The 1,153,433-nt window shown below is 38.3% G+C and overlaps 12 protein-coding genes, 1 long non-coding RNA gene and 1 pseudogene across 56 annotated transcripts in view; 4 read left to right on the top strand and 10 right to left on the bottom strand.

Annotated features, from left to right (window-relative positions):
- The first annotated feature begins 42,160 nt into the window (after positions 1–42,160).
- On the top strand, positions 42,161–43,662 carry LOC120542577 (small integral membrane protein 32-like). The gene has a single exon (XM_039775135.1). It carries the CDS (start codon positions 43,159–43,161, stop codon positions 43,480–43,482), a length of 324 nt encoding a protein of 107 aa, XP_039631069.1. The 5' UTR covers positions 42,161–43,158; the 3' UTR covers positions 43,483–43,662.
- An 80,028-nt stretch (positions 43,663–123,690) lies between these two features.
- LOC120543415 (protein diaphanous homolog 1-like) lies at positions 123,691–363,181 on the top strand. Its single transcript, XM_039776517.1, is given in 29 exon segments — positions 123,691–124,389; positions 192,120–192,146; positions 193,321–193,479; positions 194,052–194,153; positions 196,989–197,119; positions 198,331–198,417; positions 198,579–198,642; positions 198,962–199,101; positions 199,911–200,016; positions 200,684–200,794; positions 201,109–201,227; positions 205,753–205,869; positions 208,986–209,101; positions 215,631–215,695; positions 222,516–222,695; positions 227,584–227,794; positions 227,797–228,179; positions 230,500–230,614; positions 230,967–230,975; positions 316,140–316,238; positions 318,900–318,994; positions 320,511–320,612; positions 321,606–321,845; positions 323,471–323,600; positions 323,801–323,925; positions 334,392–334,556; positions 336,549–336,681; positions 346,947–347,036; positions 362,367–363,181. Coding segments are annotated over 29 exon segments (3,702 nt in total). The 5' UTR covers positions 123,691–124,278; the 3' UTR covers positions 362,537–363,181.
- A 152,452-nt stretch (positions 363,182–515,633) lies between these two features.
- LOC120542149 (protocadherin gamma-C5-like) lies at positions 515,634–1,013,417 on the bottom strand. Of its 7 annotated transcripts, none has more exons than XM_039774377.1 (5): positions 1,010,894–1,013,417; positions 627,865–627,927; positions 544,716–544,774; positions 524,436–524,521; positions 515,634–520,427 (listed from the first exon to the last, which is right to left on the bottom strand). In XM_039774377.1, exons 1-5 carry the CDS (start codon positions 1,013,321–1,013,323, stop codon positions 520,201–520,203), a joined length of 2,865 nt encoding a protein of 954 aa, XP_039630311.1. In that variant the 5' UTR covers positions 1,013,324–1,013,417; the 3' UTR covers positions 515,634–520,200. The 7 variants fall into 7 exon arrangements, with proteins under 7 accessions (XP_039630311.1, XP_039630310.1, XP_039630312.1 ...); XM_039774376.1 differs by lacking the exon at positions 1,010,894–1,013,417 and adding an exon at positions 932,935–936,851; XM_039774378.1 differs by lacking the exon at positions 1,010,894–1,013,417 and adding an exon at positions 758,998–761,568.
- On the top strand, positions 694,349–698,045 carry LOC120542160. Its single transcript, XM_039774396.1, has 5 exons — positions 694,349–694,418; positions 694,578–694,715; positions 694,920–695,060; positions 695,262–695,417; positions 696,273–698,045. The coding sequence occupies exons 2-5, from the start codon at positions 694,587–694,589 to the stop codon at positions 696,537–696,539; spliced, it is 693 nt and encodes a 230-aa protein (XP_039630330.1). The 5' UTR covers positions 694,349–694,418; positions 694,578–694,586; the 3' UTR covers positions 696,540–698,045.
- Positions 698,134–908,131, bottom strand: LOC120542151 (protocadherin gamma-A8-like). Of its 2 annotated transcripts, none has more exons than XM_039774385.1 (2): positions 905,765–908,131; positions 698,134–698,536 (listed from the first exon to the last, which is right to left on the bottom strand). In XM_039774385.1, the coding sequence occupies exons 1-2, from the start codon at positions 908,114–908,116 to the stop codon at positions 698,462–698,464; spliced, it is 2,427 nt and encodes an 808-aa protein (XP_039630319.1). In that variant the 5' UTR covers positions 908,117–908,131; the 3' UTR covers positions 698,134–698,461. The 2 variants fall into 2 exon arrangements, with proteins under 2 accessions (XP_039630319.1, XP_039630320.1); XM_039774386.1 differs by lacking the exon at positions 698,134–698,536 and adding an exon at positions 905,014–905,047.
- Positions 795,377–798,547, bottom strand: LOC120542150 (protocadherin gamma-A8-like). The gene has a single exon (XM_039774384.1). The coding sequence runs from the start codon at positions 798,545–798,547 to the stop codon at positions 796,088–796,090; it is 2,460 nt and encodes an 819-aa protein (XP_039630318.1). The 3' UTR covers positions 795,377–796,087.
- LOC120542157 lies at positions 879,235–888,498 on the bottom strand (annotated as a pseudogene).
- On the bottom strand, positions 893,268–895,882 carry LOC120542610 (protocadherin beta-15-like). Its single transcript, XM_039775184.1, has one exon. It carries the CDS (start codon positions 895,716–895,718, stop codon positions 893,268–893,270), a length of 2,451 nt encoding a protein of 816 aa, XP_039631118.1. The 5' UTR covers positions 895,719–895,882.
- Positions 997,871–1,005,027, bottom strand: LOC120542609 (protocadherin beta-3-like). Its single transcript, XM_039775183.1, has 2 exons — positions 1,002,625–1,005,027; positions 997,871–997,951 (listed from the first exon to the last, which is right to left on the bottom strand). Exons 1-2 carry the CDS (start codon positions 1,005,025–1,005,027, stop codon positions 997,871–997,873), a joined length of 2,484 nt encoding a protein of 827 aa, XP_039631117.1.
- An 8,691-nt stretch (positions 1,013,418–1,022,108) lies between the features above and the next one.
- LOC120543295 (protocadherin gamma-A11-like) lies at positions 1,022,109–1,024,490 on the bottom strand. Its single transcript, XM_039776330.1, has one exon. It carries the CDS (start codon positions 1,024,488–1,024,490, stop codon positions 1,022,109–1,022,111), a length of 2,382 nt encoding a protein of 793 aa, XP_039632264.1.
- A 6,078-nt stretch (positions 1,024,491–1,030,568) lies between these two features.
- LOC120543293 (protocadherin gamma-A11-like) lies at positions 1,030,569–1,032,688 on the bottom strand. The gene has a single exon (XM_039776329.1). The coding sequence runs from the start codon at positions 1,032,686–1,032,688 to the stop codon at positions 1,030,601–1,030,603; it is 2,088 nt and encodes a 695-aa protein (XP_039632263.1). The 3' UTR covers positions 1,030,569–1,030,600.
- A 7-nt stretch (positions 1,032,689–1,032,695) lies between these two features.
- LOC120543292 (protocadherin beta-5-like) lies at positions 1,032,696–1,038,108 on the bottom strand. Its single transcript, XM_039776328.1, has 3 exons — positions 1,035,742–1,038,108; positions 1,035,261–1,035,270; positions 1,032,696–1,032,931 (listed from the first exon to the last, which is right to left on the bottom strand). Exons 1-3 carry the CDS (start codon positions 1,038,073–1,038,075, stop codon positions 1,032,696–1,032,698), a joined length of 2,580 nt encoding a protein of 859 aa, XP_039632262.1. The 5' UTR covers positions 1,038,076–1,038,108.
- Positions 1,038,109–1,087,554: 49,446 nt separating this feature from the next.
- LOC120542161 overlaps positions 1,087,555–1,153,433 on the top strand; it is an 80,418-nt gene continuing 14,539 nt past the window's right edge. Inside the window, exons 1-2 of the long non-coding RNA XR_005636164.1 lie at positions 1,087,555–1,087,794; positions 1,117,946–1,118,126. This is a non-coding gene — a long non-coding RNA (uncharacterized LOC120542161). The remainder of the gene's footprint in view (positions 1,087,795–1,117,945; positions 1,118,127–1,153,433) is intronic.
- LOC120542147 (protocadherin alpha-C2-like) overlaps positions 1,108,743–1,153,433 on the bottom strand; it is a 503,189-nt gene continuing 458,498 nt past the window's right edge. For 36 of the 37 annotated variants that reach the window (XM_039774336.1, XM_039774351.1, XM_039774360.1 and 33 more), the window contains 3 exons: positions 1,134,894–1,134,952; positions 1,129,582–1,129,670; positions 1,108,743–1,111,739 (listed from right to left, as the gene is read on the bottom strand). In XM_039774336.1, the coding sequence (XP_039630270.1) occupies positions 1,111,438–1,111,739; positions 1,129,582–1,129,670; positions 1,134,894–1,134,952 (450 nt within the window). In that variant the 3' untranslated portion in view covers positions 1,108,743–1,111,437. Of the gene's footprint in view, positions 1,111,740–1,129,581; positions 1,129,671–1,134,893; positions 1,134,953–1,140,261; positions 1,143,599–1,153,433 lie in introns of those variants that run through there. The other variant, XM_039774352.1, reaches the window with a different exon arrangement.

Raw genomic sequence — 1,153,433 nt, 5'->3', positions numbered from 1 at the left:
TACTGGCGCCCTCAGCAGGATTGAGCTTCCAAGCTCCAAGCCTGTGGCCCTGATGCAATCCAGGGGAGGGTTGCCCTGCTGTGGACAAGTCCTCAGCCCTGGCCCTTCCATCAAAATGGCTAGGCCCCCAGCTGTCCGTCACAATGTCTTTGACCCAGAGATTATGTAGGCCACTGTAAATGGTTTTAGCAAAAGGCTGCAACATAACAAAATGTGAAGTAAGTGAAGGGGTCCGATGACTTTCTGAAGGCACTGTATATTGGGTAGAGCTGATAGACGTTTCATCGATCATTCAAGCCATTGACCGTAATTGACATTTGGGCCGAAGTCGTTTAATGGTCTTTCCACACCTGAAGGCTTCATAATTGCCTTTCAAAATGTAAACCTTGTTCACTCACCGACTCCTCCATATTTCACTACGAGATCCTAAACAGATCTGCCCCAATATATCATGAATAATGTGGACCTTAGTTCTAACAGCACTTTACATCTAGCCTGCTGTGTTCTGCCTGCCTTCTTCACTAAAGCCTGCTTCTGCATGGCCACCTTTTTTTCTAAGCTCTATTTCAGCTAATGATCATTTGTCCTGTGCTGTAAAAACGTTATGGATCTGGCTTGGTTCAATACCGTGGATAACACCCTTGAGTAATGTAAGTCCCTAAAAGCTTGCAGGGAGAATCGACTACAAGGAATGGCTCAGTAAAGCAGAAGACGAGGGCCATTAAACTGACACTTCAGTATCTTCTCATTCGGCAGCATCCCTAATTAAAAGAAATGGCTGGCCCCAGAAATTAACAAGCAAGCATGCAAAGCGAGCAGCTCTATTGCAAGTTACAAAAGGAAACAGAATAAATGCTAGCCTCAGAGATATAAATAAATAAATAAAATAAATGAAATAATCAGTGGTGGTATCAGAACAGCATTTAAGAAAAAAAAATGGGTGAAATATTTTTAACAACACGCACTGGCGCTGAACAGAAGGACAAGAGCACATCAGAATGCAAAGCGGGCGCCAGACTGTTACTGCGTGAGTTAGGGGGTCCGTATGCAAGGTTTGAAAAAAACAAAAAAAAGGAAGTGCCTGCTGCAAGCGACAACTGCATTTTATTTTATCTGATTGGATTTTTCCACCTCCAAGGCAAAACAAATTACTAATCACAAATATCCATTAAAGCAGACACAGCACAGGTACGTGCACCTCTAAATTAACAAGGACACAAAACACAGGAGTTATTCAATTGGTAAAATAACAGGGGATACCAAATACGGAAAAATGCAGCTAATCCGTCAGTCCTCAATGTGCATGTCAGCGAAGGAAAAAGCAGCAGAACGGGGTGAACGATCAGACCGACAAAAATAAAAAAATAATAAAAAGTGAGCGTGGTAATAGATCACTTTAAAATAGAATAAGAGAAATCACCCGTTGCCTAGGTAACAAGTTCATTTCATTCTTCCAATTATTTCTCCAAAGTCACTCATACAACACAACTTGCAAATACCTGTTAGAAAATGTGATGCCTGTTAGAGTCAGCCACAGTAAATCAAAAAGTCAGACCACGATTATTCCAAGTAGTTGTATGCAAATAAATCTTCACCAGTCAGCCACAATGTTAACAGCACTGACAGGTGAGGTGAATAACAAGGATTGTCTCGTGACATCGGCCCCTGTCAAAGGGTGGGATATGTTAGGCAGCAAATGAACAGTCAGTGTTTTAAGGTGGCGTGTTGGAAGCAGGAAGAGAAATAGTCAAGCGTGAAGATCTGAGCGACTTTGACAAGGGCCAGATTGTGACGGCCAAACATCTGGGTCAACATCTCTAAAATGGCAGCTCTTGTGGGGTCTTCCTGGTATGCAGCGGTTAGTACTCACCAAAGACGCTTTGAGGGGGGATAACCGGTGAACCGCCAACAGGGTTGGAGGGTCTTAGACGTATGGGGTACCCCAAGATGTAGTGCACACCTGCCAATCACCACCAGGAACTGCCCTCCACCCTATACATCTGGTGGAACTCCCACAGTTCCTGGTGGTTCATTTAAAATGTGCTAAGGAGTTGGCAAATTATTGTGTTTTTTTTGCTATCCTTATGTTTTTACTGAATTTTTTGAATTGTGTTTTGATTTTTGATGTCATTGTAATTTTTTTTTCTCTTGGATTGCCCTGCTGTCAACTCCTTCATACCTTTTGTGCTCTTCAGAGCTTCAAAGTGAGACAGAGCATTTTATGAAATTTTTAGATAGATAGATAGATAGATAGATAGATAGATAGATAGATAGATAGATAGATAGATAGATAGATAGATAGATAGATAGATAGATAGATACTTTATTAATCCCAAGGGGAAATTCACAAAATCCTGCAGCAGTATACTGATACAAAGAAACAATATTAAATTAAAGAGTGATAAAAATGCAGGTAAAAACAGACAATAACTTTGCATAATGTTCACGTTTACCCCCCTGGGTGGAACTGAAGAGTCGCATAGTGAGGGGGAGGAACGATCTCCTCAGTCTGTCAGTGGAGCAGGACGGTGACAGCAGTCTGTCACTGAAGCTGCTCCTCTGTCTGGAGATGATCTTGTTCAGTGGATGCAGTGGATTATTCCTGATTGACAGGAGTTTGCTTAATGCCCGTCGCTCTGCCACAGATGTTAAACTGTTCAACTTTACTCCTACAATAGAACCTGCCTTCTTAACAAGTTTGTCCAGACGTGAGGCGTCCGTCTTCTTTATGCTGCCTCCCCAGCACACCACCGCATAGAAGAGGGCACTCTCCACAACCGTCTGGTAGCACATCTGCAGCATCTTATTGCAGATGTTGAAGGATGCCTATCTTCTAAGGAAGTATAGGCGGCTCTGTCCTCTCTTACACAGAGCATCAGTATTGGCAGTCTAGTCCAATTTGTCATCCAGCTGCTCTCCCAGGTATTTACAGGTCTGCACCCTCTGCACACAGTCACCTCTGATGATCACGGTGTCCATGAGGGCCCTGGACCTCCTAAAATTCACCACCAGTTCCTTGGTCTTGCTGGTGTTAAGGTGTAAGTGGTTTGAGTCACACCATTTATCAAAGTCTATGATCAGCTTCCTATACTCCTCCTCCTGCCCACTCCTGATGCAGCCCATGATAGCAGTGTCGTCAGCAAACTATTGCACGTGGCAGGACTCCGAGTTGTATTGGAAGTCTTATGTATATCGGCTGAACAGGACCGGAGAAAGTACAGTCCCCTGCGGTGCTCCTGTGCTGCTGTCCACAATGTCCTTAAGGAGCAGAGGTTGGATGGTGTTGAAGGTGCTAGAGAAGTCCTGGTATGCGAACTGCAGAGGGTCAAGGGCGTTGTGGACCTGTGGCCTCAGGTTGTGAAGCAGCAGCCGCTCCATGGTCTTCTTTACATGTGACGTCAGAGCAACAGCGATTCAGTGTTACCCTTTTACCCAGCATTTGCGAACAGTGATACAAATTTCCATATTGGATCGGTCGAGACCCAGGTTAACAACAGCCACCACCAGTACTGTTAGGCAACAGGGTGCTGGAGGAAATTGGGCTACTGTTGGCCGAAGAAGGAGAAGAAGAGAGGGGAAATGTGTTCGGAGGCAGGAAGAGAGGAGGAAAGAAAAGAGAGTGTAACTGAGGGTAGGAACTTTGAATGTTGGCAGTATGACTGGTAAGGGGAGAGAGTTAGCAGATATGATGGAGAGAAGGAAGGTTGTTATATTGTGCATGCAAGAGACTAAATGGAAGGGGAGTAAGGCCAGTTGGATCAGAGGTGGATTCAAATTGTTCTATCATGTTGTGGATGGGAGGATAAATGGAGTAGTAGTTATTCTAAAGGAACAGTATGTCAAGAGTGCTTTGGAAGTGAAAAGAGTTTCAGACAGAGTAATGATTGTGAAATTGGAAATTGGAGATGTGATGATGAATGTTGTTAGTGCATATGGCCCTGCAAATTGGGTGTGCAGTGAATGAGACAGAAGATTTCTGGAGTGAGTTGGATGAAGTGATGAACAGTGTAACCAAGGGACAAACAGTGGTGATAGGAGTGGATTTAATTGGACATGTTGGTGAAGGAAACAGAGGAGACGAGGAGGTGATGGGTAGGTATGGTGTCAAAGAGAGGAATGAAGAAGGTCAGATGATAGTGGATTTTGCCAAAAGTATGGACATGAGACAAGAGTCAATCTGAAGGAGATTGAAGACTGCAAAGTGGTGGCAGGGGAAAGTGTAGTTAAGCAGCATAGTATGGTGGTCTGTAGGATGACGTTGGAGATCAAGAAGAGGAAGAGAGTAAGGGCAGAGCCAAGGATCAAATGGTGGAAGTTGAAAAAGGAAGACTGCAAGGTTGAGTTTAGGGAGAAGGTGAGACAGGAACTGGGTGGCAGTGAAGACTTACATGATAATTGAGAAACTACAGCAGATGTAGTAAGGGTGACAGCAAGAAGGGTGCTTGGCGTGACATTTGGACAGAGGAAGGAGGAAAAGGAAACCTGATGGTGGAATGAGGAAATACAGGAGTGTATACAGAGGAAGTGGATGGTAAAGAAGAAGTGGGATAGTCAGAGAGATGCAGAAAGTAGACAAGCGTACAAGGAGATAAGGCGCAAGGTGAAGAGAGAGGTGGAAAAGGTTAAAGAAAAGGCATATGATGAGTTGTATGAGAGGTTGGACACTAAGGAGAGAGAAAAGGACCTGTACTGACTGGCAAGACAGAGGAACGAGTGGGAAAAGATGTTCAGAAGGTTAGGGTGATAAAGGACAAAGATGGAAACATACTCACAAGCAAGGGGAGTGTGTTGAGCAGATGGAAACAGTACTTTGAGAGGCTGATAAATGAAGAGAATGAGAGAGAGAAGAGGTTGGATGATGTGGAGATATTGAATCAGGAAGTGCAACGGATTAGCAAGGAGGAAGTAAGGACAGCTATGAAAAGGATGAAGAATGGAAAAGCCGTTGGTCCAGATGACATACTTGTGGAAGCATGGAGTTGTTTAGGAGAGATGGCAGTGGAGTTTTTAAACCAGATTGTTTAATGGAATCTTGGAAAGTGAGAGGATGCCTGAGGAATGGAGAAGAAGTGTACTGGTGCTGATATTTAAGAATAAGGGGGATGTGTGGGACTGCAGTAACTACAGGGGGATAAAATTGATGAGCCACAGCATGAAGTTATGGGAAAGAGTAGTGGAAGCTAGGTTAAGAAGTGAGGTGATGATTAGTGAGCACTAGTATGGTTTCATGCCAGGAAAGAGCACCACAACTAACACCTTGTTTTCATTAGTAGCACCACTACCACTCACAACTGAGCACACATTTGTCCAATCAGTACACAGGATATATAGCAGGTCAAGCGCAAGTGGCACTACAACAGAGGAAGGGGAAGAGGAGTGTGTGCCAGAGCTGGTGAACAAGGAGGAAGACCAAGAAGAAGAGCTGTACAGTTTCTTCTGATTGCTTCCACACATTTTCTGAAACTATAGTGCATGTTTGCGAAACTCTACACTCACACCCTGAAAACACTAGCACAAAGGGAAGAAGACCACAAAACACTCGAGAAAGCACATACTTCCTTCAAAGCCATGTAAACCATTATAAAAAGGATGCTATTACATCAAAACTCTACGTACAAACTATCGAATGAGCACACCATCTTAATAATAAACTACACATTAATGGGATAAATGTGAAACACTGCACTCCTTGTTGCATTTTCAGTGTGAATGCATGGCAGTCTTCTCTAACTGGTTTGAAGAGTATTTATGTATTTCTTCAAAATATATGCTTGTAGTCAATAAAAAATCAAGTTTATTTTTCCAAAAAAAAACCACTTAACCCCTTGTTTAGGCAGGAGAATACTGTATTGTATGCTTCTAGGCAACAATAAAATACAGAAGGTGACAGAAAAAGAAAGGAAAGAACTACAAAGAGGATACAATTTGGTGGCATCCTGTCTCCTGTTTGGGTCTGGTCTCAACACGTCATCTACGTCACAACAAGTGTTCTCCCTGGCAAGACAGCGGGGAAAGCATCTTCTCGAGTGACATATCCACCACCAGCATGCCCCAGCATCCAGATCTCCACAGGCCTCCTCCATTGCCCCGAGAAATGGCACACGTCTATATATGACTGACAATCGTACACCCTCCACCTCCATGATGAGAAGAATCCTTCAATTGGGTTTAAAAATGGAGAGTATGGTGGAAAATACAGCACAGACATTTGTGGATGGTTGATAAACCAGTTTTGCACCATAGTAGACTGGTAGCAACTTACATGAATCCCAGAGGATGACAAACCTGGATTGCTGTGGTCCCTTCTGATGGTCATCAGGAATCAGGATGTTGTGCAGGGTGTCGAAATATGGTCAGTTTTGCATGGGCCAAGAATGGCATGGTCATGTAAGACCCCATTTTGTCCCATGGCAGCGCACATAGCAATGTTACCTGCTCGCTGTCCTGAAACATTGATAACAGCACATTGCCCTATGACATTTTCTCTGCTGTGCCTTTATCTGTTCAAGTTGAAGCCAGCCTCATCAACATAGATATATTTGTGATGTACTCTGGTAGCATCTAGCACCATGATTCTTTGAAACAGACAAGGCAAGAGCATTACAGGAACACTCTAAATAGAGGTGGAGCAGTCAATACTGTATGGTGTAACAATGCACTGGTGCCAAATGACACTGTGTAGAGCTGCTTCATTCTGATTTGAAGCCATTGACGGAGACAGGACAATGCTGAAATAACTGACCCATCTGATATTAATGAAGGTGGTGGTGTCTGAGAGAATATGATTTTGAAGTTCTCTCAGTCGGTTGCTGTTGTTTTCCAAGACCAAATTCACCCTAACCCTAACCCTAAGCAACCTAACCCTAAAAAAAACAAAATTTGATGTAGTGCCTTTCACTAGTATTATGGGATGGATGGTTGATGCTATATATCCCCATAAAGGGGGATGAATATAGCTTTTAATTAATTTATTTTGAAGGTTTATATAAATCTGAATTTTTTTTTTTAATCTATATTAGAAGAGATTTAAAATAAAAACTGAATTTTAGAATTATTAATGAGAGCATATTATTCTCCTGGTAAGGGATATTTTAGGGCATTAATTAATTAATTAATTAATTAATTTATTCTATATATTTTAATGTGAAAAAAGTATATTTATACAACAGTTTATACAACTGTATGGTCACTGCACTATAAAATATATTCTATAATGAAAACTAAGTGTGCCAGAACACAGCAATTTTGCCCATATTTCTTCATTCTCTCCTAACCCTTTTATATACCTATTTATAGTATTAACATAAGGATAATTTAGGGTGGAGTACTTATTTATAATGGGAGGTGGTCTTAACAGTCGTGACATGTTTCTAATTAAAATTCTTTTTTATGGGAGGAGTGTGCCAGCGCCTTTGTCCTGCGGGACAATCATCCTCCATTAATCCAAACCCAATATGCTCCTCCTGCTGTGGGGTAAAGAGCCATTTTCTTTCACCAATTTCAATTCTGCATAACCGTGATGTGAATGGTGAGGGTGTAAGATGTTTTGCAGCATGAAATGAAATGTACATTTACTGTAATTGTTATGTCTAGACAGTATACATTATAGATCTGCCATAGATGTGGTAGTATGTAGCGATGTAAAAAAAGAATCATAGCACCGTGAATTCAGTAGGTTACTTGCCTGTTTTCATTTCTGAATGTTCGGTTGACACCAGCTACCGTGAAGTGACTCTTTGCCCAGCCTCCCTCTTTCTCAAACCTTGACTGACCACATGATCAACCAGGGTGGCACATATTTCAAAAGTTATGGACCTTCTTAGTATTCTTCCTCGTTCCACTTCCTCCTTTAACCCTCACACCTCTTCCTCTCTGACCATTATTTGCCTCCATCGTTGTCCCAAGCAAGATAACGAAGCTGTTGCTCGTGCTCAGCTATCTAAGTGGGGAAATTAGCTGTGAGTGTCCTCACTCCTGAGAATTGGGTGTAGCCAGTTAAGCAATGAGTGCTGCATTTTGATTGCCTGTGTTTTTCAATGAACACACAACACAGTTCTGTTTTGTAATCTGTGCGTCATGTAGAGAACTGTGTGTAATGATTTGTGTTTGGAATTGCTAACCGAGTGCCAAGCAGAGGATAAGCATATTGTTTTGCAGTCTTGGTAAAGAGATTTGGTACTTGAGGTGATTGCTTCTGTGCTCATCACTTTTTGTGTGTAAGCAATCAGAAAAAAACTGTACATGACATGGCGGCAGCTGAGAAACAATGAAGTAGAGAATTCAGATTGTGCTACTGAATGTGTGAAAAGAATTATGGCGACAGGCCCAGGTTAAGAAGTCTTATAGCCTGTGGGTAGAAGCTCCTTCTATTCTGGTCATAATACTCCTAAACCGTTTGCCTGATTTCAGTAGATTGAGCAGATAGTTACTTGGGTGAGATGAGTCTCGGATGATCCTAGTTGCTCTGGTCCTGCATCTCCTAGTATAGATACACTGCAGAGAAGGTAGGGCAGATCAGGTGCATCGATTCCGCCTTCCCGGTCACTCTCTGTAGTTCCTTACTGTAATGTCCCGTACACATCTGTTCCCAAACCAGGAGATGATGTTCATTAACACACTACCACTCAGAACTGAGCACACATTTGTCCAATCTGTGATGGGTGGAACCCAATCAATACACAGGACATGGCAGAGCAAAAATTCAACAATGCAGCACTACAACAGAGGAAGAGGAAGTGTGTGTCAGAGGCGGTGGATGAGGAGGAAGACCAAGTAGAAAAGCTATAATTTCAAATGAAATGAGGGCAACTAGCATAGATCATGTTTTTGTGAGGGAACCACGGCAACGTGTGCAACCAAATTTAAGCAGGTTCTTTATGGCATCCATAGTCAGGACCTTCAGAGAAGAAAACCGGACAAATTTATTTTTGTCTCTGAAAGTTACAGCATGATTTCATTCTCAATAAGTCACTCCACCAAACTCTGAAAAGGAGAACGAGAAAAATAATTTCCTTATGGTACTATATCTATGTTGTGCAGTAGAGAAAATTTACAATACAGCATGTATACGTCTAACAAAATAATCTTTTTATAGAAGTGAAAGACGAACACATGAGGGCTGAAGAACACGTATGTTCTCACATCAACAGGACACACTTATTGTTGAGATGGTCCATCAAAATAATGCAATCCGACTGCGCGAGAGGATTATTGAAGACAACGTGCATTTCGAGGAAATAAACAGTTTGAGTCTGTCAACAACTGACCGTGTCCTGCAACACAAACAGATAAGGATGAAACAAGCCTACAAGGTACCATTTGAGCGAAACACTGAAGGAATGAAAGAACAATGATATCGATACATGCAAATAAGTAAAACTGTACATTAAACTCCTTGAGCAAGGCCTTATACTTGCAATTACTTCGTCCTGAGTATGACGTTAACCTGCATCCAGCCCTGAAAGGAGGTCCCCCATTTTACAGGGAAAACTTGAAGGTTGGTGGCAGGACTGGCACTCCAGCTACCCTAAAAAATCCTTACACTGTTCCAGTGTGGTCCTGAGGTGTCATCCACTTCACTCAGGTCCCAATCCAGGTGGATCATCGTGCGGTGGGTGTGGCAATGTGCTGTAATCATCACATGCTCCCAACCTCTTCCTCCACTTCTTCCTCTGCACTAAGGCCATAAATACTTCATACTGTGTCATTTACAGAACTAAGTGTACTCTTTTTTTTTCCCACTGTGTACTGTAATCCCTCCTCAATAGCGGGGGTAGCGTTCCAGAACCCCCCGCGATAGGTGAAAATCCGCGAAGTAGAAACCATATGTTTGTATGGTTATTTTTATATATTTTAAGCCCTTAGAAACTCCCCCACACTGTTTATAAATATTCTACGCACAGTTATACAGTAAACCCTCATTTATCCGCTCCAGACAGATAAATGAATTTCCATGAAGTAGGATTCTTTATTTATAAATCTAATATTTTCATAGAGCATAGAAAACCTGTTTACAACCTTCTAAATATGTTTTTTAACATTATTAGAGCCCTCTAGACATGAAATAACACCCTTTAGTCAAAAGTTTAAACTGTGCTCCATGACAAGACAGAGATGACAGTTCTTTTTCACAATTAAAAGGATGCAAACATACCTTCCTCTTCAAAGCGTCAGGAGCGGAGAATGTCAGAGAGAGAGAAAAGTAAACAATCACAAAACAATAGGGCTGTTGGGCTTTTAAGTATGGAAGCACCGCGATAAAGCGGCCGCAATGAAGGGATCAATGTGAAGGTAGTCTTTCAACATTTTTTAGAGGAGCGTCCGTATCTTCTGTGCAAACAGCCCCTCCATCAGGAGCAGAAAATGTCAGAGAGAGTGAGAGAGACAGAGAAAAGCAAACAATCACAAATCAATACGGGCTGTTAGAGCTTTGAAGTGTGCGAAGCACCGTGCGGGAAGCATATTGTATATCATTGAGGAGTTTTATTTAATATGTAATACGTGCTTTGATTGGGTAGCTTCTCAGCCATCAGCCAATAGCGTCCCTTGCATGAAATCAACTGGGCAAACAAACTGCGGAAGCATGTACCATAAATTAAAAGACCCATTGTCCGCTGATATCCACGAACCAGCGAAAAATCCGTGATATATATTTAGATATGCTAACATTTAAAATCCGCGATGGAGTGAAGCCGCGAAAGTCGAAGCGCTATATAGCAAGGGATCACTGTATAGAGAATTTTTGACGTTGACTTAATGGAGAGGCCTTCATGGATGAAGCTGGATTCAATTCGGCAAAAAGGAAAGGGACAGGTCGCAACATAATCGGTAAACTTGACATTAGAGAAGTGCCTGGTGGAAATGTGACCGTATGTGCTGCCATCAGCAGCTGTGGGATTGTCTACTGTCATGTTACTGTTGGGCCAAACAACACTGAACTGCTACTGACATTCCTGGGTTGTTTACGGGGAGCTTTGCATGGATATGAGCAGAGGGGTCACGAGCAGGCAGAGCATCCCATTTATGTTATCATTTGGGACACTGTGAGCTTTCACAGTAGTCCAAGAATACGTGATTGGTTTAACAATAGCCAGCATTTTATGAACATTTTATCTTTTACCATACTCTCCCTTTTTAAACCCTGCTGAGGAATTTTTCTCAGCATGGCATTGGAAGGCATATGCCTGAAACCCCCACACACAGGAAGGTCTAATTCAAGCAATGGATGCAGCATGTAATGATGTAGGAGCGGCTGGATTCGGCACACCAAAGGATTATTTCCACGTTGCCTTGCAAGAGGGAACATAGCATGTGATGTTCATGAAGTACTGTGGCCTGACCCGGCGCTGAGGCCTGAGGCTGAGGCAGAATGAATGATTAATTCTGCAGAAAAATATATAATCACATCGAGTAATTTTGATTTTGTTCCACTCTTTTTCTTTTTAATCTAAATAAGCTTTAAAAAGTACAGGAATGATCAAATATTTTAAATGAAGATTATTCTCTTATTATTCTAGAGTGTTTTACATTTATTTGGGTAGTGTGCAATAATTGCCTAGTTGTGTTTATACATTGGCTGATTCGGTGTGTTTTCAGACAATAGTGCTTGATTTTAAGTAAAGTTAGAATAGTTTTGGCTCAATTGCTTGATTTTGCAAGACCAGTCAAAAGGTTTTGTGAGTGACACCTGAATTTCGGAGCTTGTGCTTAGTGCTTTGAGAAATGAAGAGGAGATTTTAGGAAATGTGCTTTAGCAATTGAGAAAAACTGTAAAGCAAGGAACCTTCTCTTTAAATTCACATCACCGTTGTCCATTAGCATGATGTGTAGACTTTCCAATTATCAGAAATTTGTTTTTTCCCTGTTCAGGGTTATGACAGTTTTCTAAATGTAGAAAACAACCTCACTAGTCTGCCCCAGAATAGGTCTCACCTCAGGCAGCCAGACCCCAAACTCAAGAGGCTGGCTTTCAGGCCTGCATAGACCTAAAATGGGACATTAGCTATAAATATGTAAAAATGGATTTAAATGTCTACAAAAATGACTTTCTAGGAAGAGGAGATCATAAAATCTCTAACTTAAAGGACAAAGTTAAAATAGTAAAGTGCTTTGACTAGTGAGACAAGCACTATATAAATGTAAAGAATTATTATTTATATATTTATATATTATTATATATTAAACATAACATCTTTAAAAAATAAAGAATTAATTTTATGTCCTTTAAAAAGAGAATAAAGATAGAAACAAGTGAAATAAAGTGCAAAAATTAAAGCTAACCAGTCCGAATCTGAAAATCAAGAGCAAAATACAAAAAACAGTATCAAATATTCACACAACAAGAACATTCAATACAATCATCATAATAATCTTTATTCCACTCATCTCATCAACACTCTGCTAGGACCATCTCCTCCACTTCAATATAAAGGCTGAGGGTGGTCCCACAGTGTGACATCATGGTGGCCCTGCCTCTTAAGTTTCCACCCGCAAGAGGCGAGCGATGGATTCAAACAACATACACACACTATGAATTTATTCAAAACAATAAATAAACATGATAATATTAAGAAACGTCACATATGAACAAAAACACATAATAATTAACAATAAAATGGAAAATAAACATAAGCCAGGAGACAATCTCTACTCTGTAACATAACAGCAGCCACTAGAACAAATGGAGGGTAAAGGTGCTCTCAGGGTGGTATCTTCTGTGTGTCTCCATATTTACACCTTGGACCATTACTTTTTTGTAATTTCTTTGTGCTTCTTTTTTTGTGTATTTATTGTTGTTTTTGTCATTTCTGATTAATTATTTTTCATATTGTCATGAATGTTCTGTTAAGTTTGTAATTATGTCCTCCTATTTCAAACCTGCCTCTGTTCCTTGCACATTGTGGGAGGAGCCCCCAATAGGCGGGGCCAATGTGACATCACCACTCCTGAGCCCTCCCTCTGGCTATTTAAGCCCAGATCAGACGAGGAGATCATTGGGGTTGTTACTATTCTACTGTAATGACTTCTGACTACGACTTATGGTTCTGTCTTTAGTTTTGAAGATCGTGTTGCTGACTTGACTAGTCATGAATCTTGTCTGTTCCTCATTTTCTTTTCCTTTTGTAAAATAATTGCTGCCTTTCTGGTTCTGGCTTTATGCCTTCTGTGACACTGACCTGATGTTATTTTATTTGAGGCTACACCAAGGTGGTAATTACACTGAGACGCTTGATGTAAAGCGTTTCTGAAATTGTCTACTGTTGTGTGTATAGAAGCACAAATGTGTTTTATGTGATAAGGTGGAAGCAGTCAGAGAGCTGGTCCATTCATCAGATGGGTGATTTCAAGTGATCTCCCTTTCTCTTTTTGAGATGTTAGATAGATAGATACTTTATTAATCCCAAGAGGAAATTCACATACTCCAGCAGCAGCATACTGATAAAAAACAATATTAAATTACAGAGTGATAAAAAGTGTCCAGGGAACAAGTCCAAGTAAAGTGGAAGGAGAGATCAGTGAAATAGAGAAAAAGGTAGAAAGATAAAGTCATACACGGAGCTGCTGGAAAGGCTGCCACTCATATGAGATGTCTTCACTGTAAAGAGTGCAGTATATACAGTATAAGGGCAAAAATCAGGTGCTCATCCCAAAAATGGCCATTTCACAAAATGTCTAAAAGCCTGGATAGATGAGACGTGTAAAATGAAATACATCCGATGATGATGTGAAGGAAGACATCTACTGGTCAATATGCCTAACAAACCTGTCATGTTTATTAGCAGGCTTTCTTTCCCCATTATTCTCAGTAGTGCTGCGCTGGCCACGACCAATTTGGCACACTCAAACGCATCTGGTCACAAGCATAAAAACCTCTTTGGGGGCATTGGGGACAATAGACAGTGGCTTTGTACAACACATCCAAGGAGAGAGACAAAGAGGAAGTAAGTTAATGGAGAAAGTGCAGTCTTACATGGCAGACACCTCCTGAGCCAAGAGATGTGGATTTTAAGGTCAGGCAAACCACCAAGTGGCATGTCAGAATGAAATGGGTGACACAGAAGAATGGGCACTGCAGAGATCTGGGTTCTCAACATTCTGGTTTTTTCTTCAGGGCACTTCATGTAAAAGATGCTATAGCAAAGACGTAATACAGATGATTTAAAATGAACACCAAATTTATACAGAGAAATCCTGTCATCTATGACTATTCCAGAAAAGGAGTAGAAGATCTGACCCAGGACTAGGTTTATTTATGCACTTCTCTGCCGCCATTGATTTGCTTCCACATTGCATTGTTGAGATTCTGCTGTAAAAAATGGTGTGCATGGCTGGGCATCGAAGCCAGGGTGGGGCAAGATTTCTTACTTAGACGGGAGGCCAGCCTGTTGGAAGCACAAGAAAAAAGCCAGAACATTAGCAAAAGATGCCAGTTTTGGAACTGGGTACACTAGCGTCCCGGCAGGATTGGATTAAGGAACAATACCCAGCCAGGAGGCCAGCGTGACAGGAGGACTAGGGGAGACAACCGGTCTGGACTACGTGCTCCCCCAACACATTAAGTAGCAGCATCCCTGAACAGTGCTACCAGTATGAACACCCACAAGGCATGCTGGGAATTGTAGTCTCATAGGGCTGCCTTGTTGGGTATTGGGAGTGCTGTAGAGGGTTATTCATATCCATACTCTTGAGGATTTTCATGTGACCTAGAGGAGCTTACATCCGGCTATGCCCTAGCATTGGAAGTACTCCCAGATCTAGGATAAAGAGAAGCGCTCAACCTCATCCAGGAGAGGAGCTGCACATCACTCACCTGGGAGGAGTGGAGGAATAAAAGAGACAAAAAAGAGAACATCTGTGGTTACACAGCATGTCAGAAGCCTTTTGTAAGTTTTTTGTGAATATGCATCTTTTTTCATTGTACCGGGGCATGAGTTATTGTAGTTGTGTTTGGGGTATAAGGTGCTGAAACACCCTCCACTGATCACACAGAGTGGGTGATTATGTGTACCCTTATCAGGAAAAGATCACCATGTGTGTGTAGGAACACAATAACTTTTACCACAAAGCTCCGTCACGAGATCAAGACAAGGAAAAGTGAAGTTTCCTTCCACCAGGAGAAAATCTTCATCCATTTCTTAAAGCCAGTGTTCAACCCCCACAACTAACTACCCTAGAATGAGTATAAATGAAATATTTATATCCCAAATGAGTATAAATGAGAAGAGAAGGCGAATTCTTAGGATTAGGGAAAATCCCTCAAGCAAGATGGACTTTGCTCTGCAACACTACACTGCATGTAAAGCAAGCGGCGTGTAAGAGAATCCTTCACATTGGCCTCCTGCTTGTTGGGATGATCTGCCTGCTGGTCTAAAGGACGACCTGTCAGCCTCAGAATTTAAATCCAGCCTGATGACACGCATCCTCGGACAAGAGCCCCTCAAACGTCTAATGGCTGTCGGCCCAAAATAGCAATCATGATAAGCTGCAGCCATTTGTAGCAATCATGATAAGCTGCTGTTTGTAGAGCACCCATAAAAAGTATTCACCCCCTTTTCACATTTTATTCTTATACAATATTGAATCACAGTGAGTTTAATTTGGCTTTTTTTTTTTTTACACTGATCAAAAGAAAAGACTCAAAAGGTGAAAAAAGATCTCTGCAAAGTGGTCTAAATTAATAATAAATTACATTTATTTAGATGTAATCACAAATACAGAAACAAAATAATTGATCAGATAAGTTTTCACCCCCTTCAGGTTTTAGTAAATGGACCTCTGGCAGCCATGACAGCCTTGAGTTGGTGTACGCAGGTCATTATCCCGATCAGCTTTGCACATCCTCACACTGCTTCATTTTCTCCATTCTTCTTTGCTCGAGTTTTGTCAGGACACATGGAGATGACTTGACCACTCCTGGACATTCTCATTGTCATTCTGAAGCCATTCCTTGGGATGGTCCAGGTTAGCTCCACTCTCCCTAGTGTTTCCAGGAGTCTCTTCAACTGGTAACCATTGACAGACATAGATTGAGGTGAACTGGGCAAATGAGGACACATACTGTGACGTGTGAGTCTCTGTCTTGCACCCCAAAACACGAGGTTGAGTCTCAGTACTTTAGCAAAACCAACTTTATTCAGCTTGAAACAGGAACAGCACACGGTTATTTATTGAAGCGGGATCTACCACTCTCCTATACGCAGGCACATCAATCAGGCAGGGTCATGGCCAGGTTAGCGGCCAAGTAATCTTGCTCTCTGCATTTATAATGTTCCTTGCATCACCCATCGATGGCAGGTGCATATAGCAGACCGCGGTCGGCTTGGATTTGCTTGTGCTGGGAGCCTGCGGTTGCCTCAGCAATGGATAAGCTGTCTTCCGCAGACATGGTGATCACACTTCAGGATACTCTTTAGCGTGTTGTCCCGTTGGGGGAAGTCCCAAAAGAGTTTAGAAACCTCACGATACACTCAGCAAGGGGTTGCTGTAAAAGTGTTCAGTGCTTTTATTTAAACCAAACGAAAACAAAGTGTCCAATAGTGCAGTGCAAAAATGACTTATCATAAACATATAATAAATAATCCATAACGTCAGTAATGTCTGTGAGTTAAAATTCCATAAATAATCCATACAATAAAAACAGAATTAAACCATGCAGTCATCAGGTCCTCTCGCTTTTCCTTCCAGAGCCCAGCACATCTTCCTCTCTCCATCTCCCTAACTCACCCTACTCAGGTTTGGCAGCCGGTGGAGACAGCAGCAGCCGCGGTCACAACCTCTGGATCTCACTATGGCTGCCTCTGTCGGCATCTGCCATGAGACACCGAGCCGACTGTCCCTCCATCTTCTACATGACCTTCATGGCATCCAACGGAAGGCACCACCACCATCCTACCCACTTGGACAATAAATTCAGTTGGAATGATCACTCGCTCCTCCTTTCTGTGTCTTCTTCATCCTTCAGCCTCATGATAGTGCAGGCACCTGATACCTCACAGTTTCTCTTGTTTTTCTCTTCTTCTGATCCTTTGTTCACCCCCTCTCTGCCATGTAGGCTCCTTTTATACGGCCTAACTGGGTGCAGGTATGATACGCTTCCTCCTCCAAGCTATGAATAAAGCACCTGACTGATACGTTCACATTTACACGTGAATGCACGTCAATCAACCTCGGAGCAACCGGTGCTCACGCACATCCACACCTAATCGGAGCCTGTGTGCTCCAGGTCCCGATTATTTATTTTAAAACTGCACTTTCCACAGACTTCATGTCACATTCATGTGTAACTTTGGCTTCATTCTTGGGGTTGTTGTCTTGCTGGAAAACATCATTTATTATGAATTTTTTTTGCTAAGAAAAGCACTGAGCTTTGCTATAAATTCATTTTAACTCATCACTAGTTGATGGGTATTGTCACTCACGTGCGCTTAGGAGGCAGTCAACAAGCCCTGAGGTGAGTGAAACACCGCGAGATGAAGGATTGATTTAGGGTACTAACGCTTCTCTCTATTTTTCATCAGACCAAAAGAAGACAAATAATAATCCAGTGTACTGTCTACACCAACTTCCGGATTCCCAAGATGACCGCCCAATGTCACATCCACAGTCAATCCCTGATGAAAAAGTCACTTCTGGTTGCCCGTTGATGACGTCACTTCTATCACAGCAATAACAACATCACTTCCTGTCTCCAGATGATGATGTCACTTCTGTCTATCCGTTACGACGTCATCTCCTGCTACATCATTTCCTCCAGCCATATCTGTTCTGTATAAAAACGCCATTTTTCTGCTGCCATTGTATTTTGATCGTTTTTTGCATATATTTTCTTGCTTTGTCTATAAAAGTCTATTCATTTACGACACTGTCTACACCTGTTTTCTCATGTAGGGTCTAATGGTGACCCTATTTTCCCCTTTATTTTCTTTATGACATAGAAAATCCCACACACTCAGCTCCACTACTTCATTTTGGCAATTCCTCCCCATTTCCCTTCTTTACAGTGCCATTCTTCTTTGTTCAAGCTGTGTCAGGTTTATGCAGATGACTTGACCACTTCTGGACATTAACGTTGTTGTTTTGAAGCCTTTCCTGTGCAGCTTTGGCATTATGCTTGGAGTCGTCGTCTTGCCAGTAAACACAATTTATTAAATGATTTTTTGGTGAAGCAAAACACTGAGTTTCGCTCTAAATTCAGTTTCACTCACCGCTAGTTGATGGGTATGTTATTAAAATTGTGATATTACATAACTAGAACTTTGAAAGTCTTTAGTTTCTTTAAAGGTAAGAAAAAAAAAACATCTTCCTTAGAAATGGAGTCTTGCCTACTACACCTGTTTTGTCGTGTGGGGTCTTATGGTAGCCTTACTCTCCCTTTAATATTTTTTATTCTGTAACTTAACCAAAATGCCTCAAATCGCACACACTTACCATTCTGTGGTCAGATCTATCGCTTCATTTCAACACTCGTCATCTTCACTTCTTTATTTCTAACCTCAGGAGATTAGACGGAGTCAAAAAACAGGCAGGAGAAAGAGCAACACTTCTAACTCTGTAATATAGGTGAGACGTTTTATTATAACAAGTGCCAGACAAACAAATAGAATGTGGCTTTGTTAACAAGACCATACAACCTGATAATGCTAGATGTGTAATTTCAGGTGATACCATAACTTTATACTTGCATTGGATTCTTCCTGGTCAGCTCATCATCTCCACGGGTCCAGGCAGTCTGCTTTCTTCAGGTCATCATCTGGTCTGCTTTGACGGGATGCAACATGACAGGGAGAGACAGCAGGCCTTTGCAAGCCTCTCTCTTTATTGTCCCAGACAAACACACCTTCCTGGGCCACTCAGCAATGGCATCGCTCAGACACAGCCTCCCACCTCAAGTCATTTGGTTTCCTGTCAGCATCCATCAAAACAAACAACCAAGAAAGGAAATGCAAGCCAGTAAGCAAAGAAACAAGCCCTCTACATCTCAGGAGGCCAGCAATTCAGTCATAAATACCAGCATTCGGGAGGTGAAGAAGAAAAAACTGGGTTGCCCATTTTAATTGCTCTTTAAGTATTATAGCAAGTAAAATGCTACAAATTAAGACATACAAACTATTTATCAAGTTATATGCAACATATCACTCCACCTTAACACCATTTTTGGAAACTCTTAATTTGCAGTTGTTGAAGTCTTTGAGGGGCTGCTGATTTATTAATCAGTCCTTTATTACCACATCCCTCATCACCTGACAATGGTGTTCAGGTATATTTAGAACATTGTTTACATTAAATCAATTTTTTCTTTGCCCCACCATAACCTATCGTCTTGGGGGGGGAAGCAAAAAATTTAGATTTGTCAAAAATTTCAATCTCAGATTTTTGACGGATCTCAACATTTTAGGGTCCCCGATACCAAAAAAAATGGACATCCCGATGGTGGGGGTGAGTCTGTCTGTGTGCCACAGTTTCTTCAGGGTGGTCCAGAGCTAAAACAGCTGGGCGAAACTTAAATCTGCTGTGAGAAGAGGCACTCTAGAGTGGGGTCTCCAACATGTCTCTCGCGAGCTACCGGTAGCTCACAACCCCTTTCCAAGTAGCTCGCCAAAGGGTTGATGAATCTGAATTGCAATCTGTCTTTTCAATGTGGCATACACTTAAGAGAATATCTAGGCTCAAAGTCATTAAGACCTAAGTAACTTTATTTTAAATATCAAACAAAGTTGAATTCAATTATTCACTCGTTCGGTGGCTAAGTGGAGTTAAGGAACACACCTCGAAGCTGGCGAGTGAGTGAGGAAGTGCCCCTCCGCTTCACCCGCTGCATTTTTCTCAGATTTGCACAAATAAATCGTTAACACAAGTGAACTATGATACATAGCGAAATGAGAGAAGTCGCAAAATCAACCAGAATGTTCAAGCAAATTATAGAAAAAAAACCCGATCTAAATCCGTTCAGTAGTTCTCTCGTGAGAAGCGGACAGACAGACAGAGAGACATTGGATTTTATATATTATGCAGTATATTAGTAAACCTTCAAAATAATGTGAAGTTAAAGTCTCAACAGCATTCTCAGCATTTCTGGAGTTTAGTAGAGCGAGATAAGTATAAGAATCACCGCCAGGCAGCTCTGAAAATGTCTGCTTTGTTTGGGTCTCCATACCTCTGTGAGTCTGACGTGAATGGCATGAAACCAAAGATCAGAACAAGACTGACAGACGGACATTTAAATGACTCCTTAAGAGTGACCCTTAGTGGCTCCACTCCACCACACACCTCCGTGCCAGTCATCTGACTGACTAAAAAACACATCACACATGCAACTGGAGGTGCTGAGCAGCTTAGTTCATTTGATTTAATGAACACAAGTGTGAAACGCTTGGATTTGAAACGTTGTTGAGGACTGCAGCAATGGTGAATGGTGGTCTTGCTGGATTTGCTAGACAAAAGAAAAACAATAAAGGAAAGTTTGAATTTATTGCACACAAACAAAGATAAAAGCTTTGCCAGGGCTGCACTGTGAGGGTCCTGCGTAGTGCAGAGAATATCCGTGTGGAGTGCATTGAAAGTGCCAGGTGGACGCCATTAGTAAGCCTGCCCATTTACAGTATATACTGCCTATGAGCTCCAAAAAAGTGCAGCAATGATTTTTTTTTTAATTATTATTAATTTACATCCATTTACCCCTGTGAATATTGATTGAGATATAACTCTGGCTGAGTACTTGAACTGAGGTAAACTGTGAGGATATTTCCTAAATGCATGTTAAATAAATTATTTTTGTTTTGTTTTTTATCCTATTCATTATTGTATTGAGTATTAACAATCTGTGTGCATGGGGATAAATATATGGAAATAATTGTATAGGGGTGGTACGGTGGCGCAGTGGGTAGTGCTGCTGCCTCACAGTTAGGAGACCCAGGTCCGCTTCCCCAGTCCTCCCTGTGTGAAGTTTGCATGCTCTCCCCGTGTCTGTGTGGGTTTCCTCCCACAGTCCACAGACATGCAGGTTAGGTGCCTTGGCGATTCTACATTGTCCCTAGTGTGTGCTGTGGGTGTGTGTGTGTGCGCTGATGCTCTGCCTGGGGTTTGTTTCCTGCCTTGCGCTCTGTGTTGGCTGGGATTGGCTGCTGCAGACCCCCATGACCCTGTAGTTAGGATATAACAGATTGGATAATGGATGGATGGATGGATAATTGTATAGGTGTATGTTATATGTGCATAAAATAAAATGTGTATATTGTGTAGGTAACTCAATAGTGAGTGTTCACAAAACATTACTATTACAGAAGACATAAGTAAAAGTGATTTGTTGATCCCGTTGGTTGTATTTCATTTAATTTGAGTGTGTTAGATGTTCATCTCACTAGTAACATGACCCTATGTTCTAAATAACAAGCCAGTTTAGCAGTGGGGGGGCTGCATATACAAAAACAAAAAATACATGAAAAAAAATTTAAAACAACAAAAATAACAATACACTGGGAAACTAACATATGCCAGGAAAAGCCCTGTGTTGGTGTGGGGATGTGCCTGACTGGGCCCTGAGGTGCACTGGATCCCAGTCCAAAGCCAGTTCTCACCTCAAGCCCAACACCACACCGACAGACTTGAGCCTTAAATAAGATTAAGAGGGTTTAACCCTTTAAACTCCACCCCATTGTTTTGGACCAGCTGGTGGGACTGGACAATAAGGCAGAATTAAAAAAAAAAACTGCATAAAATCATTCATTTTCTCATTGCTGTAATTAAAGTACACTGTTTTACTGGTAAAATGCAATGTTCCACACCCCAATCCATGTTGCAATGTTTTTCTTTCTTCCCTCAAATATGCCCAAATGACTTTATCACAGCAACACCCGATGCCAACCAAATGGTTTTCCTGAACAAACTGATTCAGTTGTGCACAATTTGACAGACAGACTATTATCTACTGAATGAGAGGGTTAAGGTTTCAGCTTTCAAATGACAATGCATTCCACTTTCTATATTTAAGAATATATTTATTTATTTGTTTGTTTGTTTGTTTGTTTGTAAGGGCATTTTTGAATCTTTCAGCTATTTGTGTTGTAATTTGGATATTCAGTATAATTTCTTTGCCAACTCTATATGTTCTGACAGAGTAAGAGCTGCCTTTCAAAATGATACCTAGGCCAGGGGGGTCTTCAATAATGGAGATGTATGCTATAGATACTTATCTGAAAACAGTAAAAGAGGAGAAAAAGAGTCCTGCTTTTTGTATTGCTTCAAAACAATCAAACCAGTCATATCACTTGTACATATCTCAGATATCTCTCATTCTGGGTGTTCCTGACAAATTCATTGACACTTCTGAAGTGTTTGGAAGCTTAATAATAACATTCCAAGTGCATTTTTTGCCTCTTATTCTTACACAGAGATCCATAGACACTTGGAATAACCTAACAAGTATTGCGGTAGGTGTTTTGTCTTGGTAGAGTAATAGATTGCTCTGCTTTCCCCTTTTGTATTATTAACTATTTTAGGGCTGATGTCAACTTTTGTCAAAATTCAGGGGTAGAGGACGGGGTTCACCGGCAAACGGCAACAAAACTCACCCTTATGTTTTAGTTCAACTCTCGTTGCTAGAAGGAAAGTTACATAGCTTTGTTAATTTAACCTCGATTCCCTACGTGTGCATGAGTAGCGAAGAGCAAACAACCTCTAAAATGGCACCGACATCTGGCAAGAGACCAAAGCGAATGTGCAAAGCAAAATACTCCATGGACATTTTACGTAATTTCGTTGAATAGAACTCTTACTTGTCAGACTCAGTTTGATGCAAGTGATCTGGAGATGGATATCAAAAACGAAAATTAGGTAGCAGCATCATCTGATTGGCCCCCAGCTGATTGTGGGGCTGAACACTTTCATGTAGCTGATGCACTATCTATCTATCTATCTATCTATCTATCTATCTATCTATCTATCTATCTATCTATCTATCTATCTATCTATCTATCTATCTATCACCCACAGCAGCGTTCGCCACCACATATCGTGTTACACTGCAATGGCCACCACAACCCACCACCTGTACGAAGACAGCCAGGCAGCAGGCCCACTGTGCATTCCTGCTGTCCATCGAGGTGCCCCCACACAGCCACTGCCGCCAGAGATGCCAAGCATAAGCCAACAGCAGCCACGGCACGTAGCAACAGACATTTTATGTTGATTTATGTGTGAAATGCATTGCTTTGTGCGCTTTTCAGAAAACTGAGTTTTTTTGGAAAAAACATTCAGCCCTCAAAGAGTTAATGTGTAACCTTTGTCAGAATGCCTCAAATCTCACAGATTTAGCACTGTTCATAAGGTTTTGTACTTTATAACTTCTCCTCACCTTCCCTTCTAAATTTATAACCTCAGGCATTTAGGTGTAGTAAAAGACAAGCAGGAGTTAATTTAATCTTTAAATAATGTATTATTGATACTATTCATAAATCATAACAATATGCAAAATACATTTGAATATTGGCAACCATATGTGACAGGTGTCTGGTCACACTTACAGTTTATCTAATCTAGACACCATTAAAGTTTTCCGACTAAGCCACCCAGTTTTATTAAAAGACTGGGAACTCTTGAGATTTACAGAAACATAGCACTCAGGTTTCTTTAAATTGGGCGGCGAGTAAACACACAATAAAAGACACAACAGTAATTTCAGAAAAAGCAACAGTAACTTCTATTACCCAAGACAATATAAAGTACATTAAAAAGATAAGCAAACCCAAAAAAAACTAACAATATAGGATACAGGAACAAAATTCCTTTTTTTAAAAGGAAAATACAGAGTCCACAGTCTAAAAGTCCGTTAAAAACATGAAGTGGAAGATACAACCTTTAGTATGCGCACTGTGTTATCCCAGCAATTAATCGTCCAACTGTCCATGGATGCACTTTGTTCACCAGACGCTCATTTTTCAACAGACGTTTTGACAAATCGTTGAATCCCTTTCAGTGTTTCTTCATCATGCCTATTGCCTCTTCATCTACTGTGTTTTAAATGTAATATCAACATGTTCTTTTGTCTATGAGAGAAACAAAACCAACCAGTGTACAAAACATGTTCACCTCTGACACATACAACCTGATAAAAGCGGATGTGTAGTTTCTGGCGGCACACAGACTTGTTAGTTAGTTTAAATGTTTCTGGTTAAGGCATCATTTATGGTCAGCTTTCTTCAGAACAGGTCGCATGCCTGTCTCAATATGGCTGTCAAGCGCTGCTCTTCATTGTGTTGTCTTTTTCAGTTCATGGTGTGTGAGATGCTCCTTCATCAGATGTTTGTACGAGAGAGATAGGGAGGGGTAAAGAAAGCAAATTTATGGATTTTCTGTCCAACCCCTACAGCCAATAGGGCATCATGGTACTTAAAGGCTTCTGATACAAGACAATTCCAAACAGCCATACTTCAGACCAATGGGGCAGAGAATACCTTCACACCTGCCCCCCCCAAAACCATTTGTTAAGGTGTAGCTTGCCAGCTAGGCAGTCTGCTTTCCTATCAGGGTTGATTGAGTGAGTTCTGCAGAGAGTCACCCGACCCTGTCGTAAAATTCACTATCCTGACTTAGTCTTTGGAGGGTACACATGAATGCTTCTCACTAATGTAACACTAATATTACATTGCTTTGTCTAAGTTACAAATAAAGACATACAAAATATTTATCAACTTGTACGCAAAATGTCACACCACAGCAGTAGGCAAAAGGAATTTAGGGGCTTTGAAAATGCGACTTGATGTTTTTTTAGAAGAATTAAGTGGATAGGACTGGTGAGGTTTGCTGGGTTGAATGGCCTGCTTTCGTCAAGATTGCTCTAATGTGTATAAGTAATTCTCCAGTCAAAATTCTGAAAGGTAACTGTCTGACCTTTATTTGGAGGGGTGGAACATGAATATTGAAGGAAGCATAGTAAAGTTAAAGCCAGTTAAATCAAAGTAGCAGAAAATGGACAGAAATGAGGCTGCTAAGTAATAATAACTGATAATACTAAATAAGGGGTTAAGAATGGTCTGTTATTATATAGGGTGGTCCAGATCTAATTATGCAATTTTCAATACGCTATAACTTATTAAGTTTATTACATAGAAAATCACCCGACCATCGAGAAGTGTGTGAAGACGACATGAAGAATCGTCTTTGCGCCGAACTGGAATCATCCCCGCATAAATCAAAGTCATCCAGACGATCTGGATCTGCATAATTAGATCTGGACCACCCTGTACTTTTCTGCCTTGTGTGTATTTAATGGAAGCACAAGACCCTCCATCCATCCGCCTTTTGTCCCTGCTTACCCAGTTCAGTGGAGATTGCATGTTCTCCTAGCATCTACATGGCTTTTCTTCCTCTAATCGAAAGATGTGACAAATTCACGTGGGATGAGCCCACTCCAGGAAATACGCAGATGTAATGGGCTAGAAATCAGTGTTTTAAAGAAAATGACATTTCTGTGTGTTGCTTAGTGTAATGGGCTATAAACCAGTGTTTTAAAGGAAAGGCAAAATTTCTGGAAAATTGTTATTGTTGATGGCTACCTACAGGACCTAAATATTTACCTGTCTTACTAAAGAGTCACCTGCTTTGATTAGTATCTCATCTACACACAATGTGACGGTACAGAACTGCCTGCTTCCTTTGAAAATTAACGAGTTCTGGGGACATTGGTTTCTAATCAGGTACTTTTTGATAGCTGACCAGGACACTATTGTTGAACCAAAGTAAATGTGTTTACACTGTTGTCCTGCAGAGGAAATTAGCTTGCACCATTGTTTAACTGATCGTCATGTTGATCTATGCAGAGATTGAAGCATTTAATAAAATAAAAAAATAAAATCCATACTGACCCCTACTCTCTCTTCTGTTTCTTTTTCCGGTTTCTATGTGGTGGCGGCCTGCGCCACCACCACCTACTCAAAGCATCATGATGCACCAACATTGATGGACTGAAAGCCAGAAGTCTACGTGACCATCATCATCAGGTCCTTCCATGAAAACCCTAAATACAAAGAGGACTGTTTGATTTATGTTAGGTAGATTGCCCAGAGAGGACTGGGTGGTCTCATGGTCTGGAACCCCTACAGATTTTATTTTTTTTCTCCAGCTTTTGGAGTATTTTTTTGTTTTTTCTGTCCACCCTGGCCATCGGACCTTACTCTTATTCTATGTTAAATAATGTTGACTTATGTTTATTTTTTATTGTGTCTTCCATTTCTCTATTCATTTTGTAAAGCACTTTGAGCTACATTTTTTTGTATGAATATGTGCTATATAAATAAATGTTGATTGATTGATTGATTGATTGATTTAGATATTTCTGGGTAAATGAGAATAAAGAGAGCAGAGAAGTATGGTCTGGGACTTGTGACTGCTGCCTGCTTCTTTTTTTGCTTTTTCAGCATATCGCTGTGGCTACACCCTGAAGCAACAGTGGCTTGTACCTGGCCCAGGTTCCCCTAGGCTTTAGGCCGGTAACACAGACACAGATGTTTATTTTATTGTGTTCACAAAACTCCTGATATTTGATTTAATTTTAGCAGGAGCTAATGTTTCATGTGACCTTCCACCACATGTCCCTTAGTCAAAGTCATCTTCAAGCTTCCAGTTATTTCTGTAACCTTTAGGAGATGAAAAATGAGGTATCCTTGAAGACACGGTCTAATATTGAGCTTGTGGTTATTTAAATGTCACAGATCCATCGTGTCTCCATTAGACAGTCACCGCAGATACGTCCTAAGGTGCACAAGACACCTTTCTTCAGGGGAAATTTAAAAAAAGGGGTCTGTTAGCTGCTGTCACTTGCAGTGAATCTCTGATCCCTTGGGATTAAATTAGGCTTTTCTTATATGCTGTGTTCTGCCCCCGTTGGCCCACTTTGCTTCTTGCTTGATGTCGACTGGCAGACTCCTTGGATTCCAGCTGTAAAAATTTTAACAGAAGCTTTATTATAAGCAAGATCTTCCTTCGTAAGAAATTCACTTGCTCCGAGTGTAAAGATTGTTGATGCAGCCCCTTTGTGTTCCCAAAATTGGGAGGAGCAGCCAAGCCACTGATGAAACAAAACCGAATCTTCACCAACTGCTCCAGGTTTCTGTCTACTAAAGATGCATCAGATGAAGGTTATAATGGTAGAATACAAACCATTCATGGTAGTCACCCAGTCTTACAAGTCATCAAGAAAACAATTGGAGCAGCCATGTGCAGAGGTTTAGATAGCTGTGGGATAAGAAGTGTAGGCCACTGCCTTTATTGTGCTAGATAGCTACACAACATGAAACTTTTGATAATAGAAATCTTAATAAACCACAGGTCACATTCTGTTGCTTAGATTGTCCATGAGAACCATTGACATGTGCAGTAGGCAGATAATGACTATCCATCCATCCATCCATTTTCCAACCTGCTGAATCCAAACACAGGGTCACGGGGGTCTGCTGGAGCCAATCCCAGCCAACACAGGGCACAAGGCAGGAACCAATCCTGGGCAGGGTGCCAACCCACCGCAGGACACACACAAACACACTCACATACCAAGCACACACTAGGGCCAATTTAGAATCGCCAATCCACTTAACCTGCATGTCTTTGGACTGTGGGAGGAAACCCACGCAGACACGGGGAGAACATGCAAACTCCCAGATAATGACTATGTGTTGATATTCTGGTCATTTTGAAGAAACATCTTAGACGTATCCATCCATCCATCCATTATCCAACCCGCTATATCCTAACTACAGGGTCACGGGGGTCTGCTGGAGCCAATCCCAGCCAACACAGGGCGCAAGGCAGGAACAAACCCCGGGCAGGGCGCCAGCCCACCGTAGACATCTTAGACGTATCCCTCTAATATTCTCAACCATTCACTGCTTCTTTTACTCTTAGGCTTAGTTTACACTAACCCGAATAAATCTGTGAACGGCATTTTCATTTTAGTTCACACTAGAATTTTCCAGTCGTTTTCTAAAAGTTTGCCATCCACACTGAAACATGAAAACCATGTAAATCTTGCATTATTGGGCCTGCAGGGTTTGTCAATAAAAGCACACTGGCTGTTTATGGAGCAAATCTGAAATACATTGAAACATCACAAGAACAAGAGAAAAACAAAGCAGACACCTTTTGAGAGGACAGGTGAGTGTAAGGTGGCCTGGCGAAAATTTGGACTGGGTCCCCTTTAAAAATAAATGAGGGAAATATTCAAGTCGCAGGAAGTTAGAGAACACTGATAATGCTGTCCCCACAGTCAAGATGAGATTGCGAAGGGAATTATAACATTCCAACAACATTCCAACAAACACTCTAGACGAGAACAGGCCATTCAGCCCAACAAAGCTCGCCAGTCCTATCCACTTGTTTCCTCCAATAAAACATCAAGTCGAGTTTTGAAAGTCCGTCTTACTGTTTACCACACTACTTGGTCTCTTATTCCAAGTGTCTATCGTTTTTTGTGTAAAGAAAAACTTCCTAATGTTTGTGTGAAATTTACCCATAACAAGTTTCCAACTGTGTCCCCGTGTTCTTGATGAACTCATTTTAAAGTCACGTCTCGATCCACTGTACTGATTCCCTTCATAATTTTAAACACCTCAATCATGTCACCTCTTAATCTTCTTTTGTTTAAACTGTAAAGGCTCAGCTCTTTTAATCTTTCCTCATAACCCTGTAGCCCTGGAATCAGCCTAGTCGCTCTTCTCTGGACCTTTTCTAGAGAACAAACAGCAGTTAGTGCCAGATCACGTGACACTTATACTACGTCCATTAACTGTAACGTGAGAGCCATCATTTGCACATTTACACACTAGGGTGAGAATTTTCGAAACAATTCATTTTAAATGGTTGAAATTGCCATTTCAGTGTGAACAGGAGACCAAAATGAATTAAAATAAAAGGACAAGGTTAGAGTTTTGAGGTACGTTGCGGCCAACCCCGTATATTTCTCAGCAATGGATTGAAAGAAAAAATGTATTATATTATGACTCAAAAAGTGAGTTGTCACGGCTGACATTTTAGGTTGACTGACTATGACTAGGATGGTGGCTCCTCCAAAATGAGGTATTCTGGGAGGAAGAGGTGGGTCCAGGTAGACTAACCCAAGAGGTGATGCCAGATGGAGCAGTGTCAATCGTCTGTTCTGCAGAAGGGGAAGAAAAGAGGTCTTTACTGCAGAGTTTTCTTCCTAAATAATTTGGATAACAATTTCATTGTCTCCCTGGAGTACAGCTTTTGTCTAAGAGTACGTTCTTGTTTTTCTCAATGTGGGACTTGTTTAGCCATGTTCATTTTTCCAAAAGATAATTGTTCCTCGTTTATTTTACAAACAAGAATACAGGCTCACAGGACAGATAATGCAGCCGATCAATTAATCGATAAATAAGTAAAAAATAAACTTCACAAGTGCATCGGGTGGAAGCACTGAATTGCCTGTGTGGACTATGGCCGGCTGATTATCCCGGCCAATACCCCCAAGCCGCCAGGTGAAGCCCTCCCATCATGGACCTTGGAGTTTTCCTTCACAGCCCTGCTGGATACCATGGGGGCCACCAGAGGATGCTGCTGGGAGGCTCAAGGATTTGTATTCTCCGTATAGCCAGGAAGTACTTCCCTGTCACAAGGATGGAAGAAATAAAGTACTTACGGGCTGAAGAAAAAGAGGAGTTCTCACCTGACCCAGAAGTACTGGGTAATCACATGGACTGAGGGATCACAAGCACTTCCGGGTTAAGGACTATAAAGGACTGTGGGAAACCCCAGCATGTTGAGCTGAGTTGGGAGGAAGGGTGACAAAGCGTCTGGGAGAAGAGGATTGTATTGGATTATTGATTATTGTATTGTGGATTATCGCTTATGAGTATAGTGGAGTGGAGGGTGCTTTGTGCATTTTATTGTATGAATAAATCCATCATTTGGACTTTTATCTGGTGTCTGGCGTCTAGTCTGAGGGTTCAAGGAGACGACAGTGCCCCCTATCTGTCACACCTTATAGCAGTGGGTAGAAAAGACCCCCAAAGGCACTTCTCAGCTCACCATGGGGGAATGAGCCAGTTGTCTACACATGCTTCAAGAGAGCGCCTCCTGGAGGGGATAGGGAATATTTTTTCATGATTGTATCCAATTTTGTCACCATCCTCTCTGAGACAACAGCTTCACCCTGTGATGGCGCAGGTTTTCCTGGTAAGTTTATTCAGGCACAGTGTTTCTTTTTTTATGCTTAAAAATTAAAAGTGCCAGAGTGGTTCTTCAGAGCGATGCCATACGGGAACTATTTTTGGTTCCAGAAAGTCTCGTCCACATGAAGATTTCAGAAATGACGTGTATCTATTCCATACAGTAAGTAATCGTGAATAAATGATTTTAGAAGGACCCACTCAAGGAAGGTTTTCTTAATCTCTAAGTGTCCTGCAAGGTAGCATAGTCCATACATTAAAGATTTTTCTACATATTAGGAAGTTTTTCCAATGAGACTGGAGCTCGATTTCAACATTTGCAGGTTCAATCTTGCCCTGGAAACATTTTGGACAATTTTAAATGAAACAGATGCACTCGATAGATGATTTTAAGTTGAAAAATTGTATGCTTTGTGCCTGTTGAGGTAGAGTGAATTCTGTGCATGGCTGCCTTCCACTCCTTTTCTGAGATGTTGAGTGAGAGATCCTTTTCCCACTGAATTCTGGGATCTTTGAAAGGTACAGACTTTAAAATGTTTTTATACTATTTGTCCCCTGTGGCTCCGCCCATATAGTAGCGAAACAAGACAAACTTTAAAAGCCAATAAAAAAAGTAAAAAAAAACGTAATTCTAGCCAAGCAGAAGGTAGGTACGCCTGAACATCAAATGTTGGCACTGTATCTGATCGTGTCCAGCTATGATGGGTGAGCGTCCCCCGCATGAAGAGAAAAGCACGTGGCTGTGATATCTCTAAAACACACGTAGCTGTGATCGCTCTCTCAAAAACGTCAAACGTTACTCCTTAACAATCTGTAGATGATAATGTCTGTTGAACAAACAGGTATCACTAGCTAAGTGGAGGCAAGGTGCGCTTCAACATGTGGTGAGACGTAGACCAACTTGAATGGACGCTGGCGCGTGAGTGAGGAGAATCCTGACCCACTCCCTATGGCCTGCTGCGTCTCTCTCAGATTCGTACAAATAAATTGGTACCGCATGCTGTTTCCTTAGGCTCTCCGGAAATGTGTTCTTTTGACATTGTGGCATGTTAAGTAACCGAAAAATATAGAAATATGACAGAAAAGGCGATATCCCTCCCATCGTGATTACGGCGGTACAGACATCACATGAGAGACAAAGATATACTTGAGCTTATTTTACTGATGGTTTTTACTTGGTTACAGACGGGAAGCTTATGACAGACTTTATCAAGATGTGGGAGTCTTGATCTACGCAGTCTGCCATCTTTCGTCACCACGCTGAAAGGGTTTTCCAGACGAATGACCTAATCTTCCGCCTTCAGCTTCAAAGGGTTTGACTGCTTGTTCCATGTATCTATACTGTCTTCTCCACATGCAGGGCCCTCTCTGGTCTCCAAACAAGGACAGTAAACACAAACTCCACCTCCAACAAGAATAGCACAATGCTCACACTGCAGTTTGTGCCATTCTCCAAAATAGGAAAGAAGATTTTTGTGCTGACAGAGGACAGAAGTACACTATTCTGACTTTTAGGCTGACTGACTATACAATCCTCCAGTTGTCTTTGGCAATCCAGTCCTATGCTTGGCTGTCAATTCTAAATGCTGAGCCTCTGTGTATCTATCATACTTGGTCTGCCTGCATGAACGTATCATATAACACTGTGCATAGAGACAGTGACATTAAAACTTCATATTATAACAAACATATTATAACACAAGCAAACTATGAAAGAAAGTCACAAAATCAACTGAAAATGTTCAAGCAAAATACAGAAAAAAACCCGATCTAAATCTGTTAAGTTGTTCTTTCCTGATAAGCAGACAGAGAGACAGACATTGGCTTTTATATCTATTCTAGCTGTCCCCTGCGGCTCCCCCCAAATAGTAATGAAACAGGACAAACTTTAAAAATAAAAAAAGTAATAATTTGAATTGAGAAGAATTTAAATTGGTAGCTTTTGTATCCGAGAGCATCTTAATATACAATATTTTTGGTTTTGCTGTCAGGGGTGAGAATGTAGATGTGACCTCTTTGCCAAAAATGTAAAAAGTTGGCAAGGTCACTTTGGTTAAGCGAAAGGTAGTGTGGACGCTGGCCCGGACACAGACAGGCAGACATGTTGTTCATCACCAAACACACTGTTTATTTACAAATATTAACAAACTGTGCACTCACAACCCCAGTGCCTCTTGCACCGATTCCCCCAAGTCCAGGCCTCACAGTCTCTGTGCCTTGCTCTCCTGGCCGCCTCCAGTCCTCACTCCAGCTCCGTCCTCTTCCACCCGACTTCTGCCCCTGACTGGAGGGAGGCGGCCCCTTATATACAGCTCCCGGATGAGCACCAGGTGTTCCCGGCATTCCTCCCTTGGTCACGCCCCAGCGTGGCGGAAGTGCCGGCTGTCCTCCCGGCAGCTCTCCGGGTGTCTCCCAAAGTCTTCCCCCCCAGCATTTCCTGGTGTGGCGGAAGAGCTGGGGTCTCGGGATATTTAGGCACCTGGGCGCCACCTGGCGGTGGCCACGGGTCCCTACAGGGCTGGGCTTCCAAGCCCTGTACCCGAGGCCCCCAGCATAACCAGGACGGACACCCCCTCTCGGTCTGGAGGAGGCACAAGCCCTCCTCCGGTCCTCCTGGGCATCCCGGCCGGACCACAGTAGGTACACTCACTCCAACGTCAAATGTTGCCCATTGTATCTGATCGTGTTCAGATCTGACAGGAGAGCGTCCCCCTCATGGAGAGAAGAGCATGCGGCCGTGATATCTCTGGCATTGAGCAGCTACCATTTAAAACACGCGTAGCTGGGGTCTCTCTTTCAAAAACGTCAGACGTTACTCTTTAACAATCTCTAGATGGTAATGTCTGCTGAACAAACAGGTATCGCTAGCTAAGCAGAGGTACGCTCCAACACGTGGTGAGAAGTAGAGCGAGTCAAGCAGAGACTGGCACGTGAGTGAGGAGGGCCCTGCCCAGTTCCCTACTCCTGAGGTTCTACCTTCCTCTCCCTTCACCCCCCAGCCTCTCTCTTGGATTCGCTCAAATAAATTTGTACCGCAAGCAAACTATGATATTTATCACGGTGAGAGAAGTCACAAAATCAACCAGAATGTTCAAGCAAATTATAGAAAAAAACCCGATCTAAATCCGTTAAATAGTTCTCTCGTGAAAAGCAGACAGACAGACGTTGGATTTTATATACAGTATACAGATTTTTAGATATTACAGAAATGCTGTCTGAGTCCTCAAGACTAATCAGTATTTCTACTGGAATAGAAATAGGCGGGAGGTGAGGAATATTGGGCAGATTTTGTTTATCAAAGTTTCTAATTTAGAAATAGTTGAAAAATTGTGTTGATGGGAAGCCAAATTTGGAATGTAATTGTTCATAGGATGTAAAGACGTTATCTATGTACAGATCTCGAAGTGATTTAATCCCGCACATTTTACAAAGGATCAAAACATGGCCTCATTGGGCCACATGTCTTGGGCATGCACCAAATTATCATTATGGACCAAAATTTTGTTCCAGCCTTGGTGTCTCAATCCCTCCTAATCCACTAACAGCTGTGTTTGGTGGGCTCCCAGGTGGGCTTACAGTGGAGAAGGACAAGCAAACTGGAATTGCCTTTACTTCACTATTGGCAGTTCACTTCACTATTCGCTCAGCTGGAAGAATCCCAGCCCACCTCTTTTAAGTCAGTGGTTAAGTGACGTTATATGCTATTTAAAATTAGAAAAAATCAAATCCTCACTTACATAATTTGTACAAAAAGGTTTTAAAACCTGGCACGATCTAATCGATAACATTTTAAAATAAGCTTTTATATTGGGGTAAAGGATTTTCTTCCCTCTTTTCTCTTCTTAAAGTTTTTCTCAGGCTGTCGGCCTTCCTCTCATTCTCATAGGTGGGTGTTGAATTGAATTTAGTTTTGTTAAGTTGGACTTGTTGGTAGGGAATGTTACTTACTTTGAACAAATTTAAAAGAAGGCTGTTTTTCAAAGGTTAAAGAACCAGCATCATATTGTGAAAGAATGAATCTCAACACACTGGAAAGGTTTGGGGCAGCCACCCGTGTATTGTCCCTGGCTGCAAAAGGTTTAAAGAAAACAAGAGGATGCTCTTTGGTTGAGTTCCCAGATTGAACTGAACTGGTTTGGAAAGATGGAGGTTTTAGATGCTGTAAACCAGAAGTGATGTCATTTGACCGGAACAGGAAGGGACGCCAGAACAGGAAGTGACATTAAATCAGGCAGGTTTCTTCCGTGTTTGGTCTGCAGAGATAACAGAAATAGGTTCAGAGCACCCCGCCACCCCCTGGCCTGGCGGGTTATTACCCCCACTTGGTCCACTCCTAGTCACACGACATAATGACATAAAGCTTTGTCAAGCAGTGGTTCAGTGAAGAATCACAAAACCCATTAAAGGACCAGCATTTGAAGAATGTAGGAAGCAACATATAAACAGAAGATGTTTCATTTGTTGTAACGTTTTTATGAGCTATGCTATATCAATACCTGAAAATACTCAGAATAAGTTACACAGTTTCAGTATTCAATCTGAATCCATTAAGGCCTGTATATTCAGTTTTCAGTATCCTTTTCTTTAGAGTATTGTGCCCAACACTGACCATGCTGGATCCCTTCATCTCTTGTTCAGCACGACTGATCCAGTCGTTAAACAGCTCTGAAATCATCAGGTTTCCTTTAATAGAAGGTGAATTTCAAAGATGGATGGGCCATTCAAAGGTTACCTGACTGCTGAAGTTAACGGAGTGACGTTCGCCAGCCCCCCTGGCCCCCTTGGCTGAGCCGAGAGCTGACCTCCTTCCAGGTTTACCTTCTGCCAGAATTACATCTGGGATCAAAATTGAATTTCTCTATAGATCTTTTGACGGCAAAATATGCACTAAAGGCAGGTTTTGGAAGAAAAATTATTTTTTTTTTTCCCCCATCAAATGATCCGCATGCAACCTGAGTGAGGAATTACATTTTTATGCCTTCACAAACATCAAAATATGGAGCTTTGGCTGATGCTGTCTATACACATCCTTTCATTGATGTGCTTTTTAAAAACCTTGACAGGTTCCATTTGTCTTCAATACTCAGCTTGAATTATGTCTCCGGCTGTGTGTAGGAATATATCATGTGGGAATGAGGTCAGAGGCACTCACAAAGAAAAGTCAATCTGGCCGTTTACGCTATCTGGAATGTGCAGGAGTGGCTGGAAATTGGCACACGGGCACAAACATTTGGTTGGGATTCGCTTCAGCTACTAAGGCATTTCCTCCTTGCCTAATAGAACCTGTTAAATACGAGAACGTGCATTGTGATAATGGAAAAACGTTTCTAACGTTAAAATCAATACATTTTTCTCATTTTAATGTCATCTTGCCAAATGCTGCACCTGCCATGGCTCTAGCCTGTTATTGGATTACAGCATAAAGAATAAAGCGCATTACAAAAAGATGGCTGTCAGTGTCACACTGTGGCATCACTTTAAACAGAATGTCGTGTTATTTCATTAGATTGTACACTTAAGCAGAGAGGCACGGTAATCATTTGAGAAAGTGAACGCCTGGAAGCGGTGCCCACATTACCATATGCCAGCATAATATGAAATACAAGAGAACGTCTTATGGTTACATGGCAGCTTTTATATCTCTCTGTTTCACAGAGTCACTTTGACAGGTACTGTATCACTCTCACCATTTTATACTGATTGTTGTAACTCATAGGGGGCGCCACTGAGCCCCCAGACCCAATAACACAGTCATGGGCTCAAACAATGGATTTTAGTCCACCAAACACCAAACACCATAAAGTACAGTGAATAATCATACAAAACAATGAAACTCTTTTGTCTTCTTCCGCCTCCAGTTGAGTGTCGCCCGCTGCATACCAACTCAGAGGTAAGGTAGTGGGCTTCTTTTATGCTGGACCTGGAATGGCTTCTGGTGACATGGCATGACTTGTTCGGATTTACATCTGGGTTGTTAGAGAACTAGGGTAGTCCTGCCCTGATAATGCCCCCTTGTGGCACGCTCTGACCCCGACAGGTCTGCACCTCTATAGTCCAGTTTCCACAAACTTCTGCAGATGCCTCCAGTGGACCACTGCGACTTAGCATATGGGGGGATTGGAACTTCTCCTGGCCTCCAGCTTCTTTTTGTCCATCTGCTGGCACCTTCCATCTTGTCCAGAGGACATGCCCATCTGTCCTCTGTGGCACTCACAGTGTCTGAACAAGAAGTTTTTAAAGAAAACTGTATAGGACCCAATCGAAGTAGTAGTCTAGTAACCCACCTTTATGAGATCATACATCTGTTGTGCTGCAGTGCCACAAAAAGAGAAGAAGTCAAAATGGGTGCTCTTTCATAATAAGAGTCCAATGGTGCAATAATAATAAAAATAATTTTAAAAAAAGAAGCAAAAGATATTGTTTTGGGTGAAAACTATACCTAACAAAAAAAAAAAATAAACCAAAAGGGGGATTTGCACAAGCACTTTGAACAGGCAGTTGAGACTAATGAGGCCCACCTTACAGATGACCAGGTCAAGTCAGGAGAAGGCTAACATCGCAACTCCTAGCAGTAATGTGCAGTCCAATTCTGCAACATCACATGACCTGACATACACCTGAACAACAAGAATGGTGGAAAACGAGGACACTGCAGGAAATAAGACGCACAAAACAGCGGCAAACCCAAACAAGTGGTTGGTGCAGATTTGAGGACCCAGAACACTCAGGTTGATTTTATGGTTTTGCCCCAAAGTGACATAGTTCTTTTAGAAAAAAATTAATAGATGTTATTTCATTTCATTATCTGAAGAAAGATGACTTGCCACAAATGTGATGTTGCACTCATCAATTAGTTTGTTACGTTCATTCTTTCTTCTTCTGCTTTCGTCTGTTCCCGTTAGGGGTTGCCACAGTAGATCATCTTCTTCCATATCTTTCTGTCCTCGTCATCTTGCTCTGTGACACCCAACACCTGCATGTCCTCTCTCACCACATCCATAAACCTTCTCTTAGGTCTTCCTCTTTTCCTCTTGCCTGGCAGTTCTATCCTTAGCATTCTTCTCCCAGTATACCCAGCATCTCTCCTCTGCACATGTCCAAACCAACGCAATCTCGCCTCTCTGACTTTGTCTCCCAACCGTCCAACTTGAGCTGACCCTCTAATGTCCTCATTTCTAATTCTGTCCATCCTCGTCACACCCAATGTAAATCTTAGCATCTTCAACTCTGACACCTCCAGCTCTGTCTCCTGGTATCTTGTCAGTGCCACCGTCTCCAGCCCATATAACATAGTTGGTCTCACTACCATCCTGTAGAACTTCCCTTTCACTCTTGCTGATGCCCCGTTCATTGAGATGCAGAAATGAAAAAAAAAAGAAGGGAAGTTGACCAGATATAAAGTTTTAGATTTTGTTCCCCTACTTCAATGCATGCGCCTGATTTATTTTTGACATTCAGCATAAGATATTCATAATGTGTGAGTATGCCTAGTGGGATGTTGTGGCAGGAGGGGTCTTTTGAGCTTCAACACCCAGGGGTCCATGAGGATCTTAATCCAGCCCTGATTCTAGTAAGTTCATTAGCAATGCCTGGAGAGCTGGTTCCATTTGTGAAGATGATTTTTCAAGTATGCCACCACGTTTCGAGCTGGGCTCCTTCTCAAGGCTTCTGATGAAGCTTCTGTTCAGGATGAAAAGCCCTTGTAATGAAATAACCCTAAAATTAGAATATAAACATACATTTGGAAAATAAAAAGAAAATATTATACATTGTGAAAGAGCCAGGTTAGAACAAAATCCACTTGTGATAAATATCTACATCTCACCTTGGTTTCTGTTCAAGAAAGAACTGAAAAGAGTATTCAACAGTTCAATGAATTCCAGGGAACTGCAACTGTTATCGTCCCAAAGAAAAAGCAACTAGAAGTTACATATCTAACGTAAATCCATATTTCTTCTTATATGTATGTGTATAGGGTGGTCTAGATCTAATTACGCTATAACTTAAAAAGTTTATTACATAGAAAATCACCCGAAAAATCCCGGACCATAGAGAAGTGTGCGAACTGACGACATGAAGAATCGCCTTGTTGTTAATTCAGTCAGTCATTTCCCAACCCGCCATATCCTAACACAGAGTCACAGGGGTGTGCTGGAGCCAATCCATCACAGGGCGCAAGGCAGGAACAAACCCTGGCCAGGGTGCCAGCCCACCACAGGGCACACACACGCCCACACACCAGGGACAATTTAAGATCGCCAATGAACCTCACCTGCATGTCTTTGGACTGTGGGAGGAAACCCATGTAGACACGGGGAGAACATGCAAACTCCATGCAGGAAGGACCCGGGAAGCAAACCTGCGTCTCCTAACTGCAAGGCAGCAGCACTACCAATGCACCACCATGCCACCCTTGTTGTTAATTACACCCGTCATTTAATTCCATGGCTTTTTGCAGCTCTCATTCTGCCACAACTCACTTTTCCAAAACGGCTGATTTTCTTTCTTCTGAGAACAATGGCAAAACATCTTGTGGACCTGAGCAGATCAACATTACTGAGACCTTCACCTTTCTTTATTTCCCGATCACGTATGATGGACACAGGTTTGCTAGACACGTGTTGGCTCATTTTGTATCTCCTTACAGTTTGTCTGCTGAGTAACAAAAAGAGAAACAATTAAGGAGACTGAGTCTTAAGTAGAGCCAGACGAGAGGCGCACACATGTGCACGATGGTACTGGCAGCAGCAGGCAGTATCGTTGTGAAATGACAATACACATTTGTGAAAACATGCAATAATCATTGATAAAAATAATGCAAAACTCTAACGAAATAACACTTTTTTATTGAGTGTGGTCCCAGCTCTAGGATTAGCTTCTTGCACCTAACGCTGTCAGGATAGGCACTAAACTAAATAGGCAATTAGAAAATGGGGGAATGAACGAATATATACAGCAAGAATTAGATACAGTATGAAAAAAATAAGGGGGGTGATTGGCTCATCTGAAATGTGCCGCTAAACACAAGACATCCTCATGAGGAGACACGGTGTGCCACAGGGTCTCCGATTTACTGAAAACAGCCCACCATAAATCAGCTTCCACAACCACATAAAACCTGCAACACTACGGACACAACACATTCGCTTGTCATGATCTTTAACTTTATTTCCTTCGGCCCAAAGCTGTGCAAATCAGCAGAAACCATTCTCATTTTTGTCCCACTGGGGCTGTTTCCATATTCAAATCATTAATTTTTATGCAAATATAGAATTTGCCAAGAAAAATACACCAAGGAGTGCAGAAAAACTCCTGAAAGACTCCATATGGCAACCTATACACAAATGCATAGTCCTCAAAAAAAGGTAAAAAAAATTATTCATTATAAATTATATCAACTTAATACAATTGTGGTTTGGGTAAAGAGTCAAACCCGATTCAGTGGTTAAAAAATAAATAAAATAAGCCATATTGTCTGGGGGAGAAGGAAAGGTGAGCGACAAGAGTCCTCAAAAGAGTGCAAACGTATCTGTAAGTGCAGGATATCTCACACAATCCAAACGGCACATCACTGAATGAACTTACAGAATATCGAAGATGCCACCGACGGAATTCCACTCAATCAGGTCCTGTTCATTTAAAATACACTGACGGCTATATGGCAATAAAAAGTGCAATTGTTGATAACACTAAATTCAAACACAGCCACACAATGCTTTTGTCTTCTGCTGGTCAAAACTAACATATTTTGTTGGCCCAAGCAATGTAAGTGTATTTTAAGATAGATAGATAGATAGATAGATATGAAAGGCACTGTATAACTAATAGATAGATAGATAGATAGATATGAAAGGCACTGAATAACTAATAGATAGATAGATAGATAGATAGATAGATAGATAGATAGATAGATAGATAGATAGATAGATAGATAGATAATGTTAAAGGCACCATATAATAGATAGATAGACAAACAGGCAGTGTGGTGGTTAAGGCTTTGGGCCCTAAAGCCATAGGCTGTGGGTTCAGATCCTAATACTGACGCTGTGCTTTTAATTAATAGAATCAGTTTATTATAACATAATTATCTCTTGTTGCATTACTTTATACAGTAAATCATCAATATTATTCATTTGAATTACCTAGTTATCAATCCAGCTTACCTACAAACAACTTTATTTTTCCCACGTAATTTCAGTTCTTGTGTAACTTAAATATTATTGATTCTTATGTTTGGAAAGCAAAGATAAAGATGTTTTTCAGGTGTATGGTGCATCAAAAAAGTACCATAAACCAGCTTCAACAACCACGCAAAACCAATGGCAATCGAAAACAATCAATTTACTAAAAGTTTTTAACTTTGTTACCAGCTGTTCAAAGGTGTGCTGCTGCATTGGACCAGAATGCAACAAAAGGGGCGGGACTTTATGCAAATATTGGAGAGTCGCGTACACAACACGTGTTTATTTCAATATAAATCAATTTAATATGTTGTGAAAATGGACATACCATGTTTTGGCTATTATTTAATCTTATAATTTTAAATAAGGTTAACTTAAAATAGGTAAGTAAAGACAACAATCCTCGAGGCTGATTGTGCTTTTGTTAAAAAAAAGAATTTGTTTTGTGTCAACTTGATTGCGTTATGTTAATGTGACATCTAAGGGAATTATGTCAGCGTAACTAAAAAAGACTATAGCAAAATCAACAATCAAGATACTATCTTAAATTAGATAAATAAAATTAACAACTCTTTTGGTTTATTTTTTGGAAGCAAGAATGAATAGATAGATAGATAGATAGATAGATAGATAGATAGATAGATAGATAGATAGATAGATAGATAGATAGAATTTGATTTAACCCCAGAGGCAAATTTGTCTTTTTACAGAAGCTCTTTCAATAAATATACACAGAAACAGAATCCATTGCGTTTAACAGTATCTGTAAACTAATGAAACAGTACTTTTACAGTGAATGATTCTGGTAAAATTGATGCGGTTTTTTTTTCACAGTGTGTCCAATCATTTTAAATCAATGTAATCGAAGTCAGTCTCGTTAGATGTAAAGAAAATCTGAAGAAAATCCTCATACTGACACGGGAAGAACATGTAGACACTTTAAAGGTGCCACAACGATGCCATAGTGGAACCACTTTTGGTGCCCAACAGAACCATCGACATGAAGGCTCCACAAAGAACCTGATTTTTATTTTTTTTTTTTTGGTTTGCCATAAATAATCATAAATAATCGATCTGTGAAATACCAGTGAGTTCCTGATTTTACAGTGACACGGGCTAATTCTGTTTTTCTTGATCCGTTATATACTGCTGCAGCCTACTATACATTACAGATTTCTGATTTCTGAACATTCTCAAAACCCAAGGAACCAACGTTATATGCAGAGAACGCCTCCCAGAATAATATTGTTTTTTTTTTTGTTTGTTTTTCAAGCAATGGATCTCAAGAGAACCACATAACGTGCAGTAAAGCGCCATTAAAGAAGCGTTAGTTTTAAGAGCGCATGTGGTGCTCGGAGCAAAAGTAGCGCTAACCACTGCACCACCGAATCGCTTCTTGCCCTGTTCAGTATTTTTATAACATTCCGTTACATGATTTGTCAATATCTATATGGTTATCGCTTCGGTATAGTCTAATTATTACTGAGCGAGAGCTGCGTTATATTTGCTTTGTCTCCGGTCACAGCATTTTCGAGCTCTGCCGCACATGCACCGTGATTATGTAAATACGGATCGGTTTAGTTAAACTTGGGTTAAAATTATACCAGAGAACAACATGATGGAATCACCAGGTCCTTGCATTGCGCAATAAGAAAGTGGCGCCTCTCCTCGAAATCTTCAGCGACGCTTTTTATGTACCCGAGACATTCCGCACGTCCCCGAAACAGTGCGTGTCCCCGTGTATGTATGTATGTATGTATGTGTGTGTGTGTGTGTGTGCGTGTGTGTGTGAGGAGGGGGCTGCGGTGAGTCCGGAGTCACATGCTTTCACACATCTGAAGGCTCGGTGACAATTCATTTGTTCATGTTACATATCCTTGCCGTTTTAACATTTGCTGGTGGTCTGCTTCGTCTGATTTTTTTTTTCCTTAAAGCTTACGGCAGATGCGACAAAGGCTTTTTTAGTGGAATCACTATCGGTTTGCCTGTTTACTTGCTGACAAAGAAGATAAAAAACAGCAAATGCGAGACTTATAGAGAAAGGGAATAAATAGCAACGGATGCGGGAATCCTGGCGAGCGGCTCAGGTAGCCTATAATCGGGATTCGGGATTCGCCGCGCCTCCTCCAGTGCGCCGGAGAGCTGCCAGTTGGGGCTGGTGACAGAGAGGCGAATCATGGAGCGATTCTCCTGTGGATTAAGTTGTCAAGCAGTTCGTGGAACGGTTTTAGAAAAGATGTACACTTTGCTAAGCCCTAGTGCTGTTTAGCCACATTTCCGGCGAGGCGCTCGCTTTGAGGAGCGGATTCTTACTTCTTTACTCACACCGTCCAAAGCAGCAAGAGTGCGGGTCTGCACTGGCTCGGCCACATAACACGAGTGCTTCACAGAGTGGCAGGTTGGCATCGCGTTGTTTTGCTGCTCTGCTCTGCTCATTTGGTTGGGATGGAATGAATGCACCGTTACTCGGTGTTTCACGCTGCTGTGGTGCGGGTGTGAAAACTTCAGATCCAGGTGTTCAACAGAGGACCGGCATTATTGGGCAAATCGCACCTGAATAGAATCGGCTCTTCTAAAATCTTTTTATCTTTCTTCTTATTATTATTTTTATTTTTTATTTTTTGAGTTTTCACATGAGTCAGAAGAGTCTGGAAGTAACACTGCAATCTGCGGGCAAAGCATTTGCGATTCTAATGTACCTGCGGTGTGCCAGGTGCCACAGGTAACAGAACAAGTACGGGGCATTGTCGGTTTTATTTTTCCCTTCCTGTGCACTTTAGCAGCTGTTACAAACTGCAGGTAAGATGCTCAAAGGATTACTGATCAACTCCACTTCCTCTCCCAGTTTTGAAACGATGGCCCAAACCAGCACGCCCAGTTTAAACACGTCGCAAGCCGCAGTCAGCGTGGCGGCGCTGCTCAAGCCAACCGGCCGCGGGCTTCGCGAAGGAGACTTAAACAAACCCGACCTGCTCACCTATCTCGTTATGTTTCTCATTTTGTTTTTGCTGGTCGTGCTCATTGTGTTTTTTATCAATTGCCAGCTGAAGAATTCCTTCTTTATGTCTCTGCCCTACGACAGGTCGCTACGGGAAGCCCGCAATTCGTGGAGAACTGCCAGGGTGTGATGGAATCTGACGGCGCATCCCGTTACATCGTCCGGGGGGACCCGGTGGACAATTGTGTCTATGCATTCGTTTTATAATTCGATTCTGTTGTAATTTAGAACCAAAACCAAAAAAAGATGGAAATCTGTAAGGAGAGCAGCAGGCTCATTTATCACAATACACGACTCGTTTTGAACTTTTCCAGTGTTTGGTGTGCGCGTGTCATTTGGTTACATTAATTCATGGCTGAAACCATTTATTTTTATGAATTACATGTTGAAATATGACTTTTCTTTCTTGCTTATTTATTGCCCACAGGCTTTTCTTTATTGAATTTTCGCCTTTTCTTGGTGGGAAAAAAAAACAATATTTGACCTCAATTTCTGCATTAGTTTTCTGTAAAGCTTAACACATGGGGATATATATATATATTAAAACAATAGCATTATATTGCATGCGTGGGCGTTTATAGCCGTCTGCTTTCTGACCATGCTGAGGGAAATGTATGGAGGTGTGGGGTACTGCATGAGGGGGCGTCTCAAGAGTCGCTGTGTCAGAATGACCGCACCTTGAACCAGGGATGTCCAACTCAACATCTCACTGTTAAAAATAAAAATGCCAAAGTGGTTCTTCAGAGAGAAGCCATAGAGGAACCATTCTTGGTACCCAGAAGAACCATCCACATGAAGGATCAGGGAAGGACCCTTGTTTTTCTTTTAGATCCAAAATCAGGTTTTAATAAATAGCCATAAATAGATGATGACACTGCGGTGGGCTGGCGCCCTGCCTGGGGTTTGTTTCCTGCCTTGTGCCCTGTGTTGGCTGGGATTGGCTCCTGCAGACCCCCGTGACCCTGTAGTTAGGATATAGCAGGTTGGATAATGGAAGGATGGATAGATGATAACAGATTTGGGTTCATGATAGGACTTTTGCTGCTTAAAGGTCAGAGCTCGAAGTGGGCCATTACGCACCTTTTCCAGATTCTACTTAGAGAGCCACCAGCTTTTCTTAGCGTACCGTTGAGTACAAGTACCCTCCCTATACCTCCGGCACTTGAAATCCCATGCGTCTGTAGCTCTCCACACTTCAATCAGGTCTTATTGGTGTTTAAAAATTTCATGTGCGCCATCCCATTGCTCTTTAAAAATAAACGTAGTTGTATCACAATGCTGCCCACTACACTCTTCCATCAAGTGTTATTGTGTTATGGCGTTTAAAATTTCATGGCGACCCTCCTTCCACTCCTGTAACAAATGCAATCACATGGCTTGAAGTTTCACAGGGGGCCAACCTAGAGTGTGGACACCATTTCTTAGCATACCATTGAGTACCAGTACACTATACCCATGGCAGTTGAAGCTTCATGGGTCCCAACATCTCCCGCTTCGACATCTCTCGCTTCAATCATGTCATGTCATTTTCTAACTTGATTAATCCAGACCAGGGGTTCAAAAGCGGCTGGAGTCAATCTCAGCTAGCATAGGGTGTAAGGCAGGAGCAAATCCTGTTCATTGCAGATTGAACACACACACACACAAACCAAACACCCACATGGGCCAATTTAGTGTCACCAGTTCACCTAATCTGCATGTTCTTTGGGCACTGGGAAGAAACTGGGTCACCCAGACAAACATGTAAACGCCATTCAGGGAGGACCCAGAATATGAACCCTGGTTCCCTTACTGTGGGGCAGCACCACTGCGCCACCTTGCTACCCCTGTGCTTCAATCAAGTGTTACTGTATCATGGCGCTTGAAGGTCCGTGAGGGCCCTCCTACAACCCTTCTGTCGAATGTACAGTAGCTGTATCACAGCACTTGAAGGTTCACGGGGTACCTACCTAGAGTACTGACACCTTCTCTTAGCATATCATCACTGCGTACCAGCATGCTATACCCACGGCACTTGAAGCTTCATTGATCCCCACACTCCCACCCGGCACTTCATCAAGTTTTATTGTTTGATGGCACTTGAAGTTCCATGGGGGTCCTGCTCAAAACTTTTCTGTGCAATTGCAAAAACCTGCAGCCATTGTGGACCTCCAAGACCGACACTGCTCACCCCTGCTTATGATAATCACTCTGAAGAGTCACTTTGGCACCTTTATTTTCAAGAGTGCTGGAGGACCACAGTGGCTAACCATCCACTTTCTCCATTATTAACCAACAAGCTGCGTTATTCCCCTAAGAAGGGTTGAGATCTAAGTAATTAAATTAGACCTCACTGTTAACATTTGCAGTGCACGTGTCTCTATTACTGTATATGCCATCTGGCATAAAGCAGTGCTAATGTTTGTGGTACACCATCTGTTGGAATGACAAACGCAATGCATTTTATTACTACAGATATTTGTGCTGCCCCACCTGTTGGAATGACAGAGACATAGCAACCAGACAGACTCTTGTCCCTTCATTTTTATTTGCATGCCATTTAAAGAAAAAAAAGACACAATTCTGATGACTGAGTCTTTAAAACACGAGGCAATTAGAATAAAGGGAAACAAAGTCAACTAACAGAAGAAACTGGCCACTGATGAAGAAAAAGGCAGGAAGGGAAACCTGCAGACACTGTGGCCCTCCAGGATCAGAGATGGACATCCCTGCCTCCAGGGCCAGCTTAACAGCATTGTAGACCCCTGGGCAAAGCAGTGCACTGTGGACCCAACTTGCGCTACCACTCAACAAGTCACAACATACGTAGATTAGCATGGGGCCCCCGGGCAACTGCCCAGCGTGCCCATGCATGTAGACGGCCCTGCCCTGCACTATGGCATGGCTCTGACGACCCATTCTGGCACCTTTATATTTAAGAGTGTAAAGCTGGGGTATTAAACGCAGATCCTGGTGGGTTGCAGTGACTGCAGGTTTTCATTCCAGCCACTTACTTTATTATTAACAAATTACTAATGATAACTGATAGATAGATAGATAGATAGATAGATAGATAGATAGATACTTTATTAAGGGGAAATTCACAAAAAAATAATAGTAAAATAGTCAAAAGTGTCCAGGGAGCAATTCCACATAAAAGAAAGTGATAGAAGTGATCAGTGAAATAGAGAAAAATAGAGATAAAAAGGTAAAAAGATAAAGTCATATACGGAGCTGCTGGAAAGGCTGCCACTCGGATGCGGCGCCGGAAATATATAATACTATAATACGTATTATCTTACCTTGATTTGAACTGATTTCTATTGTAATTCTTTTTGTTCTTTTTTAATGAGCAGCCAAACAATAATGAGATGCAAAGTGAGCCCAAAGATGACTGGGCTAAATCAGATCTCATGTGTACCTGTGTCTTCCATAAAAAAATAAATAACATTAAAAATAAAATAAATACGCCCTGCCCGGGATTTGTTCCTGCCTTGCACTCTGTGCTGCCTGGCATTGGCGCCAGCAGACCCCCATGACCTGTGTTAGGATATAGTGGGTTGGATAATGGATGGATGGATAAAATAAATAAAATGCAATAAAATATCTGAAAAGAAAAAAAAAATGGAAGGTCTGAGACATACTGATCTGCAGTGGTCCACACTATATTTGGAAAATCAGTTTAGTTTTGTAATACAAATTGAATATTTATTCCTCACATATTGTTTATCGTTACTGTCAAGATGAATAAGGGCAGACGTCTGACTGCGCCCGTCTCATTTCCTTTCACTTTGGAAATCTTTTGTGTCAAATTCAAACTGGCTGCACAAGCCCCTCTTATGATCTAAGAATTTTCACAGACTGTAGTGGTGCGAGAGTTGTGCTCAGGGGGTTCATAAGCTTTTGTGCTTTGGAAGTGACTGGTGTGGCAGAATGAGAACACGAACAAATGGTAGAATGAAATAATGGGCTTCATTAACAGTCAAGTGGGACATTGGACAGATCTCTCAGTTAGCTGGTCTTCTATTGGCTTTCTTCGTGTCTCTTTATTTCCTGGGAAAAAAAAACCAACAATAATTGAGAAAGTCAATCATAATTAAGGTATATGCATTATTTTAATGTTGCTGCAGTAATGGGATGCTAACAACGAAATTGGGCAGAGTGAAAATTTGAAGCCACTGCGGCCCACCAAGATTGCAGTTTGACACCCCTAACTAAACTCTTAACTTTCCAAAATTTTCAAACTGATCTTCCTATTTCATAAAATGTGAATCTTTTATGCAATATAATAATAGTCAGTCAGTCATGGTCCAACCTGCTATATCCTAACACAGGGGCCTGCTGGAGCCAATCCCAGCCAGCACAGGGCGCAAGGCAGGAACAAACCCCGAGCAGGGCACACACACCAAGCACACACTAGGGCAGTGGTTCTCAAACTGTGGGGCGCAAAGTGACAAAAAGGGGGCACAAAGATGTGAACAAAAGAAAACAAGAATCAAAAATATGAAAAATACATCTATTGAAAGCAAAATAAATGAACTTAAACTACATTCTGATACTAGAAAAATAAATATAGAGTTAGATAAATGTCAATAAAAGTTAAGTAGGTATAATAAAATATGCATCTATGATATATCATTAATTAAAAAAGAACAAATTGGTATTAGTGGGCTCCTTTCAAAAAATGTTAGGGCGGCGTGATTAAAACTGTTATGAAAACTCGGGTCACAAATATTTAAAGGTTGAGAAACGCTGCACTAGGGACAATTTAGGATGGCCAATGCACCTAACCTGCATGTCTTTGGACTGTGGCAGCACCCGGAGGAAACATACAAACTCCACGCAGGGACGACCCGGGAAGCGAGTCCAGGTCTTCTTACTGTGAGGCAGCATCACTACCGCTGTGCCGCCGTGCCACCTAATAATAGTAATAATACCAATAATTCATTACATTTATATAGCACTTTTCTTAGTACTCAAAGCGCTGAGTGGAGAGCCACTTTAGCCATCACTAATGTGCCACATCCACTGGGGTGATGCAGTTGCCTCCATTTTTGTTCCACACTTGAGCTGTTACGTGGTGAAGTGGTGAGAGAGACAACCAATTATGAAACAGGATGATTAGGGGGCCAGAATGACTACCCCTTGGTGTGCAATGCAGCACAGACATCGAGACACACCCTACTCTTTTTACGAAGGATGCTCAGGGATCTTTAATGACCACAGAGAGTCAAGACCTCGGTTTTATGTTTTATCCAAAGGACGGCACAATTTTTACAGCACAGTGTCCCTGTCATTGCATTGGGGCATTCAGATCCACATTTAGACCACAGAGTAGGCGCCCCCTGGTGGCCTCACCTACACCTCTTCCAGCAGCAACCCAAGCTTTTCCTGAATGGTCTCCAATCCAAGTACTGGCCGAACCCGAACATGCTTAGCTTTAGGCAGATGACCTCTTCTGAAGTGTCGGTGGTATGGCTGTATTCTAATGTGTTTGAATGTCACTGCTGGGACAGTCAGCTTAACATCAAAAGGATCCAAATTATTGACTTTTTCCTTAAGGTGTAGGTTTGTAGTGTGGATCCTCAACATAGTAAGATGGATTTGTCTGATTTAGAATATAAGATGTGACCAGTAGGGCTTGCTGAAGCCTTCCATGCCTCAGATACAATAAAACACACTTTATGCTCAAAGAAAGTTTTTTTATTGAGCTTCAACACCTTCTTCTTCAAGAATAATGACAAGAAAAAGCACACACCAAGTTCTCCTTCCTCCTCCAAGAGGGCAGACCACTGCTTCCCGACTCTGACTCCTCAAACTGAGGCAGCAGGTTTTCTTTTAAGCTCAGCCTGGGAGTCACTTCTGGTCTCTTGTCCCAGTCATCCTCCTCTGGGCAGTGTCCTCTGGCAGTCCCCAAAGACCCTTGCAGGGTTGTGTTTCCAGACTCCATTTCTCGTGCAGTCCTGTAGGTGTTCTAATCTCCTGGTCCTTCCATTCCTTCCATTAAGGCCTCTTTGCTGAGTACGAAACCTTCTGTTATCCCGACTAGGATGCCTAGCCTTCCTTCTGGGCACCCATAAAGAACATAAAAAATTTGACTAACGAGAGGAGACCATTCCTTCCATCCAGCTTGTTTGTTTAGCTAATAGCTAACATGTCCCAATATCCCACCCAGACACTTATTAAAGGACTTCAAGGATTCTTCTGGATTTCCTAACCAGTTCTGTTTTTGCAGAGCTTATAACTGCAGTTGATTATAGAACAGTTCCATGTATTTATTTAGCTGATGTTTTTATCCAAGGTGACTTGCAAACCTTCAGTATTCACACCGCTGTGAGTTTTCATATTTAATTGTTAAACATCATTCAATCACCGGGGTTTTTAATTTGTCTTTTTTGACACTAATCAATAGAGAAAGGGCCCTTTAATGTCAAAGTGAAAACAAATCTCTATGAAATGGTCTAAATTTATTACATATATAAAACACAAGATAATTGATCACAAAAGTATTCACCACCTTCAAGTCAGAATTCAGTCAGCCATGATAGCCTTCATTCTGGGTGCACAGGCCCTTGGCGTCTCTCAGCTTTGCACATCTGCCATTTCCCTCCATTCTTCTTCTTTTCTGCATTGCTCAGGCTCTGTCAGGATGCATGGAGATCGCGAGTGAACAGCCTGTTTCAAGTTGTGTGAAAACCTCTCAAACGTATTGAGTTCTGTCACTGCAGGACATTGCCATGGTTGTTTTGAAGCCATTCCTGTGCAGCTTTGGCTTTCTCCTTCAGGTTGTTGTTGTTCTCCTCACAGGTTTCTTGCAAACTGCATCAGATTCCCCTCCAGGATTTCTCTGCTCTCATTTTACCCTCCCAAGTCTTTAAGGCCACTAAAGCCTGATGTCTGCCATCGCCATGCTTCACGGTGGGGATGATGTGTTTTTGTAAATGTGCAGTGCAAACATGGCCTTCAAACTGATGGCCGAAAAGCTCAACTTTGGTCTCATCAGACAACAGAACCTCATTTCATCTCAAGTCTCCCACGTGCCTTTTGGCCAAACAAAGATAAAATGGTGGCAAAATTAACTTTAAGCAAAATGAAAGTTAGCAATGTATGATAGAACCGTCCATCCATCCATTATCCAACCTGCTATATCCTAACTACAGGGTCACGGGGTTCTGCTGAAGCCAACACAGGGCGCAAGGCAGGATACAAACCCCGGGCAGGGTGCCAGCCCACCGCAGTATGATAGAACCTTTATATCAAAAATATATAAAATGAATAAAAAACACACATATAAAATGCATCCTTCATTACTCAACCACAATGAAGTCATGCTGGCTGCGGGCATTTTCTTGGTCTTTAAGATCTTTAAACTCCACTCAACGCCTGAACCTCAGCATTAAAAATGAATTCCAGTTCTGTGTATAAAACCACAACTTTAGCTACTTGGACTTTGGCTTTTGGCAAATCTTTAGAAACACAAGCACAACTCTGTTTTCTCTGACATCTTGTCATCTGATTTTTAGCCCAAAACCAATTCTAGGACAAAAAGCACAGCAGGACAGAGGATGACATGAAATTAAGTCCAAGAGGTGATCCCTGAGAGGAAAAAATGAATGTTACATTGCAATGGTAGCTCAAATATTAAAAAGGCTAACGCTCACAGACCAAATATATGCAGGTCAGGTGGATTGACAATGCTAAATTAATAATAATAATAATAATCTTTACATTTATATAGCGAGTGGGGAGCCACTTGAACCACCGCTAATATGTATCATCCTCCTGAATGATGCGACGACAACCATTTTTGCGACAGTGCGCTCACCGCACATGAGCTGTTAGATGGTGAAGTGGTGACAGAGATAGCCAAATAGAGATCAGGATCATAATGACTAGGCCATGGAGGGCAATTTAGCCTTAACATCAGGATACAACTTGTAATTTACAAAGGATCTTTAATGACCGTAGAGAGTCATTACCCTCGGTTTTACGTCTCAATTGAAGGACAGAACCATATTTACAGAAGAGGGTCCCAGTCACTGCACTGTGGTATTGAGATCCACAGAGTAAGCACCCCATGCTGGCCTCACCAACACCTCTTCCAGCAGCAACCCAAGCTTTTCCTGGCTGGTCTCCCATCCCAGTACTGGCGAGGCCAAAACAGGCTTAGCTTCAGATGGATGATCTGTCCTGAAGTGCATGTGGTATGGCTGATGGGATCCACATTCAGCACTGGAGGAATTAGTAGAACAGACGGTCACTCAGGAAGCTACTTACTATATGGATGTTGATTGTCCCCACTCTGTGACATTATGGCTAAACAAGGGAGCACTTTCTGTAGCCTACTGAGACAATTGTGTTGTCCAAGGAGCACCTTGTGAGGTTGTTTCTACCACCATCGGCCATCAGGCACTATAATTAACCACCCCTCCACTGGCCATAAATTGGCCCCTGATGTGTGTGCGGTGTGTTTGTTTGTGTTTGGGTGTCCACCCTGTGATGGACTTGTGTTTTCTCCAGGGATTGCTCCTGCATTGTGCCCTCTCCTTACTGGGACAGGCTCCAGCTCTCTTGCAACTATGCTCAGGGTTGTGTGGATTTAAAAACATGGTAGAGTATGGTATTAACTTAAAGCGGTGAAGCATTTCAAGATATCAAGAGGCATGACTTACTTGAAAGAACTTTTGGTTTAAATTCCAACAATGTTCAAATTTTAATTTACCATATATACTTACAGATAAGTCCTCGTGCGGAGAAGTTGGGACTTGATTTTACTGTATAATTTCTGGTATTTTATAATGTTGGTCATATAAGTCGAATGCTGAAAACTCACGCTATTGGTCCAAGAGATTATGATATGCTAACACCCACCTGAGAGAGTAACCTCGGAGCACACGGCCTTTCTTTCTATGTATTGTGCCTACGTGACCACACGGTAATACCCGAACTATTCCAAAGTGATGTTTGCACTGTTTTGTGTTTTTTGGTATCTCACACCCTCATACTCCATTATCATAAGAGCATCCCTTATCTACAATGGAGCATTCGATCAGAAGAAAATATAAAGCTGGCTTTAAATTAAACGTCATTGAAGTGGCGAAAGAAATTTGATGTGTCTGAGAAACTGGTGTGAGATTGGAGGAGGCAAGAAGATGTAAAAAAATTAAGTATCGCATTTTTGAACTGCCGTATAAGTCGGGGTCTGATTTTATGATCGATTTTTCGCGTTTCAAGACCCGACTTATAAGTGAGTGTATTTGTTAAATCATTCCTTTTCAGTTACCCACCTGACAAAGGCTGTACAGTGTAAAAATGATGTGTCTTTAACCTCCTGTTCTCTTCAGAGTGGAAATAACCTTTAGGTAGCAGCCATACCACATGTACTTCAGAAGAGGTCATCCACCTGAAGCTAAGCACATTAGGGCCCAGCCAGAACTTGAATGGGGGACCAACCAGGTCCTGGGTTTCTCTTGGAAGAGGTGTTGGCAAGGCTAGCAAGGGGGCACTTGCCCTTAGGCCTGAATGTAGATCCCAATGCCCCAGTGCAGTGATGGGGACACTGTGCTTTACAAATGGCCATTCAGCACACCTGAACAGGTGAGGAGTGACTCATTACAGTGTCTGATTGCTGATAGTAGAAACAACTCTCATGGTGCTCCTTGGAGCAATTCACTTGTCTCAGTTGGCTACTGAAGGTGCTCCCCTGTTTAGCAAAAGCCTCACCTGGGTTGGTGGTTGGGGTCAATCATTGTCCAGGAGAGTAAGCAGTTTCCTGAGTGACCATCTGTTCTATCACTTTATCCTGGGAGTCTAGCCTGACCCCCATGTCTGAGCCATCCTTTTAATGTAGTCTGTTAGTAACACCTGCATTAATGCCATTTCCCAAGCCCAGTTGTGGAAGAAATAAAGGAAAAGGAAAGGAGGAAACTTGTTCATTGCATCGCTTAGTTCTCTTCAGCAAATCCTGTTACAGCAATCTACTAAGGGAAAGTGCCCAAGGCAGAGGTTGTCGGCAAATGGTCACAGAACAAAGACGGAACCTCATAATTCTCAGTAACTGAATTTACATAACAGGTCAGGTCAGGTTGGGGAACAACACGTTCCCACACCCACCACATGACAAAACAGCATGGGATCCCAGTTGTTAACTCCTCCGGCAGACACGCAATCCAGTCCCACCATCTAGAAATGACCTTCCATCTGCTAGATAGCCAGGTATTACGTGAGCATTCTCTTGGCCTGGTCCAGCCACTCAGGTCCTCAGCGCTGAGGATCCTGCAAGTCAGATCACCCTCAGGGAATCGTACCACATGACCCTAGTACCATAACTGATGCTTCCTTACAATGCAGATAATGTGACTCAAATACCAAAACAGGAAGCACCAGAACTCTAAAGATTTGGACCTTTGCCCTCTTGTAGAGATATTGAGAGCACTACACATCCGTTCCAGTGACCTCATGACCCCCCCATGCTCTCCCAATCCGTCAACTGACTTCATTGGAAAAGTCACTAGAGACATGAATGTCACTACCAAGGTACAGTGCATCCAGAAAGTATTCACAGTGCATCACTTTTTCCACATTGTGTTATGTTACAGCCTTATTCCAAAACAGATTAAATTCATTTTTTTCCTCAGAATTCTACACACAACACCCCATAATGACAACATGAAAAAAGTTTACTTGAGGTTTTTGCAAGTTTATTAAAAATAAAAAAATTGAGAAAGCACATGTACATAAGTATTCACAGCCTTTGCCATGAAGCTCCAAATTGAGCTCAGGTGCATCCTGTTTCCTCTGATCATCCTTGAGATGTTTCTGCAGCTTAATTGGAGTCCACCTGTGGTAAATTCAGTTGCTGTGACCTGATTTGGAAAGGCACACACCTGTCTATAGAAGGTCCCACAGTTGGTAGTTCATGTCAGAGCACAAACCAAGCATGAAGTCAAAGGAATTGTCTGTAGACCTCTGAGACAGGATTGTCTCGAGGCACAAATCTGGGGAAGGTTACAGAAAAATTTTTGCTGCTTTGAAGGTCCCAGTGAGCACAGTGGCCTCCATCATCCGTAAATGGAGGAAGTTCGAAACCACCGGGACTCTTCCTAGAGCTGGCCGACTATCTAAACTGAACAGTCGAGGGAGAAAGGCCTTAGTCAGGGAGGTGACCAAGAACCCGATGGTCACTCTGTCAGAGCTCCAGAGGTCCTCTGTGGAGAGAGGAGAACCTTCCAGAAGGACAACCATCTCTGCAGCAATCCACCAATCAGGCCTGTATGGTAGAGTGGCCAGACAGAGGCCACTCCTTAGTAAAAGGCACATGGCAGCCCGCCTGGAGTTTGCCAAAAGGCACCTGAAGGAATCTCAGACCATGAGAAACAAAATTTTCTGGTCTGATGAGACAAAGATTGAACTCTTTGGTGTGAATGCCAGGCGTCACGTTTGGAGGAAACTAGGCACCGCTCATCACCAGGCCAATACCATCCCTACAGTGAAGCATGGTGGTGGCAGCATCATGCTGTGGGGATGGAACTGGGAGACCAGTCAGGATAAAGGGAAAGATGACTGCAGCAATGAGACAGAGATATCCTGGATGAAAACCTGCTCCAGAGCGCTCTTGACCTCAGACTGGGGCGATGGTTCATCTTTCAGCAGGACAACGACCCTAAGCACACAGCCAAGATATCAAAGGAGTGGCTTCAGGACAACTCTGTGAATGTCCTTGAGTGGCCCCGCCAGAGCCCAGACTTGAATCTGATTGAACATCTCTGGAGAGATCTTAAAATGGCTGTGCACGACGCTTCCCATCCAACCTGATGGAGCGTGAGAGGTGCTGCAAAGAGGAATGGGCAAAACTGGCCAAGGATAGGTGTGCCAAGCTTGTGGCATCATATTCAAAAAGACTTGAGGCTGGAATTGCTGCCAAAGGTGCATCGACAAAGTATTGAGCAAAGGCTGTGAATACTTATGTACATGGGATTTCTCAGTTTTTTTATTTTTAATAAATTTGCAAAAACCTCAAGTAAACTTTTATCATGTTGTCATTATGGGGTGTTGTGTGTAGAATTCTGAGGAAAAAAATGAATTTAATCCATTTTGGAATAAGGCTGTAACATAACAAAATGTGGAAAAAGTGATGCGCTGTGAATACTTTCCGGTTGCACTGTAAGTAAACCTCTCGATGAAGCTGTCATTCTCTCCACAGACAGACACACTTGCTGATGGCTGTGCCTAAGAGGTCACTAACTCTTTGAGGGCTGAATATTTTTCCAAAAAATAGTTTCTGAAAGCAATGGTTTCAAACAGAAAGCAACATAAAACATCTGTTGCTGCATGCTGCGGCTGCCAGTTTGCCAAGATAGTGCGGCAGGCTTGCTGCCAGGGTGTCTTTGCGTGACTGGGGCAGCAGCAGCAGGAGTCATGGTCGCAGTGCATTGCAATCTGGTTTCTACCTCTTATCATTGTTAAGTGTCAGTCCTCCTGGTGAACAGTGCCGTAGGCATGTCAGCTAGATGAACCTGTTCAGCACCACGAATAGCTGGGGACCAGTCAGCTGAAGCAGGAACCTCACATTCGTTTTCAATCACTTGTATCAAAATTGGAGTCCGGCAAGTCATAGTCCAGTTCAGAGATAATAGGCAAAACTTCGTCTACGGAGTATTTTGCTTTACGCATTCGCTTTGATCTCTCGCTAGATGTCAGTCCCATTTTTGCCGTTGTTTGCGCCGTGCTACTCACGCGAGCACAGGAAATCTCAGTCAAACCAATGAAGCTAACTTTCCTTTGTAAAAGGCGCTATATAGCGCCCGACCCGGCACAGACCACGCAGAGGCAACGTGTACAAAACACACAGGCTTTTTATTTTTCTTCAGCTGTGTGACACGTCTTCCCCATGCCACACAGCCCAAACACAGTCCAAAGCACCAAACAAAACACAAACCACAATTCTTCTTCACCTTCTCTTCCACCACTCCTCTGCAAGCTTAGTCCTCCTCCTCCCAACCCTGGCTCTCCGAGTGGTGGTGGCTGGGCCCTTTTATAGCCCACCCAGAAGCTTTCCAGGTGATTAACCACCTGGTCCTAATTGAACTTCCGGGCGGGGCTGAAAGCTCATCCAGCCGGGCTGTGGGAAGCAGGCAGCTCCCCCTAGCGGCCACGCCGGACCCCAACCAAGCTGTGGAGGACTCCATCTCCCATGGAGCCCTGCGGGCGGTTGGGGAGTCACCGTCGGCCAGGGAGGCTGCCACCAAGCGTCCCGGGGGAGGTATTGGACTGCCCATGGCGGCTCCCCCGGAACATAAGTAGCAGGGGCGTCCCTGCCGGGCATGGGACCCGGCTGTCCTTCACACCTTCTAGCAAAAAGAGAGCAACTTAAAGATAACGGTTGATTTTGTCACCATTTATAGTTCGTCAACTCCTCCTTTTGACGGAAGTCGACATCAGCCCTGAAAGAGTTAATGGCCTGGATCTTTACATAACAGTGCTGAATTAATGCTGACATATCGTACTCTGATTGGTTCATTGGCTTGCACCATCTGAATATTTACTCTGATTGGTTAAAAGCCAGACATTTTCAGAGATTAACCAGCTTATATACCCAAAATAAAAGTCTCATTTCACTCTATTCTTGGTGCTTGCAATACTTTCCAATCCCTCTTGACATCTGCATGTGTTACTGGGTACACGATAGTCAACCAACTTCTTGAACCATCACCCAGAATCTTTTTGTTCTTTGTTGTTCACTTGACCTTTATCTGATTTCCTGATATGCTTGAACACATTTCCAACATTTATTAATTCCTTTATACTACTTCTAAAATAGGTGCTATAATTTAATGTGGAAACCTTACCAAAACACTTTATTCACAATAATTTTTCTTGCACACAATGCAGCACAGAAAAATCCAACGACCACTACAGACTGGTTGGAAGCATATAAGTGTGACCTGCATACACCAAACAACCTCATCCTCCTTGAGAAACTGAGGAGAGACTCTAACACTTCTAGCATACGGATGACCTCTGTGCTGGTGTGCTGGTACTCCAGTCAAGCCTGTCATTCAGATGCATCCCGAGGTACTTTTATGTCCTCACCACCTCCACATATTCACCATCAATAAGAAAGTGGGGGCGGGGCCGGGGGGTGGGCAGAGTGGGCTTGACCCTCTTGACGTCTATGATTATTTCCTTTGAAATTTCCTGCTGAGCTGCAGGTGATTCCATTTGTACCATTCAGGAAGGCAAAAACAATACAGAACATAGAAATCTAAACAAGCAAGTTAATAAATGCCTGCGCTGTAAAGCAACGGCAACAATAAACAACTTTCTGAATCTCAAACACCAGTCTTAACTTCTGAGACTGCAGAAAGTGGACAATCTGACACCGTGAAGAAGTTCATCTTCCAGAGTCCGACATTATCTGGCACAAAAATGCAGCCTTTCAGGCCCCAGGCTGGACGCTCCTTTGCTAGCCTAATTAATTTTACTCAAAACAAACAATCATTAGGAGTTTTGAACGCTGACATTTAAATAACACAGTGCCAAAAATAAATTGTACATTGTAAACAAAAATAAATATGTACTCTTGCCTGTGAAAGCACAATGGCCTGTGAATATTACCGTAGGCGCGTGTGGGATCTAACAGATGGGAGAACTAAACCGAGTACATCAACAACACAAAGCAAGTACATGCCCGTCATGGGTGTTAGGTGTGTACAATTTGTCAAAGCCGCACGCTTTCTGCCTCCCTTTAGAAATCCAGGTGACCTTTTAGATTGATGTGCATCTGGACAAAAATGCTCAATATTCAGAAAGGCTAATGTAACTCGCTCAGTTGGTGTTGTCATGCATCTTACCCGTAACCTTTAGCCGGACAGTATTGTAACAAATTCCCTTAATGTGTCTGCTTTTCCCAGACATTTTCTAAGGCTAAGAACCACTGTGATATTTTAGGGAGAAAACCAACTTATATAAGAATAGAAAAGCCATTTATAGTTTGTGGCATTTCTGGCACATCTCTCAGCAAGTCTTTCATTAGCCCCTTTCCCATTGTTCTAAATGTAATAAGGTAAACAACAGGGAGGAAATTATCCGTTATTAAATTCACTATAATCCGCTTCTGGGGTGTTGGGGGCCATAGCCCAGCCTAACAGCAATGTATACAAGGTAGGAAACAATCCTGAAAAGTGGCACCCGTCCATTATAGTTCATACTCACAATTACTCACACAGAGACAATCGGTCAACGAACCCAACCTGCATGGATGGAGGATGTGGGAGGAAAACCTAAAGAAGCATCTGTGATGAATCCATCATTGTTAATGTTATAGAAACAGCCATCAGCTTTGTAACCCACTTATCCAGGGAGGTGAAGTATATCCTGAGAGCATCTGATCCAAAATGGGAACAATCCTTTCAGAGGAGTGCAGCTCTATAGCTCGACACACGCATACACTCACATTCTCTGTTATGAAGCATGACTCCAATTAACCTGACCTGCACATCTTCTGGGAGGTGGGAGTAAAACCTCAAAAAGAATACTCCTCACAAAAATGTAATACTTAGTGATGAAGAAGTTTAGTTGATTAAGAACAAATTTTAATCATGTGTTTGAATGCAGAACGGTGATAACAAAGTGTCATGATAGAAGAAGCAGCTATGGCGGCCAATACTGGACTACAGCGAGCAATATCAAAACACACTTGTGTTTTCTAATCCAAGCATCAAGACATCCAGTTGTGCGTTTACAAAGCCCTAAATTCTAAATACTAATACTAAAATATTGTCAAACTAACTGCTTTCAGAATGAAAATAGAATGCGCTTAAACAAGCATTTGAATTGTAGATCCACCTCTGATTTATTTTCATATTGATGACCCATAACTGGAGACTATCTGGATTATTTAGCATGGGTGAACTGACTTTCTGCTTGTTGAAGCATCTCAGAAATTCACAAATCCAAGGCAGATACACTTCTTGATAATATTTTCACTTGCTTTTCTTGAACTTTTAATCTTTATTTTTAGTGAACATTGCATTATCTATTGTGGCGGATGGTCGGGATCCATGCATGGCCGGGACACCCCTTCGCTATATGTTCAGGGGTAGCAGCCATGGACTGTGCAATACCTCACCCTGGACGCTAGATGGCAGCCCCCCCTAGGCTGGAGCGGTGCCTCGGTTTCCCGCAGGGCTCCATGAGAAGTTGGGTGGAGCCCCTATTGGGTCCCGCAGGCGCCACCAGGGGGTGCTGCAGCTGGCACTCCTGAGCCCGTATGGGCAGCGTATTCGCCACACCCGGAAGTGCAATAGCCGGAACTTGGCAGTCAACCACCTGGAGCACATCTGGGTGGACTATAAAAGTGGCCAGCAGTCACCACTCAAGGGCCAGAGTCGGGAGGAGGAGGACGAGGTTGTCTAGGAGGAGTGGTGGAGGAAGAAGAGTGTGGTGTGCTTTATTTGGTGTACTTGGGACTGTGTTGTGCCTGTGGGGGTCACGGGGAAGACATGCCCCACAGGTGAAGAAAAATAAAAAGTTTCTTTGTTTTTATACATGCCTCCGGCGTGAGTCTGTGTCCGGTCAGGCGCTTTTTTGTTACACTATCCGAAACATGAAAGGCAATGTCATCCAAAAGATAAACTGTGACTGGGATTGACTTCTGACCAATAAATGAGGTGTTGTAGTGGTTCTTCAATTCCATTCATCCATTATCCAACCCGCTATATCCTAACTACAGGGTCACGGGGGTCTGCTGGAGCCAATCTTAGCCAACACAGTGCGCAAGGCAGGAAACAAACCCCGGGTAGGGCACCATCCCACCGCAGGGTTCTTCAATTTAAATGCTTATTTGCATTCATGCACATTCCATTTTTGCTCATTGAATGTTTTCCAGATGAGGACTATTTAACAATATTTTAGTAAACAAGAGTGTGCTCAGCATGTTGTGAGCATACAGATGGATGACTTGACATGTGGATTATCCATCCATCCATTATCCAACCCGCTATATCCTAACACAGGGTCACGGGGGTCTGCTGGAGCCAATCCCGGGCAGGGTGCCAACCCACCGCAGAACACACACAAACACCAAGCACACACTAGGGCCAATTTAGATTCGCCAATCCACCTGACCTGCATGTCTTTGGACTGTGGGAGGAAACCGGAGCGCCCGGATTAAACCCACACAGACATGGGGAGAACATGCAAACTCCACACAGGGTGGACCTGGGAAGCGAACCCAGGTCTCCTAACTGCGAGGCAGCAGCACTACCACTGAGCCACCGTGCTGCCCACATATGGATCATGTGACATGAATTTTTAAACAGACATTTTGGATACCGTTTGGTGTTGTCCAGCGTTTGTCTGTCTCCATAGACGTCTATACTATTAGAAACTTTTGTCATCTGCATTATGCATGAAAACATGAAATTAGATTCTATCTCAGACATCACTGCAAACTACATAGGGTAAGTAACATATAAAAATTTGGGTGGAGTATTCCTTTAAGAAGTACCTGAGATAAATATATCATTGTCAGTGTTACAATAACATGAATTATCAAGTGCTGGTCTGTATATTCACTGTTTAGTCAGTCGTCCCATTTTTCCTTTTCTCAAGTGCCATTTTGATTCTGCCAAGACCTTTTAGTAAAATTGTTTTCCAAAATGAATTTGATAGATGCCAAAACCACTTTTGACCAGAATCAGGGAAGGGAATATTAAAGACTCTAATCCCAAGCCTTACATTGATTTCAGCAGGGTAGATAACACTAAGCTTGAATTTAGCATTCAGCAGTACCCCAGTAGCCTGTGTTCCCTAACAGGGCCATTTTAATGAAAACTTAATTGCATATTAGCTGTGCAGAGCTGCAGCCCTGCTGACACCTGAAAGTGATACAATTGCATCATTAATTTTAATGTGTATCCCTTGGCTGATCAGTCAGCCTTGACAGGCCGCATGAGCAGCAGAGCCATCTATTGCTGAAAAAATGTCCAAAAATAAATTGTCTGTGCATACTTCAGCCTCTCCTTATTAGCTTTATTTTCCAAAGGGGTTTCCGATGCAGACATATTTTCAAATTTATGGCATATAAAGTGGGGAAAAAACTCTTGTCTAGTGTACTGTAACAAATATACATATTTAAAGCACAATATATTAGAGCATTAAATTGCTAACATGATTCTTGATATGCATATGAAACTGAAATATGCTTTGATGCTTTTGCAGCCGTTAGTGCTAATGTGCACAGCTAACTGGGAGCCATAATTTCTTTTCTCTGTTAGGTGGTATGCTCGGTAATTATTAGGTAATAACTTCTCACCGTGCCTTATGATTAAATACTTAAGCAAACATTAAAGTTGCTTGAGAGACACATATAAATTCAATTCAATTCAATTAATTCAGTTTAGATAGATTGGAAAGGCACTATTTAATAGACAGGCAGACAGTGTAACCACCAGGAGGTGCCACTGAGCCCCAAACATCAGACAAAGTAATGCCCAACATGAATTTTGGTTTAAATAAAAGATATTTATTTATCCCAATGCACCTTTCTAACAATCACCTGTCAAACTATTTATCACCAATACAGTAATTTAATCAAATTCTTCCTCCTTCTTCCAAGAGTGTAGCCTGCTGCCTCCCAACTCTTAACTCCATCACTGCTGTTCCAGCCACTTAGTATCCAGGGTCAGTTGGTGGAGCAGGTTCAGACTTTTAAATACCTCGGGACAGAGATTGACACCTGTCTGTCTTTCATGAAGCATGCAGATGCTGTATATAAGAAGGCACAGCAGCGCCTCCATCTACTAAGGCAACTTAGAGCCTTTCATGTTAGCAAGGAGGTTTCAACGCTGGTTTATAGATCACTTATTGAATCTATTCTCACTTTTAATGACTTATCTTGGTACAACTTATTAACCGTTAAACATAGAACAAAACTGTGTCGTGTAGTTAACCAGGCTTCCAAAATAATTGGATTACCTCAAACTCCCCTTTCTGAACTGCACAACCGTGCACTGTTGAGGAAGACAACCATGATTGTGAAGGATGTCTCTCACCCTCTTTATGCGTTCTTTAGATTGCTGCCATTAGGTAGGAGGTATAAAACCCCATTGGCGTGGAAGAATGCATATAAGAAATCTTTTGTACCCTCAGCAGTATCTGTTCTTAATCAGATGAAGTAGGTTTTTTTTATGGTTTGCTTATATTTGTATTTTTTTGGTCTGTTTGTCTCATGAGCGTGTCAAAAGGGAAATTTCTGTGACCCCTTTGGGGCACAGACAATAAAGTCTTATCTATCTATCTATCTATCTATCTTCCTGATGTCAGGCAGGGAGCTTCTTTTCAGGCCAGATCCAGGACTACATCCAGTGTCACCGAACTGTTTGTCAGGAGTACCTCTGGGTTATGTGGAAACCAGTACTGTCCTTCTCTGAGAGGGCTGTACTTCAGCACTCCAGCCTCCAAGAAATAGGTGGGTGTCCAGATTTGGATCAGCTTTGAGGAACACTGCCACCTTTTGTATGGGGGAATGAGCTTTTCCCGGAATCCATGTTCACCCTGTCCATTTATTAATGACAGATCCCAGCCAGGATGAAGATTATAAGGCGTTCCAGCCGGGTTATGTCTCCAGTCAAGCGATCTTCTCATTAAGGCATCCAGTCTGGGCAAGACATTATCCTTGATCCTGTTTGGGATGCCTGTTCTTCTTCTCTGGCACTTACAATAGATAGATAGATAGATAGATAGATAGATAGATTGGATGCATTTTCTTTTTGGAACAGATTACCTTCATCAGTACAAAATGGCTCCTAATTTTCTTAGGCTCCTCACAGGTCATACACATATATATATATATATATATATATATATATACACTCATGACACTCCTAACTAGTCATACACCCTTTCCTCTGACTAAAACTGTATTTGTCTTAGGCTCTAGTCTACCAATTTAGTGCTTTCAGTGAGCTATTTGCAGGTTCTGCTGACTCATGTTGTATACAGAGTAGGCTCTCTTCCACCATTGTAGCACATTCTGCTTTGTATGCTTTAACTTCTGTCAAAATTGGAACAGAGCACCAGCTACAGTCACTGAAAGTCTTTATAGTCCCATTAAATGGTTCTCATATTGCCAGGAAATCACCAGACTTTATAGGGTATTGCAGAAATGTATGCATGTATGATGAACATAAGCATATTAAATGCAAATCACACTAATGCATTACATTATCACATAGTACTTTTCAATTCTAATTACAACTTGGGACTTGATCCCCAACTTACTTGTGAGTCAACAGCTAAACTATGCCACCTATATTATATTATATTATATTATATTATATTATATTTTTTATGTGCATTGGTAGTGCTGCTACCTCACAATAAGGTGACCAGGGATCATATCCCGGGTCCTCTCTGTGTGGAGTTTGCATGTTCTCCCCGTGTCTATGTGAATTTCTTCGCACAGGTTAGGTAATTTGGCAGTGCTAAATTAGGCCTAGCATGTTGTTGGGGTATGTGTGTGTGCGCTTTTTTGTTTGCCCTGCAACGGACTGGCACCCTGTCCAAGGTTTGTTCCTGCCTTGTGCCCTGTGCCAGCTGGGATAGGCTACAACACCCCAACAGCCCTGTTCAGGACTAAACTGGTTAGAAAACAATTATATTAAATTGTACTAGGGGGCTTTGCCCCCTGCTCGCTTCATTCGCCAACCCCCACGGCCTGCACTACCCATGAGCCACTTTGTATCTCTGCCAATCATGTGTGGATTTCACTTTCACCAAACAACAAATCTTTTAATTCTCACAATACGCCTCTTCATTGGGAAGAAACACTACTTTTCCCTGATGGCAACACAAATTAGACGATCTACAAGTCTCCCACTTAAAGTTTAAATCTGAACAATATATTCAATCTCTTTTCACTGTTCTGTTATTTCACTGAGTAATAATTTCTGTTTGTTTGCGCTAATGCGATATTTACTATCATTTTTTTGAGGCTTTCGAATTTTAGTACTTTCATTATCTCTAACCTGGTCTGCATGTGTATCGTGCCAACGTTTTTGAATTCTTTACGATGTTCTACTATGTCATCTAGTCTCTGTCTTTTATTTCCAGCCCCGGGAGTGGTTAAATCTCTTGGCACAAAGTCTCGTCTCGTGGGACGTGAAAGTGTCTCTCTAAGAAAGTCACATCTTGTCCCAGGATAAAAAGTCTCGTCTTGGATATTTTTATCATAATAGAGAGATTATATTATATTATATCTCGACAAGACGAGACCTGTTCAGAGAGACAAGACGTGACTTTCAAAGCAAGCAGGGGGCAAAGGGCCCTAGTTATATTATATTATATTATATTATATTATATTATGCATTCAATAATACTGCTCCACAGAGTGAGAAATTTCTGTGTCTTGAAAAAAAGTGGAGAAGGAATAATCTCAAGTATGGCAAATGCTATCTTGGGGAACTATATTGGTACATTCACTGTCCAAAATCAATGTCCATACTTGTATAACTGAATATTTGGGGTGGACATGTATTCTCTGTGTAGGTGGACCTGGATGGAAATGACATAAGTAAAACCATTTTGAAAGAATTATCTCCCAGCATGGTTGTAAAAAGTTAACTTTTATTTTATTTATTTATTTATTTATTTATTTATCAATTGATTGAGTGGCTGTATTATCTGTCCTGTGAGACAGCATTCTTGTTTTTTATGTTTCTGATGTTGTATTCCTTTGAATGTCCCTCTGGGATTAATAAACATTTATCTATTCCAATCTAACGTAATTTTTTTCTATAATATATTACTTCAGGCTATTGCCATAAACAACACAAGTAAAAGGTTGTTTTGCTGGAAGATGTTTACCCGGGTAGAATAAATGTTAGGGCAGGTAGGAAGCAGGAACTGGGCCCAGGGTCATTCACATTTAGAATCTACACTGGAGGACTCCTTAAAGATTTATTGTGGAAAAACTACCACTAGAGGGCATGATGTCTTTATTTATTTAATCCTGCGCCTACAACTGGCAACACATTGCAAGACTTCAAGTTGGGGAGCATCTCAAACTGAACATCTACAGTTGATGGATTTCATCATTTTAAGAATCTCAGATTGCAAGACTAGAAATTACAAGGGATGATGGATTACGTAACTCCATCGTGACCTCTCAGGACAGTATCAATTTTTCAAAGTATGGCAGCCAATGAACATATCACCTGACAGGGCTGGTGGATGTATAAATGTTTGCTTGGTATGGTGAGCTCAGCGGCAGTCCCAATCTTTCTTTTTCCTTTTCCATTCTGTTATGGAATGTCAAATTTGATGAGATTAGATAAAGTTTATGAATCCTAAAGAGAAGCTTAGATGCATGCAGCTGCAGAAACATAAGGAATCAGAGGCAGACTCATAGGTCAAATAATGCAATCAATAAATAGATGGAGAAATTAGTAAATGGAGAAATCATTATTATTATTATTATTATTAATAATAATAATAATAATAATAATAATCTGCAGAAATACCAAAATGAATCCAAGAAAACTTAAAGAGTTTAAGTACTTAGTCTGGGATGTCAGAAGGAAGCATTGAATTTCCTGATAGCAGCGAGTAGAAAAGATTCCCAGAAGTGCTTCTTAGCACACCATGGAGGATAGATCCTGTGGTTACAAGAGCTCCGAGACAGCACCCCCTGGAGGGGATGGGAAAGATTTTTCATGATGACATCAGCTTTGGCCACCATTCACTTTTCCACAACAGCTTCCAGTGTGCCCAGGGTCAGCAGGTTTTTCTGCTAAGTTTGCTCAGGTATGTTGCGCCTTTCAATCTCGACTTGCTTCCTCAGGAGCACACAGCCTAAAGCAGTACGCTGGCTGGTTGAACATTTCCAGCAGTTTGCTGCATACATCAGAAGACCTGAGTCTCCTCAGAAAGTCAACTCTGCTCTGGTCCTTCCTGTCCAGCATGACTGTGTTGTGAAACCAGCCCAGTTTGCTGTCTATGTGAACCCCCAGGTACTTGTAGATCTGCCCAACTTCCACGTACTCCTCCAGAATGGAGACTCGTTTCAGAAGCTCTTTGGCACCACCCATTCTTTTGTCTTGCTGGTGTTGAGCTGCAGGTGGTCTGTTTGTGTAGTAGTCCAAAGCAATGTTTGTCTTCTTTTTCTGCAGCTGCATTGTATGCATTGTACTTCTGGCTGAGTGCTCATTGGTTGTCAACTTTTTTGCACACACAAGCTGCCCCTCCAAGTCAAGTCAAGTCAAGTTGGGGAGCATGCACTGGTAAAGTGTGCTGCCGCACTCACTACATGACGAAACAACTCAGGATCCCGGTTGGTCCCACCCTCTGGAAATGACGCTCTATCTGCCACAGCCAGGTGTTGCATGGGTGCCACCTTGGCCTGGTCCAGCCACTTTGGTCCCCAACAATGAAGATCTTACGAGCTGGATCATCCTCGGGGAAACACGCCACATGGCCGTAGTGCTGTAACTTACACTCCATCACAATGCAGATAATGTGCCTCATTTGGGACTCCATGAGCAACCGCTCATTTGACACAAAGTCAAACCAATGGAAGTCCAGCCTTCATTTCAGGTCACTGGATAGCGTCCCTGTCTCACAACCATATAGTAAGACAGGAAGAACCTGGACTCTAAAGACTTGGACCTTTATCCTTTTGCATTGATGTCAGAAGCGCCACACACCCATTTCCAGCAACCTCATGACCCCCCATGCTCTCCCAATACGTCTACAGACTTCACAGGAAGGGTCACCAGAGACATGAATGTCACTGCCGAGGTAAGTAAACCTCTCAACAGGGTCAACACTCTCTCCGTAAACACACTGCTGATGGCCGTGCCCAAGAGGTCATTAAAGGCCTGGATCTTAGTTTTTATCAGGACACTCACAAACCCAGATACTCAGACTCCTCACTCAGTCTCTCAAGCATCCTGATCAGAGCATCGTCAGCAAAGTCAAGATCCATGAATCTTTCTTCACCAACAGATGCCCCACAGCCACTGGACCCCACGACCTTGCCCAACACTCAGTCCATACAAGCATTGAACAGAGTAGGAGCAAAAACACAACCCTGACGAACCCCAGAATCAACTGGGAAAAACACAGAGGTCCTGCCTCCACTCTGCACAGCACTCACAGTACCAGTGTAGCGGCCGGCCATGATATCCAGCAACCTCGAGAGGATCCTGCGAACCCTCAGGATGGCCCACAGGTCGTTCGATCAACTGAGTCGAACGCTTTGTGAAAATCGACAAAGGCTGCAAATAATGCCAATATTCCCGTTTGTGCTCCATGAAAACCCTCAGTGCCAGGATGCGGTCGATGGTAGACTTCTTAGGCATAAAACCATACTGTTCCAGTCACTGGTAGGTGAGCAAGTGATCACGGATCCTATTGAGAACGACCCTAGCAAGGACCTTACCCGGAACAGAGATTAGTGTTATCCCCCTGTAGTTGCCACAATCTGGGCGATCACCCTTCCGTTTCCAGATAGGGACGACAAGTCGCATTTTCCAGTCAGTTGGGATGGTGCTAGTCTCCCAAATGGAAGCAAAGATTGCTTGCAATGTCAGGAGGACAGCCTTACCACCAGCCTGGAGAAGTTCACCCCAGATACTACAGATCCCTGCAGCCTTTTCCCCGCTCAGCTGGTTCACCAACTGTGCAATTTCAGTGAGATTGGGTGGTTCACAGCTAATTGGAGGAGCAGCCTCAAGAACCGTGGACACAGAGATATCCAATGTCTTAGCCGGAGGATCAGTTTTAAACAACTGCTCAAAGTAGCCAGCCCAGCAGGTCACAACTGCAGTGTCATCCGTAAGGACCGTTCCATCCGCCACCCTGACTGCGACTCTCTGTGGAAAATATTAAAGCTTTTTGTTTTTGTGGTGGTGAGTCACTGACTGCTATGGCTGAGTCACTCGTCTACTCCTGGTCGTGCTTCACAACTCGCTATGGCTGTGTAAATTTATGTAAATGATGAGAACAATAACCGAATATCACTGTTGAAGTCATGTCGTGTTGAGCCAGAGACTCGTCTCGAGGCCACTCCAGCGCTGTCTTGGCTGCATGCTTTGTGTCATTGTCATGCTGAAAGGTGAACTGTCATGCCATTCTGAGGTCATGTGTATTGTGGAGCAGGTTTTAAGAAGTTCCTATGTAGGCACCAGAGTCTGAAAGTGAGAAGTCTTAGAGAAACAGTAGAAATCCAAGTGAACTCCCCTGAGCCAGTTCCCTCCTGAGACAGCTTAACAGTCTGCTCTATTTGATGGAGGGCAAAGCAGTGATGCCTAATCTTTTACTTTAAAATTAGGTTACTGGGATGGAAGAATACCTGCATCGTCTAGAGGAAATCTGGAAGAGAGGAAGAGCCATGTGCAAATGTTTCATCAAAGAGGAAGACATCTGCCTCAGGAGCTGCTCCAGGTATCCCCACCGGACGTTGTTCTGCCTGATAGGCAATTACTAAAGAAAAGAGCCTTGAATCTTTTAACATAAAAGAAAACCCAAATCTTTTAACTCGGGATGGACCATAATACACACAATATTACATATGTACACTCACTGGCCACTTTATTAGGTACACCTTGCTAGTACCAGGCTGGACCTCCTTTTTCCTTTGGTACTGCCATAATTCTTCTTGGTACACATTCAACAAGATGCTGGAAATATTCCTCAGGGCTTTTGATCCATACTGACATGATAGCATCACGCAATTGCTGCAGATTTGTCTGCCGCACATCAATTATGCAAAATCTCCTGTTCCACCACATCCCAAAGGTGCTCTACTGGATTGAGATCTGGTGACTGTGGACCCCAATCGAGTCCAGTAAACTCATTGTCATGTTCCAGAAACCAGTTTGAGATGATCTGAGCTTTGTGAAAAGGTGTGTTATCTTGCTAGAAAAAGTCATCAGAAGATGGGTACACTGCGAGATGGACATGGTCAGCAACAAAATTCAGGTAGGCTGTGGCATTTAAACAATGCTCAGTTGGTACGAAGGGGCCCAAAGTGTGCCAAGAAAATATTTTCCAGATCACTACACCACCAGAAGCCTGAACCATTGATACAAGGCAGGATGGATCCATGCTTTCATGTTGCTAATGATAATTCTGACCCCACCATTCCAAATGTGGCAGCAGAAATCGAGACTCATCACTCCAGGTAAAGTTTTTACAATCTATGATCATCCAATTGTGGTGAGCCATGCAAATAGTTGCCTGTTCTTAGCTGACAGTGGCACTTGGTGTGGTCTCCTGCTGCTGTAGCCCACCTGTTTCAGGGTCCGACATGTTTTCAGAGAGGATCTTCTGCATACCTTGGTTGTAACGAGTGCTTATTTGAGTTCCTGTTGCTTTTCTATCAGCTTGAACCAGTCTGACCATTCTCCTCTGACTTCTGGCATCAACAAGGCATTTAAGCTCAGAGGACTGACGCTAACTGGATATTCTCCCTTTTCCAGACCATTCTCAGTAAACCCTAGAGATGGTTGTGTGTGAAAATCCCAGTAGATCAGTAGTTTCTGAAATACTGTGACCAGCCCGTCTGGCACCAACAAACATGCCACGTTCAAGCTCACTTCAATCCCCTTTCTTCCCCATTCTGATGCTCGGTTTGAACTTGACAAGGTCTACAGGCCGAAATGCAATGAGTTGCTGCCATGTGACTGGATGATTAGATATTTGCTTTAACAAGCAGTTGAACAGGTGTACCTAATAAAGTGGCCAGTGAGTATATGTACACATCCAAAAACGTTATATACTGTGATGAAAATCAACCTCTTATCAGAAGTTATATACTGTTTGGGATGAAATCATGGTTGAATCTGCAGCTGCAATGACAGAGACGAGAAGACGAGAAGAGAAGAGAAGAGCCACAGTACAGATTCAAACCATTGCTAACAAAGTAGCTGGAGTTGAGAAGAAACTGCATGGAGAATGGCCATGTTAATCAGGAGTCAGACGCAGTTATCTCAGAAGGCATCGTATATGGGATGATTTTCTATTCCTGCCTTACATGAGCAGAGATTCTTGTGACAACTGGTTGAAGTTTTGCTTCTGAGGAAGGACAATACAAAGCATTAATTAAAGGCAATTGGGTGCAGCTTTTCTTCTCTAGTACCCGTGTCGGTGGGGTCATGGAAATAAAAGTGGCTTTAGTAAAAAGGTTACAAGCAAATTATCATTTTCTCAGGATGTGTGTACCGCTTGCACCATACAGGAACACCAAGCTCAAACATCTACCAGCATAAAGCATCACAAAATCTTTTTTTTTTTTTGATTCACTGTACTAAATATCTCACTAACCAGCAGCTGGGTCCAGGCAGCCTTGGCATGAAAGTCAGAGATAAATGCAGTACCCCCAACGAAACAGAACAGACAAAACAGTCATCACCACGTCTGTCCAAGCTGGTAGTTCCCTGAAACTGGCCAGATTGCGTGTATGAAGATGTCTACAACTTTGCTGACAAAACAATCCTTCGCTGCTATCAGTGCCTTGGGAAATATCTCACCAAAATAAGAATGAACTGCGTCTGCAAGACAGAGATACTGCTGCAGATGGCAACATTATTAGTGGGAGGTGCACAGGCTTTGAAGGATTTAAGCCCTACTGTGTTTCTGAAAATGCCTTGCTCCGTATCTAAGCTTGACAGAGAAATTTAAGACGATAATATTTAATCATGCTGAAAAAAAGCCCAGGAAATATAGGTCACCATATTTTTATAGAAAGTTAACAGAGTGTTACAAACACTAGCACCATGTACCACAAGAAACCAGTTCGGTTGCAGCCTAAGTCCATCTTCTTAAGGGAAGCATTTTTCCATAATTAACAAATGCAATCATGATGTAATAACAGTGAGGGTGGCACAGTGCCACTGCTGCCTCGCAGTAAGGACATCCAGGTTTTCATCCCTGGGTCGTCCCTGCGTGGAGTTTGCATGTTCTCCCTGTGTCTGCGTAGGTTTCCTCCTGGTGCTCCGGTTTCCACCCACAGGCCAAAGAAATGCAGGTTAGGTGGGTTGGTGACCCTAAATTGGCTGTGTGTGAGGTTGGGATATGTGTGTGTGTGTGTGTGTTCACCCTGCGATGGGTGCCTTGTGCCCTATGCTAGTTAGGTTAGGCTCCAGCACCCCCACAACAGTGTTCAGGACTAAGCAGGTTAGACCAGTGGTTCCCAAACTCAGTCTTGGGGACCCACCTGAAGCTGCAGGTTTTTTGTTCCAACCAACTTCTGTTTTTAATTGGACTCCTAGCCTAATTAAGTGAGTTGTTGTTTCCCAGTTTCTGTATGACGAAATTATAGAAGTAAGGCTGTTAATACACAGTGTGGAGGATGGCGGCTGTTTATCCCGGCCAATACCCCCAAGCCGCCAGGTGGAGCCCTCCTTGCAGCATGGAGGTCCCCAGAAGACCAGCAGGGCATCATGGACAATGGAGTTTTTATGCACCGCCCTGCTGGATGCCATGGGGGCCATGAGAGGGAGCTGCAGGGAGGACCGAAGAGTTCTTCGTGCCCTATGACCCGGAAGTTCGGCATAGGAAGAGCGACGGGCTTCCGGGGTGAGAAAAAGCATTGTTTACCCTGACCCGGAAGGAATAAGGACTTGTGGACTGTTGGATTGGGAACACTTCCGGGTCGGGGGATATAAAAGGACTGTGGGAGCTCACAGACGGTGAGCTGAGTTGGGAGGCAGGGTGGCTAAGCGTCTGGGAGTGGAGGATTGGTTTATTGTATTTTGTGATTTATTATTGGAGAATTGTGGAGAGGAGCGTGCTTTGTGCACATAATTATTATAATAAATAATTATTTGGACTTTTATCTGGTGTCTGACGTGTGGTCCGAGGGTACAAGGGTGCGAGAAAACCCCTAATCTACCACAACAGTGGTACAGTGGTAGCGCTGCTGCCTCGCAGTTAGGAGACCCGGGTTCGCTTCCTGGGTCCTCCCTGCGTGGAGTTTGCATGTTCTCCCCGTGTCTGCGTGGGTTTCCTCCCACAGTCCAAAGACATGCAGGTTAGGTGCAATGGCGATCCTAAATTGTCCTTGGTGTGTGGATGTGTGTCCTGCGGTGGGCTGGCGCCCTGCCCGGGATTTGTTCCTCTGTTGGCTGGGATTGGCTCCAGCAGACCCCTGTGACCCTATGTTAGGATATAGCAGGATGAATGGGTGTTAATACATTTTAATACAAATTATGCAGTTATATGTGGATTTTTTTTTTTACTTTTTATTTATGTTTATCCTGTTTTCAATTCAGCTTTTCCATTATTAACTAATTAGTGGGTTTGACGTTAAAGCAGTTGCAGCCTTTCATCATTTAGTGTTGTTCGCTGGGGTTTCTGCTTTGCTTGTTTTTAGTTGTCACTATTAGGATACAATGAAGAGAGGAGACAACACAGAGTAAGAGAAACATAATAGGTAAACAACAAAAAAAAGTGAAGTATTTAAAGGTATAGCCAGAAATAATTCTAAATGTCTTATAATTTAAATATCATACTGCCGTGCTTTTCTGAGTGCAAAATAAGAGAACAGAAAAGAAAGACCAGCCAATTAAATGAGATCAATTATTATCACTTATTGTGAATCTGGTTGGAACAAAAACTCTGCAGCCAGAGGGGGTCCACAGGACTGAGTTTGGGAACCACTGGGTTAGACAATGACTGTCTGACTTTAATGGCGGTGGTTCAGCTCCATCACTGTTCTTTTGGAGGTACTGAGCCTGGTCAAGATTTGAAATCCCCAGGCGAGTAAGGGAAAGCACTTAACAAGAGGTCAGGAGTAAGTGTAGCGATGCTCCAATCGATTGGCTGACAATCAAAATGTACACTCCAAATGATTTGATCAGAAGTCTCCAAATTGACTTTTTCAACTTCTGCTTTTCTGACCATTTACAGCAGGGGTGCCCAACTCCGGTCCTGGAGGGCCGCAGAGGCTGCAGGTTTTCATTCTAACCCTTTTCTTAATTAGTGATCTGTTTTGCTGCTAATTAACTTTTTTTAAACTCATTTTCATTAATTTGTTTTATAAGATTTGTTCCCCTGAATTTCTTCATCGTTCCTTTGATTTGCTTCATTTCTTTCCTTAAATGACACCCAAACAGAAGTGAAACGTGAAGTGAGTGAGCCAACAGAAGACCAACTAAGTGAGGGCCTCAAACTCCAACCAATTTCACTCGAACCAGTTGCTTAAGGAGGCACTGAGTCTCGTTGTTAATTAAACCCGTTCTTTAATTCCTCGGCTTGTTGCTGCTCTCATTGTGCAATAGCAGACATTTACGAAATTGTGGATTTTCTCTTTTCTAAGAGCAGATCAGCATTCGTGGGACCTTCACCTTTCTTTATTTTCAGATATTGTGTGAAGGTCACAGTTTGCTGGTCCTGTTTTGGCTCATTTTGTATCTCATTATTGTTTGGCTGCTAATTAACTCTTGATTTTTTCAAAAAAACTCAGTTTTCTGAAAAGCACACACAGCGATGGTTTTACACATAAGTCAACATAAAACATCTGTTGCCATGTGCTGTGACTGCTGTTGGCATATGTTCGACATCTCTGGCAGCAGTGGCTGTGTGGGGGCATGTCGATGGTTAGCAGGAATGCACGATGGGGCAGCTGCCTGGTTGTCTTCACTCAGCAGGTGGGTGGCAGTGGAGGTTGCAGTGTGACGCGATCTGGTTCATACCTCTTGACATCATAAGTGGTGATCCTACCAGGCAAACGATTCTGTAGGTGCATCAACTACACAAAAGTGTTCAGCATCACAATCAGCTGGGGACCATTCAGATGATGCTGGTACCTCACTTTAGTTTTTGATATCCATCTCCAGATCACTTGCATCATACTCGGAGTCTGACAAGTCGGAGTCCTATTCAACGAAATTACCTAAAACGTCCATGGAGTATTTTGCTTTGCACATTCGCTTTGGCGGCACGGTGGTAGCGCTGCTGCCTCGCAGTTAGGAGACCTGGGTTCGCTTCCCGCGTCCTCCCTGCGTGGAGTTTGCATGTTCTCCCCGTGTCTGCATGGGTTTCCTCCGGGCGCTCCGGTTTCCTCCCACAATCCAAAGACATGCAGGTTAGGTGGATTGGCGATTCTAAATTGGCCCTAGTGTGTGTTTGTGTGTGTCCTGTGGTGGGTTGGCGCCCTGCCCGGAATTGGTTCCTGCCTTGTTGGCTGGGATTGGCTCCAGCGGACCCCCGTGACCCTGTGTTCGGATTCAGCGGGTTAGAAAATGGATGGATGGACATTCGCTTTGGTCTCTCGCCAGATGTCAGTGCTATTTTAGAGGTTGTCTGCTCTTTGCTACTCATGCATGCGTAGGGAATCGAGGTTAAATCAACAAGCCTATTTAACTTTCCTTCTAGCAAAGAGAGTCAAACTCAAACGTAAGGGTGAGTTTTTTTGCAGTTTACAGTTGATTACCGTCCTTCTACTCTTGAATTTTGACAAACGTCGACATCAGCCCTCAACGTGTTAAGGAAAAAGAAACAATTGAGGGGTCTGAGTCTTTAAGAGCAAGTCAATTAAAATGAATTCAAAAGAAGTGAATTAGCAGCAAAAACAGGTCACTAATTAAGAAAAGGGTTACAATGAAAACCTGCAGCCACCGTGGCCCTCCAGGACTGGAGTTGGACACCCCTGATTTACAGAAATTACATTGTAGTCTTTCCCTAGGTAAATTATTACAGGACTCACAGGAGTGGTGTGGTAATAAGTCAGCCTGTAAAAAGACAGGTCAGGTCAGGCTGCGGAGCATGCACTGGTACAGGACGTTGCCGCATCCACCACATGATGAAACATTTTGGGATCCTGGCTGGCAACCCCTCAGGCAGGCACACAGTTCAGTCCCACCCTCCAGAAATGAGAACTCTGTACATGGAGAAGAAAGAGAGACACATAGGTTATGTGGCTGAACTTAGGGTGGAAGGAAAGACATCCAGATCTACAATGCAGATCTGAAGATCTTCCACTGTAGCTGAAGTAGAAGGGTCTTCCAGAAGATTAGACCTTTTTAATTTTCTCCATTGTCATACATGTGCATCAGAGAGTCACCCTCCAAGTTCCTCCCAGGTCTGTGCTACCACCCACAAGCCGATGCGGTTCTGCAGCTAACTTCCTTGTCTTCTTTTTTTCTTCATAGTGCAGAGAAACTGCCCAGTGAGAGCATCCGACTCCACCCCTTCTGGTCCCTGGGCCATAAAAACGGGACCGCCCAGAAGGAGGCGCCACTTCTCGTTCAAGTGACCTTTCTGAATGAAATAGCTCAAGTAGTACGGGGCAGCCATTTTGTTTGATTTTTTGAATGCCGTCACACATTGCTTTTGTTATCCTTTTCAAGTAAAAAGTGATATCTTGGTTGTCACACCAAAAATGTGTTACTGTATCAGCCTTTTATCACTTGGATGAGCAGAATCATTAGCAAAAAGGGATGCTCCTTCCATGTGTGTGGACAGCAAGCAAATGAGGTTCTGTTTAGTACAGCGGCTCACATTTTCAATTAGAAAAGTGTGGACCACTATAGGGGCGTCCAAACGAGAGAATTGGTATCGGTACCATCACACATCACCATGGGGGGGGGAGTGTGGGCAGTCGGTGTTTATAACAATCTTTAAAAAGTGTGAATAGCAGGGTAAGGGGTGTCAGAGAGATGAAAAACAAGTTAAAAATTAGGTGGAGTGAGGTTGGAAAAGGGTTTGATTTCAGTCTCATTAAACAAGAGTCCTTTAACTGCTGTTTGACGAACTCAAGATGAGCAGTCATATGCCTTTTACTTAAAAGTGGCTTCCGTCTAACCACACTACAATAAATGTCTTATTGACAGATTGCTGCTAAGGTGATCATCTTCCTGGCAGGCTCTCCCATTCAGCAGAGGATTTCTGAATCTCTGTCAGAGTGACCTCACTGAACAAGGCCCTTCTTAACAGATTACTCAATTTGGCCCGACAGCCAACTCTAGAAAGGCTTGGAGTTCCAAACTTCTTGCATTTTTAAATTATTGGGGCCAGATGTGCACATAAGAATACTCAAATATAGATAGATAGATAGATAGATAGATAGATAGATAGATAGATAGATAGATAGATAGATGTGAAAGGCACTATATGATAGATAGATAGATATTTTTTTATTTTTAAAACCAAACTTTATTGAATAAACACAGGAATAAATACACAAAAAAACACAGTAAACTCAAAAACTTAAGTCTTACAAAAAACCACGTACACACATTCCTAATGATGATTATTCACTTTTAAACCATTACATATTCATATTGTTCTTGGAATATATATTTATTTAATCCCTCCCATTGTTTCCACCCTCCAATCCCACTTATTCTTAATTTATCAACCCAATTTATAAAGGAGTAAAACACCAAACTCAGAGCACAAATTGCAAATTATCTTCATCACATACACAAAGCACATTATTCACACACCACATTTCCTTAAACTTTGCTAAATTATTTGTGGACTTATAAAAATTAAAATCCACTAATATCCTACTTTCACATACTTTTCTAAAAAAGACAACAACATTTTCATTTCCTCTCCCAGTAATCTTGTTTTTACGGTCTTCCATATTGACAGTTTTGCTTGCCCGATAATAAAATTAATTAAGTTCATATTTTCTCTGGTGTGTTTAGTAATTTTAACCCCAAACACAAACACCGTGCCATTATACGGGACCCCCAGCCCTTCTACTATTCTTTCAATTTTACTAAAAAAGGTCTGGAGCCTCTCACAATACATAAAAGCATGAAAGACACTTTCCCTCAGACCACAAAAAGGGCAGCAATCTGAGACCCCCGGACATATAATCGATAAGAAGGAGTTCACCGCTAGTATCCCATGTACCAACCTCCACTGCAGGTCTCCCACCCTACTGGCCAATGGCGGCTTGTACAACGACCTCCATGCAGGGGTCAGTCCTGAGGGGCTCCAAGCTTGTCTCTCCAAGGTGTGTCGTGTCTTGTGTCCTCAGCTGCTCCAGGTTGTTCACCTTCACACAAATCCTGTACAGCTGTTTCCCCGGCACTGTAGGTAGAGATAACGCCTCTAGAGAACTTAAGGCTAAAACATTAGTCTCACCATCCCTCAGTTCAACAGCCGGAGACACAGTAAGTGTTGGAAAAGGCGTTTCGTCAATTGGCTTCAATTGTGATGAGAAAATTCCGTGCAGGAGTGTCATGGATTCCCTGTCCATTGATGATTGTACCTGCCACAGAAACTTCTCCATTAGCGGACTGAGTGCACTCCTGTCTCCACTGCTACCACTTGTGCACTTTTCCAAGTGTAATTTTCCCAGTCAATTATGTCCTTTATTGTGGTTATTCCATGTATTATGAAATGATTAATAAAGTTTTCAGAAATTCCTGTAGCAGTGCCAACAGCAGGATTGTAGAACAGTGGTTCATGAAGGACCCAAAATGTGGAGAGGTCATCACAGTCCTTTTTATCCAGTAGTTGCCATGCTGCTAAAGGCTTTTATAAAACTCTGGCACCTGTAAAGTCTTGATCTTATCCAAGTGGCACAGCAGTAAACTTTTCCCAAGTCCCATATGCCTGGCCTGTTTAAAGAAGAGTACGGCTAAGTTCATCCACTGGCTCTGCTCAACAGGATACAACAGTTTTTGAATGGTCTGAAGGCGGAAAGCAGCAATCCTGCTGGTAATGTCAATAAGTCCTTGTCCGCCTTCATCCAATGGTAAAATAGAACGCCCTTCTGTATCCAATGGGTACCAGTCCAAAAAAATCTATGATCGCCTTCTGTATCTGCTGAACAAGCAAAGTGGAGGTTGCAACAAATACATTTGTGCCACAGGCTGGAGGTCACCAGGTTATTAATGACCAGCATCCGTCCTCTATAGGATAACTGAGGGAGTATCCACTTCCACTTGGCAAGCCGAGCTGTAACCTTGTCCAACAGACCCTCCCAGTTCTTTTGGATGTAGTGGTCATCTCCAAGATGGACTCCCAGGTACAGGAAGCCTCCAGTTGTCCACTGCAGACCTCCTTCCAGTCGAGGAGGACTACATCCTGTCCAGTTCCCCACCAGCACTGCACTACTTTTGTTCCAATTCACTTTAGCGAAGATGCTTTACTGTAATTCCTAGACCTTCTGTTAATTTGTCCAAATCCTTCTGGCTTGTGATGACTACAGCAAGATCATCTGCATAAGCAGTGACTTTCACAGGGTCCATGTTGCAGTTGGGGATGGAGAGACCAGTCAGCACCTTCCTCAGGTGCACCAGGAAAGGCTCCAGCGCCAGAGCATATAACATGCCGGACAAAGAGCAGCCCTGTCTGACTCCTCTTCTGACACTGAAAGGTGCACAAGCCACCATTGATCTTTATGATACCAGAAATGTCACTATAAAGTAAGCGAATATATTTAATAAAAGACCCCCAAACCCAAACGCCTTCATGGCATTCCATAAAATGAGTGACTGACCCTGTCAAAAGCTTTTTCCTGGTCAAGAAAAATAAGACCAGTCTGAAAACCAAACAGTTCTGCAGCAGCCAAAATGTCCCGAATTAAAAAAATGTTATTAAAGATGGACCTGCCAGCCACGCAGTAATTCTGATCAGGATGCACCACTCTCCCTAAAACTTGGACCATCCTGTTGGCTAAGGCTTTAGAGAGAACTTTATAATCAGCGCATAAGAGAGACACAGGCCGCCAGTTCTTAATGAGACACAAGTCTCCCTTCGCAGCAGCGTGATCACGGCTCTACGGCAGCTCTGTGGTAACAAGCCAGTCTTAAAACTCCACGGAACACCTCCAATAAGTCCAGGCCGATGACATCCCAGAACTCTTTATAAAACTCCACTGGTATTCCATCGATTCCAGGGACCTTCCCTGTTTTCAGCTGTCCCAGGGCTGTGGTGAGTTCTGCAAAGGTCACCTCTCTATTTAGCTCTGCCACATCTGCATTGGGCAGCTGCGTAAGTCCTGCAAAAGGCCTGTTGGTGTTCACTGCCACCATCACCATCTGCAGCAAACAGAAGTTCATAAAATTCGGACCACCTGCCTTATTTCACTGGGCTCTTGTGTCTCTGCCATCGGGTGTTCTTATGCAATGTAAGATTTTACTCTGCGAGTTTTTTCTCTAAACCAAAAAGTATTGAGTTGGTGCATCCATCTCAGTCAGTCGTTGAAAGCGGGCCCTCACTAAAGCCCCTGAGCTCTGGTCTCAAGCAGGTGGCCAACCCCACGTTTAGCAGAAGTCAGGCTCGCCTGAAGCTGCTCATTTGGACCCTTCTCTAGAAGCTGTTGAAATTCAGCTATTTTAATTTCTAAAGCTGCCATTTCTGACCGCAATACTCGGGTGACATTTCTGGTATACTCCTGACACAAGGCCCGGATGTGACTCTTCCCAACCTCCCACCACTGTTGTAAGCTGGTGAACTCCTTCTTCATAGCCTTCCAGCCTCCCCAGAAATGAACAAATAACTCTTTAAAGTTCTGATCTTTAAGGAGGAGTGTGTTAAAATGCCAGTATGGACTACGGGTCTGTAAGTGTTACAAATAAGTGTACAACACACCAAACTGTGATCAGAGAATCCAGTAGGCACAATAGAGCACACCTTAAATAAACCTAACAGGTGCTTAAAACTATAAAATGATCGAGTCTCGCCATTGAGATCGTATTTCCACTCGTCCGCCCCAGGTGTATTGCCGACAGGCCCCATTTTTTGCCCTCCACACATCTTCCAGCCCAAAGTCCTTAATTATTTTACCTAAAGCTCGTGCTGAGCAAGGGTGCGGTTCCAGTCCATTATTTCTGTCCATTCTGGTATCAAGTGTACAATTAAAATCCCCTCCTAACACCACCACTTCTTCAGGGTCACACTTAGATAAAAGATCTCCTAACTTATTAAAGAAGTGGAGCCTCTCCTCACCCTCATTCGGGCGTATACATTAATGAAAGTGACGACACTGCCATGAAATTTCACCGTACTTTTAGGAGTCTCCCTTTCACCAGCTCCTCAGTACTGCAGACTTCTACTTGAAGTCCCCAAGAAATAAAACAGCCACTCCAGCACTAACATTTGTCCCATTACTAAAAAAATGCCCCTTCCAATCCTGCTCCACTCCCACTGATTTGCTCATCAATGTGGGTTTCTTGTAGAAAGGTGACATTCAAGTCTTTTGTCTGATAAAATCAAACAATGCGACCCTCTTATCTGGACTTCTCCCACCGTTAATATTTAGGGTTCCTATGTGTACACTTGCCATGGTAACTGAATATATAGATAAACACACAATAAAACACAGGGACCACCACAAAGACTGTGGAGTGGATTTAACAGGGGCTTAGCCATTAGGTGGTGTTTAGATTGGACTGTTTTCTCAGTTTACTTGTTAAATTCTTTAGCCTCACTAGTTCTTTAACATCAAACATTGCGGAGGCTGCTTTGTCTCGTCGCAACCCGCGGACAGACGATAGAAAGAGGTCAATGTCAGGGAAAAATTCGGCCACATCCACCCCCTTTTTTCCGGCGGTATTCACCAAAAACTCTTTAACACTTTGAGCGCTGTAACCCCCCCTGGCTTTTAACTCTGGGGGCTCCGAGGCAGCAGACCCATCGGAGATATTACCGTCGTCATGCTCTTCCCCGACACTCCCGCATTTGAGACGTTATCGGCCGTCTCCGCGAAGACGGGAAAATCCTCCTGACAAGGACCATAGGCGGGATCCTCTCCAACGACCCCCGAGCCCTGACTTAAAACAATTTTCTTTCGTGCCCGATCTTCTCTTTCTCCTTGCCTTTTCTGAGCAGGACGTTTAAATTCACTTTTTTCCTCTGTCTCGTTGCTGCCTCCCTCGTCCATATCAATGTCTCCCCACACACTTTCTGCTGCAGTCGCTGTTTGATCTACCGTTTCACTACCGCCTTCATTCGGCTCATCTCTGGGAGGCACTTGATTCTCCTGCCCTTCAGCTCTAGTAGCATTTTTATTCTTATCACCTTGCGCCTCTGCGCCATCAGCCACAATTTCGTGATCTTCCACTTTCTGCCCCTCTATTTCTGTGTTTGTACGGCCAGTTTTCTTGCTCCCTTGCTGTCTCTCAGGACACTGTTTAATTAAATGAGCTTCACTCCCGCACCCAAAACATTTCATTTCGTTAGAAGTGACGAAAATCACATAATCGAAACCGTCCACTCTAAACTTCATTGCCACATTTAATTCGTCATCCATTCTATTTAAAACCATAAAACTTGTCGTCTAAATGACAAGACATGTTTTAAATCAGGCGATTTACACCCTAAAGGAATGTGCCGAATTTTCGATACCAGACGCCCATGCCGCTCCAACTCTTTCGCTATAGTTTCATTTTTGAGAAAGGCGGCGCATTTGAAATTGTTACTCTACGGGACGGACGGCTAAAGGGGAAACCTGTACAAAGGAGCCATTAATAACCACCCCTTCTCAACACTGTGGGACTAAATCCACAGAGCTCAAAAAACCCACGATATTCCCGCTCATTCGTGAAGCTGACTTAATATTGTCACATCCGACCACTTCGCCTACCGCCAAAACCCCCCCTCTAAAGGAACAAACTCCTGAAATAAGTTTAATCCCATGGCGGCGGCTCAAACGTTCAAGATTAGCAGCCATTGCGGCTGCCGTGGCCTAAGCCACTCAGTACAAAAACAAGTGTAGCTGTTTTCACCAAAGAAAAGATAGAAATAAGAAACTAGAAAATTAGAAGAAAAAGAATCACCACACTCACCTCAGCGTCCACCACCAGTTCCACTCGCTCACACTCGAGACAACCACCCAGCATGCACAGCGACAGCAAGAACAGGAAGGAGATAGATAGATAGATGAAAGGCACTATATGATAGATAGATAGATAGATAGATAGATAGATAGATAGATATGAAAGGTACTATATAATAGATAGATAGATAGATAGATAGATGAAAGGCACTATATGATAGATAGATAGATAGATAGATAGATAGATAGATAGATAGATAGATAGATAGTGAAGGCACTATATAATAGATAGATAGATAGATGAAAGGCACTATATAATAGATAGATAGATAGATAGATAGATAGATAGATAGATAGATAGATAGATAGATGAAAGGCACTATATAATAGATAGATAGATATATAGATAGATAGATAGATAGATAGATGTGAAAGGCACTATATAATAGATAGATAGATAGATAGATAGATAGATAGATAGATAGATAGATAGATAGATAGATAGATAGATAGCTCTATGTAAGAAAGGTCAGAGCAGACTATACTTTGTGACAAGGTTGGCATCCTTCAACATCTGCAGTAAGATGCTGCAGATGTTCTACCAGACGGTTGTGGCGAGTGCCCTCTTCTACGCGGTGGTGTGCTGGGGTGGCAGCATAAAGATGAAAGACGCCTCACGCCTGGACAAACTTGTTAAGAAGGCAGGCTCTATTGTAGGATTAAAGTTGGACAGTTTAACATCTGTGGCAGAGCGACGGGCATTAAGCAAACTCCTGTCAATCATGAATGATCCACTGCATCCACTGAACAGGATCATCTCCAGACAGAGGAGTAGCTTCAGTGACAGACTTTTGTCACCGTCCTGCTCCACAGACAGACTGAGGAGAACGTTCCTCCCCCACACTATGCGACTCTTCAATTCCACCCGGGGGAGTAAATGCTAACATTAATTTTATTTTTATTTTTATTTTTTTCATTTTTCCATTTTTATTACTATTTAATTTAATATTGTTTCTTTGTATCAGTATACTGCTGCTGGATTATGTGAATTTCCCTTGGGATTAATAAAGTATCTATCTATCTATCTATCTATCTATCTATCTATCTATCTATCTATCTATCTATCTAGATAGATAGATAGATAGATAGATAGATAGATAGATAGATAGATAGATAGATAGATAGATAGATAGATAGATAGATTATTTGTACAAAGGGGAAACTGAGTCCTTGCAGGCACTCAAGAAATACAGTAAAACCTTGATTATCCATCAGGGGTCAGGACCGAGGAGAACAGAACAGCTATTTTAAAAATGATATACAGTAGATTCGTTTAATGAATAGTCACATTTATTTACAAAACAAAACTATGTTAACAAAATATAATATAGTATTAACAAAATTAATTCATTTATATAATATTGCAGTGACCAGCATAATAATTAAACACATCTCAGAAGTACTGGAGTTTTCTATGTTTTACTTGGAGTTTGAATTCATTTCATGACAAACGGTGCCCTTTTTTTTTTTGTTGTTAATGGAGACAGATGATTAATCGAGTGACTGATAATTAAGATTTTACTGTATTATAACAAACAACATTACATTCACACAAGAGTTACAATAAAGAAGAACTCATCTCTGTGATGTAAGGCATATTGCTATGTACAGCAGGTATGAAGGAGTCCCAGTAGCAATCCTTCTACTGAACAATTAATTCACTGAAAGACCTCAATACTGTGTCCCTAAGAGAATGTGCAGCACTGTTCATAATGGCGCTCAGCTTTGTCTTCATCCTCATTCTCTGCTTTGTTGATTTGCTGAGCTCTCTTGAAGTGATATTACCAGTCTACAGAGAGATTAAAAAAGCACACTGGCTTATCAAACATTTGTAGAAGATGTAAATACCCTTATTAAAGGAGTGCAGTCTACTAAGTAAAAAGAGTCTGCTCTGCCCTTTCTTCTAAAGTCCCTCAGTGTTACTAGACCGCTCCAGCTTGTCACTGATGAGGAACTGTAAATACGTGTAGCTGAGCACCAGTTCCACATACACTCCCTGATTGCTGACCAGGCATAAAGCCTCTTTAGAGAGGCAAAAATCAATAAGCAGTTTTTTGCTGATTTGCTGTTGTCGAGCTGCAGAGAGTTCTCTAAGTTCTCTGTCCAGCTCCTCTTCTCTGTCTCCCCTACACTTATCAATACACCCCATCCATGCAGAATCATTGGAGCTGGTGTTATATTTATAGTCCATAGCATACAAGGTGAATAGGGTTGTTCCTTGTGGTGCTCCATTGTTGCTCACATCCACTTTAGAAACACAGTTCTTGCACCTCACAAACTGGGGTCTCCTGGACAGATAGTCACTTATCCAGGAGATGATAGGCTCATCCATCTGCTGAGTTTACCCCTTGAGAAGGATGGCTGGACGGTAGTGAAAACACTGGAGAAATCAAAAAACATAATCCTCAGAGTGCTTGAAACTTTGTCAACATATAAATAAAGCTTGTAGAGCAGATAGATAATTGTGTCTTCCACTCTGATAGACAGACTGCAGTGAGTCCAGTGAATGGTCTTTCATAACAGGAGGTATATAGTCCAGGACCAGCATCTCAAAAGTTGTTAATGATGTGGGACGTAAGGGTCGCGGGTCTATAGTCATTAGATAAATAGGAACCTGTCTTCTTTGGAACTGGAACAGTACAGAATGGTTTTCACAGCAGCAACACTTTCTGAGGTCTTAGTGACAGACTGGACAGGTGACAGAGGACATCACAAAGTTGGCAGGCACAAGCCATAAGAACTCAAGGACTAACTCCATCCAGTCGCACAGCTTTCCCTGTGTGTAGCCTCCTCGATTGTCACATCACTTGGCCATCAGTTATGCACAGCCTGTACTGAAGGTCAGAGGTGGAATCACCACTGGCCAAAGCAGTTCAAGTGGTAGGTGTTGCTGAGATGGTGTGGGGGGACTGGACACTGAAAGAAGGTGGCAACGGGAAGGAAAATCTATTTAAAAAAATGGTTCAGGCCCTTAGCTTTGCTCACATCTCCTTCTAGCACCTGAGCATTGGAAAACCTGAGTCCTATAATTATTATGGCCACTCCATTCAAACCATCCTTCAAGTTATTCTGGGTGTGTTTGTTTTCTGTTTTAGCTTTGTCAGCTACCTTCCCCTCCCTCAGCTTTTTCTTCGGCACTCTCTGTATGTCTCTTTGTTAACAGAATTGAAAAGTCTCTCCTTATCATTCAGGAGAATTTTTAGCATCTTAGTCATTCAGGACTTTTCCTTTGAAAAGCTACACACTTTCTTTTGGGGAAACAATAGTGTCAACACAGATGTTAATAATGTGACTGATGCAGTGACCGAGTTCATCGATGTTATTCCCATGTGACTCGCACATCCATTTAAACTTGCAGGTCCACTTCTTTATTATCCTGGTAGAAACAGGCTTCCGTAGAATAGCAGGTAGGCATTAGATGGGTTACACTGTGGTCAGATCTGCCCAGTGGTACCACAGGCTTACACGTAAATGCATCAACATTTGAATAATGCAGAACCAGCTTGCTGTGTCCATGACTGGAACATGACACATACTGATAGAAGTTGGTCATTTTTCCTTGAAAAGTCATGTGGTTGATGCTATTACATATTCAGAATGCTTCATCATTAGAGTGTTGCTAGTAAGGGTGAATAATTTCTGTTGTCAAGTCTATGAATATAATTATTAATCAGGATGATGTAACGTATCTCCTTAGACCAGTGTTTTTCAACTAATGTGCCAAGACAAAGTGGTACGTTATGAGAGCTACCCAGGTGTGCCATGGAAATAGTAGTGTAAAGCACCTTGGTCTGAACCTGAGAAGGACAACCTCTACTTGTTGTTGAGATCTGTATGAGGACGACAGGCCTACCTGGAGAAGCTGGCATAAAGTAGCTCCACGATCACTATATTGCCATAAAACATAGGATTTAGAGCACTTCAGACATATCTTCTGACTGCTAGAGTTCATCTGCCTGTGTGTGTGGTCACAAGCCAGTCTCACAGGGCTGGTGGATAGTGGGCATACAAGTTTTTCTGAGGCAGAGATGGGTGGGCAAAAGAATGAAACAGCTGAGAGATGCCACCAAAGTGCTCACTCAGTGCAGCATCTGTGTAGGCTGATTTCGGAGGTGCATTTTTACTGGCTTCTTTGGTAGTCCCGTCCCTTTCGACAGTTGAGCACCTGGATGAGATATAATGTGTTTGTGGTTAATAAAATAGTGATGTACCTTGAGATGTTTTTGGTTACAAAAAGTGTGTCACCTGTGATAAAATAAACCAGGCAATAATGCTCAAAAAGAGTTGAGGAGTGTCCCTGTAGAATGTCCAATAGACAAAATTGAAAAATAAGGCCAAAACAATCAAAAATTTGATCACAGTAGACAATAAACAGTGGATATCATGGCGTTTATATAGAGACATACAAAACATAGTGGAAGGAAATGACAATGTGGAAAAATGTTATCGGGAATAGCCAGAAGTCACATCATTGGAGATAGCCGGAAGTGACGTCATTGTTCTGGAACCAGAAGTGATGTTGTGTTGCTTTGAGATTATGGGATTGTGGTCATTTTGTGAGTCCAGAAATAAGGTAGGCAGATTATGGTTTTTACTTCTTTACTTCTGTAGATGAAGAGAGAGAGACATCAGTACATACCATCAATCCAAAATATCACTCACCTTAGGATGTGTTGGCTGCTTCCTAATCGCATGTGTGTGACACACCACAGAAAAAAGGCTAGGAGGCACTGCCTTAGATGGATAATGTGAACAAATCCCTACAGCCAATATTTCAAATTCTGGATTGCAAATTTTAATTTTAATCAAAATATGCCACTTTTTTATCCCATTCCTCATTTACTTGGAAAATGTTAGCATAAGAGCCGAATAGGGATGTTTAACTTGTAAATATTTTAAATCTTTTAGCTATGTATCTTTTTGGTAAACATCTTATGAATATTTCATTTTATAAGGAATATGGATTTTAATTGAGAGAAGCCTTTATTTTGTTTTAGCTTTTTTCTTAGTACCATATACAGTGGTGTGAAAAACTATTTGCCCCCTTCCTGATTTCTTATTCTTTTGCATGTTTGTCACACAAAATGTTTCTGATCATCAAACACATTTAACCATTAGTCAAATATAACACAAGTAAACACAAAATGCAGTTTTTAAATAATGGTTTTTATTATTTAGGGAGAAAAAAAAATCCAAACCTCCATGGCCCTGTGTGAAAACGTAATTGCCCCCTTGTTAAAAAATAACCTAACTGTGGTGTATCACACCTGAGTTCAATTTCCGTAGCCACCCCCAGGCCTGATTACTGCCACACCTGTTTCAATCAAGAAGTCACTTAAATAGCAGCTGCCTGACACAGAGAAGTAGACCAAACACACCTCAGAAGCTAGACATCATGCCAAGATCCAAAGAAATTCAGGAACAAATGAGAACAGAAGTAATTGAGATCTATCAGTCTGGTAAAGGTTATAAAGCTATTTCTAAAGCTTTGGGACTCCAGCGAACCACAGTGAGAGCCATTATCCACAAATGGCAAAAACATGGAACAGTGGTGAACCTTCCCAGGAGTGGCCGGCCGACCAAAATTACCCCAAGAGCGCAGAGACGACTCATCCGAGAGGTCACAAAAGACCCCAGGACAACATCTAAAGAACTGCAGGCCTCACTTGCCTCAGTTAAGGTCAGTATTCACGACTCCACCATAAGAAAGAGACTGGGCAAAAACGGCCTGCATGGCAGATTTCCAAGACGCAAACCACTGTTAAGCAAAAAGAACATTAGGGCTCGTCTCAATTTTGCTAAGAAACATCTCAATGATTGCCAAGACTTTTGGAAAAATACCTTGTGGACTGATGAGACAAAAGTTGAACTTTTTGGAAGGCAAATATCCCGTTACATCTGGCGTAAAAGGAACACAGCATTTCAGAAAAAGAACATCATACCAACAGTAAAATATGGTGGTGGTAGTGTGATGGTCTGGGGTTGTTTTGCTGCTTCAGAACCTGGAAGGCTTGATGTGATAGATGGAACCATGAATTCTACTGTCTACCAAAAAATCAAAAAGGAGAATGTCGGGCCATCTGTTCGTCAACTCAAGCTGAAGCGATCTTGGGTGCTGCAACAGGACACCCAAAACACACCAGCAAATCCACCTCTGAATGGCTGAAGAAAAACAAAATGAAGACTTTGGAGTGGCCTAGTCAAAGTCCTGACCTGAATCCAATTGAGATGCTATGGCATGGCCTTAAAAAGGCGGTTCATGCTAGAAAACCCTCAAATAAAGCTGAATTACAACAATTCTACAAAGATGAGTGGGCCAAAATTCCTCCAGAGCGCTGTAAAAGACTCATTGCAAGTTATCGCAAACACTTGATTGCAGTTATTGCTGCTAAAGGTGGCCCAACCAGTTATTAGGTTCAGGGGCAATTACTTTTTCACACAGGGCCATGTAGGTTTGGATTTTTTCTCCCTAAATAATAAAAACCATCATTTAAAAACTGCATTTTGTGTTTACTTGTGTTATATTTGACTAATGGTTAAATGTGTTTGATCATCAGAAACATTTTGTGTGACAAACATGCAAAAGAATAAGAAATCAGGAAGGGGGCAAATAGTTTTTCACACCACTGTATTTGTGAGGCTCCTGAACTCTTTTAGGAGAACAACAGGGCCTGCCACGTCTATGGAGGACTGCTTGTCTTTTGTTGAGGCAAACACAGGTTCACAGACAACTACAAGCCAATCGAGGGACATTATAAATGCAGGGAACAGTATAACTTGGCCACTGACCTGGCCCTGGCTATGCCCGTTTGCTGCATCCTTGGTATGGAAGAGTGGCAGCTTCCACTGCAATAAATAACCCTGCCATTTCTGTTTCAAGTTGAATAAAGCTGGTTTTGCTAAAGTACTGAGTCTCAGCCTCGTGTTTTGGGGTGCAAGACAGTGACCCACACTTCACAATATATATCGTGATAGACAGTTGGGACCCTTTCCCAGCCAGGAGACCGTTGTAAAGGAATGACTGGGGGAGCAGATGTGCACAGGGTACTGCCTCCCCCTGAGTGCTCAATGGTAGCCCATCAGGTTACAGTGGTGCCTCAATTTCCCACAGAGCTCCATGGGAGTTGGTGTTTGGCACAGCCCTGTTGGGTTTCATGCGGGCTGCCAGGGGGAGCTGCAGAGCCCTACTTTGGGCTTTCATCAACCCTAGGAATTCTTCCAGATAATGCTGATGGGCCACCTGAAGTGCTCCCAGGTCCAGCATAAAGGGACCACCTCAGTTCACTTGAGAAGCCAGAGTCAGGAGGAAGAGGGATGAAGCTTGCTGGAGGAGTGGATGACGTTAAGACAAAGACAGAGAAAGAAAGACAAGGAGAGAATAAATGTGCTTTATAATCTGTGGTAATTGGTGCTTTTGTACTGTGCATTGGTGGAAAACTGTTGGACAGCGTTTCCCCTAGCTAAATAAAAACATGTGTGTTGCAGAGACATGTGCCTGGTGTCTGTCTGTGATGGATTAAGGGACATGGTGCGCACCCTGGTGGCCACAATATGTATTACCCAAGATGAGTCAGGAGAGGTGATCCACAGACACACATGCATGACAGTCATCATTTGTAAAGATTTTGGATTAGATTTGTTCTCCAATCTAGGAGTTTTCGTGGTTCCTCTTCCTTTAAGGGCATTTATGTGTGATTTAATTATTTATTTATTTTTTTTGGCTTTTTTAAAAATAGTTTGGGACATTTAAAGATAAATCTTAAATATTTAAAACCAGATCCCCCCTTTTGGGATTGTGTAGGCTAAAACTTAAATGTGGAATTTTGGATCAGGCTAACTTGGGTGAGGCCTTTTCTGGTCAGGTTATGGAGGACCTTTTAGAGACCTCACACAAATTCACCATCTTGTGTGCTGCTCATCATAACACTCAGTGGTTCTCAAACTGTGGGGCGGACCCCGCTAGGGGGGTGCAAAGTAACAAAAAGAGGGGTGCGAAGATGTGAAAAAAAGAAAACAAGAATCGAAAATATGAAAAATATATCTATTGAAACCAAAACAAATGAACTTACACTACAGTCTGATACTAGAAAAATAAATATAGAGTTAGTTAAATGTCGATAAAAGTTAAGTAGGTATAATAAAATATGCATCTATGATATATCATTAATTAAAAAAGAACAAATTGGTATTAGTGGGCTCCTTTCAAAGAAACGTTGGGGGGCAATAAAACTGTTATGAAAATACTTAAAGGTTGAGAAACACTGATAACACTAATGACGAGAAATCAGTGATTGGTATTGGCCCTAAAAAGCCGGATTCAGGCATTCCTGCAAGCTCTATACTTATGCCTACCATCACACATGGAACTTAGCCCACTTTACCTAACCAGTGCAACTATGACTGGAAGTAACCACCTGCCAGTGCTAACTTTGTCCTGTTGAATGAAGGGGAAGTAACGACACCTCAAGTTTCTGCCAACAGAACTACAGTGTAACTGATGTGTCTTTCCATCAAAAGATTTCTGTCTAGGTAGAAAAAACTGTAACCTTCAGACAAGCAGGAATCAGTCAGTTAGTTGAACTTTTAGGAAAGGGCAGGTAGAATTGCTTAGTCAATACTTTGACACTGACAAAAAATGTCATTTTAAATTTTTTTTTTAGAGAGATGCTCTTATCTATATATATAATTCACTAAGGCAAGACACCCATGGAAAGCACGCCGGAAGGGGCGTGGATTCACTAAGCCGCCGACAAGTAAGACACCTATGGCGCACGCAGGGAGGAGCCACGCCCACCAACTCCAAGACCATTGGATACGGCAACAACTTGCAGAGCCACGCCCACCAACTCGGACGTGACGACACAGAAAGAGCGGCGTCATTTATATTCGTCTGTCGTAGAGGCCTCATGCACCTCCGAGCCACCTTGACTGTTCATAGAGGCATGTTTCTCACGGAGGTGAGTCGCCATATGCAGCGTGTAAAACGGTTTGCGAGGGGTATCTCATGGGATCCTGAAAGCAATCCTTTACAACTGAGGTTAAAACACAATGAAGTCAGCAGTCTTTAAAAACCGAGTTTTTGGTTATGACGCACGACCTCGTGCACCATAGCAAACTGTTTTACACGCTACATACAGCAATTCGCATCCGCGACAAACATGCGTCTTCTTCACTCACGGACGATTATATGTTGCTCTCTCCAGAGTTCCATCTTTTCATTCACTTTCTGTTGTATCCTCAAACCTCCCTTTTTAGACAACTGTGTCTTTCCAGAAGTGTTCAACCATCAATAAATAATTATGTGGCGTTTGTTATGCCGCGGGTTCACTATTGTGTTGTATTTTGCTCTCATCAGAGTTCCATCTTTTCATTCACTTACTGTTGTATTCTCACACCAACCCATTTTAGACAACCTTGTCTTTCCAGAAGTGTTTAGCATTCAATAAATAATTATGCATGAGATTGAGTGCGTGTCTACCCGGCGCAGAAAGGTGTGGGTAGGCCGTTGAACCCCATTCGGGCTGCAAACCGTGGAATTCCCACTAAGTGTGACTCATATACCCCCACTGGTTACGTCCCTACCCTTTGTACACACCCCCCTACCACCTCGCTACTACCGCGGTCGGGTGTCTTGGTGGATTATATATAGAAAAGCAGCCAAAACCACACAGAGCAATGAAACGTCTACGTGAGTCACAGGTGCATCTGGACTGTGTAAAGACGACAACGACTCGAGTGACGAGTTGGAGGTGGGCACATGAGCGGGCAGTGCATACTGAACGAGAAATCAGCAGACTAGCATGACGGAGGGAGCTGAATGGACGTCCTTCTCTCCTCCCGTTCCACACTCCGCGACTGAGTGCCGTGCATCCCCATCCCTCCGTCTGGCAGAAGAAAGCGTGATGGCGGTCCAAAAGTTTTCAGTCACGGACGATTGTGTGTTGGTTCGTTCTGTGCATTGTTACAATGTTGCTTTTCTTGCTGATTTATCACATTACCGATTTTTCAAATGTTAATTTTCTCCCTGTGCTTAAAAATCATTAAAAAACCGGCCTGATTATGCGGCGTACCCGCAGGTTGGCTAGTATTTTTTAAAGTACAGACAGTATTACTCTCATTCTGTGGTCTTAAAGACAGCAACTGACACCTCATTAACTGACACATGTGCAATGTCATGCTGTAAAAATGCAGTGTTCCCGGCCAACAAATACAACAGTAAACACAGAATTATGTCATCAGCAGATGTTTTACAAAGATTAAAAAAAAATAAAATCAATTTTCAAAGAAATAGAACGCGGAAGTGTTATCTAGCACATAAGGATTACATTACAAACTAGAGGCTTAAAGTAATTACAGTATGCTAACAAATGTGCTGTAAGGGCTTTCACATAATTTAACTGAGATAAAGTGTGCACATCTACATGTACGTGAAAAATGGTAGTTGTCTATTCTGATTATGTCTGAGTTTACTGTTGCCACAAGCTTTGAATGCGTGGTTTTCTGTTTATAGGTACAGTATGTGACATGTCTGTTGTTAACAGCTGTGAACTCTGCCCGGACACAGACAGGCGGACATGTTGTTTCAACCACCACACGTTTTATTTACAATATTTACAATAGCTGCAATGGTCACACAGACCCAAATAATGGTCACTCAGACCCAGTCAGTGCACACTTTCACCCCCATACACAGTCCTGGCCACAAATGCCTCTCTTCGGGCCGCCTCCACACCTCCTCTGTGCTCCGTCCTGCCTCCTCCTGCCTCCAGCCTCGAATGAATGGAGACGGCCCCTTTTATCCTGTCCCCGGATGAGCACCAGGTGTTCCCGACAGTCCTCCCTTGGCCACGCCCCAGTGTGGCGGAAGTGCCGGCTGTCCTGTCTTCCAAAGTCTTCCCCCCCGCACTTCCTGGTGTGGCGGAAGTGCTGGGGTAACAGGTCCGACCACGGGCCCCTACAGGGTGGGGCTTCTATGCCCTGTACCCGTGGCCCCCAAAGCAACCAGGAAGGCAGCCCCCACGTGATCCCAGATGGTCGTACGCCCACTTCCGGTCTTCCAAGGCATCCCGGCCGGGTCATCGCCCCTGGCATCCACGACACAGCATATGTGCAGTTGATGTGAACATCTCCCAGAAGTGCAAAAATCTGAAAGAGCACAAGAGCATAAGAACATAAGAAATCTGACAAACGGGAGAAGACCATTCAGTCCATCAAGTCTGTTTGTGTAGCTAATATCTAAGCTGTCCCAATATCTCATCAGATTTTTCTTAAAAGTCACAAAAGTTTCTGCTTCAACTCCATGTCTCAGTAGTTTGTTTCAGAGTCCCATAAGACTTTGTGTAAAGAAGGGCTTCCCGATTTCAGTTTTAAATGCACTTCCCTTTAATTTCCACGGTTGTCCTTGAGCAAATGATTCACCCTTAAGCTGAAAGATCGTTGCTGGATTCTGCTTTATCAATGCCTTTGAAGATTTTAAAGACCTGCATTAGGTCCCCACACAGGTTCTTCTGCTTGAGACTAAACTTTTAATTCTCTGAGTCTGTCACAGTAGGACATGCCCTTAAAGTCCTGGAATGCACTTGGTTTCTCTCTTCTGCACCGCCTCAAGTGCTGCTATGTCTTTCTTGTACTGTGGTAGCCAGAACTGCACACAATACCTCAGGTGTGGTCTTACAAGTGCATTATATAATATGAACATAACATTCCTTGACTTAAATTCAACAGTTTAAAAAAAAATCTACATTTTATTTCTCTTTTTAATTGCTTCTGTACTTTGGGTAGTTAATGAAAATGTTATGTCAACACAAACCCTTCTATCCTTTTATATCCAGGTTGCTTCCTGTATGACAGTGTCTCCCATCTTGTATTACAAGCTAGCTAATAAGAGACTAGCTGTCCCCCATGGCTCCGCCCACATCACAGTGAAACAGTCAGTCAGTCAGTCAGTCAGTCAGTCAGTCTCCAACCCGCTATATGCTATCACAGGGTCATGGGGTCTGCTGGAGCCAATCTCAGCCAACACAAGGCACAAGGCAGGAACAAACCCCGGGCAGGGTGCCAGCCCACCGCAGTAATGAAACAGGACAAACTTTATAAATTAATTAAAAAAAAAAAGTAACAATTTGAATTGAGAAGAATTTATATTGATAGCTTTTATATCCAAGGGCGTCTTGATATACAATATTTTTGGTTTTGCTATCAGGGGCGAGAATGCAGCTGTGATCTCTTTGACAAAAGTGTAAGATGTTGGCAAGGTATCTCTGGCCAAGTGGAAGGTAGGTACACTCACTCCAACGTCAAATGTTGGCTCTGTATCTGATCGTGTTTAGCTCTGATGGGAGAGTGTTCGTCATGTGGGGAATAGAGCACATGGCCATGATATCTCTGCCAATGAGCAGCCACCATCTAAAACACATGTAGCTGTGACCTCTTTCTCAAAAACGTCAAATGTTACTCTTTAACAATCTCTAGATGATGTCTCCTGAACAAACAGGCATCGCTAGCTAAGTGGAAACAAGGTACACTCCAACACATGGTAAGAGGTAGACTGACTTGAACGGAGGCTGGCGTGTGAGTGAGGAGGGCCCCGCTCAGCTCCCTACTCCTGAGGTCCTGCTTCTCCCTCTCCTTGGCCCGCAACCTCTCTTGGATTTGAGCAAATAAATTGCAGCTGCAAGCAAACTATGACACTTAGTATGAGAGAAGTTGCAAAATCAATCAGAATGTGTGGTATAGCAGGTCAGCGGCTTCCCATAAAAAGCCCAGGTTTTAAATCCATGGGCGCGATTGCTTGACCGCGGGGAGTTCATGAGGTAGCGAGAGCGAGTCGCACCGGCACTTGTGGGTGCAGTCGTTCTTGATTGCCTCGTTGGCTTTCTGCTGTGTGTGATTAAGGCGCTGCGCTCACAGAGGCGCGTGGAGATATGTGTATATATACGGGTCGACACCAGGAAAGGAGAGCAAAGAATGGAAGGATGTATAGATAGATCGAGGAAAAGTGAAAGGACGGGAAAGAGCAGGATGATCTGGCCATCTGAAAAGTGGAGACGCCACGAGCGGGGGCCCCGCAAAGGAGCGTTAGGCTGAGTTCGCCCCATTGAAAGTTCTGAATGACTGGGATGAGCAGAGCAGGTGTCCTCCCGAGGGATCCGAAGAGCAACTACGGGTATGCAAAGGATGAAGGGAGGAGAGCCGACCTCATAGGTCTGGCAGTGGCATCCGTAAGGGGGCCAAGATGGAGGTTGGCTTAAGGAACTCGTGGCTTTTGGGTCTTCGCCAGCTGTGAGAGCAATGGGTGAGCCGGGGAGGGAAAGAGTGACGGAGGTGGGCCGCAGAGTAATGAGAGAGACTGCACTAACTTCTGTATTTTATTTTAACCTCGAGTTTTAAAGGATTTATTTATTTGATAGTTTTTATGCCCACTGGACACCTGGTTTTATGGAATATTTATTGTAACTTTGGACACTGCACTTTTTGTTTTGATTATTGTTTAATAAAAGCACTTATGCACTTTTTGGAAAATTTCCCCTGGCTTCATTTGAGAATTGTCCTCACTTGTCAGATCATCTCTGTGACATTATCGACGGCGCCGGGTACAAGGGCTCCCATAAGGACATTGGGAGTGTGGAGCAAACCCGCATCACCACAGAATGTTCAAGCAACTTATAGAAAAAACCTGATCTAAATCCGTTAAGTAGTTCTCTCATGAAAAACGGACAGACATACAGAGACATTGGATTTCATATATATAAAGATGCTCCTTCTGCTCACATGTAGCACTTTGCACTTTTCTATGGTGAACAGCATTTGCCAGGTGTTTGCCCAGTTCTGAAGGTTGTTCGGGTCATTTTGATTTTGCTACCTCCTCAGTGTCTGCCTTCCCTCCAATGTTCATGTCATCTAGGAGTTTCACAAATTTGCTAACTATACCAGAATCAATGTCATTAATAGAAATCAGAAAACGTAACGAGGGTCCAAGGACAGACCCCTGACAGACTCCACTGATGACCTCACTCCATTCTCCGCTTGTCTGTACTCTTTGTCACCAGCCAGCTAGCCAACCAGGGATCCAGTTTTGTTGATTACCTCTGATGCCTACAGCTTCTAGTTTCAGAATTCATCTTTGATGTGGGATTGTATCAAATGCTTTTTAAAAGTGTAGCTAAATTAAGTTCCATGCTTTTTTTGTCAACTATTCTAGTTGCTTTGGCAGTATTGGTTTGGCAGGACCTTCCTTTCTTAACCTCATGTGGACTGTTATTTACTTTTCATGCACTTTTCAGTTTATTTCTTATTACATGTTTCATAATTTTACATGGCACAGAAGTAAGACTTTTGGTCTGTAAATACTAGGATCTATTTTGTCTCGCTTCTTGAGGACTGTAGTCACATTTGCAACTCAGGTACTTCTCCTTGCTGAAAGAGGTGATTGAGGTTGTCAAGACTGATGTCAAACTTCCATTATTTTGTCTGCACATACAAGTATGGATCCAATACAGATAAACTGGCCAAAGCGGAGTAGCAACGTAGTCTGCAGATTTAAAAGCATTGCCAGTTACCTTACGGGAAGTGGTCCTATATATTCAAACTGTTTTGACTGAAGCAGCACACAAATGACAAAGGTGTGAGACCACCAAAACTGAGCCAAAAGCAGGCCACTGTTCTCACCAACCTGCCCTGAAAGGGCAACACTCCAAAGCAGCCTGAGCTCCTTCTTTAAAGGCTGGCTTAATAGAAATCCAATAAAATATTTGTAATCAATATATGATCATTTTTATAATTTAATATAAGCATATACTTAAATGAAGTTGTAACAATGGATTATTAAAATCATACGGAAAAGGACCAAAGGGTTAACCAAATATGGCTTAATGCGTGGGCATGTGAGGCTTTTGTCTCATCTAGAGGATCCACCAAGATAGTTGCTAAGGCTGAAATAAAGTAGATGTGTAATCAATAGCTCCTTAAAAAGTGAGGACAAACTAGTGACAAAGTCCAAAACAAAAAATAAAAATTAATGTCAGAAATAACATCTTTGTATTTCAAAAATGCAAACCACATAGAAACAGACATGTAAAATGCCACATGGCAGGCTAGAGGTAAGAAAAAAGAAGAAACACAAAGGTCAAAACTAGTGAAGATCAAAAACCAAAAACACCCAAATTCCCAAAATGCTCACCGACAAAACATTGACTAAAAATCATAGACAAAAGTCAACCAAAGACTTAACTCCTTGCAAAGATTTCTGTTTGTTATCAAATCCAGAACCTTCGATGCTGAGGTGAATGCTGTGACCCAGGACACAACTTGCTGATGACATGTAGTAGCAACAGGACATAAGCTAAAATGGAGGCACAAAATAAAAATAAATAATGATAACATTTTGTTATAACTTGAAAAATGAAATAATATTACAAATTAAGTGCAAAAATGAAAAAAAAACATCAAGATAGCTAGCACCTGCAAAGCATGTGGAGATACGCAGAACAACAAGCAGTGAGCAAATCACTGTAACCCTACGGATTGAGGAAAAGCTGCAAGACTACAAAAAATGGCATGAATGTCAAAAAGAAAAAAGAATAAAAAAAGATGACAGCTGAATCTGACAAGCTCATACAGCAGATCTAAGTAGGTATTTCAGGCTGGCACTAGCCTGTCAATCATCGATATGTTACCTGCTACAAGTGTAGTACAAATGTAGTATTGATTCAATGGCAAATTACAAGAGGATGGCATGGAGGCACCATGATTAGCACTGCTCCCTCGAGACTCCAGGAGACTGCATTCAAATCCTAGGCCTGGTCACCTGTCTGTGTGGGTTTTCCACCCACATCCCAAAAGCTGTTTTATTTCAGAGGCTTGAAATTCATCAGTAGAGACAAAAACACCAGGAAGAGAGAGAGAGAGAGAGAAAGAGAGAGAGAGAGAGAGAGAGAACAAATCAATAAAAACAGAATCAATTTCTGTTCAGAGTCTGAGTTTGAAATCTGCACTGGGTTCAAGTTCAAGTTCATGTGTACATAGCACAATTAGATTTTTGTTTTGCAGTCTTCTCAGAACAATGGCAATAATACAATAGCAGCATAGACACATACCAAGTATACATAGCATATATACTATATTTTATATATATATATATATATATATATATATATTGTCATTGACCATGCACAAGTCCAAATGAAATGTTGGGGATGGAAAGAAGGTCACCTCATTTACTGAAAAATTAAATCAAAACAAAATCACAGGAGCACAATGGTGCAAAAGCCAACACAAATGTGGCCTCAGCCATTTTCTGCTGTAATAAGGATCTGAAGAGCGATCTGGCTTCAGGATGCCCTGCCCGGTGGGTTGCTAGTTCCCAAATGAGATGCCTCTTTCAAGATGCACCCTGCTCTTATAGTCCAGACCAGAAGGGGCACAGTCAGTTGCCTTAGTTGGGTTTCTTCTCAGAGATGTAGGTGGAAAAAGACAAAATATTTAGAGATTGTGGTCCCTCATGTGTCAGGGTGGTAGTGCTTACCTCTGACAAGCCCTGAAGATGACCCTGTGATGTGCATGCATGATATATATCAGTAGAGAGTGAGAGAGAGAATGATAGATGTAATCGGGATGGAAGGTGGTATCTTACCCAACTGGGAGTCCATGTTTGAAGAACGATGTGAATAGATCCACATTTTGGTTAGTATAGTTCCTCCTATTCCCATTCCCAATCAAGATGATAATATAAAAGATGGACTAAAGGAGATTACCTGTTCCCCCAATGTGCAAGGTGGCAGTGCTCCTTTGGCATGGCTCCAGCTTGGACAGCCACATAGCTGCATGGGAGTTGTACTTCTGAACTTAAGTCATGTTGTTTTCCAGGATGCCACTGCAGAGTTTGATTAGGAAAGGACTCATTTTTTTATGGAGGTTCTGTTTGAGCTGGAAGTGCTTCCTGGGTACATTGCTCTGGTGCCAGAAATACTGCTGAGTCCAGCATGTTAAGATCTACCTGACCTCACTCTGGGAATCAGAGTTGGGAAAGGAGGTGAGGAAAGCTTTAAATGGAAAGAGTGAAAAAGGAAAGAAAAAAGCCTTTGAAGATATTACTTTGACTAAAAGGTCTTTTGAATCAGAGACTGCTGTCTTTGCAGTTGTGTGTGGGGTTTGGCACACTGAGATGCCCCTATGGGACACTATATATATAGATAGATAGATAGATAGATAGATAGATAGATAGATAGATAGATAGATAGATAGATAGATATGAAAGGCTCTATATAATAGATAGATAGATAGATGTGAAAGGCACTATATAATAGATAGATAGATAGATAGATAGATAGATAGATAGATAGATAGATAGATAGATAGATAGATAGATAGATAGATAGATGTGAAAGGCACTATATAATAGATAGATAGATAGATAGATAGATAGATAGATAGATAGATAGATAGATAGATAGATACTTTATTAATCCCAAGGGGAAATTCACATAATCCAGCAGCAGTATACTGATACAAAGAAATAATATTAAATTAAATAGTAATAAAAATGAAAAGAATTAAAATAAAATTAATTAATATATATATATATACTAGCAAAATACCCACGCTTTTTAGCGGCAAAGTACTGCTTTTAAATTTTTATTAAGAAGAAAAGTAAACCTTTTAAAACTGAGGGAAAATATACCACTAATTATTTGTTAAGGATCTCTTTGTATACCATGTTGTCAGTTCAGCACTCCAGTTGTAATATGACCAAGCTGTGCGAGCTTACTGTTGAGCATGCAACGTGTAGTTGGCCATGCAATCTTGCGTCAAATCAATGACAACCTTTTGTAGGGTCCATCCCTAAGACTTATTAATTGTCATCCCGAAGCAGAGCCTTACTGGAAATTGGAGGCATTTGAATTGAAATGGGAGATCAGAGGGTATAACGGGGATGCGAGGAATAAAAACTCTCTCCCCTGAGCAACTGCCAGTAAAAATAGTTGCCTCAATTAGGTTCTTTTGCAGACACGTGACCTGAAGTCTCGTGCCGTTACAAAGTTTCGGTGGTTGTAAGTTTTTCAGTAACATTATTGGTATCCCAAACCTCAAAATTAGATAATGTTCAGGAGTGCCTGGAGGATTCAGAGTGTGGAGAAACTCTAGCAACAGCGTGTCTATTAACTTGTAGATTTTTCTGTGAGTATTTGGCGGCAGCATCACGAAGTTGTTTCCGCAAGTCCGTGTTAGCTGCGGAGCTCAGCTCGGAGTGAAATTAAGTGAATAAAATGAGGTGAATGGGAGGGGAGATGATGACGTGACTCCCCCACCCGCCTTAACTGTCAATCCCTCCACAAACACACAAACACAGTCTCTCTGATCTCAACTCTCCTTTATATAAATCAGTAAAGGAGAGAGGACTAAACACTAAGGAAAAAGAACGGCAGGACCGCGTCAGCTGTGGAGCTGAACTCGGAGCGAAATGAAGTGAATGAAATGAGATGACTGGAAGGGGAGACGATGATGTGACACCCCCAACCCTCCTTAACTGTCCATCCCTCCACAAACACAGTCTCTCGGCATGAGAAACGCCAGCGGCAGCGTGTCTATGAACTTAATTTTGAAGTTAAGCTTTACACCTTGCTTTCCTATTTGTTTGCATAAGCACAGTCCTTCACCAGCAATTTTAACTCCCTTAAAGCAAGTTTAACTCAGTTACAAAGTGATCAAAAGTCTCGTTTATACCCATGTTTCTCATTAAACTTGTATCTCGCGAATATCGTATTCGTCGTAGGCATGACAAACACCAGGGGCAGCCTCATTGTTTTCATAAGCACAGTCCTTCACCCGCGAATATTTAGCGACAGCGTGTCTCCCTGTCCATCTCATCTTCGTTTGCTTAAGCACAGTCCTTCACCCGCAAATATTTAGCGGCAGCGTATCTATTGGATTGCTGCTGATGGACGGCCTTATATGGGCAGGCACTCAATTACGTGGGAGGCGTGATGATGAGGGACGCAACTCCGCCTCACACAGCGACCGAGCTGCTGCCTATGGCCGTATATATGGACGTAAGTAGGTTCCAGTTATGACCGTTATGCGTAGAATTTCAAAATGAAACCTGCCTAACTTTTGTAAGTAAGCTGTAAGGAATGAGCCTGCCAAATTTCAGCCTTCCACCTACACGGGAAGTTGGAGAATTAGTGATGAGTCAGTCAGTGAGTCAGTCAGTGAGTCGGTTAGTGAGGGATTTGCCTTTTATTAGTATAGATATATATGATATATATATATATATATATATATATATATATATATATATATATATATATATATATATATATATATATATATATATATATATATATATATATATATTGTCACACAGGTGCGCATGGGAGGCAGCTAAAGGGCTTGAGTAAGGGCATTTCCGAAGAATGCCGGGATGTGGCAGAGTGCACTGACTCTTTTTCTCCCTTTCCTGTAGACCATTCACGGGAGATCCCACCTGGCTCTTTTGATGTCACTTCCGGGACAGAGCCTAAGAAAGACGACCTGGCCGGCCCCGGCACCTGTGATGTCACGTCCGGACTTGAACCAATGGCTGAAGAGCATGAGCCCGATCCATATGATCTCACTTCCTGTCTTCCCCTTAAAAACCTGCACCTTTTCCCTAGTCCCTCAGTTCTGTTTTGGACTCGGTTTTGTGCACATCAGTGCTGTATTTGCTAAAATATTACTTTTACAGCCAGGATACCAGATTATACGGGTGGCTGCCCCAAACCTTTATTTGACTCTGTCTCATATTTATGACAATATATATACATATACTATGGGGCTTTGTCCCGTGTTCACTTGCTCGCCAACCCCAGTGTGGAGACTGAGATGGACTTGGGCCCCTGTGATTCCAATAAGTGGAATGCAAAACTAATGAATAGAAAAGAAAAACAAGAAACCTGGACACTTGGTGCAGGGAAGCTGCACTGCATTGATTTGACTCACAAGACCTCTTCCAAGACTCACAAGATTACAACACATCATCCATTTAACAAAATCATGATATTGTGGAGCTGACCCGGACACAAACAGGTGGACATGCTCTTAATCGCCACCACACGTTTATTATATATACAATATTTACAATAATGGTCACTCAGACCCAGTCCAGTGCACACTTACAAACCCCAATATACAGTCCTGGCCACAAATGCCTTCTTCTTGGGCCGCCTCCACTCTCCTCTCTTGCCTCGTCCTCCTTCCACCCGACTCTAGCCTCGAATGAAGGGAGACGGCCCCTTTTATACATGACCCGGATGAGCTCCAGGTGCTTCCGACACTCCCCCGTTGGCCACGCCCAAGCGTGGCGGAAGTGCCGGCTGTTCTCCCGGCAGCTGTCCGGGTGTCGTCCAAAGTCTTCCCCCCAGCACTTCCTGGTGTGACGGAAGTGCTGGGGCAACAGGTCCCCAAGGCATTGGGGCGCCTCCTGGCGGTGACCACGGGCCCCTACAGGGCCTACGTGGCCGCCAGAGCAACCAGGAAGGCGGCCCCCACGTGATCCAGGGTGGGCTTTGACCCTCTTCCGGTCCTTCATGGTGTCCAGGTCGGGTCGTTGCCCCTGGCATCTCTGACAACATAATTACAGGGTCAAATATTAATTACATATGTTTGGAGAAAGAATGGGCATATAATATATAATTTGACCAATAAAAAATACTATTTGGAAAAAAAAAGTGTTTTGCTATAAATGTTTGGATACAACCTGCCTAACAGAGTCCTTTGTACAAGAGAGCTGATGAGTTACTGGGATGAATGGCTGCAGGGCACATTTGAAAGCTTCAGACTGAAGTGTTTAAAGAGAGCTGTCCTTTCACTGTATGCTTAGCATAGCAACAAAGGAAATAGAAAACAGTGAACTACTAAACATTCCTATTTATCTTTAGTAACTCTACAAAGCGAATCCTTTCAAAGTGTACTGCATATCACAGCACATGTGTTTAAAGCACGGGAATACTCCTCTTTTGCTTGTATGGGGGGATGCTAGCTTGTAAGAGGTTAGCAGGGCACCCCCAAGGTGGCAAAGAGTAAGCTAAATTCCAGACTATGACCTCCACTCGACAGAGAAAGCACACTTGCGTGGGGGAGATAAATTTGTGACCAGACCCTATTAGGAATGGTAAAGATACCAGAGTAGCAGCCTGGATTAAAAAAATGCAATGCTCACTAGGATGCTGCAGGAGAGATGCCAGGTACCTGACTCACTATTTAAATATACAGGTTATGCTCGTACGTTTATATGCCCCTGCCAGAATGTGTAAAATGTGCATCATTTTATATGAAAAGCATGAGTGATAGGGCCAAGTGCATTTCTTTTTTTTAATGAGATTCTAATTAAACTATTAGTCCTTATAATATCACAATCATTAAACATACCATAGCAATAAATGGATGGTCCAGTTCAAAAACTTGCATACCCTTAGTTCATAATATTGTGTATTGCCCCCTATAGCATCAAAGATGGCTTACAGTCTTTTGTGATAGGTGTGAATGAGGCCCCTTTATTTTCTCAGGTGGTAAACGCTGCCCATTCCTCCAGGTCTTGTAAACTCTTTGGTAGGTCTTGCATGAACTGCGTGCTTGAGACCTCCCCAAAGTGGCTCATTGAGGACAGGAGAATGTGAAGGCCATTCCAAAACCTTCACTTTATTTCTGCTGCAGCCACTGAAGGGTCGACTCTGCCTTATGTTTTGGATTATTGCCATGTCTGAAAAGTCCAAATGTACTCCATGTATAGTTTCCTGACTGATGAATACAAAATTTGACTCCAATATTTTCTATCAAATACTAAAAAATAACATGCTGCTTTTATTGTGCCCTCAGTTTTAAGTAAATCCCCTGTGCTGCTGTAGCTCGCACTTTCCCCGAAATGGCAGACATCCATGTCCATGCTTTAGAATATGGATGGTGTGCTCCTCTAGTGTTTATGGATTTGTCCTTGAAGTTAAGTTTTGATCTCATCACATGAAATGATTTTTTTTCAGTAGTTTTGAAGCTTCTCTAGGTGCTATTTGGCCTATAATAAGCAGACTGTTTTGTGGTGTTGATGCAGCAATGGCTTTTTTCTAGCAACTCTGCCATGCAACCCATTTTTGTTCAAGTATCTCCCCATTGTACATGATGAAACAGCAACATCTCTTTATTTCAGAGAAGTCTATAGTTCAGCTGAAGTTGTTGGTAGGGTTTTCATTATATTCTAAACAATCTTCCTGGCAGTTGTGTCTGAAATTGTCCTCTGCCTGCCTGGTCTACCTGGATTGGTATTAACAAAGTCCCTAATTTTCCCCTTCTTCTGGAAATATTTAGGTATCTTTTTATATCCTTTTTAGGATTTATAAAGGCAGCACGGTGGTGCAATGGTAGCTCTACTGCCTCGCAGTTAGGAGACCCGGGTTCGCTTGTTCGCTTGTTTACATGTTCTCCCCGTGTCTGCGTGGGTCTCCTCCAGGCGCTCCGGTTTCCTCCCACAGTCCAAAGACATGCAGGTTATGTGCATTGGCGATTCTGTGTGTGTGTGTGTGTGTGTGTGTGTGTGTGTGTGTGCCCTGCGGTGGGCTGTCGCCCTGCCTGGGGTTTGTTTCCTGCCTTGTGCCCTGTGTTGGCTGGGATTGGCTCCAGCAGACCCCTGTGACCCTGTCGTTAGGATATAGTGGGTTGGATAATGGATGGATGGCGGATTCATAAAGTTGAGATGCTTTTTCACATAGATCCTTTGACAGTTATTTTGCTTTCCCTATGCTTCAGTAACCAGCAAAGTCAGGACAGCCCTGGATAAAATACACAAGGGGTTCTCTACAGCTTCTAAAGTAATTGACTATTTATACTGGGGCACTAATTACAGTCAAACAAGGCATAGGAGTGAATGCTTACCCTTCATACCCACCTCAACTTGGGTGTCAACTTGAGTGTATGTTATCAGGCCAAACATTCGAGGGTGTGTAAACTTTTGATCAGGGCAATCTGTATGATTTCAGCTATCATTTTGTACAATTCTGTTATGATAAGTAGCTTCACTTGATCACTGTTCCTAAACAAAAGATGATGTTTTGTCTGATCACTCATGTTTTCCAAAAATGGCTAAAAATTTAGCAGTTCTGCCAGTGGTTTGTAAACGTGTTAGCACAACTGAGCAAAGAATCAGGGAAAGCTGCCAAGAGGTTGGAAAAGTCCTTCATCACCAGATGAAAGAAAGAAAGAAAGAAAGAAAGAAAGAAAGAAAGAAAGAAAGAAAGAAAGAAAGAAAGAAAGAAAGAAAGAAAGTTGCACCATAAAAACAAGATATGCCCCACAAGGTCTGGCAGGAGGTCTTAAGACATCTCACCGCTAAAGTTTGTATGACAAATCTGCCTCTTTAAGAGGTGCAGAAGACTAAGAGGTACAAACAAATCAGAAATTTGAATGGGGGCTTTAGACTGGTGTCCCTGGAGCAAAACAGCACTAACTTTGACCCTTACAACAGGCAGAGTGGTTAAAGTCACTTGTCAGAAAGCTCACTGAGCCTGGAGTCAGTAAAGGAGACGATCAAGTGAAGACTCATAGATGAAGAGGAAGAGGCCCAAGTTATGAAAGACAGCCAGAGGAGAATGATAAAGAAAGCGCGTTGTAGTTCTCTGCACGAGCAAATGAGCTAACTAATACAATTGGCAAACAAAAGGCACAGAGTTGCAATTAGGGTTTACCTGTTATTTGTGTAGTTTGACATGTTTTCTCTCTTGTGTATTTGATGTTTAACACGTACACCATTTCTGATACTTCAAGCCTCATTGACATCATTCAGGTTGTATTAAAGTGCAGCAATGGTGCCCTCTACTGTTAGTTTGGGCGATTTGGCAAAGAATACACATCAGGTTCTCCATAAAAGCAAACAATTCGGACGTGAGCGTTTGCGTCTTAAGAACGAAATTACGCAATCTATTCCATAACATTTCAGGAACTGCTCTGATGATGATCTTTCTGATCATAAAATAGGTTATTACAATAGCAATTGATGAGAAGAATTCATAATTTATATCAAAATTACGGTATTTGAGGGTTCCTCTAGAGTGCCTTTTTCTCTTGCACGGTTTGATTGAAAAACTAATTAGCACATCGTCATCTCATAGTGTTTCCCAACCTCGGTCCTGTGGCCCCACTGTGGCTGCAGGTTTTTGTTCCAACCAGGTTCCGTTGTTAATTGGACTCCTGGGCTAATTAAGTGATGTGTTATTTCTCAAGTTCTGTGTTTCGGGAACAATATAGAAATTAGAAAACTAAGTTTGATAGTTATATATATATATATATATATCCATCCATCCATCCATCCTCTTCCGCTTATCCAAGGTCGGGTCGCGGGGGTAGCAGCTAAAGTAGAGAAGCCCAGACTTCCCTTTCCCCGGCCACTTCTTCCAGCTCTTCCGGGAGAATCCCAGGGCTTCCCAGGCCAGCCGGAGACACAGTCCCTCCAGCGTGTCCTGGGTCTTCCCCGTGGCCTCCTCCCGGTTGGACGTGCCCGGAACACCTTACCAGGGAGGCGTCCAGGAGGCATCCTGATCAGATGCCCGAGCCACCTCATCTGACTCCTCTCGATGCGGAGGAGCAGCGGCTCTACTCTGAGCCCCTCCTGGATGACTGAGCTTCTCACCCTATCTTTAAGGGAAAGCCCGGACACCCTGCAGAGGAAACTCATTTCAGCCGCTTGTATTCGCGATCTCGTTCTTTCGGTCACTACCCATAGCTCATGACCATAGGTGAGGGTAGGAACGTATATATTATATTATATTGGTATATATATATACCAAGCAGTTTTATGTGAATAATGTTTTTTTTCTTTTTAACAATATGTTCATCTTCATTTTCATTCTACTTTTCCAGGCGTTCTAATTGTTTAATTAATCCATTATTTACTAATTGGTGGGTCTGAGGCCAAGGTACTTGCAGCCTCTGATTATTCAGTGTTGTCTGCCAGCGTGTCTGCTCTGCTCATTTTTAATTGTCATTAATAAGATAAAACGAAGGGGGAAAACTGCACAGAGAAAGGGCAAAATATAATGAAATCAACAAAAGAGAGTTAAGCATTTCAATCAATAGCAAAAGCAGAAATATTTCTAAATGTCTCATAAATCTAAAAATCATGCTGCTGTGCTTTTCTGAATGTAGAATAAAAGAAAAATACCAGCTAATTAAATGAGCTCAGTGCTATCAGGTGTTGTCACTGATTAGGAATCCGGTTGGAACAAAAACCTGCAGTCACAGGGGGGCCACAGGACCGAGGTTGGGAAACACTGGAATAGAACGTACTCAAGAAACTGTGACACACAAACACAAATACAGTACACCATCGAGATGTCAATGTTTTTGGTATCAGGGGACCTTAAAACGTCAAGATCCGGCGAAAGCCCATCGACTACAGATAATGGCGTGGGAGGGTACAAAAAGAAAAAAGCACAAATGTCTCCCTCGAAATAAAAATTAAAAAATGCTGCAGAGTTCATTTTAAATAACATTTCAGATGTTAAACCAAAAGTCATCCAAACAAGTTTTACGGACTGAATAGTCTCCACTGCTTTGTGAAACTTAAATTTGATCCAGTTATGGTTAAAACAGTGGAAGAATAATGCAGGAAATTAAATGAAGATAAAACATTACAAAAACAAAGACTTTGTACAACACAGCCTCTCGGTATGGTAGCAGACAGGGGTCTGGTGTTTCCTTTCACCACTGACCCGTTTTCACATAATAACAACATACACATTTTATTAACTGGTGACTTCAAATTAAGTGAGAGTAACTTGAAAAGAGCTGATGCCTCATCCTTAACTGGTTCCTGCTTTGCTCCCAACGTTGCCAGGATACGTAGGGGCTGTCACTGCATCATTACAATGGTTGCCTGTGTCCTTTAGAATTGATTTTAAAATTGCATGTAAGGCTCAAAATAATTTAACACCTTCTTATATTTTGGACTGTTTGTCCCTCAACATTCCCAATTGTAACCTTAGATACTTGAACACTGGTTTGCTCAAAATTCCAGGAGTGAAGTATAAAAAAAAAGCTGTTGAGGCAGATCTCTGTTTCTATGCAAAAAAAATCTGAAATAGTATACCATTAGAAATGCACAAGGCCAGTACAGTGGTACACTTCAAAAAACTGCTAAATGCACACCTCATTAATCTGGCTTTCGTGATCACACGTGACATTACTAGCATCACTAGCATTGCTTCATACTGAGGGGAGGAGGTCAACCTCATAGGATTTCATATTACAGTCCCGATATTCGGCACTTTCCTGATGTCTTGAATGAGAATGGAATAATCGCTTCATCAGTGTTTCAGTGATAGGCCACGACATCTCCACAGGCCTCAACAGCAAGATCTGGTATTCCAGGTGCGCTTCCCTCTGCTTTTAACCCTTACTTGTCATTTTGCAGCCCAACTGGGATACTTTCTCTTCAGCCCAATCCAATTGCTGCTTCTTTTAGCAGCTTCTGATAGCATCTAGATGGCTTGTTGGAAGGCCTGCCCTCATACTCCTATTCCCTTCAGAAGCCTGATTGTCAATGTGGCTACAAACCCTTAATACCATACTTCTACCAGGAACACCTGGATACGCCAGCCATTCTTTTCTGCCTCAGCTGCTGTGTCTGTACACCTAAGAGTTTTGTGTTCGTATGCTTCATCAGCAGCTGCCTCCCACAATGAACAAGGACTTCTGTGAGGATAACCACAAGATCAGGTCCGGCCAAAGACTGGATGTAGTAATTTCTTGCAGAAAAAATGAGCTCCTGATTTAGATCAACCTGCATCTTCCAGTACCGGACAGTCCACAGGAAGGTCAGTTATATTCTAGTAGACAGTTTCACTGGAGAATGTCCTGCTCTTATAATGGGGGTGGTGTTTATGAATCTGGTGTTTGGGAGAGGGAGGGCACTGATGGTAGATCTTCTTTCATCCAGGGTAATTGCCAGTTGTTGTAGAACCTGGTTGTTTCTCCAGGTATAGTGGCCTTGGGACAGACTGGTTTTAGAGCCAGTGAGGATGCGCTTTAATGTTGCTGGGATCTGGCAAAGTGAACATGATGATCTCCTCCAACCCACTGATGTAGGTTCATGGGTGTGGGAAGAACATCGTGTGTGGCTCTGATTGATTCCTTCCATCTCCTTCAGATCCTTCCAGGTTAGCTTCCATTACTCCAGATTTTCCCAGCCAGTACACTGGCCCTGTTTGGACTGTGAGACTGCTCTGGAACGTTACTCTGCATCCTCTTGGTGGCAGACCTCTGTAACCACCAGCTTTTTTCTTTGGAGAGATGATGCCTCATGCCAATTGGGTCGAGTTGTTTCTAACTCAAACCCACCTCTCCCACAATGTCTCTATGCCTGAGAGAACATATTGTTAACTGTTCAGCATCAGGCAGGGTCCACTTCCTCCCTGTTGCCTGTCTAGGAGCAGCTGCTCATATTATAGCATCTTGAGATTCTATCAGAGTTATGTCCAGTGTTACCTTGGTGCATTTATACTTGTCTGTGAGGCTTAACTCTTTGAGGGCTGACTATTTTTTTCCAAAAAACATAGTTTCTGAAAGCAATGGTTTCATACAGAAGTCAACGTAAAACGTCTGTTGCTACATGCTGCGGCTGCCAGTTTGCCAAGAATGTGCGGCAGGCTTGCTGCCAGGCTGTCTTCGCGTGGCGACAGCAGCGGCCACGGTCGCAGTGCATTGCAATCCGGTTTCTACCTCTGATCATTGTTAAGTGGCAGTCCACCTGGCGAACAAGTGCCATAGGTGTGTCAGCTACATGAACCTGTTCAGCACCACGATTAGCTGGGGACCAGTAAGCTGAAGCTGGAACCTCACATTTGTTTTCGATCACTCGTATCAAAATCGGAGTCTGACAAGTCATAGTCCAGTTCAGAGATAATAGACAAAACTTTGTCCACGGAGTATTTTGCTTTACCCATTCGCTTTGATCTCTCACCATTATGTCAGTGACATTTTTGCCATTGTTTGCACCTTGCTACTCACATGAGTGCCGGAAATCTCGGTCAAACCAATGAAGCTAATTTTCCTTCTAGCAATGAGAGTCCAACTAAAACATAACAGTTGGTTTTGTCACAGATTACAGTTGATTACCATTGTCAACTCCTCCTTTTGACAAAAGTTGACATCAGCCCTGAAAGAGTTAAGACAGGCAGCTCCAGTGTATAATGTCTATACAAGCTGATGCTGCTATTATTTTCATTAAGTGCAATTCTTTTTGCTGTTTCATAGGCTGGACACAAATCACTACTTTTGTGTATTTTCTTTTTTGTTCCTGGTGCTCAGCGGTGTTGATATGTGCCACTATCTCCTGGTCTAAGCATTCTGCAGCCACCTGAAATACTAGAAAGATTAAGAGAAATACCTTCACATGGGAATCCTGCTAATATGACACATTTATGAACTGAGGAATGCCCACTGGGATCTGGATGGTCTTTTGGCCTTTGAATTCCAAAGGTGTATTTTTGCCAACATCCCACCAACTAAAGTTTTTATTTTCCTGTCCTCCCTGGCCATGTTCCCATTATTTGTAATTAAAATGGAAATTAAGAGTCTCCACTGTTATAAATAACTTTCTTTTTGTAAGTAATTTTATCTATTAATATCATAAAGCACTTTGAGGTATTTTAATTTATGAAAATATCCTATATAAATGAATGTTTTTGTTGACTGCTCATGACTCAGTTATAGAAAACGTAGATAAAGAAAGTAAGAATGAATGTAACAAAACTAATAATCACAACAATGTGTATTACTCATAAACATCTTTCAAGTAGACAAGAGTAGGCACTGTAACATTAATAATAACAAAATACACAACGTATTCCACAAGAAAAAGTTTGAATTTCCACCACCATTGAGCCACAAACATGTTATGGGAAAAAAAACCTGAAAAAACTCTTAAAAAAAAATTAAGACTTTTTACTTTGTTCTGAAATTGGCTTCTTCTGATATTAAAAAAAGAAAAAAAAGAACTTTTGTAACCCTAGTTTTGAGGCTGTCATTTATTATGAAATTATCGACATTTATTATGATTGCCTTGGATTCTGCTCCATTAGTCCAAAGAGGTCTTTTAAAGAATAGTCAACGTGGCACTAGTATACAGACAGGTGGTAGACAAGGGTTCCAAAATGGTTACTGGCAATTTAATTATTAGCCAATACAATACACATGGGTTTTGGCAAGCCATTTGAGTTTGACTTACTTTTCTAGAAGATGCTACCCGTATTCAGAAGATTCTGAGGAAAGTGTTTCAAAGTTTATTGCTTGAGGATTTAGCTCCTTGGTAGTCAAATGACACACAAAAAAAGCTTGAGTAAAATCTTCATTCAAAGGTAAAGGCCTGCTTGATATTTTTGGATTAACATCAAGAAACCACTGATTGCTCTGTTCTCTGTATTGCAGACAGAGGTTTATACAATCAGAATCTAAAATTTCTAAAATTTATTCCATGGGCACTCTTGCTCCATAGTACATTTCTTCCTAAAATTTAGAGGTGGACTTCTATATGTGCGATATCCATGGCCGATACTATTGACCACTCCTGACATTAAATTCAATTTGTGTCTGAATTTCAAAGAAACTTTCACCTCACTCTAGAATATTAGCATGTCCCACTGATATCTCCAACTGAATGAAGAAACACCACGTCCAGTTCAACTTGGCAAAAATGTGATCCCAGCCAGCTGGTCTATTAAACTTCCCGTCTCTATGCAGATCGGGTCATTATTACAAACACCCACCAAATCTGTACACAATCATGTATTAATCTTCACCAGCTATCATTTACTGACCACAATGCAACTGTCTCTTTGTTCATGCAGACACACTCTGTATAACATCCATCCACAAGATCAGATGGTATCTGATGGAATATGAAGCACAAAGTGTAATTCAAGCATTGGTCTTGTCATGCCTGTATTGCTGCAACTCTCTACTGGCAGGAGTACCTATATGTGGTATGCAGCTATTGCAAATGATTCAAAATGCAGCAGCACATCTTGTGTTCAACCTACCAAGACGGTCACAAGCCACTTCTCTTTAAAGGTTGTTACACTAGCACTCTGTAGCAGCACACATTAAGTTCAGATTGTTGATGCTTGCCTACAGATTAGCCAATGTATATGGAGGCACTTGTGAGGCCTTATTCTCCTTTGTGACCGCTTGGGTCTGCCAGTAAACAGCACCTGCTGATACCAGCGCTTTTGGGCATCAAATCTCAATCCTGACTCTTTTCATGTATATTTCCTAGCTGGTATAGTGAGCTGTCCACCTCCATCCGAACTGCAGACTCCCACACTGTGTTTAAGAAGCATTTGAAAACTCTCTTGTTCTGTGAATGCTTGTAAAATTGATAATGGATTTGACAGGTTATTATAACTAAGTAAAGAATAACTAGGTACGTTTTTGTAACTAAGTGAATATTAACCAGTTTTGTGGTGTTCCATTTGGTTCTGTGCTTTACAATTATGGCCATCATTTTTTTTTACTGGGACACTCATTCCCAAAAAATCCTCTAGACTGGGATCCCCAACTCTGGTCCTGGAGGACCACCATGGCTGCAGGTTTTCATTCTAACCCTTTTTTTAATGAATGGCCTGTTTTTGCTAATTAACTTTTTTGAACCAATTTTAATTGACTTGTTCTTGAAGACTCAGACCTCTTAATTGTTTCTTTTTCCTTAATTAGCAGCCAAACAATGAGACACAAAATGAGCCAAAACAACTGGTGTCCATCATACAATATCTGAAAATAAAGAAAGATGAAGGTCTCAGGAATGTTGATCTGCTCAGGTCCCCAAATATTTTAATAGTGCTCTTAGAAAGAGAAAATCAACACTTTCAGAAATGTCTGCTAATGCACCATGAGGGCAGCAACAAGCCACGGAATTAAAGAACAGGTTTGGATAACAACAAGAATCGGCACATCATTATGCAGCTGGCTGGAGTGAAATTGGTTGGAGTTTGAGGCCCTCACTTAGTTGGTCTTCTGTTGGTTCACTCACTTCACGTTTCATTTCTGTTTGGGTGCCATTTAAGGAATGAAATGAAGTAATTCAGAGGAAGGATGAAGAAATTCATGGGAACAAATCTTAAACAGGCAATTCAATTAAAACGAATTAACAAGAAGTTAATTAGCAGCACATTAAAAAAAAAAAAGTTAGAATGAAAACCTGCAGCCACGGTGGTCCTCCAGGACCGGACTTGGCAAGCCCTGCTCTAGACTAATATTTACTTGATTATGTTGACCTCTTTCATAAGTTGCTTTTGATAAAAAGAAAAGTGGATGTAAAAGGGAAAAAATACCAGTTGGCTGATGATGTATAATTTGCACACATTTACAAAATTAGTAAATATTCAGCTTACCAAATCACTGTCACACAATATGAATATATTAGCTGAAGCGCTGCAGTATATAAAGCCAACAGTGAGAAAAGATGTGGTTTTGACCTTAATTAAAAATATTTCAGCATGCTAGTCATCTCTTTCCAAAGATACAATTTTAAGTTGCTATTAGTTCTGTATCCAGGATTGGTTCCTGGCCTTTGCCCAATTCTCCAGCGGTAGGCTCCAACCCTCCGCAACCCTGAATTGAATTAAGTGGATATGTTATGTAAGAATTGTTTAGGCAGACTTTTCATAAACCAGCAAATACTCATTTTTACCACATGGAGGCAACATTGGTATTAAAATACAGAAAACACAATGACAAGAATGCAAGCAAATGCTTTATTGCTTTTTCTTTGAAATCTTTACTTTCTGACAAAATATTTTGTGAACATACTTTTATCCACTACAGCGTCACTCAAAGCAGAAGGCTTTCCCTTGAACACTAGGATGCACATGCAGTAACCCAACCTGAATGAGATGCCAGTTCATCACAGGGCATACTCACTCCTCTTTTTTGTATTTTCTTGGGGATGTACGCTCCTTGAAATGTATGTTCTTGTCAGCACAAAAAACATACACCCCTAAAATGGAAGAACAAGAATACAAAAAATTAGATAAAACAGCACTTAGCTTGATTTTTAATGAATAAACTTCCTAACACAAACATTTGTTGAGGTACAGGAGTCTCAGCCTTCAGCTGTGACTAGGTGGCTCGGTTTAAGGAAAAGTCAAAAGGTTTAATGACCTGATTAATTCCAACAAAACAACAGCCAGCGATCAGCAGGTTGTGGTGGATGTTGTCTGTATCGTCTTATTCAAATATTATTGACAAGAATTACTAAACAATAGTTAGCCTAATTACATCATATACAATATGGTGACATCTATTAAGTATGAAACATGAAAAATAGTTTTCAAAACATTGCACAAAGTATTCTTAATCATAGTTTTTACTTCACACATAAGTTATGACCTTAGTTAACTGGAAGAAGCTATATCATGTATCAGACTGTAAAAGGGTTAGGGTTATAAGGCAGATGTAAAACACTAATGGACATTATATAGATTCACACATTGCCACTTTTTGCAGGATGTGATTGGTTGTGGTCAATTATTTGTCACAGACTTGGTGCACAATGTTTATACATTTTTACTGATGATTTCAGTCTGAACATTCTGCTTTTTCTGGCAATCAGGCAGACACACTAACTCGCTTGACTAAGTTATGTAGAGTCCAGGGCTCCAGATGGCGAATAAAATGATCGCCAATGCGACTTGATTTTCTATTTTGCGACTAGTTTTTTTCATTCTAGTCGCCAGTGACGGCTCTCTCTATCAATCTAAGAAAAGTTTTAAATTAAAAGCAGCAGAAATGGCTTTTAATTATCTGCGAACACTCTCACTCTGCGTCTGCCTTTCCTATTACACTATCACGTGATTAAACCCAAACCGAAGCGAGGCATCATCTGACACGCCCACTCTGCTTCAAACGTCATCTCGCTAACTGCTACGGATAGGAATCTGAAATAGAAGAGAATCGGGCCACGACTACTCCTCGAATTCCGTCCTAACTTTCCACGTAACACCCGAAATGTTCTAAGTTTCTATGTAACATGCAAAATGGCCAAACGAAAAATTTCCGAATGCCCACTCGTCCAAATCCTGCCTTGTCTACTTCTGAACAAACCGAAGATAATTCAGTCAGTGGGTTATCTGAGGTATAGCCACCGGCGTCCGGAAATGTACAGTTATTGAAGGATGACAACTCCGTCCCATTAGCAAAGTCTTTTGCGCCCGCGGCTCCAACGCCTGGAAGACAGTTTAAAGCGGCTTGGTTACAGGATTTCGTTTGGTTACGGTATGACAAGGGAAAGATGTATTGCAGCTTTTGTGCACAAGCCGGACATTTGCTGGTAAAACAGAATGCATTTGTGGTACGAGCCATTTTAAAAAGGAAACTTAAAAAGCATGGTGAGAGTAAGAAACACAAGAATGCCAGAGACTGTGTGATCGCTAGGTCTGCTCCTCGTGACACCCCCATAGCAAAGGCAGTGCAACGTGCTTGTGAGAAAGTAACAGAAAATGAGATGAAAGAATTAAAAATAAAATTCAATGCAGCATATACAGTGGTGTGAAAAACTATTTGCCCCCTTCCTGATTTCTTATTCTTTTGCATGTTTGTCACACAAAATGTTTCTGATCATCAAACACATTTAACCATTGGTCAAATATAACACAAGTAAACACAAAATGCAGTTTTTAAATGATGGTTTTTATTATTTAGGGAGAAAAAATCCAAACCTACATGGCCCTGTGTGAAAAAGTAATTGCCCCTTGTTAAAAATAACCTAACTGTGGTGTATCACACCTGAGTTCAATTTCCGTAGCCACCCCCAGGCCTGATTACTGCCACACCTGTTTCAATCAAGAAATCACTTAAATAGGAGCTGCTTGACACAGAGAAGTAGACCAAAAGCACCTCAAAAGCTAGACATCATGCCAAGATCCAAAGAAATTCAGGAACAAATGAGAACAGAAGTAATTGAGATCTATCAGTCTGGTAAAGGTTATAAAGCCATTTCTAAAGCTTTGGGACTCCAGCGAACCACAGTGAGAGCCATTATCCACAAATGGCAAAAACATGGAACAGTGGTGAACCTTCCCAGGAGTGGCCGGCCGACCAAAATTACCCCAAGAGCGCAGAGACGACTCATCCGAGAGGTCACAAAAGACCCCAGGACAACGTCTAAAGAACTGCAGGCCTCACTTGCCTCAAATAAGGTCAGTGTTCATGACTCCACCATAAGAAAGAGACTGGGCAAAAACGGCCTGCATGGCAGATTTCCAAGACGTAAACCACTGTTAAGCAAAAAGAACATTAGGGCTCGTCTCAATTTTGCTAAGAAACATCTCAATGATTGCCAAGACTTTTGGGAAAATACCTTGTGGACTGATGAGACAAAAGTTGAACTTTTGGAAGGCAAATGTCCGTTACATCTGGCGTAAAAGGAACACAGCATTTCAGAAAAAGAACATCATACCAACAGTAAAATATGATGGTGGTAGTGTGATGGTCTGGGGTTGTTTTGCTGCTTCAGGACCTGGAAGGCTTGATGTGATAGATGGAACCATGAATTCTACTGTCTACCAAAAATCCTGAAGGAGAATGTCCGGCCATCTGTTCGTCAACTCAAGCTGAAGCGATCTTGGGTGCTGCAACAGGACAATGACCCAAAACACACCAGCAAATCCACCTCTGAATGGCTGAAGAAAAACAAAATGAAGACTTTGGAGTGGCCTAGTCAAAGTCCTGACCTGAATCCAATTGAGATGCTATGGCATGACCTTAAAAAGGCGGTTCATGCTAGAAAACCCTCAAATAAAGCTGAATTACAACAATTCTGCAAAGATGAGTGGGCCAAAATTCCTCCAGAGCGCTGTAAAAGACTCATTGCAAGTTATCGCAAACGCTTGATTGCAGTTATTGCTGCTAAGGGTGGCCCAACCAGTTATTAGGTTCAGGGGGCAATTACTTTTTCACACAGGGCCATGTAGGTTTGGATTTTTTCTCCTAAATAATAAAAACCATCATTTAAAAACTGCATTTTGTGTTTACTTGTGTTATATTTGACTAATGGTTAAAAGTGTTTGATGATCAGAAACATTTTGTGTGACAAACATGCAAAAGAATAAGAAATCAGGAAGGGGGCAAATAGTTTTTCACACCACTGTATGATTGCACTGGAAGAAATACAGTTCACAAAGTTTAAATCTCAAATTCTGCTGATGAAGAATGGCATGGATGTGTCAAAAACATATAATGATACAGCATGTGCAGAGTTTGTAGATTGCATTGCAGATGAATTAAAAAATAATGTGCTGGAAGAAGCTTTAAAGGTAAACTACAGCTCTGTTATAACTGATTGTGGAACAGATGTCTCAGGGAAAGACAATGTCATCACATACTGTAGGTATGTATCTGATGGAACACCTAAGATTCATCTAGTAGGTTTGGCCGAGATCATCAAGTCCTTCCATGAGAATCCTAAATACAAAGAGGACTGTTTCATTTATGTTAGGTAGAGGGGACTGGGTGGACTCTTGGTCTGGAATCCCTGCAGATTTTATTTATTTTTCTCCAGCCGTCTGGAGTTTTTTTTTTTTTGTTTTTTCTGTCCACCCTGGCCATCAGACCTTGCTTATTCTATGTTAATTAATGTTGACTTATTTTTATTTTTTTATTGTGTCTTCTATTTTTCTATTCTTCATTTTGTAAAGCACTTTGGGCTACATTTTTTCTTGTATGAAAATGTGCTATATAAATAAATGTTGTTGTTGTTGTTGATTATGGTCATGCAGAAGGGATTCAAAACATCATTAAATCATTGCTTCAGAATGCTGATCCAACCAACCCAAATTGGTGGGTACATAAAATGAGTGCATTTGGAGCAGATGGTGCAAGTGTGAACATGGGTGCAACAGGGGGAATAGGGGCACTTCTCAGAAAAGAGATAGGTGAACATGCTCTGCCTTTCCACTGTCTACCCCATCGGCTGGAACTGGCAATGCTAAACACACAAAGGTCAGTGCCAATGATTGAAAAAGTTTATGACCTTCTACAACTAGAGTGGAAAACGTATCATTTCAGTCCCAAAAGCAAGTGGGAGCTGAAGTTTTTAGGAGCAGAGTTAGAATACACAGTATGAAACCCATCAGCAGTAAACACTCAGTGCTGGTTGCCACACATTTATCGTGCACACTCAATTTTTTCTCCATTCAACCTATGCAACAGGTCAGTGGCAGTACATTGCTGTGCATCATCATGTGGAGCACCTTGCAGTCATGTCCAAAAACATAGACATAAAGGGAAGAGCCAAACACGTTGTTCAGCAAAAGAAAAGCCTGTCTTTCATTGCCTTTTGTCACTTTTTACATGACCTTTTTTCAGAGGTCCCAAAGCTGAGCCTTACACTTCAAAAAAATTCTCATATACTTCCTCAGGCAGTTGCTGCAATTGTGGGCTGTGTGGTAACAATAAAAGGATTAAAGGAAAATGCTTTGAGAGAAGGGAAGCTGCATGAATTCTTACAGCACATAGGTTCTCAGCTTGAACGTTCAGTGCAACAGGAAGAGCCATCGACAAGCAGGAGTGAGAGGGCTGCAAGTAGCCACAGAGTCATAACCTTCCAAAATGTTAAATTGAAAGGCCCCCAAAAACAGGCCACATTCAGAAGTGATCTAAAGGCCGCAATTGAAAAAACAGTTGACATTACTGTTAAAGAATTGGAGATCAGGTTTGCAAACATGATGTCAAGTGTTACACAGCATGGACATTCAAAGGAATCAGAAATCATCAAGTTATTTTTAGTGTTTTGTCATGATGCATGGCCAGATGACATTGATAGCTATGGCAAGTATGAGATAGACACACTTGTTAAATGGTACAGGGAGCTCTTATCAAACAATGGCTGTGATGTCACAGCTGTGCAGAAGGAATGGCTAATGTTGAAAATATTAGTGAAGGGTCAGTTTATGGATTAGACTTCCAGTGACCTATGGACAGTGATGCTGAGCAAGGAGATGTTCTGTACAGATTTTAAAAATCTGCTTCACTTAGTCGAAATAATGCTGGTGCTTCCGATATCTGCAGCTCAGTGCGAGCGAGGATTTTCAGCACAGAACAGAATAAAATCAAAAGTGCACAACTCCCTAAGTGTAGAAACACTGGAAGACTTGGTAAGGCCTGCGGTGGGTTGGCACCCTGCCCAGGATTGGTTCCTGCCTTGTGCCCTGTGTTGGCTGGGATTGGCTCCGGCAGATCCCCGTGACCCTGTATTCGGATTCAGCGGGTTAGAAAATGGATGGATGGATGGACTTGGTAAGGATCAGTACAGAGGGCCCTACACTTGAATGTTTTGACCCAGAGCCCAGTGTAAAAAAAAGCGCAGACCAAAGTATACTGGCTGGCCTAATGATGCTGACATTGTAATGGTTAGTGACAGTGAACTTGAAGAGTAATTAATTTCTTTATATTTGTACACTCATTGCAAAATGATTATTTCAGAAATTATTGTTTATAATGTTTGTTATTGTGTTAATTCTTGTGTTATTATGTGTAAGACATTTTCAGTGTTGGTATTTGTAGTATTCCTTACACATGTTGTGTATAAGACTCTGGACTTGAAGTATTGCTTATTAGTAAACATTTGCACTGTTCACATTTATGTGTCATTTATTCTTCTGTTATTATTATCTATAAGACCTTGCAGAGGACACTAGTAGGCAGGTCAAACAGCTCAGATAGGAGAAAGGAAAGGCAGTGCGAGGTAGACCGAAGAAACAAGCAAACAATACAAGTAAATATTATTTGTTTATGTCACATTTGGCATGCGGTACAGATTATGGCTCCCAAAAAAAGCATTTGGCTCCTAAATATTTTGGGTTTAGGAGCCAATGGCTCCCAAATTTTTTTTTTTCTGTCTGGAGCCCTGCACACGTCTTGTTTCTTTTGCAGAGGCAATTTGCAAAAGCAAAGCATTTATTTTTACATGGATTATACATTTCAGTAGTCCCTAATAAAGAAAAGATTCCACCCACACAGCCAGTATGGCTGAAGACTGAGTAGTTCAACTGACTCCCCCCCATAACCCTCAAGCAAAAACATTTCACATTTATTTAATGCAAGCCAAATATTAATCTGTAAATACAGGAATAAAAAAAAATGTTATGCCAATGTTTGAGCATTAAAACAAATTACTTTCAAAACAAGTTCAAATATTTTAAACCAACGCTTTTATTATCAGCGCAGTGGGTAGTGCTGCTGTCTCGCAGTTAGGAGACCTGGGTTCGCTTCCCGGGAACTCCCTGCATGGAGTTTCCATGTTCTCCCTGTGTCTGCGTGGGTTTCCTCCCACAGTCCAAAGATATGCAGGTTAGGTGCATTAGTGATTCTAAATTGTCCCTAGGGTGTGCTTTGTGTGTGTGCGCGCCCTGCCTGGGGTCTGTTTCCTGCCTTGCGCCCTGTGTTGGCTGGGATTGGTTCTACCAGAACCCCATGACCCTGTAGTTGGATATAGCGGGTTGGATAATGGGTGGATGGCTTTTATTATCTATCTAGTTCATTTTGCTCATACATATTAGTTGCGACTTATATCACAAATGGACCATTCAAAACAAATGCCTGTGTATGGCAATGTCCTAAGTCCTGCTGTTGAGAGAACTTCTACAAGTAGTATTTTATATATTTATTTGAACTAGTTTCTTAATAAAAATGGTAAGGTGGTGTAGTTTAAGTATTATTGTCTCACGCTAAAGAGACCAGGGTTGTTGTTCTGGATCTTCCCTGTGTGGAGTTAGTATGATCTCCCTTTGTTTTTCTGGGTTTCCTCTGGGTGTTGCAGTTTTCTCCCACAGTGCAAAGACACAGACAGGTTAGGTAGTTTGGTGAGGGTAAACTGGCTCTAGTAAGTGCGTTCACTATGTGATGGACTAATCCTCTGTACAGGGACTGTTTATGCCTGGCACCCTCTGGTTGCTGAGATAGGCCCAAGATTCCCCATGACCTTGCTCAAGAAAAAGAGAGTTTAGAAGATGGACAGATAGTTTCCTTATACAGTATATAGGGTATATATTTTTCATGCTACTCATTTGTGAAGATAGGATGGACTATATAAAGACATTGAATTGACAAGCAGTAGTACACTCATAAAATCAAAAAAAATATTAAACCAAAGTTTACAGAAGCATAGTATCTAAGAAGTTAAAAATTGAAACAGAACTTACCCTTGAAATACTGTATTTAATAATAACTCCTTTATTTCTGTACTATTTGTTTACCAAATTCAAAATCATACTTGCATCTAATAAATGAAAGTTATCAAAAAAAATTCAGTTGCTTCTTCAGCGATTCTCTGACTCAACCAATAATTTTTCATTTACAGTACTTGATTAAAAACTGTGGAATGCCATTAGACTGAAACAGTTTATGCTCAAGTTTTCATAAAGTATAAAACACAATCTCTTTAATCTTACTTTAAGCCAAGAAATTCATCCAGTAACTCCTACAGTCATATTTTACATGTTTCAAGACTCTGTGATTCAGCAGTTGCTCTTCCACTCCCACATATCAGCAGTGTACATGTTTTGTTAATAAAGTTACAGAGGTTTCTGTAATAACCATTTCAAATGACCAAGGGTAAGTTAAGGGAGTTACAGTTAAGGCACTGAAGGAATGGCAGCTGTCAATGAGGCTTTGCAGTCATATTGTATGTGAATAATAAAATAAAAATCAGTTATTTCAAGCAGGAATATCCATTAGCCTTAATAATCATATCTTGGTTGTATTTTTAAATCAATTTAATGGTATCTTGGAAAAAAGCGATCAATTTCTGTCAGAAATATAAAAAGTTCTGGGGTATCTGTGGTGAACTTCTCCAGGCTGGTGGTAAGGCTGTCCTCTTGGCATTGCAAGCAATCTTTGCTTCCATTTGGGAGATGGGTATCATCCTAACTGACTGGAAAATGGGTCTTGTCGTCCCTACCTGGAAAGAAGAAGGTTGATCGTCTGGATTGTGGCAACTACAGGGAGATAACACTGCTCTTGGTGCCGCGTAAGGTCTTTACTAGAGTCATCCTTAATAGGATCCGTGATTACTTGCTGATCTACCAGCAACAAGAACAGTCTGGATTTACGCCTAAGAAATCTACCATCGACCACATTCTGGCACTGAGGGATCTAATGGAGTGCAAACACAAATATCAGCAAAGTTTCTTTGCAGCCTTTGTTGATTTGTGTAAAACGTTCGACTCAGTTGATCGAGCTGCCCTGTGGGACATCCCAAGACTTAGCGGGATCCCTTCAAGGTTGCTAGGTATCATGGCCAGCCTGTACACTGGTACTATGAGTGCTAGACACACCTACTTGTGTTACAATTGGAAAAACAAAATAAATGCAACCAACTGTATTTCAAATGTCTTCCTAAATAAAGGCAACTAATTAAACAGAATATTAGGTTATAAAGTTTGTACCTGCAAAAATGTTGAAAAGGTTTAATATATATGCATATCGTCAAAAATAAATGAAAAAAATAAAACAATATGTGGTTTACTTACTTTTTAAAAATGAGTGACATCTGTCAGTTTAACGAACCAGTGTTTTAACGCAAGCAATAGCATTAAACAGACCGCCACAGATCAGAGGGTTTAGAAAATGGATGGGTGAACCAAGTTTATGGTGTACTGCACCCTCGCACTTAATGGACCAGGTTGGATTTTAAAATTACCTTTTCATTCCTTCACGAAAGGAGTTTCCTACGTTGGCGCTACATATATAATTTTAAGAAAATATTAAAGTATCTTATTCATTATAACAAATACGGCATACGGACAACGTTGTTTCCTGTTGCAAACTCCAGGCTCGACATTCATCAACATTCTTAACGCTGAATGACGCTTTAAGACAGAAAGACACAAGTTCCTTTAGTAAAGTTACAAAACCATATATAAAAACATGACCTGTACAAATTTACTTGTTTACAGAGGCGATCGAAAGTTCATGCTCTACTAGCTAAATGCAAAAAAAATAGACAAATACTACTTCCATTAGATACGAAAAAACAACTTTTACATCACTCGAAAGCAGTCCGGACAACAAAACCGCCCTTTTATTTGGCATAAAACGTATTAAGAAAGTAAATCACCGATTGCTTATTTTTAAGTAGACGCATTTGAAGCCCTGGGATTGTGAGTTCGCGCATTTTGAGATTACCAACGCAGACGCGCGCACATACTCGTCTCGCCACTTCAAGGGTGGCGCGCATGTGTAAAGACGGAAGTACCTCCGGAAATAACCCTGATTGGTCAAGTCACCTCACAGAACTCATGACTGACAGCACAGGTAACGGCACACCAGTCAAATGTGAGTCTGTGCTTGTATCCTTTTGTGTGATTGCAAGGTACCTTTGCTCATAGTATCACAACAAACATTTTTCCCGAAGATCTATACATTAATAACTTGGTAACTGAAGCGGGATGTCGTCCACCGATCCCCCACGGAATGCCATGGGCGGTCGCCCTCCCCCGCGTGTTCAGGTGCCTCACGCCTTGGCCCCGCCCACTTGAAAAACCTGTCCCAGCAGGAAGCAGAGCGGCAGTGCGAGTGAGAGACGAGGGGATTATTAGAGCTTGCAAGATGTCTCAGAAATGGAAAAGGCGACAGGAGGGCTAGTAAAGTAAATTTGGAGGCGAAACGACAACTGTGTGGATGTACAATACGAATAACGCAGACTCTAACTTGTGGATTACAGATACACAAAGAGACAAAAAAGTGTCTCTCCGAATGCAGCAAAAGTTGAGAGACGCGAAAACTCGTCTGATCGAAAAACATCTGAGGAAAAAGTGACACTAAGAATAAAGTACCACTTAGTTTCGAAACCTGGATTTGCATTTTTGGCCTTCATTATTTTTAAATTTCCCTCCCTTTTCGGTGAAGGCGGAGGAGGAAGGGGCTCTGAGTTTTGTGTTGCCCCACAGCCTGATCTCAGGCCTCTTCGTTACGGCAGTGGAGTTTTTGTCGGAGAGGGAAAGCAGGTCAAGGGGGTGTATGTAAATGCCATACACCTGGATGGACTTTTAAAGGAGACGCGGCTCCGAACAAGTTCAGTTTATTAGTCGTTTTTTATATGTGCTGACCCAACCCAAAATAAAAGTGATCAAAATGGATTCGCAATACGGAACTTCAGCCTCAGCCGGAGTGCCAACGTCTAAAAGCACCAAGGACAAGAAGTCGAAGAAGGCTTTGGAGGACGGGGATGGAAAGAAGAAGTTTGTATGTATACAGATTGTTTGACATTTTAATTTATAGTTTTTTCGATGTGTGCGGAAACGGAGGCGGTGACAGCTACTCCCAAACTTCGCAGGTGTTCGAGCTAATTTTGTATTATTTACGTAGAAAGAAAAAATCAGAAGCATTCTAATGATTAATCCCAGTTTGACTTTATCATTTGGACCCTTGGTACCTGAATTAAGATAAGGAACAATAATTGTTGGTACTAATGGGATTTTAGATTAACATCAGCATTGTTCTGAACAGGTTGTAAAGAAGGCCAACTAAGTTCTGCTCGACTGTCGCCATCCTCTTGCTATGCTACAGATTTAGGTTCCCAAGGGTAAAGATCAACAGGTTTAAAAACTCTTATTCGTAGTGCTGTAAACGTTTTGAATTCAGTTTCATGTGGGGATGCTGCTGAATTTAAAGTTATTTTTCTGTGTGCCGTTTAAAGGTAGTTATTCTTCGTGCTGATCGTGAGTGTGTGTATAGTTATGATAACACTGGATGTTAGTTGTTGTGTCTTGGCTTACTTTTCTTGTATCTGTGTAACTGAGCCTGTACTTTCCTCATGCAAAAACATTTCCCTCGGGAACAATTAAAGTCAACCTAAAATAACTAGGTTTGAAACGCATAGTAAACTTACTGGGTGACAATAATTTCTGGAATGTAGTTCTTTGGTTATCATATTGTACTTTCATTGATTTTCACGCTGGCCCTCGTAAACCCACATTGAACCACCAGGTCCTCGCCCCTCCTGGCACTCCAGCTATTTGGCTAGTTCAGATAGTGGTGATCCAGTGCAGCATAGTATGCATATTTTCTGTTTAGTGCTAATCCACTTACCTGCCTACTTATTTTCACTATGTCATAGTACACATTTTTTAGTGATTTTCTTAGGAAGATTAAGCCTACATTCAAATCCATTCTAGTTGATTTTGCAGAAAAAACACTTATGTTTATTTTAAAATAGTGATATTATACATACCTGGCATTTTGAATATGAGGTTTTGTATTTTTCTTTTTTCCCTCCCTAACCTTTCAGTACTTTATATTCTATAATATTCTGTTTATTCATTTATTTGTTTGTTTTGCCTTTTAATGTGGACAGTGATAGTATGGGATTTACAAAACATAAAGCAAGATGACTAAACATGACCAAAAATGTGTTTTGTGTACATAATAGTGGATAATAAACCATGACAGACACAAGGCATCCAAAGGGGGAGAGTTAGAAGGTCAATATTAAATGTCAATTTTTAAGCGTTACAATATAATATAGGAAAGAAAAGCTGAAGATTCTTTCTCAGTATTGGGACCAAATAGCTTAATGAATCGATTTTGGTAAGCAGATTCTTGAAGATGCTGGGTATTTCCGAAAATGAATGTATCTATCACAGAGTTTTCAGGGTAGCATTTATAGGCTAGTGTTTATTAAAATTAAGTTAATAGTGGTCTTGGTTATTTCTGTCAGTTTACTTAATTGACTGCATTTTACATGGAAAGGTAGAATAATTGGGATCTGCTGACAATGGAGCATTTATTGGTTGTATGAGTTTGTAGAAGAGCACACAACCACTCCACTGTTTTTCTAAGTATTCATGTAAGTATCCATTTTCTAATCCACTTATGCTATGCAGGAGAGCAGAACCCTATACTGCAGTGGATACGGGAACCAACCTTGAGTGAGACCCATTTCATCACAGGGCACATACTGTATATGTATTTATGCTGTTTAAAATTACGCAAAAAATGTGTTACTGATAATTTTGACTATTATATGGTTGTACATGTTGTTAGTTAACTGTGACATACTTCAAATGCCAAAGTTGTAATCTCACTGTAAACCATCCATATGTCATCATTAAGTGCACTGGTTATGCAAATGGATGTTTCTTGCCACAGTTCAAATTTTAATATTTTTATAAACGGCTTTATAGAAAATGAGCATTACCCGAAAAGTTAATTTCATTCCAACTAATGGAACGTTTGTTAGCAAATATTTAATAATAATGTATTACATTTATGTAAGTGGTTTTCAAGAGTGCTTTACACAGTGAGTGGGGAGCCACTTCAGCCACCACTAATGTGCAGGATCCTCCTTGATGATGTGACCGCAGCCATTTTTTGCCAGTACGCTCATCACATATTAACTGTTTGGTGGTGAAGGGGTGAGAGAGTTAGCCAATCAGAGACAGTGGACGATTAGGGGGCCAGAATGACAAGGCCAATAGTGGACAATTTAACCAGGACATTGGGGTACACCCTACTCTTTACAAAGAATACCCAGGGATCTTTAATGACCACAGAGAGTTTTCTGATTCATCAGAAGGACAACGTCATTTTTACATCATAGTGACCCCATCACTGCACCGAAGCATTGGGATCCACAATCAGACCACAGTGCAGGCACCCCATGCCGGCCACACCAACACCTCTTCCAGCAGCAACCCAATCTTTATGACCTGTTCTGAAGTGCATGCGGTATTGCTTCTGGCTGCAAATATATTTGAATGTATGCCAGTACTGGTAGGGTAAACAATGTTAATTTTGTATTTAAAGGTCTTGAACTTTGGTCTTGGTACCACATGCTGCTGATTACCTGCACTAAGATTTTTATGTACTTTTCACAGTGAGAACCATCACAAGGCCATTTGAAAAGGAAACAACAATACAGTACAGCACACAAGGTGTATTACAAGATAATTCAAGACCAAGATAAATCACAGGGAACTCCTTACTGACTTCAATGTATTTGCCCATTTAAAAAGCTGAAGAATTTTTTTTTCCTTTTATCTTTGGGCATTGGTATTTTATGAAGAACGTGTTGTCTTAAGTCAACACAAGTTTATGGTATCTTCTTTGTTGGCCTATCTGTTGCAGTTGAGAAGAGGTAGTAATTGTGTTTTCTTAACACTTAATCATTATTTGAATCTTACTTGCAGACTGCAGCTCCTTTCCTCTCTGTTTGCAGTGATTGTTAGTTTTCATTCCTTCTATGCTCATAAGTTGACACTCCAGAATTACTGATGAACTTTGTGTTGTGCCTGTATTGATTTTTCTTGGTCTGTCTTCCAAATCTACTTTGCACATGTAGGCATATGTAAACAAATTCAGATGAAAATCGATGCTTTATGAGATGGGGTTGCTTCCTTCATTCCACATCAAAAAGAAAATTGTCAAGCCTAGTTATCATTATACACAAAAATGCACAGCATCTTTCACAAAGATGTTTGCAACAGATATTGAATCAGTGCCCCTAGTATTACAGCTCCTTAGTGTATTTTCTTTTTAAAAGGAAAAAAAATAATAAATTGTATTGTGGCACAATCTATCCGAGTTCTGAGGTGGTTAAAGGAATTCATACCAGGCCTTATCTTTGTTTTCAATCACACAACTATATTTTTAAAAATTTGCACAGTGAAAAGAAAAGCAGGAGAAAACATTAATTTCACACTGGCATGGCAAATGTAGATACTTTTCTCCAAAAGCTGCATTGTTAGTAACATACTGTATTTTCTAGCAGTAAGGGGCCATGTGTTGTGCTACATGCTCACTTTAGGCGAACTAGGCAAAGAGTTCACACTCATGGTCACACAAGATAGAAATCTAGTCCCCTTATTTTGGTGATGAATCTTTCATGTTTGAATACTGTCAACCCCGGAAGTGGCTAGGTTGCCATAGTTTGTGTAACACTGAATCCCAGTAAATGTATAGGGTGAATTCTGGGGTCACCTGTTTGAGTAATAGTTTATCACAGTAAAAATGACGTTTCAGGAGTTACTATGCCAAGAAAGATTGGTTTTTCTGTATACTATATGAACAGAATGTTTTAGTATGACAAACATATCCAAGTTCATTTTGTTAACTTACTGTATTTGTTTGTTTATACAATAAGGAAATTGCTTTCATATTAAAAAAGGAAGGGAGCTATTATAATGTAGTCAACACAAAAGGATCAGTAGATAAGAATGACAGATAAATTAATTCATAACTAGTAATTTGATGAAACAGAAATTGTTCCGTCTAAACAAGATACTGGCATATTGGTATATGTCTAAAAGTAAACAGTAAATAGACGCATCTCAAACATGCGTGCAAGTTTCTGTGCAGCATAAAATAGTTTGAAAATAATAAACCTTATTAAGGCTTATAAACAGAAATACTTAGGTAATTTTGCAGCCAGTTATGCACATGATTACTCAAATCTTTTAGTTCCATTAAAACAGAATCCACATGTTTGTTTAAATCCTAATTCAGTTAAGCAGAACACACTGAACAGTTTCAAACAGTTAAGACAACTTAAAAAGTAGGAAACATCATACTTTAAAGTTCATTTTTCTCCATAGAAAAAATTTTGGCCAGGTGTTAAATTCTTAAAGATGACAGTTGCAGCATGGAGCATGCAAATTTGATAGTACAGATAGTTAGTTAGTGTGGTATTTATAATGTGTGGTACCGGAGAGATATTGGTGATCATAACGCAATAAACAGCAGTCATACAGGTTTCTTTTATTTCACACAAATAACTAAACCCAAATTCCGTGCATTTGTCTTAAGTTAAAAATTAAGAATATTTGAACACTGGCCTGCATAATTGTTTTGCTGCACCTTATTAGTGGGTCATGTTTTTTTTTCTCTGCTTTTTAAGGAAGTATGTCTGGTGAGGCAGTTGTGCAGACTGAATAACTACTGAATAGATTATTAATGTATTTGTATTGATTTCGTTTCATGTAGCTGTCAAATGAATGAAAAAAGCCTCTAAAGCACAGATGTCTAGAGCCGCATATAAAGTACTTTACTCTGAATTTATCATAGATTCCTAATAAATGGGGAAGTTGTCAGTAAGTGCGAATTGTAGTTTTTTGACTAATTTCTGGCTCCTTGTGCATATTGCAGGGACTCAACAGCCTCTTAGCCAATCATAATAAAGTTTTTTGCCCATAAACCCTATTCTGTATTTTGCATTATTCAACCCCCAATGTTTAATAAACCATCTTCACTAGAATGGAAGGAAAGTGAAGACAAAGAGCAACAGTTCTTCAGAGAATACACATATCATGTAAGAGAATGCATTTCAGAGAAAGATACTGTATACAGAAAATCCCAATGGGTAGTGTAGCATAAAAAATGAATTCATAGATACTATGAGTAATGCCTCTGACACATTCCACAACTTTTCCAGTGATTTTCAGTAATATCTTTCATTTACGTAATCTTAACGAATCACAGACAGTTAGTTAGGTTCTGTGCCCATGACAATCAGTTTTAAAGTGTGACATGATGCCTGGATGTAGATCAGCCATTTGCTCTCAAATTACTTCCTTCTCCCTTTTTGGCAGTTTGATCTGTCATTGGTTCCTGACCAGCACAAGTTCCTCATGGATGTGTCAAAATTACACCCACAAAGAGTGATGCTGTCAGTCACCACCATACAGCTCACTGTCCTAAAATGGGAAAAACCCCTGAAACCTACCCACCATTTCAAACCCTGTCATTAAATACGTGGAAGCCAAGTCACTGACGAGCAGCACTGGCAAATGACTGGCAATGTACAATATGTAGCACATAGGTATAATGTGGTCCTATGAAATTTATGTGGCAGGTGTACAAACCATCTTAATCTAGTTCTTTCACCTCTAATTTTTAGTTTTCGATTAGGTTTTGATGTCTTTCCTAGGTATGGCCTTTGCCTGATTTCTCACTGCATCTCATCTTCTGGTCTCTACACTTCCCCAGTGCTAAGTTATTCTTCCTAGCACTACAGATTTCTTTCTTCTTTGATAACAAAATCACTTGGCAAAAAACTTTAAAATAATATAGTTGAAGAAAAAAAATCACTTTTTTAAATGGAAATTTGTATTCATGAAACTTATGTATTCATTTTTTAACAAAATGATTTGGATTTATAAAAATATTTAAATGTACTAGCCATAGGAGAGACATAAATATGTTCACTTACATAGCACACACTGTACATATTTGTTTAGTCAGTGAAAAGTATATAAGTGATGGATATTTGCATACTTCCTTAAAGAGGGAATATTGAAGAAATAATAATAATAATTCTTTACATCTATGCTGCCCTTTCCATAGTTGGTGGTGAGCCACATCAGCCACCACTAATGTGTAGCATCCACATGGATGATGTGACGACAGCCATTTTTGCACCATTATGTTCACCACACATGAGCTGTTAGATGGTGAAGTGATGAGAGAGAGAGCCAAATAGAAACAGGGATGATTCAGGAGCCAGATTGACTAGGGTCATGGAGGGCAATTTAGTCTGGACATTTTATGAAAGATGCCCAGGGATCTTTTATGACCACAGAGATTCATGACCTTGGTTTTTCCCAGTGATCCCATCCTTGCCTTAAATTGTGGGTATAGGTTTCCGCATGTGTGAGAGTTGACAACAAAAATCTGAAAGAACAGTGCATGCAAGAAAGTCACAGGAAAAGAAGGAAACGGGGTGTTTTGGACCCCAAAAATCAGAGCAGTTGTTTATCTGTCCGTATAGAGTGTCTCATTTGTTGTACCACAACAGGATGGAAAAAAGAAAAACACAGGACAAGACTGTGACTGATTTCCCCATGTGTATACCCATCAATGATGTCAGGCTGCACGTCAGTTGGTTGTCGAATTGTGGTAAAATTTTGAAACTTTAGAACTTTGAAATTGTGTTGAAAATTTGTTTGGCATTTACTGTATGTAATCCATCATTCCCTGCAATTCCTAGTTGTGTGGTTTGATATTCTCTAGCAACCAGCTGGGCGTATCTAACACAAAATCATATACTGTTCTATGACTCTGGTCTATCCAGGTAGTTGGATTTCACATGGCCATACCACTCAAGTACCACCAATCACTTTGTTTTCACCTGCAGTATCTGTCTGTCTCACTCTGTCTCAGTGGAGCGGAGTGACAGCTCTGAGGCTAGAGATCTGCACTGGCAATTCAAAGGTTGTTGGTTCAAATCCTGCAAATGAAAGAAGTGATTCCACTCCATTGGGCCCTTGAGCAAGGCCCCATAACCTGCAATTGCTCCAGGGAAAACTTGGGAGTTGGTGGCAGGGTTGGCACCCCAGCCATCATAAAAAATTCCTCGCACTGTTCCATTCCATCGGAACCAGTGTGGTGCTGAGGTGTCACCTGTTGTGTGGCTGAACTCGGATCCTAATCACTGATCTTGGGTTTGTCATGTGGTTGGTGTGGCAATGTGCTCTATCAGCCAGCGCATGCTACTAACCACTCTCTCTCACTCGCTCTCTCTCTGGATTCTCCTTAACATTAACAATGGGTGGCCTTTAAAGTTTTCTACTCATAGTTATCAAGCTCTTTTTTAATGTTTTTGAATTGTCTTCATCCTTTCTTGCACATAAGGGCTCTAATTATCCTCTACTGCTTGCATTGGCTATTTACCAGTCAGGGTGTTCGCTACTTATTGACACATTTACAAGGCAAAAGACGCTGACCGAGAGGTGCGAAGGGATTTAGGCTTTGGTAATTCTAGTGTTAAGCAACCCCAGGGGTTTCTCGTGGGCCTATCACTTCCTCTTCTAACAGCTGTTTCTACTGCTGACAGGTCAGGTAATACATATGACAGTCTGTGACGTAATATTAGCTGCATAAGACGCACAGACATTTCCACCCACTTTTGGGGGAAAAAATGCATCTTATGGAGCGAAAAATACTGTATATAAAAGAAAATTACATTTTGTGATGTTTTGTCATTTTTGTCAATAGAATTCCTGTCTTTATTATCTTTTTTTGTATTTTATGCAGTTCTGTGATGTAAATGCTGTATGGACGTATTGTTTAAATTGGCACTGAAATACTGTAAATTCCTTAAATCCTATGAATACATACACAATTTCAATTGACAAATCTGGTTAATATTTTTCATCACATTTGCCTACTATGTTTGCAGACGTCTTCTGATGCATTTTTGCCATTTGTCATTAATGGTGGGGGATTTTCCAAGTAACAATAGTAAAACAGTAACCTTCTTAGGCTATGATAGTGCCTCTGCACTAATTTCATTGAAATAAAAAAGGGGTACAGATCATCACAATACTCCCCTTCCAATTATTAATTAAATTCAGCTTATCAGTATCTGAGAAATGAATAATGCTTTTGACATGCTTTGCATGTGGATTTAAGTTTATTAATTTATTATGAAAATAGCATGTTCATGTCTGTCGACATGTATCTTTTGGCAATGAACATGTATTTTGTTCTGATAATTTTAAATTCATATTTGCAAATGTTCCATCTTACCTTTTAAAAATAAATTATTCTAGTCTCCGTTGTTGGTCTACTTCAAATATAAGGCTTATCTCACAAGAACTGACCCAGTTTTTAAAGTCATACTACCATATAATAATCCAGGTATCATCATAACATCATTCAGTACAGTTAGCCCCACATAAATACATACATAAATATATACAAAAACATTTGATGCAAACTTTGTGAACATTCTAGACTCCAGACATGATAGTCCATGATTCAATGATGTATTGTCTTTGTTGAACGGGGTGGATGTGGATAGATCAAAAGGCAAATATTGCAAATGGAGGAAGTTAAGAAGACATCACTATCCCAAAGGCAAAAAAGGTTTGACTTCACCCTCCTCTGATGATCAGCTAGCCAGGGCAAAAGGATAGTCTTAAAAAAAAATACGCTGGTGGCCCCCTCACAAATCTTGTCCATGACGGCAGGGAATAAGTCGCTTGTACCTTTTCAGATCGGCATCGATAGAACATGTCTCTTTAATTCTTCCTTTAACTGCAAATGATGCCTGGATGTAGATCAGCCATTTGCTCTCAAATTACTTCCTTCTCCCTTTTTGGCAGTTTGATCTGTCATTGGTTCCTGACCAGCACAAGTTCCTCATGGATGTTTCAAAATTCCACCCACAAAGAGTGATGCTGTCAGTCACCACCATGCAGCTCACCTTCCTGATCTGTCATTGGGTCCTGACCAGAACAGTTCCTCACGGATGTTTCAAAATTCCACCCACAAAGAGTGATGCTGTCCGTCACCACCATGCAGCTCACTGTCCTAAAATGGGAAAAACCCCTGAAACCCTTCCACCATTCCAAACCCTGTAATTAAACACGTGGAAGCCAAGTCACTGACGAGCAGCACTGGCAAATGACTGGCAATGTACAATATGTAGCACATAGGTAATAATGTGGTCCTATGAAATTTATGTGGCAGGTGTACAAACCATCTTAATCTAGTTCTTTCACCTCTAATTTTTAGTTTTCGATTAGGTTTTGATGTCTTTCCTAGGTATGGCCTTTGCCAGATTTCTCACTGCATCTCATCTTCTGGTCTCTACACTTCCCCAGTGCTAAGTTATTCTTCTTAGCACTACAGATTTCTTTCTTCTTTGATAACAAAATCACTTGGCAAAAAACTTTAAAATAATATAGTTGAAGAAAAAAAATCACTTTTTTAAATGGAAATTTGTATTTATGAAACTTATGTGTTAATTTTTTAACAAAATGATTTGGATTTATAAAAATATTTAAATGTACTAGCCATAGGAGAGACATAAATATGTTTTACATGTTCACTTAAATAGCACACACTGAACATATTTATTTAGTCAGTGAAAAGTATATAAGTGATGGATATTTGCATACTTCCTTAAAGAGGGAATATTGAAGAAATAATAATAATAATTCTTTACATCTATGCTGCCCTTTCCATAGTTGGTGGTGAGCCACATCAACCACCACTAATGTGTAGAATCCACATGGATGATGCGACGACAGCCATTTTTGCACCATTATGTTCACCACACATGAGCTGTTAGATGGTGAAGTGATGAGAGAGAGAGCCAAATAGAAACAGGGATGATTCAGGAGCCAGATTGACTAGGGTCATGGAGGGCAATTTAGTCTGGACATTTTATGAAAGATGCCCAGGGATCTTTTATGACCACAGAGATTCATGACCTTGGTTTTACGTCTCAATTGAAGGAAGACGCACTTTTTGCAGCACAGTGTCCCCATCAGTGCACTGGTATCCATATTCAGACCACAGAGTAAGTGCTGTCTGCTGGCCTCACTGACACCTCTTCCAGGAGAAAGCCAAGCATTTCCTAGATGGTCTTCCATCCAAATACTGGCCAAGCCAGAACATGTTTTATTTTTCAGTTAATAAACAGAAACAGTAAGTTAATTAATTTGAGTACATGCACAAGAATCCGATAAATCAAGCAGTCTTTGATGGTCATGTGATTCTTTATAAACCCTACACTGAAATCCCCCAAAAGGCAAAAAAAAAAATCCCCCATTTCATTGTTACCTTGAGGGAATCTCCCTGTCGTTCACATATGAATTTTACAGTCTGAGCTGCACATTTTTTGTAAATTAAAAGTAAAGGAATGTTTATTTTCTAGCTTTTTAACCCAGAGTAAAATACAATGTTGCTTATATATTAAAATATGTACAGTATATTAAAAAATAGAAGTCCATAAGAAAAATTTAAAAGGGATACTAATTGTTAAACCACCCAAAAGTGGATAAAGATGTGTCATCTGTACCTAATAAAAGTAGAATTTCACAGTTTAAGATTTGTAAAAACATTGATGGTACTATGAAACATTTCTTTCCTGATGGAGGTGACACACCAAAACTAAAAGGTTGTGAACCCATGATTTAGAGTATCATTATGGATCTAATCTTCTAAATTGTGTTGAACACTTAGTAAATGTGTGCATCTACTAATTTAATTGTTTTTCTTTTTTTTAATTTTGCCCCCAATGCAAGTACTGTGCAAAGAAAATCTAATCGAATGTTATTAGTGTTGAACAAGTGGTACATAGCAAATAAAATCTTCAAATACATGTTTGTAGTCTGTGTGATGAGTTAAGCTGCAATTAGTTAATGACTGAAACATCACTACAACCTTGTTAAAGTGTCACTAGACCACAAACCATTGCCAAAAAAATACAGTGGAAACAAATAATTAAACCAGATCAGTCTGATTTAGTTCATTTCTGTTTGGCTGGTAACTGATATTTCAGTAGCATTTTTAACATATTACATTTTAAACACAGTAAGATGCAATTAATATCTCTGAGCTATTATGGTTTAGGTTAATAATAAAAGAATATGCTCTTAATTTTGTTTTACACTTCAACCTTTGGATCTTTTTTAATAAGCATTGTCTCATAGGGTTTATGGAAACATGTACCAGAAGTTTTCCAAAATTTTGTCATCACTGTGAGCTAGTTTCAGTCATACTTATGAAGCATGAGAATATGACAAACAAAATTACGCTTTGTTACAGGAAGTGCTTATTGAACCACGCTGGTCCCATAGAGATATTTACAGTTACCCAAACTGCCTGTGTTTGGACTATAGGAGGAAATGATAACACAGCGGAAAACTTGTGTATTCACTAGAGAACATAATACTGCTGAAAGGCTCTTTAGGTTTGTTCTACTAATTAGACGCAAGCATTTTAAATGTTATTTTGGTTATTCTAATATGAAAATAGCATATGTTGGAGTACTTATAGAAAATCATAGCCTTGTGTCCTCTTGGATTTAAAAAAAATATACAGTATATTAATTTCGTTATTGGTATCTTGTCATTAAAATATAACATTTGCACAAAGGGAAACTGGCATACTTGTAGGGTGTAGGGGCAGCTGTTTGCATCTATATATAGAATTGCAAGTTAGTATAATGCAGCTGAACTTTGCTGCTTAATTGGAAAAGCAAGATGCAATAAAATTAATTAACAAAATAAAATGGAAATTAATATACCCCTTTTTTGTTTTAAAATTCACAATTATTGGCTTTTTTTCTTTAGCACCTCCCTGAATTTGGGATTTTTTTAAGTATTCTTTTGAAGTATTATTGTTTTGTATTTATTTTATTAAGCTGCGTTCATGTGCTATCAGACAGACAGGTTATATGAGTTTCTGAGTTTGGAATTTTGACATAAGTACTTTAGGAAGTTGGGGTTCGAGTAAGACATTTCAGATAAAACAACGATGCCCGTTTTCTGAGTTGTAACATATAGTAAGGTACCTTTCACCAGTCAGTTCTATAAAATAAAAAAAATAAAACCTGGTAACCCAGAAGTGACATTTTGATGCCTGAAGCACATTTGGAGCAATGAAGTTCAAATTAAATATGTTTTAGTTTTCTATTTTAAAGAAAAAATACATCAATCCATCCTTTCATTTTCTAGACCTGCTATATTCTAAGCAGAGTCATGGGGAAGATGGAGCCCATCCCAGCAGGCATAGGGTGCAAGCTAGGAATGATCTGTGGACAGGGGTGCCACATCATCTTATGGTGAGAACACACACGCATGGACCAGTTCAGTATTGCCAATCCAGCTAACCTACATGACTTTGGACGGTAGGAGTAAACCAACAGGTTAACATTAATTTCATTTTTAGCTGGCCAAGCAGCAATTCAGGAGACCTTGGGCCACATGTATTAACAGTGTTTACACAGGAAAATGTTGCATATGCCTGTTTCCATGGTTACTTTGAGATGTATAAAAACTAAACTCGGCTTAAAGCCACGCACATTTTCATGGCAGCCTCAGACATTTTTTGGTTGGTTTTGCAAACTGGTAGCACCCAGTGTCAAAGCAGTGCTACTGTTTCTATGTTGTTTCCGTGCTTTTTCATATTCGTATTCATGACACAGGCCTTATCAAATACACTGAAATTAATTGCATATCGTTTACAAATTAATTTCACTTAATTGTAATCATTCTATAACAATATAATGGTGTATGGAATGGACAATCTGTTTCAACTACCATGGCTGCTTTAGCGTTGTTAGAACACATCACAAATGGAAGAATTAAAAGAGAGTACATATTTATAAATGATGATGACTGACTTCTTCTAAGTTGATTTCGATTTTCAAGAGCTCTCCTCTTGGAGCTGTGTGCTGAACTGGTGTTAGATTTACAAAAGCAGGCTTTAAGTAATTCTGCTGTACCTGTTCCTTTGAAAATTCTGTCTACTCTCAATGTGATCTTGCTGACCGATCGGGTATTTCACAGTCATCACTGAGTTGCACTATGCCAGCTGTATAGGATTGAATTATCTGCTTGTCATCCAGGTATATACGATTTCCTTACACTGTGGCTAAACTGGGAAAATCAAAGCCCAATTTGCAGCAATGTCTGGTTTTCCAGATGTAATCGCAGCGGTCAACTGCACGCACATTGCTATTGCAAAGCCAGGGATGAATCACCAAAATAATGAGCTGGCATTACGTCAACTATAGCAGGAGAGCCTATTAAAACAGCAACTCTGCACAGTCTCGGGTGATTTTTCCACATAGTGTAGCAAAAGGCAAGCAGTCCTTTTAAAGACAGCGAGTCACCTCAAAGAACCATGTAAAGAGCAGAGAATCTATTCGTTGTGGTGTTCGGCACGGATACAACACTGTAAAGGTGCCTTCAGAGACTGAATTTGCTTATGTAAATAAAAAGAATTTCCACAATATTATTTTGCTGCTCTATAGTTCACTGAAAATGTGTTGCATTGTGCAAGCATGTAGAGTGCTGCATAATGTAGCACACATTTGTGGTTTACCAGTACCTGAAGAGATCCGGTATAATGAATCTGTCGCTGACCCACAAAATGATCAGCCATATCAGACAGCGTTACAACTATGTTTGAATGTAAGTAGCAGAATGTAAAAAAAGGTGCAGCATTGATTTTTTTTTTAACCAGTTCATTTAATTTGTGGTCAATATCACATAGTACAACCCTTATATTCCTTAATTCATTGGCCACATCTCTTACAGCATCCACTATTGCATTTTGTGACTCCAGAACAGCGTCCATCAGCACACAGCCACATAGTCGCCCAGTGGTTTCTGATGCAGAGGTGTGTGTACAGCCAGTGTCAGATGATGTGCTTGGCACAGCAGTACCATCACCACATGGATTTGTGTTCTTGGCACAGGGGGTCAGCTTATGTAATATTGTCTGAAACAGAATGAACAGACGGTGGGCCATGACTTGCTTTTCACATCAACTTTGATATGACGTTTTTTTTTTTTTTTTTTAATTCAGGCACTATGCGACTTTCTGAACTTGAACTTTTGAATGTCTCCATCACATTGTATCACTCGTCCAACTTCTTTTTGTTGCTTGTATCACTCCTTAAGCCAAAAAATAGTACGTTTTTCCTTGCCTCCACTTCACATTGTCTTTTAACAAAGCACTGAACAGAAGGGGCTATTTGTATTGATTTACATATTCAAATATGCAGAATTCTAGGAGGAGTCAGGGTGAAGCTATAGGTGTGTGCCTATGGATTAAATTTCACGTTCATTGGGATTTATAAAGTGGAAGCGTGTGGAAACTGGCATACGCAGTTTTATGTATCTGGATTTTTTTTGTATTTTTTTTTGTGCGTACGCATATTTCCAGTTTTGTCCGTATGCCATGTTTTAGTGTGAATTCTAAGCAACACATTATACATGAGGCCCATTGTGTTTCTCCCAAATATCCAACCATAAACTCACACAACAGCACTGTAGTGGGAAAATGAAATGTCACACGTTACTGCTCTGAAAACTCTGATAGCAGGTGAACATAGCATCACTCTTCACACCATTTTGTTTTCAAGAGTAGTGCCATTCTGCAATTTTGTGGCTTCGTCGGTGCCATATTGTTTATAGTTATGATGCTGTTTCCATGTGATATCACGTAGGCATGATCAATGATGTCTTAATGCAAATGCTATTTATGATGGTGGTGGAGAGCACATGACATCAAAGGTTTTGGATTGGCTTCTTTAAAAAACAAGTCAGTATACAAACTTCTAATTTTATTTTTTTGCTTTGAGTATCTGTATTTCATGACTTCTCCTGCCTTTCTGATTTTTTGCCTGCCCCGACTATGTTTCAGGCTTCTCCTTTAAAGTGCTAACCTTCCCTGATCTTGTTTTTCTTTACTCGCTCTGTCCTCACGTGTTGATGTGCTGTAGACAAATCATAACAACTTCATGACTACGGTACTTTCTGTATCTGCTTTACACTATGATTGAAATCTTGCAAAGTTATTGTTAAGAGCACACAACCAATGAAAAGTTACAGTTGACTTGGTGAACTTTAGGTGCTTCAAAAGAGTTGTGCTTTTAAAATATATTAAACATGCCTCATTAATGTAGTGCAGTTGTAGAAGAAAGATACAAGTTGCATATCTACCCAAGAGTATTATTGTATATTTTTATCGTCACAATTCTGACAGTTAGTTTAATGTGATTTCTTTTGAATACTATTAAGCAAATTATTGTAGTAAATTTCACTTTTTCTTATGGGTGTTTCTGTGTCAAATCTAGTTATTATGTTTCATCATGTCATTGCCACTAATTAGAGTGATTTAATACTAATTTTCCAATATGGTCTTACTAGAGGCATTTGGTATTAATTTTCCCATATGGCATTGCAGTGATTTCTGTGCTGATTAGATACAGTATTGTACAGTACTTACTCTCCATTCAGGCAATTGGGTGAAATACCCAAGTAAGAAGAGGTAGTTAATGTAAGGCTGCAGTCCACGGTTATATTTTGGAAGGCTTATAAATAAAGTTAGAATATTTAGATAGCATAAGTCCTTTTGCATTCCATGTGATGCTTAGTTCATATATTTACTTGCTGGGTCATCTTCCTTCTGAAGTTGAAATAGAAACAAAATACATTTAGTAGAATGCTGAAATGAATAAGTTTCTAAATCATCAGTGTAATGTACCATATTGTCACTTTTATTTTATCTCTTCGGGCTACTGTGCAATTTGTGGTTGTTTCTGAGTAACAAGCCTATAGTGTAATATTGTGGATTCCCAAACTTCCCTTTCTGTCTGCTGTTTATCTTTTAACCATGTGTCATATACAATGTTCTCCTTAATTAATACATTGAAAATCATACTGTTGCATTTTCTTGTTCCATTGGATAATCCAGTATAAATATCAGAGTTTCTATGTGATGCATCTTGATGGAAAAAAATATAAACCAACAGAGTCGTTTATCAATGATATGATGCTACTTAGCCTGAAAGAGCCTTGCTAATTTAAAGCTGTTTGACTTGAATGCACAAGACAACAATTCCCACCTTGTCCTTCACAGTTTGCAATGAGTAAAAATCTGAAAGGATATGTATAGTATAATTAATACAAATTAGAATACTGACAGTCATAAAAGTTGCTTTTAGTCTATTACATGTTTGATAAAAGTGTTGGTTCAACCGCTATATGGTTAGACTAAAGCTTTATCCAGTGGGATTAAGAGGTTTAAAATTATTACTAGAACCAAGTGCGTTACTGCTTTATTGCTATTTTGTCTCAGTTATTTTAAAAGGATCACCTGTGTTCAAACTGTAAGGCAAAATGACTAAATTATGTTATTATGATGTGCAAATATTGTCATAAAAACCTGCTTACCCAGTGCAGCATGAAGCACAGAGTGCTCTTATATTGAAACATCCACATTCATTAGTGTGCTGCATGTCGCGTAAAAACAGATAAAATGTGCACAATTCCCTCGGAAGACATCCCATCTGAAATTCAGACCATGTTCCAGGTGTTGGGAACCAGCTGTGCAGTAGAGACAACCTTACAGTGAATGACCTTTCTTTCCTTGTGTCTATTGAAATTGCTGCAAAGAAGTGTTTGAAACCTTTCATGTGTTATTGCAGGTTTTGACACTGAATGTTGTCTGGTGTTCTCTTGCCCTTGAAAACAAATACACATATTTGGTGCTTCCATAAAATTATTGTTGGGGCAATAATGGTATGTCATTAGTTCTTTAGAATTGTTCAAAAGTCATGCCACAAGTAGAAAACGGTCAACTTCAAACTATGCCTGATGACAATTTTAGTCAGTAATACAAAGAAACTCTTCAGTCACATAAAATAGTTAATACTTGAATGCATGTTTCTAAGTATGATAACGTACTCAGAATTCTGCAGCCTGGTTTCAAAAAGGGTCTAGTTTGGCCATGATACACTTCTGCATACTTGTTACCAAGGCTGGTTAACTTCTCAAAAGATGCACTGGTGGCAGGAATGCAGAGGTTCATTTACTTGTTTGGTTGATGACTTTATTCAACGTGACCTACAACATCTGAGATACATTTGGTGATATTTCTGTTTGTTTTGCCAGTTGGAGCATAGACAGGCAAAATAACTTACTCATAGTTGCATAGCATTAACTAAAGTCCAAAGCCTTAATCACTGCACCGCACTGCCAGTTATTTTTGTGTTTTTTGAACCAGAGATTGATAGGTCTGCCATTCTGGCACAGTTGGCTGACAAAGTGTAAATAAATATGCACATTAATGTCACGTCATATTGCTACAATTAGAGAAAATATAATAATGCTCACGAAGAAGCAAAAAAAGAAAAATAAGAAGAAAAAAACAAGTGGAATTCACAGGAATACTCCACCCAATTTTTTTTTTATGTTACTTAACCCATTTCTCTTTGTGAATAAATACAGTATATTAAATACCAAATGTCGTTAGTAGTGATGGCCAAAAAAATATAATCTTATGTTTTATGTAGAATGGAGGACTTTATTACATAAACATTTATTACATTTGCAATATTATATTTGTATTACTATTATATTATAAAGTTTAATAGGAATTGTACTTGAAGTATTACATATTGATTTAATTCTTATTCATAAGTTTATTATTGCTTCCATTCTGCAAAATTAAAATGTTCTTAAAAATGTTCAGTTGAACCTAATAGTTAGCCTCAAGCAAAAAAACATATATACTCTTTTGAAAAAAGTTTTATACTCTTTTTAAAGCTTGTTCTACTGAAATTATAAGAAGAAAGCCTATTTTGTGACATATATTATTACCTTCCAAAATTCAAATTGTACATTAATGTACATTTTATTGCATATTTCCCAGCCTCAGTTAGAGGTTACACTATTAACATGTTGACTGCCACAGGGACAATAGGCAATAGGTCATGACTCCGTTGTAAAATTACAGTGTTAGTTTAATATATTAATAAATGCATTTTGTTATTGAACAAATCTCACAATAAAAATGCATTTTTCCAAAAAAAAAATGTAGTTCGCTCATGGAACAGACAACTCTTGTATTTAGATGACTGTGTAAATAAATATGCACATTGTTGTCATGTCATATTGCTATAATTACAGAAAATATAATAATTGCTCATGGAGAAAGCAAAAAAAAAAAGAAAAAGGAAAAAAAAAGCAAAGCGAAATTCCCAAGTTCACTTTTATTTGTTGTTTAACTGAATTGTGGGAAAATGAGTAATTTTAAGTGCATAAATGAAATAATGAAAATAATCTGCCACAGTTAAATATGATCTCCATAATTTACACTCCACCATGGCTAAAATGTATACCACTGATTTTGAGAAATTGTTTTTTTTTCTCTAATATTCACTCTTGAAGCTTATCATTGAATTATTGTTTGATTTTGACTATATTCTTTCTTTTCCAGCATTCAAAACCTTAAAATGCAGGGTATTTGATCCTTGATCCAACTCCTTAATTCACTGTACAGATAAAAGTATTAGTCTGATCTACAATCTAAACTCATTAGTGGAATAAAAAATATATTTAGCAGCATGACTTTTATATAGATATGGTCTGGGCAAGTCTTGTGAAAGACATGCCAGACACTTTCAGTTTGTTTTTTTTTTTTATTAGCGATCAAGCGGCTGGTGCATGTGTAGACTTTACAAAATTACTGAAGGTTTTGCAGTTTTCTCTCATGTCTGAAACTAGGTCAGGTAGCAGGATTGTGAATCCTTTAAGCATAAGAACTTCTAATGCCATTGCATCTTATTTGTACCACCTTGATTATTGTTTTTTGTATTATTATCACACAGATTTTTTCCCAGCTGTTTGTAACTTAAGTATGCTGAAAATTCACTGAGTTGCTTTTGATCAATTTTATCCTCCACAGGAAGCTGCTTCTGAGTTAATTGAGTAACAGCAATGTGCTTAGAGGCCTCTGGTCTGCTAGTCACTGTAGTCTTACACAGGATATTACCCTGATCAGTGCAGGGCACTGTTTGTAGCATGTCATCTTTGATTTACTAGACTCCTTGTTTTTGATCTGGCAGCACAACATGTTAGGAGCCAGGCTATATTTATTTCAGGGACAACTGTGATAAGCCTATGGACTTAACATTCTCTACCTGTGTTAAAAGCTAGAATTAACCAGACAGGATGCTAAATATTGCACTCTTAAAGACAGATGAATGTCCCTAACTGCAAAACCTTAGTTATGTCTTTTAATAGCATCTTGACTTATTTTGTTAATTATTATGTGAAATGCTAAAGGCACCTGTAGAATAACTTAGCTATTAAATATTAAATTTAATTGTCATTTACAATGGGTTATACATCACCAAAACAAGCAAAAAAAAAAAGCTTTGGTATTTCAGAATGAAACTTGGCAAACATGGGAAAGGTTTGCATAAATATATCCTACAACTTGCTTAATCTACAGTATATCTGGGTCACTAGAGGCTGGAGTCTACCCTTGGAAGCACTGGATGCAAGAGAGGAAGCAACTCCAGTTTTCATTCATTTTTGATAGATAGGGCAGATTAACCAGTTTAGTCTGTGTTTATTGACTCAATGTTGCTGTTTTTAAAATGATTTTTAGAAATATGTGTTAGTTTTAGGTACTGATTCATTTTAATACCTAAAAATAACTTAGTGGGTGGGGGTGTGTGTGATTCAGATATTTTACTTGGTCATTGTCCGTGTGGAGTCTGTTTACTCTCCCTGTTTCTGCATGTTCTTTTTTTTTCCATATTCCCAGGTTAAGCAGATTAAGTTAATTGGCAATTCCAAATTTGCCATGTTCGAGTGAACCCTGTTGCCTTGTTCAGGATGGTTTTCTGTGTGGTGCCCAGTACTGCTAGTAAAGGCTACAGTCCCTTTTCACCCTGAATGGGATTGAAAGGGTTTGAATTTTTTTATTATAAATTTTAGGTATTAATGTTTTATCACCTTATTTAATGATGTCTGTAAAAATCTACTTTATCCATTTAGATGCTTCTTATACTAGTGGTCTGCTCAAAACACTTGTGATGCACACAATGAATGATTAAAACATTGCAGGGCATAATTGAGCAATGTAAAAAAACATAAAATGAGGGAAGTGTAGTTTGACCGGATATCTGTTTTTAATTAATTAGTAAGAATTTTGAGCATAATCATGTGAGCAATGGGAAGAACTCATAAAATCTTTCCAAAGTGGTTTAAATCTGGGTTAAACCATGACTCACACGATTTTGTAACAAAAACTTATGTGCAATCTTGGAAAAAGGTCAATATATGCTGCATGACCTAGTGACTTTTGTTTATTAAGTATAACCCCCAAACTTGCTTGGACAATCCACATTCTTGATAAAACGTCTTATCCTGCTCATTGTAGACAAGGTTTATTAACAGTTGTTATAGTTTGGGTAGCGGGTTATTTTGGATAAAAATATCAGAAAGAAAGAAAAAGCACATTAATACACTGTGTAATGGCACAGTGAGATGCAAACAGTTAAAAACGAAATAGATTTTGAGGTATGTGAAGACATTTTTTTCCTTTCTTTTCTTTGATAACCTAATTGGATCAGTTAATCTGTAGTCACATAGCTAATGTGTACAGAGATTTTTTAGGTAAAGTGGATGTACTCTTCTAGGTAAGGTAGTTATTTAAGGTAAAGAAGATATTAGTTTTGAGGTAGGGTAGTTATACTCACTTTTGCAGCGAGAGGTTACATTTTGAATAGCATGTGCAAGAAAGAATTTCCCTATACATAGTTCTATAAACTTACATAGTAGAGCAATGATTCTTGTCATTATAATCTATCCACTTTTTTTGTGCAGAAATGAATAATACAGTAACTTCATGTATACATCAATATAAAAAAATCAGTAACAACCGAAGAAGTTTATAGTTGATTTCTAATACAATAAAAATAAATAATTAACTAGTGCATGGTGTTTTTACATCTTGCAGTCTGTGGGAGTCATACATATTTAAAAATAAACGGGACATACCCTGTCCAAGGATGCATTTAATTATTATTCCTGTTGTAGGTTCTATTTATCTGTTATTATGCTGTATATGTGTAGGACAATGAAGAAAATACATGTAAATCTATTGTAGAATCTCCTTTTAAAACAAGGAGAAAGCAAAACATGACAATCAGAAATTACCAGTGATGCTTAAACTAGAAGTTATTCAAGTAAATACCATTGCATTTAGACAGCAAAAGGTAAAAAAGCAAGCTACATGTCTGTGTTATTGGATGTCAGTTGCATCCAGTAGTACAAAATAAAAACAAATGAATTACCTAGGCCCCAAAGGTTTTAAAAGAAATATGAAATTTCAGTCAAACCTTTTACCACACAATACAAGATTTCTCAATGACATACAGATTTCAACATCAACTTATTTCCAAATGAAGCAAGATAAAATGTCATGTGCAGCATATAATAGTGTTGTCAAATTTATCCAGAAATAGTGCCCCAATGCTTAATCAGTCAAGATGGGTTTCAATTAAAACATGTCCAACATCAGACATTTCAATAGAAACCACTTTACCACATGATCTACACAGGATTTTGTTGACTTCCTTTATCTTTTTAAAATACATCCAGCCAGAACACATTTACTCTTTAATTTACTTTCTCTTCTTAAACTCCGTTAGATGCAATTAAGCTTATAAAGGAATACATGGTTTTAGACAATTTTCCTCAGTTTTACTCTACCTGACTTTTTGATATTTTAAGCATTTAAGCAAAATAATGTACTGTACTGTAGCCCCTTCCATAAGTCTGAAGTGCATTAAGCAGGTTTGACTATGTTATGTAGTCCTCTATAAATCAGGTTGTTCTGTACCAGCTTTGCTGAAACATAACGCTGCTTTATTAATTAATTAACTAATGTAAGCATACTTTGATAATTATTGTTCAGATAGCAAGAAAAATTAAATGCAAAGCTTAAAAATGGCGAGCTCAACCTCGTATCTTAAAAGTAGAGGGAAAGTTCACTCACTGCTATGTAAATGAAACCACAGAAGCATTGCTGGCACTTAACCACATAAGAAAATTCAAATCATGCAATCAAAAATCTGAATTATTGCTTCTAGTTGCTATGCAAAACAGTAGCTGTTCTATTAGCATTTAAAGTAACATTGTCTTGTACTGTGTTTACCTGTGAAATAGACATGGAAACATTAAGGAGCTTATTTTATTGTTCATTTTATTATTTATAAAATTTTTCTGTATTTTAACAGCATTTTAAATTTTGCTATATGTATCTACGTTTTTCCTAACTTTATCATTTTTTCTCCACCACAGCAATCTGTTTTTCATTTTCCTAAGATTGCATCTGTCTTTTGGGACAGAAAAGGGGTTTTGTTGGTGGAATTCATGGCCAAAGGGACCACCATCAATGCTGAAACATATTGTGAGACCCTAAAAAAATTGAAAAAAAAGATTAAAGACAAAAGGAGGGGAATGCTGACTCGTGGTGTGTCCCTCCTTCATGACAACGCCAGACCCCATACCGCTCATGTGATTCAGGACCTGCTTGTGTCCTTTGAATGGGATATTGTTACCCACCCACCCCTCCTATTCCCCGGACCTTGCGCCCTTAGATTTTCACCTTTTCACCAAACTGAAAGAATTCTTGGGTGGGAAACGTTTTTCCAACGATGAGGAGGTGAAGGAGACAGTGGAGAAGTGGCTTTTGGAGGTGGAGCGGAGCGTATTCGAGGGTATAAAAAAGCTGGTGCCCAGGCTGAAGAAGTGCATCGAAGTTGACGGCGATTATGTTGAGAAATAAACACATATTTTGGAACATACCCTGTAAATTTGGTTGAAATATATTCATTTTTTGATTTTTAACAGCTATTGTAACCTTTTTTTCTGGATATCCCTCATACCTACACAATAAGTATAACAATGATAATAAATGAACAATAAAACAGCAGAGAACCCGTGGATTAAATAAAAAGGCTGCTTCATTGGCGAAGCAAGGAAAGGAATGAACACACTGTAGAAGAATGGCCTTATACGGGCAGGCAGTCAATTACATGGGAGGTGTGCTGAGTAGCGCAGCAGCCTTACTTATGAATATGCTAAGCACAGTCCTTCACCCACGAATATATTTTACACCTTTGGAGAACCGCCAATGCCTCTTAAACATCTTAGATTCACAGGTGACGATTTGAGTAGTGGACACTTTGATGTTTATGAATATTTAAACTCTCAAAAGCTGGAGGTGAAGCTATCGATGAAACCGGTTGTATGCTTACAACACTTGACAGATGCCCAATGTCACTTCAACACAAGTCCTGGAAATACTAACGTCATTGAAACAAACCATGAAACTCAAACCGATTATGACAGCAGCAATCCAAGCTGTGAGATTTGTGACAATATTGCTTTTCACATGGCCAACTGTACATTGCATGCTCAAGAGTAAGCTCAGTGCACAGCTTGGTCATATTACAACCAGAGGGCTGTCCTGACAATGTGGCATACAAAGAGATCCTTAACAAATAATTATTCGTATATTTTCCCTCAGTTTAAAAAGGTTTAATTTCGTTCTTAATAAAAATTTTAAGGCAGTACTTCGCCGCTGCGAAGTGTGGGTATTTTGCTATATATATATATATATATATATATATATATATATGACAGCAACACTCATAACAGTGACAAAACAATTACATTGACAATCATGTTACATTATTTTCAAAATGTTTCCCTTTCTTTTTCATTACTTCTTTAACACACTACTTCTCCGCTGTGAAGCGCGGGTATTTTGCTAGTCTATACTAATAAAAGGCAAAGCCCTCACTGACTCACTCACTGACTGACTCACTCATCACTAATTCTCCAACTTCCCGTGTAGGTAGAAGCAGGGCTGTGGAGTCGGAGTCGGAGACAATTTTGGGTACCTGGAGTCGGAGTCGGAAAAAAGTTAACTGACTCCGACTCCTACTAAATTTAAATGGGAATTAAAAAAGTAAGTTGAAATGTCCCAATTCACAAACAGTCATAATGAACTACTTCTCTGCTGTAAGAATAAAGCCCAATGCATGCAGTTCATAATGTTACCACAAAACGAACATGTCAAGTAACCATGAAGCATGCTTTTCATTGACTGTATGCGTCACTATATGGGATGTAATGCACAGGTAAGGTGTGGTACCGCTTTCCATTGTGTCATGTTCCACTGTTACAGGGAACTGAACCTAGCCTAAAGCCCACTGATTTTAGATTGCATTTAAAGGGAACCCGAGGTCAGAGGAATATGGAAGCTGCCATATTTATTTCCTTTCCTTTAACTATAACTGTATTCCAAGTTTAATATAGGTTTCCCAGATATTGTTTTTAGTTTATATAGTTAAGCTTATTTTTTTTGTTTTAAAAGTTAAAACTACCAAAGAATGTGGTTTGTATTTTTGAACCAATACATTTCCTGTTCCTGATTTTTATGCCTGCTATTACTATCCAGACACTTGTTTAAAAAAAATAAATAAACAAAACCTTATTTTCATTGTGTTTGTCTTTAATCTGGCATTATAGTAGAGTGTTGGCTTCCTAGCCAGTAGTTCTGTGGTGAAATGACATGTATGTTGCCTTCCTTTCCTTCAATGGATGTAGAAAATACATTAGCATAGTATATACATACAGAGGAGTCGGAGTCGGAAGATTTAGAAACTGAGGAGTCGGAGTCGGAGCATTTATCTACTGACTCCACAGCCCTGGGTAGAAGGCTGAAATTTCGCAGGCTTATTCCTTACAGCTTACTTACAAAAGTTAAGCAGGTTTCATTTCAAAATTCTACACGTAGCGGTCATAACGGTCGATAACAGTTGACAACATCCGCCATGTTGAACTTTCTTATTTATGGTCCCATCTTCACAAAATTTGGTAGGCGGCTTCCCTGCTCTAACCGAAACCGATGTACGTACTTATTTTGATGGTATGATGCCACTGTCGGCCGCCATATTGAACTTCCCATGCAGGTAGAAGGCTGACCACATCTTCACGAAATTTGGTAGGTGGCTTCCCTGCGCTAACCAAAACTGATGTACGTACTTATTTCGGTGGTATGACGCCACTGTCGGCCACCGTATTGAACTTTCCAACGTCACTAATTCTCCAACTTCCCGTGCATGTAGAAGGCTGACCCCATCTTCACGAAATTTTTATTAGGTGGCTTCCCTGCGCTAACCAAAACCGATGTACGTACTTATTTCGGTGGTATGACACCACTGTTGGCCGCCATATTGAACTTTCCAATGTCACTAATTCTCCAACTTCCTGTGTAGGTAGAAGGCTGAAATTTGGCAGGCTCATTCCTTTCAGGTTACTTACAAAAGTTAAGCAGTTTTCATTTCGAAATTCTATGCGTAACGGTCATAACGGTTGACAACATCTGCCATGTTTAACTTTCTTATTTATGGCCCCTTCTTCATGAAATTTGATAGGTGGCTTCCCTGCGCTAACAAAACCAATGTACGTACTTATTTCAGTGGTATGATGTCACTGTCGGCCGCCATATTGAAGTTTCCAATGTCACTAATTCTCCAACTTCCCGTATAGGTAGAAGGCTGAAATTTGGCAGGCTCATTCCTTACAGCTTACTTACAAAAGTTAAGCAGGTTTCATTTTGAAATTCTATGCGTAACGGTCATAACAGTCGACAATGTCCGCCATGTTGAACTTTCTTATTTGTGGCTCCATCTTCACAAAATTTGGTAGGCGGCTTCCCTGCGCTAACCGAAACCAATGTAATGATACTTATTTCGGTGGTGTGATGCCACTGTCGCCCGCCATATTGAACTTTTCAACGGTCTTTGTTACTTATGGGCCCATCTTCAAGAAATTTGGTACACAGGTTCCCAATGCTAACTGAATCCTACTTACGTACATATATATATATGTCCATAGCCTGCAGCTCGGTCACCGTGTGAGGCGACGTTGGGTCCCCCATCCCAATGCCTCCCACGTTGTTTGCTGCCTGCCTATATAAGGCCGTCCGTCGCTCCAGTCAATACATTCCCTTCCTTGCTTCGCCACGGAATTCACGTCTCCCTGCTGATAACTACAGCCTTTTTATTTAATCCACGGCTTCTCCGCTGTTTTATTGTTCATTTATTACGATTATAGTTATTGTGTAGGTATTTTAGAGTCAGATGAGGTGGCTTGGGCATCTGATCAGAATGCCTCCTGGACGCCACCCTGGTGAGGTGTTCCGGGCACGTCCAACTGAGAGGAGGCCCCGGGGAAGACCCAGGACACGTTGGAGGGACTATGTCTCCCAGCTGGCCTGGGAACGCCTTGGGATTCTCCCGGAAGAGCTGGAAGAAGTGGCCGGGGAGAGGGAAGTCTGGGCCTCTCTGCTTAAGCTGCTGCCCCCGCGACCCGACCCCGGATAAGCGGCAGAGGATGGATTTATGGATATTTTAGACTTAGTTTACATTGTTCAGGTACCCATTTCCTTTATCATTCCAACCATACCCCCATTAACATGTCTATCGAGGTGATCACCATCGATCAAAGAACTGTCATTTACCGAGTGGTTTCCATGCCCGGAGATGGCACCTACCTTTTCCATTCTCTTTATTACATATTGCATGGCCATATCAGGCTCATTCTTGATATGCGGAGAAATATTGTGTCTTATGTATTGAATGACTGGGACAGGTTCAAGGTGTGGACTGATGACGGTACAGGAGATAATTAAACTACGCAGGAGCACTATAAGAGTGAAATGCTTAAGCCCTTTACCTATGGATCTGCATGTGAGTTGATGGCTGCCGCTGAATTGTTCGGTTGTCGCTTTCAAGTGTACTGAAATGGCCAAATATTTTACATTTTTTGACAACCGCCTATGCCTCTTAAACATCTTAGATTCACAGGTGACGATTTCAGTAGTGGACACTTTGATGTTTATGAATGTTTAAACTCTGAAAAGCTAGATGTGAAGTTATCGCTGAAACCGGTTGTATACTTACAATGCTAAACAGATGCTGAATGTCTCTTCAACACAAGTCCTACAAATACTGTTGTAATTGAAACAAACCATGAAACTCAAACCGATTATGACAGCAGCAATCCAAGCTGTGAGATTTGAAACAAGATTACTGTTCACATAGCCAACTGTACGTTGCATGCTCAAGAGTAAGCTCAGCGCACAGCTTGGTCATATTACAACCAGAGGGCCGAAATGACAATGTGGTATACAAAGACATCCTTAACAAATAATTATTGGTATATTTTCCCTCAGTTTAAAAAGGTTTAATTTTCTTCTTAATAAAACTTTTAAGTCAGTACTTCGCCGCTGCGAATCGCAGGTGTTTTGCTATTCTATATATATATATATATATATATATATATATATATATATATATATAAAATTCACTAAGGGCACGCAAGACGGAGAGCCCCGCCCTCCAACTCTAACAGAGCCCTGCCCACCAACTGTAAGACCATGGGATACACACGACAGGGCCAGGCCCGCCAACTCACAGAGCCCCGCCCACCAACTCTAAAACCATGGGATACGCTCGACAGCGCCCCTCCCACCAACTCTAACCCACCTCCCGTGTCATGGGATATGCATGACAGAGCCCCACCCACCAACTGTAACCCTCCTCCGCGTCCACCTTCGCTCTCGAGGCATGTGCACTCCTTGCTCACGTGCCCGCACTCAACAACTCACCAAACACAGCCTCAGTCTCTTTCGTCTGTGCTACAGTCCAAATGAACCTCTGAGCCACGTTGACTTTTCATTGTTCTTTTCGGTTGCGGCTGCTTTTCTATATATATAATCGACCAAGTCGCCCGACCATGGGGTAGGCACGACAGAGCCCCGACCACCCACTCTAACCCTCCACCAGCGTCATGGGGATCGCACGACAGAGCCCCGCCCACCAACTCTCACCCTCCTCCCGCGTCCACCCTCGCTCTCGAGGCCTGCCCATTGCTTGCTCATGTGCCCGCCCCCAACACCTCACCAAACATGTTTACACGCTGCATACAGCGATTCCTATCTGTGACAAACATGCTTCTTCTTAGATGGTCCTGCAGGAACAGGGAAAACCTTTGTTTACAAAACCCTGATTCATACCAACAGAGCTAGGAAGCTAGGACCATCGTCCTGCTTCCACCACAAAATGGGTCCCGCCCACACGCAGCTGACACGGCATTTCTCGCCAAGCATCTACAGTACGCTTACAAAATAAAGCAAACTCTACATGCAGCGAAAATTTACTTCTCCAGCTAGATTCCATGCTCAGAACCATCAAACCCTTCGCAAAATCATACAAACACATGCATTAAATTGCTCAGTCCAATCCAACAGCATCTGTACAAATGCTTTTCGAGGAAAACCTTAGGCAGGATTTACGACGTTACAATGCCCCGACATGTCACACCAATGTTGCAGCGATTTTTGTCGGAGAAGATGGCGAACAGCCTACCGATAGGGATATTTGCATCTGTCCCATAGGCAACTCCTGTAAACAGATTTCCATGCTCAATATGAATTGTGATCCTATGGTTTACCCACTTTTATTCCTTTATGGAGACATTGGCTGGCACAAAAGATTTTCAACCTGTTCCCGATTAAAAAAAAAAACACCAAGCGAAGAAGGCTTACTCAATGCCAATTTTACGCATACAGATTAGCAATGAGAAATATATTTAATATTTTGCACTCCAGCTGCGAACTATTCCAACAGTGTGGCTTCACCTAAATTGGGTTAGGGAAAGAGGCCTTAATTTAGGAGTGTGCTAGACCGCCCAATACAGACAGTAACTTCTGATTTAATGACCTCTTGGACACAGCCATCAGCAGTGTGTCTGTCTCTGACTGTTCCTATGAAGTCAGCAAACAGATTGGGAGAACGTGGGTGGTCATGAGGTCGCTGGAAAGGGGAGTTTGGCGCTCCCTTTGTAATTATTTGTTTCTTATGTATTACTATTACAGTATTAATGTTCAATAACTTCTTAATTTCTTCTTAATAATTAACTTCTTTTGCCTTAATTTTAATTAACTTGGCTCAGATCCCTTAATTGTTTCTTTTTCCTTATTTAGCAACTCGGCAATAATGAGGCACAAAATGAGCTGCCACATGACCAGTTAACCACAGTATCTGAAAATAAAGAATGGTGAAAGTCTCAATAAGGTTGATCTGCTCAGGTCACAGTAACATCTTGATGGTGTTCTTAGAAAAAACAGAACATCAATATCTTTTGAAATGTCTACTGTGGCAGAACGAGGGCATGAACAACCCATGGAATTAACGTGTTTAATTATCAGCAATAATCGGCTTCTAAATAGGAAACTGGTTGGAGTGAAACTGGTTAAAGTTTGAAACACAAAGTCAGCTGCAAATCACTTCACATCTCATTTCTGTTTGGCTGTCATTTAATGAAGAGAAGAATCAATTTAGAGGACTGAATCCTAAAAACCAGGGCCAATAAAATGAATGGAATAAGAGTTAATTATCAGTGAAAACTGGTCACTGATTAGAAAAAGGGTTAGAACCTGCAGCCACTGTGGTCCTCAAGGATCAGAGTTGGACATGAGGAGTAGATCTTTCTTAGTATTTTTGTAGGGATAGCCTTTGGCAATATATAACATATTGAATTCAAGGAGACACAGATAAAAGGTATAATAAGCTTCATTAAATATGTAAATTATGCAGAAATACAGCTACCTTCTTTGTACTGGGCTACAGAGTAGGTAGCAGTGGTAGATACAAAAGCCTCTTTCAGATATGGAACCCTGCATTAACGTATCAGTAATTTACTAATATTTCCTTATTCCCCAATATTGTGTTGCCCAAGGTCAATATTCCTTGTGAAAGGGCGGGGTAGGGACAATCCAGGTTTAGAGCTATACATGGAGGAGCAAACAATAGGGATGCACAAACCCCTATGTTTCTTCATGCCGGTCCCAAGCCTGGATAAATGGTGGGGGTACGTCAGGAAGGGCATCCAAAGTAAAATTTTGCCAAATCAATATGCGGACAACAATACAAATTTCCATACCGGATCGGTTGAGCCCCAGGGTAACAATGACCGCCACCAGGGTGCTGGCGGAAATTGGGCTACTGTTGCCCGAAGAAGAAGCAGCAGAAGAGGGGGGAGACGTGTCTGGAGGCAGGAAGAGAGGAGAAAGGTAAAGAGAGTGGACCTGAGGGTAGGAACTTTGAATGTTGGCAGTATGACTGGTAAGGGGAGAGAGCAGATATGATGAAGAGAAGGAAGGGTAATATATTGTGTGTGCAAGAGACTAAATGGAAGGGGAGTAAGGCCAGGTGGATCGGAGGTGGATTCAAATTGTTCTATCATGGTGTGGTTAGGAGGAGAAATGGAGTAGGGGTTATTCTGAAGGAACAGTATGTCAAGAGTGTTTTGGAGTTGAAAAGATTGTCAGACAGAGTAATGATTATGAAGCTGGAAATTGGAGATGTGATGATGAATGTTGTTAGTGCATATGGCCCCGCAAGTTGGGTGTGCAGTGGATGAGAAAGACGATTTTTGGAGTGAGTTGGATGAAGTGATGGAACAGTGTAACCAAGGGACAGAAACTGGTGATTGAAGCAGATTTCAATGGACATGTTGGTGAAGGGAACAGAGGCGACGAAAAGGTGATGAGTAAGTCTGGTGTCAAGGAGAGGAATGAACAAGGTCAGAGGATAGTGGATTTTGCGAAAACGGTGGACATGGCTGTGGTAAATATGTATTTTAAGAAGAAGGAGAAACATAGGTTTAAGTACAGGAGTGGAGGAAGATGCACACAGGTAGATTACATCCTATGCAGAAGAGTCAATCTGAAGGAGATTGAAGACTGCAAAGTGGTGGCAGGGGAAAGTGTAGTTAAGCAGCATAGGATGGTGGTCTGTAGGATGATGTTGGAGATTAAGAAGAGGAAGAGAGTAAGGGCAGAGCCAAGGATCAAATGGTGGAAGTTGAAAAAGGAAGACTGCAAAGTTGAGTTTAGGGAGAAGGTGAGACAGGAACTGGGTGGCAGTGAAGAGTTACATGATAATTGAGAAACTACAGCAGATGTGGTAACGGTGACAGCAAGAAGGGTGCTTGGCGTGAGATTTGGACAGAGGAAGGAGGAAAAGGAAACCTGATGGTGTAATGGGGAAGTACTGGAGAGTATACAGAGGAAGAGGATGGCAAAGAAGAAGTGGGATAGTCAGAGAGATGCAGAAAATAGACAAGGGTACAAGGAGATAAGGCGCAAGGTGAAGAGAGAGGTGGCAAAGGCTAAAGAAAAGATGTATAATGAGTTGTACGAGAGGTTGGACACTAAGTAGGGGAGAAAAGGACCTGTAGCAGAGGGACTGAGCTGGAAATGATTAGGTCAATGATTAGGGCAATAAAGGATAAAGATGGAAATGTATTCACAAGCGAGGAGAGTGTGTTGAGCAGATGGAAAGAGTAATTTGAGGGACTGATGAACGAAGAGAACGAGAGAGAGAAGAGGTTGGATGATGTGGAGATATTGAATCAGGAAGTGCAACGGATTAGCAAGGAGGAAGTAAGGACAGCTATGAAGAGGATGAAGAATGGAAAAGCCGTTGGTCCAGATGGCATACCTGTGGAAACATGGAGGTGTTTAGGAGAGATGGCAGTGGAATTTTTAAGCAGATTGTTTAATGAAATCTTGGAAAGTGAGAGGATGCCTGAGTAGTGGAGAAGAAATGTACTGGTGCCGATATTTAAGAATAAGGGGTATGTGCAGAACTGTAGTAACTACAGAGGGATAAAATTGATAAGCCACAGCATGAAGTTATGGGAAAGAGTAGTGGAAGCTAGGTTAAGAAGTGAGGTGGTGATTAGTGTGCAGCAGTTTGGTTTCATGCCAAGAAAGAGCACCACAGATGCAATGTTTTTGTCTGAGGGTGTTAATGGAGAAGTATAGAGCCCAGAAGCAGTTGCATTGCATCTTTGTTGACCTGGAGAAAGCATATGATGGTGCCTCGAGAGGAGTTGTGGTATTGTATGAGGAAGTCAGTAGTGGTAGAGAAGTATGTAAGAGTTGTACAGGATATGTACGAGGGAAGTGTTACTGTGGTGAGGTCTGTGGTTGGAGTGACAGATGCATTCAAGGTGGAGGTTGGATTATATCAGGGATCAGCTCTGAGACCTTTCTTATTTCCAATGGTGATGGACAGGTTGATAGACGAGATTAGACAGGAGTCCCTGTGGACTATGATGTTTGATGATGACATAGTGATCTGTAGCAATAGTAGGGAGCAGGTTGAGGATACCCCAGAGAGGTGGAGAAATGCTTTAGAGAGGAGAGGAGTGAAGATGATCTGCTGTGGCAACCCCTAACGGGAGCAGCCGAAAGAAGAACAAACAATAATGGAAACCCGGCTAAATAACAAAGATGGGCATGAGTGTAACATGGAGGGATACACATTTTTTTAGGAAGGAAAGACAACAGAAAAGGATGTTGGGTTGTCAAACAGAATTTAAATGCAAGCCCTCTTCATTTGGATGATGCTCCATCTTAGTGGGGACATGTGGCTTCACCTAGATTGGGTTAGGGAAAGAGGCCTTATTTTAGGAGTGTGCTAGACCGCCCAATACAGACAGTAATTTCAACTCACCTTTTAGTAATATTTAAAAGGCAAGATTACAGGGGGACTTTAACTTTCTGAATTTTAACTGGGATAACCTTTCAAATGGTGGAGCACAAGAGCAGGAATTTTTTAGAATCAATTGACTGTTTTTAGCATAGCACCAATGTGGGGTGAAGCCTGTTTGGATTTAGTATTTTGTAATAATCAGGATAAAAGTGCTGATGTAGAGGTGATTGAACCACTAGGATCAAGTGACCATAATATAATACAATTCTCAGTAATTTGTAAGAGTATGAATGCAAAGACTAAAATTGTTAAGTTTAAAATATGGCAGATTTTGAGCAAATGAAGTAAAGTCTAAGGATGACAGACTGGGATAAGCTGTTAAGTGTGAAGTGTGGTTTAAAAATGTTTTACATGTAATGCAGGATAGGTACATACCTAAATTTGAAATTGATAGGAAATAAAAAAAAAAAAAACTCCACAGTGGGTTAATGAAGAATTAAAAAAGCAGCTGCAAAGGGAGAAAAAGCTGTATAAGGCGTTCAAGACTAATATCTCCAAAGTGAATCGTGGGGCATATGAGAACATGAAGGCAACCATTAAGAGGGGTATTAGGGAGGCTAAAAGACAATTGAAGAGGATTATAGCAGATAGGATGAAAGACAACCCTAAGAATTTAGTATTTTAGTAGCAAAAGAACAGTCAAGGAGGAGGTGAAGTGCATCAGAAAAGCGGAATTAAAGATGAAGACAGTGAAAAAATGGACGCTCTTACCTTGCATTTTTCTGAGGTCTTCACAAGTGAGGATGTGGATAACTGTTAAATGGGACTGCTAAGGAGGTTCGGAGTGATCAAATCACCAGGACCAAATAATATTTACATTAGAGTTCTTGAGGAGGCTAGCGAGTACATATATAAACCCTTGACCCACATTTTTTAGGAAGTCACTGTGCACTGGGGAGATTCCGAAGGACTGGAAAATGGCAAATATTATCTCATTATTTAAAAAGGGTGATTAGGCAGATCCAAGCAAGTATAGGCCAGGAAGCTAAATGTGCATCACAGCAAAATGAATAGAAGGAATTAAGGATAATATTGAGTAGCACATGTATTGTACATGAGTTTTTCTGAACAGTCAGCATGGGTTCAGAAGAGTGAGGTCTTGTTTTACTAACATGCTGGAATTTAATCAGGAAGCAATAAAATGATATGATCAAGGTGGAGAATATGATATTATTTATCTTGACATTTCCGAAAGCATTTGATAAGGTGCCACATGAGAGGTTGGGCATCCAACTAATAGAAGTGGGAGATCAGGGTGATGTTAGTAGATGGGTGCAGAATTGGCTCAGACTAAGGAAGCAGTGAGTGATGTTGTGAAGAAGCTTATCAGAATTGGCCGATGTCAAGAGTGGCATTCCACAGGGGTCAGGGCTAGGGCTACTGTTATTTTTACTATACTCGGCAAAAAAAGAAACGTTCCTTTTTCCAGGACTGTGTATTTCAACAATAATGTTTTAAAAATCCAAATAACTTTACAGATCTTCATTGTAAAGGGTTTAAACAATGTTTTCCATGCATGTTCAATTAACCATAATCAATTAATTAACATGCATCTGTGGAATGGTCGTTAAGACCTTAACAGCTTACAGAAAGTAGGCATTTAAGGTCACAGTTTTAAAAATGCAGGACACTAAAGAGACTTGTCTACCGACTGTGAAAAACACCCAAAGAAAGATGCCCAGGGTCCCTGCTCATCTGCGTGAACGTGCATTAGGCATGCTGCAGGGAGGCATGAGGACTGCTGATGTGGCTAGGGCAATAAATTGCCATGTCCGCACTGTGAGACGCCAGAGACAGGAAGGACAGCTGATCATCCTCGCAGTGGAAGAGCGCGGATCTCAATCCCATTGAGCACGTCTGGGACCTGTTGGATCGCAGGGTGAGGGCTAGGGCCATTCCCCCCAGAAATGTCCAGGAACTTGCAGCTGCCTTGGTGGAAGAGTGGGGTAGCATCTCACAGCAAGAACTGACCAATCTGGTCCAGTCCATGAGGAGGAGATGCACTGCAGTACTTCAAGCAGCTGGTGGCCACACCAGGTACTGACTTTTGATTTTGAGACTCCCTTCATTCAGGGACACATTGTGAAAGATTTTTAGTTTATGTCTTATGGTGTTGACTCTTTTAGTGTTCATACAAATATTTACACATTAAGTTTACTGAAAGTAAAAACAGTTGAAAGTCAGAGGACGTTTCTTTTTTTGTTGAGTATATATATATATATATATATATATATATATATATATATATACATGATTTGGATAGGAATAAAAGTAAGAAGCTGGTTAAGTTTACAAAGGATACCAAGATAGGTGGGTTGGCAGGTAATTTGGAATCTGTTAAATCATTACAGAAGGACTTGGACAGCATACAGGCCTGGGCAGATCTGCGACCTGGTTAGGTCTTATCTGGAGTACTATGGGCAGTTTTGGTCTCCAGGCTACAAAAAGGATATAGCAGTGCTAGAAAAGGTCCAGACAAGAACAACTAGGCTTATTTCAGGTCTGCAGTGGATTAATATGAGGAAAGATTTAAAGAGCAGAGCCTTTTAGTTTAAGCAAAAGAATATTAAGTTGTGACATTATTGAAGTGTTTAAAATTATGAAGGGGATTAGTACAGTGGATCGAGACTGTTATTTAAAAATAAATTTATCAAAAACATGGGGACACAGTTGGACTATCATTAAGGAAAAATTTTGCACAAACATCAGGAGGTGTTTCTTTACACAGAGAATCATAGACACTTGGAATAAGCTACAAAGTTGTGTGGTGGACTGTTAAGACTTTAGGAACTTTCAAAACTAGACTTGATATATTTTTAGAAGAATTAAGTGGATAGGACTGCTGAGCTTTTTTGGGCTGAATGACCTGTTCTCATCTACATTTTTCCAATGTTGTAATGTTCCTCACACCTTACAGTTCCAGAGGAGAAAATATAAATCCTTAAAGATGCACTTAAGGTCTTTCAACAAACAGGTTTTTTTTTTTTAATCAGTAAGTAACAATGGCCCAGTTCATTGTTTATTATTTAATTTTATATTGACGATGAAAGCCTCATTGTAGACAGAAACAATGCTCTGGTTAGGGAACAGATGAGTAACAGAGCTAAATAACAACCAGCAGGTTTTACTTTTATAGAAAGTAACAAATTATAGCACATGGCCTCTGTTTTAAAATGTTTGTTGCCACTTTACTACTCTTTTCCCTTTGTTAGTAGTAAACAGTGGTATTAAAGCAGATGGCACATCATGTAGTTTTCATCTGCAACAGTTTCCTTGTTGATTCTAATGGAAACTACCTTCATTATCTTAGAAAAAGAACAGTTTCAAGACACTTTTAAAAATATATAATCTTGCCATAAAAATAACACCTGAGAAATAAATCGGACTAGTCTTATAAGGTTTTCCAAGTCATTTGCTGGTTTCTTTGCTTGGTACATTGGCAGAACAACATACATTTGACTGTTATTGTATTTAGTCTCTTTTCCAAATGTCACGATTTTTGTTGTACCGGCTCCTCCTAGTTTTGCTCCCATGATCTAGTCCTTAGAGTCAGTTCTTATCATGTGTTCTAAATTCCTCTGACCCGTATTGTTGTAACATATAGTATCGTGGCTATATCATAAAGCCAATTAATATGCTACATTACAGTACCAGTGGCTGTACAAATGTTTTCAGACAGTGGTGAGTTCAGCTGCAATCATTCTGTGTCTTTATTTCCTTTTTCTATTCTTGCATTGGTTGACATCATGAAATATTGGACAGGTAAACTTCTTTTCTGTTTGTGTGGTCCAAAGAACCCACTTTCCTCTTTTCCTTGCAGATACATTTTTGCATTTTACTTCGGTCTGATCACTCAGTGATTGTTAACTAACGCACACACAAGAGCCCACCTCCAACAGCTTAAAAGAATCGAGGTTAATAGTGGACCACAATTAAAAATTTGCTGAGGATCACTCGTCTCCTTTTTCTGTTGCATTGTGGCAGTCCTGTGGTTAAAACAATGGGCCGCAAAGCACAAAGCTACAGATTTGTTTGTTTTCTTTTTTAATTTTTAACTCTGCCTGACGCTATGGAAACCACTTCATCTGCAAGTACACACATAATAGAGATACGATAACCAATATAGTGTACTCTAACAAAATGAAAATGTGAATCTCCTTATTTTGTTTTCAAGTTTGCAAAACATAAATCAAAGTCACAAAGTTCCCATGTTTTGACTTAGTCTTGTATTTTGTAGTCTGATTCTGATGTTTTTTTTTTATTTCTTTACTAGTAACATCCAGTTCTCGCAAGGAAATTGGGAAAGAAACTGAAGATATTGTTGCCAACTATGCTTTAGTGTTAACAAATAGGATTAAAATAAAGTACTATAAAGCTATTTTGCTTTATCTCTTTGTTATTTCTTAAATTACTCTTGAGACTTCATAACAGGTATACAAAGCATCATTTCAAGCATTCGAAATAAATAATTATTGCTCATTGTTTTACTTTCTTCTTTAAATAAATGATGCCAATATTTTTTAATTTTAATTTAGAATTGCCATGTAGGTGTAGGAAGGGTGGGGAATGTATTAGATTGTTCACCTTTTTAATACAAAAGGCACTTTTTTTGCATCAGTAAAGGTCTATAATCTGTGTTTTCTGTTTTAAAAGAGAATACTTACAAATATCTTGCAGTAAGGTGTCAAGTTGGGGAGCATGCACTGGTACAGTGTATTGCCGCACCCACTGCACAACGAAACAACTCGACATCCTGGTTGGCAACCCCCCAGGCAGACACGCGGTTCAGTCCCACCCTCTGGAAATGACCCTCTTTCTTCCGCAGCCAGGTGTTACGTGGGTCACCCCTTGGCCTGGTCCAGCCACTTGGGTCCCTAACAATGAGGATCTTATGAGCCGAATCACCCTCGGGGAAACGCGCCACATGGCCGTAATGCCATAACTGGCGCTCCCTCACAAAGCAGGTAAAGTGCCTCATTCGGGACTCCATAAGCAACCGCTCATTTGACACAAAGTCAAACCAATGGTACCCAAGGATTTTCCTGAGAGACACAGTACCAAAGGAGTCCAGTCTTCATCTCAGGTCACTGGATAGCGTCCATGTCTCGCAACCATATAGCAAGACAGGGAGCACCAGGACTCTAAAGACTTGGACCTTCGTCGTTTTGCATAGATATCGGGAGCGCCGTACATGCCTTTCCAGCGACCTCATGACCCCCCCCATACTCTGTCAATCCGTCTACTGACTTCATAGGAACAGTCACCAGAGACATGAATGTCACTGCCAAGGTAAGTAAATAAAATTTTCTTTTGCTTTTGCAACTGTAACACAGGCAGGTGAAGTGACTTTCTTTTGGCCAAATGGTGTCAGCAGTGGGATTTGAACTATAAACATTAATGTCACTGCTGAGATAAGTTAACCTCTTGATGAGGTTGACACTCTCTCCTCAGACAGACACACTGCTAATGGCTGTTCCCAAGAGGTCATTAAAGGCCTGGATCTTGGTTTTTATCCAGGACACTCGCAAGCCCAGGCACTTAGACTCCTTCAGTCTCTCAAACGCCCAGATCAGAGCCTCCATTAACTCCGCGAAGATCACATCATCGTCAGCAAAGTCAAGATCCATGAGCCTTTCTTCACCAACAGATGCCCCACAGCCGCTGGACCCCACGACCTTGCCCAACACCCAGTCCATGCAAGCATTGAACAGAGTAGGAGCAAAAACAAACCCCTGATGAACCCCAGAACCAACTGGGAAAAACACAGAGGTCCTGCCTCCACTCTGCACAGCACTTAGTGTACAGTGTACAGGCCGGCCATGATCTCCAGCAACCTCGAGGGGATTCTGCGAATCCTCAGGATGTCCCACAGGGCAGCTCGATCAACTGAGTCGAACGCTTTGCAAAAATCGACAAAGGCTGCAAAGAAACTCTGCCGATATTTGCATTTGCGCTTCATGAGAACCCTCAGTGTCAGGATGCAGTCGATGGTAGACTTCTTAGGTGTAAAACCAGACTTTTCTGGTTGCTGGTAGGCGAACAGGTGATCATGGATCCTATTGAGGACGACCCTAGCAAGGACCTTACCTGGCACCGAGAGCAGTGTTATCCCCCCTGTAGTTGCTGCAGTCCAGGCGATCACCCTTCCCTTTCCGGATTGGGATGACAAGTCCCATTTTCCAGTCAGTTGGGATGATGCCAGTCTCCCAAATGGAAGCAAAGATTGCTTGCAATGCCAGGAAGACAGCCTTACTACCAGCCTGGAGAAGTTCACCCTGAATACCGCAGATCCCTGCAGCCTCCCCCCCTTAACTAGTTCACCACCTGTGCAATCTCAATGAGATTGGGTGGTTCACAGCTAATTGGAGGATTAGCCTCAAGAGCCGTGGACCCAGAGATATCCAACATCCTAGCTGGAGGATCAGCTTTGATCTTTGACACTTTCAACTGCAGTGTCATCAGTAAGGACGGTTCCATTAGCTGCCCTGACTGCGACTCTCCAAGGAACAGATTCAGATGTGCGTAATGCTTTGATTCAATAAGGTGTACTGTAAAAAAAAAACAAAAAACATTTTGTACCTTCTTGTATGTATTCACTTGTTCCTTCAGTAAACTTTCACAATGTTTTCCTAAAGTTGTCCGTATCTTATGGTATTGCTAGATTCCCCTTAATAAGTACTCCTGAATGGCCAGTTTTTCAAGGTTTTACTTGAAGGTAGCTATAGATAACCACCAATATAAAACAGTCGCTTACTAGCTGTCGTTAAAAACCATTAGCTAAGGCATAAAGAAGTTTTGCAACCCTGAGGTTCTCCACTGCTGATTAGTGAGTCACAAATGCTAGCTCCTCAATTATTCATTTTTTATTTGTATATTTTGGTTTTGAAAAAAGGCTGTTTAGTCAAATTTTTGTTGCTGATTATAATTTTTGTAGTATTAGTGCACCTTGCTGTTGTATATCTTGCTTTCCAGTGGTATGTTGGAAAGGAGCGAGTTGCCGTCCTTAATGTGTTAATTTATTATTTAATAATTGTATATATTTGTATTGGTGTTTAAAGGTCTGTGAAAATGAAGAAATGTTTTATTTTTAAATGAACATTGTGGTGTTTTTGTGCATTTTCTTACCACTGGATTTAAGTTATTGATTGGCTGTTTAATGTTATCAGTCTTATACCAACACTGGCTTTTGTGTATCTGGTATGTAAATCTGTCAGTAATTGTGCATGCACATACCAGATCTCTGTCACCTGATTGTTCCTAAAAGGGCTCTTTGTTCCAGAATGCTGGGTATTAGTTTTAGTAATCAGCCTGTCTGCTTGGCTTCCATGTTTATATGCTGTCTGCTTTTATCATGCCTCAAAAGTTTCACTTGTTTGTAAAGAGCTGAATCTTGAAACTTCAGTTTTCTTTATACTAAACAACATGGAAAATTAGGGTAGATATAAACTTGAGTTAGTCATTATTTTATTGTTCTGTCTGTACAACCTGCATGGAAACATTCATTTTAATAGTGTAAAAGCATTTTGAAATCCATCATGTATTACATTAATTTGTTTACTTCGTTTGAGACTTCACTGGAAATAAACAGATTAGATGACTTTAAATACCTACTTTTTTATTGCAGTCTGTGACATTTTTATAATATATATTTATATAAAAAGATTATATAAAATGTGCAAGTTTTCATTTCTGTCAGAAAGCGAAGAATGCAAAAATGTAAAGAAATTGTATATAGTATAGTTTTGTATAATTTTATATAAATGTCTTACTCATTAAACAGAACAAAGCTGTTGTGTGATGCATTCTGTTAGTGTTGTAGTATTAAAAAAAACTGGTAGAAAACAAGAAGAAAATGAGTTTGGCATAGCCGTGTTTTTTCTTAGCACCAAATGTTAACTACAGTATGCCTATATAGTTAACAACTAAAGATTAAAGACTTTCGTTTTATTTATAATTATTTTCAGTGTAAAGTCAGTGTCTAATATTGAGGTGGTATCAATTATTGTAAAAACTGTTTACAAGTTTTATTTCGTAATGTAGATGCTGATTTTCTGGGCAGTTGTTCCAATTATAGTAGAAAACTGATGAACTTAAACCAGTTAAAATTTCATGCCAGATTCAGATTGTCAAGTCTTTGTGTCTTGGTCCAAAAGAGCTGATAAAAGTTTGTATTAGCATAATACATATACAGCTCTAGGTATATGCATACTTCACATATAGACAACAAAGTAAGATTATTATGAAGACATTTGACTCGTTTACACTTTGTGTGAAAAGGAGTGAGTATGTCACGTATACCAGAGAATTGAAAACTCAAGGCAAATGGCTAAAATGTTGCTAAATAATAGGTGGCACTATATTTTGTGGAGCTGATGAATTTCTAGATTGATAAACCCAAATCTGGTAATGTCTTTCTCATCTCTTTCATCAGAGGCAATTTATATCTTTCATCTTTATACTGAAAAGTAAAAGCTGTATGTATGCGCTTTTTTATTATTTTTTTTTTTTTACATTTTTCTGATATAAAGTTTATTGTCACTGTTACAGTGCAGTAAATATATCTTACATGTGTGTTTGTCCCACATGCAATTTGACATTCAAAATAAATACAGATTTCTCTTTTGTTGCTGTGTAAAGATCTGGGTTGGAACGATTGTATGTTTTCATTTTTTTCTTCTGGTGCATCTCATCTTAAATGTTTGCATTGGAGTGGTCATACAAACAGCTGTATACAGGGATAAAAACGGATATATGAAGCATGTGTATACCTTTAAAACTCATTAAAGGCTTTTTTCAATTTGTGTGAGAACTTGCAAATTGATTAAATAAATAAATACTTAAATACTTACATACATACATACATACATACATAATACATACACACACGCTATGGTCTGAACAAACACCAGAATGACTACAAAGAATTAAAATTATAAAAGGAAAAAGTATGACTTCCCAGTCCCAGTGAGACATTATGCCAGGGTATTGCGATTGGTATAAAGGAGTCCGCAGTCACATTTCGTGACACACTTCTGCTGAATAATTTGTTGGCTGAAAGTCTTCAGTGTTACTGCGTCATGGAGACGATATGAATCATTGTTCATAATGGCACTCTGTTTTACTTTAATTTTCTCTTTTGCTACTACCTCTAGGCATCTAGAGCGTGTCCCATAGTTGAGCCTGCCCTTTTAATTAGCTTGTTGATTTGGCAAGCACCTCTTGAATTGATGTTACCAGCCCAGCACACTACAGCATAGAAAATTACACTGGCTGTCACAGACTGGTCAGGTCAGTTTTGGGGAGCATGCACCGGTACAGCTTGTTGCCGCACCCACTACATGACAAAATAGCTCAGGATCCTGCTTGGCAACCCCCCAGGCAGACACACGGTCCAATCCCACCCTCCAGAAATGACCATATATCTCTGCCGCAGCCAGGTGTTACGTGTGTGTCCCCATGGCCTGGTCCAGCCACTCAGGTCCTCAACAATGGGGATCCTGTGAACCGGATCAACATGGTGACATAATTGACGCTCCCTCACAATGCAGGTAATGTGCTTTATTCAGGGCTCTGTGAGCAACCAGTCTATGTCTCAGGTCACTGGGTAACGTCCTTGTCTCTCAACCATATAGCAAGAGGAAGCACCAGGACTCACACTTGGACCTTCAATCTTTTGCATAGATATTGGGAGCGCCACACACCCCTTTCCAGAGACTGGTTTTTATCCAGGATACTTACAAGCCCAGACCCTCAGACTCCTCGCTTAGTCTCTCGTGATCCCCTATCAGAGCCTCCATTAACTCCACAAAGATCACAATGTTGTGGGCAAAGTCAAGATCAGTGAATCTTTCTTTATCAACAGAGGTTCCACAGCTGCTGGACCCCACGACCCTGCCCAATACCCAGTCTATGCTAGCATTGAATAGAGTAGGAGCAAGATCACACCCTGATGAACACCAGAATCAACTGGAAAAAACACAGAGGTTCTGCTTCCACTCTGCACAGCACTCACAGTACCAATGTAAAGGCCTGCCATAATATCCTGCAACCTTGAGGGGATCCCTCAAAGTCTTAGGATGTCCCACAGGGCAGTTCGATCAACTGAGTCAAATGCTTTATGAAAGTCGACAAAGGCTACAAAGAAACTATAACAATATTTGCGTTTGTGCTCCATGTGAACCCTCAGTGCCAGGATGCGGTCGATGGTAGACATCTTAGACGTAAATCCAGATTGCTCTGGTTGCTGGTAGGTGAGCAAGAGAAAACAAATCTTATTGAGGATGACTCTAGCATGGACCTTTCTTGGCAATGAGAGCAGTATTAACCCCCATTAGTTGCCTCAATCCAGGTGCTCATCCTTCCCCTGTTTTCCAGTCAGCGGGATGATGCCCTTCTCCCATATGGAAGTAAAGATTGCTTGCAACATCAGGAGGGACAGCCTTACCACCAGCCTGAAGAAGTTTATGCCGGATACCACAGATTCCTGCAGCTTTGTGGTAGAGGATGTAAATTATGTCACTACTGAAATTAAAGAAACACAATCTCATAAGAAAAATGGGCCTGTTCTGCATTTTTTTATGCAGCTTCTCTGTGTTATGAGACCAGTCTGACCTATCCTTGATATGTATTCTCAAGTACTTGTAGGAGGAGTACAACACCTTTACATCTTCTCCCAGAATAGTGACTGGACTGTTTGGTGCGGTGAAAGTCGATAACTAGTTCCTTGGTTTTGCTGCTCTTAAAATAAAGAAAATTCTTTTTGCACAAGAAGCCACCTGACTTCTATATTCTGTCTCATTCCCTTACCAATACACCTCATAAGTTTAGATTCTCCATTATCCAGGACACCATAGGCTCATCCACTTGCATGTCTCTGAGCTTACCCCTTAACTAGGTGGTAAGCAGATGGTTATAAAAGGTGCTGGAAAAATCAAAAATCATAATCCTCAGAGTGCTACCAGCTTTGTCCAGGTGTTTTGTTACGGGAAAATGGTTCAAGGGATTAGAACATAAGTAGGCAAAGAATCAGAGAGAAGAGGTCCAATACTTCTATTTTGTTTACTTAATCAATTATAACATTTAAATACATATGAATGGGTTATAGAAATAAAGAGACAAACTTATACTTACAATAACATACATACATACAGTAACATACATCAAAAGACCCAGAGCCATCATCCCAGACCAGTAGACTGAGGGGGCCCGCTTGTCAGTCTTGTCAAAGGATCAACCCTTTTAGCCTTTCATTTACCGGGCGGTGCGCTGTCCCCACGGTTGAGCCTCCAAAGAAACTGAGGGCGGAACCTTCCCTTATATACTAATTGAGCGTCCTTGCCCAAAGCGGCTTACGTGTAAGCAGTGTATACAGAAGTGATTAGTTTCAGCACACACACCTTTCCACGGGACGCGGTGTTGTTTTGCACTTGGTCCTGATGATGACGACACCTGGTACCAGGAGGCACACAAAAATAAGAATTGCGTAGTGAAGCCCCTTGAAGTGAAAAACAAGTCAGCATGACCCTCTGGCCATATTCCCAGTACTTTTCCTTCTTGAAGCTGGTTTTTGCGCTGAGCGACCAACGCCCATCTGCTCTCTTGATCCCCCCCTCTCTTTAGAAAAATCCTTCCATTACATTCGGCCCCTCGCTCAGCGCAAACCCAGTGCTCTTGCCCTTCTTGTTCTGATTGCAATTTTTCGTAAAGCACAAAATACATAACAGTTAAATATAGTCATTAAAGCAATAATAATAAAACAATTGTCCATAATAAATGCTTTTTCTTCGCTTTGAGAAATATTTTTCCAGTGAAATTACAATTTTTCTTCAACCCAGGTACTTTGCGCCGTAAGGGTCACCTCCTGGGGAGCGGTTACTAGCACTTCACCCAAGGAGTTTCTTCTGATTTGGTATTTCATCATCCACATTGTCATTAAGAAAAGAATAAGAATCTTTAACTGAAGGTGTCCATGGTTCAAGAAATTGGGTGCACACCTGTTTGACAGCAACTCTAGTAATAACTAATTAGGAAACTAGTAACAAGCAACAACGTACTATTAAGAGAGTAATTTCTGCTTCACTAACATGAACCCCCATGATACCCAGGTTCAAATAAAGTTAATACTAATTAATATTATTGGTGATGATACAGATGGCATAAATATTTATCTTAAATAACTCAAAAGTTCTCAGTTTTAGGTTGCCACCGCTGTGCACAATGATAATCGGAGATAAAGTCCTTACACACCTCACCATGCTCACATCTACACACACTCATTCATAAAATTGCCCAAATATACACCCAGCTGTGGTCTCAACCTTGAGCCACCTTTATCACATTAATGCAACCATCTTGTGGACAGTAGGTGTCAATCCTCCCTTCGGAAGATGTCAGCACTACTTCCAAAATGCAAATCACTGGGTCATTTTTGAGGTCACATTCATTTCAATTTCGATTTCAAGGGTTATACCCAAGCTTCTTATTAAGGATTCATATCTTCAGAGATCTTCCAACTTCATTTGGGCTTTTTAATTCACTGACCTCACACTCACCACTGTATGTATAAGACACTCCATCTCCTATGGGCCAAATTATTACTTCATTTCACTGATTTCCATAACATATACTCATCAAGCCATGATGTTAATCATTTGATCTGTATCACCATCAACATGCTAGCCTAAACTGTTTTATCCTCTTCTAAAAGCTATAGATGTCCTGATCTATAGTATGTGTCCCTTATCCCCAAAGTACTAGTCATGTGTGTCATCCCATATGCTTACTATTATTCTTTTCAATTAATTAAATGTACCTAAATGTAAAGTTCTACATTATTTGCTATAACACTACAATCAATAACCTAGAATATCTAAACTGGACTGACCCTGACTAGTAATAGTGCATTGTCCCTTCAATGACAATCACTTAACAATCTCTAATAGATCCCTTATGTTAGATTAAAATTCAATTCTGATTAGCTTTACAAATAACCAAATCATTGGTCCTTAAAGGTGACTTATTATCTCATAAAAATAACCACTATGAATTAATACAAACATTCATTAAATACATGTTATTTAGGAATCCCTATATTCTGCTTTGTTTACAAATAATTAGCTTTCCTTCTATATCTTTCACAGTTCAAATACTTTTAACCCAAAAGATGTTGCCATTTGTCAAACAAGTGGACAGTCAAAGCAGGCTCCAGCAAGAACATTGAGCCCTGCAGAGTAAAAGTGTGACAGATTTTCTTCTCTAATAAGGACCAAAGCAGGTGTTGGGGTCCAACATCCCAAGCAAAAAGGACCCAAGTAGGCAGATGTCATCTATGATTCGGAATCCACGATGATCTTTTGGGCTCAAACATCACCAGCATAGTTGAGCTCTTGGCAGCAGGTATCCATGATGTCTGGAACTGGAATCAAAGTGCGTTGTCCAGTAGTCAGCTGATCGATGGCCTGATTCATGACTTGATTCCCTCTTTGGTATGGCTGGGTTCTCCTTGGAGTCAGATAATTAGTTTATCTGCAGACCTTTATCACAGCCCAATCTCTGGTTCAACTTCAAATGCTGTCATCTACGATGCACTAGGAAAAAACAGCTTTCACCTGCAGATGTAAAGACTTAAAAACGCTCATTTAAATAGTCAGCATATTAATTCTTCATTGGTAGCTACTTATGGATCCAAAAAACAATATGTCATAAGATGTCAGATCTGTTTCGTTGGGGGTACCCCTATTAAAAATATTGCTAGCAGTGAAACAAACGGTCAGTTCAATCCAGTCTGTGCTTGTCTAAGTCAATTTGTCTTTAAACAGTCAGAGTAAAAATTTAGATTGATAAGCACAAAGTTCAAGTCCTCCTTTATAGCTGTTTCCAGTTTGGCTGCGGTTGCAATTTCCACTCAATTAAAAAAAAAACATGTCCCAAGTCATTATTAAAATAAAGTCAATCAATGTATTACAAAAGGAAAAGTACTCAATAATAAATCATTACAAAAATTGGTCCCAATAATATTGACATAATATTCAAATTATCTGCATTTGTTCCAAGATTTAAACTGGTTTCAAAATGTAAAATTTAAACAAAATTAAACATAACATATCAAGCAGAGTCAAGAAAGAAATCCACAATCTAGACGGGTAAATTCTCAATCTTTTCCTTGGTGACATTGAATAACAAAAAGGTTAGGCTCCACACTTCTTCCCCCATGTATCTAATCACAAACCATTGTTCAGTTATGCAAAGTCCTAAAAACATTTTTCTTTTTACACAAGGTGTTCATTTTTAAAGTTTCTATACATGTATAAAAGTGAGCCTTCCATTAGTTTTGCTGTGATCCCAGTATTCCACTGTATTTCACACAAACATGTCAATATTACACACAAAGGAAATGAGGAAAGAAATCAATATATCAAAATGCCCTATAATGCAAAATGTGTCTTTATTTACTATAAAGCCCTCTAAGAAATTTGCACATTTCTACCCATATTTAGAATGAAGAACCCACTTGTTTATCAGGTAAACTAAGAAAATACTTCAAATCTACTTCAATTATATACACTAATTTTCTTTTCCCCATAACCTTCTGTCAAAGACAGTTGATCTTGCACATTCTTTCATTGTTATCTTCCAGATGTTTTATTACACGTTTTCAGAATGTTGACTCCAAAGAGTACAGTCTGTTTTCCTCTTAGTTAACCCTCCTTATTCCCTTTCTTTCACTTACAGTTTGGCATTGGCTGTTTTATACTGCCACATGCCATTCTTCATACCATTGTCGATTTGACCATCACTAAACAAATGCACACCATATTGTCACTTACACTTACCTTCATTACCACATACAAGTAACCCTCACATTATAGCAGCTTTCCTTGTGCTCTGCCTCCAATATACAGTAAATTTTGTTTTCTAAGCAGCACTAATCAACATAGGCTTTGAAAGGAGTATTACCAATAACCTGCTTCATTTTGGTAAAAGAATGTCTCCTTCAATCGAAATTTACTCATTTTAATTAAAATCCTCCCTTTTATCAGAGTCTGGCCAGTACTCAAATAAAAGGGGTGCTCATATAATATGCTTAATCTGGAGACCTTTTACACCACCTGTTCAAATCTTTTTTAATTTAGAATTAAGAGCTCTTTTAATTTCAACATTTACATTCACAATAATACCAATTATTTAATTCTTTCAAACAACACATATTTTTACACATTCTTTTAAGCACACTGAAACCTATTTAACATACACACACATAGGGATCCCTCTAATACACTATATAACATACACAAAATCACCCAAAAAAATTGTTTTAACACATTCAACTTTACCTCAGTTTTGTTACTTATTATCACTTATTACTAAAAGTGATTGCATTCTTCATTTTATCAAATGTTACTCATACTCACATTTATTTTAACCCATATTTACTCAGAGCTCTGGACGTTTATATGCACACGACAGCTTCAGCAAATCATAGTTGAACTACATTACCCAGAAGTCTCCATGTTTTTGCTTTCTTACTCCCAAACACACGTACGCACCCACAGAACAAACAACAGGCACGCTCACACATTTTTAGCACAAACATATTTACACACACACAGAGAACAATTAATGCTCAGGCATACACATAGTATACAGGCACACACATTGAATAAGTTCAGCACAGACATATTCATATACACAAACATTAGCGAGCGCCAGGTACCTTTGATGTTAAATACAGTGCACTTTTTCTTTTTCGCGCATTATATTCTTCTCAACGCTTGTTATTCTTTTTGGTGCTATCCTCCTACATTTTTCTGAAGGCTGCTTTACATATCAGACTATAATATAAAACAGCCTCTCATGACGTTAACGGATGTTAACTCTAACACGATTCTACTCAGCTCGAAACGGCGCTGGTTTCTAGATCAAGGAGACTCCATTGGCGAAATGACTCGGTGACAACGAGGAATTGCTTCCGTGGCGATCCATTCCTGCGCCAATTAGGGCAAATCCAACTATCAAGAAATCACGCGGTTCGATACTACAGCAAGACGGCACTCTCGTCAAAAAGACTAAACTGTCATTGAGAATATTAACTCAAAACAAACAACATGTAAGCTTCAACATAAATCACAAATAAACTCGAATCATGGCATAAGTGCTAACTACTGCGCCACCACACACTATAACACTGAGCGATCGTTGCTTATTCTATATGGCATTCTCTTTATACATTGCTACGTGTACTGCTAGCTGCTCGCAAATTTTTCCATTTGCATTTTCTTAATCTCCCTTTTTCGTCTACCAAGCTGTCCAGACATCTAACTGCCGTTAGTAAAACCCACCCCCGCGTCTGCAAGCCCGTTATGGGTTCTTTTGCAGACACTTGACATTTCTTAAGCGCAGCTCGTACATTCACTGGTGTTGGGGGGCCTAAACTTTGCCAATATTGTGCTAATCCCCCCCCCACGTCTCAATTCTCTAGCGCAGTCTTCCCATACCGTTTCCTCCCAGCCGGGAAGAGGTAAAGGAGCCGTGCCAGGGTTTTTATACTTTTTCTTAGACATCTCTGATTTCTTTTTGCCTCACTCAATAGTTCAATATTTTACCAGATTCCCCAAAATTCTGCAAGTGACGCCAAAATGTTTTGTTACGGGGAAAATGGTTCAAGGGATTAGAACATAAGTAGGCAAAGAATCAGAGAGAAGAGGTCCAATACTTCTATTTTGTTTACTTAATCAATTATAACATTTAAATACATATGAATGGGTTATAGAAATAAAGAGACAAACTTATACTTACAATAACATACATACATACAGTAACATACATCAAAAGACCCAGAGCCATCACCCCAGACCAGTAGACTGAGGGGGCCCACTTGTCAGTCTTGTCAAAGGATCAACCCTTTTAGCCTTTCATTTACCGGGCGGTGCGCGCTGTCCCCACGGTTGAGCCTCCAAAGAAACTGAGGGCGGAACCTTCCCTTATATACTAATTGAGCGTCCTTGCCCAAAGCGGCTTACGTGTAAGCAGTGTATACAGAAGTGATTAGTTTCAGCACACACACCTTTCCACGGACGCGGTGTTGTTTTGCACTTGGTCCTGATGATGACGACACCTGGTACCAGGAGGCACACAAAAATAAGAATTGCGTAGTGAAGCCCCTTGAAGTGAAAAACAAGTCAGCATGACCCTCTGGCCATATTCCCAGTACTTTTCCTTCTTGAAGCTGGTTTTTGCGCTGAGCGACCAACGCCCATCTGCTCTCTTGATCCCCCCCTCTCTTTAGAAAAATCCTTCCATTACACCAGGTAAGAATAAGCCTTGTGGAGTAGATAGATAATTGCATCCTCTATGCTGCAGTATATTGGGTCCAGGTGGTCTACTACAAGATGACTCGTATAGTCCAGGATCAGCATTTCAAAGGTCTTCATAATGTGAGCCGCAAGTGCTAATGGTCTCTCTGTAGTCATCAGGTGAAGAGCCTTCATCTTCTTTGGAAAAGCAAGAATGCAGGATGTTTTTAACAGCAACGACACTTTCTGGAGCCTTAGGGTCAGATTGAACAGGTGACAGAGGATGCTACAAAATTGCTCAGCACAGGCCTTAAGAACTTGAGGACTGACTCCATCTGGTCCATTAACTACAGAAGCTACACACAGGAAAAGCTGACTCCTTACTTTGGTCTTCAGTTATGTGTAGCCCATACTGATGATCAGAGGTGGATTCATCACTGGCTATTAGTTGTTGATGTAGTAGAGATGGAATTGGGAGACTGGTCATTGGAAAAAGGTGGCAATGGGAGAAAAAAAAAAATTGGTTCAGGGCTTTAGCTTTGTCCAAGGCCCTTTTAGCACCTGAGCCCTGAATTACTTGAGTCCAGTGATTATGCCCATTACTTTCCTGATATATTTCATGTTATTCTGAGTAAGTTTGTTTTCTGCTTTAACTGTGTAAGCTTCATTTCCTTCACTCAGCTTTTTCTATATCATTTGCTGTGTGTCAATCAGGGCTTCTTTATAATGAGATTTGAATGGTCTCTTTTTCTCATTCAGCAGAATTTTAAGCTCATAAGTAATCCAGGGCTGCTTGTTCAGAAAGCAATGCTCCATTTTTGTGGGTGGCACAGTGTTAACACAAAAGTTAATGTAGTCTGTGATGCAGTCATAACGTCTCTCAATATCATCCCCATGCGACTCACACATTATTTTCCAGTGTGTAATTTGAAAGCAGTAATTCAGAGCCATTTCAGCTTCCAGGCTGCACTTCCTCACAGTCCTCGTGGTAACAGGTTGCCATTTTAAGAATAGGATTGTAGCTAGAAATGTGATAAATCGTGCTGTGGTCAGATTTGCTCAAAGGTGCCAGTAGTCTACACTTTGAAAAAATTGCTGAGGATCAATCATCTCCTTTTTCTGTTGCACTGTGGCAATCCTGTGGTCAAAGCAATGGACCACAAAGCACAAAGCTACAGATTTGTGTCATTGACACTACTTTATTGGCAAAGCTCCAGACCAGTCCAATCATAGACTGAAGCAGCCAACGATTTTACCTTGAGTCATAAACAGATTTTACCTCTTGTTATAGTATGGGTTTCAAAAATGTTATGTTTGAAGAAACTTCAACTATAGTTAGTCATGGACTGTCCATCACCAACAACTAAAAATAGACATCAATCAATACTATTTTAATATCACTTGCATTGGAATCTGCTCTCTGTGAAAGCTGTTGAGCCGTCTCGGTTCGGTTCAGGCTACATTTTTAACTATAATATTGTAATTACTGTTAAAGTATATTTTTAATGTGGTCTGCTAACACGTGTAGAAGCATTCTGTTATCACTGTTCTTTTTGATTCTGACGTACTGTTGAAAAATATGTAACTAAATTAAAATATGTAGAAACCTTCTACTTTCAGTTAACTTCCGTTAAGTCCCCAAGTGTACCAGCATGTTACATTATGTGTTCATTTTCTAACTTGTTTTGTTTCCTTTTTGTTGTCAGACAGAGGGAAAGACAAGGTTGACATAAACGTTATTTGGACTGGTGTGGCAGTCAGCTTGAATTATGGATACGTTTCTGAACAGAATGTTCTTGTGTTCATCAAAAGCACTATTCAGTTTGTCTGAGTTGGCAAATGAAGCACACTTATCCAAAGACATGTAACTTGGAAGACATTTATTCTCACATACACAGAAGGGACACACGTACCTTCTGTATATATATATATTTTTTTAAAGGCTTATCTTGTTTAGTCAAAGTCTAAATAAGAAGATTCAACACTTCAGGCCCTGGCCACTCAGAGCGCCATGCTATTGCACAGCTTCAATTAGAACATTATTTGAAACCCATCCTTCTGCTGTCATTCTGTTGTCTGGACATTAACAACAACACAAATAGCTGCTTTTTGTGATGTAGTGACCGTGCACTTTACTTCCTTGTGTTAAACAAGTGTATTAACATTTCTGATTATAAACTAATTGACTGATCTCACAAATTCAATCTTTTGAATTGATAGTTATAAACTGCAATATCAATCATCTGCAAAGAAACACACATTAGCCTAATTATGCCAATAATTTGATATTGTTTTTCCTTTTGAAATTTTTGGACTCTTGATAGATAAGAGTAAGTTATGCTTCATAGAAAATCCAATCATTTGCAAATTAAAGTGGACTGCCAAAAAGAGCAGTGTCTGCATTCGAACCCCAACAATGTTCTTATTATACTAAATTAATAAATACTCAAGGCAGCCTGACTTGTTTATATTTAAAAATCCTTTCCAGTTTAGTTTGCAAACAGTTGTTCTCTTTCAGTTTTTTTTTCTGTTCTAATAATGTCACCATCTTTCTCATTTTTTCAAGAATTAACTCTCCATTCCACCTCCTTGCATATACTTATAATGCATCTGGTTTGTTTTGCTTTAACATGGCAAGTATTTTTCCGTTCTGTGTAAAACTTTCTCAAAGTGTTTTTTCACCTGCATATTAAATTTGTGCTGTAGTCTTAATCCTAAATTGCTAAGGTGCTAGACCTTAAAGTACCATGTTGTTGGTTTAGTCACTACCATTAACTCTTTTAAATATGTACTTGTATTCAGTAATGTTTTGAAATGGTGTACATTATTGAGAATGCTTGATTAAATAAAGTGTGTGTTTGTCCTGTATACAGGCTCATTGCCATAACATTAAAACATCAAAGGTTTTATATCAAACCCGTGTGTTTAAAAGTGTGGTCCACTCTTTGCTGTACCCTGAATGCATCTACTGAGATTTTTTAACTTTATTACCTTAGATGTGTTAAATGTGATCTTATGCAATTAAGGTTTACCATCTGTTCATTTTCAATTAACTCGCTGTTTTGTCAAGCGCTTTTATGTTCAGTTTCTGTACTAAACTAGATAATTCAAATCCCTGTGAACAAGTAAATAAACTGGAAAATAATTTGGAAAGTGGGTAGCACTGTTGTGCTTTGGTTAGTGCTGCTTCCTTGCCATTCCATAGTTCTGATGTACGTTCTGCTTTAGTCACAATCAATGTGGAACTTGCAATTACTGGTTGTCCATTTTTCACAATGCTAATACAAACTTACGTCGGAAAAAGTAGGTTTGGAAAATTAGCAAATATCTAAATTGTGTCTTATTATGAATATGGTACTCATAGCTGCAAGATGACATATGATGTTAGAATAAAGTGCCATATTCATTACAAATGTCAGCAGTGAGAGTAAAGTGAATGCAAACTCTGAAAGAAATCCAGAACACATGGATGAAAAGAATCTACAACAAATTTCACCTAATTAAATTTTACTTAAGGCATGCTGTAAGAGAAAAAAAACTGTAGGGATTGATGCTATCATTTAAACTGAAGAACAGTATGTATTTGGAGGGGTAGGGGTGCCCAGTGTATTACACACAATAAATGCTTTTCACTAGTGCTTCCCAAACATGGTCCTGTTCATGGTCTGTGGACCCACTGTGTCTGCAAGTTTTTTGTTCCATCCAATTACTGTTTTTAATTAGACTCCTAGCAAAATTAACGTGAGCTGTTATGTGTAGAAATTACAAAACTTAATATATATATACTTGGTATATTTGTATTAGAATGAACTAAGCAGTTTTGTGCAGTTAATGTAGTTTAATTTTTAAACAGTATTTTAATCCATCCATCCATCCATTTTCTAACCCGCTGAAACTGAATACAGGGTCACGGGGGTCTGCTGGAGCCAATCCCAGCCAACACAGGGCACAAGGCAGGAACCAATCCTGGGCAGGGTGCCAACCCACCGCAGGACACACACAAACACACTCACACACCAAGCACACACTAGGGCCAATTTAGAATCGTCTAATCGCATGTCTTTGGATTGTGGGAGGAAACCGGAGCGCCGGAGGAAACCCACACAGACACAGGGAGAACATGCAAACTCCACGCAGGGAGGACCCGGGAAGTGAACCCGGGTCTCCTAACTGCGAGGCAGCAGCGCTACCACTGCGCCACCGTGCCGCCCTATTTTAATCATGATTTTTATTATAATTTTTGTTTTTTTTGGTGTTCTGGTTATTTTTAATCCGTTATTCACTAATTAGAGGGTCTGATGCTGAAGTAGCTGCAGCCTCTCATCATTAAGTGTTGTTTGCCTGCTTGTGTGCTCTATTTGTTTTTAATTGTCATTATTAGGATTCAATGAAAAGAATAAACTACATAGAAAAGGGTGAAAAATAGGGAAAAAAAAGAAAGGTTAAGTTTTTAAAGCGATAGCAAAAAGAAATATTTCAATATATCTTATAAATGTCAAAATAATACTCCTGTGCATTTCTAAATGTTAAGTAAGAGGATTAAAAAGACTGGGTAATTAAACAAGGTCAATTACCACTGATTGTGAATCTGGTTGGAGCAAAAACTTGCAGCTGTCGTGGGTCCCCAGGTCCAAGTTTGAGAATCACAGCTTTACAGAGTTAGAAAAATGGTTTAGTGGGTAGCCCTTCTGTCTCAGACTTTTAAACCTCCGTTCGCGTCTTGGTGTAGATAAGTTTGATGTGAAGTTTTTTAATGCTCTTTAATGTTCGATATAGCTGTTCTCAAAAGCTTATTTCACTTGAAATTTGTGGTCTTCTTTTTGTTTTACTCACCGAAAAGATGGTATATTAAGTCATAGAAATGACTGAACAGCCTTGATTTCAGATCTTAGCATGAACAGCAAAACTTTCAGTTTTATATGCTTCCTCTCTGCCATGCCACTTGTTTGTCTATTTTCTGTAGACTTTTAATTAATTTTACATTTAGCTTGCAGCTGAGAGAGGAAGCATTGTTTGGGCGTTTACTACAGAATGGTTTCAGCACTGCAGATATACATTTAATTTTGTTCATTACATTAATGTATTATTAGCTATTTTTCCATTTTGCTTTTGCAACTGATTAATTGCTAGGAGAGATGTATTTGTATTCTTCTTAATATTTCTTTTTATAGAGATCATAGTGGAGTACAGGTGCATCTCAATAAATTAACTTTTCAGTGATATTCTAATTTATTTCAGTAATTCAATTCAAAAAGTGAAACTCATATAGATTCATTACATACAGAGTGATATATTTCAAGTGTTTGTTTCTTTTAATTTTGCTGATTATGGCGTACGGGTAATGAAAACTCCAAATTCAATATTTCAGAAAATTAGAATCTTACATAAAACCAATAAAAAAAAAAAAAGATTTGTAATACAGAATTGCTGGCCTACAGAAAAGTATGTCCATGTACACACTCAATACTTGGTCGGGGCTCCTTTTGCATGAATTACTGCATCAGTATGACGTGGCATGGAGTCAATCAGACTGTGGCACTGCTGAGATGTTATGGAAGCCCAGGAAGCTTTGATAGGGACCTTCAAATCGTCTACATTGTTGGGTCTGGTGTCTCTCATGTTCCTCTTGACAGTACCCTATAGGTTCTATATGGGGTTTAGGTCAGGTGAGTTTGCTGGCCAATCAAGCACAGTGATACCATGGTCATTAAATCAGGTATGGGAAATTTTGGCAGTGTGGGTAGGTGCCAAGTCCTACTAGGAAATGAAATAAGCATCTCCATAAAGCTTGTTAACAGAGGGAAGCATGAAGTGCTCTAAAATTTCCTGGTAGACAGCTTTGCTGACTTGGGACTTGATAAAACACTGTGGACCAACACCAGCGGATGGCATGGCTCCCCAAATCATCACTGACTGTGAAAACTTAACACTGGACCTCAGGCAACTTTGATTCTGTGCCTCTCCACTCCACACTCTGGGACCTTGATTTCCAAATGAAATGCAAAATTTACTTTCATCTGAAAAGAGGACTTTGGACCACTGAGCAACAGTCCAGTCCGTTTTCTCCTTAGCCCAGGTTGGACGCTTCTGACGTTGTCTCTGGCTCAGGGATGGCTTGACACAGGGAATGCGACAGTTGTGGCTCATGTCCCAGATACATCTGTGTGTGGTGGCTGTTGAAGTACTGACTCTAGCCGCAGTCCACTTCTTGTGAATCTCCTCCAAATTCTTGAATGGGCTGTGCTTCACAATCCTCTCAAGGCTGCAGTTATCCCTGTTGCTTGTGCACCTTTTTCTGCCACATTTTTTCCTTCCACTCAACTTGTGGCTTACCCTGTGGAGGGTGTCAATGACTGTCTTCTGGAGAACTGTCAAGTCAGCAGTTTTCCCCATGATTGTGTGGCCTACTGAACCAGACTGAGAGACCATTTAAAGGCTCAGGACATTTTTGCAGGTGTTTTGGTTTAATTAGCTGAGTGGAGTGTGACACTATGAGTCTACAATATTGAACTTTTTTACAATATTCTAATTTTCTGAGATACTAAATTTTGTGTTTTCATCAACTTTAACCCATAGTCAGCAAAATGAAAAGAAAAACATTTGAAATATATCACTCTGTGTGTAATGAATCTATATAATATATATATTTTCACTTATTAAATTGAATTACTGAGATAAATGAACTTTTCAGTGATATTCTGGTTTATTGAGATGCACCTGTACTAACTAGCAGCTATGTATTTAAGCACATAACACTAGAATAAAGTATGAAAGAAGTTTCTTAAACTTTGATGATCATTTACAAACTGTCTTTTGCCCAGTTTTATGGATCTGTGTACTAAATAGAGGATTGCTTAAGTTTAGCCCCTGATACACTAGTTTCCTGTGCTTTGTTGCGACTGTGTGATGATTGGCTGAAGTCCCAACATATGTATTACATAGATCTACTGCTTCCTGCGTCAGACCACAACGAGAAGTGGAGATGGATTACCATACAGCTGTCATATCTGTGTGAACCATACTAAGAATGCCTTTGTGGGTTTCTTATTTTTAAATTTATTGTTGCTTGCTCATGGGTTATTTAGGATTAGAAGAGCAATCAACATCAAAACTTTTAACTTGGTTTACTTCTGGCATTAATTTTTTTATTAGTCATTAAATTGGTAGTACCTAAAGAAGGAACTCTAAAAATCTACTTCATAAGACTCATGGCAGCGGTGTAATGAATAGTTCACCTACTGAAGAAATCTCCGTTTAATCAGTCTTCAAGGGCATCATTGTTTTTACCCCATGTTACAACTGGGTGTATGTGTCACATGAATGATTTCCTTTCATTTTCTTCATCTTAGAAATCCCACCCGCCCAATTAAATTGTTTGGAAGCTCCCTAGAGTGAAGTAGACTAATGTGCCTGTTTGCTAATGTCAATGAGTTCTATATTCTTTTGTGTGCGTTTCTGTAAACTGTCAGGAAACCTTAAGGCAGGGATTGTTAGCTTGCCATAGTGAGGCCTCTAGAACTTAGCACTTCACAGTGCTGGAATTGCTTTGCCTTACAAAGCACGTATGAGTAATGTCTACTCCCACACATAGCTGTTATTTGGATGCTGTTTGCTATAGTGTGTCACCAGATAACCCTAACTTTTTGAGCTCAGTTTTGTCCTCAGTGTGCACTTTCTCGTGTTTATCATGGCATAGATTCAAATATCCTTAAGTATACAAAGTTACTTTTAAAATGCTATGCTATTGAAAAGTATTTATTAAAATATATGCTGTGTGTCATTTTCAAGCAAAACCTTTATTGATATAGTTTTATCTTTTATTCTAAATTCAGTTACAGGCAGCCTTCTGATATTAGCAACAGTTGCCTTGAGTACATGTTAATGATTTCCTGTCACACCCTCTGCAGGAAATACAGCCTGCACACAGGGTGGATGTGACTTGGCAGAAAATATTGTCATTCTGTTGCATTTATATTCACAGAAATAGGACTGTGTTAGTGAAAGCATATTAAGGTCATTTAGAGTGATGCTTGTATTATCCCTAGCATGTGAAAATGAAATACTCTGCTTTTGGAAGCTAGAACAATATAGAAAGCATGTTTTACTTGTTCAGAAAATTATTAACCATTTTTAATGTTTTAATCTATCTCTAAGATTCACTATTTTTGATCATGAGCGTGTCTTTTTTCCAGACTTCTTGCAAATTCATATCACTTATGAATAACAGGATACTGAAAAAAGTCCTAGATTTCGGTGCTTAATATAAACTGCATTTACAAGTACTATGCAAGTGTTTTAGATAATCTAAAAACTTTTTAAGGCAAAGATGCTTTCAAAAATAATAAAAAAAAGTGTCTAAAATATGTAAAGAATAATAAACAGTAAAATAGTTGAGTCAATATTTGATTGTGATCACCCTTTGCCAATGAAACTACATCAATTTCTGTTGTGCAGTTTTATAAGAAAATTGGCTGATATTTTATTCTAAGCATCTTTGAGAATTTGCCACAGTTCTTTGTCTGTCTTGCCAGGTAATTCCAGAAAGCATCAACAAAGTTGTGTTCAGGACTTTCTGGAGGCATTACCATCCATTGCAGAACTCTGTGGTATTGTTTTTGCTGAAACAGTTCTTTATGGTTATGGCTGTGTGTTTTGGGTCATTGTCCTGCTCTAAACTGAAGTTGGTACTGATCATACACCTCCCTCATTGTGTCTTGTGGTGGAAGAAAAATTACTTGTACTTAGTGTTGAGGATTACATTGATTCTTACTAGAACATCCACTTTATTTGTAGACATTTGCATACCTTAACCTAGAGGAAACCTCTGTCCTGTTTCACTGATGGTTACAGCCTTTTGTTTGAGCTTAAATTTTCTAAATTTGGTCTGTTAGTCTAAAGCACATGCTGCCTTTGTTTGGCACTGCACTGTTTATACGAGTAGATGAGTCTCTTGGCTTTATTTCCACTTTAAAGGAATGGCTTTTCCGAAATTTTGGCAGCTCTTCCATGTAAACCACTTCTGACAACACTTCTCTATAATGTACATGGGGATGCTTAAGTTTGAGTGGTTTCTGTGAGTTCAGAGCTGACAGTAGTGCTGAAATTTTTCCTGTTTAACAACACTGTCAATTTAGTTGCATCTCTCATTCACTGCATCCAGTTTCAGTGATGGATCAGTGTGTTTCTGTCCCTCAGCCTTTCCCATTTTTGTGTTCTCATAGAAACCTTGGGCAAACATCTTAAAACCCCTTTTACCACAGAGTCCTGCTTGGGAGAGACCTTGCAGATGCAGAATGACTAATTTATGTCTTGTTGCTATGCTCACTCTTGCCATGATGTAACCGCCGATGATTAGAAACTTTAACGGTCACATCTGGCACACCCTCACGTTTTAGTTTGCTTGTGCTGTGCCAAATTTGATTCCTTCCACACCCATTTCTATTTTTAGTTAATCAGTTTGGTGTAGTCAACTCATTATGTCATTGATCATTACTACCTGTCTGTTATCTTTATTTTATCATTCACTTGGCTATATATCTTAAAAAAAAATTTATCTGAAAAGTGATCTATTACTTAAAGGTTACTTTTTTAACAGACTACAAACATTTCTGTAACATTTTTTTTCTACTGACACATTAATGTAGAAGGCAAATAATATTCATGCAAGAAAAAATAATTTAGTGCGCCTACAATTTTATTATATTGGCATAAAGTAATCTTAAAATTGTCATGACAAGGTGCCACCGTGATTAACGATGCTGCCCGTCACTTACAGGAAAGTGAATTCTTTTTCATTCCAATAATTGTTCTATCTGTGTACAATGTCTTTGGATTCATTCTCCTTCCAAAGATATACAATTGACTACACTAGGGCTGGGCGATATGGCAAAAAAAAAAATCTAGGTTTTTTCATAAAGTTTGACCGATTCACGATTTCGATTTTTTTTATTGTGTAACTAGTCAACTTAAAAGATTACAACAACATGACTTAAGTAACATTCTCTTTATAAGTAACTTGAAAAACCATCTGGTTAAGGAACATTGTATTTTTAATGGCCATGCCATACATAAATTGGTCAACAAGGTGTAAATAAATGTAAAACAAATTCACGAGTTAAATATCTTTGCAGAAGATTTGAATGAAATATGAAAGTAAATATTGTGCAATTTGAATTAAACATTAAATACTTCTGAATATATAGTAAGAAAATAACCATTTTAACCAATGTAAACATTACATCAGTCAACTCAAAAAGTTATGCAAATTTTCAACAATAAACAAAAAAAAAAAAAAAAAGATTTGAAATAGCAGTTCATTGTACTTTGACAGAAATATTGTAGAGAGCTTTCTCCTTCATAACTGCAGAATATGAATCTATAACCAACAAACTCATGTTAAGTGATTGGCACTGTTATTACAAAAGCAAAACAATAATAATCATCATCATCATTTCAGCTATTAATGAAATAACATCTGAATAACTGCGATTTTAATGCTTGAATTATTAATCACACTTACCAATGGCATTGTGAAGACGATGTCCAAAGCACTGAAGATGGGTCCAGTCGTTCATCTTCATTGCTTTGATCATGTTCGTTCCACTGTCAGTGGTCACGCACACCTGTCGATCCTCCACAAGCTTCCAAGACGCCAGCGCATCTTTAAGCCCATGACCAATTATTTCCCCAGTATGTTCGTCAGGAAAATAACATGTCTGAAGGCAAAATCTTCGCAGTTTCCATTCTGCGTCAACATAATGGGCTGTAAGGCTCATGTAAGGCTGAAGAGTACGACTACTCCACAGGTCAGTCGTCGTAGAAAAAAAAGATGCCCTTTCAAGCTGATCCGCTACTTTTTCACGTGTTTCAGTGTACATTCGGGGAATAGCTACGTCTTTGAAATATTTGCGGCTCAGCAACTTGTATCTTGGATCAGCAGTGTGTAGCATTTTTATGAACCCTGGCTTTTCAATGGTGTATATTGGAACCATGTCCTTAGCGATATGAAACGCCACAGCATCTGTCATTTCTTTCCATCGGGGCGCCTTTTTGTCGTATGGAACGGAATTGGAAAATAATACCGCTAATGACATCTGGCGTTTTGCAATTTTAGGTGGACCTTTTGCACTTGGACTTGGCTTGTTTTCATCTCTTAACTTTGAGCATTCTTCCCATTCAGCTTGGTGCCTTTGTCGCAAATGTTGGAATAAATTAGTGGTGCTGCCTCTGCCGGTTGAAACTGACTTTCTGCATATTTTGCATTTGACAAAAGTTTGTTCGACGTCTGAACTCTCAAATCCGAACCATTTCCAAACCACAGAGGAAACGTTACTACCTTTCTTTGGCACAAGGTCATCCTGACGTGAAGAGCCGTCCATCTCTATGATATTATTTCTGTAGTCTATTACGTTCCTTCATAGAGCACTGTACTCACAGGTGAGAGGTTAATTAGGCGCGCCATCATGTGTTCGGAGTCGGACAAGCCTCTTAATTATTCTGCCATAGGTGCAATTACAATGTATCTAATTTTTTATTAAAAAATCGCGATACCTCAATTTAATAAAAAAATTAATCGTCTTAAAACGTAAATTCGAATTAATCGAAAAAATCGCCCAGCCCTAGACTACACCTTCACTGAGTCAATTTAGATATAGTAGTTACCTTTACTTTATAATGGAATAGATCTTACTATATGTATCTATACTAATAAAAGGCAAAGCCCTCACTCACTCACTCACTCACTGACTCACTCACTGACTCATCACTAATTCTCCAACTTCCCGTGGGTGGAAGGCTGAAATTTGGCAGGTTCATTCCTTACAGCTTCCTTACAAAAGTTGGGCAGGTTTTATATCGAAATTCTACGCGTAATGGTCATAACTGGAAGCAGTTTTCTCCATTTACTGTAATGGAGATGAGCTTCAACGCCGTGGGGGGAGTTTCGTGTGACATCATCACGCCTCCCACGTAATCACGCAGTACATAGAAAACCAGGAAGAGCTCAAAAAAGAGCTTAAGAAAACATGCATTATATAATTGAGAAGGCAGCTAAACAATAAGAAGCGAGCGAAAGTGACATATACAACCATATTCATGAGTTCTGCTACTGAAACAAAGCACATGTAAACCTACACTTTAAATTAAGTTCATAGACAGGCTACGCTGGCGCTTGTAATTTAGTGCCTGCCCATATAAGGCCGTCCGTCAGCGCAATCCAATAGCAAACTGCCACGGGTAAATATTCACGGGTGAAGGACTGTGCTTATGGAGAGGAAGATGAGATGGTCAGGGTGGTGTTTGACACAAACTCAGCTAAACTGCGAGAGAAAGTTTTAAGTGCCAGGACTAAGGTAACATTAAATACAGCCACGGACATAGCACGAGATGGCACCAGCACAGCTGGGAACCTTCGATGCATGTACACCGAGTGGCTCACGGAACTGACGAGTGCACAGATAAAAGGCAACAGTTCCAAAGAGCGCTGAACAAAACCGAATTACACAATTGAAAAGGCAGCAAAAATATGAAGCGCCTGATAAGCATATTCATAAATCCAGCTACTGCGGAAACAAAGCACACGGTGGAAAAAGTCAATGTCCCGCTAAAGGAAGACAGTGTAAAAACCCGTGCATGCAGTGTGTCAGGTCTCAGATAAAGAAGAAGACGAGCTGTTTATTGATGCAGTAAGAAACGAATCGATGAATGAAACCTGTCATCTTTACAACGATTGACAAACACGGAATGTAACTTGAACACAACACATCCTACAAATACGAACCTGATTGAAAGAAATAATGATAATCAAATCCTTGATGACAGCAACACTCAGTAACACTCACAAAACAAATACTGTATATTGACAGTCATGTTACGCTATTTTTAAAATGTTCCCTTTTCTTTTCTACCTTTTTAACACACTACTTCTCGCTATGATACGCTGGTATATATATATATATATGTATATATATATATCCCGCTCTACATACTAATAATGGATACTTTATTCGCCATCAATGATTGTTTTGGTAAAGCCATACTCAGTGTATTCATTAGATGAACGGTAAAAAGTAAGAGCGAGGGAGGATGACTCATTGAGGCATGCAGGCTGTAGTAGGCCAACTCTATCAGAATTGCGCGATCACATTTAAAAAACATATCTTTTCAAGTTCTATTTAGTCCATATGTGTCAAACTCAAGGGTCGCGGGCCACATCCGGCCCGGCGTAATTATATCCGCCCGCGAGATCATTTTATATACTGTATTATTGTTATTAAAGCCCGGTATATGAAGCGCTGGTAACACAATAAACTACAGATCCCATAATGCAGCGCTTCAGCTGCCTTGCATCAGGGTAACCTGAATGCAATTCAGAAGATACAGAAAACAGCATAATTAAATAAGAATCTGACACTTCAGCGGACGCTTTAACCCGTGCACAATCACAAAGTGATTTCAAGTGAAGCTGCTTTTATGGGAGACACAAATGCACCAGTTCACCTTGCCCCACTTTCCCTGTTGCCAAGTACTGTTAAACCAAGTCGCCACTACGGTGTTCCCAAATACGCACTTTGCTGATAAACTGAGCGCACTGCGCACTGAGTTTGCACGGCGCTTTGGTGACTTTGATGAACAAAAAGTCCGCCTACATGCGGCTCGAACCTTGTGCATGTTTGGTAGCACATATCTGTGTGAGAAGTTCTTCTCAGTGATAAAGACTAACAAAACAGCACACAGGAGTCGCCTCACTGATGAGCACCTGCAATCCATCCTGAGAATCTCCACAACACAGAACCTCACAGCAAACAGAAACGAACCTGTGGCCAAAAAGATGCCAGGCGCCCAGCTCTAAAATGACATATGAGCAAAGACAACTGAATGATTTGATTTGTTATTGCACGTAAGAGCGGAGTCAACTGTTTTAACAAACAGCGTATTGCACTGATAATGAAATAGCTGTGTGTGTATATATGTAGATATGTATGTATATGTATATATATGTTTATATATGTGTGTGTGTATATATATATATATATATATATATGTATTTGTGTGTATATATGTGTGTGTATGTATGTATATGTGTGTATATATGTGTGTGTATATATGTAGATATATATGTATGTATATATGTGTATATGTATAGATATGTATATATATATATATATATATATATATATATATATGTGTGTGTGTGTGTGTAAATATATATATATATGACAACAACACTCATCACTCACAACAGTGACAAAACAATTACATTGACAATCAGGTTACGTTATTTTCAAAATGTTTCCTTTTCTTTTCATTGCTTCTTTAACACACTACTTCTCCGCCAAGCTGGTATTTTGCTAGTTTTATGACGTGTGAGCTGAAATTATCGAGTATGTCAGTCACTTTGCAAAAAAAAAAAATCAAAAACATGCCTGTTTTTCTATGTTATTTTACATCATCAGTGTGAGCAGTGTAACTGTGAGAGGAGAAATTGTATCAGCAGAGTTTGAGTAATCAAATGTTTTTTGTTTAACATGTCAGCCTGTTAATAATAAACATTAACAGATAATGGATTTTAGTGTGTTTTCATTACCCCTTTATGACAGCTCACATGAAGCGTCACATCGTGACTCACAGTGCAGAAGCTTCGGAGGTTAACTGGATTCATAGCCAATGTGCAGCAGTAGAGCACGTGTGGTAAACACTGGTTACAGTGGGATAACTTAAAGTCGCATCCACTCGCATTTGATTTTTTTCCTCCCCCATACTGCTTGATAACTTTCATTTTTGTGTCAACATCAATTGCATTATTTCTGGTAATTGTAAGACAAATGTAACTGAATATAGTCGAAACCGCTGCAGGTAGTAAACTGAGATTGAGATAAGTCACAGCATGCGGAGCTGGCGTGGCAAAAATTGTCATTCCTCTATAAAATGCAGTTTAAGTGAAGTTGATCTAGTATGGATTCCTATAGGTGGGCAAAATAAAAAAAATAAAAAAAAATCAGTTTGGATGAATTATTTTTCCATTCGAACAAATCACGTAATTGGTTTGAACGGATTATTTTATTTTCCGTAAGAAGCATATGCCTATTGGACATGTTTTATGTCACAAGCCTTCTTGGTTGGGGGTCCTCGAATTTTAAAGCAGGTTTTTTTTCTTTCATTATTTAAAACACTTGCACAGAACCCTGCCTCCTTACCCCACTCCATCCCGCCCCTGTGGCTGCAGAAGTTGGAGCAAGTAATAACACAAGGGACAGAGCAAAAAAGAAACAAAAAGTATTTTAGCAGCTATTTCAAGAAAACACAGGAATTCAGAGAAGGCGAGTCTCTGCATGCTGCCATTGAAAAAGCGATGAAAAGCTACTTATTGATACCTGAGGTGGACAGCGATGTAAATCCACTTGAGTAGTGGAAAACACAAGAAGCACATTTCCTCAAATTGGGGAAACTTGCAAAAACTACCTGTACATCCCTTCCTCAAGCAGCCCTTGTGCTTTCAGTACTGGAGGAAATATTGTAACATGTAGTTGTGCTTCTCTGAAGACAGATGCTGTGGACAGACTAGTGTTTTCTGTCACAAAACCTTGCCTTACATTTCCTCAGTAGAATTTTACAATTGTTTTATTTTTTTCTGATATCTTTGTTCAACATTGGACAGAACTTGAAGTTAATAATATGTTTAAAAATGTTAAAGGTTTTTTTTGTATCTTTATGAAACATATGTCAGAATATGTTTACAAATGCTATAGTTTAAAATTTTTTTTTCCTGTGTCATATCTGACAGAATTTTGGACTTTTTCACTATAATGCAGTTAGATTTTTGTTCTTCTTGGTATGCTGCACAATTCACCTTACAGCAGTGCAGTTTATGTTTATTCAAACTGTAATGTTCACGCCCCGTAGTTCAGTTATGATTAGTATGTTATTCCCATGGGATTCATGACTTGTTTACATTAAGGGTATGTGTCTGTTTAAAATGCTGTCATTATAATAGTTTTGTTGGTCATATGTGTTAATCCTGCATGCCACTTTGACATAGTTTACTCATACTTGTACTGTATAATCTCGGTAATACTTTTACTGGTAATTTTAATGTTTTTGTGTTATTTTACTTCAGTTTTAAGTAAATAAATAAACTTGTTTTATTTAACTGTTGTTTCTATTAATCTTCTTAGTAAGCTACAAGTAATATCCTATTAACAAGATCAAGCTAATTCAGTAAGACTTTCACAAACATGTTTTTACAGGATGCAAAATATCATCTAATTATTTTTATTCTCAAAGTCCCAGAAAATATCAAGATATAATTTATTGCCAGTATTGCACACCCATTTTGTAAATCCATTCATCTTCTAATCCAGCTTCTTTGGAACCAGGGTTGCAGAGAAACTGGGGCCTACTGTAGCAAATAATGGGGACAAGGCAGCAGCAACTCCTTGGACAGCAGGGTAAACACACACACACACACACACTCTCGTGCCTATTTAGGATTGATAATCCACCTAATCCTTATGTCTTTAGACTGTGTAAGGAAATTGAAGTACCAGGGGGAAACCTAAGTAGACAACATGCAGACTATGTAAGGAGGACTTGGGACATATGGGAGGATAACAAATTTTAGTTATAATCTGAAAAATTGTAGAATTATTAAATCTCAAAACATTTTCGAATAGTTTTTTTCTGATATAAAGTTAGTCTGGCAGGGTTTTTTTGTTCTTTGTGTGTTCAGTTCTGAAATGAGAACTGTTACTGCAGTATTTTCCTCTTTTGTCACAAGCCTTCTTGACACTTTGTCTCAATAGCACTTTGGTTATTTTGAGTTTTCCTGCCAAACACAGATACTGATTGCATATAGAAGACACTATCACAAGGAGCCAGTATATTATTTTTTTTTTCAGTTTTGTAAAGTCATGTGTTTATTTTAACTTTTTACATGGAGACCCATGTTCCAGGCTGTTAGGCTGCTTACTCTGCCTTGTGACACAGCAGGAGAAGCTGAAATTAGTACATTTATTTTAAACATATATTTGCAAACCAAATCAAGTGCATCCATACTACTGTAGTTTTTGTAATCATTTTATCTGTATACTTTGTTTTATGTTTGCATTTTTAGACATAATGTCTCAATCTTCCCTTTGCCAAAAGTGTTTTCTAATGAAACAAACATATAATTTAATATTTCCATGTATTGTACAATATAAGTGATGCTGAAAAGGAGCTGATTTCCAAAAACTTTTGTTTTTGGCACTTTTTCACGGAAAGCATTTGATAGCCGTAGATGTTTTATTTTTAAGGAAAGGCTGCCACCTGTTGGATAATAAGCAACACAGAGTTTCTGAAATTCAAAACTGAGTATAAACACCTGCTTCCAATTCCATGTGTCATTTTACTTGCTGAAGTGATTTTCAAAATTCAGTACAGTTTTTGTGAAGCTCTTTGTAATTTGCAGTTGCAGGTTTATTCAAGCTATTAAAAATAGGGTTTACTTGCTGTGTCAAAACTAATGTGTGTATGTTATGTTTAAACTTAATGTGGGGTATTGCATTTAAATAGTGCATTTTAAAGCTTTTCTTCATTGCCTTGTTTTCTTGGTGAGTGTATTTCTTTTCATTCTATCTTTAATTTCTTGAATGCTGGGATGCCTATGTTAAAATTCTCCTGCTTGGTGTCATGGGGCTATTTTAGATTGACTCTTTCACTGTTTTTTTTCCCCTCTTTGCCAACAGACATTGAAGCGCCTTTTTCCAGATGAGGTAGGAGGGTTTTTCTGTTTGCAGGCTTTCCTACATTATTCTGGCTCCAGTGTTTTGATGAACTAACCCACTTTACACTGAGCTTTATCGGACTGCATTTGCATGACCTTTCCATCACAGCAGTAATATTGCTTGCCATAGCTGTTACCCTTGATCATGGTTGTACGTATACCCACAATTCCCCAGAAAACTATGCTCAGCTGTGCTTATTTTTTCTGTCTCCTTTATTTGACTAACTTGTAAACATTTCTTACAGGGATGCAATTTTAAAAACTCCTGGATATATGTCTTTATTCTCAAAAGTGGGCTTGCACATCTGGATGCTTTGATTAAAGAAGAGCCCACCTTTACTTTTATAATTCCCCCTCACTTGCATGTGATCTTTATTTTTTTTGCTTTGTATTATTTTTGACCTTTTCATTTATGAACCATTATGTCAAAAAAAGTTTTCTCGATTTCTGTTTTTGATTAAGGAAGGTGCTGTGCAATAAGCATCCATTCGATTATATTAATAGATGTACAGTTTCAGTGATGAATCATGCTAGTCCCTCTATTCATGTAGAAAATCAGTGTCCTTGTTTAGAAGTTACATCTCCAGGGTAAAATGTGTAGCTGGAGGTCATGTGTGGTGTTTCTGCTAAAATACTGTATGAAAGAAAATCTCATTATAAGGTACACTTTGCCCTCTTAATCGAATATGCAGTTCATAGGACATCTTGCTTGCTAAAAACACCTGATTCTAAATGTAAACTCTTCATTTTCCATTTGGAAAATTTTATTTATTTTTTGCTTATAATTTAGTTAATATAAGGAATAACCTTTTATTTGTTTTTATAATAAATACATTTGATTACATTTGATTAGTAATGCTTCCAGCGTGTTTAGCATAGCTACTATGTTAAAATTCCTGAAGTCAGGCATTGATGAATAGAGTGCTATAATTTGCTTGTGATGTACTACCAACTTAGTTTTAGGTACTGCACCAGTACTCGAATAAAACATTTCAGTTTATCATTTATGTAGACTTCAATATAAACATCAGGTTGAGTGCACCTTTTGTATGTTTTCTTTTGATGTTCAGAAGCAGGTGGAAAAGGTTGAGAAAAGCAAAGTAGCAGATTGGTTTCTTATTGTGAATCTATTTCTTGTTTTTGAATCATTTTTATCTTAACAGCTTGAACGATTTACAAGTATGAGGATGAAGAAGGAAAAGGAGAAGCCATATCCAACTCATCGTCATTCATCTGCTGCGCAGTACGAGATTGGTGGTCAGTCCAGCTCTCTTCATGACCTACCTGATGCCGCAGTACTTGAGCTTTTTGAACAGATGTTGGTGAGTGTATCTAAATTGGTTTAGGAGCAAATATTATTTAAAGCAGTAGCCTACATTTAACATTTATAATTTTGAAGGTTATAATGTCTGTTTTTTCCATGGAAATTTATAATTATGACATTCACAAACCCTGCTTAGCGCAGTTCAAGTTTGTGTGCTAAAACATATCCTATCAGCATCATACAAATGTAGGATCCAACTCTGAAAGAGAGCCGGTCTATCTCAAGACATAGTTCTGCACACCCATGAGTAGACCAGGCTGCCACAGAGTTACCATTTAACTTAACATTCTTTCTTTTAATCCAGCAACATGGGGAGAGGAAGCAAACTCAGGCCTGCCAGGCCTGAATTTGAGCTCATTTTCTAAGAGTTTGGGTTTTGTGGTAGGCTTGTAAATATAAGACATAATTGTTTATAGTGATAGTCTTTAACATTTAATTTTAACTTTTAACTGTAATAAAATGCAGCATAGTCAGCAGTAGTATTTCAGTATGTGCTCTTAGTTATTAAACTGCTTCTTCTTCTTTATTTTTTCTTTATTATTTATTTATTTATGCTTTATACCTGTCCAGGTTGATATGAATCTTAATCCAGAAAGGCAGCAGCCTTTGCGAGAAAAGGACATAGCTATTAAGAGAGAAATGGTTTCACAGTATTTGCATACTTCTAAAGCTGTAAGTATTTTCTTGAAAACATTAATTTATTGAATACCAATTGTGTTGGTAAACTAATAAAATTGCATACTGTATCACCTAATGTGATTATAATAGACCTCAAAAATTGCATGTTTTTATGAAATGGACAAAACGCAGAAAATAAAATCCTAAACATTCCATCCCTTTGCTAAATTACATTACCTAAACTCAGTGCGGAGCAGGATCTTAATGTTAAGCCAATTGTGAAGTTTTATTTTTAGTTAATAGATTACTTATTTTAAACAGACACTGCACAGGTTAAGGTGCTTTTTTACAGTGAAAGATATAAATAAAACAGGCATTTTATCAGCTCATTTGAAGTAAATTACTTCAAAAAATGAATGTTTAAAATGTGCTATTTGTAGAAAGTTAACACATTGGGAATATCTAAGTAAATATTTTTATTTTTATACCTAAGGAATTTAATTACTGATGTTCACAAACCTATGTTGAACTAGTCATATGTTATAGTCTTGGTAGTAAAAAGTGTTACTAATCAGAGTTAAATTTTTACTTCAAACTATCTATATGAAAAAGAATTTAAGTGTCAAAGTCACTCGAGGATAAGAATTTGTCCTACTTCAGAGAAGGACATAAGAAATATTTCAAAAGTGTCTTAGTCCCGGCTCCAGCTAAGAGTATGAATTCTGGTTTGCGAATGAATGACATTGAGATTTTATGGTACCACTTGCCACCTTATGGTGACGTTTCTGATAATAACTCAGAGACTTAACCACAAAGATAAGCATAATCAAAGAAGAAGAAGGATACTGTGCTAAGCTGCATGTAATTACTTTGCAACATCATGTATAATATTGTAATGAACTCAATGGGTTTCAAGTCTGGACTTTGACTAGTTCAATCCAAAACCTATTTTTTTTATTTTTTTATTAAATTTTAATTTTTTTCAACATTCAGAAGTGAACTTTGCTCTTTTTCTTTGAGCCATTGTCCTGCTGCATAACCTAATTGCACTTGAGCTTCAGGTTACAGTGTGATAACCAGTTATTCTCAGTACTTTCTGGTAGAGAGCTAAATTAATGCTTCCCTGAATTATGACAATTCACTCCGGCCATGAAGCAGCAAAGCATCCCCACATAATCACATTGCTAAATGGGCAATTACTTTTTAACATGGCTGATATGGGTGCTGGGGAATTTTTTTTCCTTAAGTTAGTCAAATGATTTAAAAACTGTGCATTGTGTTTGCGTGGGTTGTCTTTTTATATTATACTAAATTTGTTTGGAGATTATGAGTAAGCAAAAATAGAGGAAATCAGGAAGGGGGCAAATACTTTTCACAGAACTGTGCTTTTATGTTCTATTTCAGGCACTTCTTTGCACAAATAATTTAGTTTCTTTTAAAGAATTATGCCACTTTTTGTATTCTGTAACTTTATATCAGTTAAGAGTTTGCTGTTAGACGTTTGGTATAGCACTGACTGAGCACTTCCCAAAGAGTGTGGAATATGTATCTGTGGATTTTCTGTTTCACCTTACTGTTAGTTTTTGTATTTGAAAGCTCATAATCCAAAATGTAGATTAGAAAGTATTCATTAGAGAAAAAGCATTTAAATGCTGAATACAATGGAGAATTCAGTTAGAGTCATACCATTGAAATTGGACAAATAAACTCAAGAATTTTGAATAGTTTTAAAAATACTCCAGCACAGGTAAGCCACCTGGGTGTTGATCTTGTTCTGACAAAAACTACAAATGTTTTTTGTAATATATTGTTTTATTTCAGTTAGTCTTTTCAGCTGCTTTAATAGTCTTATATAGTTAATTTTGTTAATTGTTTTGTTTATTTAGTAGTTTTGATCATCATTTTATTTTTCATTTGCAAAAAAATGCTTGATATTCAGTCCAACGTAATACATTTTTGATTTGTTAATTGTTATATATTGAATTGTCAGATGAAGTGTTTCAATTCAAAAATGCAATATGCATTAAATAAGTATATGTAGATCTTTAACTTAAAAAATGTTATGTTTTATGACCTCTCACATGACCAGCAACCATAACAATTTATATGTACAATTCACATCCACAGATTAAAGATTTTCTTAAGGCCCTACAACCAGATATGAATATGCTTGTTTTAAATAAAAGTGAAAAGTGCTCTTGAATACCCACACCATGCCTTCAAATTGGCATGTATGGTAGATACTTGAGTAAACAGAGAACCTTTTGCAGGGCATTAGTAAACAATATTCACTTACTGTACTTCATAAAGCTGTCATAAATAGAAAAGTGATAAAAAAAAATTAAATGTTTTTAATTACTTTGCCGCAAAGTATTAAAGTGACTCTGTAGTCATGTATGATAATTACACCTATCTAGACTTAAGCTGAGCAGAAATACACACAGTTTCATCCTGCCCCAGTCAGCACTTTACATGCTGTTATTTAAGACATTGGCCGCGTTTTGAGGTTGCTACTCATCAGCCTTGTCAAGATTGTTGGCAAAATGGAGAGTGAATGGTACAAGGGAACGTTTCTTACCTTCTTTTGTTTTAAGTATCTAAACTTCAGCTAAAAAATATACATCTATCAATAATTCAGTGGGCTAAAACACAAGATGTGTGATAACATGAATACTATTTTCCAACAAACTTCGGTAAATCTTAGATAGACAGTAGGCTCAAAAGGTGTATGAGCTAGAGGACATTTCACTATCACCTAGACCCAATAGTTTCTGTCAAAGGACCTACTTTAACACATTAACCAATGCATTACTGGCAATGTTCAAGGTGTTTTTTTTTTAAAAACATTTTTCTGTACAGTTTGTGAATGTGAATATGTTGTCTATACAGGGCCAAAGCCAAAAAGAAAGTTCAAAATCAGCAATGATGTACATTCAGGATCTGAAAAGTGGTCTTAGAGACAGCCATCTTCTGAATGTCCTTGAAAGTCTCAGAGTTTCCCTCAGTAACAATCCTGTCAGGTAAGAGGTAATATGATGTGATATAAAGACACATGGGACGTATACAGAGGTATTTCTTTCCTTGTTCAAGTTTCTGTCATAATTTTAATGATCTTTTGTTAGAGTAATTAACTGCAAATCATAGACTATATTTTGTTCTGTCTGATACCTTGTTATAGTACACATGGTGCCAATAGTTTAAGTAAGCAAGTGGTTTTAAAAGTTAAATTGAGCACAGCTTCATCTTGTAAATATTATATATTGTGCCTTGGAAAAATGTTAATTTGCTTAACCAATTCTGTAATGTTTTCTGAATAACACATCCCAGGCAGGATTTTTTTTTTTTGGATATTTTTGCATCAAAGCTCTGAAACTCAAAAGTATTTAATTTTGACACTGTTTCACATTAGAAACAAACATCGTAAGGAAAAGGAAATATACTGTTTGCATAAGTATTAAATCCCTACACTTTTAATACTTTGAAAACCCATCATTTTGAGCAATAGCAACATTAAGTTTTTTGAGTTAAGTATGTACCAGTTTTGCACAACATTCTGTAGTTCTTTTAGCCTATTTTTATAGGATTTGTTTTTCTGAATTGGTCATGTGACAGAATGCTTTGTCAAGGCACTGTATATATTTATTTTTTTGCCAACATAATATATATATATATATATATATATATATATATATATATATATATATATATACTCTTCCGCCTGTTTGTTAAGATTGTCTAGGCCAATGGTTTCCAGGCTAGGGACCATGGTGCTGGAATTGTAAGGCTGTCATTCTTAAAAATTAATAAATAAATAATCCAGTTTTAAAGATTGTCTTTTCAATAACTTAAGTCGAAGTGTTCATCAGTTGTCATAAAAAGAGTAAATCTGGTCTTTATTAATGTGGTTATAGCCTAGAGGTATCATGAGTCATTTGATCACATATGTGTCAATAGTCTGGTATATCTGCTTTAATTAATAGGTCTGCTATTTTTCAAATCATGCTGTGTGGTTACTTTTGGCAGTAGTCTAGGTGCAAGATCACAATGAGTTTCAGAGCATTTGGTTCACAATAGTGGGGAGCCCTTACCAGGTGGTAAAACATTTGGTCCAGACTGACTGCTGTGTCTTTCTTCAGATATATGTAGTACGTCTGTTTTCTGCAAGTCCGTGCATATTTATTCCATCATGTATTTCATTTAATGTGTTCATGCTGTGATTTTTTTTTTTAAGCTGGGTGCAAAATTTTGGAGCAGAAGGCCTTGTACTGCTTCTGGACATTTTGAAGAAACTCCAAGATGAAAAGGATGAAATGTCTAGGTGAACCATTACCTAAAAGTTTTGCTGTTTCACAAGAGCTTAAAGCTTTGACCAGAAGCTAATACATAGAAACAAAACATTTTAATAGATTATTTAATATTGTATTTTAGATTTATTATACAAAAATAAAGATGTTAAAAGTGATGCTTTTACATTTACAGTGGGACTGATGTCAAGTGCCAGCATGAAATTATCAGGTGTCTAAAAGCCTTCATGAATAACAGGGTAGGTAAATAATGAAGAAAAAAAATTCTTACTTTATTATATTCTCAGTTAACTTTTATGTTCATATTTTCTAGTGATATTTTCTTATAACTGAACTTGAGGGGTTATTAATAGACTGTAAACATTAATCCTTTGTAAAATATGTAATAATATTTGGTATATACATTTGAAAACTTTGCATTGTTTTAAGCATCATCATCGTGATAATTTGCATAAGCAACAATAAAATATATAATGAAATAGGATCTTAAGCTAATGAAAATCACTGTGAAGTTCTCACTTTTTTGGTATATTTCACATTGTTCCTCTCCATTTTTAGTATGGTATTAAAGCCATGCTGGAATCAGAAGATGGAATTCAGCTTCTTGTACGTGCCATCAATCCTACAGTACCTCACATGATGGTGGATGCTGTAAAACTAGTATCTGCAATATGCATTTTGGATGATCCAGAAAATATGTAAGTGCTTAACTTTTAGTAACTGTTGAAGCTATGCTTGTAGACATTTAGGTATGAAATTAACCTAGTAAAATGAATTATTGTTAATATACATTTTCTATTCAAAGATGCTTTAAAGCCTCTTCTTTCTGTTTTCTGTGGTATTGAAATCAAGTTATATACTTGGCAAAAGTAATTTTAATGTTCTTCTAACCAGACAGGATCTTATTTTATTGGATTTTTTTCCTTGTTATACTTCATATACGTAAAGTTTAATGTAGAAATAAGCTGAATTTGTTGCGAGACCATTTCCTTTAGATTTGCAAACTAACTTGAAAGACATAGATAAACTTGTAAACTTAAAAAATAATAATATAAACATATATTGTCATGCCAAGAAAATGAAATTTTTATTTGATGGATTTGAAAATTTCTGATGTGCTATGTAGAAATAGTTTGAGAGTTTTTTATGTGAAGGAGTCATGCTTATTTTCTTTACTGATTTTCAGTGTGCTTCAGAATTTTTTTCGTCTTTTTCAATAAACACAATTTTCAAAATACAGGTCTGATATAGTTTATAGTTCAGGGGTTAAAACAGTAGAAAGCGCCTGTGTTTTGTTTTGCTGTTTTCAATAGTAGTGCAACTTTCAGATTACGATTAATGAAATTGGAACAATTTATCAGGTAAACAAATAAACCTGATAGATTACTGAATAGTCTCCAATTATATAAAATTTCATAGAGAAACTGTTCTGAAGTAGGCATTTTGTATTTGGACAAGAAGTTTCATCCACTGTCTAACCGAGTGTTTTTTTAATATACATATAAAGTCATGAACGTGTTTTGGAAGCAATAACAGAACAGGCTGACATTGAAGAAATTGAAAGGTTCCAACCATTGCTATCTGGAATGAAGCTGCCGTCTTTTTCACTAAAGGTGAGCTAATAAGCAAAATAGTTTTACTGATTGATAATTTATCCTATACTTTTATTTTGCCTTTTTTGTCATGGCCTTCTTTTATCTGCCAAAGTACTGAACAGGAATGTGTCTAGAAACACTACTGTGACTGCTTTCTTGTCATGAGCCAAGTTAGGAGATATAAGAATTAAAAAAAAAAAAAAAGAAAAAAATATGTGTTGGAGTGTGGGGGATATTGTTATGATTTGTTATAAATTTCATTGACTGCCGTGGTCTGGCGCCCTGCCCGGGGTTTGTTTCCTGCTTTGCACCGTGTGTTGGCTGGGATTGGCTCCAGCAGACCCCTGTGACCCTGTAAATGGATGGTTACGTTTCAGTGAGCTGTTGTAAAATGTGACATTTCCCCTTGGAACAAATAAAGATCTGTTTGTTTGTTTTTTTTTGCTTTAGTGATATATACGCTTTGTATGTATGTTTCTCAGGAGGGCTTAAATAGTGGTCATTGACCAGTGAGCAGTTTTACTTAAAACTTTCCATAAACTTTATTAAAATAAAATATTGTGACTTCACAAAGCTATTATCTAGATATAGTGTGTTGTTTAAAAAGACATAGTTAGATTGTTTATCCTATTTTGTTTTTAAGATTTTTTTATTTTAGATTTAATATAAAGAATGTTTTGTTTAGGCAAGCTGCATGCAACTGATAAATGCATTAATAAGTCGAGGTGAAGAACTGGACTTCAGGATTCATATCCGTAGTGAACTTATGCGTCTTGGACTTAAAGACATATTGAAGGTGAATAATTATTTTTCTCTTTTAAAGCTGTACTCTAAAGCTACTTTAAAGCTCCGGTGAATGTGAACTTGATATTCCTACTGAGGAAATTATAATTTCGCAATGTATAGCAATACATTCACATTCAAAATTCTTGTTTGATCTTTATTTGTTTTTCCTTTAACTCCTTTTTTACAAGAAATGATTTGTAGATATATTTACAGTAACTAATTTACTCTAAAGTTTATGGTACTTAAAACAGAAAGTTATTGGAAATGTAATGCAAGGTCTAATCAGTCAATTACACACAATTGATTTGTATTTGTTTGTTATAGGATGTTCGTGCTGTTGAGAATGATGAGCTAAGAGTTCAGTTAAATGTTTTTGATGAGCTTGCAGAAGATGATTCTGAAGAACTAAGGGGTCGGCTAGATGATGTCAAAACTGAAATGGAATATCCTTTTAAATTAATCTTTAAGCATTTGATGCAATATACTTTGTATATTCAGCTTAGTTATTTCTTTTTAATAGCAAACATTCAGTGAAAACCTGTATTATGACAGGACATATTCTTTAAGCAGTTTTGCATTTAGGTAAACATTTTAGTTGTCTATGATTTAAATATTAATACAATAATTTAGTTGTTTTGTAGTATATGGGTGATAACACTCAATAATCGTGAGACAAATGTGTCCTTCAAACTATTTTTTTTTGGTAGTTACGTAGGTATATGTTATTGCACCTTTGGTCTCTGTGGAGCAATTTGTGCTTAAATAGTAAAAGGTAGAAATTAATTTCATAAATAAGGTGCAGGGTGTTTTCCCTGTGCATGGACACCGTTTTGTTTCTTGCATTTAATAATCTTGTATCCATGCAATAGATAATTGTTTAGGATATGTTTGTTATTTTTTTTTAAGTCAAACTTATTCCTTCACAAATATGGTATACAGAATACTCCCAAAATTCAAGGGGGTTACGTTCCTATAGCCCCGCGAATTGTGAAAAAATGCGACTTTTGGATGTGGTTTAGAAATGCCTTTTAAATGCCTGTTTTTATAGTTTAAACCCTAAATACAGTATGCCCCCAAAACACTTCAATTTTGTTGCAAACTCGGCTTAATACATAACCTAAAAACAGAATGTAAATGCAAATCCGTATACTGTACAGTTCTGTACTGCTATGTCTCCCGCAGTGCTAGAATGTAAAATACCGATCTTACCGCTATACGTACTGTAATTCATGCAAGTGCGTTTTCTTTGCTATGAGCTTTCGTTTTCTTTGTTATAAGTAGAGTAAATACATAATAATTTCATTTAATTAAAATGCAGTAAAATGTAATGGTACTCACCAATGATGAATGATGTTGATGGTGATGAAGTAGCTGTGCAGTACGATGCAGAGGATTTAAAACTCTTCGGGTTGAGCCTCTTCTTCAGGTGTTTCAGGAGTCGTCGTATCTTTGGACGAGACTTCTTCTGGTGGGGTTTCATACTGGCTTTTCTTTATAGGCTTCAGGAAGATTGTGATGTAAAGTTGCTACACTGTCTCCTGTAGCAATTGCTGGTACAATTTCCGTGCTTTCTCACAGATGATGTTACCGTCCAAGGGGATGTTCTTCTTCCTGCAGTTGGTGATCCACAATGCCATTCTGACAATATTTGTATTCCTTACAGTCATTACCTTTTTGGCATTATCACAGAAACTTACAGATACGGTACTCCAGATGGATGGCTGCTTCATTCTTCTTTATGTAGCGTACGGTGTTTTCATTAATGCCATAGTGGCACGCTACTGCAGCATAACTTTTTAATTCCCGGAGCAAATCCAGTAGTTCAGCCTTCTCCTGGAGTGTTTTAAACGTCTTCTGGTGCTTAGGCTCAGTGCCAGAAGCCTTAGAAGGTGCAGGGCGTTTTGGCGACATCATGTGCATTTTAGAATAACAAGATTAATACAATAGCAAAATGGAAAACACGAGGACACTCTGCTGGGGCAGCAGTTTATCAGCAGCAAGGAGAAATGAATAACGCTCTCGGATTGGCTACTTTCACCATCCCAAACTGCGTTTCCCTCGGCAGTTGCTTCCTGTTCTGTTCTATATTGCCATAAAAAAAGCCATACAAAATTGCGGAGGATATTTGCGCTTTCTGCTAACAATTAATAATTAGGTTCTAAAGAAAAATCCTCAAACGCCTGAGTCCGCGAACCCTGAACTGCACTTCGCAGGGGTCTACTGTATAGGCATTTGCCACATGAAGTTGTATTCTAAAGTTAAGTGTTTTCTATTAATTAAAAAATATAAATATATTGCCAACTCTGGTGCTTTACAGTGGTTGATAATGGGGGGAAATCTTAAAAACTTGCCAAATACATTCATTTTTCAAGCCATGACTATTGTTTTGTGCCTTCCATGTTTCTCATGCATGTTTGTGACAACAAAAGAGATCTGAAAATACTCATTTCATCAAACAATACTGGTACTGTTTTTTTCATGATAAGGATAGTTTTTTTCTATTAATTTCTGCAAATTCAAATGTATATATGGAAGTTAATAAAAACAAAACCAAACACATTGCACAGACAGTTTACTGTGATTTGGACTGTCAGGAGGAACCCACATACCGGGGTGTGAAAGTCTTTTGCACAGGAAGACTAAGTGCTGAGTTGTTGCACGTGGCTGGTCTTCTTTTAAAATGGTTGAGTCTCATACTATTGATGTATTTTTGATCAAAATGACATGTATAAACTATTTTACAATGTGCGTCTAATTGCAAGACAAATCAATGCTCGACAACTGTCTTGGCTTGAAAAATGGATGTGTTTGGTAAGATTTTAAACTTCTCCTCCTTGCCCCACAAACTGCAATGTAATGTGCTAGTATGGTCAAGAGATATATAATTTTAACTCCTAGAAAGCGATTAGATAGATAGATAGATAGATAGATACTTTATTAATCCTAAGGGGAAATTCGATTAACACAGTTTAGCCCCACCGATGCATATATAGCATGTTTGTGGAAAAAAAAAACAAAAAAAACTTCAGCTTGAAAAATACTAAACATATTCTGTAATCTGGACTGTTGGTTGAATGAAAAGTGGTGGGCTGAGCTGTTTGTCATATGGATTTATTGTTACTGTAGTAAGTAAATATAAGAGGCTGAAGCGCTTATTCTTTTCTTACTAGGAAGTAAGCAAATCTGTTTCACCATTAGGCAGTACACCTTTTTTGTAGTTTTACATTTTTTAATATAATATTGGAAATATATTTAGTAATGTTGATCTCTTGCATATTTTTAAATGATTCTGCTCAGTTCAGCAGGTTACCATTTAAATAAAAGTTATTGTTTTCCTGGTGAAGAACATTATAAAAGTTTTCAAGTGTTCCAGGAATTTTTATAACTTTCACCACTTGGTGTCTCCAGAGTAAATGCCTTCTTTACCAAAATCACACTGAAGTATTAAATTAAAATGGCTATATTTAACACATTTTTAATGCTGTGCCTTTTATTTTTCCTTTTTCGATATTACCAGACCTTTTTATTTTGTTTGTTTATTTTTGGTAATTGTTTTTCTTCATTTTTAATAATATTACTGTGTTAGTACTTGATTTGCAGATACTTTGCTGTTGAACTTTGTTTACTTTTAAAAGTAGGGCATTAATTTAGAGTACACCACTAGTATGCTTTTTGGGAAAATAAAATCGTACAGCTGGAAAATTGTCCCTAATTAATATAGGTTTTCAATATCAATATTAAGTCAGAAGCAATGATTGCCTTTTCGTTTACCTCATTTTCTATTGAAGCTATAATTAATAACTGTTTTGTAATTTGAATTAAATAATAGGACAGCAGCTAGCTTCACAACTAGTTTGAATGAAAATAAAGATATTTTGTCTGAAATAATTCAGACAAAATAATAATGAGTCAATTCCATTTGTTTTTCTTACGTTTTTAAAAATATGAGATACTGTAATTAAAATAAACATTGAGGACAAAATCTGTCAGTTGTTTGGACTAAATGTCCGTAATTTTTACACGCCGAGACTCGCCTACTCAAAGTTATTGTCTGCTTTTATATGCACTTTTTATTACACTTTAATATTGTTTTTTTGTATCAGTACTGTATACTGCTACTGGATTATGTGAATTTCCCCTTAGGATTAATAAAGTATCTCTATCTGTCTGTCTGTCTAATTGACCTTATACAAAATATGATCTTTAGGCATCTCTTTGAAAAGCATATATAAATCCACAACTCAATATATGTAGATGAAAATACTTTTTCATTCCCACTGACAGATAAATTCTCTTGTTCTAAGGTTATTTGCTGCTCTACCTGGCAGAAACTGAATTTATTTTAGTTTTGATTCACAATTATAAATTAATAGCTGACTTCCATCTATTAGTCACTCTTTTTGCACCCTGCATTATATATGAAATTTGGAAAACTGAAATAATGGAATTAATGTGCATTTACTAAGGCCTTTTTCAATAAAGAACTCGGGAATTAGAGTCAAAAATCATAAATTTGAACATGAATATTTATTACAGCCTATACACATTTGTGTAAGATTTTCCTGTTGTAGAATAGTTAATGAGACTGAGATCTTTTCTACATTTGTCCTTATTCAGTTAAGAGGAGCTGGCAATGTATAAGTTTCAAGACATTCTGGAAATATATATGCTAAAATTGTAAAACGGTAATAGATACTAGTTTATATAATATTTCTGTACAGGATTATAAGTATCATTCACCGTGCATAATTTAATATTAGACATGCAGATGAATTGAGTATATACTGTATGTAAATTCACCTTATGGACAAATAAAGATCTGTCTGTCTGTATTTGTCTTATTGTTTATATTTGTATGCATGTATTTATTTTTACCGTGAATGTTTTATTCCTCTCTTTCAAATGCTTTGTACATTAAATTCACTTTTTTATTACTATTAATGTTTATTTTTCTTAATCACATTCTACTGATGCCACTGAGATTTTCCAGATTCTTCAAAATACAGTAAAGGATTCAAAAGCAGAAGGGCTTTTTCTGTCCATTTTACAACACCTTCTTCTCGTACGTAATGACTACTTTGCCAGGTGAGAAATGGGTTAAAGGGATGTGGGTTGTGAATGAGTGCCTGTTATCAAGATCCTGTGGAAAGTGTTTCTAGTAGTAATTACAGTACAACAATAATTGTCCACTGCATACTTGGAGAGATAGTTGGGGGTTGCATGTGATTTAAGGCAGCCAAGTGAAAATATAATCAGGTTTTTGTATTAGGTTACACTCAATGGCACAATGTAATTGTTTTATTAATTTCCCCCCTGCAAATCTGTAAGAATCTTTTCTAGTTCCTTCAGGAGAATATGTATAGAGAACACATGCACAGGTATTTACATTTCTATACATATACCTACACACATGTAAATAATTCTTGAGAATTTACATTAGTAAACAGTTTATTTGCATTAGTATATAACAGTGTCATCTACATAACATTCCTGATTTTTCAGAGCAACTTTCCTTGCCATATAAACAAAAAGCCTCTTAAGAAAAACATTTTTTTTAATGACAGATATTGATTGTGCATTGGCCTCATAAAATAATTGCTTCCATTGTTTTGTTATACAGTATATATAGGTGCAACTTATTTATTCTTGCTAAAAGTGCCTTCAGAGAGATACAGTATTGCATATCATAAAAAATACATTTGGGAAGAATGGAAATATACACAAAGAATTTATTAGTGATATTAAAATGTTACTTATCTATCAGAAGAACTATTGGATGCTCTGTGACACTGGTAAGATTAGACCTACTTTTAATTTAGTAGAAGAATGTTATCTACTGCACTGAGTGATTAATGGGTTAAATGTTAGAGCCATATTGTGCACTTTTTCATTTAAGGGCCTTATTGAAGCTTTCCAGAGAGCTACAGTGAATTGCAGGTCTGTTTAATGGGTTTGCAGTGAATGGAGATGGAGATGGAGAAAGAGTGAGTGAGTGAGTGATTTTGCTACAGCAATTCCATTACCCCCAAGGTAATACTCTATCACACAATAGGACTGACTCTAATAGAGTGCAGAGAAATGAGAAATCTGAGAAATTAGAGGGGAAAGTACAACAAGAAGACATCAGGGTGTTAACTGTTTGTTTCAAAGTCCAAGACTATATCAAGCAACATTATTGAAATATAAGGCATGTAGTACAACCAGCAATCACATCATTTAAAAATTAACAAAATGTTAGTGTGAAATGCAAGCTGTTATGGTTACTGTGTTATCTCCATTTTCTATTAAAAAAAAATAAAAGCTAAATATCTGTACTGGCAATCCCATTCAGCATTATATCATGCTTTGCTCCTGTTTCTGGTAAGCCTTCATCACCCTGAGCTGGGTGGATATTCTACAAAAGTTAATGATGACATGTATTTTTAAATAATAAAGTTAATTTGTAATGCTTTGATGGTGAATGTTCATCATGGTCCATCAAGAAGTAAAAGCAAAAGAACTTTCATTGAAAGTTGCTAAAAGAATTTTATATTCCAAAAATCCAGGGAAGCTGTGAAAGAAATTAAAGCACCTTTAATTGTTTATACTGTATTACTGCTAGAGACTGTGACAGTCTAGGGCAGCTGCATGCTCCCTGTTGCATCTGGAAGCCTCTTGAAACAATCACTTTCAGTACTCATACAGCAAGGGTTAGGTGCAAAAGTGATAAGTGCTTTTATTAAAATAAATAAAAAAAACAGTGTTCTAAAGTACAGTGCTCCATCCATAATAAAATAATCCAATAAAATCCGAAGAGATTGTGGAGGCTAAAAATCCAGTAAATAAATACATAATTAAAACGTTCACATCAGCATGACTCTCTCACTGCTGTCTCCCTTCTAGTTCCCTTCCCACTGTACAGGCTCCTCTGTATAGGATCTGATCAGGCGCTGGTGCAAACCTTCTTCCCCTCTTGAGGCGTGAATGTAGCACCTGACAGATCTGTTTGCTTTTGCACATGCATGCGTGCACGTGATCGGCCAAGCTACCACAATTAACCCCGGAGTTTTGTTGTCAGGTGCACACCTGCACCCATTTCCAAGCATGCCAATTCTTGGGCGCAATTATTTATTTAAAATCTGCACTTTGCCTTGTACCACTTATCACAGAGACACATTCTTTTGTCTCTTTAAGCTGTGTCTGTTCCCATTCCATTTTCTTGTGTAAATGTTTGAAAATGGTGAGGTCGGAATGGATTACCTTTAGAATCATAAATGTTTTGGTGTCCACTGGTAATGGTAGCAGAGGTGTTTGAGCAGATGTTTGTCTCTTGCCGAATTTCCATTAGTGCCAGAATGCAGGCTACTACTGGTTCCTCCTTTGTTTCCTTTAAATTATTAAGGTATCCAGAGCCAACCATGAAATTCTGCTTCTTGGCTGGCTTTATATATGGAGGATGTGCCTCAAGAAAGTAATAGTGTCATTGATTTAGCTGATCTTGATTAATGTCAACCGGTCATCAGGCAAACGAGAGAAGCCTATCCTAAATGTACTGTTGCTCAATATGCAGTTTTAAATACTAGTTTTTAAATGATGTGTTTTTTTGTGCTTTTTTAAGAAAGACAAAGTAATAAGTGTAGTAGGCAGAAGACTGCAAGTACTCCTTGATAAAACACAACATATTGATGAATAATGTAGAATTCAGGAGAAATGGACAATCTGTGTATTGCACAAAAGTTTGAAAACAGCCTTGAAAAAGTACTGCAGTTGTTTCCTTCATATATAAATAAAATGTATATTTAAAAGGTTTAAGCAAGTGCTCGAATATTTGCCTGTTATCTTTGATTTATTAAGGAAATACCTCCTATAGAGTTTAAGTGGCTTGTGTACACAATAATGTATAGCCTTTGTATAGGAATGTATAGGAGATTTGCTAGCATTTGTTGCATTCAACTTGGTGCTCTGACCAATTCAGTAATGTGCTATCATCCCCATTCATTGACTATATCAAGCACTTTAACACACAGACCTGGACATCGTTGCACACTCTATAGATTTTATTGCCTTGGTTCTCTTTAACCTTAATCAGATTAATGTGATCTAGAATATTCATGCAAAATCTGTAGTTACATTTATGGTTTCATTATGAAATATTCCATTTTCAGCATATTTTAACATTTAAACAGTTACATTACAATAAAAATGTTTTATCTGTTTTCTAGACCTCAGTACTACAGGCTTGTAGATGAATGTATTTCCCAGATTGTCCTCCATCGTAATGGCACAGATCCTGACTTCAAATGCAAAAGATTTTTACTAGATGTTGATGGATTAATAGGTAAGATTTATGTTTTTTACCTGATTAATAATTATAACACTGTTATATTTACTTGAGTAAACATATTGAGACAACAAAGGGATTTTTTCTTACATAATTGCAGTTTCCTGTTATGCAGAATATACTTGCTAACTTTTTACCTTAAATTTTTCTAAATTGAATTCGTTTTTCCTTACAAATTCAGTATTTTTGGTACTAAAGAAAAGTCCTCAAAGAAAGCTTTCCTATTCACAAGGGTGAATCAAAAATTAAACGCACTCTGGCTACAGAATTTATTTTCAGAAAAGACAAATACATAATTTTTGTCAACATAATTTCACTGCATTTCAATAAACTTTGTCCATCTGTCAACAAGCTTTCATATTCCTTCATTAAAAAATATTTAAGGCTGAGATGTGAGCCATGAATGCACTACTCTCTTCACCTTTTCATCAGACGTGAATCTTCATCCTTGTCGGGCTTTCTTTCGAAACCCAAGTCTGTTGTTTGATTATTGCATAGGCAGAGCTATGGATGATTTGCAAATGATTTGCCACATCATCTACTGTTACTTGTCTATTCAACAGAATCATTTCATGCGCACACTCAATGTCGTCATCAGTCGTGGATGTGGACGGGCGTCCAGCTCCTTCTTCATGGCTGACACTTGCGCAACCTTCCTTGAACTTCTTTTTCAATTCAGTCATACTTCTTTGCAACAAAACACTTTCTCCAATCTGTGCAAAAAAGTCTTCGATAAATATTGTCACCAGGCACACCCTCGGAGCACAAAAACAAATTACTGCACATTGCTCTTCTTTCATGCACATCACAAGTGGGGCAGCCATTGTTTCTCGCACCGCAGTTATAAATGATTTGATGTAACACGTTCACACCTGCACAGCAGCGACTGGAGACACAGGGACCTCATACGTTGCCAACAAAAGTTTTAATATAAGTGTAGTGTGGATAATTTTTGACTCATCCTCATATAACCATACCATAAGTTCACTTCAGAACATTCTTTTTAATATGCTCAAGAGCAGCTGTCTTAAACCTCTGTATACTTTTGCCAAACCCTGATTTCAGGTTTATATTGTAATACTAAGTACATTTCTCTGAGAAGTATACCATGTAGTGTTACTAAAGCAGGAGTAATATCGACTATGCTGGTGCAATGTACAGAAAAGGTGGAGTATACTTATTGATTTTGTGATATTTTAAAGCTTTTTCTTTATTTATTGAAGAGCACAAGATCAGCATTAACTAATAGTTAATATGCAACATACTTGCTCTAGTCTATGTTAAAAAAACTTTTTGCTTCCCAAAATCAATAAACCAGGAACAGAATACAAACAAGGAACCAAAGATGCATTTTTACATATGCATCTTTTTGTTTACTGGATATTACAAAATGTCACAAATATGCTTCACCTGATATTCTTTTCTGTGAATATACAACAAAATTCATTTTGATATCAGCTGTATAAAAGCAAAACTAAGGAGAAGACTGTAGTTATGCTTCCAGAGTTATGAACCATAAATTTGAATAGAAAAGAGGGGGTAAGTCAATACATAATTCACAATGCAAGTTTTACATTGCCTAAATTTAATGCAGAGAAGCTAGTTTCCACATGAAATCAATTAGCATAGAATTGGCTACATATGTAGCAGAATGTGCAACTGCTTGCATGTCACAAATTTTCAGTTACTATTTTGTTTTCATTTTCATTTACTTCTAGCAGTGTTCATCTTGAAGTGTGCAGTCTTTTTATGCTTAAGCAGTCCAATTAACTCCCGAGACTGTAATCAATACACATTTCCCTTTTCCCTAAAACCAGATAGTTTAATTGGTAAATTGAGATTGTTTTGAAAATCACTATGACACTGCTACTTTACTTTTTGCGTGTTTGTCACTAAAACACTTATTTATATGCCTTTGAGAATATCAGGCGTTCCTGTTGAAAATTGTGAGATAACAGGCATAAAGCTATGTAATATTTGAGGACGTGTAATATCATTACATTGCTTTGAAATGCCAATTTACTTTTTCTGATTGACTTTTTTTTCTTTTATTCTGCTACTAACTTGTTTAATATTTTAATGCTTCAGAATACCTGTCTACATTTCTTATGTCATAAGACTGAAGACTCATCTGTTCTCTCTGGCCCTTTAATTAATTGGTTTTTTTTTCAGTTTTCCTATTCGTTGACTGACTTTGCCACATTTTATGCTATACTGCCTTGATCCCCTGTATTTGAAAGCCGTTTTCACAATTTATTTTGTTTATAGTTTATAGGCCCATTCCTAGTAACACTGCAAACTGACAAACTGGCAGCTACAGTTGTGCTTGAAAGTTCAGATTTTCACTCAAGTCCTACAAGTAGATAAGAGAAACCAGTTAAACAAATGAGACAAAAATATAATACTTGGTCATTTCTCTCTATTATAAAAAAAAAAAAATCCTGGAAAGCAAAAGCAAGGCAACGATACGTGGTGATCTCGGATGTTCTCGGAAGAAATTTAAAAGACCTGCGGATCAAGATACTTGCCACAGAGCGTCTTGCACGGGCCGTAAACATGAGACTTGGTGCCAAGAGATTGTCCCAGGGTCGTCTCACGGGGACGTGGAACATGAGATTCTTGCAAGACACTCCCTACTTACAAAAGGTATCATATAAGCGCACACCCATCAAAAAACACTCAGTCGTGTAAAAGCACATAGCACACACACATTCTGTGCATTCAGCACATATAAAGCATATAGGGCCAATACGGAGAATAGAGACCCAAAGGCGTTTGAGAGAAAAAAAGGCAGATAAGAGATTATGAAAGCAGTGGAATTCAAAAGGCTCAAACAAACAATGACGCGATACGCATGCAGAGAAAGGTACAGAATATGAAAGCAGTAAAATTCGAAAGTATTGTAGCGTCCCAGCCAGGTTGAAGCCTCTTTTTTTTTTAAGTGAGTGTTAGGTCCGATTGAGGGAGGGCAGAGTACAGCACGGAAAACTGATAGCGAGGTATTGATTGATGCGGTAAGGGGGGGACGAGACCCAGGGGAGGAGGGGTTAGAGAGGGTGCTAGAAAGTTGTGTTTGGGGTTAGGAAGTCGGCGATTGTTCAAGTAAAACTTTTCTGACACTTTATCATGTCAGTCACTACAGTATCAAAGAAAAGATCGCATTACCGTAAAACAAAAAGTGATTAATCATCAGAACCAGGTGTAACTGAAAAAATACTAGGACAAATCGAGGTGAGAAATAAAAGGTAAAGAGTAGACAACAAAGTCTTTTCGATTCGCATCATTCAATGCACAAAACATGGATTTACACAGTAATGGACCATATGCTATGAGAAGCTGTGGTCCCGGAACAGTTAAAGCAACGACAAGTTGAATTTCGAAGAATACACAATTTGGTCAGGTATATATTGATGATCACGGAGAAGCGATGCAAATTTTAACAAGCAAAAAGTCAGGTAATGTATATATTCTGGGAATAACATTACACACCAAAGGAGATCGTGATATGCCATTTGTATTAAAATGTTTACAGTTTACCATGAGAATAGCTTTTTCTGTGACAATCAATAAATCACAGAGACAAGCATTAGAAAAAGTAAGATTATTTATTAGAGAAACAGAAACAATAGTCACTCTCGGGCAGTTATACGTTGCATTGTCACAATGTGTCTCCAAAAAAACATTATTTTTAATGAAGCTTTAAAGTAAAAATGCAAATAGTGAAATTGAAACAATTCCAAAGAAAAAAAAATAAAATTGTATATCCGATTAACCAAACACAGGTTGGCGAGCGAAGCCCCCTAGTATTTATTAAGGAAAATGATCGAATATTACATATTTGTGAGTGGCAAAAGTATGTGAACCTTTGCTTTCAGTATCTGGTGTGACCCCCCCTTTGCAGCAATAACTGCAACTAAATGTTTCTGGTAACTTTTGATCATTCCTGCAAACTGGCTTGGAAGAATTTTAGCCCATTCCTCCATACAGAACAGCTTCAACTCTGGTAAGTTGGTGGGTTTTCTCACATTAACTGCTCGTCTTCAGGTCCTTTCAGAACATTTCAATTGGATTAAGGTCATTCCAAAACATTAACTTTATTCTTCTTTAACCATTCTTTGGTAGAACGACTTGCGTGCTTAGGGTCGTTGTCTTACTGCATGACCCACCTTCTCTTGAGATTCAGTTCGTGGACAGATGTCCTGACATTTTCCTTTAGAATTCTCAGATATTTTTCAGAATTCATTGTTCAATCAATGAAGGCAAGCCATCCTGGCCCAGATGCAGCAAAACAGGCCCAAACCATGATACTACCACCACCATGTTTCACAGATGGGATGAGGTTCTTATGCTGGAATGCAGTGTTTTCCTTTCTCCAAACATAATGCTTTTCATTTAAACCAAAAGGTTCTATTTTGGTCTCATCAATCCACAAAACATTCTTCTAGTAGCCTTCTGGTTTGTCCATGTGATCTTTAGCAAACTGCAGATGAGCAGCAAAGTTTTTTTTGGACAGCAGTGGCTTTCTCCTTGCAAACCTTGCCATGCACACCATTGTTGTTTAGTGTTCTCCTAATGGTGGACTCATGAACATTAGCCAATGTGAGAGTGGCCTTTAGTTTCTTAGAAGTTACGCTGGGGTCCTTTGTGACCTCACCGATTATTACACGCCTTGCTCTTGGAGTGATCTTTGTTGGTTGACCACTCCTGGGGAGAGTAACAATGGTCTTGTATTTACTCCATTTGTACACAATCTGTCTTACTGTGGAGTGGTGGAGTCCAAACTCTTTAGAGATGGTTTTGTAACCTTTTCCAGCCTGATGAGCATCAACAATTCTTTTTGTGAGGTCCTCAGAAATCTCCTTTGTTCGTGCCATGATACACTTCCACAAACGTGTTGTGAAGAGCAGACTTTGATAGATCCCTGTTCTTTAAATAACACAGGGTGCCCACCCACCTGATTGTCATCCCATTGATTGAAAACACCTGACTCGAATTTCACCTTCAAACTAACTTCTAATCCTAGAGGTTCACTTACTTTTGCTACTCAGAAATTCGATCATTTTCCTCAATAAATAAATGACCAAGTATAATATTTTTGTCTCATTTGTTTAACTGGTTTCTCTTTAACTACTTTTAGGACTTGAGTGAAATCTGATGATGTTTTAGGTGATATTTATGCAGAAATATAGAAAATTCTAAAGGGTTCACAAACTTTCAAGCACAACTGTAGCTGCCAGTTTGTCAGTTTGCTGTTTTACTAGGAATGGGCCTTTTTGACTAACTGCATATGCATATCCGTCTTTCCAGTAGGAATGTACTAAAGCTCAGTTTCATTTTTAAATACTGCACAGAGCACATGGATATATTTGTTTTTTGAATTATTTGTCATTATATCTTCATTATCACAGTGTTAATCCATGAACAGGAGGAGTCGTTCAAGGTTGCTTGGTAGTTGGCATATTCGTAAGCCATTTTAAAGTCTATAGAAGGAGAGAAAAATGCTGAAGAATGAAGTGAATTATAAACTTTGGGTAGAATGAGTTTTTGATAACACCACAAAATCGGAATGAAAGTAAAGGTGTACAGATGAAGCCTTTCTATGCCTGAGTGATATAACCTGTTGAATTTTAAAGATTATACTTGGCAGGTTATTTATCTTGTGTTTATTATTTTGGTCAGGCCAAAAATATTTCTGCTATCAAATCTGTATGGTGATTCAGCAAACACTTATCAGACTATAAGTAAATATATTAAAAGGAAGCAGAGCTGCATTTGATGATTACTTTGATGGTAAATCTTGCTACCAGACCCAATAAGAAGACAAACTCTTGTTTTCATCGTCTACTAACCTGTTTCCACCACCAACCAGTCCTAGTTAATTTTACATAGCTTTGTTCATAGATTGCACCTTCATGAAGTGGTTTATTTTTACTTATAATTAAAAATACTTGCACATATTGTGCTGAACATACCATGTTTTTTACAGCTAAATAAAAAAATCCTCAACTTAATGTTATAAGATATGCCTTTTAGAAATCATATTAACCTAATTGGAGAGTCTTCAGAGCTACAAGTAAACAGTACTTATTTTACTGGATTGAAAAAGCAGGAGAAAATTAAGTTCTACATTTGTGTGTTTGTCTCCCTAATACAACATGCTCTGAAAGAAATGCTGCACTGGGAAGTCAAGTACTTTTTATTAGTGAGTATTGAACTGCTAAACCCATTCCTAATTATAACTCTGTGTTCTGTAAGGCTTCTTTTGATACTGACCGTTACAATTTAACAACTTAGTTTATATCAGTGTTTTTGGTTTCATTTGGTGAGTTAATTGTTAAGTACTAACTTTGTTAGTGTGTTTGAGTTTATCTTGCTATTTCAAAGCCCATTTGAGTACTGTACACTATTATTGTCACTGTACAAAATAAAAATAAAAAAAAAATTGTGTAACTTTATTTTTCAGTGAGTAATTCTTTGAACTTTTTTCCTTTTAAATAATATCTTTCTCTCTCTCTCTCTTTACAAGATAATATGATTGACAAAACCAAAGTACAGACAAGCGAAGCTAAAGCTATTGACCTGGAAAAAAAGGTGCAGTAAATATGTCCTTAAAATAACTTTTAATTCCAAAAGAAATAGTGATGTCTTGTTTTTAAGAACTTTTCTCATTTTGATGCTGTTGCTACTCATCCATTTTCAGTCATTTTCTCAATGATCCACAAAAACTGCATGTTGCATTTGTCTCAAATTCTGCCTGATAGTATTTTGCTTAACTATTAACTGTTTTATTTGTTGCTTCATGTGACCGAAGTTGTCAGTTGCAAATGTTAAAAGTGGGATTTAATCTAGCCAAAAAGTCTTTACTGTCCAGGGTAAATATTTTTTTTTCTTCCTTGATAGTTCATATACTCTCTCTGGATTATGGATTCATTAAACTCTGCTTTATTTTAACTGGAGGAAAAATGTTTTCAACTGCAGAGATACTTTAACAGCCTATTTTACATATTCAGTTTATTTGAATTCTTTATTCCTGTCTGCTTGACTGACAACAGACACCAACCAGCCAATTTATCAGTTTGGTGTCAGTAGCCCATGTGATTATTAAGGATGCTGTTACAGTGCTAATAATAAGATTTCACATTTTATTCTGAAAACTATCTTTTAATAGACCTCAAAAAAGCATGATTAAAGATTGAACTTTTTCAATAGTTTGCAGTACAAACTTTTTTCTGTTTTTTTTTCTTTTTCCTTTTTTAAAGTCATGTAAGTGGTCAACATTTACGTAGTCAGGCATGATTATAATACACATAGACAGACCACCAGAACTTTCATCACTGATTCCAAAAGTGCATTGTTCAACTGACTTTCACATATTCAACTTCAGAAGATAGTTTAGATTGCTATGAAAGTATATTATGGCTAATTATATATATATATATATATATATATATATATATATATATATATATATATATATATATATAAAATATTGTGGAACAGGCACTAGACACAGACAGACATGGTTGTTTCACCCAACACACGTTTATTCTGTACAATATTTACAGTAACAAAGTCAGTACACGTCCCAGTGCCTCCAGCACCAATCCCCCTCAGTTCAGGCCTTTGTGCCTTTCTTCTGGCCGCCTCCAGTTCTCTCTCCAGCTCCATCCTCTTCCACCCGACTTCCGCTCTCGAATGCAGGGAGGTGGCCCCTTTTATACCAACCCGGATGGGCTCCAGCTGCTTCCCGGCACTCCTTCATGGACACGCCCCGTGTGGCGGAAGTGCCGGCTGCGCACCTGGAAGCCCTCAGGGTGTCCCTATTCTATCCTATATATGTGTGTGTGTGTATATATATATATATATATATATATATATATATATATATATATATATATATATATATATATATATATATATATATTTATACACTGCTCACAAAAATTAAAGGAACACTTTAAAGAAACACATTAGTTGGATATCTATACAAATAACGACAGGGCAATGTCTTAGGAACAAAAGGATGGCAAGTCTTTTAATGGAAATAAAAGTTTTCTGCCTACAGAGGGCTCAATTGTGTAGACACCCTAAAATCAGAGTGAAATGAAGATGTGGCAGGCTAGTCCATTTTTCAAAAACTTAATTTCTGCTACTCAAAATGCTTTTCAGTATCTTGTGTGGCCCCACGAGCTTGTATGCATGCTTGACAACGTCGGGGCATGCTCCTAATGAGACGACGGATGGTGTCTTGTGGCATTTCCTCCCAGATCTGTATGAGAGCATCCCTGAGCTGTTGTACAGTCTGAGGAGCAACCTGGTGGTGCCTAATGGACCGAAACATAATGTCCCACAGATGTTCTATTGGGTTTAAGTCAGGGGATCGTGAAGGCCATTCAATTGTTTCAATTCCTTCATCCTCCAGGTACTGCCTGCATACTCTTGCCACATGAGGCCGGGCATTGTCGTGCATTAGGAGGAAACCAGGACCTACTGCACCAGTGTAGGGTCTGACAATGGGTCCAAGGATTTCATCCTGATACCTAATGGCAGTCAAGATGCCGTTGTCTATCCTGTAGAGGTCTGTGAGTCGCTCCATGGATATGCCTCCCAGACCATCACTGACCCACCACCAAACCAGTCATGCTAAACGATGTTACAGGCAGCATAATATTCTCCATGGCTTCTCCTGACCCTTTCACGTCTTTCACATATACTCAGGGTGAACCTGCTCTCATCTGTGAAAAGCACAGGACGCCAGTGGTGGACCTGCCAATTCTGGTATTCTATGGCAAATGCCAATTGAGCTCCCGGTGCTGTGCAGTGAGCACAGGGCAGTAGACATTTGGGCCCTCAGGCAACCCTCATGAAGTCTGTTTCTGATTGTTTGGTCAGAGACATTCACACCAGTGGCCTGCTGGAGGTCATTTTGTAGGGCTCTGGCAGTGCTCATCCTGTTCCTCCTTGCCCAAAGGAGCAGATACTGGTCCTGCTGATGGGTTATGGACCTTCTATGGCCCTCTCCAGCTCTCCTAGAGTAACTGCTTGTCTCCTAGAATCTTCTCCATGCCCTTGAGACTGTGCAGGGAGACACAGCAAACCTTCTGTCAATGACACGTATTGATGTGCCATCCTGGAGAAGTTGGACTACCTGTGCAACCTCTGTAGGGTCCAGGTATCGCCTCATGCTACCAGTAGTGACACTGACTGTAGCCAAATGCAAAACTAGTGAAGAAACAGTCAGAAAAGATGAGGAGGGAAAAATGTCAGTGGCCTCCACCTGTTAAACCATTCCTGTTTTGGGGGTCATCTCATTGTTGTCCCTCTAGTGCATCTGTTGTTAATTTCATTAACACCACAGCAGCTGAAACTGATTAACAACCCCCTCTGCTACTTAACTGACCAGATTAATATCCCATAAGTTTCATTGACTTTATGCTATACTCTGATTAAAAAGTGTTCCTTTAATTCTTTTGAGCAGTATATATATATATATAAACTGCTCCAAAAAATTAAAGGAACACTTTGAAAACACATCAGATCTCAATGGGAAAAAGAAATCCTCCTGGATATCTATACTGATATAGACTGGGTAATGTGTTAGGAACGAAAGGATGCCACATCGTTTGATGGAAATGAAAATGATCAACCTACAGAGCCCTGAATTCAAAGACGCCCCAAAAATCAGAGTGAAAAAATGATGTGGCAGGCTAGTCCATTTTGCCAAAATTTAATTGCAGCAACTCAAAATTGTATGCAGCACTTTGTATGGCCCCTGTGTTCTTGTATACATGCCTGACAACATCGGTGCATGCTTCTAATGAGATGACAGATGGTGTTGTGGGGGATCTCCTCCCAGATCTGGACCAGGGCATCACTGAGCTCCTGGACAGTCTGAGGTGCAACCTGGTGGCATTGGATGGACCAAAACATAATGTCCCAGAGGTGTTCTATTGGATTTAGGTCAGGAAAGTGTGGTGGCCAGTCAATGGTATCAATTCCTTCATCCTCCAGGAACTGCCTGCATACTCTCACCACATGAGGCCAGGAATTGTCGTGCACCAGGAGCCACTGTACCAGCATAGGGTCTGACAATGGGTCCAAGGATTTCATCCTGATACCTAATGGCAGCCAAGGTGCCTTTGTCAAGCCTATAGCGGTCTGTGTGACCCTCCATGGATATGCCTCCCCAGACAATCATTAACCCACCACCAAACTGCTCATGCTGAATGATGTTACAGGCAGCATAATGTTCTCCATGGCTTCTCCAGACCCTTTCACTTCTGCACGTGCTCAGGGTGAACCTGCTCTCATCTGTAAAAAGCACAGGGCACCAGTGGTGCATCTGCCAATTCTGGTATTCTATGGCGAATGCCAATCGAGCTGCATGCTGCTGGGCAGTGAGCTCAGGGCCCATTAGAGGACATGGGGCCCTTGGGTCACCCTCATGAAGTCTTTCTGGTTGTTTGGTCAGAGACATTCACACCAGTGGCCTGCTGGAGGTCATTTTGTAGGGCTCTGGCAGTGCTCATCCTGTTCCTCCTTGCCCAAAGGAGCAGATACTGGTCCTGCTGATGGGTTATGGACCTTCTATGGCCCTCTCCAGCTCTCCTAGAGTAACTGCTTGTCTCCTAGAATCTCCTCCATGCCCTTGAGACTGTGCAGGGAGACACAGCAAACCTTCTGGCAATGACACATATTGATGTGCCATCCTGGAGAAGTTGGACTACCTGTGCAACCTCTGTAGGGTCCAGGTATCGCCTCATGCTACCAGTAGTGACACTGACTGTAGCCAAATGCAAAACTAGTGAAGAAACAGTCAGAAAAGATGAGGAGGGAAAATGTCAGTGGCCTCCACCTGTTAAACCATTCCTGTTTTGGGGTCATCTCATTGTTGCCCCTCTAGTGCATCTGTTGTTAATTTCATTAACACCACAGCAGCTGAAACTGATTAACAACCCCTCTGCTACTTAACTGACCAGATTAATATCCCATAAGTTTCATTGACTTTATGCTATACTCTGATTAAAAAGTGTTCCTTTAATTCTTTTGAGCAGTATATATATATATATATATATATATATATATATATATATATATATATATATATATATATATATATATATATATATATATATATATATATATATATATTCTAATCTAAACTTTTCATGTAGGGAATGAGTTGGTGTGTATTAAAATCCATATTGCACTAATGTCTTATTTGCTGAAATTAGGCAAAAACATTAATTTATTAATAACAGGATATTCACATGGTTATATCTTTAAAAGCAATTGGCTTTTAATTGGCAGCATTAGCATTTCTTACGATAAAAGAAGTCAAATCATTTTTAATCTTCTATTATGATGTTTTATTGTGTTGTTTTTTCCTCACTCCTGTACAGATGCCATGCATTGACCAGTCTTTTCAATTTGCAAACTGTCTAGTCTATTCAGTGGCTTTAAAATATTCACTGTGTTTCACAGTTTATTGTGTTACACACTATTAAATTGTTTACTGATATTTTTTCCCCACTAATGGGAAATAAGTATAAAAAAACACTGCAATGTCAAAATGAAAATCAATATTTAATGTTTCTAAATACGTTTTAAACTGAAAGTCAGAAAAGTCTGATTATTCACTTCACTTGCTGTTAAAAGAATGTAACACACTCCAGAGAAACAAGTTGTCTTAGGAAGACTGATTGGATAAAGAAGCTACACATTGCTGCTATATCAAGAATATTGACAAACCCTTCCTAGTCTCACTTGCTATATTACATCTTTCACTTTTATCCAGATGTTTAGCATCACTGGAAAACTAGTCATTCTCAAACAGCAGATATACAGTATAAATCCTGTCTCTTTTCAACAGTAATTATTATAAGGATTGTAGAGACTGAGATAGATAGACAGATTGATTGATTGATTGATTGATTGATTGATTAGCACTTTATACACACAAACACACTTTGGTCTGAACATATACTGGAATGACTAAAAAGGAAAAAAAAAATAAAAAACAAAGAAAACGTCTGACTTGGCAGACTCAGTCACAATGAGGCATTGTACAGGCATGTTGCTGTTGGTATAAAGGAGCTCCAGGAGTGTTTCTTGAAGCACACTTTTGCTAAATAATTTGTTGGCTCAAAGTACATGGTGATAGTGTGTCAGTGAGAGGACGTAGAGCATTGTTCATAATGGCACTCATTTTTGTTTTAATTCTCGCCCTTGCTGTGACCTCCAGGGTGCATCACATAACTGGGCCTGCCCTTTTAATTAGCTTGTTAGTTTGGTGTGCCTCTCTTGAAGTGTTGTTACCAGCATATCACAGCACAGCGTAGAAGATTTCACTAGACTCAAAGAGTTGTAGAACATGTGAATGATGTCACTTCCATATTCAAGGAATGCTGTCTCTTAAGGAAGAAAAGCATGCTTTGCCCTTTCTTACATAGATCCTCTGAGTTCCGAGACCAGTCCAACCTGTCACTGATGTGGACTCTCAAGTACTTCTAGGAGTGCACCACCTCAGCATCCAACCCCCTGAATAATGACCGAACATTTACATCAGTGCTGTACTGCCGCACTTGTTTGACTGGAAGCATTATCATACAGTGAAGTTAGAGATGTACATTAATTATATTACTACAAACAACTATTCATTTCTTAGTAAAGAGATTTGGTAAAAAAAAAAAAAAAAGTGAATAATTTTCTTTAAAGACCTTATTAAACAGTTTAAAATAGTCAATATAGACGTAGGTCTGAATATTCAAAACAAAGTTAATTTGCTGATTAGTGTACTTCCAATGTACTTAAAATTATTACAGCATTTATGGCAAAACACCATGTGTTTATATAGCTCCTTCCAAAAAAAGTTTAATTCAAGGTGCTTTATAATGAGTAGTAATTGGAAATGAAGAAAATGGTGATCAAATAAACTAATTATCCTAAGGGTTATATGCTCTGTGGGGCAGAAGCCTCTGGGGTTCTGCAACCAAACGCCTGCCCAAGCCCCGCTGGACATTCTATTGTATGCCTAGCATACAAACAATAGTAAATGAGCGAGTCAGCATGTACAGAGGTTATCAAGGACAGGGCCTCAGTATTCTTCTTCCTTCAGTCTCAGGCAATTTTGTCTATTATGCTTTATGATTCTGTTCTTCTTTCTTCCAGTTCTACAGTGCACACACTGTTTTATACATTCTAAAAACTTTAAAGCTCAAGTCATAAATGTGCTAAGTTATGGATATCCTTGACAGCTACAGTATTCTTGATCTTGAAAAAAAAAAACAAAATGTTGTAGTATTTTATTTAACTTTGAAGCTAAAAATAAATAACTGCAAGTAAGGTTTAGAGGTGGAGGGCTATACTAGTAATAGTTTATTGATTGCCCTTTCTCTCACTCCTTTTTTAGCTTGATGCAGAGCTGACAGCACGACATGAGCTTCAGGTGGAGCTGAAGAAAAAGGAGAGTGATTTTGAGCATAAAGAGAAAGAACTGACTTCTTCAAATGAAAACTTTATTTCACAATTAAATACCACAGAAGCAGAACTCACAAAGCTGCAGGCTGAGAACAAGAAGCTTATAGAAGAGGTTTGTCCAGTTGTTATGCCTTTTTTACCTAAAGGGCCATGACTTAGAAGTCCTTTTTATGATGTTCTTAAAGGAGTAAGTGTCACTGATACTTGTTTCCAATGGCCATATTAATGGATCTTTACTATTACTATTTTCAAGTCCATCTGGCATGCATTTGTTATTTGTATTTTTTTCCATAATTTGAGTTTTTCCAAAAGAAATGAATCTACAAGCACAATAAAAAATGTAACCTTCAAAAGAGTGTTGAAGCAGGAATGTTTGTAACCCAGTAATAAAACTGTAAGTTAGGTAATACAATGCTACCCTCTTTTTTGGATTTGTTTAGGTCTGTTTTTTTAATGTGTGGCTGTTTTTGCATTCCAAGTAAACATTAAAATGGAATCCAACTTTTTAAAATGGATTCCTTCAAAAATATAGAAATGCTCTCTAGAGAATGTATATACATTTTTTATTCCCACACAATTTGTTGATAGCGACAAACTTGCTTTAAATAACCTAATCTGTATATCAATGGTTAATTTACCTACTGAAAAGTCAGCTGTCTAAGAAAGGCGGGTTGTCCTTATAACCTATTGTGTTTTACAAACCTCTAAGTTCTTTTTTAGTCTTCTTACTCATTCTCTGAATGTATATTACACAAAGAAATGTTAAATTAGGCTACTATTTTTGGAACTTTTTTGGTAACTTATTGTAATAACTTCTAATAATAACAAAGACGAATGTGAAAATAATATCTCTCAAATCCTGTTAACCAAGAGACAACCTAAAGGACTGAATAGCCACCAATCTTTTGTAAATATTATTATGTCCTTCTGCAATAAGCACTTTACTTGTGTGTTAATTAATAGCATTGACAGTTTAACAACTTATTTGAATTTATTAGTGTCTGCTAATAGTTGTAATGATTTAAAAAATATAATTTAACAAATGAAAGCTTTACAATTTAAAAAGGTTATAGCCTTATTAAAGTGTGCCTTTCTTGCATTCGCTTTCACTTTAATGTTGCTTTTTATAGTTTACATTAAAAAAAATCACATTTCAGTTGTGACAATTGGAAAGGTGGCTTCAACATCTAACACTAATGAACTCAGTTGTGTTGCCAACAGGCTATTAATATCAATGAGCTTAATGTTTTACTGTTTACCAATATAAAAATATTGTTTAAAAATATAAACAAAAACACTGTAAAGTCTGTAAAAATTTGTGCAGAAAGATGTTTTTTTTTTTGATTCCATTTTTTTTCAATCAGACTTTCCCCTTACCCAGGCTTCAGAGTGCTAATGTTGAATCCTATGATGAAGCACATTCTGGACACATCTTTCTTTGTCTAGTATTTATGAAGGCTGCAAGTCTTCACAAGGGTCTCTTGGGAAAAACAGATTTAGAACTTGCCACTGAAAATAAAACTTAGTCAGCCTGTCTGTCTTTAGCTCTACAATCCATTAAATTATATGCTTTTCAAAACAAGGAAAAGCCTCAGCTTTTCTTCCACAAAGTGATATATTGAAACAATGACCGTAACATCATTGTACTTGAAAAAAGTCCAATATTGAAATGAAACAATGTTTATGATAATGTCCAACTTCTTATTATGTTTACATTATTGAGATGATGAGAATAAATATAAATTAGACATCAATAAGATTTCAACAGCTTAGACACATTAACATTTTAATAAAATTGTTTGTATTGTTTCAACTCCTTGGGAGAGAAGCAAAATGCTTTTTTGGTGAATAGTTAATAAAGAGTAAGAAGTATATTAGGAAGTGGCAGTTTGGACTGACATTAAATATAAAAAACAGACATGTTTTTAGTAAAAAGTGTAAGTTTGTGTAATACTTACTTTACATCAGCACCAGTAACATTTAGAGTAAATTAAATTATTTTGTTATTCTTCTTCTTCTTCGGCTGGTCCCATTAGGGGTTGCCACAGAGGATCATCTTTTTCCATATCTTACTGACCTCTGCATCTTGCTCTGTTACACCCACCGCCTTCATGTCCATTCACCACATCCATAAACCTTCTCTTAGACCTTCCTCTTTTCCTCTTGCCTGACAGCTCTGTCCTTCGCATCCTTTTCCCAACATATTCAGCATCTCTCTTCTTCAAACCAAACCAACGCAATCTCACCTTTCTGCCTTTGTCTCCAAACCGTCTAACCTGAGCTGAACCTCTAATGTACGCATTTCTAATCCTTTCTATCCTTGTCACACCAAATGCAAATCTTAACATCTTTAACTTTGCCACCTCCAGCTCTGTCTCCTGTTTTTTGATCAGTGCCACTGTCTCCAACCCATATAATCTAGCTAATCTCATTACCATCCTCTAGACTTTCCCTTTCATTCTTGCTGATACCCGTCTGTCACAAATTACTCCTGACACTCTTCTCCACCCATTCCACCCTCACTGCACTCTCTTTATTTAGCTCTTTTCCACAATTTTCGTTACTCTGTACTGTTGATCCTAAGTATTTAAACTCTTCTCCCTTCATCTTCACTATTCCACTGACCTCCATCTCATTTACACACATATATCCTGTCTTGTTCCTACTGACCTTTATTCCACTCCTCTCTAGAGCATGCAATATCTCCCATGTCTCCTCAACCTTCTCCCTACTGTCGCTACAGATTACAATGTCATCAGCAAACAGCATGGACCACTGGGACTCCTGTCTAATCTCGGCTGTCAACCTGTCCATCACCACTGCAAATCAGAAAGGGCTCAGAGCCGATCCCTGATTTAATCCTACCTCCACGCTGAATGCATCTGTCACTTCTACCACAGACTTCACCACTGTCACAATACCTCATACATATCCTGTACAACTTTTTCATACTTCTCTGCGACTCCCGACTTCCTTATACAATACCACAGCTCCTCTCCTGGTACCCTGTCATATGCTTTCTCCAGGTCCACAAAGATGCAATTCAGCTCATTCTGGTCTTTTCTATACTTCTCCATCAATGCCCTCAAAGCAAACATGTCATCTGTGGTGCTCTTTCCTGGCATGAAACCATACTGCTGCTCACTAATCATCACCTCCCCTCTTAATCTAGCTTCAACTACTCTTTCCCATAATTTCATGCTGTGGTTTATCAATTTTATCCCCCTGTAGTTACTACAGCTCTGCACATCCCCCTTATTCTTAAAAATCGGTACCAGTACACTTCCTCTTCACTCCTCAGGCATCCTCTCACTTTCCAAGATTCCGTTAAAAAATCTGGTTAAAAACTCCACTGCCATCTCTCCTAAACATGCTTCCACAGATATGTTATCTGGACCAACTTCCTTTCTATTCTTCATCCTCTTCATAGCTGTCCTTACTTCCCCCTTGCTAATCCGTTGCACTTCCTAATTTACTATCGCCACATCATCCAACCTTCTCTCTCTCTCTCAGTCTCTTCATTCATCAGTCTCTAAAAGTACTATTTCCATCTGCTCAACACTCTCTCCTTGCTTGTGTGTACGTTTGCATCTTTATCCTTCCTCACCCTAACCTGCTGCACATCTTTCCCAGCTCAGTCCCTCTGTCTTGCCAATTGGTACAGGTGCTTTTCTCCCTCCTTATTGTCCAACCTCTCATACAACTCATCATACACCTTTTCTTTGGCCTTCACCACCTATCTCTTCACTTTACGCCTTATCTCCTTGTACTCTTGTTTATTTTCTGCATCCCTCTGACTACCCCACTTCTTCGCCAACCTCTTCCTCTGTATACTCTCCAGTACTTCCCCATTCCACCATCAGGTTTACTTTTCCTCCTTCCAAATGTCACGCCAAGCACCCTTCTTGCTGTCACCCTTACTACATCTGCTGTAGTTTCTCAACTGTCTGCTAACTCTTCCCTGCCACTCAGTGCCTGTCTTACCTCCTCCCTAAACTCAACCTTGCAGTCTTTCTTTTTCAACTTCCACCATTTGATCCTTGGCTCTGCCCTTACTCTCCTCCGCCTCTTGATCTCCAATGTTATCCTACAGCCCACCATCCTATGCTGCCTTACTACACTTTCCCCTGCCACCACTTTGCAGTCTTCAGTCTCCTTTAGATTCACCTTCCTGCATAGGATGTAATCTACCTGTGTGCATTTTTCTCCATTCTTGTACGTCACCCTATATATCTCCCTCTTCTTAAAATACATATTCACCACAGCCATGTCCATCATTTTCGCAAAATCCACTATCATCTGACCTTCTTCATGCCTCTCCTTGACTCTACACCTACCCATCACCTCCTCATCCCCTCTGTTCCCTTCACCAACATGTCCATTGAAATACGCTCCAATCGCCACTTTGTGTCCCCTTGGGTACACTGTCTATCACTTCATCCAACTCACCCCAGAAATCTGCTTTCTCATCCATCGGACACCCAACTTGCAGGGTATATGCATTAACAACATTCATCCTCACACCTTCAGTTTCTACTCATCACTCTGACACTCATTTCACCTCCAAAACACTTTTGACATGCTGTTCCTTTAGAATAACCTCTACCTCATTCTCCTCGAATCCACACCATGATAGAACAATTTGACTCCACCTCCGATCCACCTGACCTTACTCCCCTTCCATTTAGTCTATATCATCATTCCTTCTCTTCATCACATCAGCTAACTCTCTCCCCTTACCAGTCATACTGCCAACATTCAAAGTTCCTACCATCAGTTCCACTCTCTTTACCTTCCTCCTCTCCTCCTGTCTCTGGACACATCTACCCCTTCTTTTCTTTCTTTGGTCAACGGTAGCCCAATTTCCTCCAGCACCCTGTTGGCTAACAGTACTGGTGGTGGCCGTTATTAACCTGGGCTTCAACCAATCTAGTATGGAAATCTGTATTTTTGTCCACATATTTTGTTACTAATGTGAGATATTTATTTATTTGTTTTAGGTGGACGTACTTTCTAAACAACTGCAGGATGAGAAAAACAAGGTTGCCTCTCAACCTCATCAACCTAAGACCAGTCCTCCTCCTCCTCCTCCTCCTCCACCACCACCACTCCCTGGACAAGTTGGAATTCCAAGCTTCCCACCAATTGCAGTTCCTGCTAATGCCCCCCCTTCAACTCTGCCGTGCCCTCCACCACCACCACCCCCACCACCCCTCTTCCTGGTATGAGTGGCCATCCTCCGCCTCCACCACCACCACCACCACCCCTACCTGGAAGTGGTAGTGGATTTCCTCCACCACCCCCACCACCACCACCACCTCCTCTACCTGGCGGTCCTGGAATGCCACCCCCTCCACCACCTTTACCTGGTAATTTTGGAATACCACCCCCTCCACCTTTATTTGGTTTAGGTTTACCCCCACCTCCGCCACTTCCTGGAGGACCAGGAATTCCACCCCCCCCACCTGGTGTTCCTGGAATACCACCACCACCCCCTGGTGTATGGGGTTTCTCTGTTCCCACGCTTCCATTTGGACTTGTACCCAAAAAGAATTATAAACCTGAAATACAGCTGAAAAGGGCCAACTGGACAAAGGTATGAGTAATGAACAGTGGTGAATATGGTACTTCTAGTGTTGTTCCTTTACATTTGGTTACATTTGTGTTTTATACTTTTTAAATTATAGTCATACTTTGTTTCTGTAGTTTGTCCATTCAAAGCATTTTAAACTAAACATGTAAAACATATAAGATGTTAATCTTTTTTCAGTTTTTAAAAGATTATACGTACATCTATGTATGCCGTGATTACTATTTTTGCATTCTGCCATGTACGTGCATCAAGTAAGTGCCTACTTTATATCAGCTGTAGCAGCATAAACTAGAATTTATATGGAATACATGAACTGCTAATATACCCATTTCTTACTTTTTCTTTACTCATAATTTTGACTAAAATTAATTGTTTTCCATAGCATTGTTGTAATTCAAAGATCACGTTCACCTCTACCACCCTTGAATCACTATTTTCTGGTCAGAATGTATTTATTTAAAATTTTATCTTTCACAGAGAATGCCTTTGTATTGTGATGAAAAACATATCAAAATTGAAAACCTTAAGTAACCTTAACACACCTTAACCTTAGCACACTTGGTTATGAAATACTAATAGTTTACTCATCCCTTTTTTGGCAGCCAATAACATGCTGCCTGATAGAACTAGTGCTGTATAAAAGATTAATAGCTATGGCTATTAATAACTTTGGCAAGTTCATCTGAAATTGGGCCTCCTTTTTTTTTGCCTTCTATCATTTTTCCATTCTGTAGTGGTACATATAACATGAGATACTAGGCAAATTAACTTCACTTCTGTATGTGAAGTCCAAAACATGTGCATTCCTTATTCCTCGTCTCTGTATTGTATGCACTGTATTCCTGGCTGAGCATTCATTGTTTGTTAGCACTCATTCACACAGAGCCTAGCATATGACTAAAGATCAGACCTATTTGATTTTGTTGGAGCGATTATTTGGAGCCATTAATTTGACTGGACGTATGTCACATTATACATCTGATTTAACAGGAGCGTGCTTCTGACTACCCTCAGCTCTCAAAAATTATGTACATGAAAGCTAAGACCTGAAAATCACTAGATTAGTCGCATAATGTGACATGGTCTTAAGCAGCACAATGGAAAAACACTTTGTCAATGCAGTGTTCATGAGATTATGGGGGTTATAAAGAATTAACCATGCAATTCTGTGTAAAACTCTGTAAAATCTTATCCAAACAGTTACAAACATGCTTCAAAAAGTATTCAGAAATGAAAACATTTCACGTTAGTTTTTTTTTTTTTTCCGTTTATTGAATGTGAACTCTGAAGATACAGTATGCTGTTCATCGTCCAACTCAGCCATAACGTGCTTGCTTGCTAGGCTGCAATAGTTAAAACATCAAGACTGACTGTAGCCTTTTTGCCTAAAGCTACAGTTTAATAGCTTCTCTTGAGTTCATGAACATTATACGTTTCCTTTTTTCATTTAGCTCTTTCATTTTCTGAGTGGTGAAAGGCCTTTGACGAGAGTGTCACAGATCTGTTTTTTAATAATCCCATTTCTTTTAACTGTGCAAGTGAAAGATAATTAGATTGTAGCTAGAAAGGACGGCATTCTTTTGTAATTTAAATTAACATTTTTTTCCCTGCTGCACACTTTTTTTCTGTTCTCTGTACTGGGGCACAAATTAATGAAAGGTTGGTATCCATGGCAGTCTGTTCTGTGAAAAGGAAAAAAAAAGAAAGGAAAAATCCTTAATAGAGCCACTTTTTTAAATTAAAAGTATATCTAGGTGAAAATCATTAATCCAACCTATTTTTGTTCTGTTTCAATACATTTTTTTAATGAAAAAAAAAAAAACAGAAAACAGCATGACCCTTTATTGAAGCTCATATTGGTAAACCCTAGGTAGGTCCAAGAGTTCCATATGTATCTAAATAAAATATTAATGTAGCCTGGTAATATTTAGATAATAAATTCTTAATTTTTCAGCAGCAGATGGTACAGCTTGTAATCTTAACATATTCTTTTAGAATATAAAAGTATTTAATTTTTTAAATGCAGTTGCTATAGTACTACCTAGCAGTTACATTGAAACAAATGTGTTCAAGCATTAAAGAGATTAGCAGATCACATCAGTGATAGAAAATTGCTTTTCTTGCAACTGTGATATGAACATACAAATCTGAAAACTATAAAATGTAGTTACAGATATCTCAGGAAGACTACAAAGATACAAATACAAATCAAATATGTACTAATTCATTTAAAATAGCTTGATCGTATTTTGATTGGGTAATTGTGTTAGTCAACATAATTTGGATATTCCCTGGATGAACAATTTTCTTATCTTGATTTTAGTTTGGCCCTGAGGATCTGTCTGAGAAAAGTTTTTGGACAAATGTGAAGGAAGATAAATTCGAAAGCAATGAACTATTTGCTAAACTTACCCTGGCTTTCTCCTCTCAGATCAAGAGTAAGTGGACTTGCATTGTTTTGTTGGAAAATGGGAGGCCCTGAAAGCTTGCTAGGTTCTTCATAGGATTACAGTATGTTTTTCATTGTTTAATTGCCATAAACATTTTTTATGTTTAAGCATGATCTTCATGGTTATTTTATGTCATTATACTTTTTTTTTCTTTATCTTGATGTACATTATTTAATTCTTAAGGCTGTCTGTTACAATCAAATAATCCTCTACTATCCAAAAATAATTTACAATGGAAAAGGTTAGGCTTGAACTAGCTGTTTTCTAGTTTTATTGTTATTTTTTAACTCTTGAATTTTCTTTTCTTTTTTTTCCCTTGTTTTGTTTTAATTGTTTTTAGGTTCCAAAGGTAAGAATATTTGAATACTTACTTGATTGCAAGTTTATGAAGTACTATATTTGCAGTTATAGCCACATATTTATTACAGTGTTTTGACTTAAACCCCATTCTAACTAGTACACTAATACTGTAAAGCCCTCTGAAAATGTGAATGGGCTCTTCTAGGTAAAGAGTTTCAAATGATTTTGTGTTGCCTCGTTTTTGGGCACATAAACCATGCCATGTGCATTCTGTTACTCTTTCATATTCTTTCTTTTTTCAGTATCTGTCTATTGAAGTGTTTTAGTAGTGCCTTGAATGACAGGTTAAAGAGTGCATACTTGGCACATTCTACACTGAAATCAAGATGGTTAAAATCAGAATTTTATAATATATTCTAAAATATTTACCTACTGCCTACAATCTGTTTGGATTTCTAGCACAGCTGATAGAAGAAAGAAAATTACACTCTTCTATAACTTTTATTAGACAAAGGTCTTCTGTTTTTTTTTTTTTTTTGTAGTACCCTTTAATAATTAAAAGTTTAATTCTGAATCACCTAGACATTTCACAGCTGACTGAATGATAGAGTCTGAACACTTAAGATTTCAGGAAAAATAAGTTTTTAAGTGTCAAATATACCACTAAGAAAGGAGCATACACATAGATTTTACTGTATAGAAAACATAATATGCTTTGGTCAATTTGTGTTAGTATATGTTTTCAGAGAAAAGGCAAATGACACCTTGTATTGGCTAACTAAAAGGATTACAATATGCAAGCTTTCAAGGCAACTCGGGCCCCTTCTTCAGGCAAGATGTAATGTTTTCAGAAAGCAATACTCTTGTCTCCTTTCCATTCTGTTTTATACCTAACTTCATTGATTCTGTACTCTAGACAGTTGAATGGTCCTTAAATGAAGCTTCAAGAAATATCCAAGAATTACTTGTTATGTTCTGTCAGGCTATTAGTTCAGCTCGTAATTGCTTTGCACACTTGATGTAACCATTAGGTAAATGCTTTAACTGGAGAGAATATTATTAAACTAATGCCATAAAACATTCAGTTAGTAAATATGTTTACATTATGGGATGGTTTGTACTTGCATTTTTTGCAGCAAATGAGAATGACATCTCTAAAAAGTAGTGTGAATGTGCACTCACCTAAAGGATTATTAGGAACACCATACTAATACGGTGTTTGACCCCTTTCGCCTTCAGAACTGCCTTAATTCTATGTGGCATTGATTCAACAAGGTGCTGAAAGCATTCTTTAGAAATGTTGGCCCATGTTGATAGGATAGCATCTTGCAGTTGATGGAGATTTGTGGGATGCACATCCAGGGCACGAAGCTCCCGTTCCACCACATCCCAAAGATGCTCTATTGGGTTGAGATCTGGTGACTGTGGGGGCCATTTTAGTACAGTGAACTCATTGTCATGTTCAAGAAACCAATTTGAAATGATTCGAGCTTTGTGACATGGTGCATTATCCTGCTGGAAGTAGCCGTCAGAGGATGGGTACATGGTGGTCATGAAGGGATAGACATGGTCAGAAACAATGCTCAAGTAGCCCGTGGCATTTAAACGATGCCCAATTGGCACTAAAAGGCCTAAAGTGTGCCAAGAAAACATCCCCCACACCATTACACCTCCACCAGCAGCCTACACAGTGGTAACAAGGCATGATGGATCCATGTTCTCATTCTGTTTACTCCAAATTCTGACTACCATTTGAATGTCTCAACAGAAATCGAGACTCATCAGACCAGGCAACATTTTTCCAGTCTTCAACTGTCCAATTTTGGTGAGCTCGTGCAAATTGTAGACACTTTTTCCTATTTGTAGTGGAGATGAGTGGTACCCGGTGGGGTCTTCTGCTGTTGTAGCCCATCCGCCTCAAGGTTGTGCATGTTGTGGCTTCACAAATGCTTTGCTGCATACCTCGTTTGTAACGAGTGGTTATTTCAGTCAAAGGTGCTCTTCTATCAGCTTGAATTAGTCGGCCCATTCTCCTCTGACCTCTAGCATCAACAAGGCATTTTCGCCCACAGGACTGCCGCATACTGGATGTTTTTCCCTTTTCACACCATTCTTTGTAAACCCTAGAAATGGTTGTGCGTGAAAATCCCAGTAACTGAGCAGATTGTGAAATACTCAGACTGGCCTGTCTGGCACCAACAACCATGCCACGCTCAGAATTGCTTAAATCACCTTTCTTTGCCATTCTGACATTCAGTTTGGAGTTCAGGAGATTGTCTTGACCAGGACCACACCCCTAAATGCATTGAAGCAACTGCCATGTGATTGGTTGATTAGATAATTGCATTAATGAGAAATTGAACAGGTGTTCCTAATAATCCTTTAGGTGAGTGTATACATGTGTAACGGAAGGGGTATGTTTGTATATACATATTTATGGAGTAGCATAATTTGTCCTGGATTATTATTATTCTGTATCATGTAGTTATTCTGATTCTTTATTTATGTGCTTTAGGTTCTTTATTTACTGTTATTAACTTTGATATGTGTGCATGTAATTGTTTTAAGATTTTGTACTTCACTTTTATCTTCTTATAGTTGTGTTTAAGGACTGCGTTCATCCACTGTGAAGAGCAATGTGCAAGAATCAATATGTTTGTTTGTTTTTTTATTCCATAGTGGATTTAATAGCCATTAGACTTTTACAGATTGCTTCTATAAGTTGCTTAAGTGTAATTTTACTGATATATACTGGGTATTGTACTATAAATTATTCTTCTTTCTTAAGGAGTATGTCTGATAGTGCTTATGCCAAAAAGTAATTAAGATAAAGTTGTAAATCCATGATTTAATCAAAACTAGTTAGGCTTCCAAATATGGTTAAGTAACTAAAAATTAATGACAGACCCCAATATTTTGGGTTATACGTGTTAAATATTACTTCCCCTTTAAACTTCAAGCAGCAAACCTCGCAAATGATGAATAGTACCGTGCAGGTTATTGCCATTTGGGTGCTGTTCAGCTGATTCAGCTCATTTCTACACCCATCATACAATGAACCACCCTAATTAGGACCTGAGTGCAGCCATGCAACTGGTGACACCTCTGCATCACACTGGAACAGTGCAAGTTTTTTTTGTTGTTTTTAATACAGTGGCTGGAGTACCAATCCTGTCACCAACTTCCAAGTTTTCCCTGGTTGCAGATTAACAACATACCCAGTACGGAGCAATTACAGGTTAAGGACCTTGCTCAAGTGCCTAACGGAGTAGAGGGACTTCTGGCATTTACAGGAGTCAAACTGGCAAACTTCTGATTGCCGGTGCAGATCCCAGCCCTAGCCTTCAGTATATATGAAACATAAATAAATTACACTTGGGTCCCATCCACAAGATATCTGATTATGTACATACAGATATTACAAAATCCAAAAATATCCAAAAACCAAAATACTTCTGGTCCCAGGCATTTCATATTAGGGATACTAAACCTGTACTATCATTAATACTATGTGTATGCACATATTTATGACTAAAGTGAGGATTATTCCACTCTCAAATATTTAAATATTGATTATTGCCATGCAATGGCATACTGTTGTTGTTGCTGCAGTTTGTAAGAGGTAGATGTTAGTCATGTCACCATAATCCAATACAAAATAATGACATCAAAATGCTAATAAAGGGGCAAAGAAAAAAGTTTAACATGAACTTAATTCTTGTCTTGTTTTTAATTTAGTCATTGCAATTTGAGCTTTATCTTTAGTATGAATCCTTGTTATCAACAGAAAGCTGCTTGTTCGAGTACAGATATTGTTTGAGTGACAATAACAAATGTTGCACTGTATTCATAAGGCTGCTGAAAACCAAGATTTGTATAACTGGTAACAGTGAAGCTGCAGAATCAGCAGGATAACAGTCTGTCTTTCTGACTGCCTGTCTGCTTGTCCATCTGTCCTCAATACAACTCGGGTCACAGTGGTTCAATTTTATTAAAATTTAGCACGTTTATTCTTCAAGGAAATTAATCAGGAAGGTTCTATTTTCACTGAGATATTTCAAACACGTGCTGTGTAAAGTTTTGAAATTTCAAAATCTCCCTTTGGAAAACATTGGCAAATGTTCAGACTCCTCTGTTTTAACAGAAAAATATTCTGGGCCAATTCACTTACACATTGTAATACTGCTTCAAATTTACTTTGAGAGAGGTCAATTCAATGTTTGTATTTTGCATGTTTTCATCTTTTACTCGGTCAACATCTACACATGATGACCAAATGAGCCCACATACTGTATAACTTATGGATAGCACCTCTGGTTTACCAGCTCAGTTCTCCTGTCTCTTAATGTAAGTTAATAGTAAAAGTTTGGGAAAAAAAAGCTATATTCTGCATCTAAAGAAGATGTTTCCAGTCAAATACAGTACTATTCAGAAGCTTTAGGCACCTTCAATAGTTCATAAAAGTATATGACTTTGGTGGTTATTTTATGTCATCTGAATTAGTGCATCAAAAAATAAGAAAGCAATACAATGAATATTTAAATGTCCTTAAAGAAAGAAACTAATTTACTTATAGACCACTTTCCAGTTAAAAAAAGAGATATCTTTAGGCATGTAGCCCAATACTTGGTCAGTATGTTAGTGATCAATGACGTCATGTGTAGGCTGAACCAAACTGAGTAAACGAAACAGAACCTGTTCTGAAGAGGGAATTTAAAGTGGTCAGTGGAAAAATGTGGCACTTTAACCTGCAAATCTTACACCATGGCAAAGTGAGCATAGCGACAGAACACAAGGAGGTAGTCCTGCATCAAGGTCACTTCCAAACAGAAATTTTGCAATAGACAGGTATGTCCAGATGTGCTTTTGAAGATCTGCATTAGTAGAACAAACAGGCAAGGTTGAGGACCACGAACATCATGGTCAGCCATGGAAACTGACTTCAGCGAATAATAGAAACAGGAAACTTACCTCTTTTCACAAGTGAAGATTTGCAGCACCCCTATCGGCTCAGAACTGGTAGAAACCACTGGGGCCCTGGTACAACCTTCTGTCCTTCATGGAAGAGTTTTTACCGAAAAAAGGCATTCCTCTGTCGATTTAACACCAAACAACTCACCTGTGCATGATAATATAACTACCGGGGTGCCGAAAAATAGCAGTAGGTTATCTGTACTGATGAGTCAAAATGAAAAGCATTTTGTCTGGTGAAGGCTAGAGATCACTACATGGAAGAATGTCCACAAACAGAGAAGCATGGTGGAGGTTTTCTGCAGGTTTAATGCTGCATTTCTACAGTTGGAGTAGATGATTTGATTAAGACAGATACAGTCACTTTGCTATTTATCGTGCAGTACCATCAGGAAGTAGTCTAATATGCCCCAGTTTCATTGTAAAGCAAGACAAGAGCCCCAGACACATGACCAAAATCATAAAAAACTATTTGCAGAGAAAAGAGGAGCAGATAATCCTGCATCATATGGTATGGCACCAACAGGGCCTTGATCTCAGCATCATCGAGCAAGCCTGGAATTACCCAGAGAAATAGCCAAAATCTGCAATGCATGTGTGTCAAGTTTTCCAATAGGTTTGGAACAGCCAACCATGTGAGCACCTTCACAAACTTCATGCAAAAACTTAAGAGAGACAAGGTGGTTAAACCAAATAATGCTTTTTCTGTTTACTGCATTTTCTAGAAAGTACATTAATTAGTAAAAACTGTTCATGATATTATTTGTGAAAGAATTCCCACTTTATGGCATTTTTTCAGAAGTGCCTTACTCTTTTGCACATTGTTGTACATAATGAGTATTTACAGTATATTTGACTAGATGGAACTTCACTGCTTCATTATCTGTACATTGTAATGTATCAAAGTTTCTCTGAGGCAATAGTTTATTGGCAAAGCTGCAGTTTGGCATGGTGCAGAGAAACTAACAGATTTTAACATCTACATCTTTCAGAAATGTTATGTTTAAGAAATTTGAAATTCAGTTAGTCATAGGCCATCAAATCAATAACAAACACACATGACTTGAATTGGAGTCTGCTCTTTATGAAAGCCAATGAGTCACCACAAGCCTATTTGGGATTTATTTTTATTTACATGATATTGTAAAGTACTGTTGAAAATCAGGTTTTTAATGTAGTCCACTTAAACATGCAATTACTGTTTATATTAACGCTTATTTTTGAATATGACTCACTGTTACAAAATGTTGAATAAACAAAAATGCGATAAGTAACTAAAAAGGTAAAATTCTGCAACTGTCAAATCAGGTAATTATGTCTCCTAATGTTGGGGGTTTTAAACTATGCATACATTTTCAAACTTGTACTTGTCTGTTATTTAAATTACAAAACAGGAGATGCGGTCGGATCAGCTGCTGGCTTGATGCTGCTGCCAAGCTGCATATTCTGCTTGTCGCGCTGCGCGTCGTTCATTATTTAAAAACCTGTACAGCATCTGTCCTTTTGTCTCACTGCCTTGTTTCATGGGACGTTAAAGCGTCTCCTTCTAAGCCTTCCAAGATTTTTTTTTTTTTTTATATAACAGAGAGACATTTAAATGCTGGATGACCAGAAAAAAAAAAAAATCATGGGGCTGCTATACGCATTGTATACAGTACAACTGAGACTAGCAAGTGTGACATTTAAAAAAGTTTTTTTTTTCTCTTGTTGTAGGTACTGTTGATCTTCCAGTATTACAATACATGCTTAAAGCTTAGTCACTGAATTGCTTCTCATGTAAACCTTGCTTACTTACACTGGTAATGTCTATATAACTCCCGTTTTGACTTTTGCTTTACACCATTCCTCCAGCTACCTCAGAGTTGTGTTTCCTGTTAACTTGTAAATGTAGGTAAAAATATTGTAGTGTGTTAGTCTCGATGTGTATGGTTATCTATCTGTTTCATCTGAAGCTTACAATGGGTTTTGCTTTATACTTCATATCTATACAGTGTCTGTGCTTTTTGTTAGATTGTTGTAGTAGAAAACTGATGTAACATATGTAATAAATATCCTAAGCATTAAACTGTAAAAATGTTGCAAGCATTGAAGGAGTTTCTTTTGGCATTGTTATGTACACAGTATGTTCCTTGCCTAAAAGCCCGAATGCCTAACTGTGAGGGTTTGGGTCCACTTACCAGTTTTCGTTCTGTGTAAACAGTGGTATATTGCCCTTAAAGTGCCTGCTGGTTATGTTAACCATTCCATTGCACTGATAAAAAATTTTTTGGTTGTGTTCCTTTGTCGCTTTAAATATTTTTTATGAAAGTTAGTTAAGCATGGGAGTATCACACTTGAAAATAAAAAAAGGATCATGATCTAAATTATTTAACATTTTTGAAAGATTGGTAAGCTTGTAGACACGGCTGAAATAGTGTGTGAGTAAAAAAATATTGTATAAAGTCATCTGCCTTTACAGAGGAAGTAAATTTACTGAGATTTTATTTGCTGTGATGCAACATGTTAGTTTATTCCATATGACATAAAATGCCTTTTCATCAGCTTCGGTCTATTTGTATCTGTCTGTTTAAGTATCCTTCCATGCTTTAATTTAGTGAAGAGTGAAACAAGAAGTGAATTTCAGTAAAATGTTACAGAAATAGGTTATGAGAGTGGAATATGTATACATCATCTATTGGCCCCTGAAGTTCTTCATTCCTGCAGGGTGAAACTGACCTTTCTTCCCAGCAGCCTAACCTGCTGCAGCTGACAGCTCAGGGCTCTGGTTCTTACTTAAATGTTCACTGCTCCTTCTGGTTTAACCACAAAAAGTAAGGCAGCTGCTACTGTGTTGTTTTTTATTCCTCTCCAGTCAAGGCGTTTCACATGCTGTAGATTGTAAATAAAAATTACGTTGCAAGATAGTAATTCTAATATATGGTTGAGTGCCATTTTTCTGTTATAGCATCTAAGATATATAGATTTACATTTTAGTTCATTTGTGCTTTTCTTTTAGTAAGAGATGCTGTTCACTTTTCCTTTTTTTACTTTATGCTGGTAAATGCCATAGGGTAATTTTTTTAATTACATATTGAATGTAATAATTAATTGAAATAATGCATAAACTTACATTACTGTATATATCTTTGTTGTTTGTTACTTATTTGACTGATTCCTTTTCCCAAAGCAACATCAGGAAATGGGATATGTTTATATTTCCTTACACATATTTATTTATGTGTTTAGGCAAAGCCTTTATCGACATTTGTACCTATCATCAATCAAGTCTTCATTTCATATAGCATCATTTACATAAAGTATCATTATAGTACTTATCATAATTCTATCACAAATCACACAACAATACAATTCCAATGAACAATCTAATAACACTGCTGTTCAAAAAATAAAATTCTTGAGGATTTAAAGAAATAAGCACTAGAATAAGCCTACAAGTACTAAAGTGAAATGAATCTAGAGAAGAGTGAATTTGACAGCAGGAACTGATGACCTAAATAGTAATATTAGGACCAGGATGGTCTGTACAAAAGAGCTAGTTATACATGCATTTATTGCAGTTTGTAACCAATCTAAAAGAAAAGTTAGTGTACAGTATTTTAAATTTAATATCTTGGAAGTGGTTCAAAAAAGCGTCGTATAAATTGAAAAAGCGAGTGCTGCTTTGAATACTTAGTGCAATAACATTAAACATTGCAATGTTGTGTGTTCTAAAGAATAGAATACTATATATATATATATATATATATATATATATATATATATATATATATATATATATATATATATATATATAGTGCATCCGGAAAGTATTCACAGCGCATCACTTTTTCCACATTTTTTTATGTTACAGCCAAAAAATTCATTTTTTTCCTCAGAATTCTACACACAACACCCCATAATGACAACATGAAAAAAGTTTACTTGAGAGTTTTGCAAATTTATTAAAAATAAAAAATTGAGAAAGCACATATACATAAGTATTCACAGCCTTTGCCATGAAGCTCCAAATTGAGCTCAGGTGCATCCTGTTTCCCCTGATCATCCTTGAGATTATTTCTGCAGCTTAATTGGAGTCCACCTGTGGTAAATTCAGTTGATTGGACATGATTTGGAAAGGCACACGCCTGTCTATATAAGGTCCCACAGTTGACAGCTCATGTCAGAGCACAAACCAAGCATGAAGACAAAGGAATTGTCTGTAGACCTCAGAGACAGGATTATCTCGAGGCACAAATCTGGGGAAGGTTACAAGAAAATTTCTGCTGCTTTGAAGGTCCCAATGAGCACAGTGGCCTCCATCATCCGTAAGTGGAAGAAGTTGGAAACCACCAGGACTCTTCCTAGAGCTGGTCAGCCATCTAAACTGAGCGATCGGGAGGGAGAAGGGCCTTAGTCAGGGAGTTGACCAAGAACCCGATGGTCACTCTGTCAGAGCTCCATAGGTCCTCTGTGGAGAGAGGAGAACCTTCCAGAAGGACAACCATCTCTGCAGCAATCCACCAGTCAGGCGTGTATGGTAGAGTGGCCAGACGGAAGCCACTCCTTAGTAAAAGGCACATGGCAGCCCGCCTGGAGTTTGCCAAAAGGCACCTGAAGGACTCTCAGACCATGAGTAACAAAATTCTCTGGTCTGATGAGACAAAGATTGAACTTTTTGGTGTGAATGCCAGGCTTCACGTTTGGAGGGAAACAGGCACCGCTCATCACCAGGCCAATACCATCCCTACAGTGAAGCATGGTGGTGGCAGCATCATGTTGTGGGGATGTTTTTCAGCGGCAGGAACTGGGAGACTAGTCAGGATAAAGGGAAAGATGACTGCAGCAATGTACAGAGACATCCTGGATGAAAACCTGCTCCAGAGCGCTCTTGACCTCAGACTGGGGCCACAGTTCATCTTTCAGCAGGACAACGACCCTAAGCACACAGCCAAGATATCAAAGGAGTGGCTTCAGGACAACTCTGTGAATGTTCTTGAGTGGCCCAGCCAGAGCCCAGACTTGAATCCGATTGAACATCTCTGGAGAGATCTTAAAATGGCTGTGCACCGACACTTCCCATCCAACCTGATGAAGCTTGAAAGGTGCTGCAAAGAGGAATGGGCGAAACTGGCCAAGGATAGGTGTGCCAAGCTTGTGGCATCATATTCAAAAAGACTTGAGGCTGTAATTGCTGCCAAAGGTGCATCGACAAAGTATTGAGCAAAGGCTGTGAATACTTATGTACATGTGCTTTCTCGTTTTTTTGTTTTTTTTTTAATATATTTGCAAAAACCTCAAGTAAACTTTTTTCACGTTGTCATTATGGGGTGTTGTGTGTGGAATACTGAGAAAAAAAAATGAATTTAATCCATTTTGGAATAAGGCTGTAACATAACAAAATGTGGAAAAAGTGATGCGCTGTGAATACTTTCCAGATGCACTATATGTATATGTATGTATATATATATATATATGTGTATAAATACATATACATACAGTGTATAAGCATTCTCCACAAAAAAAAATCAATGTAAAAGCGATCAAATTATCAAAGTCATATAGATGCTCATGAATAGATGTCTCATCATTATTTCATTCACATAAATCAAGTTATGAAACCCAATCATTTATGGACAAATTTTGTATTAGAATGCTTGAGAGACATCTTTAAAATAACAGTATGTAATATTTCCATATAAGTGTATATCTATGCTTGTAATTAGTGACATGGAGTAGATTAAGTTTTGTTTTGAAGTTGGATTTTTGGCTACAGTCAGCAGTTCATTTTAGGTACATGTATTACATTTTTTTTATTAAAGTAAATGCATTTCTTGGGTATACTTATCCCACATAGTATGTAGAGGATAGCAGTTTGCCCCAATAGTCTGTAAAGTATTAAAATGCAGACTTTTAATTCTGCTTGCCACGCTCAGATCCCTTGTTGACTGTTAGTGAGAAACTCGACCTTACCTATGTTTTATAAATATCTTTGGTTGAAGTACAAGATGAATACATACATCTAAATTAATTTAATAATTTTGGAAAGTAAAATTCTTCCTTTCATTTTTGCACATTGCTTGCTCTACTGAAGTTATAAGCAATAGTCATATGATTTATTGCCATATTATTTTAATATCTTTTTTTATCAATGTGATCAAAACTAAAACGTAATTATAGCTGCAGTCTGTGAGTGAGTTCTTTAATTCCTTTCTACTGAAAAAGTAACATCATTTTTAATTGTTGTTTTCAGACACAAGTATCTTAGATTGACACTGTTGAAAAAGCCTTCATGCACAGTATTCATTATATTGAAACAGTTTCCTTATAGCTTCAGTGAAAAGCTATATATAAAACACAATGAATGTCATTGTGGCACATGAAAGGTTAAAATTGAGCTTGTCTTTTTGTGGTTTGAATCATTTTTGTGATCCATAGCATCAAAGAGCCAGATGACAAAATTGCAGCATTAGCACCATGTGCTTATCATTTAAATATTCAGGCCTTTCATGAAGATTGATGCACACACAATTAATTCTTGTGGAATAAAGTCATCATTAACATAAATGGGAACAAGATAATGTATAAGATGACTTCTTTCTGAAGTTGTTATTATGATGCCATGTATGAAATGAAAAATGCTACCCTGATAATGACTGCTTTTTTTGTAGTACAAAACCATTCCTGTCACCCCCCATTTGTAGTAAATAAGATTTCCTCGGCAAAATGTCACCCCCCCCCCTTTTCCATTATTCAGATATGCATGCACACACTTGCACCCTTTCTAATGCATATTTATAGCAGCTAAAATGATATGTCTTTAGCTGATTTGATAACCAGTGGGAAAGTATTTTGTATTAATTTCTATTAATTTCATAAATTGAAGGTGCTGCACTGAAAGGAAACAGTTAGAATTTCATTACTGCAATGAACAGTGTAAAGCTGTCATGCAGATTCTTGAAACCTTTTTTCATGTTTTCATGTCATCTGCTCACAACAAAATACTTTTCATTGTTTATGTGAATCATGATAGAATCCCGCTATAATTTATATCAGTATACTTGCTACTACTTTGTCTGCTTGTGTAATATTATTTTCCATATTTTAATTTCTTGGCAAAGCAAACATAACTTTGAGCATGCTTATTTGTGATATGACTGAGAAACCCCTTCCTATTATTTGTAATTGACAGATGTTTCAGATCACATTATAATGATAGTGTGCTGTCTGATTATTCTTGTGATTTAATGCTGTTAATAGCTGTGTGATAGCACTCACTGTGAAAGGCACTACACAAAATAGAAAGAGGCTGATTGAATTGTTTTTTCTGAGCCCCATGACATTTACACCATTTTTTTTTTAAATTGTTCTAATTCATTCAGTCAGTTATTTAGTTATATATTTTCAAAGAGCTTCCATGAATGTGACCTTTTTTTAAGCTAGAAGTTTAGCTATCAGAAAATACATTATAAGAACGAGCAAGAGTAGACCACTTTATCCGAAGACACGTGTACCCTTTGTTGCTGACATAAATATATAATATTCCTAATAAACATTGCTGTCTCTCAGAATCATTGTTAAATTGAAGCATTAGAAACCCCCCAAAGAGTTTTTTTTTGTCCATCTACAGGTACTTTCACTTTATATTCCCCAACTAGTACACTTTAATTTTTAATTTGTTTTAAATTAAAAATACACGTAAACCTCATCATACCAAATGTTCGGGAATGCTATGTACTAAATGCAATCTGAAAAGTGCTCTTACTACAATTTTGCCTGTGTTTCTAATATTTAATTCACACTTGCTTTAAATAATGGATCTCAGTTTTTGCATCACTTTGCCTTAAAATACATTTTAAATTGTACTATTTAAAAAAAGAAAAAAATGCCCAGTATTAAAACTTCTGATGGAAATCTCTTTTAGGAACTGTTTCAATAGAAACTGACTTGATATGAATAATTATTATAATGTAAACAAGGCTACTTTTCTGTTTAAAAAAAATGAAAAGCCGCAAATACTTAACTGTCCTAAGCCACTGCTCCACGAGAATATAAGTTGCTTCTGCTTTTTGTTGCAGCCAAGGTTTAATGTCTTGTTGCATTGAAAGAATCAATATGGTTACAGTTTATTCTTATTATGACAACTTTGACTTACTTGTTTTGTCATTCTCAGCAGACAATTTAGTCATTTTCAGATGTGATTTTCCTGTATAGGAAGCATTAAAATGTAGAAACTGTATCTTTATTTAAGCCATGACTGACTGATATATATTTAAGCATCCACTGTTTGCAACTTAACAGTGGTGCATGACCAGACTCTTTATTATTATAATCTTCAGCAGTGCTGTCATAATGACTTAAGAGTAATGAGTCCAAAGAACCTATGACCAAGATTTAGTTGGTTTAAGGTCAAAGGTTATGCATGTCTGTGCTCTCTGAATCAATAATTTATTCTGGCTATCTGAATTTTTGAAAGCATTTAGTAAATTAATCTATGAATTACTGATACCCATTTCCTTTTAACTCTGGATTAATTACATATCTTATTATCTTATTGGTAATTGTTTGCTTTTGTATTAGCTGCTGATATGATTTGAGTGAATGAGTTAGTTATGTATACTTGTGAGGAACAGTGGAGGACACAATCATGTTTCATATGTAAAGGAATGTTTTAGTGCTGCATTCCTAGTCACTAAATATTATTGTTTTTTTGTTACTCTAAGTATCTGTTGCAAACATGCATCATGCTACATATCTTTTGATTTCCAGAGACTTTTGGAGTCCCAAAACGGAGCGCATTTTAATGCTAATTAAGTGAGTTATGGCTGTTGGGCCTCTTGTATGAGATTGTAGTGTTCGACCCTGTAAATCAGGCAAACATTACTAACATGAATTCGTTAATTCCTAATTTCATTTAATTGAATGCTGCAAAGATAGGATTTATGACCCATTAACCTGAATTTAATTAAGTAGTTTTGAATGTCAGTGGGAAATGATCAAAAACACGGAAAAAAGACTTGAGCAATGTTAACAGCTTTTGCCCTTTAGTACTATTGTGCTCATACTTTTTCTAAATACCTTTCTGATATGTCTACAATGAAGGTAAATGCTCTGAGATATTTCTGACTCAGATCCCAGGATGTGAACCTTGATTTTTGTTGTAGTAGGATGTGAAAACCCTGAAATAGCAAGTGCATGTATAGTATATCTGTATACCTGTTTTCCAGACTACTCATTATGCTTAATAAATAAATGCCAAGTGTATGCTACCTTTATTTCCCCTGATCAGGCAGCTAAGCTCTCCATATTTGTCATAGCTACAGACAACATAAGGCTGCTTTTCCTTGCCAACCCTATGATCCTCAAACTGATATCACCCATCATTCAGCTTAAAAATTGGTATCTTGCTTGACACACCAGGAAGATTAAAATCGACAAACCAGTCTGACAGAAGCAAACTGGAATTCTGATTCAATGAATTAAAAATCTAAATTACAATTAAAATGGGCAGATACAGTGGATAATGAAAAAATTGAACGCGCATGCTAAAAAGTGGCAGTGATTTTACATTAGAAAGAAGCTCTAGTAGGAAAGGGAGCAGAAAAGTAGAAGACAGAGTTACAGTTGGGTGACCATACTCTTATATGCAACATTTATTTTCTTTACAGTGTTTAGCTTTTTTTAAGCATTTTAATAAATTTCTTTACCTCCAAATATATGTAATAATTTTTGATCTCTGACATCTCTGTATGTTAAATCTGAGGATTTTAGCAATCTATAAATTGATTATGTGAAAAAACGTCAACCTTCCAACATTGCATTGCACAAATTTATTTTCTGGTCATATAAGATTTGTTTATTTGCTATTAATTACTGATGACTTTCTTACTCTGAGCAAGTAAAAGAGGTTTTGAGCTGTTTAGCTCTTGACTACCTAAGTTACCATCAAATTATCTGCAGCCCTCTAGCTCCTCATTTTTAGTGATAATCTGCTGCTGTGTTAAAAGATTATGGAACTGCATCTGTGACATTGGCTTCATACTGGAAGAGCCAGTGACAGTCCATACAGGCAATAATATGATCTTAATCTTTATAAGCAGAGTTGTGTGTGCTGTTAAGTTTCTTTTTCACTGCATGTTTCTATTCAGTGCCAACATATTTTTTAACGCCATACTTTATTAATTTGTTATTTGTTACACTTTAAGGAACTCAAAGTTGAAAATTTATCCAACAGTTTATGTGTGTGAAGGTAGCAAAAATCAAATGGTTATTAGACTTGTACAATCGGTATCAAATGTATACACCTTTGTTACTTTTATTAGGATCTTGTAAACAACAATGTTTAAGTGAAAATCAAATACATCTCTTTTAGGATGAAATAATTTAAAGCTACTCTCTATTTAAATTAATTGCTACAATCTTTGGATTAAGCTGTTGTCTTACTGACATGTTAAACTGCATTTGTGTTGGTTGTAATGCCTGAGGCTTTTATGGAGGCTTCATTTTAGACTACTGTTTTGCCATTCCTTTCACTAATGTAGAAAGAGTTGTAAAAGCTATGTGGTGTTTACTCCACCGTAAGCATGAAGTGCAAGATTAAGCTGTAAATGATTGTGACGTTTTTATTTTGTCTTCAGCTAGAAGTACAGTAATAGCTTTTCATGTTGTTTTTATTTTTTATTAATTTTCAATTTCAGACAAAAACAAAAGCATGTCTTTCCTTGTTCTCTAATCATAGAGCATAGTCTTATACAAACCCATAAATGATACAGTACATTAGTTTTTACCTGACAGTAACTTAATCCACATGATTCTGGGTTTTGGAAGGGACCTAGAGAACACTAGGTTCCAGCATGTTAAAACCAGAACAACATGGCAGTTCCATGCACAAAATGAGCAGGCTGGAATTGAACTTGGATCCCTGGAACTATAAGTGATCAGTGCCAAATTTTTATCACCTAATTTAATATCTATAGGATAAATGTATATGTACATACACAAAATGCTATGCGGACAAAGGCAATTGGCAAATAATAAACATCTATGGTTGTATAGAAAACCTGAGTAAAATTCACCAAGTTGTTTGGGTAATGAGTCCCTGTCTGCAGGCAAATATTAGATTGTTTGCAGTGCACACAAGTAATTCTTTTCTACCTTTGTGTGTGAGCAGTGACTTCACTGTACTGGCATATTGTAATACTTTTATTAAAGATTCTGTATAATTCTTGTGCCCATGAAATATTTTAAATAAAATACTGTATATGTGTATATATACGGAAAAGTATGTCTTTTATTTGATATGCATATTATTAATATCGGTCATTAGATGTAACAGTTTCCTTATTGGTTTGAGTCTTAATTTATGTTCTTTGACATGAAGGATGATTATAAGATTATTGGCTTGGTGCATGGATAAAATATATGTACCAATCATGGGCTAATGTCCTATTATCTTTTTGTGTTTGATTAAAACTATTTTATTATAGAAACGGTCATGGCTGACTTTGCTTTTATAATAAAAAGATGTCTTTATTAATTAAATGGTTAAATTTAGGGATGAAAAGTTTTAAACATCTGTATTGTTTGGCTTGACTTATTTGTACTGCCATAATTGTTTAATGATTTTAATCAGGAGGTGGTAAGATTGATTTTTTTATTCAAATTTAGGAAGGTGAAGGAATGTGTGGGCAAGGCACCTTATTACTTGTCCTTTTTACTGAGTATACTGTATACAATTTCCTTCTTCAAGCTTTTGTTTTTGTACTAATCTAATGTATTCAACAGAGGAAAATATGTTATTCTTAAATCTTCTTTCCTCAGATTTAAGAAAGCCTATTTCTTGCATTTTTTTTATTTAAGTTCATTCCCTATAAGAATTAATTTCCACAATGCCTAATAGCACCAGGCATTATTTGAAATGTCAGACATCCTGCTGATAACGAATCACTGCGCCAGCACACTCATTTGTTTTGATGAAGGGATGTTTGCATCGCTTCCAGCTTTTTTTTTTTTATAATCCTTTTCCTTGACTGTTCTTCACAACCACTTTTTATAATTTTTGCAGTGAATGTCATTTCCTTCGTCTGAGTTATGCCTGGCATTGCCTTATTCTATTCTGTATTTACAATTTTATTTTTCTTTGCCACTTTTGGAGAAAAGATAGAGAGTTTTTAAAATTCCTTTGTGTCATTGCCAGTTCCACCAACTTAGTTTTATATGATTTTTGGGATGTTTGGGAGGTTGAGATTGGAGATGCCACTATATCATCCATGTATTCATCAATAGATCTATCTATCTGTCTTGTCTATGGGGAACACTGAACCAATTATACTAATACATTCTTCATTTGATAGAAGAAAGGATTTATTTTTACAGGCACCTTTTAATTTTTAAATAAGAGGGATTTGTTGGCCTTTTCATAAAATCGTCTTCTCATAGCTACTGTAGCATGTTCTGCTTTTTGTGAGCAGGCTTCATAGCATTCATTCCTCTACCTCTGCATGCATATAAGCTTACAATAAAACTGCTGACATAAAAATTGTTTTCATGTTCACCAAGTATTTGTAATTCGAGCTATTCAAAGTCATATATTAAAAATGTGTCCTTTCATCTGCCATGGGCAGTGATGCTCCAGCTTGTGTTTTTTTTTAAATGAAAGCAATTGTTTGGGTTTCCCATAGGCATCATTTTTTAAATATCAGCTGGCAGAATGATTTGGTTGAGTTTAATATGGTCCGACTATTTTCTCCAAGCATATTATACCTTCTGTCTTTGAAATAATTGAAAATACTATGCAACATTTTTGTTCATGTGATTTAAACTGGTAATGCTGAATTATAATTTGTACTGCTGCTGACTATTACTGATAAATTTGATATTCGTCTAGTTTAGTTCTTGCAGTGAATGTCTGCTGGACATGCAGAGGACAACATGCACCATCTCTTGTTAATGGAAGTGAATGATATTAAGTCACAAGTGACCACCTGATAGCCCTTTAATCACAGTGACTATGCCGAAAATTTGCGCTGTTAGTCGAATTTTCCTGTCTTGTAAGAGGCCTTGAGATTTGCACTTTACCAAACACTTGAGATTTTCAAAAAACTAATCGATTGGCTAATGCAGAAGGCCATCAGAAGACTTCAATGCTGTCTGATTGCCTTCATGTCAATGATGTGAAATTATTGCTAGTGAATATGTCTACTTTTAAATTGGACTTGTCACCTCGTACTAAATGATTATGCAAAACTTTTGGTATACTATAGCATATGTTTTAATATTTGTATTTATATATAAACATGCCAGTCAGGTTTTGTGCAGCAGCCATGATAAATGGATTAATTAACATTTTAATGTGTAATCTTCTCTATCATACTGATGTATTGATATTTATAAGTCAGCCAATCAGAAGACTGCCACATAAGAGAGGAGCAATTTAACACTGCACTGTCATTTCATGTCAAAAAAAAGAAAGAAATGACTACCCCAGAAATTGCTTAAAGATATTAACAAGCTGCCTAAAATTAAATGCTTTGAAATAAGAGATGAAAATTGTTGACACTAAAAATATTATTTAAATTAGCAAAATGTCAGCAAGTACATCTTGTAATAATTAATGACAGTACTCTGCTGGTTTCAGTGCTAGTACTGACTAGCTGTAGAATAGCATATGTGTCAGGAGATGGTAGGTTTGGTGCACTTTTGTACTTTTAACTTTGTTATGATTAATATTCTGTTCATTCCAGATTGCTGAGATGTTAAATGAGCAGTAGATTTATTAGAATCTGTGTGTGACAAAACTCTGAATTGGTTTATAAAGTAAATTTAATGAGGGTCATCCTTCCTGCATGCAAAGCTTTGCAGGTACAATAATAAGCTTGCAAATCTGACTTTAGCTGATTACATGCTCCAGTATTTTTGCATAAATTGATTTTCTTCTGTTTAAATATTCAGTTGCACTTTTAGAAAGAAAATGCCTGTTTTTAACAGGCAAAAAATATCTTTTTTTTTAATACAGATTAATATTTGTATAGAAAAGGCAAAGATCAATGAACTATACAATATTTTAATACCTGTATTACCTTTAGTCATTAAATTTAAATTATAGAATATTCATGACTAGTTTTTAAAGTTTACAAAATAATTCTATTCTGAAGAAACAATGCAAACATTCAGTCTTATTGTTTGTTACTGTTATATCAAGACAAATTTGCCATCAGTCTTCTTCCCAAAATGCACACTTTATGTTTACACATCACCTTTAAGCTGTTTTTAATAAAAATGACATAATTAGGGAAATATTGATTAAAGTAATTAATATTCAGAATTTTTAGTTTGCAATTTAATTTTCCTAGATTTTTTGAGTCCCATGATTACAAGTTTCTTGTTAATATCTTTGTTTTTACATTCTGCATCAGCACCTGTTATACTAAAGGCACTCAGTCCTTCTTTTCTCTCCCTTTGAGATACCTCCTGCACCACAATTTCCCGAAAATATATTTAGTGGCAAATTCTTTTCAACCCCTTCATTGTACATGTCTTTTTGATCATACCCCAGTATGCTCCACATCTCCTCCATCCTTTTATATAACTTTTTTGAAATGCTCAGTTCATCTGGAAGTCTTGATTTTTTTTAAGAAAGATAAGGCTTTCCTTCACATGTCTGAAATTCTCAGAATATGATCTCCAGGAGTTTTAGCATTAGTGTCAACACTGTGTCCTGGGTTCAAATGCTACACTGAAAGTGGAGTATGTCCATTTCTCTTGTGTCTGCATAAGTTTTATTTAATTTTTGTTCCCGGCACACCAGCACCACCAAACTGTGGGTTCTCCAGTGTTCTGCCCAAGTCTGATATTTGTGTGTTTTAAGTAAGATAGTGCCTCTGAAGTGTTTGTCCATATGTGCCCTGTGGTGAACTAGCACTCTTTTCAGGGTTGGTTATTATCTTGGGCTTGGTGATGCTTTCTGTGGTATCAAATTTTAATCTGTAATCTTGGGAAGTTTGTAATTCATTTTTTGTGGTTAGCTGAGAAGTAAAATATTTGAAACACTTTTTAAAAAGAAGTAAACATATTTTTATATTAAAGCACTGCACCTGGAGAAGAATATCTTCATTATAACTAGGGATAAACAGCCAAAAGTTAGGTGGTGTTAATATCAACCTTTTAGTGTATTTATAAGGAAGCACAATCATTTTTTAAGGATATAGACAGAGATATAGAGTGAACAAACAAATGAACTAGCTAGCTATTTTTGTAACCTGGCTTTTTACAGAAGCTCTTTAAATAGATATATAAACACATACGATGGTCTGACCACACACCAGAATGGCTAAAAATTAAAAAGAAAGAATACTTATGACTTGCCAGTCACAGTCACATATTGGTATTATGGAGACCCAGTAGCATTTCCTGGTACATTTCTGCTGAATGATTCATTGGTGAAACGTCCTTAGTGTAATGTTCAGAGAGGATGTGCAACATTTTTCGTAATGACACTCATTTTTGTTTTATTTCTCTCCTTTGCTACTACCTCCAGAGGGTTCAGAGTGTGTCCCATAACTGAGCCTACCATTTTAATTAGCTTATTGATTCAATGGGCCTCTCTTAAAGGGATGTTGCCAGTACAGTACATCACAGCTTAGAAAAGTGCACTGCCCCACATTATGTCACTACCCACATTAAAGGAACACAGAATCCTATGACAAAAGAACCTGTTTTGCCCTCTCTGTTATAGTTTGTTTGTGTTACGAGTCCTGTAAAACCCATCATTGATGCAAACCTCCAAGTACTTGTCGGAGTGCATCACCTTTGCATCCACTCCCTGAATATCGAATGGACATGGAGGCACTTTGGTACGTGAAAGTCGATAACCAGCTCCTAAGTTCTGCAGATGTTAAATTGGAGACAGTTCTTTCTGTACCATGAAACAAAGTTCTTCACCTGTCTCCTATACTGTCTCATCCCCATATTAGTATTTCTCATAAGTGCAGAATCATCTGAGAATTTCTGTAAGTGACATGCCCTGGTGTTATATTCGTTGTCATAATCCCTCTAAAGTATTTTCATAAGACACATTATTGTAGTTTTACCAGGTTTTCATACTTGGTGTACCTTCATTTGCAAAATACAGTAAACACATTTCTAGCACTCAACTGGGAATTTAACAGTAGCATTCAGGTTGTGTGGCTGAGTAAATAAAACAATAAACTCTTAAGCATGAGTCTGGAGACTTCATTTAGATTGCTGGTTGTGTCATTGGCCACTTTTACTGTAGAAATTTGAAAACCGTGCACTTCCGTGTTGTTTGAATAAATGTTTTAGTCACAGAAATAAATGTATGTACATAGAAAGCTGACAGAAGTTATATAACAAATGAATACATTTCAGCTAAATTTGTATTTGGTGATGAATTAAGGTAATATATTAAAATCCACATTTTTAAAACTAAACATGTTTTATATGGCACTTTTCTTAAAAAAGAAGTGTGAAAATTGAGGATAATGTAGCAGCAATCATTCTGCAGTTCATATAGTTTGCCTATGTAATATAATGTAGGGAGTTTGTCTCAAAGTGGCTGTGGTGTTTGAGTTGCTGCAAGTTTATTGTGTCCACTCCTAGATTATATACGTTGGCTGTATATGTGCTGCAAATGCAGTCAGTCAAACATGGACACTTTTTAGCAGTAGATATTCAAATTTTTGGTGCCTGTGTATTGATTTTGCACTTTGATTTTAGGTTCACCTTCGTAATTTACTGTCATTTTATTTAAATCTCTTAATCAGCTACACACAGGTGATGTCACTAGAGCCACAACAGATATTTCTAGCTTTTCCTCAATAAAGACAATGAGTAAACATAATATTCTCTAATCAATTTAATCCAAAATGTTAAGAAATTTGTATTACCATTTTGCTGTCACTTTAGTATTTTCATCTTTTGACAGTGGTAAACAATAGAGACTTAATATTAAAAGTGATGGCGTAATTAAAAATTGTGCCTTATTGTTATATTTATCCTAAATTGCACTCACACACAATATTGTGCTGCTGAGGAGAAGAATGTTGGAGGAGGAGGAGCAGGCCCCTAACTCTCCTTATCTCTTTGTCTCTCTGAGATGGTTGTAGACATGTTGCATTCCCTATGGAGCTCAGGAGAGAGTACTTCACTGAAGTTAGGCTTGTCACTTTGTTTTACTGGCCATTTAAGAACTCGGTAAAACAGCAACTGCCATAGATCATTTAAAGGTTAAAAAGACTTCATGCATTACAGTTATTGGAGTGTATTATGAAAAAAAAAAAAAAACACAAACCTAAATAAAAAAAAATCAAGAAGATACTTACAGGTTGCTACAACTGTCCACATGTCGCTTGCTCTTCAAGCTTTCTTTTTATAATATGTACTCAGTGCTGCTGTTCCTTCTCCCTTATTCACCCCATAATCTTTCACAGGGAGATTATGACTTTGTCTTTCTCATACAAACAGAAGTTTAAAACACATGAAGCAGAGCATGTCCACACACTGTCAGACATCACTGAAATTGCTTCCTGTCTTTAACCTCCATAAAAAATATATATATATATATATATATATATATATATATATATATATATATATATATTTTTTTATTTTTTTTCAATTGGAACTTATTTAATTTTGAAAATGTGGATAAGTGGCAGTGAACATGTAATATAAAGTCATAAACAATTCCATTGCAAATTGACATTTAAATTTCTGAGACATTCTGCCATGTAAGTCATAGGCACATTCTGATCAGATTATTCTTATAAAGTATATTTTCCAATTTTATGTCCAGCTCACAGTACTACTTTCCAAAACAATATAGTTAAGACATAACGCAGAACGACATACCTGAAACACAAAAAAAAATTTTCAAACATGAACAGAAAAAATGCATACATACATACATATATACACACATACATTTAATGTATATAAATATATGTATATTTTGATAATAATTTTTAGATTTGTACTCTTAACAGTTAATTTTAAAGCAGTTTTTTTTTCTCTTTGGATTTTTAAGAGGCCAGCATCTTGAGATTGTATTTTATATTCAGTGGCACTGGAATTAATAAAATCTGAGAAGGAAAAGGCTAAGTGGCTTTAAAGTACGTTACATTAATTCATCAAACAGCAGACGTCTTGGGTAGAGATTTAGCAAAGCACAATCCTTATTAAAACAAAATAGAAAAAGTGATGCTACAAAGTAGCTTAGCTATTAAAGAATGCTTCAATGTATTGCCCATGCTGTGTTTTTGCCATTGTTTGTGTTACTATGCAGTGCATTCAACAGATACAATACCTACTCAAAATCTGATTTCCACTACACAAATAGAGACAGTGATTAGGGGTCATTTCCACTGATCTTTTCACCCCATCGACAATCTTCTTTTTCACCAAAATCAGTGGGGAATTATTCAACAAAATGATAATACAGCACAGAAATGGGTTAACTTGATCATTGTAACACGCCAGCAGTTAACATGCGAGTTTAGGCCAGTAATACTGAAGTAATGGACAACTAATATTTTAGAGAACTTACTGTCTGTGAAAAGCACAAAGGTTTGTATATTGACACAGAATTTAAAATGTAGCAACGTAGTGAGGTGCTTCTTGTACTAGTAGTATGACTCAGGGTCTACAGATACATCAAATATTTACATTAAAATCATCCGAATGATTTTTTTTTTTCTTCAGAGTGTGTTTCATTAATCATTTTTTCATTTCATAACAAACATTTGTAGATCATATAATGAATTAGTAGTTTTACTGCATCATGACTGCACCCCTCTCACAGAGTCATATGTTTTTAGGCTTTTCAGTCTGGTTCCCTTTTAGTCATTGTTTCCTTTTATCAATTTACTTTCTGAACCTGCTTTAACTGCTATAAGGAACATGAAACCCAAATCAGTTTTTGTTTTGTAATAGATACTTGGTTGAAAACACAATTGTGCTATACCAATGGAAGTATACTTTTCTAAAATTGCTTTTTCTTTCTTTGATCAGGCAAATGACTATTTGCAGCTCCTTTATGCTTGTCTCAATTGTTATTACTTACAAATGTTAATCATCTTTGATTATGTGGCATGCAGTTTTTATAAAGGGAAACATTTTTGGCTGCTTATTTTTTATTCATCAGTTACACTCTTATTTTAGAGAGTACTGGTATGAATTTTTTAAATACTTGAAGATGTTAATTCTTTATTATTAATCTTTATTATATACTAGCTGTGTAAGCCCATGCTGTAAAAAGCCCGAGGTCTTAGAAACTATTGAAATTGTCAGGAAAAAAACAAACTGAAATGTAGAGATGTCAGGTAATTGAAAGGAACTACTCTGGGCATCTCTCTCCTAGGAGAATTCATTTTGCCAATGTGCTCGCCTTGCTTGTGTATTAGTGGTTGGAGGAAAAGTAAAAGGGATACTGTTTTGCCTGATGTTAGTGGCTAAGCGACTTTGTCTTTCTTCTGAGGTTTTGTTTTGCTGACATGCTGGCCTCGCTTGTGTTATTAGCTGCCAAGGGAGTTTTCTGTTTCCTAGGAGGTTGAGCCCTTACCCCGACTCCACCTCTCACTTCCGGGCCAGGCAGACATACACACTTCCACACGTAGATGTTTATATATAAGATGAAAATACAAAGAAATAGGTGAATTACCTTCTTTTCAGTATGCCTCTGATTTGGATCATTTTCAGATTAACAGTGTCATGCATTCTACCATGAAATCTGCTTACTCTTAAAATATCTGAACTACTAATTTGAGCTGATTGTTGCTCTGCATTCCAACATAAGCTTATGTTCCATGCTGAAAACAAACTGTGCTTCAGAACACCAAATAGGATGTGCAGGTTGTGAAATTGCCTGACAATGTTTAGTATGACTTAAGAAGAGTTCCTCCTGGGTGTTTAATTATTGTCAGTTTCCAGGGTTTGTTTTTCATTTTAATAATGACTGTTTTGCAGCTAAAGCTGTCACAGTCTGCTCCTGCTGTCTGTGACCCTGTTTAGGGTAAGGTGATTAAGAATATATACATTTTTTAAAGTCACTCCAAATATATGGTACTGTATATAGTACTTAGGATTTATTTTGTTTATGCAGGTGGTGATATGAATTAGTAAATATTTCTAGAAAGCAAAGATAGCAATGTGTCCCTTTATTGTTGTTTGGTTAGGTTCAGTGATAAGCTCCATAAACTTCATTCATTAGTGAATGTAGGTTTTTTCTGTGGTAGTTATAACCAAATGTAATCTTTAAATAAGTAAACTCATTTATGAGTATCTCCCGTAAATGAAAGTCTGCGTACATGTGCAGCTTGCCTTTCTGCCGTCTCCACATGCACTCTGTACTGTAATATGTCCACTACCATTATTCTGTAGAATGTGATACAAATATTAGAAATGATTGTCATTTGTACTGCACATTCTCATTTTTCTTAAACTTTTAAGTACTTTGAATGTCTTCTTTGAAACCACTTGCTGTCCATAGTCTGTTTATTTTAACTTTGGCACCACCCAGATAGACTGACTGTGCCTAAAAAGTTGCCAGACACCAGAGCAAAGTGTTATATATAAAATATAATAATAAAAATGGTGTTAAATTTTAAGATGATAATGCAACCCTCTTTGCTGCCACTTCCAGCCCTTTTACCAAAAGGGGTCCAATAATAGTCTCAATAGCCTTGAGAGGTGGATGAAGCTGTTTGGTATCTGAAAATGCTATTGGATTATTTTAGTTTATCTGGAAAATGTAATGCATACACCTTCCTGCAAAGCCAAATCCAGTTGTACATCCAAGATAAACCATTTACAAAGTGAGATATTAAACTCTGAGGAGCAAGCCTGATGCATCTGCTGTGCAGAGGTATTTGTGTTGCCTTTCTTAAATGAGAGGGCATCCTGAACTGCTGAAGGATATATCATGAAGTCATTTTTTAAATGGGAATTATTTTTACAACACTTTGAAGTAAAAAGTGATAAAATACCTTTGTTACCTTTTTATGTAAGTGGTCCATCTTCTAAATCATTTTAGAATTAGGTGTATCTATTTTAATTTCTGTATAGTTTAACTTTGTTTTCCTAAAATATTTAGTGATTGCACAAAAAAGGTGAATATACTTGTGTGAGTTTTTTTCTACGTAAAATATGCAATGTTAGTGAGATAAAGAGGGGTTAACAGTGAGAAGAAAGTGTGTCTACCTTTTTTCTTTTTTAATTGCATGCATGAAGTTTTTAACAAGGTAGTGTAAGAGCTTTGGCCCCAAATCATTAATATTTAATAATGCAGCACTCTTGTTGCACAGAGTAGAGCAAGCTACCAAGCATCATTAAAAACAACCCTCAAGCCTTTTCAAGGAGGAACAGAATAGAGAACATGCAACCTTCTACTATCAGGAATCCCCTTACTTTAAAAATGTATTTTATGGGGAGTTGGAGAGCACTGCATAATATTCAGGAATATAAAAACTGTTTAAGGTGAATAACAAAATAACTGAATTAAATGAAATTCAGTTTTAAAAAATTCAGTGATCTGCTTTTTATATGTATGCAATTTAAGTGCTTTCCACCTGTCTATGAAAATGGCTTTTAGACATGTTTACATGCATGATTTCCAAATATAGTTTGCATGCATTTTTACATTTTGTGTGTCATAAACATACTTTTCACATTTTGGTTTTCCTTTGAGTGAATGATATTTTGGAAATCATTATGTATGATACCTATATCCAGTAAAAATATTTTTATTTTGCCTTTTAGTCTGCTATGACCTCTGCTGTTCCTGATTCAGCAAGTTTAATTTCTATATCTTATTGCAGCTTTAGTTAACATTGACTTTGTTATTCTACATGAACATGCAATTAGCTGTGACCTAGGCCAGTCTGCTTATATGTGCCTAATTATTGACGTTACATGACTTTGTAGCAGTTCCACAAAGTCTGCCTCTTCCTGACCTCCACTGATGTTCTTGTTTTTTTTTTCCCTACTTAGTATTTGTCTCCATGAAGATGTGGACAAATTGACAAATTAACCCGTGATGCGCTTATAGTAGCATTTTAAGCAGGCTATAGTTTAGTTCCTTCGTTCCTCATTGTATTATTACAGCAAAAAATATGCATTGCTCTTGGAAAAGATTTGCCTTCTTTTTCCTTTACCATCTGAATTTATTTTATAGGTCTGTTCTTGCAGATGCATGGCAATGACCAAAATTAGGCTTGTCAGTCTGTCAGTTTCTTATAAGCTTCTTTCATGTTACTGCCAGAATAAGGTTCTGTTGCCAAGATTGACTGGCTTACTCAGTCCCCCATCACTTTTAAGCAGCAAGCTGAACAGACAAAGAAAAATGAAAAAGCTTGAACCCTTTGAGTTTTTTCAAAGATTTTTTTTCTAATTAATATTCAGGAAGAGTTGGACAGAAAACCCTGATATATATAATTTTAGACTTAAACTACTTTAGTCTTTTCGTTGTACTGGAAAATCGACTCTGCCTTTGTGTGACTGAATGCAGCCAGTCATTTGGTTTGCCTCTGCTCTCATTAAACCTTTACTAGTCATTGTTAGAATGTTTATGCAAATTTCCTTTTAGAAAAGACTGTGTGCAATGCTTTATTCATCCATGTAAGGTATTAATTAAAGTAAGAAAGAGAATCCTTCTTATTAATATTGCCGAGGCCATTAATTTTGGTTTCAATTGGAAATTAAACTAATTTAAAGCATTTTGCACAGAATGAAGTTTGATGTCAGATGATATCACAAACTGAAATTATTGGCAAAAAGGTTAGAAAAGGTAACCAAAAAAGGTATGCAAAAAGTTTGAAGAATATGCAGTAATTGCAGAAAAACTTTCTTGAAAATTGCAGTATATAGTTAAAGAGTTCTCAAAACTAATTTCAAATGAAAAGAGGACCTTTTCATATATGTAGAAATATATATGATTGTGTGACAGTGTGTGAGTGGCACTATGCTGTAGTGCTTAGCACTGTTGCCTTAAGGAACAGCATCCTGGTTTAATTCACGTCCATTTTCACTTTGATGTTTACACATTTTCCTTGTCAGCATGTGTTTTCCTCTCATGTCCAATAAGATTTGCATGCTAGTTCAGTAAAAAAAATACTAATTTGACAATGCGTGTAAGCATATGTGTGTACTAAGGGGGCTCTGCAGTGGACTGGCACCCTATCGGGGCTGGTTTCCTACCTGGTGCCCAGTTCTGTCAGGAATGGCTTTTGGTCAGTGTGACCCAGAGTTAAATTGTGGTTTTGAGGATGTTCTTCATAACTTCACAATGTGTATTTGTATAATCCTGTATAATGTATCTTGTGTTTAAATTTTCAGTTCGTGAAGTAAAATCCTTTTTCATTAGTTACCCAATTTGTATGCATTATTGTAACATTTTTGGTCTTGTTTTTAGCTGTGTTTGCGATACCTAGATTACATTCTGTTAATATGGTCAGTGGGGTTTTTTATTTTTCTAATTAACAAGCAGCCTCGGGGCTGGAGGACTGCAGTTGTTCTTTGAGTCTGTTATGAAAGCTTTTCTATGTGTTTTTTAGATTCTTTTAAAGCTTCAATATTAAGGATAAGTTCTAATTAATGCTTTATAATTCACTTTTGTGTCTGCTTCACATAAATGTACCGTTTCATAAAGATATTCTTCTAAAAGATTGCTGTAGCTCAAAATGAAGACTTAAAACAGTAGTGACCTTAACTGAGAGATAGAGACATCATAAAAAGGATTCAGTTTCAGTAAGGTGTTTATTTCCTGCAAAAATATATCTGTTCATCATTAAGAATGTCTGAAATGGAAAGATGTGACCAACCCCAGCTTACTAACAATAGATTATAATATATATTATTGCCAACAATCCTTAAAATTGAATACCTACCTGTAAATAATTTGTCAAAAATTCAAGCTGTTTTTTTTCAGTAACAACCAGAATGTGATCCTTACAGTCATAATTATTAGCATTGATTGTGATTCAAAAGCCCAGTCTGTGTGATATGCTTTTTCAGTATATTTCAAACATGTTGTCCAGTCTTACCTATATTTAAAATATATATTTCATGCTGAATATCAAAAATTACACATTTGTGTGAGCAGGAAGCCAATGTGACTTCATGCTTTAGTGCTCCATGTACGCAAATCAGGCTTGTCAGGTATTTGTTCAGAGTCTGGCTTTTCTGTAGATAGGAAGGATTGATGCTAATTGGATCTGAAGGACACAACGCAAGAAAAGAAGTTTTCCGGTGATGCTGATTTGTTCAATTACTTTTCATGGCATTCTGTCACTTTACTACAGCATAAGCTTTCAGTTGTGTCTTGTTTCAGTGGGGTGAAGTTTTTGAGTTTTGCAGTTTTGATGTAAAGCAATAAGTAACTGCAGTGGTGTGTCATTTCAGTGCACTCCAGCTAATGAAAACGCTACAGAACATTTGACTATTAAAATTCAATGTATTGTACTTATGTTTGCTTTATAAGTGATTTTTCTTAATTAACCGTGAAACGTGCAAAAGTTTTTTTTCCTGCATCCTTTGGCAGTGACTTATATGATGGAACAGTTTTCAGCAGTTAGTTGTTTTTTTTCTCACCTCTTGTAAGATATTTTTCTTACATTGAATTAAATAATTGCAAAGAATGAATGAATGTTTTTGGCTTAATAGGATTTTGCCCTTAACTGTTCTCATTAGGTAACCTGTGTCCTTTCTCGAGAGCTGATGGATGAACATGCAATTTGCTTTTTTTGTCTTTAGTATTGATTGATTTAATAAATAACAAGCAGGGTTTATACATTAGATACTGCCACAAATGTTTCCTCAAAGATGAAAAAATAATTTGTGTATTATTTATGTGAAAGAAGTTCTAACTTTAAAAGCATACATATGTTTTAGTTTTTTTTTTACTCTTTAGAAAACATAGCTATTAAACACACAGGTTACCAATAACCCATATATAGGATACAATTGCAACCAATATATCATGCATTGTTATTCACATTTACCATCTGTAAACACATTGTTAATCACATTTGCCATCAGGTAAGCAAAACAAGCATGTACAGTATTACACACACATATACAGTGGGATGCAGAAGTTTGGGCAACCTTGTTAATAGTCATTATTTTCCTGTATAAATTGTTGGTTGTTACGATAAAAAATGTCAGTTAAATATATCATATAGGAGACACACACAGTGATATTTGAGAAGTGAAATCAAATTTATTGGATTTACAGAAAGTGTGCGCTAATTGTTCAAACAAAATCAGGCAGGTGCATAAATTTGGGCACCACAAAAAAGAAATGAAATCAATATTTAGTAGATCCGCCTTTTGCAGAAATTACAGCCTCTAAACGCTTCCTGTAGGTTCCAATGAGAGTCTGGATTGTGGTTGAAGGTATTTTGGACCATTCCTCTTTACAAAACATCTCTAGTTCATTCAGGTTTGATGGCTTCCGAGCATGGACAGCTCTCTTTAACTCACACCACAGATTTTCAATTATATTCAGGTCTGGGGACTGAGATGGCCATTCCAGAACGTTGTACTTGTTCCTCTGCATGAATGCCTTAGTGGATTTTGAGCAGTGTTTCGGGTCGTTGTCTTGTTGAAAGATCCAGCCCCGGCGCAGCTTCAGCTTTGTCACTGATTCCTGGACATTGGTCTCCAGAATCTGCTGATACTGAGTGGAATCCATGCGTCCCTCAACTTTGACAAGATTCCCAGTCCCTGCACTGGCCACACAGCCCCACAGCATGATGGAACCACCACCATATTTTACTGTAGGTAGCAGGTGTTTTTCTTGGAATGCTGTGTTCTTTTTCCTCCATGCATAACCCCTTGTTATGCCCAAATAACTCAATTTTAGTTTCATCAGTCCACAGCACCTTATTCCAAAATGAAGCTGGCTTGTCCAAATGTGCTTGAGCATACCTCAAGTGGCTCTGTTTGTGCTGTGGGCAGAGAAAAGGCTTCCTCTGCATCACTCTCGCATACAGCATCTCCTTGTGTAAAGTGCGCCGAATGGTTGAACGATGCACAGTGACTCCATCTGCTGCAAGATGATGTTGTAGGTCTTTGGTGCTGGTCTGTGGGTTGACTCTGACTGTTCTCACCATTTCGCTTCTGTCTATCCGAAATCTTTCTTGGTCTGCCACTTGAGCCTTAACTTGAACTGAGCCTGTGGTCTTCCATTTCCTCAATATGTTCCTAACTGTGGAAACAGACAGCTTAAATCTCCTGGGACAGCTTTCTGTATCCTTCCCCTAAACCATGATGGTGAACAATCTTTGTCTTCATGTCATTTGAGAGTTGTTTTGTGACCCCATGTTGCTACTCTTCAGAGAAAATTAAAGGAGGAGGAAACTTACAATTGACCCCTTAAATACTCTTTCTCATTATAGGATTCACCTGTGTATGTAGGTCAGGGGTCACTGAGCTTACCAAGCCAATTTGAGTTCCAATAATTAGTTCTAAAAGTTTTGGAATCAATAAAATGACAACGGTGCCCAAATTTATGCACCTGCCTGATTTTGTTTGAACAATTATTGCACACTTTCTGTAAATCCAATAAACTTCATTTCACTTCTCAAATATCACTGTGTGTGTCTCCTATATGATATATTTAACTGACATTTTTTATCGTAACAACCAACAATTTATACAGGAAAATAATGACTATTAACAAGGTTGCATCCCACTGTGTGTATGTGTGTATATATATATATATATATATATATATATATATATATATATATATATATATATATATATATATATATATATCTCAGGAGTGCAGAATTATTAGGCAAGTTGTATTTTTGAGGATTAATTTTAATATGGAACAAACACAGTGCTATCAGTCAATCCAAAATGTTAATAAACCTGAAACCTGAATGTTTCACAACGGAAATGTGAGTGTGAACATCATCAGGGGAATACATATGTGCACAATTATTAGGCAACTATTAGTGTGCAGATTTATTATGCAACTAAAGGAAAAATGAAAATTTTCCCATCTCACTTGTTTATTTTCATCTGTTATAGTGAGAATAATAAACAAACACCTCAAAATTTACAAATAAACATCTCTGACATTTCAAAAAATAAATCAATCAATCAATGACCAATATAGCCACCCTTCTTTCCAATAACAGTCATAAGCCTTTCCATTCATGGAGTCTGTCAGTTTCTTGATCTGTTGACGATCAGCTTTTGTGGAGCAGTGACTACAGCCTCCCAGACACTCTTCAGAGAGGTGTATTGTTTTTCTTCCCCGTAAATCTAGCGTTTAAGAAGTGCCCACAAGTTCTCGATAGGGTTTAGGTCAGATGAGGAAGGGGGCCATGTCATTATTCCTTCATCTTTAAGGCCTTTACTGGCTGGCCACGCAGTGGAGAACTTCGATGCAAGTGATGGAGCATTGGCCTGCATAAAAATCATGGTCTTTTCCTGTATCACTGTTTGAAGAAAGTGTCTTGAAAAACTGGCAGTAGGTTTGGGAGTTGATTTTGAGTTCATCTTCAATGCAAAAGGTCCAACTAGCTCATCTTTAAAAATACCAGCTCATACCAGTACCCCACCTCCACATTGGAGTGGAGCTCTGTGCCCATTACTGATCCACAGGTCCATCCATCTGGTCCATCAAGAGTCACTCTCATCTCATCGGTCCATAAAACCTTTGAAAAAAATCTGTCTTCAGATATTTCTTGGCCCAGTTTTGATGTTTCAACTTATGTTTCTTGTTCAGTGGTGGTTGGGTTTCAGCCCTCCTTACCTTGGCCATGTCTTTGAGCACTGAACACCTTGTACTTCTGGGCACTCCAGGTAGGTTGCAGCTCTGGAATATGAAAGTACTGGAGGATAATGGGTTCCTGGTAGCTTCACGCTTGATTCTTCTCAAATCTTTGGCAGCTAATTTGCGTCTTTTGTTCTCAACACGTTTCTTGCGATCCTGTTGACTATTTGCAACAAAATGTTTGATGGTTCTGTGATCACACACCAATATCTTAGCAATTCCAAAAGTGCTGCATCCCTCTGAAAGACTTTTTACAATTTTTGACTTTTCAGAGTCAGTTAAATCTCTTTTTTGGCCCATTTTGCCCGAGGAAAACTAGCTGCCTAATAATTCTGCACACCTTGATATAGGGTGTTGATCTCCTTAGGCCACACCCTCCCTCATTACACAAATACACATCACCTGACGTGCTTAAATCCAATAAGCATTCAAGTTAATACAGCTTGGAGTTGGAATATACGCATTAAAAATGATGATATGGTCAAAATACTCACTTGCCTAATAATTGTTCACACAGTGTGTATATGTATATATATATAAAATATATATATATATATATATATATATATATATATATATATATATATATATATATATATATATATATATATATATATATTTTTTTTTAAATTGATTTTACATCATGCATCTCGCTACCAAAGTACACAATATAAGTAGCACTGTAAGAGTAATATATAACATTTGTTTTATTCAGCAGTTCTTCAGTATTGACAGTTGTGTTAATCTCAGGCAAAATCAATGAATGGAACACAGGCTCTCAACTGAGTGTCACATTTAGAGACCGAGTGCCTACCTTCTACTGCAGTCATTCTCACCCCTTTTTAAGACCGCCAATAATGTGCTGCCTGGCAAACCCCACAGTATATAAAGGGTTAACAAGACGTGCGAGTACAGCTGAAGTTTTATTCCTTTTCCCTCTTTTTTTTCCATTCTATTCTGGCTCAGACACACAATACAGCAGACAGATGAGCTTCAACTATGTTTGTGAGGTGCAAAACACCCTTCTTCCTTATTTCTCATTGCTGCACTATATGCATTGTACTTCCAAATGAGCATTCATTGAGTGTTTGCTGTCATGCATACATGCCCGTCCCTATGACTAAAGACAAAATCAAACTTGTTTGATTTTGTCAAAGTAAATCGCAGGCTAGTTGGACTATCCTGCCTACTGCCTCTGACTCACTAAGATTATCCAAATGAAGGCTACAACTAAAAATTACAAGAAAAGTTATCTAATTTGACATAGCCTTTAGACATTAGTACTGTAAACTGGCAAGCCTATATAGTTCAGAGTATCTGTTTAACCCTTTAGCTGCTCAAACATTTTAAACTGATTGAATAACCCCTAAGATATTAGACTGTAAAACAAAAGACTACAAGTTCACTCTGTCCATCAAACTCACACTATAACCCTAAGCAAATCAACAAGTCACAAGTTCAAACTAATCACTGAATTGTATGTTACAGTGATCAAATCATGCCATGTGCCCAGTGCTCATGCATTAAAAATATGAATGCATTTGGATTGTGCACCGTTTTAAACTTACTGTTACCTCCCAGATATATTCAGACTTGTTTAAGTGGATACTTAATGGGTTTTCTGATGCGAGTATACCATTCAGCAGAATGGTGCCTCGTTCAGGACTTGTTCCTGCCTTATGCTGTTAAAATATGTCCCAGCCCTCCATGAATATGTAGTGGAATAGCATGATTTGGAGGATGTGTGAAAAAAATTACATTATTTAAAAATGTTAAAACGTTGTATCGATATGAACGTTATCATGATGAAAACACAAGACTGCTTGTAACTCTTTATTTTTCCCTGAAATTTTCTAATTTTAAACATAGCCTTTTCCTTAATTTGAATGTCAGTTTTTTTTTTCTTTACTGCAGCCTTTCTCCGCTGACATTTTCTGGAAGGATTTCTCATTATTGTGTCCCCACAGATAGCTGATTAGAAGGTAGTCCTGTATGCTTTATGAGAAGGAGAAAAAGACAAGAGCTCAAAAGGTTACAAGGAGAAATCTCTTTTTTTTCTGTACATCCTGCCAGCTTCCCTTTCTCAAGGACTTTAAGATTTATTCTTAATTATACACTAAGGACCTTTTCCCTTTTTTCTGTTAACTCAGTGTCCTACATTTACATGCTGGGTGTGACATTTTTTTTTTCCTCTCTAAATTTTAAGATGTGCTGTTTAAGAGATTATCAGTGGATCCACAAAGTGAATTGTTTTGCTAAATGAGATTTCATGACTCTGCTGGAACAAGGACTGTAATTCACCCTATAAAAATGACATTAATTGTGCCAAATAGTGGTGGTGTTTACTGCTCCATGGCTTTATGAACGTTAGGAATTTCAGACTATAATCATATTACCTATTATATATTGTACATTATTTATTGATAATAATAATTCTAATCATATATTTTATTATATATGTATCTTTTTATAATTTGTATCCTATGTTTAATTTGATAGTCTTTACAGAGTACTGAACCAGAATGCAGATAATGAATACAATATAAAAATGAAAGTGGGCAACACTGGAGTTCTTTAGTAGAGACTGGTGTTAATTTTGAGAGGGCACATTAAATTCTGTCCTTTAACTTTGATTCAAAATGAGGACCTAAAAATAATACTGCAAAAGACTGAGTAAGAAGGTGTTTTGTTTTTCCTCCTTCCTCAGCATGTTCTTTGTAAAGCTTCTATTAGACATGACACATTAATTGTAAGACAGTTAGTCTCGGCTGAAATTGAGATCAAACTCCCTGCCAGGCAGTGACGATTATTAGGGTTAGACATGTTCTGTGATATAGTCTTCTCAAAACCGGAAATAAATAATAATCACTCTGCTCAGAATGAAGAATTTGTATAAAAACAAAACCAAAAAAAAAAAAAACAAGGTTGTTGATTCCTAACAGGTGAAAATTTTCCTTTCAGCTTTTTCAGTTTTGTAGTTAGAAATGCTCTGTTTTACTCCATGGTTTAGAATATGTTTCAGATGACAAATCGAGTTAAACTGTTACCTTTCTGTGCCTTCTGTCTTTAACATGCAGTACCTTTATAGTGCAATGGATCATTGATTGTGAAGGACAGCCAATGTGTCTACCTGATTATGTTTATGTGCTCATAAGCAGTAGCAAATGACCACTGATCTAATAACAACACAAATTTAACTGATCCTATTAATACTGTATGTAATACTAGAGAGTAAAGGCAAATCACAGTGTTTCAATATATGACAGTACAAAACAAAAAAATAAATATATGGTACAGTGGGCCAGAAGCACAGGAAATTAATCAAAATGAGGTTATTTGTCATAGGCTTTATGACAGATTTTAGTCATTTGCACAGATCATTACTGCGTTAAATAATCTGTGCATGATACTGAAAACAGCAGGGCAAAATTCAGCTGCATGCTTATTTTTCTTTTAGTGAAGACTTTAAGTCCTAAAGTTAATGATTAAAAAATAAAAAAACATTTGGAAGAATTTTATTCTGTCATGAGCACTGGGGTTAATTTCACTCTCTTGTCCAACAACACTGCCAGGCTAGACATAAGCAGACAGTGGCCCTGACTTGAAGCAGGGCTTCAAACATGTTGTAGGCTGAAATAAGAAACTGAACAAATATTGATGACAAGCATAAGCAAAGTAAAACATTATTGTAAAAGATTAAATAAATCATAAACTCTTAAAAGAGCTAATGTATACATTTCTTTTCACCACATCATTTCTGAGTATACATAACATTTTCAGACTTCTCTAACCCAATTCAAGATCATGCAAAGCTGAATCCCCATCTAGGCACCATCAATCACAAGGCAGCAATTAGCCCTGAAATGGTGCCAGACCATCACAGGGCTAGGCATAATAAACCCTACTTCTTTATTAGATTCCAGATGAGACTCCACTTGGCACTCCAAAATGGGAATAGTTAAAACAAGCACAAAAAAATATCAGTTATTAGACTGTGTGATATTAACTAGCATTAAAGTATTAATGATCTTTATTAAGCAAGCTACTAGTAAGTGCCACTAAGGACTAAAATCATTTATAATACAAACTACAAGTGCTTACCCATCTAAGATATGATGAAGTCTAAGTAATCATCCTCAGCATATTCAGAGTTGATGTTTGTAGTGTACCTTCTATTGGAATGTGTTTTTGTAATGCATGTCGTAATGAACAGTTCCAACACATGCCACATCACAAACATTAGCCCTGCTTTTGAATACCAAACCAAATGACGCATAACAGAGATATAGCAAGTAGATTAACACATAACTACACAGACTTTTGTTCCTTTTATTAACATGGATACTATACAGTACACCCCAAAATTCGCAGGGGTTACGTTCCTAGAGCCTGTGAATTTTGGATTTGGTTAAAAAAATATCTATTTTCATAGTTTAAACCCTAAATATGCTCCCAAAACACTTTAATTTAATTTCAGACTCAGCTTAATACATTACCTACAAATAAAGAATGTAAATGTAAACCTGTATACTGTACTGCTATGCCTCCCGCAGTGCTAGAATGTGAAATACCGATGTTACCACTATATGTACTGTAATTCTTGCAAGCTCGTTTTCATTGCCAGAAGCCTTAAGATGGCGCAGCTCGTTTTGCCGGCATCAACCTTTCAACTGCTACATACTTGGGGGTTAATGCATCCCTGGACGCCAAATACTTTTTTGTTGCACTTTAAGTAAATGTCACAATTAAAAAGTGAAATTTTAATGGAATTTTGCATGGAATTTTTTTCATGCAAAGAACATCACAATTACTGCAACACTGATTATTTTGCACACTGCTAATGAACTGTAAAAACTATTTAAAAAAACTACTGGAACATACAAAGTGCAACTGATGCCATGGACGAAGCTCAGTAACTCACTGAGCCAGCTGCGCTTGAACTGGCTGCACGCAAGCACACAGAGATAAGCGCTGATGCTTGCAGGTTAGTTTTAGTGCAGTGTCTCAATCCCAGGGTGAGGCTGCAATGCTGCAGGGTGTCACGCTTAGGTCACAGAATTGCACAGAAACACAGGAGATTGTAGAGACAGGAACTTTATTCAAACACTTCAAACAAACATGTCTCTTTCAGAAGGAAAAGGAGCTCAGTATGCAGGTAGTTATCAATTAAATAATAGGCAAACGTCACAGGGGAGCACAACCCCCAACAGGAGCAGAGAATGTCTTGGAGAGGAGAGAGAAAGAAAGCAATCAGCCAAAAAGGACAGGTACTGTTCAGTCTTTTAAGTAAGCATAGCGTGAGAAGACGGTGATTTATTTATTTTTATGGTGGAGATTCCAGGGCTGCACCCCAGCCTTGACCCGACCTGCGCACAGTCACAAACAGAAAACAAAGCAAACCGGTAATCAAACACCAAATAAAGAATGTAATGAAAACAACAATACCACCCCTGTTCCCCTTACGGCGATTACACATTAAATACAACAAAGTACAAATAAAACACACACAGTAAATCATGAAGAAGTTCATGGAAAAACGGCAACGGATGAAATGTAATGATCAAAATAGATAGTCCAGAGATCTGCATGTTGAATGGGAATGTAAAGATAGTCCGACCGGTAGTTCCTGAAATGGTGAAGACGGGTGGATGGGTTCAGGAGTGCTCCTTTCTTTGCAGGATGTCCACGAATCCACTTATAGTCCTCATGTACACAGACAGATGGCAGACAATTCAGATGCACAAAACGATCCAGGACAAAAAGAATAAGTACAGGTAACCCAACAGAAGGCAGACAGACAGGAACTTGAAACACAAATTACAAAAAAAAAATTTTTTTTTTTGCTTTTAGTTACCGGCCCCCTTTTTAAAAGCCACACTGACATCCTTTGACCTCAACAGCCCCAGCACCCTCAGCAGAAGACCAATTAGAGCCACTGCAGGGACTGCTGGGAGTTAGTTTCAAATTCTATTGGCTACTTTCACCATCCCAAGTCGCGGTTTTCTCTACAGCTACTTCCTGTTCTCTCTACAGTACAGCATTGCCACGAAAAAAGCCATAAAAATTGCTGAGGATATTTGTGGTTTCCACTAACAATTATTAGTTAGGTTCTAAGGAAAAATACACAAATGACTAAGGCCGTGAACTCTGAACTGCGACTTCGTGGGGGTCTTCTGTACCTAAATTTCATATTGCACAAGTTAATTTTAAGTGCACTGTTCTTATATCTCACTGAGATCTTGTTTGTTTTTCTTATTAATTCTCAGTTACCTCTTAATTATGTTTCTGTAATTTATTTTAGTAAGTCAATTTACTTTCCATATTTCCCTCAATAGTAGTTTGAGTCAGAGAACTGCACATACTGTCAATTCGAAGACAAACAGGTGAAAATGAAATAAGGAAACAAAAACTAATACAATATTTAATAGTAAATATCTCAAAAATATGTAATAGGTCAAGTTTCAGTTATTGTGTAGTACAGAACATCCAGGAGAGGCCACTCTGTGTTCATTTAAGTTATCATGACATCAGTTTACAGAAGTATTATGGGTGCTTTCACAAAGCACATTCATGCCATAAACTGAGTTCCTGAGATGGCAGTGCCTCATCTGTTTTTCAGCACTTTTCACTGTAAGTGTGCTGAACAAAGTGACAGTTCTCTTTAAATGAAAGCTCTAATTTTCAAAGTAATTTAAAGCTCAGATGGCCTTGAAGCAATGAGCCATATCCCTTCCAGAATTTCTTCTGCATTTTGACTTTTCCCTGTTTCTTTTTGTGTGTGTGTGTGTGTGTGTGTGTGTGTGTGTGTGTGTTTGGTTGCTTGTATCTATGTGTGTAACAAGCCAGTAAATCAAACTATGCCAGTTAACTGTCAGTTTTTTATATTCACTTTATGAAATGTGAAGGACAATTAAGACACATTTTTAGACCCTATGTGACAGATGGCAGATAGGTGGCTGGTATTTGCTTTTTTGTGTTCTTATTTGCTTTAAAGTGCCTTATGGTAGAGAACATAAAAGCAAAGGGCATTAAAAACAAGAAAAAAATGTAATTCATAATATTAACATGCAGCATTATTGGTGTTAGCAGTTTTTCCCCCCATATGCTTTATGTTTTAGTTGCTATGCCAGATAGAAGATATCTTACATGAAAGTAGCTAATTAATTTTTTAAAAATTGGAAGGTGTTGTGTACCCTATCCTAACTATCAAAGTGGTCTTTCATTTTTGTTTTTTGTTTTTTTATTAACTTCTCATCATAGACAAGGCCATTCCTTCTTGAAGTGCCAAGTCAAAGTGAAGGCGGACAATCTGCAGCCAATGCTCATTTTTAATCGTAAACTCGTAGTTCTCACAGTTTACAACTTGTATTTACAGTATGTAAAAATAAAAATTAAACTCCAATATTTCTGTATCTACCTTTTAAAGCTCCTGACTTGCAACCAGTGATCCGTAATATCCTCTTGGCCTTAAAGATGTTGTAAAACAAAGCAGTTTGACATCATTGGTGCAGCAAAAGAGGGTTTGTCGCCTTCTTTATTGAATTACAGGGCTGCCTTTTCCAGAGATGTCTTCTCCATACAGATGTTAAGATGGATTTAAAATAGTTTCCTTTGCAGTGATGGAGTTTGGTTGGATGTGGTAACACTGTGGGTGTAAGGAAGTGTTGGAAGAATTATAACATTTAGTTATGTAGGAAGGAGTGCAACTGTAATAAAAATATTATATGCAAGAAAGTTGGACTGAGCACAATGTTTGATGGATTTACAGCTGTTGACCATGGCCCTAACAACAAGAAATTTAATTTAGGAGTGTTAAGGTTAGGCAGCACCCTTCAATAATCCAATAAATAATGCCTAGGTGACAGAGTACTACACTGAAAGTTGTGTGGAACCTTACCATCACATTACAAATCTTCAAAGTTGTACAGCTTGCAGAATGATACTATTTAAAAAGGGATAAAACCGCATCTGTGCAAGAGCAGCGACCTTCTGTTATGGTCTTTACCAGAGACACTTTGCTAACCAGTTGGAATGATTTAAAAGGTGGTGCCTCAAATATGTGAAGGTTGGTGGTTGTTAGATTTGACCACGAAAATGCAAGTCTAATCATTGTCAGTAAGCAAGATGCTGAAGAGAGCTTTCATATTTGCTGTTTTGCTGGTGTTCTTTTTGCTATTACATTGAATAAGTTCAAATAAGAGTTTAATGGCTTACAGTGCCTTTGAAGGGATGACAAATAAATGCTCATGTTATGTCATAGGTTGGTAACCAAGAGTTTTATTTGAATGAAAAGTAGGATTGTTTAAAATATTCAAGTAATGTTAGTACATAATAGACTAATGATTGCAAATGACTTAAATGTCTCTTTGGGAACCACGTGACTCACAACTGGTGATGATGATGGTGGCAGGACGGTAGCATCCACAGCAAAGGCCATCTGTTTGCTTTGTGTCTTCTTAGTAAATGTGAGACTGTGTTTTCCCAGCAGAAACTGGCCCCACAGTGAGCTGCTACAGAACACCTTAGAAACATATTAACAGGTCAGAGGAATAAAACCCCATTTTCATGTTTACCATGCCTTTGACAGACAAGGTATTCTCCTCATCAACAAAGGCAGAATAACAGGAATAGTCTCAGTAACCGATAGGATTTACCTGGCAAACAAAGCATTTAAATCTAATGTTTGTATGGTAAATAATATAGTAAACTTCTGCGTGGACCAACTCTGAACAAAAGACAGTAAAGAATATCTCATCCACCCACACAAAAAGTAAAAATAAATAAAAAATAAAATCTGTTCACTCATATTGCATAATCCATAGGTCAGCTATTTAGTTGTATTTTCACAGTGTCCCAAACATTGTCAAAAACCCACTTTGGAAAATCCTCATATTAACAGCCAGGCAGTGCATTCAAACAGAATCAAACTTTTGAATTGAAAGCCCACCTCTCCCCTCATTTTTTGGTTTTTAAGCCATTACAGCATATTTGTTTTTTTCAACAGCAGGTTGTGAAACCTGCGTTATGTACTGTAATACTGATAAAACATGAATTGCAATGGTAGCTAATAAGTGAGTTGTTACTGTGCATTGGACTCCTGATTAATGAATGAGGAGGGGAGTCAGACTATTGAACATTAGTGTAGCCAAATGACATGCTTTTGGAACATTGTAAGCATATGACAGGATATCTGGCATGGATTATGATGTTGTTTGTTCAGCACCAGTCCCTATAGAAGCCTATTGTGTCAGAACTTTATCATCTAATCTCTATAAGAAAACATTTTCTTAGTAATTATTAGAAGTGACATGGGGTAAGACACACATTTTAAAAATTTCAGGTTTTGTGGGGAGTATTTATTTAACCTAGTAAATCTGGTCTCAGGATAATCTTCCTAAGAATATCTTTAATTTTAATTATACATGTAAACAATTTTGTTTAGGGCCACAAAGCTCTAATTACAAACTGGTATAGGATGACCTTTTCACACCAGTTTAAACATGTCAGATCAAATGTCAAATTAACAATAAAAATTATCACAGATATCAAAAAATACATTATCTTCAGCATACACCACTTGAAAAATGAAGGTAAAAAACTGCTATCAGAGACCATTGTTATTTGTTTGATCAGCACAACTGGAAGTCCTCCAAGTGGACAAATGCTCTGACTTTTAAAAAGTAAATATAACAAATGCCATACTAGTAGGCAACTGTATGTTTAGTGGAAGTAGGGAAGTTGAATGTTGAATTTGGCAATTGATTGATTTCCATTAAAATCATCATTTTAACCATTATTTTCCCAGATAGGTGGGCTGATTGTCATCATCAAAATCCCCATAAAAAAGTTCTTTGATACTCATTTCATCACATGCATATAAACACCAGGCACTCTACAGTATAACTGAGATGTCTACTTAAACCTGGACCAGAGTTTGTGAATATTATATTCTTCAACAACTTAATCAGCATCAACTTGGTAAGGGGACAGAGCCTGTCCCAGCAGCACTGGGCACAAGGGAGAAAACATCTGGAAATGGTGCCCTTCCATTACAGAGGCAACTAATGAACATAATCACACACACAAACACCCACCCCTAATTGTTAATGGAAAGTTTGTATCAGTTTGTGAAAATCTGGATAAGAATCTATGAATTATATAACTCAAAAATAATTTGCTTTAGCTGAATGAGAGCTGTTATAGTTATTAACATTGCAAACTGCTAAAAGTCTTAATTTTAAGCAAAGTTTCTTCATATTTTACTCAGCAGACATAAGTATATGTAAAATAAGCATATAGCAGCATACTTATAATTTTCTGATGAGGTCGTAACTTCAGCTTTGAATTATTAATAAACATGTATTTAGAACACATCACAACTCAATTGAACCACTTTCAGAGAGATATCTGCTTTCTGTGTCTTTCTGGAAGTGGGTTGATAGACACAAAAAAAAAAAAACCACACTCTGAGGTAACTATTTTGCATTGGTGCAGTGGTACCTCGGTATACGTCCTTAATCCGTTCCAGATCCTTGGACTTATACTAAACAGGGCGTATACCAAACAATTTTTTCCCCATAAGAAATAAAGGGAAAATGATTAATCTGTTCCCATGAAAAAAAAAATCCTATTGTTATTGGCATATTATACATTGATAGGGTTGTATAAAATAATTTAAACACTGCTTAATACTAAAATACATAAATACAAAAGCAATTAGATGAAATAAATGAAAATTTAACCTCACTTTACTTTTTAATAATGTCTTTGTTTTTTACAATCATAGATACTGTCGTTCTCAGCATACGGTATGCAGCAGCCAAGTCCCGTTATACTTTTCAACAATCAATTCAAATTTACGTGAAAAAACACAAAATCATGTGAAAATTCACAGAGTTATAGCGTGGGTTGTTCACTGAATGCTAGCAACTGGCATACTGATGCTCGTGGGCAGTCGTGACTTTGTCTCAAGACAGGTAAACAAGGGTAGTGTGTGGGTTGTTCACTGAATGCTAGCAACTGGCGTACTGACGCTTGTGGGCAGTCGTGGCTTTGTCTCGAGAGAGGTAAACATGGGTATCGTGTGGTGTTCTAGCACGCGAGTTGTGTTCTAAACAGAGGTTGTATACCAAGCAAAATTTTTCGCGTCCAAACGGGACGTATACCAAGTTGGACTTATTCCAAAGCAGACGTATACCAAGGTACCACTGTATTGGCCTGATGTAGGTTACTGGTAAAAAAACAGGGTCATATAGGAAGGCGAGGTGCTTTAGACATTAGATTTTTTTTTCTTTCTTTCTATATTGCTTGAGCACCTAATTATAGAAAAAGAAATATGACATGTTTAGTGCAGTAAAGGAAAGTTAAAATGTGCATAATATTGTTAAGGACACAGTCTTATCCCTCTTTTGTGCTTGGCCTTGACTCATTTTAATGTTACCACTGGGTTCAGAATTGCTTCCTAGACGAATGAAGCAACTTGTTTCCAAATTAGTTCTTGGAGATTACTGCAAAAAGGTGAACGCTAGTCTTTGTGACTTACATCTGTGTTTCTGCAGGGCAGAAGATAATGAATGGTGAAACTCAGCTCTGCCTGTGTCTGTTTGCCCACAGGGTAGAGATGATTAGGAGAAGTTGTATGTAAAATGCCTCTTCATTACTAGCAGCTCTAATTCAGTATTCAAGCAGCCAGGACACCAGAAGTAAGCCTTCTAGTGTGTGTTTGCTTCTCACTCCTTTTCCACAGTCACAAGTGGAATTTGAGCAAACTGGGACAATTTAGAATGGCAGTCCCTTTCAGGTCAAATATAGTGTCAAACTAGTGTGCCTGTACTAGATAAAGCAAAGTCAGGAGGTAGTTGGGTGGTGTTTTTATTATTAGTTTTGTGTTGATGTCTTTATGCAACCAGTCAATGGTAATAGCAGCCTAACTGGAGTTTTTGTTTATTCTGGCCATCCTACCTTACATTTGTCTTTGTTATATACTCTATAATATTATTGCCTAATCTTTTTTATGTTTTATATTAATTACATTTTTGTTGCATCTTGTAAAGCACATTGAGCTACAGTTTGTGTATGATAATGTACTATATAAATTAATGATGTTGTTATACTGATAGAATACTCTCTGTGTTTGAGCAGAAGAGAGAAAAGAGAACAAGCCCTTTGTGGGTATACTTTATCATTACTATGTATGCTTGTCATTGTTGTGCTGTGTTGCAGGAATAAGGAATACATAGTCATGTTTTTGCATCCTAGCTGAATTATAGTAAATAGAGGCAAACATATTTAACATTTACATACACAAAAGAAGCTGCAAAATACTACTGCATAATGTTATAGGTAATATAGGTTATTTCCATATAATTTTCCTTTGTAGTTATGTTTTAAAGATGTTTTAAAAATGTCTGACATTTGGTCAGCAGCACAGGAGCGCTGCAGGGGACTGTGCTTTCTCTTGTGCTGTTCAGCCTATATACATCGGACTTCCAATACAGCTCAGAGTCCTGCCGCATGCAAAAGTTTGCAGACGACACTGCTATCATGGGCTGCATCAGGAGTGGGCAGGAGGAGGAGTATAGGACCTCATCAAGGACTTTGTTAAATGGTGCGACTCAAACCACCTACAACTGAACACCAGCAAAACCAAAGAGCTGGTGGTGGATTTTAGGAAGCGCAGGCCCCTCATGTACCCCGTGATCATCAGAGGTGACTGTGTGCAGAGGGTACAGACCTATAAATACCAGGGAGTGAAGGTGGATGATAAATTTGACTGGAGTGCCATCACTGATGCTCTGTACAAGAGAGGACAGAGCCGACTATACTTCTTTAGAAGGCTGGTGTCCTTCAACATCTGCAATAAGATGCTGCAGATGTTTTTATCAGACGGTTGTGGCGAGCGCCCTCTTCTACGCGGTGGTGTGCTAGGGAGGCAGCATAAAGAAGAGGGACGCCTCACGCCTGGACAAACTGGTAAGGAAGGCAGGCTCTATTGTAGGCACGGAGCTGGACAGTTTGACATCTGTGGCAGAACGATGAGCGCTGAGCAGGCTCATTTCAGTCATGGAGAATCCACTGCATCCACTGAACAAGATCATCTCCAGACAAAGGAGCAGCTTCAGCGATAGACTGCTGTCACTGTCGTGCTCCACTGACAGACTGAGGAGATCATTCCACCCCCTCACTATGCGACTCTTCAATTCCACCCGGGTAAACGTTAACACTATACAAGATTATATTGTTTTTATCAGTATGCTGCTGCTGGAGTATGTGAATTTCCCTTTGGGGATTAATATAGATAAAGTATCTATCTGTCTGTCTATAGGTGTTAATTTTGACCTCTGTGATACTCTTATTAGTACCAAATTTCTGGTCATTTGTATTTTAAATTGCAGAATTAAAAGCATTTTGAAAGCATGCCGTGGCCTTTTGTTACAAGCTAAATTGACCAAATATATGCTTGTTTCTTATCCAGGTTTTTAGAGCTGCTCATATATTTATTTAATATTTTGGTAGTTCAGAGATTTCATGCATATGATGACATGTTTAGAAACACTGAATAACAGGCCTCCTGTACATTAAATTTTAGTGACATGCTCCATGATGAAATCAACAATTAGAACTATTGAATCAAATTAAATTTATATTTGATGAGGAGAACTAAAAGCAAATGCAGAACCACTTCACCCCAACCAGGGCTCATCACACACATACTGTACCTTGAAAAGTTATAAACTTACGTTTTGGTTGTATTGCTTTTGGCTTGTTTTGTCCCTAAAATAACTTTTATCTCAGTTTTCCTGCAACTTTTTAGGTATTGACTGATATTTACATTTTAAATACCAGAAAAAAAACATTGTTGTTGAAAATGTCCCTGTCTTGAACTTTTTGTATATGAAATGTAAACAAGGTGTTTCGATGGTGACTTAAACTGGAATGAAAATGTTAATCCTGTAGCCACTAAGGTTTGATTAAGAAACCTTTGATTATGAAAGAGTGGTGTGCACCACAGTGGCCTTGTGTGTTCATCACATTTTTTTTGTAAATTAGAGACAAACAACATTCTTTCCTGTGTATCAATCTGTGGGTTCCTTTCTATTATTGCCCCTCAATAGTCTGGCATCTTTCTTTGCTAAATTTGTTACAAACCTGGGGAAATGGTATCCAGAGGTTGAGTTATCTTACTCTGATGAGCTTAACTGACAGTATGAACTTCAATGTTCATTGTGTCTGCTGGAGTAGAGTCTGTCGGTTCCATAGGAATCTTATTAATGTGTTTGTGTCTCTTTGATATCATTTGGTCTCTGGTCTATTTTTAGTCCAATTTCTTGTTTATTAATGACCTTTGGATAACCCTTTCTAGTCACTATAATGCCTCACACAGAGGTCAGTGCTGTCTGTGATCAGTGTGCAGTCTGTTGCAGACTGGTTGCCACCTTTAAATTCACCCTAAAACTGTACTGCAGTTTTAAGCATTGCAGTTTGTAATCTTTCCCATAATTTAATTCACACAGTCACTCCACTCTACAACCACCTGTTGTATAAGAGATATGCCTTAGGAGGTTTTTACGGGATGAAAATGAGCTGTGTTTTTGCTCCGCCTTCTTGGAGTGGCAAGTCATCCAACAAAATAATTCTTTGTTCTTATCTTGCTTAAAAGAAGAGAAGTTTGGCAGCAAGACTTTGACAGAGAATTTATACATATAGTGGATAAAAAGTATTTTAACACCTCTGTTAATCCTGTTGTTCTCAGTTGCCTATTCTTTGGCGTGTTACATTTGGAGAAGTTTAATGTTCATGCTAATGGAAGGTTCTGAATAGAAGGAAATATTTACTGATTTATGTAGATGGCTTTGTTCTAAAGTTTTGTCTCATCTTAAGTACTGCATGTGAAAATCAATTCTTTCCCTAATGGCTTTTCACTGCTTTTGGAGAAAAAAAATACTCCGGGTCACAGCAACATTCAAAAGGATTGTCTTTAAATGTATACAAAGCTCTGGACTGTGAAATGTTATTGTCAGACAAAAAGCAGATGAGGACATTTTGATGCAGTTTTGGCCCCAGAGGAATTGTTTTCTTCTGCATAACAGTTTAATATTATGGATAACAGAGAAAGAACCATTTTCTGCACATCAGATTTATCATAAAACTAAGACGTGTTTGATGCATTACTATGCAGTATTAATTCAGTAGAGGTTTGATTATGCCATGTATTACAAAAATGTAGGTTAATTAGAATTGGAAAGGCCATATACTGTGTGTCATCAGGAAATGCACTGATGTTGAGCTCTGCATTTGATTTCTGATTTTCAAAGGTCAGTCTTTTGACTAAAGTGACACCATGCTCTCAGTACTGGCAAACTTGACAACAGTCAACAGCAAGCTAACAAATATGGTGGTATATTTATACATTAAAAATGTAAAAATTAATTAAGTGATTCTCAACAAATCAGATCACCTATATCTCTCTCTCTGTCCCCACTTCTCCAGACTTGCTGGTAGTTTTATTTAAACATTTCTCTTACCTATCTCTCTCTCTGTCTCTCTCCGATTCTTTATCAACATGTATATTATTTTCCTGTTTGAGTGTTATCTGTATCTGGCCCCATATTACAAGGAGAAATGGAGGGGTTCTCCTTTATTAGAAGTCAAGCGCTGTCAGAAGCAACTTCTGGCACAAAGGTTAGGCTATCATCACTGAGAGTGAATATCTCCATTTGAAATGTTATGATCTTAAGAAACAATCCTTTCTTTCCCCACTTTTGATTTTTTTGGGATTGGGCAACTCCATTATGCATCTGGAATCATTTCACAAACACATCTGACTTCCTGAAAAGACAGAAGAAAAGCCTCTAAAGTATCTAAAGCACCCAATCTTCAAAGTGTCATCCACTCTTCTACCACTTCAGTTTTCCGACAATAGTGGATCTTGCACAAATATACATGGTCTTAGTATTTGCGTGCATGCTGTGTCTGCAAGAATGTCTGCTTGTCTGACCTTGAGCTGGAACTGAAACAAAACTTGGTCATAAGACATTCAGAAATTATTAATGAATAAGAAAAATTTTGAATAGTCTAGTTAAAGCTGAGACCCAAATCTCATTGAGCAGTTATGAAAGAACTCCTAATGACCAATAAATGTTTGAAAACCCACAAATGTCACCAATCTGAAGTTCAACAAGAGTATGGTGTTTATCTTGACCGAGGCAAAAAAACATTTCACAACATAACACTGTATATCAGTAACACTGTGTTGACTGCTGCAACAAAACAAAAACATGAACATTTAATACATGCATTCAAATAAAGACTCATTTATTTAAGACAAAAGAACATTTTCAAATCATTTTTTTCTGAACCTTCCTTAAATTTCATACCTGTGTTTTTCAGGCTATTTTCTTTTCCGGAACAAGGTTAAATATTTATTAAGATTGTTGCTGAAGGTGGTGGGTTTTATTTTTGATGTATTCATTAGCCATGTGTGACATTGTAATATTTCCCTAAACCTGGATTCACCATTATTGTCCAAGATTATGGCACTTGTGTCAACAAATTTTATCTTAATTAACTTGAAACACTTGGTAGTTACGGTTTCTTGATTGACTCAAAACTCATCCTAAATTTTACATACTTGAAATTAAAGGTAGCATGGTGTCGAGGCGGTTAGTGCCGAGTGGTCACAATCATTGTTTTTGTGTAGTCTGAAAACTCTTCTTTTGTCAGTGTCAATTTTTCTGTCACAACTATGGTTTTCCATCATTTCAAAGAAAGTGCTATGTTGAGCAATTGCTCCTTCCTGGATTTTTTTCCTGCCTATTGCTTGTAGAGGCCAGGATAAGCTTCGTCCCCTGAGGCCTGCAAATTACATTAGGAAGGTTAGAAAATCAATTTTTTTGTTTTGTTTTGGAATGTGCTGTTTAAGTGCACAGCTAAGAGAGGCAGAGCCCGGTTAATGATATCTACAGTTTGTGTTAATGTCTCCACTACTGCACAGTTTTTGCTTCTGGGAAAATAATAAGTTATCAAATCCCGCAGAGAGAAGCAGCTGTGCACTTTTTGTCCCTTGTTTCACTTTCCTGTGGCCTGCAGCACTGAATACAGTAATGAGTTTAGACTCCCTACCTGCTAAGCAGCTGTCTCAGCCACTGGGAATCAGCATTCTGTGACAATAGATTGAAATTTGTCTTTTTGCTGTTACTTTTCTGGAAAACAATAAATTAATAAACTGAAACTTTCCAGACACACAATGAAAGTTTGATTTTACTATGCATATATTACAGTTACTTTTTTGTGGTGCTCTTTCTTCAGCCCTAATGCCTCTTTACAAAACTAGTGGAGTTTAATTAGAAAGCATTAAAGAAAGTGTTCTAAATGACTTGATAATAAAGTTGTCTTTTCTTGTTTTTGCCAGGAAGGTAATTTATTTTAGACTTGAAAGTGCACTAAGCTGTGAGGTGATAAGCGTTTAAAAAAGAAAAAGAAATGTGGTGAGGATAAAAGAGATAAAGAAGCAGCTGAAATGGTGACAGTGCTTGCTGATTAAATCATGCCTTCAGCACTTGAGGACTGGTTAAGTCTGAGAGAAACAAACTTAATCAGACCTGGCGGAGATTAGCACCACTTCTTGTCGCAATCAGATTTTTAATTAAGCAAGCAGTGTGATTTGCTGTAGGCCAAGGGCGCTGATCCAGTTTAAGCTTGGCAAGGAAAAGGCCTTTTCAGGTGGCTGCTTTACCCAACGGCCTCCAAGCTGCCAGATTTGCTTTTCGCTTTATTTTTCAACTTTTACTAGTGCCTGTGTGAATATTAGCACAGCAAAAAATTGCTTGACCTAGCATTTCTTACTGGAAATTTTCCTGATACCTTTGTTTTCTTTTTTGGGTTTTTCTGTGTATTCAGCCATCTGCGTAAGGTGCACTGCAAAGGCATATTTATAGTCACAGCCATGTACATCTAGGACTGTTGGTTTATTTTTGTAAAGAAATGCTGAAAAATTTTGTATTTGTTAGAACTGGATTTTCAGTCTTAGGAAACTTCCAGTGTTTTCACTATGACAGTCCCTAACTGTCATTAGAGAAATCCAGGTAGCTGATGGAAAGGGATCCTCATTACTAACTGGCTGCCAAACAGGTGGTACAGTCAATTTCTTTTGCCGAACTGCATCAGTCCACTTCGTTGTAACAAGTTTTCATGCAGTAGTCTTAACTACCTTTCAAAACCAGCAGTGCCTGTTTATGACATCAGTGAGTATAATAACCTGAACCTGAATAACAAGTAGAAGAGATGTGTATTTCACTAGGAATGTACACAAGTACTGTAACTGAGTAATCCCATCATAATTTTAAGCAGCACTAAAGATGTAGGAAGTAGGATTTCTGTTTTTATTACTTTATTAGAAAATAGGAAAAAGACAACTAAAGCTGCAAATGTTACAATTGGTATCTGGCTTGACCAACTCTGAGGTGACAGTAAAATGTTGAATGGGAGCAAATTCTGCTTTTCCATTATTGTAACAGTGTTAGTGACCAGTTACTTATATACAAGTCAGCATACAGTTTGGTATTGAAATAAAGCAAATCAGTCCTCAAATTCTGAATTGTTTAACAAACAAAAAAGTCTGCGAATGAATAGCCCAGAGCCTTTGTAATCATGCCTTGTTTATTCCTAACATTTAAAAGGGGATCACCATTCTCTTAATGAAAAAACATTGATTTTTATTAAGTATCACATAGATTCAAAATTGTTAACAATCAAATGTAATGAAAGCACACATCATACAAATGACACATTGGCTTAAATATTTTAAGCTTGATTTTGTTGCTGTACTATTTGGCTCTTTATTATATATGAATGGTCCTTTTGTTTTTTATCATTTATTCATTTATTAGCACTATATTTTTATAGCTTCATATACAAAACATGTCCTGATTTCGGTTTTTGCCTTTCTCTTCTATCCATCCATCAATTTTCTATACTAATTGTTCAATGCAGAATCACAGAGAAGTAACCAATCCTGGGTGGGGTGTCATTCCACTGTAGTGCAGACACATTCCATGTGACACCAGTTTAGAATTGACTCTTAAAATGCATATCTTTAGAGTATAGAGTGAAAACTGAGGTACCTGTGCAGATAAGGCAAGAACATGCAAAATTCATACAGGTAATACCCAAGCTGAGAATTTGAACAGCTAATTCTGGTCATTATTTAATAGTACACATACTGTAAATGTGACTCTACTACTACTGTTACTACTACTAATAATAATATATATAATAATAATAATGTATATAATGTGCTTCCATTTATAAGCACAGATTGTTGTGTTCAGTTACAAATGTAGTATAGTTTAATATAAAATAATATTCATTAAATATGCAAACATTATGCATGGCACAAGTACCATGTAATATATTAATATAAACATACACATAAATGTATATACTGTACATAACTTTAGTTTGCTAAAATTAATCAATTTCATAATATCTGTTTTTTCATAGTAGGCATAAATGGTAAAAACTGAAATTTGAATATATTAAGCCAAAGTCAGCTGGCAATGAAGGAGTCAGTCAAACAAAACGTCCGTGTACACAGAATCCACAGAAAGAAGTAGCTCTCTCATCATTTTGCTAACATACTCCTAGCACATTTGAAAATGTGTCCATTCATGTCAAAACATTTTCACAGAATGGGACAAGGGTCCAATGTTGTGTCTGTCATATGTGATGGCACATCCCTTCGATGTTCTCATCACCAGTTAAAGGGAAGATAACATTGCTGTGATTCCTATTGCCACTTAAGCATACCGAGAAGATGAAAGGATATGGAAAGTATTTGCAACAACCAGTTACAGTGATTGCTATAATTACAAATGTAAAATATGGACAAGCCTCATCAGCTGTTCTAGTAAGATCACTCTATACTAAAATAAAGAGCCTTGTGCCTTGATTTTAATTCTGAGATGTTGAGGCTTGTTGACTACCAGCAGGGAGATCATTCTAGAAGTTTAAGGTCTCATACTAAATGTCTATATCCCCTACAGTAATTTTATTTATTCTGAAATTATTCAGGAAATCTGTATCTTCTGATTGCAGCATATGTTCTAGGGTAAAAGTTTAAAAAATCATTTAGAAATAGAGGAGACTATTTTCTAAAACTTACTATGTCAAAAGATTTATGAAATATGCTTTAAACTTAAATGAATACCAAAGCATAAATGTTAGGACTGGGTTTGTTTGTTTAGCAATCATAGTTTTGGTCCTTGGTGAGATTTTGTACTTGTCTGTAAGCAGTTGCAATCTGTTCATTACTTTTATGTTGAAACCAGATGTAATTTGAACAAAAGATGGGAGACGGAGCTTGCAAAGTTTTTAATTTAGACCCAGTAGGCTGCTGCCTTGAGCTTCATTAATAAAATGTAAAGCATTTCCCTGTCTCTACTCACTGTGTTCTCCACCTCTCTCAAAGCCCTAGTGACTTGACTCTGGCCCTCCTCAGCATCATAGCATAACATCTGTCCAGACACTCTGTTTGATTTTAGTCAGAGAGACAGATGTTCAGGAGGGTCTGGAATTGCAACAAGGCCTTGTTTGCAAAAGATAAATCCAAAACTTCTTTGAGAAAGGCCTTTGGGAGAGCTGTATTAATACTAATGCACACTCTACTGCCTGTAATTAACAGAATACACAGCTCTGGGGCTTACGTTCAAAGACACTCTCTCCCAGCCTGCCCTCTTAAAATTAACCAAAAAAAAAAAAAAAAGGAAACAAAATAAGAAATTAAAGACACACTAGCTACCATAGATTGCAAGTGAGTAATGCAGAGGGAATTTCCTCATTGTGTCCATTAATTTAAAAAAAAAACAAAACATGGCAGTTCTTGCTTAGCTGTCCAGGATGCAAAGCCTGCCGGAATTTCACAAAGCTTTACATGGGGAAAAAAAAGCATGAAGTGATTTAAAATGATGAGTAAATGGTTCCAAAGAAAAGTATTTCATTTGAAGCGGCCAGAAATAATTTAATCTACATTGCGGTTAGTTGTTGCATTCCATTACTGGTCTTAAAATATGCAGTTAGGCTGAGTATTTATTTCTAAATTATACTTTCCTAAATGCTGTCTTCCATAGACCGTCATGAGATCTCATATTGTGCCTTCTCCTTACTATATAAACCAGAGTGTTCTTAAACAGCTTATAATTAGCATATTAAGCCTAGTGAAGCACAATAACTAGACAGTTAAAAGTTGTCATCCACTTTTGCTCCACATGAGGTCCAAAAATGCTATTGCTGCTCATTCATTGGTGCACGCTATGGCAAATTAATTAACATTTAGAGAAACAGTACCTTAAAATGCATTTCAGCTTTTCAGATTTCTGAAACTTACTTTAAAATATTATGACATAAGATCTTTACTTCAAGACACTTGAGGTACATTATGATGTAGCTCTATTGCATTTCAAAATATCTCAAGTATCTCAAGTGAGATTTTATCTTAGACGTCTGAATATGATTTTGAGATATCAGTGTAAAGATATGTAAAATGTGTTTTTACATTTTGAAATAACAATTGAACCATTCTGAGATATCTCAAATGCAATTTCCAGATATATTAAAATGACTCTTGATGCATTTTGAGATAGTTTAAAGTAGATTACTATGAAATTCAAGATGTGAATTTGATAACTTATTTCCATATTCTTTAGACTAGAGGTTTTTTTCACTGTAATGTTTTCTTAAATCCAAGACTTCTAAAGCCTACACCATTTTTAATGTATATTTGAAGCAGTTGTCTTGGAATTATATGTCTATATAATCAAAAGCATAATGAATGCACTGTGGAAATATGCAGTATGTATAAAAGGCTTATTGTGTGAATATATGCGATTATAACTAGAGTGTCCATGTTAGGAGGTAGGACACCATTGTTGTGTTTGATTTGTCTTGTCAGCAGGGAGCCAAGTAACAAACGTCTATAGATTTTTTTTTTTTTCTTTTTCTGAAATTGTACCATCTTCCATTGTACTTGAATATATATGAAATTGCTGTCAAATTCACATAATATGTCCTGATTTTTCTGACACCAGATACACATCCCCTGAGTAAATTAGTTTTCCACGAGCTAATGAAGTGTCTTTTATTTGAAAGCCTGCAAGCATCCCACTAATGAACGGCTGCGGTCAGAGCAGCACTGCACAAACGGAGAAATCAAGTAGAATGCAAGTCAGTATTTAAATGACATTAATAACTTGTTGGAATTTAACAGTGATCATCTGCCTTCAAGCATCATAATCACACTTTCCATTTAAAGCCAACTACTCTGTACTTCTGCAGAATTATTGATATGCTTTCTGTCTTGCAGCGTTTCCATTGTTATGTCAGAGGTTACTTACAGTTAGATGTTTGGAGAGCAAGCTTTTAAGAGAAAATATGCACAACTGGAGGTCCCTTGAAGATGTGTAAAATCAATTTCATGCCCATTATGGCTTAGGCAATAGACTCATTTGTAAGTAGAATAAATACGCAGAGTTGAGCTAATTTAGATAATAGAGCTTCTCATTGTTATAGATTGTACTTTAGTGCAAATGGCAGAGTAGCATTCTGGGCAGAAAGAACATTTGTTTTAAACAGTACCATTTGGCTTTGGCTCTATGATGTGAAGTTACCCAAATATAAATATGTTGAAACATCTGACTTCACACTGCTTAACTGTGTTGTGAGGAGCATGAACCTGGTGAAACTAACATGACATGAGTTTAATAATGGCTGTCCAGAGTCTGTTTCAGCAACAGTGGGTTTAAAGTGGGAAGAGCTTGGTTATTGCCCTTATATAATACAAACACGAGTCATTAAACATTATATATAGTTTCTTGCTGGTCAGCACGTTTCAAGGACTTTTGTCTACAGTAACAGGTCAATATTAGAAGCATGTGATTAGCAGTGCTGTCTGCGTTATCAGATTTAAATAAAGTGATTACTTTTTTGTAATGTTTTCCTGTGTTTTAAAGAATATTGTGTTTATATATAGTTTTCATTTTTGTAACCTGTATTTATTAGCATGGGAAAATACTCTGTAGAGAATGCAGGGACTAACCTTGCATTACTAACTTTTGTGCCATGTAGCAGAAACATGTATCTCAATGATTTTTTAAGAACTTTCTGAACCATATATTTGGACAAGTTAAACATTAGTTAATCAAGTGAAATATACACTCTTCATTTGTGAAATATGTCATTATTCCTATGTATACATTTCCCAGTTGACTTACTTGAGTATTTTGTACTCATTTAGTTGTATGTTTTGCAATGCTGGCTGACATTTTATTAACAACAATATTTAGAAACCGTTTCAGAGCATGCATTACAGTGTAACTTTCTCTGTACAATGAAAACAAAAACTTAGCAATTATAATTATTCTAGATGATGAGAGTGCTATCAGTTATGATAGTGTGTTGAAATGTTTGGGGTACTAGAGTGTATGCCACAAGGTTATCTGTTCAGTTGATTCCACTGGCTCACTGTGTGACCTTAAAAAGGTTTCTTATGCTGCTAGAGCTCTTACTTTAGAAATAAGGAGGCAACCGTTTTATGATGGTATCTTCTATGAAAAGCATTACCATAAATAGCAGAATCTTTTAATATTAGTGAACATGCATACATTGTCAAAGAGTTGAAAAAGTATGTTTACTACTAGCCACAGTGCTTAATAATAATAATACATTTTATTTATATAGCGCCTTTCCCATGCTCAAGGCACTTCACAGAGTCTTAGATAAAAACAGCAGAGTATGTGTAACATTGGATACTAATGTTTTTCTGAATAGAACAATGAAACCGATAACAAAGCATTAAATAGAATAAGAAAAAATAAACCAGAGTAAAATGCTAAATTAAATACTAAAAGAAAAACCTAACAAATAACCTAAATTGTGATATAACAGACACAAAAATTATCCTGAGCACCTGAACAGAGAGGTAAACTGAAAAAAAGGGCAGAATGTTAAGTTAAAAGCCTTCCTAAATAGATGAATTTTAAGTTATTTTTTAAAAGAATGAATGGAGTCAGCTGATTTAATTAATTTCGGGATGTCATTCCAAAGCCTGGGTGCTGTGGAGCTGAAGGCCCTGTCACCCATAGAGTGCAGGTTAGTGTGAGGCACAACAAGATTACCAGAATCAGAGGACCTTAGTAGGCGAACAGGAGCATAGTGATTTAGAAGGTCAGTGATGTAGTCCGGTGCAAGGCCATTTAAAGCTTTGTTGGTTATTAATAGAATTTTATATTCAGTCCCGTAAGACACAGGGAGCCAATGAAGACGAAGCAGGATGGGTGTGATGTGCTCACTGTTGCTGGTTCGAGTAAGGACTCTTGCAGCAGAGTTTTGAATCAACTGGAGCTGCGATCTAAGATTAGAAGGGGCACCCGCCTGCAGTAAGTTACAATAATCAATGCGGGATTTTATAAAAGTATGGACAAGTTTCTCAGCATTAGAAAAGGAGAGGAATGAGCGAACATGGGATATGTTACGGAGGTGAAAGTAAGAAAGTTTCTCAATGTGGTTTATGTGGGCATATTAAGAAAGGTGAGGAATCAAAAATGACACCAAGATTCCTTGCGTCAGATGAAGGTCTGATGAGATCATTGTCAAGAGTGATTTAGTGCTTAGTGTTATAAATGTTTTTGGAAATTACTTATTGTTTAAATTTTCCTTGTAATCTTCTGTAAGTTGCCTGCATTGGCTGTGACAAATGTTTGCACACTGCTGTGCAGAAAGCTGCTTCAAGTAAGTGATGATTGATAGCTTTCTTGTTTGTAATTGACCACTTCAGATGCTATTATTTTCAATAAGACTTTGATCTGGGCTTTGACATGACAATAACACAGCTTTTTCTTTAGCCATTATGTTATGGGTTTGGTTGTTTATTTGCAACATCCATTGTCAGTTAAGCTTCCACTTTTCTTTTAATATACTGTATGGCTTACATGTTGCTCAACCAGTCATTGTGGAATTCATGGTTAACTTGATGACACCTAGCTACCCCCAGGAATCCTTAAGCCATAATGCTTGCACTACTTTGCTTTATATTTTCTTATGATCTGTTCAAAGGCAGTTTTTAATTTGCACTAAGCAATACAGTGTGTCTATTATAAAATAATTCTCATCATGCATGTGTCTGCCTGCAACATATTGATCCAGAAATCTATGCCCAGATAATGTCTAACAAAACCTTAGTTATAAAATGATGTTCTCTACTAATAGCAAATACTTGTTCTTTTATGAGCCCCTGTTTTGTCTTGGTACAGTTCTATGTTACTCTACTTTCCCCTTCTGTATTATTAATGTGTAGCCTTTGTCAGAATGCCTCAAATCCCAATGGCTTAGCACTGTTTATGAGGTATTGTACTTTATAACTTCACTCCACCTTCCCTTCTACATGTATAACCTCAGGTAATTAGATAGCGTAAAAGACAAGCAGGAGTTAAGTTGCAACTTAAATAATGTATTCTTGATAATATTCATAAAATAATAACAATAAGCAAAGTACATTTGAATACTGGTAACCATACAACATGATGAATGCTGATATGTAGTTTCAGGCAGCACACAGACTTGCAGCTACTTTAAATGTCTCTAGTTAAGTCATCATTTTGTGGCTTTCTTCAGGAAGGAGCATGCCTGTCTCAATATGGCTGCTGAGTTGTGCTTCTCAGTGTGGTGGTCTTTTTAGTTCATGGTGTGTGAGGTGCTCATTCATCATGATGGTGAGAGAGAGGGAGGGGTAAAACAACTGCATTTATACGTTCTTTATCCAAATTCTTACACCAATAGGGCATTGTGCTACAGAATTACCTCTGATTCAAACCAATCCCAAACAGCCATACTACAGACCAGTGGGGCCACACAGTACCTCTCACACCTGCCCCAAAAACCATTTGTTGAATTGATACTTGCCAGCTAGGTAATTTGGCTTTCCTGAGGGGGTTGATTGAAAGAGTCCTGCAGAGAATAACTTGTCAAACTAGTTTTAGGCACTTACCCTGACCCTGTCCTAAAATTACAAAGACTCAGTCCTAAACCATTGTTCCTATCAATGATATAACACTAATATTGCATTGCTTTGTCTAAGTTTCAAATAAAGACATACAAACTATGTATCAACTTGTGTACTAAATTTCACACCACAACAGCCCCCATGTTGGTTAAGTGTATGCAGTCTCTTCTGAGTTCAGTTTTTTCATATACCTTGGCTCCTGTTTAGAAATGTGCTTGAACTTTGTTTGGTCAGCATTTGAGCTGAATTTGGTGGGATGACCTGCTTCTGTAAGCTTTCCATTTATTTAGGTACTTCATTTGTAAATAGTCTGTCATACTGTATTTTGTGTTTGTCATTTAAATTTACTGTGCAGCACTTTACACATATGCTCATCAATAGCCTTTCTTATGATTTCCATCGGCGGTTTGTATAATCTCAGGCAGATATGTTGTCACTTTCCTCCGTGGTTCTCCTCATTGTATAAAGCTGGGCTTTTAAAGCTGGTATCTAACCTTTTGCTCCATGATGGACACTCATCTGTGCAGTATATCAGTTTAGGGAGATGGTTTAGCTACAGTTATACTAACATTTCCTAAATTAGAAAATACATTATTTTCTTTTAACTATTTATTAATAATATGTAGTCCTTTGGTGTTATTTGGTAGAAACCATATGTTGGTATTGGTTTTGAAATTAATATCAGATCTCAATATGTTTACAGGTTTCAGTAACATTCAACAGTTCTTAGGAGTATACTTGCTCAAAATGATGGGAACCCTAAGTAAATAAATAATAAAGGAATTTGTGGTTATGTTATACAGGTGATATCATTTTATGCCGATATCTGTGTACTTCTCTCTGCCTTTTCCTCTACCTTTCCCATCGGCTTTTACTTAGCTTATGTATGTTCTGTTGCCTTTCCTTCTTTTGTACCAGTAGATGTTTTATGGTGTCACTGCTGATTGATCAAACGGCTTCCATCTTCTACACAGAGACTTTTTTGAGCTTCGAATTTCCTTGGTTATTTATTTTGCAGTCAGTCAGATGAAAGAAAATCTCAAATACTTTATCCATTGGCATGTTAAAATATATATAATCTCTGTGATGATGCAATTAAAAAACCCTTTAGTCATAGAATGCTTTTTTGTTCAGTTCTTTGTTATAGGACCAGACTGTATTGTGTTGGACCCAATTGGTGTCCATTATAATCAGTTATCTAACACACACCAACATTTGTAGAAGAGGAAGTTTTAAGTACTTTTTCACAGAAGGCCTAATTTGTGTCACATCAAGACCAGTATTTTGCAGGCTTCCTCAAGGCAAGTACTGTGCTGCAGAGTGCTCTCTGCTAGGCCTCATGTCGTTTGGGGCTTTTAATGTTACACATGATAAATCACAGATTGTAGATATAAATATTTAATTTTGCCATAAAAGTTTTATATTTTAAATAGTGCCATATACATTTTAGATGTTGAAATGAATAATGGCATGTTTCCCATGGGTTTATCATATTAGAATGTTGTTCAGCATGTAAACATGCTGAGAAGTCTTTAAAGAAGCACATTAGCAATGCTTCAGTGTGACGTTTGGTGTGAAGCAGGCCGGTGTTGATGTGCTTGAGCTAATAGCGCCTGCCAGCTTTTTGCAGCCCTCTTTAATTTTTTTCTTCTGGTAATAATGTTCAGTTACCATCTCTTTCATTTGCTTCCTTTTGGTGTGGATGGGAGGTGACGGGAAATTAGGACTTGTGCATTCTTGCTGTCATGCCCATTAGTACGTGTTTTTATCTAGACATGTTCAGGATCCAATGATTCAAGACAAGCAGAAAAAGAGCCTCAGGGGCGCAGTGGGTGCAAGCGTGGGTGAAGTTTACTTTCAAAATCTAAATTGTGACCTGGCAAATTTCATCCTCATCCTCCCGCTTACAGTAAGCATACAGAACTGCCTTCTGGTATTCCTCACCTACGTACTGTCAGTTCTTCGAAAGCTGCCCTGAAGCCCCTCACACTCACTAGTTGTGTCCTTGCAGCACCTGTCTGATGTGTTAAACCTCATGCCATGCACTGTTGCTTTGTCACTTATGAGAATTTATTGAAGCACAGATGGTTTTTGCTTCTAGCATTTTTCATAAAATGTTTTCTTTTTTTCTACTTCTGCATTTCAAGTTGATGGTGAGATTTTCTTTTGTTCTTTTAATAAATGATTCCCGAGATAGAAATAAAATTAGATTACATCTTTTTGTTCATTTATCAGTTCAGTCAACTCTTATTATATATACTGTAGTTCTTTAATAACAGGCACTGTTACCAATTAGTTTATAAAGCACACAAGTCAAACCAGCCACATAACAAAACAATTACATATTCTAGTGCATTTGCATGGTTTGTCTTGACATATATTTTCTCTTATCCCTTTCTCAGCCAGCTTTTTCCTTCATTGATTTTTTGTCTTTTCAGCCTCCTACCAATATATAGTTATAGTGGGTGATGTAATAAAATACAACATTTTTGATAATGCATAGAGTCCCTGTTCTATGGCTGTTCTGTCAATTACTGGGCCAACCCATTGACCCCCCTCATTCTGGAAGCGTAATGGAGAATATTTCTATGCCTTTTGATTGTCTGAAGGGTCACACCACTATTACCTGTTGCCATGGGATTGTGCAGATACCAGACCTACATTAGCTGGTGTTGTACTGTGCAAAGCATGGAGTTAGATGCTGAATCCTGAATAATCGATGTTTACTTTTTTAGTGAAGTCTTACATTTATTTATTTCCTTGTGATTCCTTTCTTTGTCCCCAGCATTCCTGACAGTGAAACCTGTTTCGAACAACTAAATTTTGAGCCAACAGAGTGAAATCAGAAGCTGTTTCAGCTTTCAGCCTATAAGCGTGAGCAGGCATCAAATGGCTGACCTGCAACAAGATCCTAAATTCCCATCTTTAATATAAGTAACATTTGGAGCAGATAGAACTTTTATTAGTTAGCGTTTTCAGTTGTAGGACTTTCTGTTTTGATTTTTTTGTGCTGAACAGTACTTGCCTATACAGAAGCAAGAACCACTACAAGTGGGTTCAAAGTTAGATAAGCAACTAAGTATTCCATCTTTGCATTGAAGAGGGCAACAAACATGAACCGATGCTGATTTAAACCATTTTATTTTTTAATTATTGTGTAACAGTTATGTTGTTTTCCCTTATTTCTGTTTTACACCTTCTAACATGCTCCATTTTCCCAAGGCCTTTTTAGTGGTTTCTAAGTGTTTCAGGATAATGGCATCACCTTTGTCTCACTTTTGTTATGTCTGAGTTGATTTATCCAATCCTTTATGCATTAATCTATCTGCATGAAACCCTCCCAGATTATGATAGGTTCAATTTGGTTATATTAAAGCTCTAACTTGGATGAAATTCAATGCTCACTTAACCCTTTGTCTGGCTTTTAATAAACTAGCTTTATGTCAAATATTGAATCTGCTACTTTATTATTTACTTCTTTGGCTTACATTTTTATTAAAGGCGACTTCAACATTTGAGATACAAGATGAAGTTGCCTGCTTATGGTTACACCGTGTCTACTTGATTTTGAACCCACAACCTCAGGGTTTTAAAATTCAAACCTTAACTACTATTCTATGCTGCTTATCTCTAATAAAGAAGTGCTAATCCCTTCCAAACCCATACAGTTTGTTATCATTATTTGTGTATATTTTGCTGATATTTTTCCCAAATAAACTTAAAATATTAGTGTATTTTAACACTATTTACAAATATTTTTACAGTTGGAGCACAGAGAGTTAATTGACTTTCTGTAGGTCACTCAGTGACACAGAGGCAAGAACTGAAGGTTGCCACAGCCAGTTATACCATACTACCATACCATCTCTCAAACTCATGTTTTTCATCCCTATACTTATTACTGACATGGTTTACCTTGTATAAGAAACCTGAGATCTGAGAGACTTGAGATTCTGTCTTGCTGTGCCAAAGCTGTTTACATGCTTAAGGGGTGATACTCATTCAACTCTGACCACTAAGCTGTGTGGCTACATTTCATGTCTTTGCTCCTTTTTTTCTAAAATGAAATAATTAGCATTACTTTCTCTCTCTCTCTGACCTTCCCCAACCCCATACTAATGTTGATTCTGTTGCTGTGTCTATCAAGCCTCAGTAACACTCGACAAACTTTCAGATCATTGTATTTCTTCCTAATATGTTGACAGGGGATTTGCATGCTTTATCTTATACCTGTGCCTTGTGTTTCTTAGTTTTTGACTGCTTTGTTCAGCTCCTTGTGATGGTGATTGTTATAAAATATATGGTGGCAAATGAAAGTACTAACTGCTTTTTCTAGTAGTGATTTTTGTGGAGGTTTAGGGAGTCATGTGCTGTGCTTTCTGAGTGAGTTGCATGTTTCCTCCTTTTAATGACTTGTACGTCTCTTATTCAAGGCCATTCTAATGAAGTTTCCTGCAAAGCAGCATTTACCATGGCACATGGGTTTGTTCTTTCCTCTGTTGATGGAAAAGGATAAAAGCAAAAAAAAAAGGCAAATAGTCTGAAAAAGTGAAACATCCGGTAAATATGCTGTGAAGCATTTGCCACAAAATTCTAATCAAGTGCCTTTGAACTGGTACACTGCATTATGTCCATAAAATCAATGCAGTCTAAAGTCTTTTACCTTGAAGCATTTTTTTATTTACTTATGTTTTTTGAAAATCATCATTTGCAAATGCTCTTAGAATAGAAAAGGCCATGAGCATTTCCTTTGATTATCATAGGTTATTTTTAGTGTACTTAAGGAGGCGGTGGTAGAGTCTTATGTAGAGAGGGTTATTGACCTGCATTGTTTTCGGTTTTCTGTAAGAGGACTCTGCTTGCTCTCCTGTACCACAGCAGGCCATTTTTAAATGATTCATTCGAGTAATTCAGTATTTTAGGAAATGTATATGCTCTTTATGGGTATGCTTGTTATTTTTGTAGGTGAAGTTAACCTTTTCACAATCATAGCATTCGTACATTCATTTTACCTGATCACTAGCATTATTAAATAAATCTGTATTTATAAATAAAAAAGAGCCTCAAAGCGACTTACAGTAATGAAATTATGGTCAATGGGACAGTAGAAGAAGTGTCAAACAAAAGTCTTGAAACTTGCTGAATATTTTCATTTTCAATCTGATATTTTTCCTAATAATTAATTCACATTGCATGTTCACAAAAACTCTTTTTTTTTTTTTTGGATACTGAATAATTTTTTAAAGTAGTCAGGTTTTTGTTTTTATGCAATTCCTTCTCTACTTATACAAAAATCTTACACCTATAGGGGTATGGTTGCTGGTAGGTAGCTGCATGAAGCTGCAGTTGAAACTGTACTTTGATAGCAATTCACAATCTCAGGCTATACATTTTTACAGATGACATTTTAATTTTTCTGTGCATTTGTACAAACAAGCTTTCATTCTGTAGGTTTATAGTATCATTATCGTGCATACAAACTACAGTGAAATTTTTATTTTGATGTGGTAATCAACATGTCAAAGCATTGCCCCTCTCAGCTACCATGTTGAGAGAGTATAACTAACTACCTTACCTCAAAATTGCTATCTTCTTTTCCTAAGAAATGTACCTTTTATATGTCTGTCCTTAAAAGTGATTGAGCTTTCAGCTTTATTGCTTAATCTTGCCTGTAAAAACCAGAACACATTGGTAAGAAGCTGCAACACAGTAAGAGTAAAAAGAAGGAAACATAATAGGCAAAATAGAGAAAGATACATTTACACCCTAGATCTATGGCATCGTTTAGATGATTTAGCATGTGGAAATTGGAAGATATTGCTTGTAGAGGATGAATACTTTTGATTAAGAGAATGAGATGGATACCACTATAAGAAAACTTAAGACATTTCTAGTGACAAGTCTGCTTTCTCAAGCAAGACCGTCTTTTGTTTAACTGGTGGGGAATTGTTTAGCCATCGTCAATCACAGAGATCTTGAGGCATTATTGCAAAATTGAGCTGGAAGAAACGATTGAAGCCTGCAGATTAATAAACAAACTTACTATAATAAAAAGTTTTGTTTTAGATCATATTAGCTACAGTAGCATGTTACTTAGTGCTGATATGTCATATTCTTCCAGTTTTTCTTCCAAACCCCAAAGACATGAGGAAGGAAATCTAATAAATTATGCATTTTCACTATACAAAGCTGTTACTGCTACTAATGGCAGCTATTGCATTTCTTACTGTTTCTTACTACAGCAGCTCCTACATATTTTGTATCTGTTCACTGTAGTCATACCAGCCACTCTCCCGTCTTTAGTTTTCTAGAAAATGACATGGACATTTAACAAACTGTACAGCTATATTTCTCATCCGGTTAGAAACTACACTTGAGTTCAGATAGGAGCAAAAAGAGCATTTTTTATTCTTATGCTGTAAGAATTCATCCTCATGAAAGTGGGCGGTGCAGACTTTCGAAAAAATGTCTGTTGAAGTTGAGGTAATTCCATGTACCCTACATTTTACAAACCACAACTTCAGAGCATCAGGATTACTGATTGAGGGCTGACTACACACAATGTATTTTACTTCCAGAGTATTTGTGACATTCGTACCCTATTATACTTCCAGTTGCTCAGTAGTATCTATTTATATGAAAACTCTATCCGTGTTGCTTAATGTGAGTAGAGAAGAGAAATATGTATTCTTCCCTCATGTAAAGAATCTGTGGTTAGTTATTTTGTTTTCATTTTCATAAACATAATTCAGAAACACAAAAAGCACATGTTATAAAATTAGATTGTTTGTGGCTTCAGCGTGGACATATTCAATAAGTTTTAAGAATTCTGTTTTACATTTCTTACTATGTTTCTTTGACCACAGTTGTATGACACTGGAAGAGATGTCTTTTTGAGTTTATAAACTCAGCTTGATTTAAAAGTGCATGTTTCTGTGGCAAGTACATATGTGTCAAAATTGTGACAAAAAATATGTTTGACTTCAAAAATAAAATGTACTCTTTCTGCACCCTTTACTGACTTCTCTTGAAGTTTTTAGAAATATATGAGCAGTTATTGTATTTATACTTCTAAAGTTTCTGGATTGGTGTTCATTGCGAAAAGACAGTATATAAAATTAAAATTGCTTTAAGCTAAACTGTACAATTATGCACAATAATTGAACCTTACTGTCTGTCAGTGTCCTTTATCTGTCACAATTGAATGAGATTGTCTGTCTGTGCCATTATAACTACTACAACCCATCCTAGTCATCGTCACACAGCAGATAAAATTATAATGTAGGGCAAACATTGTAATGCTGACAGAAGTCTAGGAAACTACGTATGGTTTTTACTAACCAGCCCATACAGATAGCAGAATAACCATATAGTACCTAGACTGTCAGGTTGGGATAATAGCAATAGCAGCATTTATTAGGATGAAGCAAGTCTAAGTAAAAATCCAGAACAGAAAGGTCTTCACCCTCACTATGTCATCTCTCCCCAGTGTGTTTTCCTAGATGAGGCCAGTCTTCCACACCTCAATAATCAAATCAGAAAAACAGCATGCAGGTCTCCCCATCAGCGGTTAATGAGGTATGAAGGTCAAGAAAGGTGCATTAGTCACCACTTAGTCCCTGGAGGGGAATAAAGGTTAAGTCAATTAAGCACCAGAGTATGCATCTTGTTAGGTGCATTACTTACAGTATAGCCTTGACTACTTCATTAATGTCTCCTTTATAGGTGCACTGCATTAGTGCCCCGCTGCTGATAATTAAACCTATGATCTCTGACTTTAAAACTAAGGTTTTGGGTAAAGTGTCTGTTATTCTTAAATAGGGTTCAGTATTAGGTCCCATCTTTAATTCTAAACCTGTTTCTCCAGTATGGGATTGTTGTAAGCTAGTGTTTATCCTGACAGCTCTGGGATCAAGGCAGGAACTAGCCCTGGATGAATTTGAAAACATTGCCACTGTCAACATAAAATATATATAGATATACTGACTAAAATACTACTACACTTTTAACATACAACCCCAATTCCAGAAAAGTTGGAACAGTATGAAAAAAATAGTATTAAATACAAAAATGAGTGATTTGTGAACTATACTTACCTTATACTATATTGAAAACACTAGAGCAACACATTATTTGATGTTTTACCTGGTGAATTTGTTTTTTAAAAATATACACTCAAGTCAAATTTGGTAACTACCAGAGGCTCCGAATGGGTTTGGTAAGTTAAGTGTTTGTTATTGTGTGACATCAGCATTTCTTTTAATTACGCATATTAAACATTTAGGCACCAGGGTCCTCATGCATAACGCCATGCGTAGAATTCACACTAAAACATGAAGTAAGGACAAAAGAGGACGTTTGCGTACGCACAAAAAAGTCCAGATGCATAAATCTTGTGTGTTCGCCAACTTCCACTTTATTACGCTCCATAAGAAAGTGTGAAAAGTAACGCACGTGCATGCACCATCTGCCACTCCCCAAACTCCTCCCAGAATTACGTCTCTTTGAATATGCTAATCAATATAAATAGCCCTTAAGCTCAACGTTCTGTGAAAAGGCAATGGCAAAAGCACAGGGGGAAATAGAAGAATTTCAGCGAATGCCAAATGGAGGCAAGGAAAAACATACTATTTGTTGGTTTAAACAGTGATATAAACAACAAAAGGAAATTGATTGAGTGACATAGAGTGTCGGAGAAACTCGAAAGCTCGTTCACAAAGTCGCACAGTGCCCGAAATAAAAAAGAAGTTGTCAGATATCAAAGTCGCTGTGAGAAGGCGAGTCGTAACCCACCGTCTGAGTGTCATATTACAGCTTATTAGGGTACAGAGAAAAAAATAGGCACACAGTGGGGAAAAAAGCACAAAATGTCAACTTTAATCTCTAAATTTCCACTTTAACCCCCAATTCTTGTCCTTACTTTTCTTTCTCCAAATACCCAGTCGCCACACAATCAGCTCTGTAATAGACGTTAAGCCATCTGTAAGTTTAGAATGCCAGTTCTTCAAAACTTTTAAGGAACATTGAAATATCTTCGTAGTACATGTTTAATTATTCTGTCCTTCCAGTGTCATGCCAGCCCCAGCAAGAATACAGCGTGAAACAGGAACAATCCATGAACGAAGCACCAGCTCCTCGCTAGTGCAGCGACACCGTGTTCTCACGTTTAATTATTAACAATATAGATTATTTAAATTAAGTTAAAGTTTTATCTATATAATATAATAAACATATTTCGATGCATTTCATTTTAAAAATGATATTGTCATCATGTAAATATGCGCTCTATAAAGTGGTTCAGGTTGTGCAATATTATAACTGTACTGCAAGTTTACAGTGAGGTGATTGTACTAATAAGTACAAATCGTTCTACAAGGAGCACTTGATGGACTGATTGATTGTGTTTATAGTTCTTGGGATGAAACTGTTTCTGAACCGCGTGGTCCGTATAGGAAACGCTGTGAAGCGTTTGCCGTGTGAGAGCAGTTCAAATAGGCAGCATGTGCTTGATGCTCTATACCGATAATTCTCTTTACGATCAGCTGCTGCAGAGCTGTGATTCCACACTCAGATACAGTGATATAAATACTCAGAGTGGTGCAGTGAGAGTAATACGGAAAAAGATGATCTGCTGTGGCAACCCCTAACGGGAGAAGCTGAAAGAAGAAGAAGAAGGTGCAGTGAGAGTAACAACGCTAAAGCTGCTATGGTATTTGGAATAGTTTGACCATTCTGTGGACCATTATATTGTTACAGTTTAATTACAATCAGATGCATTAAACTAATAAACAGTATGCAGTTAATTTCAGTGTATTTATAAAGCCGCGTCAGGGATGTGGATCTAAAAAAGAAAGGAAAACCTCACTGGAACAGTACCACTGCTTTGACGCTCGGTGCCGCCAGTTTGCAAAACTGAGCAGAGAATATGCATACGCCAGGGTTTTAGCTAGAGTGAAAATGTGCATTGCTTTGCACCAAGTTTAGATTTTATACATCGCGATTTGAGCGTGGAAACGGGCTTACGCAACATTTATGTGCGTATGCACCGTTTGTACATGAGGCCCCTGGTGATTATGTTTAGCAAGCAGAATTTTTCCCATTCAACCTTTATGCAGGTGTTCAGCTGCACAATTGTATAGGGCTGTGTATTGGCAAGAATTTTGTGATATGATACGTATCATAATACAGGGGTTACAATTCAATATATTGTGATTCTCTAAGCAAGGTGATATATTGCAATTTTTTTAAATCTCATTTTAGGAAAACTATCATAGCTTAAAGAACACACCGCTATGTGAATAAAATCTGAGTAACAAAAAAAGTTAACTTTTTTAAGCAATCAAAACAGTGGGATTTGCAACTGCATTTATCACAGTCTTTATAACTTCAGACATCATAGCAATACCTTTTGTGAAATCTGAGGAAAGGAATTAACATGTCATTATATCACTAAAAAAATCACTGTACATTTTGATCCTGCTTTAAAGATTCACTATATGCCACACTATGTTTCAAGTAGTTTATAAAAAAAATGCAGAACAGCATAACACTATAATCTGAACAAAGGAATTAACATTCATTTACAGTATATTGGTAAAGAATAAAAGTGCTTGCAGAACTCTTTAGGTAAATAAATTGAGAAAGTCAAAAAAAATCAGTGTTACCTAGAAATTCAGACAGTATATATTTTAAATTCTGCTTTAAAGGTTTACATTCTATTTTATGTAGGCCATTTTTTAATTTTTAAACTGAAGTGGTTAATAAAAGAAAATGCATTGTCCCTGTAACATCCAACATCATAACACTATATTTTCTGCAATCTGAAAAAAGGAACTACATCTGCCTATATCAATGAAAATTAAAAGTACTTACAGGATTCCTAAAGAAAATATTAAACAAATGTAAGAAAATACGTATATATTGATAATGAACATTTTCAGATCTTAAACTTGGATTGCAATTGTTATTACAGTTTGTGTGTATGTCGGAGTTTATTTTTTAATGTGAAGGTTTTTGTGGAGGAAGATGAGCTAGTCAACATGCCCAGCTTTCAGAACACTTCTCTGCGGCAACAGTGCCTCCTGTGGTGGAGCTGAGAGATTCCAGTACCTTCATTTTTACCTTCTCGTATAACTTAGGCACAGCGATGCCAGTGTTGTGTTGTCGTGGGGTATGGTGTAATGAGGCTCCATTGTATTCATCATATTTAGGAAGGCTTCATTCTCTGCAACACTCAGAGGGCACATATCTTTGCAAATAAACAGAGTATTGACCGAGTTATTTTGTTTGCACGAGTTGAGGTCTGTACTAACTTCAGTATGTGAACTTGTTCCATAGTGAGTTGAGAGGGGCCCACTTTTTTAATGCTTGCCATTTGCTGCTCCTTTATCTGTACATCAGAATGGTGTCTTGCTAAGTGTGCTCTCAGATTCGTTTTGTTCCCCGAATACTGTATTTGATTTTGACATGGAACAATTTGCAGACAGCATGGCTCTTGTCAATCTCCTTAGTGCCTTCTTCATTGTGAAAGCCAAAATGAGCCCACACTTCCTCTCTAAAAAACACCGCAGGAGCTGCTCTAACTCCTCTGGACTCGGCCATCGGTTGTCATGTTACTAGTCATCTCGATTTGTCACTGTACGATCCACGTTATCTGCCAGAACTGCACACCCGAGTATTGAAAGCCTACATACATCAACCCTTACACTATTTCATGTCTCAATTTATGTTGTTACTTTAGCTGCTATCTTGCGATTGGGGGTTTAACCACAATGCAAAATTAACTGTGTGCCTTGAATCTTTGAATGTAAACTAGTAATTAAAAATCATACTATGTTTTTTGAGACTCGATGCAGAAAACATATTGCAATACTCAAGTGTATCAATATTTTTTTACACCACTACTGAATTGTATAGAGCCTTTGTTTCTGTATTTTGGGCTTCATAATGCACCACATAGTTGAATACAGGTCAGGACTATAGTTAGGCCAATCCTACTGCCCACGCTCTCTGCTTATTCAGCCATACACTTGTAACTGTGCAGAATGTGCTTTGGCGTTATCCTGCTGGAAAATGCAGGGACATCCCTGGAAAAGATGGCATCTGAATGGCAGCATACTGTACTTTGCTGCAGAGTTTGTACATATTCTTCTGCATTAATGGTGCCCTCTCAAATATGCAAGTTACCAGTTCCATGGGCACTGATACACACCATATTATGGCAGGCCTTAGCTTTTGAACCTGATGTTGATAATAGCTTTAATTGTCCTTTTCTTTTGCAACCCAAAGACTACAATGGCTGTTACTTCCATAAACTGTTGAAATGTTGACTTGTCAAACCACAAAACACAATTTCCATCACAGATGAGACAGAGCCCAGAGAAGTCAGCAGGGTTCTCGACTGTGTTTGTGTATGGCTTCTGCTTTGCATAGCAAAGCCTCAGCTTGCATCTGTGGGTGCAGCAGTGAATATCATTGGTTGACAAAGGTTTGCCAAAGTATTCCTGAGCCCATATCATGATTTCCATTTTAAAAGCATGGTGGTTTTTAAGACAGTGTTTTCTGAGGGAACATAGATGGCACACATTTAGAAGTGGTTTTCAGCCTTGCCCTGTATGCACTAAGATTTTGCTGGATTCCTTCATTTTAGTTATATTGTGTACTGTAAATGGTGAAATGCCCAAAATCGTACTGATTTGACTTTGGGGAATGTTGGTTTACAAAGTGCTGTATTATTCTCTGATGCCTCTGTTGACCAATTGGCGGGCCCTTACCCATCCTACCTCTTGAAGGACTTGGCCTTTTTTCAAGGATCCTTTTATACTAGAACACAATTGCCTCACCTGTTCAGCTTCTCCCATCATTGATAGTCCTAAACTACACTATCTCAACTTTTATAGAGCTTGTTACAGGCATCAGTTTTAGAATAAATATAACATTATCAAAAAATAATGCAGATGATAAGGTAAAACATGAATTACCTTGTCTTTATACTGTTTTTATTTGAATACCACTCAACGTAAACTTATATATAACTCCTTTTTGGTTTTATTACCATTTTCCATGATGTCATACCTTTTTTGAAATTGGGGCTGTACTTGGAAAGTATATTATAAAGTATTTTTTGATATAGGCAGTGTTGGGGAAATTTATTCAAAAAAGTAAGTTACATACAAAAACAACTAAATATGTTATATACAGTGCCCCCCGTAGTGTTTGGGACAAAGACACATTTTTCCTTCCTGTGATGCAGTTGTCCCAAGCATTAATTATGCAAATAGTCCTAAATTAAAATCTGCAATGTGCAATTTAATCAAGTCTGGTTTGATTTTGTAATTTTAAACTGTGAAGCAGAGGAGTAGATCAAGGAAAAATTAATCTTTATTCCAAACATGATGAAGGGCACTGTAGTTACTAATTTTAAAATGTGTTACAGTATGCTAATTTTGTGCTTTTTCTTCTTTTGTATTAAAAACTAGACAATTTCCAGACCAACATTTATTATTAAATCCATTGTCCATATATGAACATTGATGAAAATGACCAGAATCCCAACAGAATTTGATAATTTTCTTGTGTTTCAAAAAGGTGTTCAGTCCCTGTGTGTTGTGAAGCAAATAACATCCATCCCCAGCCTGCGCCCCCAATGATTTGAAGCTGTACCACCAGATCACACTGTTTCAGTATATCTATAGTAAATAGCTGAATGGAAACTAACCTGACACTTTGTTACTGGACTGCATGCAGCACACTTTTTTCTGCTTCTGTGAGCCCATTCAAACAACCAGCATACCATCCACCATGTTTGCTTCTTGCCTTACACCCAATGCTGCTACCTGTGACCCTAAACTGAAAGGATTAGATTGACACCTTACAACATTTATGATACAATTGATTACATTTTTTTTTTTCTTTTTTTTTTCCAATTGGAGCACAGGCAGATGAAGTGACTTGCTTGTGATCACACAGTGCCAATAGTGGGATTTGAACCCACAACCTCAGGATTTGAAATCCAAAGCTTTAAACACTACACCACATTGCATACCTAAGTTTACCCCTCAGCACATGCAGAATTAATATACATACCTATAACTTTTGTTTAGTTCCTGTCACTAAATTGCATAATGTGCATGTGCTTAACCTCTTCTTCACTAGCTGCTACCAGACATCTTGGGAATGGACCCTAGTAGGCAACGTCTTTATGAAAAGAAAAAAAAAAAATGCTTCTGTGAAACAATGCGGTGGTCTGGAATAAGTTTCCATATTAAAGGAGTAGTAAGAACTTAAGCAAAATGACACCTTTTATTGACTAACTAGACAGATTACAATATGCAAGCTTTTGAGTCAACTCAGGCCCCTTCTTCAGGTAAAATGTAGGTCTGAGTTGCCTCAAAGGCTTACATATTGTGTAATAAAGTATCTATCTATCTATCTATCTATCTATCCATCTCCATCCATCCATCCATCCAATGAAAGGTCTCATTTTGTACAATGCCCTAGTACTATATATTAAAGGAGTTACACGTGTGTGTTTTTTTTTTTTCTTTTTTTCTTCAAGCAACACAAGTATTTTTGCTTCAATTAACTTAATATTGTGTTAGGTTACTCATTACTTTTGGAGTTTATCTAACTACATAGTGCACATTAATTACTTTTGACATGTTACCCCCAATACTGGATACGGGTTAATCTCCTTATCCTTCTCAAGCCCTTTGCCACCTGCAATATATCCAGGCATTCACAATAAAGAGTGAGAGAGCCTATTCTGGCAGAATCATGCACTACAGGGAAAAAATAAATCACTAATTAGCTTAACATATACATCATTGGAATGTGATAAAATCCGAACTTGGAGATAACTTGCAAACCACACATACAGTGACTGGGCCGAGATTTGAAATAGTCTTTGGCAATCATTACAGTACTGTCATAAAAAAAAATTCACATAAGTGGTGCCGTTGCCTTCTGGTAAAGATGTTGGACAGTAAACCACAATTTCACATGTTTCTGCATCCGTGAACTTTGTGATGTTTATCAAGTTATTTAATCAGCCCATGCTACATTTTAAAAACATGGAAATAGTTTTTTTTTTCCACACTTGTGAGTTACAAGTCACTTTGGAGATATGTTTCTCATGAATAAATATGTATAAATAATTTATCTTGGCTTTATACTTTTTGTTTGAATTTTTTGCAATGCAGTTTTCTACCAGTAGAGGAGTGCAGTTGAGCTGTGTTTTCAGGAGACACTGCCCTTAATTGTTAAGAAATACATGACTAAGGAATAAGAACACATTTGAGAACTTGTATCATATTTTATAATGTGTGTAGTAAATTAGCCTTTCAAAAGAAAGGTTTTCAAACTACACATTATTATACTCTTACATCATGTCAAGAAAATATTGTTATTAAAACCTAATAAAAAAAGGATTTTTTGTTATGTTCATTTTTTATTATTTAGTTTGATGTTTTTAAAATATTATTATATTGGGCTGCCTACTGTCATACTTAAAATATTTGCAATAGGAAAGCAGTAGCCAAATCAAAGGCATTGATTCACAGTGGTGTCCTTTAGTGACTTGAGTGTTTAATAGTAAGGGCCAAGATTCACTGGTACATAAACCTTATTTTACTATAAACTTATACATATTCTAACAGTTCAGTTGCTGTAAATATCCTTAAATAATTTTGCTTCCCATGTGTAGTACAAGGGCAAGGAACTTAAAACTTTACAATTGTTACCATTTTGACTTTCCACAGTATACAAAGCAGCATACAACCTGAAATGCTCATATAAGTCTAGTGATTGAATAGTTGCATTGTAATTTGAGGCAGGCATAGAATTTAATTTTGCTTAATTGCTTTACATTTCCATAGTAAAGGCTGCTGTTACAAGTGTTAAGCTAGACAGATCAGGCAAGTCCTGAGTAAATGTGCGCATCATTTACTGTGGAATTCAGAAATGCTTCCAGGCCAGACATAATCTTAAAGCATGGGATACGTTCAGACAAATACTATGGTCGAAACCACCTGCTACTATTCACATCACAGAGACGTGCTTTCTGAGTACATTTTTTAAATGTTGTACATGATATGTATGAGTATGCTCACTTGTGGACTGTCATCCAATGCAGGTTTCAGCCATGTCTTGTGAAATATGTGTTGTGACTCCCTGTCTTCTGTTGTTAGAAGATATTTTGAAATGTTACAAGTCATGAATTAAACCCCAGATGATCTCCCCACACCTATCACTCCCTCTGAAACCACCATTTCCTGTAGGCATATCCATAAAAAGTTGGTGTTTCTGACTCATTATCCAAGTCACATCTGAGTGCAGTTGGCCATTTTCACCATTGTTTAGGTGACGCTGAAATCAACCAGGTAGCGTAAAGTCCCTTTTTGTTTTGCCATGAAGGGCAAAATGATTTAACGCTATCCTTTTCGGCATCACAATTGCCCTGTCTTTTCCCTATAGACTCCCTACCTTTATACTTGCATTCCAATCAAATTCTTTCATGGGATCTGATATCTAAACCCCTCATTCCATAGTATCTGAACGTACAATCCAAGTTGGTCTTTCTAGTTATTTATAAGGTTAATTGTGCATCATTTAGGTAAGATTAATCTGTCCAGATCTTCAGTTGGTCTAGGTCATCCTCATGTTTTACCCTAGGAGTGCCAACCAAAGTGGGAATTAATAGAAGGTGTCTTGTCCCCAGCACTTTATTTTAAGTAGTGCTAAGTTAAATAATTTACAGTTTACCCATAAAGCAATAAAATCATGTATGAAGTAAGTTAATAACATAGGCACTGGGTGAAATATAACATTCTTAATAAAGTTTGGGTTTTCTGCTATCCTTGTACCTATAAAAAGTACATACACATATATAAAACAGCATATTAAAATGTGTAAACTTCCAAGCAAATGAATACTTTAAAATGTAAGTGTATCTGTGAAGGAAAAAAAATCATTTTCAGAGTATATTTCACTAGTAATTCTGTGTTTTGCTTCTCAAGCATATGTGGTTCAGGTCCAAAAAATGGCAGAAAAGAAGGGCCAATTCTGCTATGAATCAGTGATGTTATTAACTGCTTATTTTAACTTGCACAGTGCATCATTTTAATGTTGTTACCTTTTTTGATATAGTTTAAAGTACTATGTACTTTCTTAAGGAAAGGCTGGATGGTCTTACTCATAATGCCAGTCAGTCCAAATGTTCCGTTTTTGTGTCCACAGTTTCCACCACAAGTGTTGCCTCAAACTATTTGTAGATGACCTTAACCATTTTAAGGATGTAACTTTTATTATTTTATGTGAGTTTTGTTGCATTATACTCAGTTGCTGGTAATCTCTACTCTCCTGTGTGTTTAATGATCTGACTGTTCAGTCATGTCACTGTCTGAGGCCTGCTTCATAAATATGAATAGCATAAAATAAATACACAGTAGCGTACTTGCATTATTATTATTTTTTTTTTATTTATTCGGCCCCCGTATGCTTTTCTTCCGTATTTATTTGGTGTTTTTTTTTTGTTTTTTTTTTTTTGCCACAAGCGTTGTTGTTAATGTTTCTGTTAAGTTAGATTTAAAGCCTTCGAGTTATAGGCTTGGCTATTTGGCTGTTATACCAAAAGAGGGCGCCATTAGTCCATGTTTTGGTTTTATGAGGCTCACATTGCAATTCAATGTAGAGCTTTATTGGCACAAGAATGTTAGCAAAACACGCAAGGAGCCATTATCATTAGTTAACAAAAAAATTATAAAAATAAGAAGGCTGTTTACTCACAAAATCCTTTCTTTATGTGTAGGAGAATCATGGGATTCTTTTTTTTTTTTTCTTTCCTGACAGTTTTGTTTATTATTAATGTGCTGGCTTTAAATTTATTTGTGTATTTCAACTTCTTGCTTTCTTTTCTTTTTTTCTCACTTCATTTTTGTGTACACTTAATGCAGTTTTATTGAATATATTTTTTTAATAAAGAAAAGTTGATCTTTTGGAAAAAGCTGAAGTGTATTTACTTGCAAGCTTTAGATTTAATTGTATCTTTTTATGTCTGTGTTTTTTTGCTTTGTTTTTGTGTAAAGTTGTGTTAGTTTTGATTAATATACTGTATTTTGTTAATACAGAGTTTCAAGCTATATCTGAATTTGACATTGTATTTCTTTGTGTTTTGGGTGTTCAGTTTGCAAATAGATTATTTTAATACAGAAGACAGAATGTGCAGCTTTGGCAGAACCTGAACTCTGTTTCCTTTTTAGGTGAAAACATTTGGAAACATTTGCTTTCATTTGTTTTTCAAACGTTGACCTTTAAGTATTATGTTTCAGCAATCTGGATAATATCCCGGGAATTCCAGATGCTGAAATCTGAATGTTTAAAACAAATGGATCACATTTCTCGCTTCAAGTAATAAAAGCCATCTGTTGCTGTCTTCATTTTCAACCAGTTTTTTGGAGGCCAGTATGTTCTGAATTCCCAGATATACATTTACTTACAAGTCTTACCAGATTGGCATTATTTTTTAAATTTATGGCGAATGTACATTGGGGTTATTATTTCACATTTGCCATTACAGCTGACTGTTATCCAAAGTGATTTACAGATCACTTCTGCACAGTACAGCTTTCCTTTTATTTTTATTTTCTGTTTTCTATACTTTTATATACCAACAGTGTGCATGATGCTGTATGTCTTTAAGCAAATTAAATAAATTTAGGTAATTTTCATTTAGAAACACACAGGATTCTGAATGTGAAAATACTCAGAGGAGCATACTTACTAATAATGTACCAAATGAAAAGCAAGAAAGTAACATAAACTTCATAAGTCTATTTGCACAATGACATATATTCAAGAGTCTGACAATGTAATATACAGTATATACATGAGTAAAAGTGAAACATATTCCACTCCACACGTCCTGTAGGTCCATTACTCCTCATGAATATTTCAGGTTATTAAATTAGTTCAGTGTGATTTGTCAGAAACTCTGCAAATTTTATTTAGTGTTTTCATTGCGGTTTTTCTATTTTTTTGATTATTTTTTTATCCAAAAGCTTGCTTTTTAATGATTTATTTTATTTGAGTTGTAGTAACCACAAACAGACACCAGGTGAGCGCAGTTGAGCAGCTCGGAGGCCACTCCCCCGGCTCTGCCCACCTTTCCTGTTTTCTTTCCTAATCTTTTCTTTCCTGGCACTCCCCGATATGAAATCCCCCATTACCCCTCCCAATGCCGCCATCTGGCTCCGCCGCCGCACCGGACGGACATTTTCTGACTCACAGCTGCTTCTTTGGCTTCCATTTTCTCCGCACAATGGAGGAAAAACAAAGGCAGTGAATTCTGCGTCATGGAAGCTCTGCAGCTGCTTCCTTCGCATTTATCTCGCAGCTATAAACGTGTTTTACAAAAGATATGAGATAGAAACGAAAGTTACAGAAAGAAAAAAAAAACACATAGAATTAACCCAGTCTGTAAAAAAATAAATCTGTAAAGTTCCTGTAAAGCATAGGAAGTGTCTGCGCGGGACTGGATTTACATGAGAAAAATGAATACATGCTTTACTGATTTTTTATTAATCCGCAGTTGATAGCATGGATACATGTGATGTAAACACGGGAAAGGGCTTGCGTGTTTTTTTTTTGTTAAAGGCAATGTATAAAATAGCAATAACTGAAAATGTCGCTGCGCAGTTGTAGTGATTTTAAATAGCCACCAGGCCGCGCAGTTGAACCGGAAATGGACTTGCTGGAATTAGGCCATATGTACAGACAATGCGCCCAGTCATCCTTTTAGCCTATATTTTAAAAATAGCTGCCAGCGTAACCCCCTCCTCCCTCCCTGTGTGTGTGTGTGTGTGTGTGTGTGTGAGAGAGAGAAAAAAAACAGGACGTGTGTCAGCTCCTTGTGACATGAAGGATGGAGCCGCAGTGAAAGAGATGTGGGGGTCGGGGTTGCTAGCATTAGTCAGCACTGGAGAAACCCCCGGAGAGAATAAAAAATCCAGTCAGAAAACAACAGGCACAATATATTAACTGCTCCTTTTCACCCCCAACTTAATTGGCAGCATGTGTGAGCTGACGACCACGAACAGATGGGCTGCGTGTGGGGAATTAAAACACTCGCGAAGGTGGCAAGCGCATCCTCTTGTCTTTGTGCATATAAAGCGCCTTGGGAGGGTCGTGCTGGATAAACCTTGTTGTTCATTGCTCGAGTATAGCTCATGCATACTAATTAAATGGTCGGTTGTGTACGGGATTGTAAAAAGGCGCTAGACGAAGGCATGAGTATTTAACAGCCCATGGTCGGAATGTGCATCACGTTAGCGTGACCAGATGTCCCGATTTTACCTGGACAGTTCCAATTTCAGGTTTTGCGTTCCGATATATAACTAAAAAATGTCAATGCGCCGGGTTTAAACAAGCTGCCCATCTAGTAAAGTTTGTGACTCAAACATCCTTCAACACAGACTACGTTAAACTATATTTGTGTCGAGGCATAAAATTCATAAGGGTGGGGGCGAATGGCAAACGGTAAAACATTGTGTGTGTGTCACCGCCGTACACCCACATATTTACATTATACCCACGTAAATTTCATTCATTATATATTAAAACTTTAAAATTAGTATCGTTAACGGAACTTTTCATAATATGACCAAAAAAAATTCATTTGTTGTCATTTGTCGGCTTCTTATACTTCTGGTAAATATTTTCGTTTTTCATACACGTTAGAAAGACGTTGTATGATGTAATATTCAGGTTTTCTAGGATTTAATTAACGGTTTTGAATGACATGCATATTTGGGTAAACTGCTGATGCACAATTGGCACCGACTGTGTGTTTATTCACTCCACGATGTGCTGGCGTCCAGTCCGGGGATTGTTCTTGCCATACCCCTGATACATGATGAATGCTCCAGCATCTCCGCATTCCTGCCCTGGATAAGTGGGTTTAGAAAATGGATAACTCGATGGAAAGTTTTGAGTATTTATTTTATTTAATTCATTAAAGAGATTTTGTCAGTGAATACGTGTGACGATTGCTTGAGGTTTGCGCAGAACGCCACACAGTCGCGGGCACAGGGACACGCCCGCGCTTTGCGCTTATTTCAATAGCTGAGGATCTGTTTTGCCGAAAGGTGTGGCTATATGACAAGTAAAATAGGAAAATACTGAATACAAAACACATAACTAGACGTGACTTGCCGCAAGTTACATTTTACGCAGTAAACTAATCCGTAATGCCTGTTGTACATTATAGGGGGGTACATTAAATTATTGTGTGCGCTGATTATTAATATTTATACATTAGCTGTGGCCTTTAAAACTTTAGAGGGGTAAAAAAAAAAACATTTATTTTATTAGAGATGAGCTCCACCTATGGTGACCAGATGCCGATTTCAGGCTTTAGCACTGGAATACGAAAATAAACCTCGTATCATTATGGGGCAGAGATATTGGGGACGCATAACACAAGAAGAATAAAGCACCCTTGCATTGTAACATTTTCCGTGTTCCGTCGTCAGTGGAGTTTAAAAGTCGTCCATAAGTTCCGTCGGATATCAAACACTGGAGGAATGTTTCATGATTCATGACGGTGTTCCGGAGACGTCCCGGGGGATGGATACGCCCTTGAACCGTACACGCCGGCTCCGTTGTCTTGCCATTATGAACGGACCTGTCCTGTTTATGGCCCCTATTTTGACGTTCTTACAGAACAGATGTTTGCAAGGTTACGGCGGCCCTGAACACACGTATCGCCCATTCCGGTCGGGTTCTGTGCGTTGATTAATCGCAACCCTATCGCAGGGAAAATGCTGAAAGGAATAGCGCTCGTGCACGAGTCTGGAGCGCGCTCACGCTACAATACATAGGCGGGCGCGGTGCCAGCCTTGTACACGGGGCGGGTTAACCTCAAGCCCCAAAGTTCACATTAAACGTAGCCTTAACCACTGAGATGTAGCCTTTACTACTGAAGTAAAACATAATCAAGCGTGTAGCCGAATGTTTGTCTCCCGGACACGAGATTCATTGGGCTGGTGCGCACGAGGTGAAGCGGTCACGTGATCGCCATATGTCTGCAGTGCTCATTGTTGTTGCCACTTAAGTCATTAGAGCAAGCTGCACTTTTTATTTTTCACCCTTTTTTTTCCAGCAGACCTTCTCCTTTACTTTATGACACTGAAACAAACAGGCTTTGAATCCACCAGGGGCACGTGTTGCCCCTCACCAGCTGCTCATTTGACCCGGCTGACAGCCATCTGGAGCTCATGTTCACATTCAGTCACAGAACAAAAGACAGTGAACTGAACCCAAGCTCTGCATCTGTATGCTAAGCAGTACTGGCATGTGCTGCCAGCTTTGTGGGTTTACACCCCCAGCAACACAGCTGCCCAGGTGGCCATTTTTACCCCTTAGAAAGGCTCTTATTCCTCACTTACGCCCATGTCCTTTCATCCTGACTTTCACTAACATTAAACTATTACTCAGCTTTCTTATATTGATTTACAGTCAGAAGCTGCCGACTGATTAATGCACACACCCAATTGGTATTGTTTCTGAACTGCAATAGAAGCACAGCCAGTCATTAGTCTGTTTACTGGAAGTGGCTTTTTTGAAGGTTATATTTATTTTAAGAAAGGCTGTGTTGATATATTAATATATTTCCTATTTTCTTTTTTAAGTAAGTTTACCAAGAGTTGGAATTAGCATTTCACACCTTGTCTTACTGTGAAATATGCCTTCTCTTCCGGCAAGTTAATTTAGACAAATTTAACCCTGTTTTGTTACATATTATTTTATATTTGCCAGTTCACTGTCTACTGCACAGCTAATGCTATGGTTTTCTGCTGGAGTAACACCAAGTCAGGGGATTTTAGATACTTGAGTTATCTGATTAAGAAGGCCAACTTGTATTACAGAACTTACCCTGGGTTCACTAGAGACAGTGGCAGAAAATAAACTAATAGAAAAATAAATGTCCATCCTAACTGGTGCTGTTCATTATCTTCATGACTCTCTGTCCTCGAGCACCATTAGGAACAACAAGTTAAGTCCACCATTGTGTGCCAAAAGGCACTACTGGGTCTTCACTTTACCTTATGTAATGCCTTCTTCATCGTGCCTGTTTTCACTCTAGCAAGTTATCAGAGATACATTGACCTAAGGAAAATGTTTCTTTTTATAATAATTTTTATAGTACTGTATTGTGTGTGTATGTAGTTCTGGGTTTTGCACTTGTATTCATTTGCACTTTTACTCTTGTACATATGGTTGGACAGTGCAAATAGTTTAAATTGGAAATTTTAGGTTCAAAAAGACTCTGGTTTGTCAGAAGAGTTGACAAGAAGGACACTGATGTCTGTCTGTAGCCCTCAGTGAAGCATGGTGGCGGCTCTATCATGGTCTGTAGATTTCCTTTTATGTTTATGATGCTGAACCTTCAGCTCACTGAGAGATTACATCTTAGGAATTTTCTAAAACTAAGACATATTTATACTTTCTTTAATTATTACACTATAGCCACCGTGTTTAAGTTTTGGTGTAAAGTTCTTTCTTTTGAATGCCATGTTTTCTTCAAAGGTTGCATTGTTGTCTCCTCTGTCCATAGAACATTCTTCCAAAAGGCTTAAAGATCGTACACATGCTAAATAATAGGAGTTTGTGCATTTCTACTCTTCATAAAAGCAGTTTTGCCAATTGTCTTTCTGATTTTGAAGTTATTTTTTTTATGAACAGTGACATATACTGAGGCAAAAGAAGATCAAAGTTCTTTGGATTTTATTTATTTATTTAAATTTTTTTGGGGGAGGTGTGGGGTGACATTTCCCTGCACTCTTAAGTAAATTTAGTAGGTCAGAACTCCAGGGGATATTCACCACTGTTAAATCATTATTGCTGTCACTATGGCTCAATGGAGTTCCCAAAGCCTTACAAATGGTTTTGTAGCCCTTTATAGACTGATAGATATCAACAACCTTTCTTCTAATTTCTTCAGGGTTTTCCTTTGATTGTGACATTATATATTTACCAGCTCTTTATGATGGCAGTGTCAAAATAAGTGAAGATTATGTAGAGCAAGCCTGGCAGTAGTAAAATTTGGTTATGTTCAAATATCTGACTGTTAACCCTTATTTAGTTTGATTTAAGTAGGGAGCAGTTATTTTTTCACTAAGTGTTTGTTGACATCAGGTGACAAATTAACTATAACACATGTTATATGTTCACCCAGATACTTTTTATCTAGTATTAAAATTTGGCTGAATTCTTTAAAACATTCAATGTCAATGATAGAAACACAGGAAAACAGGAAGTTTTTGATAATTACTTATGGATTATTACTATACATATCTCCTCAGTCATAGCACACACAAACACCAGCTCTCTAATATGAGTTTTGCTCTATCGTGTATTGATTTCTTTATGGTAAAAATCTCTATATACACACTATTAGAACTTCTGTCTTTTGAAGTACGGTTTTAGCAATGAAGACACTAGTTATGTAAAACTGAAAACAGTGAGCCTTGTATCCAATTTTACAGCACTGTGTAAGGATAAAAATAACTGTCAAGACTATATATATGGTAAAATGGAAAAAACTGTCTATAAGGAAAAACTTAATATATAGCAATAGGCTGAAGATGGAACTGATATAATACTCATAGAGGCAATGAGGTACCCACCAATACCACACTCCTGGTTCAAATTCTGTGGGTCACGCCCAATTCAAATTGCCGTTAGCATGCTGAGGACATGTTGTGCAGTATTTATAACGTACTAAATTGTTCCACAAAGGGAACCTAGCTCTCATTGCCATTTGGCAGATGTGTGCTACTTTGTTGTGAGGTGTTTAGGCCTAAAGACACATTACCTTCCCTTTACAACAGGTGGGATGTGTATTTTGCTGAACTGCATTTGGAGAATAATAGCACTACAGCTTTAAGAATTTGGTGTTCTTTTATGTAAGGTCGGCCATCATTCCAAATACTTGTCTTTTATTCATCTAATGACTACTGCACAGATCACCTGATTTCCATGCCTATTTTATTGTTTAACTTGATTGTGTCATATAATTGCAGCAATGTTTGTGATTGTCTTTGCTGAAAACATGGAGGCAATTTTGAACACCCCAAATTATTTTCTAAAATTGTGACAGATGTCCTGCATTGGTGTTTTTCCCAGTGTACTCTTGAATAAGATCACTAAAACAATTACCAAAACAGCACATCCCTGTTGACTGTAGGGTGCACTTACATTAGTCCTGAATAGAAGTCATCATTGTAAGAATCACGTCAAGTGTGAGATAGCATTCCAGTCACATTCTTTATTTATTAGTTTAACTTTTGTATTTTTTCATTCCTGTAGTTTGATTTTATATCAGAGATTTTCTTCTTCTCTAGTCCCATTGCTTCCTTCTTTTGTTTCTCCTTTTTCCTTTGACTTTCTCTTTTCCACCATTTTATGTATACATATATTTAAACCTCAATTTTATTTTCTTAGAAAAATGTGCTCAGTGCCCTGTAGAAGATGGCCTCTGTGCCCTTGAGACGTGTTAGCCATGTTCTGAATTGCATGAAAATTTTAAGTCTTTTGACTTTTAACCAAAGATTTCTTTACAGCCAGGGAAAAAAAAACAGTCTGTGGATCTGAGTATTTTATTTGACATGCCGAATGTGTTTAAGACACCATATGCCCTACATTTATAACTTTTTTTTTTTCCCCATTTACAGACAATTTTTTATATGTAAACTTCCCTCATGATTTAAATTTTTAAAATGTATTTTATTAAACATCTTATAGTCATCAATGTTTATACTGTTGTTTCTTAAATATACACATTAATATACCCAGTTCTTTAGAATAATTTAAGTGGTGTTGTATTGGTCTGTTTCATTAGTTGTCTAATTTATTCTTTTCTTTGTTTAATTTATATACTCAATTAGCTTTTTATTTCTTACTATGTTTATTTCAAATCTCTTTTTTCAGCTGTTAATTTTTGTTATTCTTATGTCTGTTTATATATGTACATGTCTTATTCCTATTTTCTTGACATATTACTGTCTTGCTAATTTCACATACATGTATTTTTCTTTGAAATACTTTTATTTTGATAAACCTGTACTGTCTATTTTTTGCTTGTAATTTAACCCTTACTTGTAACTGTATTATTGTTTTTTTCTAAATATCTTGATAACAGTTTTAACTAACCAGAAGTTTATACTTTGTTCATTTCATATATAATTTGTAATTATCTGCCACTTATCTTAGTGACTTGTTTTATTAAAGTATAGACTGGATTACTTTATTCTTGAAATCAAGTTGTCTTACGGAGTAAAAATACATTTTCTGTTTCATTTCTTGATACCCAGAAATCATGCAAGTATTTATACTCATAAAAATACTTACATTTACAGCCAAGAAGGACCAGGATGTTCCCGATGACAAGAAAACAACTCAGAAGAAAAAAGTGAAAGAGCTGAAAGTGCTCGATTCAAAGAGTGCACAGAACCTCTGTAAGTCTGAGTCATTGTTTTGGTACTGTGCTTATATACTCGAGTGAGTGAGTGCCTGTACCTATGCATCAGTGTTAACTTTTTCTATATGACTTGGTGTCTGTTTTGTTTAAAAATAATTTGGAACAGAGTTTCTTGAAGTGTGTGTAAGTGAATGTGTACTGTACATGATAAGAGCATGTGATCGTGGACGCTAGGTGATACTATTGCTCACCTTTTCCCCAACAGACAAACACACTGGACACAGGTTAAAAGTAATAAGAATATTTTTTTACTTTCTTGTCAATAATGCCCCAAAGCACCTCCACCACAACACAGGCAATAACTATAATAATAATACAATAATTATGACAATTCTCTCATTCCAGCAGCTCCGTCACACTCCCACCCAACTCCGGCTCTCCTGCTGGGTTTCCACTAGTCCTCTATATAGTCCTTGACTTGGAAGTGCTTCTGTCCTTACATGAATGTGATTCACCAGCACTTCCCTTTCAAATGGAGATTTGTATTTTCCTCAGCCCAGAAGTACTTCTGTCCTTCTGTCCCCATGACTTGGGAGCACTTCCGAGCTATATGAGAAGCAGAAGTCCCCTTTTCTCCCTTTAGCATCCCCTGGCAGCACCCACAGTACCCTGCTTGGCTTTGAAGCCGAACTACATCTCCCATAGTGTCCTATGGGAATCTGGGGCACCGCTAAGCTGCAGGGAAGTCGCCATTTAGCGTCCTGGGGGTTTCGGCCGAGTTGAGCTGCCGGCCTTTCATCACAAGCAATTATAATCAGTGCTTCAGCATGAACTTTAGTTTGCCATGAAATGAGCAGCCAGCATTTATTTAACAATTATATAAATAAAAGACTGATCAGACTCCAAAGTCTGTTACTATCCAGAAGGATACCACAAGTCTAAAATGCACACCTATTTAAGTAAAACTTCTTCCCAGTTGGTCAGAATCATCTTTTTTTTTAATTCAGTAAGCTTGACAAGAATATGCATTTAGAGATTATATAGGTTTAAAGGGGATTATGATATTGTGAGTATGATTAATTTAGTGGGTAGTTGGTGGCACATTACTCTGTATTTTCAGACGCAGTTGGCGGCACACTGCCCTAAAGCTGATTGCCTAATGTGGCATACCCTGCAGCTCCATCTAGTCTGTGACTCGCTCTGATCTTTAGTCATAGGGATGGACTCTGTGTGCATGACACCAATAGATGCTCATCCAGAAATGCAATGAATTGAATATAATTATTATGATAAAGGAACAGATGTTTTGAACCTCACTAACAGAAGAATTGCTTGTCTTTTTGATGTCTCGTTTTTTTTTACATATTAAACAGAATGGAAAAAAAAAGTCAGCAGCTGAACTCACTGTACCTGTTAACCCTCTTTGTACAGGACTGGTTCCGTCAGGCAGCAAGTTTTTGGCTGTGACAGAAAGGGTCAAGCGCGTCTATGCTAGAATGTCAGCAAAGTAGACATGGACAGATATTTCAAGTCTTTTAAAATGACATGGTTCAGTGACAAGATCAACAACTGTGGTTGGCAAATTTGACATGCCCCACAACTAGAAATCATATAATGTGACATTGGTTTTTAGTTTCTCATTATTATTGCGTACAATATGACGGCGTCAAGCTCCATTTGTTAGGATTTCAGAGATAACAGCATTGGTTGCAAGGTGGGAATCAAGCCTCGCAGTCCATCACAGGGCCTTCTTGCATACCCACTTGCATATGGAGCTAATTTTGCAATGCTCACTTTATATACACATTTTTACATAGTATTTAATGACCCTTTTTACAAAGAAAAATTAATGATATACAAAAATACAGTGGAACCTCTCACCATGTACAAATCGGGTTACGATCAAAAAGTTCGCCAAACTTTTACATCTGTTCACGACCTCACACTCGGGTGGCAAACAAGCCAGTTTCTCTTCTGGTTCATAAGCGCTGATGATTTCCACACGTGTTCAGTCTCTTCCTGTACAGTACATTGTTCTCAGTCAAACGAGCATCGCGCAGAGGGACTTTACCTCAAAACTGTAATGTCTTCTCCACCCAGCTTCCTGCTCACATCACTGTTCCTTCCACTTTTTGGTGCAAAGCCTGCCTAGTCGCAACATAAATATCACCCATTATTCATTCACTGTATGTAATAATGTTGCCATTGTGTTACTTTTCCACTTGGAAAGCTGCATGCATATTATTATTCTTTAAATTAAAGTCTCATTTTGTTTGATCACAAAATCATTTTGATTCCATCAAAAATTTAGTAACTATCATTGTCATTTAATTATTTAGCCCTCCTGACTGTTTTAACAACAGTTATTTGTAAATAGACCTTGAATAAACCTCAGACAAGTAGTATTTTCTGTTGGTGAACCTAACTATAGTTACACTCATTTCAGCTTTTCAGAAAAAATTATATATATTCATCTCCTCTGTTCTTTTCTGTTTATGAAGTAGCATAGTACATCTCTAATATAAATATTAACTGGAACAATTTTTTTGATAGCAGGGTTTTGTGTGGGGTTTTATTGTCTTTTACTATGTACCCAAATTTTCATTTTGTAATTTTTATAACATTTTACATATATTGACAGAGCATAATAGAATGTAATCATTGCAAATTTGTACTTGTCTTTTTGCTTGTTATTTAGCTATTTTCCTGGGGTCTTTCCGATTACCTTACAAAGAAATAAAGAATGTTATCCTTGAAGTAAATGAAAGTGTTCTCACAGAGTCAATGCTACAGGTATTTTTTCTATTTATATTTTTAAATTAACTTCTGTAATGTCAGTCCTTATAGTATATAACATTACCTTTCTCAGGTTTTGGATAGATGGTAGTAAATCATTTAGAACTTTACTTTCTAGCTTATGTTATTTTTTTTTTTGGATTTACTTCAGATTTGTTATGGTATATTTTGGAATATTACATAATTATAATGAAAAGACTCTAAATGGCATAGTTTGGGATTTAATCTGAAATACAGGGTATGCATTTTTGGTGCCGCAGTGTTTTTTCTTTTCAGTTTTTTATTCTGCCATTTATCATTTGAACTAATGTTTAGGCTTTAGGGGTAGCTATTATAGCCTCATGTTAATTGTATGTCGTCACTGTGAGAAAATGTGATAGTTGATGCTGTTCTGTGCATTGGTTTGTCATCTGTCTATATATATTTTAAACAGTAGTATAATGTTATATTTGCACTTATGATAGCTATAATGACCAGATATACTCTGCATGGCCATAATATGTCAGTTTACTGAATGCATTCTTGTTTGTTAGGAGCTGGAGCCTGACCTTGCATTATTATGTACAAGGCTGGTGCCTGCCCTAATCATAGAGCCAGTCAATTAGGAATATTCATGCACCCAACAATGTGCCAGACCAATCTAGTCTATCCAGTTAGCCTAACATGTACATCTTTGATATGTGAATTTAAAAGTGGAGATCCTGCAGAAAAAAAAAAAAAAATCATGCAGATACAAGGAGAATGTGTAAACTGAACGTAGAAAGGTACCCAATCCATGATTTTGATAGTCAATGTGTGGTGCAGCAATGCTAACAACTGTACTATATTTCCACCCTGTACGTCATTACACTTGTCTTTAGTTTAATATGTGTTGTGGGTGCATCCTGTTTATAGAGGTAACATCTGGCTTGCTTGTGCCATTAGTTTACTTGAATTAAATTATTTAATTGAGAAATTTCTTTTGAACCTTAAAGTTCACCACATTCAAGTCTAGTAAATTCAAAAAGGTGCCCTCTTGATGGCAATGATCATCTGACTCTTTGACTAATTAGTGTCATTTTTTTTCTCTCATTTTTTCCCTCCCATATCCTTAAACATGGCTGTATAGCCAACTGCATTATTAAATTTGGTGATTACACCACCATTTTATTATGTGAAGTGTAAAGTAATAAACAGAAATGTAAAATTTTATATTTGTAAAGGGCAAAAGTCAGATGCTTAATATTATGATGGATTTTATATTGCTAAAAACACACTGCAAACAGTGCACCTCATTGTATGTATATTTATGGAGTCTTAATTCTGGAGTGGTGCTACTTTAAGTTATTTAATGCACTTATTAGTGCACATACGGAATATTGGTCTTTTGTGCAGATTAGAGTGCAAAGTAGACATTCATGAGTGAATTAATGTTCAAAAGAATTGTAGTTATTTGTGAGACCACTGCGACAAGGGGAGTTGCTTTCAATGCTAAAAGTTTTTTATTTTTATTTGTTTGTCTGTATGTATGTAGAATTTGGTAAAGCAGCTTCCCGAAGATTCTCAGTTGAGTGTTTTGGGTGAATTAAAAGATGAATATGATGACTTGGCTGAACCTGAGCAGTTTGGAGTTGTGGTAAGTTCAGCCTCTATTACAAGATACTGTAATTAGCCTAATGTAATATTAATTAAACTGATATTGTTATTCCCAGCATTCTGTCATTTATATTAAACACAATAGTTAATATATCATGCACAACATTTCAGTGATGAAGGTTATGAATTGTCCATATGATCTAAAGAATATAACCTCATTTGAAATATTAGGTGCTTATGTTAAGACTTAGTTTTTTCTTAAAGAAGCAGGGTTTTGCTTCCTTGTCAAGCTTCTTGTTCTGTGCAGACTGTCTCTAGGCTTCTTGTATGTCAGACATGACACTCACTAAAGCATTAATAAATACAAGGCATAGTTTCATTGGCTTTTTGACCTAGTTTAAATTGTAAATTGTTCATAAATGACAGAAGTCTTTTTTAATACCTTATCCAAAAATTTCTGCAACAAACACAAGATGGAAGACCTTTATAGAAAAGCTACACTGTTGCCATGGTTTGTGTTTTCCCCAGGCTATAATTAATTGTTTTTCTGTTTCTGAGGGTGTTATTTAGTTCTTTAAACTTACTGATTGAGTAAATACAACTATCCATCCATCCAGCTATGTCCTAACTACAGGGTCACGGGGGTCTGCTGGAGCCAATCCCAGCCAACACAGGGCGTAAGACAGGAACAAAAAACGGGCAGGGCACACGCACACACACACATGCACACACACACACACACACTAGGGACAATTTAGAATTGCCAATGCACCTAACCTGCATGGCTTTGGACTGTGGGAGGAAAGCAGAAGAAACTCACGCAGACACGGGGAGAACATGCAAACTCCACGCAGGGAGGACCCGGTAAGCGAACCTGGGTCTCCTAACTGCGAGGCAGCAGCACTACCCACTGCACCACCATGCCGCCCTAAATACAACTGTATAAACCTTTTTATTATAAGCAAATATAGGTTTCATTCTGCAGCTATTCATTCCCTTATTTTTGTATATTCTGTTTAATTCTTGTTTACAGATCAGCACTGTTTCTAAACTGCGTCCACGTCTGAACTCCATCCTCTTCAAGTTGCAGTTTGATGAGCAAGTGAATAACGTGAAGCCAGACATTGTTTCTGTGACAGCTGCATGTGAAGAACTCCGCAACAGCAACAACTTCTCCAAATTATTAGAACTAATCCTGCTGGTTGGAAACTACATGAACTCTGGATCGAGAAATGGTGCTGCCTTTGGCTTCAGTATCAGCTACCTCTGCAAAGTGAGCTATCTCTTCAGTGGGGGCATCCTTCTCATTACATTCATTAGTTCATATATACTGTTACTTTTATAGTAGTAGTTTTAGTAGTGTTGTGTGTACAAAGTAAAGTGAAACACTAGGTTGCCTATCCAACATGCATAAAACACATCGCCACTCTCCATCACCACAATAAACAAGAATTTAGTATACATAGCTTCATTTTAATTAGTAGAAAACACAAATTCACTTATTTACTGTACTCCTTACTCATGCTTCCGTGCTCCCATTACCTGAAACTCCAGTAACTTTTAATTGTTAAAAAGAGACATTTTCCTTAATACCACAGACACTAAATACATGAAGAGACACCAAAATGTGTTAGGTTTGCTGTTGCAGATAATTTTTGTTCTCATTTTGTCATTGTTTTACATTAATTACCTTAATTATGCTTATATAAAATGTCACGTTTATATTTCAATGAAGTATTCATGGCAAGGAAAAATAAACCTACATTAGTAGCATGTGTAAATTGTTTGTGGTTCCATTATGCGCATGGTACATTTGTGTGATTAAAGGCAATTTTTATTGTAATATGCTAGAAAATATAAATAATACTGTAGTTAGCTTCAAGCCATGATGATATCTAGAATTCTACAAAATAAAAATTGTTGTAGATTGGTTGTGTTATTAAAGTAGGAGACATCCAGGAGGAGAGCAGAATGACAGAAACTCTAAGCTGCACCCAGATTCTTTGAAAAGACAATGTGCTATGAATGTTAGCTTATTTTTTCTGAGCTTGATGATTTTTTTCTTTTGGACCTATTATTTCATTATTTGGGTTTTGAACAATGCGAAAATTATTTCAGTTATTATTTTTTTTTTTAATTTAATTTAGCTTTGAGACTTATTTTATCTTTTTTTTTTTTTAATTTGCTGGAACAGCATTTTGTTTTTTATTGAGCACTATCTGTCTATTGCCATGACGTGACATGTCTTGGGGGGGAAGCCCCAGAAGTGATGTAGTTGGTGCAAGACTTTTTAGCCAACATTCTAACATTACATTCGATTAATCAAAATGATCTGCTTTCAGTTTCTGTGCATGTGCAAAACTATTGCTAAATGCACAGTTAACACAATTTCATGGCATAAAACTTCATCTTGTCACAACAGAGTTACATCTTTCATTTTTTTTATCATTATCAAATCTGGAGTATTATCTAACATTTTCTTACAGTACAACAACATAATAAAGTAGGAGAAAATGTCAGAACACTGACATTAATAGAAAGCCTTTGTTCGACTTTATGGATAAATTTAACAAAGATGATTAGAAGCTGTGTCATCTGCTTACCAAGAAAAACACAATGAGCCATAAACAAACACCACAGGCAGTGAAGGCCTTTCTTAGCCAATGTGAAATGTTTTACTTATTTATCCTCATTGGTATCAAACAGAGGATGTTAAAGAACAATTAAGTATTTTGATTTTATATGTTCCAAAGTCCCAGAGAACATATGAATCAGAATAGCAGCAATGAAATAATCAGGGTCTTTTTATACTTAATGTGTAATTTGAATACCTTATATATTTATTATGAAATATTTTGATTGTATCAGAGTTAATATTGTATTCCCATCTTTTTCCAGCTAAGAGATACAAAGTCCTCTGACCAGAAGATGACTCTTCTGCACTTTTTGGCTGAGATTTGTATGGAGCAGTACCCGGAAGTGATGCACTTCATTGATGAAATGATCCATGTAGAAAAAGCCAGCCGAGGTATGATTAATATTTTAAATGCATTTCAAAGTGTCCCTGTGTTCTTTTTAATTTGTTTTTTGGTTGTACTAATATTAATGCGTAAAAGTAGCTTGGTGTTAGCATTTGTATGTACAGAAGAGCTAAAATATATGAAACTCAAATGTTTTCCTAAGCTGCTGTTAATTTTTTTTCCTTTTTTTTCTTTTGTCTTTTACAAGTTTCTGCTGAAACACTGCAGAAGAACCTTGAGCAGATGTCTAAACAAATTACAGGGCTAGAGAAGGAACTTGAAGCATTCCCCCCTCCATCTGACGACAAAGACAAATTTGTGGAGAAAATGACAATATCCTTTTAGTGTTTTTATATTCAGACTTAACTCCATGAATACAAACTAACTGGTCTGTTCTGGCTTTGAATTGGAAATGACAGGGAGAGGCAGTGTGCAGCTTGTGACTAAGATACTGGGCTTTAACTGAAAAGGTAACTACAGTTATGGCCGAAATTATCGCCACCCCTGGAATTTTCCCAGAAAATGCACCATTTCTCCCAGAAAATTGTTGCAATTACAAATGTTTTGGTATACACATGTTTATTTCCTTTATGTGCATTGGAACAACACAAAAAACAGAGGAAAAAAAGCCAAATCTGACATCATGTCACATAAAACTCTAAAAATGGGCCGGACAAAATTATTGGCACCGTTTCAAAATTGTGGGTAAATCATTTTATTTCAAGCATATGATGTTTGTTTGAACTCAACTGTGGCAAGAAACAGGTGCTGGCAATATAGCAATCACACCTGAAGCCAGTTAAAATGGAGAAAAGTTGACTCAACCTTTCTGCTGTGTGTCTGAGTGTGCCACACTAAGCATGGAGAACAGAAAGAAGAGCAGAGATTTGTCTGAGGACTTGAGAACAAAAATTGTGAAAAAATATCAACAATCTCAAGGCTACAAGTCCATCTCCAGAGATCTTCATGTTCCTCTGTCCACTGTACGCAACATAATCAAGAAGTTCACAACACACGGCACTGTAGCTAATCTCCCTAGACGTGGACGGAAGAGAAAAATTGATAAAAGACTGCAACGAAGGATGGTCCGAATGGTGGATAAACAGCCCCGATCAACTTCAAAACATATTCAAGCTGTTCCGCAGACTCACGGTGAAACAGTGTCGGCTCGAACTATCCGTCAACATCTGAACAAAATGAAACGCTATGACAGGAGAGCCAGGAGGACCCCACTGCTGACACAGAAACATAAAAAAGCCAGACTGGAGTGTGCCAAAATGTACTTGAGGAAGCCAAAATCCTTCTGGCCGAACATCTTGGTAAAGCTCATCATTCTACTGTTTACAGAAAATGGAATGAGACCTACGAAGAAAAGAACACAGTAATTATAGACAAACATGGTGGAGGTTCTAAGATATTTTGGGGATTTTTTGCTGCCTCTTGCTCTGGATGCCTTGACTGTGTGCAAGGCATCATGAAATCTGAAGACTACCAAAAGGTATTGGGGTGCAATGTAGGGCCCAGTGTCAGAAAGCTGGGTCTGCGTCAGAGGTCATGGGTGTTCCAGCAGAACAATGACCCCAAACATACCTCTAAAAGCACCCAGAAATGGTTGAAGACAAAGCACTGGAGAGATCTCAAAATTGTTGTTGGGAGAAGGCGCCCTTCAAATCTGAAAGACCTTGAGCAGTTTGCAAAAGAAGAGTGGTAGGAAATTCCAGTTGCGAGGTTTAACAAGCTTGTTGATGGTTGTAGGAAGCGCTTGATTTCAGTTATTTTTTCCAAAGGGCGTGCAACCAAATATTAAGTTGAGGGTGCCAATAATTTTGTCCAGCCTGGTTTTTGAGTTCTGTGTGACATGATGCCAAATTTGGCATTTTTTCTCTGTTTTTTTGTGTTGTTCCAATAGACATAAAGGAAATAAACGTGTATACCAAAACATTTGTAATTGCAACAATTTTCTGGGAGAAATGATGCATTTTCTGGGAAAATTCCAGGGGTGCCAATAATTTTGGCCATGACTGTAGTTCCATCACTACCTCTGATATAAAGTGTAACCCTTAGGAATGACCCTAAGCGATTCACTTAACTAGACTGTCCTTCAGTATAACAAACATGTAAACAACATATTCTTGTGTTATGTTGTTGCATTAACAGTCAGTGTAGCATAAAGTGTATTGTTAAATGTACTGTAGATGACAGCTGTTGGTCGAAAACTCAAGGATTACATTGTCATGTTATGCTTTGCTAGAGAAAGAAGAAATCAGTTGAAAATATTGGTTCAGAAAATAATCAGGTGAAAGAAGCAAAACTCTCTCTCTCTCTCTCTCTCTTTTTTAAATGACCTGTAGCTCCCAAACCGTTTGACGCATTGATCTGAAATCTAGTATACATATACTATATGACGTCTACTATCCACTTTCAGGGTGATGATTGACCTCCAAGGTTATTCCTCATTTTATTTTATTGTAGAATCAACTCTCGACACCGGCCAGCAGGGCGCATGCGTAACGGCGCCATTCTCATTCCCTACCTGTGGTGTTATGGGTCCACAGCTCACTGAGTAAAGGCCATTTTTAAATAATCACCGCACCCGAGGCGGCTTCGTGAGGAGGGGCGATGTTGTAGCGAAAAGCCGGGGCAGTCGTCGATGTGGGCGTTTCTCACCGTGTGCACAGGTGAAGAACTGCCCACATTCGTGATTGCTCCCGTGGCTAATGCTACAGCTGTGATGGCCCCTCACGTTATAAAAAAGAAGCGCAAGTGGTCAAAGGGAGTGTGGAGCCAGAACCCACATCGTCACACTACCACCTTCGCTGTCACTTTCCCTACCTCTTCATATCTCAAATCATTCTTGAGGCAGATTAAGTGAAAAATTAAACAAAAACGTACTAAGTAATTGCAACACAAAAACTGATTAAATCAGTTTTAACGTGAAAAGATGCTGACGGAAGAATAGAAGTAGCGGCTGCTAAGGTGGAGAGAAGAAGAGCTGCTCAGGAAGCAGCAAGCACATCAACCTCTGAGCAGATGAATGCTAAAGGTACAGAGAAAGAGAGTATGAAAACTAGAAGTCAAGTGTATTCACTGCATGTTATATATATATATATATATATATATATGTGTGTGTGTGTGTGTGTGTGTGTGTATATATATATATATATATATATATATATATATATATATATATATATATATATATATATATATATATATATATGTGTGTGTGTGTGTATATATATATGTGTATATATATTTATTTGTCAGCAAGCCACAGTTGGTAACATATGTAAATTTGAGTGGCCACCATTATAGTTTCAGCTACGTAATTTAAATTTGTTCACCCATTTGTATTAACAATAGTCTGAAGTCATTGGAACATGAACCCAGCAAGGTTTTAAAAGTTTGATACAGGGATTTTGATCCATTTTGACAGTAATGTGTTTCATGGTTGTTGCAAATTAGGATTTGGTTAATCTCTGCTCAAAATACCTAGTTTCATCTTTTTTCTTGGTGCCAGATTGATGTTTGATAAAAACTTTAATATTTCTAAAGACATTCCTAATATTGCACCTGCTGAAAAAGCCTGTTCGCAACTGGATACACTTATGCCCAGAAGGGATACACATAGTCATCAATAATATTACAGTATGTGTGAGCATTCAAATGTTCTTCTGCTCGTATTACCACATACCATTACAGTACCATCACCATTAGTCTGTATCCTTAACCCACAGAATAGTAGATTCATCTTCTAATGGGGTTTCTATTGTATCCTCCTCTCCTCAACAGCTTGAATAAGGCAGAACAAAAATTATCCAAGTCTTCACACTCCAGCATTTTAATAGTCCAAGAAAATAAGATCTTTCATTTTTGCTTAAAGGGTACACTTTGACAGTGTTGGCCGCCACTATGTATAACAAGTTCTCCCCTCTACTATACATCTTTCCACAGAGTTGTGTTTCTTTCTTTTATTTGGATAACCAATCAAAACCAATAGTCAGTTTTGACTGCTTTAATCATTAAACTGTCTTGTTACAGCCTCTGGAGAATCATGTGTGCATGCTCCATTTAGGTATACAGTCATCTCTGGTGCCCACTGCAATGCCATATTCAAAATTGCTCTTATCTTTTATCTTGCCCATTTTCTCCACAAATTGCGTACACATACAAAGATGTTAGTACCTGCCTTAAATAACACTGCTAACAAAAGTGTTGCTGCCACAAATTGAGTACTCCAGTGGATGAAGTAAAGCAGCCAAGCATCATGCACATTTTTAAGCTGGACACATACTTACTATATATACAAAAATTACATTTTTGTCCTTCATAATCTCTGTAAAAGCTCATACATAGACATATGTCTATGTCATGCATTAGTATAGATTCTGTGTTAAAATACCACAGCTTTTAGTGGCTTTAGCGGAGTTCATGTATTAGAACTTATTAAATTAAGGTAAGTCAGTGTAGCATTAAAAAAGTGTTTAGATGAAAATCATTTGCTCACTGCAGCCACATCACACTGGTGACCCATTAACATCAATCATCTTTGGGTTTGTTCTTTTGAACTATTCTGAAAAAAATGCTTAAATGCTACTTATTTTGGGGCATCTGACTTCAGTCCCCTTTTAATAAGTGAAATGTGAATGATGTTGAATTTAAATCATGACGGTAAGCTTTCTGTATATTTTACCTTAGTAAACTTGATCAAAACATTTTCGTTCTTGCTTAGGTTGAACTACCAGCAGTAGGTCTTAAGTTATTTTTGTGCTGTTGTTTCTGGCTCATTTTTTTTTTCTTTTCTTTCAAAATCCCAACCTCAAACATTCACAACTCTTTTATGTTTACATAAACAATGAATCAGGGAATGTCTTGCCGTTATGACACCCCATATTATTCAATCGTTTGTTTACTTTCTGAGTGTTAGAATACCAAAGTTGGGCTCTATTTTACCATGTACAAACCATGTATGCTTTGGAATATCTAAAAGTCCAAAATGTTGTCACTTTTGATTTTAATCTCAGATTTATTTTGCTTGTGTATACAACAAAAACAATCGTTTTTCATTTATGATCTCAGTACCATCAGTACCAGTATTTATACAGGTTTCTACACATGTATATTAGATAAGGTACTCCTTCTTTGTACAGCTTAATCATCCTTGTAAGTTCATCCATTTTTAAATCCCTTTAATCGAATGGTTGCTATCAAGTACCAGAGCCTACCATACCATGTTTCAAAACACTATTTAATAATTAAATTACAAATACCCTTTTTAAAGAAATATAATACCAGCCACTTGACATTTTAATATTGGACAATACAGTGAAGTAAATTAAATGTAGTTAAATATATGTAGTAAATCAGGTAATGATTATAATAATACATTTTCAGGTATCTTAAATCACAAATTAAATGACACTACTCACTTTCAATCAATGCCTTATAAAGCTAACTAAAGTTATTACTAGCTTTATTTTAAAGTGATACACACTATTCTCAGAACTTGGCACTACTTACTTGAACCAGACAATTATGAGAAACTGGTGACATTTGAAGAAGAAATAGGTAATCAGAGTCCATTCAGAGAATATGGGGTTTGAATGTGGATTCAGCTTTACCACATCTAATTTTTTTTCCTCCTAGCTCTTGGATATTCAGGAATTTACTTCTCCCATTAAGACAAACCAAATACCCTGATGCAGTGAATGTCAGAAAAAATTAAATTTATTTTGAGTTGCAGCCCCGTTTCCAAATCAGTATCAGCAAGATAAAATACTCAAAACACAACTGCATCATTTGTAAGATTTGGGTTCAGTCTCTTTACAACATAGATTAACTGAGGAATGGCTGACCTATGAATGAAAAAGGTGAGAGTGTGGCTCTCCATTCCACTACCTGCCCTGTCCACAACTCTGTTGTATTAATGCAACACTTCACTTTAAATCTCTTTATATTTTATACTAGCTTAACATATTCAGTATTAAATGGTGCAGTGGCCTTGTTTTCACAGTACGTATTTATTATGTAATCATGCTCTCTAATCCCATCTTTGATGCACAGAAACTCTCTCAGCTTTGTTGAGCACAAAAAAAGAATCATAGTTAAGATGGGTTGGTAAATTTGTCCAGCAGTTTTCTCTTTATAGTTACTCTGTATCCTCCACCAGCATAATTCAGTTTGGTGCAAATCCGTATGGGACACCATTCTATCAAAAGAAAACATTGTAACAACTTACAGTACATGCTTGCTGATCATTTCATCTTCAGTTAGAAGAGAATGTCTTATTTTACTTGAAGTTAGGAAAAAATCTATAAGAGGAACAGTCAAAAGCTTTTCAGAATACAGCAAAAATGTAATACAATTCTAAAATGAAGGTGTTGGCTTTTTGATTTATCAGTATCTATGAGTATTTACATATTAGCTTTGCTAATTAAATAGCTCTCCAAATTGGGTTAGAGAATGGGTTTTGAAATTAATATAAAATATAATTGTGCACCAAGTATTACTGATTGTACCATTACATGATTAGTGTCTTATTTACTGTTAGGTAATTTACAGAAATCTTTAAAATAATAAGATTGGTTTGTATAATATATTTAATATACAGGCAGTCCCCAGGTTACGTACGAGATAGGGACTGTAGGTTTGTACTTAAGTTGAATTTGTATGTAAGTCGGTACAGGTACATTATTTTAATAAATGCTATTATTGACCGACTGTAACCAAGTGCCGTGCCAATGAATGATGGAGTTTCACCTCTCTCCGACCTTTTTATTATTTCTACTTTATTTTCAATGGTGATGGTTTTACTGTTCTTTACTGTATTACCAGCACTTCCATCAGATTTGTGTTTCAGAGACATTCTTGAAGGGTGAAGACAAAAGATTAAGATGAGCTCTTCTGCACAGCACTGTACAGCTATCACAGCAGGAAGGCACCCGTCCTCAGCACGTCTGATGTATAGGGTGGGCCAGATATAATTATGAAATTTTCATTATGCTATAACTTATTCAGTTTATTACATAGAAAATCACCCAAAAAAATCTTGGACTATCGAGAAGTGTGCGAACTGACGACATGAAGAATCATCTTCACGCCAAACTGAAATCGTCCCGCATAAATCAGAGTCATCCAGATGATCTGGATCTGCATAATTAGATCTGGGCCACCCTGTACTGACAAGAGACAACTTCCTACTATGTGCATAACAGTACAAGCAGGCTTGCTATTGAGAATGAATGGGGGCAACGACGGGCGGTTCATCACCAGCCCACCTCAAAGTCACCTTTACTACAGCAAGCTGCCTGCAGCATCTGCAACACCACCACCCCCATTCAACACGCAGCCATCCGAGGCACACTACAATGCTACCCCCCTCCGCCCCGTTCACCCTCAATGGCCTCCTTTCAGCCACAACCGGGTCACCGCTTGCAGCATTACCAGCCGCCTGCCAAGAATGATTGGGGCAGCCGTGTGTGGTGGGCTGGCAGTGAAACTGCTTGCCGCCAGGAGCCGGCCGAGGGACACTACACTGCGCAAGCAGCGAAATCACCCCCCTCCAGCCACCGTTTGCAGCGTCCCCAGACCAAAGATGACGGAGCGGCACTTACTGAGACGCATGCGTCGCAGCTGCGGCCCCATTCGTATGTTGTATGTCAGGTGTCCGTAGCCTGAGGACTACCTGTAGTCTTAGAATCTGCTGAGCATTCTTCAGCTGTAGCCATTCAGAAACCAAGCAATCTGCCCAGTTTACAGGGTTGACTAGGATCAAGGAACTCTAAGGGTGAAATATCAACTTCCATCCATCTTCTAACCCGCTGAATCCGAACACAGGGTCACGGGGGTCTGCTGGAGCCAATCCCAGCCAACACAGGGCACAAGGCAGGAACCAATCCTGGGCAGGGTGCCAACCCACCGCAGGACACACACAAACACACACCAAGCACAGACTAGGGCCAATTTAGAATCGCCAATCCACCTAACCTGCATGTCTTTGGATTGTGGGAGGAAACCGGAGCGCCCGGAGGAAACCCACGCAGACACGGGAGAACATGCAAACTCCACGAGGGAGGACCCGGGAAGCGAACCCGGGTCTCCTAACTGCGAGGCAGCAGCGCTACCACTGCGCCACCGTGCCGCCCGAAATATCAACTTACTGAATGTAATAATTTTAAATACTGCAGTTTCTTATTTGAAATGCATTAAGTCTGTCTTTTACATACAGTGGGTACGGGAAGTATTCAGACCCCATTCAATTTTTCACTCTTTGTTATATTGCAGCTATTTGCTAAAATCATTTAAATTAATTGTTTTCCTCATTAATGTACACACAGCACCCCATATTGACAGACAAAAAAAATAATTTTTGAAATTGTTGCAGATTTATTAAAAAAGAAAAACTGAAATATCACATGGTCCTAAGTATTCAGACCCTTTGCTCAGTATTTAGTAGAGCTAATACAGCCATGAGTCTTCTTGGGAAAGATGCAACAAGTTTTTTCACCCCTGGATTTGGGGATCCTCTGCCATTCCTCCTTGCAGATCCTCTCCAGTTCTGTCAGGTTGGATGGTAAACGTTGGTGAACAGCCATTTTTAGGTCTCTCCAGAGATGCTCAATTGGGTTAAAGTCAGGGCTCTGGCTGGGTCATTCAAGAACAGTCACAGAGTTGTTGTGAAGCCACTCCTTCATTATTTTAGCTGTGTGCTTAAGGTCATTGTCTTGTTAGAAGGTAAACCTTTCGCCCAGTCTGAGGTCCTTAGCACTCTGGAGAAGGTTTTTGTCCAGGATATCCCTGTACTTGGCCACATTCATTTTTCCCTCGATTGCAACCAGTCGTCCTGTCCCTGCAGTTGAAAAACACCCCCACAGCATGATGCTGCCACCGCCATTTTTCACTGTGGGGACTGTATTGGACAAGTGATGAGCAGTGCCTCCACACATACCGCTCCACACATACCACTTAGAATCAAGGCCAAAAAGTTCTATCTTGGTCTCATCAGACCAGAGAATCTTATTTCTCACCATCTCAGAGTCCTTCAGGTGTCTTTTAGCAAACTGCATGTGGGCTGTCATGTGTCTTGCCTCTCCTCAGTGTGTGGAGACAACCAGGCACTGCTCATCACTTGTCCAATACAGTCCCCACAGTGAAGCATGGTGGTGGTAGCATCATGCTGTGGGGGTGTTTTTCAGCTGCAGGGACAGGACAACTGGTTGCAATCGAGGGAAAGATGAATGCGGCCAAGTACAGGGATATCCTGGACAAAAACCTTGTCCAGAGTGCTAAGGACCTCAGACTGGGCCGAAGGTTTACCTTCCAACAAGAAAATGACCTTAAGCACACAGCTAAAATAATGAAGGAGTGGCTTAACAACAACTCTGTGACTGTTCTTGAATGACCCAGCCAGAGCCCTGACTTAAACCTAATTGAGCATCTCTGGAGAGACCTAACAATGGCTGTCCACCAGCGTTTACCATCCAACCTGACAGAACTGGAGAGGATCTGCAAGGAGGAATGGCAGAGGATCCCCAAATCCAGGTGTGAAAAACTTGTTGCATCTTTCCCAAGAAGACTCATGGCTGTATTAGCTCAAAAGGGTGCTTCTACTAAATACTGAGCAAAGGGTCTGAATACTTAGGACCATGTGATATTTCATTTTTTCTTTTTTAATAAATCTGCAACAATTTCAAAAATTCTTTTTTTTGTCTGTCAAAATGGGGTGCTGTGTGTACATTAATGAGGAAAAAAAAATAATTTAAATGATTTTAGCAAATGGCTGCAATATAACAAAGAGTGAAAAATTGAAGGGGGTCTGAATACTTTCCGTACCCACTGTATTATCTATCATCAGAGGTAACCTTTTTTTTTTTTTTGTAGTTTGATAAATAGGTAATAACTGGCACCTCATTCAGGGTTAGTACCCAAAAGAAGCAACTAATGAATATGTTTTAAGAAGGACGTAATTCACACTGTCATCAGTTGATGTTGTGCTGTATGTCGTTTTTGTCAAAAATCTAGAAAATGTACAGTATATATCCATCCATCCTCTTCCGCTTATCCAAGGTCGGGTCGCGGGGGTAGCAGCTTAAGTAGAGAAGCCCAGACTTCCCTCTCCCCGGCCACTTCTTCCAGCTCTTCCAGGAGAATCCCAAGGCGTTCCCAGGCCAGCCGGGAGACATAGTACCTCCAGCGTGTCCTGGGTCTTCCCCGGGGCCTCCTCCCGGTTGGACGTGCCCGGAACACCTCACCAGGGAGGCGTCCAGGAGGCATCCTGATCAGATGCCCGAGCCACCTCATCTGACTCCTCTCGATGTACAGTATACTATATTAAAATGTTTCAAATATTATAAAAGTGAACTTTCTCTCAATATTCTTACTTTATTTCAACACCGTTTCTAAAAAAGAATCACTACTACTGCTTCCTGATCCTATTTTGTGTTATTGCCTTAATACCATGTGAAATAAATGCTTGGACACAGCGAATGTTTGGGGCAGCCACCCGTATAGTTTCTCTGGCTGCAAAAGGACTTAAATTTTAGTACGGTGTATACAGATTCGAGTCCAAAGTATAACTGCTCAGGTATGGAGGAGGAGGGGTTTTTATAGTCGGATCTGGGTGAACTCCCACTGCATCACTCTCCTTGCCTGCCAGCCTGGGGTACTTCCTCATTTATTAAGGGTCCTTCCGTTTGTGGGGACGTGTAGAGTGGTCTGGTCATGGTGATGCCATTCAGTGCTGGCACATGTGTTGCCTGTTATGGAAAACCCTGTTGGTTGCCTTGACGTTGCATTCTTACAGCTTTGCCAAGATTGCAAGAGAACAGTATGATAAGCTGGCTCTTATGCACACAAACATGGAGAAGCAGTATGAAGATTTGGGAACATACTTTGTCTTTGATCCTAAAAAGATATCTATAGAAGAATTTTTTGGTGACCTGAACAATTTCAGAAGCATGTTTCAGGTAAGTGAATACTATAGCACTAGACTAAGGGTAATGCAACTCACATGTAGCATCATCAGGCTGCACTAACCCTTAGCAGTAAATTGATATATGTATATGCTACTGTGCAAGTCTTTGGTTTATGTAAAAAAAGAAGAATCTGTTAAGCAAACATGCTTTCAAAACTAACTAAATATTTACAAAAACAGTAAGCAGTTTAAAAAATAAGTCAATATTGGTTATGACTATTCTTCTTTTAAAACTGCATCAGTTTTCTTAGCTACTCTGTCTTGTAGTTTTATAAGAAATCATCTGATAGTTTGTTCCAAGCATCTTGGAGAGCTTACCTTAGTGATATTGAGATCAGGGCTATTTAGAGGTTACATAATCTGCTGCACAACCCCTTGTTATTCTTTTTGTTGAATTCGATTCTTTATATCCTTGGCTATGTGTTTAAGGATATTGTCCTTATGCAAAATGCAGTTGGGAATGATCATATGTCTCCCTGATTGTAATGCATGATGATTGAGAATCTGCTTTCATTTTATATCATTGATGATTCCATTTATTCTGACCAGATCATTAATTTCATTTACAGAAATGCAGCCTCATGCTTCACTGTTGGCTGCAGACATTCATGCATGCAGTGCTCTTGAGCTCTTCTGTGGATGAAACTACTACTCTCTGAGACAGAAATTTCAATTTTTGACTTTTCAGTTCAAAACACTTGTTGCCATTGTTCAGCATCCAAATCTCTTCATTAAATGGATATATTTTAAATTTTAAGTATGACTCCCCTATTGTGAAATTCGATAGAATGAGTGGCGGTTTTAAACTTGAAAATACATGCATTAGAGCCTTCTGGTGCTTCCAGTTGAGCAAATGCTGGTGGGACTGGTTGCCACTGCTCACTGGAAATTTTTAAACTTTTTTTTATGATTAGTTTACAATCTAATAGACTGAACAACTGTTTTCACTTGGCAGACTTATTCTTCAAGTATTATCTTTCAGTTATTTATAGCTAGACTGATGATTTCTAGCTCGACTGGTGATTTTGTTGACACTTCAGTGTGGCTGTGTATGGACTAGTTTTAGCCTAACCCTGTTTTGAGACTTACCTGCTTCTGTTCTCCGGAGGTCTGAGTTGTCTGTGTTCTCGCCTACAATGTGGACTGGTAGGATATTTATTTGGTTCATGTTTGTTTGGTCCCTACATGACTGAGCTTCCACCTGTCTGAGCCCCTGGTAACTACATTGTATCTCTACCCAGACAGCTGATTTAGTTGCTCTGCTCCCCAGCTCTGGAACTCATTACCATCTGAGCTTAGAAATATTGATTCATTCCCACTTTTCAAATCTAAACCTAAAACTCATCTGTATAAGACTGCTTTTTCTCTTTGATTACAATTGCTCTGTCTAATTTTAATTTTTGTATTTTTAGTTTTGTTTATAATGTGTGTTTTATCTATTGTTCGGTGTCCTTGAGTGTTTAGAAAAGCACATACGAACAAATAAAATGTATTATTATTGTTATTATTAGATTAATCCTGTTCAAGACATGAATAGATTTGGGTAGGGTACAGTGCTTTGGCAATATAAAGCAGCTACATGCTAATTCTAGATGAATAAAGCCTTGCTAAGATAACTTTTCATTTTGTTGGCACATTCTTGTCTGCTTCAAGGGCTTATGAAATGTTTTGTTTTTCATTCACACCTCTCTTTGCCATGCAATATTTCACAATTGCCATGGTCATATTGATGAAAGTGTTTTTTGAAAAGGCTGAGAGGGATGTCTTAAGATGAAGGTACTCAAAGAAAGAGAGGCTTTCTGTTTGCTGCATGAAATGTGTTGCATTACTCTGAAATTCACTCTCCAAGACCGTAATGTTGAGCAGTTTGTGTGAAAATGAGAGTCATCTTTGAGTCACATGTGTACAATGTGATGAACTACATGTCATTTTACAGCTAAGTTATCTACACAATGAAGTAATAAGATGTTATATCATTATTTAGCAAGCAGTTAAAGAAAATCAGAAGAGGAAGGAGGCTGAAGAGAAGTTACGGCGGGCAAAACTGGCTAAGGAGAAAGCAGAGAAAGAGAAAGAAGAGAAAAAGAAGAACAGTCAGATGATTGGCATTGGTGCAGGTAAAGTTCTTTCCAGTTTATTACTTAGAGTGATATGGCACAGGTGCATAGTTGAAGCTGGTACACTAGATATATGGTTCATCTATGGTATGGTTGAAGATGTAACAATAGTGTAATGTTTTATTTTAAATGAGCTAAAAAAAACCAATGAACCTTAGCTTGTCCTGATTCTAAACTAGGAGTGCTTTCTTAAAACAGAAAAGAAATTAAACTGAGTAAGCAATTATATATTTAGCCTTGTGATCAGTATCCCATGGCACATTACAAGACAGATCAGTTACTCACAATGGTGACCACTGCCATATGAAATGACTAGTTCAAGGACAAACAGAGTTGGTAATGGACAATGAACTTGCACTTTTGTTGTCTAGACTATTATGAAGCAGCATTATCAAAATATCATGAGTACAATTTGTGATAGATGGGTATCAACAAGAGTGAAATGGAAGGTCTACAGAATGGTAGTGAGACCAGCTATGTTATATGGGTTGGAGACGGTGGCACTGACCAGAAAGCTGGAGACAGAGCTGGAGGTGGCAGAGTTAAAAATGCTGACATTTACATTGGGTGTAACAAGGATGGACAGGATTAGAAATGAGTAACTTAGAGGGTCAGCTCAGGTTGGACGGATTGGAGACAAAGTCAGAGAGGTCAGATTGCATTAGTTTGGAAATGTGCAGAGGAGAGATGCTGGCTATATTAGGAAAATGGTATTAAAGATAGAGCTGCCAGGCAAAAGGAGAAGAGGAAGGCCAAACAGAAGGTTTATAAATGTTGTGAGAGTGGACATACAGGTGATGCCAAGGCACTCTGCAGACAGGTATCATATTTTCTTATTTATTTCATAAGAACACTCTCAGTTGAGCAGTAAGGAAGTCATATAGGGGACTGAACCTCATTCCTTATATTTCTACTTCTTAGCCACTAGGAGGGGCACAGTGACTGCTAAATTTAACAATGAAATTAATAATATTCTCCTTTTTATTTTTAAAACCTACAACTGACAATGGAAAATGTCACACATAATTAACACAGCCCCAAAATATATGTCATCTTGTTAATGCTGTGCTGTGTTCAGCATGTGATGCTGAAAGGCGGCTCAAATTAGAATTGAGAGAAAAAAATGTTGCAGTATGACTCAGACTCCTCACTTATCCATCAGTCAGTTTTGTCTCTCTTTTAGTGAAAGACTCAAGCATGACACCTCACAGCAGTCTGGTCTTTTAAACTGTACATACTAATAGTGGTCTGTCAGTATAATGGGCACTTTTCTATCTTAAACAGCTACCACATCTATAAGCTGATATGCTGAACAGAGACACTTCCTTGGGATTTCAGTGTTGGCACATAATATCATTTTAATATTAATCATGTGTAAAAGACACAAGCATTTTAAATGGCATCCTTAATATGTGAATGTGCTACATACAACATTCAGATAAGTGCCTTAATATAATTTTATTTGGAGTTGATTTTTATTCATCATCCCTATGACCTTCTTAATTCTACTTTTCATTTTGAGTGTTGCGGTCGCAGCATGCTGAGCAGGATAACTAGGCCTCTCTCCATCCTGTCCCAAACAACTTTCTTCAGCTACTGTGAAATTTGTGAAGAATACAATTTTGTGAATGATCTTTGTCTTTGGAGGTTATTTAAGTGAACTAAAATATTTTTACATCTTTTTCAACACCATTCTGTTTATCTTGGTGCCGCCGTTTTGTGGAGCTGTTGCGCTAATTAGAAAACTACCCAGAAGTATGTGGTGTGTGATGTTGCCAAATCTCCAATATAAAGGTCACACCATGTACTGCCTAATTTTTCCAAGTGTACAGAAAAAATACAGATACTGTGATTTTTTTTTTGGGAGTTTGTGTTTTTGACAAAATTTTCTCTACTTTTGATGTTTTGAATACATTTTTGGTTTGATGGTTGAGTACTATTGAATTCCCAATTTTTAATTCTTGCTACCCGTTTTTTGTTTTACATTGTGACTTCTGGTCCTGCCTAAAAAAATCTCTTGTCTCTCCCTAAGTCTGAGAAAACATGAGACTGATGAAGTGATACAACTCCTCCAGCTTGTCCTTAGTGTGCCATTTGGTCAATTAGTGGGATGTGCCTGGTACATCTCTAATAAGAAAGGCTATTGGAGCATCCTAACTACGTGCTCATACAACCCAAACTGAGAGAGGATCCAGCTGCAGAACTTCACAGCTCCACAATTCAGTAACTCCTCTGGGCAAGCCATTTGGATTGCACATTTTTGGCACTTGGTTTAGTTTCCTTGAGTAAGATAACCCTCCCATAGCCCTAGTCTTAACCATAGTGTAACCAGGCATATCGTGTGACATCACTGTTGTATAATGCAAAGGGACAAACTTCTCAATGGAGCAGAGCTCTGGAAGTTTGCAGCTCAACTCTATTGGCCCAAATTTGCCCCTCTAATTTGCTTTGATGTTAAAAGACATTCACTTTGCTGTTTTAAATGAATTGGTGTGCGATGCAGTACTAATGTAGTGCCTGTAATTTTTCAAATTTTGAACAACATATATTTTTTATACTCAAACTTAGTACAAAGAAGAAAAGTATCAAAACCATATGTTGTGTTTTTCCTTGTAATTATTTTCTTTTAATTATCCACTACCTCTATTTTATACCTGTAAATCTGTCAGTTGTTTTCCTTTGTTTTTTCCTTTGGCAATCAAATTTATAGTGCTCAAAAAAGGAAAAACAAAGTACATTTTTTTAGTTGAAAATTAAAAAGCATATTTGTTTCAAGGTTTAGTTTTTGATGCCGTGGCAAATTTGATACATAGCAAAGATGTGCTGTGTTTAGATTGTTTTTATATTGTACAGAACATTTTACATAAAAATAATATTTGTTTTGTTCAGTATTTGTATTACTGAATTTTCTCCCAATGTTAAATATGGATTAGGAATAAAACTTTCTATTTTTATATATCTTTGCCTTCTGTTTCCCTTTGTTTTTAAGGTTGGACTCTGTTGCTGTTGGTCTTAAATTAAAGCTGAAATAATTACATTTAATTTGGATGTTCTGAGGTAGTGTTTTTATTTCTGGAGCAGTAGATTATAGTGAACTGTTTGATGGTTTTGGAAAACAGATAGAAAAGGGTTAATTGTGGTTCCACAGGGTCGTATTTTCTTAGTGTGATTATATGTCGACATGTAGTCATTGTTTATTTTAAGCAAAAATATTAGTCAGTGCCTGCTGTTCAAGTAAAATACGATAAACAGAAAAAAATGAGAGAGTTGAAACATTGTGACAATACTTATTTTGTTTTTTGAATCCTTATTTTGTTTATTAGTATCTGTTTTGAAAAGTTTTGTATCTTTTAGGATTATATGTCTGTCTTTGGAAGTTAGAATCATATACATTGAGCATAGCTAACAGGGTACCGGGTTTCACTTGTTTTGTATCACATATAGAGTAATTGGGAGGCTGAAATAAATTTCTTCTGATCCTATAACTTGCTTTGTAAATTTCCTCTGACCTTTCAGTAAGCTAATAGAAGCCACCTGAGTCTGAGCAAATTGACAGCCTACTTCCTGTCTCATCAACTGGGGCCACAATGCTTTGCAGAGATTTTCAAAGTGAACTGTGCAAGCTCATTTTGAAATGGGATTGATCAGTTTTTACTCTTTATTTGGTTTCTTTTGTTATTCTGTTTTTGAATGGTTTGTTAATTATAGTGTAATAAGTGTGCTTAGTCATCATGCTTAGTTCCACTGTTTAACATATAAACTTTGTATATTCAGAGGATTTTCAAACTGAACATCTGCAATGATCTTTCATTGATAGTAACAGGAACTGCATTAGGACTGTAGAGAAATGCTTTTGAAGGTACATAAACTGCAATATTTAATACATACTATAAATCCACAAATAAGTAGTTTATATAATAAAAGTGCTATAGCATGTTCTAAGGCTGGTAAGCACACTACACAACTTTGTTAGGATCTCATTGCCTTGAGTGTGTCAGATTACACTACTAGTACTCATGGAAAAGGCAGATTAAGCCATTGTCACACTACACAATTTTCACATTATTCTGTAGTATTTTGTGTTTTCCAGGTGTGATGAATTCAACCACAGTCTCATCCAGTCTTTTCCTGTTAGGTTGTCGTACAACAAACACTAGACATCAGACTGACTAAACTCTTCAGTCTGTGTTATCTAAAGTAGCTATTTTACATTTTTCTTTGTGGCCATATTACACACATTGTTCTTCTAGTTGAGTGCATATTGGATGTTAACTGTTGCACATGCAAGGACTCACCCTCATGACTTTAATCCATACTCAAGCCAGTTTGATTTTGTTGTGGTAAGTAAAGACAGGAACTTAAGTTAGTTCAGTTCTTCATCCATTAAATATCATAAAGTAAGCCAACAGGAGGCAAGGATACAATGTGTGTCTTATAAGAATACATTTTCCAGAATCACACAAGTTGTTCATTCAGTTAAAGGGTTGTGATGTCTACTCCATTTAACTCAAGAATTCATAACTAATTTGTCCAGTTTTCTTGGTTTAAAAGTAGTCATTCTAAACTATGATGCACCTGGCTTTATAGTTTTCCCTTTTACAATACCTCCTCTTCTAAAGTGCTCATAAATTCTTTTCTCCTGCTATGAATATGAATTCAAGTAACAATGACTTTCAACAACAAATTCTTTGGGTTTCTCACAGGCTTGTTGCATCATCATGTAAATGTCACATTTCATTAAAATCCATTATAAAATTGCAAACAAGATGATATTATCAATCCATCACTGCAGTTTAATTAGGTAAATGCTCAGTTGTTTTAATTTCTTATTCAGTCAGTTTTTAAAAGACACTAGATATACCACTTCAGTTGTGTCATTTTGTAACATGTTTCACATTTCCACAATACTTTCAGTAGAAAAAGTGCTTCCTTGTTCTACGTACAGAAACATTTCCTCTTGGTTAGTGTTCCTGAATTCATGAAGAATAATTCTGATGGATTAATTTTACCATTGACTGTAAAGGCCTTGATTAAGTTTATATTAAGCTGTGTTTTCAGAAGCTTGAAAAGATAGAGTTCCCTTAACCTATCAGAGTGGATCATGCCCTTTTGTGTAGTGATGCTGTTGGCTGACTTTCTATGTCCAAAGGCTCCTAGTGATGTTTTGTCTTTTTGGTTTTGGGACCAAAAATGCAAACTCTTCCAAATAGAGGCCTATCAGTGCATCATGATTTTAAACAGAACCCTTTCTTTAGTTTTCAAATTTTTCTCATATACTCCAATATGTTGTTCGGTGTTAATTACCTCTACATACTTCCAAGGAAATGCAAATGTTACATGACAATAAAGTACATCTCAAATCCTTATCAAAGTATTAGTCACACCAGTCTTATTTTGTTTTAGAGGTTCAAATGAAAGTCTCCTTCTGCACATCAGGAAGGCTACTTTTGTATAACTTGTTTTTATTAGCCTTTCTACCACATCTTTTCAGCATACTAGCTGATTTTCATTAAAATCTTTTTGGAAAATAAAGTTAAGTCAGACCAAGCAGAAGAACATATATTCTTTTGCACAGCCTTGTATCATCCGGTGTTCCTGATTGTTGGGTGTGGAGTTGTTTACAACTGCAGCACTTTTAACAAGTAATTCATGTTGTGCCTATTTTTTTGTAACTGCACTTGATTTAACTTAACGAACAGCAAGGCGAGGTGCAAAGCAATTGTCCTGGAGGCTGTTTTCCTGCAGAGCCTGAGCCTTTGTTGATACCTGTAGTGTTTGCCTCAGCAAGACAGTGTTATCTTTTTGTCACTTTCATTTTTCAAGCAGTTTGTCTTCTATTCTGTTTTGCAGTTCTGTTGTTACTACTCTTTAATGGAAGAGAATTATTATTAAGCTGTGACTTCGGTCATAACCAGTCACTCAGAAATTATCCTTGTCTGTCAATCAGCTGAATCCAGTATTGTTGTCTGTGTAAACACACATTGCTGTATAGTAGGCTGCGTTTGTCACATTAAGCTTGCTGTTTCTGTTGTTTAGTAATGTCCTTTACCTTGATTGAAAAAGGCTCAGTAAGTCCTAATGTTTCTTTATTCTCCCCTTGGACATACATTTCTCTAATGTATCTTGCTTTTTGACATGAGGACATTGATTCCAAGATATTTATACTATATATTCCCTTTGTACGCCTCATGCTGAAGTGTGGCACAAATGTATTTTCATGCAGACATCATCTGTCATATGCAATTTGGGTTTCAAAACACAAGCATCTTGTTTTTGGGCTTTGGTTTTCATTTGCTTTCAAAGTTTGAAATGAATGATATTAAGTTGAAGAGATAATTCATTTAAGGACTAAGTTGCCTAGTTGCAACTTCAATAAATAAATCTAGCTTTTTACAGTGTGAGAAGAAAAGAGTGAGACATTCCTGGACATAAAGCTCATATCTACTTGGTGTTCAGTTCCATTGTTCTTTACAAGCATACCAACTTTGCTGGCTGACTTTAGCACAAGTAAACCTGAAACTGAGTGTACTGTTTCATGTTTCATTTAGTGAGAAATGTTCTTTCAGGAAATGTTTGCTCTGAATATTTCAGTGAGCTTTAGGTATGCTGTTAAAATGACTGTAAAGGGGAAAAAGTAGGTTTACTTTTATCAATATTAAAAAATGAGATTTAAATGTGGGTCACATTTAATTTCACTTTGCAGCCAGAAGATGTCAGTGTTGTCATGAAATGACACAAAGCAAGCAACACCAGATGCTCTAATGTACTTAAATGGATTTTATGCACTCAGGCTTGTTGCTGTGGCATCAGGAATGTGAACAGCTTTGGTGGAAAATAAGGTTAACTCCTCCTGTGCTGGGGAGAATGATAATGCTCTTAGACTTCAGTAGAGTGTCAGTGTCTTTGTTCATCTGTTGCTAGGATAAATGAGTAGAAATAAATAAGCTGGGAAAAATACAGATTTTCTGATATTGTTGAACAAAAAAACTTGAAAACTAGTCTGTTTTTAATTTTACATATACTGTTGTAAAGGTAGTCAGCTTTTAAGAATCCAAACAAACAAAATTCTTTAACTGGAGCAGTGTGAGAAACATTTGTTCAGTTATAGTTCTCTTTGTTCTGTATTTTGTTTTATCTCAAGACCACCCTGATTATATTTTGATACTGCTTGATAGTGTATATTTAGTCATTTCTGTCACTTTTGTGTTTGTTTAAATATATATTTTAAGTAATATGTTTTTACACTCATTTTGATGTTGTACTTTTTTTTCCCCATTAGTAAAAATTTGATCACCAAAACAAATAACCAGAAAATATATACTGATTTTATAATATAGCAACATCAAGCCTTTTTGTTACATCAGCAGTGTATTAGTCTTTAGTGGAAAAATGTTGCTTGCTGTCTCCTTTTTTTGCCAAAGTGTGGCGCTTTTAAGCCATGTTATCATTTCACCAGCAGTTTTGTGTCTGTGTCTCAGCTGCTACATTGTGTCTTTATTTTAGGGGGATGGGGAGAATAACTGAGTGAGTGCCAGCTGATCTCTTTAAAAGGCTGGAAGATTTAAAAAAAAAAAAACAAAAGCTGTGACTTTATGAAAATTGCTTTATATTGTGCCCAAGTTGTTTGCATTGATGCCCAATTGTTCCTTTAAAAAGAGTCAGATAATGCTACATGGAGATATATATATATATTTTTAAGCAGGGATATGCTTTTTGAAATGTGATTGCAGTGAATCAATATTTGTCTAGTGTTACTGGACTTGGAAGATTGGGGGGAGCTTTTTTGATTATTTTGCCTTGTGCTTATTAGCAAAATGTCCATGTCTTTTGTTGCTAAGCAGATTACAGGAGCTTCCATTAGTAGCTTGCTACTCTCCTGGGCACTTATCTCCAGGGAGGGAGAGAGCTATTGGGGGGTGGGGGGTTGTTTTGCATTAGACAATCATTACATACTTTGATATTTTCCAAATGTATTCCAGTAGCTTTTAGCCTGTTACTGTATTGTTTGTCTTTATATTTTTTATACTTTCAAACCTTATTTTTATGCAAGTACTTGTAAACTTGGCTGCTACACGTGTAGTGTAAATTTTATGCAAGTCCTTATAAACTTGTCTCCTACACGTGTAGTGTAAAAAGGCACTCTCCATTGGATGTCTCATCGACTGTCTGCCTTCTACTTCACTTCCCTCCTGGGAGCCACTAACCATAAATCATTCTCCAGGGTGAGCCATGTTATTGTGGATCTAATCCTAAGCCGGTGCTATGAGTTTAATCGGGATTCTGAGTGTCTGTCTTCTTCATTTGCCTACAGCTGAGAGAGATGCTGATCCTACTTCAAACTAGGTCACCGCTCATCTAGGTTAATATGAGATGTCAAATGCTTCACAGCCCTGCACCATTTTCCTGTCAAGGCAAAAGTACCACTTACTGTGTAAACAGTCACATTTTTTTTTATTGCTGACTGTTTTAAATAATGTATACAATGCAGTCTTTTTATTAGCCTTATCTGAAATCCATATTAGTAATTGTTTGTCCCAAAACATTTAAAACACATAGCAGTTATCTAAATGCATTTCAGACCTTTTTTTTCCACTTAAAGCCATATGGAAATGGAAAATCTGTCAAACTGCATTACAATGACAGCCAGTACAGCTGATGTCCAGCACAGTGCAGCTAGCACTGAGGATGGCCCTCAAGATTAAAGCAAAGTGTTCAAGTACCAGTGATTGCATTAGTCTGTATGTCTATATTTAGGAGTTAGACTGTGCTTTAACTGTTGTGTGACATTTTTATGAATTATTAAGTGATTATTTGAAATGCAGTAATGGAAATGAGTTGAGCGTTGTTAGATCTGCAATCCCCTGGGCTGGTGATTTGGAATTATGATGTCAGATGATTAAAACTAAAAAAAAATATATATATAGTAATTTTATATCCATATTCCATTGAAATTTATTCAGGAAAAAAAATCTACTTTTCCATAGAAAAGTATGGTTTGATATTCCTAAATCATGTTTTACACATTTTTGGAAAGATGTGCACCGATGTGTTTGTATGTTGGTGGTAAAACTTTTCTGGGCATTGTAACTCGAGGACAAATAGAGAGATTCTTACAAAATTTTATAGACAACTTGTACTCCACTTTAATAGTTGATTAGGTTTTGGCTGAATTTCAAATATTCAGCTTTGAGCTTTTAAAGTAAAAAAAATAATAATGATAAACTTATGCCAACAACAGCCAAACCACTACTCAGAAGTTCACAAAATTTGGCACAAACACAAAAGTAAACAAAACAGTAAAAATTATGAATTATTAACTCATTCCAAAGCTTGATGTTTGAGCTTTTAAAGTTGAAATTTGCAAATGCAGTAGTCACAACAGCTAAACTGTGATTACCAAAGACATATTGCTTACATTTTATTTCTTTGTCAAACTACCTGGTGCCTCTTTTGCAGCAGATATTTCTTTTGGTTTAAAAAAAGTTTTACTGCTTTGAGTTTTAACTTGGCTAAGGATTCTAGCCCCAAGATCATCATAATGGTATAGTGAAAGGTTTCTACTTTTATCCCCCTGAAAATGTTCAATATGCTAAAAGGAAGCAAACTATAGGTTAAGGAATTAATGCAATCATAGAAAAAACTTTAATTTATGCCATAAAATGCAAGTCCAAATATTTCAAAACTGTAATTACATAAGAATATGAAATATTTTTAATGGTTATGCTTTTAAATAGAACATAATTGTGAAGAATAACCTTAAGTGGTATTTCGTCTTGCATGTATTTTGGTTGCTTCAAACCACGTATTGCACTCTTGTTGTAAATATGGAGAAAATCATATGCTAACTTCATTGTGGCTGCTCTTGAGTAAATATAAATGTACCAAAATGTAATAACATTTGTTAATGGCCAGAGTTGCCAAAATTCATTTTTCTTTCATAAGTTACTACAACATTGCATAAAATGCTCATCTTTTCTAAGTCTGAGAAACTGCTGTGGACACTAGGATGGTTTGTAATCACTTTCCCTAGATATCAGTACTTTCCAAAGAATCTCATATAATATAAAACTGTTTTCAGTCCTCCAGTCATTATATGTACCGTAGCAGTCCTTTAAGGAAATTGTCATACTTGTGTATTAAACATTAGTTCTGGCATGTTTACAACCTTCAAGTGTCTATTTCTAATCCACAAAATGCAGAGAACCACCTTTTTTGTTTTTTGATGAAAAGATATTTGACACAGTTGTTCTTTTTTGTCTCTACAGAAGGTGATGAAACCGGAATTATGGATGGTCTCATGGAAGCCTTGCAGTCAGGTGCTGCTTTTAGGAGAAAGAGGCCCCCAAGACAAATGGGTAAGCCATTATTTTATTGAATGAGTTGGCATTATTGTACAGAAGTAACAGTGAAAGTTGGATTGTTGTAAATTTCTGTAATCAATTATAGTTTTCAGCTTTTTCTAGAAATCTTCAGATATCTGCTAAAATGTTTACAAAGTGTCTAACCAAATGGTTTATGCATATTTAAACACCTTGAAGATTTCAAAGTAGACGTACAGGTCTATTACAGAGTAATCAGTGATGTTATTAAATAATTTGTGCAACCTTTTGGAGTATGGGGAGAGTTGGGGATGTTATCTGAGTTGCATGTATTTTTGTAGTTTTGCATATGTTGTAGCTTTTCACTTTTCCACCTGTTTCCTGCTGATGAAGCATGGTTTTATTTCTGTGTCTGATACAATGCTACCTCTAGGTGGCATCAGAAATGTGCACCTTTCTTTGTTACTTTCTGGGATGCTGGTTCAGGTAAGTAGTTGATTAATTCATGATGACACACTACAGAGACAAATGTGTAATCTTTGTGCAGCTGTATTAGAGGTGAGACTAACAGAAGATAAAGTGAAAGAGAAACCTAGTGTTTTAGCAGAATTGTTGACAGATGACACAAACAGATAACTAAAAAGCAAAGTGAGAACACTGTTTGACAGAATATCATATATATATGGACTAAATGGAATAATTATGTTTTTCATTAAAAATACATGTAGTGCTGTGTGGATTTTGTCAAAGAAATTATACAAACCTTATCTGCAATAACTTTGTATATACACCTGCATTGCTAGTTGACTTTGTTATCAGATGTGTAATAACTCTCCAAAGAAAAAAGTACATTTAATGCATCTATAAGTTTTGTTTTATTTTAGTGTAAGCTTTTTGTATATTAAAGTGGTATTTATTAAATGAGATTAAGCCATTCATTTCCATCCAACCTGTAAGCTAAAACCAAAATTATCCTAATATCTCATCCAGATACTTTTGAAAAAGTCAGTTTCAGTTTCAACTTATTTCAGTTTTTTCTACTTTCTGATGAGAATATGTGCACACAAGTTCAGTATGGCCTCTGCCCTTAATTTCCACCAAATGGATTAATATATTTTTGGAGAACACACGTATCTTTCTTAGAATATCAGTCATACTGACAAATTGTTGGTGTGGAATCTGCAGTGCTATGTTTACTTTTATTTTTCTTAATGAATTAATTTATCTTTCACACTATTCAAGCTTCAGAAACTAGTAACTTGTGCCTTTGAAAAATGAAAGGATTGAATAACTAAAACAATGCTGTTAACTGATACTCTACAACCAGAACATTATTCATAAAAATTATTTAAGAATGCTTCAGAATCATGGCAGTTTTTTTTTTTTGTCCAGTGCCTCCTGACTTGCCTGTATGAGAAAACTATCACTTATAATTTACCATTCAACTTATTTTGTTGTCTAGTTATGTAAGACATCAAGCCTTTTGGGGTCACCCCGTAAGTTTGATCCTGTTGTCCTGTTAAACCCTCATATGTAGGCCATTTTTGGACAATATTTTGTGCAGGACATTATACTCTCATGATAAAGAGTAAACACTATGTGTCTTCAGCAAAAATGATCAGAAGAACTTGAGGTTCTGCATACCACATCAACCAACCCTAGGGTTTCACTCACTAATGGGATACAAGGGATCAAAATTAAAAAAATAGTTGGGATCAATAATATAGGCATGTGGAGTGTCTTTTGTGGTATTTTGAGGTTGCTGCCTCAAATATGATAGTATGTTTGATAGCTGATTCTTTATCAGTTGTCTTATAACACCTAAGAACCACTTCCAGAAGTGTAAAAATGACAGATTCAAATATAAGCATAATAGATATCGTTTTAGACTTTTTCAGTTTCAGTGATTAAGAATATGTTGTTATTTTTGAGCATTTACTAGGGATGTGTCCCTCAATGGACCTCGACCAGAGGATGAAAAATGACAAATATTTAAAGTCAAATACTGTTGAATTTAATAAAAACATTTAACTTGGAAGTGCACATTTTAATATTTTAAATATCTGTTCCTGTTATTCTTGTTTATCACGTACTTCTATCTCATTAAGTAAATCATTACACTTCTTACAAACACCCCAAATTAGGGCGGCTTACGCTAATTCAGACTTTTTCCAATTTGATTCTAATAAGCCCAGCTTTTTAGCTGCATATTGAGTATTTATTTATTTTGAATGTAGCCCACCTTTCTCACTCTTTAAATCACTACCTACCTTTTAGCAGAAGATTTCAAAACAGTTTTTAGTTTTCATATTATTTTAAATGAAAAACGTTGTCAGGCTGAATTGGAGGGATCTGTATCATTCAGCAGTTTTGACTAATGCTGGCAGAAAAGGTAATATGGCAGTGTTTCATCTGTCCATTTTCTAAACCTGCTTTTTTCAGTACAGGCTTTCATGAAGTCAGTATATATCACAACTGCATCAGGTACAAAGCCAGAATCAACCCTGAACAGGGAGATGCTCCATTTCCGTGCACAATTATGCATGCACTGTTACTGAGTCAGTTTATAGTTTTAATAGGCCTTACATGCATATGTTTTGGATATGAGAGGAAATTGAACTTCTTAGAATATATCTTTGCAAAAAAATAAAGTACATTCAGACTTCATCGGGATGTTAACAGTACACTTTACCATTTTTGGCAGTATTAATGCGAGGCAGTCTTTTCGTGTTCAGATTTTTCACATGCATGTTCAAAAATGTATTGACTATAAAGGAAACACCTGGGTCATAGCAGGTATGTATTATTTTAGTGTACTCTGTGTGCAGATACTGAAGATCCTCAGATTTATTGTAGTTAACCTTACAAGTATGCAAAATAATTCCAGTATTATATCCATTCTTCCACTGTCTGAACCTGTTTAGTTCATTTTAGATTTATTGAGACCTGAGCCTCTCCCAGCAGTGCTTTTAAGACATGAACTACCTTTGATATAACTAGGCAAACTATTGCACACATTCACACTCACTGATTCTGTGCTAGTTTAGAGGTGTAGTTATTATTAATCCAATGCAAGTTCTGCATTTTGCAGCATACCATATCCTTCCTGAAGCAGACTTTACAAAGAATTGCACCCTGCTGCTGATCAAAATGAGTTTTTTGTTTTTTTTTTAAATAGGTATATCTTGGTAGGATAATTGCCAGTACATGTTTTAAAAACTGACAGTAGTGTAAAACTGTTTTCAAATGACCCTAGTTGCATTGTTTTAAGAGGAAATTAGATACATTCTCCCTTGACCTTGACACAGCCAGAAAACGTACAGGAAATTGATACACTCTTGTTGATGTTGAGCTATAGATAGATGACTGCATTGGTGTAACAAAGTTAGAGTGAGAGGTGAAGTGGCTAGCAACAAATAGTTGAACTTTGACAGATGTTGCACTGGTGTCCTAAAAAGTACCTCAAATAACTTAAACACATTTAGCTGTGGAACAGATTGAGGCACTCACTCATTTTTGTATTTGTACTGAACACTAAAACATGAAAGTATTTGACAATGCTGTACTGTGAAATGTTTTCTAATTCTTACAGCCATTAAGGAAATTCATGTCCAATCTGTATGTTTTTGGCAATTTTATATTTAGCATCATTATCATAGAAGAATACAGATAATCTTGTCTTAATCAGGTATAATTTGCTATCCTTATATCTGTCCTTTGATTTATATCCTGAATCTTCTGCCATAACTGGGCACAAATAGCAAGGTTTTCTCATTTTAATAGTCTCAAAGTATGTTATGTTTTTATTTATACCAAAGTGATTAATTTACATAATTTGTTTTATGAACAATTACAAATTTATTAACTTATTTGTGTTCTTTGAAGGTTCTTTCAAATCTAAAAAGATGAACAGGAAGAAAGGCAGGACAAGAAATGGGCATTGTTACATTTAGAGAGAGAGAGAGAGACACTGTATGGCCAAGAGTTTGTAACCATTCGACCGTCACACATTTATGAGCTTGACATTTCCATTCCAAAACCATTGGCATAAATATGGAGTCTTCACTCTTTTGTGGAAGTTTGTCCAGAAGATTTTGGGGTGTTTCTGTTGGAATTTGTGCCCATTCAGCTAAAAGAGCACGTGAGTGTCAGGCAGTAATGTATGACAAGAATACCTGGCTCACAATCCGCATTACGGTTCATTTTAAAGGTGCAGAGTATGGGTGCAGTCAAGGTTATGTGCAGGCCACTCATGTTTCTCCTCATGCTGGTAAAGAAAATTGCTTTCCCCAAAGTTAGAAGTACACAATTATCTAAAATGTGTTTGCCTGCTCGTCTGCATTAACAGTAGCCTTCACTGGAACCAAAGGACCTAGCCCAAAGCCTAAAAAGCAGCCCCAGATTATTATCCCTCACCCGCCCAACTTTACAGTCCGTAATATGCAGTCTGGAAGGAAATTAGACAGTGAAGTGTGTTTAGATTCAGAGCCTAATGGCAGCATGCTTTACACCACTCCTGACAGATGACAATACTCATAGTGATCTTAGACTTGTGTGCAGCTGCTTGGCCATGGAAGTCTATTTTATGAAGCACCTGACATATAATACTAGCTCTGATGTTGCTTCCAGGAGCAGTTTATTACTCTATTGTGAGTGATAATAGGCCATTTTTATGTGCTTCAGCATTCTTCAGCCCCAATCTGCGAGTTTGTATCATCTACCACTTCATAGCTGTCGTTGCTCCTTAATACTTCACAATAATAGCACTTACAGGTGACCGTGGTAGATCTAGCAAAACAGAAATTTCACATACTGACTTGTGTCAAAGGTAGCATCCTAGAACAGTGCCAAGTTTAAGTCACTGAGCTCTTTAGTATGACCCATGGTACTACCAAAGTTTGTTAATGGGGATTGCATGGCTATGTGTGTGATATAAGATTTTTTCTTTTTTTGTCATTTTTTCATTCTTTCCAACCATCACCTCACAAATCCAACACTTACATGCCATTTAAGATACATTGTTTGGTTTGTAGCTGATAGATATTGTTACCCCAAGCCTTTTGAAGCCTAGTTACACTTGCCGTAAAGGTATCCTTCATTGAAAATTGTTGTGATTTGCAATCACCATGGGCTTTTTTTTGATAATTATGAATTTTTATAGATGCGTTAACATGGAGTAACCACGGTACCTTCATCTGGACCAATCTATTAGCATGTCAGAAGGCATGAATGTAGAAAGTTCAGTGTTGGACTGATACTGGATGATCATGGTTATGCGCTTTGTGTATAACTGTTGACACATGTAGGTAACCTCTAGACAGTTGCCGAAAAACAATACAAAACAGCACATTAGCTGTTCTTTAAACTCTGAAGATTAATTATTTTTTGGAAATAAACCCCAATATTTGAGCTTTTAGTTATTTTTTTATGTACTGATCTTACCCCCTAATTCCTTGCACCATAAGATGCTCTGTGCTAAGTGTGCTATGTGAAAATTAACTTAGTTTAAATGCAGGATTTTCCTTTTTTGTTAACAGTTAACACTGAGAGCACTTAACTATTTTGCCTGCCTTCATCTGAATGTAGTTCAATATGCTGTAGTCCAAGTACTCTTAACTTCCTCTTTTTTAACCAGTGTAAACCCCAAGAGGGCTTTTGGAATTGGAGGCTGGTAGAAATGTTAGCAGATGTGAAGTGTGCTCCCACACAAATGGCTAAAGTTTCTTAACGCCAGCCAGTGACTGAGAAATTGTTTCCATCTGCTCTTGTGTGTCATTCCCATTGTACATCATGTCTGAGAGTCCTGTGTTCTCAAAGGACTAATTCAACTGCTAATAAATAACCACAAAATACACACCATACAATTATTGTATTGCTCTAGCAGGGGCACGGCCTGAGGTAGTTTAAAATCTCAGAACAGTAACTGTACATAGTGTACATTTTTTAGCCTAACTGGAGATTTAACAGTTGATGTATTTAGCCAAATTATAGGTGTTTAAGTAAGAAGTGGTCATCTGATTGTTAGCAATGAAATATGGGTCTTTAATTTTTATTTAGAGGCACATGATCTTCAGTAAAGAAATTCTCAAGGAATTTTTTGAAACAAAAAACACCCAGTGCTGCTTATTTTACATGCCGGTGTCATTCTACCTGACTTTTCTAACAATTTTCAGTTGTAGCCTTCATTTACATATATTACAGTGGGATGCAAAAGTTTGGGCGACCTTGTTAATAGTCATTATTTTCCTGTATAAATCGTTGGTTGTTACGATAAAAAATGTCAGTTAAATATATCATATAGGAGACACACACAGTGATATTTGAGAAGTGAAATGAAGTTTATTGGATTTACAGAAAGTGTGCAATAATTGTTCAAACAAAATCAGGCAGGTGCATAAATTTGGGCACCGTTGTCATTTTATTGATTCCAAAACTTTTAGAACTAATTATTGGAACTCAAATTGGCTTGGTAAGCTCAGTGACCCCTGACCTACATACACAGGTGAATCCTATAATGACAAAGAGTATTTAAGGGGGTCAATTGTAAGTTTCCCTCCTCCTTTAATTTTCTCTGAAGAGTAGCAACATGGGGGTCACAAAACAACTGTCAAATGACCTGAAGACAAAGATTGCTCACCATCATGGTTTAGGGGAAGGATACAGAAAGCTGTCCCAGAGATTTAAGCTGTCTGTTTCCACAGTTAGGAACATGTTGAGGAAATGGAAGACCACAGGCTCAGTTCAAGTTAAGGCTCGAAGTGGCAGACCAAGAAAGATTTCGGATAGACAGAAGCGACAAATGGTGAGAACAGTCAGAGTCAACCCACAGACCAGCACCAAAGACCTACAACATCATCTTGCAGCAGATGGAGTCACTGTGCATCGTTCAACCATTCGGCGCACTTTACACAAGGAGATGCTGTATGCGAGAGTGATGCAGAGGAAGCCTTTTCTCCGCCCACAGCACAAACAGAGCCGCTTGAGGTCTGCTCAAGCACATTTGGACAAGCCAGCTTCATTTTGGAATAAGGTGCTGTGGACTGATGAAACTAAAATTGAGTTATTTGGGCATAACAAGGGCGTTATGCATGGAGGAAAAAGAACACAGCATTCCAAGAAAAACACCTGCTACCTACAGTAAAATATGGTGGTGGTTCCATCATGCTGTGGGGCTGTGTGGCCAGTGCAGGGACTGGGAATCTTGTCAAAGTTGAGGGACGCATGGATTCCACTCAGTATCAGCAGATTCTGGAGACCAATGTCCAGGAATCAGTGACAAAGCCAACGACCCGAAACACTACTCAAAATCCACTAAGGCATTCATGCAGAGGAACAAGTACAATGTTCTGGAATGGCCATCTCAGTCCCCAGACCTGAATATAATTGAAAATCTGTGGTGTGAGTTAAAGAGAGCTGTCCATGCTCGGAAGCCATCAAACCTGAATGAACTAGAGATGTTTTGTAAAGAGGAATGGTCCAAAATACCTTCAACCACAATCCAGACTCTCATTGGAACCTACAGGAAGCGTTTAGAGGCTGTAATTTCTGCAAAAGGCGGATCTACTAAATATTGATTTCATTTCTTTTTTGTGGTGCCCAAATTTATGCACCTGCCTGATTTTGTTTGAACAATTATTGCACACTTTCTGTAAATCCAATAAACTTCATTTCACTTCTCAAATATCACTGTGTGTGTCTCCTATATGATATATTTAACTGACATTTTTTATCGTAACAACCAACGATTTATACAGGAAAATAATGACTATTAACAAGGTTGCCCAAACTTTTGCATCCCACTGTATTTTTTAAAATTACACTGAGTTGTAGACAGCTATAGCACATGCCCTGTATTATCAATTGTGTTGTTTGGCTCCCCAGTGTCTCAGTGATACTACTCTGTGACTCTCTAAACTAATTTAGTTTTATCATAGCAAGTACCAGTTCATAAGTATAGGTTCTCGTGTCTGTAAATGTTAACAGCCAATGTATGCTCTACCAAAAGTGCATCGCCTGCAGTGACTCCAAAAAACTGAAGAACATTTGTGGCTGTAAAGAAAGAATTTAAGCAAGTGTTTTTGACTGTAAAGACAGAGGAGCATTTTATCAACATTTTTGAAGCAGTGCCATCAAATAGCCTCTTTTAAATTTTATATCTCTCTTTTGTCATTTGGTTTGAAACTGAGCAATAGTGGATAAGTTATGTTTGGCTTCAAAATAATTTCCATCTTTAATGTTACTCCTTTTATTACTCTTGCCAGAGGTTACTAGCAGAGCAGCATCTTTTTACCAGAGCAGTTGTGCCAAAAATACTTTAACTTAGGGCGAAAGTTGGCCATTCATCACCTGAAGGAATGTTATCCAATGAAAATAATTTTCATAGATTTGTAAAGCTTCTGCAGCATGGACATAACTTTTGGTATCCTATTTAGTTAATCCAAGTAGTATTAGTGTTTAGTGTTGTAGTTCTTATGTATTATTTATATCCCTGCTTATTTTTAACTTAACATTTTGATCACTATTGCTTCATTTCATTCTACCAATTCGGGGAGCTCTGATTCATTATTCGTATTTGGCCTTTCAAAAAAAAATGCTAGTGTAAGATTTTACACAAATAAGGATTGTGTCACCACAGTTAACTATCTACCAGCACAAGCCTATTCTGGGTTATGGGTCTACTTTAAGATGCTGCTTTTTGGTACACAATATAACATTCTAGGAAAACAGACTACGGAGCCTATCGGTGAAATGAAAGGAATGTAGTCATCAGGGTTCAATGCAATAGACCAATAGATAGAGAAGTGTCGCAGTTACTTAATCTTTTAGCATCACTACTTTTTATACTCTAACCTCTTGTCACTTTGTGCTTTTTAAGTCAGCTCTAGAGCACATTTTCTTATCTTCCAGAATTATGTTTTTGTCTGTAACCCACTGAAACCATGCTGTTATTTGTGCTATTAATAAGTCTCATCTTCCACCTTGTTTAATTCATATACCTGAGCAAAACTGAATAATGCAAACCTTGCCACTTTATACATCTTGTTTTAAATGCAGAGAGGGGTGACAATGAAGCTTGCTCCAAGCTGAACTTTGACTTTGATTTGCATCCACGGCAGATGGCTTCATTCTGAAGCAAGTTGTGCTTTTCTTTATAGCTCTTTGGAGTGTAGGCATGACATCGTGCTCAGCCGCCTGCCTGTCTTTTGCAGGACGGCTGTCCCTTCAGACTCATTGTTTCATACTCAGATTAAGATGACATGCCTTTACGTCAGCTTTGTGTCTTATCACAATGGTTTGCTCTTTGGGTAAATAACTTTACAGCAGGCTTTTAGAGGCCCAGCATCCAACAGCATGTGTTCCAAAAAAGCTTTTATAAGTAAGTATATATTTAATGGTTTCATGGCAGATGTATGAAAGAGGCAGTGAATATTCTTGGATAGTTTATTTGACGTGAACAAAGATAAAGTTTCTAATGTTTACCTCCATTGAGCTCTTGAATACTGGTAAATCCTAAAAACGAATCAGGTTTTAATATACAGAGAGGGTATGAAGCATCCTGAAAACCTACATTGACTTTGATGGATTATCCTTAATCTGTAATGCTTAAAAGTGTAATGATGAATATTTTATTTTTCCAGTCCCTTCCCCACAATAAGCACATGCAGGAGAAATGTAGTTTTCAAATGCATTTCTCCTGTATGCATACAGGATTCCCTGTTTCTACTTGACCTTTCTTTTGCTGTACAATTTTCCCTACCCATAGATTCTTTAAGCACTGCGTGTTGTTGTTGTTGTTGTTATGTGCATTTCCTGTCACAGTAGTACAGTACATTAACCGACTTTAAGTAGATCCATATTTTTATGATAAATAAGGAAGGCATTCAATCCCCTAACTTTTGTCACTTGTTGCATAATGAAACTTGTTTTGCTTTTAACAGTTACAGTTATAAAGAGAAAAAAAGCATTGTACAGTCTCTGCTTTTAGTTTATCCAATTGTTAGCACAATTCTTGCAGATGTATAATGTGCATTTATGGAATTGTCAGGGATTAGACTCTGTTATGACTTGATCATGCTACCAAACTGTATTTCAGCCAATGTTGTCAATGCTGGCATCCAGTGTTCAGCATGGCATGCTGTACTGTACATTGTGAATCTTGGTAAAATTACCTGGTTACTGCATATTTATATGAAGATGATGAGGGAAAATCATTATATGTACCATCAAGCAAGTCAAAAGCAATCTTTCATTAGCAAGTCACATATGGGAGGTTTGAGTACATTTTGGGCAAACTGTATTTTGTCTGTGAGGCTCTCTATGTAGACTTTGCCTTGAGAAGCACGGAGACAGAAAAAACTGTCCGTGTCAAAAAGATGAAAGGCAAGAAGGTACATTGAGATATTTAATTTATTAACACTCCTAATTTCACTCTATGCGTAGCCACAATCTACAGTGTGAGTGAGTATAGAGTTGGTCCTTTAAAATCCTTTCCTTTTTCTATCTTTTAAAGTTCACAAAGAGATCCTTTTACATTTTATGCAAACTTGTTTTAAGCAACTTATTTAGCAGGTGCTTTTGCACATAGAAATATTTTCACCCCGTGTTTTAAACATTTTTTTACAAAAGAGGATAAAAAGTAATAATAGTGAATCTGTGAAAACAAGTTTGTAGTTTGTGTCATAAAAAAACTTCCATATAAAGCCAAATTAGTTATCAAGGCCAAATATTGAAGTGAAACTTAAATATGTCTGGCAGTGTAAAGGAATGGGGAACATAGTGAGACAGATGGTGTTGTTTTGCCATCTGACATTGCTTACACCCAGTTCTAAATTACAGCCTAGGTGTCGTATGTGTCTAGTAACCTTTCTTGATCCGCAGATATGCAACTAGTTTGATCAGCACAAGGGAACAGGCTAGGGTATGTGCATTAATGTATGCTGCTATTGAAGAGTTCCCTTTCAAAATGTAGTCCTTTGCACTCATTTCTGCCACAATGTGTTCTTGTCCACAAACCAGATGGATGGTCAATGGCACACTGTGACAGAGGGATTTACAGTATATGGTATTTATATTTATATGGAGAGGCGCAAGTGAAATAGCACTTCCCAGTTCCTTTGCCAAATTATTGATTTGTCTGTTTTAAACTGGATACACTCAGTGTTTACTTAATTTATCACCCAGGAAAAGATTTTGTAATTCATGAACTTTTATAGAGGAAGAAAATTAATTTTATTTATTGTGGTGCTGTTTACTGGGGATATCCTTAAACATATTGGAAATACTTTGTTAAAAGGTCTGTGATATTGCTTACAATGAATTGTGTTATAAAAATAATGATTTGTGCGTTCATAAAAGTGTGACTGTGCCAAAGGGAATAGGAGCAAAATGTTGCGTTGTCCTTGAATTAATGTGCACTGTGCCCTTGTATCCTTATGATACGTGAATATTTATTTCAAATCCTAAAAATGCAATGTTGCTCATTTCTTCCCCTCATAGACTCCATGCTGACCTTGTATGAAATCTCTGGTGCCATCAGCCTGGTAACTTTCTTGCTGCTGTGATGTCATGTCCTAGCATGTGTCTGTGTTCTGACACTGTGCATATGTGTTTCTGTTACACTTGGCTTACATGAAATTGAGTGCTGTGTTCATTTATCTAGATAAGGTCTGTTAATGCCACTCTATTTCAGTGTTATTACCTTGGTGTTCTGTTTTACTACTAAAGCCTTGTGCTCATTGTGACACAAGTGTCTCCTGCATGGGTTTGCTTTTCTGATGATGTATTTGTCGTGTCTCAGAATTTTACTCTTTGTTCAAGTGTTTCTTATTCCTCTGCAGCTGTGTGTATTGTTGTATTCACTGTGGTCATGCTGTATGAGTGAATGTGTGACATGTTTTTTAATGCTGCTTTACTGTAAAGTAAATCACTCTGCTAGTGCTTGGCTGTATCATAAGTAAGTAAATTCAAAATCTATTAAGTATACGTGAAAATGCATGCCATCCTTTGAAAAGACATAAGCTCACGTTTGTGAATGTGCCATCCTCCTCCATTTGCTAACCTTGATTCATATAAAGTTGTTTATTTTGAATTTGAAAACTTCAGTTTCTATGCTTTTCGGAAGTATGCAGTTTATGCACACTTATATAATAACCTATCCAACAGAGGCAAGAGCACACTTCACATGGGGACTTTGCTTTACATGGTTGCTTCTCTGTGTTGGGTAAATTTTAGACCACATGGCTCAGTAAGAATTGCAATCCTGACTGCAGCATAGCTGCCATGGAGGACCTCAATAATGGGAAAGACTGGGAATTGTCCTCTTTTCTCATCCTACATTAAGCAAAGCCTAAGGGTTCGTTTGTAGTTCACGCTCAGAACGCCTATACGCCCGCATCATGGCTGACACACATTCCCAGCATTCATTTGACGCATCCTCTGAGCAGGTCCTCAGAAATTAACATGACGCGTGTGCGAGTTGCAGTACCAGCAAAAAGTCGGGGGGTGCAGTGTACTAAAAGTTGGAATGTGACATCATAGTCTCTGGTTACTATCTTCATGTGACAGAAAGCCACTTTAAGGATCCTACAAGATTGATGTGTGTGCTTCGATGTTTGATGAATGATTCGATGTGGTGAAGCAAAATGTCGACATACAAATGCATTCGTGGGGCTTTTATATTCAAGCATCGCATATTCCCGATTGTAATGACACAATACATTTTAAAAGTCTCACATACCATCTTCTGTACCGTCTTTTTTTTCTAGGGCTTCCTCCTGACCTAACAGCAGCAGCAAACAGCAATAGATCACCACATAGAACACATTAAATGTATGATATATCAACTCTCTTCACATTTAGAATCCTAAGAATTATATTTGATATCACTTTCATGATGAAATGCATTAATGTATGTATGTATGTTACATTTTACAGATAAATCGTTAATTTCATTTAAATAATGAATACTGTTAATAATGGAGTTTGCATGTTCTCCCCGTGTCTGCGTGGGTTTCCTCCGGGCGCTCCGGTTTCCTCCCACAATCCAAAGACATGCAGGTTAGGTGGATTGGCGATTCTAAATTGGCCCTAGTGTGTGCTTGGTGTGTGGGTGTGTTTGTGTGTGTCCTGCAGTGGGTTGGCACCCTGCCCAGGATTGGTTCCTGCCTTGTGCCCTGTGTTGGCTGGGATTGGCTCCAGCAGACCCCCGTGACCCTGTATTCGGATTCAGCGGGTTAGAAAATGGATGGATGGATACTGTTAATAATTACACACATAGGGATTACATGGTGGCAGAGCGGTAGCACTTCTGTCTCGCAGGGAGTCACACCGCTGGTATTCTCTGCCTAGAGTTTGCATGTTTTCTGGGTTTCCACAGTGTGCTCTGGTTTCCTTCCAAAGATATGAAGGTTTGGTGACACTTAAATGACACTAGTGTATGTGAGTGCTCGTATTCACATTGAGATGAGCTGATGCCCTTCCAGGGATTGTTCCAGCCTCGTGCCCAATGCTTGCTGGAATGGACAAATCCCTGGATTGATGAAATTTATCATTAAACATCCTTTTCAAAGATATTGCTGTAAGGTGTCATCGGAATTTAATGGGTGTTCCAGGAAATTCACAACACAGCGAAGCCAAACCTGTTCTCACCTTGATATCTCGCACTGCCACTTGGTGGTTTCCTCCAGATTTCCGTAAAGTACGCGCGCAAGTATAAACAGTAAAATGCTTGCATAGCAGGAGCGTCCGCTGCAGCATGCGTCGCGTGAAGTATAAACCTGGCCCTAATCTGCCCGGTATGTGGTCATTGACACTGAGCAGTATTCTGTAAAAGCATGTTGAATATGGCTCTGTTTTTAAGTGCATCTTGTACAGCTTTAATATACAGTCCTTTATATATTTGTCTTTCTTTATGACCATGTCAGATTTTATCACTGTGCCCACCAAAGTTCAGATCTCTGTCCTATACGGTTTCACTAATCTGAGGTTTATTAATGATTCCTGTGTTCTAGCAAAGCCTGTAACACAGAATGTGTTGTTCCAACACATGTCACCATGGGGTCACTTTTTTTTTTTCTTTTTTTTTTAAGGAATGAATCCCACATATTCATCTGTAGAATTCCAGTTGAAAAACGCAATAACATATACTGAAGATTATTAAAGTAATAATAATAAATAATGCATTTCTAAAGAACATTGCATGCAGCTTAAAGTGCTTAATGAAAAAGTAAAATATCTATACAGTATATAATATAAAAAGAGATTCATTACTGAAATAAGAATAATAAAAAGGATGATGATAAAAAATAATAGGGTTAAAAGTAAAGCAAATAAACTAACAATGCACAGTATACTTTAAAAATGTGAAATTTCTTGTTCTAAAGCTAATTACAGAGTAATCATTAGTTACAGATTTTAAAATTGTTATACTCAGACGGCAGCAGAGGAAAGTAAAACAAAAACTCCATTAACACAAATGCTGAAGAAAATAAAATGTCTGGTGGACCTTAGTCCTTATTATTTCAAGAATACAAAGATTTCTTAACCCAGGCAAAATGACTGCCTAATTTTTCCTGACTCTTCACCATTTATTCTGAATTAGGAGATACTGTGCTATATTTATAAGAGCAGCAAACTACATTTCTGATACAAATCTCAGTTTTAGAAATCAAAAATTATAATGTGTACTGCCATCCTAAGAGCATGAAAGCTATTGACATACAGAAAAGTTTATGGTATGTGATTGTCAATGAAGCTTCAGCCACCACTTGTCTGTTAATTTTGTGTAAAACTGACTTGATGCTGATGGAGAAATTAATTACCTGAACTTGCAGTCAGGTCTGCAGATGTCCTTTATTTTGTATAGGCTGCTTGCCATTACCACAGAGATAAAACTGAGACTTAATATGTTGTGTATTTCTAAATTTTAATATCACATTAGTTTTCCTGGCTATGTGATTCTTAACAAGGAAATGTCATTGAGAAAAGAGGTGCATTGTCAAACTAATACCATGCTAGAAAATTCCCCAACAGTACAGCCCTATGGACATAGACAGAAAAATCACATTCAGAATAAAATGTGTGCTTCATAGCAAATCCTCACCTGTGTCAGCTAAGACAAGTGTGTAACAGCAGTGTTGCTTTGTTCAGTGTCTGCTCAGGGTTGTTTGCAAATTGTGCACAGACTTGTATGCTTCTTGACAACAATAATAGGTAGCAATCTTAACTGAAAGCTGTTAACTTAAGTGTATACTTTATTTCCAGGTTATTGTGTGTCATCTTCATTTCATAAATAAATTGTACTTTTTATATGTCACTTTTAAAAGGTACTTACTGCTAATTATACACTATTTATTTTTAACTTCATAGCTCGAAGAGCTGGCAATTCTGTGACTTCAGTGTTGGCCAAAGAGTTGTTGCAAGATGATGAGCCCAGTTTACCTGCGAAAAAAGAAAAGAAGGAAGAGAAGAAAAGAGTCGAGGTAGCACAAGAATCCCTGGACGATCTCCTGGAAGATATACCAGCTCGATCAAGCTAACGGTTAAATGTGCTGCCCTAATAGGTCATTTTGACATCTCTGCCATGAACACGCCAACACAAGGGACTTGGCTAGTGGAAAGCAGCAGACTTTTTCTTGATGGTTAATTGCTTCTTGGGAATCTGCTTTTACACATTTTGTTGTCACTGGAATAATCAATAATGAAGCTGCACTTAGGATGTCTGCCCCCTAGTGGCAGCATCCACAATGAATTAATGTCACGACTGTTCATTTACTTTACCATCTAAAGACAAAAACAGAGTTTAGTAAGAATGAGATTGGAATTTAATAGGTAATCCTCAGTGGACCTCAGCATATTCTTCATTTCTGGTAACATAGAAATACATTAGCACTGAGTCAAAGACAGACTTTTACTGAATTTTTCTGTCCGACTGCCTCTGCATTTTGTTTCAGAGTTTTTTGCATTTGGTTTGTCACAAGAAGTGCCAATGCATCCAAGCACATGCACACATTAAAACAAGGCTCCACAGGCAAAACTACCCATAGAAATGTGTTAAACTTTTGTGTTTTATTTAAAATAATTTAGAATATTTTTGCAAGAGACCTGTTGTCCATGATGTGTAATTTTGGGAAAATAGAGATTATTTTGTTTCCTTGTAATTCACTGTTGGCGCAAGGCTCAGTGCTCAGCTAAAATAGTCATGTCATATATATATATATATATATATATATATATATATATATATATATATATATATATATATATATATATATATATATATATATATATATATATATAATATATATGTGTGTGTGTGTGTATACATATATATGTGTTTTTTTTAAATGCATTTAATTCTTATCCCTGTCTACCATAAATATATAGAGATTTAGCAGTTACACTATATCCTGGCTCCCTGTTTTCCACAATTCTCTCCACAGCTTATATTTCTTTAAGCACCATATGTAAATCTGATAAACTACATCTCATTAAGCAAACTGCACATTTTGACTATTAAATCTGCAATAAATAAAATGTAAAAAGTCATTACAGCCATTTATACAATGTTGTTATAGAGAACTGTCATAAACAAGAAGCAGTTCTCTCTATGTATTTGCCAATAAGATATTTGATTTAAGTTTTAAACAAGTTTAAGTTGACTTGTTCTACACTTCATTTTGTAGCTCACAGATCCCTCAGTTCTACAGTTTTCCTGAAGGTGCATACATTGGGTTCTTATCATTTAAGGTTTCATCCGTTTGTGATGTCTTTTCATTTGAAGTCTGCTCTCTTGAAATGGGAAGGTAAGCCCTCATGTCACATGAATTTATTGACCTGTCTTCTTCAGGCAGAATTGTGCAAAGTTAAATGATACAGTTATCTTTGAAGTTTGTTTCTTTTTGTACTTTTTAATTTCGGTTGAACCTCTTGGCTGCCTGTTATAGAGTTTCTCACTTTGCAGGTATTCCCAGTGTTTTTTGTAGAGAGTTAACAGAATTTATAAGCCATACATTTAAGCCTAGTGTCAGCTTTCACCAGGCACCAAAACATGCGTAATTTTCCAAGATTTTCAGAGGCCACAGGTAGAGTTGTATGGTTTATAAGAGCTGGGGTACCTTTTGGGACTTTGGCACACTGGCAGGGTGGGCTTTTCTCCAAAACAGACTGCCTTACTTTCAGTAAACCTCACTGTCGATAGATTTATTTGGGAGCCGTCTGGGCACATAGCCCACAGCTGAAGCCAAGCTGACTTGAAGGTCTTTTTGAAATTATTTAATAAAAAGAGAAAAAAAAAATATTTCTGTTTGTTTTTCTTTAAGAATCAGGTGGCAGAGAGAGGCTTGGCAAGTACACTCATAGCATATATGGCTAGGGGGCGACATAAGACTATGAAATGATGAGCTGCCCAGGGGTGAGGTGGGGAGCTCATTTTTTTTTCTCGCTAGCTGAGAAATGTTTTGTTTTTAAACGTAGGAGGGATACGCATGATTTTGCTTACCCTTAAAGAGAGCAGACATGCAGTCTGTTCCAAGTGTGTGCATTCTATTGCCATTCAAAAATAAAGCACATCCCCCACTGTATAGTAAGGTTTTTCCTGTTTTGCAGGATTGTACTGTACAGCCCGTGCTTTTTAATTTAACAGAGTCTCATTTTTCTGATCATCACAAATATAAAAATATACAAATTTACATATGTGAGAAGCATAAATGCTTGGATAAATGTTTCTATTTATCTGTGCATACAGTATAAAGAGCTACCCAGGTTTATGTGTTTGTGGCTAATGTCCATTTTTTCATCTCTGTAAGGAACTTCAGAAAACATTGCCAGTTTTATTGCTGAAGGTTTATTTATTTCTCAGTCTGCTTTGTATTTTTCTGCTCTTTTTTCTTTAATCTTGACAACAGAAATTTCTCATTGATCTCAGCACTTTCAACCCAGGCAGACTAAAGCAATAGTGGATCTAAAGTCCATCCATCAGTTCTGTATCAGACTCGCATAATCCAATTTCATGGCTGCAGGGGAAAGGCAAAAACCAACCCTGGGCCATCGCAGCATCCATTAATAATGGGTTTGGTAAAGTCAAACATTTAGCTCAACACTTTTTGATATATAAGGAAAAACAGCATATTTTGTAAATCACTTGTAGATGGGAAGGACTGGCAAACTCCACTCACTCATGAGCAAAGCACAACAAAAATCTTGATATGCAGAATACCAAACAAGCTGTCTTCATAGGCTTTGTGCAACCATTTATTAATTAAAAAAAAAAAAAAGTTTTATAGCAGTTGGAGCGCTTGGTGGACTGTGTGTCTTTTTCTGCTTGTGCCTCTAGCATTTCTGCATTTTGTCATTAGACATTCTTGCTGTCAAACCTTGTATCTTCTACGTCAAGCAGATTGTTTTCCATTTCCTTTTAAATATTTCACACTCTACTCTTCACTGATTAACACAGACTGTATGGCGCTCATACTTGTGAACTTTGCTCTATGGTTTTTGTGGCATTGCACTCACTGGTAGCATGTGAGTTCCCTAAAGTCATACAGCAGCACTTAGATGTTATGTCTTCAAGTGTTTTAATGCTAGGGTTGAACTGTGCCTCTTCCAGTCCTGTCATTGAGTTGATGCTCAAAACCATCCTGTTCAGATGAGAGGCTGCTGAGATATGTAAGCTATACCACCATTCGCGACTGAAACATTTTGATGCACCCTACAAGTACAAAAATGCAGTGTAGCCTCTGACATAAGCTCCCAGCTACCTCAAACTTTAGCTGAGCCTCTCTGCTGACATGCAGTTCAGTGTTTCTTCTTTTTTCCCCCCTCCATTTTAGGTTGACATATCTATCTAGAGTACGGTGAAATTCCTTTTTGCATTTCAGCATACGCTGCCACCATGATCCTAATGTATTACTAGTGAAGTGTGGGACCATACTGTGAAACCTCTGGGTTTTATCATTCTCAAGGAACACACAGTGGAACTTGATCAAAATTTTCTGAGCCTGAAACACTGTAAGGGGCTAAACTAAAATATGAGAATGACCTAATATTTTTGCTTTATAGAATATTTGTTTCAGAACCAAGTCAAAATGAATGCCAGAATTTGCTAAATTTGACTCACATGCTATCATTGAAATTCAAATTGTAGAAAATAATACGCCTCCAGAGATTCATTTTTCCAGAGTCGATCTGAAACCATTCCCACTGAGCCAAACATAAACTATATACGTCTGGAGACAGCTATATGTGAATTGTGTTTAAAACTGGGTGGAAACCATTAGACAACTCACTCAGTGTCACATTTCTAAATCAATCCAACATTTCATGAAGGCAGCACTCAAAGAAGTGGTGGTGATTCTGAACTGCAAAGAGCAGTGGTGCTCTTGTTAACCTGATGCAATAGACAGTAGGCTTCTATACAGCCAAAAAGTCTCCTAAAATGACCCCTGAAACATATTTGTGTCGCGTGTGCAGAGAGTACTTTTGTATGTTAAACAAACTTGCACGGGAAAAACGTTTCTGTACACACCATTCAAAAAAATCAAATGTGTTATCACAGGTGTGCTGTGTGTACTCTCTTTTGTTCAGCATTGTGACCACAGTGTTGGAGTCAATGTGAGCTGTAAAGTACTGGCAGCTATTTTTGTGAAAATATCAATTGCAAAATATGCATTTGACGTAAACAGTGCGTCACACCCTGTCAAAAGGACTGTTGTTAAGAGAACTGATAATGGAGAGCCACAGGAGATGCAGATTTCAGCACCCAACAAACCCAAATCCACTAATCCGCCCAACGACAACAGCAGAACGATGTCAAGGCAGCACACCTTCTAACTACACATACAAGTGAATAGTTGAAGTGTATATTACTGTCTGATTGAAAATTCAAAAATGCCTAGCCAAAATAGCTGCAGCATTTTAGCATGTAGAGTATTTATAGACCAAAATTCTTAGCTGTTTGCTGTTAGAAAATATACAGTGATACAGTAATCAAAATGATCAAAAGTTATTATCGTAGACACAGGCACTTCTCAAACATGTGCAACATTCATTAAAATACACAAATTGATTACTAAATGTCAATTAGCTTGTGCTACTGAGCTCCTGAATTGATGACAGCAGCTTTAGCTTTTTATTTTCTCTCACCTTCAAGTCTTTTGTTCAGTATCTGTTGTTCTATCTGGTGGTGGTTTAAAATGTACAGACTGGAGAAATCGGGGGCAGTTGTTTCAGGAAGAAGCCCTGTGGGTGTAGCCTTGCAGTACAGCATTTTGCTGCAATTCACTACAAACTTGTTTAATGGGTTGTCCCCAGAATCAAGAATCACTTCTGGCACTGCAAGACTAATGTGAACCAGGACTGGTCCACTTCATATTCCGCAGCCATGAGATAGACTGCAGAATTCTGCCATGACAGGATGTCTCTTGAAGATGACACCATGGTTTAAAGGAGACGCTGTTGTCACTCTGAAGTGAAGTATAATGGCAAACTGAAGAGTAACAGACATTTTTGGTGTAAGTTGTGGTTCAGTTGAGGCCTTTTAAACATGAGCAGGATACATTGGGTACCCAAAATGTTGTCTCTTGAAATGAAGAATCTCCACATCAAATGTTCTGTAGAGAATCTTAGGCTAAAGGATTGTACTGGGAGAAATGAATGAATCATTTCATAACTTGGTATGAAACTCCGATGAATCGCCTGGACTCTTCAGTCATAGCAATTGGAGAAATGGAAAACTATTGCACACATGATTCAAGAAGCCCTCATAACAGGTTAGTATTACACCAATTTGCAACTGATCAGTGGAAAGCTGTTGACCACTTCCATTCTAATTCACAAAAATGTCCAATCGATTGCAAACGCTGCTGTGAGAAATTGTGGATTCAAAGAAATGGCACACCCATCGTCTAATCCAGACCTGGCCGCTGTTCCCCGATTCGAAGGTATCTTGTTGAACACACTATGCTAACAATAAAGATATTAACTAAATTACACAGGAAACAAAGGAAAGCTTTGTAAACATTATAAAAGGTTCATTATAATTCACAGGGATAATGATAAAAAATGAAACATGATTGGTTTTGCTGGTGTTTCTCCTAATAGCTCCAGCACAAAATTGATCTCACGTTATACTGTACATGATGCATTGACGATGCACTCTTTGGTCATTTGTTTCCCTTCCTAAAATCCAGGATGAAGGACTACTGAACATTTGATTCTAATGGATTCATTATCAGTAGTCTACTCTGTTAAGAAAAAGGAAATCTTTTAGGTTTGCTTGGATAAATATTTAAAAATATCTTACTGTCCTCACCATCTCCATCTATGTTACTTCTTGTAGCAACTTGAGTACCAGTTGAGCAAGTGTGTTGTAATTTGTTCCACTTTAAGTAAATTTGTCAGGAAAATTTCAGTCTTAGTTAAAATAAATCCAAGACATTGAAAATTCAAAAAGTGTCATCTTAAAAAGCTTTCTTTTCATCGGTCTTAAAGCAGAATGTCTGTCATTCAGTGTGACCTCAACATCTGATTCATTTAGTCTTTCAGAATTTCCAGATCAAGCTTATTTCAGTTTGTGTATTTTGTATGCTTTTCACTTTCTCATCCCATAGTTGCTTGTGATAGCAAAACAGGTCCTCGGTACAAGTTCCTAAATTGGCAACAGAGTCACGAGGTGAGAACTCGCTGTCACATCAGCAGCTCTTTTCTTCTTCTGCTTGAAGTTCAGTAAACTTTGTGACAGTAAAAGTTACAAAATGCAATTATGGTAAAGCCAAAAACTTACTTAATTAGAAAGGAATGAAGTGGAATGGCTGTGTGGCATGTTATGCAAACAGTGAATAAATATTACACCAAAAACAATCTCACAACTGCATTGTCCACAGATTGCTATTATTCTATGTTTCCCTGACACTCTGATTTATCAGCATCGAGGGCCAGTGCAGTTAATACTTTTAACTTTAGACTTCAACATAGATTTTAATTGTCCATAGGTTATTTATTGTATGTCAGAAAATTAGTGTTTTAAGATGTAGGACTAACTAACTAATGACGGCATACAATGGAAATTATACGTCAGTTGGCTGTTGTCTCTAAAACTTTTTTTTCAGCAGCTACAGGCCTATTTAGGCTCAGTTTTGCACGGCATGATATTGTAAAATGCTATTAAAAAACATGAATTATATGCACTGGGCAAATATGTGTAATTACATTCAATTTACACTCTCTAAACATGCCTGCGTGTATTTTTTAACAATATCACATATTATTTTTATTACTACTACTACTACTATGTCAATGAACACTAAATGTTTTTTTTTGCTTCCCCTTTGTAGGGTTAGTTGCCATACTGGCTCAGTTCAGACTTTCACCTCATGGGCGTGTGCCTCACCTAACAGATCCGCCTACACTGGGTTCAGTAAGTATTCAGACCCCTTCATTTTCCGCACTTTATTGGTGTTATAGACTTCATTTTAAATAGACAAATTTGCCATTTTTGCCCGTCAGTCTACACTCACGAACCCATAATGACGACACGAAGACATGTTTCGCCTGGTCATTGGCACAGGTGTAGCTCTGGTCTGAAGACAACTATTTGGACTGCTTGTGCCATGCTAGTAAGTCTCGTTGCTTGAGGCATCTGTCCATGTGCTTTAAGGCTCTACATGTGGGGCACTATAAAACCAACAGACGTAGTGAGAATGTGGATGATTTACAGAGATGCCCAGGAATTGAGTTTGAACCCGGGGTGCTGGGCAGGTGAGCCTGTGGTTCCATGTTTCCCTCAGACAGTTCTGCAGGTCTGATCTCGGTTTCATTTTGTTATTTCCAAAGGGCTTCAAGGGCTCAGTTTTTACAAACATTCCTCACCTTGAAGTGCGAGCTGGTATAATTTTGAGAACAGACATTGTATTCTGCTGGATTATTTATGTAATCAGATAAACGTTTACTTTAGGGAAGTGTGGGTGGGCTGGATTCCTAATTACAGACAGACTGTTTGCATTTATATGTTATGTTCTTATGCTGCATTGTTAACTATTAAACTTTAAACTCGGCCATCACTGTGTTCCTCACTTTACACAAGTCACCGTCCAAACATTCAGACTTTTATGTATCAAAAACAAACCTTCATGCTGTCTACATAACTACCTGGCACTGAGCCCTCACCCTTGGCAGTTTTAACTGTATGTGCCATTCCAGAAGCTGCTTTATTGCTAGAACATTCTGTAACCAGCCAGCCATCCATGGTGGTTTCCCCCTTCCCCTAGATCAGCGCTTCCCGATTGGGGGTGCAAGCAACTGTTGTTGGGGGTGCCAGAATCCATCGAGGAAGAAAAATGAAAAACATTATTTGTACAAAATCTTAATTTATTTATCCATTCCTACATAATTAAATGGGCAGGCTATTTCGTATCAGTGCAATACGCTGCTTGTTAAAACTGATGATTTCTGTTCTTATACGAACTTAGTGCTGCGTGGGTATTATGAACTATCATATGAACTCATATTTTTTTCATACTTCTTCTCAAACCAAGGAGGTGCGAAATCGGCCTCGTCTGTCGCAGGGGTGCAAGGGTAAAATGAATCGGGAAGCGCCGCCCTAGATACTATCAGGACAAGCACCAGTCTCCTGATATGCCAGCAGCCATACCACCTGGGCTTCAGGTCATCCATTTGAAGCTAAGCATGTTCAGGCCCGGCCAGAACTTCGATGGGAGACCATCTAGGAAAATTTGGGCTGCTGCAGCAAGAGGCCAGCAGGGGGCAGTTACCCTGTGGTCTGTGTGTGGATCTAAATGATCCAGTGCAGTGATGGAGGCAGTGTGCTATAAATGTGGCACCGTCCTTTGGATGAGATGTAAAATTGAGGTCCTGACATTCTGTGGTGATAAAAGATCCCTGGTCATCCTATGAAAACACTAGGGTGTTCACTGATGTTGTGACGTGACTAATTTGCCCACCACAAATCTTGTCCATTCTAGCCCCCTAATCATCCTCTGCCTCTAACTGGCTATCTGTCTCACCCAGTTCACCACCTAATAGCTGATGCGTGGTGAGCATACTGGCACACGAATGGCCATCGTCACATTCTTCACATGGACGGTGCATACTGAAGATGGTTGAAAGTGACTCCCCCTGTCTATGAAAACAGCTATGTAAAGGTAATGTTTTATTATTATTATTATTATTATTATTATTATTATTACCCCTGAACTGAACAAAAGAGTTAAAAAATGGATTTATGGATTTTAGGCAAAGAATAGCACTATAAAAAAATAAGGGTTGACTTTTGTATGAAAGTGCGCTCTGGTTGTTTCTAATTGATCCATTTTTTAAATTGTGGCAAAAGGCATTGTTAACTGAACTGCTCTGTCCCTGAGGGGTGGTCAACTGAAAGATAACACCAATAACAATCCCATAGCCACTTCTTAAACCTGCTTATCTACTTCAGGGTCCTGTCCGAACGCTGTGCTTTCTGTTTATTCCTAAATTCCTAAAAGTGAAACTCTCCACAATGGGAAACATTTTAATAAAAGTGTGAACATTGAAACAACCATTCTATGATACTGGTGGAGAAGATGATTTTTATGTTTGTAGTACTCTTTCCCTGTATTAGGGCAATCATTACCAGACGGCATGTTGGAGGCTGTATTTTCCATTTTGTAACATTTGCCTCTCAGAGTTTATACATGTGATAGTTGCCAGGAACACAATGAATGTCAATTTTTATTGAGTATGTTGAATGTTTCTCTTATGCCATTTGCGCCATACTGCAGCAGTGGCGTCTTGGAAGCAGCCTCCTCTTTTATAGATGCAGGCTCTTTTTAGCGTTGTGTAGGGACTACAGCACTGCACCTCATACTGTAAGGCTGGGGGTTCAATTCCTGATTCTGACTCAGTCGCTGAACCTGCCAGTGCTGCAGCTGTAAACGATGGTGCTGATCTGTCATCATACACACTGATTAATAAATGCAGTTTGACCGTTACCCTCAGGTGGGTGCTCCATTTATTTAAGAAACATTACTGAAGGCAAGAGTGGAGTGCTTGAGCTGACCCTAAAACCAAAATATGGTTGGATGGATGGTTAGATAGATAGATAGATAAATGTGAAAGACACTTTATGATAGATAGATAGATAGATAGATAGATAGATAGATAGATAGATAGATAGATAGATAGATACAGTAATATGAAAAATGTTTGTGAACCCCTCTGAGCCTGCATAATAATTTACTCTCCTTTCAACAAAAAAGATAACAGTGGTGTGTCTTTCATTTCCTAGGAACATCTGAGTACTGGGGTGTTTTCCAAACAAAGATTTTTAGTGAAGCAGTATTTAGTTGTATGAAATTAAATCAAATATGAAGAACTGGCTGTGCAAAAATGTGGGTCCCCTTGTAATTTTGCTGATTTGAATGCATGTCACTGCTCAGTCCTGATTACTGGCAACACCAAATTGGTTGGATGAGCTTGTTAAGCCTTGAACTTCATAGACAGGTGTGTCCAATCATGAGAAAAGGTATTTAAGGTGGTCAATTGCAAGTTGTGCTTCCTTTCCTTTGACTCTCCTCTGAAGAGTGACAGACAGCATGGTATCCTCAAAGCAACTTTCATAAGATCTGAAAACAAAGATTGTTCAGTCTCATGGTTTAGGGGAAGGCTACAAAAAGCCATCTCAGAGGTTTAAACTGTCAGTTTCAACTGTAAGGAATTAAATCAGAAAATGGAAGGCCACAGGCACAGATGCTGTTAAACCCATACAGGAGCGGCATATGCGCAGGATTGTGAGAATGGTTACAGACAACCCACAGATCACCTCCAAAGACCTGCAAGAACATCTTGCTTCAGATGGTGTATCTGTACATTGTTCTACAATTCAGCGCAATTTGCACAAAGAACATCTGTATGGTAGGGTGATAAGAAAGAAGCCCTTTCTGCACTCACGCCACAAACAGAGTCGCTTGTTGTATGCAAATGCTCATTTAGACAAACCAGATTCATTTTGGAACAAAAGTGCTTTGGACTGATAAGATGAAAATTGAGTTATTTGGTCATAACAAAAAGCACTTTGCATGGCGGAAGAAGAGCACCGCAATCCAAGATAAACACCTGCCACCTACTGTCAAATTTGGTGTTGGTTCCATCATGCTGTGAGACTGTGTGGCTAGTTCAGGGACTGGGGCCCTTGATGAATTCAACCCAATATCAACACATTCTTCAGGATAATGTGCAAGCATCAGTCACAAAGTTTAAGTTATGCAGGGGTTGGATATTCCAACGAGAATATAACCCAAAACACAGTTCAAAATCTATAAAGGCATTCATGCAAAGGGAGAAGTACAATGTTCTGGAATGGCCGTCACAGTCTCCTGATTTGAATATCATTGAAAATCTATGGGATGATTTGAAGCAGGCTGTCCATGCTCGGCAGCCATCAAATTTAACTGAACTGGAGAGATTTTGTATGAAGAATGGTCAAAAATACCTCCATCCAGAATCCAGACACTCATCAAATGCTATAGGAGGACAGCGTCTAGAGGCTTAAAGGAGCAAAAGGAGGCTCAACTAAGTATTGACGTAATTTCTCTGTTGGGGTGCCCAAATTTATGCAACTGTCTAATTTTGTTATTATGAATATTGCATATTTTATGTTAATCCAATAAACTTAATGTCACTGCTGAAATACTACTGTTTCCATAAGGCACGTAATATATTAAAAGGAAATTGCTACTTTGAAAGCTCAGCCAATGATAAACAAAAATCCAAAGAATTAAGAGGGGTTCCCTAACTTTTTCATATGACTGTAGATAGATAAACAGATTAGATAGATATATGTGAAAGGCACTATATGATAGACATTTAGAAATTTTGAAATATTCCCATTTTCCAAATACTTTTCCAAATGTTCTCTTATCTGTTGTCTTAATTGGATAATTAATAATTAGACAAGTGAACTTGGGTGCAAATTACACTAAATTTGATTGCAATGCAGCAAGCATTTAAGTGTGCTCCATTGAGGTAATTTACCATCATATTTATCTTTTATCTGTTTTTAAGATTTTCATTATCATCCTCATTATGATTTTCATTCCATAGTCTTTTTTTTAACCACTATGCATACCTAATAGTGTGACGCTCAACCGGCATTTGCCCTTATGTCTGCTCCACTTCTTATTATTAGTATGCAATTAAGAGAGCAAACTCACCAGGAATGGGTGAATTAAAAGAAAACTAACAAAAGAATCTATGGAAATGTATGAGTATTTTAAATTCCTTTTGAATGTTAATTCTCACGTTTCTGCACTTTTCTAAATGCAGAATAACAGAAGAAGAAAAAAAAGTCAATTTTATTAAACAATGAGATCATTTTAAGTTAAAATGACTCACTGTTTGTTTGGATCTGCCAAGAATAAAAATGTGCAGCCATTGGGGACCTACAGGACTGAACATGAGAACCCCTGCTCTGCACCATGGCTCTCAAAGTGTGGTCCATGAACATGTGCTAGGTGGTCCGTGGGCTGCCCATGTTTTCTTTCTTGCTAATAAGGCCACATGAACGGCTCTAAGTTACTGACCATATAGCTCCTTCTCTGACCATCTTGCAGATGACATCTTTTATTTCTGCACCAATCACATATGGTGGCAGTGATTGCTCCCTTTACTCTTTCAACATCTCTTCAACTTTGCAGTCTGTCTTTACCATCCAACCTAGGGTTACGTCCACACTACTACATTTTGGTTTAAAAAATGCAGACATGAGTCTCCTCTCAATAGTCGTTCACACACTCCTGGTATTTTAAATTTTCATTTTAGGGGATTTGCCTACATTTTAGTCACACGAAACTTTTTCTCCATGGCCCCCTCACTTCAGAGCACCATAGTGTTTGGACACAACAATCGCAGGTCTATTAAAGCAGTCATATTTAGGACTTTGTCGCATAACCCTTATATGCAATGACTGCTCATAGAAACCACCATAGCAGTGGGAGCCGTGCAGGACCTCGAATTAAGGAAGTGCCTTCCAATGGTCAGGCCTGGTAAAGCCTACTTATTCACAATCCGAGTCTTTGTGTCAGTTTTTCTTCTTTGCACCTTGAGGTCTTACAGTATTTTATTATGAGTATGGTAAGATCAGGTTGGGGAGCATGCAATGGTGCAGAACACAGCAACACCCACCACACAACGAAACAACTCAGGATCCTGATTGGCAATCCCCAGGCAGACATGCGGTCCAGTCCCACCCTCCAGAAATGACCCTCTATCTGCTGCAGCCAGGTGTTACGTGGGTGTCCCATTGGCCTGGTCCAGCCACTCAGGTCCTCAACAGTGAGGAACCTGTGGACAGGATCACCTTTGGGGAATCGCTCCACATGGCCGTAGTGCCATAACTGACACTTCCTTACAATGCAGGTAATGTGCCTCATTTGGGACTCCATGAGCAACCACTCATTCGACACAAAGTCAAACCAGCAGTACCCAAGGATTCTCCAAAAGAGACACAGTGCCGAAGGAGTCCAGTCTTCATCTCAGGTCACTGGATAGAGTCCATGTCTAGCAACCATATAGCAAGACAGAAAGCAGCAGGACTCTAGAGACTTTGACCTTTGTCCTTTTGCATAGATATTGGGAGCGCCACACACCCCCTCATGACCTCCCATGATCTCCCAATCCGTCTACTGACTTCATAGGAGGAGTCACCAGAGACATGAATGACATTGCCAAGGTAAGTAAACATCTCAATGCGGTCGACACTGTCCGCGGATAAACACACTGCTAATGGCCGTGGCCAAGATGTCATTAAAGGCCTGGATTTTAGTTTTTATCTGGACACTCACAAGCTCTGAAACTCAGACTCCTCACTCAGTCTCTCGAGAGCCCTGATCAGAGCCTCCATTGACTCCATGAAGATCACAGTATTGTCAGCAAAGTCAAGATCAGTGAATCTTTCTTCACCGACAGATACCTCGCAGCCGCTGGACCCATCGACCATGAGTACCTATAGAAAAAATTATGTGATAATTGGAATGCAGAATCTACTGTAATGAGTGGCTGTTGGCCATATATGATCCACCATTTCTTTAATTTAATTTATATAGCACTACTTAAACCGCATGCACAGATAGTGAGGAGATACTTCAACATCACCAAAGTGCAGCATCCAGCTGGATGATTCGAAAGCGGCCATTTTGTGCCAGTTCACTCACTACAGCAAATTAGAGACAGATTATAATTAAGGGGCCGGAATGGACGAGGCTTTGAGGGACAGTTTAGCTAGGACATTGGGAAACACCCTACTCTTCTCGTGCTCAGGGATCTTTTATGACCACAGAGAGCCAAGAGTTTGGATTTACATTTCATCTTAAGTTCAGCACAGTGTCCAGTTGCTAAAGTGATGCATTTTGCAACCTGCTGATGGTTCAATGAGCCCACTAGCATTCTAACTCTTATCAATTTACCGGGAGACTTGGTGCTTTGTTTTGCAAAATTGTGAAACAAGTGGCATTTTGCTCCCAGAGAAATGAATTTCATTAACAAAGCAAGAAAGGCATTTTGTTCCTGTCTAGCATGCCTCTACCAATTATTTAGTATTTATGGAAAAAGATCTCTAGTAGGAAAAAATAAAAATTACCGGACTCATTTTCTGTCCCGTGTAGACATTTTCTATTCTGATGATATGATACCCACTTTTCGAATTACAATGACAAACTTAGTGACTGCAATCCTAAAGATGCATCGGGGACAAAAATGAATGTCATAACTCCACAGCGGTAGACATCTGCAGATCCTCAGCCTCTACCTCAGATAGGGAAGGGCGGTTGCTAGGTAACAGTGTAGGGGTGGGGCTTGCCCTGTAGTGAGATTTTTCTATTGAAAATGCAATAATGTGCCCAATGGGGTGTTTTAAAGTGTCTTTGTGTGGATAATATGCAGCACATGACATTTTCAGAAAATGCCCCTTTACTAGAGTGCAACAGATTATCTGCGTTACAAAGCTGCAAAAAAGTGTAAATGAGGCTTTACTTAGCAGTATCCATTGTATTCCACCCTAAAAAAACCTTCAAATCTCCTAAAAGCTCTTTTTAGTGAGTTTCATAATCAACTGCGAAACAGATTTTAGTGTCTGTTTTGTGAAACTGCAAGTGAGTCGAAGTGAACCTGTTTCATTCACCCCCGCTCTTGTCTTGTATCGCATCATTTCAGCCCCTCTTCTACTGGGTTCTGTTCAAGTTAAGTCCAGCAATGGCACAACTGACATCTCTAATTTCAACGTGCCCATTTTCCCAGTTTAGTTTTAGTTTAGACCTGACAAGAAGGGCCCCCATGCCAGTATTCAGCCCCCAAGTAGACATTCATGAATATGGATGCCTGAAGTCTGTTTGGGCTTGACAAACAAAGAGGAAGGTGATAATAATGGAGGCCGTTTTCAAGGGAAATACAATGACGGTCATTCTCCTCCTCGGCAGACAATCACTGTCTATCAGAGTTTAACTTTATGATATGAGATAATTTGTCTCAGTTTTGTTAAAGTTGGAAGTATCCATTTACCATGTTGTGCACTTTTAATGTTCATTACAGAGTTCAAAGAAATAATTGAGTCTGATTTGGCTATGGCTTTATGACAAAAGTGCAATTCAGCTAGGTGTCTGGAATCCCTCATCCCGATGTGTCATTGTCATTTGATGGGCCACTAGGCATCATTCATCTGCTGTATTTCTTGGCTTTTTGAATGAAGCATTGTGCTGTTGGACTTGAAGGAAAATTCATCCATCCTTCCATCTTGTGTAACCACTTTGTCCAGTACAGGGCGTATTGGGCACTGGATTGAAACCAGCTTCAGTTCACAAGGCACACATGATTAAGCAGAAACAATTTAGAGTCAGGAATTAACCCGGCATGCACACGCGCACACACACATATGTGAGATGTGGGAGGAAATTCCATGAAAGTGAATCCTTACAACATCAGATCACACATCGTCTCATTTACACGCCAGCTTCACTCTCACTAAAACTGCACATGTGAGAACGAGAAGACTCTGCCATCTCATTACTGATGTGTATGTGTTGAATGAATTTGTGGAACATAGTGAATACATTAGAGTAGCACATGGTGGAGGCAAGAACAGTAGGGAAGCTCAGTGATTAGCACTGCTACCTCACAACTCCAGTCTTCAAGGGGCTGAACCCCCTCACCTGGTTGTGATTTCAACGTGCAGTTGGCATGTTCTCCCAGTGTCAGGTTGGGTTAACTTCCTATATTCCCAAAAACATGCAGTTAAATTAAAAGGCAAGTCTAAATTGACCATATATAATTAAAAGCATTCAAGTGTGCCCTGTAATTGACTGGCACCTCATCTAAGTTGGTTCCTAGCTTGCACCTAAAGCTGCCTGATGTGAACAATTGGCTTCATGGGAAACGCTTAAAGTGCATAAATAAGAGCTGATGCCCCAGCCTCTAGTTATGTTCGGTATTCCAGTGATTGAGGTGGAACAGTGGTAAGCACTGCCATCTCTCAGCTGGGTTCAAATGCCTGCCCATTCACACGTTTCCTCACACATTTCAAAGATATGCACTTTTGTCTCATTTTGATAAAGTGTGAGTTTGTCTTATTCATGGTCTGCCATCCCATACAGGGATTAATGAATGATAGTGTAATAGAAATTTTCAACATCAGTGATGTCTTGGCTGAATTTTTAAATGAATTTAATGGTACCTTGGTTTTAAAAGAGTGTCCATTTCTTTTAAAAACCGCTTGGTATGCACAATGCTCTTTTGTCACATTCTCTTCTTTACATTTGCCTCTGGCCATGGCACAGTGTAGTATGTCTCTGGTCTCGCCCCTTCTTTTAGTTTGCCACTAGCCACGTCCAGTTCTTTTAGTTTCCCAATGGTTATACCCTACTGTCATTCACCTTTGGCCATGCTCCTTCTTCCTGCCCATACCCTGTTGTTTCAGTTTGCCTATCACCATGCCCTGATGCAGATTTCTTCCAGCCGCAAATCGTTGATGCAAACTGCTTCTTCGTGTGGTTTGTCTCTGGTCAGACTCCATTCTGTCTGTTTGCCTATGGCCACACCCCAGTGTAATTGTTTCTTTCTTTGCAGTTTGTCACACCTCCTAATTCAGGATGTCTCTGGCCACACACCCCATTATTTCAGTTACAGCTACAACACATTCTTTCTCTTTGCTTATGGCTCTGCCCCATTGTCTCACTAAACAAAATCATTTTGCCTTTTCCATAACAATCACTTTGCTTGTGGCTCCGCCTTCTGGATTCAGTCTGTATTTTATTTGTCTAGTGCCATGCCCCACACCCTCACCACACAAAAGCATTTTGCCTTTTCCACACCTCCCCTGGGTGAAGTTTTCCTCTGGCTGTGCCTACTGGATGGATGCTGCCTCTACATGCAGTTTGTCTCTGGCCATTCCTCACAATACAGGTTGCCTTGGGCCACACCCCTTTTTTCATATTGTCTGTGGTCTAGAACAAAGATTTTTGCCTCTTGCTCCGCCTCCTGTTTATTCCCTTGTAATTTGTCCCTGGTCACATCTTTACAATTAAGGTTGTCTTTAGTTGTACTCCATTCCTTTAGTTTCCCTATGGCCACACTCCCAGTGTAATTTTTCTAGCCACACCCCTTGCTGATTGTTTCTTGCCACACAAAAGCATTTTGCCTGGTCCATGCACCTCCCATGAGAAGTATGATTCTGGCCCCGCCTCCTGGAAGTAGATTGATTTTTCATGTGGTTTGTCTCTGGCCACACCCCTCTTTTAGTTTGCCACTAGCCCCACCCTTTCTTTCATTTGGTCTATGGTCTTGCCCCACTGTAAGTTGGCATGTGTGTCTGTCTCTGTCCCCGCATTCAGACTGGTCACACCTAACAATTCAGGTTATCTCTGGCCACACCCCTACTTTCATGTTGCATATGGTCAAGTCCCAATGTAATTTGTGTTTAGCCCCCAGCTTTTTGCCTCTGGCCCCGCCTCCTGCTTCTTCTTTGTGATCTGTCTCTGAGCCCACGTCACAATTCAGGTTGTCCCTGTTTCTGTCCTCTTCCAGATTGCGGCTGACCACACCAATACACTTTTCCTTCTGTCATGTCCTCCACGATCACCTTGTTTTTATGCCACGTCTCCTACATAAAGCTGCATGTTAGTCACATGAAGGTCTTTTTCCGTTTCATTCATCCTTCTAAATCAGTCCTTTCATGAAGTTTTCACTGCCTCAAGTGTGGCTCTGCTCTCAGAGGCTGGCGTGATAAAAAGGAGCTTAAGGTCCCCACAAGATGGAGCCGATTACACGGCACCTGTCATGAACAGAATATCAATATGAGTCACACGCATGCCCACCATGCCCCCTCCTTTCATAAATCTAAAAATAGATTGCACAAAGGGCCATATGAAGCAGTGAGTCACAGCACCCATGTTGAGGTGGGTCTAAAATAAGCAGTGATGTGATTTGATCATCACATGGATTTGTGTCAGGGTGATTTCAAGGAGGAAGACTGTAAGGCACTATATGGGGCCTCTGTCCTTTGTGCTGTCATGCACAGTCTTCAGATTCAGACTCCCTTTGTGTATATACGATGGAGGAAAGAAAATGGCGATATAAGGGTTAATGGAGATGTGAAAGGGAGGGGAGATGAGCTTAGATCCTCTAAATCCTGCAAAATCAAAGCTGCTTAAAATGGAGGGAAAGCTACATTTGTGTTTTTTATTTTTTTATGCACTTCTAACCTCTTCCTCCCATTCAGCCACCACTGGGACACTTCAGTGAAATGGAATCCCCCCCTCACGCTGCCTCCTTTTTTTTTTTTGTCTAAATAAGCTCCCATGATGCTTTAGTTAGTTTGCTGCAGATGCAGGGTCTCTCCGCTCTGTTGCTATGGCGACCCTTCAGGTCTGATCTCCCATCAAGCCGAGCAGCCGCGGTGGAGTCCGCAGAGGCGCTACAAGCGAACAGGTATGGCCTGCTGCTCCACTAGCAATGCCGCAGAACAAAAGACGTGGCGGCCCCGGGATCGACTCTGTCAGTGGGTGATAGAAGGTTCCACAATGTCTCCTGGATGAGACACATTAGTGCAAATGTAGTTTTTATTCTGAGTTTGAATGTGCTCCTTGTTTGCTTCCCATTTTATTAATCTCATCCTGATGGTACTGCAGAACAGGGCAGGGACCAGACATGGATGAGATGATATTCCATCACAAGGTCTTTCTCCTCAGTCCAGCTGACATCTCTTTTTGTTTTTTTAATCAATGTCTTTTAACAGGAGGACACTGGAGAAACCGTGTAAGCTTCACGCAGGCAGTAACCAGATCAAGGGCTGAGCCCACTGGGCTGTGTGACAACATCAGTAACCGTTCACCGCTATGCTGCCCATATTCATTCATAAGATAGCAAGCATGATGGAGTTTCTCCAGAAACTAACACTCACACCATCCACTGGCGCATGTATGTAATTTATTTATTACTCTCTACCACTGAAATGTGTGCTGCACTAAGCAGTGTGAACGTGTGTAGGGCTGCAGGCCATCATGGTGTCCCTGTCCAAGTTCTTGTGGCTTGTGCAGAGCAGCTGGAAGGTGTCTGCACTGACATATTCAGCCTGTCCCTGGCCCAGGCTGTTGTTTCAGTTTGCCTAAAGATGACAACCGCTGCACCAGTGTGTATAAGCAATCCACTGGAGTGAACTTCAGTGACTTTTGCCCAATTGCACTTACCACCATCATTATGAAGTGCTTTGAGAAGTACATCCTCATTCATTTCAAACCATGCCTACGCCCCTTAACCTGGATCCCCAGCAGTTTGCATGTTGTCCAAACAGGTCAACTAAATATGCTATTTCTTTGACACTTCACACAGCCCTGAGCAACCTGGACAGCAGTGGTACCTATGTGAGGATGCTTTTCATTGACTTTAGTTCACCATACTATCATCCCTTCCGACACTGTTACAAACCTCAACGAGTTTGACTGTAGCACCTCACTCTGCAAGTGGATTCTGGATTTCCTGACTAACAGACCACACAGTTTCATTCATTCGTAGATTAGACAAACACACCTTCACCTCCCTAACCCTGAACTCTGGTGTCCCACAGGGCTGTGTGCTGAGGCAGTGTCCCCACAGATGGATCTACTTTTAAGTTCACTGGCGATACCACAACAGTAGGCCTCATCAGTAATATTGATGATTTAGCCTATTTCTTTGCTTTATTTGATACTAGCCATACCCCATGGCACTGTCCGCGTAGTAGTGAGACAGGACAAACTTTAAAAATCAATAAACAAAAAGGTATCGTTAGCTAAGTGAAGGCAAGGTACACTCCAAAACTCAGAGGTAGGCCGAATACCCACTCCTGACGTCACACTTCCCCCTCCCCTCGGCCCAAAGCCTCTATCTCGGATTAGCATGAATATATCGTTCTTGCAAGCGAACTATGATTCTTAACTCACTGAATCAACCAGAATATTCAAGTACATTCTAAAACAAAAAAAAAAAAAACCAGATTTAAATCCATTAAGTAGGTCTGTCGTTCACTAGCTAAGTAGATGTAAGGTACACGCCGAGGCTGGCACGTGAGTGAGGAGGGCCTCCCCCAACCCCACTGCATCTCTCTTGGATTCGCAGAAATAAATCAATACCGCAAGCGGACCATGATACTTAGCATGATGAGAGAAGTTGCAAAATCAACCAGAACGTTCAAGCAAATTCTAGAAAAACCCGATCGAAATCCGTTAAGTAGTTATCTCTTAAAAAGCAGACAGATAGACACTAAATTATATATATATATATATATATATATATATATATATATATATATATATATATATATATATATATATATATATATATAAAATAGAGAGAGAGAGTGCTTGTCTCACTACTCAAAATGTTTTACATAGTAAGTGGGGTCACCCTTTAACCTCCACTAATGAGCAGCATCCACCGGGATGATACAATGGCAGCCATTTTTGCACCAGTATGTTCATCATATATTAGCTGTTAGGTGGTGAAGGGTAGTTAGCAAAATTAGAGACGGGAAATGATTAGGGGGCCAGAATAACTTAGCTGAGGTGAGCAATTTAGCCTGGTCATCGAGAAACACCCTACTCTTTACAAAGGATACCCAGGGATTATTTATGACCACATAAAGTCAGGGTCTTGGTATTACGTCTCATCTGAAGGATGATGCCATTTTTACAGCACAGTGTATCCATCACTGCACTGGGGCATTGGAATCCACACACAGACCACAGAGTAAGCGCCCTTTGCTGGTCTCACCAACACTTCTTCCAGCAGCAATCCAAGCTTTTCCTAGATGGTCTTTCATCCCAGTACTGGCCGGGCCTGAACCTGCTTAGCTTCAGGTGGATGACCTCATCTGAAATGCAGGTGGTATGACTGTTGGCAAAGAGGACCAACATCTAACAATGTAGTGTTTAAACAATATCAAAAATGTATAACAATACCAAATAGAAGTAAATATAATTGAAAATAAAATAGTCAGCAAATTGTGTATATAAACCTTCTTAGAAAAGCTTACAGAAAATCAGAAATGTCAAGGGCTGGATGTCGTCCTGGGCCACATTTGATTTAGCAATTGTGTTATTTGTAGATTACGTACTCCAGATCTGTTGTCGCTCTTCTGACGTTGTCTTCTTCTTTAATCTCTTGAACGAGCTGTGTTTTCGTTAAAATGCACACGTGGGGTTTCAAGATGTGAGATACTCGGCACATTTGATTGGCTATCTTGTCCCAATGATGAATGACTCTGATCAAAGTGTTTGATCTTTTAAGTTCCTCCAGACTTCTTCCTTGCTCACTCTGTAAGTGAATTCTGTAATTCCTAATCCTACAGTATTCACCCATCCCCAGGTTATAAACTTAATTGAAACTGCTTCTGTGGAGTGTGCTTGCCTTCTTTTCTCTTCATCAATTAACAAAGCCAAGTACAACACAGGAAAAACATACAAGAAAGGACTCTTGCAATGCCTGTAACTAAAGTCCTGTGAATTCAGTTCATCCTGGTTCGTTTCAGCAAAATAATAATTTAGATAGAAACAGTTCAAAAATTGAAGATTTCCCACTCTAGGATAATATTGATATCTTATTTTTTCTAAAATACCTTGGTATAAGTTTCATTTATAGACAGGAGTGTGTCCGAATGAACAATGCTTTTAATTGTCACATCAACATGGTTTTCTGCGAGCAGAACACAATACAGATACAACACACCAAGGACTTACTAATTATATAGCACATAAATATTTGAGTATTTGTAAACATTGTTCTTTTCACCGTTTCTCTCTTGCACACAAACACAAAGAAGTCTCACATTTTAAAAGGTATTTTTTGGTATTGCATTACCTCTGTCAATTTACGGCCTCTCTGTCTCTCACACACATGCATTAAGTCAACCCTAATCAGTTAATGAAGTCTTAGACATTGTTACACATACTGTTGGGTACAATATTCAAAATGAAATAAAACTCAAAGTAAAAATGTAATCAAGTAAAACGCGACACACCCTGCTCACCAATGGCGAGGTGAAGCAGGTGTCCGACGTACTGCATTTTTTTCCGCTTATTCAAGCTCACTGTTTCGGTTACATTGCTGATGCACGCTCATCTGTTTTTTTTTAAATTTAAAGCCTTAAGTGTCTTTTGAAAGCATTGTGAAATAATCTCACCGGTGTGATCTTCTCAGAAAGTAGCTTCTTTCTAGACACACACGCAGATCCTATTCACTTAGCTATGTAGGAGTGATCCCTACACTGCCAGTCACTCTGCAGTATTCCACATAAGTACTCGCCATCTTAGGCATTAACGACATATGGGTCTCCCCGAGACACATGAAGGATCACACACAATTTGGTTATATTTCACTTACCGACCAAGAGACGTCTTACTTCTACCACACTGTTCTTTCTATTGGGGTGTCTCCCCTCAGCCTGATAACACTGTAAGTTAAGCAAATGACCATCTCTCCTACACCATCTTCAGTAAAGTTTACTTTATTACATCAATCACTCCAAATATAAAGACAAAGAACAGAAATTTAAAAGCAACACAGTATTTATTAAAGTATAATAATTCCAATAGAAGAAAGTATAGTAGAAAATAAACCTAGATATCAAAATCTGGATGCATAAAGTCTTAGAAAGCTTACTGAAAATCGGCAACATCAAGGGTAGATGTTGTCCTTGGTAAATGGCAGCTAATATCATTAAAAGGCCAGGACCTGTGGAGGATGTTCCAGGACTGTGGGGTATTGGGCCTGCTCTTATCGACTATCCAGTCCCTGTACGACCACTGCTACTGCTTGGTTCGCATTGCTAGCAGTAAGTCAGACTTGTCCCCTGTGGGTGTTCAACTCTTTGTCACTGATTCTCTTCATAATTTTTCTGGACAGAAAGAAAGAGTGGATGGGGGGTCCAGTTTGATGACCTTATGATCGCATGTCTGTTCTCTGCAGATGATGTGTCCTCTCGGCTTCTTCTAAGTGGTGATGTCAGGGGCAAACTGGGGTGGTTTTCAGCTGAGCGTGAAGTGGTTGTAATGTGGATCAGCAACCCCAAGTCTGTGATCATTGTTCTCTGCCAGAAAAGGATGGAGTGCTCTCTCCAGGTTGTGTTGAAGGTGGAGGTGAGGTGAGTCTTGTTCATGAGTGAGGGAAGTTGAGTCTGGGAGATTCACTGGTAGATTGCAGCATCAGCTGTGCAAGTATTGTACCAGTCAGTTGTGGTGAAGAGAGAGCTGAGCCGAAGAGCAAAGCTCTTGATTTACCTGTAGGTGTATGTTCCTGCCCTAATCTATGGTCGAGAGATGTGGGTAGTGACCAAAAGAACTAAATCATGGATAAAAATGGTGAAAATGACCTTCCTTTGCAGGGTGTCTGGGCTCAGCCTTAGTGATAGGGTGAAAAGTGTAGACATTTCATAGATGCTCAAAGTAGAGCAGCTGCTCCACTACATTGAAAGGAGCCAGTTGAGGTGGTTCAGACATCTGATTTGGATGCTTCTTGGACACCACACTGTGGAGGTGTTTCAGACATGTCCAACCGGTAGAAGTCCTCAGGGGAAGACCGAAGACACACTACAGAAAATTTATTTCCCAGCTGGGACTGGGAACTACTTGGCATCCCACCAGAGGAGTTGGAGGAGGTGGCTGGGAAAAAGGGATGTCTGGACATCATTGCTTAGACCATTGACCCCAAGACCCAGGCCTAGATAAGCAAAAGGAAATTGATGGATGGATGAGTTTTCACTTCGGACTTTTGTCTCAGTAGTGTGGTGGTTAACATCTCTGCCTCTCAGATCTTGCATTCTAGTTTCAGATCCCTCACCTGGACGTTGTCTGCATGGAGTTTGGAAGTTTCCTCCATTTGTAGTAGTGTTTTGTCTGTCATTCCAGTAAAGGATAAGTGGAATGACAGACAAAACACAGATAGACCTGGAGGACTATGGGTGAGGGGCCTTGCAATTTCAATGTTGAAATTAGACCCTGTCCCTGCCTTGCACCCTGTGACCCTTAGCTTTATGAAGCAGTCATGTCTTGCATTATATCTTTTGAGCCAAAAAATGTGTGCACATTGACAAGAAGCGCTGGCATCACAGTCTCAAAGCCTCCATCCACCATGATGCCCCCCCCAAGCTTCACTGACAGCTTCATCTTCCTCATTTAGTATTCTTAATTAAAATGAGAACAGCGATCTGAAACGCCTACACCAAATTTGTTACACAAGTATCGATTTGATCTGGATGGCGAATGCAGATTAAAATAAAAAGGACGCTGCTAATTGAAACATGAAAAAGCTGACATGTCTTCACACTCGCATTTCTTTTTGCGCTTTTTATTTACAGTTGTGCTTGAAAGTTTGTGAACCCTTTAGAATTTTCTATATTTCTGCATAAATATGACCTAAAACATCATCAGATTTTCACTCAAGTCCTAAAAGTAGATAAAGAGAAACCAGTTAAAAAAATGAGACAAAATATTATACTTGGTCATTTATTTATTAAGGAAAATGATTGAATATTACATATTTATGAGTGGCAAAAGTATGTGAACCTTTGCTTTCAGTATCTGTTGTGACCCCCTTTGCAGGAATAACTGCAACTAAACGTTTCCGTAACTTTGATCATTCCTGCATACCGGCTTGGAGGAATTTGAGCCCATTCCTCCATACAGAACAGCTTCAACTCTGGGATGTTGGTGGGTTTCCTCACATGAACTGCTCGCTTCAGGTCCTTCCACAACATTTCGATTGGATTAAGGTCAGGACTTTGACTTGGCCATTCCAAAACATTAACTTTATTCTTCTTTAACCATTCTTTGGTAGAACGACTTGTGTGCTTAGGGTCGTTGTCTTGCTGCATGACCCACCTTCTCTTGAGATTCAGTTCATGGACAGATGTCCTGACATTTTCCTTTAGAATTCTCTGATATAATTCAGAATTCATTGTTCCATCAATGAAGGTAAGCCGTCCTGGCCCAGATGCAGCAAAACAGGCCCAAACCATGATACTACCACCACCATGTTTCACAGATGGGATAAGGTTCTTATGCTGGAATGCAGTGTTTTCCTTTCTCCAAACATAACACTTTTCATTTAAACCAAAAAGTTCTATTTTGGTCTCATCCGTCCACAAAACATTCTTCCAATAGCCTTCTGGTTTGTCCACATGATCTTTAGCAAACTGCAGACGAGCAGCAATGTTTTTTGGAGAGCAGTGGCTTTCTCCTTGCAAACCTGCCATGCACACCATTGTTGTTCAGTGTTCTCCTGATGGTGGACTCGTGAACATGAACATTAGCCAATGTGAGAGAGGCCTTCACTTGCTTAGAAGTTACCCTGGGGTCCTTTGTGACGTTGCCGACTATTACACGCCTCGCTCTTGGAGTGATTTTTGTTGGTCGACCACTACTGGGGAGGGTAACAATGGTCTTGAATTTCCTCCATTTGTACACAATCTGTCTGACTGTAGATTGGTGGAGTCCAAACCCTTTAGAGATGGTTTTGTAACCTTTTCCAGCCTGATGAGCATCAACAACTCTTTTTGTGAGGTCCTCAGAAATCTCCTTTGTTCGTGCCATGATACACTCCCACAAACGTGTTGTGAAGAGCAGACTTTGATAGATCCCTGTTCTTTAAATAACACAGGGTGCCCACTCACACCTGATTGGCATCCCATTGATTGAAAACACCTGACTTGAATTTCACCTTCAAACTAACTGATCATCCTAGAGGTTCACATACTTTTGCCACTCACAAATATGTAATATTCAATCATTTTCCTCAATAAATAAATGACCAAGTATAATATTTTTGTGTCATTTGTTTAACTGGTTTCTCTTTATCTACTTTTAGGACTTGAGTGAAAATCTGATGATGTTTTCTGTCATATTTATGCAGAAATATAGAAAATTCTAAAGGGTGCATAAACTTTCAAGCACCACTGTATTTGTCTTGAGTTAATACTCAGTAAAGTGATCACAGGCCCACTGATTCTGAATTCTTATTTACATCCTGTGTTTATTTCTGATAAAATGCTTTTCCGTTCGAGTCACTTCTTCATGTTTCTGAATGGAGGATATCGTTGAGCCTTCAGAGCCTGTTAGGACAAATGGGCTCCTCATCACTTTGACTTTGTTAATGCAGTAAATGACAACTTGTAAATCAAGTCTATTGAGGAGGAAGGACTGAGATACAATCTCATCAGTTCCATTAGACTCAAGGCACCTGTGGACAGCTGAGTGGGGTGAGGACCTTGATCCATCCACATTTTGCACTCAATTTAGTAAATTTGGATTTTGGAGATGAACCCTGCAGCAAAGGTGGAAAACAACTTGGAATGGGAAGCCGCTCCATGCCAATATGACACCTAATTAGTAAAACATCTTGAATTCTTACATTGATGTCCATCTGGGCGCTTAGCTTCTCCTTTGTGAACAGCACTCGGTAGAGTGGTGACACATCCCCATTAGCTCATTAGTGGGTTCATTGCAAACATTTATTGACAATACTGATGGCTGATACAATATCTATACAAAGTATTCACCCCCCTGGAAGATTTCCCATTCAATGTTACACACCAGTAGGTTTAATATGGCCTTTTTGACACAGATAATGTCAAAATGGAAAGAGAACACTGCAAAGTGGACTAAATTAGGTACAAATATCAAACCCCTTTAATATGTCACCCCTAAATCACCACTGGAGCAGCTAACTGATTTTAGAAGCCACAGAATTAGTTCAATGGAGGTCACCTGTCTGGGATTTTAATTGATTGTCATATAAATGCACCTGCATATGGAAGGTCCAGCTTGCGGTGAGTCATTGTGGTGGCCTAATCTGCACGATAAAGACAAAAGAACACTCCAAACAACTCCATGAAAAGGTGATTGAAAAGTACAAGTCAGGGGGTAAAGACAAGAAAATATCCAAGTCGCTGAACTTCCAGGGGTGGCATGGTGGTGCAGTGGGTAGCGCTGCTGCCACACAGTTAGGAGACCCGAGTTAGCTTCCCGGGTCCTCCTTGCGTGGAGTTTGCATGTTCTCCCCGTGTCTGCGTGGGTTTCCTCCCACAGTCCAAAGACATACAGGTAGGTGCATTGGCGATTCTAAATTGTGCCTAGTGTGTGTGTGTGTGTGTGTGTTCTGCGGTGGGCTGGCACCCTGCCCAGGGTTTGCTCCTGCCTTGCGCCCTGTGCTGGATTGGCTCCAGCACACCCCCGTGACCCTGTGTTAGGATAGAGCGGGTTGGGAAATGACGGACTAACTGACTGAATTAACAACAAGAATCGGCGTCTAATGAGGAAACTGGTTGGAGTGAAACTGACTGTCTTAGCTGTTTACACGAGCATTTTACTTGTGCAAAAGAGGACAAGATAAAGATTTGGGGCAACACTGCAACCCCATATATTGTAAGGGCAAAATAATAATTGTAGCTTTTCAGCAAAAGATCATCCTTAAGGACGCAAGTCTCAGATTATCAGATTAGACTATCCAAGATGGTAACACTTGTAGTTAAATGCCATCCTCCAGGTGAACAGACATTAGAAGTGACATCAGAGGCTGGTGAGGTTATCAGTAATCTGGTCCTTGTATTATCAGGCAATAATTTGGTTTATTATCTTTATACCAGTCATTATTTCTGATTATAGTTTCCAAACTTGTTTAGAAGTTATGAGGAAGATATTGTACTAGGATTCAGTTCATCTTGTGAATTTCCCCTTGGGATTAATAAAGTATCTATCTATCTATCTATCTATCTATCTATCTATCTATCTATCTATCTATCTATCTATCTATCTCTCTTTGTAGAGTGGACTGATATGGGCAATGTTCCAGTCATTAGGCATGTTTCCCATAATAATACTAATAATATGTGTGCACCCTGTGGTGGGCTGGCACCCTGCCCGGGGTTTGTTTCCTGCCTTGCGCCATGTGTTGGCTGGGATTGGCTCCAGCAGACCCCTGTAACCCTGTGTTAGGGTATAGCAGGTTGAATAATGACTGATTGACTGAACGTCCTGTTAAATCAATCATAAAGAAATGGAAAGAGTGTGGCACAACTGTAAATCTGAGTGATCATATGAGGAGAAGATGATGAGGGAGGGAGGGAGGCCACCAAGAGACCTGTCGTGAAACCGAGGGAGTCCCAAAAAACACTTTGTAAAGTAGCCCACTAGTGTGGGAAAAGCACTACCAAAAACCCTGACTAGAAATCCAAAGGGCCGAGAACAAATCTTTAAAATACATTAAAAAGGTTTATTTCCACAAAAGGGTCTGCAAACACCAAGCTCCATAGAGCACGAGGAATTGCCTGAAAAGGCGAGACGATACACTGTGAGCAAAGTTTCAATACAGAATCCAAAATCATGGCTGAAAAAAAAAAAATCAATTAACACAGTCAATGCAATACAAAATCCTGAGTTGTGCTCAAAACTCCAGAAAATTATAAGGCAAAACAAGGCACAGATACTCACAATAAACTCTCCAATAATTAAATCATTGGAAATGAACCACCAAGAACTGTGGGAGGCCCTTCCTTAAATAGGATGGAAGGACATTCCTGATGGTGATTGGCAGGTGGGCCCGCCCCTTGGGGAGCCGCCCACAACACCCACCTAGGCCACATTTATTTAAAAATGAACTCCAAACAAAATGTACATAATAAACTTGTAGCGGGGCTACATAGGTAGTGTTGTCAAATGTCAGTACTGAGTGCGTCTCGTTTCATTGTCCTGTTTATGTGTGTGTATCAGTAAATGCCGTCCCTGTAAAGGGGGACAGATAATGGAAGAAGACCACAGCCTCAAACCTGGAAAACACCTGTTCACTATTAATCAGTTACAGCCGTCACAGGACTATTTAAGCCATTAGAGAAGAGAGAGAGAAGGGAGGAGAAGAGAAGGAGACTTTTTCATTTCACGACCACAAGCCATCTATACCTGCAGTATTCCACCTCGCGCATTTCATCCAGTTTGTTTTTCAGTTCGCCGGACTGACTTCAATATCCTCATCACGAGAGACCCCGGGGTCGGACTTCATCATCCTCCACGCACCGAGGATCCACAGTGAGGCTGTTCTATTTTGTTCCGGGAAAATCAAACGACTCATTTACCATTAGTTCAGTCAACCGTATTCAGGACAGTTCTTATAACCGGACTCAAGTTCATGATCATTTCCGTATCTCATTCATTTTTGTTATTTGTGTTGTTTGTTATATGTTACAGGGGCAAGGGAGGGATTTGTTGTATTTATATATGGTGGGGTCTCGTCGTTGATGTGGTGGAGGGATATTTATATTTAAGTTTCTTTCTATTTTTGCATTTGTCTTGTTTCATTTAATACATTTAATCAGTATAATTTTACATATCTGCTTCTGTGCGTTTATATTTACACCGTCAATTGTGAGGAAAAGTGTACTTTGTTAGAGGTACGCCTTGATAGTTAGATTCATCTCAGTAAATTATCCAGGCCACAGGTCTTGGAGGTGTAGCTGCCGGCTGGGTAAGGGGTCGGCCGTTGCAAACTGAAGAAACATAAATACAAATAAATGACATTAAATTGATTGAATTGTGACAGAGCTATGTGAACTCTAAAGGAGTGGCAAGCTACACAGTGGCAATAATGACAGACCTCAAATCAATGTTCTACCAAGTTAAAGTTCCAGTCAAAGACACTGACCATCTTCGATTTTTGTGGTGGCATGAAGGTAATCTAATGAAAGACTTGGAAGAATTTAAAATGACAGTACATCTACTTCTTCACCCCATTGTGCTTCATATGCTTTGTGTAGAAGAGCCGAAGATACAACAGTTCCTGTGCTTCCTAATTTCTGTCCAGATGACTTCCTAAAGTCAGCTGCAACAGAGGAACAAGCAATGAAACTGGTAAGAGATGTCCAAGCTGTATGCCTCAGAGGGGGGAATTCGACCTGACCAAGTGGGTGAGTAACAGCAGAACATTCTTATTGGCTATTCCTGAAGAAGACAGAGCTCTTGAACAAAAGGACTTTAGACTTGAGCCGTAGTTTGCTCCCAACAGAGGGTGCCCTGGGCGTCCAGTGATTCACTGAAACAGACAGTTTCAAATTTCAGATAAAGATACAAGATGAGCTCACTACAGAGCGTGGTATGCTGTCTGTTGTCAGTTCAATTTATGACCCCCTTGGATTCTTTGCACCAGATATGCTGCCTGCAGATCTTATCTTAAGAGACTTGTACAAAGGGAAATAAGGAGGGGACGACATATTGGAAGTCAAACACATTCAGAAATGGATAACAAATGAATGGAAAACTTACAGTTACTAGCAAACTACAATGTAAGCAGATGCATCAAGACAGCATGGCTTAGAACCGTAACGTTATAACACAAATGCACCATTTTGCAGATGCCAGTGAAGAAGGATATGGCGCCATCACATATCTTCTCTTGACTAATGAGGAAGGCAAACAACATTGTTCACTCCTAACCCATTCAGAAACTATTGAGAAGATACTTCAGCAGTCACAGCTTGGGAGATGAAAACAAAAGATGTAATATGTCATCCAGAGTTTGCCAGAAGATCCATGAGACACACCAAAGTCAGCTAGAAGGTTCAATGGTCTGAAGAAACCAAAACTGAGTTTTATGGCCATCAGACTGAATGCCAAGTTTGAACACTGCATGTAAACGCAAATTCAAGATCTCCACCGTGAAGTGTGGTGGTGGCATCATCAGGTGGTAGGGATGGACTCTGCCCCTTTGGGGACATCCCTTCTGATAGCGGCACCCTCGACGGCCACCTATGTCGTCTAATTGATTGTCCTCTAAAAGTCCAGGCCACCACTTCACTGAGTTAGCCACGTCATGTTCAGTGCAGATCCACACAAATAGCTGTGCCAATTGTGCTCTTGTGGTTAGTGATTTAAAGCACCACCTAAATAAAATATGTGACTTTGAAGATGGCGAATCCGAGCAGCAGACAGGCATGCAGCATCACTGGCAGAGCTGTAAAGAGTGTGTGCTCTATTTTAGGTATCTAGGCTTTTAAAAAAAAAAAAGAAGTCATAATTACAATTTAATTATAGCATCGTCTACAGTTGTGGAGTGGAGCGTCAGGGGAAAATCTGAATGAGTAGCTCTGAGAATTAAGGTATGGGAAACAGTAACCTATAAAAAATAAAAATGACAATTATCGGGTACACTCCGTGGTGCTGAAGCAGAGTGCGCCGACCCCCAGCCACAGACAGCTGGCTATTTTCATCACTGCATTAACACCATAAATCATATTTGTTCTCGTCTGTGTAAACAGCCATTTACTTGCAGACAATCATCAGAGTGTCAGTGAAGGCCGACTGATCTCCTCGCGCTGCAGCAATCTGAGGTAATTCAGGCAAAAAAGAAAGTAGGTTAGAGCCCACGTCTCTATGGCAACAGTGGCCTTGGAAACAGACATCTCCTGAGGGAGCGCACACACATACGCAGGTCAGACTTGAGAAGCCTTGTGCTAAATCTATTAGCAGGAGCTCTGAAAGTGTGAGGCTCAATGGAGGAACGATGTCACCAGACCCCCACAGTGGCCACCTCTGCGTTAGAGCGGGGGGGATCAGCTCATGCCCACTGCTTTTCTCTTGTTAGCATGTTACAGGTTACCAGGTTTAGGGACAGTTTCTACCCAACTACAATCAGTAACCTTGTGTCACCTCCACTGCTACCTGCACATATTCTTCTGCCACTGTCTCTATTTATTCCTAGGATTCTGGTTTTATTTATTTACTTATTTATATTCATTTATTTATTTATTTATTTTTGTTTATGTTCACTGTCTGCAGGGGCACATGCAAGCAAGCATCTCATTGTACGTGGTACTTTACTTGTACACATGACAATAAAGAATTGAAATTGAAACATTATAATGTAGAAGCCAATCGCAGACAGAGCTGTAGGAGGGGACTGGGTGGTCTCATGGTCTGGAATCCCTGCAGATTTTATTTTTTTCTCCAACCGTCTGGAGTTTTTTTTTTTGTTTTTTCTGTCCACCCTGGCCATTGGACCTTACTCTTATTATATGTTAATTAATGTTGACTTATTTTATTTTCTTATTGTGTCTTTTATTTTTCTATTCTTTATTATGTAAAGCACTTTGAGCTACTGTTTGTATGAGAATGTGCTATAGAAATAAATGTTCTTGTTGTTGTAGGAAATCAACGATGACCCAAAAATGGGTCACTGACCACAAGGTGGGAGGCGGAGGTCGACCTTCAGGCCGTGCCACCAGAGGTACACATGAGAGTGACCAGCCTGCTCCCTGTATGCCAAGACCCCACACCAGTCCATTCACTGAGCTTTAGAAGCACAGAATCGGGGGGCGAGTTTTAGAGACGAGGATGGTGGAATATGGTCTGAGTGACCTCGAACAGTCCTGTAGGGCCACTTTGGTGAAGCCAGAAGCCAGTGCCTGCTATTAATGGAATTCTCCACCCAAAAATGGTATGCCTTTCTATTGTAGTGACACTGGGACTAGACCTGAACCTGCAGACTATTAATGGAGTCAGAGATAACCTGGAGAAGATGGCTACATAAACGTCCTTATGAACCGTGCAAGTCAGGGAGGTGCAGACAGGGCACTTTATTCCACATCTTACTGGTGCCAAGGCCAATTAGCCAGTGTGCATGGTCTTTGAGTAAGCCTTGGGTGTGGATTCTGGGCATGGGTCAGTTTAACTCTTTGAGGGCTGAATATTTTTCCCAGTTTTCCGGAAAGCACACAAAGCAATGGTTCCACACATAAGTTAATATAAAACATATTTTGCTGCATGTCAAGGCTGCTATCAGCGCCCCTTCGGTGACTCTGGAAGCAGCGGCTGTACGGGGGCAGCTCAATGAGCGGCGGGAATACGCAATGGGCCGGCTGCCTGGCTGTCTTCACGTGGCAGTGGCAGTGTGACACAATCTGGTTTGTACCTCTTGTCATCGTAAGAGGCAGTCCTGCCAGGTGAGCGTTGGCGTAGGTGCATTAGCTGCATGGGCACGTTCAGCACCACGGTCAGCTGACGCTGGCCCCTCACTTTCGTCTTCGATCTCCAGATCACTTCCATCAAAATCCAACAACTCAGAGCCTGACTGATGATACACAAAGCCAGGGCCGGATTAAGGTGGGTGCTATTGATGCTGCAGCATTAGGCCCACTCCTGAAATAGGCCCAGATGAAAACAGACGAGAATTTTCCTGGAAGCTGAACAGTTTTCCTTTGCTATATTAACCTCAAAATAATTTTTAGAATGAAATTTGGAGTCCGACTTTCAGACGCCTAGACAGAGCGTTACTTATTATACAGTTACTATTGTTACTGACGGTACTGACCCCTACTCTCTCTTTTCTGTTTCTTTTTCCGGTTTCTTTGTGGTGGTGGCCTGCGCCACCTCCACCTACTCAAAGCTTCATGATGCTCCAACAATGATGGATGGATTAAAAGGCAGAAGTCTACGTGACCATCATCATCATCAAGCCCTTCCGTGAGAACCCTAAATACAGAGAGGACTGTTTCATTTATGTTAGGTAGAATGCCCAGAGGGGACTGGGTGGTCTCATGGTCTGGAATCCCTACAGATTTTATTTTTTCTCCAGCCGTCTGGAGTTTTTGTTTTTCTGTCCCCTGGCCATTGAACCTTACTCTTATTCGATGTTAATTAATGTTGATTTATTTTGTTTTATAATTGTGTCTTTCATTTTTCTATTCTTTAATATGTAAAGCACTTTGAGCTACTGTTTGTATGAAAATGTGCTATATAAATAAATGTTGTTGTTGTTGTTGTTCTTTGCACTGTGACGTAACTATAACATTGTTGTGTTTATTGTCAATTGAAGATTTCAAGTTAATGCTATCAGTTTTACGTTAAACAGTTTACTTAGTAATTTAGCTGCGTTTTTTGCCATATCTCGGGGATTCTTGCCGCTTTATTATTGTTCGGTAAATGCCACGTAATAATTGTTTGCATTTATATAGCGCTTTTCTCACTACTCAAAGCACTCAGCAATTGCAGGTTAAGGGCCTTCCTCAAGGGCCCAACAGAGCAGAGTCCCTTTTGGCATTTACGGGATTCGAACCGGCAACCTTCCAATTCCCAGAGCGGATCCCCAGCCTCAGAGCCACCACTCCACCTGGTAGTAAATTTTTCACCTTAAAGTTAGTTGTACAGTAAAAATCGATGGCTATTTAAAAGGTAAAACTAAAAGGCGGCCCGCGGGCCCGGCATGGATGTTCAGAATTTTTAAAATCCTCGACTGGATTCTGGTCTATTATGAAATTGAAATCGTGGGCAAATTTTTACCCTCAAGAGCCTGAACTGAGTCACTTTGACCCAATGTGTGGATAGCGCTTTGAGGGCTAAGAAAAGTGCTATATAAATGTAATGAATTATTATTATTAATGTCCCTACAAATTCATTTTTTCTTACTCTGTTTCGTAAGAGAATTGTGAAATTTTTTTTGTATTTCATTGTTAGGTTTTCTGCATTAACTTGTTGATGTTACATAGTTTGATGTTAATCTCAAGTTGTTACGATACTACGTTGTTATTATTATTCATGTTCAATAAAGCCTGGCTGGTTGCGTCGCAAGCATTTAAGGCTCCTTGGTCGGCCTGACAGCGCATGTATGGCGAGTGTCGAATGCACGCGCACCAATGGCGAGATAAAATCGACCTTTTTTGCGCTGCAGCATCAGGCCCAATTTCGTCTTAATCGGCCCTGCGCAAAACGCCATCCACAGAGTATTTTGCTTTGCGCGTTCGCTTTGGTCTTTTGCCAGATGTCGATGCCATTTGAGAGGTTGTTTGCTCCTTGCTACTTGATGCACGTGCATTAAATCTCGGTCAACTCAACGAAGAAAACTTTAAAGAGAGTCAAACTAAAACATAACAGCGAGTTTGGTCACAGTTTACAGCTGACTACCGTCCCCTACCACCGAATTTTGACAAAAGTCGACATCCACCCTGAGAGAGCTAAGGAACTAGTATGTAAATCACTTTGACCCAATGTCTCTGTAAATTCATTTTTTCTTACTGTGTTTCAAAGTAAATCCTACTAATATCCTACAAAGCCTTAAATAAACTCGCGCCAAACTACGTCAGTGACCTTCTCCATCACTTTGTGCCACTCTAAGGTCCTCTGATTGTGGCAATCTTGTTGTGCCCCACACTAATCTACACTCCATGGGTGACAGCAGGGCCTTCAGCTCTATAGCGAGTGCCCCGACTCTGGAATGACCTATCAAAATTAATCAGATCAGCTGACTCCATGAATTCTTTCAAAAAAACAACTCAAAACTCATCTGTTCACAAAGGCTTTTAGCTCTACTTGACTTTATTACCCCTCTCTCAGTTTACCTCCATGTCAAGATGCTCATGTAACCTGTGTGTGTGTGTGTTAGATCATCAATTGTGTTGTCTGTTAGGCTTTTTCTCTGAATTTACTGTCTTAATCTTCTTTATTTATTTATCTGGTTTAGTACAAGGCTATATACTGTATACCCTGCCGTTCTTTCTTAAACTCTGTGACGTGCCTTGAGCATGGGAAAGGCGCTATATAAATAAAATGTATTATTATTATTATTATGTAGTGTGGCAGTCGAGTTGCTTCTAAAACACAGGCCAGCATGGGTGTGTAGGCCGAGGGGACGATGGCAGCTTGGAGTGTGTAGCACCACAAAAGACCTGGGCAGTGTGATGGAGGCGTCACTGAAGATGCTGAAGGCTCTTTTTAGGGCCACACCAAGGTGACTGAATTCATACGTCTACCTCTCACAACACCCACATCATTACAGAGGCGTGAGAAGTGAGACAGAGCCGCATAATGACACAGAGATGGAGGATCAGGTACGCACTAACACTGGTGCAAGCTTATAATGGCTCACTTGCACTCCTTGAGTGTCTCAGTAAATGGAGATTCTGTTACCTCTGTGAGAACGGCAGCGTAGCAACCCTGGCTTCAGACCTGAGAGGGCCATGCTGTTTGGGATGCAGTGGCTACCATAGGGGAAGAGGAGAAGCTGGCAATATAAGCAGCTCTGTGAACAGCATGAGAGGGGGCGTGCAGACGTGGCACTGTGAGGAAGCACTTTACTGTTGAGGACTATTGGCCTGAGTGTGTGGCTTATGGTGAGCCCTGGACGTGGATCCTGGCCTTAGGTCAGCTCATGGAACAGGAGTGTGGCAGTCACCTGCCTCTGACCCTGAATGAGCAGAGTGAAGTGGAGCTGGCCAGTGTGGGTGGGTGGGTGTGTGGGCAGAGGTGACGAGGCAGCTGGGAGTGCATAGCGATCCAGAAGCCATGGCGGAGTGGTGTAGGTGTCACTAATACTGCCAAAGATCCATTTTAGGGCCACAGCAGTGTTCTGCCATGAGGTGGATGAATCCATTCCTCCATCTCTTGCACCCTTGGAGTTTTTACTATATGTTATAGTGTGATGGCTGAACAAAAATATTCATGTTTTTATGCAGAATGGAGGTAAAAAAAATGCTAATAACTCAGGAGTGAGCAAAGTCAGTCCTGGGGGGCCGCAGAGGCTGCAGGTTTTTGTTCCAACCCATTTGCTTAAATAGAAAACAATCCTTGTCAATAATAAGAATTACTTCATGGTCTGCTAGTGCTTTAAACTCTGCCATGTCCGGTCATTCTCATATCCAAGATTTTCTTCCTCTCTCTAAGGATATCATCCAAACGATTTGAAGTCTAAAACGGAGAAGTAATTCTCAGTCCTTCACTTTTTTCTCTTCACTTTCCTTGCAAGTATTTAATTAAACCAAATAGCGCACGATAAACGCACAGAGGTGTAAATGGAAACAAGCTAAATGGAGAAATGCCAGTTACTTTTGTCATTTGCAACTTATCTATACATATAAAGGAGAGTTGGGATCGGAGGGACTGTGTTTGTGGAGAGACTGAGAGTTAATGCGGGTGAGGGAGTCACGTCATCATCTCCCCTCCCATTCACGTCATTTCATTCACTTCATTTCGCTCCGAGCTGAGCTCTGCAGCTGACGCGGTCTCGCCGTTCTTTCTCCTTAGTGTTTAGTCTTCTCTCCTTTACTGATGTACTGTTTACTAGACGCAGTACTTACTGAATAGTACATTTTTTCCTTTAGTGTTTCTATTTAGTGTTTCTTTGTGTTTAGTATCTGTGTGCCGTGTTCCCGGTGTTGCGGTTTACTGTTACTTTCTACTTCGTTTTTGTACTTTAGTGTTAATAGACTTTTACTTTATCTCATTTACTGTTGTTTTTTACTGTTGTTCCCGGCGGTGTTGCCTTTTTTCCCGTTTCTATTTTTTATGTAGCATGTTCACGAATTAGTCACAGAGAAAATGTATATATTTTGGCTCCAGGAGGACAAACCAAAAATGTTGTATATAACGAAGCTCTATAAGTCGAATGTAGATATATAATTATTCCAAATACAGCGACTGCAGCGAATCGCACAAGGTCTGCTAGTTGCTAATAAGGGGCAATTAAAAACTGTTTAAGACTAAAATAAGCAACAAAGGGCTCAAAATCTTTACAAATGAGATTAATAAAATGAAGCAGAAGTTTTTCTTAAGCAATAATTGCTTCTTATGAAACAATTGGGTTGGAACAAAAACCTGCAGCTACTGTGACCCTCCAGGAACAACTGTATGGCCAGTGGTGACCAAAGCTGTACAGTGGCAAACGATGGGAAAAATATCGACTGAATGGAAAAAAGAAAAAACAAATCTCACGTCATTAGTTTCACATACTCCACATGTCGGTTATCCAATCGGATGCTCAGAACACATGCATTTTTTTCTAAAATATTTTTAAATAGATTCTTGCAGAAAAAGCAGCGTACATCATAAAGAGTGTCAAGTGTGCGCCAAGGGGACAGCTGAAAGGCTCTAGTAATGGTCATACCCTGCTGCTCCAGGAGTTGGCGCTGTCTACTAATGTCTTTTCTCCTCCTCCCTCAGACGGCTTTACCACCACTGACATCACTTCTGATGCCCATCCACCTGGAGACCCCCTCCTCCTGCACAGCTGGCAGATCTGCCCGCTTAGGGCAGTCACAACTGGACTTGCGTCTGCACAGATTAACCGCGTTTTCTTTGTTTCTGTTTTTCAAACACTTTTTTGGGGTTCACCATTTGGTGCCCCAAACCTTTATGCTGTTTCACCCATTTACTTTACATCAGGAAGTCTCCTTGGGGTTGCCTTTTTTTTTTTTTTTTACTAACCCCTACTTTCTCTGCTGTTCTTTTTCTGGTTTTCTGTGGTACTGATCTGCTCCACCACCTCCTGATCGAAGCACCGTGATGTCCTCACATTGAAGTCCTGAAGTCCACATGACCGTCATCATCAAGTTTGTCCATGTGAACCCAGAATACCATGAGGACTGATTGAATGTCATTTATGTTAGGGGGGCAGGGTGGTCTTGTGGCCTCGGAACCCCTGCAGATTTTATTTTTTTTTTCTTCAGCCATCTGGAGGTTTTTTCTTTCCCTGGCCATCGGACCTTACTTTTATTCTATCTTAAGTAGAATTGCCTAATTTTATTTCTAATATATTTTGTCTTTAGTCTCTTCCTTCATCCTGTAAAGCACTTTGAGTCTCATCATTTGTATGAAAATATCAAGTCAAGTCAAGTTGGGAAGCATGCACTGGTACCCACTACACGACGAAACAACTTGTGATTCCAGTTGGCAACCCCCATGCAGACACACGGTCCAGTCCCACCCTCCGGAAATGACCCCCTATCTGCAGCAGCCAATGTGTTACGTGGGCGACCCCTTGGCCTGGTCCAGCCACTCGGGTCCCCAACAATGAGGATCCTACGAGCCCAATCACCCTCTGGGAAAGTCACCACATGGCCGTAGTGCTGTAACTGACGCTCCCTCACAATGCAGATCATGTGCCTCATTCGGGACTCCATGAGCAACACAAAGTCATACCAACGGTACCCAAGGATTTTCTGGAGAGACGCAGTACTAAAGTAGTCCAGCCTTCGTCTCAGGTCACTGGATAGCGTCCATGTCTCGCAATCATATAGTACGACAGGAAGCACCAGGACTCTGTGGTGTATGGCCGGCCGTTCATCCCGGCCAGTACCCCCAAGCCGCCTGGTGGAGCCCTCCCTGCAGTGTGGAGGTCCCCCAAAGACCAGCAGGGCATCATGGACATTGGAGTTTTTATATACAGCCCTGCTGGATACCATGGTGGCCACTAAGAGAATCTGCAGGGAGGAACGAGGGCTATTTGCCTTACGCCCCGGAAGTACGTCCAAGTCACATGGACAAGGGGAATGACGTGCTTCTGGGGTGAAGAAAAGGACCCGGAAGTGATAAAGAATCACATGGACTGGGGATTGGGAACACTTCCGGGTCAAGGAATATAAAAGGACTGTGGGAGCTCCCAGACGGCGAGCTGAGCTGGGTGGTAGGAGAGCAACGCGTCTGGGAGTGGAGGATTGATTATTGTGATTGTTTTGAGTATATTAATGAGTATTGTGGAGGAGAGGGAGCTTTGTGCACTGTGCTGTGTTAATAAAGACAACATTTGGACTTTTATCTGGTGTCTGGCGTATTGGACAGGCCTGGAAATATGAACATATGCTACAGTGGTGTGAAAAACTATTTGCCCCCTTCCTGATTTCTTATTCTTTTGCATGTTTGTCACACAAAATGTTTCTGATCATCAAACACATTTAACCATTAGTCAAATATAACACAAGTAAACACAAAATGCAGTTTTTAAAAGATGGTTTTTATTATTTAGGAGAAAAAATCCAAACCTACATGGCCCTGTGTGAAAAAGTAATTGCCCCCTGAACCTAATAACTGGTTGGGCCACCCTTAGCAGCAATAACTGCAATCAAGCATTTGCGATAACTTGCAATGAGTCTTATACAGCGCTCTGGAGGAATTTTGGCCCACTCATCTTTGCAGAATTGTTGTAATTCAGCTTTATTTGAGGGTTTTCTAGCATGAACCGCCTTTTTAAGGTCATGCCATAGCATCTCAATTGGATTCAGGTCAGGACTTTGACTAGGCCACCCCAAAGTCTTCATTTTGTTTTCCTTCAGCCATTCAGAGGTGGATTTGCTGGTGTGTTTTGGGTCATTGTCCTGTTGCAGCACCCAAGATCGCTTCAGCTTGAGTTGACGAACAGATGGCCGGACATTCTCCTTCAGGATTTTTGGTAGACAGTAGAATTCATGGTTCCATCTATCACAGCAAGCCTTCCAGGTCCTGAAGCAGCAAAACAACCCCAGACCATCACACTACCACCACCATATTTTACTGTTGGTATGATGTTCTTTTTCTGAAATGCTGTGTTCCTTTTACGCCAGATGTAACGGGACATTTGCCTTCCAAAAGTTCAACTTTTGTCTCATCAGTCCACAAGATATTTTCCCAAAAGTCTTGGCAATCATTGAGATGTTTCTTAGCAAAATTGAGACGAGCCCTAATGTTCTTTTGCTTAACAGTGGTTTGTGTCTTGGAAATCTGCCATGCAGGCCGTTTTGCCCAGTCTCTTTCTTATGGTGGAGTCGTGAACACTGACCTTAATTGAGGCAAGTGAGGCCTGCAGTTCTTTAGACGCGTTGTCCCGGGGTCTTTGTGACCTCTCGGATGAGTCGTCTCTGCGCTCTTGGGGTAATTTTGGTCGGCCGGCCACTCCTGGGAAGGTTCACCACTGTTCCATGTTTTTGCCATTTGTGGATAATGGCTCTCACTGTGGTTCTCTGGAGTCCCAAAGCTTTAGAAATGGCTTTATAACCTTTACCAGACTGATAGATCTCAATTACTTCTGTTCTCATTTGTTCCTGAATTTCTTTGGATCTTGGCATGATGTCTAGCTTTTGAGGTGCTTTTGGTCTACTTCTCTGTGTCAGGCAGCTCCTATTTAAGTGACTTCTTGATTGAAACAGGTGTGGCAGTAATCAGGAAATTGAACTCAGGTGTGATACACCACAGTTAGGTTATTTTTTAACAAGGGGGCAATTACTTTTTCACACAGGGCCATGTAGGTTTGGATTTTTTTTTCTCCCTAAATAATAAAAACCATCATTTAAAAACTGCATTTTGTGTTTACTTGTGTTATATTTGACTAATGGTTAAATGTGTTTGATGATCAGAAACATTTTGTGTGACAAACATGCAAAAGAATAAGAAATCAGGAAGGGGGCAAATAGTTTTTCACACCACCGTATATAAATAAATGTCATTGTTGTTGTTTTTGAATTAAAGATAAGACTCTTGATCAAAGATTGAGGTGGAAACCTGTTGAAGATCAGGAGGCCCCGGGTGGTCATCGAGTCGGCTAAAGAGCGGGTCCTAAAACTACGATATGCTGATGACTTGCGCTTGTGGCTCACTCTTCTCAAGACCTTCAGGCCGTCCTCGCTGCTGCTGTTAAAGGTTACTGCAGGACAGCACCATCTGTCAATACCACCAACACAGAAGAAGGGGGTCATCCAGTGGGGCTCTAGAACACCATGAACACCACCAAGGTATGTCCACATTACTACTGTTTCATTTTTGAATACAATACAATACAATTTATTTTTGTTTAGCCCAAAATCACACAAGGAGTGCTGCAATGGGCTTTAACAGGCCCTGCCTCTTGACAGCCCTTCAGCCTTGACTCTCTAAGAAGATCTTCCCAAAAAAACCCATGTAGGGAAAAAATGGAAGAAACTTTGGGAATGGCAATTCAAAGAGAGACTCCTTTCCAGGTAGTCTGGCCATGCAGTGGGTGTCAAAAGGAAGGGGGGCAATACAACACAATACACAGAACAGAACACAAGTAATCCTCAATATAATATAATAGTGCAATAGAAATAATACAAGTACAGAGTAGAATTCAAGAGCAGATGATATTTTATAACACAATTTGAATTTGTTCAGAGTCCTGGAGACCTCAGCCTTCAAGCTGCGTCCCCTTTTGGCCATTCAGTGCTAGGCCAGCCAATTCAATGAAAGGACCCCTCTACCCAATGATTCCAGCGATCCTCCATCAGAGATGACTTTACCTTAGGCAGGCCAAACAACTTGGTAGGTGGGCCATGGCACCAAGTGCCACATTTGAGTACCGTGAAGAGAAACAGAATAGGTGAGGGTTAGTATCCAATTATAACTATCATGTTACTTATGTTTTAGTGCTAATGACCAACAACAGAGATACAGTCTGTACAGCTAATCAGCAGCTCTAGTCAGGGTGTGCTAAACTGAAGTAGTGAGTCTTCAGCTGGGATTTGAAAGCTGAGAGCGAAGGGGCATCTCTTATAGTAGCAGGCAGACCAGTCCACAGTTTAGGGGCCCTGTAACTAAAAGCTCGACCTCTCACTGTTATTTTATTAATCTTTGAAATCATAAGCAGACCGGCATCTTGAGATCTTAATGTAAGTTCAGACAAGTAAGTCAGACCTCGGCCATTTAATGCTTTATATGTTAAAAGGAGGATTTTGAAATCAGCCCTAAACTTAACCAGGAGCAAGTGTAAGGATTTAAGAACTGGAGTTATGTGTTCATACTTTCTTGTTCTTGTAATAATTCTTGCAGCAGAATTTTGGATTAACTGGAGGCCGTATAAAGAACAATTTGAAGCTCCAGTGAACACCGCATTGCAGTAGTCAACCCTACTAGAGATAAATACATGAATTAATTTCTCAGAAATCAAAATGATCTTTGTCCACCCTAGCCTTTTCATATCATTTTCCATCCACACTAACACGACCGTAAATACATATGATGTAGATGTTCACCTACACCAGGCATGCGTAGATCAGCAGAAACCTCCTTGAAGTGAGGATAGGACTTACTGTAGTGACTGGTATATTGTTTGCCTTTTGTGCACATTCACAACATTCAAAATGTGCAAAACGTAATACAGATAAGCATCATGAAAAGCAACTCCTCTGTGTCCACCATGTTGGAAAATGTTTTTTTTTTCTTTGAAGAGGGCTCAGTCTGCGAATGAGCCATTGTAAGGAGCAGGATTCAATCAGGGAATGGCTACATAATAACCATCGACGAATCAGAGCATGATAAGAGTCTGCGATTTCACATGTTTGCATTGTCAACCCGTCCGCATTACAATGCTTAGTCAACGTTTTCAGAAGTCTACGACTCTGGAGAGTATTTTCAAAAGTCTTCATTTTCCGGGGGTTACAAGCAGCAGGATATTGTGAAGGGAAGGTGAAAATGGAGATGAATGCCCATGTCTGTGTTTTTGCAGTAGCCTCAGTCTTTGCAATCAACCTTAAATCCAATTCCAATCATTTTGTCAGAGGACTGCAACACGGACATTGAAATGCAAAATCAGATGAAACGGTAGGCTGCCTTTGGGAGACTTTGGCGATGTGCCTTTCAAATAAGAACATCTACCTAGATGCCAAGGTTGCTGTACACCAAGCTGTCTACATTCCCACCATCCTGTGCAGCTGTAAAGCCATCTTTAACCAGCACATCAACTTACTTGAGCTTCCAAATAAGGTGCCCGCAGCACATTTTGAATCTCACTTGGCGTGATTGGGTGCTTTATACTGGCGTACCTGCAAAAGCCAACTTCACAAGTACTGTGGCCAAAATCATCCAACATCAGTTATGGTGGTTTGGCCATGTAATACGGATGTCCCACAACCAACAGCCCTGCTGAGTCGTGCACGATCAATCACATCTTGGTCAATGCTCAGCAGGTGGGCAGAAGAAATGGTTTAAAGACCAGGTACAGGTTTCCTGGAAAAATTATGGAATATGACCTGATGACCTGGAAGAGGCTGTGGCAGACTGTAGTACCTGATGGCAGCTCACTGTGGTTGGAACACTGGAAGAGAATAAGACAGCCAGGAGATGGAGAGATCCAGTAGGACCACACCAGTGGAGGCCACCATGAGCACTACAACCCGTAACTGGGCCATCTATAATAAAATATGTGATTCCATAACTGGACTGTTTAACCATCAGAAAAAAAAAAAAACACCTTTGAAGAAGAGACGTGGACGTCATCATCAGATACAATGGACACCCAGATTGGTCACCATAGACCCGTATTATATCATGGACTCTTTGTTTACCTCCATTGTACAGGAAAATATTAGATTAAATTGTTCTTCTTCTCCATCACTCCAACCTACATGGGGTAAGTAACATACCCCTAAAAATTATTTTGGGGTGGAATATTCCTTTAATGAAGCCAGCTTTTAATTCTACAGTGAGGCCGGACCCCCTCACTCTGTTGTAGATTTAATATTTATTCAATAAGATTGTCATTTTTGTCCATCACTCTACCCTCAGTAACCCATTATGACAAAGTGAAAACATGTCTTCAGAAAGATTTCCAAACTTCTAAACAAATCAGAAAGGGAACCCCCCCTTTATAGAGAAATTCAGACCCTTTGCTGTGGCACACCAAATTGTGCTTCCTGTTTGCTTTACTTTTCCTTGAGATGTTTCTAGAACTTGATTGGAGTTCACCTGTGACAACCTGGATTGACTGGACATCATTTAGAAAGACCCAGTCAACTGTGTATAGAAGGTCTAGCAATTCACACTACATGTCGGGACAAAAACAAAGCTGTGAACCTCCACAACCAAATAATGTTGAGATGTAGACCAGGGCAAAGGTACAGGGCTATGTCTTAACCTCTGAGTGTTTCCAGGATCACAGTGGCCTCCGTAATGGTGAAGCAGAAGAAATTTGGAACCACCACGGCTCTTCCTAAAGTTTGCTGTCCAGCCAAAACCAGACAAGAATGGCCAAGAACTAAATGGTCATCTTAACAGAGCTTCAGTAGTCTCCTGCTGAGGACCTGTTGGGAGAATGACCATCTCAGCAGCACTCCAACCATCGGGGGTTTACGGTAGAGAGGCTCGAGTGAAGACACTCTGGCGGCCCTCATGGGGTTGGCCAAATGGCATTTAAAGATCCTCTGGTCAGATGCAGCAGTGAATGCAGACATTACAAACAGGGATCTGGGTTGGGGTGTGGGGTGGGGGCTAAAAAACAACTCAACTGTGTAGGCAAGCCATCTGAGCCATTTTTATAATCAGAAACTTTACGTGGACCAGTGGCAAGTTCTGGAGGGGGTTGTGGTTCCTTGGTTATTTGGGCAGCTAGATTTATTAATAAAAGAATGTTGGCAGGTCATATGTCCCCATTGAAAATTAGAAGCTTAATTGAATGATGATTGTTCATAAATCTAGCACCGGGGGTCTGTCTTAGATTTCTATGGATCACATAAAGTAAAAGTGTTTGGGGGACTGTCTAGCTCTTGGATTCTAACCATAATCCCAGACCCCCCTATAGCTTCTCAGGTAGTCTGATGAGAAGATTATTGGACTCTTTGAATAGACCTTTAGATAAATAGATAGATATGAGAGGAACTATGGATAGATAGATAGATAGATAGATAGATAGATAGATAGATAGATAGATAGATAGATAGATAGATAGATATGAGAGGAACTATGGATAGATAGATAGATAGATAGATAGATAGATAGATAGATATGAGAGGAACTATGGATAGATAGATAGATATGAGAGGAACTATAGATAGATAGATAGATAGATAGATATGAGAGGAACTATAGATAGATAGATAGATAGATATGAGAGGAACTATAGATAGATAGATAGATATGAGAGGAACGATAGATAGATAGATAGATAGATAGATAGATAGATATGAGAGGAACTATGAGATAGATAGATAGATAGATATGAGAGGAACTATAGATAGATAGATAGATAGATAGATATGAGAGGAACTATGGATAGATTGATAGATAGATAGATATGAGAGGAACTATAGATAGATAGATAGATAGATATGAGAGGAACTATAGATAGATAGATAGATAGATAGATATGAGAGGAACTATAGATAGATAGATAGATATGAGAGGAACTATGGATAGATAGACAGATAGATAGATAGATAGATATGAGAGGAACTAGATAGAGACTTTATTAATCCCAAGGGGAAATTCACTAGTAGTAAAAAGTAGTCACCATGTCTGGTGAAGACCAGGCACTGCTTATCATCTGCCTAATGCCATCCAAATGGTGAAGTGAGGTGATGGCAGCATCATGATATGGGGGTTCTCCTCAGTGGCAGGGACAGATGGGGCTGGTTAGAATGGAGGGATAGGATGAATGAGGCCAAATACAGAGAGGTCCTTGAAGAAAACCTGCTCAGAGTGCACAGGACCTCAGACTGAGTAGATGGTTCACCTTTCATCATGACAATGACCTGAAACATGTAGCCAAGACAACACTGGAGGGGCTTCAGGACAAGTCTTTGAGAGTCCCTGGAGTGGTCCAGCGAAAGCCCAGACTTAAACCCCATAGAACATCTGTGGAAAGACCAGAGAAAATGGCAGTTTACAAACACCTCCCATCAGTCTCATGGAGCCTGAGATTATCTGCCTGAAAGAATGGGATAAAAATCCCCAAATCCAGGTGTGCAAAGCTTGAAGAGATTTATCAAAGAAGACTCAAAGCTGTAATTGCTGCCAAAGTGACTTCTACAAAGCACTGAATTAAGGATTTAAATATTTCTATGAGAGAGAGATTTCAGCTTTTGATTTTTTGCAAACCTTAACTTTATCATTATGGCTTATTGCACATAGATTGATGGGCAAAAATGACAAATTTCTCCATTTAAAACTAAACGTGCAGAAAGTAGAGCTCAGGGTACTTTCTGAATTCATTGTGTGCCCATTTAGTGCTCTCATCTTGTGTTATTTAGCTTTTCTCATTAGCAGTCTGTGGTTTTCTGAGGATGTCATTAAGGCCCTTCAGACTCGTTCCTGGCGGGCCAAAGCTCCCAATGCTTTCCATTTCATTCAGTTTGCTGATTAGAAGCCAATTACTGCTGCTAACACTATGTTGTTTTGGGCCTAATTTTCATTAGTTTATAAGCCTTTATTGCTTTTTTAACTCCTAAAACTGATGCATTCACAGTTTTTATTGCTTCCTATTTGCTTAATCTGCTGCCAAACTGCAAAGACCCCAACAGCGCACCAGCCGGGTTAGTTCCATCTGCACCTGCGTGTTTATCATGACACGACTCATTCATTGAAGTACTTGCACAAGAAGTGCTAGTTTAACGTCAGTCCACTGAACATCTTAATGACATCCTCAGAAGAACAGGAGCCTTAAGGAGGTGCAGAAATAAATGACATGTTTTACTAATAGCAGGAAATGACCTCCAATGTGAAGACTGGTTTGGAGAAAACACGTGCAACCACTGAGGCTGGAGACCCCTAACTTGTGTTACATGGCTGTCGTATTGTGTTTTAATTTCAAAGAATTGACCCATTTTGTGAACGAAATGGACCTTCAAAGCTCAGCACAAGACTGGAGACAACCCAAGCTGGGACACAACAAGTGAATCACCGGAGAAAGATGAGTGGTGGGTCTGCATTACTGTGTCTTGTGTTTTCAGTGCCTTCAGATTCACATTTTGTTATGTTGCAGCCTTGTGCTCAAAATGCTAAAATGATTTCTTCTCCTTCATCATAAAACATTCAATAGCCAAGAATGACAAAGTGAGAACAGGATTTTAGAAATGTTTGCAAATTTATATATATAAAAAAAAGAAATATCCCTTTGATGCAAATACTCAGGCTGTTTTTTACTCAGTACTTTGTTGAAGCCCCTTTGGCAGTGATTCCAGCTTCTAGGCTATGATAGATAGATAGATAGATAGATGTGAAAGGCACTATATGATAGATAGATAGATAGATAGATAGATGTGAAAGGCACTATATAATAGATAGATAGATAGATAGATAGATGTGAAAGGCACTATATATAGATAGATAGATAGATAGATAGATGTGAAAGGCACTATATAATAATAGATAGATAGATAGATAGATAGATGTGAAAGGCACTATATAATAGATAGATAGATAGATAGATAGATGTGAAAGGCACTATATAATAGATAGATAGATAGATAGATGTGAAAGGCACTATATAATAGATAGATAGATAGATAGATGTGAAAGGCATTATATAATAGATAGATAGATGAAAGGCACTATATGATAGATAGATAGATAGATAGATAGATACTTTATTAATCCCAAGGTGAAATTCACATACTCCAGCAGCAGTATACTGATACAAAAACAATATTAAATTAAAGAGTAATAACAATGAAGGTATAACAAACAGACAATAATTTTGTATAATATTAACGTTTACCCCCACGGGTGGAATTGAAGAGTCTCATAGTGTGGGGTTTCCTCAGTCTGTCCGTGGAGCAGGACGGTGTCGCTGAAGTTGCTCCTCTGTCTGGAGATGATCCTGTTCCGTGGATGCAGTGGATTCTCCATGATTGATAAGAGCCTGCTCAGCGCCCGTCGCTCTGCTACAGATGTCAAACTGTCCAGCTGCGTGCCTACAATAGAGCCTGCCTTCCTCACCAATTTGTCCAGGCGTGAGACGTCCCTCTTCTTTATGCTGCTAGGATTTGGAGATTTTCTGCTGTTCTTCTCTGCAGGTCCTCTCAAGCTCTGTCAGGTGGAGTGGAGACCATCAGTGGACAGATGTTTTCAGGTCTCTGCAGAGATGTTTATTTGGGTTCAAGTATGAGATCTGGCTGGGGCACTCAAGGACAATCCCATCCCAGAGATGTCCCTAAGCCCCTCCTCTGCTGTCTAAGCTTTGTGCTTCCTGTCATTGTCCTATTGGAAGGTGACCCTTCGGCCCAGTCTGAGGTCCAGAGCACTCTTGAGCAGGGGCTCCTTAAGGACATCTCTGTAATTTGCTCACTTTAGTTTTCCCTTAACTTTGCCTTGTCTCCCAGTCTCTAACCCAACACCATGCTTCACTGTTGGAGTGACATTGTGCAGGTGATGAGTGATGCCCTATTTCCACGAGATATGACGCTTAGAATTGAGGCCATAATCGTCATCGTGCTGTCAGCTTTGTCCAGGTGAGTATAAGCCTTGGGGAGCAGACAGATAATTGCGTCCTCCATTCCAATCTTTGTCCAGTACTCAAACTGCAGTGGGTCCAGGTGGTCTACCATGGAAGGACCAAACTCTCAAAGATGTTTATGATGTGAGAGGTAGGTGCCACTGGCCTATAGTCATTAAGTGAATAAGTGCCTGCTGCCTGATGGGAATTGTAGTCCCGTATCTGTGCTTTTCTGTTGGGATGACCCCTCCATTTTAGCCCCTCCCCCTGATACGCCATGTAGCCAGTATTTGAAGTTGGACCAACGACAATTCACATTCAAAATGTTGTGCAAATCATTTCAGCCATTTGTGTGTGACTGGCAAACAAACAAACAAGCAGATTACAGTTTTATTAATACAGATATCACATATATAATTTTTCAAATTAACCTTGGATTTGTCTCCCTTTTTCCCTTTTATGAAAAATTAAACACACACCATGAATATTTTTTCCTTTTTTAACATATGTGGACATTTGAGCGTCATTTAAACATTATCTTTAGATGGCAGTAATGCAACTGATGTCAAAAAAAAAAACAAAGAAAATTTGACTTTGCACTAATTTATTCAATGGGAAAATAAACAGAGACAGTATGGCATCTCAGTCTGTGAAAAAGTAAGTGCCCCCTTTGGTATAATTGCTGGCATTGGCCCGCTCAAGTAGGTGTTTCCCTAAACCTGTGTGATGTTTGTGGGGTATCTTGCATGCAAAGCTTGTTTCAAAATCCCCCCCACAGCATCTCGATGAGATTCAGGTCCGGGCTCTAACCTGACCATTCCAGAACCCTTCTTTTCTTTCGTTTCCACCATTCTTCGATAGATTTACTGGTACGTTCAAGCTCATTGATCAGATGAGGTCAGATGGGAGTCTCCGTGGACTGTGATGTTCGCGGATGACATTGTGATCTGGAGTGAGAGTGGACAGCAGGTTGTGATGAACCTGGAGAGGTGGAGGTACGCACTGGAGAGCAGGGGAATGAGAGTCAGTAGGAGTCACACAGAGTACAATGTGCGTGAATGAGAGGGGGTGGAAGGGTGCAACTCCAAGGAGCTGAGGTATGTGATGGTGCGGGTTAGCCCCACATTATTGGGTCCTTCCAGGTCTTGAACTGCCCATAATAAACTCGAGGGATGAGCCTAGCAAATGAGGACAAACATACATGGCAAAGGAGAAGCTGCATAGGTGACAGTGCTTTTATTAAAAGAATCCAAACAAAGTGTCCCAGAACGATGCAATGAGTCTTCCATAAATAAATAAATAATTCATAAAAACAGTGTCCAGTTCAGATTCAACATCCCAGTAAGTAATGCATTAAAATGAGGTTAATATCATTAAAAATCTCCAAACCCTGGTGCCAATCCTTTATCCTGGCATCTTAACCTGACTGGACCTTGCAGGAAGAGAAGATGCCAAACCAACAGCCACAGACAACCTTCTTAAACGGCCCGGGTGGGTCCCTGTTGTTCCTTGGCTCAGCAGCAGGACTCCCATCTGCACCCAGGCTCAGGTCCTTACTTTCCATGGCTCACGGTATCTGTGCCTTTCTGACTCCCGCTGTCTTCCTGGACTTCCGCGGAGAGTCGCTCGCTCCTCTGATCACTCCAGCTCCCTGAGACGCTCAGCCGGAGTGATCCACTTCAGCAGCCCTGAGTGTCTGCCACACACTCTCCTCAGGGGGCTCTCCTTCCTGGCTCTCTGCCTTCTCTCTCACCTGCTCCTGCGTAGAAAAGAATATTCTGCAACACATTTCTTTCACTACCTTCAAATTCGAAACTTTGTTACACAGAACCTGCCCGATTTTCCCTCACGTCCCACCTACCGCTATACAAGAAAAAATATTGCTCAGTCTTGAGGACTCAGAGAGCATTTCTGTAATGTTTAAAACCATTTTATAGTCCTTCCCTTTCAAATATCCCAGAGTACATTGGGAAAAGGATCTCTCACTCAACGTCTCAGAAAAGGAGTGGAAGGTGTAGCAATGCAGAGAATTCACTCGAGCTCCATATGCGCAAAGCATGCAATTATTCAACTTAAAAATGATATATCGAGCACATCTGTCTCGTTTAAAACGAACCAAAATGTTTCCAGGGCAGGATCAACCTGCGAACGCTGCAATCGAGCTCCAGCCTCACTGGGCCACATGTTCTGGGCATTGTGCGCCAAATTAACGTCATTCTGGACCAAAATCTTTAAGTGCCTTTCAGACAGCCTTGATGTCACAATCCCTCCTAGCCCACTAACAGCTGTGTTTGGTGGTCTCATAGAGGGGCTTAAAGTGGAGAAGGACAAACAAACTGTGATCGCCTTCACTACGCTATTGGCACGCAGACTCATCTCGCTCAACTGGAAGAATCCTAACTCATCTCCTCTAAGTCAGTCGGTAACTGATGTCATATACTATTTGAAACTGGAAAAAATCAAATTCTCACTTAGAGGATCTGTGCAGAACTTTTTCAAAACCTGGCAGGATCTGATCAGTAACATTTTAAATTGAGGAAGCAGGTTCTCTCCCCCCTTTTACTCCATTTATTGTTTTATCTATTCACTTATCTTTACTAGCTGTGGAAGATGACCCAGACAGGCAGACACGTTCAACTCACCCAACACACGTTTAATAACCATACTTTCTATTTACATCAGTGCCACACAACCCCAAAGTCCCCAAAAGTCCAGGCCACCAAGCAAATGCCTTCTTCCTTCAGGACGCCTCCTTGCCTCCTCCTAGACGTCGCTCTTCTTCCACCCGACTCAAGTCATCGTATGAAGGGAGGCGACCCCTTTTATATTCCCCCAGATGTGCTCCGGGTGCTTCCTGGCAATCTTCCATCGGCACTCTCCAGTGTGGCGGAAGTGCATCCCCAGAAGTACTCCAGGTGTCCCTGCTCCTCTTCCCCCCGGCACTTCCGGGTCTGACGAAAGTGCTGAGGTCCAGGGCTCCCAAAGCATTGGGGCGCCCCCTGGCAGTGACCACAGGCCCCTACAGGGTTGAGCTTCAAAGCTCTGTACCCGTGGTCCGCATAGGCACCAGGTCGGTCGCCCCCACATGGTCTGGGGGAAGCGTGAGCCCTCCTCTGGTCCTCCTGGGCGTCCTGGCTGGGTCATCCCCCCAGCCATCTGCGACATAGCATATAGTTTTACACTGCTGGCCTTGCTCTCTTTCTCAGGAATGGGGGTTGATTTGTTTCAAACCTTTTTCTTTTTGTAAAACTCGCATTATGTGTATGGAGTGTTATTTGATTTTAAAAAATTAAAATATACTAAAAAAAAGAATATTCTTAAAGTTGATGATTTGCATATATTCAAAGAGAATCATAAGCATACAAGGTGTGGCAGAAAAGTAATGAGACTGGCAACACTGCAAGCGATCTGGCAACGCTGTGCTGTTGTCCTTGATAGAGCACGTGTATCAGTACCCTCCCATAGCTCAGTGCGAGTTTCGACTCCTTCCGTTGACTACGTGATTTTTGTGACTGCTATTAGCGAAGTTGTGTTTTTGGTTGTGCGTCACGCAAAATGGAACAGCGGAATTTGGAGCAACGTTGTGCCATTAAACGGCAAGTGTGACGTTTGAAAAGTTAAAACAGGCCTATGGGGAACATGCTTTATCCCGAGCTCAAGTTTTTCGGTGGCACAAATCATTTTTGGAAGGCAGAAAACACGTTGAAGATGAACACAGTTCAGGGAGGACTTCAGCTTTGAAAACCAATGAAAACATCGAACGTGTGAACACTCTTGTGAGATCAGACCGTCGTTTAACATTAAGAATGTTGAGTGAACAATTAAATTTGAACAGATTTACCGTTCATCAAATTTTGACTGAACATTTGCACATGCGAAAGGTCTGTGCCAAAATGGTGCTGAAAAACTGCCCTCTCCATAACAGAATTTTTGACCTCAAAAGGCATTCCTGTGGTTCCCCAGCCCCCTTATTCACCGGACCTCAGTCCGTGTGACTTTCCTTTTCCTAAACTGAAAAATGTCCTCAAAGGACGTCATTTCGGGACTTTAGAAAACATCCAAAAGAGTGTAACGGACATGCTGAAGACCATACTGGTTGAAGACTTCCAGCGCTGCTACCAACAGTGGGAACAACGTCTCCATCGGTGTGTTGCTGCCCAAGGGAACTACTTTGAAGGGGATAACATTGATGTTTGAAAAAAATAAAAACTTTGGTAAATAAAAAATCAGTCTCATTACTTTTCTGCCACACCTCACTTATATGAAAATAAGTCTTTTATCCTAATGCTGGCGAGCTTTGTCGGGCTGCATGGCCTGTTCTCGTCTAGAGTGTTCTAACGTTCTAATTGCACGCTAGTATAACGACGGTTAAACCATAAAAAGCCCCTGCCTGCGTATTTTATTCATTTTCTCTTTTCTGCTGTAAACCACCAATATCTATATCTTGTTGCTAAGCTCAGAAACTTTAGTCACGGACACTGTGTACTTTGAGAGGGCCAAACAGGCCATTGTTTTAAGAAATGCAGTCATTCGGGCTTTGGCCATGAGAGAAGACCAGCTGGGCCTCTGCCTCCCTGTCTGTCTTGTCTGTCTGTCTGTCTGTCTGTCTGCCTGGACAGGTGATGACAAGTCAAGGAAAATGTAGTTTATAAGAAACAACGTTATTGTTTTACTGTTTTATGGGCGCAGCTGCCCCAACCTCTAGCCCAATATCTTACGTGTGGGCCTGCCTGATTCTGACTTACTGGTGGGAATCGATTGATAAATGCGTTTCTGACGCCTGCACAGGGTATAAAGTAATGATGGCAGCTTCGGTCAAGTGGTGGATATTAGGTAATGATGGGAAGAGCCTAAAGGAGGAGAGTTTTTTGCATACATATTAAGAATTGTAATAAACGTAAGCTCGCTGAATTTGCTAATTGCTCATTTCAATCGATTTGGGTCCATGTATGTATCACACAACAAAGCTTGGTTCTACTGCCTTCCTGAGACTCCAGGTATCTTCTCTGAGCAGCGTGTTTCTGACACAACACCTGCACCGGCGCTCCCTCCCGTCTTCCAGCCTGGTTTCTCTTCTGTCCTTTAACCTCTGCTTCCTTTCGTTCACTTTCTGTTCTCTTTCCACCCTTCTCTTCATGTCGGCTCCCCTTTAAATGCCTCCATGAGTGCAGCGCCTCAGTCGCAAACTGCAGAAAGGCAATTAAGACAGAACAGACCGTCGCAGGCAGGCGTGCTCCGTCTCAATCAGCACACCGACCTCCTGCAGTCCCATGGAGGTCAAGCTGGCTGTCCAATCAGTTATTTAAAAACGGATCAGCTCTGTCGCCACGGACCCACCATACCACACAGTGCTGAAGGGAGATGAATTGAAATCCTTGGGTTCGACAGTCCAAAGCAATGGAGAGAGTGTGGCAGAGAGGTGAAGAAGAGAGTGCAGGCAGGCTGGATTGTGTGCAGAAGAGTGTCAGGAGTGATTGTGATAAAAGAGCACCTGCGAGAGTGAAAGGGAAAGTCTACAAGACGGAAGTGAGACCAGCTATGATGTATGGCTTGGTGTTCCTGTAGGGGGCTTTTCAGGACGGACGACGATATCACCCATCGGTCCGCCGGCTCGTTTGGCTGCTGTCCAAGTCTTTTTATACTGTCTTCTCCACGTGCAGACCCTTACTTAGGTTCCAAACAAGGCCAGGAGAGGATTCGATTTCATCTCTAACATACAGAAATAGTACAATGCCCATTTTCGTAGTTGTTCTCTTCTCGCTTCAAATGCTTGCCTAGCAGTTCTAAATGCTGAGAGCCCCTGTGTGCTAACGTTGGCCCGGCCTGTACATGTGAGTGGATTTCTAAAATAATTTTTGTACAGAGCACAGTGACATTAAACTTACATTCTTATTACACTTGGTGACGGTGGCACTGATGAAAAGACAGAGCTGGAAGTGACAGAGTTGATCCTCCGATTTTCACTCAGAGTAACGAGGGCAGACAGGATTAGGAATGAGTATATTAGAGGGACAACACAGGTATGACCGGTTGGTGACAAAGTGAGATAGGAAAGATTGAGATGGTTTGGGCACATGCAGAGGAGAGATGAGGGGGACATCAGGGAGGAATGTTGAGGACAGAACCGCCAGGCAACAGGAGAAGAGGAAGGCCAAAGGGGAGGCAGAAAATGATGTAAAAGACAGGAATAGATGGAGACGGATGGTCTGCTGTGGTGAACCCTAATTGGGAGCAGCCAAAAGAAGAAGAAGAGGTTTAGACTCATATTGCAAGGTCCATTCTTGGCTGAACATCAATCTGCTGGTGGACGATCTCACATTTTGCTCACTCAATGTCTGCTTAATTGAAGGATTCATAGATAATTCTATGACGGAGGACTGTCCAAGGCCTGCCTCATGCAACACAGCAGCCCCAAACCATAATATTTCCATTGCCAAGCCTTCACACACTAATACGCTGACACAGAATCACATTTCCCATTCCTTTGGCATAGACATTTTGTATTTTATTTTTCTTTAAACGTGTTTGTAAGTTTTCGTTCATTTTGGATGTACTCTCTACCTATCACATCTCCACCAGTGCCATTGGGTCAACTGCAGGGTCATCAGCTAGGAGCCACCCTTGGCAGATGTTTCGTCTCTTTAAACCCAGAACATCTCCAGATGGAAGGGCAGCCATAGGGACGACTCCCTACCTCTTCTAGCAGCTGACCATAACATCCTTTTTATTCCACCATCGCATCTTTTCTTTTTAAACCACTGCTAGAAAGTCCCTTGCTCAACACGCTTCTTGAGTGTCTTCTTCTGTCTGGACCCAGTGATTCCAAATGCCTTTCAGGAATTTTTGGGTGGTTGGGTGCCAACCTCTGTACCCTGGTAGGCAGATGCCTTGCATCTTACTTCTGTGCATGCCACTGACACCTCATTATACTTTTCAGTCTTCCTCTCAAAGGCTGCTCTCCATTATTTCGTTCTATGGGACAGAGAGCTCAAAGATGACCACTGCCCTGGTACATGAGGAACACCAGCAGGACAACATCTGTGGCAATCTCACGTGGGAATTTCATCTGTTGGTTCAGGTCCACTCTCATGGTCCACCTGCACCGTGGTGTCAGGACAAACCACTCCTTCTGGTTGATGTTTTGTGTGCTGGCTCCTTGGCCTGATGAAGTGTGGAAATGGACAAGCTGGTGTTATTCAGTTTGCGTCTTTCTTCTTTCCACAGGACCTGGCCACGATGCCATCAATACCGGCTCTGGGCCGAAGCCTCCTTGCCTCCTGAAGGAATGTGCCGCAAGCAGTGGCGTAGCTAGGAGGGGGCGGTCCGCTGCGGGCGGCACATTTTTGGGGGCGGCATTATTGGCCACAAGGCTTAGTACAATTTGTGGGTAAGCAGCAGGGTTCGGAAAAATATCACTCATGTATGAAAAAAGTCAAATTCTCTGATTTTTTAACCACAAATGCTAATAATGTTCAGACTGTCCTTCTGCATCAGACACAGCAGTTGAAATGTATGAGGCAATGACAAAAATAAACAGAAACGTTACACCGATAATAATTTCTAGGAAGATAAACAGCTAATTTACAATTTATAATTTCGTTATTAATCCAAATGCGTTCTTGCTCTGCGCCTAAAACATCCCCACCTATCACTTGTACCCTACTTTGGCTGTGGTTTTCGTAGCGTAATTATATTTATTAAATAATTAGAACACAGCTTATCAGTGCATCTATAATATATTCTTGTCTAGTTGATGCTTATAAATGTATATAAAAAAAAATGTGAATTTCCCCTTGGGATTAATAAAGTATCTATCTATCTATCTATCTATCTATCTATCTATCTATCTATCTATCTATCTATCTATCTATCTATCTATCTATCTATATAGTGCCTATATAGTGCCTTTCACATCTATCTATCTATCTATCTATCTATCTATCTATCTATTATATAGTGCCTTTCACATCTATCTATCTATCTATCTATCTATCTATCTATCTATCTATCTATCTATCTATCTATTATATAGTGCCTTTCATCTATCTATCTATCTATCTATCTATCTATCTATCTATCTATCTATCTATCTATCTATCTATCCATCTATCTATCTATCTATCTATCTATCTATTGCTGTTTCTTTATATATGAATAAATCTATGCAAAATGTATCTTTATTTTTCTCTATACGTTATTTTAATTTTCTATTTAAATAGTTTAACATATTCAGATATGTTGGAAGGCGGCAAATTGAAGCACCGCCCCGCCCCGAGTGGCACGAACCCGAGCTACGCCACTGGCCGCAAGCTGAGATTCTGGGCGACAGAGAGGTGGCAGCTCTCCTCTGAACCATACCAGAGATGTATGTTTCTGGGACTTGGGAGGGTGTCGTATGTCGTCTTAATGAGGAAGCTCAGTCTTGCCAGAGGAGTCATCCACATGTCGGCCCATGTTTTGTTGGTGATGGCTCCTCAAATGTCCACCTCTGTTGTTGCTATTGGCTTACAGCTTTGATCTCGTACCTCTCATCGTCCATTCTGGTCACTTCTTAAACAACATCAATTCCTTGTGGCTTTAGACCTCATTCTTGGAGCTTCTTGACACCTGAGCCCTGCCCTGCCCTGCCTGGTTCTGACCGCCCGACTTTCTCATGGTGCTTCAGCTGACTGACAGCCTGCTCGGCTGCTTGTTCTGTACTCCATCTGCACGCTGTACGAACTAAGGGCTTGGCTTTCTGTATGAAAGGGTCAGCTGAGTCCTTCAGCTCGATCAGAAGCCTCACCTTTCCCTGATTGTAGCCCAAGTTGAGCCATTTCAGTGTTAGCTGGATTGCATTTTTTTTCCCCAAACAGGGCTGCATTAGAGATGCACAGAGGAAGACCTGGCCATTATTAACGTGCTGTAGCTGTAAAACTATCTTCTCAAAATCCATACCAGAAGAATATCCCTGGGCATAGCGAATCACCTCACATATCGCACACTTTTACTAGACCCCTAAAGTCTCTACTAAATAAAATGTATGACTGTCCTGTTACTTTTAGGAGTTTTCAGCTTTTAAAATAGACGACGTTTGTGAGATATTGGGCCTTGCTGTATTGTGATCCCTTCCATGCCTGCTAGTGACTGCTTGTGTGACCCTGGCCTGCTCAGTAAGTGCATCTGTTGATTTGCTGGAAGCAGACTGCAGTTAGTCCATCCATCCATTATCCAACCCGCTATATCCTAACTACAGGGTCACGGGGGTCTGCTGCAGCCAATCCCAGCCAACACAGGGCGCAAGGCAGGAAACAAACCCCGGGCAGGGCGGACTGTAGTTAGTGAAGATGTTTAAAGCTAACCATTTTGGGCACAGTTGTCCTGTTCTCTTTAAGTTTTTCCGTCACAAATGCTCATTCTGTGTTTCCATAATAAGTGCCAAGTAATGATACACCCCACCGATTATGTGCTCTAATGATAGTTTGACAATGGGTGAATCATTTTCTTGGTCTCAGAATTACGGTTTGCTCACCAGGCTGTTACCCAGGCCCACCCAGCTTTGCAGTTTCTGGCCTCGCCTCGGAGCCAAACTTCAAGTAACACTTCCTTGCAAGTCATTACTTTGTACTGTAATGAAGAAATACTGTATCTGGACGTGGTAGCCCACCGGGTTTGGTTCCTGGTGTTCTCAGTACAGAAGCATTTCTCACCCTGACCACGTGCTTGGTTAAAGGGGCCTGAGATCACTGAGGTCACAGAAGTTTTATTTCAACCTGAAAAGGCAGAATTCTGAACACGGAAGTTATTTCCCGTGTTGCACCCACTGCTTCCCGTATGGGTTAGCAAATCTGAATCCATACAATTGATATGGAAAGTATTCAGACCGCTTTACCTCCTGCACAGTTCATTGTGTACATTTATTTAAATTAAAATGTATACATTTGTCTTTTTTACCTTATAGAAATGTGAGGTTTCAGTTTTTGATTTCTAATAAATCTGTAATCTTTTCTGAAACATATTTTCACTTTGTCATGATGGGTTATTGTGTGTAGATTGATGGGCAAAAATGGCAACTGTACCCATCCATCCATCCATCCATTATCCAACTCGCTATATCCTAACTACAGGATCACGGGGGTCTGCTGGAGCCAATCTCAGCCAACACAGGGCTGGGCGCCAGCCCACCACAGGCAACTGTACCCATTTAAAATTAAATTTACAATACAATGAAGTGTGCAACGTTGTCATCCGAGGTAATAACAGGTCAATAACTACAATAAATATTGGGATGCCAACCCGGCTGTCACCGTTGACTTCAACAACAAACCTGCGCTCAGTGGCACGATCACAAACAGAAATGTCGCCCTCTGGTGCTGTAACAGAAAACTGCTGCCTGTCAAGGCTTCTTATTGCAGCTCAATGGAACTCCAGCTCTCTGGCCAATGAGCCGTCCGCAGGCTAGAAGGGGCGGAGTTAGTCACTGGGTGGTTCTCAGTACTGCGGAGGCAAAGGAAGATGACAGAGTTAGTGGCAACGCCCCCTCTTGGCCTGCAGTGGTACCTGGGAGGAACCCGGATGAGGACCCTCTAACATGCATTTGTGATAGTAGAAAATGAAGGGGTCTGAATACTTCCTCAATTCAATTTATGTTTGTAGTGCTTGGAAACTATTGCTCTTCTGAATTATGAGCCCATTGTGCTGATTTGATGCTTTATTTGTCTCTGACGTACACTTACGCGGTCATTAGTGATGTTATACAACTCAAGGATTTTCTAGTGCTCACAAGGCCTGTTGAGATAGTTAGTGGATGTTTAAGTGTTGGTGCGGTGGATAATGTGGTTGTTGTGATGGAAGATTTTGCATATAACTTGATAAATGTTTTGTATGTGTTTATTTGTAATTTAGTGTTACTTTGGTGAGAGGCATTTGTGTTTGCCACCCCATGTTTACGACTTTTCTTTGTAATTTTACGACAGGATTTGGGGGGGATGTGTCTTAAACCAGTTTGGCGAGTGTTTCTTTGCTAAAGTCTTTCTCTCATCTCCCAAATAAAGCCAGGTTAGCTTATTGGCTGTAGGGCTTGGACAGAAAACCTATGAATTTGCTTGCTCAACCACATTCTCACTCTTACCAACATATGATGAAAAAAGCATCTCTCTTGCTAACCTGTGATGATGTAGAAGTACATTTCCCTTGTTAACAACTGATGAAGACCATCACACCATGAACTGAAGACAACGCAATGAAGAGCACAGCTCAGCAGCCATTTTGAACAGACATATGGCTGAAAGCTGAGCACCAATGATGCCTTAACTAGAGACATTAAGTAACTACAAGTCTGTGTGCCGTCTGAGCTACACATCACCATTTTATCAGGTTGTATGGCTGCCAATATTCAAATGTACTTTGCATTTTGTTATTATTTATGAATATTATCAGTAATACATTATTTTATGTGTAACTTAACTCCTGCTTGTCTTTTTACTACATCTAATTGCCTGAGGTTACAGATATAGAGGGGAAGGTGGGGTTAAGTTATATACAATAATACCTTATAAACAGTGGTAAGTCTGTGAGATTAGGTATTCATAAAGTATCTATCTATCTATCTATCTATCTATCTATCTATCTATCTATCTATCTATCTATCTATCTATCTATCTATCTATCTATCTATCTATTCTAAGGCTACATATTAATAATACAATAGTGGAAAGTACAGCAATATATATATTACTCTACCAAGATAAAACAGTGGTGACCTCAGAAGTCCAGAGTCCTGGCACAGATTGGTGCAGGTTGTCATTTGGGGGGATTTTACACCTGCTCTCGATGGCTGTGTATCCTTGTTTTTTGCCATATGCTCTGATTTTCTTCCTGCATCCCAAAGACAATGTAGATTAGGTCAACTGACAACTCAAAAGTGGTCTGCTGCCAGTGGCCTTTTGGCCTGATACCCTATACCAGTGTTGCCAGGTCCCTAAAAAATGTATAGCCTAAAAAAAATAGATTTGCCCAATGCCCGAGGCAAAAAACATGACACATCGGAAAGCAGGGGGCAGTTTCAGAACCGAGGGAGTAGTTACGTACCATCAAAGCCCGAGTTTCCTTAGAGATATTTCAGACTGGGTATAGACCAGCGTTTCTCAACCTTTAAGTATTTGCGACCCAATGACAGTTTTAATCGCGTCCTCCTAACATTTTTTTGAAATGTAGATGCATATTTTATTATACCTACTGTGCCAGCCCCGGCCGGGACACCCAGGAGGACCGGAGGAGGGCTTGTGCCTCCTCCAGACCGCGAGGGGTCATCCACCCTGGTTATGTTGGGGGCCTCAGGTAAAGGGCTTAGAAGCCCAGCCCTGTAGGGACCCATGGCCACCGCCAGGTTGCGCCCCGGTGCCTGAATATCCTTGGAGCCCAGCACTTCCGCCACACCAGGAAGTGCTGGGGGGAAGACGACAGGGGACACCTGGATGGCTTCTGGGTGCGCAGCTGGCACTTCCGCCACACTGGGGCGTGGCTACAGAGGAGTGCCGGGAAGCAGGTGGAGCCCATCCGGGTTCCTATTTAAGGGGCCGCCTCCCTTCAGTCGATGGTGGAAGTCGGGTGGAAGAGGACGGAGCTGAGAGAGGACGGGAGGAGGTTAAGAGAGAGGCACAAAGACTGTGAGGCCTGGACATTTGGGGGAACGGTGCAAGAGGCACTGGGACGTGCACGGACGTAATTATTGTAAATTTAACTGTAAATAAACGTGTGTTGGGTGAACTTAAGATGTCCGTCTGTCTGTGTCCGGGTTCAAGTCCACACTACTTAACTTTTATCGATATTTATCTAACTCTATATTTATTGTTCTAGTATCAGAATGTAATTTAAGTTAATTTGTTTTGGTTTCAACAGATGTATTTTTTCATATTTTTGATTCTTGTTTTCTTTTTCCGTTACTTCGCGCCCCCCTAGGGGGGCCCGCCCCACAGGTTGAGAACCACTGGTATAGACCATCACACAATGGGAGGTTCGGGGTCCCCCTCGGAGATTTTACAACATATACAAGTGGGAATAGCAGAGAAAGGGGTACCTGATGGATGAAAAGCAAGTTAGAAAATGGTGGGTGAAAATAGCTACAAAAACCAAAACCAGAGAAAGCCCATTTTTTCCCAGCAGACGATGATCAGAAGTAGCCCAACTGGGCGAGAGATCTGCTGACCTGGCAGCACTGCCCTATGCAGTCCAGAGCTTCATCACTGACTTGTATTTACTGACATGTAACCTCCCAGAACTTTGAAGAGAGTTAAAAGGGACAGCAGCTTCTCATGTAGTGTGAGTTTCCTATGGAGAAAACCAAATAACACGAGATGATGGGACAATTTGGTGTGTCCCTCATTGGGAAAATATGGAGCATGTCACTTTAAAAAAAAAAATACGCCACACGCTTCCATAGTGATGTGACAGAGAGGCCTAAAGAGAATTGATTTTACTGTTGGCTGACAAGCAACACGCATTATGCAGATAAACACATCAGGGAGAAAAGGGGCTTTATGGAGCAGAATGGTTTGGTTTTCCACCCCAGAGAACCTTTATAACCGCAGACAAACTCACTTGAGTGACTTTCATGTGTTGCAATTGTGACATCAGTAGAAAAATGAATTTTTGGGTCAGTTTCACGAAAACGTGTCCATTTCGCTCATCACTGTTTGCACGTGAGGAAACACCTTGAGGATCCATCCGGTCCCAGCCACAGGAATGAGCGGCCCAAACGTAACGCGGCAAAGTCCAACTGTCTGATGGGACACCGATGTGCCGGGGGCTTCTTCTCTCCTCCAATTCCCTGCTTCTCATTTCTGTATCACAACTGTATGTCATCTCCAGTTTAGTTTTCATGTGATGCTCCGCTCTTTGTCACATTTGGCATGAAAACAATTAAACGTACAAAGCCTATAAGGCGTATTCATCCCCCTCGGAAGATTTCTCATTTTATTGTTATACAACATTGAATCACAGTGGGATTAAATTGGCTCTTTTGATCAACTGAAAAAGACCCTTTAATGTCAAACTGAAAAGAAATCTCTGCAAAGTGGTCTAAACTAATTACATTTATATATACAGTGAACCCTCGTTTATCACGGTTAATCCGTTCCAGACTCTACCGTGATAAATGAATTTTCGCGAAGTAGGATTGTTTATTTATAAATCGAATATTTTCGCAGTTAGAGTATAGAAAACCTGTTTACGACCTTCTAAATACGTTTTTTAACATTATTAGAGCCCTCTAGACATGAAACAACACCCTTTAGTCACCATTACACTCGTATTACCCAATATATTCGACAAAATAAGAGAAAATAAGACATATTAGACGTTACAAATATCATATTACTAGACTCACTCGCCTTTAAAGGCGACTGACTTTTATCTTTAATTTTTGTGCGCTCCACGTGTACATCAGGCATGTACGTGTAGGGAATGAGAACATGAAAGTGCCCATTTATAACATCTCCCGAAAACCTACGTTTTTTATCCCCTCAAGTGCCTGTCCAAAGTCGTACAATGTCAGCCCGAATCTGTACCGCTAAAGACGGAGTTTCAGGATATAGATGAGAATAAGCAAGCACCATCTCCCTGATATTTACTACGCGGTGAGGCATTTCTACTCCATCAACATTAATTATTTCCAGAGACATAATTTTGTCTATTTTTCCAGCGCATCGTGCACAAAAGCAAGGGAACGATGACAGCACCAGAACTCTGCTCACATCGCGCCGCTTCGCACCTCAAGCTGCAAGTAGTAAGTCTGTGATAAGCGGAATACCGCTACGCTTTGCACTCACGGGACAGAAGGACAATCCCGACCGCTCTTCTATAGTAGATTATTGTACTGTACATTTAATTACACACAAACACACACAGTTCTTACACACAACCAATAACTTATGAAGGCACGACCTCAGTAGGAGAGTCTTCAGAGGTGGTGCAGTATCTTCAGCAGGTGCGTCGTTGTCTTCTTCCACTGAAGGAGTACTAGGAGTAGGCAGTGGGTGTCTGGGTCGCGGCTGAAGAACATCTTGATAGGCAGTTGCTGGCGCTGTCTTTTCATATGCGTGAGGAGGCTTTTGTAGGGTATTGCCATCTTTAATCATATCCAAGAGTTTCACCTTCTCCTGGATAGTAAGCATCTTCCTCCGGCGCTTAGTTTTATTGTCAGAAGGCTTAGAAAAGCAGCATGTTTAGGAGCCATCGTAGGGCTTAGATAAAAGTTCTCAGAAAGCGCATGCGTAGTGACGTAAGCGTGTATGAGAAAAAAATCGTGAAAGTTGAAGCGTGATATAGCGAGGGATCACTGTACATATACTAGGGGGCTTCGCCCCCTGCTCGCTTCGCTCCCCAACCCCCGTGTTTGGTTTTCCGGATACACACTTGTAAGATGTTTTTTTCTTTGAATTGTTGCTATTTCATTAGTTTCACTTTTATTTCAGAACTTTTGTAAAAACAATATTTGGAATCGTTCGTGTCCCAGTATGCTGAATCTTTTAAATGAGGTCTGTGAGACTTGTGTTTAATGACTTTGTACCATAATTTAAGATAGGTGTCTCTGTTTGGAATTTCAGCACAGACAAAACGATCGACATCATCAGCAGTTAATCATTGTTTTTGCAAAGTAATCAATAAATGCATGTGAGTTAAACCCCGTTTTTGAAATCCTCTGACTTAAACTAATTTCCTTTTGTTTGCATCAATGCGATCTTTTTTTTTGATACTGTAGCGAATGACGTAATAAAGTGTCACAAAAGTTCTAGTTTAACAATCGCCGACTTTGTAACCCCAAACACAACTTTCTAGCACCTTCTCCAACCCCTCCTTCCCACGGGTCTCGCCTCCCCCTTACTGCATCAATCAGCACCCAGCTATCAGTCCTCCGTTCTGCACTCTGCCCTCCCTCAATCGGACCTAACAGTCACTTAAAACAAAAAAAGGCTTCAGCTTGGCTGGGACGCTGCAATACTTTCGACTGTCACTGCTTTCATATTCTGTACCTTTCTCTGCATGTGTGTCGCGCCCTGGGTCTCTTTTCTCCGCGCTGCTCTTTCTTCTTAGCTGAGAGCACAGGATCTGTGTGTGCCACGTGACTTTACATGACTGAATGCTTTGCTGGCTGTCCGTGGTCCTATCTGATAAGAAGGATGTGTCTTGCAAGAATCTCATGTTCCACGTCCCCGCGAGACTGCCCTGGGACAATCTCTTGGCACCAAGTCTCATGTTTATGGTCCCTGCGAGACGGTCTGTGGCCAGTATTTTTTGTCAGGCGGGTCTTTAAAATGTCTTTCGAGAACTTCCGAGAAGATCACGTATTGTCGCCTTGCTTTTACATTCCAGGATTTTTTTTTATATATATAGAGCGATACACTAGAGGGCTTTGCTCCCTGCCAGCGGCCGTTTCTCCGAAACCCCTCTTAAACGGTGATGCAATGGGAAACCAATAGATTTTTTTCTAACCCCTCTTTGCTTGAGCATCTGCTGGTGTGCTGCTTCTGCCCTCACGCATGGTCTGCAATTCACTCGCCTACCTCCCCTGCCAGCGGTAGGCACCGTTGTGAAGACGGGGGCTGAGCGGACCCCAAGGAGACGGGGTCGCTCCTCCGAAACCCCTCTTAAACGACGAAACATTGGGAAACAAGTAACAGTTGTTTTTTTTCACCTCCTCTTTGCTCGAGAAGCTGGTGGCTTGCTGCTGCTGCTGCCGCCATTTGCAGCGTGATCTGCATTTGGTGCGGAGCTTTGAACGTTTAAAAGCCTGTACAGCACCTGAATTTTCAACCTCTTTTCGCGGTTCCTTTATTTCCCAGAGTAATATTTTCAGATTGTTTGCGCTAATGTGATGTTTGCACTCATTTTTGGAGACGCACACAACCGTCTCTACAGCCTACTCAGAATGTCAGTCCTCCAGACCAAAATGACTTGTTGATGACAGAGGTCCGACGAGAGTGACCAGACTGGTTTGAACTGACAGAAAGGCTGTGGTATCTCAGACAGATGACCACTCTGTACAGCTGGGGTGAGTAGAAAAGCAGCTCAGAATGCACAACATCTTGAGATGAATGGGCTACAACAACAGGAGACCATGCTGGGGTCCACTACTGGGGCTCACTAAAGCTGGGCAGTTGAAGACTAGAAAAATGTAGTCTGGTCTGAGGATTCTTTACACAAAGAACAATAGACACTTGGAATAAGCTACCAAGTAGTGTGGTAGACAGTAAGACTTTAGGACTTTCAAAACTCGACTTGATGTATTTTGGAAGAAATAAGTGGACAGGACTGGCAAGCTTTGTTGGGCTGAATGGCCTGTTCTCATCTAGATTGTTCTAATGTTCTAATCTCAATTTCTAGGTAGTGCACCATCAACAAGAATCCATTTGCCCAACCTGTCCAAGCTGATGGTGGTGGTGGTGTGATGGTGTGGAGAAGGTTTTCTTGGCACACCTTTTAATATCAAGCAGTCGCCACATGAATACAACAACCTATTTGAGTATTGTTGCTGACTATGGCTACAATGCACCCATCTTCTGCAGCAAGACAATGCACCATATTACAAAGCAAACTGGTTCCAAGAACATGACAATGACCGCAGTGTTCTTCAGTAGCCTTCCCAGTAGGATGTGGCAGAACACAGCATGAATGTGCAGCTGACAAATCTGCATAAGTGGCGAGATGCAATCCTGTCAACATGGACCAGAACATGTCCAACACCTTGAGGAATCCATGCCATGAAGAACTGAGGCTGGTCCGACAATGGTGAGTGAATGTCACTATACCAGTGACATTCACACTGCACTTCTGCAGCCATTTTATGCACATGGGATGATGCATGCTGTCCGGAAACGGAGCCGCATGAAATCAACTTATTTTATTTATTTAGATTTGCAAGTGTTGCCTTGTGATGCCTCAAGAAGTCACGACACTCTAGGACCCTTTACCAAAGAATGAATAAATGAATGATGGGGTCTGTAGAGGGGCCGAAGCCCAGATGTCTGTGACCTTCCAAACCCGCGTCCTTTGATTTAAAGTCACTGCAGCCTCAGTTCATGGACGTGATGCCGCACAGGCAACGGCTGCCTGTGGCAGAAACTGATTTTATTTGTGTTTTCTGCAAAAAGGACAAGATTGTTAAATGAAATGAAGCGAAAAAAAAAAAAAGATACCGGGTGATAATTACGAAGAGAGCGCGTTTTTCATTAAAATTCAATGACACATGGCATCTTTTAATTCCGCTCGCCATTCTCGGGCAGGATGACGAGCACAGAGCGTGCTGGCGAATTGGCAGGCCGACAGGATTTTATAGGAGACCGCCAGCGAGACCTCTGTTTCCATGGTGACTGAGCTGCGCGATAATGCAGGCTGCAGTGTTTATGGGGAGAACCGAGCGAGCCAGCCAGCCAGCGAGCAAGTGAGCGAATTTGTCCTTTGGTGCAGAGCAAATAAAAAAAAAAAAAAAAAAAAAAGGCAGGCTTGTTCTTCCACAAGAATTATAACTGAGGACTCTCAGCTGAAATTGAATGGGGGGTGGTGGGCTTCATCAGCTGACTTCACATCATTAATGAAACTGGAGACACTCGCAGCATTTCAATCACAGGAGCCAAGCCTGGAAAAGATTGTTGAGAATCGCGCTGGCCGTGCAAACCACTTCTAGCTATATATGTGTGTGTGTGTGTGTAATGGTGGGCAGAGGGTTGGATCTCCAGTGATCACTAAGGACCCAGGCGAGCCCCTCATCTCGACTGCACTGTTCTCTGTATGTGTACCTTGGCAGGCAGGGAGGGTGGTGGTGGTGGTGGTGGAAGGGGGGTCCTGCAGTCATAGAGATAGGAAGCCCCAAAATGAGCCCCTCATCTCAGCCGCTGTGTGTGTGTGGGGAGGCAGGGGGGTCGGATACCATGTAGTCAACTCCTCTGAACTGTGCTTGACTCAGTGTTGTGGGGGCTGCGTTCTGCAGACGCCTCATCTATTCCTGTGTCCCTTTAAGCACAGTAAGTATGGAGTGCAGGTTCTTAATGAAGTGGCCGGTCTTGTCCACACCTTCACTACATTTACATTTTTTTAACTACTGCATTTGTCCAACTTGACTTGCAAATCACAAGGGCGTAATTGTTTTGACAATAAAAAAAAAAGTCCAAGGAACTGGTGGTGGATTTTAGGAGGTACAGGCCCCTCATGGACCCTGTGATCATCAGAGGTGACTGTGCAGAGGGTGCAGACCTTTAAATACCTGGGAGTGCAGCTGGATGACAAATTGGACTGGACTGCCAATACTGATGCTCTGTGTAAGAAAGGTCAGAGCCGACTATACTTCATTAGAAGGGTGGCGTCCTTCAACATCTGCAATAAGATGCTGCAGATGTTCTACCAGACGGTTGTGGCGAGCGCCCTCTTCTACACGGTGGTGTGCTGGGGAGACAACATAAAGAGGGACGCCTCACGCCTGGACAAACTGGTGAGAAAGGCAGGCTCTATTGTAGGCATGGAGCTGGACAGATTGACCTCCTTGGCAGAGTGACGGACGCTGAGCAGGCTCCTGTCAATCATGGAGAATCCAGTGCATCCACTGAACAGGATCTTCTCCAGACAGAGGAGCAGCTTCAGTGACAGACTGCTGTCACCATCCTGCTTCACTGACAGACTGAGGAGATCGTTCAGACCCCACACTATGCGACTCTTCAATTTCACCCGGGGGGTAAACGTTAACATTATTCAAAGTTATTGTCTGTGTTTACCTGCATTTTTATTACTCTTTAATTTAATATTGTTTATGTGAATATCCCCTTGGGATAAATCTATCTATCTATCTATCTATCTATCTATCTATCTATCTATCTATCTATCTATCTATCTATCTATCTATCTATCTATCTATCTATCTATCTATCTATCTATCTATCTATCTATCAAAAACACAGAGCGATGATGTGACTGACTCGGTCTGACATTGAACCTGCAACCTTGCTCCTTGTAGCCCCTTAGCCATTAGGACTCTCTTTATAGCACCTTTCTTAACACAATGTCCAGGTGCTTTCATCATCTCGTCCATGCCTGTGGTCCCATCTAAGTTACTGGCCACTATTCAGTTCCCTCCAGCTCCCTTTTCTGCCCTCTGCCAGTTTTTTCCAGCTGTCCCCATGTGTGGCCAATCCTCCTCATGTCTGCCTCCACCTCACGGCACCAGGGGATTTTTGGCCAATCCCTCTTCCATCTTCCCTTGTGGGTTCCAGGTGAGGGTTTGTCTTGTGATGCTGGTTGCAGATCCAATCCACCTCCAGCATCTTTGATGGATGTCGTCTCCAACGGGCTGCTGTTTAGTTCGTTGCTGATCTTATGTGGCCAGTGAATCCTGAGAATCCTTCTGAGGTAGGTGTTGATGAAAACCTGGACTCTCTTCATGGTGGTGACAAGTTTCGTCTCCATAAAGTAAGACAGGCTTCACAATGGTGTTGGAAACTCTGACCTTGATTTTTGTGTTGATTTCAGAGGATCTCCAGATGTTCTTCAGCTGAAGGAAAGCTGCTCTTGCTTTGATGATTCAGGTCCTAATATCTACATCTGTCCCACCCTGTCTGTCGATGATGCTGCCAAGGTAGGCAAAGTTCTCCACCTCTTCTAGTGCCTTTCCTTCCAACATGATGGACACTGCACAGGCTGTGTTGACCTTTAGAGCCTTACTCTTACTTCTCTTTATGTTGAGCCACAGATTTGCTGAGGTGTCTGCTACAATGCTGGTCTTTTCCTGCATCCGTTGTTGGGAATCTGAAAGAATGACCAGGTCATCCAGCTGTGTCCAGAGTGTCCACTGGATGCTGTGTTGCTTCTGGGCTGTGGATGTCTTCATGTCCTAATCTATTGCCAACAGGAACCAAAAGGGCATAGCAGACAACTTTGCCTCACTTCCTTTTGTACTTGAAAGGCATCTGTGAGTTGCCCACCATGCACTATCCTTCAGGTCAACCCTTTGTTGCTGTTCCTGATGATATTTGTCAGGGCTGTCTTAACAGCCCCTACCTACACAACCACTCAGCAAGTCACAACATACATAGATTAGCTTTGTGCCCCTATGCTTGTGTGGCCCCTGGGCAACTGCCCAGTGTGCCCATGCGTTAAGATGGCCCTGATATCTGTGATCTTCTCTGGCACCCCATTGTGTCTCAGTAGCTTCCAGAGGGTCTGTGTACCCACACTGTCAAACGCCTTCTCGTAGTCAATGAAGTTAACGTAGAGAGGTGAGTTCCAATTCAGCGATTCCTCTCAAAATGATGTGCAGTGTTGCAATCTGGTCATCGCACGACCTCTCCTTGCAAAAACCAGCTTATTGATTTCGGAGTTGCGAGTCTACTGCGTCTTTCATCCTGTTCAGCAGGACACGATTGTACACTTTTCCTGGGATGGACATTAGTGTTATCCCTCTTTTGCCTGAGCAAGAACTGAAATGGCCCTTCTTCAGAAGCTCGATGAGGTGACCTTCTTTCCATTCTGTCTGCACTCTCTTTACATTTACCATATCTTGCTGAAGAGGGGATGCAGCAGCTCCACGCTGGTTTCCATGTTAGCCTTCAGGGCTTCTGCTGGGATGCTGTCGGGTCCTGTAGCCTTGTCGTTTCTTAGCTGTTTGATGGCACTGAAGATCTCCTCCTTCGTGGGTACACAGCGGTCTTCTACCGGCAGATCATCAGCTGATGGCAGATTGACCAGTGGGTGTCTGGGGGGCCGGTCTGTTTAGCAGTTCCTCAAAGTGTTCCACCCACTTGTTCTTCTGCCACTTCTCATCTGGTATTGCTCTACCATCTCTGTCTTTCACTGGCATCTCTGGCTTGGTGTATTTTCCTGAGAGCTTCTTGATAGTGGCGTACAAGTCCCGTTGTATTGCCATGGTAAGCTGATTCTTCAGGTGCTTTACACATTCGCTACCATTTTAGTTTTATAATGTGAACACTAAAGGCCATGTTACATTGCATGAATTTTGTGGGGATCTTCAGTCGCAGACTTCATTTACATAATCTTAGAAGTTGGGGGGAAGTCATGGGGTGTTCATATTATCACCCATCCATCCATCCATTGCAGATAAACTCACCATACCTGTAAACCCTTTGCATAGGCACCAGCTCCACACAGTTTAATGAGTAGCGTCTTTATAGACATTAGGCTGATGAAAGATGGCAGTGAGACAGAAAGGTGGGTTTAGGAGCCCTGGGACCAGAAGTGACATCATACTCCCTCAGTTTGTTGGTTCCCAGACGTCTGAAGGAAGGATAGGAGATGCATTATAAGTTAGTGCCACCCCAAGGCTCGGGGTGGAATTACAGGTTGACAAGCCCTGAAATTGTCTGTGTGTGTGATACATGCAATATTTTGGAAATGTGTAAAAATGAGCTGGAAAGTCATCACCTGGTTGTATAATCTGACATTCCCAGTGATTTCCACATGATAGTTTGATTTACTCAAACAACGCAATTAGCAAAATGCAGCTTTACATCCCCTCCAACTACAAAGTAGATGTGGTGACAAAGAGGGATGTGCTGGGCACTGCAGAGTCATTTGATTTGGTGCTTTTCTACCACCCAGAGCAGGACTGCTTACATGTTTCTGTAACATTAGCTGTTGCCGGTAAGTCGCTCAGGACCACTCAGTGACACAGTGGCATGGATGTCTGCTTTAAAGAGAGCCTTTTCACCGAGTTTGCCGTCCATTGCTCTGTACAGGTAGATTACAGTTGTTTCCATACTTCCACAACACATAGGCTGGCAGATGTGGTAGAAATCAACATTATTAATAAAAAAAAGAAACCTATCCTCTACCAGGACAAGTTTGATAAATCAGGCAGGAGAAAGCTTGTCCACTGCGTCATTTATAGGGAGCATCCTTCACAGCAGTCTGTTACAGAATGATCACAGAATAAAGGCAGAAGCTCATACTTATTGATAACTGAATGTACGTCAGTGCCCAATTAATGCGTACACACCTCCTGACATTTACTCTGATTGGTTCGTTGACTTACACCGAAATGACTTATTGAAATAAAACATACAGTAATCCCTCATCAACTTTCGCAGCTTCACTCTATCGTGGATTTTAAATGTAAGCACATCTAAATATATACCACAGATTTTTCGCTGGTTCGCGGATTTCTGTGGACACTGTGTCTTTTAATTTAGGTTACATGCTTCCTCAGTTTGTTTGCCCAGTTGATTTCATACAAGGGATGCTATTGGCGGATGGCTTAGAAGCTACCCAATCAGAGCATGTATTACATATTAACTAAATTTCCTCAATGATATACGATATTCCCTTCCGCGTGGTGCTTGATTGTTTGCTTTTCTCTGTTTCTCTCACTCTCTCTGACATTCTCTGTGCCTGACGCAGGGGGTGTGAGCAGAGGGGCTGTTTGCTTAGAAGATACGGACGCTCCTCTGCAAAATGCCGCTTTATCGCGGTGCTTCGGCATACTTAAAAGCACGTATTGATTTTTTGATTGTTTGCTTTTCTCTCTCTCTCTCTCTCTGACATTCTCTGCTCCTGACGGCGCTCCTTTGAAGAGAAGATATACTGTATTTGCATTCTTTTAATTGTGAAAAAGAACTGTCATCTCTGTCTTGTCATGGAGCACAGTTTAAACTTTTGACTAAAGGGTGTTATTTCATGTCTAGAGGGCTCTAATAATGTTAACAGTGTGGGAGAGTTTATGAGGGCTTAAAATATATAAAAATAACCATACAAACATATGGTTTCTACTTCGCGGATTTTCATCTATCGAGGAGGGATTACTGTACATTTATTACATTCTTGTTCTTTTCATACCTCTTAGGTTTAGTCATCACCCTTGATATCCACTGTGTAGGTGACAACTGCCCGGTCTTGTTCTTTACAGGACATCTGCTGATCTCTTTAGTCATCTTCTGTTCTTTACCTTCTTCTGGTAAATCCTTACCTTTTGTTGTTCAGTTGGCCTTTCTTGGTTTCCTGATACCGTATATGCTCCAATAAACGCCGAGTCTCTTATTGTCGCCAGTCTCTAATAAGCGCCAGGCTCCAGAGGGGACGTGGCCAAATAGTAGCCGGTCTCTAACAGTAGCCGGGTCTTTGATATTTGCCTACTAGCGCACATTGTAAGCGTCTGTATCTTTGCGTGTGTAATACATGTGCATGTCAGCACGTTGCATATATAAGAAATACGGATATACCAGTATCTAAAACTGCTTAATTTTCGAGCCAGTTTGGCCAAAATATGGACAAACCTGGAAGAAGAGGAAGATGATAGTGAACTGGACAACAACGAAGCTGTCATTGCGGATTCGTACGCCGAATAGCAGCGAAAGGTACAGAAAGATATTACCATTTATCTTTAACAGTCTTATGCAGCATGTGAAATTCAAATAAAGTAGCTGTTTGTAATATTAGCCAATATTTTTGTGTACCTACATGTACCGACACACGCGAAAAAAATATTGCGTTCTGAACGTTTTTTTAATAATGGCCGGTCTCTATTAACCGCCGGGAGCCAAGGCTAGTTTTGCAAATAAACGCTGGGGCCACTATTGGAGCATATACGGTATGCTTAAACAGATTTCTGACGCTTATTAACTCTTCATGTTAGTTAAGGTGAATGCTATGCTACACTAAAGTTAGTTACCCTAACATTATTCTCTCACACAGATTACGTCACACCAGCTGGTATTGAACTACACATCCACATTGATGACTGATGTGTATAGTCCATGTGATATCCAAGTTGGCTGCATCACTCCCTTGGACCCGGGACATTTATAGTCATAGACTGAAGATGGGCTGGTAGAGGTAACACAAATGTGCACTGTGTTTTAATTCACAAAGTGTTCATCAATGAAATAAGGTGCCGTGCGGTCTCCCCATTTAAATAAATAATGATCCGCAGTGATGCGGGCTCTGCATCGGTCTGTCGTGGTGAAAAAGGAGCTGAGCCGTAAGGCAAAGTTCTCAATTTACCAGTCGATCTACGCTCCTACCCTCACCTATGGTCATGAGCTATGGGTAGTGACCGAAAGAACGAGATCGCGAATACAAGCGGCTGAAATGAGTTTCCTCCGCAGGGTGTCTGGGCTTTCCCTTAAAGATAAGGTGAGAAGCTCAGTCATCCGGGAGGGGCTCAGAGTAGAGCCGCTGCTCCTCCGCATCGAGAGGAGTCAGATGAGGTGGCTCGGGCATCTGATCAGGATGCCTCCTGGACGCCTCCCTGGTGAGGTGTTCCGGGCACGTCCAACCGGGAGGAGGCCCCGGGGAAGACCCAGGACACGCTGGAGGGACTATGTCTCCCGGCTGGCCTGGGAATGCCTTGGGATTCTCCGGAAGAGCTGGAAGAAGTGGCCGGGAGAGGGAAGTCTGGGCCTCTCTGCTTAAGCTGCTGCCCCCGCGACCCGACCTCGGATAAGCGGAAGAGGATGGATGGATGGATGGATGATCCATAATCAAAACAGTGGGAGTGTGTGGAGGTGACTTGGATCACAGCAGAGCCAGTGTTACAGAGAGGAGGCCCCCCATGCTGAGCAGTGACACCCCAAGGTGGTGGGGTTGCTCCCTTTTGAGTATTGAAGGGGAGCGGAGATGACCAGGAGCTCTGAGAGTTCACCAAAGGAAAGCAGAACTTGAGAGCTGCCCACAGATGCTAAAGGAGCAGCAGTTCCATAAATAAATAAAAAATCCAAATGGGTTAAAATCCTCGTGTCAAAGCACAGTCAGGATGTGTCATTGCTAATAATCTGTGCTCCAGTGCATCTTTCTTATTTTACGGCTCTGTAGCTCATCTTATGAGGTCTGCTCAGCAGCAGAGAATGTCTTCCTTCTTGCGTCGTCGTCTCTTTAACTGGTTTGTACCCCACCACCATCTCTCGAAGACTGGGGGCTGCTCGCAAGCCCTGCTGTCTTCTCCCACTGCTGTCCAATGAACTCTCAGAGCTCCTGGTCACCTCCGCTCCTCTTCAGTGCTCAACATGGAGCCAATCTACCCCTAAAATCAGCACTGCTCCTAACTGGTGTCTCTTCTTGCCTGTCATGCCTCCTTTCCACAACCCTGGCTCTGCTGTGATGTTAACCTTTCACCCATCATCATCATGTGGATCTTCCTCCTTTCCTGTCTTGCTCAGACTCTTTTTATGCTTGAATGAACGCCGGTGCCTAATTATGCACCCCAGAGCGAGAATGAGGACATTGGCTGAACTGCGCATGTCAGCATGTGAATGTGGACTCGTCAATTCTCCCATCAACACACTGGGGCTGCTCCGCCATGCAACTGTCTGAACCTCTGTCCCTCCGAGCTGAGACACTGTTTAACTAAAGCAGCATACTGCCATGGACCACAAAATGCGCTTTACCACAGTGCACTGTACAGGTAACGGTATAGTTATTTCCCTATCTGTTTAATGTCTGACCCGTGTAGTCGCTCACGCATTGTCACACTCCGAGTCAGTTCAGTTTTCACTTTTATTTAAGTTCCTACAAAAAGTTTTCACCTCCCTGGAAGTTTGCACACTTCAACTGGTAGTTCTGGTGTGTCAGCTGGAAAGTGAAACAGACCTCCGCAGGGCGCCAAGTCCACTCACGCAGTAACTGGTGAAATGCTTTCTTTATTCTTTTGCCATCGAGTAGCGCCCTAAGTTCATAAACTCGATTCCCTGAGTTGATTTATGAACACCCCTTTAATTTCAAATACAGTGGTGCCTCGGTAATTTGTTCCAGAAACATGCTTGTAATTCAAAGCACTTGTATATCAAAGAAATAATGGAAAATTAGATGATTCGTTCTACAACCCAAAAATATTCATATAAAAATGATTACTACAAAATCCATCCATCCATCCATCCATCCATTATCCAACCCACTATATCCTGACTACAGGGTCACGGGGGTCTGTTGGTGCCAATCCCAGCCAACACAGGGCACAAGGCAGGAAACAAACACCGGGCAGGGTGCCAGCCCACCGCAGGACACACACACACACCAAGCACACATTAGGGACAATTTAGGATCACCAATGCACCTAACCTGCATGTCTTTGGACTGTTGGAGGAAACAGGAATACCCGGAGGAAACCCACACAGACACGGGGAGAACATGCAAACTCCACGCAGGGAGGACCCGGGAAATTACTCCAGATCTCCTTACTGTGAGGCAGCAGCGCTACCCACTGTGCCATCGTGCCACCCTTAATACAAAATATAAAGTAATAATATGTAAAACAACTTAACATGCACTTTACCTTTGAAAAGAATCATGGCTGATGTGAGGGAGACGAGAGAGGGGAGGGTTATTGTGTAGGACGACTTTCACTTGACTAACGGAGTCCCTGCTGTCTGTTGGCTCACTGGAATCTTCTTCTTTTTTTTGTGACTTTAACAAGGAAAGCTCTCCGATGACAGTTGCTTTTGCCTGAAGAGTCACCACACTTGGACACAAAATAAAAAAAAATGCTTTACGCACTGTAAGGATTCTAAACATTTTTGGGATCCCCCCCAATGGGATGACACAAGGAAGAGCGTCCTGAAACAACCGCAGGCTCCCAGTGCTGTAGCAGTTTGCCGTAAAAGCAAATCCAAAAAGATTGCGGTCGATGGGTGATGCAAGAAACATTGTAAAAGCAGGGCACAGTATTACTTGGCCACTAACCTGGCACCGACCCTGCCTGACTGCTGTGTCTGTGTTTAGTAGAGTGGCAGGTCACGCTACAATAAATAACCGTGTGCTGTTCCTGTTTCAAGCTGGTGTTGCTAAAGTACTGAGGCTCAGCTTCGTGTTTTGGGGTTCAAAAAAGGGACTCACACGTTACAACACACACACAGTCACAATGCTATAGTAAACAGTATACGCTTTATCGAGCACATCTGTCTCGACTAAAACTCTCCAAAATGTTTCCAGGGTGAGATCCAACCTGCGAACGTTGCAATCAAGTCCCAGCCTCACTAGGTCACATGTTCTGGGCCTGCACCAAATTAACATTATTCTGGACAAACATTTTGAACTACCTTTCAGACGGTCTTGGACTCACAATCCCTCCTAAACATTAACAGCCGTGTTTGGTGTTCGTCCAGAGAGGTTTAAAGTGGAGAAAGACAAACAAATTGTGATTGTATTTACTACACTCTTGGCACGCAGACTCATTCTGATAAACTGGAAGAACACAAACTCTCCTCTTTTAAGTCAGTGGGAAACCATCCATCCATCCATCCATTTTCTAACCCATTGAATCCGAACACAGGGTCACGGGGGTCTGCTGGAGCCAATCCCAGCCAACACAGGGCACAAGGCAGGACCAATCCTGGGCAGGGTGCCAACCCACCGCAGTCAGTGGGAAACCGATGTGTTATATTATTTGAAATTGGAAAAAATCAAATACTCAGTTAAGGGATCTGTACAGACTTTTTTCAAAACATGGCAGGATCTAATCAGTAATATTTTAAAATTAAAGCACAGAGGAAGCAATTATTTCTGTATTTCTTTGTCTTCTGCATTCATCTCTATTGGCTTATCAAATGTATTAATTTAGGTATGTTTACAAGCCTTAAATTTTACACCGCTTGCCTTGCTCTCTCCCTCAGGGGTGGGGGTCGACTTGTTCTTAACTCAATTTTACTTTTTGTAAAAATTGATTGATTTGTATTAAATGATTGCAATAAAATTAATAAAACTTCAAAAAAAAAAAAAAACAGTACAGTAATCCCTCCTCGATCGCGGGGGTTGCGTTCCAGAACCCCCCGCGATAGACAAAAATCCGTGAAGTAGAAACCATATGTTTGTGTAGTTATTTTTATATATTTTAAGCCCTTATAAACTCTCCCATACTGTTAACATTATTAGAGCCCTCTAGACATGACATAACACCCTTTAGTCAAAAGTTTAAACTGTCCTCCATGACAAGACAGAGATGACAGTTCTTTCTCACAATTAAAAGAATGCAAATAGATCTTCTTCTCTTCAGGAGCAGAGAATTTCAGAGGGAGAGAGAGAGAGACAGCTCGCAAAGAAAAGCAAACAATCAAAAAATCAATACTTGTGCTTTTAAGTTTGCCGCGGCATTTTTTAGAGGAGCGTTAGTATCTTCTAAGCAAACAGCCCCTCTGCTCACATCTCCTCCGTCAGGCGCAGAGAAACAGAGAGAGAGAGCGAGATTAAAGCAACAATCAAAAAATCAATACGTGTGCTTTTGTGCTTTTAAATATGCCGAGCACAACAATAAAGCAGCATTTTTTTAGAGGAGCGTCAGTATCTTTTAAGCAAACAGCACCTGTGCTCAAACCCCCTCCGTCAGGCGCAGAGAATGTCAGAGAGGGTGAGAGAGAGGCAGAGACAAGCAAACAATCAAGCTCCGCGCGGGACGCATATCTTATAGCATTGAGGAGTTTTAGTTAATATGTAATACATGCTCTGATTGGGTAGCTTCTAAGCTATCCGCCAATAGCGTCCCTTGTATGAAATCAACAGGGCAAACAAACTGAGGAAGCGTGTAGCATAAATTAAAAGACCCATTGTCCGCAGAAATCTGCGAACCAGCGAAAAATCTGTGATATATATTTAGTTATGCTTACATTTAAAATCCCCGATAGAGTGAAGCCGCGAAAGTCAAAGCACGATATAGCGAGGGATTACTGTATACGCTCATACGAATGTTGACTATATGAGTGAGGCACGCCGACTGAGACCAAGCATGGGAGACGGTCAAAGAAAGAGAGAGAGAGAGAAGAACCATTGGCTCAGTTGTGATCATGTGACACTCTATGCGTAGACAGACTACTTGTATCGCAAGACCAATTTATTAAAAAAAATTTAGCTCATTTTGCAAAACACTCGCAATCCAAGGTTTTACTGTATGTGATTTTAGAGGATAAATTAGAATCCCTTAACTAATACCTACTTCCCCAGCTGCCAGCTGTTTCACAATTAGTAACTTGTAACACAAATCACAATACAAATATGTCGCCAAAAATGAACTACATTTGATAAATAACTAAAATAAATAAATAAAACTATTTGTCGTTTGGTCCAATCAAAAGTCCCACTAATTTTAGATTACAGAAATTAGGAAAATTTTCTTAACCTCCTCCAAGCACCACCCGTCCTCTCTCCATAGTCAATCACAATACAGAAAGGCTGACATGACACTTCAACTCCCAATAACTTATAACAAGTTGGTTGTCTTTAACACAAGCACATGGTTCACAGTACAGAATGTCTCTAACCTTGGTGTGAATCATCCTTATTAACCAAACACCATAACTGAGTTGAACACGTCTTCAGCTCTTAACAAACTAAATAAAAAACCAGTAAACACTGTTTAGGGGAATATTATATGAGCCTAGGGGCTACACCGGGCATGACAACTGAACCCAGAATGGTGGATCCATGAGGCAACACTGCTAACCACTGTGGCTCCACGTGTATAAGACTATTAATATTTGTGAGTTTTTCAGCTTTAGAGGTCCATCGACTGTCCACTGTGTGTATATCTGCATACGACACTGAAGGCCAGAATTATCACATACAGATGGCTCAGTCTCAGAAATTCAATTTTCAGGAAGGGCGAGTGACGAATAAAGACTAAAGTAACGTCAGACTTCAAGTTTGGGTCCAAAACAAGGTCCCTACATTGATGGACACCATTGCGACTTGCAATGAAGAAATTCCGTGTTCACTTCACAATGCAAAAACAAAAAAAGACGACATGTGTTTTGTGAATATTGGAAATGGTTTTGTTTGAATAGCGCTCATTTAAACACATGGCAGGCTCAGATTCCAAGATGTTTAGCAGGATTTAAATCAGACACGGATGGACCCGCTTTGCGAACTTCACATGGAGACTGCTGATTTCTTGGCGCTTTTCAACTCATTATTGACTTTCTTCTCTTTCCAGCACTTAGAGCTGCGACTTTCTGCGGAGATGGAGTCCCGGGCCAGATGGAGCTAAGGGTTTCAGTGGACAGTTTTGGCATGGGGTAGGCAAGCACACAGAAAATGACTGGATGATTTAAAAGGGGGTTGAATGGCATGGGACAGTGCCAGCTGGCCTGCATTCTCAAGCGTCCCATTCACAACCTCTTAAGTAACCATTATCATATTTATTATCCTGAACCTGCCTTCACATAATTCAGGAGCTCATATACTCTACTGCCCTTTAGTGAGTGGCCCTTTATCTTCTTGGCTCTGTGTTACCTGTGACGCCAGTCCTCACCTGGCACCTCTTCACAGAGGAGAACCTGCAATGACAACACCAAGAATGATTAGACTTGGCTTTGAACTCAAGGGCCAACAGTATAAAGGTGGCATGACATAAGAAATCTGACAAACGAGAGGAGACCATTCTGCCCATCAAGCTCATTGGTTTAACGTCTAGCTAAGCTGTCCAAATATCACATCCAGATCCTTCTTAAAAGTTGTCAAGGTGTCTGCTTCTAGTCCAAAGACTTGGTAGTTTGTTTCAGATTCTCTCCAGTTTTTGAGTAAAGACGTATTTCCTGGCTTCAGTCATGAACACAGTTCTCCTTAATTTACATTTACCTATTTGTCTGACGCTTTTATTCGAGGCGTCTTATACACGTATGATATAATTAGTTACATTTCTTTTGGTTTTCCACAGGTAAGTCAAGTGGTTTGCTTGTGGTCACACTGTGTCAGTTGCAGGATTTGAACCCACAACCTCAGGGTCTGAAGTCAAAATCTTTAACTGCTACACCACACTGCCTGCTTGTTTCTACTGGTGGAATTGATCATGTGATTCACCCTGAGGTTAAACAATTCTACTGGATCTACTTTACTTTCTAGAGAACTGCGTTTTTTGAAAAAATATTCAGCCCCAGAAGAAAAGGATAAAAAACATTTAGCCCTAAAAGACTTAATTTATCATGGAGGTGTTTGGTTTATGGAAGGAAAACCGGAAAACATGGAGATTAAACCATACAAACATTACAGGCCACATCCTTGAACTTAATGAAATGACATGAGTGGTGGACTGACAAAGTTGAAGGTGGTGTGCACCTTCCTAATTCTCTTCTTCCACATTGGTTCTACTTCAAACCCTGAGTTGGGTTCAATAATGGATGTGCGGATGGAAGTTTCCTCATTATGTTCCCAAAGATGTATAGTTATCTAAACCTGCGTCCCCGACTGGCTGCTCATTTGACGTGTCTTTACCCGGTCTGATCTGACAGGACCACACTTTGTTTTTGGGTTGTGGTCCGATTTATCTAACAGACTTGAGAAGATTCAAGGATTTTTTTAAAGAAGTAAGTATTCATTAGTCTGTTCCAGGAATTAATTACATATCTTTAAAATATTAGAAAAAAAAAAATGATGAGAACAGGCCATTCAGCTCAACAAAACTTGGCAATCCCATCAACTTAATAACCCCAAAATAACAACACGTCAAGGTTTGAAGGTACCTACTTTGTACCACCTGTGACAGGGGGCGCTGTCGTCCCCTTGAACCCTCGGACCAGACGCCGGACACCAGATAAAAGTCCAAATGTTGACTTTATTATAATAATAATGTGCACAAAGCACCCTCCACTCCACAATACTCATAACAATACAATAATCAATAATCCAATCCTCCACTCCCAGACGCGTTGTCACCCTTCCTCCCAACTCAGCTCAACGCTCTGGGGTTTCCCACAATCCTTTATAGTCCTCGACCCGGAAGTGCTTCTGATCCTCCCAGTCCATGTGATTCTTAGCACTTTAAGGTCAGATCAAAACTCCTCTTCTCCTCAGCCTGGAAGTATATCATCTCTTCTGTTTCCGTTATTGTCAATTGCTTCCGGGCTATATGGATAGTACAAGTCCCTGGGCTTCCCTGCAGCGTCCACTGGCGGCGCCCATGGTATCCAGCAGGGCTGTAAAGAAAGACTCCAAGGTCCATAATGCCCTGCTGGAATTTGGGGCACCTTCATGGTGCCGGGAGGGCTCCATCTATCGGCGTGGGGGTATTGGCCGGGATGAACGGCTGACCATATACCACACACCACACTCGGTAATTTATTCAACATGTGGTTTTCTGTGGTAAGAAAAAACATCTAATGTGTGTATGAAATTCACCCTTAACAAATTTCCAACCATGTTTCCATGTTCTTGTTGAACTCATGTCAAAGCAACAGTCTGAATGCACCGAACTAACTCCAATTTTGAAAGCTTTCAATCATGTCACCTTTAAATCTCTGTTTGCTCAAAAGGTAAAGTTTGGACTCCTGAAATCTCTCCTCGTAACTCACTCCCTGTAGCTCTGGAATCAGCCTAGTTGCTCTTCTCTGGACCCTCTCCAGTGCTGCTGTGTCCTTTTTTGTAGCCTGGACAACAAAACTGCACGCAGGACTCCAGATGAAGCCTCACCAGTGTGTTATAAAGCTTAAACATAACCACCCCTGACTTGTACTCCACACCTTGTGACCTCCTATTAGCCTTCTCATTGGCTTCTGAACACCACCTGGATGTAGGCAGTGACCAGTCCACTATGACTCCTAAGTCCTTCTCATAAGGGGTGCTTTCAAGTTTCAGACCTGCCATTGTCCTCCTTTTTGTCTGAAGCAGAGTCGGTTGTGTGTCCTGCCGTGCAGGCAAAGGCTTTTAGTGTGCCTGTGTGATCTGTGAGGGTTATTCACACACACATCATTTTATTTACAATATGAATCTAAATAACAAGGTGAGCCTGACAAGTAGATGAGATGAGTCAAGTGTGAAAGAATGCTGATATGCCGTATTTGACCAGGGTCGACGGCTATTTCAAAGCTTCCCAGGCAGCAAATCAATTGTACTTATGTTTGGAGGTTGCGTGTTTAAAGAGAAGGTGCAGAAATCAAAAAACTATATGGAACTCTAGAGCTCACCTACGATTGGATGGAAGACATCGCTCCAGCCCGTGCATCGGACAATGCTTCCCCACTCTCTGTCAAAGACTGTACAAGAGCTGATTGCAGGAACAACAACAACAACAACATTTATTTATATAGCACATTTTCATACAAACAGTAGCTCAAAGTGCTTTACATATTAAAGAATAGAAAAATGAAAGACATAATTATAAAACAAAATAAATCAACATTAACATCGAATAAGAGTAAGGTTCAATGGCCAGGGGGGACAGAAAAACAAAAAAACTCCAGACGGCTGGAGAAAAAATAAAATCTGTAGGGATTCCAGACCATGAGACCGCCCAGTCCCCTCTGGGCATTCTACCTAACATAAATGAAACAGTCCTCTTTGGCTTTAGGATTCTCACGGAAGGGCTTGATGATGATGATGGTCACGTAGACTTCTTCCTTTTAATCCGTCCATCATTGTTGGAGCATCATGAAGCTTTGAGTAGGTGGAGGTGGCGCAGGCCACCACCACAAAGAAACCGGAAACCCCAACTACATCACACTTTGGTCAAGTATAGGTCTCATTTGACTATTATATTATCGTATGTGTTAAACCAACATTAAATAGACGCTAGTATAATGTTCCATTAGTGCTACTGATTCTTTTGACCACCGCCATACCACTCGGGAGTGATACTGTATGTGTATATACAGTATATGGGTTTAGTACAAGCTGTAATCTCTAATGAACCTCTTCCCAGGGAGCATGCACCTTTAGCTGAATACATGCTAATCCAAATCTTCAAAATCTTTAAAGGCATTCCTCCAGAGGAATTAGATTATGAATCACATACTCAAGATCACCAAATGGATGCTAAGAAGAAGAGAAGATGTTCTGTGGTCTGGAACCATGCACTCATGCAGCTGAAGCAGAAAAATTCATCCATCCATCTTAACACAGGGTCACAGGGGTCTGCTGGAGCCAATCCCAGCCAGCACAGGGCGCAGGGCAGGAAAAAAACCCTGGACAGGGTGCCAGCCCACCACAGTCCATCCATTATCCAACCTGCTATATCCTAACACAGGGTCATGGTGGGTCTGCTGGAGCCAATCCCATGAAGCACAGGGCGCAAGGCAGGAAAAAATTCCGGGCATGGTGCCAGCCTACCACAGGGCACACATTCCCACACACCAAGCACACACTAGGGACAATTTAGGATCGCCAATGCACCTAACCTGCATGTTTCTGGACTGTGGGAGGAAACCCACGTAGACACGGGGAGAACATGCAAACTCCACACAGGCAGGACACGGGAAGCGAACCCGGGTCTCCTAACTCCTAACCGTGCCACCCCAGCAGAAAAATTGCCACTGGAAATTTAACTTGTGAACGTATCTACCTGTGGCTGCTGTGCAAAACTAATATACGAGGGGGTCCCCAAAAATAACTGGAATTGAAAAAAAAAAATTGTTTTATTAATTTTTACTTACTTACAAAGTACTCTCCATGTGAATGAATGCACTTATCCCAGCGGTTTTCTCCCCACTGGTGGAAACATTTTTGGAATTGCTGAAGAGGAAAGTTGTCCAAAGCCTGCAGTGAGTTTTCTTTGACTTCCTCCTTTGAGAAAATGTGGCATGGAGCAAAGATCAAGTGACATTTCCCCTCATTTGAAACGCGAAAACCACTCGTAGACCTGTGTTTTACTTCAAGCTTCTTCTTTAAGAGCAGTTTCAAACATCACTTCAGCTTCAGATGCTATTTCCTATAAGAGAAAACAAAATTTATCACCGACTCCCTGTTTTTTCTGATCACCCATCACAAAAATCGCAAAACACGTTTAATAAGCACCAAGAAAAAACGAAACGGAACGGCGTTTGAACAACACAGAGTTGAATACTTTAAGTGTGCTACACTAAGCGGAGAAATTCACAACTAAGTCGAGATACCACACCAGGTACAGATTCGGGTTATTTTTGGGTACCCACTCGTATGTTCAGGCTGACAGAGTGCAACTCAGAGTGCAATCCTTAACTGTAACCCGGTTAAGGGTTTACATGGCTACGTAATTAGGTTACTCACAGAGAGGTCTACCTCTGCTAGCCAGGTTTCTTTCTCAGAAGCCAATAACCAGACTTCACCAGCCAGAATAAGAGTTCACATGGCATTTTACAAACCGGGCTTGTGTTAATGACTGAGTTATTGAAGCGCATGTAAGCTCACTGAATGTTTAACCAGTGACCACAGTCTCACAGGACACGTCTCATGCTTTTCACCCTTGAACCCCCCCCTCCATTGACCCCTAAACCCCCTCTTCTCCCATTCTAGGTGGTCATGTGGCAAGTCAAGCAGCTCAGCAGATCTTATAAAGGAGACAAAGTGCAATTAACTCATTAAAGGCAGGCCTTAATCACTATTTCGTTATGCGTCTAAGCAATGCATGCATAGGATATTGTGATGTGGGGGCCACAGACTTGCACAAGAGAGAAGGAGGGGAGTCCAGGTTTCCGAGAAAATCAGCTTGATTGTTGTGAAGGCAGCTTCATTTTCAATGCATTTAGTCAAACGGGGGCAGTCGCTGAAGCACACACAGCACACAAACAGTGACGATGACGTTGTCCTGCATTCACTCCCTTCTCAAATGAAAGAACAGAGAGCTTCCCTGCACAAGACAGTAGACAGAAAGTGAGCACTCCGCCAGGTCAGCGGCCAGTTTGAAGTATTCCCCGCATCAGCCAATGGGCGACAGACACATTACACGGCGAGCCAGAGAACTTGGAGTTGAAGTGGCAGCGGACAACCAGTTCCTGCCTGTTTGAGCGCACAGCACAGTTAGGGTTAGGGTTAGGGCACTGCCAGGATCTTAAAAATCTCACCACATCATAAACATGCAGCACATAATTATTCATAGTCCATCCCATTATTGACTATATAAATGGATATTAAAGACACAATATAAAACAATAGATTGATAGGTACAATCTATAAAATGCATAGGTTAGGGGTAACATAAGCACTTTATTTCACACAAACCCCCCCTTTCAGAAAACCTCGTGTCATGAGATTCATTAGGCAAACACATGACCCGCAGAAAAGCACTAATAAAAACTGTGACCTTGGGGAATGACTTTCAGGAAATCAAAAAAAAAAAAATGTGAAATTGGAGAATTTTGCGCATTAGCAGACAAAGGCCAGCTGTTGGCCCTGGCACAAGGACGAGAACAATAATTACATATTATGATCTCACAGACTCCTGATCTGAGCAGTCTGCCTTGGTCAGTGTCCCTGGTGGGGCTGCCTGTCTACAGCGAGACTTTTCTACCGGCACCGCAGATACCAGAGAAGATTACAGTGTTATGACTGGCGTATTTTATTCATGCTTTTTTTAGAGTGTTTCTTTTGGACTGATCTTGTATTTTTGACTTCAGTGAATTTGATTTTGGCATTCATGCCTCTCTCTCTCTCTCTCTCTCTCTCTCTCTCTCTTTTTTTTATTCCTGAAAGACATGAAATTCATTTATTGTCTTCCTGTGACACCATTTTGGATTCCTGCATCATCTCTTATCTGAAAGTTTTGTATTGGCTGTTGTTCCAGGTAAATTTCCCAGGATTCCACTCTGACGCTCAATGCGTGATGTCATCAGTGTGACCAGATGAAAGGTCATCACAGGTGTTTCTTCACTATCCAAGTTTGAATAGTGAATAGGCGGAGTGGTGGCTCTGAGGCTAGGGATCTGCACTGGCAATCGGAAGGTTGCTGCTTCGAATCCCGTAAAATGCCAAAAGGGTCTCTGCTCTGTTGAACCCTTGAGCAAGACCCTTAACCTGCAATTGCGCCATCCTGGGTATGACATTAATTTGCATCCAATCCTGCATCTCCATCTGAACTAGTGTGGTGCTGAGGTGTCACCCGCTGCATGGCTGCACTTGGGTCCTAATCTGGATCCTGAGTTGGTTTGTCGTGTGGTGGGTGCGGCAACGCGCTGTGCTCCTAACCTCAAGTTTGAATCAAATTAATGTTTGGTGTGTGATTTTCTACATTTTTCTCTTATTGCTTTCTTGACTCTTTTTCTAGCTACGATATTTGATTTTTAGGCTGGGTGGCGCAGTGGGTAGCGCTGCTGCCTTGCAGTTGGGAGATCCAACTTCGCTTCCCCGGTCCTGCCTGCGTGGAGTTTGCATGTTCTCCCCGTGTCTTTGTGGGTTTCCTCCCACAATCCAAAGACATGCAGGTTAGGTGCATTGGTGATCCTAAATTGTCCCTAGTGTGTGTGCCCTGCAGTGGGCTGGCACCCTGCCCGCGATTTGTTCCTGCCTTGTGCCCTGTGCTGGCTGGGATTGGCTCCAGCAGACCCCCGTGACCCTGTGTTAGGATATAGCGGGTTGGAGAATGACTGACTGACTGACTGACTGATTTCCTGGCTTATTTAAAGATTAGTTATGATTCTCTAGTAATGAACCCCCCCATGTATATTTGATCTCAGTGCATCTCCTGACCCTTTAATTAAAATCTTGCACTGACTGTTGTTTAGTCAGAACATGCAGATTTTATACTTTACCCATAAAACAATAGCAGTGGTCTGGATCACCTTGTTGAGTCCATCTGATTTGTTGATTTGTTTCCTGTACCCTCCATTTGTACTAACCAGTGTGCTTCAAGTAATGTGCCATGGGGAGATGCCAACAGAGCCAGATGTTTTCTTAACAAAACTGGTTGATTTACAGTCACTCAAGTGACCTTCTGTCTGAAGTCTGCAGGTTCTTCAGGTTTCTGTGATTTCTTTCCGGAAATCCTGTTTGCTCCTACATTTCTAAGGCCCATTGTCCTGGTAGTAGTAAACATCTCCTATGATGGAGCCCCTTCAAGATGTACCTCCATGATTTATACAACTTGAACCAACAGTTCTGATAATCTGTTATGTGAAATGATGTTCTAGACCTCACTGTTTATTTCAGACACAAAAGCCCATCCACTAGATCATTTTATCTGACATCATCAGCAACACAGGAGCACCGCAGGGTGACTGGACTTTCTCCGGTCCTGTTCAATCTATATACATCAGACTTCCAATACAACTCGGAGTCCTGCCGCGTGCAAAGGTTCACTGACAACACTACTATTGTGGGCTGCATCAGGAGTGGGCAGGAGGAGGAGTACAGGAACCTAATCAAAGACTTTGTTAAATGGTGCGACTCAAACCACTTACACCTGAACACCAGAAAGACTAAGGAACTGGTGGTGGATTTTAGGAGGACCAGGCCCCTCATGGACCCCGTGATCATCAGAGGTGACTGTGCAGAGGGTACAGACCTGTAAATACCTCGGAGTGCAGCTGGATGATAAATTGGACTGGACTGCCAACACTGATGCTCTGTGTAAGAAAGGACGGAGCCGACTATACTTTCTTAGAAGGCTGGCATCCTTCAACATCTGCAATAAGATGCTGCAGATGTTTTATCAGACAGTTGTGGCGCCCTCTTCTATGCGGTGGTGTGCTGGGGAGGCAGCATAAAGAAGAGGGACGCCTCATGCCTGGACAAACTTGTAAGGAAGGCAGGCTCTATTGTAGGCACTGAGCTGGACAGTTTGACATCCGTGGCAGAGCGACGGGCGCTGAGCAGGCTCCTATCAATCATGGAGAATCCACTGAACAGGATCATCTCCAGACTGAGGAGCAGCTTCAGTGACAGACGGAGGAGATCGTTCCTCCGCCACACTATGAGACTCTTCAATTCCACACGAGGGGGAAATATTATACAAAATTATTGTCTGTTTTACCTGCATTGTTATCAGTCTTTAATTTAATATTGTTTTTTATCAGTATGCTGCTGCTGGAGTATGTGAGTTTCCCTTTGGGATTAATAAAGTATCTATCTATCTATCTATCTATCTATCTATCTATCTATCTATCTATCTATCTATCTATCTATTATATAGTGCCTTTCATATCTATCTATCTATCTATCTATCTATCTATCTATCTATCTATCTATCTATTATATAGTGCCTTTCATATCTATCTATCTATCTATCTATCTATCTATCTATCTATCTATCTATCTATCTATTATATAGTGCCTTTCATATCTATCTATCTATCTATCTATCTATCTATCTATCTATCTATCTATCTATCCAAACAGTTGTCGCCATTGTGTTGCATTTTGGGTCCAAGAGTATTCTAGTACATCTTTATTTAAAACATTATATAAATTCAACCTCATATACTGTATTTCCAGCTTTGAAATTTAAAAATGACACCTGTTGATTTTGAAAACACACCATGTTGCTACACGACTATTTCCCCAAATGCTGTCCTCCTAGAAAATGAGTTAGCACACGTCAGGGGCCTTGTAGCACAAAACAGCTACAAAGAACTCCCTTAACTCCAACTTGGATTCAACTTACACACTGATTTGTGACAAGCCAACCAACAATGGCATCTGATGAAAGCCGCAATGACAAAGTGCACAACGAAGAACAAAATGATGAGACGGAGAGCGATGAAGATGAAGGAAGTGACTCAGAGAACATTGCGACGGTTGTAGAGGAAAGCTATAATAACAAATAAGAGATGAACACACAACAAGCGATGAAAATGACCGGCTCACTGGTTGTTATACTGGTCTTTCATATTTAATTTATTATGATCTTTCTGTGCAGCTTTTTCTGGAATGTTCTCCCCCATTTAGGTTTTTGAAAATAAGGATTCTATACATTATGCTGTTTATCGGTTTTGACAGTTCTGTACGTTTTTCTTGTATTTTTATTGTTTCATAACTGTTTTATTTATCAGTGCTTGCTGCCATTTTTTATGAGTTTCATTTAATACAAGCCAGATACAGTATGTGTGGCCCGTTTCATCATTAAATTGAAACATTAAAGGTTGTTATTAAGGTCAGGTCTCTTTCAGAGACTACAGATAACAATTTAGGATTCTTGCAGCTTATGTTGATAAGCTTTCTCTGTACATTGGTAACAAATTTCCACATGCCATTTTAAATTTGTTTTTTGATACTCGTCTAATTCTTTTGGTGCTTCCCAACCAGACCTCTTCTTCTGATCCTTTTTCTTATTTTGTGCTCGGTTTTTCATGTTAGCACAACAGTGGCCCATCACAATTTACCAGTGCTGCCATACATGCTGACGTAGCCCCCTTATTTACGCTTAAAGCTCAATAAAGTTGTTTGAGGGGAGTCCATTGATGAGTTTGTCCTCCCAGGTTCAAAAGCTTTTGTTACACCACTGGTGCTGCCTCAACCACATCAACAACAACAACAACCAATCATAATCCATCCATCCATTTTCTAACCCGCTGAATCCGAACAGGGTCACGGGGGTCTGCTGGAGCCAATCCCAGCCAACACAGGGCACAAGGCAGGAACCAATCCCGGGCAGGGTGCCAACCCACCGCAGTCCAATCATAATACAAATAATAATTTAATAATGTCACACATGTGCACATGGGAGGCAACTAAAGGGCTCAATTGAAGGCAATTCCATGCCAGACCAGGGGATGGCAGGGTGCACTAACCCCTTTCTCTTTTCATCCACAGACCGACCACGTGAAATTTCGCCTGGATTCGGTGATGTCACTTCTGGTTCCGGCCCCCGAGGATTTCACTTCTGGTCCTGATGATATCACTACCCAACCTGACTATAAAGCTGCCATGTTTCCCTGTCTGTTTGTTCAATTTGTGGACCGAGATCTGCTAAGATCAGTTAATATGAACCAAACCTTCATCTTTGGCAGCCATACTTCAAGTATACAGGTGGCTGCCCCCAAACCTTCCCCTGTGTTGTCTGAATCTTTTCGCAGTAGCGTAGTCCACATGATGATTGACTCCAGGAAGAATCTGGAGCAGGACCTAACTACTGAACTCCAGCCCTCCAGGGTACTGGCCAAGTCTGAGCCTGTTTAGCTTCCAAGATCAGAGGAGACTGGACATGTTCACACTGGTGTGGCCGTAAGCCTGAGCCCCATCATCACCAGCTGAAGCCAACGTCGGGTTCACAGAATGTGCGGCCGCATCTTTTACTCAGTGACAAAGGGGTCCATGCCGGCTGAGAGAGAGAGGGGAGGTGTGCTCTGGCTAATCCCTTATCAACCCCTTACAAGGGAGCGGTAATAATAAATGGACTCCGGGAGTAACAATTGTGGACACGGCCCGGGCACAGACAGGCAGACATGTTGTTAAATCACCACCACACGTTTATTTACACTATTATGTCCAATATTTACAAGTGTTCACACAAACCCCACACAGTCCTGGCCACTCAACGCCTTCTTCTTCGGGCCGCCTCCACTCTCTCTTCTGCTTTGTCCTGCTTCCACCCGACTCCAGCCTCGAATGAAGGGAGACGGCCCCTTTTATTCCTCCCCGGATGGGCTCCAGGTGTTTCCCGACACTCCTCCCTGGACACGCCCCAGTATGGCGGAAGTGCTGGCTGTCCTCCCGGAAGCTCTCCGGGTGTCCCTGCTCCTCTTCCCCCCAGCACTTCCTGGTGTGGCAGAAGTGCTGAGGTCCAGGGTTCCCAAGGCATTGGGGCCCCCCTGGCGGTGAACACGGGTCCCTACAGGTTTGGGCTTCCAAGCCCTCTACCCGTGGCCCCCAAAGCAACCAGGGTGGTGGCCCCCACGTGATTCACGGCGGGCGTAGACCCTCTTCCAGTCCTTCAAGGCGTCCCGGCTGGGTCGTTGCCCCTGGCATCCCTGACGCAATATATTTACATTGGATTAAAGAAGCATTTATCATACAATCTACTGTATATCAAGCGCTGCCTGGAAAAGCCCGTTGGAATTCAACAAAGATAAAAGTAGTCTTGTTCTCATGCACCAGCTGTTGTCTTATCTAGGTGCTGTCAGAGAGGGCCGTGGCGGTAGTATTAGACTCATTTGGGATTCACACTGCAACTAATCTAATTCAGGGTGGCGTGGTGAGAATTTGTCCCACCAGTACTGGGCACATGGCGAGAACCAGGCCTGGACATATCTCCAGTCTATTGTATAACCCACTCATGAACACACCTACACACTCAGGGACAATTTAAAGTCACTGATTAATCCAACTTGCACATGTTCGAGGATGTGGGATAAAAACTGGAATAATCTAATGAGATATTCCCAAATAATTGCTGGGGAATTTCCAGTAAGTAAGAACTGAGATCACCCTGTAATGGTTCCAATGGTCACCCTTTATTCAACAGATTTGAGGGAGCTCTGCTATATGATCAGCCTGAATTCACTATGACAAATGCTGACAATTGGATTGGGCTCCAATTAATTAAGGGTATAGCATAATCGCATAACCATTTTATAATTTAGAAGTTAGTAGCTATCTATCTATCTATCTATCTATCTATCTATCTATCTATCTATCTATCTATCTATCTATCTATTATACAGAGCCTTTCACATCTATCTATCTATCTATCTATCTATCTATCTATCTATCTATCTATCTATCTATCTATCTATCTATCTATCTATCTATCTATCTATCTATCTATCTATCTATCTATCTATTATACAGAGCCTTTCACATCTATCTATCTATCTATCTATCTATCTATCTATCTATCTATCTATCTATCTATCTATCTATTAAATCCAAATACTGTACTGACCATAAATGTAATGAAGTGTTTTCTATGCCATAAAGGTTATTCAGTTATGCAAGGTACGACAACATATATTTTATGTATAAAGTATACTCAGTACATATACTGTATATATATATATATATATATATATATATATATATATATATATATATATATATATATATATATATATATATATATATATAGTCACAATAACGAGACATGAACAGATGAAGGTTTGGGGCGTGTAATATTGTATCCTGGCTACAAAAGTCGTTTTTATCACAATAATTAGCACTGAAGTGCATACAACGGAGTCCAAAACAAGACTGAGGGAAAAGGGGCATGTTTTTAAAGGGGAAGACAGGAAGTGAGGTCATAAGGATCGGGCACGTGTTCATCACTCATTGGATCACAGCCGGACGTGACATCAGAGGGGCCGGAGCTGGTGAGGTCGACTTCCATTGACTCGGTCCTGGAAGTGATGGCAATAGAGCCAGGTGGACTCCCCCGGGAATGCTCTACAGGGAAGGGAGAAAAAGAGTCAGTGTACTCTGCCACATCTCAGCATGCCTCCGAACTGCCTTCACTCAAGCCCTTTAGCTGCCTCCCATGCGCATGTGTGTGACAATATATATATATATATATATATATACTAGCAGAATACCAGCGCTTCGCAGAGGAGAAGTAGTGTGTTAAAGAAGTTACGAAAAAGAAAAGGAAAAATTTGAAAAACAACGTAACTTGATTGTTAATGTAATTGTTTTGTCATTGATATGAGTGTTGTTCACATATCTATCTATCTATCTATATATATATATATATATATATATATATGTTGTTTTCATATCTATCTATATATATACAGTATATCTCTATCTATCTATCTATCTATATATATATATATATATATATATATATATATATATACCCGCTTGGCAGCGAGAAGTAGTGTGTTAAAGAAAGAAAGAGAAAGAAAAGGAAACATTTTGAAAATAACGTAACATGATTGTCAATGTAATTGTTTTGTCACTGTTATGAGTGTCGCTGTGATATATATATATATATAGCAAAATACCCAGCTTAGCGATGTCATGTGTTAAAGAAGTTATGAAAAGAAAAGGAAACATTTTAAAAATAATGTAACATGATTGTCAAAGTAATTGTTTTGTGTATTTGGCGGCAGCGTCACAAAGTTGTTTTCGGCAGCTGCATCAGAAAATGTACCACAACGTCTGACATGCCTCCTTTTTAGTGTTTTCTCACAGCTTGGATTGCTGCTGTCATATATATATACACACACACACACATACATACATATATATACACATACATATCTTCATATCTACATATATATATATCTACATATATATATATATATATACACATATATATATACATACCTATCTAGGTGTATAGCTTTGGTCACTGAGTGCAAGGGAAAAATAATAAAATATAGTCTATAAGTTATTAAACAGTAAAACATTAACGTTTTAAGAAGTACAGGTACATTGAGCACTACTGGAGTGGTTTCAGGTAAACTACATTTTAAAGACTGTGTAACACAACAGGTAAGTAACTAACAGCAGCTAAAATGTATATGGATCATCTCTCGGTAGTTGATCCCTTTTGAAAGGCGCTACACGACGGCTGTGGTATAGAAATTACATTTTCTATGTGAGCGTTCAAATTTGTGCCTCTGGTAATGTGCCTTACCGGCATTTAAAGAAAATTAGTTTTGTGTCCTCTGCAGTGTTAAGAGAAAGGCTTTGGTTTGGGATAAAAGGAAAAAGGTGTAAAGAAAGGAAAGTTGCCTTTTCTTTTATATAGTATAGAGATGTGTTCGCTGACGTTATGATCGCTTGTGTAGACTGGTGAGGCGTCCCGCCATTAATCGGCTGTGATGGCACTGTCAGTCCTCCACTCGTGTGCGTGTTTTCATAATCCGAGGTGAGGACCTCATAATCGATACGTGCAAAAGAAAGTGTGAATCGCCTTAATATTATTTTGCCGTGGTGTAGAAAAGGGGTCCCGTGTTTGCACTTGTCTGGGCTATAGCGCAGGGGAGGATGAAAAAATTAAAAGTGCTCACTTTGACTTAAAGCAGAAGCGCAGTCAGCGTCTCAAAGGCGGCACAGCTATGCTGCGCTGGCTGCTCGACTTTGCTGGGCAGGAGACCCTTTTGCAGACACGTTCATGATATCAAAAGTCTCAGCTCTTTGGAGGTCATTCATATATTATATATATAGCAAAATCCCGCCTCGCAGCGAGAAGTAGTGTGTTAAAGAAGTAATGAAAAGAAAAGGAAACATTTTAATAATAACGTAACATGATTGACATTGTCATGAGTGTTGCTGTCATATATATGCCTGCCTAAATAAGTCACCCTCGCTTTGCTCTTACTTTATTTACCGTTCATTTAATCATGGCTATTGGCGGAAAAATTATAAAATGGAAGGAGGATGGCTTTACCAAAACAATTATTGATGGCGAATCGATTATTCATAAAGCTTGAATTGGTGATCTGTTTTTCTGTGTTAACCTCATATTTTTCAGACTTCTTCTCAAACTAAGGTGGTGCGAGGGTAAAATGAATCGGGATGCGCTGATCAATGTAATCGTGTACAGTACCAGGAAATCATGCATTGACAAAAGCTCCCTTTGCTTGTAATGCAAAGTGTGATTAAATGCATTATTTTTAACGCGTTATGGAGCACATGCATCGAAGCTTCTCAGCTGTGCTTGTGCTAAGAAAAGGAAAGATTTTAAAAATAACGTAACACGATTGTCAATGTGACCTTTTGTAAGTAGTGCCTGGAGGATTCAGTGTGGAGAAACTCTAGAGACAGCGTGTGTATTAACTTGTGGATTTTTCTGTGAGTATTTGGTGGCAGTCTGACAAGTTGCTTCGAAGACGGCATTAGCTGAGCTCAGCTCAGACCGAAATTAGATGAATGGGAGGGGAGATGATGACGTGACTCCCCACCCGCCTTAACTGTCAATCCCCCACAAACACAGTCTCGAATTTGCATAAGCACACCCCTTCACCTACAATTTTAACTTAGTTATAAAGTGATCAAAACTCTCGCTTATATCCTCGTCCTCTCATTAAACTTGTATCCCGCATTACCTGTGGGCATGTGAAACGCCAGCGTTAGCCTGTCTATGAACTTAATTTAAAGTTTAGGTTTACACCTTGCTTTCTTTCGAGGTAGCAGCACTCATGAATATGGTAGTATATGTCACTCGCCGCTTCTTATTGTTTAGCTGCCTTCTCAATTATATAATGCATGTTTTCTTAAGCGCTTTTGCAGGTCTTCCTGGTTTTCTACGCACTGCGTTGACAATCAGTTCACGTGATTACGGGAGGCGTGATGATGTCACACGAAACTCCGCCCTTCCAGCTCAACTCCATTACAGTTAATGGAGAAAAATACCTTCCAGTTATGACCATTAGGCGTAGAATTTCGAAATGAAACCTGCCCAACTTTTGTAAGTAAGCTGTAAGGAATGAGCCTGCCAAATTTCAGCCTTCTACCTACACGGGAAGTTGGAGAATTAGTGATGAGTGAGTGAGTGAGTGAGTGAGTGAGTGAGGGCTTTGCCTTTTATTAGTATATATATATATATATATATATATATATATATATATATATATATATATATATAATTTTTAATGTAGGTAGATGATTTCAACCTGGTCATTTTAAAAGTAGCTCGCAAGCCGAAAAAGTGTGGGCACCCCTGCTCAAGGGTCTCACCATGTTAAAAATAACTGACCGCAATGTAAGGGCAGGAAAGGTAGCAAGGGGAAGGTGCTATATAAATAAGATGTATTATTGTCATTATTAGTATTAGTAATTTTGACACATATACCACTTGTTGACCCAACAAAGATATTTCTGTCTCCTCTTACTGCAGAACTTGGAAAGATGAAAAATTTTGTGAAAGCTACGAGCAAAGGAAGGTAAAGGACTTCAATATGTGAGACAGATGTTTTCACAAATAAGCAATGTTAAGGTTAAAGATGGCATTTTTGTTGATCCCCAAATCAGACACATCATCGATGACAAGCGGTTTAAGGATCTGCTAGTGAGTCCAGAGGAAATCACTTGGAAGGCATTTGAGATGGCTGTTGAGAATTTTCTTGGCAACTAAAGAGTGTTAAATTATGTCCAGCTGTTTGACAGCATTCTTCAAAAGTGCAAAATCATGAAATGCGTGGTTTCTTTTCTGGATTCACATTAGGACTTCTTCCCTGCTAATCTTGGTGCATCATCAGAGATAAATGTGGGGAAAGGCTTGACCAGGACAGGGAGGAGTGGTGGCTCTGAGGCTGGGGATCTGCACTGGCAATCGGAAGGTTGCCGTTTCGAATCCCATAAATGCCAAAAGGGACTCTGCTCTGTTGGGCCCTTAACCTACAATCGCTGAGTGCTTTGAGTAGTGAGAAAAGCACTATATAAATGCAAAGAATTATTATTATTAAAAGTGAAATAAGGACCAGTGGAATCCATCAATGGTGGTTGACTATTGTTGGACACTGAAATAGAAACATCAGATGCTGAGTACAAACGAAAGTCAGCAGCAAAACCGTTTAGGTCAATTAAAGCAATGCAATGCATCAGAATCAATGCACACTAAATTCAATACAAGTTAATTTCATGTTTCTACGAGATACAGTCAATGTGAATTTATATTTGTGCTGAGTTTAAACCTGGCTGTGATAATCTGCAAAGATTATTCCAGAAGCAAAAAATGAAACAAATGTGTTGTCCAGTGTTAAATAGATGCCAGAGTTGATGAAAGAGTTAAATATTGTATTATCTGAGCATCTCCATTTTGGATATGGTGGGCAAGAAATTCTTAGTTAAAGATAATGCACAGAAAATTCGACTTACTCCCGCTTGGCGCCTGTCCTGAAAGCGCGAAGAAAGGGGCTAAGCTCGGGCTAACATCTTTTATTTAGTTATTTTTAAAGAATTCTGCCATTGATCTCGGCAAGCAGCACGACTGCTAAAAAAAAAAAAATCACAGCTGACCTGATAAATATTTGTCTACTTTATGGGTTTACTCATAAACAGGATAACAAGGAGAAAATCATAGTGATGACCCCATCATGTGTGATGTGACGAATCCCGGATATTCCCGACTTTTGTTTTATGTGGTAAATATTGAGATGTGAAAGAGAAGAAGTGGCTCAATTCTTCCTCGCTGACAGGATATATTTATTGTTATTGGCCACATTTTGTTCCTGGGGAAGGGGAAGTCCAGTCTTCCCTGCTCAGCTGACCCCCACCGGGAAATCCTGAATCAAAAATGGATGGATGTATGGATCTCCTCAGCAGATGTGCATGACAGTATATTTTCTGGTTTCGGAGGAACTGAATACATAAATTAAAAGCAGGGCTGAAAGCCAGACAGCCTTCTTCGGGGATTTGCAAAAACTAGGCAAGGAGATTAAATCAGGCTCTTCACATTCTTTCAATGATGAAAAAATAATTCCAAGATGCAGTTGTCCGTGTTCATCTTCTCTCTGTGATCTGATTGAGTGAGTGCTTTACTGGACTTCTTATGAATTTGCTTCATTTTACAACAAGCACAAAGGCAGACCAGATAAATGACAGCAGTGAGAGAGCAGCACACTGTCCAGAAGTTGGTCCTACCTCCAGAAAAGGCTCCGACCTCCAGAAGAGGGTCTGACCTTTCACCCATTTTTGTCAGGACCGGATCTGCTTCCCCATGACCCAAAAGTTGGGTTAAGAAAGTTCAGCAAATGGACATTCGGATAGATGGGTAATTGGCAGGGAAATAGTGGGAAAATGTGAAAAGCCTGCAGACATCCGGCATGAAGTCAGACTGTGAAAAACAATGAGCTGATTGTCAGCGAGAACTGACAGCCGGCACAGTAGAGTGAGCCCGGACATAACAGGGGCTGTAGTGGCACAGAAGCAACACATCGAAAAACCAAAAAACAAATGGAATGGGCTTTCATCCTGATTTTCGTTTTATAGTTGATGATGTAGAGGGGGAGCTACACGGTGGGATGAGTTTGTGCAACTGTGCGGGACATGAAGCATTAAGAAGGAACGCACCAAATGATCAGAGATGTGTTAAAGGCTTTTATATGAGCGCAGTGATGACAGGCGTTCTGGGGGCGGTGCTGGGGTCTGTCGTGTTGCAAACAGGTTTGGGGTCATTCAGGAATTGAACTGGGAATGTGTGGTCAAGGGTGGCATGGTGGCGCAGTGGTGGTGCTGCTGCCTCGCAGTTACCAGACCCAGGTTCTCTTCCCAGGTCCTCCCTGTGTGGAGTTTGCATGTTCTCCCCGTGTCTGCGTGGGATTCCTCCGGGCACTCCGGTTTCCTCCCACATTCCAAAGACATGTAGGTTAGGTGCATTGGCGATTCTAAATTTTGCTGGGTGTGTGTGCCCTATGGTGGGCTGGCGCCCTGCCCAGGGTTTGTTTCCTGCCTTGCGCCCTGATTATGGATGGGTGGATGGCTGTGTGGTCAATTCCAATTTATGTCCTGGAATGTGAATTCAAAACTGGAATTGCACCAGGTGCAAGAGCTGGCATTGAATTGGAATGAAAGGAAGCAGAATTTAATTTCAATCAATTCCACAAAATTCCACTTCTGAGATAATTTGTCTTAATTCGTTACATTTTATACACCAGATATTATGAATCCTATAAAATACAGAAACTTTAATGCATACTGTATGTATTACATTTTATGCAAGATAATTGTGATGGCAAAAGTAAAGCAGCTTACATCATTTTGCCACACATCAACAAGAGCAGTGGAAATCCTTGAGGGACACTTAAAGCTTCCAGCTGCAAATGCAACCAGATGGAGCAGCCAGATGAAAATGATAAGGTCACTTCTACTGACACCTTCACACATACATTGTCGGAACTGCAAGCCCGTATTCAGTTCACAGTCAAAGAGGTCAAGCTAATCAAAGACCTCTTGAAAGACTAGAGCCTTTTGAGGACAACAGACTGATGCCAGTTCTAATTACAAGTTATTATATTCCACGTGGCAAAAGTCTTTGTCATGGTGTGCCAAACCTGAGACCAAGCAATAATGAAATCTACAATCTTCATCTTGGCTTAATTTGAAGATACGGAGTGGTTTCGATTGGCTGCCAGTCTGAACCCAACATTAAGACTTGTCTGGTAAATGGGTGGAGAAAGACACAGCATCATGGAGATACTAACAATCCAGGTAATCTCTCGCTTGTTTGCTCTCTCCACCAGAATGAACAACTATGAAGGATTATTCTGCACCACCAAAAAAGAGAACACAGCTTTTTTCTATTTATGGTTTCCCAAGTCCACAACCACATCAGAGGATGTACTAAGTCACCTAAGACCACCAAGCCATACTGAGGAGTCTGATCCTCTTCTGTATTGGAAAGATGACCAGAATCAGATCTCTCAGTTGGCACAACCTGCATGCCAACGCCTAACTAATGCTGCCTCATCTGCACCTACGGTATGTAATGCACTTTTCTGTGTCTCTGGCAAGATATTTAGGGCTGAGAGATACCATCTTAGTGATTGAAATTTGAGAATGTGATATGATTTTCTGCAATAGAAAGTTAACATATTTGAATGAAAGAACATTAATGTATCTATGAAAAAGACTCAACATTGCATTTTTATGGTTTGAGGCCTTGTTTATTAGAAGCAAGCAAGGCAGATGCAATTTAAACCACCTTATTCCATAGCTTACATCCAAGAAAAAAGTACTGGAGAAAGCAGTTTATCGTATATTCGAATAATAAGTCATTAATGTTATTTAATTTACCTTACTGTTCTTCACACATTTTAACACAAGAATCATACATTGAATCTTTTATTTTATTTTATATATTCTAACCCCTCCACTCCAGGGGTTTGTGCAGTGCCCTAATGTCTGCAGACCAGAAGATTAATGGCTCTGCCACCTTTGACCTCACTTCCACCTGGACCCACCTCTTCCTGCCTGAAGATCGACCATCTTGAGTCAGTTCTGTTATGAACTCCTGTCTGTGAGGAGATCCCCGCTATCGTTGAAGGTTTTTCGTTTGTTTGCAAACATTCAGATATATGTAGTGTCGAGGATGCCAGGGGCCACGACCCGGCCGGGACGCCTTGGAGGACCAGAAGTGGCCGTGTGCCCATCTGGGATCATGTGGGGGACGTCTTCCTGGTTGCTTTGGAGGCCACGAGTTCAGGGCATAGAAGCCCCACCCTGTAGGGGCCTGTGGTCACCGCCAGGAGGTGCCCCAATGCCTTGGGGATCCTGGGCCTCAGCACTTCCGCCACACCAGGAAGTGTTGGAGGGAAGAGAAGCAGGGACACCCGGAGAGCTGCTGGGAGAACAGCCGGCACTTCCGCCACACTGGGGCGTATCAGCGGGAGATTGCCGGGGAGCACCTGGAGCTCAGCCGGGTGCGGATAAAAGGGGCCGCCTCCCTTCATTCAGGGCGAGAGTCGGGAGCGGAGAGGACTGAGCTGGAGAAGACAAGGAGGCGGCCTGAAGAAAGGAAGGCATTGTGTGGCCAGGACTTTGGGGACTTTGGGGGTTTGTGGTGCACTTATTAGTGTAAATATTGTAAATAAACGTGTTTGTGGGTGACATGAACGTGTCTGCCTGTCTGTGTCCGGTCAACTTCCACAGTGGTTAGCAGGGTGGTACCCCAACTATTTATTGTGGTCTTGGCTTTCTCTTACTATAGACAGTCAGAGTGTTGGGGCGCCCCTATAATTGAAATTGATTTTAAATCAAAATAAAGCAAATGAAAATGCAAAATCGAGTCTTCCTACACCAGAGTCCTGTTCAGACTGCATAAGATGGTGGGTCTTCCATTCATATGGCAGCCAAGCAATGAGGATGGACACCAGAGGTGACATTGTTGGAGGAGACCTGTCAGTCTTACAGTCTGCAGAGGTTGGAAAAGAGAGAACTGTATCACACAGCGCCACCTGCTGAGTTGATGGAGAATTACCCTCCCATTCACACATGCATCACAATATACAGTATAACTAGTTTTTAAATATAACTATAGTTTTATGATGTTATAAATACAGTGGTGTGTGAAAGTTTGTGAACCTTTTAGAATTTTCAATATTTCTGCATAAATATGACCTAAAACATCATCAGATTTTCACTCAAGTCCTAAAAGTAGTTAAAGAGAAACCAGTTAAACAAATGAGAGAAAAATATTATACTTGGTCATTTATTTATTAAGGAAAATGATTGGATATTACATATTTGTGAGTGGCAAAAGTATGTGAACCTCTAGGATGATCAGTTAGTTTGAAGGTGAAATTCGAGTCCGGTGTTTTCAATCAATGGGACGCCAATCAGGTGTGAGTGGGCACCCTGTGTTATTTAAAGAACAGGATCTATCAAAGTCTGCTCTTCACAACACGTTTGTGGAAGTGTATCATGGCACGAACAAAGGAGATTTCTGAGGACCTCACAAAAAGAATTGTTGATGCTCATCAGGCTGGAAAAGGTTACAAAACCATCTGTAAAGAGTTTGGACTCCACCAATCCACAGTCAGACAGATTGTGTACAAATGGAGGAAATTCAAGACCATTGTTACCCTCCCCAGGAGTGGTTGACCAACAAAAATCACTCCAAGAGCAAGGCGTGTAATAGTCGGCGAGGTCACAAAGGACCCCAGGGTAACTTCTAAGCAGCTGAAGGCCTCTCTCACATTGGCTAATGTTCATGTTCATGAGTCCACCATCAGGAGAACACTGAACAACAATGGTGTGCGTGGCAGGGTTGCAAGGAGAAAGCCACTGCTCTCCAAAAAAAAAAACATTGCTGCTCGTCTGCAGTTTGCTAAAGATCATGTGGACAAACCAGGCGGCTATTGGACGTATGTTTTGTGGATGGATGAGACCAAAATAGAGCTTTTTGGTTTAAATGAAAAGTGTTATGTTTGGAGAAAAGAAAACACTGCATTCCAGCATAAGAACCTCATCCCATCTGTGAAACATGGTGGTGGTAGTATCATGGTTTGGGCCTGTTTTGCTGCATATGAGCCAGGACGGCTTACCTTCATTGATGGAACAATGAATTCTGAATTATATCAAAGAATTCTAAAGGAAAATGTCAGGACATCTGTCCATGAACTGAATCTCAAGAGAAGGTGGGTCATGCAGCAAGACAACGACCCTAAGCACACAAGTCGTTCTACCAAAGAATGGTTAAAGAAGAATAAAGTTAATGTTTTGGAATGGCCAAGTCAAAGTCCTGACCTTAATCCAATCGAAATGTTGTGGAAGGACCTGAAGCGAGCAGTTCATGTGAGGAAACCTACCAACATCCCAGAGTTGAAGCTGTTCTGTACGGAGGAATGGGCTAAAATTTCTCCAAGCCAGTGTGCAGGACTGATCAGAAGTTACCGGAAACGTTTAGTTGCAGTTATTGCTGCAAAGGGGGTCACAACAGATACTGAAAGCAAAGGTTCACATACTTTTGCTACTCATAAATATGTAATATTCAATCATTTTCCTCAATAAATAAATGACCAAGTATAATATTTTTGTCTCATTTGTTTAACTGGTTTCTCTTTATCTACTTTTAAGACTCGAGTGAAAGTCTGATGATGTTTTAGGTCATATTTATGCAGAAATATAGAAAATTCTAAAAGGTTCACAAACTTTCAAGCACCACTGTATAACTAATCTCATGTACGAGGGGGGACCCAAAAATAACCGGAATTTTGTTGTTGGTAGGTTGGTACTTGTAGTACGTGGTTGGGCCGCTAGGGCGATCTAGTTACACTCCTCACAAGTCAGTCTGCCAAGTGCCATCAGTCTGGAAGGTTGTGCTTGTGTTCAGTGAATTTTGTAAAAGTAGTTTTGTGCAAGCGTCGTTTTTTTACGATGGCCGATTATCGCGAGCAACGCGCGGCAGTGAAATTTTATTTTTTTTTTTTAAAAAAGTGTTGCAGAAACTATTGTTATTGAAACGGTATGACAACCCTGAACCACCCACCCTACTCACCGGATTTAGCTCCATGTGATTTCTTTTTGTTCCCTCGGATGAAAAAAGACTTGAAAGGAAGGCGTTTTGCTGACGTCGAAGAGGTAAAACAATGAATTTACCAGAGTATTAATGGGCATTACTTCACACGAATTTAAAAAATGTTTCGAACAATGGAACAAACGGTTAGATAAGTGTATTTCCGCCAATGGAGAATACTTTGAAGGAGACTAATTGTAGTTTGTACAGAAAATTAAATTAAACATGTTTTAAAAATATTTCCGGTGTTTTTTGGGTCCCCCCTCGTATGCTGTGAAAAATCACACAAGGTATTGCCTAGAATTTCTTTGAATTGATTTCAACTTCCAGAAATTCCAATTCAGTTTTTGCTTCCTGTAGCTTTTATTAATAACTAGCTATCCCCGCGGCTTCTCCCGCATAGTAGTGAAACAATGAATAAACAAAGAGGTATAGCTAGCTACGCGGAGGCAAGGAACTTGAATGGAGGCTGAGTGAGGAGGTCCCTGCCCAGCTCCCCACTCCTGATGTCACGCTTCCCTCTTCCCTCGGCCCGCAGTCTCTGTCTCGTATTAGCGCAAATATATCGCTTCTGCAAGCGAATTATGATACTTAGCGCAATGAGAGAAGTCGCAAAATCAAACATAATGTTCAAGCAATTTCTAGACAAACCTAAATCTTTTAAGCAGTTCTCTCGTTCACTAGCTAAGCAGAGTTAAGCTACGCCTGAAGGCTGGCGTGTGAGTGAGGAGGACATCTCTACTACATCTTTCTCGAATTCCCTCAAATAAATCGGTACTGCAAGCAAACTATGATACTTTGCATGATGGGAGAAAAAAAATCAAACAGAATGTTGAAGCAAATTATCGAAAAAAAACGATCTAAATCCGTTAAGTAGTTCTCTCGTTCACTAACTAAGCAGAGTTAAGGTTACGCCACGAGGCTGGCATGTGAGTGAGGAGGACGTCTCTTTTGTATTCGTGCAAATAAATCAGTGCCGCAAGCAAACTAAGATACTTAGTGCAGTGAGAGAAGTTGCAAAATCAATAGGAATGTTCAAGAAAATTATAGAAAAAAAACAGATCTAAATCCGTTAAGTAGTTCTCTCGTGAAAAGCGGAGATTATTTCTTTTTTAAGTTTCTATTCCATTGCATTTCCTTGATTGAATTGGAATTGCTGAGTTCGTTCATGAACCGACCCAAGCTCTGGGTGAAACTGAGGAGCACTTTGTGTTTTGTGTGCTGTGATGGCATAAAAAAAAGCAGAAATCTGGGATCTCAGATTAAAAAGTGACTTTCAGGGTGCTGGAGAATCCAATAATGGAGCAATGAGAGAAAAAAATCTGTCCCCAAATGCATTGTAACCAGCCGTGTTTAAAAAGGAGGAAGCTCGTCATTTCACTAATGACGATATAAGCTGACTATTCAAAAATCCAATTAGGCTGACCCTGCAAGTGATGTGATGGGCTTGTCTGGAGTCATGCGGTGACAACACTAGAGCAGGACAAAGCCAGCTTAGTTTACATTAGCATGTCCTGTTTGTTACACGCATTCAACAGCAGCATTTGACTAGTCATGGTGCCTGTCCATTTCAGAACCTTAACTAATGATGAACAAAGCTCAGTCTATTTGTGTAAGATGACTTCTGTATTTACACAGAAACTTGTCCTCCTTGCAGGCATCTTGGCAATTTAAGTTCGAGCTTCAGTGTTCCAGCTTTTTAATGTAGTCACGCTTACAAGAAATCACGAAATGTGTCCATTCAGTTGCATTCAATAACAGGCAGAAATAAAACAACAAAAAAAAGTCAAATTAAAAATTACACGGAAACTCGAAACATCATTTCTGCTACTCACTTCTAGCAGTGTGACAGTACATTTTTAGCTAAAATGGTTGCACAATACATTTGAAAAAGTTGTCACGCACGAGGGCAGGTTCAGCCAAGCCCAATGACTGCCTCCCATGCGCTCGTGTGTGACAAAGTCTACACTTCTAGAAATGGATTATTATGTCTGATGTTCCTTATTAAAAAAAAATTATGGTGCTGGGAAGAAAGAAATTTCATTTCTAGTGTGGCTTGTCAGGCCTTTAAAGCAACTATCCCTCCCAATTTACTGAAATTAAGCTCTGTGTGCAATGGGGGGGCCTGTCATCAATTGAGACGATTTCTACTTTTTCCGAAATGGCGCTCTAACACACACATACCATATCATCTACGTCAGCAATGTTTGAAGCTTTTCAAATTTTGGTTCGTCCCACCATTAAACCAACGAAGCTGAAAGCGATGACTGGCTGGTTCGCACTGCCATAAAGGGACAGCATGAGGTCATGGCTCACTTTAAATAGTCGGAGTTTATGGAGAAGAATTAAGTGCTGATTAAATTTAGAGTACCGTACATGATATTTTCATATTAATATTCCAATTAAGATTAATATCTGCGATAGTGTTTAAATTCAGTCACCATTTCTACCTCCTCCTCCAGAACAATGATGGGTGAACATGAAGATTCTGCATCTTACAGTCAGATATTTCTTTCTTCTTTCATCTTTTTAACACCAAGAGCAAGATACGTTCTTATTGCACAAATTTACAGAACAGCCCACTTGGTTGAAATAATGGCTTTCATCCTTCCCAGATAGGTGTCCTATCAAGATGGTGTCATCAGCATACTTGATAATGGAACAGTGGTCAGTGTCCTGTTGGCCAAGCCCAAGGTACTTAGTAAATATGGAGGGCATGATGGCTTGACCCTTACATTTTCCTGAAAGTATATTTTGTTTGGGCGGCACGGTGGCGCAGTGGGTCGCGATGCTGCCTCGCAGTTAGGAGACCCGGGTTCGCTTCCTGGGTCCTCCCTGCATGGAGTTTGCATGTTGTCAACGTGGGTTTCCTCCCACAGTCCAAAGACATGCAGGTTAGGTACATTGGCAATCCTAAATTGTCCCTAGTGCGTAATTGGTGTGTGTGGGCTGGCGCCCTGCCTGGGGTTTGTTTCCTGCCTTGTGCCCTGTGTTGGCTGAGATTAGCTCCAGAGGACCCCCATGACCCTGTAGTTGAGATATAGCGAGTTGGATAATGGATGGATGTATTTTGTTCATCACACTTCGGTAAGGAAATAACATAATTACAAAGTATGTGATGCACTTGACCGTAGACATGTTTTAAAATCCTGGTAGTGAACTCATTGCTAAAAATTTGAAGCAGTGAAGCATGAAGATAGCAGAGGCTGGTCCATATTCAAAATGAGCACAAAGGCACCTTCTTAATAAAAAGCTGAATGCCGGTTTGAGCAGTGTACCATTTCATCTAAAGCTGCGTGTATTTTATATCCAGAAAAATGAAGAGACTGCGGGATAAAGTAGCAATTCTACTGGGCAAAGCATTCTCCACACATCTGGAACTAAAGTTACGCCAATGCAGCTGACGCTTCACTATGCGATGCAAGGTGACTCACGGGGCCTCCAAATGATTTCAAGCATTCTCGTTGAAGCCTCATGTCATGTAACTTTGTTTTTTACGTGTTTAATTCTACTCAAGTTTTGTTCATCAAGTTAAAATTGACATGGTATTCACACAGGGCAGGATGGTGGTACTTACACAGTAAGGAGCTTGGACAAGCTTGGGTGGTGCACCCCAATGCAAGGTAATCTCTGAGAACATCTGGCAGGGAGACCCCCATGACACTGTTTCTACAATGCACTCCCAAGTCCTATAAACTTTCATATCTGGGGGAAGAGCAGCACAACCTCATGTCCTTATTGCATTGGAACTTGGAGAAAGTTGTTACCATGGGCGTCATGACCAAGTGCTGAAGACAGTTGCCAATGGTGTTACCACTGCAAGCCACACCAGCAGGCACCATTGCCAAACAAACAATAATCTCCTTTATCAAGGCAGGAAGGAGAGAAATCTCACACTTAGCCAAAATCCAGGACTGGTTTCCTCACTATGGCACCTGAGTAGCACAGCAGAGTAGATCTGGGCAAGCACTATACATTTCTGAACCACATCACACAAGCAACACTCCAGCCAGACATGACCATCTTTATAGAGGGCTGTTCATATTCAAGTTCGTTGTTCACTGATAAGAACGTATGGAAGAGGCACATGAGAAAATAAAGCAAATACCAGGAGTACCAAATTAGTGGATGGTGAACTTTCTATCAATGGAGGTGGGCTGCTATGGCTTTACAAGGTGGTTGCTCTGCTGGGCATTATATCAACTTGGGATAAGGGGAGCGGCAGATAGGAGGACAATAAGAGATGTGACAGAAAATGCAAAGAAAGCCACTAGGTGTGTATGCATCAAGAGAGCTGATTTGTGTGAGGGTGCTGCTGGGATGTGATCAGCCTCGGCTGGGCCATCTAGGGTGTACGATGTTGAAAGACCCGAAATACCCTAGGACCCCCAGGAACATCACTGGTAAGGCATCCCAAAACATATAGAAGTTATATCTTGGAAGTTATCAGATTTTGAAGGGTTGATGGCATAGCCCTGATATTTCCCTTAAAGTGTATTTTGTCCACCATGCAATTTACAGAACAGTCCACTCTGTTGAAACAAAGGCTTTCATCCTTCCCAGATATGTGTCCTATCAGGATGGTGTCATCAGCATACTTGATAATGGAACAAGTGGTCAGTGTCCTGTTGACCAAGCACAACATATTTAGTAAATATGGAGGGCATGATGGCTTGACCCTTCTTACATTTTCCAGAAAGTGTATTTTGTTCACCACACTTCTGTAAGAAAATGATATAATTACAAAGTATGTGATGAATTTAACCATGGATGTGATTTGAAATCCTGTCTGTGCTCATTTTTGAAAATCTAAAGGAGCAAAGCGTGAAGACAGAAGAGGTTGTTCCATCTTCACAATGAGCACAAAGGCACCTCCACCTTCGTGATAAAAGGCTGAAGGCCTGTTTGAGCAGTTCGGGCCTAAGACTGCAGTGATGCTGCATGCATTTGATATCCAGAAAAACGAGGAGATGCAGGACAGCAGGAGCAAGTGGGGTCTTTAGCGCAGTCTTTTCCACACATCTGGAATTAAAGTTACACATCGATGCAGCTGACACTTCACTATGCGATGCAAGATGACTCACGGGGCCTCCAAATTATTTCAAATATTCTCATTCTAACCTCACGTCATGTAACTTTATCTTGGCCTGTCTAATTCTGCTTGAGTTTTATTCATCAAGTGAAAATGCAGATGGTATTTACACAAAATGTGAGTCATATGGTTGCTAAGAATACAGGGCATGGGCTTTTTTATTCTGAAAGTTAATATAAACAATGTAAAGACAGTAATATTTCATATATGACAGATTCTGGGAACTGCACCATCTCTCCACTACCTCAGTGGACCGTGTGCTTGTAAAATCTCACACTGAATTACATGCCAGCCTGCCACATACCTCACTCCCGTCCACAGAATGTAGTTTTCTTCCACTCAGTACAGAAAGTTGTTGTAGGCAACCAAGATAAAGGTGAAAGTGTGTGTGTGTGTGTTTAATGAACGTGTTACTATGTGATAGTCTTCTTCTTCTGGTTTTGTTATTTTGTTTCCTTTCCTGATGTCAGCGAAGTCATTATAAATGAATTAAAGATGAAACTAAAACAGAGGAGTTTGTGCAGATGTCTGCTTTACTTCATTCTCGTAGACTTTCTAGTACATCCCCGCAGTTTCCAAGCTAATCCTGACTGAAGGGGGAGCTGGAGTGCCTTGGCTCATTATGCCTCAAGTTCAGTTATAGGCTGAGATGCTGGGCGGGGTTTGCTTGCTCATCACATATTCATGAGGGCTTTCCCCCTCCCATTTTCTGAAGATGTGCATTTTTTGGTGGGTTGCCTGTAGTGTGATCAGCTGATTGTGAGTAGCCTATGATGGCCTAGCCAAGCAATGGGGAGGGGCTATATTATGTTTGTTGCTGCTAGGATTAAGTAGGAAATAGTGGGTGTGATATTTGTATACATTAACAATGTTTAAATGAGATGTTTAAATGAAATGCTTTGAGGTTGTTTGGCTTGCTTGTTAAGGAGTTGCAATAAATCCCACTTTTGCTTGCCTGTGATATCATGAATAAAACACAAGCTGGATTGGAATAAAATGTGTGAAGGAAGAACTTTAAGATAAAGTTCAAGGAATGCCCCAAAAAAGGGTATTTTTCTTACATGTGTGAAGAAACCACAATTACCACAAAGAAGGTTTGGGGTAGCCACCCCGTATACTTGAAAATTCTCAAAAGATAAGGAGTCAATAAAATCTTTTCAGAAAGAGCTCTACACACAACTGAAGTGTTGTTAACAAAATGGCATTTATATATGATCTTGGGAGGAAACAAGGTCAGGTGTGCCGAGACCGGAAGTGAGGTCAGGACCGTCAGGCAGGACTTCCTTCTGATGTTCTGCAGAGGACGAATAGGAGAAAGTGTCATCTGACAGCGTCGACCCCTGGTCTGGTGAATAAAGACACTTCATCGGACCCATAAACCGTCTCCTAATCACACGTGTGTGACACATGCTACTTACCCCATGTGGTTTGTAGTAATGGCCAAAAACACTTTTTAATCTTATGTTTTCATGGAAACCGGAGATAGTAAACCTTCAGATAGAACAATGCTAGACCACAGCAAACAAGATCAAAAATGTTCATGGAAATATCTCCACATGGCAAGTCACGTGTCAAGTCATCTGGTCATCCATGTGTCAAGTCGTCCAGTTGTATGCCCACAACAGGCAAAGCACATGCAATTTTCTTAAAACTTTGTTCAATACAAACTTCAGGAAAATCAGATTAGTGCATTGGCTCTCACACTGTGGGGCGGGCCCCCCTATGGGGGGTGCGAAGTAATAAAAAGGGGGCCGCGAAGATGTGAAAAAAAGGAAACAAGAATCGAAAATATGAAAAATACATCTATTGAAACCAAAACAAATTAACTTAAACTACATTCTGATACTAGAACAATAAATATACTGTAGAGTTAGATAAATGTCAATAAAAGTTAAGTAGGTTTAATAAAATATGCATCTATGAAATATTAATTAAAAAGGAACAAATTGGTATTAGTGGGGTGCTTTCAAAAAAACGTTAAGGGGCGCGATGAAAACTGTTATGAAAACTCGAGTCACAAATACGTAAAGGTTGAGAAGTGCTGGATTAGTGCATGCAGAGGAAGACATTTATGCAGGATCAAGCTTTTCAACTGAAGACCTTTCTCTCCTTCTCATTCATTGGTCAAGAGTCCTGTCTTTAATTTGGAAGCTCTTTTCCATTTGAATGTCTAACATTTTGTTATATTGGCTTTTAAACACTATCAGACTCTGTCGTTTATTAAAGTATCTCCAGCCATTAGTACTAGGGTGTTGTACCGTGTTAGCCATTATGAATGTAGAGAAAAGCCAAGCAAAATGACACCTTTTATTGGCTAACTAAAAAGATTACAGTATGAGAGCTTTCAAGGCAACTCAGGCCCCTTCTTGAGGCAAGTTGCTGAGTTGTCTCGAAAGCTTGCATATTGTAATCTTTTTAGTTAGCCAATAAAAGGTGTCATTTTGCTTGGCTTTTCTCTCCAGCCATTACTAATATAACCGGAAGTGCTTATGGTGAAGATGTTTGCTTACTTTGGGGAGACACACAATCGCAGAAAGTAGAGGAGAATATGTCCTCCACATTCAATTGCAGCTGCTTTTATGTGCAGAGAACAGCAATGGCAAATACAAAAAAAATAAATAAAAAGATGGTTTTGTTTGAACTTGCAATAACGTGGAGTTGTTATTGACAGTGACGTGCAAGTGTAAGATGCGCAAAGCGGTTGAGAAAATGTAATAAGCAGAATCCAGGAAAGGACCGTGTAATAAGCACAAAATACTCAGAGCACGATTAGAGTCTGTGTTTTCAAAATTTGTTTTGATCCATCCACACTGCAACGCTGCACTGGCATTTCCAGTAATATATTGTTCTGTAGTGTGTTTTCAAAAGTGTGCTTTCTGAGAGTTGAAAACATTTGGTCAGTGTAAATGAAAGGTGAAAATGGAGATTAATGTTTGCGTTTTTTAACAAAAACTTAGCAGTGCTGATGTAGCCCCAGTCATTCTCAGAGCTGGTGTTGAGCTCAGACGCCGTCCTCATTCTGATACAAGGCAGTCTGCGGAATGGGGCGGGGCTACATGTTCAGGGCGGAGCTGAACGTTGGAGTCACACAATCCCAGCCTCAGTTATTCTCAGAGTTGATGCTGCTAGTTTCAGACACTGCCCTGTCCTCACTACCGCCTGCCAAACCAGGTGAGGCTGATCTTCATCCTGCAGCGAGGTGTACCTGCGTGTCCATGTGCTGTGCTTCATTCACTTGGTCACGTGTGCTGCTCATGTATTTTATCACATTAATTACCCTGGGCTTCCAGACAGACTGTGAAATAGTTGGAGAAGCAACTCCTTTGAATGTAACACTTAAAGTGATAAAATCCAAGTAAAGGGCTTTGTCTAGCATTAATAGGGTTTGTTTTGATGACTAACGTTGTTATTAAATTATTTATGATCTCTCAATTAATATATCAGAAGAGGAGTGGAAAGTAGCAATGCAGAGAATTCACTCGAGCTCCATATGCGCAAAGCATACAATTATACAACTTAAAATTATTTATCGAGCACATCTGTCTTGACTAAAACTCTCGAAAATGTATCCAGGGCATGATCCAACCTGTGAACGCTGCAAATTAGCTCCAGCCTCACTAGGTCACATGTTCTGGGCCTGCACCAAATTAACATTATTCTGGACAAAAATTTTTAATTACCTTTCAGATAGCCTTGGACTCAGAATTCCTCCTAACCCATTAACAGCTGTGTTTGGTGGTCTTCCAGAGGGGCTTAAAGTGGAGAAAGACAAACTAATTGTGATTGCATTCACTACACTTTTGGCACGCAGACTTATTCTGATAAACTGGAAGAATCCAAACTCTCCTCTTTTAAGTCAGTAAGAAACTGATGTGTTATATAATTTGAAATTGGAAAATCAAATACTCAGTTAGAGGATCCGTACAGAAGTTTTTCAAAACATGGCCGGATCTAATCAGTAATATTTTAAAATAAGTTCATGAAGCACAGAGAATTTATTAATTTAGGTATGTTTACAAGCCTTAAATTTCACGCCGTTTGGCTTGCTCTCTCTCTCAGGGGTGGGGATCGATCTGTTCTTAACTCTATTTTTCTTTTTGTAAAAACTTGATTGCTTTGTATGAAGTGTAATAAAATTAATAAAAAAAAAAATTATTTATGTCAATTTTCATGTAGTTTGGTGCTATCTGAGTGAAACTGGGAGTTATTTTAGGTCCAGGGAGTGCTTAAAATATTTTCCATTGTCACGCACTCGCGCATGAGGAGCCGCGGAAAGACCCGACGAGCCGCGTATCACATCGGGCCAGAGGATCGAGGTCGAGGCACTAACCTTTCTTTCTTTTGTTCCCATAGAAAGACAGAGTCAACGCCGCCATAAAATCCTGGACGCCTGGAAAGCAACGCTAGCCACTTCCGCATTCCATCCCTTCCTGGTTCCGTCATGATGACGTCATTCCTCCCACACACCACCGCGGTTCCCTTCCAGCATGTCATTCAATTTCCAGAACCCTCCTTATTTAAGTTCCCCCCTGCAACTGTGACTGTGTAATGTGATAACCACCTGTCAGGGCATAACGATTGTGTACAAGCTCAATATTTCTTTGCTTATTTCCTTACAGTATACGGGGCCAGAAACCCCAAACCTTTATCTGTCTTTGTTTCTTTATTACACCATTTAAAATAATTAATTTATTTGTTAATGAGTTTTCAGAATGGATTAGCCCCTTCTGAACGTCTGTCATTTTAGTGCCTACCCCACTGAATTAAGATACAGTCATTAAGATGGCTGCTCATAATGAATGTCACAGCTTTAAGTTGGAGTTACTTGACTCATACCTTCGTGATTTTAGCACAAATCATAAGAAAGATAGCCTGACGTCCAAAGGTTCATCTAAAATGTGCTTTCATGTCACTGGCAGGGCTGGCACCACCATTAAGGTGAATTAGGCTTTTGCCAAGTGCGCAGATCACAAGGGAGGAAGAAACCCAGCTGTACTGGTCAGCTATCGAATAGTTGGTTGGCGCACTAATAAGCCTGGCCTGGGGCCCAAATTAACTTAGCAGCGGCACTGATCACTAGATAGTGTTTTTTTTTTGTTCATGGCATATACTTCAGTGTTTTAACAAGCAGTTCAAAGCATTTCATCCCCAGAGAAAATTATGGAGAAGAAAAAATCAGCATGTGAGTGGTGGTGATCCACAATCGGAAGTGGAGTTTTCTAATAAGCATCAATTTGTCATTATAGTCTTGTGATGGGGCAGGTTGGCTCCATGCTTCCACTCCTGTTTGGGAGCCTCTTAAACCGCCATCACTGATACCATAACCAAGGTGAGCCAGGCAAATGAGGACACAAACATAGCAAGGGGTAGGTGAGAAAGTGTACAAGTGCTTTTATTAAAACAATCCAAATCAAAGTGTCCAAAGTGCAGTGCAAAATCTCCAATAAATAAATAAATAATCCATTCAAACAATTGAACTTAAAATCATGACTTAAAATGAGAGTAAAAGCCAATTTACTCAGTCATTGGTGTCAATGTTCCATCTGAAGACCCCAAGCAGAACTCCCACTTGGTTTCCCCAGCTCACCCATTGCTCACTCAGCCAGCAGGGGCACCAGCAGCCACGGTCCTCACCAACCTGACCCCCATCTTAGTAAATGTAAAATGACCTCAGTTATGATGGACCATTCACTACAGCATCAAAAAGTGGTTCACTCAATTCCAGCCGGACATTTCTGTCTCCAGTGAACTGAGGGAAGGACTTCATAGATCTTCTACAAATATAGATTGGATCACAAACGTGAAAGCTGCTTTGGACTTTGGACTGTGCAAAAGCTTGGTCAAATGTTCAGCATTCCAAGAAGAAGCAAATTTTGGATTCTCTGGGATGATCTTGGCTACATGAGGAAATAGAAACCAGTCTGTTTGGAGTTTGCAGAACGATTTCTCAAGGATTTCAAGGGCATGGTCAAATTTGACTTTTACTTGAGTAACTGTTTATAAACGTACAGTATGTCTGCTTTAACTCAAGTATGAGTACTTTATACAACACTCTTAATAATAACACTTTTCGACTCATCCACATTCACTTAAGTAAGTCTTGAAATGTAGCAGAAGATAAGTTCAGTATGGCCATTTCTTATGATCGTAGAGTAAGAGTCACTTTATGTGTCTGCAATATGGTATTTGTCCTGGGTATGACGTTAAACTGCTTCTGGGCCTGCAAATGGTCCTCCAACTTGTAGGGAAATCTTGGGAGTTAGTGGCAGGATTGGCACTCTAGCCACTGTAAAAATTTTCACACAGTTCTGAGAACTCCTTTCTGTTCACCGTGAGAGTAGCTTTGCTGCAGTTGCCAATTGGAAGTATCCTCGAAGAGGATTGGGTAAAGCCCTCAGGAGCCTCATCCCCAGAACAGTCAAAACCATTAGAGAGCCAAAGGTATCAAATCTGTTGGGGATTGGAACTGGTGTGATGCTGAGGCATCATCCGCTGCATGGCAGCACGCTGGTCCCATTTTGATGCCCACCATCTGGATAGGCACATGGGAGGACTTGTCTCTCTGACGTGATGATCATCTTCCTTTGCTGCTGGAGGATCTTTGTAAACTCCTCATTTCAGTGGCCCCACTTTCTGAGCTGTGCAGACCTGGAACTAGCCAGATCTCTGTAGGTGGGTACACCTTTTATTGGTCTGGTCAGTCTGATGGCTGTCATACTCAGAGAGTAGCTCTTGCTGTGGAGGATTGGCTCCTTCTGATGGTGTTTGATTTTACTCCTTTCAATGAGTGTATTAAGGGACACAGATTAAGGCACTCTATGGGTGCCTTGTCTGTTGTCTCAGTGAGTGCTCTGACTGCAGTGAGTGATATCTCGGTGAGGGAGACATTTTATTCACAACTTCTCTCTGTGGTTGAAGGGTGCCTGCAAGGTGACACTCCTCTGGTCATGGGTGTTTTCAATGCGACCACTGGCACTAACAGGGCTGGCTATGAGGATTGTGTCAGTCCCCATGGGTCTGGCAACCGTAGTGAAAGTTGGCTCCATGTTCCTTGACTTTGCAGATGGTCAGGGGCTGAGGATTGCTAATTCCTGGTTCGTGGTTCCAGAGGCCTGAGCCGCATCATTCGACTTGGTACTCCAATACTGGGGATGCTGTGAAGGACATTGGTCAGATCCTCATGGGTAGATGATGGAGGCTACTACAGAACTGCAGGGTCTATAGAAGTGCCCAGTTTGTGATTTCTGACCACAGACTTTGCTATGCTGAAGATCCAGCTTAGGTCCCACCAACTGGAAAAATGAGGCAGGACTTGGCCAGACTCCAAAATCAGACTGTTTCTAATGAGCTTGCTTCCAGTTTGTGTGAAGAACTTGCAGATTTGGGTGCAACTGCTGATACTATTGTGGTGTGAAAGACCTTCCATAACAAGACCCTGAAGGTTGTGTTGGTGTTACTGGTGTTCCCATAAGGAGGTGTTTCATCTCGCAAGGCATCCTGGATATCATGTACCAGGAACAGAGAAGGATGGCTGCAAGGGTTCTGAGGGCAGATAAGGAGGCATTTGCTAGAGGAATCTGTGAGCAAGTAACACACCATCTATGGTCTAGTTACCCACATCCTGCTTATAGGGGAATCAAAGTATTACGTACATCCAAATCTAATCCTCTGACAGTCACAGTCAGAGTGGCTGATGGAACGGTCCTTATAAATGACACTGCAATTATGACCCACTGGGCTGGTTACTTTGAGCAGTTATTTAAAGCTGATCCTCTGGCTAGGACGTTGGATATCTCTGGGTTCACAGTTCTTGAGGCTAATCCTCCAATTAGCTGTGAACAACCTAATCTCACTGAGATTACACAAGTGGTGAACCAGCTGGTGGTATTGAAGGCGTCAGGGATCTGTGGTTTCCAAGGTGAACTTCCCCAGGGTGGTGGTAAGGCTGTCCTCCTGACATTGCAAGCAATCTTTGCTTCATTTTGGGAGAGGGGCATCATCCCAACTGACTGGAAAATGGGACTTGTTGCCCCTATCTGGAAAGAGAAGGGTAATCGCCTGGATTACAGCAGCTACAGGAGGATAACACTGCTCTCGGTGCCGGGTAAGGGTCTTGCTAGGGTCATCCTCAATAGGATCTGTGATCACTTGCTCACCTACCAGCGACTGGAACAGTCTGGTTTTACGCCTAAGAAGTCTACCATCAACCGCATCCTGGTACTGAGGGTTCTCATGGAGCGCAAATGCGAATATCGGCAGAAATACCTGTTGATTTGTCGATTTTCATAATGTGTTTGACTCAGTTGATCGAGCTGCCCTCTGGGGCAGCCTGAGACTTTGTGAGATCCCTCCAAAAGTGCTGGATGTCATGCCAGGTCTGTACACTGGTGCTGTGAGGGCTGTGCAGAATGGAGGCAGGACCTCTGCGTTTTTCCCAGTTGATTTGTCAGGGGTTCGTCAGGGGTGTGTTCTTGCTCCTACTCTGTTCAATGCTTGTATGGACTGGGTGTTGGGCGAGGTCGTGGGGTCCAGGGGCTGTGGGGCATCTGTTGGTGAAGAAAGATTCACTGATCTTGACTTTGCTGATGATGCTGTGATCTTTACGGGATCTCTGACTGGGGCTCTCAAGAGACTTAGCATGGAGTCTGAATGTCTGGGCTAGCAAGTGTCCTGGATAAAAACCACAATCTAAGCATTTAATGACCCCTTGAGCCCAGCCATCAGTAGTGTGTCAATCTGCGGAGAGAATGTTGACCTTGTTGAGAGGTTTACTTACTCCGGCAGCAACATTCACGTCTCTGGTGACTGTTTCTATAAAGTCAGTAGATGGATTAGGAGAGCATGGAGGGTCATAAGGTCATGGGAAAGGGGTGTGTGTCACTTGTGATATCTTTGCAAAAGGATGAAGGTCCAAGTCTTTAGAGTCCTGGTGCTTCCTGTTTTACTATATGGTTGCAAGACATGGACACTATCTAGTGACCTGGGATGAAATTTAGACTCCTTCTGTATTGTGTCTCTTCTGAGAATACTTGGGTGCTGCTGGTTTGAGGTTGTGTTGAATAATAAGGCACATTACTTGCATTGTGAAGGACTGTCAGTTATAGCACTATGGCCATGTGGAGCGATTCCCTGAGGTTGATCCAGCTTACAGGATCCTCATTGTTGAGGACCTGAGTGGTTAGATAGATAGATAGATAGATAGATAGATAGATAGATAGATAGATAGATAGATAGATAGATAGATAGATAGATATGAAAGGCACTATAAGATAGATAGATAGATAGATAGATAGATAGATAGATAGATAGATAGATAGATAGATAGATAGATAGATAGATAGATAAATACTTTATTAATCCCAAGGGGAAATTCACATAATCCAGCAGTAGTATACTAAAAAAATTAAATTAAAGAGTAATAAAAATGCATATAAAAGCAGACAATAACTTTGTATGATGTTAACGTTTACCCCCCGGGTGGAATTGAAGAGTCGCATAGCGTGGCAGAGGAGTGATCTCAGCAGTCTGTCACTGAAGCTGCTCCTCTGTCTGGAGATGATCCTGTTCAGTGGATGCAGTGGATTCTCCATGATTGACAGGAGTTTGCTCAGTGCCCGTCACTCTGCCACGGATGTCAAACTGTCCAGCTCCATGCCTGCAATAGAGCCTGCCTTCCTCACCAGTTTGTCCAGGTGTGAGACGTCTCTCTTCTTTATGTTGCCTCCCCATCACAACACCGCGTAGAAGAGGGCGCTCACCACAACCGTGTGATAGAACATCTGCAGCATCTTATTGCAGATGTTGAAGGACGCCAGTCTTCTAAGGAAGTATAGTTGGCTCTGTCCTTTCTTACACAGAGCATCAGTATTGGCAGTCCAGTCCAATTTATCATCCAACTGCACTCACAGGTATTTATAGGTCTGCACCCTCTGCACAGTCACCTCTGATGATCACGGGGTCCATGAGGGGCCTGGTCCTCCAAAAATCCACTACCAGTTCCTTGGTCTTGTTGGTGTTCAGGTGTAAGTGGTTTGAGTTGCACCATTTAACAAAGTCTTTGATTAGCTTCCTATACTCCTCCTCCTGCCCACTCCTGATGCAGCCCACAATAGCAGTGTTGTCAGTGAACTTTTGCACGTGGCAGGACTCCGAGTTGTATTGGAAGTCTGATGTATATCGGCTGAACAGGACCGGAGAAAGTACAGTCCCCTGCGGCGCTCCTGTGCTGCTGACCACAATGTCAGACCTGCAGTTCCCGAGACGCACATACTGAGGTCTGTCTGTAAGATAGTCCACGATCCATGCCACCAGGTGTGAGTCTACTCCCATCTTAGTCAGCTTGTCTCTAAGGAGCAGAGGTTGGATGGTGTTGAAGGCGCTAGAGAAGTCCAGAAACATAATTCTTACAGCACCACTGCCTCTGTCCAGGTGGGAGAGGGATCAGTGTAGCATATAGATGATGGCATCCTCCGCTCCCACCTTCTCCTGGTATGCAAACTGCAGAGGGTCGAGGGCGTTACGGACCTGTGGCCTCAGGTGGTGAAGCAGCAGCCGCTCCATGTACTTGATTACATGTGACGTCAGAGCAACAGGCCGGAAGTCATTCAGCTCTCTAGGACGTAGGTTGGACCAGGCCAAGGGGATGCCCACGTAACACCTGGCTGTGGCAGATAGATGGTCATTTCTGGGGGTTGAGACTGGATGACGTATTTGCCTGGAGTGTATAAAACCAGTTTCCTGAGCTATTTCACCATGTGGTGGGTGCGACAACACACTATACCAGTGCATGCTCCCCATCCTGACCTGACCTGACGTGAGAGTGGTATTTTAAAGCAGATATACTGAGTAATATACAGTATACCTATATGGATGTAGGAATTAAATGATACAAAGGCACGATGCACGTTGCTCTTTCTACCAGTGTACCCAGTGAAAAACCTCTAATACAAGCACAAGTCCACCTAGTTGAGGTTTACAACACATGATATGTGGTGACACTAACTGAGTGCTCTATTAAATATTAAACAGTAAAAAGCGCAGCAGCACTAAATGTGTCAAAATACATCACGAGCATGCAGACTGAAGGCAGAGTGCCCTTTAATTGCCCTTCTCTAATTATAGGGGGTTAAGTTTGGTGGTCTTGGCTTTGCTATGGTAATATTATGTGTAGATAGCTATACACATAATAAATTGTGGACATTTTAAAGCTGAGCACACCAATCATACATATCAATGTTTTTGTTTGTTGAGCTCCATCTATATTAGCATTGAGCCCTGATGCCGCATCACTACAGGTCTTTTTAGGGTGGGCAGTTGGTGTTTCTTCTTGATGGTTTGTGTCTTAGTTATATTTATTATTCCACTTGATTTGAGTTATCCATGCTTTGGTTTGAGCTTTAAGTTCATTTACAGAAGTGTCTGAATCTACAAGAGCATGGACATCCTTAAGCTCATTGTTTTCTCGTGGTTGGGACCCAGGATGACCCTAATAATAATAATAATGAATAATGAATAATTGATGACATTTATATAACTCTTTTCTCACTACTCAAAGCACTTAGATAGAGGGCAACCGCTTCAACCACCACCAGTGTGTAGCACCCACCTGGATGATGTGATGGCAGCCATTACAGTGCCAGTATGCTCACCACGCATTAGCTAATAGGGTGAGAGAGATATCCAATTAGAGACAGGGAATGATTTGGGGGAAAGAATGGATGGGGCCGTGATGGGCAATTTAGCCAGGACATCGGGATAAACTCTACCCTTTATGAACGATGCCCAGGGATCTTTAATGACGACGGAGATTCAGGACCTTAGTTTTACATCTCATCTGAAGGGCAGCATCATTCTTTTCAGCACAGTGTCCCCATCACTGCACTGGGGTGTTTGCATCCACACATAGACCATAGGGTAAGCAATCCCTACCGGTCTTCCCACAGCAACCCCAGCTTTGCCTAGATGATGTCCCATCCAAGTATCTGGCCGGACCCAAACATGCTTAGTTCAGTTGGATAACTTTTCTGAAGTTTTATTTTTTTTTTCTCCAGCCTTCTGGAGTTTTTTTTTTTCTGTTTTTTCTGTCCACCCTGGCCATCGGACCTTACTCCTTTTCTATGTTAACTAATGTTGTCTTATTTTAATTTCTTCTTTTGTCTTTTATTTTTCTTTTCTTCATTATGTAAAGCACTTTGAGCTACTTTGTGTATGAAAATGTGCTATATAAATAAATGTTATTGTTGTTGTTGTTGTTGAAGTGCATTTTTCCTTTCAGACTCTTTACTACGTTGGCCAGAACAGAATGCCCCAAATCCATACTATAGCCCATGTCAGGGCCTTGCGGTGTAGTGGTTAAGGATTTGAACTTCAAACCCTGAGGGTATGTGTTCTGGTCCTGCTAGTGACACGATGTGACCATGAGCAAGTCACTTGACTTGCCGGTGCCCCAAAGAAAGAAATGTAACCAATTGTATCTCTTAAATGTTGTAAGTTGCCTTGGATAAAGGCTTCTGCCAATAAAGTAAATGCTTGTTTGCACTAACTAACATGGTCACTGTCAGAATTGACTGCTACTGTAATTCAGCACTTACCAGTTTCCTGTACATCTTTGACCCCAGATGATTAGGCAGAGTACCAAAGCAGAGAGGAGAGAAAGTTACACATTTTGCTCATACATAGATCAACTTAAAATTTATAATTGTGCCCCGAATATAAGCAGAGTGGGGCGGCACGGTGGCGCAGTGGTAGCGCTGCTGCCTCACAGTTAGGAGACCCGGGTTCACTTCCCGGGTCCTCCCTGCGTGGAGTTTGCATGTTCTCCCGTGTCTGCGTGGGTTTCCTCCGGGCGCTCCGGTTTCCTCCCACAATCCAAAGACATGCAGGTTAGGTGGATTGGCGATTCTAAATTGGCCCTAGTGTTTGCTTGGTGTGTGGGTGTTTGTGTGTGTCCTGCGGTGGGTTGGCACCCTGCCCAGGATTGGTTCCTGCCTTGTGCCCTGTGTTGGCTGGGATTGGCTCCAGCAGACCCCCGTGACCCTGTATTCGGATTCAGCGGGTTAGAAAATGGATGGATGGATATAAGCGGAGTAAAAAAGGGTTGGCAAAATAATACACCATAATTAATAATCCGTTCACCCTGTGGTTCTCCATCTTACTAAGTTGATTGATCTCTGGTCCAATGTGGTCTAGCATGGCCCTTGAATGAAATGGTGGAGACACAACATGGCCCCTCTGTGGATGTGATGGCAGAGACAACAGCATGATTGTCTTAAAGAATGGAGTAGCGGAGAGGTTGTGTCTCTCACTTAGCCCTCAATTAAAGTCCAGTCCTGCCGTCCTTGTTGTGCCTCTTTGGGCCAGTTGGTGTTATAATATTAGGCAGACTCAGCCACCATGCCATTCATGAGCTTTCATCTCAGCCACCTGTATTCCCCCAGGCTGTCTTCCTGGAAGGGGCTTCTAAAAATCTGTCTTCCTTCCATCGGCTCAGTACTTTTGATGTCACAGATGGAGTATCAAAACAGCAGCTTCGCACTCAGCAGGGGTGCAGTTTATAGCAAAGCACTCCCAGAAGTTTATAGCAGAGCCTTCAACGTTTCATTCACAAACTGCACAACCCAGAGCAGCACTTACTAAAAAGGCTTATCTGATCTAGTAGGGCCATAAATGTGCTTGAGCAATACATGCCTTATGCAGCTTCCTCTTCAACAATTAGTTTTCAAATAAAAGTATGTCTCAAACAATTCTATAATTTTACAAAAAAAAAAAACTTTTTCAACCTATATGTTAGGTATTACTCCGCATTAACACTTATTAATAGTTATTATTAATTCATCCACTGATTGCTTTTCTACAACAATCATGTAGTGTGGTGGCATTGTTCAGGATGGAAGAGTACAGAGAGGCGCTTGCTTACAAAATGAACCGTCAATCTGGTGTGGAATATGGCCGGCCAGTCATCCCGGCCAATACCCCCAGGCCGCCGGGTGGAGCCCTCCCTGCTGCATAGAGGTGCCCCGAATGCCAGCAGGGAATTATGGACAAATGAGTTTTTATCCACAGCCCTGCTGGATAACACGGGGACCGTTAGAAGGCGCTGCAGGGAGGAGCAGCGAGTATTTTTCCTACAACCCGGAAGTGCGTCCTTGTCACATGGACAAAGGGAATGACGTGCTTCCGGGTTGAAGAAGAGGAGTTTTTATCTGACCCGGAAGTGCTAGGAAGTCACATGGACAGTTGTTCAGAAGCACTTCTGGGTCACAGACTATAAATAGGAAATCCCAGACATTGAGCTGAGGTGGGTGGAAGGGTGGCAACGCGTCTGGAGGATTGTTTATTGATTATTGGTATTGTGATTAATGAGTAATGTGGAGTGGAGGGTGCTTTGTGCACATTATTTTGTTAATAAAACAAATAATTGGACTTTCATCTTGTGTCTGGCAACTGATCTGAGGGTTCAAGGGGACGACAGCGCCCCCTATCAGTCACACTGGAAATTCAAACAATTGGTCATACTGGCACCCTCACACTGCTCTGTCTGTCTGTTTTCCTGCTTTGTGCCCAGGATAAGGTGGCCTCAGAATGGTATGCTCTAGTCAGATTTGATGCCCAACAGCTTTAGTGCCACATAAAAATCTCATAAGGTCTATCTGCTTGAGCTCTTTACAGAGTTTGTACCACGCCAGGGTGCTATGTAAGTCACATCGAAATGTGTGTGTGTGTATTTATGTATTTCTTGTTTCTGAGACAGTTCTGCTGTTTCTGCTAGGCTGACTGACCATGGCTGTATGTCCACGGCCGCATACACAGAAGACAAATTCCAGTAAGATGTGGCTTCTGCTTTTCTTTGTCATTCAGCAGGATTCAGCAGGATCCGTTGGGAAAGCATCCCGAAATAGCATCGTCCCCGCATAAACAGAATAATTGATAAAGGCTGCTAAAGTTTCCCTAATGGCACAGGAATGACCACAAAGCCACAAGAAAGAGCAGTGAGTCATCGCGAGGCAGGCCGACCACACTGAAGGGAAATAAAGCAACACAAAGGCGTCTTTGTTTTGGAGAGGCAGACTTCATGGACGCACACAATACCAAGTCATGTTAACCTCTTCAAAGACGCCGCCCGGTATCACAAGCCAGCTTTAGAGGCCCCCGAGTGCATCTCTTCTGCTTTTTCTGCAGTTGTACAAAAGCTTTTCTCTTTCTACTGCTCAGCTAATACTCTTTGTGTGTACAGTAGGCAGCTCCCATCATTCATGCCAGGCTTTTGTTTAGCCTTAAAAACATTTTATGACCAAAATATTATTATACTAGACTAAGTGTTTTTTGAGAAGCACGGGGGTGCTGTGGATGGCGCTGCTGCTTCATGGATCCAGCATTATGGGGCCGAATCTCACAGATTTTCATTGTCTGTGTGGGTCTTCACGTTCTCTCTATATCACTATGGGTTTTTCTCTGGGTGCTTCAGCTTTCCTTGCCAAAGATGTGTTATGTTTGCCATATTGGTGGTTCCAAATTGGCCCCATGTGACAGTGGGTAAGTGTAAGTAGGCTGTACTGTGAATGGTACCATGTTTAGCATTGTTTCCTGCTTTGCCTATGGTGCCATCACTAACACTCTTGTCCTCAACAGTGTTTTTTATCTTTACTTTCCAGCAATTTCACAAACCTTGATGCCCTCCACAGCTTCCTAAATGGTGGACTACACTGAACATCAGATCTCAATTTGTGTGGCTAAAGAGCCGTGCATCCGAGATGGTGATATGTAAGACTGGGTTACCTCACACAACTGTCTTCTCTCCCTTCTTGTTTACAATCTACAGCAGCGGCTCCTAAACTGTGCTATGCGGAGCCTTTTCAGGTGGTACGCATCGCGGTCCCTGAAATGTAATTTATCTGTGCAAAACCCTTTATGACAAGCCTGTTGTGAGCAAAAACCAATGAAACTGTTAAAATACAATAATATGTGGTTTCCCAAATTTAGTGTGGTGTGAAATTTCGTCATCTGAATAAATAAAACCTATTATTCGAATCAGCATTTAGTTCATTTAACGCTACCATAATTTCGTTTCGCGGAAGTCAACTTCTACTTCTTCACTGTTTGACCTTTTGGTCACTAGATGAAAGCACAACGCCGACACTATTTAGTCTTCGGTAACTCTGCCTCACAGAAACCGCTCGCGTTTGTTGTTATACGTGCACTGCCGCTGTATCGCATCGTAGTCACTAGATGTAAGCACAAAGCCGATACCATTTCGTCTTTGGTAACTGCGTCACATACAGGCCGAAGGCGGGATTTAGTTTCGGGGCGAAATTTATCAATTTATGTACATGCACAAATTTTTTCATTAATTTTATGCATAATTTCTTCCAATTCTTTAACTTTTATTCAGATTTTGGGGGCGGTTTAGACCTGAACTCCCACCCCTTACAGCTCTCCCTCCCTTTCAACAAGGTGCAGGTGGTACGCAACGCAACTCACTTAACCTCAGGTGGTACTTGACATCCAAAAGTTTGGGAGCCCCTGCTCTACAGAACAGACTTCCAGTATAATGCCAGGTCTTGCCATCTACGGAAGTTCTCAAGTGACTTATCTGTCATAAGGTTGGATTGATAATGGAGATGAGTCGGAGTACAGGAGGCAGCTTGAAGGATTTTGTCTTGTGGTGCAGGGAAAACCACCTGCAGATCAAAATCAATGAGGCAAAAGAAGTAGAGGTGGTCTTCTGACATGTTCAAGAAGCCCCTGAGACCAATCACAAACCAGGTGGGGGAAGAGGAAGTGGTACAGAGCTACAAGTACCTGGGGGTCCATATGAACAGCAAATTGGACTGGTCTGGCCACACAATGGCACTGTATAAGAAGGACCAGAGCAGACTGTACTTCCTGAGGAGACTCAGATCTTTTGATGTGTGCAGAAAGCTGCAGAACAATATTTTACCAGTCAGTTGTAGCCAGTGTGTTGTTCTATGTGGTGGTCACCTGGGGAATTAACTTGAATTCAGGTGATTCAAAACGTCTGAACAAACTTATCAGCAAAGCAAGATCCATCACAGGACTGACTCCTGACACTCTGGTGGCAAAATTGGAGGCCATGATGAACAATTCTTCCCAAAGCCTCCAGAGGACAGTTTCTTGGAGTATTTTAAACCACAGACTCCAAGGTAAAATACAAAGTGCCTCTCGGGATCTTTTATCTATTGGCTGCCATTAGGCACTTCAGTGCTTCCTCCTGAATTTCCCTCCACTGACTGCAGTCAGAAGCCATAGAAAAAGTACAAACTTCAGTCTACTACAATTATCTTTAGCATTACATTTATTGCACTATATGGTTTTGTTCTGCTGTTTTATCTCGTACTTTGAGTTGACATCTCTGTATTTTACGTTTTTGTGTTTTTTTGTTTTACTGCAGTATGCATTTGAATGCTCATTTGGAATTAATAACATCTATTTTATTTAATCTAATTTTTTGTCAGTTCTAGTAGCGGGCAGCAAAAACCAAATCTTAAAGAGGACATAACAGTAATGAGTGATTTTGGAATGTAAGAAAACACAAGCAGATGGATAGACAAAGTACTGACAAATCACTTTGAGCTACTTTTTGTATGAAAATGTGCTATACAGTATAAATAAATGTTGTTGTTGTTGATTTAAGAAATATGGAAACCCCTGTACCGTACCAGTAAAGAACCTTGGAATGATGTTCATTTGAATGGACCCATAAACGATCACATTAACAGTGGGAAGTATACTAGTTGATCAGGTATACCAAGCGAAATTCATCTTCTGGTATGGATTCTGAGAAAACTGCTTTGCCTGTATTCTAAAAATGAGTGAAAAACTTACAGACATGCTTAAATATAAAACACAAAACATCAAAAAGACACTGTGAAGCCCGGGCAATGTACAGCCACCCCAACCTGACACCAACAGACGCAGGAGGCACAAGTGCAAGCACACGTTTTTAATTTACAATTCAGGACACAGTTCAGCACCAAGCACAGATCCATCTTGCCGCCAGTCCTTCCACCATCATTCCTCCCCAGGCTTTGTCCTCTTCCTCCTGACTCTGACTATCAAATGCTGGGGACTGGTCCCTTTTTATAGGGCACCTGAAAGAACCCCAGGTGCCCAACGAGCTTCTTCCGGCAGCACTTCCGGGTGTGGTGTACGTGCTGCCAAATAAGGTCCTGAAAATGTCTATGTGCCCCCTGGTGGTGGCCACGGGCCCCAGCAGGGTTGAGTGCCCATGCTCATGACCCCGAGGCCCCACAGGAAGCCAAGGGGACGGCCCTCTGTTGGTCTGGGGGAGAAACAGTTCTCTCCCCTGGTCCTTCTCTACTCAGGACGTCCCGGCCGGGTGAGGGTTCAGCCATCCACCACAACACCACAACACCAAAGGATGTAGAAAATGCTGCCGGTACTCATGTGTTTTAGTGCATTATAGGTAATGTCTTTGTGTATGGCCTTGTTTATTTGAACTGTATGTGTAATAAGTTAGCCTAGCCCTTTAAGAAAATGACCCAGAATGCTGTGGGTCTCAGCCTTATTGGGTCAACAATGCAAACAGGAAGAGAAAAAAAGAAGAAGCCGTGTCTTGTGCTCAGCTTGCTTGGCAGCAGTGGCATCAGCAAGTCAGTTGGTGAGTACTTTTACCAAATGCAGTCAAATACAGTGGATTTGGAAAGTATTCAGATCTTTTCAGTTTTTACACATTTTCTTACTTTGCAGCCTTACCCTAAAATCATTTAAATTAAAAATTTCCCTTGTCAAACTACACTTAGCACCTCAGAATGACAAAGCAACAACAGGGTTTTAGAATTTTTTACAAGTTTATTAAAAATAAAAAACTGAACTATTGCTTTGACGCAAGTATTAAGACCAATCGCCCAGTACTTTAGTTGACGCCCCTTTGACAATGATTCCTGTCTCGAGTCTTCTTGGGTTTGAAGCAATAAGCTTCACACATCTAGATTTGGGGATGTTCTGCCATTCTTCTCTGCAGATTCCCTCAAGCTTCATCAGACTGCATGGACAATTATTTTCAGGTCACTCCAGAGATGATCCTCAGGGTTCAAGTCTTGGCTCTGGTTAGGCCACTCAAGGACATTCCCAGAGTTACTCCAAAGTCACTCCTGTTTTGTCTTTGCTTTGTGTGTAGTTTATTGTCCTGTTGGAAGGTGAACCATCAGTCAAGCCCAGAGCACTGCAGAGCAGGTTTTTATTACGGATTTAATTCTCTGCTTTGCTCCGCTCAGCTTTCTCTCAACCCTGACTTGTCTGCCAGTCCCTGCCAATGAAAAACAACCTCACACAACCTCATGGCGCCATGACCATGCTTCACCATTATAATAGCGCTGCATAGCTGATGTCTGGTGCGTAGTTTCCTCCAGACACGACATTAAACTTGGTTTCATCAGACCAGAGATTCTTGTTTCTCATCTTCTACAGGTGCCTTTTTTCAAACTTCAATTGGGCCTCCATCTGAGATTTACTGAGGAAAGGCTTCTGCCTGGTCACTCTATAATAAAGCTCAGATCACTGGAGTGTTGCAGTACAGGTTGTCCTTCTGGAAGTTTCTCCCATCTCCATACACATTCTCTCCATACAAGAGCTCTGCCAGAGAGATCATTAGTTTCTTAGTCACATCTCTGGCCAAGGACCAGCACTCGAAAGAGTTGTGGCTGGTTCATACTTCTTCAGAGGAAACTGTGCTCTTGGGAACTTTCAGTGTTGCAGAGATTTGTGTAGCCATCTGCAGACCTGGGCCTCAACACAATCCTGCCTTTACGCTCTGCAGGTAATTCTATTGACCTCTTGGCTTGATATTTGTCAGCTGTGGGGTCTTCTACAGACAAGTGTAGGCCTTTCCTAATCATTTTCAATCAACTGAATTGAGCACAGGGTGGACTCTACACAAGGTGTAGAAACATCTTAATAATGATTGATTAAGTTTGCAGATGATACCGAGATAGGTGGATTAGCAGATAATTTGGAATCCATTATATCATCACAGAAAGACTTGGATAGCATACATGCTTGGGCAGATTTGTGGCAGATGAAATTTAATGTCAGTAAATGTAAAGTATTACACATAGGAAATAAAAATGTTAGGTTTGAATACACAATGGGCGGTCGGAAAATCGAGAGTACACCTTATGAGAAGGATTTAAGAGTCATAGTGGACTCAAAGCTATCACCTTCACGACAGTGTTCAGAAGCCATTAAGATGGCTAACAGAATGTCAGGTTATATAACGCCCTGATGTGTGGAGTACAAGTCCCAGGAGGGTCTGCTCAACCTTTATAACACACTGGCGAGGCCTCGTCTTGAGTACTGGGTGCAGTTTTGGTCTCGAGACTACAAAAAAAACATAACAGCGCTAGAAAAGGTCCAGAGAAGAGCGACTACACTGATTCCAGGGCTACAGGGGATGAATTTTGAGGAAAGATTAAAAGAGCTGAGCCTTTACAGTTTAAGGAAAAGAAGATTAAGAGGTGACATGACTGAAATGTTTAAAATTATGAAGAGAATTAGTCCAGTGGATCAAGACTGTTATTTTAAAATGAGTTCATCAAGAACACGGGGACACAGTTGGAAACTTGTTAAGAGTAAATTTCGCACAAACATTAGGAGGTTTTTCTTTACACAAAGAACGATAGACACTTGGAACAAGCGACCAAGTAGTGTGGTAGACAGTAGGACGTTGGGGACTTTCAAAACTCGACTTGATGTTTTCTTGGAGGAAGCAAGTGGATAGGACTGGCGAGCTTTGTTGGGCTGAATGGCCTGTTCTCATCTAGAGTGTTCTAATGATCAGTAGATTGGGATGAACCTGAGCCAAGGTTCAACTGTCATAGCATAGGGGGGTCTTTATACTTGTGTTAATATGATATGTCAGTTTTTTATTGTTTGTGCTTTGCCATTCTGGGATATTGAGTGTTGTTTGATGATTTTAGCACAAGGCTCCAACACAGCAAAATGAGGAAGAAGTGAAGGCGTCTGAATATTTTCTGAAGGCACTGTATGCTCTTGCACTGCACATTGCTCACTGTGCTGCATATTGTACTGCGTTGAATGTTGAATGATGCTGCCTTTGTCTCTGCCAAAATACATTTTTCGTTATTTGCACATCAAGAGGGATGCACACTCCATGAGAATTCCAAAATTGCCTGACTTAGAATAAAGCAGCTTTCTGAAATCCAGTGACGGACAACATAGCAAACTGACCAGACACACAAGTGGTCCCATTTATGGCAAGGATTGGCATTTAAAGATGGCTTGATATGAAAATTGGTGGTCACACTGATCCATTGTGTCTGGGGTTAGGAGCTGATGCTCCGTAACATAAATGGCAGCCCTGATTAATTGACTGGAGCATTTAGGAGACGACAAAGCTGCCATTCAGCATTCAGTGGACCTTTAGTTCTTGTTTCTTCTCACACCTTCTCTTGAACCTTATGTTATTTTTAAAGGATTGAGGAGCACAATATACAGTGCTCAAGTTAACGCAGCCTCCTTCAGTTCAACAACTTTTCCTTTTCTTCTCAACCTTTCTTGACAATACTTTACAAGCTCTTAAATGTCTTCATTTAGAAAATGCCCAGAATTGCAGTTTACTGTTTCTACTGTGTTCATTTGGCAGTAGAAAAAAAAACAAAAAAACCTCAACGTAGGTAGCAATACAACAGCTCATGTACTTCTAAAGAAACTGCGGTGATGTGTGAGGAAGTAATTAGGCCGGACCTCCCAGACAAGTCATGGAAAAAGAAGAAGACTCTGTCCTGGAAGCAGAGCGGTGGTTCATGTGCGTTCTTACCATCTGCTCTCTGTTACATTGTTATTTTTTTTTTGCAATGCACTGCCTGGCCTTATTTGTGGACACCATGGCTTGTTCTGAGAACCAAACACTGATGAAGATTCAATTATATACCCCAGTCTTGGGATTTTAGGGTTAAAGCTGAGGTGCCATGACACCATAGATGAACAGATCATTCCATCCACAGTCCTAGTAGCCCATTTCCAGTTCAGAGGTGTTAGACAAAACAAGATCAAGAAATGAGAATTATCAAAGGCACATAATGTACTAATATCTAAACCAAAAATCTGAAATGAATTACCAAACTCTAATATCCAAATTAAAAAACTTATAAAGTTCAGACTTCCTACTAAGTATTTTGAATGGATAACTTCACAAAAGGATCTCCTAGAATTGAACCCAGTGTGCGTCGACACAGAGCAGAGACCTTGATATTCTTTGGAAAGTTGGTACACAGTCATATAAACCGCTGCTGTTGAACTCCGGTCCTGGAGGGCCGCAGTGGCTGCGGGGTTTCATTCTAACCATTTTCTTAATTAATGAAGGAAAACTCAGGCCCCTTAGTTGTTTCCTTTTCCTTAATTAGCAGCCAAACAATAATGACACACAAAACGAGCCGCCACGTTGACCAGCTCACCTGTGTCCATCACACAATATTTGGAAATAAAGAAGGGTAAGGTTGCAAAGGACGGCAAATCAGTAAGGCTGATCTCCGAGGTCACCAAAGCATTTCGATGGTGTTCTTCAAAAAAACAGAAAATCAACCGTTTTTGGAAATGTCTGTTGTAGCAGAATGAGAGCGGCAACAAGCTGTGGAATTGTATAATGGGTTTAATTAACAGCAAGAATCGGCTTCTCATTAAGAACCTGGTTGGAGTGAAACTGGTTGGAGTTCCATCCATCCATTATCCAACCCGTTATATCCTAACTACAGGGTCACGGGGATCTGCTGGAGCCAATTCCTGCCAACACAGGGCGCAAGGCAGGAAACAAACCCCGGGCAGGGTGCCAGCCCATGGTTAGAGTTTGAAGCCCCAATTTACCTGGACATCTGTCAGCTCATTTCTGTTTGATTACTATTTAATGATGAAAAGAATCAATTCAGAGGACTGAATTCTTAAAAACAGGGCTATTAAACTGACAGGAAAAGAAGTTAATTAGCAGTGAAAACTGGTCACTGATTAGGAAAAGGGTTAGAATGAAAACCTGCAGCCACTGCGGCCCACCAGGCCTGGAGTTTGACATCTGTGATCTAAACCGTTACATGACTTCTAGTCAGAGGAGATGTCAAACCTGACGACTATAGTTACTGTTCTCGTCAGCTGAACGTGTCGTATTACACAACTAGCAGTTACAGTTTACGTAAAATGAGTTGACTGCGTAATTACTTTCCAGCACAGTTTCATATTTCCAAAGTACTGTGAGCTCCTCCATTTTTCTGAGAGTCTGTTATTCTGACTGTTGGTTAAGAGAGCTCACAATGACTGCCAAGAGCGCTTTACAATTATGTAAATTAAGTCTGCAAATTGGCAAGTTAGTGCAATGTGACATGGCCTTCATTTGTTAATCCCGGCGATTCCTAGTCATATAAACTGACTACTCACAGGCAAAGAGATCAGCAACTGCCATTGTCAAGTTTGACATCCCCTTCAACTATTAGATGAAATACCATTGTAAGCTGCTAATCTAAGAAATATTTTACTTGTCAGCACAAACTTCTAATACAAACAAATACACTCACCTAAAGGATTATTAGGAACACCTGTTCAATTTCTCATTAATGCAATTATCTAATCAACCAATCACATGGCAGTTGCTTCAATGCATTTAGGGGTGTGGTCCTGGTCAAGACAATCTCCTCAACTCCAAACTGAATGTCAGAATGGGAAAGAAAGGTGATTTAAGCAATTTTGAGCGTGGCATGGTTGTTGGTGCCAGACAGGCCAGTCTGAGTATTTCACAATCTGCTCAGTTACTGGGATTGTCACGCACAACCATTTCTAGGGTTTACAAAGAATGGTGTGAAAAGGGAAAAACACCCAGTATGTGGCAGTCCTGTGGGCGAAAACGCCTTGTTGATGCTAGAGGTCAGAGGAGAATGGGCCGACTGATTCAAGCAGATAGAAGAGCAACTTTGACTGAAATAACCACTCGTTACAACCGAGGTATGCAGCAAAGCGTTTGTGACGCCACAACACGCACAACCTTGAGGCGGGTGGGCTACAACAGCAGAAGACCCTACCGGGTACCACTCATCTCCACTACAAATAGGAAAAAGAGGCTATCAATGAAAATCAATGAAAAAAAATGTAATAATTTATATTGAGAAGAATTTAAATCGCTAGCTTGTAAAATGTAAAAGGTTGGCAAAGTATCTCTGGCCAAGGGAAGGTGGGTACGCTCCAACATCAAATGTTGCCACTGTATCTGATCGTGTTCAGCTCTGAAGGGAGAGCGTCCCCTGACCACAGTAACGTTCACCTGGGAGGACTGCCACTTGACACAATGTACAAACCAGATTGCACTGCACTGAAACCATGACCTCCGTTGCCACCCCTGCCTTGTGAAGACAGCCTGGCAGCCAACCTTCCACGCATTCCTGCCAACCGTCATGCCACCCGTGAGCGGCTCAAGCCACAAGAGACAGCAAACTGGCAGCCACAGCTCACAGCGCCAGATGTTTTATGTTGATTTTTGTGTGAAAATACTGTATTGTATGCTTTTATGAAAACTGAGTGTTTTGGAAAAAATATTCAGCCCTCAAAGAGGGATACGCTAAAATATAGAGGATGTATGAGAAAATGTATGAGAAAGCCATGTTAAAATAATGGGTTCTTAGCAGTTTTTTGAAATGCTCCACCGTATTAGCCTGGCGAATTTCTATTGTTAAGCTATTCCAGATTTTAGCTGCATAACAGCAGAAGGCCGCCTCACCATTTCTTTTAAGTTTAGCTCATGGAATTAAAAGCAGACCCTCATTAGAAGATCTAAGGTTATGACTTGGAGTGTAAGCTGACAGGCATTCCAAAATGTAGGACAGAGTGAGATTATTAAAGGCTTTGTAAACCATTAGCAGTATTTTAAAGTCAATTCTGAATGGCACAGGTAACCAATATAATGACATCAAAACTGGAGAGATGTACTGGGATTTTCTTTTCCCAGTTAAGATTCTGGAAGCTGCATTCTGCACTCGTTGCAACTGATTGATGACTTTCTTGGGTAGTCGTGAATGGAGTGCATTACAGTAATCTAATCAACCAAAAACAAAAGCGTGAACTAACTTTTCAGCATAAGGGATCTAACTGTTGCTATATTTCTTAAGTGAAAAAATGCTGTCCTGGTAATCTGCTTAATATAGAATTTAAAAGTTAGGTCAGAGTCCATAATTACCCCTAAATTCTTTAAGCCTAATGAATCACGTTTATTTCTAATACCCTCATTATATCCATTTTTTACCTGTAACTAAGATTCTGTTTTCTCCTTATTTAGTTTGAGAAAATTACTCCTCCTCCATTCAGAAACACAAGAAAGACATTGGGGTCAGTGAACCAAGTGAGTCGGAGTCATCAGGCGCTATTGATAAATACAGTTGTGTGTCATATATAGTACATAAATACTTTGTATGCACCACTCTCATTGACTGTGGGTGGAGTGGTGGATCTGCATGGGCAGAGTGGTGGCCCTGATGCTTTAAGGATCTGTGCTGAAACCTGGAAGGTTGGTGGTTCAAATCCCATTACTGCCAGAAGGGATTTTACTCCACTGGGTCCTTGAGCAAGGCCTTTAACCTGCAAGTGCTCCAGGGGTGCTGTACAATAGCTGACCCTCTAATCCAGTGTTTCTCAAACTGTGGGGTGGGCCCCCCTAGGGGGACGTGAAGTAACAAAAAGGGGGGCGCGAAGATGTGAAAAAATAAAACAAGAATCAAAAATATGAAAAAAACATCTGTTGAAACCAAAAACAAATTAACTTAAACTACATTCTGATATTAGAAAAATAAATACAGAGTTAGATAAATGTCGATAAAAGTTAAGTAGGTATAATAAAATATGCATCTACATTTCAAAAAAATGTTAGGGGGGGCACGATTAAAACTGTTATGAAAACTCGGGTCGCAAATACAGTGATCCCTGGCTATATTGCGCTTCGACTTTCGCGGCTTCACTCTATCGCGGATTTTAAATGTAAGCATATCTAAATATATATCACAGATTTTTTGCTGGTTCGCGGATTTCTGCGGACAATGGGTCTTTTAATTTATGGTACACGCTTCCTCAGTTGCTTTGCCCAGTTGATTTCATACAAGGGACGCTATTGGCAGATGGCTGAGAAGCTACCCAATCAGAGCCCATATTACATATTAAATAAAACTCCTCAATGATATATGATATGCTTCCCGTGCGGTGCTTCGCATACTTGAAAGCCCAAACAGCACGTATTGATTTTTGATTCTTTGCTTGTCTCTGTCTCTCTCACTCTCTCTGACATTCTCTGCTCCTGACGGAGGGGCTGTGAGCAGAGGGGCTGTTCGCACACTAGCCTAGAAGATACGGACGCTCCTCTAAAAAATGCTGAAAGACTACCTTCACATTGCTGCCTTCCTTGTAGCTGCTTTGTCCGGTGGTGCCTTGCATACTTAAAAGCCCAAACAGCCTATTGATTTTTCATTGTTTGCTTTTCTCGCTTGCTCTCTCTCTCTCTCTCTGACATTCTCTGCTTCTGACGCGCACTCCTTTGAAGAGGAAGATATGTTTGCATTCTTTTAATTGTGAGATGGAACTGTCATCTCTGTCTTGTCACGGAGCACAGTTTAAACTTTTGACTAAAGGGTGTTATTTCATGTCTAGAAGGCTCTAATAATGTTAGAAAATGTATTTAGAAGGTCGTAAACAGGTTTTCTATGCTCTAACTGCGAAGATATTCGATTTATAAATAAAGAATCCTACTTCGCGGAAATTCATTTATTGCGGCAGAGTATGGAACAGATTAACCGTGATAAACAAGGGTTGACTGTACTTAAAGGTTGAGAAACGCTGCTCTAATCTGTTGGATCTGTACAATGACAATAAAGATGAATCATTATTATCATTGTCCTTTAGTTGCCTCCTCACAAAATTCGACCTCCTTTGTCTGAACCCATGCTGACTGCTCAGTAACACTCTAGTTCTTGCATTATGTTGCTCAATTTCTTCCTTAATGGATCCTTTTACATGTATTGTACCTGTGATACATGTTAAGTTCACTTTGCTATAGTTCCTTGGATCTGCCCGATCACCCTTTTATACAATGGGATCGTAATTTGCTAATTTCCATTCCTTATGAATTGTCCCTAGTAGGCATTGAATTTTGAAAGAATATGCGCCAACTGTTCACATCTACATTCACTAAACTCTTCAAGCACTTGATGCTAAATGTTATCTGATCCTGATGATTTGTTAGATAAATTTCACTTTAGCAAATGTGTTGTGTGCTGGTTAGTCAGTTTCCTTATTTATTGTTTCAATGACTAAATGCCTCCCCTTTACTAACAAAGAAACTTTCCCTTTCTGGTTTTACCCACAACTTTTGCAACCCGAAGAGACGAGTTCTACCAGACTGCTAGCCTGATGGAGGGGCTGAGCAGGCGTCATGTATGTCTCCGTGTGGGCGTTGCGTTAAAATCTTTCTGTTGGCACATACTGGAGGATAATAAACTTACCCCAGCCGCTCAGTTTCTGCACTTTGGCAAGCAGGCAGCTGACATGTTTCAGCGTTTTAATTGGAACCACTCCATCGCGTAAAGACGCCTTTCAGTTGCACCATTTCTGCTGTTTTTATTTTCCTGCCACAAACCTGTTTTTCATTCTTTGTAGGCTTCCTGCCAAAAAAACAATAAAACCAGGCAAACAAAAGCCCAAAACTCCTTCACCCCCACTTGCTCCCAGGGGATGGTCACCTAAACAGGAACTGAGATTTATTCCATGGCTGCTAAAATGGAACAGGAGGAGACAGAATGCAGGAAATGAGGCTCAGTAAGTTATTCAGAAAATGACTGAGTATGCCAGGTGGTCTGCACAGCACCAACTCAGCATGAAAGTAAAGCGCGGGCTTTACACTGGGAAACGTCTCTGGGTCTGGCTGCCATCTTATCGATTACTTTAGTGGTGAAGTGCTTACTGCTCCATTCTAATAGCTCGCAAAACCTGTGTTCGAATCTATGTGGGTTAATTGGAGTCCTCAAGCAGGTTTAGCCAACTGTCAGCTGGCCCATCGTGAAGGAACATGGGAGTTTATGATGGACAGCTGGCCTATCCAGAGATGGTTACCCATGGCTAGTGTCCTACCTGATTCCCTAAGGTTCTGGAACAGATCCTAACTCACCTTAACCTGGTGATGGTCAAGTGATTGGACTGATGGATTAATAATAAAAAGCCCAAGAAGCAACATGACCACACAACAAATAGTTACTACAAGAAAATGAACTGCCGGAGTCTAGGAAAGCTGGAACCTGAACTCTCTGGAGGGATTCATTCCATGATGTAAGGGAGGGGCTCACTTCCAAAATCTGCTAACTCCATCATTTTAATTTGGACAGGACCTGGCAGCAGCGGGTAGGGGGATCATTCCTGTTCATGCTGTATTGCTTTACTTTGTGTCCCACATCCAGACTCCACATTGAGAGTTCTGCACATAATTAATCAAACAAACACTGAAATTCTTTCCTCCAAATCCTGTATTCCAATGGAGTCAGCAGCTTTTGGAATGGAGCCCCTTGGTCTTCTGCTACACTTGAAGTCACCCTGTCAGGCTGCATTGGGCAATCCTCTGCACATCCTGCTGCGGAAATGAATGATAACAATGCTTTTCCCTCTCATCCTGTAACCAGATTCCTGTTTTATTCTTGTAATCATTTGTCAGCTCCCTGTGCGTTCACCAGAATGTTCAAAGTTCAAGATCATAATGGGGGATGAGCCAAACATGCCCTTGTGCTGCACCTGTGCCTTGAGTTAAGTGACCAGTAATTACCGAACATTTAGCCAACTTGTTTTATTCAAGGCACTTTATAAGATAACCTGTTACAACTATTCATAAACAGCAGAGAGAGAGACTGATTGATCACACTGTTTACATTACATTTCATTTCCTTGTTTGGCTGACGCCTTTATCCAAGGAGACATACAACATTTAAGAGATAAAATTGGTTACCTTTCTTTTGTGTTTCCAATTGGACAAGAGGCAGGTGAAGTGACTTGCTCATCGTCACACAGTAGGATTTGAACCCACAACCCCAGGTTCTGAAGTCCAAAGCTTTTTCCTCTATGCCACACTGCTGTTTAGATGAAGTTTAGGGGCAATTATGTGATCTCTACCACCTACCAGCTGAACGATTCCCAGACTCTCCTTCCAAATTTGTACTCCATACACCTTCTGATTGCTCCACTTACACCAGATGTTGTGCTATAAGGTCAGGGGTACAGATAATATTTATCCTGAAGTGCTTACGGGGGAGTTCATATAAGAACCCTTGTAGCATATGTTAGGAAGTCACTGTGCGCTGGGATAATTGCGAAGGATTGGAAAATGGCAAATATTATCTGATTATATAAAAAGAGTGATCAGGCCGATCCAAACAACTGTTGGCCAGTAAGCTTAACATGCATCATATGTAAATCTTTGGAAGGAATTATTAAGAAGCGGCTTGAGCAACAAATGGCAAGAACAGGAGTTTTACTGAACAATCAGCATGGGTTCAGACAAGGGAAGTTGTGTTTTACTTACATACTGGAATTCTATGAGGAAGTAACAAAAGAATACGATCAAAGTGCAGCGCATGAAATTATTTATCATAAAGCATTTGATGAGGTGCCACATGAGAGGAAACTAAAAGGAATGGGAGTTCAGGATGTAGTGTGTAGATGGATGCAGAATTGACTGAGACCCAGGAAGTAGCAGGTGATGGCATTAGGAACCATAGCAGAATTGACCAATGTTAAGAGTGGTGTACAGCAGGGGTCAGTGCTAGGGCTGCTGCTATTTTCAATATGTATAAATGATTCAGATAGGAATATTAAAACAATCTGGTTAAGTTTACAGATGACACCAAGCTAGGTGGATTGGTAGATAACCTTGAAATCATTCAATCATTACAGAGGGAGAGTATGCAGGCTTGAGCAGATTTGTGGCAGATGAAATTTAGTGTAAGTAAATTAAAAATATTACATGTAGGAAATAAATAATGTTAGGTTTAAATACACAATGGGAGGTGTGAAAATTGACAGTATATCTTATGAGAAGGATTTAGGAGTCGTAGTGGACTCGACACTATCAACTGCCAGACAGTGTTCAGAAGCCCTTAAGAAGGCTAACAGAACGTCAGGTTATATAGCGCCCTGCTGTGTGGAGTCAAAAGATGTTCTGCTCAAGCTTTATAACGCTCTGGTGAGGCCACATCTGGAGTACTGTGTGCAGGTTTCGTGTTCAGGTTGCAAAAAGGACATAGCAGCAGTGGAAAAAGATCCAGAGAAGAGCAACTAGACTGATTCCAGGACAATGGGAGATGAGGTATGAGGAAAGATAGCCAGCATAAAGATGAAGGACGCCTCACACCTGGACAAACTGGTGAAGAAGGCAGGCTGTATTGTAGGCACGGAGCTGGACAGTTTGACATCCATGACAGAGCGACGGGCGCTGAGCAGGCTCCTGTCAATCATGGAGAATCCACTGCATCCACTGAACAGGATCATCTCCAGTCAGAGGAGCAGCTTCACGACAGACTTTTGTCACCGTCCTGCTCCACTGACAGACTGAGCAGATCGTTACTCCCCAACACTATGCGACTCTTCAATTCCACCCGGCGGGGTAAACGCTAACATTATTCAAAGTTATTGTCTGCTTTTACATGCATTTTCATTACTTTTTAATTTAATATTGTTTTTTATCAGTATGCTGCTGCTGGATTATGTGAATTTCCCTTTGGGATTAATAAAGTATCTATCTATCTATCTATCTATCTATCTATCTATCTATCTATCTATCTATCTATCTATCTATCTATCTATCTATCTATCTATCTATCTATCTATCTTTTTGTTTGATTGTAAGTATTGCTTATTTTATCGGGTTGTTTTTATTAATATTGCTCTGTCCATTTATTACTTAGTAGATATATTTAATGTAGTACCATTTTTGTTTTTTGTAAATTATTTCTTATTTTTTATTTTGTTTTTATGTGTTTGTTTGTGTTCTGCTATGTTGCTTGTGTTCTATGGGTAAATCCCCAAGAGGCACAAACACAATTACCTAATTGCTTATCGACTATCCTCAATCTTTAAAAAAGAAAGGTTGGGAAAATTAGTTTCTTGTGGTTCATTGAATGCGCTTTGGAGAAAGATTATGTGAGTATTGATATTTCTTTTTTTTTTTTTTTTGCTGGGTTTCTGATCTTTTGTTTCTGTTGGTTGGATTATTCTTCTGGATTTCATTTTGGAATTTGTTTGGTCCTTTCTTGTTCCTTTTACTGTTTCTTTTTGTTGTCAATAAAAATTTTCATTTACAAAGATTCCTAGTGTGTCTTGCCTCTCCATGTCGGTTCTCCCTCTTGTGAAGCATATTTATTGGTTTTATTGATACATTTTGGGACATTACTAACTTTTTTCTGCCAGCTCTCCTTGCTTGGGGCCTTGTATGCCAAAGCCTCCCAGTTTCCTAGAATCTGACTCTCTTGGGGTGTTAACTATTTTTGTCAGGCCAGTTGTAATTATGGTGTGTTTTTTATGTACATAAACTTGATTGGCCTCACCAGTTTTGCAGTCTTGTAGTACTAGAATTGCAGCAACTCCAGGTTACAGCTTGATTTAATAAATCCTAATATCTCTCTACCACTGAGCCTTTATTTGTTCTTAATGGGTCAAGTCTCCAAAACAGCTATGCAGCTGCCCATTCCATCACAGGAACAGCTCATACCCCTAAAATGCCCTCTTTAAATCGTGAGCCCTCCAGTGGCCTGAAGACATTACCACCTCTGGCATTTCCTTCTTGGCTTTATTCATTTTCCAAGGAAAGGTTCAGCTGCCCATGGAATATGTTGGGATATTTACATCCCGGCAGTCTTGGGGAGAATTTAATGTATCTCTCCAGACTTCAACTTTCTCTTACTGGTATCCATGTCTGTTGCTCTTCCTGGACAAGAGTTACTACCAACTAGATGTCCCTAAATTATCAAATAGGTATAAGCTTCATTTTTCAGGAAGTTATCTTGAAAGGTTTCTTCCACTTTGTGACATCCTGGTGATGCTCTCACTCCTGACAGGCCTCTTGCCAAGTATGCATACCTTCCCAATGATTACAAATTTAATGTGCTGCTGTGTTGTTAGCTGGTATTCAGTTGCCAAACTATACATCAACTGATGTTGAACTGAACAAAATGTGGACCATCATGTATTTAATATTTTGATTCATCTTGTAAGTTCATCACATTAGACTTTGGCATAACCTCTACTGTCCACATCTCACTCTTCTTCTGTATTAGTTAGTCTCCATGTCCTCTTAAAGCTGTCACTCCATGTGCTGCCCTTGAAGCTTGTCTGCTGGGTGGTAATTAGCAGCATTTACATCTTATCATGGGATGGCCTTTTTGCACATTTTGACCCACCAACCTGCAAATCCTGATTTCGGGCATACTGCCCAGGCAGCTTGTCTGATTAGCTGGTAATGAAGATCTGAATGGCTAGTTGATAATAATATGGAGTGACAGCTTGTGTGTATGCTTTAACCCACAACAAAGTGTCACCTAAAATCAACTTCACCAGCAGGTGTGTGGCTCCCAATGGTGAAAAAAAAACCAAACAGACTAACTGAGCGGCACTTTGATTAAATCTTTCGATTTGTTCAGGCTTACAGTATTAGGAATGGTGACATCTGTATGAAGGCGCCTATCACTGTCTGCAGTCTATCTTGATTTTTAAGTTCTACCCATTCATTTATTGTTTGAATTTTATTTGTCTGTTGCACCTTTGTAGTACTCCACACAGCTGCTTCACCCACAAGGCAGAAGTCAACCATTCACTTCACGCACACAAAGTGTACAGCCACCTTTTTTACACAGCATGGTAAGAAGAAGGAAATCAGACTTGGATATCTGGAAATGTGTAAGCTTTACACAGACAGAGACAGGGCCGGGAGCCAAGCTCAGATCTCTTCTGCTCCAACACCGTTTAAATGTAGTAGTAGAAGTAGTACACAACCTCTGTCCTAATGGATCATGCATATGTGCCCTAGTGGACTGGTTTTAGCAGTGTCTGTTGTGACTGTGGAGTCCAATACAAGAGTAGCTGTCCTTGTTGTACCGTGTGTAGAAGAAGGCTGAAGGAACTCTGACATCTTGGGTAGTAAACTTCTTATGGACTCTCTTATCTTCAGCTCTTAGTATTGCTTTGGTCTCATATCTCCAGAGACCTTTAATCACCTCCTACTTCCAAGCACTCTTTGGTGAGATGACTGACTGCCAAGTGGTAGTGTCTTGAAGTCATGCTTGTAGAAATTCTTGTAGCTCATCTAGGATCTTCCTGATGACCTCTTGTCAGATACCAGTTCTTCAAATTGGAGATCAACCATACATGAAACATAATCCAGCCAAGTACACAAGTCTGTGGTTGAGTAAGGTGAAGATGGAGGTGATGCCAACGGAGGTAGTGCTATCCAGGTGTTGCCAAGTATACACCTAAGGCAGATTACTTTAAAGTAATTGCATTCCTATTCTTATTTTATGCTCACTGTCTAAGTCTTCTTGGTATAGAGCAATGTGCTCAGCATGCCAGTGAAATATACTTGGACTTTAATGTCCTCCGTGAGCTTGCTGGTGATCCATATATGCTTTATCTGTCATGAAAAGGCTGTAGCTGCCTTTCTGAAGCTCTTGTTGACCTTTGCACGCTAGTGACAAGTTGTCTGAGATCGTTGAGCCTAGGTATGTGATTTCATGCACAACCTCCAGCAGGTAGTCAACGATACTGATGGAATGGTCACATTGGCCCATCAATTGCATCTTCTTCAGGATGATGGTGAGGCCAAGCTCCTTGTGGGATTCTGCAAAGTGGGTCATGAGTGCTTGTAGCTCTGAGTGTGAGTGGTGATTATGTAGTCAGCAAATATTACATTTCTGACATGTTGCATCAACGCATTGGTATTTGCTCAAAGCCTTGTCAGTGTGTAGAGGTTCCCGTCTGTTTTTATACAGAGATGTCCCCCTTGATCTCTCCATAGGAGTACTTGGCGATACGGAAAATAAGGCTCCAAACAGTGCCAGAGTGAAAACACATCTCTGCTTCACGCCACTGAGTATGTCAAAGGTCTCTGATGTTGAGCCATCAAAGGTTTAAAGGTACAATTTAGAACAATACAACCTAAACGATGGTGCGGTAGATAGGATTGTTTGCTCTATCACAAGAACCAGCTCGTGCCTTATGTGTTATTTGAGTCTTTGTGGCTGTGGTGGTGGTGGTGGACACACCTGTCTTCTCCTGGTCATGCACTGGGATTTGCCTCACTGTTTTAACAATGCTGTGAACTGCATGTGAGGATGCTATCTAAAGGGTTAATGTTCTTGTCTGAAACCCCCATAAGCGCCCTGGCAGCTTCTGCTATTTGAAGCTGTTCCCATCCCTTTGATGATATTATTGAGCCTGCTTGGGATTAATGCTTCAGAAATAGGTCATCTCCAATTTAGTGTGGAATGAAATGAAAATGAGATTGGGAGGAGAGAGGATATTTATATTCACATGATCTGATTTCACTTTTCAGCATCGGGCTCTGCCAATACATGTCTACTTTGGGAAAAGGAAGTGGCTGGTAATTTGATATTTTGCAAATATTCAAAGAGGCACTTGGTTTGAAAAGCCACATTTTGCTTGCATGTGTCTACAAGGCAAAATATGAGATATAAGGACAGAGAATGTACTGGACCACACAAGTGCTGTTACAGCTCTTATGAATGACACTTCATCTTCACCTTTCACTTTTTCCCCTTACATTGTGACACTGGTTTTAAGTTCAGAGCTTGACATCCATCCGTCCATCCGTTATCCAACCCGCTATATCCCAACTACAGGGTCATGGGGGTCTGCTGGAGCCAATCACAGCCAACAAAGGGCGCAAGGCAGGAAACAAACCCCGGGCAGGGCGCCAGCCCACCGCAAGAGCTTGACATACGGATGTAAATTTTGGAGCGGATAAAATCTGGAACTAAATTATATTACATTTCTTATTTGCCATTCTGTGATGGAGATGCACCCATAGGAGGTGTTGAATAGACTGAAATGCTGAACTGACATTACTGGAATTGCTTAACTTTGTTAACTTACTAGATTTGTTTATCTCTATTTAATGCAAAATAATGGAATCCATAATAAGAAATAAACTAGAAAATGTACTTGTATGGAAACAGCATTTGTCTACACTACTATATAATAAACCAAACTAAGGTCTGTGTGTCCAGTCCCTCAGAGCAATCTGATTGCTCAATTTGGCTTCGATATGATTGAGCAATTTTTCACTTTATGGAAGCTTATTTTGTTATTTTGCAAAGAGAGTGACTTACAACATTTGAGAGATGATTTGGTTTCATTTCTTTTGATTTTCCTGTTGGAGCACAGACAGGTGAAAGGGCTTGCTCATTGTCACATGGTGTCAGTAGTGGGATATGAACCGACAACCTCAGGGTTTGAAGTCTAAATCCTTAACCGCTACAGCACACTGCATGCCTACTTGTTTATTAATGATTTGCTGAGTGTTTTCAAAGTTTTATTTAAGAATAAGGAGAAGAAGGATACTTGCTCAGCACTCACAGGATTGGGCATGGTTAATAGACGGGAGATATAAACCAGACAATAACATAGAAAGGGGAGTCTTCTTTTCCATCTGAGTATGACAAAGCTGCTGTGACTCTTTCTCTGGAGAGGCTTTGTAACTAAGAAATGTGCTGCCTGGACAGTGAATGAAGACCCTCTTAAAACCACTGCAGGCACATGAGACCAGGTTGTATATTTTATTTCTGCTTTTGCGTGTGGTGTTATACTGTTATGATTTTGAACAGATGAACAGTTAGCCTTCATTAATATTTTGCCTATGGTTTCATGCTTGGAAATTAAGAAGATGTCATTAATTCCAGGCCCATAGAGGTGAGAAGAGATGTCCTCAGTAGGGTCTGTGCATAGTGTAGTTGGGTGGGGAGGACTATATATATACTGTATATTTATATCTCTGCCTTGTGGACATGTTATGGTTGACAGTTCTTGAGTCTGGTAAGCAGAAATGTAAGCACACAGGTTTAATAGACGGTCTGTACACATTTAACACAAATCCGGCATTTAATATAATAAATGCTCATGCCTTTATAGATTCATACAAATATTTTTTTTTTACAAACAACAGATATACAGATACAATATGACTTGTCAAGGCTTTTGTTAAAATTTGAATACAAATAAACTATGCAATGTGCAATAAAAACCCACAAACATCCCAAGAACTAATGAAAAAATAATAAAATAAGAAAAAACTAAATCCATAAACAAATCGTACAATAATAACACAAGGCAAATCAATGTAGCAATATCGTGAAAAGAGTCAAGAAAAACAAAACTTACAATTAGTTAAAATACCGTGATCATTAAACATGCATACATATGATAGATAGATAGATAGATAGATAGATAGATAGATAGATAGATAGATAGATAGATAGATAGATAGATAGATAGATACTTCATTAATTAATTATTAAGGGGAAATTCACATACTCCAGCAGCAGCATACTGATAAAGAACAATATTAAATTAAAGAGTAATAACATTATGGTGTAACAGACAGACAATAACTTTGTATAATGTTAACGTTTACCCCCCCAGGTGGAATTGAAAAGTTAGGCCCCCTACAGGTATTCTCACGTGACAAGCATCTCCAGGCTCGGGTAAAGATGTGTTAGCCCCCCTAAAAAGCTGCTGACATTTTCAAAAGATCTCACCTACAAATGATCAGAAGGGACCGTCTTATTAAAAACTAAAGACCAGCGCGTCAAAAGCCGATGCCAATGTTTTCATAAGTAGAGATTGCCACAGTAACCCAACCAGTTTAAATTACAAAGACACACCAGCACATCACCACTGAAATGTCTGCTGCTACAGACCTGTATTCAGGCACGAGGCCTGCTAGCATTCATTATCTCAAGAACACGGCTGGCTGTCTATTGAGCTAAGTAGTCTGTTCTCCCAGAATTCCCCTTGATCAGTCTGGCAACCATTCATTTTTTCTGACTTGTGAACTTGTGATAACGCAAGTCTGTCTCATTCAGATGTGTAATCGCATGTCCTCTAAAGTGCTGGTTCTGGTTAGGCTGCCGTAGTACAGCAGAACTGAAGAAGAAATGGAGCAGCGTGCCACAGGAAAGTGAGAGGCTAAGTGACAGTGCCAGTTACAGCCAAATTCACATTTTTATTACATTTATAAAGTGTATATATTGTATGTTTATTTTGGGGAAATTATTGGTATAGCTGCATTCAATTGACCTAAAATGCAATTTACTTATCATCCATATTCTCTTAATAGATACAATCTGTTTAGATAATACATTAAAATGGCATTTTCATTCCTTCATTCGCTACATCCCATCTAATAATCAATTTTTTTGTTGGAAATCATATGTGAGCTGCCTGACAATCTGTTTGTTAAATATTTTAAATGAGTAAGACATCCCCAATCAAAAAGATGATAAACAGGAACAAGCCCAAGGGCCTGTCGCTACAAAACAAAAAACACAGGCTTCCTTCCAGATATGCTTTCTGCTTTCCGCTACCCAAAGAAACGTGTTTGTAGTATGGAGGAATGTGTGTATTTTTGTGCATATACTGTACAGTATATGGTTTATACATAAAGCACCTATAAAAAGTATTTTCATTTGGCTGAACTCTGTGCTGCTCTCCGAGTAGTTAATTCATGCACACTTACACTTGTTACTACTGTTGTTGTTATCCATCCATCCATTATCCAACCCGCTATATCCTAACTACAGGGTCATGGGGTTCTGCTGGAGCCAATCCCTGCCAACACAGGGCGCAAGGCAGGAACCAATCCATGGCAGGGCGCCAACCTACCGCAGGACACACACACACTCACTCAAACTCCAAGCACCCACAAGGGACAATTTAGGACTGCCAATGCACCTAACCTGCAAGTTTTTGGACTGTGGGAGGAAACCGGAGCACCCGAAGGAAACCCACGTGGACACGGGGAGAACATGCAAACTCCACGCAGGGAGGACCGGGGAAGCAAACCCAGGTCTCCTAACTGAGAGGCAGCAGTGCTACCCAATGCGCCACCATGCCACCTGTTGTTGTTATTATTTATTTATTACTGTCTATATAAAATGATTACTATCTATTCATCCACCCATCCTGATATATCCTAACTACAGGGTCTACTGGAGCCAATCCCAGCCAACACAGGGCGGAAGGCAAGAAACAAACCCCGGGCACGGCGCCAGCCCACACACACACGCACACACACCAAGCACAATTTAGGATTGCCAATGCACCTAACCTGCATGTCTTTGGACTGCGGGAGGAAACCCACGCAGACACGGGGAGAACTCCACGCAGGGAGGACCCAGGAAGCGAACCCAGGCCTCCTTACTGCGAGGCAGCAGTGCTACCCACTGCACCACCATGCCACACCACCATGCTCTTATTTTGCACCTCTGTATGCTGCAATACGGTGTATGGATGATATACAGTAATAATAATACCACTTGACATGACTTGACTTTTTGGCAGTGATAAATAGAAAAAGACTCTGTAATGTTAAAGTGAGTGTAAATCTTTGTAGTGCGGTCTAATGTGAAATATAAAACAAAAAATAATTGATTGCATAAGTATTGCCCCCCCCCCATCAATTCAGTATTTAATAGATGCACCTTTGGTGGCCATGACATCCTGGAGTCTGTGTGTTCAGGTCTCTCCCTTTCTTCTGTACTGTGCCATTTTTCTAATTTTTCTTTGCAGAATTGTTCCAGCTCACTCAGGGTGCATGTTGATCAGCCTTTGTCAAGTCCAGCCACAAATTCTCAATTGGACTGAGATGTGCAGTTTGACTTGGCCACTCCAGAACATTCATGCTGTTGTTTTAACCTATTATTAACTGTGTAGTTTTTGCTTTATGCTTGGGGTCTTTGTCTTGCTGGACAACAAATCTTCCCTGGAGGCGTAGGTTTCTTGCAGGTTGCATTAGGTTTTCCTCCAGGATACTCTTGCATTTTGCTGCATCCCCAGTGCCTGATCGTGCCACCACCTTGCTTCATAGTGAAGATGGAATGATTCTGATACTGTGCGGTGCAACACTGTGTCTCGTCTGGTAGCCACAATGGTCAAGTTTGGTCTCATAAGACCATGGGACATTCTTCCAGCTGACGTCAGGGTCTCTTATGTGTATTCTGCCAGACTCTAGCTGAGCTGTAACCTTTTTTTTTTTTTAACAGTGGCTGTTTCGTTGCCACTCTTCTATAAAGTTAATACTGGTGAAGCACCTCCGCAGATGTTGTCTGCCCATTGTCTCCAGTCAGAGTAAGTGTAGCTTGTAATTCTTTCAGAGTTGTCATAGGTCTCTTGGTGGCCTCTCACACTCGTCTTCTTGTACAATCGCTCGGTTTTTGTGGATGGCTGCTCCAGGCAGATTTGCAGTTGCGCCAAACTCTTTCATTCAGATCACAGTCAGAGATGGTCAGAAAGAGACAACAGTCACATTTAAGTCAAGTGCAAATACAAATGGATATGCTATTCACATACAACAACTACTGCATGTAATTGGTAGCTGATTTGAAGTGTGCACAAGGAGGGTGAAATCAGATCTCTATCTGGACACAACGCTGAGACTGGAGATGCATTGTAATGCCAGTTTGTAAATGGGTCCCATGATTATCATTTATATAATATACAGGTGCTGGCCATAAAATTAGAATATCATGACAAAGTTGATTTATTTCAGTAATTCCATTCAAAAAGTGAAACTTGTATATTAGATTGATTCATTACACACAGAATGATGTATTTCAAATGTTTATTTCTTTTAATTTTGATGATTATAACTGATAACTACTGAAAGTCCCAAATTCAGTATCTCGAAAAATTAGAATATTGTGAAAAGGTTCAATATTGAAGACACCTGGTGCCGCACTCTAATCAACCTGCTAAAGCCTTTAAATGGTCTCTCAGTCTAGTTCTGTAGGCTACACAATCATGGAGAAGACTGCTGACTTGACAGTTGTCCAAAAGATGACCAGTGACACCTTGCACAAGGAGGGCAAGACACAAAAGGTCACTGCTAAAGAGGCTGGCTGTTCACAGAGCTCTGTGTCCAAGCACATTAATAGAGAGGCGAAGGGAAGGACAAGATGTGGTAGAAAAAAGTGTACAAGCAATAGGGATAACTGCACCCTGGAGTGGATTGTGAAACAAAACCCACTGAAAACTGTGGGGGAGATTCACAAAGAGCGGACTGCAGCTGGAGTCAGTGCTTCAAGAAAAACCACGCACAGACGTATGCAAGACATGGGTTTCAGCTGTCGCATTCCTTGTGTCAAGCCACTCTTGAACAAGAGACAGCGTCAGAAGCGTCTCGCCTGGGCTAAAGGCAAAAAAGGACTGGACTGCTGCTGAGTGGTCCAAAGTTATGTTCTCTGATGAAAGTAAATTTTGCATTTCCTTTGGAAATCAAGGTCCCAGAGTCTGGAGGAAGAGAGGAGAGGCACAGAATCCACGTTGCTTGAGGTCCAGTGTAAAGTTTCCACAGTCAGTGATGGTTTGGGGTGCCATGTCATCTGCTGGTGTTGGTCCATTGTGTTTTCTGAGGTCCAAGGTCAACGCAGCCGTCTACCAGGAAGTTTTAGAGCACTTCATGCTTCCTGCTGCTGACGAACTTTATGGAGATGCAGATTTCATTTTCCAACAGGACCTGGCACCTGCACACAGTGCCAAAGCTACCAGTACCTCGTTTAAGGTCCATGGTATCCCTGTTCTTGATTGGCCGGCAAACTCACCTGACCCTAACCCCATAGAAAATCTGTGGGGTATTGTGAAGAGGAAGATGCAATATGCCAGACCCAACAATTCAGAAGAGCTGAAGGCCACTATCAGAGCAACATGGGCTCTCATAACACCTGAGCAGTGCCACAGACCGATCGACTCCATGCCACACCGCATTGCTGCAGTAATCCAGGCCAAAGGAGCCCCAACTAAATATTGAGTGCTGTACATGCTCATACTTTCATGTTCATACCTTTCAGTTGGCCAACATTTCTAAAAATCCTTTTTTTTGCATTGGTCTTAATTGATATTCTAATTTTCCGAGATACTGAATATGGGACTTTCATTAGTTGTCAGTTATAATCATCCATCCATCCATTTTCTAACCCGCTGAATCCGAATACAGGGTCACGGGGGTCTGCTGGAGCCAATCCCAGCCAACAGAGGGCACAAGGCAGGAACCAATCCTGGGCAGGGTGCCAACCCACCGCAGGACACACACCAAGCACACCAAGCACACACTAGGGCCAATTTAGAATCGCCAATCCACCTAACCTGCATGTCTTTGGTTTGTGGGAGGAAACCGGAGCGCCCGGAGGAAACCCACGCAGACACGGGGAGAACATGCAAACTCCACGCAGCGAACCTGGGTCTCCTAACTGCGAGGCAGCAGCGCTACCACTGCGCCACCGTGCCGCCTATAATCATTAAAATTAAATGAAATAAACATTTGAAATACATCAGTCTGTGTATAATGAATCAATCTAATATACAAGTTTCACTTTTTGAATGGAATTACTGAAATAAATCAACTTTGTCATGATATTCTAATTTTATGACCAGCACCTGTATTCATCCTTTCATTCACTTGACCCTTCCATCTACTTCATTCTTGAAGGGTGTGGAGCAATAAGCTGGTAAGGAGCCACCAATCCTCATAAAAGCAGATTAGTATACATTTAACCACATGGTGCCAATTTAGAGTTGTCATTTAGCCCGTTCACAAAATTCAGACGTGGCACTTCAATGGGTGAATCTACAGTACTTCCCATTAGTTAGCCAGCCATGAATCGCTTTTATTTCACTTTCTTATCTTCACTTCCAACAACTGATTTTTGAAATGAATGAAGTGTTGTTCAAAAGTATTGTATAATAAAGCATAAATATTGCACAGACACCTTACAATTTTTCTGGAGGAATTTCCTTTAAACTTTCTTATGCCAGTATGTTAATAGTTTCTGCCCCACTGTTTTGTTAATTTTTTAATATATCTAATGCTAGCATGCTCCAGTTTGACAGACGTCAATATATTGTAAAGTAGAATAAATAAAGTAAATTAGCATCTTGTAAAATAACCATATTTGATCTACGTTTACCTACGACCATTTTTTTTATGTTTGTGGGAGGTGAGTTTTTAATTTTCCTGGCATCAAACATGCAAATGTAGAGCATTTAAACTTATGATATTTTATTGTTAGTCACAAAACAAATTGATTTAATCCCATTGCAGTTATGCTAACTTGTATATAATGACCAGTAGCAGGTGCCCTCACATAGCCATGTTCCATTAAGATGGCACCCGTTGTACTGCTTTCCATCATCACAGATTGTCACACATTTACTCCGAGAAAAGAATTTGTCCTTTAAAAAGGTGATTTCCACATATCAGCGCTGCATCAAAGTTGTTCCACCTAAAAAAGTTTCATAACAGCATTAATCTTAAGGCAACAAGCAAACTTTATGTATTCATCAGATTTAAAGTGATGGCTAGAAACACGAGGGCTGCCGTGGTGTATTTAAATAGTTGGTCCTTTATCTCTTTTGCTTGCTTGGATCCATTTGTTTTCATTGGTGATGTTGAGACTCAGGCAAAGAGCTTTTGTTTAGAATTTGAACAGTGAGGGACACTAGAGGAGCTCTTTGTTTGCGATTCTGCCATGATTTAGGAAAACCAGAAGTAAGTTTACCCATCAATGATGCCTCCTGGAAGAAAAAATACGGAAGTGCAAAGGGCTAATTAACCTCAACTTCCTATCTTTGGGATTTGATAGGAAAACCAGAGTAATCAGAGGACATCCTATGTGGTGACGATGAGAATATTCAAACTTCTCACACACATTGACCAAGCTAAGATCAGAGCCCGGAACTCAGAAATTGTTAAGCAGCAGGGCTCACTGTCACGCTATGCCATCCAACCTCGCAGTTATACACTCGCTGAGCAAATTATTAGGAACACCTGCAAATCTGCTAATCTGTGCAATTGTCTAATCAGTCAATCATGTAGCAGCAGCACAATGAATAAAATCCTGCAGATATGGGTCAGGAGCTTCAGTTAATACTCACATCAAACACCAGAATTGAGAAAAAGTGTGATTTCAGTCATTTCAACCATGGCATGATTGTTGGTGCCAGAGAGGCTGGTTTGAGTATTTCCGTAACTGCTGATCTCCTGAGATTTTTACATACACCAGTCTATGGGGCAAAGAACCAGAAGCATCCATGGAGTGTCTGTTCTGCAGACAAAAATATCTTGTTGATGAGAGGTCAGAGGAGAATAGCCAGAATACATCAAACCTTGAGGTGAAAGGGATTCAACAGAAAAAGACCACATCAGATTCCCCTCCTGACAGCCAAGAAGTGAAAGCTGAGGCTGCATTGGGTATTGGCTCACCACAACTGGACAATTCAACACTGGAAAAATGTTGCTTGGTCAAAGAATCTCAATTTTTGCTGACGCACACAGATAGCAGAGTCAGAATTTGGTGCCAACAGCGTCAATCCATACACCTTGTGTCGACAGTGTAGGCAGGTGGTGGTGGTGGTGGTGTAATGTTGTGAGAAATGTTTTCTAGGCACACTTTGGGCCCATTATTACCAATCAATGCCATGACCTGTCTGAGTTTTGTTGCTGACCAGGTGCATGGCCACAAATGGCCCATCTTCTAATGGTTACTTTCAGCGTGATAATTCACCATTGTCATAAAGCAAATTGGATTCATGAACATAACAATGAGGTCAATGTTCTTCAGTTGGCCTTCCAGGACGCCAGATCTGAACCCAAAAGAACACCTCTGGAATGTGGTAGGACCAGGACAGGGTTAACCAATAAGAAAAATAAGCATTTGGTTAGGGCATCAAGATAAGGGGAGCACCACAGAAAGTTTCCATTGCTGGATTTACCATGGACCACATGAGGCAAAACTGCAAATAGTGCAGCTCAACATGGTTCAACAAAAAGGGCCTTCCATATTAAATGAAAAAATGACATACATATATATACAATAATAAAATTAACAACAAAACAATAATAATAGAGGTTAATGATATATATTAATCTATGGAATACAACAAAATTAGAATCTGGTAAGTGCCGCACAGTCCACTGAGGCTCAAGTGATCGTTCTTGTCTTGGTCACGCCAGCTGTCCTGTTCAGTCGTCCACAGAGAGTTAGTGTAGCTCATATATATGTGGGGGCACCAAAATCTTTTAAGTGCTTAGGACCTCTAAAGGTCTTAATCCAGCCCTGGGTAGGACGGGATATTCGCAGAATGAATGTGCAGCTGGCAAATCTGCCGAGATCATGTCAACACAGGCCAGAGCCTCAAAGGAATGTTTCCAACATTGTGTGGAATCCATGCCACAAATAACTGAGGGCAAAAGGAGGCACTGCCCAGTTTGGGTATGGTGGTCCTAAGAATGTGCTCAGAAATACTGGTAGTGCAGTGTGCTGTTAAAGGCAAGCAGAATGATTCAAAATATAATGCAACTAGAACACAATTTCAGAAGAAACTTTTATTTGAAATGTCTGTGTTCAAAGAGAAAATAAAACAGCAATATAAATATTAGCATATAAAATATGGATGTGACACAAAGAAGCACTGACCTATGCATTTTTAAGAAATATTTAGCCAAATACAGAATTCATCAGCAAACGCGTATATATATATTGTATTTATAGGAGAGCATTCCAGCAGCACAAAGAAGTATAAACCCCACAAACACATAAAAAGGTACAGACAGAAAAACACAAAAAAGCTGCTCTTTTTTTTGTTTTTGCTTGTTTTTCTTTTTTTTTTCCTTATTTTTTATTGTTTTTTTTGAAGCACTGGCGGATTAAATTAGAAAAATAAACAAAAAAACGCTACTCTTTGCACGTCACTTTTCACAAATTAATTCCTAGTCTATGGAAAGGAGTGGTGATTTGTAAAAAATAGTTTTGATTAGTACTTTTAAATGCTACATGACTTACATTGGTTAGGATGAGATTTACATATAAAAAGAAACAAAAAAATTATATATTTATATATATATATATATTTATATGCAAAACATTCCAGTAGTAGCAGTAGCCGCGTTAGGGGGGCTTTTTTTTTCTAGAGGTCTCTACAGACAGCTGGTCCTTGAACAGGTTTGGTCTTACATAAATAGTAAGGGACACAAATTGGGAATGTTTGTCAGGAGCAGCAATCAGAATTGAAAATATAAATTACCACAGGCTAAAAAAAGAAACAAAAGAGATTAAAAAAGAACTTGTGAAGGTATTTTCCCTTAAAAACTTTAAACACAGGCTGGCTTTTTTTTTTTTCCATAAGTCTGTGCATTCAGATTGAAAGAATTTGTGAATCAAAATGATGGAGTATTTGAAGAGCTCACTTTCAAGACTCACTCTGGGCTCATTTTGCGGAACCATTGCTAGTAATGGTCGTCGTCACTACAGTGATAATATACAAATTGACTTTGAGACCTTTAGTCCTGTTAATAGAATTGAAATCTACAGTAGATTTGTCCTTCATTGTTCTCCAACCACCCTCTCACTTGCAGCCCACTGTTGACCAGACACGTAGAGGCCTTAGCAGCCAAACAATGAGCATCTGTGGTGTGGGAGGTGAGCATTACTGCTAGGTGTGTGGGTGTTGTTATCATTACACAAAAACATGGCCTCAATTTGTACACATTAATATTGTTCTTTGTGTAAATCTCCTGTCCTCAGTGAAGGGCGTTTAAGCTGTGGCACCATTAAAATTCAGAGTTTTGCATTAACATTAAGGACTCCTTCACCCAGGAGGAACCCTGTGAGAGGAGCTAAGCAAGGCATTTTGTAGCCTCAGTGATAATTTCAGGCATTGTTTTCTTCCTGCAATTTTATAAACAATGTATGTATAGTATTGTCACCTAAATAACTCCATTATAGCAGTGAGTCTTGTAAATCTGCACTTCATTGATCTCATGAGACATATACTATCCACCAGTTGCTTGTGACTTCAGAGGTTTTGGAAACATGTGGTAAATCAGTGTGCTGTGTACTTCAACAGCATAGAAAATACAAAAAATAAATAAAATAATAACCCCCAAAAAACATACACACATCCTCCCCACAATATTTAAGCGAGCATCTGGGCTCTGAAACCTGCACACATTTAGACATCATTTCATTATGCATATATGGCTTGGCTGGCCCTGAGTCTGAGTGAATACAAAAATTCAGAGAGACCTGTAGCTAACGTGAGATTTGGAAGTCAGGAACTGCCTCCACTGTAAGTGTGCGGGTTTCAATTTAAGAGACATCATCATTACCAATACCCTCAAGCATTGCTGCAATCGAACGTCCCAAAATCCTGCTGTTACATCAGCCTCCAAGCGGACAATCACAGCACAATTGCCAATATTAAATTCACACTTAGGGTGTATGTATAGAAACACTCTTTCCATATGTATATATATATATATATATATATATATATATATATATATATATATATATATATATATATATATATATATATATACACACACACAATACACATTTCTGTTTTTCGTTAACAATGGAAAAGTGTATTTAACACTTGCAATTTTGCTGTAATGGTTTTAGGAATCATTGTCTACATGTTATTAACTAGAAGAAGAAAATTATACCACTTAGGACTTGTTCACGAGTGAAAGAAGAAGGGAGTTACACAGACGTTCTACTGGTCAGTTGTCGTGAAGAAGAGCGGAGTTGAAAGGCAAAGCTCTCATTTAAGTGCTTGGTCTACATCCCAATCTTCACCTATGTCTTCAAGCTTTGGGTAGTGACTGAAAGAACTAACGGTGGAAATGAGCTTCCTTTCACAATGTGTCCTGGCTCAGCCTTAAACACAGTGTGAGGAGTGCAGACATTCGAGAGGAGCTCAACGTGCAGAGGTGGTTCGGTCCTCTGATTAAGATGCACTTCCCTGTGGAGGTGTTTTGGGCCAACCAGGAGGAAACCTCAGGGCACACCCAGGTCATGTTGAAGAGATTATATCACCCAGCTTGCTGGAAGGAGAAAGGGGCTACTTAGACTGCACCCCCCACGACCTGGACCCAGGATAGATGGATAGATAGATGGATGGAAACCACCTTGCTATACATTCATTTTCAAATCTGCTTAGTCCAGTCCGATTCTGGCAGCATCTCAAAAACCACATCATCACGGGGACACACTAACACTTACTTGCATGGGGCCATTTTAGAGTTACTAATTAACCTAACATGCATGTCTTCAAGATGTTAGAAGAAACCCTTGTACCTGATAAAAACCCACCTGTTTCTATGTTTTACAGATATCAAACATAATACGCAGCTTTGAGTTTACCCCAAACAGGCTGCCATTGGTTGTGGTTAGGTCCGGGTGAGGGTTAGCCAGTCATATTATGTAACCCTTCATTTTGTAATACAGAAGCATAGTCTCATCACCCTTCACTAGTATACTGTATATTCTGTGAATGCAATCAAGGCACTGATTCCTAAAACAAACACCACACAGTTAAAGACTGCAAAATGATTGTATGAAATGCCACAGACACGTGTGAGATAAAAAAAAACAAAACAAAAAAAAACAACAACAAAGCTTGTCTGCCTTGTAAACTTGGCCTCACGCACCAAGGTTACCGTCCATCTGTGGCCTCTCCATTAAAGACAGACAGCACTTCCAAACACCCTCATCATCCTTCACATAATCTATCGGTAGTTCCAATTTCACATTTCAAACCTTCAATAAAAAGAACCGTTCAGTTTTTTAAAAATCTCAACGATGTCTACTTTCTCGATGCTACCAGGGCACAGGTTTTACAGTAATTTTTTTTTTGTTTGTTTTTGGGTGTGCCATTCCTACACTAAGAAGGTTTTGGTTTGAAATGTCAAGTAACTGATGTGTAATGACCAAAAAAAAAAAAAAATTGCCTGCCTCAATGGATTCGTCTGCTTTAAAAACCCTCCTGTCACCGAACACCACCTACCGAAAAACCAGCCTAAGGCTTTCAGTATAAATATGTAAGTTTCCGCCTCATGCTAGATAGCGCTAACATGCATCGTGTACCTAAGTGAAGCGAAACAGTTTAACAGCGCATCTGAACAATATGTGCGAGACATGCATATGACGGAGGAATGGGGGAATGCAGCACTCTTCATTCCTTGATGACACTTTCTCTGCACCAAGTGAACGGGTCTTGGACTGCAATGGCAGACGTATGCATGGTGTAGCAGTGGTGTGTAACACAATCAGGTATGAGAGCACCAAGGAATGCAAAAGCCTGGTTAGATGGCACACAGACGTTAAAATCAAAACAGAAGTGAACTCCGCTTTCCATTCTAGTCTGTTCCTATTTCTGAAATTAGATTTGGTTTGATTATATTTACTTTTGCTTAATACATTTTTTTTTCCCTATCAGTATCATTGTCCTTTACTTATCCATTTTAACACTGTACAGTTTCATTAATGCATAGTTTATTCATTAAGCATTTTTTTTTCTTTTTTTGCAAGGTAACAAAATTTCATGCAAATATAATTTTAAATATAACTAAGCTGGGAGCAAGATATCCCTATCCAAATATCTCCCTAGAAAGCATGTTAGAATTACAAAGTTTTCTTTCGTGGGAAAGAGAAGAAAAAGCGGCCACGTTAAAAAGCTAACTTATGATCCAGTAACCCCGCAAAAAAAAAAAAAAAAATATCCACATATTGTGTTAATAAATGATTAATATTTAGGCTAATGCTATATATCAGGGCAAAGCCCTTAAATTCTCATTTGTATTTTACAATTAACCTTCAAAACCCAGTAGGATTTATCAAATGAAAGAATCATAAAAAAAGACGTTCTTAACTTGTTAATTCATGTTAAGGAATAATACCTCTACTAAGAACTTCATGTTATATTTCAATAACAATTTACTTACACGATGGAAAGTCCGACAAATAAAAACAGGGATGAACACATCTACAGTTTACTCAAAGTCACTATAAGTCATTACAATCAGGTTAAAAAAACAAACAAAAAAAAGGAATAAATGCTGAACTGGAAGAGATTTTCTCTAACTGAGGGATCCATTACTTCTTCTCTTTCTTCCCTGGTTTCTTCTTGCTGGCGGTGGGTGCCGCCGCGGCCATGATCTTGGCATCCGGCTGAGCGTTGTTGCCCGCCAGTGTGGTGGTGCTTCCGGGGATGTAGACGTTCTGCCGGTAATCCGGAACGTGCTGCAAGGTGAACTGCGGGCTGTATCTGGTGCTCAGACCCATAGTGCCAGCTCCAAGAGTTCCAGTCGCTTCACTCACCTCTGTGGGAAGAACAAAGAGGAAGATGATAGATAGATAGATAGATAGATAGATAGATAGATAGATAGATAGATAGATAGATAGATAGATAGATAGATAGATAGAAAAGGCACTATATACAATAGATAGATAGATAGATAGATAGATAGATAGATAGATAGATAGATAGATAGATAAAGGCATATATACAATAGATAGATAGATAGATAGATAGATAGATAGATAGATAGATAGATAGATAGATAGATAGATAGATAATAAAGGCACTATATAGATAGATAGACAGATAGATAGATAGATAGATAGATAATAAAGGCACTATATAGATAGATAGATAGATAGATAGATAGATAGATAGATAGATAGATAGATAGATAGATAGATAGATAGATGCAGTCATAAAATGAGTGGACATGTGTGTATTCAGGAGGATCTAAACTCTTTGAAACTGATACAAGGGCATCCTCTTCTCCATTAAAATCTATAAAACACGTCCCAACAGCTGGGTTCTGAAATAGGACATGTCCGATAACAGCCAGTGCTCAATAATTAAATTTCACTGTGGCTTGAGCTGCTCATGTTATGATTCAAGTGGAGCAGAGTTCTGCCGTTCGTTTTGGAAACAGAAGGAAAACTGTGGTGATATAATTATAGTGCCTTGGTTTACCAGTGGTAGAAAGTTGGCATGACAAGTGCAATGCTGCCACAGGAAGACCTGGGAGCATGCGTGCTGTCATTTTCATTGAGCTGTACAAAACATGACATTTAAAATTCAATGAAGATCATCAAAGTAAATAAAGAGCAATCAAGCCAAACATATAGTGAATTGAACCTTTTTTTAGTATGTAAGGACATGGCAACTGAAATGGGATGACAGTAAAACCCTTGAAAACAGTCCAGACATCCATCCATATTGGAACCAGCTCAGTCAATTCAGGCCTGTTTAGGCCTCCCCTGGTTACATGGGGCACAGGGATAGAACCAGTGATGGAGCTACCCTTAAAATAAAGGTACCAAAGAAGGTATTCAGAGTGACGCCATGGGGGAACCCTTTTTGGTTCCCAAAACAGACATCCACATGAACATTTCAGAAAAAAACCATTTTAGTTAGATCCATAACTGGTTCCATAACAAGCCAAATATCGAAATATCAATGGGTTCCTAATTCTAAAAGGACTCTTCCTGCATACCAGGACACCTGACCTGTTAACTTCCTGCTAGGAAGCCTTCTATGCATTAAGGATTTCTGTTATGTCTATATATTAAGAACCTTTTCAAATGTGAAATAATCAATCTCATATTGAAAGAAGCCTTCCCGTTATAAAATGGTTCTTTATGAAGTAATGGATCAACAAGGAACCACAGGAACCAATAAAGTGACATTAAGGAACCAGTATTTTAAAGGCTATGGGGCTAGCATTTGCGACAAAAATGGTAAAACACAGCAGGAGCGAGTGGGTATGAAAATCCCCCTTCAGCACTTCTTGTCTAAAAAATGTATATAAATATTGCTGATATAGGATGAAAATTTGAAAGACTGATGGTAAGAAAAATTTCCCTGACCATTCCTGGCCTCCTGACATACCTATGTGTGGTCGCCATCTTTTTTCAGCGTTTTCTTTCCCTCTGTGTGGTGTGCTGTGGGGTCTCCCACTAACTATAGGGATCAAAAGTAACGTAATACCAGGAAAAGGCCCATGTCATCCCTTTAACTTTTTCATTTTGAAAACAGACAAATCACTGAGCGTGGTCATATTAGTGTTACAGCACACTAATCAGATTTTGTACAAATTAATGCATATGTCGGAAAGCCTGGCATTTTTATTTGCTTTAAGCATATTATTAATGAACATGTTATTCACCTTGCTAAGATTGTGTAAATGACATCCTGAACTCAAAATCACAGGAAAAGTGTAATGTGTCATGGTCTCCAAGAATTTTACAGCTGATAAACCACCAGCACTAAGAACGGACTACTTGATCCCAACCTGTCTGGCTTTAAGAGGATTCACTTTACTGAGACAGCCTTACTGACTGTGGTCAACCAGATACATTTGGCTAGAGCCACCAATATGTCATTAGTCCTGATCTTTCTAGATCTCTTCTCTGCCTTTGACACAGTCAACCATGAGATCCTTCTTGCCACCCTCTCTGACCTTGACATCACCAGGACTGACCTCAGGGGGTCTAAGTCCTATATCTTGGGCAGATCCTGGTGAGTAGAGATGTCAAGTGTGCATCAGGATCAAGGCTGTGCTCCATACTCTTCTCTCTCTAAACCTTACTAGGCACCATCATCTAATCCCTTGGTTTCTCATATAAGTGCTAAGCTGATGATACACAACTGTACCTGCTGTCCCTCACTGTGGACAACACAGTATCAGATAGATTCTATGCACGTCTTATTGATATTTCAATCTGGATGAAGGACCACCATCTAAAACTCAACCTGGCAAAGACAGAGCTTCTTGTTATCCTGGCCAACCAGTCTGCTCATATCCCCATCTCTGTACAGCTTGGCTGCCAAGTCAGCAGGTAACCTTGGGGTGGAGATTGATGAGCACCTATTTTTCTTTGACCACATTTCAATTTTCTTTCGTTCATGTTGATTCTCTCTATATAACATCTGGAATATATTGGGACGGCACTGGGCACTTGGTAAGAACCATAACACTTAAACACACTCGCTTTGGGCCGGTTTGGTGCCACCAATCAGCCTCACACTAGGAATACAAAGAGGACATGAAAACTAAATAGAGACCAGCCAAGAAATGCATCCCATGTTCCTGAGGCTGTGAGGCAGATGTGGGAAATACTGTGTGCCACTGTGCTTTCTTTATGTATCCAACTCTTTTACTTTGTTCCAGTTAAACTTTTTCTTTGGATGTCCTGGAGCTTCTTGGAAATTTTATTCTGGCCTTGGTTAACCTTTGACAAAATTTAAAGCAGTTGAGGTTGGACATTGAACAACATGGGCATCTCTCCATCTATCCATTCATCTGTTTTCTGATTTTGCTTTTACTGGTTCAGGGCTGTGAGGAGACAGAAGCTATCCATGCTGCCATGGGCACACTCTGCCAGATTATTGTTGCCAGGCATCCTGGCGACACATTTATGGGCTGTATGGGACATTGGAGCCCCTGGAGGAGCTGCAAATAGGCACAGGAAGGAAACTTCAAACTGGCAATCGAAATGGAGTCCAAGCACTGTGAGACAGCAGTGCTAAATGTTATGCCAGCATGCCACCTTTACACAGCAATTTAAATGAACTTGTAAATGGAACTTTTAACTGTTGGGCAGATATAACATTTTTTTTTTCTGTGGTATGTAACATTTCGTGTGCTGTCTTCCATTATGTTTCACTGTAAAGTACCTTTTGATAGAGGATGCTGCTAATTTGTTTTCCAGAAGCACTGTGGTGTCTCACGTGTCCAAGGTCTTGTGTTGGAGTGCCAGCCCTGTCATCATCTCTGTGGAGCTCACACAATCTGCTGATGCCTGTGGTGTTCACCTCACACCTTCAGGAGAAGCTCCTTTTAATTTATTGGTACATAATAAATTGGCCAAATAGGAGTGAGTGTGTGACAGAGCCTTGCAATGAACTCTAATTTCCTGCTGAAATCGGATCAGGCTCTTTGCAGTCCCCCAATTGAATAAGCAAGTTCAGAAAATGGATGAGCGAAGGGTTTTATTTCCCTTTCTTCAGCACTGAGGAGCAGGAAAAAAATGTGAAAATGAATTGCGCTGCCTCTGTGGCTCCCACAAGATAAATTAGCTTCAGGCAGGAGAAGCAGCAGTGGGAAATAAATGAAGCTGAGATGCTGACTAAACACTGAAGCCAACGGTGAACAGAAGAACTTCACCAAAGGCTGCATGGAATCAATGCACTGCAGCAGAGCTCCCTGTGTTAAACTAATGTAGTCTCACAGACACGGCTCTCATTTCGTTCATTTCACACTGTGAAAAGCCGAGGGCTGTCATGTCGGAGAGGTGTGATGTCTCTGGCTTACCATTAGCGGCGGCCATCAGGGCTTGGAGCTGCTCCGCTTCAGTGGGAGGGTTGGGCCATGGACCGGCTTCTTCAGGGCGCTGAGTGCTACAAAAGAAGAAGGAAGGTTTTACACGAAGCACGTAGTCAAACCACACTGCCATTATAGTCCATTATACAACAAAGAGTACCAAATGACTGTTACCCCTCTCCAAAAGATAAATGGCCAGTGACAGTCCATCAAGCGCGTCTGTTTAGCTAATCGCTAAGCTGTCCAAATATCTCATCCAGATACTTCTAAAAGTGTGTCAAGGTTTCTGCTTCAACAACATGTCTCAGTAGTTTGTTTCAGATTCCCACAACTCTGAGTATAGAAGGAGATCCTGGCTTCGGTCTTAAATCCATTTTCTCTTAAATTCCATTGGTTACCTTGTGTATGTGATTTGCCATTTAGTCAAAAGAATTATTCAGGATCTACTTTATCAATGCCTTTGAGAATTTATAAAGACCTGGATTAGGTCCCCATGCAGCCTCCTCTGCTTGAGACTAAACAGAGTCTGTCACATTATGACTTGTCCAGAAATCCTGGGATGCTTTTGGTTGTTCTCCTCTGAACAGCTTCAAGTGCTGTTATGTCTTTATTGTAGTGTGATGACCAGAACTGCACACCATACCCCAGGTGCAGTCTCACTGGTACATTATATAGTCTAAGCATAATGATACTTGGTTTAAATGTAATAGTGGGCTGTAGCCTGTCCTGGCAACATTGTTTGCAAGGCAGGAACCAACGTTGGACAGGGCACTAGCCCATTGCAGAGCATTCATGCAGACACTAAAACAGGACAAATTTGGAATTGCCAATTAATCTACTCTATACTCTGTTAGGATATCCTGCAGGGGTCACATAGTGAGAACATTGAGGAGGTTGCTCACTTCACTACTGACTACATCAACTTCTGTATGGACATTGTAGTTCCAGTAAGAACAGTATGCTGCTATGCTAACAACAACCCATGGATTACAAATGACATCAAGGGCCTTTTGAACCAGAAGAAAAGTGCTTTTAAAGGTGGTGATCAGCATGAGCTCAAGCGCGTGCAGAAGGAACTCCGAGTCCAGCTCAGGGCGGTAAAGGAGCAGTACAGGAGAAAGCTGGAGCAGAAGTTGCAGGATAACAGCATGAAGGAAGTGTGGGATGGGATGAAGATCATCACTGGCTGCAGCTCGAAGCGGGTTGCCACCATCGAGAGAGACGTGGAGAGAGCAAACCAAATGAACAACTTCTTCAACAGGTTTGACCATCCTAACCCACTCTCACCTCAGACTACTGCACCCTCCACCCATCCTTCTGCTGATGCCAGCATAGGAGAGAGTTTCCCCCAACCCACAATTACAGCAGCCCAGGTAAGCAGAGAACTGAGGAGACTTTGTGCCAGCAAAGCAGTGGGTCCAGATGGAGTATCACCACAACTGCTGAATGCCTGTGCGTTGGAACTGGGGAGTCCTCTACAGCGCATCTTCAACCTGAGCCTGTTGTTTTTTTATCATTATGCTGCAGGAGTATGTGAATTTCCCCTTGGGATTAATAAAGTATCTATCTATCTATCTATCTATCTATCTATCTATCTATCTATCTATCTATCTATCTATCTATCTATCTATCTATCTATCTATCTATCTATCTATCTATCTATCTATCTATCTATCTATCTATCTATCTATCTATCAATAACCACTGTGCTAACATGCCATTCTATATTATTTATATTATGTTATATTAACTGTTCATTTATTCTTTTTCTCATCACGCCAATTCAGGGCAGGGATGTGGGTCAACTGAAGCCTATGCCAGCAATCGTCAGGCACAAGGCAGGATTAAGACATGGGCAGGACACCGCACCAAAGAGTAAACATACAAACATATACGCACACACACTGATCAATTTACCATTGCCAATCCAACTAACAGCCATGTCCTTCAACTGTAGGAAAAAAATTGCACAGCCAGAGGAAACTGATGCAGACAAAGGGAGAACATATAAAACTTTGTAGCACTCACCGCCCATTACTTCAGACACTACTGATACCTGACCATAGGTGTTTGCTGCTGCAATGGTGCCAAGAACACTGCCAATGACAGAATGACTGGCATTGCATTGTGTGTTTAGTTCAATTTACTGCCCAGTAGTGGATGGATTTGAGGCACCAGTAACGAGAAGCATTTTGTAACACCATAGGGGCCCATCACCAGATGTAATGGAGTTGGGTGCCATTGGGTACCATGCCCGTGTCCATCCAATATGCATTTCTGGTATCTTGACCAGTCAGCAATACAACACAGATACTCCAAGGCACAACATGTCCTACAGTTCCTGTATGACTACCTGAATTCAGAATATCTGAGACATCATGAGATGATTACTGGCATGCCAGAGACCATCAGTGACACAAATAACATCCCTTACTGTTTAAGTCAGACCACGTACAACTGGTTATTTTCACCCGTAATGGATACACCAAATACAGAATATTGTGCATTCTGTGTGAGTGACCCAGCTGCACTTTCAAAGTAGTTCTGCCATGAAGATATTACTTTGATATGTCCTGACTTTCTAGGTGTTACAATTGCCAGCTATACAGGGATTGGCACTGCCTCACTGACCCAGCTACCAGGATCTCAAGTCCTATTTCTGGTTGTAATGTGTTTGACATCTGCATGTTCTCACTGGGCCTCTTTGGGTTTTCCTCCACATACTCTGGTTTCCCATCCTTTGTATTGTAGGTTAACTGTCATTTGTAAATTGTTCCAGGGTGTGTTCTCGCCTAATGCTGCCAAGCTAGGTTAAGGCTCTTATAACCCTAAAGTGAAATTTAGAAGTTTTGAAAACAGTATGCTATATTAGAGCATAACATTCTCAAACCAGTTTAATCCAATATTAAGCACAATAACTACTAAACCTGGCTAAGACACCGCATTGGAGGAAACACTTAAACAATTGACTTGAGGAAAACTACAAATAAACAAGCAAACATGCACTCTAGTAAAAACTGAAATACTCCAGTGACCTTTCTGCTTAAGTAAACCATAAATATGGACTTGCTTGTAAACATATTTAAAGACTTAATGTACTCGTTGAATGTATTTCCTAATGCAACAGTATAATATGGTGTTCAATATGCCTACTGAATGTAATTTGTGTTAAACACAAAAATAGTAGAGTTAAGAATGATGCAGGTTTTGCTATCCATCCATCCATTATCCAACCCGCTATATCCTAACTACAGAGTCACGGGGGTCTGCTGGAGCCAATCCCAGCCAACACAGGGCGCAAGGCAGGAAACAAACCCCGGGCAAGGCGCCATCCCATCGCAGGGCACACACAGACACCAAGCACAATTTAGAATCGCCAATACACCTAACCTGCACGTCTTTGGACTGTGGGAGGAAACCCACGCAGACACAAGGAGAACATGGAAACTCCATGCAGGGAAGACCCAGGAAGCGAACCCAGGTCTCTTAACTGTGAGGCAGCAGCGCTACTCACTGCGCCACCATGCCGTCCAGTTTTGTTAATGTATTAGTTTAATATTATGTTTTTATATTGTTCAAAACAATTCCGATAATGAATTATACAAAACAAACAATGAATACATTCCAATATAAACGCATTGTTACCGAATTGTATTTATATGATAAATGAGAGAACGATCAATGACGGCATTCTCATTCAACGATGAAGACTGTTCTTGAACTAAAGAGAATCATAAATCAGACTGTGGTACTTACACATGAACTTTAAAGATGTAAATGAAAGAGGAGCGTCACATACGCTTTAGCACTCCTACTGAGCTCTACTGAATTGACCTGCTCATGTTCGTGAAATAATTCCCATGATTCACTGAAAACAGTCACTCGACAGGAATTGCCCATCACTATCTATGCCATCATCTGATTTAAAAAAAAAAGCAATGTGAGTGTAAAATGTAACACAATGCCATGTTGAAATGAAGTGAAGCTGAAAGTCGAGAAACTTGCTCTAAGATGCACTACGGTAAAAGTCAAAAGTACCCACAGCTAAATCTACTTAATTAAAGTGCTGAAACGTGAACATTTTTCTTAAGTCCAGTAATTGTAATTGTATTTTGTTACTTCCACTACTGATAAGACATCAGCCAATCACACGACATACTCCAATATTTAACGATCAGGGTTCAATTTTGAGATCTTTTAGCTTTTTCTTATAATGGAAGCCATTTTGCGTACTGTTGCCAGGGTCGTGACTTGTGTTTCTCGAGGTATGGTCTCCAGGGTCATGACCTCGAATTAATCAGCAGACGGGATAAATAGGTAAGCGCTTGCACTGAGCTTTATCTGATCTGCGGATAAATCCTTCTAAAGCTTTTTTGAATTCCCTTTGTAATTATTTTGATATCTTGCCAGGTTTTTCGACTTCTTGCTTGAATATTGCCTGTGAATTTTGCCTCTCATCTGGGTTTCGATTGGTTTGTTTCATTTTGATTTGTTTTGCCATTTACATGCATCTGCTGATTTAACTATAGAAATCACCTACTTGTTTTCCTGCTGAGTCAGGACACACTACACACAAACACACTCACATTGCAAGGGTGTCTTAAGGCCATATTAAATCTGATCACTTTTGCAGTGCTTTTCAGTTGTAGCTTTCGTTTGTATGTTGTTAGCGAGTTGGAGGAGGCATTTGGTGGCACCCTCCTGTGACATGCCTAGTGACTCACTCCAACTAGTCCACGACTCGTCTTGACCAAAATCGAACAGGTTTGATTTTGTCTTTAGTCAAAGGGGTTGGCTCTGCGTGCACAAGTGATGATAACTAATGAATGCTCATCCTGAAGTACAATGCATATAATTCAGTGACAAGGAATAAGAAATTTGGGTGTACTGGACCTCACAAACAGAGTAGAGGCTTGTCTGTCTGATGTCTTACGTTTTGAATGCCACAACAGAATAAAAAAAAGAAAGGGCTGTGACTGCGACTAAATTCATCAGATGTGTACTGGTACAGCATTGGCTGTGTCAAACACCATGCTATTGGCAGCGTCACAGGTGGCTGGGGGGGGCAACCCGGCCGGGACGTCCCGGAGGATCGGACCACGTGGGGGGCGACCGCCCTGGTGGCTATGGGGACCAGGGCTTTGAAGCTCAATCCTGTAGGGGCTCGTGGTCACCGCCAGGGGGCGCCCCAATGCTTATGGAGCCCTGGACCTCAGCACTTCCAGGTGTGAAGAGGATCGGGGACACTCAGAGTGTTTCCGGGTGCGCAGCCGGTACTTCCGCCACACTGGGGAGTGCCGGCGGAAGCTAATCGGGAAGTACCTGGAGCACATCCGGGTGGTCATAAAAGGGGCCGCCTCCCTCCGTTCGTTGGCTTGAGTCGGAGGTGGAGAAGAACAGAGCTCGGGAGGAGAGGCAAGGAGGCGGCCTGAAGAGAAAGAGGCATTGTATTGTTGGCCAGGACTTTTGGGGGATTTTGGGGTTGTGTGTAATGTGTAAATGTGGACACTGTAAATAAACATGTGTTGTGTGGTTTAAACGTGTCCGCCTGTCTGTGTCCGGGCCGAGCTCCACAGCTGTCACAAACACGGATGAGCATGACGCTACTGGAAAGTTGTCACTCGGTCACTAAATTTGACATGCCCAGTCATTTTCCATTGTTTCAACAGGTATGATCCAACGACGAGATCACCTACTGTAGTCGGCAGGTCCGACATACTCGAGGACTTGCAGTTGTGTAACGTAATATGTGATGATGACAAGGTTTCTAAAGAAAAGCAAAAGAAAGCAGAATTCCACACAGGCAGTGCCTGGCCTGAAATATGATCTCTGGACTCTCAAGCTGTGAGGATGTAATGCTAACCACTGCAACACTGCGCCCCCTCGCCACGTTTAGGCAAAAAGCTGCTCTTTTATGTATTATTTGTCTAAAATGAACCGTCTTTATACCAAATTACTGTCGCTATGGATTTCGAAAAGACCTTAAGCAGTTGTGGTGCTTCAGAAACTTAGCCAAAAAAAGTAAAGAGGTCTTCTGTGTGTTTTTGTCAAGAGAGGCTCCCTGGGGTGTTACGTGATGCCTGCAACACATTTCTTTCCTTGCAGAAACAGCAGCTATTGCAGGCTTAACCATGTCCTGCCCAAATCACGGTCGCCTCTGCTAAAGAGACAAGAAACCAAGTCAGGGACCTAAATGTAAGCAGCCTGGTGCAAATTCGGGCCTCTCAGGTCTGCTTCCTTCCTTCCTCACATGAAGTGCTATAAACCTGCTTCCTTTAGATCTGCAGCTCATTAATGAGGACTTCAAACGCTAGTCGAAATTACAAGGGGCGCTTTAATGGGAAAAGAGTGAGCCTATTAAATACACCAACCCTGTCTGTCTGTTCACATGTTGGCAGCCTGGCTTAGCTGTGATTAACTGAATTGGGGTGGCAGAGCTTCTCAATCCATTTCCCGCACAGACTCTGACCTCTGGTTCAACGTTATGGTGCACACCAACATTTGGAGTTAGTTTACAGGCTTGAGATCATTTTGAGAGCTGACTCTAAATTACCTTGTGGGTGTGTGGGGGGGTGTGTGGGTTTTGTAATGCAGTGGTGCCCCCTACTGGATGATTCCTTGTCAGGTTAGGGTGTGGTTCACCCAAAACCTGAACTGAGATAAAAGGTTTCAGGAAATATGAGGGCTGAAAATACATCAAGTCAGACTAAATACTGCAGAGCATGAACCAGCAATCTAGGACTGTGAAGACTTCAGTAATCATCCACAGTTGTAGCTTCTTACAATAGGAATGTTTTAATGCATTCATTAAAAATCTGCCAGTTACTGTACCACAGCAGCTGGAGTCCAAACCCTATGGCTATTTCTCATGGCTCAAAAGAAGAAAGAAAAGCACAATTATTGTTATACGTTCGCTCATTGAACATTCTGGAAAATGAAGGCTTTTAGTGTGTAGCCCATGGAGTCTTTTGAGGGAACATGTAGTATCACTTCAGCTCACTCCTTTTTTGATTTTGTAATGTATGTTCTGATCGTGCTTTCAGTGGAAGGCAATACAGAGAATAAAGATGAACTGAGTCAATCCACTTCTCCGATACCGGGCCCATGCAAGAGCGGCACACCTAGTGCTCGATGAAAGCAGACAGTAAAGATTTCATTGTTTGCCTGGTTTACTCCTTGTTTTGTGCCTGGAGGATCAACATATGCACTAAGAGTCACCTTTCAATTTAATTTGGAGAAACACCGCCCTAAAATCGCTCTGTGGGAAAATGTGCAGATTATGATGGATGCCAAGGCTAAGGCAGGATAAGATCACAAGCACTTCATCTCCACCTAAGAGGCTGCCTCTCCTCGTTTGAAGCTACAAACACAAATGCAATTTAACTGATGGTAGTGGAATCCAGACAATGATAATCATCTGAATTAAAAACAATTCCAAAATTCATCACATATAAAAACCAAATGTCTGGTATAGGCAGCGTAACATAACATTCTAAAACATAGCATTCTTAATTAAACTCAGGACCTAATATGGCAGAACTGGGTGCAAGGCAGGAATATGACTTCAAATACACCCCGCAAATAGTCTCTGGTTAACCTAACATGAAGGTATTTGGGAATTTAAGAGGGAAAACTGCAATATGAAAATGGAATCCCACAAAGACAAAGACTATGTCCAACCTACACTGCTACCATTTTAATTTAAAAACACAAATATTAGTCTCTATTTTAACCTTGTATCCACACTGCCGCATTATGTTTAACCCCTGAACATGGAGGCATTTGAAAGTGCTCTCCTTAGCTTTACAGTAATCCCTCGCTATATCGCGCTTCGACTTTCGCGGCTTCACTCTATCGCGGATTTTAAATATAAGCACATCTAAATATATATCACAGATTTTTCACTGGTTCGATGCTTTCTGCGGACAATGGGTCTTTTAATTTAGGTTACATGCTTCCTCAGTTTGATTGCCCAGTTGATTTCATACAAGGGATGCTATTGGCGGTTGGCTTAGAAGCTACCCAATCAGAGCATGTATTACATATTAACTAAAACTCCTCAATGCTATAAGGTATGCTTCCCGCGTGGTGCTTGTTTGCTTCTCTCTATCTTTCTCACTCTCTCTGCCTGACGGAGGGGATGTGAGCAGAGGGGCTGTTTGCACAGAGGACACGGACGCTCCTCTACAAAATGCTGCTTTATCACTGGTGCTTCTGTATACTTAAAAGCACGTATTGATTTTTTGATTGTTTGCTTTTTCTTAGCGAGCTCTCTGACATTCTCTGCTCCTGACGGCGCTCCTTTGAAGATAAGATATGTTTGCTTTCTTTTAATTGTGAGAAAGAACTGTCATCTCTGTCTTGTAATGGAGCACAGTTTAAACGTTTGACTAAAGGGTGTTATTTCATGTCTAGAGGGCTCTAATAATGTTAACAGGGTGGGAGAGTTTATAAGGGCTTAAAATATATAAAAATAACCATACAAACATATGGTTTCTACTTCGCGGATTTTCACCGATCGCGGGGGGGTCTTGAATGCAACCCCCGCGATCGAGGAGGGATTACTGTATATTTCTAAAAACACCGGCTCAGCACAGCAGTGCGGATTGAGTGAAAATGGAGAGCTTTGCAAACACCCCGTCTCTCCTGCTCTGATTGGCTCATACTTATTACGTGGCTCTTTTCTTATTGGATCCTGCTCATTACCTTCTCTCCACCCCTTTGCTTGCCTTATACTCACATCATCGTCATTTATCTTTGGTTTGTTTTGTTTGCCATTGCTGTCCTCTTTGTCTAAACGCAAGATGCAAATGAACATCTATTGTGAAGGACATTTCCTCTTCCATCTTTTTCCACCAATGTGAGTACGTACAGTGTAGGGAAAAAGCTACGTCATATGAGCTTTCGGTCGGAAATGGTTTTGTGAACAGTTTAAAAATGCCAGTGTGGACAGAGATAGTTTTCAGCCAAAAATGCCAATATTTAAATGAAAATATACAGCAATTTGGTTGTAGCCATAGGGAGAAGATACCGTCTCAATAAAAGTTCTGTCTGGCCACAAGGTTGTAATTCAGAATGCTGGATCTGTAAGTCGGTAGAGTTAAACACTATACCACCATGCACTCAACTATTTACAGTACAAATAAACACATGTGTAAAGTTACAACTGGATTATACAGTGGCTCATAAGTTAGGCTTAGGGTTAGTGCAGTGGTTAACACTGCTGTCTCATAGCTCAGAGGATCAAAATTCAAACCATGTCCCAGTCAACGTTTATCTGCCTGTGGAGTTTTTCTATGGGAACTTCTGTTTTCACTCCCATTTGTGACAGATAGGGGGTGCTGTCGTCCCCTTGAACCCTCAGACCATACGGCAGACACTAGATAAAAGTCCAATTATTGACTTAATTAAAGCAATACAGTGCACAAAGCACCCTCTACTCCACTATGTTCATAAACACTAATAAATGACAATAATACACAATAAACAATCCTCCACTCTCCCAGACGCGTTGTCCCCTGCCACCCGACTCAGCTCGCCCGTCTGGGATCTCCCACAGTCTTTTATAGTCCTTGACCCGGAAGTGTTTCTGATCCCTCAGTCCATGTGATTCTTAACACTTCCGGGTCAGGTGAAAACTCCTTTTCTTCATCCCGGAAGTACGTCATTTCCTATGTCGCTGTGACTAAGACGTACTTCCGGGTTATAGGGCAAATAGCAGTCCCTGGGCCTCCCTGCAGCGACCCCTGGTGGCCCCCATTGGTATCCAGCATGGCTTTGCATTAAAACTCCAATGTTCATGAGGCCCTGCTGGAATTTGGGGTATCTCCATGTTGCAGGGAGGGCTCCATTTGGTGGCCTGGGGGTATTGGCCGGGATGAATGGCGGGCCATATCCCACACATTACAAAAACCAAACAAGTTTTGCATTTGGTGATTCTAAAATGTGCCTGGCATGAGTAACAGTGAATGTTAGTGACTTTTCATCTAATATTAGTTCTCTCTTTGTTTCGGTAACTGTTGTAATGGTGGTCACTATTTAACCCATGTCACACCTTTCTGGGAAAAAGGAGGAGGAAAGGAGAGTCCTTGGAAAAAAGTGACACAGGGCCTGAGTTGGCGTGACAGCCCATCCAGTAACCATTTATTTATAGCAGTCGATTATGATATTGGAATAGGGTCAATAATTAAATATTTATGCAAATTTTTTGAAAAGAAGGGGGGTAAACAGAATCCTTAGAGAAAATGAAGGGACTTGATATCAGTGAGTCTGGGAGTATTAGGCTGGTATCCCATCTAATGGTAATTCATTCCTTTTTCCTGATTATGATGCTTCAAGACTAAAGTCACCATTTCACATAACACAAGGGGAGTCAAACTCAGTTTTACCGATGGCCAAAAACAACACTACGTAAACCCAACACGGGTTGGAATATATCAACAAACAAATAACGTCACATCACCTTTCCAAACAAGACTCCCACCTATACGTCTCAGATCATCAGAATTGTCTGTCTTGAAACCGTTTTCCCTTTCTATGAGCTTTTATTTTCATTAACATGATAAGCAGGTTAGGAAAAGTATCCGCGGCATTGGGACCAAAATCAGCGTTGAGTGAAAAAGTGACGTTGGTGTATAAAGTGAAGTGACAGGCATGAGCTGGACATGTGCAAGAACATAACATCTCCGTAACATATCCCGTGTTTGCTCCTTTCTATCCTTTTCTAATGCTGAGAAACTTGTCCCTGCTTTTATCACATCCCGTATCGATTATTGTAACTTGCCGCTGGCAGGTGCCCCTTCTAATCTTATATCACAGCTCCTGCTTATTCAAAACTCAGCTGCAAGAGTCCTTACATGAACCAGCAGCAGCGAGCACATCACACCCATCCTGCTCCGTCTTCACTGGCTCCCTGTGTCTTACAGAATCAAATATAAAATCCTACTAATAACCTACAAAGCCTTAAATAATCTCGCGCCAAACTACATCAGTGACCTTCTCCATCACTATGTGCCCACTAAGGTCCTTCTTGTGCCCCACACTAATCTACACTCCATGGGTGACAGCAGGGCCTTCAGCTGTATTGCGCCCAGACTCTGGAATGACCTACTGAAATTAATCAGATCAGCCAACTCCATGAATTCTTTCAAAAAACAACTCAAAACTCATCTGTTCAGGAAGGCTTTTAGCTCTACTTGACTTTATTACCCTTCTCTCAGTGTACCTCCATGTGAAGATGCCCATGTAACCTGTGTGTGATAGACCATCTGAATTTCTCTGAATTTACTGTCTTAATCCATCCATCCATCCATTTCCCAACCCGCTGAATCCGAACACAGGGTTACAGGGGTCTGCTGGAGCCAATCTCAGCCAACACAGGGCACAAGGCAGGAACCAATCCACGGTGCCAACCCACCACAGGACACACACAAACACACCCACACACCAGGGTCAGTTTAGAATCACCAATCCACCTAACCTGCATGTTTTCGGACTGTCGGAGGAAACCCACGCAGACACGGGGAGAACATGCAAACTCCACGCAGGGAGGACCCCCGGGTCTCCTAACTGCAAGGCAGCAGCATTACCACTGCGCCACCGTGCTGCCCTACTGTCTTAATCTTCTTAATTTATTTATTTGGTTTGTACAATGCTATATACTGTATACCCTGCCGTTTTGTTTTCTTTCTTATATTCGTAAGTGCCTTGAGCATGGGAAATGCGCTATATAAATAAAATGTATTATTATTTATTATTAACATTCAGCTAAAGCAAAGTATATCTGGTAATGCCAGCACCATCCAATAGCTATCACTGGACCACACTGAAGATCAGGTGTAAACACACTGGTAATTGATCACACACACCACCATATACCTGTACAACAATCAAGTCAGTGGAAAAGAGATGAGAACTGTGTACAGTAATGGCAGGAGACAGAAATAGTTCCAAGGACAGTTCACCTTCTATGTTACAGCGTGCTACAGTGGACGGCAAAAAAGGCTCCTCAACAGAAAACCAAATGAGCACAAGCTTGTGTTTAACATATTCAGAATGTCTCTCTTTAAGAAAGGTTTGAGGACCACTGCTTCATTTAGACTGCCATGTATACCATCAGTCATGGATTAAGGATTGGTAGAGTTCAGCTAGCTGTCTCTATATGCACAATGTTGGTCTCGGAGGCCAGCTCCTCATAAGGCCTTCTGGCCTTTTCATGCTAACCTCTGACTTTAGTGGTGACCCCCTGGAAGGGATATAAGTAATCGTCTCCAGATGGTGATCATGGAGCTTGATGAGGGAGAACAATGACATAATGATGTGGTGGAATGGTGACAAATTGTGTAGGGGGATTACAGGCTATCAGTCTGAGTGCCAGGAATTGAAACCCATGCTGAATGACCATCTCAGTCTTATTGGAAGTTTACTGAGCTAAATGTGAACAGCTTTATGTTCACCACAGTGAAACCCTCATGACATCTGGTCCCTCTACTCCATTACACACAAGATAGAGTATGTTGTTTGATCTATCTGGAATCCAATATCGCTACTTGATTGTCAAACTTTCCAAAGGTCTTCAGTATGAAAGATGCTATATAATATAAAAAAAGGATGAAGGACGGAAGATGGTACTGCAGTGCAGAAGTTAGCACAGCTGCTTTAGCGATCCAGAGTTCTGGTTTTAAAATTCTGCGCCCCTTGCTTTTGGTGTAGAGTGTGACTGATGCCAAGAAGCACTTCTTCATGTAAAGAGTTGTGGGAGTCTGGAGTGAAGTGTCGTGATATGAGGTTGAAACAGAAACCTTGACAACCTTTAAAAAGTATCTGGAAGAGATATTGGCTCAGCTTAGCTATTAGTTAAACAAATGACCAAGATATACTGTATGGTCTCCTTTTGTTTGTCACATTTCTTATGTACTAACTAGGCTGACCCGCCTATTAAGGCGACTGACTTTTAAGCTGACCACTTCTTAATGCAATTCAATATGTAGATCAATTTGATATTTTATACAAACTCATTCATTTGGTTATATTGCATTTGAGTGGTATTACTTTAATACTCGTAGTTTCTGTTATTTTTGTGATGAAATTTAAACTTTTTTTCTGTATTGAGGTCGCCCTTTTGAACCCCCCCTGATATTTACTACGCGGTGAGGCGTTTGTACTCCATCAACATTAATTATTTCCAGAGACATAATTTTGTCTAATTTTCCAGCGCATCGCGCACAAAAGCAAGAGAACGATGGGAGCACCAGAACTCTGCTCACATCGTGTCACTTCGTACCGCAAGCTGCAAGTAGTAAGTCTGTGATAAGCGGAATACCGATACGTGTTCCACTCATGGGATGGAAGGACAACCCCGACCGCTTTTATATAGTAAGAAAGAAGAAGAAGATATCGCACAGTCTGGAGTAGAAAATCATCTTTTACCTGGGAAAACGAAACTACAAATCCCATCGTGCATTGCAACATGGACGGGGCGTGTGTGAAACTCTGTGCCTGCGGAGACGGGACGGAAGGACAATCCCGACCGCTTTTATATAGAAGGATGTTCTTCTCTTGTCTCTGTCTTGAACATGGGGTTCCTCAGCACAGTAAGTCCCACAAATGACTCAAAATGCCAACTAGAGGGAGAATGGTCAAACACTGGCAATAACAGCAGCAAACCAAAGATCTTTATAAATAAAATATTCATTTCCCACAAAAATGCTATGTAATAACCAAAGTTCCAAATGCATACAGTAAGGGCCAGATAGTTCTATTTTCTAATAGAAAGTAAGTTCCAAAAAAAACCACAAACTGAAAGAGAGGTCAAAATCCAGTAAACCCACAATAAGTCATCAATAATCCAAATCTCACAAATTCACCAATACCACGAGCACATTCAATGAACCATAAAGGTCTGCTTTTTTCCTCAAACTATTAGGGTCCAGGGCAGTCCCTTGACACAGATGGACAGGCGGCCCTGCCCCTGGAGTAACCATCCACAAAAAACAAGAAATATAAGAGAATAAGCATAAACACATGGACATTAAATAATACACAAAACTAGCAAGAAACACAGAATAATGCAAATGATTAGCACAAGTCACACGATTAACATACACATACGAATCAAAAATGGATTAAGGAACATGAAAAATGAATTTAGATACCAGCCAGAGGACAAACCCTGGCTAATATACAGTATAAGAGTTTCTTTATGTTTTCCTCTTACATTCCCAAAGATATCAACTTAAGTTCATTGGTGGTTTCAAACTGACCTGTGGGTGAGTGTGTAAGTGAGCCCTGTGATGGACTGCTGTCAGTTCAGGGGCAGGTCCCTGCCTAGTGGCTTGTGATGTTGGGATGGACTTCAGCCACTTCAACCCTGAACTGGATTAATTAAGCTTGAAAAAGTCAGCAATTAGCGTAAAGTAAAAATCAGTACAAAGGGAAGGACGACAAGAATCAATTTAGTGGATATGCCACCTTCTACCTATTGCTGTTAGGTTGGATCAGGTAGATCTCAGCTCTTGGGCTGGCATGTATGACTTTTTCTAAGTCATATGGCTGTAATCTTAAAATATGTAATCATGAAGAAGGATGCAATTCAAAAATTAAATTTCATCTCATAATCCCACTTCCTCCACAAACCAATGAGCAGTAGAGTTTCCAAGTAGCTGCAGTCATTTGCTAAGAAACATGCCATGCGAGTATCTAACTGTGAAGAGGATGTAAGGAGGAGGAGGAGGAATGGGAAGAGGAGATGTGACGGCGGGTGTTCCGTGTCCCTCCTTGACCTGGAAGGTCACACTTCCTGTGCACATGCCTGACACTGCCTTTGTAATCCCGCAGGGCCTATCATGCAGTAAAGCTTTGTGATATGCGTCTGGCACATAAAAGAAACTTTTTGTGAGCGGCGCTAGACGAACTTGAAAATGTAGCGTGAGCCATAATTCATCATGTCTCCTAAAGGCGTCACATCGCTTCACTGACTCACTATCTCGTGCTGCTTTGTGTCGAGTGAAAGAATCTTTATTTATAGAGCAATTCCAAAGTTTGGCCAATGATAAGGCATTTTAAAGAACAAAGTAAAAAGAAATGCATATATTTAAACAGTAGCAACAAACCATCTGAAGATTCATCCATTTTCCAAACTCACTTATCCCCCCCTTTTAAACACAACTCAGTTGTTGATCTTTCTGTTTATAACAAATACAAATTCAGATTCTTTTGAGGATTGTAAAGGCATCATTTGGTAGTGTTTATTGTTGAAAAGTGTGACATATAACAAAGAAAAATAAATTAAGTTGGGTTAGTCAGAGTTATCTCTTACTCTAATCCATTGTAAATGTCACCATGATGGCTCTTTCTGTAGGTGATGAAACCTAACATGACATTCCCCTAATAACTATCTATCTATTATATAATGCCTTTCACTTCTGTCTATCTATCTATCTATTATATAGTGCCTTTTATATCTATCTATCTATCTATCTATTATATAGTGCCTTTCACTTCTGTCTACCTATCTATCCATTATATAGTGCCTTTCATATCTATCTATCTATCTATTATATAGTGCCTTTCACTTCTATCTATCTATCTATCTATCTATCTATTATATAGTGTCTTTCACTTCTATCTATCTATCTATCTATCTATCATATAGTGCCTTTCATATCTATCTATCTATCTATCTAGCTATCCATCTATCTATCTGTCTGTCTGTCTGTCTGTCTGTCTGTCATGCAAGAGTTTGTGAACAACTGAGGCTTGAACCTTGATTTTGGTCTCAATCAAGAGCTTATGGCATGATAAACATAACACAACTCATCAGTTGGCCATGCAGGCTACCTTGGCCATAAAATCGGGCATTGGGCTCTTCTCATACCATTGCGCAATGTTGTTGCATGACATGGCTGACAAGAAAATATCAGGGAAAGCACCAGAGCAACATCTGCTGACAGGGTAGCACATTGTACATGCTGACTGACTGTTTTCACAGTTGAACACTCCGATCCCAATAGAAAATCAAACACCGCCGAATAACTTGGGGTTTGGGCTTCCTCTGCTGTGTTACTGGGCTTCGGGTCTTTCACATGGCATGCCGGGGTGTTAGCACCTAACACGTTTAGCCAGAAAAGCGCGGCCATACATGTATGCGTCATCTGTCATATAAAAGTTCATGAACCACTGGGCCTTGAACCTCGATTTTGGTCTCATAAAGCATAACGCAAACCATCAGTTAGTTGTGTAGACTACCTTGGCATGTTTGTCAGGAGAAGAGCTATGGCAATACTGGATGGCAGTGAAGGACATCGCAGCAATCTCACTGGAGTGACCTGGGGTGCTGTATTTCATGAAAGGTTCATAAACTTCCTTTCCTTGAGGACCAGAGGTCCAAATGCTACTAACATTAAATAAAGACTGATTAGTTTAATCTGGAGCTGCCCGAGTCTGCATTAACATTTTTTTTTTTCTTGTAATGGTGCTAACTATAAAAGGCACAGTATTAAGTAAAAATGATTGAGTGAATTCACCCGAGCTACTGTTTATCATCTCCTACTGTAACAGCAGCTTTGTGAAATGATTTGACTTTTGTGGCACTAAAGAGCCTGTACGCTCGGTCCTCCTGATTTGGAGGTGGTGCATTGCCACAAGTACTTGGGGGGTCCCTATATCAATGACAAGCTGGACTGGCCTCATAACTCATAAAGAAAATGCAGAATAGAATCTTTTTTCTTAGTAGACTGCTATCCATTAATGTGGGTAGCAACATGCTTCACATCTTCTACAATGCCCAGTGTGAATTTTCTATACTGTGGTGTGCTGGGCTGGCAATATCACTTTAAGAGAGGCCCACCAAATCATCAAGCTAATTAAAAGGACAAGCTATGTTATGGGATGCACTTTGGACCCCCTGAAAGTCATAGTAAAGGAGAAAATTAAAACAAAACTGAGTGCCATTATGAACAGGGCTGCACATCCTCTCTCTGACACATCAACACTGAGGTCAGCTAATGAATCAATCATTCAGCAGAAGTGTGTCCAGAAACACTTAGGGGGCTCCTTTACACCAACAGCTATATGCGTCTATCGTGCCTCACTGTGGCTGTGACTGCTCTTTTGATCTCTAGCCGGGGCAGAGGGTCATTGTGGTGTTTACTTGCTGTGTGTCATAATAAAATATTATTCATTGATTTATTTTTTGAGCTTCTTTAAAAAGCCAAATTTCCCCCATTGACAAATAAAGTGCTGTCCATTGAGCTATCTATGAGAGGTCCGAGGCACCCCACGCAGACACGGGGAGAACATGCAAACTCCACATAGGGAGGACCTGGGAAGCGAACCCGGGTCTCCTAACTGTGAGGCAGCAGCGCTACCCACTGCGCCACCGTGCCACCCTATCTATAAAAGGTGATTATCTGATTCCCACAATCCTGTATGGAGTAAGCAGGCTTGGAAAATGAATGAATTATTGACTGACTCATTAATGACATCCACCACTGCGATAATAATTGCTTCTTACAGATCATTGTGATAAGGCTGGCTCTGAATGATGCCATATGAATTAAAGATCAAGCGACTACATCACCTTAGCCGAGGTGGCACAGTAGTTAGTTTCTCACAACCTGGGCTCAAATCTCAGCTCTGTGTGAAGTGTGCACATTCACTCCTTTGTCTGATTTGGCTTTTTTCAGGTACTCTGCTTTCCTCCCGCATAACTAAAAATTCATGTTAAGTTGATTGGTCACCGTGTAAGCTGGCCAGATATGAATTTTTGTGCATTTTTGTGCAAATATGCCCTGCAATGAAATGGCACCCTTTATCCCTGTCTTCTGCTCAGAGCTGCCAAGCAGGCACCAGCTCGGACATAGCAGCTCTGGAAAAATGAAAGACTCTTACCCAATTTTAGTCATCACTTACTGTAATGTTAAAATAAATACTTTATTGTCATAACAACAACAGCTGCATGGAAATTTGATGTGGTGACGCACATGGAAATGAAGCATCAATACAATCCTACTGCATTGGCAGAGCACTAACTCTAACTCCTCGAAAAACACAACTAGACGTGGTCATGAAATTCATCAAATCAAATGAATTATTAATTCAATCAACTGATGATTGATTAATTGATGAATGCTGATTGATTGGTCATTTGCTGTGTGACTTGCCTTGTGTTTTTTCAGTAGATGCTGATTAGCACACATTAGAATTCATTCAGAGTTTTTTTTCAGATTAAATTAAGTAACTAATACTCATTCAGAAATAAAAACATTTGTAATCATTCTCATGCATTATAACTCATTTTATCCATCCATTATCCAACCCGCTATATCCTAACTACAGGGTCACGGATGTCTGCTGGAGCCAATCCCAGCCAACACAGGGAGCAAGGCAGGAAACAAACCCCGGCCAGGACGCCAGCCCACCGCAGGTATAACTCATTTTAAAGCCTGCAAAATTCGGTTTTACACGAGGAAGCACAATTTAGAAGAGAAAAATGAAGAAGCAGAATAGCAAGACAATCGAAACCATGTTTGCCGTTGGAAGTATTGATGTCACAGTCAAGGTGAGCGTGCTGTGAGCTGGTGGCCAAATGACAAATGTGTGACAAAAGGTTGCATTCTCCAACCCTCTTGATTCAATATTGGTGCACTAAAGACATCAGGCTATCTCAGTAGCGCTGGGCACGAGGGAAGGACAGGCCATGGACAGGGAACCAGCTCATTGCAGGGCACATTCATGGAGGGCCGGTTTGGAATCACACAGTTTACCCGACAAGAAAGCTTTTAAGATTTGAGGAAGGAAAATCCACCATATACACATGAAGACCAACACAGATAACGGCCAGATGATGCATTAAGTGCCGAGGCAAGAGATCTGTGAGGTAGCAATCCTAACTACTGTGCCTGCTGAATGAAAAAGGTGCCATACTGGTACTGTAATGTTTAAAAGTTTGGAATCACTAAGACATTTTAAAGCTTTGGTAAGAAATTGACACTTTGTTTTATCAAGGTACCATGACATTAATTTAAAAATCAAAAATTAAAAATCAATACTGGCTACTACTGCTTCAAATAGCTGGTTTGTAATCTATCATTCACATATGACTGCAAAGCCCCATTTTCAGCAGCCATTATTACAGTAACCTAGTAAATAGATAGATAGATAGATAGATAGATAGATAGATAGATAGATAGATAGATAGATAGATAGATAGATAGAAAATGCACTATATAATAGATAGATAGATAGATAGATAGATAGATAGATAGATAGATAGATAGATAGATAGATAGATAGATAGATAGATATGAAAGGTACTATATAATAGATAGATAGATAGATAGATAGATAGATAGATAGATAGATAGATAGATAGATAGATAGATATGAAAGGCACTATATAATAGATAGATAGATAGATAGATAGATAGATAGATAGATAGATAGATAGACGTGAAAGGCACTATATAATAGATAGATAGATAGATAGATAGATAGATAGATAGATAGATAGATAGATAGATAGATAGATAGATAGATACTTTATTAATCCCAAGGGGAAATTCAGATACTCCAGCAGCAGCATACTGATAAAAAACAATATTAAAAGAGTGATAAAAATGCAGGTATAACAGACAATAACTTTGTATAATGTTAACGTTTACCCCCGAGGGTGGAACTGAAGAGTCGCATAGTGTGAGTCAGAGTAGTCATAGACATAGCAGTCCACTCCATTAGCCCATCCTTAATCAATCATGTTTAAATACTGATTGGTTATTAGAGAAACCTTTGTAACCGCGTTAGCAAAGCTGATACCTGTTACTCTGTTCAAAAAGGCAAGTAAATCGCAAGGTGCTGGCATTCCTAAAATTCAATTCTGGGTTCCAAACTGGCCAAAACACGACAGCTTTCTCAAGAAACACGTCGGTCTGTTGATTTTAACATGAAGGTTATTCCATCTGACAGACTGGCAACTAAAGATTTCATTCAGAGGTTTCCATTATTGTCTTGAGAGAAGGGGGCAAACTGGATCTGACAGAATAGAAAAAGAAGGGGGAAGGCCCCACTGCACAGATGGCTATAATTTTAAATCAATTTAATGGAATCTTGATAAAAAAAATGTCAATTTCTATCTAAAACATGAAAATTTCTAGGTAATTCCAAACTTTTCAACAGCAGTGTAAAAGTGCTGGATTTGATTTTGAGGTTTTCCACTGTGATTTCTCATGATCAGACATTTTTTATTATATACAGAAAGGGTACAATCGTGCTCACCCGCTCGTTCCTGGTCTCTGTCCCTGTGTAAAACGCCATTCAGCATTTGCAGGTTTTTGCTAAAAAGGAAACAAAAACAAAAAGAACACACATTTTGAAGTTTACAGAAGAAGACCAGGCAGTAATAAAATTTCACAATAAATAAACTTTGAGGTCATTTTTACACTCTTCTGTGACTTGGCCTTGGCTGACAGCTCTTCACTTACCAAAATACAGGGAACTGAAAGCCAGGAGGGAGTTGAAGAATTCAGAGAACTTGGAGAATCTTCTGAAACATTTGTTACAGGATATTGTTTGGAAAATACAATTATTAAATTATTACTTATATAATTCAGGAAGAAAAATGGATGTTAGTAGTGGAGCTGCAAAAAAATAACTAAAATTAGAAGAGTCCCGGAGCTTTGCTTGCCAACACAGACACACGTTGTGTGGAGCGACACTGCAGAGCTGAATATGGCATTGCGTCTTCATATTTTTGTAAAAACAGAGAATTTATTATCCACTGATAAGCACCCTGTAATGATGCAGCAGCTAAAACCTCACATTCTCAGTCTTTATGTGCATATGCTGCTTACATTTTTATTTTTTTTATTGTTATATCTAGATTTTTGTGTTCACCTCAATGTTTAGATTGGGTTATCTCAAGAACACTCCAGGGTACATAAGGGTTGCTGACAATCTCAAATATGTCCTATCTGCCTAAACTCAGACCCTGGTCGAAAACAATCGTGGAGGTCACTGTGAAGCAAATCTCTAAAGGTCCTTCTGAAGGTCCAACTACTCCCAGACTCCTGAGATGAAAATGGCCAGCAGTGCGTGTGGGTCTGAATTGGGAGAGTGTAAGTGTGGTTGTGTATGTGTTTGGGTCTGGGATGGACTGGCATCCTGTCCAGAGCTGGTGGTGTATTGTGTGTGCCCAGTGCTGCCACAGAAGACTGCAGCCTTCTCTCATCTGAAATGGATTAAATGTTCTTGAGAATGTCAGAAGAGATCATGTGCTTGCTGAAGCTTTGCAGTTTTTAAACATGAGTGGCAGAAGTGTAGAAATAAGAGCATACATAACATAACATGACATGATATTATCGAATCCACTTAATCCAAATCAGAGTTATTGCAAGAAACAGCCCTGGATTTGGTGCCAGTTTGTTACTGAATGCACTTTAATACATGCAATTAACCAAATAATTCGGGATTAATAAAGTATCTATCTATCTATCTATCTATCTATCTATCTATCTATCTATCTATCTATCTATCTATCTAATTCTGAGACTAGAATGCTGGTGACTTCAATCAGGGGAACTTTGGAAGAAACAGACTTCTAACAAGAAGTTCTATTTGTGGACAAAACAAGCTGTGTCTGCTCTCTCCAAATGTTAATGCTTTGAAAAGTAAACCTGTGGGCAAATCTGACAACATCTTACTCACACATACAACCCTGTTATCAGACGACAGAAACTCTCACATCATTCAAGCCAGAAGATCTTGAGTGTGTTTTTGGGGATGGAGGGGGTATGGAGGGGTTGCGGCTTGTTACATATTTTTCTTTTTTTTTTGTGATATTTTTCTTCAGCTTCTGTAAAGTTTTAATTTACCCTTGGGAACAATCAAAGAAGTATGTATGTATGTATCTATTGTGGTCTATGGCCGGCTTGTCATCATGGCTAATACCCCCAGGCCGCCACATGGAGCTCTCCCTGCAGCATGGAGGTGCCCTAGATGCCAGCAGGGAATCATGGATTATGGAGTTTTCCTTTACAAACCTGCTGGATACCCCGGGGCCAAAAAAAAACGCTGCAGGGAGGCCTAGAGAGTCGCATGTGCCCTATAACCCGGAAGTGCGTCATAGGCAAAGTGACTGCGGAAGTGACGTGCTTCCGGGGTGAAGAAAAGGACTTTGTATCTGTCCCGGAAGTGATAAAGAATCACGTGGACTGGGGATTGGGAACACTTCCGGGTCAGGGAATATAAAAGGACTGTGGCAGCTCCCAGACGGCGCGCTGAGCTGGGTGGTAGGAGGGCAACGTGTCTGGGAGTGGAGGATTGATTATTGTAGTTATTGTGGTTTATTTAATGAGTATAGTGGTGGAGAGGGTGCTTTGCGCACTGTCGATAATAAATAAAGTCAACTTTTGGACTTTTACCTGGTGTCTGGCGTCTTGGACAAGGGTTCAAGGGAGCAATAGCGCCCCCTATCTGTCACACTATGTATCCATCTATCTATCTAACTGGGATGTGAGAAGAAAAATACATCATGTTGATGGATCTTTTGGGCCCTAACCCTAACTGCATCGCTCTACAGAACTGCTCTGGCAAGACTATACGTTAATGACAGACCAAGAAAACCTGAACTTAGCCTGTTATCTTCAGCAAACAATGTCCTTTTAAAATCAGGAACCCAGTTTTATTTCACAGATCGAGATCTATCAATCTATCTATCTATCTATCATGGGAAACCCTGTTTTAAATTTGACCCAGAAATTACTTCCAGCATCATGCCCAGGTCGTCCAGAGTATTTCTCCCCTGGCAGCACCCTCTGGCAGTGTCCAAACACCCCTACAGGGGTGCGTTTCCAGACTCCAATTCCCATGCAACCCTGTGGGAGTCTTTAATTGGGTTCAGCCCCGAGGAGCACTGCCCTATGTTGCTAGGGAGAATGGACTGCTCCTGGTATGCCCGTTTACCCAGTTTGTCTATCATGTCCTCCTGGCCAGGCAAGAATACTTGCTTGCTTCCTTCATGGCACCTAAACCAGGTAGCATTAGACACAAGGCAGGAGCTAACCCTAGATGGGATGGCACTTTATCACAGTTCACAGACTCACTCTTACTAGGCTAATTTAAGGTCACCAGTATGGTCATATTCAACAAATCGAAGTGCATTCTGTATTAGACATCATCCTAAATTACAAAACAAAATATTCCAAAAATGATTTTCTTTATTCTACAATTGTAGTAGGTGATGTGACATGCGGAGGTCAAACAGGCAATCGGGTGGCGAAGAATGAGCAAGCAACTCTGCAACGTAACCACTAGGCTACAAATGCCCCAAAGGACACATTCCAAAAAGAAACCCACCACCCAGATTTGACATTACTACTGAGAGGCGCAGGGATCATTTTGCACATTTGTTCCATCTGTTACAACATTCGGACTTCCAGGGTGATTTAGGGCCAAATAAAATTGGAGCGATGAAAATAGACCCCTGTTTTATAATACCAAAAGAGAGCTAATCAATCGTAAATGCTAAAAGCCAGCACCACACATCTGCTTTGCATTTTAAACATATGTGAGTGACTATTTTAAAAACTGCTTTTCATCTTTTCCCTCAGTTAACCCACTGGGTTCTGCCTTTAAACGATGAGCAGAAGTGATTATGTTGTGCTCAGCCTTCTAAGCCTGATGGTAAGCAGCTCAGCGTTCCAGAGCTTCCCTCAAGGCTCTGTTGGGGGCTTAGTGAAAATCATTAATCTGCTTCCAAAGGAACAATCTGATAGGAGGCAGTTGCACATTTTATACTTGCGCTCCAGATTTTCAGCACAAAGGACGAGATACAGATATGCAAAGGATCCAAACGTCAGCCACGGAGAAGACAAGGTATGACACTCGTTGTGGTCTGTAGGAGAATGATTCACCAAACAAGCTGAGATGTTAAAACAGGATTTGCTATGTGACGTTAACAGATCTGTACATTCTTATCAAGAAGGCCATCGATTTCCTATGTTTGCCTGCTTCATTATGGGGTCATGAAAAGCAAAGCACTACAAAGGGAGGCAAGCTTAGTTCAGGATGTTACTGGCATGCAGCTCCCTTCTGCTCCGACCATATTGAACTAAGAGAGCCTTAGAAAAGCAAACAGTTTTAACTAAAGATCTCAGCTATCCTACACACTTACTCTTCCTCCCTTTTCCATTCAGGACTATCGGCGTTCATACCATTGGATTCCGAGTTTGTTTTTATCTACATGTCATCAGGTTACTGAGTGCTAATATATTATATATATATATATAATGTTCCATTAAACATCCATCCATCCAGTATCCAACCCGCCATATCCTAACTACAGGGTCACATGGGTCTGCTGGAGCCAATGCCAGCCAACACAGTGTGCAACGCAGGAAACAAACCCCGGGCAGGGCGCCATCCCACCGCAGGGCACACACACATACACCCAAACACCAGGGACAATTTAGAGTCGCCAATGCACCTAACCTGCATGTGTTTGGACTGTGGGAGGAAACCCACGCAGACACGGGAAGAACATGCAAACTCCACGCAGGGAGGACCCGGGAAGTGAGTCCAGGTCCTCATAGGTGGCGCAGTGGTAGTGCTGCTGTGGAAGATTGTGGGTTTGCTTCCTGGTTCCTCCCTGTGTGGACAGTGTTTTGAGTACTGAGAAAAGCGCTATATAAATGTAATGAATTATTATTATTTTATTGTTAGGTCTCCTAACTGCGAGGCAGCAGCGCTACCACTGCGCCACCGTGCCGCCTCCATTAAACATTTGAAATTCTATTTATTTTAGCAGAATTAAGCAAGCACTCTTAAAAATAAAGTTCAAAATGGCTGGCTGGCAGTCAAACACACTTCCCCAAAGCTGTGAGGGCATGACTCTAAACAATGTCCCACAGAGGAGCTCTTGTTGGAGATAACATCATGTTCTGTACTTGGTTTATAAGAAACCATTTATCATTCTGTATTCTCCTCCAGGTTTTGTATCTTAATGATCGTTCAAAGAAGTCACTATGATGGATTTGCCTTGTGAAACTCCTTTCTTTATATGGGCATACCAAGCAATTACTTCTAAAATTACAACATTAATAAATCCTAAAAAAAAATCAAACTAAAAGCTGGAACAGGACAGCAGAGTAGTGCTATGGTGAGTGCCGCTGCTTCAATGATTCGGTGATCTGCCTTCAAATCCCATTTTTGGAAAATATTATTGTAGCGTTTATATGTTCTCCCTGTGTCTTTGTGAGTTTCTCTCCCAAATACACAAATTCTACAACAGCAACACACTTTTTAGTGATGTCAACTTTGCCTTTTGTGTGTGTTTGGACCCTTTAAAAGACCAGCACCCTACTCGAGGCTCTTTAGTGCCTTCGACTGCCAGGATAGGCTCCAACCCCTGGAATCGTGAATTGGTGTCAGATATCAGGACCGTTCTTAGGCACAGCCAAACTAGGTGACTGCCTAGGGCCTGCGCTGCCAAGGGGGCCCCACCGGGCGCTTTTGTTTTTAAGCAAATAGCCTACAACTTACAGGTCCATATATTTCAGGAGTACAAATTTTCTCTGGTGGCGGAATTATCAATATGGTTACGCACGAGCAAAGAGGAAGCAGTGACGACAGGCAGAATCGAAGTGACGGAGTGGTGGGGCACTGATCATCCACCTCGCCTGCCTCCAAGCGTCTGCGCAACAAATCGATCACACTGTAAATAGCGGAAGCTGGGAAGATAAAAACCATTCCACAAAGTGACTCGACAGTTGGTGGTTTACTCCGTTCCTCCGTCTGTCTGCTCTACCGTAATTATACGTGTAGGCTATCTTTTCTGTCAAAAAAGGAAAAGAGGTAGTGGGACATAAATCTCTCGTCTGAGGTCCATTTTGCAACTTCACAATTCAGGTTTATCCTCAGCTCTGGTTGGACCCCCCCTACCTACACTCCATGGCTAAGGCCCTCAAAAACCTAAGAACGGCCCTGCAGATATGTGGGCATAGGGAATATCTTATGGGGTTGTGCAGGACAAATACTAGGAAGGAATTGCATGTGACACCAACCCTCATTTCGCTGTGTTTACTATAATTCATGGTGGTTTACACCACAAAATATCCATACATCTAATATCTAACCAACTTAATATGGCCAGCTGCTGAAAATATGCACTTTTTCAGAGTGGGTTGGTTAATCCATTCCGTCCATCCATCCATCCATCCATCCATCCATCCATTTTATAACCTGCTTATTCAGGTGGCTCTTCACAGCAATGCCACAGGGGGCACCACTTTTGGTTTCAAAAAGCACCATTCATGTAAAAGTCCCAGAACGATCCGTTATTGACTTAAAATCTTTGACAGGTTCCATAAATAGTTAGGAATAGATGATCAGAGATGTGTGAAATACCAGGGGCTTCCTGACTTATAAAGGACTCTCCGTGCAAACAATAACAGGCGAATTTCAAACAAGGCCAGATTAAGCCCCCCCCCCTCCACAGGCCCCTGGGTGACCCAATAAAATGAGCACCACCTTTTAACCTGTTCATTTCATTGAATGGGGGGAGTGAGGAGGGCAAATTCCCCGTGGAGTTTTGAGCATGCAGTCACTCACAAAAAAAGGACATGCTTGCCAAGAAATTTGAAAACACGCTCAAACCTTAAGATATAAAGTATGGTATGAAAAAATCCCAGGCTAACCAGGAACCCCTGATGGTAGAGTTTTCTTCATCTGTCAGAGTCCTGCTCCTCAGCCTTCTATACTTTAAAGATTTATGCTTTGTCCTCAAATTCAGCCCATGTCACATTAGAAGACTTTTCCAGTGGTTTTCACTCATAGCGTTCATTTACAAAATCTTTGCATGTCAAAGGCAGTTGCCGGCGCTCCACCATGAAGCCAACCACCTAACGTGACTTACCTACTGACTGAGGCCACTAATTTACGGCTGGCAACAATAAGCTCAAATGGGGTTTCATGTTTTTCTTTACTTATAGAGGCGGGCAGTGTGTGCATGAGAGTTGACAATTGAATACTCGTCCAGAAATAAAATACACAGAATGCAATAATGAAGAATTAGGAATATGTGTGTTTTGAACCTTGTAAACAGAAGAGCCGCTCGTCTTTCTGAAGTCTCATGTTTAATGTTTTAAAACAGAAAACAGGAAAAAAGGGCAGCTCAACTAGCTGAGAACCCTTCACAAAATGCTGGTACAGTGCCAGCTCTACCAGGCAGTAAGCTACTGACTATCACAAAAAAGGGGCAAGCACAGCCTCTGCTGGACCTACAATTTTGGGGCCCTGAAAGTTGAACTGTTATGAGGGACCCTTCACAACCAGCAACAAGGTCTGGGTAACCACTTTCATCTTCTTCATTGGGGTTGTTCCATGACAGATCACCACCAATTTTTAATTTTATCACTGTATCGTTCCATTTTCCAACCCGCTGAATCTGAACACAGGGTCATGGGGGTCTGCTGGAGCCAATCCCAGCCAACACAGGGTACAAGGCAGGAACCAATCCCGGGCAGGGTGCCAACCCACCGCAGGACACACACAAACACCAAGGACAATTTAGAATCGCCAATCCACCTAACCTGCAAGTCTTTGGACGGAAACCCACGCAGACACGGGGAGAACGTACAAACTCCACACAGGGAGGACCCGGGAAGCGAACTCGAGTCTCCTAACTGCAAGGCAGCGGCGCTACCACTGCGCCACCGTGCTGCCCCTACCACTGTATCTCAGATCTTAAATCAAATTATTGTACTGAATTACAATATATTAAATTATTATAAACAGTACAGTAGATTGACAAAATTTTAAAGCACTGTGGACAATGGTGGCTTCTGTGGCCCTGCGGTTTAAACTTCATTAATTTCATAGTGGATCCACCCCAGAGCGCAGCTGTGCACCCACATGGTAGACATGCCTAGCAATTTTCAGTCGTGTAATTTCACACGGGGCAGTGATTGCAGCCAACATGTCTGATATGTCCCATGAAAAAAAGGAACCATTATTTTTAAGAGTGCAGGGTCGCAGGGGCAGCTGGAACCCGTCCCAGCGATTATCATGCACAAAGCAGGAACAATACCTGGACGGGACGCCAACACATCACAGTGGTTGCTTAATAGTTATTTATGAGTGGGCTTTACCTTTATTTCTGATAACATTCAAACACACGGTCTAGGCCTGAACCTCATACCCAGTGCTTCAAGGATGTGCTACAGTCTTAAAAATATTGTTTCTATAGAGGCATTTTATTGGGTTGTTTTTTTCCTTACAGATCCATTGCTTCCCAAAGAATCATTTCATTATCGGAAAGGTTCTTTGCACACAACATCAGTTCTTTGGGCTTTGAAAAGGTTACTAATATGTGGATAAAACAGAAGCCTTTATACTATGGCGGACTACCTAGCTGAATCCTAGCAGATTAAGAAAACGTAAACTTAGGCCTTTGTGATTGTACGCAGCAATAAGCAGTCTGTGTAAAATCATGAAGCCATTGGTATTTCACAAATCTGTTACCATCTGTCCTCTTGTTTTGGAACCTGATACTAATCGAAACATATAAAGGCTCGTTCTGGAACCTTCAGATGGATGATCCTTTTTGGGGACCAAAAATAGTTCCTCTACAGAATCGCTCTGAAGAACCCCCTTTATTTTTAAGAGCACATGGTGCCACACGGCTCCGAACTGAACAGGCAAGACTGGCTAAATAAACATAACGGCTTAATGACACAATTCTTAACAAAGTCAAGAGCCATGAAGAAAGAAAACAAAATCAAAAGCAACACCTTTAAAAGTCCCTAAATGCCAAACCTACGCAATTCTAACAACGCAGGCACCGAATATTTCGACATCCCAAGTGATGAAAAGTTCAAAGCCCGGCTGTCAGCCTGTGACTCCTCCCCCTGGAGGCTCCCCTCCCCCGAGCACATTTCATGGAGGATGCGGTTACAGACACACAAACACATCAGCATGCGAGCTCACACACATCCAGACATGTTTCTCACCTCGTTGGCAGTGTTAATTAAATTATTGCTAGACACGGATATGTCAATGGGGTTCGTATTGCCCATGGGTGTAGAAGGGCTACAAGTCTGAAAGAACATAAAGTCACTCCTGTCTGATACGGGTGAAAAGCAGGGCCTGTAACACTGGGAGTCCATTGTACCGGACACTACTTCCACGTATTTGATGGGTCCATCTGGATTGAGCTGCAGATGCAGGTTTTTCTGAGATCTCTGAAAAGCCTCCCTTGATCGCAGTGTTTTCCTGCTGCTGCAACATGAGTCAAAGCAGGATCCGTGTGATCCACTGTGCCTGAGGCATTTCACCAGCAGAATCACAAATGTCAAAAAGGAAACAAGTGAAACAGAAGCTAAAGCGATAATCAAGTAAAGAGTAAGGTTAGAGATGTTCTTTTGCTTTGCAGTGCTATCCTTAAATTCATAGGACCTTTCTGGGCCGTTCTCCTCCACAGTTATACGAACTGTCACTGAAGTAGAAAGTGAAGGTTGACCATTGTCCCGAATGACAATCACAACATTGTGAACATTTGTATCCACCTCTTGTAGAGGGCGACTCGTCCTGATTTCCCCAGTGTAGGCCGCCACCTGAAACGGGCCACCATCTTTGCCCTTGGGGATGCTATAAGAGAGCCACGCATTATGGCCGCTGTCTGCATCCACTGCCACAATTTTTGTGACGAGGTATCCGGCATCAGCAGAGCGGGGTACGGTCTGCTGCAGGGGTGTCTCGTCGGAGTGATGGGGATACACCACCTCTGGGGCATTATCATTCTGGTCCAAAATGAAAACATTGACAGTGGCATTGGAGCTCAGTGCTGGGCTGCCAGCATCCTTGACCTGTACATGAATCTGAAAAAGATTAATCTGTTCATAGTCAAAAGAGCGCATCGCATAAATGTTTCCATTTTCTGAGTTTATGTACACAAAAGAGGAAACAGATGTTTCATGAGTGGTGCTGTCCAAGATTGAGAAAGAAAGCTGTGCGTTTTTGTCCAAATCAGCGTCACTGGCTGAAACTGTGCAAATCAGAGATCCTGGTAAATTATTCTCTTTTAAATGGATGGTATAGGCAGGCTGAGAAAACACTGGGGCATTGTCGTTAACATCTGAGAGGTTGACAGGAAGTATAATTTTTGTGGAGAGAGGAGGGGACCCAGAGTCAGTTGCTGTCACAGTGATGTTATATTCATTTTGCTCTTCACGATCCAGAGGCCCGTCTGTCACTAAGGAATAGTGGTTTTCAAAGGATGACCTTAATTTAAATGGCACGCCTGGTGGTATCCTCAGATGCACTTCCCCGTTTGGGCCTGAATCCGGGTCTCTGACACTGATAAGAGCTATTACAGTGCCGGGCACCGCGTTTTCTGACACTGGGCTGGACAGAGACGTTAAGATGACCTCTGGTTCGTTATCATTCACGTCTATAATTTCCACTTTGACGTTACAATGTCCCTCCAATGCTGGAGTGCCTTTGTCTCTAGCTTGAACGTTAATGTCATAGGCTACCCCGGCCTCAAAATCAATCACATCTTTCACTCTTATCTCCCCAGTCTTCGGGTCAACCTCAAAAAGCTGTCGCACTGATTCTGTAGTGTGCTTACTTAAGGCATAAGACACTTGACCGTTGTCGCCGGCGTCCATATCTGACGCATTGAGCCTCAGTACCAGGGTGCCAGCGGGCGAGTTCTCGGCCAGCCGTACTCTTTTCAGCTTCTGCTCACACACGGGGGTATTGTCATTGACATCGAGAATACTGATGCTCACCGTGGCCGTGCCCGACTTCTCTGGTTTCCCCCCGTCCAGAGCGGTCAGTAGAAGGCTGAAAGCAGCGTGCTTCTCTCTGTCCAGCGCCTTCTGAATCACCAGTTCGGGAATTTTGCTCCCATCGTCACCGATTTCAACATTCAAAGCAAAGTGCTCATTAGCACTCAGGCTGTAGCTTCGCAGACCATTCGAGCCCACGTCCAGATCCTGCGCGATTTCAAGTCGAAACTTGGATCCCATCGGGGCAGCTTCCGAAATCTCCAAAGGGAGACTTTTAGAGAGGAACTGAGGCGCATTGTCGTTCACGTCCGTAATTTCCACCACCACGCGAAATAACTCTAAGGGGTTTTGGAGGAGCAGCTGGAGATGCAGGGAACATGTTAAGCTGAAACCACAGATGAGCTCTCTGTCTATTCGATCTTTGACGAGCAGAGCACCGTTCGTTGAGTCAACCTGGAAATACTGCTTACCCGAATCAGTCACCACGCGTAGTTGGCGATCCGAAATCTTCACCGCACCCAGTCCCAAATCCTTAACGATATTTCCAACAAAGGCGCCAGGGCTCAGCTCTTCGGGAATGGAATATTTCAGCTGCCCGTTAACAAAAATCCAAAGGTAAGAAAAGCAGCAGCACAATAGCTGCCACTGCAGCGAACACGTCCTCCTCTTGCAGTCCATTGTGAGAGGAGCTTCCCGTTATTTAATCCACGGGGCTTTGTGTCGGTCGAGTATCGGTACATTACACAGTGGACAATGGATGTAAAACAAAGCGAAACAAAAATCCCCGAATAAAATAAAAAAGGAAAAAATCCATTTCGCCTCACATGCGAAGAGCTGAAGGGTTACGCTGATTTTAGAGAGGGGCGGGGGAACTGATCGCCGCGCGCAATCCAGCACCTCATTGGTGGACAGCGCCGCACGCTCTGCTCCAATGGCAGCTGCAGTGGAAATCTTAAAGGCACAAAGTGCTTTAAGGAAAGTGGCATTTGAGACGCTGCTTCCCAAGCTTTTGAAAGCCACGGTGAGTGCTGAGTGGGTTTATTACATTATTTTAGGAAGTCGTGGCACAATGGACTTGGGGCACTTCTTACTAAATCACACAGAAAAAAAAATCTGCTTAAGATAAATTCCCTCGCAGCATCAATGCGACAACAGCACAGCTTAGATTAAAACTCGGTCACTAAATGTGTATATCCCTTTAAGACTGTGATGGAATTTCCAGAGCATTTAAGAAGATAATACCTTCTATGTCTTAGAATCAAAACGTATTGTACTATTGAAAGCGTTTCGTATTCGTTTTAACATATTACACGCAAACAAATACGGGGCAGCAGATCTCACACTTAAAGCAATAGGATGACAGTCTGCTAAAGTCATCAATGAAGCTATTGTTGCTACTGCACATTTTTCTAGCCGTTCTCCGGCTTGTACGTGGTCAGTTTCTGCTTAGTTTGAAAGAAAAAGAAAAAGAAAAAGAAAGAAAGAAAGAAAGAAAGAAAGAAAGACGCAGTGTAATGTGATTAAGACAAATGTTTAAAAAATGTTTATCATAAAGTCAAGTCACATTTATTTATTGTTTTTTTTTAATTGAGATCAGACTTTACAGCTCACAAAAGTAGCAGAAGTATTTAATTATACAAAATTCCTGATCGTAATCTGATTTCAAATTTCAATAAACAGACTTTCATTGCTTTACCTTTATTAATCTAATGCAAAAATTCTTAGTAAGTCTTTTTTCCACTTTAAATGCATTTAACAAGATTTACTGAATTTCCGTGTTTAAAAATTCTATTTTATTTTCTGACAAATCTTTATCATTTTAGCCGTTACTTTGTAATGACCAATTAAATGGAATGACACCAAAGTTTCCGCTATTGTTCGCTCCTGTGTTTGCTGTTACGCAATTGTCAATATTTTAAGCCATACTTCAAAATTGTGGTACTTTTATGATACAGTGTGGTTTCTGTAGAATCATTGTTTGACAAAGAACCATTTCATTCTGAGAAAGGTGTGATCAAACTGTACAGTGGGAAGCAACTGCAATATTAATTGAAATAGAAGCCAAAATAAAAGCAGGAACAAATGAAATCAAAATCTGAAACCACGGTGGCCGTCAAGATCAAGGATAGCCATTTTAGAGTGTTAACCTGTTATGCTAGGCTTTAAATACCCACCCAAAGCCCCCCAAACACCTGTCTGTGTGAGTGTGTGTACCACTCACACACGGAGAAAATATGCAAACCAGCTGCAGATAGTGAACAGGTTGGAATTAAAACACAGCCCGTTAGAACATCATTAATAAACAGGCACGTGGACTGCCTCACTTTCTAATTCATTTTGAGTATTTCTTCTTTTAAATAATATCCCTTGAAATGAATGAGCAACAGCTGGTGGAGCAAATTATAAACTAGGTAAAATGGACCATTTTTACTTGTATATACAGTAAATTTCCACAATCAAAAACTTATTATATATTTTTAAAAATATTATAATCTGTAAAATCAATGAAACTGCTCACAACTTGCTAGCACCACAGGGATTTCAGGAGTGTTCTGTCCAGTTTTAATCATAATTTGCTCCTAATGTGAAATATGCTAATCATCTCACTATATATCATGTATCATATATTTTATATATATATATATATATATATATTTTTTCAAAAATAAATGGAGTTTTGAAAAATGAGTAACTGTACTGTATCAACACATTCACACTTATTTTTTAAATTGCTTCATATTAATTTATCATACACGTTGGGCATAAAGTTCTAAATTAATTCAAGAAGTAAACTAAATGAATTATTTAAAAACTTTAACAAATATCAGATAGTAGAGACTTTCTTTAATAAAGAAACGGGACATCAGCAGCCTTGTTGAGACTTTGGGATAAACCGGGTCTGGGATAAAAGCAGCTTTATCAGGTGTGCAACAAATTGTACCACCAGGGGTCGCAGTAATAACTGTCTTAATTAGGCAGAGTAAATATATTTTTAAATAATCTATCAGAATTATGAGATTTTCTTGATTATTAACTACTAATCAAAAACATAAAATAATCAAAGTTTGTGTATTAGACAATATCTATGTTATGGAATTATGTCAATATTTTAATTAATTTGTGCTCACATAACTTTTTTCAGTCTCAAATAAATTATTCCAATTACTTTTTATATGTTTGGGATAAATCAATGTTTAATAACCTGAGGATATTTTAATTGCAGGATGAGAGAACCTAGAAACAAGAACTCTTTATTTCTTGCCCTTTAAATTCAATTAAAGTTAATGAACAAAAATCTGTATTAGCCACATTTTGCTTGAGTTCTAATTATACCACTTGTGAAAAATGTAGGCGTTTTATGAATGAAGGATCTTTCTATATATTAATTTTCTAAACCTGGTTACTTGATTCCCGGGGTTGCGGGGATAAATGAATGAATCAATTTCCATGCTATCTCTTACATGTCCTAGTATAGAAAGACTTTTAATATGCAGTTGAGATTAATAAATAAGCACAGTAGCATAGATAAAGCAGACAATATAAGCAACTGTCAGACATGTAAAAGAGGAAATACAGCATAGCACAATAAATTAAGATATCTATCTCTCTATCTATCTCTCTATCTATCTATCTATCTATCTAGTTTTCATACAGTTTGTTATAGTCTTATTTCATACATTTAGTCAGCATTTAGCATTGTCTCCTGGTTTCACTTCTGGTCCAGTGTCTGTTTTTGTGGATTTGTTTTAAGTCCCCCCCCCATGTCCATGTGTGTTTTTCTCCCAAATACCAGAAACAGACATTTTACGGAAGCTACCAAATATTACATTGGACCAGAGTGAGGGAATTTGAAGGTGCCTGTGAGAATTGCCTTTAATGGATTGTTTCACTACGCAGGGTTGGCTCGTGTCTTACACTTGACACTATCTATCGCTGTGGTTCAGATTCTGCAATAAGGTTTAATGGGTTCAGATAATAGAAAATAAATGTGAAAAAAAGAAAACATTTTTAAAATGGTGGATAAGGAAACAGGCAAATAAATGTCTAATGTGTCGCTGAAACTGAAACTATGTGAAGTGTGAAGATGTCAATTTTATCAGTTTCCCACTGCACTCTCATTATCCCTGATTAGCTTGGATGAATATTTTCAGTTTGGTGACACTTCCAGCAATACATTTTCTGTAGTGTTTTTTTAAACACTTTAGGCTATATTTAATAAACTGTGTTTATATATGACAAAAATTATGAAAACGATAACTACACTTGTGAAAAAAATCACTGTGAAGATGTTAAGGGACAAATCATTAATTCTAGGCAATATTTTAAAGAAACTGTGTCAACAGTATTTTTTATATAGTTTAATTTCCTAATGTATGCATATTACTACTATACATAATGATAGCTGTATAATACTGTGTAATGCTGAACAATGCCAAATTTGTATATTGGTGTAATGCCTCAGAAATCAGTACTATGTAAATTATAATACTTAAGAAATATTCTGCTTTGATATATATATATATATATATATATATATATATATATATATATATATATATATATATATATATATATATATATATATATATATACACTCACCTAAAGGATTATTAGGAACACCATACTAATACGGTGTTTGACGCCCTTTCGCCTTCAGAACTGCCTTAATTCTACGTGGCATTGATTCAACAAGGTGCTGAAAGCATTCTTTAGAAATGTTGGCTCATATTGATAGGATAGCATCTTGCAGTTGATGGAGATTTGTGGGATGCACATCCAGGGCACAAAGCTTCCGTTCCACCACATCCCAAAGATGCTCTATTGGGTTGAGATCTGGTGACTGTGGGGGCCATTTTAGTACAGTGAACTCATTGTCATGTTCAAGAAACCAATTTGAAATGATTCGAGCTTTGTGACATGGTGCATTATCCTGCTGGAAGTAGCCATCAGAGGATGGGTACATGGTGGTCATGAAGGGATGGACATGGTCAGAAACAATGCTCAGGTAGCCGTGGCATTTAAACGATGCCCAATTGGCACTAAGGGGCCTAAAGTGTGCCAAGAAAACATCCCCCACACCATTACACCACCAGCCTGCACAGTGGTAACAAGGCATGATGGATCCATGTTCTCATTCTGTTTACACCAAATTCTGACTCTACCATTTGAATGTCTCAACAGAAATCGAGACTCATCAGACCAGGCAACAGTCTTCAACTGTCCAATTTTGGTGAGCTCGTGCAAATTGTAGCCTCTTTTTCCTATTTGTAGTGGAGATGAGTGGGGTCTTCTGCTGTTTTAGCCCATCCGCTTCAAGGTTGAGCGTGTTGTGGCTTCACAAATGCTTTGCTGCGTACCTCGGTTGTAACGAGTGGTTATTTCAGTCAAAGTTGCTCTTCTATCAGCTTGAATCAGTCGGCCCATTCTCCTCTGACCTCTAGCATCAACAAGGCATTTTAGCCCACAGGACTGCCGCATACTGGATGTTTTCCCTTTTCACACCATTCTTTGTAAACCCTAGAAATGGTTGTGCGTGAAAATCCCAGTAACTGAGCAGATTGTGAAATACTCAGACCGGCCCGTGTGGCACCAACAACCATGCCACGCTCAGAATTTCTTAAATCACCTTTCTTTCCCATTCTGACATTCAGTTTGGAGTTCAGGAGATTGTCTTGACCAGGACCACACCCCTAAATGCATTGAAGCAACTGCCATGTGATTGGTTGATTAGATAATTGCATTAATGAGAAATTGAACAGTTGTTCCTAATAATCCTTTAGGTGAGTGTGTATATATATATATATATATATATATATATATATATACAGTATATGGTTAGTTCTACTGCCACACAACTCCAGAGACCAGGGTTCAGTAAGCTAGTGGGAATTTGCAAGTTGCATCCCAAAGAATGCCTTTTGCATTACTGGCCACACTGGATTGATGTGGTTTGAGTGAATGTGCCCTGCAAAGGACTGGCATTCTAACCAAAGTGCCAGATAGGACCATGATGGGCTCCAGCTTCCTGCATCTATGAAATAGTAAAAAGGAGGTTCATAAAATGGATGGGTAATCATTTCTAAGAATTAAATCAGTTTTTATATCATGCTTTCTCCCAAACTAAATTACTAAAGAAATAAACAGAATCACACAAAATTGTCAGGAATTTTTCTCATAAGGTTCATAGTTCCCAATGGGTTGTTTAACATTCAGCTGTGAAGCATTGCAGTGCTCTCCAAAGACCACAGCGTGAGGAGGCCAAGAACGACAACATTCTCTGCAAATGGAAGAGATGACATAATCTTCTTTAAGTCCCATTCCCAGTTGAAATGTAGACAACATAATTCCAAATATGTGAGCAGAATCAGTTGCATACTAAAGGCAGGAAGTGAATAACATACATTAGCAGATATGGCACCTCCCATAACATGCTGTGGAGTACCTATGTGAGGTTTAGAAACCTTTGTATGTCCACCTGGAAAAACTCACATGACCCCTGTAATTATCAGTGCACAGACATAAACTACAGTCCAGAATATACTTCAAATGTGTCTATAGAGGTTGAATTATGGACCAGAGTGTAGGTTGTGACAAAACAGAGTGGAATTGCTTTCGGAGTCTGAGCTATGTGATCACTTCACAACTTGAAAAAGGATGCTGTTCTCCCTTTTGAACATAAAGACTACCATCAAAGTCTACCAAATGACTCCTTCAGCCAAATTTACAACATTGAAGAGGCACGTTAAATTTTATGGGGCTTTTAAACAGATCTACTGTAATTATACTAAGAGGTCATACACATTGGCTTCAGAAGTTCCTAAAATTGTTTTTCTTGTCATTTAATAATGTCCTCAGTTAAGGTCAATTTTTAATTTCCCTTGTTGAGAACCTGTTGTGATGTCCTAACTCTTTCTTATAATTTATCAAGCTATCCAGAAATTACTCTCTTCAGCCTTACTAAACTCTTCACTTAGACTAACATCATATTTTCTCCCTTTTATGGCCTGTTAGAATGATAATTTGGGGATTTAAGTGAAACATACCTCACTTTAAAGTCTGGAGGCCTTTACATTAATTGGTAGACTTTCCATACCACAGGGGTCAACCAAGAGCTTGGTGTAGCCTTATGAAATACACCTCATAGCAATTGTTTGTTACTGTTGAGAGTCCATGCAGACTCCATGTTCCATCAAATGGTAGATACTCTTCCATAGATTTGTGTTTTGTGAAAAGAGACACATCAATTATGTTTACCCTGTATTCTGACAATGCTCTTTTGTGTGGGCCATTAAAGATCCACGTGGCACTCAATAAACATCTCAAAACCTCTTTTTCTGGAAGTGTAAAGAACACTTGACATCCATCCATCCATTATCCTAACTACAGGGTCACGGGGGTCTGGTGGATCCAATCCCAGCAAACACAGGGCGCAAGGCAGGAAACAAATCCCTGGCAGGGCACCAGCCCACCGCAGGAACATTAGACATTCAAAACAAATATCATGACTATACAGAATGTCATCTCAGAAAAAGAAACACAATTCATCATTCTGGTCATGCCATTGTCTCTAATAGTTCTCTCAAGGTGCCTCTGTCATTTACCATTTAAGTATTAGATTCTGACTGCTTAGTCAATAAGTGGCAAACTCCTTTTAAAGTCATACCACCTCTGCTTGTAAAAGGCTGAGTACTCTGGATAAGCGTTCGGTACATCCACACAAGTAACTGTCACCATTTTTCTGTTGAAAACATATGGTGACTTTGAGGTGATATTATCAGCCAATGACCTAAAGTAGCAGAGTGAATTCTTCCCATAGAATCATCTGATTAGGGAATGAAAGCTGTGTGTAGATGTGAACCTTTCAATATTTCATTAAAACTTTTCATTACCCAATTAAGCTCAGTCAGTGAAGTGCTGTCAGGCATTGTGAAATCCAATTCTGCTGCCCGTGTCTAGTCCTTCTGGATTACCTGTATGTTACTGCACCTTCAGCACTTACCATCTTTAAGCCTAGACTGAGGAGTGGCATCTAATAATAATATAATGTAAAGTATCTTGAGCTATTTGGAATTGCTGCCTATAACATCCTTATTCTTAAGCTAATGTGCCATGGGCAGTTTTAGAAGGAGCAGGAACATCCTGGCGATGTTACTTTCGGATTTCTACAGCACATGAACCTCAGGCATTTCACAGACCATCAGGAGGAGAACCTTCTTAATCCAGGCAGTCATGATGAGAGTTTGAATCCACAGAATAAAAAACAAATGGTTGTTGTGATTCACAAACACATGCTGGTCTGTGAAATACAAATCTATTCTTGTCACATCTTGACAGCTGTAACTCCTTACTGGTAGGAGTACCTGCATGTGCTACCAGGCTGCTGTAGATCAGTGGTTCCCAAACTCGATCCTGGGGATCCCCTGTGGCTGCAGGTTTTTGTTCCAACCAGATTCACAATCGGTGATAATAATCAATAACAACTGATCTTATTTAATTAGCTGGACTTTTTCTTACTGTTCTCTCATTCTACATTCAGAAAAACACAATAGTGTGTTTTTTACATTTATAAGGCATTTAGAAATATTTCTAAAGGTATAAATGCTTAACTCATTTTTCTTGTTTTCCTATTATTTTCTCCTTTTCCTTTGTAGTTTGTTCCCTTCATTTAACCCTAATAGTGACAATTAACAACCACAGGATGATGAAAGCTGCAACGACTTCAATATCAGACCTGCTAATTAGTAAATCATCCATTAAATAACCAGATCACCTTGATAAGCAGAATAAAAATTAGGTTGAAAATACTGCTCTGCAATTAACAACTTTTAAAAACTACCTATTCCCCATATAACTGCTTATTACATTTCAATAAAAATCTACCAAACTCAGTTTGTAATATCTACATTGACTCCAAAACACAGAAACTGGGAAATAATGACTCACTTAATTAGGCTACTGTGGTGGGATGGCACCCTGCCCGGGATTTGTTCCTTGCCTTGTGCCCTGTATTGGCTGGGATTGGCTCCAGCAGACCCCCGTGACCCTATAGTTAGGATATAGCGGGTTGGAAAATAGATGGATGGATTAATTAGGCTGAGTCCAATGAAAAATGGAGGCTGGTTGGAACAAAAACCTGCAGCCACAGTGGGTCCCCAGGACCGAGTTTTGGACCCCCTGCTGTAGATGATTCTACAGCGGTGGTACGTCTTTTGTGTGACCAGCCAAGGTGTGTACGCGTCACACCGCTTTTCAGGTCATTCCACTAGCTTCCTGTTGCTGCATGCATTAAATTAAAATCCTGTTGGTCAATGGGTCAGCACAAATGTGTATGAAGACACTGCTGAGGTGCTGTGCTCCATCTCACCCACTCATGTCTGCTAGTGAACAGGGAGGCATCAAATCTCAGTCCAGACTCTTCTAATGTGGAGCTCTTATAGAAATAAGCTGCTCACCTCCAACCAAGCCGCTGACCCCCTCACTCTGTTTAAGAAGCATTTGAAGGTTCTCTCATTTGGTGAGTATCTGATGCCAGCTTTGATATGTGCTTGTAGCTGAAGAAAGATGAGCTCGTCTTGTGTTGTTCTGTTTGGTGTCAAGCTCTCCACTTGAGATGATCAATATTGTAACCTTGTTCTGTAACACTTGTCCCTTCACAGTTCCCAAGATGATTACGTCTGACCTCTTTTGTAAGTTTTAGATTAAAGCATCCACTGACTGAATATGTTTAAATATAAATGCAGTCAAAAGGGTGGCCATAAACAGTTTAATTTTGTGAACATCAATTTATTTTTATGCTATGAAGCAGACACATCATCAATAAAGCCACCACACACAAGATAATTAGATTTCTACATTTCCATTTACAGTTTCACCCACAAACAGAACTGAAGAGCACCTGAGTGTGGCTTGGCTATTCTGTTAAACATCTCACTGGGTAAGTCTGGACTGTGTCACAGAAAGACAGTTTCCTTATTACAATATTTAACAACCTCACTGTGGCTGGTTTTCATGGAGGTTCTTCTTGACTGCACATTGTAACTAACACACATTAAATTAAGTAATTTCCTGAATCGAGGTATAGGGCCTTTAAATTTCTAATTCAGTCATGATTTTATAACCCTGGAAAAATGTTCTACATTCAAAGGTTTTATATACCATCATATCAAATGATATCTGTTTCTTTTGATGATACTTTTTTGACTTCTTCTTTACATCTGGTTTTCTTTAATTCTCTACCATTCATTTCTTGATTCTTCCTGCACTGCTACCTTGCATCATTCTTTGTAGACACATACTGTATAAGTACCTGATTTATTAGGTTCCTTTTAATAGCTCTCTTTCTTTTCCCTCACACTTTTGTAAACTACACCCTGTTGTATAGCTTTATACTGTAATGGTGATTGATTTATATATATCCTTACGATAAATGGTGCCTTTGATGAAATTGGTCAGATTTACTGTAAAGCGTTTCTGTTATCTGGCTGTGTTGGTTTCTTGAAACATTTGCTTGGATTTATTCCCCCACATAAATTATACATGTGATAAAGACTTTTGTACCATCTTTTTATGGGGTATGCACATAATAGTGCAATATTAAGTGGATGGATTTTAAAACATTTCTAGTAAGGCATGACATAGATTATATATTTACTTCTCAAAAAGTGTTGACTGCTATTGTCAAGTTTCTAGAACAAGAACTGAATAAGGGAGAAGGTCCGACTGTGCATCTTTCATTCTCTGCCACATTGGAAAACTGAAGCATTAAAAATAATGTTGGGCCTTTAATAGCACTTTATTGGGTTGTGTGGTTCCTTGTAAAACCATTGCTTGACAAATGGTTGGTTCTTTGTGCTTTGAAAAACTTCCAAATATATAGGAAAAAAGAAAGAAACTGTTTATGTATAGAAGGTTACGTAGAAAGAGACTCAGATTAAGAAAACTTGGGCTTAGCTTGTGGTTTTGTATTCAGTAAGAGTCCTTTTGAAATCAGGGTCCATTAGCACTTCGCAAATCTGTTACCTTCTAATCATGGTTATTTACAGTATGGAGTCTGCTATGGATCTAAATGAATAAAGGTTCTTTCTGGAACCTTCATGTGGATGGGTCTTTTGGGCCCTAACCCTAACTGCATCACTCTGAATAACTGCTCTGGCACCTTTCATTGTAAGACTCTAAGTTAATGACAGACCAAGAAAGCCTGAACTTAGCCTGTTATCTTAAGCAAACAATGTCCTTTTAAAATCAGGTACCCAGTTTTATTTCACAGATCTATCTATCTATCTATCTATCATCCAACCCGCTATATCCAAACACAGGGTCATGGGGGTCTGCTGGAGCCAATCCCAGCCAACACAGGGCACAAGGCAGGAAACAAACCAGCCTACCGCAGTCTATCTATCTATCTATCTATCTATCTATCTATCTATCTATCTATCTATCTATCTATCTATCTATCTATCTATCTATCTATCTATCTATTAATTATATGGTGACTTTCATCCCTATCTATTTTCTAAAACAAAGAACCTTCTGAAATGTTAATGTAGATGGCTTTCTTGATAACCAAAAACGTTTTGCTCTGTGGCTTTACTCTGAAAAACCACTGGCACCTTTATTTTTAAGAGTGTTCATGGCCGATTCAGACCGACTGCACAAACACACCTTATGGTCATAGACTGTACGGGTAGCAGAGTTTCTAAGCTTAATAGATACAAACGTGAAAATGAATTGACAATTTTAACACCCTTGGGACAAGGAAGGAGAGCCTCACTGACAAAGAAGAAAAAAAGAAAAGCGCTCTTCTTACTTGTAAAAAATGGTGAACGTTACACGCGTCGGATGTTTTCCCTGCTAGTTTAAAAACATCACTGTTATTGAACACATGCAAAATCAGCCTTTAAATACTATAATCAGACTTCTGGACGCCTAATGCTTCCAGTCAAAAAGTAGGAAATTCCATGGTGCACTTTGTTTGCAGGTAGACCATTAGGGGGCGCATCTCAGCGGCAAGGAGTTCATGCCTTTTAAGAACCTATCAGGTCTTGATTAAGTTACATTGCAATATAAGAAATAAGGCAAAAGAAAGGGTGACAATACAGTCCATCAGGCTCTTTTGATTAGCTAATAGCTAAGATACCCCATAATTTCATTCAAATGCTTCTTAGGCGTTGTCAAGGTTTCGGTTTGAGGTTGTATTTTCTTCCTGATTTAATCTCTCCCAAAAATGCTTTATGTCTGCATGCTGAGTAATAAAATTAGTAAAACTACAGATTTCTAAAGTGTATATAAATACGATTATTAATATACAACAATATATTAAGAATGGAAATGCACTAATTACCAACTTAATAATCAGCCTGTCGTTTCAGTGCTCACCTGGTACTCTCCGTTCACAAAGTCCTGTCCTGGTGTAGATGTGTTAACGGGACTCGCAATCTCCATAAAATCTGAAGCAGTCATAGACTTTGAGATGGTGAAATTGCTGGCATCTGTCATTTGCGAAAAGCAGGACCTGTAAGACTGGCTCTGTGACAACATGTCACCCCCCACCACTTCCACGTACTTTATCGGTCCGTCAGAATTCAGCTGAATATGAAGGTTTCTCTGTGAGTTTTTCTCCCAGTCTGATCTGCTCCTTCCGTTGGAAAATACATTTTCTCTGCTATTTCTGGCGCACTTCACTAATAGAAATATAAATGTCAGGAAAGAAAGGACAGAGACTGCGGCGAGTGATATAATCAAGTAAAGAGTGATGTCCTTATTGGCGTAACCTGCTTTGTGTGCCTTGTCTCGGACGTCTAGCATGGGTTCAATTGAGCCGTCTTCAAGCACGATCTCCACTGACACCGTGCTTGAGAGCGCAGGCTCTCCGTTGTCCTTAATCTCTATAGTCAGCCCCTGGACTGCCCCGTCCTGGTCAAGCACACCACGTCTCGTTCGAATCTCCCCCGTGTATTGTGATATGGTGTATAAAGGGTTATCTGGCATTTGGATTAAGCGATAAGAAATCCAAGCGTTGTGCCCAGCATCAGCATCCACCGCGGTCACCTTAGTGACGAGATGTCCTGGTTTTACAGAGCGTGGGATTCTTTGAAGTGGAGGAGTCCCCATCTCTGTCAGAGGATAAAGAACAGCTGGCGCATTGTCATTTTCGTCTAAAATAAAAACATGAACAGTGGTATTGCTGCGAAGTGGAGGAGAGCCATTGTCCGTCACCTGCACTTGGATCTGAACATTTTTCACTTGCTCATAGTCGAACGAATTCAAAGTATAAAGAGTGCCGTTTTCTGAATTGATATACACGAATGACGAGAGAGAAGTGCCCTGAGCTGTGGTGTCCACAATGGAGTAGGACAGCTGGGAGTTGGTCCCCAAATCGGGATCAGATGCGGTGACGGCACACAATACGCTGCCCGGTGCGTTGTTTTCTTTTGTGTAGACAGAATAGGATGGCTGTGAGAAACTGGGGGGATTATCATTGACATCTAACACGGTGACTGTCAAAGTCTTCTTGGTGCTGAGTACTGGACTACCTGAATCCTTTGCTATGATGTCCACCTTATACTCGGGGTAAGCTTCTCGGTCCAGCGAGCCGTCGGTTACTAATGCGTAATGATTTGCAAATGAAGGCTGCAGCTTAAAGGGCCGATCGGGGCGCAGCTCTAAAATGACTTTACCGTTGTTCCCAGAGTCTAGATCTCTGGCTCGTATTAACGCAATTACTGTTCCAGTTGGGGCATTTTCTAAAAGCGGAGACGGTTCTGAAGTTAAAATAATTTCTGGAGCATTATCGTTGACGTCAACTATTTCTATCTGAATGCTGCAGAATCCTTCCATTTCGGGGTTTCCTTTATCTCTAGCCCGTATTTCAAATTTGTAAGAACTGGCCTCTTCGTAATCCAGCTTCTCTTGCGTTATGATTTCTCCTTTCATTTCAGTTACATTGAACAATTTGCGGACTGCTTCAGGTGTGTGGACACCAAACGAGTATACCACCTCTCCGTTAAGACCTTCATCTAAATCAGTAGCGTTCACCTTCCCAGCTACAGTCCCTTTTGGTGAATTTTCTTTTAGAAATATTTTATAAAGAGACTTTTCAAACTGTGGAGGGTTGTCATTGTTATCTACTACCACAACGGTTATTTTTATAGTGCCTGATTTGGGTGGTGTCCCCCCGTCCACCGCCGTGAGTACGAGTGTATGAACTGGCACAGTCTCTCTGTCAAGCGCCTTTTCCAGAATTAATTCCGGGACTTTGATACCATCGTCACGAGTCTTAGTGTTTAAAACAAAAAAATCATTAGGATTAATAGAATAAGACTGCAGTGTGTTAGAGCCAACATCAGGATCACGAGCACTATCCAGGGGAAATCGTGCACCCTGCGCAATGGACTCTGAGATTTTCAGAATACGTTCAGCAGAAAGAAAATTCGGAGAATTATCATTAACATCTTGTATTTCCACATCAACTCGGTAGAGCCGTAAAGGATTTTCAATAATGATTTCCAACGGAATTACACAATTTGAGCTCTGTGCGCATGCAGTTTCTCGGTCAATTTTTTCACCGATTACCAAATTGCCTTTCTTCATATCAACACTAAAATGCTGCTTACCAAGTTCAGATGCAATCCGTAAATTACGACGAGAAATGTCTCCTAATTGCAGTCCCAGGTCCTTCGCTATATCCCCAACAAAAGAGCCTTTGCTTTGCTCTTCGGGAATTGTGTAGCGAATTTGCCCATATATGACATTCCACGAAAGAACAATATGTATCCACAGCGTCTGCCATTGTTGTCGGCCACCACTTTTCATTTCACAACGCAATTAAAATTCATTTAACGGATTTATATTAGATAAATCATTCCAGGGTAGGATATCTGCAGGTTAAAGTTGTAAAATCCCGCCAGATCATAGCCGAATGAATGAGGAGATGACTCCTAGGTGTCGGTAATTTCGCAAACCGTTGTCCTTTCCATGGGTGTGCAAGAAGCGTTCTGTCTGCTGCCTTCTATGATGTGGAGCAGAGGCAGGGGGAGGGAGTCGATCTCACAGAGCAGCTCGGCTTCTTATTGGCGGAGAGCGCAGCAGAGGGTTAGCCAATGCCGCTCGAAATCTACTCTTAAGATTGCGCCTGCACAGCGCCCGATGGAGTGACAAACGTTTAAATACACCACAGAAACACAGCAAGGCTCTATTGATGATTTATTACTTGTCTTTTGAAAAATAAGGGATTTAAATTTGGCTCCCTATGTAAAGTAATTTTTGAAAGGGTTTTATCCTAATAATAAAGTGTGTGAATGGTACTATTACGTGTAAGCTTTACAATGCTTGTTTTAACCTAACCTATCTCTCTCTCCAATTTACAGTGACAGTACTTCATTTTATGCCATTAATATTGTATAGGAGTAAGGCATTATTAAGGTATTCTGAAAGTATTATTTTCTGGTTTAATCAAATAACCCTTCTTTGCCATCATGTTGCTTGAAAAACGTGTTAGAATGTAAATTACAGAATATTAACAACACCCAGATCTGGGAAACTGCTGGCTTGAGCTTGAGTTTGCAGTTTTAAGCATAAGGTGTTACTTGTGGGCAAAAGGGACATCAACTATAAATACAAAATGGGAGACACTGCAGGAAGCAGTATCTGAAAAGAATTTAGAGTTTTATGTTGGCACAACATTTTCATCATCTAAGCAGTTATTAAGAAGTTATTAAAAAGGCAAATAAAATCTTAGGTTATATAGTAAAGACTGCTGAATATTAGAATATAACAACATAAGAAATCTGACAAACAAGAGGAAGCCATTCAGTCCATCAAGCTTGTTTGTTTAGCTAATAGCTGAGCTGTCCAAATATCTTATCCAGAGCCTTCTCAAAGTTTTCTGCTTCAACTCTATGTGTTAGTAGTTTGTTTCAGATTCCCACAATTCTTTGCTTAAAGAAGTGCTTCCTGGCTTAGGTCCTAAATGTATTATATTATGTCATCAAATATGTGATTTACCCATAAGCTGATATAATTCTGTTTTATCAATGCCTTTCAAAATCGACAAACGTTAGCTCTTCCTATTTAGCCCCATATAGATGTCTGTGAATGAATGGCCACTGCTAGGTACTCTAGGTTGTTCTCTGCCTTGAGCCTAACACTGAAGAAACAGATACTAGCCTCCTGTGACCCAGAATTGGACTAAGTGGGTTTGTGAATGTTATGTTATTGTATGGGTGGCACGGTGGCACAGTGGTATCACTGCTGCCTCACAGTTAGGAGACCCGGGTTCGCTTCCTGGGTCCTCCCTGTGTGGAGATTGCATGTTCTCCCTGTGTCTGCGTGGGTTTCCTCCCAGTCCAAAGACATGCAGGATAGGTGCATTGGCGATCCTAAATTGTCCCTGGTGTGTGTGCCTGCAGTGGGCTGGCACCCTGCCCAGGGTTTGTGCCCTATGTTGGCTGGGATTGACTCCAGCAGACCCCCATGACCCTGTAGTTGGGATACAGCACGTTGGATAATGGATAGATAGATACTTTATTAATCCCAAGGTTAAATTCACATACTCCAGCAGCAGCATACTGATAAAGAACAATATTAAATTAAAGAGTGATAACAATGCAGGTAAAACAGACAATAACTTTGTATAATGTTAATGTTTACCGCCCCCCTCCCCGGGTGGAATTGAAGAGTCACATAATGTGGGGGAGGAACAATCTCCTCAGTCTGTCGGTGGAGCAGGACGGTGACAGCAGTCTGTCCCTGAAGCTGCTCCTCTGTCTGGAGATGATCCTGTTCAGTGGATGCAGTGGATTCTCCATGATTGACAGGAGCCTGCTCAGCGCCCGTCGCTCTGCCACAGATGTCAGACTGTTCAGCTCCATGCCTACAATAGAGCCTGCCTTCCTCACCAGTTTGTCCAGGCGTGAGGCATCCCTCTTCTTTATGCTGCCTTCCCAGCACACCACCGCGTAGAAGAGGGCGCTCGCCACTACCGTCTGGTAGAACTTCTGCAGCATCTTATTGTGATGTTGATATTGATGTTATAGCACTTAGTTTTTAACCTTGGCATTCACAGAAGAGTACAGTTGAAAATTACAGAATCAGAGTCTTATTAAAGACACATATGTGGCGTGAGAAGACAGTAATACGTTAAACATGCTGGTTGCATGGTGGTGCAGTAGGGAGCACAGGTGCCTCACTTTTAATCACCATCTAGGTGGAGATTTCATGCTCTCCACATGCGGAGTTTCCTGTAGGTATGCACATGCGTGTGCCCTGTGGCATGGTCTCTCTTCCCCTCCAGGGCTGGTTTCTACACTGTTCTCAATACTGATGAGACAGGCCTTAAACACCAGTGACTCATAACTGATGTACACTCTTAAATTAAAAATAAATGCTCCTTTAATGGCACTTTATGGTCCGTTACTTGGTTCTATGGTTTCTCTTTCAAACTTTGCTTGAGAAGGCACCATTTCATTTTGGGAAGAGTTCTTTGCATATGAAGTTGGTTCTTTGTACTTTGAAAAATATATGTGTTAAAAAAACACAATTTTTACTGTATGGCTACCTAGCAGGACACTAACATGCAGATTAAGAAAACCTGAACTCAGCATGTGCTGCTGTCTATAGTGAGTGTCCTTTTAAAATCCTGATCCACTGGCACTAAACAAATCTATTGCCATTTAATCATACGTATTGACTGTCTGTTATGGATCTAAATAAATAATTTTTTAAAACATATTTATATTGATTTAATTAAAACCAGATAGCATCCCATAAAGTCAAGTCAGATTTAACAAATCAAAGCAAAATTTCAGCCCTACCCAAGAGAGGGAGGAGCCAGCAGCTGAATCTACTCTATAAAAAGAGCAAGAAAAGAAGGGTATCCTTTCCGTGAAATGGAAGCTTATTCTGAAATGTTACAGATTAGATCCTGTCAAATTTGAAAAAGAAAAAAAAAAAGTTTTGAACAGATTGTCTAAGTGGGAATTTGATTTTTTTCAATGTCAAGTAGTACACAACATCGGTTACCCACTGACTTAAGAGTGGTGGGTGGGATTGTTCCAGTTTAGCAAGCTAAGTCTACGTGCTAGTAGTGTCATTTTCCAACCCACTATATCCTAACACAGTGTTTATATACTCAGCAAAAAAAGAAACGTCCTCTGACTTTCAACTGTTTTTACTTTCAGTAAACTTAATGTGTAAATATTTGTATGAACACTAAAAGAGTCAACACCATAAGACATAAACTAAAAATGTTTCACAATTTGTCCCTGAATGAAGGGAGGCTCAAAATTAAAAGTACCAGTCAGTATCTGGTGTGGCCACCAGCTGCTTGAAGTACTGCAGTGCATCTCCTCCTCATGGACTGGACCAGATTTGTCAGTTCTTGCTGTGAGATGTTACCCCACTCTTCCACCAAGGCACCTGCAAGTTCCTGGACATTTCTGGGGGGAATGGCCCTAGCCCTCACCCTGCGATCCAACAGGTCCCAGACGTGCTCAATTCCTTCGACGATAAACACGAATCCGTCCATCACCCCTGCTGAGACAAAACCGTGACTCATCAGTGAAAAGCACTTTTTGCCACTCCTGTCTGGTCCAGCGAAGGTGGGTTTGTGCCCATAGGCGGCGTTGTTGCTGGTGATGTCTGGTAAGGACCTGCCTTACAACAGGCCTACAAGCCCTCAGTCCAGCCTCTCTCAGCCTATTGCGGACAGTCTGAGCACTGATGGAGGGATTGTGTGTTCCTGGTGTGACTCGGGCAGTTGTTGTGGCCATCCTGTACCTGTCACGCAGGTTTGATATTCGGATGTACCGATCCTGTGCAGGTGTTGTTACACGTGGTCTTCCACTGCGAGGATGATCAGCTGTCCTTCCTGTCTCCCTGTAGCTGTCTTAGGCGTCTCACAGTGTGGACATGGCAATTTATTGCCCTAGCCACATCAGCAGGCCTCATGCCTCCCTGCAGCATGCCTAATGCACGTTCACTCAGATGAGCAGGGACCCTGGACATCTTTCTTTGGGTGTTTTTCACAGTCGGTAGACAAGTCTCTTTAGTGTCCTGCGTTTTTAGAACTGTAACCTTAAATGCCTACTTTCTGTAAGCTGTTAAGGTCTTAACGACCATTCCACAGGTGCATGTTAATTAATTGATTAGGGTTAATTGAACATGCATGGAAAACATTGTTTAAACCGTTTACAATGAAGATCTGTAAAGTTATTTGGATTTTTAAAACATCATTGTTGAAATACACAGTCCTGGAAAAGGGACGTTTCTATTTTTGCTTTTTTTTTTTGTTTTTATGACAAAATTCTGAAAACGAAAACTAAACTTTTGAAAAAAATCACTGTGAAGATGTTAAGGGACAAATCATTAATTCTAGGCAATATTTCAAAGAAGCTGTGTCAACAGTATATTTTATATACGTTTAATTTCCTAATTTATGCATATCATAATGATGTTTGTATTATACTATGTAATGTTGAACAATGTCAAATTTGTACATTGGTGTAATGCCTCAGAAATCAGTACTATGTAAATTATAATCCACCCATCCATCCATTATCCAACCCGCTATATCCTAATGACAGGGTCACGGGGGTCTGCTGGAGCCAATCCCAGGGCACAAGGCAGGAACAAATCCCGGGCAGGGTGCCAGCCCACCGTAGCACTGCAATTCATTTATAGATACCTGCCAACAAGGTTTCCATTGGAATGAAAGATGTGAGGACATCTTTAAGAACAAGTTTTTGAAGTCTGCTGTAGCAAATTAGAAATGACAGGTAAGCAGGTAGCAATGCAACAGAAATGCACGCTTTAAAATAATGGTCCTTTAATGCACTTTACTGGGTTGTGTGGTTCCTCATAAAGCTGTTTCTTGACAAAGAACTATTTTCATTCTCTGCATTTGGTATTTGTGCTTTGAAAAAGCTCTTAATATGTGAAGACAACAGAAAATTTTAATGTACAGTTGACTACCTAGCAGGATAGTAACAGACCAGGAAAACATAAACTTTGGCCTGCCTGTGTTATTATATTAAATTTTTAAAATCAATAATCCATTGGTACAGTATTTCACCAATCTGTTATCCTCTATTTATTTATAGAAACTTTTACTGATCTAAATAATTTATAGACCAAAAATAGTTCTCACTCAGAAGAATCATTTTCAGTCAGTCAGTCATTTTCCAACCTGCCATATCCTAAAACAGGGTAAAGGGAATCTGCTGGAGCCAATCCCAGGGCACAAGGCAGGAACAAACCCCGGGCAGGGTGCCAGCCCACCACAGGGTACACACACTAGGGACAATTTAGGATCGCCAATGTACCTAACCTGCATGTGATTGGACTGTGGGAGGAAACTCATGCAGACACGGGGAGAACATGCAAACTCCATGCAGGGAGGACCCGGGAAGCGAACCCAGGTCTCCTTACTGCGAGGCAGCCGTGCTACCCACTGCGCCACCCTAAGAATCATTTTGCTACCCTTTATTTTAAGAGTGTGAAGCTACTTTTAAAAAATGAATTCAAAATATATAATATTTATTTGATATCCTGTTTTATCTACAATGCCAATGACCCAAAAGCATATGCACATTGAAAGGTTGGAATAAACAGGTCTGTATAATCAAACCTCATACAGCAAATTATAAAACTCTTTAGTAATAAAATGTGAGATAATTATACATCTTAAGGTTTTTGACAAATAACACCATTCCTACCACTACTGCCTGATAAAACTAATGAACAACTTTAATCTTTAGAGTGCATAGTACAGTGCCTTGCGATTCATCAGAAAGATCATAAAAAGAAACAACTAAGTAACAATGACATGTAAAGAAAATGAGTGCCTATACTTTTTGAAAGAGTATGTTTCTTCCCTAAAACTTACATAATGAAATTAACAACTTCAAAACAAGAAATGTACCCTTTGAAGGACACACGAGGCCTAAAATTTACTGTTTTGTTTTTAATAGTAATTTTAATATTTATAAATAGAATTCATGAACTTTTGAATGTAATTCAACAAAAATAGTAAATTAGAAAGTGTACTGAATTGTCCAATTATTTATATAAATGTTACTGAACATTCACATTTTAGATAAACATTAAGCATGGACATGGCAGAAAGCTACAGTCCTTATAAATTTATTGTAAATCCATAATCACTTTAAGTGGTCCAGTGTCTAGAACCCACTCATCCAGCTTGTAGACAGATAGACATTAGACATTTCTTTGCCTGTTTCCTTATCCTCCATTTTTAAAATGGTGTTTCTTTGTTTCACATTCATTTTCTATTATCTGAACCCATGTAACCTTATTGCAGAATCTGAACCCCAGCGATAGATGGTGTCAGGTGTAAGACACGAGCCAACCCTCAGTAGAGAAACAGTCCATTAAAGGCAATTCTCACAGGCACCTTCAAACTCCCTCACTCTGGGCCAGTGCAATATTGGTACCTTCCCTAAAATGTCTGTTTCTGGTATTTGGGAGAAAAACACACATGGACACGGGAGGCTGGGACTTAAAACAAATCCACAAAAACAGACACTGGACCAGAAGTGAAACCAGGAGATAATGCTAACTAAATTTATTGAATAAGACTATAACAAACTGTCTCATATCAAAACTATATTGGCAGATAGATAGATAGATAGATAGATAGATAGATAGATAGATAGATAGATAGATAGATAGATAGATAGATAGATAGATAGATAGATAGATAGATAGATAGATAGATAGATAGATAGATCTGTGAAATAAAACTGGGTTCCTGATTTTAAAAGGACATTGTTTGCTTAAGATAACAGGCTAAGTTCAGGCTTTCTTGGTCTGTCATTAACTTAGAGTCTTACAATGAAAGGTGCCAGAGCAGTTATTCAGAGTGATGCAGTTAGGGTTAGGGCCCAAAAGACCCATCCACATGAAGGTTCCAGAAATAATCTTTATTCATGTAGATCCATAGCAGGCTCCATACTGTAAATAACCACGATTAGAAGGTAACAGATTTGTGAAGTGCTAATGGATTCTGATTTCAATTTAGCAAAGTAAATTTGAAACTTAGTTCTTCATATTTTTTGTACATTATGTTTATGACATCAGTCTGAAAGCTATGATGCATATTGTGGGCATTTTCTGGGATGGTACATAATTTTTCAAGTTTTATGAGCCAGAGATTAGTTCCATTATGGTCACATTATTATAGTAATAAATAAGCTTGGTCATGTCATACATAATATCTTAGACTTGTGATGCACAAAGCTGTCAGGGCATATAATTTATTTAAAACTATTTTTCATAGCATTTTCCAAGAATCAAAGACCAAAGGGTTTATGATTATAAACTCAGTGGCCTGGAAAAGATAAGCATTCACTATAGGTGTCATATCAATTGTGTGCCAGATGGCACATTGTAGGCATAAATGAAAGATGTTTATGTGGAAAAAGAAAACTGGAAAGCATGAATAGCATTGTTTAATAGGTCTGGAAGTTATTAGGCAAATTAGAAGTAGTCCTAGCACTAATACTAATACTAATAGTAATACTAATATACTTCTTAACCATCTTAAGTAGTTCAGCATTGCAGTGAGCCAGTGTCTGTTCCAAACAGGATCATGTGCAAGGTAAGAACTAATAATAATAATAATAATAATAATAATACCCCTCCCAAACTCACTTTATCCTGAGTTGGGTCACTGGGATGCGAGAAGCTATCCTAGAAAGGGCAGGGTTAAAGAAAGAACAATCCCTAGACAGGGCATCAGTCCATCACAAGTTAACACACAAACACACACACTAGGACAAATTTAGCTTTGTCAGTACACCTGTCCTGCATGTCTTTGGGCTGTAGGAGAAAACCAGAGCACCTACTGGAAACCCAAATGAACACAAAAAGTACCTGCAAACTCCACACAGGGTGAGACTGAATCCTATCAGCAGCTAGACATTAGTTATGAAGCCATTTTAGGCACAAATGCAATAGTTAAATCATGTTACATTATATGAAATACTGAGGACCGGATACAATATTGGAGTATGGGAGGAAACCAGAGGACCCAAATGGAATCCCATATAGACATGGGGAGCACATGCAAAGTACATGCAGGGAGCACCAGGAAAATGAACCCTGGCATCCTAGTTGCAAAGCAGCAGCACTGCCACAGCATTACCATGACACCATTTTATATATATATATATATATATATATATATATATATATATATATATATATATATATATATATATATATATATATATATATATATATATATATTATTATATACAGTATATATAATTCAGCACTAACAAAACTTCCCATGACTTGTAATGTATGGTCCCCTAAATAATTTTAAACTGTAATGCTGTTCTTTATGATACTGTAGTAGTCTCAAAAAGCTGCTTATCAAAGTGCAACCATCACAAAGCTTCAGATGCTACAAAGCAGCCAACACTAAACAAGACATGTTTGGATCCTATCCACTTAGAAAATTGACCCAACAAGCTTGTGTGAGGTATTTGTCCTATCTTAGAAGAAAATGAGATTTGAACAACCTGGCAAAGGTCAAAACAAGGGACTGATTGCCATATACATAAATATATACTGCATTATATATAAAACATACCGTACATATGTGTGTATATAAAGAGAGAGAAAGAGAATTAGTTCCCCTCAGAATCTATCTATCTATCTATCTATCTATCTATCTATCTATCTATCTATCTATCTATCTATCTATCTATCTATCTATCTATCTATCTATCTATCTATCTATCTATCTATCATACAGTCTCTTATCCTCATTTGATACAACACATTTCTCTCAGTAATGCATAGACTCTCCTCTTTTTGTTTGTGTACTGGCCATATATTTAGGTTTACACAAACAAACTGACAAATTACTACTTTAAATTGTTACCATCCCATTTGTTAAAGCTTAATATCCTTATTTAAGTTCGCCTTTCTTGGCTTGGAAGAAAATTACAGGTTTCCTGTAAAACTAAAAACCTGGTCTCTGTAACATCTGCAGCATGAAAGTCAGACGTTGGTTAATCACAGCACAATGTGTTCTTGCAGAATATCGCCACCTAACCTTAACCAGGAGCAAAGGCAATTTAATTATTTTTACCAGAGTCATACTGAAATATTTAAACATGTTCTTGACAGTGGTTTCAAATAATAATATGACAGAACTTATAAATGTAATGTAACCACTGTGAAAACACCAAAGCAGTAAAAACAACATATAAAATACACAATGTAATATCAAAAACATATATTGTTGAGTATTGTACAATCAAAAACAGCTTATTCCCAAGCTTGTAAAAAACAACCATCGTTTTCTCATTTCTTTATGTGTCATATGTCACTCACAAATGGATTGTCTAGTGGGAATTACCAGTTCATATGCATTTAGAAAAAACTTTTAAAAGGTGTTTGTTATGTTAAAAGGTATGGTATTCAAGGTACAGTTACACGGAGAGGACACTATTATTGTATAATAATATAAATCACATGCATATCATTATCCTAGTATATTTATTTCTTTCAGAACCAAAGCTTTAAAACTATATTTTTACGTCCAAGTATTTTATGTACTTTTATCAAATCGGTGAAACCTTTAATGTCAGTGCTCACCTGGTACTCTCCTTTCTCAAAGTGCTGCCCTGGTGTAGACGTGTTAACAGGACTCGCAATCTCCATAAAATCCGAAGCGGTCATAGACTTGGAGATGGTGAAATTGCTCGCGTCTGTCATCTGCGAGAAGCAGGACCTGTAAGACTGGCTCTGCGACAGCATGTCACCCCCCACCACTTCCACGTACTTAATCGGTCCATCAGAATTCAGCTGAATATGAAGGTTTCTCTGTGAGTTTTTCTCCCAGTCTGATCTGCTCCTTCCGTTGCAGAAGAAATTATCTCTGCTATTTCGAGCGCACTTCACTACCAGAATAATAAAAGTCAGAAATGAAATGGCAGAAACTGCAGCAAGTGATATGATCAGGTAAAGAGTGACGTCCTTCTTGCCATAACCCACCTTATGAGATTTATCTCGGACATCTAACATGGGTTCAAGCGACCCTTCTTCCAGGGCAATTTCAACTGATACCGTGGTGGTGAGTGGTGGCTGGCCATTGTCCTTAATTTCTACTGTCAACCCCTGGATGCCCCCATCTTGCTCACTCACTTCACGCCTCGTTCGGATTTCCCCCGTGTATTGTGATATGGTGTATAAAGGGTTATCCGGCATTTTGAGCAACCTATAAGAAATCCAGGCGTTGTGACCAGCATCTGCATCCACAGCTGTCAGCTTAGTAACGAGGTGCCCTGCTTTTACAGATCGCGACATTTTTTGAAGTGGAAGAGATCCTGATTCTGCCGGAGGATAAAGAACAGATGGTGCATTGTCGTTTTCATCCAAAATAAAAACATGCACAGTGGCGTTGCTCCGAAGTTGAGGGGAGCCATTGTCCGTCACCTGCACTTGGATCTGAACATTTTTCACTTGCTCATAGTCGAACGAATTCAAGGTGTAAAGAGTGCCATTTTCCGAATTGATGTACACAAATGACGACAGAGACATGCCCTGAGCTGTGGTGTCCACGATCGAGTAGGACAGCTGGGAGTTGGTCCCCAAATCGGGATCAGATGCGGTGACGGCACACAGCACGCTGCCCGGCGCGTTGTTTTCTTTTGTGTAGACAGAATAGGACGGCTGTGAGAAACTGGGGGGATTATCATTGACATCTAACACAGTGACTGTCAAAGTCTTCTTGGTGCTAAGCGGAGAAGAGCCCGAGTCCTTAGCTATGATGTCCACCTTATACTCTGGGTAGACTTCGCGGTCTAAGGAGTCCTTCGTGACTAATGCGTAGTTATTTGCAAATGAAGGCTGCAACTTGAAAGGGCGATCAGGATTCAGCTGCAAAATCACTTTGCCGTTGTCCCCTGAGTCTAAATCTTTCGCTCGTATTAGCGCGATCACCGTACCTGTAGGGGCGTTTTCTAAAAGCGGGGAAGGCAGAGAAGTGAAAATGATCTCTGGGGCATTGTCGTTAATATCAACTATTTCAACGTGTACGCTACAGAATCCTTCCATTTCAGGATTCCCCTTGTCTCTGGCACGGATATCAAATTTGTAAAAATTGGCTTCTTCGTAATCCATTTGCCCCTGCGTTAGGATTTCACCCTGTAGTTCACCTATGCTGAACAATCTGCGGATTGCTTCAGGGGTGCGGACACCAAGAGAATATTCTATTTCTCCATTGAGCCCTTCGTCTAAGTCGGTAGCAAACACGTTCCCAACTAATGTCCCTTCTGGCGAATTTTCTTTTAGAAAAAATTTGTAAACAGGTTTATCAAATTGAGGCACATTGTCATTAATGTCAAGAACGATGACATTTATTTTTATAGTGCCTGATTTAGGTGGTGTTCCTCCGTCCACTGCAGTAAGAACAAGACTGTGAACTGACACAGTCTCCCTATCAAGAGGCTTCTCCAGAATTAATTCGGGGACTTTTGAGCCATCCTCATGAGTTTTAGTACTTAAAACGAAATATTCATTGGAATTAATAAAATAAGAACTTAAAGCGTTAGAGCCAACATCGGGATCACTTGCACTATCCAAGAGAAATCTCGCACCACGCGTTATGGACTCTGCAATTTTCAATGTATGTTCAGTGGAAAGAAAATGTGGAGAATTATCATTAATATCTTGAATTTGTACATCTACACGGTAGAGCTGTAAAGGGTTTTCAATGATAATTTCTAGAGGTATTATACAATTTGAGCTTTGTGCGCATAAAATCTCTCTGTCGATTTTCTCGTCAATTACTAAACTCCCTTTCCTCTTATCTATAGTAAAATGCTGCTTACCAAATTCTGAAGCAATCCGCAGATTTCGATGGGCAATTTCTGCAAGATGCAGTCCTAAGTCTTTCGCTATATCCCCAACAAAAGAGCCTTTGCTTTGCTCTTCGGGAATTGTGTAATGAATTTGTCCGTTTATGACATTCCACGAAAGCACAATGTACATCCACAGCGTCTGCCATTGTTGTCGGCCACCACTTTTCATTTCCCAATGCGATTAAAATTCATTTACAGAGTCAATATATTAAAAAGCATTCCACGATAAAAGATACGTAAATTAAGATTGTAAAATTCCGCCAGGTCATAGCTGAATAAATAAGGAAATGACTCCTAGGTGTCGGCAATTTCGCAAACCGTTGTCCTTTCCATGGGTGTGCAAGAAGCGTTCTGTCTGCTGCCTCCTATGATGTGGAGCAGAGGCAGGGGGAGGGAGTCGATCTCACAGAGCAGCTCGGCGTCTTATTGGCGGAGAGCGCAACAGAGGGCTAGCCAATGAAGCTTCAAATCTACTGCAGGATTGCGCTGCATATAAAGTCCAGCTTTTGCAAGCTGAATGTCTCCGCGTTTAAAAGACAAAGAACAGGTCTGTGTCGGGAATCAATCAGTTGCAATAATTGCATGATTCTATGAACAATTAATTAAGCTACATTAACATGGCATTGCTTCTATAAAGAGAAAAACATTTTTTTTTATTTATGTTTCAGAGTGGAAAAGGCTCGAGTGAAGGCAATTAAAACGTTTACTCAAGATCTCAAGCTTTATAAATGTAATATTTTTTCATAGTGTAATGGAAAATAATCATATAGGTTTTTTTGTTGGACTTTATTGATATACAATTTTATTTAAATGAAGCATCGCAGGAAATTACAATATTTGGCACAAACCAGTAACCAGTCCTGAATGGATTGCCAAGTAGTTAGACTTAATTAAGGATAAGAAATGACATTGTCGTTACCACTTGCTAATTCCTTTATTTTATTTTTTTTTAAAATAGAGAGTACTGAATTGAATAAACGGTGGCGCAGTGGTAGCGCTGCTGCCTCGCAGTTAGGAGACCCGGGTTTGCTTCCCGGGTCCTCCCTGCGTGGAGTTTGCATGTTCTCCCCGTGTCTGCGTGGGTTTCCTCCCACAATCCAAAGACATGCAGGTTAGGTGGATTGGTGATTCTAAATTGGCCCTAGTGTGTGCTTGGTGTGTGGGTGTGTTTGTGTGTGTCCTGCGGTGGGTTGGCACCCTGCCCAGGATTGGTTCCTGCCTTGTGCCCTGTGTTGGCTGGGATTGGCTCCAGCAGACCCCCGTGACCCTATTCGGATTCAGCGGGTTAGACAATGGATGGATGGATGAATTGAATAATTCAATGCTGACTTCAATACTGAATTATAGTTTTCAGCATTGTGTAACTGCCAGTGTTTCTGTTTGTGTCAAGTATAGTAAACTGCAAAAAGTGAGTCATTACTGTACAGATCACAAAATACGGCTAAATAAATTGGATTAAACAAATTTACTATTATTAGAGAATAAATTATGAAATAAATTATTTAAAATAATGGTTCTTTAAAGGCATTATATAAGTTATTTAGTGGGTTGTGCAGTTCCTGTGTTGAACTATAACTTAACAAAGCACCATTTCATTCTAAGAAGGGTTCTTTACATATGAAGTTTTTTTTTTTTGGCTCTGAAAAACTTTCTAATATGAAGGATAAACAATCTTTAAAGTATAATAGAGCACCTGGTAGGACACCAACAGATTAGATAATCTGTGATTGTGTTATTGTATGCAGCAAGAGTCCTTTTAAAATCATGCCCTATGGTATTTAATGTTATCATCTATTCATGGTTATTTACTGTATGGAGCCTGTTTCTGATCTAGATAAATAAAACGTTCTTCATGGAACCTTCATGTGGATGGGCCTTTTAGGGATCTTAAATGGTTCCCCTATGGCATCGGCCTGAAGATCTACTCTAGAAGCTTTACTTTGATGTAGATGCAATTCTCTGGTTTTAGTCTAGATACTTGTAAGTCTTACTTTGGTCAGATTGACTTTTTTTGATGGCTGACCAAATACACCTTAAACACACAAAACTGCTGCACAGAATTATTCACTTTTTGACATATAGTTTTAAGAATAAAAAAAAGGTACATTGGGACACTTGGTAACCAGACAAAGTCCTGTCTATTACCCTAAACCTTCGCTTAAGATGCAGAACCTTCCTTTCAAACAATGAACAGGTTGAAGTGAGAGATCAAATATCCTGTCTTTGGCAGCAATGGGCCATGGGCAAGATGTCAAGAAGTAGGTTGTGAAGTGTACAAGTACTTTGTAGGATTATTAAAAGGTTCACAATTGATCTCCGAGTATAAAAATAGCAGAACAGCATTAGCAGGAGGAGCTGACACAGGACACTCTGTCTGACTGCCATGTCCTTTATGCTGACCACACACTGACTATTCACTACTCCATCAAAAACTCTGCAAGAAACTCACTCAGACAGATTGGCCCACTTTATGGTGTAACATATACATGGATGTCCTGAATGGGCCCTTGTAAAATATTTACCACGAGTCTCGGAAAGTGAACCAAGGTCCAGCTGGAAGAATTGCATATCCCTGAAGTTTCAGGTTTTAGATAAGACACAACCAAGACAGAAGCCTTATATGAATGGAAAACTGTTTTTTTGAATTTTTTTGCTCTATATCTTTTAGTTGTGTTATAGTTTATTTAGAATTGGTGACAGGTCTTGGCCTACATTAGTTTGTTGAGTTATTTGGTTAAAAATGTCACATACATAAAGTCCACTGAAATTCTCCCTTGCTGCTTACTTGCAGGGTTTATATATATATATATATATATATATATATATATATATATATATATATATATATATATATATAGTGTTTTTTTTCTAGTTGGTCACTCTTCATGTAAAGCAGGTTAAATGCTACTTCAAATTATTGCTGTCTAAATGTTTTAATTTGTACTATTTGACTATTTGCACAGCAAGTATAATGAAGTTTAGATTGTGTTTGTTAATAACCAAATGCCAATGTCTGAATAATTCATTCAATGTGTCCACTGGTTGGTTGTGGCAAGACAGCAGGGTCTGGGGGCCCAAAGTCTTTTCAGGCCCAAAGGCTCATGGACTTTTGATCCATCCCTGTGTACGATGTACATGGACTTGATCTAAATGTAGACTATTTAAACTAAAAGTTTAGAAAACACATTTTCACTTAACCCTAGGGACATACTTCTAATTGTATCCCTCCTTATTGCTTTTGAAGCCCTTTCATTTTATGGAAAGTAGCCATTTATTAATTACGGCAGCACAACTGAGCAGAGCTTCCCAGGTCATCCCTGACCTGCCGGCCACATTATAGTGTACCAAAAAATACAATTTAATAATTGCAAGTACCTTCTCAATTTAACAAGTTTGTCTGTCACCAAATTTCACATTTCAGCAATGCCTAAGATTTTTCTGTTCTGCCATATAAAGTCATTTTACTTGGAAAAATCTACAATAGCACCAGGCTCGTCACTTTTGGTTATAGTTTTTAAGCTAAAGTGTATTCCCACCTGCTCTTAGAAATAAATAAAAGGCAATTTAAAGAATAAATGAGCTATTGAAATATGGACCACAGTGTTGTTCTTCTTAGGAAACCTGGTTAAGCATCAGCTATTCATAAAAGGGAATTTCTTGGCAAATAATAACATTTAAGAGTGAGGCTCCACCCAGCATGGCAATAATTTCTATAGCAGATGCTCCCTTGAGCACAATGGTACAGACTGAGATCAGCAGTGCTTAATGCACTTTAAATGCAAAATAGACTAAGTGGCTTTCTTGTTTTAATTTTACATTTCAGAAGTTATATATACTTGGACACAACAATAGAAAGAAGTGCATAAAAGCCAAAGTCATAAACGACACGTTTAACAAGGAATGGACAAAAAAAAAAAACTCTCTAAAAATATTTTCTTATAACAATACACTCATTTTTTGTTTAAAAGAATGTCCTTCATTATGAATGCTAAATCAAAAACATACAATGCAAATTACAAACCAACATCCTATGATCAGAATACAGAGGAGTGCAGACAGGCAGCAAAACTTCAGATAAGCATCCACCCAAACATTTTCCAAAGCTGCTATGACCTGAGCAGAGTTGCACGGAAGCTGGAGGCCATCATAGCAAGAATAGGACACAAGGCAGGAACAATCCCAGGAGAGGGCACTAATACATTGCAAGGTAAACACACACACAAACACACACACACACACACACACGTACCAAGAGATACTTAAGCATTGCCAATTCACCTAACTGTAAGATTTTAGACTGTGGGAGGAAACCCAGGTGGAAAATGGGGAGAACATGCAAACTCCAGACCCCAGGGCAAACCCAGACTCATATGTTACAAAGCAAGAGCACAACAACTGCTCCATCATACCACATATGACAAACATTTAGTAAATAATTATAAGGCAGAATAAATACAGTACACACATATTGCAACAATTTCAGGACCTTGGCAGCATCTACTGTAGAAATCAGAAATAAACAGACTTCCATCACAATGTCTATGAGTGTATGCTACTGGAGTACTCAAGTTTATTATATATACACATAAAGTTTCATAACATGTTATTGCCATTGTGGTAAGGGAAAATATTGCTTCCTAAGACACCTGAGAAAAATTCTAATGGCAATTCCATAAATAAAAAGAACCTAAAATCACAAATGACCTGCCCAGTTTGGTGCTTTTCTTTGTAATGGGTCTGTTATAATAGGCCAGTAAAGCTCCAATGAACACCGATCCCTTAGAACACAAGGATATGGCTGGAAATGTGTTAAGAGCGTATTTTGATCAAATGTTACATAGTTTTTCATCATGCAAAGAACCATAGACACATGTAATAATTGAACAAATAGTGTGGGAGAGAGTAGAACTTTAGGAAATTCTTAATTTGGTGTTATTTTGGACAATCTAGGTGAACAGAATGGATGAGCTTGTGGAGATGAATGGTTTGTTCTCATCACAATTGTTCTAATGTTCATATGTAAGTCCTAAAGTGCCTTACATACTGTAGATTGATAGACAGATAGATGTGAAAGGCACTATATGATAGATAGATAGATATGAAAGGCACTATATGATAGATAGATAGATAGATAGATAGATAGATAGATAGATAGATAGATAGATAGATAGATATTTCAATCTGTAATAAGTACAGATGGGTGAACAACATTCTAGCAAAGTGAATGCTGCCAAGAGTAAAACTGAACAGGAGATTAGTGGCAGTGTATTACTATATATTTTAGTTGATGCAATCACCATTTCTAGAAATAAAAAAGGCCTTAGTAGTCCCAGGAGAACAATGTGTGGTTAGTTTTGTTGTTCAGTGCTTTGATGTTTATAACCCTGTATGTTTTTTTTGTTATAAAGTCTTACTTCAGGACGCACAGCATGAGGCACTTTCACTCTATTTATCAAATGTATAAAAAGATAAACCTAATAGGCACAGTGTGACATAAATATATGAAGGCTCATTATTTCATGTGTCTGTTTATGCTGTACCCATTAACAATTCATTAAAAGTAACTCCAATCTTAAAAGATGTGAAGTTTTGGCATTTATAATATTGTGAATTTTAGTGAACCTTCCTGTATATCTTTTAAAATAAACCATTCTGTAAAATCAAGCCCATCTGGAGGCCCAAAGCCACAGCAGTGCTGCCACATCCTCCCTCACACTTAACTACAGTCCTGGCAGACCACTGTGTGTATAGAGTTTTGCACTTTTCCAGTTTCCTAGCCCATCCTGAAGACATGGGTGCTATGTTAACAGAAGGGTCTTAATTAGCTCACTATGCCTGATTGTGGCCAGTAATACATTGATGACTTGCCCACATTAATTTTTTTGCCTTGCTCAGAATTAGTCCTGAAAGTATTTCAACCTCCTTAGTCCTAAACTTATAATAAGTGGATAAGTGGATTAAAAAATAGATGGATAGCATTAATAAACATATATTTTAACAAATAGTTTTCATATATGATGAATTAAAACATGACTACCCTTAGCATAAAAGCTATTTCTGTACTCACTAAAATATTTTGCTTGAATTGAAAATCTACTAATTTAACTAGCATGACCTTTAATTATCGAGATTTCAGGCTGCGTTACTGATCAAACAAAGCTTTCCCATCAGTGCTCACCTGGTACTCTCCATTCTCAAAGTCCTTTCCTGGAATAGATGTGTTAACAGGACTCACAATCTCTGTAAAATCCGAAGCTGTCATAGACTTGGAGATGGTGAAATTGCTCGCGTCAGTCATCTGCGAGAAGCAGGACCTGTAAGACTGGCTCTGTGACAACATGTCACCCCCCACCACTTCCACGTACTTAATCGGTCCATCTGAATTCAGCTGGATATGAAGGTTTCTCTGTGAGTTTTTCTCCCATTCAGATCTGGTTCTTCCATTTGAAAATAAATTGGCTCTGCCATTTCTTGCGCATTTTACTAACAGAATAATAAAAGTCAGAAATGAAATTGCAGAAACAGCGGCGAGTGATATAATCAAGTAAAGGGTAACGTCCTTAGTGGCATACCTCGCACTGTGTGATTTATCCCTAACATCTAACATGGGTTCAAGCGATCCATCTTCCAGGGTAATCTCCACGGATACGGTGGCTGAGAGTGCTGGCTGTCCATTGTCTTTAATCTCCACGGTCAGCCCCTGGATTGCTCCATCTTGCTCAGTCACTTCACGTCTCGTTCGAATTTCCCCTGTGTATTGTGATATGGTGTATAAAGGGTTATCCGGCATATCCAATAATTGATAAGAAATCCAAGCGTTGTGACCAGCATCAGCATCCACGGCGGTCACTTTAGTGACGAGGTGACCTGCTTTTACAGATCGTGAAATTTTCTGAAGTGGAAGAGAACCCATGTCTGGTGGAGGATAAAGAACAACTGGTGCATTGTCGTTTTCGTCCAGTATAAAAAGATGCACAGTGGCATTGCTGTGGAGAGGAGGAGAGCCATTGTCCGTCACCTGCACTTGGATCTCAACATTTTTCACTTGTTCATAGTCGAACGAATTCAGAGTGTGAATATTACCGTTTTCCGAATTGATGTACACGAATGACGAGAGCGATGTGCCCTGAGCTGTGGTGTCCACAATGGAGTAGGACAGCTGGGAGTTGGTCCCCAAATCGGGATCAGTTGCGCTCACGGCACACAGCACGCTCCCAGGCGTGTTGTTTTCTTTTGTGTAAACGGAATAAGACGGATGCGCAAAGGTGGGGGGATTATCATTGACATCTAACACAGTGACGGTCAAGGTCTTCTTGGTGCTAAGTACTGGAGTACCTGAGTCTTTTGCAATGATGTCCACTTTGTACTCTGGGAAGGCTTCCCTATCCAAAGAGGTACTGGTAACTAACGCGTAATTATTAGCAAACGAGGGCTGCAACTTAAAAGGCTTATCAGGATGCAGCTGTAAAATCACCCTGCCGTTGTCCCCCGAGTCTAAGTCCCTGGTGCGTATTAAAGCAATCACTGTCCCGACAGGGGCGCTTTCTTGAATCGGAGAAGGTAGCGACGTGAAAATGATTTCGGGAGCATTATCATTGACATCAACAATTTCAATATGCATGCTACAAAATCCCTCCATTTCTGGATTCCCTTTGTCTCTAGCACGGATGTCAAATTTAAATGAATTGACCTCTTCGAAATCAAGCTCCTCCTGCACAACTACTTCGCCCCCGAGTTCGGTTATATTGAACAATCTACGGACAGCTTCGGGGGTGTTGACATCAAGAGAATATACAACCTCTCCATTGAGCCCTTCATCCAAGTCAGTAGCCGACACCTTTCCTGCGACTGTGCCTTTTGGGGAATTTTCTTTCAAAAATAATTTATATTCCGGTTTGTCAAACTCGGGCATATTATCATTATTGTCAAGAACGACGACGTTTATTTTTATAGTACCTGATTTGGGTGGTGATCCCCCGTCTACTGCTGTGAGGTCAAATGTATGAATTGGCACAGTTTCTCTGTCAAGAGCCTTTTCTAAAATCAACTCGGGGACTTTCGAGCCATCCGCTCGAGTCTTAGTATTTAATACAAAATATTCATTAGGATTAATAAAATAAGACTTCAGTGCGTTAGAGCCAACATCGGGATCACTTGCGCTATCCAAAGGAAACCGCGCACCACGCGTTGTGGATTCTGCAATTTTCAGTGTACGTTCTGAAGAAAGAAAACTCGGAGAATTATCATTGATGTCTTGTATTTCTACCTCTACTCGGTAGAGCTGTAACGGGTTTTCAATGATAATTTCCAAAGGCATTACACAATTTGAGCTTTGCGCGCAAAGGATTTCCCGGTCGATTTTTTCCCCAATTACCAAATTGCCTTTCCTCGTATCTAGACTAAAATGCTTCTTACCAAATTCTGAAGCAATCTGCAGGTTACGACGGGAAATGTCTGCAATTTGTAGTCCCAGGTCCTTCGCTATGTCCCCAACAAAAGAGCCTTTGCTTTGCTCCTCGGGAATTGTGTATCGAATTTGTCCGTATATTAAATTCCAACAAAGAACAATGTATACCCACAGCATCTGCCATTGTTTCCTGCCACCTCTTTTCATTTCCCAGTGCGATTAAAATTCCTTTACCGCATTGACAGTGTGTTGATCATTCCGCGATCAAAATGATGATAGTTAATTTTGTTAAAATCCCTCCGAACCATAGTAGAGTAAAAGAAAGATGAAGACCTTTAGATGTCGATCATTTCGCAAACCGTTGTCCTATCCATGGGTGTGCAAGAAGCGTTCTGTCTGCGGCTCCTATAATGTGGAGCAGAGGCAGGGGGAGGGAGTCGATCTCACAGAGCAGCGCGGCTTCTTATTGGCGGAGAGCATAGCAGAGAGTTAGCCAATGGAGACCGGAATGTGCTATAAGACTGCGTCTGCACAATGCCAGTCTTTTAGAGACAAGCAGCTGGATTTGTCCGTCGGAGTTTGTTCATAGTTAATGTGTATATTTTAGATGATATTAAATAAGAGAAAAAAAACAAACAAACAATGCTTTATTACTTGTGTTCTTAGTGAAAACATGTCTCGAGTATAAGGAATTGAAAGCTTCAGGTTAACTACTCAAGTATGCCAATTAGTATTATTCTTATTATTCTTTGCCTAATTTTATTTTATTTTCTCAATAAAATATGTAAATTTATTCAAAAAGATAATTTGAACAGTTATTGTTGTATTAGGTTTACTCAGATTAAAGCAAGATATAGGGTGGTCCAGATCTTATTATGCAATTTTCATTATGCTATAACTTATTAAGTTTATTACATAGAAAATCACCCGAAAAATCCCAGACTATTGAGAAATGTGCGAACTGACAACATGAAGAATCGTCTTTGCGCCGAACTGGAATCGTCCCCGCATAAATCAAAGTCATACAGACGATCTGGATCAGCATAATTAGATCCGGACTACCCTGTACTGTCTTTGTATGTTCTCAGGTCCTCTTTGAAGTGATTTTTTACAGTTATACAGCACCTTTTCCACAAAATGTTTCAATGGAGTTTAACAAAACTCAAAATTGTGAAATATGTGCTGCTAAAATAGCACTTTAATTTGTAAATACTGAAATACTGCCAAACACTCTTAGCTCCTAATTAGTTCTTCAGAATGATAGCACAGAGGAACCATGTTTAGTTTCTAAAAACATGCACAAGAAGGTTCAAGAAATGTAACAGCTTCCATAAGTAATGAAGAGCAGATGATAACAAATTTGTGAAATACCAGTGGGTTTATGATTTTAGAGGAACTATTACTGTACATGATAACACAGTTTTAAGTTCAGGTTTTCTTGATCTTTTGTATCCTACTGAAGCATATATATATATATATATAAATGTTTCCTGCTTTGCCACATTTTAGGAATCTTTCCAGACCTCAAAGAACAAATGTCTCATGCAAAGAACTTTACCTAGTTTGAATAGGTTCTTTGCAAAGCAATTGTCCCCAGGAACCACACAACCCAGTAAAGTGCAATTAAAGAACCATTATTTTTAAGAGTCTACATGAAAAAGGAAAATGTAACCACCAAATTGTAAATCTACACGAGAAGCCAACAATTCATACACCAAAATGAGCAAGTGGATCAATAAAGTTGATTCAGCTCTGCACTTGGTGCTTGTAATGAGCTGTGGCTAAGATAATAAGAGTAAACACTTTCAACTAAAATAAAATAAAATATACACCTCCATACCTGTGCAAACAGGGCCAGTTTAGTATATTTAATCAACAACCGTGCATGATGTTAAACAAGTTTCTGCCTAACAGCACAGACATACCTTTGATGTTTTTGTACTCTCCCAAAAAAGCACTTTAAACAACATGCTCAGTCTGATTCAGCCATATTACAGTGATGGGGCACATCACAGACTCAAATTCACTATATAGGATTTCACAAAAAACACATAAGTAAAAACAACACAGTGATGGATAAGTGCAGTCAGAAAGCTGCCACTTTTTAGATTCAAAGTTATTACACACATACCATGATCACCAGCTCTTCCCAGATTGTCTCCATTACTGTCTAAGAAACTCTCAATCTGTAGAGTGACACAGCTTTCACTTTATTAATCGTAAGTACCTGCCCAATTCCCCAAGCTCCTCAATCAGTTAACATCAAAAGTTGGCAATATTAAGGTTGTTTATATCCTGTTTAGTAAATCCACCATATTTTTAAGTTGCCTACGGCATTTGAAGTCAGTTGTATTTTATAAGAGCATCCAAGGGAAAGCTGATTGACTAACATTCTACCTGCTGTTAGTTACACATAAGGAAGACATAAAAAACATATCAGCTATTTCAATCAGATGAAGCTTACTGCAACACAGAAGAAAAACATTGCAGGGTTTGGAAAACCTTATTAAGACGTGTGTTAATTATGTTAAAGGCATAGCTTTTGTATGTCATAAGGCTGTCAAATGTGCATAACAGTTAGAGACTATCTTAGCAGCATCAGATTTAAGCCAAAATATAACCATGGATAGGGCATCAGTCACCCCCATTCTTGTGCAGAGAAGGCCAGTTTAGGATATTAAATTAACTGACATGCAGGATATTACAGAAAAAAAAACAAAAAAAAAAACACAAGATATAGGGGAAGAAATGTATAAATAAGGAAACTGTACAAAATTCAAGTACAGAATTTGAACCAGGGACTGTAGATCAATTAGAAATCAGAGTTAAACATTGTGTCACCACCTTGGCTTTATGATCATACAATTAAAGAGCTGCAATGCCTAATACAATATGAAGGTGGGTTATACCGTTTTCACTTTCCATTTCATCATACTGAAACATTGCATATGGTTGTAGCTAAAAATACAAGGGGGCAGGATGGTGGTGCAGTGGGTGGCGCTGCTGCCTCGCAGTTAGGAGACCCAGGTTCGCTTCCCGGGTCCTCCCTGCGTGGAGTTTGCATGTTCTCCCCATGTCTGCGTGGGTTTTCTCCTGGCACTCCAGTTTCCTCCCACAGTCCAAAGACATGCAGGTCAGGTACATTGGAGATTCTAAATTGTCCTTGGTGTGTGTTTGTGTGTGTGCCCTGCGGTGGGCTGGCAGCCTGCCCAGGGTTAGTTTTCTGCCTTGCACCCTGTTTTGGCTGGGATTGGCTCCAGCAGACCCCCGTGACGCTGTAGTTAGGTAATAGCGGGTTAGATGATGGATGGATGAAAATACGAGGGCAACTAAAAGTCAGTATTATGAATTACAAACTTTAAGCAGAAGTTCATGAAAAACTTTAATGCTGAAAGGTAGAAATATGTGATCTAATCAGGAAAACACAGTCAAACAATGAGAAAGTCAATTACGCTACATACAATGCTATCTTATAATCTAAAAACAGAGGACTGGGGAGAAACAGCACACAATACGCTAATCATCTTGAAAATAATTTAAAGACATAATGTAGACATTATATAACAGTTCCTGACCTTGGCAATGTATAGAGGTCATGTTACTTTAAATGTGTAAAATTGTATTAATCTATTAATTCAAGCAATTATGTATTTTCATTAACTGACAACTCCATCCACATAGATACTGTAAATAATAGAAATGTAACGCACCACTCAGGGAGAGAGACATGAAAGGTGCTATAAAATATAAACTAAAAGTACTGAAGAATTATAAAGTGACAATATTACTAGATACTAACTACTTAGTAAGTCTAACTTGTAAGTCTGGTTGAATTTTTGACAATAGTTTTTACTTTGTCTGCTGTCACCAGCTGTTTATTAAGGAGTAGGTTCAATACAACCACTTTAGTACTTTGAAGCTTTAAATATAAAACATTTAACTAACAGAGTTGAATAATAATAATTAGTGTTGCCTTACAATTTTATGAAAATGGGTCAGGCACGTAGAGTTTGAATGTCTTCCCTGTCCCTTTCTCCCCCTTATGACATTTATTTGATCAATTGCTGAATCTAAACAAGCCAACTACTCAAAGGTGTCCAGCCAGGATGGACTTTGGTGTTCCACAATTCTAAATGAAGCGTACTAGAAAATGGATGGACAGAAGAAAATATCTTTAATACAAAAGCTAATGTATTTAAAATATGACATGCATCACAAGTTAAACATTAAAGCCGGATAGTATTGCTATTTAACAGCTAGAATTCATTACCCTATGACACCAGTATGTATAGAATTCATACGTCCAAACATTTTGTTTTTGTAATAAGCATACAGTAGTGATCAAAACAAATCATTTCAGTGCTCACCTGGTACTCTCCTTTCTCAAAGTCCGGCCCTGGTGTAGACGTGTTAACGGGACTCGCAATCTCCATAAAATCCGAAGCGGTCATAGACTTGGAGATGGTGAAATTGCTCGCGTCAGTCATCTGCGAGAAGCAGGACCTGTAAGACTGGCTCTGCGACAGCATGTCACCCCCCACCACTTCCACGTATTTAATCGGCCCGTCAGAGTTCAACTGGATGTGTAGGTTTCTCTGTGCGTTTTTCTCCCAGTCGGATCTGGTCCTTCCGTTAGAAAAGAAATTGGCTTTGTTCCGCGCGCACTTTAGAACAAGAATGAAAAAAGTCAGAAATGAAATGGCAGAAACTGCAGCGAGTGATATAATCAGGTAAAGAGTGATGTCCTTTTTGCCAAAGCTCGCGCTGTGTGACTTATCCCGAACATCTAACATTGGTTCAAGAGATCCTTCTTCCAAGGCGATTTCCAGTGACACCGTGGAAGACAGTGGTGGTTGTCCATTGTCCTTAATCTCTATCGTCAGCCCCTGGATTGCCCCATCTTGCTCAGTGACCTCACGCCTCGTTCGGATCTCCCCCGTGTATTGTGAAATGGTGTATAAAGGGTTTGCTGGCATTTCCAATAACCGATAAGAAACCCAAGCGTTGTGACCAGCATCAGCATCCACAGCTGTCACCTTAGTAACAAGGTGCCCCGCTTTTACAGATCGCTGGATTTTCTGAAGTGGAAGAGATCCCATATCTACCGGGGGATAAAGGACAACTGGCGCATTGTCGTTTTCATCCAAAACAAAAATCTGCACTGTGACGTTGCTGCGGAGTGAAGGAGAGCCACTGTCCATTGCCTGCACTTGAATTTGAACATTTTTAACTTGTTCATAATCAAATGCGTTAAGGGTGTAAATAGTGCCATTTTCTGAGTTGATGTACATGTAAGACGAAAGTGATATCCCCTGTGCACTGGTGTCCACAATCGAGTAGGATAGCTGGGCGTTGGAACCGACATCTGGATCGGAGGCGCTAACAGCACACAGCACACTCCCCGGCGCGTTGTTTTCTTTTGTGTAGACTGCATATGAAGGCTGTGAGAAACTGGGGGGATTATCGTTGACATCCAAGACAGTGATGGTTAATGTCTTCTTGGTGCTGAGTACTGGTTTACCCGAATCCTTTGCTATGATGTCTACTTTATATTCTGGGAAGGTCTCCCGATCCACTGCTCCGTCTGTCACTAATGCGTAATGATTCGCAAATGAAGGCTGCAGTTTAAAGGGGCGATCGGGATGCAACTGTAAAGTTACTTTACCGTTGTCCCCCGAATCTAAATCTCTGGTTCGTATTAAAGCAACCATTGTTCCCACAGGGGCATTTTCTTCAAGAGGAGAGGGTAACGAGGTGAAAATAATTTCAGGAGCATTATCATTGATGTCTACAATCTCAATATGGACTGTACAGTATCCTTCCATTTCGGGATTTCCCTTATCCCTTGCACGGATGTCAAATTTATAGGAACTGGCTTTTTCGTAATCCAGTTGCTCCTGAATTATTATTTCGCCACCAGCTTCACTTATATTGAACAATCTGCGGATAGGTTCAGGTGTGTGGGCATCAAGAGAATACACAATTTCTCCATTGAGTCCTTCGTCTAGGTCAGTAGCCATCACCTTTCCCGCGACTGTTTGCTTTGGCGAGTTCTCTTTCAGAAAAAAATTATAATCTGATTTGTCGAATTGGGGAATATTGTCATTAATGTCCAAAACGACGACCTGTATTTTCATAGTGCTTGATTTTGGCGGTGTTCCCCCGTCCACCGCTGTGATCTCCAGTGTATGAATTGGCAGGGTCTCTCTGTCAAGCGGCTTCTCCAGAATTAATTCGGGGACTCTGGAGCCATCGGTATTCGTTTTAGTGTTCAAAACAAAATATTCATTAGGACTGATAGAATAAGACCGTAGTGCGTTAGAGCCAACATCGGGATCGCTTGCACTCTCCAAGGGGAATCGCGCACCCGGCGTTATATGCTCTGCTAATTTCAGAGTACGCTCGGCAAAAAGAAAATATGGCGAATTATCATTTATATCTTGAATTTCTACATCAACTCGGTACAACTGTAATGGGTTTTCAATGATAATTTCCAGGGGCACTAGACAATTTGGTGTTTGCTCGCACATCACCTCTCGGTCAATCCTTTCCCCGATCACTAAACTGCCTTTCTTCACATCTATAGAGAAATGCTGCTTACCAAATTCAGAAGCAATCCGCAGGTTACGATGGGAAATTTGCGCAAGATGTAGTCCAAGGTCCTTCGCGATATCCCCAACAAAAGAGCCTTTGGTTAGCTCTTCGGGAACGGAGTAACGAATTTGTCCAGTTATAAAATTCCAAGTAAGAACAATGTGCATCCACAGCGTCTGCCATTGTTGTCGGCTACCACTTTTCATTTCCCAGTGATTAAAATTTATTTGCCGAATCAATATTGCGGCAACCTTTCCACGATTAAATAAATAAAAATTCCTGCTGTACAATACCGCCAAACCATAGTTAAATTAGTAAGCAGAGAGAAGGGCAGTTGGTACAATTAATGTTGCAATCCGCTGTTCTTTCCTTGGGTGTTCAAGAAGCGTTCTGTCTGCTGGCTTCTATAATGTGGAGCAGAGACAGAGGGAGGGAGTCGATCTCACAGAGCAGCTCGGCTTCTTATTGGCGGAGGGCACAGCAGAGTATTAGCCAATGGAGACCGAAATCTACTACACAGGACTGCGTCAGCATAAAGCCCCGAGTTTATGGCACACATTTCAGCAGAACGCTCAGCTGCTTATGTCGTTTCTCTTACTCTTTAGTTTCTTGGAACCGAAATTTCAATTAACACTTTGCTTGAAATTAAGAAATATTATTGGGATATAAAATAAGACCTGTTTCTTCTTCATAAGAAATTATCATTTAGCCCATGTTATAGAATAGCTGTTTAATAACACTCTTAAAAGTTATATTAAATCTTTTAACTATATTTTAAAGAAACTCGATTCCCCTCTTTCATGCCCTTCAGGCTGTTGGTGGTATTTGCAAAGGATGGATTTCAGGTCTAAAAGTGGCATTCTACATCTGAAAAATTAAATTAAACGTTTATAATATATCGAGTCACCGAAACATAGCCTTGACAATAATCACTTTGTTCAGCTATAAATCGTTCACATAAAAATATCTTTTATTATGCAAACAGTGTAACCTGTTTTCTTTCTTAAACAAACATACTCTTAAAGGGCAGTCAGAGAACAAACAGACTGTCACTCTACATTATGATCTGCAGAATTAATACAATTTTTTTCTCTATTAATGGAAAGTACATAAGGTTTCATATGCTGTAAAACTACGGTAACATGCGTAGGAGCCAAAGTAGACCCTGGACCACCAGTGGCTGCAGGTTTTAATTCCGGTCACTTTCTTAAATAAAAACTCGTTTCTGCTGCTAATTTAACATTACGTATATTCCTTAATCATGATTTATTTATTTATTTTGAACACTGGCCAGGCAATAAGGATCTTAAGCAGTCTCTGGGGGCTACCATTTTCACTCCAACCAATTTCCCATTTAACTGTTAACGAAGCACATCACTTCATTCTACATCTTGTTTGTGTTCTCATTGTGCAATATCAGTCATTTTCAAAACTTTTTTTCTTTTTTCTGAGATCAACATACAATTTTTTTTGGAGGGGGGGGGGATAAAACAGATTAGTATCTCAGACTTTCATTTCATTTCATTTCATTTCAGATATTTTATTAAGAGAGACTTTGTATGCAAGACACAGGTACAAATGAAATGTAAGGGGGCCCGGTTATGAATTGGTTCACTGTGCATCTTAGTATTGTTTTTGCTGGGTATTGCAGAAGAAATTAAACAATTAAAATGAAAGTCAACCACAAGACAACATACTGTATTACACAGTAATTGGTGAAATAATGGAGAAAGTGGCTGAAAGGAAAACCTGCTGCTGCACCCCCCAGAAAAATGCCCCACCACCACCCAAGCCCAGGAACTGCGTTTGATATCATGTCAATGGGGAACCAAATTCTGATTCCCAAAAGAACCATCCACATCAGGAAACCAGAAAAAATATTTATTTATTTAGATCCGAGGTTACTTAAATAGACAAAAGATTTGTGAAACACCAAAGTGTTCCTGACTGTCAAAAGGCTCCTGCAGCACACAATAACAAAGACTATGTTCTGTTTATTCCTGATATGTCCGTTTATATGCATTAAACATTTCTGTTTTGTTCACACATTAGGAACTTATTCGAAGCGGAAAGAACAAACTTCATATGCAGAGAACCTCTCCCAAAATGAAATGGTTCTTTGTTAAGCAATGGGTCAACAGCTAGGGATCCACACAACCCTGTAAAGTGCCACTGAGGTATTTTTTAATATTTTAAGTCTGTAGGTATTAATTTCTGCACACGTAAAGAAGTGACTATTTATGTCATCTCGATGACTTCATTGTTTACTATAAGTAAAGCTAAGGCAGTTTTTTTTAAGGTGTTAAAATTACATTTGGAAAATCAAGAGTTTTGATTTAACATCCCAGTTGACAAAAGAACTACGTTTGAAAAAAAATGTTCGACGGAAATTAAAAGACGGCGCTGAAGCAGCTGTGTGAAATTAAAAGACGATAACATCTCCTATTACTTCTGGGATGTCATTCAATTTTTATTTTAAAAGAACCTTAGAACATGGGGGATGCTTGCTTGTATATTGTATTATCAAGACATGCAAGCGCAACGCGTATCTAGCGCATCTGTCATCCTGTCAGCCAACATTTAGATTAAAATGCCTTTTTTCGTTTTAATATTGAGAACATATTTTATAGTGTGATAAATATTAGATAATATCACCCAGACTCCCCTCGAACACAGCTGAAAAAAGAGAAAGAAAAAAAAAATATATATAATTATTTCCTTTAAAAGCCGTATTGCATGCAGCAAAGTTTCTGTGTGGTTGCGTGTATCGATCTGGTGGGATAAAAGGACCCTTTACTGGAGGACAGCGCCACGTAGTGATATCCAATAAAAAGAAAAGAAAACACTTTTATTTCTCCACCTTAAACGATGCTGTGTACTAATATTGAATTTTTATTAAAAAAAAAATTAGCACTGGAGCTAAAAATAAAGCACCGCATATACCTGTGATTTTGTATCTTTAAACAAATCATTTTTACGTTAACTTTTCTTCAGATTTTACAGAGCATTACTCATGGAATCATTGCAAAGTTAATGTATAGTAATGGAAGTAACCGGGAAGACCTGGCTGGACACGAGCAGAACGTGTAAACACCACCACCTGTTGATTAGCAGGTCTTCTGCTTTACATTTCTTGCAGTGACTGCGGCCACTTATAACCTGACGTGAGCAGAACACATCTCGACTAGCATCAGAAAAGCTTATTAACGGCTTTACTTCCTCAGGTAATGCGAGAAAAGCCAGGGGGTCTCTTTCTACACTCGGCAGCTTCTATAGGTGTAAAGTGGAATCCATCCTCACTGTCAGGATTACATCCCGTTATGTTGCCTGTTTAGCCCAGAACTCCAAAGAACTACAGGAGGTGGTTCAGAATATGACGAGTACACAATTCTTTTCTGTTCCACACACACAGTATATAACACACACAACTTAGAAGGGAATTATTAATTACTTCCAAGCAAACATTCATATAGTGTCCCCATGTTGATAAACTTTAGGTTGTGTGGGCTTGGAAAAACAAATTTAATACTATACTGCCCCATGGGGGCTGCTACTGGAAGCCCCTTAGCAAAGTCCACTCTTAAAAATAAAGCTGCCAGAGCAATTCTTCAGAGCGATGCCAGGGGAGCCATTTTTGGTTCCCAAAAGACCCATGCACAAGGAGATTCAAGAAAGAACTTTTTACTTAGATCCATAACAGGCTAGATACAGTAAATAAACATGAATAGATGGTTACAAATTTGTGAAATACCAGTTGTTCCTGATTTGAAAAGGATTCTTGTTGCCTACAATCACACGGTTTCCTGCACTCATACCGGCTAAGTGCAAGTTTTGTTAATCTGTTAGTGTCATGCTGGGTTGTCTACTGTAAATAAAAGATTTCAGGCTTTTTTGTACATATTAGGAACATTCTCAAAGCACAAAGAACCAACTTCATATGAAAAGAACGCTTCCCAGAATAAAATGGTGCTTGGTTAAGCAATGGAGCTACGAGGAACCATCACAACCCAGTCAAGAACCATAAAGTACCATTAAAGAACCTGCATTTTAATGAATGAGATGGCCAAGATCGATTAAATGCTGGCAGCACAAGTTCTGTAAATGTCTCATTGGGACTGTGATGGTTTGGTAATGCTGGATCAATAAAATCACTACCCCATATGAGCTTCCATTTTTTATTATTTTTGCACAGCAAATTAGTATTGTTAGTGGGTTTTAGATTTTAATTGTGAAAGTTTAAATAACAAGTTAATCCTCCTGAAAAATAATCATTTTTAAAATTGGCTAAAATTGACACACTTTCTTTATATGTTATTGGTTATGGAGTGGTAATTTGGAATTGTAATTCATATTGTAATTGTAATTGTAAAAAAAAACCCAACAACCTGCCCTAGTATCTGTAAATGTAAAGGCATTTTGTGTTTTATAAGAATAAAGAATTAGATTATAGTCACTTTAGCATTGTGCTTCTCATTCCTTTTGTAATTAATTAATAAATCATCCATCCATCCAACCCACTATATCCTAATTACAGGGTCACGGGGGTCTGCTGGAGCCAAGCCCAGCCAACACAGGGCACAAGGCAGGAAACAAACCCCTGGCAGGGCGCCTGCTCTCTGCAGTTAATAAATCATAAATCTTCATAATTACACAGACATTAACAATAACAATAATTAAAAATACAACTAAACACTAAAACAAAACTTTCAAGGAAAGGACCAGAAATTTGGAGTAGCTGAGGTGGCATTGGAGACTGGGGTTCATGTCCTGGCTGCTCCCCGTATTGAACTTGTATTTCCACCCAATGCTCTGGTTTTCTCCCACAGACAAATGACAAGCGCTTTAAATTGTTCTTGTCTCTCTCTCTCTCTCTCTCTCTCTCTGTGTGTGTGTTTGTGTTCACTCTATGATTATCTAACATCTTGTCCAGAAGTGGTTCCTGCCTGTGCTCATTACTTTGCTAGGATTGGTTCCAGCTGCCCCACAGTACTAACCCTAGGAAACTGAGCATACACATTGAATGGACGCACCAGTAAGGCATGGACATTTTTTTTAGGTTCATGACCAAAATTTGTGCTCCGTCTGTCTGCCCACACTGGGCCAGCATTTTGGAGCCAACGTTACCATGATGTGCAAATCCCAATTTTGCTATTGTTGACTGCTCAGGTAGAGCTGATATATTTTCCCACACTGGGCCTACAATGGCCCAAGGACAGTTTGTTTGCTGGGTCAGTCATCTTGCGTTTTCACCATTCTCTCTCCTTCCTTCAAAACCATTAGAAACTGCATAACAATTTAATGTCAGTTTTATCCAGAGGTAAGAAGTCTATAGAACACCCAGTAGTTTCTTTGATTTTCATGCTGTATGGCTCTGTAGTCTTTGTCTGTTGTATTTTACGATGTTACTAATGTCAAGTGACCTGCAAGTAAGAACCTCATTGTGTGGTGTACAAAGATGAAAACAAGTTTGGAACTTGAGACTATTCACACCTATTTTCCTACTAAACCTCATGAAGGGCCCCAGCACTCCTCTACCTGTGAACATCATCACAACAACATGAACACCACTGTTTACATGTAAAATAACATTTCTCTTAGCCATGTACATTCTTTATTTGCTCTGGTTGAAAGGCACACTGGTGGCAAATGTGTTTGAATCCGTACTGACCCCTACTCTCTCTCTTCTGTTTCTTTTTCCGGTTTCTTTGTGGTGGTGGCGGCCTGCGCCACGTCCACCTATTCAAAGCTTCATGATGCTCCAACAATGATGGATGGATTAAAAGGCAGAAGTCTACGTGATCATCATCATCAAGTCCTTCTGTGAAAACCCTAAATCCAAAGAGGACTGTTTCATTTATGTTAGGTAGAATGCCCAGAGGGGACTGGGTGGTCTCATGGTCCTACAGATTTTATTATTTTTTTTTTGTTTTTTCTGTCCCCCCTGGCCATTGAACCTTACTCTTATTCTATGTTAATTAATGTTGACTTATTTTGTTTTCTTATTGTGTATTTTATTTTTCTATTCTTCATTATGTAAAGCACTTTGAGCTACTGTTTGTATGAAAATGTGCAATATAAATAAATGTTGTTGTTATTGTTGTTGAATGGCTAATATTTTCAGTCTCAACAGGTGACTGCTTATAGGGGGCTGTGTGTCCCAACAGAGAGATTTGACCTCAGAAGATTTACTTTTAAACTCTCATTACAAAACATAATAGTAAGTGACAGCACAGAAATCCAACACATCATTTGTACATCCCTGCTCCTTCTCTCTCTAGGTAGGTGACCTGCAGTAATATTATCCATTCATCCATCCATTATCCAACCCGCTATATCCTAACTACACGGTCACGGGGGTCTGCTGGAGCCAATCCCAGCCAACACAGGGCGCAAGGCAGGAAACAAACCTCAGGCAGGGCGCCAGACCACCGCATGCAGTAGTATTATCACATTAAATAAAAGGTGGGGTTTAGGAGTGAAGGAATAGCTAAGTACACTAGAGGAAGGTGCCAGAAGGAAGATATTAGTATCATTTATAACTTCATAAGTGTTTTCTCAAAAACTTTGCATTAAGTTTTTTTTTTCTTTTCTCTTGGGGTTATAGCCCCTACTGGTCAATAAGACATAAATACTTGGAGCCAGGAGGGTTAAGGTTGATAAGAGTACAAATGACAGGAAGAAGAGAGGCAACAGAGCCAAGAAGAAGGGCAAAAGGAGTGAGCAGGAAGAGATATACAATGAGGTGCAACCTTGTGCCTACGTGCCATGCCTCCTAGTAAAGAGATCATGGGTTCATGTCCCGGGTCCTCCCTGGGTGGAATTTGCAAAGCTCATCGAGCAATGAGAAAAGTTCTACATAAATGTTAAAATTTATATTATATCCACTCCAAATGTAAGAAAAAGTGAAATCTTGTCTAGTTAGGCCCTGAGAGGCTAGAGGTGTGTTCATTTCAATTTTAATTATTGTACTGAGGATGCTTTGTGTAATTTTGCACTAATAATCCATGTCTTTTTTTATTCTTTGACCTCCTTTGTTCATTTGTAGAATTGGGTCAGCTCAAGACCGCCCTCTAAAGGCCTCAAGTAAAATCAAACTAGGTCAGAGATTTAAGGTTGTGACTTGCAAAGCAGAAAGCATCGGTGAATGTGTCAAATGGGTATTGCAAGCAGTTTTCAAAGAAGAATAAACAGAAATACAGTCAAGCTATGAGAAAAGAAAAGTATACAAATAATGTACAGGAGACAAGAGAAGAAGATTTAATAACTAAATACAGGGTGGTCCAGATCTAATTATGCAACTCCTAATGCAATGCAGGAAAACAATAACATTTCGGGTGACTGGCGCTACCAGTCCGGTCCAACATTTCATTGATTTGGGAAATGGTGTTCCAATGCACTGCAGGCGGTCCAAATTCCACTAACATCCTGCGTTGCACGTTGTTATAGCGTAATGAAAATTGCATAATTAGATTTGGACCACCCTATAGATGTGGATGTACCAGTCCCTTCACTTACTGACATCAGATTGGTTTCAAAAGTGATGTGAAGCTCATCTTTGGAAACAGGAGTAAAATAGTCAAAAAGATGGAAATGACCCCACAGTTGTGTCTGTATGAATGGCTTATTTTTCCCTTGAATAGCTGAAGCCACCCTATTTACACAGCAATTTAACACTTTATACAAAACATTTATTCTCTTTTCAGAGTTGTCATCTTGTCTGTTGGTGTGTCGGTACAAGGTTCTTTAAATTGTGAGATGAGTGCATTTTTGACTATGACACTGCTAAACAAAAAGACTAATTACAGGTAGTTTAGTGAGCTGGGAAGAAAGAGACATGCAGCACCCGTGTGAGCCTTCACTTTAATCCACGCTGCAGTGCGGGTTTGAGCTGGGACGCAGGTGACATTGCCACCTTCCATTCTGCCCTTCCAGACTGACATATGGCATTTTAGCACAGAGGGTTGTTCATTGTGTTTGCGACAGAAGCGTATAGCCATCGGTTCTGCTTTACTTTGGGTTTACACAGTGCTAAAATCTTCATGATCTTGACTTTCATTCAGAGTGGCACTAGGGCAGCAGTGGACTGCTAACGCTGTAGCTGTCCATGTCAAGCAATCAGGAACAAAATGGAAATGTAGGTAGTGGATGAATCCATCCATTTCAATAAGGGTCCCAGATTCATCTAATGTGTAATGCTGACTTGGAGAAGACAAAAGCTGTGAGGGTGACCAAAGTTCAAGACTAAGGTGCCATGGTTCAACGTGACCCTGTTAAAAGTTGCATAAATGGAATTTTGCTTTCCTTGATCATGGACTTTCTGTACCGGCTTATGTTTGAATGTACAAAATGAATGTAAAAATTAATTTAATTGGTGATGAATTTCTGAATAAATGAAATACAGATTAGGCAGTGAGTGTAATCTGTCTTGTTAAAATGCACTGCGGTTTTGTTTTCTTTTTCTTATTTTCTTCTTTATCTTAATCAGTTTAAAGATTTTAAGAAACAGAAGGTGAAGTTCAAAAAGTCCATTTTCATCCAGTTGATCACAGAACTAGGAAATCCAATGAATGAGGGTCTCTGAGTACTCGCAGTATTGCAGTACTTTTAGCTACTGGACTGCATTCTTTCTGTCGTTACTCACAAGCACAAAGTGATGATAAGAGCCCCCTTGTGGCCATATGTGTGAACATGCCTGTAGTCTCTTCACACTCTGATAGCTGATGTCTAAATAAAGGTCTGCATTCATGAGCTCGATCTCTTAAATTCTTTCAAACCCTCTCATTATTGTGCGCATCATAATCAAATGATGTCTCCTGAACTAAAGTACTGTACATAAATAATGTCGCGCCTCATTTTATAAAACAGACCTGACTTTAATTATTTCCTTGTTGCTAAAGAGCTCAGTGCAACTCTCTAAACCAAACAACTGTGAAATGTATAATTCAAAATGCATCGAACTGAATTCTAACCTTTTTAAATAGAAAAGAAAATGTACAGTATATTTACGTAATGTTTGAAAAACACAATATTACATTTTTTTCAAATGTTTACCGTATGTAAATCATTTTATACAAAGATGTTTATTAATAAAACGTGATATGCATATTAGGATATGTTTCTTAATTAATTTCATGTTGATTACAACTTTTCAATTTAAAATGCGTGAACTATTGAAATAAGTACTCAACCCAGTGAGATATTAAATCTATTTTTATTTTTCTTACCATATTAGTGTTACCTTATGAGCTGGCCTTAAATTAAAAGCATAAAAATGTGTCCATTAATGCCTATCATTAGTATTAACTCTATAATAATTGTATAAATATTGCAATCTAAATTATAGGGTGGATCAATATATGGATATTATAATAAGAAGGACATCAAGCTTTATATTCTGTTAAGAATCATTTTAATGTGTTTGACTTGAAAAAACAATTCCTTCATCTATTAAATGAAGCTACTTAACCTCATTTCAGAGTTATGGAAAACCAGAGACTATCATGGCAGTGTAAGCACAAAGGTAGAAACCAACCTTAGAACTGGTACCAGTGCATAACAGGACAGAATGACGCACACACCTGAACCAGCTCATACTGGGACATATGTAATGGAAACCAAAATATCAAGGAAAACTAAAAGGAAAAAAAAATGCATATTCCACATAAGAAGTGACCTTGAGATTCAAACCCAGTTTTTGGCGCTGTTAGATAGCATCACAGACCTTACACCAACTAATTTATAAACACTGACTTTAATGTTTGTGACATGGTGGTAGCACTGTTGCCTCACAAAAAAAGGAGGCATGGTTTGTGTCCTGGGTTTTCTCATGTGGTCTCCCCACATGCATGTGAAATATCTCTGGGTGTTCTCGTTTCTTCTACACTCCAAAGATATGCAGGTTAGCTGACCTGGCATTGCAAAATTGTCCCTGTATATGTGTGAGTTAACCTTGCAATAGTGCCCAGTCTAGGTGTCATTCCTGCCATGTGTCCGATGATTGCTGGGATGGGCCCCAGCTACCCCATGGCACTGCCCTTGATACGTGGGTTAAGAAGATGGATGATTGTAACATGCAAAATTAAATGAATAGACATGCACTACAGTATGATCATGTTTAGAAGATGATTTCTAATAAGTGATAAATTATCTTTCCTACATTTCTTTTATTTAAAACAGCTTCATAAACTGTAGGACAAGTTTGTTCTAAAATGAAGATTTATACATTTTTCAAGCCAGATATTCTCCACTTTTTTCAATCCATAATTAAAAAAAAAAAAAACTGAGTACCTACATTATTATAATTATCATTTTCTCTGGAGTTTTATGATGAGAAGATTATTTCTTTTGGCCTATTCCTGTCAGTTAAAATCTCCCTGGACTGGAAAATGAGATTAAGGTACAGGAAGAATTATTATTATTATTATTATTATTATTATTATTATTATTATTATTATTATTATTATTATTATTATTATTATTACTATTATTATTATTTTTATTTTCTGGAATTGCCCTGTCACCACTGCTTATACATTGGGCATGGGCATGGCAGTTATATGTTGTGTGTGTATGCTTATCGGGATTGTGTTTGAATTTCCTCACTATGTGATATGTATTCAAAATGGCTGCTTTCTGTAGTTTTGTGTATCTGTATCTTATATGTAATGTCTGTACTTTGTGTAGTCTATGTGGGGTGACATCAGTGGTGGATACAGCACTGGGCACAAAGATCACCTTGTCCTTTCTCCACAAGCGGGGTATTTCCTCTGTCATTTCTAAGCACTACTGCATTTTGTTTGTGTGGATGTATTTGGTACAACAGTGTCAACAATATCTGTACTTTTATTGTGTTTCTCTAACAGTGTCATGTCTGATTTTCCAAGTGTAGTGTTCTGTTTTGACAGTCAGTATAGTTCTGTCCTAGTATACTGTATGAGTGTCATTTTCTAGTTCTGTGCTGGGCCTGTTTGTACTTCTAATGTTGTTTGTATGTGTCAGTTAGTTTGTGTGGCAGTTGCAGTTCTTGATGTCTAATATTTGCTCTCTGATTGTTTCTGTGCGTGTCGTCCGTCTGTGTCAGTATTTTACAGCCTGATGTGATGCGTTGGATTGTTTCATGCTCCTTGTTTCAATATCTGACTGCATGTACTGTCTGTAATGTTAGTGTTCTTAGGAATATATTTTTCATAGCTTCTTGTGTTTTATTATTATTATAATGATTATTATTTATTATTATTACTATATTAGTAGTAGTAGCATTGGAAATAGCAAAAGTAGTATTACCATTAATGTTTTTCAGTTAGTCACATTAATGTTTGCTTCCATAATATAAAGACAGTTTTTAGCTGTAATTATTTTCAATAATTAACTAACAGGATATTTGCAGAAAGTAAAACTGTATCCCTATAGGGAACATCTGCTTTTTGGAAACATGTATGCACAACCACAAGCCCACATCCTGCAGTTCAGATTGATCAAATGCATATGACAAAGGAATTAACTAAGCAACAGTCGGCATACCCCTTTAAATTGAATCAATGTGTGAATCACTCATAAATGCCCACCCTTTCTCTTCCCCCTCCCCTTCCTTTTCTGTGCCTTTTTTTCAGTCATACATTTCTCTCTTTCTCTCTGTATCTCACTCTCTCACTCACGCTCTCTTTCTCCCACTCATCCTCCCTCTGTCCCTCCATCTTTAGCTCTCTTTCTCTGTGTTTCCTTCCAATTCCCTCCCTGCCCTCCCTTCTTTGTGTTCTCTTTACTCTCAGATCTGATTGGTTTAAGTTGCTGTTGGGGGAAGGGAACTCACACTGTTTTGGCAGAAGTAATTCAGCAGCAACTGCTGGACAGCGCCAGCCAAACCCACTCAGTTTCAGACTGTTTATGGTTAACCGATAAAAAAAGCTTGCATCCTTTACCTTAGATTTAAAAAACACTTAACTGTCATTAAAGGTGATGTTTATCTCAGATCATTTGATGAATGCAAAATATTTAGTATTTTTAAACTGTTAAATTAAAAATGCTCACCAAGTGCTACTTAACTGATTTGCAAGCCTCTGCTGAGGGAGCAGATTTATAAAAAGTAAAAAAGGACAGTTTTATCCTGAATTTGTTTAAAAGAAATGAAAGAATATCAATATTAGCATCATAAAATTTTATTCTGAAGTATTGTCAATTGAAGCACAAATGCATTCAATCTATCTATCTATCTATCTATCTATCTATCTATCTATCTATCTATCTATCTATCTATCTATCTATCTATCTATCTATCTATCTATCTATCTATCTATCTATCTATCTATCTATCTATCTATCATAGAAATAAAGAGACTGCATGATAAAGTTAAGAGAAGCTGTGATGACTTTAAAGTTTTTTACCAATATTTTACAATTTCTGATTTCTCCGTGTAATGTTTAGTTACAAATTTGTTAACAAGTGGGATGTACTGTAAGAACTGTGGCAGAGCACCTCCTGGAGGACATTCTCAACAAGTGCAATGAGTGAAAGTTCCTCATACTGTGCATACAGCAGTAAGAGTTTATTACTGAGGGATATACACATACAGTAATCACCAGAACACTCAAAGCACTGAACAACTAAATTAATCAGACAATGTTCCTTTGGGCTGCGGTGTAAGCATTTGTAAATGTTATATTTGCCCCTGCGGTGGGCTGGCGCCCTGCCCGGGGTTTGTTTCCTGCCTTGCCCTGTGTTGGCTGGGATTGGCTCCAGCAGACCCCTGTGACCCTGTAGTTAGGATATAGCGGGTTGGGTAATGGATGGATGGATGCTCTTTTGGGCCCACTAAGATCATATTTATGTCTACAAATGGTGATTCTAGCAAATAAAATATATTGTAAATGACCTCCACTAACCTCCTGTTCAATCTTTTCAAACTCTTTGTAGCATTTACTATCTAGCTATCTCAAAAATGAATGCATTTCAGAATAGATTGAAGGAAGGTTTTAATGATTTTATATGTTATTATAACAATATTTTACAAGTTCCTATTTCTAAGTGTTTAGTAATGAATTAGCAAACAACTGCAATGCACTGCAAGAATTATGGTACAGTGCCTCCTGGATGACCATCTCACCAAGTATTGAAACTGACTCATGCTCTATGAACAGAAGTAAAGGTTTATTAGAGAAAAAAAGTCATGGAGTGATATACACATGGAATAATTACAAAATCAATCAAAAAGTGAAACAACACAATTAACCACTAATTTCTCATCTGGGCCTAGTAATGGTAGTATGTCTACCAGCTGTCATTAAATAAACTAAAATATATTGTAAAGCTCACATTAATCCCCTGTTCAAACTTTACAAACACTTGGCAGCATTCACTTTGCTAAAAGTGTTTAGCCCAGTTCTACTGCCAACAAAACAATCTATCTATCTATCTATCTATCTATCTATCTATCTATCTATCTATCTATCTATCTATCTATCTATCTATCTATCTATCTATCTATCTATCTATCTATCTATCTATCTATCTATCTATCTATCTATCTATCTATCTATCTATCTACATGCAATTTTATTTCTAATTAATTTAATATTGTTTCTTTGTATCAGTATACTGCTGCTGGATTATGTGAATTTCCCCTTGGGATTAATAAAGTATCTATCAGCATTAGCATTAAAAATAATGTTGGGCCTTTAATAGCACTTTATTGGGTTGTGTGGTTCCTTGTAAAACCATTGCTTGACAAATGGTTGGTTGTTTGTGCTTTGAAAAACTTCCAAATATATAGGAAAAAAGAAAGAAACTGTTTATGTATAGAAGGTTACCTAGAAGGAGACTCAGATTAAGAAAACCTGGACTTAGCTTGTGGTTTTGTATTCAGTAAGAGTCCTTTTGAAATCAGGGTCCATTAGCACTTCGCAAATCTGTTACCTTCTAATCATGGTTATTTACAGTATGGAGTCTGCTATGGATCTAAATGAATAAAGGTTCTTTCTGGAACCTTCATGTGGAGGGGTCTCTTGGGCCCTAACCCTAACTGCATCACTCTGAATAACTGCTCTGGCACCTTTCATTGTAAGACTCTAAGTTAATGACAGACCAAGAAAGCCTGAACTTAGCCTGTTATCTTAAGCAAACAATGTCCTTTTAAAATCAGGAACCCAGTTTTATTTCACAGATCGATCTATCTATCTATCTATCTATCTATCTATCTATCTATCTATCTATCTATCTATCTATCTATCTATCTATCTATCTATCTATCTATCTATCTATCTATCTATCTATCTATCTATCTATCTATCTATCTAGCTGTAAGTCTGTCTGTCTGTATATCACAAAACTGAACAGGTTGCACAATAAAGTCAAGGGGTGCTATAATAACTTTACAATTTATTTTTAAAATATTGTATAATTTCTGATTTCTCTGTTTTCTCTCAGTTCTGCTCAGGACATAACAGGTTGAGAAAATGGGTGGATGGATGGATTTCCTCATGTTTACTAAAGAATTAGTGAAGAAGCAGAATGTGCATGAAGAATTGTGTCAAATTAACTCCTAGAATGACATCATAACCAAATGGAATGATTAAAAATTGCTCACATACACATAATTAAGGGTGTATTAAAAAAATCATGGAGAGGTATACATATGGTGTAATTACAAGAACAATCAAAATACTACACTACAAAATTAAGCACAAATTGCTCTCCTGTGCCTCTTTAGGTCACGTTTATTACTAGTAATGGTCATTCTATCGATTAAAATATACTGCAAAGCACTCTCACTGACCTCCTGTTCAAACATTAAGAAGAGTTGGCAGCATTCACTTTGCTCGAAAGTCTTTTCTCCAGTTGTACTCCTGACAAAAGATTCACAGATAACTGACAGGGTTCAACCTCTGAAATGCTGGCAATGAACTATTCATATTTTGAAGCAATCTAGAATAAATTTTTAAGGGCTCAACAGGTGGGCATTACTGTCATTGAGCCCATTGGAAGCTTCAAGTTCCTGTGCAACATTTAAGAATTATAAACTGAAATGGGTAAGTAACATGTTATTGTCTATTGTAAAATATGTAAGTAACATATTTATGGACTGCCTCTCCGACATCACTTATTCAAAATTCCTGTAACTGTTAGAATCTGGGACAAATTTAGAGATGTAAGAGTTACTCTATATAACATTTTGTTTTGTCCCTAATATCTTACTAGAGACATCATAACTGTGTTATCCACGGGAGAGTTTATTTTATTTCTTTAGGGCTTTCAGGAGTTTTATCAGTCCATAACCTTGCAAGTTTTCCAGAAGGGTGTCTCATTACAATATACAGTATTATACATGAGCGTAAGCTGCAATATATTTTAGAGTCTGACTACACATAAATTCAACTGCTGCCAGTAAAATACACTAAAAATAAGATTAATATTTATTATCACCATCATCTATATTTGACTTGCCCGACTTTAAGAATGTCTTTAACTTTGTTCCTTAGATAGTGCATTAATGAATTCAAGCAGTAGATCATGCCTGATTGGCTGAGTGACTTTAAGACATTAGCCAGATGTTGCAGATTCTATAACTTCTGCCTGCTTTTCAAATTGCCAACCTGTGCTTCTTCAGCATCATATGTTAAAGGTATCATATTGTATTTCCTCTGCTATTTTTTAAATTTTCACTCTGAACCTACATTCAGTGTTCAGTGCTTCTAACCCAATAGTTACGCTCAGATTGTATTCCAAAGATAAGACTTATAGTTTGGCTTTTATTTTATTTAGTGTCATTGATCCATTTATATTTATTTTAAAACCCATGCAGTCAGTTCTTGGTCACAGAAAACATTCATTTTTTCATTTTCTTAGCATTTTTTTTCAAAGATCTCTACACAGTGGGGCAACTTCTGAAAACTGGATGCTAGCAAATGTTACCCTGTTGTAAATAAAGAGTGATCGGGATGATCCAAGTAAGTACAGGCAGTAACCTTAACATTCGTCACTGGTAAATTAATGGCAGCAATTATTAAGAAAAAGATTGAGTAGCACATGTCTTGAACAGGAATATTAAAAAAATAGCTGGTAAGGGATCAAATGGGGAAGATTGTGTTTCACTAATATGCTGGAATTTTATAAGGAAGCAGCAAAAAGCATACAATAAGAGATGTGAATATTTGATTATTTATGTTGACTATCAGGCAGATCAAAAAAGCTTCAGAAGACAATGGGAATTTAAGGTGTGGCATGTAGATGGGTAATATTTTAACTGTAATATATAAAGCAAAAGGTTATGGTGAGAAGAATTTTTTCCAGAATTGGGTGATGTTAGAAGTGTTGTCCCTTGGGTATCAGTGTTGGGGCCACCGCTGTGGTTTATATATTGTAATGGATGGCCGGTTTCATATTCCGGCCCTCACCCCCAGGCCGCCAGGAGGAGCTCTCCTGAGAGCATGTACGGGCCCCAAATTCCAGCAGGGCCTCATGGACTAAGTAGTTTTTATGCACAGCCCTGATGGATACCTTGGGGGTCACTGGAAGTCGCTGTCGGGAGGCCAGTGGACTCTTTTGCGCACTATGACACGGAAGTTCATCACAGGAAGAGCGACAGGCTTCCGGAGTGAGGAAAAGCATTGTTTACCCTGACCCAGAAGGAGTAAGGACTTGTGGACTGTTGGATTGGGAACACTTCTGGGTCAGGGAATATAAAAGGACTGAGGGAGCTCCCAGACGACGAGCTGAGCTGGGTGGTAGGAGAGCAACGCGTCTGGGAGTGGAGGATTGTGATTTATTGGATTGGTTATTGTTTATTGAGAATAGTGGAGTGCTGGTGCTTTGTGCACTTAATTATTATAATAAATAATAATTATTGGACTTTTACCTGGTGTTTGGAGTGGTACCTGAGGGTTCAAGGGAGCACTAGCACCTTACTTGACATATATATATATATATATATATATATATATATATATATATATATATTGTGGTCCCCGGCCGGGACGCCCAGGAGGACCAGAGGAGGGCTTGTGCCTCCATCAGACCGCGAGGGGACGTCCGTCCTGGTTATGTTGGGGGCCTCTGGTACAGGGCTTGGAAGCCCAGCCCTGTACGGACCCGTGGCCACCGCCAGGCGGCGCCCCGATGCCGGAATATCCCGTGTGGTCCCCGGCCTGGCTCCCAGGAGGATCAGAGGAGGGCTTGTGCCTCCTCCAGACCGCAAGGGGGCAATCGCCCTGGTTGTACTGGGGACCAGGCGGCGCCTAGGTACCTGAGGAACCCTGGAGCCCAGCACTTCCGCCACACCAGGAAGTGCTGGGGGGAAGACGACAGGGGACACCCGGACGGCTTCCGGTGTGCAGCCGGCACTTCCGCCACACTGGGGTGTGGCTAGGACTGATTGCCGGGAAGCAGCTGGAGCCCATCCGGGTTCCCATATAAGGGGCCGCCTCCCTTCAGTGGATAGTGGATGTCGGGTGGAAGAGGACAGAGCTGGAGAGAGGACGGGAGGCGGTCGAGAGAGAGGCATAGTGACTGAGAGTGTGGCCTGGACTTTGGGGAATCGGTGCAAGAGGCACTGGGGTTTGTGCACGTTCTAATTGTAAATATTGTAAATAAATAGTGTGTGGTGGAACTTACGATGTCTGTCTGCCTGTGTCCGGGTCCCAGTCCACAATATATATATATATATATATATATATATATATATATATATATATATAAAAACAGCGATGGCCCCAACATATATATATATATGGTGGCACGGTGGCGCAGTGGTAACGCTGCAGCCTCGCAGTTAGGAGACCTGGGTTCGCTGTGACATGGAGTTTGCATGTTCTCCCCGTGTCTGCATGGGTTTCCTCCCACAGTCCAAAGACATGCAGGATAGTTGCATTGGTGATCCTAAATTGTCCTTGGTGTGTGTGTGTGTGCCCTGTGGTGGCCCTGGAGCCCGGCCGGGACGCCCAGGAGGAGGAGAGGAGGGCTTGTGCCTCCTCCAGACCGCGAGGGGGCGTCCGCCCTGGTTATATTGGGGACCACGGGTGCAGGGCTTGGAAGCCCAGCCCTGTAGGGACCCGTGGTCACCGCCAGGCGGCGCCCGATGCCGGTTTACCCTGTGTGGTCTTTGGCCGGGGATGGAGCCCGGCTGGGACGCCTTGGAAGACCGGAGGAGGGCGTGTACCTCCTCCAGACTGAGTGGGGGCGTCCGTCCTGGTTAGGCAGGGGCCTCGGGTACAGGGCTTGGAAGCCCAGCCCTGTAGGGACCCGTGGCCACCGCCAGGCAGCGCCCCGGTGCCTAATTATCCCGGTGTGGCGGAAGTGCTGGGGGGAAGACTTTGTGTGGTTCCCAGAGACCCGCCAGGAAAGCAGCCGACACTTCCGCCACGCTGGGGCGTGGCTAAGGAGAAGAGGCCGGAAACACCTGGGGCTCATCCGGGGGCATTATTTAAGGGGCCGCCTCCCTTCAGTCATTGGTGGATGTCGGGAGGAAGCGGACAGAGCTGGAGAGAGAGGACGGGAGGTGGCCAGGAAGGCAAAGGACTGTGCGCCTGGACTTTGGGGAAATCGGTGCGAGAAGGCACTGGGGGTGCACGTGAGAGAACATTGTAAATAGTATTGTAAATAAATGGTGTGTGGTGACAAAATGATGTCCATCTGTCTGTGCCGGGGCCAGCGTTCACATATATATATATATATATATACTGTATATATATATATATATATATATATATATATATATATATATATATATATATATATATATATATATATATATATATAAAGAATCTGGTTAAAAATAAATAAATAATCTAGTGAAATTTGAAAATGATAAAAAAAAACTAGGTGGAAAGGCAGATAATGTGTAATTATCTAAATTGTTACAGAAGGATTTATACAGCATACAGGCTTGGGAAAATCTGAGGAAGATGAAACTGAATGTAACTAAATGTAAAGTATAATGTGTAGTAAGTAGAAATGTTACATTTGAATATTCAATGGAAGGTCTAAAACTTAAAGTACACCTTATGAGAAGGGCCCAGAAGTTTCAGTGGACCCATCAATGTCTACATCAAATCCATGTACATAAGCAATCAAAATGTCTATTAACATGTGAGTTTTGATAGCACAATGTGGGAAGTGCAGGTTATATGACACACTAGTGAGGGTTCACCTGGTGTACTGTGTGCAGTTTGGGTCTCCATAGTACAAAAAAGACACAGCAGAGCTTGAAAAAGTCCAGGAAAGAATGACTAGGCTGGTTTTCAACGGAGCTGAACTTTATCAGGTTAGCTAAATGAAGATTAAGCGATGACATGATCAATGTGGTGTTAAAGTTATGAAAACCGACAGAACACCTCTACTATTTTTTAATAATACATTTTTTAACAAGAACAAAGGGACATAGTGGGATCCTTGAAAGAGCAGACACATGAAGTAAATGATCAATTTGTGTGGTGGAAAATAGTAATTTAGAGACTTCTGGATCTCAACTTGATGTTGTTTTGGATGATCTAGGAGTAAAGGATCAAAAAGCTTGCAGGGCTGAATGGCGTGTTGTCATCAGACCTTCTCTTATATTTTATTCCAATATAGATTTTGCAAAAGAGACGGAGCCTATGCCAACACGGCCAGGTGCAGGACAGAAAACAACCTACTAAATGAGATACCAGTCTTTGACGGGGCACACTCCTCCATTCAGGGTCACAGGGCCAGAAGTACAGGATGTCAGAAGGCTTTGAGGTGCAGCAACCACCTCTAGTGGCAGTAAGAGTGGATCCAGGTTGTGTTCAGAAGTTAGCTTTCTGTTAAAATTTCAAAATCTGAACTCTCACGGAGTTTACAGTCAGGAGGTGAGTGGGAGGAAATGTGCACTGGGAAAAAGGGGATTCTGCCAAGTATTTCCAGAGTGAAATGTGAGGGGAAGTTCTTTGCAGTGTTATGATACACAGAGTAACCAGCCAGACTGCTAATTTACTAGAGTCAGAACCTATATTTTGGTAGGCCCTAAATGACAATACTTGATTTATTTACAGTAAGTGTAAAGTTTTAAATCTTGCTCTAATAAAACCTTACATTTGTAAATTTAGGATAATTTTAGCCTTTCCTCTTGATGAGAGTGTCCTCCAAGAAGGTGCCAATTTGGTACTTAAATACTCTGACTCACGCACTTATTCTCAGCAATTGAAACTATTTAACAACTGACCAGTTCATCTGTCCTGCACATGTTTTTTTTTGGAGGTGGGTAGACCATCACCAGAACTCAATAGTAAGAACGTTGAACCCAAACTAAGCACCATCTTACTGGGCACATTTTATCAAGTTTTCTTTAAAATAAATTGCACATGCCAGGTATCTTTGTGAATAACATTTTTCAACAGCTCTGTATGGGAAAATGTTTAGGTTCTGGGGTCTTGGCGCAAGGCAGCCAAAGTGGTGGCCAGAAATGTGGCAACCTTGTACTCTAAAGCTTAATAAGACCACAACTAGTACACAACATTATTTTCTAAATATGACTTAACCCAGGCACGGTGGCGCAGTGGGTAGCGCTGCCGCCTCGCAGTTAGGAAACCCGGGTTCGCTTCCCAGGTCCTCCCTCCGTGGAGTTTGCATGTTCTCCCCATGTCTGCGTGGTGATTCTAAATTGTCCCTGGTGTGTGCATTGTGGTGGGCTGGCACCCTGCCCAGGGTTTGTTTCCTGACTTGCACGCTGGGATTGGCTCCAGCAGACCCCCGTGACCCTGTAGTTGGGATATAGCGGGTTGGATAATGGATGGACTTAACCTAAGTTGGCTAATGCTACCAGACTTTAACAAAGTTATTCTTACATTGGATAAATAATGCAAAAGTAGAATCATTTAAAATAGACTGATTAAAAATGTAAGGGTTTATACTACTCCTTTTATTATTATTATTATTATTATTATTATTATTATTATTATTATACTATTATACTACTTTTACACCTTAAACTGTGCAAAGCAAAGAGGCAAATGATGACAATGACACTTGAATATTCTTACTTTAGAAATAATAGAATCTTCCTAATTTAACCAAACCACAAACAGAAGGACACCAAAACCTCATTTGCTATTGTGTGTACAGTTTGGTACCCACATATTTTAATGCACTGATTTAAACAACAGTGGCATGTTTACCAGAAGTGACACACAAATTACAAGTTCAAGTTCACAGTTGCTGACTCCTTATTAGATTAAGTGACTCACTCCGAGGCACCGCATGTGTCACAGACAGGGTTAGAATATGGACCATTCAGCTTTAAGCCACACTGCTTACTGTATATGCGTTCAGTTTTCATGCTGACATTTTCACTGAACTATAACCGGTTATCAAAGACTGCAGGTCTCATTCTGAATTCAATGCCACTCCGTCAGTGTATAAATATAAACACACCAACGATGTGTAAAACCTAACTCTCTGAAAAATCTAACCTTAGATTTTAGAAGGGCCAGAAGGGCTCATAAAAGAATTTCAGTCACATCTAACTAGAAAACTGTGAAGGGCTGGCGCCGTGCCCGGGGTTTGTTTCCTGCCTTGTGCCCTGTGTTGGCTGGGATTGGCTCCAGCAGACCCCCGTGACCGTGTAGTTAGGATATAGTGGGTTGGATAATGGATGGATATAACTAGAAAAGAGTAACTAGTCATGGAAGGCTTCCTCATCCATCTTCAAAATGTGGGGAATAAATACTATGAGGAAGAAATACCGTGCATCAGATGAAAATACAATAAGAAGAAAAAAATCGCACAACATCCACCTTAATAAAAGGACAAGAGTTTGTGGGTGTCTGTGACATTGCTAGATTTAGAAAGAAAATGTGCAAAAATAGGCACAACATGTAGAAGAAGGTAAAAGATGATAATAAAAATACCAAATAAAGGTTTAAAAATAAGAAAACGGGCCATATAGGCGTATTCTGTTGTCTAATATTATATGCCAGCAACAGCAGCGTGGTGGTGACTTTCTTGCACAAACCTGAGCAACTTCCAAATATATAGCATCTATAACATATATGTGGACACTGGATCTGTAATAGAGCAGTGCTAACCACCAAAATAAATTGAATGTAATGATAAGACTTTATTGTACAAACCCCCTGCATTACTCTGTTATATCTTTTATGTCTGTTTTTAAAATTAATTTCTGTCATTGGCAAGTTGCTATGCCCAGTGTGTTTTAAGAAGAGGGCTGTTTACAAAAACTTAATGTTTTAATGTACATTTAACAGGCTGTTTATGTCAGCGGACACAGTGGCGTAGCGTGGGTGTCAGCCGCCCGGGGTGGAGGAAAATTTTGCCGCCCCCTTATTTAGGTATTTCAATTTAAAAGACTAAAATATACAGTGATTCTTTGCTGGCCCCTAAAAGTGCCGCCCGGGAGAGGCCGCCCCTGCCGCCCCCACTACGCTACGCCACTGAGCGGACACTTTAACAAAATGCCACTACTGCTTGACTTGCTTCTAATTTTGTGACATCCTACCTTGTCCCTTACCCTGTGAGTTAAAAAGTGAAAGAATGATGGATTGACAAATGGATGGATTATTCACATAAACTACTGTGTAAATAAAGAGGTAGTGTGGCACAGTGGTTAAGGTATTGGACTTCAAACCAATGAGAATGTGAGTTCAAATTTCACTACCAACGCTGCGTGAAAAAGTCACTTCACCTGCTTATGCTCTAACTGGAAATCCAAAATAAATGTAGCCAACTGTAACTTCAATGTGGTAAGTCACCGTGGATGAAGATGTCAGCTGAATTAGAAATAATAATAAATAGACCAAGTAGTAAACAGGGCAGTGCAGAGGCACAGTGGTTTTCTTTGCAGCCTTATGTCTTCAGAAGCCCAGGTTCAAGTGCTGGCCCAGTCACGGCCTACATCACGGGTGTCGAACTCCGGCCCTGGAGGGCTGCAGTGGCTGTAGGTTTTCATTCTAACCATCGTCTTCATTAGTGACCAGTTTCAGCTGCTAGTTCACTTCTTTTGCCTTAGCTTTAATTAAAGTGACTCAGACCCCTTAGTTGTTATTCCTTAATTAGCAGCCAAACAATAATGAGACACAAAATGAGTCGCCACATGCCCAGCTCATCTGTGCCCAGCACACAATATCTGAAAATAAAGAAAAGTGATGGCCTCAGTAAGGCTGATCTGCTCAGGTCACCAAAACATCTTGATGGTGTTCTTAGAAAAACACAGAAAAATCAAAACAGTTTTGGAAATGTCTGCTATGGCAGAATGAGAGCAGCAACAAGACATGGAATTAAATAACGGGTTTAATTAACAGCAAGAATTGGCTTCTCATTAAGAGATCGGTTGGAGTGAAATTGGTTGGAGTTTGAAATCCCAGTTTAGCTGCTTATCTGTTAGCTTGGTTCACATTTCATTTCTGTTTGGCTGTCATTTAATGAAGAAAGGAATCAATTCAGAGGACTGAATCCTTAAAAACATCCATCCATCCATTATCCAACCCGCTTTATCCTAACTACAGGGTCACAGGGTCCTTACAAACAGGGCTAGTAAAATGAAGGGAAAAGTAGTTAATCAGCAGTGAAAACTGGTCACGGATTAGGAAAAGGGTTAGAATGAAAACCTGCAGCCACTGCAGTCCTCCCCTGGCCTATAAAGAGGTTCATATTCTAGTCAAGTGGATGTGGGCTTCTCAGTGTGCACTTTGGTTTTCCTCCCATTTCATGAAAACATGCATGTTAGGTTGATGAATGATTCAAATTGGCCAAATTAGAGAGTGAATAAGTCTACCTTACAATGAGCTGGTGACTCATCCAAGGCACTGGCATCCCACAGCCCTACAAATGAATTAAGATGTTTCTGAATATGTCTGAATGAATGCCTGAATGAATATCTTTGTTCAATAATAGAAGCATGTATGGCTTTACTTGAAAGTTAAGAATTTCACAGAACTCTAAAAATATGCTGATTTGATAACTACTACTCATATTGAGATGACTATAGTTACTTACTGTAAGTATACACCACCTAACCTACGTAAATTTCTTGTCCATAGCTCACTCCACAGAGGAGAGGCACATTCTCCACCAGGCACTTTGAGATGTAACAAGGGCTACAGTGTCACTTGCAAATATGTCACCAAAAATACAGTAATCTTGTATCTGGATCTTCTGGTAAATTCAATGTTAAAAAATTGACCTCTTTCCAGTTTAAAAGTTTTATTTACAGCATTTCTCGTAGGAAATGCCGAGCCAACTACACCAGTGAAACAGGGAGACAGGTAGCAGACCATTTCAGGGAGCACGTTTGAGCAGTTAAAAGCAAAGACCTCACAAAAGTCAACTGTAGAACGCTTCACATCCCTTCATCATAACCACACGGATCTCTCTCACTATCTGTTTTGTTTTTTTCCACAGGATATCAAAGACACTTTTCAGAAAAAAATAATCAGAAGAGCTTAAACTCATTCTCAGAGTGGGATCAAACATTTGTCCAGGCCTTAATGCCTGACTAACCTTTTCATGTCTCCCTTCATCTTCTCTAATGACAACATTTTCCTGCCTATCGTCACCTTCTCCTTTCATCTGCCCTGGCTTTGTCCTCTTTATATATATATATATATATATATATATATATATATATATATATATATATATATATATACACTCACCTAAAGGATTATTAGGAACACCTGTTCAATTTCTCATTAATGCAATTATCTAATCAACCAATCACATGACAGTTGCTTCAATGCATTTAGGGGTGTGGTCCTGGTCAAGACAATCTCCTGAACTCCAAACTGAATGTCAGAATGGGAAAGAAAGGTGATTTAAGCAATTCTGAGCGTGTGAGCGTGGCATGGTTGTTGGTGCCAGACGGGCCGGTCTGAGAATTTCACAATCTGCTCAGTTACTGGGATTTTCACGCACAACCATTTCTAGGGTTTACAAAGAATGGTGTGAAAAGGGAAAAACATCCAGTATGCGGCAGTCCTGTGGGCGAAAATGCCTTGTTGATGCTAGAGGTCAGAGGAGAATGGGCCGACTGATTCAAGCTGATAGAAGAGCAACTTTGACTGAAATAACCACTCGTTACAACCGAGGTATGCAGCAAAGCATTTGTGAAGCCACAACACGCACAACCTTGAGGCGGATGGGCTACAACAGCAGAAGACCCCACCGGGTACCACTCATCTCCACTACAAATAGGAAAAAGAGGCTACAATTTGCACGAGCTCACCAAAATCGGACAGTTGAAGACTGGATAAATGTTGCCTGGTCTGATGAGTCTCGATTTCTGTTGAGACATTCAAATGGTAGAGTCAAAATTTGGCGTAAACAGAATGAGAACATGGATCCATCATGCCTTGTTACCACTGTGCAGGCTGGTGGTGGTGATGTAATGGTGTGGGGGATGTTTTCTTGGCACACTTTAGGCCTCTTAGTGCCAATTGGGCATCGTTTATATGCCACGGGCTACTTGAGCATTGTTTCTGACCATGCCCATCCCTTCATGACCACCATGTACCCATCCTCTGATGGTTACTTCCAGCAGGATAATGCACCATGTCACAAAGCTTGAATCATTTCAAATTGGTTTCTTGAAAATGACAATGAGTTCACTGGACTAAAATGGCCCCCACAGTCACCAGATCTCAACCCAATAGAGCATCTTTGGGATGTGGTGGAACGGGAGCTTAGTGCCCTGGATGTGCATCCCACAAATCTCCATCAACTGCAAGATGCTATCCTATCAATATGAGCCAACATTTCTAAAGAATGCTTTCAGCACCTTGTTGAATCAATGCCACGTAGAATTAAGGCAGTTCTGAAGGCGAAAGGGCGTCAAACACCGTATTAGTATGGAGTTCCTGATAATCCTTTAGGTGAGTGTATATATATATATGTTGCATGCTCTTTCCTTTTCAGTTGCACACCTGATGAAACGTTGTGTCTTTAACCCTCTTTCCTTTACATCATGGAAGTAACCACTAACCTTAACCGTAATGTGTACTTTCTATTTACACAAATACAGATATTCTGAGTGAGCTGTTTGGTTTGTAGAATGTCAACATTATGTATTAATAAGACATCTTTAGTGTAGTAATGCTTCATTTGTAAAAACAGGTAAAAATGATATAATGTGTGGGATATTTAAAGTTACTTCGGATAAAAGTGGCAGAAGAGGAAAGCAAATATGTATGGGTGTATATTCTCAACAAGACTACCAGGCCAACTCCAGGGGGTCACCAAACATCCCCCCAAGAACATCATACTAAGCCCCACTGCTCATGTTGTCCAGTATATTGTTACTTATGAGTTTTCTGGGACTTTTTAACACCATAAAACATGACCCCCTGTCCTTATCATTTTGGACCAGAGCTGGTGCTGAACACTATGAAGAAGAAGCACAATACTTAAGCAACATAAGATCATGTAGTAATTTAAATTATACAAGAAAAACATCTTTACTTGATCTAGAACCTATTTTTGTTGTAAACTAGGTAATACTATAATTATATTAAGTTACACAGCACAGTCGATTGTAAGACATAAGGTTTTAGATTCCAGACCCATAGAAAGTTGAGCAAGTCACTTTATCATTCTTCGATGATATTATGAAAAAGAATTTAAGACTAACTTTATATTTGTACCCCACTTTCTAGAAAAGCAAGAAAGAGTTGGTAACCAAGACTTGTTGGCTGTTATTGTGATACGTCAAAATGCTTTCTCTGTTAGCTAAATAAAGCTAGTGTGTGGCACCCTGAGGTTGTGGGCTGACGTTGTGTGACCATGAACAAGTTACATCACCTGCCTGTACTCCAACTGGAAAAGCAAAAGAAAAGTAGTATCTCTCTGATGTTTTACGTCAGATCATATAAAGCCGTCATCCTAACGTGCGGGCATACTGGGCAGTTGCATAGTGGCCCCACAAGCATAGGGGCCCCATGATAATTAATGTATGTTGTGACTTTCTGAGTGTATTGTGTAGGTAGGGGCCGATTGCTCTGCTTTGCCCAGGGGCCTATAATGTTGTTAAGAAGTCAACCAAATAATAATATAGTAATTGAATAATGTGATTACAAACCATTCTCCTCCAAAGTTACATTCCTCAGCCACCTCCAGTAGAAACATTATGACTCACCTCACTGCTTGTGCCCATGCTTTCGTTCTGAAGGATTTCTTTCTCGCCGTGCCGTAATGTTTCTGTTGCAGCAGAGTGAAGACGTAAAGTGTTTTGACTGCAGGGTCGGACATATTTAAAGTCACTTGCTCTTGAATCCGTGGTTAGACACACCTCGTAGTTATAGACGTGCTGCAGAGTTCCAGTTGCCCCCACATCTGCATAACGCGGAGGATAGAAAGACCGGGGAGTGCGATGGACGTTTGGTTTCGATGATTCCAAAAAAGAAGGGAAATATCCATGTCTGCAAAATTTAAACGCTACGAATCCTATGATTGTAATTAGAAAAACACTGCAAACTGCGACCAGTGCTATTATGAGATAAAATGTAATGTTTTCGTTGTCCTTGTCCTGCAAAGTATCGCTAAAGGCAGAATTCAGTTCATTGAAACTGTCTGCAACTGCTACATTTATGTTAACGATGGCCGAGCGCGACGGCTCTCCATTGTCCTGCACTACAACTGAAAGTTTATGTTTCATGTGATCACTTTCCAATATTTGTCTCGCAGTTCTTATTTCACCATTATTCAAATCCACCGCAAAAATGGTTCTGTCTGTGGCTTTTAAAAGTTTATATGAGAGCCACGCATTTGGTCCAGAATCAGCATCGACAGCTACTATTTTAGTGACAAGACTGTCCACATCTGCCTGTCGTGAAATCATTTCAGCCATAGTACGTCCTTCGTTTTCTTTTGGATAAAGAATCTGGGGACTGTTGTCGTTTTCATCTTGCACAATAAGCTTTACCGTCACTTGGCTACTACGGGGTGACAAGCCGGCGTCTTGAGCTACCACACTGAACTCAAAGTCTTTCATCTGCTCATAGTCAAAGGACTGGACTGCATACACCACTCCTGTGTCAGAGTTAATGGAGACGTACGAGTTTGCTGAACCTTCGCCAAGTTTATAGGTAATGCGTGCGTTCCTCTCCCAGTCGGCGTCTTTGGCACGGATTGAGATGATGGACATTCCTGGGGTATTGTTTTCCATCAAGCTGGCGCTATAGGATTGTTTCTCGAAAATAGGCGAATTATCATTGACATCAGAAATCTCCAAAGTAATGGCTATGCTAGCTGACAGAGATGGTAAACCAGCATCCTTAGCTGTTACAGTTATGTTGTACTTTGAAACACTTTCTCTATCCAGATTGTCGCTGGTTAACAAGGTGAAATAATTTGTTAGCGAAGACTGTATTTTAAAAGGAAGCCCTGGATTGATGAAACAATGTACTTCACCGTTTTTCCCCGAATCAAAGTCTTTAACGTTAATAATACCAATGGAGGTGCCCGGTACAGCATCTTCCGAGACAGAGTTTGACAGCGACATTACCGTAATTACCGGCACATTGTCATTAACGTCGGTCACTTCCACGATAACTTTGCACGAGTCAGTTAGACCACCATAATCTTTAGCTTCTATATCTATCTCAAATAAGTGAGTGTTTTCATAATCTATCTCCCCCCAAACTATAATTTTTCCCGTTTGGGAATCTAGATGAAAGAGGTCGCCCGAAGCGCCTGTGACGTGCGTAATGGAGTAAGTAACCTCTCCATTCACACCCACGTCAGTATCTGACGCGTGTACAGTCGTGACTTGAGTACCTTTTACAGCATTTTCCTGCACCGAGGCTCGGTATACTCCTTCACTAAATACAGGGGGGTTGTCGTTAGCATCGAGAACACTGACAATAATTTTAACCGTGCCCGATTTTTGAGGTTTACCCCCATCAAATGCCGTCAATTCCAAATTAATCTCATCTTGCTTTTCTCGATCTACTGCTGTCTGTAACATCATCCCTATATATTTACTGCCGTCAGAGCGTGAGTGTTGCTTTAAAACAAAATTGTCATTAGGACTCAGTGTGTAGCTTTGTAGTGAATTAATACCGACATCGGGGTCCTCTGCACTTTCCAGAAGAAAACGTGCACCCGGTAAAGCCGATTCACTAACCTGTAAATTAATTTCTTTTTTTGGAAAAGATGGCGAGTTGTCGTTAATATCAACAATTTCAACATTTACACGATGCAGCTCCAAAGGATTCTCCAGAATAATCTCAAAACTAATGGTGCAGGGTGACGTTAACCTGCATAATCCTTCTCTATCAATCCTTTCGTTAACGACTAGGATTCCCTTTTCTGTATCCAGCTCTGTGTAATGAACGGGGTCTGTCGTCACAATACGAGCGTTTCCTGATTTCAGCCTTTTAACGTCTAACCCCAAATCTCGTGATAAATTCCCCACAAACGCACCTTTTCGCATTTCCTCTGGTATGGAATATCGAACAGTTCCACATATGAGCTCCACACAACATAAGTAACAAATGAATGCATGTACTTGCCATTTAGCATACCCTTGTACTGAAGCATGTCCAGTTTGAGTAAATCCGAAATGAAACATAATCCACAAAGAATAAGACCTTCGAAAGTAGTGATGAACGCCTACACTGGGGGAAAACGATGCCCGTTTACGTAGAATGCAAAAAGAAAGAAAACACCGATGTCCTTAGCGGCTGTTCAGTCCCCTCAGCAATAGCAGCTCACTCTCCGCTATGGGGAGGGCCCGAGAATTTACACGGTATCACCTCATTGTCCAACAGCGGCACTTACAGTTCAAAGAAAGGATTTTTTTTAATCAAAAATTTATTTAGCTAACATCGTATCACAGATACATCTGTTTATTTATCTGTGACATTGTCTAGTCTTTTTCATTGTTTGTGTGCAACGAGTCTTCCTGGCAGGACTAATTTTGTATAGTCAGTCATTAATAATTATCTCTAAAGGTATGACATTTTAAAAATCAGTTTGAAACAAATTATTTCTAAACAAATAACTACATAATTTTAATTATAATGCAATTATAAATTGAATTACTCCTAAATAAATTATAGTAAAATTATTGATAGATAGTTGGACGTGAAAGGCACAATATAATAGATAGATAGATAGATAGATAGATAGATAGATAGATACTTTATTAATCCCAAGGGGAAATTCACATACTCCAGCAGCAACATACTGATAAAAAACAATTTTAAATTAAAAAGTGATAAAAATGCAGACAAAAGATAAAACAGACAATATCTTTGTATAATGCTAATGTTTAACCCGGGTGGAATTGAAGAGTCACATAGTGTTGAGGTGAAAGGATCTCCTCAGTCTGTCAGTGGAGCAGGACATGGGACTGCACTCTGGAGATGATACTGTTCAGTGGATGCAGTATATGATATGAAAGGTACTATATAATAGATATGAAAGGCACTATATGATAGATAGATAGATAGATAGATAGATAGATGTGAAAGGCACTGTATAAGAGATATATAGAATTTCCCTGAGGGGATGAATAAAGTATCTGTCTATCTATTGATTGATAGATAGATTTGAAAGGTACTAGATAGATAGATAGATAGATAGATAGAAGACACTATACAGCAATAGATAGATTAGTTAAAGTTGTCATGAATTTAAGGTAATATCCAAATATGTTCAGTATGTCACATTTGTCTTGAATAATTTGTAGATATTCCTAGACTACAAACAACATTTAATAGCAGAGCCTTTGAGATGGACTTCACTTGGACATGCCTAATTTTGGTGAAATATAAAATGCACTTACACATAGATGGTTCAAAGTTGTGTTCTGGGATCCCTGTATCTTAGCTGGGTTCACTTCTTCGTTCTGCAAGCAATCACAGAATAACTATTTACAGTAAAATTTAGGATTAAGTTGCATTTTATATCTTTTGCTAGACATTTTAATCCAAAGTCAGCTTAATTGAGTAAACATTAGCTTATGAACTGTTTGGAGACAAGTGTTGCAGTAGAAGGGCACATAATTTATCATAACAAGTGAAGCAATCAGAACAAGATCCAAGCAAGATACAATTCTTAAATTATGAGAACCTAACAAAGCCTTTTTCAACTTAACAGAATTTCACCAAACTAAAGTTTCTTGTACATATTGAGGGTCTCAGGGTTTGAATGGAGGTGGGCTGCCTGTTCCACCAGGTAGGAGGTACACATCAAAAGAGTCTGGATTGAGATTTGAAGACACACAGAGTTGTTCATCGGTAGAATTCCCTTCACATCCCCCTAACTTTGAAAAGTAACAGCTGTACTTAAAATTATAGAGAACAAGGTGGCACAGTATGTAGCCTTGCTGCCACATATTTTTAGTGATGTGGCTCCTTTTGTGTGTGTTTGTACATTTTTGCTGGGTGTTCACAAAGGTGTCTTCCAGGAACTCCCAATTTTAGTTTCTGGGTCACCTTTTGACTCTGGTTGCCCAGACTCTGCGTTGTAAAAAGTAGCTTCACAATATGGATGGATTAATTTAAGTTTAAAATGAAGATATATGCTGTGGTGGGCTGGAGCCTTGCCCGGGGTTTGTTTCCTGCCTTGCACCCTGTGTTTGCTGGGATTTGCTCCGGCAGACCCCCGTCACCCTGTAGTTAGGATATAGCGGGTTGGATAATGGATGGATGGATGGATGAAGATACGTGTAATCAAGAAGTTTTTAGAAATGTCTTGTTTTACTTTCAATGTAACTGAAGTCTCCTCAGGAAGAAAATGCTTTGTTTAACAAAGATTAGATTGGGTCCATTATAGTTCAATTGTGTTACTAAATTGTCTTTTTAGAAATGGAGGATGGTTATTATTATTTTTTAACAACTAACTTGGCAAGATTTTCTAAAGTTTGAATTGGTCAAAGGAACTATTTTCAAATTAACAATTGAAGAGAGTCTGCTTATGATTATTCATTTGGGTGATGTCTTTAAGTGATGAACAACTTCTTTGGCTTTCATTATTTTACATGTAGAGGACAGAAAGATAGCGAAACTTACTTAGGATCACATGAAGAGTTAGATGTGGGAACTGAACCTTAAACCTTGTGCTTAAATATTCAATGCTTTAAGAACCAAATAACACGGTCTGCTTAGATGTGATTGTGCATATCAAAACATTTTAACTTACATAATTCCTTTCATTGTGTATACCATTAAAAAAGTACTTTCTAACATGATATATCAAAGAAAAACACATTTAGTGCTCACATATGTTGCAGCAGACTTTCTATTGTGAGACAGCAATAATGAACCTGCAATCCTGTAAATTTGTACTCACTCCTGCAGTTTGAACAATGAAAATTAATTTGATAAACATGTTTACAATTTGTTGTTCCTAATTTCATGTTTGAACATTTTTTTAAGTGTGGTTAAATACATGTAAAATTAAAAAATATAAATTAAATGACATACATTAAATTATGTGAATTTCCCCTTGGGATTAATAAAGTATCTATCTATTTATCTATCTACCTATCTGATCCTGTCAACTACACTATCTATCTATCTATCTATCTATCTATCTATCTATCTATCTATCTATCTATCTATCTATCTATCTATCAAAAACAAAAAACAGTAAAAAAACCAAACTTAAAATATATATTCATGTTTGCATTAACATATTTCATTATATTTTAAATCATGAAAACCAAAGGAGAAGACTATCATAATTAATTTAAAGTGTGTACTATATTCTAAATATCTCTCTTCCTATATGTATTCCTATTTAGCTGAATTCACTCATTCATTGTTCAGAAATTATGCAGGAAACTAAGAAAGTAAAGTAAATCACAAGCAGAAAGGCTAGAGTTTTAAAATTGAAATCTGGGAAATTGACAAATGAACACATGACAGAGATTACACTTGGAGTAAGGTGATCAAATCTGTTCATTGGGTTTCAGAAGAAGAACAGGAACAGATAAGGAAATAAATGGCATTATTTCACTTAAAATGACTGTGTATACTTGGACAGAAAAAAAAGCAAAAACAGTAAAAAAGTTGGGAAAATGTAAGAGTTTTGGATGCTTCACGTACATATACAAAATCTTTTGACGTGGTTCCATTTGTCATTCCATCCATCCATTTTCAAAACCCACTTAATCAGAGCAAAGTAAAGCATTTAGTAGCTTAATATCAAATAAAAAGGAAAACACTAATGACACAAATAACATTTAAAAGCAAAACATATTTAGTCTTTTAAAAGAACTTGTCTTAGACAGCCTGTTCAATCATGTTGTTCAAAGCAAAATTCTGCTTTCTTTTTAATGAAGTGGGAAAAGGTTATGCGATTACTTACATCAATTAATTAAGAACAATTTCATTTTTTTAATATGCAGTATTTTCATTACATACAATATTTACTGTACTCCAGTACTGTAAAACATCCATCTGTCCTTCTATCTGTCCATTTTCTGAATCTAATTAATTCAGTCCAGGGTCACAGTGAGGAGAAGCCAATCACATTTATGGCCTCTTTCTTGTAGACTTTTAAATTAAATGTAAGTTTATAGTAATCAATATAATTTCCTCCTCAGAGTCTGTTTACAATTCTGGGCTGTGATGCATTCTGCTTGGATTGGCATTTTTTCCTTCTGTCCTGTGGCAGTTTAATGACAAAGCTACAGGGTGATTGGTGACTCATGCATCTAACAAGTGAGAGATGGTTTGAAAGTCTACACAACTGCCCTGATAGTCAAAGCAAACTCCAGCCCCCTACAGTCAATCAATCAATCAATCAATCAATCAATCAATCAATCAATCAATCAATCAGACTGTGCTTTATAGAGCATCATTAATAAAGCATGCAAAATTCTTTACCAAACCTGCAGAAACACAGCTAAAAAATGTGTATTATAAAATATGTATCCATCCATGGAACTTCTTAAGGTCTCCAGTTAGGGGGCATAAGGTCTGGGGCCTCTACCAGAAACATCAGGCAGAAGGCAGATACCAGGTCTGGATAGAACATCAGTTAAACTCACCATTTACTTGAGCAGATAATAGTAATTTTTCACAATTTACTGACAGTCTTTAAACTAATTTACAGTACATATGTCAGGAATGTGAGAGAGAAAATAAAATTTTAAAACATAGAGTACTGAGGGAAAAAAAGAAAGAAAGTAGATATCGGAAGAATGTGAAAATTCCACATATACAATGCTTGGACATATTTTCAATCTGGAATTGTAGAACATTACATTAATTGTGAGAAGAAAGAGCCAGTCTACCCAGCAGGCTCACACATGCTGTTCAACTAGATTGTTGACAACATCAAATCAAGAGCTGTGAAGAATCAGCACTAACCATTGAACCATCATGCTATAATATAATATAATATAATATAATATAATATAATATAATATAATATAATATAATATAATATAACACAGACCATGTTCACATCAGTAAAGGTAATCCACTTGAAACTAAGGATGTTTGGCCAGTTCTTGGATGGTAGACCATCTAGGAAAAACTTCTTTTACTTTTGGAAAAGGTATTAGCAAGGCCAGCAGGGGGTGTTTCACCAGTGGTCTGTATATGGATCCCAATGCCCCAGTTCAGTGATGGGGACACTGAACTGTAAATATGGTACTATTCTTTGAATGAGACATAAAACTGACATCTTGACTCTCTGTGATGATAAAAGTTTCCTGGACATCCTTCAAAAAAAAGTACACTGCGATGTCCTGGCTAAACTGCCCTTCCTGGCCTGGTCATTCTGGCCCCCTAATCATTCCATGTCTTGAATTGGCTCTCTTCTCACCCCTTCACCACCTAACAGTTAATGTATAGTGAGCACACTAGTCCAAGAATGGCTGTTGTCGCATCACTAGGTGGATGGTGCACTTTGCTGGTGGTTGAAGTGATTCCCGACAGTCCATGTAAAATTCCAGAGGGTATACAGCCATGAACTATTGCTTAATCCATAGTTGGTCCACAACTTATGCCTAATGCTGCCCTAAACTGACTTTGCTTTTCTTTGACCCACAGCTGGGCCAGACGGTTTATGTTTTCAAACATGTACTACTGTTTGTGGAACTACATAAAATACTAATTAATTGATGGCCAACTGCACTATCTAACAAAACATTGATATGAATATTATGTTATAGTATAACATTCTTAAACCTCAATAATCCAATTCAGGATGACAGTCAACCAGACCCTAAATAATAACAGTCAGCATCGGTTAATGAGAGGAAGATCCTGTCAAACAAATCTTTTACATTTTTTTGAACAAGCAACAGGAGTAGTGGACAAAAACAAAGAATATGACAAGATTCACTTAGCCTTTCAAAACACCTTTGACTCTGTCCCACACTGCAGATTAATTTTGAAGCTAGAAGCTATAGGCATTAGAGGAAACCTTCAAAACTGGATCTCAAGATTGTTAACCGGCAGGACACAAGAAGTACAGACAAGGGGAGAATGTGGGGTGAGGTCACCAGTGGAACCCCTCAGGAGTCTAACCTTGGATTTCTAGTTTTTGATTTATATAAATGATATTGATTCCAGTGCAATAAGTGTATATATTTAATATGTCACTGTGCTCTGTACAAATATAATTTTATAAATCTACTTTTCTTTCTACTCACATGCACAGCAAACACAAAGCCAGATTTAGCACAGGGTGCTCATCATTTAGAACTGCTAGGCAAGCATTAGAAGACAAGACAGGGACAACTACGAAATAGGCATTGTATACTAGATAGATAGATAGATACTATTTCTGTGTGTCAAAATCAGAATGAAATTGTATCATCTTTGCCTTGTTTGGAATGGCATGATTCATGATTCAAGTGGGGGCCTGCAAATGAAGAAAGAGTATAAAGCTTTAGATCATTGCTGGGCACACCTTTGAAGCCAACGGACGAATGGGAGAGAACATCATTCGATCCTGAAAATCCTTCCAACGCAGCAAAGAAAATGGCAGACTCTACACATCAGGCCCTCACTCTTGAACAAGTTCTGGTCATGGCTTCCTTTGTCTATTATGCAGCGTAAACCGTCATTAAAGAAAGCTGTTATTTCGTCTATGTGATTTCTTACTGCCGTATTACTAAGGGAGGGGTATCACCTTTTTATATTATATCAATATAGTTTTGGGTTATGTAACACACCACGATTACAAAAGAACTCATTTCAACAAGGGAGCTAACACCCCCTACTGGATACATCCAGTATCATTAATACATTTTTTAAATTTGCAGATGACACTACAATTGGATGAATGGTAGACACTGAAAAGGAAAACAAAAATAGAAAAGAGCTTGACAAACTTCAGATGTTATCTAACACTTTTTCTTCTTTTGGTTGCTCCCATTAGAGGTTGCCACAGTGGATCATTTTTTTTCTATCTGTTCCTGTCCTCGTCATCTTGCTCTGTGACACCCACCACCTTCATGTCCTCACTCACCACATCCATAAACCCTCTCTTAAGCCTTCCTCTTTTTCTCTTGCCTGGCTGCTCTGTTCTTAGCATCCTTTTCCCAATTTACCCAGTTTCTCCCCTCTGCACATGTCCAAACCAACTCAATCTCGCCTCTCTAGCGTTGTCTCCAAATTGTTATAACTAACCTGACCCTCTAATGTCCTCATTTCTAATCCTGTCCATCCTCGTCACACCCAATGCAAATCCTAACATCTTTAACTCTGCCACCTCCAGCTCTGTCTCCTGCTTTCTGGTCAGTGCCACCATCTCCAACGCATATAACATAGCTGGTCTCACTACCATCCTGTAGACCTTCCCTTTCACTCTTGCTGATCCCCGTCTGTCACAAATTACTCCTGACCCTCTTCTCCACCCACTCCACCTTGCCTGCTCTCTCTTTTTCACTTCTCTTCCACAATCCCCATTACTCTGTACTGTTGATCCCAAGTATTTAAACTCATCCACCTTCACCAACTCTGCACCCTCACCATTCCACTAACCTCCCTCTCATTCACACACATGTATTCTGTCTTGTTCCTACTGGCCTTCATTCCTCTCCTCTCTAGAGCATATCTTAACCTCTCCTGGGTTTCCTGAACGTGTTCCTTACTCTCACTACAGATCACAATGTCATCAGCAAACATCATAGTCCACAAGGACTCCTATCTAATCTTGTCTGTGAATCTGTTCATCACCATTGCAAATGAGAAAGTGCTCAGAGCTGATCCCTGATGTCATCCCACCTCCACACTGAATGCATCTGTCACTCCTACTGCAGACCTCACCATGGTCACACTTCCTTCATACATATCCTGTGCAACTCTTACTACTTCTCTAGCACTCCAAACTTCCACATTCAATATCACAACTCCTCTCGAGGCACCCTGTCATATGCTTTCTCCAGGTCCACACTCTTTCTGTCCTTCTCTATACTTCTCCATTAACATCCTCAGAGCAGACATCACATCTGTGGTGTTCTTTCCTGGCATGAAATCATCCTGCTGCTTACTAATCACCCCCTCACTTCTTAACCTAGCTTTCACTACTCTTTCCCATAACCTCATGGTGTAGCTTATTCCCCTTCAGTTACTACAGCTCTGCACATCCCCCTTTTTCTTAAAAACTGATGCCAGTATACTTTACCACCTATCTAACACCTCAATGATACTTGTTAAAGTGCAAAGTCCTACATGTGGGTAAAAGAAATGTCATTTATATATACAAGATGGAAGACACTGTCCTACAAGAAGCAACTTCTGAAAAGGATTTAGGGGATTCTGGTGATACAACATTTTCTTCATTTAGGAAATAAGCAGAAACAATTTTAAAAGCAAATCAAATGTTATGTTATATTGTAAAAACTTTTGAATGTAAATCGAGGCATGTTTGCTCAGACTATATAATGTAGTAATGAGATCATGACTGGAGTATTTTGTGCAATTCTAGTAAACAAAGACATATCAGTACTTTAAAACCGTGTACAGGAGATCAACCAGGTACATCCCGGGACAAAAGGACATGTCCTACTGTGACAGAGAATTAAACTTCTAACAGCAGCATTGAGCACAAAAAAATGGAAAGCCTTGGACAGTACATATGTCATTTACAGAACCCACTCACACACATACTCATAAGCTCAGGGACCAGTTTAGAGGCATTATTTAACAATGCCAGCTTATCTTTGAGGATCTAGGGAGGAAAATTATGTAAGTTGGAGGAAAACCACTGCAGATGAAGAAAGAATGTGCATTCTGCACACAGATAAAATTCAGGTACAGGAATTGAACCCAGGACACTGAAAGACAGCAGTGCAATATACCACAACATCCTACATTATATTATATTATATTATATTATATTATATTATATTATATTATATTATCTGTGGTGGGTTGGCACCCTGCCCAGGATTGGTTCCTGCCTTGTGCCCTGTGTTGGCTGGGATTGGCTCCAGCAGACCCCCGTGACCCTGTGTTCGGATTCAGCGGGTTGGAAAATGGATGGATGGATGGAGGGATATTATATTATATTATATTATATTATATTATATTATATTATATTATATTATATTATATTATATTATATTATTTAATGCCATTGCCTCACAAGCTGAAGTGGCCTTGGTCTGATTTATAATTCCTCTTATTCGTCATGACTGCAATCTCTTTCAGTGTGCCAAAGATCAGCAGGTTAAGTTACTAGCTGGCTCTAAACTGACTATGTTTTAGTAAGTGTACAATTATAATTATGCCCTGTGATAAAGTGGCATTTCACTGATAACTGGCTCTTGACTTCCACTGATGCTGCAAAAATAAGTTATTCCTTTTTTTGATGAGGTGTGCTATTCTAAAGGTTGACACTGGAATTAATTGAAAAATATGTCATATCATTTCCTACCCCAGTTAATCCAGAACAGGGCCATTGAGGGAGCTGGAGCCTATCCCAGCTACCACAGGGCACAAGGCAGGAACAAACCCTGGACAGGGCACCAGTCCATCTCATAAAAAACACACACAACAACCCAAACAGACAACAGGGCCAATTAAGCATCACCAGTTCACCTAACTAGCATGTCGTTGGACAGCTGGAGGAAACGGGAACACCCAGAGGAGCCCCAAACAGGCAAGGGGAGAACATGCAAACTCCACAGGGAGGACCTGTTACATGAACCCTGGCAGTCTTACTGCAAGGCAGCAGCAGCACCACTGCACCACTATACCACTCAGATTATAAAAATTAGATTTAAAAATGTGACAAATTTTCGTGAAGTGCAGCACTAAGGTGATGAAAATACAACTGATGCTACAGAGACAAAAAAGTTCTTGGTAAATAAATTGGTTTTGCATGAGTCTAACAAAAGAATATGCATTAAAGGTTAGGTTTCATTTTAAAGGAAAGTAAGAGCAACTACACAAAACTAAATAAAATGAGACATAATAAATTTCATTACATTATTTATTAATTTAATTTTAGTCTGTAACTTTTCAATGCTAACATATGTCTCCATATTTTGTTCATGTTGTATTTAATCAAATTACTTTGTTTTTAAAATAGGACGTTTCAAAAGAAATTAATATAATATACCAGTTCCATTTATGAAGATTTATTATTTCATGAGCTTGTCCTGCCTAAATAATAACCAGAAAATACTTGTGTAACCAGACTGAAATTGTCACCGAGGACCTACCTGCTTAAAATCTTCCTCATCAATGGCATTCTTGCTCGTCGTGTGCGGTATTGTTTCTGTTCCACTTGGATCAACACGTACTAAAGTCCCATTTGTAGGTCTTATGAACTTGAATTCACTTTTCCCAGAATCAGTTGTCATGCAGACTTCGTAATTGTAGACGTGACGAAGCGTTCCTGTTCCGACAGCATCCGCATAGTGCGGCGGATAATACGGAATAACTGGGAGATTTCCACCGGCACATTTGTTATACAGTTTCGATCGTCTCCACGTGTATAGTTTAACTGATACTAGAATTATGATGAAGGTCATGAAAAGAAAAGAAACAATTACTAAGGCGAGTATTAAGTAAAACGTGATGTTGTCATCGGCTTCGGCGCCCTGTGACAGATCATTAAGTTCTAAAAGCGCCTGATGAAGGCCATCAGTAACCGCAACATTCACAAGTACTGTAGCAGAAAGCGAAGGTCGTCCGCTGTCTTCCACTGAAATGGTTAACCTTTGTTTCAAAGAATCCTTGTCTGTAACTTGACGAAGAGTCCTCACTTCTCCGTTTTGTAATCCGATTTCAAAAAGTGTCGGGTCCGTGGGTTTCATAATTTTATAGGAGAGCCACGCGTTCTTTCCCGAGTCCTGGTCAACTGCAATGACTTTAGTGACAAGATATCCAACATCTGCACTGCGGGGTACCATTTCAGCCACCAGAGAACCTTTACTTTGAACGGGGTACAAAATCCGAGGTGCGTTGTCATTCTGGTCCTGAACAAACACATCTATAACAGCAGTGGCACTAAGAGGTGGAGATCCACCATCTTTGGCTATCACTGATACCTGAAACTGAGTCGTTTGCTCATAATCGAATGAACGAACTGCATAGAGGACACCGTCATTAGAATTAACAGAAACATAAGAAGACGCTGATGAGTTCTGAACACGAGTTTCCTGAACATAGTAAGCAATTTTACTGTTCGCACCTAAATCCAGGTCTGTGGCTTTTAACGAAAAAAACGAAGACCCAGGAGTATTATTTTCCGCTACATATGCAGTGTAATGTTCCTTTTCGAACTTCGGTGGATTGTCATTCACGTCACTTATTTCCAGTGCTAAGGTATGGCTAGCGGAGAGCGAAGGTGTTCCTTTATCTTGTACATGAATAGTAATGTTATACTTGGGGATCATCTCTCTATCTAAAAAACCATCAGTTTCTAATTTATAAAAGTTATTTAAAGATTTTAATCTGAACGGAATGTCCTCATCAATGTAGCAATGTACTTCACTGTTTTTTCCAGAATCCTTATCCTGGATGTTAATCATGGCTATTACAGTTCCAGGTAGTGCGTCTTCAGGAATTTGATTCGAGGCTGACATTACATTTATGACAGGGGTGTTGTCATTTACATCAGTGACTTCTATTACCACTTTACTAGAATCTGCATTATTGCCGTGGTCTCTGGCTTCAACATTCATTTCATACATTTTGCTCTGTTCATAATCAATTAACCCAATCACTTTTATTTCGCCGGAAATTGGGTTTAATTCAAACAATTCTTTCGCGATGTCAGTCGCATGGGTAACAGAATAAGTTATTTGTCCATTCATATCTGTGTCTGCATCAGTAGCATTTACCCTTAATAAAACCGAACCTATCGGCGCGTTTTCAGCAACAGTAGCTTTGTAAATCTCCTGCGTGAAAACAGGAGTATTGTCGTTGGCATCCAGAACAATAATGTGAATTTCGGCCGTCCCGGACCGTGGAGGGTCTCCTCCGTCTACCGCAGTTAATATCAAAACATGCTCCTCTTGCTTTTCTCTATCTAGCGGAGTTTTCAGAATTAAATTTATGAAGCTACTTCGTTCATCTTGAGAGCGCGATTTTAAATAAAAATGATCAGTAGAAGACAGAGTGTACGTCTGAAGCGTGTTAACACCCACATCAGGGTCTACAGCACGCGGCAGTGAAAAACGAGCCCCTGAGATTGACGATTCACTTATTTCTAACTGAATTAAATTCCTTGGAAATATGGGATGGTTATCGTTAACATCAATAATTTCCACAGCAACACGGTGTAATTCCATTGGATTTTCAAGCAGAATCTGAAAATTCAGAATACACGGCATGATTCGCCCACAGAGCTGCTCCCTATCGATTCTTTCTTTAATTACTAGTGTACCTTTGTTTACATTTAGCTCAATGTAGTCCATGCCACCTTCAGAATAAATTCGAGCTTTACCGGTTTTCAGTCTTTTATCATCTAATCCGAGGTCTTTTGCTATATTTCCTATAAAGGACCCTGCAGCCATCTCCTCAGGAATAGAATAGCGAACTTCCCCATTAACTGCAAAGGCTAACAGCATAAAAATAATGAATAAATGTACCTCCGTTAAGAAAGTCCAGGCCACCATTTTAATCAGAAGCTGATCAAAACAATATCCCGTTTTTTTGAATCAATTTAAAATAATGATCAGTGCTCAACAATCCTCTTAAGATCCGTGTCGGTTTGGCAAGATAGCGGTTGATTGCATCTCTTGTTTTTTGGCACAATAACAGACAGTGCGTGGTCCGCAGATGAATACCGAAATCCAGCTTTCATATACAGTGAGCTGCGCTTTCTGTGTTGCACTCACAGATGCAGGGGAGGTGCTGCCGATCTCCGCTTGCAGAAAATCACCTCATTGATCAACAGCGGCACTTACAGTTCAAGTGTAAAAATGCAAAGGCTGAATATAGCTTGATGGGATATCATCATTTATAAATGTTTGTATAGAAGTGCGATGCTGAATTTTTATCATTATATGGTATACTCGTTAATAAATTGTAGCCTGTAGCTTATGAAAAGAAAATAATCGTAACAATATTCATATCATGTACACTGCTCTGATGTTTTAAGATGTATTGCTTTACATTATTCCAGTAAAATTTAGTTTGGAAAGATGGCAAGAAAAGGAAACTGTAATATTTAGATTGCAATACTTTTTCCTTTCTTTTTTTATAGAAAATGTGAAAGTTATTTAACTACACACCTGTATAAACTCAGTGCTGCTCCAAAGTGAACTATATAAATAACTGAAAAATACATTTTGAGGAAAGACACACAATTTTAAAATCTTGTATTATTTACTAACTGGAAAATGAAAGATTGATTCTTTAATAAGTTGAGGTGTGCATTAGGGTGTGAAAGAGAATGTTAATATAGCAAAACACAAATAAATTACAGAAGACAAGTGGTAGCCTGTATACAATACTATAGGTCATATGTTCAACCATTTTTAGTTCCCAACAGAAAGAACCCTCCACAGGAAGGTTCAGGAAAGTACTTTTATTAATTTAGACCTGTAATCAGGGTCCATCAAAATAATAATAATAATAATAATAATAATAATAATAATAATAAGCCTGTCAGTATTCTGCTATGGTCACCTACTATACATTTCAGATTTCTGTTTTGTTCAAATAATTAAACCATCTCCAAAGCCCAATACCATATACAACGTCCTAGAATAAGATAGCTGTTTGTCAAGCAAAACTTAACAACTAACCACACAACCCAGCAGTGTAGTGCCATTAAAGAAGCAGTATTTTTAGTGTAGAGTGGTCACAATACATGATAAACATTAAAATGACCTTATTATTTGGCATTTCCACTTAAAAAGATCATGAAGATAAAGGTCAGCTTTAATAATGTGATCAATCAGTTCACATCACAGAATAATAGAGCCTGCAGTATTTCTGCCATAATGACAGAAATATGAGAGCATGCATGAGTGTTTGGTAAGGAATCCAATCATCTCAAAATGACAACACAAGAGGTAAAGGGTTTCTAAAAGTGATTATTCCTGAACGGTGCTGAGAAAAGTAAATCTTATTCTTACAGATGTCTAAATAAAGAATAGAAAAAAAATCAATATTTTTAATACTGTACATTTATTGTTAAGTAGGATTCAGCTCTACAGTATCTCTACATTACATCGGTCAAGTAGACAATTATGAATTTGAGCAAATGCTGCACAACATGACATTTTGAACCTGAGCTTGAACATCCTAATTGAGGACATTTCAAAGTTATATCTGATATCCTCCTTCACTCTTCCTTACTAGATTACCATTATCTCTCTGAATCGCATCAACTGTGTTGTTCTGTATATAAGACACAATTTTGTTTTTTCTGTTCTTGATTTAAAGAATGCCTAAGCTTTGTTTAGTGCCTCAAAGCTTCTATTTGTGTTCTGTTTTCAGTTTATTGTCTTTGCAGTGTAAATCACTTTCTAATAATGCATGTTAGTAATGGTGCTACACAAAACAAGAACTAACAAATTTTGCTTTCCCTGATTCATCTTCCAAACCCACATGTCCTCGTTCATGACTGGATGATTCCAGAAGTCTACCTAGATAAAGGGGAGTTGAGAATCTAAGGGAGAATTCACACACACATCTGCACTTATTCACACTTTAACAATTTAAAAATGACTTTTATCTAATAATCACATCATTTTGACCTGTTTTAGGAAACCAGGATACTTTAGGAAACCTGCCAGGACAAAAGAGGACCTTGCAAATTCTATAGAACTGAACCTGGCTGGGATTTCAATTGTGGAGTCTGGGTCTTTACCACATTGTCACACTGACACCACATTATGTTTTCTGCACCTTTAAATAATTCAATCAGTTCTACCCTTCACCTTCATGGCATTCAATTTATCACTTACAGTATATAGAAATGAGGAAGTCTGCCATCCTCACCTTTTACTCCAGTTGTACTACAATGACATGACAGACATTTTGATGATTCCAGCTATAAATCAACATGTTGCATATGACATATCATTTATTTATATTATTCCAATATGCTGTTTAGCAATTTACTCCTTCTGAACAAGAAATGGGATCTTAAAATGACTGAAAGGTAATGGGGCAGAGTTCGTGAACATTTTGTCATATAACTAATCAAAATTACACACAAAGCATGGCACAGTAGTATAAAGCATATGTTTGCTTGCCAGTTGTTGAGTGTGAGATGAATTTTGACTTTGGTTTCCCAATGCCTGAATATTAAAGAGGTTTATTTGTGAGGTACATTTTTCTTACTATATTGCCAAATATTCTTGGGTTACCTCACTTTATGTAAAGGTTACTTATTTATGATTATGAATGTACTGACATGTAGGAACTATATGCACAGATATTTTGATTATTACTTACCAGCTATGCTACCCATCAAACAGGGGTTGGTATCTACGTAATCAATATAGACCTCTCCTGTTTTCAGTTCATGTTTTATTACTAAAGTATATTGAATTTGTCATTCTACTACAGCGTTTCTCAACCTTTAAGTATTTGCGACCCGCGTTTTCATAACAATTTTAATCGCGCCCCCCTAACTTTTTTTTTGAAAGGAGCCCACTAATACCAATTTGTTCTTTTTTAAATTAATGATATATCATAGATGCATATTTTATTATGCATACTTAACTTTTATTAACATTTATCTAACTCTATATTTACTTTTCTAGCATCAGAATGTATTTTAAGTTCATTTGTTTTGGTTTCAATAGATGTATTTTTCATATTTTTGATTCTTATTTTCTTTTTTTCCACATCTTTGTGCTCCCCTTTTTGTTACTTCGCTCCCCCCTATTGAGGCCGGAACCACAGTTTGAGAACCACTGTTCTACTAGATGGAGTATTACAAACATTTGTATTAACAAAATGCATGCTACAAATGTTGCCACGTACCATCTGCTGGAATGAAAAATGTAATGCATATGTCTCTGTTATACACCATTTGGCATGGGATTTATAAAGGCAGTGTTAATATTTGTAATGTGCCGTCTGTTGGAATGACACATTCAATGCATTATTTACCACAAATGTCTGTGATGCACCATAACCAAACCACAGGGGATTCAAAAACCAGTGTGTTTCTTAGTGCCGGTCCCAAGCCCTGATAAATGGAGAAGGTTACGTCAGGAAGGGCATCCAGTGTAAAATTTTGCAGACAACAAAACAAATTTCCAAACCAGATTGTTCGAGCCCCCATGTAACAGAACAAGATGCAGAGGATAACAAGATATGGAAGAAGATGATCCACTGTGGCAACTCCTAAGGGGAGCAGCCAAAAAAAGAAGAAGAAGAAGTCTGTGAAGCACCATCTGATAGAACGACATAAACATGTCAACTGGAAGGATAATAAGGATTAATAAGGTGGATTATTTGATTGGTACTACTTATCCAAGGCAAATTATAGCATTTGAGATACAACTGGTTTCATGGGTTTTATTTTTCCATTTAGAGCATAGGTAGGTGAAGTAATTTGCTCATGGTCACACAGTGTCAGAAAATGGATTGGAACCAACAATTTCAAGGTTTAAACTCTAAGGCCTTAACCACCATGCCACTGTACCTGGATACATCTATATTATCGACAGTATTCATCCATTTTCTGAACTTTAAGGTTGTAAGAAGTTCAAAACTCTAACCAACCCTAGATAAGACATTTATTCCTCCAAGGGAACAGTAGTACAGACACTTACACTCACTTATATCTGCTAATTTAGAATATTAAATTAACCATGCCAGCATTTTTCAGGGGAGTAAAAGGATAGAGTCATTGAGAAAAAACTATGCAGCGATATAGAGAAAGCACAAACACAATAAAGACAGCAGCTAAAGCAATATTTAAGCCTAGGATGCTTGAGGTATGAAGCAGCAACACTGCCATGCTGCTCATGTGCATATGTAAATATTACATAGTATTTTGTATTTTTGTATTTAAGTGCTGTTTCCAAGAAGACAGAATCTCCTAAAAGTTCTGAGGCTCTCCACTGATATGAACTCTTAATACAACATAAAATAACACTTTTAAATCTGTTTAATTAAATCTTGGGTTAGATAGATAGATAGATAGATAGATAGATAGATAGATAGATAGATAGATAGATAGATAGATAGATAGATAGATAGATAGATAGATAGATAGATAGATAGATAGATAGATAGATAGATAGATAGATAGATAGATAGATACTTTATTAATCCCAAAGGGAACTTGACATAATCCAGCAGCAGCATACTGATCCAAAAAACAATATTAAAGAGCGATAAAAATGCAGGTAAAAAAGAATGTATGCACAAAACCTAAACCTAACCCTGGCCAGAAGTGAGCTTTATCTTTTGCGATGGTGTCAATATACATCATGGAGTGATGTTACAAAGTTCCAAGACCAGGGACACTAAACTGAGTCAATAATTGACAGCACTGTCAACAGGGTGTCACTCTATGCCAGTGGTTCTCAATCTGTGGGGCGGGCCCACCTAGGGGGGGCACGAAGTAACAAAAAGGGTGGCATGAAGATGTATGAAAAATACATCTATTGAAACCAAAACAAACTAACTAAAACTACACTCTGATACTAGAAAAATAAATATAGAGTTAGGTAAATGTCGATAAAAGTTAACTAGGTATAATAAAATAAGCATCTATGATATATTATTAATTAATAAAGAACAAATTGGTATTAATGGGCTCCTTTCAAAGAAACGTGGGGGGCGCAATTAAAATTGTTATGAAAATTCGGGTCGCAAATACTTAAAGGTTAAGAAATGTGCTAAGCATTCGTTTAATGAGAGGCTGTTCTGGATCAAGAGCCAATATGCTGGTTTAACTTGACACTTTCTTTCTTCATTCATAATGACCATTAATATAATCTATGCTTTAATCTTCTGTAATATATAGTAAACCTGAGTATGTCCGCCTGTTTTATTTATTTATATGTTCTTTTTCATGGCAGTAAGTACTTATGGAGGCTACTTGCTATTTCTAATGTGTTATGACATTTCATGATACTCTGTGATTCTGCAGGACTCCATTTCTTACCTTTCTGATGGCTTCTTTTCATCAATACATGGAAAAGCATTCACCCTCATGTTCTCCGCCAGTTCACTATCAGCAGGTGTAAAAGTTATTAACCAGTTTTTGATGCTTCAGAAATTGTTTTGATACTTTTGACTTGGGTGAGTCAGTCATTTTCTAACCTGCTTCGACCTGAACAGGGTTGCAAGGGTCTGTTGGAACCTAACCCTGCTAGCATAAAGTGCAAGGCAGGAACAAACCCTGGTCAGGATGTCCATCCATTCCAGGGTGAACACACACACAGAGGCTGGCTAATTTAGGACTGCCAATTCACCTAACCAGAATGTCTTGGGAAAGTGGAAGGAAATCCACGGAGCCTTGCAGGTAGAACATGCAAACTCCAAGCAGAGAGGACCGAACATGGGAATCCTGATCTCCTCACTGCAAAGCCAGTAGCTTTACTACTGCGCCACCATGTTGCCTCTTTTGACTTATGTTTCCCTCTAAATATATTTATCCATGCTGTCATTTGAATAACCAAATTCTTAGTTTTGACCTATGCAGAATCTTTCAAGAACGTGACACTTTTTAAAAATCTTTTAAATGACAGACCTGTTTAATGTGTATGCTGGCTTTGCAAAGCATAAAAAAGGTGCATTCACGTCCAATTGTCAGATGTGAGTGCAAATTCTGACCGGTCTCCCTTTAGTTTTCATCATAACACACAAATTGTCAGCATTTCACCAACAGAATCAGACATAAAAATGAAAAAGCTTACTGGGGCTTTGTGAACCAGTGTGCATCTTCATTAATATATAACTTTAGTCATTTTCACACTTCATGTTAATTATGAATTACCAGACATTATGTGCAGAAAAACTAGACATCAACCTAATCAACGAAATCAACCAGCAAATGCTAATAAAGAGAAGTATTGCAGTGAAACCCTCCAGGCCATGCTGCCCGCAGTGAAGTGGGGTAAGCTGCTTCAACATGGCTGAGTGGCTTAATGGTGCTGAGATTCTTGATCCTGCCTCACAGACCTAGTGTTTAAAGTGTTTCTGTGTAGGGTATTCATATTGGGTCTGACAGGGTTTTGTAGGTTGTCTGAATGTCCCGGCACATCTCAAAATAGATTGTTGACTTTTAATTTGCCTTAGTGTGTGTGTGTATGTATGACTGTAACCAATTTGCACATAAAAATGGACAAAGCTAATCACAAGTTGGCATAGTCATTTCATATAAGTCTTTCATAAAATGTGGAAAAATAAAAAATAAGAAAGTTCTACAAATAGTATGTAACAACTACAAAAAACTTGCAAAATAAAACAGAAAATAGGAGAATAATTTCTTATTAAATAAAAACATATATTAAAAATGTAATTGACAATACCAATTTCTTCACAGAAAACATTTCCTCACTACACGTTTTCATGACTGTAAATTACTTGCCCAAATAAGTTTTTCATTCATTAAGTCAATAACATATTGAATAATTTCTTTTCATTTTAGCAAACTGCATGTCCAGTCAAAGATACTTATCTTGTCCATATCAGCTGAACTCTTTGCTCAAAGATACTTTTTTTGTTTTTTACACTCTGGCATGAATTCTGCTGCACTGTGTGTGCGTTAATGTGCATACAAACAAGATGTGTCCTCACTCCTTCTAGTCTTTAGACTGGAAATGTCCATTAGGTGGCTCACATAATAAAGATTATATAAAGTGTAAAGATCAAAGCTCTATAGATCACTAATAGTACCCTACTGAGGAACTTGCAAGGACCAGGGGTGAGTTTAGCAGCCCCTTTTCTAGTAAACACGCTTCACCTTTATGCTACATGTTATTTGGACTGTATGCGAGATGTTAATTTTTGGACCACAAAATAATATTTTCTCAAACTTAATTACACATCTTCAGCTTGGCACAGATAAAGTATATATTTTGTTTTTGAGTAAAATCACCTAATGAAAATCTGCCTCAGTAAATACAATTAAAATATAGTGTTGCTTTTGCCTAGTGTCTCATTTAAAAGTAGAATTAAATACTGCTATAAATATACATTTTACCCACGGCACACATAAAGAGAGTTTAAAGGAATCGCGTTTATAACCCAGCATTTAAACTAATATGTCAATGTAAAAAATAATAGGCGACTCTGTAAAAACTGATCAGTGCATTTGTATACTGAAGAAAATAACATAAATGCAAAAACTATATAAAGTATTTGTTTCAAAAATAAATTTAGAACACCAGAATATGAAATGTGCGTACAATACCTGCTTAAAATCTTCCTCATCGATGGCATTCTTGCTCGTCGTGTGCGGTATTGTTTCTGTTCCACTTGGATCAACACGTACTAAAGTCCCATTTGTAGGTCTTATGAACTTAAATTCACTTTTCCCAGAATCAGTTGTCATGCAGACTTCGTAATTGTAGACGTGACGAAGCGTTCCTGTTCCGACAGCATCCGCATAGTGCGGCGGATAATACGGAATAACTGGGAGGTTTCCACCAGCACATTTGTTATACAGTTTAGATCGTCTCCACGTGTATAGTTTAACTGATACTAGAATTATGATGAAAGTGATGAAAAGAAAAGAAATAATCACTAAGGCGAGTATTAAGTAAAACGTGATGTTGTCATCGGCTTCGGCGCCCTGTGACAGATCATTAAGTTCTAAAAGCGCCTGATGAAGGCCATCAGTAACCGCAACATTCACAAGTACTGTAGCAGAAAGCGAAGGTCGTCCGCTGTCTTCCACTGAAATGGTTAACCTTTGTTTCAAAGAATCCTTGTCTGTAACTTGACGAAGAGTCCTCACTTCTCCGTTTTGTAATCCGATCTCAAAAAGTGTCGGGTCCGTGGGTTTCATAAATTTATAGGAGAGCCACGCGTTCTGTCCCGAGTCCTGGTCAACTGCAATGACTTTAGTGACAAGATATCCAACATCTGCACTGCGGGGTACCATTTCAGCCACCAGAGAACCCTTACTTTGAACGGGGTACAAAATCCGAGGTGCGTTGTCATTCTGGTCCTGAACAAACACATCTATAACAGCAGTGGCACTAAGAGGTGGAGATCCACCATCTTTGGCTATCACTGAGACCTGAAACTGAGTCGTTTGCTCATAATCAAATGAACGAACTGCATAGAGGACACCGTCATCAGAATTTATAGAAACATAAGAAGACACTGATGAGTTCTGAACACGAGTTTCCTGAACATAGTAAGCAATTTTACCGTTTGAACCTAAATCCAGGTCTGTGGCTTGCAACACAAAAAATGAAGACCCAGGAGAATTATTTTCCATAATATATGCAGTGTAATGTTCCTTTTCGAACTTCGGTGGATTGTCATTCACGTCATTTATATCAAGTGTTAAAGTATGGCTAGCAGATAGTGGAGGGTACCCGCTGTCTTTCACGTTTATTGTAATATTATACTGAGGTGTCTTTTCTCTGTCTAGAAATCCATCCGTTTCTAATGTATAAAAATTATTTAAAGAAGATTTTAACCTGAATGGAATGCTTTCCTCGATGGAACAGTGCGCTTCACCGTTTTTTCCAGAATCTTTATCTTGCACTTTAAAAATAGCTATCACCGTACCAGGTGAGGAGTCTTCAGGTATTTGACTCGAGACTGACATTAGGATAATGGAAGGATTATTGTCGTTTACATCCGTGATTTCTATCACCACTTTACTAGAATTAACATGCCCACCGTGGTCTTTCGCCTGGACTGTTAATTCATACATTTTCTCATTTTCATAATCAATTTGCCCAATAACTTTAATTTCACCTGATTCCGGGTCTATTGCAAACAGATTTTTAGTCACATCTGTAACGTGATTAAAATGATAAGTAACTTTCCCATACAGGCCCTTATCTGCATCAGTTGCAGTGACTCGTATTAATGAAGCACCTATTGGTGAGTTTTCTCCCACAGTGGCTTTATAAAGCTCCTGTGTAAAAACCGGTGCGTTGTCATTCGCATCCAGAACAATAATATGAACCTCGACTGTGCCAGACCGCCGAGGGTCGCCCCCATCTAACGCAGTTAACAATAATACATGCTCCTCTTGTTTTTCTCTATCTAGTGAGGTTTTCAAAAGTAACTCCACGATTGTATTTCCATCTGCATTGGTGCGCATTTTTAAATTAAAATGATCGGTAGATGACAGAGAGTATGTCTGTATGCTATTAATACCTGAATCAGGGTCCACAGCACTTGGCAGTAAAAAACGGGCTCCTGCAACTGACGACTCCTGAATTTCTAGCTGAACATTATTACTTGGAAATCGAGGATCGTTATCGTTAACATCAGTAATTTCTACAATGACACGATGTAACTCCATCGGGTTTTCAAGGATTAACTGAAAATTCAGAATGCAAGGAGATATTTTTGCACAGAGCTGTTCCCTATCGATTATGTCTTTAACAGTCAAAACGCCTTTATGTACATTTAGCTCGATATAGTCCGCGTCACCTTCATTGTAAATACGAGCTTTACCAGTTTTCAGTCTTTTAATGTCCACTCCCAGGTCTGTTGCAATATTACCAATGAATGACCCGGCAGACATCTCTTCTGGAATAGAATAACGAATGTCTCCAAGTGCTGTAAACACGAAAAGCAAAAAAATAACGAATATTGGTACCTGCCTTTTGATAGTCCAGGCCAGCATTTTCCAGTCGAAATGATAGCCCATAACTGATGGAATCATTTATTCAGTTTCACCAACTAATATCGTGTTTCTTCAAGCATAAGGGATTTAAAGAAAAATTATACAGGTCTTTCTTGTATTTCAGAGATTTTCCAGAAATAATCGACCCACTTCACGCGTAGAGCTTTAGTATATTCCCGTGTGGAGAGACGCTGAAAGAGCTGCTCTTGTCTGCTTTATTCTTAAATGTGGCAGGGGAGGTGCTGCTGATCTCTGCGTGCAGAAAATCTCCGTATTGATCAACAGCGGCACTCGCAGTCCAAGTGCAAAAATGCAAACTCCAGTAACATAAAAATAAAAGTAACTTTCATTCAATTGCGAAAATATGATTTACGTTATATAATTAATTTTACTATTAATCTGATTAGAATTTATTTGTAAGTAATGCACATGATCTGCTGTAAAGTAGCAGTTAAATGTTGTTTCAGGATTGTTTTAAATTGAACTTAATTAAATTCTCTTAGTTTTGAAATATAAAATGAAAATAGGTTATAACAGATCACAGATACACTGCTCCGAAAGTGAAACTGAAGTTGCTCTCTTTATATATTTTTTAAGGTATATGTTCATCTGTAACAGTATTTTTATTTTAACATTACCAAGATATATTAAATAGGAGTAGATTTTAAACATTAAGAGTATACTCTTTACTGCTAGTCGATGTTATATTTATTTATGTTAAAATAATATACATTGTCAGTTAAAATGCTGTGCCAAATCTATTTAATTATCAGAAAAAATAGACTAAAATACAAATTTGCCTCTGCTTACTTGTGAATGAGCAAACATTAAATCCTAGAATCAGCATAAAAATATATGCATGATCAGAACATTAATGTTAAATTAAATTAACTCTCGGTTCTTATCTAGACAAAATATGCAGAATTACAGCAAACTGGATTTCTCCTGATGTTCTGTTTTAGATTGTAAAATGATGTTACAGGAATTCAAATAGTGCAGCATTTCTGAAAGTGGACATATAGCGACATTTTACTATCAAGTGCTTTGTGAAAGTTAAATCTAGTGTACTCTCTCTCTCTCTCTCTCTCTCTCTCTCTCTCTTTCTGCATCATGTGACCTAGTGGCTTTGGAAATTGAATTCTCTTCAGCTTTGCACAAACTTATATTTCTTTCCCTGTGAACCAATTTCTAAATACCTCAGTGATTCCATGGCAAATTCAGAAAAAAAAGTCTTAACAGCTATGACAAATAATTGCATTTTGTTTGAGCACCAAACCGTCTAACAGGAAGGAAAGTTTCAGGTGCATCATTCATTTACAGCCATTTTGTTCCTTTTGAAATGATTAACAATTTATGTTCACTAGCATAATGTCTATAGTAATTTAATTTGCTCTAATTATATTTAAAAACCCTGTAGAGTAACCCCACTCATAGTCAGTTGGTGTAATTTACTTGCCCTGTTAATCAATCCCTATAAAGTTCTCCTTGGCAATGCTGTATGTTAACATATAAATTATCAATCACCACATCACAGAAGTGTACTATTTGGTAAAACATTAACATGTTATTTTGTGGTTTTCATTCAATAAAATACAGTATATACACAAGACTCAGTAAGAGAAGGACAGCTACAGCAACTGCATTCTTTTGGTAAAGGATATTTCATAGCCATTCACCTTTGTAACTGAACCTTAAAATTAAAAATTCAATAGGCTTACTGAATTAAGTTACTTTTAAAATTATACTTTCTATTATGAAAAAGGAATAACTCCTTTTTTTAAAAAAAGGAATCCCTAATACTAACTCAAAAGCACGGTTCATATAAATATTCTAGTTTGTTCTTATATTTGAGATCGCTTAATAAAATGAGTGAATCAAAATAATTAGTACATGCTATGTTATCAAACAGGTGTAAGTACAGACCGCAGAACACACATCTTTACGGAGTAAATGTCAGCTTTCAGCACTGACACAGGCTCTTTACAGATGTATTATGGCATCCACGTGCTTGCAATTTAAGCTTGGTCACTCTAGGTTAGGTTCACAAAAAGTTTGGGCTTAGGATTCAATCACACCCTTGTGCGTTGTAGTTTAATATCAGCCACTAGGGGGCCTCACCATCTGCAGCATACCAAATCAAAAGCCAGCAGGTCTTCTTCACTGAGTGTGACTGCAGTCTACTATCTATAAAACTTCCTAACCCAGATCAGAGATTCTGCATTCCTACTAAATATACAATTTAATAATAATGTCAATAAGTATCTTACTTCAAAGTGTGTTGAAAAAAGGCAGAGAGAAAGGATTTAAAACTAGCAGCACTGAAAATTGTATTAAAATTAAAGATGCCATAGTAAACTATATGCTTTACATGGTGTAGAACATTTATAGATGGTGCATTACAGACATTTGTATTAACAAAATGCATACTTGTGGTGGGCTTGCACCCTGCCCAGGGTTTCATTCCTGCCTTGCGCCCTGTGTTGGCTGGGATTGGCTCCAGCAGACCCCCGTGACCCTGTAATTAGGATATAGCGGGTTGGATAGTGGATGGATGGATGGATGGAAAATGCATACTGCAAATGTTGTCACATGCCATCTGCAGGAATGAAAAATGCAATGCATATGTCTCTGTTATACAGTGTAAGGTTTGGGATTTGAAAAAGCAGTGCTAATGTTGGCAATGTGCCATCTTTATATATTTATTTTTTTTCTCCAGCCTCTGGAGTTTTTTTTTTTTTTTTTTTCTGTCCACCCTGGCCATCAGACCTTACTTATTCTATGTTAATTAATGTTGACTTATGTTTATTTTTTATTGTGTCTTCTATTTTTCTATTCTTCATTTTGTAAAGCACTTTGAGTTACATTTTTTTGTATGAAAATGTGCTATATAAATAAATGTTGTTGTTGTTGTTATCTGTTGGAATGAAAAATTCAAAACATATGTCTCTGTTATACACCATTTGGTATGGGATTTATAAAAGCAGTGTTAATATTTGTAATGTGCCATCTGTTAGAATGACACATCCAATGCATTATTTACTGCAAATATCTGTGATGCACCATAACCCAGCCACAGGGACTGCACATACCAGTGTGTTTCTTTGTGTCAGTCCCAAGTCCCAAATGGGGAGAGTTGCATCAGGATGGGCATCTGGAGTAAAACTTTGCCATATCAGTATGTGGATAACAATATGAATTTAATACCAGATCAGTCGAGCCTCCTGTGTAATAGAACAAGATGCAGAGGATAGCAAGATATGGAAGAAGATGATCCACTGTGGCAACTCCTAATGGGAGCAGCCAAAAGAAGAAGAAGAAGTCTGTGAAGCACCATCTGATAGAATGTCATAAACATGGCAACTGGAAGGATACATCAACACATACTTTTAATAAGGTGGATTATTTGACTGGTACTACTTATCCAAGGCAAATTATAGCATTTGAGATACAACTGGTTCCATTGGTTTTGTTTTTCCATTTAGAGCACAGGTAGGTGAAGTAATTTGCTCATGGTCAAACAGTGTCAGAAAAAGGATTGGAACCAACAATTTCAAGGTTTAAACTCTAAGGTCTTAACCACCATGCCACTATGCCTGGATACATCTATATTATCGACAGTATTCTTCCATTTTCTGAACTTTAAGGTTATAGGAAGTTCAAAACTCTAACCAACCCTAGATAAGGCATTACTCCTTCCAAGGTAACAGTAGTACAGAAACTTACACTCACTTATATCTTCTAATTTACAATATTAAATTAACCATGCCAGCATTTTTCAGGGGAGTGCAAGGATGGAGTGTTTGAGAAAAAAAAAAACTATGCAGAGATATAAAGAAAGCACAAACACAATAAAGACAGCAACTACAGCAATATTTAAGCCTAGGATGCTTGAGGTGTGAAGCAGCAACAATGCCGTGCTGCTCATGTGCATATGTAAATATTACATAGTATTTTGTATTTTTGTATTTAAGTACTGTTTCCAAGAAGACAAAATCTCCTAAAAGTTCTGAGGCTCTCCACTGATATGAACTCTTAATACAACATAAAATAACATTCTTAAGTTTACTTCATTAAATTCTGGGTCAGTGTAAGCCAAAACCTAGACTGACATTATGCCCAAAACCTGAAACTAACCCTGGACAGAAGTGAGCTTTATCTTTTGGGATGGTGTCAATATACATCATGGAGTGTCATACAAAGTTACAAGACCTTGCAGGGACACTAAACCGGGTCAATAATTGACAGCACTGGCAACAGGGTGTCTCTCTATGCCAGTGGTTCTCAATCTGTGGGGCAGGCCCACCTAAGGGGGCGTGAAGTAACACAAAGGGTGGCACGAAGATGTATGAAAAATACATCAATTGAAACCAAAACAAATGAACTAAAACTACATTCTGATACTAGAAAAATAAATATAGAGTTAGATAAATGTCAATAAAAGTTAATAGGTATAATAAAATATGCATCTATGATATATCATTAGTTAAAAAAGAACAAATTGGTATTAATGGGCTCTTTTCAAAAAAACCTTAGGGGGGCGCGATTAAAACTGCTATGAAAATTCGGGTCGCAAATACTTAAAGGTTGAGAAATGCTGTGCTAAGCATTCGTTTAATGAGAGGCTGTTCTGGATCAAGAGCCAATATGCTGGTTTAACTTGACACTTTCTTTCTTCATTCATAATGACCATCAATATAATCCATGCTTTAATCTTCTGTAATATATAGTAAACCTGAGTTTGTGCACCTGTTTTATTTATTTATATGTTCTTTTTCATGGCAGTAAGTACTTATGGAGGCTACTTGCTATTTCTAATGTGTTATGACATTTCATGATACCCTGTGATTCTGCAGGACTCCATTTCTTACATTTCTGACGGCTTCTTTTCATCAATACATGGAAAAGCATTCACCCTCATGTTCTCCGCCAGTTCAATATCAGCAGGTGTAAAAGTTATTAACCAGTTTTTGATGCTTCAGAAATTGTTTTGATACTTTTGACTTGGGTGAGTCAGTCATTTTCTAACCTGCTTCGACCTGAACAGGGTTGCAAGGGTCTGTTGGAACCTAACCCTGCTAGCATAAAGTGCAAGGTGGGGACAAACCCTGGTCAGGATGTCCATCCATTCCAGGGTGAACACACACACAGAGGCTGGCTAATTTAGGACTGCCAATTCACCTAACCAGAATGTCTTGTGAAAGTGGAAGGAAATCCACGCAGCCATGCAGGTAGAACATGCGAACTCCAAGAAGAGACGAGCAAGGATGGGAATCCTGATCTCCATACTGCAAAGGCAGTAGCTTTACTGCTGCGCCACCATGTTGCCCCTTTTGACTTATGTTCCCTCTAAATAAATTTATCCATGTTGTCATTTGAATAACCAAATTCTTAATTTTGACCTATGCAGAATCTTTCAAGAACATGACACTTTTTAAATATTTTTTTTAAATAACAGACCTGTTTAATGTGTATGCTGGCATTGCAAAGAGTTTTTCATAAAAAGGTGCATTTACTTCCAATGTGAGTGCAAATTCTGACCGGTCACTCTTTAGTTTTCATCCTCACACACAAATTGTCAGCATTTCACCAACAGAATCTTACATAAATATGAACAAGCTTACTGGGGCTTTGTGAACCAGTGTGCATCTTCATTAATATATAACTTTAGTCATTTTCACACTTCATGTTAATTATGAATTACCAGACATTATGTGCAGAAAAACAAGACATCACCCTAATTATAGATATCAACCAGCAAATGCTAATAAAGCAAAGTATTGCAGTGAACCCCTCCAGGCCATGCTGCCCGTAGTGAAGTGGGGTAAGCTGCCACAACATGGCTGAGTGGTTAGTTGTGCTGAGGTTCTTGATCCTGCCTCACAGACCTAGTGTTTAAAGTTCATGACCAGTTGTTATCTGTGTAGGGTTTTCCTTTTGGGTTTGTGTGGGTTTTGTAGGTTGCCTGGGTATCCTGGCACATCTCAAAGTAGATTGGTGACTTTTAATTTGCCTTAGTGTGTGTGTGTATGTATGACTGTAGCCTATTTACACTGCAAAAATGGACACAGCTAATCACAAGTTGGTATAGTCATTTCATACACGTCTGGCAAATAAAAAATAAGAAAGTTCTACAAATAATATATAACAACTACAAAAAACCCGAAAAATGAAAAATAAAATAGGAGAATAATTTCTTATTAAATAAAAACATATATTAAAAATGTAATTGGCAGTACCAGTTTCTTCACAGAAAACATTTCCTCACTACACGTTCTCATGACTGTAAATTACTTGCCCAAATAAGTTTTTCATTCATTAAGTCAATAACATATTGAATAATTTCATTTTATTTTAGCAAACTGCATGTCCAGTCAAAGATACTTATCTTGTCCATATCAGCTGAACTCTTTGCTCAAAGATACTTTTTTTGTTTTTTACACTCTGGCATGAATTCTGCTGCACTGTGTGTGCGTTAATGTGCATACAAACAAGATGTGTCCTCACTCCTTCTAGTCTTTAGACTGGAAATGTCCATTAGGTGGCTCACATAATAAAGATTATATAAAGTGTAAAGATCAAAGCTCTATAGATCACTAATAGTACCCTACTGAAGAACTTGCAAGGACCAGGGGTGAGTTTAGCAGCCCCTTTTCTAGTAAACACGCTTCACCTTTATGCTACATGTTATTTGGACTGTATGCGAGATGTTAATTTTTGGACCACAAAATAATATTTTCTCAAACTTAATTACACATCTTCAGCTTGGCACAGATAAAGTATATATTTTGTTTATGAGATTAAACACCTAATGATAATCTGCCTTAGTAAATACAATTAAAATATAGTGTTGCTTTGGCCTAGTGCCTCATTTAAAAGTAGAATTAAATACTACTATAAATATACATTTTACCCACGGCACACATAAAGAGAGTTTAAGAATCGCGTTTGTAATCCAGTATTTAGACTAATATGTTAATGTAAAAAATAATAGGCGACTCTGTGTAAAAACTGATCAGTGCATTTGTATACTGAAGAAAATAACATAAATGCAAAAACTATATAAAGTATTTGTTTCAAAAATAAATTTAAGAACACCAGAATATAAAATGTGCGTACAATACCTGCTTAAAATCTTCCTCATCGATGGCATTCTTGCTCGTCGTGTGCGGTATTGTTTCTGTTCCACTTGGATCAACACGTACTAAAGTCCCATTTGTAGGTCTTATGAACTTGAATTCACTTTTCCCAGAATCAGTTGTCATGCAGACTTCGTAATTGTAGACGTGACGAAGCGTTCCTGTTCCGACAGCATCCGCATAGTGCGGCGGATAATACGGAATAAATGGGAGGTTTCCACCGGCACATTTGTTATACAGTTTAGATCGTCTCCACGTGTATAGTTTAACTGATACTAGAATTATGATGAAAGTGATGAAAAGAAAAGAAATAATCACTAAGGCGAGTATTAAGTAAAACGTGATGTTGTCATCGGCTTCGGCGCCCTGTGACAGATCATTAAGTTCTAAAAGCGCCTGATGAAGGCCATCAGTAACCGCAACATTCACAAGTACTGTAGCAGAAAGCGAAGGTCGTCCGCTGTCTTCCACTGAAATGGTTAACCTTTGTTTCAAAGAATCCTTGTCTGTAACTTGACGAAGAGTCCTCACTTCTCCGTTTTGTAATCCGATTTCAAAAAGTGTCGGGTCCGTAGGTTTCATAATTTTATAGGAGAGCCACGCGTTCTGTCCCGAGTCCTGGTCAACTGCAATGACTTTAGTGACAAGATATCCAACATCTGCACTGCGGGGTACCATTTCAGCCACCAGAGAACCCTTACTTTGAACGGGGTACAAAATCCGAGGTGCGTTGTCATTCTGGTCCTGAACAAACACATCTATAACAGCAGTGGCACTAAGAGGTGGAGATCCACCATCTTTGGCTATCACTGAGACCTGAAACTGAGTCGTTTGCTCATAATCAAATGAACGAACTGCATAGAGGACACCGTCATCAGAATTTACAGAAACATAAGAAGACACTGATGAGTTCTGAACACGAGTTTCCTGAACATAGTAAGCAATTTTACCGTTTGAACCTAAATCCAGGTCTGTGGCTTGCAACACAAAAAAAGAAGACCCAGGAGAATTATTTTCCATAATATATGCAGTGTAATGTTCCTTTTCGAACTTCGGTGGATTGTCATTCACGTCATTTATGTCAAGTGTTAAAGTATGGCTAGCAGATAGTGGAGGGTACCCGCTGTCTTTCACGTTTATTGTAATATTATACTGAGGTGTCTTTTCTCTGTCTAGAAATCCATCCGTTTCTAATGTATAAAAATTATTTAAAGAAGATTTTAACCTGAATGGAATGCTTTCCTCGATGGAACAGTGCGCATCACCGTTTTTTCCAGAATCTTTATCTTGAACTTTAAAAATAGCTATCACCGTACCAGGTGAAGAGTCTTCAGGTATTTGACTCGAGACTGACATTAGTATAATGGAAGGATTATTGTCGTTTACATCCGTGATTTCTATCACCACTTTACTAGAATTAACATGCCCACCGTGGTCTTTCGCCTGGACTGTTAATTCATACATTTTCTTATTTTCATAATCAATTTGCCCAATGACTTTAATTTCACCTGATTCTGGGTCAATTTCAAACAGATTTTTCGTCACATCTGTAACGTGATTAAAAAAATAAGTAACTCGCCCAAACGGTCCTTTGTCTGCATCAGTGGCACTGACTCGTATTAACGAAGCACCTATTGGTGAGTTTTCTCCAACAGTGGCTTTATAAAGCTCCTGAGTAAACACCGGGACGTTGTCATTTGCATCCAGAACAATAATATGAACCTCGACTGTGCCAGAACGCCGAGGGTCGCCTCCATCTAACGCAGTTAACAATAATACATGCTCCTCTTGCTTTTCTCGGTCTATTGGGGTTTTTAAAAGTAACTCCACGATTGTATTTCCATCTGCATTGGTGCGCATTTTTAAATTAAAATGATCGGTAGATGACAGAGAGTATGTCTGTATGCTATTAATACCTGAATCAGGGTCCACAGCACTTGGCAGTAAAAACCGGGCTCCTGCAACCGACGACTCCTGAATTTCTAGCTTAACATTATTACTTGGAAATCGAGGATCGTTATCGTTAACATCAGTAATTTCTACAATGACACGATGTAACTCCATCGGGTTTTCAAGGATTAATTGAAAATTCAAAATGCACGGTGATATTTGTGCACAGAGCTGTTCCCTGTCGATTCTGTCTTTAACAGTCAAAACGCCTTTATGTACATTTAGCTCGATATAGTCCGCGTCACCTTCATTGTAAATACGAGCTTTACCAGTTTTCAGTCTTTTAATGTCCACTCCCAGGTCTGTTGCAATATTACCAATGAATGACCCGGCAGACATCTCTTCTGGAATAGAATAACGAATGTCTCCAAGTGCTGTAAACACGAAAAGCAAAAAAATAACGAATATTGGTACCTGCCTTTTGATAGTCCAGGCCAGCATTTTCCGGTCAAAATGATTATAATAGCCCATAACTGATGGAATCATTTATTCAGTCCCACCAATTAATATCGTGTTTCTTCAAGCATAAGGGATTTAAAGAAAAAATATACAGGTCCTTCTTGTATTTCAGAGATTTTCCAGAAATAATCGACCCACTTCACGCGTAGAGCTTTAGTATATTCCCGTGTGGAGAGACGCTGAAAGAGCTGCTCTTGTCTGCTTTATTCTTAAATGTGGCAGGGAGGTGCTGCTGATCTCTGCGTGCAGAAAATCTCCGTATTGATCAACAGCGGCACTCGCAGTCCAAGTGCAAAAATGCAAACTCCAGCAACATAAAAATAAAAGTAACTTTCATTCAATTGCGAAAATATGATTTACGTTATATAATTAATTTTACTATTAAGCTGATTATAATTTATTTTTAAGTAATGCACATGATCTGCTGTAAAGTAGCAGTTAAATGTTGTTTCAGGATTGTTTTAAATTGAACTTAATTAAATTCTCTTAGTTTTGAAATATAAAATGAAAATAGGTTATAACAGATCACAGATACACTGCTCCGAAAGTGAAACTGAAGTTGCTCTCTTTATATATTTTCTAAGGTATATGTTTATCAGTATTTTTATTTTAACATTAACAAGATATATTAAATAGGACTAGATTTTAAACATTAAGAGTATACTCTTTACTGCTAGTTGATGTTATATTTATTTATATTAAAATAATATACATTGTCAGTTAAAATGCTGTGCCAAATCTATTTAATTATCAGAAAAAATAGACAAAAATACAAATTTGCCTCTGTTTACTTGTGAATGAGCAAACATTAAATCCTCCATTAGGCATAAAAATATATGCATGATCAGAACATTAATGTTAAATTAAATTAACTCTGGGTCCTTATCTAGACAAAATATACAGAATTACAGCAAACTGAATTACTTCTGATGTTCTGTTTTAGATTGTAAAATGATGTTACAGGAATTCAAATAGTGCAGCATTTCTGAAAGTGGACATATAGCGACATTTTACTATCAAGTGCTTTGTGAAAGTTACATCTAGTGTTCTCTCTCTCTCTCTCTCTCTGCATCATGTGACCTAGTGGCTTTGGAAATTGAATTCTCTTCAGCTTTGCACAAACTTATATTTCTTTCCCTGTGAACAAATTTCTAAATACCTCAGTGATTCATGGCAAATTCAGAAAAAAAGTCTTAGCAGCTATGACAAATGATTGCATTTTGTTTGAGCACCAAACTGTCTAACAGAAAGGAAAGTTTCAGGTGCATCATTTATTTACAGCTAAACATACAGTCATTTTATTTCTTTTGAAATGATTAACAATTTATGTTCACTAGCATAATGCCTATAGTCAACTTAATTTGCTCTAATTATATTTAAAAACCCTTTAGAGTAACCCCACTCATAGTCATTTGGTGCAATTTACTTGCCCTGCTAATGTGTCCCTATAAAATTCTCCTTGGCTATGCAGTATGTTAACGTATAAATTATCAATCACCACATCACAGAGATGTATCATTTGGTAAAACATGAACATTTTATTTTGTGGTTTACATTCAATAAAATACAGGATATACACAAAACTCAGTAAGAGAAGGACAGCTACAGTAACTGCATTCTTTTGGTAAAGGATATTTCATAGGCATTCACCTTTGTAACTGAACCAAAAAAATAAAAGTTCAATTGGCTTACTGGGTTAAGTTACTTTTAAAATTATATTTTCTAATACGAAAAAGGAATAAGTCCTTCTGTGGTGGGCTGGTGCCCTGCCCAGGGTTTGTTTCCTGCCTTGCACCCTGTGTTGGCTGGGATTGGCTCCAGCAGACCCCTGTAACCTTGTTGTTAGGATATAGCAGGTTGGGTAATGGATGGATGAATAAGCTCTTTTTAAAAAAAGGAATCCCTAATACTAACTCAAAAGCACTGTACATATAAATATTCTAGTTCAGTTTATAAATCAATTGAGCTTTGACTTTGTTCTTATATTTGAGGTATTTTAATAAAATGAGTAAATCAAGATAATTAGTACATGCTATGTTATCAAACAAGTGTAAATTCAGACCCCAGAACACACATCTACAAGTGTATTATGTCTTCGATGTGCTTGCAACATAAGCTTGGTCACTCTAAGTTAGTTTCACAAAAAGTTAGGGCTTAGGATTCAATCACACCCTTGTGCGTTGTAGTTTAATATCAGCCACTAGGGGGCCTCACCATCTGCAGCATACCAAACAAAAAGCCAGCAGGTCTTCTTCACTGAGTGTGACTGCAGTCTACTATCTATAAAACTTCCTAACCCAGATCAGAGATTCTGCATTCCTACTAAATATACAATTTAATAATAATGTCAATAAGTATCTTATTTCATAGTGTGTTGAACAAAGGAAGAGAGTCAGGATTTAAAACTAGCAGCAATGAAAATTGTACTAAAATTAAAGACGCCATAATAAACTATTTGCTTTACATGGTGTAAAACATTTTAAAAAAAGTTGTTTATGCACAGGCTGCCAGTTTTAGAGTTTGAAAGACATTTCCGTCAAAATTTAAACCACAATACTAAAGTGAAAACAGTATCCGACATTAACATATTAGTAGCAGAAATCTAAAAGCTGATGGCATCACAAGTTGCTTATTTTGAACGTTTTGTTCAATTTAGTTTAAGCATGGAAAGAAACACCTTTCTTTTTTCTCCATACTGAATTGATACAACAATTCCACAATCTTTATAATTTGTTAATTTACAAGAGTCAGAAAGAGTGTAGTGTGACTGTTGCATCATTCAAGTTCAAATGTTTAGGAATCATTGGACCGTTTATTTCCCTAGGATATTGATTATTTATTTTAATGGAAACACTATTAGATCTGTCTGGGAATTAAGAGCAGTTTACAGTCAGCACACATTGCCTTTAACCGTCTCACTGTCCAGATGTTTCTAATCATGCTGTCTTTCATCTTAGAACTGTAAAACACCATGTGGGCCTTTGTGATTGCATGCTTGTTTGCACCACATAGCACGATATTTTTTTTATGGATTTACATTATAATTAAGTGGTATCAAAAGAGTGCTTTTGGCATGGCCATCTTCTGCAGATTACTGCCTAGAGATTTTCTTTGAAAAATGGAAGGGTGCTTGAAGACAGCAGACTCATTGCATTGACTTCAAGGAGTTTGCTCCTAAACATGACCCTCCTAAGAGTGGGCACACTGCCAGTTCAAGGTGGGCAGCTACTGAAAGAGTGCTGGTGCCACCTCCAAAGAGTCACCATCATCATTTTACACAGTCAGATTTGTATACACCTAGACATGTTTGCTTCTTTTTAAATGTTTTCCAGGTTAGTTCTCCAAATGTAGCAATTTTATACAGAAGGAAATTTATATCTTCATCTCTTTTAGTGGATGACAATAAATTCTTACCTATATTAAAATGGTGTCCTATATATGAAAACTGCTACATACATCACCAATATGTCAATTGTGATATGAGAATTGACTGTGTTGTAGAAAAATCTCTGCACATTTACGGGTCTTCTAGATAACTTACTCACACATGCACAAAAATGTACCCAGATCTAAAAGCATATTTCTTGGCTACTCTCAAAGATGATGCCACATATGATATTTAAAAAGAGTTTGTTAATTTTCTCCATAGCAGATATCAGAGAACGCTGATTTGGTACACAGACATGCTTTCAACTCACACAGTCCTGAAAGCAGCTGGTTTTGTTGGTGAGATATCTTTAAGAACTGTCTGCATATTTCAGTTTTATCAGAGGATAATAACTTGGAAAACTTAAAAACGTTAGCTTGAATCGGTTCAATCTGACTAATGCCCAGGTGAGTGGGCTGTAATTGAAAAGACTGTATGGCTATTAGTATTAACAATTGAAATCAGTGTTCAGTGTCATGAAAATCTTTCCTTCTAAGGTTTATCTAGCATTATTAATTATATTATTTGAATAATTGTATAAACCACTTAATAGTATAGTTGTACACTGGGTAATAAACAATGAATTTGCATAGGTGCTGATCCCAAAGACATGGAGTTTAATTGGGTAATCAATAATGGTCTTATATGAAGGAGGGTGATGTGTGCTGTTTTCTCATGTAATCAGAACACCTTTGACACGAACCTAACACATAAGGTACCATCTAACATCTAAGGTTCCGTCAAAGATGGCTGGGGTGGCGACCCGGCCGGGACGCCCAGGAGGACCAGAGGAGGGCTCACGCCTTCCCCAGGCCATGTGGGGGTGACCGCCCTGGTTCCTTTGGGGGCCACAGGTACAGAGCTTTGAAGCTCAACCTTCTAGGGGCCCGTGGTCACTGCCAGGGGGCGCCCCAATGCCTGGAGAGCCCTGGACCGCAGCACTTCCGCCACACCCGGAAGTGCTGGGGGGAAGAGGAGCAGGGACACCCGGAGTGCTTCCAGGGATGCAGCCGGCACTTCCGCCACACTGGGGCGTGTCAGTGGAAGATTGCCGGGACACACCTGGAGCACATCTGAGTGATTATAAAAGGGGCCGCCTCCCTTCACATATTGGCTGGAGTCGGGTGAAAGAGGACAGAGATTGGAGGAGAGGAGAGGAGTGGAGGTGGACCAGAAGAGGCATTGTGAGGCCAGGACTTAAGGGGTGATCTGTGCTGCGGCACTGGGTTTGTGCTCACTTTGTTTATTGTATATAGTGTAAAATAAACATGTGTGGTGAAAACATCATGTCTACCTGTCTGTGTCCAGGGTGTTCCCCACAGTTCTTATCTTGACTGACGAAACCAGCTACAGCTCCTATTTATAACCTCTTGACTTGTTACACTGTCCACATACTCAAACCCTGTAGACATGTAATGTCACTGGGCTTTATCTACTTCCAAACCAGTTTCAAAACCAATGCAGGGCTTCATGAGAGTGTCCTCTTGTACCCTAATTCAAGCTGGAAGGCTGTCTGAACAGCATCATAGACCCCCGGGCAAAGTAGTGCACTGGGACCCTTGTTTTGACAGCAAAACAGAAACATACACAGGTACCAGAAACATGGCGGGCCCCTGTGCTCCAGCCAGTGCCCATTGTGCCCATACTTTAAGAATGCCTGTCAAGAAATGGACAATCTAGTTTATCAGCTACACAAATGACAATTAATTTAAGCATTCACTTTAAGATGAATTTATTTGCATCAAAATCAATAGCAGCAAATATAAGCAATGCAAGGAATTGTACAACCTTGGTGGGATCATGCAGTCTTCACTCAATGCCAGTAGCAACAGTAAGACTGCTGATGTGCATTCCCAGATGGCTTCTATTATTTATTTGTAAATGGCATATCCTTAATTGAAAAATGGAAAGGTAAAGATTTCTTGCCAGAGAGAGAGAGAAAGAGAGATTGACCGCCATCTAAACATCTATAAAGAGCAGCAGATAGAAAGCTCCATGAAAGTCTTCATATTTTTCTTCAAACAGCACATGAGCAGAGCTCTTTCCATCAAATGTCAGAAAAACAACAGCTTATCCAAAAGTTCAGTTTCTACAACAAGCACTGACTGAGAGAAAACTCGGTTTGAAAAAGGTATAATAAAAAGGCCGCCACTCTCCCCTTCTTTCTCACTCCCATGAAACACCTGGCTTACTTGTTTTCATCTCCATTAGCAGCACATAGTGACACTTTTCAGTTTCTCAAAACACAGAATGTTACTGAATCATTCTTACAAGCTCAAGTTTTGTTTTCCCCCTCACGGGAATCTAAAGCCGTACTTTTTAAGCGAAATACTATGAATCTTGCTTTGAATTTCAGCTTTCCTAGAAAAACACTGTGATCCTGTTGAGCCTGACAAGAATTGTCACGTTAAAATATCTTTTTCATATGTGTACTTTGTGATGTCTCATCCAGATTTGTTTTTGGCCAAACTGCAGAAAACAACCACCGGCTGCAAATGACTTTATAATGGAAAAAGAAGATTCTGAAAAATAACAACTGGATACCATTTTATTATGTGCAATAAAATATTTGACGCTCATTTTTTTAAACAAGGATGGCATGGTGGTGAAAAGGTAAGATTGTTGCTTAGCAACAAGGGAATAATTGGGCGCTCCCTGCATTGAGTCTGTATGTTCTCCCTGTGTCTGCATGGGTCTCTTCCTCGTGCTATGGTTTGCTCCCAGTCTAAACCCATTAAGGATCTATGGATTGGTGACAATAAATTAGCCCCAGTGTGTGTGTGACTATGTTCATCCTGCAATGGACTGGCATCATATCCAGGTATTGTTCCTGAGTGGTGCCCAAAACTTGATAGGGTAGACTTTAGCTTCTCTGACACCCTGCCCAGGATAACTGGCTTTGAGAGATGGATAGATATTTCTTAAAATCTATGGTTGTTCATAGAATCAATCATATGACAAATTTGTTTAAATACCATCCATCCATCCATTTTCCAACCCGCTGAATCCGAACACAGGGTAACGGGGGTCTGCTGGAGCTAATCCCAGCCAACACAGGGCACAAGGCTGGAACCAATACTGGGCAGGGTGCCAACCCACCGCAGGACACACACAAACACACCCACACACCAAGCACACACTAGGGCCAATTTAGAATCGCCAATCCACCTAACCTGCATGTCTTTGGACTGTGGGAGGAAACCAGAGCACCCGGAGGAAACCCACCCACGGGGAGAACATACAAACTCCACGCAGGGAGGACCCGGGAAGCAAACCAGGGTCTCCTAACTGCGAGGCAGCAGCGCTACCACTGCGCCACCGTGCCGAATGTTTAAATACATTTTCTTATAATCAATCTTTACATTTTGAGATTCCACTTCTTCTGTTACAAGAAGGCAGAAGTCAGAAATCATTCCAACGGCATAATGTAAAGAGTAGAAACCTGGGATTATAGCAATCTCGACGAGAGGTTTAAGAAAAGCGCCTACACTTAATACATTTTAATACCTAAACCATTGTGTGTTCAATAATAGGTTTATCAAAGAGCATAGGCTGACAGGTTTAAGAGCTTTATTTAGGCAAGTTTAAATACCCTTTTACTGCGGTTGGCTGGCACCCTGCCCGGGGTTTGTTTTCTGCCTTGTGCCCTGTGCTGGCTGGGATTGGCTCCTGCAGACTCCCGTGACAATGTAGTTAGGATATAGCGGTTGTTGGATGATGGTTGGATGGATGGATAAATGCCATTGAACTAAATAGCTCAAAATGAAAAAATATTCAAAAATGTAACACTAAAACAATTTTCAGATGTCTAATTTAGAAATAAGAAACCTGAACTGCTATCATAGATTATTTTCAATATAAGCAGAAAAGAGTCTGTGAGTATTTTTGTAGTAAACCACACATCTTAAGATTACAGCTTCTCCAGAATTTGCTATTGCAACACTTAGAAATACATGGTAGTAACTTGGTAGTATCTTCTTATATAATACGCTACTGTCAATGTCTGTTTGTCTGTCCAGGACTTTAAATCACCTGTAACTCACAAACCGTTTGACGGATTGACCTGAAATTTAGTACACATATACTATGTGACATCTACTATCTGCTTTCAGGGTGATGATTGACCTCCAAGGCTATTCCTCTTTATATTTTATTTTATTTTATTGTATTGTAGAATCAACTCTCAGCACTGGCCAGCAGGGTGGCCATGCTGCACATGCATACGGGTGCCGTTCTAATCCCTACCACCTTCACCGCAACTTCCCCTTCTTCTTCATAGCTTAAGTCGTTTCTGAGAAAGATTGAAGACTTAAGTGCCAGCTTAAGTGAAAAATTAAGGAAAATGTACTAAGTAATTGCTACACAAACACTGATTTAATCAGTTGTAACACAAAAAGATGCCAACAAAAGATGATAAGAAGCGGGCCGCTAGGGTGGAGAAAAGAAGAGCTGCTCAGGAAAGAGCAAGCGCATCAACCTCTGAGCTAACGAATGATAAACGTACAGAGAAAGAGAATGAAAACTAGGAATGCTCAAGTCAAGTGTATTCACTGCACGTTATCGTGTCATGTGCCATTACTGGTTTTTAATTTAATTAGAATAGATAGATAGATAGATAGATAGATAGATAGATATCTATCTATCTATCTATCTATCTATCTATCTATCTATCTATCTATCTATCTATCTATCTATCTATCTATCTATCTATCTATCTATCTATCTATCTATCTATTCTAATTAAACTAAAAAACAGTAACAGCACATAACACGATAATGTGCAGTGAATAAAGAAACATTCTAAAACTAACATCTCAAGTAAAACCAATCACTGGCACCTTGGACTTGGTTCCAAAAAGTAGGAAAAAAAAAAGAAAAATGATTGTCATTACTTTACCACCGATTCTCTTTTTAATGGTAAAATATCCTTATTAAAAAGCAATCTTTCTAACTCCTTGAAAGAAGACATTGTCAGGTCTTTATTTAAGTAATTCAATGTATACCTTGGCATACTTGTTAAGTACAGACTGCCTTCAAGCACTTCTCTTTTTGAAGTCATTGATATTCTAGAAATCTCATTTTCACCCTCAGTTCATTTGAAAATTGTCAGTCCAGTTTTGCTTCTGTTAAAGTTAAGTGCTTAACTCATTAAACTTGTGTGTTCCAGGGTCCTAAAATTCAAAAATTACTATTCTTCTGGAGTTACGTGGCACTTTAGACTGTATTGACCACACACAAGTGTAACCGTGAGTTACAAAGAACCGTTCCTAATCTGTTCAATTTGCATTTATCAAAATAAACTCTCATCATATACACACTCCTGCTGAAATTTCTCTAGCATTACTTTGTGAAATACAAGTAACATCATCAGCTTTCAGTGCTGTAACAGTAAGTATGTCCCTCTATACTCTTCTTTTATAGATAAAGCTTAAAACTCCGTCAAATGCACCTAATCCAAATCAGGGTCATGGTGCCCATCACCACAACATTGAGAATAAGGCCTAAGCATCAATGTTCAGGGTGCCATTTTACTGCAGATACATTTTGCATATCCATCCACTCTCATATACTGAAAAAACACTTGAAATCACCTCCTTACTAAACATGCATTTACTAGTGGAAAACCCAAAAGTCACAAGTCCAGTGTCCAGTCCTTGATTTTTAACCAGGAATAAGCACAGGGCAGGAGCAAAAGCTGGACAGGGAGGAAGACCATTGATGGGTCCACTCATTCACACAACCACACTTACAAAGAGACAAATGTAGAATTAGCACTCAACTTAAGATGTTCACCTTTCAACATAAGGGAAGGAAATCAAGAGTATCAAACCGAAAAGATGAAACAGACTGAGACAAATGGTACCAACTTGAAATGAATAATGCTGTGAGACTCCAAATTAGGAAACTGAATCTACTATCTATCCTCTCATACCACCCTCATGACAAAAAACATAAAAATGTACAGTAATATTTATTTCTATCAATTAATTTTAATCTTGGTGCATCGGTTAACTTGGAATAAGAAATATTTTAGCACTTTTACTCCCAAATAAAACTCAATACGCTCAGATTAAATTGACTGCCTATATTGAGTTTAAATATTTGTTCTGTGTCTGCATGGGATTTGTAAGTGTTTTATATTAATTTAAAACATTAAATGGCCTGCTGTAAGTGTGTCTGTCTGCACGACTGTATTTTCCTAACTGTAACTCTGTCTAGTGCTGACAGAACAGACTCTGACTCCCTGTGGCCCTGAATTAAATAAAGGGGATATTAAATGTAAAGAAAATAAAAAAATATCGGTGAGGAGTGGTGAATGGATAGGAAATACTTCTGAATTTGATTAAACCTTTTAAAAATGAATTAGGCTATCCAAAGACTTGTTTTTCTGTATAGGGCATATTGTAAATTTCTAGGATAGAGGTGATGAAGGCATATTGTTTCATAAAGTGAAACATAAATTACAATTGTGGTAAATTCTGAAAACTGTGTGGACAACTATCAAGCTCAGAAACACATGAAGAAATAAATGAATGCATAATTAAACAGATATTTCCTTGTATTTTCCATGGTAAGTAAATTGTGTTAGAAATTATTACATTGAAGACGGCACGGTGGCACAGTGGGTAGCGCTGCTGCCTCTCAGCTAGGAGACCTGGGTTTGCTTCCCGAGTCCTCCCTGCATGGAGTTTGCATGTTCTCCCCGTGTCTGCATGGGTTTCCTTTGGGTGCTCCGGTTTTCTCCCACACTCCAAATACATGCAAGGTTAGGTGCATTGACGATCCTAAATTGTCTTGTGTATGTCTTGTGTGACATGAAAACTGAAGAGATGTGCTTCCATTTTCTTTTCTTAGTTAACACATTTTTTTAGGTAGGTATTTTTGTTTGACATATTTACACTTTGAAACATTTTGAGCCCAAGATATTACCATGTTAAAGTGACCGATTTATTAAATTTGTAAGAATAATTTAATAATTCAAGAGCCGCCTAAAAAGAAAAATGTCCCTCATCATTTTAAGATCATTGGTAAGGTTGGTGGGTGGCACGGTGGTGCAGTGGGTAGCGCTGCTGCCCCAAAGTTAGGAGACCCGGGTTCACTGGATTTCAAGCGTGGAGCTTGCATGTTCTGCCCATGTCTGTGACTCCCACAGTCCAAAGACATGCAGGTTAGGTGCATTGGTGGTCCTAATTTGTCCCTAGTGTGTGTGAGTTCCCTGCGGTGGGCTGGCACCCTGCCCGGGTTTGTTTCCTGCCTTTCACCCTGTGTTGGCTGGGATTGGCTCCTGCAGACCCCCATGACCCTGTAGTTAGGATATAGCTGGATGGATGGATTATTACACTGCATTCACATACACCTCAATTAATTACTTGTTCACACTTAAATCTTTCAAGTTTGTCATTAATTTTTAAACAGTAATTTTATACATTTACATAGCTGTAAGTAAACTAATAGTCCGGAAAGGAACTTAGATCTTAAACTCAAATATATATATATATATATATATATATATATATATATATATATATATATATATATATATATATATTCCTTTTGACAAAACATTTTGTGTTAAAACACAAGTATCATTTTATATAGAAGTTCATGATAGTGATGTGTCTACACTTACCTGAAGAGTTTCATTGTCAATCACGTTTGTTTTGTGATTGAGAGGCATTGTTTCCAGCCCACTGAGTTCACTTTGCACTTCACTGTGTAGGACAGGTTTAATGTACTTGAAGTCGCTTCTCCCTGAATCTGTTGTTAGGCAAACTTCATAATTATAAACGTGACGAAGTGTTCCTGTTCCACTGACATCTGCATAACGGGGTGGATAATAGGGAATAACTGGGAGATTTCCGTTTGAATATGATTTGAAGAGTCTGGACTGCCTCCAGGAGTAAATTTTGAAAGTTATTAAAAAAATGATGAATGTTAGAAAAAGAAACGACACAATTGCTAAAGCCAATACTAAATAAAATTTCAGATCACCATCAGCACTGCCTTCTTCAGAAAGTTCGTCGAATTCCGCTAATGCTTGAGGGAAGCTGTCAGTGACAGCCACGTTCAAAGTCACTGTAGTTGACTGGGCTGGCTGTCCATTGTCTTCTACTGAAATAACTAAGGTTTGCCTTGTGGAATCTTTCTCTGTAACTTCTCGAATTGTTCTTAATTCTCCATTATGTAAACCCAGTTTAAAAAGTGACAGGTCAGTGGATTTGATGAGTTTATAAGAAAGCCAAGCATTCTGTCCAGAGTCTTTGTCAACTGCCACAACCTTAGTTACCAGATAGCCAACATCTGCAGTGCGGGGTAGCATTTCTGGACCGGGTGACACTTTATTCTGGACCGGAAACAGAATCTGGGGAGCGTTGTCATTTTGGTCCTGCACAAAAATATCAATAATTGTGCTGGCGGTAAATGATGGGGATCCCCCATCTTTTGCTATGACAGACACTTGAAAACGCTTCACCTGTTCATAATCAAAAGACCGTACAGCGTAGAGAGTGCCTTCTTCAGAGTTAATGGAAATGTACGATGAAACAGAAATATTTTGAACAAGAGATTGATCAAAAAAGTAAGAAATTTTACTGTTGACACCAAAGTCATCATCTTTAGCTCTTAAGGAAAAAAACGAAGTTCCCGGTGAGTTATTTTCAGTAATGTATGCTGTGTAATGCAGTTTTTCAAATTGCGGTGGGTTATCATTGACGTCAGTTATTTCCAAAGTTATTGTAAGGCTAGATGAAAGGGAAGGCTCTCCACCATCTTGGGCAAAAATAGAAATATTATACTGTGAGATTATTTCTCTGTCGAGAAATGAATTTGTTTCCAAACTATATAAATTCTTTGCTGAATATATTAGCTTAAAGGGAACGTTTTCGGCAAGTAAACAAGTGACTTGTCCATTTTTCCCAGAATCCTTATCCTGTACAGTAACGACAGCTACCACTGTCCCAGGTCCTGAGCTTTCGGGTATTTCACGCGAGACCGACATGAGAGAAATAAGTGGAATGTTGTCATTGACATCAATAATGTCTACTACCACCTTGCATGAATCGGTGTAACCACCCGAATCTTTAGCCTGCACTGTTATTTCATATACTTTAACTGTTTCATAATCCAAGTGCCCACTGACTTTGATTTCACCAGAGCTCGGGTTAATTTTAAACAGATCTCTGCCGTTTCCAGTAACGTGGGTAACACTATATGTTATCCGACCATGCAACTCTTTGTCTGCATCGGTAGCGGTTACCGTAATAAGCTCAGAACCTATTAAGATATTTTCTTGCACGGCAGATTTATACACATCTTGAGTAAAGACAGGGGCATTGTCGTTGGCATCCAGAACAACAATCTGAATTTCAACAGAGCCCGACCTCGGTGGACTCCCACTGTCAACAGCAGTAAGCAGCAGGACGTGTTCCTCTTGTCTTTCTCGATCAAGCTGTTTTTCTAAAAGTAAATCTATAGAACTGCTGCCATCAGATTGCTTACGGATTTTTAAATTAAAATTGTCAGTTGGTGTAAGTGTATATGTCAGAAGTGCATTCAATCCCACGTCGTTGTCCGTGGCACTAAGCAGTGCCGACCGAGCTCCAGGCATTGATGCTTCGCTGATTTCTAATTCAATATTTTTATTTGGAAATATGGGGTCATTATCATTCACATCAACAATCTCAACAGTAACCAGATAAAATTGAATGGGGTTCTCAAGTACTATACGGAGATTGAGGGTGCACAGTATAATCTGAGGGCAAAGCTGCTCTCTGTCAATTCTCTCTTTAACCACTAAAGTGCCTTTATTTAAATTCAGTTCAAAGTATTCCGCACCCCCTTCGGTAAAAATACGAGCACTACCGGTTTTAAGTCTGTTAATGTCTAACCCCAAGTCTTTGGCCACGTTTCCTACAAGCGATCCCGTTTTCATTTCCTCCGGTATTGAGTAACGAACCTCTCCTTTAGCTAGTAATGCACAAAAGGTAAAAACAATGAACAGCAGTACCTGCCCTTTACGAGTCCACAATGTCTTATTCCACACGAAAGAACAGCAAAGATATTCCATGATGCGAGAAATTATTCCGCGATTTTCAGCATTGCACGTAATATGTTCCAAGTCAGGTTGTTCCTCAGTTATAAAGTAATTTTAAATCCTCCTTGGTTGTTGTCGCAATGAGCTGTAAAACTGTATCCACGTCCCCTCTGTCTGCGTACTGTAGTGAGCTGCGGCTCTGTGTGACACTCTGAGCTGATCGGGGGAGGGCCGCCTGCATCATCGCGCAGGAAAAATCTCCTCATTGATCAACAGCGGCGCTCACAGTTGAAAGAAATGAATGCAAGGCAAGACTTAAAAAAATATATCGCAAGTACTGTAATGCTGATTGCAAAAAGGAATGTAAATTAAAATATTTTTCTTTTTTTGTATTAAAGAAAGAGGAAATACTTTGGCTTGTGTTTAATCTCCTACAATCATTATCTACAAATATGTTAAATTGTTTCTGTTTTCAAAAATAACTTAATCCAAACCAACAAAACTGCAGAACTTTAAATGTCCACTTTTAAGGGTTACTTTGACATTACGAAAAGCACTGGAACACTGGCAATGTGGCTGTGAAAACGCACAAAAGCGTAAAGGGGTCTTGATTTCCTTATTTAAATTCAAAATACTTTTGTTGAACTGGTGATACTAGGTTATTTATCGTACAGTAAAAAAAAAAAAATCATTTTTGATATAATGAACAAAGAGGAAAGGAACAAAGGTCGCACTTTAAGAAAGTGAGTCTTTGAGTTACACAGCAGCCCTTCACTCTTTGTCAGTTTATGATAAGCCCACATACTGTGTGTATGGAGAAGTTCAGGATTTTGCTTTTACCTGTAAAATTGAATATTTAAGTTTACCTGTAAACTTAAATTGAATATTTCTTAACAATAATAAGTGATGAGGGACATTCATGTATCTATTATTTTTTTCATTCAATATTATGAACTAATTTTAAATGTAACTTGTTTTTTCATGCTCTTTAAAACATGTTATTGTATATAATATGTTTGTCCAATAGTCTCCATTTGCTCTCCTAAAAGCAGGAATCTGAATGGAAGTATTTTGTCTATTGTATACTAACAAATTTTTCACTTACATTTTATAAAGTGGGGAACTTTAAAAATAGTTTCTTTAAGGTATCTATTCTTTGAAACAATTTTTATTTATTATGTCATGTTTGAAAAATGGTGCAATACTTTCATTAGAGTTTGTAATGCTATATAATAAAAATTAAATTTTAGAAGTAGATATGCAAACTTTGTCATATGCAAGTGTTGTTAAATTTGCAATGCAAACTCTTCAGAAATTGTCTTAGGCTTTCATTCATGTTTTAGTTTTCACATACTATATTTTCCTTACCTGGCCTTGCATAGCCCAACAGCAGTGGGCACAACACAGCAAAATATAACTGATGAGAAGCCAGTCTATTGGTCACATTTGTGTAAAATATTATATTCATGCACAATATGCTAGAAGCTGTAAATCCACCTGACAGAATTTGTTTGAAATTTGGAATGCTACTCACAAAATTAAAAGATGAAAATGTCAAATAACACCAACTGGAAACTGAACCAGAGTTGATGTAGCAACACAATGTTCTCTGTTAGTGAAACACTCATCATATCACTCATTTTATCAATTTTTGTGGACCACCTAGTTCTACAAATAATTCCAATAAACATTAAAGTCTATCCTGGAAACATTAGGAGCACAAAAGTTCCACTTCTGAAATGAATAACAGTACATTACAGGGTGAACTCATGCACATCTTAGACATGTGTACACATTAATGTCTTGTATGTCTTTGGAATGGTGGAGACAATACATTGAGACACTCGAAGAAAGCACATATGAGCATTGGGAGAATCTGTAAAATGAACTCAGAAATTCACTCTGTGGGTGTCTGCACTCAAGCCACTAGAATTAGGAAGCAACTACAAAACAATAAATGGTGTACAATCCTTCTATATAAAAGTGGTCGGGATTGTCCTTCCGTCCCGTGAGTGCTACGCAGGCGCGGAGTTTCACACATGCCCCGTCCATTTTGCAATGCACGATGGGATTTGTAGTTTCGTTTTTCCAGGTAAAAGATGATTTTCTACTCCAGACTGTGCGATATCTTCTTCTTCTTTCTTACTATATAAAAGCGGTCGGGATTGTCCTTCCGTCCCGTGAGTGGAAAGCGAGCGTATTCCGCTCATCACAGACTTACTACTTGCAGCTTGCGGTATGAAGCGACATGATGTGAGCAGAGTTCTGGTGCTCCCATCGCTCCTTGCTTTTGTGCGCGATGCGCTGGAAAAATAGACAAAATTATGTCTCTGGAAATAATTAATGTTGATGGAGTAGAAATTCCTCAACGCGTATTAAATATCAGGGGTGTTCAGAAGGGCGAACTCAATATTGAAAAAAAGTTTAAATTTCATCACAAAAATAACAGAAACTACGAGTATTAAAGTAATACCGCTCAAATGCAATACAACCAAATTAATGAGTTTGTATAAAATATCAAATTGATCTACATATTGAATTGCCTTAAGAAGTGGTCAACTTAAAAGTCGGTCGCCTTAAAAGGCGGGTCAGCCTAGTAATTTATTAATTTCTGACATACTGTACCTCAGCAGCCATTTTGTGCAATGTAATTTGACAAGTTGAATATGAATATATATTATTTTCTAATTTCTGCAACTGTTGTAAGCATCACAGTCAGAAAACCAAATCAGTTTTAGAAACAGAATAATAAGTGGTCAATTTCACAGAACAGCAAGAGAAATTAAAAGTCTGAAAGAGCATCAATGACAAAATAAATTGAACCAAAATCTTTTCACAATTACAAAAGATTCTTAAAGTACTCTTAACACTTGGCTCACTCTTATATACGCTGACATCCTGAGAGAAAACCAACATGGAGAGTATGTGAACTGAAAGCATCCCTGGTGGTGTCTAATCCAAACCTAACAAATGTACTTACAGTATATAAAGAACAAGGAAAAGAAAGAATACAATAAATATCTTAATATGTTGTGTTCATAAATGTCACTTAGTCCAAACATATTTAACTTACAGTATGTGTAAAATATCCAATACAAACATTTTATGAAACTACCAAGTGGATTACAGAGTCATAAAAAACAAGACCTTCTCTTAGAGGTTTTGGTAAGAGCCTGGACTCATGAATGGACAGAATATCATTTCACTGCAAACAACGCACACATCTCGTCATAATGGAACAACTTGGATGTACCGCTCAGCTTAACATGAGACCATAAAGAAGAAGAAGAAGAAGAAGAAGAAGAAGAAGAAGAAGAAGAAAAGAGCAATTCTCAACAGAAGGACATTTATATCTTCATGCATTTTAATGATAACAGTAAACCCAACATTTTAAAGTTGTATAATACCTGAAATCCGCTGCATAAATCATCTATATGAACATCAGGATATTTGAATTGGCTGTTATTATTTTGAAGGACTGAGAGTGTATTGGTGTTCTAGATACTCCCTCACAAAAACATAGTACACATTTAGTATATTTGTCCAGCTTTAAATTTCAGTTTCCTGGCTAAACTAAAATATTGTACAACCTACGGCACTTTAAAAGAGTTAATCGTTTTTTTTTTTCTATATAGCATTTAAAAAAATGCTGACTTAGTACACAAAGATGCATTAAAGACATTATTCTTTAAGCTTTTGTTTTTGTTGTTAAGATATCAGTAAGTTTTATCAGTTTTATCGATGAGTAAAAACATTGGAAAACATGAAAACCGTATCATCAGATTGAACTGATAAAGCTGACTGTGACCCAAGCAAGTGGGCTGTATAATTGGAATGACTATATGTGTATTAGTGTTAAAAATTACATGAGTGTTTAATGCATGTGGACATTTATTCTTCTAAGCTTTATTATTTACACAAATTGTTATAATGATTTAATAAAATATTTAGGCAGCCTAATGGTGCTCTAGTTAAAACACAGTGAATTTGCATGTGTTTGGACCCCAGAGACCTGCAGGTTAATTGGGTACTCAACAAAGGCCTGATATGAAGAAGGGTGATGATGAAGTCTCTTATGACATATACCAAAGAAGTAAAGTACCACCTAACCCAGTGGTTCTCAAATTGTGGGGCGGGTCCTCCTAGGGAGGAGTGAAGTAACAAAAAGGGGGGCATGAAGATGTGAATAAAAGAAAACAAGAATCGAAAATATGAAAAACACGTCTATTGAAACCAGAACAAATTAACCTAAACTACATACTGATACTAGAAAAATAAATATAGAGTTAGATAAATGTCGATAAAAGTTAAGTAGGTATAATAAAATATGCATCTATGATATATCATTAATTAAAAAAGAACAGATTGGTATTAGTGGGCTCCTTTCAAAAAAAAGTTAGGGGGGCACAATTAAAACTGTTATGAAAACTCAGGTCGCAAATACGTAAAGGTTGGGAAATGCTGTGTCAAGGGTTTATATATGTACTCACCAGCCTCCTTACAAATATTATCTGTTCCTGGAGATTTGTTTGATTTCAGCTTATTTAATCTGAGCAGCACTTCTCCCTCTACCTTTTCTAAATCACTCAGAACCTCCTTAGTAATCCCTTTTACCGCTGGGAGGTTATCCACTTCCTTACGTGTGAAGACCTCAGCAAAATGCAAGTTTAGAGCATCCACTGTTTCACTGTCTGTATCTTTTAATTCCCCTTTTCTATTCTTGATGCACTTCACCTCCACCTTGACTCTTGTTTTACTGCTAAAATACTAAAACAACCTCTTAGGGTCAACTTTTGCCTTATGTGCTGTAGTCCTCTCCAACTGTTATGAAAACTCGGGTCACAAATACTTAAAGGCTGAGAAACGCTGACCTAACCTGTTTGGTTCTTTCATAATGGAGGATTGCAAGAAATGTCAAAACCAGGTGTATAACTGTCATCCATAGCCTCTTACCTGCCTCTCTGTCCATATTGTATTGAGCCCTGTGCCAATGGTCAACACTTTCTTTACTTCCAAACCTTTACTTTATTGGTTTTACTACAGACAAAACACTTCATAAGAAGTGCCCTAAAAAGACCACAGCTAGACAAAGAATGGACAATTTAGCCTCTCAGCCACTCTAGCAGCAGCTATCAGACAAAGACAGTGATATAAGATTTCACCTAAACATTAAAACCAATAGCAGCAAATATAAGTAATTTAAAAATATAGAATCAGAGAGAGATCACATAGTCTTCAGTCAGGTCTGTTAGCAACAGCCAGAATACTGAGGTGCATTCCCAGATGGCTTCTTTTCTTTATTTACAAATGATACATCCTTAATCAAAAAATGTAAAAGAAAATGATTTCTTGCCAGAGAGAGACCTTCATTAAAATATCTTTAATGAAAAAAGTTGCAGATAGAAAGCTCTATGAAAGGGTCTATATTTTTCCCCAAGCATCAATTGAGACAAGCTCTTTGCAAAAAGTATCAGAAAAAAAAAAATCATTTTAGGAAACACTTTAAGACAGAGAAGCTTTTATCTGTTGCACCTCTACATGACAACCAGATTCCTCCACCCTCTCAAACTAATAGACTATTGAATGTCTGGAAAATACCTGGGTATTAAAACACTTAAAGACCTGTACATAGATATTGTCATTTCATCCTACAGACAATAATGCTTCAAATACATCCTCTCATCAACACAATTCTTCCACTACTTTCAAGGTAGACACTTTACTAAACAGAAGCTGCCCAATTTTCCTTACCTCCCACCTTGCTCTATTCCAGAAGAAATATTGATCAGTCTTAAAGACTCTGATAACATCTCTACAGTTTATAAAAACATTTTAAGGTCCATTCCTTTCAAAGACCTCAGAGAACATTGGGGAAATGGACTGTCACTTAATATCTTAGAAAAGGAGTGGAAGGCAGCCATGCACAGAATACACTCTAGTTCCATATTATCAACGTATTAGATGTTTAAACCTAAACTATTTTATCGAGCACATTTATCTATTTTAAAATTGTCCAAAATGTTTCCAAGACGAGATTTATCCTGTAAACATTGCAATCTAGCTCCAGCCTCACTGGGCCATATGCTCTGGGTGTGTACCATATTAACATTTTGGACAAAAATCTTTGCATGCTTATCAGACAGCCTTGGTGCCACAATCACTCCTAACCCATTGCCAACTGTGTTTGGTGGACTGCCAGATGGGCTTAAAGTGGAGAAGGACAAACAAACTGTAATTGACTTTACTTCACTAGTAGCATGTAGACTTAGCTTGCTCAACTGGAAGAATCCCACCCCACCACTTTTAAGGCAGTCAGTAACTAACGTTCTATACTACGTGAAATTGGAAAAAATCTAATTCTCACTTTGAGGATCTGTTCAAAACTTTTTTAAAGCATGGCAGGATCTAATCAATAACATTTCAGAATAAGCTTCCATTTCAAGGACAAAAATCCTATTCCTATTTTGTTCCTTTCGTAGGGTAGCTCTGGATGCTGGCTCTCCTCTCTTTCTCTTAGGTCGGGGTTAAATCTTGATTTGTTAAGTTTGATTTAATTGTAGGGCGGCACGGTGGCGCAGTGGTAGCGCTGCTGCCTCACAGTTAGGAGACCCAGGTTCGCTTCCCAGGTTCTCCCTGCATGGAGTTTGCCTCTGGGCACTCTGGTCTACTCCCACAATCCAAAGACATGCAGGTTAGGTGGATTGGCGATTCTAAATTGGCCTTGGTTTGTGTGTGTCCTGCGGTGGGTTGGCACTCTGCCCAGGACTGGTTCCTGCCTTGTGCCCTGGGATTGGCTCCAGTGTGACCCTGTGTTCGGATTCAGTGGGTTGATGGATGGATGGACGTAATTGTATTTGAGCTAATTGTATTTGATTAAAATTAAAATCAATAAAAAATAAATCAACAGCAACTGAGAAAAAACTGTCTAATGAAAAGGCAGCCACTCTGTCATCCCTACAAAACACCATTAACAGTGCACTGTGACACTTTAGTTTCTAAAAACACAGAATGTTCATGAATTATTATCATAAGCTCAAGGTTATTTTACTATGAGAATCAAAAGATAAACTTCCTAACTGAATGTGTGCTCCTGTTTAGCATGGCAAGAATGTTGGGCTTAAGGCCACTTACCTGAGGTCTACAGTTACAAGTGTTAAGTATATCGCATATGTGTGTCATGTAAAGTCTCATCTAAATTTGTTTCATTCCATGTATCCCAAGCTGCAAATGACCTTGTAGTGGAAATAGAAGACTCTGAAAATTAATGGCTGGATATCTTTTTACTACATGAACCTACATATTTTCATGCTTATAGACCTAAGCAAGGTGGCATGATGGTGCAAAGGTGGTGCTGCTGCTGCTTAGCAACATGGAGGCCAGGTCAAACATCTTTGGTGCTCCCTACTTTAAGGTTGCATTATCTCCCCATACCCACGTGGAGAGAGATCAAGTCCAAAGACTTGCAGGTTTGGTCACTGGTGTTGCAAAATTGATCTCAGTGTTTGTGGTGTGTGTGTGTGTGTCAATATGTGTGTGTGTTCACTCTGCAATGGGCTGGTATTGCATCCATGGATTGTTGCTGCCCTTTACCTGCTGCTCGTTGGAATAAGCTTTCACTTCTCTGTCACCCTTCTCATGAAAATGAGTTTAAGAGATGGATAGATGGATGTTTCTAAACATCTGTCATTGGTCACAAATCAGTTATAAGAAACAAAATGTTGAAATACATTTTTTATTATCCATCTATACATTTTTAGATAATGCCTCTTCCATTACAAGAATACAGCAGTCGGAGGTCATCCCAGCAACATGAAATAGAGAGAAGAAACCAGAGATTATAGCAATCTTAATGGAAGATTAAAGAAAAGTGTCCACAATAATACATTACAATATCTAATCTATTGTGTTCTGAATAATAGGTTCATCAAAGAGCAAGGACTGAATGCTTTAAGAACTATAAGAAAGACCTTTATTGGTGCCATTCTAAATACTCTTTTAAATGAATTGAGCATCATTGCTTTATGAAGTTATAAATAGCATTCATCAGGGTTCAGTGTTATGATGGTAAGTGCTTTCCACTGGATAAAGTTTAAAAACATCACTTACTGATTCATTCTTCAACTCCATTGAAGGCAGCTATATTCCAATTCAGGGTTATGGTGCCTGTCACCACAGCATTGAGCATAAGGCCTAACCGTCACTGGTCAGGGCACCAGTAGTGACACAGCAGAGACACGGCACAATCATTCACTCTACTGAACAAACCTGAAGACACCGGTTTAACAAACATGCCTGTACTAATGGAAAATCCATGCGTTCACTGAGAAAACGTGCAAATTTCATAATTGCAGTACCCAGGAATTACTATTAGATAGACTAAATTCAACTCATTTAACACTCTTAACAATCAAACTTTATATTTTTCCAAATTGTGTCTATAATAAACTGTTTCACTAAGTTAAAACATTGCTCTCCTTAAACATTAATAGAATTCAAATTATTTTTCATCCATCATCAGTTGCCTAAATATTAAGTCATTGTAGGGCCACAGTTATACCTGTCAATGGAAGCTTTGTGTATAAAAAAAAACAATGGAAAAGGGATGCCAGCACTTTGGAGGGCACACTCATCCATATATGAACATTACCTTAGATCAAAGAAGACTTGACAATCTACCAAATACAAAGATTACTGAGATGAAATGAGTAAAACCCAAGTGAACCTAGAAGGAGCATGAAAACTCTGCAGAGGCAGCAACTGGGTGCAGATCTGAGCCCATGTCACCTGGAGCTCTAAGACAGCATCAATAAATACTGTGCCAATCAAAACTGAATTGCTGGAAATTGTACACTTTCAAAATATTCTCAGCTTTTATAACAAAATATATTACTATATACGAGAGACGTTCAAAACAATTACACACTTTTTTTTAACAGCACTTTTTTTTACTCTATTTATTAAGAATTTCAAAAACAAATGACATCACTTTTCTACATGGTCATCTTCCTTTGCGATGCAATTTTACCAGCTTACTAACTTTTTAATGCCCAATTATTACTCCTCCCTCCTTAAACCGTTTGCAACAAAAATACAAAAGTGTGGAAAGTTTTTGAATGTCGCTCATACATTCAAGAGCTTACATCAGTGGTTGCGAAGTAACAAAAAGGGGGGAGTGAAGATGTGAAAAAAGAAAACGAATCAAAATTATGAAAAAACATCAGTTGAAACCCAAACAAATTAACTTAAACTACATTCTGATACTAGAACAATAAATACAGAGTTAGATAAATGTCGATAAAAGTTAAGTAGGTATAATAAAATATGCATCTACATTTCAAAAAAATGTCAACGGGGGTGTGATTAAAACTGTTATGAAAACTCGGGTCGCAAATACTTAGAGGTTGAGAAACGCTGGCTTACATTATAATTGGTAGACTCAGGAAATAAAAATCTTCAACTAGAGAGCTGATGACTAGACTATCCTTTCTATATAATAATAATAATAATAATAATAATAATAATAATAATAATAATAATAATAATAATAATAATAATAATAATAACACACTATGCAACTCTTCAGTTCCACCCATGGGGGTAAATGTTAACATTATACAAAGTTATTGTCTGTTTTACCTTCATTTTATCACTCTTTAATTTAATATTGTTTTTCATCAGTATGCTTCTGCTGGAGTATGTGAATTTCCTCTTAGGATTAATAAAGTATCTATCTATCTATCTATCTAATAATAATAATAATAATAATAATAATAATAATAATAATAATATAAATGTGTTAACTTTCTGTTATTATTTATTTATTTATTTATTTATTTATTTATATGTTTTTTCATAAATATCCGTTAGTCTTTAGCATTGTTTTTTCTTCAGAGGCCATGACTGCCCCAGAAGTTTATTTTCTCACTGATCTCTAATAAATACACTTTTTGCCTTCCTGTATACTTTTGCTGACAGAGAGAAACAAGCTTTTCTATGCAGATGTTTTGTGAGCATAATTACCATATTATCATTTTTATATATTATTCAATCGTCTATGGTAAATATTTGAAAGTTCTTTTATCTTTCTGTAAGTGCGTAGTATTTTTATCTCGGTATAAGAATTTTAACACAGCCTTCAATGAAGGTGATTTTTGTAAGAATAAACTCAATTGCATTGAATAGTAGATAAAACATTAGTCAATTGTCGGATGCATTCACAACAGCCATGCATAATAAGAAAGGGGATATTTATCAAATCTTTGGACTGTTGACAACAAGACAGAAAACCCTAATAAATCCTGTGCAGGTGGATACAGGAGGAACACACTAAGCTTACACAGACAGTGATAATGAATTGATTCTGGGTCCGTGTATGTGTAAGACAATAGTGCTAACAACAATGAAATCATGCTACTTGTATTGCGGTGTATGGCATAGTGTAATATATATGTATAAACATATTTTCTAATCCAATTAACTAAATACTGTGTTACAGTAACTCTATTTGCTTTGGGGACAAAGCAATTACCAACAGCATTGCACTTACTTATGCATACAGCCATTCTCACTCATGCCAGCAGAATATGTGTATCCAAAACATTAAGCGCAGGATAAAAGACAAAAGCAGTCCCTGGACGAGGTGCAAGTCCGTCACCAGGTGAACACAACACACACACACACACACTAGGGGAAATTTAATGATGCCAATCTACCTAACCTGCACCAGTCAAGAGGGAAACATACAAAGAAACATACAAAACTCCACACAGGATGTGAACCCAGGTCTCCTTATTGCAAGGCTATATTATATTATATTATCCATCCATCCATTTTCTAACCTGCTGAAACCAAATACAGGGTCACGGGGGTCTGCTGGAGCCAATCCCAGCCAACACAGGGCACAAGGCAGGAACCAATCCTGGGCAGGGTGCCAACCCACCGGGCCAGGACACACACAAACACACCCACACACCAAGCACACACTAGGGCCAATTTAGTATCGCCAATCCACCTAACATGCATGTCTTTGGTTTGTGGGAGGAAACTGGAGTGCCGGAGGAAACCCACGAGACACGGGAGAACATGCAAACTCCACCCAGGGAGGACCCAGGTGCTAAAAATGACAAAGTTTAGATCCATGTATCCTACTCTACAAGTCATGCTACTTAAATGACTTATCAACTGTTTATCAGAATGCATCACTTAAAATAAATTACAGAACATATTCTGTACTCTATTTATAATATACCTTAAATTCTGAAAAAATAAAGCAATAATTCCTAAAATACGTGAATGCTCAAAGGCTACAGAAGGCACTTAACTGTTAAAACAGAATGTTCTTTTTGAAAGGAACCAAGTTTGCAATGATTACAAATATTTCTCTGGAGTATTCATTTAAACATTTATAAAAATCAGTTATTCATTTTTCAATCTCCTTTATCAAGTTCAGGGTCCTGCATGATCAGATGAATCCTATCTCGGTAATACTGAGCACAAAGAAGGAGACAGTGCTGCACTGGTTAGGAGATCATTGAAGGGTCAACTCAAGAACAGAGCCAAACCTACAAAGAGGTCAATTTAGAATTCTCAATTAACCTAAGATGCACATATTTCAAGACGAGGGGATATCTGCAATGTACTCAAAGGAAAACTGACACATAATTAGGAAAAAAATTGTACACTTAAGGGCCTCAAACCCACGAGGGCCTCAAACCCACGACTTTGATTTTACAAGGTTGCACTGTTTCCCTCTCGGCTGCCATGCCTGACTCATGGAAAAGAGGAAAAGAAAAGAAAGAAAATAAAAAAAGAAAGAAAAAAATGCAAAAATGTAAAAGAATGCTTCACATTGTCTTATTAATATGAATAATTAAAATTTTTGAGTGTCTGCTAACTGGAAATAAAATGTATCTTTGGCTCAGATACCATGAAGTTTTAGTTTGAGTGAAAGCCGATGATGAGGATGCACATTTCCCCTTTAGTCTCTGAAGGGTTTCAGGAGATTTTATTTCTACTTGGCAGCTGAAGTCATGGCTGTCTGTATGACTGTGTATGTTCTTAGACTGTAACTCTAGTGTCAGTTCCTGCTTTTGCACAATGCTGACAGAAGAGACATTGGCATCCTTTGATTGTGAATTAAATTAAGCAAATAAGAAATATGAAAAAAATGGCTTGGGATACTGGCAGATTGATGGAAAATACTTGTGAATTTGAAGACATTTTCTTAAAAGGAAGTAAGTTAACTAAGACATTTTTCAAAACTTTTCTCCCAAACCACTGCTCTCTGCCTAAATACAAATGTGGTTAAAGTTTCAAAACTATTTGGGTCAGTGTCCAGCTCATAAAAAAGCCTCTAAAATATGTAAGCAGTAAATAGCTGTTATTTAAACACTGGATACAAAAACACTTTGTGAGAAACATTCTGTTGATTTAAAAATAAAGATTTCTTAATAGTGATGTGTCTAAGCTTACCTGAAGAGATTCATTGTTAATCAAGTCTGTTTTTTGATTGAGAGGCATTGTTTCCAGTCCACTAAGTTCACTTTGCACTTCACTGTGTAGGACAGGTTTGATATATTTGAAGTCGCTTCTCCCTGAATCTGTTGTTAGGCAAACTTCATAATTATAAATGTGACGGAGTGTTCCTGTTCCATCGACATCAGCATATCGGGGTGGATAATATGGGATTACTGGGAGATTTCCATTTGAACAAGCTTTAAAGAGTCTGGACTGTTTCCAGGAGTAAATTTTGAAAGTTATCAAAATAACAATGCATACAAGAAAAAGAAACGACACAATTGCTAAAGCCAGTACTAAATAAAATTTGAGATCACCTTCAGTGCTGGCTTCCTGAGAAAGTTCATTGAATTCCGCTAATGCTTGAGGGAAGCTGTCAGTGACAGCCACGTTCACAGTCACTGTAGTAGATTGGACTGGCTGTCCGTTGTCTTCTACTGAAATAACTAAGGTTTGCCTTGTGGAATCTTTCTCTGTAACTTCTCGAATTGTTCTTAATTCTCCATTATGTGGACCCAGTTTGAAAAGTGACAGGTCAGTGGATTTGACGAGTTTATAAGAAAGCCAAGCATTCTGCCCAGAGTCTTTGTCAACTGCCACAACTTTAGTTACCAGATAGCCAACATCTGCAGTGCGGGGTAGCATTTCTGGACCGGGTGATGCTTTATTCTGGACAGGGAACAGAATCTGGGGAGCGTTGTCATTTTGGTCCTGCACAAAAACATCAATGATTGTACTGGCGGTGAATGGTGGGTATCCTCCATCTTTTGCTATGACAGACACTTGAAAACGCTTCACCTGCTCATAATCAAAAGACCGTACAGCGTAGAGGGTGCCTTCTTCAGAGTTAATGGAAATGTACGATGAAACAGAAATATTTTGAAGAGGAGATTGTTCAATAAAGTAAGAAATTCTACTGTTAATACCAGAATCACCATCATTAGCTTGTAAAGAAAAAAATGAAATTCCTGGCGAATTATTTTCTGTAATGTATGCTGTGTAATGCTGCTTTTCAAATTGTGGTGGGTTGTCATTGACATCAGTTATTTCCAAAGTTATTGTAAGGCTAGATGAAAGGGAAGGCTCACCACCATCTTGGGCAAAAATAGAAATATTATACTGTGAAGTTACCTCTCGGTCGAGAAATGAATCAGTTTCTAAACTGTACAAATTCTTTACAGAAGACTTTAGTTTAAATGGAATATTTTCGGCAATTAAACAAGTGACTTGACCGTTTTTCCCTGAGTCCTTATCCTGCACCGTAACGACAGCTACCACTGTCCCAGGTCCTGAGCTTTCGGGTACTTCACTTGAGACAGACATGACTGAGATGAACGGAATGTTATCATTAGCATCAGTAACGTCTACTATTACTTTACACGAATCTGAGTGGCCACCAGGGTCTTTAGCCTGTACTGTAATTTCATACATTTTGAATATTTCATAATCTAGTGGACCAGTGAGTTTGATTTCTCCTGAATTTGTATTAATTTCAAACAGGTCCCCGCCATTATTTGTAACGTGGGTGACACTGTATGTTATCCGGCCGTATATTTCTTTGTCTGCATCGCTTGCGGAAACTGCAACAAGTACAGAACCTTTTAAGGTATTTTCTACTATAGCCGTTTTGTAAACCTCTTGAGTAAAAACAGGGACATTGTCATTGGCATCCAGAACAACAATTTCAATTTCAGCAGTGGCAGACCGCGGAGGATTCCCACCGTCCAAGGCAGTAAGCAGCAGAATGTGTTCTTCTTGCTTTTCTCGATCTAAGTGCTTTACTAAAAGTAAATCTATTAAACTGCTGCCATCGGATTGCTTACGAATTTTTAAATTAAAATTTTCAGTTGCTGTAAGTGTATATGACAGAAGTGCATTCAAACCCGCATCGCTGTCGGTCGCACTAAGCAGTGAAAAACGGGCTCCGGGCATCGATAATTCACTGATTTCTAATTTAATATTCTTATTTGGAAATATGGGGTCATTATCGTTCACATCAACAATCTCAACAGTAACTTGATAAAATTCAATGGGGTTCTCAAGCACTATACGGAGATTTAGGGCACACAATGTAATCTGTGCGCAAAGCTGCTCCCTGTCAATTCTCTCTTTAACCACTAAAGTGCCTTTATTTATATTCAGTTCAAGGTATTCCGGACCCCCTTCGGTAAAAATACGAGCACTGCCGGTTTTAAGTCTTTTAATGTCTAACCCCAGGTCTTTGGCCACATTTCCTACAAGAGATCCCGTTATCATTTCCTCCGGTATTGAGTAACGAACCTCTCCTTCAACTCGAAGTGCACAAAATGTAAAAACAATGAACAGCAGTACCTGCCCTTTACGAGTCCGCAATGTCTTATTCCAAACCAAAGAAGAGCAAAGAAACTCCATGATCTGCGCAGTTATTCCTGGATTTTGAACATTGCAGGTAGTATTTTTCAAGTCAAGTGGCTGCTGAGTTATAATATAATTTTAAATTCTCCTTGATTGTTGTCGGAATGAGCTGTAAAACTGTATCCACGTCCCCTCTGTCTGTGTACTGTAGTGAGCTGCGGCTCTGTGTGACACTCTGAGCTGATCGGGGGAGGGCCGCCTGCATCATCGCGCAGGAAAAATCTCCTCATTGATCAACAGCGGCACTCACAGTCGAAAAGAAATAAATGCAAACTAAAATTGAAGAAAATACACCACAATTGCTGTCATTTTGATGACAAGAAACGTTAATCAAAATACTTTGGCAGTTATTTAGCAGCAGGTATGCCTATGCTTGTGTTTAATTTCTTATAATCATCACCTACAAATATTTTAAATTGTTGCTGTCTTTAAAAATAGCACTTGGCACTAAAAGAGACAAGTAACACTGGATATCTGGTAGTGAAAATGCAAAATAACCGAAAGGGAATTTAATTGTTTTTTTTTCGATCTCCTATACTTCCTCAAATTTAAGACGCCTTTATTGTACTGGTGCTACCAAAATTTTAAATGTACAGCAGTAAAAATTTTATTGAGAATATATTTAATAAACAAAGAGGACAGGAATTAAGGTCATACTTTTAGGATGTGAAGATATCCCTCTTTGAGCATAGAGCAGCTCCCGGCAGTCTGCCAGTTTATGGAAGCCCACATACGTTTTTGCATTTTGCTTTTACCTGTTTTTTTTTAACTGAATATTTGATAAAAAATAATGAGCTATAAGGGAAATTGTAGTGATTTATTTTTTCCTTCAATAATTTGCCAGGATAAGTGGGTTACGAATTTGGAAGTATGGATGTTTGTTCATTTCACATAAAAAAAAAAAAAAATCAACGTACATTTTACAAAGTGAAAAACTTTAAAAATATAACCTTTTGAAGCTGTAAGTTCATTGAATCAATAAGCAGGGACATTTGCATGTATTATGTACTTGTTTGAAAAACTGTGAAATATTTTCAGAAGAGTTTGTAATGCTGCTTAACACAAAATGATATTCTAGACCATACGCAATCATTGTTATATGTAGATGTTGTTAAATTTATAACGCATGCTCATCAGACATTCTCAAATCTTAGCATCAATGTTTTTTTTTTTTTTATTTTTCACTGCTGCTCTTTACTTTTCATGGCCATTTAAACTGCACCCCCAACAGCAGTGGGCATTAGACAGTAACGTAAAACTGAAGTGAAGCCACTCCACTGTCACTCTTAAAAATAAAGGTGCCAGAGTGATTCTTTGGTGTGATGTCTTAGGGGAACCATTTTCTGTTCCCGAAAGACCCATCCTCATGAATGTTACAGAAAGAACCTTAATTTATTTAGATCCATAACTGGCTCCATATAGTAAATGACCATGAAGAGATGGTAGAAGATTTGCGAAATACCAATGGCTCATGATTTTAAAATGACAGTTACTGCACACAATGACACAAACAAAGTCCAAGTTTTCTTAATGTGTTAGTGTCCTTACACCATACATTAAATATTTCATTTGTATCTCTCCATTTTCGAAAGATTTTCAAAGCATGAAGAACCAACATTATATATGAAGAATTCTTCCCAGAAAGACAAGGTACTTTACTATACAACCCAGTAAAGAACTGTACAATGCCATTAAAGAAGCAATGTTTTTAAGAGTGTAGGTCATAATTACATAAAATGTTATGTTCATCGCAGTATGGCAGAAGTAGCTAATCATTCTTACCACAGTTGTTTAAACAGTAGAAGGCTGTTCACACAAATACAGGCTGAAAATGTGAACTCAGACTGATGGTAGCCCCGGATGGAAGCTGAGCAAGAGTGAAGGCAGAAACACAATGTTCTCTGTCAGTGAACCATTCATCATATCATCTAATTCATTAGGTTTTGTGTGCCGCTTAAGGTGGAAAAAGTTGAAGTCGATCCTGTATGCATCAGGAACAAAGAAGAAACTAAGGAGATGTCAGTATGTTAGGAGGGACACTCATGCACACCCTGGCATGTACACATTTATGTGCCTTGAATGTCTCTGGGATGATGAAGAAAATCAAATCACATATGTACAGAATTCTACGGAGCCCCTGAGGGGACATTGTGCAATTTTTTTTCTGAGGATTTTTCTGGTGCGCACCAGATAGTTTCAAGTGAGCACCAGATAGTATCAAGTGCGCACCAGATAGTTTCACGTGAGCACCAGTTAGTTTCAAGTGCGCACCAGATACTTTAAAGTCCGCACCAGTTAGTTTCAGGTGAGCACCAGATAGTATCAAGTGAGCACCACATAGTATCAAGTGAGCACCAGATAGTTTCAAGTGAGCACCAGATAGTATCAAGTGCGCACCAGATAGTTTCACGTGAGCACCAGATAGTATCAAGTGAGCACCAGATAGTATCAAGTGAGCACCAGTTAGTTTCAAGTGCGCACCAGATACTTTAAAGTCCGCACCAGTTAGTTTCAAGTGCGCACCAGATAGTTTCATGTGAGCACCAGATAGTATCAAGTGAGCACCAGATAGTATCAAGTGCGCACCAGGTAGTTTCAAGTGAGCACCAGATAGTTTCAAGAGCGCGAATGATACTTGCGCGTGTGCACCAGAAACTATTCCATGCGCACCCCTTGATACTGTTACGGGCCTCACATATGGGCTTTGTATAGGGATTATAAGATATTAAAAAAATATCTGTCAGTGCACAGTTTCACGTATAAAGTTCATAATGGAGAAAGGCATTTTTGAATTTTTAGAGTCGAGAAACGTTGCAAAAGAAGACATACAGAGACTCAAAGACGACAAGGTAGGTCAATTTGCCTTGGCAACTACCGATACTTTTAAAATAATGGATTTTTAAGCAGAACTGTATACTTTTTAGTATTGACAGAAATGTAGACAACATCAGTGTTTCTCAACCACTATTGACTTGCTTGACACGATCTGCGATATTTTTCCTGTTCTTACTCGCGCTCGCTTCACTTAGAGGTACAAACTCCACGTGCTTTTTAGTTACATTTTATTTACCGGTTGAAATCACGCTCGTTTTTCCAAAGGGGTACTGAGACCATAAATGTACCGGGTTAAATTACACATAATAGCTAAAAGTTGTTAGTACAGTACCTTCAGAGAATTTTTGGTTTGATTAAAATACTGACAGTTTTTACGCTAACCCCTTGCTTTGCGCTTTTTTTCGCGACTCACTCAGCTAGGTTAGTTTATCGGGCTCTTGTTCAGAAAGCGGACGCCACTTGGTTGTTTCACAATAATTAAAATTAGGCATATAGGTAGGTTTCACATTCCTGTTATCATTTTAGCCCTATAATAGTGACTTAACATCAGGGACCTATTTTATTGACCTTAAGGTTAGTGTTTGGGCAAGGAGAAGGCCGTCTCAAGTGGCGCCCGCTTTATGAACATGGCCCACTTTATCGACACAGTCAGAGACCTACACTGAATAACACGGGTCAATTTTAAAGTTGTTAATTAACAGACATACTGGCCCGGACTTTTTCCATAATTCTCGCAAAGATGCTGGGATAAAAACTGAGTCCCCACAAGCCCGAACGTTAAAAAGCCTGAAAAAGGGATAGATGGAATTAGTTTTATCTGTTCATCATTATGTGGCAGCAAAAGCCAAAGTGCGACCTTGTCTCCAGCATTTGAAAGACAAAAATTTGTATACATTTACACCCTTTATTAGAATAATGGATCTATCAGATTTAAAACCAGCATTCTGAAACTGTGAAGGCAGCTCCAGTCACTGACCTACACATGTCACAATTGTTGATTGCTTAAAAGTCTTTTTATACTTGTTCCAATGTTTAAATAAATAGGACAACAGCTCAACTTGAACTCGATGGTAAAGTAAATGAGTAGTTAATGATTTTGCAACATATATAGTTGTATATAGCCCAGTTATTTGTTGATGGTGACAATGGTAATTTTATAAAATTTAGAGTTTTTTTTTCATCATAAAATTCTTCATTTTGTTATTTTTCTCATATACTGTTGAAGGCACTGCTTGAATTGCGATTAAATGCATATACTGTATTGTGCATTTTATTGGGCACATTTGTATCATATACAGTGCATCTTTGTTGTTATAGTAATATCTAACATTATTGTTTATGCATCTGTTCTCACATAGAACTGACATTTACTCATTTGCAGTGCTATTGCTTGATATGTCTGCAGCACAGTGCCTTGAACAGTAAACAGCCCCTGTATGTCACTGGGTAGGTTCACGCATTGCAAACACAGCCAGTGACAATGCCGGAATTAGGTTTAAGCTCCAGAAGATTCATCTTCTAAACATGCTTATCCAAAGCAAGAGTGTTGGAAAACTGGAGTCTATCCCAGAAATTATTGTGTAAGGCAGGAACAATCCCTGGATAAGGCGCCAGTCCATTGCAGGGTAAACACAAAAACACACACCAGGGCTAATTTAACATCAGCAATACACCTAACCTTCATGTCTCTGGACCATGTTAGGAAACTGGAGTATTCTGGGGACACTCAAATGGAAACAGGGAGATCATGAAAACTCCACACTGGGAGCACCCAGGACACAAACTCAGGTCTCCTTACTGTGAGGCAGAAGGACTACCTCTGCATCACTGATGTTTCTAAAAAGTGTCTGCTCCATGAGGTTGCCATATTTCTAAATGTTATTACTAATAAAGCATTAAAGATAAACTGATACTTTATTTATACTAATGGTAATGAGGGGAAATTATGTGTTTCTTCCTGGGGATTTTACTGGTATATGTAATAATAATAGTAATGGTTGTTACCCGCAACACCCCTGATGAATTTTCTGCTTGTGTGTGTATGATTGTACATTGCAATGGCGCGTCATCCATAGTTATTGCTTCCTACTGTATGTTGCTATTAATGCTGCTGAGATCATTACTGGCCCATTGTAACTTTATAGTTTTTGAATGTAGTAATAGGAAGGTAGGAATAACTATATTTTGGCAATTGAAATGTATAACATATTTTCAGTATTCAGAAAATATTCTATTCTTGTTTCTTTTTAATAAATACAGTATGTTATACAATACTATGTATAGCTGTGTAGTTCTATTCTTGTTAAAATGGCAAGAGTAGATACCCAAAATTATCTGTATGTTATAATTTAGACCCTTTTGTTCAGTGACAAAGGGAAATTTGGATCTGAGCACTGTGTTCTCTTTAGTGTCTTCTAATCTGGTTATTAGGATAAAGGGTTTTTGACAAACTTTTAATTTATTATTTTGTTAAACTCTCCTAATCCAATGAAATGGTGGTAGGACTTGTTGCAGCACTGGCTTAATGTAGGAACCAACTCTGAATGGGTTTCCAGTCCACTGCAAGGTACATCAATCCATTCAATCACATTTAATGAAATTTGAAGACTTAATGGAGCGAAATAAGCTTTGCTATGTTTGCGTTGTTATGTTCTGTATTAATCATATAAGGGATGTAATTTTTTCTGTATTTTTACATTTGGTTATTAAAAGCAACATTTATTATTCAGTTTTACACAGATACTTTAACTTTAAGACCTGCAAATTAGATTTGGAAAAATTTACAACACAGAAGTAAAGTATGCTTCACCTCTTCAGATTCTGTATAGTAAGTGGGTTAGTAGTTTGTGTGAGTAAACTTTTGCATTGCATTAGCTGTTTCTTCTAGCGGAGTACACCCCTAAAACATCCATCTGAATGAATGCAGATGTCATTTATTTGCTTTAACATTGCTAACTAACTACTTTTGAGAGGATGAAATTATTTATTTATTTTTTATTTTTTATTTTATTAATTTTATTACAATCCATAAAGCAATCAAGTTTTTACAAAAAGAAAAATTGAGTTAAGAACAGATCGATCCCCACTCCTGAGAGGATGAAATTAGAACAGCAGCACTCGCATAGCTTTATGGTGGTAGGTATGGTTTTAATGCAGTTGTATCAAGAACAACAGCATTGCTGTAACTGCTGTTTTGTCCTACCATCTAAAATACCCTTTCAACAGTAGTCCTGTGGTGAGATGCTAATTTTGATTGGGGCTTAAGAATGGCTACCACAAATTATGCATGGCAATAAGTCTGGTATGTTCTGATTTGAGTAGAGTAGATGTTTCTAAAAAGTGGCTGCTGAGAGTATGCTAAAGTAGAATAGGCCACAGCAAAATCCTACTGTGAATTGTTCATGGCATACACTATACATGTAAAATCAACTAGCTTTATTGTCATATCATCAATACACAAAAAATAAATACTAGGTAAGTGAATAGATAGTAATCATTTTCAACAAGTAATAAATGTATTGCATATAAATAAATATAAATACTAGACGCAGATTTGAGGGCAAGGGGCTAGCACAGAGTTCAGAGTCTGGCCCCCAAGGGTAGAATCTGATATAGTATCTAGCAGAACTGGTTTGGATGCTCATTACCTTCTGTCAGATGGGAATGGGACAAAGGGACCTTTAAAACAATTAGACTTTAAAACAGAATGACTTTTAAACACCAAATAATTGCAGCAAGATATGTGTTTTCATGATTTTTTTTCTCATTGCAGATTGACATGAGTGTCATAACTGTCATGAGTGATGAAGAACTCAGAGCATATATCCCCAAAATGGAGATTGTATTGCAGTGAGAGCTTTTTGTCATCAGAACACTGCTCTAGGTGCCAGTGGGGGAGAATCAACTGCAAAATCATTGATCCTGCAAAGATTAAAGGCAAACTTTAAAAAAGCAGCAGAAGAGGTTACTGATAACAAGTATATATCGAAAAGATCATTTGCCTTTGGAAATAAGTATGCATCAAAAGATAATCGCCGTCTGGAAATGGGGTGGTTGAATTTCCAGGATGGAGAGTATCACCAAATACGAACAAAAAACGGAGGAGGAACAAGACACCTGGCTGCCAAAAAAAATACAACAGTTGAAGAACTTCTTGGTGTTGGGAAGCAGCTGTTTTTCCCAAAAGGCATTTCTTCAAAAGGGTCTGCAGATGAATTTGTTTTTGAAATTCGTGACTTTGCTCAAAATATTGTGTTTCCAGAAGTCACACTGTGTCAGCTTTATGAACAGAGTAAACTACGAATGTTACGCCTATATCTTTGTTCAAAGAAAACAGATATTGATGAGCGCTAGCCCTTGTCATTTCTTCAGATACAGATTCTGACTTTGTGCCTGATGGGTCAACCCAGATCAATTTGAGAAAGGTATGCAGTACACCCTATATCCTAAATGTTTATCACAAGACCTGGGCTCAAATTATATTGGAAGTGTTTGTGAAAAATAATGGGATAATACTACAGTACATATTTTTAAAAGTGCTTTCACACTGCTGAATACTTAGCACTAATGTGTTTTCTTAAAAGGCCAGTGTAATGAAAAGAAAACCAAAACTAAGAAAGCAGAGCTATGTTCGAGTTGATGAAAAGATTGATGGTCATTCCCATGGAAACATATCTTCAGTTCTTGAGATGGATGAATCACAGCACAAAGAGCAGAGTGTGGTATGCATAGTAGGTTTTCATTGAACGTTCTTCAGATTTACATACAGTATCTCCAGTTCAGCCACTAAAATATATGATCTCTAAGCTTTATACTTTCTAAGATGTAAAGTCTGAATTTAAGCTGTTAATTTCTTTTTGTAGTTCTGTAGCTTTACATTGTGGAAGTACATTGTAATTGAGGGTTATTGGTATTCTTTTGAATAGGTCACTACAGTAAAAAGGAAATCAGTAAGAAAGATGAAGTGGACAGATAATAAAGTGCATGAAAATTATGATGGTAGTGGTCATGGAAGAATATCTTCAGATACTGACCATGATGAATGCCCACATGAGCAGCTGAGCAGGGTAAGGTATAGTCTGATTTCATTTTTGCTAATATATATATAGTATGATCAGAACAGGAACAACAAGCTCTTTGTTTGTGGGATTATGTACCTAGTGCTACCCAAGGTCATGCCTCTAATTGTTGTTACTACTGATGTGGAAACAGGATATTATTACTTTAAATAATAAGAGAGTAAAATGTGTTTATATCTGTCTGTGCAGTTTGTATCCAGCTCGCCTATTGATAATTCTGACAAACTTGAAATTGCACTTGCTATTGACACATCATTGGAAGATCCTGAGATTCAGTTTGGCAACATGTATGATAACAGTGAGAGTGCTCTTATGTCTACACTTTCATGGCATTTCCCAGATCAGGTATGTAGGTTACTTTCTTGAGTTTCAGAAAAACTTTGATAAGTCAACTCTTTAATATTGTTTATAATAGCATATGCTATGGTCAGTTCAACTTTTAGTATCTGTAATTGTCCTACATTCAGTGTAGGTTGCACAATGTTAAAATCAGTAATGTCAGTCATTGTCTAACCTGCTATATCCTAACACAGGGGTCTGCTGAAGCCAATCCCAGCAACAAACCCCAGGCAGGACACACACACAAGGGACAATTTAGGATCACCAATGCACCTAACTTGCATGTCTTTGGACTGTGAGAGAAAACCAAAGGAAACCCACACAGACACGGGGAGAACATGCAAACTCCACGCAGAGAGGACCCGGGAAGTGAACCCAGGTCTCCTAACTGCGAGGCAGCAGCGCTACCCACCGCACCACCGTGCTACCTATATTTTATTTGGAATGGAACATTTGTACCCCCCATCCCAAAAAAAATAAATTAAAAACCCACTTGTCTCTAATTTACAAGTGAATATTCTGATAAATCAAGCACACTGATAAACCTAGTTATACTACTAACTGCATTGTATTATTGTAGTTAATAATCAATGCCTTCTTTTACAAATTGCACTGCTTGATGTGATTTTAAATATGAATTATATTATTGACCTATTATGTTAAGTAGATTTATTTTTCTTTGCTTCCCGGTCCAGAGGTACAGCACATTGCATTTATGAATAAGTATAGAATAAGAAATGTCCCAGTACTAAACGGAGAACACCAAAATTTTGTTGCCATATTTGATATGTTGTACCATGTAGGCTTTGCTCTTATCCTGTTATATGTCATATCAAGTCTAATACAATATTTGTCTTGCAGGAGTTCATAATGAATGATCAACAATTACCTGTGGCTTCAACAGATGAACCAGCTAGGGATGAAAGTATAAAAGAGGTCCAGAAAATAAAAATAAGACGTGTAAATATAATTCAAGATATGAAGATAAGGAAGATAAGGAATGGCAGGCTGTTGGCAGAATATGGTGTAAAGGTTATGTGGACCATGGTATTATACCTGTCAGACTTTCACAAGCATTTGTCTTTGCCTGTATTCAGGGAATTGATGCAGTGGATGAAAGCCTATTGATGTCATCCTTTCTAAAATACTTGTCTTCAGCAGAGCAAGAATGCGTTGAGAAGGCATTACAGGGCAACATGGATGAAATTAATAAGGAAGACTTAATTGACCTCTTCACAAGAATGGGAGCTCACATCCTGCCTCCACAAGATAATATGCAGTCTGCCATTTTGACAATGGCTCACAAAGTTTTATTGCAAGAGCCAAAATTCATCATTGATTGCTTCATATCTGTTAGAGCAGTCATGCACTGTAATCTGATAAATAAAGAAAGCATACTGAAGCTGTATGAGTCAAAGAAGGCAACAAACAGGAAAGTAGCACAAATTTTAAAACCATCAAAAGAATTCTTGAGCCAGCATGAGCAAGTAGTCTTAAATCATTTACTGCGCTATGTGCGAAGTGTAGACCAGAGAAGACTTGAGACCTTCTTGAGGTTTTGCACAGGCTCAAATGTTATGTGCAAAGAGAAAATTGAAGTAGCATTCAATAATTTGTCCGGTCTTAGTCGAAGGCCTGTAGCTCATACTTGTGGAGCAGTTCTTGAGTTGCCATGCACCTATAATTCATATCCCGAGTTTCGTACAGAATTCGACAATATTCTGTCTGGCAATTGCTTTGCAATGGATATATTGTAGGCATACACACTGCATAAAATGTGTATTTTCAGGTGTTCTTTTTTTTCTCTTTTAGGTCACTATTCCAAGGTTTGGCAGTGCGGAGCCAAGTACTATGGAATATTATGTAATGTGGGACAGTATTTAGATTATGTAGCAGAGACCCTGAATGATAAAACACATTCATTAATTCAACAAATACATTTCTTACTTAGAGTGGCTTTGGTATTTTATTTTACTTCAACTAAAAGAAGTACACTAGTAAGAATCCGCTGAAAATACTGTAGAAAGGAAATTGTTACCTATCACGTAATGTCCCATTATTGCAGAATCCACCCTACCTCTGGAGATGTATAATAGCACCACACATGATCTTTAAATTCAGTTTTGGAATTATACCACACAAGCAAGTTGTCTGACTTATCTAAAATGTTTCAGAGTGAATTTGTATACTATACCACAAAAATATTTTGATAAAGGTCCACATACATTAATCAAGAATTGTTTTTTGAATCTTATAGAAGGATCTGCTGTTTGATACATTGACTGTTTTCTCTGTTTTTCTAAAGAGGTATTTAGGAAATTGCATAGGTTCTAGATAATGTAGAATACCTGGTTCCTGAGGTTTTGAGCTTTGAGTTTAGCAGTTTTGTATTTAATGGACAAGCCATTCATCCAAAAATTGAAAGTGAAGTTATTACATATTGTATAGTTGAAAATATATTTTCCTTGCAATAGTGCTGTTCATTGAAAATGTTTCAGTTTGCACTGCTGCTGTTTTACAATTTGGTGAGAAGTGCATAATTTTGTAGCTGATGTAGAGATTTATAAAGGCAAATGATTTATTGTGTGAATGTTATGTTTTATAGTACCTACTAATTAAACACTTTTGAACAACTGTTTGTGGTATGCTTCTTCTTCAGGGTCTTACAAATTTCATTACATGCAAAAAATGTTCTTATCCAAATTCAATTTATTTCTTAAAAATTGTATGCCAGTATGTTTACATGTGCATTTTGCATTAATGTGGATTGGAGATTAAAGATGATAGTTCAGAATTGCATTTCTGTTAAACCTGAATGCAATTTCAGAGTGATGCTCTTATAACATTTCTCAATTGTATGTATAAATCTAATGCTTCATAGGTGTCTTTTGGGAAAGCCAGTTGCATTTCCACCATGGTAATATTACAGAGCTCATAAACATCAGGGTCACATGGAACTGTTGATCGAAATATGCAAGCTCTTTTACACAGCTGAAGATCAGCTTTGTCTACAGGAGACAAAAAGTTTTCAGTCCCATATAACTCCGGCATCAAGTACATGATGTTTGGACGACCGCTGGGATAATATGTGAATTCCATACTTGCACAGTCTGATCAAGTTCATCCTATTAAAAGAATGTAAAAATAAACCAATTAGCTAAAAAGCATTACCACTTGTATATCTAAAAAAAAATAGAATTTATTCATTGGTACACAGGCCTTTTACCCTTTATAAAATTACATTTACTTATATTTTTCTTAAAAACATTTGGAAATGACAGGCAAGATAATGGAGTAGGATATACATTGATGATGAACATGTGGCTATAGCTGCAGAAATTGGGCAGTGGAAAATTGCTTTGTGAAGCCAAGTTAAATGGGTGGAATATTTACTCTGTAAACTGTAGTGTTTATAAATATCTATTATAAAAAAAAATCTTGGGTTGAGACATGATTTTCTCAGAGACGCTTTAACGTCCCACGAGACAAGGCAGTGAGGCGAAAGGACAGCTGCTGTACAGGCTTTTAAATTTTCGAAGCATGGTGCAACATGCAGATTACACAACACGGCACAAGCAGCAGCACAAAGCCAGCTGATCGAGCATAGAGGAAGTAAAAAAATGTATTTGTTTCCCATTGTATCACCATTTAAGAGGGGGTTTCTGAGGATCAACCACATCTCCTTAGCTTGCATTCAGCCCCCCTATTCACAACGTGAGAGGCAGAGACGCGAAGTGGTTGGCAGGGGTTTTTGGGGTGATGGCTTGAAAGGAAGTGGGAAAGCAAAGCAAGTTAAGCAATTGAATCCAAGTGCTATATCAAGATAGAATATGACAAAAAGCACTGGATAATGTTCTTGTACAGCAGTGTAATTGAATGTGGCTGTAGAGAAAAGCTATCAACTCTGTGTCTGAGTCTTGTTTTAATTATTTTAACTATTTAGAAACATCACAATGCCCATGGCCAGTCCAAGCCATTTTGGATATTAGACAAGGTTCTATTCTAGCCCCCAACTTGCCCTAAAATCCTAATACCACCCCTGATTTCATAGTTTACACTCTTAAAATCAATGGTTCCAATGTGACACTTTATTGTATTGTGTGCATGGTTCCTTGTAGAACCATTCTTGAAACAAAAGCTATTTTATTCTGTGAGTGTTTTTATATTAAATTTTTTTATGGAATTTGAAAATGGCTCCTAATATGCAGACAAAACTGAAATCTTTAATGTATAAGTTATTTGTCTAGCAGGATACAACAGATCAAGAAAACCTGAATTTAACCTCTGGTATTGCATGCAGCAAGAGTCCTTTTGAAACCATAAATCCTTTCAGATTTGAAAAATCTGTTATCATCTATTCATGGTTATTTATGAAACCTGTTACAGATCTAAATAAATAAAAGTTCTACCAACCAGAATAAACTGGATTTATTAAATGTGAAATGTGAAACAAAGTATCTTACATAAAAAGCAATAATAAAATACAATACATAAAATACAACCCTCAAATGCATATACCATACTCAAAGATTGTCAATAAAGGATAACTGATTATTGAATTCAATGAACAAAACGGTGGCGCAGTGGTAGCGCTGCTGCCTCGCAGTTAGGAGACCGGGTTCGCTTCCGGTCCTCCCTGCGTGGAGTTTGCATGTTCTCCCCGTGTCTGTGTGGGTTTGCTCCGGTTTCCTCCCACAATCCAAAGACATGCCGGTTAGGTGGATTGGCGATTCTAAATTGGCCCTAGTGTGTGCTTGGTGTGTGGGTGTGTTTGTGTGTGTCCTGCTGTGGGTTGGCACCCTGCCCGGGATTGGTTCCTGCCTTGTGCCCTGTGTTGGCTGGGATTGGCTCCAGCAGAACCCCGTGACCCTGTATTTGGATTCAGCGGGTTAGAAAATGGATGGATGAACAAAACTATTTACAGAAAGATGCTAAATTGGTGCTAATGTTTGTGTGTGTGTATGTGTGTGTTCACTCTGTGATGAACTATCACCCTATCCAGGAATTGTTTCCTGCCTTGCACCCTACACTTATTGGGATAGGCTCCAGCTTCTCCACGACCCTGGCCAGGATGAAGCAGGTTTGAAAATGGTTGGATGAATGGACAATACTTGAGGGTAAACAAAGCAGGTTTGATAAAAGGTTTTAAATGTTGTGAATAAAAAGATAAATGCAACAGTACCATCTACATATTTAATTAAATGAAGACAAAGCTATCTGAAACAAAGGAAGTAAAACAATAATAATAAAATAATCATATTTATATAGTTCAAATTATGCAAGCAATAAACCAGTACAGTAAATTACACAACATACGCTACCAATGAATGAGAGCAAAATCATATAGTATTTGCAGATTTTAAAAAAAAAACTGTCAGAGTTTAAACACTTACTGAGCTCCATTCTATAATTTAAGGATTTCTCGAAATGGATATAACCGCAAGATTGCCAAACGGTTACAAAAATTGGTTGCATATGATTTAGCATGTGAATGGTACAGCACTGGGTCAGCGTCTGGGAGTGCCTGGGATAGTGCTCACAAGTACCTGTTCCTTTTGATTCAAATGCTAGCTAATTTACTATTTATCATTTGAAACATTATACCCATCTGTCATTTATTAAACACAGCACTGTGTTTTGATAACTGTTTAACGTGGAGCATTTGTAACTCTTGAAGCCAACGGTACAGCCCAAATATCCAGTTATACTTGTTTTTTTCGAATACCGGTAACGTGTTACGACCGGTGCTTTAAACTAATCCAGGTGATTGTTCATTTTGCATGAGCCCGGTCCAGCGGATACATTCTTTTAAATGCCTTTGAATCATTTGTTTGGATATATTCAGCTAATAACTTTTTTTGGCATCATCTTAAATAATAGCTGTGCTGTTTCTAGCTGTTAGTTGGATACCATAGTTGCTGTCATCGCCCACTCTGTAAGACATAAACAATCTATAAGTTGTCTACAACACTCTGTAAATGCATTCAATTGTAAACAGCTTCTCTTTGTGAAAGCAACATTTCTTCCATGCATATTGGACTAAAAACTTAGAAGGGTTTCTTTTCTTCGCAGCTATCACATCTCATGTGACATCACTAAACTATCATATACATTCTTCAGGCACACACATTACACCCACTGTAATTATTGCGGCTTTCTGTCAAAAAAAGTAAAGTGTTCTAATTTAAAAATGCAAGTGATTAGTTCACTCATGTCACAGAAAATTGGTTGTGTACATTCTAAAGGACATATACAAGACAAAGTATTTCATGTTAATTATCTTACCTGGACAATTCCCATGAAACAAAACTGAAGAATATTTTTATCTAGAAAGCATCCATCAAACATGCCATTGTCCTTCAGATCAGTGAACAAAGAGATGAAGAATTCCATTGACTCCCTCCTTAGAAGTCCCCACCAACTTTCTATTCGTTGATTGGCAGTGCTGGCTCCGTCCAAGTAGCTGCCAATGGCACTCCGTACATTTGTATTACAGCGGAGAAACCTTTGAAAATCTCTGATGTAAACATTTTCAGTACCCAAATCTCCTCTGGCTATTTTAGGACAACCTCCGAGTCTTTCTACAGCTTCCACAAAGTAGCCTCCCACAATTTTTGGATTACTGCTTGTAGTAAATGCATTCAACCAAATAATGTTTCTGGAAAACCCATCAATGCAACCATTTATACAAATACCAAATGGCTTAAGTTTGTCATAAGAATCAAAATGCCATATATAGTTTGGTCCTCTTGCAAAATAGTTACGCCGATGGAGTCTTCTGGCTTTTCTAAGACAAACTCCTCTTGGATCTAGTGCCTTCAATATCAGACGAACATCTTCCTTCTTCACTTGTAAACCATTTCTTTGACATTTTGCATGCATCCATCGGTAGCCATGAAGCTGACCTGAACTTTGCAATTGTTGCTGTATAAATGTAATAATTTCCTCAATGTTGCTGTAGACCTTACGACGAAATAGACCTTTAGACTTCAATATACGTTTTAAATGCCTTTCAGTGATAATGTATGCATGACAAACTGCAAGAACAAACACTATCTCTTTGTGTTTAAGACCAAGCTGAAAGTATACTTCTATAAAGTCTCCAATTTCCATTTTTCCTAAGTGCAACTATAAAACACAACTAATATGCATCACAAATTATGCCCCTTTCAGTTACTGTGCGGTTAAAAGTATCTGGTGCTCACTTGAAACTATCTGGTGCTCTCCTGAAACTATCTGGTGCTCACTTGAAATTATCTGGTGCTCACTTGATACTATCTGGTGCTCACTTGAAACTATCTGGTGCTCACTTGAAACTATCTGGTGCGCACTTGAAACTATCTGGTGCGCACTTGAAACTATCTGGTGCGCACTTGAAACTATCTGGTGCTCACTTGAAACTATCTGGTGCTCACTTGATACTATCTGGTGCTCACTTGAAACTATCTGGTGCTCACTTGATACTATCTGGTGCTCACTTGAAACTATCTGGTGCGCACTTGATACTATCTGGTGCTCACTTGAAACTATCTGGTGCTCACTTGAAATTATCTGGTGCTCACTTGATACTATCTGGTGCGCACTTGAAACTATCTGGTGTGCACCAGAAAAATCCCCAGAAAAAAAATTACACCATGTCCCCTCAGGGGCTCCGTAGAATTCACATACCAGCACAGGGAAAATCTGTAAAATAAATGCTCAAACTGACTTTGTTGATTTTTTAAATGAAATCTCTGGAATTATAAATCAACTGCACTAACTATTGCACATCTCTGCTGTGGTACTCAGTTTCCAAATCTTTAATGGTGCACAATAATATACAATATACAATAATATACAATAATCCTTTCAGGACATCTGCAAGACTGTGCCTCAGTGGGTACTATATATGTACAATGAATACATTTTTTTGTCACAACATTTGCATATATGGTGAAAAACATACGTAAAATATGACATTAGATATGTGACAACAGAAAATTAAGTGTTGAATTTCACTTAAAAGCGAGAAAAACTGCATCTCCTCAACTTTTGAAAAATCACCAATGGTGAAAATTAAATGTTTTCACAATTACTACAGATTCTTAAAGCACTCTTAAACTAGTTTCATTCTTATACGCCCTAGAGAGAAGCCACTTGGAGAACATCTGGATTCCACACAAAAGACATTCCAACAGGTAACCAAACCCACTTTCAGGTGTCGTTCTATCCACTATGCCACTAATGTCACCCCTTGTTACAAACAGTAAGTTCTATTTGTTTTTCAAGACAAAAAATATATATAGTATGCATAGAAAAGAAGAAGACAGCAAATACTGTATCTTTATCTCTCTCACATTTATCTTTTTGAATAATGTTATTTAGACCAGTGGATTACAGTTAAAAGGCATTTCAACTGCATTTTTGATTGTGAGCTACAGTATGTAACTGACTGCACCGCCACAAAGTCGTGTTGCTATCATGAACAATTAAATGGACAACAACCATGCTGACAAGATCATTTAACCATGAGGTTACTTTACTGGCAATCCAATTATTAAATGTAGAAATTGAAAAAATAAAACTAGAAGACAGAACTTCTGAAAAATAGGTACCATACCTATATCAGGTCAGGTCATGCATATAAACATTTTCAAAGCGGTTTTGAATGCTAGTATGTTCATTTGTTTGCACAGTTGGATGAAAAAATGGACAGTATGCCAAATCAGAGTAAGTTATTTTTTAATACAAAAGTTAATGTAGCTAATACAACAAAATGTTTAAATGAAATTATTTTAAAATGCAGTATTTTAGGAATGTCTGATGATGACCGAAGAACACAGTGGCTGCAGTCTTTTCTCCTTGCCACTTCTTTAATCAGTGACTTGTTTTTGCTGTTTAGATTACTTCTTTTCACTTCGTTTAAAGCGTCTTGTGCATTAAGGCCCTATCCTCTGAATTGTATATATATTTTTTTTCTTAAAAGACATCCATCCATCCTTTATCCAACCCACTATATCCTAACTACAGGGTCACGGGGATCTGCTGGAGCCAATCCCAGCCAACACAGGGCGCAAGGCAGGAAACAAACCTCAGGCAGGGTGCCAGCCAATCACAGGGTGCACACACACCAAGCACACACTAGGGACAATTTAGGATTGCCAATGCACCTAACCTGCATGTGTTTGGACAGTGGGAGGAAAACCATACAGACACGGGGAGAACATGCAAACTCCACACAGGGTGGACCCAGGTCTTCTTACTGTGAGGCAGCAACGCTACCCACTACGCAACCTTGCCGCCCCCTTAAAAGAAAAAGCAAAGTCTGGGCCTCAAACTCCATCCACGTTCACTCCAGTCAGTTAGAAGCTGATTCTTGTCATTAATTACAGCCCATTGTTTAATTTCATAGCCAGTTGCTGCTCTCATTCGGCCACAGCAGACATTTTCAAAACAGCTGAAAGTGTTGATTTTCTTTTTTCTAAGATTACTATCACAAAGTTTTAAAGACCTGATGAGATCAGCATTACTGTGACATAAATCTTTTTTAGTTTTCAGAAATTATATGATGGACAAAGGGTAGCTGGTCAAGTTTTACGTCATTTTGTGTCTTATTCTTTTTTAGCTGCTAATTAAAAAAAAAAAAAAAAACACAAATAAGGGATCTGAGTCTATAAAAGCCAGTCGATATAAATTAAGGCAAAGGAAGCTAAATAGTAGGAAAACCTGCATGGTTACTAATTTAAAAAAAAATGATTAGCATGGAAATGTGCAGTCACTGGCCCTCCAGGATCAGAGCTGGACACACTTGCAGTATGCAATGTAAATAGACTTTGACTAACTAATTAAATTATTTGATGAATCACATTTTAAATATTCATAAATGTACCATATGTAGATAGCTGTTGACTTACATAAACAAATATTGCTTACCCCATTAAGATAAAAGTTATTATTGTGTAAATGCTTTTGTTATAAGTCCAGTCTTACCTGCATGACTTCTTTGGTCGCACTCAAGTCTGTCTTTTGGTTGAGAGGCATTGTTTCCAGTCCACTAAGTTCACTTTGCACTTCACTGTGTAGGACAGGTTTAATGTACTTGAAGTCGCTTCTCCCTGAATCCTTTGTTAGGCAAACTTCATAATTATAAACGTGACGAAGAGTTCCTGTTCCACTGACGTCTGAATATCGGGGTGGATAATATGGAATAACTGGGAGATTTCCATTTGAACGTGCTTTGAAGAGTCTGGACTGCCTCCATGAATAAATTTTAAAAGTTATCAAAATTACGATAAATGTGATAAAAAGAAACGACACAATTGTTAAAGCCAGTACTAAATAAAATTTGAGATCACCTTCTCCACTGGCTTCCTGAGAGAGATCATTGAATTCTGCTAATGCTTGAGGGAAGGTGTCAGTGACAGCCACGTTTATAGTCACTGTAGTTGACTGGGCTGGCTGTCCATTGTCTTGTACTAAAATAACTAAGGTTTGCCTTGTGGAATCCTTCTCTGTAACTTCTCGAATTGTTCTTAATTCTCCATTATGTGGACCAAGTTTAAAAAGTGCTTGGTCAGTGGATTTAAGGAGTTTATATGAAAGCCAAGCATTCTGTCCGGAGTCTTTGTCAACTGCCACAACTTTAGTTACCAGATAGCCAACATCTGCAGTGCGGGGTAGCATTTCAGGGCTGGGTGACGCTTTATTCTGAATTGGGTAAAGAATCTGGGGAGCATTGTCATTTTGGTCCTGCACAAAAATATCAATAACTGCGCTTGCACTGAAAGAAGGGGACCCTCCATCTTTTGCTACGACAGAAACTTGAAAACGTTTCAAAACCTCATAATCAAAGGCACGTACAGTGAAGAGGGAGCCTTCTTCAGAGTTAATGGAAACATATGATGAAACAGATATATTTTGAAGAAGAGGTTGTTCAATAAAATAAGTTAGTTTACCGTTGACACCAGAGTCATCATCTTTAGCTTGTAAAGAAAAAAATGAATATCCTGGTGAATTATTTTCTGAAATGAATGCTGTATAATGCTGCTTTTCAAATTTTGGTGGATTATCATTAACGTCGCTTATTACTAAAGTTAATATAAGGCTTGATGAAAGAGGAGTGTCACCACCATCTTTAGCAAATATTGAAATGTTATATTGAGAAGTTGATTCTCGATCCAGAAATGTATTCGTTTCCAGACTATATAAATCCTTTGCAGAAGACTTTAGTTTGAATGGAAGGTCATCGGCAACAACACAAGTCACATGGCCATTTTTTCCAGAGTCGTTATCCTGAATGTTAATTACAGCTACCACTGTCCCAGGTCCTGAATTTTCAGGTATTTCATTTGAGGCTGAAATGATGGAGATAACCGGAATGTTGTCATTAACATCAGTAATGTCTACTATCACTTTGCACGAATCTGTGTGACCACCAGGGTCTTTGGCTTGCACTGTAATTTCAAACATTTTAAACGTTTCATAATCCAACTGGCCAGTGAGTTTGATTTCACCAGAATTCGCGTTAATTTCAAAAAGATTCCCGCCATCGTCTGTAACGTGGGTGACACTGTATGTTATCCGGCCGTGTATTTCTTTGTCTGCATCAGTGGCTGTAACTGTAATAAGCACAAAACCTATTAAGGCATTTTCTTCTGTAGTAGTTTTGTAAACCTCTTGAGTAAAAACAGGGGCATTGTCATTGGCATCGAGAACAACAATTTCAATTTCGGCAGTAGCAGACCTCGGAGGGCTTCCTCCGTCAATAGCAGTAAGCAGCAAGACATGTTCTTCTTGCTTTTCTCGGTCTAAATGCTTCACCAAAAGCAAATCTATTAAACTGCTGCCATCGGATTGTTTACGAATTTTTAAATTAAAATTGTCCGTTGGTGTAAGTGTATATGTCAGAAGAGCATTCAAACCCGTATCGCTGTCGGTCGCACTAAGCAGAGAAAAACGAGCTCCGGCCATGGAAAACTCGTTGATTTCTAATTTAATATTCTTATTCGGAAATATGGGGTCATTATCATTTACATCAATAATTTCAACGATAACTATATAAAATTCTATAGGGTTTTCTAGAACTATTCGGAGATTTAGTGTGCAAGGGGTAATTCGTGCACATAGCTGCTCCCTGTCGGTTCTGTCTTTAACCAGTAAAGTGCCTTTATTCGTATTCAGCTCAAAATACTCCGCACCTCGATCGGTGAAAATGCGGGCGCTGCCAGTTTTAAGTCTTTTAATGTCTAAGCCCAGGTCTTTGGCCACATTTCCCACAAGTGATCCCGTTAGCATCTCTTCCGGAATAGAATAACGAACCTCTCCCTTAACTACAAATGTACAAAGGGATAAAATAATGAATATCAGTACCTGCCTTTGCAGAGTCCGTAGCCCTAATGTCGTTTTCGAAACGTGCTGAATATAATAAAAGAACGCCATGATCTGAGTAATCATTCCTGGATTTAGAGCATCGCTGGTGATATTTTCCAAGACAAGGTGTTGATGAGATGTGAAATAATTTTATGCGTTGTTTTCTTGGTTTAGCGATGAGCTGTAAAATTGTATCCACATCCCCTCTGTCTGTGTACTGTAGTGAGCTGCGGCTCTTTATGATATTCTGAGCTCAGTCGGGGGAGGGCCGCCTGCATCATCGCGCAAGAAAATCTCCTCATTGATCAACAGCGGCACTCACAGTTGAAATAAAATAACGCAACTCTTCTTCAGACAAAAAAATATTATTCAATTGAATTGCATTTTTTTTCAAGCAAATGTACAAATATATCGAAAATATATTTCAGATGTAATTTTGCATGAAAATGAAATGCAATTCAAATATTTTTTTAATTCTATCTGTAGAAAATTGCACGCAAACCTGTAATTGTTTTTCTCTTTTTCTGGTTTATATTCTGGTACCTATGAACGTATCTGTCTATAAACCATATACTTTCAAAATCGTTAACAATAAATGCGAATGTAATTTAATTCATTTAGGTTGATTACCTTATGACGTAATTCAAATAACTTTTGTTTTTTTTTTTGGCGCTGCTGCTATACTAAAATATCAATTGTAACTAACTAAAAATATTACTCATACAGAAAAAAATAAATACAGGAATTGGAGTCGCAATTTGAGTGCAAAGGGGTATCAATCTATAGTTTATGACAGACCCACATTTATACAGTATATATTTGTTTTAGCTTGTAAAGTTTTTGGTAATTTAAACTAAATAACGATTAGAAAGAATGAGTGGTGATCTACGTTTCATTCATTATTAATACTAATTTAAACTATGATCTTGCATATTTAAACGAATATTTAATTTGGATTTTATAATGTGAGGAATTTTGAAATATTACCATGTGAAGATGTGAAGACCAACAGATTAAGTAAACCTGAACTTATCCTGTGTTATTGTAGCCAGCAAGAGTTCTGTTAAAATCGTGACCCAGTGGTACTTCACAAATCTGTCATCATCTAATCATGGTTATTTACTGCATGGACCTGCTATAGATCTAAAGAAATAATAGTTATTTCTGGAACCTTCATGTGGATGGGTCTTTTGGAAACCAAAAATGGTCCCCCTACAATATTGCTTTGTAGAACCACTGTGGCACCTTTATTTTTAAGAGTGTGGATATTTTTTTATTCTTGAAAATGATGCAATATTTTCAGAACTATTTACTAAAAAGCAATATATGAATATCAACATATTTTGATTTCAAACTTTTGTGAGTTTCTTATGTACAGTACAATCAGTAGAAATTGATATCTGTATCCATCAATATTTTATTTTGTCTAAACTCGTCTTTCCACTGTAGCAATCAAAGGTTCTCTTAACGCCTGCCCAATATAGGCACACAACTTGTGTACAATTTTATTCTCATGTGCATTGTGTATAAAGCAGATAATTATCTACACAACATCTTTCTGGACTGAGCTCCGCTGCTCACACCAATGCAAGTTGAAGATGCCAATGTACATTAATGGTTCTGAAGCATGTTTTTGTAGTGTGGCAGGATGCCAACACAAATTCAGGTTGAAAATGTGAACCCATGAGCTGTTATTGAAGCTGGCAACTACACCCTGATCCTGACATTGTACACAACAAAGTAAAATTGTTGAACTATTCAACCATTCATTCCACTATTATGATTATTGTTATTATTATGATTATTATTATTATTATTATTATTATTATTATTATTATTATTATTATTATTATTATTATTGTTGTTGTTGTTGTTGTTTGTTTGTTTGTTTTTAATAAACCACTTATTTCAACATACTGTTAAATTGTCTGCCCTAAAATGAAAAACAGGACCTTGCAGGGTAAACTCTTACACAGACTTAGGTGAGAAAGAGAAATAGACATAGAAGGAGAGAAAGAGAAAGATAGAGAGACAGAGGCAGCAGCCTGAAAAGAGTACGTGTTAGCATGGTTTGATTGCAGATTGCTGCAATTGTGAATCATGCAGTATAATGGTAAATTAAATTCATCTCAGAAGCTCTGCAAGTGAGATGGATAACCAGTTACATACAAACAGAGTAATAACTAGTGAACATCACTGTACAATAAACTGTGATTTCACAATTACAGTAGATTTTGAATTTAGTCTTAAATTAGACTAGTACAGATAATACTGGTATACCCAGAATAAACTCTATGAAGGCTGTGTAAATTTCTATAGGAGACAACCGAGGTGCTATACAACACCAATTTATTTCCTGCATAGCCTCAAAGTCACACAAATTCCCCAGTCTGGACTTCCTAAGATGTCCAGAAAAAAAAAAAAAAACCTTTTACAGAAAAAAAAATGAAGAAATCTTGGGAAAGGCCATTCAGAATGAGATCTCCTTTCAGGTAGGTTGGTTATGCAATGGATTTCAAAAAATAGGATAAATACAATACACAAAACAGAAAACATGCTATCCTCTTCACAGATAGCTGATCTATAAAGGTCACCTCAGAAATACAGTAGAATAGTACAAACTACAAAGCATAATGCAATAGATTATACCACTCACTAAATACAGAATACATATAATAATGCAAACGTGTTCAAATACATCAGAAACAAACTAGAAACTAATTACCCTAAATAGAAAACAACAATATCTGTCCATCAGCTAATTGTAGAACCACACCAGATTTTAGAAAAGGAGTTGGACAAGCCAGACACAGTCAGAGTCCTGGTGACCTTGGCCAACTAAATAGTATGCCACTTAGTTAAACCCTTATCACCCTTATCACATACAGTAAATTGTATTTATTTTTCTAACCACAGTGAAATTTAATAAATATGTGTAATATGTGTAAATGAAAGAATGGAACACAACAAAAATGTCTTTGGTTATGATCTTAATTCTAAATTAGGATCTAAATTTTGTCTAAATTATGTTATGCCACCCACCCAATCACAGAGTGGCAGAACAGTCCTTTCAAGAGACAGCAGATCAACTACAAACATTCTTTTCATACATGTTTTAATGATTCCAAACAATCACTTGGCTGCACCAAATATTTCTCTTCTGAGAGATCAAACATAGTGTCCTGGACTGAGTAAAAGAAGACAGTGAAAGATATGAGCGCTGATAATCTTGTTTAAGCAAAGATTAAGTTTTTACTTTGGCCAGATTCTTAGTCAAGGTGATCAGGTCTCTTTTATAGAATTACTTAACCAGGTATTCAAAGAAAATGAAGAACCTAAAGTTTGGAATAATATTCAAGTCAATGAAAAAATAATCATTAAAATGAAATTACAGAAAATAAAATAATTCACATTGCCTGAACAATGTAAACAGTGATGATTTTAACAATTATTACCTAATATAGAAAACACTGGTAAGTAAGAAAATCTAGGCAAACCTCACCCATAATGTATATGTACTTCCATCTTCTCATCCATTTATTGTTCTTACAATCTATGAATTCTTGTCCGTAAGAATAGTTTTGGAGGTTTGGGGGGCAAGCTAGGATTTAGAAGAGGACAGAATATCACTATATTATGTGTCACCATCATGTGCGCACCTAGATGTACCAGTCAGCCTCAAATGCTGTTTTATAGAATGGGAAAGGAAAACCAATATACCAGAAAAAAGAAAAAAAAAAAACTTATTCCCACCATGGTAGAAGAACAAATCCTGCAGGGAGCTTTACCAGTTTCACAGTGAAATACATTCCCTGAATTTGAGTGTCAGCAGTAGTAACCATTAATGTTATATTACCCATTTGTTTTCTAAACCTGGTCTATGCTGAGCAGGGTCACAGGAGCCAATCCCAGAGCACAGGACCATTGCAGGATGAAGACACATACATGTACAGTACACCAGGGGCTGATTTAGCATCACACATCCACTTCACCTGAATATCTTTGGACACAAACATGGGTAGAAAATCAAAACTTCACACTGGGAGGATCTAGAACATGAACCCAGGCCTTATTATTCTGAGACAGCAGTGCTACCACAGAGCTACTGTGTTGCATGTCATATTATATTATATTATATTATATTATATTATATTATATTATATTATATTATATTATAATGCTGATTACTCTTGTTTAAGTCTAGGAATGACAACAGCACTGAGCAACAGAATTTGCTCCCATTCCATGTTCAAATGAAAACCTTCAGTGCCAGGTGAAGGAGATCCATTCAGTGTCCATTCTATTGTGGCTAAAGTGAGAGCCCCTTATAGCATAGTGAGTTACCTAATAGAGCAAAATAATGAAAAACGAAAACAGAAATCTGGCAAAGCATGTAAGCAGGACGAACAGCTACATATATTACATGGTAGAGGAATGCGTAACGTGGCTCCTTTAGAGATGAAGAAAATTGAATATATGACACGGTTTATGTTAGGAAAAGTAAAAAAAAAAAAGTCTATTTTGATTGGGAGCTGCACAGTGCATATATATATATATATATATATATATATATATATATATATATATATATATATATATATATATATATATATAGATAGATAGATAGATAGATAGATAGATAGATAGATAGATAGATACAGTACATGCACACATATGAGGTTTTACTGATTTATGTACTTCCCACAGTGTACAAGAATGACATCACAAATGTATAAATCTAAAGAAGATTCAAGAAGAAAAATAATTTTCAAAGGGAAAAGATATCTATCAAAATAGAGTGATGTTACAAGCGCTATAAGATATTATAAAATAACCTTTATAATTTTGAGGTATTCACATCAACCTGCATGGGTGTATCATTTGTACTTTGTATTTGAGAGGCATTGTTTCCAGTCATCAACATGCATTCTAAAAGCCCACAGTATGGTCTACTAACGATAATCTTAGTCATTGTACCAACCTTACCATCCATCCATTACCCAAACTGCTATATCCTAACTACAGGGTCACAGGGGTCTGCTAATTCCAGCCAACACAGGGCACAACACAGGAAACAAGCCCCGGGCAGGGTGCCAGCCCACCGCAGGGAACGCACACACACTAGGGACAAATTAGGACCACCAATGCACCTAACCTGCATGTCTTTGGACTGTGGAAGTCACAGACATGGGCAGAACATGCAAGCTCCACGCAGGGGGGACCCGGGAGGCGAACCCGGGTCTCCTAACTGTGGGGAAGCAGCGCTACCCACTGCACCACCGTGCCACCCACCAACCTTACCAATGATCTTAAAATGATGAGGGACATTTTTCTTTTTAGGCGGCTCTTGCATTATTAAGTTAGTCTTACAAATTTAATAAATCGGTCACTTTAACATGCTAATATCTTAGGCTCAAAATGTTTCAAAGTGTAAATATGTCAAACAAAAATACCTACCTAAAAAAAAGTGTTAACTAAGAAAAGAAAATGCAAGCACATCTCTTCAGTTTTGATGTCACTACATTGGTTACCTGTGTCATGTAGAATTGACTTTAAAATACTGCATATGGTTTACAAAGCCTTAAGTAATCTCACTCCATCTCTTATTTTTAAAATGTCTTTCACCATACACTGCAAATCATCACCTTAGATCTTCAAATGAGTGTCTGCTTAGAATTCCAAGAGCTAAACTTAAAAGAAGTGGTGAGGCAGCTTTCTGCTGTTATACACCTAAAATCTGGAATAGCTTACCGACAGAAACTCATCAGGCTAATACAGTGGAGCACTTTAAAAAACTGCTAAACACATTATTTTAACATGGCTTGCTCATAGTTTTATTCTAGTTTAATCTTGATACTCTGTATATGCATTTAATAATCATTATTATTTATGATGGCTCTGAAATCCTTACTAACCCCTACTTTTTCTGCTGTTCTTTCTTTGGTTTTCTGTGGTGGTGATCTGTGCCACCACCACCCGATCATTGATGGATTAAAGGCCAGAAGTCCACATAACCATCATCATCAAGTTCTTCCATGTGAAGCCTGAATACCATGAGGACTGATTGAGGTCAGTTATGTGAGGTAGAATGGCCAGAGGGGGCCAGTCAGTCTTGTGGCCTCAGAACCCCCTGCAGATTTTTTTTTTCTGTCCTCCCTGGCCATCAGACCTTACTTCATTCTATGTTAATTAGTATTGCCTAATTTTATTTCTTATATATTTTGTCTTTTTTCTCTTTCTTCATCCTGTAAAGCACTTTGAGCTACATCATTTGTATCAAAATGTGCACAACACAAGAAACCCCCAATATTAAGGTTTAACCTACTTTTTCACATAATCTGTTTGCATTTTTTTTCTCATGAGGTAAAATCACTACACGACCCTTATATCACATTCATCAATTACAACAGCATTTCTCAACCTGTATTTGCTACCCGAGTTTTCATAACAGTTTTAATCGCGCCCCCCTAACGGTTTTTGAAAGGAGCACACTAATACCAATTTGTTTGATGATATATCATAGATGCATATTTTATTGTACCTAATTAACTTTTATCAACATTTATCTAACACTGTATTTATTTTTCTGGTATCAGAATGTAGTTTAAGTTAATTTCTTTGGTTTCTATAGATGTATTGTTCATATTTTTGATTCTTGTTTTCTTTTTTTCACATCTTCACGCCCCCCTTTTTGTTACTTCGTCCCCCCCTAGCGTTGCCCGCCCCACCGTTTGAGAACCACTGAATTGCAATTCAATACGATGAGTTAAAACACATTTTACTTCAGTTCCTGATGTACACAGCCTACCGGCTAAAGCAGATACATTTTTGCAATATTAGAATTTGGTTACACAGCTTTAGGTTTATGTAGTAAAACTGAATACAAATATTACTTTGGATAAAATTATTTTAAATATGGCTTTATAAAAATGACTGAGTTTTGTATTGGGTGTCCACACTTACCCGTAGAAGGTCTTCATTGGCACTCAAGTCTGTCTTTTGGTTGAGTGGCATTGTTTCCAGTCCACTAAGCTCACAATTAACTTCGCTATGTAGGACAGGTTTAATGTACTTGAAATCGCTTCTTCCCGAATCCGTGGTTAGGCAAACTTCATAGTTATAAACGTGACGAAGAGTTCCTGTTCCACCGACGTCTGCATATCGGGGTGGATAATATGGAATAACTGGGAGATTTCCATTTGAACAAGCTTTGAAGAGTCTGGATCGTTTCCAGGAGTAAAGTTTGAAAGTAATTAAGGTAACGATGAATGTGATAAAAAGAAACGACACAATTATTAAAGCAATTACTAAATAAAATTTGAGATCACCTTCTGCACTGCCTTCCTGGGATAGATCGTTGAATTCTAGTAATGCTTGAGGGAAGCTGTCAGTGACAGCCACGTTTATAGTCACTGTAGTTGACTGGGCTGGCTGCCCGTTGTCTTCTACTGAGATAACCAAGGTTTGCCTTGTCGAATCTTTCTCTGTAACTTCTCGAATTGTTCTTAATTCTCCATTATGTGGACCCAATTTAAAAAGCGTTTGATCAGTGGATTTGATGAGTTTATAAGTAAGCCAAGCATTCTGTCCAGAGTCCTTATCAACTGCTACAACTTTAGTCACCAGATAGCCAACATCTGCAGAGCGGGGCAGCATTTCAGGAGTGGGTGCCGCTTTATTCTGGACAGGGAACAGAATCTGGGGGGCATTATCATTTTGGTCCTGTACAAAAATATCTATTATAGCGCTTGCACTAAAGGACGGAGATCCCCCATCTTTGGCTATGAGAGAAACTTGAAAACGCTTAATCTGCTCATAATCAAAAGAACGCACAGCGTAGAGAGTGCCCTCTTCGGAATTAATTGAAATATGTGATGAAACAGATATGTTCTGAACAAGAGATTGTTCAATAAAGTAAGAAATTTTACTGTTGACACCAGAGTCGTCATCTTCAGCCCGTATAGAAAAGAATGAATATCCAGGAGAGTTATTTTCCATTATATACGCTGTATAATGCTGCTTTTCAAATTTCGGTGGATTATCGTTCACATCGCTTACTTCTAAAGTTATCGTGAGACTAGATGACAGTGAAGGATCGCCTTCGTCTCTTGCAAAAACAGTAATGTTATACTGTGCCGTTATTTCTCTGTCTAGAAAAGCAGCAGTTTCTAAACTTTGTAAGTTTTTCATTGAGGACTTCAGTTTAAACGGAATGTTGTCATCAATTAAGCAAATGACTTTGCCGTTTTTTCCGGAGTCCTTGTCCTGCACTTTAATCACAGCTACCACTGTCCCAGGTCCTGAGTTTTCAGGAATTTCACTTGAGACTGACATGAGAGTTATTAAAGGAATGTTGTCATTGACATCAATAATGTCTACTATCACCTTACACGAACCTGTGCTACCACCTGCATCTTTAGCCTGCACTGTAATCTCATACATTTTACCTGTTTCATAATCCAGGTGCCCTATAACTTTGATTTCACCAGAGCTCGGATTGATTTCAAACAGATCACCACCATTGCCAGTAATGTGAGTAACACTGTATGTTATCTGAGCATGCATTTCTTTGTCTGCATCGGTAGCGGTAACTAAAATCAGCAGAGAACCTATGGAAGTATTTTCTTCAACAGCCGTTTTATAAATATCTTGAGTAAAAACAGGGGCATTGTCATTGACATCCAGAACAACAATCTGAATTTCAACAGTGCCCGACCTCGAAGGACTCCCGCTGTCAATAGCAGTAAGCAGCAGGACGTGTTCTCCTTGCTTTTCTCGATCCAGCTGCTTTATTAAGAGTAAATCTGTTGAACTGCTGCCATCAGACTGTTTACGGATTTTTAAATTAAAATTTTCATTTGGAGTAAGTGTGTATGTTTGAAGTGCATTCAAACCCACATCGTTATCTGTGGCACTAAGCAGTGCAAAACGGGATCCTGGCATCGATGCTTCGCTTATTTCTAATTTAATGTTTCTATTTGGAAATATGGGATCATTATCATTCACATCAACAATTTCTACAGTAACTTCGTAAACTTCAATGGGGTTTTTAAGCACCACCTGAAGATTTAAGGTACAAGGGAAAATTTGTGCGCATAGCTCCTCTCTATCAATTCTGTCTTTAACCTCCAAAGTGCCTTTATTCGTATTCAGTTCAAAGTATTCCGCACCTCCTTCAGTAAAAATACGGGCACTGCCGGTTTTAAGTCTTTTAATGTCCAACCCCAGGTCTTTGGCCACATTTCCCACAAGAGACCCTGTCAACATCTCCTCCGGAATCGAATAACGAACCTCACCCATAACTAGAAGCGTGTAAACGGTAAAAACAATGAAGTGCAGTACCTGACATTTAAAAGGCCGCAATCTCGTGCTCCAAACAAAAGCATAATTAAGAAATTCCATGATCTGAGAAATTATTTCTGGATTTTAAACATCCTATAGTATTTTCCAAGTGAGGCTGTTGTAGAAAATATTGTATTATCCTTTGTTGGTGTAGAAAAGAGCTGAAAATTGTATCCACGGCCAACCTTCTTCTGTACTGTTTGAGCTGCTGCTTCGTATGATATTCTGATCTGAGCTGGGGGAGGGCCTCCTGCATCTTAGCTCAGTAAAAATCTCCTCATTGATCAACAGCGGCACTCACAGTTGAAAAAACGAAAATGCAATCCGAGTTAAAAATACTATACTATTTTTGTTTTAAGAAAAAGTGTTATATTAAACCTTTTTAAATAAATATATATATATATATATATATATATATATATATATATATATATATATATATATATATATATATATATATATATATATATATATATATATAGTTACGGTATTTTTTTCATACTTCCATACATGTATTTAGTGGACTTTGTCTTTAAAAATATTTTCAAAATTACCACTGAAATCCCCTTAACAAAATTCAGTTCAATTAAAATAGTGAAGTTTCTCTATTATTTAATTTCAAACTTCATGTATTCTATTAGTGCTGCCAAAAAATTAGCTGTACAATAAATAAAACTGTTAATGATTAACAAGCTCGTTAAACTGGGGGAAGAGCCAAGATTGTGGTAAGAATTTGCATGTCATTGTAACTTGTAATTTCAACTGAAGAGGTATAAACAAAAGGCAACTTTGCTAGAATTTCCTTGATTAATGCTGTTCATTTTAATAATATACATTTTTCATTCTGGATATATATTTACATTATCTCACCAGATTTCAATTTTTCATTGTTAAACATAAGTACAATATAATAATGATTATTTTTTTTTTTCAAAGAAATAGAGTGCAATATAGTCAGAAGTATTTTTAGTAATATCCATTATAAGTCAATGTTTCAAAAAATATTATGTAAATATTGAGTTCTGCAAGTGATACCAATCTTGTACTTTTTTCTCAGTATGGACTATCATGCCCATCAATCTATCCATTTTTTTATTATATGGTAATTAATAAACACCGCTTTTTCCAACAGGAATATACAGAAGTCTGCTACCATGGAAGAGAAGCCATTCCATTACAGGATGCAGTATTAGAAAGTCTGCATTAGCACGAACAAGACCAAGAGTTATTAATGAACAAAAGAGTATATCTTAGAGTGTGGCAGGCTACTTAACCATATATTTGAAAAGCATGCCAGCTCACAGTGGTGGCACATCATCTAGAAAGTGCTGCAGAGCCATCACACAAAAAGTAGAAACGCTGCCTTTTTTGCATTTTTCGCTTTTGAACCCCCACTTATCCATTTCATCAATATTGTACATGTATGAGAGGAACTCAAGCACTGGAGAATATCCATGAGAACAAAAGGAGAACATGTCAAATCCACATGGAAATTGAATTAGTCTAGTTTTAGAATTTATGTAACTAGAGCTGCAAGATAACCACCTTGAAACTAAATTATAAACAGTGTAAAATATCACTGTACAAAACATTCTTAGAATGTGCACCAATCACCATCTTCTCCAGTGACATTTCAGAAGTTATGTAATGGATACAATTTGCATCATAAGAACTGTAAGATTAATGAACAACAAATAAAAGAACACAAAATCTGTAATTTAAGCAAAATGTCATAAATACCACAAAACAGCAAAATTAAACATGTCTCATAGGATTGGAAGAAACAAGTTCTGAAGTACACAAGATTCCCTTACACAAGCTGATACATACACAAGGAGAATGTATATATTTGTGTTTTTCTAATACAACACCAGTGCAGTATCTACAGTATTAAGACTAAGAAAGGAAAAGCAGACCAAAGGCTTAGTTTGAAGTATTTCATACATTAGAGTGTGAAAGAGGTGGTACGTGTACATTAACTAAATCAAACCTAAGAGATGGATTTTAGGCATGGAACATATCACTTTTGTTAACACACTTTAGTTTTTATTACTATTCTTGACATTGCTTATGCCTTGGACAATACTTATGTGTTCTGGGCTTTTTGATATTTCCATATAATATTTTTTGTTATGGATCAAAGTATCCAAGTTATGTTGAACACTGTAAAAAAATCAGAATTGCAAAAAGTGTTTCTTTTGTCCGTGGATACAGTGTCCCTATGGATTTGTTTGAACAGATATTTAAGAAGAGTACTATATAATGTTTTGATAACTGTTTGTCTACATGACTAAATGGGTTGAAACCAGTGATCAAGATGTCAACCACAGTCTGATTTAAAATGTTGATATTGACTGATCAAATTCACGAGGATGTCTGTCATGTAATGTTTTCTTGGTCCATGCTTGGTGTTTTTTAAAATTGTGTGATTGTTATGTCCTCTGTGTTATTGCCTGTGGTGCGTAGTTTGTGTCTGCATGAACAATTGCTTTGTGTATTGTTGATGTATGCTGTTTTGTTGGGAAAATTGTTCTAAGATTATTAATCTGTGTGTTGTGTTAATTAATCTGCCTAGTACTCCAGATTAGGTTTTATTAATGCATGTATTAGAAAGTTTAAGCATAACTTCTTTTGACTTTTAGTCTATACATATTGCTATATAAATTGTTTAAAAAAAATTAAAGGAACACTTTGAAAACACAATTAGATCTTAATGGGAAAAAAATCCTACTGGATACCTATACTGATATAGACTGGGTAGTGTGTCAGGAATGAATGGATGGCATATCGTTTGATGGAAATGAAAATTATCAACCTACAGAGGGCTGAATTCAAACACCCCAAAATGAAAGTGAGAAAATGATGTGTTAGGCTAGTCCTTTTTGCCAAAATGTCATTGCAGCATCGCTAAATTGTACTCAGTAATTTGTATAGCCCCCATGAGCTTGTATGCATGCCTGACAATGTTCTAATGAGACGACAGATGGTGTCCTGGGGATTTCCTCCCATATCTGGACCAGGGCATCACTGAGCTCCTGGACAGTCGGAGGTGAAACCTGGTGGCGTCAGATGGACCGAAACATAATGTCCAACAGGTGTTGTATTGGATTTAGATCAGGCAAGCGTGAGGGCCAGTCAATGGTATCAATTCCTTCATCTTCCAGAAATTACCTGCATACTCTCACCACATGAAGTTGGGAGGAACCCAAGAGCCCACTGCACAAGCATAGGGTCTGACGGTGGGTCCAAGGATTTCATCCCAATGCCTAATGGCAGTCAAGGTGTCATTCTCTAGCCTGTAGAGGTCTGTGCTTCCTGCCATGCATATGCCTCCCCAGACCATCCCTGACCCACCACCAAAACCGGTCATGCTGAATGATGTAACAGGCAGCATCACATTCTCCACAGCTTCTCCAGGCCCTTTCACGTCTGTCACATATGCTCAGGGTGAAGCTGCACTCATCTGTGAAAAGTACAGGGTGCCAGTGGTGGACGTGCCAATCGAGCTCCACGGTGCCAGGCAGTGAACACAGGGCCCACTTTCTGTTTGTTTGGCCAGAGACACTCACACCAGTGGCCTGCTGGAGATCATTTTGTAGACCTCTGGCAGTGCTCATCCTGTTCCTCCTTGCTCAAAGGAGCAGATACCAATCCTGCTGATGGGTTAAGGACCTTCTACGACCCTGTCCAGTTCTCCTAGAGTAATTGCCTGTCTCCTGGAATCTCCTCCATGCCCTTGAGACTGTGCTGGGAGACACAGCAAACCTTCTGGCAATGATGTGTATTGATGTGCCATCCTGGAGAAGATGCACTACCTGTGCCAGCTCTGTACGGTCCAGGTATCGCCTCATGCTACCAGGAGTGACACTAACTGTAGCCAAATGCAAAACTAGTGAAATAACAGATGAGGAGGGAAAATGTCAGTGGCTTCTACCTGTTAATCCATTCCTGTTTTGGGGGTTGTCTCATTGTTGCCCCTCTAGTGCACCAAAGCAGCTGAAACTGATTAACAAGCCCCTCTGCTACTTAACTGATCAGATTAATATTCCAGAAGTTTAATTGACTTGATGCAATACTCTAATTAAAAAGTGTTTGAGTAGTGTATATATTTATCGTCAGAAAAAAAAGTCAGGTAATTGAAATGAGCTACTCTGGGCATCTTTCTCCTACGAGGTTTCGTTTTGCCAATGTGCTTGCATCGTTTGTGCATTAGCAGTTAAGAGATTGTATTTCTTGAGATGTTTCATTTTGCTGACATGCGGGCCTCGCTTGCGTATCCTTGGATGTGGAATCCTTACCCCAAATCCACATCTCATTTTCAGACTGGACAGACACACACTTCCACGCATAGATGTTTATATGTAAGATATATAAATATATATATATATATATAGTAATAGTAGTGGCTGCAGCATGCAGCATTGACCGCAGAAGGACACCATGCTTAACAACACCCAGTTCTGATATGGTTCCTCACATCATGACCCTGTGCTGTCTGTGTTTTAGACAATTCTGCACCCATCTATGCACTATGTGAGACCTCATCAAATGCCTTCTGATAGTCAAGAGAAATAAAATTTACACCACTCTGATTTTATCCTTTTGCTACTCCTCACAGAATTACAGCATGTTAGTAAAACATGGCCTATCTTGTCTGAACCCAGGGTGATTGTCCTGTAAAACTCCTGTTCTTGCCATTTGTTGCTCAATTTTCTCCTTAATAATTAATTTACGATTAAATTAATACTAATAATTAATTTCCATTAATTTACTAGTGATGCATACTGATCTATTACTTGGATCTGCCCAAATGCCCTTTATATATAAAGGGATAATATTTGCTGTTTTCCAGTCTTTCAGAAGTTCCACAGTGCACAGTGACTTCCTAAAAATACGTGTCAAGTGTTTATTTTATTTACTTGCTAACCTCCCTATGAATTTAAGGCTAAATGTTATCTGGTTCTGATCATCTGTTTGATAATCATCCTAGTTAACCTGAGCAGCACATCTTCCTACACAATTTCCAAATCACTCAATACATTATTACTTCTAAACAGTTGATTTGTGTCAATGAAACGTAATAATTACATTAATACAAATAAACAAATAAATATTTTTAAAGAATTTGCCTAAGTATATCAGAATTAAATATCTGAACTATAAATTTTGATTATAACACAAGAAGGATACACTGTGTCTGCACTTGTGAATGTAACATTTTCATAATTGTCTCATTTTTTTTAAGAAACTGTTTAAATCACTATATATAATCTTCATTTGGATCTTGATCTTTGTTTGTCCGCGAATGAATTAGAAGAAGAAGCACTAGATGGCAGTAGAGAGACAGCTAAAACATAGGCATTGCAATAAGAATCTCCTCCAGGCTTATACTACTGAAGACTGTAGTATTCCAGTCACACCTCAAAACACAGACATTCAACTAAACAAATTGTTGTGCTTTAAATTAATTAATCTTTATATATAATCTTCATTTAGATCTTGATCTTTGTTTGTCTGTGAATTCCACGCATACGTAGACCACCTTCCAGTTTAGTACTTTGTTGTTACTCATGGATGTCAACAATGTGCCGGAATAATGAAAGCGGTGGTGGACAGTGTTACGCTGGTTAGCTCCTGAGGCCTGGTTAGAGAATGAGATTGCCGAAGATAAAAGGTACGTGCCTACGTAACATATGCATGAATGAAAGACAGTGGGTAAAATGAATGGCAATGTAAAAGCACGTTACGGAAATTATTATTGTTACATTGTAGCCGGCGAGTGCTGCGTGTCTCACAGTTGTACCGTGGCTTGCTCACATGTCAGTGAAGTGATCCCTATTTATGCTTTAAAAAGAGCCTGGATACCTATGTGTCCCTGTTTAATAACCTTTGCTCCGTGTATCTTGCCTTACTCTTTGGATTGCCACAAAGCAACCTTCGAGATTGGAGAAAGGTTGAGAAGACATGGTGAGAGGAAACGACAGCGTCGTGAAAACGAGACGGACTGTGAACGGACAGAAGCAGAAATGCTCCTACACCACCACATAATTATGATTTGGATAGTGATTCCGAGTAGGCCGTTCCTATCGAATCAATGTCCAAGAGTTTTCTTTTGTAATTTTGTTTCCCTTATTAAAAATCATAATGCTGTGCGATGAAGGGCCCAGTTCACGACTGGCAGCCTCGTTTAAACAGGGAGCCCTTCACAGACAACTTTAACACGCACAACGTAGTTGGGCGCACATGGCTAGTACTTATATATTATCTTTAAATTTGCTAACAAAGATAGATAAACAATTTGTGCCAAAACTTCTCAATATCAAATATTTCTGTTCATTTATTAAAATGAAAGTTCAGGTATGGGCGGCACGGTGGCGCACTGGTAGCACTGCTGCCTCACAGTTAGGAGACCCAGGTTCGCTTCCCGTGTCCTCCCTGCGTGGAGTTTGCATGTTCTCCCCGTGTCTGCGTGGATTTGCTCCGGTTTCCTCCCAAAGACATGCAGGTTAGGTGGATTGGCGATTCTAAATTGGCCCTAGTGTTTGTGTGTGTCCCCCGGTGGGTTGGCACCTTGCCTGGGATTGGTTCCTGCCTTGTGCCCTGTGTTGGCTGGGATTGGCTCCAGCAGACCCCTGTGTTCAGATTAAGCGGGTTGGAAAATGGATGGGTGGAAGTTCAGGTATCTCAACAAGTTTTACACTTTGACTACTTCGGTCTATCTGTGTGAAGAAACTGGAGTGTAGGATCCAAAGTGTAATTTAAGGTAACAGTAAAGCAACATGGCTTTAGGATTTTCCTAGCCTTTGTCTTGAAATGATAACACAGTTTAATAATGTATACTATGTTTAATGAAAACTTGATTGTGAAATAGTCCAATATATTACATTTGTATAAGTAATTATAAATGCACTTTATACAGAACATTTTTTATTAATAAACTGACAAGCAGGAGTTCTTTGTTTAAATATCAAACTATATTACGTGTTTTTTTTTTTTCTTTATTTACATATAAATGTTATATGTGGCAGAATATTAACAAACCAGCTCCATGAAACCTGCTGATATGTTGTCAGCATTCAAACTCATTTTAAGCAAACACCATTCATATGTTCATTCTAAAAGTCCTTACAGGGTGATCCAGATCTAATTATACAGATCCAGATTGTCTGGATGACTTTTGATTTATGCAAAGACGATTCCAGTTCGGTACAACACGATTCTTCATGTCATCAGTTTGCACATTTCTCGATGGTCCAGGATTTTTCGTGTGATTTTCTATGTAATAAACTTAATACGTTATAGCGTAATGAAAATTGCATAATGAGATCTGGACCACCCTATTGTATAGTCTACAAACTGTAATTTTAATCACTGTACCAGCCTTACCAATGAACTTAAACTGGTGAGAGAGTTTAACCCTTTCTTTCTCTTTCTTGGCGTCTCTCCCATTATTAAGTTACTCTAACAGATTTAATAAATTGGTCCCTTTAACATGCGTATTTCCTAGGCTCAAAATGCTTCAAAGTGCAAATATATCAAAAAAATGTACCTGCCTAAAATCGTGCTGTATTCCATTAAAACCTATACCTCCATATGATAAATGGTTAGGGTTTGCATTGCTCACCTGGAAGTCCAGTTTCACATTCCTAGCAATATTTGTTTCTTACAGCAAGTAATTATAAAAAATAACCGCCAAATATTAAAATTGAAAACCTGTTTTTTTAACATTATTTATGTTATTTTCTTCTCATGAGGTAAAATCAATATACAACATCCATAAATATCAATTCAGTGCAACGAGTTTTACTTCAGTTCCTGACATACACAGCCCACTGCCTAAATTAAACTCACATTAAATTATTACAACATTCGTATTTGGTTACAGGGCTCTACATTTATAGTAAAACTGAATACAAATGTTACTTTGGATACAATTATTTCAAATATAACATTACAAAAAACTTTAGTGCTAGGTGTCCACACTTACCTGTAGAAGTTCGTCATTGGTATTCAAGTCTGTCTTTTGATTGAGAGGCATTGTTTCCAGTCCACTAAGTTCACCATTAACACCACTGTGTAGGACAGGTTTAATATATTTGAATTTACTTCTTCCTGAATCCGATGTTAGGCAAACTTCATAATTGTAAACGTGACGAATTGTTCCTGTTCCACCGACTTCTGTATAACGGGGTGGATAATATGGAATAACTGGGAGATTTCCATTTGAACAGGCTTTGAAAAGTCTGGACTGCCTCCAGGAATATATTTTAAAAGTTATCAAGATAACGATAAATGTTAGAAAAAGATACGACACAATTGCTAAAGCCAATACTAAATAAAATGTTAAATCTGCTTCACCAGTGGCTTCCTGAGAGAGATCTTTGAATTCTAACAATGCTTGAGGGAAGCTGTCAGTGACAGCCACGTTTATAGTCACTGTAGTTGACTGGGCTTGCTGTCCATTGTCTTCTATTGAAATAAACTAAGGTTTGCCTTGTGGAGTCTTTCTCTGTAACTTCTCGAATTGTTCTTAATTCTCCATTATGCAACCCCAGTTTGAAAATTGCTTGGTCAGTGGATTTGATGAGTTTATAAGAAAGCCAAGCATTCTGTCCAGAGTCCTTGTCAACAGCCACAACTTTAGTTACCAGATAGCCAACATCTGCAGTGCGGGGTAACATTTCAGGACCGGCTGACTCTTTATTCTGGACAGGGAACAGAATCTGGGGAGCGTTGTCATTTTGGTCCTGCAGAAGAATATCTACAATCTCGCTTGCGCTAAATGACGGGGATCCCCCATCTTTGGCTATGACAGAAACTTGAAAATGGTTGAACTGCTCATAATCAAGAGCGTACAGAGAAGAGGGTACCCTCTTTGGAGTTAATGGAAATATATAATGAAACAGATATGTTCTGAATAAAATGATCTTGAATGAAGTAAAAAAGTTTAAAGTAAGTATAATTTAATAAAAACACTGTGTCATATATAAATTCCTAATGGAGACTCTTTAATTATTGTGGTATTGTCCAAACATTAACAATACAATGGTTGGTTGGGTGCATGTGCTAATAGCATGTTACAACACCCACCACACAACAAACCACCTGGACTGACACCCGAGTGTAGCGTGTGACACCTCAGCACCACACTGAACAATAAACTAAATTTTTATTGATAAAAAGAAATGAAACAAGTATGAAAAACATACGGACATTCACAAGCTGTGGTCATCTTTTCTCTTTTGGGTATTAAGTATGTCCCCATTATTCCTCACACAGATAGATTGCCTGTTCTCCTGGCTTTTTTCCCCCAATGCTATTATGAAAAAATTGTGTTTAATATTGCATGCAAATATGTTTTTTATACAACTGGTTATAAAAGTATTGGAGCATAAACTCAGTAAAATCACCCATTTTAAGTGAACTATTATAGTACTAAAGTAACCCTTAAAGATGGATACTGTATATGGACTGAGTATTTATATCTATATATACATCAAGTTCTTATTTTACACCAGCACGTATGTTGTAATTCAGTGGAGCTGTATGCATCCATTAATCTGTTTTCTTAATCCATATTTTCATAAAAAGTTTCACAGGATACTACTGATGATCCGAACACCAGTGTGCAAAGTATAGGCTCTATATTTCTGAAAGTGATGTTAATTTATTGCAGGTCCACTCATAAAGTTCATATGTCAAGCCACTCCATCACAAAGACCCGATTGATGGAGTGCTGCTGAGATGTTTGCCCTCCTGATAGATTCTCCCATCTCAGAAGAGCATTTCTGAAGCACTGTTAGAGTGACCAATTGGTTCTTGGTCAACTCTTTGAACAAGGCCCTTCTTACCTGGTTACTGATTTTGGCCAGACATTCAACTCTAAGAAAAGTCTGGTGGTTTCGGTCTATTGAAAGCTTTATGGTTTTAAATCATGCTCTGATCTATACCATAATGTTATCACAGAGGTCTATAGAAAGTCATTTGGACTTCTCGTCTTGGTTTTTGTCCTGACATGCAGTGTGAATTGCAGAACCTTATATGCACAGCTCTGTGCCCACCCAGTCAGTTAAGTTTGCCAGAGGTGGACACCAATAAATTTCTAAACACATCTAAAGAAAATTAAAGCAAGCACGAGTCACCTAACTACAATTTTCAGTGACACAGAAAAGTATCTGTATTCTTGCGTAAAGAATTTCAGTACTGTATTTACATTTTTAATACATTTGTTAAGCTTCCTGAACACATTTTGTCACTTTGTCATTATAGACTATTGAGAGCAGAGTGATGGGTAAAATGAATCTACTGACCTGCCTCAGTTCCTTTGTAACACCGTCTTCAGCTAATTTCTTTCCTCCCTTGCAAAAATTGAAGCCAATGTGAAGCCCACATCCTCCCCTCTTGATGTAATTCCAACTTGTTATAGACGCTACTAGCCATCTTTTTAGTAATTCTTGTTATGCCACTGGCACATCCTTTAAGCATTCAGTGTGGTCCATCTTGGGTCTAAAAAACAATATGGACTCTACCAATATTATTGTATTTAGTAATTTCCATCCTATTTCTAAACTGACATTCTTCTATAAAGTTATTGAAAGGATTGTTTTCTCTCAGTTACTCTCTTTCCTTTGTAATAATGGTCAAATCGGGGTTCAGAGCTTTTCTTAGTACTAAGTCTGCACTTTTGAAGGTTACAAATGACTTGATAGGCCTACTTGCTATTGATTCTGATGATTGTGTCATTTTAATTTTACTGGATTTTACTAATGCCTTTGATATAGTATACAGCATCTTAATATACTTCTTGGCTGCCTTAAAATGTGGATTGGTACCTGTAGTACAGCACTGGACTGGTTTGTCTCCTACCTTAATCACAGAGCCCCTTCTGTCAGTGTTGGAAATCAGTTCTCCACATCTGCTGTTGTTTTATGTTGCGTCCTACAGGGCTCTATTTTAGGGTCTGTTCTCTTTTCAATTTATGTGCTACCTGTAGAGCAGGTCATTAGGAAACACATTATTTCCTTTCATATCTATTCTGATGATGTTCAGCTTTACTTGTCGGTGAAACTTAACAAGGCCTGCTCTTTGAAGAATTTTTCTTGATTGCTTAGAGAAGATTAAATGCTACTGGGCAAATCATTTTCTTCAGCTGAATGAAAGCACATCTGAGACTCTCTGAAAGCCTAAAGCACTTGCCAATAGAATTGAAACGGCAAGTTACAGATTGGGGATGATTTTGATTTGGGTCTTATATTTGAGAAACGAGTAAACTTGGTCACTAAGGGTAGTTTTTTTTTTTTTTTTGTAGCTTAGAATGATCTCTAAGGAGAAGCCAATGTTACAATTTACTGATTTAACAGAAAGTGAACCATGCATGTATAAATTCTTGTTCATATTGTTTTAATTTTTTCTAAATATAGGTTTTTTCACTTGTGCTTGTTTATTAATGTGTCTGTGATAATGATCATACTTTAATCAATTATGAATTAATAATTAGGCACAATTAGCAAGGTGACAATATAGCAGGAAAGAAGGCACCATTCTCTGATGATTCTGCATTATAGGGGTATATTGACAAAGGATATGAGACACAGGAGGGGAGTCTGGTATGGAGCTTTTAGAAGCAACTTCATTACATCATTAAAACCAGGGAACTGCTTGTTGACTTTCACCACACCAAAGGGTCTCTGCACCCAATCTTAATTCAGAAAATGAATATGGAGGTGGTGTGCTGCTACAAGTACTTGGGGGTCCATATCAATGGCACAATGCAATGATCTAGTTATGTAGAGGAACATTTTAAGAAAGAGCAGAGAAGACTTGTGTGTTTCTTCAATGTGGGTGGTGACTCCATTACATATTCGATAACTTTGTGATAGTCATTGTGGCTTTCTGTGGTTTAGCTGTCCAGGTCAAGTAACATCACTTCAAGACAGGCCTACTCGATCAATAAGCTAGTTAAGAAGACACGCTCAGTTATGGGAGGCTCTCTCCAACCCTTTAGAAGGTAACAGTGAGGGAGAGGATGAAGATAAAACTGAGGACTACTGTGCTACACATCCTCTCTCTCTGACACACCTCCATTGTGGACTTTCTGCCACTTAATTATTCAGCAGAAGTGGGCCAAAAAATGCTACTGGGTTCCTTGATACAAATGACAATGCACCTTTATACTGCCTCACTATGATCGCTCTTGTATCACTAGTGAGGTCAAAAGTTTTTCTTTGTAATTCTTGTGAATGTTTCATTGGATTGTTTTTGTTGGTTGTTATATTATTTCTATATCATTGGAACTTACATTAAAACTATTTCCCTTGGAAAGCTTTCTATCCATCTATTTCGAATAACAAAAAAGAAAAAAATGTAACAAAGTGGTTTCAGACCAACTTAATCCATGTCAGAATCACAAAGGGTGAAATGCTATCCCAGCACCGTCAGGCCCCAACTAGCTCTGGACAGGGTGCCAGTGTATCAAAGAATCTCTTCACATTAGCTACTTTAAAGATGCCACTTAACGAAACACAGACGTTTTGGGGAAATTGGAAAAACAACCAGAGGACAATGCACAGAAACCCACACAAAGACATGAAGAGGATCAAAATTCTGCAAAGCAACAAACAGGTGCCAGACTAAACCCTGGGAACACGGAACTCAGAGGCAGCAGTGCTCAGTATTGTGACACCATAATGCCTATAGACATAAAGGTAAGCGATAAATAGAGAACTTGGAATCCTAAAGCGCAACACTTAACAATTTGTCAGTATGAAAAAAAAAACACAATAAGAGTGATAAAAACAGCTAATTACCACGTATAACACATTTACTTGACAATAAGAAATGAGTAGTTCCCCTCTGGATTTTCCGTAAGTCTAAATCTCTCTTATTTCTCAGTTACTTATCTATATGGTGGTCCAGATCTTTTAATGCAATGCAGGAAAACAATACAAGACAAAAGAATTGTTCAAAATATCTTGTAATAAACAAAAATGGAATTACATTGAATTAGTTCACTGCTTTTCCATGTAATGTCCCACTTGTCATCCATTCAGTTGGATACAGGCTTGGAGTAATAAACTTAATAAGTTATAGCATAATGAAAATTACATAATTATATCTGGACCACACTGACAATCCTTCTATATAAAAGCGGTCGGGATTGTCCTTCCGTCCTGTGAGTGCTACGCAGGCGCAGAGTTTCACACACACCCTGACCATTTTGCAATGCATGATGGGATTTGTAGTTTCGTTTTTCCAGGTAACAGATGATTTTCTACTCCAGACTGTGCGATATCTTCTTCTTCTTTCTTACTATATAAAAGCGGTCGGGATTGTCCTTCTGTCCCGTGAGTGGAACACGTAGCGGTATTCCGCTTATCACAGACTTACTACTTGCAGCTTGCGGCACGAAGCGACATGATGTGAGCAGAGTTCTGGTGCTCTCATCGTTTCCTTGCTTTTGTGCGCAATGTGCTGGAAAAATAGACAAAATTATGTCTCTGGAAATAATTAATGTTGATGGAGTACAAATGCCTCACCGCGTAGTAAATATCAGAGGGGTTCAAAAGGGCAACCTCAATATAGAAAAAAAGTTTACATTTCATCACAAAAATAACAGAAACTACGAGTATTAAAGTAATAGCGCTCAAATGCAATACAACCAAATTAATGAGTTTGTATAAAATATCAAATTGATCTACATATTGAATTGCCTTAAGAAGTGGTCAACTTAAAAGTCAGTCGCCTTAAAAGGCGGGTCAGCCTAGTATATATTTAACAACTGAAACACACACACTCAGTCCTTCTGATTCACACTAGCATTCACACTAATGGCAGAAGGCGTATAATCAATCTCACTGATCTTGTCATTGCTTATTTTAAGGGACAAGCTAAGTAAGCCAATCAATATAAAACATTGGTTTCCTAATTTCTTCATGACACATATCAAGATAATGCACAATTGTTTTATTTCTTTAATGTCAATGCCATCATCATCTTTATTGTGAGTGCTAAGCAAACTAAATCAATTTTACCCGTAACCTGCTTCATGTTATGTATCCATTACTTCCGTCTCTTAGTCTTAACTCATTATCTTCTTTTCAAAATGTCAACTTATACAACTCTTTATTTAACCAGCAGCTAATGTTTTGGCACAATTTATACACATACTAAAGTGGACTGGTGATGGCAGGGTTGTGCAGTGGTTAGTTCTGCTGCCCTATGGATTCAGGATGTCGGGTTCCAATCCCATGCCTGATCACCCTCCTTGTGGAATCTGCACATTTCATATGCCTTGGTCTTTCTCCAAGTTTTCTAGTTTTCCTCTCTCATCCCAAAAATGTGATTGTTTAAAAGGTAGTTCTAAACTGACCCCATGATAGCGGGTCATCTAATAGACTAACTCCCTGTCCAGGGTTGGTGCTTGCTTTGGACTCAGTGCTGTTGGAATTGGCTCTATCTGCCTCTCGGCCCTTAATTTAACTGGATTATGCAACTTTGAGAATGTTACTTTATTTTGTGAATTAGAATGAAATGACTGCGGTGGGCTGGCGCCCCTGCCCAGGGTTTGTTTCTTGCCTTGCGCCTTGTGGTGGCTGGGATTGGCTCCAGCAGACCCCCGTGACCCTATAATTAGGATATAGTGGGCTGGATAATGAATAGAGAATGAAATGACCACTAATTGAATGACAAGTGTCCAGATTACAGCTGCAATGTTAATAGACTTTATCTTGCCATGACTTGTTTATGTTAATATAATAAATTAGTCTCTTTCGGTGTGTGTTAAAATGTGTTCATTTTAAAAAAACATATTCCACATAGTCTCTTCTATTTTAATTTTTAAGGTGAAAACATAAACAATGCTTATTAATTATACCTGAATTTAGAATAAAAATTTTAAATTATTATTAAAGTGGCATGGAAGACCAGCTGACTCTATAGCGGTCTTGCAGGTTTAGATTATGGTTCCGTTCTTGGATATGTTGACATCTCGGGTGTTTTCTGAAGTTTCTGCAATGTTCAAATGTGACTGACTATCAGTTCAAGCACACATTGTTGGGATAAATGATAAATTTAAATTATCTGCAACTTGATTAAGTTTGGGTATCTTCTTCGGTGTACCCAGTGATCAATTTAGATCTCGTTCATGGGTGGATCCTTCTTTTCTACCCATTTATTGTCTGTAGATCCTCACTAAACTGTACTGATCAAAGTAGATTCATAAAATAAAAGGATGGAGGCATCAATCAGTTTCACATAATAATACAGTATTACCAAGTGTTCATTTGTTGCAGTGATTACTTTTGTCTGAGGGGTTTACTTTATTAAGCAAAAGTGGTGGTGTTGGTGACTATGCATTATTGTAGGGACTTGGGAAGGCTTATTCCAAAGTAACTGTGAAGCACAAAAGTTTTTAATAATGTTCTTTCAAAAAGTCATACATGTAAGATTATTAAATACTATGCTTTAAACTTGCACTTTGCCAATAACCATCCATACATAATACAATTGAGAAGAACTGGATCACATCAAGCCAGTATACTGCTGAAGTGTCTCCTTGTGAATTGTTACTGTGAAATATCTTGGTTCTTACCATAAAAATGCTAAACTAACATAATCATGATTAGCAGAGACGCATTACATAGTGACAAATCAGAACAGAAAGAAAGGTGGCAAATACTGCTGACACTTCAGTAACTTTCAGATATCATGAAGAGCTGGCTCTAGCATTATTATACAGCAGCCATACCACATGTACTTCAGAGCAGATAAGCCACCTGAGGTTAAGCATGTTTAGGCCCATTCAGAACTTGGAGGCAATACCATCTGGAAAACATTTAGGTTTCTGATGGAAGCAGTGTTAGTAAGGCCATCAGGGAGTGCTTACCCTTGTTTTCCTATGTTTGGACCCCAATGTCCCAGTGCAGTGACAGGGATACTGAGCTGTAAAAATTGGTGCAATCTTATGGAAAAGATATAAAACCAATGTCCTGGCTTTCTGTCATCATAAAAGATCGCTGGGCATCTCTCAAAAAGAGCATGGTGTTTCCAAATGTCCTGGCAAAACTGCCCACCACATCCTGCTCATTCTGCTACCCTAATAATCCTCTTTCCCAAATTGGCTAACTGTCTCTCTCTCATTCCGGCATCACTTAACAGTTAATTTCCCCTTGGGATTAATAAAGTATCTATCTATCTATCTATCTATCTATCTATCTATCTATCTATCTATCTATCTATCTATCTAATGAGGTCTGCATGTACTGGTGCTAGAATGACTACCATCACATCATCCAGGTGCACACTTTACATTGTTGGTGGTTGAGGTGGTTCTCTGTAAAGCACTTTGAGTAGGTTAACAATGTAAATGTAATTAATTAATTAGCCCCCCCCCAAAAAAAAAAAAAATGTATGACCCTTTCTATGACATATGTTTCATAAATGTAGGATTATCACTATTTTACTGTTTTTGTATTGTATTACCTTTATAGGATTATCTTTATGACCTGGCAGTTTCAAAGGATTATAAACTTATTTATATATTCACACACATGAATGCATTTTATATGAAAAACAAACATCATTAGCATCATAAATAATGTAAACAATATAATAAGATTAATGGGAGTTGGACAGTTGTTTTGAGTCCAAGTGTGTAAGGGGTCTGTACTGTTTAAAAAAGAAAAATGATCACCCTCAAATTTTGCAACACCTTGTTCACCTAATTATAGTGTCGTATGTGAATGGAATAACTGGGTTTAAGAAAATGAACGGATGGATGTATGGATGGGTGGCTGAAAAAAGATAGGCACAAAAACTGTTTCAAGGCATTTATGAAAATATAAAGTAAAATGTTACATTTGATGCTCACTATGATATATAACCATTGCTTGAATTGTGTCTGTAAAATTTTAATCAGTTAGTACTGACACATATTAATAGTGGTGGGGGATTAACAGCAGTTCTCGTTATCATCAAAAGAAATACTAAAATCAACAATAATGATTTTTATAAATAATATTATATTATATATTATTCTTGGCTATGTCTAATCCAGCTCTGGGTCACAAGAGGCTCAGGCCCAACCATGCAGCACTGGGCACAAAGCAAAATAGAACTGACAATGGCTTGTCAGTCAATAGCAGTGTCCCCAAAACTACAATGATACTCACCCAAGAGCATGTTAGAATTGACAATTAAATAAACATGTTTATTTTAGAGATATAAAGGGAAAACTAAAGTACACAGAGAATTAATCTTTTAAATGAAATGATCATTAAACTACACGCAGAACATGCTAATCATCATCATCAATATCAAAAAATATTGAAAACTGTTGCTTTCATTAGCAGTAGTAGTAATGGTTTTGTTGTTCCATATATATATATATATATATAATGTAATCTAGTTTTAAAAGTTAACCTAAAGGTAAATCTTGTCTTGCTGAAAAATTACAGATTTCAACTTAATACTTTTAAATCCTTAGTTTCACTTTAAGAAGACATGAAAATCAGCCCATGCAGGTACAGTACTTTTTTTGAAACTAAAGTAAAGCCTTTATCTTGGATGCTTACCTCAGTGAATTCTTCATCAATTATTAAATCCTTTTTCGTATTGTGGGGGATTGTCTCAGTTCCATTCGGATCAACGTCAACTTTCTGCATGAAAGGCTTTATATACTTAAATTCGCTATTCCCAGAATCCGTAGTTAGGCAAACCTCGTAATTGTAGACATGCTGAAGCGTCCCTGTTGCGCTCACGTCTGCATACCTAGGCGGGTAAAATGGAATAACTGGCAGAGTTCCATTTGTCATTTCATTTAAGAGTTTGGAGCGCTTCCATGCACTGAATTTGAAGGCCATTAGAATTACGATGAAGAGAATAAAAATAAGCGAGACGATTGCCAAAGCAAGTACAAGGTAAAAAGTAAGATTATCGTCGCTTTTACTGTCCTTAATTAAATCATTAAATTCCGAATACGCCTGGTTAATGCTCTCAGAAAGTCCAATGTTCATATGAATCGTGGCTGCATGAGAAGGCTGTCCACTGTCCTGTACTGAAATTGTTAATCGCTGCTTTGTATTATCTTTGTCGTTAATTTGACGAAGTGTTCTCAGTTCTCCGTTATGTAAACCAATTTCAAAAAGTGTCTGGTCTGCTGGTTTCACAATCCTATACAAAAGCCAAGCATTCTGCCCAGAATCCATGTCAACAGCAACAACCTTGGAAACGAGATAGCCAACATCTGCAGAGCGAGGTACGATTTCAGCTATCATGGAGCCTTTATTTTGTGTCGGGTACAAAATCTGAGGAGGATTATCATTCTGATCTTGAATAAACACGTCAATAATTGCGCTGGTGCTTAGAGATGGAGATCCACTGTCTTTAGCTGTAACTGAGACTTGGAAATGCTTCAGCTGTTCATAATCGAAAGAGCGGATAGCATAGATAACACCATCTTCAGCATTAACAGACAGATAAGAAGACATTGATGCGTTATGAACGCGGGTTTCTTGAATAAAGTATGAAATTTTACTGTTGATCCCAGCGTCATTGTCTCTTGCTTGTAAACTAAAAAATGAGACCCCAGGTGAGTTGTTTTCCATAATATAAACTGTATAAAATTGTTCTTCAAATCTCGGTGGATTGTCATTGACATCTTTTACTTCCAGTTTAATTGTATAATTAGATGACAGCGAAGGTTCACCTTCATCCTTTGCTACAATAGTAATGTTATAGTATGCTATGTTTTCACGATCCAGTAATCCGTCCGTTTCTAAACTGTACACATTACGTGTTGATGATTTCAATTTAAATGGAACTTTGTTGTCAATGAAACAGTTAACTTCAGCATTTTTTCCTGAATCTCTGTCGTGAACGTTGAAAACGGCTACTGCTGTTCCCGGCAATGCATCTTCAGATATCTGATTTGAAACTGACATCATATTCATAAATGGAACATTGTCATTCAGATCTTTGACTTCTATTATTACTTTACTGGAACCTACAAGACCACCATTGTCTTTGGCTTGCACTGTCATTTCATATAATTTATTTTCTTCGTAATCTATTTGCCCACCCACAATAATTTCACCTGAAAGTGAATTTAATTTAAATAATTCTTTGGCGACATCAGTGACGTGTGTATAGTACGTTATTTGTCCGTTCTTCTCTTTGTCTGCATCAGTAGCATTAACCCTGATAATTACAGAACCGATCAATGTGTTCTCCGATACAGCAGTTTTATAAACCTGCTGAGTAAAAAGAGGGGCATTGTCATTGGCATCGAGTACAGTAACGTGTATTTCGACAGTGCCAGATCGCTGTGGGTCCCCACCATCAACTGCACTTAAAAGCAAAACATGCTCTTCTTGCGTTTCTCGGTCTAAAGGCCTTTTCAAAATCAAATCAATCGAAGTGCCGCCATCAGACTGCGTGTGTAATTTTAAATTAAAATGATCCGTAGGCTTGAGAAAGTACGATTTTATTGTGTTAACACCCACATCGGGATCTACAGCACTAGGCAGTGAAAACCATGTATCTTGTAATGAAGACTCGCTGATTTCTAGATTCATTTTATTATTTAGAAATGTGGGGTCATTATCATTAACATCAGTAATTTCTATAATAACACGATGAAATTCCAATGGATTTTCTAAAACAACCTGAAAATTTAATAGGCAAGTTGTCATTTTCCCGCACAACACTTCTCTGTCCATCCTCTCTTTAACCAGTAAAATGCCTTTATTAACATTTAGCTCGATGTATTGCGAGCCTCCTTCGTGAAAAATGCGAGCACTACCCGTTTTAAGTCTTTTATTTTCTAATCCCAGATCTTTTGCAATATCACCTACGAAAGACCCCTTCACCATCTCTTCTGGAATTGAATATCGAATATCTCCAACAACTAGACGCCCGAAAAGTGTAAAAACAATAAAGATCTGTACCTGACTTATTGTCATTTTCCAAGCAAAATCCTAATGCATCAATAGGCCGTAATAATTTTGCGCATTGAATGTCTATATCCGTTCTTCATCGGTTATATTCCCAATAAAGCTGCTCACGCAGATGAAGATACAGGCTTAGTTATTCTCATCATATCTTTATAGAATTTTCACAATAATAGCATCCACTGTCGTACTCCGTGTCTTGATGCGCACTGTTGTGAGCGGAGCGGGTCTTTATGTTTGATAATGGAAGCTGTGCTGAGGAGGGAGGACTCACTAAAACTGTGCGTCTGAAAATCACCTTATTGATCAACAGCGGCACTTACAGTTCAAGAAGTTAAATGCAAGCACCAACATAATAGAAAAGTTAAGTAATAATAATAATAATAATAATAATAATAATAATAATAATAATTTTATTTATATAGTATCTTTCCCAAAATTTGTTTCAATATACATAAAGTCTGAACTGGCAAAAGCTACAAAACACAGTACATTTAGAAATGAGATCATAGACTGCATTTTTAAAATATTGAAACTTTTAGGAATGAAGAATGAATTTTAAAGTAAGAAACGAATTGTGGATAAATATAGTTTTCTTTGAAAAATAACAAATACATCCATCCATCCATTTTCTAACCCGCTGAATCCGAATACAGGGTCACGGGGGTCTGCTGGAGCCAATCCCAGCCAACACAGGGCACAAGGCAGGAACCAATACTGAGCAGGGTGCCAACCCACCGCAGGACACACACAAACACACCCACACACCAAGCACACACTAGGGCCAATTTAGAATCGCCAATCCGTGGATTGTGGAAGGAAACCGGTGCGCCCGGAGGAAACCAACGCAGACACGGAGAGAACATGCAAACTCCACGCAGGGAGGACCCGGGAAGCGAACCCGGGTCTCCTAACTGCCAGGCAGCAGCGCTACCACCGTGCCGCCCCATAACAAATACACATATACATATATGCAGAAATAAACATAAAGCAAACCCATGTCATTCTCCTGTACTAATTTTAAATATTAAATGTAAAATAAAGCAATATTTCCAATAGCACATATACAGTAGAAAAGCTTGCATTTTTTTTTTAAGTTTGCAATAAAAATAAGAGTATAAGTTTAAAGACAAAATATTGCAAAATTAAAGTGTCAAATTATGGCTCTTGAATATGAATAAGCACTAATTGTAGAGCATCATGTTAAATCACTCAAGTCCACTTTGTATTTTTTTTTCTCTCTTATCCAGTTCATGAATGCCAATCTAGTTTTGAATCATTTTGATTTGATTTTAATTTTAATTTGCTTTGATAATACTTAGGGGAAAATTAGCTTTTTACATGTTCTTTTTTGGGGTGTCAGCTATTGTACTGTACCTCTGAAGCAATATTCAGGTTAAGGGCTTTGCTCAAAGGTCCAACCCGTAAAATCTACAGTGTATGTAATATAACAACGCAGACAGTGGTTCAGTGTTTTGTGATTGAAAGTGGAGTTCACCTTCCAAGCTGTTTTGCATTTGCACATTCTCTGTACATTTATAATAGTTTCCCTATATTTCAATGAAGTTTTTTCCATGACACCGATAAGGGTTATGTAGAATTTTTCCCATTATTAACCCAATTCATTGACTTATTTTATTCTAGGTTTATTAAGAGCTAAGTTGCAGACATAAGACCAAAACCCTCCCTAAAAGATGACAGCCAAGATAATAATATAATGATCTATCAAATATATACTCAACCCATGTCACTACCATGTAAGCAGAGATGCAAGATTCACAAATCATTCAGAACAGAAAATTGGGATTGAAAGGTAAATTCACTTGTCTCCAACTTCAATCCTGGATCATTGATGTGATTACAAGTTTTCATTCTAACCCTGTTCTTAATAAGTGACGAGTTTTCACTGCTAGTAAACTTCTTCTGCATTCATTTTAATTTACTTGTTTTTTTAGAACTCAGACTATTTAATTGTTCTTTTTTATCCATAGTTAGCAGTCAAACAAAAATGGCATCTAAAATAAACCACCACATGACCAGTTAACCTTTATCCATCATACAATATATGCTGATATATGAATATCTGAAAATCAACCAAGGTGAAATTCTCTGAAATATTATTGTTCTCAGGTCACCAAAACATTTTCATGATGCTCTTACATAAAAAGAAAATCAACAGTTTTGGAAAAATCTGCTGTGGCAGAATGAAAAATTTAGCAGGCTATGGAATTGTGTAACATTAATTAACAACACACATTGACTTCTAATCAAGAAACTGGTTGTAGTGAAGTTGGCTGGGGTTTTAGGCTTGGACTTAAACAGTCCTTTGTTGGCTCACTTCACATCTCATTTTTCTGGATGCAGTTAAAGGAAAACAATATCTAATTGAAAGGACTGAGTCTTAAAGATCAAGGCAATTAAAATGAAGGGAAAAAAGACAAATAACAGCAGAAATTAGTCACTGATTAAGAAAAGGGTAGAAAGGAAAACACCCTTGGGTTAAATGGTGGGTTATCCATAATACACACATGTACGTGTGTCCTGTCAGGTATTGGCTTCCTTCCAGGGTTTGTTCTTGTCTTACACTTCATACTGTCAAAGCAAGTGTCAAAACCCATTGAAGAGAATAAATCAGATCCATACAACCCATAGATAAGCAAAAATAGTAATATTTATAAAAGTAAAAATTATGTAGATAAGAAATAATATGAGATATAATCACTAGGAAGAAGTTTTTAAAAGTATTAGTACCAGGGATTCACGCTCTTAATACTCTTACTACTCATATGTGTTTTGTTATATGCCTATACAGAATATTTAGCATTACAGGAAAACATATTATGGTGTAAAAATAACCTGTCTATGTAACATGATATTAGAAATAAAAAGAGATTTTAAACATTAAATATATATGACTATGTAAGGAATGCAAAATGACAAGATGAGGATGGCAATAAAACAATTTCTACTATAAAACACTTCAAGAAGAGTCCTGAATAGTGAAATGATTAAGTAACCAAAACATAATACTTTAATAAATTTTAAAACTTTTCTCTCTATTATGTAAAAAAAAAAAATCTTGCGATGAGACGAGACTTTTGACATGAGATTGTTTCAAGTCACACCCTCCACTCAACCATTTTCAAACACGCACACAGTCCCCTCACATCTCATTCATGTGAATGCTTTTGACAGACACATTTCCTGCTCTCTCGGCTCTTATACATTTTAACGTTTTCCTCACTTTAAGTTCCCAATTAAAGTAGACGTATTATGTCCAAATCTTATTGATGAAATTCATCCTGAAGGGATATCAACAGAAGAAATGAGTACACGGGAAATCCTAGCACCGAGAAACGTTGAAGACAAACGAATCGACGTTAAAATTGTTGATCGGTTACACGGCAAATTGGTTAAATGCATATTAATAGACTATGCTGAAACAGTTTGTGGTGATCGTGCAGAAGATGAAAACATTAACTTAAATATTCCAAAGAATAACTACAACCGTTAATACCGTCCGGTCTTCCATCACCCGAATTACTGCTGAATGAAGGATGTATCTAAGAAAGGTAAAGTAGTACATCTTCCCAGGATAACATTAGACACCAAAGGAGATTGTGATACTCACTGTAATGTAAAATAGCTAGTTCTATTATACATATTTAACAATTTCAATGAAAATAACAATATATTTGAATTGTACATCCGCATCCCCATACGCGAGTGGCAGAACCGCAAAGTGGCTTACGCATAGAGCCGGCCCGGGGCTTGGCAAGTGAAATAAGCAGAGGGCAAAGCCTAACCCTAACCCTAATTTTTTAATTAATAAATGTACATGTATGTTACTTCATGCTGCTTTACCTAAACGAAACACACACAAAAAAAATACAATAACATAAAGTAAATTTATTTGAGGAACACCCAATTAGAATTATTATTTGAAGACAGCAGACAGCTTTTAGCTCATACACTGAACTATAACCAACACGGCCACATGTTGGTTATAGCTACCACTTGTTCAGTGCATGACCCGAGAAATTCAACCATCCATCTTCCCAACCTGTTAATCCAGGACACGGTAGCAGGGAAGCTTAAGCCTACACTAACAACCATCAGCAATAAGGCAGGAATAATCTCTAGACTAACATTTTTACACCAGTTTAAATATGTTAATTCATCTAACCTGCATATCTTTGAATAATGTGAGGAAACTATAAACACCATTAAAAAAATGAACTATTTATATTGAATTGGCAGAACTTTGTAGGTTTGTATTTAGTAAGAGGTTTATTGACCTTAATCTGTGTATCAGCTGTGACACCACTGGCAGATCATGGAGGACAACCTGGTGTCTTGTACCAGAAAAATTAAACTTGGGAGGACGTTTGACTGTCAATGGGACAATATGCCACAGAAACAATGGAGTTGCTTCAAATTAAGAAAGTAGACACTTTTGAGTGGTCAGTCAGAGTAGTGACATTAACACAATCAATGGTGAAACTTTAAAATTGTTAGTCACTGATGCTACCCAACTAACCTGGCAAAGATTGAGACATATGGTGTAATGGACGGCCAGCAGTTCATCCCGGTCAACACATCCAGGATGCTAGATGGTGTTCTCCCTGCAGCCTAGAGGTGCCACGGCTTCCAGCAGAGCATCATGGAAAATGCAGTTTGGCTTCACAGCCCTGCTGGGTACCATGGGTGCCACCAGGGGACGCTGCAGGGAGACATGGAGATTTCTGTTTCTATTATAGCCTGGAAGTACTTCTAAGTCATGGGGACGGAAAAACTGAAGTACTTCTGGGCTGAAGAAAAAGAGTTTTTATTTAATCCAGAAGTGCTATGGAAGCACATGGACTGAAGGACAGAAGCACTTCCTGGTCAAAGAATATAAAAAGGACTGTGGGAAACCCAACAGACTGAGCCGGACTTGGGTGGTAGAGGAACAGAGCTGCTAGGAGTGGAGGATTGGTTATTGTTTAATTATTATTGTTTTATTGGAGAATTGTGGAGTGTGCAGTGCTTTATGCACATTATTGCAAGAGAATATTAAAGAAATTATTCTTGGTGTTTTAAACATGTGTCCTGGACTTCTGTCTGGTGGGTTCAACGGGGCAACAGCGAACCCTAGTGTCCACAATAATAATAAAAGAGGAGAAATCAGTAAATCTTAAATGAATGGAGACTCAACAAAATGATAACTTACTGTAATAGCTGAGCATTTAAAGTCTTTCAACTGCTCAAAAATATTTAAGGAACACTTTGAAAACACATCACATCTCATGGGAAAAATGAGAAAAATATGCTGCTGGATACCTATACTAATATGGACTGGGTAATGTGTTAGGAAGGAAAGGATGCCGCATCGTTTGATATAAATGAAAATTATCAACCTACAGAGGGCTGAATTCGAAGACACCCAAAAAATCAGAGTGAAAAAATGATGTGGCAGGCTAGTCAATTTGGCAGAAATTTCATTGCAGCAACTCCAAATCGTACTCAGTAGTTTGTATGGCCCCCACATAATGTTGCAGAGGTGTTCTATTGGATTTAGGTCAGGCGAGTGTGGGGGCCAGTCAGTGGTATCAAATCCTTAATCCTCTCGCCACAAGAGGCCGGGCATTGTTATGCACGAGGAGGAACCCAGGGCCCACTGCACTATCATAGGGTCTGACAATGGGGCCAATGATTGCATCCTGATACCCAATGGCAGACAAGCTGCCATTGTCTAGCCTGTAGAGGTCTGTGCCTCCCTCCATGGATATGCCTCCCCAGACCATCACTGACCCACCACTGAACTGGTCATACTGAACGATGTTACAGACAGCATAACATTCTCCACGGCTTCTCCAGACCCTTTCATGTCTGTCAAATGTGCTCAGGGTGAACCTGCTCTCATTTGTGAAAAGCACAGAACACTAGTGATGGACCTGCCAATTCTGGTAATCTATTGCAAACGTCAGTCAAGCTTCACAGTGCCGGGCAGTGAGCACAGGGCCCACTAAAGAACATCAGGCCCTCAGGCCACCCTCATGACGTCTGTTTCTGATTGTTTAGTTAGGGAAATTTACACCAGTGGCCTATTTGAGGTCATTTTTATGGCTATGGCAGTGCTCATCCTGTTCATCCTTGCCCAAAGGAGCAGTTTCCGGTCCTGTTAAGGACCTTCTAGGGCCCTGTCCAGCTCTCCTAGAGTAACTGCCTGTCTTGTAGAACCTCCTCCATACCCTTGAGACTGTGCTGGGAGACACAGCAAACCTTCTGGCAATGGCATGTGTTGATGTGTCATCCTGGAGAAGTTGGACTACCTGTGCAACCTCTGTAGGGTCCAGGTATCACCCCTTCCTATCAGTAGTGACACTGACTGTAGCCAAAGGCAAAACTAGTGAAAATACAGTCAGAAAAGATGAGGAGAAAAAAATATCAGGGACCTCCACCTGTTAAACCATTCATTTCTGCTTTGGGGGTCTCATTGTTGCCCCTCTAGTGCGCATGTTGTTAATTTCATTAACACCAAAGCAAATGAAACTGATTAAGAACCCCCTCTGCTACTTAACTGACCAGATCAATATTCTAGGAGTTTAATTGACTTAATGCTATACTCTGATTAACAAGTGTTCCTTTAATTTTATTGAACAGTATATATATATATATATATATATATATATATATATATATATATATATATATATATGAGTGATGGGGTGCTCTAGACCTGCCTGATTTAGTGCCACTTTTTGTTCCGTGCCCAGCCTGACATCACTTCCTGTTCTGCCACCAAGACTGATATCCCTTCCTGTTATGGTCAAATGACATCACTTCCGGTTCACAGCATATAAAACCTCCATCTTCCCAAACCAGTTGAGTTCAATCCCAGAACTCAACCAAACAACAACTCCTTGTTTTTTTTAAACCTTTTGCAGCCAAGGACAATATATGGGTGGCTGCCCAAACCCTTCCAGTGTGCTGAGACTCATTCTTTCACTATATATATATGTGTGTGTGTGTGTGTGTGTGTATAATGTGTAAGAAGCATGGTGGCACTGTGGCTGGCACTCATCTGTCAAGCGTTCAGAATTTGAATTCTTCTCTAAGTCAATGTGTGTATACATTTTGTATGTTCTCATTTAGTTTGCTTGGGTTTTTATCTTGGTGTTTGATTTTTCTAATATCATCCCAAAAAAGTAAAGTTCTCTAAGCTGATGACATGTGGGTATTTGTCTAAGTAATCCCTATAAATATATGGTACCCCTCCTGGTTTACAGGTTTGACTAACATTAAAAATAAATAACACGATACCAATTTACAAAACTTTTAGTTGCTAAAAGATCATGTAGTGATTGTGAGAGACAATTGAAGTGTCCTACATAAGTGTCCCTGTGTGCATCCTAATTTCTCATGCCATATCTACATATTCATTGGTCCACAATGTTTTTCATGATGATGGATCAAGAGCAATGAAACAAAATCTGCCTCAATATACCTCTCCACGTATCAGCTAAATTAAACAAGTTGATCTGTTTTTTAAGTAATAATTTTTACTCCTTATGTGAATCTGAACATTTTCTTCTCTTTTATATTCTGGGAATTTATGGGGATTGTGGCTTGTATTTACACCTTAATGTTTTGTTTTAAACACACATGCCTTTATACTGTTTTATTCTACAAATGAGTTGGTGATAGGGCAAATAATTAGATCCACTAAATGAAGCATAATGTTAAACTATCTTTTAAAATTTCTAGTTTTGCAAATATAATCCTAAAAACAAATGTTTCAGGTCAACAAAATAAATTAAATGCATCCATTTGCACCTGGCTTTTTGAGTTCTGTCAACTTTGTTAAAATTAAGAAAATCCAATACACTTCCAAGAGTAAGGTGAATTAGCTTTTCCTTTATGTTTAAATTACATATACGTAATAATTAGCAGTATAACCCAAGCCTTTAAGGTTAATATACAAAATGAAAATCTTAACCTAAAACAATCCATTGTTTCAAAGTTCTTTTCTCTCAGTATTTAATAGTATTTTAAGCATCGTCCATCGATCAATTACCAAAATCCACTAATCCATGGCAGGGTCATGGAGAAGGTGAAACCCACAGAAACATGGGTAGAATATGTAAAGTCAGCACAGAGAGCGATTGGGTCTCCTTATTTGGACGAATGAGTGTAACCATTGTGATACCATGCTTCACTTTCATATATCATAATACTTACTCTATTCAAGTGTTTCTGTATTTCAGACAGTGTTTCTCACTTGGACATCTCGCTTCAAATTACGTTGGAATAGCTCATGTCACCCAATCAACTTAATACCGGGTTCTAAAACCATGCATATATATTACCTTCAGCAATGTATTTAAGTATTGGCTAAAGATCACCAGAATGATTTTAGGAGTGCAGATATGTTATATTATAGCATATAATATATTATATATATATATATATATATATATATATATATATATATATATATATATATATATAATAAGTCTGAAATAAGACACAGTTTTCTATAACTCCAGTACAAAGCAGTAATGATTTAGTTACACCCATTTTTGAATGTTTAATTGAAAATTCAGAAATGGTTTTGCAGCAGAAAAACGTCACTCTAGAAGAAAAATTAACAAATATATAAACTGCTCGTGTTAACGAAATTTGAATATATTAAAAAGTGCAACTAAATAAGTTTACCTTCAAAAGATCTTCTTCAGCAATTACATCACTCGACATGGGACTCCTTGTTTCTGTTTCATGTGGATCCATCCCCACGGTGCTTTGTATAAGAGGTTTTATATACTTAAATTCGCTTTTTCCTGAATCTGTTGTGAGGCAGACTTCATAATTATAGACGTGACAAAGAGTCCCAGTGGCCCCAACTTCTGCATAACGGGGCGGGTAATAAGGAATAACGGGGAGAGTTCCATTAGGGCATTCATTGAAAAGTTTCGAGCGTCTCCATTTGTGAAATTTTAAAAATACCAGAACTATAACGAAAATAACAAAAAGTAAAGAGACGATCACTAAGGAGAGTACTAAATAAAACTTAATGTCTCCATTACTGTTTTTCTCTTGTGTAAAATCATTGAACTCCGAAATCGCCAATACAAAGTTATCAGTGACTGCGACATTGACATTGACTGTCGCTGAATGAGAAGGCTGTCCGCTGTCCTCTACTAAAACAGTTAGTCTTTGCTTTGTAGAATCCTTCTCCATAATTTGTCTAAGAGTTCTTATTTCTCCATTATGTAAACCCACGTCAAAAAGCGTCTGATCAGTAGCTTTGAGGATTTTATAAGAAAGCCAAGCATTCTGTCCAGAGTCTTTATCAACAGCCACAACTTTAGTAACCAGATAGCCAATATCAGCAGAACGAGGTATGAATTCAGCAACGGGAGATCCTTTATTGAGAAGTGGATATAAAATCTCTGGATGATTGTCATTTTGATCCTGAACATAAACATCTATTATTACATTGGAACTGAGGGGTGGAGACCCTCTGTCTTTAGCTGTCACAGAGACTTGAAAATGATTCAGCTCTTCATAATCGAATGAACGCACAGCATAGAGAACACCTTCGTCTGAATTAATAGACACAAATGATGAAACTGAGATGTTAGTAATTCCTGTCTCGGTAATGAAGTATGAAATTCTACTGTTGAGACCCGAGTCATCATCGCTTGCTCTAACCGAAAAAAACGAGGATCCTGGTGCATTATTTTCCGTGATATATGTTTTGTAATGTTCTTTTTCAAATTTTGGGGCATTATCATTGACATCACTAACCTGCAGTGTGATTGTCTGAGTGGCTGAAAGTGAAGGCTCTCCATCGTCTTTAGCTACAATAGTAATGTTGAACTGTGGCACTTTCTCACGATCTAAAAACCCATCGGTTTGTAAAGTATAAAAGTTATTTAAAGACGATGTCAATTTAAATGGGATATGATTATTATTTTTAACAAAACAACTGATTTTACTATTTTTCCCTGAATCTTTATCTTGCACGTTAAAAATTGCTATCACTGACCCAGGTAAAGAGTCTTCAGAGATTTGACTTGAGACTGACATGAGATTAATTAATGGCGCATTGTCATTTACGTCAATTACTTCAATTATAACTTTACTAGAACTTACAAAACCACTAATGTCTTTGGCATCTGCTGTCATTTCGTATATTTTAGTATTTTCAAAGTCAATTTCACCAATCATTTTGACCTCTCCTGAATCTGGATTTATTTCAAATAAATCTCGGGCATTATCTGGGACGTGGGCGAAAAAGTATTTTATTTGCCCATTTATATCTTTATCTGCGTCATTTGCCTGTACTTTTAACAGAATAGAACCTATCAACGAGTCCTCTCTGACAGAAGCTTTATACACCTCCTGAGTAAAAACGGGAGCATTGTCATTGATGTCGAGGACAATAATTTTTATTTCAACTGTTCCAGACCGCTGAGGTTCCCCTCCGTCGACCGCTTTTAAAAGCAGAACATGCTCTTCTTGTGTTTCTCTATCCAAGGGAGTCTCTAACAATAGATTAACAGTGCTGCTGCCATCAGATTGCGTCTGCACCTTTAATTTAAAATGATCATTTGGCGTGATTGTGTATGATTTCAAGCTGTTTACACCCACATCACTGTCTACAGCATTCGGCAGGGAAAAAATTGCTCCTGGAGGAGACAATTCATTAATTTCTAACTGAATGTTATTTTTTGAAAAAATTGGATTATTATCGTTTATATCAGTGACATCAATAGTTACTCTATGAAATTCTATAGGATTTTCAAGAATAATCTGAAAATTTAATAAACAGGGGGTTATTTTACCGCATATTTGTTCTCTGTCAATTCTGTCTTTAACAACTAAAATCCCTTTATTTACATTTAGCTCTACGTATTCGGTGCCCCCATCGGTATATATATGAGCTCTCCCTGTTTTCAGTCTCTGATGATCCAATCCCAAATCTTTAGCAATATTACCTATGAAAGCCCCTCTCGCCTGTTCCTCCGGAATAGAATAACGGACCTCTGCACTTACCAAAAATACGTGCTCTGTAAAAACAAATAGGATCGGTACCTGCGTAATGAATGTCCAGGGTAGCATTTTTTTCCAAATGATATGAGAACAACAAAGCGCTATCCTTTATTGAAGACAATCATTGATGTTTTGTTTCCTTGTAAATCTCCTACTTTGTAGAAATCGCATGGATATATCCAATCATCTGTGTAGATCGTGTCGAATCTTTATATCCAGTGTATGCTTTTTGTATTCCGTCTTTGTGTATGGCGAGGCCCTTCTGTCTGTGTGATACTGAAGCTGTGGCAGGGGAGGTGCTGCTGCATTTCTGCTTTAAGAAAATCACCTCGTTGATCAACAGCGGCACTCGCAGTCCAAGTACATAAATGCAGAATGTGGACACACTATAAATATTCTTCTCTTGGCAATAATATCCATTGTTTTTTTACTTAAAGCACAATTTAAAAAATACTCTTGTATTCATTAAAGAACGCAATATTAATTAATAATGACTATAACAATAAATCATTATTTCAGAAGGAATGTGTATAGAATTAGTTGTCAGATTTGTATCTTGCAGGGTTTTGACCAAAGAAAAATGTTCCAGTTAAATATATGCGTTCGAACTTTTAACAAAAAGACGGTTTCTTACTGAACACCAATTATTTACTTAATTAAATATTTATTTGTTTATTAAGAAAACATTGTCCAACCTACTCACTCGGAAAATATACATTAATTTCATTTCAGTTATTAGATTCCCTTTAATAGTCCTCTGAACTGGAAACCCACGGATTATTTGATACATGACCCTTAGGTATTGGTGTGGAGGATTCTTGAACATCACTGAAGATGGCTAAAAGTATTCTTCAGGTAAGTAAAGAAAATGATACATATAAATATTGCTCACATAAACTTGCCAAAATGTTTCACTAAGGATGAAGTATATGCTTAAATATAATACTAATGACAAATCTAAAAACACTGTGCAAGGGTTTAGGAATTACTTAACTGTAAACCATTCATTTTAAAAAGCCCTTTGCAGGTCTGTTTCACACAAACAACCCCAATCAATTGTCCTGTGTCAGTTGTCAATGGTGTAGAGGTCACATGAAGACACTGAGCACATGAAAAACACTAAATTCAAATATTTAATCTATTAAGCAGCAGAGCTAGCCACTGTACAACCTTGTTACAATAAAAAAAATTGTGTAACGGTTTTTTAAAGTTAATTTCACCAATCATTTTGACCTCTCCTGAATCTGGATTTATTTCAAATAAATCTCGGGCATTATCTGGGACGTGGGCGAAAAAGTACTTTATTATATTTAATTCATTAAGCAGCAGAGCTAGCCTCTGTACAACCTTGTTACAATAAAAAATTGTGTAACAGTTTTCATAGAATACACAATACACCAAACACCATAAACATGGCAGATGTTTAACTAAAATATTATTTTCTAAGTCATTATTCGTACGACAGTAATGCTGGGTGCAGAAACCTCTAATGGGGTAATTTGGCACAAGACAAAATATAACTCTGCATGGGAACTCATTGAAGGACACAAGAAATACGCATAAATCCACTGTCACTCATCCAAGGCCAATTCTATTTTGACAAATCTAAAACACTCAACATTTGTGATTCACATGAGAAACACTGTTAAGATGCAAGAAAAGGCACACTTCATAATATTGCCAGGGCAGAATTGAACTGGAGGTGTCAGCCAGCAGGACAAGTTTATTGCCAAGTATTTTTCTTTTTCAAAGTCAATAAAACTAAACCATGAATTAAAAATAAAATGATACTCAAATATTTGTTAATTTATAAAGTCTATAACATTTTGTACTATAAATTTCTTTACAAAGTAAAAACTTTTTCTTCAAAATACCTTTAACATAATATGCTTTTTTTGTTCTGTACAAAGATAAACACGGAAGTAGTATTATCTGACTCTATTTTATGAAGTACATATGTTTGATGCTGAATGACATGAAAACCTAGAGAGCAAAGTTTCAAGAATCACTGTCAAATGTTATTTTATTTAGTGCTTTTGAAAATGAACGTTAATACATTTCTTCAAACACGCAAAAGAGATATTTCAATTATTAACAATCATGTGCAACAAATGAAGAGAAAAATTATTGTTACTTCATTAAGTAATGTGTGAGTTCTATCACAGTTTCATTTTAATGGATTCTAAAAAAGTGTCTTTTAAAAATGCAGACACTGTTGTTCAACTGTTAAACATAGTAAAGAACATTATGTTTGAGAAGAAAAAGTCAATGTAAATGAGTGTGATGTGAGTGTCACGACCATTAATGACACATTCTTGTTCTTACAACTATACAGTATACGGTATAATAATATTGGTGACCATTGTGGAGGAATCAATTAGAAAGCAATGCCATAAAATTATATATATATATATATATATATATATATATATATATATATATATATATATATATATATATATATATATAGTGGCAGATGGCCGGTGTCATACCTGGTCGGGATGCCTAAAAGGACCGGAAGGTGGCAGGAATAGCTTCCGGGCCACGAGGGGGCAACCGCTGTGCAGCAGGAGAGGACCACGAAAGAAGAACAAAAAGCTTCTGGCCTGTTGGGACCCGCGGTTGACATCTCAAGCATTGTAGGACTCGAAAATAGTTACTTTCGCCACACTTGGCAAGATGGAGGAGGAACCTGCCAGAGACGCCTGGAGTGTTTCCGGTGCAAAGGGCAGCACTTCCGCCACACCAGGATGGATGTCATCAGCCACATGGAACACACACATAAAAGGGGCCGCCTCCTTACAGTCGGAGAGCCAAAGTCGAGAGTGGGAGCAGGACCAAGCTCCCAGGAGGAGAGATAAGGCGGCCAAGGACTGAGAAACAGATTTATTGGGGTGATTATTGCTGAGTGCATTGTGTGTAGTGATGGGACTGTGTTTATTAATGTTTAATAAACTTGTGCAATTTGTAAAGATGTGGTTACTGACTGGTGGTGTCCGGGCAAATATCACAATATATATATATATATATATATATATATATATATATATATATATATATATATATATATATATATATATATATATATATATATATATATATATATATATATATATATATATATGTATAGTGGCAGATGACTAGGGATCTTGTCCCACAACAAATGCTTGGAAGACGGACGGACCGGGAAAGGGGCACTATCCTTCCCTAGGTGCAAGAGAGCAGCCCCCTGGGCGTTATCGGGGCCTCAATCGTGAAACACCGGAGTTCATGCCTTTTGGGCTCTGTGGCCACCTTCTGGGGGTGTGGAATGACTTAACAAGCCTTTTTGGGATGTGATGGAGCCACACCCAGAAGCGCAGCCTAATTAGTGTAATTACCACCTGAAGCACTTCGGGGTGGGCTATAAGAGGAGCTTGCAGCCACCACTAAAGGAGCCAGTGTTGGGTGGAAGATGACGGAGCTTGCGAGACAGGAGTGGAGGAAGCCTGAAGGACCAAGGACTGAGTGCAATTGTGTAAACAGTTTTATAAATAGTGGAATAAACTTGTGTGTATTTGGACATTGCGGTGTCATGTCTGTCTGTGGCCAAGGTAGCTCTTACAGTATATATATCTATATATATAGATCTATATATATATAAATACTAATCTACTGGGATTTTCATGCACAACCATCTCTAGGGTTTACAGAGAATACTCCGAAATAAGGAAAACATGCCATGAGCGTCAGTTCTCTGGTCAAAAAAACTTTGTTGATGCCAGATGTCAAAGAAGAATGGTTGTTCGAGCTGAGATAAAGGCAACAGTAATTCAAATAACCCCTAGTTACACCTGAGGTATACAGAAGAACATCACTGAATACACGACACATCGAACCTTGAAGCAGATGGGCTACAGCAGCAGAAAACTTCAACTGGTGCCACTCCTGCCAGCTAAGACCTGGCAACTGAGGCTACAATTTGCACAGGCTTAACAAAACTGGACAATAAAAGATTGGAAAAATGTTGTCTGGTCTGATAAGTCTCAATTTCTGGGGCATTATTTGGGTGATAGGGTCAGAATTTGACATCATCAGCATAAAAACATGGATCCATTCCACTTTGTGTCAATGGCCCAGGCTGCTGGTGGTGGTGTAATGGAGTGTTGGATATTTTCTTGGCACACTTTGGGCCTCATAGTACCAACTGAGCATTGTTTCTATGATACAGCTTACATGAGTATTGTTGCTGACCATGTCTATCCCTTTAAGACCTCTGTGTACCCATTTTTCTTTTGCTACTTCCATGCAGGATAACATGCAATGTCACAAAGCTCAAATCATCTCAGCTTGGTTTCTTGAACATCACCTGATCTCAATCCAATAGAGCACCTTTGGGATGTGGTGGAATGGGAGATTCGTATCATGGATGTGTAGCCGACAAATTTACAGAAACTGTGTGATGCTCTCATGTCAATATGCGCCAAAATCCCTGAGGAATGTTTCCAGCATCTTGTTGCATCTATGGCATAAAGAATTATGGCAGTTCTGAAGGCAAAAGGGGTTCCAACCTGGTACTAGCAAGGCGTACCTAATAGTGGCCAGTGAGTTTATGGCTATATATGTGTGTGTGTCTGTGTCTGTGTGTGTATAGTGCCAGTCAAACTTTGGACACACTCCAAAATTGGCATATTTTTTATAGAAATTGATAGTTTTTTTTTTTCCAAGATACTTTTACATTTACTTAAAATCGACACAGGACATTACAAGTTCAGTGTTGGTAATGGTTATTAGTGCTTGAAATTACTGATTTTTAAATTATTATTTACATATGACTGCAAAACACATTTTATGTGAACATTCTGTGTGCTGTAATGGTAAACTCCCTTCGCTTATCTTTAATTAAATATTTTAAGCTAGCCAACCCGCGGCGTAGCATACGCCGCATAATCAGGCCGCTTTTTAAATGATTTTTAAGCACAGAGGAAAAAATAAACATTTGAAAAATCCGTAATTTAATAAACCACCAAGAAAAGTAACATTGCAACAATGCACGCTACGAACCAACATACAATTGTCCGTGACTAAAAACCGGAGGAGCGCCATCACGCCTTCTCCTTCCAAAGCGAAGGACGGGTTGAACAGCGCTCGTTCAGTACGCACTGCCCGCTTATGTGCCCGCACCCAATTCCCTACCTGAGTCGCTTTCGTCTGTGTACAGTCCACACGCACCTGTGAGTCACGTTGACTGTTAATTTTCCAAACACTACCTCAGTTGGTTTCCACGTTGAATTTTCATTGTTCTTTGCGGTTACGGCTGGCTTTTTTATATATAATCCACCAAGTCACATGAACGGGGTGGGTTTACAAAGGGTAGGGACGTAATCAGTGTCGTGGATGCGAATTGCTGTATGTAGCATGTAAAACAGTTTGCTATGGTCACGCGGTCGTGCGTCATAACCGAAAACTCGTTTTTTAAAGACTGCTTACTTCATTGTGTTCTAACCTCAGTTGTAAAGGAATGTTTTAAGGATCCCATGGGATACCCCTTGCAAACTGTTTTACACGCTGCATATGGCGATTCACCTCCACGAGAAATATGCCTCTATGAACAGTCAGCGTGGGTCAGAGCTGCATGTTGCCTCTACGACAGACGAATATAAATGACACAAATTTATTCTGTGTCGTCGCGTCTGAGTTGGTGGGCGTGGCTCTGCGAGTTGTCGTCGTATTCAATGATCTTGGAATTGGTGGGCGTGGCTCCTTCCTGCGTGCGCCATAGGTGTCTCACTTGTCGGCGGCTTAGTGAATCCACGCCTCTTCCGGCGTGCTTTCCATGGTCGTCTTGCCTTAGTGAATTATATATATATAGATGGTAATTGCTTATTAGAGAAACTTTTGCAATTTTGACATATTGCCTAGAAACTGTCAATTTCATACAAAGATGTCTATTACTAAATTGACAGAAGAGGGCAAACTGAATGTATCTGAATAGATAAAGAAGGCGACGGTCAAGATGCAGAACTGCATATTACATCAGAGTCTATTGCTGGGAAAGCAAATACACTACAGTCGGGTCCTACTTAAATGTAATGCCTAATACTACCATGATTTGCAGAAAAGATCAAACAAAGATACTGGCTTTAGAGGCAGAATTAAAAAGAAAAGGGCAGAAGAAAACAGACATTGGGTAGAGAACAACTGGAAAGTCATATTATAATTAGTATCCTGGAGTCATCTTTTCACTGTTGCAGAGGACTCTGGTATCTGGGGTGTATTTAGGATAAAGCAAACTTAGGAACTGTAAGGGGCTTCTTTCTTACAGTTTAGTTATGTGAGAAAATGTATGTGCCACTCAGTATGACCAATGATACATTTTTTTTAAAGATTAAATGATATAAATGAGACCTTTGACCACCCCATATTGAAACATGCTGTATAAATGGTTACACTGATGATAGGTTTAACAGGCTAATGTATTCAAATATAAGATCATAGCCGGCAGCTTAAAAACATTCAAAAGTTTAAAACGAGTTCCCATTTTAAACTAAAAATTGAACTGAAGATAAATATAGCTTTCATGGAACAATGCACACATATATTATAAAATAATGAAATTATCCTATATATATATATAGAAATATCCAGTTCATTATCAAGTACTAATCTTAAAAATGTCATGTAAGAGAGAGTAATGTTTTCTAATAGAACAGCTAGAATAGCTCTCATAAAATGTTATTAACAAATTATAAATCTTGCTAAAAGAAAGGGTGTAGGTTTAAAGAAAACACACTGTAAAACTAAAGTGTCAAAAATGATTCTTGGATATGAAGAAGGTCTAATTTTATAGCATTATATCACAGTACTTGATGAAAATCCATCTGGGTTGAAATCATTCACAATATACTGAGTGTAATGTAAGTATACAGATGGTGACACGGTGACTGGCACTTTGCTTTTCCAGAAAGTGGGGTTTAGTTTCCAGGTTATGGGAATATAGCACATTCTCTATATATTTACAATACTTTTCTCTATTTATTACAGTTTCTTTCAATGACGCCAAAAAGTATTATACTGAACAGCTTAATCCATTCATCCATTCAATCATCTGTCAATTGTTAAACTGCCTTTCTTTATTCTGGGTTTATTGGGCACAGGCGTCTATTCCAACTGTTACAAAGATGAGGTCAAAACCAACTCTCAAAAATGACCTGAGCACATCCAAATGGTCACTCAAATATATTCTCATACTGACTTATAGCATAAACCCAGTAAGCTAAAATTCACGATTTACTAATCAGAGAGTACTAGATTAAATATAGTAACAGGAGAATGAAAGGTAAATTCAAATGTGTGCAAATCAGATCATTGTCACACCTTTCTTAACAGTTGACTAGTTTTTGCGGATAATTGACTTCTTTGGCCTTCATTTCTAAAGACTTGCTTTTTAAGACGCAGACAACTTAATTGTTCCTTTTGCCCTTACTTATCAAAGAAACAATAATGAGATACTTGGTGAGCTAACATATGACCAGCTAACTTGGCATCCATCATCCAATATCTGAAAATAAAGAATGGTGAAGAGCTCAGTAATGTTGACCTGCTTTTAGGTTACTAAAACATTTGCCTGTGTTCTTAGAAAAGAGAAAATCAACACTTTTGGAAATGTCTGCTGTGGCAGAATGAGAGGAGCAGCACAGCATGGAATTAAATAGCAAGTTTATTTAACAACACGAATTGGCTTCTAATTAAGAAACTGCTTGGAGTAACATTGGTTGGGATTTGAGGCCTGACTTATTTGGTCATCTGTTCACTTAGTTCATATCTCAATTTTGTTTTGCTGCTATTAAAGCAAAAACTATACAATGGATAGGACTGAGTCTTAAAGCACGAGACAATTACAATGAAGGAAGAAGAAGTCAATTAACAGTAGAAATTGGTGACTGATTAAGAAAGTGGCATGACGTTAAACCTGCAGCCACACTGGCCCTTCTGGAGCAGAGATGAACACCCCTGGATTTGTCAGTAACTCTGTGTTTATCTATGATCCACACGCGTGGGTGTGCTCCATTATGAATTACTTATCTCAAGGGCTATTTTTTGTTTTATGCTTAATGCTGCCAAAACAGGAGCCATAACTCATACAAAGAGTTAAACGGATGCAGAATATGCATAGATAAGCATCAATAATAATAGCTTAATTTTAATAATGAAGTGCATAAGAAATAGTATAAGATTAATGATTATGAAAGAGTTTTTGTAAATATTGGTAACAGTGAAACATGTTCCTATATTTTACCACAAATACTTAACATTATGCTACATGCCTACACTGTATATTTACTTTGGAATAGCATTACAAGAAAACACAATATGGTATACTGATCATCTGTCTATGTAGCACAGTATTAGAAATAAAAGAAGATTATAAGCATTTAATGTATATGAATATACACAATGCAAATACAAGATTGGGATAATAGTAAATCCATGTGTTACAAAATAGTTCAGAAAGAGTCCTGAACGTTTCAATGATTTATAAATAAAAATGTAATGCCTTTGCAAATTTTAAAAACTTATTTAATTTAGAAACAATTTTTACACAAAGGTGATATCATGCATCTTTACCAAGTGAGAAACAGAAATATTGTAATTTACAATAATGTACATTTATTTAAGGCACTTCCTGCTGAAGTTATTATTTCATTTAAAGCAGAAACAGGCTTTTAGCATTTACAGTGGACTGTACACAACAAGACTGCTCGCTTAGGTGTCACCAGAGCTGTTCACTTAATGGGTAAGTGACATTTTTCCAGTCAAAGTTATTTCTTCACAACAATGGAATACATTGATTTAACACATACAATGGCTTCTAAAGTGAAGTGTTTTTATTTAATTTTAAAAAATCCCTTTTCTGTTCTTGCTGCTTACAATGGGACTGAAGGGTACCAGGGTTCATAGGTAAATGAAAAAGACTTCAAACTCACCAAATATACCACTTTTTTTTTTTAAATATGCCTTTTTTAATTTAATGAGGCATCCTTGATTTGAAATGGGAAATAATTATGTTATCAGGTATTCTTCAAGCTATTTCTCTTGAAGTAAGAATACATTTCCTGTTCATTTGTCTGTTCAGAGTCGCCGTTGTGGGAGAAGTTTTGAAAATCCCAACAAGCCCCCGGTGTCAAGCTGTTTTCTGCTGATCATCTTATTTTTGTTTCTGCTCTTCTATTTTTTTAACAGTTATGTTCTGCCATGGCTTGTAATAACAGATTGATACATACTCAAATCATACAATTAAAAAAAAAAACACTTTCTTTTCATCCATTACATTCTGTGCCGTTATTATGCACAGCCTACAGAGCAAAACTTACACTGACTGCCTGCCAGCCAGCTTAGAGAAAAAATCACATCAAATTTTCACTGTACTTTGTAAAATAACAAAAATCTAAAGTGATCAGATTACAATACGTCGCATTTTTAATTAAAGATTGAGATTTTTGTAAGAGGCAAGTTATCTGCATGCTGCAATTTCTGTCTGAAACATATGAAAAATGAAAAAGGCAGAGTGTGAGATAAAATATACTAAAGTGGCACAAACTAGATCTCAACATTTTTTTAATACGCCATGAGTCACTCTTGCTAAGAACACGAGAATACATAAGCAATTGTGTTTGAGTGAGTATACTCATTGACTTCTGTTCAAAGCAATCATACTGTAAATACAGGGAGGGAACACGTAAAACGCATGCAAATCCTGATGCTGTGAGGCAGAAATGACAGCTGTTTGTTACCTGGGGAAGCCGACGCAAAAGAAGTTCTGCTATTGGTGGTGTGAAAGGGGTTGGCACGGAGACAGCAAGCAGCACTTACTGTATAATGCATCTCCTGGCTGCTATAGTCCTTTAGGCCTGATGCACAGCTGCCAATACAGTAAGTCTCGGATGTGGACCTTGGCATTGATTATGTTTAGGTGTACTTATGTGTGTAAACAACTTTAGAAATTTGTAAGTAACATGTTAAAATGTATGTGGTGGAAGCATGGTGGTCATGTTTCACACATTCAGAGTTTGAATCTCTTTCTAAGTCATTGTGACTAAAGAATTATACCATGTTCTTCCTTTATGTGCTTGCGTTTTTGTCTCAGTATTTCATTTTTCCATAATCGTCCCGAAAATTTCAAGAATTCTAATTTGGCCCCATGAAACTGAGAGGTAGCCCTCCAGGGTTTAACATTTAGCTGGAAATATTTCTGCCATGTATCCAATGCTTACAGGAAAGGTTCCTGTTGTTTGTGCTGGTCTTGTGGTTATTTCAGTTGTTACCATCATTATGAAAAAGATTTAACAACACAAGGACATATAAGAAAATAAAAAATGCTTATTTGAAAAAAGGTAATTTTTGACAGAGAATGTTGAAATGTCCTGATTAAGTGTCTTTGCCTACATCCATATTACTAATGCAATATCTATAAACTATTTGCTCTACAATGCATTTAAAAACAATAGGAAAGTAGTGATAAAAATGTGATGAAAATCTACATATCTCAAGATATTATTGATTTATTTCTCACTTTAAAGTCCTTTTGAAAATCGAAACATTTTTTCTTACTCCAATTAATGGAAATTTTGTGCAGAGTAACTTGTGTATAGGTATTTTGTTGTAATCATACTTTGTTCATCTGTATTGATTCACAAATACACTGGTGATAGACAAATTATTACAATTCTTAAATAAAATATGTTAATTTACATTTTAAAATTGCAATCTTTTCCAGAATATATAATGAATATAAAACCATAACAACAGATTTGGGTTTTTTAAAACCCTTTTTAAAAAAAAAAAAAATGCAATAACATAACACTATCATAATCTATAAAATATAAAACAACTGCATTTCAATATATAACAAAGTGCAAGTATAAGTTTACCTGCATAAGATCTTCTTCAGCAATTAAATCACTCGACATGGGACTCCTTGTTTCGGTTTCATTTGGATCCATTCCCACTGTACTCTGTATCAGAGGTTTTATATACTTGAATTCACTTTTTCCTGAATCCGTTGTGAGGCAGACTTCATAATTATAAACGTGACAAAGAGTCCCAGTGGCCCCCACTTCTGCATAACGGGGCGGGTAATAAGGAATAACGGGGAGAGTTCCATTGGGGCAATCATTGAAAAGTTTCGAGCGTCTCCATTTGTGAAATTTTAAAAACATTAAAACTATAAGGAAAATAACAAAAAGTAAAGAGACGATCACTAAGGAGAGCACTAAATAAAACTTAATGTCTCCATTACTGGCTTTCTCTTGTGTGAAATCATTGAACTCCGAAATCGCCAATACAAAGTTATCAGTGACTGCGACATTGACATTGACTGTCGCTGAATGCGAAGGCTGTCCGCTGTCCTCTACTAAAACAGTTAGTCTTTGCTTTGTTGTATCCTTCTCCATAATTTGTCTGAGAGTTCTTAGTTCTCCATTATGTAAGCCTATTTCAAATAGCGTCTGATCAGTAACTTTGATTAATTTATAAGAAAGCCAAGCATTCTGTCCAGAGTCTTTATCAACAGCCACAACTTTAGTAACCAGATAGCCAACATCAGCAGAACGAGGTATGAATTCAGCAACTGGAGATCCTTTATTCAGAAATGGATATAAAATCTCTGGGTGATTGTCATTTTGGTCGTGAACATAAACATCTATTATTACACTGGAACTGAGAGGTGGAGACCCTCTGTCTTTAGCTATCACAGAGACTTGACAATGATTCAGCTCTTCATAATCGAACGAACGCACAGCATAGAGAACACCTTCGTCTGAATTAATAGACACAAATGATGAAACTGAGATGTTATTAACTCCTGTTTCTGCAATGAAATAAGAAATTCTACTGTTGAGGCCCGAGTCATCATCCTTTGCTCTAACCGAGAAAAATGAAGCCCCTGGTGCGTTATTTTCCATGATGTATGTTTTATAATGCTCCTTCTCGAATTTTGGAGCATTATCGTTGACATCACTAATCTGCAGTGTGATTGTCTGAGTGGCTGAAAGTGAAGGCTCTCCATCGTCTTTAGCTACAATAGTAATGTTGTACTGCGACACTTTCTCACGATCTAGAAACCCGTCTGTTTGCAAAGTATAAAAGTCGTTTAAGGACGATGACAATTTAAATGGGAAATTATTATTGTTCATAATAAAACAATTAACCTTTCCATTTTTTCCAGAATCTTTATCTTGTACGTTAAAAATTGCTATCACTGACCCAGGTAAAGAGTCTTCAGAGATTTGACTTGAGACTGTCATGAGATTAATTAATGGCGCATTGTCATTTACGTCAATTACTTCAATTATAACTTTGCTAGAACTTATAAGACTACCAACGTCTTTGGCGTCTACTGTCATCTCAAACACTTTAGTCCTCTCATAATCAATTTGACCAATGACAGTAATTTCCCCTGAGTCTGCATTTATTGCAAATAAATCTTTAGCATGATTTGGTACATGTCCAAAAAAATATTTAATTTGCCCATTCAAGTCTTTGTCTGCGTCATTTGCCTGTACCCTTATCAGATCAGAACCTATCGACGAGTCCTCTCTGACAGAAGCTTTATAAACCTCCTGTGTAAAAACGGGAGCATTGTCATTGACGTCGAGAACAATAATTTTTATTTCAGCTGTTCCAGACCGCTGAGGCTCCCCTCCATCTACCGCTTTTAAAAGCAGAACATGCTCTTCTTGTGTTTCTCTATCCAAAGGCGTTTCTAACAATAGATTAACAGAGCTGCTGCCATCGGATTGCGTCTGCAGCTTTAATTTAAAATTCTCATTTGGTGTGAGTGTGTATGATTTCAAGCTGTTTACACCCACATCGCTGTCTTCTGCATTCGGTAGAGTAAACATTGCTCCCGGAGGAGAAAATTCACTAATTTCTAACTGAATAAAATTTTTGGAAAAAAATGGATTATTATCGTTTATATCAGTGATATCAATCGTAACTCTGTGAAATTCAATAGGATTTTCAAGGATGATCTGAAAATGTAATAAACATGGACTTATTCTACCGCAAATCTGCTCCCTGTCGATTCTGTCTTTAACGACTAAAATCCCTTTATTTACATTTAGCTCTACGTATTCGGTGCCCCCATCGGTATATATATGAGCTTTCCCCGTTTTCAGTCTCTGATGATCCAATCCCAAATCTTTAGCAATATTACCTATGAAAGCTCCTCTTGCCTGTTCCTCTGGAATAGAATAACGGACCTCTGCACTAACTAGAAATACACACTCTGTAAAAACAAATAGGATCGGTACCTGCGTAATGAATGTCCAGGGTAGCATTTTTTCCTAATGATATGAGAACAACAAAGCGCTATCCTTTACTGATGAAAATTAATGGTTTCAAATTTCCTTTTAAGTCGCCTTTTGCACGATGAAGAATTTGCTTGCATATCCTCAATCATTGGTGTAAAAAGTGCCGAATATTTATATCCAGTGTATGTCTTTGTATTCCCGTCTTTGTGAATGTCGAGGCCCTTCTGTCTGTGTGATACTGAAGCTGTGGTAGGGGAGGTGCTGCTGCATTTCTGCTTCAAAAAAATCACCTCGTTGATCAACAGCGGCACTCGCAGTTCAAGTATATAAATGCAGAATATATAGACATGCTATTAAAGTTCTTGTCTTTGCAATAATGCCAGCTAATTTTGGTTAACATCTGTTTTTAAAAACTGTGTTTGTAAACATAAATGAATACACAGAAATTATTACTGATTATCTTTTTTTTAAATCAGTTATTAAAATGCTTTAGCTTGTTGAAGTATATGATCAGTTATCTCACAAGGAATATGTAGTTTGATCATAGAATGATTTGTGAGATTTGTATTTTCTAAAACATTAGCTGAAGAAGAAATCGTCTGAGAAATAAAGTCAATCAATAAATAAACAGTTTCTTACTAATCAATGTACCAATTTAAATCCTATAATAGTTTTATCTTTTAAGATAACATCGTATATATATTCACTGAAAAAAATATTTCAGGTGTAGATTCTCTTTAATATTCCACTGCACTGAAATCCTCAGATAATCTGACAAGTGATTCTTTTGTTTAAATGAATGCAAGACTTTAGGAGAAGTATACTTCAGGTGAATAGAGAATAATATGTATATAAAAAAATACAGATATAAGTTTGGTACAACATTTCTCTCATGGTCAAATATGTATTTAAATATAATGTGAATGACTAATATATATGAAAACACATACAGTGAATTCTAGGGCTTATAAGAACACAAGGGCGACCATTAACAAAGATATTAGGAAGGCTAAAAGTCAGTTGGAGAGAACTACAGCAGATAAGGTGAAAGTTGACCCTACGAGATTGTTTTAGTATTTTAGCAGTAAAACAAGAGTCAAGGAGGAAGTGAAGTGCATCAAGAATAGTAAAGTGGAATTAAAAGATACAGACACTGAAACAGTGGATGCTCTAAACTTGCATTTTGCTGAGGTCATCACACATAAGGAAGTGGATACCCTCCCAGCGGTAAAAGGGATTACTAAGGAGGTTCTGAGTGATTTAGAAAAGGTAGAGGGAGAAGTGCTGCTCAGATTAAATAAACTGAAATCAAACAAATCTCCAGGAACAGATAATATTTGTAAGGAGGCTGGTGAGTACATATATAAACCCTTGACACAGCATTTCCCAACCTTTACGTATTTGCGACCTGAGTTTTCTTAACAGTTTTAATCGCGCCCCCCTAACGTTTTTTTAAAAGGAGCCCACTAATACCAATTTGTTCTTTTTTAATTAATGAAATATCATAGATGCATATTTTATTATACCTATTTAACTTTTATCGACATTTATCTAGCTCTATATTTATTGTTCTAGTATCAGAATGTAGTTTAAGTTAATTTGTTTTGGTTTCAACAGATGTTGTTTTCATATTTTCGATTCTTGTTTTCTTTTTTTCACATCTTCGCGCCCCCCTTTTTGTTAATTCACGCCCTCCTAGGGGGGCCTCCCCACAGTTTGAGAACCACTGCCTTGACACATATTTTTAGGAAGTCACTGGGGAGATTCCAAAGGACTGGAAAATGACAAATATTAGCCCCTTTGGGTGACAGTGCAGATCCAAGCAACTCTAGGTCAGTAAGCTTAACATGCTTCACAGGAAAATTAATGGAAGGAATTATTATGGATAAGATTGAGCAGCACATGGCAAGTACAGGAGTTTTTCTGAACAGTCAGCTTGGGTTCAGAAGAGGTTTTACTAACATGCAGGAATTCTATCAGGAAGCAACAAAAGGATACAATCAAAGTGGAGCAGATGATATTATCTATCTGGACTTTCAGAAAACTTTTGATAAAGTGTCACATGAGAAGTTGGGCATCAACGTAAGAGAAGTGGGAGTTCAGGGTGATACTTTTAGATGGATGCAAAATTGTTTTAGATGAACAAAGTAGAAGGTGATGGTGCAAGGAACCTCATCAGAATTGGCTAAAGTTAAGAGTGGTGTTCTACAGGGGTCAGTGCTTGGGCTGCTGTTATTTTTAATATATAAATGATTTTAATAGGAATTTAAGTAACAAGCTGGTTAAGTTTGTGGATGATACAAAGATATGTGGATTGGCAGACAATTTGGAATCCATTAAATCATTTCAGAAGGACTTGAAAAGCATACAGGCTTGGGCAGATTTGTGGCAGGTGAAATTCAATGCCAGTACATGTAAAGCAATACAAACAGGAAGTAAAAATGTTATATTTGAAAAAAACAATGGGCAGTCTGAAAATCGAGAGTACACCTTCTATGAAGGATTTTGGAGTCGCAGTTGACTCAACGCTATCAACTTCCCATCAGTGTTCAGAAACCACTAAGAAGGCAAATAAAATGTTATTATGCTACCCACTGTGCCATTGTGCCGCCCACTGTGAATGATTATTTATAGTGTATTTACAGGTGAGCATTAATACATGTTTTAATATTACATTTCATTAAGTTATGTTTAGTTATTCTCAAGTTCTTTCATGGCTTTACTTTTAGGGAATCCAAACTCAAAATCCATTTTAAACATACAAACACTGTATCATCTAATAACCACAACAGAGTTCACTACGTTTGACAAGAAAAAATCAATGTAGGTTGTACTCATCATCCATTAATGTCACATTCATACAGATGTACAATATATGGTATAATAATAATAATAATAATAATAATAATAATAATAATAATAATAATAATCCTCAAAAGATGGCACAGATCAAGTGTGCAGGATATGTGGTCAATTCCAGGAAACCATTGACTATATTGTGGCCAGATACTCTGAATTAGCCAAAACTGAACACCTTAATAGACACAATAGGGTCACCACATACCTGCACTGGAATATTTCCAAAAAATTCAACATTAACACAAAAGAAAAATGATATGAGAATCTCCAAACAGTAACAGAAAAAAGATAACACCACAATCCTATCGGACATGCCAATACAGACAGATTGTGAGATGAAGGACAACAGACCAGACATTGTCATTAAGAATAAACAAGAATAAAAGCTTCCTACTCATTGATATGTCCATCCTGACTGAAAGAAAGACCTCAGGAAAGTAAATGAAAAAACATCAAAAAATAAAGACATTGAAATCAAAATTGAACAAATGTGTGGAATGGAAGCCACAACAATACCAATAGTGATAGGACCCCTGGGACTTATAAAGAAAGGAATGGAGAAGTATACCCAACAGATCTTGGGTAGCATCAAAATACAAGAATTACAAAATATCACACTATTTGGAACATGTCATATATTAAGAAAGGCACTATCCATTAAACAGACATCTACCTCATTCTAACCATAGGCTTAAGAAATGGAACCAGTAATTATGTTGTATTATGGCATGAACTCAAATAGACTAGTAATAATAATAATAATAATAATAATAATAATAATAATAATAATAATAATAATAATAATAATAATAATAATAATGGCCCTTGTGAAATATTCTACAGAAAAACACATGAATTTGAATATATTTATCAAAATACCATTATGTTAACTTAAAAATACACTTAAGACATTCATAGTGGTGCTAATGGTGATACTGCTTGAAATGGTTAATTGCACTGGACTGCAAAGCCCCATTTTCTGCAATTCTGCCTTCAGTGTCCTAATGGTAAACTCACTTATCTTGTCTTTAAGTCATCTTTTTAATCCTAATTGTTTATCAGAAAAAAACTTTGTAATTGCAACATGTTGCCTGGAAACTGAAAATTCCCTACAAAAGTATCCATTATTATAATGAGAGAAGAGAACAAACTGGATCTACCAGGATAGAAAAAGAAGGGGATGGTCCTGATGCACAACTGCATACTTCATCAGAGTCTGCTGTTTCAAAAAAAGCAAACACCTTACAGGTCCTCAGTTGGATTCTATATAAATACACAACACATATCAGTGTAATCTGTAATAAAGAAATGACAACTCTAGCATGCTGGCCTTACATATAGAGCAGCAAAGAAATAGTCATATCTGAAAATGGTAAGTAAAAGGAAAGGTTCAAATAGGCAGAAGAAAACAGACATTGGGAAGAAGACAACTGGAAAGGCATATTATGGTTAGAATCCTGGGGTCAAGTTTTCACTTTCACAAACAAATGTGGTATCTGGTGTTTATTTAAGTAAAAACCAACTGAGGACACATAAGGAGTTTGTTTAGATTAGATTAGACTACACAGAACTTTATTTGTCCCCATTCTCAAACTACTTACTCTCATGTTCTTATCATCCTCTGTTCTATTCTGTATCATTCAGTGAAGTCAGACACAGTCATTTATGTGAGAAAACTCATCTAACACTCAATACAACCAATGATTTTTTTTTCCCTAAATGCTGTAAAATGTGATTTTTGTCTGAGTCGTATAGAAACATATTGCATTACTTTTTACACTGAGAATACGTTTTAAGAGGTGTATGTATTAAAATTTAACAAAACACTGCATTTCAAAAATATTCAAAACTTAATAAATATGTTCAAGTTTTAAAGTAAAAACTAAAATGAAGATAAATATGGCTTTCATGGAAAAGTAATATACATGCATATATGCAGAATTAAAAATAAAAAGTACAGAGTTCCTTATAAAAAAAGACCTAAATATAAAATAAACCAATTTTTTTTAACACTAAAACTAGAAAAGCCTTCAGAATATGCTATTAACATATAAAAAATGTTACTCTAAAAGAAAGGGTGTAGGTTTAAAGAAAAATATCGCAAAACTAAATTGACAAATAATTATCCTTGGATATGAACCAACACTAATTTTAAAGCACTACAATAAATCACTTGAGACCACTTTGCATGTCTCCTCTTTCTCTCATCCAGTTTGTGAAAACCAATCTGGATTCAAATCATATAAACTCTACTGAGTGTAACATGTCAATGCAGATGGTGACACAGTGATTAGTACTTTACTCCCCCAAAAAGTGGGATTCAGGCTGTGTGAATATAACACATTCTATATCTCTCTATTATAAAAAAAAAATCTTGGAAGGCTTGGAAGGAGACGATACGTGATTTTCTCAAAGACACTTTAACGTCCCGCAAGACAAGGCTGTGAGACAAAAGGACAGCTGCTGTACAGGCTTTTAAATGATCAACGCACAGTGCGACAAGCAGAACATGCAGCTTGGCAGCAGCAAACCAGCAGCTGATCTGACTGCATCTCCTTTCACGACATGAGCGGCAGAGACGTGAAGTGGCTGGCACCTAGCACACCCTGGTAAAAGCCCCCTACTTTATAATAATTTTCTATCTGTATTACAATTTCTTGCCATGAAAGCAGTAAGTGTTAAATAGAATAGTTCTCTTCACTCATCCATTCAGTCTTCTGTCCATTTTAAAGTAACTCATAACCCACAAAACCCACCATGAAAGATGACCTTGCCATATACAAGAAGTCACACAAATATGTACTCATACTCATTTATATTATTTACCAAGTAAACTAAAATGCATGTTGTTAAATTGGTCAAGGAAAAAAAAAAAAAAAATATATATATATATATATATATATATATATATATATATATATATATATATATATATATACAAAAATGTGAGAAAGACAGGTTATTTCACATGTATCCAAATTTGATCCTGGAGGGCTACAGTAGCTGAATATTTCAGCTAATATTTAATTAGTGACCAATTTCTGCTGATAATTGACTTCATTTTCCTTCATTTTAATTGACTTGCTTTTTAAGATTCAGGCCTCTTGATTGGTTCGTTTTTCCTCAACTATAGCAGACAAATAAAAATGACCCAACACATGACCAGATAACTCATTTTCATCAAACCATATCAGAAAATAAAGAAAGGTGGAGATCTTGTTAATACTGATCTGCTTAGGTCACCAGATTGTTTAATGGTGGCCTTAGAAACGAGAAAATCAACACTTTTGTAAATGTCTGCTGTGGAAGAAAATGAGCAGCAATAGGGTATTGAATTGGGTTTTATTAACAACAAGAATTCGCTTCAGATGAAGAAACTGGTTGGAGTGATATTGTTCAGAATTTCAGGCCACAACTTAGCTGGTCACCTGTTGACTTGCTTCATATCTTACTTTTGTTTAATGCCATTAAAGTCAAAAAGAAACAATGGAAAGGACTGATTTTTAACATACAAAATATTTAACTTAATGGAAAATAAGTCAATTAATAGTAGAAATTGGTGACTGATTAAGAATGTGGCAGGAACTAAACCCTGCAGCCATTTTGAGAATTCAGGAATCAGAGTTGTTACCCTTGGATTTGTGAATGTCTCTAAGTTTATCCTTGATCCACACATGTGAGTGCGCTCCATCATGGCTTAGTTACCTTGTAGGTTTGAATCTTGCTTAATGCTGCAAAAACAGGCACAGTAACCCATAGAAAGAGTTAAACAGATTCAGAAACTACAAAGAGAAGCAACAATAATTATTAGTATTAATAAAGTGTGTAAGAAATAATATGAGATTTAATGAGTAGGAAAGGGTTTGTATAAATGTTGGCACCAGTGACACATATTCCTAATAATTGTACTATAAATACTTGTTTTGTGTTTACTGTATACTGTATGTATTTTTGAATTGCATTACAAAGAAAGCACAATTTGGAATATTAAGCACCTGTCTATATTGTATGATAAAAGAAATATACAGGGCTTCTAAAAATGTAATGTATTTGGATATTTAGAAAATGCAAATTACAAGATTTGAATAGCATTAAAACAATGTGCTATGAAATATTTTGAAAAGAGCCCTGATCGGTTTAATGGTTTAATATGTTTTGAAAATGTAAAACTTTTTTTTTTTCATTTAGGTAATGTTTGTACATGAAAGTGATTCCATAGAGCTTAACCTAAAGTAAAAGAGAAATATTGCTATTTACAATAAAGTATTTTTTTATTTTAGGAACCACCTGTTGGAATTACTTAATTTAAGGCAGCATAGGCGTTTACATTGGACTGCAACCAACAAAGCTGCAAGTTTCATGTTTACTGCTCACTTAGACCATCACCTGAATGATTCACTTAATGGATATGTATGGTATTTTTCAAGATTAAAGTTACAGTCCATCCAGCCATCCATCCATCCATTTTCTAACCCGCTGAATCCGAATACAGGGTCATGGGGGTCTGCTGGAGCCAATCCCAGCCAACACAGGGCACAAGGCAGGAACCAATCCTGGGCAGGGTGCCAAACCACCACAGGACACACACAAACACACCCACACACCAAGCACACACTAGGGCCAATTTAGAATCGCCAGTCCACCCAACCTGCATGTCTTTGGATTGTGGGAGGAAACCGGAGCGCCCGGAGGAAACCCACGCAGACATGGGGAGAACATGCAAACTCCACGCAGGGAGGACCCGGGTAAAGTTACAGTCATTTGCATTATTTTGGCATTTACATTTTTATTCTAAAATGAAGTGATTTTTTATACATTTTAAAAATACTGTTTCTGTTCTTGTAGCTTATAATTTGGCTGAAGAGTACCAGAGTTCATAGGTTAATACAAAAAGACTTGAACCCCACCAAATACATACACTTAAGAAGGCAGGCTCCATTGTAGGATTAAAGTTGGACAGTAGAGCGACGGGCACTAAGAAAACTCCTGTCAATCATAAATAATCTACTGCATCCACTGAACAGTGTCATCTCCAGACAGAGGAGCAGCTTCACTGACAGACTTTTGTCACTGTCCTGCTCCACTGACAGACTGAGGAGATCGTTCCTCCCACACACTATGCGACTCTTCAATTCCACCCGGGGGAGTAAATGCGAACATTAATTTTATTTTTTTTTTTTTTTCATTTTTATTACTATTTAATTTAATATTGTTTCTTTGTATCAGTATACTGCTGCTGGATTATGTGAATTTCCCCTTGGGATTAATAAAGTATCTATCTATCTATCTATCTATCTATCTATCTATCTATCTATCACTGTTTAGGACAATATGCCTGAATAATTTAATGAGGTATCCTTATGATAAAGGAGAGCAATGGGAAATAATTGTTTTATCCTGGATTCTTTAGTTTATTTTCCGTGAAATAAGAATTCATTTTCTGTTTATTTGTCTCTTCAGAGCCACCACTGTGGAAGGAGTTATGAGAATCCCAACAATAATATTCTGCTGATAATCCTACTTTTGTTTTTGCTAATTCTATTTTTTTCAACAGTTATGGCTTGTAATAACACATGCACACTCAGATCACATGATTATTTTCTCCTAAACATCCATTGAATTTATTTTGCATAACCTAGAGAGCGACCGCAAGTGTAGTGAAAACAGCACATGAGATTTTCACACAAAACCAAGTGATTAGATCACACTGCATTGTATTTTTTAATTAAAGCTGCAGGTATTTCAAAGAGGCGAGACGCCTGTATTGTCACAGTTGCTGTGTTTTGTTCAGCGGATGCATGATAAAAAGTATGTTAAAGGTAGAGTTTGAGAGAAATGACACAAACCAGTTGACATTTTTAATGCATCATGAGCCACTTGTGCTATGTCTGTGGTAATAAAAGGACGATATGTTTGAGTGAGTATACTCATTGATACTCTCAACAATCAAATTATAAATACAAAGGAAGAACATACAAAACTCAAGCAAATCCTGGTGCTGTGAGGCAGGAATGACAGTTCCTTAGTACCCAGACAAGCCGGCACAAAAGATGCAGCTATGAATGGTGTTGAGAAAGAGGTTGGCACAGATAAAACAAGACAGCACTTAAGACACATCTCCCACCTGCTAGAATCCATCAACCCTGATGTAGTTCTTGGATGTGGATCATGGCCTTGGTTAGGCTCATAGGGCTGGGGGGAAAGAGTGGCATATAGGTTGCTTCTGTCCCTGGGTGAGAGGAGTGATGCAGAGTTAGGCTGTGTGCGTTAGCGGGAAAAGGATGAAGCAGCTGGGAGCACATGCCACCTTGAATATCTAGAGGGCATTGTGGACGCAGCTGCTGATGACTGTAGAAAGAACTTTTTAGTTCCACGTCATCAGCAGTAGGCACAAAGTGGCTAATTTCATTCCTCCATCACTCACGCACCCCAGGTCAATACAATATTTTCTCTCATTGGAGCACACATATGCATTTTGAATCAGTTGGCAGCAGGGCATTTCTTTGCAAAATAATGAAGCAAGCTTCTGCATAACAAAAGATTATAAGCAATTTGTAAGGGTCATATTTCAGTTATTATTGTCTAGTCATTTACAGAACTGAGATAGCATATCACAAGTAGGCATTAACACTCAATGTTAAAAAAAGCACTTGATAATGGCTTGAAAAGCAAATCCATGCCCTGGGCCCTGAAAGATACCATGCAGGAAGATGGGCGGCAGAGTAAAGTGCGGAAGTTACACCCTAAGTGGCCAGGTACCGGACGGAACAATCATTTAAAAATCTTTTGCTATAACATATAGGTGAAGTATACAACACATCAACACAAACAATTCCTCGTTTGCAAGTGACGAGTGCCAACTTCACACTCCTAGTAATCAAATTGCTGCAATGTTTATGGTTGACTTTTAATCTGGCATGAAATCATATGTGTGGTGTTTCATAAATTATATAAAAATCATTGTAATTATTCTGTATAAGATATACCAAAGTGTTATACATCAATCAAAAAGTCCCGAGAAAAAGATTTCAACCAATTCTACGAACCCTCCCACTAACCTACAAACGCGAGCTATAGGCTGATAACCCCAAACAGCATTACACCACTCTTCTGATTTTGAGTGTGCTCTTGCATATTACGTCACAAAACAAGAGCAAACATCTGCAAGTAACACATCAGTACTTACAGTAGATTCTCCTGATCAAAACAAGTCCAAGCACATTATTGTACAATGCATCAATCATGAGATATGCTCCAAATAAGAGGAATCACACGGCCACCTTTAGTAAGTACCACCTCACATTTGCAGGTCATTAGCTCCGACTCAGTAGGCCACACTCTCACAAACCTCATAGCATCGGATGGCGGCGACTGTGACGTCTCCAACAATATGTCGATATCCATATATGGACATAATGAGACACAGTTGAGGCTGTGCGTGATGACAAAATGCAATATGTGAAGCAGGAACAAACAATGTAAATGTGTTGGTGGGGTAGGGAAGTACTTGGGCGTAAGATGGCATCAAGAGTTTTTATATGATTCACTGTTTTATGTGCAATAAAACTGTTCTGAACCTGGATCCCCATTTGGAGATGTTTTAGGTAGTGGAGGGGCACCCATGGTGCCAAATTTTGTAACGATTTCTTTCTTTGTGTTATCAACATGAAGGTTTGGAAAGGTACAGCTGACATGTCTAGGGACAACTCAGAAGTGAAAAACTGCCCTGGGATTACTTGTACATGAGATTTACTGTATTAAAAAGAAAACTTTGACAATATTACTGTGAGTGCCTGCTTTTTTTAGTAGTTTACCAGCAGTTTCTAAATAAAGGAATGTTTAAATTTAATACAAACTCAGATTCTATCACATTTAAGAAGTTATCTGTGAGGTTTAGCTGAAAGATTTGCTGGGCTGTCTTTATGTTTAAATAATAAGGTTTGGGCGGCACGGTGGCACAGTGGATAGCACTGCTGCCTCGCAGTTAGGGGACCCTGGTTCACTTCCTGGGCCCTACCTTTATGGAGTTTGCATTTTCTCCCTGTGTCTGCATGGGTTTCCTCCGACAGTCCAAAGACATGCCAGTTAGGTGGAGTGTGGGTGAGTCTGTGTGTGTGTGCATGCCCTGTGGTGGGCTGGCACCATGCTCGGGGTTTGTTTCCTGCCATGCGCCCTGTGTTGGCTGGGATTGGCTCTAGCAGAACCCCTGTGACCCTGTAGTTAGGACATAGCTGGATGGAAAGTAAGGTTTTGTTTGGGGGACCGGTGGAGATTTCTGAAAAAAGCCTCCAGGGTGTAAAAAGTTTATAAATGGCTGAATTTCACAACAACAGTTCTTTCTTTAAACAACATTGGGATGCTTTTTGGAAATATGTATGTAAATTCAAGACACAGATAAATAATCAATAACAATTCTAACTTGAAAAATTGAACTTTTAGAACTTTTCTTAATGATGACTGTTTGGTGCCATAAGTTCCTTTATTAAAGGCCACATTGGGCTAGTTATTTTGTATTTCTTATTAAATATGCTTCATTTTAGAATTCAATTTCATGTGGCAAATGAATATATATATATATATATATATATATATATATATATATATATATATATATATATATATATATATATATATATATATATACCATGATTGTGAAAAAATAACTTCAACTTTAAAAGTAACAAACTTACCCTTTAATCTCAAAAACGTCTTGTAAATTGTATAAACATACTGTACATGTAAAGCTAAAAATAAAATATATACGCACATAAGTGTATGCATGTGTGTGTAAAAAACTACATCGTGGATTTTTTTTTAATAATATTTCAAAATATGTTTGTAAGGGTAGCATGGCATTGCAGTTGGCACTGCAGTCTCATGTATCAAACATTCCGAGCTTGAATCCCTTTCTAAGTCAATGTGTATATAAAATTAGCATGTTCTTCCATTATGTGCTTGGGCGTGTGTCTGGGCATTTCATTTTTATAATCTCATCCTAAAGATTTAGAGAAATCAAATCTGGTCCCATGGATGTGTTTGAATGAGTGCTTCCTGAGTTTTAGATGTAACCCTACAGAATTTTAGATTTACCTTGTGGTTTTTTTCTGCAAAGTAACTAATGCTGGCTAATTTATCTATTTAGGTTTTGTGTTATTTCTGATTTTACCCTCATTATCAACAGGCTTAATATGTATAAGAACTTATAAGAAATTAAGAAACGTTTGAGAAACGTTCACAATGTGACTCTGACAGACAAAGTGTCCTATGTAAGAGTCTCTGTGTGCCTCCCAATTACTAATGCAATATTCAGACATTCATTTGTCCAGAATCACTTTCCACTTGGGATGGTAGCTATGATAACAGAATCTAAACATCGCCATATGCAACACTATCCACCTATCAGTCTATTCAAGTTATTACTGATTTATTTCTTTTTTTCAGTTCATAATTTGCAGTCCTTTTCAAAATCAAACATTTTTTTCCTCATTTGGGAATTTATGAGAAGAATAACTTTTGTATATGTGTAAGTACCTTATTCTGTTCACGTTTTTCATCTCAAATGACCTTGTGCAGGACAAATAATTCAAATCACTAAATAAAGTTCAATTGTTAACTACATTTTAAAACTGTTTTGCAAAGGTATATACAAGTAGAAGAATCAAACATGTATAAGAAATAGAATTAGTTAATCCATCACAAGAGATTTTGGTTAGATTTTGACCCTTTTGCAATCTTACTATAGAATTATTGCTTGTTCAGAAAATCATAAACGGGACTGGCACCCAAAATGGCAAAAGTATTGTAACTAACACATCACAACAGTACAACAATCTATAAAAAATACAACAATGGTTCATATTAACACATTTTCAATATATAACAAAGGGCAAATAAGTTTACCTGCAAAATACTTTCTTCAGCAATTACATCACTCGACATGGGACTCCTCGCTTCGGTTTCATTTGGATCCATTCCCACTGTACTCTGTATCAGAGGTTTTATATACTTAAATTCACTTTTTCCCGAATCTGTTGTGAGGCAGACTTCATAATTATAAACGTGACAAAGAGTCCCAGTGGCCCCCACTTCTGCATAACGGGGCGGGTAATAAGGAATAACGGGGAGAGTTCCATTTGGGCATTCATTGAAAAGTTTTGATTGTCTCCATTTGTGAAATTTTAAAAATATCAAAACTATAAGGAAAATAACAAAAAGTAAAGAGACGATCACTAAGGAGAGCACTAAATAAAACTTAATGTCTCCATTACTGTTTTTCTCTTGTGTAAAATCATTGAACTCCGAAATCGCCAATACAAAGTTATCAGTGACTGCGACATTGACATTGACTGTCGCTGAATGTGAAGGCTGTCCGCTGTCCTCTACTAAAACAGTTAGTCTTTGCTTTGTAGAATCCTTTTCCGTAATGTGTCTAAGAGTTCTTATTTCTCCATTATGTAAGCCCACGTCAAAAAGCGTCTGATCAGTAGCTTTGAGGATTTTATAAGAAAGCCAAGCATTCTGTCCAGAGTCTTTATCAACAGCCACAACTTTAGTAACCAGATAGCCAACATCTGCAGAACGAGGTATAAATTCAGCGACTGGTGACCCTTTGCTCAGAAGTGGATATAAAATCTCTGGGTGATTGTCATTTTGGTCGTGAACATAAACATCTATTATTACAGAAGAACTGAGAGGTGGAGACCCTCTGTCTTTAGCTGTCACAGAGACTTGAAAATGATTCAGCTCTTCATAATCGAATGAACGCACAGCATAGAGAACACCTTCGTCTGAATTAATAGACACAAATGACGAAACCGAGATGTTATTAACTCCTGTTTCTGCAATGAAATAAGAAATTCTACTGTTGAGGCCCGTGTCATCATCCTTTGCTCTAACCGAGAAAAATGAAGACCCTGGTGCGTTATTTTCCATGATGTATGTTTTATAATGCTCCTTTTCGAATTTTGGAGCATTATCGTTGACATCACTTATCTGCAGTGTGATTGTCTGAGTGGCTGAAAGTGAAGGCTCGCCTTCGTCTTTAACTACAATAGTAATGTTGTACTGCGGCACTTTCTCACGATCTAAAAAGCCATCTGTTTGTAATGTATAAAAGTCATTTAAAGACGAAGTCAGTTTAAATGGAATATTATTATTATTAATAACAAAACAATTAACTTTGCCATTTTTTCCTGAATCTTTATCTTGTACGTTAAAAATTGCTATCACTGACCCAGGTAAAGAGTCTTCAGAGATTTGACTTGAGACTGACATAAGATTTATTAAAGGCGCATTGTCATTTGCGTCAGTTATTTCAATTATAACCTTACTGGAACTTACAAGACCGCCAACGTCTTTGGCGTCTACTGTCATTTCATACACCTTGGTGTTTTCATAATCTATATGACCAATGACTGTAATCTCCCCTGAATCTGGATTGATTTCAAATAAACCTTGTGCATTATCTGGGACGTGGGCGAAAAAATACTTAAATTTCCCATTAGTGTCTTTGTCTGCGTCATTTGCGTTAACGCTTGTCAGAACAGAACCTATCGACGAGTCCTCTCTGACTGAAGCTTTATACACGCGCTGAGTGAAAACGGGAGCATTGTCATTGACGTCGAGAACCACAATTCTAATTTCAGTTGTTCCAGACCGCTGAGGCTCACCTCCATCAACCGCTTTTAAAACCAGAACATGCTCTTCTTGTGTTTCTCTATCCAGAGGCGTTTCTAACAGTAGATTCACGGAGGTGCTTTCATCAGATTGCGTCTCTATCTTTAATTTAAAGTGATCATTTGGTGTGAGTGTGTATGATTTCAAGCTGTTTACACCCACGTCACTGTCTACAGCATTCGGCAAAGAAAACATTGCTCCCGGAGGAGAGAATTCACTAATTTCTAACTGAATATTATTTTTTGAGAAAACCGGATTATTGTCGTTTATATCAATGATATCAATAGTAACTCTATGAAATTGTATGGGATTTTCCAGTATGATTTGAAAACGCAAAAAACAGGGGGCTATTTTACCGCAAATCTGCTCTCTGTCGATTCTGTCTTTAACAACTAAAATCCCTTTATTTACATTTAGCTCCACGTATTCGGTGCCCCCATCGGTATATATATGAGCTTTCCCTGTTTTCAGTCTCTGATGATCCAATCCCAAATCTTTAGCAATATTACCTATGAAAGCCCCTCTCGCCTGTTCCTCCGGAATAGAATAGCGGACCTCTGCACTAACTAGAAATAAGTACTCTGTAAAAACAAAAAGGATCGGTACCTGCGTAATGAATGTCCAGGGTAGCATTTTATTCCAAAGGATGTTAGAAAAACGAAGCCAGTTCTTTCATTAAAGGTGATCAGTGGCGTTAGGTGCTCTTGGAAATCGCTTATAGCATGTCGAAGAAAACACAAACATACCGTGTATCCAAATATCTATGCAAATTATTCCTAATATTTATATCCAGTGTATGTCTTTTGTATTCCGTCTTTGTGTGTGGCGAGGCCCTTCTGTCCGTGTGATACTGAAGCTGTGGTAGGGGAGGTGCTGCTGCATTTCTGCTTCGAGAAAATCACCTCGTTGATCAACAGCGGCACTCGCAGTCCAAGTACAAAAATGCAGAATATAGAGACATTATGAATAGTCTTCTAATTGATATTTGGTTAATATATAATTATTAAAATACACTTACATTCATAAATGAACACAACAATGAGGAGTGCTTATTGGTTCTTAAAAATCACCATTTGCAAATGTATTTACTTATTTTAGCTGAGTAAAATATTATTTCCAAACAGTATATGAAAGTTTGCGGTCTTAGAATGATTTAAGGTATTTTTATTTTTTTTAATATTAACTGCAGAACAATATATCACAAAGCTATGTATATGATCATTTAACACTTAGTTTCTTTTCATTTGCTTATCACTGTATCAGTTAAAAGTCTATAATAGTTTAATGTATTAAGAAAGCATTATACTCATTGATAAAATACACATTTATTTTATTTCAACTCCACAATTTTCTTTAACACCCCACTCCAGTGAAATCCTCATATAATTTGATACACGACATTTAAGCTTGTTTGAAAAATGCTAGGACATCAATAGAGGATGGCTAAAAGTGTGCTTCAGGTAAAGAAAGAATAATATTTAAAATGATTACAGGCATAACCTTGGCAGACCGTTTTCTTAGGGTAAAGTATGCATACTAAAATATTGACTAAACCCTAACATACTGTAGGGGGTTTAATAATTATATATCATTAAAACGTAACTTTAAAAATACATTTGTATGGCTTAATCACATACACAACCACATTTGTGAATTTCCCCTTGGGATTAATAAAGTATCTATCTATCTATCTATCTATCTATCTATCTATCTATCTATCTATCTATCTATCTATCTATCTATCTATCTATCTATCTATCTATCTATCTATCTATCTATCTATCTATCTATCTCTTTGTGGCAAATTTCATAATCACCTTTTAACTGACATGCAAATCTTTCAGGTGTGATGAAAACCTGTAACCCTTCACATCATAGAAAGAAAATTAATTGTCTGCCAACCCAAAGCAGATACCAACTACATGCAACACTAAGAATGCTCCATTCACTGGGCAGCAGAGTTAACCCCTCTGCCACCATGACACTGTGTCACCATTTTACAATCAAAATGTGTATAATGCTTATCGTGGAGTATACACTCTACTAAAAGAAGAATTCACTGTGTGAGATATTTAAATAAATCATCATTTTTAAACAATGAATGCTTATGTAAAATTGTATTATGTAAAGGAAGAACTTTTCACAAGGCATGAAACAACTCTACATGGGATGCTTCACTGCAGAACACAGCAGCCACACAAAAACCCACATCCCTCACACAAGGGCAATTCTGTTTTCTCAACTGTGCTAAATATGCTCATGTTATCAATACATGAGAGTAAACCTTTGAAGTGCAAGAATTGTCACACCACACCATGAAATGACCAGGCCAGAGTTTGAACACAGGTCATTCAACCAGCAGGACTAACTTTCTGCTATGCAGTACTTCTTCATAGAACTATACTTCTTTCAGTAGAACCATGAAAAAAAAAAAAACATCTGTAATATAATAGTTGGTTATTTTTTGTGTAGCAAAATCCATTATGTTTTGTTTTTATAAAAATCTGTACAAAGTCCTAAAAATACAGAAGTGAGATGAGGGGTACACAAATGTTTAGGGTTCACTCATTAGGCAAGAAGAAAAGAGGAAAGGCAAAGAGGAGGTTTATGAATGTGGTGAGGAAGGAGAGGAAGGCAGTCAGTGTGGCAAGAAATAAAGTAAAAGACAGGGGATAGATGGAGACAGATGATCCGCTGCGACAACCCCTAAATGGGAGCAGCCAAAAGAAGAAGAAGAAGACTGTGCAAAGCAAGTTTAATGCTGAATATTGTTAATAACCTCTGGACAAACTATCAAGAATATTGTTACACTCATTTATTTTGTATTTAGTGGCTTTGATAATGAGAATTAAGACATTTCCAGATATAAGAAGAGAAATATTTCACGCATTCTTCTTTTGTGTCATTGTTCCAGCAATCAAGAGAAACATTACTTCATTAAGTTAATGTTCATTCATACTTGAGTTCTACTGCTTTCACTTTTAGTGAGTCTGAATAACAAACATATCTTTAATTATAATACGCTACCATGGCTGTTTGTCTGTCTGTCCAGGATTTTAAATCACCTGTAGCTCATTTGACCTATTGACCTGAAATTTGGTACACATATACTACATGACGTGTACTATCCGCTTTTGATGTGATGATTGACCTTCCACGGTAATTCCTTTTTTTTTTTAATTTTATTTTATTGTAGAATCAACTCTCAGTAGTGGCCAGCAGGGCGGCCATGCGACACATGCATATGGCCGCCATTCTCAGCCCTACCACCTTCACCACCACTTCCCCTACATCCTCATATCTTAAATTATTCCTGAGGCAGATTGAAGACTGAAGTGCCAGCTTCAGTGATAAATTAAAGAAAACATACTAAGTAATTGCAACACAAACACTGATTTTATCAGATATAATGCGAAAAGATGGCGACGAAAGAAGAAAAGAAGCGAGCCACTAGGATGGAGAATAGAAGAGCTGCTCATGAAGCAACAAGCGCGTCAACCTCTGAGGAAACAAATGCTAAACGTACAGAGAAAGAGGATGAAAACTATAAGTGTATATATCACTTTTTCATGTATTAACCACAATAGAGTGCAACATGTGTTACAAGGAACAGTCAATTCAGTCTTACTAAACAGCCATTACTGAAAATTGCATGTTCCTACAGATTTTCAGCACACAGTTTAATAATACTTGTAGCCATTGTCTAGTAATTCATTGGAAAAGAAATGCTCTGGAGGATACAATATTTCCCATTCTGTGTGTACCTTTAATTTATTGTTTTGTAACTTTAAAGAAATGCTCCAACTGAAATTGATTTTTGTAATATACGTAAACTCCTTGCAGTCTGTAGTGATCATTAAGAAAAATGTGTAATCTCAACATTTGATACAGAATGTAGATAATAATGGTTCCTGATAAAATAGATATCTACTGTGGGTCCATGAAGACCAAAGCTGGTCAAGAGCAAACAATTTCAGAATCATCCATAAAAAAATCTTATTTTACTTGTGTCACATAGTTGACATTTTAAATCTTCTAGTCATATGATCACAATGTTCAAAACACATGTGTTTTTAAGAAAATATTGATAAATAAACTTCTTGCAGAAAAAAACTCTCGCGAGCAACACCAACCACTATATATACTGTTTTTAATTATGTAGTACTATATGTGACACACACACACGCACACACACACACACACACACATATATATATATATATATATATATATATATATATATATATATATATATATATATATATATATGTGTGTGTGTGTGTGTGCGTTAAAAATGTGTCAATGTTTTGGCAATGTAACTATTTAAAGTGAATTGTGCTAACTTCAGTATGAAGTAAAGTTAAAGACTGAACTGGTAACAGAACAGTCACACTGAAAAATACATACTACAACTGAGCAGAACTAATTTGTAATTTAATTTTTTTTTTCTGTGAGGAAAATAGTTTTTCTTCCCCAGAAATGTCCTGGAGTCAAATGGCAAATAGTAATAGGGGCATTTTAGTTTTGCAGTGCTGCCTCAAGTATTGACATTTGTGGTTAGGAAGCAATCAATTATGAAAGGTAGAACAAGTTAAAATTAAAATCCAGCATTTTTAAACTTCTCATATGATTTCCTATGAATTCTTTATTTAAAATTTTGTAATTTTTGAGAATTCACTCGAGCTCCATATGCGCAAAGCATACAATTATACAACTTAAAATTATATATTGAGCACATCTACCTCGACTAAAACTCTCCAAAATGTTTCCAGGGCATGATCCAACCTGCGAACGTTGCAATCAAGTCCCAGCCTCACTGGGTCACATGTTCTGGGCCTGCACCAAATTAACATTATTCTGGACAAAAAATTACCTTTCAGACAGCCTTGGACTCACAGTCCCTCCTAACCCATTAACAGCTGTGTTTGGGGTTCTTCCAGAGGGTCTTAAAGTGGAGAAAGACAAACAAACTGTGATTGCATTCACTACACTGTTGGCACGCAGACTTATTCTGATAAACTGGAAGAACCCAAACTCTCCTTTTTTAAGTCAGTGGGAAACCGATGTGTTATATTATTTGAAATTGGAAAATATCAAATACTCAGTTAGAGGATCCGTACAGACTTTTTTCAAAACATGGCAGGATCTAATTAGTAATATTTTAAAATAAGTTCATAAAGCACAGAGAATTTATTAATTTAGGTATGTTTACAAGCCTTAAATTTAACGCCGTTTGGCTTGCTTTCTCTTCTGGGGTGGGGATCGATCTGTTCTTAACTCAATTTATCTTCTTGTAAAAACTTGATTGCTTTGTATGAATTGTAATAAAATTAATAATAAAAAAAAATGTAACTTTTTTTATAACCAATACTTGGAGAAAGTTTCCTATTTACTAGTAATATGAGAAATATTCCTCTTATTACCTTGAATCAATATTAGAACTTCCTATTCTTATAATTGCCATGTGTACAATTCACATTTAAGCAAAGTTTGAAATTCTAAACTTCACAACATATTTCTGTTTTAAGTAACATTTCTAGTTAATTATGTTTTCAATCAAAGAAATTCTTTCAAACATATTTTTTCATTACAAGCATACAACATAAAATGTTCATTGTACACTCTCCAGAACAATAATACAAGCAAAATGATGGTATCATCCAAAACTCTTTAAGGCATTATTAGCAGCATGAAGTCACTAAGTTGGGATTTCAAACAAATCTACCGTAATAATATGCATACACAACTAACACGACTACACACAGTGTCACACTGATAATTGCTGTTATTTCATATTCTGGTGTCACTACCTTTGTACTTTTACAAATCAAACATGTAGAAAACAACTAATTTCCCTCAAGAGCTACAGACAGCCAAAATGTTTTCCAGTGGAATTTTTTGCAAAACAGAATCTAAACAAATCAACCTTTATTTATAGCCATATTTTCACTCACATACACCTAACAAATTTAGAGTGTTGACTTAAGGAAACTTTTGATGGTCATGGAAATCAAGCAGTTGCATAAGCATAGAAAAACAAGCAGATCCCAGAGGTATGTGACTGTAATTAATGAACCTAAGTTTACCTGTTGAAAATAAATTGGTTTGTAAATAATTACACCATTTTATTGTTTGTATCCCTCTTGGGGTTGGTTCTGACACCTGATTCAACACTTCAAGATGGATGGATGGATAATAACATATGATAGTGGGCTGCTATGGTGGCTGTGGTTAATGAGAATGAATACATCTACTGCTGAGTGGATCTGAATGCCTTTGTGGAGTCTGCAAGTTCTCTCCAGGTCTGTGTAGTCCAAAGCATTCATGTTTTCTGTTGAGATCCAAAATATGTGCATGCAATGTTAACTAGTCTAAATTAATTTTCATAATAGTGAATGTGCTTATGACTTGGTTGAATTACAAATACATCAAAAATGTAAGATTAAAAAACAAAAAGAAAAGTTGGGCCATTTAACTGCAGGGCCATCTTAACAGCATCAAGCGCTGGGCAAAGTGGTTTACTGGGGCCCATGTTTTGATAGCAAAACAGAAACATACATAGGCATCAGAAATATTGTGTGCCCCTAGGATCAAGGGGGCCCTGGCCAGTGCCCATTGTGTCAATACGTTAAGATGGCCCTGAGCTGTACCAGTGCTTTTCTTCTTGAGTTTCAGTTTTAAGAATATCAAAGGCATAAAGATCACAAGTTATGGTGTCTTTATTATTATTATTATTATTATTATTATTATTATTATTATTATTATTTTGGTCTTTTACCATTTCTTCTGTTATTTCTGCCATGTCCACCCTACACAAATTAAACTGTAAATGATCTAATGGAGTCACTGCTGTGTTTACATTTAGGCTTACAAAATAATCTAAAATAACAATCAGTTAATTTAAACTAAAAGTGGCAAAAGTCTACAAACCTATATTAGACTGTGCAAGAGCAATTCATTCTCAAAATTAGTAATGACCTAAGCAAGTTATTCAGCAGTATAGGAAGGAGTTGAAAAGCTTTATATATGTATATACATTTTAATTGCAACAAAATCTGTGTTAGCATACCCCTCACTTTGAGTAATGTTTGTGCCTGAAACTATATTGCATTTCGAATCTTATAGTTGGCTTCTTAAATGGATATTCATTCATCATCTAATTCAGGATATAATGGTTTTACATACTTAAAATAGTAATCTACTTTGTACAAAGCCAAAGCCAAACAATTCATGACAGGCTGGAATAAAGGAGACAGTTATTTTTTACTACTGTCACATTTTTCAATGTCTGTTTCCTTATTTAATCAGAAGTAAACAAGTTGTCATAAAATAAGATGTGAAAAAATCATACTGCTAAAATAATAATAATAATAATAATAATAATAATAATAATAACCCCGTGTTAGTCAGCAAATTGTACCGTAAAAAAGCTTACCTGCAAGAAATCTTCCTGTTCAATTAAATTATTCGAGATGCGACCTCTTGCTTCATTTTCACTAGGATCTTTTTCCATAACACTCTGTGCCATAGGTTTCACATACTTAAATTCACTTTTTCCAGAATCTGTCGTGAGGCAGACCTCATAGTTATAGACATGACAAAGAGTCCCGGTGGCTCCGACTTCTGCATAACGGGGCGGATAATAAGGAATAACGGGGAGAGTTCCATTTGAGCATTCATTGAAAAGTTTATTACTTCTCCACCTGTATAATTTTAATGATATTAGAACAATAATGAAAACAATAAAAATGAATGAGACTATTACTAAGGCGAGCACCAAATAAAACCTGATGTCACTGTCGCTTCTCTCTTGCGCAAAATCACTGAATTCTGTAAACGCCATTGCAAAGTTTTCAGTAATGGCAACGTTGATATTGGCTGTAGCAGAGTGAGAGGGCTGTCCGCTGTCTTCTACTAAAATAGCTAGTCTTTGCTTTGAAGAATCTTTCTCTATAATTTGACGAAGGGTTCTTACTTCTCCATTATGTAAGCCCACTTCGAAAAGCGTCTGGTCGGTGGGTTTGACAAGTTTATAGGAAAGCCAAGAATTCTGTCCAGAGTCCTTGTCCACAGCCACAACCTTAGTAACCAGATAGCCAACATCAGCAGAACGAGGTATGAATTCAGCGACCGGTGACCCTTTGTTGAGAACTGGATATAAAATCTCTGGATGATTGTCGTTTTGATCCTGAACATATACATCTATTATTACACTGGAACTCAGAGGCGGGGACCCTCTATCTTTTGCTGTAACGGAGACTTGGAAATGACTCAGCTGCTCAAAATCGAATGAACGCACAGCATAGAGGACACCTTCATCTGAATTAACAGACACGAATGATGAAACTGAGATGTTACTAACCCCTCTTTCTTCAATAAAGTAAGTTATTCTACTGTTGAGACCCGAGTCGTCATCTTTGGCTCTCACCGAAAAAAACGAAGACCCAGGCGTATTGTTTTCCATGATGTATGTTGTGTAATGTTGCTTTTCGAATTTTGGAACATTATCATTGACATCACTAATCTGCAGTGTGATTGAATGTGTGACTGAAAGTGGGGGCTGTCCTTCATCTTTAGCTACAATGGTAATATTATATTGCGACACTTTTTCGCGATCTAGAAATCCATCTGTTTCTAAAGTATAAAAATTATTTAAAGATGACTTTAATCTAAATGGAATATTATCACTAACCAGACAACTGACTTTACCATTTTTCCCGGAGTCTTTATCTTGCACGTTAATCATTGCTATCACTGTACCAGGTAAGGAGTCTTCGGAGATTTGATTTGATACTGATATGAGATTTATAAACGGCACGTTATCATTTACGTCAATTACTTCAATTATTACTTTACTAGAACTTACGAGACCACCAACGTCTTTGGCCTCCACCGTCATTTCATACATTTTCCTATTTTCAAAATCTACTTTCCCTATGAGTTTAATTTCTCCTGAATCCGGATTTATTTCAAATATACCTTCAGCATTATCTGCTACGTGAGAGAAGAAGTATTTAATGTATCCATTCGTATCTTTGTCTGCGTCAGTGGCGTTTACTCTTATGAGCACAGAGCCTATTGACGAATCTTCTAGGACAGCAGCTTTGTAAATATCTTCGGTAAAAACGGGAGCATTGTCATTGGCATCGAGAACAATAATGTTAATTTCGACCGTGCCAGACCGCTGAGGCTCCCCTCCATCAACCGCTGTTAAAAGAAGAAAATGCTCTTCTTGTTTTTCTCTGTCCAAAGGCGTTTCTAACAATAAATTCACCGAACTACTGCCGTCCGACTGAGCCTGCATCTTTAGTTTAAAATGATCGTTTGGTGTGAGTGTATATGATTTCAGTGTGTTAATACCTACATCGCTGTCTACTGCACTCGGTAGAGAAAACAATGCTCCTGGAACCGATGATTCACTAATTTCTAACCGAATATGTTTTTTGGTAAACGAAGGATTATTGTCATTTATATCCACAATGTCAATGGTCACTCTATGAAATTCAATAGGATTTTCAAGGACTATCTGAAAATGTAATAAGCAAGGAATTATTCTTTCGCAGATCTGTTCTCTGTCGATTCTGTCTTTAACAACTAAAATCCCCTTATTTACATTAAGCTCAATATATTCCGTGCCCCCTTCTGTATAAATATGAGCTCTTCCAGTTTTCAGTCTCTGATCATCTAATCCTAAATCCTTAGCAATATTACCTATGAAAGACCCCCTCGTTTTCTCCTCCGGAATAGAATAACGGACCTCTCCAGTAACTACAAACGTGTAAACAGTTAAAACAATTACGATCTGTACCTGCGTAATGGATGTCCAGAGTAGCATTTTCTCAGATTTTGTGAGACCAAAAGATCGCGTTTTCTTAGAAGCTGATCTACGATGTTTGGTTTTCTTATAACTCCTGTATAGGTGCTGAAAAAATGACGCACATATCTCCAATTATTTGTCTATATTTTCCTGAATATTTATATCCAGTAAATGCCTTCTGTATTCCCCTCTTTGTGTATGTCGAGGCCCGTCTGTCTGCATGATACTGAAGCTGTGGCAGGGGAGGTGCTGCTGCATTTCTGCTTCGAGAAAAATCACCTCGTTGATCAACAGCGGCGCTCGCAGTTCATGTTTAAAAATGCAGAGCTTTTACATGAGTCTAAAATTCAGTATTATACTATGCAGTAAGTAAAATAATTGTTAAGTGTTGCAATTTCTTTTTTCCTATGGAATTCTCACTTTCATGTGAAGAAACCTGCTACATGTCTCCCTAAACACTATCATTGATTAAACACAAGCTTTCAAAGGTTTGAAATACTGCTTATGTTTACCTGTTGTACAAACCCATTACTTTTAACCTGTTTAACCCACATTTCACACAGAGTCCACTTTAGGCTAAGGTTCATTCTAATATAAATCTTTTAAGCCCATCTTTGGTAGTACTGGTTTGTGCTGCCAATCAGGGTAGAACTGAATACCCCTGTTAATATATTTTAATGTATCATGTTTTTAATCAGGCTGGGATTGAACCCCCGTGACCCTTAGGATATAATGGGTTGGATAATGAATGGATGAATGTTTGTAATCAATAATTACTATTTAAGTATGTATTGTAATAATTCAAAGACTGCAATAAACATATAGGCCATCAAGTTTATGGATAGGATTATTGATATCAAATGTATATTAAATGTGGCATTATAATACATTATAGTTTAAGAGTCAATAGTCCAGCATCACACATGTTGCCTCACTCCAGCACCACATAGTGTCACCAGGAGGTGGAGAGCTAGAGTTAAGAAGAGTATAATAAGTAAGCAACATTACAAATAATGTTGGTACTCTCTTTATACATAAGCTCAGTTCAACTTAATGTTAATCTATACACAAAGGAAAAATAATTGAAGAGATATTAAAGTTTAAAAAAGTTTGAAATGTATGTTGTGAAAGGAAATCTACCAAGTTGTAAACCAGGCATGAAAGGAAACATCTTCAGCTGCAACACATAATTCACCAGTCATTGATATTTTCAATGGTTAGAGGAAAACTGCAAATTTAACCTTCAGTACCTATTTTCCCATTGGAAGATGGTATCAACAACCCATTATGAACAGTTTATATCTATATAGAATGTCACACACAGATGGAATTAAATGTTTAGACTTGCACAGAAGAAACTACATTTGGGACCTAATCCTGGCCTTCAAAATCCTCAAAGGTGTTAACAAAGTACATCCAGCAGAATTCTTCCAACTCATTAGTAAATCACATATCCAAGGACACCATTGGAAATTAAGGGGGAGTGCATTTAGGACTGAAGGCAGGAAGCACTTCTTTACCCAATAGGTTGTGGCAATCTGGAGAAAACAAAGATATGGATTTGAAGCAAAACCACTGACAGCTTTCCTGCATGAGATTTTAGGACCACTTGGCTATTACCAAAACAAATACACTTGATGGACTAAATAGTCTCCTCTTCCTTACAGTTTTATGTTCTTCCTTTCATTGTACATCAGGTCCTTTGACATGTTGAAAATTTAATGGGGGATAATGAATAGGATAGCAAGAAGTAGTTTTAAGTTAAATACTGCATCTGGTAATAGTTTCCAAAGGAGTGTTATTACTGGGAAGTTTGCAAAAACTTTGACTGCATGTCATATGCGCATTTAAATATATTTTATAATCAAGCAAATTTCACAACAGGTGTATCATTGTTACTTTTAATTGATCTCACTGATTATTTTTATGGCTTAAAATATCCCAATGAAATTCCTTTTAGCCATAGCTGTTTCTTTTGCAGCTTGTTTTTGTTTTTTTAATCGATTTTTTTCTGTAGTGTTTTCCCCTTTAATTGTATCCAAATGCTAAGCACTGAACAATGCATGCAAAATTTAAAGATAAACTGTGATCTACTTCACTGCCATCTCTATATGTCTGCTCATTAGGGTTTTTTTTTTAATATATTTTTAATTTTTTACAAATGAGCAGAAAAGTGAAAATGACACTGAAACAACTGCTTCACTTCAGTATTTACTGTTATCAATAGATGGATTTACTCAGGGGTCAAACATTCTTCAAACAGGTCATAGGAAAATCAACTATAGGAGTAAGAAGAAAAAAGTACAGCTTACTCAGCATAAAGATTAATTTAAACTAAGAATGAACACTGATTGGTTGGAATAAAAACCCAAAGCCACATGGAGCTCCTGGGTACTGAATTTGCAAACACTTGTAAAAAATTATTATAGTAGAGCAAGATTAGAAAGAGTTACACTCACACTGTAATACCAGAAATATATATATATATATATATATATATATATATATATATATATATATATATATATATATATATATATATATATATATATACATAATATATGGTGATGTATGGGTATTGTAGGGCCTGGGAAAAGGTATCAGATCATGTGTCTCTCGAAAGTTGTTTAAGTTGTTTAGAAGGAGGAAATCCCAGATCAGTGATAGCACATTGGCACTGTTTCTCATTAATTCTTATTGTTATTTGTTTCACCTTGTGACGATTAAAAGCATGGTTGGTGCCCCAACATTTATATATATATATATATATATATATATATATATATATATATATATATATACATACATACATACATACATACATACATACATACATACACACACACACACACACACACACACACACACATACAGTATATTGTAATCACATTTCGTAAAGGGCATTAGCAAAAAACACCTATATAGAACTGAGGTCAATACTTTCTTTAGTCTTATTTTCTAGGTCTTTTATTTCATAGCCATATATTTTTCACTCCATATTTAAAAACTTTATTTTCCACTACAGAGCTATCTGGTGCTTGAACATACAGTATATTGGTAACATTGGTCAAACTACAGGAACCAACTCTAGAGGGGTTAGCTAGTACACTGAACATGCACAACTACACTAACTCTTAAAAGGTTAATAATCTTTTGCCAAATTATCCAAATCTAAATGTCTTTTGTGATGTAGAAATCAAATGGTGTATCAAGTGAAAACTTGTGAAGAAAAGACAAGAAGTGAAACAGTAGTTAAACCATGGTCACTGGAATTCTGATGCACAACTACCATGACATACTTCTTCATGGTCAGCAGCCCCCCCAAAAGCTTTTCAAATAATCATTTATACACAAATAAATTAAATTATAAGTACAAAAAAAGTTTAAAAACCTCCAGGCAAAGTATCAAAAATAACTTCAGCATGTAATTATATTTTATGTGACCTTTCACAACAACTATAAAGTAAATTTTTCTTAGGCAATCAATAGCAAACCAACCAACTTTTGTATAGTGCCACTGATAGAATATACAATAAAAATACTTTGTACAAAACATCCATGGAAAGAATACTAATAAATCATTAACTTATTTTCCATTATTCCTGCTCAATTTCACAAAGACTTAAAAGATCAGCAGGAATTTCACTATTAGAAACTGTAAACAGAACAACATCAAAATGCTACTTATAGATATGTCACAGACAATATAATATGATAACATGAAAAATTCAGCCAATTGTTTTAAAATGTGATGCAGATTTATAATATTAAAATTTGATGGATTTAAATATAAACATATATTTTTAATATTACACAAAATTATATTGGTATTCCTGTCTCCTAATCACCAATAGTATTAGCAGAATGCCTAGGCTTGTAATTTGGTAAATGTGAAATCATACACTGTGTACAAATATTTATATTTAAGCAAGAAGCCATACCAATATCTATCCACCAAAGGATTCAGCACTTGTGCATGTACTAAGTGTGGTAGATGCCACCTTCCTGTTTATGTAAAGGACAGACTGGTTGAAAGCCAGTATTCTCATAATTGCTCCCCAAGATGCAACACAGATTTATCACGCAGGAATATCATGGACCCCAATAGACAGTTCTCTCTGGATATTTCTAAATCAAAAGTTGGGGCCCTCAAAAAACTTGACGAGAGTTCTGAGTATTTCTATCAAAAGCAGTGTAGCTTAATAACCAAAAAGTTAGCACTTTAAACATGAAATCAAGAGGATGACTCAACCAGCAGTAAAATGATGATGATCTCAACTGGTTGTAAAACAAGTCCAGAGTGAAGGAGAGGGAGATGGAAAGTCATGCCAGGTGGCCTTGTTATATTTTGTAATTAAACAGCACAAACACCAGCCATCCCATAAATCATATAGAAGTCAACATCTGTGGAAGCAGGCCTTAAAAAGGCAACTGCATTGTGGTTTACTGTTTGATTTGCATTGTAATTTTTATTCCTGTTGCATACCTTCATCTTTTGTAATTTAGTTTCAATAAAGACACCGCTTTGGTACTGTTTGTCTTCTTTGGTGCTATCCAAGGTGCTGAATTCTGCTGTGAGACTAACATAGCAAGTAAGCTGTAAGAAATACAGTGTCCTTTTGTCTGCTGGGCTGTAAAGAAACTACAGTATACCTGTTATAAGTAACAAATAAATATAATAAAGAATATGTATACACACTTTTCAGTGTAAAACAAAACATTTTCCCCAATACTTATAAGCCTATAAATCCAAGGTTTTAATCCTGAGCAACTTACTGAACCCACTAAAGCTTACAGATACAAAAATTGGCAAAAAATGGTATTATCAAACACTTTAGAATAACATTTATCTTCAAGTATTAACAGCATGTTCTTTCAGTGTAAAACAAAGTAAAATTTTAAGTCCTCAGTGTTATTCAGTCACTTAAATGGTTAGTATATAAAATTGATTTAATGCAGCTCTTACTCATGTTATGCAGACCACAGTGATGAATAAAGATGTGTGTTGAATAAAAAGGCCTACTGTCTCACAAATACACAATCTTAATTTTAAAATTGGAAACCAATCACATTACAGTTTACAAATTACCAGATGTATCTGTATTACTGATTCCAAGTAGTATTATTTATTTCCACATCCTAAAGAAGTACAAGTCATATTAATGAATGCCCATAAATTGCTTCATCGTGTGAGTGTGAGGTCACAGTAATTTTTCCTGCTGTTATATCCAGTTGTGGATCCTGTCTTGCACACACAACTAACTGGTCCCAATCTTTTCAACCCAAAACTGATTAATCAATCAATGGATAAATGGATGTCACATTTGTTCATTTGGTTATGAATTACCACTGTTCACCATAATAAAAGAATGTGTCTCTGTGACTGTCTGTGTGTCTTTCCAGTCGCTATGTCTCTGTCACACCAAGACATGGCACATCAGAAACATTTTAGTAATGAAATGCATTGCATTTGTCATTCCAATAGATGGGGCATAACAAACAGTTGTACTAATGTGTTTTATTAATACACACATTACAAAATGCTTTTCCATAGATAGTGCCCTACAAAGGTTAATGCTGAGGTCTACGTTGATTACTTAGGTTTTAACCCATCTTAGATGAGTAATACAGCTACTTGAATATAATTTTGCTTCTCTGAATGTCTACTTCATTTACTAACCTTAGCATAGACATTTTTTAATGATATAGATACACATAAAAAAGCAATATATTTAAATGTATTGTATAAACACACTAGCATGAGATTACATTCTGTCTCATCATGGAGCCTATTTGCTTTAAATGAACTTCTGATGGCCTTTAAAATGTAATACCTTTTACCACTTTAAATGGCAATGCTAAATAGTCTTTTTGATGTGCTTTAGTAATTACTAATAAATGGTGACATATCTAAATATACTTCATTCTGGAGCCACAAAGCACCTTAGTCCTGGGGTTGTGTTATGGTAACTGAAGGATTTATTTAAGGTAATCCAATTTTTCCTGCTACATCCAGAAATATTAATAAGCAACATAAATTGACCACATGAGAAGGTGTAGATGTCTGCATAAGAGTGCCCTGAAAAACTAACATCTCATTTGGGGTTGTTTTCTGCTATTTACACAATACATGCACAATTGGCTCCAGGCCTTACAATGCTGAAGTGAAACGAGTTGTATGATAATGGAAAGTTGAAAGGGTATTTAAGCATTTGCTGCTGCTAAAATGAGAAACAACATATTATGTATATGGAAGGAACAAAATAGGCCACAGAGAGCAGGGCAATGCCACATTACTCTTGACAGGCTATGCACACTAATGGTTTACAGACCTGGGTGAACCTGAGAAAACATTTCAGCCATTTGTATGTTTAAAGGAAACCAAAGAAAAAATATAAAAAGCAGTAGTCAGTTTTAGTTCAAAACGTAACACCAATATGTATATAGCACAGAAACATTTCAAAGCTGCTACTGCCATTAGTTGTTCTACTGTATATTGTTGCACTTATCATTCATACCTGTTGTACAAGAGTTAATCCCAATACATGAACCCAAGCAATGTAATTCACCAATGACCAATAAGAAATTTAAAAAATCAATTTACAGATTTTTTTGTATCAATATGTCTGTACAAGATAATAATTTTCTATTATAGTCTTATCTACCTTGAATACTGTTTTATCTATCTATCTATCTATCTATCTATCTATCTATCTATCTATCTATCTATCTATCTATCTATCTATCTATCTATCATCCTTAAGGGGCAAACGTAAACATATATCTTAATACTAAGCGCATTTATTAAAGTGTGCCAAGAAAAGTGTGCCAAATGAATTGTCACCAAGCTTACCTGCAAACTTTCTTCATCTGCAATTAAATCACTCGAGCTAGGACTTTTAGTTTTGGCTCCATTAGAATCATTATCCATAGGAGTCTGTAGCATAGGCTTTACATATTTAAATTCACTTTTTCCAGAATCCGTTGTGAGGCAGACTTCATAGTTGTATACGTGACAAAGATTCCCAGTGGCTCCGACTTTTGCATAACGTGGCGGGTAATAAGGAATAACGGGGAGAGTTCCATTGGAATTTTCACTGAAAAATTTCGAGCGCCTCCACTTGTGGAATTTTAAAGATATTAAAATTATGATGAACGTAATGAAAAGAAACGACACGATCACTAAAGAGATTACAAAATAAAATCTAATATCGCCATCGCTGCTTTTCTCGTATGCAAAATCATTGAATTCTGTAAACGCCATTGCAACATTATCAGTGATCGCAACGTTGACGTTCACATATTATGTATATGGAAGGAACAAAATAGGCCACAGAGAGCAGGGCAATGCCACATTACTCTTGACAGGCTATGCACACTAATGGTTTACAGACCTGGGTGAACCTGAGAAAACATTTCAGCCATTTGTATGTTTAAAGAAAACCAAAGAAAAATATAAAAAGCAACGAACGAACTGAAGACATCATATTAGGCAAATGCATATTACAATAATAACTACCTGCAGAATCCAAAAAGAAAGAAAAAAGTTCAGACTAGAAATAAATGGCTAAGTGTTTTCACAGAGACAAAAGACACAAAATCCTGGGTGAAGACATCTAGTCAGGATGATCTTTCATGTTTCTTTCCCTAGCCATCACCTGACTGCAGCTTAATTAATATTGCTCCTCCACAAATTGCAGTGGAACAAGGGGTTAACAAGTCAAAAAAAAAAAGGATGGCCGTAGAACAGGGCCAGTTGTCTTACATTGCAAGAGGAAGTCCACAAAATTCCTTAGGAGTGAGAAAGAGTGAGATTCTAAAGGGAAAGGTCTTGAACACATCAGTGGGGAAATGATGGGACCGTGGTGAAATACAATGAAAGAGACAGACAGGCAGGCAGGTTGACAGACAGACACAGAGAGAGAGCGAAGTCTATCGATCCATCAATTATCCAACCCATTATATCAGTGTTTCCCAAACTCGGTCCTGGGGACCCCTGTGGCTGCAGGTTTTTGATCCAACCAGCTTCTTTTTTTAATTGAACTCCTGGGCTAATTAAGTGAACTGATATTTCCCAAGTTCTATGTTTAGGGAACTAATATAGAAATTAGAAAACTAAGTTTGCGAAAAAAAAATATTAAAATGTACCAAGTAGTTATATAGGAATGTTTTTTGTTTTCTTTTTAACAGTATTTTCATCTTGATTTTCATTCTACTTTTCTAGGTGTTCTAATTGTTTAATTAATCCATTATTTACTAATTAGTGGGTCTGACTCTAAAGTAGTTGTAGCCTTTGATTATTCAGTGTTGTTTGCCTGGGTGTCTGATCTGCTTGTTTTAAATTGTCATTATTAAGATACAATGAATGGGGAAAAACTGCACAGAGAAAGGGCAAAGTATAATAAAATCAACAAAAGAGAGTTAAGCATTTAAATCTATAGCAAAAGCACAAATGTTTATAAATGTCTTATAAATGTAAAAATCATGCTGCTGTGCTTTTCTCAATGTCGAATAAAAGAAAAAAAAAATACCAGCTAATTAAATGAAATCAGTGTTATCAGGTGTTGTCACTGATTAAGAATCCGGTTGGAACAAAAACCTGCAGCCACAGGGGGTCCCCAGGACCGAGTTTGGGAAACACTGCATTATATCCTAACTACAGGGTCATGGGGGTCTGCTGGAGCCAATCCCAGGCAACACAGGGTGCAAGGCAAGAAACAAACTCCGGGCAGGGTGCCAGCCCACCGCAGTAGAATGAAATGACCTTGCAAAATGCTACATATACAGAGACAATGTGTTTGGGGTTAGAAGGACAAGTTGTAGCAAGAGCTTCAAGAGAAAGAGAGACTGAGGGTGAGAAGAAAAATTCCTTGTAGTGAGTTAGTGGGTAAGTCTGCATGCTGTTCCTACAGAACGAAACAAACACCTTTGCAGGTACCCTTAGAGAGCATTTTCCTGGTACCCATTCCTCTCTTGTCTTCTCTGCATTTGCTTTATAAATATTAGCATAATGAGTGTTTGGCACAAGGCCTGCTCTTACTATAATATAGTGTGAAATATAAATTGCCTTTTTGTGCCAAGATACAGTATGTGTATAGATATGTGTAGGTGTAGCTGAGACTAGGAAAGAAAACATTTCCTTCGGTAATGCTTAATTTTTAGTGCTTGGAAATTTAGTCTTTGTACACTAAAAAAACTCTAAAAAACCGAATACCATAATAGTACAAAATATTATTTCAAGTGTGCTTTACAGAGTTCATTGTAACATAAGGGGGTTTTATCCAACCCAAAGCTTGAATGTCATTTTAAGGTGCCATTTCTCCCTTAAATCTTGTAAAAGCTGGCCAACGAAAGTGTTTTGGTTAAGTGTGTATATATATACATTTATAACCGCCCTGCCCAGGGATTTGTTCCTGTCTTGTGCTCTGTGTTGGCTGGGATTGGATCTAGCAGACACCCTGTGCTAGGATATAGCGGGTTGGATGATGACTGATTGACTGACTTCAAAGGATTTTTTTAATGGAAATTTGTGAGGCAGTACACACACAAATACACACACACACACATTATATATATATATATATATATATATATATATATATATATATATATATATATATATATATATATATATATATATATATATTTTTTTTGTTCCAGTTATGCTGGACCAGGCTGCACTCACCAGATGAAGAAATTAGAAATTAAAGGTCATATTTTAAAAATGTTTAAATAACTTTTAGATCAAAAAAGGTAAATAAAATAAGGCCTAAACATTTTGAGCATGAAATTACTTAATCATAAAAGAAAAGTAAACAGCATTTTAGAAATTCATTTGGATCAGAAAGCAATGATTAATCTTCAACACATCCTGGATTGTTTGACAGTCCAATGGTACTTGCCCCCTGCCTATTACATCTCCAACACTAAGGTTACAACCAGTACTATATTTTTGTTTAATTGCAAGAGTAGATGTATTTGCATGCACAAATTGCATCACTAGAGGATGGCACTTGTTTTTCAGTAGTTTTAGTTCAAAACGTAACACCAATATGTATATAGCACAGAAACATTTCAAAGCCTGCTACTGCCATTAGCTGTTCTATATTGTTGCACTTATCATTCATACCTGTTGTATAAGAGTTAATCCCAACACATGAACCCAAGCAATGTAATTCACCAATGACCAATAAGAAATTAAAAAAAATCAATTTACAGAATTTTTTTTATCAATATGTCTGTACAAGATAATAATTTTCTATTATAGTCTTACCTACATTGAATACTGTTTTATCTATCTATCTATCTATCTATCTATCTATCTATCTATCTATCTATCTATCTATCTATCATCCTTTAGGGGCAAACGTAAACATATACCTTAATACTAAGCGCATTTATTAAAGTGTGCCAAGAAAAGTGTGCCAAATGAATTGTCACCAAGCTTACCTGCAAACTTTCTTCATCTGCAATTAAATCACTCGAGCTAGGACTTTTAGTTTTGGCTCCATTAGAATCATTATCCATAGGAGTCTGTAGCATAGGCTTTACATATTTAAATTCACTTTTTCCAGAATCCGTTGTGAGGCAGACTTCATAGTTGTATACGTGACAAAGAGTCCCAGTGGCTCCGACTTCTGCATAACGTGGCGGGTAATAAGGAATAACGGGGAGAGTTCCATTGGAATTTTCACTGAAAAATTTCGAGCGCCTCCACTTGTGGAATTTTAAAGATATTAAAATTATGATGAACGTAATGAAAAGAAACGACACGATCACTAAAGAGATTACCAAATAAAATCTTATATCGCCATCGCTGCTTTTCTCGTATGCAAAATCGTTGAATTCTGTAAACGCCATTGCAACATTATCAGTGATGGCAACGTTGACGTTCACAGTCGATGAGTGCGAAGGCTGTCCGCTGTCTTCAACTAAAATCGTCAGTCTTTGTTTTGCAGAATCCTTCTCCATTATTTGCCTAAGACTTCTTAATTCACCATTATGTAAGCCCATTTCAAAAAGCGTCTGATCGGTAGATTTGATGACTTTATAAGAAAGCCACGCATTTTGTCCAGAGTCTTTATCAACAGCAACAACTTTAGTAATCAAATATCCAACATCGGCAGAGCGGGGAATAAATTCAGCTATCGGAGATCCTTTATTCAAAACTGGGTACAGAATTTCTGGAGAATTGTCATTTTGATCCTGGACATATACGTCTATTGTTACACTAGAACTGAGAGGTGGAGAACCTCTGTCTTTAGCTGTCACCGAGATTTGAAAATGACTCAGCTGCTCATAATCGAATGAACGCACTGCATAGAGGACACCTTCATCTGAATTAACAGACACAAATGAAGAGACTGAGATATTATTAACACTGGATTCATCAATAAAGTAAGATATTTTACTATTGAGACCCGAGTCCTCATCGTACGCTCTCACTGAAAAAAACGAGGACCCCGGAGAGTTATTCTCCATGATGTATGTTGTATAACGTTGATTTGCGAATTTTGGAGCATTGTCGTTGACATCAATAATCTGCAGTGTGATAGAATGTGTAGTTGAGAGTGAAGGCTCTCCTTCGTCTTTTGCCAAAATTGTAATATTATACTGCGACACTTTTTCACGATCTAAATACCCTTCTGTTTGTAAAGTATAAAAATTATTCATAGATGATTTCAGTTTAAATGGAATGTTATTATTAATCCAACAAGTAACTTTACCATTTCTTCCAGAATCTTTATCTTGCACGTTAATCATTGCTATTACTGTCCCAGGTAATGAGTCTTCTCTGATCTGATTTGAAACCGACATCAGATTAATAAATGGCACGTTGTCATTTACGTCAGTAACTTCAATTGTTAATTTACTTGAGCCTACAAGATCCCCTATATCTTTAGCTTCTACTTTGAGCTCATATTTTCTATTACTTTCATAATCTAATTGGCCGATGAGTTTGATTTCTCCCGAATCAGGACTGATTTCAAATAAATCATTCGAACTATCTGTAACATGGGCGAAAAAATATGTAATGTGTCCATTCATGTCTTTGTCTGCGTCAGTGGCGTTAACTCTGATCAGCACGGTCCCAATCAAAGAGTCTTCCCTGACAGCAGCTTTATAAACCCTTTGACTAAAAACGGGAGCATTGTCATTGGCATCGACGACAATAATGTTTATCTCTGTTGTGCCGGAACGCTGAGGCTCTCCTCCATCAACCGCCGTTAAAAGCAAAACATGTTCTTCTTGCTTTTCTCTGTCCAAAGGAATATCTAGCAACAAATCCACGGAACTACTACCGTCCGATTGAGACTGTATTTTTAATTTAAAATGATCATTTGATGCGAGTATATATGATTTTACCGTGTTTTCTCCTATATCGCTGTCTACAGCATTCGGTAGGGAAAACAGTGCTCCTGGAAGGGATAACTCACTAATTTTTAACTGAATATTTTTCTTTGTGAAAGTGGGGTTATTATCGTTTATATCAATAACCTCAATAGTCACTCTGTGAAATTCCATAGGATTTTCCAGGACAATCTGAAAATATAATAAACAGGGTGCTATTTGACCGCAGATCTGCTCTCTGTCAATTCTATTTTTAACAATTAAAATCCCTTTATTTACATTCAGCTCTACGTATTCGGTGTCACCCTCAGTATAAATATGAGCTCTGCCAGATTTTAGTCTCTGATTATCTAATCCCAAATCTTTGGCAATATTACCAATGAAAGCACCCCTCATTTCTTCCTCTCGAACAGAATAACGGACCTCTCCATTAGTCACAGAGGCGTACATAGTAAATAAAATCATGATCGGTACCTGCTTGATATATATCCAGGGAAGCATTTTTCCAAATATCGTGAGCAAATAAATAGCTTTCGGTATCTGTTAACCCGCCTCTGAATGTAAGAAAAAAATATAAACATTCCTTCTCATCGGTAAAAATCGTGCTGAATATTTGTATAGAGTAGTATTCCTTTTGTATTCCGTCTTTGTGTATGGCGAGGCCCTTCTGTCTGTCTGATACTAAAGCTGTGGCAGGGGAGGTGCTGCTGCATTTCTGCTTCAAGAAAATCACCTCGTTGATCAACAGCGGCACTCGCAGTCCAACTACTAAAATGCACAAAGTTGACATCTAGTATTTCCTAATAATTATAAGTCACTGAAATAATAATGTAAAAATATTTTTAAAAAGAACTTTCACTCATCATATACATTTCAAGAAATACACTGAAATTGCATAAATGATAGCATGTGCCATCGCGATTACAATTAAGAATGATTTTGCATGTATTATCTAAACGAGTGCTTAAAATAAAAAAAGAAATGCTTTTGGTGAATGAAAAAATAAAATCTTGAAATTGCAATGTGTTTTTTAGAAGAATAAGTAATATGAAATGATTGCTTTTCCATAAGTAGTAATTAAACATTACTTCAACAGATGCTTTAAAAGAAAGGCTTTGAAAAAATACGTAAGAATATAGATAATCATTTTCACGTTTAATATTTTTACTCTTATTTAAAAAACACTTCAAACAACGAATGTGCTTCAAATATTACAGTTTTATAATTTCTAATTGAGAAAAATAATCTTATGAATACCATACACTGTACAATCTAGTTGTGATGTTTCCACCATCTGACACACAAGGGAGGTTTTGTGGGGATCATAGTTTGACTTTGTCATTATTATACTTTGTTCGGGCAGCATGTTATTGTTTTAAATTTACATTATATTCAGAATGGAATTGCATAGATCTCCTCAGATTATTTGTTTTATAGTTTTCATTACAGTCACCTTTAAACATGAATAATTGTGGTATTAACTCTGCCATCTATATTAATTGTAAAAGTATGTTATTCAATAGTTTGAATCTATACATGCTTCTGTAAACATTTTACTAACAGTGTGTTTATCTCTTAGTTAAGGCTCTGTCAACAGCATTTTGTGTCTTTTGTTCTAATGAAATAACAGTGAGAATTATACGTTTTGCTTATTGTTAAGTAAATTAAGTTCTTCGATTGACATATGAGATGCAATATTTTTTATTTTTTTATTTAGCAGAATAAACAGGTAGAACATAATTGTGTGTATATCTGTGTGATAGTGGCTACTGTCATCTTAGATGTAATATCTACGCATTTAGTTAGACAATGTTGGCATTTCTGGAAACATATGGTACTCTGCATTTGGAATACTCTTCAGTTCCATAGATCTATTAATTACATTAGCATCCTGGGCATGGGAAAGGCACATGGGAAATAAAAATGATGATGATGATGATGATTATTATTATTAAAGTATCTATCTATCTATCTATCTTCATCATCATTATTATTATTATTATTATTATTATTAACCATCCATTCATCCACTATCCAACCCGCTATATCCTAACTATAGGGTCACGGGGGTCTGCTGGAGCCAATCCCAGCCAACACAGGGTGCAAGGCAGGAAACAAACCCCAGGCAGGGCGCCAGCCCACCGCAGATTATAATTATTACTAATAATAAACAAGCTCCCTACTCTGATAATGGACTTCTGTTGGACCCAGAAGTACTTCCATCGGGCAGTCGCCCTGGCACTGGAAGTACTTCAGGGCCTGTAATAAAAGGGACTGCACTCCCTTATTCAGGTGAGTCGGAGCTGGGTGGTAGAGAGGCAACACTCGACTGGAGGAGTGAACAGAGAAAGGCCAGTGTTTTTGTGCTTTATGTAATACTGTTTGGAGATATCTCAAATAAAACCTTCATTTATTTGGATAAAGGACTTTGCTTTTATGATCATGTTGGGGTTTGAGCAGGTTGTCGCCCAGTTGTCCATCTTAATATATAGCTATAAAATGAAACAAATTAAATGAACGAAAGGGCAGCACAGTGGTGCAGTGGGCAACGCTGCTGTCTCACAGTTAAGAGACCTGAGTTCGCTTCCCAGGTCCTCCCTGCGTGGAGTTTGCATGTTCTCCCCGTGTCCGCGTGGGTTTCCTCAGGGTGCTCCGGTTTCCTCCCACAGTCCAAAGACATGCAGGTTAGGTGCATTGGCAATCCTAAACTGTCCCGTGTGTGTGCGTGCCGTGCGGCGGGCTTGTTTCCTGCCTTGGGATTGGCTCCAGTAGACCTCTGTGACCCTGTAATGATATAGCGGGTTGGATAATAGATGGATGGATAAATGAATGAATCTTGAACTTTCATCCAAACTAACACTAAACTGTCTACTAGGTTGTACCAATATACCTTAAAAACTTAAGGGGCGTAGCTTTATCTTCTTTCAATGTCACCATTTTCATGAATTTTGAAATTCTGTTTCTGTATCCTAATGAGGCTCTTTGAATTCTAATTTTTCCTACAACACAAAAATGACTTTGTTTTTCCAAACCTGTTTTTACACTTTCAGGGTTGAAGGCAGCAAAAGTCTATTCTGCTAACATCAAGTTAATGGCATCAAGTGTCATATAATAATAATAATAATAATAATAATAATAATAATCTATACATATAATTCACTGATTCACTGAGCCGACGACAAGTAAGACACCTATGCCGCACGCAGGATGGAGCCACGCCCACCAACTCCAAGACCATTGGATACGACGACAACTCGCAGAGCCACGCCCACCAACTCGGACGCGACGACACAGAAGAAACAGCGTCATTTATATTCGTCTGTCGTAGAGGCCACATGCACCTGCACGTTGACTGTTCATAGAGGCATGTTTCTCGCGGAGGTAAATCGCCATATGCAGCGTGTAAAACGGTTTGTGATGGGTATCCAAATGGATCTTTAAAACAATCCTTTACAACTGAGGTTAAAACACAATGAAGTAAGCAGTCTTTAAAAACCGAGTTTTCGGTTACGACACACAACCGTATGCACCATAGCAAACTGTTTTACACGCTACATACAGCAATTCGCATCCGCGACAAACATGCGTCTTCTTAGATGCTCCTGCAGAAATACGGAACACGTTTCCCTGCCCACCAGCACTCCTTTTTCACCGGTCTGCGACTACCATCGGTCTCTAGGCATTCACACTCCCTGCCCATGTGCCCGGACTCAAAAACTCACCGACCACCCAGTTAGCCCCTTTCATCTGTGCTAGGAGTCCACATGCACGTCTAAGCCACGTTGACTTTTCATTATTCTTTTCGGTTTCGACACCTGACCGCGTCCACCATGAAAAACCATGGAAAAGGAACAAAGAGGCCCCTCCCAGAAACTCTACCCCTCCTCCCATATGCTCAGGAACGCACCTCAGACCACTGCCCACCAAATCAAACAGCTAATCAAACACATACTCACTCCATTTGGTCTGTGCTGCGGTCCAAACCCAGCTGTGAGCCACGTTGACTATTCTTTTGCCCTCCATGGTTACCGCTTCAAATGTATTTCATGGAAACAACACTTCTTTCAATGTTATAGAAACTCCTGCTTCAGGTAACTGTTTGTTTCTGTCAATCGGGTTTTTTTGGAGAAATGTCATTGACGAAACTGTTGCTCTCAAACTTTGTAACATGGCTGTTAGCTTTGTTTGCCAACATTGGGATAACTTTGGTGACGTGGTGTTCATTGTTCTTAGTCACAGAGGCATTGTTATACAGTCTGCTCAACAATACGCTGATTACATGAATACGTCCGGAGTCTATGGTGGCGAGGCAGAAATTGTGGCAATGTCCCAAATCCTTCCAGCTACTATCAGTATTTACTTCCAAGAACGTCCTCATGCCTCTCCTCGAGTTTACAATCCAGCCCAGCGTCTCTTCATATCCCTGCTCTATAGCGGTCCTTTGGATCATGGGCATTATGAGGTTCTCTTGCCTCTCAAATATCCATGTGATTACCTTCTGGTGACATCTTTTGACTCTGTCGGTATGTGCACACAGCGTGCACACCCACTTGCTCGCCACACTAATGTGACATCACCTGCCCACTCTCCTCTTCCTGAAAATCATTTAAGGACACCCTCCCCTGAACACACGCATTCCACACGGGACTTTCAATGCACCTTTTGTTCCAAAAGCTTCAGAGTGCACAGATATCTGAACGCACATTTGAAAAAACACAACACTAACCGAATGATGCAATGTGAACATTGCCAACAATGCTTCGAGACAACTCGCGCTCTCAATAAACACTTACAAACTTATTCCACTCTAACCTTCAATTGCACATTTTGTACCGAGGACTTCACGGGTGAGATGGATCTCCACAACCATATGCAGATCCATTCAACACAAAGATTTGTATGCAAAATTTGCGACAAACACTTTCCCGCACGCAGATACCTTACTAACCATCTCAAAACACATTCCCTGATGAATTCTTTTCAGTGTCAACACTGCTCCAAAACCTTCACAGGCCAGAAATATCTCAAAGAACATTTAAACACCCACTCCACTGAGCAAACGCATTCCAAACAGATCTTTGAATGCATGATTTGTTCAAAAACGTTCTGAGTGCAGAGATTTCTCAACATGCATTTAAAATCACACTCCACTGAACGAATTATGCAATGTGAACATTGCCAGCAATGCTTCGACACAACTCATTCCAATTCCCTTCAGTGTCAACACAGCACTAAATCGTTCATGCACAAACATCACATTCACTTTTCTGCAGCTTTTCAAGAAGATACCGCCATTCACGTCCAAGAACATAACATTGGCCTTCCTACCGCACTATGTGCTTCCTGCAATGCTCTTCATTGGCCAGCAGAGGTCAACAAATCCGGACATTACACTAAGTGTTGTCATGCCGGCAAGGCGTCTTTGCCACCGCTATCCAAACCCACTCTTTTATCAGAAGACCTCTTAACTGGCAAGAACCCACTGTCCCGAAATTACTGTGATCATATCAGGGAATACAACTCTGCTTTAGCTTTCGCGTCAATTGGCGCACACATTGCTCAACCATCTGGACAAGGACCATATGCTTTCAGAATCCACGGTCAAATTTATCACCAGGTCTCTCCTTTATATAACAATCCTGACACGTCACCACAATACGGTCAGCTATATATCTTCGATTCTGCTGAGGCTACCACTCAACATTTGCAAAATCAATGTAATTGTGCTTGCATTGATATTTTGTTGCTTCAACTAGACAACATGATATGACAGTTTAATCCCTTCGCAAAGTCTTACATGCAAATGCATGACATTATCACTCACGGTTATTCTGTTACTACCTGTACAAATGGTGTTCATGGAAAATCCAAGTCTGGATATGAGAAGGTATAACGCCCCGTTCTGTCAAACTGATGTTGCAGCTATGTTTGTAGGTGAAGACGGGGAACCTCCTGCACAACGCGACATTTGCATATATCCAAGGGGAGATGCTTGCAAGCGTATCTCTGTTCTCAATATGAACTGTGACCCCATAGTTTATCCACTGCTATTCCCTTACGGAGATCCAGGCTGGCACATACAATTAACCCATGTTGAGGAAAAGCGAAGCGCGAAAAGAACGCGAGTCACACAGCTCCAATTTTATGCTTTCAGGCTTGCCATGAGATCTTCATTTAGTGTCTTGCATTCCAGTGGCAAACTGTTCCAGCAATACATCGTTGACGCATATGTCAGAACAGAAGGCGCGAGTCTACATTACCTTCGCTCACATCAACAAGATTTGCGTGTAGAGCAATACAGGGGACTTATGGATGCTGTCACTGCGAAAGCACATCACCATGACCTCCGCCCTGGACAATTGATCATTCTTCCAATTGCGGTCTGCCAGTTTTCAGTCACAGACAATTGTGTGTTGGTTTGTTCTGTGCATTGTTACAGTGTTGCTTTTCTTGCTGATTTATTACATTACCGATTTTTCAAATGTTAATTTTCTCCCAGTATTTAAAAATTATTAAAAAACCGGCCTGATTATGCGGCGTATCGTATGCCACGGGTTGGCTAGTAATAATAAATCAAGCAAGTACATCATGAAGAGAGACCATGAGATAAAACAATAGATTTGTCTCAGACCGCTGGCTCTAACAGCAGGAAAACCAAGCAGTTACTCAAGTCCAAGATCATGGAGGCAGGGATGCAGCACTACAAGGACAAGCCTCTGCACAGTCAGTTTTGCAAGAAGTTGGACAGATTGCATGTTAACAAGGACATGACAGATACGTGGTTTTCAAGTGCAGGTCTCATGGGTGAAACCAAGAGCCTAATCCCAGCTAATCAAGACAAGGCCTTGAACAATCAGCACATCCAGAAGTATGAAAATTGAAATACTATTCAATAGCAAATGTTGTTCATGTGGTAAAGCTGAGGAGATCATCAGCCACATAGTACCACGATGTCTTGTACTGGCCTGAAAGGAACTTCTTTAATGTCACACCAAGGGCACTGTGCCCGTGAACTGGACGCTGTGCCAACACCTAGATGCTCCAATGGCGAACAGACTTTATGAGCACATACCAAATGTGGTCATTAACATTGGAGACTTTGTCATCCTGTGGGACAAGACCATGCCCAAAGAATGTCCCTTCACCATCAACAGGCCAGATGTTGTTTCCCATGACAAGAAGAGCAAGTTGGGCTTCTACATCGATGTGATGACAACCCTGACCAAGGGGGCTGAGAAGATCATCAAGTATAAAGAACTTTATAAGTATAAAGGAAAACTGCAAGATTGGCTGCAGCAAGATAATGAAGAGGTTTAAATGTTAACAGTAGAAAATGTAAATGGTATCCCATGAGACAGAGGAAGCTAAAGAAGTTGAATTAAAAAAGACATAACCTGTTCAGTGAAGTTAGAACATGTAATACTCCATGATGCCGTGTTCTGATTAGAACAAACAAAAACAGGAGTGGGTAGCTGGCCAGTTGGCCGAGGTCTCCAGGACTGTGACTTTTTTTTTTATTTCTCTTGTGCGATTCTAATCTCCACCATTGTCAATTCATCATATTTTTAAATTAATTACATGATTATTGTTGGTTTCCATTTATTTTTAATTATTTCTACCTTGTTATTTGTGTGTTTTAACAAGTCTGAATTTATTTGTGTATCAGTTCTGTGTTTAATAATTAGTATAATCTGCAATAACATTTAAACTCAGATTTGTTCACAATGCTATACACCTTCACTCAGTGAGAAGTACTAAAAATAAAATAAGTTGTACTGTATTATATTCTAGCTGAGTTGAAGGCAATGAAAAAGTTTGTAAAGAATGCTAGCCATAATTGCATTTTAGTAGTGAATATGAGATATTGCCAAAGCTTTGACTGGAATGTCTGCATCATGCTGTGTTAAAGCAGGACAGGTTTTACAAACTGAAAAAAAGCAATTAAGCAAGCATTATTGTTTGAGCAGCAAAAGTAAGAGTGTTATTCAGAATAACATCAAAGCTTTTGGCTTATGTAAAAATGGGTGTAACAAACTAACTAGGCTTAGTAGATATGTAGAACTGTGTGTTATCAAAATAACAATGAAAATGAGTATTACAGCGATGAAAGCTATTACCAAGAAGAAGGAAATAAATCATAAAGAGTACAGGCCCAAAAATGGAACCCTGTGATACTCCATAGTAAACCACTGAGCTCTCTGATTGTTAGTTTTGTATTTGAACAAACTATGTCTAGTGAGAAAGGAAACAAACCACCAGTGCACAGCAACATGGACTCCAAAGCTACCCAAGTTCTCCACAATGAGCTCACTTGATCTAGTATCAAAGGGCACTCAGATCAAGAAGGGTGAAAATGGAGAGTAGGCCAGAGGCGCTGCATGGAGGAGGTCATTAATAATCTTAACGAAAACAGTTTAAATGCTACCAATAATAATAATAATAATAATAATAATAATAATAATAATAATAACTGTAAGTGTTCCCTGAAAGGAAACAATGTTTAGTATTTATTTATGCATTGATTTTGATATTTAAATGACAATCTGTGTTGCATTTGATTCCAGAGACACAGAATTATATTACAGACTGTGCACCGTCTCTCTGGAGTATTTATTTTCTTCCTTTATCTTTGATTTATTATTATTATTATTATTATTATTATTATTATTATTATTATTATTATTATTTTCTCTCCTGGGCATTAGTGTTTCCATGTAACAATTCTAGGATACATGTGTTAGGCTAACTTGCAACCCTTTTTTGCAAAGTAATTGGTTGTTAATACTGATAATGTATTTAAATATACTGTATAGATAGACAAAACAATTTAATATTTTGTCTGTTTCAAGTGTAATTTCACAGCGGAATTAAATGGTTTTAACCTAGATTGCTTGTTCCATGTCTATTTGCGCTGCTTTTGTGCACTCTCATTGTCCAAAAATGTAAAATTATGAGGACATAAGAAATGAAGGAACATTTAGATGAGTACAAGCCATGCCGTCAGTTTGACAGATCATGCTAAAGTATCTCATGTAAGTGTCTCTATGTGCTTATTAATCATTGATTTCAAATTTACACAACAATTTTGTAATCATGGAAATGCAAAAACAAGAACTGAAAATAAACATCTATCTATCTATCTATCTATCTATCTATCTATCTATCTATCTATCTATCTGTGATAATTATAATTATATTTTAAGTACTTTGGAAATCACAATATTTTTTCTCATTCACAATTTATGGGAAGGCTCAGTTGTGTTTGTTTACTGGTGTCATATTTTCCCTCTAAACACAGTTTTAATCCACACATTTATTGGCAATGGGATAAAGTATAAGAACACCTAAGAAAACATATTCTATATTTTTTTCGACTTGATAGTTAGGAGCACTGAAGGGTAGAAGCTGTATATAAAAATCAGAACTGAAAGTAATCATGCAATTAAGCAGTTACTCCGCTGCAAAAGCCTATATATTGGAGGATTTTTAGAAATGAAATTTGTTTGCTCAGAATAGATAGATAGATAGATAGATAGATAGATAGAGAGATAGATAGATAGATAGATACTTTATTAATCCTCAAGGGGAAATTCACATTTAGTACATTCTCCAACAGAAAGTGTAAAAGGTTTTTCTTTAAAATTGTAATTGTCTTTAAAATAATAAGATAATAACAAATGAAATGGATATTTTCATTGTAACCCTACATTGTAATTTAACTGCCATATTATTTAACAGGAACTGTAAAATACACAAGTACATTTTTCTGCAAGATCTTTAAAAACTCACATGAGTATTGTTACGGCATCGTTCTAGATAAAAATTTAAAATGTCACTCTTGAAGGGAAAATAAATAAATAAATAAATATCATAGAATTTGTGCTTTCAGAATATTAAAGCAGACTAAGCTGATGTATTAAAAAAGTTTACCTGCATTAGATCTTCCTCAGATGTTAAATCACTCTTAATGCGATTGCTTGCTTCCGAATCATCTGGATCCATACCGACGGTGCTCTGTATCAGAGGTTTTATATACTTAAACTCGCTGTTTCCTGAATCCGTTGTGAGGCAGACTTCATAATTATAGACGTGACAAAGAGTCCCAGTGGCCCCCACTTCTGCATAACGGGGCGGGTAATAAGGAATAACGGGGAGAGTTCCATTGGGGCATTCATTGAAAAGTCTGGATTGTCTCCATTTGTGAAATTTTAGAGATATTAGAATTATAATAAACATGACAAAAAGTAAAGATACTATCACTAATGAGAGCACTAAGTAAAATTTTATGTCGCCATTATTGTTTTTCTCTTGAGCAAAATCATTGAATTCAGAAAACGCCAATGCAAAGCTTTCAGTAATGGCAACGTTGACGTTCACAGTAGCAGAATGAGGAGTCTGTCCGCTGTCTTCTACCAGAACAGTTAACCGCTGTTTGGTTGAATCCTTCTCAATAACTTGTCGGAGAGTTCTTAGTTCTCCATTATGTAAACCTATTTCAAATAACGTCTGATCAGTAGCTTTGAATATTTTATAAGAAAGCCAAGAATTCTGTCCAGAGTCCTTGTCGACAGCCACAACTTTAGTAACCAGATAGCCAACATCTGCAGAACGAGGTATGAATTCAGCAACGGGAGACCCTTTATTCAGAACTGGGTATAAAACCTCTGGATGATTGTCATTTTGGTCCAGAACATACACATCTATTATTACAATGGAACTGAGAGGTGGAGACCCTCTGTCTTTAGCAATCACCTTTACTTGGAAATGACTCAGCTGCTCATAATCGAATGAACGCACAGCATAGAGGACACCTTCATCTGAATTAATAGACACAAATGACGAAACCGAGATGTTATTAATCCCTGTTTCTGCAATGAAGTAAGAGATTCTGCTGTTGAGTCCCGAGTCGATATCTTTGGCTCTCACTGAAAAGAAGGAAGACCCTGGAGTATTATTTTCCATGATTTGTGTTGCATAGCTCTCTTTTTCGAATTTTGGAGGATTGTCGTTGACATCACTAATCTGCAGTGTGATTGACTGAGTAGCTGAAAGCGGAGGATCTCCTTCATCTTTGGCTGTAATACTAATATTATACTGCGACACCTTCTCGCGATCTAAAAACCCATCTGTTTGTAATGTATAAAAATTATTTAAAGATGATATTAGTTTAAATGGGATATTATTATTAACAAAGCAACTGACTTTACCATTTTTTCCCGAGTCTTTATCTTGCACGTTAATCATTGCTACCACTGTGGCAGGTAAGGAATCTTCCGAAATTTGATTTGAGACTGACATGAGATTAATCAAAGGTACATTATCATTTACGTCAATTACTTCAACTATAACTTTACAAGAACCAACGAACCCACCAACGTCTTTAGCTTCTACAGTCATTTCATACATGTTACTATTTTCATAATCGATTTGACCAATGATTTTAATTTCTCCCAAATCCGAATTTATTGTAAATAAATCTTGCGCATTACCCGTCACGTGTGCGAAAAAATACTTTATTTGTCCATTCGTGTCTTTGTCTGCGTCATTTGCATGTACCCTTATCAGAACAGAGCCTATCGACGAATCTTCCCTGACAGAAACTTTATAAACCTCTTGAATAAAAACGGGAGCATTGTCATTGACATCGAGAACAATAATTTTAATTTCAGCTGTTCCAGACCGCTGAGGCTCACCTCCGTCAACAGCAGTTAGCAGCAGAACATGCTCTTCTTGTGTTTCTCTATCCAAAGGCGTCTCTAACAAAAGACTTACAGAGCTGCTGCTATCAGACTGCGTCTGCAGCTTTAATTTAAAATGATCATTTGGTGTGAGTGTGTATGATTTCAAACTGTTTGCACCAACGTCTCCGTCTACGGCATTTGGTAACGAAAACAATGCACCTGGAGGAGAATTTTCACCAATTTCTAACAGAATGCTATTTTTGGAAAAAAATGGATTATTGTCATTGATATCAATAATATCAATCGTAATTCTATGAAATTCCATCGGATTTTCAAGGATGATCTGAAAATGTAATAAACAAGGAGTTATTCTACCGCAGATCTGCTCTCTGTCGATTCTCTCTTTAACAACTAAAATCCCCTTATTTACATTTAGTTCAATGTATTCCGTGCCCCCTTCAGTGTAAATATGAGCCCTTCCCGTTTTCAGTCTCTGATCACTTAGCCCTAAATCCTTAGCAATATTTCCTATTAAAGCCCCTCTAGGTTTTTCTTCCGCAACAGAATAAAGGACCTCTCCATTAGCCAGTAATACGTGCTCTGTAAAAACAAAAAGGATCGGTACCTGCGTAATGAATGTCCAAGGCAGCATTTTTATTCAAATGAGAAAAACAAAGCGCTATCCTTTATTGAAGGTATTCAATGACGCACTGTTTCTTTGTACATCGCCTTTTACACGCTGTAGAAACTAAATGGATATATCCAATCATCTGTGTAAATCCTGACGAATATTTAAACCCAGTGTATGCCTTTGTATTCCGTCTTTGTGTATGGCGAGGCCCTTCTGTCTGTGTGATACTGAAGCTGTGGTAGGGGAGGTGCTGCTGCATTTCTACATCAAGAAAATCACCTCGTTGATCAACAGCGGCACTCGCAGTCCAAGTACTAAAATGCAGAAAGTTGACATATTTCCTAAATACTTTTAAATCACTTAAATAATAAATCATTACTTTTCTTAAAACAAGAATTAAACTCTCACTTATTTTATGCTTTTCAAGACATACCGTGAAAATGTATAAATGATAACATGTGACACTGTTATTTGTAAAAGAGTTTGCATGTATTATCAACACAAGTGCGTAAAACATTATAAACCATATTTTTAGTGAAGAAAAAAATAAAATAAAATCTTACAAGTGCATTGTGTTTTTTTAGAAAAAGAAGAAATAAAAAATAATTACTTTTCCATTCATTCCATCCATCCATCCATTATCCAACCCGCTATATCCTAACTACAGGGTCACAGGGTGATTACTTTTCCAAAGGTAGTAATTAAACACCACTTCAATATGCTATTAAAGAGATGTATTGAAAATGCATACATAAAAATATAGATTATCACTCTTACTTTCATTATTGATACTCTTAAAAACAATTGAAACAAGCATGTGCTTAAAATATTAAAGTCTTACAATTTCTTATTAAAAAATCATCAATACTATATACAAGCAATTTGTCACGTTTCCATTATTTGACACACAAGCAAAGTTTGTTCTGCTGAAAGTTTCACTTTGTCATTATCATACTTTGGACTAGCAGCATGCCCAACTTTTTATTATTTTAACTTTACCTTATCTTCAATATGGAATTATATAGATTTCCTCAGAACTTTTTTTTTTTTTTTGCGTATAGTTTTCATCACAGTCACCTTTAAATAAAAATAATTATAGGTGTTGTTTACTTTGCTCTCAGTATTAATTATAAAAGAATATTATTCAATAGTTTTAACTTACATGTTTTCTGAAGACATATTATTAACAGTGTGTTGATTTCTTTGGTAATGCTCTGTCAACTATATTTTGGGACTTTTTTCTAGTCAAATCACAGTTACTACCTTGCTTGTTGGTAAGTAAATAAAAACATTTCTATTGATATATGAGGTGTGATCATTAAAATTCTGAATTAAATCTGTAGAATAAATAGGTGTATATCTGTGAGCTACAGCAGCCACTGTCACCTTTGAAGTGATCTCCTTCCATATGCATTTAGTTAGGTAAAGTTCATAGTTCTGGAAAAATACTTGGAAATCAGTTTCTGGAATACACTTCAGTTCCCTTTCATCACTGATATTTTCACACCTCATATATTGTGTTTTGACTCTATTCTCTATTTGTGATGCTCTTTCCAGTTTTTTTATGTTTTGACGTAGGTCAATTTTTTTATTATTATTATTATTATTTATTTTTTTATTTTTTTTTGTATTTCTGTTTACTGATTCTAAATTGGTCATTTTTTAATGAGGGTAATTCTAAAAATCAGTCTGGCCTGTAACTGACTGATGTAGTAACCAGGTCTGCAGGCACCTCAATTTAAGTGTTCAAAACATAATAGTTCCACCTATAAAATTGTAACCATGCTCTGGATTTTATATATATATATATATATATATATATATATATATACATAGCTCAAAAGAATTAAATGAACACTTTTTAATCAGAGTATAGCATAAAGTCTATGAAACTTATGGGATATTAATCTGGTCAGTTAAGTAGCAGAGGGGTTGTTAATCAGTTTCAGCTGCTGTGGTGTTAATGAAATTAACAACAGATGCACTAGAGGGGCAACAATGAGATGACCCCCAAAACAGGAATGGTTTAACAGGTGGAGGCCACTGACATTTTTCCCTCCTCATCTTTTCTAACTGTTTCTTCACTAGTTTTGCATTTGGCTACAGTCAGTGTCACTACTGGTAGCATGAGGCGATACCTGGACCCTACAGAGGTTGCACAGGTAGCCCAACTTCTCCAGGATGGCACATCAATATGTGTCATTGCCAGTAGGTTTGCTGTGTCTCCCTGCACAGTCTCAAGGGCATGGAGGAGATTCTAGGAGACAAGCAGTTACTCTAGGAGAGCTGTAGAGGGCCATAGAAGGTCCATAACTCATCAGCAGGACCAGTATCTGCTCCTTTGGGCAAGGAGGAACAGGATGAGCACTGCCAGAGCCCTACAAAATGACCTCCAGCAGGCCACTGGTGTGAATGTCTCTGACCAAACAACCAGAAAGACTTCATGAGGGTGACCCAAGGGCCCCATGTCCTCTAATTGGCCCTGAGCTCACTGCCCAGCAGCATGCAGCTCGATTGGCATTCGCCATAAAATACCAGAATTGGCAGATGCACCACTGGTGCCCTGTGCTTTTTACAGATGAGAGCAGGTTCACCCTGAGCACGTGACAGAAGGAAAGGGGTCGGGAGAAGCCATGGAGAACATTATGCTGCCTGTAACATCATTCAGCATGAGCAGTTTGGTGGTGGGTTAATGATTGTCTGGGGAGGCATATCCATGGAGGGTCACACAGACCACTACAGGCTTGACAAAGGCACCTTGGCTGCCATTAGGTATCAGGATGAAATCCTTGGACCCATTGTCAGACCCTATGCTGGTACAGTGGCTCCTGATGTACGACAATTCTTGGCCTCATGTGGTGAGAGTATGCAGGCAGTTCCTGGAGGATGAAGGAATTGATACCATTGACTGGCCACCACACTTTCCTGACCTAAATCCAATAGAACACCTCTGGGACATTATGTTTTGGTCCATCCAATGCCACCAGGTTGCACCTCAGACTGTCCAGGAGCTCAGTGATGCCCTGGTCCAGATCTGGGAGGAGATCCCCCACAACACCATCTGTCATCTCATTAGAAGTATGCACAGATGTTGTCAGGCATGTATACAAGAACACAGGGGCCATACAAAGTGCTGCGTACAATTTTGAGTTGCTGCAATTAAATTTTGGCAAAATGGACTAGCCTGCCACATCATTTTTTCACTCTGATTTTTGGGGCGTCTTTGAATTCAGGGCTCTGTAGGTTGATCATTTTCATTTCCATCAAACGATGTGGCATCCTTTCGTTCCTAACTCATTACCCAGTCTATAAAAGTATAGATATCGAGGAGGATTTCTTTTTCCCATTGAGATATGATGTGTTTTCAAAGTGTTCCTTTAATTTTTTTGAGCAGTTTATATATATATATATATATATATATATATATATATATATATATATATATATATATATATATATATATATATATAAGAAATATGGCTTGAAATGAAAGAAACTTTCATTAATACTATCACTAAAGGTGTTACCAATGTGCCTGTATCCTAATGAGACTGCTTTGAATTTTATTCTTCCTACGACCTATTTTTACACATTCAGGTTTGAAGGCAGCAAAAACCTATTCTGTTAATATCAATTCCAAGGCAGAAACAAACATGGAATCAGAAACTGCAGTCCAAATCAGAATGCACTCGGGACAATACCACTCAATTATTTAGACAACACAATAATAATAATAATAATAATAATAATAATAATAATAATAATAATAATAATAATAATAATAATAATAATAATAATAATAATCCAGAAAGTCCATCATGAGATTAAATAAAAATTAGGACTTTCATGAGATCATTAGCCTTAACAGCATTCCAAGATCATGGAGGCAAAGATGAAGAGATACAAGGACAAGCCTCTTCAGAGCCAGTGCTTCAACAAACTGAACTGGTGGTACATTGACAAGGCCCTGACAGACGCATGGTTTCAAAGTGCATATCTCAAGGGTGAAACTAAGAGCCTCATCACAGACACTCAAAACAATACCTTGAACAACAAGCCCCACTAGAAGTACATCATGGACAAACTATTCGATAGCAAATGATGTTTGTGTGGTGAAGATGGGGAGACAATCAGCCATGCAGTGTCTAGATGTCATTTACTGGCCCCAGAGGAATATCTTAAATGTCACACTAAACTCAGTATGTACATTAACTGGGCGATGTTCCAACATCTTGGTGCGCCAATGGCAAACAAGTGGTACGTGCATATAACAGTTGTGCTCATTGATACTGGAGACTGTGTCATCAGTGGGACAACAGCATTCCCACAACATGTACCTTCACCATCAGCAGGTCAGATATCATTTCCCATGACAAAGAAAAAGTCAACCTTCTTCATTGATGTGGCAATCCCAGATGACAACACTGTGCTGCAGAAGGCCGAGAAGATCATCAAGTAAAGAGACCTTTTAAATTATAAAAAAATTCTGCAAGATAGGTTGCAGCAAGATAATGAAGAGCTTCAAATGTTATCAGTAAAAAATTTAATTGTAACCAATAAGATACAGGAAGCTGACTGAGTAGAGATATGACATGTTCAGTGAACTTAGAACATGTAATAATCCATACTGCAGTGTTCTGGCTAGAACTGTAAGCAGATGGCCAGTTGGTCGATTTCTCCAGGATTGTGACTTTATTTTTGATTTTAAATTGTAGGATATTAATCTCCACCATTATCAACTGGCTAAATTTTATTGATAAATGAAGTAATAATTTTTGATTTCCATTTCAGTTTAAACATTTCTACTTTTGTTCTTTGTATGTTTTTAACAAATCTGCATTTGTTTGTATATCTGTTCTGTATTTAGTAATTCAGATAATCTTTGATTGCATTAAAGTTGAGAATTGTTCACAATGCTCTGTGCCTGCACTCAGTAAAGAGTGCTATACAAAAATTATGTTGATTTAAAATGTATTCTGGCTGAGGAGTTGAAGTCAATGAGGAAGTTTATAGAGAATGCAGGGCATAATTGCATTGCAACGGTCAATGTCTGATATAGCCAAGGCTTTGACTAGAATGTCTGCATCGTGCTATGTTAAAGCAGGGCATGTTTAACAAATTAAAAAAAAAAAGATCAGAAGGCATTATTTATATTAGCAGTAAAAGTAAGAGTTATCCAGAATAATACCAAGGCCCTTTGGCTTGTGTAGAAATGATTATAAAGCAATTAGTTAGCTTAGTGGATATGTAGAACTTTGCAACATCAGCATTACAATGAAAATGAACATTACCGATTTAAAAGTTATTACCAAAGAGAAAGAAGGTACATGAAAAAGAGGCCTGGCCCCAATACTGAACCCTGTGATACTCCATTGTAAATTGCTCAGCTCTCTGACTGGTAGTTCTGTATTTGAACAAACTGTGTCCTATCAGTGAGACAGGAAACAAACTACAAATATACAGCACCAGGGACTCGAAAGCTAGCCAAGTGGAACTGGTGTTCCATAATGAGCCGACGGGACATACATAAAAGGGTATGCTAAGATCAAGGAGGCTGAAAATGGAGAGAAAGCCAGAGGCAGCTGCATGGAGGTCATTGGTGATCTTAACCAGAGCATTTTCAGAGCTGTGTTTGGGATGAAAAATAATAATAATAATTCTATGTGTTCCATGCAAGGAAACAATGTTTAGAAGTTATTTATGGAGAGTTTGGTATTTAAATGACATTCTGATTTATATCTGATACTTCCAGGAAAAATTTTGTCCTCCAGCAACAAAAAAATTGAATTTAGCGCTTTTTTTTGTTTTTTTTATTTTGGTCTGATATGTCTACAGTATGAGGCAAAGGATATGACATGATAGTACATTGGTTGGCACTGCTGCAGCAGAGTTCCAGAGAATATATCACAGTCTGGGCACTGTCTCTCTGGAGTATTTACATTCTTCCAGTATCAGTGAGTTTTGTTGTTGGTGTTATAATAATAATAATAATAATAATAATAATAATAATAATAATATTTCCACCCCTGGTCGTTCTGGTTTCTCTCTAACAATTCTAGGATGACTTTGTTAGGCTAATGTGCCACCCTCATTTTTCCAAGTGATGCACTGTTAGTATTGATTCAATTATATTTTAAAATACCATATAACTTGATAAAACCTTTCACTATACATATTTTTTCTGTTTCAGTTATAATTTCACAGTGGAATGAAATGGCTTTAACATGCATTATAGTTGTTCCAAGGTTATTTGAACTGGCTTTGTTCATTCCCATTTTACATAGACGTAACGTCATGAGGGCATAAGAAATGAAGAAAGGTTTAAATTATATGAAGCCATGCTGTCAGTCTGACAGATCATGCATAAAAGTCTGATGTGTATCTTTGTGCTTATTAAAAATTACTTTTAAATTTACATAGTTATTGGTCCACAATACATTTTACAATCACGGGAACACAGCTACAAGAACATGATACAAAAGTAAATCAATATATCTATCTATCTGTTATCTTTTGGAAATCTGAATATTTGTTTCTCAATAAATATTTATGGGAAGGTTCAGTTGTGTATGTTTACTGGTGCCATATTATTCTTCTAGACATTTTTAAATCACAAATGTATTGGTGATGGGACAAATTATAAGAACCCCTGAAAAACATATTCTATGTTCTGTTCAACTTTTCAATTCGAAACACAACAAAGATAGACGCTGTATATAAGAATCAGCATTGAAATTAATCATACACTTAACTAATTACTCTACTACAAGGGCCAAATTACACCTTGGAGGATTTTTAGAGTAAATGATTTTTGCTCAAAATATTAGGCACATTAAGGCAACAGAAAATGCATATAGGAATCGTCATTCAAAATCTTGAATCACTTTTAAAATAATACAAAATTAACAAATTAAATGGAATTGTTCGTTTTAACTAACTCGTATTTTTAATCCCGTATTATTTTGCAGTACCTTTCTTGCATTGTTCTAGGTATAACTTAAAGTGTCACTCTTGAAGGAAAAACTAATATAACAACAAATAAGTTAAGTTTCATAATATGAAAGTAGATTAAGCTGATTTATAAAAAAAAAAGGTTTACCTGCATTAGATCCGCCTCAGATATTAAATCACTCGAGATGTGATTTCTTGTTTCTGTTTCATTTGGATCCATTCCCACGGTGCTCTGTATCAGAGGTTTTATATACTTAAATTCACTTTTTCCTGAATCCGCTGTGAGGCAGACTTCATAATTATAAACGTGACAAAGAGTCCCAGTGGCCCCCACTTCTGCATAACGGGGCGGGTAATAAGGAATAACAGGGAGAGTTCCATTGGGGCATTCATTGAAAAGTTTCGATTGTCTCCATTTGTGAAATTTTAGAGATATTAGAATTATAATAAATATGACAAAAAGTAAAGAGACTATCACTAATGAGAGCACTAAGTAAAATTTTATGTCGCCATTATTGTTTTTCTCTTGTGCAAAATCGTTGAATTCAGAAAACGCCAATGCAAAGTTTTCAGTAATGGCAACGTTGACATTCACAGTAGCAGAATGGGAAGGCTGTCCGCTATCTTCTACCAGAACAGTTAATCTTTGCTTTGTAGAATCCTTATCCATAATTTGTCGGAGAGTTCTTAGTTCTCCATTATGTAAACCTATTTCAAATAACGTTTGATCAGTAGCTTTGAATATTTTATAAGAAAGCCAAGAATTCTGTCCAGAGTCCTTGTCGACAGCCACAACTTTAGTAACCAGATAGCCAACATCTGCAGAACGAGGTAAAAATTCAGCTACCGGAGAGCCTTTATTCATAAGTGGATATAAAACATCTGGATTATTGTCATTTATGTCCTGAACATACACATCTATTATCACGCTAGAACTAAGAGGCGGAGACCCTCTGTCTTTAGCAGTCACCGTGATTTGGAAATGACTCAGCTGCTCATAATCGAATGAACGTACAGCATAGAGGACACCTTCATCTGAATTAATAGACACGAATGATGAAACCGAGATGTTATTAATCCCTGTTTCTGCAATGAAGTAAGAAATTCTGCTGTTGAGTCCCGAGTCGATATCTTCGGCTCTCACGTTAAATAAGGAAGACCCTGGAGTATTATTTTCCATGATATGTGTTGCATAACTCTCCTTTTCGAATTTTGGAGGGTTGTCGTTGACATCACTAATCTGCAGTGTGATTGTCTGAGTAGCTGAAAGCGGAGGATCTCCTTCATCTTTGGCTGTAATACTAATATTATACTGAGACACCTTTTCCCGATCTAAAAACCCATCTGTTTGTAATGTATAAAAATTATTTAAAGATGATGTCAGTTTAAATGGAATATTATTATTAACAAAGCAAATGACTTTACCATTTTTTCCTGAGTCTTTGTCTTGCACATTAATCATTGCTACCACTGTGGCTGGTAAGGAATCTTCAGAAATTTGACTTGAGACTGACATGAGATTAATCAATGGTACATTATCATTTACGTCAATTACTTCAAGTATTACTTTACAAGAACCTACGAGCCCACCGACGTCTTTAGCTTCTACAGTCATTTCATACATGTTACTGTTTTCATAATCGATTTGACCAATAACTTTAATTTCTCCCGAATCTGAATTTATTGCAAATAAATCTTGGGCATTACTCGTGACGTACGCGAAAAAATACTTAATTTGTCCATTCGTGTCTTTGTCTGCGTCATTTGCATGTACCCTTATCAGAACAGAGCCTATCGACGAATCTTCCCTGACGGAAGCTTTATAAATCTTTTGAATAAAAATTGGAGCATTGTCATTGACATCGAGTACAATAATTTTAATTTCAGCTGTTCCAGACCGCTGAGGCTCACCTCCGTCAACAGCAGTTAACAGCAGAACATGCTCTTCTTGTGTTTCTCTATCCAAAGGCGTCTCTAACAAAAGACTTACAGAGCTGCTGCCATCAGACTGCGTCTGCATCTTTAATTTAAAATGATCATTGGGTGTGAGTGTGTATGATTTCAAGCTGTTTACACCCACATCGCTGTCTACGGCATTGGGTAAAGAAAACAAAGCTCCTGAGGGAGAGAATTCACCAATTTCTAACTGAATATTATTTTTGGAAAAAATTGGATTATTGTCGTTGATATCAGTAACATCAATAATAACTCTATGAAATTCCATCGGATTTTCGAGGATGATCTGAAAACGTAATAAACAAGGAGTTATTCTACCGCAGATTTGCTCTCTGTCGATTCTGTCTTTAACAACCAAAGTCCCCTTATTTACATTTAGCTCTATGTATTCCGTTCCCCCTTCAGTATAAATATGAGCCCTGCCAGTTTTCAGTCTCTGATCACTTAATCCTAAATCCTTAACAATGTTACCTATCAAAGCCCCTCTAGGTTTCTCTTCAGGAATAGAATAACGTACCTCTCCCTTAGCTTGTAGTACGTGCTCTATAAAAACAAAAAGGATCGGTACCTGCGTAATGAATGTCCAATGTAGCATTTTTTCCAAATTGTATAAGAAAAAGAAAGCGCTATTCTTTATTGAAGATAAGCAGTGGCGCTCGGTTTCCTTGTAAATCGCCTACTTTGTAGAAATTGTATGGATATGTCCAATCATCTGTGCAAATCCTGACGAATATATATTTCCAGTGTATGCTTTTTGTATTCCGTCTTTGTTCATGGCGAGGCCCTTCTGTCTGTGTGATACTGAAGCTGTGGCAGGGGAGGTGCTGCTGCATTTCTGCTTCATGAAAATCACCTCGTTGATCAACAGCGGCACTCGCAGTCCAACTGCTAAAATGCACAAAATTGACACATCTCCTAATAATTATAAATCACTGAAATATTATGAAATGATTACTTTTCCTAAAAGAACAATTGACCTTTCATTCACAATATGCTTTTAAAGAAATGCACGGAAAATGTGTAAATGATAACATGTTTCATCGCGATTACTATTATTATTTAAAACTGACTTTGCATTTCTTTTACCAAAACGTTCTTAAAATATTAAAACCATATTCTGGGTGAATGAAAAGAGAAAATAATATCTTGTAGTGTGTTTTGTTAGAAGAAAAAGTAATATGAAATAGCTACTATTACATACACAGTAATTAAACATTACTTCTACATATGTTTTTAAAGAAATGCTTTGAAAATGCCTACATAATATTATAGATTATTGTTATTATTATTAGTGTTTTATAAAACCACATGAAACAACGCATGTGCTTAAAATTTTAAAGTCTTATAATTTCTAATAAAAAAAAAATCTTATGAACTCAATATATAATCCGGTTATCATATTTCCACCATCTGACACAAGTGAGGTTAATGCAACTGTGGCTGAGTTAGTTTGTTTTATTTTCATGAACATTCTCAAACCTATGTTTTTTTTTTAATACTGAAATGTTTCTGTTTTATATACAGTATTGTGAATTTAGTTTAATGTGAATCTCATCAATGTATCTTTTGTATAATAGTTCCTGTTTGCCAGTTGTAGCAGGGTGGACTTTAATTAATGAAACACCCATAGGTCGCACATGTAGCAGACTCCTGGGAAAAGCTGGATGACACTTTTGCAGGTAAGGCGCTTCTCAATACTTTCCGTCTCTCGTTTAAGCTGACAATTTTTGAAATAGTGTATTCTGTCTGAAACTGCATAGAAACATCACGTCATGTAGTTATTAATGTGTCTTGAGGCTCTGTTGTGACTTTTGGTCGACAGAAATGGATTTTAAAAGTGTTTAATTTAACAGAGATCTAGCCTCAATGTAGCACAGGGGTCCTCAATCACGGTCCTGGAGGGCCACAGTGTCTGCAGGTTTTTGCTTCAACACACTTGCTTAATAAGAAGCCCTTATTTGTCAAGTGACACTTCTGGTTCACTTTAGTTGTCTCGCTCGTTAAGATTTTGAACCCTTATTGCTTATTTTAGTCTTAAACATCTATAGTGTTGGTTTTCAATTGCTTATAAATAGCAACAACATGCAAATGACAAAAGTGACCAGCATTTATTTCTCCATTTAGCTTGTTACCATTTACACTCGTGTGTATTTATCGTGCACTATTGGGTTTAATTAAATACTCGGAAGGAAAGTGAAGAGAAAAAAGTGAAGAACTGAGAATTGCTCATCCATTTTAGCCTTCAGATCATTTGGATGATATCTTCGAGAGGGGAAGAAAATCTAGGATACGAATGAGACTGACCTGAGATAGCAGAGTTAAAGCACTGACAAGCCATGAAATTAAATTATTGGCAATAATTGCTTTCTGATCAAGCAACCGGGTTAGAACAAAAACCTGCAGCCACTGCTGCCCTCCAGGACTGTGATTGAGGACCCCCGTTATAGCATATTGTTTGGCTTGCTACAGGAGACAGAGAGCGCCTGTGGCTGCGTGTGCTGACTGTGCCCCTTACTGCTTGTCTTTTATGTATGTTAAATGTGTTTTTTTTTTTTGGTGTTAATTTCATTATTTATTTCGTGTAATTTTGTATTTATTATATTTGTGTGTGTGTATATATATATATATATATATATATATATATATATATATATATATATATATATATATATATAAGCTGGATGACGCTTTTGCAGGAGACTGCGAGCGCGCCTGTCGCTGCGTGTGCTGACTGTGCCCCTTACTGCTTGTCTTTTAGTTGGATGATGTTGTTGCAGAATAAACGTCAGAATCCGGATATCGGTGTGTCTGTCTTCTTTCAAATCATCAGCTGCTACACAACATATAGTTTGACTTTGTCATTTTTGTACTTAGTTAAAATAATAAATGGTTGGGTGTGCTGCTTGACTAGTTATCATCAAAACACAATTGCATAGATCTTCTCAGATCATCTGTTTTGTTTTGTATAGTTTTCATCACAGTTACTTTAAACATAAATAATTGTAGTATTTAGTCTGCCCTCAAAATTAATTGTAAAAGTATGTTATTCAGTAGTTTATACCTGCATGTTTCTGAAGACAGCTTATTAACAGTGTTGATCTCAGATGACTGCATTTTGTGTCTGTTAGCTATAGTCAGATATGAGTAGCAATTATACCTTTTCCTTGTTGGTAAGTAAATAGCAGTTCTAGTGGCGCTTGAGGTGTGATCATTTATTTCTTGGAATAAACCTGTGAAACATAAATGTGTGTTTCTGTGTGCTATGATTAACTGTCACCTTTGAAGTAATCTCCTTCCACAGCTATGCATTTACTTAGACGACATTGCCATTTCTTTAAATATGCTTGTACTATGTTTCTGGAATACTCTTTAGCGCCATTCAGCCAATACTGGAACTGTCACACCTCATATACTGTGTTTTGACAATTTTCATTCAGTTTGGGGAGTTTGTATGATTGAGTTTATTTTGCGTGCTCATTACTTTTAAACTGAGCATTTCAGTATTTGTGTTGCTCTTTCCTGTGTGTTAATGTAGATTATTCAGATTGCTGGTTTGTTATTGTTTATTTCATTCCCAAAATTAGCTGGAGTATGATTTCTGTTAATTGTAAAATGGTCTTTTTTAAATGAATGTAACAATAAAAATCACTCTGCTCTGCTACTGACTGATGCAGTATCGAAGCCTGGCTTCCCAGTTAAATGATGATAATAAAAAATTACAAACTGTAGCTATAATAGTACAGCCATGTGTTGGATTAAACATAATCTCTTTTTTATAAAAGAAAATCTTGAGATGAGGCTATTGCCAGGAGATTTTTTCAACTCCCGCCCTCCTCTCAATCATTTTCAACCACACCCACGGTCCTCTCACCTCTCACTCATGTGAATGCTTTTGTCAGACACAGTTCCTGCACTTTCAGCTCTTATAAATTTTTACGTTTCCCTCACTTTAAGTTACCAATTAAAGAAGACTTATTATGTCCAAATCTTACTGAAGGATTTCATTCCGATTGGTAATCAACAGAAGAAATAAGTGCACAAGCAATCCTAGCACCGAGAAATGATAAAGTCAAATGAATTAACATGAAAATTGTTGATTGGTTACACGGCAAAATGCGTATCGATAGACTATGCTGTCAAACAATTCTGACATTTAAAATTTTAACAGGCAACAAGAAAGGTAATGTAGTACATCTTCAATAGATAACATTAAACAGCAAAGGAGATCTTGATATGCCATTCGTATTAAAATGTTTACAGTTTCCCGTTAGAATAGCTTTTGCTATGTCAATTAACAAATCACAGGGACAAACATTTGAGAAAGCTGGTTTATTTATTGGAGAGAAAAAAACAACATTCACTCCCGGGCAGTTATACGTTGCATTGTTACGATGTAAGTCCAAACACAGAATCAAAATTCAATGCGATTTTGATGAAACGTTATTTCAAAAAATTCTTTTTAATTTTGTTTTACAGTAAAAGTGTAAGTTTAAAAAGTATTTGTGTTTTAATTTCAAAGCCAAACAGAATGAAAATGAATAACCAACTGTAACGCAACATGAAACATAATTTTATTTCAATTTATTTCGTTTTTCTATTTTTAACTATGGTTAATTACTCGCTGTAATGTAAAATAGTTCTATTATGCATATGTAACAATTCCCATGAATATAACAATCTGTTTAAATTGTACATACGCTTCCCCTTGCAAGAGTGGCAGATCCGCGAAATGGCTAGCATGTAGCGCCCGCCCAGGGGTTGGTGAGCAAAAGCGAGCAGGGGGCAGAGCCCCCTACCATATATGAAACAAATTAAATGAATAAATCTTGAACTTTCATTCAACCAAACAGTAAAGTGCCTACTAGGATGTACCATTTTACCTTAAAAATTTAAGGGACATACCCCTTCTCTCAATGTCATCATTTTCATGAATTTTCATATTTATTTCTGTGTCCAAAGGTGGCTCCTTTGAATTCCAATTTTTCCTACAACCCAAAAATGGCAACATAGGAAAATTCCATTTACTGAACCTGTTTTAAAACTGTCAAGGTTGAAGGCAGCAAAAACCTATTCTGTTAGCATCAGGGCCAAGGTAGGAACAAACATGGAATTCAGAAATGCTAGTCCAAACCAGAATGCACTAAGGAAAATACACTCACTTATAGAGACAATAGACGGGTAATAATAAATAATAATCATAATAATAATAATAATAAATAGCAATTCCATTGTGAAGATAGACCAGGAAATCAAACAAAAGTTATGATTTGTCTGAGACCTCCAGAACTAACAGTGGGAAAACCAAGCAGTTACTCAAGTCCAAGATCATGGAGGCAGGGATGCAGCACTACAAGGACAAGCCTCTGCACAGTCAGTTTTACAAGAAGTTGGACAGATTGCATGTTAACAAGGACATGACAGATACATGGTTTTCAAGTGCAGGTCTCATGGGTGAAACTCAAGTCCAAGATCATGGAGGCAAGGATGCAGTTCTACAAGTTCAAGCCTCTGCACAGCCAGTTCTTCAACAAAATAGACAGGTTGTAAGTCCACAAGGACCTTACAGGTGTATGGTTTAAAAGTTCAGGTCTCAATGGTGAAACTGAGAGCCTTATCACAGCCAATCAAGATAAGACCTTGAACACCCAGCACCACTAGAAGTATATCATGGACATCATATTCAATAGCAAATGCTGTTTGTTTGGTGAAGCTGAGGAGACAATCAGCCATGCAGTGTCTGGATATTGTGTACTGGCCAGGAAGGAGTATCTTGGATGCCACACCTATGTCAGTGTGTATGTGAACTGGGTGTTCTGATAACAGGTGGGTGCTCAAGTGGTACAAGCATATACCAGATATGATCATTGATGATGGAGACTGTGTCATCATGTGTGACCACAGAATGTATCATCACCATATCATTTTCTCTGGCAAGATGAGCAAGGTGTGCATCTGGACAAACTTGTTAAGAAGGCAGGCTCTATTGTAGGAGTAAAGTTGGACAGTTTAACATCTGTGGCAGAGCGACGGGCATTAAGCAAACTCCTGTCAATCATGAAGAATCCACTGCATCCACCTAACAGTGTCATTTCCAGGCCGAGGAGTAGCTTCAGTGACAGACTTTTGTCACCGTCCTGCTCCACTGACAGACTGAGGAGATCGTTCCTCCCCCACACTATAATGACTCTTCAATTCCATCCGGGGGAGTAAATGCTAACATTACTCTAAGTTATTGTCTGCTTTTACATGCATTTTTATTACTATTTAATTTAAGATTGTTTTTTGAATCAGTATACTGCTGCTGGATTATGTGAATTTTCCCTTTGGATTTATAAAGTATCTATCTATCTATCTATCTATCTATCTATCTATCTTCATTTATAGGTAAAATGCACAAAGTAGGCTTAGTGGACATTTTGTTCGGTTGAACAAACTGTGTTTTGTTAATGGGATAGGAAGCAAACCACCAGTACAGAGTACTGCAAGCTCCAATGCTAGCCAAGTGTTCCATAATGAGCTGAATGGTTTAGTATCAAAGGATGCACTAAGATAAAGAAGGCTGAAAATGGAGAGTAAGGCAGAGGCAGCTCCATGGAGGAGGATATTGGTGATATAACTAGAGCAGTTTCAGTGCTATATTTGGGTTGAAAATAATAATAATAATAATAATAATAATAATACAATAACAACAACCACAACCTCCACCAATAGTACTACTACTAATAATAATAATAATAATAACTGTAAGAGTTCCCTGAAAAGAAACAATGTTTAGAAGTTATTTTTGCAGATATTTTTATATTTAAATGACCTTCAGTTTTGCATCTGATTCTTCCAGAAAATGTTTTCTCCTCCAGTAACCCGGAATTGACTTAAGTGTTTTTTTTCTGTTATGTTTGTGGGGCAATGACTATGGCATGATAGGGCAGAGGTTGGCCTTCCTGCAGCACAATTCCAGAGTCACAGAGTAATATCACAGTCTAGCCATTGTCTTTCTGGAGTATTTACATTTTTCCTTTATCTGTGCATGTATGTGTGTGTGTGTGTGAGTGAGTTGGGGGGAGGGGGTTATTATTATTACTTTTTCTGTATGGAAATTATGGTTTCCTGCTAATAATTCTAGGATACATGTGTTAGGTTAATTTTCAACCCCAATTTTGCCATGTGATGGATTGTTAATATTGATCCAATGATATGCTGTGTAGAAAACTGCTGTATATATATATTTTTCTGCCTCATTTGTAATTTAACAGTCACATGAAATGGTTTTTACTTGTTCACTGTTTATTTGTATGGGTTTTGTGCAGTCTCATTGTCTGTAGACTTAACATTATAAGGACATAAGACATGAAAAAAACATTTAGATGAGACCAAAGAATGCTGTCAATTTGATAAACTATGCCGAAGTATCTGATAAGTGTCTTTATGTGCTTATTAACCATACAATCTATCTATCTATATGTGATCCCTTTATTTATATATATATATATATATATATATATATATATATATATATATATATATATATATATATATATATATATATATATATATATATATATATATATAATATAAAATATAGAACATACACACACGTCTGATCATAAAGAGTGCACAACACGTATGTATTTCGCCCTTATTGGTGCTCGTCATGTGTACATATTTTTGCTTATCTTTTGCGGAGATCGAACCTCCGACATATTTATATACACATACATACATTTTTTACCAACACATTAATTGACAATATGACAAATTAAAAGAACTCCTAAAACAGCATATATTGTGTTCCACTTTTATAGGTCTGAACAACAGGGAGATAGACTCTGTATATACCGAAGAATCAACACTGAAATTAGTCATGCAATTAAGCAGTTAATCCATTAGAAGATTTTCAGAAAGAAAATGGAATTGTTCATCTTAACCCACTCGTCATTTTACTGACATGTAGTTTGCACCAACTTTAAAAATATTAAAGAGAACTTTTCCTGTTGGTAAATAAAGTGCAATTGTTAATGGAAAAAAAAAAAAATACAACACCGAATAAGTGACATTTCACAATATGAAAGTATATTAAGCTGATTAAAAAAAAGTTTACCTGTATAAGATCATCCCCAGAAATTAAATCACTCGAAAAGTGATTCCTTCTTTCTGTTTCACTTGGGAGCATATCCACAGTGTTCTGTATCAAAGGTTTGACATATTTAAACTCGCTGTTTCCTGAATCCGTTGTGAGGCAGACTTCATAATTATAAACGTGACAAAGAGTCCCAGTGGCCCCCGCTTCTGCATAACGGGGCGGGTAATAAGGAATAACGGGGAGAGTTCCATTGGGGCATTCATTGAAAAGTCTGGATTGTCTCCATTTGTGAAATTTTAGAGATATTAGAATTATAATAAACATGAAAAAAAGTAGAGAGACTATCACTAATGAGAGCACTAAGTAAAATTTTATGTCGCCATTATTGTTTTTCTCTTGTGCAAAATCATTGAATTCAGAAAACGCCAATGCAAAGTTTTCAGTAATGGCAACGTTGACATTCACAGTAGCAGAATGAGAAGGCTGTCCGCTGTCTTCTACCAGAACAGTTAATCTTTGCTTTGTAGAATCCTTATCCATAATTTGTCGGAGAGTTCTTAGTTCTCCATTATGCAAGCCTATTTCAAATAGAGTTTGATCAGTAGCTTTGAATATTTTATAAGAAAGCCAAGAATTCTGTCCAGAGTCCTTGTCGACAGCCACAACTTTAGTAACCAGATAGCCAACATCAGCAGAACGAGGTAAAAATTCAGCTACCGGAGAGCTTTTAACTGGGTATAAAATGTCTGGATGATTGTCATTTTGGTCCTGAATAAACACATCTATTATTACGCGAGAACTAAGAGGTGGAGACCCTCTGTCTTTAGCCGCCACCGCGACTTGGAAATGACTCAGCTGCTCATAATCGAATGAACGCACGGCATAGAGGACACCTTCATCTGAATTAATAGACACGAATGACGAAACCGAGATGTTATTAATCCCTGTTTCTGCAATAAAATATGAGATCCTACTATTTAGTCCTGAGTCTTCGTCTTTGGCTCTCACTGAAAAGAAGGAAGACCCTGGAGTATTATTTTCCATGATATGTGTTGCATAACTCTCCTTTTCGAATTGTGGAGGATTGTCGTTGACATCACTAATCTGCAGTGTGATTGTCTGAGTAGCTGAAAGCGGAGGATCTCCTTCATCTTTGACCGTAATACTAATGTTATACTGCGACACCTTTTCACGATCTAAAAATCCATCTGTTTGTAATGTATAAAAATTATTTAAAGATGATGTCAGTTTAAATGGAATATTATTATTAACAAAGCAACTGACTTTACCATTTTTTCCTGAGTCTTTATCTTGTACATTAATCATTGCTACCACTGTGGCTGGTAAGGAATCTTCCGAAATTTGACTTGAGACTGACATGAGATTAATCAAAGGTACATTATCATTTACGTCAATGACTTCAAGTATTACTTTACAAGAACCTACGAGACTTCCAATATCTTTTGCTTCTACCGTTATTTCATACATTTTACTGTTTTCGTAATCGATTTGACCAATGACTTTAATTTCCCCCGAATCTGAATTTATTGCAAACAAATCTTGCGCATTACCCGTCACGTGGGCGAAAAAATACTTTATTTGTCCATTCGTGTCTTTGTCTGCGTCATTTGCTTGTACCCTTATCAAAACATAGCCTATCGACGAGTCTTCTCTGACAGCAACCTTATAAACTTCCTGAGTAAAAACGGGAGCATTGTCATTCACGTCGACAACAATAATTTTAATTTCAGCTGTTCCAGACCGCTGAGGCTCACCTCCGTCAACAGCAGTTAGCAGCAGAACATGCTCTTCTTGTGTTTCTCTATCCAAAGGCGTCTCTAACAAAAGACTTACAGAGCTGCTGCCGTCAGACTGCATCTGCATCTTTAATTTAAAATGATCATTGGGTGTGAGTGTGTATGATTTCAAACTGTTTGCACCAACGTCTCCGTCTACGGCATTTGGTAACGAAAACAATGCACCTGGAGGAGAATTTTCACCAATTTCTAACAGAATGCTATTTTTGGAAAAAATTGGATTATTGTAATTTATATCAATAATATCAATCGTAATTCTATGAAATTCCATCGGATTTTCAAGGATGATCTGAAAATGTAATAAACAAGGAGTTATTCTACCGCAGATCTACTCTCTGTCGATTCTCTCTTTAACAACCAAAGTCCCCTTATTTACATTTAGTTCAATGTATTCCATGCCCCCTTCAGTATAAATATGAGCCCTTCCCGTTTTCAGTCTCTGATCACTTAGCCCTAAATCCTTAGCAATATTTCCTATTAAAGCCCCTCTAGGTTTTTCTTCCGCAACAGAATAAAGGACCTCTCCATTAGCCAGTAATACGTGCTCTGTAAAAACAAAAAGGATCGGTACCTGCGTAATGAATGTCCAAGGCAGCATTTTTATCCAAATGAGAAAAACAAAGCGCTATCCTTTATTGAAGGTATTCAATGACGCCCTGTTTCTTTGTACATCGGCTTTTACACGCTGTAGAAACTAAATGGATATATCCAATCATCTGTGTAAATCCTGATGAATATTTAAACCCAGTGTATGCCTTTGTATTCCGTCTTTGTGTATGGCGAGGCCCTTCTGTCTGTGTGATACTGAAGCTGTGGTAGGGGAGGTGCTGCTGCATTTCTACATCAAGAAAATCACCTCGTTGATCAACAGCGGCACTCGCAGTCCAACTACTAAAATGCAGAAAGTTGACATACAGTATTTCCTAAAAACTTTTAAATCACTTAAAAAATAAATCATTACTTTTCTTAAAAAAAGAAACTCTCACTTATTTTATGCTTTTCAAGACATCCATTAAAAATATATTAATGATAACATGTGCCATTGCTATTTACAAATGAGTTTGCATGAATTAGCAACACAAGTGCTTAAAACATAAACCATATTTTTAGTGAAGGAAAAAATAACATAAAATCTTACAAGTGCATTGTGTATTTTTTTAGAAAAAGAAGAAATATGAAATGATTACTTTTCCATCCATTATCCAACCCGCTATAACTACAGGGTCACAGGGTGATTACTTTTCCATAGGTAGTAATTAAACACCACTTCAATATGCTTTTAAAGAGATGTGTTGAAAATGCATACATAACAATATAGATTATCACTCTTACTTTCATTATTAATACTCTTAAAATCAACTGAAACAAGCATGTTCTTAAAATATTAAAGTCTTACAATTTTGTATTAAAAAATCATCAATACTACACAATCAAGTTGTCATTTTTCCACTATCTGACACACAAGCGAAGTTTGTTCTGCTGAAAGTTTCACTTTGTCATTATCATACTTTGGACTAGCAGCATGCCCAACTTTTTATTATTTTAACTTTACCTTATCTTCTATATGGAATTATATAGATTTCCTTAGAACTTTTTTTTTTTGCGTGTAGTTTTCATCACAGTCACCTTTAAATAAAAATAATTATAGGTGTTGTTTACTTTGCTCTCAGTATTAATTGTAAAAGAATATTATTCAATAGTTTTAACTTACATGTTTTCTGAAGACATATTATTAACAGTGTGTTGATTTCTTTGGTAATGCTCTGTCAACTATATTTTGGGACTTTTTTCTAGTCAAATCACAGTTACTACCTTGCTTGTTGGTAAGTAAATAAAAACATTTCTATTGATATATTAGGTGTGATCATTAAAATTCAGAATTAAATCTGTAGAATAAATATGTGTATATCTGTGAGCTACAGCAGCCACTGTCACCTTTGAAGTGATCTCCTTCCATATGCATTTAGTTAGGTAAAGTTCATAGTTCTGGAAAAATACTTGGAAATCAGTTTCTGGAATACACTACAGTTCCCTTTCATCACTGATATTTTCACACCTCATATATTGTGTTTTGACACTATTCTCTATTTGTGATGCTCTTTCCAGTATTTTATGTTTTGATAGGTCCATTTTAATTTTTTTTTACTTCTGTTTACTGATTGTAAATTGGTCATTTTTTAATGAGGGTAATTCTTAAAATCAGTCTGGCCTGAAACTGACTGATGCGGTAATCAGGTCTGCAGGCACCTCAATGCAAATGTTCAAAATATAAAATGAATATTTCCACCTATACAATTGCAGCCAAACTCTGGATTATATATATACAGTACAGGTCAAAACTTTGGACACACCTTATTATTCAATGTGTTTTCTTTATTTTAATGACCATTTTCATTGGTAGATTCTCACTGAAGACATCAAAACTATGAATGAACACATGTGGAGTTATGTACTTAACAAAAAAAGGTGAAATAACTGAAAACATGTTATATATTCTAGTTTCTTCAAAATAGCCACCCTTTGCTCTGATTACTGCTTTGCACACTCTTGGCATTCTCTCGATGAGCTTCAACAGGTAGTCACCTGAAATGGTTTTCCAACAGTCTTGAAGGAGTTCTCAGAGGTGTTTAGCACTTGTTGGCCCCCTTGCCTCCACTCTGCTATTTTGAAGAAACTAGAATATAAAACATGTTTTCAGTTATTTCGCCTTTTTTTGTTAAGTACATAACTCCACATGTGTTCATTCATAGTTTTGATGCCTTCAGTGTGAATCAACCAATGTAAATGGTCGTAAACATAAAGAAAACACATTGAATGAGGAGGTGTGTCCAAACTTTTGGCCTGTACTATATATATACTGTATATATATATATATATATATATATATATATATATATATATATATATATATATATATATATATATATATATATACTAGCAAAATACCAGCTTCATGGAGAAGTAGTGTGTTAAAGAAGTAATGAAAAGAAAAGGAAATATTTTAAAAATAATGTAACATGATTGTTAATGTAATTGTTTTGTCACTGTTGTGAGTGATGAGTGTTGCTGTCATATATATATATATATATATATATATATATATATATATATATATACACATACACACACACATATAAACATATATATACATATCCATACATATACACATATATACACATACATATACATACACATACATATACATACACACACATATATACACACAAATACATATATATATATATATATATATATATATATATATATATATATATATATATATATATATATATATATATATATACAAGTCAAAACTTGAATATATAAAGTAAGCTGGAATATATAAAGTGAAAACTTGAATATATAAAATCAGCATCAGAATATATAAAGCGCTGACTTTTTATATTCCGACGCTGACTTTATATATTTAACTTTTCACTTTATATATTCCAGCGCTTACTTTATATATTCAAAAATATTCCAACGCCGTCTTTATATACTCAGGTTTTGACTTTATATATTTGGGGATGACTTTATATATTCAAGTTCTGACTTTATATATTCCAGCGCTGACTTTATATATTCTGACACTGACTTTATATATTCAAGTTTTGACTTTATATATTCCAGCGATGACTTTCTGTATTCAAGTTTTGACTTTATATATACCGACACGGACTTTATATAATCAAGTTTTGACTTTATATATTCTGGAATGACTTTATATATAAAAGTTTTGACTTTATATAGTTAAATTTAGTCATCATTGCATAACTTTTTCTTTACCATAGAAATTTAAAGACTAAATTCAACTTCCATTCCTAACAAAGATATTTCTGGTGACTAAATAGAAGCTACTTATATCCAAATTCGAGCTATTGAGCTGTCGCCTGCCTGCCTGAATAAGTCACCCTCGCTTCGCTCTTACTTTTTTACCGTTTATTTAATCATGGCTAGTGGCGGAAAAATTATAAAATGGAAGGAGGATTACACTGAGTATGGCTTTACCAAAACAATTATTGATGGCGAATTGATTATTCATATACCAATTCAGATTGGTGATCTGTTTTTCGGTGTTAACCTCATATTTTTTCATACTTCTTCTCAAACCAAGGGTGTGCGAAGGTAAAATGAATCGGGAAGCGCTGATCAATGTAATCGGTGTACCAGGAAATCATGCATTGACAGAAGTTCACCTTTGCTTGTATTGCAAAGTGTGATTAAATGCGTGATTTTTTAACGCGTTATGGAGCACATGCATCGAAGCTTCTCAGCTGTGCTTGTGCTAAGAATAGGAAAGATTTTAAAAATAACGTAACATGATTGTCAATGTAACCTTTTGTAAGTAGTGCCTGCAGGATTCAGTGTGGAGAAACTCTAGAGACAGCGTGTGTATTAACTTGTGGATTTTTCTGTGAGTATTTGGTGGCAGCGTCACAAAGTCGCTTCTGTAACACTGCATGCGTTAGCTGCGGAGCTCAGCTCAGAGCGAAATAAGATGAATGGGAGGGGAGATGATGACGTGACTCCCCCACCAGCCTTAACTGTCAATCCCCCACAAACGCAGTCTCTCGGAATTTGCATAAGCACAGCCCTTCACGTGCAATTTTAACTTAGTTACAAAGTGATCAAAACTCGCTTATATCCTGCGTCCTCTCATTAAACTTGTATCCCGCATTACCCGTGGGCATGACAAACGCCAGCGGCAGCCTGTCTATGAACTTAATTTAAACTTTAGGTTTACACCTTGCTTTGTTTCCGAGGTAACAGCACTCATGAATATGGTAGTATATGTCACTCGCTCGCTTCTTATTGTTTCGCTGCCTTCTCAATTATATAATGCATGTTTTCTTCAGCGCTTTTTGGAGCTCTTCCTGGTTTTCAACGTACTGCGTTGACAGTCAGTTCACGTGATTATGTGGGAGGCGTGATGATGTCACACGAAACTCAGCCCCCCACGTCTTTCGAGCTCAACTCCATTACAATAAATGGAGAAAAATACCTTCCAGTTATGACCGTTACGCGTAGAATTTCGAAATGAAACCTGCCCAACTCTTGTAAGGAAGCTGTAAGGAATGAGTCTGCCAAATTTCAGCCTTCTACCTACACGGGAACTTGGAGAATTAGTGATGAGTCAGTGAGTAAGTCAGTCAGAAAGGGCTTTGCCTTTTATTAGTGTATATATATATATATATATATATATATATATATATATATATATATATATATATATATATATATATATGAAATATGGCTTGAAATTAATGAAACTTTCATTAATACTGCTTTGAATTTTATTCTTCCTATTACCTGAAAAAATGCCAAAAATAATAAAATTCAGATTTCCAATCCAATTTTTACACATTCAGGGTCAAAGGCAGCAAAAACCCATTCTGTTAATATCAATTCCAAGGCAGAAACAAACATGGAATCAGAAACTCAAGTCTAAATCAGAATGCACTCAGGACAACACCACTCAATTGTATAGACAACACAATAATAATAATAATAATAATAATCCAGAAAGTCCATCATGAAGAGAGAACATGACATTAAATAAAAATTAGGACTTTCATGAGATCATTAGCATTAACAGCAGTCCAAGATCATGAAGGCAAAGATGAAGAGATACAAGGACAAGCCTCTTCAGAGCCAGTGCTTCAACAAACTGAACTGGTGGTACATTGACAAGGCCCTGACAGACGCATGGTTTCAAAGTGCATATCTCAAGGGTGAAACTAAAAGCCTCATCACAGACACTCAAAACAATACCTTGAACAACAAGCCCCACTAGAAGTACATTATGGACAAACTATTCGATAGCAAATGGTGTTTGTGTGGTGAAGATGGGGAGACAATCAGCCATGCAGTGTCTAGATGTCATTTACTGGCCTCAGAGGAATATCTTAAATGTCACACTAAGCTCAGTTTGTACATTAACTGGGCGCTGTGCCAACATTTGGGTGCGCCAATGGCAAACAAGTGGTACGTGCATATAACAGTTGTGCTCATTTATACTGGAGACTGTGTCATCAGTGGGACAACAGCATTACCACAAAATGTACCTTCACCATCAGCAGGTCAGATATCATTTCCCATGACAAAGAAAAAGTCAACCTACTTCATTGATGTGGCAATCCCAGATGACAACACTGTGCTGCAGAAGGCCGAGAAGATCATCAAGTAAAGAGACCTTTTTAAATATAACAAAAAAATCTGCAAGATAGGTTGCAGCAAGATAATGAAGAGCTTCAAATGTTAACAGTAAAAAATTTAATTGTATCCAATAAGATACAGGAAGCTGACTGAGTAGAGATATGACATGTTCAGTGAACTTAGAACATGTAATAATCCATACTGCAGTGTTCTGGCTAGAACTGTAAGCAGATGGCCAGTTGGTCGATTTCTCCAGGATTGTGACTTTATTTTTGATTTTAAATTGTAGGATATTAATCTCCACCATTATCATCTGGCTATATTTTATTGTTAAATGAAGTAATAATTTTTGATTTCCATTTAAGTTTAAAAATTTCTACTTTTTTTCTTTGTATGATTTTAATAAATCTGCATTTGTTTGTATACCTGTTCTGTATTTAATAATTCAGATAATCTTTGATTGCATTTAAGTTGAGAATTGTTCACAACGCTCTGCGCCTGCACTCAGTAAAGAGTGCTATACAAAAATTATTTTGATTTAAAATGTATTCTGGAGGAGGAGTTGAAGTCAATGAGGAAGTTTATAGAGAATGCAGGGCATAATTGCATTGCAACGGTCAATGTCTGATATAGCCAAGGCTTTGACTAGAATGTCTGCATCGTGCTATGTTAAAGCAGGGCATGTTTAACAATTAAATAAAAAAAAAATTCAGAAGGCATTATTTATATTAGCAGTAAAAGTAAGAGAGTTATCCAGAATAACACCAAGGCCTTTGGCTTGTGTAGAAATGATTATAAAGCAATAAGTTAGAACATCAGAACACTCTAGACGAGAACAGGCCATGCAGCCCAACAAAGCTCGTCAGTCCTATCCACTTATTTCTTCCAAGAAAACATCAAGTCGAGTTTTGAAAGTCCCTAACGTCTTACTGTATACCACACTACTTGGTAGCTTATTCCAAGTGTCTATCGTTCTTTGTGTAAAGAAAAACTTCCTAATGTTTGTGCGAAATGTACTCTTAACAAGTTTCTAACTGTGTCCCCAAGTTCTTGATGAACTCATTTTAATATAACAGTCTCGATCCACTGCACTAATTCCCTTCATAATTTTAAACACTTCAATCACATCATCTTTTAATCTTCTTTTGCTTAAACTGTATAGGCTCAGCTATTTTAATTTTTCATCATAATTCATCCCCTGTAGCCCTGGAATCAGCCTAGTCGCTCTTCTCTGCACCTTTTTTAGCGCTGCTATGTCCTTTTTGTAGCCTCGAGACCAAAACTGCACACAGGACTCCAGATGAGGCCTCACCAGTGCATTATACAGCTTGAGCATAACCTCCTGTGATGTACTCTGCACATCAAGGCGCTATATAACCTGACATTCTGTTAGCCTTCTTAATGGCTTTTGAACACTGTCTGGAAGTCGATAGCTTAGAGTCCACTATGACTCCTAAATCCTTCTCATAAGGTGTACTCTTGATTTTCCCACTGCCCATTGTGTATTTAAACCTAACATTTTTACTTCCTATGTGTAATACTTTACATTTACTGACATTAAATTTCATCTGTCACAAATCTGCCCAATATGCTATCCAAGTCCTTCTGTGATGATATAATGGATTCCAAATTATCTGCTAATCCACCTATTTTGGTATCATCTGCAAATTTAACCAGCTTGTTACTTATATTCCTATCTAAATCATTTATATATATTAAAAAAGCAGCGGCCCTAGCACTGACCCCTTTGGAACACCACTCTTAACATCGGCCAGTTCTGATGATAAGAGTGGTGTTTCACAGGGGTCAGTGCTAGGGCCGCTGCTTAAGTTGGCTAAGTTGGCTTAGTGGATATGCAGAACTTTGAATCATCAGCATTACAATGAAAATGAGCATTACAGTTTTAAAAGCTATTACCAAAGAGAAAGAAGGTACATGAAAAAGAGGCCTGGCCCCAATACTGAACCCTATGATACTCCATTGTAAATTGCTCAGCTCTCTGACTGGTAGTTCTGTATTTGAACAAACTGTGTCCTATCAGTGAGACAGGAAACAAACTACAAATATACAGCACCAGGAACTCGAAAGCTAGCCAAGTGAAACTGGTGTTCCATAATGAGCCAATGGGACATACATAGAAGGGTATGCTAAGATCAAGGAGGCTGAAAATGGAGAGAAAGCCAGCGGCAGCTGCATGGAGGTCTTAATCAGAGCACTTTCAGAGCTGTGTTTGGGTTGAAAAATAATAATAATAATAATTCTATGTGTTCCCTTCAAGGAAACAATGTTCAGAAATTATTTATGGAGAGATTTTGATATTTAATTGACATTGTGATTTACACCTGATGCTTCCAGGAAATATTTTGTCCTCCAGCAACACCAAAATTGAATTTAGCATTTTTTTGTGTGTTTGATATGACAATGAGGCAAAGGATATGGCATGATAGTACATTAGTTGGCACTGCTGCAGCAGAGTTCTAGAGAATATATCACAATCTGGGCACTGTCTCTCTTGAGTATTTACATTCTTCCAGTATCAGTGAGTTTTGTTGTTCGTGTTATAATAATAATAATAATAATAATAATAATAATAATAATTATTATTATTATTATTATTATTATTATTATTATTATTATTTCACTCCCTGGGCATTCTGGTTTCTCTCTAACAATTCTAGGATGACTTTGTTAGGCTAATTTGCCACCCTAATTTTTCCAAGTGATGCACTGTTAGTATTGATTCAATTATATTTTAAAATAACATATAAATAGATAAAAATTTTCAATATACATATTTTTCCTGTTTCACTTATAATTTCACAGTGGAATGAAATGGCTTTAACATGCTTTATACTTGTTCCCAGGTTATTTGAACTGGCTTTGTTCATTCCCATTTTACATAGATGTAATGTCATGAGGGCATAAAAAATGAAGAAACTTTTAAATTCTATGAAGCCCAGCTATCAGTTTGACAGATCATGCTAAAAGTCTGATGTTTATCTTTGTGCTTATTTAAAAAATTACTTTTAAATTTTATAATCATGGGAACACAGCTACAAGAACAGAATACAAAAGTAAATCTATCTATCTATCTATCTATCTATCTATCTATCTATCTATCTATCGTCTTTTGGAAATCTGAAAATTTGCTTCTCATTCCGAGTTCCTGGGAATTTATGGGAAGGTTCAGTTGTGTATATTTACTGGTGCCATATTTTTCTTCTAGACAATTTTAAACCACAAATTTATTGGTGATGGGACAAATTATAAGAACCCCTGAAAAACATATTCAATGTTGTGTTCAACTTTTCAGTTCTAAACACAACAAAGATAGACGCTGTGTATAAGAATCAGCATTGAAATTAATCATGCACTCAACTAAATACTCAACTACAAGGACCAAATTAGACCTTGGTGGATTTTTAGAGTAAATGATTGTTTGCTCTAAATATTAGGCACATTAAGGCAACAGAAAATGCATATAGATGTCTTCATTCAAAATCTTGAATCACTTTTAAAATAATATAAAATTAACAAATAAAATGGAATTGTTCATTTTAACCCACTTGTAATTTTAATCCCGTATTATTTTGCAGTACCTTTCTTGCATTGTTTTAGGTATAATAGAAAAAGTCACTCTTGAAGGGAAACAAAAACAACTAATATAACAACGAATAAGTTAAGTTTCATATGAAAGTACATTAAACTGATTTATAAAAAAAAAGGTTTACCTGCATTAGATCCGCCTCAGATATTAAATCACTCGAGATGTGATTTCTTGTTTCTGTTTCATTTGGATCCATTCCCACGGTGCTCTGTATCAGAGGTTTTATATACTTAAACTCGCTGTTTCCTGAATCCGCTGTGAGGCAGACTTCATAATTATAGACGTGACAAAGAGTCCCAGTGGCCCCCACTTCTGCATAACGGGGCGGGTAATAAGGAATAACGGGGAGAGTTCCATTGGGGCATTCATTGAAAAGTCTGGATTGTCTCCATTTGTGAAATTTTAGAGATATTAGAATTATAATAAACATGACAAAAAGTAAAGAGACTATCACTAATGAGAGCACTAAGTAAAATTTTATGTCGCCATTATTGTTTTTCTCTTGTGCAAAATCGTTGAATTCAGAAAACGCCAATGCAAAGCTTTCAGTAATGGCAACGTTGACGTTCACAGTAGCAGAATGAGGAGGCTGTCCGCTGTCTTCTACCAGAACAGTTAACCGCTGTTTGTTGAATCCTTCTCAATAACTTGTCGGAGAGTTCTTAGTTCTCCATTATGTAAACCTATTTCAAATAACGTCTGATCAGTAGCTTTGAATATTTTATAAGAAAGCCAAGAATTCTGTCCAGAGTCCTTGTCGACAGCCACAACTTTAGTAACCAGATAGCCAACATCTGCAGAACGAGGTATAAATTCAGCAACGGGAGACCCTTTATTCAGAACTGGGTATAAAACCTCTGGATGATTGTCATTTTGGTCCTGAACATACACATCTATTATTACAATGGAACTGAGAGGTGGAGACCCTCTGTCTTTAGCAATCACCTTTACTTGGAAATGACTCAGCTGCTCATAATCGAATGAACGTACAGCATAGAGGACACCTTCATCTGAATTAATAGACACAAATGACGAAACCGAGATGTTATTAATCCCTGTTTCTGCAATGAAGTAAGAAATTCTGTTGTTGAGTCCAGAGTCGATATCTTTGGCTCTCACTGAAAAGAAGGAAGACCCTGGAGCATTATTTTCTATGATTTGTGTTGCATAGCTCTCTTTTTCGAATTTTGGAGGATTGTCGTTGACATCACTAATCTGCAGTGTGATTGACTGAGTAGCTGAAAGCGGAGGATCTCCTTCATCTTTGGCTGTAATACTAATATTATACTGCGACACCTTCTCGCGATCTAAAAGCCCATCTGTTTGTAACGTATAAAAATTATTCAAAGATGATTTCAGTTTAAATGGAATATTATTATTAACAAAGCAACTGACTTTACCATTTTTTCCCGAGTCTTTATCTTGCACATTAATCATTGCTACCACTGTGGCTGGTAAAGAATCTTCAGAAATTTGACTTGAGACTGACATGAGATTAATCAAAGGTACATTATCATTTACGTCAATTACTTCAAGTATTACTTTACAAGAACCTACGAGCCCACCAACGTCTTTAGCTTCTACAGTCATTTCATACATGTTACTATTTTCATAATCGATTTGACCAATGATTTTAATTACTCCCGAATCTGAATTTATTGCAAATAAATCTTGGGCATTACCCGTCACGTGTGCGAAAAAATACTTTATTTGTCCATTCGTGTCTTTGTCTGCGTCATTTGCCTGTACCCTTATCAGAACAGAGCCTATCGACGAATCTTCCCTGACAGAAACTTTATAAACCTCTTGAATAAAAACGGGAGCATTGTCATTGGCATCGAGAACAATAATTTTAATTTCAGCTGATCCAGACCGCTGTGGCTCACCACCGTCAACAGCAGTTAACAGCAGAACATGCTCTTCTTGTGTTTCTCTATCCAAAGGCGTCTCTAACAAAAGACTTACAGAGCTGCTGCCATCAGACTGCGTCTGCAGCTTTAATTTAAAATGATCATTGGGTGTGAGTGTGTATGATTTCAAACTGTTTGCACCAACGTCTCCGTCTACGGCATTTGGTAACGAAAACAATGCACCTGGAAGAGAATTTTCACCAATTTCTAACAGAATGCTGTTTCTGGAAAAAATTGGATTATTGTCATTGATATCAATAATATCAATCGTAATTCTATGAAATTCCATCGGATTTTCAAGGATGATCTGAAAATGTAATAAACAAGGAGTTATTCTACCGCAGATCTGCTCTCTGTCGATTCTGTCTTTAACAACTAAAATCCCCTTATTTACATTTAGTTCAATGTATTCCGTGCCCCCTTCAGTATAAATATGAGCCCTTCCCGTTTTCAGTCTCTGATCACTTAGCCCTAAATCCTTAGCAATATTTCCTATTAAAGCCCCTCTAGGTTTTTCTTCCGCAACAGAATAAAGGACCTCTCCATTAGCCAGTAATACGTGCTCTATAAAAACAAAAAGGATCGGTACCTGCGTAATGAATGTCCAAGGCAGCATTTTTATCCAAATGAGAAAAACAAAGCGCTATCCTTTATTGAAGATATTCAATGACGCACTGTTTCTTTGTACATCGCCTTTTACACGCTGTAGAAACTAAATGGATATATCCAATCATCTGTGTAAATCCTGACGAATATTTAAACCCAGTGTATGCCTTTGTATTCCGTCTTTGTGAATGTCGAGGCCCTTCTGTCCGTGTGATACTGAAGCTGTGGGAGGTGCTGCTGCATTTCTACATCAAGAAAATCACCTCGTTGATCAACAGCGGCACTCGCAGTCCAACTACTAAAATGCACAAAACTGATACATTTCGTAATAATTATAGATCACTGAAATAATAATTTGAAATCATTACTTTTACTAACAGAACAATTGAACTTTAATTTATCATATGCTTTAAAGAAATGCATAGAAAATACATACATGATAACGTGCCATAGCAAAACTGATTTCGAATATGTTTTTATGAAAACAGTGCTTAAAATAGTGAAACCAGATTTTTACTGAATAAAAAATTCAAATTAAATCTTGCAACTAGTGTGTTTTTTATGAAATGGTTACTCTTCCATACACAGTAAATAAACATTACTTCAACTTATGCATTTAGAGAAAATGCGTACATAGAAATCTGAATTTTTAGTATTATTATTACATTTTTTACACAAACACATGAAACAGTGCATGTGCTTAAGACTTACAATTTCTAATTTAAGAAAAAGTCTGATATCAAACAAATAATCTAGCTTCCACCATCAAGTGAGGTTTGTGCAGCTCATAGTTTGACTTTGCCAATTTTATGCTTTGTTCAAGCAGCCTGCCCGACTTTGTATTATATAACTTTTATCATCAGACTAGAATTGCATAGATCTGCTCAGATCATCTGTTTTGTTTTGTATAGTTTTCATCAGAGTTCCTTTAAACATAAATAAATGTACTCTTTAGTCTGCCCTTAATATTAATTGTAAATGTATGTTATTGAAAAGTTTTAACCTGCACGCTTCTGAAGACAGTTTGTTAACAGTGTGTTGATTTCAGATGACTGCAATTTGTGTCTGTTTGCTATAGTCGGATAAAAGTAAGAAAATGATCTTTTGCTTGTTGTTAACTAAACTGGAGTCCCTCTAGTGGCATTTGAGCTGTGGTAATTTATCTCAGAATAAACATGTAGAACATACAGTAAATTTGTGTATCTTTGTGCAATGATAACTGACGCTTTGAAGTAATCTCCTTCCTCAGCTATGCACTAAGTTAGACGACATTACCATTTATGAAAACATATTTGGGATGCTGTTTCTGGAATACTCTTCAGTTTCTTTAAGCCAATACTGAAACTGTCACATCTCATAACAGTGTTTTGACAATATTCATTCAATTTTGGGGAGATTGTGTGACTGAATGTATTTTGCTTGTCCATTACTTCCAAACTGAGCACTTCAGTATTTGTGTTGGTCTTTCCTGTATCCCATGTGTTGGCATAGATCAATCTTTTTTTTTTTTTTTTTAATATTTCCAAACATTAGCTGGAGTATGATTCCTGTTTATTATAAAATGTCTTTCATTGAGTGTAATATAAAAAATCAATCTATTCTGATATTTACAGATGCAGTATTCAGGCCAGGATTCCCAATTTAAATGCTGTTAAATGAAAATGACAAACTCCCAGCTACAGTACAGCCATGCGTTGGATTAAAAAAATACAAATGAAACAAATTAAATAAATGAATCTTGAACTTTCATTCAACCTAACACTAAATTGCCTACTAGGTTCTTACATTATACTTTAAAAATTCAAGGGACATAGATTTAGCTTTTCTCAATGTCATCATTTTCAGGAATTTTCACATTCTCATTCTGTGGCCTAATAAGACTACCTTGCGTTGTGATCCTCCCTACAATCCCAAAATACAGGAAAATAAAATTTTCTGAACCTGTTTTTACACTTTAAGGGTTGAAGGCAGCAAAAACCTATTCAGATAGCATCAAGTCCAAGGTAGAAACAAACATGGAATCATAAACTCTAGTCCAGAAGAGAAAGCACTGATAATAATAATAATAATAATAATAATAATAATAATAATAATAATATAGCAAATCCATTGTATAGAGAGACCAAGAGATAAAACAATTGTTTTACCCATAGCACTAACAGCAAGAAAACCAAACAGTTGCTCATGTCCAAGATCATGGAGGCAAGAATGAAGCACTACAAGGAGAAGTCTCTGCATACCCAATTCAACAAATTGGACAGGTCATAAGTCTACAAGGACCTGATAAATGCAGGATTTCGAAAGGTCTCAAGAGCAAAAACGAGAGCATCATCACAGCCACTGTAGACAAGGTCTTGAACACCCAGCAACACTGGAAGTATGGTAAGGATATACTATTCAACAGAAAATGCTGTTTGTGTGGTGAAGCTGAGGAAACTAGCATCCATGTAGTGTATGGATGTTGTGTACTGCCCCCAAAGGAATATCTTGAATGTCTCACCAAGATCAGTGTGTACGTGAATTGGATGTTCATCAAACAGCTGGGTGCACAAGTGGTGAACAAGTGGAAAAAGCATTTACCAGATGTGGTTATTGATACTGGAGACCGTGCTATCATGGGGAACCCACAGAATGTACCATCACCACGCCGGATATAATTTTCCCTGGGAAAAAGTGCAAGTTGTGCATCTTCATTGATGAGTATAAGTAGGTTTAATGGACATGTAGAACTGTGTGCCTTAGCATAACAATGAAAATCAACATTACAGTGATGAAAGCTATGACCAAGAGATAGAAGGCAAAAGATAAAGAGGAGTGACCCCAAAACCAAACCTTGTGATATTACATGGTTAACTAAAGAGCTCTCTGAGCAATAGTTTAGTTGAAAAAACTGTGTTCTGTCAATGGGATAGGAAACAAACCACCAGTACAGAGTACCGCAAACTCCAAAGCTAGTGAAGTATTCCAAAATAAGTAATAAGATATAGTATTAATGGATACTTCAAAATCAAAGAGGCTGAACATGGAGAGCAAGGCAGAGGAAGCTACATGGATGAGATTATTAGTGACATTGACTAGAAAAGCTTCAGTGCTATGTTTGGATAATATTATTATTATTATTATTATTATTATTATTATTATTATTATGACATGAAACATGTTCCCAGCAAAAAAAACAATGTTTATGCAAAGATTTTGATATTTAAATGACATTCTGTTTTCCATCAGCAACCAAAAATTAAATGAACTGTTTCTTTTTTCTGTGGAATGTCTGTGAGGCAATGGCTATGGCATGATAGTGCAGGGGTTGGTATTGCTGCAGCACAATTTATAAGACACACAGTTATATCACAGTCTAGACACTGACTTTCTGGAGTATTTACTTTTTTCCGTTATCTTTGTGTATTTTATTTATTATTATTATTATTATTATTATTATTATTATTATTATTATTATTATTATTATTGTTGTTGTTTTTTTCACCATGAGCATTATGGTTTCCTCTAACAACGAAGCCACCCAAAATTTTGACATGTTATATGCTGTTAATATTTATTCAATGATATAAATTGTATAGATAGACAAAACTGTTCTGTGTATATATATATATATATATATATATATATATATATAACTGCTCAAAAAAATTAAAGGAACACTTTGAAAACACATCAGATCTCAATGGGAAAAAGAAATCCTCCTGGATATCTATACTGATATAGACTGGGTAATGTGTTAGGAACGAAAGGATGCCACATCGTTTGATGGAAATGAAAATGATCAACCTACAGAGCCCTGAATTCAAAGACGCCCCAAAATCAGAGTGAAATAATTATGTGGCAGGCTAGTCCATTTTGCCAAAATTTAATTGCAGCAATTCAAATTATGCAGCACTTTGTATGGCCCCTGTGTTCTTGTATACATGCCTGACAACATCGGTGCATGCTTCTAATGAGATGACAGATGGTGTTGTGGGGGATCTCCTCCCGATCTGGACCAGGGCATCACTGAGCTCCTGGACAGTCTGAGGTGCAACCTGGTGGCATTGGATGGACCAAAACATAATGTCCCAGAGGTGTTCTACTGGATTTAGGTCAGGAAAGTGTGGTGGCCAGTCAATGGTATCAATTCCTTCATCCTCCAGGAACTGCCTGCATACTCTCACCACATGAGGCCAGGAATTGTCGTGCACCAGGAGCCACTGTACCAGCATAGGGTCTGACAATGGGTCAAAGGATTTCATCCTGATACCTAATGGCAGCCAAGGTGCCTTTGTCAAGCCTGTAGCGGTCTGTGTGACCCTCCATGGATATGCCTCCCTGGACAATCATTAACCCACCACCAAACTGCTCATGCTGAATGATGTTACAGGCAGCATAATGTTCTCCATGGCTTCTCCAGACCCTTTCACTTCTGTCACGTGCTCAGGGTGAACCTGCTCTCATCTGTAAAAAGCACAGGGCACCAGTGGTGCATTTTGCCAATTCTGGTATTCTATGGCGAATGCCAATCGAGCTGCATGCTGCTGGGCAGTGAGCTCAGGGCCCATTAGAGGACATGGGGCCCTTGTGTCACCCTCATGAAGTCTTTCTGGTTGTTTGGTCAGAGACATTCACACCAGTGGCCTGCTGGAGGTCATTTTGTAGGGCTCTGGCAGCGCCCATCCTGTTCCTCCTTGTCCAAAGGAGCAGATCCTGGTCCTGCTGATGGGTTATGGACCTTCTATGGCCCTCTCCAGCTCTCCTAGAGTAACTGCTTGTCTCCTAGAATCTCCTCCATGCCCTTGAGACTGTGCAGGGAGACACAGCAAACCTTCTGGCAATGACACGTATTGATGTGCCATCCTGGAGAAGTTGGACTACCTGTGCAACCTCTGTAGGGTCCAGGTATCACCTCATGCTACCAGTAGTGACACTGACTGTAGCCAAATGCAAAACTAGTGAAGAAACAGTCAGAAAAGATGAGGAGGGAAAAATGTCAGTGGCCTCCACCTGTTAAACCATTCCTGTTTTGGGGATCATCTCATTGTTGCCCTTCTAGTGCATTTGTTGTTAATTTCATTAACACCACAGCAGCTGAAACTGATTAACAACCCCTCTGCTACTTAACTGACCAGATTAATATCCCATAAGTTTCATTGACTTTATGCTATACTCTGATTTAAAAGTGTTCCTTTAATTCTTTTGAGCATATATATATATATATATATATATATATATATATATATATATATATATATATATATATATATATATATATACACATACAAAATGAAGAAACATTTAGATAAGAACATGGGGACAGTTTCACAAGCTATGTAAAAGCATCTAAGTGCCTTCATGTGCTTATCTATCTATCTATCTATCTATCTATCTATCCGTGATTTATATATATGGCGTATGTTTACTGTTGTCATGTTTTTCTTCTAGACTCATGACCATTTTTGGACACAGTCTTAATTCACACATTTATTGAAATCGGATATATTAAAAGAATCCCTAAAACAGCATGTGTTGTGTTTCACTTTCTAGTTCTAAACAATAGAGATGTAGACACTGTATATAAGAATCCATACTGAAATTAATCATGCAATTATAAAGTTATTCCATTTAAAGGGCCAATTTGAGCTTGGAGGATTTTCTGAATGGATATTTCTTTGCTCAAAATATTGGGCACATTCCTGCAACAGACAATGCAAAGGTTTTTCTTCTAATATGTAAATTACCATTAAAATAATGCAATAAAAAAAAAAAAAAAAATTGTTCATTGTCACCAACTCGTCATTTTTCTGCCACATTATTGTGCAGGAACTTTAATTATATTCATGACTACGTTTCCTGCATCGTTCTAGGTAAATACATCATCACTAACTAAAATAACAAACTAAATAACAAATATATCAACGAATAAGTGAAGTTTCAGAATATTAAAGTATTGTAAGCTAGTAACGAAAAATACATACCTGCATTAGATATTCGTCACTAATTAAATCAGTCGTGATGTCATTCCTTGTTTCCTCATCATTTGGATCCGTACCCACGGTGCTCTCCGGTTTTATATACTTAAATTCGTTTTTTCCAGAATTCGTTTTGAGGCAGACTTCATAATTATACACGTGACAGAGAGTCCCAGTGGCCCCCACTTCTGCATAACGGGGCGGGTAATAAGGAATAACGGGGAGAGTTCCATTAGGGTATTCACTGAAAAGTTTCGAACGTCTCCATTTGTGAAATTTTAAAAATATCAAAATTATAAGAAAAATAACAAAAAGTAAAGAGACGATTACTAAGGATATCACTAAATAAAACTTAATGTCCCCATCACTGCTTTTCTCCTGTGAGAAATCATTGAACTCCGAAATCGCTAATGCAAAGTTTTCAGTAACTGCAACATTGACATTGATTGTCGCAGAATGAGAAGGCTGTCCGCTGTCTTCTACCAGAATAGTTAATCTTTGCTTTGTAGAATCTTTCTCCGTTATTTTTCGGAGAGTTCTCAGTTCTCCATTATGCAAGCCTATTTCAAATAGTGTCTGATCAGTAGCTTTGAATATTTTATAAGAAAGCCAAGAATTCTGTCCAGAGTCCTTGTCGACAGCCACAACTTTAGTAACCAGAAAACCAACATCTGCAGAACGAGGTATAAATTCAGCTACGGGAGACTCTTTATGCAGAAGTGGATATAAAACCTCTGGATGATTGTCGTTTTGGTCCAAAACATACACATCTATTATTACACAAGAACTGAGAGGTGGAGACCCTCTGTCTTTAGCCGTCACCTTGACTTGGAAATGACTCAGCTGCTCATAATCGAATGAACGTAAAGCATAGAGGACACCATCTTCAATATTAATAGACACAAATGACGAAACCGAGATGTTATTAATCCCTGTTTCTGCAATGAAGTAAGAGATTCGACTATTGAGTCCTGAGTCAACATCTTTGGCTTTCACCGAAAAGAAGGAAGACCCTGGAGCGTTATTTTCTATGATTTGTGTTGCATAACTCTCCTTGTCGAATTTTGGGGGGTTGTCGTTGACATCACTAATCTGCAGTGTGATTGTCTGAGTAGCTGAAAGCGGAGGATCGCCTTCATCTTTAGCCGTAATACTAATATTATACTGCGACTTCTTTTCACGATCAAAAAACCCATCTGTTTGTAAAGTGTAAAAATTATTTAAAGATGATATCAGTTTAAATGGTATGTTATTATTAACAAAGCAACTGACTTTACCATTTTTTCCCGAGTCTTTATCTTGCACATTAATCATTGCTACCACTGTGGCAGGTACGGAATCTTCGGAAATTTGACTTGAGACTGACATGAGATTAATTAATGGCGCATTATCATTTACGTCAATTACTTCAATTACTACTTTGCAAGAACCTACGAGGCTTCCATCGTCTTTGGCTTCTACTGTTATTTCATACATATTTCTGTTTTCATAATCGATTTGACCAATTACGTTCATTTCACCCGAATCTGTATTAATTTGAAATAAATCTTTGCCATTACCTGTGACGTGGGCGATGAAATACTTTATTTGTCCATTTGTATCTTTATCTGCGTCATTTGCCTGTACCCTTATCAGAACATAGCCTATCGATGAGTTTTCAATGACAGCAACTTTATAAACCTCCTGAGTAAAAACGGGAGCATTGTCATTGACATCGAGAACAATAATTTTAATTTCAGCTGTTCCAGACCGCTGAGGCTCACCTCCGTCAACAGCAGTTAACAGCAGAACATGCTCTTCTTGTGTTTCTCTGTCCAAAGGCGTCTCTAACAAAAGACTTACAGAGCTGCTGCCATCAGACTGCGTCTGCATCTTTAATTTAAAATGATCATTTGGTGTGAGTGTGTATGATTTCAAGCTGTTTACACCCACATCGCTGTCTACGGCATTCGGTACAGTAAACATTGCTCCCGGAGGAGACAATTCACTAATTTCTAACTGAATGCTATTTTTAGAAAAAACAGGATTATTGTCGTTGATATCAATAATATCAATAATAACTCTATGAAATTCCATCGGATTTTCGAGAATGATCTGAAAATTTAATAAACAAGGTGTTAGGCTACTGCAGATCTGCTCTCTGTCGATTCTCTCTTTAACAACTAAAATCCCCTTATTTACATTTAGCTCTATGTATTCCGTGCCCCCTTCAGTATAAATATGAGCCCTGCCAGTTTTTAGTCTCTGATCACTTAGCCCTAAATCCTTAGCAATATTTCCTATCAAAGCCCCTCTAGGTTTTTCTTCTGGAATAGAATAACGGATCTCTCCCTTAGCCAGTAATACGTGCTCTGTAAGAATAAATAAGATCGGTACCTGCGTAATGAATGTCCAAGGTAGCATTATTTCCGAATGATATGAGAGAAACAAAGCGCTATCCTTTATTGAAGATAATCAATGACGTTAGGTTTCTTTATTAATCGTCTAATTTGTAGAAACTGCGTGGAAATATCCAATCATCTGTGCAAATCATGCTGAATATTTATATCCAGTGTATGCTTTTTGTATTCCGTCTTTGTGAATGGCGAGGCCCTTCTGTCTGTGTGATACTGAAGCTGTGGCAGGGGAGGTGCTGCTGCATTTCTGCTTCAAGAAAATCACCTCGTTGATCAACAGCGGCGCTCGCAGTTCAAATACATAAATGCAGAACGTGGATACACTATAAATAATCTTGTCTTGGCTGTTATATCCATAGATTTTTGGTTAATATGCAATGTAAAAATATGTACTTGTACTCATAAACAAACGCAATAATGATCAATAATAATCATAACGATAAAACATGCTATCAGAACGACGTGCTTATGATCTTACAGTATAATGATTTGTCTGGTTTATATTTTGCAAGGTATTAACTGAAGAAAAAAATGCGAAATAAGTGTATGTGGACAGACATTTAATAAAAATACAGCTTCTTATTATACACCGATGATTTTTTGCTAAACATTTATTAATCTATTAAGAACACATTGACTAACCTTCTCACATTCATTCCAGCTGATAGATTCCCTTTAATAGTCGTCTGCACTGAAAACCGTCGGCTTATTTGCTATACACGACCCTTAAGTAGGTATGGAAAATACCTCACTGAGGATGGCTAAAAATATTCTTCCGGTAAACAAAGAAAATTGTACAAAAATATTTCTCACATAAACTTGCCAAAATGTTTCACTAGGTATGAAGTATATTTTTGAATATAATACAAATGATAAATCTATACACACTGTGCAAGGGTGTTGGTATTACATATCTGTAAAAGATTAATTTTAATAAGTCCTTTGCAGGGCACAAACAGCCATATAACACCAATTTCAAGTCATCAATTGACCTTTCATATATCACACATCACACAAAGGGGTCAATGGTGTAGAGACCACATGCAAACACTGACTAATCCATTCGGGATCAGAGCTAGCCAATGTGCCACCTTGTTACAATAAAAATGTATATAATGCCTTTCATAGAATATGCATAATACATAGAATCTGCATACATATGCAGATATTTAAATAAAATATTATTTTTAAGTCATTTTCCATACAACAGTAATGCTGGGTACAGGAACCTCTAATGGGGGAAGTTGGCACAAGACAAAAAAAAAAAAAAGCTGCAAGGGATCTCATTGCAGGACACAGAAATACACAAACTCCTCTGTCACTCATACAAGGTTAGTTCTATTTTGGCAAATCTAAAAAAATCTTTAAAATAAATAAAAAATTGTTATGCACATGAAAAAAACTTAAGAAGCAGGAATAGGCACAATTCATATTATTGTCAAGGCAAAATTTGAACTGGATCTTCCAGCCAGCTGAACAAGTTTATTGCCAAGTATTTTTTTTTTCAATAGAACCAAACCACAAATTAAAAATGTAATTATAATAAACTATTTGTTATTTTATACTGTCTATAAAATTTTGTATTATAAATTTCTGTATAAAGTACAAACATATATGTGCTACTTTATATGCTTAAATACCTGTAACTGAAGATGCTTTGAAATTGTTCTGCACAAATCACAAAGTAGTACTATTATCTGACTCCTTTTACAAAGTTTGATGCAGAATATTATGAAAAACCAGAGATCCAAGTACCAAGAAGTATATTACTGTCAAATGTTATTTTATTTAGTGCTTTTGAAGATGAACATTAGTAAAGTTCTTCAAACAGGCAAAAGAGATATTTCAATCATTCATCCCTTCTAGGATTGTGGCATTGTGAAAAGATATAAGAAATAGATTATTGTTACTTCACTAGGTTATGTGTAGTCCACTGTGAGTTCTGTCACAGTTTCAATTTAAAGGAATCAATAAAAATGCATTTTAAAAATGTAGACACTGTTTTTCAACTGTTAACCACTATGGAGAACATTATGTTTGGAAAAAAACAAAATCATTGTAAATAAGTGTGATGTAAGTGTCACAACCATTAATGACACATTCATGTTTTTAAAGCAGTACAGTATACGGTACAATAATATTGGGGCCAATTGTGAAGAAATTATTTGGAAAAAAATGCCATGAAATTCAAATTATATATATATATATATATATATATATATATATATATATATATATATATATATATATATATATATATATATATATTATTATTAATTAACAAGTGCTTATGCACTAAGTTATTAATCTGTTTCAACAGAATTGTTCATTTAAATTTGAATATTACATCCTTTGAAAATATTCTTAAATACATGGATGAGAATAACGTCTATTGTTCTTCATTTTAGTAATTTTTATTTTATTTCTTATTCAATTTGTTAATCATTGTTGCACCAGGAATACATAAAGGTTAGTGAGTTATGTTGGTTATATATATATATAAAGAAAAGGTCACTTTTTTCCTGATTCAATTTGCAGTTACATTACAGAATTATAGTATGGCAATAAATTTGGCATGTCCATGATTTTTTCCAAAGATAATCAAGAATAAATTTGCAATTATTAATTGTACACCGAATTCAACATTTTATTTAAATACATTTATGGCATCCTGCAAAGGCAATGGGCAAGGAAATCAAAAGCAATACTAATTTCATTCTAGTAGCTTTGATGCTGAATGTTATGAAAAGTTCAGAGTAAAATATTAAGAACAAAATTGTAGTTAATTAGTATTATTTTTCAAACCTTTGATAGTGAACATTAAGATAATTTTAAAACAGGCAATCAAAAGAAAATAAATCTTAGTACAATAACTTTTCTATGGGCACAATATGAAAACACACTGAGTAATGAAAGATGAAGTCATCAACTTATATTCAATCATATTTTGCACCATCATACTTCAATCAAACAGAGATTTTCATATTAGTGAAAGTAAATATAAATGCATTTTTAAAAATACATTCTACCATGTGTACTATTGGTAGAGTAAGCAGGAGTATTCACATTATGTTCAAAGCGCAGGAAAAAAAAAATAATAATTTGGTTTTGCTTAGAAATACAGAACATGGGTACAAAGCTCAGAAAAAAGAAAAATCTGTTTAAGGTGTCAGTGCAACACAATAACAAATCACACACAAACACTGAGACAGGGGCTAAACAGCACATCTTGGGAATGTGGGAGGAAAATCAGTATACTCAGAAGAAAACCAGTTGGAGAAGAAAAAAATACACCAACTCTAAAATGAATAAAATCCTGGTACAGTGTTCTGACCCAGGATACTGGCACGATGTGATGGCAGTGCTACTGCTGTGCCATTGATCCACTCTAATAGACTGCATGAAAGAAAAAAAAAAAGACTGAAGCAAGGAGCCCATTCTGTCCATAAAAGCATGGACATCCTACACACCTAATTTCTCCAAAATAACATAAGGTTGAGTTTTGATCGTCCCTAAAGTCACATTTTGTACCACACTTCTTGGTGATTTATTCCATTTGGCCACTTTTCTCTGCATGAAGAAAAACTTTACAATGTTTGAACAAAATTTACCCTTAAGAAATATCCAAAAGTGTCTCCACATGTTGTTTTGATCCCAAACTACAACAACAGCCTGGATCCACTTCCTTTCATAATTTTCAAAACTTCAATGATGTCACCTCTTAATCTCCATTTAGTTCAACTGAACAAGGTTAAACTTGTCTTTCCTCATAACCCAAACCTCTCAGCCCTGGAATTCACCTAGTTGCTCTTCTCAGACCTTTTTCTTGTTCTGTTATGTCTTATTTGCAGCCCAGAGATCAAAACTGCACATAGTACTCCAGGTGAGGCCTCTATAATGCTTAGGAATTACCTCTTCTGATTTGTATTTTACATATCTTGCTTTTTAATCCAACATTCCTTTAGCCTTCTTAATGTTTTCTGTACAATTTCTGGATGTTGATTGTTTGATGAACCTTTTGTAAAATATTGTCTACATTAAGGGCTATATAATGGCTACTATGAACATAGAATCCTAATAAACTAATTAACAAGTATCTCAAAAATGCTGCCAAATACATTATTTAAAAACAATATTTCACACTTTTTTTTTTTATAATTTTGAGTTTCAGCCAGCCAGGAACATTTCTGTTGGCGCTGAATGCAAGACAGGATCAGACACGACTCAATACTAATTGTCAAGTTTACACTTTCTAAGAAAATACAAATTTAGAATCACCACTTAAGGCAATATATCTGCCATTCATAATTACAGTGAAAATTAAATGAGGTGGAAAACCAAGCATAGGCAGAAAGACTGATTAATAAAAGAATCAAAATTTGCCAACCGTGAGTGAATAGGTGTGTTAATGAGTGTGACCTTTAATGGATTGGTACTTTTTTCTAGTGGTGGTTCCAACACATAGCTCAAAACTATATTCTTAAAAATAATGATGCCAAGGCAGTTCTGTATATAGTGATGCCACACCAGAAAACGTGTTGGTTTTCAAAAGAACCTTCCAAATAAAGGCTTTGGAAAGAACCATTATTCATGTACACCTGTAACCAGGACCAGTGCAACCATTAAAGTGAATAAGGCATTCACCTAGGGCACAGATCATAAGAGGGGCGACCCAGCCGCATGAATCAGCTACTGAACAGTGAATTGTCGCACAAATAAGCTTGACCTAGGTAGAAAAATCACCTAGCACTGGCTCTGTCTGTAACACACTGAATAAATATCCATGAGTGGATGATAGCAGACTTGTGATATAGAAATGGGTTTGTGATTTTAAAAGGATTTGCTGTGTACAGTAACACAGGCTAAGTTCAGATTTTCTTGACTAGTTATTACTATTTTGTAGTCTTTTATACTTTAACGATTTCCCTTTTGTCCACATATTAGAAACTGAATTCCATACGTAAATAACCCCTCCCTAAGTACAAAGTTTTTTGTTTAGCAATGGTTCTACGAGGAACCACAATACCTAGCACAGCCATTTTGGGACCAGTATTTTTAAGAGTGTAGGGTGCTATGCCCCATTTATAGCATTAACACCTCTGGAAAAGATCAATAGATAATACTAAGTAATGGCAGGTTATATGGTGACAGTGGTTAATGAAGATACTGTACAATTCCAGGAGACTAGATCAGAATCCTGATATGCACATTGTAAATTCTTTCAATGACTATAAGGTAGAAGGGTTCACTACAGAAATGAGAAATGCATTCAAGTTTAATACAAATAATTGTCTCATGTCTGAGAATGTGTCTCTCAAAAAAAAAAGAAAACTTCAACCAACGTGGGTCCAGATAAACAGTACCAACAACTTCTTCATGTGCTTCATATTACACACTTCCTGATAATTTCTTAGTTGATGCAACTGATACAAGGCAGTAAATGATATCCTGTCTTTAATTTTCTTGTTCATTTTTCTTGCATTACCTTCTCTGTTCTACACAAACTAAACTCTGTAACTGAAAACTCAGAGTCACCACTCTATTTACCTGTAAGCTTACAAAATATTCAGAAATAAGAACAATTTCAAATAAGTGTTATTAAATTAGACACGTATACAAAGTAATTCGATTGAAAATATGAAAATCAGTAATCAGTTATTCAGCAACTTAGGTACCAGGGCCCTCTTTACCTCTCTCTCTCTCCCTCCCTCCCTCTCTCTCTCTCTCTATGCCCCTGCATGTATAAATATCTAGCTTAGAATTTAAAATATTCTTGACATTTTAAGGGTTTTTTTTTTGTCAGTTGCCATCCTCAGGAAAAAAAAAAGTTTAGATGACTCCTTAAATATGTGTGGTGTGTGGAAATATATTTCTTTTAAAAATCTGAATTATTATTTATTTTTTAATTTCTGTGATTGATATTCATTCATCATTTTACTTAGTATATGCTATAACATTACATATATAAAGAATGTGTCTACTATTTACATTTTCTGAAATAAACGATATATACCATGAAGGAGCAAATTACTGTATGTTTTATAATTATCTGTTTCATTGATTGTTTCTTCACATAATTCCAATAAGAATTGTTACTAGAAAGTACACTTATAAATAAGGGGGTGTTTAAAAATTCTGTCTCGTCATTTGTACGTTTTCTTTCACAAAACAAATGAAAGCTAAAAACTTGATACGTTATCATTAAGAAATGTTATGGCAATCTACAAATTTCTACCATAGAAAATACATCCATCCATCCATCCATTTTCTAACCCGCTGAATCCGAATACAGGGTCACGGGGCTGGAGCCAATCCCAGCCAACACAGGGCACAAGGCAGGAACCAATCCTGGGCAGGGTGCCAACCCACCGAAGGACACACACAAACACACCCACACACCAAGCACACACTAGGGCCAATTTAGAATCGCCAATCCACCTAACCTGCATGTTTTTGGATTGTGGGAGGAAACCCACGCAGACACGGGGAGAACATGCAAACTCCAGGGAGGACCCTAGAAAATACATTTAGGAACAAATCCTGTAGATGTCAAAAAAATGTATTTTAAATACAGATTAAATGCATAAGGTCTTGTTTTAAATTCTCATTCTTCCATTTCCTCTAGTCTCAGCAATCCGTGTCAAAGGCTTTTTATACTTACATTCTCTCTTTCCAAAATCTAAATATAGGTTCATAAAGAAGAAACGCAATAAAGTAATCCGTCTTACCTGCATAAGATCTTCCTCAGCCATTAAATCACCAGTGACGCGCTGTGTTGTTTTTATTTCATTAGAAGACACTTCCACAGGACTTTGTAGCACAGGTTTCACATACTTAAATTCACTTTTTCCAGAATCTGTCGTGAGGCAGACCTCATAGTTGTAGACGTGACAAAGAGTTCCCGTGGCTCCGACTTCTGCGTAACGGGGCGGGTAATAAGGAATAACAGGGAGAGTGGGGCACTCATTGAAAAGTTTAGAACGTCTCCATTTGTGGAACTTTAACGAAATTAGAACAATAATAAAAACAATAAAAATGAATGACACTATCACTAAGGCGAGCACTAAATAAAACCGGATATCGCCATCGCTACTTTTCCCTTGAGCCAAATCGCTGAATTCTGTGATCGCCATTGCAAAGTTATCAGTGATGGCAACGTTGACATTCGCTGTTGCAGAGCGAGAGGGCTGTCCGCTGTCCTCAACTAAAATAATTAGTCTTTGTTTTGTAGAATCTTTCTCCATAATTTGCCGAAGTGTTCTTACCTCTCCGTTATGTAGACCCACTTCAAAAAGTGTCTGATCGGTAGATTTTATCAGTTTATAGGAAAGCCAAGCATTCTGTCCAGAGTCCTTGTCAACGGCCACAACTTTAGTAACCAGATAGCCAACATCTGCAGAATGAGGTACGAATTCGGCTACAATAGACCCTTTATTTAGGACTGGGTATAAAACCTCTGGATGATTGTCGTTCTGATCCTGGATATACACATCTATTATTACACTTGAACTGAGAGGCGGAGATCCTCTATCTTTAGCTGTCACTGTGATTTGAAAATGACTCAGTTGCTCATAATCGAATGAACGCACTGCATAGAGAACACCTTCATCTGAATTAACAGACACGAATGATGAAACCGAGATGTTATTAATCCCTGTTTCTGAAAGCAAGTAAGAGATTCTGCTATTTAGGCCGGAATCGTCATCTTTGGCTCTCACTGAAAAAAATGAAGACCCTGGAGTGTTATTTTCCACTATGTATGTTTTGTAATGCTGCTTTTCGAAATTTGGGGCATTATCATTGACATCACTAATCTGCAATGTGATTGTCTGAGTGGTCGAAAGTGAAGGCTCTCCTTCGTCTTTGGCCACAATTGTAATGTTATACCGCGATACTTTCTCTCGATCTAGAAACCCATCTGTTTGCAAAGTATAAAAATTATTTAAAGACGATGTCAATTTAAATGGAATATTATTATTAACAGTACAACTGACTTTACCATTTCGTCCTGAGTCTTTGTCTTGCACATTAATCATTGCTATCACTGTGCCAGGTAACGAGTCTTCAGAGATTTGATTTGAAACTGACATGAGATCTATAAAAGGCACATTGTCATTTACGTCAATTACTTCAATAATTGCTTTAGTAGAAGTTACGAGACCACCAACGTCTTTGGCTTCCACTGTAATTTCATAGTTTTTGCAGTTTTCATAATCTATTTGGCCAGTAAGTCTGATTTCCCCGGAATCAGGATTTATTTCAAATATGTCTTGGGCATTATCAGTTAAGTGAGACAATAAATATTTAATTTGTCCATTCGTATCTTTGTCTGCGTCAGTGGCATTTACTCTGATTACCACAGACCCTATTAAAGAGTCCTCCGGAAGAGCAGCTTTGTACACTTTTTGAGTGAAAACGGGGGGATTGTCATTGGCATCGAGAACAATAATGTTAATTTCAATTGTGCCAGACCGCTGAGGCTCCCCTCCATCAAACGCTGTTAAAAGCAGTACAAGCTCTTCTTGTTTTTCTCTGTCCAAAGGCGTTTCTAATATTAAATTCACTGAGCTGCTGCCATCAGTTTGCGTCTCTATCTTTATATTAAAATGATCTTTTGGTGTGAGCGTGTATGATTTCAATGTATTTACACCAATATCGCTATCTACAGCACTAGGCAAAGAAAACAATGCTCCGGGAAGCGACAACTCACTAATTTCTAAAAGAATATTTTTTTTCAGGAAAGAAGGGCTGTTATCGTTTATGTCCACAACGTCAATAGTAACTCTGTGAAATTCCATTGGATTTTCAAGGACAATCTGAAAAAGTAACAAGCAAGGAATCTTTCTCCCGCAGATCTGCTCCCTGTCGATTCTGTCTTTAACAACTAAAATTCCTTTATTTACATTTAGCTCAACGTATTCCGTGCGCCCTTCAGTATAAATATGAGCTCTGCCAGACTTCAGTCTCTGATCACTTAATCCTAAATCCTTAGCAATATCACCTATGAAAGACCCTCTAGCTTTTTCCTCCGGAATAGAATAGCGGACATCTCCATTAACTACCAACGCGTACACTGCAAAAACAATTATGAAAGGTACCTGCGTAATTCGCGTCCATTGCAGCATTCTCCCAGATGATCTGAGAACAATAAAGTCCGTTTCTTTGAAGGCTGATTAACGGCGTTTGGCTTTCCTATAAACGACTCTTTGATTATGAAAAGGAATACGTAAATATCCACTCATCTGTGTATAATTTTCTTTTATATTTATATCCAATGTATGTCTCCTGTATTCCAGTCTTTGTGAATGTCGAGGCCCTTCTGTCTGTGTGATACTGAAGCTGTGGCAGGGGAGGTGCTGCTGCATTTCTGTTTCGAAAAAAAGCGTCACTTTGATCAACAGCGGCACTCGCAGTTCAAGCACAAAAATGCAGAACCTTAACACAAATGATAAATATCTTGTCCTAAGAACTACAAATAATGAAATCAGTTTTTCAAGTAAATATTAATTTAAATTTTAAAAACTACATGCTTTGAAAAATATACTTAAATAAAGACAAGGTCTACTTCTGTTTATGAACTTTAATTATTATTATTGTTATTGTTGTGGTTGTTATTGACAAATTTGCTAATGATAAGTCACTATTGCACCGGAAACGCATAAAGGTTAGTGAACTCTATTTGATTTATGAGATTATTCTAAAATTTAAGAGGGAAATATCTGTGTTAATTAAAACTAGGTAGAAATTTGCAGTGGAATTAATTTGTGGAGTTCATTTTTTAAAAATATCACACATGACAAACAGTTACATAGGGTTTAAGAATTACGCTTATCTAAATCAATATCTAATAACGTATGCACTCACTCACTCACGTGAAGCCAATTTCAAATCACCAATTAGCCTGTTGTGCACGTCTTTGGCATGCAAGAAAGCTGAAATACATGGAGGTAAACATACATCACGGGCAGGGCAGGGATTTCAAATCCAGTTAGAAAGTCTGTCAAGATTTGAATGCACAATGTTGGATTCATAAGTGCTATGTTACAGTAACACTGCCACTTTATCACGAATCACTGCAAGGTTCTTTGTTAAGTATATAAAGTTTGGTATGGCAATAAAGTTGACAAGGCAGTAAGGTGATTACCACTTAAATACCTTTTGCTTAGGGCACCCTGGAAAGACTAAGGGCAAAGCTAAACCATAGGCAATGCTATTAGCAGCCATTATTTTGCATAATAGTCCTAATACTGGAAGTTATCAAAACTTCAGGGCAAAGTATTCAGAATATAACAACAGTTATTTATTATTTTATTTTTTGCCTTTGACATAGCATAAGCACAATTTTAAAAAGCTAGTCAAGAAGAATATTTTAATCAATCTTTGGGCACTGTTAAAAGTAAAGGTGCCCAAATGGTTCTTCTGAGCAAAGCAGTACGGGATCCATTTTTGGTTCATGAAATACCCTTCAACATGAACATTCTAGAAAGACCCTTTATTTTTTAAATTCATAGCAGACTCCACCTAGTAAATAACCATGAAGAGATGGTAACAGATTTGTGAAATAGCAATAAGACAGGATTTTAACTCTTGCTGCATATAATATCACAGACTAACTTCAGTTTTTCTTAATCCAGCGTTTCTCAACCTTTAAGTATTTGCAACCTGAGTTTTCATAACAGTTTTAGTCGTGCACCCCTAACATTTTTTTGAAAGGAGCCCACTGATACCAATTTGTTTGATGATATATCATAGATGCATGTTTTATTATACCTACTTAACTTTTATCAACATTTATCTAACACTATATTTATTTTTCTAGTATCAGAATGTAGTTTAAGATTAATTTGTTTTGGGTTCAATAGATGTATTTTTCATATTTTTGATTCTTGTTTTCTTTTTTCTCATCTTTGCACCCCCCTTTTTGTTATTTCATGCCCCCCCTAGCGGGGCCCGCCCCACAGTTTGAGAACCACCGTCTTAATCCGTGAAAGTCCTGCTAGGTAGCCTACCATACATTAAAGATTTCAGTTTTTTACTACATTTTGGGATGTTTTTTCAATGCACAAAGAACCAACTTCATATGCAGAGAATCCTTCCTACAATAAAGTGGTGCATCATCAGACAATACTTCTATGAGGACCAGAAAAAGAACCATAAAATGCTGTGAATGAACCATCATTATTAAGAGTGTACAGAAACTTTTCTATGATAAAATATAAAAAAGCATTGTACAATGAATTAAGAGACAGATTACAGTGAAACCATCAAGTTACATTTAATAACTCCAGAGCACTGTCATTCTTTACTAACAAGCACAGATATTGCTATTAAAATATAGATCCAGTTGACTAACATTAAGTAAAAAAGAAATATATTGCTTTTAATACAGAATGAACTTTGATTCACTGTTATTTGCAGGTAACCTTAATACTTAATGTCATTATATTAGACCTTACCGTGAGGCCCATTTAGTAGCACTATACACATTTTCATTTATTTCTCCTTATTGCAAGGAACAAATGGAAACAAGTTCTCTCTACCACCTCTGCTATTGGTGTGGCAAGCATGAAGCTGTATGACATTCGGCTGCTTGGTATTCACTTTCTAAGGATGTTTAGGTTACATAGTGTCAGTGTCAGTGTCAAGCATGTAGAAAATGTCATGTAGTAATGCCTTAACGTGCAAATATCATATGTCTTGATTATCAAGGTCTTTAGGCGGACTCATTTCTCTAATCATTTCTTTAATACAAGAAGGCTTTGCCCACATGGGGTGCGCCTGTCTTTCATCCCATGTGTAAAGCAGCATCAATAACCCTCCACAGCAGGGCAGGTCTGAAGACGCCACCTTCAAATTTTATACAGATCTGGCTTGCAGTTAAACTTTTTTTTTTTTTTTCTAACATGCTTTAAACTCTGTTTAAAAGTCTTTAGTTATTACAGCTGGTTTGAAAAAAAAAAGTTGTCTATCACCCTTATTTGACCAATGCATAGCTCACACTACACATATGGACACACTCTTAAAAATAAAGATGCCAAATGGTTCTTCAGAGCAATGCCATAGAGGAACCAATTTTGGTTCCCAAAAGAACCATCCACATGAAAGTTCCATAAATAAACTTTTATTTCCAGTTTCCAAAAATAACCATAATGACAAAAGTTTTCTGAATTACCAATAGATTCATGGTTTTAAAATAATCTTTTCTGAGTAAAATAACACAGAATAAGTTCATGTTTTCTTGATGTGTTAGTATACTGTTGGGTTGTTAACAATACGGTAAAGACTTTTTCTCTTATCCTTATATTAGTAACCATTTCAAAGTCAAGAGAACTAATTCGATATCCAAAGCAATTCAGTAAAGTGTTTTAAAGAACCGTTTTTTTTATATATATATATTCATACATGTAAACACACACACACACACAAATGAATTATATGCAATGTAAACAAGGCTGCTAGTTTGTAAAGCATAATATACATATATGTTTAACATAACATTTCCCAACCTAATTAGTCCTGTTCAGGGTCAGTTGAGCAAAAGCCGATTTTAGCATTAAGTTGAGCAAAACTGGGAAGAGTCCTGAACAAGTTTACTGAGCAGTGCAAGACCCACTCACAGGGCCAATTTAAAATTATTCTTTGGGCATGTGGAATTCTCTTTCTTTCTTACTTTCTTTCTTTCTCATGCATACGTGTACTATACATATCATACATATTTACAAATATGTATATCCTAATGCATATTACACCTAATTCTAAGATGATGGCTGTTACAATTTTTCATCAAAAAGCAGTTTTTTTTTTTTTTATTTAATTGAGGAAAAAAAAATGTGTATGAAATAAAAATGTAAGTGTCCACTAACAGCACAATCCTTAACACCACCATGCCATCCTAAATCTTAGAGTAAACTGTAGGTAAGAAAGGATTTGAAAACATTCCACATTCTTTTCTTAGGGTATGGTGTTTTAAGTGATAAGTTCATATTTATCTTAATACTAGGCTGACCCGCCTTTTAAAGCGACCGACGTTTAAGTTGACCACTTCTTAAGGCAATTCAATATGTTGATCAATTTGATATTTTATACAAACTCATTAATTTGGTTATATTGCATTTGAGCGGTATTACTTTAATACTCATAGTTTCTGTTATTTTTGTAATGAATTTTAAACTTTTTATCAATATTGAGGTCGCCCTTTTGAACCCCCCTGATATTTACTACGCGGTGAGGCATTTGTATTCCATCAACATTAATTATTTCCAGAGACATAATTTTGTCTATTTTTCCAGCGCATCGCGCACAAAAGCAAGGGAACGATGGGAGCACCAGAACTCTGCTCACATCGTGTCACTTCGTACCGCAAGCTGCAAGTACTAAGTCTGTGATAAGTGAAATACCGCTACGTGTTCCACTCACGGGATGGAAGGACAATCTCGACCGCTTTTATATAGTAAGAAAGAAGAAGAAGATATCACACAGTCTGGAGTAGAAAATCATCTTTTACCTGGAAAAACGAAACTACAAATCCCATCGTGCATTGCAAAATGGACGGGGCATGTGTGAAACTCCGCGCCTGCATAGCACTCACAGGACGAAAGGGACAATCCCGACCGCTTTTATATAGAAGGATGTATTTAATCCACTATGACTCCAAGATGCTTTTTAGAAGATGTACTTTCAAGTTTCAAACCTCCCATTATTAATTCAAATGTAACATTTCTGCTTCCTATATGTAATATCTAATATTTATTTACATAAAATTTTACCAGCCACAAATCTGTTTAAGCTTTAACTGTGTCCAAATCCTTCTGTAATGATATGAAAGATTCTAGATGATCTGATATTACACCTACTTTGGTATCATCTGCAAACTTAACCACTTTGTCATTTATATTCCTATCCAGCTCATTTATATAAACTTAAATATATCAGTAACATCAACTTTGACCCCTGCTAAAGACAGACCTGATATGGTTCTTCTCCTCACATCATAATCCTTTGCTTCCAGCATGTGCATCCATCCACCCATTATACCCTAAACTCCAACATCTTTTAGTTTAATGCCCCAGTTTCATATGTAGAATGTTATGAAATGGTTTCTGAAAATCCATTTAAATAACATCAAACACACCTACCTCTTTGATTATATTCTTTTGTTGATTTCTTAGCATATCAGTAAACTACAGCCTCCCACATATGGACCAATGGTGATTTCACTGAAACTCCTGTCCTAATACAATTTGCTAACCATTTTAACAAGAACAAACATGGCAAGTCAAGTGTGAAAACTTAAGCAAGAAATATTGAAAGGTTGACAGATTTCCAGTATCAAAATGGTCACATTGTGAAATATAAATCAAAACTTCAAAAAAATGAGCCTATTACAACCTGCAATAATCTTTTTCAATGAACCAACGACAGTTGTATATGTTTCTTTATTTCTTAGAAACCACGGCAGCAGTCTAAACATAAGTTCTCATTTATATTTACATTTATTTGCTTAGTAGAACTGTGGTGGGCTGGCACCCTGCCCGGGGTTGTTTTCCTGCCTTGCACCTTGTGTCGGCTGGGATTGGCTCCAGCAGACCCCTGTGACCCGGTAGTTATGATATAGCGGGTTGGATTATGGATGGATGGATGCTTAGTAGAAGCTTTTATCCAAAGGAACTTACAAAAGAGGTCAACATAATTGAGTAAACACCAGACTCGGGGAATGTTGAGGCATAACTACTGCAGGACAAGGCTACAGAACTGATCATCACAAAGGAAGAGGTCAGAACAAAATACAAGCTTTACTTAGTAGTTTACAAAAACCTAACAAAATCATTATCCATTTGCCAAACATGAAACTCTTCAAAACACTTCCTGTACATATTGAGGGAGCCAGAATTTCAAATGGAGGTGGGCAGCTCATTTCACCAACTAGGAGTTATACATGAAAAGACCCTGGATTAAAATTTGATACTACACTGAGGTGGCATCACTAGACAATCCTCATGTTCATCACACCAGAGTGGTCAAGAAGGAGGAGGACCTCATAAAGTGTCTCTCTCTCTCTCTCTCTCTCTCTCTCTCTCTCTCTCTCTCTCTCTCTCTCTCTCTCTCTCTCTCTCTCTCTCTCTCTCTCTCTCTCTCTCTCTCTCTCTCTCTCTCTCTCTCTCTCTCTATATATATATATATATATATATATATATATATATATATATATATATATGTACAGTATATAGGTGTTGACCAATTGACTATTCTGTAAGCAAGTATCCAGGATATATTGTATATGATAAAATGAAATGTCTTTATGATACAGAGGGTTTATGTTTAAATTTATCATTTTTACCATTTAAGCAAAGTTTGAAGTTTATACTTAAAAAATGATTTCTGTTTAAAAGAACATTTCTAGTTAAGTGTGGCAGACTAGAGAAATGCATTTAAACTGCATGAATGACACAGGACAAGAAAAGGAAATAATTATACACTTTATAGAGTATTTGTTTAAAAAAAATACAAGAAAAATAATGTTTATATTAGAAGAATTAAGTGGACAGGACTGGCGAGCTTTGGGCTGAATGGCCTGTTCTAATCTGGATAATTCTAATGCTTTAATGCTTAGATCAGTGGTCTCAAACTCCAGTCCTGGAGGGCCACAGTGGCTGCAGGTTTTCATTGTAATCCTTTTCTTAATTGGCGACCAATTCTTGCAGCTAATTAACTCATTTTCCTTTCAATTTAATTGACTTGGTTTTTAAGATTTGTTCCTCTGAATTTCTTTATTTCTTTCCTTAAATGGCACCCAAACAGAAGTGAAATGTGAAGTGAGTGAGCCAACAGAAGACCAACTAAGTCAGGGCCTCAAACTCCAACCAAATTCACTCCAACCAGTTGCTTAATTAGGAGCCGATTCTTGTTGTTAATTAAACCCGTTCTTTAATTCTATGGCTTGTTACTGCTCTCATTGTACAATAGCAGACATTTTCTCTTTTCTAAGAGCACTGTTAAAATGTTTTGGGGATCTAAGATCTGCATGTCTGGGACCCAGAGGTGGTCTTATAGGGGTGTGCGGGGCCTAGGACTGACCAACCCCACGTGGGGCCAGTTACGTCAAATACAGTTACCGGTATGTGTGAAATGCAAAAACTTGTGTGTGAATTTAATAAAAATAACGTTAACAAACACCGGATTTTCCCATTAGATTATTAAGCTAAATTTTTGTAAGATAAAACGCTGACTTTATCAAAATATAGCTGGTGAATATAACTTGACAAATTTGCTCGAACAGGACACGCGGACCTCAAAAGAAGGGCCCCCTTAGGCTCCGGGCCTGGGGCGTTTGTCCCACTTGCCACCTCCAAACGTCACTCTTGCTGGGACCTTTAACTTTCTTTATTTTCAGATATTGTATGATGGACACAGTTTGCTAGTCATATTTTGGTTCATTTTATATCTCATTATTGTTTGGCTGCTAATTAAGGAAAAAGAAACAAGGGGTCTGAGTCTTCAAGAGCAAGTCAATTAAAATTAATTCAAAAGAAGTTAATTAGCAGCAAAAACCTGTCACTAATTAAGAAAAGAATGAAAATCTGCTGGCACCGCAGCCCTCCAGGACCAGAGTTTGAGACCACTGGTTTAGATGGTGGAAAGCTAATGTTTCTGATGTTCATTACGAACAACCCATAATTATGTTATTAAAAGCAACACATGCAATAACACAAGACTGAGCTATGAATAAATGCACTTGAATAAGACAAAGAATAAATTAATATATGTCAGGGTTTCAAACAAATTTTACATACACTAAAAATGCAATTAACATTTAACAGACAGCGACACAATGATTAAGGCTGATATCTCACAGCTCCATGGCATTGAGGTTCATTTTGACACGTCACTGGCAGGACAGGATCAATTATTTTCCCCAACATTTTTTGGTGTTTTTTTTCTCCTGTGTAGTTACTGGCATTCAAAGCCTTTCTGATGGCACTGATTGCAGTAAAGGATCTGATTTAACTCAGGATTTACTCTTGGCCAAGTTTACATTTGTTCAGAAGGATAAAATTTTGTGTCACCTTTAAAGCCAACATATTTGTCATTCATAATTATGGTGGAAATTAAGCAGATAAATTGGATTGGAAAACCAAGCTTAGTCAGAAAGTATGTCAGTTAAAGAAATTAATCTAAATTTGCCTACTGCAAGTAAAATGGGTGTGTAAATGAGCGTGACCTCTAATGGATTGGTTTTCCTCTCAGAGTTAGTTCATACACTCAGCTCAGTATTATCAGGTGCATACTCCATTTACAATATCAACTACTCTAGAAAGGATGGATACAAAATTATATATAATGGTGGGTTGTATGGTGACTGTGGTTAATGTGGTTAGTGAGCCAGAAGACTAGATCAAAATTCCCAAGCAGAGATTGCCTGTTTTCTCCATAGATAAGTGTGACAGCTGTAGTACTGTTATCTTCACAAATTCAAAAGGCATGCATGGTTAACTTTGTTTTATTATTATTATTATTATTTTATTTTGTCATATCAGGAAATGTACCCGCCACTTACCTGAATTACAAAAGAAAAGGTAAAACTTACAAAATACACAAGGTGAGCCAAGATAGATTGTACCAGCTTTTTGCTTTAGAAATTTCAGATTAAAGCATATTTGATAATTTCTTGGTTGGCATAATGGGTGGCATGGTGGTGCAGTGGGTAGCACTGCCACTTCGCAGTTAGAAGACCCAGGTTCTCTTCCCAGGTCCTCCCTGTGTGGAGTTTGTATGTTCTCCCCGTGTCTGCGCTGGTTTCCTCCTGGTGCTCTGGTTTCCTCCCACAGTCCAAAGACATGTAGGTTAGGTGGATTGGTGATTCTAAATTTTGCCTGATGTGTGCCTGGTGTATGTGTGCGCCCTGCCAGGGGTTTGTTTCCTGCCTTGCGCCCAGTGTTGGCTGGGATTGGCTCCAGCAGACCCCGTGACCCTGTAGTTAGGATACAGCGGGTTGGATAATGGATGGATGGATGGTTGGCATAGCTGATACCAAGAAATAAACCCCGACAGACTCTTTCTTTACAAAACCTCTGCTGTCTTTAACTTTTCTGTTGCTGTTTCCTGCATTTCCATGTCTGTCCTGAACAAACAACAATATGCATTTGAAATCACAGAGTCTCCACTCCATTTACATATAAGATTACAAAATAATAATACAAAAAACAGTCAGTTCAAACACACTTCAAGGTAATGAAACAATGCAAACTACTAAAGAGACCAATTAGAGTGTGCAAGAGAAATTAGAATGGCAAAACTTGAAAAGCAGTATTGGCCTTCAAAGCACTTTTGGTAATCAGTGCCTTTCTTTAACTCTCTGTATCTTTATGTGCACACCTGCGTGTAACTAATTCATAATCTGAAATCTTCTTGAAAATGTGAAAGGTTTCAGTTGTCACTATCCTTCCATGGAAGAGAATACCTGCTTTTAAATTCACCTAAAAGTCAGTGTTACGGCAGTGCTTCCTGGAATATGTGTTTGGAAATATATTTCTTTTAAAATCTGAAGTATTTTTGTTTAATCGTTTTCACTGGTCATCATGTGTTGTTATACTTCTAGTTTAGTCTTATTGTGGATACATAATAAGAGTGTGTCACGAGAAAAGTCAGAATCAAATGATGTTACACGCAACTGTCATGCAGCAAATAATGTTTTAATGCTTCCATCTTTTTCTTTGACTCTTTCCTTGTGTAATTAGAGTAAGACAAGTTAGTTGAATATAAATACACAAATGAGAATATGCATTTTCATTTGTAAAGGAACAGTTTCAAAAGATAGATTTTAACCTCGTTTATTGTTGTTAATTAATTTTCATGAAATAATATATGGTAAGTATGAACTTGGTAAGATATGTGTAATATGTTAGTTCAATCTACAAATGTGTACTGCCGAAACTAGATCTAATAATTAATCGTGTTTAAGTCCGTGATTTTCATTACCTGCATTATGCCTTTGTGTTCAATTTAATCGATCGAGATGCGACCCCTTGTTTCATTTCCACTATCCTCAGCTAGCCATATCAAGGGCTTTTCATGCTTATATTCCCATTTTCAAGAATCGGAATAGCTTCAAAGGAAAAGAACACAAAAAGGTAATCTGTCTTACCTGCATAAGATCTTCGTCAGTAATTAAATCACCAGTGACGCGCTGTCTTGTTTTTGTTCCATTGGAATCGACTTCCACAGGACTTTGTAGCACAGGTTTCACATACTTAAATTCGCCTTTTCCAGAATCTGTCGTGAGGCAGACCTCATAGTTGTAGACGTGACAAAGAGTTCCCGTGGCTCCGACTTCTGCGTAACGGGGCGGGTAATAAGGAATAACGGGGAGAGTTCCGTTTGAGTACTCATTGAAAAGTTTAGAACGTCTCCATTTGTGCAGCTTTAGTGATATTAGAACAATAATAAAAACAATAAAAATGAATGACACTATCACTAAGGCGAGCACTAAATAAAACCTGATGTCGCCATCGCCACTGTTCTCGTACGCCAAATCGCTGAATTCTGTAATCGCCATTGCAAAGTTATCAGTAATGGCAACGTTGACATTCGCTGTTGCAGAGTGAGAAGGTTGTCCGCTGTCCTCTATTATAACAGTTATTCTTTGTTTGGTAGAATCTTTCTCCATTATTTGACGAAGGGTTCTAACTTCTCCATTATGTATGCCCACTTCAAAAAGTGTATGATCTGAAGATTTTACCATTTTATAAGAAAGCCAAGCATTCTGTCCAGAGTCCTTGTCAACGGCGACAATTTTAGTAACCAGATAGCCAACATCTGCAGAACGAGGTACGAATTCAGCTACCAGAGATCCTTTATTTGGAACAGGGTATAAAACCTCTGGATGATTGTCATTCCGATCCTGAATGTATACATCTATTATTACATTGGAACTGAGAGGGGGAGACCCTCTATCTTTAGCTATCACCGAGACTTGAAAATGACTCAGCTGCTCATAATCGAACGAACGCACCGCATAGAGGACACCTTCATCTGAATTAACAGACACGAATGATGAAACCGAGATGTTATTAATTCCTGTTTCTGCAAGCAGGTAAGAGATTCTACTGTTGAGACCAAAGTCGTCATCTTTGGCCCTTACTAAAAAAAATGAAGACCCTGGAGTGTTATTTTCCATGATGTATGTTTTATAATGCTGCTTTTCGAATGTTGGGGCATTATCATTGACATCACTAATCTGCAATGTGATTGTTTGAGTGGTCGAAAGTGAAGGCTCTCCTTCGTCTCTGGCCACAATTGTAATATTATACTGCGACACTTTTTCACGATCTAGAAACCCATCTGTTTGTAAAGTATAAAAATTATTTAAAGACGATGTCAATTTAAATGGAATGTTATTATTAACAGCACAAGTAATTTTACCATTTTTTCCCGAGTCTTTGTCTTGCACGTTAATCATTGCTATCACTGTACCCGGTGAAGAGTCTTCGGAGATTTGATTTGAAACTGACATGAGATTTATAAAAGGCATATTATCATTTATGTCAATTATTTCAATAATTACTTTACTAGAACTTGCGAGACCTCCAACGTCTTTTGCTTCTACGGTGATTTCATATATTTTATTATTTTCATAATCTATTTGACCAATAAGTTTGATTTCCCCGGAGTCTGGATTTATTTCAAATATTTCTTGGGCATTATCTGTTAAGTGAGAGAATAAGTACTTAATTTGTCCATTGGTGTCTTTGTCTGCGTCAGTGGCATTTACTCGGATTACTGCAGCCCCTAATAAAGAATCTTCAGGAAGAGCAGCTTTATACACCTTTTGAGTGAAAACGGGGGGATTGTCATTGGCATCGATAACGAGAATGTTAATTTCGACTGTGCCAGACCGCTGAGGCTCCCCTCCATCAACCGCTGTTAAAAGGAGCACAAGCTCTTCTTGTTTTTCTCTGTCCAAAGGCGTTTCTAATATTAAATTCACTGAGCTGCTGCCATCCGACTGCGTCTCTACCTTTAAATTAAAATAATCTTTTGGTGTAAGCGTGTATAATTTTATTGTATTTACACCAATATCACTATCTATAGCACTAGGCAGCGGAAACAATGCTCCTGGAAGCGACGACTCACTAATTTCTAAACGAATATTTTTTTTCAGGAAAGAGGGGCTATTGTCGTTTATGTCAACAACGTCAATAGTAACTCTATGAAATTCCATCGGATTTTCAAGGACAATCTGAAAATGTAATAAACAAGGAATGATTCTCCCGCAGATATGCTCCCTGTCGATTCTATCTCTGACGACTAGAATTCCTTTATTTACATTTAACTCCATGTATTCCGTGCCCCCTTCAGTATAAATGTGAGCTTTGCCAGATTTCAGTCTCTGATCATTGAATCCTAAATCCTTAGCAATGTTACCTATGAAAGCCCCTTTCGTTTTTTCCTCCTGAACAGAATAACGAACATCTCCATTCACTAGAAATGAATATACGGTAAAAGCAATTATGATCTGTACCTGCGTAATTCGTGTCCATGGCAGCATTTTCACAGATGATCCGAGAACAATAAAATCCGTTCCTTTAAAGGCTGATCAGTGACGTTTGAAATTCCTATAAGAAACTTTTATGATTATTACAAAAGAATGCATATTTATCCATTCATCTGTGTGTATTTTCCTTATATTTGTATCCAGAGCTCGCATTCAGCATTCTAGTCTTTGTGTGTGTCGAGGCCCTTCTGTCTGTGTGATACTGAAGCTGTGGCAGGGGAGGTGCTGCTGCATTTCTGCTTCGAGAAAATCTCCTCGTTGATCAACAGCGGCACTCGCAGTCCAAGCACAAAAATGCAGAACAGCAACACGAGTTTAAAATATCATGGTATACAACATATTAGAAAAGGATTAAATAACCGCATTTACAAGGCACCAAGAAATTCATCAAATACTGTACGTTGCTTTAAAGATATACCCGGAAATATAAAAACGTAGGCAAGGATTTTTTTAACTACTTATTTAAGTTCATCATCGTTTGATTTAAATATTTGCAAATCTTTTCATAATTTGTATGCAAAGAAGATTATTAAACTTTGAAAACCTTAAACATAGGGGGAAAAATGAAAATAAAATGTCTATGATTGTTGTCATGTAATCAATTAGATGAATATGTCAACATGTCTATTAAAGGGATTCCTCTGATTTCAAATGTATATTATTTTAAAACCTCCTTTTCATTACCAAGTTAAAGTGCCAATTCTTATTGTCAAGTAAAAGTCATACCATCATGTGTCGTGGTGAAAAATTCATCATCAGAAGGCTTTTTACCTAAAAATAAAGGCTATTAGGACTTGAGATAGACAGACAGAGTTTTAAGGCTTTATTGCAATAAATCAACCACACACGGACTCAACCCAATTCGGCCGAATGAGAGTGAGCGCCGATCATTACAGCCATTGAAGTTTTTATAACAATTTCTTATCATTTTGGCTTATTCAACTAGCTCATTCTGCACCTGGTTTACTGTATAGTATTCCTCTTGGTGTCTGTTTGGCCTATTTTGATTTTTCCAAGACTGGGTGGATGGTTTCCTCCCAACCTCTTCTCTGACTCCCTTTTTTACTCCTGTCTGACCAGACCTTGAGTTTCCATGGGAACCCTTGTTATCTCCTTTCTTTCCTATTACTATCCCCCTTATGGAATTTGTAATCTTTCTATGCTGTTTCATTTTCTCTAACTGGCCAAGGCTCCAATTCCATATATGGGTTTTCCTCTCTTAAGCCTTCCAAACTTTTTACAATAGTGACCTGAAGCTTAAGCTTTAATTAAAAAGAAGTATAGTGTGTGCTTTCATTTGATCATTGCTTGGCATGCTTGATTTGGCTTCATTTCTACACTAAAGATAATTGCTAATATATTCTTATAATATTTTTGCTAATGCTTGCATTTACTAAGGTTTTCTCTTCATGCATTAGGTCAGCGTGACCCTGCTTATAGTAAAAGCCTTTCTGCTGATTCAGCAACCCAGCTGGTTTCAGAGGCCTTCTTCTCTATGTTATTGTTTCCTAGCCTTGAATCACAGGTGTTCTCAAACTCTTATCCTGTCCAAAACTGGTCTCGGTGTACCAATTAGCTGTTCTTTTCTTTACTGTGGAAATTTTAATGTAAGCCTATAAAATAATGCAATATAACTGATTTTTAGTTAAATATTTGTTAGACCTATCGTATTTGTTTCAATATTCTAATGTATGCTTAATCTAATGTTTTAGAAGCTTTTAATTACTTTTTATGGCTCTATGTGTTAATTTTGCTGTTCTCTTATGCTAATAAAAATTTTTCCTTCTACACATGCCAGTCCAGCAAGGCACATTTTGTCACACTCCACTGCCATGTCATTAATGGAGGAGACTGAGTGATAAGGAATAAAATGTCTACAGTCAACTATTAATATATGTGTGATTATTGTCATGTAATCAATTAGATATGTCTTTGTGTCTATTAAAGGGATGGATGAGAGTGATAAGGAATTTGGAAACAGCAGCAATGGGAAAAGAGAGTATATTCAATTTTTACGTTCTTTATAGAAAACACATTTTCAGTTTAACTTTAACCTTGTTCACAAAATAAATGTAATTTAAGAGAAATTGAAAATTTCTTAAAGGAAAAGTGTTCCATCTGACAGGAAATCTACATAGTCGAAAAACATACAAACCATAAGTCAGAAATTAAAAGTTTTCAGTTACAGAAGAGTTTGAGATACTCTTTAAATTTAGTGGAAAACTGCATGTAAAATGTTAACCATAAAACGCTATTCTTTCATGGAAAGCAGGCATTTACACCCCACCCTGAATAGTTACTGTTCACCATTTTACTGTACAAAGACATCAAATTTAGTGACTTAAGACATTATTTTTACATATACTGTTGAATTTTCATGTTGGAATATCATCCAAGGATCACTAAAAGCAATTTTAAGTCCAGTACTGTATCTGAAAACATTTTTCAATGAAGTGCTATATCTAGAAACTTTGCATAAAGATTGACTGATGGCCACGTGAGTATTGGAAATACAATCCTGGAGGAGCCCTATGGATGCCGTTTTTTTTTTTTTTTTACCAATCAGTTTAGGAATCAGTGTATCACTCTTACATTTAATTGGTCTCATTTTTAAGTTATTCGCTCAACAAATATTTCAAACAAATTAATGAATATTTACATATGTTTGCAATAGTTTTAAATGTGTATGCTTATATTGCTATGTATTCATTAAGTCATTCATCTTCCAAAATAGCTTTATGATGAGGATTGTTGTTGGGAAGCTGGAGTCTGTCCCACCCAGCACATGGTGCAAGACAGGAAAAATCCCTGGATAAGACACCAGTCCATTGCAGGGTGAACACACACACACACACACACACACACACACACACTCTTCTCAGAGTGACCCAAAGGCTAAATGTGGGAACCACTTCATTGATATACTACAGCAAGAGATCACCCATGCTGTTTGATAGCACAAATTGATTTATACAGCATTCATTTAAGGTTTTTATATAGTGCCTTTCAAAAATGGCACAATACCTAAAACCGAGGGAATACTATTATTATTCTTTCCTTTGTAAAGGATTTTCCATAGTCATGCATTTTTCAATCGATTAAAAAAATTGCTTTCCACTTCAGAGTTGAGTGAAGATGCACAGCACGAAAACCAGTTGTGGATGGGATGCTTCTATAGATGGTAGACAACAACACTTATTTCAAAAGGGCTAACCCTGTTTTTTGCCTAATTATCCAGCTCTGAATAGCTTTTAGAATGCAGAAATTCACTAATAGCAATTCCAAGCAGAAATAATTAAAACATACTGATCATTAATGATTCACAAGAAAATAGGAACTCCACAAGGGGGATGCTGCCACACATCCTATTAGGCAACACTTGTCCTTAAGAGATGTCCTCCCACTGTCTTTCTATTACATTGGTGCTCAGAACAAGAAAGGGAATATGAACCACCCTGGCCCTGCCTTAATACAAGATACATTTTATACTAGAAATGGAAATATTTTCTCCAGTCATGTTTCAGTTTGTAACCCTGAAAAAAAAAATTGAGCCAGACTAAGCTTAAAAATACATCTATATGAATACCAAAGAATTAAATAATTGGAAATGACAGTTGCTTTCAAATGAGCTTCATGGAATTCAAGGCAGCTTACATGGTTTCATTACAAACAATTCTGAGCAGAGAGGGCCAGTCCATTAGGCAACAGAGATGGCTGTTTAGGGCCTTTAATGAAAGGTAAGGGGTTTATGAAACTGTGATGTGCACTGCAGAATCCAACCCACCATGCCATGGACTCCGAGGGGTTATGTAACTCAAGTAATAAGTGCTCCAAACCGCAAAACTCCAAATAAAGCTAGCAGCACTTTAAGGATTATATGTTTTGATTATGTGTTCTCCAGTACCATCAATATTATCTATCTATCTATCTATCTATCTATCTATCTATCTATCTATCTATCTATCTATCTATCTATCTATCTATCTATCTATCTATCTATCTGCCTGCCTGCCTAAAAGAGAAGTTAAAAAAGTTTCCACACTTATTTTTCACTCTATTTATTAAGAATTTCAAGAACAAATTAGATAGATAGATAAAAGTTTGTTTCATACTGGATTCACAACAAAAAAATCTGAAAATTTTTTGACTTTTCTTGCACTTAAGTCACAAGTTCAAGTTGCTGAACAGAAGTAGAGTACTAAATTTGGTTGAAACACACCAAGCATATAATGACTCCAATAGAAACAACAATGTGAAAATATCAGGAGCTATTTTCTATTGCAAAGCCATGCGTAATTGTTCTTCAAATTTTATTTTAACATGCAGCAGTGGCAATATCAATTTATTTTATTTCAAGAGCAGAATACATTTACATGCGCAAAGGGTATCCCTATATGGCTTAAGTTTTTTATTGCTTTTAACATGTCTGAATTGCTGTTGCACAATTTCTAAGAGAATTTTAAATTGCCAATTCTATACTGCACATGATCATTTTTGTTATTTATGATGGCTGTTTTATCTATTTCACAACAAGAATAAAATGACTTGTCAAGAGCAAGCCTTAACTACTAGTATATATATACCACCTGTCAAAACTTAAGACACACTCAGAAATGTTCATGATTTTGATAATTAAATAGATACTTTTTTTAAATCAATATATCATTAGTTATTACTAATGAAACTATTGCCTATTACTTTTTTAAATGTCTTGTTTTAATTTATTACTCACATTGTACTACAAAGCCCATTTCCAGCAGTTATTCCCTCAGTGTCCTAACGGTCAATTCCCTTATCTTGTCCTTAACTGATCATTTTAAAAGCAAATTGGTTACAGAAACATTTGTAATTAATTAGCACCACTGAAACTCATTTTTCTGTTCATGTGGGATGTGTGGCACTGGTATTCCTAAAGTTTGATTTTTCCTTAAAGAATAGAAAAAATGAAAACACTTTCTAAAGAAACATGTTAGTCTTTTGTTTATATGCAGAGTGAAGGTTCTTCCATGACAGACTGACACAAAATTAACAATTTCAAACAGTTGTCTATGACTTTCTTGAGAGAAAAGGGCAAACTTTTCTTAAAAGTTTTTTTCGTAACCTTAGATCTTCAAATGAGTGTCTCCTTATAATTCCAAAAGCTAAACTTAAAAGAAGTGGTGAGGCGGCCTTCTGCTGTTATGCACCTAAAATCTGGAATAGCCTGCCAATAGGAATTCGCCAGGCTGATACAGTAGAGCACTTTAAAACACTGCTGAAAACACATTACTTTAACATGGCCTTTTTATAACTTCACTTTAACTTAATCCTGATACTCTGTATGTTCAATTCTTCATAATAATTATTCACAGTGGTTCCAGAATCCGTACTGACCCCTACTCTCTCTTCTGTTTCTTTTTCCGGTTTCTTTGTGGTGGCGGCCTGCGCCACCACCACCTACTCAAAGCATCATGATGCACCAACATTGATGGACTGAAAGCCAGAAGTCTACGTGACCATCATCATCAGGTCCTTCCATGAAAACCCTAAATACAAAGAGGACTGTTTGACTAATGTTAGGTAGATTGCCCAGAGGAGACTGGGTGGTCTCTTGGTCTGGAACCCCTACAGATTTTATTTTTTTCTCCAGCCTTTGGAGTTTTTTTTGTTTTTTCTGTCCACCCTGGCCATCGGACCTTACTCTTATTCTATGTTAATTAATGTTGACTTATGTTTATTTTTTATTGTGTCTTCTATTTTTCTATTCATTTTGTAAAGCACTTTGAGCTACATTTTTTTGTATGAATATGTGCTATATAAATAAATGTTGATTGATTGATTGATTGAAACTGGGTCTAACCAGGATAGAAAATAGAATAGGAAGGCCCAGATGCACAACTGCATACAAGGATAAGAATTTCGGAGTGTATAGTTTGGAAAGAAGTTGGCTTCTTTCTTAAATACATTCCAAATACCAGCATCATCTACAACAGAGAAAAGACAACTCTAGGATGCTGGCCTTGGAGACAGAGTTTCAACAAAAAATGTCACACTTGAAACTAGCAAATAAAATTAAAGTATTACATTTGGCAAAAGAACACAGTATTTTTAAACATTCTAAACATAAAAAAGTTAAAAGTAAAAGAAAATGTAGGTTAAAAGAGAAATATTTTTAAATAATGATTCTTGATTTTTTTTTTTTTTTCTCCTTGTGGTATGTCTGTGTCAAGTCTGTGGATGGTTATGTCATGACAGTGCAGAGGTTGGCACTGCTACAGCACATATAATATGGGCAGTTCTGAAGAAGTGTAGCATGACTAGTAACAAAATTGAAATCATTGTAAGTGCTATTTTTTCCCCTGGATACTCTGGTTTGTCCCTCAAGATTCTAGGATAAATTTCTTTATGTGATGGACTGCTACCCACATCCAGTTCTTATATTAAACAAAATGATTTTCTGTTACTCTTCTGTTCATACAAAGGCACCATTCTTGATAGTTATATTGTAATATTTCATTATGAACAATGCTGTACATCCTCTCTCTGACACACAAACACTAATGTCTTTCAGCCAACGAATTACTCAGCAGAATGTAACTGCAAAACAATGCTGCTATAATAATAATCATAACAAAAGTAAAAACAAGTTTCAAAAAATAAAACAGCTTTAAGCTGATTAAGCTTACCTGCATTCGATCTTCCTCAGATATTAAATCACTCGAAATGCGACTCCTTTTTTCTGTTTCATTTGGATCCATACCCACGGTGCTCTGTATCAATGGTTTGACGTATTTAAATTCGCTTTGTCCGGAATCCGTCGTAAGGCAGACTTCATAATTATAAACGTGACAAAGAGTCCCAGTGGCCCCCACTTCTGCATAACGGGGCGGGTAATATGGAATAACAGGGAGAGTACAATTACCATACCACACTGTGACTTCACAGTAAACTGGGCAAGAAAATTACTGTGATGTAGCAGTATGTTGCTGTTGAATTACAATAATTAACCATTTTCAATTTACATTAATCTACTGTATTTTTACATGCTAACTGTAAAAGTAATGCAACTCAGTAGCCAGTAATTTACTGTAAATTTACAGGTGCAATAACAACATTAAATACTGTAAAGGACATTAAAACAACCTTGATCACCCATCCTATTTACCAAATTTTCCCAAATTTACATCAAGTTAAGTTCTGAAGGTCTCTAAAGTCCCCTTGTCCATCTCACTACTTGTTCACTTGTTCCTTGCATTTGTGGTTTTCTGTATGATGTTTGTACAAAATGTTTCCATCAGTGTCCCTGTAGTCAGGATTAGACTTTTATCAGTCACTTTACAACACATATAATCTTTAAATTATTGAAAATTAATAAAGTTAAACAAAAATAAAAACAAAAACACATTACTGTATGTGTTTTGCATATTTATTCAGCAGTGTTTCTTCAAACGTTAAATGCACAGAATACCTCAAGTATACACTTTTAAATTCAATAAAAGTCTTAACAGGCAGTTCAACTTTTTTTTTTAAATTGCACAAACAAAATTATCTAAACCTCACATACAGTAAGTATATGTACAAGAAACAAAAACACATTTTTTACTGTACTGTATATCAAATATCCTCTGTAGTAAACAACTTGCACATACTGTACCTCAGTGCCCGCAGTTATTATTGGCTGTCTAGTAGTCAACAGTGTATTATTTGTAAATATGTGCTACTTTTTCCAGATATGCAGACATCTGAAAGGGTCAAGTGAAAAGCAATCAATAATTCTGAAAGCATTTCCCTTTTAAAAGGTATATTTTAAGAAATTAAATTAAAGATATAAACTCCAGTGTTTAACATTTAAACGATAATGTTAAAAACAAAATGTAATTATAAAGCAGTGTAACATTTTTAAAGACAGCAAGATAGAAATTAAACTGAGGCAAAACAGGGGATTAAAACACTTTAAATCAATTTGAATTATTAGGAGTCCTTTCTGAAAATGTCTACATTGACATCCATTCAAAATCAATTAGTTTCCTCAAAAGTGTGCAGACTTGTTGGTTGATGTGTCCGTGTTTCTTTTTTGATTTTGAGCCCGACTCTGGGTTAATACCCAAAAAAAACCTGTAAACAAAATATAGAAGCTATTAGTTTTATTTGAGCTATTTCACACTGTTTTTCAAAAGACATTAAGTGCTGTTCCTTTCTACAGAATACTGATGCCTAACACTCCTCCTAAGTAGGAAAGCCAAACACAATTTCTCTGCCATTTTAACAATGTTGTGGTGATTTACTAGTCTCACTATTACCCTTGCTAGTGTTATCTACAATGTCAGTGTGTTAGTTTACCTTTGGATAAACTCCAATGTGGATGAGGCATCTTCAGGATACTGCAAGTTAAAGTTGTAATAACTTGCAAAGATTGTAGCAATACCATTGACAAAATCATGATGTGGTCCCATGACCACTTGTCCTTCAATTGACAACATCCAGGCTTTAGGCTTCATCATGTCATCTGAAATAAAAAAGATATTCATCACGTACTTATGCAAAGAAGTGGAATTCTTAATGAACAACAGTGTGAAAGGAATGGGTCGCTAACACAGGGTCTTAGATTACAACTATTAAAGGTCTGCACGCTGTTCTTCTGGTCTTTGCAAAGTAAAGAGCAGCTGCACAGACCTTCAAAACATATATGAGAAGGTAATACAGGTTTACATACTACTAAAGTTGCTGACACTATAAGCTACATGTGTTGTTAACATTACCTTGTATAATCAAGCGGGGTGTGCTTGGTAGCATCATTGTCCTCTGAACATCAGCACCTGTGGCACATGTCTGTAAAATACAGTAATACATAACTTTAAAATATGCTGGATATATGTACAGTACAGTGTGTACTGTATATCCCTTACTGAAGAGTAAAATGATGGCAGAAGAAAATCCCTTGACCCCAGTGATTCACAATTCTACAGTAGATTTAGCAAGGTGTGTATTTTACTAAAATTCAGTAGTCAGAGAACTGTGTGTCTACATGGGAGATTAAGAGTGTATGAATACAAGTATGAAGGTTAATATACTGTATTGTCTACCCGAGTTCCAGCATTGGCACCTACCTTTTTTACTCTTAGTCAGGTTGAGTTGAGCCATCATATTCATCTTATTGTTTCTATCAAACTAGTTCTTCATATAGAATACTGAACATTTACTGCTATATAAAAAATCAAGCACATCCAGCACTCCTCAAGATACCATATTAATTTTCTAAAATTTCAAGGCATTAATTTTAGAAAAATATAAAAATAAATTCAACTCTAAAGCATTTTCAATGCCAGTTGGGTTCCTGGTCTATTGTAAGCAAAACTCAGTTTTCTATCTGTAAAACAATTACTTACATCTGCTTGAAGTAGGATTGCATCCTTGGGCTCCTTAAAGTATGCCATCAGGAGGAGAAGGACACATGCAGCCTTAACTGAAACCTCTGGTTCAAACTTAGACAGCACATCCTGAATTCCTGAATGATGGCTTAGTTCCTGGCAGAACTTTATAATTGTACTGCCTTTATTGTCCAGTGCCTCTTGCAGCTTGCTGAGGATAGATATGTCTGTTAGAAGCCTAAAGTGGGAGTAAAGACATCTTTGAGAGAAAAGGAAAGGCCATTCCTTCTGAACTTGTGCAATGTGTGGTGCAGGCACTCCATTAAGGTATCGGCTGGTGGATATAGGTCTTCTCCATAAGAGGTTCAGCTTTCTCTGCTCCACTCATCCCTAACTCGGAGAATATTTTAAGTAGCTGCATTTTCATGTCATCTAATGATGCCTCCGTTTCTCCAGCTGGCAGTTCTACAGGACACCACCTCACACATCCATACTGATCTACAGGGCCTCTTGCCTCCCCTGCTGCATTAGTGTGGGACCTTCTCTCTCTGCGTCGCCTTGCAAGAGTATTTGTTCTGTTTTTATATTCCACTCTTGTTTTAATTTGCTGAAGAAGAGAGTGGCAGCCCTCTCCAACCATGTCTCCTTTTTTCCAACATCCCAAAACTTTTGGGTGTTCCCTTACAATTCCTCGGACTACGCTGTGACACATTGCTCTAGTTGGGTTAAGATCATGTTCAAGCATCTGATCTACCACTGCTTTCACCATATCTTTTCTGTCTCCTGGTGATGGTCTTGTTTGATTTGCCACTGCTTTTTGAATTGCTGCTGGCATCCTATTCCAATTGACTTTGAACTCTGCATACCATGGCCTGCCAGGATGTGGGGACGAAGAAACAGAGGAGTTTGAACTGCTTGAGGAGTTAGAAGATAGGATGAGTGGAGTGCTCATGGGGCTTGATGAGAGGGATGAAGAGGCAGCAGCATCCAGTTCACTTTGAACTGTTACAAGTCCTAGAGATGATAGCAAAAAAGATCAATGGAAAAAAGACAAAAAAGCAGCACACTAAATTAATTTATGATAAATTACATTCTTCCTGTTCAATATATTATATTGGTAGCCACTGAAAAGAAACAGAATGAAGGACACTAGTAAGAGAAAGACATGATTTTTCAGGTCAATGAGTTCGCCCTTCAATAATCTTTGAACTTCAGTGTTAATTGTTCAGCTTACCAATGGCAGTTATCAAAATATATATTTACCTTCATTTTTAATGCTGTTTAACAGTTTGCGACACTGGATTGGCCTAATGTGTTTCTCCAGATCCTTCTCTTGTACAAAAGCAAGGTCTTCTCTGCTTTCCACACCAAGCTCTTCTAACCGTTCAAGAAGAGATGTTAAGGATTCATTTGAGAGGCTTGGCAAAATAGATAGCACCACTTCCCTTATGTCTTGACTCATTTTCTAAAAGAGAGTTGGGAGCAGACAGTCAAATATCAACCAATTAATTCATAAAACCCTTGATTATTTGTTTATTATCAGTAATGCGTTATTTGCTACAATTGTATCTCTGTATGATTTTATGTTTTATTCAGGCACTAGTGAGTACTCCAAGAAGTGAAAGCATTCACAAACTACAGACTATCCCTATCTCAGTTTGATTTCAATTGAATTAGAAAATTTAACTCTTCATTTATAGGTAAATGTGCTGGAATCTTCAAAGGCAATTTCTGAATCATATCCTTCTATAATACTTTCACCACAATACAAAGATGTTATTTAAAAGACATATATATACAAAGTCCTATATACATATATGTGTTCTTTAAAAGAACCTCACAGACTCTTCCTACTCCATTATTTATCTATCCTTTCTACTTACACAATTTCTAAAAAAGAATGATGAAGAACAATTAGCAGTAGGTCACACACATTATAAGCCGGAAGTGGGTAGTAGTCAAGCAAATCATCTTGCTTTATACAAACATAATCCTTTTGGACTACTCCTAATTTACAATAGACACCTATATCTCTCAACTTCACAAAGGTATGCTTCTCTGTAACAAAGTATGCAGAATCGTGGACAGTAAGGACCAGAATAATCTTCCCAACATAAAGTTCTTCATCTCTACTTCCAAGCAAAACAAACATTCCTTTCCTGTATGCTGTGCCTTTCACAGTCACTTCATTGCCTGCCACTGTAGACTGTGACTCAAAATTATAACTGGCAACAGATTCTCTGATTTTGTCATTATAATCATTCACAAAAAACTGTGTACCCCTGTGTACCTGTACAACTGGAGGGAACAGGCTGCCTGCACTCAAGTAAGCCTGAAGAAGCTGATGTCTTTCTGCCAGTGTTTTGCACAGATTTTTAAAGTTGTGTAGCTTTCTGGCACATGTTTTGAAAAATGAGTGCTTACTTTCAAACCTTAATGTCCAAAGGCGAATAAGTGGACCAAAGTGGAGTATAAGTTCAGGATAATGGCACATATAATGATGCTTAGGCCTTAAAGGGTGATTAGGGAAAAGCTTTTTCCTACTGTGTAGATATTCTTCAATTATGACTTTGAGATATGCTACTTGGCCTGCTGCAATAGCTGGTGCACAGACAAGCTCCACTACCTCTCTTAGTTGTAAAAGGAGTTGCCATACCTCGTTTTCACAGGGATCTTGAATTCTGTCACCTATCAAGAGAGGTAACAATCTAAGAAAACACCAATTTTGAACTGCATGTCCATTTAGTCGTTCACTACCAGGGGAAACATCTGCAGGTTTGTCATTGCCATCATTTCCCTGATATTTGAATTGGTTCTTACATCTGTTTAATTGCAAGTAAGTGAAGTGCTTCTCATGTATTAAATGACCAACAAACAAAGCGAGGTCATACGACACAATACCTTCAAACAAGTCATGGGCTAGACACGGTGGGAGCCCAGGCTGGCAAACATGGAAATAAGAAAGTTGGTTAAAAGGAGAGTCACACTTGATACCTGATACAGCAGGGTCTAAACCCTGAACATGACATTTATATGACTGTATTGTCCTCACAGCACCACACAAGTATGGTTCTTTAATAAATTTTGCTTTATCTATTTCACAGTAGCGGCAAAAACGATCAGCCCGACTGAAGTTTTCCAGAAAACCTCCAATACAATGGGATCCCAAGTTGTCTCCTGAAATGGCAATCAGAGTGCCTTTTACAAATCTGCCATCACTTATCAAAATCCCTCTCTCTTCTAGAAATTTGAGGTCCTTGATCAAAGATTCAAAAATTTTGGTCACTCCAAAGTATTTTAAGTTCTGCTCCCTACATAAGAGAACAAGTTGCATGTGAGCTGTAGTGGATCTATTATGTGGCAAAATTTCAGCCAGGGTTAAGTATACAGCTAAAACTTTATGTTTTTTTCTCCCTGAACCAAGTGGGTTTACAACCTCAAAGGCATCCTGATATAAAATCAAACCAATAGAAGAAGGTTCTATTTTCAATAGTGGATTACTTCGAACTCCCTCTCCATCTCCAACATCCTTATAGACATTTTCAGTGGATGCTTGAGAATGTGCTAAGGCATACTGTTCTCTTACAGACTCGCTTTTGAACAATGCAAGTAAAGTCTCTTGTATTGGTACATACTGGGCAAAGCATTCTTTGCCATTTTCATCAGTGCCGAGAAACAAGGGTACGGGCTCAACATAGTTAAAATTCTTTTTAAATACAGTCTTTCTCTTTTGTTCTGTACTTAGAAGTTCCTTGTTATACATCTTAAGGAGATCCCCTGTTCATTTCATCAATTATGTCACTTATAGTGGCCTCTGGAATTCAAGTGCCTTCAATTTCTCAATCAGAATCTTAAGTAAATGTGAAAGTCCAATGTCATGGGCATTTTGAAAGTCCTCAATGATTGTCTGTATGGTACTTGCTGGTAACAATACCTTAGCTTGTAATTTCAGATAAAGAAGTGTAATGTTTTGTAAAAACAAAGTTTCATCCACAGCCAGTGGCCTTTCTGGTTCACAATCATCCTCATCAAAAATATTTGAATCTGTCTGACTAGGAACACCAAAGGGATCCATGGGAACAGATGTATCTAGAATTGAATCATCTAGGTCCTCTGAGCCTCTATGTTTCCTTGAAATATGCGAGGCTAAACTTGACTTAACTGTAAAATGCTCTCACAACCTCTGAATGGGCATTTGATTTTCAGTCCTTGTTTTATGTGTGATTTTAAATGCTTTATGAAAGAGGTCAAAGCGTCACACTTAACTTCACATGACTGAACCACACAGTTTAGAGGTGTAATGAACTGCCTGTAGTGCCGCAGAGTAGGAACTGCTTCCTTATGGTCTCTATATATGTGTGTTTTCAGAACACTGGCTTTGCGGTACATCCGAGAACACGTAGGCACACCACACTGATAATGATAATTGGGAGTGTTACTGTGCAGCTTTGTGTGTTGAATAAACTGAGTAACATTACTACAGATATACTGGCACTTACTAAATTTACAATGGAACATTGTGAATTGATAGGCAATTTTATTTAATGGCTAATAGAGTCAAAAATACCTTGCTAAGACTGCCTTTTCTAACACAGACCAGCTAACAATAACTAAAAAATGTGGAAAATGCAATATGGTTTGGATCCCAAAGGGAAATGTTAACACACACACAAAAAAACTACACTATGTATCTACAAAAAAGTTAAACCAGTAAGAAGCCATTAAAATACCATTTGAAGTCAAATTTCTATCAACCGTGCTTAAATCAATACATTTGCTTCCATGTATTACTTTTGCCTGTGGAGTTTACCATAAATTAATTTATTTATATTTATATATATATATTTATGCTATTCCTGAGCTAACATCTTTAATCACAGTTGAAAACAAAAGCACATAAACTTAATCAAAATGCACAAATTAAAACTGTTTAAAAATACATGAACTAAAACTACATGAAAAAGCTGACATTGAAACAATATGAAAACGCTTTCCTGAAGCTATAAGATAAGACACGAGTTAAAAAAATGCACAAAATGAAACGGTTTGAAAATGCTAGAACTTAAATTTTATGAAAGAAATCACTAATTACAGCTGTAAACATTAATATATATTGAAAGGCATGATTTAAAGTAGATTGAGAAATGCACAAACTGAAATTAAACGAAACTGCACGTACTCAAACAATGTGAGAAAGTACAAACTGAAAGCGCGCAGTATGTAAGTTTTCTAATACACTCCGTGGTAAAGTCTTAAAATGACTGCATAACTTCCTCTCTAACAATACAAAACAGAAATTATTATAATGATAATGGAGAAAGGCAATGAATGTTAAGTTAATTACCGTTTGTATAAGTAACAAGCACACTACAACGCCATTTTATTACTTTCTTCCACTCTCTGAGCATGTAATATCCCACAGTGCAACGGGGTCTTCTCCAAATACAATTTTACAGTAATTTGCTGTCTTTTGACAGACGACAGCGTATCTTACTGTGATTACAACAAAAATTCTGAATACAGTATTTTATTGTGAAAACTTACAGTTAACACCTGTGAAATCCTGGCAATTTTTACAGGTACCATTGGGGCATTCATTGAAAAGTTTTGAGCGTCTCCATTTGTGAAATTTTAAAGAAATTAGAAGAATAATAAAAATTACAAAAAGTAAGGAGACTATCACTAATGAGAGCACTAAATAAAATTTAATGTTGCTATTTATGCTTTTTTCTTGTGCAAAATCGTTGAATTCGGAAAATGCCAATGCGAGGTTATCAGTTATGGCAACGTTGACATTTACAGTTGCTGAATGAGAAGGCTGTCCGCTGTCTTCTACCAGAACAGTTAATCTTTGCTTTGTAGAATCCTTCTCCATTATTTGCCGGATTGTTCTAACCTCTCCATTATGTAAACCCATTTCAAACAGCGTCTGATCAGTAGATTTGACGATTTTATAAGAAAGCCAAGAATTCTGTCCAGAATCTTTATCAACAGCTACAACTTTTGTAACCAGGTAGCCAACATCTGCAGAACGAGGTAAAAATTCAGCTACCGGAGATCCTTTATTCAGAATTGGGTATAAAACCTCTGGATGATTATCATTTTGGTCCAGAACATACACATCTATTATCACGCTAGAACTAAGAGGTGGAGACCCTCTGTCTTTAGCCGCCACCGCGACTTGGAAATGACTCAGCTGCTCATAATCGAATGAACGCACGGCATAGAGAACACCTTCATCTGAATTAATAGACACGAATGATGAAACCGAGATGTTATTAATCCCTGTTTCTGCAATAAAGTATGAGATTCTGCCATTGAGTCCTGAGTCGGCATCTTTGGCTCGCACGGAAAAGAAAGAGGATCCTGGAGCATTATTTTCTATGATGTATGTTGCATAACTGTCACTTTCGAATTCTGGAGGATTGTCGTTAACATCACTAATCTGCAGTGTGATTGTCTGAGTAGCTGAAAGCGGAGGATCTCCTTCATCTTTGGCCACAATGCTAATATTATATTGCGACACCTTTTCACGATCTAAAAATCCATCTGTTTGCAATGTATAAAAATTATTCAGAGACGATACTAATTTAAACGGAATGTTGTCATTAGCAAAACAACTGACTTTACCATTTTTTCCCGAGTCTTTATCTTGCACATTAATCATTGCCACAACTGTCGCAGGTAATGAATCCTCAGAAATTTGACTTGAGACTGACATGAGATTAATTAATGGCGCGTTATCATTTACGTCAATTACTTCAATAATTACTTTAGAAGAACCTACGAGACTTCCAACATCTTTGGCTTCTACTGTTATTTCATACATATTTCTGTTTTCATAATCGATTTGACCAATGACATTAATTTCACCCGAATCTGAATTTATTGCAAATAAATCTTGGGCATTACCCGTGACGTGGGTAAAAAAATATTTTATTTGTCCATTCGTGTCTTTGTCTGCGTCATTTGCCTTTACCTTTATCAGAACAGAGCCTATCGACGAGTCTTCTCTGACAGCAACTTTATAAATCTCCTGAGTAAAAACGGGAGCATTGTCATTCACGTCGACAACAATAATTTTAATTTCGGCTGTTCCCGACCGCTGAGGCTCACCTCCATCAACAGCAGTTAACAGCAGAACATGCTCTTCTTGTGTTTCTCTATCCAAAGGCGTTTCTAACAATAGGCTAACAGAGCTGCTGCCATCAGACTGCGTCTGCATCTTTAATTTAAAATGATTATTTGGTGTGAGTGTGTATGATTTCAAGCTGTTTACACCCACATCGCTATCTACGGCATTTGGTAAAGAAAACATTGCTCCTGGGGGAGAGAATTCACCAATTTCTAACTGAATATTATTTTTAGAAAAAAATGGATTATTGTCGTTGATATCAATAATTTCAATAATAACTCTATGAAATTCCATTGGATTTTCAAGGATTATCTGAAAACGTAATAAACAAGGTGTGATGCTACCGCAGATCTGCTCTCTGTCGATTCTCTCTTTAACAACTAAAATCCCCTTATTTACATTTAGCTCTATGTATTCCGTGCCCCCTTCAGTATAAATATGAGCCCTGCCAGTTTTTAGTCTCTGATCACTTAGTCCTAAATCCTTAGCAATATTTCCTATCAAAGCCCCTCTAGGTTTTTCTTCTGGAACAGAATAACGGGTCTCTCCCGTAGCCAGTAATACGTGCTCTGTAAGAACAAATAAGATCGGTACCTGCGTAATGAATGTCCAAGGCAGCATTCTCTCCAAATGACGCGAGAATAATAAAGCACTATCCTTTATTGAAGAGGATCAGTATTGTTTGGTTTCCTTGAATATTTCCTTTTCTACCTTGAAGAAATTTCATGCACATATCCAATCGCCTGTGGAAATCGTGACGAATATTTACATCCAGTTTATGCCTTTGTATTCCGTCTTTGTGTATGGCGAGGCCCTTCTGTTTGTGTGATACTGAAGCTGTGGCAGGGGAGGTGCTGCTGCATTTCTGCTTCAAGAAAATCACCTCGTTGATCAACAGCGGCACTCGCAGTTCAAATACTAAAATGCAGGATCTCAACCCATATTATTAATGTGATGCTCCAAGCAATACATACAAGTAAAATCAAATCTGTTTTGACATAAATATGAATTTATATTTGAATAACACATGCACTGAAAAATATACTAGAATGGCGGCAACGTCTGTTGCTGCATATACTGTATGGGTGAATCAAAATTATGTTAACACTAATAGTACTGCTTTGTATATACTTAAATTCAGATTTTTGTGGACAATGTATGTGCCACATATGGTACATGTGTTGAACATGATAATTGTGACATTCCTGTAAATCATCTTACATATATTATGTACTTTTTGTGAATAAATTGTTTCCACTATTCAAATGTTAACATAATTTTGACTTACATCTTTGAAAAATGAAATCTGAAATCGTTGTATCTCTTAATATATGTCAGTCTTAAGGTATCATAAAGAACTCAAGGACATCAATGAAAGATGGCCAATAGTGTGGCTGAAATAACTGAAATTAAATAAAAGTGGTATAAGTATAAACTGGGGGAAAATTTGACTTAAGGTCATTTGTGCATTTACAAACAACAAATGATTGAAAGGTATAGACAACAATTTGGAAGTGTTTAAAAACGACTTGTTTAAATCTTTTATGCAAAACCTCATAGACTTGATCACAGGGAGTTGCATTTAAAACACAGGCTAACCTTACACGCATAACTTTGGTATGTGAGAAAGCTGGAGTACCTGGAGATAAAAGTACAATTTGATTTAAGTGGGCATTCGAAAGCCGTGTTTTGAGGTGTGATTTGAATTCATTTCCACTATATTATTATGCTGTCCATGCCACAATAACACTATCATTTTCTTCATGATTTTCTGCATGGTTGTATTAAGAATGAAAAAAAGCATGGTATGGCAGTAAAATGATCATTTCTAGGGATAGTCATGAATGAAATGGCAGTCATTTTTTCTTTTTTTTGCATTGGATTCAGAAAGTTTTCAGACTGCTTCACTTTCTGATTAACTGAACTTGCTGATGATATGTTTAATTGCATTAATTGGATATTTCTGTAGTACTAGGGTGTTGTACTGTGTTAGCCATTATGAATATAGAGAAAAGCCAAGCAAAATGACACCTTTTATTGGCTTACTAAAAAGGCCCTTTCTTCAGTAATATTTTTGCTAATTTAAACTGAAATCTGTCATTAATATAAGTTTAGAAATCTTTGTTCTGGCACTATAGATTGTTCTCGGGTACACCCTGTTTGCTTTTAGCTCTGGTTGACATGTGTCCAGAACATGACTGAAGTCTTCCTATTGAAAAATGAATTTATTTTACATTGCTTAGAAAAGCACACAATATAATGTCTGACAGTTCACAATGCATGCCCAGAAATAAGCCATTAATTCAAAGGTCTAAGGAATTCTTTGTAGAACTTCCTGAATAAAACATATGTGAGGAATGAACGAGAGCAACAGTATAAACTGCTTTCTTAAGCTTTAAGTGTTCTGAGGTGCACAGTGGCTTCTGTAATTGTGAAATGAAAGTGGTTTGGAAGCACCAGGACTCTTCCAAGAGTTGGCCATATGGCCAACCTGAGTAACCAGGCAAGAAGAGTCTTGGTCAAGGTGGTGACCAAGAACCCAATAGTTACTCTAGCAAGCTTCAGATGTCCTCTACTGAAATGGGAAAACCTGTTGAAACTACCATCTCAGCAGCGCCCAATTTGTCATGCATTTATGAAAGAGTGGCTATAGACAGAAGCCAGCCTTGAGTTAAAGGGATATGATATCTTTAAAGGACCCTGAGAGCACAAAGAAACCTATTTTTCTACTCAGATGAGAGAAAATTATTTTTTTTTTATGTGAAACTCTGAAGAAAATGTCTGGTGAAGGCCAGGCACTGCTCATCTGTTTAATATCATCCCAGTACTGAAGCATAGTAGTGACACAATTCATATTAAGTAGGTGTTTTCGGCAGCAGGAAGAAAGAGAATGGTCAGAATTGATGGAAGAATGAATCCAGCCAGATACAGAGAGGTCATTGAAGAAAACCTGCTCTAGAATTGCAGCAACCTCAACCTGAGTTAATGGTTCACCTTTTAGCAATACAATGACTCAACGCATACAATGAAGACAATGATGGAATGACTTTGGAAGAAGTTTGTGACTTTCCCTCAGTGGCCAGCCAAAGCCATATTTAAACTACAGAAGTGGAGACATTTAACAGCACTTCCTATTAAATCTGAAGGAGCTTGAGATGATCTGCCAAGAAGAATGGATGAACTGCCCAAAACCAGGTGTACAAACTTTGCAGAAACTTACCCAAAAAGATCTGAAGCTGCAAATGCTTCCACAGATACTTCTACAAAGTATTGAATTAAAGGTCTGAAAATTTGTGTGAATGAGAGATTTCAGTTTTTGATTTTTAATAAATTGCAAACATTTCTGAAAACTTTTATATTGTTATTTTGGGTTGTTGAGTGTACACTGATGGAAGAAACGGCAAATCTATTCATTTAAAATTAAATATAAAACCCAATAATGTATATAGAAAGTGACGAGGTCCGTGTGAATCCACTTTATTTCAAATTACATATTACTCACTATTAAAAACTGCTGCACAAATAGTTATAAAAATATAGACTTTATTTATTAAAATGTGTTTCATTGAAGGCACTCTGAAAGGCTAAGACCATGGAAATTTAAAGCAAAGCTAATGTCAGTTTTACTTTGCAGCATCTTTGATGCTAAATGCTATTAATATTTCAGGGCAGACTATTAAGAATATAATTGCAGTGATTTATGTCTTTCTTTCTTTCTTTCTTTCGTTCTTTCTTTCTTTCTTTCTTTAACAGAGATATTAATTAAAATTAAAATTCTTTGTACATTAACTTTTTATGATAAAAAAATATTGTGCAATGCATCAAAAATTAAGATTACATTGAATTATATTGAATAATTTCACACTTAAAACAAGCAGAGATTTTCCTTTAGCAAATCTGATGCATTTTAAAAATAAAATTACTGCTTATTAGCATTAAGTAAAGAATAAATATATTACTTTTAAAATTGAACAACTCTGCATTAAACATTATTATCAACAATAATAATAACAATAATATGTGACATAAACCCTAGAAATATTAATAAACTAAATACAAATATAAAAAGAAAAACAGTACATGACAGAATCGATGCAATGCATAACATATTTAAAATGGGGGGACCAGAGCCCTATCCTGGCAGAATTGGGTACAAAAAAGGAAGAACAAAAAAAAAAAACAAAAAATAAAAAAAATACTGCTCAAGTTCCCAGTTTAACAGAATACCAACTCGCGCCCTCACATTCATCTGGAGTCTAACTAGAACGTCTCTGGGATGCAAGAGCAAAAACAGGATAACCAGTCAGACAAGAGGACAAAGCCCACAATATTGGGACACTAAGACTACAGTGCTATGACACCGCACTGATCCACTCTAATACTTTGAGTTTTGTGACAATGACAATCAAACAGAGGTTATCTCAGGAACACTTAGAACATTATAAAAATTTTGAGGAAAGCAGGCCATTCAGGCAGAAAAAACTCACCAATACCAACACTACCAACTAATTTCTCCAAAATAACAGGTGAATATCCCTAAAGTCCCATTCACCCCAAATCTACTTGGTAATTTGTTTAATATGTTTGTAAATCTATATGTGAAAAAAACGTTCCTGTTCCTTAACAACTGTGTCCCTGTTGTTGTTGAAATAATTTTAAAATAACAACCTGTAGAAGATGCAATAATTCCTTTCACCACAATAATAATAATAATAATAATAATAATACTAATAATAATAATAATAATAATAATAATAAAATCATGACACCTCTTAATCTTTGTTAAACTGTAAAGGTCCACCTCCTTAAATCTTTTCTCATAGCTCCTGCAGTACTGGATTCAGCCTGGTTGCTCTTGTCTAAACTTTTTCTAGCATTGCTTTGTCTTTTTCGTATCCCACAAAATTACACATAGTACTCCAGGTAGGGTCTGCTATAAAGCTTTACCATAATGTTTTAAGACCTGTACTCTACACATCAGGGCGATATATAACTTCACATTCTGTTAACCTTCCCAATTGTTTCTTCACATTATCCGAAAATCGATAGAGACAACTATAGCTCCCAGGTTCTTCTCATGAGGGGTATTTCAAGTCTCGGACGTCCCATTGTGTATTTAAATCTAACATATACGTTACACATGTAATATCTTAGTTTTATTTATATAAAATGTCATCATTTAATTTCAGGCAAATTAGACAGCGCATGAGCAATTAGTACTGGCTAGTTCTGAGTTAAATTTGTGAAAAGTCTAAATCAAATGACTTTACAAGTAGTGTCATGTATGAAAACATTGTGCGGTATTGTTTCTACCTTTTTCATTATTCGTTATTCGTTTTTCTTTGCACTAAATTCAGCAATCCGTGTCAAAGGCGTCTATTACGTATTATTCCCTCTTTACTGAATTAGAAAAGTTTAATAGGGAAGAAACGCAAAAAGGTAATCTGTCTTACCTGCATAAGATCTTCGTCAGCAATTAAGTCACCAGTGACGCGTTGTGTTGTTTTTGTTCCATTAGAATCCACTTCCACAGGACTTTGTAGCACAGGTTTCACATACTTAAATTCATTTTTTCCAGAATCTGTCGTGAGGCAGACCTCATAGTTGTAGACGTGACAAAGAGTTCCCGTGGCTCCGACTTCTGCGTAACGGGGTGGGTAATAAGGAATAACAGGGAGAGTCCCGTTGGAGCATTCATTGAAAAGTTTAGAACGTCTCCATTTGTGTAATTTAAGTGATATCAGAACAATAATAAAAACAATAAAAATGAACGAGACTATCACTAAGGCGAGCACTAAATAAAACCTGATGTCGCCATCGCCACTCTTCTCGCGCGCCAAGTCGCCAAATTCTGTAAAAGCCATTACCAAGTTATCAGTGATGGCAATGTTGAGATTCGCCGTCGCAGAATGAGAAGGTTGTCCGCTGTCCTCTACTAAAACAGTTATTCTCTGCTTTGTAGAATCTTTCTCCACAATTTGCCGCAGGGTTCTCACTTCTCCGTTATGTAGACCCACTTCAAAAAGTGTCTGGTCTGTATATTTTATAAGTTTAAAGGAAAGCCAAGCATTCTGTCCGGAGTCCTTGTCAACGGCCACAACTTTAGTAACCAGATAGCCGACATCTGCAGAACGAGGTACGAATTCAGCTACCAGAGATCCTTTATGCACAACAGGGTATAAAATTTCTGGATGATTGTCGTTCTGATCCTGGATATACACATCTATTATTACACTAGAACTGAGAGGTGGAGATCCTTTATCTTTAGCTGTCACTGTGATTTGAAAATGACTGAGCTGCTCGTAATCGAATGAACGCACTGCATAGAGGACACCTTCATCTGAATTAACAGACACGAATGATGAAACCGAGATATTATTAATTCCTGTTTCTGTAAGCAAGTAAGAGATTCTACTATTGAGGCCGAAGTCGTCATCTTTGGCACTCACCGAAAAAATCGAAGACCCTGGAGTGTTATTTTCCATGACGTATGTTTTATAATGCTGGTTTTTGAATTTTGGGGCATTATCGTTGACATCACTAATCTGCAGCGTGATTGTCTGAGTAGTCGAAAGTGAAGGTTCTCCATCGTCTTTGGCCATAATTGTAATGTTATACTGCGACACCTTTTCACGATCTAGAAACCCATCTGTTTGTAATGTATAAAAATTATTTAAAGACGATGATAATTTAAATGGAATATTATTATTAACAGAACAACTGACTTTACCATTCCTTCCAGAGTCTTTATCTTGCACTTTAATCATTGCTATAGTGGTACCGGGAATAGAATCCTCAGAAATTTGATTCGAAACTGACATGAGATTTATATAAGGCACGTTATCATTTACATCAATTATTTCAATGATTACTTTACTAGAACTTACGAGACCACCGATGTCTTTAGCTTCTACTGTGATTTCATACATTTTCTTATTTTCATAATCTATTTGTCCAATAAGTTTGATTTCCCCGGATTCAGGATTTATTTCAAATATATTCTGGGCATTATCCGTTAAGTGTGATAGTAAATATTTGATGTGTCCATTGGTATCTTTGTCTGCGTCAGTGGCATTTACTCTGATCACCACAGACCCTACTAAAGAATCCTCCGGAAGAGCAGCTTTATACACCCTTTGAGTGAAAACGGGGGGATTGTCATTGGCATCGAGGACAATAATGTTAATTTCAATTGTGCCAGACCGCTGAGGCTCCCCTCCATCAAATGCTGTTAAAAGGAGCAGAAGCTCTTCTTGTTTTTCTCTGTCCAAAGGCGTTTCTAATATTAAATTCACTGAACTGCTGCCATCATTTTGCATCTCAGTTTTTATATTAAAATGATCATTTTTTGTGAGCGTGTATGATTTTAATGTATTTACACCAATATCGCTATCTACAGCACTTGGCAGAGAAAACAATGCTCCGGGAAGCGACAACTCACTAATTTCTAGACGAATATTTTTTTTGACAAAAGTCGGGTTGTTATCGTTTATGTCAGCAACATCAATAGTAATTCTATGAAATTCCATCGGATTTTCGAGGACAATCTGAAATTGTAATAAACAAGGACTTATTCCACCACAGATCTGCTCTCTGTCGATTCTGTCTTTAACAACTAAAATCCCTTTCATTACATTTAGCTCTACGTATTCGGTGTCCCCATCAGTATAAATATGAGCCCTTCCAGTTTTCAGTCTCTGGTCATTTATTCCTAAATCTTTAGCAATGTCACCAATGAAAGCACCTCTCGTTTTTTCCTCCGGAATAGAATACCGGACCTCTGCATTAACTGGAAATGCGTACACGGCAAAAACAATTACTAGCGGTACCTGCGTAATTAGTGTCCATGGTAGCATTTTCCCAGATGATATGAGAACAATGAAATCCGTACCTTTAAAGGCTTCAGTAGCGTCTGGCTTTCCTCTAAACGGCTTTTCTGATGATCAAAACGATGTGTATATATCGCCTGATCCGTGTATATTTTCTGTTATATTTAAATCCAGTGAATGTTTTTGTATTCCCGGCTTTGTGAATGGCGAGGTCCTTCTGTTTGTGTGATACTGAAGCTGTGGCAGGGGAGGTGCGACTGCATTGCTGCTTCGAGAAAATCTCATTGATCAACAGCGGCACTTGCAGTTCAAATATAAAAATGCAGAACATTTACATGAATCTAAAATATTCTTGGTTTACAGTAAGTAAAATAATGTTTAATTAATACAATTTCAATTTTGCCATGAAATTCTGGGCATGATGCCATATATCAACATATGTTGCACTTTCAAATTAATGTAACATTCATCTAGCATGCTGTTTTAAGATATATCTTGAAATACAAAAATAAAGGGAATAGAATTTTTTAATGTCTTAATATGAATTATAATTGTCTTCACCAGAAAGAGTAATTTTATAGACCCATCATTATTATTTGATTTAAATGTTCACTTTCATAATCTTGAATAATATAGTAGACAAAATAGATTATTATACTTTTAAATTTTTAACTGACAAAAATTGTAATACAAAGTAAGATATCTGTAATCAAACTTTAAACCCTTTGTAATCATTTTCATAGTTTAATAGTTTGATTTATAAAACATGTTCCACTATTTCCATTAAAGAGACCCCTTATATGTACAGTACATTCTGTTAAGACTGGACTGCATTCTAATCAAGGTCAAGTGCCAGTTCCTATTCTCAAGTAAAATTCTTACCTTAATGCCTAATCAACCTACTGCATGTTAATAATAATAATAATAATAATAATAATAATAAAAAATAATAATAATAATAATAATACATTTTATTTATGTATTTGTAGGTGCCTTTCTAAACACTCAAGTACACAGAACAATAGACAAAACACAGATTATAAACAAAGGTAAAATACAAAAGTTAAAATGAGACAGAGCAATTGTAATCAAAGAGAAAAAGCAGTCTTAAACAAATGAGTTTAAAGTTTAAATTTGAAAAGTGAAAATGATTCAATATTTCTAAGCTCAGGTGGTAGTGAGTCCCAAAGCTGGGAAGCAGAACAACTGAATGCTCTGCTCCCCATAGTGGTAAGACGGATGAAGGGGACAGTCAAGTGCATGGAGGAAGAGGATCTAAGGGTATGGGAGGGAATGGAAACATGGAGGAGGTCAGACAGATACGGAGGGGCAAGGTTGTGGAGAGCCTTAAAAGTTAGTGGGAGAATTTTGAATTGAATTCGGAACTGAACTGGAGGCCAATGAAGCAGCTGCAAAATGGGAGTGATATGGTGAATAGAGGGGGTTCTAGTAATGATGCGTGCAGCTAAATTCTGGACCAGATGAAGCTTATAAACAGATTTGCAAGAAAGACCAAAGAAAAGGGAATTGCAATAATCCAGACGAGAAGTGACAAGGCTATGAACAAGGATAGCAGTGGTGTAGGGAATGAGGGAGGGACGAAACGATTAATGTTACACAAATGGAAATGTGCAGACCGAGAGTTGTTATTGATGTGTGACTGAAAGGATAAAGTACTGTCCAGGATGACACCCAGACTCTTAACCTGTGGGGAAGGGGAGACAGAGAAATTATCAATAACAAATGAAAAATGATCAGTTTTGGATAATGTTGATTTTGTGCCAACAAGGAGAACCTCAGTTTTGTCGCTATTTAATTTAAGAAAATTTGAAGAAAGCCAGGATTTGATTTTTGCTATGCAATCAGTAAGGGAGGAGGGTGGAGAGGAAGCTGTAGGTTTGCTAGTGAGATAGAGCTGGGTGTCATCAGCATAACAGTGGAAGCTAATGTTATATTTACGAAAGATATTGCCAAGAGGAAGGAGATAAATAATGAAAAGGAGGGGCCCCAGGACAGAGCCCTGGGGCACACCTGAAGTAACAGCGGTGGGTTGGAATGTGAAAGTTTTAAGCTGAACAAACTGATTGCGGCCTGAGAGGTAGGATCTGAACCAATCTAGTGGAGTGTGGGTAATGCCAATCGAAGTTAATCTATTGAGAAGAGTAGTGTGACAAATACTGTCAAAGGTTGCACTCAGATCAAGGACGATGAGAATAGTAATTAAACCAAAATCAGTACAGTTCATTTGACAATCAGTGTCTGGTGTAGATGGAGTGTTAGTGTTTATTGTGAACAGAGGAGCATTCTGCCTTAGACTATATAATGCACTACTTAGACTGCAGCTGGAGTATTGTGTGTAGTTGTGCATGGTTACCCTGTTAGAAGAAAGACATAGCAGCACTTGAAGCTGTGAAGAGGACAGCAACCAGATTCACACCAGGTCTTAATGACATATCCTTCTCTGACAGATTCTGAAAATGTAATCTTTACTCTTTAATTCAAACAGTAGAGACTATTTGGGGACATAATCCAGGTCTTCAAAATCCTGAAAGGTGTTGATGAAGTAATTCTGACTACATAGTGACTCACATATGCAAAGATACCACTGGAAATTAAAGGGATAGGACTGGAGTCGGGAAGTACCTCTTTACAGAAAGAGTTGTCAGAATCTGAAACAAACTGCTGAGAGACAGTTAATGTAGAAACCTTGACAACATTGGAGTATCTGGATGAGATATTGCGAATGTTTAGTTATTAGATAAATAAATGAGCTTGCTGGACTAGTTTACTTTAATTTGTTAAATTTCTTATGTTCTTATGGAGGGTATAGGAAATGAGCAAAGACTGCAAATCTAGTACGTACTTTCTTTATAAATGTAATAAATATTTTCAGGTTAAGTTTAACCAAGATCACAAAAAAAAAAAATCAAGAGATACTAAAATTTTCAAAAATTTTGAAATGTTTGACAGGAAATCTATAAAGTGGTAAATCATGCAAACAAAAATTTTAAAAGTAAAAGCCTTCAAGTATAAGAAAATATATTTAAATGTATAGTGGAACAATATACAATGTTAACCTTAAGAGGTTATTCTCTCATTGGATACAGGCACTGGCATCCCACACTTGATAGTTGATGTTCAGCACTTTACTCTCTAGGATTGTAAAGTATGGAGGTTTAAAACATTTATTTGAAAATATCATGCTGTTGCAATTTGGTGGGGACAAAAACACTTGAGGATAGCTACAAGCAAATCTAAGCCAAATGCAGTATCTGATAATATTTTTCAAAGAAGTGCTCTATTTTTGCAAGAAGTTTGACTAAATGACATGTGAGTATTTAGAGATACAGAATTGTGAAAACAACAGATTTCAGTCCTCGAGACCCCCATAGCTGCAGGTTTCTCTACCAATTGATTTCATAATTAGTGTGTAGCTCTTACATGTAATGGATATCATTATTAAGTAATCTGGGTTACAAATATTTGACTTCATTTGAATTCATTAATATTTATATTTCAAAGTATTAAAAGCTGATATTTCTTTTGCTGTTTATACATTCATTCACTTAATTTTCAAACTTGCTTTAAGCAGTGCTGCAGGGATGCTGGAGCCTATACCGACAATCATAGAGTGCAAGGCAGGAACAATCCCTGGACAGGGCACCAGTCCTTTGCAGGGTGAACACACACACACGCACACACACACACACCATTGTCAGAATATGTTGATTGCATCAAGGGTTCATTCATACTGTTCAAAATTACACATTGGTAGAAAAAAGATGTTAAGAAAATGTCAATCAAGCTTTTTATGGTGCCTTTCACAAAAACCACAAAACCTAAACCTGGGAGAATAATATCGTTAGTGTTTATTTTCTAAAGGATATTTCATCATCATGCATTCTTCAGTCTATTTTCAAAAACTTTGCTCTTCACTGCAGAGCTGAGTAAAGCTGGGACCTGTTCTGGCAGCATTGTTCAAAACACAAGAAGTAATTGTGCATGGGATGTTGGATGGTACCAATATCTTTCACTGTTGATTATGTTTTGCCAAATTATCAACATCTGAACAGCTATAATGATGAGGAAATTAGGTAGTATGCCAGAAGAAAACATGAAAAGACACAAGAAAAAGCGAAAAATAAATATAAAGTATTCATAACTATGTTAATGTAGCACTGAGGTACAATCATCACAACCAAGTGAGATACCACAAAACAGCTATAAATGCCATCATAAAGTTCAGGGTAACTAAAAAAAAATATTGCAGTGAAACCTGATTTTTATAATGTAATCAAAAGCAGCCATTTAGAAACTGGTGTATAGATAGTTATTAGCAATATGATGTTTCTGTACAGTACCTTTGGTAAGACACTATGAAAACCTCTTGTACAAAACATCAAGGAAAAGATTACAGTTAATTCATTTTCCTGTGTTCCATCATTCATGAAAACTATCACAGAAATTTAAGCAAAATGACATTTTTTTATTGGCTAACTACAAAGATTGCAATATGCAAGCTTTCGAGTCACCTCAGGCCCCTTCTTCAGGCAAGATGTAATGCAGAAACTGGAGTACCCTGTTTTATATAGACACAAGGACACGAAACAACATTGGTAAATCTTTACAGAGTTCAGGTGTTGATGTGGATGTGGTGCGCTACCACTTTTATGTGGTGGATCACATCAAAGAATCAAAGACATGCTGGACCAGTCTACTAAGACAGGGGACCTATTGAACAAAAGCAGATCAGACTCTTTTCTTTGGAGACTTTGTGATAGATAGATAGATAGATAGATAGATAGATAGATAGATAGATAGATAGATAGATAGATAGATAGATAGATAGATAGATAGATAGATAGATAGATAGATAGATAGATAGATAGATGTGAAAGGCACTATATACTAGATAGATAGATAGATAGATAGATAGATAGATAGATAGATAGATAGATAGTCTATGTTTTATCTATCTATCTATCTAACTATCTATCTATGCGGAAGACTGTACTGCTCTCATTAAATGTTCTTATATGTTTATTAATGATACCATGGTCCATATATTGCTGTAAAAAATAAGATTCCATATTATTGATTAAATAAATCTTTAGTAGTCATTTCAATGACAGCTAAATACAGTAAACAGAAAGAAGTAAATATGTTTTTGTTTCTTTGTGTAATTTAATTTACTGTATTTTCAAACATGAATCCCTCCATATAACTTTGGAACTCTGTGTAAAATATACATGGAAATATTTATTTTGTGATTAAGATTAACATGGAACAGAAACATTTAATTAAAAGTTACTACAAGATACTAGTGACTGTCTAAATTCTTTATCATTTTGGATTCACAAAAGCAGCAAATGTCTTTTAATATTAGTTTATTTTTTCACATGTTTAATAAGAAATGTATACTATATATTTAAGAAAAAAATATTTTACTCTAATATCTGTCTGTTTTTCACTATATACCTGCAAAATAAAACATAAATATTGCAGGAGATACAATATGAAATAACAGATGTGATTAAAAACAAATTAAAAATGGCTTTTAATAACTTTAAAGTATACATACATAACTTTCATAATCTCTCACAAATTATTGTAATCAATATATAATATAACATTCTTTAACCTTCTTAATTAAATTCATAGTCACAAGGGTCACTAGGGTCAAGGCAGAAATCAGGCCAGAACTTAGAAGTAGTTAATCACAATTTTCTCAATCCCATATTCAAAAGAATTTGAAATGAACAATATCTTTCAAATATCTCATTCAATATTATCAAATCATGCCTATGTCTTTATTCTAGTAAGAAATGCTGTACTTAGAGTAAAAAAAATCTTGATGACCAAATGTATTGTGAAATATTTCATTAACAACCTGAAATTATAAAGTAAGAGAAAGAACAGGTAAGAATCAACTACTATTAACATTTTGTAGCTCAGAAATACTTCATGAAAATTAAGTCTTTATCTTGGACAATAACTTTCATGTTGATTTGAATATGAGCATTTGATAGAAAACTGTGCAGCAGCAACCATTAAGTACACAAATATACCGTACCATCTTTTATGCCCACTTAATTCCAATTAGGACAGCAGGAGGTTATCCTAGCATGCATAGGGCCCAAGGCAGTAACAAATCCCTTGAACAAAGCACCAGTCCATTACCAGGTGAACACACACACACATACACAAGGTAGGGCTAATTTTAGCTTTACCAATCCACCTAACTTACAAGTCTTTGAATCATCAGAAAGAACCTAAACAGACTGGATTCACCACATAAGGTATTTGAAAGGTCATAACATTTACCACCTTTTGATTTACCTTTCAGGTTTGTGAACCAATCATTATTTTTCAAATAACATATTTCTCCACATCTCTTGCACCAAGACTATCCTAGCAAAACTACATGTGGCAATGTTTATTGAATTACAAGATCCAGTCATCCATCCATCCTCTTCTTCTTATCTGTGATCAGGTTGCAGGGGCAGCAGCTTGAGCAGAGATGCCCAGACTTCCCTCTCCCTGGCCACTTCTACTAGCTCTTCCTGGGGAATCCCAAGGCATTTCCAGGCCAGCCGAGAGACCTAGTTCCTCTGGCATGTCCTGGGTCTTCCCTGGGTTAGACATGCCCGTTTAAACGTGCCCAGAACACCTAACCAGGGAAGTGACCAGGAGGCATCCTGATCAGATGCCCGAGCCAACTCATCTGACTCCTCTCAATACGTAAGAGCAGTGGCTCTACTCTGAGCTCCTCCCGGATGACTGAGCTTCTCACCCTATAAGCCCAGACACCCTGAGGAGGAAACTCATTTCAACCGCTTGTATTCGCAATATTGTTCTTTCGGTCACTACCCACAGCTCATGACCATAGATGAGGGTAGAAACGTAGATCAACTGGTAAATTGAGAACTTTGCCTTTCGGCTCAACTCCTTTTTCACCACGACAGACCGATGCAGAGCCCGCATCACTGCAGATGCCGCACCGATCCGCCTGTTGATCTTCTGCTCCATTCTTCCCTCACTTGTGAACAAGACCCCAAGATACTTGAACTCCTCCACTTGGGGCAGGATCTTACTCCCAACCCTGAGACGGCAGTCCACCCTTTTCCGGCTGAGGACCATGCTCTCGGATTTGGAGGTGCCGATTCCCATCCCAGCCACTTCACACTCGGCTGCGAACCGATCCAGAGAGAGCTGAAGATCACGGCCTGATGAAGCATACAGGACAACATCATCTGCAAAAAGCAGTGACCCAATCCTTAGCCCACCAAACCAACCCCCGTCAACACCCTGGCTGCGCCTAGAAATTCTGTCCATAAAAGTTATAAACAAAATCAGTGACAGAGGGCAACCCTGGCGGAGTCCAACTCTCACCGGAAATGGGTTTGACTTACTGCTGGCAATGCAGACCAGATCTGACACCAGTTGTACAGGGACCGAACAGCCCTTATCAGGGGGTCCGGTACCCCATATTCCAAGAGTATCCCCCACAGGATTCCCTGAGGGACACGGCCGAACACCTTTTCCAAGTCCACAAAACACTGTTCCTCCTGAATCCGAGGTTCAACTGTCTGATGGACCCTCCTCTCCAAGACGCCAAAATAGACTTTTCCAAGGTGGCTGAGGAGTGTGATCCCTCTGTAGTTTGAACACACCCTCCAGTCCCCTTTCTTAAAGAGAGGAACCACCACCTTGGTTTGGCAATCCAGAGGCACTGTCCCTGATGTCCATACAATGTTGCAGAGGCGTGTCAACCAAGACAGCCCTACAACATCCAGAGCCTTGAGGAACTCAGGGGTTATCTCATCCACCCCCCGGGCCCTGACACCAAGGCGTTTTTTGACCACCTTGGTGACCTCAGTCCCAGAGATGGGAGAGCCCACTTCTGAGTCACCAGGCTCTGCTTCCTCATTGTACTCCACCCACCGACCCACAACATCCCAAGTCGAGGTCAGCAGTGCATCATTCCAACCATAAACAGTGATGACCCTGCAGCGCTTCCCTCTCCTGAGATGCTGGATGTTGGACTAGAATCTCTTTGAAGCTAATAGGTACCGGCAGGCCAAACGGAATGCAGCTTCGGTGGTTGCTGAGGCAAAAACCCAGGTGTTGGAGGAGTTTGGGGAAGCCATAGAGAATGACTTCCAGACGGCTTGGAGGAGAATTACAGGATCAGAATTCAATTATACATACAAGGTGCATAACCTAGAGGCTGGCCCAACATGTTTTTAGTACCTTTGCTTGCAACCTTGAAAAGAACGTTTTGTTCATCTAACACTAGACTTCAACATTATACTACATGCTGTAGATACTTCCCTTTGTATATCCTAACACAGGGTCGCAGGGGTCTGCTGGAGCCAATCCCAGCCAACACAGGGCGCAAGGCAGGAACAAACCACGGGCAGGGTAGTTGTACTATTCTTCTTAGTGTATTAATGCCTGTACTATAAAAGCTAAACCTGACACATTAACTCACTTACTATTATTCAGCCATCATCACTATGCCATTTATAAACATCAATGTGCAGAATAATCAAGAAGAACATTTTGTTTATTTAAAATGAAAGATTGTGAAGGTCTACAAACTAGACTACATTGAACGCAATCAAAGAATAAGAATATAAAGCAGAAGACTGCAGGTCAGCTTTATATTTAAGTGCTTGAACAAAGAATGTAATTATATTACTTCAACTTAAAATGCAACACGACCTAGTCAGAAGAAAGTGTTTTGATCATGTTGTAATAAGTGTTGAAATGAGATTAAACAACAATTGGAAGGTGACTGGACAAGGATGATGGAAAGTGACATGATCTCCAAATTTAATAATGAACTGATGAGTTGAATCAGGTGTATGTGGGTTGAAATAATTTAAGAAATTGCAGGTTAAGTGGATTCCATGAGGACAGGTTATTAAAACCGAGCACATGGATCTTCTTAAGCAGCAGCGTAAGTTTCACTTGTGGAATGAGCTGTTGAATCAAAGCGGTTTTTGGTTTCTAATGAAAACGTGTTTTCACTTACACAAACCATTTAAACAGAATAAAACAATAAAGCAAAATTACACCTCAAATGTATAATATTAATATAATCAAAAGACAGAGTTGAAAACAATATTATATAATATTAATACAACCACTCAGTGCTGAAGTAAATTTATCCAAAGGTGTATAATTAACAGGCAGGGGGACATAGTGGTTAAGGATTTTCACTTGAGAAGCTGAGGTTGTTGGTACAGATCCAGTACCACTGTGTGACCGTGAACAAGATATTTCATCTGCTGTTCTCCAAATGGGGGTGGGGGGTGTAACACATACTTTCTCTCAGTTGTTTAAGTTGACTTGAATAAAATTGTAAGACAAAATAATATATTAGTGATAGCTGAATGAATGATATTGAACTAAATTAATATTTATGTCTTTGAAATAATGCAGAATTATAGGGCACTGTAAATGCAAAGAATTCACGTGGAACCAATGTCCATGAAATTGATTTGTTTCATGCAAACAAATGTGACTGAACCAGAAATGAAAAATCAGTAAAATCATTTATAAAAGAAGTTCTATCAACCAAAGTGTATGTAGGTAGATCTTCCATATATATATATATATATATATATATATATATATATATATATATATATATATATATATATATATATATATATATATATATATATATATATATGGAAATCATTATGCATACAGTTTGAGTTTTTTTCCATTTAAGTAAAACAGGTTAAAGAGACTGACTGTAAATTCTGAAACAAACACATTGCAGGTATTCTTTAATAATTCTAATTAAGATATGATCATTATACATATTTCATACACATGAGACTAGTTTGCCTCGATTTCTTCAGCAAAGTGTTCTTATCTTACATCAATAAATTTTATTGAATAGGTACAGTATACATATGAGATTATGCCTGTTCCTAAAACGAACTATTAAAAAAAAAAAATAAACAGGTAGATATTTTTAGCACTATCTATCTATCTATCTATCTATCTATCTATCTATCTATCTATCGTGCTAAATTCATTGTAACCCAGCTTACCTGCGGAAGATCTTCATCTGCAATTAAATCACTCGAGCTAGGACTTTTAGTTTTGGCTCCATTAGAATCATTATCCGTAGGAGTCTGTAGCATAGGCTTTACATATTTAAATTCACTTTTTCCAGAATCCGTTGTGAGGCAAACTTCATAGTTGTACACGTGACAAAGAGTCCCAGTGGCTCCGACTTCTGCATAACGGGGCGGGTAATAAGGAATAACGGGGAGAGTTCCGTTGGAGTTTTCACTGAAATATTTCGAGCGCTTCCACTTGTGGAACTTTAAAGCTATTAAAATTATGATGAACGTGATAAAAATAAAAGAGACTATAACTAAGGAGAGTACCAGATAAAACCTTATATCGGCGTCGTTGCTTTTCTCTTGTGTAAAATCGTTAACTTCTGTTAAAGCCATTGCAAAATTATCAGTGATGGCAACGTAGATATTCACAGCCGCCGAGTGGGAAGGCTGTCCGCTATCCTCTACTGAAATAGTAAGTCTTTGCTTTGTAGAATCCTTGTCCATAATTTGTCTAAGGGTTCTTACTTCTCCATTATGTACGCCCAATTCAAAAAGCGTCTGATCAGTTGATTTGATAAGTTTATAAGAAAGCCACGCATTTTGTCCAGAATCCTTGTCAACAGCCACAACTTTAGTAACCAAATAGCCAACATCGGCAGAGCGAGGAATAAATTCAGCTATCGGAGATCCTTTATTTAGAATTGGGTATAAGATTTCTGGAGAATTGTCATTTTGATCCTGAATATACACATCTATTATTACACTAGAACTAAGAGGTGGAGACCCTCTGTCTTTAGCTGTCACTGAGACTTGAAAATGACTCAGCTGCTCATAATCGAATGAACGCACAGCATAGAGGACACCTTCATCTGAGTTAACAGACACGAATGAAGAAACCGAGAGGTTGTTAATTTTTGATTCTTCAATAAAGTAAGATATTTTACTGTTGAGACCCGAGTCTTCATCGTACGCTCTTACTGAAAAAAAGGAAGACCCCGGAGAATTGTTTTCCATGATGTATGTTATATATCGCTGTTTTTCGAATTTCGGTGCATTATCATTAACATCACTAATCTGCAGTGTGATTATGTGTGTGGCTGAGAGTGAAGGCTCTCCTTCGTCTTTTGCCACAATAGTAATATTATACTGCGACACTTTTTCGCGATCTAAATACCTTTCTGTTTCTAATGTAAAAAAATTATTTATAGATGATTTTAATTTAAATGGACTGTTGTTATTAACATTACAACTGACTTTACCATTTCTTCCAGAATCCTTATCTTGCACGTTAATCATTGCTATTACTGTCCCAGGTAACGAATCTTCTCCGATATGATTTGAAATCGACATCAGATTAATAAATGGCACATTGTCGTTTACATCAGTCACTTCAATTATCACTTTACTGGAACCTAAGAGATCCCCTGTGTCTTTTGCTTCTACTTTCATTTCATACATTTTATTACTTTCATAATCTAATTGGCCAATGAGTTTGATTTCTCCCGAATCAGTATTGATTTCAAATAAATCTTTCGAACTGTCTGTAACATGGGCAAAAAAATAATTAATTTGTCCATTTATGTCTTTGTCTGCGTCAGTGGCGTTTACTTTGATCAGCACTGTCCCAACCAAAGAGTCCTCCCTGACAGCAGTTTTATAAACCCTTTGACTAAAAACGGGAGCATTGTCATTGGCATCGAGGACAATAATGTTTATCTCAATTGTGCCGGAACGCTGAGGCTCTCCTCCATCAACCGCCGTTAAAAGCAAAACATGCTGTTCTTGCTTTTCTCTGTCTAAAGGCATATCTAGCAACAAATCCACGGAACTACTGCCGTCCGATTGAGACTGTATTTTTAATTTAAAACGGTCATTTGGTGTGAGTATATATGATTTTAGCGTGTTTTCACCTATATCGTTGTCTACAGCATTCGGTAAGGAAAACAGTGCACCTGGAAGAGATGACTCAATAATTTTTAACTGAACATTTTTTTTCGTGAAAGTGGGGTTATTATCGTTTATATCAATAACCTCAATAGTCACTCTGTGAAATTCCATAGGTTTTTCCAGGACAATTTGAAAATGTAATAAACAGGGTGTTATTTTACCGCAGATCTGCTCTCTATCAATTCTGTCTTTAACAATTAAAATCCCTTTATTTACATTCAGCTCTACGTATTCGGTGCCACCCTCAGTATAAATATGAGCTCTGCCAGATTTTAGTCTCTGATTATCTAATCCCAAATCTTTCGCAATGTTACCAATGAAAGTACCCCTCATTTCTTCCTCACGAACAGAATAACGGACCTCTCCATCTGTCATACAGGCGTACATTGTAAATAAAACCACGATCGGTACCTGCTTGATATATATCCAGGGAAGCATTTTTTTCTTCCGATGACATAAGAATCCTTTGTTAAACCATGTAAACAACGCTTGGCCTTCCCGTAACTAGCCACTAGATGTTGGAAATTAATATAAATATTTCTTCTATCGGTAAGAATCTTGCAGAATATGTATATCCAGTGTATGCCTTTGTATTCCCGTCTTTCTGTATGGCGAGGCCCTTCTGTTTGTGTGATACTGAAGCTGTGGTAGGGGAGGTGCTGCTGAATTTCTGGACAAGAAAATCACCAAGTTGATCAACAGCGGCACTCGCAGTGCAAGTGCTAAAATGCAAAATAAGTTGACAAAATTAAAAAAAAAAAATAGTAATAATACTGCTAATCACTGAAGAAACTGTATAAAATTGTTAGTAGTTAAATTTCAATGTTTTTAAGGAAAGTTTTAAACATATATAAACAGTAAATATTATCACTTAAAAAATTAAAAACCTTGAAGCAATGTATTTACTTAAAATAAATACAGTCTCATTGTTCTACCATCTTTCATTCTACCATTTAAAACATTAGTGAAGCGTTTAGAGATTATAATTTTACCGTGAAATCTGCGATTAATATCCTTTATTCAAGTAGCATTTCTACCTTCTTATTTATTTAATTTCGTCTTCGATATGAAATTGCATAGATTTCCTCAGATCATCTGCTTTATATAGTTACATTATGGTCACTTTTAAACACAAATTATTTTTTTCATTTTGTTAATGTATATTGAATACTTTCAGCATTTATCTTTCTGAAGTTAACTTATTGCAAATATGTTAATGTGTTTGGTGAGGGTCAGATGACTACATTTTTTGGTCTGTTTGTTGGTCAGATGTGAGTTATAATAGTATTTGCCTAAAATGGAAGTTGCACAATTTAGGCAATTGATGTGTTTTGAGATTATTATGTGGTCAAGAAGTTACATCAAAGAGTTTATTTTATTTGTCAAGAAAGAAAATACTTCAGTATGTGTGGTTCTCTTTTTTGTTTCCTACATGCACAGGCAGATGTAGTTTATTTAGTTTACTTTCTTTATCCAGAATTAGGGGACATAAAATATTTTGTTAACTCTAAATTAGTCCTGCTACATGAATGTCTGTGTTATGTAACTGACTGATGCAGCGTCCATGCAGGTCTGATTCCCTAATCATATTAGGAAATATAAATTCCACTATACAAGTAGAATCTTGCATATAAAGAGTCTCTGAAATGTAACAAAATTACTGAATCTAGAACATACAATTAATAAAAAGTGTTTAGTAGATTGTATAATTGCACATGATAGCTGATTAATTCTAGTTTGTTACACCATAAGGCGCATAGTTTTAGTGTTTACCAATGTCACCATTTGCATGAATTTTCTAATTTTCTGTCATTGTTCTAACAGGCCTCCATTACATACTGCCGTTTTCTCATACAACTCAAAAATGTCAGCAGAAGAAAAACTCAGTTTCTGACCTTGTTATGCCATTCCAGGGTTGTTGGCAGCCCAAACTAGCTCAGGTAGTATATCAAATTCAAGGCAAGAACAAACACCGCATGAGACACTAGTCCAAATCGCAACCACTTAAATAAAAACACTTTCTCACTCACACATAAAGTGTGTAATAATAATAATAATAGTTGTATTTATAATAAGAGAGAACAACACTGCAGTTCGTAGACTGGACACAGTCATGGAAATACACACTTGTATTGATTTCATACATGTGTAGTTGGTTAAGGTGGTTTAGAAAATGGATAGATAATATTAAGAATAATAGTGCTCTAGCACTTAGTAATGCTCCATCAATGGTCAGCGGTTAGTGCTGCTGCCTTAACAGTTTAGTCTATGTATTGCATCATAGACAGAGTGAAGAGATGCCACACTGCCAAAATATTGCTGGGCCATTTGCACCACAGAAAAAAGCACAACATGTGTAGAAATCTCTGAGAATAGGAGAGACAGAGAGAGAGAGAGAGAGAGAGAGAGAGAATGCCAATAGGAAAGGGTGTGTACAGGCTACAGAAGGAACACAGAACGCTCTAAGGAGCAGTATACTCTTTGTGTGAAAGAGATGCCAGGAAAGGGGAAAATGTATGACCATCAGCAAAAGTAATAAGGAATGTCACTTCACTCTCTCAAGTAGAGTGTGAGAGTAGAAAGGATAAGCAAGAAGTCATAGGAACATCTGGCTACCGTACTGCACTGGGCTAGTAGCTGGAGACAATGATGCTTTATTGCTCATTTAAGTTTTAGCTTTAGTTATGGAAGGACTGACAGGAGTCTAGTACTCTCCTACCATTGCTCCAAGGGTCTGCAAGTATTAACATTAAAATAATACATAATAAGCTCTGCTGGAACAATGTTTTCCACTCATAATGTCATAATATCTAAACCTTCTGGAACATAATGAGCTAGGCTATAGCAAAGAAAAGGACACCTAGGAGATTGACAATTACTTTTTCAGTATGTTTAATGCTTCTTCGGGGAATGAGGCAATCTGAATCTGAAGTCTTGGGAGATAGCTTGGGAAGGGGCCAGAGAAGGGGAGAGAGAGAGAGAGAGAGAGAGAGAGAGAGAGAGAGAGAGAGAGAGAGAGAGAGAGAGAGAGAGAGAGAAGGAAAGACTCACTCGGTGTTAAAGACTGAGATTTGGTCTACTTTATTAGACATTCACACAAGTCATCCAACAATGCTGATAGTAATAATCAGATGCAGAATATTAATCTTTTATGCTTTAATCTAAATGAAGATATCACTTTTGATCCTTTTTGTTTTATTGTTTGTGCTATCCAGGGTGCTGAATGTTTCCAAGAGCCTAATTAGAAGTACAATTTGTACTACACTATGAATAGTAAAAGTAAAAAATCACTTTAATAATGTGCACATTGGATACTACAAAAAGAAACTTTTTCTCCATAACTAAAAAATACATCTGCAACAAATCACTTTTTGAACCTATTTAGGTTAAAAAAAAAAAAAAAACCTTAAATTGGAATAACAATAAAACAATATATTATTAAACACTTTGGATAAAGATTTATTTCTGATGTGCCATCAATTCATAATACCTTATTTATTCAGTTTAATTCAAATCATAATTGAAAATTGACTGTTTCACTTAATAAGTAATTTTTGAAATAAATAACATTGGTTTAATCCTGATTTGATTTTACTCATTTTATGTAAACTGTCACAATAATGAAGAAACAAGTGAGTTTAATAATTACCAAAGAACCTAAAAGAAATCTGACAAATGAAAGGACACCATTCAGTCCATGAATCCCATTTGTTTAGTTAATAGCTAAGCTGTCATAATATATCATTCTCCGTAAAGGTTGTTAAGTTTTCTGGTTTAATTACATATCTCAGTAGTTTGTTCCAGATTAACGCAACTTTTTCCATAAAGAATTGATTCCTGCCTTCAGTCTTACACTTCCCGTTAATTTCCACCAATATCCTTGAGTACATCATTTACACTTAAGCGGAAAGATCTGCTTTTTCAATGCCTTTGAGGATTTTGAAGACATAGATTCTGTTCTCATACTGTCTCCTCTCATCAGGTTCACTTTTTTTTTTACATTAAGCTGTATTTTCCCAGTGTTTACGCAGACCTGAAATATTTCTATGACTTTTAGAATTATTTTTGCTACTGCAATCCCTCCAATGTTAGTGTCACCTGCAAATTTCACAAGTTTGCTAGCTATACTAGAATCAATGTCAAAAGTAGAACAAATAGCAGGGACTTCACTTCTGACCTCTTTCCACATGGAGCATCTTCTCTAATCAGTATTCTTTCTCTGGTGCTGGTTAACCAACTTGAGATCCAGTTTTGTTGATTACCTCTGATGCTGACATCTAGTTTCAGAATTAATCATTGGTGTGGGACTGAATCAAAGGCTATTTGAAATAGGTAAATTATATTATACATTTTGTTTTTGTAAAATATTCTGCTTGTTTTTACAATTAAATCAAAAAGATTGGTTTGGCACAATCTTTCTCTCATAAACCCATGCTAGCTGTTATTTTGTATATCGTTAATTTATTTCTTATTATAGTGTCCATCATTTTGCATAGCACACAGAATGCATTTTGTCTCCTTTCTTGAAGACTGGAGTCACATTTGCAACTTTCCAGTCCTCCAGCAGTTCTACTTTCTGAAGTGAAAGCTCAAATATGCCTAATGAGGTTTTATAGAAGACGTTGTTCAATTCTTTCAATACAATTGATATAAATCCCATCAGGTCCAGGGGTTTTATTAGTCTTTAACAGTTTGAGTGCTTGAGGCACATTTGACTCTTATATTTTAAAATCTATGCATTTAAACTTAGTTTTAATTTCTGCATCAGGCATTCAATTTATGCTTATATTTGGTGAAATGTCTTTTCAGTTCATTTGCATGTTGTCAATTTGTGTCCTTAAGGTTTCTTAAATTCTCTTTTATTATCTTTTCACTGGAATAATACTGAAATAAATTGCTGGTTGCTTTGACTTCAATAGCATTTTTTTTTCTATTTTGACATTTAAAAAAAAAACATTTTTTTATTTTTTGATATCATGCTGTAGAGTCTGTTATTCCTCTAATTTGGAATTTGTATCTTTTATTATTATTTATTATTATTTTCTTGTACATGGATATTTTCACTTTAACTTTTAAAAAAATGCTCTTATTTATCCATTTTGACCATTTTGTTAGTCTTTTTATTTTATTTCTTTTTAGTATAAACTTATTTTGAGCCAGGACAAGAAAAGCTCTGAAGTGACACCAAATATAATTTATTGTTGCTAAGTGTTTGCTTTACTATTCTATGTTTTGAAGATACTTCCTTATCCTCAAAAAGTTTGCTTTCCTCAAGTTATATGTGTTTGTTTTGGTTTACATTTGTGTGTTTTCAAAGAAAATCTTAAGTTTTACCAGAGTGTGATCACTGTTGCTTTAAATATCAATAACTTCTGTTTTTATTAATCTGTCTTTTTTGTTTGAAAAAAAAAAAAGAGAGAGAGAGATCTAGACTGGCAACCCTGCTGTGGGCTGGCGCCCTGCCCAGGGTTTGTTTCCTGCCTTGCGCCTTGTGTTGGCTGGGATTGGCTCCAGCAAACCCCCGTGACCCTGTAGTTAGGATATAGCAGGTTGGATAATGGATCAATGGATGGATCTAGACAGGCATTACCACATATTGAGCTTGACACAAAGTAGGTGAGAAAACAGTCATTTGCCATCTTCATCAGCTTATTTAGGGATATTATCTCACAGCTCCACAGCTCTGAGATTAAAACTGAAAAACCATTCACTTTCTTTGAGTAGTTTACAAATTCTCAGATGTGTCTGTAATATTTTTTGCAGGTATTACAAAGTTATTTCCACAGGCTATATACATACAAGTAAGGTTAACTGATGTATGTAAATTGTCTGAATGTGTGTGAGGGTGTAGTAGAGTGTCCTGTGATAAACTGGTGCCTAATCTACATTTGGTTTGGGCCTTGCACTCATCGCTGGCACAACTGGTATCAGTTTTAATTACCATGAACTGGATTAATCTGGTGTGATAAAGGATGAATGCAAAAAATGTCAAAGATTTTGAAATTCAGTTTGATTTTGTTTCATTGAACTTGTGTACTTTTTTTTTGCTGTGCTTTTCTTAGGCTGATATAGATACATAGAAGAAAAAAACTACCCTTTCTTTCTTTCTTTTTTTCTTTCTTTCTTTCTATCTATAAAAAGATTATACTCTGCCTTAATGTGAAACCTCATGATGTTTTGGTCTCAAGTGGAATTTCAAACTGCAGTAAGCTGCTTTAAGAGACTTTGTTTAACATGAGTTTGTGCTGGTCCTGTTAATGCAGTCATTTTTTTTTTACCAGTTTGACAGTGGTAATTTATGTATAAATATATTTGAATGTATTCATGATTACTTCTTACTGATGACATATTTATAATGATAAATCTTCCAACCTCACAGATCACTGTCTCTGTAGGTATTATTCAGATACTCCAATTTTTCTCATGAATCCTAAAATATGTGAGTGTCATGTTAATTATAAAAATAATAATAAAAAAAAATTAAATTGACCATCTGAGTGTAGGTATCACATCCAATTTATGGTTGTATATTTCTGCCATTTACAGGATGCTACCAGACTAGTTTGGTAATGGATACTTGAAATGATTTTCAAACATTTGCAATGGCTTTAATATGGTAAAACATAAAATGACTAGAGAGAAATAAAGTAGGTGTAATAAGAAAAAAATGAAAGGAAAAAAATAGGCTTGGTTATAGGTAAAGTTAATTAATTACTCTGGTTCTTTATTAAGATAACAGTAACTACATGTCACCAATAAACTGTTTATAAAACTGATAATTCTTGAATGAGGTATGTTTCCCTATTACCATCACTTCAATTTATTTTCTAATAAGCAATATATATATTTACAGGTAACAATCTGGAAAAGTATTATAGCCTACAATCTATGTAACATTTTCAGTTAACACCATAATAAATTATAAGGGTTTGACATTGCTTCAATATGGAACTGACCGAAATGATCATCAGAAACAAACAATTTTTCATGTCTTTAAAAAAAATTAAATTGTTACTCTACCTCACACAACTTAATATAAAACAATATGCATGTGAAATACGAAATTTATTAAGAGACAAAATATTGAAAAGCACAAAAGTACACGTGACTTATGAGCAGCTATCTACAAACATTATCAATTAAGGTGAAATGAATCACTGTTATTTTTCTGATTTATTTTAATTGGGCTGATCTGATTGGAAAATCTAAAACCTAATTAAATGTGAAAATAGTAAAGTTAGAATCATATTAAAGGTATTGTTTATCCTAAGTATAGGGTGGAAAAGTAATTATTTCGAGACACGTATAGTTTAAAAAGGTAAAGACACAAAAACACAACCGATCTTACCTGCATAAGACCTTCGTCTGCAATTAAACCAGTAGTGACGCGTTGTGTTGGTTCTGTTCCGTTAGACTCCACTTCCGCGGGGCTCTTCAGCATAGGTTTGACATATTCAAATTCACTTTTTCCAGAATCGGTTGTGAGGCAGACCTCATAGTTGTACACGTGACAAAGAGTCCCAGTGGCTCCGACTTCAGCATAACGAGGCGGATAGTAAGGAATAACGGGGGGAGTTCCGTTGGAGCTTTCACTAAATAGTTTCGAACGTCTCCATTTGTGAAATTTTAAAGATATTAGAATAACAATTAAAACAATGAAAAGAAACGAGATAATGACTAAAGAGAGTACCAAATAAAATCTTACTTCACCCTCATTGCTTCTGTCTTGTGTAAAATCGTTGAATTCTGTAATCGCCATTGCGAAATTATCAGTGATGGCAACATTAACATTAACAATTGCTGAGTGAGAAGGCTGCCCGCTGTCTTCAACTAAAATAATTAATTTCTGCTTTGTATAATCTTTCTCCGTAATCGGTCTCAGTGTTCTTACTTCTCCGTTATGTAAACCCACTTCAAAAAGCGTCTGGTCGGTGGATCTTGACAATTTATAGGCAAGCCAAGAATTCTGTCCAGAGTCCTTGTCGACAGCCACAACCTTTGTGACGAGGTAGCCAATATCTGCAGACCGAGGAACGTATTCAGCTACTGGAGAGGCTTTACTCAGAAGAGGATATAAAATCTGTGGTGGATTGTCGTTCTGGTCCTGAACAAACACATCTATTATTACACTGGAACTGAGAGGTGGAGACCCCCTGTCTTTAGCGGTCACTGACACTTGGAAATGATTCAACTGCTCATAATCGAATGATCGCACAGCATAAAGGACACCTTCATCTGAATTAATGGACACAAATGAAGAAACTGAAATGTTATTAATTCTAGTGTCCTCAACGAAGAAGGAAATTTTACTGTTGACGCCTGCATCGTCATCTTTGGCTGTCACCGAAAAAAACGACGACCCAGGGGAATTGTTCTCAGTGATATGTGTTGTATAATGCTGTCTTTCAAACTTCGGAGCATTGTCGTTTACATCTCTAATCTGCAGTGTGATTGTCTGAGTCACTGAAAGTGAAGGCTCTCCTTCGTCTTTGGCCACAAATGTAATATTAAATAGAGAAACTTGTTCTCGATCGAGAAACCCATCTGTTTCCAGTGTATAAAAATTATTTAATGATAATTTTAGTTTAAAAGGAATATTGTTATTAATGAAACAATCGACTTTCCCATTTCTACCAGAATCTTTATCTTGAACTCTGATCATACCTATCACCGATCCTGGTAATGAATCTTCGGCGATTTCACTTGAGACTGACATGAGATTTATAAACGGCGCGTTGTCATTTACGTCAATTACTTCAATTATCACTTTACTTGAACTTAAAAAACCACCAGCATCTTTAGCCTCCACTCTCATTTCATACATTTTTTCAATTTCGTAATCTAATTTACCAATGACCTTGATTTCCCCTGAATCCTCATTGATTTCAAATAATTCTTTCGCGGTATCGGTTATATGAGCGAATGAGTATGTAATTTGTCCATTCGAGTCTTTATCTGCGTCAGTGGCGTTTACTCTGATCAGCAGAGACCCCGTAACAGCATCCTCCCTGACAGCAGCCTTATAAACCATTTGACTAAAAACGGGGGCATTGTCATTTGCATCGAGAACAATAATATTAATTTCAGCTGTGCCAGAACGCGGGGATTCCCCTCCATCAACCGCAGTTAAAATTAAAACGTATTTTTCTTGCTTTTCTCTGTCCAAAGGTACATCCAGCAACAAATCCACTGAGGACCTGCCGTCCGACTGCGTCTGGATTTTTAATTTAAAATGACCATTTGCTGTGAGTGTGTATGTTTTTAAGCTGTTTATTCCAACATCGTTGTCTACAGCATTTGGCAATGAAAACAGAGCTCCTGGCAGAGACGACTCCATTATTTCTAACTGAATACAATTTTTAGTAAAAGTGGGACTATTATCATTAATATCGATAATATCAATAACAACTCTATGAAATTCCATGGGATTTTCAAGGACAAATTGAAACTGTAATGAGCATGCAGTAATTCTTCCGCAGATCTGCTCTCTATCGATTCTGTCTTTAACAACTAAAATCCCTTTGTTCATATTTAGCTCAATGTATTCCGTGTCCCCATCACTATAAATATGAGCTCTGCCACTTTTTAGTCTCTGACTATCTATTCCCAGATCTTTTGCAATATTACCGATGAAAGTCCCCCTCGTTTCTTCCTCTCGAATAGTATAATGAACATCTCCGCTGACTATTATGGCGTACCCAGTAAAGACAATTACGATCGGTACCTGATTGATATATATCCAGGGTAGCATTTTTTCAGATGATCTGAAGGCATCAAAATAGATCCTTTATTAAATCAAAAATCAGCGTTTTGCTTTCTTGTAAACCTCAATTTGATGTAAAAAAAAAAACATATCCCTGCGAAAGCTCTGCGAACATGTACAGTATGTGTAGAGTTATCCTTCTTCATACGCGTCTTTGTATATGGCGAGGCCTTTCAGTTATACTGAAGCTGTGGCAGGGGAGGTGCTGCTGTATTTCTGGTTCGGGAAAAATCACCATCTTGTTCAACAGCGGCACTCGCAGTCAAACTACTAAAATGCAGAATGTTGACACATTTCTTCATAATAATCATCAAAAAAATAAAATTCTAAAATTATTTTTTTACTTTTAATTTTCCTTAAAGAAGAATTGATTTATCATTCAACGCATGCTTTAAAAGAAAGATACTGAGAATGCATACATGAAAACATGAGTATTACTATAAAAAAAATGACATACTATTACTATTAAAAATATTTTGCATTAATTGTCAAAACAAGTGCAGCTTAACATGCTAATTCATATTATTGGTTAATAAAATTAAATAAGTAAACAAATAATTAAATCTTGCTATAGTGCAGTGTGATTTTAGATATAGCTAATAATGTTTCTGTCTAAAATATGAGTGTGACTTGTGCTGTTCAGATATTTAATTTGTATCAATAATAACAGTAATTTATGTATAAATTGGTAATAGTTAAAACGTGATATTGTAAATTAGTTTAAAAAGCATGTTGGCCTTTTTTGTCCTTTTCAATATTGTATTTCATTGATCTCCTTTGATCTTCTGACACATGCCATTTATTAAGTGACACATTGATGCACAAATAATTGCCACATTTTATTAAAGCACATTGTCATTTTTTTTTTTTTTTTTGTAAAAAGTGTAAGACTCAGTAGTTTCAGTATATTTCTTTTTGAGGACTAAAAAGTAATTTGCTAATATGTTACTACAAATAAAATGTTCAGTGTATTTACCAGTATTAAATAATATATGTATAGTGCTATTCTAGCACCAACAACACTGGAAACTTAGGGAATAACAGCAATATGGTTATATGGTTGTATAAGTCAGTATTCTCTATTTGTATTTCTTTTTGCTGTTCTTCAGAACAGAGAAGTTTCACTTTTTTCAACTTGTAATTTCCACTCCAGGATTGTTGACGGCCAGTATTCACACAGCATCAAAACAAACAGAGGATGTGACACTACAGTAGTCCAATTCACAATGCACTAATGGAAATACCCTCTCCATTAATAATAATGATGATGATGAGTAGTGCTAAACAGAGAGAGTAAAGAGCTTGCTAAAGAGCAGTACACTCCGTGTGTTGATTTCTGGGTACCCAAAAAAGGAATATACATGGGTATTAATATGAGAGAGTGTGTTAACACAGTGGATCGAGACTGTTATTTTAAAATGAGTTAATCAACAATACAGGGACACAGTTGGAAACTTGTTAAGGGTAAATTTTGTACAAACATTAGGAAGTTTTTCTCTACACACAGAGAACCAAGTTGCCAGGGAGCATGACAGACAGTAAGACTTTTAGGGACTTTCAAAACTAGACTTGATTTTTTTTAGAAGAATTAAGTGTGTAGGACTTGCGAGCTTTGTTTGGCTGAATGGCCTGTTCTCCTCAAGATTGTTTTAATGTTCTATGTTTCTACTGATCTATAATTCATCCCAACCCAATGGAGATAAAAAACATTTTTAATCGTGTTAAAAAGTGAAAGGGAATCATTAGAACACTGCAGAAGTATGTTGCTGATTTAGTGCACTTTTAGTTAATAGGCTACTTTTGCCATTATGTCATGTTGAATATGTTTTTGTCTTTATCCATATAAACCCATAAATACTTAAAACTTTATAAATTGTTCATATAGTTTGGTAAAAGAGGGAAATGTGGAAATGAACAAATAATGTTAGTTATTAAATTTAACTCTCTTTAGACAAAGCCTCATAAGGATACCAATGAGAGAGAGAGAGAGAGAGACATAGGTTAGGTAGGGTAAATCTACAAAGACAAGAACTCCTTACCACCCAGTGGCAGTACTGGGATGCTAGCTGGGGGAAGTGCAGTCTTATTGTCCATTAATGAGTGAGACATTGGAAAAGTGCTAATATTATCTTACTCATTCCCCAAGGTCCAGGACAGATTAATGTAATTTGGAAACTTCTGCTTTTAGAACAACTGCGTACTCAGGGGTTCAGGAACACCACAGACCATTAAAGAGAGTTCTACTTGGCTATCTCCCTGCCAAAAGAAGGACTGCTAAAGAGCTCTTATAATTACCCTGGCAATAAGTTTAAAATCATCTAATGTCCATATGCAGTTATTGTTTGAAGTCTGGAAGAGAAATTCAGACAAAATCTCATCTGGTTAGAGAAAGTTTAGTCATCAACATATACAATTCAAAATTTTGTACTTCCTGCATTTCACCACCTGTAAACATTTTGCTATGGGCCTTTCTAATGATCCCTGTCATCCTCTTTGGTCTTCAAAATCCCGATGTACTTTTCTATGTAAGTACTATAGGAATATTACAAAAATATCAACTTCTTTGCCACTTGTGTGGCAGTTACTTTTTTTTCTGGCCTCCTTGTACTATCCTCTTTACTCCTCACATTTTCTTTCTCTTGTGTATTTCTGTATTTTCTTTTCCTCTTTCCTCTTGTAAGCAGACATTGTTCCCATTGGGTACAATCACTAAAATAAAGACCTTCCGTTAACTTGAATGTCTCTTTACTCTTTATCTTTTAAATTGTGGAAACTGTTTCTACAACCTTATGCTTCTTCAAATGTCTGCTACTAGAATTAATTGTGTCACCTGCTGAAATATTTATAAGTGGCAATCATATGCACTTGTTGTTCAGACTCACCTATTGTTCATATAATTTCTTGTACAGTATGTATGTATGTATTTATTTGTGTGTCTGTACATTCTCTCGTCTGTCATTAGCATCTACGTATTACTTGAGGCTTAAGGGGAGGGGGTGGGTGGTTTAATAAAATGTATATTGATGTTGCAATGGTCATATTTGGTGCACTCTAATTTGTTTTTGCATATTTATGTAGTTAACAATTGATATCGAAAAATCTGGTTGGACAAGGGAGAGAGAAGGAAAGTGCCTTGGTATATCTGTGAAAAGGGTTAATAGTCTCTTGCTTTATAGTAGTGAGTGTTCAAACAAAAGAATGTGTGTATATTTAATTAGTTACTTATCTATCTATCTATTTAAAGACCTTCTGTAAAAATCCAAATTTCCCCCTGGGGACAAATAATGTCATATCTATCTATCTTTCTGTCCCCACAAGAAGTTCTGTTTTTACAATGTTCAGCATACAGACAAAAGCTGATTTTAGCATGGTGTCTGTGGAAGTCAATGTACAACGAAAACATCTAAAAACTAATTCACCTATCTTTTTTAAACAACTTGTATCATATTTATCCTGTTACAGCTTCCAGATCTAGTGTTTTTGGTCCAGTCCTTTCTCCGTGATTCTTCAATAATGTTTGTACTTTTTGACTTCTTTGGCGTTGTCCTTAGTGCTGAATGTTGTCAGCCACTACCCTCCTGTAACAGCAATGCAAGCTAAAGTAGTCATTATCATTTATTTCTACAAATACGCTGATACTACAAACAAAACAGTTTCTTCAATAATGGATCCCTTTCCAACCCCGTGTAATTTATTGACCTTGCCTAAGGTTCAAAACACAACTGTTAAGATATCAGCAAACTCGAGAAATATATTAAACTTTTATACTCAACCACATCAGAAAGAAGCACATGTTAGGCTAACTACTGACTCTCTGTTTGGAGGCTGATTGAAATGGTGTTAGTGTGTTCTATGACAGACTGGAGCACCATCCAGGATTGGATTCTGAATTCCAATCACTGCTGGTACAATTGGTTTTAGCCCCAACAACACTTAACTGGATCAATTTGATTAGATAATATGTGACTGAATTGATATTGAGTTATTTTGTCCAATTTAATAAGGGAGTACTCAATGTGCAAATCCCTTCTTTTACAAGCACACATAACATCACAGTTTCTAGTCAGTTATTTCTAAAATTTTATTTTAACTACAAATTGAAATTATAGGTATAGTACCGGAGATTAAACTGCGCTTCAATGGGTAACCTCATGATGTCTGGGTAACAAGTTTGATTTTAGAGTACATTAAGTTACACTAACCATGGAGCATGTATGTTCTACTTGCTGGTTTTGTTAACAAATTATTTTCACTATGGCAATCAAATCACATGCTGCCAGACTGACAATGCCACATTTTTTGTAACAATCAAAATGTTTTGCTTTCTAGTTACTGATGCCTTTTTCAAACATTGTTGGTGCTGCAGCCAATTAGGTTCAAAGGTTTGGATCTGAATCCAAGTCTCTGTTTTATACATGTATGTGTGTTTGGGTGGGTTTTACTCAAGATGCCCCATTGACACAAACAAGCAATTGGCAGATGAAGTTGAAACAGTATTAGAGTGTGTAGGTGTCTACTTGAGTGTGCTCTGAGATGGACTGTGGTTAAGAATTATTTTCAGCAATGTTCCTAAAGTTCCAATGACAGGATGTGAACCAAGTTAGGTTGATTTAGCAATTGGATATATGGAAGAATGGAGTTAAGTAGTATAAAAATAGTACACTAATAACATTCATTTGGTGTCACTAAACGTTGAAATTTTGTGACATGTTAAAATCTTTTAAAGAGTCAATTCTACTGCAACCAAATCAAGAGCAAGAAAACACATAAGTAAATATATGATCACACATTTAATATTCCATCCAACACACTCCAACGATCCATTCATCCATTATTTGCACCTGACATTATAGGAATAAGTATATATATATATATATATATATATATATATATATATATATATATATATATATATATATATATATATATATATATATATATTACTGTAATCATTTCATACAAAAAGATCAATTTTTACAAAAAAAATAAGATTGAAAACAAATCAACCCCCACCCCTGAGAAAGAAAGCATGGCCAACAGACTAAAACTTTAAAATAGTAAAAATGAATGACTTGATGAGTTTATTAGGCGGATACAGATAAATGGAGAAGAAAAAGAAATGGGGAGAGAATCTACTTCTTCAGTGCTTTAAGGGCTTATTCTAAAATATTCCAGGTTTTGAAAAAGTTCTGTTCAAATCCTTTAAGTGATAATTTGTTTTTTTTTTCCAATTTCAAATAATATAAAACATCAGTTACCCACTGACTTAAAAGAGGAGAGTTGGGATTCTTCCAGTTTAGCTAAATAAGTCTGCGTGCCTATAGTGAAGTAAAGGCAATCACAGTTTGTTTCTCCTTCTTTTTTGATAAATATTGTAATATACCTGTCTCAGTTATCATTGAATGTAAGGCCGAAACACCCAGAGTGTGAGTTAAGAAAATGGATGGATATATGGAACACAATATGCCAATTGCTCATTACCTGTCAGCCGCTACAATTTCTAGTTAATAGCTTTAATAAGACTTACAGGACTGTAACAGATAAATTGATTTGTTAGAATCAGTTCTATTTATGTAATACTATGAAACGTAATTTAAACATGACAAAGGCATTTTTAGCATAAAATCTGTAGAGTACAAATTAACATTAAAATTAAACGTAAAGCACAGCAATTGGTGAATAACAAGCTGAAAATGAATGCTGTAATTTCTTTTAACTAATTCAAACTTTATTCTAATATTTCCACCATCTTTTGCAACATTATTTTATTCATTAATATGAAGGAAAATAATATTGCATACAATGATCAACTATATCAACATTTTACGAAAATTGCACAACTGCCTGATTCTGGGAGAAAACATTTAATTATCAATGTGAAAACTTTAAATTAAGGTAAAGGTGAAGAGCTAGAAGTAAGGCGGGTGTCACCGAATGAGGAACTTGGAAACGAATTGTATGCAAATTAGGATAATAAAAAGTCAAAAGGAGAATTTATTACTTCGCGACAAATCAATTTCTATACACATTGCTCAAATGATTAATGAAGCTTACCTGCATAAGATCTTCGTCAGCAATTAACTCTCCAGAGATGCCAGTTCTTTTATGTGTTCCACTAAGATCCATATCCATAGGACTCTCTTGCAAAGGTTTGACATATTTAAATTCACTATTTCCAGAATCGGTTGTGAGACAGACTTCATAGTTATAGACGTGACAAAGCGTTCCCGTGGCTCCGACTTCTGCATAACGAGGCGGGTAGTAAGGAATAACCGGGAGAATTCCGTTGGTACATTCAGTTAGAAGTTTAGAGCGTCTCCACTTATGGAATTTTAAAGATACTAGGATTGTGATGAAAACAATGAAAAGAAACGACACTACCACTAACGAAAGTATCAAATAAAACTTGACTTCACCAGCGCTGCTTTTATCTTGAAAATCATTGAATTCTGTAAAAGCCATTTCTAAATTATCAGTTATGGCAATATTGACAGTCACTGTTGAAGAGTGAGAAGGCTGCCCGCTGTCCTCTACTAAAACAGTTAATCTATGCTTTGTGGAATCTTTTTCCATAATTTGCCTAAGAGTTCTTATTTCTCCATTATGTAGACCCACTTCGAAAAGCGTTTGATCGGTGGATTTGACTATTTTATAGGAAAGCCAAGCATTCTGCGCAGAGTCTTTATCGACAGCTACAACCTTAGTAATCAGATACCCAACATCTGCAGAACGAGGTATGAATTCAGCTACCGTAGATCCTTTATTTAAAACTGGATACAAAATTTCCGGATGATTGTCGTTCTGGTCCTGAACATACACGTCTATTAATATACAAGAACTGAGGGGCGGAGATCCTCTGTCTTTGGCTTTCACCGAGACTTGAAAATGACTCAGCTGCTCGTAATCGAATGAACGTACAGCATAGAGGACACCTTCATCTGAATTAATAGACACAAATGAAGAAACTGAAATGTTACTAGTTCTTGATTCTTCGATGAAATAAGAGATTTTACTGTTGACACCAGAATCGTCGTCTTTGGCTGTTACCGAGCAAAACGAATATCCAGGGGTGTTATTCTCCATAATGTATGCTTTGTAATGCTGCTTGTCAAATTTTGGAGCATTGTCGTTTACATCACTAATCTGCAGTGTGATTATTTGAGTGGCTGAAAGTGAAGGCTCTCCTTCGTCCTTGGCCACTATAGTAATATTATACTGCGACACTTTTTCCCGATCTAGAAATCCATCTGTTTCTAAGGTATAGAAATTATTTAAAGATGATTTTAGTCTAAATGGAATATTATTGTTAATGAAGCAATTAACTTTTCCATTTCTTCCAGAATCTTTATCTTGAACTTTAATCATTGCTATTACTGTCCCTGGTAATGAATCTTCTGCGATTTGTCTTGAAACAGACATAAGATCTACAAGCGGCACATTGTCATTTATGTCAATTACTTCAATTATCGCTTTACTGGAACTTACAAAACCACCAGCGTCTTTGGCTGCAAGTCTCAACTCAAATATTTTATTATTTTCATAATCTAATTGGCCAATGAGTTTAATTTCTCCAGAATCTGGATTAATTTTAAATAAACCCTGCGCATCATCTGTATGGGGGAAGAAATACTTAATTTGTCCATTCATTTCTTTATCTGCGTCAGTGGCGTTTACTGTAATGAGCACAGACCCTATCAAAGAATCCTCGGGAACAGCAGCTTTGTACACTCTTTGAGAAAAAACGGGAGCATTGTCATTGGCATCGAGAACAATAATGTTTATCTCAACGGTACCAGACCGTTGAGGCTCTCCTCCATCAACAGCAGTTAATAGGAGAATATGCTGCTCTTGCTTTTCTCTATCCAAAGGCACATCTAGTAACAAATCCACGGAAGTACTGCCGTCTGATTGCGTCTGAACCTTTAATTTAAAATTGTCGTTTGGTGTGAGTATGTATGATTTCAGGGCGTTTACACCTACATCTTTGTCTACGGCTTTAGGGAGCGAAAACAACGCTCCTGGAAGAGATGACTCTGTGATTTCTAACTGAACATTATTTTTAGTAAAAGTGGGGTTGTTATCATTAATGTCAACAATTTCTATAATAACCCTGTGAAATTCCATCGGATTTTCAAGGATAATCTGAAATTGTAATAAGCACGGAGTTATTCTATCGCATATGTTTTCTCTATCGATTCTGTCTTTAACTATTAAAATCCCTTTATTTAAATTGAGCTCAATGTATTCCGCACCCCCTTCAGAATAAATGCGAGCTCTGCCGGTTTTTAGTCTCTGGTTATCTATTTCCAAATCTTTTGCGAGATTGCCTATGAAAGATCCTCTCACTTCTTCTTCTCGAATAGAATAACGGACCTCCCCACAGACTATAAAGGGAAACAGTGAAAATAAAATCACAATCGGTACCTGCAGTATGGATGTCTTGGGTAGCATTCTTCCAAATGTTCTGGTAGGAAGAAAGAGCGCCATTTATTAATTCAGATGAGAAGCATTTCCTGTTTTTGTAAACCTCCTTTTGTATGTTTAAAAAAGATCGTATATACAGTATATCCACATAATCCTGAATGTTTGGTTAAATATTTGTATCCACTGTTTTCCTTTTGTGTTCCCGTCTGTGTGAATGGCGAGACCCTTCTGTCTGTGTGATACTGAAGCTGTGGCAGGGGAGGTGCTGCTGCATTTGTTCAGAAAAATAAATCCCCTCGTTGATCAACAGCGGCACTTGCAGTTCAACTATTAAAATGCATAACGTTGACAAAAATCAAACGTAATTTCAGAGTTTCTGTAATTTAAAAAGTCATCCGAAATTTTAAAAAGTCAAATCACGTTTTTCTTTAGCAGTGATTGAAATTTTACTCAATGTATCATTTTAACGAATTATGCTCTTTTACATAAATTGCACTTTTCCCCAAAAATATATCACTTACTTTGAATCATCAATGAATCCACTTTAATAGCCAAAAAACAGAAAAATAATTTTATATTTAATCTACTATAAATTCTTGTGAACTCAACGTGATTTGAAATATGTTAGAACTACTGGTGCATGAACCTTCTGGATGTGCAGAGAGTTTAACTATTATACACTAGGTAATATATAAAGATCAGAAAAGCAGGTTAATAATTCAAGGGATAAACCTTTTCATTAATTTAACTTTAAAGTTCAGCATTAAATATATTTTCAAATTGTCCTATTCTTGTAGGTTATGAAACCTTGTGACCAGAAAAAAATGTAACTTAATATATTCAGTTTAAATGGTTATTTTTAAAAAAGACACCATTTAATAAACCCAAACTATTTCTTTCTGGAAATTGATAATTGAAAACACTATTTACTCAGATTCAGGTGACTAAGTTTATTTGATTTGCATTGGCATACTGAGAAACATATTCTTGTGTATTGATAGGTAGATGGAAGTTATTTAAACTTGTGTAAGTGTGTGCCAACATTTAGCATTGGCTTCAATATAAAACCTTACTTTAAAAATTGAAACCATCTGTTTTTATACAAAGTATTTTATGTAATAATTATTTCATATTTAATGGAGGTAATATATTTTTAACTCTGAAATTGGGTATTCAGGACTGTCTATGAGTGTGAGATTTAGTGTGACCCATCAAGAGCTGGATTTCTGACTGCCCCATGACCTTGGATTGGAGAGTGGAGACTAACAAATCGTATTATTTAGTAGTATTTTATAATAGAAAATTTCTAAATAAAAAAGGATTATCTTAAGCACAGGTGTTTTTTTTTTTCCTTGAATATTGTGCACAATATTGTTTCTGCATCATTTGGTGCAATTTTCTTTTTTTTTTTTTTTAGAAGAACATATTAGTAATAACATTACTTCTAATTACTTGAGACAAAAGTCTACAAATTATCAATTAGTCATCTACTCTAGAAAATACATAGTGTTTGAATTAATGTATTTTTGAAAGGGTTCTGAAAAATATTTATGTAAAAGGTAAATGTTGAAGTTAAAGATAAAGATGTCAATATGTAGAGTGTTTTTTTTTTCTTCTTCTTTGTTTCTCCTTCTGTTTATATAGTTTTAAACAACTAGACATAATTATTTTAATTTAGTGCTCATTTTTCATTATGTCATGTACACCAGCGTTTCTCAACCTTTAGGTATTTGCGACCCTGGTTTTCATGACAGTTTTAATCTCCCCCTCCCCCCAACATTTTTTGAAATGTACATGCATATTATATTAAACCTACTTAACTTTTATCGACATTTATCTAACTTTATATTTATTGTTCTAGTATTAGAATTTAGTTTAACTTAATTTTTAATTTTTTTGATTGTTTTCTTTTTTTTCAAATCTTCACGCCCCCCTTTTTGTTACTTCGCGCCCCCCTAGGGGAGCCCGCCCTACAGGTTTAGAACCAGTGATGTACACAAAGCTCTCCATGTTTGTTGCTTGGGTCTGATTTTTTTTTTTTTTAGCTGTTATCTCTATAAGGGGAACCCTTGCACTCAACTCATCACCTAAACTTATTTTTTACTCCAACCTCTTCTGTTAACAGAATCAAGTAAAGTTCTATTAATATTTGCTTATATTTTTTCTTTCTGAAGGAATAATACAGTACATGTTTATAATGTATTCTGCCAGGCACATCAGCATGTGTGCTTGTATACATTTACTCTCACTTATTTTATTAAAAATTAGCAAATATCTTAACAGCTGCTTTCTTTCATTTGGTTCACTGATTTGATAGTAGAAAATCAATTACTTGACATTCTCAATCATCTATGATTCCTAATGTCTAATCAAATCCATACACATGTAGCTGGTGACAAATAAGAGGTAATAGCAACGTTCATGTGCAAAATCACTAAAATTTAAAGAACTGCTGTGATCTAGTAATACTGAACACTATAAATACAATGCCATTAAAAATTATATATTTATTGAATCTATTTGTTACAATGAAGGGTTGATTAGGCCAGAACTCTTTGAAGTATATATCAAACAAAACATAGGAAGTACTTCTGAAAGTTACGCCAAATGGTGGCACAGTATTTATTAAATTCAAACATCATAAATGAAACAAACAGGTTGAAAATAGATTAATTTATATATATTTGTCATATATGATACATTTACTTATTTGCCAAAAACACATTTTACAATAAACATGGAGTATTTTCTGTTTTCGAAAGACAGTTCACTATCAAGAAGAAGATGACAGGCCCAACATTTTCTGGGTATTGGAGAACAGGTAAAGATATGGGCTAACATTCATGCTACAAAGTTCTCTGGAAATGGATTCTAAAAAAACAGAAAAAAGGTGTGTTTTTATTCAATTGCTTATGAAGATTTTATGCAGGGAAGATCGGTTAACTTTTGACCTCCTGTCCCTGTGAAACTAATCAGACACAAAATATGGAATTTTCTTCACTGATCTGAGATGTAACAACTAATCCTAAATGTTCCATTTTTATTATGTTCAGACTACTTTATCTTATCTTGTTTTAACTAGACCAACCAAACTAAACAAAAAAGAAAACATACAAAAATAGGTTAGAAATACATGGATGTATTCTGTCTTTTATAAGCAACTTTAATAGGTTGCATAGGTAAGTAATTTTAAGTTCTGGGGCCTCATGCATAACGGCTTGCATAGAATTCACTCTATAACATGGCATATGGACAAATGTGGAAATGTGCTTATGCACAAAAAAATCCAAATTCGTAAATCTGCGCGAAGGCCAACTTCCATGTTCTTCCAATACATAAATCCTGGTTAGCGTGAAAAGTAACGCACGTGTACGCGCCTGCTGTCCCGCCCCAACTCCTCCCAGAATTATGCCTCTTTGAATATGCAAATCAACATACATAGCCCTTAAGCTCAGTATTCTATGAAAAGGCAAAGGCAAAAGCATGGGGGAAATAGAAGAATTTCAGCTAATACCAAGTGGAGGAAAGGAAAAACGTACTATTTGTTGGTTTAAACAGTGGTATAAACAAGAAAAGGAAGTTGATCGAGTGACATAGCGTGTCGGAGAAACTCGAAAGCTCAAGTTTACACTCTCGCACAGTGCCCGAAATAAAAATGAAGTTGTCAGATGTCAAAGTTGCTGTGAAAAGGCAAGTAGCCCACCATCTGAGTGTCATATGAAAGCTTATTAGAGTACAGAGAAAAAAAAATAGACACACTGTTGGAAAAAAGCACAAAATGTCAACTTTAATTTTGAAATTTCCACTTTAATCACATAGTTTATTTTGTCATTAAAGTAGAACAAATTTCATCTTTAAATTGTTTAATTTACTAGCTTCTCAAATCCCATCGTAACTAAAGTAGCACGTTAAATGCTTTGTTTTGTATTTGATCTTCTATGTGGTCTGTGTGTGTGAATCACTACATGCTTCTTAAATGGGCTTTCTCTTCCTCCAACAGGACACAGAATCCATTACATTCGTAATATTACAGCTCTCTGGATAATTAAAATGATGAAATGTATACTTGATATCATTTTCATGATGACAGGAATTAAATCATGTTATTAAACATGGGAACACGGTGGCAAAGTGATTGTTCATGCCTCATTGAAGATGAAAGCTTTGCTGTGCGCGACCTTCGAAGAAATCATTTATTGCAGCAGTACTGTCTCTTTCAGACATACTAACCTCCAATTCCTGCCCTTCCTTTCCTTTCTCCAAATACCCAATCGTCACACAATCAGCTGTGTAATAGACGTTAAGCCATCTGTAAGCTTAGAATGCCGATTCTTCAAAACTTTTAAGGAACATTGAAATATCTTCATAGTACATGTTTAATTATTCCATCCATCTACCCTTCCAGAGTGGCGCCAGCACCAGCGAGAGTACAGCGCGAGGCAGGAACAATCTGTGAACAGAGCGCCAGTTCTTCGCTAGTGCTGTGGCACCGTGTCCTCACATGTTTAATTATTAACAATATAGATTACTTAAATGAAGTGAAAGTTTTATCTGTATACTGTAATATAATAAACATATTTTGCTGCATTTCATCTTAAAAATGATATTGTCATCATATATAAATAAGCGCTTTACAAAGTGGCTCAGGTTATGCATTATTATAACTGTAGTACAAGTTTACAGTGAGGTGATTGTACTAATAAGTACAAATTATCCTAAAAGGAGCATTTGATGGACTGATTGAGTGTGTTTATAGTTCTTGGGATGAAACTGTTTCTGAACCGCAAGGTCCAAAGTCTCTGAAGTGTTTGCCATATGAGAGCAGTTCAATAGACAGCATGGCTGAGGCAGCGTGTGTTTGATGCTGTATACTGATAATTCTCTTTCCATTCAGCTGCTGTAGAGCTGTGATTCACACTCAGATACAGTGATATTGAGTGGTGCGGTAAGAGTAATATGGAAAAAGATGATCCACTGTGGTAACCCCTAATGGGAGCAGCTGAAAGAAGAAGAAGAAGAAGGTGCAGTGAGAGTAACAACGCTAAAGCAGCTATGGTATTTAGAATACTTTGGCTATTCCCTGGACCATTATATTGTTACAGGTTAATTACAATCAGATGCATTAAACTAATAAATTATATGCGGTTAATTTCAGTGTATTTATAAAGCCGTGTCAGGGATGTAGATCTAAAAAAGAAAGGGAAACCACACTGCAACAGTAGCACTGCTTTGATGCTGAGTGCCGCCAGTTTGCAAAACTGAGCAGAGAACTTGCGTACGCCAGGGTTGGAGCTACCATTAAAATGTGCGTGGCTTTACACCAAGTTTAGGTTTTATACATCGCGATTTAAGCGTTGAAACGTTCATACGCAACATTTTTGTGCGAACACACCGGTAATACATGAGGCCCCAGGTACTTTTGTTTTCTTGTCTGGCTTCTGTCTGTTCTGGTGTTTCACTTGATTTGTGCCACCAGGTTGCAGTGTCCATATAAATACAGTAAATCATTGTAGGCTGTTAAAACTAAAGTTTAAAATGACACCTTACTGGGCTGTGTGGTTCTATAACTGTTTCATTAACAATTGCTTCTTTCTATGAAAGGTTCTTTCTGTGATAAATTAGTTCTTTTGGATTTGAAAAGGTTCAGAATATGTAAAAAATAAATAAGAAATCTTAAATGTATAGTAGGCTAGCAGATCAAGAAAACCTTTTTATATGTACCAAAAGCTCTTTTAAAACCTATTACTATTTTATAAATCTGACATTACCTATGGTTATTTATGGAGCCACTTACTGATCTATATAAACAAAGAATGTGAATGGGTCCTCTACTGCATCACTCTGAAGAACAATTCTAACTCCATTTAACTGGAAAAAAAACCCAAGAAGCAACACAAGGTATCCCCAGGGTCAGAATTTTGAATTTTGTGTTGGTTCCAAAGTAGTCTATTGTCCCTTCCTGACAAATTGGCATAAGTGTGCAACATTTTGTTGAAATTAGACCAAGGGTGTTAAATTGTATAAATAAAGAGCACACACACACACACATTGAGCATATAGATGTACATTATTGTAGTTATCCTAGGAGGTTTACAGGTCTAGGCCTCTCTTTTGACACATTAAGGTAATTGCAGGGATATCTACTGGTTACAGTAATGTAATTGTTTTCAGCCTGTAAATGATTCTGGTATAATTTGGGAAGTGTCTTTGAGGGAAACCTTATGTCGACTTCCATAATATGGTAAGTCCATAAAAATTTCTACTGTTAGGAGGAGACAAGGAATATTCACTCAATGAGAGAGAGAGATGCCAAAGGTTACAATTAGAGAATAAATGATTTGAGACAGGACGTGTTGTAAAGAAGTTTACTGTTCAGTCCAACCTATGGTCACAGTCATTCAAAGCAAATTGAGAAAGACCCAGATTAGCCCTTGTGTTATTTGTTATCATCTCTTACCCATTTACCTTCCTGCATGTTATGCACATCTCTGGACTTCTCTTTATTTTGTGTTGGTACATAATGCAACAAATGAATACAAATACTATTTTCAAAAATATGAACTGATAAACTGTTATCTGGTGTACATCAGCAGAGACTGAAATATCGAGCAGCTTGAGTAAAGGCATTAGAGATTGTATTCCAACACGCTAAGTGTAGGCCCATACCCAGTGATAAATTCCCATTTTCATTTCATTTATCAACTTTATATTTCAAGAAAAGAAAATAAACCTCCTCCCATGTCTTATACGGTGATTATGAAATAAAGGTATTGAAGTTTGATGCTGTTAGAGTCTTTGTCTGCTAACATTGTTTTCTGTTACAAGTTGTCTAAAGTATATTGATAATTTTACAACTAATTTAAATGCCTTTTAAAAATGTTTAGACAGCTATACGTACTGTTCTGTTACTATTTTGAATATGTAAACCTCTTGTCAGTGAACACATAAACATAAATATCCTTACAGCTGTGTAACGTTCATTCTGATTATAATGTATCATCTGTATAGTTAAGCTTACCTTATCTTCGTCAGGAATGATGTCACTTTCCGAGATGCGTCTCTTTTTTAATGTTCCGCTATGGTTAAGATCCGTAGCGCTCGGGTAAGCCGATTTAACATATTTAAATTCGCTATCTCCAGAATCCGTTGTGAGGCAGACTTCATAGTTGTAGACGTGACAAAGCGTTCCGGTTGCTCCAACTTCTGCATAACGGGGCGGATAATAAGGAATAACAGGGATGGTTCCGCTTGAGCATTCGTTGAAGAGTTTTGAGCGCCTCCATTTATGTAATTTCAAAGTTATTAGAACAATAATAAAAATAACGAAAACAAAGCACACTATAACTAAAGCTAGCACCAGGTAAAACTTAAGGTCGTTATCGCCGTCTTTCTCCATTGTAAATTCGATGAATTCAGAAAATGCCTTTGCTACGTTATCAGTGATTGCAATGTTCACATTGACTGTAGCTGATTGCGAAGTTTGTCCGCTGTCCTCGACCATAACAGTTAGTCTTTGTTTCGTAGCATCTTTCTCCGTAATTTTTCGAAGAGTCCTTAATTCCCCATTATTTAAGCCGATTTCAAAAAGGGTCTGGTCGGTAGATTTGACAATTTTATAGGAAAGCCAGGCGTTTTGTCCAGAATCTTTGTCAACAGCAACAACCTTTGTAACCAAATAACCAAAATCTGCAGAGCGAGGAACAAATTCAGCTATCGGAATGCCTTTGTTAAATACAGGGTATAAAATCTCTGGAGGGTTGTCATTCTGGTCTTGTACAAATACATCAATGAAGACATCGGTACTGAGAGGCGGAGTCCCCCCATCTTTAGCTGTTACTGAGACCTGAAAATGCGTCAGCAGTTCATAATCGAATGAACGTACAGCATATATGACACCATCTTCTGAATTGATGGAAATTATGGAGGAAACAGAAATATTATTAAATCCAGTTTCTTGAATAAAATAAGAAATTTTTCTGTTTAGTCCTAAATCGTCATCTTTAGCTCGGACGGAGAAGAAAGATGATCCAGGGGAATTGTTTTCCATGACATATGTGGTGTAATGTTGCCTTTCGAATGTTGGCGCATTATCATTAACGTCGGTTATTTCTAATGTGATTGTATGTGTAGCAGAAAGTGAAGGCTCTCCTTCGTCCGCCGCAATAATACCAATATTATACAGTGATATTTTTTCCCGATCTAGAAACCCATTTGTTTCTAAACCATAGAAATTATTTAAAGAAGATTTCAGTTTAAATGGAATATCGTTATTATCAATGAAGCACTTGACGTTGCCATTTCTTCCGGAATCTCTATCTTGTACATTAATCATTGCAATTACTGTCCCAGGTAATGCGTCTTCAGAGACCTGACTTGAAACTGACATGATATTTATAAAAGGCACGTTGTCATTAACATCTATTACTTCTATTACTACTTTACTTGAGCCTACGTGACCACCGTAGTCCCTCGCCTCAATGGTCATTTCATATATGTCATTTGTTTCATAATCAATCGGGCCCTTGACTGTTATTTCACCCGAATCGGGATTTATTTCAAATAAATCATGTACACTTTGTGATATCTGAGATGAAAAATATTGAACTTCTCCATTTACACCTTTGTCTGCGTCGGTGGCCGTAACTCTTATCAGCACAGAGCCGATCATGCAGTTTTCCATTACAGAGGCTTTATAAACTTTGTCAGTAAAAACAGGCGCATTGTCATTGGCATCGACGACAACGACACGAATTTCAGCTGTTCCTGACCGCTGAGGCTCCCCTCCATCAAACGCAGTTAAAAGCAGAACAAGCTCCTCTTGCATTTCTCTATCCAAAGGCGACTCTAACAATAAATTCACAGAGCTGCTGCCATCAGTCTGTTTGTATATTTTCAATCTGAAATGATCATTCGGCGTCAGTATGTATGATTTTAGAGAGTTTACACCTGCGTCGCTGTCTACAGCACTAGGTAACGAGAATTCTGCCCCAGGAAGTGATGATTCGATAATTTTTAATTCGATGTTTTTTGTATCAAAAGTTGGCACATTATCATTAATATCAACAATATCAATTGAAACTCGATGCAATTCCATCGGGTTATCGAGAACAATCTGAAAATTTAAGGAGCAGGGTGCTTTTCTCCCGCACATTTGCTCTCTGTCAATTCTATTCTTAACAATTAAAATCCCTTTCTTTGCATCGAGCTCAACGTATTCGCTGCCTCTTTCATTATAAATGCGAGCTTTTCCTGTTTTCAGTCTTCGATTATCTAATCCCAAATCTTTAGCAATATTACCTATGAAAGTGCCTGTCATCATCTCCTCTGGAATAGAATAACGGACCTCCGCATTAACGAGAAATGCGAGCATAACAAGAACAATTAGTATCGGTACCTGCTTCATGACCCTGCACGGTGGCGTTTTCCAGAAAATGTGACAGAATCGGTGCAGATTCATTTAGTACATTAAATCGATCCCGGCCTTTTTGCAAAATGCCCGAACGATTATACAAATTCCTTTATCTTTGTAAAAATGTTGTGAAAATCCATATCCACTGTCTGCATTCTGCACTCATGTCTTTGTGTTCCGTCGGTGTGTTATGTGGAGTCGCTTTAGGGGCGGTCCTGCTGAGTGTCTGCTTGAAGAAAATCACCAAACTGATCAACAGCGGCCCTCTCAGTTCAAGTACAAAAAAGCACAATTTTGCTAAATAAACAAAGTGATAGGGAAGAAAATAAGTATCTAATAAGCTATTTAAGGGTTCATTTGAACGTGAAATTGCAAAGCAGCCCTTTGTAACTTTTTTTTTTTAATTTAGGTGAGGAGCGTTCTATACTTTCATTGTAATAAGTGACATTTAACAATATCCATTCTGTTAAAACAGTTAAAGTATACCCAATAAGGCAATAATAAATAAAACAAACAATTGTGCTCCTTTAATATTGCAGGGGTTCCTCATTCATTTGTACACAAGGTCTTATAAAGTTTTAACATACAGATGGATACAATATTATTTTTGTGTTACTTAAAATGTATCATGGATTCAAAAACTATTGATAACCTCTAGTTTCTGCACACTTTATTGTGTTGCAGATATAATTTTAAATGGAGAAACTGGTATTTTTTGCCTGATCAATCTACATTCAATAACCCATCAAGGCAAAGAGAAAGCATGTTTTCAGAAAAGTTTGCAAATTAAAAGCAAAATCTGAAATCTCTCGTTCATGCTATATTCAGGCCCTTAATTTATTACTTTGTGGAAGCTTCTTTGACAAGTATTGCAGCTTGACGTTTTCTTGATTAAGTCTGTACAAGTTATTCACACCTGAATTTGGGCAGTTTATCTCCTTTCAAGCTACCATAAACGCCAGATTAAGGGACCATTGATAAGATGGTCATTCTTCTAAAAGATTTTTTTATGTTAGCAGAGGACTTCTGAATCACTGTTAAAGTGACCATTGGGTTCTTGATCATCTTACTAACCAAGGCCCTTCTTTCCTGGTTACTCCGTTTGACAAAATTTCCAAGTTTAGGAATAGTCCTGATGTCACTGTGCTCCTGGGAACACTCAAAGTTTTAGAAATGGTTTTATAACCTTGCGCTGGTCAATGCCCCACCAAAATTGTATCACAGAGTCTACATAGAGCTCTTTGGACCTCACAGATTGTTTTTGTCCCAATGTGCAGTGTGAATTGTCACGTGGTATAAACACAGGCATGTGCCTTTCTAAACGATGACCAATTCATCCAGTTTGCCACAGGTGGGCTTCAATAAAGTTCTAGACACATCTCAAGGATAATTAAAGCAAGCTGGATACACCTGATCACAATTTGGAGTACCACAAAGTCTGAATACTTGAGATTTCAGCTTTTTTTTTAATAAATTTGTAATCCTTCATGAAAGCATGTGTTCACTTTGTCATTATTATCACCTACTCAAAGCATCATGATGCACCAACATTGATGGGCTAAAAGCCAGAAGTCTACCTGACCATCATCATCAGGTCCTTCCATGAAAACCCTAAATACAAAGAGGACTGTTTGACTCATGTTAGGTAGATTGCCCAGAGGGGACTGGGCGGTCTTGTGGTCTGGAACCCCTACAGATTTTATTTTTTTTTTTCTTTTTTTTTTTTTGTTTTTTCTGTCCACCCTGGCCATCGGACCTTACTTATTCTATGTTAATTAATGTTGACTTATGTTTATTTTTTATTGTGTCTTCTATTTTTCTATTCTTCATTTTGTAAAGCACTTTGAGCTACATTTTATTGTATGAAAATGTGCTATATACATAAATGTTGATTGATTGATTGATTATGGGTTTTAAAATGTATACAAAATCACAAAATGTATCCATTTAAAATTAAATATGCAACACAATAAATTGTATTGATAGTAAAGTGGTATGAATATTATGTTCCGACTCCACTGTACATTTCCGTTTCAAAATTGAGACTGTCTAATATTTTTTGATTCTACTAAGACAATCTTACACTTGAGAAAAGCTAAGCTGCAATTCAAAAGGCAAATGATAGGAAAATGGGTTGAGTCTTGTGTAGCAGAAGTCCAGAGACCTTCCAAGTTCATACTAAGTGAGATTTTTTTTTTTTTTTGGCAGCATTTTTAAAACTGCAATTTTTTAAAACCATTTTACTAACCTCCAACAGAAAAGCTAACCCAGTCTTATAATTGTGTTCAGATTAATTGTGTAGGGTCAGTATTTGCAATGGTTGGAAAATTAGGTAGAGAAGAAGAGAGTTAGGGCAGCATGGTGGCACAGTGGGTAGCGCTGCTGCCCTGCAGTTCAGAGACCCTGGTTCTCCCCGTGTCTGCGTGGGTTTCCTCCCACAGTCCAAAGACATGCAAGTTAGGTGCATTGGCGATCCTATATTGTCCCTAGTGTGTGCTTGGTGTGTGTGTGCTTGGTGTGTGTGTGTGTGCACACCCTGTGGTGGGCTGGTGCCCTGCTTGGGGTTTGTTTCCTGCCTTGCGCTCTGTGTTGGCTGGGATTGGCTCCAGAAAACCCCCATGACCCTGCAGCTAGGATAGAGCAGGTTGGATAATGAATGGATGGATGGAGAAGAGAGTTAGCAAACATATTCAAAACTCTGTAAGAAGCATATAATGAATTGTGTTTTTAAATTATGCTAAATATAACTTGCAATATATAATCTGTGGGTTTGTTTTTCAGAATTATTTACATAATGGATCTTGAAGTATGTGAACAAAACTATATTTTATGACATTCTATAATCAAAATGTTCTCTAAGTGAAATAGCCAGCATGTGCAAATGAGCTAATTTGTACATTAATATTCATAACGTAGTTTATCAGAGTGTTGAATTTTGGAAGTAGATAAAATTCTGGGGTACTGTATATACAAAATGAAAACATGTGGAAATTGTTAGTGTGTCATTGTTTATTTGAATGTATGTGTTTAAGTTTATTTAAAGTAATTAGTATAATTATATAATTATATAATATATATAATCTATATACATCAGACTTCCAATATGACTCGGAGTCCTGCCATGTGCAAAAGTTCGCTGATGACACTGCTATTGTGGGCTGCATCAGGAGTGGGCAGGAGGAGGAGTACAGAAAGTTAATCAAAGACTTTGTTAAATGGTGCGACTCAAACCACTTACATCTTAACACCAGCAAGACCAAGGAGCTGGTGGTGGATTTTAGGAGGCCTAGGCCCCTCATGGACCCTGTGATCATCAGAGGTGACTGTGTGCAGAGGGTGCAGACCTTTAAATATCTGGGAGTGCAGCTGGATGACAAATTGGACTGGACTGCCAATACTGATGCTCTATGTAAGAAAGGTCAAAGCAGACTATACTTTCTGAGAAGGTTGGCATCCTTCAACATCTGCAGTAAGATGCTGCAGATGTTCTACCAGACGGTTGTGGCGAGTGCCCTCTTCTACGCGGTGGTGTGCTGGGGTGGCAGCATAAAGATGAAAGACGCCTCACGCCTGGACAAACTTGTTAAGAAGGCAGGCTCCATTGTAGGATTAAAGTTGGACAGTTTAACATCTGTGGCAGAGCGACGGGCACTAAGCAAACTCCTGTCAATCATGAAGAATCCACTGCATCCACTGAACAGTGTCATCTCCAGGCAGAGGAGTAGCTTCAGTGACAGACTTTTGTCACCGTCCTGCTCTACTGACAGACTGAGGAGATCGTTCCTCCCCCACACTATGCGACTCTTCAATTCCACCCGGGGGAGTAAATGCTAACATTAATTTTATTTTAATTTTTTTCATTTTTATTACTATTTAATTTAATATTGTTTCTTTTATCAGTATACTGCTGCTGGATTATGTGAATTTTCCCTTGGGATTAATAAAGTATCTATCTATCTATCTATCTATCTATCTATCTATCTAGTATGTGTATGCTTATAAAAATGTGAAATGGAAGCTTGGGACTTTAAAATTAACATCTCTCATGTTAGGCCAAAAGTAGACCATTGGGACTTATTGGTAGTTCCAACCTTTTGACTGATGCACTATAAGGCAGTCACTTTAAAAAAGGTTATTTAAAAAAGGCACTAAGACAGAGAGACCTCATCATTGACTGAAAGAGAGGAGACAACTTTTTGCTTTCTATTGTCCCAACACTCACTAGTATCACAGCAGAAGAAGACAGCAGACTATAAAAGCTAAAGTGGCCGCCTGATACGAAGCTTACTGTGTAACTTTGATCTGAATCATTCAGGTTGCATGTCTTCATATCTATTATGTATACCTGGGTTTTCTGCAAATAAAATATAAGGAATAATAAGAGTAAAAGTCTGGGCATTGCTTTGTTGGATTTTGTCTGGTTGTATACTGACACTTAGCAATAACTGATGAGTGGTAATATAAAGCTGTGTCAGTTCATGGTAAGTTCTTTCAGAAGTGATGAGTTGAGTGAGGATCACCGTGACCAGGCAAGGGAAGGCTTTCAAGCAAGCTGTTGGCTTCTGTTAGATTGTGTAGTCCCTGTCTGAGGTAGTAGCTACCTGGGAGAGATAAACTTAGGAGGAGCAGCCCTTGCAGTGGCTCTTGGCTTTTGTTAGGGTATTCTGGAGTGTAACCCTTGTTAGGGTGAGGAAGAAGGCAATCAGACAACCCATTTGTGAATGCCGGTAGGTACGCCTTATAAGTGGTCCACTCCTAGCCCCCCCTCCTTTATTTTGTCTGGGTATTTGAGGTTGTCTGTGCTGATTAAGCTAAAATAGGGATGTACATACAAATCAAAGTTAACAATTTAGTCATTTCCAGTATTAACTTGTCCACCAGTAGAAAACAAACTTTGTATGTTAAATTGCATTTTTCACAATAAAACAAAGCACATAGTCTAAAGAATGCTATTTTAGAATATGCTATGGAAGTATGAATGTTGAAAAGAAAAGAAGAGCGTAGAGATATTCAAAGTACCATGTCATATTTGTTTGAAAAATATACACCATTCCTGTTGACTGCAGGAACCATTCCCTAATTAATATAATATGAGCCGTAATGTTCTGTTCACAATTTAAAATCTCATGTATTTTTTACTAAGTCATAATCTTCTTTTCAGTTATATACTGTAAATATATTTTCTACACATTTAACATATTTTATTTTCTTTAAATTATATTTATCCTGGATTTGTTATCATCACACTTACATTTCTATTAACTGTCCATTTTGTCATTTTCATTATTAGAGTATAATGGAAAGCTTCATTTTTGAAACACAATTACTTCAATCAAGCTGGTATTTTTATTCTAGGACATGGATGTATAAACATATCAAGCAGAAAAGTCAAGCAAATTGAATGGCAATGTAAAAACTGCCTAAGTTATTTAGATGGACAACATTACCGGGACCCTTAGTCTATGAAACAGCAGTTTTCTCCACTGTCCTACCATACAGTATTAGGCTTTCAATGTTCCTTTTAATATCTTACTGTCATTACAGAAATAAAAGATGGTGAGAGCTGCTGAATAGAAACAACTGCTCTTTAAGTAATGTTTTTTTTTATTGTCATGAAAGAAACAATTGTCTTTGTTACTTTTATAAACATATACTTTTCATCATTCAGCAAAAAGTTATTTCATTCTTATCACAAACCAACATATTACATATGCAAAATGGTGTCCTATAATAATTGTATGCCATTTTGAAAGATGTTGAAACTTTTGATAATTATGTGGTGGATAAGGTTAAACCATTCTGAATAAATTACACAAACTAATGCAATTTTGCATTATTTCACTTTTTTCCTATTGGCATCCAAACCATAAATTGTTTCAGTTTCGCTAAATTTGCTTCCCTTTGATTAATATCACAGTGGATTATCAAGAGTAAAAATTGATGAAGTAATGCATTTCCACTGCTAACCTTCAATTATAGTGTTACCCATGACCAAAAGCATAATCAAGATATTTAGCTTTTATTATGTTCTAATGAATGTTTTCTTTAGTAATACCTCTTGTATGTCCTCATTGTACTCCATGCATTATGGTAATTTGATTAAAGTAAAAACCTAATAACATATGATCATGTAGGGACTGAAAGAAAGGTAACTTAGGCAGTCAGAATTACAATGAGCAATGCAGAAGAAATATACTCAAAAATGACAAAGCAATGGTTCATAGCAAATATATTAGTATTTTCATTGTCATAAATTGTACCTCCTCTTGGCGATTCATTAGAAGGAGTCACTATTGATATTAGTAGTCATTGTTAACTAAAGATCTTTTGTTCAATCTAAAATATTTCCCCTGATTATATTTTCTAGGAAATATCAGGACAAAAAAACAATTTTGGTCTCTCTACTACTAAAAGCCAGTCTACACATTCTGATTTTTGCTTCTAGCATCACCACACAAGTTTTTCAAATAGCAAAAACAACTAAAATATAAAAATGTAATCAGAAAATGCTATAAATTAGATTATACATTGTAAAATCTGAGTCAAAATCTTTCAAAGAATGTAGCATACCTCTCTAAATTACTTCTTAAGTTGATGTATAAAGGACTTTCTTATTGGACTAAAGTCTGTATTGTGTTTCTGAACCCAACCAGGAGTGCTGCTATACACACGAAACAGCTACAGTATAATGTCTGGATAAGCAGTGTATGAAATTCTGGAGAGAAGCACTGTGCAGAGATAAAGTTGTTATAAATCATACCTTAAGAGTGTCGTGTTCTGTAGTTAAATCACTCTTGAAGACGTCACTGTTTTGTTCTGCTGCATTAGCGTCAACAGAATTCTGCATAACCGGTTTTACAAATTTAAATTCACTGTTTCCAGAATCCGTTGTGAGGCAGACTTCATAGTTATAGACATGGCAAAGTGTCCCAGTGGCTCCAACTTCTGCATAACGAGGAGGATAATATGGAATAACGGGGAGAGTCCCATTTGAGCATTCATTGAAAAGTTTTGAACGTCTCCATTTGTGGAATTTCAAAGAAATCAGAACAACAATGAAAATAACGAACATAAAGGAGACTATCGCCAAAGAGAGCACCAAGTAAAATGTGAGGTCTCCACCAGCATACTTATCCTGCGTGAGATCGTTGAATTCTGAAAACGCCCTTGCAAAGTTCTCAGTAATAGCAACGTTAATAATAACTGTAGCTGAGTGAGAAGGTTGTCCACTATCTTCCACTAAAACAGTTAATCTTTGTTTTGTAGAGTCTTTATCCATAACTTGTCTAAGGGTTCTCAATTCACCGTTGTGTAACCCGATTTCAAGAAATGTCTGATCAATCGATTTGACGATTTTATAAGAAAGCCAAGCATTTTGCCAAGAGTCCTTGTCTACAGCAACAATTTTAGTAACGAGATGTCCAGCTGCCGCTGAGCGAGGTATGAATTCGGCCAGTGATAAACCCTTATTCAAAACTGGGTATAAAATCTCCGGGGCATTGTCATTCTGGTCTTGAACAAATACATCTATAATGACACTAGTACTGAGAGCTGGAGATCCCCCATCCTTAGCTGTAACACACACTTGAAAATGACTCAATTGCTCATAATCAAATGAACGTACAGCATAAAGAACACCTTCATCAGAATTAATAGAAACGAATGAGGATATCGAAATGTTGTAAACAGGGGTATCTTGAATAAAGTAAGATATTCTACTGTTGAGTCCCGAATCGTCATCTTTGGCTTTCACGGAAAAAATAGAAGACCCCGGAGAATTGTTTTCCATAATGTAAGTTTTGTAATGTGGCTGTTCGAATGTCGGAGGATTGTCATTGACATCGTTTATCTGTAATGTAATTATATGAGTAACAGACAGTGACGGCTCACCGTCGTCTCTGGCAATAACAGTAATATTATAATACGATATTTTTTCCCGGTCTAGAAATGCATCAGTTTCTAAACTGTAGAAATTATCTAAGGAAGATTTAAGTTTAAAGGGAATGTTACTATCTATAAAGCAAGTGACTTTACCATTTTTGTCCGAGTCTTTATCTTGAACATTAATCATTGCCACCACGGTCCCAGGTAAGGAGTCTTCAGAGATTTGACTCGTGAGTGACATGACATTTATGATTGGCGCATTGTCATTAACATCAATTACTTCAATTATCACTTTGCTGGAACTAACATGACCACCATAATCTTTGGCCTGTACCGTCATTTCAAACATTTTATTATTTTCATAATCTGTTTTTCCAATAAGTTTAATTTCTCCAGTATCTGGATTCAGTTCAAATATATTTTGAGCATTTTGTGAAATGCGAGAGAAAAAATATTTGATTTTCCCATATAAGCCTTTGTCTGCGTCATTTGCGTTAACTTTAATCAGCGCAGAGCCCACCGGAGAGTTCTCTAGCACTGTAGCCTTATAAAGCGGCTGAGTAAAAATGGGAGCATTGTCGTTAGCATCGAGCACAATAATCTGAATTTCTATTGAACCCGACCGCTGAGGTTCACCTCCATCAACAGCCGTTAAAAGCAAAACGTGTTTTTCTTGTGACTCTCTATCCAAAGGCGATTCTAATAATAAACTCACAGAACTGCTCCCATCAGATTCTGGGCTTAACTTTAATATGAAATGATCATTATGTGTGAGAGTGTAGGATTTCAAGCTGTTTATACCTACGTCTTTATCTGTGGCACTCGGCAATGAAAATAATACTCCTGCCAGAGACGACTCTATAATTTCTAACTGAAAGGTTTGACTTTCAAACGTCGGATCATTATCGTTAATATCTATAATATCGACAGAAATTCTGTTTAATTCCATCGGATTTTCAAGAACAATCTGAAAATGTAAGGAGCATGAAGTTTGAGAACCACAAATCTGCTCTCTGTCGATTCTTTCTTTAATTACTATAATTCCTTTATTTATATTTAGTTGAATGTATTCCATACCCCCTTCAGTATAAATACGAGCCCTGCCTGTTTGCAGCCTACGAATGTCTATTCCCAGGTCTTTTGCAATATTACCTACAAACGTCCCCCTTGCCATTTCCTCTGGAATAGAATAACGGACCTCCGATGTAGCTAGAAAGGCGGACAGCATTATAATCAGTACCTGAATTCTACGAGTCCAGGCTGACATTTTCCAGATGATCAGAAAACAAAGAAGCTTGCTCGTTTAATACAATCGAATAACTCTTCTTAGATATTTCGAGGTATTCCTTGAAGATCTACTAGAAGAAACATTGCATACATATCCGAGCGTCTGTTTTAGTTTTGCTTATATTTGTATCCATTTTATGGTTAATCCGTTCCGTCTTTGTGCGAGGCGAGGACAGCAGTCTTTGTGAAAATGTGGAGCTGATAGGGGCGGTGCTGTCAGATTTCTGCGTCGAAAAAAATCACCTAATTGATCAACAGCGGCGCTCGCAGTCCAAGTATAAAAATGCAAAACCTCGACAAATGTTTTAGATAACATTTATATTCAGTGAATTGTAAAGTAATATGTTTATCTTTATGAAGTAAAAACTCTCATAGAACGTGAGCCTTAAAATGAATGTGCTGAAATCCACATATGATCTAAAACATTACAGCTGCTGTATGCAGTGTAGTATGTATACATTATATTCTAATGACAGCAGTGCGAGCTTTACAAGTGTCTGTTATGACATTGTTAAGGTAACACATTGGAAAATGTTTCACATCGTCATATTTTATATATATATTAGGTTTTCTAATTAAATTTGAAGTGTAATGCAGAGCGTTGCACAAAAATGTCTGCCCAATTTTAACGGTATCCATATAAAGAATGTTATTGTTAAGTATAGGACAAGCTTGCTCAGTAAACATTAAATTTTCCAAAGTGACCAGAAACAAAATTGGTACGCAGAAATTTCATTGACTTTTGAAGTCCTTTTGATTATGGTAGTGCACACACATGCACATATACAGTAAATAAAACGTGATAACGCAGAGCATTCAGAAGAGAGTAATACAAAATGTTGTCAGTGGTGACATCAATGACAGACTCACTCAAAAACGGTTCAAAAAGGCTAAATCTTTTCAATTTTAATGGTGTAGTCTTGGGCAGGAGTATTCCTTGTGATTGGCTCATTCATTCTACAGGAGTGATTCCTGCCTTCTTGTCTGACAACTGTTGCTGATTTGTCAGGTGAACAGGATATCTGAATTTGAATAAGAATGGTTAGATATACTAGTTTTATGTTATGTTTTAATAAATTGATGAATTAATGGATGAATGAGAAAATTTGAAAAGAAATATATTTTTCAGAGATATTTAAAGACGGCCCCTGCGTTGGGCTGGCACCCTGCCTGGGGTTTGTTTCCTGCTTTGCGCCCTGTGTTGGCTGGGATTGGCTCCTGTGACCCTGTAGTTAGGATATAGCGGGTTGGATAATGGATGGATGGATGAATGTATAGTTAAAGACGAGCACTGAATAGCTCAAAAAGAAAGAAACTGCAAATCTAGATTGCCAACATTTAAAATTAAGGGATGCTCCCTCCAGACATTTCCTAATCTGATCAGGACATAGAACCAGAAACAAAACACTTGTATTGCATTAGAATAAAACTTTCAGCAGAACTGAATCAGAATAAAGTTAAATTCAGTATGGAGTAGATTTTTGTTTCCTTTAAATTTTCCCAAGCTGAATGACAATAATTTTCCACAAATCATTAGTAACAATGAAAATACAGATCTGCCTTGTTTATTTGCACTTGGCCAAGCAAAAGAGAAATGGCTAACTCAGATTCATCTATGACAAATTGAGTCCTTCACTGAGTCACACAAGTTTGGTTTTACATGCTTATAGCAGAAGGATCTTTAACATTTTTCAACCGGAAGAATCAGCAGTTGCTTTTCCTGTAAGCAGTTTTTACATACAGTATCCTTAACTGTCCCTCAGTATAAGTTTAATACAAGTATATTAAATGTGAAATTTCAGTCTCTATAGGCAGTATTATTTTGTTATAAGAATACTGCATCTTGTGGGCACATGAAAAGGTGTTGTCAGGGGATGTGTGTGCAAGGTGTGCTCAGACAGTCTTGATGCTTAAATCATGATATGTAAAATTTCCAAAATATCGGAGTGTTACATCCATTTCTTCATTTTTTAATGCACTTTCTCCTATACAAACCAGCAGGATTTTCAAGCCTATCCTAACACCAACTTTAACAAGGTGTGACCTAAACTTAAACAGAACAGCAATCCATTGCAGAGTACACTATCACACATCACATAGTATACCTTCGATTGAGGTATTTGTGATTTGAAAGGGAAGAGATCGATTGACCAGGTATTTATTATGCTCCTTTGGAGCCTCTGGCAGTATATAGTTGAGCTAGACACAACAAAAATATAAAGATTTGAAAGATGTACAAGAGGTTTATTGTGTATATGGTCTGGACGCATTTGCAGATTCCTTAGGAAAAAAATGGGGCTTAGTTAAATGCAGGGAGCTTGGCCCATCCAATTTAGTATTAGTTACCAGGAAAAGTAGATCAGTACTAGTAGTAATAGCAATAGTGTTCATTTAACTAAACCATTCAATTATATAGGAAGTTACCATATATGCAAGTAGCATTGTTCTCTTAGAAGCTAGGTTTGAATTTGAGGCCAGACATTATGTATATTCACATTCTTCATAGATCTGTATAGGATTTTCTCTGTGTGGATACTTTCTTCTTTTCAAATTCTAAATATAGGTGGAGTTGTTTAACAGGTGACTCCAAAATGGCCTGGTGTGAGTATGGAAACTTTTTCAACAGTAAAAATTGTCAGTGATACATGAATGTAAATTTAAAAATGTAATCATGTATGTCATATTATGGTATATTAAGATGCTTTGCTGGTAAAACTTGTAATACATTTAGTGAAAGTGTTAGGTATTTTTGATAAATGCTCTTAATTTGAAATAAAAGTGCTAGTCTGAAACATACTGAAATACTAGTGTTTATATTTTTACCATCAATATATATATATATATATATATATATATATATATATATATATATATATATATATATATATATATATATATATATATATATATATATATATATATATATATATATATTGTCACAATACTAAAAGCCCTCTGTTGGGAATAGGATTCAGTCCTTTAATAACAAAAAAGTATTAATCTGGTTCGAAAATGAACTGAAGTTTTTAATTAAAAAATGACAACTAGAAAAGGGATTATAATAGCCGTTGAGTGATTGAGTGAAAGACATGCCAAAACAAGACTGCCACCTATTTCATTGCAATCAAACATAGCCTACCTTAAGAGTGTCTTCTTCAGCAATTATGTCGCCATGGCTCATTTTTTCTGTTCCAGTAGGGTCAACATCCACAGTATTCTGCAACAACGGCTTTACATATTTAAATTCACTGTTTCCGGAATCCGTTGAGAGACAGACTTCATAATTGTAGACGTGGCAAAGTGTCCCCGTGGCTCCAACTTCTGCATAACGTGGCGGGTAATAAGGAATAACGGGAAGGGTTCCGTTTAGACATTCATTAAAAAGTTTCGAGCGTCTCCATTTGTAGAATTTCAAAGATATCAGAACAACAATGAAAATAACGAACAGAAAGGAGACTATCACCAGCGAGAGCACTAAGTAAAATGTGATGTCGCCGTCACTGTCCTTATTCTGCGTAAGATCGTTGAATTCTGAAAACGCCTGCGCAAGGTTATCAGTGATGGCAACGTTAATAATAACTGTAGCTGAGTGAGAAGGTTTTCCACTGTCTTCCACTGAAAGAGTTAGTCTTTGTTTTAAAGAGTCTTTATCCATAATGTGTCTAAGAGTTCTCAGTTCACCGTTGTGTAATCCAATGTCAAAAAGTGACTGATCAATTGATTTGACGATTTTATAAGAAAGCCAAGCGTTTTGGCCAGAGTCCTTGTCTACGGCAATAATTTTAGTAACAAGATGTCCAGCATCTGCAGAGCGAGGAATGAATTCGGCAAGTGGTAAACCCTTATTCAGAACTGGGTATAAAATCTCCGGGACATTGTCATTCTGGTCTTGAACAAATACGTCTATAATGACGCTGGTACTGAGAGGTGGAGATCCCCCATCCTTAGCAGAAACCAATACCTGAAAATGACTCAGTTCCTCATAATCAAATGAACGTACAGCATAAAGAACACCTTCATCAGAATTAATAGAAACGAATAAAGATATCGACATATTTCTCACACGGGTGTCTTGTATGAAGTAAGAGATCCTGTTGTTGAGACCCGAATCATCATCTTTGGCTCGCACAGAAAAAAATGAAGATCCCGGTGAATTGTTTTCCATGATGTATGTTTTATAATGCGGCTGTTCAAATTTCGGAGGGTTATCATTAACGTCGCTTATCTTTAGTGAGATTGTGTGAGTAGTAGAAAGTGACGGCTCACCTTCGTCTCTGGCAACAATAGTAATATTATAAAAAGATATTTTTTCCCTGTCTAGAAATGCGTCGGTTTCTAAACTATAAAAATTATTTAAGGAAGATTTTAGTTTAAAGGGAATGTTACTATCTATAAAGCAAGCAACTTTGCCATTTTTGTCCGAGTCTTTATCTTGAACATTAATCATTGCCACCACGGTCCCAGGTAAGGAGTCTTCAGAGATTTGACTCGTAAGTGACATGAAATTTATAATTGGTGCATTGTCATTAACATCAATTACTTCAATTATCACTTTACTGGAACTCGCATGACCTCCATAATCTTTGGCCTGTACCGTCATTTCATACATTTTATTATTTTCGTAATCTGTTTGGCCAATAAGTTTAATTTCTCCAGTATCTGGATTCATTTCAAATATATTTTGCGCATTATTTAAGATGCGAGAGAAAAAATACCTAATTCTCCCATTCACATCTTTGTCTGCGTCATTTGCACTAACTTTAACCAGCACAGAGCCCACCGGAGAGTTCTCTAGCACTGCTGCCTTATAAAGCGGCTGGGTAAAAATGGGAGCATTGTCGTTAGCATCGAGCACAATAATCTGAATTTCGATTGAACCCGATCGCTGAGGTTCACCTCCATCAACAGCCGTTAAAAGCAAATTGTGTTTTTCTTGTGACTCTCTGTCCAAAGGAGTTTCTAATAATAAACTTACAGAACTGCTGCCGTCCGATTCAGTGCCTAATTTTAATGTAAAATGATCATTAGGTGTGAGTGTGTATGATCGTAAGCTGTTTTTACCTACATCGTTATCAATTGCAATAGGCAATGAAAACAATATTCCTGGCAGAGACGACTCTATAATTTCTAACTGAAAGCTTTCACTTTCAAATGTCGGGTCATTATCGTTAATATCTATAATATCAACAGAAACCCGATGAAATTCCATCGGATTTTCAAGAACAATCTGAAAATTTAAGGAGCAGGGTGTTACAGTTCCACAAACCTGCTCTCTGTCGATTCGTTCTTTAATAACTATAATTCCTTTATTAATATTTAGTTCAGTGTATTCCATACCACCTTCAGTATAAACACGAGCCCTGCCTGTTTTCAGCCTCTGAATATCTAATCCCAAGTCTTTTGCAATATTACCTACAAACGTCCCCCTCACCATTTCCTCTGGAATAGAATAACGGATCTCTGAGGTAACTAGAAAGGAGGGCAACGCAACAGAAATTAGTAACAGTACCTGCTTTATTCGAGTCCCGGCTTGCATTTTCCTAATGACACCAAAACAAAGCAGTTCACTCGTTTAATGCAATCGATTAGCTCCCCTTTGTTGGGCCGAAGTATTCCTTAATGATGCGCTCGAGGAAACATTACACGTACATCTGATCGTCAGTCTTAGATTTGCTTATATTTGTATCCATTTTACGAATAATCTGTTTCTTCTTTGTGTATGGCGAGCATAGTCCGTCTTTGTGATAAAAATGGAGTTGTGCATAGGGGAGGTGCTATCATCTCTGCGTCGAAAAAAATCACCTAATTGATCAACAGCGACCCCCGCAGTCCAAGCATGCAAAATGCCAGGCTTAAAATAAATGTATTTAAATATCCAAACGATCTAAAAACTTACAACTGTTGTATGCAGTGTGGTGCGCATTATATTCTATTGCTGGCAAAGCGAGGTTTACAGTTATGTGTTGACATTTGTAAGATAACCGATTTGAAAATATTTAATGGTTGCATTCATTTGTATCTTTAAAAACATTTAAATTACTATAGGCTTTCTTTATTTTAAAACTGTAAAACAAAGCTTTGTTTAATAAACTGCTGCCACATCTGAAAAGTTTTTTTTATATGTATAGCAATTCAAAAATATATAGTAGGCTACCCAGGATGATACGGACAGATCAATAAAACCTGAATGTAGTCTGTGTTATTCTATGCAGCAAAATTCCTTCAAAAATTCGTAACCCAGTGGTATTTTACAAGTTTCTTACGATCTTGTTTCACGGTTTCCTGTTTCACAATTCATGTTTGTTTGTGGAGCTTTTATAGATCTGAATATTAATATTTTTTCTTTAATCTTCAAGTAGATGGTTCATTGGGGAACCAAAAATGTTTCCGCTAAGACATGTCTCTGAAGAGCTCCTTTATATTTATGGGTACATACAGAATAAAACTGTGATGGATTTAAAATTGAAAATTTCATGTAAAACTGATTAATGATCTTTAATTAAATTATAATAAAGTTCTGAGAAATGTGAGCATTGGGATATAGTAGGCTTGGGTACATAACAGCACCAGGACACAGGGTCATAGCACTGACAGTGTAGATTTGGTCTCTTCTCACAATATCAGCGTGGTTTTCCTCTCACATTCCAAATATTTGTTATATTAACTCTTGATTTTAAACTTAGCCCATGTTAGTAAGAAATGTTGCGTATGTGAATGGGTCCAGAAATACTCGTCTTTATTTATTTATTTTTTTTTTTTGGAGATTTGATTTTTTTTCCGACTTTACTTATGGAATAACATCCACACTCTATGCACCAGAATTGGGGTGAATTGGGTTTGGTAATATTGTTTTATGTTTTTGAAATGTTTGACATAACTGAGCTTGATAGCTGTGTCAACAGTCAACTTGGCTTTGTTCAAAAAACTTGAAAGACTGTAGAGTTTACGTTCAATGGACACCTTTTTGAATGAAAAACAAGAGTATTATTGATAGGGAAAAAAACTTGCATTGTCTTGAACAAGTCACATATTAAGTGACTTAGATCAAGAGAGGTATTGATACAACTATCCATCCATCCATTTTCTAACCCGCTGAATCTGAATACAGGATCACGGGGGTCCACTGGAGCCAATCCCAGCCAACACATGGCACAAGGCAGGAACCAATCCTGAGCAGGGTGCCAACCCACCACAGGACACACACAAACACACACTAGGGCCAATTTAGAATCGCCAATCCACCTAACCTGCATGTTGAGGAAACCGGAGCACCCGGAGGAATCCCACGCAGACAACATGCAAACTTCACGCAGGGAGGACCCGGGAAGCGAACCCGGGTCTCCTAACTGCGAGGCAGCAGCGCCACCGTGCCGCCCACTAGGGGAACTAGAGTGAATTAATTTTATACATTTTAATAACTGTGTAATCTACATTACTTTGATAATTACTTTTTTTTTATTGTTGTTCTTTATTTCGCCTTATACAATTTCTTGTATTAGGAATTTGTTAATTTCACATACCTCTTGGGGTCATGGGGTCAGAGCACAGGGTCGGCCATTGTACAGCGCCCCTGGAGCAAGTATAGGTTAAGGGCCTTACTCAAGGGCTGAGCAGAGTAGCAGTGACAGGGACTTGAACCGGCAACCTTCTGGATACCAGCGCAGATCCTTAGCTTCAGAGTCATCACTCCGCCCTAGACTTGATGACAACAGTGTTGTGACTGTTGAATAGCAATAATTCATCAAACCTCCCAATTTTAAGTAGAATTTTACAATAACATAAATGCTGATTAGGAATGGAGTAATTGATCTTCTCAGTAAAATATTTCTACTTAGTATTGATTTGATTTATTTTGAAAGTAACAAAATTGTCAGGAGAGCCTACATTTAAAGAAGCTGGTGATGGTTAATAATCTCTGCCTGGTACAGTTGAAATACATATTATAAGCTTTGTTTGGATTTTTGAAAATTGCCAGAAACAGAGAAAACTATTTGTAATATGTGTAATTAATATCAATATTCAGGAGACATAGAATACCTCTACATTGCTAAAGCAGCTTTGTTGTTACAACAGTTTTGTACAAGTTTGTATTTGTAAAAATTAATTGTCATAAGCAAACAAAACTTAGATTGATAAAACATTCCACAAACAATCTAATCAACATTTTTTTCTGCAATGTCTATTTTACTTTGAGATGTGGTCACTGTCAGCGTGAATGTTCCCCTTTACATGAATGCAATTGAACCCAGGTGCTCCAGTATGTGGTACACTGCTAGGTCACTCTACCTGAGTCCTGTCATTCACACACACAAAAAAGGAGACAACTTTCAACATTTTTCAAATATTCAAAGATTGTCCTGCTTGAAGATATTTTCAAAGTAGCCAAGCTGGAATTAGTGTAGTAGAAAAAAGTTTCCATAAACAATATACACTGACAATATTTATCATCTTCTCTAGCTATGAAAAAATGTGCAATGTATTAGCAACAAGTAACTACATATGTCCTCATTGATAGCAGCTGACAAAGCTCTAGGATGGGCAATAGGTATCTTTTTAAAATATAGAAATTTTCATTTCTAGGATAGTATTGACCCTCAAAATGTATACTACAATGAACAGAACTAATTACTTGATAAATGATGCAAATTTATTTAATAGTATTAATTTATTATTTTCTTCACAAAAATAACAACATAAAAATACAAATTTGACAGATTCTAAAATGTCATTGACATATATATATATATATATATATATATATATATATATATATATATATATATATATATATATATATATTTACATACAAAAACTACTAATTTCATTAAGCATCAGTTAAACAGCTTTTTTCTTTAAAGCAAATAATTTAATAACTAGATGATAATATAATTATTAATGATGATAATATAATAATTTATATGTCAAACTAAATAAATTAATTATACTTATGAAATTATTGTTTCAAGCTTTCATCCTTAACAACTGAGTTGATCAATAATGTATTAAGCCTAAACTACTTTAAAAAACAATAACTCTTAAAGGCTCTCTTCTTTCCCAAGAAATAAAAATGTATAACCTTCCTTATTCAGGGTGGCATGATGGCACAGTGGTAGTGCTGCTGCCCCACAGTAAGGAGACCTGGGTTCGCTTCCCCAGTCCTCCCTGCGTGGAATTTGCATGTTCTCCAGTGTCTGCGTGGTTTTCCTCCCAAAGACATGCAGGTAAGATGCATTGACAATCCTAAATTGTCCCTATTGTGTGACTTGCGGTGGGATGGTGCCTTGCACAGGATTTGTTCCTGCCCTGTGCTGGCTGGCATTGGCTCCAGCAGACCCCCGTGACCCTGTGTTAGGATTTAACAGGTTGGAAAATGACTGACTGTCTGACTTTCTTATTCACTGCAAAATTAATTCTTTTCATTTTTTTACAGACAAACAAACAAAGAGAGAGCCATGAAGACACACTTATTGGAGGTAATGCATATATAAAATCTGCAACTTGGTCAGTCAAGGTGGACTTAAAAGGGAACACTTAAAGGATCTCTTCAAAACTTAAAAAAAAAAAAAACGTGGCAGATCTAATCAATAACTTTTTAGAATAAACGTCCACTTCAGGGAAAAGAGTTCTCTTCTTTTCTTGTTTCCTTTTATAGATTTGCTCTAGATGCTGGTTTTCCTCTTTCTTGGGAGGGGGTTTGAATTTTGCTTTGTTTGTTTACTTTGTTAAGTATGACTTAATTGTATGGAATGCTATTTGCTTCTAAATAAAATTAAAATCAATTTTAAAAAGTGAACAGGAAGTTATAAAACTTTCAAAATAATCAAATCCATTTATCAAATATATAACGGAAGGATGCACAAACAAAGATGATATTAGACAAAGGACAATAACAACAATTTTTGTCACTCTGACCTACATTGATCTTGAACCATTGTACAGTGGTGGCATGACTTGTCCATTTACCCTTCACAGTTGTGTTGCAAAGACACACCAATCTCATTACTTTCATTGTATATGAAGTTTGGTTTCTCTTCCTCCTGTCAATCAGTGTCCATTCTCTTTCTCACTCTCCACTCTATACTCTGTTGTCTTATATTTGGGAGATAGCTGTTAAGATCCCTCCCAATCATTTCCAGGCTCAGATTAACTTCAGGGAATCAGACTTGAGCTCTCCATAGTATGTTCTAAAGTAGCTGTGCTGCTGAGCTGTCCATGGTCCTTAATGCTCCTGCTGTCCTAGGTAACCCTTAAGCTGTTTATTCCATAAAAAAAAGTCGAATGTGCAAAATTACTGTGCTCTGGAAAAAAATATGGGTCTAGCAGAAAGGAATTGTCTTAATCCTCTCCCTCCCTATGATCTGGTCTGTAAGAATACAAAGAATCAAGTGGTCCTACTGGCAGTGAGTGAGAGGTTTGGCTTGTCTGGTCTCAACTGCAAGATCACTCTCTCTCTCTCTCTCTCTCTCTCTCTCTCTCTCATTGGTATCCTTATGAGGCTTTATCTGAAGAGAGTTAAATTTAATAACTAACATTATTTGTTCATGTCCACATTTCCCTCTTTTACCAGACTATATGAACAATTTATAGGGTTTATATGGATAAAGACAAAAACATATCCAACATGACATAATGGCAAAAGTAGCCTATTATCTAAAAGAGTGCACTAAATTAGCAACATACTTCTGCAGTGTTCTAATGATTCCCTTTTACTTTTTAACACGATTAAAAATGTTTTTATCTCCATTGGGATGGGATGAATTATAGATCAGTAGAAATTGAACATTAAAACAATCTTGAGGAGAACAGGCCATTCAGCCAAACAAAGCTCACAAGTCCTACCCACTTAATTCTTCTAAAAAAATCAAGTCTAGTTTTGAAAGTGCCTAAAGTCTTATTGTCTGTCATGCTCCCTGGCAACTTGGTTCTCTGTGTGTAGAGAAAAATTTCCTAATGTTTGTACGAAATTTACCCTTAACAAGTTTCCAACTGTGTCCCTGTATTGTTGATGAACTCATTTTAAAATGACAGTCTCGATCCACTGTGTTAATTTCCTTCACACTTTTAAACACTTAAATTATGCCATCTCTTAATCTTCTATAGCTTATACTGAAGAGGTTCACCTCTTTTAATCTTTCTTGATAATTCATGTAGCCCTGGAATCAGCCTACTCGCTCTTCTCTTTACCTTTTCTAGCATTGATATGTCCTTTTTGTAGCCTGAAAGCCAAAACTGCAGAGTACTCAAGATGAGGCCTCACCTGTGCACTTTAAAGTTTGAGCAGAACCTCCTGCGATTTTTACTCCACACGCTGTGCTATATAAGCTAACATTCTGTTTGCCTTCTTGATTGCAAACAGATTAAGAACACTATTGGGAAGATGACAGCATCCAGAGTCCACTCCTAAATCGTTTTCATAAGGTGTATTCTCAACTTTCACACCTACCATTGTGTATTTTTGCCTAACATTTTAATGCTTTACTTTTACTGACATTAAATTTCATCTGCAACAAGTCTGCCCAAGTCTGTATGCTGTCCAAGTCCTTCTGTAATGATTTAACTGAATCTAAATTATCTGCCAAGCTGTCTATCTTGGTATCATCTGCAAACTTAACCAGCTTGTTACTTATATTCCTATCTAAAACATTTAAAACTGACCCCCGTGGAACACAACTCTTAACATCAGCAAATTCTGATAAGGTTCCATGCACCATCACCCTCTACTTCCTGTGTCTCAGCCAATTCTGCACCCATATAAAAACATCTCACTGAACTCCTTCTTCGTTTAGATTGATGCCCAACCTCTCACGTGGCGCCTTATCAAATGCTTTCTGAAACTCCAGATATATCATATGAATCTCAAATACTTTTGTTGCTTCCTCATAGAATTCCAGCATGTTAGTAAACCACAACCTTCCCTTTCTGAACCCTTTGTTCAGAAAAATGCTTCTACTTGCCAAGTGCTGCTCAATCTTATCCTTAATAATTCCTTCTATTAATTTTCTTGTGATGCATAATCTTATTGGCTTATAGTTGTTTGGATCTGCCCAGTCACCCTTTTTATATAATGGGATGATATCTGCCATTTTCCAGTCCTTCGGAATCCCCCCAGTATGCAGTGACTTCCTAAAAATCTGTTTCAGATGATTATATCTGTAGTCGCTAGCCTCTTTAAGAACTCAAGAGTAAATATTACTTAGTCCCGGTGATTTCTTTGATTTCAGCCTTTTTAATCTGAGTAGTACTTCTCCCTCTATAATTTCCAAATCCTTTAGTACCTCCTTAGTAGTCGCGTTTACCACTGGGAGATTAACCGCTTCCGCACTTGTACAGATCTTAGAAAATTCAAGTTTAGAGCATCTGCTATTTCATTGTCAGTATCTTTTAATTCCCCTTTACTATTTCTGCTTCACTTCACCTCCTCCTTGACTGTTCATTTACTACTAAAACACTGAAATAATCTCTTATGGTCGTATTTCGCCTTGTCTGCTATAATCCTCTCCAACTGTCTTTTAGCCTCCTTGATATCCCTCTTAATGGTTGCCATCGTGTTCTCATTCAGCTGATTCACTTTGCAGTTATTAGTCTAATACATCTCATACAGCTGTTTTTTTTTTTCCTTTGCAGCCTCTTTTTTTACTCTTTATTAACCCACAGTGGAGTTGTTTTTTTTTTTTTTTAATTTCCTATTAATTCCAAATTTAGGTATGTACATGGCCTGCATTACATGTAAATCATTTTTAAACCTGTTCCATTTCTCCTTGACTGTCACCACACTTAAAAGTTTATTCCAGTTTATCCTCCTTAGACTTTGCCACATCTGCTGAAAATTTGCTGTACCAAAATTAAACTTAACACTTTTACTCTTTGCATCCACACACTTTCAAAACCCTGAGAGCTGTATTATATTATTGTCACTTGTCCCTAGTGGTTCAATCCCCTCTGCACCCTCAATTCTATCTTTATTGTTACAAAATAAAAAATCCAGACAAGTTTCACCCCGCATTGGTGCCTTAACATACTGTGTTAAAAAAGAGTCTTTGGGCAGTTTTGTGCTCCTCCATTTGCAAGGTTATCCCAGTTAATATTCGGATAAGTAAAGCCCTGCATTACTATAATATCCCCCTGTAAACTTACCTTTTTAATATTACTAAAAAGATGAGAGTTGAAATTACTGTCTGCATTGGGTGGTCTATAACACACTCCTAAAATAAGGCCTCTTTCCCTAAAGCTTTACAGGTGAAGCCACATGTCCTCACAAAGATGGGGCTCATCATCCAACTGAAGAAGATTTGCATTTAAATTCTGTTTAACAAACACAGCAACTCCACGTCCTTTTCTATTCAGTCTATCGGTGCTAAAAATGTGTATCCCTCTGTTATACTCATCCCCATCTTTGTTATATAGCCAGGCTTTTGTTATTGCTATAAAATCCTAATTGTACTATGCATGCAGCACTGACTCCCTTACCTTATTTTTGATACTTCTAGCATCAAGGTAAGCTATTTTTAATATGTTACTCCTTCTGCATTTAAATGTTGGGTTAGAATTTATATTGCTACTTATTATTTTTTCTACACTATTGTTTGTTCATCCATGTATAGTTCTGAACCTGGCCTGTCATAAACTTCCTGAACAACCCCCATTCCCTAATTGAAACAATCCTCGAATAGCCTACTCATACACCACCCCAATATGTTGGTGCTACTCCAGTTCAGATGTAACCCATCATGGCGGAACAAGTCCCATCTGTTCCAAAAAGAGTCCAATGCCCCATAAACCTATCCCTTTCTACCCTTAACTAATATTTGAATGACACGTTAAGTTTTCTAATTTCCTCATTTAAACTTGGACTGGCACGTGGTACAGGCAGAACTTCAGAGAAGACTACCTTGTCAGTTCTGCTCCTCAGTCTGGCACCTAACTCTATGAATATGAATCACAGAACTGACAAACTACATTTATGTATGTCATTTGTTCCAAAATGGACAATGAAAACTGGATCCATCCCCGTTCTGGCCAAGAGCCTATCCACCCTTCCAGGGAGGTCCCCCATGTGTGCACCCAGAAGACAACACATCGTGCGAGACTCTCTGTCTCTAGAGCAAACCTGAACTTCAATCCTCTAAATGACTGAGTCCCCAACTATAACTACCTCTCTCTTTCTGGGGACTGGTTTAGTAGGTGATCCGTTGGGGCTCCTCATCCCTGCCTACCATCTCCGAATCATCACAGAGACCTTCCAGCTCCAACTCCTCAAGGACCTAAAAACTTTATGGCATTGCTAATTCTGGGGTTGATGCCCCCAGACAGATATGTAAGACAAAATTGTATTTCAAAAGATTTACAAGACTTTGATTATCAGAAAGAAAATTGTATTTCTCTTAAGTGAACGATTTCACGGCAGAGGAAAGACATGCCTAAAATTCGTCTGAAGTAATTACACTTAGTAATGTAAATGAGTCATAATTGAGGTTTGGGTCCATTAAGGATGAGTTTGTAGTTCCCCTTGTAAACTATAAAACTAAGCAAAACCGAACTATTTTTCCCTTTCAGGAGTGTTAACAGGGACATGTTCAAACAACACGGATGGATGAATTTAAAAAAATCTGTACGTTGAAATGAAGTAATCTTTATCAAACAGAGTGCTGTAAGCAGCAGCAGAGTGCTAGAGTGACAGATATTCGTACTTCAGATTGACGGTAAGCTAAAGTGTAACTTACCCGCAGAACATCATCTTCTGAAATCGATTCACAGATGGGACTCTTTGTCTCCTTTCCAGTATCCACAGCATCTCCGTTCTGGGATTTTACATATTTAAATTCGCCGTTTCCAGAATCCGTTGTAAGGCAGACTTCATAGTTGTAAACGTGACAAAGAGTTCCCGTGGCTCCCACTTCCGCATAACGAGGAGGGTAATAGGGAATTACGGGCAGGTTACCATTCGAACATTCGTTGAAATATTTTGAACGTCTCCATTTGTAGAATTTTAACGACGTCAAAACAATAATGAAAGTAATAAATAGAAAGGAGACTACCACTAAAGAGATCACCAAGAAAAATGTAAGATCCCCCTCAGCGACCTGCTCTTGAGTAAAATCGTTGAATTCTGAAAGTGCCAGTGCAAAGTTGTCAGTGATGGCAATGTTGACAGTAACTGTTGCTGAGTGAGAAGGTTCTCCGCTGTCTTCTACTGAAATAGTTAATCTTTGTTTTGTGGAATCTTTCTCTGTAATTTGTCTAAGAGTTCTCAATTCACCGTTATACACACCCACGTCAAAAAGTGTCTGGTCATTAGATTTGACGATTTTGTAAGAAAGCCAAGCATTCCGCTCCGAATCTTTGTCTACAGCAATAACTTTTGTAACCAGATATCCAATATCTGCGGAGCGAGGTATGAATTCAGCCACAAGAAAACCTTTATTCAGTACCGGGTATAATATATCTGGAGCATTGTCATTCTGGTCTTGAACAAATACGTCAATAATGACGCTGGAACTGAGAGCTGGAGATCCCGCATCCTTAGCTATAACCGAAATCTGAAAATGATTAATTTGCTCGTAATCAAATGAGCGTACAGCATAAAGAACACCTTCATCAGCATTAATGGAAACCAATGAAGATATCAAGAAGTTGTGTACACTAGTCTCTTGAATGAAGTAAGACATTCTACCGTTGAGACCGGAATCGTCATCTTTAGCTCGCACATAAAAAAAAGAAGATCCCGGGGAATTATTTTCCATTATGTATGTTTTGTATTGCAGCTCTTCGAAATTCGGAGGATTATCATTTACATCGCTTATCTCTAATGTGATTGTATGAGTAGCAGAAAGTGGCGGCTCGCCTTCGTCTCTGGCAACAATAGTAATATTAAAGTGTGATATCTTTTCACGGTCAAGAAATGCGTCGGTTTCTAAAGTATAGATATTATCTAAAGAAGATATTAATCTGAAGGGAATGTCAGTATCTATAAAGCAACTGACTTTCCCATTTTTTCCCGAGTCTCCATCTTGAACATTAATCATTGCTATTACGGTCCCAGGTAACGAATCTTCAGAGATTTGATTTGAAAGCGACATTAGATTTAAAGACGGCGCATTGTCGTTAACATCAACAATTTCAATTATCACTTTGCTAGAACTCACGTGACCCCCATAATCCTTGGCATGTACCGTAATTTCATACATTTTATCATTTTCATAATCAGTTGGGCCAACCAGTTTAATTTCTCCAGTGTCTGGATTAATTTCAAATAAATTCTGAGCATTATTTGAGATATGATTTATAAAATATTTTATTTTCCCGTTCATATCTTTGTCTGCGTCATATGCGCTGACTGTAATCAGCACAGAGCCCATTGGAGAATTCTCCAAGACCGCCGCTTTATAAAGCTGCTGAGTAAAAATGGGAGCATTGTCATTAGCATCGAGCACTATAATTTTAATTTCAACTGTACCAGATCGCTGAGGTTCCCCTCCATCAACAGCAGTTAAAAGCAAAACATGCTCTTCCTGTGTTTCTCTGTCCAATGGCGTTTCTAATAATAAACTCACTGAACTGCCGCCATCAGATCCCGAGCCTAATTTTAATGTAAAATGATCATTAGGCGTGATAATGTATGATTTCAGGCTGTTTATGCCTACATCATTATCTATGGCACTGGGTAGTGAAAATAAAGCTCCTGGAAGGGACGACTCAATTATTTCTATTTGAAAGCTTTGACTTTCAAACGTGGGATCATTATCGTTAATATCTACAATATCAAAATAAACTCGATGCAGCTCCATCGGATTTTCAAGAACAATCTGAATTTTCAAGGAGCAGGGGGTTATTGTTCTACAGATCTGTTCTCTGTCTATTCTTTCTTTAATAACTAAAACCCCCTTATGTATATTTAGTTCGACATACTCCTTACCCCCTTCGGTGAAAATACGAGCCCTGCCTGCTTTCATTCTCTGGCTATCTAACCCCAGGTCTTTTGCAATATTCCCTACAATCGTCCCACTCGCCATTTCCTCTGGAATAGAATAACGAGCCTGTGACGCAAGTGAGAATCTGAACAATAAGACATACATTAGTATCAGTACCTGATTTAAAAGAGTCCAGGCTTGCATTTTCCGGACGAACAAAGCAGCTCACTTATTTAATGGTAAATGGATTTGAAGCGTTTGTATTCCTTCTTGATTTGAAAGAAGAATGAGGATATATATTCCAAAACGTTCATCTTAATTTTGCTTCATATTTTATCCACTTTTCGCAGTGTGCGTGCCCCTCTTTGTGTATAGCGAGCAGTGTCTTTCTCGCTTATACTTGTGATAGGGGAGGGTGTTGCAGTATTTGGGTGTCAAGAAAAATCTCCTAACTGATCAACAGCGACACTCGCCGTTCAAGTACGAAAATAAGAACCACAGAAGTATCTTATTATAGACGAATTCTAACATTTCTTTTCACAATATCTATCACTGAGCGTGTATATAATAATAAAAACACTGAAATTCACAGATTATCACAAACAGCTCTTTTGTTCTCCTTTTATTGCTTGAAAATTTCGATTAGCTACAAAAATCGTTGCAGCCTTAATTTAATGTATTGTCTGGCATCGTTGCATCTAGTAAATTTGTAGTTTAGTAATGTCAAAATAAATGTTACCATAAAATGAAAATTTTCTAGACTATTTGTGAAATATAACATTGATAAGAATAGAAACTGCTCTATTATTTAAACATAAACTATGAAGGAAAATAATCCAGTTTTCTGCCAGAGTATACTTCAGAATTTAGAATTTTAAATACTTTGATATGTGTGATATTGTGACACAGGCATTAGGGTTGATATCTCACAGAGCTAGCATTCTAGGACCAAATCCCATCATCAATGTCCATATAGAGTTTGTACATTCTTCCAATGTCTGCATGTGTTTTTCTCTGTGTATTTCAGTTTGTATTCCGCATCTTGAAATATGTGCAGGTTAGGTTAAGTACTAAATACAAACTTCTAATTGCATGTGTACGTGGGTGGGTGCATGTGTGTGCATGAATAAGCTTTCCCACCAAAGAGTGCCCATTAGATATTTCTTGACTTGTCACTTGCATTCCAAGTACAAAAATGCAGAGCTTCAATAAATGTTTTAAATCATATTATATTTTCAGTAGAATTATCTATTTTGTTATTCAGTAAGCAGATAATGAAGATAAATCATTTAAATATGTATTAAGAAATCCACAAATCACCTCAAGGGTTTGTAAAATAATAAATCTAATAGACATGAGGATTTGTAAACTTTGAACATATAAAATTTATTCTGTGTACATTATTTTAGCAATTTTATTTCACACACTTGTCCCTGAACTGGGTTAAGCAAGTCTGAGAATGAAGGAATGAAAGAAAATAATTAAGAGGGTTGTCATAAGACTCTTTCAAAGCAGTTAAAAAAACAATGGGCATTTTGTTCTGAACAACCTGACACAGCATAGAGTTTCAGAAGAAAATCCTTCACAATAATTAAATAAATCAAGTTAAAAGCCATTTTAATCTGTTCCTGTCGAATATCCGAGAAAGTAATTTAAGCCTAATTTTAATGTGAATAATTTCAAACATCGTTTTAAGCTATTCATAAACTAAGTGATGCAGGGCCAAAGACAGGCAGCTGGAGCAAACCAACAGAGAATGAGGTTTTGTAAATCTTTCCAAATTCATTCATCCATTATCCAACCCGCTATATCCTAACTACAGGGTCACGGGGGTCTGCTGGAACCAATCCTAGCCAACACAGGGCACAAGGCAGGAAAAACCCCAGGCAGAGTGCAAGCCCACTGCCTGGCACACACACACACCAGGGACAATTTAGGGTTGCCAATGCAACTAACCTGCATGTCTTTGGACTGTGGGAGGAAACCGGAGCACCAGGAGGAAACCCACACAGACATGGGGAGAACATGCAAACTCCATGCAGGGAGGACCCGGGAAGTGAGCCCAGGTCTCCTTTCTGTGAGGCAGCAGCGCTACCCACTGCTCCACCGTGCTGCCCTCCTTATTCATTCATTTGTAAATTTAAATATATAGTAACATATACTAATACTGTTATATATAATAATATACATAATACTGTTGCTCTGACGTCACATCTGATGAAGACCATGGAGCGGCTGCTGCTTCACCACCTGAGGCCACAGGTCCGTCACGCCCTCGACCCTCTGCAGTTCACATACCAGGAGAAGGTGGGAGTGGAGGATGCCATCATCTATATGCTTCATCGATCACTCTCCCACCTGGACAGATGCAGTGGTGCTGTAAGAATTATGTTTTTGGACTTCTCTAGCGCCTTCAACACCATCCAACCTCTGCTCCTTAGAGACAAGCTGACTGAGATGGGAGTAGATTCACACCTTGTGGCATGGATTGTGGACTATCTTACAGACAGACCTCAATATGTGCGTCTTGGGAACTGCAGGTCTGACATTGTGTGCAGCAATACAGGGGCACCGCAGGGACTGTACTTTCTCGGTCCTGTTCAATCTATATACATCAGACTTCCAATATGACTCGGAGTCCTGCCACGTGCAAAAGTTCGCTGATGACACTGCTATTGTGGGCTGCATCAGGAGTGGGCAGAAGGAGGAGTACAGAAAGTTAATCAAAGACTTTGTTAAATGGTGCGACTCAAACCACTTACACCTTAACACCAGCAAGACCAAGGAGCTGGTGGTGGATTTTAGGAGGCCCAGGCCCCTCATGGACCCTGTGATCATCAGAGGTGACTGTGTGCAGAGGGTGCAGACCTTTAAATATCTGGGAGTGCAGCTGGATGACAAATTGGACTGGACTGCCAATACTGATGCTCTATGTAAGAAAGCTCAGAGCAGACTTTACTTTCTGAGAAGGTTGGCATCCTTCAACATCTGCAGTAAGATGCTGCAGATGTTCTACCAGACGGTTGTGGCGAGTGCCCTCTTCTACGCGGTGGTGTGCTGGGGAGGCAGCATAAAGATGAAAGACGCCTCACGCCTGGACAAACTTGTTAAGAAGGCAGGCTCCATTGTAGGATTAAAGTTGGACAGTTTAACATCTGTGGCAGAGCGACGGGCACTAAGCAAACTCCTGTCAATCATGAAGAATCCATTGCATCCACTTAACAGGATCATCTCCAGGCAGAGGAGTAGCTTCAGTGACAGACTTTTGTCACCGTCCTGCTCCACTGACAGACTGAGGAGATCGTTCCTCCCCCACACTATGCGACTCTTCAATTCCACCCGGGGGAGTAAATGCGAACATTAATATTATTTTAATTCTTTTCATTTTTATTACTATTTAATTTAATATTGTTTTTTTGTATCAGTATACTGCTGCTGGATTATGTGGATTTCCCCTTGGGATTAATAAAGTATCTATCTATCTATCTATCTACATGGTTTACTATTATTATTATGGCTTGACAGCATGTTGCTGTTTATTACTTAACAATCATTTTTGAGAGTGTATTGATTACTGAAACCAGCAGTCTAATCACATTTTCACAATGACAAGCTGAGATGATTTTCACCAACATAAACAACTGATCTGCAGTTCATTCGGTGAAATATTTCAAGAAGCCTAAATTTAACTTTCCTCTCGAGTTTTTTTTAAGGCATAAAGAGCAAAGGTTAGCTTGACAGAACATCTGACCCACAAAACAACACCATTTACAGGAGTGCCTCACAGAAATATGAATTTTAGGAGGAAAATTGCCCAACAACAATATATAGAATAATTACACTCAAAAATTAATTTGATATTGGGTTATTAAGTATCTATGAAGGAATTCTAACAGAGGGTAGAAGAGTGGGTCTGTAGTTAATAGCATTTATCTAATTTAATCTAATTACCACCTCACAGGTTCAGGAGGCTGGATGTTTATTTGGTCAGGTCACTATAAGTGTGTTCTCCAATACGCTTTGTTGAGCTTTATCCTGGTATGCTAATTTTGCAGTATTATTGGAAACAAATTTATATTATATGGACACATCACTCTAGCTTGGCTCTATTACTAAATGTGGTTAGTTCAAGATTGTGCACCATAATGGAGAGACACAACACCCAAGGCTGACATGCTAAAGTGAAAGCCTCAGATTGCCTGCAGCACTAAAACTGCATGTTTAATATATGGGTGGATGAATCTGAAGAAACACAAATAACATTTAAAAACTGAACACAAAGCTCTCTGCATTGTTCAAATGGTCAAATGGTTCAATGGATGTTTGCTGAATCAAGAGATGTTTAAGGTGACAGAACAGGATTAATCATAGAAAATGTTTCAGTGGCAATACATTTTTACAAGTACATTTACCCACAGCCTTCAATGGCTAATGAAAAATGGTCCGATATATATAAACCACAAATACTTACTTGCTCAAAGACAGCAGCAAATACTTTCAAAGTAGACCAGTCATTATTTTATTTACTTTTGATGTTAAAAAATTACTTCCCAGAATGGAATGAATGGAAATGCACTGTGTACTATATTACTTCACTGATAATTCAACTCAAATAATATTATACTTTGTAAAAAAAACAAATTTAAAACAAAAATAAAAATTCAGCAGCAGTAGAAAAAAAATCTAATTTTAAAATTGAACAGTTGATTTGTAAAATTTTTCATTTTTTCTCTCAATGCAAAACCTAGCAACTTTAGAAGAGTGTTAAAGAACTTTATTTTTCTTGAAAGAAATGATTGAATATACTAAAGTATATGGTTTATCTCACTTGCTGATGCATGTACTTAATAAAATAAATTAAATTTATCACATTAATAATGTGAATTTCCATCCTGACCTTTTGCTCAATCGATGTTTTACTAAATAACTAAAACACTTTTATTGAAGAAAAAGCAAAAGTAACAAATTCAAAGGTGATGTGTGTAAAATACCCTGAACACCACCTAAAATTTAAAAGATAATCAGTATGTTTTACAATTCAATTTTTCTACTTGTGCATTTTAATTTCTTTCAATAGATTAAATATATAATATTGTAAAACAGGAAGAGCTAAAAAAAAACACAAAATAAAATAATAATAATAAAGACAATAATAAGCCCTGCAGCCACTCTGGTATTAGATCGTATATCCCTGTGCTTTAGTGGGATGTCTTGTCTACTTATAGATAGATAGATAGATAGATAGATAGATAGATAGATAGATAGATAGATAGATAGATATGCACTATAGATAGATAGATAGATAGATAGATATAGATAGATAGATAGATAGATAGATAGATAGATAGATAGATAGATAGATAGATAGATAGATAGATAGATAGATAGATATCGCTTGTGTAGCCTCTCTTCCTGCTGTCAGTCGAGTATTCCATCCATCCATTATCTAACCCGCTATATCCTAACTAAAGGGTCGCGGGGGTCTGCTGGAGCCAATCCCAGCCAATACAGGGCGCAAGGCAGGAAACAAACCCTAGGCAGGGCGCCAGCCCACCGCGGAGTCGAGTATTCATTCACTATTTTCGCCCAACTCTATATTTATTTCACTTTTGTTCAGAAGTTGGCTACTAATCTCTTTGCCAAGATCACTGCCGTTATACAATCTAAAACCACTTCCAGCATGAAATAAATTCACCTCTGAAACTCACGTCCACAAGTGAGCTCTGTGTCATGTATACCTGTTCATGGACCATATGAAACGTACCAGCGAGATGGTATCGTCGTCTTCGTAGATTTCATCTTCTTTATGGTCTGACCTATTATTGCATTGTCCTCTATTAGATGCAGGTGCAAAGCATGGATTAAGCATGAAATAAATATATACGTTAACGCGTACATTTCAGTTCTTCACACGAGTACTTGTACCACTATATTTTATACACTGAAATAGTGTGTGTGTAAACTCCATAGTTAACGGCTTTATGTAAAATATGCTTAAAGATAATAAGGTGTATATAGAGGTAGAAAAGAAAACATTCTAACAGAAAGCTAAACTATGAGCAAGACGTCTATTTTGTCCCTTTGACTGCATTTCTTTTATAACACAATTAAAACGTTCTCGTTTATGTTACCCACCTGACTGAATTAAATTCTATCAACATCTATAAAATCATAATTGAAAACACACACACAGGACATACATACAAAAGACTACATTTTTGGTCGATCCAAAAAAATAAAATCATAAAATTGTTTTTGTGAAGTAATAATATTTCATAGTATATGGCAATCATAATTATATCCCAGGTAATACAAATAACTTAAAAAGTATAGTTGCATTTGTATTTCCTCTTGTAAATCAATTAACAAACTCAAGTGAACTGCCTACAACGTTTGAAAGCCCTAGGGTGGATAAGCTCAAAGAACAGGATAGTATTAATTCTCAAAATTCTCTATGTACAAACAAAATCAAAGCAGAGGGTGTTTCAGTGACAGACTTTAAATCGACTATACATAAACACCACTATAATCAAACTTACCTGCAGAACAACGTCCTCTGCAATCGATTCACAGACGGGACTCTTTATTTCGGTTCCGTTCCCCGCAGCATCTCCAATCAACGGTTTCACATATTTAAACTCACTTTTTCCAGAGTCCGTTGTGAGGCAGACTTCATAGTTGTAGACGTGACAAAGAGTTCCTGTGGCTCCCACTTCTGCATAACGAGGTGGGTAATATGGAATTACAGGAAGAGTACCATTTGGGCATTCGTTGAAAAATTTCGAGCGTCTCCACTTGTAGAATTTTAAAGACGTCAAAACAATAATAAATGTGATGAACAGAAAGGAAACTATCACTAAAGAGACCACCAAGTAAAATGTAGTATCACCATTAGCGGACTTATCTTGCGTAAGATCGTTGAATTCTGAGAGCGCCAGTGCAAAATTATCGGTGATGGCAACATTAATACTAACCGTAGCTGAGTAAAATGGTTTACCGCTGTCTTCTACTGAAATTGATAACCTTTGCTTGGTGGAATCTTTCTCTGTGATTTGTCTAAGGGTTCTCAATTCGCCGTTATATAATCCCAGCTCCAAAAGTGTTGGGTCAGTTGTTTTGATGATTTTATAAGAAAGCCAGGCATTCTGTCCAAAATCCCTGTCAACCGCAATAACTTTTGTCACCAGAGAACCAACATCCGCAGAGCGAGGTAAATATTCAGCCACTGGAAAGCCTTTATTCAAAACTGGGTATAAAATTTCTGGAGCATTATCATTCTGGTCTTGAACAAACACATCTATGATAACAGTTGCACTGAGGGCTGGCGACCCCCCATCCTTAGCTGTAACAGACACTTGAAAATGATTAAGTTGCTCATAATCAAATGAACGTATTGCATAAAGATCGCCTTCGTCAGAATTAATAGAAACGAACGATGATATTGACATGTTGCTTACACGGGTCTCTTGAATAAAGTAAGAAATTCTGCTGTTGATACCCGAATCGTCATCTTTGGCAAGCACAGAAAAAAATGAAGATCCCGGGGAATTATTTTCCATAATATATGTTTTGTAATGCAACTGTTCGAATTTCGGAGGATTATCATTTACATCGCTTATATCTAATGTGATTGTATGAGTAGCAGAAAGTGAAGGTTCCCCTTCGTCTCTGGCTAAAATCGTAATATTATATCGTGATGTTTTTTCCCGATCTAGGAATGCGTCCGTTTCTAAAGCATAGAAATGATCTAAAGAAGACTTTAATTTAAAGGGGATATCATTGCTTATGACGCAGCTGACTTTACCGTTTCTGTCTGAATCTTTATCTTGCACATTAATCATTGCTATCACGGTCCCAGGTAACGAGTCTTCAGAAATTTGACTTGAGAGTGACATGAGATTTATAAATGGTGCGTTGTCGTTTACATCAATTACTTCTACAATCACTTTACTGGAACTTACGTGACCGCCATAGTCTTTGGCCTGCACCGTCATTTCATACATTTTGTTATTTTCATAATCAGTTGGGCCAACCAGTTTAATTTCTCCAGTGTCTGGATTCATTTCAAATAGATTTTGAGCATTACTTGAGATATGAGATATAAAATATTTTATTTTCCCGTTCATATCTTTGTCAGCGTCATTTGCGTTAACTCTAATAAGCACAGAGCCTACAGGAGAGTTCTCTAGGACGGTAGCTTTATACAGCTCCTGGGTAAAAATGGGAGCATTGTCATTAGCATCTAGCACTGTAATTTTAATTTCGACAGTACCCGATCGCTGACGTTCCCCTCCGTCGACAGCGGTTAAAAGAAGAGAAAATTCCTCTTGCTTTTCTCGATCCAAAGGCTTTTCTAATAATAAACTCACAGAACTGCTGCCATCATATTCGACCCGTGTTTTTAAACTGAAATGTTCATTAGGCGTGAGGGTGTATGATTTCAAGCCGTTTATACCTACATCATTATCTAAAGCACTTGGCAATGAAAACAATGCTCCTGGAAGAGACGACTCTATAATTTCTAATTGAATGCTTTGACTTTCAAACGTTGGATCATTATCGTTAATATCAATTATTTCGATAGAAACACGGTGTAATTCCATCGGAGCTTCCAGGACAACCTGATATTTTAAAGAGCAGGCGGCTATTTTCCCACATAGTTGCTCTCTGTCTATTCTTTCCTTAATAACTAATATCCCTTTATTTACATTTAGCTCAATATATTCCGTGCCCTCTTCCGTATAAATACGAGCCCTGCCTGTCTTCAGCCTCTGGCTATCCAACCCCAGGTCTTTTGCAATATTACCCATGAATGTACCCCTCACCATTTCCTCTGGAATAGAATAACGGACCTGTGACGCAAATGAAAATGCGAACAACATGACATGCGTTAATATCAGTACCTGCTTTACAAAAGTCCAGGCTTGAATTTTCGGCATGATCCGAGAACAAAGACGCTCAACCCATTAAAGGCTAATGGCTTTCTTGGCGTATGTATCCATGATTTGATATCAAGAACTTATTTCCAGGCGTTAAATCCAATTTTGCTTATTTTTATTTTTTTTGTATCCAGTTTTGCATTTTTCCTTCTCGTCTTTGTGTATGGCGAGGCTTTTCTTTCTGTCTTTGTTAACTGGAGCTGTGAAGGGAGGTCCTGCTGAATTTAGAAACATCACCTACCTGATCAACAGCGGCTCTCACTGTCCAAGGGCAAAACTGCACAACTTCTTTTGTGTTTGTGTACACAGAGTTATGTTTTTCTTGTTATTTTTAAATAAAACATTCACAGAAAATTAACACACAGTAAAAATATATGAATGGATATTTACAAACCACAATTCTTTTTTCTTTTGCTTGAGAATAATAACTATTAGAACAGTAAAGTTCAGAGTTTAAATAGCAGTGAAATGTCTATACCTTTTAAGTTGTAATGTTGACTTAAAGTACTGGTTGCCAAAGTGATCTTCACAATACATTACATGAAAAATTATGTAAAAATGATTGATTACGGTGGGTTGGCACCCTGCCCAGGATTGGTTCCTGCCTTGTGCCCTGTGTTGGCTGGGATTGGCTCCAGCAGACCCCCGTGACCCTGTGTTCGGATTCAGCGGGTTGGACAATGGATGGATGGATGGATGATTGATTACATTTTTTGTTAAATATAGCATTGATGTTAAAGAATAGCTTAAGTGTAGAGGTTATTACTTGTATAAGCAAACAATAAAGGTAACTGATCTGATTAGACGAGTTTGTATTTAAAGATTGTAAGAAATGAACAATTTTAAATACATTTCACAAGAGTATATTTTAGTGTATCAACATTTAAAGATACAAGTATTTAAAATATTGGTGTGGTGGCACACTAGTTAGTGCCCATGTGTCACAGATCCCAAATACTGGGTTCAACTGATACCAGTCTGATCCGGTGTGGGTGTGATTGGGCTTGGAGATATAAAAGTTTCCAAGAGGGCTGCTTGCTGCCAGATGCTCCATAGTATCAGTCAATCCCTCTGCCTCCATAACCACGAAAAAAATAAGTGGGTTTGGGAATGATTAAGAATTATTAAAAATGATCTTGTTTTTGCCAACAAGTTTATGGCTATTTTTGGATTGCGCCAGATGATGCTGAAACTGTAAATCTTCTGACCCTGCACTTTTACTAGAATCACAGATTGGCCAAGTAATTATTTCCTTAAACTTAAAAATGAGAAAAGCAGAAATTGTTATATTGGCAGCAAATAAAAAATTAAGGCCATAGAAATGAAGACCAAAACAGGCTTTACCAATAAGGCCTGAAGTAAAGAATGTAGGTGTAATTTAAAATCAGGGCTAAACTTCAAATTGCACATTATTTTGTTATTTTTCTTAAGAAGTATCATAAGTAATTTTATATAACAGCTAGATGCTGAAAAGTTAATGCATGCTTTTACCTTCATCCATCTACAATATTATAATGAACCTACCTGGATTACATAAAAAGATATAACTTGGCAGTAATTATTTCAAAATGCTACAGTAAGAATTTTATTGAAAAAGAGAAAACTTGAGCATTTCTCACCAGTCCTGTAGCATCATTTCACTGGATGCCGGTGTCCTTTAGTATTGATTTTAAATGCTTTTAATCATATATAAGACTCTAAACAATCTTGCATATTCTTACATTTTCAAGTGTTTATTCCCCTATGGAACTACGAGGTACTTGTAACTTTAGGCCGTCTAACACTTTCTTGCTCACTGTTCCAAGAGTGAAAAATAAAATACTTGGTAAAGGGGCTTTCAGAGAGACTATCAGGGATACACTGGGCTAGTATATAGTTGAAGAGTTCAAAAACAAATACTAAAAACCAGCATTTCTCAACCTTTAAGTATTTGCGACCCGAGTTTTCATAACAGTTTTAATCATGCCCCCCTAACGTTTTTTTGAAAGGAGCCCACTAATACCAATTTGTTCTTTTTTAATTAATGATACATCATAGATGCATATTTTATTATACCTACTGTAACAAAGGCGCTATATAGGCACCTGACCCGACACAGAAAGACACGAAGACACGTATAAAAAGTACAAAAGACTTTTATTTTTCTTCAGCTGTGGGACACGTCTTCCCCGTGCCACACAGCCCAAACACAGTCCCAAAGCACAAAGCACAAAACAATTCTCCACCTCGCTCCACCACTCCTCCCAGACAAGCTTCGTCTCATTCCTCCCAACTCTGGCTCCTCGAGTGGTGGTGGCTGGCCCTTTTATAGCCTACCCGTAAGTGTTCCAGGTGATTAACCACCTGGTCCTAATTGCACTTTCGGGTGGGGCTGAAGACTCGCCCAGCCGGGCTGTGGGAAGCAGACAGCCCCCCCTAGCGGCCACTCCGGGCCCCGACCAAGCTGTGGAGGACTCCATCTCCCATGGACCCCTGCAGGCGGTTGGGGAATCACCGTCGGCCAGGGAGGCTGCCACCAGGCGTCCCGGGGGAGGTATTGGACTGCTCATGGTGGCTCCCCTGGAACATAAGCAGCAGGGGCGTCCAAGCCGGGCATGAGACCTGGCTGTCCTTCACACGACTTAACTTTTATCAGCATTTATCTAACTCTATATTTATTTTCTAGTATCAGAATGTAGTTTAATTTAATTTGTTTGGGTTTCAATAGATATATTTTTCATATTTTCGATTCTTGTTTTCTTTTATTCACATCTTCGTGCCCCCTAGGGGGACCCACCCCACAGCTTGAGAACCACTGCTAAAAACCCAACTTGTCAATTTGGTGATCAGATACTAGCATCATTGGAATTCCATCATAACTGAGGGGCAAAGGAAATTGGTTCTTCATTGAACTCCATTTGCTTTTTATAGGCTGTTAATTAATCACTATTTTTTTTTTCTCATTACTCTGTGCTGGCATTATGGGCCACTGCTTCTGGTCTAATTATGCTTTAGCAACCTGAGATGCTGAGAAGATGAAGATGAAAAGAGCTCCACAAGAGCATCCTGTTAGTGATGACACATACTTGGCCTGCATGACGCCTGAGTTGGCTCTGGCCTTGGTACACCACAGCTTTATGTTCTCTAATATTCCACTATCTGGAGTTTTTGTTGTCCTATCCATCTCACCATACTTTGTAATTAAGCTAGACTTTATGATTCTCTTCTGTCATACATATCTGTTGATCAGTTTTTACATGCATTTGTAATTCTGTATTACCACTATTGTTGAAAATTTCTTTGAGCTATGATAAATGTTGTTGGGGTTGTTGTTGACAGACTCGTATGAATTTCTAGGGTGATTCTGATTTATTTTTTAAAGCTTAAGTGATAAAAACTCTGAGTGTAATGAGTTTTTTTTATTATTCTTGTCCATGAAAGATTGCTTCATTTTGATTATATTTCCTCAAAGATTGAATTTTTCAGTCCTAACATACATTCACCCAACCATCCATTATAAAACTACCTTATTCAGTTGGTGAGATATAAATTAGTAATAATAACTAAAGAAATAATGTAATATTTTCTCTCTTCTGTCATTTTGCAAATCACCAGACTGTCAGCACTGTAACTGCAATAATAAGCATCAGTATCACCATTCTTGAATCTGCTTTTAAAATAATAGGCCAGGATCATTTCTTAGGCTTATGCAGTAGTTAAAATGTATGAGAATTGCGTTGATCTTCCTTAGTGTAGCAAGAATGTCTGTTATGACAATATATATTATCCATCCATCCACCCATTATCCAACCCACTATATCCTAACTACAGGATCACAGGGGTCTGCTGGAGCCAATCCCAAGGCACAAGGCAGAAACAAACCCCGGGCAGGGTGCCAGCCCACCACAGGGCACGCATACGCACCCACCACAATTTAGAATTGCCAATGCTCTTTGGACTATGGGAGGAAACCCACACAGACATGGGGAGAACATCCAGACTCCATGCAGGAAGGACCCGGGAAGTGAACCAGGCTCTCCTAACTGCGAGGCAGCAGCGCTACCCACTGCCCCACTGTGCCGCCCACAATATACACTGTTACATTAATGTCCAGTTTTCTTTTTAGAAAAATAACTTTCACTGGTTTCCACAGGACCCTAAAACTCAATGTAGTTTTATTCAAGAACTAAATTTAAAAATAATCAGGTGCAATAGAAAATAATTTTGAACAAATAGTTACATTTACAGGCAAAATGAAAATCACTCAAGCATTAGCAGAAAGTAGAAATGCCACCATAGTTGAACCAGCGGCCATACATCTAAAAAGATGTCTTATTTGATGAATAGCTTTGAATATCATCTGATTTAGCATATTAAATATTCATTATGTAGAAAATATGTTTATTGTCTAAGAACAAATCTTGTTCACATTTTGTGCAGCCAATTTGAACCTCAGAATGACATCATTTGCTTCTCAATTTTTCTAGCAAATGAATCACTTCTTTCAATTACAAATGCAAATTAACTTTGGAAACTTTCTTTGGAAAATTTCTTGTTCACAATCTAAGTAATTAGTAACCCATTTATTTAATAATCAATGTATTGTATATTAACAATGACTTCCTTATGCATCACTAAACTGTATAATCTCTATATATATATAAAATCCAATGTCTGTCTCTCTGTCCGCTTTTCACGAGAGAACTACTTAACAGATTTATATCTGTGTTATTTCCTATAATTTGCTTGAACATTCCGGTTGATTTTGCGACCTCTCTCATCACAGTAAGTATCATAGTTCACTTGCAGTACAGATTTATTTGTGCGAATCCAAGAGAGACGCAGCAGTCCATGGGGAGAGGGGTGGCGCCTCCTCTGGGCATATCTTAGATCTGGCTTTTTTCTAGAATTTGCTTGAACATTCTGTTTGATTTTGCGACTCCTCTCATTGCGTTAAGAATCAAAGTTCGCTTACAGGACTGATATGTTCATGCTAATATGAGACAGAGGCTACGGGACGAGGGCAGGGGGAAGCGTGACATCAGGAGTAGGGAGCCGGGAAGGGCCCTCCTCGCTGTCCTGTTTCACTTATACGCGGGCGATGCCGTGGAGGACGGTTAGTCATTTCATAAAGTAGACTGCACTTAACTATAGAAAACAGCTGTGCTATGCAATAGGTGTCTTATTCTGCTTTATATTCTAAGTCATAAAATATGTATAATGTGAAAAAAGCTTTAAATAAAAATGTCTATTCAGGTGAGTGCGAAAGTACAGTACACAGTACAAGTATTTTCTAAAAAATGTAACCTGGTATGTAACCCTGAAATACTGAATAAAAGGAAGGAAGTAAGTCTGGAAAGGAAACCAGTCCATTGCAGGAGCCACCAATTCATTGAATTGTCTACACTGGGGCCAAGTTAGAATTAGAGTTGCTATTAAATATAATTTTCATTTTTTAAAAATATGTGAGAAAAATTAAATGGTTTTGAATGAAAACACAAATAGATGTGTTGAATTTTGAAACTTCATTTATATAACAACTGGGAAATGGAGTCAAACCCAGGACACTGTACAGATAAGGTAACAGGGATACATAATCACCATACCATTGTGCTACAACGTCCAAAATAATATAAATCATAAATTATCTGTATCCACTTTAAGAATTAATGGGAGCCAAAATCTATCCTGCCAAACATCAGACAAAAGGCAGGAAACCAGTCTTGAAATGGGGTGGCCATGCATTACAGACACAAGTATTTATACGACCAAGCTTGACCAATCAGTGTCGTCATTTAGCATAAGAACACAAGGCTTAGGAAAGTGAAAATAAAGTCTGGATATCAACAGAAAACCCTATAAAGCTCAGAATAATAATAAATAATAGTATTCAAAAGTTGTCTTCAAATAGATGGAATATGATTAGCAGAAATATGAAAAACATTTTTACGGTATTTTCACAAGATGATCATTGTCAAATGCGCCTTCTAGAGTCAATACATGTCTAGTGGAAAATATTCCTAACAGAAACTTGCACCTTTGTACTGTTTAGTCTTTCACTCAAACAGATGATTGTACTCTGACTAGCACTGTTGCCATTACATCTTGGTTAGATGGCATGTTTTTGTCTTTGATCTTGTATGTTAATCAGTGTGAAATGTATTCCCTTGCACATGCACTGCTCACAACTAGAAAACACATTTTATACTTTCAGTCTACTAATACTTTCTTTAAGAATCAACGTGGTTCTTCTCTTATTAAATCCATTTTGTGATTTTAATCACATTTAACAGTGATATTCTTTGGCTAATAATAATAATATTTATATATTCATTCATTTATTTATTCTTGACTTCCTAGCAGAGATTAAACCTTTGCACAAAACTAAGGTTCCTCTTCACCTCTGCAAATCCTTGCACACACAAAACCTTCAGAAACTCTGGCCTACATCACTTTATGTTTTCCATTCATACACTTTTGTGCAAACTTCTAGAGACAAACCCTATTACAGACACGCCACTGAAATCAGGACACAGCAATGACAGAGAAGACTCCATGTATCTGATTAATGTCCATCCATCCATCCATCCATTATCCAACCCGCTATATCCTAACTACAGGGTCACGGGGGTCTGCTGGAGCCAAACCCAGCCAACACAGGGTGCAAGGCAGTGAACAAACCCCAGGCAGAGTGCCAGCCAACCGTAGTCTGATTAATATGTAAACTTTATATTAATATGTTCGCACATTAGACTGACCAGCACTTATACACTTTTTGTATTATTATTGGTATTTAACTGATAGCAATTTATTTCAGTATCACTCCAATAGCAGCTTTTGTCTTTGTTAAAAATGGGTTAGCTCTGCGATCAATTAGAAAACATTGCCAATACAAATAGTTTAATGAAATCAAAACCATATTCTGCAAAGCATTTGAGTGGTTGCATATTTCTTCAAAAGGATATACAGCAACTAAGGGAGAAATTGGCTTTCTTTTTCTCTCTATGTGTCTATCTTTTCTCTAATTATTTAGCAGCAAGTGCCTCTGCGTATTATCCCTGTGTATACCCCCAAGTAATAGGTCAAAGTTTTTTACATAATGCTTTTAATATTATTTTATGAAATGATGTTTACATTAATAGCCAAATTAATCATTAATAATCTTTTGTCATCTCCTCCATTAGGTGTTGTCACACAGTGTGCCTTTTTATCAGTTTCAATGGCATGGCTTCTTATTTGTTTATCCTGCTCATAATGTGGTATCCTGGGAACAATGGAAGTTAAATAAAAAAAGCAAATGTGTCCTCAAATCACCTCTTGGTGCCAGCAGTATTAGTATGGATTTGCTTCCTGCCTCTTATGCCACTTCAAGCTTAATGCAAAACAAAAATACCACACATTTCTGATATTTGTACTGCACTGCACCACTGCATGAAAAAAAACATACTCAGGTTTTCACAATTATTTTTCCTTCTTTATTATTCTAGCACTAATACCTTCAGATTATTACTTCACTAAGTTTACTATTTACTCAAAGTGCTTCATCTACTTTTCAGTACAGGTTAAATTAACATTCCTTTCTGAGAACACTCTGGGTGCACAACTTGCATAATCCTTATGAATTATCAAAATGTTCTGTCAAGTCTCACTAATCTACTCTTAAACAAGGGTTCTATGGGCACTCCTGAAGCTCTTCCTTTCGTAACCTGTAGGGGTCTCTCAGTCTCATCACAAAACTCTTATGCTAACATTGTACCAAAAGCACCTTTTTTAAAATATGATCGTTTGCAAACTACAGATGGTTGTTTTTAAGGGAGATATTCCTTCCCCAAATAAAACAATTGAGAAATTATTCAATAATTGAGTGTCACTATTTGTTAAAACAAATTTAGTGAAATGCTTTTTTCAGATTATAATTATAAATTTCTTTTCAGGATTCCAGTCAGTTAGAACACTAGAACACTCTAGACGAGAACAGGCCATTCAGCCCAACAAAGCTCGCTAGTCCTATCCACTTATTTCTTCCAAGAAAACATCAAGTTGAGTTTTGAAAGTCTCTAACGTCTTACTGTCTACCACACTACTTGGTAGCTTATTCCAAGTGTCTATTGCTCTTTGTATAAAGAAAAACTTCCTAATGTTTGTGCAAAATTTACCCTTAACAAGTTTCCAACTGTGTCCCTGTGTTCTTGATGAACTGATACTAACATAACCATCTCGATCCATTGCACTAATTCCCTTCATGATTTGAAACACTTCAGTCATGTCTCCTCTTAATCTCCTTTTGCTTAAACTGTAAAGGCTCAGCTCTTTTAATCTTTTCTCATAATTCAACCCCTGTAGCCCTGGATCAGCGTAGTCGATCTTCTCTGGACCTTTTCTAGCGCTGCTATGTCTTTTTTGTAGTCTGGAGACCAAAAGTTGTACTGTGTTATTCAATTAATGAATTATGTCTCCAGGATGTACTCGATTAACATGCACAGATTGTTGAAAATACTGTACTTAATAAAAGTAAAATGTTACAAAATCTGGAAGATTTTAATAATCTCACTTACAGAGTTGTGATGTGACTGGTAAAATACTCTACACCAGTGGTTCCTAAACTCGGTCCTGGGGACCCACTGTGGCTGCAGGTTTTTGTTCCCACCAGGTTCATAATCAGTGATAATTATCGATTACAGCTGATATCAGTTAATTAGCTGGTCTTTTTTATTCTTCTCTTATTCTGAATTCAGAAAAACACAACAGTATGGTTTTTACATTTATAAGACACTTAGAAATATTCCTATTTTTTTCTAAAGCTATAAATGCTTAACTCTCTATTGTTGCTTTCCTATTTTTTCCCCTTTTCCTGTGCAGTTTGTTCCCTTCTTTTAACCCTAATAGTGACAATTAACAACCAGCACAGCAGACACCTGGGATGATGAAAGCTGCAATGACCCACTAATTAGTAAATAATCAATTAAATGACCAGAGCACCTGGAAAAGCGGAATGAAAATTAGGTTGAAAACACTGTTAACAACTTTAAAGAATTACATATTCCCCATATAACTGCTTAGTCCATTTTAATAAAAAAAAAAAAAATCTACCAAGCTTAGTTTTGTAATTTCTACATTGATTCCGAAACACAGAACCTGGGAAATAACAACTCACTTAATTAGGCTAAGAGTCCAATGAAAAACGGATGTTGGTTGGAAAAAAAAACAGCAGTCACAGTGGGTCCCCAGGACCGAGTTTGGGAACCACTGCTCTACACATTGTTTTAAAATGTTATGATTTGTGTGGAATATCAAATTCATCTTGAACTTTTTCATTTTGTACATATAGAATGCCCCCAAAGTGAGACATGTATAATTTGATAAAAAAAAAAAGACTGTTAAGTAAATCATATTAACCAAGAAAAAAACAATAGTGTATTGCTATACATTTTAATCTATAATTCTATGTTAACGCTCAACAGTGTTAGAAATTAGAATATTGTAAACACATATAATACAATCATGAATCAACCTATGGACAGAAACCACAAAAAGCATTTTCATTTGTAATTGAGAGCAGCTTTGCTTTTGGTGAAAAATGTCAGTTTATGTTTTACAATAAAACTTACTTTAAAATGTTTCTCCTTGCACTGAAAAAGTATAACATTGATGTTGTTCATTCAACGAAAATTTTCTCTTTCAGGCAACTTAAGATTAGTCATGTAGTGTTGTAACTTGAAATATTTGGTTTCAGATCTCAATCAAAGTAAAAAAAAATGTGTTTGTACCAAAGTAAGTTATGGTGGAGGGAATAAACATCAAAATCCTATGTCAGTTAACCTAATATTTTAGGTTGTTCATGTGTTGTGGGGGTTTGGGAGGTGGTGGCGTTTGTATTTTTTTTCTGGTCAAACTTTCCAGCGTGCTGGCTATCCAACTGCCAAAAAAGAAGAAAATTTTCCCGAGTGGAGTGGACGTGGCTATCCAGGTCTGGTCATTTTCAGCAGCAGACTTTTATAACGGAGGATTTCTGGTAAGTAACCCTGTTTCTCAACTGTTAATTTTAAGTATAAGAACTCGTAATAAAACATACTTTCAAGAAAGCCGTAGAAACGTTTAATAATTTTAGTTGTATATTTAAGATATACAATGCAAAATGATTGTGTATTTGCACTAGATTTTTAAATAAATGTAAAAGGTACAGCATTGGAATGTGTTATGTTCATAATGCTAACATTAATTTTATTTTAATTTTTTTCATTTTTATTACTATTTAATTTAATATTGTTTCTTTGTATCAGTATACTGCTGCTGGATCGTGTGAATTTCCCCTTGGGATTAATAAAGTATCTATCTATCTATCTATCTATCTATCTATCTATCTATCTATCTATCTATCTATCTAATATTTCTAATAGCATAAAAACAGGTTGCGACCAATAAACCATTTTAAATTGTAACAACTTAAAGAGGATTTGCCTCAACTTAAAAAATAGATTTACTTCAGTATAAAACAAGTGAATTAAATCCAATGACTCTAAATGATTTGCGTCAACTTAAAAATTGTGGGTTTTATAAGATAAAAAGAATTATATTGGTTCAGATTGATAATATTAAGTGTGAATCATTACCTTAATTATTTTAAGTTAAATGAAGGTTATAGTTTTTCGGTGTATTTACGCTTTTTTTATATAACTTTTATTAAAATAAAAGTGCAAGGGTTCTTTTTTTTTTGGGGGTATGTAAAAGAGTGATTGCAATGATGCGTAATTATTCTGATTTTCCCTTTTTCAACCTGATTAAATGATAAACTCTCGTGGTTGGTTCAATCAATAAGAATCAAACTGACTGAATTCCACCACTCATGTCGTTATAGAAGTACACAATATTGTGAGATATGAAAGAGAGGGATATGAGAGTATATATGATATATATGAGAAAGAGAGAAAAATGCTCAACAGTAACAATTTCAAACATACCTGCATGATGTCGTCTTCTCCATCTAAATCACTCCTAATATTCCGGCTCTGTGTTTCGGCTCCACTAAAGTCCATTTTCAAAGCATCCCCGACCAACGGTTTTACATATTTAAGTGTGGTGTTTCCAGAATCTTCTGTGAGGCAGACCTCATAATTGTAGACGTGACAAAGAGTTCCAGTAGCTCCAACTTCTGCATAGCGTGGCGGGTAATAGGGAATTACCGGATGGGTGCCATTTGAGACATCGTTGAAAAATTTCGAACGTCTCCACTTGTGAATTTTTACAGATATAACAAGTACAATTAAAATAATAAAAAGAAATGAAATAATCACTAACGAGAGGGTTAAGTAAAGCGTAAGCTTATCATCACCGGACAAATCCTGTGTAACATCATTAAATTCTAAAAGCGCCGTCGCAAAGTTATCTGTGATGGCAACGTTGACAGTAGCTGTAGCTGAATGAGAAGGCTGTCCGCTATCCTCCACCACAATAGTAAATCTTTGCTTAGAAGAGTCCTTTTCCGTAATTTGTCTAAGTGTTCTTAGTTCCCCATTGTGTAAGCCGACTTCAAATATTGTCGGATCGGTGGACTTAACAATTCTGTAAGAAAGCCACGCATTTTGCCCGAAGTCCTTATCAACAGCAATGACTTTTGAAACAAGATAGCCAACTTCTGCACCACGAGGTATAAATTCAGCTACTAAAGATCCTTTATTGAAAACTGGGTATAAAATCTCTGGAGCATTGTCATTCTGGTCTTGAACAAACACATCTATAATGACACTGGTACTAAGCGCTGGCGAGCCTCCATCCTTAGCTGTAACTGAGATCTGAAAATTGCGTATTTGTTCATAATCGAAAGAACGCACAGCGTAGAGGACGCCTTCATCTGAATTAATTGATACATAGGAAGAGACAGAAAAGTTTTGGATGCGGGTTTCTAGAATAAAGTATGAAATTCTACTGTTCAGACCCGAATCATAATCTTTGGCTCTCACAGCAAAAAAAGAAGACCCGGGAGAATTGTTTTCCATTATGAATGTCTTGTAATGTTGCTGTTCGAATGTTGGAGGATTGTCATTGATGTCACTTATCTCGAGTGTGATTGTTTGAGATGAGGAAAGTGGCTGCTCACCTTCGTCTGTAGCCACAACAGTAATATTATATTGAGAAATTTTTTCTCGATCTAGAAGTGCATCCGTTTCTAAACTGTAAAAATTGTTTAAGGTACTCTTCACTTTAAATGGACTGGGATTTACAACGAAACATTTGACTTTACCGTTTCTTCCAGAATCATAATCTTGAACGTTAATCATTGCTATCGTTGTTCCAGGTAAAGAGTCTTCGGAGATCTGAGTAGAGACCGATATAAGGTTTATTAATGGCACGTTGTCATTTACATCTATCACTTCTACTATTACTTTACAGGAATCTACGAGCCCCCCGTTGTCTTTAGCTTCTACATTAATTTCATACATTTTATTATTTTCATAATCTATTTGGCCTATAAGTTTAATTTCTCCGGACACCGGGTTTAAATCAAATACATTTTGCGCATCACTCGTGAGGTCTGAAAAGTTATATTTAATGTGGCCGTTTATGCCCTTGTCTGCGTCATTTGCTTTCACTGTAATTAAAACAGAGCCTATTGGGGAATTTTCCTGAACTGCGGCTTTGTAAACCTGGTGAGTAAAAACTGGATGGTTGTCATTGGCATCAAGTACGATAATGTGAATTTTTATTGTGCCCGATCGCGGTGGGTCACCTCCATCAACCGCCGTTAAAAGCAAAACGTACTCTTCTTGTGTTTCTCTGTCCAAAGGAGTTTCTAACAATAGTCTAACAGAACTACTGCCATCCGCTTGCGTAGGCATTTTTAATTTAAAATTGTCATTAGGTGTAAGTGTATACGATTTCAAGCCATTTATACCTACATCGCTATCTAAAGCACTCGGCAGTGAAAACAGTGTTCCAGAAATAGAAGATTCACTAATTTCTAATTCAGTGTTTTCTCTCGGAAACGAAGGGGCATTGTCATTAATATCCACTATTTCGACCACAATACGATGTAATTCCATGGGATTTTGAAGGGCAATCTGGAAATTCAGAAAGCAGGGAGATTTTCTGCCACACATCTGCTCTCTGTCAATTCTATTTTTTACAACTAAAATGCCTTTATTTACATTTAGCTCGATATATTCGGTACCTCCTTCAGTATAAATATGTGCTCTGCCAGTTTTCAGTCTCTGGTTATCTAATCCTAGATCTTTTCCAATATTACCAACGAACGTCCCCCTCACCATTTCCTCTGGAATAGAATAACGGACCTCCGTACTAACTGAAATTGCGCTCGCAGTAAATACAACAATAATTAATACCTGCCTTATGTAAGTCCAGTGGAACATTGTCCCGATGTCCTGATAATAATAATAACGTTCTTCAAGAAAAGGAGGCGACTGGCTTGATATTATTGTAAAATTCCTTGTTGATGTCCCAGATGATCTGTGAAAAACATATGTAAGATTTGTATCCTCCGTTTCTATGTATCAAGTCTTTGTTTATGGAGGGGCTCTTTTGTCTGTGTATTATGTGGCGCTGTGGAAGGGGAGGTGCCGCTTCAGGTTCAGGCAAAAATCACGTAACTGATCAACAGCGGCACACGCAGTTCAAGTACTGCATTGCACAATATGGAGACAGTGGCTCAGTGTAGTAATAATAATAATAATAATTATATAATAATAATATTATTATTATTATTATTATTATTATTATTATTATTATTATTATGATAGATAGAACGTTTTTGTCCCCGGAGGAAATTTGGCTTTTTACAGAAGCTCTTTAAATAAATACATAAATAGGTAAATAAGTTTAATTAATAAGCACACACACATACTTTGGCCTGAACACAAAAAGAGAGAAACGTTCTGACACAATAATAATAACAATAATAGATCATTATCATCATCATAACAAACAGTTTAAGCAGAATAGTAGATGCGTTTATTCAAGAACACCTCTTTGTTCATTGTATAAACATTAACACTTATTATTTAATAATCCAAGCCAAAAAAGTTTTATTCATGATATGTTGTACACCACGGTGGTGCAGTGGGTAGCGATGCTGCCTTGAAGTAAGGAAACCTGGGTTCACTTCCCGGGTCCTCCCTGCATGGAGTTTGCATGTTCTCCCCGTGTCTGCGTGGGTTTCCTCCGAGTGCTCCGGTTTCCTCCCACAGTCCAAAGACATGCAGGTTAGATGTATTGGCGATTCTAAATTATCCCTAGTGTGTGTGCTTGGTGTGTGCACTGTGGTGGGCTGGCGCCCTCACCGGGATTTGTTTCCTGCCTTGCACCCTGTGTTGGCTGGGATTGGCTGCAGCAGACCCCCATGACCCTGTAATTAGGATATAGTGGGTTGGATATGGATATGTTGTAATCTATTTATGTCCAACAATACAAGATCTAACTAACTAATTAACTAATTTTAGCTTTAATTTGCTTGGAGAAGAAATGGGAAAAAATCCTACTCAGACAACGAAAGAACATTCAGATTCCAAACAGAAGAACATTTAGGAGCGTGATGCTGGATATTTTAGTAAACTCAGTAAATATACACATTATACACATATAATCTGCAACTTTGATCAACAAAAATTCTGTGTTATATGTTTTAACTCTTTTAAAGCAAGGTAGATACCCCACATTAAACATTAGTGTTGTACAGAATAATTAATTTAGTAACATGATAAGAAGCTGACAATATAATTCAGTGATTTGTTATAAATAGTACTGTTGCTTTACAGTTCTAAAACAATTACTTCCAATTCTGTAAATTCTCCCTGTATCTGTATTCTCTTTCCAAGCTCTACTGTTTAAAGATTTTAAATTAGTTTTAAATCAGCCTCATGTAAGTGTCCCTGTATTGTAATGGACTGACACCGTTGGCACCTTCCTTGTATCCGATGGACTAGTAAAGTGAATTTAGTGAATCTGAAAACAGATGGCCCAATAATAAAATAAATCCACCCTAGCACATATACACCATGGACCTAATAACATTTTACATCATTAAAAATGTTATAATCATTAATACTTGAAGTTATAATGAACACTATATTTAATGCTAAATAGCATTCCAAATTCAACATAGACTTTAAAAAATATGATAAGCATGAAATGTTCACCTTGCTTTTATTTTAGTACATCAATACAATAGATAGTAGTAAACCTATCCAAATATGTTCCATTTTATGATTGTGAAATTAAGAATTTTAGTAAAGAAAAATTTACCCAGCTGCTATGGACATACAGTAAGTTAAGAACCAAATTGGAGTTGCTTCTATAAAATATACAACTAAATATGGGATATACAAGAAGCTAAAAACAGAGGTTCACATTGATAGAGGTGTATCATCTTCAACACAATGACTATAAGTAATTAAAAAGACCAAGAAAGTGTTAGATTATATCATAAAAAGTGATGATTATAAGTCATATGTCATGCACACCCAAGCTTTGTAATGCACTAATAAGACAATAACTTGTGTGCAATTCTTGTCACCACACTGCAAATAAAAGACACAGTAGCACTTGAAGCTGCACATTTAAGCACATTTCCTACTCTGACAGGATCAGAAAATGAAGCCTGTGTGATGACCTAATCCAGGTCTTTAAAAGTTCACAATAATATGGATCAGGCATATGCAACAGAATTCTTTGGACGAAATGTTGACTCTCAATCTCAAACACACCACTGGAAATTAGGGGGATTTGGAACAAACCAGTGAATGATGTACTAGAGCAGAAATCTTGACAAACCTTTAAGAAGTATGTAGGTAAGATATTAGTACAGTTTAAATATTAACTAAGGCGGCAGTTCTCAACCTGTGGGACGCGCCCCCCGAGGTAACAAAAAAGGAGCGTGAAGATATGAAAAAAAGAAAACAAGAATTGAAAATATGAAAAATACATCTATTGAAACCAAAACAAATTAACTTAAACTACATTCTGATACTAGAACAATAAATATAGAGTTAGATAAATGTCGATAAAAGTTAAGTAGGTATAATAAAACTTGTAGCGGTGTATCGGCAGCAAAAAATATAGGAATACATTTTATTAGGGTTTAAGAAAATGTTAAGGGGTGCGATTAAAACTGTTATGAAAACTCGGGTCACAAATTCTTAAAGGTTGAGAAATGCTGAACTAAGGAAATGGCCTTCATGGACCAAATGGGTCCCTCTCATCTATCAAATTTCTTGTGTTGTGATGATCACAGAGGGACATAAAAACATAGCAACCAAAACTCATTTGGCAGCAATTTAGAGATCTTCCCCAATGGCAGTATATATTAACTGTAAGTGAGAATATACTGTAAAAATACATTTTAATAGGGAATTCAATATTCAAGTCTGCTCAGATAATCCCAGAATAAAATTAACACATAATATCTATGAAATGGCATTGTTAAATTACTTGATTAGTATAGAAAATGTATATCCTAGTAGCTGAAAACCTTAAGAATTTAATTAGTTAAATTCACTGTGCAAAACTTTAAAGAGGGAGTTTAAAAAGCAACCTTAATACAATGTCATTAACATTAACACAACTAATTAATATGAATCACTGCTATGCCCGACACCCTTTTTGTATGAGCAGTAGATACAAGACTTTTCATCCGGAACTTATTTTAAATTGATAGACTCTCTTATCCTGTAATATTATAAGGTTAAGAAAAGATTACATCCATCCATCCATTATCCAACCTGCTATATCCTAACTACAGGGTCACGGGGGTCTGCTGCAGCCAATCCCAGCCAACACAGGGTGGAAGGCAGGAAACAAACCAAGGGCAGGGCACCAGCCCACTGCAGTAAAAGATTACACTTAGAATTTTTTTACAGAATGTAAATAAACAAAATACAGAGGTAAAATCTACTGAAAAAAATGGAGAGTAAAATTCACTTTAGATAGATAGATAGATATGAAAGGCACTATATAATAGATAGATAGATAGATAGATATGAAAGGCACTATATAATAGATAGATAGATATGAAAGGCACTATATAATAGATAGATAGATAGATAGATAGATAGATAGATAGATAGATAGATAGATAGATAGATATGAAAGGCACTATATAATAGATAGATAGATAGATAGATAGATAGATAGATAGATAGATAGATAGATAGATGGTAAAATCTGACCCAAAGGAAAAGGCAGTGTTCAAAATATATATCAGCTGAAGAAAAATCTGGAAATTGTTTTGCTCTTTGTAATGTTAGAACCCTTTAGTAAAAGTCTTACTGAGCAGAAAAATATGGCATTTATCTGTTTTTGTGAGCTATGATTAAACTACCCCCAAAATTGTGGTGACCCAGAGAACATGACAGTGTTCTAAATGTGTACCACCTGTATAACAATGTGACATTTGGAAACTTTTTTTTTTTTTCTAAAATCAGGGCTCTTAACTAAAGCCTTTACAATTCCAAGCTGAAAAGATGATATTTGGAGAGGTTTTAAAGAAACAAACTACTCGGAATACAGCTTAAAATCCATTTACATTAGTGGGGGGTTAAAAGTGACTCAAAAGACATTGCAAGATAAACATTTTATGGAAGTTGTTTAATTATGGAAAGTTTACCATTTTTTAACTGTTAATTAATTTGGGGGAATATTCATCCAGGGTAGATTAAACTTAGGGTACTTGTACTGATTTCAAACTCAAAAACAGGTCAGAATTTGCCTTAGAATATATTAAGGGTTAAACTTGGTAGGAAGATCCCAATAAAAAGAGGTTAATACTAAGAAAAATACATAAGTAAAATAAAAATATGTACAAAAAAAGAAAACATAAACACATCGACAAGTTTAGTCATTCACCAGTTTGCAAATACTGAGCACTTTTGTTAATCTACCAATAAACTTTACCTGTCGTTCAGAGACAGTGCCAACTGAGTAATTGTACGAGATAGCACTTGTATCATTCTGCAGAGCATAAAGTGTATTTGACAACTGCACCCATTTTGTTCAGATATGTAGTATACCTCTCTATCAATAAATAGGATTTCTCACTACTGAAAAGTGACAGCTAAGTTGTTAGCAACAAAATGGAGATACCTGAGAAATAATCTGAAATGTTTTTAACTCCTGAGCTGCTGTTGATAAAGCATTTCTAGTAAACATTTTCTTAACCATTGTTTCAATTTTAAATGATTGACATCAGGCAACATTCACAACCTGGAAACACTTGGAAAACTGCTGTCACTACTAGCAGAGTAAAATAATCAACTTTGTATGCTGCATTATCATTACATCTAGCACCTATCAAGCTGTCACACTTTGTTCTTGAAGAACTGCCACTACTATTACATGATAATCATTTGCTTCATCATATGTGTCAAATTCCGTTGTTTTGTTTCTCACACAAATATGCAAAATGTGCTTTAAGTGAAATCCTGGAAATTCAACAAAAAGAAGAACAGCATTTGATTTGTATCTTAAAGGATTTTTAAGCTTAAATTCTTCATGCATTTGCCTGTCAAAAAATCATTGGAAGTGTGGATATCCTCGACTAGGATAAAGCAGTTGCTAGGTAACAGTGGCAGAGGAGGTATTGGCAGCAGTGACTTTCGTGAAGTGACATTGAGGAAACAAGTAATGCTCATAACGGTGTGCTCTGGTGTATTTTCATGTGGAAAACATGCAGTAAGTCAAATTTTTATAAAATACACTGCACTCTTCTTCTGTGGTGATGTGAATAAAAGGTAGAACTAATTTTATTGTAGTGAAGATTACAAGCTTTATGCAGCTGTAGAAAAGACCTCAGTTGAGTATCGAAGTGTGAATGAGAGTTTAGGGAGCTGTATTCTTTGCTCACCTACACCTAAGAAAACACACACACACACACACGCACACACACACACACACACACACACACACGCACACAAGCATATATCTATATATATATCCATATATATATATATATGGATCAAAGTCTGTGTTCAACCTGCATGTTTAATGTTCACGTATATGAAGTGGACTCGTGCTGTTAAGGTTCATTTGCTATTTCATGTAACCAAATGGAAATTATTTAATTGCCCTTTTGTCTTGCTAGGATATGTTATATTAGGTAATAAACTGTGTGACATGTGTATTAGAGCTTGTGTGGTGTATTTTCTGAAATTCTACCATAATCAGAATATATGGACAAAACACTTTTTTCCAAAGTTTTGAAAAGCATCATGCCACTAACTGCAGTGGGCTGATGCCCTGCCCAGGGTTTGTTTCCTGTCTTGTGCCCTGTGTTGGCTGGGATTGGCTCCAGCAAGCCCCCGTGACCCTGTAGTTGGGATATAGCAGGTTGGATGGCTGGATGGATCATGCCACTAAACTTAAACTGACATTTCTTACAAAATTATAAACACAGAAATAAAAGTGTTCACTAAATTGTGTCCAGGATTAAAATTAAAATAAAAAAATAAATAAAAATCATATACTGTCAACTGTCCCTCCCACTTTTTTGATTCACTGCCCTCAGAAAGGTCTGTTCATATGACTGTTTTTGTTGCTGCTAATAAAATGAATTGATTTCTTACAAATAATATGCAAAAGAACTTTGGAAAGTTATTGGCAGAATTACCTAGATGGCCTTCTTCTACACTGAGTCCACAAAGCTAATTTAACTTTTTAATCATTTCATAAAACATAGTTTTACTACAGAAAATGTTATTCGATACAACAGCCGGCAGCACGGTGGAGCAGTGGTAGCACTGCTGCCTCACAGTGAGGAGATCTGGGCTTGCTCCATAGGTCCTCCCTGCGTGGAGTTTGTATGTTCTCCCCATGTCTGTATTGTTTTCCTCCGGGTGCCTCGGATTCCTCCTACAATCCAAAGACATGCAGGACATGCATGCGATCCTAAATTGTCCCTAGTGTGTGTATGTGTGTGCCCTGCGATGGGCTGGAACTCTGCCCGGGGTTTGTTTCGTGCCTTGTGCCCTGTGCTGGCACTCTGCCCAGGGTTTGTTTCGTGCCTTGTGCCCTGTGCTGGCACTCTGCCTGGGGTTTGTTTCGTGCCTTGTGCCCTGTGCTGGCTGGGATTGGCTCCAGCAGACCCCGTGACCCTGTAATTAGGATATAGTGGGTTAGATAATGGATGGATACAACGGCCTTGCTGCTTTATTTATTTATTAATTTATTTAGTTTCCTGCTAGAATAAGTATTATCTGAAAATCTCTCATTTTGGTGGAATTCAAAGATTATTAGTAGGTGTAGGATTAGTAGCAGTGATCAATTGGTACAATTCAACTCATAATATATTAACAAAGTCTGCAAACCAAGCCCAAGTTATAAATAAATAAGTAAATAAATAACCTTTTCCTTTAATTTTACTACTGTTTATAGAGAATAGCGATAGAAGTCGTATGATTTTTTTTTAAATATATATATTTTTATTTATCTCTCCTAATTCCGACAGGTTGTAAATCTGAAACTTTTAGTTTTTCTAAATTTAAAGAAACTCTGTGTAGTATTGACCACAAAAACCCTTTCCCTCCTTTTCTTGCAGTAGGTCATATCATCTCACACTGAGCAATTTCAATCTCTATAAAATGTTAACAATCAAGAGGTATTGGACTGTATTCACCTTCATGTGCTCTATTGTTTAACTAACTGTTAATTTCTTAATTAATAATTGGATTCTACCAATCGGCATTTTAATAACTAATTTGCCAATTCGTTGTTAAGTGTGTCCCAAAATATCTAGCACTGAGCCACGTAAAATCTCGATATATTTACTTTGAATTCTTAACTTTCAAAAACTAGAATATCTTTGAAAAGAGTGTAAAGATTTACTCAGAGAAGCAGATAAATTAAACCAAGCTGCATAAACTTAATGAATAGGTTTGCACACTCGCATATATCATTCAGTGTGTAATACTAAAAGCACCAAACAATGGAAATAAATTGTTTAAGGTAAAATGTGTATAACTAATTTCTTTTAACAATTCCTTTACTTGTGACTATTAACACAATTTAAAAAACGCAATGTTAATATTACTGCGGTGGGCTGGCGCCCGGCCTGGGGTTTGTTTCCCGCCATATGCCCTGTGTTGACTGGGATTGACTCCAGCAGACCCCCGTGACCATGTAGTTAGGATAATAGCGGGTTAGATAATGGATGGATAGATGGATGTTAATATTAGCACAAACATGTTTTTTTTTTTGTTTGTTTGTTTGTTTTTTGGTAAATCTTAAACTACTATATAAGGATAATAATAAAAAGCAATACAGAATACTTCCATTTCTAACCTTGTATTTTGAAGTAAAACTAAACTGATATATATCTTTAAGTTTATGGAGTATAAGAAATACCACTAGCATTATCAGCTTTACGAAGATTTCATGCGAAAGAAATGTTTCATTCTGTATGGGCTTAAACATCATTGTGATCAGACTTACCTGGAGAAGGTCATTCTCTGCAATTAATTCCCGTTCAAGTTGACTTTTTGATTCAGTTCCACTCAGATCAATATCCACAGTATTCTGATTGAACGGTTTTACACATTTAAAATCGCTGTTTCCAGAATCCGTTGTGAGACACACTTCATAGTTGTATACGTGACACAGTGTTCCTGTGGCTCCGATGTCTGCATAACGGGGTGGGTAGTAGGGAATAACGGGAAGAGTTCCGTCTGTGCATTCGTTAAAAAGCTTAGAGCGCTTCCATTTGTAGTATTTTAAAGATACTACGACAACAATCAAAGTAATGAAAAGGAATGAAACAATCACTAACGACAGCAGTAAGTAAAACTTAACATCTCCATCTTCGCCGTTCTGCTGTGTACGATCGTTGAATTCTGAAAGCGCCAGCGCAAAATTGTCGGAGATGGCAACGTTGACATTGACCGTCACTGAACGAGGAGGCTGCCCACTGTCTTCAACTAAAATCGTTAGTCTTTGTTTTGGGGAATCCTTCTCCGTAATTGGCCGAAGAGTTCTCAGTTCTCCACTATTCAAACCAACTTCCAAAAGGCTCTGGTCAGTGCATTTGACAATTTTATATAAAAGCCAGGCATTCTGCCCAGTGTCCTTGTCAATAGCCACAACTTTAGTAACTAAATATCCAACATCGGCATAGCGAGGGATAAATTCAGCCAATGGAAAACCTTTGTCCAGAACAGGATATAATACCTCAGGAGGATTGTCATTCTGGTCCTGGATATACACATCTAAAATGACGTCGGTACTGAGGGCTGGGGATCCACCATCCTTTGCTATAACTGAGATTTGAAAACTGCTCAGCTGCTCATAATCGAATGAACGAACAGCATAGAGGCCACCTTCATCTGAATTAATCGAAACAAAAGACGACACCGAGATGTTGTGAATAAGCGTCTCTTGAATAAAATAAGATATTTTACTGTTGAGACCCGAATCGTCATCTTCAGCTTGCACGGAAAAAAATGAATACCCAGGAGAATTGTTTTCAGTAATGTATGTACTATAACGCTGTCGTTTGAATTTCGGAGGATTGTCGTTGACATCACTTATCTCTAATATAATTGAGTGAGTGGCTGAAAGTGCAGGCTCACCATCATCTCTGGCAATAATAGTAATGTTATACTGCGACGTTTTTTCTCGATCAAAAAATGCATCAGTTTCCAAACTATAGAAATTATTTAAGGAAAGTTTCAACTTAAAGGGAATATTATCATCTATAAAGCAACTGATTTTACCATTTCTCCCCGAATCCTTATCTTGAACATTAATTACAGCTATAACTGTACCTGGTAATGAGTCTTCGGGAACCTGAGGTAAGACTGACATGGGATTAATCACTGGTACGTTGTCGTTAACGTCAATTATTTCAATTATCACTTTACTAGAACTCACGTGACCGCCATAATCTCTGGCCTCTACCGTCATTTCATACATTTTATTATTTTCATAGTCTATTTGGCCAGTTAGTTTAATCTCACCGGAATCTGGGTTAATTTCAAATAAATTCTGAGCATTAAATGAGATATGAGAGAAAAAATATTTAATTCTCCCGTTTACGTCTTTGTCTGCGTCATATGCGTGCACTCTAATCAACACAGAGTTAACAGGAGCGTTTTCCATAACAGTAGCTTTATAAAGCTGCTGAGTAAACATAGGAGCATTGTCATTCGCATCAAGCACAGTAATTTTTATTTCGACTGTCCCAGATCGAGGAGGATTCCCTCCGTCCAGAGCAGTTAAAAGCAGAACTTGTTCTTCTTGCTCTTCTCTATCCAGAGGCGTTTCCAACAATAAAGAAACAGAATTGCTTTCATCAGTTGGTGTGCTTATTTTTAATTTAAAATGATCATTTGGACTGAGTACATATGATTTTAGACTGTTTACGCCTACGTCGCTGTCTAAAGCGCGAGGCAATGAGAACAATGCCCCTGAAAGAGATGACTCTATAATTTCTAATTGAACGCTCTGTTTTTCAAATATGGGGTCATTGTCGTTAATATCAATAATATCAACGGAAACTCGGTGTAATTCAATCGGGTTTTCAAGAACTAGTTGAAAATTTAAGTAGCAGGGAGTTATTATTCCACAGATCTGCTCCCTGTCAATTCTGTCTTTAACAACTAAAATACCTTTGTTTACGTTCAGCTCGAAGTATTCCCTGCCTCCTTCAGTATAAATTCGCACTCTGCCGGTTTTCAGTCTCTGGCTATTTAATCCAATGTCTTTCGAAATGTTACCCACGAAAGCCCCCCTTACCATTTCCTCTGGAATGGAATAACGGACTTCTGCATTAACTATAAATGCAAAAGATGATAAAAAATATATCACAAGTACCTGTTTTGCACGAGTCCGAGAGAACATTTTCCAGATGCGTACAGATAAACAAAGCTCCTCTCTTTCAACGGAGACGATCAAAAGCCTTTGGCTTCTTTTGCTCAATTTTCCTTGTGATTTTAGGAGAAAAAAACGACTGCCTTCACTTTTTTGTGATCAGTTTGCTTAAGCCTAGTATCCGTTAGTTGTGTACCAGTATGACGATGGTCTTCTGTGTTTGATATGTGTGACTGGGGAGGGCCCGATACATGTCTGCCTCGAAAAAAATAATAACCATACAGTACTGATCAACAGCGGCGCTTGCAGTCCACGTAGATAAGTGCAGAACATCGACTTATGTTTTAAATTGGGTTATATTCAGCGAAATTATAATGCATTAGTGTAATAGTTAATTAACAACATATTATGGAATGAATACAATCACTTACATTACTTGAAATATAGAAAATTACATAAGGCACAAAACGCTATTGACTGTTATATTTCTACACTATCAAATTGTCATAAAAGAAATAAACATAATTAATAACATTAACTGATCATAAGAAAATAACAATGTGCAGTTCCCTTATGTTGATTGCACAGGTCAGTTTATAAACTTACATCTTGCAATATGTTCCCCGAGTGACTAATCTCACATGGTGCAGTGGTGTCTGATGGTGCCTCCTGGATTCAGCAACTTTGTCCCTGCATTGTTCCTTCTCAATATCTGTGTGAAGACTTCACATACTCCTTTTGGCTTTTGGGGTTTACCTATTGGTGTTCCAGGTCTCCTCCAGCATTACAAAAGATGTGGATGTTATTCTAATTTTAGTGAATCTAAACTTGTAAATGACAATTGTAAATTAGTGGAACCTGCTTTACAATTTTCAGAATTAGAGTGACCAAAACAGAACACAGTCATGCTACTGTTTCATTCAGTAGTGTTTCTTATCATATGCATTGTTTCTTTTTATCCGGATGTCTCTTCTTCTTAACTTTTTTAAGATTAAGATGACTGAAAAGAGTACAGATAAGTATATGAGATATTGAAGTTGTAATGTTGTAAGCATGGTACTTTTTCTGTTTCAAAAGATTGTATTTGATTTTAGACAACTCCCAGTTTAATACTGTAGAATATTGACTGTCAGAGTGCACAATGCAGTTTTCAAAAGAGAAAATGTGTAACTGTTAAAAAATCTCTTTATCCTCAGTATACTGCCAGTGTTTGCTGCGTTAATAATAAGCAGAAGTCCATTCTGTTTATGATGGTATAGATTGGTTGACATTTCCATTGGCATTCTCACTTTCCACTCTCTTCCAAACATGTATATATTAGGTTAATTGGCATCCGTAAAGAAATCCTTTGGTAATGACTGTCAGATTCTGGATACATGTATGCCATTCAGGTTTACTTAATCACGAGAAAATTCCTTTTGTACATTTTTGAAATAGGAATTGACACCATGTATTTGACATGAGGTCCTATGTCCAAACATTCCACGCAATAGTGAAGAGACATGTTAAAGAAAACCACTATACTCTCAGTAATTTTAGACATATGTATTAAGAAGGGTACTATACCTTTTATCCGTTCATTTTATCTAAATTTTGCCCCAAATCCTATCTGGATCTGCTGCATGGACAAATTTTCTATGCAAACGTAATGTGATGATGGGGCTGGCGAAATGAAAACTCCCATATAAGTGGGTTGAGATTTCTTGATTAAGACTACTGTTTCCTGAACCTTTGACTACACATTTTAGATTTTCAAAGTTTGCTTAATTTATTCACTTGTGTTTTGGGTTCCCCTCTTTGACATTTTGCCTTGTGTTGGAAAAGTTCTTTTAATATTTGGGCACTCTTTTAATTTTGTTTGCAATCTTCCCTCTGTATTTCTGACTTTGCATTTGAGATGAATAGACCCACTTAGGAAATTTTATTTATTTTCATTTTGTCACAGGTCAGATTCTTCATGGGCTTTTTTTAAATTCTTACCTGAATTATGCTCTAGATGGTCAGCTGTGTTTTACAGTGCATCTTCAGGCTGATCTACATTCTGCCACTCTGACACCACCCCCAAACTTAATTGAGCATGCCATCCTGATGAACGCTAATTCTCCTGATCATCATTTCAATATGGAGTGCTTTAGTCACTTCATTAACCTTAATTACAGAGAGTGACTGAAAACTCAGTCCTTCTGACACTATTTCCACTTGGAAGGTGAATTCACAGGGTTTAAAAGTTCTCCCATATACACCTCAAAACATTACCCTCATTTCAATTTAGCTTTCCTCAGTCTTACTGAGTAAAGCTCTACTGAGGTTATAACAGTCGTTCCTGAGCTAAAAACGAATTTGCAAATAACATTTTGAAGCCACCCAAAGGTTGATTTAATTAGCCACCAAAACATGGTCTTCAGTTCAGCCCATACTGCTGCTGCATCGTTCATAATTAGCTACTACATCTATGTGAGATCCAGAGACCACTAAAACCAACCCACCGCAGGACACACATACCCACACCCATACACCAAGCACACATTAGGGACAATTTAGAATCGCCAATCCACCTAATCTGTATGTTTTTCGATTGTGGGAGGAAACCGGAGTACCCAGAGGAAACCCATACAGACACGGGGAGAACATGCAAACTCCACGCAGGGAGCACCCAGGAAGATAACCTGGGTCACCTAACTGCTAGGCAGCAGCGCTGGAGATCCACAAAGGGAGAAAATGAATCATGTATCATAAAGTAGTTTTTATTCCTGAGCTTTATATATATATGCAAACTGGCAAAAATTTCCTGCCTTTCGGGCACCTGTATTGCTATTCTCAGAAAACAATCATTCAGGCACTAATGGTTACCCTGTGTCGTGGCAAAAAAATTCATCATCAGAAGGCTTTTTACCTAAAAATAAAGGCTATTAGGACTTGAGATAGACAGACAGAGTTTTAAGGCTTTATTGCAATAAATCAAAACAAAAAATAACAAGGACTCAACCCAATACGGCCAAATTGAGCTGAGCCCCGTACATTACAGCAGTTGAAGTTTTTATAACAATTTCTTATCATTTTGGCCTCGTTCAATTAGGTCATTCTGCACCTGGTTTTACTGTCCATTATTGCTCTTGGTGTCTGTTCGGTTTATTCTGATTGGTCTAAGACTAGGTGAATGGCTTCCTCTTACCATCTTTGGGCTTTTCTTATGGCATTTCCTATCTTTTCCGACCTCGCTCGAATGAGCTCTCTTGCCCATCTTCTCTGACTCCCTTCTACTCCTGTTCCGCCGAACCTTGAGTTTCCATGGGAACCCTTATTATCTCCTTACTTTTCCTATGACTGGCCCCCTCGTGGGATTTGTTATTTTTCTATGCTGTTCCCATTTTCTCTAACTGGCCAAAGCCTCAATTCAAGAAATATGGGTTTCCTCTCATCATTTCCTCTCTTAAACCTTCCAAACTTTTTATAATAGTGACCTGAAGCTTAAGCTTTAATTAAAAAGAAATATTGTACGTGCTTTCTTTTAATCATTGCTTGGCAATGTTTAAAAAGTTAATTGCTAATATATTCTTATAGTATTTTTGCTAATGCCTGAATTTACTAAGATTTTCTCTTCATGCATTATGTCAGCGTGACCCTGCTTACAGCAAAAGCCTTTTGTTGCCATTCTGCTGATTCATCAGCCCAGCTGCTTTTTGATACGAGCCTTTCAGTGGCATCTTCTCTGTGTTATCGCTTCCTAGCTTTGAATCACAGGTGTTCTCAAACTCTTATCCTGTCCAAAGCTGGTTTCGGTGTATCAATTTGCTGTTCTTTTCTTAATCTGGAAATTTTATTGTAAGCCTAAAAAATAATGCAGTATAACTGATTTTTTAGTTAACTATTTGCTAGACCTATCTTATTTGCTTAACATTCTAAGTTATGCTTAATCTTAATATTTTAGAAGCTTTTAATTACTTTTTATGGCTCTACAGGTATATGTTGATTTGCTATTATCTATGTTAATATAAAAATTTTCCTTCTACACCTGCAGGATTGTATAAAAAAAATTTCAGTTAAGCTAGCCCCCTTTTATTAGCAAAATTTATAGAAGAAAAATAGGGACGTATAACAATGTGCATCACACAGACCAATCTCACTTCTTAATAATGATGTTAAGATACTTTCAAGAGCTCTAGCTAGAAGGATTGAGAAAGTGCTCCTTTTGTAATATCATAGGACCAAACCAGATTCATTAAAGGCAGACACTTAGCTTCCCATCTTCGACACCTATTTAATGTAATAAAGTCTAACACCCCAGAGATCTTATTATCTCTGGATGCAGAAAAACCTTTCAAAATGGGTTAATGGGACTACATAATCACTACATAGCACAAATTTGGTTTGGCTCAAACATATGTGCATGGATCAACCTACTGTATATCATTCCAGAAGCTTCAGCTTGTGTTAACAACATTATTTCAGACTTCTTCAAACATGCTATTAGACAAGGATGCCCCCTGTCACCACTGTTATTTACAGTTGCTATTGAGGTACTGGCTGTTTTCTTTAAAATCAATAATATCAACGGAAACTTGGTGTAATTCAATCGTATTTTCAAGAACTATTTGAAAATTTAAGTAGAGGGAGTTATTATTCCACAGATCTGCTCCCTGTCAATTCTGTCTTTAACAACTAAAATCCCTTTGGGCAACATTTCTCAACCTTTAAGTATATGCGACCTGAGTTTTCTTAAAAGTTTTAATTCTGCCCCACCCCCCCAACATTTTTTTGAAATGTAGATGCATATTTTATTATACCTACTTATCTTTTATCGACATTTATCTAACTCTATATTTATTGTTCTAGTATCAGAATGTAGTTTAAGTTAATTTGTTTTGGTTTCAACAGATGGTTTTTTCATATTTTTGATTCTTGTTTTCTTTTTTTTACATCTTCGCGCCCCCCCCTTTTGTTACTTCGTGCCTCCCAAGCGGGCCCGCCCCACAGGTTGAGAACCACTGCCTTTGGGATTTGAATTGCTTCTGTGATGAAGAGGATTATCAGAGAAGGACTTGAATAGAGGGCGGCACGGTGGCGCAGTGGTAGCACTGCTGCCTCGCAGTTAGGAGACCCGGGTTCGCTTCCCGGGTCCTCCCTGCGTGGAGTTTGCATGTTTTCCCCGTGTCTGCGTGGGTTTCCTCCGGGCACTCCATGTTCCTCCCACAATCCAAAGACATGCAGGTTAGGTGGATTGGTGATTCTAAATTGGCCCTAGTGTGTGCTTGGTGTGTGGGTGTGTTTGTGTGTGTCCTGTGGTAGGTTGGCACCCTGCCCAGGATTGGTTCCTGCCTTGTGCCCTGTGTTGGCTGGGATTGGCTCCGGCAGACCCCCCGTGACCCTGTATTCGGATTCAGCGGGTTAGAAAATGGATGGATGGACTTGAACAGAAAATATCACTATATGCAGATGATAAGGTACTATTTATATCAGATTAACAAAATACTGTGCCTGCAATCTTAACAGCACTAGCAGAATTTCAGAAGATATCTGGACTCAAAATTAATTTAAATAAAAGTGAGCTTTCCCCATGCAGTGAACTCACTGACACACAATATTAGATTGGACATCTTCTCTTTTATCATCACAGATCAGTTTCAATACCTAAGGGTAAGCATCACAAGTTAACATAAAACTCTTTTTACAACAAAATGTTGCTGTCTGCATAGTGAAAACCTAAACACGATGTGCATAGATGGTCTACTTTCCATCTCACTTTAGCAGGGAGAATTAACACAGTCAAGATGCACATCCATCCTAAGCTTCTTTTTTCTATTTAAAAGCATCCCTATATACATTAACAAATAATATTTTAAGAAGTTAGATTCAATCATAACCTCATTTACTTAGAATTGAAAACCATGCATCCAATGGGCGACCCTACAATGACCTAAAGCAGAAGGTGGCTTTGCTCTTCCTAACTTTCAATTTTATTATTGGGTGGCAAATATACAATGGGCACTGACACAAATAGATGAACACACAAAGGCCTGGTCCACAACAGAAATAAAATCCTGCAGTAGTTCTTTACATTCTTTGCTTTGTGCCCCAGTAAATACGAGTTATCTTCAATATACTAACAACATAATTATCCTTCATTCACTCAGAATGTGGAACTGATGTAGGAAGCACTTCAAGACAGAGAAGCTTGTATCTGTGGCACCTCTAAATAATAATTTTGAACCTTCTCAAATCTACACAGTTTTTAATGTTTGGAAAACAAATGGGATTAAATAACTTCGAGATTTTGCATATTGTCTTTGCATCCTTTGAACAATTACACTCCAAGTTTAACTTCCCATCAACACAATTTCTCCAGTATCTCCAAATCAGAAATTTTACTAAACAAAATCTGTCCAGCTTTCCTCACCTCCTATCTATTCCTATTCCAGAAGAAATACTGATCAGTCTTGAGGACTTAGGCAGCATTTCTATAATATATAAAAACATTTTAAAGTCCCTGCCTTTCAAACATCCCAGAGTACAGTGGGAAAGGATCTCTTACTCAACATTTCAGAAAAGGAGTGGAAAGCAGCCATGTACAGAATTCACTCACACTCCTTATGTGCAAAGCATACAATTATTCAACTTAAAATCTTTAATTGATCACATCTATCTCTTTGAAAATTGTCCAAAACGTTTCCAGGGTAAGATCCATCCTGCCAACATTGCAATTAATCTCCAGCCTCATTGGGCCACATGTTTTGGGCTTCCATCAAATTAACATCATTCTGGACCAAATTTATTAAATGCCTAAGAGACAGCCTTGGTGTCAGAAGCCCTCCTAATCCACTAACAGCTGTGTTTGGTGGACTCCCAGACGGGCTTAAAGTGGAGAAGGACAAACTGCAATTTCCTTTATTACACTACTTGCACATAGACTTATCTAGGTCAACTGGAAGAATCCCAGCTCACTTCTTTTAAGTCAGTTGGCAACTGATGTTATATAGAAGTTGAAATTGGAAAAAATAAAATTCTCACTTAGTAGATCTGTTCATTTAAAAAAAAAAAAAAAAAAAAACTGGCAGAATTTAATCAATACTATTTTAGACTAAACTTTTATATTGGAGAAAAGGGTTCTCTTCTCTCTTTTTTACTCTGAAAAGTTTTACTTTGGCTGCTGCCCTTCCTCTTTCTGTTTTCAGTGAAGGGTTGAACTAAATTTAGTTCTGTTAAGTTTGACTTGACTTTTCAATTAATTTAATTTAAAAAGAAAATGAGTGCAGCTTATTCAGGTAAGTTCAAATCAGGTAAAGGATATCAAGACCTCATACATCATATATTATGTGATAAAAAGCCTTTACCAATATCTTACAAAGTATAATAAATAGGAAATGGGAATGATGTCAAATTATTGATTTTCATTATAATTTCTGGAAAATCCCTACATCCATTATCCAACCTGCTATATCCTAACTACAGGGTCACAGGGGTCTGCTGGAGCCAATCCCAGCCAACACAGGTGCAAGGCAGGAAACAAACCCTGGGCAGGGCACCAGCCCACTGCAGGGCACACACACACACACCAAGCACACACTCACTAGGGACAATTTAGAATCGCCAATGTACCTAAGCTGCATGTCTTTGGACTGTGGGAGGAAATCCACGCAGACACAGGGAGAACATGCAAACTCCACGCAGGGAGGACTTGGGAAGCGAACCTGGGTCTCCTAACTGCGAGGCAGCAGCGCTACCCACTGCGCCACCATGCCGCCTTTCTGGAAAACCTAAACGGTAAACTTCTTCCACAAATAAAACTCAACATATGCACTTGTATTTGACATGAATGCAATAGTTATACTTAATGGCCAAAGGATTTAATTATAAAGACTACATTTAATTACATAATAAATTCAATATTCTGCATGAAATAAAAATATTGAAAAAATAAAGATGAAATATAATAATATTTTGAAGTAATATGAAAATAACGTGTTTCTGTAAAGTGCTTTAGTTGTAATGTTAAGCTATTTTTTCTCATTTGAACAATACTTTAGATATATGCATGTTAAAAGATAGAAAAGATCATTCAACACATGAGGCAACAGAAAAAAAATATTAATGCTTGATTAAGGTGGCCAATTAGTACACTGATCACAATAATAGCAATTTTCAAATGTGGCTGCCACACCCAACTTTTAAAATGCTTTAAATATAATACAGCATTCTCCTACCCCAATGTTAAACAGTTACTTTTTTTCTATTAATATGTTTTATAATTCATGTGTTTTCATGATGTGAAATGCCTTATGCACTTGCAGTAGAAACGGAAACCAAAATAAAAATGAATCCTTAACTAATGTGGGGAAAAAATATTAGAAGGAGACAAGTAACTATTGCTGAGCAATACACGTCTTTACAGATGTTTTTTTTAAATGCATTAATTCATGCAATCTTATTAAGCTTCAGAAAGTTTAATCTCCGTGACTTCCGACGGCAAGAAATGTTTTTATCTGAGTGAGTATAATCAAACTTACCTGGAGAAGATCACCTTCTGCAATTAAATCACTCTTTGAGATGGAGTCATTACTTTGGTTTGCAGCAGGATCTGTATCCACAGTATCGACGACCAAAGGTTTGACATATTTAAATTCGCTGTTTCCAGAATCTGTTGTGAGACACACTTCGTAATTGTAGACGTGACAAAGAGTCCCAGTGGCTCCAACTTCTGCATAACGGGGTGGGTAATACGGGATAACAGGGAATGTCCTGTCGGAGCATTCGTTGAAAAGTTTAGAACGCCTCCATTTGTGGAATTTTAAAGATATTATAACGATAATGAAGATGAAGAAAAGCAAAGAGACTATCACTAATGAGACCACCAAGTAAAATGTTAACTCTCCATCTTCGTCCTTTTGTTGAGTATGATCGTTAAATTCTGATAACGCTAATGCAAAGTTATCAGTGATGGCAATGTTAACACTGACTGTCGCTGAGTGAGGAGGCTGCCCGTTGTCCTCCACTAAAATAGTTAATCTTTGCTTAGTAAAATCTTTCTCTGTAACGTGTCGAAGGGTTTTTAGCTCTCCATTATACAAACCGACTTCAAAAAGAGTTTGTTCGGCTGATTTAAGCAGTTTATAGGAAAGCCAAGCATTCTGCCCATAATCTTTGTCTACAGCAATGATTTTTGCTACTAGATAGCCAACATCAGCACTGCGAGGTATGAATTCAGCCATTGGGAAACCTTTATTAAAAACTGGGTATAAAATTTCTGGAACATTGTCATTCTGGTCTTGAACAAAAACATCTATAATGACAGTGGTGCTGAGAGCTGGAGAGCCTCCATCCTTAGCTGCAACTGAGACTTGAAAATGGCTCAAATGCTCATAATCAAATGAACGTGCAGCATACAGCATGCCTTGATCCGAGTTAATAGAAACAAGTGAAAACACAGAAATGTTCTGTATACGGGTTTCTTGGATAAAATAAGAGATTCTGCTATTCATGCCAAAGTCTTCATCTGTGGCTCTCACTGAGAAAAACGAAGACCCCGCAGAATTGTTTTCCATGATAAATGTTTTGTAATGTTGCCGTTCGAATTTTGGAGCATTATCATTGATATCGCTTATCTCGAGTGTGATTGTTAGTGAAACTGAAAGTGATGGCTCACCTTCGTCTCTAGCAATAATAGTAATATTATAGTGAGAGGTTTTTTCCCTATCCAGAAATGCGTCCGTTTCCAAACTATAGAAACTATTTAAAGAAGATTTCAATTTTAACGGGAGATTGCTATCTATGAAGCAGTTAACTTTACCGTTTTTTCTGGAATCTTTGTCTTGTACATTAAGCATTGCTATTACTGTCCCGGGTGATGAATCTTCCGAGATTTGGCTTGAAACTGACATGACATTTATAACTGGCGTGTTGTCATTTACATCAATTACTTCAATTATCACTTTGCTAGAACTTACGTGGCCATAATCTTTGGCTTGCACCGTCATTTCATAAATTTCATTGCTTTCATAATCTAGTTTTCCAATGAGAGAAATTTCTCCGGAATCTGAGTTAATGTCAAATAAATTTTGCGCGTTATTTGAAACATGGGAGAAAAAATATTTGACTGCTCCGTAAATGTCTTTGTCAGCATCGTTTGCCTTAACTGTAATCAGTACAGTGTCTACCGGAGAGTTCTCCGTGACTTCAGCTTTATAAAGCTGCTGTGTAAAAATAGGAGAATTGTCATTCGCATCGAGCACAGTCATTTTTATTTCGATTGTCCCAGATCGCTGAGGATTCCCTCCGTCAACAGCAGTCAAAAGCAAAGCATGTTCTTCTTGCTTTTCTCTGTCCAGTGGCGTTTCTAATAATAAAGAAACAGAATTGCTGTCATCGGGTTGCTTGCTTATTTTTAATTTAAAATGTTCATTCGGTGTGAGGATGTACGATTTCAGACTGTTTACACCCACATCTCTGTCCACAGCACTCGGAAGTGAAAACATTGCTCCTGGAAGAGACGACTCTGTAATTTCTAACTGAACAGTTTGTTTTTCAAACATGGGGTCATTGTCGTTAATATCAATGATATCAAAGGAAACTCGATATAATTCCATCGGATTCTCAAGGACTATTTGAAAATTTAAGGCGCAATTAGTTTTTGTTCCACACATCTGCTCTCTGTCAATTCTTTCTTTAATAACCAAAATCCCTTTGTTTGTATCCAGCTCAATATATTCCGTGCGCCCATCAGAATATAGACGAGCCCTGCCTGTTTTCAGTCTCTGGCTATCTAATCCCAGATCTTTTGCAATGTTACCTACGAACGTTCCCCTCACCATTTCCTCCGGAATGGAATAACGAACCTCTGCTTTAGCTAACAATGAGGACAATCTTAGAAATATTAGTATCAATACCTTTTTTAGGAAAGACCGGCCTTTCATTTTCCAGACGAGGAGAGAACAACAACGTATCCCAGTTTAAGAAAACGATTTAAGATCCCTTTTGCTTTGTTGGAATAATCTTCGTGGATTTAGAAGAAGAACTATCTTTGGTTCAATGTTTAATATTTGTATCCATTTTTCGCGCTGTGCACTCCTGTCCTCACGTTCAGCTACAGTCCTGTGTCTTTGTTTTATACAGTGTGATGCTGTAAACGAGGTGGTGCTGCTGGGAAAAAATCACCTTATTGATCAACAGCGGCGCACACAGTTCAAATTCAAAAATACAGAAAACCGCAAGATGTTTTAAATAGCATTTCTGTAACCCTCCAGTCATTTCTTTGTATCAGAGCTTTTGTTATCATCAAATTGTACAATGAATTAATTTACAAAAAATGCTTACGATTCGAACGATCTCTAAGATAAGCACATCTATACTCTGAAAATGGTACAGTTATCAACCAGAATTGTCCATATTTGTCATAAAATAACTAACATCCATTCTTATTAAATGTGTCTCAATTTTTGCAATTTGTTTTATTATTAATAAGTATAGCTCTTCACAGTTAAGTGAAAACATTCTGCCATATACGGTTCGGAAATTCGAGAATTTTACTAATTCGTTCAGTTTGATCACTCTGTGGATCGTAGATTGTTTCTCGAATTAGTGTTTTTAAATGTAATCCAGCAAACACACAATGACACGATTGGAATTCAGAGTAGTCATCATTTTTGTACAGTGTAATCGGCTAACATTTTACCACACATATTTGAATATTCTTAGATCATCTGCTAATTTCCTTGCTGTGTTTGTAGCAATGTACAGTAATTGTATTTAATCTAATGGCTTTGTTTTTGTTAGATGACACCCGTTACACGTTATGCATGCTTTATTTGTATAGCGAATAGCGGTGTGCAGTATAAGAACAACTGATTCATAACTAATGAAGATTCTAGCGTGGCTTCTGGGACAACGTTTTTTAAATTATTGTCAAAACACCAAGTTATGGAATTTGTCACGAAATAGTGTTATATGGCTCAAGTATTGTTCTAGACACTTCTGCTTACGATAAGGCATGCTGATTAAGCTATCCAGATGATTCATGGACGTTAATTTAAGTAGTTGCGTTATTTATTTATCTGTTTATTTGTTTTAGCAGTTTTGGATTTCTACAATAGACAATGATGTTTAACTAATCAGTATTCACCCTGCTTTGTCCAAAGATGGCTCCCCACCTTCTGTCAGATGCTACTTGCTGTCATTCCATGGAACTATAAAGTTGACTAAGTCCTTGTAAACAATGGGATTGAGTTTTCTCTGCTTCTATAATTTAAGAAAATGTATTTTTACTTATCACCATGCCTCAAAAGTTTCCCAATAATATTTGGGGCTTTCTAATTGTATAATTTCAAATGAAGAGAGAATACCTCAATTTGAATTAAAATGACAGATCAATTGAGTCAATCAGATGATGAAATTTGTTTTTAGCAACATCTTAGTTTATACAAATCTATTTATTGCCTGAATTTTTGCAATTTTCCTGAAAAAACAGAAGCCTGCTGTAGCAGCACCAGCATTGAACAGAACAGCACAGCATCCTCAAACTTAAAGAACAAATTTTAAAACGTGTCTTAACCCACTCTTCTGAGATATTGAAAATATTTAAATTTCCAAAAACAATCATTACAAACATCAGAAAAACTAGCACACATACAATAATTAGAATATTACTAAAGTTAACGCCCTTAGGAGTGCCAAGAAGATGCATAAACTAGTGTTCCACCATAAGCACCAGAGTCAAAGCATATATCTCAAAAAATAAATATAAATAATATATTATACTGTACGATTTTTTCACACAACTGGCTTGATAGTTCATCAGGGTCCTTAAAGGGATTCACTTTGGTTTAAAACTACATTAATTGTGAAACCTATAATAATCCTTAAATATGCATTCACTGGAATATTCTGGTCAGGAAGTATGGAGTCAGGCGTCCCTTAAATATATGAAATTTAGGAAAGCACAATATCACAAATTCACTCTTAGACCACACAATCCAAAGTAAGGGCATGAAAACCCACAGCATTCCCAAGCAGTAAGACTATAGAAACCAGCCATGGACAAGGGAAGTCCATCACAAGGTCCATTCTTGCATATAAGAAGACAGAGCAAATTCAAACATAAAACATATTTAAATATATATTTTGTCCAAATGAACTCATACTATAGAGAAACCATGAGTGAGCATTAGATTTGTTCATTTCCTTGTTTTTACCTTCATTTGGTAACTACTACAGTTGAGAAACCAAGCTTGGATTTCCTTCTTAGCTTTAATTTGAGAAGTCTCATTTTTTGTTTAGAATCTATTCAATTTCTAGACATTATTTAAACAGCTGAAACATTATTCAGATACCCTAAATGTATATACAAAATGTACATACTAGTCAGAAATCTAAACACAGACAAACATTGTCATGTTTTTGATAGAAATCAATACCTCTTCTATCAAGATACCATTACACTGATTTAAAAATACAGCCAAGAAACGATTAGTTTTGCTAATAACTACCTTCATTGTTGTAATGGTCAACTCCCCTGGCTTGTCCTTAATTAGTAATTTGAAATACAACTTGGTTATTAGAGAAACCTTTATAACTGCATTAGCACTGCTGAAACCTGTTATTCTGTTCAGTTGGATTGCAAAGTACTGGCTTTCCTAAACATTGGTTCTGAGAGCAAAAAATTGTCCAAATGAAAGACCCTTCTTGTCAGTTTTTGAATGAATGTGATAGATTGTTGAAAAATTCATACAATGGTGTCAAATATTGTCTCGAGAGAAGACAGTGAACTAGAGAATATAGTTTGAGAAATAAACGCTTTACATGTCCTCATTTGGTTTCTTCCTTAAATACGCACCAAATACCTGTGACAAAGTAAAGGTGACTCTGGGATGCTGACCATAACATGCATTCCAGTCATCCTCCATCCATCCATTATCCAACTCGCTATTTCCTAATTACAGGGTCTGCTGGAGCCAATCCCAGCCAACACAGGGCACATGGCAGGAAACAAACCCCAGGCAGGGTGCCAACCCACCACAGGGCACATACACGCACATCAAGTGACAATTTAGGATCACCAATTCACCTAACCTGCATGTCTTTGGGCTGTGGGAGTCCAGAGGAAAAGCACGCAGACACGGGGAGAACATGCAAACTCCACACAGGGAGGACCTGGTAAGTGAACCCAGGTCTCCTTACTGCGAGGCAGCAGCACTACCCACTGCTCCACCGTGCCACCCTTCCTCCATTCAATGTCTGTGTTTTTTGCCCATTTTAATCTCTTCTTAAACTGCAGAGTAGACTGTTAGGGAACTGAAGGAATGGCTGCTGAAAATGGGTCCCTGCAGTCAAATATAAATAATAAATTTAGAATTCGGTCATTTCAAGCAGTATAGAGATTTGCAGTACTAGCAATGTACTTTTAAATCAATTCAATGTTATCTTGATAAATACAGTATATATCACAACATGATTGTATTAGAATTGGTTTGCTTCACTACGGGTGCTCCTGCACATTCTGAAGATAGAAATGAAAAATGGTCCAGTGCAGCTTAACCTGACTTCATAGATGAGTCTGCACTGGGATGGACCACTCTTTATTTTTAACTTACAACAATATAGCTGCATAGACACTGACTTCAGCCACCCTAAAATGGTATTCAGCATGTTATAAAGATGTACAAATTGACACATTTGAACAAAACATATTTAGTAGAGACAGTTAACACAAAAAAGCAGAAAATAAGCAGACTAAAAAAGTAAAGCACTAACAGAGGCAGAACTACTGCCATTAAAGATTAAAGAATTTCTGTTCTGGTACCTTTTGTGTTAGAGACCTTTGGCTATAAGGTATTTGAGCATTTGTTTGTCAAAAGAAGTTACTATATTTTCTCATCTCAACATCCCTTGGCCAAGTTCAGCATGACTTGAAAATGTAAAGAGAATTTCATTTTGTCTATAGATACCGTAACATGTACGTCACTTATTCACAGTGGTCAGGATATTTTGCTCTTACAATGAGCATTTTAACTTCTGACACTGAATAGGACATATAATACCTAACTTTTTTAAAACCTTAATTCAAATGCAAATAAAATATATTACTGTGAAGTATATGTTCATTTCATATGGGCCTTCCATAGCTTAGATCAGTCTAAAAGAACGTTTTACTGAAGAACAAGCACCTTGCCAGTGTTTACACTTTTTAAAGTCTAGAGATGACAGTGTGCAGAATACAAAACAAAAGCCACAGGTTTTTGTAATTGCCAATAGTCACTGACATTACAGGTTTATTGAGCATTGTGAAAGGATGTTGTTCACATGTGCTGCATGATAAATATATATATATATATATATATATATATATATATATATATATATATATATATATATATATATATATATTTCATTTTAATAATTTTTTACTTGTTAAAATGCCCTCTAAAAACAATAATTTCAAAGATTTAACCTTTTATCACCAAAATATTTCAGTCCTGGAATTAAACTTCATCAATCCACGTAACCAAAAATTTGGTTTAAAAAATATGCCCACATTTTTATTTTTTCTGTTTGCAAAATGTGAACAACAAATCAATTACTATATACATATGTGCAGAAGTACATCATATTTAACAGCCATAAAGGAATATTCTGCTCATGTCGCACTTATCCAGTTGTCTGATCAAAATGTTCAAAACTCATTTGTTTTTTCCTAAAACTTTATTAAATAGATACTTTGAGATATGCAATGCACTTAATTAACCTGAAATGCAAGTCACACGAGACTAAATTTTTGAATTGATAAGACTTATGAGAATTAGAGATAGATAGATAGATAGATAGATAGATAGATAGATAGATAGATAGATACTTTATTAATCCCAAGGGGAAATTCACATAATCCAGCAGCAAGTATACTGATACAAAGAAACAATATTAAATTAAATAGTAATAAAAATGAAAAAAAATTAAAATAAAATTAATGTTCGCATTTACTCCCCCGGGTGGAATTGAAGAGTCGCATAGTGTGGGGGAGGAACGATCTCCTCAGTCTGTCAGTAGAGCAGGACAGTGACAAAAGTCTGTCACTGAAGCTACTCCTCTGTCTGGAGATGACACTGTTCAGTGGATGCAGTGGATTATTCATGATTGACAGGAGTTTGCTTAGTGCCCGTCGCTCTGCCACAGATGTTAAACTGTCCAACTTTAATCCTACGCCTAACCTCCTAATTCATCGGTCAAGAGTCTTACATATTCAAAAATATTCAATTCCTATGCTGGTCTTTCTTTTTTACGATGTGGGCTGATTTTTCTGGATGTATATTTTCAATAACATTTCATTTGAAAAATCCGTGGGTTTTGCACATTTCGAGCACTGGAAAATTGAGTATGCGACATGAGTAACTTGTATTTTTTCATAGACTTTTTCACAGAAGTGGTCACCATTGGCTTGTTTAATATAATGCACTCTTAAAATTTCCATTCATGAAAACTTGAGATATTTTTTTCCATCCGTTCTAAATGTCTAAATATATGATTTTTGGGTGGAGTATTCCTTTAAAATACTTAACACTTCTTAAACAATTTACTTTACAAAGTGGTTATGATTTAATAACGTTCCAAATAAACTTGTAAATAGTTATTTAAAAATAAACCGTTAAAGAAGTAATAACTGTTCTGCAATGCAGGTGTTATTTTTTCGCCATGCATTATTTACTATTATGATCAATTATTTTGTCACAGCATCCAAAGGTTTATAGTGAATGTGCGTGGTTGCTAAGTTTAGAGACAAATCTTTGGACTTACCGGTGTAGTGGCTTCTTGTTCTGCAATTAATTCATTCTTTAAAGTTTGTTCTGCAATTAATTCATTCTTTAACGTTTGAGTCTTTGTTTCTGTTCCACTCAGATCAATATCCACAACGTTCCCCACCAACGGTTTTACATATTTGAATTCACTGTTTCCAGAATCTGTCGTCAGGCATACTTCATAGTTGTAAACGTGACAAAGAGTTCCCGTGGCTCCAATGTCTGCATAACGGGGCGGGTAATAAGGAATAACTGGAAGAGTTCCGTTGGCGCATTCGCTGAAAAGTTTCGAGCGCCTCCATTTATGAAATTTCAAAGTTATTAAAACAATAATGAAAACAACGAAAAGAAATGATACTATCACCAATGAGAGCACCAAGTAAAATGTAAGATCGCCAGTTCCGTACTCCTGCGTAAGATCATTGAATTCTGAAAATGCCAATGCAAAGCTGTCGGTGATGGCAATATGGACAATAACTGTTGCTGAGTGAGAAGGTCGCCCACTATCCTCTACTGCAATAGTTAATTTTTGCTTTGTAGAATCTTTCTCCATAATGTGCCGAAGTGTTCTGAGTTCTCCATTGTATAATCCAATTTCAAAAAGCGTCGGATCAGTGAATTTGACAATTTTGTAGGAAAGCCAAGCATTCTGTCCAGAGTCTTTGTCTACAGCAACAATCTTAGTCACCAAGTAGCCAACATCTGCAGTACGAGGAATAAATTCTACTGTTGTTGAACCTTTACTGACAACAGGATATAAAACCTCTGGGGCATTGTCATTCTGGTCTTGAACAACTACATCTATAATGGCACTGGATGTAAGAGCCGGAGATCCTCCATCCTTTGCCATAACTGATATTTGAAATTGGCTCATCTGCTCATAATCAAATGAACGGACAGCGTAGAGGGTGCCTTCTTCTGAATTAATAGATATAAAAGAAGAAACTGAAATGTTTTGGGTAAGGTTTTCTTGAATGAAGTACGTGACTCTGCTATTGAGGCCCGAGTCGTCATCTTTGGCTCGCACTGAAAAAAATGAAGACCCCGGGGAATTGTTTTCTATAACATACGTTTTGTAATACTGCTCTTCGAACTTTGGAGAATTATCATTGATATCACTTATGTCTAACGTGATCGTATGAGATGAGGAAAGTGGAGGCTCACCTTCATCTTTAGCAACAATTGTAATATTATAACGGGTTGTTTCTTCCCGGTCTAGAAATCCATCTGTTTCCAAGCTATAAAAATTATTTATAGAGGATTTAAGTTTAAAGGGAATGTCATTATCTATAAAGCAACCGACCTTTCCATTTCTTTCAGAATCTTTATCGTGCACTTTAATAATTGCTACTACTGTCCCGGGTATTGCGTCTTCAGAAATTTGGCTTGAAACAGACATGAAATTTATACTCGGTATATTATCATTTACATCAAGTACTTCAATTATTACTTTAGTAGAACTTACGTGACCGCCATAGTCTTTAGCTTGCACTGTCATTTCATACATTTTATTATTTTCATAGTCAATTTGACCATTGAGTTTAATTTCGCCTGATTCTTGATTTATTTCGAATAAGTTCAGCGCATTATGAGAGACATGCGAGAAAAAATAAATAATTCGCCCGTGGATGTCTTTGTCAGCGTCCGTAGCATGAACTCTAATTAAGACAGTGCCCATGGGGGCGTTCTCGGGAACTGTAGCTTTATAAAGCTCCTGAGCAAAAAGGGGAGCATTGTCGTTTGCATCAAGCACAATAATTTTAATTTGGACTGTGCCAGATCGCTGGGGGTCTCCTCCATCAAGTGCAGTTAAAAGGAGAAGAAATTCTTCCTTTGTCTCTCTGTCTAGTGACATTTCTAACATTAAACTCACAGAATTGCTGCCATCGGGTTGCGTGCGTAATTTTAATTTAAAATGATCATTAGGCGTGAGAGTGTATGATTTCAAACCATTTACACCCACATCACTGTCTAAAGCACTAGGCAATGAAAACAATGTTCCTGGTGGAGATAATTCTATGATTTCTAATTGAATGCTTTCTTTTTCAAACATGGGGTCATTATCGTTAATGTCAACAATATCAACGGCAATTCGATGAAATTCCATAGGATTTTCAAGTACAATTTGAAAATTTAAGGAGCAGGGAGATATTATCCCGCACAACTGTTCTCTGTCAATTCTTTCCCTTACTACTAAAATCCCTTTATTCATATTTAATTCGATATAGTCCGAGTCCCCTTCCGTAAAAATGCGAGCTTTTCCCGTTTTAAATCTCTGGTTATCTAATCCTAAATCTTTTGCAATGTTGCCAACATAAGTCCCCTTCACCATTTCCTCAGGAATAGAATAACGAACTTCCAAGGCTGCGAGAAATGCGGAGAATTTTATAAAAAATAGGATCAGTACCTGCTGAGTCCAGACTTGCATTTTCCAAATGATCCGAAAGGAACAAAGAGCCGTCGTTTATTTTAGCTGAAAAAGGTTATCGGCTTTCTCTGAATACTCCTTAATTCGGAAGGAAATGTGTGTGCATGTCTCCGAATCTCTTCTTTGCGTCAACATGAATTGAATTTTGTATCCGTTAATTGCATTTTTCATCCTTGTATTTGTATACGGCAATCATCTTCGGTGTTTATAAAATGAGGAAATGTGATAGGGGAGGGCCTGCCGAATTGGAGCTGCGCGAAAATCACCTTATTGATCAACAGCGGCACTCACAGTCAAAATAAAAGAATGCAGAATCTCACCACATACTTTAAAATGAAATTTCATACTGAATTTCATTTAAATCTGTTCCTGGTTTTATCAACATAGCTGTAGAATTTGTATCACAACATGCAATGAACAACTACTGTACCTCTTAACGAGGAACATTTATAAGCATATAAATACGAGTAACACTAAATGCACACACGCAGACATATAATTATATGGTGGGATAACACACCCTTTTTGACGGAAGCTCGCCTTAGTTTTTATATCTTACATTTAAAATATCTTTAATGCATACTGCCAAGTAAATACAAGGTGTTCAAAAATATTCAGAAAAATGTTAGGACTTTGAATATTTACATAAAAAAGAAAGAATCATTCCAATATAGTAATGAAATAATCTTAACGAATTTCATATGTCAATCTATAAATCAGGATTGATTTATTTATTTGTTTATTATTTTTATTTTTTATTTTTTTAAGACTGAATAAGTGAATAATTTAATGACTTCAATACAACTGTACTATAAGTCACTACTGAAACCTCAGTCCTTATTTTCCTTAATATTAATTTAAACTCTCTAGGTGTGTCAAATCTTCAACACTTTTGTTTTGTTTTGTTTTTTTTTTTAAATAAAGAAACTGTACTTCAGTTTTCAATTTTCCTCATACAAAGAGGGTTTCATACATTTTCCACAATTTTGGAAGATATTTTGCTTTGCATATTTTTATAAAAGTATAAAATCTACTGAAAGCAATAGGCACCTAACACAAAGAAGGGAGTATAAAAAAGAGGTGATTTAAGTTTATAGCCATATTATGGGATAGTAGTGTTTTGTTTTATGCTGTAAGAAAGGTGTCAGGAAGGAATGCAGCACAATCAATCCATCATTTTCTAACCAGCTTAGTCCTGCAAAGGTTCACGGGGGTCTGCTGAGGCCTATCCCAACTAGCATAGGGCACAAGCAGGAACAAACCCAGGACTGAGCCCAGTCCATTGCAGTGCAAACACAAACACCCACACACCAAGCACATAATAGCACCAATTTATGATCGCCCGTGCACCTAGCCTGCATGTCTTTGGGCTAGGAGGAAACTGGAGCACCTGGAAGAAAGCCATGCAGACATGGGAAGAACATGCAGACTCCACACAGGGAGTCTCCTTAATTTGATGCAGCAGCGCTTCCACTGCACCACCATGCTGACCAAATGCAGTACAATACTTTCAATAATTATTCTAAACGGGGGAATATACAGATTCTAAAACATGTAGTTTTCAAGTGACAACATAAAGGAAAAATGCATTTATTCAAAGGAAAAGAAACCTAAGTGGACAGTTAAATAGGGTGTTTAAAAAGGCAGCACTGACAATGATACTGTAATATATGTTCTCAAAGAAGTCACACAGTAAATAATGAAATGTCTATACATGGAGATTTAAATTAATGTTTAGGAAAAATGCATTTCACATACTTAGAAACATTTGTCTGCCTATGGCTTATTATCAGAAAATGCAGCAATACAAAGAGATTAAAAGGTACAAATCTGCAGGTCCATACACTGCCACTGATTAATGATGATACTGAGTGGCCGTGGTATCACTCATTTAAATATGACTCATCAAATAAATGATATTGGGCTTCTTGATGATGCATAAAAAGAAAGGGCTAAACTATTTAAGGCAAACATTGCTTCATCAGTTTTGTAATTGTTGGAATCATATGAACTCTTAACCTTTTATCTTGTTACATTAGATGTACAGGGTCTGGCAAGGGATTGCTGTTTATTATTTCAGCAGGCCGTGTTTCCACGTCACTTTTATTTTATCTCAATTACTTCTTTATGGGTAAGTTCTTGTTGTATCAGTTTCATGTGTTCCATTTATGTTTAAGAAGATTTACTACACTAAGTAGACTCAGTGCGAGTGAATGTCAGAAGGCCTGGTGGCGGATTATTTGAGTCCTCTTGTGGTAGATCACCTGGTCCCACTGCAGTTTGCCTATTGGACAAAGATTTAAGTGAAGGACAGTCCTGTCCCCTTTTCACTTTACTCTGTATACCTCAGACTGTAAATTTACCACAAGGTCATGTTACTTGTAGTAATTCTCAAAGTGATACTGTTGTTATGGGTTTCATAAGACAGTATATGGGAGTCAGGTGGAGAACTTTGTCTCTTGGAGCAGAAAGTGTTGTCTGCAACTTAACATCAGTAAAGCCACAGAACTGGTCTTTCACTTTGACAGCACCAAAGAGCTTCTATGTTCTGTTATGGTTCAGGGAATTGATGTAGAGCTGGTCCACTTGCACCTGGGGATCCACATCAATGACAGGCTGGACTGGTCTCATAACACAGAGAAACTATACAAGAAATGGCAGAGCAGATTCTTTGTTCTTAGGTAATGGCATTCCTTTAATGTGTGTAGTGACAGCCTTCAGATATTTTAAAACTCTGTGATTGCCAATATGATATTCTGCACCGTTGTCATCACTTTGAGAGATGACCACCAAATCAAAAAATTAAATAAGAAGGCAGATTCAGACATAGGATGCACTCTGGACCCCCTGAAGATATGGAGAATTTAAAAGTTGTATTAAATTAATCTCCATCAAATAATAATGGAACATACTGTATATTAGCTATAGCCTTAGGTTATGAAAAATTTAAGCCATTAAAGGTCCGCACCTTATTTTTTTATTTTTCTTAATGCATAGAAGGTCGCCATTATCTACCAGCCTTAGGTCAGGATTGTGAGAAGTGATTTAGCGGATACAGAGAATCAATCAATCAATCAACATTTATTTATATAGCACATATTCATACAAAAAAATGTAGCTCAAAGTGCTTTACAAAATGAATAGAAAAATAGAAGACACAATAAAAAAATAAACATAAGTCAACATTAATTAACATAGAATAAGAGTAAGGTCCGATGGCCAGGGTGGACAGAAAAACAAAAAAAACCAAAGGCTGGAGAAAAAAATAAAATCTGTAGGGGTTCCAGACCAAGAGACCGCCCAGTCCCCTCTGGGCAATCTACCTAACATAAGTCAAACAGTCCTCTTTGTATTTAGGGTTTTCATGGAAGGACCTGATGATGATGGTCATGTAGACTTCTGGCTTTCAGTCCATCAATGTTGGAGAAGGTCACACCTAGGGCTGGGTGGTATGTTTTGGTTTAAAAATAATGGTGGCAGCTAGGGTAAGAAAAGTAATTATTTCTGATAAAGTACAAGAAAACATTGGTTGCATGGATAACATTTAGGAATGAAAGATTTGTGTTTTTAGAGTCAGTTAATGATGAAAAATGTTCAAATGCAAAAGAGATACGGATAAGAATTGTAATAAATGTAAGAGTCACACAACGAAGGGCACTCACTTCATTGAACTGAGACAGCTATGTACATCTTTGAAATAAAGTCCATTCTGGTTGCTCATCTTGAGACTATGAGTGTTTACCTTGAAGAGAGAGCGAGTCCATTCTGCACAGCAGAGGTAGTCGTGAAGGAGAAGATTAAAAGAAAATTGAGTGTCACTACGAAAAATGCTGCACATCTCCCTTCTAACACACTTACAATGAGGACTTTCAGACAACAAATTATTCAGCAGAAGTGTGTCAAGAAAAGTGACTGGGGCTCCTCTATTCCAACAGCAACACACTTGTAAAATGCCTCAGTGTGACTGGGATTGCCAAGTCATATTTTTTTTTTATTATTTTCCACTTTTTTCGTCAGTCCGGTGTGTGCTCAAACTGTGTATGTCTGTGCGTGTGTATTTATTTACTTAATGAGCTTCTGTAAAAAGCCGTATTTCCCTAAAGGGACAAATAGACTTTCCTCTGTTTATCTAAAAAGCAGTCACTCCATCACTCATCCACACTGTACTTTTAGGTAATAACTAACTCTAAGGGAAAAAAAAAGTTTTTGCTGTATGTTTTTAAGCTAATTCTATAACCATATACAGTCTGTGCCTTAGTTTTCCATTTCTTTAAGATGATCACCAGCCTTTCACTAGTTATTTAATCAAAATTATTTTTGGGAATGTAGATATTGCTTTTTAATATAATCTAGTATTAACAGTTTGTGAAGATTGATCACTTCATGTCAGCCATGGTTAACTCATCACAAATATTCCTGATCTGTTATGTTTAAGTTTATCGTTAAAGATTGCTTTAATATACTCATATGTGTATGATATTTAAGCAGTAAGACAAGACAAATCAGATTTTTATTTAATGGGACTATGTTTGGTAAGATCTAATCTTTAAGAAATTTCTCCAAAATGACACAGTGTTGGAAACTGAGAAAAATATACATAAATGCTTACTGTATTAAATTGTTAACTTTTACTTGTACACTCATGGTTGAGTATTACCTGGTGATGCATGCAATTTATTTGATTTCAGTTGTTGGAACTGAGGTATTATCTTTCTCTGTTTCTAGATTCCCCAGATTATTTAATATGATCTTGTTTCTTTTAATTGCTGGATCCCTTTACTTCTTCAAACATGAAGACATGGGATAAAGACAGTTTTGTGCTTAATCCCCTTGCCCGCAATACAACCAGCTACATCCAAGACACCACTGATTTCTTTAAAAAACTGTCTGCTATAGGCCCCTTACCTGAGGGATCCTTACTGGCCACAATGGATCTTGAAGCACTTTACACAAACTTCCCCCATGAGGATGGCATATTGGCATGTTAAACGTAACTCAGACAACATGATTTACCCACAGAGTCAGTTATACAAATGACAAAATTCACTTTGATGCATAATTCGGACAAGACCTCTACTTGTAACAAATGGGGGCTGCAAAGGGCTGTCGGTTTGCACCTCACTATGCAAACCTAATTATGGCAAAATTGGTGGATGATTTTATGTCAACATGCATCTTCAAACCAATGCGATAGATAGATAGATAGATAGATAGATAGATAGATAGATAGATAGATAGATAGATAGATAGATAGATAGATAGATAGATAGATAGATAGATAGATAGATAGATAGATAGATATTTTATTAATCCCATGGGGAAATTCACATACTCCAGCAGTATCATTTTGATATGAAAACAATATTAAATTAAAGAATGATAAAAATGCAAGTAAAACAGACAATAACTTTGTATAATATTAACGTTTACCCCGCTGGGTGGAATTGAAGAGTCGTATAGTGTTGGGGAGGAACGATCTCCTCAGTCTGTCAGAGGAGCAGGACGGTGACAGCAATCTGTCGCTGAAGCTGCTCCTCTGTCTGAAGATGATCCTGTTCAGTGGATGCAGTGGATTCTTCATGATTGACAAGAGCCTGCTCAGGGCCCGTCGCTCTGCCACAGATGTCAAACTGCCCATCTCCATGCCTACAATACAGCCTGCCTTCCTTACCAGTTTGTCCAGGGGTGAGGTGTCCTTTTTCTTTACGCTGCCTCCCCAGCACACCACCGCTTAGAAGAGGGCGCTCGCCACAACTGTCTGATAGAACATCTGCAGCATCTTATTGCAGATGTTGAAGGATGCCAGTCTTCTAAGGAAGTATATTCGGCTCTGTCCTCTCTTACACAGATCATCAGTATTGGCAGTCCAGTCCAATTTATCATCCAACTGCACTCACAGGTATTTATAAGTCTGTACCCTCTGCACATAGTCACCTCTGATGATCATGGGGTCCATGAGAGGCCTGGGCCTCCTAAAATCCACCACCAGTTCCTTGGTCTTGCTAGTGTTCAGGTGTAAGTGGTTTGAGTCGCACCATTTAACAAAGTCCTTGATTAGGTTCCTATACTCCTCCTCCTGCCCACTCCTGATGCAACCCACGATAGCAGTGTTGTCAGCATCTCCATTACATAGATGACATCTTCATATTCTGGACAATCAGTGAGAAGGACCTCATCCATTTTCACAATGAATATAATTCTTTCCACCCCAACATAAAGCTGAAGCTGAATTATTGAACAACACAAGTCAGCTTCCTTGACACCACCATTCAACTGAAAGACAACACCCTTGTAACTTCTGTTTTTCACAATCTGACAGACAGATGGACCTACCTGAGAAATAACAGCTTCCATCCCAAGTAAATAAGGCACTCCATTATTTTCAGCCAAGCAATATGATAAAACCATATTTGGTCAGACCCGACAGACCGGGATAAACAACTGCAGGATTTTCATCGGACAAGGTTATACCACCAAGACAACAGACACTCAAATAACAAGAGCTACTGCCATACCCAGAGACAACCTTCTGAATATGAAAACAAAGACAACAAGGACCACATTCCCCTTGTTGTCACCTATAACCCACATCTTGAACCACTTCAAAAAATTATAACAGAACTTCAGCCAATGACCGAACACTGAAAAATGTATTTCCAGAACTTCCCCTCCTGGCATACAGACAACCGCCAAACCTGCAGCAACTAATTTTCCGAAGCTCCCTAAGTGAAACAACAGAAAATGGCACAAGTCCCTGCCTACAGAAAAGATGTAAAACATGCACTCACATTTATAATACAGACGGCCACACTGTAGACTAGAACATCGCATTAAGGAATAATGTTCCTGCAGATCATCTAATGTGGTGTACCTAATTCTCTGCATGAAATGTCTTAACACTGCACTCTGGAGAAACTGGACAAACACTCCGCCAAAGAATGAATTTACACAGGTTCCACATCAAGCAAGGCAATACAGATGTTCCTGCAGCAGCCGACTTCAGCAGCCATGGACACTGTGAGAGGAACCTCAAAGTCACAGGGCTTATGGGCAACTTCAGAACACAGCAAAGAGAGAAAAGAATGGGAAGTTAAACATGGTTTAAATAGAGACAAGAGTTTTATGGCCGGATATGAAGATTGTTTGCATCTCTCGGACTTACACAGACAATCTTTTTACAAGCCCACATTGTACTGAAAAACTCATCAGAAACTCAGAGACTTTGTTGGACAGGTATCTGATCCACAGATCTTGCCTATACATTGTTCTCATCTCTTGCTTAATGAATCTTAGCCTGAAGAGGTCTATTATTTTTTTTTTACATTTAAGATGTCTCATTTAAAGGTTTTCTAATGTTACATCTGTCCTAGTGTCTATATAAAAACAGGGAACTCCAACTTCTGTATTACATCTTTCCTGAAGAAGGGAACTGAATTGCCTTGAAAGCTTGCATATTGAAATCTTTTTAGTTAGCCAATAAAAGGTGTCATTTTGCTTGACTTCTCACTGTATCTGCATATAAAAACAATTCTGAAATGCAACTAATTTGAGAAGGATTATTGAAATCATGTTATTTTTGAGGTACATTCAAAACTTAACTTGCAGTTACACAGTACATGGTGCATGCCCACCCACAGATTTTTAAAAGTAATCTAACTCCATAGTATTCAATAATTGCAGAATGTTAATATATACTTCTAAAAATGGCAGATGAATCATTATATTCTGTTCAGCATATGAACCAACTCCACTACCTAACCATTCAAGATGCTTATAACCATGAATGTGTTATTTCATTGCTAGCCACAGTCATATATACACCCACACAAACTAATTCAGGGCCACATCATAGGCACCAATCAGCCTAACCTTCATGTCTTTTAGATATCCATTCTACTGTACTAAGTCAAAATGTTTTGAAGGCAACAACATTTTTCAGTTATTTCTGGGTGCATGTCTTTGAATTTTGGGAAGTTCCCAGAGCACCCAGAGGGAATCCACATGGAGAACATGCAAACTCCACACAGGGACGACATGAGGCAGTAGCGCTACTACTGTACCATTCTGCCACTAAATTAAAATTATTTTATACACCCAATATGGGTATTCAATACCCATAGAAACAGTAGGAAAATAAGAAAAATGCAGATGTTCCATGTATAAGATGCAATTTGTACATAACAGGAGAATATTTTTTTACAAAGAAGCATTAGACACCTCTAGGTATTTCATACATAACAAATTAAAAAATAAGATTAAAAAAATGAGGGAAACTGTGAACAAAACTATCCAACACACAGTGATATTTAGTATAATTAAGACATGAAAATTGCAAAAAGAATTTACATTTTTGTATGGATGAAATGTAAACATTTACAGCATGTATGTAAGTACGAATAATTAATAATGCATTTGTGTATTGGGGACTAATAGAAACAGTTCCTTGGAAATTTTAAATAAAAAAATGATTAAAAGTTTTATATTTTATCTGAGGTAATCGGGATCACGTACCTCGTGTATGTAGTGTTGATATTAAATCACAGGAAACTAATACTTTGAGGCTAATAAAAATCAACTTACAAAAAATACAATAATAAACAAGTTCAGATGACTACTTATAACAAGAGCTGTAACTGCTGATTTGGTACATCTTTTCATTCATACTAATCGGAGTTCACTTGCTTAAAATTCATGTCAACAATTAAACACTTGCTTTTGAAATCTGTTAAATCATAGTTTAGTAAAGCTGCTTAGAAATGCACAGTTTTAGAAGATTCAAAAAGATCTAGACAGGTTGAATTCCATCACAGGTGTTATTAAAAGATGTGTAGTTCTGACCGTGAGTAATATTCACTGTAATCAGTCTTACCTGAACGAGCTCCTCCTCTGCGGACAAATCAATTTTGGGATCGCAACACTTCTTTTCCGTTTCAACAGGATTATCCACAGCACTTTGAACCACTGGTTTTACATATTTGAATTCACTGTTTCCAGAATCTGTCGTGAGGCAGACTTCGTAGTTGTAAACGTGACACAGAGTTTCCGTGGCTCCAACGTCTGCATAGCGCGGAGGGTAATAAGGAATAACAGGGAGAGTTCCGTTGGCGCATTCGTTGAAAAATTTAGAGCGCCTGCATTTGTGAAATTTTAAACATATCAGGACTATGATGAAAATAACAAAAAGAAATGAGATAATCACCAACGAAAGAATTAAGTATAATGTGAGATCACCATCTATCTTCTCCTGTGCTAAGTCATTGAACTCTGAAATAGCTAGCGCAAAGTTATCAGTTATGGCAACATTTACATTCACAGTTGCCGCATGAGGAGGCTGCCCGCTGTCCTCAACAGAAATCGTTAGCCTTTGCTTTGTAGGGTCTTTTTCCGTAATCTGCCGAAGTGTTCTCAGTTCTCCATTATTTAAGCCAATTTCAAAAAGTGTCTGGTCAGTGGCTTTGGTAATTTTATAAGAAAGCCAAGCATTATTTCCAGAATCTTTGTCAACAGCAACAACTTTGGTAACGAGATAGCCAATATCTGCAGAACGAGGTATGAATTCTGCGACTGGGGATCCTTTATTTTGAATTGGGTATAAAATCTCTGGATGATTGTCATTTTGATCTTGAATATACACATCCACGACTACAACTGAGCTGAGAGCCGGAGATCCCCCATCTTTAGCTATCACAGAGACTTGAAAATGGCGCATCTGCTCATAATCGAATGAACGAACAGCGTAAAGGACACCTTTATCTGAATTAACAGACACGAACGACAACACAGAGATGTTGTGAAGACGGGTTTCTTGAATATAGTAGGAGATCCTACTGTTTAGACCCGAGTCGTCATCTTTGGCACGAACTGACAAAAAAGATGATCCTGGGGTATTATTTTCATTTATGTTAGCGGAGTAATGTTGCTGTTCAAATTGTGGAGGATTGTCATTGACATCGCTTATCTCAAGTGTAATTGTACGAGCAGCTGACAGCGGAGGTTCGCCTTCATCTGTAGCCATAATACTAATGTTGTATTTGGGTGTTTTTTCACGATCCAGAAATCCGTCCGATTCCAAGCTATAAAAGTTATTTAAAGCGGATTTCAGTTTAAATGGAATGTTATTATCAATAAAACAATTGACTTTACCATTTCTTCCGGAGTCTTTATCTTTTACATTTATCATTGCTACCACAGTCCCAGGTAATGAATCTTCTGAGATTTTACTAGAAACTGATATAAGATTTATAAACGGCACATTATCATTTACATCCATTACTTCTACTATTACTTTACCGGAACCTAAAAGACCACCAATGTCTTTAGCTTGGATGTTCATTTCATACATTTTATTGTTTTCATAATCGAGTTGCCCCTGGAGCTTTATTTCACCAGAGTCTGCATTCAGTTCAAATATATCTTGAGCATTGTCAGAGATATGATTAAAAAAAAAATTAATTTGTCCATTCATATCTTTGTCTGCATCAGTGGCGTTTACTCTGGTAAGCACGGATCCAATTGAAGTATTCTCCGGAACAGACGTTTTATAAACCTCCTGCGTAAAAACAGGAGCATTATCATTAACATCGAGAACAATAATACGAATTTCAAGTATTCCAGACAGCGGAGGATCCCCTCCATCAACAGCGGTCAAAAGGAGAATATGCTCCTCCTGTGTTTCTCTATCCAGCTGCGTGTCTAGCAATAAACTCACGTAACTGTTTCCGTCAGATTGTGTACTTGTTTTTAATTTAAAATGGTCATTAGGTGTGAGGGTATATGATTTCAATGTGTTCACACCCACGTCGTTGTCTATAGCACTCGGCAGAGAAAACAAAGCTCCAGGAAGAGAGGACTCGCTAATTTCTAACCGAATATTGTCTTTTTGAAACGTGGGCCTGTTATCGTTAATATCAACAATATCTACAGTTACACGATGTAATTCCATCGGATTTTCGAGTACTATCTGAAAATGCAATGAACACACAGGGATTGATCGACACATCTGCTCTCTGTCAATCCTCTCTTTCACAACTAAAATCCCTTTATTTACATTTAGATCAAAATATTCGGTTTCATCATCGGTATAAATACGAGCGCCCCCCGTTTTTAGTCGCTGGTTATCTTTGCCTAAATCCTTTGCGATATTACCTACAAATGACCCCCTCACCATTTCCTCCGGAACAGAATAACGGACTTCACCATTAACAAGGAGCTGGCAGAAGGAATAAATAACTAGGATCAGTACCTGATTTATGAAGGTCCAGGTTAACATTTTCCAAATAATATGAAAGGGGTCCCTTTATATAACGTGATAGATTGCGCCTGTTTTGCTTGTTAAATATCCAATAAATCCTGAAGAAAAAATATCAGTATCTTTAATCCTATATAAAATGATCCTTTTCAATGCAGTATTCCAGTCTTTTTGTAAAACAAGGCTCTTCTGCATGTGTTATATGAGGAGCTGCTAAAGGGGAGGTCCTGCTGGAGCTTTGAATCGAGAAAATCACCTACTTGATCAACAGCGGCACTCGCTGTACAACTGCAGAAACACAAAACGTCAAGTCAGATAAATAACACTGGTTTACATCAAATCACGATTTGCACTTATTTTCAGCGTTCGTTAAATCTGCATATTAATACAGTAATACATAAAGAAATATAAATAGTAGGAGAACTGCTATATTATAATTATTATAATTGTTATTATTTTATTATTCAAGAAATGCCAACTGGGCATTAACGCTATACAATCACGGACATGTTTATTTATTTATTTTTTGCTTTTATTTGAATTGCATTGCATTTTTAAATATCAGAGTTTTAGCTTAGACCAGCGTTTCTCAACATTTAAGTATTTGCCACCCGAGTTTTCATAACAGTTTTACTCGCTCCCCCTGGCCAACATTTTTTTGAAATGTAAATGCTTATTTTATTATACCTACTTAACTTTTATCGACATTCATTTAACTCTATATTTATTTTTCTAGTATCAGAATGTAGTTTAAGTTAATTTATTTTGGTTTCAACAGATGTTTTTTTCATATTTTTGATTCTTCTTCTTCGTGCCCCCCCTTTTTGGTACTTCGCGCCCCCCTAGGGGGGCCCGCCCCACAGGTTGAGAACCACTGGCTTAGACAAACTTTACAAAACTCGTTCTCAATTTTCTTTCTGAGGACAAATAAAGTTCTTTCTAGCTACTGTTAATTTTCACTGTATGTTCTCTTTTTTATAGTTTGCCAGAAAAGCAAAATACTAAATAAAAGGACACTCACGGCAATGATTTTATACTACTGGTCAGAAGTTTTAGAACACCTAAAGTTTTTCCAGTTTTTCTTCAAATTGAATCAGTTGATATTTAATGAATGACCTATATGGTGAAAAAGTAAGCAGCAAATTGAAAGTTTAGGTTAGGAAAGACTGGAAAAAAAGGAAATTTAGAATATTACAAATGGGCCAGTTATTCTGCAGCAATTAAAGTAAATCAAGCCTTACAAGTTGAAGCAAATGATTTGTGTAGGTGTTCCAACTTCTGTTGATTACTTAAAAATCCTGTGTCTGTCTTAAAGCAAAGTTGGCACAGACTCTGTTTCTACACCCTCTACACCATATTATTTGTAATTTCAAGTGATAATGGCAATTAAGAAAGTAAAAGGGGACAGAACATTATTACCCTTAGAAGTGTAGGCCTTTCATTAAGAGAAGCTGAAAAAAAATGACAGTGACAGTGAATACAGTGGTGTCCTGCAAAATCCAAAGGCAATTGGAAACTGGAAGAAACTCTGTAATCTGGCAGACCCAAAGTCACAACCTAATCAGAAGACAAGTTTCCAAAGTTCACCAGCTTGTGTGACAGGCACCTCACAGTAAAACAGCTTCAAGCACAGCTTAACAGTGCTGGCTGATAAAAGCAAGTCTCAGTTTCTACTGTGAAGAGGAGCCTTTGTTCTACAGATTTGACAGGGTGATTAACAGTAACAAAGACATTTCTTAAAGGACACAATGGGGCCTTGAAACACCAGCTGTGGACTACTGCAGACTGGAAGAAAGTCTTATGGAATGAAGAATCAAGTTTGAAATTTTTGTTTCATCACCCAGGGTTTTTGTACATTGTCAAGTTGGCAAAAGGATGGTTCTTCAGTGTGTGACACCAGCTGTCAAACATGGAGGAGGAAGTGTGATGGGCTGAGGTTCTTGTTCTGGATGCAGAGTTGGTGACTTGCACAGAGTAACTGGCATTCTGAATCACAAGGGTTACCACAGTTTGGCTGTAATATCAGATGTCCTCTGGTATCTGGTGCAGAGACATTAACAGCAGATCATTTTAGTCCTGTATGATCAGATTGAGATCTGTGGTATTAGGAGGCCAACTCAACACCTTTATCATGCTTCTCTAACCGTTCCTGAAAAATCTTTGCATTGTGACCACCATCAACAATGTATTTGTTGTACAGCCCAAAGTCACTCAAGGAATGCCTCATTGGTCTTTAACAATCCTTGTTTTTTGACAGCCCCCCAGCCTTGACTCTCTAAGAAGGCAATTCAGAGAGACACCCCCTGCCAGGAAGATTGTGCACATAATGGATTTCAAACAATGGGGTAAATATAAAACGAAACAGAACACAAGATTCCCATTAGGGAATATTATTGCCATGAAAGTGTGTCTATAACAATCATGAGGTAGATGGTACATGTCAAAATTGAATCCTCATGAAGGCCAAGACCTAAGCATTGCTCAGAGCATCACGCTGCCACCACCAGCTTGCCTTCTTCATATTGTGCATCCTACTGCCATCTCTTCCCCAGATAAACAATGTACACACATCCAGCCACCCTCAAGATTCAAAAGTAAATGTGATTTATCAAACCAAACTACCTTTTATTGCTCAATTGTCTAATTCTGACACTCACATGCCCATTGTAGGCATTTGTGGTGATGAAAAGTGTTCAGCATGGGCACTCTATCTGGACTGCGGCTATTCAGCCTCATACACAGCAAGCTATGATGCATTGTGTGTTCTGATACCTTTATCTCATGTCCAGAATTAAGTTCATCAACAATTTGTTAAAAAGCAGCTTTTCTGTGGGATCAGACCAAATGGGCTAGACTTCACTGCCCACACACATCAATATGGCTTGGGTGCCCATTGACTCTGTAGTCGGTTCATCAGTTGTCTTTCCTTGGACCACTTTAGGAAGGTACTGATCATTAAACTGAGAATACCACATAAGATCTGTCACTTTGGCGGTGCTCTGATCCAGATGTCTAGCCATGTCCCTTGTCAAAGTTGCTCAGATCCTTATGCTTACCTCTTTATCCTGCTTCTACATCACCTCCAATTCACTTGCTGCCTAATTTATTAATTTTGTCAAACTAGAGGTGAAGTGTATTCAGCAGGGTTTGCTCATCAGTAATGATGTTATCTTATTTGCTTAAATGTCCAAAACTTCAAGTTTATACCTGATACAATGTTTTAGCAATCATCATAGAAATATACAGTAGACAAATTAGGGTAGGTTCTCACTTTACATTACATAAAATCCTTCAACTATCACCCCTGTACACACACCTCCCTCTGCCCAAGAACAATTTCTACTGGAGTTATGAGGGATGACATTATAATTAATATTTTAAGTCCTTACTTTGGCTTCCAGTTAAGTATAGCACAAATTTCGTAATACTAGCTGTTCTACTCATCTAAGACATATCTAAATTTGCAGGTCACCATTTATTGGAATGTATTTTGAAATCATTGTAGTAATAAAATCCATTGTATTTTGCATTCCAACAGATGGTGCATCACAAACATTAACACTTCTTTTATGAATCCCATACTGACTAGCATATAACAGATAACAGAGACAGATGCACACACACACACACACACACTTGTCCTTTTATAAAGCTTTCAAAACCTTTGCACCACTCTGTGTAACAGAACCTGAGATCCACAACATGTGATAACAATAGTAATATACATCCATCCATCCATTTTCTAACCTGCTGAATCTGAAAACAGGGTCATGGGGGTCTGCTGGAGCCAATCCCAGCCAACACAGGGCACAAGGCAGGAACCAATCCTGGGCAGGGTGCCAACCCACCGCAGGACACACACAAACACACCCACACACCAAGCACACACTAGGGCCAATTTAGAATCACCAATCCACCTAACCTGCATGTCTTTGGATTGTGGGAGGAAACCGGAGCGCCCGGAGAAAACCCACACAGACACGGGAAGAAAATGCAAACCCGGGTCTCCTAACTGCGAGGCAGCAGCGCTTCCACTGTGCCACCGTGCCGCCATAGTAATGTACACCAGATTTTAATTCAAAATAATGCAGGATTTGCTATCAAGTGAAATTTAAATTTTAAATCTTTTAAATTTTCATCCCCTGCGATGCCACATGGTCACTCTTTCCATTAGCTTGGTAACTTGCAGTGTATATTCAATAATTGTGCTTTATTTTCTACATTGATGTTTCATAAATTTCAGCTTTGGAAGAAAAAATATCATCACCTAGCATTAAATATGTGTTGTTAAGAGTCTTTTTAATTTCTTTTATGAAACTGTCTCAAATGTTTAAATATATTGAAGTGCATTGAACTGCTCATCAGAGACCAGCATACTCGTATATCAAAATAAATTGCATCACACTTCAGTGTAAAGAGGTTTCCTTCGTGTTAATATAAAAAAAAACTAAAGAAAATAAGTATCATTGTTAATATCTACAACAGCAACATAAACTCTGACCATTTATCAATAAACAATGACCTATTCATCTTTTTAATGCAGCAACACTCTTGTTGCACACTTTAGAGGCACCAGATATTTTCAGTGCATGTTATGTCTTATTCTTCCCAGTATCCTAAAAATGAAAATGTTAACTAATTTTAATTTGTATTAATATAAATTACCCTTTGAAAAATAGGTATAATTTTTGGTGTGCATTGCTGTGTTTTCTGATGGCACTACAGGTTGGTTTCTGCCAGGATAATCTTTGGTGCACCAGAGAAGGTGGTTTGGAGCAGGTTGGTGGGGGATTTACGTTTTTGTTTGAGTACAATAACATAGGGGCTTCAACAATATCTCAGTATTAAAAAGCTCAAAAAAAGGTAATAAAGAGTAATGGAAAAATTATTGATATAAATATTTTAGGGAAATGAAGATATATTTTATGAGAACCTCAAACATGCAGTACTTAGTTACAGTGACAGGATTGACTCAATAGAAACAATGAGCTCAAACCAAATATGAACAATAAATCACATCTGGGGGACATATACAACCTGACTAGTCGATCTAGACAGTAGAAAGTTCATTCAAAAGGAGAAAGACAGAAACAATAAAACTAAATTCATATCCATGATATGTTTATGTAACTGTTTGGGTATAACTTTATTGAAATCTTCAAAGCACATGAAACTCATAGTAGACTAGAAACCAAAATAGTTTATGCGAGAGAACAATGAACTCTCATATACAACAATAATGTAATTTACAGTGAAGAGTCCTTGACGTCCACATGAATCTGGCACAAGAACATATTCATTTAATTTTTAACCTAAAGGAAGCTGCAAAGCTGTGACACTGTGCAGTCATTATTGCATCCCATGAAATGTCTGTAATAAAATATACTTTTAGCAATATTCCCAAATATATTCTTTAAAAATTAATGGTCTCTACACCACAGCTTCATAGGTAACTAAAAACTGGTTATTGCATTTCTCAGATTATCATCCAACTAAACTTTTACTTTTAAGTATACAGTCTGCTACTTCTTTTATTTTAGTTTATCTGTAAAAAGCTAGGTCTTGGGAAAAATTAAGTATATCTATCTATCTATCTATCTATCTATCTATCTATCTATCTATCTATCTATACATACATACATCCTCTCATATCTATCTATCTATCTATCTATCTATCTATCTATCTATCTATCTATCTATCTATCTATCTATCTATACATACATCCTCTCATATCTATCTATCTATATGTTGTCAAATACTGCAGATTCCCTAATTTACATATATCCATTATTTTAATTTGCCACAAAGCAGAATATGCTAAACATATTTCAGAATGTTTTTAAACTAAATTGATTTGAAAATTCAAGGTGAAGTGTCGAATGCAAATTCGCATAATGGGCAATTTTGACATGAATAGCTTTACACAAAAATGCTCTTTTCCTTCTCTGCATACATACATACATACACAATTTTTTTTTATTTTTTTTTTTGGGGGGGGGGCGTCTGTAAGGAATGTTAAATAATTTGTTTAAATGTGTTTTACCTGTAAAAGATCTTCTTCAGCTTCACTTTTCAAGTGTTTCGTTTCTGTTCCACTTGCCCTAATATCCATGGAACTCTTGGGAAGAGGTTCTATAGTTTTAAAATCGTTGTTCTCAACGCTATTCCCAGAATCCGCTGTTAGGCAAACTTCGTAGTTGTAAACGTGACAAAGGGTTCCGGTCGTTCCGGCATCTGCATAGCTAGGTGGATAATAAGGGATAACTGGTAGAGTTCCATTGGGGTATTCATTGAAAAGTTTTGAGCTTCTCCATTTGTAAATTTTTAAACATATTAGAGCTATAATTAAAACAAGGAAAAGAAAAGATACTAATGCTAACGATAGCACTAGATAAAATGTTATATTGGCGTCATGGCTGCTATTTTTTGTCAGGTCACTGAATTCTGAAAGCGCAAGTGCAAAGTTTTCACTGATGCCAATGTTTATGTTTACTGTTGATGAGTGAGATGGCTGGCCGCTGTCCTCTACTGAAATTGTTATTTTTTGCTTTTTAGAATCTTTCTCCATAATCTGTCGTGCAGTTCTCACTTCTCCATTATGTAAACCAACTTCAAAAAGCGTCTGGTCGGTGGCTTTGATGAGTTTGTAGGAAAGCCAGGCATTCTCTTTAGAGTCCTTATCAACAGCAACAACTTTTGTAACGAGATAACCAACACTGACTGAGGTAGGTATGAATTCCGCTGCTGGATATCCTTTATTCTGAATTGGATATAAAATCTCTGGAAAATTATCATTCTCGTCTTCAATGTAAATATCTATAATAACAACAGAACTGAGAGATGGCGATCCTCCATCTTTTGCTGTTACTGAAACCTGAAAATTACTCATCTGCTCATAATCGAATGAACGTACAGCATAGAGAACACCTTCTTCAGAGTTAACAGACACGAATGATGTTACAGATAAATTGTTAACACGGGAGTTTTGAACGAAGTACGATATTCTACTGTTGACGCCCGAGTCCTCATCTTTGGCGCGCACTGAGAAAAAAGATGATCCCGGAGAATTGTTTTCCATAATATATGTTGAGTAACGCTGTTGTTCGAACTTCGGAGGATTATCGTTAACATCGCTGATCACTAGAGTAATTAGACGAGTAGCTGACAGGGGATGTTCACCTTCGTCCGTGGCAATTATGGTAATATTATACGCAGACACTTTTTCCCGATCTAAATTTCCATCAGTTTCTAAACTATAAAAATTATTTAAAGAATATTCCAGTTTAAAAGGAATATTGTTGCCAACAAAACAATTTACTTTACCATTTCTTCCAAAATCTTTATCTTGCACGTTGATTATAGCGATTACTGTGCCAGGCTTTGAATCTTCAGAAATTTGATTTGAAACTGACATGAGATTTATTAATGGCACATTGTCATTTACATCAACTACTTCTATTATCACTTTACTAGAACTTACGTGACCTCCATGGTCACTGGCTTCAACTGTCATTTCATACATTTTATTATTTTCATAATCTATGTGTCCTTTGACTTTGATTTCTCCAGAGTCCGGATTTATTTCAAATACATTATTTCCATTTTCGCTGATGTGGGAGAAACAGTACCTAATTCTCCCGTTCATGTCTTTGTCAGCGTCAGTAGCACTAACTTTCATTACCAGAGAGCCAATCAAAGAGTTCTCTTGGACATAGGCTTTATAAACCTCATGTGAAAACACAGGGGCATTATCATTGGCATCGAGAACAATAATATGGATTTCAACTGTGCCAGAGCGCTGAGGATTCCCTCCATCAACAGCGGTTAAAAGTAAAATGTGCTCTTCTTGCTTTTCTCTGTCCAAAGGCACCTCCAGCAATAAATACACGTTACCATCCGACTGTATGCGCGATTTTAACTTAAAATGATCATTTGGAGTAAGCACATAAGATTTTATTGTATTTGTACCCACATCGCTGTCTATAGCACTAGGCAGAGAAAACAAAGCTCCCGGAGGGGAAGACTCGATCACCTTTAACTGAATGCTTTGTTTGTCGCATGTGGGATCATTATCGTTAATGTCAATAACATCAACAGTAACGCGATGTAATTCCATCGGATTTTCAAGAATAATCTGACAATTTAAAGTGCAAAGGGTTAGTTTTCCACACATCTGTTCCCTGTCGATTTTGTCCTTTATTTATATCTAACTCAATATATTCTGCCCCTCCTTCAGTATAGAAACGGGCTTTGCCGATTTTCAGTCTCTGAATACCTAACGACAAATCTTTTCCAATATCTCCAACAAAAGTCCCACTCACCATTTCTTCTGGAATGGAATAGCGGACCTCTCCATTAACTAAAAATGCAGAAATTACAAAAATAATTATCAACAGTACCTGCATTGTGGAGGCGTATAGCATTTTCGAATTGCTTGGAGGGACACAATTCACGTTCATTGAATAAAATTGATCAATGGCATTTCATTCCTCTGTGAATGCTGACGTTTTGCTGCACAATACCGCCGATGCTTCATGAAAACGTTGTTATATATTTGTATCCGCAGCTCTTATACTGATTATCCGTCTTTCAATATGATCAGGATCTTCCGTTGTTGTGCTTTGTAACGATATGGCAGAGGCAATTCTGCTGCGTTTATGCTTCGAGAAATCTCACTAATCAACAGCGGCACTCTCCGTTCAAATGTAAATAATGCAAGATGTTAATTAAGAAAAGGAAAAAAATGTGAGGACTGGAACCCTATTTAGCACTATCTCTTGCCTTTTATTGTACATTGCACGTTATGAAAGAAAGAAAGAAAGACGTTTTGAACATTCACAAACATTTGTACTTTTATTTATAAGGTAAGATTATTTGCCTTTATGCTTCTCTTTATTTTCAAAGTTCAAAATGGCAGTTTTATAAAGATATAATATCTTCGTGTAACAAGAAAATCGTTATATTAAAGATCTATAAATGATTTAAAAGCAACAAAGAAAAAAATGGTGAAGTACTGTTCAGGATAAAGAATGGGTGTATGAGAGAGAGAAACACATAGAGAAGGATATTTAGGAAATGCTTATTTGTAGCCAGGTGACAAGTCACCTCATTTGGAAGAGATGGGTCCACAGATGAAGTGGACTTGTTTACATTTTGAATGTTTATTTCCTTCCTCACTTGTGATAAAGATTTACTATGGCAGGCATGTGATTCTAACCATTGTTTATAAAAATTAAAAACTGTCCTGTCATCAGGTCAACATCAGTGTTGCCTTTTTACCTACGAATCTCTAAATTACCTGAATTAAGAAAAAAAACACGTGAGTGTATTTTGAAATGAAAAATACATTTAGTGTTCCAGTAACAACATACTAAACGTTTATCCAGCAACATCCTTTGCCTAGATGACATTTCATTATTTGGTGTTTAACATGTTACACTTGGCATTCTAAAATATTTTGTTGTGTGCATTTGTCATATATCATCTGTCTTTTAATTGCATGTTTTTATTTCCTGACAGTCTTTTTCAGGTTTTCTACAACTGAATAGGTGCAAATTCTTAATGATTTTATTTATGGTTATGGATGAGATGAGTAATGGTATAAAAATCCAATGCCCCAGATGCAGGCCTTTTGCTGATGACTTTGTTGTGTAACACCAAAAAAAAAAAAAAGGAAGTGGAGAAGAAATTAGAAGAATGGAAAAGGACTTTAGAAGATAGAGGATTGAAGATAAACAGGAAGAAGACAGAATAATGATGACCAGGATTCAGAAGTCAGCCTACAGGGAGAGCCATTGAAAAGAGTGGATAAATGTAAATATCTAGGATCAGTTGTAGCCCAAGATGGAAAATAAGATGCAGAGATAACCCATAAAGGTAAGTGTGGATGGGACAAGTGGAGGAAGGAATCAGGTGTGATTAAAGAATTAAGGTGAAGATTAAAGGTATGGTTTTTAAGACAGTTATTAGACCTGCAATGATATATGGAGCTGAGACATGAGCAGTAAAAGGAGCACAGGAGAAGAAGTTGGATGTGGCAGAAATGAAAATGTTGAGATGGATGAGTGCAGTTAGAAAAAGAAAGAATAACAAATGAGAAAATCGGAGGTACAACAAACGTTGGAGAAATATCTGAGAAAGTACAGGAAAGCAGATTGAAGTGATATGAACATGTGATAAGGAAACAATGAATATGTGTGCGGAAGTGTGATGGGAATTGAAGGGAAGTAAAAGTGAGGGAGGTCAAGGGTAAGGTGGATAAATTAAAAGAAAATCAGAAGGAAAAGTGTCTGACTGAGGAAGAGGTACAGGACTGAGGTGTATAGAGACTGATGATCAAGCACATCAATGCCAAAGAAATGGGAGAAGAAGATGCTTGCTCTATCTATCTATCTATCTATCTATCTATCTATCTATCTATCTATCTATCTATCTATCTATCTATCTATCTATCTATCTATCTATCTATCTATCTATCTATCTATCTATCTATCTATCTATCACAGTGTCTAAGCAAATGTTGAATAAATAATACATTCCGTGTGTAAAAGCACTGACTCTTGACTCTTTCATACTACTATTGACTCTCAGTTGCAGTATGAACTGGTGTTCCGTTCTTCAAACAAGGGGCTTCAGTGACAGCTGGAGAGCCTTTAAAAAGGGAAGGCCTGTCATACTCTGTCACTAACTTAATGTGGCCTATAAGAGAGCAATTAAATGGGAAAAAATCCATTGATCAGCACAAGCAGGCACCATACAGCATTACAATTCTTTCTGAAGAATGTGCAAAAAGTTCATATATTTTGCATACAGTAATCATTATAGCATTTTGCAAATATCTTCTTGTAGGAAATGACAGATGAGATTCTTTTATAAATAACAATTGCAAAAATAAGATACCTATGCATTCTTTTGCAAATGTGATAGATTATAAAGAATTATCAATAAATGCTGCGGCAAATCATCAAACCTTGTTCACTTAAAGAAATAGACAGTATTGCCATTACTTAACTCGTCTTAATCTCGACAGAATCATTAAAAAACAACAAAAACAGCTGGAACGCAGCATATCATACAGTGTATAGTATAAACATCAACTCGCAGATAACCTCAATCAGAGGTATTACCATTGCCTTAAGATTTATAGTAATGTGTACTTAAGCAGCTTACCTGTATTATATCTTCTTCAACAGTTGAATCCCGATTCCCTTTGTGAGTGTTTGTTTCTGTTCCATTAGCATTAACATCCACAACATTTTGGACTATTGGTTTTCTATTTGTAAGTTCGCTGTCTCCAGAGTCCGTTTTAAGACAGACCTCATAGTTGTAAACATGACATAATGTTCCTGTAGCTCCGACTTCTGCATAACGAGGAGGATAATAAGGAATAACGGGAAGAGCTCCATTGGAACCTTCGTTGAAAAGTTTACAACGCCTCCATTTGTGAATTTTTATAGATATGATCACTATAATGAAAATAAGGAAAACAAATGATACTATCACTAAGGAGAGAATTAAGTAAAACTGCATATCACCATCATCGTTGTTCCTTTGTGCAAGATCGTTGAATTCAGAAAAGGCTAGGGCAAAGTTATCAATAACTGCAACGTTGACATTGATGCTCGCTGTGTAAGGAGGTTGTCCATTGTCTTCTACTAAAATTGTTAACTTATATTTGGAAAAATCCTTCTCAGTAATTTGTCGAAGAGTTCTTAATTCCCCATCATGTATACCCACTTTAAAAAGTGTCTGGTCGGTGGACTTGATTATTTTATAAGAAAGCCAAGCATTATTACTAGAATCCTTGTCAACAGCAACAACTTTAGTAACCAGGTATCCAACATCAGCAGAACGGGGTATCAACTCCGTTATTGGGTGAGATTTACTGTGGACAGGATACAACACCTCTGGGGGATTGTCATTCTGGTCTTGGATATACACATCTACAATGACACTGGCACTAAGAGATGGAGATCCTCCATCTTTAGCTGTAACCAAGATTTGAAAATGACTCAGCTGCTCAAAATCGTACGAACGTACAGCATAGATAACACCTTCATCTAAATTAACAGATACAAACGAAGATACGGATTGGTTAATTCGAGTTTCTTGAACAAAATACGTGATTTTACTATTAACACCCGAATCATCATCTTTGGCACACACTGAAAAAAATGAAGATCCAGGAGAATTGTTTTCCATAATATATGTTGTGTAATGCTGCTGTTCGAATCTCGGTGGATTGTCATTTACATCACTTACCGCTAATAATATTGTATAAGTGGCTGAAAGTGAAGGCTCACCTTGGTCTGTGGCCACAATGGTAATATTATACTGTGGAGTTTTTTCACGATCTAGAATTCCATCAGTTTCTAAGCTATAAAAGTTATTTAAAGAAGATTTTAATTTAAATGGAATATTATTATCAATGAAACAGATCACTTGACCGTTTCTTCCAGAGTCCTTATCTTGCACGTTAATAATTGCTATCACTGTTCCAGGCAATGAATCTTCGGAGATTTGATTTGAAATAGACATCAGATTTATAAACGGGACATTGTCATTTACATCTGTTACTTCTATTATTACTTTACAAGAGCCTACGAGACCCCCAATATCTTTGGCTTGAACGGTCATTTCATACATTTTATGTTTTTCGTAATCTATTTGTGCTGTGACTTTGATTTCTCCGGTTTCTTCATTAAGTTTATATAAATCCTTCGCATTATTTGAGATATGAGTGAAAAAATATTTTATTTGCCCATTTATTCCTTTGTCTGCGTCAGTAGCGTTAACTTTAATAAGCACCGAACCTATCAAGCAGTTCTCACGGACAGCTATTTTATAAACCTCTTTAGAGAAAATGGGAGCGTTGTCATTGGCGTCGAGGACAATAATTTCAATTTCAATTGTACTCGATCGCTGAGGCTCTCCTCCATCAACTGCAGTTAACATGAGGATATGCTTTTCTTGTATTTCTCTGTCTAGAGGCTTTTCTAATACCAAATCCACTGAATTTCTCCCAGCATTATGCTCCTTTGTTCTTAATTTAAAATGATTATTAGATGTGAGACTATACGATTGTAACGTATTAACGCCGACATCACTATCTACAGCACTCGGCAGAGAAAACACAGCTCCTGGAGGAGCCGACTCGCTAATTTCCAAATGCATACTGTTTTCAGGGAATGTAGGATCGTTATCGTTAATATCAACTATCTCAACACTAATTCTATGGAATTGCATTGGATTTTCGAGGACAATCTGAAAATTTAAGGCGCAAGGCGTTATTGTCTCACACAGCTGCTCTCTGTCAATTCTGTCTTTAATAACTAAAATCCCTTTATTTACATTTAACTCAATGTATTCCGTTTCTCCTTCGGTATAAATTCGAGCTCTTCGAGTTTTTAGTCTTTGATTGTCTAACCCCAGGTCTTTTGCAACATTACCTACAAATGTTCCCCTCGTCATTTCTTCTGGAATAGAATACTGCAATTCTCCCATAATTAGGAGTGCCGATTTTATAAAAATATTAAGGATCAGTACCTGCTGAATGAATGTCCACGGTGTCATTTTCCAGAAGACAACAAGGAAGTTTCTTTTACTAAAGCTTGTTTAAAAAAACGCCTTTGTGTTTGCCAGATATTCCCAGATGATTTCGGTAAAGTGTTATTAATTTCGCCTTTCCTTTGTGGACAAAATGCTGAAAATCTGCATTTTTTGTTCTTTTTAATGGTGAAGCACTTCTGCCTCGGCGATATATGCAGCTATGAGGCGGGGTCGGGATTTCAGCAGAAACAAATCTCCTAAACTATCAACAGCGGCACTCACAGTCCATACACAATATTGCAACAATAATAACATAAAAAATGTAACATCGTTTAAAGTTATATATTTTGTATTTTTGATGCGGAAATAATTCCTTGAAATTGTCTGACTGACCAAAACAGTGATGGAGACAGGTTGTGATCTGAGACAATGTAACCAATTTAAATAACAACTAGGAATTTTAACACACACATATATGCATATCTCAATACCGAATATAGCCAGTGACTTATAATTTGATATCTCCTATTACTTCTTGTAGAAATTGAAGCTGTCTGAATAGCATCAGCTGAAAGTCAGGACCCTATTGTAAATGAACTAGTGTAAGACTCGTTCATTTTCTCTGTATTGTCTATGATAACTGCAAAAAGACTATAAAGTGTATCAAATCAAAATGAAATAATAAGTACTGTATTCATCGTAATATATTAAACTGGAATGTTGGCTTTATCAGCCTACTTATTATTATTGCATCGAAATTCAAAGCATTTTGTATTATTGCGTATTTCTGAAGTGGCAGTGATAAATTGGCCAGCTAGTTCTCTGAAGAGGATTACTTGTGTTCTGTATTGTTTGTTGTATTAATCCCGTTTTTGGAACCCATTGCACGCCCAACCTACCTGGAAGGAGGGTCCCTCTCTTAATTCCCCTCCTTTGATTTTTTTCCCTTTTTATTTTATAATTTATTTATTTTTTTTTTTTTGGTTTTCTGTGGAACTGTCAAAAATCAGTGCCTGCTGAAACCATTCAGGGATTCCTTGTGTGATTTGGGGCTGAACAAGAGAAACATTGCTGTTTTTATTTCCTTCACTGAATTACTCCTCCTTGTATTTGAGGTTTTAAAAGGCATTTTGGAGTGTAACAAAAATCATTAGGTACAGGCAATGAGTATAATGTAAGTAATGCAAATTTTCAGTTATAACTGAGTGTGATTGGGAAGTGAATGTGGAATAATATGTTTTTTAGCTGTCATCTACAAATGAATTGAATAAATTGTCGTAATTAAAATTAAGTAAAACAACAACAACAATAATAATAATAATAATAATAATAATAATAATAATAATAAATTAACTAAGTCCTAGCCTCATCCAAAAGGCATCAGTACAGAGGATTTTCTGGTTTACAATATATGCATAGGGATGAGACAGCAAAGCGCTCTAAAGTTTTTATTAACTTTATCAATCCATCCGTATTTCTTAACATAATAATTAGGGTATGGCCGTGTAACGTTTGACCTATAAAAAGTGTGAAAATCGGGAAATATTTCTGGAAGAAAAAATAGTCCATAACATTTAAAGTATACAAAAACAGTGTTTCCATACATACAGTTTTAAGTGTAAATGAACACCATAAGAGTTTTTTGACCACCACAGGATTTTTCCCTCCAAACTGCACTGAATTACATTTACATTTACAGTAACTTATACATTTTTTGTATTTTAGCACTATGAGTCTTGTTCTTTATCACTTAAACTTAAAAACTCTTAATTATTTGGGTGGTTCGGGTAACGTTTGTGGTTGGTCGGCCAGTCGGCAAACATCCTCCACGTCCTCTCAGTTGCGAGGAGCAGATCATAGATAATGTGATACAGTATCTGCCGAATAAAGAGTACAAACCACCAGCGTTAACCGGTAGGTAACTACCTGAATAACCAGATTGCAACTTAGACCTAAGAATGAAGTACAGTACTCCATTCTTTACAGTATCAGCAGAACTAACCAGCCGCCGTGGCGCAACGTCACAGGTTCGAGCCCATAACAGGAGACGGTAAAGTGCGTACTCCTGATGAGCTATACAGTAAGGGCGAAGCACGTGTCGTGTACGCTTTGTTTTATTTGGCAGATACTCTATCATATTGAGAGAGACTACCTTATATATGTTGTCATTAATGCGCGAGTATAAGAAAGATCTTAAGGACTCCTGAAATAATTTAACCCTGCACCATCGGTAGGCGCTTTCGCTTGCATCTTTTCTCTTTTCTCCTCACATTTGCAAGTCTCGCGTGGACGTCCCACTGCAGTTCCGCTCGGGTGTCGTATAATAATCGCCAGCAATGGAAGAAAACAGTCAATCTGAGATGCACGTTGCTTAAGGTCCATTCGTGTAGTGGTAAATAAACACATTGCTTCTTTGTTTTTCTTTTGGCATCGCCTGTGGCGTCTCAGCCCTTTATGTTTTGTCCATAACTTTCTTTTATATAATCCTTCTAATCGCTCCTTAAGTATCTGTATAGCTGAAAGTTTTGAGAATTCTGTTTTTGAACACAGTAAGACTTTTATTAGATCAAGGAGATGAGAAGACGTAGGGTTTTCGACAATGTAGCTAGAATGTGAGGAATGCTTTTGAAACATGTGGAAGAGATGCTTAATTGTGTAACAGGGTAGGAAAGCCAATAAAGCTCTTCATGAAGCCTGTATAGACTTTATCAATCCTGGTAGTTTATAATTTGCATCCAACGTGCACTTCATCCAGATTTTCAGATTGTGCCCAGTGCTGTCTCGATCAGGTCTGGCATCCCAGAGCATGAAGCAAAGTGAAAAAATAAAATAGTTGGATGAAGTATCCAGAAATGCTTGGACTGTCTTTTTGGATATGATACGGATATGATGTAATTTTGACTTTTACATGGCACAATTTATTCAAAGTATTACATCTTTACGTTATCAATTACATTTGTTTAAAAAATAAATCTTAAAAGTTTTAATTTTAATTATACCGTGTATTGTTGACAACAACAGTTGAGAAGATAATATACTCGTGTTTATCTCGATCCAAATGATTGCGTAGTTAAGATGATATATGCAGCTTGTGAGCGTATTTTTCAGTCAAAGTTGTTACTTTGGCTAAGACTTATTGGTGAGCCAAAAAGTATGTTCTTCCCTAAATGTGGATATCGATTCTTGTAATGAACTTTATAGCCTATAGTGGCGACTAGAGGCAGCAAAATCTGCAAATTCCATGCGTCTGGTAAAAGAAGTCAAATAATAAAGATGAGCGGCTCCTGGAAAACGTGTTAATACCTATACTCGTCGTTATTAACATCAGGGTGCTACAACATACGTGTATTAGACAAGCTATTTAAAGTTATTTAAAGATGCATGGGTTTATTAAAATATCACTTCATAATTTACCCAGGAGGTGGTTTAAATTATTTTAATGAAAAATATATGAAAATGATGATAACAACCTTTTTATTGCACAACAACCTCGGCAGCACGGAGAATAAACCCAAAGATGATAAACCCAATCCATCAATACTGACGTGAATAACAGTGCCTTAGAATGTGCAAAGAAGCTCATGCGTAAAATATGTTTCAATATTAAGCACACGTTTGAAATCCAAAACTAAACTTTCGAATTAACAGACATCAGAAATGTTAAGTTGATGTTTTATATTTAACTTTGGACGTTTGAATTTAACGTTTTAGTGGTATTCACCACCCGACGGTAAAAAGACAACACTCAGTCAACCAGTTTATTTAAATCTATTAAAGTTTATCAGTTTAAATCACCTTATATGTTAATTAAATATAGCAAAAAATAACACAGCCCTCTTTTAATTACAAAGCCCACAGGTAATTTAAATATCTGGCAAGAATTATAGATGACAGTGGATTTTCACCTAAAATAAAATAAAAGGAATCCCGGGACTTTTTGATTTCTATCAAAAGCAAAAATTGTCTTTTCCATACACAGCTGCCTTGTTTGGATGCCATATTGTCCACAAACCTTTCCGCCATCCACACTGTGATATAAAGCTCATTACTATTTAATTTAGACTTCTCCATTTCTGTTTCAGAATATTCTTTCCCCGTACGTGCTTGCCTTTTTTGGATTGTTTGTGCGAAGACAATTGCTTCATCTTCCGTTTTGTTTCATGTTTTAAATTTATTTCAATATTTTTTTTCATTTTTCTTCATAGGGTCCCTCTTTGAATTTATACTTAAGCCAAAGCCTTAGGCGACACCATGCCCCTTAAAGCGAGCGTCGTGTGCCGGCTTACGTTTCCCCAGTGTGAAATTCTCCGCATTTGTTAGTTATTGGCAATCATTATCAGCTTTTAATGATGACTTTTAATACTACTTTCCTCTCAATATCTTGTCATATTATTGCGATACTTCTATTTTTTGACCAAGTTATGTTTTCTGCCCATTTAGTGAGAGACTTGGGAAACCTTACGCATTAACATTTACGGACATATTGACAAAACACATTTTGCTACATTTATCGAGATTGTGAAGTCGTAAGCTATATAGCATGTACCATATAAATTGTAGAAAGCACAATAGGTCAGCAACGCAGGTACAAAAAAGGCCTTCATGGGTTAAATTGCTGCTAACCAAAGATCATGTTTTCCTTTCTTTCACTGTCAGCTGGCTATATCCTTCATTATTAACATGATTTGTTTACATAGTCAGAGATATTGGCTTTTCATTATGATTTATTTACCTTCATTTTTGTATGTTTACGCATTTTGTAATTAAGTGCAATCAGTTTTACTGTTTCATGTATGACTATCTGTGTCATCTCTGCTCTAAGTAATGCCAAATAAAAAAATTTACAGTTTAAAATTGTATATCGTGAATGCGAAAATAACTTCACAAACATTCTCAGCAACAGTTACATTCTGTTAGTAAATATGACAGTTGATTTTTTTCCATCACTGTGGTAAAAATGTTATGCTTCTGCTTACTTTTAAGGAATTAAGAACAAGAAAATATCGGTTTTGCATATGTGTGTCATAATTGCATGGGGCGAATGAAACAATGCTAAATCAATGGAATTTAATGAAGCGAAATCACTTTCTGCACATGTATCTTGCAATGTTTAGCTTAAAATCGAAATGGCTACATGTTATGTTTGGAGCTGTATTTTAAGCTTTAGCAAAAATAACATATTTAATGCAACACCTTTATTTAACACACTTAAATTTGCCATTTCAGTACAAAGGTACGACTTAATGAAGAATACTATTAATATAAAGAATAACATAAATTACTTTTGTCCTTCAAAATGAGTAGAAATTCAGCCTGCCTTCTCTTTGTAGAATAACTTTCGAGTCTGAGCAGTCGTTCTGACAGTTAAACCTTTTAAACAATATGCACTTTATCTTTAAAGCCCTGTTAACCCTGCATCAGAGTCAACGGAGCTTTACAAGAGCAATGAATCAGTAACTTAGTACTGTTTATTTGTCATATTCTGTCAATTTATTTTTAACCTTACCAGTAAAGATATGTTAGTCTTATTTTGATATTTATCAGTCAGGGTACGATCAGCCACACAATCTACATGTGCCTATTATCGTTTTTGCATTATTTTCTTTCTAAATACAAGCTCTACGTACTCACTGATTCCTCCGGTAAATAAATCGAATGATGTCAGCCTCAGGGATCCTCCATTTTAAGCCTAGATCCTAGAAAAATGTGCATGCACGTGACCATCTTTGCATTTCTCCAACACAGTGATGGACGCGTTCATGAATTGCTTGTTTCGCTGTAAGTCAATTAAGGGAGCGATTCTTGCCATTTTATTGCACGACTGTCACTCCGATGACGTCGTAACGTTTCCAGGCGCATTAAAATGATGCATTTCCGAGTGTATAATCTGTGAGACTGTTACCAGTATTGCACGTCCGATATGTTTATTTCTTTAAGTAGGTATAAGACATTTCGAGAGTATGTATTGGAAATGTATGCCGACTGTTAAGAATTATTTTTTTATGTAAGCGTCTTCTGGGTTGTTTCTATTGTGCACATATATATTTTACCTCGTCAGTGCTCGGCAGCGGCCACCAGAGTCGAAAAGAGACAAAGAATAAAAACCCGTTTGTTGAAAAATGTAAGGTGAACTTTTTTGAACGTTAAGACTTTGTTAATAGTAAAGGTGAGCATGCGATCAGGGTTATAACATTTGATGCTCGATTACGAACACATATGTTTACACCATGTATTATTTCAGAGATGAACTTTCTTTACTGGAGTTTTATAAAAACGAGAAGTGTTTACAATATTCAACACACTCATTTTTAGTATGAGGTTATGGTGCCCTTGAGCATGTACTAACTACAATAATAAGAAGAAATGAATTAATAGTTTGGTAAAAACGTAATTTCTGGATTTGTTTATAATGACGCATATGCTTCCGCCCCATTCCTCCCACATGCGCATACAGCTGCGTAGCAACTTAAACCCATGTCACCGGTGGAAATTGTGTTATCTACAACACCACCATGTTACAACAATAAATACAGTATTATGAATTACAACAGCTTTGAGGATCACATCGAGTGTAAATTGCTGAACATTTGATATTTTAATTATTTTAGAAAAAGGATTAATGTGATTAAAAATACATTTGCAGCATAAATTAATTGCAGACAAGAACATTTTAAATTCTCTGTAATAGCTGATATATTTTTAATTCCAGTGAAAACCAGCCTCTTCCTAAAGGCCCCAGATTTCCCTAATATCATTCCTACCTAGTTGTCCAATGGTGAGAAGGAAGGCATTTATCAGTTAATAATTCTCGTTCCTGCTACCAATTAGAATTGAGAATTTTTGTGACCCTGTGTTCGGATTCAGCGGGTTGGAAAATGGATGGATGGATGGATATTATGGTTCCCAACATCTTCCACTACCTTGGATTTGGATTGTTGCCTTATGATCAAGCATCTCTGGGTCCCTCTACACAGTATAGTAATATCCCATTAAGAGTGGCACTTTTGTCAAAGGCAGAAGTAACAGGATAGAGCTGCCAATATTCCAGAAATCTTATAGTCCAACTCTTGCCCTGCACTATAGTGGTGACACTGCAATTGCAATCCCTACCTGACGCTTTTTATAATATATAACTCTAAAATGACTCTAAAATGCATGGAGTAAGTTCAGTAATAATGACCAGGATTATGATTAATAATATTACTTATAGCTTGTTCCATCATCTTTATTAGCATATGTTACAGTTTTGCAAATGTACATTTGAAATAAAAATACTTTATTTTTAGTCTTAAGTAATTTTTCATGTTAACACATATACTTAAAAGTTATTTAAAGTCAGTAGTTAATGGGGAAAATGAATCATGTTCACAACTATTTTAAAATAAGTGATATCAAAGCGAAAGTAACTTATCCATCCATCCATTATCCAACCCGCTATATCCTAACTACAGGGTCATGGGGGTCTGCTGGAGCTATTCCAAGCAAACACAGGGCACAAGGCAAGAAGCAAACCCCGGGCAGGGTGCCAGCCTACCGCAGGGCATGCACACACACACACCAAGCACACATTAGGGATAATTTAGAATCGCCATTGCAACTAACCTGCATGTCTTTGGATTGTGGGAGGAAACCGGAGAACCCATGCAGATACGGGGAGAACATGCAAACTCCATGCAGGGAGGACCCGGAAAGTGAACCCAGGTCTCCTAAATGCAAGGCAGCAACCCTACCCACTGCACCACCGTGCTGCCCTGCCCGAAAGTAACTTATGAAGTTTTTAAAATGTATTATTATTATTATTATTATTATTATTATTAGTAGTAGTAGTAGTAGTAGTAGTAGTAGTAGTAGTATTTAATGCATGATTTTTACATTATCTCATTTTAAATTATTGCAGACTTGCATCTTAATGCATGTCTTTCTGGTCCAAAACCGATTTCAGGACCGTGGACAGCAACAAGCACTGGCGAATTTCATTTACTAGAACTGATTACATTAATCTGTCACAGTCTCAAGCAATCTTAAAAATTACTTTTATTAGAAACGCCTAAAATGATTTAATGACATTTGTGCACTTTCTTAGCCATGGAGAAGTGGGAATTAAGTGGACACATGTTAGTTGTTTTCTCCAAAGGACCACTTCAGTCTGCTAAAAGGAATTCTCAGTTATTAAAAGAAGGAGAAAACTACCATAATGGTACTTTCAAAGTAAACAAGACATTAACACAGAATTCTACTGAAACTCAATTGTAACAGATTACAATTACACACTTCTGTAATAAAAGAAGAAATTAATTCAATATTACATATATTAGAAGGAGCTTGCAAAAGATCCGGCATCATATAGAATGGTGCACATTATAAAAAGAGAAATGTAAGATTTTGCATATAATTTGATAAATGTTTTGTATGTCCTTATTTATAATTTAGGCAAAGAAATGTAATTTAGTGTTACTTTGGTGAGAGGCATTCATGTTTGCCCCAAATACCACCACATACCCCCAACCTCACATTCCGCACCAGACACCCCCACCCCCACCCCCAACGACCCCCACTTACGACTATGTCTGTTTGTAATTTTACGACAGGATTTGGGAAATGTGTCTTAAACCTGTTTGGTGAGTGTTTCTCTGCAAAAGTCTTTCAATGCCAAATTTTTATATATATATATATATATATATATTACTCTACCAAGATAAAACAGTGGGCTTATGCAAAAAGGGTAGTTGGAAAAAAGTGAAGCACTTCATGAAAGTGGGATATATTACTTTGTATTTTACAGACATGGTTGTTGCATGGTTCATACATTGTAAGGGTCTTCTCTAATTACAAATGAATTATTTGTAGGGGTTGGGATACTACCAGCAAGAGATGATTCAACTGGAAATTTAAAAACAAAAAAGATTTTTTTTTTTTATCAGTATAATCTTTTCCTGATCTAACATTATACAAACAAATTAATCTGCTCGCTATTTAGAATTCTTAGTTATCGTGATATTTTTGTTTGTTTTTGTCTTCTGTCAAACATTGCTTCATTTGCATCTCTTTAAGATAATTTCATTGTATTTTGGTTTTACAATTCAAGCTGAACGTTTTTTTATGGAAGGGATTTATCTGCCATGAATATTTACAATTTATCAAAATCTGCCTCATAGGAAATAAGTTAAAACTGAATAAAATAACTATAAATTTGTAATCAAAAATAAATTGTAAACTGGAGAGATCCAGGATTGACTCTGTTAAACAGTGAATAGTGTCTTTAGAGTTTTATTTATTTATTTATTTATTTATTTATTTATTTATTTATTTATTTATTGTCTTTGTTCCTTATTTTGTCCTACATGTTAATAACTTTAGTCACACATTAATAATTCTTCTTCTCCTTAGATCTTCTCTTCACATGATACTCCCCAGTACTGTGTAAAGCATTTTATTTCCTCTTTTATTTTATGGGCTATGATTCAATGAAATAGATTTTACTCCAAAATCTCTTAAGCACATTGCTTAAAATCTATAATGGAAAGTACCTGTAAGACATTCACTGTAAATGTGTGTGTGTGTGTGTGTGTGTGTTTGTCTTACGTTTAACAGTAAAAGCCTGAAGTACTTCAAAGTGCTTTGCCTTTGTAAATATGTTTTCATGCATCAATTTTTAACACCAGATTTTCAGTACTGGATGATGTAAAAGCGAATCTCTCCCTGCAGGATTTGATTTTACTCACACCAAATCACCTTTAGAAATGTAATGATTTTATAGAACCAACTGACATTCACAGAAAATTGAACTCTAAAGAACCCCAAATATCACAAAGGCATAAAATATAAGCCAGTAGTTAGATGAGGACTGAATTTAATCTTTGTAAATAATTAGGCTTTGTCTTTTATCTCACGAACGAAAGTATATACAACGGGGAAGGTTTGTTTTCACTCGGTTTAATGTTGACGAAGGTCGCAATAGCAGTTATAAAATCTGCATGGTGCATATCATGTGCCCATGAATTGTATGGTCGTTTACAACTCCCACTCGTGAAAACCATCAAGAACAATTACTGCATCTTTTCTTGGAGTGGTAGTTATCGCCACAAGCCACTGTTTTTTAATTGGATGAACGAAGTTCCAAAACAGATAGATATACTTATGAAAATCGAAAGCAAGCAGAGAGTACAGTTCCTCCCTGTCGGTTAGTTCTCATACTCAGCTATTCAAATTTCCCACGATGTCTATTTCTTTTCAAAGAGCTTAGGTATATCTCTATCCTTAAATTAAAATAAAGTACGAAAGACGGCGCATCTAAAACAGCGTACCTGAATTTTCCTTGTCCGTCTTCTCTCTTATTTATTTATTTTTTCTACAGTAAGCCAATCAGAATCGTTGTTTTGAACTGTAGCAATCATGAAAGGCAGCAGCGGCCATTAGAGGTTTTGTATGTTACTGCAGAAGCCCAGCCTTTGCGTTTAGTGCTGGGTGCCTGTTAATATGCAATCTTATTTACATACACACTGAAAAAATGGCATGTCAGATTAAAATAAAAAAATAATGTTCATCGTTTGCACATAATAAAATTGTTTTCATCAAAAATAATTTAATTATGCTTAATGCACTAAATTATTATATTCTGAAACAACATGATATTTTTGTATAAAATGAATGAAACTTTTTCATTCTCTGTTAAATTAATTATATTATGTTAAATAAACATGGCTCATGTCAGTAAAGCAACTCTACACAGGGAGGACCCAGGAAGTGAACTCAGGTCTCCTTATTGTGAAGCAGCGCCACCGTGCTGGCCTTGATAAAACATCCATCCATCCATTATCCAACCCATTATACCCTAATTACAGGGTCACGGGGGGTCTGCTGGAGCCAATCCTAGCCAACACAGGGTGCAAAGCAGGAAACAGACCCCAGACAGGGCGCCAGCCCACCGCAGGGCACATACACTAGGTACAATTTTAGAATCGCCAATCCACCTAACCTGCATGTCTTTGGACTGTGGGAGGAGACCCACACAGACACGGGGAGAACATGCAAACTACACAGAAGGAGGACCCAGGAAGCGAACCCAGGTCTCCCACTGCGTCACTGGGCTGCCCTTGATAAAATATTTAAAGAGAACACAAGAAAGAAAAAGCAAAATGGAGTAATGTTAGTCTGTGTGATTAAGTACTTTAAATGAATATCTGAATATATCTCATTGTATGTGTGTGTGTTTTTTATTTTTTTAACTTTTATTTCACTAACCTTTTGCTCTTAACCAGCGACAATAACTCAAACGAACAACCTGTTGCTTCTTTGAAAGTCACATGACTTTACCACCAAGTTATCCAACCTCTGCTGATGATAAATTCGCTTGGTGCATATTAATTTCTGGTGAGGACTAAATATAACTATTTTGACTTCTCCCTAAATGACTGAAATTAGTATATTGCACATCCCACAAGATTCAATAAATTAAACATATGTTTAAAAGTGGAAACAATACATGTAATATAAAGTAAATATATTCTTGTAAATGTAACAACCTGCCATTTCCCTTTTTTTCAGTGCAGGTCATTTACCTCTCTTCTTCATGGTATGATATCATATGACTAATTATTTGATCCTGCACAATCTCCAAATTGTGTCTTATTTTCTCATGGAATAAATAATAGTAAGATACTTAATACTCCGACAACTTAAAATGCTTACTTATTTTTTACTTATTATACATTTATATATACCTTGAATAAAAAGCCAAGTCTCTTTCATATGATTGCATTATTTAGCACATGTATTCAGAGCCCATTACCACTTACACATTTTGTTATGTTGCAACCATCCATCCATTTTCCAACGCGCTGAATCTGAACACAGGGTCACGGAGGTCTGCTGGAGCAAATCCCAGCCAACACAGGGCACAAGGCAGGAACCAATCCTGGGCAGGGTGCCAACCCACCGCAGTATGTTGCAACCCTATGCTAAAATTATTTAAATTCATTTTTCCCCCTCATCAAATAATACACAATCACCCAGAATGAAAAAGCCTATAACAGGATTTTAGGAATTTTGGCAAATATGCTAAAATAAAAATCTGAACTATCCTATTGATACAAATATTCAGGTCACTTACAAATTACTTATCTGAAATGACTCCTGATTTGGGATTTTCTGCCATTCTTCTCTAAAGGTCCTCTTAAGCTCTGTCAGGTGGAATGAAGATTAGTGAACATCTATTTTCAGATCTCTCCAGAGATGTTCGATTGGGTTCAAGACTGGGCTTTGACCTAGCCACTCAAGAACATTCACATACTGTAGTTGTCCCTAAGTGATTCTTAAATTGTTTCAGCTTTGTGTTTCAGGTCATTGTCCTTTTAGAGGGTGAACCTTTGGCCAAGTCTGGGGTCAAGGGTGTCCTGGAACAGGTTTTTAGTAAAGATATCTCTGTATTTTGCTCCATTCAACTTTACCTCATTCTTTGCTAGTCTCCCAGTCCATGTTGCTGTAAAACACACCTATGATGATGTCCCCAACATACTTCACCATTGGAATAGTTTTGCACAGCAGATGTGCAGGACTTGGTTTCCCTCAGACTTGATGTTTCGAATTGAGGCCAAACAATTCAATCTTGGTTTCATCAGAGCAGAGAATTTTGATTCCCACATATTCTGGCCATCTTTTAGTTGTTTTTTTTCGAATCACCAAATGGCCTTTCATATGTTATCTTGCCACTCTTGCCAGTCCAGATTAGAGGAGTGTTGGAGAGGTGGTTGACTTTCCACAGGTTCTCCCCATCTCCACAGAGATTTTGTGGAGCTGTGCCATATTGGCCATTGGGTTCTTAATCACCTCTATAACCATGGTGATTTTAGAAGAGTTATGGTTATTTCAAACGTCTTCAATCTATGAATTATGGAGGCCACACTGCCCTTGGGAACCTTCAATGCTGCAGAGACTGTTTTGTAACCTTCCCTAGTTCTATTACTCAACACTAACCTGTTTCTAAGTTATACTGGCAATTCCTTCAACCTCATGTCATGGTTTTTGTTGTGGTGCTTATTGTCAACTGTGTGAACTTCTATAGACAGATGTGCGTCTTTCCTGATTATGTCCTGTCAATTGAAATGACCACAATGGACTCCAAACAAGGTGTAGCAACATCTAAATGATGATCAATAAAATAGGATGCAGCTGAGCCATAGCAAAGGGTCTAAATACTTGTGCAAATGTAATATTCCACTTTTTTATTTTTAATACATCATCCAAAATGTCTAACATCATCTTTTCCACTTTGTTATTCAGTGTTGTTTGAAAAGGGAAAAATGAATTGAAATGGTTTTAGTGCAAGGCCGCAACATAGTAAAATGTGAACAAAGTGATGGGATATGAATACTTTCTGAAGGTACTGTAGTTCGATTACATCTCTGTACCTGTTTACAACTAAACAAGTATATGAGGCTTTCATGGTTATTAATTGGAGACTGACAGAAAGGCTTAATGGTCAACTAATATCAGGTCAGGTCAGGTTGAGAAGCACACACCGGTATAGCGTATTGCTGCACCCACCTCACAACAAAACAGCTTAGGATCCTGGTTGGAAACCCCCCCATGCAGACATGTGGTCCAGTCCCCACCTCCAGAAATGACCATCTATCTTCTGCAGCCAGGTGTTATGTGGGTGTCCCATTGGACTGGTCCAGCCACTTGGGTCCTCAACAATGAAGAGGATCCTGTGAACCAGATCACCCTCGGGGAATTATGCCACATGGCCATAGTGCCACTCCCTTTCAATGCAGTTAATGTGCCTCATTCAGAATTCCATGAGCAACTGATCAATCGACACAAAGTCAAACCAGTGATACCCAAGGATTCTCCAAAGAGACACAGTGCCGAAGGAGACCAGTCTTCATTTCAGGTCACTAGATAGCATATAGCAAGGCAGGAAGCACCAAGGCTCTAAAGACTTGGACCTTTGTCCTTTTGCATAGATGTCAAGAGAGCCAAAAACCCTTTCCAGCAGCCTCATGACCCCTCATGCTCTCCAAATCCTTCTACTGATTTCTTTGGACAGTGGCTCTCAAACTGTGGGTGGCCTGGGGCAAAGATGTGAAAAAAAGAAAACAAGAATCAAAAATATGAAAAATACATCTATTGAAACCAAAGCAAATTAACTTAAACTACATTCTGATGCTAGAAAAATAAATATAGAGTTAGATAGATGTTGATAAAAGTTAAGTAGGTATAATAAAATATGCATCTATGATATATCATTAATTTAAAAAGAACAAATTGGTGTTAGTGGGCTCCTTTTAAAAAAATGTTAGGGGGTGCAATTAAAACTGTTATGAAAACTCGGGTCACAAATAAGGAAGAAAAACGTTGTCATAGGAAGAGTCACCAGAGACATGAATGTCACTACCGAGATAAGTAAACCTCTCGGCAAGATTGACACTCTCTCTGCAGACAAACACACTGCTGATGGCTGTGCCTAAGAGGTCATTAAAGGCCTGGATTTTTGTTTTTATCCAGAAAAGTAGTAAGCCCAGACACTCAGACTCCTCGCTCAGTCTCTGAAGAGCCCCGATCAGAGCCTCCATTGACCCTGTGAAGATCACAGCATCATCAGGAAAGTCAAGATCAGTGAATCTTTTTACACCGACAGATGCTCCACTGCCTCTGGATCTCACGACCGTGCCCAACACCCAGTCCCATGTAAGCATTAAACAGAGTAGGAGCAGAAGCACACCTCACAAACCTCAGAATCAACTGGGAAAAACTCACAGGTTCTGCCTTCACTCTGCACAGCACCCACAGTACCAGTGAGCAGGCCAGCCATGATATCCAGCAACCTTGAGGAGATCCCTCGAAGTCTCACGATGTCCCACAGAACAGCTCAATCAGCTGAGTTGAACACATTACGAAAATCAACAAAGGTTGCAAAGAAACTTGCGTTTGCACTCTATGAGAACCCTCAGTGCCAGGATACAGTCAATGGTTGACTTATTAGGCATAAACAGGACAGCTCCAGGTGCTGATAAGTGAGCAAGTAATCACGGATCCTACTGAGGCTGACCCTAGCAAGGACCTTACCCGGCACAGAGAGCAGTGTTATCCCCCTGTTGTTGCTGTAGATAGTGATGACAAGTCCCATTTTCCAGTCAGTTGAGATGATGCCAGTCTCCCAAATAAAAGCAAAGATTGCTTGCAATGCAAGGAGGACAGCTTTACCACCAGCCTGGAGAAGTTCACCCAAGGTACTACAGATCTCTGCATCCTTCCCTACTCTCAGCTGGTTCTCCACCTGTGCAATCACAGTGAGACTGGGTGGTTCACAGCTTATTGGAAGATCAGCCACAAGAACTGTGTACCCAGAGATATTCATCGTCCTAGCCGGAGGATTAGCTTTGAACAGCTGCTCAAAGTAGCCAGTCCAGCAGGTCACAACTGCAGTGTCATCCATAAGGACCGTTCCATCAGCCGCCATGACTGTGACTCTCCGAGGAAGAGATTCAGATATGTGTAATACTTTGATACCAGAGTTGCCATCAAGCCATGCGATGCAACTCCTCTCGAAGATATCCAGAGTGCTCTGCAAGATGAAACACCTCTTCCTGCGAACACTGGTAACACCAACACAACCCTCAGCAACCTTCAGGGTCTTCACACATCACATTAGGATTAGTAGTTGGACTCAAGTCTGCACATTCCTCACACAAACTGTGTACAGGATCATCATAAATAGCCTGATCTTGGCATCTGGCCAAGTATGGAAACATTTTCCTAGCAGGTAGTAGCCTACTGGACCTAAGCTGGATCTTCAAAGTAGCAACAACAAGTCTGTAGTCAGAATTCACAAACTGAGCACTTCTGTAGACCCTGCAGTTTTGTAAGTTTGGCCCACGAGGATGTGATCGATCTCATTCACTGCACCACCAATATTGATTTACCAAGTCCAACGATGTTGCTCAGGGCAGTGGAACCAGGATCCAGCAATCCGTAGCCCCAGACCTTTTGCAAGTCAAGGAAACTGGAACCACTTTCACCACAGTCACCACACCCATGGGGACCAACATAATCCTCATAGCCGGTCCTGCCCTTTGTGAATTTCCCCTTGGGATTAATAAAGTATCTATCTATCTATCTATCTATCTATCTATCTATCTATCTATCTATCTATCTATCTATCTATCTATCTATCTATCTATCTATCATTCTGTCTGTCTGTCTGTCTGTCTGTCTGTCTGTCTGTCAGTGCCAGTAGTTGAACTGAAGTCACCCATGACCACAGCTGTGTCACCCTGTGGGCAGACATCCATTAACCACTGAGCGAAGCAGCAAATAAAATGTCTCCCTCGCTAAGACATCACTCACTGTGGTCGGAGCATACACTGAGACAATAGACAAGGCACTGATCAACTAATATGGCAGACTTTATTTGTTATTTCAATTTTCTTCTAAATTCAAAATAAAATTAGTAAAATTTTGAAAGTCTTTTATGATATTATGTTTTTACTTTTTCCTGTACCCCATTCATTTCTTCCTAATATATTCACTTCAGTGCTTCATCTCTATCTAAATCACCCATTTTGGCAATATTAGCAACCTGCTTGAAGCCATACATTCGTACTAGGTCTGTTTAAGTAAATTTCAGATATTTACATTCATTTCAGGAATTAAGATAGCCTTGTTGATTGCAGTTGAAGCAGGCATCAAATTCTGCATTAGAGAACAGTTTTCTAATATCAGGTCCAAAAGATACAATGAATATGTTGGATAAAGAGTGATGGGAATGGAAGTACAGAGGAAGAGAAAGGAAGGGACCCCAAAGTGGAGGAGGATAAATAAAGTAAAATAAGATCTGAAGGAAAAGGGTCTCACTGGGGATGTGGTGTAGGACCAAGTTGTTTGGAGAGGGTTGATCAAGCACATTGACCTGACATAGAAGTGGGCTAAGTATTAAGAGGAAGAAGAAGAAGAAGGTCCAGCAAGAATGCTCTCTTTCAGTTAAGCCACATACCTTTAAATCTTCAGCACAAATACTTAAAACAGTCTCCATCTTTTATAGGACTTTGCCAGGTGCATTTATTAAACCAAGTTTAATATGAAGCAGTGGTTAAAGCACTTTACTTTGGTCCACCAGCCAAGATCTGCTGATGTTTCTGGAACCAACCTGTAACTTGTCTACCTGGGCATTCCTTCTAAACCCAATGTTAATTCTTGGCTCTGCTGTTACACTCACATTGAAAATAAAGTCTTCTAATGGCTTCAAATGCTGTTACTTGCTGCTGTGACTTATCAATATGCTCAATTCCCACTGTATTCTGACCTTACAGTATTATTGAATCCAATAACCGTTCTGCTTGAAGCTTAGATTTTTAATATTAGAAAATTATTAAATTCAAATGGTCATTAAAATTAAATACTGACATTTAATAAACTATAGTGCAAAAACAAAAATGCCTATAACTGACAGTTTAAAAATTTGTTTTGTAAAAAATGTTACATAACAGTGGTATGCATAGGTGTGATCACAATCTGATATTTGGATGTGTACCTGCCAGGTAATGCTTGTGGCTGGTAGGCCATTCAGCAGACATCCACCAATCATACACCCTGTCAAGTAAGCAAACAAACTTCCATGGCACAACATCTGAGGCTTTGTCTCGGGTACTGACATCCAAGGTTTGATCCCTGCAAGAGGAAGAAAGGTTTGTACACCCGATGCGCCCCAATTAGGGTAAAACACATGTTGTGTACTCTTTGTGTAATTTGACAATTACTATATATCATATATATTTATCAGCGCCACTGATTCCATCAAGCCTCAAATGCACCAGCACCAACACAGGTCCAGGGTTCAAGTAAGTGAAATTTTATTTTCCTAATACCTTTACAAGACTTTTTTTATTGTTAATATAATCACCCAAGGATAATTCTTTTCTCTCGCTCTCTTTCTTCCTTTACTTCCAGTCCAGGAGAACTTCTGGTGTCACAACACTGCGGGTTGGAAGCACTTTGTTCATTCACAAGTTCCTTAATGTAGGGAAGAACTGTCCTTGCAGCTCCCCCTGTCAACACCCATGGAGCTCAAAAGGGCTGTAATTCCAAGCCTGCCCTCTGGGTGTCCATGCAGGCACGATAACAAGAGAAACTGCCACCTATTGTATTGGAGGAGCAAGCAGTCCATGAGAATGGTGTCCCCGTGTCCTCCTGTTTATCTGGCAAGGATAATTTGAACCAACAATACAAGTTCATACTTGGTATCTATGAAAAAATATTCTGTACATATCAATAACTGTAAAACATGAAATAATCAAAACATTCTTTTCTGTTTATACCTGTGAGAATTAACTTCATGATTTGCTCCAACTTATTGTCTTTGTGTGCTGTTTACCAGTTATAGGTGTCACCAGAAACTCTCTCTATCAGCTACACACACACACACAAGGACAACACTGACTTTGTAAAGAGAATAAAAAATCCTTCTATCCTTCTAAAGAAAAACTCATGCAGAGAAATTAAATATAACACTTGCACATCACAGTCATTATTACTCTTTCCTTTGACAAATTGTAGCATCAATACATTGATCAATGTCAGCTTAAGGCTCATGCTGTGTACTTTGTGTGTCAACAAAATCTTTACCTCCTCCAAAGCAAACCCAGTAGATAATATATGTAAACATGGAAGCTAAAATTTTAATTCTAGTTTTATTTTGATAGTAGAATATGCCTACATTTTAAATGTTTTTTTTTTTGTTAAGAAATACAATAAGTGCACATCCCACTCACTAGGATTATAAAAATTCAGCAAAAATCACATGCATTATTACTATGCCTCTTAGACATCATATCACCTATCAAATTTTGTATTTTTCTTTGTTCACAGACCATTACCATAAAGAAATAAATACAGTGGATTCATAAAGTATTTGAACCAATTCATTTTTTTTTTGTTCAAGATTTTTTTTTTAGTTTTGGCAACAGCAGGTCCAGTTCAGTGCCATTCTCACAAGGATTTCTTTAGGGCTCTCTGTCCTCAGCCCTCTGCTCTTCTGTATTTATATGCTTCTTATTGACCATATCATTCATAGCTATGGACTGGGTTATCGACTTTATACAGATGATACAAAACTCTGTTTCAATGTTAAGAGAAAAACTTCACCAGGGTTTTCTCAGCTCACCGCTTGCCTCAGAGACATTAAAACCTGGATCGAGCAGAACTCTTTAAAATCAATTGAAATAAAACTGAACTCTTGCAAGTTGGAACTAAAGCACAACTTAAGAAAACAAGCTCCTTCTCAGTCACTCTTGACAGCGATCTCATCAGACCTTCTTCTGATGCAGATAATCTTGGTGTCCTTTTCTTATTCTGCCACATTAAAAAACTTTCTTACTTTCACCTCTGTAGCATTTTCTGTGTTGGCTCATTCTCCTCTCCTTTTCTAATGCTGAGAAACTTGTCCAGGCTTTTATCACATCCTGCATTGATTATTGCAACTCTTTACTGGCAGGTGCTGCTTCTAATTTTATATCACAGCTCCAGTTGATTTAAAACTCTGCTGTAAGAGTCCTAACACTGACCAACAACAGAGAGTGCATAACACCCATCCTGCTTCACCTCCACTGGTCCCTGTGTCTTACAGAATTTAATATAAAATTATTAACCTTCAAAGCTTTAAATTGCCTCACACCAGACTACATCAGTAACCTCCTCCATATCTATGCTCCTGTTCAACCACTTAGGTCCTCTGATTTAATTTTTTCACAAATGATGTTATTTGCTAGGCTTTTCTTTTAGTATTGAATTTAGTATTTCACTCTGGTTTGTTTTCTTCTATTCTGTTCAATGCTTTGTATATCATGTATCTGTCTGTTTTAGTGTTCTATTCAGGAAACATCTGTATCCCATCTTACGCATACCTGCTGTTTCTTTCTGAGACTCTGTGAAGTGCCTTGAGCATGGGAAAGGTGCTATATAAATAAAATGTATTATTATTATTATTATTATTATTATTATTATTATTATTATTATTATTATTATACTTTAAATGGAATTCTAGGGCGGCACGGTGGCGCAGTTCACTTCCCGGGTCCTCCCTTTGTGGAGTTTGCATGTTCTCCCCGTGTCTGCGTGGTTTCCTCCGGTGCTCGGTTTTCTCCCACAATCCAAAGACATGCAGGTTAGGTGGATTGGCGATTCTAAATTGGCCCTAGTGTGTGCTTGGTGTGTGGGTGTGTTTGTGTGTGTCCTGCGGTGGGTTGGCACCCTGCCCAGGATTGGTTCCTGCCTTGTGCCCTGTGTTGGCTGGGATTGGCTCCGGCAGACCCCCGTGACCCTGTATTCGGATTCAGCGGGTTAGAAAATGGATGGATGGATGGAATTCTAGTGTGTTAAGGTGTCATTTTGCTTGACTTCTCACTACTTTAAATGGATAAATTGACAATTTTTGCTCATCAGTCTACACTCAATAACCCATAACAACAAAGTAAAAAGCATGTTATCACAAAAGTTTTCAAATTCATTAAAAATTAAAAACTAGTACTTCACATTGATGTAAGTAGTCAGACCCTTTGCCATTACAATCCCAATTATTGTCTGGTGTATCCTGTTTGCTTTCATGATCCTTGAGATGTGTGTAGATCTTGATTGGAGTCCACATGTGGCAAAATGAAGGTCATGTAAAAAGGCAGACACTTGTGTATTTAAGGCCCACAATTCATACTGCATATTAGGACAAAAACCAAGAGCTCAAAGAACTCTCCGTAGACCTCTGCAATCAAGTTGTGGTGAGGCAAAGATCACGTTAGTGGTATAAAACAATTTCTAAAAAAATTGAGTGTTACTAGGAGCATGGTGTCCTCAATAACTGTGAAATTGTGAGAAGTCTAGAACCACGAGGACTCTTTCTAGAGTTGGCCACCTTGGCATAATGAGTAGTTTCTTAGGATAAAGCAGGTTGAAAAGTGCTTTGGTCAGGGAGAGGACCAAGAATCAAATTTTCACGGTAAAAGAGCTTCAGAAGTCAATTTTTTGAGATGGGAGAACCCATCAGATAGACAACCATCTGAGCAGCATTCCATTAATTAGACTTTTGTGGTACAGTGGCTAGATGGAAGCCACTCTTCAGTAATAGGCAAATGACAGCCAGCCTAGAGTTTGCCAAAGAGCATATAAAGATTCACTGGTCTGATAAGACAAACATTGTACAATTGAGGCAGAATTCCAAGCACTATGCCTGGCAAATTCCAGGCATTGCTCATCACCTGCCTCATACCATTTCAACACTGAACAATAGTGGTACAACATCATGCCATGGGGTGTTCCTCAATGGTAGGGACAGAGAGACTGGTAAGAATTGAGTGACAGATAAATACAGGAAAATGCTGAGAGGTCCTCAATGAAATCCCCAGACTGGGTCAACAGTTTACTTTTCAGCATGACAATGAGCCAAAGCATACACAGCCAAGTCAACGCAGGAGTGACTTTGAGACAAGTCTCTGACTATCCCTGAATAGCCCAGGCAAATCCCAGACATAGACCCCATAGACTGTTTGTAGTGAATCATGAAGATGGCAGTTTACTGAAACTTCCCATCCAATCAAATAAAATTTGAGAGGATCTGCCAGGAAGAATGGGGTAAACAACCTCAGTCCTATCGTACAAATTGTGTACGTACTTACCCAAGAAAAGTAGAAGTTTAATTACTGCCAAGAGGGCTTCTACATGGTACTAAATTAGGGCACTGAATACTGAAATGAATAAGAGGTTTCAGTTTTTGATTTTAAATACATTTGCAAGCCTTCCTGAAAACATTTTTCACTTTGTGATAATGGGTTATTAAGTGTAGATTGATGGACAAAAATGTCAAATTTTGCTATTTAAATTTAAACCTAAATCAAAGTGTGCAAAGTAAAGAGGCCTGAACAGTTTCAGAATCCACTGTAAATAGATAAATAAATATAGAGTAATGAAAACAGAATTAATTTGACCTATAATTACTTTGATATTCCAGAGTCACATAGCTATAGATTCATATTTTGTGCTGCATTGTCTGTTATCTTTAATTCTTTCTTTCTTGTAATTACATTTTTAATACAATCAGGATTAGGAAGTACTTAACTGTGGAAAAGCTGTAATCAGTTCATGAATTATTAATTTCCATTTTCAGATCTTTTTTTTCATATCATGTGGGTAAACCTAATAAAAAAATCCAGACTGATCACCCTGCATTTCTGTAGTTATCTGACAAAATCTAATCAACATCTGTAACTGCATGTAGGAGGTAGATGATTATTTATAATCTTACAAAGCTTTTGGCATGACTGCCTTTGGTTACAAGCTAGCAAAAATCATTAAGTATGCAATGATCTCTGGGATTGCCCATTGTTGGGATTGCCCATTGTTAAAAATGCTTACACAGATGTCTGCTAAGAAAAAATAGGACATTAGATCAGAGCAAGGTTATGCTGTAAACAGTTAGGTTCCTTAATTTGCTGGAAATTTTAGAAAAACGAGAAATGAAAAGTGTCTCCACTGCAGGAGATTTTTAAAGAAGTTCACATTTGATGAATTTTAAAGAAGTGCCTTTCATGAACTTATCAGAAATGCTTGTCTGACTGCAATGGCTCCTTGCTGTCTTAATCCAATAAAGCTGCTATCTTGATTAACCTCATAATGGTTTGAGTTCTTTAGGAGAGGGGAATTACATTCGCATGGAAACGTGAAATTCATATGTGAAGCAGATTCCTGTATTTATACACCAAACAGACTTACCTCTATGAAATATACACTGAAGTTATACATATTGTAAACTTGAGCACTGTTTTATGAAAAGAGTATGCTATTAAATAAATCTCTTACAAGGTCTGTTTGTGAGAGGGCGTCAGTCTCAACACCAACTCAAGTCAGAATTAAGCCTCACCTTTTCCCTATGGTTTCCTAATTGATGCCCCTTTAAATTTCAGTTTCCATGGTTACTGTTCTTCAGTGTATTATTATGTTCCATTGGTTATCCCTGTCCTTTAGAATTGACCTTAAATTCTGCTAATGATACATAAAGCTCTAAATATTCTTGCTTCTTCCTATATTTTGGAGTGCCTATTCCTTAACAATCCCAGTCATAACCTTAGATCCCCTAACGGTAGTTGTTTAGTTTGGCGTTTTCATAGCTACATGTTACCTCTAATTCTAATTGATAATACAGTACATACATTGAAATATCATCTTCTTCATGGATTTGCAGCAATTATGAATCCTTACTGTTCTCTGCTTTCTTTTCCATTTTTCTGTGGTGGCAATTTGCAACACCATCACCACCTGATCAAAGTACTGTGCAGCCTCATGTGATGTTAGAACATAAAGCAGATACTTGTGTTGTCCACAAGACCCACTGCTTTAAAGCGTAAGGACAAAGCATAAAAACAATCTTTTTTTTTTATTTTTGATTTTCTCTGTCCATCTGACCATAACATTTGACTTGTCATTAGAAGTTTAAAACAATCAATATAATATTACGTCTCTAATTTTTGTAGTAATTGTTTATCTGCAATATGCCAATTAAGTGCATGTTCACTTATGTTTATCTTTTATTTTGGTATGTCATTTATTCTTTTTTTTTTAATTTTTCTAAGTTGTTTTTCTTTTCTTGAAGCATTTTTGACATCTTGTAAAGCACTATGATCTATTTCCTCTGTATGAATATGTGCTATAACAGCGGTTCTCAAACAGTGGGGCTCGCCCTTTTTATTAGGAATGTTGCCATATGTGGCGTAATTTCGCTATTGGTAGGGAAATTTTAAGTTTGAAGGGTGTATCGGCAGCAAAAATATAGGAATACATTTTATTAGGGTTTCAAAAGCGTCAGGGAGGCACGATTAAAACTATTATGAAAACTTGGGTGCAAATACTTAAAGGTGGAGAAACGCTGTGCTATAAAAAGAAATCCTGTTCTTGTTGTTGTTATCATGACTACCACACTGTACAATATTCAATTGATTTGGTAAGCCTCGAAAGTTCTACTTAATTTTTTCAATAAACATTTTTCTTTCCTTTATGCTTGTAGATGTGTGTGATGTCTACAGTTCTTCATGTTACTTTTGCTGTGCACATTGTTCAGTATTTGCACACTTATCTCATTTGCATAGATATCCCATTTAAAACTCTACAGTACGTCTCTGATTCTGACAGCACATTAGATGACGCAGCACAGACTCTACTCTAGAATGTCCAGGTATGGGTGGGTGGCCAGTTGGTCAAGGTCTTCTGGTCTGTGACTGTGTCTGACATTCTTGTCTTGCACTTTGTCTGTTAAAACTGGTTATAGACTCCCCAAAGATTATTTTCACCAGGGATGCGGCTGACTGGAGTTATCCATTGCCAACTGGTCATAGTCAGTCATTGTCCAACCCATAGTTCACCTGTTCATTAATAGTCTGAGTGTGTTTCTCTCGTTAGCTTTTCATTGAAGCTATCATGGAGTTATTTGCAAGTTTTACTTTTCATTGTCCTTGGTTGGTGTTTTGATGTGTTTGCTTCCATCTTTGAATTTTGAATTCTGGTCAGTAATAGTCAGGCACTACCTTTTGCTGTTTTCAGTACCCTTTTGTTATTCTTTTTGTTTTAAAAATATTATCATCTCTCAATCCTCAAGGCTCCTATCCTTAAACCAGAGATGTATTTTTAATTGTTTTTTTTTCTTTTAAAGTATTTTAAAATATTTAGTAATACTTCCATCCATCCATCCATTATCCAACCCGCTATATCCTAACTACAGGGTCACAGGGGTCTGCCGAGCCAATCACAGCCAACACAGGGCACAAGGCAGGATACAAACACCTGGTCAGGGTGCACACATACACCAAGCACAATTTAGAATCACCAATGCACCTAACCTGCATGTCTTTGGACTGTGGGATGAAACCAGAGCACCCAGAGGAAACCCACACAGACACGGGGAGAACATGCAAACTCCACAAAGGGAGGACCCGGGAAGTGAACCCGGGTCTCCTAACTGTGAGGCAGCAGCGCCACCATGCCACCCTTAGTAATACTTTGTACCAGTTGTCCCATTTTTGGGCCTAGTCCAGCAGGAGCCAACTATTTCTAAATTGGACTAAGCTGAACTGGGTGAGCCTCACCTGGTCTGTCCACTGAAAGTCCTCTCCTGCGTTTATGGTTGATTTTGAGGTATCAAACTCACTTTTACAATGTCTGGGAACTCCGGATCATGACATCACAATTGTAAGTGTTTTCGTGTGTTCTACATCTCCCAGTCTCTTTTCAACTCAAAGTAAGTCTGTGACTGAGATTTTACAAACTATGTATTGCCCTCTCGTTGATTTGTATATTGGTAAATTTTTATATTTGTTTTTTTTTTCACTTGTTGTAACCTTTTGAATGTCTTCAAAACATTTATCTTCAGTTTCAGGTTTTGTCAATGGTGAACCTAACATGAGTATCAGAAGATGAATGATTTCGGATGATTAGTGTTGACCAACGAAATTCACAAAAGTGTTTTTTGCAGCAAATATGCTGTGTTTATTGGTGACGTTGCTAATCCAATACTACACCCGCCATGCTCCTGGCTTAGGATACGCTTTGTGAGGGCTGCATGTACATCACACAGCTTTAGCAGCCATGCACGGGACTTTAATACATGCGTTAAGGTTGCTAGTGATGTGTTAAAAAAAAAAAAAACTTTCAGTATTTTCATTTAAGAGTTACATTAGCTGACCCTACGGAGAATATTATGAGCACTGCCACCAAATATTTAACACTGATCACCGTGCTGCTAGTAATGTGCAGCTTCAAGACAAGCATTAAAGGAGCCCTCTCTGTCTTCATGTTAGAATGCAAACTTGTGAAATAATAATAATAACAAAAAGTTTTTTTACTGTTTAAAATGATTTCTATCTTCTTAATGGAAGAAAAAAGTACAAAGAGTCTGCATAGATAGAGCAGAAACAAAAAAGGCATTCCAGCTGCTCCAGGAGCCATGATTTCAAACACTGAATAGAGCCGGTCCCATGTCATCACTTCATGGGTTGGCGATGTGTGCATCAAGATTGAAACTATGTGAGTGCAGCAGTCCTTATATTATTCTCTTGTGTTCGTCCATGCTCCATATAAACAACGGTTGCCACAACTACTATAACCCTCCACAATAATTGCTCAAAAATTAAAGGAACACTTTATAAACAGAAAATAGCATCAACTCAAATGAAACTTCTGGGATATTGGCCTGGTCAGTTAAGTAGCAGAGTGGATTGTTAATCAGTTTCAGCTGCTTTGGTGTTAATGAAATTAGCAACAGATGCAATAGAGGGGTAACAATGAGGTGATCCTCCAAAACAAGAATGAATGGTTTAACAGGTGGAGGCAACTGACATTTTTCCCTCCTCATCTTTTCTGACTGTTTTTCACTAGTTTTGCATTTGGCTACAGTCAGTGTCACTCCTGGTATAATGAGGAGTTACCCGGACCCTAAAAAAGTACCACAGGTAGTCCAACTTCTCCAGGATGGCACATCAATATGTACAAGTGCCAAAAGGTTTGCTGTGTCTGCCAGCACAGTCTCAAGGGCATGGAGATAAGATTCAGGAGACAGGTAGTTACTCTAGGAGAGCTGGACAGGGCCATGGAAGGTCCTTAACCCATCAGCAGGACTGACCGGTATCTGCTCCTTTGGGCAAGGAGGAACAGGATGAGCACTGCCAGAGCAGGCCACTGGTGTGAATGTCTCTGACCAAACAATCAGAAACAGACTTCATGAGGGTGGCCTGAGGGCCCGACGTCCTCTAGTGGGCCCTGTGCTCACTGCCCGGCACTGTGGAGCTCAATTGGCATTTGCCATAGAATACCAGAATTGGCAGGTCCATCACTGGCGCCCTGTTGTTTTCACAGATAAGAGCAGGTTCACCCTAATCACTTGTGACACATGTGAAAGGGTTTGGAGAAGCAGCGTACAATGTTATGCTGCCTGTAACATCATTCAGCATGACCGGTTGGGTGGTGGATCAGTGATGGTCTGGGGAGGCATATCCTTGGAGGGATGCACAGACCTCTACAGGCTAGACAATGGCACCTTGACTACCATTAGGTATCAGGATAAAATCCTTGGACCCATTGTCAGACCCTATGCTGGTGCAGTGGATCCTGGGTTCCTCCTGGTGCACAACAATGCCCAACCTCATGTGGCAAGAGTATGCAGGCACTTCCTGGGGGATGAAGGAATTGATACCATTGACTGGCCCCACTCTTGCTTGACCTAAATCCAATAGAACACCTCTGGGACTTTATGTTTCAGTTCATGAGACACCGCCAGGTTGAACCTCAGACTGTCCAGGAGCTCATTGATGCCCTGGTTCAGATCTTGGAGGAGATCCCCCGTACACCATACGTCGTCTCATTAGGAGCATGCCCACTCCCCATGTTGTCAGGCCTGCATACAAGCATGCGATGGCCATACAAACTACTGAGTAGTATTTGGAGTTGCTGCAATGCCATTTCAGCAAAATGGACTAACCTGCCTGCTGCATCATTTTTTCACTTTGATTTTCGGGGTGTCTTTGAATTCAGTCCTCTGTAGGTTGATAATTTTCCTTTCCATCAAACGATGTGGCATCCTTTTGTTCCTAACACATCACCCAGTCCATATCAGTAGAGATATCCAGCATAATGTTTTCCTATTGAGATCTGATGTGTTTTCAAAGTGTTCCTTTAATTTTTTGAGCAGTTTTATTTATTTACATATTTCTAGTTTGTGATCATTTGTTTGTTTTTTTGTGTTTGTAGTTATCATTTCATCTGCATCTTTTGCTGTATGAAATGTTGTGGCCTAGATATTAATTAGCACTGCTGCTTCACAGATCAGATCACATTTTGACTAGACGCTTCCTAGCTCTCTGCAACACTTTACAGATCGCTGCACTGTTATACTCCATTTTAAACGAGTTCAGTTACTCCTTCTCCATTAACTTCAATTCATTTCAAAGAGTTCAAGTATTTCCTAGATTTCATCGAACAGATGGTGAAGCACACTCTGTAGGGTCCAGCCCTCACATTTTTGCAATTACATTGCACTCTTTTTTCTGATAATTTTCTTGCTCGTGCCGTGCTACAAATATTAATTCAGTAGCATCCTTAAAAAAAATCAAGACTAGAATGGGATGAGGGTAATTACTTTGTTTTCTTGTCTGTTTAAAATAAATCTCTTTCTTTATTTGTACATACAATGTAATTAGTAAAAGTTTCTATTTGATTTGGTTTGATTTGTTTTTTCCTTTGATATTATCACAGCACTCTGTGTGTACACTCATGAAGAGCACTGAAAATAAAAACTAATGAAAATAAACTGAAGTGAAATGATGTCTGCCAGCGGTGTGTTTCTTATATCTGCTGTGTCTGTGATTGTACATAATATTGCACTGTTCAACTGTTAAATCTGATATTCTGTAGTACTTTTATTAGCTCTATAAAATACCAGCACTTTTAAAAGCACTATACACAATACAAATTGATTATTTCATTAATTGAAGTTGAATTGAATAATATTGACACACAAACATATTAGAGTATTCTTGAGCATGCAGTTGAAACATACAAATAGTTTAATACATACTTTTGGATTATTATTAACATACTTGCTCATAAACAATAAGTTCCATATCCATATGTTATTGTTATTATTAATAGTGAAAAGGGAGCACAAAGTAAAGGAGAACCTCCCATATGCAAGGAGATTGCCACTAGAAATTCATAGAGCATGATAGTAAAACTATTTCTTTATTTAATGTGTATTATTCTTACTACAATTTTTTAATTTATATTAATAACATCGAGGTAGTGATACTTAGTGAGTAATATTGACACACAGACATATTAAGAGTATTTTTGAGCATGCGGCTGAAACATACAAATAGTTTATACATACTTTTGGATTATTATTAACATACTTGCTCATAAACAATAAGTTCCATATCCATATGTTATTGTCATAAAATACTAAATTATGAGTTATTAATAGTGAAAAGGGAGCACAACGTAAAGGAGAACCTCCCATATGCAAGGAGATTGCCACTAGAAATTCTTAGAGCACGATTGTAAAACTATTTCTTTATTTAATGTGTATTATTCTTACTACTATTTTTTAATTAATATTAATAACATCGAGGTAGTGATACAGAGTAAAATCTGAAATTGAAACAACTCAGGAAGACTGAATGTGAGCAACAATAAGGAAGACATATTGTAAACAAGCTACATGCATGGCACATGATTGGGAATCAATAATAAATACAAGACAAATAAAACTGAAATAAAAAAACAGATTTTAAAACAGGATTTTAAGAGTTTACGTGGACAGCATTGTTATCCTTCAAACACTCTGAAAATACAAGAAAAAAGAAAGATACAATATTTTAGTATGTTATAAAAAGGTATAAAGTAAAAATCAAAAGACTCTATTCTCATAATCCATAACAGAGTGAAAATGTCAATTTACATGCAACACTTCATGCAATTTTTGAAAATGTGGTCTTTGTTGATTTAATTGTTTCCTGCACTGTAACTTTAACCTTACAAGGTTCTTTCTGCTATCATAAATTATAAGGTGAGATCCATCCATCTATTATCCAACCCGCTATATTCTAACTACAGGGTCACGGGGTTCTGCTGGAGCCAATCCCAGCCAACACAGGACACAAGGCAGGAAACAAACCCCAGGTAGGGCGCCAGCCCACCACAGGGCACACACACCAAGCACACACAAGGGACAGTTGAGAATCACCAGTGCACCTAACCTGCATGTCTTTGGACTTTGGGAGGAAACCAGAGCACCCGGAGACCATGCAAACTCCATGCAGGGAGGACCCGGGAAGCGAACTTGGATCTCCTAACTGCGAGGCAGCAGCGCTACCCACTGCGCCACCATGCTGTATAATATGAGATTTATTTTTAAATAGGTTTACAGTTTTTCTTACATGTTTGGTTGATTATTTGGTTCAAAATATAATCTTCAAGAGCATGGTGTTTTGTCAAGAATTTTTTTTAAAAAAGGGACTTTATCCTCCGTGACAGACAGCCATGGCCATTATCCGGATGGGAAGATAGCTGGATGAAAGGACCGGGGGAGAGAGCATACACAAGACACTGCCTTCCCTGGGATGTTAGAGGGTGACTGTGAAAGGAGAATTGGAGTTTGATGCAGCCCTATTGGGTTCTGTGGCGGTCACTAGGAGAAACCACAGAGACGACAGGGCCCTGCTAATTTGGGTGTCCATCACATCTGGGAGTAATTCAGGAATTCTAGGGCGGCACGGTGGCGCAGTTCACTTCCCGGGTCCTCCCTGCGTGGAGTTTGCATGTTCTCCCCGTGTCTGCGTGGGTTTCCTCCGGGTGCTCCGGTTTTCTCCCACAATCCAAAGACATGCAGGTTAGGTGGATTGGCGATTCTAAATTGGCCCTAGTGTGTGCTTGGTGTGTGGGTGTGTTTGTGTGTGTCCTGCGGTGGGTTGGCACCCTGCCCAGGATTGGTTCCTGCCTTGTGCCCTGTGTTGGCTGGGATTGGCTCCGGCAGACCCCGTGACCCTGTATTCGGATTCAGCGGGTTAGAAAATGGATGGATGGATGGAATTCTAGTGTGTTAAGGTGTCATTTTGCTTGACTTCTCACTACTTTAAATGGATAAATTGACAATTTTTGCTCATCAGTCTACACTCAATAACCCATAACAACAAAGTAAAAAGCATGTTATCACAAAAGTTTTCAAATTCATTAAAAATTAAAAACTAGTACTTCACATTGATGTAAGTAGTCAGACCCTTTGCCATTACAATCCCAATTATTGTCTGGTGTATCCTGTTTGCTTTCATGATCCTTGAGATGTGTGTAGATCTTGATTGGAGTCCACATGTGGCAAAATGAAGGTCATGTAAAAAGGCAGACACTTGTGTATTTAAGGCCCACAATTCATACTGCATATTAGGACAAAAACCAAGAGCTCAAAGAACTCTCCGTAGACCTCTGCAATCAAGTTGTGGTGAGGCAAAGATCACGTTAGTGGTATAAAACAATTTCTAAAAAAATTGAGTGTTACTAGGAGCATGGTGTCCTCAATAACTGTGAAATTGTGAGAAGTCTAGAACCACGAGGACTCTTTCTAGAGTTGGCCACCTTGGCATAATGAGTAACCAAGGACGGAGGTCCTTTCTTAGGATAAAGCAGGTTGAAAAGTGCTTTGGTCAGGGAGAGGACCAAGAATCAAATTTTCACGGTAAAAGAGCTTCAGAAGTCAATTTTTTGAGATGGGAGAACCCGTCAGATAGACAACCATCTGAGCAGCATTCCATTAATTAGACTTTTGTGGTACAGTGGCTAGATGGAAGCCACTCTTCAGTAATAGGCAAATGACAGCCAGCCTAGAGTTTGCCAAAGAGCATATAAAGATTCACTGGTCTGATAAGACAAACATTGTACAATTGAGGCAGAATTCCAAGCACTATGCCTGGCAAATTCCAGGCATTGCTCATCACCTGCCTCATACCATTTCAACACTGAACAATAGTGGTACAACATCATGCCATGGGGTGTTCCTCAATGGTAGGGACAGAGAGACTGGTAAGAATTGAGTGACAGATAAATACAGGAAAATGCTGAGAGGTCCTCAATGAAATCCCCAGACTGGGTCAACAGTTTACTTTTCAGCATGACAATGAGCCAAAGCATACACAGCCAAGTCAACGCAGGAGTGACTTTGAGACAAGTCTCTGACTATCCCTGAATAGCCCAGGCAAATCCCAGACATAGACCCCATAGACTGTTTGTAGTGAATCATGAAGATGGCAGTTTACTGAAACTTCCCATCCAATCAAATAAAATTTGAGAGGATCTGCCAGGAAGAATGGGGTAAACAACCTCAGTCCTATCGTACAAATTGTGTACGTACTTACCCAAGAAAAGTAGAAGTTTAATTACTGCCAAGAGGGCTTCTACATGGTACTAAATTAGGGCACTGAATACTGAAATGAATAAGAGGTTTCAGTTTTTGATTTTAAATACATTTGCAAGCCTTCCTGAAAACATTTTTCACTTTGTGATAATGGGTTATTAAGTGTAGATTGATGGACAAAAATGTCAAATTTTGCTATTTAAATTTAAACCTAAATCAAAGTAGTGTGTGCAAAGTAAAGAGGCCTAAACAGTTTCAGAATCCACTGTAAATAGACAAATAAATATAGATTAATGAAAACAGAATTAATTTGACCTATAATTACTTTGATATTCCAGAGTCACATAGCTATAGATTCATATTTTGTGCTGCATTGTCTGTTATCTTTAATTCTTTCTTTCTTGTAATTACATTTTTAATACAATCAGGATTAGGAAGTACTTAACTGTGGAAAAGCTGTAATCAGTTCATGAATTATTAATTTCCATTTTCAGATCTTTTTTTTCATATCATGTGGGTAAACCTAATAAAAAAATCCAGACTGATCACCCTGCATTTCTGTAGTTATCTGACAAAATCTAATCAACATCTGTAACTGCATGTAGGAGGTAGATGATTATTTATAATCTTACAAAGCTTTTGGCATGACTGCCTTTGGTTACAAGCTAGCAAAAATCATTAAGTATGCAATGATCTCTGGGATTGCCCATTGTTAAAAATGCTTACACAGATGTCTGCTAAGAAAAAATAGGACATTAGATCAGAGCAAGGTTATGCTGTAAACAGTTAGGTTCCTTAATTTGCTGGAAATTTTAGAAAAACGAGAAATGAAAAGTGTCTCCACTGCAGGAGATTTTTAAAGAAGTTCACATTTGATGAATTTTAAAGAAGTGCCTTTCATGAACTTATCAGAAATGCTTGTCTGACTGCAATGGCTCCTTGCTGTCTTAATCCAATAAAGCTGCTATCTTGATTAACCTCATAATGGTTTGAGTTCTTTAGGAGAGGGGAATTACATTCGCATGGAAACGTGAAATTCATATGTGAAGCAGATTCCTGTATTTATACACCAAACAGACTTACCTCTATGAAATATACACTGAAGTTATACATATTGTAAACTTGAGCACTGTTTTATGAAAAGAGTATGCTATTAAATAAATCTCTTACAAGGTCTGTTTGTGAGAGGGCGTCAGTCTCAACACCAACTCAAGTCAGAATTAAGCCTCACCTTTTCCCTATGGTTTCCTAATTGATGCCCCTTTAAATTTCAGTTTCCATGGTTACTGTTCTTCAGTGTATTATTATGTTCCATTGGTTATCCCTGTCCTTTAGAATTGACCTTAAATTCTGCTAATGATACATAAAGCTCTATATTTTGGAGTGCCTATTCCCTTAACAATCCCAGTCATAACCTTAGATCCCCTAACGGTAGTTGTTTAGTTTGGCGTTTTCATAGCTACATGTTACCTCTAATTCTAATTGATAATACAGTACATACATTGAAATATCATCTTCTTCATGGATTTGCAGCAATTATGAATCCTTACTGTTCTCTGCTTTCTTTTCCATTTTTCTGTGGTGGCAATTTGCAACACCATCACCACCTGATCAAAGTACTGTGCAGCCTCATGTGATGTTAGAACATAAAGCAGATACTTGTGTTGTCCACAAGACCCACTGCTTTAAAGCGTAAGGACAAAGCATAAAAAACAATCTTTTTTTTTATTTTTGATTTTCTCTGTCCATCTGACCATAACATTTGACTTGTCATTAGAAGTTTAAAACAATCAATATAATATTACGTCTCTAATTTTTGTAGTAATTGTTTATCTGCAATATGCCAATTAAGTGCATGTTCACTTATGTTTATCTTTTATTTTTGGTATGTCATTTATTCTTTTTTTTTAATTTTTCTAAGTTGTTTTTCTTTTCTTGAAGCATTTTTGACATCTTGTAAAGCACTATGATCTATTTCCTCTGTATGAATATGTGCTATAACAGCGGTTCTCAAACAGTGGGGCTCGCCCTTTTTATTAGGAATGTTGCCATATGTGGCGTAATTTCGCTATTGGTAGGGAAATTTTAAGTTTGAAGGGTGTATCGGCAGCAAAAATATAGGAATACATTTTATTAGGGTTTCAAAAACGTCAGGAGGCACGATTAAAACTATTATGAAAACTTGGGTCGCAAATACTTAAAGGTGGAGAAACGCTGTGCTATAAAAAGAAATCCTGTTCTTGTTGTTGTTATCATGACTACCACACTGTACAATATTCAATTGATTTGGTAAGCCTCGAAAGTTCTACTTAATTTTTTCAATAAACATTTTTCTTTCCTTTATGCTTGTAGATGTGTGTGATGTCTACAGTTCTTCATGTTACTTTTGCTGTGCACATTGTTCAGTATTTGCACACTTATCTCATTTGCATAGATATCCCATTTAAAACTCTACAGTACGTCTCTGATTCTGACAGCACATTAGATGACGCAGCACAGACTCTACTCTAGAATGTCCAGGTATGGGTGGGTGGCCAGTTGGTCAAGGTCTTCTGGTCTGTGACTGTGTCTGACATTCTTGTCTTGCACTTTGTCTGTTAAAACTGGTTATAGACTCCCCAAAGATTATTTTCACCAGGGATGCGGCTGACTGGAGTTATCCATTGCCAACTGGTCATAGTCAGTCATTGTCCAACCCATAGTTCACCTGTTCATTAATAGTCTGAGTGTGTTTCTCTCGTTAGCTTTTCATTGAAGCTATCATGGAGTTATTTGCAAGTTTTACTTTTCATTGTCCTTGGTTGGTGTTTTGATGTGTTTGCTTCCATCTTTGAATTTTGAATTCTGGTCAGTAATAGTCAGGCACTACCTTTTGCTGTTTTCAGTACCCTTTTGTTATTCTTTTGTTTTAAAAATATTATCATCTCTCAATCCTCAAGGCTCCTATCCTTAAACCAGAGATGTATTTTTAATTGTTTTTTTTTCTTTTAAAGTATTTTAAAATATTTAGTAATACTTCCATCCATCCATCCATTATCCAACCCGCTATATCCTAACTACAGGGTCACAGGGTCTGCCGGAGCCAATCACAGCCAACACAGGGCACAAGGCAGGATACAAACACTGGGCAGGGTGCACACATACACCAAGCACAATTTAGAATCACCAATGCACCTAACCTGCATGTCTTTGGACTGTGGGATGAAACCAGAGCACCCAGAGGAAACCCACACAGACACGGGGAGAACATGCAAACTCCACAAAGGGAGGACCCGGGAAGTGAACCCGGGTCTCCTAACTGTGAGGCAGCAGCGCCACCATGCCACCCTTAGTAATACTTTGTACCAGTTGTCCCATTTTTGGGCCTAGTCCAGCAGGAGCCAACTATTTCTAAATTGGACTAAGCTGAACTGGGTGAGCCTCACCTGGTCTGTCCACTGAAAGTCCTCTCCTGCGTTTATGGTTGATTTTGAGGTATCAAACTCACTTTTACAATGTCTGGGAACTCCGGATCATGACATCACAATTGTAAGTGTTTTCGTGTGTTCTACATCTCCCAGTCTCTTTTCAACTCAAAGTAAGTCTGTGACTGAGATTTTACAAACTATGTATTGCCCTCTCGTTGATTTGTATATTGGTAAATTTTTATATTTGGTTTTTTTTCACTTGTTGTAACCTTTTGAATGTCTTCAAAACATTTATCTTCAGTTTCAGGTTTTGTCAATGGTGAACCTAACATGAGTATCAGAAGATGAATGATTTCGGATGATTAGTGTTGACCAACGAAATTCACAAAAGTGTTTTTTGCAGCAAATATGCTGTGTTTATTGGTGACGTTGCTAATCCAATACTACACCCGCCATGCTCCTGGCTTAGGATACGCTTTGTGAGGGCTGCATGTACATCACACAGCTTTAGCAGCCATGCACGGGACTTTAATACATGCGTTAAGGTTGCTAGTGATGTGTTAAAAAAAAAAAACTTTCAGTATTTTCATTTAAGAGTTACATTAGCTGACCCTACGGAGAATATTATGAGCACTGCCACCAAATATTTAACACTGATCACCGTGCTGCTAGTAATGTGCAGCTTCAAGACAAGCATTAAAGGAGCCCTCTCTGTCTTCATGTTAGAATGCAAACTTGTGAAATAATAATAATAACAAAAAGTTTTTTTACTGTTTAAAATGATTTCTATCTTCTTAATGGAAGAAAAAAGTACAAAGAGTCTGCATAGATAGAGCAGAAACAAAAAAGGCATTCCAGCTGCTCCAGGAGCCATGATTTCAAACACTGAATAGAGCCGGTCCCATGTCATCACTTCATGGGTTGGCCGATGTGTGCATCAAGATTGAAACTATGTGAGTGCAGCAGTCCTTATATTATTCTCTTGTGTTCGTCCATGCTCCATATAAACAACGGTTGCCACAACTACTATAACCCTCCACAATAATTGCTCAAAAAAATTAAAGGAACACTTTATAAACAGAAAATAGCATCAACTCAAATGAAACTTCTGGGATATTGGCCTGGTCAGTTAAGTAGCAGAGTGGATTGTTAATCAGTTTCAGCTGCTTTGGTGTTAATGAAATTAGCAACAGATGCAATAGAGGGGTAACAATGAGGTGATCCTCCAAAACAAGAATGAATGGTTTAACAGGTGGAGGCAACTGACATTTTTCCCTCCTCATCTTTTCTGACTGTTTTTTCACTAGTTTTGCATTTGGCTACAGTCAGTGTCACTCCTGGTATAATGAGGAGTTACCCGGACCCTAAAAAAGTACCACAGGTAGTCCAACTTCTCCAGGATGGCACATCAATATGTACAAGTGCCAAAAGGTTTGCTGTGTCTGCCAGCACAGTCTCAAGGGCATGGAGATAAGATTCCAGGAGACAGGTAGTTACTCTAGGAGAGCTGGACAGGGCCATGGAAGGTCCTTAACCCATCAGCAGGACTGACCGGTATCTGCTCCTTTGGGCAAGGAGGAACAGGATGAGCACTGCCAGAGCAGGCCACTGGTGTGAATGTCTCTGACCAAACAATCAGAAACAGACTTCATGAGGGTGGCCTGAGGGCCCGACGTCCTCTAGTGGGCCCTGTGCTCACTGCCCGGCACTGTGGAGCTCAATTGGCATTTGCCATAGAATACCAGAATTGGCAGGTCCATCACTGGCGCCCTGTTGTTTTCACAGATAAGAGCAGGTTCACCCTAATCACTTGTGACACATGTGAAAGGGTTTGGAGAAGCAGCGTACAATGTTATGCTGCCTGTAACATCATTCAGCATGACCGGTTGGGTGGTGGATCAGTGATGGTCTGGGGAGGCATATCCTTGGAGGGATGCACAGACCTCTACAGGCTAGACAATGGCACCTTGACTACCATTAGGTATCAGGATAAAATCCTTGGACCCATTGTCAGACCCTATGCTGGTGCAGTGGATCCTGGGTTCCTCCTGGTGCACAACAATGCCCAACCTCATGTGGCAAGAGTATGCAGGCACTTCCTGGGGGATGAAGGAATTGATACCATTGACTGGCCCCCACTCTTGCTTGACCTAAATCCAACAGAACACCTCTGGGACTTTATGTTTCAGTTCATGAGACACCGCCAGGTTGAACCTCAGACTGTCCAGGAGCTCATTGATGCCCTGGTTCAGATCTTGGAGGAGATCCCCCGTACACCATACGTCGTCTCATTAGGAGCATGCCCACTCCCCATGTTGTCAGGCCTGCATACAAGCATGCGATGGCCATACAAACTACTGAGTAGTATTTGGAGTTGCTGCAATGCCATTTCAGCAAAATGGACTAACCTGCCTGCTGCATCATTTTTTCACTTTGATTTTCGGGGTGTCTTTGAATTCAGTCCTCTGTAGGTTGATAATTTTCCTTTCCATCAAACGATGTGGCATCCTTTTGTTCCTAACACATCACCCAGTCCATATCAGTAGAGATATCCAGCATAATGTTTTTCCTATTGAGATCTGATGTGTTTTCAAAGTGTTCCTTTAATTTTTTGAGCAGTTTTATTTATTTACATATTTCTAGTTTGTGATCATTTGTTTGTTTTTTTGTGTTTGTAGTTATCATTTCATCTGCATCTTTTGCTGTATGAAATGTTGTGGCCTAGATATTAATTAGCACTGCTGCTTCACAGATCAGATCACATTTTTGACTAGACGCTTCCCTAGCTCTCTGCAACACTTTACAGATCGCTGCACTGTTATACTCCATTTTAAACGAGTTCAGTTACTCCTTCTCCATTAACTTCAATTCATTTCAAAGAGTTCAAGTATTTCCTAGATTTCATCGAACAGATGGTGAAGCACACTCTGTAGGGTCCAGCCCTCACATTTTTGCAATTACATTGCACTCTTTTTTCTGATAATTTTCTTGCTCGTGCCGTGCTACAAATATTAATTCAGTAGCATCCTTAAAAAATCAAGACTAGAATGGGATGAGGGTAATTACTTTGTTTTCTTGTCTGTTTAAAATAAATCTCTTTCTTTATTTGTACATACAATGTAATTAGTAAAAGTTTCTATTTGATTTGGTTTGATTTGTTTTTTTTCCTTTGATATTATCACAGCACTCTGTGTGTACACTCATGAAGAGCACTGAAAATAAAAACTAATGAAAATAAACTGAAGTGAAATGATGTCTGCCAGCGGTGTGTTTCTTATATCTGCTGTGTCTGTGATTGTACATAATATTGCACTGTTCAACTGTTAAATCTGATATTCTGTAGTACTTTTATTAGCTCTATAAAATACCAGCACTTTTAAAAGCACTATACACAATACAAATTGATTATTTCATTAATTGAAGTTGAATTGAATAATATTGACACACAAACATATTAGAGTATTCTTGAGCATGCAGTTGAAACATACAAATAGTTTAATACATACTTTTGGATTATTATTAACATACTTGCTCATAAACAATAAGTTCCATATCCATATGTTATTGTTATTATTAATAGTGAAAAGGGAGCACAAAGTAAAGGAGAACCTCCCATATGCAAGGAGATTGCCACTAGAAATTCATAGAGCATGATAGTAAAACTATTTCTTTATTTAATGTGTATTATTCTTACTACAATTTTTTAATTTATATTAATAACATCGAGGTAGTGATACTTAGTGAGTAATATTGACACACAGACATATTAAGAGTATTTTTGAGCATGCGGCTGAAACATACAAATAGTTTATACATACTTTTGGATTATTATTAACATACTTGCTCATAAACAATAAGTTCCATATCCATATGTTATTGTCATAAAATACTAAATTATGAGTTATTAATAGTGAAAAGGGAGCACAACGTAAAGGAGAACCTCCCATATGCAAGGAGATTGCCACTAGAAATTCTTAGAGCACGATTGTAAAACTATTTCTTTATTTAATGTGTATTATTCTTACTACTATTTTTTAATTAATATTAATAACATCGAGGTAGTGATACAGAGTAAAATCTGAAATTGAAACAACTCAGGAAGACTGAATGTGAGCAACAATAAGGAAGACATATTGTAAACAAGCTACATGCATGGCACATGATTGGGAATCAATAATAAATACAAGACAAATAAAACTGAAATAAAAAAAAACAGATTTTAAAACAGGATTTTAAGAGTTTACGTGGACAGCATTGTTATCCTTCAAACACTCTGAAAATACAAGAAAAAAGAAAGATACAATATTTTAGTATGTTATAAAAAGGTATAAAGTAAAAATCAAAAGACTCTATTCTCATAATCCATAACAGAGTGAAAATGTCAATTTACATGCAACACTTCATGCAATTTTTGAAAATGTGGTCTTTGTTGATTTAATTGTTTCCTGCACTGTAACTTTAACCTTACAAGGTTCTTTCTGCTATCATAAATTATAAGGTGAGATCCATCCATCTATTATCCAACCCGCTATATTCTAACTACAGGGTCACGGGGTTCTGCTGGAGCCAATCCCAGCCAACACAGGACACAAGGCAGGAAACAAACCCCAGGTAGGGCGCCAGCCCACCACAGGGCACACACACCAAGCACACACAAGGGACAGTTGAGAATCACCAGTGCACCTAACCTGCATGTCTTTGGACTTTGGGAGGAAACCAGAGCACCCGGAGACCATGCAAACTCCATGCAGGGAGGACCCGGGAAGCGAACTTGGATCTCCTAACTGCGAGGCAGCAGCGCTACCCACTGCGCCACCATGCTGTATAATATGAGATTTATTTTTAAATAGGTTTACAGTTTTTCTTACATGTTTGGTTGATTATTTGGTTCAAAATATAATCTTCAAGAGCATGGTGTTTTGTCAAGAATTTTTTTTAAAAAAGGGACTTTATCCTCCGTGACAGACAGCCATGGCCATTATCCGGATGGGAAGATAGCTGGATGAAAGGACCGGGGGAGAGAGCATACACAAGACACTGCCTTCCCTGGGATGTTAGAGGGTGACTGTGAAAGGAGAATTGGAGTTTGATGCAGCCCTATTGGGTTCTGTGGCGGTCACTAGGAGAAACCACAGAGACGACAGGGCCCTGCTAATTTGGGTGTCCATCACATCTGGGAGTAATTCAGGTTAGCCCTGATGAGCCACCTGGAGAACTCCCAGGTGTAACATAAAAGGAGCTGCCTTACTCCTTTCGGAGAGCCAGAGTCGGGAGGAAGAGGGACGAAGCTTGCCTGTGGAGGAGTGAAGGCATAATGAAAATTAAAGAGAGTACTTTGGAAATGTTTATTGGTGCTTTATACTGTGCTGTTGTTGGGAACGAGGGAAAAGCGCTTTTCACTTGTAAATAAAATGTGTGATATGCTGCACTTGTGCCTAGTATCTGTCTGTGTTGAGGTTGAGGCGGCAAGAGCACCCCATAGTGATTCAGACTCTTAGGCTTTTTTTTAAAATTGGTGAACAAGATAATACTGGAAATGCCAACATTATTAGCCTTGAGCACTTAACCAGTGTTGCAGTCACTCATCACTTATATCACTTTATATCAATTATGACCAAGGGCCTGCCATTGCCCCTGCTGGGTTGCAGATCAAATACAAAGTAAGGGCCAAGTGCTTTTTGCTTCCTCTGGGCACTTCGCCTGAAAGGGCCACACTTTGAAATACCTTAGCATGAGCCAAGAGCCACTTTAAGGGCCAAATCTCCTCCTGGGACTTATCAGATAAGCTACCCTTGAAAGGGTTGCACAATTTCAAACAAGGCAGTATGGCTTATACTGATATTATTATTATATTATCCTGATACTCTGTATATCCAACTCATTCATCCATCCATTTTCCAACCCGCTGAATCCGAACACAGGGTCACGGGGGTCTGCTGGAGCCAATCCCAGTCCACACAGGGAACAAGGCAGGAACCAATCCCGTGCAGGGTGCCAACCCACCGCAGATATCCAACTCATTATAATAACTATTCATGTTGGCTCTAAAAACTGTACTAACCCCTACTCTCTCTTCTGTTGGAACCCCTGCAGATTTTATTTTTTTTCTCCAGCCATCTGGAGTTTTTTTTTTCTGTTTTTTCTGTCCACCCTGGCCATCGGACCTTACTCCTTTTCTATGTTAACTAATGTTGTCTTATTTTAATTTATTTTGTCTTTTATTTTTCTTTTCTTCATTATGTAAAGCACTTTGAGCTACTTTTTGTATGAAAATGTGCTATATAAATAAATATTGTTGTTGTTGGCTGAGGCTGGCAACTTTAACTTCAAACTCTTACTAGGCATGAGGCTAACTGCCTCTTTGTTACCTCTGAAAGGGCTGCACAATTCTAACAGAATGCATGCTGAACAAACATGCAAGACATTCTCCAACAAGACCAAATTGCTATATTTAAGAGTTATAAAAATAATGAATCACTTGAACAAGCACACTGGGGAAAATAATGGCATTAAATAAGGAATGTTTCAATGAAGAAATATTCAAAATCTAATTTAGTTATTAGTTATGTAAATTTGCTGATAAACCAGGAATTATAGACTTCAAGTCAAGAAAGAAAGCAAACAACCTGAATGATTCAAATCAATGTCTATGAAAGCGAGCTTAATTCCAAATAATCAGGAGAGATACCCATATAAATTAAAGTGTCCATTCTTTTTAATCCAACTTAGGCAAGTTTTCACCTTCATGGTGCAGCTTTAGTTTGCTTCTTCATTGGGGTGCATTTTTGGTGGCACCTAACTTTTCATCTGCCTCACATTTATCTCTTTCAAAAATGGTTGCATCTGCATCTCTCAATAGCTGTATAGAGTTTTTATACCATGTCTTAGTGGCTGTATTTAGCATGCAGTATTAGTAAAAACTGGGCGAATTAAAATTTCCCCTTGGACTTTGCTACCGGTTAAAGTAACGATTCCTTAAGCTAATTTTGAAAAACAAGCTAAATAACAAAATCTCAATTTCAGATCGTCTTAAGAGCATATACACACTAGTAAGTTTATCTGAACTTAAACATTGATAATAACACTTCTATCTAAGGCAGCGTTTCTCAACCTTTAAGTATTTGCGACCCAAGTTTTCATAACACTTTTAATCGCGTCCCCCTAATGTTTTTTTGAAAGGAGCCCACAAATACCAATTTGTTCTTTTTTAATTAATGATATATCTTAGATGCATATTTTATTATACCTACTTATCTTTTATCAATATTTATCTAACTCTATATTTATTTTTCTAGTATCAGAATGTAGTTTAAGTTCATTTGTTTTGGTTTCAATAGATGTATTTTTCATAGTTTTGATTCTTGTTTTCTTTTTTTCACATCTTCGCGCACCCCTTTGTGTTACTTCGTGTCCCCCTAGGAGGATCTTCCCCACAGTTTGAGAACCACTGACCTAAGGTTTGCTTACATTTGCATTTTTCCCAAGGTTCTCATCTAGTTTGCATCACAGAATTCAAGTTCTGTTAAAATACTTCGTTCAATCTGTTTATCTGTTGGTTCAAAAGAAGAATTAGTCTAAGAGATATAACTATCTGTTATATAAGTTTTACTTTTCTCACTAGCCCTTCAAATACTTCTGTTCATTCAGCATCTCCCACATCCCCAAACAGAATGATGTCATTGTCTGATTGTAAGCTTTTTCTCCAAACCCTTTTGCTGAACTCTTTTTTAAATAAATACAATTAAATGTGATGCTAAGTTGACAAGCATTGTAGCTCTGTATTCTTGGTCATATTGTTAATTCACTTAAAAGTTACATCTTATCTAAAGGAAACACTCTAGATATCATGGGTCTATTTTAATACATTAAATCAAATTTTTAATCCTTATTAAAATGGTCAAATGGTAAGAGGTACTGAAGAATTTAATACATATTTCAGATGTCATATAATAGTGTTTTACAATAAAGTGAATTTTTGAATTTCCCCTTGGGATTGATAAAGTATCTATCTATCTATCTATCTATCTATCTATCTATCTATCTATCTATCTATCTATCTATCTATCTATCTATCTATCTATCTATCTATCTATCTATCTATCTATCTATCTATCTATCTATCTATCTATCTATCTATCTATCTATCTATCTATCTAAAGTGAATTGCTACAATTGATAACAATGCAATATGCTAATGAATTCACCATTTCAAATGTTTTTAAGTTAAAACTTTAATAGATCAATGTCATTTTATTTTATAGTTGCCTTTATCTAAGGTAAGAGTTTACGTGGACAGCATTGTTATCCTTCAAACACTCTGAAAATACAAGAAAAAAGAAAGATACAATATTTTAGTATTGTAGGCTAATGTTTGGAATATGAATTATCTTCTGCTTCTTTGGGTTCCAAGTGGATTTCTTTAAGTTGAAACCACTTCTTGTTGGAAAAAAATGTTGAAAGATCATTCAAATTTTCTTGAATTTAGGACTGGTGCAAAGGTTTTGCTATCTACTAGGAAATGTTGTCTGGATATTCCATGGAAATAAGTATTTCTTCCATCCATCCATCCATTTTCCAACCTGCTGAATCTGAACACAGGGTTACAGGGGTCTGCTGGAGCCAATCCAGCCAACACAGGGCACACGGCAGGAACTAATCCCGGGCAGGAAAGTATTTCTTAGTGTAAGTGAAACAAAGTACATAAGAAAATCCTCATGAGAACAGGCCTTTAAACCAACAAGCTTGCCAGGTATTTTGGAAAATGTTGTCTTATTCTGAACTTCAAAACCAGTTTCCCCATATGTGTCTGCCAGATTGTGTTTCCTGATTTCTGTTTTGGTTTCTGTTTATGCCTCTGTTATCTAGTTTAAAAATAAAATTTGATATGTTTATTGTAATTATTTATTTTATTTTTGTAGTGTTCCATTTATGTATTGTGTTTATATGTGTTAATCAATATTCTCTGTGATACAGATTTATATTTAATATGTGGATAGCTGAAATTTTAGTGATTGGCAATAATGGATTCAATGAGGTTATCAGAAATAAACTTGATGCATTAGGATTAAAAGTTAAGACGGAAGTAAAAAACTTAGGGATAACTTTTGACTGTAATCTGAGTTTTAAATCGCATATTCATCAGACCACTACGACAGCATTTTCTCACTTAAGAAACATAACAAAAGTTAGACTTCTTATATCATTGAAAGATGCTGAGAAATTAGTTCACGCTTTTGTTTTCAGTCGACTACATTACTGTAACGCACTCCTCTCAGGACCACCCAAAAAAGACATAAATTGTTTTCTCCAGTTTTGATGTCACTACACTGGTTACCTGTGTCATTTAGAATTGACTTTAAAATTCTGCTTATGGTTTATAAAGCCTTAAATAATCTCGCTCCATCTTATATATCGGAATGACTGACACCTTATATTCCAACCCTATAACCCTAACCTTAGATCCTCAAATGAGTGTCTCCTTAGAATTCCAAAAGCTAAACTTAAAAGAAGTGGTGAGGCAGCCTTCTGCTGTTATGCACCTAAAATCTGGAATAGCCTGCCAATAGGAATTCGCCAGGCTAATACAGTGGAACACTTCAAAACACTGCTGAAAACACATTACTTTAACATGGCCTTCTCATAACGTTACCTTAACTTAATCCTGATACTCTGTATGTTCAGTTCATTGTAATAACTATTCATGGTGGCTCTAAAATCCGTACTGACCCCTATTCTCTCTCTGTTTCTTTTCCCGGTTTTGTGTGGTGGCGGCCTGCGCCACTTCCAATACTCAAAGCTTCATGATGCTCCAACAATGATGGATGGATTAAAAGGCAGAAGTCTACGTGACCATCATCATCAAGTCCTTCTGTGAGAACCCTAAATCCAAAAAGGACTGTTTCATTTATGTGAGGTAGAATGCCCAGAGGGGACTGGGTGGTCTCATGGTCTGGAATCCCTGCAGATTTTATTTTTTCTCCAGCCGTCTGGAGTTTTTTTTTTTTGTTTTTTCTGTCCACCCTGGCCATCAGACCTTACTCTTATTCTATGTTAATTAATGTTGACTTATTTTATTGTCTTACTGTGTTTTTTATTTTTCTATTCTTAATTATGTAAAGCACTTTGAGCTACATTTTTTATATAAAAATGTGCTATATAAATAAATTTTGTTGTTGATTGTAAACTGTCATTTAATAATGTATTAGTGACTTAAAAATAGGAACAGACGTATCAAGCAATTGTGAACTCCCCAAGTTTTAGGAATGCTATCACTGACAAGAACCTTTTTCTTATTTGGTGTTTTGGGAGTAAAATTCATGGTGGGATTTTTGGGGGTATTCATCTCTTTACTTGTAATTAGTTTTGCAAAGGTGGTTTGTTATAGCTCTGTGCAGAACATTATATGAGCCATTACCCCCAGTGAGGCCATAATCAATCCTGCTGGTCTTAGAAGAAAGGGTAGTCTAGCTGGATGGAATGAGATTGAGTCTTGCAGAAACAATAATTGATAAAAAGTATGGAGTTGGATTGTGTTGAACTCTGTACCACAACACCTTATTGGTCCATGACATACGAAAGGAATTGGTATATCTTTAGTCACTCTCTCTCTCTCTCTCTCTCTCTCTTTGTGTGGCCATATTGGTACAAGGAGATGATGACCTGAACAAAGCTGACCAGAAAGAATCAAATGTAACTACATGTTCATGTGCTGCCTGAAACTGTACATCTAGTACCATCAGGTTGTATGGTTTGCCAATACTGTACTATTATTGGTACCTTGTTAATGTTTTGGGTATCTTCTTATATAATACGCTACTGTGGCTGTTCATTTGTCTGTCCAGGATTTTAAAGCACCTGTAGCTCGCAAACCATTTGACCTATTTACCTGATATTTTTGTACACATATACTACGTGATCTCTACTGTCTGCTTTCAGGGTGATGATTTTTATTACTCTTTTTATTTTATGTTATTGTAGATTCAACTCTCGGCAGCGGGCAACAGGGCAGCCATGCGGTGCAGGCGTACGGGTGCTGTTCTCATGCCTAACACCTTCGCCACCACTTCCTCTACCCCTTCATATCTTAAATCATTCTTGAGACAGATTGAACAGTTAAGTGCCAGCTTAAGTGAAAAATGAAGAAAAACATACAAAGTAATAAACTGACTTAATCAGTTTTAATGCGAAAAGATGCCGACGGAAGAAGAGAAGCATCGGGTCACTAGAGTGATGAAAACAAGAGCTGCTCACGAAGCTGCTAGCGCATCAACCTCTGAGTAAATAAATGCTAAACGTACAGAGAAAGAGGATGAAAACTGTAAGTCAGGTGTACTCACTGCACATTATCGTGCTGTCTGCCGTTACTGGTATCATCTGTAATACATCATGAATAAATGTGTAAACCTTTTTATCCTGCATGATGTTTTCACTCTGTCTGCTTGCTTGAAGTTATAGAATGTGAAAGAGAAAGAGTGAGGGCTGAAATACAGTGCCTGTGGTAAAATTATGAGATTTCAGACATTTTGTTAAGGTCTACATAGCAAGGAGTATAAAGGGGAAAAATAGGGTCACCGTAGGGCCTATCATGACAAAACACTTCATGTCCCTTGTGTTTTGTGTGGGATAGTGTGTGAGTGTGTGCGTGTGTGTGTGTGTGTTTGTGTTGGTTCGCATCACAGCATTTAAGCCTTCCCTCTTGCCATTTAGGTCAGAGCAGAAGGAGAGCTCAGACATAGTGTACTGAAGTGCATTGGAGCTGTATACATCTCTGTTATTGGATTTACTGGCGTTTTGATAGTTTACTGTGCTGGTTTTGGTTTATGATTTCTGGATCTCATATTGGGACTTGTTAGCTGAGAACTGCCTTTAAGACCACTCTGTTTTTAAGTTTTTGTTGTTTGTCTCTTTTGCCGTTTCTCTTTTTATTTATAGAGATCTGTCTCAACAAGCTCATGTTTTTTGTTTTGAATGGCACTTGAGTATTTTTGGGACATTGCAGTGTAACTTTAAAGCTTTAGCCCCTTTAGTCCTGTGTAGGCCAAAGAAGGCTTGTGGGGTTAGGTATCAAACCCATACAGGTGAGGATTGATTCAAGCAGGCAAAGAAAGTATGGGCTTGCTTGTTAAGGTTTCTGGTGGCCTCACACACTTTTGCTTTGGATTCAATTCCAACAAATAGCATTTTTCCTTTCACCAGTTGCAGCATGTTGGAAGTTTTCAAAACATTGATCTCCACCACCTTGTTTGGTCAATACTGAACCTAATATGAGTACCAGAAGGTGAAAGGTTATGGATGATTAAGAGGATGAACATTTTTGTGCAATAACAATATTGAATTACATTCCTGGGTTTCCCTGATAACTTCCATGCTCCTTTATTTGCTATAAATATTGAATCAGTAGCTTCCTTAGAAAGAATGAAGGCTTAAATTGGATGAGGAGATGATTGGATTGTTGGCTGAAATGCAGTGGTGTATTTCCTTTAATTAGGCTTCTTCCTGTGTTTTACTATATTTTTCTGGCAAGTTAAGCATTGCTAACATGTTTGGGCCACACCTTGATGGTGACATCATTGTTGGTTTAAAGCCTTGTTCAGAAATTATGTCTCAGCTTTACATCATTTCCTGTATTCATTTGACGATGTTCTTTCACCACATTGGCTGTTTGTTTTGACTATTATTTTCAAAAATTTCAGCTTATCTATATAATTCTTATTCTAAACCTCGTAAACAATTCTTTGAGGCAATTTGATGTTTAAGATTTAACTTCATAACAATGTTTCTTGTTTTAAAGGGGCACAGATTGTTACACATTTCTGATATGTGGACAATGCTAATATCTTGATTACTCTTAAAAGGAGCTAAATATCAGAATGCTTCTAATTGATCTATGAATAAATAAGCTTTTCTTTACTGTACACTGATAATGACAGAGGACATATGATTAAAAGCATTTATTGTCTCCACTAACAAAACGCTCATTCTTCAGAATTGCAAATACAATGTGGTCCTATGTGGACTAAGACTCTCATATTTTACAATTTGGACCCTGTGAAAGCACAGAAATGCATGTTTGCAAAGAAAGAAAGAAAGACCTTGTCAGTTACCTGTCTTGAATTTTTGATATTTTGACCTCTGTATTTGCTCTTTTGATTTTTGAAATATGTTCCAGCTTAGATGCTCTTTTGTCCTACAGTTTGACCCTTGTGTGTGCATTCACGCTTTTAAATGCTATTTATTTTTTGATCCAGTACAGCCATAAATACAAGGTGGCATTACTTTTGTCTGTAGACTGCATACATATGTATGGTGCGACACTTAAAATATGCAAAGCCTGATTTTATTTTACATTGCTAATTTATTGTATATTCTATAGTACAAGATGAAAATATCAATATTCAGCAAATACTCAAGCCATATTCATCTACTTTTCTATACCTTTATGCCTTTCTATATATTTTATTTTCAATGTTCAGACATTATTTCTAATGGAACAACGAACAATTAAATATATGCTCTCCTAACACTGTTTTAGTATTTCTTCAGAATGCTTTTCTAGGTTTGTCATAGTCTTCCATCCCCTAGTGACAAATGTCTTCCCAAATTGATAATATACGAGACCTCTCTTTTTAAACAGGACCTGCAATCCAGGCATCGCCAGTACCGTGGTAATTGCTGTCAGTTGGTTAACCAACCCTCCTTAATCCAGCCATGGCTGTTTTTGATTTTATTTAATGCTGAAATCATCCATCCCTCCATTTTGTAAACTCGCTTTACCAGGGATGCGCAGCGATGCAGACCTGTGCGAAAGGGCGGAGGATTTGCACCGCTATCTGAAAGGTTGCTGGTTCAGATCACGTTGCTGCTCTTGAATAACAGCATCTTTGACATAAAAAATTCTTCTTGGCGCTCTACAATTGCTAACCCTACCCGCTGACCTTCAAAATGGTCACGCAAAAGACAATCTTCCCCCGGGAATTGATAAAATAATCAAAATATGCAGTGCGTTCATTGTTTCGCATTTGCGTTTTCTTACTGCTTGAGCTACGTAGGCTTCCGTAGGGACACTTCTTATTGGTTAATTAATTTAAACCGCTTTGCGGTAACTGAAAAGAGACTCGTTGAAGAGAGGATTAGGAATATTGAGGACCGTTTCTTATCAGCATGTAAATTACGGCCAGTCGTCGGTAATTTTCTTATTTCAATTTCGACCTTCAGGATGAGATAGCTGTGGTCAAAGGCATTTTAAATAATGTGGAAGCTCTCGCCCGAGATTTGTATGTCCATCACAAAGAAACAGAAATGTGATTGAGGGACGGTGCGAGCCAAAGGTGTCTCTAGAATAAGGTAAGACCACAGTGTGTTCTCAAACCGTAATGATGTTCTAAAGTGCGACTTTTTATGAGACATGCGTAGTCTGCCCCCTTTTTTTTCTTCTTCATCCCAACAGAATCATATATGCTAATGCATATTACACATCTTTCATGATAAAAAGCTGACTTGGGAAAACCGTTTTTTGTGTCTGTGTTGTAGGGCGTGCAAATGTTCATATATATATATATATTACCCGAGTTTTACTTCGTTTTCTTAAAATGGGTGCCTTTTTACTTTTGAGTATAGCTGTGTATTTCGGGATGTTTCTTTGCTTCTTGTTTAATCATTGCTAGTTTTAAACTATGTACAGGAAATTAAAATGGAGGTTGTGTAGTGCCTGTAAGGTGTTTGTTCTGATCATTCTGTTTATGCCAGCATTGTTGTTGATTGATATTGTTTAATCCGACCGCTTTGTCTGCTTTCTGAGAAATTAAATACTTCACTTTAACATTTAGACTTTTTCACAATTGCAATGCATTTTGCTTTTTTAATATTCTTGACTAACATGTTGTATAACAAACCGTGGAAAGGCACACTGAGCTAGGGTTTTGTGTGTATCTATTTTATTAACTGCTATCCGTTCAAATAAGAAAGGGGATAACTACTAATCAACTATTTGCTTTTTTTCACTTTTTTGCTAGATAATGTCAAACTAGTGGCTTTAAAAGAATAGGTTAACATAAGGTCAAGGGGTTTCAATCATCCACAAGTTAATTTTGAATTTAATAAAGTGTAAGTGTGTGTAGCTAGTGAGATCTATGTAGATGGGTAGGAGGCTAGAAGGAATCTTGGAAAAACAGCAGTATAATATATGGAAGTTGAATATCTTTGTAAAAATGCATGACATGTAGAAATTATTCTAAGAGGCGTTTGAATAATGAAACAAATAATGGGTAAGAAGGTGTCAACATTACCAAAGTGTGATTTGCAGATGATAACTTGTTTGTTACTGACAGTGAGAACTACATCCGACCCGCTATATCCTAACTACAGGGTCACGGGGGGTCTGCTGGAGCCAATCCCAGCCAACACGGGGTGTAAGGCAGGAAACAAGCCCCGGGCAGGGGCTTATGTTCTCTACCATAAGGCACTTTAAAGCAAATAAGAATGCAAAAAAGCAAATACCAGCCACCTTTCTGCCATCTGTCACATAGGGTCTAAAAATCTGTCTTAATTGTCCTTCACATTTCATAAAGTGAATATAAAAAACTGACAGTTAACTGGCATAGTTTGATTTACTGGCTTGTTACACACATAGATACAAGCAAACACACACACACTAGGGAAAATTTAGAATCACCAATGCACCTAACCTGAGAACTACAGGACATTTTAAATGTGAAAATGCAAGACAGTGAGGAGAAGGGACCAATATTGAATTCTAAGAAGACGGTATGGTGTTTACAAAAGACAAAGTAACGCTTGATGTTTTTCAGAAAAACTTTTGGCAAGTGGGTCACTTTTGTTACCGGGGTGGCATGTTAACGCAACATGGAAGATATGATCAGGAAATAAAAAGCATGATTGCTGTTCTTGTACTGTTAAAATAGTACTGTACTTCTGAAGCAACACATACCTCTCAAAACAAAGGTGAACATTTATAAGGTGTTGCATTTGGTCTCTCTTAATATACAGTTGTTAAACATAGACTAGGGAGCTGTGAGATTGCATTCCTCAAAAAAAAAAAAAAATCCCGAACAGCAAAAGCACCAAATGAAGGAGTATTGTTGTTGTGTTTCATTGCTGAGTAAAAATAATGAAAAGAGATCAAGAGGAAGGATTGGAAATGCTGTGAGATGAAACTGGGAACAGCATGAGTTGGAATTTTTTTTTTTGTATAGTACGGAAGAGAGAGAGGGAGAGAGGTGGAAGACCATGATCGCCAATGTCTGCATAGGACATGTCACTTGGAGAGAGTCCAAAATAATTGGTTTCTGATGAAGTAATTGGTTGCAACTTTAACCCTACAAAGGACCGTGATTTATGTATTTATTGACTTTTTTTAAAATTTGTACCCAGGGGGATATTTGACCTTTTTTATAGAAGCTCACTCAATAAATATTATTCTGTTATAAAAAACAGTAAAGCCCATCTTGAACACACACAAGATTTTAAGGGGAGTGTGTTTTTAAACACTTATCAGTGGCTACAAAGAACTTCTTAGGTTGAGGAAAAAGCTAAGATGTCTAATAATTTATGGATCTTTTTTTCTTCTCTGGAAGAGTTGGAGTACTTGTGGTACACTGCCATTCAGATTCAATAAACTGTATCTTTGGCTGTCCTTGGGTTACTTGGATCTGAAATGAAATACAGTGATGATCTGAGTTTCTACAAAGTAGGCAGCTTAAGCTTTAAATCAGAAACCAATGCGATTTTATAAAAGTGATTTCTGCAGTGAACAACTTCTAAATGTGCTGCTATAATATAATATACTGTATTACACTGGAGATCTAGAATCTTGTTAATTTGGTCTAGGAACAGAAAACATTGGGTTTACAAAGACTGGTGATGGATCAAGTTTTCCAAATGCTCTGCATTTAAATGACTTCTATATTTTATTTGAATATTGTTCATTAGATTAAACCCTTTTTCAGTGTGTACACATGAGGCCTGGAAAAGTGAAAATAACAGCTTGCAGTGATCCTGTTCTTGAGTAAATATGACCATATCTGAAAATGTCTTTACAGTTTCATTTAGTGGTTTAAACACCATCACATCTGCAGCTTTGAAAAGTCCTTGAAATGTTTCCTTCACTGATGACTTGCAGAAAACTGTGTAAATAGTCCTTGGCAAAGTCTAAATGTCTCCTCAGGATAAAATGTTTTCAGTCATCATCTACTGTATACCCAGGTCCTCATGATGTGCCACTCAATATCTCTTTGGTAAATGTGGAATAGTCTGCAATAAAACGGCAGATATAATTTGTTTTTTTCCTATTTCCCCGGCATGGCTGTTGTGCCGAATGAGGTAAACATTACCATCCGGTTTAAATTTAAATTGCTTTTCATACAACACTGTTGAATAGATAAACTTTCTCATGCTGTTAATATGCCGGTGAACATTCATTTTCATTCCTAAATTTAATACATAATTTTAGTAACTGTTTTGTCCATTGATTCAGTGTGGTCGGCTGATTTTTCTAATTTCATTTAACACTTCAGTTCTGATTTTGTTTAAAGGTAGTAATTGTTCTTCACCAACTGACTGGTATGCTCCCGTATTTGATGACATGATCACAAATATCCTGGACTGCTAACATAGAAGAATTTATTATCATAGCGGCAAAATGCTGTATTATCTATTAAAGTGTTTGCCTTGTCAGGTGTTGCTCATTACTTTCTGCCTCCGTGTTCTTGCCTAAATTCTGTTGATCTGTTAATCCTGTTTTTTAAGCTTTGTAACAGAATTGATATGAGGTTTCTGGTCCAAACTGAGATAGTATGCTTTCCCTGAGTTCTATTTGTTAAAAGATTTAATTTCTCCCAGAAGCACATGCTGTATGGCACTGTGCAGTACATCTGTTTTGAACAACCTATTCAGGTATAACTATTCCATTTTAAACCCCAAACACACAGTTTCTCAGATTTAATACTTCAACTCTCTTCAGCTTTTTGCTTAGACATGGTTAAAGTAACAAAAACAGTACAAAACATTTTATATAGCACAATTTTGTTTGAAACGCAATTAAACTGCCAGTAATTGATTTAGTTTTTAATATTTATAGCTTAATTTTGTTTGAAAGTCTGCTTTTTTTTTTTTGAGCAGCCATGTAAAATCTGGGTGACGTCACTAAAATGTGTAATCAATCACTCACGTTATCGGCTTAGAGGGAACGTTGCTGTGCAGCAAATGTGGTGTTATACATCTACAGATCTTTGATCTTTCTTACTATGTATGAGAATAGTATCTGAAGTATCTTGTCAAAAAGTCATTAACTAATGAGAATAGTGTAGTCAAGTGACTGGGGCCCCACCCCCTTTTATTTTGGACCAATGAGTGTGCAGGGAATATGCACAAGTATGGAGCCCAAATGGAAGAATTTGATACTAACAGAGGGTGAACCGAAGGCACTTTTCTGTTTTGTCAACTTAGTTGAAATAGTTTGCTAATACCTTTTTTAGTGTTTTGAAATCCTTTGCATTCTGGGAGCGGGGAGTCCAGTAATTTGAATAAGGTAATTTGCAACCAACCAAGAAACTTAGTAGAATTTCTGAAAATTTCAGAACCTGCAGGTCTCTCTGGATTTTTGCATCAACACAGACTGACTAGACTGTATACTGAGTCTCTCCTTGATCACCCTTTATTTGTAGCATTTACCCTACTATGTAGCTAAATCCTGTAGTCTAAAATTTTCAAGGGTAAGTTAGGGAATAATAGTATTACTTAAGATTTTGCTGATATTCATACTTCACTGTGCCTGAAATCAAATGGACTAAATAGAAGGAATTCTAAAAATGATGACAATCCAGATATCCCCCAAAAAAAAAAGACAATGCATTTAATTGTCTTCATAGACTACACCAAAGAATCCAAAACCGTTGCTCTTCACACCGTTTGTGAGGTTACATTCTACATGTGCCTCAGACTTTCTGTGTAGATTGCAGGTTTTGTGATGACCACTCATTTATCCCAACCATTCCTCTCTGCGCCATTTGCCACACACAGCCAGATTTGCGGCTCAGAAGTGGTTTCTTATTAAATTATGATTTGGTCAGGCTCATTTCTATAATCAGATTTGCTCTACTCCGATGCTTTTATATAAAAATTGGAGAATACAAAACAGTTAATGTTGTACATACAAGTTATGTAACTTTTTACAAAATCAATGTCGGGAGTGTGGGGGGTTTTATTATCATGCTCGACAGAATCCACCACTGGCATAAGCAAAACTCCTTCCAGTAAAAATTGTTGCTTTCTTTTTTAGAAATTTTTTTTTTTTCTTTTCATTTTTAAGTGAAATAATTAAATAAATAAAAAAAAAAACCTTCAATGTACAATAAAAAAACGGAACCACCGATGCACTGGGTTGTGTTTTTTCTCATTATGCCATTATTTAGATTATTTCTATCAATATCTTTTTCTGGGGTGTACTTATAAATTTTAATGATGAGGTATAATAATTATAAAATAACATTTTTAAAATTTCATGAGATGTATTCCATTAGATCTTGATTCCAATCAATCGGCCAACCTGGCATCAGTTACTCCTTTGAACGCTGCTTTTTTTGTGTGATTTGATCCCTTTCATTGTGAAATTACAATCTATGGAGCCTGACTGATTATGGCTGTAGTGAACATGCACAGACTGTGAATGAACTCATTTGTCTGAGCTTTGAATGCGTTTTTAAATTGCACAGACAAATTGATTAGCTCTATGTACATTTTATCTATGCACTTGAACCTATTCAGATAGCGTTGAAAGTTTTGAGCCATTTAACTGCTATGACTTAGAGTGCAACATTTGCTTCAGGAGGCTCAATGAGTCAAAACACTGACCGAAGAAATATTAAGGGGACTGATCTATTCGGACTTATTAAAGTATTACCTTGCCACACCTCATGGTTTCATGGGTACGATGCTGAGCACAGTTAATACCATCCCTGTACTGACCAAAGTGACTTTCATGTCTGCTTATATGAATCTCCTTTTTTTTTTTTTCTGCTTGATGAAGATGCTCCTGATGTAACAAAGGTTCTGTCTGCATTATCTAAAGTGTGTTTCGTGTTCTTAATGTTTATAAGTTGTGTGAATATTTGACATTCTTCATCTGTTTTGTATTTAGAATCAATTGAAACTTGCACACAGAATATTTAAAATATATATAATTCTGTTGGGTAAGAGTCTGAACATCTGGTTGCACTGGGGTTTGAGGAGTGTATTTGCATGGAGAAGGGTTGCTACAAATGATTTTTGTAAACGATTATCAACTGTTTTTATTATCAGACAAAAGTAGTCATTAGATTAAATAATCCAAACATACATACATTTGTCTTGTATTTGAATATTGAATAATTTGATATTTAGAATTTTGAAAACATCTGTATACAATAAAACAGAAAATTACTTCAACAAGAAGCCAAACAAGGCAAGTCAATAAACCAACCCTAGTACAAAACCTTTTTGATTAGTAATGGACTTGTACTGCTGACACCAAGCTATATATTAATACAACTTGAAACAAAACCAAATAATTAGGCTTTTGTGTTCTTTTAGACTTTAATGTTTCAGTGGATCCCCTCTGGCTCATTTCAAATGTATTTATTCCAAATATCCATTTTAATTCGAGAGAGATGTTATTTCTATTGCAGGAGTTGGAAAACTTGAAAATGAAAAGACTTTTTTATATAAAAAAACAAAACCATATTCTATACTTTTCCAAGTTAATTTTCAGTAATAGTTCATTTTTGTGCTGCAGACTTTTTTTTGGAAGGGGCATTGACTGTACTTTATATTTCCCATTTATTGTTGCCATCATCACATTTAAACATTTACAATTTATTAAAATGAAGAAGAGCATGACAGAACTTTCTCAATGTTAAGTGCTTTGAGAATGGAGAATGTGTTATATAATTATTAGTATTATGCTTGTCTGCAATCTTTTTCACTTTTCCAAATCGACCTACTTGACGTCTTAATCAGTAGATTACTATCTGTTATATTAGTAATTCATCAAAAGTCCTGTGTAATTCACTCATAACATGTTCTGTTAAAGTACTGTTTCAGACAGGCACAGAAAGAGCTTGGAGAAAATCTTTACTCCGCACAACACTTCCGAAGCGGCATTCAGGATAGCCCACTCCCTGGCTCTTCCAGTGCACTCCTTTCTGGCGATGCGAAGGTAGCTGTTTTATCAACCTGTCCGCACCTACTTCAGAATGTGAAAAGAACCCAGAACCGTTTTAGTTAAGACATGCTTCTAATTAGATTTGTTTTTATGTTAAAATCAGGATTTTGCTGTGCCGTATGGCCTCTGCATTTGCAATCCAAACTGAAGGAGAAATTGGGTTTCTTTTCAAAAAAGCCAACTTCCCAGTAGCAGCAGTGGCGTCCTTGAGAGTGGACAACTGCACGTTTCTGTTCTACACATTCTCTTTACGTTTGGATCAGATGTGTCAACTGTACTGAATTAAAAAAACATATTATGGAACCAGCCTGGTTGCTTAAGGAATGTGTGGTGTGTTTTTTGTTTTTTAAAAAAAAAAAAAAAAAATATGACTAATGAAAATATCTAAAATAACTTTATAAAGCCGACCAATATTTATACAGTGTGGAATATGGCCGACCAATACCCCCAGGCTGCCAGGTGGAGCTCTCCCTGCAGCATGGAGGTGACCTGAATGCCAGCAGGAAATCGTGGACAATGGAGTTTTTAATCCACGGGACTACTGGATACCACGGGGCCGCTAGAAGGCGCTGCAGGGAGGAGCAGCGAGTGTTTTCCCTTCAACCCGGAAGTGCGTCAGAGTCATCTGGAACAAAGGGAATGACGTGCTCCCGGGTTGAAAAAGTTTTCATCTGACCCGGAAGTGCTAGGAAGTCACATGGACAGGGGTTCAGAAGCACTTCCGGGTCACGGACTATAAAAGGACTGTGGGAAACCCCAGACAACTGAGCTGAGCTGGGTGGCAATGCGTCTTGGAGAGTGGAGGATTTATTGGTTATTGTGGTTGTGATTTATGAATTTTGTGGAGGGGCGGGTGCTTTGTGCACTTATCTGTCTGAATAAACATTATATTTGGACTTTTACCTGGTGTCTGACGTATTGTCTGAGGGTTCAAGGGAGTGATAGCACCACCTATCTGTCGCAATAGGATGTTATGGCTGCTCCATTTTGACAGCCGCTGAAAAGTAGGTTTCATTCGGATCCATGAGGTGACAGTTATAAGTTGCTTCCCCTGGCATAAATATCTATCAAAATGTGAAAAATGCAACTCTGCCTGACCTAAAGCTACCAAGTCCATTTAATAGTCATGTCTATTGTATTTAGCAAGCCTATGTACTGAAAAATGATTTAAAATCATTTTACCTAACATAATTTTACCATAATAATTCGCAAATAGTAATAGTCACAACTGACATGTGCATTCACCACACAATTTATTCTGTTAAAAGAATTTTCCGTGGCACTAACTTTCGTCCCTACATTAGTCACTGGCATGAATTTCTCAAGTTAACTAGCTTCACAGCACTAAAAAATAGTTCTCTAACAGCTAAATAAGAATACGTAGGATACACATGGTATTGTTGGCTTGTCCGTTGCTGTAATTCAGCATGCTTCCAATTCAGACGTTCATGTATTGAAACAGTGCTGTTGTGGAATACCACACAATGCTCAAAGAAGCACTTTCTCAGAATTTCGGGTGAAATATTCCCACAATGAGAAAATATTTGCCTGATATTTGGGGAAATCTTTTTTTTTTTTTTGCTGAATATAGTGTAGCTGTCTCCACGATTGGCCTGCTCAAAAACCGTACAAAGAGTCATAGCATGGCAGCGTGCAATGTAGGGTAGGGGCACGGACAACTAGCCAAATAACAAAAGTGCAATTAGATTGGACCTTTTGTAGTCCATTAGTGAATTACATTGATTACATCATCCCTAATTTGCAGAGGACATTGATGATGCAGATCAAGAGAAATTTAACAACCACATTTATTTCATACAAACAATGTAGCTCAATGTGCTTTACAAAATGTCAAAGAGAAAGTTACAAGAAAAGAAAACTAATAAGATTAGGGAGTAATATTAATGAATAAGAAACAAAGAAATATGACAGAAAAGAACAATCTTAAAAACCGAATAAAATATCAAGTAGCATCCTTATACATTGTGTCATGATACAAGTCTCTAAGAGTCCAGTGATAAGATCAGATGGCCAAAATCCAAACAAACACTGCTATTGTGCTGTGAGAATCTGCTGCTGTCCTTTTCAACCCACCTACCATTGCCAGTACAGTATCGCCACCCTGTTCTCCAGTGACTCGAGCCAGATTATGCACATTGTAGGCATACTGGTTGCCCAGCAATTTACCAAGCTTTTCCCTCTTAAGTCTTCTTCCCACTCTTTTGCCCTTATCCACCGTCCCTCTACCCATCCACACCTCCCCAGCTTTTTTGGCCAGTAATAGATTTACTGCTAGGCCTACCTTGCCATCCCAACACACACACACACTCAAAGACAGGCACACACACACACAGAGGTACATATCCACGTTTGTTTTCTTCTCCACCACATCTGCCAAAGAAAAAAAAATACAAAAAAAAAAAAATGGCCACTGACTGTAGTCATTTCCTACCTGCCCTGAAAAACTACAGCCTTCCTTCATCCACCTACTTCTTCTGTATCCGTTACCCAAACACCTCCTATACGTGAGACTTCTACGTAATACTAGCGTCTCATTGGATGGAAGGTGAGGGGTTTAGTTATGCAGATCCTTCTATACTCCTTGCTTAAAAAAGAGGTGGGGGTCTGTCACGTTTTGAATACTCAATTCTGATTGGTTGACTTTTTGATATAACATACCTCATATTAATGACTAGCAAAATACCCGCGCTTCGCAGCGGAGAAGTGGTGTGTTTAAAGAAGTAATGAAAAAGAAAACATTTTAAAAATAATGTAACATGATTTATCAATGTAATTGTTTTGTCACTGTTATGAATGTCGCTGTCATCAAGGATTTGATTATCATTATTTCTTTCAATCGGGTTCGTATTTGGAGGACGTGTTGTGTTCAAGTTACATTCCGTATTTGTCAACCGTTGTAAAGATAACCAGTTTAATTCATCGATTCCTTTCTTACTGCATCAATGAACCGCTCGTCTTCCTCTTTATTTGAGACATCACACACTGCATGCACGGGTTTTTTTACAGTCTTCCTTTAGCTGGACATTGACTTTTTCCACCATGTGCTTTGTTTCCGCAGTAGCTGCACTTATGAATATACTTGTATGCATCACTTGCTTCGTATTCTTTTGCTGCCTTCTCAATTGTGTAATGCGTTTTTGTTCAGCGCTCTTTGGAGCTGTTGCTTTTTGTCTGCGTACTGCGTTCAGTCAGTTCACGTGAGCCGCTTGGAGTACATGCATCGAAGGTTCTCAGCTGTGCTTGTGCTATCTCGTACGATGTCCACGGCTTTATTTAATGTTCGCTAAGACCCGGCACTTAAGTTTCTCTCGCAGTTTTGCGGAGTTTGTGCCAAACACCACCCTGACCATCTCCTCTTCATCTGCATAAGCACAATCTTTCACCTGCGAATATTTCGCGGCAGTGTTTCTATTGGATTGTCACTGACGGGCGGCCTTTTATGGGCAAGCACTCAATTACGTGGGAGGCGTGACGATGAGGGACGCAACCTCACACGGCGACTGAGCTGCAGGCTATGGCCGGTATACAGTATATGTACATAAGTAGGTTCCAGTTGTGACCGTTACGCATAGAATTTCGAAATGAAACCTGCCTAACTTTTGTAAGTAAGCTGTAAGGAATGAGCCTGCCAAATTTCAGCCTTCTACCTACACGGGAAGTTGGAGAATTAGTGATGAGTGAGTGAGTGAGTCAGTGAGGGCTTTGCCTTTTATTAGTACAGATGAGTATTGGGTTTTATGTAAACACGATTTGTATGATTGGGTGGCCTTTTAAAGTAGTAGCATGTAATCAAGATTTAACACGGTGTAAATGCAGCAGATAACAGTCCAGTTTTTAATTTTGATTCCTTGTCTGTTGTGCCAAGTTTAAAACTGCTGCTGATTTCCTTTTCCCTTAGTTTCATTATCAACTAACCCATTTTGTGGGGAAGTTTAATTCTGCCCTAATTAATCTATTTACTTTTTTGACATTTTTATTATAATCCTAATATGTCTAAAATTTCACAAATTGAGACAATCTAAACTTTTCAATGAATGCCCCAAAGGAACACTCATTATTCCTTATTACCCGCCCTATTATGCAGAAGTGGGGGCCACTGGGACTGTTTGTCATGTCTATCACTGTGAAGTCTGCCTTACAATGGATTTTGAGAAAAGTGAATTTAAGTATATATTGTAGACCAGGCAAGCTTCATAAGCAAATCATTTTCTCCTAAATGAAACTGTGCGACTTGGGTAGGGTATTGGGTTCCTTATGTTTGCCCCAGCCCTTCATATTTAGTAGTGTTGCCTAATAACCTTTTTGTGCAGCACTCATTTGTTTTGAAGGAGAAAGGAAATAAGTGGCTGTGTTAAAATATCCATTCTTAAAACCGCCCTGCCTTTTAGCCCTATATATAGTTTTTAGTGTATTTGAGCTTTTTCCTGTTTTTTTCTTTCCCTTTTGCTTTCTGCCTGACTGAATTATTATGCCCATATGTGTGTAATATGCCCTTACCTCAGGCAGTAGAGTTGGCATAACGGGGTGCTTCTCTTTTATTATGTGCCTCTCAGCTTGTCTCCAGATGAGTAGCGGCTGAGCATTTAAGGCAAAGAGCAAGATGCAATGTGATTAATGTTGCCAGGCAACCCTGCTAAATGAGCAGACTGAGCAGGCGAAGAGGATATGAAAGGAGTTTCTGGGGAACTGATAATTCACTCATGAAGTTAGTTTATGAGTCATGTTATTCTCAAATTGACCTAATCAGCAATGCATTTTATCTTGGTTTATAGAAAATTAAAACTTGCAGCCAACAAAATGAAGACACAACTACTTCTGAAATACTGTATGCAATGCCAAAATACAGTAGCAAAAATGTACAAACTCGTATCAAGCGCTGTATGCCTCCATTCTACATGACGCCCTTTAATCTTGAATTTGTGGAGGTATTAACATTGGTGATATTGCTTTTAACTATATCTTTTTGACAGTGTCATCAATGAAAGGTAAAATCTAAAGTTTAATCACTTTAAATATATCTCTCAAATCTTTGCAAAATAAGAAAATGATGGAATATCCTGTGCAGAGTTAACAAATTAAAAAATGTATACCTGGTATAACATGCAGGTGTGCTCCAGGGCTGGGCAAGCACCGTTCAGTCGGTAGGTTCCAGAACCACCATGATTCATTGAAGGATTGCTGGGGCCGAAGATCATTTCACCAGGATTCAAACACAGTGCCAATTTTCAATTGCCAATTAACATAGCCTAAAATTAAAAGCTTTTGGAATTTCTTCTTTGCTTGAGTAAGTCTGGCTGTAGTAATATTAACGAAATGGGACTTGCAAAGCTATTCAGTTGTGACAAATGTTAGGGAATAGCTTAAGTAAAAGGCAGCCTTTATTACATTGACCATTATGGATGTCAGGTGAATGTGGCACTCTGATGGTAAATTTATAGGATGATCAGATTTTAAAAGTCCCAAACCAGGACTCCTATGTATCATGTAAGCCCACGCATTTTCATAAGTACAGTTTAACATAAACAAGTACAAAGTACTACATGTGGGTGAAATGAATGTCAATTGTCAATACAAGATGGGAGTCACTGCACTGCAGGAAGTAATCTCCAAAAAAGATTTAGGGGTTTACATTGATACAGTGGTTTGATAATCTAAGTGTAGAGCAGAAGAGATGGAAAAGGCAAATAAAACGTAGGTTATGCCATAAAAACTATTGAATATAAATCGAGTGATGTTATGCTTAAACGATACAGTATATTTTACTAATGATGTCACATTTGGAGAAGTGTGTGTAGTTCTGGTTACCACACTTGAATAAAGAAATAGTAGCAATTGAAGCTTAGGAGAGGAACCAGGTACATCCCTGGAATTAAATACATATCATACACTAACAGGATCATTTTATTCTCTAGCAGAATAGGATACATGGGGACCTAATCCAGGTCTTCAAAATTCTCCGGGGCATTAATGAAATGGATCCAGCAAAATTCTTTTGACTCAATGGCAAATCATATACCCGGGGACACAAATGGATGTTAAGGGGAAGTGCTTTTAAGACTGAAGACAGGAAGAGATGTGGAAACCTAGAACAAACTACTGACACATGTTGTTAAAGCAGAAACCTTCACATCCTTTAAGGAGGTGGATGAGATATTAAGACAGCCAAGCAATTAACTGAACAAACAAGCTTGATGGATCTAATGATCTCCTCTCTTTTGTCAATTTTATATGTTCTTAATAATTTTGATTATTTTTCCAAGGAAAATTTTTAGACAATGACCATTTTGAAGGCAACCTATAAATATTTGTAATATGATGCTTGATTCTTTGTACATTTTTTGTTTTTATATTACTCACTATGATGAGAACACATCAATAATATTACCAGTCTTTATTTTGCTCTTTTGTTTCCCTACTTTTTTGATAGCACTGCTTGCAATGTATTTTTTTTTGTAGTAGTATGTATTAAGGACATTTAAAAACTACAAAACCAGCATAACATTGCATTAGAATACTACTGATTGTTATAATAGCTATTCTGAATAATGCTTACAACATAAAAACGGATGCTAAAACTGACCTTGACTTGCACTCCATGGCACTTCTCTCTCTCTCTCTCTCTCTCTCTCACACATACATATATATATATATGCCCCAGTATAATTATATATATTTTATATATTGTGAACGCTGGCCCCGGCACAGACAGACGGACAACATTTTTGCACCCAACACACTCTTTATTTACAAAGTACAAAAGTCCAGTGCACACTCACAAACCCCAGTGCCTCTTGCACCGACTTCCCCAAAGTCCAGGGCCCACAGTCTTTGTGCCTTCCTGGCCGCCTCCCGTCCTCTCTCCAGCTCAGTCCTGCTACCTCCCGACGTCCACCCCTGAATGGAGGGAGGCAGCCCCTTTTATGGGGAGCCGGATGGGCTCCAGCTGCTTCCCGGCACTTAACGCATGGCCACACCCTGTGTGGCGGAAGTGCCGCTGCGCACCCGGAAGCCGTCCGTGTCTCCCCGGTCGTCTTCCCCCTGGCACTTCCTGGTGTGGCAGAAGTGCCGGGCTCCCGGAATAATTAGGCACTGGGGCGCCGCCTGGCGGTGGCCACGGGTCCCTACAGGGCTGGGCTTCCAAGCCCTGTACCCGAGGCCCCCTGTATAACCAGGACGGACGCCCCCACTCGGTCTGGAGGAGGCACTCGCCCTCCTCTGGTCCTACAAGGCGTCCCGGCCGGGCTCCATCCCCGGCCAAAGACCACACGGGGTAAACCGGCATCGGGGCGCCGCCTGGCGGTGGCCACGGGCCCCTACAGGGTAGGGCTTCCATGCCCTCGACCCGTGGCTCCCAACAGAACTAGGACGGACGCCCCCTCACGGTCTGGAGGAGGCACAAGCCCTCCTCACGTCCTCCTGGGCGTCCCGGCCAGGCTCCAGCCCTGGCCGGGGACCACAATATATATAAATTAGTGTGTGTGTCTTTTATGAAAGAACTACTTAACGGATTTAGATTTCTAGAATTTGCTTGAACATTCTGGTTGATTTTTGCGACTTCTCTCATTGTGCTAAGAATCACAGTTCACTTGCATGTGTGATATATTTGCGCTAATCTGAGACGGAGGCTGCGGGCCGAGGGGAGGGGGAAGCGTGATATCGGGAGTAGGGAGCTGGGCGAGGCCCTCCTCACTGTCCTGCTTCACTTCTACATGGGCAAAGCCGCGGGGCATGGCTAGTATTACATACAACAACCTAGAACTAATTAGGACCCACTTTTTTTTCCCTCCTAAATGACTTCTTCACATCTCCAACAAGGTGCTTGATACATTAATTTTGGATCTTAGGCCATGTTAGTTCTGCAGCATTACACCGTTTTTGAAGATTTTGTAGACGCACATTTTACGCCATGAACCTCTGTGACTGTACTGGCTATTGGAGCAAAGTATTCGTGTCACTGCCAGATTGGTGGAAGAAGCTTTAGTTTATACTGTATGTGGTTTGTGACATCCTGCTCGAATTGGTTGAAGCGTTGACTTGAAATTACATGGATAGTGTCCTCACATGGATTTGCATGGTCAGCAGGAATGATTAGGTGCACTGTTGCATTCAAATGACACAGAATTTGTACTAAGGAGTGTGTTGTGTGTCCCAAGAAAACATCCCCAATCTCTATCTTCCTGCACCTTTGACAATAGGGTGAATTGATACAGTTTTATGCCAAGTTCAAAACCTACATCTGCCTCCACAGAAATCCACATTAGTACACAACCAGGTAACATTTGTCAGGGATGGTGCTGGCCAGTGAGTGCCAAATGACACATGTAGTTTGGTCCAACTTAGTAGGAAATATCAATATAAAGCATACATATGTGTTCCCTGTCCATAATTTGAATGATGCAGGGAGGCTTAGATGCCATTTGTTGATAGGCAAGGGTTCAATATCTCCAGGCATAATAAACCTTCACAATGTAAATTGGCTTATGAAACTAGAAATGTAGTTTCCTTGGCAGAGAAAGAGCTTGTGTACTTTAGTGGGACTTTTTTTCAACAGAGAGCATATGCTGTTGTACTAGACTTCTTGATTTAAAGGCGGTCTGTCTTTTGCATTGGGACATTGACTTCTAACTACTTGCTGCGTGGTTGGAGCTTATTCGATTATTTCCATGTAGGCACCAATAAGGAATATATATATATATATATATATATATATATATATATATATATATATATATATATATATATATATATATATATATATATATATATATATATATATATATATATATATATATATATATATATATATATATATATATATATATATATATATATATATATATATATATATATATAATATATATATATATATATAATATATATATATATATATATATATATATATATACACACACATATACATTTTTTTTTTTTGGCTAGATTTTTTTTCAAGCACTAAATCAATGTACCGACACTGTATTCTTACTGGGAGACTTCATACCCACATGCAGAATGACACATACCTGTAGGATTGTGATTTGAGAGGGATGGTCTGCTTGATCTGAACCTGAACAGTGGTTGTCCAGAACGAATATCATGTTCACACGCAAGAATGATAATAGTTGCATCCTGTGAGTGGATTAGGAACATACAGTATATGGTCTGAATGAACCATGTTCAGGTCCAAAAAAAGGCAGGACGCACCACAGGGTAAAGTGAAATCCTGAGGTTGGATGGAGTTTGACAAGTTTGTATAGTAATACTTTTAGACCGCTTCAAAGAAGATCCTGCAAATTTTATTTAAATTTGGGAAGGTTAGGTAGAAAATTGCCTCAGCTGGAGATATTATTTACTGAGTGGTAGAAAGAACACCATTAGGATTTCCTAAATCCTGTAGATATGCTCTTTGAAGAAAAGGCAGGGTCAGAATCATTGGTTGGAGTAGGTAGCATTTAAGAACTGATTTAAAATCTCAATAGTGGCAGAGCTGCATGGCCTGATGAGATCTAATTATCAAGGCTTACAATGCTTCTGTTGTAGTGATTGTATTTCTGACATATCTCTTTAGTGGTCTATAGAAGATTTGATCCAGGATAAACAATGCAGTCTCTATCCTGGCTGTGGAACAGTGGACAAGTTAAGATATTCTCATGGACTGTAAGACTTGTGAATTGGGCTTATGGGCTGTTTGAGCTACTTTTGCCCTATTGTAAAATATAAGAACCCAGAATACATAGCCTATAGAGCGGGACTAATTGTGCCCGAATGTTGTGCAAGATGCACTTCGCTAAAGAATTCACATATAAACTTCTTCATTGTAGCTTAGTCAAGAAATCTGAACTGTATTGATCACACTGCATTACATTTTATGTCTAATCAAAACCTTATATTTTGATAGAGACATTGTAATTGGCCACCTGCACGTGACAACAAAGTTCATAATGTTGATCAGTCGGTATTCTTTGTTGCACTTTATCTGTAGCATGGTGTCTGCACACACTGCAAGAAATATACTAGGGAAAGAAAAATATGCAGATTATATAATACAGCTAAGCCACAAGGAAATAGAATGAAACGCTACAAAGCAATCACCATTTTATTTATTTATTTATTTATTTAATATGTGCCTAGTCAGTTTTTTAAATATGGAGGAAAGGATATTTGGGTGAGAAGGTAATTACCGTATATCTTCTAGTAGTGGCTGGCTTCTTATTGACGCCCGTTTCCAATTAACGCCAGGTTTGAAGAGATGTCGCGACAAATAGACGGCGGTCTCTAATAGTAGCCGGTCCCCTTTAAGCGCTGGTCTGTAGTAAATGCCGATCTCCAATGGCCCACCACCTTTTTCGTACGCTAATCCTCTTTTCGTACCACCTGGGCTACCGCCCTCCTGCAGTGAATAATAAGGGAAGTACCGTTTCGTGTCAAAAAATGTTTTGTCGTCGGATGCTATCGAGGAAGGGAGAATGTCAAAAAGAAAATATACAGTACTTATATGCGTGAGTCTGGAGCTTATTGCATTTCCTTATGTTCCGCAGGGGACTTGTCGGGCTGATGAGCGCTTTCGTGTGAAATTCGGACTGGTGCAGGCCAGTGCTGGTGGCATCATTGGCAAGAAAGTTGACGTCTACCGTACCTGTTTTTCATGCTTACGGTAGTACCGTATAGTGCTTTAATAAGACCGTACTGCTGTAATGATAATTTCATTAAATCCTGAAATGTTCATCCAGTGTTGTTGCCTACATTTTGTGACCGTAAATACGGTACCATACCGTATTTTACCGCCAAATGAACCCCAGCGAATAATAGCCGGTCTCCAACAACCGCCGGTCTCTTTTAAACGCCGGGCCGTCCGAATAATGTTTTGAATAAATGCTGGGGGTACTATTGGAAGATATACGGTAGTAACTATATTATTGTGTGGAAAGAGTGACTCGCCAAGTTCATCATAGATAGGTATTCTAAGCTTAACACACACTCCAATCCTACCACATAAGCACTGGTTATACATGATGCCTACACAGCCTCAGTACTCCACATAGGAACTCGCTAGCCTTGGTGGGAACAACATACAGATGTCTTTGAATATAACCAAGACACTAAAGGCTGACCTCTTAGGTAAGCGATGGTCAACTGTCTGATTTTGTTTATAAATGTTCAATTCTGTTCTCTGTGACCTTTTCATGAACACATCATAAGAACTACAAAAGCAAATTACAAAATAAAGTGAATACTGTAAATAAACTACATTTAAATTATATTGTTAGCATTTAGACAGCAAAAGTGTAATATAAACATCAACCTTAATACATTTAATGTGAACATACTGTAAATAATTGAACATAAACCTCTGGAAGACTTGTTTCATTCACATTTTGTATGCAAACAGAGATCTTGTTTACTTTTCACCCAGGGACTTCATTTTGATTCCATTATGCTTTCAGTCTCAATTGAATTGCTCTTCATTTCCTGGTGAAAACTGTGCAAGTAATTATGGCAACAGAAATCTTTTGTGAAAATAAGTCACTCAAACGAGGTGGCAATATCGGCTTTATTGGCCTTTTATACCTTGGTACCTGAATGTACTTAAGACACATGGAGGCTGACCCACCTCGATTAATGTCACTTACCAAGCCATGATGCGTTACTGCTTACTGTGCTTCTCTCTGCTGGAGGCGACCACCCGCGCCCCAAATCTGCTAGCCATTTAAGAAAGAAAGTGTCAATCAACCCACAGCAGGTGCCCTGTATCTGCTTTATTACTTTTGTCACTCAGGATTTACAAAGAATAGAAATTTTAAAGGTAAAATGGTATGTATTAAAGCAGAACAGCAGCAAGTTAAATAAATGAAAATAAATAATATTAAAGTTTGAATGTAAAGTCTTAAATAAAAATGACCCTTGTCTTAAAGAACAAAGCTTAAACAATGATTTCCAAAAGGATATGAAGATTAAAGAGCAGCATTTAAGGAAATGTCTGTGGCAGAGAGGTGATTATTTGATTCAGCAGCTGAGCTGAGACATGGATGGTATTTATTTGTTTTTGGTTATTAAATGGAGTCCCTCTGTGGCCTTTGGTCAGTTAATTTTTTATTTTTTTTTTATGCCAAAAAGACCATGTGAGGTGCTGACTCCTTGTGAAATTGGCTAACTACTCTGCTGATGGACAGCTTGTCCCAGAAGCTCTGATCCTAAAACATTCTGTCTTGTCAAGGATGTTTATCTGTGGTTTCTCCAGTTCCCTTGGGAGAAAAAAAGGAGCTCCATCTGGCATCTGAGCCATAAATGTACCCATCATTCGAATTTAAGATTGTGATGCGAGTAATACACTTGGATAACCGAAACCTTTGCAAAATACATGGGATTAAAACAGTGTCTCACAGCATAGCTCTGCATGAAACATCTGTGAGCAAAATTCCAGCATTTAAACTCGGTTTCCATACAGTCCATCTGAACATCATTTTGTAAACGGGGCAGATTGCAGCCTGCTTTTAATATAGTGCTTGTAGTACTAGGGTGTTGTACCGTGTTAGCCATTATGAATGTAGAGGAAAGCCAAGCAAATTACACCTTTTTATTGGCTAACTAAAAAGATTACAATATGCAAGCTTTAGAAGCAACTCCGGCCCCGAGCTTGCATATTGTAATCTTTTTAGTTAGCCAATAAAATATAGTGCTTGCAATTAAAAAAAAAAAAAAATCATGATTGTCTACTCCATAACAATAACTTTTACTGTTTCTTCATTGAAAACATTACTCAAGACCTTTTTAATATGAGTGATAAAGCAATTTTCTCTTTCAGGTTGAATGTCAGTACCATTTTTTTTTTTTTTTTTTTATTATTGTAATTTGTATCAACCAGCCAACCGTGTCTCAGTGAGTGACTGGAGGCTGCATCTGTAATGTATGCAGTTTTGGTATCCAGATTGCAAAAACAACATAACAGGAATGGAAAAGCTATTGGATCAATTGCGGCATTGCCAAGCATGTGTTCCGTGGAAAGACCAACAGAGTTCAAGTAACGAATTGGCAGGACACACTTTAAGTGTTAAAATAAAATTATGAAGAAATTCGTAGGATGGATGTAGTTCCTTCAATATCATTTTGTTCAAAAAGAACACAGATGTACAAATGAAAATTGTAACTGTGGCCAAAATTGTAAAATACACTTTCCCTCAGAGGCAAGTGCAGATGCATGTAAGAAGTTACCATATAGTGCAAATCAAAATGGCATCATGAGGCCCTTCTCGACACTGGCTCTGCCGGGCACCACAATATTGGATGCCAGAAAAAAGGGGTGAACATGACGACTACCCTGAAAAATCAGCACTCAGTTGGTAAATGTGACATGGGCTGTGATTTTTCAGCCATTTAAATTGACAAGACCTGGTTAAGAGAGCAGCAACTCTGTTTGGTAAATCTGAGATCCCCCCACAACTAGAAGTCATGCAATGTAACATTGGCTTAAACCAGTGTTTCTCAATTATTTTCTGTCATGCCCCCCCCTAAGAAGAAGAAGAAACCATCTCGCGCCCCCCGCGCGACTATAAATAGTATCATTTGTCTATAAAATTGTTATAAGTACACCTCTGCATAACACTGTATCCTTATTAACGTATAAGAGAAAAAAAAAGAAAGAAATATGGAGTAGTGGAGTGGTATTGCACTTTATTCTAAAACAGTAAAAAAAATCAAAATAGAAAAATAAAAAAGCATGTTCCCCGAGGTCAAACGCGCCCCCCTTGACGGAGCCACGCGCCCCCCCAGGGGGGCCCGCCCCACTATTTGAGAAACACTGGCTTAAACCAACTTCAGTTCCACTTTTATAAGATAAAAAAACTGATCATTAACTGCTGCGACTTTAAGGAAGCTCTTACCAGTTTGAGAATAAAAAAACTTTCCTGAAAAGTGTAATTAAGAAAAGAAATTTTATTTGTGATTTATAAACAAAACACATTACCAGTATCAATAAAAAAAAAAAACAAAAAAAAAAAACAAAACACTAATTCACGGTTACACTGATGAAAAGGTGTACAAAAAAGGGAAAAGATTATATAGGTGTTTTTGCACATTTTTACAGGTGAGTGCCTATCATTAAATACACCAATAAAAGATGGTTGCATGGACATTCACGTACATTAGCATAGGATACATACAGTTCAAAGGTTTATCGTTTTATAGGAGCATACATATTTCAGCTTCACATAACAGTGTTAGTAAGGTCAGCGTTTAAAAGCCTAACACAAAAAAAAAGATTGCATTTTAGAGCATACATCTTAGAATTACATACAGCTAAAAAGTTAGTAAGGTCAGTCTGATAAACATAAAGTATGGTCCTTTATTTTGCGTACAAGTTGGTTTGAATAGATCACCAGACTGAAAAAAAAAAAAAAAAAAGGTGAAGTGTAATACAGTAGTCATTTAAAATAAAATGTGCCATTAGTTATTGTTGATGATAATACATGCAGCAAATGCTAACTGTGTGATTGATAGTACTGCGCTGTAACTGGTTTGACTGTAGACAAAAATAATAAGGATTTTGAAAAGCAATCATAGCAGCGATAATACTTCCCCACTAGGCAATGTTTCAATCTACTAACAAGGTTAAATTGGAAAGAAAAGAGGGAAAAAAAATAATCCATTTTAGTCTATAACCATATAAACTCATTTTTATATTAATAAACATTTATTCAAATCATATTAAAAATATGCATAAGCAAACCTTGTGAGTATCAAACTACAACTTATCTTTGTGTATACTGTATACAACCTACAGCATCCCTCTCAAAACTCCTCAGTTAATGATAGCCTAAAATAGTTAGGAATCCCAGAGACTAATCGGTGCATCCAAGTGCCATTCGCTCGTGAACAGAGGGGCCACCACAGAGCCTGTGTTGCTGAATACCCAACGTAGAAAGGGGTTCCTGCTGTGGAAGTCGCACCCTGCAGGTTGAGAACTGCTTGGCTACTCATAATGGCTTCATATCCTGAAATGTGTCAGTGTGGCCTCAAAATTATTCTGTTACAGTCTGTCTCCTAAAAAAAAAAAAACTACCAGCCAAGAAGATATCCTTTAAAGAGAACATGCTTTTCTCTTTGGGATGCAGTGCCTCACCTGGGACAGGTGTTTGAATTCTGAACATTCTGTTCAGCCAGAAGGCAAAAACTGGTAAAACCATTTCGGTGATGTAGTAGCAAATCTCAGGAAAAAAATAAACACTCTGAATTGACTGCGAACTTCAGACTTGGCTACAAAATAACACGTCAAGTCATTTGCATATGGCATTTTAACTTCGTGTTTACCCAGACGAAAAAGTCCAGACTGAATAAAGAAGCATGTAAAAAAGAAGTATATTAAGTTTTATGAGTGCATTTATTTGCTCATTTTAATACAGAGTTCTTGTTTTTATTTTGGTTAGTATATTTCTATTTTTTTCCTAGAAAGCTGAAATTGAGGAAATTTTAAAGCACAAAATCAGTTTCTGCAAGCCAACAGAGAGCTGGCTATAATGCTCTTCTGTACTGCCAACTATTGAAATGTAAATGTACCATAGCATTCAACCAGAGCTATACTTCCAAGCGTAGCTACAGGTGGGAAACCGATCCCTGCATTTCTCCAGCAATCCCACCTTCCACATGGCCAGTCCGCCACAAACGTTGACCTTGCAAGGCCTTCACTGAGATGAGCCTCTGGATTATTCACATCTCAAAATGTCTATTAGTAGTGCAGTTATCCTAACGCAAGTATGCATAAAGGTTAAGCCGGGTTCAGATGTCTTTGTCCATTGTTTAAGATACTTAAAATGTTAACTGTTTCACAGCCAGTGAGACCAACGTCCATGTTTTCTTTGCAAAAGGGGAGACGTTATATATTTATTTATTTATTTATTTGTATGTAAATACATTCAACAAAATACAAGATGGATTGTTGTCATTGGGAATGATGCCGAGATGGGCTTCCTAGAACTAAGGGGCACTGTTAATGACAGAAACCTCTACTGAGCTATTGATGTCTGGATGACAATTGCAAAATTACTAAATCTTTAACAAAATAAAAAGTGAGAGACTTGGTGAAAAAGCAGGGGAATGAGACCTTTTAAAGATCTAGATATATAAGCAGTATGTGGCAAAGTCTGATCTCCTGCTGCTCAGAAAACATGAGTCCCTTTGGCTCACTTGCTAGACTCGGCTGCTCCAGAACGTTCATTTTGCTATCCTATGTTTATAGCAAAATTAATACAAGTGTGCATACACGCGCACACACACACAAACACACAAGAATGCCTTTGTGGATATTTCATTTTTTTTTCTTTTTCATATATAGTGAAAAAAGTGTCGAAGGAAACATCCACATCTTTGTGTCAAAAAAAAGTCTGAATACGGTAACAGCAAGCCTTTGTTTTTGTCTGTAATACTAAATATCTTTTTAACTGATCTTAAACTAACCAACCAAAGACAACAATAGCCCTGCATCATCCTCAAGTCGGTCTGTTCAGAAAGAGGTAAATGCTACTTCAGCAAAGGAGGAATGCGGACAGTTATTTTTAGAGGGAGAAAGAGAGAGAAGATTTACAGAAAGCATTTCTTGTCTTTTCATGGAAAGCAAATTTGAATTGTAAGGTTCTAAAAGTACATTATCAGAAAGGTGAAAAGACTGCAGTGACTGAGGTTGAAATTTTATTTTGGTGAACAGCCGGGAACTCTCCTTTCTGAGTGTGAACAGAGCCAGTGACTCTGTTTCAGTGATATCTCCGCTAGTGGTCTCCACCATCGTTGGCCTTTTCCTTTTTATCAGCCTTTCCCTTCTTCTTTTTCTTCTTCTTTTTGGTTTCCTCCTTTTTGCCAAAGGTTATGAAGTCACTCTTGTCATCTGCAGCACCCGGGGGGCCTTGCCGGATAGAGATGATGGCCGGTGAGCCAGGAATGATGAAGTTTTCTGGGACTTCACCTGGTTTCAGCTGCTGGGGGTTGCCAGCCGGGGGTCCATACTTGAAGGTCCAGCTATTACTGTTTATTCCAGCGCCAACAGGAGGTGACACTTCTCCTGCTTCAGGTTCTGAAAGGGAAACAAAAACACTTCGGTTAAAGCCAAAATTCTCTCAGATTCAGATAAATCTAAATACAAAATAAAATTAAATTGCACATTTTATATACAGAGAATAAAAGAGCCTTATTGATGTGTATAATTGATCTTTTTATCTTATTTTCTATAACTGATGTCCTGTTGATGATCACAGTGATGGCATACTGGTCAGGATGGATTACATGCCATGGATTAAGGAAGTTTACAGACCCTTTCACTTTCTGCGAAATTCTATTGTTGTTTTTAGATTGCCGATTTTTATCCACCTGTCTACGCTCAAATACCCATAATAACAAAGTCAAGAGATGTTTTCAGGAAGGTTTGTACATGTATTAAAAATCAAAAACTGAAATCCCTCATTCATATGAGCATTCAGAGCCTTTCCTGAGGCACTCCAAATTATGGTTTGGTGCATCCTGTTTATTTTACTTATACTGTACTTGAGATTTGTCTAGAACTTGATTGGAGTCTACCTGTAGTAGACTGAATTGACTGGACATCGTTTAGAAAGGCATAAACCTGTATGTATATGGTCCTACAGTAGACGCTGCATGTTAGGACAAAAACCATGCCACGAAGGCCAAGGAACTCTTTAGACATCTGTGATAAAACTGTGGTAATGTATAGATAAGTGCTAGGGGATTAAATGATCTATAAAGCTTTGAGCATTCCCAGCAGCACAGTGGCCTCCAGTAATTGTGAAATGGAGGAAATTTGGAACTAACAGGGCTTTTTCTAGAGTTGGCCATCCAGGCAGACCAAATAACTGGACAAAAAGGTCTTTGGTCAGTTAAGTGACCAAGAGCCCGATGGTAACACATAACAGAACTTTAGAAGTCTTCAGCTGAGATAGAAGAACTCCATCAACCAGGAGTTTATGGTAAAGTAGTTAGAGTTTACAAAATATGAAAGGACTCTGAAAGCATGGGGAAAAGGGTTCTCTGGTCTGAGAAGACAAAAATTGAAGTCTTTCGGCAGAACTCCAAGCATTATGTCTTGAGAACACCAGGCTCTGCTCATCACCTGCCTAATACCATCCCTACAGTTGAAGCATGGTGCTGGCAGCATCATGCTATGGAATTGCTTCTCAGTGGTAGAGACAGGGAGACAGGTCAGAATTGAGGAAAGGATGAATAGACTGAGAAACAGTTTCTATCCTTCAGCCATCACCATGCTGAATGCTGCCAAGTGGTCAATCTGACCGAGTGCACTTTCATTCTAAGTTAACATTAGATAAGGGACAAGGGACAAGTGCAATATTATGTATGTATTAGTGGAAAACATTGTTCTGCTGTTATGGACAATGTTGGAAACTTATTTTACTCCTTTATTTAGTTGTAACTTGAGTAATTGTGTTTTTGTTTTGTTTTTATTTTTTCTGCGCTGGAAAATTGCACCTAAAATTTTTGTTGTTCAATGTCTCATTGCTACAATGACAAAGATTTTGATTTGATTTCAATGCACCAGATACATTAGAGTTTTAGTTTAACAAAATTGCCAGCCAAACTTTGGTAAAGAACTGTAATGTTCAACTGCTTTCTGTAATAATGCGCAAATGTGACGCATATGTTATATTGGCAAAGATGAAAAGCCTTTAGTTTCATAATTAATGTTCATTAATTCATTCATTTTGGGATCAGGTCACTAGGGCAACAGCCTTAGCAGTGAGATCCATATGTCCCTCTCCACTGCCACATTTTCCAACTCATACTGTGGGACCCCAAAGGGTACCTGGGCCATCTTATATTCCTTACATTGAGCCCTAGTTCTTCACTGGGGTCTCCTCCCAGCTGGTCAAGCCCATATAACCTCAACAGAGAGACCTCCATTTCAGATACCAAACAACTTCAATTTGTTTCTCTTGTTGCAGAGTGTGAGCTACTCTACTCCTAGCCTTTCTCGGATGTTTGCGCTTCTCACACTCTCTCTAACGTATTGCTTAGCTACCCTGTGAAGAAAGGTCATTTTGGCCACTAATAACCATTATCTCATCCTTTTGGTCATTACCCAAAGCTCATGGCTATAGGTCAGGGTAGGGACATAGACTGATTGGTTAATCGAGAGCTTTGCTCTCTGGCTCAGCTCCTTTTTCACCAATGCAGATAGGTATAGTGATTGCACAATTGCACTTGACTCATCAACCCTTTTTCCTTCACTTCACAATACTTAAACTCCACTTTTAGGCAGTACTTCCACCTCCCACTCACAGAGAACATTCCACTTTTTTCCTACTGAGGACCATGGCCTAAGATTTGGAGGTTCTGATCCTCATTCCTGCCACTTCACACTCAGTCACAAACCATCCCAACATGACCATGTTGTCTACAAAAAACAATGACAGAGTTCTAAGACCACTGAACTGGGCACCCTTCTCTCCTCGGCTGCTCCTTGATATCCTGTCCATGACACTCGCAAACAGGATAGGAGGCAAATCACCGTCATGGAGGAGTCCCACACCCACTGAGAACAGTGCTGATGTTTTTGCAAGTATGCGGACACAGCTCTCATTTCGATTATATGGGGATAGAATAGCTCATATTAGGGACCCCATAATTAACATTCATTTAAAAAATATAGTTGTGAAGCATTCATTGTCCTTGACGTACCAAAAAATATTTGTGGTCTTTTGTTTTACAGTAGTAAATTATTGTCAGAAATGAAAAATCATCGAGGGCTTTGCCCCCCTCTTTTTCACATTCTCCCCAAGACACACTTGGCTGTGAATTCCAAGGCTTAGAGTGAGAAAGCACTGTCTTACCCAGTTAAACTACAGTGGAACACACTTTACTCGAGTAAACTTTTGATTTCGAACTGTAACAAGTGTGGTTATGTCACATTACACAGCAGGTTCTCTCTCTCTTCAGCTTTATTACCCTTAACTACAAGCTTCTGTGCCCCATAAGTGTACTAAAGTAGACTTTAATAGCATATTTTCCTTTTTGTGGCCAAGGTCAGTCAGTTAGCCATGGGCATCATCATTTATTAGGTGTTAAGAGTATTCAATAGTGTGGGATTGATACTAAAATTTTGACTTTGGCACAGTTTACTGGCTATTGCACCTCAGTACAAGTACCAAAACCATGTTGAAACAATTAATGGACAACACTGTCAATCCCCCTCAGAGTTGTGAGTGCACTAATGTACACGCATTGTAACAAGAAGCTGGCTTGGATGTTTGTCCCCCTTGCAGTTTCAAGTGTGCAAATATTACTTTGAAGTGCTGATACAGTACCTTTTTTTTAACATCTTTTTAGTACCAGTATACAATGCAACACTAGCGTGTAATACAACAAACACAGTGTAACATAATACAAAGATTGACAATATAACTTGGGGAAAAGGTGCACAGAAGATCACATAGCATCAGAAAACTACATTACAGGAACAAAGATACTGAGCAGTATGACCTGCTGCACTCAAAATCATCTGTGCTTTATTGGGAATAGAGTTGGGATATTGCAGATCAGATGTCTGCCAGACAATCAAAAAATATTTAATAGAAAAAGCATTGTGGAGCCTTGTGGCTGCAAGTCTAAGATATATCATCTTTTAATTGTCAACTCAAAGTGACTAAATATAGATGGTCACTTGTGAACTGCTGAATCACCACAAATAAAAAATAAATATATATATATATATATATATATATATATATATATATATATATATATATATATATATATATATATATATATATATATATATATATATATATATATATATATAAAATTATACCCTCTGTCATTTGTTTTTGGCTATTTCTGATGTTATTTATCTGTTTTGCACACTAGGACTTCATTTCATTCCTTGTATCACATCTTGTCTATTTGGCAAACAAAAAGACAATGACAAGAAAAATGGCAGAACTGATTTTCACAGACTTCTGCATGTACGTTACTGTTGGTCTAATGTAAAATATGTGCTACATGGCATTTCAAAAATGTAATTGTGGAAGGGAGTTGTAATGGGCAGTCAATACACAAACTGCATTATTCCAAAACGCTAGAGTTGATCTTCATGAAATTTTGCATGTATAAAAAAAGCTGAACCAACTTGAAGTCCAGGCTACATGACATTTCAAAAATTCAATCCAAAAGGAGTGCGGCATGGTGATGCATTCGTAGTGCTACTGTTTTTGTGTCCCCATGTTCTCCCCATGTCTTTGTAGCTGTCCTCCGGTAGCTCTGGTTTCCATCCACAGTTCAAAGACCTGAAGGTTAGGTAAATTGGTTATACTTAATCTGCCCTAGTGTGTGTGTGTGTGTGTCTGTGTTTTCACCCTGCAATAGACTAGCTCCCTATCCAGGGTTGTTTCCTGCCTTTTGCCTTGTGCTGGCTGGAACAGGCTCCAGCACCTCCTGTGGCCCTGTCCTGGACTAAGAGTTAGAAAATGACTGAATAGAAAAAAGGAAATCTGAAATTATAGTTAAAATCAGGGATATGGGGGTTGAATGTGAAAGAATGCATTGTATAAAGTTCATGACATTTTGAATGCATATTATTGTTGATTCAACGTAAGATCTATACTTTAAGGCTTTTCAAAAGTTCCATTGATAAATGGGATTGTAATTTGGGTTGACGGTTTGGGAATCACAAAAATAGAACTTTGCTATTCTGCAAAAATGGTTCAGCCAATGGCACTGAATTTGGCGTGATGTTTAGGTTTACCCATATTTACAGTTAAAAGCTACATTCTACTTCAGTAATCCAATTGAGACAACTGCGGAGATTAGTGGTGTGTGTGTGTGTGTGTGTGTGTGGTGTGAAGGGTTACCAACACAAAAATGATTTGTTGGCTTTTACAGAATTTTGTATTTACCTTGTTGTTCATGCAATTTTAAATATATGCTTTATGGAGTTGGAAGAAATTTAACTGGGAATCATAATGGGAGGGCCAACACTACACAAACCATGTTACTTGAAAACAGCTGAGTGGATGTTCATAAACTTTTGCATGTACACGACAGTTAACTCAACAAACAGAATTTATGGAGTATGAAGTTTTATAAAATGTAGTAGTTCAATAAAGGAAACACCACAAAAACTGGTAGTTCTGTCCAGTTTTTACATGATGTATCAATGATTCAGTTATTCAATAAGCCCTCCATGTGCAAATAAACATACTGTGTATGTATGTGAAACCACAGTAATGCAAAGCAGTAGTGCTCATGGTTCCAACCCAGTAAGAAGTTACCTTGCCACAATATGGAGAAGAGAGGAGACAAATTGAGAGAGGTTTTGTAAGTGATGGATGGAACATTTACCTTTTTGCCAGTAATGAGAAAAGGGTCACTGTTTAAAAAACAGTTTCTTTATTACTTTAACCTATTATACATATATACCTGGGCAATGTCAGGTACTTTGTCTACTGAACAAATAATCCTGTTCTACCATGAGATTCTCTACATAAAGTGTTATCTTCAGCAGTTATATGTACGTAAAAAATGCAAAATCGGCACATTTGTACCACTATGCAATGCTAGAAACTGTGCAACATTTTGATTGGATTATGTGTTATGTCTAGACGTGCATGTGCTCGCTCTCTCTCTCTCTGTCTCCAAAAGTGCTCAAACGTGTTTGAGGAAAAATGAAAATAAAACATGTAAATCCTTTGAAAACCTGAACTAAAAATTTTGATCTCCACAATATTTCAGATATACTGTTGCTTAGGGAGATACATGGATTGTAATAGGTTGTACTTTACACTTGGCAACATTTTAAACCTGGGGCTTTCTTCTTTTCCTGTAACCGTGATTTGGTCACAGTGCTTTTCAGTACTTAAAGCATAAGCAGGTCTGGATGTTGCTATTACAACTAAATGGTTTAGTTTACTGTCTATTAATATTGTGCAGCTATGTATATCCAGAGATTAACTCACTTTTTAATTCCTTATTTTTCTTTTTAACCAAACTCAAATGAAACTAATGAATAAACCATGAAGAAGATGATCTTGGCCTAAGCAGATATTAGAAGTGACGCTATCCCTTACTAAGGCAAGTTAAACCCAACAAGACACTGTAATGTTTACTAGAGTAAAAGCAAACCAATGTGTACTGACTTTTTGGTTGCCTGTGGAATAGCTCTGGAACTGTAGTGTATATAATTGACAAAAGAATTGCTAAATGTCCGGATGAAGTACATGACCTTCAACAGGACACATGTTTTGTTTATTTCTACAGTGTGAGCTTTGGCAAGTGAAGTGCCTTATTTGCAGCTGCAGTGGGAGACGGAGCTGGGGATTGAAGCACAAGCCTTGTGATTTACAGTTGGTAATCTGCCACTGCCGCACTAACACTCCACAAAAATGAACATTAAAGGAGCATGTCCAGTGATTTCAAGAAATACAGAGAAATTTTGCAGGTAAGGAATTTTTTTCCCTGTGTACACATTTTAACGACACTTAAACAAGAAAAGGAAAAAAAAAAAAAGAATTTTAAGTATGTTCCCAAAAGCAATCTATGCGTATGTCCCTGTTTATAGGCACACGACTGTTAATAGTCTGTGCTCCATATTAGAGTGACAACGCAGATTAACAAGGCAGTTAGGATTTATCTAATGCAAGTTCAAGTGTATTACCTCCTAAAAGAAGGAGCTCCTGTAAAGGGGCTTATAAGGCAGTAGAGAGAGAATTGAAGTGGAAGGGATTACCCATGGGGAAAATGGAGAGACAATGCAGCCACTGTTAACCCCAGCAGATGAGCCACATGAGGCAAGCTGATTGAAATGGCAACCCTTAAAAGAAGCACTAAAACAGATGTGATCTTCTGCACTTGCACAGAAGGTTCAGTGAAAGCAGGTGGGTTCACGCTTAAATGCATAAATCAGCTCTTGAATGCAGAGGTCATCTACCAAAAGTCTCAAATATGTGCATGTATTTACTGTATATATAAAACATATCTTCTATCTATCTAGCATATACACACATTCACTCTGATTTATATGGATGTATGCAATGAGTGGTTTTATTCAAACTGATATTATTATGTATATTTTTTTGTAAAATCAATGCCATCTTTAAAGAAGCTTTGTATATCAGGTGGCTGAGGTTTTTATTAATAAATTCCAAGAAAGGCAGTACATTGACTATTCATTTAGTAACCTGTCTCACAATGGTTTTTTTGGTTCTTTGTTTAGCACGGCTCTGTCTGCAAAGATAGTGAATTCACAACCTGCAGATGTGCTTTTTGTCAACGAGGCTTGACATGGATGGTCTGACTCAGACTTCATTGCGCAGTGACACTAGCAATTACATTAGAGACTCACCAGCTGTGCAAGAGGTCATATACACCCCCTTGCCTATGTGCTGCTATTAAAAACCTGCTCTTAAATACAAGGATTTAACCATTTCCTCATATATGAGAAAAGTACTTCATTCAAAATTGGGCCTGTGCACACTTACTATATTGACAGCATAACACAATTTAATTTCATTTGTTGTCATATATTTCAAACTCACTTATTGAAATGCAGTGTTTAAGAGGCTGAAGCCTATCCCAGCCGGTTCAAGTTCAAGGCTGGAACTAATTCTGGTCAGGCCGCCAATCCATGAGTGGTTGAGACGTGTCATGATTTGGGGATTTTTCACTTTAATTCTGGATGCATTTCTCTTCTTTTACATCATTTTGATAACATTACTATTGTCATTTTCATAATGTTATCGTGCCAGCATTGTGTTTACTGATCGTTACCAAGACACTACCATTATCTGTGTTTTGTTTATGGCTATGGTAATTTGATGAATTTCTAATTGTAGTGTTAGGAAGAACAATAGAATTAATCTACTACATTTCCTTGGGGCAGTGGTTCTCCACTCCCTCTCATCTTGCCCATTACTTTAACCTGAAAAATCTGTAGAGATGACACATTCAAATCCATGATAACATAAGATATTCTTTATTGTTACTGCTCACATAGCTGCAATATTTTTTGACAACTTTCCAACCGATAACACCTTGTAAACATAAAGCCATGAATACATGTACATTCAAATAAATATATAAAAAAAAACAAGAGAAAACATATGTTCAACAATGCACAATAACAGGTATACTGTAATAGACAGACACTATTATATAATATTAATATATAATACAATAAACACTAAGTACAGTAAATAGACAGGAATATAAATAGAAAAAGAACATAGATTATTAGGATTGAAGTCAATGAGATTATTGCACATGTTTATATGTGAATGTACAGGTTATATAGAAAAATGTGAAAGCAAAGTGGATAAAAAAGGGGGGGGGTGGAGTTAGAGGTTTATTTCACATTTTCATCCAATAGTGTTAAAGTGAGGAGAGTGTTGTGCAGATTGCAGGATAGCATTTTAGCTTCTATAGGAAAGAAGCTGTTTTTATGTCTGGTAGTTTGTGCATGTATGACCCCTGTAGCGTTTGTCAGAGGCCAACAGGTCAAACGTGCAGTGTCCTCGGTGGAACAAATCTCTAATAATATCCAGGGCTGTCCTGTAGCATGAGGTGATATAAATCTCCTGCAAATCTTGGAGTCTGGCACCAATGATGCGCCCTGCCGCCTTTACCACCCTTTGCAGATATTTTCTAATCATCTGCAGTGCAGCCAGCATACCGTACTTTTCCGCAGTAAGTCAGGATGCTCTCTATAGAGTTACCATAAAAATTGATCAAAAGGTGCTGCGGTGGATTAACCCTTTTCAGTCTCCTTAGGAAGAAAAGGCATTGTGGGGCCTTCTTGACAAGGTGTGTGCTGTTTAGGGACCAGGAGATGTCCTCTGTAATGTGGACCCCGAGAAATTTGAAGTGGATTAATCTTCCCAATTACACTGTTAATTCTGAGGGATGTGAACTCTGTCCTATTGATTTTCCTGAAATCAATTATTATTTCTTTTGTATTTTGAGCATTTAATGAGAAATTGTTTTCTGTAGACCATTTGTCCAATTTTATAGTATTTCCCTGTAGTTGGTCTTGGTGTTATCCAACATTATTCCTATTTTATATGGTGTCCTCTGCAAATTTTACAATCATGCTTGTGCTGTGGATGGGTAAGCTATTATGGATAAACAGTGGAAAATATGGGGCTCGGCAAACATCCCTGTTTGGACCCCAGTGTTGAGTACCCTAGTGGAGATACTGTATGTGCCCAACCTTACATGTTTTGGTCTGTTAGAAGGAAAATTTTTGATTTAGGTGGATTGTTCCGTGTGTACCAAAGGTTTGTGGATGGCTAGAGATATTGCATCATTTGCAGATCTATTTTTTTGTTGGCAAATTGCCTTTAATAGATTCCTGGTGGTATTTTGGCATTGCAATGTAATATGGATCAGCACCAGTCTTTCAAAAGATTTAGCTATTACTGAATTGCGTGCAATTGGGCGATAGTCATTCAGAGAATTGAGAGCTAATTTGTTAAGTATCGGTATGATAGTTTTTGACTTACGGACCATACAGTGAGGACAACAGAAAGAACAAAGAATGACTTCTCATTAATGTGTAAAGCTCTAGCATTAACATCATTAGTAAAATTAAGAGGTTTAGCAAAGGCTGCTGGGAATATTGTCTTAAAAAGGATGAGAGGCTAATCTCTGGTATTGCAGCCAATACTTTCAGACAGTTCTGACAGTGCAATTCATGCAGAAGCACATTGCATAAAGGTTTTTCACACACTTTTGTATAATTCCAAAGCAATCTTTATAACAACTAGACTTATGTCCATGTAAATACTGTATTTTCTGCTTTTTTGTTTTATTGCATGTTTGCTGAACTACAATATTTTGTAAAAGCAGCTGAGAACTGTACTACACAGAAAACTGTAGTAAACCGTATAAAGTGAGTAAGAACAACAAATGTAGATGATCATATTTGCACAATATTAAAAAAAGAAACTCTTGCTTGATTTGTGATGATGATTGAACTATACTCAATTATACTCACAACTTTTTGATCCATGCTAACTCAAGTGCATCACACAGTTCTTGCAGTTTTCTCAGCCACAGATTCATTCTTCAAATCGCTCATTCTACCTCGTCTAAAAGATGCTTTACTGAAATGAGGCTCAGAGACTATCCAAGCCATTGCAATATACTATAGTTGCTGCCTTATTCATGCTTGAAATTTGAAAAAGTGTAAAATGGAGGCCATAAAGGGATGAATACACTCAACAGTTCTGTAGTATGCGGAGACCTTCAAATAATACTAGCCTGGTTTTTAGAGGTCTAATGTGAATGTACCACGAAAACTTTCATAATACCATTATACAAGCAATAACAACCCTGTGCCTTTGAAATAAGGCAGAACCGAAATTCATGAGATTTAAACCAAATTCTTAAACTATTATCTGCATGTTGTAGTAGAAATGGAAATTTGTCAGACCAGGAAACCTATTTCCAAGTTTCAGCTCACAAATTTTGAAGGTAATGTTCTTACTACTACTTTATCTTCCCAATTTTCACAGAGACAAGTGAGATCTGGGATAGTCTTCTGTTGTTGTAGCTTATGCTCTTTAGAGACCTATACATTATACATTACGAGGTATCCTTTTACACTCTACTGTTGTAAAGACCTATTTGAATATTTGTTTCCTTTTTGTTAGCTTGAATGAGTCTATCAATTAACAAGGTGTTTGCCCACTGAATTGCTGCTCACTCAGTTCTTTGAAAACTTAAGACTGTAGGACATGAAGATTCCAGGATGGCAGCTGTTTTTGATGTGGTGGGACCATCATGTCTAAAACAACAATCATATGGTCCAAGTGGCTTAGATTATGCATTTGTTTAAAAAATAAGTAAACCTCTTGACTATGTCTAAATGCTATATATGTGTGTGTATATGTGTTTGTGTGTGCATAAAATTAATTGATATGAAGTGACACGATTAGCTGTTTGAAGGACCAGATTATCTGAATGAATGGGCAAATGATCCTAATAAATTGAACCCTCAATGAAAATGACTGGTTTATTGAATATTTCGATGGGCAGAATTTTTTTTCCTGCTTAACCTGCTTTATAGGACATACAATTTACTGAGGGGAAAAGTCAGTCATCAGGCAGTCATTATCTAACCCACTTTATCCTAACACAGGGTCACTGGGGTCTGCTGGAGCCAATCCCAGCCAGCACAGAGCGCAAGGCAGGAAGAAACCCCGGGCAGGACGTCCGCCCACTGCAGGGCACACCCACACACCAAGCACGCACTAGGGACAATTTAGAATCGTGGGAGGAAACCCATGCAGACACAACGAAAACATGCAAACTCCACACGGGGAGGAACGACCCAGGAAGCGAACCCAGATCTCCCTACTGCGAGGCAGCAGCAGTGCCACCTTGCCGCCCAAGGGAAAAGTGATTTTATTAATTAAATCCGTAACAAAAGCAAGCTCCTCATCAAGGGGAAAAAAATTACACAATACATTAAAAATTAAAACATAAAAAGACTGAAGTTTATTTGTGCTGCCCACTTTCCCTTTATTTTATTTTAATCTAGTGTGTGGCAAGTATGATTAAGGATTGACTTGTAATTGCGACATAAGGCAAACAAAACTGTTACTGAGTCATTTTATAACCCTAAGCAAGATTGTGTTGGTACTCCAACTGTACACATGTGTAAACAATTGTGATATGTATCATTTTACATTAGTGTATCAGATAAATAAATTTAAATGCAAATGTAAAAAGCTGTCGGTGTATTATATATATATATATATATATATATATATATATATATATATATATATATATATATATATATATATATATATATATATATATATATATATATATATATATATAAAAAAAAAAATGAATCATCATACATGGCCAGATTAGAGAAAGGCATGCAAGCGCCGGCATTCACTTTTACACTGAGATATCAATCAGTACAATTGAGCATGAATGTTCAAGTCCCTAAGGATCCATCTTCTCATGACGTGTCGTTCCAAGCTGCCGCTCGAGTTTATGGCAGCCGGTATGATGGCTCAATGATCCCTCACTTTAATATGCTCAGTAACACTGTGGTATTGGCTAATTCAGTGCTTGAATTGAATAGTTTAGATGCAAAAAATTAGTTTGTGCTATTATCTTTATCAAATAAGATACAGTACTTAAAACAGATTTGTTTCTGGTGTTTTAAGTTTAGTTAATGAACAAAATACTGTGATTATATCAAACGGGCTTTAACTAACAGTGCAACATCAAACGTTGGTTTTATATGGTCTACACTATCTTGCAGTTAGGCTGGAAGTTGATTTTTATGATTGTCCTTATGGCCCACAATGCTTAAGCATTTGAATACTGAAGCCCCATATTCTATAAAGATCTATAAATTACTTAATATGCTGAGAGAAGACTATGGATTATGCTTTATCCTACTATTGTTAACCTTTGTGGAAAATCCTAAATGTAGTAATAACAGGGCTTCTAATGGTGCTTTTAAACATATCTATAAAACTTTTTATTCTATAACTTGATCATAGTTGTGCAAGTAAAATTTAGTGTATTTGTGTGTTGTGCTCATAGTATTTTTGTCAAATGATGCTCCATATATGTATGGTGGACTACACATCATGAACCTGACCCTACATAAACTGGCCTCAGTAAATGGATGGATGAATAATAATAACTTGGTATAATCATGCAGCAAATACAACTACCATTCACAGTTCTATCTGGATTGCCTCCTGTATGGTATTTTTATTTGTTCTCCTCTTGTTCATGTGGATCCACGCCTGTTCAAAAACATCAGTCAAATTAACTAGTAATTATGACTTGACCAGAATGTGGGAATTTATTGTAGTATGTTTTTTAGACTGACCAGTGCCATGAATCTATTTATTTTTGTCAGCTCCCTATGAGTCTGCTTGCCTAAGACACAATGGATGGATGTTACTGTTTTTGTCTTTATCTTCAATAATTTTTTTACACTAGACTGCTCGGAGCTTGTTTAAAAAGTGCAAAAAATTTCAAATTGTTTGTCCATCTAAGATTTGGACTTGCACCCAGTGTTGCTTGGATAGGCTCAGACCTTTTGTGACCTGGAGTTGGATTGAGTGGGTTTAAGAATGCCACAGTATTAAAATATTTGACTATTAAGCTATCCATTTTGTTACTCTGTTTCCTCCATCTCTTGATGTGTTAGTTTAAAAAAAAAAAAAAAAAATGTACTCATACCTACACTCACTTTGAGGTATGTATTAACTTAAGGTACACATCACTGAGATGTATAAGGAAAATGGAAGCAGGAATGTTCCTGTGTGTATATGTGGAGAAATTACAAATGTATTATGAATAGTGCTAGAGTCATACTTTCAATATTAAAACATCCATCCATCCATTTTCCAATCCGCTGAATCCAAACACAGGGTCACGGGGGGGTCTGCTGGAGCCAATCCCAGCCAACACAGGGCACAAGGCAGGGACCAGTCCCGGGCAGGGTGCCAACCCACCGCAGGACACACACAAACACACCCACACACCAAGCACACACTAGGGCCAATTTAGAATCGCCAGTCCACCTAACCTGCATGTTTTTGGACTGTGGGAGGAAACCGGAGCGCCCGGACAAAACCCACACAGACACGGGAAGAAAATGCAAACTCCACACAGGGAGGACACGGGAAGCGAACCTGGGTCTCCTAACTGAGAGATAGTAGCGCTACCACTGCGCCACCGTGCTGCCCTATTTAAAACATTAAGGCAGTTAAATGCAATGAAATGGCTGCACTAACAGTTTCTTTCAAAATAAGCCCCTACCTAATTAGCAATGATTGGTTAATTCCTTTATTAATCATTAATTTATTTACTGAATCTGCTTATTGCAGTTCAGAGTATGGTGTATTTAAAGGGTATCTACTGTTTAAATATATAAGCATCTTTTAAATTTTGGATACATTAACTATTCACTCGGTTTTTTTTTTTTTTTTTTTCTCTTTTAAACTGTTGAGACACGAGGGCAGGTGTAGTGATTTGGTCAGGGTCACAAAGTGAGCTACAGGGAGTTGAGTCAGCAGCCAGGAATAAACCTTGGATTGGGATCAGGCTATTGCAGGGCACACACTACGTCAATTTAGAGTCACAAAATTCACATCTTCAGCATATGTTGGGGACATCATAGATTAAATACAGTGGACATGCAAATTCTGATCAGAGATAAGCAAAGACATTTTTTTTTAAACCTAGGACTATGGTGAAGTGAGAAGGCAACTCATTCAAAGGGAAATTAAATAACTGATTAATTAAATGAACTCAATGAATGAATTAATTAATGAAAACACTTTTATGATAAAATATATAATTAGCATAACATTCTCAAACTCACCTAGTCCAAATCAGGATCTTCAGATGGCTGGAGCTAGCCCCAGTAGCATATATTTAGGAACTAGCTTTGGATAAAGCACAGTCCATTGAAAAACTCACTCCGGCACAGATATACATTTACACTGACACAACCAATTGAGGATTGCTGGTTACACAAACAGTCATTTCTCTGAGGATGGTAGAAAAAAGCAAGGCAGAGACTGGGCTTGGGTTTCAAACCCAGGATACCGAATCTATGAAGCAGCAGTATTAACCAAAACCATCTCTGTTTTTTTCAGTAATAATAATATTTTTGCTGTGCAGTGCAATAACAGCTTGTGCAGCATTTAGATTTACACCTTAGTGCAACTGTTCTAACAACCTGTGTCAGAAATCTGTTAAAGGCTTCACTGGAGCTTTGGGCTTCAGCTGCCTATAAACCTTTTAGAAGCAATGCCAGACAGTGTTAGTCAGAAGAGATTCTTTTGATTACGTTTGGGATGCTGGCTGTTAATACATACACACCACTAAATGCTGAAGTCAGTTCACGGTGGTGTGACTGTGTGTTGTGTTTTTTTTTGGGTCTTTATTGAAAGACCAGAATAATCAGTCATTATAACATTAGAGATATACATCCATCTGAAAGATTGACAATGATTGCAGCACTACACGAACAATGATTGTGCTATTGTTGACACATAGCAACCCTGATTGTACAAGAAATATTTATTTAATAAAGGAAAACAATTCTCAGGTGTATTCTGATTTTTACAACATACTAAAATATTCTTCTGTATACAGTGTGTATTATTACAAGCTCTCTACCAGTTTGTACATTCATATATAGGTCAGTACGTAGACACGATCAGGCTGTGAATGGTTACCTTGGAAACCGTATTTGCACTGCATCTCAGGATTTGTCTGTTTAAATATATTCACTCAACAAGGGCTAGTGCTTGTGTTAAGAGAGAAAAATAAAAGAAAATCTCTTCCATACAGAACATTCCACCTGACGTTTTCACAGATGCAAACATCTTGTGAATATGAGACAATCTCAGGAATTCATCTTTATCTTTCCCCACTTCTATGTTTGGTTAACAATTCTATGAATTCTGCATTTTTTTCCTGGCAGTGATGTCTTTTGATGGTCTTCTAATCCATAATTAGAACAATAAATACTTTTTTGAAATTAAACAAAAAAGATTAAAAAGTCAAAGCTATGGACTACTTGCCATTTTAGTGACTGTGTTGGACATATGGACTGATTTTACACTTTTCTGAAGCGGTAATAGGATAATCTCACATTAAAATTATGTGACTACCTATCCATCTGGTAGGGCAAGTATAAAAGGTCAGATGACAGGGCTGTACTTTGATTGTAAATTTACATACATTTTTACATTTTCACCACTGGCAAATTAAGAATCTGAGAATATTGGGTATTTGAGAAATGAGAGGAACATTCAGTTTGCTCGGCTTTGGTTACCAAGCGATCTTCTCAATATCTTATCCACATAATTTTTTAAAGGTTGTTTTTGAGTTTCTGCTTCAGCTAGATGATTTGGTAGTTTGTTCCTGATTTCTTTTTGTTTGTGTGAAGAATTAATTGCCGGTTTCCTTCTTAAAAGCACTTACAATTAATTCTGCAAATACCTAAATCAATATTTTAACGGTTTTAGATTTATCTTGGACTTCTAATAACTTTGAAGATGTTGGTCCCCACATAGCCTTATCTCATCATAACTTTATTAGCCTGTCAGATTAGGACTTGGCCTTCATCCCAGATATACCGGGAAGTAACTCTTTGCACAGCTTTTGATGCTTTGCTAAGAGTCATAAAATATGCCCAAGTTTGTGGTTTGTAGTTTAAAAAAACAGTGCTCTAGGTTTAACATCACATTGTACAACAGAAGGATTCCTCCTTAAGCTGGAAAGTCCTGTTAGGTCCTATATGGTAACAGGAAGTTTTATTTTTAATATGTATGGATTTCACTGTTCTTGGTGGGATTTAAACTGGATTACCACAGATCAATCAAAATAATGGAGAGTCCATAAACATTTCTGGAAATGTTAGCTCTGTAGTCTATTTCACTAATGAATAAAGTATGCTAGACACAAATGATGACATAGAATTTATTACTGACTTCTATTATTTTTGGTACACTGTATTAATCCCAGAGGGGAATTTGTCTTTTTGCATGACCTTTGGAGGTCAGCCTTTATACAGCACCCTTAGAGCAGTTTTCAGGTTAAGGGTCTTGCTCAAGGGCCCAATGGAGTAGGATCCCTTCTGGAAGAAATGAGATTTGAACTGGCAACCTTCCAGATACCAGCAGAGATCCTTAGCCTCAGAGCCACCACTCTGCCAATTTAATGATTTACATAAGCATACTGTATAGATATTTGAAGGAAAGCACTGATATTTTGTTAATAGTTTTTTTTTTATAATAATTCTGCAGCAATCGCCTATACTGTGAAATTAACTGTTTAGTCATTTAAACACTGATAATGTATGTCTGTATGGTAAAGCTCCACATTCCGGAAACTTCACTTGTTCACTTGTAACCAATGTAAGGTAGAGATCGAACAGGGCTGGCAGGAGCTCTATAAAACTGGCAGAATTCCAGTTTCACATAAAATGAATTGGGAGACAAATAATAATGAGAGTAGTAGTTTGGCACTTCCAATGTGTTAATTTGCTCTACATTCATGTATGCCTATTGTACAGTCTATATTTAGTATGACAAAAAGCCCATTCCAAAATAAAACTGGAAAGTGTATTTACAGTTTTTTCCTAATACTAGAGTTTTTTATTTTGATGTTTTCCAAAAATGTTTGTGTATCTATTGTAGAAATGGTACACACATAAAACAAATAATTTAAATAGGTACTGCGTTGAATTACTTTATTGACTTTCATTTACTTAGCATAACAAGGTGACAATGGGACAGCCTGCCTGCAAATTATCATTCAGAATGTTTATCTTGTGAACCAGGATATTCCAATTAAATATCATGGGAAGTCACAGCCTGTTTTGAATGTGCTGGGTCCAAGTTATGAAGTAACCCTGAGTGGGGTGCTACTCTAAAGCGCATGCTGTTCACACAAGAGTAAGAGTTGCCAATAAAACCTAACCTGCAGGTTTGTAGAATGTGGGAAGATATTGATCTCCCTATCTTAAAAAAGGGACAATGTATTACTGTACATAAAGAATTTGGGCTAAGATTTGCACCCAGGACTCTGAAAAAAGAAAGAGAGAGAGAGAGATAGAGACTACCTCTGGACATCATGCTGCCCATCATCCAACTGAATACATTAATGTAACAATCTATACACCCCTGTTGCAGGCAAGAGATATAATATATGCAAACATCATGCAGAGTGCATCATCAGGCAGTTAGTAGGCTGAGTGTTATGACTGAGTTAGTAATGCAAACTGACTGCATCACTTACCAGTACCATCATGCATCATGTTTTGTTTTTATCTTTTTAAAACCATTTCAAAATAACATGCGATATTAACTTGTGGGGAGGCAATAAACCCTTACCAGGTGTGGCACTGGATACTGTTGGCCAATTTTGAATGTGTACTCCTGATGGTCCTTGCAACACTGCTGATTCTTCCATATGCACTGAGCTAAAAGAAGAAAATGAAAGGTTCACATTGAGGAGGGAAAAATATTAACAGTTTTGGAAAAATAGGTGGCCACAGGCTTTTGTCACAGCCAGTCCAACCATTCTTTAAAGCAATGATGAAGCAAAACTGAAATACTAAGCTTAGGTGCCCTCACTGTGCCTACTTGTAAATCTAAACCATTCTTTTCAAATCAATGTATATTTTTATTTATTTATTTATTTATTTATTTATAAAGCACTTTAAAACCAACATCAAGGCTGACCAAAGTGCTGTACAATTTTAAAAAAAAAAACAACATATAAGACACACAAAATCAAAGGTTAAATGAAACAGAAACACATAAGAACTGAAGAGATTCTTAATAAAAAGTATACAGATCTGAAACGAGGTATATATCCAAATGGATGCATCTCAACCAATGTGTATATCTAATCTAACGTCCCTTTTTCAGGACTGTGTATTTCAACAATAATGCTTTAAAAATCCAAATAACTTTACAGATCTTCATTGTAAAGGGTTTAAACAATGTTTTCCATGCATGTGCAATTAACCATAATCAAATATTTAACATGCACCTGTGGAATGGTCGTTAAGACCTTAACAGCTTACAGAAAGTAGGCATTTAAGGTCACAGTTCTAAAAACGCAGGACACTAAAGAGACTTGTCTACCGACTGTGAAAAACACCCAAAGAAAGATGCCCAGGGTCCCTGCTCATCTGCGTGAACGTGCATTAGGCATGCTGCAGGGAGGCATGAGGACTGCTGATGTGGCTAGGGCAATAAATTGCCATGTCCGCACTGTGAGACGCCGGAGACAGGAAGGACAGCTGATCATCCTCGCAGTGGAACAGCGCGGATCTCAATCCCATTGAGCACATCTGGGACCTGTTGGATCGCAGGGTGAGGGCTAGGGCCATTCCCCCCAGAAATGTCTAGGAACTTGCAGCTGCCTTGGTGGAAGAGTGGGGTAACATCTCACAGCAAGAACTGACAAATCTGGTCCAGTCCATGAGGAGGAGATGCACTGCAGTACTTCAAGCAGCTGGTGGCCACACCAGATACTGACTGGTACTTTTAATTTTGAGCCTCCCTTCATTCAGGGACACATTGTGAAACATTTTTAGTTTATGTCTTATGGCGTTGACTCTTTTAGCGTTCATACAAATATTTACACATTAAGTTTACTGAAAGTAAAAACCGTTGAATGTCAGAGGGCGTTTCTTTTTTTGCTGAGTGTGTGTGTGTGTGTGTATACATACAAAGCAGTGTATTAATATCTCAACCAATCTATGCATCTGCACTGATGTACATATCTGAACAAATGTATTCAAACCAATTTATATTGGGGACATCTTAACGCATGGGCATGCTGGGCAGTTGCCCGGGATCCCCATGAGTATAGTGGCCCCAATGCTAATCCATGTATGTTGTGACTTCCTGAGTGGATGTATAAGTAGGGGCCCCAGTGCACTGATTTGCCCGAGGGCCTATAATGCTGTTAAGATGGCCCTGATTTATATATTCAAACCAATGTAGCTGAACTGAAGTATGTACAGTATCTTGGCCAATTTAAATAAATTTTAAATGAATTTTTTTTCTTTAACTGTCCCTCCATAATATTATATACAATACTAAAATATTATAGTTTTTTTTTTTTTTTAAATTTAATTTTTGGTTTCTCTAAAATATTAAACGTACAAGTTTTAAATTCATAATACTGAATTTGACTACAGAATTTTGGTAAACATTTTCTGTGGTGCATATCACTTTGTGATGAGCAGATGGCCTTTTGAGTGACAGTCTCTATTTAATATTTTATCATTAACACCTGTGCCTACACATCAGTAATTGTCTTCTTTACACAAGACTTAAACAAGTATGCGATATGACTTAAACTGAAGATGCTAAAAATAGAGTCGGGATACCTGCCACAAGACATGTCTGTGCAGATATTTGTTACAAAAAGAACAATCACTAAACAGGGTCCATTTACTGTACAAGCATAATCTACTGCAGTATTTTACAATTAGCTTGTCTGAACCAAAATCCTGCAGTTACCTGTAGTCTTCCAGGACAGAGAATAAGACCTACCATTATAGATATTGGTTTAATTGTATATTTCCCAATCAAGTAATCCTTGTGACTTCATAGATAGCATTTACCTCTGGTTAACAATGCCTACTACTTATTTATTTACATCTGACGAGATTGAGGATAAGAGAAAATGTAATATGTTCAAAATCATGAATTATAGGTTTATATGGACATTATTGTCACATCTGTGCTAATCAACATACCACTATGTCCAGAGCCATAAGTGAGTATACACATCTTTTCTCAAAAGTTCTTTTGCCTTCCTTACAGTACTTTAAAATAATTCAGTCAACAGGAACATAGGAACACCAATGGAAGCTGGTTAGGTGTAAACTTCACACAGATATTTGAAAATTATTCTTAACATATAGACTCATAGATATAGTACATGGAATAGGCTACCAAGTTGAGTGGCATATAGTAGTGTTTAGGGAAACCTACTGCGTGACATTTTGTTAGCTCACTCAGATCTATTCACCTAAATTGGCATAAATTACCTGTTCTCATCAAGCTTTTTCTGTTGTGGTATTCTGCTGCTGTAGCTCATCCACATTGAATGCATAATGCATTGGATCTTGGAGATGTCCTCCTACCCATTACTTTAACATAATGGCATTTTTTGAGTGTTTGTGGTTTTTCTGTCAACTAAACAATTCTGGAATTTCTCCCCTGGTGTTTCTCAATAACAAAACATTGTCGGTCTGCTGGATGAACTCTAGGGACTGTAGTATGTGAAAATCCCTGTAGTAACACTGTTAATAAAACGCTGGAAACATTGCATCTGACACAAGCTGTCATACTTCAGTTAGTATATTGAACATCTTGCCCATTCTAATGTTTGGTTGAAAATCAACCAAACTTCTTGGCATTGCCTGCATGTTATATACAGTATAGTGAGTTGCCGCCATATAGCTGCTGCTATTTGTGTAAATGACCAGGTGTACCTAATAAAGTAGCCACTGGGTGTATATGACTGTGCAAAATTTAAATGTTACTTTATTTTGCTAGATAAGCAAAATGTAAGCAGGATTTGACAAAGAGTAACACACTTAAAAATAGCAAATCTAAAAAGGCAATTAGTAATGTTAGTTGTGAATATTTTATATTGTTCAGTTCAAGAAGATTTACTGAAACATTTAAGGCCGAATTTCTTTCCTGCATCATATTTTATACTCACTAAAAGCTTTATACTTTAAAAGTCAATGTGTTTTGCTATGGAGTCTTAAAAGCTTAAGTACTTTTTTTTTCTTTCTGTACATTATGCATTTGTGTGTATGTGTACATATAATGCCAGTGAAGTCAAATTGCAGATTTAAGATGATGTGGTCAGTTTAGTTTAGATGTACAGAATAAATAACCTTTGAACTATTAAAACATTCAGTTACCACAATAATGCAACACCTCTCTACCTTTTTAGCTGGATAATTTGGTTAACAAATATGTTTATACCTATGCATAAAGTACTAAATGATGATCTTATATTTATCTGCATATATTGATTAACATTTAAAAACGATACCACTGTAAATACCCTCCTATACTTTTAAATGTGGTTTTTCCACAAAAATAGGTAAGACAAAATATTTGAGAATGTTTCACTCAATGTTTCACCTGCATAACAAATCTAAACAGAACTAAACAGTAAACACAAGTTGAACGGGGCTTTGCCATTTGTAGCAAACATGGATCGTCTAACACTGCTGCACTCAAAATATGTAGACATGTAACAAAACATGCTGTAGGCACTTGTATCACTAAAGAGGGGATACATCATCTCCTGGGAATTTGCACAAATCTGACAAATGACTAGGGTCACTTATTTTTGAAAGGATGAATTTGTGCATGTTTGTCTAGCATTCCCTTTCCCCATCTCCTAATAATTCTGATTTGGTGAGTCTATGTAGTCTAGAGTGGAGTAGAAAGCGGCACACTATCATTGTCTTTCAAAGTCATTTCATAGTACTGTATATATATGGCAGGTCCTGCCCTAGAGGGTCATTTAGCCAAACTAACACAAACCTCCGCTCCTCTACCCAAATAACATGTCAGGACTAAATAGGACTAGAAATATCTATCTTTCCATCCACCACACCTGCGTAATCCAATTTAATGTCAGTGGAAGCCAAATTCAATCACAGCAACACCAAGCACAAAGCAAAAATGTGGGGTCAGTCCATCATAGGGCATGCACATACATTCCAGTTGGGCCAATTTAAAGGTCTACAGTAACCCAACCTGTGCATCTTTGGCATGTAGTATGAATACTCACAATCCATGCACACATAGTAAAGCAAGCATTTCCCTTTAATTGCATTTTTTTAAAGCCCATTTTACATGATAAATCAGCATCTGTATATTTTACTCCTGTGCATAACCATACAATATGTATGTACATGAATTCATTTGTACATTCTTCAACCCACCTAATCCAGTTCAGGATCAGTAGGAGGGGTGCATAATCTGTTCTGGCAGCACTGGCCAATTTTAAATATATATCCACATGCAAAGGTCATATGTATTGACATAGCCATTCTTTGCTGTAAGCTATATAAAATGAACTTTATTTTTGTTCATACCTACATAGAAACACACAAACTAACATTTGGGGATTTTTTTAAACCACAAGACAGTCTTATAAAGGCACCCACCAACATTAGATCATAAGGTATTATTGTGGCTACTGTGTTTTTTTTTTTTTTTTTTTCTCCTTATTACTTTTATATTTTTTTTAGCCTCATCCTTGGCATTTTATTGCATATTACTGTGTTCTTGTTCCTTAGAGGTATTTCAGTTTTAATTATGCTGACCTACATTTCAGAATCCTTGCAGTCACCACATTAAATGACATTCATTCATTCATTCATTCATTGACATTATTTGCACTCCATTTGTATCAATGACTGAAAAGCAGTGACTTTCCCTAACTTATAAAATAAAATAACATGAAAGAAATGTCAGTTTAATACATTCACAGTCTTCTTTTGCAGCTAATGAATGTGTAATCATGTTACTGCTAGTCATACAGAAATCGAGATAAAAGAGATTTGACTTCTTAATACTGTCTGGTACCTTGAGAGTTGACCATGAGTTATACTTTGAGTGCAGTTTTCAGCTTTAGAAGTGCTTACCTTTGCATTCCTGCTCTGAGTGATGCAGAATAACGCCAGTCAGTATTCGGTTGCTTAGGCTGCAAAAAAAAAAAAAGAGAGAGAACAAAAAAGGGTAAGGCACTTGGGATGCATTTGGATTACTTAATTAAAAATATACAACCTATTTAAACTATTATTAATTTCTTGCACCTTTCAGAGTTATGATGTTGTTCATAAACAACAAATGGAAAATTACCAAATTGTGTGTGTGGGTGTATTTGTATGGAACTTACTCCGTAGTGTGCTATGTGGCATTGCATAATATACAATGCAAATTAAAATAGACTATTCTTGTTTTGTTAAAATCATTCTGAATTTTGCTCATTGGGAAAGGCACTATATAAAATAAAGACTGGAAATATGTTAGATTAATTAGTGATTCTAGCTAGGTTTAGTGTAAGGGAGTGAATGTGTGAGATTAGTTCCCCTGATGAACTAGAACCCCATACTGAAATGGTTGCCTTTTTCTGCTTAATACTGTAAGGATAAACAACAATTTCCCCCAATCTCTGAACTAAAAATGCAATTTAGAAAGTTCATAGACCGACAAATAATTGTCTCTTGCGCTATGTATGATGCATGATATGTCAGGGGATGCTGCTTGCATCATGAAGTGCATATTGGTTATGATTTTTAAACTTCTTTGGATGATCCACAACTAAAAAGTAAGGCAGATTAATTAGTTGAAAGGCATTCTGATAAATTGACAACAACATATTAAAACATTTTGTACAAAAGACAGAACAAAACTGAATATTTGTGAGGGATCTCTGAAAGATGTGCACGCCTCACTTTCTGCTTTAAAAATATACTGTTAAAACTCACACATACAGTTCCCACCTGCTAGGCGCACCAGAAGCAGCAAACATGTGACTTTCAGTTGAAAATATTTTTGGACTGAATAAAACAATGAATATATTCTGTTGGAGATTGGGTGCACTGGGTACTGAATCATCCTTACTCTTTTTCGTCAGTGTGCTTTCCTTCTTCCACCCGCTCACTCACACCCACTGTTTTCATTGTCTTTTAAATTTTTTTACACTCTTACAAATCTTGCCTTTTTAATCGTAAGGCGATATCAGAGTGCAGCTGCTTCTCTTATCTGTAGGTATTACTATTTACATTTCATTTAGTTACAAGTATAAATGAATATACTTTAAAAAAAACAAAACAAATGAATCAGATTAATAAGGCAGACAGTCAGTGTGTAAAATAGTTTGACATGCTCTTTTGAAATTACCAGTCATTTACCTACAGTATGCAGCAAACATTGTCAAAAGGTTGTTGTTCATTCTAATGCTTTATCAAAAAATAAGTTATGTACTCTAACTGACTTTGACTGTGGTATGATTGTTGCTGCCAGGTGTAGCGCTTCTAGCATTTCAGAAAACCCATGCCATCTTGGAATTTTCACTCTGTTCAGGTTTTAGTGATTACAGAGAATGGACAATAAACACAAAAAGGCATGGAGGCATCTGACAGTTCTTTGGTCAAACACCTTGATAATGGGGGATTAACAGCTCTTTACAAGGGTGGTGCACATAAGGGCAACTTTAACCCCTCATTGTATTGGAGCTGGAAGTAGAACATAGATTAGAAATGAAACATTACACCTCATAAAGCATGGGATCACAAATAACTAATTTTTCTGGCCTGATGAATCTTGACTCTGATTTGTTATGGAGATGGCAGAGTCAGAATTTGGCATTTATTGCATAAATACTATGAATCAATTGATCCATTTTGATTTTTATCACCAGTAAAGGCAAATGGTGGTAATGTAAGGTTCTCATGGCACTCATGATTACCAATGTTGCATCATTTTTAATACCACAGCACTTATCACATGAAACCCTTTTCATTACCAGTCTACTCTTTTTGGAATTGATACTTCCAACAGAATAATACTCCATGTCACAAAACATGCACAATCTCAGGCTGGTTTTAGCATCTTGAGTTGACTTCAATGGCTGATTAAAATTCCCAGAGCTCAACTGAATAAACCTCCTATTCCACCTCATCAGAACATTAATCTAAGATGTGAATGTATGGCTAAAAAGCAAGGACCGAAACCCAAAGAATACTTCCAGAACTGCTTTAAATAAATGTGCCGTAGAATTCAGGCTTTTCTAGAGGCAAAAGAAAGTCCTTCCAATAAGTTCATAGGTGGACATAAAGTAGCCATTCACTGCATGTAAGTATATATCATGTACTGTACATGTAATTAATATAAGGACCTTGATCTCACAGAAGATACATTAAACCCATAATGAAAGAAAACACATATACAGATAATTGCAAAACCCAGTCACCTATACTGTGCATGCATTCTAAACCTATAACCTTCACAATAAGCACAAATGCACATAAAATATTATCTTTATCACAAAGTATGCACACTTTTTAAAGATCAGAAATACCAGTAGTAATGACTACAAAATTGAAAGCACAAAGGACAAAATGGTTGAATTTTTGTTAAATGAATATATATTTTTTTTATATAGACCTTATTTTTTCTGATTAAAATCAAGCAGTGGCATATAAACATAGCTGGAGGAATACAATGTCATACTGCAGCTAGGTCCTTGAATTGATTGCAATGCTGAGAGCACCACATACTGCCAAGCCGGCACTTCACGGGAATGGACGCTTCACTTAATATGTCATAGAGACATTTAATCGGCCCTTAATCGTTTTTCTACTTATAGCAAGTTGGTCATAAACATGAAAGGACACTGAGTAGTAGCAGTTCATGGCCTGATTGTCAAGGCCTCACATGTTGGCTTCTGGGCTTTGAACTGAGAAGACCTCTGAATGACTGCTCATAACTGCACTTGGCCTGACTTCACCAACTGGGACTTTTGCACAGAAGCTGCGTTCCTGCGACTCTTCCTTTTCCTAATTTAGTATTCTGATGCAGTTGCAATAAAGAAAACCCTGACTAGTGCCGCTTTTTTTTTTTTTTTTAAAAAAAAGCAAGAGATATTTATAATTTTTGAACCAGCAGCAAAATGGCCATCCCAACAGTATGTGTTATAAGAAATGTTCAAATGGAATGACATTTAGTTTAGCTGTTTTCATATTATTTCATTTTCTTACTCATCTCCTTACTATAAATAAAAGCTTCAGGCAGAGGGGACAGGAAGTGTCACCTCAGAGTGACACCAAACCGTGACATCCAAAATTCTATACTGATGAGATATGAATTTCAGTGAAGTGCTGGGGTCAAAGCCAGCTTCAGACTGACTTTTTACCATTTCTTTGGTAACCTGGAAGCCTTACTCCTTATGGAAGGAGTCCCTGATTGCATTTTGTGACCTTCAAGCACATCCCTCCATTTTGAAGCATAGGCTTGCCTATTCTAGGAAGCACGGAGCTCAAATTAAGAAACAATCCTGAAGGGGCTGCCAATGCATTCTGAAGGTATACTCCTATATATGCACACTGATTATCCAAGAGCCTTTTGAAAAGCCAAACAAACTTAGAAAAACAGTGCTTGTAATGCAGCAGAACATATAGCACCCAGGAAAACTATACTGGGGAGAGCATGCAAATCCCACATAAACTTTAACTAAATTAGAATTCAAACCCATATCCCTGAGGATGTTGGCAGTGCTGTAAACTCAGAGTTGGAGTCGTGAAGTCTGAATCAAAAGAACTTATCAGGTCACTGGAGCTGGTCAATAAAAAATATACCAAATCTAACTGACTAAACGCAATGTGTAGCATAATGTGTTATACATTTTTTTTTTTGGGGATATTTTTTTTTTTCCAACATTAATATTACATATTTATTGGTAGCTTAAACCCCATGCACAAATTCACAATGGTAAAAAGAGTTCTAACAAAAGTCTTCCGCTTTTAAACCCTTCCCAATCATAACAGATGGGAAAGATAATCTGTAGCAGTAATGGTGAAAAAGTATTTTGTGCAAAAATTAGTACTTTTACTGATTCTGAAAAGAAGGCACCTACAAGAGCATCAAATTTGAAAAGACATTTGCATTGTTTTCATCCAAAAGTGTTAGATGCTGTACTTGGCAGTGACGAAATGCCTTGTACTTTGGATGCAATGTGTTTTGAATCCACATAACAAATGTTTGTCTAATTTCAGAGGAGTTGGAGTCAGTGGTACTATAAATTGGGAGGTCGGAATTGAAAGTTTTATGTACTGACTCCACTGCCCTGGCTATTCAGCAGTGTTGTTAAATCCAGTATCACCATGCTGTCCTGTATGTTTTTATAAAATGTATTAAATAACATTAGTTTTGGAACATTCATTTTTTTTTTTTCCAATGAACAAATGTCACAGAGGACTGATTCATAGTTCTTTGTGAAAAGTAGTATGTTCTTAGAACTTGAACTGAGAAAGGCAGGTGCAAAAAACTGACTAACTGATGGATGGATGGATGTTACTTCATGACAGACCAGTACAGCACTAATCCAGCCTCTTGACAGAAAATATCTATATAAAAATAAAAATTCTAGCATGTAATTCTGTTCCTTTGAATTAGAAACAGACACTGCTTTATTTGCCCTCTTTCTTAGTGTATCATTATGTACACCTCGAGAACATAAATAAGACATCTATAAAATGAGACAAGGACAGGAGGTCGCAACATCAAGCACAGAATGAATGGAAACGGGTGAAATGGTGAGAAATCCACAGTCTAAGAAGATGCTACATTTAATATAATCAATACAGACATTTTCTTGCTGTGCCTTTCCAGTACATTTACATAAATCCTACAGTAAGAGATCCATGACCAGCTGTTTATCTGCCCTTGTTGTTTATTCATTCTATGTTTTCTAATTTATACTGTAATTATTTAGCCCCTGTGTTTATGTAATTAACCTTTTTACTATTTACCAGCGTTTGTAATCCTGTTAGCCTTGTGTTTTTATTTTCTTCTGAAGGGCACTATATATTTTAAACCTCACCTGCTGATCATTCACTGAGTGACTGGCTACCCACATCTTATTAAAAAGAATACTAAATAAAAACAAGCCAAACTTAAGAAGCTCAAAATAATAAAGAGAGAACACCAGCTGCACTCTGAAGGTAGATACATCTTAATGTAATTCTTTTGACTTGATCCATTTAGAAGCCTTAAGTTATGTAGCGTCTGAACTCTTGGAAGGTGGTGGCCTAGACTGGAAAACAGATTTGCAAAGCCAGCCATCTTAAGCAGCGATGCCTTCCTCATCATCTTTCACAAGGCCTACTTTTAGCAAATGACATAAAACATCCTTGACAGTATGTCATGTTAGATACCCCCAGGTAAGAAAAAGTAGGATACCAGACTGCCTAGCAGGCACAGTACATTTTTTGCTTTTAACATTCTCACCTCACAAGGTAGGCTGTTCCGATTTATTGTGGAGTTCTGGCTCTGCTGGCTCTGCTGGCTCTGCCTGCTTTGCACTGTCAGGCATCTCTCAGATGTTGAAGCACTCGGCCCTGTTCCAGGTGGACAGCCAGTATTGTAAAACATGAACATGTCACTCCCCGAGCCTGCTGTTAGGCATGCCTTATAACAGTATGTCTTAGAAAGTGACCCATTACCCCGCACCTCAATAAAGTGAGGCTGTACCTTCAAATCACGTTGTGCTATATTATTATTGGCCTGCTTGTACATTTCTGCTGCATGTCTCCCATCCGCACAGCAAGGACTCAGACAGCAAGTCCCACTGCATTTGTGACACCTGATGGCAGCCAAAATAATAATAGTCAGCAGGAACACAAAGGAGACTGCACTTAAGGCAATAATTAAATACAGAGTCATGTCAGACTGAATATTAAAGTTACTGATAATACTGTCCTTTATATTATCGATAGTTCGTTTGGTTTCCGGTACCACCTTCGGAGACCTGTCCACTACAGCCACATTTACTGTAGCTGTGGCTGACAAAGATGGACTCCCATTGTCCTTAACAAGTATAATTATACTAAAAGATGTGGAGTTCTCTTCTCCAATTTTGCGAGTAGTTCTTATCTCCCCAGTATGCTGATTTAACTTGAACAAGCTTGCATCTGTGGCTTGCAACAAGCTGTAAAATAGCCAAGCATTTTTTCCTGCATCAGCATCGATGGCAAGGACTTTAGTAACAAGGTAACCAACATCCGCTGTTTTAGGAATAGTTTCAGTTGATGTTGAAAAATTTGCAGCAGGAGGGTGCAGGAAATAAGGCGGATTATCATTCTGATCAACCACATATATGTTAACAACAGCCATGCTAGTGAGGGGCGGAATGCCCGCATCCTGTGCTTTCACTTCAAAATTAAATTCCCGTAGTATTTCATAGTCAAAGGAGCGCAAGGCATAAACGACACCCGTCTCTGAATTGATAGACACATAGGAGGTGACTGGCATTTCATTAACATTGTGATTCACAATTGAATATGATACAAATGCATTCTCATTGATATCAGGATCAATGGCCTTCACTGAATGTAAAGAAGCCCCTGGAGCATTGTTCTCATTAATGTACACAGCATAAGAGTTTTTCTCAAATTGGGGTGAGTTGTCATTTACATCCGAAACTTCCACATAGACAGTCTTTTGAGAGGAGAGAGGAGGGGACCCAGAGTCAGTGGCCATGAAGGTAATGTTATAGGCTGCAACCTTCTCACGGTCCAGTAGTCTGTCTGTGACTAACTTGTAATAGTTCTTGGAAGACTTAATGCTGAAGGGAAGATCTGAGGGAATGTTAAGGCTAACCTGTTTGTTTACACCAGAATCTTTGTCCTCCACACTGATCAATGCTACTATGGTATCGGGACGTGCATCTTCCCGCACTGGACTGGTAAGGGATGACACGATAATTTCAGGGATGTGGTCATTCACATCAATAATTTCTACGACTACTTTACAATGCACTGCCACAGCAGATGCCCCCTTGTCCATGGCCTGCACGTATATCTCATATGAGCTTGCTTGTTCATAATCCAGAGGGCTGGTGACTCTAATTTCTCCAGTGCTGGGGTTCATTCCAAACAGCTGCCTAACGTTGTCTGGGGTGTAGCCGCTAAATGAATACATGACTTCTCCATTGGGACCTTCATCTAGATCTGTGGCGTTTAGTTTAATTACCAGGGTCCCTGGAGGCGCATCTTCTACTAGCTGAACTTTGTACACCTGCTTGTCAAACACGGGGGCGTTGTCATTTGAATCTAACACTAGTACGGTAATTTTGGCCGTGCCAGTCTTTGTCGGGATGCCTCCGTCAACCGCCGTTAGAAGCAGCTGATGCAGGGAATTCAGCTCCCGATCCAGGGATTTTTTAAGCACCAATTCGATAAGCTTGCTGTTCACTGCAGGTCCACTGGAATCCAGGACAAAATGCTCGTTCGGGCTGAGCATGTACGCGCGAATGCCATTGGTTCCCACATCCAGATCTTGAGCCCCCTCGACGGGAAAACGCGCTCCTGGCAAAGCAGATTCCGTTATTTCCAGGTGATATTCATTCCTGGGGAAAACGGGTGCGTTGTCATTTACATCCAAAATCTCCACCTCGACATTGAACGCCTCCAATGGGTTTTCCATAACCACCTCCATGTTTAAAAAGCAGGAGGCGCGGAGCTCGCACAGCGATTCTCGATCTATCCTTTCATTTACGAACAAGCTGCCACTGTCAGGGTTAAGATCCAAATACTGCTTCCGGCCAGCCGTGGACAGCTTCATTCTCCGCGCTGCCATTCTCTGCATATCTAAACTCAGGTCTTTCACAACATTCCCGACAAACGTGCCGTGCTGCTGCTCTTCTGGAATAGAATAGCGAATTTGCCCCGCCGTCAGCCCCCAAAGACACGAGCACAGCAAAGAAAGCGCTGCCCACCTCTCTCGGCGGCGGTGGATGCATTTCTGCGCAAAAGCCATTGCAGTCTAAGGGGAGCACGGGCGGAGGCGAGCCGGCGGTCCGTCTTTTCAGTTTGTAATAGCCTCCCTTTTTCGCCAGCATGAAAACTATAGCGTACTATACCCGGCTATTGGAAATAACGGATCCTCGTCCTCTTCGACGCAGCGCTAGCTCGGCGATGCAATGAAAAATCCATGGCTCCTTCGCTCTCGGGTGTGTTTACAGCCACTGATGCTGCCTGCCGTTCTCTCAATCGGACTTTCCACTATTTTCCCTGGTGTTGCGCGAGTGTGTGTGAATCCGTGTCTATGTGTGAGCCTGTGTGCGTGAATGTGTGTGTGCGCGCGCGTGCACGAGTATGAGTGTGTGTGTGCGCGCGCCTCCGCGCGGGGGAAGAGGAATATTACGAGAGGATGCGTTTCAGCACCACATAAGAAAAAACAGCGACCGCATGGCAGAAAGCCAGAGAAGTGAGGAGATAGGAGGGCGATAAGGAATAACAGCAGGCACACAAACATCTTTACAAAGAAACCACCTCCGCACCCACCCTTTCTTTCAGCGATATGAATAAAGGAATTATATTATTGAAGAAAAATGGATTCGCGCGCACGAATCATGCAAATACACGGCTGATAATACGGTTCACTTTTTACATTTCTAAATATATACGGCGTATGAATTAAACCTTCAAGATGATCTTTCTGTCGCACGCGCTCTCTCCCTCCCTCCTCTCTCCACAGATGCTACAGTAAACAACATTAACCATACCACATTATTAGAAGCCAAAGCGCACGATTCGTACTGCATTTTATTGTTAAAAAAGCTTAACGGTTTAGAGAATTATATACAATGCATAAATATAGCGCATATATAAACGAACCACACTATGATGCTCGTTCACAAGCTGTATACGGAAATATATATATATATATTTCTCCCCAAGGTGTGGCGCTTTGACTGAAACAAAGGAAGGGAGAACAACTGTTGAAGACAACAGCATAACACATCTGAATTTACTGTTTTGTTTTTTTTAAAGGGGGATATTTACCAGTTTTTTTTTTGTTTTTTTTTTTTAGCAAGGTAAAAGAAAATAACACAGAAGTACCTTGTAATTATAGACGATGCCACTACGGGAAGATTCAAAAACATTTATGTACTAGTCTTAACCTTATAATAAAAAGAACCAGTGACACACATTCATTCTTGTTTTGGAGCCTCCATGTCTGTAGGTTTGTTTTGATTCACTTTTTAAAAAAATACTATCTTGCATTTGTTTTAATCCCTTGTTCTTGTTCAACCTGACTTTAGACATTTTCTAAAATATTCAAATCATGCCTGCAATATTTCTTCCATGGAATATATTGCACAATTCTTTCTAAAGAAAGCCGCCCAGTTCCCAAAACCTATGTTTTCGAGGTTAAATGCAGACAGACCAAAAAAAAGATTTTTGTTTTACTTTTACCTGTTTATTTTCTGCTGCCTCCTCTTTATATAAGGGAGTGTCCAGCAGGCAATATAGTGCCAGAATCAAGGGCTTAACCAGCGCAATATAGTGTAGGACAGGGCTAGACCCCCAAGAATACTACATCAGACAGAAAGACAGATATACTGAGAGCAGGACAGATCCTACTTGTATCATTGTGGGAGTTTAAGTTAAACACTGTGTGTGTGCTGCATGGTAGGAAAAGAGCATTAGGCAGGGGCAGAAAAAATGAATAAAATATCGTAGACTGAAACATGCAATGTTCTCCCTTGATCACCGTGTGGGAACAGCTCAGGTGTTAATAGGTATGCCTGTCCCTCCTATAAAGGCAGTGAGTGAAGCTGTGGGGTTAATACCATATGTTTCAACACATTCTGGCTGATATGGGGCACATAGTTCAAAGAAAACACATATAGGAACATGCCCTCATACAGAGCTTACAACATTGAAGCTGCCTTGATACTAGGAACCTAAGGGCTTAAGGGTACAGGGGCGCAACTAACTGCTAGTAAGAGTTTTAAGCAGGTCTTTGTAGAGCAAATATTGAGCTAAACATCACCAGAAAAGTGAGACCAAGGTTTGGCTGAAAGTGAACGTTATGAGGTTAAAAGCCATTTTGTGGCCAGTGGTTTATTGAATCTGAAGTTGGGATGAGTGTCACAAAGGCTCAGCTGACAAATCAAGGAGGCACTAGGGTCAAAAGAGAGCCTTTATCATTTAGGAACTGGCCACATTAAGTCTAACATTGTCATGCGCCAGGAGGATCCCAGGGTCCACTGCACCAGCATAAGGTCTGACAATGGCTGTGAAGATTTCATCCTGGTACCTAACAGCAGTCGGGGTACCATTGCCTAGCATGTGGATGTCTATATGTTCCTGTAAGGATATGTCCCCCTAGACCATCGCTGACCCACCATCAAACTGGTGTGATTCAGCCCCACACTACCGGTTGCATCCTGGGAGCCTCTTAACCCATTACTGCCAATAACGTGCCTCTGAGGGATGAGCCACACAACACGCAAACCTAGGTACAAAAATGCCTAGGAGCTTTTATTAATACAGTCTTACAAATGTCTTCAAATAGTGCATTGCAAAATCTCCAATAAATGAATAATCAACTTAAACAGAGAAAATCCAGGAGGTTAAAAGCAAAACGTAAAATGAGAATGAAACCAAAAGTCAATGGGTCAATGTTCTTTCCACTCATAGACGAGCCCAGTGCTACTCCCTGTTCATCTCCCCTGCTCACCCATTGCTTGCTTAGCTGGCAGATCCTTCAGATGCTGCAGCCTTCACCAACCTGACCCCTGTCTTGGCTGCCACTAGAGGCGTTGGCCAGACTGCTCGGGTTTGTGTCCTCCCATCTTCCTTCTCTCAGCCCTGGTGTACCTCAGATCCCTGAGGTAGGACTTTACCATGATCACTCAAGCTCCACAACAATAAATCAGTGGAGACGATCTGCCTGCGGAGTGGCAATCCTTCACTCCATTGTGGAGATGTCCACCACGCTGCCTTTCACACCCTGGCTGGCTGGCTCACCTAGCTTCTCCTCCCGATGCTGTTCTTTCTCATTTTTTCCACCTTTTCTCCTGCTGGCTCCCCCTTTATATATATCTGTGGGCGCAACACCTTAATCGCACAATGCAGAAGGCCGATGAAGCAATTGAGGCAGACCGCATCCTCACGTGCAGGTGCATCTTGCCCCAATTACCTCGACCTCTCACAGCTACACGAGCAAGCACACCCACAAGCCTGCCAGTTATTTTTTTAAAATTTAATTTTTTAAAAATGGGCCAGTAAAATGTGAAGCCGTGGACCCACTATACCACAGCTGGATGATGTTGCAGGCTACATAACATTCACCATGGCATCTCAAGACTGACTCTCAGTGTGAACCTAGTCCCATCTGTGAAGAGAATGGGCTGCCAATGGTGGAGTGTCAATTGTATTCTGTGACTAATGCCAATCAAGCTGCATGGTGACGGGCTGTGAGCGCAGGTCCCACTAGAGGACATCAAGTGTTCACGGCGCCCCCATGGAGTCTATTTTCTGACAGTTTGCTCAGAAATGTGTGCACCAGTAGCCAGCTAGAGGTCATTTTGTAGGGCTCCTCCTGTTCCTTTTTGCACAGAGGAGTAAATACCAGTTCTGCTGCTGGGATGATGCTCTTCTATGACCCTGTCCTGATCTCCTCATGCAACAGTCTGTCTGCTAGTATCTTCTCCATGCTCTTGAGACCTTCTTCTGACTGCATGTATGGATTTGCCACCCTGGAGGACCGGGACTACCTGTACACCGTGAATCGACTGCAGGTGCTACCCTAATGCTACCATTAGTGATAAGGACACTACCAAAATTTGAAACTATAGAAGAATCGGTCAGGAAGGATTTAGAGAGAACTGTCTGTGGCTGCCACCTATAATACCAGTCCCTTGATGATTAAGTACTCCCTTTATTTTTTTGAGCAATGTGGATAAATGGATCGATATATATTTTTTTCCTTTTTTCACAGGGCAGTATATTTCTCTTTGCATACCTAGATGTATGTGCTAGACTGACTAGTAATTCTAAACTGGCACTAGGGTTACTATAGAGAGGTATGTGGAAAAGGGGACCCTGCAAAGGTTAAGTAGTTTATCCATGGCTGGTTACTACTTTGCACCTTTGGCTTCCTGGGCAGGCTTCCTCCCCTGCAACCCTAAACTGGAATAACCAGGTTTCAGAAATATATTCTAGGGAGTATCAGATTGCACTAAATAGGTTGTGGATAGTTCCGGGGCAGAGGGAGAAGAATGTCCAAATAAGCAATGAGAAAAGTAGCCTTTTACATGCCAGAGTGGACAAATAGGTACTGCTTTAGAACGTTCTTAGTCCTATAGTAGGTTTAGGTGCCCTGAAAGCAATTTAAGTTGAGGTACCCCAGAGAGAGTGATGCTAAATATGTTTAGCAAAAGGCTGGTCATTAGTAACAGTACATGATGAGAAGCTAGTCATTATCCTCCCTCCCGTTAAGTCCTACCGAGGGTTCAGGATTGTAGAGAAGTCAGTGCCCACTAATTGGAGTTTGTCGTATTGCTCTGCAATCAAATATAGGCTGTCCCCAAAACTGGATGTGATTTCAAGAACTGAGCAGATGTAATGCTGTTAGACAGTTTAGATCTAATTCAAGTCCGCTGTAAAGTCGGAAGGGGCACTTTCAGTAAAGCCTGGCTGTTGGAAGGAAGAAGCCAGTGTTTTGAAAAAGATGAGAGAAGTGAGGTGAGAGGATTGTGAGAGGATTAGTTCAAAATGGGGCCGGCAAGTCGAACCCTCTGACAGAAAAAACAAAACATGTCTTCTCGACATGATGCTATTTTGGACAATCTAGGTGAATAGGCTAGACAAGCTTATTGGGCCAAATGGCCTGTTTCTGTCACAATTGTTATGTCCCTTCAGGAAGGATAAGAGGAGCAGCAGGGTTTATTTTGTATTTGTTCCTCATACTTTGAATTCTGCCATTGTTTATCCTTCATTTGTGTCTTAAAGACAACAAACACACCACCTTTTGTACTTGTGGGCTTAATATTCAGCATTACACCAGTGGTGCAGCAACACAAAATGTGGCTCATGTACACTTGTACACACAAATTACAGAACTTAGCATAATGTAAGAATATCCATTTCTAAAGAATCCTTAAATGTGTCTGGTCATGGACTCTGAGTCCCTGTAAAAGACCACTTGGAAGTACTAGAGTTTAGAGTGGAAGATACAATTATCTCCTCCACAAGACATCTAGACAAAGCTGGCAGCAGGATTATGATTTTTATTTTATTATTTCTTCAGTACTTTCAGTACCATCTTCCCATTCCTGTTAAGGGGTACGCTCCGAGATATGTAGGTGGATGGGCCTATTGTGTTCGAGATAATGGACTGTCCGTCAGACAGACCACATTTTCTAAGTCTCAATGTCTCTAGACAACCACAAGGGACAGTTCTGTCACCTTTACTCATCACTCTGTATGTCTTGTACTATAAATATAACACCGGGTCATATCACTTGCAAAAATTCTTTTATGGTTCTGCACTTATGTAGTGTATTGAAAAGGGTGGGGGGTCAAATGGAGGATTGGAGTCTGTTTACAATTTTGTTTCTTAGTGCAGACTGAATTGTTTGTAACTTATCATCATCAAAAACAAGGAATTGGTTATTGACATTCACCACAGCAAGGAGTCTGTATGCCTGGTTACTATTTAGAGGGTGGGTGTAGAGGTGGTGGTATTCTAGACATTTTTGGTGGTTGACATCCGTGACAGGCTGGACTGACTTAGTAACTCAGGAGAATTGAATAAAGGCAGAGCAGACACTTTTTTTCTTCTTAGGAGACGGTGTTCCTTTTAATGTGGACTGTGACGTCCTTTACACATTCCCAAACTATAATAGTCAATGCATTTTCTACACTATAGTTTACTACACTGGCAACATCACTTCAAGACATTGTCCACCTCAACAAACAGATTAAGAAGGCAGGCTCAGCTATGGCACACACTCTCGGCCTGCTGGAGGTGATAGTGGAGCAGAGAATGAAGAAAAAACTGATGACCACTATAAAGGATAGAGCACATCCTCTCTGTGACACTCTAGCATGAAATATTTTCAGCCAATGACTTGTTTAGCAGAATTGTGTTATGAAACTCTATTTGGACTCCTTCATTCTTTGCCTTTATAGTGCCTCACTGTGACTGCTCTCCTATCTTTAGTAATGTCAGATTATCTATCGATCAATCAATCTATCGAAGGGTGTCTTGCAGTGTTACCTCTTACTAACTAGAGTGGAACAAATACAGCCCCTAAGCATGTTTAATATGTTTGGGGTATTATTGGTAATGTTGCTTTTCAAAGTTATCTAACGGTCTGTAACTTTGCCTCTGTGTTTTGAAATCATGGTGATGGCCTCTTTTTATCAAAACAGTGGGAAGGGAGCGTGTATTATAATTATCAAAGAATTTCACCTCACTTTTGTCGTGTTTGAAAAGGATTGATATGCAAGTTCTTTCAGGCAATTTCTTAATTTAGAGTCGCAGTGATCATAGAAAGTTTATCTTAAGGGTGCAGCAGAGCATTAGTTAAAGTTGTTAGTAAAATTTTGTATGCCAAACATTAGATTATGATGAAGGTACAAGGGCTACACTAAACCTTAAAGGCAACAAATTAATCTCAATCAGAACTAGAACATAAACCTATGCTTGAGCTTAAATCCCTTGTAAAATCTTTACCTTATTCTCATTAAGTTTGCATGCTGTTTATTGTATGCAGTCATCTAATATATCATAACTGGCATTACCTCACCTAGCAATGTGGAGCATCTAAAGCTTTAAAATGGCGGTACATGTAAAAATATGCTCACAAAATGGTGCTGAGATAAAGGTAAACATTCATCAGAATAAACAAACATACAAGGCAACTTACTACTGACAGCTCTTCTCTTGAAATCCTATAATTTGGTAATTAAAATGAGAATCCAGTTTTCAAATGTCACATTCAGGAGGAACAATTCAGGTCCTCTTTTGGGCAGCTTTTGTTCTGTCATTGGGTATATGAGGAGATCCTTTCTGTGTTATGCCACAGGTTTTATGGTTGTCATTTTTTTCCAGGTATGTTTTGGGTACTGCTACAACATGTAGGCTCCCAGGACCACTAAGTATCATTCTTCCCTAGAGTTCAGCTTAATTGTTAGAAAGCAGGATCAGGAATTTACCAAGGGAGCAATTTTCCTTCCCTTCTGTTTGATTATTAAGGGAAAATATATCAAAAAGTACAAGTGAGGGTAACTAGATTTGGGGACCTCATGATTTTGATTGTTATTTGAAGGTGGTGACATCTTCACATCTTTGTCTGACTGTGATGTCTAACTTATGCTCTTGTGGGTTGCTCATGGTTTTAGGTAAGACATAGCTCTGATGTAGTTAAAAAATTAAAACATTTTAAAGTGGTAAAGCTAAAAATCTCTATCATTCCAATGATGTAATAGGAACTAAAGAGATATGTGCCCTTTTGAATGCTTTTGTCATGCATAAAGAAACATGTTTTGTGGGGTCATATATATACAACAAAATGTGGTCAAAATTCAACAGCCAAAATTAAACGAATAGTTTTGTTTCTGATTTGTTGGGTTGTTTTGCTTAAATATTGACACGCATGGTTCCTTATCCCCTCTCTACTAGCTAGTGATTTGTCACCTTCTTGTCTACCTTGAATATCACTCAAATTTCCATTCTGATTTCCGTCCATCCATTCTGTAGCCAACCCGCTATATCCTAACTACAGGGTCACGGGGGTCTGCTCGAGCCAATCCCAGCCAACACAGGGTGTAAGGCAGGAAACAAACCCTGGGCAAGGGCGCCAGCCCACCGCCCCATTCTGATGTACCACCTCAAATTAAAACCTTTAGTGAAAGTGTTTCAGAAGTGCAAAGATCACAATTGGATTAGATGAGGCTAAAACTGATCTGGATGAGCTCAATAAAATGGACAATTTCACATTCAGATGATGTCCACTTTGGATGATGACTTTAATGCAGCTTCTTCTTTAGACTTACGGTACATGACTCAAACACTGCAACTAGGACAGAATGCTATAGTTCTCTTGCCTGGTGTAGAGATATACATGGGGCATCTCAATGTGAGAGAAAGCACTGGGTGTGTAGTGAAATTGATAAATTAGGGATGCAATATAGACTTGCGCTCCTTTGGGATGACAGAGCCTCAAAGTGTCATCCTAAAGCAGCAGTGGCTGTCTGGAGTTCCTGTCTAACACAAGCTTCACAAAGATATAAATAAATGAATAAACAAACAACAATTTAAAAAATGAAAAAGGACAGGCTGCTTCCTTTGTTCATGAAGACACACACATAACTGGTAATGAGCTCATCTTGTTGCCTTATAGAAGTGACAGCACGATGATCACGTTAAATAAAGATCTGTTATTTTTAAGGGTTTTATTCAAAGAGAAAGAAGTAAACAATAGCTAAGAAAAGTACAAAGTTTTCAAGGGAAAGAAATGAAATGATGTATGCAAGGAAGGATTCGCAGATTGTCTCTGCCATGGTAATAATGGTTGGGTATATGAATTATTGTAGACGCATCAGAAGATTATGTAATGTGTTGAATTTTTTTTTTTTTAATTTTCCTTAGGGTTTTCCCATTATTCCCAAAGCACACAATGGCAGAAAAAGTGTTCAATAAAACACCTCTTTAACATGCGTTAAAGAAGGGAAAACAACTATAAAGGCATTTCTTCCAGTAATGTGGATAGTGACCAGAACCATTTTAGAAGTCTTTATCTACAGAGGAGGCCAGACCAAAATAAATTTGCGCTGCATAAACTGGTGGGAGTAGAAAAGCAAGGAACATACATGCCTGTACAAATGACATTACAGATAGGACTGGGTCTATTTTGTTTGAGTTCAAGGAATACTCCACCCAAAAATGATATTATCCCATGTAGTTTGTAGTGGCGTCTGAGAAAAATTTTAATCTCATGTTTTTGTGGAGAAAGTACTAAAGAGAAATGGATTTGATAGGTGACCAACGCCGGACAGTGGCAAATGTTGAGAGAAAAGTCCATAGGAAAAAAATCTCACATAAATCTTGATACAAAATCCACATGTCCAATAACCATTCGCTTGGCCAAAATGTGTGTATATTTTTTTTACATAGTATTAACCGTTACTTTCTGAAAACTGCATTGAATGCAAACGGGAAAGTCATACCCATAATGCTGTGCAAAATATTTGCCATTTTCTTAATCTCCAGGAGGGATTCAAATTTGCACACAGTACATAAAATAGTGGTGGTGTTTCAAAATAATACAACCTGGTTAATACCAAACAAAAGCACCAACTTTGTATTAGTATACATTCAATGTCTACTATATCTGAGATATAAATCTGCTACCAGGTAGGACCTCCTTTTTCCTCCAGAACCATCTGAATTTTTAAAGTATGGGTCCAACCATGTGTTGGAATCATTCCTTTGGGAGATTGGTCCATATTTACTTCATAGTATCATGCAGTTCTTCCTAAAAAATTCACCTAATTTCCAAGATGTCATATTGGATTTATATCTGGAGACTATTGGAGTAAACTCAAGTTTCTGTTATGCCAGTGCAGTCCTCTTGAGATGATGACTGCTTTATGACATGGTCAACAACAATGTTGAGGTATGTTTTCGCATTCAGTTCAAGCTCATTTGCAATAAGGGGCATAATGACTGCTAGGTAAACATTCCCCACACTATTACACTCCAATTTCTCTCTTATATGGTTAACATAGTTCAGGATAGATCTATTGGTTAATATGTATGCGATAATCTTGTTGACAAGAGTTGAACCGAATGTGATCGTCTGCTGCTGTAGCCTATTTGTTTTCTGGTCTGATGTATTATGTATTTTAAAGATGCCCTTCTGCACACTATTGTTTTAAAGACCAATTATTTCAGTGTCTGTGGCCTTACTGTCATAGGAAGACGTTTGGCCATTCTCCTCCAATGTCTCTTGTCCAAAGACCTGCCACTTACTAGATCTCTTCATGTTTGTCACAGTACTCTCTGTAAAGAAGAGTAGATGGCAGCTGTTTGAGGTGGTGTATAAATAATACATCTCATTTTTTGAGATATAGGCAGTGGTTAGTAATAGTTAAAGACTTCAGATCCTGAGATTTTGGTTTAAAGATTTGCTACTAACACTGTATGACCATAAGTAGGTCACATTATCTGCCTGCTTTTGAACTGAAAAAACAAATGAAATGTAACCAATTGTATCTAAAATGTTGCAGGTTGCCTTTGCATAAAGGCGTCGGCAAAATAAGTAAATGTACATTAATTTAAGATGCTTTAGTAAAAGATTCAGAACATTTTAAATGTTAAAAAGATATCTGTGTTTATAATCCGTGTCACCTGAACTATTGCCATACGTTATCCCTCTAATGTGTGTTAGGAGGGTGTTCACTCACTGTGAAATAAACTGCTTTGTGAATGTTTTGTAGTGTGTTCTTGTGGGTAAGGAATTTAATTTAAAATTCAAATTGGTTTCCAGGTCAACACTAGCTGTTTAAGAATTACTAAAGTGGAGGGACACCAAGAAGCACTGCATGGAGCTCTGTCTTGGTTTTTCTATAACCAAAGAAGGGCAACTTATGACAAGG

The sequence above is a fragment of the Polypterus senegalus genome, chromosome 13 (genome assembly GCF_016835505.1).
Source record: "Polypterus senegalus isolate Bchr_013 chromosome 13, ASM1683550v1, whole genome shotgun sequence".
NCBI lineage: Eukaryota > Metazoa > Chordata > Cladistia > Polypteriformes > Polypteridae > Polypterus > Polypterus senegalus.
This window is presented reverse-complemented; position numbering and strand designations above follow the sequence as displayed.

What these genes read in the sequence shown, in the direction of transcription:
- LOC120542577 (XM_039775135.1), top strand. Translation starts at nt 43,159, where the DNA reads ATGCTCAAAGGATTACTGATCAACTCCACTTCCTCTCCCAGTTTTGAA.
- LOC120542160 (XM_039774396.1), top strand. Translation starts at nt 694,587, where the DNA reads ATGAAAAGAAAACCAAAACTAAGAAAGCAGAGCTATGTTCGAGTTGAT. An exon ending in AGCACAAAGAGCAGAGTGTG is followed by an intron (nt 694,716 to 694,919) that starts GTATGCATAGTA and finishes TCTTTTGAATAG; the next exon opens with GTCACTACAGTAAAAAGGAA. An exon ending in CACATGAGCAGCTGAGCAGG is followed by an intron (nt 695,061 to 695,261) that starts GTAAGGTATAGT and finishes CTGTCTGTGCAG; the next exon opens with TTTGTATCCAGCTCGCCTAT.
- LOC120542150 (XM_039774384.1), bottom strand. Translation starts at nt 798,547, where the DNA reads ATGATTTTATTTACTATGTACGCCTCTGTGACTAATGGAGAGGTCCGT.
- LOC120542610 (XM_039775184.1), bottom strand. Translation starts at nt 895,718, where the DNA reads ATGCTACCATGGACACTAATTACGCAGGTACCGCTAGTAATTGTTTTT.
- LOC120542151 (XM_039774385.1), bottom strand. Translation starts at nt 908,116, where the DNA reads ATGTACGCCTGTATGACAGATGGAGAGGTCCGTTATTCTGTTCGTGAG. An exon ending in CAGATGAAGATCTTCCGCAG is followed by an intron (nt 698,537 to 905,764) that starts GTAAGCTGGGTT and finishes TTCTTTTAATAG; the next exon opens with GATGAACTTGATCAGACTGT.
- LOC120542149 (XM_039774376.1), bottom strand. Translation starts at nt 935,373, where the DNA reads ATGAATCTGCACCGATTCTGTCACATTTTCTGGAAAACGCCACCGTGC. An exon ending in CAGAGACCAGGAACGAGCGG is followed by an intron (nt 524,522 to 544,715) that starts GTGAGCACGATT and finishes CTTCTTTTGTAG; the next exon opens with CACTCAGCGCCCTGAAGAAG. An exon ending in CCTGATGGCCGCCGCTAATG is followed by an intron (nt 520,428 to 524,435) that starts GTAAGCCAGAGA and finishes TTCTTCCCACAG; the next exon opens with AGGTGAGTGAAGCGACTGGA.
- LOC120542609 (XM_039775183.1), bottom strand. Translation starts at nt 1,005,027, where the DNA reads ATGAAAGGCCGGTCTTTCCTAAAAAAGGTATTGATACTAATATTTCTA. An exon ending in CAGAAGGTGATCTTCTCCAG is followed by an intron (nt 997,952 to 1,002,624) that starts GTAAGTTTGATT and finishes ATTATTTTTTAG; the next exon opens with GCTTACAATAAAATTTCCAG.
- LOC120543295 (XM_039776330.1), bottom strand. Translation starts at nt 1,024,490, where the DNA reads ATGGTGAGGGGGTCATTTGTAGGTAATATCGCAAAGGATTTAGGCAAA.
- LOC120543293 (XM_039776329.1), bottom strand. Translation starts at nt 1,032,688, where the DNA reads ATGGAATTACATCGCGTTACTGTTGATGTTATTGACATTAACGATAAT.
- LOC120543292 (XM_039776328.1), bottom strand. Translation starts at nt 1,038,075, where the DNA reads ATGGGAGAATTGCAGTATTCTATTCCAGAAGAAATGACGAGGGGAACA.